At 45.5% G+C, this 932,030-nt stretch overlaps 12 protein-coding genes, 1 long non-coding RNA gene and 1 pseudogene across 17 annotated transcripts; 6 read left to right on the top strand and 8 right to left on the bottom strand.

Annotated features, from left to right (window-relative positions):
• Nucleotides 1-83,751: 83,751 nt before the first annotated feature.
• GCC1 (GRIP and coiled-coil domain containing 1) lies at nucleotides 83,752-89,653 on the bottom strand. Its single transcript, XM_084897880.1, has 2 exons — nucleotides 88,177-89,653; nucleotides 83,752-86,770 (listed from the first exon to the last, which is right to left on the bottom strand). Exons 1-2 carry the CDS (start codon nucleotides 89,206-89,208, stop codon nucleotides 85,475-85,477), a joined length of 2,328 nt encoding a protein of 775 aa, XP_084754006.1. The 5' UTR covers nucleotides 89,209-89,653; the 3' UTR covers nucleotides 83,752-85,474.
• Nucleotides 89,654-91,645: 1,992 nt separating this feature from the next.
• ARF5 (ARF GTPase 5) lies at nucleotides 91,646-94,712 on the top strand. Its single transcript, XM_084897665.1, has 6 exons — nucleotides 91,646-91,872; nucleotides 92,408-92,488; nucleotides 92,828-92,937; nucleotides 93,410-93,481; nucleotides 93,992-94,117; nucleotides 94,223-94,712. The coding sequence occupies exons 1-6, from the start codon at nucleotides 91,806-91,808 to the stop codon at nucleotides 94,307-94,309; spliced, it is 543 nt and encodes a 180-aa protein (XP_084753791.1). The 5' UTR covers nucleotides 91,646-91,805; the 3' UTR covers nucleotides 94,310-94,712.
• A 1,896-nt stretch (nucleotides 94,713-96,608) lies between these two features.
• On the top strand, nucleotides 96,609-106,076 carry FSCN3 (fascin actin-bundling protein 3; the record flags this gene model as incomplete). Its single annotated transcript, XM_084897652.1, has 7 exons — nucleotides 96,609-96,752; nucleotides 98,517-99,213; nucleotides 99,531-99,649; nucleotides 102,441-102,600; nucleotides 103,035-103,205; nucleotides 103,527-103,732; nucleotides 105,989-106,076. 6 exons carry the CDS (start codon nucleotides 96,609-96,611, stop codon nucleotides 103,730-103,732), a joined length of 1,497 nt encoding a protein of 498 aa, XP_084753778.1. The 3' UTR covers nucleotides 105,989-106,076.
• Nucleotides 106,077-109,256: 3,180 nt separating this feature from the next.
• Nucleotides 109,257-139,632, bottom strand: PAX4 (paired box 4; the record flags this gene model as incomplete). The annotated part of the gene is made up of 10 exons (XM_084897328.1): nucleotides 109,257-109,450; nucleotides 109,776-109,917; nucleotides 110,192-110,247; nucleotides 110,917-110,986; nucleotides 111,322-111,404; nucleotides 111,682-111,792; nucleotides 112,653-112,728; nucleotides 113,015-113,230; nucleotides 113,527-113,657; nucleotides 139,512-139,632. The coding sequence occupies 10 exons, from the start codon at nucleotides 139,630-139,632 to the stop codon at nucleotides 109,257-109,259; spliced, it is 1,200 nt and encodes a 399-aa protein (XP_084753454.1).
• Nucleotides 139,633-142,658: 3,026 nt separating this feature from the next.
• Nucleotides 142,659-585,015, top strand: SND1 (staphylococcal nuclease and tudor domain containing 1). The gene is made up of 24 exons (XM_084897634.1): nucleotides 142,659-142,973; nucleotides 164,372-164,521; nucleotides 171,625-171,745; nucleotides 176,766-176,844; nucleotides 179,489-179,649; nucleotides 180,419-180,510; nucleotides 181,389-181,547; nucleotides 182,832-182,938; nucleotides 186,629-186,719; nucleotides 200,216-200,329; nucleotides 302,834-302,923; nucleotides 339,736-339,836; nucleotides 385,769-385,879; nucleotides 402,935-403,007; nucleotides 429,394-429,535; nucleotides 482,648-482,757; nucleotides 568,170-568,358; nucleotides 574,958-575,099; nucleotides 578,351-578,474; nucleotides 579,286-579,355; nucleotides 580,260-580,373; nucleotides 581,925-582,128; nucleotides 584,279-584,323; nucleotides 584,432-585,015. Exons 1-24 carry the CDS (start codon nucleotides 142,896-142,898, stop codon nucleotides 584,495-584,497), a joined length of 2,733 nt encoding a protein of 910 aa, XP_084753760.1. The 5' UTR covers nucleotides 142,659-142,895; the 3' UTR covers nucleotides 584,498-585,015.
• On the bottom strand, nucleotides 502,747-505,814 carry LOC311629525. The gene is made up of 2 exons (XR_014796217.1): nucleotides 502,934-505,814; nucleotides 502,747-502,889 (listed from the first exon to the last, which is right to left on the bottom strand). It is a non-coding gene; the product is annotated as an uncharacterized lncRNA (long non-coding RNA).
• On the bottom strand, nucleotides 522,924-526,410 carry LRRC4 (leucine rich repeat containing 4). Its single transcript, XM_084897639.1, has 2 exons — nucleotides 525,219-526,410; nucleotides 522,924-525,037 (listed from the first exon to the last, which is right to left on the bottom strand). The coding sequence occupies exon 2, from the start codon at nucleotides 524,935-524,937 to the stop codon at nucleotides 522,979-522,981; it is 1,959 nt and encodes a 652-aa protein (XP_084753765.1). The 5' UTR covers nucleotides 524,938-525,037; nucleotides 525,219-526,410; the 3' UTR covers nucleotides 522,924-522,978.
• Nucleotides 585,016-728,948: 143,933 nt separating the features above from the next.
• LEP (leptin) lies at nucleotides 728,949-742,988 on the top strand. The gene is made up of 3 exons (XM_084897577.1): nucleotides 728,949-729,048; nucleotides 739,436-739,606; nucleotides 741,115-742,988. The coding sequence occupies exons 2-3, from the start codon at nucleotides 739,463-739,465 to the stop codon at nucleotides 741,472-741,474; spliced, it is 504 nt and encodes a 167-aa protein (XP_084753703.1). The 5' UTR covers nucleotides 728,949-729,048; nucleotides 739,436-739,462; the 3' UTR covers nucleotides 741,475-742,988.
• Nucleotides 742,989-777,163: 34,175 nt separating this feature from the next.
• Nucleotides 777,164-810,202, bottom strand: RBM28 (RNA binding motif protein 28). Its single transcript, XM_084897636.1, has 19 exons — nucleotides 809,979-810,202; nucleotides 805,912-806,070; nucleotides 805,240-805,334; nucleotides 804,788-804,863; nucleotides 804,052-804,144; nucleotides 802,840-802,911; nucleotides 801,107-801,329; nucleotides 800,791-800,933; nucleotides 799,312-799,384; nucleotides 795,123-795,232; nucleotides 791,478-791,551; nucleotides 790,544-790,679; nucleotides 788,577-788,641; nucleotides 786,676-786,834; nucleotides 784,522-784,671; nucleotides 784,121-784,195; nucleotides 781,398-781,654; nucleotides 780,712-780,811; nucleotides 777,164-778,757 (listed from the first exon to the last, which is right to left on the bottom strand). The coding sequence occupies exons 1-19, from the start codon at nucleotides 810,094-810,096 to the stop codon at nucleotides 778,623-778,625; spliced, it is 2,313 nt and encodes a 770-aa protein (XP_084753762.1). The 5' UTR covers nucleotides 810,097-810,202; the 3' UTR covers nucleotides 777,164-778,622.
• Nucleotides 810,203-816,221: 6,019 nt separating this feature from the next.
• Nucleotides 816,222-826,784, bottom strand: PRRT4 (proline rich transmembrane protein 4). Of its 2 annotated transcripts, XM_084897270.1 has the most exons (5): nucleotides 826,633-826,784; nucleotides 824,748-825,472; nucleotides 824,568-824,663; nucleotides 824,099-824,218; nucleotides 816,222-818,587 (listed from the first exon to the last, which is right to left on the bottom strand). In XM_084897270.1, exons 2-5 carry the CDS (start codon nucleotides 825,397-825,399, stop codon nucleotides 816,756-816,758), a joined length of 2,700 nt encoding a protein of 899 aa, XP_084753396.1. In that variant the 5' UTR covers nucleotides 825,400-825,472; nucleotides 826,633-826,784; the 3' UTR covers nucleotides 816,222-816,755. The 2 variants fall into 2 exon arrangements, with proteins under 2 accessions (XP_084753396.1, XP_084753395.1); XM_084897269.1 differs by having other exon boundaries at nucleotides 824,568-825,472.
• A 19,988-nt stretch (nucleotides 826,785-846,772) lies between these two features.
• IMPDH1 (inosine monophosphate dehydrogenase 1) lies at nucleotides 846,773-863,626 on the bottom strand. 3 transcript variants are annotated; one of them, XM_084897234.1, is made up of 16 exons: nucleotides 863,351-863,626; nucleotides 859,235-859,333; nucleotides 856,749-856,797; nucleotides 854,293-854,394; nucleotides 854,069-854,143; nucleotides 853,593-853,799; nucleotides 853,371-853,458; nucleotides 852,127-852,326; nucleotides 851,422-851,512; nucleotides 851,097-851,192; nucleotides 849,622-849,765; nucleotides 849,365-849,509; nucleotides 848,935-849,078; nucleotides 848,682-848,765; nucleotides 848,139-848,155; nucleotides 846,773-847,549 (listed from the first exon to the last, which is right to left on the bottom strand). In XM_084897234.1, exons 1-16 carry the CDS (start codon nucleotides 863,506-863,508, stop codon nucleotides 847,437-847,439), a joined length of 1,812 nt encoding a protein of 603 aa, XP_084753360.1. In that variant the 5' UTR covers nucleotides 863,509-863,626; the 3' UTR covers nucleotides 846,773-847,436. The 3 variants fall into 3 exon arrangements, with proteins under 3 accessions (XP_084753360.1, XP_084753358.1, XP_084753359.1); XM_084897232.1 differs by lacking the exon at nucleotides 848,139-848,155; XM_084897233.1 differs by lacking the exons at nucleotides 848,139-848,155; nucleotides 863,351-863,626 and adding an exon at nucleotides 859,427-859,503 and having other exon boundaries at nucleotides 859,235-859,391.
• Nucleotides 863,627-903,473: 39,847 nt separating this feature from the next.
• On the bottom strand, nucleotides 903,474-904,022 carry LOC311628784 (small ribosomal subunit protein eS8-like; annotated as a pseudogene). Its single transcript has one exon. The product of its transcript is annotated as a small ribosomal subunit protein eS8-like (transcript).
• A 3,650-nt stretch (nucleotides 904,023-907,672) lies between these two features.
• HILPDA (hypoxia inducible lipid droplet associated) lies at nucleotides 907,673-910,456 on the top strand. The gene is given in 3 exon segments (XM_084897668.1): nucleotides 907,673-907,915; nucleotides 909,553-909,767; nucleotides 909,770-910,456. Coding segments are annotated over 2 exon segments (189 nt in total). The 5' UTR covers nucleotides 907,673-907,915; nucleotides 909,553-909,619; the 3' UTR covers nucleotides 909,811-910,456.
• Nucleotides 910,457-919,114: 8,658 nt separating this feature from the next.
• On the top strand, nucleotides 919,115-930,403 carry GARIN1A (golgi associated RAB2 interactor 1A; the record flags this gene model as incomplete). Its single annotated transcript, XM_084897661.1, has 5 exons — nucleotides 919,115-919,267; nucleotides 920,401-920,588; nucleotides 922,070-922,319; nucleotides 924,497-924,615; nucleotides 930,212-930,403. 5 exons carry the CDS (start codon nucleotides 919,115-919,117, stop codon nucleotides 930,399-930,401), a joined length of 900 nt encoding a protein of 299 aa, XP_084753787.1. The 3' UTR covers nucleotides 930,402-930,403.
• Between the last annotated feature and the right edge of the window lie 1,627 nt (nucleotides 930,404-932,030).

The raw sequence follows: 932,030 nt of genomic DNA, 5'->3' as shown, positions 1-932,030 counted from the left end.
CTGTGGCTAGCACTTCCAGTATTATGTTGAATAACAGTAAAGAAAGCAGACATCCCTGTCTTGTTCCTATACTTAGGGGAAATGGTTTCATTTTCCCCCTTGAATATGATGTTGGCTTTAGGTTTGTCGTATATGGCATTTATTACCTTGAGGTATGGTCCCTCTTTTCGCACTTTGCTGAGAGTTTTCATCAAAATTTGGGTGGGGCCCTAGCTGGTTTGGCTCACTGGATAAATTGTCAGTCTGTGGACTGAAGGGTCCCAGGTTTGATTCTAGTCAAGGGCACATGCCTGGGTTGCGACTTGATCCCCCATAGGGGGTGTGCAGGAGGCAGCCGATCAATGATTCTCTCCCATCATTGATTTTTCTATCTCTCTCCCTTCTTCTCTGAAATCAATTTTTTAAAGTTTATAAAAAATTTATAAAAATGAGGGTTGGATTTTTGTCAAATGCATTTTCTGTGTTGATTGATATAATCATGTGATTTTTGTCTTTCAATTTGTTTATGTGATAAGTTATGTTTATTGACTTGCAAATATTGTACCAACCTTACATAGCTGGAATAAATCCCACTTGGACATGGTGTATGATCTTTTTAATATATTACTGGATCCAATTTGCTAACATTTTGTTGAGGATTTTAGCACCTATGTTCATCAGGGATACTGGCCTGTAATTTTCTTTATTTGTAGTGTCTTTATCTGGTTTTGAAATTAGGATAATGTTGGCCTCATAAAAAGAGTTTGGAAGTGTTTCTTCCTCTTGGATTTTTTGGAATAGTTTGAGGAAGATAGGTGTTAGTGCTTCTTTGAATGTTTGATAAAACCTCCCTGTGAAGCCATCTGGAAGAGGGATTTTGTTTGCTTAGAATTTTTTTTATTACTGCTTCTATTTCATCAGTTGTTATTGGCCTATTCAGGTTTTTTATTCAGTTTCAGTAGATTGTATTTTTCTAGGAATTTGTCCATTTCATCCTCATTGTCCAGCTTTTTGGCATATAGTTGTTCATACTATTTTCTTACAATCCTTTGGATTTCTGTGATGTCAGTTGTTACTTCATCCCTTTCATTTCTGATTTTATTATTTAGGTCATCTCTCTTTGTTTCTAATAGTTCATCAATCTTATTTATCTTTTCAAAGAATCTGCTCTTGGCTTCATTTATTTTAAAATATATATATATATTAGTAATGTTATTGATTTCAGAGAGGAAGGGAAAGGGAGAGTGATAGAAACATCAATGATGAGAGAAAAATCATTGATTGGTTGCCTCCTGCATGTCCCCCACTGGGAATTGAGACTGCAATTCAGGCATGTGCCCTGGTCAGGAATCGAACCATGACTTCCTGGTTCACAGGTTGCCACTCAACCATTGAGCCACGCCAGCTGGGCTTCATTGATTTCTTGTTGTTTTTTTGTTTTGTTTTGTTGTTTTAGCCTCTATTTCATTTATTTCTGCTCTAATCTTTATTCTTTTCTTCCTTCTGCTTACCATGCGCTTTTTTTGTTCTCTTTCTAATTCTTTAAGTTGTAGAGTTAAATAGTTTATTATTTGTTTTTATTGTTTGTAGGGTTTTTTGTGGGGGGGCTTGTGGGGTTTTGTGTGTGTATGTTTGTGTTTTGTTTTGTTTTTCTGAGGTAGGCCTGTAGCACTAGGAACTTCCCTCTTAGGACTGTGTCCTCTGAGTCCCAGCGAGTTGAGGTTTTTGAGTGTTCATTTTCATTTGTTTCCAGAAAGTTTTTTATTTGTTTCTTGAACTCATTGGTAATAAACATATTTTAATAACAGGCTATTTAGCCTCCATGTGTTTGAATGTTTTTGAGTGTTTTTACTGTAATTGATTTCTTTAATTTCATTCCATTGATATCTGGGAAGATATGATTTCAATCTTCTTGAACTTGTAGACTTGTTTTGTGTCCTAACATGTGGTCTATCTTTGAGAATGACCCATGTGCACTGGAGAAGAATGTACATTCTGCAACTTTGGAGTGAAATGTTCTATAAATGTCAATTAAATCCATCTGATCCGGTGTGTCATTTAGAGTCACTATTTCCTTGTTGATTGTTTGTCTAGAAGATCTATCCAGTGAAGTCAGAGGAGTGTTTAAAGTCCCCTACTACGATTGTATTGCTGTCAACCTCTCCCTTAAAGTCTCCCTTCCTCTCTGAAATCAATAAAGATACATTTTTAAAGAAAGAGAGAGAGAGAGAGAGAGAGAGAGAGAGAGAGAGAGAGAGAGAGAGAGAGAGAGAGAGAGAGAGAGAGAGAGAGAGGAGAGAGAGAGAAGATGGCAGCTGAATAGGCAAATCTTCCATGCATCTCTTCCCAAGGTCAGACTGGAAATAAAACTAAACACTAAACTGGGGAACATTTACCCGGGTTACCAGCTGAGGTCCAGCTGAGCAGGAGACATACCAAGGAAGGTCAGAAACACCTAGAGACTGCTGTGCAGGGCGAGGTTGAGAGAGGGTCTAGCCCAGCTTCCAAGGCCAGCAGGCTGAAGGTGAGCAGAGATCTCTCAGCTGCAGGAGGATTATTTCCCAGACAAGATCCAGGCTCAGAACCCAGGCTGGGCTGCACAGCCTGGAGCAACAAAGCCCAGCAGCCCATGTAGCAGGCAGCTGTGAAAAACAGCAGGGCTTCTGGCAGCCAGGGAGGCTGGGTCCTTTGAAGGTAAAGCCTCAGGTTTTTTGTTTTGTTTTCATTTGCAGCTACTTGGCCCAAGCTTTGGGGTAGGGATGGTGGTGCAGATTCGAGGTGCCTAAGGAGAGATTGGGGTTAGGGGACATGGAAAGGAAGCATCCAGGAGACCAGCATGCAGTCAGATCCCCCAAATCAAAACGGCCATTTTTCCTGAGAGGTGCTGGCCCTTCTCAGCTCAGGAAAGAAGCCACAGCTCAGGAAAAGGAAACCCCCTCCTAGGTGATATAGCCTGCCCTCAGGAGCCCTGCCTGTCACACCCTGCCTATCAAACTCTGCAGAGGAGACTACCGCAGAGGCCAAGTTTACAGGTTTGGACAGTCTCAGGAAGTAGAGCATAAGTGACTGGCTTGGGGGTGGGCAGTAAGTACTTCCCACTATCCCAGGAACCTAACTGGTGCTTCTCCCTCACGGGAGAACTGATAGAAACTCCTGGTATCCAACTAATCCCACTCAACTGCCTATAGGAGCTCCATCCAGCTGACGGCAGGGAAGTATTCTAAGACACTCTCAGAGAAGTGGCTCTGGGACAGGGAAACACACCTACCACTTTCCCTGAAATCTGAGCAGCACCTCTCCCTCCTGAGAGACCCAGAGGTCTATACTCCTGATTCTGCCTAAAGCCATTTCAGGAACAGACTTCTGAGTGATTAAGATTGACAGCTGGCTGGCAGGCACAGGTAAGGCTCAGGAGGGGGAGGAGGCTGGGGAGCCTGGAGAAGTTGGCTGACCCCTCCCTGGCTCCTAGCCAACAGGCCTTCCAGTGCACTTTGCAGCCCCTCCCGTGAGCAGACAAGTCCTGTGGAGACAGACACAAACTGGATCACTTGAAGCTTCAAACAAGTTGCTGAGAGCCAAAGGAGGACAGTTTGTGACAGTGGTTAGCACCTAATACCTCCCAGGAAGCTCAGAATTGGCAGACAGAACCATCAGTCCCAGTCATCAAAGAAGGACCCAGAGGGAGCTTCCAGAAGGCACTAAACTGCTGAGACAAATGCCATTTCACTATTTTTTCTCTTTTTCTTTTTAATATATTTTTACGGATTTCAGAGAGGAAGGAGAGGGAGAGATAGAAATGTTAATGATGAGAGAGAATCTTTGATCAGCTGCCTCCTGCACGCCTCACACTGGGGATCAAGCCCGCAATCCGGGCATGTGCTCTAACTGGGAATCAAACAATGGCCTCCTGGTTCGTAGGTCAATGCTCAATCACTGAGCCATGCCAGTCAGGCTCTCTTTTTCTTTCTTTTTTTTTTCCTTTCTTTATATTTGTCATCTTCTTTATTGATTTGTTATTACTCTAATCTCTACTTTTCTTTTATATAGCTAATTTTTATCTCCCCTTTGCTTACTCTATTTTTTTTTCTTTCTTTTTCTCCTTTTGCCTGCTTTCTTATGTTTTTTCTTTTCTTACTTTTGGTTTATCTGCTTTCTCCTCTATTTTCCTTTTCAATTTTTTTTTCTCTTTTCTTTTATACTGTTTTCCTTCCCCTTTTCTATATTTTTATTTTCTTTATTTCATCTCTGCCTTTTCATATTCCCTTCTCTTCTCCTGTTTTTTCTCCTTATATTTTTCTTTCTTTTCTTCTATCATTCTTGTTCTCTTTTCTTTTTACTAATTCTCTCTTATTTTATGGTTGCTTTGTTGTTGTTGTTGTAGGGATCTTATTATGTTTTTGTTTTGTTTCTTTTGTTGTTGTTGTTTTTGGTTTTGTTGGGTTTTGTTTTGTTCTGTCAGCACGTGCACAGGAGCTCGCATGATGTGGTCAAAGGTGAGTCTCATAGCCAGCCTGAGAAGATTCCACCCATGCATGGGACAACATTCAAGATCCAATTACAACAGGAGAGCACAAATAACTCACACAAGGCACCCAGCTCAGGAGATCTAAGAGATTGCATCACTGGGTCTCACAAAACATTTAGAACATAAAGCCACCCCACAAAGACTGGGATGCATAACAGTTTGATCTAATACATAGGAACAAATACAAAGGGATAGCCATAATGGGGAGACAAAGAAACAGCCCCCAAATGAACTAAAAGGAGGAATTGCCAGAAAAGGAATTAAATGAAATGGAGGCAAGCAATTTGTCAGATAAAGAATTCAAAGTAATGGTTATAACGATGCTCAAACAACCTTATGAGAACTACAAACAACTTAATGAAAACTATACCAACATGAAAAAAAGAGGTAGAAACCAGGAATAAGAATCGATTGGAATGAAGAATGACAAGTGAAATAAAGATTATCCTGGAAGGAATAAACAGACTAGAAGAAACAGGACCAACTCAGCAAATTAGAAGACAAAGTAGAAAAAAAAAAAAACAAAAAAACAAAAACACTCATCCTTGCAGCAATTGGGGGGAAAAAAATTAAAAAGCAGGAGAAGAGCGTAAGGGAGTTTTGGGACAACATTTGTGTGTTATTTTAAATTATTGATAACTATTATATAAATATTTTAAACAATAATGCAATGAACATTATATTATTGATACAGCCTCTAATATGGCTATGCTGGTGGGAATGCAGACTGGTACAACCACCATAGAAAACAATGTAGAGTTTTCTCAAAAAAATAAAAAATGGAACTTTCATTTGTCCCAGTCATCCCACTTCTAGTAATATATCCTAAGCAGCCTAAAACACCAATCAGAAAGAAAATATGCATCTCTATGTTCATAGATGCATTACTTACAATGGCTAAGATCTGGAAACAGTGCAAGGGCCCACCAGCAGATGAGTGGATTAAAAACTGTGGTACATTTACACAATGAAATACTATGCTGCTGTAAAAAAGAAAGAACTCTTACCATTCACAACAGAATGGATGGACATAGAGAGCATTATAAGCTAGCAAAATAAGCCAGTTGGAGAAAAATAAATATCACGTGATCTCACTCATTTGTGGAATATAACAAACAACATATACTGATGACAAAAATAGAGACAGAGACACATTGAACAGATTGTCAAACCTCAGAGGGAAGATGGGTGCGAGGGGGCGGGGGGAGGGAGGGTGGTAAGAAATCAACCAAAGGACTTGTCTGCATGCATATAGGGGGGGTGAGGGTATGCGCTAGGGTTAGGAGTGGTAGGGGAGAGGACATATGGTGGGGACGGGGGGGAAGGAGACATATGTAATACTTTAAGCAATAAAGAATTTTTTTAAAAGATTATTATGCTAAGGAAAGTAAGCCAGTCAGAGCAAGACAAATGTCACATGATCTCACTTATATGTGGAATCTAATGAGCAAAAGAAACTGATAAGCAAAGTAAATCCAGAGACATGGAAGCCTACAACAGACTGACAATCCTTAGGGAGTTTAACCAAAGTACATATATGCATAACCCATGGACCACTGACAACAGTGTGATAAAGGCCTGGAATGGGGAGAAAGGGTCAATGATGGGGAGTGGGGGAAGGGATGTGTAATACTTTCAACAATAAGGGTAAAATTTTTAAAAATTATAATATTAAAACTATATCATTTGTAATGATCTGTTGTTTTTTCAATCTTATTTTGATTCTGTTCCCAGAAGCCTATGAAATAACCCTCTTGGTAGCCTCTTCTGATACAGTTTTATTTTCCAATCTACCTGCATCCTCTTTGTCTATCTAAAGATACCAGTATTCAAGGTGTTTTTAAACACCAAAGATTGGATACATAGGGATTTTAAGACAGGAGATATGGGGTGTGTGTGTGTGTGTGTGTGTGTGTGTGTGTGAGAGAGAGAGAGAGAGAGAGAGAGAGAGAGAGAGTGAGAAAGAGAGAGGGAGATACCTTATCACTGCCTGTCTGATGTTAAAATAAAGGGAATTATTCTACACTGTATTAACAAATGAGATCCAATTTATTTGTACAAATGTCATACTTCCTCATTTTCTTCATTACACAGTCTGTAATTTGTCCTGGCTATTATCCACATTTCAGTTATGGTTGTTTTTCTTTTTCTCTTATCATATACAAATAAGTCTGATCTGCTATTATATATCCTAATTCTAGTGTGTATTTTCATTTCCCCTTGTACTTCTCTTTCGTTTTCCTGTATTTCTTGTACAGCTCAGTTTTTTTACTTCTCTTAAATTCAAACCTTTTCTTTATAACCAGACTCAAGCACCTGACCCCCTCATTATATCTTCTAGTCTAGACATGTCCAAGCATTTACACATTGAAAAACTTATTTTATAATAAATTACTTTACCATTATTTCTTCTTTATATTAGGCTTAGGCTATAATATTGATTTTCTGGAATTTTATGTGAAGATAAATTATATTATCTATGACTTTCATTTCAGGATAATAAAAGAAGCATTACAAAACATTAGTTATGAAAATGGAACATTGGCTCTGAGACCAATGAGAACCATGACTCTACGTCATTTCCTATTTCTTGCAGGACAGCAAGTCATGGCCTGGTGATTATAGGAGGAAGGGCTATCTTTTCTACACTATGGCATGTGCTATGACCTCAAGTGAGTAGGGCTGGTTCTTGATATACCAAAGGAATTAGACAATCATTTCTAACCCAAGCCTGGTTTCAAGATTAAAGAAGTTAGGTAACTTACCCCAGAGCAGTAAACCTCAAGGCTCAGCTTCAAATGTAGATGATAAAACTCAAAATTTAAAGGACAAATAAAAACGTGTTATTTTAATTATTGATAATTATAAATATTTTAAGAAGGGTGAGGGAGAGTCACTTAATCGTGTTTGGGTTCTACAAACTCCAGCAAACACACAGACTGTGAGAGGCTCATGTATGGACTCACGAGGAACACGACAGCCTTTCTGGTTTTCTCTGAAATCTAGTGCAAATGTGGCCAGTATTTCCCCAAGCACCCTATGGTTCTGAGTATCATTAAATTAATCTATCATTAAAAATCATCTGGGATCTTAAGAGATTAAGAGCATAATAGTATGATTTACAAAGAAATGAAACATAATTGAGGAGTGTCTTAATGATCTTAATAATCTAATTCCTTTATTTTTAATTTTATGTATTGACTCTCTTTAAGCCATATTATTGCTCAGCTGCATTCTGGGTCTCTCCAGCTTCTAGCTAATAAGGTGTTGGAATGTGAGTATGCATGAACAGGAAAATATGGAGGTGATATGCATTATTGCTTTCTCAATCTGAATCCTCCCGTTTTATTTTAATTTTAACATATTACTTGAGGAAGTTGAATTAAATCCGATATCAAGACATCACCCATAATTAACACATGGTATTATACCATGTTTCCCCGAAAATAAGACTTACTTACAGGTTTCCTTCTGAGTGAAATATAAGGCATCCCCCTGAAAATAAGGCCCCCCCTAGGCTAAACATGAGAGATTTGGTCCACTGATTCTGAAAGAAATGGAGTCACAAGAAATTCACCAGGAAATTCAGGAATTGGATTGTTATGATGATGTTCCAGAAGATGATGACATGATTGTCACTGAATAAATGAATAAATTCTTGATACTGTAGGATTCACAGTTTGTCTGGTTTGTGTTGACAACTACCGTACTACTGTACCATATACAGGTAATAAATTTCCTTTATTTTCATTTAACAATAAATGTGTACCGTATTCTTCTTCATGGAAAAATAAGACACCCCCTGAAAATAAGACCTACCGCATCTTTGGGAGCAAAAATTAATATAAGACACTGTCTTATTTTCGGGGAAACAGGGTAGCAGCAAGAGTCCACATGAATTGTTTAATGAATATTGTATTATTGATCCAGCCACCAATACGGCTATGACATTTCAGACTGGATGGAAGGAAAGCCTCGAATTATTTTGGGGAGGATGTGGGCATAAATTGTACAGGCTGGAATACCTACATCAAGATGGCCAAGAAGATATTTCTGAAAAGGATCATAGACTCTTTTTATGGGAAATATTAATCAAGAAAAATATCTACTGGGAATAAGAGAGAGAAGACTGGATGAACTGGATTTCTTTGTTCTTTTCAAACAGAAGGTTCTGTGACTCATTAAGAATTATAACTACAATAAAATGAGGTTTTGGAGGGGGGTCATTTGCTGGCCAACTCTTTGATTCAAATTGCTAGTTTATTCAGTGTACCTTTGTAACAAATACTTTCTGAATCTTTCCTCTTTTTTAACTAGTCACTTTTATTTATTTTTTTAACTTTTTTTTTTTTAAGAGAGAGAGGAGGGAGGAAAGGATGAAGGGAGAGAGAGAGAGGAAAAGATTTGTTGTTCCACTTACTTATGCAGTCGCTGGTTGATTATTGTATGTGCCCTAACTGGAGATCAAATCTGCAACCTTGGCTCATTAGTAAGACGCTCTAAACAACTGAGCTACCTGGCCAGGGCCTGACCAATCACTTATTAATAAAACAGAGGCCCAGCAAGTGTGACTCAGTGATTGAGCATCGACCTATGAACCACAGGTCACAGTTCGATTCCCAGTCAGGACATATGCCCTGGTTGCAGGCTCCATCCCGAGTGTGGGATGTGCAAGAGGCAGCCAATCAATGATTCTCTCTCATCATTGATGTTTCTATCTCTCTTCTTCTCTCTTCTTCTCTGAAATCAATAAAAATATATTTATAATAAAATAGAGAAACTTTATGAAATGTGACCTTATCATACAGATGCAGCAACCCTGTTGCTTACGGTATTCGTTTTCACCACACAAATACCACAAGCTGAGTGGCTTAAAAAAAGAAATTTATTGTCTCAGTTTTTGAAGCTAGAAATACAAGATGAAGGTGTCAGCAGGCCCATGCACCCTCTGAAGGCACTAGGGAAGGATCTATGTCAGGCCTCTCTCCTAGCTTCTGGTAATTCTTTGGCTCATGGAAGCATAACAATCCTCTTATGTGTCCTCCCTGTGTACATGTCTCTGTGTCCAAATTTCCTCTTTATATAGAGCGTGTTGGATTAGGAATCCTGCCTATTCCAGGAGGACCTCATTTTAACCAGCTACTCCACAGCAACCCTATTTCCAAGGAAGTTCACATCCTGAGGCACTGGGGATTCGGATTTCAACATATATATTGGTGGGGGGAACACAATTCAACCTATAACATTTACCTTTTTTGCTTAAAGCAATATGCTTTGTCTATGAAATTACAGCTGTGGGAAAGGAAGTAAAAGAGTGGTTTTGAATAGTGCTATGGCAACCACGACTTCTAGTTTCAATTTCTAAGCCCTCCTACTTATATTTCTTCCTGACTTTAAGGAAGTAAAATATCAGAACTCTTGGACAATTCTAAGCATCCTTGAGTCACTCTGAGGGTTTTTCTAGAGAGACAATACCAATAGATATAAAACTACCAATCATAGAAAAGCATGCAAAATTATCAGCAAAGCGTCAAAATGCACATAAATGGCTACTTTTAGATTTGTTCGTCTAAAACATGGTGACACGCACTGCCCCTCAGATTCTTGCTGCCACTTTTCTCAAGTTTGAGAATCTTCAAAACCAAACCCATCCCAAGCAAAATGGTAAGCAAAGGAGAATTGGCTTTCCAGCTCTTCTCTTCCTTCCCCTGTTCCCTCCCTTTGCACCGCTTCCCTCAGACACTTCACTGTGTGCAAATGCCTTTCCTGGCCAGGATCCCTTGGGGTCCTGCAGACATTCTACCTGGGCAGGCCACCCTCGCTGTTTGGCCCTTTCTGCTACTGTGGTTCTGGGGTTGGTGTAAATTTACCTGCAGAAATCTGCTATTCTGGAGCTCCTCCACATCAGGGTCTCTAAGACACCATCTTGTCTTACCATTTTCAAAACTAAGAAGCCTTATCCATGATACTGTGGTAGTGGGAGACAGACAAAGGGACTTTCCATCCCTGCTAGGTAAACCTGTGTTTTAAAAAGGGACATCTCTTTTTTAAAATACATATTTCATTGATTTTTTTTTTTTTACAGAGAGGAAGGGAGAGAGATAGTTAGAAACATCGATGAGAGAGAGTCATCGATCAGTTGCCTCCTGTATGCCCCCTACTTATGTGCCCACAACTAAGGTACATGCCCTTGACCGGAATCAAACCCAGGACCCTTCAGTCCTCAGGTCGACGCTCTTTCCACTGAGCCAAACTGGTTTTGGCTAAAAAAGGACTTCTTAAGCAACAGTGGAGGCCTCCGTTGTGTACTTCAGCATGGCGGCTTTCATTGGGATTCTCAGACAGGGACAGCTACATAACCGCAAGGCCCAGTACCAAGTGGAAGTGCAAGGCCACAAGCCCCAGGGCACAGGCACCCCCAGAAGACTGTGACCTCAACAGCAATGCATACTCAGTGCTTGAATTAGGGGTGCTCAAGAGGGCCCTCTGAGTCACCTGGCAAATGGGCCCTGGTGCTAATTCTGACCCTCCTTGCACCTGAACCCATGCTGCCACTAGGGGCCGAGGGGACCACAGAATGCAGACTCCCCCATCCCCACTCTGCTGAGTAGACTTGGGTGGCAGGCCAGGCAGTCATGGGATGGGAGTGGGGAGGAGAAGGCAAGCTGGTGAGGGCAGAGAGCAGGCAGCCAGGAACCTGTCTGGCTGGTGTAGGGGGAAGGAAGGAGCAGCAAGCAGTACAGTAAACCCTCGATTTTGTGGACCTCAATTTAACGGACTTCCGATCTAACGACAAAATTTCTGTTCTGTATGTCCTATGTGAAAATTAACACCCTGTTAATTTTAAAATACTTTTAACCAAGATTTGCTAATATCTAAATTAACAGGTTATTTTTTTTGTTATTAATTCACTGTTATTTTTAATAAATTTTAGCGAATAGGCCACATGTCGGAGAAAACACTGTAGTAATTTTGCATACATAAGTAAATAGTACATATGGACAACTATAGTGTACATATTTAAATCCAAGAGTCACTGCTCATAAACAATGTCTGGGGACTGATTATCACGTGATCACACTGCATCATGTGCAGTAATTGAGTAGCATGACTATCTGGAGCAGTTTATGGTTTTTTAAAGTATATTTTTTTATTTACTTCAGAGAGGAAGGGAGAGGAAGAGAGAAACATCAATGATAGGAGAGAAACATCATCCATGGACTGCCTCCTGCACGCCCCCTACTGCGGAACACCCTGCAACCTGGGCTTGTGTCTTGACTGGGAATCGAACCATGACCTCCTGGTTCATAGATCTATGCTCAACCACTGAGCCACACCAGCTGCGTTCTGCAGCTGTTTTAACACTTGCTGGCTGATGCTTCCAAGTCTGCTAAGCCATGCCCCAGCTGTGTGTATTTGTTTATGTGAGGTGACTGGTGAATGCACGCATTTATTAGACCTATTTAGAATAAATTTAAGATTACAATAATATATATAGAAAACTTTCCTGTGAAGTTAAACTTTTCATACACACTTAATTTTAATTACACAAATGTGTCTACATAAGTAAGAGCAGGTAAACTAACTTGCCAATTTTTTAACATACATATTCAGAAAACCTGCTTTTTTTTATAAAACAAACTTTTGACTTTACCAGACACTCCCTTGCCCAAATTAGCGCCTTATATTGAGTTTTACAGCACTGCAGGTGAGCCAAGGCTACAAACCTTCAGCGCATGCTCCGATGTCTCGCCAGACTTTACTTACAAAACACAACTTCAATGTCAAAGATAAAATGGTTGCTTCAAGACAGTAGCCACAAGAGCATTAAACCCCAATGCAATGACAAGCCATAGAAAAGGCAGCAATATTGTCACGCAAGTGAATCTTTGTATTGGTCCTTCAAGCACATGGCATCATAAGAAAGAACACCAAGACATCGGGCAGTGATGGGATTTGGGAAAAGATCCAGATTTGTGTCCTGAGTTTCTAACTTGCTAGATGATATTAAACTTTATACAGTGGCCGAAGCCGGTTTGGCTCAGTGGTAGAGCGTCGGTCTGCAGACTGAAAGGTCCCAGGTTCGATTCCGGTCAAGGGCATGTACATTGGTTGCGGGCACATCCCCAGTAGGGGGTGTGCAAGAGGCAGCTGGTCGATGTTTCTCTCTCATCGACGTTTCTAGCTCTCTATCTCTCTCCCTTTCTCTCTGTAAAAAACAAACAAACAAACAAAAAGTTTTATACAGTGATGAAACCATGCTCTATCATTTGTGGTGGCATCATGTGAGGTGGTATTCTGCAGGGGTTATACGAAATAAGGTCAGTTGTGGCACAAACTACAAGCTGGCCACTAACATCCACCTGTTCCGTCTTTGGGTGCAGAGCCGGGCTGTTTCTTTGTCTTTCTTACAGGTAGGTGGAGCCATATGACTCAGTCCTCTGCCGCAGAATGTGAGCAGAAGGGACATGTGTCCCTCCCAGGCAGGCCCAGAAGAATCTCCCGCAGCTGCCTCTCTATTCCCTGCCCATTATGCAGGCTGGTTGTAAACGATGATGCGGCCCTAGCAATGGGAATTCTTAGCCTGGTGTACATGAAGCCCCAAGGATCTGTGGATATAATTTAGGGAGACTGTGAATTAGATGAGGAAAATCTTTAACTTTTTCTTTCTATTAACTTCTATGTGAAACGTTGCTTTTCCATTCATTATTAATGTAGGCAACAAAGCACAGTACTATGAGCAATAATTGACTCTTTTATCAATACAAATCCCAATATTGTCATGTTTTATTATAGTATTACAGACATCTCAAAATGCAATGTATGCTCATCACTACTTTGATATTATAGTAGTTATTAGAACCACCGCTAGATCTTATTATTTAATGTATTAATAAAAAGCACACATATTATTATATCACAAATTAAATTTCAAATCTTTTATATCCATATTTCAACTTTAGGTATTTGTAAACATTATTCAAAAAAAAGTTTATAGGCTCAATCAGACACAAAAAGTTTAGGGCCCCTGGTAGGATTATGTTAAGGAGGGAAAAAAATATAGATACAAAAGGCTATTAGTCCTAGCTGGCTTGGCTCAGTGGATAGAGCATCGTTCTACAGACTCAAGGGTCCCAGGTTCGATTCCAGTCAAGGGCATATACCTTGGCTGCCAGCACATCCCCAGTGGGGGGTGTGCAGGAGGCAGCTGATTGATGTTTCTCTCTCATTGATATTTCTTTTTTATATATATATATTTTATTAATTTTTCTTACAGAGAGGAAGGGAGAGAGATAGAGAGCTAGAAACATTGATGAGAGAGAAACATCGACCAGCTGCCTCTTGCACACCCCCTACCGGGGATGTGCCCGCAACCAATGTACATGCCCTTGACCGGAATCGAACCTGGGACCTTTCAGTCCGCAGACTGACGCTCTGCCACTGAGCCAAACCGGTTTTGGCTATATATTTTTTTAAAGGCTATTTACTATGTGACCCCATCAATAGGACATTCTGGAAGAGACAAATCATAAGGACAGAAATCCCCGGGGGGGGGGGGGGGGAGGGCAGGGGGAAGGAGACTGACTACTAAGGGAAACAAGGGTACTTCTTTGGACCAAAGGAAATGTTCTATGTCTCAAATGTGATGGTGGTTACTCACTGTATATATTGTCAAAACTCATTGGGCTGTTCACCTAAGAAGGAAGAATTTCACTATGTCTAAATAAACATGACTTTTAAAAGAAAACCCTACAAGGGGATAACAGAATCACCAATGAAAGGGGCCTGCGTGAAGACATGAAGAGTCGCCCACTGACCTGACCTGTCCAGGGCTGTTATTTTAGAGAGAAACAAACTTTGGTTTTGTTGGGTCCAGACTTGGTTTCATTTGTTACTATAGATAAGACTACTTTAACACATTTAGTAAAAGGATTTTGTTAGCTGTGAAACATAATACAAATGTTGAAATTAGAATATTCATGTTCAAGTTCCGACAGTTACTTTGTAAGGTTTCCTAATTTGCACACCAATTAACTTTTCTAAACTTCCATCTCTTCATCCATAGAATGTATAGAATTGATAATACTCTCCATATAATATGCTATGAAGATAGGAGACTCTTTAAACATTAGCCTAGAGTACACAGTAAATGAAAAATTGTTCTGTAAGTAGTCACCTGCTCTGTTGGTGTTTGGAACATTACCTAATGCATTTGCAGTAAATAAAATTTAGTATTTCACTTTTCTTAGCAAAACTATTTTTTGAGATGTAGTCCCCTTTTCCATACCTCATAGATACGAGATGCTCAAGACCATCTAATCTAACCGATTTATTTTCTATTTCTGCTTAGAGGAACAAAGGGAGAGTGATAGTATGTCTTCAGATCCTGCATGACAGAATTGGCAGCTAACTCCCAGAGCTGAAAGAAAATGACCAGAAAATCCCCACATTCTGACTCAAAGCCACAGCTACTAGTATTGACAGCAAGCCACCATACTACAGAGCTTGTGGAGAGCTGCAATTATGGAAGAACTAAGTAGGGGAAAACTTAAAAAGAAGAGGTCACAATTTGGGAGGCTACAAGTTTATTGAAAAGAGATGATTATCCTTCTTTACCTCCTGAAAACAGAAAGGGCAATCAGAAAGATAGAGGGTTCCTAAACTCTCTCCCTCAGCTCGCCAGGGGGATAGAGATTAGATATTGTCTAAGAGTAGATCAAGGACTAGATTAGCCACATGCCTGATACTGCTTCAGAGAATCATGGCAGATCTGAGAGAAGGTTTGTCTGGGAGAGGCAACCTGCATTCCTACTGTTTGGAGAAAGAAAGATTCTTGAATGTCTATGGGTCAAGGTGACACTGCTGAAGGAGCCTGAGCCTGAGCTATCTCGCTTTGACTGCACTGAAGAATCACCCAGCAGCTGATGGGACCCCAAGTGAAGTGCACTACCTGTGGCTGGGGCTTTGGCCATGGAACCAGTGAAATCCAAGTCAGATCTCCCATGCTAGGGATTCTGCAAGGGAGATGACCCTATTAGCATCCTTCTAAGAATCAACAATTACACTCAGAGAGAATCAGCATTTGTTACTACTACAAAATGCAAATGTAGGCACTATCCCAATCAACAGAGTAGTAATTGTATCTCTATGAGCCATTCTATAAGGAGACCGTGGCCTCTGCCTTTCCTACTTGGTTCCCACCCAGCACCATGACGGAAGCAGTGAGAAGGTAGGTATGAGAGAAGTTGCCTCAGATAGTGTACACTGCGTGGCCTCCCTCCACTCCAGGCAGCCAGGACACAGTGCTCCCATCAGAGCCACTAAGCAGCTCCCAACCACCACCACTACCATAATCACCACCAGTAACAACCACCACCATCATTCCTCTAACCAACATCTTAGCCACCATCACCACTATCATCACCCCGCCTCCAAACTTACCACCACCACCATTACAACCTGTACCAAAGGTCTTACCTGTATGGTTAGGGGTGTGAGTAGCAAATTAGGCTAAGTATGACTTTAATATTTGGAAGTGAATAGTACTGAGTCTTAAAACATGGTCAAGAAACTATTCTAATAACTACGTGTCTTTAAAGTCATGGGAATGCACTGAAGTATCTCAAAGGAGCTCATTACCCAGAAGCAGGGCTTAACTTGAGGATGGTAAAATCATTTTATATTTATACCCATAATGAATTGAGACTTTTTGGTAGAATGAACCATAAATTGACATTCATTGAGCACCAAGTACTTCCCAAGCACTAAGTTTAGCCCTTATTTAAATGTCACCTCTTTCACACCTAGGAGTACTTCCTTGATGAAATAATTCCCTAGCCAAAGCAAGCTGGTGTATTCTTTCCAACTCCAATGGCAAAAATATAGTTTTCAAATATGTTTAAATACATCTTAGCAAGTACACTTCCTAGCCAGGCAATCATTAGTGTTTTATGAATAAACAGCATGAGGCAGAAAGAAGAAGCCCAGTGGATCTCAGAGCTGTGCCAAGAAACTGCCCATGAAGGCATTACCTTGTTGATTAAGGAAAGGCCATACAGCAGAAAACATGGGATGTGAAAACTGTTTCTTGTCATCATGTATTTAATTTGTTGTTGATCGATATTCATTTGCAGAAAGTGAGGACATTGGTTCTGAGACATACATCAATACCAAAAACAAAGTCACAACTAATATTAACTCTTGAAAAAGCCAGATCTTATGGAATGATACCAGTAATTTTTAGAGAATTAGGGAAATCTGTTAGCATTTAAAACATACATTCTAATGTCAAATGGTGCTCTAAGATTATTTTGTTTTACATTATTGATACCACTGCTTCTTTCCTGGGTTTTATGGTGGGGATGGTGGTGGTGCTTTTGGTTTCTTTTGATTTTTGTTTCTGGTTAGCCAAAGGTTCACCGCAAAATGACTCACCGAAACAGAAACTGAAAACCCACAATTAAGAATAAATTTATCGTAATTCTTTATCAAACCAGTAGAAGTAAAAAGGCCCAAATAGCATGCTTAGCCATTGTTATGGGCTGAATCATGTCCCCTCAAAATTCCTATGTTAAAGTCCTCACCCCCGAGTACCTGAGAATATGACTGTATTTGGAGATAGTGTCTTTCTAGAAGCAATTAAGTTAAAATTAGGTCATTAGGGTGAACACTAATTTAATATGGCTGGTTTCCTTAAATGAAGAAAAAAAAATTGAGTACAAACACACACAGAGAAGAACCAAGTGAAGACACAGGGAGAAGACAGCCATCTACAAGACAAAGAAAGAGGCCTCAGGAAAAGCCCATCCTGCCAACACCTTGATCTTGGATTTGTGGCCTCTGGAACTGAGAAAATAAATTTCTGTTAAGTCACCCAGTATGCAATACTTTGTTATGACAGCCCTAGCAGCCTAATACAGCTATCATGATTTTTAACCATATGCTTCACTTAAAATCAAAGCAATGTAGAGCTGGAAAGTGCCCAAGCACCAACTATCCAGTCCAACCCTGTCATTTTACGTATAGTAATAATAACTAGCAGTATTGAATGCCTACTGTGTGGGGCATATACTGTATATTCTGATATTTATATCAACCCTGCTCTGTGTATTTGTTATCATCCTCAGTTTTACAGATCCCCAGAGCCAGTAATTACCAGAAAATAGAACTTAAACCCAGATCTGTTGACACCAAAGTCCTGAATGCTTTTTCTTCTTACAAAAATCATTTTTAATAAATTTATGTATTTCAAGGTCCTAAACTCTTGAACATTACACAGGAAGACATTTGCCTGAAGTTAACAACTGAGTCACAGCAGAACTAGAGATGAAATAGAGGTCACCTGACTCCCAAACCACTATCCTGCCTCAATTATAACAAAAACATTTTTAAATACAAAGCCATGCAGAGTTTGTGTGCATGGTTGGCTGGGAAAGTTCTGAGACCCACTGGAACTCTTATTTGTGTCTCATGCTCTGCAAATACTTTATAAAGTGTCAGAGGACTTGAGTACTTTAGGCAATGTGCAAGGCTTCTGGGCCAGGAATACCTGTGAGAGTAGCTGGAGATTGGTCACGGGGCAGAGAAGGGGAAGAGGCTATGTTGATAAGGTTTAGGGTTTGAAGAGGAAAGCTCAAATAGCAGGGGTATGGAACATGAGAAACTGAAGTTTTCACCATACATACCAATTCATAAGCTGGCACACATTCTAAATGCTCTTCTAGACCATCCTATATAATAAAGAGGAGATATGCAAATTGACCATCACACCCTCGAAAGATAGCCTATGACCCAGCCAGCAGGTGGTTAGAGAGGGACAACCAAATAACTGAACAACAGGCTGCGTGGGGTGACCAGGCCAGAGGGAGGGCCATGAGGTCCGACCAGGTTGGCAGGGGGAGCATTCGGGGGCAACCAGGCCAGCAGGGGGGGGGAGGGCAGTTAGGAGCAACCAGGCCAGCAGGGAGGGGGCAATTGGAGTGACCTGGCCGGTAGCGGGGGAAATTAGGGGCAACTAGGCAGGCAGGCAGGTGAGCAATTAGGAGCCAGAGGTCCAGGATTATGAGAGGGATATCCCCCAAGGTGTCACAGATAGGAGAGAGTGCAGGCTGGGCTGAGGGGAGGCTCCTACCTCCATGTATGAATTTCATGCACCAGACTTCTAGTCTTCACATAAATAGGAAACTCTACTGTTTAGGAGGCTTTCTTTTGAAGGAATTAATTTTCTTCTCTTAGGCCTTCCCTTAGCTGTTAGATTGAAGTCCTATAGTTTATACCAGTGGTTGGCAAACTCATTAGTCAACAGAGCCAAATATCAATAGTACAATGATTAAAATTTCTTTTGAGAGGCAATTTTTTTTTATTTTTTTCATATTTTATTGATTTTTTTTTTTTACAGAGAGGAAGGGAGAGAGATAGAGAGTTAGAAACATCGATGAGAGAGAGTCATCATCGATCAGCTGCCTCCTGCACACCCCCTACTGGGGATGTGCTCGCAACCAAGGCACATGCCCTTGACCAGAATCCAACCTGAGACCCTTCAGTCCGCAGGCCCAGGCTCTATTCACTGAACCAAACTGGCAAGAGGCAAATTTTTAAAACTTAAACTTCTTCTAATGCCACTTCTTCAAAATAGACTCACCCAGGCCATGGTATTTTGTGGAAGAGCCACATTCAAGGGGCCAAAGAGCCACATGTGGCTCACGAGCCACAGTTTGCCGACCACTGGTTTATACTCAAGCCTGTTCCTGACATTCTCATTAAAATCAGACTACAAAATTGCTCTTAAGAAATCCCAAATAAAATCTAGAGCTCATCACTGTAGTGTGAAATATCTCAAATAGAGGATGGTAAGTTGTAAGCAGGAAACTATTTTTGTAGTGTTAGGGGGAATTGCCTCTTCTCAGCTGTGTGCATGTAAGTATACCCTATATCAGTGATTCTCAAAGTGAGGTAGTACCCAAGCCAGCAGCACTAATGTCATCTGGGGTGAAATTTTGTTACCTATGCAAAATCTGAAGACTTACCCCAGGCATCGTATTGAATAGGAAACTTGGCAATGTATGTTTTAATAAGCCCTCCAGGTGATTTTGATGTATACATATGTTTTAGAACCACTGCTTTATAACAAATATTTTTTGAATTTAAAAAAAAAGTCTTTAAACATTGAACTACAAAACCTTTAATAAGTAAAGTATATAAAAGGGGAAATAAGAATGATTCAAGCCAATTATTAAATCACTAGAGGCCTGGTGTACGAAATTCATGCACAGGGGTGGGGAAGGTCCCTCACCTCAGCCTAGTCTGCACCCTCTCCAATCCAGGAACCCTGGAGGGATGTCAAACCATCGTTTTAGGCCCAATCCAAGGATCAGATCTAAACCGGCAGTCAGACATCCCTCTCGCAATCACCTCAACAGGTGGTGTTGAATCTTTCACAGAACATCTATACCACATGTGTCAAACACACGGCCCGCGGGCCAAATCCAGCCCGCCAGGCCTTGCAATGTGGCCCACACCGCGCTGTCATCACTGCACTCCGCTGTCAGTTTATGACATTGTCAGTTTATGACTGTTCAGTAAACCATTCGGCCCGCGATTTAGGCTGGATTTTAGATTTTGGCCCCTTCTCTGATTGAGTTCGACACCCCTAATCTATACTAATAAAAGGGTAATATGCTAATTAGATGGAGTCGACCAGACATCTTCCTGTCCTCTGGTCCTCCTTTTCGGACAAAGGCATGGTGGCAGGGGCCGAGGCAGAGGCCGTTAGGGGCAATTAGGCCAGCAGGGGAGCAGTTAAGGACCACTGGCTCCTAACTGCTCACCTGCCTGCCTGCCTGCCTGCCTGCCTGATCAACCCTAACCACTCTGCCTGCCTGCCTGCCTGCCTGCCTGATCACCCCTAACCCACCTCTGCCTGCCAGCCTGCTTGCCCCTAACTGCTCTTCACTGCTGGCCTGATCACCCCTCACTGCTCCCCTGCTGGCCTAATTGCCCCTAGCTGCCTCTGCCTCGGCCCCTGCCACCATGGCTTTGTCCGAAAGGAGGACCGGATGACAGGAAGATGTCCGGTCAACCCCGTCTAATTAGCATAATACCCTTTTATTAGTATAGATATTCTGTGAAAGATTCAACGCGATCTATTGAGGTGATCCCTGTATTTAGCCTCTTGGGTACCTATTAATACTTAGAGTCTGTGAGCATAGAGAAAGAACAATTTCCTGATTGAATAATAGTATAATTACAGATAATTAGCACTTTAATTTTTTGAAAGTATTAATTTTCTATTCTCTTTTTTAAAATGTCATTCCTATGAAAATATCCTTCTGATGTATGACATAGTCCATTTAGCATTTTAAGATCCAAATAGGAAATACACCAAAACGTTAACAGTGGTTATCTCAGGCAGAAGAATTATAGACAAATTTTTATTCTTTTCTTTACTTATCTGCACAAATTTTTTAAATAGTAAGGTCAGGTTAGATAAGCATATAAGGTTCCATTAAACTCAAGAGAAATCTATCATTCAGAATGGTCCATTACTGATAACTAAAGAAATATTTTTTTTTATAACTTGACATAGAATGCATTTTCAATAAACAAGATTGAACAGAGACATTTTTTTTCCCATTGCTTTTCTTCTTACATGTCATAGGTGGATTGATTATATTTCATGAGAATTAGACAGAAATTATTCTAGGAAAGACGTGCAAATAGCTTTAGTCTAATTGTAAGAGAGTTTTTTAAATGTTCAAATGTTTCCTATTCTAAACAAAAAACATGCTTTGGAACCTACAGAGAAATTCTTTTTACAATACATGGAGTCACTATATAAAACCCCCTGTCATACTTAATGGTCCTCGGTTCCATGGGCTGTTACTCTCTTTGGTTGAATGGCAGTTACGTTGTAATGAAAAGGGATTCATATTTTAGCTCCTCGGTTTATATTGCAGCAACTGAGATTGAATTTTTTTTTATTTTCCCCACTTTCATCCTTAAGATGTGTTTTCCTCAAGATAGATCTATTGTTTTCATTTTTAAATGTTTTTCGTTTAGATATCCTTTAGGTACTTCCTGTGAATTTTATGGGCCTCCGTTCTTATTATTGTTGTAGTTGTCATTTCTGAATTCAATGAAGCATCGCCTTTTGGAGGATTGACTTGTACCAAACTACTGAGCTAGAAGAAAGATTGGCATTCTATTTCTCTACAATTTCCTGCCCAAATAATGAGTGTGTGTAATGTCGTTAGACTAACTTTTTAAAATCCCAAATAAGCTCTTTTTTCTTATGTTCATTTCTGTCATCTCCCTTATACTGTGCTATTATCTTTGCATGATGGTTTAGTAAAGGAGGCACAGAGTTAGAGTCAAAATGCCTGGATTAAGTTTAATTTCTGCCACTTACTGCTTCTATGAATCACTTAACTTCATTGAACTCCACTTTAATCAGCTATAAAATGGGAGTATCAGCTACATCACAGGGTTATAAAATAGTGTGATAGTGAGACCATGAAATTTTATAATAATTACTTTTATTGTTTTCTGTCCTGACTCAACCGCCCCAGGTAGTATGAAATAACTAAAGAAGGGCACAGAGAGAGTATAATTCAAATGAATTAAAATCTGTCTTCAGAACTGAGCCTAGGGCTTGTCCTTGTCACATTGTCTCTGTTACATACACACCTTTACTTACACACAGCATGCCTTTTTTCAGCTTACCATCTTTTTCAGCCGTTTGGTTCGAGAGGTTTTTAACCAGGCCTGGGGGGAGTTTCTCCACTGAAGGAATTTCTAGGATGGGGTTAGAGGTTGGTGGTAAAAAATAAAAATCCTAGAAGGACATAAAAGCTAAACATTCCCCTAGTACTTCAACCATCTGTTCAGCCTTTACAGCTTCCCACCAGAAATGACTCGCACACGCTTCCCTCAAGCCATTGTGGGGACAGAGTGGAATTCTGCCACAGGGATCAAATAGATGGGTGGCTATACCGGGGTTCATGTAGTTATGGAGAGACACTTAGGTTCACAGGGTAAATGGAGTATTGGAAGGATGAGGAACGGATCCCCCAATATTTCCAAATTATTATTTCTTGTCTCATCTCTTTTATTTGCATGTGGCCCCTCTTCCAGAGCCCGAACCCTGAACCATGTGGAACGTGGTTCATTCACAAGCTTCCTCAATCTCATATTTCAAACACAAAATGATGGAGACTTCTCATGGGAGGAACAGACCTAAGTGAGCCTCCCGTTAGACATAAGCCTGATCACTTTAAGGCTACTACAAAAAGTCAGAATATCATGAAATCACCATATCAATAAGCATTTCTTCTATGATGAGTAGGTATATGGGTATTCCTTGTGCTAGTCTTTCATTTTTTTTTTTTATAGTTTTAAAATCTGTTTCATAAAAGCTTGAAGAAAGACTAAACTCAATAAAAAGGGAAAAGGACTAAGAAGAAATAGAACAAAATATGGCAGTGGTTGTGTCAGAACAATTATAGGTGATTTCCCTATCAATTTAAAAAAATATTCTGTACTTTCAAATTTTCTCTTAATTATCACATTTTATTCTTATAATCAGAAAAAAAAAGTGAGTAAAATAAAGGCAGGCATTAAGTCGAATTGTGTGTGGAAAAAATAAGTTGTAAACCTGTTAATTTAAGGCCATTGTGATGTGGGCTATTGTTGTTTTGGTTCTGATGTTATTTCATTTATTAACAGTTTCCAAAAGGAATTAGAGGCATATTAAGTCATATTTCAAATAGTGTCTTGGCAAAGTATAGGGAGGGTTACAAAAACAGGCCAACCCAATTCCATCACACTGCCCACACATTTCATTAATAAACGAGGACATTTTTAAATCTTGAAAATGTTTAATCCAATACCTCTGGGGAAATTCTTTTCTGCAAAGCTATTTAATAATAGAGAAGCCTGGAAAGAAACTAATGACAAGGAGGAACAGCAGCAGAGAAATAGGAAGAGATCTTGGAATAATAATGGGAAACAAATTAGAGATCAGTTTCCAATGAAGTAAGTGAAAACCGGTCAGTGTTGATTTGAATGAGGCATCTGAGCAAGATTGCCTTTCCTCCCTACTCAGCCGAGACTGTCTAGTCCCACGTAACGTTCCAACTTGGGACACAAGAAACCTGTGAACAGTAGGTCTAGCAAAGCATGTAAATAGGAGCCTTCGGGGATTTATTCATAAAAAAAATTTTTTTTAAAAGAGCAAAAAATTAAATATGCAGAACCTGCCAAGAGATGACAGAGTGTAGAGATAAAGTTACAAAAATATGTAAAATATATTAATGCCGAAAAGAAAAAGAAAGCACTAGCCGAGACTGGTTTGGCCCAGTGGATAGAGCGTCAGCCTGCGGACTGAAGGGTCCCGGGTTCCATTCCGGTCAAGGGCATGTACCTTGGTTGCGGGCACATCCCCAGTAGGGGGTGTGCAGAAGGCAGCTGGTCACTGTTTCTCTCCCATCGACGTTTCTAACTCTCTGTCCCTCTCAATTCCTCTCTGTGTAAAATCAATAAAATATATTTAAAAAAAGAAAAGAAAAGAAGAAGAAGAAGAAGGCAGGGATACACCAGGTCTTTAAAAAATAAAAAATAAATAAATAAATAAAAGAAAGCACTTAGCCTGGAGCTAAGAATAACAGCATTAGATAAAATTAAGAATTTTAAAAAATTGTATAATAGTAAAAATTGTTTAAATGATGTTATTAGAATATCTCTTACTCCTTGTATAGGTGACTTGCATGGGTGGGAAGTGGCTTAAGCAGAGTCCTGAGATATAATACCATGTCGTTTTTCTATACTGTATCCTTCTTTACCACCAATTATCCTCAGAAAGAATTTAGAACTCCTCAGCACGGTGCCTGCAGTCCCTGTGATCTGGTCCCACCTTGTCTACTCAGCTTTCCCTCGCCTTTCTTTAACGCTAACACCCACCTCCCTGCCAGCCATCTTTCCTATCTTCTATGCGTGTCCTGCAGTCTCCCAGCGCTTTGCATGTGCTTGAACACAGTGATGTAGCATGTTTCTACATCTTGTTATTATATTTTAGGAAAGCAATTTAGTGGCAGATGGTGAATGCTTTCTATTTCTTAGTGTACATTTTTGTTTTGGCCCTAACATTAGTTTTATTTTTTATTTTACAAGCGAAAATTTTATAGTATTTTTTAAATATATTTTATTGATCTTTCACAGAGAGGAAGAGAGAGGGATAGAGAGTTAGAAACATCGATTAGGGAGAAACATTGATCAGCTGCCTCCTGCACACCCCCTACTGGGGATGTGCCCACAACCAAGGTAATGCCCTTGACTGGGGATGTGCCCACAACAAGGTAATGCCCTTGACAGGAATCGAACCTGGGACCTTTCAGTCCCTGGGACCTTTCAGTCCGCAGGCTGATGCTCTATCCCACATGTGTCAAACACAAGGCCCGCGGGCCAAATCCAGCCCTCCAGGCCTTGCAATGTGGCCCGCACCGCGCTGTCATCACTGCACTCCGCTGTCAGTTTATGACATTGTCAGTTTATGACTGTTCAGTAAACCATTCGGCCCGCGATTTAGGCTGGATTTTAGATTTTGGCCCCTTCTCTGATTGAGTTCGACACCCCTATCCACTGAGCCAAACTGGTTTCGGCAAAATGGAAATTTTAATGTCAGAAGTTATAGAAGCAGATGCTCCAAAAACAGGGAGAATGGAGCAGTAAAATATATAGTGCTCAAATATGCAAGAAATACATATTTTTAAATATCTAAAACAATAAGCAATATTAACAGCACAACAAGTTATGTACTACCTAATCAGCTTTTTATTTTAAATATATGTACATATTTTTTAATTGATTTCAAAGAGGAAGGGAGAGGGAGAAAGAGATAGAGACATCAATAATAAGAGAGAATCACTGATTGGCTGCCTCCTGCATGCTCCCTACTGGGGATCTGGGTATGTGCCTTAACTGAAATTGAACCCAGGACCCTTCAGTCCACAGGCCAATGCTCTACCCACTGAGCCAAACCAGGTAGGGCCCAAATAAGCTTTTTAAACAGCAAAGAAATATGGGAAAAGAGTGATGAATATTTAATTGCTCAAATTAGTTGGGTGTAAGATTTTTCCAATTTTAAGTACTGTTAAGTTACCGACTTTCCCAATAAACCTAAAGAATACTTTAAATTTTAAAATAGCTGCCATAAGCCACATTGTAGCACAATACATAGATTTCTCAGTAAAATAATTTAAAATTCCCTAACCAGGTGCCTTCTCAACAAATCAAACTCAGAAAATTTATCCAATTTAAAAAAAAAAAAAAGTTCACAAAAAAAAATACAAAAACAGATGAGCAAATATTCTGTAACTAGTAATCAACAAATTGTAAATGAAAATGAGGTACCACTTTTGCCAACAATAGTGACCGTTTTGAATAATTACATAGCCCACACACACACATTTAAGACTCTTTTTCTTTTTCTTTTTTCTTTTTTTTAATGGATTTCAGAGAGGAAGGGAGAGGAACAGAGAAACAGAAATATCAATGATGAGAGAATCACCGATCACTGCCTCCTGCACGCCCCACACTGGGGACTGAGCCCACGACCCAGGCATTTGCCCCGACCAGGAATCAAACCATGACCTCCTGGTTCATAGGTGGATGCTCAACCACTGAGCCATGGCAGCCAGGCAAGACTTTTGTTTTTTTTCAAATTACTCACTACAGCAAGATGAAGATAGATGAATACTATCAGATACTGCTGGTAGACATAACCTGGCTTAATCTAATAGAAAATGATTTGGCTTTTTTAAAAATCTTTTTTTTTTATTTTAGGGTGGAAGGGAGAAGGAGGAGAGAAATATAGAAACATCAATGATGAGAGAGAATTAAATAGTGACCTCCTGGTTCATAAGCCAAAGCTCAACCACTGAGCCACACCAGCAGGAATGACTTGGCATTTTAAATCATACTGTGGTCTTCTACAATTTCCATTTTTTATTATTATAAATGTATATATCATTCCCCTGTCAGTAAATATGTAGGGGTTTTTTTTTTGTTTTTTTTTTCTTCTGGAATTTGCTATCATCAGTGCTGCAATGAACATTTTTGCATTTTTTTTACAACATCTCTGATTTTTTTTTAAAGATAAATTTTAGAAAATATAATACTAGATTAAGAGGTAGAATAAGCCGAAACCGGTTTGGCTCAGTGGTAGAGCGTCGGTCTGCGGACTGAAAGGTCCCAGGCTCGATTCCGGTCAAGGGCATGTACCTTGGTTAGGGGCACATCCCCAGGAGTGGGGGAGGGGTGCAATAGGCAGCTGGTAGATGTTTTTCTCTCATCGACGTTTCTAGCTCTCTCTCTCCCTTCTTCCTCTCTGTAAAATATCAATAAAATATATATATATATATTTTTTTTAAAAAAGAGGTAGAATAAATTTTAAGGTTCTGCTTCTCATCAATCCTACAGACTGGTGATTCTCCACAAAGTTAGGAGTTTGACTCTTTTATAGTAGAGCAGGGATATTTATCTGCTTTGTTAAATACTATAGCCCAGCACCTGGCACATAGTATGCCCTTAATAAATATTTTAGAATTCATGATTGAATAACATTTGCATACATACAAATTTTGCAGCTGCCCTTATAAACTTCTGAAGACACTCCACCTGTCTTATTAAGAAAAGCTAGAGGCTCATTAGCACTTTGTCAAGATACACCAAGTACAGATATGAAATTTAGACAGACTCCCCAGTCATTCTCTTCCATTTTAAAACAAGATAGTAGAATTACAGCAGCAAGTTGGTGATGACAGTCTTTAAGATGATTGTCGTTGCTCCCAAATTGATTTATAGATTTAATGCAATTTCAATAAAAATGCTAGATGCTGGCAAGATTTTTTCTGAACATTCACATAATTCACTGTAAAGCTAGTGTGGTATTGACTAAAGACAGATATGACAATATAGACAATAAAGACAGACAATGAAAGAGAATGAAGAATTTAGAAGCAGACTCACACATACATGGCTAATTGATTTTAATCAAAGCTGCCAAGACAATCAAATAGGGAAATGATAGTCTTTTAAAAAATGATGCTGTAAAAACTGCACACCCATATTTATCTTATATAATAAAAGCCCATAACAGTGTAATGACCATAATGACTGCTTGACCATACACTATGAGGTGCATTGACCACCTCTCAGTCCCTCCCCCCACCCTGGCCCACATGCTCCTATTGCCGGATGGCAAACGAGAAACCAGGGTAGGTGGCAATAGGGTGGGACTGCGCACTAATGAGCAAGCAAAACGGCTGACCTCTTGGTCCCTCCCCCTGGTCCACAGGCTCTGATCACCAAATGGCAAACAGGGAACCACAAAGAACTGGGTGGGTGGTGGTGGGGCAGGATTGGGGATTGGCAAGCAGGCAGAAAATGGCCCTGATTGCAGTCTAGGCCTAGGGACCCTACCTGTGCACAATTTCATGCACTGGGCCTCTAGTATATATATAAAAGCCCAAACAACTGGCTGATCAGCCAGTAGCTATGATGTGCACTGACCACCAGGGAGCAGGTGCTCAATGCAGGAGCTGCAAAGCTGTGGTGACTTGGCAGCTGCAGTTCTCAAGTGATGCATCCGGAACCAGAGGGGAGGAAGCCTGATTCTGGGGTGCATCACCTGATAACCACCCTCTCACAATCCAGGACCCCTCCAGAGATGTCAGAGAGCTTGTTTCGGCCTGATCCCCACAGGCCAGGCCCAAGAACCCCACTGGTGCACGAATCCATGCACTGGGTCTCTAGTGCTAAAATAAAATGAATCTGATTCCTTATTTCATATAATATACAAGTAATAGCTCCAGATGGATTATAGATCTAAATGTAAACACTAAAACTATAAAACTTCTAGAGGAAAACATAAGAGAAAATCTTAGTGAGCCTGGGTTAGGCAAATAATTTTTAATAAGGCATAAAAACACAAATTCTAAAACAAAATAATGATAAATTGAACTTCATCAAAATTAAAAACTTTTGCTCTTCAAAAATCACTGTCAGGTATTCCTGGCTGGTTTGACTCAGTGGATAGAGCATCAGCCTGCAGTCTGAAGAGTCCCAGGTTTGATTCTAGTCAGGGCATATGCCCGAGTTGCAGACTCAATCCCCAGTGGGGGGTGTGCAGGAGGCAGGCAATCGATGATTCTCTGTCATCATTGATGTTTCTATCTCTCCCTCTCCTTTCCTCTCTGAAATCAATAAAAATAATTTTAAAATATTTTTTTAAATCACTGTTAGGTAAGTGAAAAAGTAAGCCACAGGCTTGGAAAAAAATATTCATAATACCTGCACCTGATAAGAAACTTGTGTCCAGAATGAAAAGGTCAACAATAACAATATGGACAACCCACTTTCATTTAATGAGTAAAAGACCTGAACAGAAAGTCATCTGTATCCCAGACTTAGACACTGCTCCCAGAATGCAGAGATTCTGTACCATAAGTTGAAACCTGTCACATTAGAAAGTATACAGTTCAACTTACCAAGAGGGAAAACAAAACTAATATGTATTGAATACCTATGTGCTAGGCCTAAGCACATTACAGATATTTTATCACTTAATAACATTAATATTATTATAGCCATTTTACAGATTGGAAAACTAAGATTCAGAAAGGTTAAGTTACATTCCCATCATTTCACAGTAAGTACAGTAATTAACTGCTCAGAATGTAATTCTTTTTAAAAAAATATATTTTTAATTAATTTTTTTACAGAGAGGAAGAGAGAGGGATAAAGAGTTAGAAACATCGATGAGAGAGAAACATCAATTAGCTGTCTCTTGCACACTCCCTACTGGGGATGTGCCAGCAACCAAGGTACACGCCCTTTACAGGAATCGAACCTGGGACCTTTCAGTCTGCAGGCCGACACTCTATCCACTGAGCCAAACCGGTTTTGGCTCAGAATGTAATTCTGATTGACTTTTCCTGTGCTGGTCTCCTATTTCACTGTACTGCATCAATATGCATGGTGCTTGTTCGTAGAACATTCTAAATAGCAGCTCATGACTCCTTTCCCCTTACTCCTTAAGAGGAGCCGATTTGATCAGAAGCCACAGTCACTATCATTGAGTGATGGGTCTAAGTACTGAAGTTTTCAGTATGGCTTGAATTCCTTACTTTAGCCTCTCGTTCTTGGCTTCTCCCTTGATTAGACTTAAGTACAGAGTGACTAAAACTATTAATAGTTGAGGAGAGGGATAACCATATGTGCTGTTGTCCATGGTCCTGAACCATCAAGCATGCTAGGATTGCTCTTCTGGGAAGTAGGAAGTGTACTTAGGAACATGAGATGGGGAACAAAATGAGGAAGGAAGGCCTAGCAGAGCCAGAGGTGGTCCAAAGAAAATGGAGCATGGAGTAGATGGCATAACCAGCACTGTCCAGTAGAACTTTGTGCAATGATGGTAATGTTCTAATTCCGTACTGTTAAGCACAGTAGCCATTAGCTATATGTGGCTATTCGGCACTTGAAGTGTAGTTAGTAGATGAGTAAAATTTTATTTTATTTTATTTTGAATAACTTTAATTTTAAAAGCCACACATTTACCATATTAGACAGCACAAAGCTCTTTCCTGAATGCCAATTCCTGGGCACACGCCAGATGTACTGAGCCACAATCTCTGGGATGAGTCCAGGATATGCACTTTTAACCAGAACATTCTGGGGTTCACTGACACGTGAGACCCACCAGCCTACAGAGCATTTGTGTCAGCCTTCTGCAGCTTTTCCTCTGGGCCCGCTGATGCCTGCCACTTTCTCATCAGTTCCTGAGCTGGTCCTGACTTAGGGAATTAAAAGTTTCAGCCCCATGGTCAGCCTGTCTTTATACTTGGGATCCAGTAGCTCAGGACACAGTTGTGCTGGGCTTCCACATCTTTTCTCTGCATCCCATGTTTCCTTCAGATCAGTTTTAAAAGTACTCAAATGTGCAAACTTTCTGCACCTGTCTGACTCTGCCCTGAGTCACAGCATCCCAACTTTATATGCTATTTGCCCTCTTTCCCCATGTATTTTTGTCTAGTCCAGAGCAGTAGCCATCTGCCTTGGTTTCTGCCTCCTTGGGTCCCTGTCTTTCCCCTTATCCACTCTGGCTGTAGGGATGATGTCTTCCTAGTTTCAACCAGTCTGTCTCGGATGAATCCTCATCTTCACAATTTCCATCCACAGTCAGGGTGTGTGGTGAGCTCTCATGACATTGGCCACTACCCTACTGACTTTCAAGTTAAACGCACTTAGAATGCACCTATGGGTTATGGTTAATTACTAATTTATTCATACATTTGATATAACCCTGAAACACTGAGCCTTGGATTGCCAATTCTCTGTAGCTGACTTCATTTCTCCAAGCTTCACATGCTGATCACATTACCCACATTCCAGCATGCTAACACCTCTGAGACCACCTAAAGGAAATAGTTTTAATTTAATCATAGAAATGAGGGATAACTCTAAATAATTGTTTTCAGATCTGTGAATCCATTTTTAAATATATTTTATTGAATTTTTACAGAGAGAAAAAGGAAAAGGATAGAGAGCCAGAAACATCTATGAGAGAGAAACATCAACCAGCTGTCTCCTGCACCCCACTACTAGGGATGTGCCCACAACCAGGGTACATGCCCTTGACTGGAATCGAACCCAGGACCCTTCAGTACACAAACCAACACTCTATCCCTGAGCCAAACCGGCTAGTGGTATGAATCAATTTTTATTGAAGTTTTTATATCTTTTCCCCATCTTCACCACTACCACTCATATATACATGTACACCACACAAAACTTAGACTGAAATAACACTTTTTTAAAAAAACCATTTCCCATGCACTGTCACTTTGACTGCCAGAATGTGTAGATTGATACACTAATAGTCCCACCTAAAGCCTCTACACTGTGCATAGTACTCTCCCTCGCTGACCCTGGCCATGGTCATGTGACTTGCTTGGGGAAAAAACAACAACAAAACACATTCAGCAAATGTGACAGCAGAAACCTGGTAAATACTTGCATAATGGGACTTGCTTTCTTGGAATTAGTGTCACTGCTATGTAAGAAATTTGGGACTAGCACTGACCTTAGGAAAGACCAACAGAAGAACTAGCCAGCTGAACCCAGCTCAAACTGTAAGCAAATAAGTCATTGTGTTTTAAGCCACCCAGTTTGAGATAGTGTGCTATTTAGCAACAGATAATTGATCTACAGAATTACCCTAGGAGCTATTATTGTTCCTATGCCATAAGTTACAAATGTGCAGTTCAGAGAGATTAGGTAATTTCCTCGGAGTCTTAGAGCTGGAGAGCAGCAGAAGAGGACCTGGAACTTCAGGCTGTCAATCCCCGTGTTCAGCACTTTGAACCACACTAAGCTGCATCTACACAATCTCCATTCCACAAGTGAAAAGCAATAAAATAAAATAAAAATCCTAGTCATCCCCAGACCTCATTTGCTGACCCAATCACCAACTTCCAGGTCCCCTTTATTGAGGATAAGAGTTGTCCCTGCTCCCTGTTGGCAGGCTGGTGACCTCACCTGTAACTTTCATCCTGCAAAAGGGGAATTATTTTCAAGGAACTACGAGAGTATAGCTAGTGGACGCATTAAAAGATGGGGTCTCTACTCCACATGCAAAGCAAAGATTCTGCTCTGCAGTCCTGAGTTAGGTCATCATAATGGAGAAAAGGGGGGAAAATTTTACCTGGTCTGGAGGGGAAAAAAAGAATTATCTAAGGACTGAAAAAACCACTAGTGAGAAACAGATGTTGGCATCAAAGATCTTATTTATACAGCCGAAACTGGTTTGGCTCAATGGATAGAGCGTCGGCCTGCGAACTGAAAGGTTCCATGTTTGATTCCCGTCAAGGGCATGTACCTTGGTTGCGGGCACATCCCCAGTGAGGGGTGTGCAGGAGGGTTTCTCTCTCATCTCATCGATGTTTCTAACTCTCTATCCCTCTCCCTTCCTCTCTGTAAAATAAATCAATAAAATATTTTTTTAAAGATCTTATTTGTACAGAGCATTATAGTTTATATTCATTCTTTAATGCAAAACTGAAGAATGAAATGCATTTAAGTGACAAAATTGGAAGTGTGTCACAAAACTGACCACAATTTTAAAAGTGGAAATCTTGGGGTAAATAAGGCTCTGAAAAAAAGATGTATTATGAAAAAATTCTCACCATCTGAGAAGTTTATACAACAAGTTACTGAAAGAGTAAGAAGATGTCAACAGGTTTGTCCTGCATTTCTTCCCCAAGTTCTCCAAGAGCATCCTCACGCCCATTGGACTGATTCATGGATTCAGTTCCAGACGAAGCAAACGATTCAAAATATGCCCCTGCTTCTCAACTGGAAATGTGTTTCCTTTGCTACTAACAAAAGGCAAGTTTACCAGTCTTCTGAGTTTTGGTTAACTTGCCTTTTGTTAGTTATTTTATTTGATAAATAATATAACTCTTAGTGGGATGATAGGAGGTCATTAGGAAAGCTGGCTCATCTACGGGGTGTGAAAACAGAGCAGATAAAACAGGTGAACTCATAAACAAGCTTCCTCAGGACAGATTCCTTTCCCCGCAGCTCTCGGTCCACACGATGGGGTGAGCGATCGCACAGGTGCAGCCTGGCTGTGCTTATGCAGGGGAACTGGCGTGCCCACAGAATGTCACACAGGAAGGGAACGCAGCGTGGGCTGGCAGGGAGGAGCTGCTGCCTCAGCCCATCACCTACCCTCTCTGTGGCTCACTGTTCTCGCCTGCAAACGGTGAGTAGAAAAACGCGTGCTTCCTGCTCCACAGAGTTGCAAGCATGAAAGACGTACAATGCTTTGAAGAAGGTAAAAGGGCCGTGTTTCTGTTGAAGAACATAAACAGACAGAATCCCTGTGACGTGGCAGCAGCGACCCCATCTTCCAGCCATGAGGCTGCTGGTGATTCTCTCACAGGAGAGCAAAGGCATTTTAAAGCACAAAAGACCTAACAGGGAGCAGAAATAAAGATATGCTGCTTGGAAAAGGAAAAAAAAAAAAAGATTGTGTCTATTTTGGGGTCCTTACACAAGAAAATAATATTTTGAAAAACTGTCATGTTGAATTTAAGCTACCCTTGGGTGACTTCAAGCTATGCAATTTGCATTTAGACCATGTTTAAGTATACACTCAAAAATTTTCTCTAATTATCATTCATGGCAGTAATTTTGTAAAATTAACTTAAATCTACTTACAAAGATTTATGCACAAGTTTAATAATAATAAATAAATCATTTCTTTTTTTACTGACTTTCTGAATTACTATTGCCTTTCTGCTGCCTAGTAGTACAAGGGTTCCAAATCCTATTTACCTACAAACCACACATTTGTTCCATAGCATTTTATTGTTTCCATGCATGATTTCACACTGGAAGAAGAGTGCTCTGTGTTTAAGCCAGTCTATTTCATTCAATTAAATAGGTATGTTTTTATATTATTACATCTGGTGATTTTCTTGTAGCTTTACCACATGTGTTTGACATTGCTTTTGGCATTTGGGGGAACACATTTATGAATAAGAATCTCTGCATCCAAAAAGCCTGCATTCTAACAAAGAAGGTAAGAAAAAGCAATGTGATAACACATGGCAGAACAGAACTTTAAGAAAGGTTTAAAAAGTCTCTGGCTAGTAAAGAGATCATGTTTAGTCAAACTGAGGTTGCTTTCTAAATAAAAGGGGTCTTTCTAACTAAACCTGAGTAGAAATGGAAATGGAAAAGATGCATTATATGCCTAAAACCAAGGCATGGGTGGGAGAAGGAAGAAGGACAAGTGCAAAGACTTGGAGGTGGCAAAGCACAGACCCTGGCGGGGGTCCGGTGGTGTGAAATCTGAGTGGGGTTCAGGGTACCGTGTCTACAAGCGGTGGGGTAAAAGTAAAGCAAAAACAGCTCTTCTTATGTGGAAGAGCCTGATTCAGGATACTAGAGGCTCTTTGAAAGTGAAAGGCAGGAGAATACAGCGTTTTCACCACCACCACCACCCCCAAAAAACCTCACTCTTTTTATTACACAATGTTAACATAAATAATGTAGTAAGTGATGGAATCTAATGTACATTTTCACTAAAATCCTGATCAAATACTGCTTTATTATTTTACTTATGTATTTATAATATTAATACTTGCTATACTTAGCTTTCTATAAAAAACCTATTGTCATACATTTCATCTTTTTTAAATGTGAATTATTGATTCCATACACTTCATTTTTTTTTCTTTTGGATTGATTTACTGTTATCATTATCACTAAATCACAATTGATAAGAATTACACAAATATATTACGAATTCTATATTTACTAAACATACATTTAATGGAAATTCAACTCTTAATAAGCCAGATGGGGCTCTATTTTTTTTTCCCAGTTAATTCTACTATTTATACTTATCTATTATGTCAGTTACTACTAGGCTATAATGGAGTTTGGAATCACTTCTATTCCTATTTTTGGTTTTAGAAATTTAAGTATTGAAAAACATATTTGCATAATGATGTACATGCAAGAGAAACTAATTTTGCCATAGAAACTTAATGCACTTCTTTAAACTCCTTCTGAAGTGTATGTCTCAAATCACATAGCATTCTATCATTCATCCAAACAATTTTTAATGATTTATAACTGCCACATATACTTCATTGTTGATTGCCAAATGCTATCTACTTGTTCAGTATGAGGAAAGTTGCTTTTCCAGCATAACTACAGATTGCTATATGGATATCTATTAACAAAGTATCTGCTTGGCCCTCCTAAAGGAAACAGAATAGTTGTACACTTGAAGCTAATATATTATTTTATGTCAACTGTAACTTAATAATAAATATTTTTAACAAAACAAAATATTGGATAAAATACAACAAAAATATTTTTAATACGCCAGTTATCTGGCTATTGAGTAGGGAACTCAGTGAACATAAGAAGAGCCCAGAGTAGTAATCCTGCTTTTTTGTTACCCTGATATCTATGAAGCCACAGAGAAGAGAACTCAAAACCTAGGATTCACCCAAGGTTGGAGGTTTAATAGGAGATTCCCCTTCATAAAACAAAGACTTCAGTGTGAAGAAGAAGAAAAAAATCTGCCACCCAAGAAACTGAAAGCAAAATTACCTATTCCCAATCTTAACCTTAAAGGGAGTGGGACTTTTCCCCAAAATTCTTCACTATAAGCCAACTTTTCTGTAGTTTTCTCTGAGTAGAGAAGTATTTCTGAAACAAGACATAAAAAATAAATGGTAACAGTAAAGGTTGATAAGTTCTACTACCTTAAATAAAAACGTGTGTTCATCAAAAGACCCCATAGTAAAGTGAAAAGACAAGTCACAGTGTAGGAGAAAATATTTGCACTATATATAACCATGAAAGGACTAATATCCAGAATATATATATATATATATATATATATATATATATATATATTGAATATATATAAAACTTCAGTTGACACACAGAATAGTGAGGTTAGGAAAGAAACTCCCACTAGCACAACAGAGAACCACTTTTGTTTTTACTTAGAACTGTGGAGCTGCTGCCTCAGTGATCCTTGGAGACCATCATCTATCTTCTTAATCCCCCATTTCAAAGGTGAAGTCACCCAGACCCAGAGGGCCTTACACCACATTGCTTCCTCTTCTGCATCTCTGTGTTTGTTCAGAAGAGGACCAAGATTGGCAGAGTGTTGACCTTGAGGTGTGGCCTCATCTCTCCTTTTTTCCAACTAGAGGTTCTTTACCTCAAGAACAGGTGAGCTACATAATACTTTCAACAATAAAGAATGTAATTTAAAAAAGAGAGAGAGAGAGAGAGAGAGAGAGAGAGAGAGAGAGAGAGAGAGAGAGAGAGAGAGAGAGAGAAAGAGCAGGTGAGCATGCTAAATGATGAGAGTCTGATTGATGGCAACATCCCCTCAGTATATTGTAAAATATCTTGCCATCAAGAAACTAGAAACACCAATCAGAAAGGATATATGCACCCCTATGTTCATAGCAGCACGATTTACAATAGCTAAGATCTGGAAACAGCCTAAGTACTCATCAGCAGATGAGTGGATTAAAAATTGTGGTACATCTACACAATGGAACACTACGCTGCGGTAAAAAGGAAAGAACTCTTACCATTTGCAACAGCATGGATGGACCTGGAGAGCATTATGCTAAGCAAAATAAGTCAGTCATAGAAAGATAAATATCACATGATCTCACTCATTTATGGAATATAATGAACAACATAAACTAATGAACAAAAACAAATCCACAGACAGAGAAACATCGATCAGATCATCAAACTTCAGAGGGAAGGTAGGAGAGGGTGGGCATAAGGGGGAGAGATCAACCAAAGGACTTATATGCATGCATATAAGCATAACTAATGGACACAGACAACAGGGGGGTGAAGACATGAGAGGGGGGATGGGGGTAATAGGGGAATAAGGACACATGTGTAACACCTTAATCAATAAAGAAATTAAAAATAAAATAAAATATCTTGCCATGTAAGCCAAAGAATTCCCCACTGAATTCCAGTCACTGGAGTTTGTTCTGAATTCCCTTTAGGTTCTCAAGAAAAGCTTGTTTTGTGTCCTAACATTTTTCTCTCCTCTTTGCAGACCAGATTCAACTTGTCACTACTTGGCTATTGAACACTTTCTGCAAATTAAAGAGAAAGTCACCTCAGCCAACTCTCAAATGCGGGCTTATTGGATCCCTGATGATACTGCAAATCATTACAGAGCTTAGGTCTGTGCCTCTGCCCTCACTGATCAAATAGAGAGTGTTGCTTCCACAGTCCGCAAGGATCCCTGGGACTGACCTAATGCTTTCTGCTTTCAGCTTCAGAAATTTATCACATTGCTAATGTTTGAGCCCCTGGATTCTTCTGGCTGTTATAATCATCTTAAAGTACAATACTATTATGAATGCTGTTAGAAATGATTCATCCTTCTTTATACTATCTGCTTCCCTCTGCTTCATTCATTCATGTCATTTATAATTTTGCAATTACAGGTTTTCTTCTCACAATCCTTCTCTTTCTGGTTGTTCAAAGTAAAGGTCATACTATCTTCTTTCTTTTATGATAACCTGTTTCTATGGAAATAGAGTTTCCAAAAAGGGATTAAATGATCCAGGAGCAATAAAGAAAGAAAAAAAAAGGTTATTTTCTAAGAGAAAATTTGTATTCAAATATAATCCCTTGAACTAAGTTGTCATGTAAACATCATGCAATTATGAATGGGACACTACGTATCTAGCAAGCTACTAGGCCCTGCGTGACACAGAGAAACACAAAGTCCATAACATTGTGCTCCAGCTGAGGAAATAAGATAGATGACACAATGCACGAGCCATGTAAGGCTGTATATAATTCAGGTGTAAAATAATATGTTTGGGGTTATAAAAGCAGTAAAAAAAAAAAAAAAAAAAAGGAAAAAAATCCAAATAGACTAACAAATAAAGGAAGATGGCTTCCTGTGAATACAGCCTGAAAGCCAAATTCAGAAATGTTACTTTCATGATTAGAAGTTAGGTTTGGAAAGAAAGTACAAGGTGACCTGCAGGCAGCCCAACGGAGATCCCTTCTCTTGTTCACTGGGTGGCCGTTTTCTGAAGGTCTACTTGGCCTTGGGTCCTGGACCAACCAGAAGGGCATGGAATAATAGAGAATACTGAAACAACATGCCTTGGATCAGGTCCCCTAGTAGCGAGCCTGAGACTGGGATTTGGGCACACATGATTGACAAGGGAGTAGTCAGAGAGAATGAGAGAAACAGAATAGGGCTGGGAAGGAGCTAAGCTAAGATATGGTGCTGTCAGCACAAATCTGGCTTCACCTTGATCCCCTGGTGAGCCCTGGAGCAGGAACATTCCCCACAGAAGTGGTCCCACCTAGGGGCAGTGAGAAAAGCCTTTTGTTCCCCCCCACCCCCCCCCACCACCACCACCACCACCATCACCCCCATGAGGCAGCAATTGGCTGGAGGCTGCCCCAGGGAAAGCAGAGGGATGAGTAATTGCCTAAAGGAGTTGTCCTCCTGAAGGAAAGGGCAGTCTTCAGACAAGTAGGCAGGAGTGAGCTGTGAGTAGCTGATGTTCGTGGCAGCTGAGGGATGGGTGCCTTAGCCTACTATAGGGATCTCCGTGGGACACCAGCAGTGTAAACAAGGTCATCAAATGAGTAAGGGAAATTAATTTTGAATTTAGAATCCTACACCTGCACTTCAGCCCCTTTGTGAAAGAATTGACTCTCCTTCCCCTACTTTGTCCTCGCCCCAGAGCCCATTTCTAGACTTCCGGTGCCATAGAACATGCAAAAGCAGCCTCGTCTAGAAGTGACATTTATTCAAACCTTAGAGCTCTAACTTTAGTCAGAAGGCTCCTTTAATACCATTGCTATTTGTCATCCATGCAATGCTCTTGCTCCATCTCAGAGTTTCTCTCTGTCAGTGTGTGGTCAGATGAGAAAACCGCATCACCCGGAGTAGAACCCACAAAAGGTCGCTTAGAAAGTGGGTACGCATTTTCAGCCTGCTGTGCCTTGACATTTACTGGGACCTCGCAGTTTAAGAAAGAAATTTCACACCAAATCACAGGTAGAACCATAGAATCACAAAATTCCTTCACTTTCTAAACATTTACATAATGTGCGTCAATATCATAACACTGAATTCTCCTTAGTTTCATAACCTGAGGCCAGACTACTACCCTGAATCCTGGTTCTCCACATCAGTGCTCCATTTGTGGTCATCTGGCTATTAATTACTTAGAAAGCAGGTAAGAGGAAAGAAAGGCAAAAGTTTAAAATTGGGCATTGTCCCGAAACCGGTTTGGCTCAATGGATAGAGCGTCGGCTTGGGGACTGGAAGGTCCTGGGTTCGATTCCGGTCAAGGGCATGTACCTTGGTTGCGGGCATATCCCCAGTAGGGGGTGTGCAAGAGGCAGCTGATCAATGACTCTCTCTCATCTATGATTGTAACTCTCTATCTCTCTCCCTTCCTCTCTGTACAAAATCAATAAAATATATTTTTTTAAAAATTGGGCATCATGTGTTATGAACAGCTTTTATAAAACTTTGATGATGTGTAAGGGATGAAGGCTGATTCTGATGATTGAAAGATGTTTGAAAAAAATCTCTCTGTCTCTATGTCTATATCTCTACATCTGCCATCTCCTCCCCCAACAACAGAACCAAGACTAAGTCTTGGAGAACCAAGACTAAGCACAGATGAGCAAGAAACAGCAGATATGGACAGCCGACACTATGCAGGGTTCAGTACCATCTGAGGTTTTGGGCATTCGTTGGGGGTTTTGAACATAAACCCTGTAGATAAGGGGGGGACTACGGTACACAACAAGGCCATCCTTTAATCCCCCACAATGCAGTTCTTTGAATTTTGCACACATTCAGCACCTACACTTCAGTATAAGCAGTTTAACTACACTCCCAACTGTGCTCTGCGCTCCCCAGTCCAGAAGCCACATGAATGAATTATCCTATCCATAGAAAATCTTCAGAGCAGGAAGGCAAGCTGGGAAGCTGGTCGCTTTGTAGGAGACCTTTCACTCTCTCCTGCTTTGTGGCCTCACCTTAGCTCCAGTTCCAGGAAGAACTAAGGCAGCAGCTCTGGGCCTCTGAGGCTTCTCACCAGAGGTTAAGTGGCTCCTGGGCTTTCTCCAGCTGGACACCCCGGGTGCCATCTCTGTCTTCCAAGTACCACTGCATCTCTGGTCGTTTCTTGTTGCTTTTCTTTTTTATGTGAGTACACATGTGTTTCTTTAAGCAGTTTCATATGGAATTAGCTTATAGTCTTCATCTGGTGACTCTAAAATCTGAAGTCCTTAGGAATGAAATCATTTTCTCTTGTTACTGCTGACTCCTGAAGCTTGGAACTGGGCTTTCCCTGAGACAGACACCCCACATCCACCTGCTTTCCACCTTCCTAACCTCGGCTGCTGTTGTTTCCATATTTCTTTCTACAGGTTTACGGCTTTTAAAAAAACATCCATTTATTGTCATGCTTGTGGTTGGGAAAGGGAGTGAAAAAAATGCATACGTGCAATCCTTAATGATTGCACGTATGAAAGTCTTCAGCCTTAAAATGTCTCCTTCAGATTTAACTTAAATTCTAAAGTTATTCACTACCATAAACTTCTTTTCTGATCACCCTCCCCCATTTTCATGCTATTTTCACTCTTTCCGATTTACATGCTACTGTTGCCTATTCAGTTAACTCTAACATTTTAATCCCCACAAATAAAACTTTATTATTATTATACATGGTAAGATCTGACAGATTACTAGTTTCTTTGCTAACCGGACCTTCTTCTATTTTAGAACTAATTTCTGGAGACATTTTTTCCCATTCCCTTAGAAGAGCAGTCTCAACGTGTGATTTATGGACCTATAGGATCCCCGAAACCCTGTGAGGAGTCCGCAAGGTCAAAACTACTGTTACAATAATACTAAGGTGTTATTGTGGGGTTTTTTTTAGTGTTGACACACACATTAACGGTGCAGAAGCAACGGTAGGTAAAGGTGCTGGTGCCTCAGCACAGATCAAGGCAGCAGCACCAAACTATGCTAGAAATTACTGTGTTCTTCTCTGTCATCCACTCACGGGCAATTTTCTAAAATGATTTTAGAAAATCAATTTTTTTCTGCGTGATGAAGCAGAAAAAAAATATATTAATTGAATATATTAATTGTATTAACCTTGACCCCTAAGCAATGTCTTTTTCATATACTCGGTGACCAAATGGGAAGCACAACAAGCATTTTTGCTGAGCACCAAAGCAGAAAGGTTTGTCTCCAGGAAAAACGCTTGTGTGATTGAGGTTCAAGCTGACGTCACCAGCGTTTCATGGAACACTATCTTTACTTAAAAGAATGACTGACAGAGGAACTATGGCTATTCAGACTTGGATAAATGGCAGACATGCTCTCAAAATGGAATGAAGTGAGCCTGTTACTTCAAGGGAAACAACCTGAAAGAATTCCTTGCCAATAATAAAATTCAAGTTTCAGGCAAAAATTTGAATTTTAGGAAATGTGTATTTTCCACCATGGGTTTGACAGCTTCTCAGCACATAGGTTTTTCTAATGAGATTAGTGTTGATATCAATGAGAGTGATTTTTGCATCAATGTTTGGCAGATCTGCATTACTCAACAAACCAACATTTTCCAAACCACCAGTCCATGCTGTTACAATATCATACACAGGTAAAAAATCCATTAAGGTTTAAGATAGGCAAATGAATTTTAAGGTAATAGAATATGAAAAAAAGTTTATTGATATGCCTTTCAAATTCCACATGGCAACTAACCATTAGGAAACTACCAGTGGTTGAGTTGGGGTGTAATATAAGGAATAATATCCATTATTATCTGAAAAAGGCTAGTAAAATACTTCCCCTTTTTCAGTTACTTATGTGTGTGAGGCCAGATTTTCTTCATACGTTTCAACCAAAACAGCATATAGGAAGAGAATGAATGCAGAAGCAGATGTAAGAATCTAGTTGTCTTCTATTTACCCAAATAATAAAGAGATTTTCAAAAATGAAAACAGTGTTTCAATAATGTTTTTGTTTTGGAAAAAAAAAAGCAAGTTTTTTTTTAAAAAAAATATGTGTTATTTATAGTAACATCAAATGATTTTATTTTTTATTAAATTTAAAATTTTTTAAATTTGTGTTTTAACCTATAATATGGTATATATCAATAGATATAACTCACATATGCAAAATCTCTTTTGGATCCTCATTTACATAATTTCCAAAAATGTAAGGAAGTTCTGATACTAAAACATTTAGAGTTCCTTTATTTGGAACCTATTAGTGATAAACTCTCATATTTCCATTTCCTTGTCTTTCTGTACTGCATTCTGGGTCATTTCTCTCAGTCTATCTAGCAATAATTCCCTCTTCAATTACTTAATTTGATATCTAAGTAGCGCATTTGTTTCCTTTTCAAATCTTCCTGCTTATTTTGAGTAGTTCCTATTGTTTTCTCATTTCTGTGAGATACTGTTATTTCTTTAAACATTTTATATATAATCATTTGATACTCTACACCTATAATTTCAAAATCTGAATTCCTTAGGACTCTAAAAGCCTGGTGAAGCAGGCTTTTTCTTCCATTATTTTGGTGACCTTAGACCTTATTCTATAGGAATCCTTGGGTCCAACTGAGACTGCCTTCCTCCAGAGCAGGTTTTCCTTTGCTTCTGCTGTGGGCCAGGAAGTGCTATACCTAGAGCTGCCTCATTCCCCTTCCAGAGTCTGAACTAACAGTATTCTCAGGTTCCAATCATTGGGCACAAAGCTAGTCTCCTGATCTGATTTCCTTCCTCCTCAAATTTCAACAAATGATTTTTTTATACCGTTGGATATTTCCCTCACTTCCTTCAAACCTAGCACTGCATTTTAACTCGTAATGTTACTCAAGCACATATTGAAGCATAGTAATCCTCCTTTGAAAAACTGCTGTTTGAAACTGCTGTTTGAACTACTCTGTTATTCTTAGACAGTCTCTTATTCTGTAGGTCAACTCTGTTATTTTTAGACTGTAAAATAACTTTGTTTTTGTTTGGTTTTTTTTTGTTGCTGTTATTGTTTTTTGCTTGAATAGAAAAGATAAAGTTAATTATCTGGCCTTGCAAGCTAGCCATCTAACTGATACGCTGATATTGATCCCAGGTGCCTGTATAGATATGATACTCAAGATTACAGGTGTCGGTGTAGATATGATATGTACTCAAGGTTACAAATTGTCTGTAAAAAAAACTTACACGAATACCTAAAAAAGATATAAAAAGAGAATGCTCCCTCCTTTGGGTGTTCAGAATTTGACAGAGGTAAACTGCTCTGAATCTGCACGCAATAAATAAGACTCGTAACTAATTGGCTCATTAAGGCATCTTGTCCAGCTCGCTGATTTGCGATACAACAATATACTATATCATAATGTAATCAAAACATAACTTTTTGCCTCCCACTATTCCAATAAGCCTTATTTAGGGGGGGGGATAATGTTTCCCCACACCTGGATGGAAAACAGTCTTGATTAAGAAACTAGAATGTCCAATTCTGTGTAACAATTACAACTCTGGGCTTCACTTCGTAAACCTCTTCTCCCACCTTCTTCTGCTTCAGACTAAAAGCAACAATGAGAAAAAGGGACCAACTGGCTGCTTCCCTAGTTCACTGCCTCTTGCTTCTTTTCCCCTGCTTCCTCTTCCTTCTCCAGAATTAAGGTTTTGATGCCCTGAGGATGAGAAAAAGGAGTGGGACAAAGGTTCGTACCTGAATTGCTGGCCTCACCATCTGAAAGTTAATGAGCTTACTGTCAGGGCTCTTCTAGCCCCAGATGGATGTGTCCCTGAGTGGCTTTCATCATTCCTGTCTCTGTGCACCAGTTGGTACATAACCAGCCTCTGTCTTGAGTTCTTCCCACCCCTTGCAGAGGGCAGGCTCTAAGAGAAATCACATTGGCTCTTTCTCCCAAGTCTCTTTGAAACAAAGAGACAGCATTTGCAAACAGAAGGAGGAGGAGGTGGTGGAAAAGCTCAATGCCATTTGCCCCTAATGTCTGCCACAAGAGTAGTTAGTCAGCTCTTCTCTTGCCCTCTAGATTTCCTACATCAGAATCTGACTCCATCCAGTCTACACACATTAAAGCTTTTCCAGGTGGTGCCATGGATGTCTCCTCACTGGCCTGAGGAAGTATCTGCCCTTGGGGGGCAGGGAAGGGGGGGAGAAAGGGAAGCAGTGGACTTATCACAGTTTTCTCCAAAAATATCTCCTCACTGATTCCTCTCTCATATGTATAACCCTTTGGAGATCATATACTTTGTCTACAAACTCGTGGACATGGTTCTTGGAATTTCCTTTCTTTTTAAAAAAAAATATTTTATTGATTTTTTATAGAGAGGAAGGGAGAGGGATAGAGAGCTAGAAACATCAATGAGAGAAACATCAACCAGCTGCCTCCTGCACACCCACTACCGGTTATGTGCCTGCAAACAAGATACATGCCCTTGACCTGAATCGAACCTGGAACCTTTCAGTCCACAGGCCAATGCTCTATCCACTGAGCCAAACTGGTTTCGACTTGGAATTTTCACTCTCTCTTTGGTATCTATTATATTAGTGTTTCAGCCAAAGCTCATGGATGGTTTTCAGTCCCACATCTTGTTACTTATCAATAAGTATGCTTCATCCAGGAACTAGCTTGAGTACTTAGTCTTCCATACTGGAGGAAGCAGAAGCATATTCTAATAAATCAATTAAGTCATTTCAATTTTGTAAATGTGTGATAAAATGTCTTCAAAATAAGGCTTCAGTGTTTAGTCATACGCTGAAGGCCCTCAGCCGTGAAAAATAGTGTAGTCCCGCCCACAAATCAATGTCATTTCTGGAGAATAATGATCAAGGACCTGCCTTCTTCATTATGCATTGTGCTCCATGTACCCTGTTACATGAGTGTGTCTCAGCCCACTTTTACCTCATTTGGATGCACATGAAGCCATTTATTCCTCCAAATACACATTGTATAATTATTTTCCGCTCTAGTAAATAAAGAGCTTAATTAGCTCTTTAATTTGATTTTAAGAGCTGAAAAATATAAGTAATGGGGATTCATTTTTTTAAAAAAAATATTCTAAATAATCACACTTAGTTCTTAAATATGCATACTATACAAAAATAACAGCAAAAAAAAAAAATAGAAAAAAAGCAACCCCTGCTAAAAGCTATTTGTGACAATTAAGAGGATTTCTCTTATTTACATTAGAGGAGAAATAGTACAAAAGTAACTGAACAAATGCCAGAATAATTAGCAGCTCTTAGCTCATTTAAATTGTGTGCACATTGCCATTTTAATACATTCTTTAAATGCCCACTTGCAATCCTATTTTATTCTTGGAAGAAAATTAATAGCTTTCTACTAAGTATGACTAGTAAAACCAAATTTGTTTCCTGCTTTCTTGGAAAACATTTGTCTTTCTGGCTTTATAGATCCACTTTTAATAATAATTAAAAACACAAAATAATAATAATTGAATTTTGGATTTATACAATACTTCGTATGAAAACCAAAGTCATTCTTTTATGTAAGATAATTCCTCTCTAAGAGTATCATGTTGTTTCTTCATGCTCACTATATAATGTGTTAATTCTAAGAATCATCTAATATTAATAATAAGAGGATTAAGGCTGTGATTTTCTTTTTTGAGGAAAATGCCCTAGTGGCTCCCTAAAAAAACAAATTCAGGGCGTGAATTTTACATTTTCTTCCAAATTTAAGGTCCCTGATGATTAGCCATAAAGTGCATTAGCAAGAAGTGCATGTAAAAGCATGTTTCATGTCCTAGGAGAGAAAATCAAGGAGCAAAGAGAGGAGGTAGCTACTTCTCTTTGCAAAGACAGAAATGCAGAAAATTTGGTCATAAGAACAGCAAACCCACTGATCTGAAATCTATGATCCAGACCAAAAATGCTTGTCATTAAATGTTACAGCATACATGACTCAGCTAAGTATCATGATATGACTCACGCAGCCTTCAGAGCATGTGGGAAACATGAACACAGCATGTCCACTGCCATCCTGTGCCCATTCTGTTCCAGGCTCCAACAGATGCCATGGGAAACCACAAAGGTAGTTGTGACACTACCAGAGCCCTCCAAAGGCTGACAGTCTATTGTGAGGTATAACTGGTGCACAGGTAATTACGACATCAAGATAAATTCAGGAATTATCTAATATAGACTCAGACAGAGTGCTGAGGAAATTCACAAAGGGGACTTACGGCTTCTGCATAGAGGAACCAGAGAAGGCAAACCCAACCCTCAACCATAAGGCCAAGTAAAACCATGGAAGTGTCTCAAGAGCGACCCTTTCAGACTGAAGTTAATATGTGTCACATTCAGTCATTGGTCAGGAACTCAGTCCCATTTCATTCACACCAATGTTTTCATAAGCTATGCAACAATAAAATAAGGGTATGCCTAATACTGAATTGTCTACAAGCAGAAAGGAATGAAGCAAGGTCAGAAAATATGATCGTTTGAAGCATGTGAGTTGAGTCCAAGTAGGAGACTATACTGTTAGCACAAGAAGACCAAGGGTTTCTGTCTATTTTCACTTCCCTATTTGCTTTTGAAAGAAAAAAAAAACTAATTATAATAGTGCTGTCTTGATTTTGGAAGGCTTATTCCCTTCATTTGATGATCTACAATCAAGCTACAATTGTAGAGATCAGATATATCACCCAGGTCCTTGGAGTTACACATTCATCATTTTCAAGATATGCATGCCATAATAATATTCATATTATTTTATTGCATTTTTACAACAAAATAGCATGTATAAAATATTTTCTTTAAAACTAATAAGTTTGCAATCGTATAAAGATCTGATTTTAAAATAACTCTTCTAGAGCATGTAGCAACTAGTTTGTGAACTGATTTAATTTGACATGTGAAAATTAATCAACATTCTGTCTTTGATCCATGCATGAAGTTTCATTGATTTCAGTGGAATATATCTTCAAGGGACAAGGATAGAATTTCTCCATAATTATCTTTACCAATCCAGTTGCTATATTTATTACAAAATCCACTTCACTTTCCATACCGACTTTTTGAAACTCAGAGTACATCCATTATACTCTATTGAATTTGTTCCTCCCATAGGCAGAATATAAAATCCATCATGAAATTTGTAATATAAAATTGCTAGAACAAAGATTTATCTGAACTGATAACAGTGAACACTCAATATTTCAGAAGGTGGTGCGAGTTTATATTTCCTTCTTTAGTATATAGCCAAGGGTATAATGAAAACCCTTTACCATTTTCTTATTACCATTCAGCAATAATACTAATAACTCTTATGGCTTTGTCTCATCCTTCAGGATTCTGGTTTTAAGCTTTCATAAATGTATTCCTAATCCTTCTCCAACATTCACTCCACTACTCGTCTCAGTTGTACCCTCTAGTCATAGTCTAACAATATAACATTGAACTTCCCACTTCCAAAACTAGAAAAATAGGTAATGAAACAACCAATTCTGAAAAAATTAAACCCGTTCACAGAGCTCTTTTCGAATAAGGCATCAGTTAAAATTACTCAAGCCCATAGCAAAATAAATTGAACAAGATGTCATTTTTTCATTATTTTTATTTGGAAAAGAAGTATAAAATCTGGTATTTCTTTTTATACACACACACACACACACACACACACACACACACACACACACACGCCAGGGCTCTGCCCTCAGGAATCAGAAACATTACAGTTTACCTGCAAAGGAGATGTGTATTTTGGCACCAACTGACAGTCTTATTGAATACAAACTTCAGGAGCCAAAAGACCCTGAAATTAGCTCATAGCTCCCAATCTTTTTCTACTGAATGCATTTATTCCTTCTACACAAATTAACTCAAAATGGATTATGAACATAAATATAAAACATAAAACTATAAACCTTTTACAGATAAAAAAAAAATTAGACCAACACTTTGGGACTAGGGAGAGCAGAAAAGTCCTTAGAGTTGACAGAATGCATAAAAGGAAAACTTAGCAAATTGGACTTCATCAAATTGAGAACTTCTGGGGAAAGTGAGTAATGGTGCATGGGGTTTCTCTGTATTATTTTTTTTAATATATTTTATTGCTTTTCCATAGAAAAGAAAGGAGAGGGAGAGAGAGCCAGAAACATTGATGAGAGAGAAACATCAATCAGCTGCCTCCTGCACCCCCCCCCCAAGGAATGTGCCCACAACTAAGGTACATGCCCCTAACCAGAATCGAACTCGGGACCCTTGAGTCGGCAGGCGGGCAGTCCATCCACTGAGCCAAACCGGTCAGGGCTGTATTATTTCTTGCAACTGCATGTGAATCTACAATTATCTCAATAAAATTTTAATTTTAAAATGCACTTATTTAATATCAGCATACTAAAATATCTTCCTCTTTAATAGGCATTTTGTATCAAATATTTGCTTTTATTCCTGCCATTCAGAAATGAATGCCCTACTCTGCTAAACCCTTCACATCTACTACCTCCAGTAGAGTGGTAGTTAAGCCTCGGGGTCTAAAATGAGATTAACCGGGTCAAATCCAAGATTCGCAATTTATGTTTATGTTTCCTTAAATTCTCTATGATTCAGGTTCCTCTCCTGAGAAATGGATTGATAACTAATAATACCTAAAAGGGTCATAGCGTTGGCAGCAGCGAAAACAACAGCAGGTTTGATGCCTGTGGAGTCAGACTGGAACTTGATTCAGCAACCTCAGTACTTGAGTTCTGGCTAAGAAGGAAGTCAGAGCCAAGACACAAAGTATAAGAGAAATTTTATTCAGAAAGCCACAGACGAAATTGGCTCATGAAACAAGTTACAGAGGCAAAAGAAAGTCCCTTGGAGCTTAGGAGAGAGGAAGGTGAAGGGAACAGGACTTGAGGGGGAGGAGGGGAGAGAAGGGGAAAAGGCCCCAGATGCCCTCCATCCTAAGGGCTTTTAGGCGTGGAGATTTTAGGGGAAGTCTCAGGGGAGTATCTCCATAGAATAGTCCTCAATTTCCAGGTGTTTCCTTTCAGGGTTGTGATCTCCATTGCTGGTCAGTGCCAGGCAGGGGGTCATTAGTCAATGTAGCTGGTCCTGAGGTCAGCTGTGGTGTCACTTGACAAGAAATTACCCTGGGGGTGAGGTCCTTGTTTTCCCAGTTTTGCCCATTGCTAGGCACCCGGGGCTTTTGCACTGGTGTCCTTCTGTAGCTGGCCTATCATCCATGCTCTTCTCATGTCTGTCTAACTCCTTACCACAACAGTGATAATTAAATGAGTTAATGTGTGCATATAAAGATGACACAGTCTTACACAGAGTAAGCACTCACTAAGTTTCATTTAGCATCCTGTTACATACCATTATTTGTGTCATTTTACCACCATCAGGGTATATGCTGTGATTGCACATAGACAGGACCCACAACCTATGTGGGAAAACCATCGAGTGCAGAGCATTCCATGGTGGGGAAGCATCCATCGAAATGAGACCTTTTGCTGCAAGCCAAATGACTCCTGGACATCTTTATGCTCTATGCGAAAAACCCGCTTTGCTCTCTCCCTTCCTCTCCTGATTCGAGTGCTCCCACACTCACATGGTTCAAACTAATCTCTCCCATCGTATTGAATTCAGGGCATCACCAAGTATTTGCAGAATTTGTTCCATATTTCATTTGAAGTAATTTGGTTTAGATCTTATTAAAGAGAAAACCGCAGACCCAAAATGGCATCCCTTGGGCTAAATAAAGTCCATGATACCTAACCTAGAGTTAATACTTGACTTAAAGGCGGTTTAGACCTTCACCAGAAATGCCATCTCCATCAACCAGTCTGAAAAGCGTTGCTCAAGCACCCATAAGGCAATCTGTCTAGTGGGGTCTCTCCATCGCCCAAAAGAAGAGGTTCTTCCCTGACCCCAGACAAGAGGCCCTGGCCTGAAACAGTTATTTCTTTTCTTTGCAGACAACCCCCTTGCCCCACCTTCCTCATAAAAACCTTCCATTTTGCCCAACCCCGTGAAGCAACCTTCTAGTTGCTAGATGGGATGTTGACAAATTTACTCAGTTGGATTTTGTTTTTTGATGGTATGTTATAGCAGAAAAGGTTGTAACTTTTTTAATTATGGTTAAAAAACATGTAGCATAAAATTTACCATTTTCATCATTTTAAGTGTCCAGTTCAGTAGTGTCAACCATGACTCATTCACATTGCTGAGCAACAGATATCCAGAATTTTCCATCTTGCAAAAACTAAAACTCTATACCTATTTGCTTTCCCCCCTCCCCCACCTCACCAGTTCCTGGCATCCACTCTTCTTTCTGTTTCTAAATGTGACTGATTCCTCATAAAATGGAATAACAGTATTTGCCTATTTTGTGACTGGCTTATTTCACTTAGCATAATGTCTGCAAGGTTCATCTCTGTGTTTATTTATTTATTTATTTCATATATTTTTTTTTTCTGAGAGGAAGGGAGAGGGAGGGAGAGATAGAAACATTAATGATGAGAGAAAATCATTGATTGGCTGCCTCCTGCATGCCCCCTACTGAGGATCAAGCCCACAATTCAGGCATGTGCCCTTGACCAAAATTGAACCTGGGACCCTTGAGTCCACAGGCCAACAGTCTATACACTGAGCCAAACTGGCTAGGGCTCTTTCTTACTAAGGCTGAATCATTTTCCACTACACACACACACACACACACACACACACGCACGCGCGCGCGCGCGCACCCACAAAAGAACAAAAGTAGATTTATAGCTGTTTGTGTGGAAAATAATACAATAATTAATAAATAATGAGAATAAACTGTGTTTTGAATACTCTTAAACCTTCTTTTGCCTCATCGTGTGTGTGTGTGTGTGTGTGTGTGTGTGTGTGACACATTTTCTTTAACCAGCCATTCATTGATGGACATTTGGATTGCTTCCACCTGTTGGCTATTGTGAATATTACTGCTATGAATATGGGCATGCAATTAGCTATTCAAGACCCTACTTTGAAGTCTTTTGAACATATCCCCAAAAGTGAGATTGCTAAATTACATTGTAGTTCTATCTTTAATTTTTTGAGAAAATGCCATACTGTTTTCCACCGTGATTGTACCATGTTACTATCACACCAATAGTGCACAAAGGTTCTAGTTTCTCACACTGACACCAACACTCATTATTTTCTGTGTGTGTGTGTTTTTATAGTAGCCATCCTAATGGGTATGAGGTGATATCTGATGTGGTCTTGATTTGTATGTATCTTAGGCTTAGTGATATAGACATCTTTTTATATGCTTGTCAGTCATTTGAATATCATCTTTGGAGAAATGTCTAAGTCCTTTGCCCATTTTTAATTGGTTTATCTGTTGTTTTGTTGCATTGTAAAAGTTCTACTCTGAAGGTAGAAATAAAGAGGGATGGTTTTATTGTGATGTTATGAGTCAATAAATATTCCAATAGGCTAGGTCAGCAGCCTGAATATATCTTATGTTCACCAAGGGTTGGGCCGTGGCTTCATGCTCTTTGTTGCATCTTACAGCACCTTATCCGTGCCTTACACCGGGAACCACCCTGTGTTCTTTGTTTCTGGTTTCTCTTTCCTCCTTACTCACCAGAAATCCCCTCGCTCCCTTGTTTCCTATTTCAAACCAGTGTTTGAATGCTAGCCATTTCACCCATGGTCACAATAACCCTATACGACATTAAACAATTTCTTAGGACACCAATGAATCAAGGGCTCCAGAGTATGAAAACAAAATTTGAAAGTAGATATTTGATGTTTCTATAAAATTATCAAAGCAATCAGTATACGAAATTTAGAACTTTATTGGATTTTCTTAAATTTATTTTGTAATCTAGTGCCGTTTTCATTTTAAACAACCTATGAGGGCTAAGGGGGATTGTCTCTAAAATCCTTAATCCAACCCTTATTTTACCCTAACCTATGTTCTATAGCCAACTTCCACTGCCCAAGTTCAGGCCCTCCATTACTGTTTAAATGATCTCCTTTTAAACTGGAGCCTCTGCATCAAGCTCTCCTTATAACCAGACTCTGCTGCCCAGATTTCTGAAAAACAGATCTGTTCACATCATCTCCCTATTGGAAAGACGCCTGACTTCCCACCGCCTCTCGCCAAGCCTAGATTTCTTCATATAAATAGCAAAGCTCTCTGAGATCTGAGCCCAAAGTACCCTTTGAGCCTTGTCTTTTACTTTGCCCTCTTGTACACCTTGCCCGGCTGAACAACCTGCCTTGTCCCACACAGGTCATGCGCTTTCAGGGCCCCTTGACTCAAGCTGTTCTCTTGGGATGGAATTGCCCCCCAACTTTTTCTATCCAAATAATGACCCTGGTCATTGTTTAAATCAGCAGGAAGTTGGTGGGTTAAATTCAATGACCGTGGTGCTCGGGCAGACATAACAGTCATTAACTGTGACCCAAACCTCGACATGACACTCAAAAACACAAGAGCAAAAGGTTGTTCATTTTTTCCCACATCTCCCTCTTAGCTTCATGAGATCAGACCTTGATTATGCCACATCTGCTTCCCAGAACAACCCCATTCCAGTTGCTGGCTACTGTTCCATGGGGAACAAAGCACTAGTGATAGCTTTGCCACTTCTACCTTGTGTCTCCTGGTTTTGGCTTTCTGAGTCATAATCAGAATTTGGGCATTTCTTCTACCCCTCTGGTGAATCACTGAACTTTCTAGTATTATCCCAGAAGAAGTTTTGATGTCACATATGTTCAATAAGCTTAAGGTCTATCCTCAGCATCTAGCTGCAGATTTCTGGTTTCTGTCTTAGCTTCACCCATTAACAGGAGAGTGCCACTATTCAGTAAAATGTCTCAATGCACTAAGATGTCACTAGCATCCACTTTGTGTGCTAATAGAATTCGTTTCCTTACACTCTCCGGTTGAATCCACCCACTATGTGAAGCAATTTTATAATCATCATAGTTAAGTCACTACCATGTACAAATCCGTCTCTTCAGGTTCCTGGACACAAGTGTAGTGCATGCGTGTGTGTCTGTATGTGCGGGTGTCTGTGTGTGCGAGCGCACGCGCTCGTGTGAGTTGGGGATGTCGGAGTGTTCCCCACAGCAACAAACAATTCTCAGGCCACCAGCTGAATGTCTATAATTCAAATCAATCCTAACATTATCTACCCAGAGATAGCATCCGATTCCACTGGTTGAGGGTTCAGTTTCACAAGATGCTTCTCCCTATCCCCCCATTTCAGACACCAGTTGCAAGCTCAAATTGTTACCTTTGCTTCTGATCAATGGGCTACAGATTGGAGGTTCCCAAGCCATCCTCCTTGTGCTATAAACTTCAGTTGAGCCAAAACCAGTTTGGCTAAGTGGATAGAGGGTCAGTCTGCGGATTGAAAGGTCCCAGGTTCGATTCCGGTCAAGGGCATGTACATTGGTTGTGGATACATCCCCAGTAGGAGGTGTGCAAGAGGCAACTGATCTATGTTTCTCTCTCATCAATGTTTCTAGCTCTGTATCCCTCTCCCTTCCTCTCTGTAAAAAATCAATAAAATATATATATTTTAAAATAGACTCCAGTTGAAAGTCCAGGTTGTCACTGTACTTCTGATCAATTGGCTATAAATCAGAGGTTCCCATGATCTCCTCCTTGGATTCAACTAATTTGCTAGAGCAGCTAAGAGAACTAAGGAAACCAGTGTACTCACTAAATCACCATTCCTATATAATAAAAGAGTAATTTGAAAATTGACCCTAATGGTGTAATGACCAGAACAACTGCTCAACCAGTCAGTATGAGGCGCACTGACCACCTGTGGGTCCCTCCCCGCAGCCATCAGGCTCCTCCTATTGCCTGATGGTGAACAGGAAACTGGGGTAGGTGGCGGTGGGGGCAGGGCTGGCTGCCAGCAGATGGGGAATATGGCCGGGCCTAGGGACTGTATCTGCACAAGAATTTTGTGCACCAGGCCTCTAGTTATATTATAAAAGAATACAACTCAGGAACAGCTTACACTGTCATCAACTCTGTGGCATCCACAGGGGAGGAAAAAATAGATTAGGCCAAAAAGAACTCATTCTGCAAACTTACCCCATGCAATTAAAAGTTAAATATCCAAACTACCACTTTATGGTTTAAACAGCAGCTGCCCAGTGAGATCTGTTCTCTGTGCAGCCTCTAACTATATGTGCTTTTGGGCACAGTATCAGGCTCTCCAAAGAACCAGAAGGAATCAACTGTATACCCCACTCTTACTCTCTCAGGATCACTCAGACCCCCACAAAAAAACTGGATCCTGTAACACATAAGCATGAAGTGAGAAGGACTGAACACACTATAGAGCTGCTGCATAATTTCTCAAACAATGCAAGGGAGCCTGGTGACAGAATAACTATGACACTCTCCGGAGCCAGTGACTGTGCGGCCAAAGAGACCTGGATTAACACTTAGCCAATATATCCCTCACCACTGAGTACTCCTGCCCATGTCAAGGCATTCACTATCAGCTACAGCCTCATTCAAAGGCCATGATTTTGCAGTTTGCTGCAGAGATGCATTGAAATGATATCAGTTTTGCCCCATCTCACAATCAGATGAAACTGCCAGATGTGAGAAGCAGTTCTCTGCATAAAAAAAAAATAATAATAAAATAAAATAAAATAAAAAAGCTTTCCTCAGTACACAGACCATTGACATTTGCTACCATTTTTTTTAAAGGGGGAGAGGTAGTTGACAATACTCTTACATTAAATCAGAGCCTTAAGTGTGGCATGAGAGGAGAATCCAAACCTCTGCCGTGTATCGCATCACAACACTGACATCTGTTGGCTGCAAATGCACGGAGTCTTTGTCTAGTCCCTCCTTTCTCCTTAGCCCAGCGCTGCTCCTTCTAAACCAAATCTCTTAACTGGCCCAGAACCATTGAGGTATCCTACCTCCTTCAGTCCTAATAGATTGCAAAATCAAGTTCATGGTGGTTCCTCGTGTTAGCCTTCAACTCTCCTGTGAAACAAGAATATATGCCATTTTATTTCTTTTCTAAAACAAAAACCAGACATCTGTGTATACAACAGCCCCATGAATCCAAGCACAAGCTACATGAATAAAAACTGTCTTTCTACTGATACAATTTTGAAATGTTAATTATGAGAAAGAGCTCTAGCCAGTTTGGCTCAGTGGATACAGCGTCAGCCTGTGGACTTGAAGGGTCTCCGGTTCCATTCCAGTCAAGGGCACAAGCCCGGGTTGTGGCCTCTGTTCCCAGAAGGGGGCATGCAGGAGACAGCCAGTCAATGATTCTCTCTCATCAGTGATGTTTCTGTCTCTCTCCCTCTCCCTTCCTCTCTGAAATCAATTTTTAAGAATTATGAGGAAGAATACAAACATTTATTGACACATCTCATGCTCCCCATATAAATGTTTCCTGCCATTCACCCTGCTAACTGGTCTCTCTTCCTTGACTGTCCTTTTTAACTCTCCTTTCTTGACCTCCACGGAGTTCTCTTCTCCGGGATCATACACTCCTCTTTCTTTTCCTCTGCTCTGAAGGATCTCCCCAGTCTCTCAAAGGAACTTCTTCTAACACCTGGTATCAGGGCACTGTATCTAAGTACATGCCATAAAACAAGAACTCCCTGACCTGTCCTCACCTGTATCTCCTGAGATTTCAATAACTTAGAATAAGAGGAACTACCTCCAAAACCCCTTTTTTAATACTATAATTGTATACTATCCATAGTATAGCTTTAACATTAAAAACTGAGCTATTGTCATCCCTTCTGAATCATCACCAAATTCCAACTCCCCCATTTTCATCAAATGCAGCCATGTCCTTCCAGCCTCTTGCTTTCAACTGGATGTGGTGCGATGGCTGGCTCCTCTCTCTTCCTTCACCTCTCGCACAACCTTTTCCCCCTACAACATTCCCTATCTACTCCTGTAGCAGGAGTCCTGATCCCTAATCCTAGTGCCTCTCCCCTGGACAAAGACAACAGAAGGTTCATCTTTTTCCATAACACCAATTACTCCCCTAAATTTCAAACTCACATAATCCACATAACCCATAATTGGTCATCTTCACTTGGATATCCCCAGTTACCTGGAACTCTGCATATCCAACACCAAATTTATATTTTTTCTTTGCTCCTCTAAAGCCTTCTCCCCCTCCTCTGTTCCTTATCTCTAAACAGACCATTGACTTTATTGTCCAAACCAAAAACCTGGGAGTCAACCACAACTCCTGTCTGGCTTCAGATATCATACTCAATCAATTGTAGAAGCTTAATTAACTTGCCTGTCCATTTCAGTTCCCGGGTTACTGTTTATATCACTCACTAGAGGCCCACTGCATGAAATTGGTGCACTCAGCAGGAGGGGGGTTCCTCAGACCAGTCTGTGCCCTCTCGCAGTCCAGGAGCCCTCAGGAGATATCTGACTGACTGTGGTGAGTGGGCCTAAGCAGTCAGTCAGACATCCTTAGCACTGCCACAGAAGCAGGAGGGACTCCCACCACCACTGCTGCATTCACCAGCTTCTGGATGAGCAGCATTAACCCTGGGGAAGTGTGACCACCAGGGGGCACCACCTGTGTTGAGCAGGATCAAACAGAAACCGGCTCCCAGACATCCCCCGAGAGGCCCAGATTGGGAGAGGGCACAGCCAGGCTGAGGGACCCCACCGGTGCATGATTGGGACTGGGGAGGGACGCAGGAGGTTGGCCATCCAGGGAGGGATGAGAGAGGGCTCCAGGGCATGTCCCGCCCATCTGCCTCAGTCCTGATCAGCTGGACCCCAGCAGCAAGCTAACCTGCTAGTTGTAGTGTCTGCCCACTGATGGTCAGTGAACATCATAGCGACTGGCTGACCAGTCAACTGTCTGCCCCCTGGTGGTCAGTGCATGTCATAGCAAGCAGCTGAGCAGCCTTATCATATCATTAGCATATTATGCTTTGATTGGTTGAATGGACAACCAGACGTTCGGATACTTAGCATATTATGCTTTTGTTATATAGGATATCTCATTAACCCAACTGTAGCAGAAACCACTACCTGACCACCCAGGAGCTGTGCTCCTCTTCTATAATGTGGGATTGTCATAGAAAATTAGCTGTCCAGATAGAAACTATGTTTTCTTTTTTTTTTTTAATAGCATGCTTTTAAAATATTTCTAAAAATTTCCCTAGCAAATTAGTCTATTAATTGCTTAGCAAATAAAACAGACATATGAAAGAAAGATTTAACATCAAAGTTATGCAAATAAGTCATCATCTCGGGGAGCTTGCCAACAAGAAAATTGCCAATAACTCAAGCAATTACTTTCTCCTGTTGAAGACATTATACCTTCCAAGTTGAGCAAGTGCCAAAACAAGAAATTCATATGATGTCATGAAATTGAGTTTCAACTATAAGATGTTGTATACCTCAAAATAATCTCAACAACATCTAGCCATATGATCTTTTTAAATATATTTGTATTGATTTCAGAGATGAAGGGAAAGGGAGAGGGGGATAGAAACATCAAAGTGAGAGAACCATTGATCGGCTGCCTCCTGAACACCCCCTGCTGGAGATTGAGCTTCCAACCAGGCATGTGCCCTGACCCAGAATTGAACCCTGACCTTCTGGTTCATGGGTCAGACACTCAACCACTGAGCAACACCAGCTGGGTAGCCATATAATCATAACATAATAGTAACTGCTATTATTTTTCTTTTTCTTTTTCTTTTTCTTTTCAAGAAGTTATGTTTTCTGAGCCCCTAGCATCTGGGGTAGGAAAGAGGGCATATGATTAGCTCTGATCTGTAGAATATAAATTGATATTACTTGTGCAACTTAGTATTTATGAAGCAGATGGACATTCCCAAGGCTCTTTCTTTATCCACCAGATGAAGGGAGTGGGGCCCTTAGATCTTAGAGGATGATAGGCCAGGAGATAGAAGGAACCCAGGTTTCTGAATGAGCACCTACAAGGCTGTCCACCAGGATATTCATACTGGGCTGTGACACAGCATGAACAAACTTTTATTGCGTCCAGTCACTCAGAATTCTGGCTTATCCGTTACAATAACTAAAGAAGCGCTCTCTAACATTACCTAATTCAGGCCAGCATCATCTCTCCTCCAGATGATAGCAGGTGACTCACAGCTCACCTCTGTATCTTTACTCTTGTCCAAATCCTCCTCTACATTGTAAGCTCCCTGAAGGCAGAGGCCGGCTCTGCTTGTTCACAGGGTATCCCCATCCAATGGCACACCCAGTGCCTGGAATACAATGAAAATGACTAGGTTCCTTTCTGCCCAATTACTCAGCAGTTCATACTCCCCTCTCTTGGTTTTTATTACTAATGCCCCTCTCTGTACCTCTTAACACACACACACACACTCCCCAAGAGCTGACTTGAGCCCTTCTTCCAGTTCTCATGCTAACTATACCTTCACAGTCCACCCCTCCTATTCCTTCCTACCAAGGTTTCTACTCTTTCAAGTTGCTTTATAGCTCAGGTTCTGTGAATTTTTCTCTGACTTCATCAAGGACTGATCATTCTAATATTTAGTTATCCCACTCTGTTATGCACCTTGTCCAAGACTTCTGTTTGCATTTGCCATAAATCCTGTCAGGCATGTATTCTTTCTCATCTCCCTGCTGTATTACACCCCCTGAGGAAGAATGAGGTTTGCTCTTACATAGAGCTCCTCAGTGAATGCTCAATAAATGCCACCTGCTGAATCCAATATAACTTGCTTGGTATAATACTCTACCTAGGATCTTCAGCTATGCCTCTGGGTCCAATCTTTTTTTTCTCATCTACTTCAATTTAGGATTTTAATAGGAATTATACATAACTCTAAAGTGAAACACAGCATTTACAAAGACAAAACTCCCTATTACCTCCTTTTGGACTACGTAGTTTCTCAGAAAGAAGAAATAGATTGATAAAGTATGAAATAAGTAATTAGGCCCTGCTGGTGTAGCTCAGATGGTTGAGCGTGGACCTGGGGATCACGGTTCAATTCCTGGTCAGGGCACAGTCCCAGGTTGGAGCCTCGATCCCTAATGTGGGGCATACTAGAGGCAGCCGATCAATGATTCTTTCTCATCATTGATGTTTCTATCTCTCCCTCTCCCTTCCTCTCTGAAATCAATAAAAATATATTTTAAAAAAGAAATAAGTAATTAGTTTCAACATACAATTATTATTACTTACAATGAGTGGTAACAATAATTTCGTATCTATTAAACCTGTGCCTGGCACATAGTAAATGCTCTATAAACATCTCATTTAATTCTAACAACGCTGTAAAGTGATCTTCTTGTTGTTTCTGCCTTTTATCAGCTTCCTTTCTTGAAAGAGTCCATAGCTGAGGAAGGGGGCTCAACTTGAGACACCTGAAAGGCTCGCGGCTGAGAGCTTCCCAAAGACAAGGCATTCGGTGTGGGGGTCAGAACATAACTGAGGAAGCCTCAGGGGTGATGGGCCTCAGAGGAGACTCTCCTGATTTCACAGGGCGGCTGCTAGGAAGTTATAGAAAATCCTGGAGGTGCAATGCCTAGTCCTCACACAGAAACTATGATTGTCACTGTGGTCCACCCATTCAGTACACTCACCCGTCACACAGCCTGCATGCCGATGTCTGACATTTGGTCTGCCAGTTGTCATTGGTCATCTTTTCTCTTTTTTAATATGGTTTTTAATTGATTTTAGAGAGAGAAATTGGGAGGGAGAGACAGACACATCAATGATGAGAGAGAATCATTGATTTGGCTACCTCCTGCACATGTCCTATTGGGGATCGAGGCCACAATCTGGGCATGTGCCCTGACCAAGATTTGAACAGTGATCTCCTGGTTCATGGGTCAACTTTCAAAAACTGAGCCACACGGGTCAGGATCATCGATCATCATAAGCACATGGAATCTATGTGTCCAGTATTCCTCGGATGCTAGCACACTGGTCAGCCCAGAACTAAAATCTTTTCAAATCACTTTGGCACTCCTCAAAGAGACATAATCTAGCTTTCACGTAAATTTGTTAAAGCTTTCAGGCATGCCTCACCATGCTTTGGAAAAATTATCTTTCATTTATGTGCTGTACATTACCATTTTATGTGCAGGCATCATATACATTGTGCTGCACAAAAATAATTGATTACTCATGAGTGACAGAGTAATTGGCACTACCCTGGTTATTCAGCTATTTTTATGCATTATAATTACCAGCTTCAGTACACTAGACAGAATTTAATGTTCTCAAAAATTAATGTTATTCAAGGACTTGATACAAAAGAATGTAATATGCTTCAATTAAAAACTTATTGCACACTGATCGAGTCACATTGTTGGCTATTTATCAACATTTTGTTTTAATTATTCCAAACCCCTTGATCAAGTTTCAGAACCTATAGCTCATGATGGTTCAGTACAACTGAATTCCAGTAAGTTTACAATCTGAATTGGAGTTTGCTATAGTAATAGTACATGAATGGTGCTGTGTTGAAGACCTAGAATCTTTTGCCTACTGGATTGCATTATGGCTGTGAGTTGCTTTGAAAACAAAACAAAAGGTGGGGGAGTCATTTATATTTGATCTTGACAATTTCCTGGTGTGTAAGGCTGCATGAAATATATTAAATAAGCATTATAATATACAACAAGGATTCCCATGAACTCACTAGAAGAAATTCTATCTTCTTCACTGTGGTCTAGCTGCAATGCAGGAGACAGACTTCCAGGATAAAAGATGTGTCTTTGAAGCGAATCTGGCTCTTTACTAATGTCATTTTACCCAGGGTGACTATAGCAAGATGGGATATTTTTTGTTAAGCTTTTGATTGCATAAAGAGCCCCCGTCTCCTTTAAAATGACTTAATCCCAGTCTCCCAACATGCTTATTACTTTGTGAAACCTGGTTTTCTCTTCATCGCTGTAAATAATTCCTGTGTTTGGTTTTCTTCTTTCCTCTTTTATTCTTTTTCCCTGTATGTTTACTAACACAGGAAGCTTTACGTGTATACATCTGAGTGGCACTGTCTACATGTGTCTCTGCTTTGCCACAATTCCCCAGTCCATATTCCTCACACCCCATGGGAACTGCCAGGCCATACTAGCCTCTGGTGTGACTTTCCTGACTAGCCCTCTCTCTTCTTTTCCCTCATCCTTCCCTCCCAATCCCACTTATCTTTTTTCTTTTCCTCTGCAGTGTTCCAAGGTATAGAATTTCAGTGTTCTTAAATACTCAATACTTACATGATTAAATATTACTTTTAGTTGCCTGTCCTAATGCAAGAACTATATCGTGGACTCTTTTTTTAAATCTTATTACTTTCTTTTAAATAATAATTAAAGTTACATTTACTGCTGTAGCCCGTGAATTGCTTTTCCCCCCCCAGAAGTTAGCAAAAGTTCCTTAATAGAAAATTACTTCCTCTCCCCAGTATAATAGCTTAACATATGTGAATTAAAGAATCATAATACTTATTATGACTAGCAAAATTAAAGTTAGGAAATACAGAACCAATCATAAATTTGCAACCAAAATTCTAATAACTCTTCATAAAGATTAACATAATTTCAGGTAATTGACTATGCTGTCCTGATATATATCAGTTTAGTAATCATATTGATATCTGCCAGGCGACTCAGTTGGTTGGAGCATCGTCCTGTACACCAAAAGGGTTGCAAGTTCAATCCCCAGTCTTGGCATTTACCTAGGTGTACAGGAGACAACTAACTGATGTTTCTCTCTCACATCAATCTTTCTCTCTCTCTCTTTTCCTCTCTAAAAATCAATAAAAAATATATTCTCTGGTGAAGATTAAAATAAACAAGGAAATGCTTATTACCTCATACTTTATGCAAAAACTCAAAATGGAATATAGACCTAAGATTATAGACGTACAAAACTCTTAGAAAATGTGACATAAAAAACACAAGTGACAAAAGAAAAAATAAATAAATTGGACATCATCAATGTTAAAGACATTATGCTTTAAAGGACACCATAAGAAAGTGAAAAAACCCACAAAATGGGAGAAATACTTGCAAATTATATATCTGATAAGGGTTAGTATCCAGAATATATAATAAACTCATATAACAACCCAGTTAAAAAAAAATAGGCAAAGAAATTGAATAGCTATTTGCCAAAGATGACACACAAAGGATCAGTAAGCACATGAAAAGATGCTCAACATTATTAGTCTTAAGGAAATACAAATCAAAACCATTTTTGAGATACCACTTTACACCCACTAGGATTGCTACAATCAAACAGACAATAACAAATTTTGGCAAAATACGGCAAAACTGGAACCCTCAACATTGCTGGTGGGAAAATAAAATGGAAGAGCCACTTTGGAAAACAGGTTGGCAGTTTCTCAAAGTTAAGTATAGAGTTAATGTATGACCTAGTAATTCCACTCCTTTTATGGGGGGTACCTAACCAAAAAATTTGAAAACATACATCCACACAAATACTTATATGCAAATAAATGTTCATTTCAGCATAATTTATGATAACCAAAACATAGAAACAACACACACATGTCCATTGATTGATGAATGAATAAACAAAAGGTGGTATAATGCATGCAATAGAATATTATTCAGCCCTAAAAAGCAACTGATTCATACTACAGCATGGATGAACCTTGAAAACATTATGCTAAGTGAAAGAAGCCACACATAAAAGGCCACAAATTGTGTGATTCCATTCATATGAAATGTGCAGAATAGGCAAATCCATGGAGACAAGAAGTAGATTCGTGGTTGCCAGGGTCCAGGGAATTATTCAAATATTTGGAAATTAAACAGTGGTCATTGTTGTACCGCTTTGTGAATATACTAAAAACCACTGAATTGTATACTTTAAAGGGGTTAACATTATAATATGTAAATTGTATCTCAATAAGCTGTTTTTATAAGTGTTCATTGATATAAAGAGCTCAGATCAGAGAGTTTCCAGAGATGCAGACTGGGGGTGTCTTCGGTCCAGAGCAGACAGTGTTCCCACTCCAGAACTGTACGTCCTTCCTCTTGGCCTTCCCCTTGCTTATTTATGTAATTAGCCATGTCAGCCACATGTTGGTGTTACTGTAGGTAAGTACCTTCTCCTGACCTCCGTTTTCTTTTTTAAGGGACTTAGAACCTAGAGAGGGAAGAGTGCATGTTGGAGTTGATGCTTATTTTACTCCCAGCTCTACCAGATGGGACACTTTGGTCATGTCACTTAACCTTACCAGCCTTTGCTTATCCTCACGGTAAAGTGAGGATAATTATACCCAATTCACAGATTGTAAAGAATGAAACTATGTGCGTAGCATTTATTCTGGTCCTTGACAGGGTTACGGTAATTTCAGCTATTATTAGCTCAAAGGCCTGTTCAAGTTCTAAAATCCTCTGAGATATCTATTAGAATTGCAATTACCCTATTTTTCGGACCATAAGACGCACCGGACCATAAGACGCACCAGTTTTTAGAGAAGGGAAATGAAGAAAAAAAGATTCTGAAACAAATAGTGTCCTAAAATATTTTATGTGCATTAAAACCCAACATCACAGTCATAAACACATGTAATCAACCCTGTAAAGTAAACAGCAGCATTTAGAACCATTTTAGAGCCAGGCAAGCACACAGAGACCACACAGAGCCGGGCAAGTAAAAAAACTTTTTTTTTAAAGTATATGTGTAGGCTATATTTGGACCATAAGACGCAGGGACTTTTCCCCCCCACTTCGGGGGGGGGGGGGGGGAAGTGCGTCTTATGGTCCGAAAAATACGGTAAGTAGTATATATAAGAAAAATAGCTGAAACTGGTTTGCTCAGTGGATAGGGCATCGGCCTATGGACTGAAAGGTCCCAGGTTCGATTCCAATCAAGGGCACGTACCTTGCTTGCGGGCACATCCCCAGTAGGGGGTGTGCAGGAGGCAGCTGATCGATGTTTCTCTCTCATCGATGTTTCTGACTCTCTGTATCTCTCCCTTCCTCTCTGTGAGAAATCAATAACATATATTTTAAAAGAAAAATAATAATAAACACAAAATTATGGCTTGACATAGAGTTTAAAATAAGGATAAGTTGAAGTCCTCTTATCATTCTACACAGGCACTTCCCATCACAACAGCATGTACTCAAAGGCTTGTCCCCATCTTATGCCAGTTGTCTGATTTGTCAAATAAAATAGTGTCCAATAGGTTTGATGTGGTAAAGTTGTTCCTGAATACACAAACGTTTTCTGCATAATCTAGCTGGATTCTCGGCCATGACTTCCTTATCGTACTTAAGATTGCTCTAGCACAGTGGTTCTCAACCTTTCTAATGCCTCTACCTTTTAATACAGTTCCTCAAGTTGTAGTGACCCCAACCATAAAATTATTTTTGTTGCTACTTCATAACTGTAATTTTGCTACTGTTATAAATGGTAATGTAAATATCTGTGTTTTCCGATGGTCTTAGGCCACCCTATAGACTAGAGCCTAAGACCATCGGAAAACACAGATATTTACATTACAATTCATCAACAAAGTGAAGGTCAGGGCATTAGAAAGGTTCAGAACCACTGCTCTAGCAGGTCACATAATGGATGGATGAGTCTACGGTAAGACACAGACACATGCTATTCTTTCTGACCCCTTATGTTTTGAGTCAGAGATAAGACGCTTTGGTAATGGCTTGGGGCCCGAGGGGATTTTTCCTACTAATTTTGATGCCTGTGTGCTTGAGATGCTGTTTCTTAGATTGCAAAGTAAGCATTACTAGCATCATTTGCAAAATGACAAAATTACAGGGACGTCTCCACCAACTGTTTTGATAGACTGACTTCAGCTCTCAAGGTGTCTTCCCTTTGATTCTAGCAATAATTTATCTAAAAGCTAATTACCTACCACTCATTCCTCCCACTGAGCTAGCCCAGCAGTCCAAGTTGAGAGTGAAGAAAGTGGGGAAAATCATACAATAACACATCCAGTGCAGCTACTGATTTTTCTCAGAAAATGGAGAAACAAATAATACTAAAGGAAAATGTCAGTAATGATAACAATAACGAATTCTTGCAAGAAAAACCCCTTCAACCTAGTTGCAAGATAATGTGGTCTCATTTCATTTTTACATGGATGCATGCTACATTAAGAAACAGCAGCCTGTGATTAAATCTAGAGCCATTCAAATCCCGCCAAGCCTGTGAGCATACCATAAAATAAAAAACATTCTGGTGTTCATAGCTCAACCCATCTGCAGTCAATGTGGGAGAGCAGAGATAAACTTCAGAAATAATTTCTTTGAAACTTATTAGTGCTTCGACAGCAAGCTTGTCCTTCATCTGCAAAGACCCCCGTGGGAAATAACAGCCCATGAGGACAAACAAGTGGCACATTATGTTGAATCATAGCCATAAATAAATGAAAATACTACCATTCAACAAATTACCCTATAGCACCAGTAACCGGTACATTATGCAGGCATCATTAGAGCAGGTGACACCCACAATGACATGGAGGAGGACATTCCTCTGGTCTTGTTTCGCCATCTGTGAGACACCCTTCCCCCCTCCCCATTAGTGCACCCTGCCATGATTTACCATTTTGTCGAACTGGAATATTGCATGCGTGTCTACAGGCTTTGAGACATAGGCACTTAGTCGATAAATTGATTCGAAAAGGAAACCAAAAGAAATTCTAGAAAATGTGGGGCATTTTGCAATTAAAATATTCAGATCGATGATGTATTATGAAGCCTGTGTATCTGCATACTGTTTTGAAAAATACATTGTAGAGTCAGATGAGCTGGGTTTGATCTTCTGTTCTGCTGAGTTAGATGACCTTAGGCAGCTTCCCTCTCTGTGCCTCACTTTTTTCATCAGTAAAATGGGAGTAGGTGGAGTGTGTGTCTCATGGGTTGTAAGGAGAATTGAGTTAACGTGTATAAAACAGAACAGAAACTGGTGCTTGGGAAGTACTATATTGGAGTCACTTGTCATTTTTTCTATGGTACTAGAGGTGGGGGTCCCGGTAGGTGCCATTTTAGCATGACCAACACAAAAGGAGATCCTTGGCTTGGCACTTCTGGATGCTTGGACTCAAAAATTCAACCTGGCTAATGATCTGGACCAACAGATGAGCCCTTCTATGAACACGTAAGGAGGAGCTCATGAGTTCTCTTGTGTCTAGGTACCTTCAACTTCTGAACATCCAGAGGATGGGAAGAGCATGCTCTGGATCAGCAAACCTTAAGAGATGCCATAAGGAGACCACTCATGTATTACCATATTGCAGAAACTGTGATACAGTAGAGTCTACCAATCATAGCATTTATAGATCATATTTTATAATTCAGAAAATACTTCTCAAGATCCAGTAATATTTCAGAATCATTATTATGAGCATTTATTATCACTATACTGTAGAGGTACAGACAGAGAAGAATAATGAGTTGAACTTAGATCAACTATATCCTAGAAGTAGTATTTTTTAATTTTATTAAATATCCTTAATATGAATATGCTTAAATGAAACAAAAAAAAGCAAAAAAGAAAAAATATATGAATATACTTGCTTACTACTTGGTGTCTTTCTACTTTTTGTTGATGTTGTTAATCCTCACCAGAGGATATTTTTCCCATTGCTTTTCAGAGATAGTGGAAAGGAGGGAGGAGGGGGACAGGGATAGAGGGAAGAGAGAGAGAAAAACATTGATTGAAAGAGATGCATCAATTGGTTGCCTGGTTGCCTGCCTCACACATACCAGTGATCGAATTTGCAGCCCAGGTACATGCCCTTGGCCAGGAATCAAACCCAAGACCTTTTGGTGCATGGGCCAATGCTCTATCCCTGAGCCGGGCTGGCTAGGGCTCTTTCTACTTATCTGACTTCTTAGTTGCTTGGATTCTGGGCAATGAGGACTTTGCTGTGTTCTTTTTTTTCTGAGAATGTATATCTCCCACACACCACATAGGCTAATTCTCTCTGATGCAGCACCCCACAATCAAATATCCAGACCTAGTAAGCACTGCAATGGTAGTTTCCAACATTTTCATCTCTAAGAGCTTCTTTTGTTTTCTTTCTCCTCCAACCATGTCTTGAAAGTTTTTATCTACTGAAATATAATTATTGGCTGTTCATTTACTTGTTAAACGCTACCTAGGTTGTTTCCAGTGTTTAGCTATTGCAAATAAGCTGTTATGAACATTTGTGTACAGGTTTTTGTGTGAATATAAGTTTTCATTTCTCTGGAATAAGTGCCCAACAGTACAATTGCTTGGGCATGTGGTAGTTACATGTTTAGTTTTATAAAAATAAAAAAAATTTTTTAAAGACTTTCAGCCGAAACCAGTTTGGCTCAGTGGATAGAGCATCGGCCTGCGGACTGAAGGGTCCCAGGTTCGATTCCGGTCAAGGGCATGTACCTTGGTTGCGGGCACATCCCCGTAGGGGGTGTGCAGGAGGCAGTTGATCGATGATTCTAACTCTCTGTCCCTCTCTTTTCCTCTCTGTAAAAAATCAATAAAATATATATATGATTTAAAAAGAAAAAAGACTTTCAAACTATTTCCCAGGGTGTCTATACCATTTTACATTCCTACCAGCAATGTATGAAGAGTCCATTTTACCCATGTCCTCACCCACATTTGATGCTGTCATTATGTTTCAGTGTAGCCATCCTAATAATATATATGTAGTAATATCCTATGTGACTTTAATTTGCAGACAGAATCAGCTGGCTCCCCTGGGAGGGGCCTCCGCCTGGGAGAGTGCAGCTAGGGAAGACACCCTCAGATAAGGTTGGGGGAAGGGGCGGAACCACACCCAGAGGACAAATCACAGAGCTTCCTGACCTTCACAAGACCCCCACAGTGGCTAAGGACTTGAATCCTTAACTTCTCAAAGGTAAGCCTGGAGATTAAAAGATGAAAGAGCAGGCAAACCAACACAGCCCAGGAGAACAACCTAGATCAGTGGTGGGCAAACTCATTAGTCAACAGAGCCAAATATCAACAGGACAACGATTGAAATTTCTTTTGAGAGCCAAAAACCGACTTCTGCGCATGGGCCATGAAGTTTCAATCGCACTGTACGTGCGTGCCCGCACGTGGTATTTTGTGGAAGAGCCACACTCAAGGGGCCAAAAGAGCAGCATGTGGCTCGAGAGCCGCAGTTTGCCGGCCACTGACCTAGAGACGCCACTCAGTAGCTTACTTTTGCTCCCTCTGTAATCTGGGTGGAGACAGGACCATAAGCAGGTACCATCATGCTGAGATGGATCAAAGAATGTGGCCCTGTCTCTGAATCACCAGGTGGCTGAGGCACGCTCTTTGGGGTCTGCTCAGGGAGACGGTGGGTGGGCATCCCCACTCCCCCATGCGGCCAGCGTTTTGTTATTCCCACATGATGTCCACTGGGCTGGGCAATCCCCTCACAGCACCAAAAGGAAGCCCCAAGATCCCACAGAAACCCTTGTTTGCTTCTCCCGCCCCTCTCCAACCCCTCACTGCTCCCCACCCCCATTCAGAACCCCCAGAAGTTTAGTTAGCATGCCAGCATCGTCATCAGCATTTGCATTGTTGATTTTCATCATTTACTTCCCCCTAAAAATGGGGTTTTCAGGTGGAAAGGGATGGCTGTGCCTTTTCTTTTTTTATAGCAAGGAAGCTTACAGCTGCAATGATTAATTTTTTGCGCGTTCTAGGTGCCTGATTGTACCCCTTTATGCAATTGTCTCCCGATTCTGGCATCACCTTTCCTGCAGAGGCCGTAGCTGGCAGCCACCAGAACTTCATGGAGAACAGCTCCCAAACCAGGGTGAGCATCAAGCGAAGAGCTAAAACTCACTCCATCCTAAGCATCTCTCTGTCCTCAGCAGGACACAGCTACGCAGACACAGAAACAGCAGAACGGGAGATCTCTGCGAGAAACGGTGTTGAAGCCATTCTGTTTTGCCCTTGATGAAATAGCTTAATAATCTACTTGCTTCTTTACAACATCATCCACAGAAAACATTTTTCCGTGCCTGGCGCCATGTCTGGAGGCAGTTTTCGAGTTCTGCATCAGGAGGAAATTGATTAACGGGAATGTTTTAGCTGTGGTTGTTGTTTGTGTATAAACTTTTGTTAAAACAAGTGCCGCCGAATAAATGACCTTTATGTAGACACCTATTAAGGCACTAAAAGGCTTGGCTACATTCATCTGAGACGCGTACACATCGCGAGTGGAACAATGAGGGGATCAGCAGCTGCAAGCGGTTGAATTGAATTCTTCAACAATGGCAAAGTTTTTCAGACCCAAATACCAGCAATCAAAGAGAATTTTTGCAGAAAATCCAAGAGGAGGAAAATAAAAAAATAAAAAATGTAAAAAAAAAAATGTTTTTAAAAAGTGCTAGCCAACTCCGCACCAGTTAGCATAAGGTTGCCATCTGAAACATGTCAGCTTAACAGCAGACCCAACTCCCATTCTTTTGCCCAACTGCAGTTTTCAGAACTGTTTCCCCCAAATAATCCCAGATGGCAAGGCACAAAATTTCAATTCATTTTAAAAGCTTTCTTTGCCGTTATTATGTGATTGAAAGTGCAAAAGCAAGTTGCCATTCTCATGGCACTATTTGCATTGGCTATTATCCCCTAAAATCCCCTTTAAACAGCGACATTGTCAGCCCCTGGGCCTCATTTAGGACTACAAAAAGGCCCAGATTAATTCGATCAAAGAAAGAGCCAAGTACAAAATGCACTTTTCAAACTGTATCAGAGTGGGTTCGCCTTACAGATCGCCTCGGGGCAGGAGCCGCAGGGGGAAGAAAGCCCTGACAGAAAGCTCGGTTTGCGAAGCGAAATAACTCGGTTTGGCGCCTCCTCTGATTTGCGTGAGCACCTCCGGGCGAAATCCCCAATTAAAAATGCTTAGAGGGAAATATATTTAAACAGAAATGCTGAAACAGAACCCACAAATGGCAGCATCCCATTCGTAGCCTCGGCCCCCGGCCCCCGTTCTTAGGAGGCCGTCGGAGGCCTGGGGAGGGTAACCTGGTTAGGCGGTAGTCATCTCTGAACTCTCAACACACGGAATTAAGCCCACGGAGTTTGCACTTGTAAACATTTCTATCCGACCTTTTCCACCACCCATCCCCAGAGGAAATGTTTTAAGTTACCACACACACACCAAAAAAAAGTTGCTGGAAAACAAAAGCAAACAGTAATGACAGCATTTCTTGGCACAACATAAAACATGCTAAGATTCAGGTCAAATTCTGGATGATATACAGGCTGCCAAGGCAGGTTGGCTGGGCTGCCTCGGGGGTTGGTTGGTTGGTTTTAGTCTCACCTGGGGGTCTGGAGGTGGGGGAGAGAGCTGGGGTGAGCCAGGCTGGAGTTGGGGTTTCTTAGGGACGCTCCATGTGTATCCTAGGCAGGGTTAGCAGCTTCTGTGTCAGCTGGAACTGGTGCAGCCGGAGCTGCGGCGGCCAGCTCCCTCCCTCTGCCCGGAGCTGTTCCTTTCAGCGGCCGCCTTTGTGCGCTGAGAACATGCTACTCCTCAGCAAACAGCTGCACAAAGGTAGGGCTGCTGGACATGTGCGGCAGGATGTGCAATGGCCTCTTGAGGGACCAAGAGGGCCAGGAGGGCGCTGGAAACCCAGGCAGCTGCAACTAACGTCCAAGTCATTGGTGGGAGGGAGGCACCCGGGACGGGTTCAGGGAGTTGTTTCAATCTTTGCCTCTGGGAGGGGATAAACTCCGAATCCTGGGCTGCTGTTCCTTCAGCCCACTGCGAAAACAAAAGAACTCCGTGCCGCTCTGGTCACATCACCGGTGATGTTTAGAAAGCGCACCCTTACCATAAAACACTGGACCTGAACTTCTTGGTCACAGGCTTAGCCAGAAAGGCACAGGGCTAGTCAGTTATTCACAGTGCACAGAGGTGATCACCACCCCCAATGGCCACACCCTCCTGGACATCTAGAGAAAACAAATACGGGTAAGAGACTGCAGATTGATAATGCTACCCCACCGGCCACAGCTGAAGTCAGAAAGGCAAGGAGAGAAGTGAACATACAGGAGAGGAAACATAAAATGGGATTGTTTTCAGAGAAGGAAAACTCCATTTTCCCCAAGGTCTTCTAAACAAATTATTTGGAGTTTTTTCCCTGATGGTCCTAACTTTTAACAGAATCAAGTTAAAGTGTTGGGGTTTTTTTTGCTTTGATATCTGTACAAACTTTCTGTAATTCTGCAAATCTACAACTGTCGAGGAAAAGGGAACGAAAGCTACATCTATTGATTCATTATGGAACAAACTATGACACTGTGCGAAAACACACCCGCAGTCATTGATTCCTACTAGAATTTCAATAGACTCTTCTCGGAGTTGGGAATGTTTCCTGTGACTTATTAGGTAGGTCCCACTGGAGCCTCAAATATGGCCTGGCCGGTGTGGCTCCATGGTTGAGCATCAGGCTATATGCCGAGGTTGCGGGCTCAGTCCCCAGGGTGGGGCATGCATGAGGCAGCCAATCAGTGATTCTCTCTCATCATTGATGTTTTTATCTCTCCCTCTCCCTTCCTCTCTGAAATAAATAAAAATAATTTTTTTAAAAATGCAATTACTTCCCTTTGATGGTAAACATTTGATGGATGATGAGTCAAGAATCTTACAAGCAAAATAAAAGAGGAAGATCAGCTTCATTAGGATTCAAAGGCCCCTGAAGATATCACCAGGCACTGAGGACATTGCTTAAGGCAAATCTTTTGAGGTTTTCTTGTTTGTTTGGGGTTGTTTTTTGGTTGTTTTTTTTTTTTTTGGGGGGGGGTGCTTTTTTTTTTAAGGGGGGGCAGGAAAAATCATCATGGTATATTGTAAAAGTCCAGACTCTTTTTCTGGTTCTGGCTCTGACTCTAACCAACAGAATGACCTTGGGCTAGTCACTTTCCTTCTCCAGACCTTATTTTCTTCATCTATCAAACAAGAAGGCTAAACAAGATGTCTGCCAAGGGCCATCCCAGAAGTAACGTCAAAGAGTGATGAGAGCATTTTTCCAAAGAATACAGATAATAATAATAATATAGCCATTCCAAATTAAGTGTCTTATGTATGTGCTTTCTACATAACAAAATAGCTCCACTTGTATTTTAATTTACACTGTTTAAGCAAATATTTGTTTGCCAATTTTCCAAAAGTTTTTGTTTGTTTGTTTTTTTAAAGACTAGATGCCCCGATTGGATTTCTGTTTTGTCTCTATTGACTAAGTCACAGCCATCCTACATCATTTACAATTTATAGACTTGATTTGTTTGAAATAAAACAATAATTAAAAAGCCCTTTTAAAGCAACTAGAGTTTATGATTCCTCTAAATTTTTATAGATTTTTTTTTCTGAGCTTTAACAGTTACCCTACCAAACCTAACTTATTGCATTATTTCAGTGAGTATCTATAATAAGTCGTTCCAAAGCACTCTGCTTAGTTTCAGAGTAACAATTCTCTTTTTCAACTACTTTTTCATAACCTCATGTAACACTAGAGGCCCAGTGCACAACATTTGTACACTGGTGGGGGGAGGTTCCCTCAGCCTGGCCTGTGCCCTGTCACAGTCTGGAACCCCTTATGGGGAGTGGGCCTAAGCCGGCAGGTGAACATCCCCCAAGGGATCCTTAGTGCTGCTGAGGAGGGGAGAGAGGCTCCTGCCATCGCCACGCCACTGCACTTGCTGGTCGTGAGCCAGGCTTTTATTATGTAGGATTTAAATTAAAATCTACAAGTACATTACATATAAGCAGGCTGACACGTATATGATACTCTCTTTTATTTATCATTGATGTTTCTCTCTCTTCCTCTCCCTTCCTCTCTGAAATCAATAAAAATATTTTTTTAATTATAAAATGGCTTTGTTTATAAAAAAAACAAAAAAGGAAAACTCACTGGTCACTTGTTGGGAGGAGGATGGGGAAGTCAAGGTGTTGTGGGGTCAAACCCTGGGTTCAAAATAAGACCACTGGAGGCTAATGATTTATTAAAAAAAAAAAAAAAAAAAAAAAGCAGGCAAAGATTTATTGAAATATCTGGCCAGGACAGCCGCGAGAGCACCATACGCAGGTGCACTTTTTCAATTGGATAGAACTGTATTGTTTTCAAGTGGACTCCACACAACTGCACTGCTTCAGGGGCAAGTAGTTCTTTTTAAAGGTTCTGAGAAGGAAAACCCCTATTTTGCAACAACCTGTTGTTTGGAATTTTCTGCTGTTCTTCCTAGACAAAATGTTGCTGTCTGACCTTGTAGTCCAGAGACCAGATATGCTCACAATCTCAATGCCATGTCAGGTGCACTTTTTCAATTGGATAGAACTGTATTGTTTTCAAGGCCAGCATCGAGATAACCACTAAGTGCACCTAGGGCTGGCTCTTTAATAAAAAAATTTTAAAAAGGAAGTTCTGCCTGTAACCTTGCTTAGAATTTGAATTCATTCTCCCTAAGCCCATCGCGCAATGAACAAAGCAAGTCTCTCCAACCTCTCCCCCTGCACCATCTGATCTCTCAGGAGCTCTGCAACAGTTCAAACCACAGGAATTTTCCTTTGTTCTAAATTCTAAATCCTAAAGACTATATTCTAAAAACTGGGGTCAGCCCACAGGGTCGTTCCCAGTCACATCCTGCTGGACATTGGAATGTGGCCCTATCTTGCAGAAGCAGAACTCAATGGTTAATCTCCAAAGGTTATGGTCCCAGGCACAGGAAAATTGCCTTAGCAGGTTTAAAATTCAAACAGCAGTTTTTACCAAAGTATGGTTGCCACTATATTTCAAAGGAATCACACAAGAGTTCCTGTAGGTCAACATAAGGGACATGACCACACCAAGTGCCCCAGGGGGAAGGGACATCAGTGACTAATGATCCAGGGTAAGAAAGAAGCTTCTGAGGCAGAAGCAGTGTCGCACTACCATTCCCCCCCCCGCCCCCCCCCCCCCGCACTACCTTTGTATGTAGCATCTGTCCTCACACATTCAAGTAGACCGAAAAATGTTTAAGTTGAATTTTTGGATAAATGGAAATTTTTAAATCCCCCTTAATACCTCATGGGAATCTTAATCATCTTTCTAGAACTACTCCTTTTCTAGAATAAATAAATAAATAAATAAATAAATAAATAAATAAATAAATAAATTAGCTTCTGCAGCATTTATTCCCAGAACGCATCCAGGTAATGAAAAAAGAAGAACTTACTGAAAATTGGGTTCTGCCCCACTCCACCCACACCAGAGGAAGAACTATGTGGAGGACACACTTATTTTGGCTTCTGTGCTGCATCGCAATTTGATGTATCAAAATTTACAAGACAGCCCTAGCCAGTCTGGCTCAGTGGATAGAGCATTGGTCTGCAGACTGAACGGTCCCGGATTCAATTCTACTCAAAGGCCCATGACCAGATTGTGGGCTCTATCCCCCAATAGGGGTCATGCAAGAGGCAGCCAATCAATGATTCTCTCCCATCATTGATGTTTCTATCTCTCTCTCCCTCTCCCTTCTTCTCTGAGATCAATAAAAAGATATTTTAAAAAATTTACAAGATAGTAATAGCAAATGTTGTTATGATAATTACCTTTTTACAATGATTAGGTTATAGAGCAAACTAATCACTTTTACTCATATGAGGTGCACCACACTGCTGGTGTTGTTATTAGAGACTGTCAACTAAATGCTTGAAGCTGTGCTGTTCCCATACATTCTTAATTACTGCTGGGACCTGTGCAGCAAAGCAGAGTTAATGATCTTTTCTGTCCTATCTCTTCTGCCATGTGATGACTGTTGTGAGCTACCTCCTTCTAGTTGCATAAAATAACAAAACACTCTGCTAAGAAAAAAAAGGGGGTAACTAAAAATCCACCTAATTAAGACACGAGTGCCAGAGCTGAGCCTAGAGCTGCTTAGGGGGACACGTCTAATCATTCCTGGGCATCTCAAGAACAAACTGGGCATCACTATCCAGGGGAAATAGCCAGTTTTATCCACCCAAGCATCCTCATTGGGACATTACTGAGCCTCTAGTGTCAGGACTTGAATATCATTAGCAACATGATGCTGAAATTAGAAAACCTCATATCACATTTGAAAATAAATATTATTGTGTGGTTTCTCATCCTACTTCTCAACTCCCCAGCCCACTTCTGGATCCATAAACATTTTTTTTAAAAAAAAGCCCCTGGACCGCTGTTGACTTTGATCTTTCTTATGATTTTATAAAGGTGTCTGCTGGCCTGGACTCTGGCCCAAGGCGGTTAATGTGAGCAGGGAGGGGGCAGTGGGAGGAGTAGAAGCCTGAGGGCCTCAAGGCACAGGACTCCGGATGTGGGTCAGATGGGAGGTTGTGGGCTCATCAGCCTGCTGAGCAAAGCTCGAGGTAGGCCAGGAGGCAGGAGGGTGTCATTACCCAATGGGAGGGCAGAACTCAGCTGCAGGGTGGAGGGTAGACAGGAAAAGACTACTTCACAGGGGGCAGCCTGGCTTGAAGGCAGTATAGTTCCAGAGGCAGCTGGTCTGGCCAGGCTGTCTGTCTGCCTTTAGCAGTCTGTCAGTAGGAGTGTGCTGGCCCGTTGTGCACAGTCAGAGGCCAGGGACCCCAGGGCCTGATCCAACCAGGTGCACGGTGTATGCGCCATCGGCCCCTGCTTGTTCTCAGACAAAATCTCAAGTGTGGCACAAAGGCTGGCTACACTGTCCGCTCCTGTCCTCTGGCTCTGCCCCAGAAGCAAAATTACCTCATCTCCCTTCATGGATTGATCCTTCCCTGTTCGCCTTTGGGACATGGCCCAGGGTGGCACAGGCTCGCTCATTGTCACTCACTGTCCTCGGAGGCCTCACTCACCCTGGGACCAGAATGTGCGCTTCTGCTCCAGGGCCCTCGTCTTCTTATAAACTCCCCGAAACTCTGATCCTGCCGAAAACGGTTTGGCTCAGTGGATAGAGTATCGGCCTGTGAACTAAAAGGTCCCGGGTTTGATTCTGGTCAAGGGCATGTACTTGGTTGCGGGCACATCCCCAGTAAAGGGGGTTGGAGGGGTGCAGGAGGCAGCTGATCGATGTTTCTAAAATCTCTATCCCTCTCCCTTCCTCTCTGAAAAAAAAAATCAATAAAATATATTTTAAAATAAATAAATAAATAAAACGGTCCACTCTGATGGGGGTGAGGACACTATATTTGGAGGCTGGGGAGGTTAATAAGGTTTCAACTTTAGAACAATTTTACAATTATAGAAAATTTTCAGAAACAATAGAGTTCTCTTATACTCCAATCCCAGTTTTCCCTGTGATGAGCATCTTACATTAGTACGACACATTTGTCACAATTAATAAACCAGTATTGAGACATTATTATTAACTGCATTTTATTCATGTTTCCTTTGTTTTACCTAATGTCCTTGTCCAGCTCCAGGGTCCCATCCAGGATGCCATATGACATTTACTTATCACGTCTCTTTCCACTTCCTCTGGCTGTGACAGTTGGGACACTCTTCTACAATGACTCTGCCATCTCTGACAGCCTCCACGCTTCTCCGCCCCACCCAGGAATCCCTGTGCGTGGGAGGGACAGTCAGAGGGAAGGCATGGCGCCTGATCCAATCTGCACGGTTGATAAAGTTCTATTACAAGTGAAATAACTGTTTCACTGGTGTGAGGAGCAGTGTCTTGCCTGTAAGAAAAAAAGTACCTTGGTCTATACAGCACCAGAAGAACAGGAAACAGATCAGGGATAAAGCCCCTTGCCCTAGCCAGTTTGGCTCAATGGATAGAGCACTGGCCTTTGGATTGAAGAGTCCTGGGTTTGATTCTGGTCGAGGGCACGTACCTCGGTTGCAGGCTCAATTTCTGGCCCTGGTCGTGGCGCCTGAGGGAGGCAACCAATCGATGTGCTTCTCTTACATGGATGTTTCTCTCCATCTCTCCTCTCCCTTCTCTTCTCTCTAAAAACCAATGGGAAAATATCCTTGGGTGGGGATTAACAACAGCAGCAAAGAATAAAGCCCGTGGTGTGAGGGAGACATCAGAATGTGTGTTAATGAGGAGCAGGAGGGAAGGTGACTAGCCCAAGGGCCCAGAGCAAGGCCAGCCACCTGAGCAGGGACAAACACTGCTAGCTCACATCCCCATGGAGAGAAGGGGCACAGGTACCTTTCGACATTCTGCCCCAAGATTCTTCATCCTCCAAACAAACGGGTAAACAGCATGATGGGTCTTGGAGGTGTAGCAGGCTCACGCCTCTGTGCCAGGGTCTCCCAAGGGCATTTGTTTCCCAGAACCATAGATTCCTCTCAAGTGGGGACACCCTCAGGAGTCAGGGGGTGTGAATTCTATTCCATTCTCTATCTCCATCAGTACATTCTCCATTTTATCTCTATAGGGATCATAACCACCAGCTCTCTCCTTGTCTGGGGCCAGAACATCCTCCCATAGTGAGCAATCTGCTTACTGCAGTAGGGAAAGGGGAGAGGGGGCAGACCTCTAATAAGTGAGAAAGAAAGGGGTGATCACCCTGAGGCCTGGAGATGGAACTGGTGGGGCGTGGGGAGTTCAAACACTAATAGAAGGCACTTTTCCAATCTCTGCTTCATGTCCTCTGATTATTCGTCATCCATTTTTGCCTCTTTAGTTCTCCTAGTATTTTTCAGTAACATTACTGAGGTATTATCCATATACATAATTATTTGCTCATTTAAAGTGTAATTGCAATGTTTTTTAAGGTTTTGGTATATTCACAAAGCTTTTCAACCATCACCCCAAAAATAAACCCTATACTCATTAGCTGTCAACCCCATTCTTACCTCCCCAGCCCCTAGCAACTACTCATCTGCTTTCTGTATGGATTAACCTATTCTAAATATTTCACATAAATGGAATCATACAATATGTTGCCTTTTGTGTCTGCTTGTTGTTTTTCACTTAGCACAATGTTTTCTGGGTATTTCCATGTTGCAGAATGCCTCAGTGCTTTTAGGGTTCAATAATATTCCACTGCACAGATATACCACATTTTGCTTATCCATTTATCAGTTGGTGGATATTTGGGTTGTTTCCACAATTTGGCTATTATAAAAAATTAAAGGCCCGGTGCACAAAAGTCATACACTGGGGTGGAAGGGTTCTTCAGCCAGGCCTACTCCCTCCCGCAGTCTGGGAGCCCTCACTCCTTACCATCTGCCTGCTCGCTGCTCCTTATTACGCAGCTTGCTGCTCCTTAACACTGTCGCAGAGGAAGGAGAGGCTCCCACTACCTCTGTTGCGCTTGCTAGCCCTGAGCCTGGCTTCTGGCTGAGTGGCACTCACTCTGTGGGAGCGCACTGACCACCATGAGGCAGCTCCTGCATTGAGCATCTGCCTGGTGGTACGTGCACATCATTGCAACCGGTTGTTCTGGCTATTGCACTGCAACGGTCACTTAGGCTTTTATTACATAGATGCTATTATAAACATTAGTGTACACATTCTGTATGGAATTATGTTTCAATTCTCTTGTATCTACATAGGAGGAGAATTACTGGGTCATATGGTAACTCTATGTTTAACTCTTTGAGTGGCTGCACCAATTTTTTTTTCACATGAGCAAGAAATAAACTTCCCTGCTGTTTCAACCAGTGTTCTTTTGAATTTTGATGTACCTACAACTAAGCATCATCAGTCTTCAGTATTTTGGAAATGGGTACATATACTTTAAGATTTTAAAAAAAATTTTTTTATTGATTTCAGAGAGGAAGAGAGAGGGATAGAGAGATAAAAACATCAATGATGAGAGAAAATCATGGACCTGCTGCCTCCTGCATGCCCACACTGGGGATCAAGCCCCAAATTGGGCATGTGCCTTGACCAGGAATTGAACCGTGACCTCCTGGTTCATGGCTCAACCACTGAGACATGTTGGCCATGCTGGGTACATATGCTTTAATTGCCAGGTGTTTCTTGTCCACCCAATAAGACTGGAAGCAATTTGAGGATGTCCTTATCATTCTGCATCTATCACAGAACCAAGTGTGGTGCCATGCCCCAAACAGAATTACTTAAAGTACTTCTGGATATATACATGGATGTGGGGGCTCATACTAAGACTAAAGAACATACGGAGAATCAACATCCTTTGCTCTCTGAGGAGTGAGAATGTCATTTCTACCCCATCAGTCATGAGCTACATATTCTAGTTTACCTTTTTAATTATAGGGCATTTTATGCTTTCTGTTGAAATTTATATGGAGAGACACTAGGTGTTGCTGCTTTCCCATGAAAAAATATTGCTAGGAATTATCCAATATTACCATAAACCTTTGTTTCAAGGAGTAAGGAAGAATTTTGATTTTCCATTTTTCACATTTACCCAAGTTCTTTCCAGATAGAATATTTTCAAAATACATACAGTGGTAGGCAGCATAATACCCCAGTACATATTCTCATGTTCTAGAAAAGAACTTGTTATGTTGTATGGCAGAAAGGAGTTAACAGCTAACATTAAACAGAAAGATTATCCTGGATTATCTGGGTGAGTCTAATGTAATCACAAGGGTCCTTAAGAAGGAAAAGAGAGTTAGGAAAAGGTGTGACAATGAGAGAGATGAAACACTGATGGCTCTGAAGATGGAGGAAGGGGACCAGGAGAGGTGGAGCAAGCAGCTGCTAGAAGCTGGTAAAGACAAGAAAACAAAATTTTCTCCTTGAGCCTCCAGAATGAAATACAGCCCTGCTGGCACCTGGACTTTATTATTTTTTTTTAATTAAATGATGGTGGTTTTTTGTTTGTTTGTTTTATTAAGTTATCTGTGTACATATTTTAACATTGCCCCCACTCCCATACATACTCCCTCCCCAGTTTTGTGTTCATTGGTTGTACTTATATGCATGTATACAAGTCCTTCGGTTGATCTCTTATCTCCCCCAGATCTCCCTACCCTCCCCGCTGTAATTTGACAGTCTGCTTGTTGCTTTACTGTCTCTATATCTATCTTTTGGTTCAATAGTTTATAATGTTCTTTATTATCCATAAATGAGTGAGGTCATGTAGTGTTTCTCTTTCATTCACTGGCTTATTTCACTCAGCATGATGTTCTCCAATTCCATCCATGGCACCTGGACTTTAGCCCAGTGAGATACCATTCAGACTTTTGACCTCCAGAACTGTAAGGCAAATTTATGTTGTCTTAAAGTCACTATGCTTATAGTAATATGTTATGGCAGCAATAGAATATTAATAGCTCTAGCTGGTTTTTCTCGGTGGTTAGAGGGTCAATCCAAAGACCCAAGAGGGTCACAGGTCAAGGGCACATACCTCAGTTGCAAGTTCAATCCCCAGAGCCCGTTGTGACACGAGCAGGAGGCCTGATAGCTGTCAAACGAAGAGAAAGGCAATGAACCCCACTCTAAATATTAACCCCCAAATATTTTGACTGTGTGGACAGCACAGCCTCAGCTTATAAAAAGTTTATGTGCAATCTATACGTAAAAATTCAGGCCCTGGCCAGGTACCTCAGTTGGTTAAAGCATTGTCCCAATATGCCAAGGTTTCAGGTTCCATCCCCAGTCAGGACATATAGAAGAATCAACCAATGAGTGCATAAATAAGTGGAACAACAAGTCAAGGTTTCTCTTTATATATTTAAAAAAAAAATCAATAGATTAAAAAATAACTCATATTCATATAAAATTGTATCCGTCTTCAAATTCATTCTTTCAGATATGAAAGAAAATATTTAGTCCCTCAGTGGTAGCCCAGAGGGATGGCCAAGTTTACACTAAGTCAGAGATCGTCTCCTTGCTCAAGTCAAGGCACAGGGTCATTGGCCTTACGGGGGCCATTGGCCTCCAAGTGGCCTTCGCTTTTCTGGGCTCCCAGGATTGCAGGCTTGTCAGAATCGTTGATTTTTAGGTTATCCAAGAGATCTGGGTCCCAGAGAAAACGGGCACTAGTCACACTCACATAAAGCTGACTTGTAACAGAGTTCATTTCATAACTTTCAGAGTGAAAGAGCTCCGCTGCTAGGGAAGAACGAGGCTTCTGGGAGATCACAAGGCTGTCGGCTGCCACTGGAGAGAGGACAACCTGGGCACGGACCCTTTCTCCTCCAGCCGGGCCAGAGCACAGCCCCTCCACTTCTGAGCCACATGTCAGCATTCTACGTTGCCCTCTGCTGGAAGACAGCACAGACGGCGGAAAGTGCATGGGCCATGGTTGGGATAAATGTGTTTGAATTCTGGTCCTGCCATTACTGGCTCCGGGCCTTGGGCAGTTCATCTCTCCGTGCCTCCGTTTCCTCACCTGCAAAACAGCTGTGCTCCACAACACTGCTGTGAGAATTAGTAAATTTTGTGAGGAAAGGCAAGCACAGCAGGCACCTGATAAAGACATTCGTTCTTTTTCCTTTTGTTTACAGCATTTGTGGCTAAGGAACACAGGACTTAAATCCAGAAGAGCTCAGTCTAACTTCCAATTCTGCCACTTAACATTCTTGGGGGGAAAGAAACACGGTTTACCACCTCCTTTACTTCAGGTGCTGTGCTGGTTCTTTATACTGTTTTTTCTTTATTCTGAAGATGATAGGTATTAGTATTCCCCATTACAAGAAAATGGAGTTCAGAGAGATTAATTTATCAAGGCAATACAGCTGGCAGGAGATTGGACTGAGATTTCAACCCAGAAAGTCTGAATCCATTTTCTTGCTCCAAAAATCATCAATAACCAGGCTGCTTGGGGGAAGCAGGGGAGGGGGTAAAAGTGATTGAAGATTGGGTAAAGCGACCCATTCACTAGGGTTCTATTTCCAGCTCCCAACTTCATTGTATCCCCAGCTTTATTAGAGGTTATACTTGAAACACACGATAACGATAGCTGTTATCCAGCCCTCCTTTAGTTAGAATGATACAAGTTTTAAAATTAGCAGTCATGTAGCTCTGGCCAGTTAGTTCAGTTGGTTAGAGCATCAGCCCGATATAGCAAGGTTGTGGTTTCAATCCCAGGTCAGGGCACAAAGAAGAATCAACCAATGAATGCATGGAGGGAGGAGCCACAAATCAATGTTTCTCTCTCTCTCCTCTAAAAAAAAAAAAAAAGCAATAAAATTAGCAGCCATCTGGAACTTAGGGGACAGAGTGGCTCTAGGGTTCTTATGAAGAATCAGTGTTGCCTGTTCAACTCTGTAGTTTCGCAGCTTTGCTTGATTGCAATTTATAGCTGGAGACCTACTCTCCATTTGAATGAGCCCAGTTCAGCTTGGATATCAGTCTCTCCGACCCTACAAATCATCTATGGAGACAGCCCTGACCCGCAAGAAGACAAGAGCGCACCCAGATTAAACAGGCTTCGGGTTAATCAGACTTGGTTTGGAAATCTATTATTAGTCACATGATCATGGGCAAATTTAACATCAGTCTCTGCTTCCTCATCTATAAAACGGGGGATAGTGACATCTGTGAGGAGTGAATGATACATGGGTGTAAATTACAGCTTAACATGGTGCTGTCACATTCCACAAGTGTTAGTGAAACAACCCTGTAGTGGCAGCTTCTCAGGACAAGGTCAAGAGCCTTAGGGTTCTGGGTAACAGATGGGCCTGACTCTGTACCTTGGGCAATTCAGATCACCTTGCCTCATAAAGGGCATGACACATGAACATTTATTCCCCAGATCAGAGGTCCCAACAGGGGAGAGAAAAGGGAAAAAGCAGAAAGCCCTTACACATGTCAATTTGCCTTCCTGCCGCTTTCTCCACCATCTCTTCTCATTGTGATTTTTCTGATTTCTGTGGTAATAGTTAAACAGTAAGGGTCAGCCTCCTTACCTTATTAACACAATTCATTCACTGACATTCTGGGACCAGAGCCCAAGGGCAGTTTATTTTCCTCTGAGTCTGATCTCAATTCTTTCTCTTCCTCACCCTTTCTTTTCTAAGAGTATCTAGTACAGGCAGACCAGTCCAATAACTGAAAAGCTCATTTGGGGGAGATGAGTTGGGAGAGGAGGAACGTGTGTGTGTGTCCTTAAGGCAGAAAGGGACCGAGACTTTTCATTTCATTTGGGAGCATTCACAGCCTTATGTATATGGATGCTTAAAATTACTCATCAGAAATTGACTTGCTTCTTTGCATGTTTGGTATCATCTCAAAAGTCAAAAGCAACGGGGATTTTTTAGTCCCAGGAAAGAAACAATGAGTATGGATCTTTCCATTCTGTTGAAAACTACCTAGAAATAACAATAATAATACAGTATATCCTACATGCAAGGAGATTAGGTAATAAAATTGAGATGATGATGATTTTCTTTAGCTTGATATTCTGAGAAACTTTTCCAGGAAACCATAAACTCTTATTTGAAGTATAATAAAGCATTCACAGGTTACTTCTAAAGTTTAAAGCAGTAACTATGAAAGTTCCAAGCCCACTCACTAAACCCATGAGAACATCTTTTTCCAGTAATAGCTGCCTACACACAAACACATATACACAATCCCAGGGTAAACAGTATTAGTGTTGTGATGGAGGCAGTTAAAGTAGAAGTATCCATCCTAGATTCAAGCTCATGGAGCAATATAATGAAATATTTCCATCCCTTTCATTTACCATTTTCATTCGCACTCTATTTGTGTCCCGATAAGTCCATACCATTATGGAAGCACATAAGTCAAGTTGTTCAGGTTTAATGACTCCATGGTTTGTTATTAACATTTGGACAGATCACCTCTGTCCCATTAAGTCCATGCACTGTTTGTAGTTTGTAGATAGTCCAGGTCACCCAGCCTCCCAGTGAGAACATTTTAATCAAATTATTCTACACATCAAAACCTCGCAAAACAGCTCTATGATGAAATAACAAAGGTACAGATTAGTCGTGAGTGGCAAAGCATTGGTCTTTAGGGTCCAAAGATCTCTATAACCAGCAAAAGCAGTTGGGGGGGCAAAAAACAAATAGGGGGACTGACACTGAACCCCACTCTTCTGAGTCCCTCCTTTCCAGACTGCCTGAAAAATAAGCCATCTCTTCTTAAGTGCAGAATGAATCTACTTATGCAACTCCAAATGTAAGAAACCCCACAGGAAAAGGAAAGGTATAGCAACTTATGTGGGAAGATGAGAACTGTGGACTGAAACTCTATTACCTCCCTAAGTGAGTGGGCAAAATACCCTGGTGACTGTAACCATGAACACCTTACCCAGAATGCTACCCAAAGAGCAGCAAGAACCCTGGTCTGGCCTTGGCTGAACTCCCACGACTTTGCTGTGAGGGTCCCAGCAATCTTCCTCTTCCCTCTAAACCTCTGAGCTAAGTTCTTACGGCCAGGCAGGATCAGAGCTTCCCAATAGGACCCCTCTCTGCAAGACGCTATAATTATTTTTCTTTTTCTTTTTCTTTTTAAATTGATTTCAGAGAGAGAAAAGAGAGGGAAAGAGGGATAGGAACATTGTTCTGCTCCCTCCTACATACTCCCTACTGGAGATTGAGCCCAAAATCCAATCAAGTGCCCTGGCCAGGAATTGAGCCGAGACCTCCTGGCTCGAAGCTCAACCACTGAGCCAGACTGGCTGGGCAGATTTTTTTCTTAATGCAAGTTCAACATTGAAGAAAAGATAGCAGTCATTTACTCACAAATCGCAGGTCAACCATAGACAGGCTGGTTAAGGGAGGGACAAGTGTGAAAGGTCTATTATAATCCTATCCAGGCCACAAGCAGGTCACTCAGGAAATCCCTTAAGATCAAACTGGTGCTCGGGATTTTCTTTAGGGTGGTCAAAAGTGTGTTTTGTGCAGACTGATTAGGTTGTACCCAGTCCTAACTAGACCAAGCTTCCCAGTTCCAGGATGAACTCACTATTCCGTGGCCTGCTGGACTAGTGGACAACCTGTCACTATTTCAAACTTCACGGCCCCTCTCCAGCCTGGATTTATGTCCCCAGATAATTGGGGCAGCGGTGGGCCAGATTCAGGTGATGATAGAGAAAACAGCTGGTCCTGTGTGTGTTTAGAAACTGCCTGAACTCCCTTTGGAGACACATTTACTCCTAGCTCTGTGCCAGGAGCACAAGGTTAAAACAAAAAGTCTTATTTTCAAATATTTTCCTACCACATCCCCAACTTTTGCACCTCTCAATATTAACCTCTCTTCCTCACACACACCACCATCCACCACCACCAACAAATGTTGTCCCAGCACTTCCAGGATCTCTAGGGCCTGTGGATAAAGCAGCATTAATGGCATTTGGCAGAATATCCCACCCCTCTTTGAAGACTCCTTCCAGCTCAACACTGAAGAAAAAGATGATAAGGTAAGAGAAGCGGCAGTAGAAACGGGAGTCCGTCTCTTCCCACGTACGAGGCACGGAAATTTCAGGAGTTAGTGGAGATGACATCATCTCTTGCCAGAAGGCCACCAGCTACCACTGGGTGGGAGGTGCATTATCACTTGTTTCTCCTCTGGACTGAAATGCAAGATCGTCAGGATGGCCGTGAGCGTCTGCTGGCGGCCCAGGCTGTCCGGCAAGGTCAGGAAGCGGTAAATGATGTTTTTGAGGTACTCCAGATTGGCTCCCTCCCGACTCTGGTCCCTGGTGTTCTTCTCAATGTGGCTCTGGAGGACCCCAACCTCCTCTCGGTGCCGCTCTTCCTCCTCCAGCAGCCGCTCCTGCAGCTGATGCACCTCCGCCTCCAGCCTGTGTTTCTGCTTCCTCAGGAATGTGATCTCCACCTCCTTGCGGGCCAACTGCTCGGCGTACAGGAAGAACGTGGGCTCGTTGGCCGCAGCAAGCTGAAGTGCTTGGGTCAGGTTATCAGGGGAAGCGACGTCAGCGGGGTCCCCGGGATCCCCGCCACCCACGGGGCTTCTCCGTCCCGGCAGCACAGAAGACAACGCCACCGACCTCAGCTGCTCCAGCTCCAGGTCCTTCTCGGCCAGCACTGCCAGGGCCCGGTCCCGCTGCTTGTGCAGCTCCTCCTCCAGCTTCAGCGTGCGGTCCCTGAAGTCCAGCTGGCTCCGCTCCAGCTCCTGCCGGTGCTGATACTGCAGCCGGGCCAGCTCCTGCTTCCAGTCCTCGGCCTCCTGCTGGTGCTGGCGCTCGAGCTCCTCGCAGGACAGCCGCAGGGAGATGTACTTCTCCTTCAGCTCCGCGAGCTGCTCCTGGGATTCCTCCAGCTCCTTGGCCAGGTTGCCGTCTTTGGTGTTCTTGCTCTTGAGGACGACCTGGGCCCTCATCTTGTACCTCTCAAACTCCTCCTTCAGCTGTTTCAGCTCCTGCTGGTAGTAGAGCGCAGTAGCCTTCTCCCCGTCCGCAGCCTCGGAGCTGGGCATTATCTCCAGGTGGCAGAGCTTCTCCACATCCAAGGTCACCTGGCTTTTCCTGGCTGCCACCTGCAGCAGCCTCTTCAGCTTCTCCATCTTGTCCTTCAGGACATTGACATCCAGACTGGACTCTTCTGCATGGCTGTCTAGAGGGGACCGGCTGGAGACTGCGAGAGCCAGCGTCTTGTTCTCCAGGTCCAGCTGCAGAATGCGCTCCTTCAGCTTCTGGATGGCCAGCTGGTCCTTCTGCTTGGCTTTCTCATAGGTGCCCAGCAGCTCCGACACCTCGGATATTTGGTTCTCCAGGGCTGCCACCCTCTTCTCTTCCAGCTGAGATTGCTGGCGGAGTTGATCCTCTGCAAGGGCTGTCTGTAAAACAAGGGAACAGTTAGAAATCCATCCAGAAAGGCCATCCAGAAAGGCCACGAAGTTCTATGGCAAGCTTTGAGAAAGCAAGATAGGAAAGCAAAAGGCTGGGGATTGACCTGACAGGAATGGGAACTGGGGATTTTTCTGTTGATTTGGGAGCTCACAAAAGTTCCTGTAACCTGCCGAAACCAGTTTGGCTCAGTGGATAGAGTGTCAGCCTGTAGACTGAAAGGTCCCGGGTTCGATTCCGGTCAGGGGCACGGACCTTGGCTGCGGGCACATTCCCAGTAGGGGGTGTGCAAGAGGCAGCTGATCTATGTTTCTCTCTCATCGATGTTTCTAACTCTCTCTCTCCCTTCCTCTCTGTAAAAAAATCAATAAAAAATATATTAAAAAAAAAAAAAAAGTTCCTGTAACCTGCTAGGGTTCTGCTCTCAGCCACAAGTTATACCAAACAATATTAAGAACCTTTGTATATCAGCCCTTTTTCTTATCCTTAGTGCTTTCACTTTCTCCCATTACACCTTCAACTATATTAAATATGTTATCCTTGTGTATCATGTACTTTCCCAAATCCTCTTAAGAAATCAGGTGACATTCTTTTCCTCTCCAATATTTTTGGGAGGTTCAAAACTGAGTTGGATCTCTCTCCACACTGAACAGAGGCACTATAAAAGAGCATACCTTTAGAGGCAAATCTTGACTGAAAGCAATTACAAGAGGTTATTTTTTCGAAGAAAATTCCCATTGCCCCCTTCGGCCATTCTCCCTGTAGGCATATCCGGCTACCTACAAATAGGCATATACCTACAGGCAAGCATACTGCCTTTCACTGCTCAGCTGCTACGATATGCTTCACAGAGCACAGCTGGTAAGATGCCAATGCTCAGAAACTCAGAGCTATCTGGCTCCAACCCAGCTGACACTCAGAAGCTCCACATCCTGTTGGAAGCACGCTCTGTGGATACTGTCAGCACCACACAGAACAGGAATTCCCAGTGCTCCCAAATAAAACTTTCTGAGTAGCATCCAAAACTGACAGTACAGCCGAAACCGGTTTGGCTCAGTGGATAGAGCATCAGCCTGCGGACTGAAAGGTCCCAGGTTCAATTCCAAAGGCATGTACCTTGGTTGCGGGCACATCCCCAGAGGGGGATGTGCAGGAGGCAGGTGATCGATGATTCTCTCTCATGGATGTTTCTAACTCTCTATCCCTCTCTCTTCCTCTCTGTAAAAAAACAATAATATATATATATATATATATATATATATATATATATATATATTAAAAAAACAAACAAACAAACAAACAAAAAACCTGACAGCACAGCCACTATCAAAGGAGGAAGAAGGCATTAATATTTCCCACTTCAGGCTAAATGACTGAAGGAGATGAAGATAATTACCTTCCTCATTTCCTGCTGCAACTGGGCCTGGAAATGGCTCTTGAGGCAGGCGGCCTCTTCCTGAAGCTCCTGCAGCCGGGGGTCTGGCCGACTCTTCTCAGCTCGAAGCGCCTGCAGCTCAGCTTTGAGGTCCTCCACCTCGCGGGCCAGCTGCTTAGCTTGCAGTTCAAACCCTTCCATCTGACCAGCGGCGTGTGCCCGCCCGGCCAGGGCTTCTCGGGTCTCTTCCAACCGGAGCTCCAAGTCTTGGCGCTGGGTCCTCTCTTCCTGCAGCAGTTTCTGGAGCTCACGCAGCATCACGGCATGGTCGCTCTGCTCCTGGGCCCGATCGTGCTGCTGTGTGATGAGTCTGGCTTTGGTTTCTGTTATCTGCTCCTGCAGCTCCTTCAATTCTCCCTCCAGGCGCTCCCGCTCCTCCTCTGCCTTTTTACTGGCATCCTCCAAGTCCTGTTTCATCTTCTTCTTGTCAGCCAGGTAAGAAGCTTCCATGCGGGACTTTTCCTGGGTGACTGTGGCCAAAGAGCTCGTCAGAGTGGCCAACTGAGTCTTCAACTGGTGCAATCGTTTGTCCACCTCCCCGCCCGCAGGCTGTCCGTCCCCGCTGCTAGTGCTAACACCACTCTCGGACCCACTAGCCTCTTCGGACTTGAGAGGTGGTGGCCCACGGGCCAGCCTGTCATCTTCTGCCCCAAGCTCACCCTTGGTGCTAGTGAGACTGGCCGTGGTGTCCAAGCTGGTGGCGGTCCCAGTGCTGTCCTCGCTGTGAGTGGAGCACCGGTCATCCACGCAGTCGGGAGAGGTGTGGCCTGGAGGCTGGGCACCTGCGAGGCCCACATCCGCCTCGTGGGACACGGACAGCACCTTGATGCTGGCCTCCAGAGCCTCTTTCTCTTTCAGGAGGCTCTTATAGGCGCGGACCACATCCTTGAGCCGTGCCTGGTACTGGAGGAGCTGCTTCTTCTGGCTCTCAATGGTCTCCAGCAGGTCCCTCTTGCTCGGGCCAGCCCCGAAATTCATCCCGAACTTCTCCATGAGAATTCAGAACTGGTCGTTCCACGTCAGCGTTTGGAAAACCTGGGTAGAGAGGGTCACGATGACGCTGGCAGATGTTGTGGTCCCCGAGGCCGCATATCCGCTCCTCCCAGTTTCCGAGACCACCGAAGCGGGGCGGCGGGGAGGCGGGGCGGCGGAGCAGCCGGGCAGAGCGCACCCAGGTCCCTGCACCCAGGCCGGGGACGGGGCGGATCCTAGAGGCGGGGCGGCGCCAGCACCAGAGGAGCGCGCTTCCAGGCCTCCCCCCGCACCGTCCCAGCAGCCGCTCCGCCTCCTCGCTCGCCGGGGCGTCAGCAGCCCCGAACGGGCCTGCGCCCACGGTCCGAGAGGGTCTGAGCCGAGCACAGCAGCCCCATCACGACTTCCTAACCGCAGAGGCCCGTCGGGGCGCTTCCGGGTCCGCCGGAAGTGACGACAGCAGGACGCCAGAGGCTCCGCCCCCGGCGGGCACGGAGTGGGCGGGGCTACTTCAGCCCCTGAGGGGGGCCGCCCGCTGAGAACCTAGCTGGGCTGCAGGGGGACCGCTGCCGCGGAGAGCTCAGCCCGCGCAAGTGGAGGACACGCGGTGCTGCTGGTTTCAGGGCGTTCGCCTGAGCTTGCCCTCAGGCTGCGATCAGCAGGGGACAAGGCGACGTCGCACTGTCCTTACCAAATATTGGGGTGAGCGAAGCCCCCGTTGTTTCAGGGATCAGTACTTTTGCACCTAAAGAGCAGCAATGAAGACTCCCATTTAGACCACGAAAACAGCAACCCTTCCTAGGCCAGCCTTTGGCACCTAGTAGGCATATACCATAGTAATTATGAGCACCCCTTCTGAATCAGCTGAGTTGATTCAACAAGTGTTTGTAGCCGAAACTGGTTTGGCTCAATGGATAGAACATCTGCCTGCGGACTGAAGGATCCCGGTTCGATTCCGGTCAAGGGCATATACCTGGGTTGCAGCTGATCGATGTTACTCTCTCATCGATGTTTCTAACTTTCTATTCCTCTCTGTAAAAAATCAATAAAATATTTTTTTTAAAAAAAAATAATAAGTGTTTGTAGAGGGCACCTGATAGCCAAAACGTCTTTCCCAAGTGCCAACAACTCTATTCCAGAAGCTTCACTAGAGTTTTGCTGTGTAGTCTTACAAATAATTCTGCTCAGGGGGGTATCATTAGCACTGTTTTACAGATAGGGGAACAAGAAGCACAGAGAGGGTAAGTAGCATGCCAAGGTCGCACAGTAAGTTTAGGAATCCTATGCAGATCAGTCCCACTCTCAACATATCAAATGCCATGCCAGGTAATCACCATGGAGAGACAAGGTCCTGCCTTCCAGGAGCTGGCATTTAGTGAGGGACCAGGCCTGCAAATACAAGTCCAGCCATCATACCAGTGTGTACGAGTATATTTAATGTGACATGGAAATTAGGAGGGAGGGCTCTCTGGGGGAGGCAGAGAAGGCTGTCAAGGAAAATACTTTGGGATCTGTAGGATGAGTAGTGATTGCCCATAAATCTAGAGATAAGGGAAACAAGTATTCCAGGCAGAGGGAAAAGATTGCAAGGACTCCTAAGGCTTCAGGGAGCCTGGCTCACCTGGAAAGCATTGAGAGTCCTCTCAAGGCAGTAGTTTAGGGTATGTGAAGGAGGTGGCAGAAGATGGGGCTGGCGTATGGACCCAAATTAAGGCATGTAGATTTTTGTCCTGGGTGATAATACACTAATTTTTAATTGCAAGAGTGGCATCATCAAGACTTGTATGACTGGGTGATAATATTAAGGGGCAGTTGATCTGTGAAGAGGCTAATTCAATCATGAGAAGAGATAGTAGTGAAATGGGGCAGTGACAACAGAGGAGAAGAAAGAGGTTAATAACAGAGCTAAAGATGTAGAACTGATCTGATTGTTCACCACTAGTGTGTTACCATGCTGGGACTCTTTTAAATGTACTCTTTGGCCTTGTAAAAGCCTTAGGATTGCAAGTCAGTCCCGCCCTCGCTCCAGGAGCTGAGGGGGCAGAAGGGAGGACTAAGACCTCAGCACGGAGCTTCCGCATCCCTGAGAGGGTGGTACACACAGTCGATGCTGCTGGTTACTACATAGGAGCTAAGCCGAGCCCAGAGTGAGCTGAAGGCTGCAAACAAAAGCCCTGCGGCCGCCCGCCCGGGATGACGGGGAAGAGGGCCACCGTGCAGAGGTGACGGCTTTCCTTGGCCCCTTTCGGATGCCGGTCCAGCAGCCGCAGATGTGACCGGCGCGCTGGAATCAGGTGGGGAAACCTGACCCTTTCCTCCTTGAAGCTGGCGCGGGACACAGCCTGGAGCGGACACTGTCAGCTTTAGTTTCTCCAGGAGCCGGAGCCGCGGGGCGGGGCTATGGGCGGGGCCGGCCATCGGGGGCGGGGCTGTGGGCGGGGCGCGGGGCCGGCCGGCGGGGGCGGGGCCTCAGTGACGTAGGGCGGGCCGGGACGCGCGGAGGCGGTGGCGGCACCTCCTCCTCCTCCTGCTGCTGCCGAGCCCCATCCCCCCGCGACCGGCCGGTTCCAGCCTGCATCCCCGTGTCCGTGCCCGTGCCCCCTCCCCCGGGCCCCGCCATGGGCCTCACCGTGTCCGCGCTCTTTTCTCGGATCTTCGGGAAGAAGCAGATGCGGATCCTCATGGGTGAGGCAGATCAAGCGCGCGGCCCGGACGGGAGCGCTGGCCCCCGGCGCAGCCCTCCCTCCGCCCCCGGTCCCCCCAGCCCGGCTCACCCGACCACGGACCCCGAGTCACCCACTCCCTAGCCCCCCAGGCCGCTGCTCTCCGGCTGGTCGCGGTCTGCAGCGCCGACCCTGGGCCCTGAGACCGGGAGCTGCGGGCCTGGGTGGGGTGAAGCTCCCTCCGCCCCAGCCCGGCTGGTGAGAAGGGAGGATTCCGCCCTTGGAGACGACTTTTACAAGGAGCGGGACTCTCCCCCTATGACCTTACACCCCCCAGCCCTCCCCCGTCCCTCCCCTCCGGCTCTGGGTTCAGGAGTTGGCGCTCACCAACCCAGACTGCGCTCAAGGCCCGGAAGGTAGACAACAGCGCTCACCTGAACGCTCTCGGCCCCTCGCCCCTTCACCATCACCATCAGCTGTCCTGGCCTTTCCCCTTCCCTGGTCTCTAGGGGGCTCCCTCGCTCCTCTAACTATCGCCATGTCCCTCTCCTTTGCAGTCGGCTTGGATGCAGCCGGCAAGACCACAATCCTGTACAAACTGAAGTTGGGGGAGATTGTCACCACCATTCCCACCATCGGTGAGTCCTGGAGGCAAGATTGGAGGAGCGGGAGCGCGGCTGGCCTCCGCAGGGTCTCCCGCCCCGCTCTGCACCCCAGTCCCGGGAGCTGACACCAGATACAGCTACCTGAGAAGTGGGTCACAGTATCTGTACCATTGGATGGTGCCCAGGAGGGCTGGATGCGACCTAACCCCGCCCCCTTTGAGGACTGCTGGACTCTGAGCTTCTGATCCCTGGGGCCTTGATCGTTGCCCTCTGGTTTTGTGTCCCTGCTGAATTCACCTAGTTTTAGTGAGTTCCTTCCTTTTGGGACTTTTTTCTCATGTTTTGTTTTTCCCCCCCAATTATTATCTGCAGGCTTCAATGTGGAAACAGTGGAATACAAGAACATCTGCTTCACAGTCTGGGACGTGGGAGGCCAGGACAAGATTCGGCCTCTGTGGAGGCACTACTTTCAGAACACTCAGGTGGGGGCAGGGATGTCTCCCCAACGCCCCCCACCCCACCCCAGGTGGTGTTAGTGTTAGGAAGACCGAGCTGTGGGCCTAGTCTGGGCCCCCAGGCCAGGTTAAAGCCCTGCTTCCTTCACTCACCTCCCCACCCCCTTTTGTAAGCTACGGTAGCTTCTCATCATCCTTCAGAATTGGCCTTAGTCTTCTGAGGCTCAGCCACCTTAGAGGTGTTCTGAGAAGCAGGGTTGGGGTCCAGGGTCCAGGCTGCCTGGTTTAGCTCTCCTCACCTCTCTCCCTGCTCCCACCTATGTCTTTTAGCTAGATTGCTTGCCGGAGGGCAGAAGCTGTATCCGTTACAGGGTGTCTCCGCTTGGTGCCAGGACATCTGCAGAGCCTTAGTGGAAGTTTTTAGAGACAATTAGAGAACGAGCCAGACTAAAAGTATGTTCTGGATGGGAGTGATTGCTCCACCTTCCTTTCTGCCCAGGGTCTCATCTTCGTGGTGGACAGTAATGACCGGGAGCGGGTCCAGGAGTCGGCTGATGAACTTCAGAAGATGGTGAGCGCCAGGGCCCTGGGACAGAGCCCCCGGCGTGGAGACAGATCTCTGTCGTGGTGTGAAGTCAGGAGATGCCTCCTCCCGGGCCGTGAATGTATGTTTCTCTTTGTGGACACAGACACAAGGAGACTCTCACCCTGTTGTGAATAATTTGGGTCAGGTAACAAGTAGAGGGCATGGATTTTCACAGGTCTTCACATCTGAGCCTGAGACGTTAGTGGGAAGAGGGGACCCTGTGGTGGAGAGAAGCATCATCTTACGTCCTTGCTTTTCCATTTCGAAATTTTGTCATTTTGGTTAGGGCAGTTACTCAAATTAGAAAAGGCTCTTTCTAGACTTAAGGCCAGTGAATTATAACTCTGTCTTGTGTTCAGCCGTAAACTACACAGTATTCTGTTTTCCCCACAAATATGCTAGAAGCAGGAAAGGAGAGCTTCCCTCCACAGCAGGGAAGAGGGAGCCTGGGGACCCCGAAGGGCCCCCAGATTCCACCCCCTGGGCCTCTCTCAGCTGCAGGAGGACGAGCTGCGGGATGCAGTGCTGCTGGTCTTTGCCAACAAGCAGGATATGCCCAACGCCATGCCCGTGAGCGAGCTGACCGACAAGCTGGGCCTGCAGCACTTGCGCAGTCGCACGGTGAGGGTCCTGCCTCTCCCGAGGGAGCCGCAGGCTGGGCAGGAAGTGAAGGCCTCCCCCGCTTTCTTCCCTGATACTAACCTCTTTCTTCCCTTCTCCCCGCAGTGGTATGTCCAGGCCACCTGTGCCACCCAAGGTACAGGCCTCTACGACGGGCTGGACTGGCTGTCCCATGAGCTGTCAAAGCGCTAACCAACCAGGGGCCCGCCCCTGCTGCCCGGAAGCCCCCGCGTGCATCCTGGGAGGACCAGACTCCCGGACTCCTCAGGCAGTGCCCTGCCCTCCTGCTCCTCCTCCCAGACACAGGCCTCTGCTCCTGCCCCTCACGCCTGCATGTTCTCTCTGTTGTTGGAGCCTGGAGCCTTGCTCTCCGGCACAGCGGGGTCCACTCTCCTGCCTGCTGGGACCTGTGGAAGGGGCTTCCATTCCAGGGCCGAGACCATTTCGTCCAGAGGAGGAGCAGGGACCTGGGTTTACTTTTGTTTGTTCCGTTTGGGGCGTACCCTTGGGGTCAGGTAGGGAGGGGAGGGCTCCGGGTGGTGCTAAGATATGGCACTGGATATTGAGTAATAAATTTGCTGTGGTTTGTACATGATGTTGCCTGTAGCCTAGTAGTGGGGGCTGGGTTATTGGGTGCAACGCGACAATACGGGGGAGGCTCAAAGCAGCTAAGGCTGCAGGGCCAACCCCCTCCCTCCAAGCGCACACACATACATTGCTGCCTCCATCTAGCTCAGCTGCTCCCTCCTTATTAAGGCTGGAAGTACTGTAAGGGTTCCAGTGAAGGAAATCCTATTTCATCCCAATTCCAAGGGGCCTTTGCGGAGGGTAACAGGATCTAACTTCATGCTTCTGTGAACCACATACCTCTCATATCCTATCCATCTCCTGGCCCAGTGGTCGGCAAACACATTAGTCAACAGAGTGGCAAACCGCGGCGGCTTGCGAGCCACAGTTTGCCAACCACCGTCCTAGCCAGCCGTGGTTCTTAATGATTACTATCACATTAAAATTTTAGGGGGAGGAAACATTCATTAAAAACAAGAGTCCTGCGGTACACTGGAGAAAACATGAATATGCATCTTTAATGCCACCCAGCTGATTCCGTCATCTATTAGCCTTATTTTGGTAGGGCCTGGGGATTACAGTTCTTCACTATGCACCACTGGGACTCTTCCTACCTGGGTAGACACCCCCCACCAATGGGGAATAGGAACCAGGGCTGTGGGCTGTTCTCCGAGCGTGATTCACTCTGCCCACTTCCCTTTGCATCCCAGAGACTCTGGGGTCTGGGCTGGGATGAGAGGCAGCACGGATTGTCTGCGCAGCAGCAGTGCAGCTGGGAGTTATGATGGGCGCTTGGGACTCTCCCCTCCTGGGCTATTCTCTCCCCCTGCTCCAGAGCCAGCCTCTCCTGATGAAAATGAGTCATTTGATCCCTGCTGGTTATCTATCTAGGGCACATGTGTCAAACACAAGGCCCGCGGGCCAAATCCAGCCCGCCAGGCCTTGCAATGTGGCCCGCACCGCGCTGTCATCACTGCACTCCGCTGTCAGTTTATGACATTGTCAGTTTATGACTGTTCAGTAAACCATTCGGCCCGCGATTTAGGCTGGATTTTAGATTTTGGCCCCTTCTTTGATTGAGTTCGACACCCCTAATCTAGGGTATCCTCACCCTCCCTGAAAAGTACCTTCTGGTAGATTTTATTTATTTATTTTTAAAATATATTTTATTGATTTTTTTTACAGAGAGGAAGGGAGAGGGATAGAGAGCTAGAAACATCGATGAGAGAGAAACATGAATCAGCTGCCTCCTGCACACCACCCACCGGGGATGTGCCTGCAACCAAGGTACATGCCCTTGACCAGAATCGAACCTGGGACCTTTCAGTTCACAGGCTGACGCTCTATCTACTGAGCTAAACCAATTTTGGCAACTTCCGATACACTAGCTTCATCTTCCCAAGGGCCTTAAAAGTTAACAGATTTTTCTCAGATATTATGAACTCCAAAAACACCTTAAGCCCCAAGGAAGCCAGTAGAACCCACTTTCTAGGAGAAAAAGGGTTGATTTCCCCCCCCTGTGATTAAAAAGAGAAACAAGTGAAGAAGAGTGGTTTACCTGGAGTCACAGGTAGTCACTAGCACAAGCTGAAATCCTGATTCTCAGTCTTAACTCAGCCCACATGGGGTCCTGAAGTGGCTCGGAGAGGCTAACGCCCAGGCCTGGACCCACCTCCTCTGGGTTACGGACTGATGCTGAGCCAGGGCCTTTCCCCACTCTGGCGGGCTGAGGGGCAGCTCTCAGTCACAATGCGCCCGGGTCACAGAGGTGCTGAGCCCTGGTCAGCCTCTGCCTGGAAAGTACCCTCTGGGAACATCTTCCAGTGGGTACTTTGGGCCTGATTCCAGGCCCTATGGCCTGTGGAACCTCACCACTGGGGGGAAGGCTGGGCCGGAAGGAGTCATCAGCTGTGGTGCCGGCCCCATGGGGGATGTGGAATGGATGCAAAGACTCCCCAAGGCGGAAGACCTAAGGGTTGGGCTCATCAGCTGGGCAGGATCCTACCTCACCTATGAGCCATATAAGAATATGGTCACTACCACTACAAAAGGTTTGGGCAGGAGACAGGTAACAGAGTAAACCCGTCCTGGAACCATTTCCTCAGTGGCTAAGCTCTTACGTGGGGGGGAAGAGAAGGGAGTGGGGGGAGTTCACTCTTATTTCCCTGGCCTCTGCCTAATTACTTTCCTGGCCTCTGCCATAGCTAGCTCAAGACCCTTCTACCCCAGGCTCTTGCCCACCAGTCTCTATTGCTCCATCTCCCAGTCTCTACACCGATTCCAGGAGGTGACACTCAGCCCTGGCCTTGCTACTTGGTCTAACTCTGGATGTCCCCTAGCCTGCATTCCAGCACAGAGTGGCTGTGTCATCACAAAGAGGAGAGGTGGAGAGCCTAGGCTGGAAGGCAGAATTTGGAGGATCCAACAGTTAAATCAGTGGATACTACAAGACTATGTTTTTGTTCTGGTTGTAGTGTGGAAATGGGGTACTTTAGAAAACCTAAGAGAGTTGGTTCTCATTGTAGAGAGAGATGTAGGCCCCTCTGGGATGGTACTAAGATCAAAGCAGTAGCGAGATTCTCTCTCTGGCTTATAACAGGGTTGATCGCAGCTAAAGCATCTCAACTATTTGTGCTCCCTGACTCATCCCTGAGCCAGGCCTTGCTCTAAGAGGTCTTGCTTTTCTCCTGCCATGTTCGGGGGTGTCCTTTGGGGATGAAAGAGTTGGCTGAGTGTGCTATTCAGGGCCAACTGTACAGAAGAGAGAAGTAAGACTTAAGCCAAAACATTTCTTTAAAAACCAGGTATTGCCGAAATCGGTTTGGCTCAGTGGATAGAGCGTCGGCCTGCGGACTAAAGGGTTCCAGGTTTGATTCCGGTCAAGGGCTCATACCTTGGTTGTGGTCACATTCCCAGTAAGAGGTGTGTAAGAGGCAGCTGATCGATATTTCTCATCGATGTTTCTAACTATCTCTCTCCCTTCCTCTCTGTAAAAAAAAATCAATAAAACATATTTTTTAAAAGTAAAAAATAAAAACTAGTTATTGAAGAAAGTGGTCAAGGAAGAAAGGGAGGTTTACCTTCCATTAGTTGCAGAAGGTGGGCATCCAGAACTTCTCTTGGGATCCTGAGAAGCCCTGTGGCTCTAGTGCTGGAGGTGTCCTGAGATCTTTTGATTACTGTTGAATGAGAGAGCAAAGAAACCAACATCCAGGAGACTGATGTGGAAGGGGAAGTTGGTTGATCTAGGCAAACTGCGGCTCATAAGCCACATGTGGCTCTGGCCCCTTGAGCGTGGCTCTTCCACAAAATACCACTGCTTGGGAGAGTCTATTTTGAAGAAGTGGCATTAGAAGAAGTTTAAGTTAAAAAAAAAAATTGGCTTTCTCTCTTGCCGAAACCAGTTTGGCTCAGTGGATAGAGTGTCAGCCTGAGGACTGAAGTTGTCCCAGGTTCGATTCCGGTCAAGGGCATGTACCTTGCTTATGGGCACATCCCCATTAGAGGGTGTGCAGAAGGCAGCTGATCGTTTCTCTCTCATCGATGTTTCTAGCTTTCTATCCCTCTCCCTTCGTCTCTGTAAAAAACTCAATAAAACATATTAAAAAAAAAATAAATAAATGATCAGGTCAAACTTAATGACACTAGACTTATTAAAAAAAAATTGGCTCTCAAAAGAAATTTCAATCATTGTACTGTCGATATCTGGCTCTGTTGATTAATGAGTTTGCCGACCACTGGCTAGGGTGGTGCTGGAGGAGAGGGTTATAGGACTCCTTGGTCTGATCACTTGCAGTACTGATTTCCCTCTCCTCCCTCCCAATGCCTCCAGACCTGGGAGATTCTGGTCAGCAATGAGCATGACACGCAGGCTGTGGTCCGGCTAAGGAGCTTGCAGGGCCTCTACCTTCTGTGTGAGGCCGATGGCTCCCTGTGCTATGACCGGCCAAGGACGAGCCACCACGGATGCTTCCTACTCCGTTTCCACCGCAATGGCAAGTGGACCCTCCAGTGCATCATCAGTGGTCGTTACCTGGAGTCTGATGGCCAAGATGTGTTCTGCAACTCCCGGGTCCTCTCAGCTTACCACATGTGGACGCCCCGGCCAGCCCTGCATGTCCACGTGATCCTCTACAGCCCCTTCAACCACTGCTATGCCAGGGCCGACCCCACTGTGGGTCGTGTCTGGGTGGACGCACCAGTTCCCTGCCTGGCGGAATGTGGGTTCCTGTTACATTTCCAAGACGGATGCTACCACCTGGAGACATCTACACACTGTTTCTTGTCCCGCTTAGACCGGCTGGTCTCCAAACCCTCATCACAGACTGCTTTTCACATGCAAGTGCGGCCTGGAGGACACGTGGCACTGAGTGACGGAGAAGGGGGCATGTTGTATGCACAGGGCTCACGCCTGCTCCTGGGCCTGGGCTCCAATCCCCGTAGGGGCGAGGAGTGGTTCATCCTGCAGCGTTGCCCCACCTGGGTCAGCCTCAGGGCAAAGACTAGGAAGTTCCTCTCTGTCGTCTATGGCAAGTGCTGGGTCCGATGCAGCCACGGGGGAAGGGAGGGCTGGCTACTGAAAAGAGGAAAATGTGTTTGGGATCAGTGAGGAGTTTTGAACTTACTCTCAAGGAATATCTAAGGGTCCCAAGATCTCTGTGCCATGGAGAAGGGCAATAAAGCAGGGGTGTGGGCTTTAGGGGAAAGGGTTCTGGGTCTTCTTCTAGGGTCCAATAGAAGGTGAAGAAGGACAAGGAGGGAAAGCAGAGGGAATGCCAGTCATAAAGCGTAGAAACTGAGGATGAGACCAGACTTGGGCTTATTATGACATATTCTTCCTCTGCAGATGTTGAGATATATGCTGCCTCTGAGCACTTAACCCCAATGTCGTTGTTCCAGCTTGAAAGTATCAATGACAGACCCATTCTGCAGCTTCGTTCAGCCAATGGTTGCTACCTGGCCCAGGTAAGACCTTGGCTTTCTGAGCAAGATAACCTTTAAGCCCTAAATTTTCTCTCTAGATACACTTTATCCTTCTTCAAGGCAGATGACCAGATGGTAAAGGCCCTGCCAATAAACATTCATTTTCACCCAATGAGCCAAGAGTCATCCAATGAGGCCTCTTTGTTGTTGTTGTTGTTAATCCTCACCTGAGGATATTTTTTTCATTGATTTTTAAAAATATATATTTTATTGATTTTTTTACAGAGAGGAAAGGAGAGAGATAGAGAGCTAGAAACGTCGATGAGAGAGAAACATCGACCAGCTGCCTCCTGCACACCCCCCACCTGGGATGTGCCCGCAACCAATGTAGATGCCCTTGACAGGAATCGAACCTGGGACCTTTCAGTCCACAGACCGATGCTCTACCACTGAGCCAAACCGGCTTCGGCTTTTCATTGATATTTTAGAGAGAGTGGAAGAGAGGGGGAGAGAAAATGAGAAAGAGAAACACCCATGTGAGAGAGACACATTCATTGGTTGCTTCCCACATGAGCCCCAACCGGAGGTGGGATTCAAGCCTGCAACCGAGGTATGTGTCCTTGGCCAGAATCCAGCCCTCATCGACCCTTTAATCCAAGGGCCAATGCTCTAACCACTTAACCAAACCGGCTAGGGCCAATAGAGCCTTTTCTGGGGGGAAAATCAATTTTATCTATCAACCCACATACAATAAAATACACCCATTTTAAGTGTGCAATTCAATACATTTTGACAAATGTATACACCTATGCAACCATGCCACATCCATTAAACAAGTTAGAGACTATTTTCACCATGACCGAAATTCCTCTTGCCCCTTTCCAGTCAGTCCCATTCATCCTTGCTCTTCTCACTACCGCTGATATGTATTCTGCCACTGTGGATTACATTTAGATTTTCCTACTTCAGAATTCTATATAATAAAAGCCTAATACACAAATCAACCGAATAGTGGAACTACCAGTGGAACGACTAGTTGTTATAACACACACTGACCACCAGAGGACAGATGCTCAATGTAGGAGCTGCCCCAGCCGGCAGGCCCCAGGCCAGCCAAGGCGGATGTCTGCTAAGGGGGCCCTGATTGCCCTGCTGGTCACCCCACAGATTGGCCTTGATTGCTGGCCAGGCCTAGGGACCCTCCCCATGCACAGATTTCATGCACCAGGCCTCTAGTTTCATCATACTGTGTCACAGTACATATGTTTCTTTTACTCAGCATACTGTGTTTGAATTTATTCATAATGTTGCATGTATCAGAAGTTGATTCCTTTATATTGCTGAGTAATATTTTACTACTCAAAAACACAAACAGCCCTGGCCAGTGTGACTCAGTTGGTTAGGCATCATCCTATACACAGAAAGGTTGCAGGTTCCAGTCAGGGAAGGGACCCAAGTTGTGTGCTCCATCCCAGATAGAAAGTGTGTAGGAGGCGGCTGATAGATGTTTCTTTCTCTCTCTCTCTCTCTCTCTTTATTTCTAAAAAAATAAAAAATAAAAAAAATCACAAACATAATTTGTTTACCCATTCACTTGTTAATAACTTGAGTTGTTCCCAGTCTGGCTATTATGAATAAAGTTGCTATAAACATTGGTGTATAAGTCTTTTTGTGGGCCTATTTTTTCAATTATCTTGGGCACATAACCAGAATTGTAACTACTGATAAAATGTGTGCTTAACTTTTTTTAAAAAATGTAAAATAAAGTGACTGTACCATTTTACATTCTCACCAGAATATGGGACAATTCCTTTTTTTTCTTTTTTTTAAATATTTTATTGATTTTTTACAGAGAGGAAGGAAGAGAGATAGAGAGCTAGAAACGTCGATGAGAGAGAAACATCGGCCAGCTGCCTCTTGCACACCCCCTACAGGGGATGTGCCCGCAACCAATGTACATGCCCTTGAGTGGAATCGAACCTGGGACCTTTCAGTCCGCAGACCGATGCTCTACCGCTGAGACAAACCAATTTCGGCTGGGACAATTCTAATTAGATTTGTTCCATATCCTTCTCACACTTGGTATTGTTTTTTTAATTTTAACCAACATAATGGGTGTGTAATGATATCTTATTATGCCTTTAATTTGCATTTCCCTTATAATTGATAATGCATGAGCATCTTTGCATGTAATTATTGAGTATTTGTATATTTTCTCTGTTCAAATTTTTTGCCATTTGTTATTGGATTGTCTTATAATTGAATTATAAGGGTTCTCTATTATCTAAAGTCAAGTCCTTTACCAAATATATGTAAATGTTTTCTCCCAATCTGTGGCTTGCTTTTTCACTTGCTTATCAGTGTCTTTTGAGTAATAAGTCTTAAATTTAATGAAGTTCAATTTCTACATTTTAGAAATGATTAGTGCTTTTTTTTTTTTTTAGTCCCAAGAAATGATTGCCTACCCCAAAATTGCAAAGAATTTTTCCTTTGTTCTCTTTTAGATGTTTTATAATTTAGGTTTCACTTTTACATCTCTGATCCATTTTGAAATTATTTTGGAGTCTGGGCCAAAATAATTATTTCTCTCCGTATGGATATCCAGGTCCCTTTTTGATACTGGGGCTCTGGGATACAGCACAGACCGGGCAAGTGAGAGGGCCGAGGTCACAACATGTTTTCCAAAAACATTATGCAAGTCTAAAGTAAACCCTGGGGGAATGAAAACGGCTAGTGGGTGGGATGTAGGAAAGAAGGGTTAGGAATAAAAATGATGGGAAGAAAGCTAGTTTCGTCCCTTGCGTTCCTTCTCTGTTCTCGTTCTAACCTCCAGAGGCGCCATAGGGCAGTGCTGGCCAATGGGCACCGGCTGGAGTGTGACACCTTCTTCCGCATGCACTGGAACTGCGGCAGGATCATCCTGCAGTCTCCCAACGGGCGCTTCTTGGGCATCGCACCCAACAGCCTGCTCATAGCCAATGCCAGCATTCCAGGTGAGCTCAGCAGCCCTCCTGCCCGCTTATTCCAACTCGGAGATGCTTTCCAGGGAGGTAGGACGCATTGGAATGAGCGCTGGAATAGGGGGTCAGAAGATCTGGGTCTGTATTGTTGCTGAGTCTCTGAATTTTTGCCATCATTTGGGCAAACCACTTCTTTGAGCCATTTTCAACGGAGGTGATATCCAATCTGCCTGCCTCACAGGGTTTTCATGAGGGTTAGAGAGAGTCACGCATCTCAAAGGAAGGAAGGCTATAAAAATGTCTAAGTGTTTTCACAAACATTTCACACTAGTACCTAGCACACAGTAGGTGCTCACTACATGTTAAAATATGACAATAGCCTTCTGCAATTAGTGCTCCCCCCCCCCCCATTCCTGCTTCCATCTAGAGGCAGCCCACCCAAATAATGCCTTCCTGATTTCTTTCAGGCCCAAATGAGGAATTTGGGATTCGATTAGCCAACCGCCCCTTCCTTGCCTTGCGAGGCCGGTATGGGTATGTGGGCATCTCCTCAGGACATGACCTCATGCAGTGCAACATGGACCAGCCCAACTGCATTCACCTGCTGCCCTGCCGCCAGGGCATCTACCATTTTCAGGGTGAGTATCTCCTCACCCTTACCCTTAGCTCCCGGTCTAGTCCTGCCTTAGCCCCAACTCAGCCATCAGGGTCTGCCACTTGGGACCTGTTCACCACAAAGGGAAAACCAGAGTGTCTTTTAGTTTTCACCCTTCTGGGCCTCCGGATGGGCTGGCAGAACAGAAGCCAGCCCTCCCTCATTTCCATGGAGGGGTCTGCCCGCGCGGGCTCCGCAGGGGAGCCAGGGAGGGTGGCATCTGTCCCGGAGCCCCCTGGGAGGCTGCACTGCTGGAGGGCTCCCGTTCCCAATGGTCCGCTGACCTGCGCTCTCCCCTCCCCAGCACAGGGTGGATCTTTCTGGTCAATCACATCCTTTGGCACCTTTCGGCCTTGGGGAAAGTTTGCCCTCAACTTCTGTATCGAGCTTCAGGGGAGCAACTTGCTCACAGTGCTGGCACCCAATGGCTTCTACATGAGAGCCGACCGAAGCGGCACCCTGCTGGCAGACAGCGAGGACGTTACCAAAGAGTGTATCTGGGAATTTTAGGTAAGGGACAGTGGGTAAGAACCTGGGGTAGGGGAGCAGGAAGGGGGGAAGAGGGAGTGTGACAGGAGGAGAAGGGAGGGGGAGGGGTGGCAGGTGAGAGTAAGACCAAAGTGTACCATGGGCTGATTTCTGTCCTACAACGATATCAACTCCACACACGTGTGCCCACCCCGCGCCTCTCCTCTCAGGGATTCCAGTCCTGGACATCCTGGAGAGGGAAGAATCCAGGCCTGGGTTTCTCACTATGATGCCACACATAACAGCACTTGCAATCAAGCCTGCAGGGCACAGGGTGAGGCATACCTGTGTATCTGTTTATCTTTATTAAGATGCAGAGTTTTCCCATTTTTTCAAGAAGAATGACTGAAGATATGCTTTCTACCCAGTGCACTTTCTCTCCTTACTCCTGGATCTCTGGGGCGCTGATGGCTCCCAGATATTTATTTGCAGCCTTGACCCTTCTCCTGAACTCTAACCTCATCTCCAACTTCCTGATTGACAGTTGACTTGACTTCATCCTGCCATCCTTTCAAAATCAGCCTCTTCATCGTCCCCTCCCCATGGTCATCTGGGGCATTGCCATCCTCCCAGATGGCTCAGGCTCAAGATCTCAGCTCCATCTCTCCTTCCTCCCTTTTCTTTTGTTCCCTTAACCAACCCCCCTGGAAATTATTGGCTTCTTCCTTAACAAGGCCTCTTTAGTGCTTGCTCCTTCAAGAAAAAAAAAAAAAAATCTTCACTTGTGAATATGCTTATTGATTTTAGAGAGGGGAGAAAAAGCAGTGGGTGAGGAGTTGGGGGAGAGAATCAATCTGTTGCCTTCTGTATGTGTCCTGACCAGGAATTGAACCCATAACCTCTGGCATATAGGAAGATGCTCCAACCAACTGAGCCATACTGGTCAGGGCTGCTTGTTCCTCCTTAATTGCTACTACTACCAGGCCAGATAAGCAGCCCTCCTGCCAGCTTATTCCAAGTCAGAGATGCTTTCAAGGGGGCTGGGACATGTTGGAATGAGCCCTGGAATGGGGGTCAGAAGATTTGGGTTGTATACTCGCTGAGCCACATAATTGTATCATTTGGCAAACCACATCTTTGAGCCTCATTTTCCTTGTCTCCATTTTCAATGGAGGTGATATCCAATCTGCCTGCCTCATAGAGTTATCATGGGGGTTAAATGGATTCACACATCTCAAAGGAAGGAGGATATTAACATTTCAAAAGCCTGCACTGTAACAAGGGCTCCTCAGTAGCACAGGCCAGATCCATCCCCACCTAATCTGTTCTCCACACCTAGTTTCCTTCCCTAAAATACTGCCTCCAGGCCATCATTCCCTGCTCACACCTCACTGCTCTTAGACCTATCCCTTCACAAGCTACCTCTCCTGCCTGCCTTGGAAAGTGGTAATGTTATAGTATCATAATTTGGTAACAAATAGATCTGAAACCAAGAGTTAATAAGGCTTGGTCTTTGGGGAAATTGCTTTAACACTAGGCCTTGTTTTTCTTATCTGTAAAATGGGAATAATATCTAATTGGTAGGATGGTGTGAAGGTTAAATGACAATATGAATCTAGATATAGGACTCCCCCCTCCCCCAATATGTGTTCTCTTCTTTCCTCCATTTTTCTACCAGTTTTTCCCACAAAACTTTTACTATGACCAGACTGTAAAAAAATAAAACGAGATTCCACTGGACTTGTTTTCTGATCTATTTCATGAACTAAATTTCTTGAATTAAATTTCTCAGGCTCCTTCCAGGCCTGACATTCTAGGAGACAGTATATTGTAGCGGTTAAGAGCTCCCTTCTGGACACAGAACTGGGTTGTAATTAGATTTTTATCCGTTAAACCAGTTTGAACTTGGACAAATAAATGTCATAAAGTCTGCTTCTCAAGAGTGCAATGGGGATATAGTATTTATCTCATGCGATTGTTGTGTTACATGAGATAATGATTGTATAATGCTTAATAAACAGCCTGGCACCTAGAACACTCTCACTTAGTAAATTTTACCGATTGTCTGCAGTCTCCCTAAGAACTCTGATGGCATTTCTGCACCATTCATTTGATTAAAAAATAATTTCTACTGCCTTTCTCTATAAATTAACTTTACATGTCCATGTGATCCCTCATAAAGAATGGGACAAATCACTTTACCCGCTCTCTTCCCATAGGATCTTATAGGTTTTTCCGTAAAAGACAGAGATCAGCAAATGACTGAATGATGGTTTCTATTTCTTCTTCGTTTCCCAGGTCAATGGGATGCCACCTACAGAAATCCAATTCCTCCAGGAGAAACTACTACACTAAACAGAACAAGAACCCCAGAGTCAAGATCCACGAGAAGAATATCTGTTACACAACTTTTCCTACCCAGTTTAGCAAAACATCTGTTTATAGCAACAATACATCACAAAAGGCCACCCCCAAGACCCTGGTGTGAATATTACTCAGTACATAGTAGGGGTCTGGAGGAGGGGGGTAGGTTGATACTAAAGCCCTACATCACTTCAAGTCCCAGCCACAAGAGAAGAGACCAAATGAGACCTAGAAGATCAATGGATCTTCCATTGATCCTCCCCATCCCCACCAGAAACACCAGGCTTTCCCCAGTGATACCATAAGGAGTCAGCCTTGACCTGAAGGACTCAGAATCCAGATATGTCTAAATGTCTGTTGGTTTAGAAAGAATGGAGGCTCATTAATCCTATGATCACAGGGTCATGGTGATAATAGCTTATGCCTATATAGCCCATCCTCTCACCACCACCCCATCACCCTTGAAGTTAACCAATCATCCTATCTTGGTCCTTCTGTCCAGTCAGTTGAGCACAACAGGTACTTTCCCCATCACTGCCCACCTCTTTCAGGAAGCTGGAGTAATTTGCCCAAGGTCCTCTGGCTCAATTCTTCAATTAGAGTGGACTCTAATGGCCACTAATCTTTCCATCAAAACAGAGCTTCCAAGGTGACTGTCATTCTTGCACTGTCTTCATAACTTTGATGTTTATCTATTTGCCATCTGCCCTATTCATGTTTTTATTGACATAGACTCAAGTATGGATTATTTTAATCACTATCATAAAATGGAAGCCCAGAATCACTTGCCATAAATAGAAAATGGTCCTAAAAGTAAATATAATGAAAATAAAGTGGTGTTATCAGCCCTAGTTAGATTTCCCTCTTCCCTGCCCAAGGCTCAGAGCCTGAGATTCCCTGTCCCTTTGTTAAAAATAAATAAATAAATAAATAAAGGATTAGCAACTGTTACAGAGGAGCTAAAAACTGGGACCAAAATGAAGACTTTCTCTTTGATGTAATCAGAATAGAAAGGGAGCCATATTTTCATTTCTGATGCAATATTATTTTTTAAATACTTATTGTTGAAAGTCTTACATATATCCCCCTTTTTCCCCCTAAAGCAGCATTTCACACACCTCCTAAAATGTTTTCAGATACCAACAATGATGACTGACCCCCATTTTGGGAAAACTGCACTGTACCATAATGAGGGCTTGATTTTTTAGTCCATTTAGAAGGGCTGCTGAAACTGGAACATGAGAGATACTGCATTTGGATTGAGGAAAATGACCTCAGGGTTTCTTTGTAAGTAAGTTTCGCCTCAAGAGATAAGATAGAATTTTGTTAAAATTTTATCCAATAAATGAAGCTTGAGAACACCAGAAGCGAGGACACCTCCTTTCCTAGAGAACATGAAGAACAGGCCACAGATATGGAGTGGACACATTCTTCAGAGATAGGACCCTGGAGGTCATTTAATGCAGAATCTCTCAGCATTCCATAAATACACATCCACACTCATGGGAGCGGGCATGCGTGTGCCCGGGGACACATGCACAGATACTTTCCCTCTTATGTCCAGTTTCCCACAAGTGGCTATCCATTCCGCACTAGAGTGTGCTCAGCCCTGAGTTTCTTCTCCCATTGCTGGTGTCAGTCCCGTCGCTGAAGTGAATGGCTCACCCATCTCCCTGGGCGGTCTGTCCAGCAGGCCTGCAGCTTGTGCGTATTGAAGGCAGGGCAGGGGCAGGCTCTGTTACCCTTGGAATTTCATGCTAATGTCCAATACAGTAGCTCAGGCCACATGTGACTATTGGGCATTTGATAGGTGGCTGGTATGAGTGAGGAGCTGAATTATTCACTGCATTTAATTTAAAAAATATATATTTTATTGATTTCTTTACAGAGAGGAAGGGAGAGAGATAGAGAGCTCGAAACATCGATGAGAGAGAAACATCGATCAGCTGCCTCCTGCACACCCCCTACTGGGGATGTGCCCGCAACCAAGGTACATGCCCTTGACCGGAATCGAACCTGGGACCTTTCAGTCCACAGACCGATGCTCTACCACTAAGCCAAACTGTTTTCAGCTGTATTTAATTTTGATAGCCACGTGTGGATGGTGGCTACTTATTGAACAGCATAATTCTAGAGTGTTTGATGATCAAGAGATCTCTTGAAGGACAACTTCTGGACCAGCACCTAGAATAGACAACAAGGTCCCCAATCCCCCATCCCTTTGCACTGTCATTCCATCCCTGCTCTTCAAAAGGTGAAGAATTTGGAGGGATGAGCCCATTTTCCATCCCAAATACCCTCTTCTTCACCCCCTTCCCCCCAAATTTCCCCCTGCATTCTAGGGCTTCCCTGGAGGAGCCTCGAGATTTCTCTGCAGGGAACAAAACTGAGCAGATTGGGAACTTACTGCGAAGAAGCAGCAAGCAAACATACCCCAGGAGTATAAAGGGACAAGCAGAATGTGAAAAACTGCATTTCTATTGCTTTCTATCATGATATATATGTATAAAGATATACATATAGAGAGAGATAAGCCATTAAAGAATTAATGTCTTTTTTTAGATAAAGGAATATTGAAAATTTTCTCAAATGTGGTCATGGGTTTACAATTATATAAAATATTTCTTATATTCTGGAGATGCATGCTGGAGGATGTAGGGGTGATGTGCTATGATGTACTGTCAGTGTGTGTGTGTGTGCGCGCGCATGCATATGTTTGGGTATATGAGCACTCAAATACCAAGATAGGTATGTACACACATACATATGTAGATAGGTAGATAGCTAGATAAATACATACTATCTAGCTATCTACCTATTACATAAACCCATACATACATTAGCTAGATAGATGATACATGCATGCATACATTCATAGGTAGATTAGATAGACAGATAGATAGGTGATATATGATAGATAGAACAAACTGTTTATAATTGTTAAATATAAGGGTGGGAGTATGAGTGCTCATGGGAAAAACATGAAGGACATAAGAACTACTGCTAAGTTAAAAAATGTTTTTATTATTGCCAAGTGGAGGTCTTTTGAGGCCACTAAGAGAAGTGGGGCAGCATGGCTTCTCTAGTCCCTCAAATTGGGTGGCAGGAACGAGGGGCAGGAGGGCAGGACCAGGCAAGGTCCACCAACGAGGAAGAAATGCAGGAAGGAGGAAGGAGCAATGGCGTGCTTGAGCAGGTCAGATTAGACCCTCTGCACCGCTTCTCCTTTGCATTCTGGCCCTCCTCCCTCGTCGCAGGCCTTGCAGTACTGGGGAGCCAAACCAGAGCAAGGCCCGAGGGGCACCAAGACTGACGGCGGTGGGGGCAGTGGAAGGAAAGGCAAGGATGGCTGGACAGTACTAAATGCAGGGGGCTCAGGTGTGGGGCGCAGGTAGCCTGCAGGGACAGAGAGAAGGTGAGCTTGGGATTATTGCTGCCACCGCCCTCCCCTCCCCTCGCAAAATCACTGATGAGGAGAGTCACAGATGGTGGTTCTTTACCCTGAATAGAAACACTCAAATCCCAATCCCACCGCCTTTTCCTGCTAAGGCTGTCGGTGGTCCTATAGATTCAGGAGATACTAGTCTCCCCAGCTTTGTGGGCCATGCAAGCAAGGAGAAAAGCTCTATTGAGTTTCCTTTGATGAAGAGATCCATGCCTTCCTGTGGAGTCAGCTAGCCTCCCTCACCCTGTAGGAGTGAGGCATGGCCTCTGTTCTTACCCCAGCAGGGCTTGAGACAGGCTTGGGGTGGGGTGTCACTCAGGCATCTGTCTGGTGCTGTCTTCCAGCACAGCTGATAGCAGGAGGGACCCAAGGATTCTGGAACAGGCAGGGCCACTGTGGTCACACTGCCAAGGGACTGCTAGAAAAAAAGCAGGAGAAGGCCTTCAGCTGCCAGTGATACCTTCTGTTAAGCAGGACTGGGACCCCAGGGCTGCCCAACCCCAGAATGCACACTATACAACTCCAGAGGGGGCCATTCATGTAGCAGACTGTGAGGAGGGCACTTTCTGGAAGTGTGCACACTGGGGACCCCAGGAGAGCCATGAAATCTGGCTCAGGCCTTCACTGGGAATGGGAGAGGCAGTGAGCCATCCAGTCTTCCAAGTTCATAAACTCCCCTCTTTCTTAGATACCTGTGCAGAGAAGAACCCTGGGGAAGCACTCGGTACAGTCAGTCCCTGAGAAGCACCTGCAAAGTGAGAGTGGATCCGCTCAGGGAGAAACCAGGTTCTAGGGAGGGGGCAATGGCTGTGAGAGGCAAGAAGATTCTGGGAAAGGTAGCAACTTCTGACAGGGGTGAGAGAAGGTGAATGCTACAACCCTCAACTGGCAGAGCCTTGGGGGACTAGGAAAGAAGGATTACATTCCAGGGGTGGTAAACTGAGGACACTGCAGCCCTGAAGAGCAGAGACTGTCCAGCATCTAACATAGGGCCTAGTACATGGGAGGGCCAAGTAAATGTTAGGTGGGAGGGTGGGTGGATGGATGGATGGATGGATGGATGGAAGCAAGCAAGGCTGGGTAGGGGAAGGAAGGAAGGAAGGAAGGAAGGAAGGAAGGAAGGAAGGAAGGAAGGAAAGAAGGAAGAAGGGAGGGAGGGAGGGAGGGAAGGAAGGAAGGAAGGAAGGAAGGAAGGAAGGAAGGAAGGAAGGCAGGCAGGCAGGGAGGGAGGGAGGGAGGGAGGGAGGGAGGAAGGAAGAAGGGAGGGAGGGGAAGAAGGAAGGAAGGAGGGAGGGAGGGAGGGAGGGAGGGAGGGAGGAAGGGAAGGAAGGGAGGAAGGGAAGGAAGGAAGGGAGGAAGGAGGGAAGGAGGGAAGGATGAGTGAATGGATGCATGGATGGATGGGCAGAGAAATTACCTGGAAGCTGCATTTCCCACTTGAGCTTCTCTTGTCGGCGCCATTTGGCTCTTCGGTTGGAAAACCAGACCTGAGAAAGGGCAGAAACAAAGTAGCTGGCTGTGCTCTCCACCTCCTGGCGCCTCCTGCTCTCACCACCTGTTCCTGGCCCGCCTTGGAGCACTGACCTTTCCTGAGACCTGACATTTCCCTTCCTGCTCTGGCCTTTGCTCTGTCCCTTCTCAGCTCAGAGGCTTGAAGTGGGGAAGGAGAGGAGAACAAGGAAGGTTTTATCTCTAATTTCTGCTCCAAACAATTTGTTTCCTCCTTACGGCCCCCTTCTCCACCTCACCAGAACCTAAAGCCTTCCCAGAACAGACTCTATCCTTGTGGTTTGTGCACATTATGTGGCAGAGCTCCACTCACCCTCACCGTGTCCTCGGGCAAAGAGGTGGAAACAGCCAGCTTTCCACGGGCCACTGAGTCAGGATACTGCCCACGCTGGAACTCTGCAGAGATCGGGGCTCATCCCCAAGGGCATGGGGAGAGGAGCGAGGCATGGGTGTCCCCTTCAGGCCCCGCTCCCCACCTGCTGCAATTCTAAACGGCCCTTGTCCCCAAGATAGGACCACCACAGCCTCCACCTCCCAACCTTTCCCTGCAGGTCTCAGGGACAAGGTGTGAATGCCCACCCCCCACCTCCAGAGCAGCTCTGCTCTTATACCCAGCTGCCTCCGATTGGCACACTGAGCCTCCTCTGACCCACTGCCCGCCCCGGCCCGGCACCTTTCTCCAGCGCCTCGGCTTGGCCTGGGGAGAAGATGGTCCGATTCCGATGGGGACCTCGAGGAGCCTCAGAGCCGCTGTGGGGAGTGTGAGGAGCTGGAGCCAAAACAGCTGAAAAGGGGGACAATGGCTTGTGGTAGTTTGTGATGGTGATTCCTCTGGTCAGATGGGGTCCCCAAGGCCCTGGGGCCATGGACAGGAGACAGTGATAGGTCCTCCCTTCCACCAGTTGATGGACAGACGTAAACCCCACCTGCGGCCAGACATTCCTGAGCTCTGAACCACCAATCAGCACCTGCCAAATACCCTAAGCCCCCATTCCTAGGTCTCTAGGTCCCTAATCACCAATCAGCTTGTGCTGAGTGCCCTAAGCCCCATCCCCTATCCTTAAAGGTGCTTGTACCCCAGCCCTCGCTCTCTTCTGTCCCTCTCCCTGGAAGCAGCCAGCAGGGGTACTCTTCCCTCCAATAAAGCCTGTGTGTGTCCTGCCATCCCGGTCTCCGGCCCTTCTCTATTTCATCTATCAGACAGCATGGGTATAAGAGCAGAGCTGCACTGGGGGTGGGGGGTGGGCAATCACACTTGGAGGTCACTGCAGAGGCACTTGGTAGGAGGCATACCCAAGGCCACAGCAGGGAGCATGCTTGGTATTTGGGGGGAAACAGCAGCATGGTTGGTCCAGGTTGGCATAACCCACAGGTCACGAAAGGTGTCTTTGAAAGCTGTGCATGGGGCGGAGGGAGAGTTAGGAGGCCCAGCCCTGCCTCTTCATCAGCAGATCCTGTGACCCTAAGGCTAGGGGACTTGGGTTCTGTTCCAGGACCCGCCAACACCTAGCTGGTGACCTTGGGGAAGTCATTTCCCTTCTCTGAGCCTCAGTTTTCTTCCACCAGGAGGGAATGAGACTGTAATGAACTGCAAACTGCTTAGGTTTGGTTCTGATCATCCCTGGGGGCCACGCAAAGACGCACCTGGTGATCTGAGCTGTGCCCAGGGCAGCCTCTGGTCCTCCTGCAGTGTCCGCAGGACTCGGTTGATGGAGGAGACCTGGAGGTGTCAGGGTGTTGAGGGGGGAGATGGTACACAGTCCCAGGCTTGCATCCTAAGGCTATTTCCCCAGTATCCTTTCTCTCCCCTGTCCCAGCCCACACAGTTCCTAAGGGCAGCCTTTTCTCTCCCCCATGGCTCCTTCTCCCCTGTCTCACCCCTTTTCAGAAGAGAGCCCAGCAGTCCAGCCTGCCAGCCTAGGGTGGCCTCATTGCAAAATAAGAAAGGATCTTCTCCCCAGATAACCTGTTTGCCAACCCCGCGTGTGGGGAGAGGAAGCACTCACACTGGGAGTCTTGTCCCGGGTGCAAAGCCCTTCGGCACAGAGCTGGCGCTGGATCTCCCAGGCAAAGAGGGCCGGGCACTCACCCTTCAGCTGGGCAATTCGAGCCACCACAGGGGGTGTGGCCAGCCGTGGCTTGCTACCACCAATTCCCTTGGGCTCCAAGACACCTGTACGGTAGTAACGCGCTAGGATCTTGCTCACACAGCCGTTAGATACCTGGGTCAGGCGAGAAGCAGGAACAGCTAAGGCATAACGGGCAGAAGGGGAGTGTACCTGGGACAGAGGAGGCTACAAGGCAAAGAGAACCCCCTGGGACCGGGCCACAGAGCAGAGAGTCCAGCCTCATTTGGGGAGCCTGAAGTCCCCCACCCCAGCCCCCAAGAGGATCTTCTAGGAAGTAACCCAGGTCCCAAAGACCCTCAGAGTCTGAAATAGCTCCAGACTTGCCTTAAGGGGGACCCCTTCTCCTTGCATCCTGTCCCCAACCCTGGGAGAAAGTTCTAGCCCTCTACCTTAAGGCTCCGTGAGATGTCACAGGGCCGCATCCCGCTGACTGCCAGCTGCACGATCTGCTGTCGGGTGTCCAGGGGCAGGGGCCGGCCATTCACGAAGAGCCCCCCCAGCTGGTTCACACTGCTGATCCCTGGGTGTGAGAAGGAGGCATCCACAAACCACGTGTCCCCTCTCTCCAGCCCACCCTGGGGCAGGAAGGACCCTCTAGCCTGGCTTCCCACCATAGAGAAAGTCTCCCACCCCCACAGGGGATTGCTCCCCTTCTGCTCCCGGAGTCCCCCAAACATCCCTCTTTCTTTCTTTCTTTCTTTCTTTCTTTCTTTCTTTCTTTCTTTCTTTCTTTCTTTCTTTTTTAATATATTTTATTGATTTTTTACAGAGAGGAAGAGAGAGGAATAGAGAGTTAGAAACATCAATGAGAGAGAATCATCGATCAGGTGCCTCTTGTACACCCCCTACTGGGGATGTGACCGCAACCAAGGTACATGCCCTTGACCTGAATCAAACCTGGGACCTTTCAGTCCGCAGGCTGATGCTCTATCCACTGAGCCAAACCGGTTTCGGCAAACATGCCTCTTTCTTGGGAGCTGGCTCATGGGTGGGACTTTGCTCTGCGACCCCCCGCCCCATGATCTAAGGGAGATAGGGTGGAGCAGGGAGGGAGTAACTGGACAGAGCTTCCCCTGACCACTGGCCAAGAGCAGATGAAACCACGTGAATGGAAGCAGAACCCGTAGATATCCCCTCCCTCCTTACACCACTCTGTTCTTCCCACTTCTCCCAGCGCTTTACCGTCCTGTGGCATGCTCCAGGCTGACCTCTTCACAGAAGGGCAGGAACTGGGAAGCCTGGGGAGGGGAGTTCCTCCTGGGATCTCCTTCCTCAGTCTTGGGGCTGGGCCTGCAATCACCGGGGGTGTTTGGGGTGAAGTCTCTTGCTTAGAATGGCCTTAGGATATAGCATATTGTGATAAAGGGTCAGGTTTCTAAAATTTGCCAGGAGGTTAGCTAAGCAAATTCAGATTTTCTTTACTTAAACCAGGGGTCCTCAAACTTTTTAAAGTGGGGGCCAGATCACGGTCCCTCAGAGAGCTGGAGGGCCGGACTATATGAACTACTAATTCCTACTGTAACACCTCGGCTGCGCTCACTGCCCAAAAAACCTGGCGGGCCGGATCAGACTCCTCCGCGGGCCGTAGTTTGAAGACCCCTGAAAACCCTCCTGTGATGAAGTCAAACACCACCGGGCCAGCACAGGACTGAGTTTTTGTGGCTGTCCTGATAAGGGCCTGGGAGGGAGGATGGTCTCGCGTCTCACAGGTCCATGTACAGGGAGGTGGAAAGGGGTAATGCCTGCCAATGTTCAGGCTTCTCTTTTCCCAAATAGACAAATGTCATCTCTGACCCCTCAGTAGCCTTCTCAGCCCTGGGTGATGCACTTGGGCCAGGGCTCCTGCTTCTTCTTCTTCTTCTTTTTAAATATATTTTATTGATTTTTTTTACAGAGAGGAAGAGAGAGGGATAGAGAGTTAGAAACATCGATGAGAGGGAATCATCGATCAGTTGCCTCTTGCACACCCCCTACTGGGGATGTGCCCATAACCAAGGTACATGCCCTTGACCGGAATCGAACCTGGGACCTTTCAGTCTGCAGGCCGATGCTCTAGCCACTGAGCCAAACCGGTTTCGGCAAGGGCTTCTGCCTCTTTTTTTTTTTTTTTTTTTTTTATATTTTATTGATTTTGTACAGAGAGGAAGGGAGAGAGATAGAGAGTTAGAAACATCGATGAGAGAGAGTCATTGATCAGCTGCCTCTTGCACACCCCCTACTGGGGATGTGCCCGCAACCAAGGTACATGCCCTTGACCGGAATCGAACCTGGGACCTTTCAGTCCCTAAGCAAACGCTCTATCCATTGAGCCAAACCGGTTTCGGTGGGCTTCTGCCTCTTAAGCTCAGATTCAAACTTAGGATACGCTGCCCAGCCAGAAGAGGGCATCAGCGACCAAAGGTCCCAGCTGCCAAATATCTGAGGCTGGAGACCAGGTTCAAGGCTCTGCCTTCCCTTCTGGGCAGCTTCTGAGGTTAGGTTCCCCCAAACCACCAGCCAGAAAGCTTCCTTCACTTTAGGGAAGATCTTGCTCCTATTGTTTATGCTCTCCCGGGAGATCTGGGAAACTTGGGGCTAGCTCCACCCCCAGGCACTGAGGTTCTGGTCTCACGGGCTGGAAACAGAGATCAACAAGCCCCAGGTCCTGGCTTCTTCTGGAAGACACCTCTCTTGGCAGTTTCTCACTTGCTGGGATTGCTGGTCCTGTTAACGCTGGGAAGTTCTAGACCTCATAGTGAAGCTTCTCTCTCAGAGACCAACTCTGGGATCAGATACTCATTCACTCAACTAGCATGTATCAAAGGCATGTAGAAGGGACGGAGTGAGAAGCAAGAGAGAACAGTTTGCTACCAACATAGGGGCACAAGCAAGGAACACAGGCCATGTGCCCCACGTCTTTCTTGCTTTTATCAGCAAGTAGCTGGAGTTGAAGCCACCTCCTTTCATGCCTGGAACCCGGGCAGGGATGGTGACCACTGCAGAGAATCTCTTAGGCTTAGAACTTTCCTGTAATAACCACGCCATCTTGGTTCAATTAACTAATCTGCAATTATGTTCTGAACAGGCTGTTAATCATGAGCATATTGCTGGCTGTTCGGGATGGAGGGAGTCAAAAGAAAGGGGGCAAGGCTTTTGCCCTCCAAGAGATTGCAGTGCCGCTGAGGGAGAAACAGTGCACTCACAGAGGGTGTGGAACCAGAGCTTCTTCTTAACTTCGGAAACTAAACTGGCTTTTACTCACTTCTCTCTTGGGCAGAGACACATTCCCCTTCAAACTCTCATATTTTCAGAAAGTCGGGAAGGAAGGCAAAAGCTTCTCCAAAAATAAAACTGAGGTTCCCACAAGTCAGGAGCTACCCAGGGTTTGGAAGCCAGTTCCTCACCCAAAGCTGAAATCCCCAGCTCCCTCTCTGCCCCCCACTCCTGCTTCATGTCTGTGTAATTGCTACCAAAGCCATGGAGAGAGGAGAGCTAAGCTGGGAGTGTGAAGGGCTCTGCCAGGATTGGGGGGCAGGAGCTCAGAATACCAGCCAAACCCTGAATCCTTGATAGAATTGTGTCCCCCCACTAAGTGACCAGAGCTCAGAGGAGCTGTTCCATATCCATACCTAAAATCACCATGCCCCAACTCCCGGAAACTCCATCCACAGCAGCCACACCACACATCCCAACATTCACATTAACCGGCTGGTGAAATAATTGGTGCTTACAAGATGGGAAAGCAGCGTTGGGGGTGGAAGGGGCAGGAGGCTGGGTGCTATAAGACAAAGGAGGAGAGAAGCTGACTTGGCCACACAAAGACATGGAGACAGCATGGGAGGCAGAGCAGACAATGAGCCTGCAGGGAGCTACCTGTGGGTGGCAATGAGGTGGGATCTTCAGGGGGAGGTTCTCAGTCTCCTATGCAGGTGCCCCCCAGGCTCCAGGGGTGGTGGTGGTCTGGTCCTGGTGACAGCCTCCACTCTGCTTCTGAGCCAGTCCTGCCAGGGGTCCAGAGGTACAGAGAGCCGGTGCTCAGGAGCAGAGGGCAGCCTTCTGGGAGCAGCCAGTGATGTCACAGGCCATGAGCAGAGGAGGAGGGAGGTGTGCATGGGGTTGACTGACACCAGCCCTGAGGCAGGACAAACCACAGCCAGTGACCCATTGTGTCCTTCCATGGGGAGCCATCAGAGCTTATTTTGTGTCCAGCTGCCAGCCTGGAGCAGGTACAAACCCACTCTCATGCAGACCCCCAGGCTCTGAGTGCACCCACTCAGGGGCCAGTACTCCTGAAGGGATTGGGAAATAGGAATATGGGGAATTTCAGACTGTGTCTCCAAGGCTTCGAATGCACGGAAACCCAAAGTTACTTCCAAAACCACAAAGACACATCTTCCCAGCTAGAATGCACATACCTGGATGCTTGGGTCAACTCCTGGGTCTTTGTGTGTATTAGTATAAAATACTCTGGATATAGAGACTCCTGGGTCTTTGTGTGTATTAGTATAAAATACACTGGATATAGAGACTCCTGGGTCTTTGTGTATATTAGTATAAAATACACTGGATATAGAGACTCCTGGGTCTTTGTGTATATTAGTATAAAATACACTGGATATAGAGACTCCTGGGTCTTTGTGTGTATTAGTATAAAATACACTGGATATAGAGACTCCTGGGACTTTGTGTGTATTAGTATAAAATACACTGGATATAGAGACTCCTGGGTCTTTGTGTGTATTAGTATAAAATACAAATGGGTGTAGAGACTGATACCTAAACACTGGCCAAGTTGGCTCCTAGACCTTTGAGAGGATGGGGGTGCTTGGAGAAGAGTGTGTGTCCCATGGCACCAGTTCTCTCCCCAGAGCATCCTCGCCAATTCTCCAATTGGCTCCCTGACTGAGGTGACACCGTCGATGAGTTCTTGCCTGGAAGTAGGGGGATCCTGGACTTCAGAGCACTGGCAGCAGTGGTGGGGTTGGGACTGAGCCCCTGAAGGTAGTTAGGATGCAGGGGGAAGGGGAGGTGTTGATGAGCAGGTGTGCAGCCTGGTTTTCATTCTTCCATTTCCAGATGTAACCAGGCTCCATTCCACTAGGGATTTGGTGCTTTTAGACTCCAAGTTATGAATGAGAGAACACCACAGGTTGTCTGGGTCATTGTTGGGGTGGAGGCACCCAGAAGCTGGTGGTCCTCGCGGAGTGGGAGGCTGGTAGTGAAACAGCCCCCAGTGCATGGAAACTTTGCTGCCATCACAACAAAGCTTGGGCAGGTCACCTGGGAAGGAACCAACATGGAAAGCCATTCGGGTCCGTGCCATCCCTCAGGTTCTGTGAAACCCTCCCAGAAGTCAGGTTGGAAGGAGGCAGGGTGAGAAGCAATAAGACTAGACCCAGGGGCAGGGGACAGGGATTTCACTGGAAAATGCTTTGGTTTGGGAGAGGGGTGGTGGTGAAAATGGTCAATTCAGCTTGATCCTAAGGCTGGGATCGAAGCAAGGCCAACCACCAACAAAACAAAGGGGCAACCAACAGAGTGGGAGAAGATACTGGCAAACAACAGCTCTGACAAGGGGTTAATATAATATCCAAAACAGATGAGGAACTCTTACAACTCAAAGCAAGGCCAAAGATGTCCCAGAAGTGGGTTTTCTGCATCACTGCTACGTGGACCCCCTCCTCTTCCAACCTCCCCCAGCCTCCTCAAGCTGGCCCGGAGCCCTGGGGCATGGAGACTGCAGCAGTGGGTTTAGCATCATGGGCAGCCAGCACATGCCCACTGCCTGTGGAGCCCCTTCCGTCCCAGGGTGGCTGGGATTGCTGGTCGCTCCACTCAGCCATCCTGGGTGAGAGGGGGTCCCAAGGAAGCACATGGCAGCCTGCTCTCAGTCTTCCTTTCCTGCCTCATCTCTCTTCCCTCCATCTGCCCCTGCACCTGGGGGTACAAGGCTCCCTGTCCAGACCTGCTATTCCCACAGACAGCTGCGTGAGGGTGGAGAGAGGGGTGTCAGGGGGAGAAGGGACAAGCCCTGGCAGATGGTGGTGGCAGAGATTCCTCCCATAAACTACCCTCTCCCCCCGCCTTTACAATGCACTCTTGGGTCTGAACAAACAGGCTTTCCACCCAGAGGAGATGGAGGGGAGGGAAGAGAGAGGCAGGGCCCTGGCAGGGGGGCCCAGCCAGCCCGAAAGCTCAGCCACTCAGCCCTCTGCTTCATGCGCCAGACTGTTTGAGGAGCAAATATCTGCTTTCACCGCCCGATTCTCTCAGCTGCCCCCACCAGGTTTGGGGCTAATTGTCCCTCATTAGCTGGGCCCAGGCCCCAGGCTGCTGCCAGCCCCCGCCATCTGCTCACAATTATACATTAACTCAGAGGTCTTGCCAAGCGCCAGCCAGGCTGTGTGCCCCTCTCTGGGGCAGCCATGGCCACTCCAGCCTGTCCTTCACCCTGATGGTGAGCCCTGACTGTTGGCTTCCCCTGCCCCTGGGAGCCTCTAGTGCGAAGCCCCTTGGCTGTGGGAAGAGATGTGTCCTAGGGAGAGGCGGCTGGAGTTGCCCAGCCCTCCTGCTGGCGCCAGAAGACCGGACAAGCCCGTGCGTAAAGCTGGAGAGGGCATGGCGCAGCCGCGCGGGCACCCTGCCGGCTTTGTCTGACACCTCACCTCGGGCTTTGGATGCTCACCAGGGGAGGTGGCCCAAGTCCCAGGTTATGTCTACCTTTTCCTCTGGTGCCTCCTTGCAGGCTGCGTGCCCCAGCTCCCACGCTCCCTCTCTCCGAGAGCTCTCATCGCACGCCAGTCCTCTGCTCTCCAGAGCGCACACCACGCCCGCCCGTCTCCAAACCACTCTCCCGCAGCACGGGCTTCCCAGTTTGAAGTCCTATTAGTTTCCTGGCTACAGGAACCGGGGGGATCTCCAAAGCCCCTAGGTATTTCTAAACTTGGCGCTGAAGGTGCAACCCCCCATTCCCATTGCTCTGTGCAGATGCCCCACGCTCCCAGCCCAGACCCTGCTCCAACACCAGCAACTCGCGGCGCTTTTTCTGCTCGGCTTCTAGGACGCCGCTGCCAGCTCCCTCTGGACGTGCCAGGGAAGGCGTAAAGAGCAAGGCCTCCCATCTGTGTCTTTGAACTGGGAGCACAAAAAAAGCTCCCCGTTTCCCCTCTTTTTCCTCTCGAGCCCCTCACCTCTGAGCTCGACCCCGCCCCATGTTGCCCTTCGCTGGCGGGGAGGTGAGTCTGCACTCCCATGGACAACCCCCAACAGAGCTGCGACAGGCAGCGGTTAGAGCCCAGGGCCCAAGGAGACCTGGAGAGGAAATCCATGGTGATGGGAAGGGCAGGGGGCAGGTGGTGGGGATGGAGGGTAGAGCCCAGCCCGCAGCCGCCAGGATGGGCACTGCGCACTGCGTGCCTCGGATCACAGCAGACCTGGGCAGTCAGGTGCGCTCTGTCAGTCACCTGCGGAGAGGGCCTGCTTGGGTCCTAGAGCGCACCAGCCCCGCTTGCGCACCGGTGTGAGGATGGTGATGCGTCCTGGCTGCTGTTTTCAGACCCAACCAGTAAGAGAAACCTCAAGTTCAAGCTTTCCCGGGAGACTGCCAGCTCTGTGCTCCCCCAGGCTTTCCCTACCCCCTACCCCACTTTGCAAGGGGTGGAGGAGCTGAGGAACGGATAGCAGTCCATGTTGAAAATATACTTCATGCTGATAACCTTTATTTATTTATTTTTTTTAGGACAGTCTTAGATGTACAGAGAAATTTCAAAGACTGTAGAGAGTTCTCATGCACCCTTCACCCAGGTTCCCCTATTATTAACATGTGACAGTAGTATTGTACATCTGTTGTGGTTAATAAACCAATATTGATATTACTGTTAACTGAGGTGCACACCTTTGCAGATTTCCTCAGCTTTGCCCTGATGTCCTCTTGCCCTCTCTCTGTTCCAGGAGCCCGTTCAGGGCACCACATGGCATCTAGTCATCGTGTCTTCTTAGGCTCCTCTTGGCTGTAACACGTTCTCAGACGTTCCTCTTATTGATAACTTTGACTATTTTGAGGAGTCAGGTATTTTGTAGACAATTGGGATTGTCTCATGCTTAGACTGGGCTTATGGGTTTGGAGGAAGAAGACCACAAAAAGGATACCGGTGGGGTGGAAAGGGCCATTTCGTCAGAGCATGTGAAGTGCGCACACTGTCAGCATGACTTATCTCTGTTGGTGTTGACCTTGATTACCCCTGAAGTAGGGCTTGTTGGGTTTCTCCAGTGAAGCTACTGTACTATCCCCACCCCCTCCCCTGCTTCCCATACAATAAAGTCCTTAGGCACAACTACACTTAAGGAGTGGGAACTGGTTTTACCTACTCAAGGGCAGAGTATCTACAGAATCATCTGGATTTCTTCTGCCCAGATTTCTCTCTTCTCTTTTATTCATGTTTTCAATCATTTATTATATCAATATGGGTTTATGGATACTTATTTTATTATTTGGATTATAATCCAATGCATTACTTTATTTCTTTTTATGCTAAAATTGTTCCAGCTTTGGCGATTGGGAGCTCTTTCAGTTGACTCCTGTGTCCCTTTTGCATACCCCCGTTATTGTGGGCTTTGGTTTTTTAAGAGAAGGGGGGGGGGGGCGGGGATGTGAGCACTTTCTTACTTTCCGGTTCTACATGTTTCAGGCTTACCTGTATATTTCCTGTCCTAGTCATAGAATTAGGCATTTTCCATTTTCCAAAAGGAGCCCTGGTACCTTTTGTTGGAAAATGGTATGAGAATAAAAAATTGGGGCAAGCCCGGATGACATGCTTAGTGGTTGAACATTGACCCATGCACCAAGAGGTCACTGGTTTGGTTCCTGGTCAAGGCACATTCCTGGGTTGTGGGCGCAATCTTCAATAGGGGCTGTGCAGGAGGCAGCCAATCAATGTTTCTCTCTCATCGATGTTTCTCTCTCTCCCTTCCTCTCTGTCTTAAAAATCAATAAAAACATATTTTAAAAGTTGGGGCTAGGTGTACTTGCTACTGGCATGTCAGAGCTTCTAGGTTCTCTCAGCTGACACAGCAAGGACATATATGTGTTCTAACCCATGTACTAGTATATAGACACCTCTATAAATAGCTCTATATGTAATCATTTTTATCTATGTTAAACTAGAGTTCATTCTGATGTCTTCAGTTCTAATCCATTACTACATAGATCTTTCTATTTTCCTCTTGCTTATCTGTAAATTCTGTACAATACTTAGACCAATTTATTTTAGCTTTAGTCTACGGACTCCACTCCTTTCCAAAGTTACTTAAATCAGCACTTTTCCCCCCACGCCCTTCACTGACGTTGTTTCATATATTTGTAATACAGTTAGATTGTTTTGTCACATTCTGCATTTTATCTCTACATAATTTTTAAAAGTTTGCATACATTAAGATTCACTCTTTGTGCTGTATAGATCTATAGGTTTTGATAAAGGCACAATGTTACGTCTCCACAATACAGTGCTATACATAAGAGTTTCACCACGTTAAGAAATTCCCAGTGCTTCACCTATTCCACCTTTCTCCTTCCCCCTATGCCCCAGCACTGATCTTTTTGCTACCACTGTAGTCTTGCCTCTTTCAGAATGTCACATAATAAAATCATACAGTGTGTAACCTTTTCAGACTGGCTTCCTTCACTTAGTAATAAACAGTTAATGTTCCTCCACATATTTTCATGGCTTGATAGCTCATCTCTTTTTGGTGCTGAATAATATTCCATTGTCCAGATGTTCCATAGTTTATCCATTCACCTACTGAAGGATAAATTGGTTGCTTCTAAGTTTTGGCAGTTATGACTAAAGCTGCTATCAACATCCATGTACCTGTTTGTGTATGTGTGTATGTGTGTGTGTGTGTGTGTGTGTGTGTGTGTGTGTAAGTTTTCAACACTTTTGGGTAAATAACAAAAAAGCATGGTTGCTGGATCATATAGTTCGAGAATATTTTTTTAAAATATATTTTTATTGATTTTGCATTCCCTCAATGCATGTGAGTTCTTGTTGCTCCACATCCTTGCCAGCATTTGGTGTTGTCAGTGTTTTAGATCTTAGAAATTCTAACAGGTGTGTAGTTTTAATTTGCATTTCCCTGATGATATAAGATGTAGAGCATTGTATCATATGCTTATTTGCCATTTGTATGTCTTCTTTGGTGAGGTGCCTAGTAAGGGTTTTGATCCATTTTAAAATCAGGTTGTTTGCTTTTTTATTGTTGAGTTTTAAGAGTTCTTTGTATATTTTGAATAATAGTCCTTTATCTGATGAGTCTTTAACAAATATGTGACTTGTCTAATTCTCTTGATGTTGTCTTTAAAGAGCAGATGTTTTTAACTATAATGAAGTCCAGCTTATTAACAATTTTTTCCATGAATCATGCCTTAGTTATTATATCTAAAAAAAATCACCATACCCACAGATTTTATTTTTTTTTAAATATATCTTTATTGATTTCACAAGTTCATAGACACAGAACAGACTTGTGGTCGCCAGAGGTTGGAGGGGGTGAAGGGTGGGTGAAATGGGTGAAAGAAAAAATATATTTACCAGAGGCCCAGTGTATGAAAATTCATGCACTGGACGGGGCGTTTCTCAGCCTGACCTGCCCCCTCTCACAGTCCAGGAGCCCTCGGGTGCAGGAGGTGACCTGGCGATCAGGGGAAGGTGATGCCCCCATCATACCTCTGCTGCCGCCACTGCCAGCAGCATAAGCCTCAGCCGGCACTGGTTACTTGAGCCTCGGGGGGCCTTGAGCAGCAGGGGACCCTGGGTGGCTCGGGGGGCCCTGGGCAGCTGGGCCCTGGGCGGCTGGGCTTGCCTGGGCCTTGGGCTTCAGCTGGGCAGTCGCCATCTGAGGCTTGCCTGTGTCTCCAACCAGTCCTAGGTGCTGGGCAGCTGACATCTGAGGCTTGCCTGTGCCTCAAGCCAGCCCTGAATGGCTGGGGAGCTGAGGGGACTGGAGGACACCAGAGGCAGGCACGTGGAGCAGCTAGACCTGCCCGGGAGCGGGCCCAGGCATGCCACGCACCTGCCACCCCAGTGGGGCTGAGGGGACTGGGCGCCACCATCTTTTGGCTATGGGTGCCACCATCTTTGAGTGCATGGCAATCAATTAACATATTTCCTCCTTATTGGCTGTGGGCGCAACCATGTTTGTGAGGGTATGACACTCAATTAGCATATTCCCTCTTTATTAGATAGGATGCACACACACACACACACACACACATTATTGATTTCAGAGAGGAAAGGAGAGGGAGAGAAAGATGGAAATATGAATGATGAGAGAGAATCACTGATCTGCTGCATCCCAGACATGTGCCCTGACTTGGAATTGAACCATGACCTCCTGGTTCATAGGTAGGTGCTCAACTGCTGAGCCACACTGGCTGGGGTAGACTTTATTTTTTTAAGAACAGTTTTAGGTTCATGAAAGGACAGTATAGAGATGTCCCATATAGCCCCTACCTCTACACACACATACCTCCCTCATTTTCTATATCCTTTATTTGTTGCAACTGATGTAGATGTTGCTGATGTTCTTTATCAAAGTGAGGAAGTTCCCCTCTATTCCTAGTTTGCTAAGTGTCTTTAAAAAATTTTTTTTTATCATGAATGGGGATGGAATTTTGTTCAATGCTTTCTCTACATCGATTGATATTATTTTTTTTCTTCTTTAGCTTGTTGATGTGGGGGGATTACATTGATTGGTTTTTAAATAGTAAATTTTGCTTACCTAGAACAGAATCACTTGGTCATGGTGTATAATTCTTTTAATACATTGTTGGATTGAATTTGCTAATGTTTTATTGAGGATTTTTTTAAATCTATGTTTGAGACATATTGGCTCAGTTTTCCTCTTTTGTAATGTCTTTGGTATTAGGGTAATGCTGGTCTTCTAAAAGGAGTTAGGAAGTATTCCTTCAGATAGCCAGCTTTAAGAGAGAGGGCAAGGTTTACCAAGCAGCTGTAACTGAGGCTGAAAGACATACGAAGCTCATCTTCTATAATAGTATCCAGGATAGTATGACTCAGAAATTAACAGTGGGACCTTTAAATATACTCAAACCCCAGTTCTTATCCCAGCCCTGCCATGCCATCTGCATGAATTTGGGTCATTTAACTATTAATTTAACAAGTCATTATTGAACACCACCCAAGTATCATACACTGAGATAGCAGCAGTGAATAAGCCCTTTTAGAGCTTACTTTTTTTTTTTTTAAGGCTAACATTTTAAAACATTCTGTGCTTCAATTTTCCCAGTGAATAAAATGGGACTATAATACTACATCCCTACCTGATAGGATTGTTGTATTATACAAGTTAATAATGCTGTTAATAATGCTCTTATAAAGAGCATTCTATGTAAGTATAATATTATTGTTGTTGTTACTATTATCACTGCTTCTATCATGTGCTCATGGGTAACATTATTATTTATTGAATGAGTGCCATAGTTCCAGTGTAGGAGATCTCCAGCCCCACCCTGGCTGCCCTAACTCTGCATTCCTGCCTTTCCTGTTTCTCTGCTCCTTCAGTTGACCCTCTTGGTCTCCAGGCTCACTAAGCCTCTTGCATAACATTCCTTCTCTGACCTAGAGTTACCTTACTTGAGGGATAGTTGACTGGCTATCTTTGTGCTGCCTTTAAGATCTACCAAAATTTTGCAATTTTTAAAGGGGAGGGTGAGGAGGAATGAATCACTGATGATCCAAGGTCTTTGCTTGTATGCTCTCTAAAGGCTGTGTGGTCTTGACCTGGCCTTCGCTAGAGCAAGAGGGCGCCGTGTTAATGTAACCTAGCCACAACTGAAAATAAGTCTGTGCCAGGTCTTACAGAGCAGCGCTCAGTGCTCTAGCTTCAGTAACTTTCCACTGCTCCTCAAGACCCAAAGGCAAGGGGAGGAAAACGCCCTTACAAAGGGTAAGGATCTTACTTTCCTCTGTCCCAGGAGCCCAGAGCTATTCTCTTCACTGCACTCACTAGAGCCCCCAAACAGCACCCACGCAGCCCAGCAGCGGTCACCACGCTACCCAGACAGCAAGCTATGTAAAGAGGGAATTATAGCCCCAGCCGGTTTGGCTCAGTGGATAGAGTATTGGCCTGTGGAGTGAAGGGTCCTGGGTTGATTCCAGTCAAGGGCACATGCCCAGGTTGCTAGCTCAATCCCCAGTAGGGGCCGTGCAGGAGGCAGCCGATCAATGATTTTCTCTCATCATTGATGTTTCTCTCTCTCCCTTTCCCTTCCTCTCTGAAATGAATAAAAATATACTTTAAAAAAAAAAAAAAGATAGGTAATTACTGCCTCTGGCTTGGCACCAAAAAACACAATAATCAGACTTTGCAGGGTCCATTGTTCCAGTTTCATTATCAGCCCAGCTGGCGTCCCCTTCATCACCAGTCCTCAGCCCACTTCATTCCTCTTCACTGGTCCTCGGGTCCAGTTCTTGGCTCTGCACCAAACCGCTCTTCCTGCCCTACTTGGTTTGGCGCAGTGAATAGAGCATGGGCCTGCAACTGAAGGGTCCTGGGTTCGATTTTTGTCATACTGGGTTGCGGGCTTGATCCCCAGTAGGGGGCGTGCAGGAGGCAGCCAATCAATGATTCTCTCTCATCATTGATGTTTCTCTCTCTCCCTCTCCCTTCTTTTCTGAAATCAATAAAAATAAATAAAAAAGTACTTTTTTTTTTTTTTTTTTTTTTTAAACCGCTCTTCCTCTCTCAAGACTCCACTACCTGAATGATTTTAGCTTACTCTGGGCTGCTCTACTTTTCTCTTTTGTTTCTGGAAGGCAGCACAGCACTAAAGTTTAGGGGATTTCTCTACGTATTTACTCCCTGATTCTCTTCTCCCACACTCTAGTGTGGACAATTCACTGCAGCCATGTCTCTACTCGCTATACCGGTTTCTCTTCAGTCTCCTGGGACTTTGAATTCTTTTTCTTACTTTTCTTCATTTGTCTTATAATTTAATGTGCAATTTAATTGTTTCAACCAAACGATGTTTGGAAAGAAAGCTGGTGTAAGTTACTTTGATCTCAGCCAAAGTAAGCTTGACAAGAGCAAGGCGGCCTCGAGGAGTCTGTGCGCGGGCTCCCCCTGCAGTCTGATCAATGCTCTGCATTGGGTAGCTCCGCGGCCCTGATACTGAAAGGTCCCTTCATTGCATCTCCCCTTGGAGCCTGAGCAGTGTCGTTGACAGGGGAGCCAGCGCTGGGTTAACAGGAGCAAAGGGGATGCAGACTTGGGAAAGACAAGGCTGCTGCGAGTGCTCCGAGGCACCAGTTCCCCTTCCAACTGGTAAGGTGATTAAGAGAAATGTCCTGTGAACTCAGATTTAGAGTCAAACGCAAGGCTGTTAGTGCATTGTAACCGGAACCTTGTCCTGGCCACAAAGACAGGATGGGAGTGGGAACGTTTGTGCTTGTTTGTTTGGCTGTCACAATGAGAAAGGAGGAGACACCTGAGAAGGGAGAACAGAGTGAGTGGGTAACCTCTTCTGTAGTGGTTGGGCTCAAATGATTTACTTAGATTAGACTGTTTGAAGAACAAAGAGTCCTACTCTTCTAAGGCCTTGGGATTTTTTTTACTTTATCACTTGTTTTACAATGAAGAACTTCTAAGCCTTGAGACCAGGAGGATATTCCAACATTAGATCCTCCTTCACTCTCCTACCTCACTTTGGAGTAGATTTACATGTAGATGGCTGTATGATTTGAGGGAAATATGATTTGAGGGAAGATAAACAAAATCACATCACAGAACCTCCTAAAATTGTTATTAATGAGAAAGGCAAAGTAATAAAGCTAAGAGATAATATAGCAGAATATCTTTATGACCAAATATCATATATATATATATATATATATATATATATATATATATATTGATTTTAGATAGGGAGCAAGGGAGAGAAAGAGAGCAACATCAATGTGAGAGAGGTACATTGATCAGGAGGCAATTGGTTGCTTCCCATAGGCCTCCGGCGACCTGCAATCTAACCCTAGGGCCTGACCCAGGGCCTGGATACACATATTTTCAAATGCTCAACCATATTAGAAGTCCAGGAAATGCAAATTAAGATAATAATGAGATACTACTACATATCCACCTAAAAGGCTGGAATTTAAAAGACTGGCAATATCAAATATTGGTGAGGACGTTTGACAACTAGAAATCCCACGTACTGCTGGAGGAAGTCGAAATGGACACACCTACTTTGGGAAAAGTTTGGCGTTAGCTGCTAGAGTTAATATTCATAACCTATGATCCCCCAAAGAAATGCACGCACAGGAATGTTTATGTATAATAGCTAAAAGCTGGAACCCAGTTCCAGACACTACTGCTGCTATTAAAGCACTCCACACTTAGAGTAAAATCATCCCCATTTTGTGATGCTTTTGGATTCGGTGGGGCAGGAGTTCAGAAAGGGCCCAAAGGAAGTTGCCAGTCTCAGCTCCACAATGTCTGTGACCTCTGCTGGGAAGACTCAAAGGCTGTGACTCAATAGTGAGGGGGTGGAATCATCGAAAGGCTCTTTTACACACACGTTTGGTTATTGATGCTGGGTATTGGCCAGGAACTCAGCTGTGGCTGTTGACCAGAACACCTGAATGCAGGCTCTCCATGTAGTAGCTCAGACTTTCTCAAGCATGGTGGCTGGGTCCCAAGTGCAAGTCTTCCAAAGGAATGAGGTGTAAGGGCCCTAAGTGATTTGGTTCAGTGGATAGAACATTGGCCTGTGGACTGAAGGGTCCCCAGTTCGATTCCTGTCAAAAGGGCATGTACCTTAGTTGCAGGCACATCCCCAGTGGGAGGTGTGCAGAAGGCAGCTGAATCAGTGTCTCTCTGATTCAGCTGAGGCATGAGGCATGTTTATGAAGTGACTTAAGAAATCAGTTTTGCTGTATTCTATAGGTTGAAGCAGAGCAGAGGTCCACCTAGGTTCAAGGGGTGGGAACATGGATTCCACCTCTTTTTCTTTTTTCTTTTCAAATTATAAGAGAAAGTTATTTCAAAAGTTACAGAGGTAGTTGAAGTGAGCCTGCTACAACAAGTTATAGAAGCAGAAGGGCCCTTGGAGCGGAGGAGAGGAAGGTAAAGGTCATGTGCCTGGGGGGCGGGAAGGAGAGGGGGAGAAGACGGGCAGGGAAAGGCGCTGGCGTGCTTCTGAGAGGTAGAGCACCCCTAGATTCCACCTCTTCATGGAGGAATTTGGGGGTTACTTTGTAAAAAGAACATGTGTGTTGAGAGATATTTCTGTGGCCATTTTCGCTCCTTGTTGACCATTTTGTTCCTTGCTGTAGAAGCAGAGCTGAAGGCAGAGGGAAACAGCTCAAAGGCCCTGTGTTGAGAAAGAGTTTTTCTTTAAAAAAAAAAAAAAAGGATATAAATATCACATAACTCGATGGCCGTTTAGCCTGTTTCAATTGCAGCCTAAAGCAGCATCCTATTCTCTGAAGCACCCTTAAGACAGCAAACTATGTTAACTGCTCTCCACTGAACAACAGGTTTGGTATAATTTTAGACCTATCTTTTCATAAGATCACTTCTTATTGGAATTTATGCCCCTCACAAATACAGGAAACAAAGAGTTGGGGTGAAGAGGAAAAAGAGATGTTTTCTGACATCAAAATGTCTCTGTGGTGTTGATATGATGTAGCAGAAATAAGGTGTGCTTCCACTTGAAATAGCTCTTCTTGCCCAGCCAGTGTGGCTTAGTGGTTTAGCATTGACCTCTGAACTAGGAGGTCAGGGTTCTATTCCTGGTCAGGGCACATGCCCTGGTTGGAGGCTCCATCCCCAGTAGGGGGCATGCAAGAGGCAGCCAATCATGATTCTCTCTTATCATTGATGTTTCTGTGTCTCTCTCTCCCTTACTCTCTGAAATCAATAAAAACATTAAAAAAACAAACAAAACGAAATAGCTTTTCTTTTAATGAATTAAATGTATGGATCCAGAAAAAAATGTATGGATTATCCTGAAGTCCACTGTGAGAGAACCGGGTGCCCCTTCAAACTGCCACCTAAACCCTGGCCTCTTAAGTTAACTCCTCCCCTGCTCTTTACTCCCAGCAAATGACCTGTCTGTCTGGGCTCTGGTCCTTTAACGCTGGTACCTCCATCTCCACACAGTGCAGTTCCCCACTCCTCACCTCGCCTGTACATTCCCCATCATCACCGCTCACCCACATCCTGACTTCTTGCTTTGTTTCCTCATTATTGCTCTGGCCCCTCACTCTGATAATGGACACTGGCTGTCCTGGCTGGACCATGCCAACACATTGCAGAATCCCAGCCTCAGTTTGACCTTAACTCCCGGCTATTCCAGGGCCCTGTCTACCTCGGAAAGTGCCTCATCTTCAATTGTGGGGTCACTGCTTCCTTAGAGATTCACCCTGTCTTCTGTCTCTTGAGTCCTCCTACTACATGTAGAAGATTGAGATTCTCCAGTGTGACCATTTCGATGTCTTTCTTCTCTTCCTCAAAATGTTTCTGCATCACTACATGATCCTCCTTCCTCAGCTCTTGATTTTAAAGGAAGGCTGTTCTATTCGAATTTCTGTTAATGGATGGGAGAGCGGCCACAAACCTAGGTCTTTGGATGATTACTTGAGAAGAGACACATCCTGGGCTTTTATGTGAGAGAGAAATACTCTGAATTATTTAAGACACTAAATAATTGTTATTTCTGCAGCTGACCTACCCTATCTAATACATGGGGCAAGCTAATGTTAAGATATGTGCTCACCTGTTCCAGGATTCAAGAAGAGGTGAAGACACAGACAGTTGTTGGTAGGACTTAAATAAAATTCATTTTTCAATGAACTATCCTCTGTCTGGATCTATCTAATGATAATGATTCCCACTATAATTCCCAACTTCTACCATAGACACCAACTACATTCTCAGTTTCAATTTCCAGAAAACTCAAATGATATGTGATGGTTATAGGGGAAGAAAGAGAAGGTAAATACGTCATCTTGCTCATTGGAACAAACTAAATATTTACAATTTAATTCTAAATATACTCTTTCAGTGCTTAGTCTGTGCAAGGCATTATCACGCATATAGGGAGCACAAAAATTAAGACTCATAGGAGCTTGTTACCAAAACCTCACAGGCCAGTTCAACTGTTATAGAAATAACCATGATACAGGGAAAGTGTACTGCATACCATTGGAAAGGTATAAACCAAGGGACCTGGGGATACAGAGGTGTCATTTCTGATTGCAGGTATATCAGAGGATTGTATGGGAAAATCTGTATCTGCACGGAATTCAAGGTCATTCTAAGTAGAGGGAATTGGAATAGCAAAAACTCAGGAACAGGAATCTCTGGGTGTATTTAGTGTGGCTAGAGCTGCTGGGGCCACAGTGAGTAGCACAGGGCAATATAAGTCCAGGTTCAGTCCTCCAGAGGACAGGGGTCTTGCCACACGTAGGAGAAGGTGGAGACACGAGGAAGCCTGTGTTAACGCCACCCCATGGAGGCAGGGCCTTTAGAAGAGACTGTAATGGGGGCCCTACACCAGAGGCAGCAGAAATAAAAGATAGGATCACTGCTTTTGTTTTGTTTTATTTTGTTTTTTCAGTCTAGAGAGAATGGGAGTACAGGATTCTTCATTGAGAGAAGGAGTGATTCTTTGAAATAGGACAGAGTTCTAGGAAGGGCAGATTGAGACCAGAAGCAAGGAAGAAGCCCAGTGCTGAGGACTTCTCAGAAGGTTTTTGTTGTTTTGATAAAAATGGGCAGGAATTTCTTGTACTGGTCTTTTGCCTCTTCTTCTTCCTTCTTCTTCTTAAGAAGTCTAGAACTGAAGCAACTATTCGGCAACTACAAGGGAAAAACCAAGAAAATTGCAGAGAAGTCTGCCCTGTGGCGGTCGAGCCTTTTAAAAATACTTCTATCCTCGTGGTCTGTGAAAGAAAAATATATGTTTATCCCAGAGTTAATCTAGGTTGCTATCACTTGCTGATACATTCCTAATTGAGTTTGCTAGCCACCGACTTTGGGATTCTGGGGATAGAGAAAAAGGAAGCCTCGGGTTCCTTCCTAACTTAAGGTGACCAAATGTCCCGCTTTTGGCGGGACAGTCCCGATTTTTAACAATTTAAAATTGGGACTTTTTAAAAATGCCGCGGGATGTGGGATAAATTGTTAAAAATTGTGACTGTCCCACCAAAAGCGGGACGTCTGGTCACCTTAACCTAGCTTCACCATCTGTTTGCAAAGAGGAGATAGAGATTCAGAACAACATGCAACCTTGTAATAAAGGTGGTACTTCTGGCTGGAGATTTCCTTATGGCTTCCCCCCCCCCCAAGAGATTTGAGCATGACAGGCAGGGTCCACAGTGACAAAACTTGACAGTGGTTAAAGCCAATAACTGTAGCAAGAGCAAATCAATATATAATTATTTAAGGCTACTAAGAAGCCAGAGGCATTGACTAATGGCATTTAGGAGAATGAAATGAAGATTGATCTTGCTATTTATTACATGACAACAGCATAGGGTACAAAGTTGATCCATTAACTAAAAGTTTTTTAACCACTACTCAAATCATATAGTTGTATAAATAAATCCTTTACATTGACTTACAATATAAATATAGCCAATTGGGAAAAGCTCATTATCTTTCTTAAGGTTAATATGAATTTTGTTCTGCTGTGAAGTTTGTCACAGGCACAGGATAAATTGTTTTGCTTTAAAACAGAATTTGAGTTCCACCTCTAATGTTATACAATTTTTTTGTTGTTTCTTAAGATTTAAAAAAAAATAATGCCTTATGCTCGCTATCATGCATTTTAATAAAGTTTGGACTACATGAACCATATAGAAATAACTTAATTTAAAAATCTACATAGAAGATTATGTTATCAGATGTGATAGCAAGATTCAAGTTTAATCACCTAGACCAGTGCTGTGTAATACATTAGTCACTAGCCTCTTGTGGTTATTGTTATTTCAACTTAATTTGAATTCATTATAAATTGAACTATTAAACATTGAGTTCCCCAGCAGTACTAAACCACATGTGTCTGGTGGCTACTATGTTTGACAGAGCATATATAGAACATTTCCATCACTGAAGAAAATTCTTTTGGCCAGGGCTGATCAAGATAACTTTGTGAGCCTTCTCTTTTATAAACATTCAGTGAAATTCTGTGTCAGTCATTTGGACTGTCATAGCAAGATACTGCATTAGGCGGTCTAAAAGGCACAAAGTTATGGAGGCTACATGTCCAAGATCCAGGTGCCAGTGTTGGTTTTCAGTGAGGTCTCAACAGGCTTGCAGATACCACCTTTTTGATGGTTTCTCACATAGCCTTTCCTCTGTGCACCTGCAGCGGGGAAGGGTAGAGGTGAAGTGTAGAGAGGTAGATAAATATTTGGTTCCTCTTCCTCTTCTTATAAGAACACCAATCCGCCAAAACCGGTTTGACTCAGTGGATAGAGAGTCAGCCTGCGGACTGAAAGGTCCCAGGTTTGATTCTGGTCAAGGGCATGTACATTGGTTGCGGGCACATCCCCAGTAGGGGGTGTGCAGGAGGCAGCTGATCGATGATTCTCCCTCATCGATGTTTCTTACTCTCTATTCCTCTCCCTTCCTCTCTGTAAAAATTCAATAAAATATATATATATTTTTTAAAAGAAAAAAGAACACCAATCCTATCAGATTAGGGCCCACATTTATGACCTCATTCAATCTTAACTCCCTCCATAACAGCCCTGTCTCCAAATATAGGGGTGTGGGTTTCAACATATGAATTTTGGGGGATACAAGAAAGGAGGAGAGGGAAGGAAAGTAAGTCAAAGCCAGATGTAGGGGGCCTCATGCTCTATGCTAAGGAACTGAAACCTTATCTTAACACAGAAGGGAAGCCACTGCAATATTAAGGAGGGAGTCTCTGTGACTGAGATTTGCATTTCAGAAAGAACTGTATGGAGGATGGCTGAAGTAGGCCTGTGAGAATGGAGACAGAAGTCACTCCAGTGTTGTTTTCTCATGTTTCCCCAAAGGAAAGTTACTGGAGAGTTGAGAATTCTTTCTTTGCCAATCTTCTGGATTCTACTAATGCAGGTCTAGGATGGGGTGGGAGGGGCACATTTGGCCACCTTAGAAGCATGTTAGTTAAATAGTTAAGAGTAGATATGGCCGAAACCGGTTTGGCTCAGTGGATAGAGCGTCAGCCTGCAGACTGGAAGGTCCCAGGTTCGATTCCAGTCAAAGGCATGTACCTTGGTTGCGGGCACATCCCTGGTAAGGGGTGTGCGAGAGGCAGCTGATCGATGATTCTCTCTCATCGATGTTTCTAACTCTCTATCCCTCTCCCTCTCTTTGAAAAATCAATAAAATATATTAAAAAAAAAAAAAAGAGTAGATATGGTCAGAACGTTCTGGGTTCAAATCTTGACTCCGTCCCTTATTAGCTGTTGCCCTACAGTTGGTTGCTCACCTTTTTCTTAGCATTAATGCCCTCTTCTGTAGAGAATGTTACATCTACTATGAGGATCATAGGCTCTTCTCTCCCTGTAAAGAATTGTTCTAAGGAATAAGTTATTAGTGCAGGTAAAAGCATTTGACTCAGTCTGTTTAGTGTATGTGTTTTGTGCTCAATATACTTTGACTGCTACCAGGGTTATATTTCCTAAACTTACTCTTAAAGGGGTACAAAAAATAGGGTGGTTATTTAAATGAATCTTGTCCATTTCTCAGTTGTGTGTGTTTGTGTTCTCCATCACACAGGACTGTCACCTTTAAAGGTTTTAAAGAATCTCTCTCTCTTAAGCAGCTTCACTTATTTGAGTAAATAGCTTGTAAATAAGTCATTGGTAAATATTACAAAATCAAATACATTTTGAAAAGCTTGCCAGTATACATAAAATTCAAATAGTTCCTTAAAATATATTCACAGCACCCTTGATATAAAATGCCTGACCCCTGTCCTGGGACAGGGCCATCTAGACACATCTTATAGTAAGTAGATGGGGTTTCTATTGAGAGAAGCCAAAAATGCAATCTCCACCATGCTTCCAAACTGGCAAAAGTTCCTGTATCAGTCTTCTTGAGAGGTGAGGCTTTCTCACCTCTACACCCGCTCCACATTCAATTCACCCCCTCTGGTCTGATGCTGCCCAGGCACAGAGGTGACCAGAAATCTGCTTCTAAGTATGACCATATTCTCTTTCCTCCTGTAAAGGCGCAGCGATCATGAACTTCAGTCACTTGAACCAGTGTCAAATCCTGTCTCTACCACTTACTAGCTCTGTGACCTTCAACAAACATTTTACACAACTCTCTAGCTCCTTATAAGTAAAATGAATATATTTTTCTCTCATGCATTTATTCACAAATATTTACTGTGGCAGGCATTGTGCTGAGAATTCAACTGTCAGTAAATCAGACAATCTGATAACATTTTACTGGGCAGAGATGAGTATATTCCAATCTAATAAGTATTCTGATAGACCAAAAAGTAGGAGGAAAGAAAACTTATTCTGTCCTGAGGAAAGGAAATCTCAATGCCTTCTTGGGGAGGCTTCTGATTTCTAAGTGAGGAATGAAGGATGAGGAAGTAGTAGACAGATGAAGTGAGTGGGGATGGGGAGGCAGCAAAAATTTTACTCAGAGACTGATTTTTGTCTTTACCAGCAATTTATTTAGCACCTTTATTCTGGGAATTGTAATAATTTTATGAGCTAATAGCATATATCAATATATATATATATATATATATATATATATATATATATATATATATTTTAATAAGCCAAATAATGAAATAACAGACTCCAAACAAATGACAGATCATACTGTTTTTCCATGCAAGGGGAGGTGAAGGAATAAAGTAAAAGAATTAAGAGGTGTATTCTTTTATACAATGAGAGAGAGAGCATCCAACTCAGAGCTGATTTTTCAGCTGCCAGAGCAAAAGTGAAAATCCCCTGTTGCTAGAGCACACCGCTAGGAAACGAAGCACCAGCGTGGGCAGGAGGCAGATCTTTTCCAAGGGGCTCTGAGTGGTTTATCACCACTGTCATTGCTGACATCCTGGCATGACTTACTTCATTCTTACATCAAAACAACTTTACTTCTAAAAACAACTATTTTTTTCTTTGTCATTATTATAATCAACTTTACTTAAACAAATGGATTTGAAATAATATGAAACTGCCTTAGCTGGATTGGCTCAGTGGATAGAGCGTTGGCCTGTGAACTGAAGGGTCCCGGGTTCAATTCCAGTCACAGGCACATGCCTGGGATGCAGGTTCAATCCCCAGTAGGGGACATGCAGGAGGCAGCTGATCAATGATTTCTGTCAGCATTGATGTTTCTCTCTCTCCTTCTCCCTTCCTCTCTGAAATGAAAAAAAGAAAGAAAGAAAAAAAAAAAGAAATAATATGAAATTGTAACCAGACAACCAATGGGTTGGTGCTGCCTGTCACTACTTGAGCCAATTAAGCAGAGACAGGGTTGAATCATATATGAGTATTTATTCCAATACTACTGGCAGTATGGGAAAGCAGCAGGTCACCCACAAAAATCTGCTTTGTCCCCCACCATAAGCCAGCTGCTTATACAGAGTAGAAGGACAAAGATTTCATGGGAAAGTAGGCAAAAGGTATGCCAAATGGGTAGTTTACTGGTCTGCAGATTTGCAAAGGCCTGTGGGAATGCAAAAGGATCAGGGATCTTCAAGGGGCTAGTGATTCTGGTTTTGGCACCGAGGCAGCTCCAAATGGGGAGGATGGCTGCATTTCCAGGTGAGCTCCCAGGTCCCGGGTGCTTTCTTTACACAGAACGAAACAATCACGGTTAACAGAGCAGAGTTAATATTTCTTACAATTATAGCTGTTCCCAATAATTTATTTCTGCCCCTATCAAAACCAATACACAACTCCTGGAAAGGCCACATCCACTTGGTCTGTGCAGACCATGAGAGGTAGCGCTGTGAGAAAAGAGCTGGTTGAGAAACCTCAGGAGAGATTTGGGGAACAGAGAGGCACGTTTAGATCTGCACTTTAGAAATATCACTTTGGGCCGAGACCGATTTGGCTCAATGGATAGAGCGTCGGCTTGGGGACTGAAGGGACCCGGGTTCGATTCCGGTCAGGGGCATGTACCTTGGTTGTGGGCATATCCCCAGTAGGGGGTGTGCAAGAGGCAACTGATCCGATGACTCTCTCTCATCGATGTTTCTGGCTCTCTATCTCTCTCCCTTCCTCTCTGTACAAAATCAATAAAATATATTAAAAATAAATGAATAAATAAATAAATCTGAGCATAGCAACTTCCTTAAAAAAAGAAAAAGAAATATCACTTTGGTTGAAGTAGGAATGGATGGGGTGTAGGTAAGGAGCACTGGTGGTAGGAAGCTCTCTTATAGGACTAATGCAACAATCCAGGTGAAAATATGTCATGTTTAAGCAACAGGAGATATTTAATAATCATAACAAATTTAACACATAGATCCAGGCATTGTTCTGTGTTTAACATATACTGATTCATTTAATCCTTAATATCACCCTTGGAGGTAGGTCCCATTATTATCTTTATTTTACAGATGAGAAATCTATGGAATAAAGGTACTACATCACCTGCTCGTGGTTACGCAGTGATTGTATGTGAACCCAGGCAGTCTGGTTGCAAGGCTGTGTACTTGACTGTGCTGTTGTGTATCTCACATATTTCAGAGATTTATTAAGAAATGAGGAATGAGGGGTAAGGGGAGAGTTACTGATGATCTCCAGATTTCTGGCTTGCAACTGGGTAGCTTTGAGTGTCATTATTTGGGCTCAGACACAAACAAGAGAAGAGCAGATTGGGGAGGAAAGATAATAAGTTCCTTGTGAGACACATTGAACTTGAATTTCCAAGGTCACAGCCACAGGCAGATATCTAGAGTGTCACTGGATATACATGTTTAGAACTCAAGAGAGAGATTTGAACAGGTTCTATATATATCTGTGAATCCTTAGCATGAAGCCATGGGAATGGATGGATGTCTTGAAAGAATGTTTCAAATTAGAAAAGAAGATGCGTTGAGAAGAGCCCAGAGGAACATCAGTATTAAGGGGCAGGCAACAGAAGAGTCATTCACAATGGAGATGAGGCGCTGCTAGAGTCGTGGGAGGAATACATGGAGTGTGGGAAGGAAAAAGACTCTCCAAAGAGCAAATAGTGTTAAATGCTGTGGAAAGCTCAGCAGAGTGAAGTGTGAAAAATGTCCATTGAATGGAGGCACCAGGTGATCATTAGTGACCTTGGAGAGAACAGTTTCAGTAATAAGAACAATAGAGTGCAGTGGGCAGAGGATTGAAAGCAAGGTTAAGGTTGTGGGAGCAAAAAGACAAAGAATTTCACCAACAGGGTTTGTGAAGGGAGGAGAGCTATCTGAAGAAGAATGAAGAGTAAAGATTTATTTTTACAAGAAATTTGATATTTAAATGCTAATGGGAAGAATCTAGCATGAACTGAGAGGCAATAAAAACAGAAGAGGGAATTAACTAAGAGAGTCCTGAGTAACCCAGGCTGTGTGGCTCAGTGGTCGAGCTTCAACCTATGAACCAGGAAATCATGGTGTGATTCCTGGTCAGGGCACATGCCTGGGTTGTGAGTTTGATCCCCAGAGTGGGAGTGCAAGAGGCATCGGGTCAATGATTCTCTCTCATTGTGGGGTGGGGGGAGAGAAAGAGTCCTTTCATAGATGGAGCGTGTAGATCCAGAACACAGAGTTTAGGTAAACAGTATAAGATTTTTCTTTGTAAAAAGGGAGAGAAAGAGAGGAATGAGAAGAAAGATAAGTTTTTGGATTTGGTGGTGGGTAATGGAAGGAATTCTTTTTTTTTTTTTTTTTTAAATATATTTTATTGATTTTACTCAGAGAGGGATTGAGAGGGACAGAGAGTTAGAAACGTCGATGAGAGAGAAACATCGACCAGCTGCCTCTTGCACAACCCCCACTGGGGATGTGCCCACAACCAAGGCACATGCCCTTGACCGGAATCGAACCCGGGCCCCTTCAGTCCGAAGGCCGACGCTCTATCCACTGAGCCAAACCGGTCCCGGCTGGAAGGAATTCTTGATGGCATTTATTTATTTATTTATTTATTTATTTTATTTTATTTAATTTTTTTTGGTAAAAAAAAAACTTTTATTGAGGGAGAAAAGTACCAAGAGGCTGTCTTCCAGAGGTTCCTGAGCCTCAGACCTCAGGACGTGCCCCTCGTGATCTGTTAGGAAAGGACTAGAATGAGGTTCCCTGGGCAGGCCACTGTCTTCTTCGCATGTCATGCTGAGCTGCAGATCTTGGTTCCATGTTTCTAGGTTGAGGCCTGACCAGTGGACTCACAGGCAAGGTCTGCAGTCCCCACAGTCTGGTCTTCGGAGGTGGCCCCACGGGGCAGGTCTGTATACTTGCGAGAAGAGCCACGGGACAGATGTGCTGGGTAGCGTCTCCGGTTGGTGTCCATCTTGGCGAGCACTGCTTGGGGAAGATCCACACGGCAGCGGGCTGCTAATGCTACCAGGTAGATGAGGACGTCACTAAGCTCCTCTTGAAGGGCTGCCTGCTCCTTAGGGGGCCAGGCTTGGGGACCAGGCTCCCCATCCGGCTTCCACTGACTGGGGATGGAACACACAGACAGGCACACACAGAGATGCTAGCTGGGACAATGGGTTCCGCCTCCCAGGGCACCCCAGTTCTTGCAGCAATGAATTCCCACGTCCTAGGAACTTCCCCCAACGACAGTCCAACCTCCATGGGCCCCGGGGAGAGGAAGGGCATCCAAAGATGAGTCACCCGGACTTCTGTGTCCCCACCCGAGCCAAAGAGTTGGCAAGAGATCATTTCACTTGTCAAGATGCAGTTCTTCTTCTCTCATGCCCTAGCCACGACCACCCCAGACTACATCTCAGACCTAGACTACGGGGAAGCAGCTGGCTCATCTTCTACTCTTGCCCAGCATCATCTTTTATATATATTTTATTGATTTTTTTACAGAGAGGAAGGGAGAGGGATAGAGAGTCAGAAACATGGATCAGCTGCCTCTTGCACACTCCCCACCAGGGATGTGCCCACAACCAAGATACGTGTCCTTGACCAGAATCGAACCTGGGACCCTTCAGTCCGCAGGCTGATGCTCTATCCACTGAGCCAAACCGGTTAGGGCCCAGCATCAACCTTTTTTTTTTTTTTTAATATATATTTTATTGATATTTTACAGAGAGGAAGAGAGAGGGATAGAGAGTTGGAAACATCGATGAGAGAGAATCATCGATTAGCTGCCTCTTGCACACCCCCTACTGGGGATGTGCCCGCAACCAATGTACATGCCCTTGACCGGAATCGAACCTGGGACCTTTCAGTCCGCAGGCCGATGCTCTATCCATTGAGCCAAACCGGTTTTGGCCCCAGCTCTTGATGGCATTTATTATCTCTATGAAGGTGGAGGCCTTATCACTGAGAATGTGGAAGACAGTGGAGTTGGAATTAAGAGGAAAATAGGTTTTAAACAGGACCAGTGATTTTCTTATTAGGGCAGTGAAAATACTCTGTATGATACCGTTAATGATGGATACATGTCAGTATACTTGTGTACAAACCCAGAAAATGTGCAACACCAAAAGTGGGCCCTAATGTAAACGGTGGACGTTGGGTGATTATGATGTATCAAAGTCCAAATGTATCACTCTGGTGAGGGATATCAATAATGTGAAACGCTATGCAAGTGCATGGCAGGAAGTATATATAGGGGAAATCTGTATATTCCTCTCAATATTGCTGCGAACCTAAAACTGCTCTAAAAAAAAGTGTTAGTGAAACAATGAAACAACGCAGACCCCATGGAGCTGGAGATCTTGACTGGGTTAACAAAAGAAATTCTCAGTAAAGGGGTCAGATAAACAGAGGATAGAGAGGTCCAGGGACTTTGAATTCTACTTAAAGAACAGTGTGTGATATAGGCAACCTCTAAAATGATCACCAGTGATCCTGCCCCCGTATTCATTCCCTTGTGTGACCCCCACTTCCTGAGTGCGGTCTGGACTCCTAATGAATAGAATGTAGCGACGAGATGGGATGTTCCCTTTGAGGTTCGATTATAAAAGCCTCTGTCTTGCTGGTCCTCTCTTGGTCTCTCACTTGTCTGCTCTGATGGGAACCAGCTACCACACAGTGAGCTGTGCTCGGGAGATGCTGACCCCAACACTTGAGCCTGGGACATGTGAAGTGTGGGAGCATTAGCAAACAAGCTCTTCTCAAAAAGAACTGCAGGGTTACGCGGTGTCCTTGGTGCAGAAGCAGGTTTTACAGATTAAGATTAAATGCCACAATTCCTAAGTTCCTTGGCTCCACATAGTGGGCACTCGACGAATATTAGTTTAAATACATTTGTATGCCTTGCCTCCTTCAATCCCCACCCCCCCTCCTCCCGCCACTCCCCCTGTCACCACCCCTTTATTCCAGAGAGACTGGGCTAGGTGTGGGAATGGGAGTGGGTGGTGAAGGCTGGCAGGCCCCCCCCCCCCCCCCCCCCGCCTCTCCCCGACTTCGTGGCACAGCTGGAAGGAGCCGGAAGGGCGAGGGTCATTCTTCTAAAGATTCTTTCCACCGACAAACATTAATCGGGCGCTTTTATTTTTAAATATATTTTATTGATTTTTCACAGAGAAGAAGGGAGAGGAATAGAGTTAGAAACATCGATGAGAGAGAATCACCGATCAGCTGCCTCTTGCACATCCCCCACTGGGGATGTGCCCGCAACCAAAGTACAAATGCCCTTGACCAGAATCGAACCCGGGACCTTTCAGTCCACAGGCCGACGCTCTACCCATTGAAGCAAACCGGTTTCGGCAATCGGGCGCTTTTACAAGCACTAGACGCCGGGGACCCAAGTCCGAGCGACATACGTTCCGGGCGGACTACACAGGAAGGAAGCGCGGCCGCGTCCCGAGTGTCAGAGCCAACGTGGGCAGAAGGTGTCCCGATGCTCAGACTTTCCCAAGTTCTCCCCATACTTTTAGTTGAGGCAAAATGCCGGAAGTCGGTGTGCGGCCAGTCCTGACAGCCCTCCAGGGCTGACTTGGCCTCTTTGGTGGCTCCCGGCACGCACGTCTCTGTCCCGCCGTGCCCTCCAGGATCGCCGGCGTCCACGTGGGCTCCCGCCGCGGGGCGCAGGGCGGGGCGCCGTGGGCGGGGCCGGGCCGGTGGGGGGCGCAGCTGGCCCTCCCCCCCGGGGCCTCCCAAGGACCCCCCCGCCCCGTGGCCAGATGCTGACGTGTCCTTCCCTTCTCACTACACCTCCCGACACTACCTTCCAGGCTGCCCCGGAAGTCCCGCCCCAGAATCAGGCCGTCACCGCCAATCAGCTCCTTCACCGCTTCCTGGAGTTCGCCTCCACTTTTGGGACAGAGGGGCGGGGCTTCGATATCTGGGTGCCTATTGGCTGGAGGTCGGGCAGGCTCTGGGTGCTCATTGGCCAGGGGGCGGGGGCGCTCTGGCACGCTTGCGCGGCGAGTAGAACGTGTGGCGGCGGCGGCGGCGGCAGAGGCATCGCGTCTCCCTTTTCGATCCCAGTCCTGCTGCTGCTCCTGCGATCGTCCGGCGCGTCGGTCCCGTTCATCGTCTGCAACTCGCCGCCAGTCCCGCGCGCCTCGCTCAGCGGCCTCTCAGCAGCACCGACATCCACACTGACACCTCCACGCCGGCTCTCTCGCTGTCTTTCCGTCTCTACACATGGCTTCCTCCGCGCAGAGCGGCGGCTCCTCCGGGGGACCCTCGGTCCCCACCGTGCAGCGGGGCATTGTCAAGATGGTGAGAACCGGGGCCCAGATGCCCACAGCACTGTTTGTCTCCGGGCGGGAGCCTGGCGCTGGCTGTGCTCTTCCCCTCCCGCCAGGCTGCAGAGTCTCCCCGGGTCCTCCTTTCCTCTGCCCCTCCTGGCTTCACTTTTCATCCATCCTCCGGATCCCCTCTCTAGAGGGACCCCGGCATGGACTCCCCTTCTATTAGCCTCCTGGACACCCTGGCATCAGGGGTCACACTGTTTTCCGTGGTCGCGGCACTCAGAGTTAACCTGAAACAGACCGAATATTGATTAACGGAGATAATTGGTTGATATCTGTCTTACACCCCCTCATCTCCCTCCCGTCCTCTCTCCATTTTTACATTTGCTGAGCAGTTTGCAGTTTTTTCTTGAGATCTTGACATCCGCTCTTCAAACTCTAGGGGTACTTGGCCATCTTGAAGCTTTTCTGTTTCCTGTGATGTCCAGTTATTCCAAGTTTTCTTGCTCTGTGGCTCTCATTTCCCTTCTTTTCTTCTTGTGTCAAGTCTGTAAGTCCTGAGAGCTCCTGATATTTGTGCTCCCCCCGTCTTTTTGACCCTTAAGATGTTAGGTCAGTAGGAATCTTAGCGATCATTGTTCTCCCACCAGTAACTTGCCTAAAGTCACATGTGGTTTGGTTTGGAGCCAGGAGTTAGAGCCCAAGTGTTCTGATTCCCAGTCTACCAGCTTTAACACTATCGATTTTATGTCCTCTCCCTACATGCTTGGATTTTGAATTCAAAACCCTGTAAAGTTCATTTAAAGTAGAAAACTTTAGCTCCATGATCATTTTAGAATAAAAGTCTTCTTACCGCTTCCCCTCTGTTGCCCACCTCCTAACCCTCCCAGATCTCGGCAACCTGACATTTCTTGGCTGTTACCAGATTTTCTGGTTGTGATGACGGTAAACTTCCAGATTTTTGTTTCGGATTAAATTCTGAACTTTTCCATTTGGAACAGCAAAAATAATATCCCTTATGTCACTTTTCCCCCCAAAGCTCCACAGTTTCTTGTTGTTGTTGAAAGTTTAAGAAACGTTCTATTTTCTTGGCTTATTGTCTTTCACAAGGATTAAAATGCTCTTCCGCTTGTTCGTGCGTGTGTGTGTGTGTGTGTGTGTGTGTGTGTGTGTGTAAATTAGATGTCAAGATTTCTCTTTCCCCCTTATTCTCATGTATTCTTTTCTTAGGTGATATTCTGCACCAGTTGAGATCGGTAGGGTTTTCAATATTGTTTCCCCCCTTTATTTGTACATAAATGGAGAGTCAGAATTTACCAGACACTGAATAAGAAGGGACTTTCCACAGTGCACATGTTTCCCCTTTGTTGGAATATTGACCTGACCCATGAAGGGGCTCCTCTTCCATTAGCTTTTTCATTTGCACCGATCTTTACCTTTAGCCATAGAGCAAAGCATGGCTTGAGGGACTGGTGGTGGGATTGGCAACAGTGAAGGGATCTCTCAGGTTTTTTTTTCCTTTGCTGAAGCCCCTCTTATTTGTGGGGTCGGAGTGGAATGAGGCTGAACATATTTTTTGCTTCTGCCAATTCTGGAAGCTTCCAGGGGCATCTGGAGTCTATAAGGTCCCTATGCCTGCTCACAGATTTCCCCCCATGGATACTGAATATCAACCATCACTTGTTTATCAGGGGTCATGTATTGTGCTGAGCATTTTGCTTACATTATCTCATTTAAAGTAAATAGGATTATTTGATACATATTACAGATGTGTAATCCGAGGTTTAGAGAGAAAAAATAGTTTACTGAAGGGCAGGCGGTTTTTATTATTAATAAGAGGCAGACCTGGGATTCGAACCACGCCTGTCTGCCAAAGCACATGTTCTTCAACATGGTGCTATGATGCTTCTGACTGCAGGGCATGAATTTGTAAGGGTGGGGCCAATGATGCATGACTGCAGAATTGCAGGGCTGTAATTGAGCTGAGGAAAGATTAGATGTTTTATCCGGAGCTGCTATTGTGGTGAGTGACTTCATTTGGTGTTTCTGTCCGATTTGTGCACAGCAGTGTGAAGCGGAAGACATGTTTGAGTCTGAGAAGAGGCTTTTAACATGCAGTGATTGAGTAGTCATCGCTGTTTTTCTGTGACCAAATTCAGGGCATGAGTGAGTGAGTTCCAGGCGAAGAGTAGGGGAGGGAAGCTGGGTGAGTTGCTGAGGGACAGGCAGTTTGTGCCAGGCTTACAGTCTTGTCTGGAATGAAAAATGGACCGCTGGCAAATTGCTCCGTGTGAAGCTGTTTTGCTAAGCAAAGTTGTATTTTCCTGGAGAGTAATCGTTTCCAGTGGTACTAGGAACTACTTCGTAAGAACTCTCCAAAGGAGGACAGGGGAAAGCGAGGAGGAAGTAATTTGATGAATAGGAGAACTGTAATCACTGCTTCTCTGCCTTTGGGGAGAGGGGCAGGCACTGGAACGCAGTCTAACCAGAGTGAGTCCTCTGGATTTGTCTGGACTCAGGCAGAGCTGAAAGTCTGAAAAGATCTAGGTTTGAGGTTTGCTGCAGCGAAGAGGAATAGCCCTTTTTTTTTTTTTTTTTTTTTTTTTTTTCAAAAGAACAGATTATAGGGCCATGAAAGGTGCAAGTATTTCTGGTCTCTGCCTTGGACTCTTAGTAAGTCCTGTGCTACTTTTTCTTTTCTTTTCTTTCTTTTTTTTTAATCCTCACCGGAAGACATGCTTAGAGAGAGATGTGAGAGAGAAATAGCATTGGTTGCCTTCCTCACATGCCCTGACAATCGAACCCACAACCCAAGTATGTTCTCTGACTGGGAATCTAACTGGCAACCCTTCAGTGCACAGGAAGATGCTCACCTAACTGAACCACTCTGGCCAGGCAGTTCTCTGTTACTTTTTTAAGGCTAAAGAAGGAAGAACTTGGGAATCAGATAGTAAACAGCCTTTACATTTGACCAGTTTTTTAAAATGGTGGTGATGGCAGAGGAAGTGTTTGCTGTTTGAGTGGAAGCAGAGGGACAGAGCTGGTTCTGGAATGTGCTTAAGGAGGAAGTGGGCAGTAGGTTCCCACAAGCATTGTGGAGCCGTTCTGCTCCTGAAAAGGCGGTAAGGATGATGGAAACACTGGAGGTGGGTTTATATTTTCTGAGTTGGGATGAGACTGGCAAACATGTGGGCAGACAAAATGTAACCTGGAAAAGTAAATGTGCCTGTCAAATCAGTTACTACTTTCTCAAAACCCTAGAGGAGTCTAACTCTGGTTTCTATGACTAATTTGCTGGACAGTGGTTAGCTGCAACAGAATATGGTCAGCACATGCTAAACAGATAAGGTTGGGAGAAGTCTTGGGGTACTTAGTGTATAAAATTTAGTCACACCACTTAGCAGCTACAGAGAGATGGCTGTTTTTCTGGTTGTACTGACCTAAGTTACTTTCTGGTTTGGGGATAGAGCCCTTTTCTCTGTCTTTTCACTCCTATCTTTCCCATCTAACACGGTATGTTTGCATGTCTTCTTTTCAATCCGGAGCCCACGCTGCTTTCGCAACAGCAGTTCCTCGAATCTCCTGTGCTTATCAGAAGCGGCCTTGGAAGCAGCAAATCTTATCTTGCTTTATGGGTAGAAGGCCAAAGGGAGGACAGTGCCAAATCCCGGTTTCCATTTTACCCTGATCCATTTAATTGCCTCCAAAGGGGAAATAAATTCCTCTGCCCCAGTCTTTGGCTTTATGTTAAGAACCGTGATTCTCACTAGGTGACTGTGGCAGAGGTCCACCTAAAGGAGGGAGGAGATGGCCACAATTTTCTCCTTCCACAGGAATTCTACTGCCAAGTTGCTGTAAAGCAGGAGTTAGACTTCCTGGTGAGCAGCTTACTAGAAATTTCTCCAGTGGGTAATTTCCTACAACCCACAGGAAATGCTACCTATCCTATATAATAAAAGGCTAATATGCAAATCAACTGAACGGCAGAATGACTGGTTGCTATGATGTGCACTGACCACCGGAGGGCAGACGCTCAATGCAGGAGCTGACCCCTGGTAGTCAGTGTGCTCTTACAGGGGGAACACGGCTCAGCCAGAAGCCTGGCTCAGCCAGAAACCTCTCCTGTCTCCACAGCAGGGCTAAGGACCACTCGGGAGATATCTAACTGCTGGCCTAGGGCCTAAGCTGGCAATTGGACATCCCCCCAGGGGTCCAGGACTGTGAGAGGGCGAAGGCCAGTCTAAGGGAACCCTCCCCTCCCAAGTGCACTGGGCCTCAAGTAATTTATATAATTTTAGCTAAGTATCTCTTAGGTTTCTGAACTAAGAAGTATGTGTCTTCCCAGAGTGTAGTGTGCACTGAGAGTAGTAGGTGCTAACATGTTCCTTGCTTTGTGCATTTTACCCCATGCAGGCTGTGAAAGAAAAAAGAAAACCTTTCCTAAGCTACTGAAACTACCCTTATTCTACTCATAGGGACAGACAAGGGAGCTGAATAATGATACTTTACAGAGCCATTTGCAAAGAAGTAGATAGAATATGATGGAAGACTTTTCCTTGCAGTCTTAAAATTGCCCACTTCCCAGCAGGTGACATGGTAACTTTCAATGAAGATTTTAAGTAACATTGTTTTTACTACATCTTCAAGGCTTTCTGCCACTTTTTCTGTGTGAAAAGGAAGCATCTGTCTCACTCTAGTTATGCTAATAGTGGCTTCTGCCATGTGCTAACTAATTACATAGATTGATGAGCAATCATATTTCCTTTCTTTCTTGAACACATATTTTTTGATCATCTGCTGTGTCAGGCTCTGTCTGGATATTGGAGTTAAAAAAGTAGATCGGAATCCTTCTGTTAAGGTTCAAGGAGGAGAGAGACAATAACTAAGTAAATAAGAAATAAGCATGGTAACATCAATAGTGATTTCAGGTGGGGGAGTTGGGCAGAGTGGTTGGGAAAAGGGGAAGGGGTGGCTTGTTTAGGCAGGGTGTTTCCAAGGGGTTCTTTCAGCATTTGCTCTGAGATGTGATGGACAACGGAGAACCAGCCACAGAGGGAGGAAGTGTGTGCGGGCTCACTGAACAGCAAGTGCAAAGGCCCCAGCGTCGCCATTGATGATTATCTTTAGTGTTTTTATAGTAGCTCTTAACTTTCTTCCGAGTTCAATGTTCCACTTAGATGGTATGGGTTTAGTCTCAGTTATTACTATTTGTGTTTGAGGGTGATAAAAGGCAGAAAAGCAGTGGAGGCGGTCATTGTTCTGATACTCTGGTGTGATTAACAGCTGATATTTAATCCACTGAATAAATGTAAACTGGCAGCCTGCTAAAAACATATCTGCTTTTGTTCATATTCATGTTTCTTACAGGGCCAAGGCTAAGTTTTTTTTTGTGTGTTTTTAAAAAAAATATTTTTATTGATTTCAGAGAGGAAGGGAGAGAGAGATAGAAAACATCAATGATAAGAGAAAATCATTGATTGGCTGCCTCCTGCATGCCCTCTACTGGGGATCAAGCTAGCCACCGACATGTGCCCTTGACTGGAATCGAACCCAGGAGCCTTCAGTCCCTAGCTGATGCTCTACCCACTGAGCCAACGGGGTAGGGCAAGGGTAAGGTTTTTGACATCCTCTTAGCCACTCCTGCATATTCCCAAAGTCACTACAGATATCCCCTGCTTTTATGAAAAAGGTGAGAAATAAGAATGGCATTCAGCATTTGTTGTGTAGCAAGCCCTTGTGGAGGCAGCATGCACTGTGAGCAGCCAGTGTGGCAATGCAGACTCCTTCCCCAGAAATCACACTCAGGCCTCAGCATCAAGCTTCCGTAACTTTGGACTGCGTCTTTGAGCATCTGTATTTCATCTTAACTTATTTTGTGCATCCCTTAGCAAGATGTGTCCTAAAGTATCAGAAAAGCCTAAGAGAGCTACATGTTTAGTGTAAAACTGGATGTAATTAAGCATTTTCATTGTGGTGAACAATAACAACAAAAGACATTGCATGTATTGAATTTTTTGTCTGGGAACACTCAATTTTTTTCATGTAAGTTAATGGTAATTGCTTCTTCACTTGATCTCATTTCAGCTTACGTAAGTTTTTTTTTTTTTTTTTTTTTTTTTTTAATATATTTTATTGATTTTCCACAGAGAGGAAGGAAGAGGGATAGAGAGCTAGAAACATCGATGAGAGAGAAACATCGACCAGCTGCCTCCTGCACACCCCCTGCCGGGGATATGCCCACAACCAATGTACATATCCTTGACCGGAATCGAACCTGGGACCTTTCAGTCTGCAGACCGACGTCCTATCCATTGAGCCAAACCGGTTTCGGCAGCTTACGTAAGGTTTCATAGGACCATAATACTTTCGGATAGTAGGGAACACCTGTACCTGTCTTCCAATGGAGGGACCTGGATGAGAAGATAAATGCCAAAAGCAGGTTCAGAGTGAAGTAGCAGTGTTTCATACTTCTGTTGCTTGGAGAGTGGAATTTGGGAAATAAGTGAAAATTTTAGTTTTCATTTGTAAGTTCAGAAGAGAAAATTGGCTGGGTTTTTGAATCCAGTTAAGAAGGTGTGCACTCACTTCTTAGCATGCGCTGGCTATTCACCTTACATGTGTGGTTCTAGCAGTGTTGTAGTAGATATCCTTTGGGGTCTGGTCTTTGCTTTTATGTCTCTAAGGAAGAGCCGACATAAATATTGTAGAAAATTCTTTGTCTTGTCAGGGACAATGAATAAAGTAAAAGGTAAATATATTTTATTGACTTTTTTTACAGAGAAGAAGGGAGAAAGTTAAAGAGTTAGAAACATCGATCAGCTGCCTTTTGCACACCCTCTAACTGGGGATGTGCCCACAACCAAGGTACATGCTCTTGACCAGAATTGAACCTGGGACCCTTCAGTCCACAGGCTAATGCACTATCCACTGAGCCAAACTGGGAGTCAACTCTTACTGAGCTTATGTAGCTTTTTCTCTTATTTCTTGTTGGGAGATGGATACACACTCTGGTTCTGTTGCTGCTCCCTCTCTTGAGAGACTGACACATGCTTATTGTTTTTACAGCAGAAATTGATACTCACAGGTTGTGAACATTTGATGCAGATGGAGTGTTGTGAGATTTCACTTATTTTCAATGAGACTCAATATGATAAATTAATGTTATGTTTTTCTCACTTAGTTCTAATGTTTAGGGGAAAAAAAGAACAGTGGTTTCAGTTGGCATTTAAAAAAATTTATATATATATATATATATATATATATATATATATATATATATTAACTTTAGGAAATTACAGAAAAATAAACCTAATGGAGATGTGGATGACATTTTCAGATATCATTTTTGAGATGTTCAGTTTGCTCTATAAACTGGGCTTGACACATTTTCTCTATTTATATGCTTATGATGAGCGATTTAAGGCACCATCTCTTCTCTCTTTATGCCTTAACACATTTTGAGGTGATTTAAGTGGAAAGCAGCCTGCTTGGGATGGCCTTGTAACAACAAATGCACGTGTAATAGGAGGAATTGAGGAGATTTGGGGAAATCTGTGCTTCAGGTTAATTTATTAATGTAATTTATTAACACTCTCCCTGGGAAGCAATCTGGCAGAGAAGAGAGATGGCCTGGGATTCAGGGGAGACAAGTTCTAGTCCAGATGCTGCTGTTCTCCTTCTGGTGATGTGGGATAAGATTCCACCTGTCAGACTTGACTTTTTGCTTGAATGAGGCAGATGGATTCATTGTCTCTAAGCTCCTTCCGGTCCCAAAAGTCTGGATTGAATAAGAAACCCTATATTACATGTCTTTTAGGCATGACGAATCAAACTGAGAAATCTCATACCTTATGGTGGGCCTCACTTTGAATTGCTGCTTATTCTGCAGGAGACATGTTTTCTGTTTCTATTGCTTGCTTTTCTCCGGGTGGGGGAAGTTTTCTAGTGTGGCAGCGGGAATGGACAGGTGGAGTGAGTAGATAGAAGTGAGCCAGGCCGGTTTCTGAGTTGAGTAGTGGTATTAGGGTAGACTAGCGGGAATGGGTGTTTGAGACCTGGAGGAACACGGTGGCAGTGGGTTTTACGCACCTAGTCTCACCTCTGCTTCAGGACACCTTGACCTCCTGGTGTAGTAGGTCTGAGAAGGGCGAGGATGAGAAGGAGCACTCTGGGAATCTGTAGCTCATGGGGAGAGGTTATATGCTGGCCCTGCTCTTGATTGGGCGAGTGTAGTGGGAGTGTGGGGCATAATAGAGTGCTGAGCTCTGCTTTCACACTTTGAGGCGAGAGCGTCTTCCTTCAGATCGTTCTAATGGTCTTTGGCAGATCTTTTCCACTTCCATTTAACGTGCAAGTGTAGCAACTGTGTTCATCTATTTTTGGTAGTTCCTCACATGGTTTCTTTTTTGAGTTTACTTTTTTTTTTTTTTTATTGTTGGACTTCTTAAGTCCTTTTGGGGAGTAGATTTAGAGAGTAAGAAGGAACTCATTGATTTCCTAAACAGGTCATTTTTTTTTTTTTTTTTACAACCACCTAGAAGGTAGTTCAGAGGCATTGAATTAGAATCTCTGTGAGTGTATTCTGAGAAACTATATTTTGAAAAAAATTCTGGATGGTGGTTCTGAAAGGGTTGATTTGGGATTGATCCAGGGGCTGGCATTTGAGACCAGCTACCCTTTTAAAACTTCTGTATGGGATGTAGTTGAAGGGGCAGGACACAGATGATAAAACATGGAAGTTGGGGCAAGTACACCAGAATTTTATACGAGGGGAGGACAGTAGTTTGTTTCCTCTTTTTAGCACTTGTCTGGATGGTTCCCATGACACTGCATTGCTCTTAATCTACAGCTCAATATTGGGCTGATGTCCTTAGAGGCCTTTTACGGTGACTCTGGGATCCATTCCTGGATCATGACTGACAGCTGAGAAGTTGTTTTACATGCCTAACTTAGTACATACCAGTATGCTCATTAAAAAAAAAAATGTTATTACCCTTGCTTTTCAGAGAGAGTGGAAAAGAGGGAGGGAGAAACATTGGTTTGAGAGAGACATTTGGATTGGTTGCCTCCCACACACTCCCCACCTGGGACTCGAAATCAAACATGCAACCCAGGTACATGCCCTTGACTGGGAATTGAACTCATTACCTTTCAGTGCTCTGGTTGATGCTCTAACCATTGAATCATGCCAGCCAGGGCCAGACACATGCTCATTTTAACACTCATTTGCCCGTTTTCTTTCTATTCACATAGATTCCCAAGATCTTCCAATAATTTGGCACTAATAATTTAGCACTTTATTATGATGGAAGTCTTTAGTGTTATCTACAAACATGAAGATTCTGTGTTCCTCACTTTCTGCTTTTGTAATCCTTAGTAGCCACACACTTGGGCCGTTTGGTTTGACTGTGTGTATCTATTCTGTTTCTTGTTTATCAGCCCCATTCTTTAACAGCAACAGCAAAACCTCAAATGACCTCCTTCCAGGTCTTAGTTGTTACTTTTTATTCCGCTAACTTGTCTAATACGGCAATAAACGTTTCTTGTAATTCGCAAGTCTTCAAAGTCTTTTGGATTAGGGAGCACATTTTTCAGTTTGCTTGGTGGACATTCCTCATTCTGACCAGCAGTTTTCAGGTTCATCCTTGAATTTCTTCAAAATGCTCAGGTGAATACCTTCCAAAATTAGTAATTAAAAAAAATATATATTTTATTATTATTATTATTTTTTTACAGAGAGGAAGGGAGAGGGATAGAGAGCTATAGAAACATCAATGAGAGAAAAACATCAACCAACTGCCTCCTGCACACCCCCCACCGGGGATTTGCCTGCAACCAATGTACATGCCCTTGACCGGAATCGAACCTGGGACCTTTCAGTCCACAAACCGACGCTCTATCCACTGAGCCAAACCGATTTCGGCCCAAATTAGTAATTTAATGGTTATTTATATATTTTAGTTAACATTATTTAATTTATTGATTTTGAGAATATGTTTATTAAAGCTGGGGACAGTGAGACAAGGAAGGACTTAGGACAGAAGAAGCTACAGAAGAGAGCCTAGGCTGGCCTGCTTTGGCTCACTGAGAAATCAGAGAAAAGGGGGCCTGAGAGGCATGTTCAAGGGGTGAGCCTGGGATGAGCTAGCTGCCCATGTCAAGTTGCAAGTCTTGTGGGAACCTTTAGAGTTTAGGAGATGCACACCTGGGGGGAAGAAGTGGGTGAAGGGAAAAGCACAGGAGGGAGAATGCCTGATATTTAAAATTTGGACTTAATATTTTAAACAGTATAGATGTAAAGTGACATACAAAAATCTCTCCCTGTGCCCTTTTTACCCCTCATTGCTCTATCATTCATTCTCATTCCCCTAAGTAAATGTGTTTCTAAGCCTTCTTTCATCCATATGCTAGTATACCTCTCCTTTTTTTTTTTCTTTTAAAGAAACAAATGGGGTCATACTGTATGTGTCCTGCAATTTACTTTTTTCTTTTTAAATTATTTGTCACGACTATAATTATAGGTCCACCTCATTCTTTAAGATTGAGAAGTAGCCCATAGTTTGGGTGCACTTACTCATGCAGTATTTTCTATTGATGTATGTTTTTTGTTTTTCACGATGTATTCTTATGTGAGCATATAAGGACACCTGATAAGTTTTGTGAATTTAAAGATGTTTAATTTGAGGTTTATATATGTTTACTATTTTGGGGGGTCTAAAATGTCCTTTCTTTTCTTTTAAATACTTTTTACTGAAGGGAGAGGGAGAGAGAGATAGAAACATCAATGATGACAGAGAACATTGATTGGCTGCCTCCTGCATGCCTTCTACTGGGGATTGAGCCTGCAAACTGGGCATGTGCCCTTGACCTGAATCTAACCTGAGACCCTTCAGTGGGCAGGTCAATGCTCTATCCAGTGAGCCAAACTGGCTAGGGTGTCCTTTATTTTATAAACAGTGTGATGGCACTTGCTTCACTTAATGTATTTGGCAAGATAAAAAGTGGATAACGTGTCAGTCCCTATTTTTGAGGGGCCAACTTGACTTGTTTGAAACTTGAGTCGGGAGACCATTGTTATGGCAGAACCCTGTGCGCTGGCAGCTGGGGAACTCTTCCGAACTTCAGAGGTGTCATCCATTGTACTGCTGTTTAGGATGAAACAAATCCAAGTGATGTGGGAAAAGTGTGAGTAACAGTTGTTATTTATTGGCACAGGTGTGGCTAGGTAGGCAGAAATATGGCAGACAAAGTTCTGGCTCCTCCCCCCATCCTCCCAGCGACCCCTAGCGTCTGGTACTTCAGGTTCAGATTGCATTTCATCTCCCTCCTCCAACACTCTTATATCATTCAGCACCCCCCCCCCAAAAAAAAAAACAACAAAAAAACAAAAAAAAAACACTTATCACAACTTGAAGTTGATATTTTTAGGACAAATTCTTCACTATAATGTAAAATATTCTCTTTGCTCTAAGGGGGACTGGGCAATCCAGATTTCTTTGGGGGTTTTTGGTCCTCTTTGCCAATTCCCCCAAACCACAGGGAAGAACAGCCACAGTCCCTTCCCTGGCCTTGACACCTTTGTAAGGAAGGACAGGTGACTTATATCCCAGTATGCCCAGAGGTGTTTTGGTTTACACCTGTTGTCTTGGCATAATTACCAGTAGTACCCCTTTTTACTCTCAAAGCGTCCTGATTTGAGTGATAAAATATATATTCGTGGGCTTAGTAAGAACAGTTACTAATTCTTTCTGGGAAAAAGAATGTGGGGTGGCACAGTTCACCCCGATATAAACAGAAGGTGGATAGTTCTGTAAGCCTAGCTAGTAAGATGACTTGGAGGAAGAGGGACTTGTGGCTGAGAAGAAAGTGATTTGGGGAGAGCAGGCAGCCTAGGCTGGAGACCCCAGGCTGTACATTTGATTCTGGATAAAGCTGTTCACTTGAGGCAGGTAGCTTTGTTTTATGGTGAAAAGGGAGACTTGAAAATTTAAATACTTGGTTTTTTCGGAGAATGGGTTGGATAAATCAGATATGATATTTTTCAGATCTGTTTTTGGTCTTAAAATCTTTTCTGGGAAGATGGTGAAAGTGACAGGACTTGACAGAGGTAAAGGAATAAAGTGGATGAGATAAAAATGAGGAGAAATGGGTAAGTACTGGTGGGAATATTCGTAAAAGCAGCTGTGAGTAATCTGTATTCCATGTGCGAGGTGAAGGCAGCTTGCCTGAAGTGACAGCAGGTCCTGGAAGTTTGGAGGAGAGAAAGGAACAATGAATAAGGCTTCTGAGTTTCTGTGTCTAGTCTTTGAAATACACTAACGTGATGGTAGTGAACTTTTAAACCTTATGAATTCTGTTCCGAGGGGGGCGGGGGGGTTCCTTTGTATTATAGCTTTGAATACCAAAGGAGCATTTTTATTTTTGGCAACAACCCCAAACAGTGGCTCATTATGCCAAGTGCCATTGATCTGCTTACCTAACAGGACTCTCCCGGGTCTTCATGAAAGAGGTGTAGTCTGTTCCTCCATTTCCCCTGCCTTAAGGGAGAGGAAACTGGGACCTGGGTCCCTGACTCTGGCTGAGGTCTATTATTCTATGTGTGGTAATTGCCTGTGTTATTACCCTTGGCAGGTGAACCCTTTCACAGCCCAGAGGCCAGGAGGCTGTCTCTATTACTTAAAAGCCCAGTTATCTTGTTAAACTCCTCTTCAGAGACCTCCCGCAGCCTCTCTGTGGGGCACTGGCCCAGCTCGCTTTTAACCCTGCCCTTGTTAGTCATTGTGAGCCTCGCTCTAGGAGAATAACTTTCCTGCCTCGCAAGGCAGCGGAGGGCTGCTAGCCAGACTGCTTGGTTCCATTAAATTCTTAAGAGGTCCTGTATGGGCGCTCTGAATGAAAGTTTCTTACTCTTGATTTGGAAGAAAATCTATTTCTTTGATTATCAACAGGAGAATCTGAAAGCCAGTGTAGAGAAGAATAAGCAGTGAAGATAACACAGCATGTTCCAGATCATGGCACGTGGCCTTTTGTTTAACTCCTTGAGGAGGTGTGAAGCTCTGAAGGAGCTTAGGGGGCTCGAGCTCCACCATATCATGGGGGAAGGAATGACTTACTTGTTTTTTAATTTTTCCTTTATGACTGTCTCCCTCGGCTTTTAATGATGAGATTCTGGGATGGTGCCTCAATTTAGCAATAAAGGACTCTGAAATATTTATGGTAGATTTGTGATTTGTACCTCTTTATTTTGACATTTAAAATGGACTGTCAACATTTCAAATAAGAACAAGTTTCCAAATAGGTTTGGAAAATAAAGCCCAGAAATTTAATGCTCTTTATGGGTAGCATAGAATTTGAATTACTTTTAAGTTCTACAGTCAGTTCTGCATATAAACCAAAATAAATGTATTAGATATTCCTTAGAGATGATCCACTCTGAATTGTATCGAGTATTATGCTTAATAATTTAGTTTCTGTATTGCTGTAAGTTCTAAAAATATGTGCATGACTTTACAGAAGCACATTTGAGTAATAGTGAATGCCACAAACCTTCATTTCTCTGGGATATTTCAAGATCTCAGGTATACTTTTTAAAAATATATGTGTGTTTTTGTTATTTTTTAAATTGATTTCAGAGAGAGGAAATGAGAGAGAAAAAGAGAGATAGAAACATCAATGATGAGAGAGAATCATGGATCCTGTCTCTCACAAGCTCCCTACTGGGGATTGAGTCTGCAACCTGGATATGTGTCCTGATTGGGAATTGGCACTGTGCCTTGGTTCCTGGGTCAATGCTCAACCACTGAGCTACAGGGCTGGTATACTTTTATTTAGCTGTATCTGGTACCCAAGCCTCCTACCCTACCTGATAGATTAAATAGAGAAGGTAGCCGGAGACTGGGATGGCAGGACACAGGCTTTATTGGAGGGAAGAGTACCCCTGCTGGCTGCTTCCACAGAGAGCGGTGGAAGAGAGCGAGGGCCGGGGTACAAGCACCTTTGAGGATAGGGGACAGGGCTTAGAGCACTCAGCACAAGCTGATTGGTGATTAGGGACCTAGGGACTTAGGAATGGGAGCTTAGGGTATTTGGCAGGTGCTGATTGGTGGTCCAGAGCTCAGGAGTGTCTGGCCGCAGGTAGGGTTTATATCTGTCCATCAACTGGAGGAAGGGAGGATCTATCACTACCCCCCTTATTAAAAATTAAATTTTTATTGTAAGTATTAAATATATCCCCCCCCCCTTTTTTTTTTTATCATTGATCTCTTCTAGCCCATCCCCACCTCCCACCTCAGGCCTTCACCACCCCATTGTCTGTCTGTGGGTATGCATATATGCATACAAGTTCTTTGGTTGATCTCTTCCCACCAACCCACCCTCTCCCACCTCCTATCCCCTTTTTATCATTGAGTTATTTGATTTTTGCACAGTGTACATTTTGTTCAGAAACACAGCTATGGCAGTGCTATGAGGAGGAGAGATAAGAGATGACAGCAGCTACAGCCACTGTAAGTAGAAATAGCTGCTCTCTTCCCTCTCTGGATCAGGAATTGGGGCTGAGCTTCTCTTTCCTCCAGCCATTGGAGTTGGGGGGAGGTGTCAGAGTTTAGGGGGAAGGGTCTGGACATACAGAACCGACTGAGTAACCCCTGCAACATGATCTCAGGCTTTCCAACCTGCCTTGTCACCCCTGCTTCACCTCCATTTGCCCTAAAGGGAGGAGGAAAAGTCTGCTTGCCACCAGGAATACTTTTTTCTTGGATTTCCTTAACAGAAGAAGGAAATTCTGTTGTATTATAGTCTTGAATACCAAGGGGCATTTTTATTTTTGGCGGCAACCCCAAACAGTGAATCATTATGCCTTGCATATGGCAGTGTTTAATAAATGTTGGTTTGATTTGGGGCAACCAGCTCATGGAAGCTTTTCTTGCTTCGTGTTTTAGTCTCTGGCATCTGCTCTGCTGGCACATAGACATGGAGATTTCAATTGGGAAAAACATATAATCAGCAGGTAATCTCAGATACCGTTCTACCAGACAGCTCCCCAAATGCTCACTTCTACATGTGGCTAGTGGGACATCAGGATTGGGGGATTTCAGCTCTAGTCCTTGCTCTGCCATCAATACTTCATTTTAAGCAAAAGTCACTCTACCTGTCTTGCTTGCTTTTTCATCTGTAAAATCAAAGGGCACTCAGATTAGATGTTCTCTGCATCTGCCCTTTCCCTGTAGATCTTTACAGTTCTCCTGAGATTTACTAGTAAACTCCCCTATTTCCAAACTGAGCCCCAAGCTGTGGTACAGCTGGCCAGGGGGCGGCCACTTAAGCTTGTCTCTCCTGAATGTGCTAGTTCACCCAGAGCGAGTGAAATGGCAGGGCCCGAGGCCATGGGCTTCCAGTTCATTACGTGAATGCCGGGCTCTCTTAATCTAGCTTTCCTTCTTGCTCTTGCCAGAAAAAGAAAGAAGAAGCTGGCTGAAGAAGCTGGCTGAGTTGGCCAGTATCCTGGGAAAGACCTTCCAGACCACACAGCTTATGTTCTTTTGGGATTGCTTGCTCTTTGTCTAAATGACTTTTTAATTTTCAAGAGATGATTCTTCCTGTGGAGGCAATAGCTTTGGCTGATAGGAAGCTTTTTCCTGAAAGACTTCCTGAAATTTTCTCTTAATTTAGTTTCTTTTTAGTTGTTCCTGCTTTGATTCTGTTTCCTTAGAATTTTTCTGCTTCTTTAAAGTGTACGTCATAAGTTGTTGTTAGCCACAACAATTCCTTCTTTATCATCTGATGGTATTTTCCTCCCTGGCTTGCTGCTTTGTCTGGCAGCCCCTATACCTGCAGCTTTTGGGTTGTGGCCGCTGTGGGCTCCCTGAGGGCATTCTGGACCTTTCAGCCTAACTTTCTGGTTCTCCTTTCTGTGTCACATAGGGAAAGGATTCCATTGTACTTGCTGTATTGTTCTCAGAAAGCTTGCGTTATTTTCAGTCATTTTTACCTTTTAAGAGCTTTGTAGATTTCACAGCAGTTTTGCTTCCTCCCTGTGACTTCAGATCTTGTCATTTCCAGAGGACTTGAACGTTTATAGTAGCCTTCCATTCTGTGGTGAATCACCAAGTCTGACTTTATGTTCTGAGTCAGCTACTTTTTAATTTTAATTTTATTTTTTGTTAGTACTCACCCAAGGATATTTTTTTCCACTGATTTTTAGAGTGAGTGGAAGGGAGGGAGAGAGGAAGAGAGAGAGAAACAGTGCGAGAGAGACACATCGATTGGTTGCCTCCTGCATATATCCCTGACCTGGGCCCAGGATCAAACTGCAGCCCAGGTATGTGCCTTTGACTGGAAATCCAACTCTTCAGTGTGTAGGCAGATGCTCTAACCACTGAACACACTGTCCAGGACAGGGCTGCCTTTAAAAAAACAAGCACAATGTTTTTAATTTTGATGAAGTTCAATTTATCTTTTTTTGTTTGTTTGTTTGTTTCTTGTGCTTTTTGTGCTTTTTCAGGTGATATACCTAATAAATTATTGTCTAATCCAAGGCCATGAAGATTTACACTTGTGTTTTCTTGTAAGAGTTTTATCAATTAACTCTTACATTTAGGTCTCTTACATCTTACTAATTATAGTTATGGTAATTGCTGGATGATGTGGTAACTCTTAGTTTCACTTTCTGAGCAAAACCTGTACCTCACACCACCATATACAAAAGTTAACCTCATTATTTTATATATGGATACCCAGTTTCCAGTTTTCAATTCAAGAATCCTTTGTTGAAAGAATTCTTGCGCCGTTAAATTATCTTGGCACCCTTGTTGAAATTCAACTGACTATAAATGTGTGGATTTATTTTGGGCCGTTTTTTGGGTAACATTTTAGTGTTGTTCATTAGATAGCTGTCCACATTCTTCATATTGGCAAATATTGCTAAGGTATACCTGTTTTATCTTAACAGGTTCACATAAGAACTATTATATCATAACATGATGGTAGACCTGTTAAGCCAGTCCTTGTAGAGCTAATAAGATGCTCTTGGCTAATAAGATTCCATTCTCAGACCAAGATGATTTTGCTTTGGGCTGTGAAAAAAAATCCTGGCTTCATTGACATGCTTAAGAATTTCTGTACCATCGCTTTCTTTGCCCTAAATATAGTGTGATTAGGTTTTTAAGAATTATTCTATTTTCTGGTGTCTGTGGTCTGGAGGTTTAAGAGTTAAATGCACCAAATAGTTTATAAGGATCTAATGCAGATCTAATGTGGTGTTCCTGTTGCTGAGCAACATTTTAGTGGCTACCCATGATGAGTAAATCTCCTAGTAAACCTATAAGTGGGTTTGAACAGTTTGAGTCTCCATTTTCCTTCTCAGCTGGCTTATTTCAGCCTTTGTCACCATCCAGTGTGTGCCCTGAAGCCAGTTCCTCTGAATCACGCTGAGTCCCTCTGCAATCTTTCTTGGCAGAGCTGAGAAATGTCTAATCCATAACCTCAATCAAACTGACTCATTGTGACAGCTATTTTCACAAACCTCCTAATGTGTCAGGTAGGACTGAGATCATTTTTCTAGAATGTCACTTTATTAATGTAATATGATAAAGCAGTTACCATATGACTTGCTTTTTATGCCTTATAAATTAGCGATTAAGGATAATTACCGCATCCATGAAAGTTTGCAACATGAATCAGTATAGCTTTGGCAGAGCGATTACCCATGACACTTTCCTCTCAATCTTAATATTTCTCTGAAATTAAAATTTTGATAAACGATATATTTTATTTATGTTTATTGTTTGTCTATCTTCCCCCAGTAGATGAATGTCAGCTTTCCAGGATCAGACATTTTTGTTGGTTTTATTTCACTAAAGTGAGCCATTTGCCTGAAACAGTGCCTTCCACATAGTAGGAATTCATAAATTTCTATTGAGTTAATAAATGATAAATGAATGAATCAATGACCGAAACTCTGAAAATAATCAACTTAGATGTCAGGTCTTTCACAGAGGAAAAATGACTTGTTTTGATGTCATATGAGACAAAAATTGTTTGATATATAGACCGTGGTTCTTTTTCATATTTTACTTCAAGACATTTTAAGTATTTTTTCCCCCTAGAAGCTGTTTCTCCTTGGCTTTATTTGGTGGAGAACCTTAGGTAAGAGAAGGTCATTAAAATATTTTTATTGAAGAAGAACTTGAGTGAAGGCTATTGACCAGTGAGGCAGGTGGAGAGAGTTTAACAGCACTTGGGAGGTGAAATGGAGAAAGTTCAAAACAAATGAGACCTCCTTTCTGCTACTTTGGTCCTATAAATACTAGGAAGGAGACTGGTCCTTCTCTTATAGACAGGTCTCTCTTCTGCGATGGTCTGCAGAGAGAGTTTCTTCCTGCCTCTCTGCCAAGGCTATGGTCAACTGAGGGGGAGAGAGTTACAGAGGAGAGATGGTCATGAGTCAGTTCTTTCCTCTTAGGCCAATGGTCTGCAAACTCATTAGTCAACAGAGTCAAATATCAACAGTACATCGATTGAAATTTCTTTTGAGAGCCAAATTTTTTAAACTTCTTCTAATGCCACTTCTTCAAAATATAGACTCTCCCAGGCCGTGGTATTTTGTGGAAGAGCCACACTCAAGGGGCCAAAGAGCCACATGTGGCTCACGAGCCACAGTTTGCCAACCACAGTCCTGGGAGAGCAGGGGCGTGTCGGGGGAAGTCCCCTCAGCCCAGCCTGAGCCCTCACTATCTGGGACAGCTGGCTCCTAACTGCTCCCCGCCCCCTCTGGCCTGGTTGCCCCCATCTGCCCCTCCCCCGCTGGCCTGGTCACACCCCCCCCTACCCTCCCCACCAGCCTGTTCGCCCCATGCAGCCTGCTGTTTGGTCATTACTGTGATGGCATCCTGGGCAATTTGAATATTCCTCTATTATTAGTATAAATTGGTATAAAAGGTGTAGAGCAACCTATAAAATATAATTCATATCTCTGCAGTATTAATTCAGTCATTGACTATTGTCTGAATGGCATTATTTGGAGTAATATAAAAGAAGTTCAGATAGCAGTTTTTAGAATAACATTTCCAGAGAGTGGAGCGTATACAAAGGAAGCTTTGCAAAATTCCCATGTACAAGTTGTCTACCAAAGGCCTATGGGACTAGGATAATAGCTACAGCCCCACTGTTCCCCAGGAACCTAGTGTACTAGGAAGAGGTATTAGAGGTAATACCTTCCTGATGTATTTAGGGGAAAAGGGGAACTCTTCTCGTCATTCATTCTGTTCCTGAGCTTTTCAGTGACCTTTGTCAGACCTGAGAAATAAGGACTGTATCCTAGTCTGGGTTGGTGCTCACTTATCAGAGTTTACTTGATTAGCCAAGGTGAGTTTTCTTGTAAATGGGCCTTAGTGTTCCATCTGGGCTTACCAAGAGGTACTGGCTCTCCTGGGAGTGCTTCATTACTTTTTGTGAAAATTTGCCTAAAACTGAGGAGCAGATGCTCTGATTTTTCTGCTGTATGTAGTTGGGCTCTCCTCAGCCCTGTTTGAAATTTTGGAATGAGTGATCTCAAGTGTAGGTATTCTAGAATGTGCTATTCTTATTCCTGCCACTCGTGAAGAATTAACTATAAATGAATCAGAGCCGAGCTCTCTTTCTTTTCTTTGGTCCTTCTCATTTCAAGAACATGAAGCAGCCTCTGCCTTAGTAGACATGTTCTTCCCTGGCTTTGCTTTGCTTGAGAGTGTGCCTTATTAGAATGTCAGTTCCTAGGATTATATCCAGGGTATGGGTTCTCAGGAAAGGCTGTAGCAAGGGTGTTAGGCTGGAAGCTGTAAAGTTTAATCGCTGGTCACACCTGATCAGAAAGGATAAAAATGAAGAGCATTTTTGACTTGTAACTGGTAAGGAGACAGTCTTTATTGTGTGTATCATGGTGTAGCTTCAGTAATCTAAGGGAGGAGTCATTAAGACCAAGGTCTGTGTGCTGAAGGTATTGGGGATATTTAGACATTGATTAGAACACTATTTTTTAAAGAAGTTTGAATCTGTGTATTTGTTGGACAGAGTTTCTGTAAAAAATAATAGAATGGATAAATGAATTGTGGTAAAGTTACACAATGGAATAAATACTATATAGCAGTGAAAGTGAATAAATTAGTGTTTCACATCATTATGAATTCATTTTACAAAAAAAAAAACAAAACAAAAAAACCCCTAACAAAAAACAATGAGCAAGAGAAGCAAATTAATGATGGGTACATGCAGTAGACTAAATTTATATAGAGTTCAGAAATAGGCAAAATGAAACCACACTGCTTAGCGATGTATACTTAGATGGCAAAGAAAGGGAGGGATTGTCACAATGACCAGGATAATGGCGGTTGGGAGAAGGAAGGGGGGGCTAAAGTAGAGAGAGGCATGGAGGGGATCCAAGGTTCTGGCAATGTCTTCCTTCTTAACTTGTGTGGTGGTCACTCAGTTATTTGTTTATCTTATTATTTAACATGTACATTTATGTTTCAATGTACTTCCATACTTATGTATTAATATTTTATAACTTAAGAGTGTGTGTTAAGGTGGAGAGGTGAAGGAATTGTCAGCTAAGCAGATGTGTATAGGAGAGACTTCCCTTTGTACTCCTTCCCTTCTTCCTTTGATTCAACTTCCATTTCCATGGACTGTTCCTTTACTAAGAACTCCAGATTGGCAGAACTCCCTAATCTTGCATCTATGAACTTGTCAGCAGCTCTTCTTGTTTTGAAGCTTGGAAATGAGGGTCTTTCAGATCTAGTGAAGCCAGTGCTTGAGCTCAACTGTTCATTGAATCATGTATCACTGAGCAAAGACAACGTGAATAGTTGAATAGTTTGTCATTTTCCCTTTACTCCTTTTCTTCTCTTCTTCCACTTGAAATCTTCCTTTCTTATTCCCTGCAAATGTTTAAAAGTTAAATACCAATGAGCTTCAGAACTCTTTTCACAGTTGCAAGGGGATTCTATGCCTGGTGTCTTTGGTTAGAGAGATAAAAGGAGCTGCTGTGCTTAGGAGCCTTAAGGTGCTTCCTAGATTTTTCTGCTTCAATCATCTAGAACATGAGTTTTCTAGATTATTTCTATATTTCTCTCTTAGCCTGGACTATGAGTGCTTTGTCCAGTGGAAGTGTGAGCACTGCACTCTGGTTACACTGCTCTTACTCAGCTTCTTCTGATGGTGTGGACCTTCCATTTCTTCTACCCTGGAATGAAATGTATGGATGGAGACATTTAACTTTTGGAATGGAATGTATGGATGGAGACATTTACTCACTCAACAAATATTTAAGTGCCTTCAAGGTGTCACGTACTGTTCTATATGTTGGGGATACAGTATAGAACAGTCTATATTATGGTGCTGTTACCTCTAGATCACTAATTTTCCCTTATTTTCCTCCTCACCCACCCTCAGGTCCTGTCAGGATGTGCCATCATTGTCCGAGGGCAGCCTCGTGGTGGGCCTCCTCCTGAAAGACAGATCAACCTTAGCAACATTCGAGCTGGAAACCTTGCCCGCCGAGCGGCTGCAGCACAGCCAGATGCAAAAGATACGCCTGATGAGGTAGGTTCTTCCAGAGGCCTCCCTGAGGCTGCGGACCCAGGTGGTAGCCCAGTCCGATTGAAGGCTGATCTGCACTTTCTGTTCTGTATATTTTGATTGTTTTTATATCACAGGAATGATGACCCTGGACATACCCACAGTGTCTTGCATCGGTTTGTACATATTCACTGCCCTTGGTGGCTTTTTCTCATACCCTTCGCCTTTCAGGTTTGTCTGTTTTCACTCCTACATCTCTTGGAATAGATTAGAACATTTCCTACGTAGCCTCGGCCACGTGAGGTTGGCGTTGGTTTTAGCAGAGCTCTTTTATTAATTTATGTTTTAATTCTCCACTCACATTCAAAATTTAGAAGGGTATTCAGTGAAAAATCAAGCTCTTCTCCCCAAGGACTATTTACATGACTAGTGTTTTGTGTCTTCTTCCAGAGAAATTTATTGCCTGTGCAAGTACTCTCATTTTTCTAAATGGTAGCATACTATAAACACTAAGCCTGTGCTTTATTACAGATTCTTAATCTGGAATCCATAAAAATATTAGAACTCTATGAAGTTTGCAAAATTTTGTGTAAACATGCATTTTTAAGGAAGGGAGCTTTTATCAGTTTCTCAAAGCAACTGTGGCTCAATACTAGTCAAGAACCATTGTGTTAGGGTGATTTGAGAAACTTCTGAGCTTTTACTCCACCATCCCCTCCTTATCCCTTATCTCCTCACCACGAATGCCTAGGTACCTAGCCTTCCCTGTGGCCTGCCTTGGGCTCCTTCAGGTCTTACTTCTCCAGGCATCTGCTATGAGTCCTAATTTGGTAGTCTTATTGTTTAGTCTTTTTGGTTTCTATAATTTCAAACATCAGCTCTTGTCTCTCCTTTATTATAGTTGTGCTTTGGCTTTCAGAAATGAAATTTCTGGATTCAAATTATTTTTTCTTTGTCCCAACTTAATGATATTGGACAAGTTGGTATCTTAGCTGTCCTCTGTTATTCCCTGACATAGCAGCTCATGGGGATCTTTTATTTAGGGAAAAGGTTTAGTTTTTTTCATCTCTAACAAAGGGTATTTTGTTTGAATTAAGAAGGCAGTGAAGGCCCTAGCTGATTTAGCTCAGTGGATAGAGTGTTGGCCTGCAGACTGAAGGGTCCCAGGTTCTATTCCAGTCAAGGGCATATGTCTGGGTTGTAGGCTCGATCCCCAATAGGGGGCGTGCAGAAGGCTGCTGGTCAATGATCATTGGTGTTATTATCTCTCCCTTCCTTTCTGAAATCAATAAAAATATATATATATATTTTTTTTTAAGAAAAAAGAAGGCAGTGAAGCAATTTTATTTTAATTATTTTAAAAATCTTATCTATTTATTTATTGTTTATAAAGCTGTGCTCATGGCAGGCGGACATCCCCCAAGGGGGTCCCTGAATGTGAAAGGGCACAGGCAGAGCTGTGGGACACATCCCCCGCCCAGTGCACGAATTTCATGCACGGGGCCTCTAGTATTGACATAATAGTCTCTTTGCCTTTTTTCTCTTTCTAATCCTTTCTATATATGCTCCCACATCTTTTTGAACATACTTTTATTTCCTTGCTCAGTATCATTCCCAGACTTCAGTGATTCCTCATTACCTCTGTGAGAAATTTAAATGCCTTAGCCTGGGAGTCAAGCCCATTTGTGGTTTGACTTTTAGTTTCTTACTGACCCTGTTCCGGATGCTAAGTTCCAGCCATGCTGAAAGCATTAAGAACCGCTTACGTTTTGCCTGCTTGTGCCTTGGCTCTGCTGCTTCCTCCATCAGGAGCTCCTTCTGCATTGGTCCTGGTGAACACCTTCCATCTCTAAAGAGTCAGCCACCTGAGAAGTCACTCCTGACATTTCTTTTTGTCCTATTTTTGTGCTGTCCTAGCATTCATAACATTTTATTGCATGTTTATATATCCTGCTCTACGGAGGCTCCTTGAGAGAAGGGACCTTATCTCTCTCACATGCCTAGTCAATGCCTGATGTGAAGCAGGTGTACAGAGAATGCACATTTACACGAACAGTGAGGAAAAGAACCTGCGTATTTCTTTCTGGGGAATCAGTGGATTGTGTAAGTGGCACTGCCCTTGTTTTCGACTTTTTGTTTTCGAACAAGTTGTCTAATATTTTCCCATTCTGATAGAGTCAAGGACATTGTTACTCACTTCCCTTTGTTGTACTATCCCAAATATCATTCACTTGATTATTTTTCTGCTTTCCCTCACGTTACCCCTTTCAAAGAAACTCAGTTCTCTCTCCTAAGTCTTGTGGCAACAAAAGCAACCCCATAGCGTGTCCCCAGGCATCACTGTGCTGTTGCAGGCTAATCCCCATTGTTGCCTCACTGCTTCTAGGCAGCCTAGATACTGCATTGATTGGCACTGTGGGAATTATATATTTATTTCCTGCAGATTTACTGAGCTCCTCTTATGTGTGAACTTCTGTTGGTTTCATGAGGAATATAGAAATGAATGTCATAGTCCTGTGCTCAGTGGAAGTTTTGAGAATTGGGGTGTGGGGTGGTTGGAGCAGAGAGAGATTAGTTACACATACAGTTGGTACAGTGGGATGATCAGAAGAGAAGGAGGGCTGAAACTGGTTTGGCTCAGTGGATAGAGTGTCAGCCTGCGGACTGAAAGGTCCCGGGTTCAATTTCGGTCAAGAACATGTACCTTGGTTGCGGGCGCATCCCCAGTAGGGGGTGTACAAGAGGCAGCTGATTGATGATTCTCTCTCATCGATGTTTCTAGCTCTCTATTCCTCTCTCTTCCTCTCTGTAAAAAATCAATAAAATATATTTAAAAAAAAAAAAAAAGAAGAAGAGAAGGAGGGACAAGAAGTATTAAACATTGGACCAGGTACAAAAGTAGGTAGCTTTAAGGTTTTACATTACTATGGGATTTAATCTTGTTTCAGTAGTTCAGAAGTTTGTCTGGTCCAAAGAAAAGATTGGAATTTTTAATTTTATCATGGTAGACATCAGAACTTGTTTGAGTCTAGGAGTGGAGAGCAGGCTGCTAGATTGCCTACTATTGGGCATTCTAAAGGGAAGAGGGAATTTTGATTCCCAACTGCTTAATGCTTCTTAGATGAAGCCCTGGAACATCATTTGAACAAGACTACAGTTATTCTTCCTGTTGGTCCTGCTGGGCCTTATTTGATAAATGCTTTGAGAAAATTTCCCTATACTTGTCTCTTAAGAGTTGTTCTAGGAGGCTCTGTTGGGATAGCCTTCTCCATCAGGTAGTTTTCTGCTGGCTGTCATCTGTGTGGACACTTTTACATAGATTCTCTTCTGGAGTTCCTGTTGCCCTTGTGAGGAGTGAGGTGGTTAGTCTCTTCCCTAATTCTCCTAGTTGCCTTTCTTTATATAATACCAGAGGCCCGGTACCTGAAACTCGTTCATGGAGGGTGGGGTGTGTGTATTCCTCAGCGCAGCCTGCACCCTTTCCAATCTGGGACATCCCCCTCACAATCCAGGACTGCTGGCTCCCAACTGCTCGCCTGCCTGCTGTCCTGATTGCCCCTAACTGCTGCCTGCCAGCCTGATTGATGCCTAATTGCTCCCTTACTAGCCTGATTGCCCATAAGTATTGCCCTCCCCTGTGGGTCTGGTCACCCCCAACTGCCTTCCCCTGCAGACTTGGGTCCCTGTCTCCCCCCCAACCTCCCCCAATTGCCCTTCTCTGCAAGCCTGGCTGTCCCCAACTTCCCTCCTCTGCCAGCCTGGTCACTCCTAACTGCCCTCCCCTGCAGGCTTGATCACCCCCAACTGCCCTTCCATGCAAGCCTGGTCCCTCCCAACTGCCCTCTCCTGCTGGCCTGATTGCTTACCTCTGCCCTCTTTTGCAGACCTGGTCCCTCCCCTGCTGGCCATTTTGTGGTGACCATCTTGTGTCCACATGGGGGCAGCCATCTTGTGTGTTGGAGTGACAGTCAATTTGCATATTACTCTTTTATTAGATAGGATCATGTCCAGTTAATGAATTTGCCCAGCCCTGGTGAAACACAAATTGAGAAGGCTGGTTTAAGAAAGGAAGGTTACAAAAACTAGATTCTTTTTTCTTACAGGATTAGGTATATATCCTTTTCAATCCCTCCAATGTGACTTTCTCCCATGGCCTAGTGACCAATCAGCTGTAAAATGGAATGTCCTTAGGTAAGGATGCTCCTTCAGCAAGCTCTAAAAGATTTTAGTCTTTCTGCCTAGTTGGTAGATATTGGAGGTTTCCCCACAGGGCCTACATAGTTCCTTGTAAACTGACCCTTGATAAGTGAATTTTTACCAAAGTCTTGGCCTCCTTTAGGAGTACTTGTCTTACCAGAATTTTCCTAAATATTTAGGAAGGCAGTGTGTTACTGAATTTTAGATGTTAGTATGGCACTCAGCATTAGATCTAAAGTGGAAGATATTTTTAGAGTAAGTGCATCACTAAGTTAATAAAAATGGTGAGAGCCTGTGTTATTAGATTAAGTGTTTTTGTGATTGGTTGGTAATTGGCTAATTTATCAGTCATCAGACTTTGATACAGGTACTATTTTTAATATTTAGGAGTGGGACAATGTGTACAAATGGGATATAAAATATATAAACATAAAGTATATATTGCCATTGAGTGATTGGTTCTTTTGCTTGTTGATGCTTTGAGGAGAGAGAATTAGATGACTGAGTATAAGTGTTTGTGTCTTGGATAGCACTTACTCAGGATCAGTTCTTCCTAGAACCATCTGCACTTGATTTATATAACAGTACTGGTATTGTGTATACTAGCCCAACTGGTTGCTTGGCTTCTGGTTTCTGGGAAGTAATACGGATGTTTTTCTTATAGAAAAGCTTTTTGGATAACCTATGTAACAATCTTCATGGGCTAGAAAGGTCAGCAGAGGGTTTCTTTTCAGATCATGTATATACTTTTGTTCCTTGCAGGGGTGGGGAACCTTTTTTCTGCAAGGGGCCATTTGGATATCCTACTTAATAAAAGAGTAATAATGCAAATTAACCATGACTCTGCTATATCCACAAGCCACGCCCACATCTATGCCTACCAGCCAATCAGAGCAGGTATGCAAATAAACCCAACCAAGATGGCTACAGCCACAGAAAGCAGGAGGGAAGCTTGGGCTTCCCAGGCAACGGAAGAAGCCAGGCTTTCCGCCTGCCCCCCTTGCTGGCTTAGGCCTCCACTCAAGGCAACAAAGTTTCAATTATAGAAGGTAAACAAATCCAAACTGAAATAGTGGCAGCCATGGAACAAGCTGGAGGCTTGGCTCTGCTCCAGGCTACAAAGTTTCAATTGTAGAAGGTAAATAAATTCCAGATACCAGGGCCTCCGCTTGGGTCCCCAGGGGGCATGGCTGGCCTGCAAACCACCACAGGCTCCTTGCTCATGCCCCAAGGGAACCCCCACACTGATCCAGGACACCCCTCAGGGCAAACCAGCTGACCCCCCACCCATGCACCAGGCCTCTATCCTATCTAATAAAAGAGTAATGTGCAGATTGATCATCACTCCAACACACAATAGCTGCCCCCAAGTGGTCAAAGATCCTGCCCCTATGTGGACACAGATGACCACCACAAGATGGCCAGCAAAGGAGGGCAGTTGGAGGCGATCAACCCTGTAGGGGAGGGCATTTAGGTGTGACCAGGCCGGCAGAAGAGAGAAGTTGGGGGTGATCAGGCTGGCAGGCAGAAACAGTTAGGGGCAACCAGGCAAGCAGTTGTGAGAGGGATGTCTGACTGCAGGTTTAGGCCCGATCCCACCGGATAGTGTGGTCCCAGATTGGAGCGAGTGCAGGCTGGGCTGAGGGACACCTCTAGTTTATAACATAATTTACGGGCCATACAAAATTATCAACTTAAAAATTAGCCTGCTATAGTCAAACATTTAATTAACCCTAATGCCTTGGCAGGACCAGACCAAATGATTTTTCCAACCTTACATGGCCTGCAGACCTGACGTTCCCCACCCCTATTTAGGATGGGTGGCCCGAGTTTTGTGGGTCTATGAGATTATAATAGACAGTGCTGCTTATCGTATACCACTCTTTCCTTCTATACTTTGCATTTTTTTTCTGCCCGTGAGCTCCTGCTGATCATAATGCTCCTTGAATTCTTACCTCTCCTTCCTCATTTCTTTTTTAAGGGAACTTGGGGCACTGAGCTAGGTCCAGACTGTAAATTCAAGGGCCTGTGGCCACTGACTGTGACAGGCCTGTTTCAGAGGAGACAGCCATCCTAGAAGTGATGGGCTGTGGATGGGACAAAACCATCCCTTTGCACAGTATCTTGAGATTACATGGAGACTACTGCCTCCATGGTGTGGATGTGTGGCTCACTCCTTGTGTCATTGTCATGGTGACCAGGGCCTGTTACTGGTGTCCTCTCCAAGATCCTGGGGAGTTCCCACTGGTATAGCTTCAGGTTAGAGCAGTAGAAGAGGAGATATTTTGGGGAGAATAGTTCTTGCCATTCTCAACTCTCTTGGCTGTTCTTAAAAAAGGTGGAGGAAATGACATAAGCAAGGCTCTTACTTGACTAGGGGACTCACTCTGAAATAAGAATAGCCCTAGAGCCTTATTTCTACTTGGACGGTGCCTTGAACTGGTTTCAGGACAGTTTAATATTTGGTGAAAGCACTTTATAAACAGGATAGAGGTGAACAAATGGAGGTCATTATGACTTCTCCCTTTGGCTAGGTAAGTTTCTAGAATCCAGACCTCCCACATAGAAGTGGGCTAATAAATAGAAAGCATTTAGAGTAGTGGCTGGTATGTGGTAAGTGCTATAAAATTATGGGCAATTATTATTCACAAAGTAAGCTATAGCTCTGAATAGACAGTGATGTGGGAAAAAGTACTACTGCCAGTGACTGGGAAACTGTGAGGCTTGTTTTCAAGGCCTGTGCTAGTTAAACCCACTGCAAGACCCTCTTTTTATGAGCTCCCTAAGTGTGCAATCTGGGTTGTGGGCATTTTCATTTTTATATTCTTAGGGCCAATTGCAGGGCCAGGATATTGAAGAAGTGAACTTGAATGATGATTGTGGTGGGGAACTTGGCAGTTCTCATGTGACACGTTTGTTTTGTCTCTCAGCCCTGGGCATTTCCTGCTCGAGAGTTCCTTCGGAAGAAGCTTATTGGGAAGGAAGTCTGTTTCACGATAGAAAACAAGACTCCCCAGGGACGAGAGTATGGCATGATCTACCTTGGAAAAGGTGAGTAGCAAGGAGGAAAGGACTCATCTCTCTCCTCTCTGAGTCTCAAGCTCCTCCCATCAGTTTTTGTATGGTGGAAGGCCAGTGTGAGTGCTGGTGGAGGTAGCTCTGGGACAGTTGGCTATTGATGTACTTGGAAGTGTGAGTTCATGGCACATAGGTGAAGAGGAGTTCCCTGATATTCTGGTCCTATTTGCTCCTGTCTGCTTTCCTGGCTTGGTGTAGATGTATGTTGTACAGCAAGCATGTCAAACTCGAGGCCCGCATGCATCCCAATACAAATATTTTTGCGGCCCAGCAAATATAATTGTATGTTAGAAACATCTTAATAAAAATTTTGTATCTTAATTTTTACAATATTCTGTTATACATAATCCTATATAATAAAAAGCTAATATGCAAATCGACCAAAAGGCAGAATTACCGGTCACTATGATGTGCACTGACCACCTGGGGGGTCAGACGCTCAATGCTGGTCAGTGCGCTTCCACAGGGGGAGTGCTGGCGAGTGCAATGGCAGTGGCAAGAGCCTCTCTCGCCTTCCTAGCAGCACTAAGGATGTCCAACTGACAATTTAGGCCTAAGCTGGTAGTTGGACATTCCCTGAGCGTTCCTGGACTGCACAAGGAGCTCCCAGTGCACGATTTTGTGCACCAGGCCTCTAGTTATTAATAATGAACTACAATGTTTGCTAATGACTGATTGCTATAATTGTGCTACATTCATTTCTCTTACGCACCTGCGCACCATTTCTCTCCACTACAGCTAGCAGCAAATATTTTAGCAGCCGATTGCCACACCATTAGTCTTGTATGACTTTTTTTTGTGTATGCAACAGGAAATATTTAGCTTTTGGAGAACAAGAAAAATAGGTTTATTTGCGTTACACTTATTAATCTGTGCAGTTATTCAGTGTCTGGTAAGTTAATGTTTAAGAAAAAATATTTTTATTAAAATGTTCTATTATTTTATGTCAACGATTACTCATTTATTTCAACCCTTTGTATTTAGCATATCTCTATTTTAATAAACCTACGTTTCAAAGGAAATTGAAGCTTTTGTTTTTTTGCAGCACACATAAACTTAAACCTTGTTTATTTGCTCCGTGTTAGCCTTAGAGTTGGACATGCTTGTTGTACAGCATAGCATCCTTCCCGGTATTTAGGCCCTCAGCGTGTAGAACTCAGTGGCTGTGTGCTTCTAGGTCACAGTGTTAATTAAATTCCTATAGATTTCCACTTACATCTTCTGTTCCCTTTATCTATCTTGTGGGTTTTCTTCTCATCATGGGACTCTCTTTACTAAGGAAGATTTGTTTATGGCTTGTGGTTTTTTGTTATCCACGTGTTTTGCAGTGAGAAGAACACAGGCTTTGGAGTTGTGTATATGTGGCTTAGAATCCTGGCTCTCCTCTTATGGACCGTTACTTAACAACCTTAACTTTTCTAAGTCCTAGTTACTTCATTTATAAGTTATTGAGAGAATTTCAAGAGATAGTATATGTAAAGTACCTATCTCTGGAACAGAATATGTGCTCAGTAAATGCATTTGTGTATGTGTACACATATGCTGATTGTTGAGCTACCCTTTTTTTTAAAGATATTTTATTGATTTTTTTTTTTTTACAGAGAGGAAGAGAGAGGGATAGAGAGTTAGAAACATCAATGAGAGAGAATCATCTATCAGCTGCCTCTTGCACACCCCCCACTGGGGATGTGCCCACAACCACAGTACATGCCCTTGACCGGAATCGAACCCGGGACCTTTCAGTCCGCAGGCGACGCTCTATTCACTGAGCCAAACTGGTCCTGGCTGAGCTACCCTTGAAAATAAGACAGTGTCTTATATTAAGTTCTTCTCCCAAAGTTGCACTAGGTCTTATTTTCAGGGGATGTCTTATCTTTCCATGCGCTAGGTCTTATTTTCGGAGGATGTCTTATTTTCGGGGAAACATGGTAGATCAAATGGCTTTTGGGACATTAGGTGTTCTGGTCTTTTGGATTAGTTGGAGGGAGAGAAATATTATGGAATAGAGTTTGAACAGAAATAGGCCATTGAATTACTTGGTAGAATGTTCTCTATAAAGCATAAAATAGTTGTGTTCATCTGAAATTATTTTGGATATTTTTGTTTCCTATGATTATTTGATAAAATAACCTTCCAGTTGAGCTGCTTTACATAATCTATTTGACTTTGTTAGTTAGTGCTAGAGTAAGCAAGCAGGGTAGAATGACAAGGCTAATATCATTCTCTTAATATTCTGATTTTAATTGTAAAATATTAAATAAGCAATACAGGGTATTAGATGGGCATGACCTTGGAGGTGTCTTGTCGAATTTACTCAGTAGAGAAACACCATCTTTTCCAGCCTCTCAGACAAATGGCTCTCTGCTTCTTGATTGGATGGGAAGTTACAGTAATACTAGAGGCCGGGTGCACAAAATTTGTGAACTTGTGGGGGGAGGGGGTTCCCCTCAGCCCAACCTGCACCCTCTCCAATCTGGGACCCCTCAGGGGATCTCTGACTGCTGGTTAGTCGCATAGCCCTCTCACAATCTGGGACTGCTGGCTCCTAACTACTCGCCTGCCTGCCTTCCTGGTTGCTCCTAACGGCTTCTGCCTGCCAGCTTGATCGCCCCCTAACCACTCCCCTGCCAGACTGATCGACACCTAACTGCCCCTGCCAGCCCGATTGCCCCCAACTACCCTCCCCTGCTGGCCCAATTACCCCCAACTGCTCTCCCATGCTGGTGCCCAGTTGCCCCCATCTGCCCTCCCCTGCTGGCCTGGTTGCCCCTAACTTCTTTATTTTTTTATTATTTTAAAAAAAATATATTTTATTGATTTTTTACAGAGAGGAAGGGAGAGAGATAGAGAGCTAGAAATGTCGATGAGAGAGAAACATCGACCAACTGCCTCTTGCACACCCCTCACCAGGGATGTGCCCGCAACCAATGTCCATGCCCTTGACCGGAATCAAACCTGAGACCTTTCAGTCTGCAGACCGATGCTCTACCACTGAGCCAAACTGGCTTCTGCTGCCCCTAACTTCTAACTGCCCTTCCCTGCTGGCCTGGTCGCCCCTAACTGCCCTCCCCTGCAGGCCCGGATACCCCAAATACCATCCCCTGCCAGCCTGGTCCCCCCCAACTGCTCTCCTCTGCCAGGCTGGTCTCTCCCCTGCCGGCCTGGTTGCCCCTAACTGCCCTCTTCTGCTGGCCTGGTAACTGCCAGCCATCTTATGGTAGCCATTTTGACCACATGGGGCGGCCATCTTGTGCAAGGGTGTGAGGGTCAATTTGCTTTTTATTATATTGGATGTGGAATCTTTTCAAAAAGAGAAATAGATAGATTTGCCTTTTACACATAATTCAAGTAATAGGAAATAAAACACAAGCATTATAATTGGATGGCTACTGGTTAGAAATTCTGAATGTAATACAAGTGAAGTACATTGTCTTCAAAATGCAGTTGTTCAAGGATCTCATACCTAAAACAATTTCAGTTTAGTAACAGCTGGTCAATCTTCTGTTATTCTGAAAGAGACCTCACTGTCGGAACAGATATATCCAAGAGTTCATTTAAATAACCCTCATCTTCAACTAAAATGGTCTGTGTATGTTAAGAGACTCTGACACTTAAAAATAATCTTTAATGTTATTTAAAAAAATTTTTTTTCTTTATTGATTAAGATATTACATATGTGTCCTTATCCCCTCATTGATACCTTATCCTTCAATGTTATTTTTTAAAAGTTTATTTTTAAAATTGACCCAAATCATAAAGTGGATATAATTTAGTAGTTAACACATTAATGTTTAGAATAAAACTTGGCACATAGGATTTGATCATTAAATATGTACTGAAAGAATGATTGAAAATTACCTACATCTTTGAGTTCTAAAGGTTTATTAAATGGCTTAAAGTTTAATATTTTCATTCAAATACTTGAGCCAAACTGGCTTCGGCTGCATGTAGGTTGGGTTTGGGGGTACTATGTATATTTGTTTGCTTGCAGAAGTCATTGGATAGTGTATTGAATATAAATCTTACAGAATTTTATTCTGTGCTGACATTACCTATCAACTAGACTACTGTGTATCAGTTTATCTAGGAGCTTGATTTCTGCCATATTAAACATTTTTATGTGGTGATTCCCTCATAGATGGCTTCCTTTATTGTTTTGGCTGACAATCAGAGATTTAAGAGAATACACAGAACCTAAAAGCTTTTTCAAAATCATAGAAATGCAATTAATGGTTTAAGTGCCCAGGTAAAACCTAATTGGGTTGGGTTTTTGTTTACCTTTATTTTTCTTGCCTGCTCTGAAGAGGTTAGAAATCTACGTCTCTGTGTGAGAGCAGGAGAAAGTCTTTGTCAAGCTGCATAGCTTGTCTTAGTGCCCTGTTGGAACAAATAATAGGACACCCTGAGAGGAATTGGACTTTCTGGTGTAAAATGTAATAGATAATCCTGAACAAATCTGTCTATCTGATTGTATATATATAGTATGTTTTTAATTCCTATCTACTTGGATATTTACGGACATTATTGTTTAATTCTCACAAGAACCCCTCTTGGCAGGTACTCTTCTCATTTTATAGAGGAGTAAAGTAATGCTGAGAGACCTTGTCTAAGACATTACGTGGCAGAAGGTGTATTAGGCTCCAGGCCTTCCTCCCTAGGTCAGTGCTGTATATACACTCCGTGGTGCCGCATGTATCTTGCTTTCTTGTCAATCTCCCGTCGTTATTGAGATTGCGTTTGGCCTAGGAGAGACACAAGAAGCTTAGAAACAAAGTCCTGAGAAAAAGATTTATAGACCTTTGGGTCTTAGAGATTAGAGATTTTGGGAGAAAAGTTTTTCTGAAAAACATAACACTACATTGCTGCCTTGTCCAATTCTCTGGCAACATCATTCTTCTTGAAGAGCGAAGGATGAGAGGGGGTTTCATTTGAGCTCTATTGTCATTGGAGGCAGATTTGTATCTGGTGTTTAATTCTCTTTTTTTCTCCTCAGATACCAATGGGGAAAACATTGCAGAGTCTCTGGTTGCAGAGGGTTTGGCCACCCGGAGAGAAGGCATGAGAGCTAATAAGTAAGTCTTCATCATTCTCTGACCCTCTGACTTCCTTCTGCTCCACTGGGAGAGCTGGGGTTGCTCCAGGGAGGTTGGGTTGTCAACTCCACCTTGTCTTTGCTGCTGTTTCATTGCCCTCCCCTGACATTAACTGGGTAACTCTGGTGCTCTCTGGCTTTTAGAACATTCTTGCCCAGGTGTGAATTATTCTGAGCCAGCAGGTCATTCACCATTTGATGTGTGTAACTCCTTTAAAAAAACAGGCATACAAGGCAGCTTTTAGTCTTCATATCATAAGACTCAACAGGCTGTGTCTTAAACCATAGATCAGGGGTGGGGAACATTTTTTCTGCCAAGGGCCACTTGGATATTTATAGCATCCTTTGAGGGCCGTACAAAATTATCAACTTAAAAATGAGCCTGATTTGGTCAAACATTTAGTTAATGCTTTGGCAGGACCAGATCAAATGATTTTGAGGGCCTTATGTCCCCACCCTTACCATAGATATTCAGCTCCTGAGTGTCCATCCATCTCAAAAGATTCATTGAGTACCTACTATGTGCCAGGTTGCATTCTAGACACTGAGAATAGAGCCATGAGCAAACATACTTAGCTTCTGCTAACATTTTGATGGGGAGACAAGAAGCAAATGAACAAATAGATATCATGTGCAAGGAACAAGTGCAATGAAAAATAAAGTGGAGAGAATAAATACCAAGTAGAATTCAAAGCAAAATCTGCTTAGAATTTAAACTAAGGGCTCAATGGTTTGTTTTTTTGTTTTTTTTTAAAGTAAGGGAAATTTTAACTCTCTCCAAAGCCTTTGAAGTCAGTTTTGGTCTATGGATCTGTAGATATTTAATTAGTAGTAGGTAAAAATGGATTTGTTTAGCTAAAGGCATTGTGAACTTACTAGAAATGAGTGTCATATATGGAGGCTGTATAGTACGTGTCATGTTGTCCTTCACCATGTTGGAGCTCAGTAGAATGAATTGCAGCTGGCTTTAATTAACACTTTAGTCTCTGAAAAGTGATAAGCTACATCAGCAATTTGGAGGCTAAAGATGGTGTTTAAATCATTAAGTCCTTGCTGTATTATTTGACTGTTGTCACTGTAGAATGGCTTTGGATAAATATTTGCATGGACTGTACTAATAATGGGGATGAGCAAAGGCAAAAACGCACTTTTTACCTTCTTCCTTTCATCTTAGTCTTGGAGCCCAATCATTCACCATAAACTTCTGTGGTCCTTTATGACTTCATAGAGTCATTTGCTGGGAATTTGTTAAATTAAAACATTTGTCTTAGGTGGTGTTTGTGGAAGCATGCTGAAGTTGTATCTTAAGGACAATTGCTGGCATGATTTTAGTCCCTATCCCTGCCATAGGTATTCAGTTCCAGAGTATTTCTCCATCCATCTCAAAAGATTTTCGAAATTCAATTTGCAACCACAATGAAGAATTTTTAAAAAGCTCATAGTAGGATTGTAGGATCTCAACAAATAAATCTCCAGTGGTGTACCAATCCTTTCTTTCTTCCAAGTTGTGTGTGTGTGTGTGTGTGTGTGTGTGTGTGTGTGTGTGTATGTATATATATATATATTTATTTATTGATTTTAGAGAGGAAGGGAGAGAGATGGAAACATCATTGATGAAAGGGAATTGTTGATCGGCTGCCTCCTACCTGCCCCACACTGCTGAGTTTGTGCCCTAACCAGGAATTGAACCATGACCTTCTGGTTCATAGATTGGTGCTCAACCATGGAGCCACGCCTGCTGGGCTCCTCAAAGTTGTCTTGACTTAAAAAATCTCCTTTTCTCCTTTGTAAGGCTTGCTTCCGTCTTTAAGCTACATTTTTTTTTTCTTTTTTCATTGAATTCTGGATGTGATTTTGGTTCCCTGAGGATATGAACATCTTTTTAGTGGGGTTAGAAAGGTAGTTAAGACTTCTGGTTTGAGAAATTATAGGCAGGAGTCCCTCCTTAGATATTCCTACTGATCGAGGTGGGAGATTGCAATTATGCCTGCAGCCACTACCCAGGCATCCAGACTGTGGAAAGGCCATGCAGGTTACTTGTTTTGCTCACACGTGTGTGAGAGAGAAGAGCAGAGCCATTTCTGATTTTGTTCGTCTGCTGACTTTCTGGCTGCTCTTGTATATAGTGTGGCTTCCTGCCTGATGAAGGAGGAGTCTTTTCTTTTCAAACTGCTGTTGCTTAGCTGGCCTTGGTGAATATTGGGTAGTTTTGGGGTAACATTATCTGCAATAACAGTATTTGCTCTGCATTCTCCAGCCCTGATCTGTGGGCAACAGGGAGTAAGGGTGGTTCTTAGTCACTTTCTCTGCACTGTGTCCTGCTGGGCCCTGCCTGGATTTCAGTTCCCGAATCTGGATAGTTAAATGGAGCTGTACCCCCTGGAGCAGCTTCCCTCTGAGCCACCAACTTGCTCTCTTTTAATCACTGATGGTGGCAATACTGAGATATGTGTTCTTTGGGTCTTCTCATTAAATGCTCTTACATTTGAATCTGTTGTAGGAACAAATAGGCTTGGGTCTGAAGCTATTGATCTGAAATAAATGTTTTGATCTCTTCAAAGGAGACCTTGGCATTTCTGTGGGGAGCTCACTAACTACACATGTTTATTTTTTTCATGTCCCAGTCCTGAGCAGAACCGGCTTTCGGAGTGTGAGGAACAAGCAAAGTCAGCTAAGAAAGGGATGTGGAGTGACGGGAATGGTTCACATACGATCCGGGACCTCAAGTATACCATTGAGAACCCAAGGCACTTTGTGGACTCACACCATCAGAAGCCTGTTAATGGTGAGGCTGGCGGGCAAAGACAGATGTGACTTGGGATGATCTCTTTCTATTTGCTCTCAAGCTTCTTGAGATTTATAAAGCCTGTTTTGCTTATTTACTATCCACGGGGAATTGTTAAGGGTAAAATAACACAATGGTATTTTGGAAGAAAACTTGATTCAGTTTACATGGGTCCCATCATACATACTTTGCAGGGGTTAGTCTTTGCTGGTATAGGGTGGCAAATTGCTGGTATTTTTGCACATTGGGGATCTTCCTGTTTTTTAAAAGATGGCTAGGCTACTTAAATACCATCCTTGTAACTGAGGTAGAAATATATATTCTTTATACATCTAAACACACACACACATACACACACACACACACACACACACACACAATATAGTTCTGTCCCTACTTCAAAACCTTTTAACACTGACTCAGTAAAATAGAATTATTGCCAATCTTGAATTGTTATTATTTTTTAGTAGGCATGTCCTACTAAGCTAAGCAACTTACCTTACTGATAACAAAGCTTAGGTATGAGCCAGGGGGTCCCAGATGGTTCAGAAGACCTGGAAGGCACTCCTGATCTGTGTGCCCCAGAAATAGTTGTGGAAGAGTCTGTTGTGTGAATACTCATGATCTGCCAGCCCTTCATAATTTTTCAGAGGGAGGCTTTCCAGAGGGTGTTGGGGAGAGGAACTGTGTTCAATGCAGTTTGATTGGGCATTGTTTATCCCTGGCCGGAGTTTTGCTAATGACTTAAGCTATTTATTTTATCATGCAGCTATCATCGAACACGTGCGAGATGGCAGTGTGGTCAGGGCCCTGCTCCTCCCAGATTACTACCTGGTTACCGTCATGCTGTCAGGGATCAAGGTCAGACCACTGGACTGTGGGGTGGGTTTAGGGTTTGTTGAAGTGTTCAGTCATAGGTAGATTTTTCTACTTGTGGGCTTTGGATCTGCTGTTTCTTCTTAGAGCCATTAGCATTAGCTCAATTACTTTAAACTTTGCAGTGAGATAATTCTAATTAGATTATATATATATATATATATATATGTGTGTGTGTGTGTGTGTGTGTGTATTTATTTATTTATTTTTAAATATATTTTATTGACTTTTTACAGAGAGGAAGAGAGAGGGATAGAGAGTTAGAAACATCGATGAGAGAAACATCAATCAGCTGCCTCCTGTACACCCCCTACTGGGGATGTGCTGCAGCCAAGGTACATGCCCTTGACTGGAATCAAACCTGGGACCTTTCAGTCCACAGGCCAATGCTCTATCCACTGAACCAAACTGGTTTTGGTTAGATCAAATAATATTTTTTTAAACTTATAAGTACTCAGGGTCTGTTTGGAGTGGGCTTTGCAGAGAGATTGTTGAAACCCAGCTGTGGAGGATGGGAGGCTCTAAAGTTTGCTGAGTTTGGCTTATCTTAATGTGAAATACACATTTTGATTGAAAAAAATATGCTACGGCTTTAATGCCAGGCATTGATGAGTTTTTTCTTGGCAAAGAGTCATTTCCAACTGTGATTAAAATTATTTTCCCCATGATAACTTGACTTTTATTTGGTTTGCCATGAAGTCTGAGATGATGCTATTTCCAGCTACTTTTCACCAGTATGTTTTGAAAAGTGTTAGAAGACCTTCCCTGAGACTTTCCCCAGGGTAGCCTTGTTGGCCTGGGTTTTTGGGTGGCTCAGTGTGGCGTTTAGGTTGCGTTACTCATTCACCTTACTTTTGCTGTAGTGCCCAACTTTTCGACGGGAAGCAGATGGCAGTGAAACACCGGAGCCTTATGCTGCAGAAGCCAAATTTTTCACCGAGTCTCGACTGCTTCAGAGAGATGTTCAGATCATTCTGGAGAGCTGCCATAACCAGAACGTTCTGGGTACCATCCTTCATCCAGTGAGTGTGCCATGCTGGCTGGACTGTATGGGGTTGTTGCATCTACTGGTTTTTGCAGCATTTGCAAGCGAAATGTCACTTATCTGATAGAATTGTGCAGATCTGTGCAACTTCTCACTTTTAGGAAATTAATCTCAAATGTGACTGAATTTTCAAGGGGAAGAGGAACAATGCTATCACTTATTTTTCCAAGTGCTGGTCATAGAAGTTGTGCACAGGGAAGGTGGAAGATTGCCACCTCAATTAGAAGGGGCACTGAAACTTGCACGATAGGATTGACAAGTTTGCATGTTGGTCTAGAAATTACCTATTTGGAGTATCGGTAAAACTATGACGAGGAAATCTTTCTATGGAAAAATTATGTTATGTATGCCAGGCCTTATCCAGTTTCTCCCTAACTTGGCTATTGAGCAGGAAATAGGCTCTTTATGTTCTGACTATTGGTGAATTGTACCTTACTGTATACTTTGATAGGCAGGTTATTCTTGGACAGAAAATGACCTTGTTTTTTAACACCCAAGTTTGAGTGGATTTTCATTATTATAATCTATATCCAATTATGTTACTTATAATTTGGCTAGAGAATTCTTCCTTCATGGCAGTTATGAGAGCTGGGAGGCTTGCTTTGGAATATGCCAAGGTCATGTCTGTTTCTTCTGGAGTGCTAGCTGTCTCCCCGTGCCCTGCCAGATGGCTCTGTGTCATAGCAGAATGTGAGCTGTAATTCACTGGGCAAAATGTAGCTCAAGTTATTCCCTTACTCAGCTCGTTCTTCAGCTTTCCCCTCATGAAAAGGGGAGTAAGTGCTGATCTTAGCGAAGGAAATAATAAGGTGTAATCTCCACTAAAGATTAACATCCTCTTCTGCCCACAAGAAGAGCTATTGAAATGTCAATTCCATTCAATGCCACTAACATTTATCCGATTCCTATTAAGTGAGAGTTACTATGCTGGTGTTGTGAGGATATGAAGCCAAGTTTGTGGAGAGGAGTCACAAGATAGTTTGCCAGTTTTAGGGCAGGCTTCTTTCTTTCTTTCTTTCTTTCTTTCTTTCTTTCTTTCTTTCTTTCTTTCTTTCTTCCTTTCTTTCTTTCTTTTTTTTTTTTTAGAGCTGGTTTCTTAATGAGGAAATTGGCTCTATGGTTGTATTTTTGTTATTGTTGTTATTTAAATGAACTGCAAATTAGATTGTGAGTTTGTTAATTGTGTCAGAGGACTAGAGAAATTATTCACTTGCCATCGAATTTAATCTGTGTCTGCTTTCTCTTGTGCCTTGTTTTTCAGAATGGCAACATCACAGAGCTCCTCCTGAAGGAAGGTTTTGCCCGCTGTGTGGATTGGTCGATTGCAGTGTACACTAAGGGTGCGGAAAAGCTGAGGGCAGCTGAGAGGTAAGGTCTGTCAGGGAAACCTTCCAGCCAAGGATCTTGTTAAGGATCTTTGGGGAAAGAAATCTAGTGATCTCTCACTCATCTGCACCAGTGTCCATTTTATTTCAGTAAAGGATTAGAGAAATTACACTATTGCTGGACATTGGGCGTCATTTAATGCCGGTGATCTTGATCCTCAGCATCTAGAAGGGTTCAGCAATCTGGAGAAGGGGTTGTACATAGATTGACTAAGAGTCCAGCGACAAAACATAATTTTGAAAGGCATATGGGAGTGCAGAGGAGCTTGGCTGAAGAAATCAAGTTCTCCTTGTCTCAGGACCCCTTGCTTTTTATTAGCACAATTTGTCCTAAGGCAGGGTGGAGATGTACACATCAAAGGGTAGGGTTTCAATACAGAAGCATTGTTAGATTGGGGAATTGCCTTCATCTGTTCAGGTGTTTGGCTAATGGAAGGCAATAACATGTAGATTAAGATGTCTTGAGCTGTATGACAGCAAACAATCAATTTAATGCATCCTTTTTAGGTTTGGGGAAATGTCTTTAGCATTCCCAACAGGTGACAACATATGTGACTCAGCTCTTATTGAGTCCCCAAGTTCCATCAATCTTTTGATGAAACTCTTGCAATTATGACATGCTGAAATTGGCTTCCAGCATTACATCAGAGGCTAGGATCTCATAGAGGTCGTTTAAGTCTTTAGATTCGGTGGAATTCAATGCTGTATAGTAAGGACCTAGATTTTTACTCAAGACATTATTCTTCACCTGATGTGCTTTTTTAATGTTTTCAGGTCACTTTTTTTCTTTTACAAGCCTCTCCAATTCTGGGTTTTAGGTATTTGGGATGGAATAAACTTGATACTCATGTGGTGGCAATGAAATTGCTTACCAGTTACTCCCAAACAAGCAGGTTAAAGCCAGGAGTGTGATGGAAAGATTGAGCTTATGAGCCTAACACAGGACCATTCAGTGCTGTTGTGAGGCCCAGTGCCCTAATTTATTTAAAAGTGTGTTTTATTTATAACTGCTAATGCAACTATGAGGTGCTGTTGTCATTTTAAAGATGCGATACTTTTGGCTAGGTGCAGATGTAAAAATAACTTATTTCAGAAAAAAGGATAGTGGATATTCCAAAGATTGGGGGTGCAGGTGAAGCTCATTCACTTGTGGGTGGATGGAAGGAAATGAAGCAGGGAGCAAGAGAAGATGGATAGAGGCGATAGTCTAGGAAGTCCCAGACACCACCACCCAGGATACATTTAGCAAAGACTACTGACCACTGACTATATTCCACTCTCCAGGCTTGTATGGCTCATTTCACAATTATAAAATTATACTGGACTCGGTAACTTCACTTAAAAAAAAAAAAATATATATATATATATATATATATATATATATATATATATATATATATATATATTATTGATTTTTTACAGAGAGGAAGAGAGAGGGATAGTTAGAAACATCGATGAGAGAGAAACATCAATCAGCTGTCTCCTGCACACCCTCTACTGGGGATGTGCCCTCAACCAAGGTACATGCCCTTGACTGGAATTGAACCCGGGACCCTTCAGTCCGCAGGCCGACACTCTATCCACTGAGCCAAACCGGTTTCAGCAATAACTTCACATTTTTCCCTTTAAGACACACAGCTAAGAGATCTGCAAAAAGTAGAATTGAATGCCTATAATTTCCTTCCCTTCTCTTAGGTCTTTTACATCCTTCTACACCTGTAAAAGCAAGAATACTTGTGACCTTTTATAAAAATAGATTTTAATCTGGGGCGTTTGATATGGTATGTCTGACAAAAGTAGATTAAGAAAAACAATTATTAGATACAAGTTGTATTAGTCTTTAATGTTACACAATTATATTCAATTTAAAGATGCGATACTTTTTATGAAGGACAGCATTCCAACTATCTCTGATTAATCTGTAATGTTCATTTTTTTTTTTTTGGTTCAGAAAATCCTGTCAGTATGTTTATTCTAAATTATTATTTTGGTTGATAATTGTTATTGCATTCTTTAAATTTCTGCCTCTCTTTGAAGAAAGTGAGTATAATGACAGTAGTATCTACATGTTTTATAACATCTCCAGGAGATTTTATGGATTTTCCAGAGAATGCTTATCATTATAAAAGAGGTTTAGATTAAGGAACAAAAATCATATTTTGATGACGTGATTACTTGCCTGCATGCTATATTTGATGTGGTTGTGTTTTGGTAAATCTCTATCAAAGTACTTCATGTATTTTAAAACTACTACAATGGCCGAAACCGGTTTGGCTCAGCGGTAGAGCGTCAGTCTGCGGACTGAAAGGTCCCGGGTTCAATTCCGGTCAAGGGCATGTACATTGGTTGCGGGCACATCCCCAGTAGGGGATGTGCAAAAGGCAGCTGGTCAATGTTTCTCGCTCATTGATGTTTCTAGCTCTCTCTCTCTCTCCCTTCCTCTCTGTAAAAAATCAATAAAATATATTTAAAAAAAAATAAAAAAAAATAAAACTACTACAATGTGGCTTTGTCTTTTTCTCATTTTAGCATTTCTTTAAAAACAGTTGCAATACTGTTTTTGGAATTTAGTTCCTTTCCCCTGAACATGTGAAACAGCTGCTCATTGATTTATTTTTTTAAAGCTTTGCACATACTCCATTTACCTTTCTCAGTCTGACTCAAAGAATATCTGCTTTAGTACTTGAAAATTTTTTCTGCCAACATGACTTTTTTACTTTTGTTGTTGTTAATCCTCACCTGAGGATAATTTCTAGAGGGAAGGATGGAAGGGGAGAGAAAGAGAGAGAGAGAAAGGGAGAAACATCGATGTGAGAGACACATTGATTGGTTACCTCCTAATGTGTCCCAACTTAGGCTGGAGATTGAATTTGCAGCCCAGGCATGTGATCTTGACCAGGAATTGAACCCATGACTTTTCAGTTTGTGGGCCGGCCCTCTAACCACTGAGCACACTGGCCAGGGTGACTTTTTATTGATATTTATTTATTTTTATTACAGTTTTTGTTAGTGAACTTCTATTGTAGTTTTGTCCATTTTTCCTATCTTTATATGCTCTACAGTGACAATTTTGTTCTTGTTTTTCACGTAAGTTTTGGGTAGCTGATAACCTTTTCATGATTCAAATGGAAATTGAGCAGGCCTATTTATTTAACAAAATATGGGATGGGGCAAAAGTAGGTTTACAGTTGTGAGTACACGAAACAGTTTATTCTTGCATTATTTATTATTGTATTTTCCGTATGAAAAACTGTAAACCTACTTTTGCCCCACCCTGTATATTTGTTTGTTTAATATATGTATTCTGCCCCTTTAGAAGAACATTTTCTCTGTTTGTCATTCCAGTGCCTCGCACATAGCAGTCACTCAGGAGATGCTGGATAAGCCAAAGAGCTAATTATCAAGGTGGACTTGAACTGTCCATGTTCAAAAAATTGCATATTTAGAGCCAATCTACCATTGATGGGTTTATGGTTTCTATATGCATCTTGGATAGCTGCTTATACACTTTTTCTTGTGGCTGTTGTCACACTTTAATCTAATTTGACTGCTTGCCTTTCTTCTGGGTGCCTTGTTGGTGGAAGGATCATGTACTCTTTGCTCCCATGGCGATGATGGATTCCCTTTGCTGACCTAATCTGTCTGAATGATTTGCATCCTTGCTTTTTGTCAGGTTTGCTAAGGAACGCAGGCTGCGAATATGGAGAGACTATGTGCCTCCCACCGCTAACTTGGACCAAAAGGACAAGCAGTTTGTTGCCAAGGTGAGTCATTCTGAGCATCTTGAGATGCATAATGATTGTTGTTATGTCGGCTATTGATAATACAGACATTTGAACAATCAATAAAAAACGGAAGCATTCTTATTTCAGGGCAAGCCATTGGTGTGTAGAGGTGTTTGCATGATTGCACATGTGTGTTTATTGAAGGGGTCTTAAGACACCATAAGAACTTTAAAATTTGTTTTTGCAAATTTGCATAACTTCATATGTTAAAGTTGTGGACATTGCCACTTTGAAATATCACTTATATTTTAGGGGTTCTTTTTGTCTGCTTAGAAAATGGCATTCTTAGATTTCCTATGCACAAATGTACATGACCTCAAGTTTTTCTTTTGTTTTAGAACTCTCATGGTTTTGGATTTTTTTCTAATGTAATAGTTTTTTGTTTTTTTTTCTCCCCCGAGAGCTGTTCACTGCTGTGACCTGGAATGGATTTCTTCGATGGAAACTAGAACTACCTCGTTTCCATAAAAGAAATGGAATATTTGGTTCCAGTAGTGGTACTGTAAAAGTGTTTTTTCTTGCCCTGGCTGGTGTGTCTCAGTGGTTAGAGTGTTGACCTGCGCACCAAACAAAGGATTGAGGGTTTGATTGCCGTCAAGTACCCGGGTTGCTGGTTAGATCCTCAGCCTCAGTTGGGTGCATTTGGGAGGCAGCCAGGTGATGTCTCATTACCTCCCTCCCTGTCTCCCTGTCTCCCTGTCTCCCTGTCTCTAAAAATCACAAAGTGTTTTTTTTTTTTAATTACAGGCTTTGGTATCTTGAGGGGGGTGGTGTGGGGAGGGGTCCAGGGTAGACGTGTTATCACTTTCCCCAAGTGCTGCAATGTTTTCCAACCTATTTTTACTTTTGGCAGGAAATGCTGGGCACTTTGTCTTTATGGCCTAAAAGTGGTTAAATATTTCATATCCTCTAACTGAGAGGTGGCTGTCCCAAATATCGCCTAACAGTTTAATACTGAAAGCCACTAGGTGGCACTGTCAGCCTGAAAAATCCTGGAACGATTTATCTTAGAACAGTAAAATTTTTAACAAAGTCTCTGAGGAGTTGGCTGAATTTCTTCACTTTCTTTTTTATGATGCTCACAGGAATAGGTCACACAGTGCTCTAGTATATGGTTTCCAAGCCGCGGTCAAGTTAACCATAACCACACTTTTTATTGGACATCCGTGGGAGTCATTCCTTGGATGCTCCCTACGCCTTTTCCCATTCTGACCCGGGCTAGGACGGATCTTGGCTTTCTTGCCGTGTGAGGGCTGTGCTGGCTTGGAAACCTAGACATGGGTGGCTGCTCCACCTGATTGGAACTTACTTGGTCATGCTTATGTTTCCTGTGATTATTCTATTTGCAGACTATAGCTACACAATGAAAGGATGATCATTCATTGAACAAGGGAGGCAGGCATTCCATTTTCACCATCATCACTTTGAGGGCTTGTGATATAAGTAATGCAGATGAAGGTCCCATTACCATGTACCGTCTCTACCAGCGCCCTTCTCAGTTGTAGAGAAACCTAGAAGATGTTGAGGTTTTGGGACCTTGATAATTGGGGAACTAAGGCATTGCTGAAGAAATTCAAAATATTAGGTGCCTGAGTCAGTAACTTTGTATTTTATCTTCAACCTGACTTTATTGGTAACTAGAAAAGGGAGAGCTGGCTTTGGAAACATTTCCTTCAGTTTTAAATTTCAGGACCCCAGGATCCGTTTTGTGTTTTTAGTCTTTTTCTGTTTAGTTTTCAAACATGGTGAGGCTTTTTTCATTACAATCAAGTTTTATTCATTACAGTGCCAGGAGACAGGAGATTGCTTCTAATAACTATTTAATTGAGGGTTATGATGAATAATCATTTTCCTGGAAGATCTTAAATTTAGGTCATTTGGGTATAGGCCTGCTTAGAGAATAGAGAGAAAAATGTGTTTAGGTAGATAAATGGCTTTAAAACTTTTTGTTTTTTAAAAAAATTTCAGCATTGTTTCTGTTTTTAAAATAAGAAAAAAAAGCATAAAAAAGAGACGGAAAGACTAGAAGAAACTACTATGACAGTTTTTTTCTTTTGAACAAAGTTGACTGTCTACCACAGGGGTTGGCAAACCATAGCCTGTGGGCCGAGTTTGTCCCACCACTTGTTTTTGTATAGTTTTCAAGCTAAGAATGGGTTTTACATAGGAAAAGAAAATGATTTGTAGCACATGAAAGTTAGATGCAATAAAAATTCGGGTCATGAATAAATTGGAATGTAGCCACATCTGTCTGTTTACATAATGTCTGTAGCTGTTTTCATGATATAGTGGCAGAGGTGATCAGTTGTGAAACCTTATGGCTTACAAAGCAGAAAATATTTGCTTTCTGACCCTTTACAGAGAAGTTTGTTGACCCTTCATCTATACTTGACCTACTCACAGTGCCTTGATATTAGGAACTTGAGCCAGAATGTAAATCAAGGCATTGCTTCTTTTCATCAAGAAAAGCCTGCTACAGAAAAAATGTCAGCAGTGTTCTCAGCGATGTAGTTAATTTAGTATGTTCTGGTACAAGCTCCTTATATCACTGCAGACTGGTAGCTACTTTTGAGTAGTACTGATCTGTAATCTTTTGTATGTAATTTTTATATTTGTAAGCTTTCATTTTAATAAGACTTTAAAGAACTCTGGCTTATTAAGAAATGAACTAGTCCAAGTTTTTTCTTCCTTGAGGCAGCCATTTTAACTCTTGCATTCCCTACCTCTGAATAGAATGTTTATATTGCTCTTTTCCAGTTTTTCAGTGTTAGCTATATCTTCTTTCCTTCACACCATGAAAGATGAGGATTTAGTTTTTTTACTCATGCACACATATTCATGTGGGTGTGCGTGTAGTTTTACTTAATCCTTCCATTAGGACTTGATCATAATTCTGGCTCAATTAATATTCAAAGTTTGGTGGGGAAATACTAATCACCATGAGCCATATATTATAGCATATTATGACTATTTTTCATTTCCTGCACTATTTTTTGTTTTACCTAGAGTTAGTATCTGTATTTTGTATATATGGATTAATTTAACTCTCAAGAGTCTACTTGTCTAAACCTTCTCTGAAGGCATTGATTTAGTCTGTTAATTTTATCTTTTTCAACAGTATTTTCCAGGAGCCTTATGATCTGTACCAATCTGGACTAGTTCTTTTTCCCTGACACAGCTGTCATAATTGGATTTCTTCACCATTATCCTGGGGTGTGGTTTCTGTTGTTATTCTGTGTATTTTTTTTTGCCTTATTACCTGGGTTGAAACTATGTTTTGCTGAATATCATGGTTTATGCTGCCTTTTATTTTTAATTTTAATCCTCACCAAAAAATATGTTTATTTGTTTTATTGATTTTAGAGAAAGAAGGGGAGGGAGGGAGAGAGAGAGAGAATGAGAGAGAAACATCCATGTGAGAGAGGAACATGAAACAGTTGCCTCCCATACGTGCCTTGACTAGGGATTGAACCTACAACCTAGGTATGTGTCCTGGTCAGGAATTGAACCTTCAATCTTTTGGTGTATGGGACAGCCCTCCAACCAACTAAACCGCGTGGCTTCTTTACCATTTAATATCTTATTTTGGTGGCACAGATTCCCCACCTTTTTGGGAAAAAAGTGCTTGCTAGGTAAATATTTTGTTACATTTCATGTCTTTTATAATTACAATTTGATAGTTCATCTGGGTATAGAATTCTGTTAGAAGTTATTTTCCTTTGGATTTATGAAGACATTGCTTCACTGTTATTTAGCTATTAGAGAATTTTTGTTTTCTTGTTTTTTAGAGGTTTAAAAATCATTCTGATTTCCTGTCTTTCTTAGCAAATCCTTTCCCCCCCTGAAATTTTAGTAATGTATTTTGTTTATGTGTGAACAGAGAGCTTTTTTTTTGTTCTCTGAATGTTTTTCTTATTACTATTTTAAAAATAATATCTACTTGTTTCAGAAATGAATATTAGCTTTCTGAGAAAGTTATAATCTTTTGAAAAATTTCTTCTTGTATGTTCTCCAAGTTGTTTTTAATTCTCTTTGGTTATTTTGGTCCCTTATTTTTCCATATTGGAGACTTTCTTCCTTTTTTTTTGTTTTGTTTTTTTTTAGAGGCTTAAATAAGAGGACTTGTCTTATTTAAAAATTAGGTATTGAACACTGGATCCAAAGCAGTGGATTTATGTATGGGTAAACATTTTGAAATCCAGGTGATTCTCCCCTCCCATGCCATCCCACCCTACCCCCCAATATGTTTTTATTGATTTCAGAGAGAGGAAGGGAAAGGGAGAGAGAGATAGAAACATCGATGAGAGAGAAACATTAATTGGTTGCTTGCTGCACACATCCTGGGGATTAAGCCCACGACCCGGACATGTGCCTTGACCAGGAATCGAACCTGTGTCCTCTAAGTGCATGGGATAATGCTCAACCAACTGAGCAACACTGGCCAGGCCCAGATGCTTCTTAAATAAGCTTTAAACCAATCCTAGTCTTGATGATTAGGGGAAGTCTGCAGTATAAATCAGATTGCTATTGTGTTTGTCACCACTGTTTCCATCCATACATCTGCATTCCAGCTTCCAGAGTTTTGTTGCTGTATTCTTTTCTCCCATTAATTTTTGTCCTTTTAAACTATGGCAATAAAATAAAATAAAACTCCTTCATTTTTTAAAGAGGTATTTAAGGAAGGAATCAAAGTAAATGTTTGAGCTTGCTTCAGTTTGTAATTCTCTGTTCCATTGTGAGACCGTATAATAAATTATTTAACCAGTCTCCAGTAGGTTGATATTCATATAGTTGATCATTTTTCCATTATTTAGAAAATGGACCAAATCTCTGTGTAAAAGACAGTTATTTCCTTAGTAATATTTCAGAGTATATATTTGCCAAATAGCTCTTAAGAAATGTTAACAAGTGTATACCCACCCCTGTATGTTCATTTCCTAATACGTTGTAGAACAGAGGTTGAACAACCACTTAGGGGGTCATATAATATTTTAGGTGTTATGGGCCATATAGTCTCCGTTATAGCTACTTAATGCTGCCACCATAGCAAGAAAACAGCTATAGACATGTCACGTGTGACTGACTGTATGTGGCTGTGTTCTAATAAAACTTTATTTATAATAGTAGGCAGTGGGCTGGGTGGCCCTTGGACCATAGTTTGCCCATCTCTTATAGAACATGGGATAGCAGCAGTAAATGTAAAAGGGAAAGAATGATCTGCATTTCTTTTCATAACCTAGAGCCCAACTGCAGTTTTGTAGTCATTTTACCTGATTTAAAATGTCTGTTAATGTCAAGAAAACCTAAAAAGGTCCTGAGATGCCAGGGGCCTGCAAGACCATAGTCTGACAGTTTTCCTTTTTGCGGAATTATTCTGCTTTGAGGTGACTATAAGGCCTGAATGATTAGAGGTTCTCTCTTTAGCAGTCAGTCACCTCATCTAGGAATTAATTGCTTAGAGAACAGCGAAATAGCCTGAAAAGCCCACGAAAGGTGACCTATGAACTCGTTAACTGAATGCCTCTGGGACACGATAGGTGATTTCTGGAACTGAAGCAACACTGTAAGGTCAGACTGTTGACCAAGAGTCTCACTTCTGAGAAATTTGAAACTCAACCAAGTATTCTCTGGGTATCTGACCTACTGAAAGACTGGTTTCCATTCTCTGCTCAAGCAGCTTCCCTCCTTAAGGAAGGGACTGCAAGGGAGGGCTCTCCTTGTCTCTCCAGGTTAGCAGAGAAGCATGTTCACTTCACAGTGATTAGCTGAGCCTGCTTGAGACTTTTGTGCCTGTCGTGGCTTGCCAATTTCCTGCCTGCCTTCCCTGTGGCGTTTTAGCTGATCTGTGCTGTTTGTAGCCATATGGTCCCCTGAGCACGTGGCTTGGCTTCCCTGTCCCTTCTGCTGGATGCTTAGGCCTTGCAGATTTCACAGACCCGAATAACGCAAGGGGGAGGGGTGGAGGGGCAGTGGTGAGGAGTGGCAGCGTGTCCTCAGGAGGTGAGTCTTCTCACTCCCCTGCCTGGGGAGGGGCCCCCAGCTTGGTTCTCTGTACCAACTGATTACTTAAACATACAGAGCCCTGGACGCGGTGCTTTGAGGGCAGTGGTTTCTGCTTTCAAAGAGCTTATTACCCTTTGGGGCTCTGACTGGGAGATCGCCCTAAGTAGCGAACTGTGTGGTATTGGTGACCATGTCCCATTTCGGAGGTGAAGTTATAAGCTATCCCTGGATGCGGTGGATTCTAGTACTTACTTGTTTTGGTCCTGGTTATTTTTTGCTGCGTGTCCAGTCAGAGCTTTGAAAGGAATTCAGTATTCTGTCTCTCTAAGATGGTTCTTAAGCAGGGATACTTGTTAATATTTTTGGGATTATCTAGGCTTTTCCATATTATATTCCCATTTGGCAATATGGAGAGAACAAAAAAATACTAGCTACTTCCTTGACTTTTTTGTTATAGAGCTTTTCGATGAAGTTGTGTTGATGACCTGGTTGGGAAGATGGTCTCTGTTATGCCAAAAGATATCGAGACTTGGTTTATACCACAAAAGCAAAATGAAAAGCAACTCTCAGTTGAGATGTGCTTTTATGTGTCAAACTGCGGAATAACTACAACCATGAAGTTAGAATCAATGCTAAAATGATGATGCTAAGTAGTATACTTGAGTATTTTAATAAAGTGAGAGTGTCTTCTTAAAAAAATAAAGACTTGATTTATAGCTTAACTTAGCAAACTGATTGCCAATAAGAAAGAAAATGGTTGAATTAGAAAAGATTTGTAAAAAAAGTATTTACCTGGCTTTTTAATTTGGGATTTTATTTCTTTGGAATAGTTTTAGATTTACAGAAAAAATGCACAGATAGTACAGAGTTCTGCATTACCCTACTCCCCTCCAGTTCCCTCTACTATTATCTGCCATGAGTATGGCACATCAATTATAAGTGGTACACCAATATTACGTTATTTTCAACTGAAGTCCATGCCTGAGTCAGATTTCCTTGGATTTACTCTAATGTCTGTTTTGTGTTCGAGCATCTCATCCATGATGGCACACTGAATTTAGTTGTCATGTCTCATCAGGCTCCTCTTGGGCATGGCAGCTTCTCAGACTTCCTTTGCGTTTGATGACCTTGGCAGTGAGGAGTCCTGGTCGGGTGTTTTGTAGGATGCCCTTCTGTGGGAATTTGTCTGATGTCTGGTTTCCTTTGAAGTACTTGTTACAGTGTCCAGTCTGTTTAATCATGCTTAGGTGCCTAGAGGTATTTGCATCAGGGAGTTGTGTGCTTAGTATTTATTTTGTCAAGGACAGAGGGTAGCAGCTGTACCCTTCTGGGGGATGGAGAAGGGACTATGTAGGACTCCAGGCCATTGCTATAATAGTTGTGGGATATTCCTTATTTCACCCACATTTGGTGTTGCTTCAGTAGCATTAACAGGATTAGCTCTGGGGAGAATAGACATAGCATCCATGCCTTGGGACCAGGAGATGCAGCTGGATGTTGTGATTTCAGAGAGTAGAAAGGGTATTCCCTGCTGGTGCCATAGAAAGCCCTTTTTGGGCTGCTGGTCCTTTAATTCCTATCCGGTCCTGATAATTCAGTTAGCTTTGGGAATACCAGTCGTTGTGTGTGGGGAGTTATTCTGAGTGCCCCTGTAGCTCAGGAGGCTATTGTAGGCTCTTTTTGTTCATTTTATATGCACTGCAGGGTTTTTAAGAAGCTGAACAGCTCTTCACCACCCAGTGATCACTGTGGAAGGGCTCTGCAGATGGGAGAGTGGCAGGAGGCCAGACATGGGGATGGATGTCCCTTCCTTGCCCCTGACAGCACCCCGACTTACTTCTCTTGACCTGTGGCAGCTCTTAGCCTGCAGTCGTCATTATTAAACCACTCCTTTCCCCATTTATGATTGGGCTTCAAGAAACGATGGGGGATTCAGATTTGCATGTGCTTTTAGTCCGGCTAGTGACTTTTTCAGTGCAGATGTCTGCTCCGTGCCTTACGTTATCTCCTGGAGTGTGTGGTATGGAGGTGGGTGTGTGGGTAGACGAAGCAGGAATCTGCAGCATGTGGAGAAAGTGAGTGGTGTGGGCATATTTAGAATTATCCTGATGAAAATCCGTAAGAAACATTGTTATAAATATGCCCTGTCACTGTGCTGATGTGCAGGATTTGGGTAGTAAGGCACTCCGCATTTACCTATTGCACAGAATGTGACCAGAGCCACTCTTTTATTGCCTCTTCCATGCCTCAGCTCTGGAGCTGCTTGTTCTCCGAACACTAATGACACCATTTACAGAGGAGTAATAAGTCATAAATCCCCCTTAAATACACACACACGGACACACACATGCACTCCCCATTCACCCCTTCTCCAGAAAGCCAAACCTCATTTAGCTGGCAGCGTCAGAATGTGCAGGTCCTGAACAGGAGGTTTCTAATCAGGGAGATGCCGAGCAGAGAGAGTCTGCTGCTGAGGCCGGAAATTTACAGCTTCAGGAATTCATTCGCTGCTGCTGTTGCTGCTGCTAACGCAATACAGGGGGTGACGACTACCAGTAACTTGTCATAGGGGCAGGCTCAGATCTTCACGTTCTATATTCGGAATGAAGATGTGAATACTGTGATACTTTCCCTGGTTTTACTCTGAGCGTGACTAAGGAGTGGAGAATGTCTAGATATTTCTCATATCTTAATTATAGGAATTTCTCAGTGTTTTTGGCAATTGACAATTTAATGAATTAGTTTTGATGTGAGGAATGTGTAGCTCTGTTCATCATTGAGATTTAGGAAGTGTGTGTTCATTTGATATGCGTAATCATTACTGTACTAGAGGCCTGGTGCATGAAATTCGTGCATGGGGGTAAGGTGGGGGGCAGTGTTCCTCAGCCCAACCTGCACCCTCTCCAATCTGGGACCCCTCGGGGACGTCCGACTGCTGTTTAGGCCAGATCCCATAGGGATTGGGCTTAAACAGCTGTCAGACATCCCTTTCAGAATCCAGGAACTCTGGCTCCCAACTGCTTGCCTGCCTGCCTCCTTGAGTGCCCCTAACCACTTCTGCCTGCCAGCCTGATCACCCCCTAACCACTTCTCTGCCAGCCTGGTTGACGCCTAACTGTTCCCCTGCCAGCTTGATAGTCCCTAACTGCCCTCCCCTGACAGCCCGGTCACCCCCAAATGCCCTCCCCTGCATATTCCCTCTTTATTAGATAGGGTTTTTTCTTTAACATATTGGACAGTGTACCTGCTGTGATCTTGACAAACCAGTAAAAATGTAAACCCAAACTAAAAGTGTCATAAAATGAATGCGTTAAACAGGAATTTCATGAGACCTTGGGAAGGTGATATCATGCGGTTGTTTCTTCCTTTTTTCCTTCTCTTGCTTTTTCTTGATGTTTCATCTTTTGTCCTTTCTTTCTTTTCTCCTTTTATTCCTTTTCTGTCAAAAATCACTCTGCTGGGGGCAAGGGGAATTCCAAGGCTATAGGTGTGTGTCGGGGGAATCACTCCATGGGGGTGCAGGCCCTTTGGAGGCTGATACCCCAGGCTGCCCCAGGGAAAGGATAGCTCTTGGGGGCACAGCTGCCTCCCAGGTCTACAGCCCCAGCTGTGGATGGGAGCTGATCGCTTGGGGGGGGGAGGGCATAGGCGGTTGTGGGTGTCTCCCAGGCTCATAGCCCAGGCCTAGGCTAGGAGCAGATTGCATGTGGCGGTGGAGTGGGGGGGAGCGGGGGTAGAAGGGTTGGGGGCTGGGGAGAAGGTCACAGCCGCTGCCCAGGCCATGGCTAGGGTCGTCCCTGGGAGCGGATTGTGAAGGGATTGCTCGCTGCCTCCCAGGCCTATGGCCCGGGTCGTGCCTGGGAGCTGATCATGCCAGGGGTGCATGGCTGCCTCCCAAGCCACTGCCCAGGTTTCCACTGGGACCTGATTGTGCCAGGGTGTGCATCACCTCCTAGGCTTATGGCCCAGGTCATAGCTGGGAGCTGATTGCTCTGGGGGTGTGAAGATACCTCCCAGGCCAACAGCCGGGGCCTCGTGCTGCCTGCTCTCAGTGGCAGCCCTCCCTGGGCCTGAGAGGACTGGGTGCTGCCATCTTGTGTCTATGGGCGTTGCCATTTTTGTCGTGGAGTGATGGTTAATTTGCATATTACTCTTTTATTAGATGGGATTATCCTTTAGGCAGTGGTCCTGTACTTTTGAGGGAGGAGCAGTATTGATTTGCTTTACTTAGCTATTTTGCTATTTTGCTTGGCATGGCGTTGTAGAGCTTTTTCTTCTCTTTGGTTTGAAGGTGGGATCAGAGTGGCATGTATCTGGATACCTAACCCATGGACAGTTCTGACACCTGCATTATAATTTGTTTCCTTTCACCCTAATGTGGTATTTTAAAGGATAGAGAGATCATCTTTTATTCTTTTGGTCAGTTCTTCAAGCTACTGGTGATATCTTTCGGGAATGATGGGCATTAATATCTAGATGGTAGTGGGAACAAGCTGTGCTTTTTTTATTTTTATTTTTTAAGATGCACTATTTTTCATTTAGTTACCTAATCTGTATTTTTAATTATGTCTTAGGGACTATTTTTAAGCTTTCATGGACATGTTTTTGTGATTGGGCTGGCATAAGGGGCTCTTTGATTTGGAGGGTTCTATGCCCTTTGGTACCACCCATACCTAGGTAATCTACCCTGACCTTAACTTGGTCCTGGTGTGACCACAGACCATGGCTTTGATTACCCTTGGACCTCACCAAGTTTTTCTGACCTGGTGAGTTTTAGGTTCTGGCTGTTTGGTTTTGAGTGGTTAGCCTTTGTGGTGATCAGATCTGTCATCAAGGCTATAACAGCATGGCTGTGGATATTTGAGTCTTGCTTTTTGCTGTTTTCAGGGTTGCAAATTAATCTTATGTATAATTCGGGGAGGAGGAAGGGAGACAAACATATGGTAACAGAAAGAAACTAGACTTTGGGTGGTGAACACACATTGAATATATACAGATGTTGTATTATAATTACATTTGAAATTTACATAATATTATTAACCATTGTCACCCAATAAATATATATAATTTCCCACTCCCATCCCTTTCCTGCCCAATCTACTTGGGTATTTAGACTTTCATTACGTTTCCAGTTAATGATCTGGTTTTCTGCACACGATTTCTATTACCTATGGCTGTAAAATTTACGGATGTCTCCATCCACCAGCCCTACTCAGTCTTCCATGGATTTACAGCTCATTTCCAACTGTCATCTTTTTTTCATTCATTCTATTTGATGGCACTTTCCTCCTGCTATTTCCTCTTATGTATAATTTCTTTGTTTTTCTGTTTAAATTTTTTTATTGATTAAGGTATCACATATTTGTCCTCAATTTATCCCAAACCCATCCCCATGCATGCCCCCACCCCCCTGTTGTCCTCGACCACTGGTTAGGCTCATATGGATGCACACAAGTCCTTAGGTTGATCTCTCCCCTTTATTCCCACCCTCTCCTACCCTCCCTCTGAGGTCTGACAGTTTGATCCATGCCTCCTTGTCTCTGGGTCTGTTCTTGTTCATCAGTCTATGTTGTTCATCATTTCCCCTAGATGAGTGAGATCATGTGCTACTAGAAATACACTTATAAGAACAGAAAATGAGACAAGCAATAATGGTTATGCTGAAAGGCAAATGAATCAGTCTGTAGTGAGTTTCTTTCTGGGCCAACAGTTCTTTTGAGTCCCAGTTTCAACGTCAAACAGTTCCTTATGTGTACATCTTAGCAATGATATTTCAGTTCTTGATTGTGGACAAATGGTGGCAATGCAGGTCCGACCCTCTCTAGTTTGGTCCTGGGCAACCTGCAGTGACAGCTGGCACAGCTGCTGACTGCTAGTATGGCAAGGCGTTGTCAGCGTCTTCCATCTCTGGACTGCTTCTCTTCTGTCTTCATGGCTTCAGTAGTCCTGTCAATTTCTCTCTGTTACAGGAATCCACATGGTCTTGGAGTTTATGTATAATTTCTTGCTTGTTTTGTTTTTTGCTCTTTCTTTAGGTTGTCTCTAAATCACCCTTTTTGGTGTGTATGTGGCTGGTTCTTTGGCAAAAGGTAGAAGATAGCTATTTTGGAGGAACCTGCCAGTAAATGGGTGTATTTGTTTTCAAAGATCTGACTAGTTAACAAGGGCTCTTTTATCCATAGCAAAGGAGAGTCTAGCTCTTTTTGTTCCATTTGGGAAGTTCCACCCTCAAAATACAGCGGCAGCTGACCCTGTAGTTTGTTCCGCGGTTGATTAGATCCTGATGGGACCTGACTGAAGTCTAGAAGAGGTGGTTTTGATTCTGCAGATGAGGTGGATGGTGACCTGTTTTGTAATCAGTAGCTACCTTGTAGCAAAGTGTTATTTGCAAAAAGGAAGAAACAGCCCTGTAACAACAGGCTCTGAGTATAATTGGGTGAATTATAGATTGCTGGCTGAATTGTGGGTTTTACTTGAAACCTAGCCTGGTATCAATGGAATTTTATTCTGTGCACATTAGTAGGGTATCCTGATAACCTCCACAGAGGAATATTTGTACTTTTGCCCTTCAAATAGTTATACTTGTAAATTATCTCAGACTAGAAGTTAATCATTTCCAGCTGAGAGTGGGGTCCAGTGGCATTGATTTGGGGTTCTAAAACGAAGATGCTCATAGTAGTGATCTGAAAAAGGAGCTTTTAGAGTAGCTGGAGTAATGTCTTAGCAATTTAATGTTTCTCCCTGTGAGATTCACAGCTTTTCCACGCTGAGATGTCAATGCTTTTTGCCCTTCACTTGTTTTTCATTTTTCTGCTCTCTGGGCATCCTACTTCTTTCTCATCTAGTGCTGGTACCTTCTTCTAATCCAGCTCTTGCCTCTTTTCCTAGATTCACATTGAGATATAGGGATTGATTTTAGTTTAGATCCTGTTTCCAGGAAAATCTTCAGTAACATGTAGAGACTGGATTTCCAGCTCGTAAGCTTTGTAGTTAACCACATGTCTTGGTCAGGGAAAAGATAAAGAAGATTGACAATCTTTGTGAATGCTATAGACTCTGCTCTCGGAGAAATCATAATCAGGTCTTTGGGGCCTGGCAATTGTAGCATAGGTTTTCCAACCTTGTTGCCTCATGATGGCTGATGTTAGCCCTTTGCACTCCGAACCATTCTGGACATTGGCTACCAGCTACTCGATGCCTACTTTGCGGCGGAAACGTGCGTTGAAATAACTCAATTCCCCGTAATCACTAATAAACTGCAATGTCCCCTGAGAGGGGACATCCGAGTGATATGCTAGAATTCCGATGTCCCCTGAGAGGGGACAGCGGAGTGCAAAGCGTTAGATCTGTCTCAATGACTGTTGACCTCACTTTTCTCCCTGTGACTGGCGAAAGCCTTGTTCCGTAGCATGTGTGCTATGCTTACCTGTGCCATTGAAGGAGGGTTAAACGTTTTGCCTTCATGCCCACAGGTGATGCAGGTGCTGAATGCCGACGCCATTGTTGTGAAGCTGAACTCCGGTGACTACAAGACCATCCACCTGTCCAGCATCCGACCGCCGAGGCTGGAGGGGGAGAACACACAGGTAAGAATAGGGAAGCAGTGCAGCTTCTCTTCAAAAGCCAAACAGAAGGAGCTGGAGAATTAGTTAAATGTGATACATATTCCTGAGAATTTCGGAGGACAAGTACTTTAAATCGCCAACGTATTTCATAATATTTGAAGCCTAGCTGTTATTGGGAAGACCTCAATTTGTCCTGATTCATACTCACTGTTCTATTTTATTATGAATGGGCTCTGCTGGCATTCTTTCCTTGGGGCTTGGGAGGAGTTACGGTTGGGATATGTGAGGTGGTAGGTGAGATCTTTTCTTAATGAGATCTTATTTCTCTGAGAATGAGGAGAGGAGAAGTTCTGCATCTGACATGTGTTATAGTAAGCCCCATTTCTGCTGTTCATTTTGATTAGATAGGCTCATTGGTTTTTGCTCTAGGAAGAAATGAATCTTGCTATATATATTTTCTAGGGTCATCTATTCATCTTTTGCAAGTGGTAACTATAATTATCAGTTATACTGTTTGGTGTTATTTGTTGGGTCTTTTGGCAGCATAGGTGCTTGCCTAACCAATGTGAGTGATTTTGAGAAATTATACTTAGGATAAAAACTGTAAGAATTGGTAGTCTTCAGACAGTTTTGTTTTAAATTTTGAGGCCATTTTCTTTCCATTATTAGAGTTATGAGAGGTTGGGAATAGGAATTGAGGTTGAATTTTTTTTTTTTTTTTGGTCTGCCTATGTGTTGTTATAGATAACTTTACAACTCCTATTTTTACCCTTTAATAACTAAAGTGTATAACTGTGTTGACTGTGCCATTGAACTGGGTCACAGAACTGGGTTCTCAGTGAGAGCCAGTGACACAGGCAAGTGTTTGGACATTTTTTTTTCATTTTGGACAGTTTTCATAAATTAAACAGTGTGGCTGAAATTGTGCTCTCTACTTTTAAAATTTATCTACTTCATAGTTCTAAGGATGTGATATTCCTTTTTTGTTGTTTTTCAGGTCCACATGATTTGGTACACGTACAAATTGAAATTCATGCCTTGTTTTCATTTGCATGAGAGTTTACAGACAGCCCATAAGAGTAAAATAAAAATATCATGATTGTCTTTTGAATCAGATTATGCATAAGAAACACATACAGGATGGGTTCTTTGAATGTTTGGCCAATCAGTTCATTCTCTTCCTTTTTCCCCCATGGAGGGGGCAATTTAATGCAGCAAACAGCATTGTGGTAACGTTGAGAATTTAAATGCATGAAAACCTAGAAATGCCAAAATAAGTTTCTCTGAGTAACTGTAGCTCTGCTTCATTGCACAGAGTAAGTAAATATCTCCAATTTGATCAGTATTGGGAGTAGTCCACAGTTCTGCATCTGTGCCATGCAGTTGGAATTAAGGTTCCCACAGCAACCACAACTTTGAAATTCTTAAACGTTAATTTTTGTGCCTGCATCATCAGCCAAATGCATTATGCTAATGGAGGCTATGTAGCTGAATTTTAAGCAGCTTTTAGGAGGGTAGGAGTGTTATAGCTTAGGTAGGATGACAGCAGTTTTTTCTGGAGTAAGAACTGAACTATTACTGAGGGGTATTAGTTTTTCCAGGATCCTCTGGAACTCTTCAGGGTATAATTGGATAGATTTCCCCTTGCCTCAATGGACAGTGAGAAGTTGTTGGAATATATGTACTAGTTTAGGCTTTAGAATTCCTTGCTTTTTACTCCGAGGTAGGCTATCTTTTCTCTCTCTCTCTCCTTTAATTTCACTCCTGAGAATCTTAGTCCATTTTCACAAAGTTCTAAGTAAGGCTTAGCTCTAAGAGCCTACAACATATGGCTTTTGATTGACATGAAGAATGATTTCCCTTCTTTGCTCATTAAATTCCTTTATAGGATTTTAGTGAGAGGTCACAAAGAAAATAAGTTAAATAAGTTAATGTGATGCACCTTGAGCACAGTGGTGGATGCTAGGGAAGTCTTCTCAGGAGCAACTACTATATCTAAGTGTTCATGGAAGAAGAGAAATTAGCAGATTGGAGAAAGGGCACTCTAGACCAATACTGTCTGATACCTATATAATGTAAGCTACAGATGCTAGCTGCATTTGTTAAGTTGCCTGGTAGATATATGAAAAATTAATTTTAATACATTTTATTTAATATAGCTAAAACATTTTAACATTTAATAAATATAAAAAATGAGATATTTTACTTAATTTTTAAGTTTTTACTAAGTCTTTTTAAAAATATATACTAGGTATATAGATATTTTAATTGACTTCAGAGAGGAAGGGAGAGAGATAGAAAGAAACATCAGTGATGAGAGAGAATCATTGATTGACTATTTCCTGCACACCCCCTACTTGGGGGGATGAAGCCCGCAATCTGGGCATGTGCCCTTGGCTGGAATCAAAACTTGGATCCTTTAGTTTGCAGGCCAATGCTCTATCCACTGAGCCAAACCGGCTAGGGCTACTAAGTCTTTTAAATTTTGTGTATATTTTACACTTGGAGCACATCTCAATTAGTTTTAGTATATTTCCAGGGCTCAACAGCTACATGTGGATTGTGGCTATGGTAATGGACAGCACCAGTTTAGAAATTCAAATGAGTGGGTTCATCATCATTAGTAAATATTTACTGGGGCCCACTTTGCATCGGATGTTATGCAGGGACTGCAGCCAGGGGCGTAAACCAAACCCTCACAGAACATTAAAATCTAGTCAGGGAAGAACACAAGTTATTTCGCTTAGTTATGGAACAAAAGTTTAGAATTTATGAAAATGCACAATGTGAGAGGGCTTCTTTACGGAAAGGTGCTTTGGAGTTAGCTAAGTAAAAAGCGGGGAGAAGACAATTTCTCACTGATCAGAATTGGGTAAGATTGGGAATAGGGAATGGATGGCTATTGCGGATGGTTCATGAGTGGTATGATGCAAAATATAGGCAGGGCCAGATTGCTTGCCCTGTGAACATCTCAGGATACCTGTGAAAAGAGAGAGAATATGGGGCATATGATGAATTCCAAATAATTTAATATGACTGGAATAAAGAGGATAGTTAATGCTAGAGATTAGAGAAGTGGGCTTGGGAGTTAAGCAGGGGTCATGTGTTAAGCATGTTTGCCACACTTTTGGATTTTGTTTTGAAGAATTTTAAACGGGATTTTAGATTTAAGTACTTCTGTGTTAGTGGCAAAATATGAGAGTAATTTGCATTTAGTATAAGAGATCGTATTAGATGAAAACTGACCTGCAGCAAGGAGTTGTGGTGTTGCTTTTGGCAAGCCTCTTTTGACCAAGGTCCTGTGGGCGAATGGTATGATACTTGAGAACTTGTGGATGTAGGAATAAAAATCACCTGGAGATGCCAGTGAGGATATAATTATGTCTGTAATGACAAGGCAAGCAGGCATCCAACTCCTTGGGGTCTTTGGTTTATGGTATTCTTTACTGTATACTAACTGTTATACAAGGGGACACCAGTTGAATACTCAAGATGTAGATATTGGGGCCAGAACTCTGTTAGCCCATATGGCACCTTTGTAACAAGTAAGAGAAGGTATTCCTTCCTCCAGGCAGCCTCATATCAGGGCACACGGTTTGACAAACAAGAGAGGCTGAATTTCAGCTCCCATTTGCCCCTGTCCCCCTGGCCAGGTGCCCTTGATCAAGGCACAAAGTGCCCAAGAATGTGTGGCTATCCTAGTTAGAACAAGGCCAGTAGACGCTCCAATGAGAGTGTTGAGGGTTTAGGAATCGGGGGGTGTTCTTTTAGTGGCAGAAACAGAGTGCTTGAGGGTTATTTGGAGACTGTGGATGGACCGTGGAGGGTGTTGAATAAGACACTCAGGAGATTACCTTCCATCTAATTTTTGGACACTTTTTGGAGGTCACTGGCTTTAAAATGGAGAAAAAGATACCCTGACAGCTTCTGGTATTGGGGCTTGTTCTGAGCAGAGTGGGAGAGGTGCAGACTAAGGATCTGGAGGGGCAGGTAAGGAGGGCAAGTCTAGCTTTCTCAAGGGCAGGCAGATGACGTGCAGTGACTCGCTTCCAGCTCCCAGATGATGACCCAATAGGGTTTGCCCTTCAAGTAAGAAAGGAGAGATTTCTTGGAATGTTTATCTTCTCCAAACCCTAAAGCCTCTAATAACATGTCATCAACTAATAGAGATTTACCGAGACGTCTATATATTGTGGGAATAGTAAGGCAAATTAGATCTTCCTTTTCTTTTTTTTTTTTTTTTTTACAGAGACTAGTTCATTTCTTTTGAATTATACATAGAGGTAAGAAGGTTTTGCCCAAGGCTAACTGTATATACTATTACTTCCCTCTTTTGATTACTTTCTAATTGCAGCCAGAGGAAGGGCTCTGGACAAAACAGCACAATCAAAGGAACTGTTTGCACCCTAGGCAATTGCTTTCCAATAGTACCCTGTATTTCATTATTCAGATTTTGGTTAGAATCGGATTTGTTGCTTCAAAGTATGATAGGAGTTAAAAGCAAAGGTGTGTCATGGTTTCCCCAGAAAGAGTACAATTGGATGGCTGCTGCTGCTGCTGCTGCTTCTGTGGCACAGTGCTTTTGGATTATTCAGTGTGAATCCAGCATTGACTCTTTAGAGATGTTAACCCCTTCAGGCTGAGATGTTGATGTGGTGTGCCTGCGGTACAGTCTACGTTGGGATCCTTGGGGATTGGTTCTAGGGCCCGCTATGGATACCAAAGTCTGTAGATGCTCAAGTATCTTATGTAAAATGGTCTAGTGTTTGCATATAACCTAAGCACATCCTCCCATTTACTTTAAATTATTTCTAGAGTATTTAAATACCCAATACAATGTAAACGCTCTGTAAATCAGTTGTTATGTTGTATTGTTTAGAGAATGATGGCAAGAACAAAAGTTTATACATGCTCAATACAAACATAACCATTGTAGGCCTGACTATCTAGGACATGTCAGCAAAAACATAACACTTTTCCCAAATATTTTTAAAAAATATATATTTTATTGATTTTTTTACAGAAAGGAAGGGAGAAGGATAGAGAGCTAGAAACATCAATGAGAGAGTAACATCAATCTGCTGCCTCCTGCACACCTCCTACTGGGGATGTGCCCATAACCAAGGTACATGCCCTTGACCACAGTCGAACTCCAGGACCCTTCCGTCCACAGGCTGATGCTCTATCCACTGAGCCAGACCTGTTAGGGCTTCCCAAATATTTTTGATTCGTGGTTGGTTGAACCCACAGGATGTTGAACTCACTGTTACAGAGGGGAGACTGTATAGTTGATTTTATCCAGTTGTTTGCTACAAAGAAACAAGTGCTAAGTCTTGGAGAAAGGCTCTGGGTTTCTGAGTTACTGCTGCCTTAAAGGAGATAGCACATTGTGCAGTCTCAGGACTTCCTAGAGAGCAAGTGGCTTTGATGTGAAACTGGAAAACCTAGTGCTCTATTGCCCAGGGCTGCTGTGAGCTTTGTGTTACACTTGCAGTGTTAATGACAATGGAAATACATACCCTTGGCATCTGATCGAGGTGCTGACTTTCTCCTCCATGAAGTCTGCTCATGCAGTGCTATTGTAGTGCACCAGGTTATAGGAGCTGAAATTTACCTTGAAAACAGGCTCATCGTTTACTCAACCCCCAGGTGTTGAGTAATTTTAGGTTTTTTTCCCCTCAAACTCCTTTTTTTTTTTTTAGCGCTCGCTCTCTCTCTCTCTCTCTCTCTCTCTCTCTCTCTCTCTCTCTCTCACACACACACACACACACACACACACACACACACCAACCCTTACCTGCACCCCTATTCCTACCTGCACCCCGACCTACACGCCTTCCGCTTGGACCCTTGGTAAGCATGGAAAGGTGGAGCCTCTCATCTAGCCCCCTGCTTTCACCTTGTGTTCCTTTTCATCCCCTTTCAGCCTCTTCCCTGTGATCTTATTTACCACATAAATGTTCTTTCACAGCAGGGTCTTTACATAGTCAGACCTGGGCACTAAAAGGTCAGTTTTATTAAACTGCAGTCTGCCTAATCTCCCAGCGCCCTTGCTGCCTTTGCATGGGGAAGCTGTTCCCAAGCCTCACCCCACCGGGGCTTCCGTGAAGGCGGTTGATGGTAGATGGAGCTGCAGGTAGGCATATTATGAGTGATGCCTTGGGATTCTTAAGGGCTTTTTGTCAGAAGCAGAGCAGCTTCAGGTGCTAATAACTCCATTCGTTGCACAGGGCCCCAGGGCCCTTTGCCATTTAGACACGATTATAAGCGGTTCTCAGCCTATTCCCTCCAGTTTAGATTTCTGAAAGCAAGATGACTGGTCCCTCTGGACCCTAAGCAAATGATGCTGCCACTTAGATGCATACCAACAGAAAACTGCGGGGCTGCGGCTCCTAAGTGAGGCGGGCGAACCAATCAGCCCACTGGCTGTGATCTCCCACTTGTGACGGAGCATAAGGCAAATAGTGAATTAGAGAGGGACTCCAGCTTGGCATTAAGGACCTCGGAGAGAAGCAAAAGCTCTTTGAAATGGATATAGCATTTCACAGGTTTCCAATGGGGAGATTTGGGGACTGCAGCAGTGTGATCAAAAGACAGACGGAGAATATGCCAGCGCGATGGCAGAGGTATTCTGTACGCTTCAGATTTGTTTGATCTGGGCATTTCTGAGAAGAACACTTGAAACTGTCTTTGTTAGAGGACTGAAAAAAATTATGAGAGGGCTGTGGGGTGGGTCTTAGCTCATCTTTTTAAGATTTCAGGATAAAATTATTATATATATATAAATATCCTATCATTTGTAAAAAGATTCATATGGAGGTACAACCTGCTTTTCAGCTGGAGAGGTCACTGGGGGCAGGCCTGAATGAAGATGGAGGTAGAGACATTTGGTATTTGGGTAGATTGCAGAATTCCTAAAATGTACATTCCATTGATCTTTAGAGTGAATTATGACCTGGAAAATACAGCAAGAATCTATCCTATTTCCATTTGATTTGCTTTTTTCTCCCTATTACAAATTACATTTTCTTTTGTTTCCTTTGGTTCATGCATTCCTTTCCCCATGATCTTGCCTGTTCCCTCTAAATAATTTTTGTGGGATTTTAGCATCTTCTAGTGGCTCTTGGGCATTAATCTTTCCCTGAACCATGTACATTTACCTCTTGCGATCTATCTCTTTTTCTCCCTCTTCTCTCTTCATTTAATCATCGCCTTTACACAGTTCTCTATTTTCAATTTATCTAAAACTTTCTGCTGCCGGTGTGTTCATATTTCTTGCCTCCTTTCAATCCCGTGAGCCACAGTAATTCTCTGTTGTTTCTTACGTTGACAGTAGCATCATATTTACTGTCCTGTGACCATTTAACATAGTTCTGTGCTCAGGTAACCCTTTTCCTTAGGCTGGTTTTTGAAGGTGCCTTTTGCCCCAAGATTTCCATGCACATAGTATTTCCCACCTCCTAATCAGCCTGTACTATTTATTAATGCCGGGGCCTGCTTTCCACTGTGAAGCCTAAACTACTCTGAGGGCTGGAATGGCATCGTTTTCTCAGCTTCATCTCCTTTCTTTTTCAGAATCTTGCAGTGCTATAAACACAGCAAGCATTTAATGTTTAAATCTAAATATCTGCTGAGGCTCAAGACCTAATCTGTATATTGCTTTTGAGTGGCATTTTACTATCTCTCAATCTGTTGCTAATCTCCTTGACTGCTTCTGATAGCTAGCAATTTCAACTTGAGCCAATGTGTCAACTTCCAGTCCCATTTTCCTATTTCCTAATTGGATTACTTGTTCTGATGGCCAGGTCACAGGTGGCTTAGTTTTCTATAGACAACTTCCTTCCCCCGCTCCCAGTCTGTCTGGCTGCTGCCATTGGGTTGACTAGCCCTGCCTCTCTGGGAGGTGGCTTTCCTCCTAATGGTATTCCATTAGCTTAGTGCAGAGTGGGTTCAGTCTACAGAGGGGTTGGTGTCAGGGTTTTAAGTGCTTTTGCCGATAGTTCCCCAATTGACATTCTTTTAACACCTCTACTTTTACTCAGGCTTTCCCAAATATTCTTCTTTCAGAGCAGTTTAGGTCTTGATTTATTGACGTTTTTAGGTGCATGTTTTCCCTGAGGGCTATATATTTTTTTTACTGTTGTCGACCTTGTTGGTTGTCAAATTATTTCTTTGCTTGGAACTAATTTTAAAATCAATTATAATGCTTTTCCTTCCTCTTTCTCTCTTTATTTATGAGATACTGATTGCAGAGCTAAATACACTGTTTAGATAAATTACCTTTTTTTTTTCTTTTCATATTATTTATATTCAAAGCAAGGTTAGTGTAGTCCTCCAGTGCCTTGCACTTCTGCAGGCCACGCTATAGGTTTCACTTCTTGGTTTGCTAATTAGCTTGGTACTGGGAAAATTCTGTTCATTTCAAAATCCAGACATTTAATTTAAGTTCGTTATATCTCATAGCACTATGGATCTGGGGAATTGTTTTTATTAGTAAAGTGTTTATAATTTTAGAAACTATCCCTTTAATCTTCCCAAGTGTGTGTATTGTGGTCACAGGGTAAACTTTAGACTGGATGATAGATTCTGGATGAAGCAGCATCAGTTCATGTCACTGTTTTGGAAAAAGCTTTTCAGAACTGGGACTAGAGGGGAAGCGAAGGACACAGATGCTTGCTTTTTTCCTTTAGCAAATGACAGGCCTGTTGCATAGGCATATTTTTGATACCACTTCACTTCAGCATTCCTTTGAAAATCTGCAGCCAGTTGATGTGTTATTTGCATTAATCGCACCATCCACTATGCTATCAGTCTGTTTCTGGCTGCAAATCCATTTGCCTGATTCAGGGCTGTGTTTGTTAGTGGCCACCTAGGCATGTTGTTGTTTCCCAGGAGGATCTCTTCAGTGTAGCTCTGAAGACCTTTGTATTCCAGACCTTTTTATTTCGCTTCGAGAAACCAGTTGATGTAGACTCCTTTATCCTTGTTTCATCATATTTGGCTCCTTCATCCTTGTTTCATCATATTTGGCCCTTCGCGCGGCTATGCAGAAGCATCCCCATTATGTGCACATCTGCACCTTTTGTTCAGACAATGATCCCAGAATTTGGGTGCTTCTCTGTCCTGCTGATTCTGGATAAACCATATAATGGGTGCCTGTAGTTTCTTTTCTTTTTTTTCTTTTTCTTTTTCTTTTTTAAAAAATATATTTTATTGATTTTTGTATAGAGAGGAAGGGAGAGAGAGTTAGAAACATCGATGGGAGAGAGTCATCGATCAGCTGCCTCTTGCACACCCCCTACTGGGGATATGCATGCAACCAAAGTACATGCCCTTGACCGGAATCGAACCCGGGACCCTTCAGTCCCCAAGCCAACACTCTATCCATTGAGCCAAACCGGTTTCGGCTGTAGTTTCTATTTCTCCCTTAAAATGCCTCCTCCCCTTGCCTACTCCGTTTGATTTTCTGGGTCAAGTAGATTTCTCATTTCTTCAAATCTGTTGCTAGGTCACTGCCCAGCACATAATTGATACTCACATGTTCACAGTATAATGTCTCATTCCATGCTCATTAGTGGGCTTTATTCATTGTTCATCATTTGGGGAGAGGTAGGCAGAGCACACTGGCACTGGGCGTTCTGTGTCTACCCCTCTGCCTCTCCGGTTTCCTTATCACTAGGGAGGCCGGAAGGAAGGTTGTGCTCTTCTCTTTGGTAAGGCGGTCTGGAATGAGGAGGAAGCCACATTCTGATTCACATGGAGCTGCCTTTATCCAGCTGGAGGGGCTTGTTTTAGAAGCCATAGGTGGTTCTCTGCCAAGGCAAAAGCTGTAGGTGGATCTATGCCGAGGGGCTGCCATATGCTGCGTGCCCAGGGCGCCCTTTCCAGCCTGCCTGCTCCCTCAGCCCTGGCTGGCGGCTGGGCCCTGTGGGAGGGGGTGCAGCCCATACTGCCCACCCTATTCTTACCAAACCCTGCTTCCTCTCTACCTCTCAGTGCAGCTGTTGTGAGTGAGCGCACTATGATGTGCACGAGTGAGCTTGCAGACAGCTCCATTTGTTGATTTTGGCCATTGGGATGGCCAGGATCATTAGGCCATTGTGTGCTTTAAGAGGAGGGAGATGCGACATCACTCAAAGCAGGCTTATTTTATTTCTTTCTTCTAAGGGGAAAGAAGTGATCCCAGCCCTTTGCGGTTCCTTTCACTGTGTATTAAACCAACAGCTCAGCATTTTCCTCAGGAAAACGTCCAGGTTCCGCCCTGCGATTTGAACCAGGCTCTGTCTCGTCCTCACAGATTGCTCAGTGGACCCACCTCCTTGCTTTTAAAGCTTTTTGGCTTCACCCCTTCTTTCCTCACCCTCTCCCACTCCTCTTCTCTCAGAGGAGTGAATGGTTCTTTCAGTCTAGACATTCCTATTTGCATAACAACTTATGGTTATTCTGGAAATGTTTGGGCACAGTAATATCCGAGTTCAGGGCAATGTACGCTTTTCAACTGAAAAGCCATTAAGCCGCTTCAGTTTGTAACAGCATTTGGGCCAATTGGTATTATTATATATCCATAAAGTAGAGAGAATAGTCATTGGGGCACTAGTAGAGATAGATCTCCATCCTGAAAGATACATATTAGTTCCAGGGCACCTGAGGTAGTGGATGGAACCCAACAAACTGAAAATTCAGTGTTACTAAATCCTACAGCCTTTCGTCTCTCACCATCACCACCCAGCAGGAAATGAATTCCAAGGGCAGAAGCTGTGAGTGTTTAATATCTTTGACTTGTCTGTTGTCTAGGTATATAATCACATGTGCTCAAGTGAGAACATGCTCTCTCCTTGCTCTTGTGCCACCCCAGAGCTGGCAGCTTTGGACATTTGTCTCCTGACTCTGTTCCTTTCCCCCAAGCTCATTATCTTCCCCACCTCCGGGTTCTCAGAAGTTTTAATACAAGTTGGTGCCTGTTCTTTGGTTTGCTTTTGTGTTTTGATTTGGGAATATTTCTGGAAGTATCTGAGTGGTAAGAGTATAGATTTCTGCTCCCGTGACTTTAGTTTCATTGGGTTTCTTTCAGTTACTCTCCCACACCCACTGTGATTTCTCCCATTCCCTCCTACTACCCTCCCTCCTGTGTGGTTCATTGAAATGATGAGGTCACCCCCTCCTAGCCCACACAGTTTGGTCATTCCCTTACTTGGTACTGCAGACCTTGCAACAGAACTTGTGCTGTCCTGTATGTCCCCTCCATCTTGACTGTTGCTCTTAAATTTTCTGCGCTATGTGTTAGATGCTACATGAGTCTACAAATAAAATGTTTAGCATTGTTGAAGTTTACTGTTGCCTTTTAGCTGTCTTGCTTTGGGTTCAGCCAGAAGGCGTGGCATCATTTGACCTGAATTCACTACTTATAACATTGTCAACAACCAAACTTGATTATTCTAGTTTTCTTGGATATTGCTTTTTAAATGCAATTTCATGTTCTTGAAAACTACGTTTGCACAATTTAAGTCTGGTCAGTATCCTTCTACTCCCAGAATTCTAATAAATTGATATTTTAATTGGTCAAATTTCTAAATCTATAGTTGATTTGAAGAGGGCATATCTCTGATTCCAGTAGAGTCTTTGTTTTTAGTCAGGTGCTTGAGCCTGTGCAATGTGCTTGTGGGAGTTGAGGGCAGGGCTTTCCTCCTGCCTTGTGTTAAATAGAGTTATTCATGACACTTGTTGAAGTAGAATAAGATAGACTTGATTTAGGACCGTTGTGATAGGTGTAGGGACCATGGCAATATTTATTTTTTATTTATTTATTTTTTTGTGGGGAAGAGAGATTGGATTCAACTCCAAATACAATGAAGAAAAAGTGGGAATTTATAATCAAGGAGAAGGGTGAGATTAGAGATGGTAGAGAATGAGGAGCCAGTAAGATATCAAGGGTGATGAGAAGCTGGAGGTGAGAGATTCTGACTAAACTGACTTAGCAGGATTTGTGCTCAACTGGAGAAGGCAGGGATGAAGTTGGTACCAAAAACTCAGGACCTGGTTAAAAAGAGAGTTCAGAGGAACCTGAGTTGAGCGGAGAATCTTTGTCATTTGTCAGATTTTAACCATGGTGTTTGTAATTAGTTGTAGAAGGGTTCAAAGCTCCAGTGTTTTAGAGGCTGTAAGATTCACTTCTGTGGTGCCTGGGGGACAGTTGCAGCTTCAAGATGCTTTTCCCAGTTTCTTTGTTGTTCCCTCTTTCATTACCATCTTTGCCCTTTTCCCTCTCCTTTCCCCCTTCCTACCATGGTCCTCATTATTACTGTCTTTGCTGGTGGTCAGGATGAATAAGAGGATGTGAACAGTAAGAAGATAGGCAGATTTTCTTTTTTTCCCCTTTACCTTAAGTCCACATTGACTCTCTGTCTTTTCTGCCCAATTGAGCCCCCTGCCATGGCTAATTGAGGTTTGTAAAGCCCCTAGCAAGCAGAAGACTTGAGGACATAAAATCTAAGGAAGCCGTTTTTGACTTTGCCATCCTCATCCTTGTGTATTTGATAGCACCATGGTGATACTGAAGTGACGGAGTTCGGAAGCTGGGAGCAGGGACCCTTTGGTATTTCTGAGTGCTATTTGACTTTGGTACACCTCCCTTCTACCTCTGTCCCCTTCTCTAGGAAAATGCTGTTCACATGTACAATTCTATAGTTTTCCCTGATAGGAATCTGCATTATTAGATTCATTGCAAATATGGCAGTCAACATTATCACTTCTCATTTGCTACAAATGAGCTCCAGCCTTCTGGTTTGCACAGGATTGCTCTGAGGGCAAAGGTCAAGGGGATCTCTGTTGATGCCCTATCTTTTAAGTGAACAGTATATATTTAGGGGCCTGCCCTTCTCTTCATGGTTTCCCTAATTCCCTCTAAGCCCAAGCTCAGATATAAAGGTGTATGCCCTGTTGGCTCTCACCATGAAAACCAGGCCAGGTTTTTTTACAGTGCAGTTTAAAAGGTACTTGCGATAGAATCTCTGGTGAGAGCCTGGACTGTTCATTTTTCACAATTTCAAGGTGATTCTTTTGCATTGCAGCTTGAGAAGCACCGTTCTAGAATTTTCTTCTAGCAATGGAGAAGTGGGGCTTTGCTAAGGCTGTTGGTTCATGATTTTGGTCTCTGACGACACCACTTTAATTTATTTTTATTATAAATATTTTTTTTATTGATTATAGAGAGGAAGGGAAAAGGACACAGAGATAGAAACATCAGTGATGAGAGAGAATCACAGAGATAGAAACATCATGTGCCTTGACTGGGGATCAAACTGTGACCTCCTGGTTTATAGGTCAACGTTCCACCACTGAGCCCTGCTGGCCAGGAATCACTTTTCTTTCTTGAGCCAGACATAGACACAGGAATATCTCTGCTGTTTCCATATGAGCTTTCTGTTTCCTGTATGAGCTTCTCCCCCCCCCCCCCCCCCCCCCCCCGAACCAGCTGCTAATCAGAGATATTCCTTCTTAGCTTAGAACTCTCCCTAGGATTCTAGTAAAAGGAGAAAGGAGAGGAAAGTTATCTGCTTTAGAGAATAGGGTCTCTAGGAGAAGAGTGGAATTTTTTTTGGGGGGTGGTTATAACATACAATTTATGTTTAGTTTAGTTTAGGTGAGGCCTGAGAACAGTTTCAGTATGAATTTCACTTTATAATAAAAAGTGAAAAGGTTTATGAAGTAGTGCCTTGTTAGATCTAGGTTCACACCTCATATGCCATTATATTAACTGAGCTTGGTAAGGCAGAGAAAAGGGTACAGGATAAAGAATCTGCTTGTCTTCGGCTTGTGCAAGCAGCCTCGAATGGTTGGGGGAAAAAATATAGGAGCTTATGGCAGGAACAGAGGAGCCAGGAGCCTGGTCACAGTTCAGGACACAGCACAGCAAAAATGCTAAAGTGACTTCTGAGTCGTGGCAGGCCCACAAAAGAACATTGTGTAGGTTTAATGTTGGGTGACAGCTCTGTATAAAGACTGATGATGAGGAAAGCTTGTCCTTTTTTTAAGGCCTTATAGAAGGTCTGCTCAGCTGAGCTGCTTTTTAAGCTCTGAGCTTAGATTTATAGGCTGGTTAACTGATTTATGCAAATACACTCACAAAGATGGGATCTAAAAGTCCATTTGTGGATTTATTAATCTTATGAGGTGAGACCAACTGCCAAACAAACCAGAATGTTCTGAGGGGCTATCTTTTTCTTGTGGAGGTTCGTAGTAAAGGAGGTTATTTACAGGTTCGTAGGAAAGGAGGCTGCTGGACACGGAGGGAGGCATCCTGGCCCTGGATGTCTGTGTGGCTCAGGTAGAGAGCGAGGTACTGGACATGTGTTCTCTCCACGCCCTCCTTGTTAGATAGATGAGGAGATGGAGGCATGGGAAGATTGGGTAACTTGCTCAAGGCTCCTTTTCTGCTAAATGGAGGATCCAGGGTCAAAATAGGTTGTTTTACTCGTCTCCAAATGTGCCGCATGGACTGTCATTGGAGCTGAATGTCCCCCTTACACATGGTTGGATGGACTTCTTCAGGCTCCTGTTTTTCAGAATTTCTGCCATCTACCAGAAGCTGCAGCTGGTGGTCTTTGTTATGGTAACACAGCTTTCTTTTTTCAGTGTATTTTTGCAAATTAAAATATTTCCTGCAGCCATTTTGGAGGCATCACCTATAATAATAAAAGGGTAATATGCTAATTAGTCCAGGCAGTTGAATGACCTTTCAGATGTCATTCCAGAGAAGCTACCATAGTGGGGGACCAAGGCAGAGACAATTAGGGGCGATGAGGCAGGCAGGCAGAGTGGTTAGGGGGGATCAGGCAGGCAGGCAGAGTGGTTAGGGGGGATCAGGCAGGCAGGCAGAGTGGTTAGGGGGGATCAGGCAGGCAGGCAGAGTGGTTGGGGCGATGAGGCAGGCAGGCAGAGTGGTTAGGGGCGATGAGGCAGGCAGGCAGAGTGGTTAGGGGGGATCAGGCAGGCAGGCAGAGTGGTAAAGGGGGATCAGGCAGGCAGGCAGAGTGGTTAGGGGGGATCAGGCAGGCAGGCAGAATGGCTAGGGGGATCAGGCAGGCGAGAATTAGGAGCCAGTGGTCCCGTATTGCAAGAGGGATGTCCAACTGCAGGTTTAGGCTCGATCTCCCCCCTCTCCCCCCACACCCTGCACAAATTTTGTGCACCAGGCCTCTAGAATTTATATTAAGAGGGATTTTAATTTATGTTTCTAATGGTGACTTAACATCAGAAAAGCAGGTGAACTGTTTCTCCTAATAGTCTTGTCTCCTGTATCAAGTTTTCCTGCCAATAACCTCATTGTTTAGTACAGTCAGGCCAATTCTTAGAATATACAGTAGCCTCTCTCCCCACTTCCTTTAAAATTTTTATTTAAGTATAGTCAGTATACATTATTATATTTAGGTTCAGATATATGAAATTCTCTATTTTTAATAAAGAGTCTCAGCATCTGCTTCGAGGCACTTCATTATCACCTTAATTCTCATTAATTATTTTCACACATTGACCCCATTAGGTATATGTCTTAGACTTATGGTTTCATTTCACATACATTCTCTACCTTAGACACTTTTATCTTATAATTAATGAAACATTCACTTTATAAATTTTGGAAAATTTAAAGAAAAGAGGCAATGTCACCACTGTTAATATCTCATGGTCTTCACCTGCCTCTCTGTGTTCATGTTTTATAACTGAGCATTGCCCTTATCTTTTAAATAATTTTATAGAATATGATTTTTAACAGTTGTGCAATTATTAAGAATGTAGACATACCATCATTTATTTAATAAGTTCCTAGTGAGTTTTGTATATATAAATTATTTCCAATTTTTATTATTAGACCTTCATTTTCAAAAGAGAAAATTAGCTTTGAAGTGGGAAGTACGAAAAGCTCCATTCAGATCTGAGATAGCTCTTGGGCAGTGCTGGAGTAGTGTAAGAAGTTCTTACCACAGATCCGTGTTCCCCGAGCGGCTGATATTTAGACCCGCTGGCAGTGCTCTCTCTAATCACCTAATTCCTTATCTATTTGTGTTATTTAGAAGTGGGCTGTGATCCAGGCCCTTTGTGTGTTGTTGCCAGGATGGCTCCCTCCCCTCAGCAGCTGAACTTGCTGGTTCTGAAATAAAGGGCAGGATAGATGGTAAATCTTCTCCCTCCCGGGACCACTGCTCTTTTCTGTTGCCCTGACTGGGACATGGTGAGACACTTTAATGGCAACACAAAGGCTCTGGTGGCAGCCTTGTGAGTGCAGCCTGCAGTATTTATTTGTCTCGTTCCATGTGTTGCTCTGTCAGTGACTTCCACAGTGCCATGCACTTGTATTGGCACAATCACATTGCATCCTATTGTGAAAAAAACAATTCCTTCAAGTTAGTGTATATAAAGTGGTTATATTTGCTTAAAGTGCAATAGCATTGGTGACCAATAGATGTTAGAATCATTATTGCTAATTTGAAGGAATATACTATGCCCCCGTCTTGAGGAGGTTGGCAAGAAATGCGACCAATGCAAGTTCTCCACAGCTGTCTGTCCCTCTCTATGTGCTATCCGAGCACTGGCCACATAGTCTTGGTTGATCTCAAGAAGTGGTGTGGTATTTACAGGGGGTTAAGGCTCAAATCATTGAAGGTCCTTTAACTTACAGTCAGCCTCTCAAACACATTCCAGCAAAAGGCAGCTAGCCATTGACAAATGCAGGTGCAGTGTACTGTCTTCATGTTGAGCTGTTGCATGCTATACTGGCTGAAAACTCTGGTATGTTGTCTTGGAAGCATAGAGCATATTATTATGTACCAACCCAGAAGTTACTGCAACTTTCTAGGATAACATCTGCATGATGTTAGAAGACATTTACAGATCCTCAAAGTTGTCCACATGGACAGTTTTGCATTCTTCATGTGTCTTTTCTCTAAGGGTCAGTACTTAATGTTGGCAGTCTCACCCTCCTCCACCCCCTGTCCCTTTCCCCCTGGAGCGGCAAGCTCATTGCCTACTCCCAGTGCATTTTCCCATCCGCTGGCAGTTCAGCTCTGGCCACACTGAATTCTGTTTCTGTAAGGTTCAGCTGCTTATCTGGGAGAATTCCATCAGCCAGAGGTGAGAGGGTCCCAAATAGATCTATTTACTTTTTTTCCCCCCTCCATCCTTCAGAGATGATCATCTCTTCTGATAATCATAGTCCAGGGAACTCAGGAGACCAGGGGAGGATGAGGGATATGAGCTGAGTCACCAGTCTCTGCCTGTCTGTAGGAGGTGGCCTGTAAGACTCCAGAGATGGTCTTGCCTCCCCACCCCCACTTTCCTGTTGCCTTTTGATAAATGTTCTTTCTTTCTTTTTTCTTTTAAAAAAATATATTTTATTGATTTTTTACAGAGAGGAAGAGAGAGGGATAGAGAGTTAGAAACATTGATGAGAGAGAATCATCGATCAGCTGCCTCTTGCACACCCCCTAATGGGGATGTACCCGCAACCAAGGTACATGCTCTTGACCGGAATCGAACCTGGAACCTTTCAGTCCACAGGCTGATGCTCTATCCACTGAGCCAAACCGGTTTCGGCTGGTAAATGTTCTTCCTGTTCCTATCGACTGCCTCTGGAAGGACACTTCCAGGGTTAGTTGTGTCTGATGCACAGGAAGTGTAAGTGAAGATTTTTTACTTTGTGCACAGGTATGTAGCTTGAAGTGACATTGACTCCCTCTGGTTTGATTCTGATAAGACTTAGAGTGGTGGGTTTGTGCTGAAATGATCCTGAAATTTCAGGAAGGGAAGAATGGGTTTAGGGCTGGTGATCATTCTGTGATATGGTATTATTTGTATGGGACCTTCCCTGTGGTTCTGAAGAAGAAATTAGAATATTGGCCACTTGAAAAATAATTTTACATGTCCCGGACTGGAATCGAACCTGGGACCCTTCAGCCCGCAGGCCATCGCTCCATCCACTGAGCCAAACCGACTTCGGCTGAAAAATAATTTCGCTCATAAGACTCCCTGCTACACTTGAGTAACTTTTGAAAAGTGTAATAGTTTACCTAAATTCCATTAAAATGTAGACACTCTTTCTATATTCCTTTTACTATCATTTCACTGATTAGCAAAATATTTATGTGAACCCAGAAGGCTGGTTTATTTGTTGTTTTTTTGAAAATATATTTTATTGATTTTTTTTTTTTTTTTACAGAGAAAGGGAGAGGGATAGTTAGAAACATCAATGAGAGAGAAACATCAATCAGCTGCTTCCTGCACACCCCCCACTGGGGATGTGTCCGCAACCTAGGTACATGCTTTGACCAGAATCGAACCTGGGACCCCCTCAGTCTGCAGGCTGATGCTCTATCCACTGAGCCAAACCAGTCAGACCTTGATTTATTTGTTTTGTTGTCTTTTTAATAACTTGCTTCTCCCTAGTGCTGGGTACTCAGGCCCAGCCACTGCCATGATTTCTTCAGTACAATCATCTGTCCTCACTCGGCCTGTATCCTCAGGGACTGCTTTGCGGCTTCCTGGCTTTAATGAAGCCTCTAGCTGTCCCTCCCCCTGGGTGGGCGGTAATAAATCCACTTAAAATGTCCAACAAGAGGCAGTATAACTCAGTTTAGGATATGTAGCAGATGAGTGGGTAGAACTGAGAATGCTGACCCTCAGACATGTTCCAAGAACAACCCTGGAAGAGAGGTAGAAGTGAAGATGCTCATGTCAAATTGGACTGGACCTCTTGATCGGGGAGCCTTTCTTGGCTTAGGTCTGAGGGTTCAGCCATGCTTAATTTGCTGGCCAAGCTGATGCAGAAATTTTTAAGCACCTGTCTGGGAGTTAGACATTTGCTAATGAGAATGGTGTCTGAGATGTTGTCTGGAAATAGATAGTAGATCTTGGGGTCCCAGTCCTAAAATCTCAGTGGGAAAAGATTGGTTAGAGGAGAGCCACTGAGTAGGGAGACACACTTTCCACAATGCATATGCCCCCCGTCCTTTCTTATTTGCCAGCATAAAACACACACACAGAGCTGGCAGATCCCTCCTTGGTTAGTCTGTGCTCAGATAATCTTCCATAAATTCTCGTTGCCTGCAAACACAGATCCTGGGTGTTTTTAAGGTTCAGGGCAAAGCAGGGTATATCTTTACTGCTCTAAGAGTAACTGGATGCATTTGTAATGGATAATGCCTCTCTCTCTCTCTCTCTCTCTCTCTCTCTCTCTCTCTCTCTCTCTCTCAATTCTGGTCAAAGCATGTACCTTGGTTGCGGACACATCCCCAGGGCGGGGTGTGCAGGACGTAGCTGATCTTGATAATGCGCCTCTCTCTCTCTCTCTCTCTCTCTCTCTCTCTCTCTCTCTCTCTCTCTCTCTCTCTCTCTCTCTCTGTGTGTGTGTGTTAGGGGTATCTTTTATTCATCAAGCATCTTTGAATGTGAAAGTCTAACAAAAAAAGAAAGAAGGTTGGGTATTTTTTCAAACATTTATTTTTTATGTGCTGATTTGGAACCATGGAATGAAAAAGCACACACAAGTTGGAACATGATAAAAGATTAATGGGAAACAAAGCCATGAACTCATCAGTGCCTCAACGCCACTAAATTACAGCCCCTGAAGAGTCACAGTAACTCATCTGTGTGTCACAGAATAGCACCGATTATTGTTTGCTTCGGGTCTGACTGTGTACAACATGGCTCAATCAGTAGAACCAATGCGGAGTGAAAATGTTAGGTGTTGATGCTTTTATGCAGAGGGTCTCAACCCTTGGCTGCACATCTGAATCACCTAGGGACCTCTTAATAATTCTGTGTGCCCCAGGTCTGCTGAACCAGAATTTATAGGTGTGGGTCCCACAAAGCTTTCCCGTTTTTCCTCCCGTCTCTCAAAGCTCCTCAGATGCTTCTAGGTCAGTGGTCGGCAAACTCATTAGTCAACAGAGCCAAATATCAACAGTACAACGATAGAAATTTCTTTTGAGAGCCAAAGTTTTTAAACTTAAACTTTTTCTACTGCCACTTCTTCAAAATAGACTCCCCCAGGCCATGGTATTTTGTGGAAGAGCCACATTCGAGGGGCCAAAGAACTGCATGTGGCTCGCGAGCTGCAGTTTGCCAACCATGGTTCTAGGTGAAACTAGGGTTGAGAATCACCTGGATGGCTATAGTAGAAGTGGAGATCTGGCGAGATTGAATCTGGATGGGATCTTATGATTAAAAGTGATGGTGTCTAATCCAAATAAAATATTGTAGGATGTAAGTCTTGGTAAGCTTGCTTTAAGAATTGTTTGAAGTAATCATGTCCTTTTATTCTTTGGGGGAATTTTAGTTATTCCGTAATAAGGATATGTCATTGCCACTCACATTTTAAATGAGTTTAAATATTGTCCCTCTGGAACACTTTTTCCTTCCAAGGAATTATTAAATTTTTATTATCTCTTCTGGAGGTGGTAGTGGGGAGATAAAATCATTATTGTAGTGGTGGTACTGTGTTTTATAATAAGAAATATATATTTGGTCTTCATCCCTGTTTCTGGCACAGAGCTCCTAAATCCTAAAATCCTTGGATTTTACTACTTGATGAAGGGACAAAATTGTTTTAAGGAGGCCACTTTTATTTATTTATTTATTTATTTATTTATTTATTTATTATCATTATTTTTTAAAATATATTTTATTGATTTTTTACAGAGAGGAAGGGAGAGAGATAGAGAGCTAGAAACGTCGATGAGAGAGAAACATCGACCAGCTGCCTCTTGCACACCCCCTACTGGGGATGTGCCCGCAACTAACATACATGCCCTTGACCGGAATTGAACCTGGGACCTTTCAGTCCGCAGACCGGCACTCTACCGCTGAGCCAAACCGGTTTCGGCGAGGAGGCCACTTTTAGAAAGCACCTGAGATTGGGGCTGTTTGCCAGGAGACCCAAACTGGTTATTTGAGGATTGCCAATTTGAGGGTGAGGGAGAGGAGAAGAGGGGAAAGAAGAACAGAAGGTTGAACCAATCACCAGTGGCCAATGTTTTAATCAATCAGGCCTTTGTAATGAAGTCTCTATAAAAACCCCAAAAGACTGGGTTTGGAGGCCTTCTGGGTTGGTGAACAGGCGGAGTTTGGGGTAGAGTGATGTGTCTGTTCCTGTGTTATATCTTTTTATAATAAACTAGAGGCCTGGTGCATGAAATTTGTGCACGAGGGTGGGAGGGGTGTCCCCTCTTTTCGGCCTGCACCCTCTCCAATCCGGGACCACTTGGAGGATGTTCAACTGCCAGTTTAGGTCCAATCATTCCTCTCACAATCTGGGACCACTGGCTCTTAACCACTCACCTGCCTGCCTGCTTGATCACCCCTAACTGCCCTCCCCTGCCGGCATGGTCGCCCCTAACCGCCTCTGCCTTGGCCCCCGCCACACAGGTGACAACCTGGGCTTTCAGTTGGCGTCTGAATGGAGTGGGCAGTCTTGGATGAACTGTGGTATCTGAAGCTTTCTCTAGGTAGAAAGTGTCAGAATTGACATAATTGTAGGACACCCAGCTGATGTTGGAGAATTGTTTGGTGGTATGTGGATGCTTCCTTGCCCCACTTTAGAGTTGGTCTTAAAGTAATTAATAGTAATATTGTCTGAGTTTTCTATCATAGGATTTGGTCCAGTGGTTGCTTTAAAAGCTGTAATGTGGCCTGCTTTGTGAAGCTTATGTGGAGAAACTTTCAGTCTCTCTTAGGAATGCCTGTAATCTATACAGATACTTAGGTGAGTATTTCATCTCAGACTTGTCCTCTATGTAATTAACTTTCTCAAGAATAAAAATTAACATGACTCTTAAATATTGAATGACATTTTATTTTTTTGCTTCCTCTTTTACAAGATGGCTCCTTGAAATGCCCTTTTCCTTTTGTCCTTTACCTAATTTTTGTTTGCTTCTTTTTTATTTTTAACACTGTTTAATGTTAGAGCATTACCTTAAAAACAAACAAAATAAAACCAAGGCCCAGGTCTCAGCCACGATAATTACTCAAAGTCTGGGGCAGGGGAGCTCAGGCAGTGTTGTACCACAGGTGGTTCTAACACTTAGACAGGATTGCAAACCGCTGTGTTCAAACATTGCTTGGTGGGCTGCTCAAGAAGCATCCCATAGTCTCTGGTCCTCATTCTTTCCAGCAGTGCCTTCAACTGAGTATCTGCTATTAGGTCTCTTGAGAAAGTGAGACCTAATCTTTTCTCTTCTGCAGGTGACTTTAGAGTGGAACACAGTAGAGCCTCCACTTTTGAACTTTGCTTTCAATACAGCACTGTGCTTATTTAGTGTTCTTTTGGGCTCAGACTTTTTAATGGTCCCCACAGTGTTTCACTAGAGTCAGGCAAGGGATTCCTTATTGCTAAATCGAATACCCTGAAATTGCTAGTCCCTGCTGTCTTGTTCCCAACTTGCCTCTTACATCTATGAGGTTGAACAGGTTCCCGGATTGCCTTTCTGGGTAAGCTGAGCAGTAAGATTCACCACCTGGATTTTCTTTATCTGGAGCATAAGTCCTGTAAAGACTTCAGAAGGATATGTTTTCTGCTCTTTGGTATAGAAATCTACTTGATGGGTTGGGTAGCTTTTGAAGCAGGATTAGTGTGTGAACTGGACTGATCCAGGGCAGACCAATGAGACCAGAGGACAACATAAACAACTAAGATGTGTCTTTAGCTGCTGTTTAAATTGCATAAAATTAAAGGGTATTTTCCTTTCTCCATTGTGGTGTCACCAAAGGGTCGAATTAGTGTCATTGTCTGTAGCTTTGAGCTTTTAGAAGTGTCATACTCCCTAAGGGTCACAACTCAACATTTTATAATCTGAAGAGGCAAGAAACTTCTCTGGAGGACTTCTTGGGAGTTATTATTCCAGGTCAAATGAACCCTATTCCTACTCATCTTTGTTTTTCCTACAGGTTTTTTTTTTTTTTTTTTTTTTTTTTTAAACTAGATGTCCAGTGCACAAAATTTGTGCACAGGGTGTGTGTGTCCCTCAGCCCAGCCTGTACTCTCTGTAATCTGGAACCCCTCGAGGGATGTCCAACTGCCCATTTAGGCCCAATCCCACTAGGATTGGGCCACCGGGGGAGGGCATTTGGGAGGCAACCATCAGGATTGGGCCTAAATGGGAAGTCAGACATCCCTCATCACAATCCAGGACTGCTGGCTCCCAACCGCTCGCCTGCCTACCTGCCTGCCTGATTGCCCCTAACTGCTTCTGCCTGCCAGCCTGATCACTTCCTAACCACTCCCCTGCCAACCTGATAGACACCTAACTGCTCCCCTGCCATCCCAATTGCCCCTAACTACCTTCCCCTGATGGCCTGGTCACCCTTAATTGTCCTCCCCTGCAGGCCTGGTCTCCTCCAATTGCCCTCCCCTTCAGGCATGGTTGCTCCTAACTGTCCTCTCCTACAGGCTTGTTCTCCATGCCCCCCCACCCCCCCCACTGCCCTCCCCTGCAGGCCAGGTCCCTCCCACATTCCTTTCCCTGCCAGCCATCTTTTGGTGACCATCTTTTGTCCATATGGGGCTGGCCATCTTGTGTGTCCAAGTGATGGTCAATTTGCACATCACCTCTTTATTAATAGGATAACAACAAACAAATCAGTAAAGAGAAATTCATGTTAACTTCTTCCTGTCTGTCATACTTAAAAGAGTAGAAGGTATTGGGGGTGGCTGGGAAAGGTGGCAAGCATCATGTATTTTTTTCCTTGTATGAAAGCCAGACATAGGAATGTTTTCTGTGTCCAGTCATTTTCTGGCAATATAGTTAGTTCTTCAGGTGGTTACTTAGCTTTTACTTGAATGTTGTATTGTGTTGGGAGTGAGGAGGGCTGGGCTACAAATATGTGGGAGATGAAGCCCCCACCATCAGAAATTCAGTCTGGTGGTGTGAACAACTCAAGCAACTGTTAAACAAGGCAGCATATGCTACATGCCGGGAGGGATACAACCCAATGCTGTGGGGATTCACAGGAGAGAGAAATCACTATTGACTTGTGTTTTACCGATTGCATTCTGGCAGTCTCCCTGTGTGTATCTCTCGTGAGTTAGAAACCCAGACAGAGACAGTCACTGGGCAGGGTTGTGGAGGAAATGCATGTGGAATCCTCCATCCCCAAAGTCTATTCTTCCTTCAGGGATTTCTCTCTTTTTGTTGTTTAAATCTCTTCAGTCCAATCCAGTGTTGCAGGAGCCAACCTCATATCCATACAACAGTTTCACTTTCCTCTTTGGGAAAATAGAAAGGAAGAAGATAGATCTGAAAGAATGATAGTCAGCTTGATTCTAGGGGTGGAGCTGAATTGTAAGTTGGTCTAGAGCCTCATGAATCTGCAAGATGTTGCTTGTTAGTTGTAAGGCCTCAGTTTGGAGAGCTGCCTTTGCAGTGTGTAAGGACCTGCAAGGTGTTTTTCCTTGAAGCTCTGCTGTTTACCTGGTTATTTTGTGAGGGCCACTCTCAGGCAGCCCTGGTTTGCTGAATGTCAGCAAGCATTTACTGTCACTACTCTTGATGCCAGGGAGGAAGGCGATGTTTTTACTTTCTAGCAAAATAGCCCCTGGCCTTTTGGTGGCTCTACATTTAAAGGTCAGCGCCCTCTCTTTCCTTCCCTTGTCTCTTCTGTCCTCACTGTCATCTTTTTAACCTGTCCCTTCTGAAAGCTGTGTGTGTGTGTGTGTGTGTGTGTGTGTGTGTGTGTGTAGAGCCATATTTTAGAGAGAATGGTTTGAGTTAAGTCTAAAGGTTCCAGTGTTGACGTGAGCTGGAGACGGTCCCTGTGTTCCTCAGGAGGAAGTTTCATGATTTATGGTTTCTGGCTCTTGGAAGAAATTAATATTAACTTCTTTTTTTTTTTTTTTTAAAAGGAGGGTATTTTATTTTATTTTATTTTAAACCATGTCTTCTTCTTCTTGGATTTCAAAGCTTGAGCATATTATAATTTTGAGTAGTTTTCTTATTGAAATTGGCCAAGGCAATCATGGTGGTTTTAGTGGTAGAATTCTACCCTGATATTAGGTCCTTTTCATTTCCCAGGCATGTAAATTGCATGTACACACAAATATTTTTCAAGTGTATAATGATGCTGGTTCTAATGAAGAACCTAAGGTTTGCCATAAAAACCCATAAGTTTAGTCAAAATTGGTTTGGCTCAGTGGATAGAGCGTCAGCCTGTGGACTGAAAGGTCCCAGGGCCGATTCCGGTCAAGGGCATGTACCTTGGTTACGGGCACATCTCCAGTAGGGGGTGTGCAGGAGGCACTGATCGATGATTCTCTCTCATCGATGTTTCTAACTCTCTACCCCCTCTCTTCCTCTCTGTAAAAAAATCAATAAAATATATTATAAAAAAAACAAACCCATAAGTTTGTATGTGGTGAGTTTTAATGATAGTAGATAATGACATATCTTTCATGATGATGATTAGTTGTAAGTTTAGTCAAACATCTGTTTATTTAGCAAAGTGATTATGAATATTCCCTTTGCAGTTAATACTGATTTGGGGATGATCTATATAATGAATGGATATTGAAGGTGTGCTAAATAAATATACCTTGGCTCCTGTTCTTTCATATATTTTTTTTTAAACATATTTTATTGATTTTGTACAGAGAGGAAGGGAGAGAGATAGAAAGCTAGAAACATCGATGAGAGAGAGTCATCGATCAGCTGCCTCTTGCACACCCACCACCGGGGATATGCCCGCAACCAAGGTACATGCCCTTGACCGGAATCGAACTGGGGTTCCTTCAGTCCCCAAGCTGACGCTCTATCTATTGAGCCAAACCGATCTCAGCTGTTCTTTCATATTTCTTTCTTTTTAAAAAAATATATATATATTTTATTGATTTTGTACAGAGAGGAAGGGAGAGAGCTAGAGAATTAGAAACATCGATGAGAGAGAGTCATTGATCAGCTGCCTCTTGCACACCCCCTACTGTGGGATATGCCCGCAACCAATGTACATGCCCTTGACCGGAATTGAACCCGGGACCCTTCAGTCCCCAAGCCGATGCTCTATCCATTTAGCCAAACCAGTCTCGGCTCGGCTGTTCTTTCATATTTCTTGTTGAGACTGATCAGCAGACCCTGAGCCATGGATGAATAGATTACTCTGACGTATGTTTCTGTAAAAGAGAGGCTAAGGGGCTGGTTGGCAAGAGGCACCAAAATAGTCCTGTTGCCTGCCTCCTTTGGCTTTTTATTGTAATTACAGCTTGAACTAAAATTAACCTCTAGATACAATCAGCAGGGTAAGTAACCTTGAGAAAGCACATACTTCTACAAGGTCGGTTTTGAAGACTAAACATAGAGATTCCAGTAAAACACCTGGGGTCTCGGACATGTTTGGAAAAGTCAAGGCAGGGGCTGCTGCCTTTGGTAAGGTCCACAGTCTTTTGGAGAATCATCCTTACAGACTTTCCAACCAAGTCCCATGCTTCCCCATAATTTCTTCCAGGTTTTAATTCATTCTGTTCTATTTGGTGGCATTCTCTACATATGTTTGCTTCCTTTTGTGTATTGAAATTATGATATTTTAAAAAAGTGGTGTACTTTTATGATAAAACATTCATTTGATGATTAAATCAGTTTTTGTTTCATGTGCAGGGAGCATGAAGTAAGTATTATTGACTGATAGGATACTTTTCTCTATGTTTCTCCGCCTGTCCTGTACAAGAAACATTTTGAACTGGACCATTTAGGTTTCCATGTGAGTATGTGAATGATGTGCTTATTTCTCCTTTAGCTATTTTATGTTTTATCTCAGAGGAATCACCTGTGATTATCTCTTCCCATTTTGTGTCCAAGACTGTATTTGATAAAGTCCTTTGTCAGATGATGGCTTAATTTTGGTCTCATTCCTATAAATTCAAAAGAATAGGTACAGAAAGAAAAATGGTTTCTTATGTGTGCAAAATACATAGTGGGAAGAAAGAGTTTGGAGAGATAATAAATACTCCTATTTATAACAACATATCTATAACTTCCTGAATTCTTAAATGGCCTTTTGGAATAAATTTTAAGGTTCACCTGATTTGTCTCTAAAGAATCTTGCAAATTATGTAATGCTAAGCAGCATTTTTTGTTAAACTATTAAATTCATAAACTGATATTAAGGAAGATCAGTTCCAAGTGCCTTAAAGTAATTAAAAAATAGTACAGTTAAATTTTTAAATGTACTTGATAAGTAGAAAGACATTCATCCTTTGTAGGTAAAAATTCCTCACTCAATTGTGAAGATTTGGGGAAAAGATGGACTAAAGGACTTAATATTCCTTAAAGGGACTTAAGGTTGATTTTTTTGGGGGGTTGGGAGGGCGACAGCCTTAAGGATGTTACTATGTCTTATTTTCAGAATTTTGCTACTTTGGTTACCAGAATCATCTCTGAGTAATATACCTATTGCAGTGTGTTCAGGGTCAAGTAAGTTCAGATTGGGTATCTTTGACTACCTGTAAAGTTATGATTGTTGCAAACTTCCTTCTCCATGGCCTACCAGTCATTTACCTAAAAGTGATTTTATCTTTTGCTCACTATGTGGCTCCATCATAGACATAGTTAAGTTTGTCATAACCTTTCCGACTCATGAAACCTTGTGTAGTCTGATAGAATGCTATCAATGATAGGTCTGGATAGCCTGAGCCATTTAAGGATCTGAATGTTTGAGTGCTGTATCAGGACAAGGGGCCTCCAGCAGAGCCCCTAACTTTAGCTCTTGTCTGTCTGGTCTCTGTGTACACAGTTCCTGAGAAGGCTTTGAGGCCATTTTGGAGTATCCACTCTTACCTGCTGAGGAGGCTGTGATTGTGTGCGTGCCTTTGTGTATGGGTGTTATACCCACCTGTGGGGAAACACTAGGGAGTACCTGAAGGGGATGGGCATAGTAGAGAATCGTGCATCTTTAGAAATACCTTTTTCTTTGCTTCATTGATAGCCATTGCGATGCATTGTGATTTTAGAAGGTACTTTTAAAATACATATAGTTTTGGCCATATCACTGTCTTACAGAATCCAGCAGAGGTCTTAATTTAATTTTCTAACACATTTTATTCACCTCTTTCTTGTCTTCTAAACTAGCTTTTGAGCCTTAGCCCTTATGCCTTACATTCATTTTCATAACAGGGTTGTTGTGCCTCAAACGATAGGGATTTGATTTGAGGTTGGAATGAATAGCAGGAACCAATGAATAACTAAATGAGAAATCTGTTTGTAATGTCATAGACTCATCAGAGGAAGGCTGGAGAGATGGAAGGGAAACACAGACATCTTGCTAGGAGAGTGAAAGTCTCTCTCCTTGCCAGTTTTCTGTACCCTTTTTCATTGGGAGATGGTTCAGATTGCTTTATGTGGCTGGCCTTTCCATACTATTCCTTTCCTGTGTAAACATTGTCGTTTGAGTGTGGTGGTGTTTCAGGTTAGACAGTTTATGCCCTGGCTTATGTGGCTTCATGGATGTCTGTATATCTTCACCTTCAGTCCATGGCAATGACTGGCCACTTTGAGCCTGTGGTTCAGTGAGTTGCAGAAATGGCTAATAAATGCTGCTAATATTCCATGTTAGCAACTGGGTTGGTCAGCCTGTGCTAGTAGGGATGCTTGACTATAGACAGTCCATATGACCTTGTCAGCACATTTTGTTCTATATTTTCTTTGGTATTAAAGTAACTTTTAAAAAATTTAGTTGGAATAATTAAATAAATACTTGAATGACTGCATTAGGTACACACAAGGTGTCTTTTGATTGTGTATATAGAAGATGTAGCTTGAGTGGGAGAGTTAGATTTTAAATATAGAAATGAAGGGAAAAGGGATTTGCAGGGCAGCCTTTCAGTTTGGCCAAGTTTTTCAAAGTGACAAACATCTCTGTTCCTTTGAAAATTACAGATATGCTGGTGTGTCCTATCATGAAATGCACTGTCAAAAGCCCTGTATCCTATGCTTTGAATATATGATAAATAGCACATGTGACTGTAGATAGGACTCTGTTCAATGTAGGATTGCCTATGGCAGTTCTTGCCCATCCCTCTCAGAGCACTCATGAACTTGATATAATTTTTGCTTCTGTTTTTCTCTCATGTAAATCACCAACACTTGAACTAACATGGCTAGTTACCATCATTCATTGTTGCTATTCCAGGCTCCCAGGGTGTTCTAAGGAATTGGCATTGACTGTCCAGGGGACAGTTCTGGGAGAGTGCATTCTCTGGATACAAATGGCTTCTCTCACTACTGTCTTGGAAATTGGAGTCAGATAATCCAAAAACTTCAGTGTTCAGCCTGGAAAATCCTTAGAAAAAAAATTCCCCCCCCCCAACTGACAGCAGTTATCAGAGCCTAGTTGACATATTTGACAATAGCGAGTGAGCATCAGTGGTTTGAGGAAATGACTCTTGCTTGTATAGGCCCACAGCATGGTGTTTTCTTACAAGGACTAATATTTTAGGACATGCCACTGTAATAATTTTTAGCAGTGCTTTAGCTAAAGGCGACTGGTGCCTTTCCATTATCAATGTCACCGTGTTATATTGTCACTTATTTGGGCTTTCTCTCCTTTCTTTGCCTTCTATTTGATTAATATGAGAAGAACTATATGCTATGAGACAGCAGGGGTGAACAATGTTCCTTGGTAATTATATAATTAATATATTTTTGTATGATGGCAACAATGTAATTATTGTCCCCCCTCCATACTCCTTTCTCTCTATGGTTTTATTATGTTTGTTTATCTTGCTTTCTTGTCTTGATTGCCTATATGTCCATGTTGGTGTCTTGTCCTGCCTTCTAAATCAATGCAAACAGACCATAATACTCTGACTAGTCTTGTACCCTTTCTTGAAATGTTCCCTGTGAGCAAAGCAGGTGTGCATGATACCATACTAGTACTTCCAGAGCACTGCCACCCCCTTTGAGTGCTGAGCCATAGCCACACCAGCCAGGTGTGTGCTGGCAGTTATTTGTTTGAAGGAGTAGCCATGAAGTCTGTTAAGTCTCTGATATATAGCAGAAGTAATTTAAAATCAATTTACAGGTTTTTAAAATATACCCTAATAGTATGTGTGAGAATTAAGCAAAGCACCCAGTGAGAATAGAAAACAGTTTAAATGCCTTCCTCTAAATTATCTCATTGAGCAACAATCTTAAACACAAAAAAAAATTTAAAAAAAAGTGTCTTATAAAACATCCCTACTTCAGTAGAATATAATTTCGTAAGACTGTGTGAGCTGATTGTTAGAAATCACCATAGTTATTACGAAGCAGGAGAAAGTGTTTTAAGATGGGGCAGAACAGGTTGGTTTAGGAGAAGACAGGGCATTTTAGCAAGACTGGAAGGGTGGGTGAGTGAAAGGTACAAGACACATACGGGAGCAGGTAGTGGACATGGGAAAGGAAAGGATGCAGGAATGTACATGCCAGGAAGAGTGAGCAAAGTTTCTAGATCAATTAAATTTGGGAGGGGATAGGTAAGTTGTAGATCAGTGGATATGTATTTGTCAATAGAAATTAAAGATTTTGATCCAGCAAGTAAGAATTTAGTTAATAAAAATAGATAAGTAGAAGAGGCTTCGGGAGACTGGGTAACCACAGAAGTTCAGCTTCAGGCAAGCTGGCACAGCATACAGGTGGGAGTATTCAAGCACAGAGTTAGAACTAGCGGTGACAACAAAAAAGATTCGTTCATCAGCATAGAGGTTTATTGTTAATCCAGTAGAGTTCAACATGCTGCAGATGTCAAAGATTAAGTTTTGAAGGCTTGAGGGTTCGGTTGGAGGATTTGGAGGCATTTCACATGCTGGTTCCCACGAGTGGAAAGCTTCAGAGCTGACCACTAACGGGAGTGATGAGGAAGATTAGGAAATATAGGTCCATTCTCCCTTGACATTAAGGTCATGTGTTTCAGAACTCAGAAGTTCTGGGGTTTTAGGTAAGAATAATTACATACTACCCTCAGTGGAGTTGTGGCTGGCAACCCCATAATTAAACACATTAAATATTTGCAGTAAAATAATGAATATTCACACTAAATGGGATAAAAACTTTAACCTCATACTAGTGCCTATTTGTTCATGTGAGTTTTGCAGAAAATAGGTTCGTTAGGTTAAATTTTATTATCCAATGTGTTTTGAAAACAATCTTTTGGTTTTTAGAGCTTTCTGGAGCTCACAATTGTAGATAAAGGACTTTAGACCTGTAGTTTGAGGCTACTCTGTATGAGAATTTGACAAGGAAAGGACACCACCACCACCACCACCACCTACCTATCTCCTTAATCCCAAACTGGAGACAGGCAGAAAATCACAAGTGTTATGTCAGAAATTTCTTTAAAAAGATGAATCTGTACTGCTGTCTCTGTACTCCACACTTTTCTTTCCTTCCATTAAGTTAGCCTGCATTCCGGGGCGTTGGTAGTGGTATACACTTTATCTGTGTTGGCTGAATTTTCCTGGCTTACCAATGGCTCTGATGGGGTAGACCATTCTGGGTGCTTGGTTGATACTACTGAGGCCAATTTTATTGACAGTATAAACAAACAAATGTATTTTAAGTGGTGTTGGTGTTTCATTTCTGGGGCAGCATTATTTGTTCAGGCCTAGTCGGTCTCCCCTCTCTTGGTGAAAGGAGCAAGGGTCTGGCTTGGCTCTGGGTACATGAGGCCTTGGTGTTGTTGGACCCCCCGAAGGAGACCCCTGCCCTGACCCAGGATCAGCGACGACCCAGTCAAACGCAAGAGACGGCACTTGATGCAAACAGCAAGAGGATTTAATTTCCAGCATGCTGGGATTTGACCTGTTACTCACGCAGGAGCAGCCAAGTCAAGTCCTGAGCAGAACTTCTTACAGGCTTATAAAGGCAAAAACCGCAAAGTTAGAACAAAGGACAAGGGGAGGGGGTCTTCTAGAAAGAGGGACAGGAATTCCTTGAGGGGAGGATAGACATTATCACAAGGAACAGGGTGGAACCGCCGCAGGACGTTGATAATACATCCAGTTTACTACCTCTAGGGACTGAGTCTGGTGGTCTGGTGCTGTGTTGATAATACACCCAGTTTACTACCTCTAGGGGCTGAGTCTGGTGGTCTGGTGCTGTGTGGCTTATACCCTGTTTTTCCTGGGGCAGTTCTAAAGGTCACATTCCCAAGGGAAGTCTGGGCTATCAGGGGAATTTTTCTATATTATTTCTTTCAGCCTCTACAGTGTCTAATAGCTCATAAGCTAGGACAGTGTAGTGGCATGCATTGTTTAGAGTATCAGATGAGGAGTGGGAGCGTGCCTTGCGCTTGGCCACTGCTCATATAAATCTCTCTGTACCAAACACAATATGTTACCTGGTTTTATAGATATGATTTGCAGGGTGCATTAGAATGGGGAAGATTTTCCAGGGCAGACTAATTTACTGGTTTTTATAAAAAGGAACTTGGCAGAGGGAACCTTAGGCTATAGATTTCATTTGACCTAGCGACATTCTTTGTGGAGATACTGGCTTCAGTGTCCTCATTTGTTTGAGAAGATAATCGTGTGTGGTTCTGTGTGACTCACAGCAATACCCCTGCTCTGGCAAACCCTTGGCCAGGGCAGGATTTCAAAAGCAAGGAATGGCCTTTCAGTTCTCCAGGAATGTTATGAACAAATGACTCTGTTGCATTCCCTGGTTCCTCAGCACCTCTGGACACTGGCCTGGTCATGGGCAATTGGCTGTCCAAATAGCGTGTGTGAGTCTGCAGCTGGAGCTCTTAGTGCGAATGAGGCCCAGTGCTTCCCCAGCCGACTGCTCGCAGAGCGTTACTCAGTGTGCAGCTGGTGCCTGAATCACAAGTAGCCTCTGAGTGTAAGGCTGGTGCTTGCCCTGCTCCCCTTCCTTTCTGCTTGATGCTCTGAGTGTCTGATTGATGTGGCTGGGATCCAGCTAAGCCAGCCATGTTATTAGGTGTCCTTTTTGTCCACATCCTAGGATAGATGTACTGGTCATGCTGGTCTCCATATAGGTTGAAAGAGTGGCTTTCACTCTGTTTTTCCTTGTGATTTCCAAATCGGGTGGCAAGAGAGATTTGGTTGGTGGGCAGAAGTTTACTGCCCCCTGGTATAAAGTATTCGGCATTGGCCTCTATCTGACTCATCCTTTATTTCTTCTGTTGCTGCTTCAGGAATGTCTCTTCAAAGGCAGCGAGCTTAGCATTGATCAGGTGCTGTGATTTTTAGATTTTTCCTGAACTCTTGTAAGTGGTTTGGCAGCTTGGAGACAAACATGGAATTGACCTAGTGATGTTAACTTACTCTCAGCCTTTTAAGGGACAAATAGCATCCCCCTTTAGGGTTGCAGAGAGCCAAAGATTCAGTGCCTGCTCCTAGATAATGAATTCCTGTCAAGTGTCGTAACTCAAGAGTATGGTGCAGTTTGGTGTGGTTGAGACTGGGTTCAGAATGGCATGTTTTAAATTCTTCCTGGAGTACTTTGTGCTTTTGGGAGGGTAATCTGAGTGGATATTTTTACTAACAGCCATAATGACACTAGAAAATAATGAACTTTAATCTCTTGAAGAGCAGAGGTGTAGAGCACAACAGGCTCGTTGGAGCCTTGGATGCTGGGAGCTAGATCTTTGTAGGCATGAAAATTGAGATGTTGATTTTTCTTAAATTAAAAAAAAATAGTTTTATTGATTTCAGAGAGAGGAAGGGTGAGGGAGAGAGAGAAAGGGAGAGGGAGAGAGAGATAGAAACATCAATGATGAGAGAGAACCACTGATTGGTTGCCTCTTGCACGCCCCCTACTGTGGACTGAGCAAAACCCCAGCATGTGCACTGACTGGGAATCAAACCATGACCACCTGGTTTATAGGTCAATGCTCAACCACTGAGCCATGCTGGCGGGCTAAACTTATTTTATTTTTAGTTGAAAAAGTGCAGTCTCCCCCACCCGTTGACTGAGCCAGGGGTAGGACAAGAAAGACTCCTAGGGTGCCTAGGTGCACCTCATTTCTTAAAATAGTGCACCTCATTTCTGAAAATCTTCTGATTATTTGGCAGAAAACTCATGAAGAATAAACAAAATTAGTTGGAACAGGATGGTCTGTGCAGTTTCCTTTTCCCATTATATTCATTAAGGAACTATTTGTTGTGTCCTGCCTTCTTAGGACTCTGAAGAATATTTTTTGACACTGAAATGTGCTTCAGCTCTTATTATGTCTTATGTCTTGAATCCTGCACAGCCAATACAATTTTGTAACAATTGATTCCTGCTAAAATGGTTACTTCCTTTGTCATACCTCACCTATACAGATCACAATGAGAAAGTAAAATTTTGACCCCTAAAGAGCCAAAAACAACATCTTCCTAAAAATTAGCTTTCAGTAGAACCACCTTGAACAGTTAGAGTCCATATATTCATATTTTATTAATGTCAGGCCAGAGTAGATTATCAACTAGAAGTGAAATTGGTTCTAATGGCAAGATAGAAAGCAGAGAAAGATAAAACAGATACTAGCCTCTGAATATGATGTGTCCTTTTGCACCATGGTATTTGCTGTATTGAGAATAGAAAATGATTTTACTGATGTCATTGTATAGATTATGTTCTTGAGTGAAAATGGGTCTTAGGTTGAAGAGATCAGGTAGAGGAAAAAAAATTTTGCTTTTCTAAAGTGAGCCATCATTCTTTGGAAGATCCTATCCTGCTTCTCTTATTGGATGTTTTGTTACTTTTCACTGAAAGATCATATCCTTGCTGGGACCAGATTTCCTATAGACTTTATTTAACCATTTGTCTGCTATAAGTGTCTATACACACAAGTGGCAAACCTTTTTAAATCAAATTCAAAATATTGTGGCAGTTAACTTGTTAATCCACTTAAACAAAAGCTCAGTGGCTTCTAACAATAGTAGTTCATTTTCTCTCTCCTGTATCCATCATAGGTAAGCTCTGGCTCTGCCTCAGGTTTTCTTCTTCTTGGATCATTCATTTTTTGGGATCTTACCAATATCATAGTGGTGGAAACAGAGACATGGTACCAAAGGCTGACTGACTCATTCTGATTTCACTGGTCACTCCCAAACTCACCAGGACAGGGATGTATAATCCTTTCTCAGGGAGGGGCTCTGCGAACCACTAGGCCAAGTCTTACAGTGAGGTGGAGATTACTATCCTCTTGCAGAGAGAGACAGACAATATTTTGTAACAGTATCAGAGATTTGATGCATGGCCAGATTTATCCAGACCCAAATGGGAAACCACGTTCATTTATTAATATTTTGGGGAGACAAGTTGAAAACTACTTTTGGCCTATAAAATGTCATAGGTCTGTTGAATCAATAGCCATAAGCATTAAAACTCCAAAGGAATTTAATATATAAGTTGTAGGTCTTATTTTTATGAACATTTTCACTTTCTCCAAAAGCTTAATTTCTTTTTGACCTGAATAAATACCCTTGTTCCATGGACTTGTTCTGATTTGCATAGCTCAGTGGTCAGCAAATTGCGGCTCGCGAGCCACATGGGGCTCTTTGGCCTGTTGAGTGTGGCTCTTCCACAAAATAACCACGTGTGGGTGCGCACATATAGTGCGATTGAAACTTAGTAGCCCATGTGCAGAAGTCCATTTTCGGCTCTCAAGAGAAATTTCAATCGTTGTACTGTTGATATTTGGCTCTGTTGACTAATGAGTTTGCCGACCACTGGCATAGCTGTACTTCGTTCTGGGGCTGAGTGGTAGGGGTGATCTCTGTAACCTTCTAAAAAAAACCAATTGGAATATGGTCTTCCATCTGCCACCAATTTGTATTTTGGGTAAGTGATGCCAAGAAGCATGTTTTGCAACTGACACCTACTTCCTATTACTTGCAATACCTGATGAGATTTATGCTAACATAATTCTCTGCAGTATTGCTTATATTGGGTAGCATGGGGCCCAAGAGGAGTAACATCTTGTTTTCCCACAGCCAGTGGAGTGACAACGAGATACCTACCTCTGCGTAGTTGTAGTGTGGAGGCATCTGATGGAAGCTGAACCAAAGGAAGTTCCGCTGTTCAGGAAGGGTCCATTGGTTTTCCTCCCTCTTCTCATCCTTGCTGGAGAAGAATACCATTGGGTGGTTTGATAAGAGCCGGGTCCTGATGTTACAATCCACTGACCACATCTTTTACCCTTGCCAGCCAATCTGAGGACCAAGAAAAAAGTGTTCATTCTGTCTTGTTTAAGAGACTTCTCGAAATATAGTCCTGCTGATGCCCGGCAGCCGTAGGCACTTTGTATCTGGGGTGAAATATAACATCGCTCTTGCTGCCAGTGAGCAGTAAGATGTATGCTGAATTGCTGTGTTTTTGCCCTTCAGAGTGTGCATCAAGCAGCTGCAAATGCTGCTGTCATTTGATGTGGTGGCTCTGTCAGAAAGCGGAAGCTGCTGGTTTAGACTGGCTCCCTGTAGGATAATGAATTGTCATGCCTTTGCTGATTATCTAACAAGTTTGTACAACGTGTAACGCAAGCTGACAAGACAAACAATTTTATTAATTTAAGCCTGCTGCTAATGGGATTGCAGTGTGGTATGAATGTAGGAGTATTACACACAAATACAGAAGTATGCTACCCTACAAAGACGTTTATTCTTGGTTTGGCCATGAGAATAGAGTATTTTTCGAGAAACAATGTTTGGTATTTCCATTTGTCCAGTGTTCATTGGGATTTGAATTGAAAAATACTTAGGAATGCTCAGGGATTTATGAAGCTCAAATGAAACGAGCCATTGCATCAGCCTTTGAAGTTAGTGCTGATAAATGCCTGTGGGCAGTTGATAAACTTTTGGTGTTTACAAACAAGTTACATCTAACAGAGCTTTTGTCTTAAATCTCTCCAGAGTTCTGCCTTCGGTTGGGAGAGTGCTGGGGCCTATGAGGAAATGGAGTATATTTTTATGGCCTCTGATCAGTTTTATTTTAGTATCAAAATCTCATGTCTTTATATATGAACTTGACAATTTGAGATAGTTGAATCTTGATGAATTAACATTTATTAACTGTGTTTATTGGGAAGAATTCATCACCCAAAAGAAAATAGGTTAATCCAGTTAGATAAGAAAGAGCTTTCCTATGAACTCTGTGTAATCTGATTCTGGGTTCTGAGAAAGGTGCTCCCAGCGTGGAAAATTATTCAGCGTAAGAACCCTAGGGAGTTTCAGAATCTGTAAGAGTACATAGATGTTGGGATAACCACTCAGCAAGAGTGGTTATGTTTCAGAGCTTCAAAGACAGTAACAATGGGCTGTTTCAGGATGTTGGGTAAGGACTGCAGCAGTGCAGTAGGCTCTTGTCACTTGTGTATCCACCAACGTGCAGGCATTTAGAAAGCGCAGGCTATAAACTGTGCCAAGTTAATGCAGCAAGTATTCAAGAATTTAGGGCAGTGGCATAAAAGAAGTCACGTAAAAAATCTTAGTAAATCTAAAACAGCAGGTGATTGAAGCTTTTGCATTAGTAGTGTCGACTTTATGTATCATGATTTGGGATTATTCACTGTTTGCACCCCAACAATTGTGATGTTGCTTCCTATTAGCCCTCGTTTCCCCTCTCCTTGACACCTCCCGCACATCTGCTTTAGTAGCAGCTTATATACTTCAGACCAGTATGTTGTTTTACAGCAGACGGGAGTGGGGGAGGGGTGTGCACGATGTGTTGTGCAGGTAAGTTCTGTAAGTGCATTTTGTATAGTTGAAAAAGAGTCATAAACTAGAGAATAGTTGTTGATATGTTTTCCATTTTGTCTTCATTCTTCTTTTAAGAGGTAGAATTGCCAGCTGCTACCAGAAATAATAATATATTTACATAGTGGCACAAATTTCAAGTACTTTCTAGATTATGCTCCCAACTAGAGGCCAGGTGCACGGATTTGTGCCAGGGCAGGGGCTATGGGGGCGGGGTGGGGGGAGGCATTCCCTCAGCCTGGCCTGCACTCTCTCTCAATCTGGGACCCGAAGGTCAGGGTTTAAACCTGCAGTCAGACATCCCCCGAGGGATGTAGCAGTGTGCCAAGCAGCAGGCGGCCAGGGAGGAGCCCAAGCCCCAGCTGGGTGCAGTGCCGCTTGTGCTCATCCCAGTCCACTACGCCAGCCATGAACCCGGCTTCTGGCTGAGCGGTGCTCTTCTTTGGGAGCACACTGACCACCAGGGGGCAGCTCCTGTGTTGAGCATCTGCCCCCTGGTGATCAGTGCGAGTCATAGCGACTGGTCGTTCATAATGGTTGCCTAGGCTTTTATATATGTTGATACTAATAAAAATTATTCTTTATTTAAATGTAAATGCTATTACTCTGCTTTGTCAAATTATAATTTATTGAGGTTAAACATCTAGTCGTGCATAAGGTACAGTAATCTTAAGTATTCAACTTGATGAATTTTTAGTATGTATATGCTCTTTATCTACCAATCAGATTGAAAGAATATTTCAACATTCCATAAGGTACCCATTCCAGACTTGATGTCTGTCTTATGGTAGCCACTCTTCTGATATCTATCATCGTTGATTAGTTGTGCCTATTCTTGAGCCTCATTTGACTTGCAACCAGGGAATACATTGGGTAACCTTTTGTATCTGGTTTTTTTCATGCAATGTCATGCCTGTGAGAATTATTCTTGCTGTTCAATCCTTGCTGTTCTGTGTATCAGTAGTGGTTCTTTTCTCCTGTGCTTACTATTCTATTGTATGAAAGACTTTGTGGAGCCATTTTCTTATTAATAGACATTTAGGTTGTTACCAGCTTGGATCTATTATTATGCTAATGCCTTTTGGTGGACATGTACTTTTTTCCCCTGGCAGAAATAGTATGTGTAGGAATAGTGTTGGTTGGGTGTTAGGTCAGGTGAATGTGGATGAATTTTTTTTTTTTTTTTTTTAACCTTACTGTTTTATTAATCTGTCCTGCTTAGGCATTATATGAGACACCTGATAATGAATGGGAAAGGAATGAACTTCAAAGAATTTGGCTAGTTTGTGTCTGAAACCAGCCTACCACTAGCTTTGAGACACTAAGAGGATAACTAAATTTAAACCTGGTTTTAAATTTGTAAAATGGGTTGTTTTATAGTAAACGAGGTTGAATAAAATAACACAGGGTACATTTAACAAACATTCCTATTTTCTTTCTTTCTGGGGAAAATATTAGATTGATTTCAACAATTCATTTTAAACTTTCCTAGCTTTTCCAAGGATAGTCAGCTATGTGCATACATGACAATAAGAAAGATTAGTCAAGAGGTTAATGTATATCTTTGTAAGAGCCTCAAACGGTACCTTTCTTCTATGAATTGTCATCCTATCTTCTCTTTGCCATTATTAAGGAACAAGTCTCTGCAAAAAACTCTTTTTACCTTAATTCTATATTCAGTAGTTATTTTGAAGTGCTAGCTTTTTGTTTTATAGCTTCCCTCTTCTTTAGTTGTTTCTTCATACTTTCAAGAATTGAGACCATTCTGTGTGTCCAGGCATTTACTAATTGCTGGTATTGTAACAATATGGACTTGAACTAGAAATTGCATTATAATTGCACACTGTATTCTAAACACATTTGTACGTCACTGGAATTTCTTTTTATAGCACAATAATTTTTATAGCACAATAATTTTTAGAGCACATTTAAAAGTACAAAAAGATTTCAAAAATAGATTTCAAGTTGTTTATTGCTCTCCATATATACCTTAACTAGGACTTCTGGAAATCACTGTTTTCATCATATCTCCATATGGTTTTCTAGGCCACCTACCACTCCCATTTTGGCCATCAAGTATAAGATTAGCATGCTAAAGAACTGTGACTATTTTGTCTGCCTCTAATTATAATTCATCTTCCTTTGCTTCAACTAAGTTTTAACTATCCCCAAACCCAAACATATTTCTTTTTTTGTAAAAGTTGAAGGTACAGAAAATACTTTAACAGTTATTTGTAAATTTCTTTTTAAAATATATTTTCTTATTGATTTCAGAGAGGAAGGGAGAGAGAAAGCATCAGTGATGAGAGAGAATCATCGATCTGTTGCCTTCTGTATTTATCCAGAACCTGGAACCCTTCTGTGCCTCCCCTAACACACACTGGGGATTGAGCCTGCAACCCAGGCATGTGCCCTTGACCAGAATTGAACCCAGGACCCTTTAGTCCGCAGGCTGAGGCTCTATTCACAGAACCAAACCAGCTAGGTCTGTAAATTCCTTTACTAAAGCAAATCTCTAGACCCGCGGGCTTCAGAACTAGCACTGTCCATGGTGATCATTTGACCAGCTGAAGTTTTGTGGATTATTTACTTATGAAAGTAAAGCAAAGTGGGACTTATTGAGATACACACTAAGGGAGGAGCAGGAGCAGACCAGTTAAGAGAGACAATGGCCCTGAGCTTCTGGGTTATATGGTTTAATAAAAAAATAAAAAAGATGTTACTGGAGAGACGAAGAGAGAAGATGAAGAGACCTCGGTTCTTCCTGAGGGAAAGATTTCAATCAAGAGACAAAGTGTAGCAAAGCAAGCAAGAATTCATTGGCTGCAACAAAAACATATTTAGAGCAGGGAAACAAGGAAGGGCATAGAAGAGGCAACAGGAGAGCAGAGGCATAGAAGAGACAACAGCAGAGCCGAGGCTGGGCTGTTTTGGCTCAGTGGGTAGTCAGAGAAGCCTTGGAGATAGGTTCAGGGGTTAGCCTGTCACTGCCCATTCCTTCCCTGGTTGCAAGTCAAATGAGGTTCCTAAGAGGTTAGGAGATTGTGCCTAGGGGGTGGGGTGGGGAAGAGAATGGCTTGGGCATGCTCCTTAGAGGGAGAATGGCTTGTGGGTTATTTTTTTTAAATTTCAAGGTGGAAAAGCTGTGGCAACCATCTCATTCAGTATATTTTGGGATAATTGATCATAATTGATTGACTGAGAAACTTTCAACTAAGGGAGGAAAGCTAATTTTACAAACACTTATGACATGGATAGACTATTTACAGAGACATAGGCATTTAAAATAAACACATAGTCATATTTTAACTGTTCTATAATACTCAACAGTCTTGTCCACCCTCTGTAAGTCTTCAGCTTTGATAACCTGAAAGTTCTAGTTTCTGGTTAATTTTCTTTATCCATAGTCAAAAGCTAGCATTTGTCTGGTCTTTCTGTTCATTTGACCTCATTCTTAACAGCCATTTTTCCTTAAAAGCTGTTACATGTAGCTTCCTTTTTCCTTTTATTTGCCCACAGCCCTTTAGTTAATCCTCACCTGAGGATATTTTTTCTATTAATTTTTTTATTTTTTATTTTAGACAGAGTTGAATGGAGGGGGAGAGAGAGAAACATTGATGTGAGAGAGCACATGGATAGGTTGCCTCCCCCAAGTGTCCGGATTGGGGCTGGTGTGGAGTTTGCAACTGAGGTATGTGCCCTTGACCAGAATCGAACCTGGAACCCTTCTGTCTGCAGGACGATGCTCTACCCACTGAACTAAACCGGGTAGGGCAGCCTGTGTCTTTTTAAATCATCCTGTTTTAGTTTTTTTGTTTGTTTGTTTGCCCGAGGACACATTTCTTGTATAGCAGGTAATTGTTATAGGGTTTGTACCTCAATACATTGTTTTTTAAAACTACTGCCTATTATTGACCATCCACAAGAATTGTGTTCCAGAAATTAATTGTTTTAAGATTAAATTGTACGTCTCTGCTGCTGTTGCTCAGAAATATCTGGAGTTCTCATTTATATCTGGAGTTCTCATTTATCATTATTCTTGTAATATGGTAGAAAGAGCTTTGGTGTGAGAGATCTACATTTTAACCTCACAGAGCTTGATTTCATTATCTCTACATGGAAGGGTTTGCACTAGATTGGGAAGAGCACGAAAAATATCCTCAGGTGTCAGATTGGTAACTGTATTACGTTATATTGGCAGCCCTAGTAAACTAGCACCAACTAGCACAGCACTAGCCTCTGGAGGCTAGAAGTCCAAGATTAAGGTGGTGTTGGGTTTGGTTTCTTCTGAGGCTTCCCCTTGGCTGATTCTTCTTCACATGGTCATCCTTGTCTGTACATGTGTGACCATGGTGTCCTTCCAGCCTCCTCTTCTTATAAGGATGCCTTACTAATCAGATGAGGGTTCATCCTACTACACTCATTTTTACTTAATCACCTCTTCAAAGTTTCTATCTTCAAATATAGTCAAATTCTGAGGTTCAACATGAATTTGGGGAGACATAATTGAGTGCATAACAGTAACCTACATTTATCAAGCAGCTTAGTTTGGGAAAGGAGACTTTTCCCTAGGCCTTATGTCTACAACTATGACCTATCCCCAAGCGAGGCTTGACACATCTGAAGAAGGACCAGCACTCTTAACTAACTTATAAGTTGAAGTCATAGCTATTTCACATTTGTAAATGTCTCTCCATTTCATTTAAAAAAAATAATCTTGAGAGAAATTACGATCTTTCATTCTGTTTTTAGGACTCTGTATGTTTTATTTCAGACAGTGTATTCTTTATTTATAGTTGATCCCTTTTCATATCCTCATAGGTCTCATTTATTTTATTGACCTTTTCTAGGAAATTCTTGAAAAACCTTATAAGAGTGGTTTTGAACTCTATATCCAGTCGCTTCTTGTCCTCCATTTCTTTTGTTTGTGATCTGTTTCCTTGTCTCGGCATTTTCACAGCTTCCCTGAGTTGGTAGGGTGGCTTTGTGTGCTCCGGTGTCCTATATGATTGAGTGGGTCAGCCTCCCAGTTACCTGAGGTGGACAGTCTTGGTGTAGCCCTTTGTGGGCTGTGTGGGCAATCTTGTTGTTAAGCCTTGCTTTTTGTTGATATCACTGGAAAGCGTTGATCTCCAAGCAAATTGGCTATGAGGATCAGAAGTGTCTCAGCTAGGAGGGTTTCTGTATTCCACTTGGATGGGGCGGAGTCTCGGTGTGGCACACACAAGCTTTGTTGAATCTTGCACTATTGGTTGCAGGCGTGCACACCTCTTTGGTATAGGAGCAGACAAGCTTTGGATTCCTGTCTATCCCTCCCTAGGAGAGTCCTATTTACGGCGAACGAGAAAGCTAGCCACTGGAAGGGCTTCTGTGCTCTGCTTGGGTGGGGCGGAATCTCGGGGTGGTGCAGACAAGCTTTGGTCAGCCCCTCCCTACTAGGGTCTGGTTTCAAGTCCCGCAGTAATGGCCGCCGGCTTCACACACCTCTGAGAGATCTTTGCCTGCTGTCTGACAGTCTGGCCTCTCCCTGTCTGGGGCCCTCTATCAGAGCAATAGGGTGGTTCTGTTTTCCTCCCGAACAAGAAAGCTAGCCACCACGCATTAGCTGTCCACCCTCTTCGCGCTGGGAGTAACCCAGTAGCGAACTCGGCCGGTCCTCTCTGCGCTCTGCAAGCAAGCCGGCAGGGAAATCTGGCAGCCGCTTTTTCGCGCGCACAGTTCTCTGCACCTTCACAGTTCCTGAGGTTCAGCGTGCCTTCTCTCTCCTTCCCAGATGGCAGAGCCTCCTCTCAGCCAGCCATCCGGTGCTTCAGGGCGATGTTTCCTCTGTTTTCCAGTTCTAAATTCAAATTTGTTGTGATAAGCTGCATTCAGGTGTCTACCCTATGCCGCCATCTTGGTTTCCAATCGTGAGAGAAATTAGATCTGCAGTGGTATCCTATTCTTTGCTGTTGAGACCAAGCAGTCTTACTGGCTTAAAGATGGGTGGCTTCATAATTTGTGTATAATCTTTATCAGAGTATAATAACCCCTTGATATTGGGGACCTCGATTTAACAGACAGAATTTCCAGTCTGTATGTAAAATGTGAACACTAACATCCTGTTAATTTAAAAATTCTTTTAATTAAGATTTACTTATAGTTAAATTAACAGGTTTTTTTGTTTTGTTTGTTGTTTTTTTTTGTTAATTCATTGTTATTTTTAACAGATTGTAGTGAATAGGCCATATGTTGGAAAAAACACTATAGTAATCTCACCAAAATAAGTAAATATTGCATATCTACAACTATAGTTTACATATTTAAATCCCAGAGCCACCGTTTTTAAACAGGAGCTTCTGCTGACTCCGAGGCAGCACTACTGAGCAGTGGTGGCAGCAGGTGCAGCGGGCTGGGATGAGCGCAAGCAGCATGGTGCTCAGCCCCAGCTTGGCTCCTCACTAGCCACCTGCCACTTGGAACACTGTTACATCCCCCTAGGGGTCCCGGATTGCGAGAGGATTCAGGCCAGGTGGAGAGACCCCCTCCCTCCTACACAAATCCGTGCTCTGGGCCTCTAGTTTAGTATAAAATTTAAATTACAGTAATGCATTCAGAAAACTTCTTTGTGAAAATGAACTTGTCAGTCATACTTAATTTTAATTACACAAGCATGTCTATGCTAGTGGCCCAGTGCATAAAATTTGTGCACAGGGGTGGGGGGTGGGGAGGAAGGGTTAGAGGGGGAGTAGGTGTCTCTCACCCTGGCCTGCACCCTCTCCAATCTGGGACCTCCTGCTCACAATCTAGGACTGCTGGCTCCTAACTGCTCACTTGCCTACCTGCCTACCTGCCTACCTGATTGCCCCTAACCACCCTGCCTGCCCTTCTGCTTGCCCCCAACTGTCCGCCCTCCCCCCTTGCCAGCCTGATCACCCACAACTGCTGTCCCATCTTGGCCTGATTACCCACAACTTCTCTTCCCTTTTGGCCCCTAACTGCTTCTCCCTTGGCCTGGCCACCATGGCTTTGTCCAAAAGAATGTCCAGAAGATCTCCTGGAAGGTCTCCCTGTCTAATTAGCATATTACCCTTTTATAGGTATAGATAGAGGCCTGGTGCATGGGTGGGGGCCAGCTGGCTTGCCCTGAAGGATGTCCTGGATCAGGGTGGGGTTACCTTGGGGGGTGGGATGGCCTGGGCGAGGGGCCTATGGTGGTTTGCAGGCAGGACACGCCCCCATTGGAGTGGGGATCCCCACTGGGGATAGTGCCAGCCTGGGTGAGGGGTTGGGGCAGTTTGCAGGCCGCCATGACCCCATAGAGTGAAGGTCCCCACTTGGGGGGCATGGCCAGCTTGGGTTAGGGGCTGAGGGCCATTTTCAGGCCCCTCCCTTGGCAGCTGGCCCAGGCGACCCAAGCCTTCCCTGTACTCAGGCTGGCTCTGTGGCTGCCGCCCACAGGCCCCTGCGTCAGTGGCCAGCCAGGGCAGGTGGGAAGCTTGGCTTCCTCCATTGCTAGACTTAAACCAAGCCTCTCGCCTGCTCTGGCTGGTTCTGTGGCCTATACCATCTTTGTCCCGCTAATTTGCATATTCCCTCCTGATTGGCTGTGGGCATTGTGGAGTGATGGTCAATTATAATAGATAAGTAAGAAAAACAGGTAGACTGACTTACTTGTCCATTTTTTTAACTAGCACAATCTCAGAAAAAATAGAAATAGTCTAAATAGTTAGAAATTGGGACTAGGTTAAATAAATTTTGGAATATCTATGATTTATTAAGATTTTTAAAAAATTGAATTTTCACTTTTAGAACAGTGTAGAAGTATTGAATGTACAGTTTGAATTTTTAGTTATATATAACTGCATTCCAATTTTGTATCTACCAAAATTAGGAAGATTATATGTCTGCAGGGACACTTATTTTGGTTACATTGTTAAGTGAACAGAATGTCAAAGTTTATTCTATTTCTATTATAATTATAATTGTACAAAAACATGAGCATAGAGTAAAATTGAAAGGGAAATGTCTTTAGAGCAGGGTTAAACAATTGTGTTTGAATAAATATTAGAGTGAATTTTTAAATTGTAATTTTCTTTTCTTTCCTTTTTACCAGATTTGTTAATATTAATGACTCTCCTACTTAAAAAGATGATTTTTGATCAGGAATCTTCACATGAAGGCTCTCCTGCATTGGGCCTTCCTTATACTGTCAGTAACTATAGTATAATATATCTATTGAGTTGCTCTAAAATAGTGGTTCTCAAACTTTTTGGATTGAGGATTCCTGCATGTTACTAAAAATTATTGAGGACCCAAAGAGCTTTTGTTAATGTGGACTAATTACTCTATTAGGACTAAAACAGAATTGTAAAGTATTTAAATAAAAAAAAATTCAGGCCAGTTAATATGTTAATATAAATAAGTTTTCATGAAAAACAACCATTTAAAAAAAAAATTAAGAATGACATTACTTTTTTTTTTTTTTTTTTTTCCAAATCTGTTTGATATGTGGCTTAGTAGAAGACAGTTGGAATCCTGTATCTGCTTTGTATTTTTTGTTTGTTTTATGTTACTTTGGTTGAAAAATTTGAAGAAATTTTAGCTTTACGCAAATATGCGTAAAATAGTTGGAAAGGAAGGAAAAGAGAGGAGCAGGGGTCTTTCGCCTATGTTTTGAGAACTGCTGCTGTAAAACAACAGTATTTCCTGTGTGACATTGTGAACCACATTGAGTATACTAGTACTACTCAAACCCTGTAGAGATCTTGACTTGCAGTAAGCGTGGCTATAGATTGTGGGTGGTACTGTTGATAAAGTGAAGTCACCATCTATAAATCAATATCTTCTGACAGTCCACTTATTTTGTTCTTACATTGAGACTTAGATGAAAGTACTAGCCTGAAGAAGCAAATATGCTTTCTTTATACATAGGGAAGATAAAAAAATCCTGGCAATTTTTAGGCTACCCCTGTTGTCAGAGAGCAGAAATACTGCATCTAGAATTGTGTATCCTGTGAGCCCCTGGTTTAATATATAATGTGAGTTGTTTTCCTGAACACTTGGTACTCTGCCACCATTAAATTTGACAAATAATTGCATTGGCTCCCAAACATGTTGAGGTGGCAAAACTCCTAGAATGTACATGGTACATAAAAATATTTATTTCTGTCATGTTAATTTGAGATAATTCTCCAGCTAGAAAATATATTATATGTAAGTTACATAAATGAAGTATATGTGTGCACAAAAATATTCATTCTATTAATCCTATGTAATAAAAGCCCAATATGCTAAGTGCCCTGCCTGACTATTTGTTCAACCAGTCACTATGGCGAGCACTGATCACCAGGGGGCAGATGCTCCATCTGGTAGGTTAGCTTGCTGTTGGGGTCTGGCCCATTGGGACTGGGCGAGATGGGCCGGATATGCTCTGGAGCCCTCCAATGGCTGGCCGGCCCCAATCAGCTCTAAAGGGGATTGGAGAAGACACCCCGATCAGGACTGGGAGAGATGGGCCGGACATGCCCTGGAGCCCTCCCGTGGTTTCTCCCAGGCCCCGATTTTGCACCCGTGGGGTCCCTCGACCTGGTCTGCACCCTCTCCCAATCTGGGACCCTCTGGGGGATATCTGCAGGCCAGGCTGAAGGATTTCACTGGTGAATGAATCCTTGCACAGGATCTCTAGTACTACCTTATAAAAGAGTAATATGCAAATTAACCATCACTCTGCTCAAGCCACGCCTACCAGCTAATCAGAGCGAGTATGCAAATTAACCCCAACTAAGATGGCTGCAGCCACAGAGAGCAGTTGGGAGGCTCGGGTTTCTCCAGCAATGGAAGCCAAGCTTTCTGGCTGCCCTAGCCAGCCTAGGCCTCCACTCAAGGATACAAAGTTTCAATTATAGAAGATAAATCCCAAGAAAAATGGCAGCAGCCACAGAGCTCGAGAGAGCAGGCTAGAGTTACCTCAGCAATGGAGGAAGCAAAGCTTTCCACCTGCCCTTGCTGGCCTAGGCCTCCACTCAAGACTACAAAGTTTCAATTATAGAAGATACATAAAACCAAACAGAAATGGCAGCAGCCGGTAGTGAGCAGGGAACTTGGCTCCGCTCAAGGCTACAAAGTTTCAATTGTAGAAGGTAAATAAATTCTAGATACCAGGGCCTCTGCTTGGGTCGCCAGAGAGCGTGGCTGGCCTGCAAACCACCACAGGCCCCTCGCCCAGGCCATCCCACGTCCCAAAGGAACCCCCACCCTGATCCGGGACACCCTTCAGGGCAAACCAGCTGGCCCCCACCCATGCACCAGGCCTCTATCCTATCTAATACAAGAATAATATGCAGATTGACCATCACTCCAACACACAATAGTTGCCCCAGTGTGGTCAAAGATCCTGTCCCTATGTGGACATAAGATGGCCAGCAGGGGAGGGCAGTTGGGAGGCACCAGGCCTGCAAGGGAGGGCAGTTGAGAGGGGCCAGGCCTACAAGGGAGGGCAGTTGGAGGCAATCAACCCTGTAGGGGAGGGCAGTTATGGGTGGCCAGGCCGGCAGAGGAGGAAAGTTGGGGGCAAACAGGCTGGCAGGGGAGCAGTTAAACATCAATCAGGCTGGCATGGGAGTGGTTAGGGAGTGATCAGGCTGGCAGGCAGAAGTGGTTAGGGGCAATCAGGCAGGCAGGCGAGCAGTTGGGAGCCAGCAATCCTGGATTGTGAGAGGGATATTTGACTGCCTGTTTAGGCCCAATCCCACCGGTGGGATCGGGTCTAAATGGGCAGTCGGACATCCTTGAGGGGACCCAGATTGGAGAGAGTGCAGGCTGGGCTGAGGGACACCCCCCAATCCCGTGTACAAATTTCATGCACTGGGCTTCTAGTAGTAATATAATAGTAAGAGGAACTTGTTAATTGGTTCATTGATTTATTGACATTTGACACTTGATAGCAAATGTTCTTTTTTATTAAAGAAAAACTTCTGGTCAAAATTCCTAAACTGAGACTATTTAGTTTTCTAACTTAATTTTTGGTAACATTATTTTACATAATGTTGATACTTTTTTTCTAACTTTGTTCCTTGTAAGATTGCTGCGGCTTTTAGGGGTCTTTTGTAATTCCCTATAAACTTTTGGATTATTTATTCTAGTTCTGTGAAAAATGCCATTGGTATTTTGATAGAAATTTTATTGAATCTATTGTCTGTACATTTTATGGTATTAATTCTTTGTGTCCATGAGCACAGTCGTTTATTTGTATCTTCTTAAGTTTCTTTCTTCAGTGTCATAATTTTCCAAAAATGGATCTTTTACCTTCTTGGTTGGTTAAATTTATTTCTAGCTATTTTATTTTTGATGCAGTTGTAAATGGGATTGTTCACTTTCTTAGTTCTGATAGTTTCTCTTTCTGATAGTTTATTATTGGTGTATAAAAATTTAATTGATGTTTGAATATTTATTTTCTAATTTTCTTATCTGTTCTAGTAGTTTTTTGGAGGAATCTTTAGAGTTCTCTATAATAAAGTATTATGTCATCAGCAAATAATGACAGTCTTACTACTTTCTTTTCAATTTGAATGCCTTTTATTTCTTCTTGTCTGATTGCTGTGGCTAGAACTTCCAGTACTAGGTTGAATAAGATTGGTGAAAGTGGACATCTGTCTGTTCCTGATCTTAAGGAAAAACACCTTCAGATTTTCCTGGTTGAGGATGATGTTAGGTGACACATTTTCGACATTCCATTTCAGAAGTACTGCTGTTCTAGAAAAGCAGCCTGAGACCCACTAAAACATATTGATTAGGCTTAGTAAGTCTAATGAAGTAAGGTGTAATTATTTGTGGGATAGCAGTGAATTCCAATCTGAATATATGGCTTTCACAACAGTAATCTGAAGGTTGTAACTGAGTTTTTCCTATTGATATTATAAAAGTGTTTCATTTCTTTTGCTGGAAGAGCTCTCTCCCACCCTTTTGCCCATTCCTACATAATAAGTACTTTCACATTTCTTTTGGTTCATTCCATTGAGGAGGTGCAATGTGTGTGCATGTGTAAAGTACTTTAACAGTGCTGTTTGGCTTTTCATGGTCCTTAACTCTGGAAGGAACTTCACATTTTCATTAGGTTTCTGATGTTGCTGTATTGCAGATGCTGTTGAAGGCATTTTCTGCCCTGGGCCACTCTCTTCAGTTTTCTTATAATAGAGATGAATAACAAAACAAAACCAATCAGAACCCATGCATGTAGCAGGCTATGATTTCTATAATAATATCCTTTAATGTTTGTATATTAGAGCAAAATTTTCAAAATGCTGTCTATTTGAAATTTCCTTTCTGCATTTGTGTGTCAAAGTGAAGGATTTGGGATCGGGAAAAAAAAAAAAAATTGTAAGTTGGAACCAAATGATGTTTCCAGGTCTGGTTTGTAGGATCAGATGTGCGTTTTTCAAATTGGAACCTTTTCTAATGGGCCCCTGGGAAATGTCTTAGCTAAATTGCAACAGAGACTGGTGAAGTTGATCGAGGTAAATTGCTCCCATTGCTGAGGGTTTAGAAACCAGGCTGTCGAAGCTAAAATTCCCAGGGAACTCGGGTAGAACTATTGCATATGGCTTTCCCTTTGAGTAGAGAAAAGGGGGTTGATGTCACTATTGATGAATGGGAGGAGATTAAAGCCTGATTTTGCAGTGAATTGGTATCATGCTCTTTGGGAGATTAAAGAAAAACGTATGAAAAGGCCATCAGAATCAGTTAGGTGATTTTTTTTCAATATTGGCTACAAATGATATCTACCATGTTTCCCCGAAAATAAAACATCCTCAGAAAATAAGACCTTCTTACAGGTTTCCTTCTGAGTGAAATATAAGGCATCCCCCCAAAACTAAGGCCCCCCCCCCCCCAGGCTCTGACTTCTCTAAATACAATCTTTCCAACATGATTGCTATGGATGAAACTGCAGTGTTTATGGGCCAATCATCTCAAACAACAATTGAACAGCGGGTGCCTCCTTAGTGTACATTCCCTCCACTGCTTATGAAAGTGCACGTCTTTCCTGTATTTTGGCAATTCGTCTGGATGGCACTAAAATCCCACCTTTAATCATTTCTAAGGAAAAGATTGAACGTATTTTGGCCGTTTTTATTCTTGAAACTGAAAAAGCCTGGGCCACACAAGCAGTTATAAGGAAGTGGGTCGATTTAATGCTGCTACTTGTTATGCGAGGGAGCCAAAGAGGTCTGCTAGTCTGGGATGCAGCCAGCACTCACCGCGCTAAAGACATGAAGACATTTCTTTACGAAAGAAAAATAGATCAGATAATGATTCCCGCAGGAATGACGGCCTATCTCCAGACTCTTGATATTGCAATAAACAAGCCATTCAAAGATAATTGGCGCATGGAAATTAATGACTACATTGAAAATAGAATGGAGAGAAGTCAGCGTGGAAACTTTGTGAAATCTAAACTGCAAGAAGTTGTGACTAGGGTGAAGAATTTATGGGAGAAAATCACTGACAGTTGCATTGCAAATGCACTGCGAGCAGGCTACCTTGACAAGAAGTACTCATTTAAAGACAGTGCTATTGCTAAACATGAGAGATTTGGTCCACTGATTCTGAAAGAAATGGAGTCACAAGAAATTCACCAGGACATTCAGGTATTGGATTGTTATGATGATGTTCCAGAAGATGATGACATGATTGTCATTGAATAAATGAGTAAATTCTTGATACTATAGGATTCACAGTTTGTCTGGTTTGTGTTGACAACTACCATACTACCATACCGTATACAAGTAATAAATTTCCTTTATTTTCATTTAACAATAAATGTGTACATATTCTTCTTCATGGAGAAATAAGACATCCCCTGAAAATAAGACCTAGCACATCTTTGGGAGCAAAAATTAATATAACACACTGTCTTATTTTTGGGGAAACAGGATACTAGGAGTACATGGTGAAAACATTTGACTGTCTATTAGTTTACAATATAGATAAGTAGCACCAAAAAAACTTTGTTGTGTCTACCTTTGGTGAGCCCAGGACCAAAGGATTCCACAGGCATTTTCTAATTTCTACTTCATAGTCAACTCCTGAGCACTTTTGATTTGCATTTTGAAAAATGAATCTGACTGGTTTTGACTATTTATGGTAGTACATTAAAATAGAGGTCATCAGGAAAGTATTTGTGATGGGTATTCTGATGACCTGGTTTATGTCTTTCCCAGACACTTATATGTATTTGAGAAAAGTTCCTTGAGCTCTCTGCAAAATGGAAATAATGATACATTACAAAATTGTGTGATACATCATGACTTTTATAATTGATAAAACTCAATGCTGACAGCACCTGCCTGTCCATTGTGCTGAATCTCTGTGAAGTGCAAAGTGCACTAAATTAATGACCTAGCTTAAAACTTAATTAAAAGTTGAGGACTTTCTGAGCCAGTGCTCATTGCGTTGGTGTGTGGTACACTGCAAATGTCTGGGAATAAACTTTTTATGTGTTCTCTCAATGGAGAGAATTTCTTGTGGTTTAGCTCTCTATCTCTTGGGAATTCTTGCATACCTTTTAGGAGCTCAAATCTTTTGTTTATCTGTCAAGGGCCATTTGGATATTTATAACATCATTCATGGGCCATATAAAATTATCAACTTAAAAATTGTGTTGCTGTGAAAAAGCTCCTAGATGTATTGAATTTTGAGTCCTGCCTGCAGTTACCTTGGCAGGGCCAGACCAAAGGATAAGGCCTGTGGACCACATGTTCTCCACCCTTGATCGAGGAGGATAAAAGAATGGATGGCTCCTTTAGTTGATGAGGATTATGTAACCATAGCTAGTAATGGCTGAACTTAATATGATTTAGGTTTGCAGTTCTCCTAGGCTCATTATAAGATCACTTTTTTAAACAAGTGGGCTTGACCATTAAACATTTTAAATTTTCAGGTACAGTTGACAAACAATACTACATTAGTTTCAGGTGTACAACCTAGTGCTTAGATATTTTATATACCTTACAAACTGCCTGGTAGGTATAGTACCCATCTGGACCAATAAGATTACTTTAAAAAAAAAGTACATTTAAAAAATTTACTTCAGAGCGGAAGAGAGAGGGAAAGAGAGAGAAACATCAATGAGAGAGAATCATTGATTAGCTGACTCCTGCAAGCCCCCTAGTAAGGGTTGAGCCCGCAACCCAGGCATGTGCCCTGAACCAGAATTGAATCTGGAACCCTTCAGTCTTCAGTCCGCAGGCTGATGCTCTATCCACTGAGCCATACCAGCTAGGGCTGGGCAAGATTACTTTTGCTCCATTTTTCTTTTCTTTCCTAAGCATGTGGGTGTTATTCAGTATTACATTTTAATATTACTTGGATGAATGAACTTGGCATCATATGATTAGAAAACCAAATCATGTTGAAAGCCAGAGGTGGAAATTGCCGTAGAATTGGTTTGATGATACCACTCTTGGCCTTCAGGAGTTAAGGCTTTAGATCGCTGATGGGTTGATTCTGGCTTGTGTGAGCTCTTCTTCTACAGACCAGGGCTTAATAGTCCCTTTCCTACTGCCTCTCAAAATTATTCTTGCCAAGAATTTGTGCAATTAAATATTTCCCTTTTCCCCCTCACCACCCTGTCCATGTGTAATATAGGCTGAGTTCCTCCAGGCTTTGTTGGTTATGTTCTGCGGTTTGTAAAGTGCTGTGTACTTTTGTAGCCTCTATAAATAACAAAATTTAGCTCATGGCAATAACACGGTGGCACCCTACACATTGAGAGAATGTGTGTGAGAGAAAGTCTGAAAGAAGGGGGGGGGGGAGAGAGAGAGAGAGAGAGAGAGAGAGAGAGAGAGAGAGAGAGAGAGAGAGAGAGAGAGGGAGGGAGGGAGGGAGGGAGGGAGGGAGGGAGGGAGGGAGGGAGAGGGAGGGAGGGAGGGAGGGAGGGAGGGAGAGGGAGGGAGAGAGAGATATCTTAGGCACAAATCATCTAGCGTGCAAAACTATTCATTTTCTCACACACATCAATAATTTTTCTGATATCTCTTCACTTGTTAGTGAGTGACATACCTTTATCTTTGGGACGTTATACTGAATATGCTACAGTATATAGCCTGGGACATATATTGAGCTAGAATAGTTGTCAGAGATGAGTAGGAGCTAGGTGTGATGCTGTTTCCTTTCTTTCCTCCTCTTAACATAGCAGAGATGAAGAGGAGAAAGGCTGATTCCCACTTGATGTGTTTTCCAACCAGATGCTTATGTCCTAGGGGCCCAGCTTCCTATCCTGATCTGTCTGTGTTTTGTCGTGTCGTCCCCCCCCGCCAGTGGGTCACTACAGATGTCATCACATATCTGGGAGATGTGAAGCTAGGAGCTAGAAGTTATTTCTATTACCCCTGTCAGTATTGTTTGATAAGATGTAAATGTCCTTTTTAACATGGTAGACTTCCAATTAAAAGGCTCCGGCAGGGAGTCTGTTTTGATAATGAAAGTGATTAAGAAGGCTCTATTTTTTCCATTGGGATGAATGTTCAGCCAAAATAGCTGGGTTTTCTCTCTGTAATTGGACTCTGTTAATGAGGATCTAATAACTCTTACGTTCTAATAATGATTCCTACAATCTATTAGCTATCTTTGGTGATCAATGCTGGAGACTCAGAAGGCAGGTTTCTGGGTGAAAGTGGCATATAGGGTTCTTAATGGCAACCACTTCCTGTTCTACCACATTCTAAGGAATCAACAGCAGTTCATATTTGCTTTCCTTAATTCTATGATTTGGATATGTCAAAATAAAGTCATACATGTGTAGTTCTCTCCTTCCCTCTCTATTTGGACAGGTGACTTATTCCCCGATTTGAACCAGTGACTTATTGATATACAGTCCATAATATCTTGTCTTATGATTGTGGCCTTGTCAGTCAATGTAGCCATCTGAATATAATAATTAGGGGGACTATTACAGAACAAAGAGGTGTTCTGGATAATTGAGGAGTATTTTTAAATGAAAGGATAAAACAAGATTTGCAGGAGATAAGTCTTATCTCTGTTGTGGCTTTTTATTTAAATATCAGAATGACAAATTACAGTAGAATTCTATTTTACTGGGGACTAGAGTATAATAAGGTCAGAATATGAGATAGAAAGCATATATAGTGAAAATTATCCTTAAAAATCTCTTCATTGTCATTTTGCTCAAACAGATGCTTCAGGATGGTCTAGCAAGAACATTTTAAGTTTTTTTCTGACTAAATCTGGGATGGATAGACAGCTAACAATATTTAAGTCCCTACCCGTCATCCCTTCATCTCTAGTCCTTCTCTTTGGAAAAGAGAGTTTTATTCTAGTAAGTTTAATATATATGTGAGGCAAATTCTTTGTCTACATTGCACCTCTGTAATTTATAAGGAACTGCCTCTGGAGAAGCAAAACCCATAAGACTCGTGTAGGTAATAGGAGATTGAAGGGGATATACAAGTCTCTCCCCCCCCCCCCCCCCCCTCTCTAAATTATGGATGAGAGAGAGATACTGAGATTTGTTGTTCCACTTGATGCATTCATTGGTTGGTTCTTGTATGTTGCCTTTGAACCAGCAATCTGGCATATTGGTATGATACTTCAACCAACTGAGCTATCAGGGCCAATAGACAATATCTCGATACTGCCAGTGAAAATGTCAGGAGCAGTCACACAATTATTTTAAGAATTGGCAGTGTTGCACAACTAAACTCTGCTTTCTCAGGATGGTGACTGGCCAGAAGCCTAGGCTGTCTGTCCACAGGTCAAGCAGGCATATGCTTTTCTTCACTGAGGGTAGGATGCAAGCATCCCTGCCCAGCTCTGTTGTGCCATTACAGTGTGACTTCATACCTAGATTTCTGAGTTTTTTAAAAAAATATATTTTATTGATTTTTTACAGAGAAGAAAGAGAGAGAGAGAGAGAGAGAGAGAGAGAGAGAGAGAGAGAGAGAGAGGAAGAAAGAAAGAAAGAAAGAAAGAAAGAAAGAAAGAAAGAAAGAAAGAAAGAAAGAAAGAAACATCGATGAGAGAGAGTCATTGATCAGCTGCCTCTTGCATGTCCCCTACTGGGGATGTGCCTGCAACCAAGGTACATGCTCTTGACCGGAATCGAACCTGGGACCCTTCAGACCACAGGCTGGTGCTCTATCCACTGAGCCAAACCGGTTTCGGCTATTTCTGAGTTATTACTGAATTCTGAGGGCTGTTTTTGTATCTCTCTACCAATATGTCCAATTAATTCCGATTACTTCCTTTTCTGGCAATCCTCTCTGGTATCTTTTTTGTTAGGTTTATTGTTACCAGTTTATTTAGAATTCCTTGTCTAGTTTTGTTTATTCTACTATGTACCTTATTCCTAAATAGGGTTCTTCAAAATCTCCTTTCTTATATAATGTTGGCAGATTTTTTTTAAAAAATTGGTATTTGGGGATATATATATATATATATATATATATATATATATATATTCATGTGAAGTTTTATAGTATATATTGCCTTGTATCTTCTCTATTGCTTTTTTTTTTTTATAGAGACAGCTGTATTAACTGGAACAGTGCCCTTTTGTACCCACTACTAGGTTGTACATTGCTTAATTCTCTCTTGGTTTTCAAACCCTCAGCCTGTAATGAATTAAATAGTTTTGGACTCTTCCTGATAAGGATATTTATGGATTGGGCTGGCGGAATTCCACAGAAGCACATTAGAGTCTCCTCTGAGTTGAAGCAATTTATGTAGAGGCATCCTGCTGAATGGAGGGAAATGGAAATGCTTTAGGACCTCTTGGCCTGCCTAGACGTCTAGCTACGTGCCACTAACCTTCCCCAGAGTGCAGGATACCAGGCGGTGAACACCAGGTCATAAACCCATAGAATTATGTTCATTCAAGTTTCATTTGTTGCCGAGATGTTTCTCTAGCATACTCTGTAGATCTTAAATATTTTTCAGGGTTTTATTAGTTACTGAGGTGGTACAAAGATGCTTCCGAAAGTAGATAGGGGATGGAGGGGGTGAATGAATCAAGATAAAATAAAATAAAGCCAATAAAAGTATAATAAAAGTATTTTAGGATAGGCACAGCACCCAGAAGACCAATGAAAGTCGGGGCAAGAAAGTTGTTTGAGGGTCGGGGAGTGCAGTGGTAGCTAGCACACACCATTTTGCATGTTTACTCCGTGCCAGGCACCGTGTAAGAGTTTTCCAGCACTCTGTAATTGGTTCCACACAAAGCCAAGGCCCTATCAGGTAAAGACTTCACCAGCTTTATTTTGCATGTCAGGAAACTGAAGCTTGGAAAGGTTAGGTTACCGCCGTAAGGCCAAACGGTAAGGAGAGCCCTTGGGATAGAGCCAGGCCTGGCCCAAAGGCTGTACTTGTAACCACTACATCTTACTGAATTCTTTTGATTTTTAATTCAGTGCTTTATATAGGTCACCAATTCTTTCAATTAAAAAAAGTGTGGTGAAATGAATGTGTTGAGTAATTTGTGCTGTGCTGAATACTTATTGCTATTTCATGCTATACACTTAATTGCTTCTGTATGATTATTGCTTAATTACATAAAATGCGGTAGTCCTTTTATCATTTTTTTGCCAAAATTGCCCCTTATTTTTTATGACTTAAGCAGATAGAAAAGGGAAGAGAATGTGCTAATTTTTATTTTTGGTGGCCAGAGGGTTTTGTTTGCTTGTTTGGTTTTGGTAATGTTTTCTTTATGAATGCACTGATACTTCATTTGGTTAAAGTATGTGTCTGGTCAGAAGGCAGCTATTTAGCATGGAAACATCAAACAGCTGTCACCGTGCAGCATCTTTACCAGGCACCAGGTTGACATCTGGACTCAGTGTTTTGGTGTAAGAGAAATGGCTCTTGCTAATCATGTTGTCACAGGATCATACATCAAACAAAGCTGGGGGCTCTGTGTCTCTGCCAATCGCCTTCTGATCATTATTCACCCTGAGTTAACGCAAAGAAAATGATCAGCTTGGGGACCACAGGCTAGTTCTTGGCCTACACATACTATTGGTTTCCCTAAGGACCAAATTTAAGTTTCTGTGTTTTTCCTAGATTGCGTAAGTGATTTGGATGGGCGATGCTTGGCCAAGCTGTAAGCTAGTTAGGTGCCGTTTCTGTTCATGCACTTCCTTGTGGTTGGCACATTATAGTCTTAACTATTTGTAGTCCACTTGCATGGTGGAGTGATTATGCTTGATATGAATGATACATAATGAAAGTAAGGGGTGGAAATAGCTATAAAGGAATATTTGCCAATAAGATTTTTCAGCTGTGATAAATGAAAAAAAATCAAGCTTTGCATTTATGAAATATATCCTGCCTTCTGGTCTCTATTGGAAATAATGCCACATTTCTTTATTTCTTAAAATGTATTTCTCTCCCTATGCCCCACATTTTAACATCTCTGATTTCAGGATGAAACTTAGTCATACCTGACAACGTTATTTTCAGTGAATATAAAATAATAATGCCTTTTACAAGTGATTATATACAATGACTCTATAATGTATTGTTATTTGGTTTCAACCCCCACTGGGTCATCTCTGTTTCTACTGACTAGGTAAATTGCTTGGTAAATTTGGAACATCTCAGTTCCTTTGGTTCTGGCCTGGCTATTTACTAACACTGTTAGTCCCTGTCTGCCATTGTACACTTGGAATAATTTATTTAACACTTCAGAGTTTAAATGACATTTGTGAATTGTAGATGATGGAAAATATGCAATTTTAAATGCATGGGAAGCATAATCTGCACAACATACTAATGCAGAGAGACATTAGAGTAGGGGAGTGGAGCCCATATTTCATTGAAAACTCATTTAGATTTAATGCTGTTTACCTTCCCAAGATAAAGAAAGAGCAGTAGCTGTGCCCTTGAATCTTAGAGACTTAGACCTGGAGGAGACTATGAGAGGATGTGTCATTTCTCACCAGTCAAAATTAGATTTAACACCTCAGATGAATGATCCTTTTCCATGTGAACAAAGGTTTAGTATCTCCTCACCCATTTTTTATTTTCGTATGCTTGCAAAACCTTTCCTGTAGATAGTGGGCTTTGTGTTCTCAGTTCTAGACATGCATCTTCTCAAACCCCCCCCCCCCCCCCCGCCCCCTGCAGCCACACACACATATGTAAGGGGGAAAAACATTACATCATGTTTAAAGTATATATGGTAATTTTAGGATAGGAAGAAATAATGGACTATATTAGATCTGGTCTCTCTTTATACCAGCTCTAGATTCACTCCTAAAACTTAACCATTTTACTCATTATTAGAAATTATAAGAAAATCAATGCCCCGTTTTCTTATCTGTGCTGCCACATTGTTGACAAATGTAAAAAGGGCATGTTGGAGGACCATTTTGATGCTGCTGTTTATATGCTGCCTAGAAATAAATTATGGAACAAATAGTTTCCGTGTTTTAAATTACCAAGTAATACTCTAAACAGACATCTCCAAGCACTGTCTGGTGAGCAAATCATATGAACCAGAGACATTTGTTTGCTACATTTGCTTTGATAACAGAATGAACCCTCAGTCATCTGTCCCATCTCTGAGAGGTCAAGTTGAATCTCGGGACAATTTATGCCTCCAGCTTCTTCCTTAATGACATTATAGGTCTAATTACTTTCAGTTAATACATATATTTCACTATTAACAGTGAAACTTTTTCCATTTGAAAATCTAAGGGTTAGGAATCAAGTTTTTATGTTCTTAATTATGCTAAGCTTATTTGATTGGTACACATTAGACATTTTGCCCTGGACTAAGAGTACATTGTAACAGTAGTGTTGTGCATATGTGTAAATGAGTGTGTATACAAACATATTTAACATATTAGATCATAAAGCACCTTTATAATGATGATGGCTTAACACACACACACACACACACACACACAGATTGTTACCCTCTTAAAGGTAAATTCACTTCTGACTAAAAAAAATTTACTTTTTTTCTTTCCTTGTTATAAAAGTAGTGTCTCAGCCTCCAGAATTCAAGCACTATGTTTTATTGATATGAGAGAGAAAGACATCGAAACATCGATCACCTGCCTCCCGCAGATGCCCTGACTGTGACCGGGTGTCGAACCCACCACCTTTTGGTGTACTGGATGTTGCTCCAACCAACTGAGCCACACAGGCCAGGGCTCAAGAAGTATATTTGAGAATGAGAATTCTAATTTTTTTTAACAAAGGAAGTTATGGATGGAATAACAGTCAGGGATGTGTATTGCAGACATAATTTTGAAATTAGAAACAAAAAGAAAACCGTTTTATTTATTTATTTATTTATTTATTTATTATTTATTTATTTATTTTGCTTTTTTGCTAGTTATTTTGAAGTAAGGTGAAATGGTCACAAGTTATATTTAGAGGTGAAGATCTTTTTTTGCTACATTGACTCTAATCTCAACCTCCCTCATTACTGCTTCCTTGATGAGAATTTTACTATGTTGGATATTTGCCCCCTATTGCGGTTGGAATTTTGTCTATCCGCAACCCCCCCCCCCCCCAAAAAAAAAAAAAAAAAAAAAAGAAAAAGATATGTTAAAGTTCCAGTGCCAAGTACTGTGAATATGACATTATTTGGAAATAGGCCTTTGGGAAATGTAATCAAGTTAAGATGAGGTCATCCAGATTAGGCCAATGATTGGGGTCCTCCTAGGTGTCCTCCTAAGAAGAGGAGAGGGCACAGACAAAAATGAAGCAAGCCATGTGATGACAGAGGCAGAGATTGGAGTGACATAGCTGCAAGCCAGGATTGCCATGGATCCCTTGCAACCACTAGAAACTGGGAAGGGGCAAGGAAGGATTCTTCCCTGGAGCCTTCAGAGAGAGCATCACCCAGCCGACACCTTGATTTGTTCCTTGGGATCTGAGCTATGAGAGAAGCACCAGTTTGTGCTAAGTTTTATGGTAGTTCTAGGAAGCTAATACCTGTGTGCTGCCCCTGTCTTGTTTACATTTTACACCTTGTGATTAAAAATGACTTAACCCACATTCACAGTTTTTAAGTGAACATCATTTCTGGCAAGGCATGTTAATAGGAGTTTTCAAAATGTTGTTTTGAATACTTCAATCAATCTTAAAAGAACTGGCATTTCTGGAAATTATGAGACTGGGCTAGTTTCCAAACATCATCTCTCCTCTGTACAGGTTTCCCTTCATACTTCACCCCTGGGAGTAACCTCCCTGCCCCAGAGAAATTAGGAACATTTATCTAGTTTCTCTGCTTACAGCTCCTCTGAAACAGCTGCTTTCCAAGCATCTTCTTATTCTAAATGTATTCTCTCATATTGGCCCCATGAAACTTACTTGAGGAATGAATGTAGAGCAGAGATAGGGGCATCTTATGAGTTGCATGGTCTCTATTTTTTGCATACGACCTTTTCATATTATTATTAGAAGCCCAGTGCATGAAATTCATGCACGAGGGTGGTGGGGGAGGGGAGGTGGTGTGTCCCTCAGCCTAGCCAGTACCCTCTCTAATCTGGGACCCCTTGAGGGATGTCCGACTGCCCATTTAGGCCAGATCCCAGATAGAATTACAGTGCAGGATGAATAGCTAGAAAACCAGACATTCGTTCAAGGTAAAGTGTTGATGCTGCAAGGGTTCAGGAAGCCCAGTTTGGGACATCATTAATGTTGGTGCTGCAAGGCTTCAACAATCTGGAGAAAGGCTGTGTGTAGATTAAGTAGGAATCCAAAGACAAGAGATAATTTTGAAAGGCATTGGGGGTCAGAGGAGCTTTAGCTAAAGGAGCTAAATTCCCCTTGTCTCAGGACCCCTTGCTTTTATTAACACAAATTGTCCTAAGGCAAGGTGGAGATAATACACTTCAAAGGGTAGGGTTTCATACAGAAGCATTGTCAGATTGGGGAATAGCCTTTGGCTATTCAGGTTTTTGGCCAGTAGGAGGCAATAACATGTAGATTAAGATGCCCTGACCTGTCTGGCAGTAAACAATCATCCTACTCAGGTTTTGGGGAAATGTCTTTCAGCCATTCCAACAGGTGATTACATATGTGACTCAGCCCTTATTGAGTCCCCAAGTTCCATCAGCCTTTTGATGAAACTCTTGCAATTAGAACATGCTGGAACTGGCTTCCAGCAGTAAAGAACAGTCTAAAAAAGCTCATGGTAGTTACAAAGCACTGATTTTATGACTGTAAGCAGGTTGGACTCTACTTAACCCACTGACCTTCAAGTATGAACAAGATGCTATTCATACACTCTTTGGTTCTGGAAGCCTACTGAACATCAAGAACTCCTTGAAAAATGTGATGCAAATGTTTCTGTACAGTTTGCTTTTCTTTGAAACTGGAATTTTTTTTTTTTTTCCCCCATGGGGAACTGAACATTGTTAGAAATATCTGTATCATTGTAACAGAAATAGTACTATATAGTAGAAATTTACAGTCTATATAATGAACAGGTGTCTTTTATTATTATTATTACTAGTGGCCCGGTGCATGAATTAGAAGATATATTTTAATATTGTTATTCACCCTTTCTCTATAATAGAAGTGCCAACCAAATTCATGATTGACAATGACAGATCAGACACGTGCGTGTGATTGGCAACAGCAAGAGCTTTACATGTATTGCGCATGCGTGAGTCAACTTAGCCTTTTATATATATAGAGTAAACGTGCTTACATAGAACTGCTTTCTTAGTTAGCTAAGTTTTTTCCAGCCCATTGAAGTATCCCAACTTCTCTTTCAGGCAATTGTTAACAGCACCGCAGTGAATAACAACACAAAGCAGATTATTATTCACACAGGGAGCAAAAGCGTAAAATATTTAATTGCACCAGTGATTGTCTATATTCTGCACAGTGAGAAAACCCAAATTTATTTTCAAGGTCCACCATTTCTTACTTCTTTTCAGTTGGTTCAAGTTTTTAAGCATTCTAAATCTTCACTTTCTGGCTAATGAAAGGAAAATAGGATCCCACTGAGTCTCCTATCTACCTACTTCAGGACTTTTATGAGATCAAATGAAATGAGGCACGGGAAACGGCTTCACAGACATTTGGTTAAAGTGTAAAATGTTTGTACCTGGCTATAAAGCAACTCATGTTCCTGGGCTGAAAAAAAAACTGCAAGGAGGCTAGTCTCTAGGGAGAGGAAGCAGAGTGTTGCTACGTGGTGTCATTACCTGGCACCCAACAACCACTGTTTCCGGGCTGCACTGGATGTGGGCCGCATTTTGCACCATGGGGTCTCGGCACCGTTGGCTGCAATTTGTTGGGGTGTCACTCTGAGTGGTGGTGGAGCCCGTGTCCCACTTGGGAGAGGCAGAATGTTGCTTTGTTGACTCCAGGTCCATGTTGCCATTTCTCTGTAAATGGCCAATATGTGTCACAGCAGTTCCTGCCCCTTAGTGGTCAGTGGGTGTCATAGTGACCCGTCGAACAGTTGAGTACTTAGCATATTAGTTGTGTGTGTGTGTGTGTGTGTGTGTGTGTGTGTGTGTGTGTATATATATAGTTTATATATATAATAATAAAAGGGTAATATGCTAATTAGACCAAACATCCTTCTGGGTATCATCTGGACGTCCTTCCAGACGAAGCTGGGGCCGGAGCAAAGCCTGGGTCCTGAGTGCCTGGCAGCAGCCACTGGAAGGAAGCAGCCCAGTTGCCGGAGGGAAGCCGGTGCTGGCAGTGGGGGGAAGGAAGGCCTACTCTTGCATGAATTTTCATGCATCGGGCCTCTAGTATATACAGATTATTTTATTTTTCTTTATCATTTTTAATATATTTTTATTGATTTCAGAGAGGAAGGGAGAGGGAAAGAGAGATAGAAACATCAATGAGGAGAGAGAATCATTGATTGGCTGGCTCCCGCATGTCCCCCACTGGGGATCAAGCCCACAACCCAGGCATATGCCTTGACCAGGAATTGAGCCTGGAACCCTTCAGACTGCAAGCCAATGCTCTATCCACTGAGCCAAACCAGCCAGGGCTATTTTATTTTTCAACTACAGTTGACATACAATAATATATTAGTTTCAGGTGTATACTTGGTGATTAAAAATATAACTTTCGAAATGATTTTCCTGATAAATCTTGTACCCATATAACACAATATATACTAGTACTTAGTTATTAGAATATTATTGACTATATTCCCTGTGCTATACTTTACATCCACACAATTATTTCTGCAACAAGCAATTTGTACTTCTTAATCCTGTTACCTTTTTCACCAGTGCCCCCAACCCTCCTTCCATCTGGCAACTGTCAGAATGTTCTCTGTATCCATGAGTCTCTCTTCTGCTTGGTTATTTTGATTTTTTTTTAAGATTCAATCATTTATAGATATGCATTTATTAACATTTTGTTCATGTTTTTTATTTTTCCTTCTCCTTTTTATTCCCCCCCCCCCCCCCCCCCCCCCACACACACACACACACACACACACAGAGTTCCCTCCCTCCCCTCCTCCTCCTCTGCTGGGAAGCTCTTCACCTTTTTCTTGGCTGGGAAGCTCTTCATTTGTCCTTCTATTCTAAATGATATTTTTCTAGGTAGAGTAATCTTGGTTGCTTTTCATCATTTTGGATATTTCTTGTCTCTCTCTTCTGGCCTGCGAAGTTTCTGTTGAGAAATTAGCTGACAGTCTTATTCGAGCTCCCTGTAGGTACTGACTGCTTTTCTCTTGCTATTTTTAAGATTCTCTCTTTGTTTTTAAGCTTTTTTACGATGTGTCTTGGTATGGGCCTCTTGGATTTATCTTGTTTGGAACTCTCTGTACTTCCTGCACTTGTATGCCTATTTCCTTCCCTAGTAGTTTTCTGCCATCATTTTTTCAAATAGGTTTTCAATTTTTGCTTTTTCTTTTTTCCTTCTGGGATCCCCTTAATGCGAATTTTGGAATGCTTGAAGTTGTGTCAGAGGCTTCTTACCTATCCTAATATTTTTTAAATTTCTTTTTTCTTTTTGCTGTTCTGATTGGGTATGTTTTTCTTCCTTATATTCCAGATTACTTATTTTGTTTTTTGCTACATCTACTCTACTGTTGATCCGCTGTGAATTATTCTTTATTTCAGTTAATGTGTCCATTATTTCTGACTAGTTCTTTTTTTTATGGTATCTATGTCCTCTTTTATGCTGTTGAAGTTCTTAATAATAACCTATTGTTTTGAACTCTATATCTGTTGTAGTTTGCTTTCCTCCATTTCATTTACTTTTTTTTTTTTTTTTTTTTTTTTTTTTTTTTTTGAGATTTCTCTGGTTCTTTCATTTGGAATCTGTTTCTTTGTCTCTGCATTTTGGCTGTGTCCCTATGTTTGTTTCCATGTATTAGGCAGATCTGCTGTGTCTCCTGGACTTTGTAGTGTGGCCTTGTATAGTTGGTGTCCTGTAGGGTCCAGTGGCACAGCCTCCTGGCTCACCTGAGCTGTGCACCCCAGGTGCACCCCTATGTGAGCTGCGTGCACTGTCCCGTGTGCTTGTGCCTTTATTGCTGTTGGTGTCACTGGGAGAGATTGACCACAAACAGGGCAAACCTCTTGAAATCGCTCCAACAAAAATCTGCCCATTTTCCCTAGGTTTTTTAATGTTTCAACTTTGATTATTTCTTGAAACTGAAATTTATATTGTAGTATTTGTTTTCTTGTGTTTGAGTTGATTGTTTTAAGAAGGTGGGGAATCTATGTGGCAGTGATGCTTAAAATTAGAAGAGTGTTTCATGATGTTTTGTATCTTGGTGGCCACACCAGGCAGTATGTACTTTCCTGGGCAAAATGAGAATATCTTAATAAAATATTCCCATTAGCCAGTAAAAAAATCTTTTTTTTTGAGATAGTGTAACAAAGGCTTGTAAATGTTAAATAAAGTGTACTAACCTGTATTACCTGTGTATATGGGTGTAGTGAAGAAGTTAAGGTGAGAAACCTTGTGTGTGGTTCCAGTTACTGTACCATTTACACATTAAGGTTTGGGGGTGTAGGTGTGAAACTAGCTATTTCCTTAAACCAGGGGTCAAGGCATGCATGGCCAAACCACAGGAATGAGGATGTTGGAGTGGTCTTCATTTTTTCAGGCTATTGCTTATGCAAATGAGGCTCCATTTAACTTAAACTTAGAGCAGAAATTTCTGTTCAGGGACAGACTACTTTTAAGAATGTTGTAATGGCCTTTATCCTTTGAGAATCTGTGGCTTTAGTGAAAGCACCCCCTCTTGTTGTCACCCACAGAAATGTGTTACATTTCTTCTGTAGTCATCTGCATGCTCACTTTTTAATTTTTAGCCACCAGAGCCCTTTTCATCCTTGAATTACCTATACATATTAGGCATTCAAACATTACATAGCTATTTAATAATTATTATTTTCAATCAAGCTTATTTAGCAACTCTGACTCACTTTCGACTTCTAAATAAGAAGGTGTCTACGAGCATCTGGCTTTTCATTTGTTAGTGTACATCCACCTCACTAGCTGAGAGCACTGGCTGCTTCCCTTAGGTCTGATGGGTTTTTCCTGTTAAAAGACTTATATCTACTAATGATCTTGGCTTTCATTTTGAATGGCCTATTGCTAAGTATCATTTTAAGTTAATTTGTTATGCTAATGTCTTAACAAATAATGTGCTTCCTAATTAGCCCATATGTAATAAGGCAGGGTACCCACCTGCATACTTGCATTCACAATTTCCTTAGCTCAGCTTTACGCTGTGGGGGAGCAGGGCATTGCTGCAGCACATAAAGAAACCTGTTCTTTTTCTGACATGAAAGATAGAGACATTGCACTAGAGTAAATCTTGAAAGCTAGGGACAGCATGCTTATTGGAGTCATTTAAAATAGATTTCGATACTGTGATGTATTGAATAGAACACCTTTTAAATAGTCTTGGCCCTAATTAGGGCTTTCCTCTACTTTTGTAATAGCCTCCTTATCTCCAGTTGCCCTCCACCTCTAATCCAGTGCTATATATGGCTGCTAGATGAATCTTTCTAAAATATACCACTGATTCTGCCAGTTAGCACTTTTTAAAAAATATATTTTTATTGATTTCAGAGAGGAAGGGAGAGGGAGACAGAAACATCAACGATGAGAGAATCATCGATTGGCTGTCTCCTGCATGCCCTCTATTGGGGATGGAGCCCGCAACCTGGGCATGTGTCTTTGACGGGAATCAAACCCAGGACCCTTCAGTCAGCAAGCAGACCCTCTATCCACTGAGTTAAACCGGTTAGGGCTGCCACTTAATACTTTTAAAGCTTACCATTTCCTAGAGAAAAGGAGCAGACATCTAAGGCCGTGTGATGTGGCCTCAGCTTTCAGACTTATTTGCTATAATATTCTGAATATACTACTTGCTTTTAGAGTGGTTCTGAAGGGGGAGGAGGTTTGGAAATGTATGTGGCCTTTTGTGTGTGAATGTCACGGGGAACATTTTTAGTAGTGGGCGGAGACCAAAAACATTACCTGCGGAAGGTTTGACCTATCCAGGATGGCAGTGGTACACCCATTGAAAAGGACAGCACAATTTCAACAAATTGGCAGTGGTTTTTCATAGATGCTTCATGATTTCTTGATATTTTTAAAAAATCTGCCTCAGCTTGGATTATTCTTTGTCCTTATGTGTGTATATGGGTTATCCACTCTTTTTTTTTTTTTTTAAATATATTTTATTGATTTTTACAGAGAAGAAGGGAGAGAGACAGAGAGCTAGAAATGTCGATGAGAGAGAAACATCGACCAGCTGCCTCTTGCATACAGTACCCCCTACTGGGAATGTGCCCACAACCAATGTACATGCCCCTGACCGGAATCGAACCCGGGACCTTTCAGTCCACAGACCGACGCTCTACCACTGAGCCAAACCGGTTTCAGCGCGTAATCCACTCTTAATATTTGGATAAATAGGACCATCTCCATGAAGCTTCCTCAGATCATTGGTGTCAAAAGTGATGATCTGTCATAGCACTTTATCCATATATTGTTTTATGATACCATTTTCTATTTGCCATTGTAGGCACATGGCTCATCTCAGTGGCCTAAGCTTCCAGACTTAATCCAAATAGTTGTTTCTGAAATATATGTGTATGACTTTGGAAACCAATCCTGGGGTCCTGCATTTTGACCTTCGCCTGCACTTTCTTGCCAGAAACTCTGAGAAGATACTAGTCTTCAGATGAGATGTGCAGTTCCTTTGAGATACTAGACTTTTAACTCCTTTGAAGGTAGATTTTATATTTGAATCATGTTTATATCCCCAGAGTTTGCAGCATGGTTCCTTGTAGGTCCCTGGTTTTATTTGAATGGATGAAGACATTTGTTTCTGCATTGATGCAATGGCAAGTTCAGAAATTGCTGCTAGCTATTTGAAAATACTAGATTCAGAAATAGAAGAGCCACTCAAGATCTAATTGCAAACATTTTTTTGATACTGGAGTGCATGCTCCAAAGAATTTCAGAAAAAAGGCTAGTCTATGTTTTATAAACTACAGTAAAGCCATTGACTGTGTGGATTGTAAAAAGCTATGGGTTGTTCTGAAAGGAAATGGGTATGTCTCAGCACTCAATTGTCCTGATGCGTAACTCCCTATTAGTTTAATACATGTGTAGAGCATATTTTACGAAAAACTAGGCTTAACTAAAAGGAATGAGGGGTGAAAATTGGTGGAAGAAATACCAATAACTTAACTCAGATGACACCATTTTTACTGGCAAAAAGTAGCAATGATTTGAAATGACTTTTGATGAAAGTGAAAGAAGAAAGAGCCAAGGAAGGACTGCATTTGAACATCAAGAATATGAGTTGGAAGGGTTGGGATAATGGGGGAATGAGGACACATATGTAATACCTTAATCAAAAAGAAATTAAAAAAAAAAAGACAAAATCGCCCAGCTGGTGTGTCTCAGTCGTTGAACATTGACCTAGGAACCACAAGGTCCCCAATTCCATTCCTGGTCAGGCTATATGTCTGAGTTGCAGGCTTGATCCCCAGTAGGGGCTGTGCAGGAGGCAACCAATTGATGATGTTCCTCTGTGATTGATGTTTCTATTTCTCTTTTTGCTCTCCCTTCCCCCATCTCTCTAAAAATCAGTAAGAACATTAAAAAAAATTATATTTGAAAAATAAGACAAAAAATGACTACAGAAGCACTATACAGCTTTAACATAGACAACGAAGATATTGAAATTATAAGGCAAGATTTTGTTCACCTTGGTTCAGTCATCAATTCAAATGGAGACTACAGCCAAGAAATCAAGAGAAGGCTGAGACTTGAAAAGGCAGCAATGGAACAATTAGGAAAAATCATCATGAGCAAAGATGTGTCATGGGAGACTTAAGCTAAAGTCATTCACACCCTCTTGTTCCAGTTACTGTGTTTGGATGTAAAAGTTGAACAGTGAATAAGGCTGGCAGGAGAAATATATGATTCATTTGAAATGTGGTCTTAGAGGAGAGCTCAATAGATACCCTGGATTTTCAGAAAGATGAATAGGTGGGTCCCAGAGCAAATTAAGCCTGAAGCATCCCTGCTAGAAGCTGTCTTAACTGCGCACATCATAAGGAGGCAGGGGTCCTTAGAAAAGACAATGATATGGGGAAAAATAGAAGGCCACAGGGAAAGAGGAAGACCAAATACGACATAGACTGACTTCATAAAAGAAGCCATAGGCGTGAATCTGCAGGACCTGAGCAGGGTGTTGAAGACAGGACATGAGTGGTGTCCATCACTCATTCATACGGTCATCAGGAATTTAGAGCCAACCCAACAGCACATAATACTTACACTTGAAAATCTTCAGTGGAGGGATTGAATCATAGTAGTTTTGGTTTCTCATGTATTTTATAGTTTCTTTCAGATAACACTGACCAACATGTGGTAGCTTCTACAGGTAAAATCTAGCCAAGATGTGAAACCATGGTGAGTAGATCATATTCTTTGGAGGAAGCAGTAGAGATGGGTACCAGAGTCAGAATTCTTTTCACAAGTTAGGATAATGGAGAAGCAAAATTTTTACTCTTCTGAAGTGCATGGGTCCAGTCTCTCGATGTTAAAAATAACACTTGGGACAAGTGAGACTAACCTGTCCAAAGCAACAATATGAATTCCAATGGAAAGAATTTCAGCATTGTTGTGTTTGTTTTCTTTGACACCTCAAATTTGTACTTAGAATCACCTGCCTCTTCAATTTTTTTTGACATAACAAAAGCCTGTCCCAGTGTTCTCTATTTTGTTTAGGGTTTAACTCACTAACCATATGATGCCATTAGTCTTTCTTATATTTTTTGTTAGAATTGTTTCAATGCCCTAACTGGCAGATTAGACAATGAGAAGAAGAAATCCATAGTTTTAGATCCGCTTCTATTCAGTTTGGTCATTTTGGAAGGACAGAGCAACAGGTAGTCCAGTTCATGAAGAGCAGGTTCCAGAGTGCACTCGGGTTTAGTAGCCCAAGCTATGTCCAGGGGCTGAAAAGTGAGTTCTGTATGACTCTGCAGCATTTAGATTTTTATTGAGCTACGGAATACCCAAGTTGTATTACCTCTGTTTCAGGCTGCAGTGCAGAGAAACTAATATTGCCTGGTTAGCGAGAAAGTTTAGTAGTTTTATTCCATTTGACATCATGAAGTAAAATGAATACAAATTGTAGCAAACATATTTAAACTTAATACGAGGAAAGAACTAACTGTTTAAGAAAGGTGGGAGAGTGGGCTGCCCCAGGAAGTTACAACTTCCTTTCACTGAATAACCATGTGGTAGGAATGTTGCGAAGGGAATTTGACAGTACATGGGAGGCTAGATGTACACTTTAAGTTTCTATCCAACCCACAGACCCTATGATTCATGAAAATAATGAGACCGATTAACTCACCAGAGGTATAATGCATTTGCACTGATTTTTTTTTTTTTAAACCCCTGTGCATTCATTACAAGTGAAGTAGCTGGTTCTTGCTGAAGCTTGCCTACACCATGCAGCAATGACCCCGCCTTTTTTTCTCCTTCATTATACTAATTGATCTGATTGAACTATATAATTCCTTGGGAAAATTGGAAACTGGTTTATTGCCTGTGATACTGAATTTCCTTTATAGTTGTAACTCATTCCATCTATGCCAAGTTATGGGGACAGAGATAATAACAGCATTTAATAAATTTTTTTTTTGCTCTTGCTCTTTCATTTGGAATAAAAATCAGTGTCTGAACCCTATTTCAGGGTTTGATTTGTAAGTCTTCCTTTTTATTGGAATGACTTTTTACTAGCATTAGAGCAAATTAGCCAGCTGCTTATATATTTGATAGAGATTTTTATTCTCTTATTAAAAATTAAAGTAAAAGCAGTCATAGTGGAGTGTCATTCCAATAATAGAAACTATTCTAGAACATGCTCAGGTTTGTAATCTCATAAAATACACGAGAATGATTACCTGGATTATTCAGAATAATCATTTCATAGAGGGGAAACCCACAATACTGAACTTAGGCACTTATTTGCAGGACTCAGTCCAGTTGTTTTTGTGTGTGTGTTTTTTTTTTTTTTAACCTAAGACAGGTTCCCACAAAACTTTTATGTGGGCTATACTCTGGCTGTCTTATATAACCAGTGGCCAGTTCCTTACGGGTCTGTATCTTTGGCATCCAGGGGCACTATCTGTAAGGCTGCAAATCTCTTATAAATGAGGCAGAGAATAGTTTTATGCCCCGTCTGGCAGGATCCTCAGTAACTGTTCCTAGTCCACTCCCTTATTTACCTGCCCCATTTCCTGTTGTTTCATTATTGCCTTTCCCAGGCCAGGAAGATTAATTCAGACACACTGACTTCATTTGTGGCTGTTGAAGATGACTGCCACTGAGGACTCCTTGTTTTCCAGGGGGGAAGGGAAGTTAAATTAAGAGGAACTTAATCAAGAAGAGTGGTTTGGAAACCAATCCTGGGGTCCTGCATGCTGACACCGGTCAATACTCTCTTGCCAGGGATCCTGAGAAGAGATACTGGTCTATAGATGAGGTAGATGTTCAGTTCCTCTGAGGTTAAGTCATATTTAAACCACTCAGAGAGCTTATTTTTCTATTTAAACTTCATTCTGTTGCAGGTTACAATTCTTTGGGGGCAGACATGGGTTGTTAGTTTGCTGAAAATAGAACTTAATTGGCTATTGTACAAAGTAATAATTTTTAATTTGGCAAGAGAGTCATAATTCAATCAGCCTCTAAGGTTATATAGCCTCTAGAAATAACTAACTGAAACCTCACTTGGAACACCACTCCTTTGCAAACCAGATCTGTAACTTCTGTGTGTGATTGGATTGTGCACACTGGTGTAGCTGGGTGGCGGTGATGGGGAAGGGGAGAGAAAGTGGGGAGTATCTGCCCCATCTCAGAGGAGTGCCAGCAACCATGTTCAGTGGCCTGGACTGAGTTTTCAGCTGCTGTGCGTTTATTTGTTATGGAAATGGAGAGAACTAGAACAGCCCAGCAGATGAGGCATTACCTTCCTCTTGACTTTAGGCTTTCCTGGTTTGCTAAGTAGTCAGGAGACCTATTAGGATAGCGTAGTAATGTACATGGTCTGTGACTTCCTCTTTAACTCAACAAAGATATTGTAGGAAGGTGGGGGCTTGTGGAAAGCATATGGCCATAGAAAATTGGGGAAGGACGTCAATCCTGAATATATTTCCTTCTGGGGCGTGCATGAGTCACTTTCCAGCGTGGTACCCCCTTTCACTTGGAAATAGAGAGCTTTGATTCTGTTCCCAGCAGACAGTGAGCCAGATGTTCCTGCTATTACAGAAGTGAAGCTGGCAGCTGTTACTTAACCTCTTTAATATCCTTATTCTATCTATTTCAGCCTTTTTAGAGTTTTGAAACCTTATTACATATGAACAATTTTTGCTCAAAGCAACAGGCTCTCGTTCCCCAGTGATTGACAAGACACTAGTCAGCAGTGCTTAGCAGAATGCTGTGATTCTCATTTTGCCCTAATGAATATTTGTGTTAGCAGACTAACGACAGCTTTGTAATGTAACTGTGTGGTGTTATAGGAGAACGGATTTCCTCCCATTTTTAGCGCGTAGGTGCTTGTATTTATTATTAGAGAGTCTGGGTGCTCTTTACACGTTGATAATTAAGACCGCCGAAACTAAAGGGGATGGTGGTGATAGGCCAAGCATACTTGCGTGCTTCTGGGAACTCTCGTAGCAGCTCTACCGATGCTTCTCGACTTCTGATGAGGCTACTTCCTGTCATGCATCACAAGTTGAAAATACTGTAAGGTGAAAATGCATTTAATACACCCGCTCTACCAGACATCACGGCTCAGTCTGTCCTGCCTTAAATGTAAGTGCTCAGATCACTTACATTAGCCCCCAGGAGGGCAAATCATCTAACACAAAGCCTATATTATAATGTCCAGCTTCACGAGATTATTCATATATATTGTTAGCCTGGGAAAAGATAAGAATTCAAAGCACAGCTTTTACCGAATGCCTATAGTGTTCTCTTCGTTGTAAAGTTGAGAAAATTTAAGTTGAACAGTTGTAAGTCAGGGACCATCTGTACTTGAGCCTGAGCCTTTTCCTCCAGGTGACATTTCATGAGAGAAATTTCCCTTCAGTCATCAAGTATTTATTGAGTAAACTTGCTATATACCTAGATCTTTTTTTCTGCTCTGCCTTGAAGACTTCTTAAATTTTCTCTGGCTTAGTTATGACTTTTGTTATATTATAAAATTTTATAATTGGGGTTTGGATAATTAGTGTTCATTATAGTGGTGGGAACGTATGCCAGTTACTTTATTTTGATGTTTTTGTTGTACTGATAGGAAATATTAAATTGAAACCTTTGTGTTCTTAGGTATGTTATGGCTTAATGCAACTGATCTTGATTGGTATTCTTAGGTATAAAGAAAATAAAGTGAAGAAATAAGTGTGGATCATATTGTGGTGATTCAGCCGCTTTATATGAATTAACCGATTTAAGCTTCAAACAATTATCTCCAAAGCTCCCCCCCCTCCCTCCTTCCCCCAGCATATACTCGAAAGCTTCATCTTTTGTCTCATTTATCACACTAGGTGTCTGGCTCCCTGTTTTACATATCACTCTGTCCAGTCTATTGTTTCACACTGCCGCTCCTTTGCCTGACAATTCAGATCACACCACTCCCTTTACCCAAAGGTTTTCTTCCCTTCTGTATTCTACAGGTTAACATCTCTGCCAGGCAAACACCAGGCCCTTGACCAGCCGTCCCTGGCTCCCTATCCTTTTGAACTCTGCACTCTTTTCAACTGCGTATCTCCCGTCCTCCCTCTGGAAACTTGAGCTCATCTTTCAAGTTTGAAAATGTGATAAAAGTGCCTCTCCTACTTTGAACTCATTATTTATTTTGTAAAAGAGTTAACAACTAATCCCCCAAAAGTTAAAAAAAGTATATGTGTGTGTATATGTATACACATATGTAATATATATTATATAATACATTTATATATGACATACATAATTTAAGAATAATGGCAGTCCTTCAATCTAGAAAGAATTTACAGTACATTTATTCAAGTCCAGACTTGCCACATTCTCTCCCTTTTTTTTTTTTTTTTAAATATATTTTATTAATTTTTTACAGAGAGGAAGGGAGAGATATAGAGAGCTAGAAATGTCGATGAGAGAGAAACATCGACCAGCTGCCTCTTGCACATCCCCTACTGGGGATGTGCCCACAGCCCGGGTACATGTCCTTGACCGGAATTGAACCTGGGACCTTTCAGTCCGCAGACCGAAGCTCTAGCACTGAGCCAAACCGGTTTCGGCTCTCCCTTTTTTTTTTATATTGTGAAAACTGGGACAGCTTCAGGCCCTCATTCACAGACTTTTGTTTTGAACCTCTTGTGTAGTAGTGAAATGGGCAGAGAGGCTGGAAATGTTATGGAAATGTGGAATATTGGACAGCATTTTAATTGACCAGTGGAAGTGGGAAAGGGTTAGTCAAAGTAGAAATTAATTGGAAGATGAGCAGCACAGAGAAAAAAGGTGAGACCCCCAGTCCTCCTCCAAGATTGTTTAATGACTACTTGAGTTCTATGAGTGGATTCCTCATTACGCTGAGGCAGGGATGATATTGATTCATCCTGTGAATTCTGATGCATGCTATTCAAAGAGGAAAGAAAGAATTCTTTATGCAAGTTTGGTAGGGGGTGTGATGATATTCTTTAAGAAACATCACCCGTGATAGCCACCGGGAAACTCGAGCCATCTAATAAGCCTTTGGCCCAAAAGTAATTTAACAATTCAATATCTTTCTGGGTGCCTGTAATTGCTAGATGTTCGATAATCATGAAATTTAGTTAGCATTCTTGCTGTTGAATTGATTTTTAATGTTTATTTACAAAACCTCAAATGCGTGTCCAAAGCCTTAATGCTTTCCCAGAGTTATCTATTGTGCACTCCCTAGATATGAAATATCAATTTTACAGGCTAGCAAAATGGTACTTAATGGTGGTTGACAGGATAGTGTTTAAGGACAATATGTATTGGATACTTAAATTTTCCTATTATCTGACTCTTGGCACAGATCATTGAATTTAAGTTGTATGAGATTGCAGAAGATCTGGCTGCCTTAATAGCCCAAGCTGTGCAGCATGTTTATTTAGTCCCAGGACCTTTCTAGGCCTTTTGCTTTCTAAGCATGTACAGAAGAAAATAAAACAATTTTGGTTTCTACCTTCACATCTACTTGGATTAGGAAAGATGTCTAAAAGAAAGCGAGGGACATTTTCAGGACGCTGCCTGAAGCCTGTAGCACACCGGTTTTGTGTGATTTGTGGACATCATTTGTTTTTTTGCTTCTCTGTTTTCTTTCTTTGATTACACTTCAAGACCTAAGGTTTTGCTACATTCCAACATAAAATTTTGAGGCTAAAGTTGGTAAGCCTACAGCTGTAAAGGATGTTTTGTTTCATTCCCTATTGTTTGGTATTGCATTTTATTATTATTTTTTTTTATTTTTATTTTTTATTTTTTTTTTATTGATTTTATACAGAGAGAAAGGGAGAGAGATAGAGAGTTAGAAACATCGATGAGAGAGAGTCATCAATCAGCTGCCTCTTGCACACCCCCTACTGGGGATATGCCCGCAACCAAGGTACATGCCCTTGACCGGAATCGAACCCGGGACCCTTCAGTCCCCAAGGCGACGCTCTATCCATTGAGCCAAACCGGTCCCGGCTGGTATTGCATTTTAAATTGATCACTGAATTTTAGGAATATGCAATGTCTTCTTAATGGCTCCTTTGATAAAATACAGTCTTCAGTTAGATAAGTAAATGTAATTGCCTGAGTTACTGAGCATGACCCACTTAAAATCTCATTTGGAACAATTTCTCTGTCCATCCTTCAGGTTAACCATATATCCTGCTGGTTTATAGTACTGGGACTTTTACAAAAGCTAAACTTTGGAGACCTGGGTTTGGAGTAACAGCCCCCTCCTCAATACTAGGACTGTGGCTCTCTTTGTTTCCTGCTTTTCCTTGTGCCTTTTTTGTTTTTACTTTTATCCTTTGCTGTAGGTTTCTTAGCAGCTTATTTTTTCTTAGAAAAGTGTGAGCATCTTCCCGGCCGACGTGGCTCATTGGTTGATCGTCAACCTATGAACAAGGTCATGCTTGGATTCTGAGGCAGGGCACATGCGTGGGTTGGGGACTCGATGTCCATTGGGGGACGTGCAGGATGCAGCGGATCAGCGATTCTCTTATCCATACTTCTATCTCTCTTCCTCTCTGAAACAACAACAAAAAGTGTGAGCATCCAAGTTAAGCTGTTAAGTAATTTTGGAATGATTCAGTGGATATAATGTCATATACATTACCCATATGGGTTGTCTGATTAAGAAGCCCCTTTAGGATAGGCCCAAATTGGCATATTTGCTCTTTATTTCTCCATCATAATTTTGTGAGGGTGCCCTTCTGGTACTCAGTATAAGCTTCCCTTCATTGTCATGCATCCATCTGCTCAATGGAACACTGTCTACTAATTCCTCTGTCCCTGCCACTCATAATTCTTAAGTTCCAACCTTAAGAATTTGTGGAATGGGGAGGGATAATATGTTATCATTGAAAGCACTGAATAAAGCTGTTGAAAAAATGAGATGAAAAAGAAGCAAAGCCATCATTGTTTTCAGCCATGTAGAGAGGAGAATCTTTTTATAACACAAATAACCGTAATATTTTTTCTTTTTTTTTTTTTTTCTGTAATAAATTTTAAACAGTGCTACTTCATTTCAGTTTGTATCAACTAAATGTTTGTGGATCAGTATAGAAAATAGGACAAAGTGATGTAATTTACCAAGTGTGAACACATCATCATTTGGGGATTAAATTTATGTTCTTTGAAAGTTATCCCAGCCCCCCCCCCCCCCCAAAAAAAAAAAAAAGTTCACTGCTAAAACTTGCTATTTAAATACACCGTGTTGATTAAGATAGATTAAATTATATGCCTCATCTGCTCAAGATGCATAAGGATGGGACCTATTATTTTATTTTTAAATTTTGATTTTGCAGGTTGACTAGAAGGTCTAGAAAAGGCTGTGAAGATTTAAGGGGCCTGTGGAGGTACTAGGGTAATGGGTGGGGGGTTGTGGGGAGAGTGAGGTGGGGCACAGTTTCATGTCAGTGCCTCATTAGAGTCTGTTCTTTCCTTCTGGCTTTTTTTTTTCTTTTCTTTTTTTCATGGTGATATTGGACAGTCACCTTCTGACTTTTATGGGTATGTGGCTTTCTTGTTAATGGAAATTGTTTTTCATTTGAATAGTTGGAGAAACTGTTGATTAATGTTGATGTTTTAAAGTCTATTTCTGATATTTGGCTCTTTGTTTCTTTTCTCTCTGTTCTTCCTGCATCCCTAGTTCCCAATTTGGATTAAAACTTAAACAGCTTAGGCCTAGAAGACATAAGACATTTACACAATTGAGGATTTATTATGTTTGAATTCTTAAAAATGAACTTTAAAGGTTTCTTTGACATTTTTTAGATTTCCAAGTAGTACCCATCTCTGTGTAGAGTGATAGTTACTTTGGGGAAAGGGAGGGCAGAAGAATTACATGCATCAAAACATTTTCTCAAGAGATCTAGCTTCTGTTTCCTTCTGTAAGTTAATGAAGATATTTCCCCCTCAAAGAATGATCTCAAGAACATCATACAGTCTCATTATTGGATGAATGTGTGCAGCTTTCATGTTCTCAATGTCCTTGCTTGAATGTGACACATGGCACATTTTTAAGGAATATTAGGGAACTGACCCATTTTATGTAATACTTACAGTCAGACTGGTGGGCATTTAGAGCTAGAAGGAACAGCCATTTTTCTTTCTTTCTTATTTTGTTTTGTTAACCGAGGAAGAAATGGAAGCCCAGAGAGATTAAGTAATTTTATTTAACAAACATTAATTGACTGTGCACATATGTCAGATTCAATACGAAGTGCTGGGGGCTACAGAGATGAATAAGCTTAAGTTCCTGTTAGAGATAAATACATAGTTCTCACATAACACAGTTTGTAATTAGCAGGTAAGGAAGTAGAATATTTATGAATCACTCATAATTAAATCTTTTTATATTAATATGACAAAAATTGTCACCTTTCTGTCCATTCCCCAACCTTTAATTTATCAAACCATTCAATAGCAACGATTTTTACTTACTTACTTGCTTTACTAGTAAGAACAAAATCTATTGACTTCAATACTTCTTTTACCTAACACTCTTTCTTGGAAGATTAATGTACATCATCATCTAGGTTTTATTAACTGTTCATTCAGCCCATTAAAAACTGTTCAGAATGGCTCTTGCTGAAGTTTTTGCCACCTCCACTGGGCACATTTCAGTCCTTATTGTGGCTGCTTGAATGTGTTGGCTCTGTTGTCATGCCTTCTTAAAACTGGATCATTGGTGTCCTTATTCCCCTACCTCTTTTTCTTTTTCCTTTCCCTTAGGGTTTCAGCTAATTCTTGCCCAAATTGTAACTGTTACTGTTTGAGTAACAGATACTATTTGAGCAGATTAAGTAAAGACATGGTTGAATCATATAACATGAGTGTTTATTTCAATACTGCCAAAATCTGCTCTCGGATCTACCCTCCATCCCCCTATCCCACCCAATAAGCCAGCTGCTTATATAGGGTAAGACAAAGATTACATGGAGAAGCAAGAATCACAGACATGGGGAAGTAGGCAAGGTGGGGGGGTGGGGGGTGAACTCCATTATTTGGCCAACAAGGTTGTTAATCTTTCCATGATAGTAGGCAGTTCTTGGATGGGGATGGACTGCATTACAAGGTTGACTCCCAGCTCCCAGGTCCTGGGGGTGTGCAACTCCCAGCCAGGTTAGAATGTGCTTTCTTTAATCAGAACAAAACCATCATGGTTAACAGAGCATGATTAATAATTCTTATTTCTTATAACAACTAGCTAGTCCCCAATATTCTATTTCTGCCCCTAAGAAAATGAGCCATCCATCTTTGTAGCAATTGGTCATCCTTCAAGCAAGACTTACTTAGCTCGCTAAAATATCATCTCCTCATGAAGCATATCTGACCTGTCTGACCTTTTTAAGATTTTAGGCACTTCATCTCTCTGCTCTGCTTATAGCACCTTGTATATATGTAACACTGTAATTTCTTGCTCTGTATATCAAGCTTCTCCTTGTCTTGAGAGCAGGGGCAGTTTTCTCCAGCAACTGGCACATGATAGTGTTTTTTAAATGTAGTTTAACCCAGAAGACTTCTGGCTGGGTCAGGCCACCCCCGCAGTCCATCCCTTTGTTTCTTTCTCGAGCTCTCAACTGCGTTCTGTGCGCCAGGCTAGTGCAATGCTGCCAAGAAACACTCCGAGGTGCTTCACTGTTAAAGGTAGATTTATGGTACAATCAATTGTCCGTGTATTAATTCAGTTAAGAAGCTTACACATAACCCTTAGTTACACACAAATCGATTGGCAGGCCCTTTTTAAAAATCCATAAATTATACATGTGTAAACCTGAGCCCATCCCTGTCTGATTAAACCTTAGTTCATAACTAGCGTGAGACAAATAACTGATTTTTTTTTTTTACAGCTAAATTAAGGTTATTTTCCATTTCTTACTATGGTAGTGAACATCCTACATAATGGTATGTTTTCATACTTAATTATAACCTAAGCATTTGCCGTTTAGATGTGGTAGGCAGCACCCCATCCTGCAAAAGATAGTTTCTGCTTTTAAAGAAATAATGTGTGCTGAAGTAAAAAAAAAAAAACCAAAACCAAAAAACAAACAAAAAAAACACGTGTGCAGATTGTTCTTCTCCAATGCCTTGTTACAGGGCCATGGTGAAGATACCGCCTAGGATGAAACTACCCACCATAACTGCTTTTAGCCAAAGCTTAATTTCAGACCATCCTATGTGGTTATTTTAGGTCTGAGAGTTTGCAAGACCGCCATGCAGGCCTTCCCTGAGCTTGTCAGTTTAACACATGGCCCCTTTTGTGTGTGTGTGTGTGTGTGTGTGTGTGTGTGTGTGTTTTCTTTATGAAGCTGATCTGTTTGCTTAGCCAGAATGTTTTTCTCTTGTTTCCCCATTTCATTAGGTTCGCTGACCCTTCCATCCTTTGCTGTACACTTGTCCTTGATTCAATTAGATCAATAAAGGTAAAAACAGGAATTTCCTTAGTAGTGTAAGTGACCATATGTTACAATTAAACTGCTCAGAAGGAAATATTAGGTGTTTTTTGTTTATTTTTACTTATAGCTTTTTATAAAAATTTCAGACTAGTATTGATAAAAACAAACAAACAAACAAACAAACAAACAAACCTGTATGAGCTATCCCTTATTTTTTGGAAATATGGAGGCGAAGATGTGGAGTAGTTCTGAATTTTTGTCTCCCCCACACTGTAGCCTCCTGGTTTTGGGTGGTGTTCAAATCTGTAAGATTTATTAGGTGGACAGTCTGTTAGTTAAGTGGCAAGATGCTCTGGCTTGTCATCAGCACTGCCCTGGATGGTTTCCTTGCATTCAGCAACATTTGTTAGGAGTCACCTGGCCTTCTTGTCATCTGGTGGTGAGGCTGCACCGAGGTTCTGGGTGAGAAGGTCACCTTGTGCACATCTCCCCAAGGGGTTGCTTTTCCCATAGGAACTCTACTCCTGTAGGTCATGGGCACCTGGTAAATAGAATTCCGGCATATTTCTTACTGGTGCCAACCCAGAGGATTATTCTCAGCAATTAGTTATCTCAATAATAAAATACTGAACAAAGGAGGTATCAACTCAAACATTTTATTACCTAATTTTAAAGATGTTTGCATACACTACTTTGTTTTATAGAGGAAAATGAGGCATAGAAAAGTTGAGTATTGAATTTTTAAAATTGCATTATGATAGAAGGCTAAGGCCCTATATTCAAGTATAGGCCCCATGATTCCATTTCTAGATTTTTGAAATCCAAAAAGTGCTGAAAACCAAAAGTTGATTTTATTTTCTTACTTTCTTAAATGCTTGCCATTAAAATTAAGTTGGTAGCAAAACTTGATCCAACAGATAGGTTAATTTTACTCATTTATCCCACTTTGTATGACTATGTATATATTTCACTGCAGAAATATTAATGTTTAATTACTGGGGATGGCCCCAACCCCCATTGAATTCAAGGTCATACAAACAACAAAAAATGAAATAAGTAAATAAATAAAGGGCTGACAAATAAATGTTCAGCCTTGGGAATTTGAAAAAAAGAATTCAGTGGCCATGATTTTGGAATCAGTTAAATTAGAGTTCAAGTTTTACCCCTGCCATTTTTTTTTCTTTCTTTTTTAAAACCTCACTTGAGGGTATTTTTACTAATTTTGGAAAGAGGGGAAGGAAGGAGTGAGGGAGAGAAGGAAGGTAATGACGGAAAGAGGGAATGAATCATCAATGTGCAAAAGAAACATTGATTGGCTGCCTCCTGTACACACCCAATATGGGATCAAACTGGCAACCCATACATGTGCTCTGGCCAGGAATTGAACCCTCAAGCTTTTGGAGTACAGGATGATGCTCCAACCTAGCTGGGTTGCCCCTACTATTTTCTACTAGTGTTGCCCAGGACCTAAATACACTGAGCCCTGGCCACTGTTGCTTAGTTGGTTGGGCATAGTCCCATGCACGGAAAGGTTGCTGGTTCAATTCCCAGTCAGGGCACATGCCCGGGTTGTGGGTTACAGCCCCTGTAAGGTGCATGCAGGTGGCAGCCGATCAGTGTTCTGCTCTCACATCAGTGTTTCTCTCTGTCTCACTTCCTTCTCAATCTCCAAACATCAATTTTAAATCTAAAAAAGAGATTAGCCAGTCAGTTAGTTATAAACAGGTTTTTCAGGGGTTTGTGGCATTTGGCCATGGCATTTTAATAAGCAAAATGTCGAGCACTGAGGTAGCAGTCACATCTAGGCATGGGAATAATGTAAAAAGAAGAGTAGAGTGTTCAGTCCTGGGACTTGTTGAGGAAGGGAACAGCTTGGAACATAGTTGTTGGGACCAGAACTGAGCTAGCATATTTGGTTATATTTATAACTAACTGACTGACTAATCTCTTTTTATAGTCAACCAAAGATTAGGATTCACATTTGGAAATTCTCATGTTAACATGCATTTTGAATTTGATAGCATGCTTGTTCCTCTCCCAGATGAAAGAAATCAGGATATTATCTTGAATTACCTCCCCACCCCTTTGTGGTAACATTAAAAATGTACAGTCTTAACTATCTTTTTGTATTGAGAATGTTCACATTGTTGTGGGACAGAGTACCAGAACTTTTTTCATCTTGCATATAAATGAAGCTCTCTATCCATTAAACAGTTCCTTTTTCTCCTTCCCCTAAGTTCCAGGCAATCATTGAGCTCCATCAGATTTTTTTTTTTTACGAAGTTTCCAGGCTTCATTTAGTGACATTGCATGATAAAATATGTGGTGGCAAATCTGGTGTAAGTTTTTGAATTTTTTTATCTTGCTGTGGGAGAAAAATGGTATTTTGTTGATATTCTAAGACTCCTGTGATATTCTCTCCCCCTCCAACCCCTCTCATTGATTTTTTAAAAAGTTATTGTTCAAATTATTACAAAGATGTCCCTCTTTTTTCCTTCCATAGCTTCCCTCCACCTGGTTCCCATCCCTCTGTCACCCCACTGTTTGTGTCCATAGGTACTGCATACATCATATAAGATCTTTGTCCCATCTCCCCTCCCCTTCCCCCGCAACACACACACATACACACACACTCCCTTTCCACTGAGAATTGTCAGTCTGCTCCATTTCCATGCTCCTGATTCTGTTACATTCACCAGTTTATTCTGTTCATCAGATTTTTTAATCCATTTGATTTTTAGATTCACTTGTTGATAGATATGTATTTGTTGTCACTTTGTTGTTCATAATTTTTTATCTTCACTTTTTTCTTCTTCCTTTTCTTAAAGAATACCCTTCAGCATTTCATATAATACTAGTTTGGTGGTGTTGAACTCCTTTAGCTTTTTCTTATCTGTGAAACTCTTTATCTGACCTTTAATTCTAAATGATAGCTTAGAATTGGATAGAGTAATTTTGGTTGTAGGTTCTTGCTATTTGTCACTTTGAATATTTCTTGCCACTCCCTTCTGGTCTTCATAGTTTCTGTTGAGAAATCAGCTGACAGTCGTATGGGTAGCCCCTTGTGAGTAACTGTTTTTCTTTTGCTGCTTTTAAGATTCTCTCTTTGTCTTTTGCCATTGGCATTTTAATTATGATGTATCTTGGTGTGGTCCTCCTTGGATTCCTTTTGTTTGGGGTTCTCTGTGCTTCCTGGACTTGTAAATCTATTTCTTTCACCAGGTAGGGGAAGTTTTCAGTCATTATTTCTTCAAATAAGTTTTCAATATCTTGCTCTCTCTCTTCTTATGGCACCCCCATAATTTGGATGTTGGTATGCTTAAAGTTGTCCCAGAGGCTCCTTACACTATGTATCTTCATACTTTTGGATTCTTTTTTATTTTTGTTCTTCTGGTTGGGTGTTTTTTGCTTCCTCGTACTTCAAAACTTTGACTTGATTCTTGGGATCCTCCACTGTTGAATCTCTGTATATTATTCTTTATTTAAGTCAATGTATGCTTAATTTCTGACTGGTCCTTTTCCTTTTTTCTTTTTTCTTTTTTTTTGTATTCTCACTAAGATCCTTGAAGGTCTCACTAAGTTCTTTGGAGGTTTCTAGAATATTCTTGAGTAACCTTATAACTCTGGTTTTGAGCTCTATATCCTGTAGTTTGCTTTCTTCCATTAAAAAAAAAAAAAAAAAATTTGACATGTTTCTTTGTCTCCACATTTTGGTTGCTTCCCTGTGTTTGTTTCTTTGTATTAGGTAGCTGTTAAGTCTACTTGAATTGAGAGTGGCCTTATGTAGTATGTGTCCTATAGGGCCCAGTGGCTCAGCCCCCCCAATCACCTGAGGTGGACACTCTGATGCATCCATTTGTGGGCTGTGTGCACAGTCTTGTAGTTGAGCCTTGATTGCTGTTGGTATCACTGGGAGGAATTGACTTCTAGGCCAAGTGGCTGTGAGGACCAACTGTGTCTACAATGGAAGAGCTGCTGTGCATGAGACACCCTTACGGAGCAAGACTTTGTGCTCCCTGAGTCTGCCCCTTGAGTGTGTCAGTTATGGATGTGAAAAGTTGTAATCTGGTATGGTCTCACACTGACCACTGGGTACACTGGCTCTTGGATCTCCAAGGAGATGCAAAGTCGGCTACTGCCTGAGGCCACCCAGCAGGAGCTACAGAGAGATCTGCAGATTCCTCCTCTTTGTATGGGGTTTGGAAGTGCCCAGATGAGACCCAGCTTTGAAGCAAGGCAGACTGCTGCAGTATTGGAGTTTGCCTTCTTTTGATAGCTTTGCTCCCTGACTCAACTGTAGTTTGACAGGTTTTAGGCTGAGAAAGGACCAGTCATTAATATGCAAAAGCCACTGTACACAGCTTGGGTGAGGTTGTAAATTGGATGGGGCGGGGTCTCAGGGAATCTCTAGGACAGAGCAAACAGCAATGGCTGCCAATCAGCCCTAAACCAGGGAGGTCCCAGGAACAGTGATTGTTTCGAGCACCTCCATCTGTAAGAAAGCTGCCCCCGCATTCCTTCCCCAATGCCAGGCAGTCTATTTTCTCCCTGTATGTATCTGGGTTCCCCAAAGTCTCGCCCAGCACTGGAGCTCAGAGCAAGTGGGAGCTTGAATCTTCCTCCCAATTAAAAAAGCAGCACACCCAGGTGTCAGCCCATTCCATGCCTCTGCACCTCCATACCTCTTACCAGTCGCAATGCGCTTTCTTCTTTATTTCTTTAGTTGTAGTACTTCCACTCAGCCAACTTTCCCATGGTTCTGGATGATAGTTTTTCTGTATTTTAGTTGTAATTTTGATGTGATTGTGAGAGGCAGCAAGTACAGGTGTTCACCTATGCCACCATTTTAGTTGAATTTCTCCTGTGATATTCCTGGCCATTCCTACTAATCTTCTCTTTATACAATATAGTAACCACCTTGACACATATTAGGTTTTTACTTTTACATCTTTTCCATGATCATAATTTGGGAAACCATTAATGTAGCCTTTTTAATGGTTGGGCTTTAAGATCACAAAATAAGCCGAAGCCGGTTTGGCTCAGTAGATAGAGCGTCGGTCTGCGGACTGAAGGGTCCCGGGTTCGATTCCGGTCGGGGGCATGTATATTGGTTGCGGGCACATCCCCAGTGGGGGATGTGCAGGATGCAGCTGGTCGATGTTTCTCTCTCATCGATGTTTCTAGCTCTCTATCCCTCTTCCTTCCTCTCTGTGAAAAATCAATAAAATATATTTTTTTTAAAAAAAGATCACAAAGTAAGTCATGCCTCATAAGAGAGTTAAACAATGTATCAGGTAGAAAAGACCTGGAGGGTACATTGTCCTCTTATTGTTTAACTTTAGATGTTGTGGATTCATGGAGTAGACTTATATTGGCTTGAAATATAAGTCATTTGTTTACTCTAGTGTAATGTATGTGTTACAAGTTGTTAAGATTTTCTAGTCATCCTCTATTTTACCTGTGGAAATTCTTCATGTGCACTCTTTCCGTTTTTCTTGGGTCTTTTGTGCTCACTTTTACGTTGTAGGTGGTCCTGCTGTATGGGAACAGGCTGGGTTGGGGTACTCTGGAACATTAATGGGCAGCATTCTCTGAAGGGAGTGTTGGTTACCAAGAGTGTTGGACTATCTGATAGTTGAAAGTTTATCTGTCCAGTTACATAGACAGGGTGCTTTGGCCTCTGTATTCTCACTAAGAATAAGGAGAAAGAAACCACACCTGCTATTTTAAGAGACAACTTAATATAAGGAATTACTAATCAGGTATGGGAATAGTAAACAACCCAAAAGAGAACCTTGATGGTCACATGGAGGTTTTGACCATCATCTACCTCAGTGAGGGACTACAGGGGAGGATGGACCTTTGGAAGTAGGGCTGAGACTCCCTTTGAGCTGATGTGTGTGTCTCTAAGCTTGGAGGAGTAATTTTTGTAGCTGGGACCCAGACCTCACAGGAGGGGCTGCCAGGTGATCGGTTCTGGTGAATCTGAGGCGGTGTGATGAGACTTTTTTGGGACTGTTGGGAAAACTGCAAGCTGGAATCAGTTGCCAATACTGGAGAGGAAGCAGTATAGTTCTGAAGAAGCTGACGGAATGGGAAAGCATTTGTCTCTTCTTCCTGTCCATTCTCCCTCTAACATCCTCTATTGGCAGAGCCTAACAGGGAACCAGCTGGCAAAGCAGAAACAAAGTTGGCAGTTTTCCCACCCCAGCATTACAAACTGGAATTTAAAAAAGGTTAGGTCTGAAACTGAGTGACAGTAGTTTCGTAACTGGCACGAATACAGAATCCAACTTAGTTCATCTTGGTGAGTTTCCCAGGATTGGTGGGCATGCATTACATATTGAAATTAATTGACCTTTTCCGGTTTGTAAGGGACTGAGTGTGGAACCAGATGTGAGTGGAAAGCCAGTGGACATTCTGTCACTTCTTGCTACCTTAATGGTATTGAGGCAGATGATAGAAACTAGCATGGGCTATAGGGCCAGACAGATCCTTTTTGGGATTTTTATTTTATTATTATTATTATTATTTTTTGCTCTGGCATGTGTTATCTTGTGCATGTTTTTTTTCATTGGGCACCTAACTTCTTAGTTGAGTGAAGCTAATAATTTCAGCTTCCGTGGTTATGGTGGGAATTAGAAATAAGATGTGTGAAAGGCACATAGTAGGCACTCAAATGGTAGTGACATTTATTTTGCGTTTTAATGAAGTGTTGTAGAAATCAGGAGTAGAGCCAACCCTTTGTGTTAGTTGGAAGCCAGCAAATAGGAAAGATAAGTGTGTGGTTGTCTCAATGAGATGGTGATGTGATTGACATAAAAATGTTGTTAAATTGGCACCAGTTTCTTTCATGGCTGGAAGAACAAGGGAATTCAGAGTGACATAATGTAATGCAGGAGCCAAGCTGCACTCTCACAGACCTAGACACCATCTAGTCTCTTGTCACTCCCCACGGTCACCAACAGATGTGGATGACAACCACTGTTGCCGAGTGAGACGTTCTCTACTCATGCCCTCCTCTCCTCCACTCTCACCTGGCCTGGGGATCTGGTTATTTGCCTGCTTATTCACCAGGTGCAAACAACCGGCACAAAAATAACTCCAATGCATTCTGCGTATGTTTATTTCAGGTTGGGTGAAGGGACGGTCTCTTTCCGAGAAGCAGCCTCCAGCAGGTCTGGCTTCAGGCTTTCTGCAGCAGGACAAGGCATACCGTGTATATGTGACGAAATTGCCTTGGCAGCTGGGTGCTGTGTCTGAATGTCTGAGCTGTTCATAGTTCTGATAACTTAAGTTGCCCATATTTCTCCATTGTAGCGGTGGGTGATAAATGCTTCCGTTTTCTGATTGATGGCAGAGTAGACTACACAGTAAAAGAGAGTCATCTTTGCTCTGTAGGGTTAGAATGATATCTGTCCCGAAAAGGTACACGCCTCATTTTACAGAAATTTTAAACCCAAGCTGAGAGTACTTTGAATTGGCGGATAAAATATGTGACACTAGACCTGGCAGCCTGATTCAGACCGGGGAGTGATGCAGCTGGCAAGGCAGAAACTGGGTGTCTAACGGGAGACCTCTCTGCCGCGCGCTTACATAATTCAGTCTCATTTTTGGAAATGCACCACCATTTATTGCACAAATTTGACTGGGAATCTGGCTGAATTGCAGGTTCCACTGGTACCAGCTAAAATAATGATGTCATATCCAGCATCATTTTCCCTTTTGTGTTGTTCCAGGAAGAAACTTTAATAATAATAATAATTATATTTTTAATATGGTAAAGAAGGGAAGGTATCTACAAAGAAGCATTTCTTTAACAAAATGATATTATCTCCTGAATGGGCTCCCCTGATCCCGCTGTGTGTTGCAGAGAAAATTGGTTTCCTATTGTAAGAGATTTATTTTCTTTTCCTCCTGTGCCTTCCTCCTCTTCTAGAACCGCGGGAGGGCTTGTGGCACGTCACCCTGCTGGACGGGTTTCATCTGGCTTGAAGCCTGCACTTTAAGTAACGGGCTTGCCTCTTCTGAGGGCAGTGGCTCTCCATTTTTAGCCTGGGGATGAAGGGTAAGAAATGTGGGAGAAAATTTCTCCATTACTAGAAAACATGATTCGGGGCCAACTGGTTAATTACGAGCTTCCAGTGCAGAGGAAAGAAGCTGTGAAGGGCAGAGCCAGTTGTGATATACTGGTCCCTGCTGGTTCTCTTTCCTCGCACACCTCCAGGCCTGCTTTGTCCTTGAAGGGTACGTCTCCCCGCTCCTTTTCCCTTTCCACATTAAAACTCTCCTTTCTTATTTGGAGATTTTTTTTTTTTTTTTTTTTTTTTTTTTTAGTTCTTTCCATGTTAACATTGGTTCATGTTTGCAGTTGATCCTCAGAATTATTAGCTGGGTAGAAAGAAGCTACAATAGATAGACACTGATTATTTTTTTTTTTTTATTTCTTCTTGGCTCCATTTCCTCATTGGAATAGCATGTGAAAGAGTGCTCTAGTCCACGGACCCCTGGTGGTCCAGAGGTCTGAAAGGTTGGCCACCGCTGGTCTGGCCAGCAACACTTCCCCCCGGTTAGTGCTGTTTGAGATGAGCCTTTTCGAACGAAGGAAGGGCTCTGCGGTCGTTCACCACACTTTTCTCCCGTGCGTCCATCTTAACCACAAACAATATCAAATGTCCTTTCTCAGGCTTAGTTCACTCTCAATTTCATCAGTGTTTTAGGAGAGGTTGGTACTTTTGATTGCACATTAGGAAATTATCCGCCTTTTTCTTGTAGCTTTACACCATCATTTATTTTAGTGTGGAACTGTCGCATTTGATATTTTTTAGAGTGATTGGTTCAGCTTAAACTCTGAATGGTGTTATACGCGCTCTGTAAGAATCCCTGGTAACTATTAGTTAACGATAGATTGAGGGTGTGTTTTTTCAAAGATCATAAGTAATGGAATTTATTATTTTATTTATTAGTAGACAGAGCAGTAGAGAGAGCAGAATTTGCTTTAAAGTCTTAGGTCAGAAGAGAGCACAATGGTTAATTGGATTTTGTAAATTTGGGTTTTTCCTAACACTACACAGTGAAACTACCAAGAGTACTGTTTTTGCGTCACTACTTACATAGCCTAGATGTTATACTTGTACCGTGAGGTGCCTAGTCCAGAATCTTTTAAATCATTTTTCAGTAATAATACGTATCTTTGTGTAGTATAGAATGATATCTGACAATAGCAGGAAGGTTGACACATTGAAAATAGTTCAAATTCAACTACTGTTAAACAAGTGGCATTCATTAGATTATTTTGCTAATAGTGGTATGGACCTACAGTCATATTCCCTCCCCCTACCTTTGTTTTGATTTACTTTTATATTTACTCACCAGTTCCACATATTTCCAAAATCACAATAAGTGTAGTTTGGGTTTTAAAAATCTTTTATATAGGCCTTTTTGTGTTCCTCATTTTATTCTAAAGGAGTATGGCACTATGCTAGGTGCTTTCTAGGTATTATAAAGATCCTTTTTTCTCAGACCTTCTCTCTTGTGGTCTGGTAGGGAAGATAAAGATAAGCGCTATATAAAGTAATTAAATTACTTGGTAATACAAGGCAGAAAGTGATTAGTGCTGTAGCTTTGGCTTATGTCCTCCATCTCTTGACATTTTAGCTCTTGTTAATATCCAAGTTAGATGTTGTAAAACTTAACTCAGATAAGTAGCTTTGCTTCTTAGTAACACTCACAGTGTAGTTGGTTTTCTCATGGCATTTATATTACCTAAAATGTTACTGAAATGTGAACTTAGAGTTGCCTTAATCTGTACCAGTATATTTAGTCCTTTTCTGATTTTTACAATGTTTTGAAATAATTTTTCCTGGTTTTTATAGCAAAGCCATATATAATGCCAGGTTTAAAAAATGTAACTATGAAATTAAATTTATTTCAAGAAAGCAAACCTGGTTTGACATTTAAGTATCAATAAATGGAATTTGCAACCTTAACAGACTAAAGATAAAAAGCACATGATCTCAGCCCGGTCAGTGTGCCTCAGTGGTTGAGCATGGACCTATGAACCAGGAGGTCACAGTTTGATTCTTAGTCAGGGCACATACCCAGTTTGTGGGCTCAATCCCCAGTAGGGAGCATGCAGGATTCTCTCTCATCATTGATGTTTTTGCCTCTCTCCCTCTCCCTTCTCTGAAACCACACGATCTCAAAGATGTCAAAAATATGTTTGCTAGAATTTAGTATTCATTCATGATGATGACCAACGTTAGCAAACTAGAAAAAAAAGGAAAGTCTTAGATAAAGAGTGGAATTTGAGCTGTGTTATTACCAGTGACTGACATTAAATGCAAAGTGAAGACTATTTAGATAAAGATAAGAGCTATATAAAGTAATTAAATTACGGTAATACAAGGCAGAAAGTGATTAGTGCTGTAGTACATCTTGTGTGAGGTAAGTGGGTAGTTTTGCATATAAATTATATTAAGCCAGGTAATTGTTAGATTGCTGATTCTTAGGAGGAAACTGAGACAAGCCAGCAGCCAGGATCATTGTTTAGAGCCCAGGTTTCCATTCCATTGATCAGTAGCAATGATCAATAGAATGCTTGGGAGCCTTCTCTTAGTTTGGCCTTGAGATCTGTGAGGGATAGTGCTGCTGTTTTATTTCACTCTGTCTTTGCCTGCTTGGATAATGCTTTTGGAGCCCTTAGAGCCTTTAAAGTATTTAGTCTTGGAATCTTTTAACTTTTGACAGGGTCTTGGGTTTGGGGGGGAAGACCTGTATTTGGCCTCCTTTTTCTCCCTGATCCTTACTGCATCTGAGCAATAAACAGCAAGTACTTCTGGAAATGCTCTTGGTTGGCTAATGTAACTGAGTAGAAGAGCAGTCTCCAGAGACAGATTTCCCCCCTTTACACGACGGACGGCCTTGAAAATGGTACTTTAATTTTGGAATGTGCTAGTTCCTGTGGAACAGAATCATATGCTGTGCAGAGCAGATGACACGCGAGTCCCTTCAAGGACACAAGGCTGCCTAAACCGGCTCTGCTCCTTTCCCTCTTTGGAGCCTGTGAAAGGCTTCTCCTCCCGGCAGGGTGCCAGGAGACATTGGCACGGTGGCTGATTCTTGGACTTGCCACTTCTTCTTTTCTTCTGGCCAGTGGAGGTCTAGAGCAGCTATTTTCAACCAGTGTGAAAATTCTTAAAACACGCTCTCCCTGACTCCTTAGTCAGGGACACTGACCTCTTTCCCATTAGATTGGCAAATAAAAAAATGACCGCAGCCAGCACAACAATATCTGCCCAGGGTGGATGATTCAGAATTCCTTTTTACTTACATTTTTGTCAGGTTGGCAAGAAAATTTTTTGGTGTTGCCACAGAACTTTAGCAATTAGTTTTATGTGTGCCCACCATGAGATGAAAAAGGTTGAAAAGCGCTGGCCTGGAGCACTGGATGCCCGAGGGCGGCAGAGAGGATGTGCCTTCTGTCGTGCCCTGGCATGGGCAGGTTGATTTTCTCTCTTGATTCTCAGGTTCTACATCGTTGTCCTGCAGTTGGACCTAAGGAATATTTGGAAATCTTGTTCTTGAATGTTTCAAGTTGTCTTCTCTGTAACAGAAGTTCAGGGAGGATTTGAACTATTGCCCGCCCCCACTACATATGCAGAGATAAGCCTGGATTCCCTACTTGTTACTTGTTTACTTTTTTGTTATTTATTTAGCCATCTTGTCATGGATGAAGCTCCTCCTTGTTGCTTTCTGGCTTTTTAAACCTTTGAACTCCCTTTTATTTCTGTTGGTTTAAGTGGGGCCAGGTGCTGAAATGGTGCTCAGCAGCATTTCTCAAGGGGTGGCCCACAGCTCTCCTTGCTACTTGTTAAAAGTATGGAACGGTGGAAATCACACCAGCTCTCTCCTGAGTCAGGATAACTGGTGAGAGCCTGGCAGGCTGCATGTTTACAAGCTCCCAGGTGATCCTTAGGCACACTCAAACCTGACAACCTCTGACAGGGCCTGAGTGCCTTCTGGCAGCGAGAAGAGAGGGAAGTGAGTGCAGAGTCGGCTCAGCGGCCAGGAGCCTCAGGCTCTGGGATAGCTGCGATCAGATCCTTGCTCTGCCATTCCTTGTTACATGACACAAGGCCCGCCACTGAACCTTTAAGCCTCACTCCCCATGTTGTGGAAGGGGATCGCTCAGGGAGGCTTGCTGTCTGATTAAGCCTGCTTTGAGAGGGCGGTAGGAGAGGAAAGCTTTCCTCGCCTCCTAGAGTCCCTATTGTCTGGGTCTGAAAACCTTACATACATATATATTTCACATATGTTTTATGTGACAGAGGAGCCTCCATTAGGAAATGGAGACCGGAAGAAACAGACCTGAGTGTTTTATGCTAGGTCCGACAAAGTGTAGGCAGTCCTGTAGGAATAAGATAGGTCGAAGAGTATAAGGGGAGTGGAGTCAACGTGGGGAAACTTAATAAGGCCTCTCGGTTTGGATTCTTCATGGTGTCCCTTAATCTTTGGAAATAGGCGGGTCCTTTTCTGTAGGTACAGGGAGGACACCTCTCACATGGGGGTTATTATATGATCTATTGCAAGGGAGAAGGTAGGAGGAAGGTCACAGTGACCTTCTGCCCTTTTCTAAAACTCCTTCGGCTTGGACCCTACCTAACAATAGCAATTACTATTATACCTTGAATTCCAGTGTTTTCACATGTTTTATTGGATCCTTAAACATGGGATCAGCAAGATCAAATAGGTTTGTCAGGAAAATCTAGAAATTTGAGAGTCTTATAAAAGCAATGATACATACTTCAGGGGTCTGGTATCTGGCATAATCATGGAGTTGAAAGTTCAACCTCCTTCCATTCTCAGACCCATGGAATTAAAAAAATATATATTTTTATTGATTTAGAGAGGCAAGGAGAAGAATAGAGAGATAGACACATCAATGATGAGAGAGAATCATTGATCTCTCCTCCTGCATGCTCCACTCTGGGATTGAGCCCACAACTCGGGCAAGTGCCCTGATTGGGATCCAGCTATGACCTCCTGGTTCTGTTGAGCCACACTGGCTGGACACACCCATGTCATTTTATAAGCACATTTTAATGTTTATTTAATTTGATTTCAGTTTTTATTACCATTTCTTCTTTGCTCTCTGGAGATATGTATGAATTATATTGAATTGCTATGAATTTGTGACATTCCCAAGACCTTGTTGTTGTTCTTTTTTTTTTTTTTTTTTTTAGTGTTTTGATTATTTATTTTTAATATAGTTTTATTGACTTGAGAGAGAGAGACACACACATACACACATCAATGATGAGAGAGAATCATTGATCATCTGCCTCCTGCATGACCCCTATGGGGGATAGAGCTCACAACCTCAGCATGTGCCCTGACTGGAATGGAACCCGAGACCCTTCTATCAACTGAGCAAAATCAGCTAGGGCTATTTAGTGATTTATGAGTTTAAGTTCTATCTTTCATATTTCAACCCCTATCAGTTTTACATTATCTAAACCAAACTGACTTATTCTTTAATGCTTTCTTAAGTAACAAGTCTGATCAAAGCAGGCCAACCATATTCTCCTAAATTTAAACATTGAGTAGAAAAATTTCCTTAAAAGAAGAGTGCGTGTATCCTACAAGTATGCATGGATACTTTCTAACATAAGATACTTTACAAACAGTTAATTTTCAAACTAGGATTAAAAATATGTGGAAATCTGAGTTTCCAATGCAAATTCTTATGGGAAGGGTTACTGGCTAGTTACTTTTTGAACTTATGCTGATCAGTGTTTAAGAATATCCTGGCAAAGTACTAGTTGTGCCATTACGAGGGTAGTAATGAAGACACCTTTTCCAGCAGAAACCAATGAGCTGGCTGCTCGGACAACACTGAAACCCAGTGTCTTATAAAGCATTTCTCTTGGTTTAAAGATACTTTGCTGATGATGTCTGTGTTCAAGCACATTCACCCTTGGAGGCTGAACTGACAGCAGGTCTTGATGCTTTGATTGAATGGGTTCTGGAGGCACAGTCAAGACATCCAGCTGGTGATTGAAGTAATTTGCTGCTTCACAATGTTTCCAGGACCTCTTCGTCTGAGGTGACTTTGTCTTTACATTCCTCTGGATATACCGGAGGGTCCTGGAGTTGTGATTTATGTTCAGCGCGATCCAAAATAACGGTGCCATCCCTGCTGCGGGTCCCGCAACAGACAGCCCGGCATGGTGGCCCCGTGGCACCCAGATGTGGGCCCAGACCTTGTTTTTTAATAGACCCTATTGACCTTTAAGAGGTTCATTTGTTAGAAGAATGAAATAGAGCCAATTTAGAAATAAACAATTCCTGGGTAAATGTTTGGATATATGAATCTTTGTTGTATGGTCCTTTAAGTATAGAGGTGCTAGATGTCTCACATTTGGCCAAGGTGGTTATGACTTTGAACCTTTTCCAGCTGCTGCTAATAACTTTCTAAGTTATCCACCTACCTTTTGTGGATACTGTCTCCTGGCTGCCAAGGGAACCGAAAGGTCCTTGATTGTAAATATTTCAGGGCATGTAGTAATGTTCCTATTTTTAAGTCTATAATTCAAACGGAAATCACAGCCTTTGTTTATTAAAATGGCATGTATGGCAGGGCTAGAGGGACTGGCCCATTATTTACTGTTTGAAATTTCCTCCATTTAATCTGATCACGTCTGCTCTTACTTTAATTCAACAGTCAGTTTTAAGGTCTTCATAGAAATTAATTATGTGCGACTACTTTAATATGTTACAGTTCGAGCTCTTTTAAAAACAAAAATCAGACTTGTTTTTGACCCTGGTTATTTGAGAGAACGTTTGTAGATAAATTATTCCCTTCTGCCTCATGGAAGCATACATCTGTGAACAAACTTTTTTTTTTTTTTTTTTTTTAAAGGAAATAAAGAATCTCATGCGTTTTTTTATGAGGAAAAGAATGGCCAGTTACACCCGGCCGGTGTGGTTCAGTGGTTGAATATTGACCTATGAACCAGGAGTCAAGGTCTATTCCTGGTCAAGGCACTTGCTTGGGTTACAGGCTTGATCCCCAGTAGGGGCATGCAGGAGACAGCAGATGAATTATTCTCTCTCATAATTAATGTTTCTAGCTTTCTCTCCCTCTCCCTTCCTCTCAAATCAATATATAGTTAGTTATTCTGCTGCAGAGGGGTATTTTAAAATTTAAAAAGTTGTCAAAAGTTTGGGGTTTTCTATCACTAAACATTTTTTGTTTATCCAATGTTTATAATAATAGGATAAACATTTTCTTTTCAGCCTTGATGTTATACCACATTTGCTTCAGATCCTCTTCTTTCAAAGAGATAAAACAGTAATGGTAGAGTTGAAAGCCCCTGGGTACTCATCCTCAAACTCCCCCCCACCCTCTTTTTTTGGCTTCCTTCCACTGCCCATGGCACTGCAGTAACCAATAACCATTCATTCTATATTCCAACATGGTTATCTTCTTGCTGCTTATGTAGCTCTGTGACTGTATTTAAATGGGCTTTTACTATTTCATTCTACAACTTGTTTTTCTCTATTTTTTTTCAGATGTGTTTATTTGTTGTGTTGCTCTAATTCAGCTTAACTGCTCTGTGGTATTCTACTCTGTGACTTTACTGTAAGCAGTGTTAACATGAACACTGTTAGACTTGTCTGCACACATGAGACTTTTGGGGGTATAAATCCACCTGTAAGTAGAATTTCTTAATTCGAGGAGTGCACATCTTAACTTTCACAAATGATGCAAGTAGCTCCATGGCAAGATGCCACAGTAGTTGAATCATTTTGTAATTTCATCAGTGGTTAAAGGGCACTCCCATTATCTTACATTCTCACCTTAAAAATGTTTGCCAATGTAATGGATATCTGTAGTATCTCGATGTACATTTCCCTAATTATTAATGAAGTTACACCTTTTTGTCATATGCAATGTCCAGTTGAAGTTCTTTGTGACATGCCAGTTCATATTCTTTTATTGGATTGTTTCTCTTTTTTCTAGCTCTTCCTTTCTTTACTGAGTAAATTGAAGTAATCAGAAGAGAACTTCCAGTGACTCACTCCTACATCTACTCAACTAACAGTAGCTGCATCCACACACTTAAATATGAATGATTGCTTCTCCTATGTAGGCCAGTTCTGTCCTTGCTTTAGCACTTCTCTGCCCTACTTTATTACTTATTTTCTCTTTCCTGGACCATTGCCTGTTATTTCTCCATCTAAAATAAAAAACAAAAGCACCTTCTCTTCAACCTGTTTCCTTTGCCAGCTGCCCCATAATCCCTTCGTACTCCTTTGTGGCACAACTTTCAAAAGTGTTGCATGTAGTTGCTTTCTCCAGTTCTTCTCTTCTCATTCCTACTTCTAATTCTAATTAGGCGTTTGCCCCTGCTACTCCACCAGAATTTATTCTTGTCAAGTTAATGGCAGTCCACACTTAGCTTAATCCAACATGCAGATCTTAGTACTCATCTCATTTGCCCTGCTGCATTTGACACAGTAATTCATTCCCTCCTGAATTCTCTTCCTTTCCTTGGCTTCTAGGACATAACACACTCTGGTCATTTCATCCTACTCAGCTCACTGTTGCTCTTTCTCAGTCTCCTTTTGCAGATTTCTTACCTTATTCTTTACCTCTTAATGTTACCATGCCCCAGGGCTCAGTCCTCCTCCGACCTAGTCAATCTCTTAGCTTTTAAAATACCACATATAAGCTAACAACTCCCAAATGTACGATATATCACCAATTCGGGCCTTTCTTCTACACCACACTGTTGCATATCCAATGCTTGCCCTACATCTTCACATGGAAGTTTAGAATGTCCGTTTCTGTACTGCTGATCTTACTCCACTTTCTCTCGTCTACTCTGCCTGTGGTCGTCCCATCTCATTTGATCCCTTCCAGCCCCCACCCCCTTTCCATTTGCTCAGAAAAAACACTTGGAGTGAACATTGACTCCTCCCTTTCTCTCACATGGTACATTCTGTCTGTTTATGTTCGAAATATGTCCAGGTTCTGATATCTTATTTCCCTCACTGCTACCTCATTTCCTTCCCAGATTTGTCATAATCTCATAATTGGTCTCCCTTTGCTCACCCTTCCTTTGCTACAATGTCAATTCTCATGCAGTGGCCAGTGTAGTCTTTCAGATGTTAAGCCAGACCTGTGGTTTGTCTTCTTCAGCTGTCTCCCTGTAGCCCCAGTGGTGTCTTTGCTGGTCCTTGAACTCACCAGGCATGCTCCTAACTCAAGGCCTTTGCATTGGTTGTTCTCGCTGCCTTTTTCCAGATGATTACATCTCATACCTCCTTTGAGTAATGTGATCAGGGTAGGCCTCACCAAGCTGATTACAACTGTGGACCTGCACCTGTTCCTCTCATTCTGCTCTGCCATTTCTTCATCCATTTCACTTACCAGCTACTAAGAGTCTGCATTTTAGCCTGTCACCTTGTTCATGATGTGGGTTTTTCTAGTAAATAATTTTTTACATTTTAGTGGAGCCACATTTATCCATCTCTTTTTTTTTCTTAGTGGTTTGTATTTATTAAACCTTGCTTACAGACTCTCGCAGTATCCCAAGGTTATTAGGTTATTTGGATACAGTTTTTTTGGCTACTGCATGGGCTAGAAAAAGTTAGGCCTGAATGGAGGTTAAGAATAAGGCCTTGATTGGAGGTCCCTTCCATTCCCTCCACATGAGCATGACCAGAGGTCTTATTTAGGAAACCAGCCAAAAATAATCTTCCTATAAAAATGCCTAGCCTGTCTTTCGATTCTGCAGTGTGGGCATTGGGCCTCCAAACCCTGAGAGCTACGGAAGACTGAAGTTATCTCTTATGTGAGTCATTGCAGGGCCTACAGACTGTGTCATTTCTCAGAATGTACAGTGATTACAGCACAGACTGGTTTGTGTGTTGTCCACCCACCAGATAAAGCAAACATTCTTTTCTATTTTTATTATTTTTTAAAATATTCTCATGTAAATTAGAATATAAACTAGACATTCCTCTTTAGCAGGCAGGTTTTAGCTAAGTCCTGTTTTTTTCAGAATGCATTCCCTACTTCAGTTGCCTCTTAGAGATTTTAAAGGCTTTTATTTGGAGGAATTGCTTTTATTTTATAGTTTCTTAGGGACTTCTAATATCTCTCTGGTAATGTGTTTGCAGATGCCAATAGCCTCTAGGTCTGAAGGGTTAGAGTAATGAGATCATTCTGTTTTCACTTGTGATGTCTTGTTTTCAGTTTGTGCTATTAGCTCTTTCCTAGCTTCACAGGAGACACATGATTGGACTCCAGTGCTGCTCGTCTTTCGTTGGAATGCTTGTTGGTGTACTATTTGTTTTCTTTCATTCTTTTGAGGGTATTTTGGCTGGGTCCAGTCCTGTTGAGTGTCTTAAGGGAAGGATTCTTGTTCTGACAGCCATTTGCACACATTTTGATTTACCTCATCCCACGATCAGCATTTGAATGGCTGTTAGAACTGCATTTCTTACCTTTCACATACTGCTGGTGTTTCAGAATAAGTAGGATAAGTTCAGATATTCAGAGTCTGTGGCAATCATAGGCTATGTGAGGCAAATGTCAATATTTTGTTGGATTCATTTTTTAAAACTATTCACTTAGGCTAGTCTAATCACACTAGTAAATCGATTGTCCTCTATCGCTTGGTGAATAGGAACACACTGGCACTTCTTTATTTCTGAGGACTGATTCTGATAACCATTGATTTTGTGTATATTAAAAATCCCATTCATTACTGGTACTTAACATCTTCTGTCTAGCAAGCATTATTATTATATCATAGAGTGTCATCCTAAGCTCTATTTATGGCTTATGTATCATACTTAGCTCCTCAGTAGTGACCCATGTTTATAAAAATTTCTATAATCCTATGTATCTGTCCTTGTGTCATACAATACTCTAGCCAGGCAACTCTCATCTATCCCATTGTCCTTGTTAATTTCTATAAGAAAACTCAGTGTTATATTAGTAAAGATTTTCATGTTTAGGCAATGATCATGATACCCGAGTACGTATTAGACAGTGATCATGATACCCGAGTACCTTGGTCATTGTTTGGCCATCCCAGTTGTTTCTGGGTAGAATATGTGGCCTTACACACATCATTTGGGAGAAGGAATAGAGACACATTCATTTTAAAGGTATGCTAACTTCCTAAAGGGGCACTATAATGCTGCTGCTGCTGTTTTGTTGTTATTGTTTTTTATACTAGAAGCAGGAGACAGTTGGATGATGATGCATGTTAAGCTCAAATTCAAATAATTATCTACATTCTGATAGATATTTTTTTGGTGGTACCCGTGAATTGAAATGTTTAAGTGATGTATCTTGGACTTCAAGGATTAGTTATGATCTAGGGCACATATGTCAAACACAAGGCCCGCGGGCCAAATCCAGCCTGCCAGGCCTTGCAATGTGGCCCACACCGCGCTGTCATCACTGCACTCCGCTGTCAGTTTATGACATTGTCAGTTTATGACTGTTCAGTAAACCATTCGGCCCACGATTTAGGCTGGATTTTAGATTTTGGCCCCTTCTCTGATTGAGTTTGACACCCCTAATCTAGGGGGAAAGATTGATTTAGATTCCTTTCATCTCAGTATTTTTATTAGGACTAGTTTTTATAGGGTATTAGAATGAGAAAGATGAATTATTTGGGAATCGTTGGCTATTTAAGAAAACAATTTAAACACTTTAAGAATATAGAATGTGTTGTACAGAGATAATCTTGTTTAGTTAGATGGCAAAGGTGTGACTGGGTGCACTCACCATATAGCAGTGGGGGAAGCAGCAGCCTGCATCTAGGTTAGAATTAGTCCCTGATTTTCTCCTTTCCATATTTTAAGAAATTTTTTCAAGTATTATCTGGATCCTTGAGGTTCACAAAATTTGTACAGCTATTTATGAGTATACTAGAGGTCTGATGCATGGATTCATGCACCAGTGGAGTTCCTTGGTCTGGACTGCAGGGATCGGGACAAAACCAGCTCTCTGACATCTCCTATGGGGTCCTGGATTGTGAGAGGGTGGTTCTTGGGTGACACACCCCAGAATCAGGCTCCTTTCTCTCTGGTTCTGGGTGTGTCACCTGAGAACTGCAACTGTCAAGTCACTGCAGTTGGGCAGCTCCTGTGTTGAGTGTCTGTTCTTTGGTGGTCAGTGCAAGACATAGCTACTAGTTGGAGCATCTGCCCCCTGGTGGTCATTATACATCATAGTTACTGGTTGAATAGTCAGATGGTCACTTAGGCTTTTATATAGATAGACCAGTGGCCCAGTGCACGAAATTTGTGCATGGCGGGGGGCGGGGGAGGCGGTGGTCCCTCAGCCTGGCCTGCACCCTCTCCGATCTGGGACCCCTCGGGGGATGTCCAACGGCTGGTTTAAAGTGGCAGTTGGACATCCTTCTCACAATCTGGGACCACTGGCTCCTAACTGCTCACCTGCCTGCCTGCATAATCGCCCGTAACCACTCTGCTTGCATGCTTGATTTCCCCAACTGCACGCTCCTGCTAGACTGATTGCCCCCAACTGCTCTCTCTTGCAAGCCTGATCGCCCCTAACCACCTATGCCTTGGCTCCACCACTATGGCTTTGTCTGGAGGGTCTCCTTGAAGCAGTCTCCTGCTCTAATTAGTATATTTCCCCTTTATTACAATAGTATAGATATGAGGGAGGTAGTGAACTTGGCTCTGGGGTCACAGGGTATAGGGCCTCTGTTTTCATGGAATTTAGGAGCCTAGTGGGAGAGAACTAATACAGTAATTATACCAACTGACCTAGCCAACATCTTTCTACTTCTCTGCACATGCTCTAACCATTCTCACTCTCATTTTTAAAGGCAAATTCCTATTGACTTTGAATGCCTGCTGTCATGACTACAAATATTATATTCTTCCTCTTTTATTCCCTCTATTTTGTAGTCAATTCCTGTTAATTCATTTCCTAAAGAAAGTTTCTCATATCTCTTAAGTTACTATCCATTTCCAGTTCTGTCATCTTTTAGACTCCCTTTCATATTCTGAAAGTTAACATTGCTTAGAGCAGTAACCTATTTTTTGAGAACTCAGGCCTGTGAGATGATGAAGTAATAGTGTATTTAGATTTTTGTGTAAATGTTGGAATACTATCTATTTTTGCCTCTCTTTCTTTGTTTTTGTTGTTGTTTATTTTTTTAAATCCTCACCTGAGGCTGTTTTTGTTTTTGTTTTTGTTTTTATTTTTGAGACAGTGAGAGGGGGAGAGGGAGGGAGGGAGAGAGGGAGGGAGGGGAGAGAGAGAGAATGTATGTGTGTGTGTGTGTGTGTGTGTGTGTGTGTGTGTGTCCCTGCTGGGGATTAAGCCTATAACCAATGTACATTCCCTTGACCAGAAATGAATCTGGGACCCTTCAAGTGCTGGCTGACTCTCTACCTACTGATCCAAACTGGCTAGGGCCATTTTGTTTGTTTGTTTGTTTGTTTGTTTGTTTTAACTTGAATTTTCTTCCTAGCTTTTCCCTATTCTGCAAACTCACATGAAATCCCACCTTGTCCATGAAACCTTTTCTGATTATTTCTTTCCACTGACCTGAATTTTTATAGCACATAGTGCCTAGTTTATATCATACAATTTAGCACTTATTCAAAACTGATTTTTGTTGCTTTTCCATATCTGTAGGCTTTATTATATTATTCTTTTAGGTTACAATAATTTTGAGTCCATGATTATAACTAGAGAGTGTGTTGTCTGGGGCTAATAGTTGGTAGGTGCTTAGTAAAGGCTTATGGAATAGTAGAATTTGATTTATAGTCTATCTATAATTACTAGAAGGGGCCCTAACACTTACTGAGCTTCTTATATATATCACATTTTATGTTGGTATTTTCCTGTTGATTGAACTTTTAGGTTGTTACTTGTTTGGGTAATTAGAAACATTCCATTGCTTGCTTTTCAGGCTGTTGCATGAAAAAGGTAATCTTATTCCCTTTAAAGCATTTCACACAAAGCAACCATTTACTCTGTATGTAGCAATTATTTAATATTTGTGATACTAAGAAGTAGGGAGCATATTTCATTGCATCCTAGTATCTTGTGCCGTTGGCCATGTTCATTTGTGTTTTGGGTTATTTTGTGTGTGTTTTTTTCATTCCTGATGTGCTATTTTATTTTGCTTTTAGGATAAGAACAAGAAACTGCGTCCACTGTATGACATTCCCTACATGTTTGAAGCCCGGGAATTTCTTCGAAAGAAGCTTATTGGGAAGAAGGTAAGTGACGACAAACGTATTCCCCAGTGGTTGGGGATCATTTTAAGCTGGGCCCTTGTGATGGAATCTCAGAGACCAGCAGGTGACTTCTCCATCAAGTCAAGCAGAATTGCTCTGATATGTAGAGAGGGATGCCTTTGTATCAGGAAGTGGTATCCCTTGGGAGACGTTTAAAATTGGGGCCCTGACCAAAGTGTGATTGCCAAAAGCCTCAGGACACATTCTTTCCAGGGTCCAGGCTTAGTTGCAGTGTAATAATTGCATATTGCCCTGAGCCCTATGGCTTGGCCCCATTCTCTCCAGCCACCCCCTCTAAAGGCTGGTGCCGTGGACCTGCAGCGAGGGGAGGTTAGCACTTCTTCCTGCCTCCCCTGCTTCGGAGGGATGGGTTGGCTATGGTGAGGAGAGGGGCTCTGCTGGAGAAGAGGATGCATCTGGGGGCGGGGAGTGAGTACGTGCTGTCCTGTGGAGCCTTTTGGGAGCACACGGACTTTCTAGTCTAGTGTACCAGCTCAGAGGCCTGAAGGGCGCATTTCCTTGTGTTCTTGGAGCAGAATGTTCTATGACCAGCTGCGGAACTTGCCATTCTGGGAAGCTAATAATGAGCTTCTGAGTTCCCCCTTATTTTTCCTGACCTTCCCACCCTAAGTGTCTTGTGCAGTTAGTTCTTTGTGTCCTGGATAAACACAGGAAATGAATGGGATTGTCCTTTGGTAATGGGAAATCTGTTCAGGGAAGGACTATGATGGACCTTGATTTAGTGGGGGTTCTTGCAGACTATGTTTTCGGCAAGTTTTTATTGTATCTTCAGAAGTCTTAACACATTGAAGCCATATTAACATTCTTTACCTAAATGTAGATTTTTTAAACTATTGGTTTAAGCTAGTGCCCAAATAGCGTATAATAAATGTCCTTTTATTATGTTTTATTATATACCATAATCACTAGAATGATAAATTTTAGCAAGGGATTTTGGAGTTGGGCATAAGGTGAAATTGCTAATTTTGAGATAGAGAGAGCAAACTGGATTCCCTAAAACGAGTATTAAATCTGCTCAGGTTCCTTCAGAGCACAGGCTCATTTGTCATCGTATAAACCTTGACAGAATGCTGTATTCATTCATGAAGTGTGGTGCGGATGATGGCTTTAAGCCTCTTTCAATTTCTAGGTCTCCTGTTATCTGATCTACTGTCCAACATCTCTATTTCACCAAGTTGATATCATATCACTTATTTACTGGCTCATAAACAGTCGCATAGAGACAAGAAAGGAATTCCACCACACACGTGGGTTTTATTGAAATTCATCCAAAATCACATTGAAAGGAACGGCAGCACATATCATATTTGATTCATGAGCAGCCTGTTGTGTGGCATGTGTCATGGCATCCACCTGGCTTCTTTGAAGATTGCCCTTCCTCCTTTGCTTTCATCCCCGGGAACACAAATCACAGTTTATTGCAGCAGCTGCTGAAAGGTCCTACAAGTGGCTCAGGGCTCGGCTCTCAAACACCCATGTGACAGGCCTTTGTAAAGTCCTCTAGTTCAGGATAAGGGGACTGACCTCAAGTGTTAGATATGGTGGCAATTCTGAAGCAGTTAGGTTCTTTCTTGGTGAGAGTAGCCTCACTTACTGGTTCCTGTGCATCCTAGCTGATTGCTTTCTTTTTGTGCTGAGCTCGTTTTGTCCCCCACAGTGACATTGTGTAAATGATAAATGCTATATGCCTGTGTGGGGAGCAGGATGCAGCTCAGCTCTGCTGGGCTGGAACATTCCTGATGTGAACTGCTTTTCCTGACTCACCACCTGAAACCACTTGCCTGTCTTCTGGGGCCATCAGTTGTGACAGCGAGCACCCATGTGCTCTTGAGTCTGGGAGCAGTCAGGGCAGTCGCTGCCTCAGGGGGGTAGCTAGCACATCACCACACATTTCTGCCAATTCCCTTCAGACCGTTGCAGCTGTTGAGCATGGTACATGGTGATTAAGAGGCACCGAGAGGGAGCATGTGTGCCTGTGTGCCTACGTGCCCATGTGCACCAAAGCTGATTAGGGCAACCAATCAGCTTAAGCAAGATAATGGAGGTAAAACCACCTTCTCACGACTATTATTTTGACCATCCTAGAGAGTCTATAATGTGACAATTTTGAATAATTTCTAGAATGCAGAGGAATAATATTGAAGGCAAACTGCTGAGATGCTTTGTTAGGTTCAATGGCCTCCATTTCAGTTATGGAAATTCACTTTGATTCACTTCTAAGATTTAATTCTGGCTAAATGCCTTAATTAAAGTTACTTTGCACCTCCCTGAGCCTTGGTTTTATCACTTGTGAATTAGGAATATTAGTTGCCTTTCCTCTGTCATGGGATGAGAATCTAGGATGGTGCTAGTCCTTCCAGATGCCAGTAAGATAATGTTGTTTTATTTTAATAATGCTAATTTTGCTTTTGTGTAGAATCCAGTATAGCTTTACTTGTTTATGATTTTTTTTTTTTTTTTACTGGCTCTGGGTTCAAGATATGTAAGTCAACGTGCAATTAATTTGACTGTCAACAATCCATTATACAGCTTTGTATGGTACTTGGTTAGATATGTTTCCAGGGTTTCAGTTTCCACAAAATGAGTATCCACTCATGCCAGAGTATGTGAGTGTGCATGTTTTCTCTGGTTTGAGGGAGAGGTAGGATACAAGTGTATGCTAGAAGGGTTTCAGAAGCTGCAGGAATTGCTATAGTGCCTGGTAGAACTCCCTCTCCATCCCATGTGTACCATCTGCCTTCTTTCACTAGAATCTTGCCTGAGGAATATGCATAGTCTTCACTGTTTGGGTTCTTCGTGGCCCTAGAAAAGCTGAGAAATGGAATCCATGGTAATTTCAACATTTCTTTTAGTTTTCTAGAATGTTATCCCAAGTATTTAGTTTGTGAGATTGATACCTCCCTAAAAGAACCAGGGCTCTAGTTCTATCCTTAACAGTTTCTCTGTATACATATATTTTTCTTAATGTTTAGACAAGTCAACCTGTAGAATCTTCTATAATAATAGAAATGTAATATGCAAATCGACTGAATAGCAGAATGACCTTCTGGACAACTACGCTATGACACCGACTGGTGTCAGGCCAGCCAAGGCGGGTGAAATGCAATTGGTAGGGGGCCAGGCCATCACCCCATGATGCCCTGCAGAGGGAGGCCCAGGCCACCAGCCAATAGACCAATCAATTGGGTGGCTCCACTATTACCCCAAAGTGGGAGGCCCAGGCCACCGACCGGCAGGCTGCAGCAGGTGGGCAGGACTTCCCTCTGCAAGGACAATTCATCAAGGAGCCCGGCCAGGTGGGCATGGCCTACCTCTTTGGGGTGATTGATTACAGGGCTCCCAGACCGTGAGAGGGCACAGGCTGGCCTGAGGCACCCCTAGCCCCCCTTTCCTGAATGCATGAATTTCATGCACTGGGCCTCTAGTAAGGTAATAATAATTGCACCTTCATTGGGAATTTTCCAACCTATTTCTGAGAATCTCTAAAATAGAATCTCAGTATTTCTAGTCTGTGTAATATGGCATTTACAAATGACATAATTGCAGTTATCATCCCGGGAACCATTGTGTTCAGAGTTGGAACTTGTTTAGACAATTAAAGGGTCAGAATTGGTGGAAGAGATGGAATCACATAAAGCTAGAGTGCATTGGAGCATCTGCCCTGGTATTAGATGCTCAGTCCAGGATCTCCTGTCTCCAGTAACCTCTGCCCCCAAATGCATATCTATTCCTTACTTGTTTTTGCCACTGTTTCTAATGCATAAGCAAAATTTGAGAATGAGGTTTATTGTAAACAGATGACATTATATGGTTTTCAGGCCTTGAAAATTTGTGAACTAGGCTGACTCTTTTTTAGGCACTTAAAATTGAGTATTTTTCCTGATAAATGCAAACATTTGGGAAGTTACAAGGCTGAAAATAACTTAGAAAATTATTTTGAACTAGAGGCTCGGTGCATGAAGTTTGTGCATGGATAGGGTCCCTAGGTGTGGCCAGCGATCAGGGGCGATCTTTGGGGCGACTGGCTGGGCGATCTACTGGCACCTGCCTTGGCTAGCCTGGTGCCACCCACTCGCCAGCCCTGTCCTCTGCTATTGACGTTGGCCACCTCCCTCTGAGGGGTGATAGGCGGGGCTACTGGGGGGCTCCTGCTGGCACCTGCCTTGGCTGGCCAAGGGGGCTGGGGCAGCTCCCACACTGAGTGTCTGCCCCCTGGTGTCAGTGTGAGTTATAGTGACTGGTGTCAATTTGCATATTAGGCTAAGAGGCATGGTGCATAAAATTCGTGCACGTGTGGTGGTCCCCTCAGCCCAGCCTGCACCCTCTCCAATCTGGGACCCCTCGGGGGATGTCCGACTGCTTGTTTAGGCCAGATCCCAGGGACTGGCCTAAACCGGCAGTCTGACATCCTTCTAACAATCTGGGACCACTGGCTCCTAATTGCTCACCTGCCTGCCTGCCTGCCTGGTTGCCCCCAACCACTCACCCCCACCAGCCTGTTCACCCTCACTGCACCCCCTTCCTCCCCTTCCCCCCTCGCCCCCCACCAGCCTGGTCACTGTCCCCTCTGCTGGCCTGGTCGCCCCTCACTGCCCCCCTCCCCTCTTGCTGGCCTGGTCACTCCCACACAGCCTACTGTTCAGTCGTTTAGCCGTCCCTCACAAACCCCCCTGCTGGCTGGGTCGCCCCACACAGCCTGCTTGTTCAGTTGTTACTGTGAGGGTGTCCTGACCAATTTGCAAATTACTCTTTTATTAATACAGTTGTTTTTGTTTGTTTTGTTTTGTTTAAAATATAGGATTCATGTTGCTTTAGATTGTTCTCATTTTGAAACCTGTCTTTCCTAAGGTCCATACTTACGGGGGCATGGAGTTCTTTGGGGATGGACGGCAGTGATCTAGGGAGATCAGACTTATAATAAATCCAGCGTGTTCAAAACTGAACTCATGATATCCTGTCAGAAAACCTGGTCCCCTCCATGTTCTGGGAGTCACTGCACTATCGGCTGCCATGGGAGACATCTTTGACCCCCTCTCTTCCCATGTATCTCCCACTCTGGACTCTCACCACTCCTGCTGGGTGCATGCATGAGTTTCCTCCTCTTCTCATTGCCCTGCCCTGGCCTTGTCTTCTCACTGCTCTCGCCTGGACTTCTGTAGTCCTTTTACTGGGTTTTCCACAGCCATTCTTTCCCAAGTCTAGTCCCTTCTGTACCTGCAGCTAAGGAGAGCTTCACAGATGACAATTACATTATGTTCCTTCTTTGCCTAGGACTAATGGCTTCCCATTGCTTCCTGTGGTGGACAAAGCTTGGCATAATCTGGTTCCAAAACAATCTCTAGCCACAGGGTGGAAAGCCTCAGAGTGCTAAAAACTTATGTTGTTCATTTTATTAGAAAGTCATGAAAAAGAGGGTGAGGTCGGCCTACTTCTCAGATATAATCCTCTTACCCCCTTTCCCATCCACCTCCTAGCCACCTTTCTGGCCTTCATTACGTTTCTGAAATGCATTATGCTCCCTGTCACCTCAGGGCTTTTGCACTTGATTTTTTTTTTTTTTTTTTGTGGAGAGCCCTTTTGTCCTTCTTTTTCCTCTGCTATTTATCTCATGCTTATACTTCAAATTCAAGGTAAATGAGAGAAGCTCTCCCTGAGCAACCACCCTTCCAACATATTAATCTGTACATAATTTTTCAAGTCTTAATGTATTTAAAAATTATATGTTAATATCTATCTCTCTTGTTATATTTATTATATTGGGCAGATTAGGGCCCACATCTGTTTTGCTCGCCACTGAAGGGCCCAATACATACAGTGTATGGTGTAGAGTAGGTGCTCAATAAATTTATACTAAATTAATTTAGGGGATGAGGAAGACACTGGGCTGAGGACTGTGGACCCAGGTAAGAATACATAAAGGGCACTGGCCTGTGTGACTCAGTTGGTTGGGTGTCACCCAGTGCACTGAAGGGTTGCTGGTGCAAGTCCGAGTCAGGGCACATGCCAGGATGTGGGTTTGATTCCCAGTGGGGTGTGTACAGGAGGCAGCCTAACCACATTTTGCTCTCACATCCATGTTTTTTTTTTCTCTCTCCCTACTTCCCTCTCTGAAAATTACAAAAAAACACAAAAAACAACACACAAAACAAAACAAAACCCAAAAACAAACAAACAAAAACATAAAGAGAGGTGGAAATAGGGCCCATTTGATTTGCCAAAGGATTAGCCTGTGTGCAAGAAGTAGGTTGAGATTGCCTCTTCATTTCAGAACTCCCAAGTTTAATTTGGAAATGACTAATGTTGGCAATCCAACTCTACTGTTAATAGCCTTGTTTCCTTGGGATAAAATATCCTGAGTGTCGAAGTCAACTCTAGAGATTGTGGCTCATTTGTAATTTGGTGAATACCTTTGTATGATCTTTATGCCATTCCAGTTTGTATTGTGAATTAGATTTCATAAGGCAATTTGTATAATGCTCATTCCAGCTTAAAGGGGTCAGGGCATCATTTATTGAATTTCTTTACAGTAAACTCTGAATATTTTTGTCTTTATTTAATTTTCACCTCTATCCTGCAAGATGTGTATATCATTCCTATTTTTTTTACAGGTAAAGAAATGGAAGCTCATAGAAATTAAATATTTACCCTGGTGTATACGCTAAATTAGAAGCCATCTAGAAAGGCCTGCTTCCCGTTGTGTGTGCTGAATCATGTGCCCATAACCAGGGTCACAGTGCTTTTTGGAATAGAACACACAACTCCATGCTACCAAAAAAATTGATTCTTTTCAGCTGCATTATCCTACTGGACAGATATCAGCAGGTGGTAATGACACCATAGATCAGCCCTCTGAATGCTTTCAGCCCACTAGACATTATCTCATTAGTCTTTGAGATGTCCCCGTGAAGTGACATTTCATCAAATTGTTCATCACAGAAAGCAGTGTCAGAATACATGTTCTTCTAGTTACAAACATGAGGTCATAGGTAACGTTGCAAACTCAATGTGGAAGCTTGATTTCCCCTACTCTTCAGTCTCTTGGCAGAGGTGAGACTTCAGGGAAGAAGGAAAGGACAGACCCCCCTTTTTTACCTTGGCCCAGAGCCACAGAGAGATTGAGTCCCAACCCCAATGCTCCTTCCATGAACAAGGACAGCTCCCTGTAGATACTCTGCTGCTGAGAGCTCTTTCAGCTTTTTTCAGGAGGACTCCTTCACTCCTTTTCTGGCTAAAAGGGTTGTCCTTTTCCTTGAAAAATACTTGTGAGTTCTTTCTTTTCCCGTGTGTTACTTAATCAGCTGTTTTAAGTGCAAAAGCAGGCAGTCGGAGAATTTTTGTTCTTAATTACCTCTGATGTGTTTTAGTTTGGTTTTTACAAACATTTCCTTTGTCATCTCCACATTTTTCATTTCGTATTAATTGGATTCATTCACGCCATGGAAAAGTTCTGTACATTAACGATTAGCAGAGGCCCTAAGGTTGTGAATGCATTGTGATTTACATTGACAAGTTGCTTGTCCTTGCCTTCTTAGTTGTTGCCATCAGCATGGCTGTAAATATTTTGAATAAATGACTGAAGATGTTCACCAAATCGTGAGATGTTTTGAAGGACTTAAATTTCTGACCATGCTGTTTTCTAGTAAGACTTCTCCCTCCGCCTTAGACAGGACAGGAATGTGTCAGTATGCTTGGAGACCAAGGGTCATTTTAGGTATCCTTCACCCTTTGGGTTTGGGAATGATCCTTGACTTATTAGCTCCCTTGTTTGGTGAATAATTGGCAGAATTTATTATTATGGAACTGCACGTTTCTGGAAACTCTGTTGTTCTCAGCAAGGTAGCTTTTCGCCTGCTGCCACCTAAATGCTAGTTCTTGTATTTTTAATCTGTGGATTGTGAAAAATGCCTCTGTACTCTAGGGACTACCAGGGTGTTGAGCTGAGCACACAGCTCTTGGGTGAAGTGTGGTATTTGTATGATGCATATTGTAATATCCTCTCTAGAAAGCGTCTCTAAATTAAATGAAGAAACTAGAACATTCAACTGAATTCCTGGAAATTTCTTCTGTGTGCTCACCTGTGGGAAATGATTTATGAGCTACCAGAATCCTTGAGATTCTCAAATCTTGGTAATACTCTCATATTACTTTGCTTATTAACAACTTTCTTCCCTGAACTGCCTAGTTGCTCATTGTTTTCTGATGAAGGTTCTTGTCTATATGACATGCTTAGTAGTCAACTTGTCTTAAGCCACCCACTCATGATCTTTTCAGCTGGGGTTGTGTGTGGGGCTGGAACTTTCCATGCTTACTCTCTGCAGACTGGATTTTATTTTAGGGGGAGATTTGTGCTGAATCAGCTCAGCTGTGTTTGGGTATAGGGAGAGGACAGGCTTTTTTCCCCACTTTAAAAATAACCCGCATGTGCCAAAAATCCTATAAAATGTGCTGAAATTGCAACTCTTCTAACTTCCTATACCTCCTGGTTTACAGAGAATAGATTCTTTTCAGCTTGGACTCAATAATAGCGTATAAAATATTTTGTGTTGTAGAAGAGTGTAAATGAGACTGTGTACAGATGTGCTCAATTACTAAGGAAACTTTGCTCTTGTTTTACATTTTTCCCCCTCCACCGGTTTTTATCTCCTAAGAAGGGTATAGACAGAGATGTTATATATAACTTTTCTAGTAAGAAAATACACATTATTCAGAAGTAGAGAGTTTGATTTTTAAGTACCATTTTTTCAGGGTTTCTTCTTGTGCCAACTCTGTTTTTATGTTTACAGTTAAGCTAATACCTCCAGTGCCTGAGTATTTCTTTCCTGAGGGAATGAATAATTTGTGTGTGTACAAGAGGGTAGTATGTATAAGTGTGTGTTGGGTCTAAGGTGGAAGTTCCGCCAATTCTTTGCCACTGGGTGACAGAAGTGGTATTTTAGGGACACATTTTCATAATTGGGGTCATGTAGTTATGAGCTCAGGAAATATGAGCTCCTTGTTTTAATGTGTTTAAAACCTCAATGAAGCTTTTTGTTCTTATTTGAATCAAGTTTTTTTTATTTTTTTTATTTTTATCTTTGTGTGTGTGTGTGTGTTTGTTTTGTTTTGTTTTTGTTTTTGTTTTTAATACCTGGAGTTGCCTTGCATTTACTTTGCTGATTACCTTTTCTCTGGCAAGTTTTTAGGTATCCCTTAAATGCTGCCAATTCTATCCGATGAGGATTTCTGGCTTGGACAGTCTTTGCTGGTGTTTTCATGATCATAAGCATAGTGTTGCCAAAGAATGTATGTCCTCTGGAACATCAGAATGTGGCCTCATTTGGAAATTGGGCTCTAAACCTAAAGATTTGGTGCCTTCATCAGAAAAGGATAGGGTAGGGACACAAGTAGAAAAGGGCTACGTGAAGTTGGAGGAGGATTTTAAAGTGACGCAGCTGTAAGCCAAGGGCTGCCAGAAGCTACAAGAAGTGAGGAGGAGGCAAGGATGGACTCTTTCCTAGAGTGTCCCAAGGGAATATGGCCCTGTTGACACCTTGATTTCAAACCTGAGAGTAAATTTCTGTTGTTTTAAGCCAATCAGTGTTTGGTATGTTGTTACAGCGACCTAGGAGTGTAGATTGTTTTTTCCCTCTATCTGGCCACTGACTCTGTACTGGAGTTCTGTTTCTGAGTCTGTACCTTGAAGGATGGGTGCTGATGTTCACTTAAGAAGATGGCCATAGTCAGAGGGCCTCCATCGCTTCCACTTTGATAATGAGCAGCATTGTGAAATATGGCACACCCTGGAGGAAATGATTTCTGGCAGTAAGTTTTTGTTTTTAAAAAAAATATATTTTATTGATTTTTTACAGAGAGGAAGAGATAGGGATAGAGAGTTACAAACATCAATGAGAGAGAATCATCGATCAGCTGCCTCTTGCACACCCCCCACTGGGGATGTGCCCACAGCCAAGGTACATGCCCTTGACCGGAATCGAACCTGGGACCTTTCAGTCCGCAGGCCGACGCTCTATCCACTGAGCCAAACCGGTTTCGGCTGGCAGTAGTTTTTGATGAACCATGCTCAACCCATTCAAGAGTGATGAATAGAATGTTAGGAATATTAACACCAGTCTGTGTTCTGGAGAATATGCCTTAACATTTTGCCTGCTTAGAGTGCACACCGCGTGGAGCTGTGAATGAATTTTCTTCTGTAACTATAGCAAGGTTATATTTTCGGGGTATTTTTTTCCTGCAGCTTTGCCTTCTCATCTCTTCTGGCTTCAAAAAGTGTTTGTACTGGCTGCGCTGTGCTTATTAGCAGGCAGTTTTCTTCTGAAGACAAAGGTTGAGCAGTTTTATTCTCTTTAAGGACTCAGTGCCCACTGCTGTGATCATGCCTCATCACCTGACATATGTTAAGAAAGCCATATGTTAAGAATGCTAGAGGTTGTAGCCTAGTGAAATAGATTTGTTTTTATTATTTAGCAATTATTTTTGGGATAGCTAGTCTGAACCATACCTTGTTCTAAGCATTGGAAATAGAACCTTAACAAATACCTAGTTTCATGAGACTAATATTTTAGAAAGGACACATACTAGTATGGTTGTTGGATACCTTTTTAGAGGTGAAATATGAATAAAATATCTCATAAGTTGTTTACAGGCTGGCTGGGGTAAGATTACATCAGAATGTGTGAAGTTGAACAGATTTAAGTAACTGGTGAGATAATAGAAATGCGCCTCTTGGCATTGTTGGATTACTTTTCATGTGAATTGTGCAGGTCATAGTTGTCTTCTAGAGACAAGGAGTGGTCTCACCTGCTGTGTGACCTCATGCACTTAATGGCTTCATCTACCACTCCTCGCTTCTTCTCTGCCGACAGTTCTGTTTCTAGCTGCTCTCGACTGGATACCCAGATTTCAGTAGATAGCTCACATCTATTCTGCCCAGAATGTGATTTGTGGCTTTCATGGGACTTTCTTCCCTGCATGCAAACTGCCTTGGCTACCTTTGTTGTAGATCTTATATAATGTCCTCACCCACCCATTGTCCTGAACTTCAGAATGAGCAGTCTGCCCATCCCAAGGCCACTTGATTTTGCCACAGTTATATTTTTCAAATTTCCTTTTCACAGTATTTCTATGGCTTTTAGTCTGTGTACTCCTTATCTCTCAATTTAATTATTGCAGTTCCATCTTAAGTAGTTGTCCTGCTCCTTCTAGTCTGTGCCTTCTTTCACATTGCTGTCAGCATTGTTTTTTATGTGCACAGTCATGATTGTCTCACAAACTGCGGGGTGTGAGCTAACAATTTGTACAGTTGCTACAGAAAAGTTTCTAATTCCTTAAATGGACATAAAAAAATAAAAGGTAAAGGAAAGGCCATTGTATGTTTAAAAAATTATAATATCACTTACGGATCTTGCTTCTATCTCCAGTCTTAACTCTACTACTCTACCTTCCATACTGCATGTCCCAAGAACTTCTCACTACTAATATTCCATGGACAAGCCAAGACCTATCTCAGCTTTTTGCCTTCATACTTGTTTTTCTATAAGAATCTTACCACTATCCTATATTCTGTCTCCCCTTGTGAAGTCTGGGGTTCTCTGACCTCCTAGAATACTTTTTTTTTCTCCTCCCCTCTTCATCCTTGTATACTTTTTGTGACCATTTTTGTAGTAGCAGTTTCCCAGGTCTGACCTCCCTCCCCCACTGCTGAAGGGTAACACTGCCTTTTCTTCAGCTCACAGTGCCTGATGTCAGCAATCAGGTTAGGGGCCCCAGGTGGTTATTTATATATTTATTTATTTATGTATTTAACATATATGTATATTGATTTCAGAGAGGGGAAGAGATGGAAACATCGATGATGAGAGAGAATCATTGATCAGTTGCCTCGTATATGCTCCTCACTGGGGACTGAGCCCACAACCCTGTCATGTACCCTGACTGGGCATTGAACTGTGACCTCTTGGTTCATAGATCAAAGCTCAACCACTGAGCCATACTGGCTGGGCCTCAATAAGTCTTTACAGAAGAGGTGGGATTTGCCTTTACCTAGGGGGGGAAAAAAAATCTTGGGGGTAGAGGGAAGAGAAGCTAAAGCTCATCCTTTAGCTCTAAGCTGGCCATGTGGCTTTCTTGTCACCTGCCTTCGTTAGTTTCCTCTTGCTAGTGTAGACTTTGAGCCCACCTCATCTAGACTTGAACATAGCCGTCTGACTAAAACACAAAACAAGACTTTAAAAATAAGAAGAATAAGTATGTTTCTCTTTTAAATGTCTATATATGAATTCTGGTTATTGCCGCTCCATCTGATTGGCAACCGCATGCTGGATGCTTCGTATAGTCGCGCCTCTGCTGTCTACGTGGCGCAGCCTGAGCAGCTGCTCCTTAGAGTTGGAGGTCTGGTTGGGGGAGATTTCTGTGTCTTTTCTTCATAATGAAGAACGTACAGTACTTGTAATTTGTTCTTTTCGAAAGGTGATTTGACAGGGCGATTTACTCAACCGGGAGGCAGTAAGTTAATATTTTTTTGTCTGGAATCTTTCATTATTATTTTAAAGCTCCCCCTGACAGAAGCTTGCTGGGTCCTGACTGCTCCCTGCTGCTCCCATTCCCCCCTGACTTGGGGTTCACAATGTCCGTTTTCCAATAGTAGCCCAAATGGATTGGTAGGAAATAAGTCAGTGACTTGTTCCACTTTGCTATTTCTGCAATGTATGGGGCACCTTTTCAAAGCCTGACAGGTTGCTGCTGAGCCCAGCTCCTCCGAGCATATCGTCAAGACTTTGATGCATGGCAGAGTCCTGAGAAAGAGAAGCCAGTTAGCATCTGATTTTCCCCCACTAGGCCCGCTTTCTGCCACCTGTAACTTCTGACCTTTATTTAAAAAAGAAGGAAGGAGGGGAGGGAGGGAGTGAGGGAAGGAGGGAGGAATGGAAAAGAAAAGAAAAGAAAATGAGAAGGGAAGGGACTGGACTGTGAAGAATAAAGCAGGAAGAAAATCACAGAATTGCCGAAACCGGTTTGGCTCAGTGGTAGAGCATCAGTCTGCGGACTGAAGGATCCCGGGTCCGATTCCGGTCAAGGGCATGTACATTAAGAGGCAGCTGGTCGATGTTTCTCTCTCATCGACGTTTCTAGCTCTCTATCTCTCTCCCTTCCTCTCTGTAAAAAATCAATAAAATGTATTTTTTTAAAAATCACAGAAGTGACCTAGGCATTAATTACAAATTAGGTAAGCATCTTTTCTCGAAGTGGTACCACACACATGTAGCTGGAGAACTTTTTCTAGTTGAATCGTAAGAGCGGAGAACCATCCTACATGGGTGGTTGGTGCATTCATGAAGCCTCTGTTCATTTGTAAAATAGTGGTAGTATGTAGGCAGCCATGATTCCTTTGGATGTCCTGGTGCAGGGAGGGAATGGAAGCCAATCCTGCATTAGGTATACTTTTGGGGCAGGGCAGAAAGGGTGGAATGGATTAATTTTTTTCAGGATGGCAATAGAAACTAGCACCTTAAATACAGCCCTGCTGCCTTGCCCACAATTTGTCAGACCACATTGCAGTGAAGAGGAGAGGTCATTTCTATGACCTCAGAGGCAGCAAAATATACACCTGAAGATTGTGTATGTCCAAATTCTTACACTTCGGACACATTTCTTTCTTTCTGAGTTCACTACTTTATTTTCTTAATTTATAAAATGTAAAGGAACAGCCCTAGTCTTGTTGGGGGAGTATATAGGAAAACACGACTGATTGATGTTTCTCACATTGATGTCTCTTTCTCTCTCTCTCTCTCTCTCTCTCTCTCTCTCTCTCTCTCTCTCTCTCTCTCTCTCTCTTTCTCTTTCTCTCTCTCCTTCTCTTACTCTTTAAAATCAATAAAAACATGATCACATTTTCTATCTTCTTAAAAGATACTCTTACTAAAGAATCCAGAAAGGCTCAATTATTCTTCCTGGTATCTCTAATCAGATTCTGATATAACAGCATTTACTGATCAATGTGTAGTACTCCTAGTAGGGAGTCTGGGGAGGGCCACTATAAGGAGGCAGACTGGCCCAGCCAGCGTGGTTTAGTGGTCAAACATCAACTTATGAACCAGGAGGTCACGGATCAGTTCCCAGTCAGGGCACGTGCCTGGGTTGTAGACTCTATCCTTAGTATGGGACGTGCTGGAGGCAGCTGATCAGTGTTTCTCACTTATCATCGATGTTTCTACCTCTCTCTTCCTTTCCCTTCTTCTGTGAAATCAATAAAAGTACATTTAAAAAAAAACTAAATAAACCTTGTAGTGTAGATTTTTGCCTTGTTTACACTGATTGACCTACCTGACCTTTTACAATTATAAAAGTTTAGTCTTTTCACACCAAAGATGTATTTTCCTGTGGTAGACAAAATGACAGAGTTTGGGGGGGAGGGGTGTCAGTGTGAGACACAGGCACACCCCTGAGTCCTGTGACCACTGGGTGATGCTTTATACTTACTCCGAGCACTGACTATGGTGGCCTGTTGGTTGAGAGAGCTGCAGTGTAAATCTCTACCAGCTCTGTGGCATGGCTTGGTTATCTTTTACCCACCAGCCTCCTCCCACCCCAAAAGAAGGCTAGGAGGTTGAACTCACTCGTTCCCACTTCTGCTTATGTTACTTATATGTATATCTGAAATATTTAAGTTGTTATGGTTGAGGTTACAATCCAATTTACCACTGAATCCAGGACTTCTTCCCTCCCTATTCTAGGACTTAGGTTTGTCTTTAAATGATTTCTTTCCATTTGAGGGCTGATGTTTCCTTCCCTCCATCACTCATCAGTTCACTGAATGTTGAAATAATGGCTTTAGAAACCAAATCCATCAGAATGATTGACTCCTTGACATTGGCCTGGCGCCTTTTCACATTTTCCACTAGATCCCCCATTGCCAGGGCTGCTGCTGGCTGCAGAGAAGAAAAGCAGCGGGCAGTCTGAACTCCCCAGCACCTGAGAGTTTTTGAAGATGAAAGACAAAGATGAGTCGTGTTGCTGCTCCTCAGTATTTCTGGCTTGGTGGTCAAGGATCATAGCTCTCTGAAGGAAGAAGATCACTAAGTTTAAGTGGATTTATTGTGTCTTTCGCACTGTTCAGAAAGTGACAGTAGTATGGTTAGTCTCTATATCCCCCCCCCCCCCTTCATTCCTTTTGTCTCCAACCTCCTTGTTGTTTTCTTGCCTCCTCCTTACTGTATCCTTTCTTTCCCCTCCTATCCCAGTGCTTCCCATTTTCTGCCCCCTCCTCAAAGGTGCTAAGGTCCTCAGTATGAACAGCTTCAAAATCCGAAGCTTGTAGTAGCTCTCATTTTCCAGGACACACACCCCATCTGCCAGACTCTCTGACTTGGCTGTTGCCGAGGATCCCTGGGACCTTTCTGGGCGTAACAGGAAAAAAGTGATTTGCTAAATGTCATTTTTTCTTGTTTCTGTTCTCCCAGCAGCATGCAGCTTGGTTCAGAACCAAAGCTGACAGATTATTAGCTTCTCTCTGAACAAGGTCCACTTAGTTTGCTTAATGTTTTCAGTTTTTCCTTGAGTTAGGGTCCTCCTGGATGAACATACGGTTTCCCAGGCTCAGTAACTTGGTGGTACATGTTAAACCCTCTGCCTGCCTATAGGAACTGCCATTTCCTGCTGGTTTGGAAAAGGGAAACCATGGATGAGGAAGAAATTACCTCCTTTAGTCTGGATTTTCCTTCCCTAAAGGATTCTAGTCGGAACAGGGTAGATGAGTCCTTACTAATGACACATCAGCTTGATGCTGCTCCAAGCACAAGCACCATTTTGGTGTTTGGACATTACCCCCGCTAAGAAAAGTGTCTGTGAGAAATAGCGTTTTCCTCGCCTGGCCTGTCTTCCTGGAATTCATATTTGGATCTACGATACGTAGTTATTTCTTCCTTGACTCCACGTTATCACCTCAGTCCTCCAACCCTGTGGGTCTAGGTTAGTGCGCAGTAGTGCAGGGCTGATGTCTCTGGGTCCTTGTTTCTTCCTTTTCGTACAGAGATTGCCCTTTGCAAAGATATTTAAATAAAAAGAAAAAGATTTTTTAAGTTTAATTTTTAAGCAGCCAGAAAGACGTAATTTAAAACATCTTTTTTGTTTTATATAATAACATAACATGTTTCTCTTTAAAAATAGATGCAGACATTTTTAGAAAGCACATATATGGATAAAGCAATGATTTCTTTTTTATTTTTTTCTCTAAAGATTTTCAAACTCAAATCAAGAAACTAACTGCTTTTGATTGTTTCATTTGCTGACACAGACGTTTTGAAGTCATTTGGCACGAAAGCTAATTTGGAATCAGGATATTTTTGACAAACTATTATATAAAAATAGACAGATACTTAAATTAGTTACCATGTCATTCAACCTTTTAGATATTTTCATTTACTGGGAAGCCAATACCATTAAGTTCTTTTCCTTTACTCCTACAACCTTTTGGCGTTTAGAACGGCACTTCAGCCAGCCAAGCACGCGGACTCGACCACTTTTATTTTAATGATTTTGAGTAGGTAACATGCTCACTTCAAAACGGAAATGGTAAGAAAGGGTATATGATTGAAGAGCTCCCTTGTACCCTGGTCCCTCACTGATTGAGTTTGCCTCCTCAGAAACAGCCAGTATTACCATTATCTTAGGAATTTTTCCAGAGATATGTTAGGCCTGAATAGGTAGATGTGTTTGTGGGTAGGTGGATATTTTTCTTACACAAATGTTAGTATCATAAATACAGTTAAAATTTTGTATGTATAACCAAAAATAGTACCTTTGTATTTGTTTTTCATTTTTATGTGTTTAGAAGTACTAAAGGGTTATTGGTGTTGTCTGCATAGTTTAGGGAAAGCTCACAATTCTTGAACAAAATACCAACCTATTTTTTTTTTTCCTGTGGCCATAATTATCCTACTTGAAAATACAATTATGAATTCTGCTAATACTGATAATGTCCATTCTGTCCTTGTTTATGAACTATTTGGGGATTTTGTTTTATGATAAGTAACATTTTCTCCTATTTTATCAGTCATAAAAGTAGCACTTGTTCATTCTAAAAAAAAAAAAAAGTTAAAAAGAAACTACCACCCAGGGAATAGCATCTGTTAATACTTCAGTGTATATTATTCCAGTCTTCTTTTTATGCAGTTGAGTATTTGCATAATTTTTAACTTAGCTAGTAATTAATTATATGGTACTTACTGTTTTGTAACTTTCAATATCATGGTTTCTTGTGTCAAATAGACTTTTACATGAAGTACTTTTATCATTTAATATCAAGTGAATATTTAATCAACATCCTGTTGTTGGCTATTTATAGTGGTTTAGCATATGGGCTTTGGAAACAGATAGAAATTGATTTATCTGCAGATAAACAGGTTCTGCAAGGCTAGCTAGGACACAAGTGGAAAGGGAGTTGGGGTTAGCAAGCATATGCATCGTAACGTAGATTGTGGGAGCTCAGGCTGCCTTCACAGATCGGCTGCCTCCTACTCACCCCCACTGGGGACTGAGCCCACAATCCGGGCATGTGCCTTGACCCGGAATTGAGCCCTGGTTCCTAGCTTGACACTCAACAATTGAGCAAACTGCGGCTCGCAAGCCACATGCGGCTCTTTGGCCCTTTGAGTTTTAGCAAAGGCCAGTTTAGGAGTACCCTAATTAAGTTAATAACAATGTACCTACCTATATAGTTTACGTTTAAAAAATTTGGCTCATGAAAGAAATTTTAATCGTCATACTGTTGATATTTGGCTCAGTTGACTAATGAGTTTGCCGACTACTGGGCTAGGCTATATTTTCTTAGTTTTTCAATTGACAGTATAACCTGAATATTTTCCCACCTTGTTAAATGAACTTTTAATGTAATGATTTCAATGACTAAGTCATTTTATTCCTTGATGATATGATGATTTAGTTTACCAATCCGTGTTCATCTTAATTTTTTTTTTAACTATGGTAGTGTGGTGTTATTTTATCCTATCTAATAAAAGAGCAAAGTGCAAATTGATGATACTCCAGCACACAAGATGGCTGTCCCCATATGGACACAAGATGGCCAACAGGGAAGGACAGTTGGAAAGGATCAGGCTTGCAAGAGAGGGCAGTTGTGAGCAATCAGGCCAACAGGTAAGGGCAGTTAAGCATGACCAGGCCTGCAGGGAAGGGCAGTTGGGGGGACCAGGCATGCAAGGGAGGGTAGTTTGGAGGGGGCGGGGGAGGGACCAGGCCTTGAGGGGAGGGCAGTTAGGGGGGGGACCAGGCCTGCAAGAGAGGGCAGTTAGGAGTAACCAGGCCTTCAGGAGAGGGCAATTAGGGGCAATCAGGCTGGAAGGGGGAGCAGTTAGGCATCAATCAGGCTTGCAGGAGAATGGTCAGAGGGTGATCAGGCTGGGAGGCAGAAGTGGTTAGGGGCAATGAGGAATTCAGGCAGGCAAGCAGTTGGGAGCCAGCAGCCCTGGATTGTGAGAGGGATGTCTGACTGCCCGTCTAGGCCCCATCCTAAATGGGCAGTTGGACATCCCTCAAGGGCTCCCAGATTGGAGAGGGTACAGGCTAGGCTGAGGGACACCCTCCCCCCTGGTGCACGAATTTCATGCACTGGGCCTCTAGTGTTTTAATAAACAGACATAGTGTTTAATAGAATCAACTTGATAAATTAAACATATAAAATCAGACTTCTACATCTGGGAGGGTCTAAAGTTTACAGGTGTTAAAGACAAAAAAACTTTTATTAATTGATATTGTTGAATCATTGACAAACCTACAGCGAACATCATACTCAATGAGCAAAAACTAAAACCATTTCCCCTAAGAACAGAACAAGATAGGGATGTGTCCCCTTTCATCACTCTTATTCAACAGAGTACTGGAAGTCCTAGCCACAAGAGGCATGTTTAGCCATCTGCATTGTATCCATTTATTTTAAGGGTAGCTTCTAAAATGACTTAGACTTGGAATATACTTGGGCTAACCCTCCTAGATTTTAATTCTCTTCAGGCATAGTGTAACAGATTTAAATGACTTGATTTAACAGTGGATTACTATTTTTATATTTTCAGATTTTATTTGCTCTGAGATATAGGATCCTGTCATAACTCTTTAATTGAATTGTATTTAAATTTAAGGAATTCACATAATTCTACTAAGTCTGCTTTCTCTTATATAATGGTGGAGGGAGGGAGAGTCAGAAACATCAATGAGAAACATCTATCGGCTGCCTCCTGTACACCCCCCACTGGGGATATATCTGCAACCAAGGTACATGCCCTTGACCATGGTTGAATCCGGGACCCTTTAGTCCACAGGCCGACACTCTATCCACTGAGTCAACCTGGTCAGAGCAGTTATAACTATTTCTTATTGCATGTTCTATTTTTAAACCAGCTCTAAGAGTCCACAGTGGAAAAACCAATGGGGAACTTTTCTACAGTATTGTTGTAATAATAAATGTAAACATGCCTGTGCATTTGGCTCATCTTTTACAGAGAAAATAGAGACACTATGTTATAGATTTATTTTTGTTTTTTTAATCTACATAATAAAAGCCTAAGCGACTGTTAAGGCGGAACGACCAGAATGACCACCAGGGGCAGACACTTAATGCAGGAGCTGCCCCCTGGTGGTCAGTGCACTCCCACAGGGGGAGCGCCACTTCACTCAGCCAGTGACTAGGCTCAAGGCTGCCAAGTGCAGCTGCCATGGCGGGCCTCTCCGAACTCTGTGGCAGCAGTACCAAGCAGTGGCAGTAGGTGTGGTGACTGGCCCACATTTGGGTTCCTCCCTGGCCGCCTGCCCTTGGCGCACTGCTCCATCCCCCGAGGGGTCCCAGACTGGGAGAGGGATGTCCGATTGCCGGCTTAGGCCTGATCCCTGTGCCCTTCTTTGTAGTCAGTCTGAACAACTCAGTGACTCAGGAAGTGCAGGCAACTCAGGGTGAGCCTGCCTCCGTCTTTGACTCACCCACTTGACAGTGTTCACAGGACAGACTGTGGTGGCCCAGCCATTGCATGTGCCGCAGCTGCTGAAGCTCAAAACAGCAGGCCTTGCAGCAGCAGAAGGCCATCCCACCACAAGCCCATAGGCGGACAACCCCCAAGGGGTCCCGGACCGCGAGAGGGCGCAGGCCGGGCTTGGGGACTCCCCAGTGTACTCTCGTGTATTTATAAACATCTCTGTTCTGTGTGAGATATATGGCGTTTTTGCTTGTTGTTTTTCTATGCAGTGAGTTTGATTTTTATGTTCCTACTGGTTGTTTTGGAATGTACTCTTTAAGTGACTGGGCTTTTTTTTGAGATTGTTTGAAAGTCTCTCCTTAGGTAGGTTGCTTGAAGTTCTTGGCCAGTGATTGCAATAAACTCTTGTCTCTAATTAGACACCTCAATTGCTGATTTTTTAGCATAAATATAACTATCTTCTCAGACTCGTCTTTGGATGATTAGATTAACAAACTTATAATTCAAAAAGTTATCTAATGAGTAAACTAACGAGATGTTATCTTGTGCTAAAAGACATAGAGACTTTCCTTTAATAGCACAAGAATAAAAATTCTTTCCATGGTGAATTAAGGAAGAGCGCTCATTGGGTCTTTATGTTTATTTATTGGTTTTTCCACTGTTGACTCTTAGAGCTGGAGGAAGGAGAGGAATTGGGTCATGAAGAGCATCCCATGGAAATGACCATATGTGACACATCAGGGAGAGAGCTACATTGCTGTCTTTACCAAGAATACATTAAGACAGGCTAAATGATGAAAATGTGAAAATCTTTGAAACCTGAATTATAGTTCAGTTCACCTTGAGTAAGTGTGTGCAAGAAAACTTGGAAGCAAATGCGGCCAGTGAGAAGGAAAAGCCTATAGGGAACTGTAATTTTTGGAAGAATCTTTCCATAGCCTTTATCTGTTATTTGTGGAATCTTTAACAGTGGCTCTGGTGTTTGTCCTGAGTTCTATTAATGGGGCAGTGGCTATGAAGGCAGCTTATTGGTACCCCAAACATTTTTTTTTTTTTTACCATATTTTACTATTTTCTTCAGACTATCTGCTGCTCTGAGACAGTGACTCATGATGTCACGCTCTCTGCTAATCTGTATTACATTAGAGTAAAAAAAGGCAACTCCATGGTTGACATCAGTTTTTATTGACTGTCCTATGGTGATTTATGGAGAGAGAATGAACTGACTTTCCTGCAGTGGGACGTTTGTGCTCTTTGTCCACTGTACTAATGCGAAACAGGATAACAGGGCACGAATTGAATGGGGTACAGCCCTTCAGATATTAGCTTCTGGCCATGCTAGTTAGCTGCAAAATGTTGGTCCCTAGCTGGTTTGGCTCAGTGGATAGAGTCTGAAGGGCCTGGGTCCCAGGTCCCCTTCAATTTCCAGTCAAGGGCACATGCCAGGGTTGCGGGCTTGATCTCCAGGGGCAGCCGATCAATGATCCTCTCTCATTGATGTTTCTATCTGTCTCTTCCTCTTCCTTCCTCTCTGAAATCAATAAAAATATATTAAAAAAAAAAAGTTGGGATTCAGTGAATGGTCAATTAACAGAGTACTATTTTGTATCCTTCATCCACTATTTCTCAGCTGTATGTAGGGCTACAGCGAGGAATACAAACACCAACCAGTAGTATCAGACTTGTCAGTGATCAGCATGCCAAAATGTATTTCCTTGTTACGTGACAAGTAGAGAAAACATATGGCAGGCAGGTGGTGGTGGCAGCATCATTATCAGCTCACAGTGAGACTGGCAGTTCATTTGCAGATACTGATGTCCACCTGCCATGGAAACAGTACACCACTGGGCACCTGGAAACCCTCACGATTGTGTCCTTCTAGTAGTGGTTAGCCTGCCCTGCAAAACTCTTATTGGTTGGCAGACATTACCTAGCGGTGATCCTCCCTCAGCCTGGGAAGAAGTGTGATGAAAGAGTAACACTGAAGTTTCTGGTTGTGAGCAGGCCCATGTATTTTTTTTTTTAAATAAAAGCATCTGTTAGCTTTATATTTATATTTTATTCCAACTGACCATTTGCTTTTTTAAAAATCAATCTTTTTCCCCTCTTCCAAATGTAATTGAAAAATTTTAATCTCAGAGATTTATGGTGATAATGAAATATTGAAAGTACCCTTCAATTTTACCTTTGGAGGTGAGCCTTCTACCAGTGTTTGATATATTCCTCCAGATTCTGTTTCTGTTTATGCCCGGAATCTTATTCCACCCAATAGGATGATATATGCTATTATTATTATTATTATTATTATTATTATTATTATTATTATTTTATCAGAGTCTGCTGCCATAGTAGAATGTATAGCTCCACCTTGTTTGCAACAGCTCCAGCTTATTTGAGAGGTGCTGGAAATAGACTAGTGGCAAACAGATAGCCCTGATCACTGCCAACATGGAGCTCATGCTGTAATTATGCATTTATGTTTAAACTACCACGAATGCAAAGGACAGAGTGCTTGTTCATATATCTGTGTTTCTATAGACTAAATTCCTAGATGTGGAGTTGCTGAGTCAAAGGACATGCAAATATTAAATGTTAGTTCAGTTGCCAGTTTAACCTCCAGAGATGCACCGATTTTGATTCCTGCCAGCAGTGAAAAATACCACATAGAGAAACACACGGAAATGGAAGAAGGTTACTTTGAGAAAACTATGGATAACTGTAATTAAATTCATCTGGAAAACTGAATATAGGTGGGAAAATTATGGTGGGACACAATGAAAATTCCCCAAACATATAGATAGATCTACAGTGACAGATCTCCAAGGGAGATTTACTCTTCACGGAAGAAATGTGTTCTTTAAGACACCCAAAATTACTTGACAATTTTATAGGAAGTGAGGGAGCTATAGACTCCTTTATCCCATTCTGCGACTGCCCCTGAGAAATGGTGAAGCAGGTAAGTAGTTAGACATGTTCCTTGAATTGGCTCTTTGCTTTTTAAAAAGCTGAGAAATATAAAAAGATAGGTGGATAATTTGTCCTACCTTTGACTTTTCCTTCCTTTTTAATGGGTTATTGGATATGTCTTCTAATTATTATTCTTTTTGGGTGACCATCTATTTTTCTGGAAATGTGATAAAAGTATTCTCTTGAATTGCCTAAAGATTTTGCTGTTAACTGGGTTTGAGATCACAGTTGTCTGGCCTCTGTCTGGCTCATGCTCTTAATTTATTGTCTTACCTAATGTGTGGATAGAATTGCCAAGCAGACACATTTAATAGTGGTAAAATGCACATTGCATAAAATTTGTCATATTAGCCAATTTAAAGTGTACGTACAATTCAGTAGAGTTAACTATATTCACATTGTCATTCAGCAATCTCCAGAATGTTTTCATCTTACAAAACCGAAATTCTGTGCCCGTTAAACAATATTCCACATTCCCTTCTTCCTCCAGCCCCTAGAAGCCACCATTCTACTTTGTTTCCTTGAGTTTGACTACTCATTTCAATGGCATTGTACAGTATTTTGTGTGTGTGATTGCTTATTGAAGTTAGTCTAATGTCCTCAAGGTCCATCCAAGTTAGAGCATGTGTCAGAATTCCCTTCCTTTTTGTGGTTGACTAATATTCCATTTTATGTATATTTTTATTCATTCATCCCTCGATGGACTTTTGGGTTGTTTCCACCTTTTGGTTATTGTAAATAATGCTCCTATGGCTGAAACCGGTTTGGCTCAGTGGATAAGTGTCGGCCTGCAGATTGAAAGGTCCCAGGTTCGATTCCGGTCAAGGGCAGGTACCTTGGTTGCGGGCACATCCCCAGTAGGGGGTGTGCAAGAGGCAGCTGATCGATGATTCTCTCTCATCGATGTTTCTAACTCTCTATCCCTCTCTCTTCTGTGAAAAAATCAATAAAACAACAACAACAACAACAACAAATAATGCTTGTATGAACATGGGGTGCAGATATCTCTGAGACTTCTTTCAATTCTTTTGGATTGAATATACCCAGAAGTAGAATTGCTGGATCTTATGGTAATTCTATTTTGAAATTTTTTTCCTTCTTGTCCTTGATAAGTTAGCAGTGGACGCTGGAGAACTGTGAGTCTGGGGAAAGGCTTCTTTGTCTATACAGCTGCCTAGAGCCTAGCTTACTTTATGAATTTGGGCAGTTTGGGATGCAAACACTGCATTTGACCTATGTTTATTATTCAGTGCCAATCACCTAATTTCTGAATAAGTAATTAGTTTGTGGCCTGTTTTTTTTTTTTTTTTTTTTTTTTTTTTTTTTTTTTTTTTTTTTTTTTTTAAAGCAGTGGCTATGCTATAGGTCAGGAGACCTGGATTTCCAAGTGGATATAGATGGGATTCAGGTGGTCTTTGATCAGTATCTTTGTGTAGTTTCAGACATTGGCTTAAGGTGTTACTGCTCTATGCACGCTGTGCCTTTGATCAAAGAACTGTGTTTCATTTACTAGGCCTCTATCTTCTGTGAAATACAAGGATAGGCTGGTGTGTATAAAGTAAGAAAGGCCTATGATGTTAACACCTGCTATCTTGGAATCTTTTCTTAGCAACAAACCCGAAAATATTTTATGTAATCAAAGAGTTGCATCCTTGAGCTATTTTTCTTTGTGTCATTGGCAGGTATTTCTTAAAAATTATTATATTTTCCTTCATAATTCTCCTTTGAGTTCATGACAGGCTGCTTTTAGTCCAATTCACTATTCTAAGTGTAGCCTTTAGTTATCTTACCTTAATCTATATTTCCTTTGTCCGAATGATTTCAAAATGCCAGTTCATGGACGTGCTGGAGAAATGGGTGTGCTTTGAACTGTGATGAATGAAGGATGGCTTTTCTATATTCACTTTGGTTAATATAGACAACGCCCTGCCCCCAGAGCAATTGGATTTATTGGAACTCTTGGCAAGGTGAATACTTCAGCCCTCACTTTTAGGGCACAGGTGTCCCCGTTTGGCCTGTTGGTGAACGGAGACATTTTTTTTTTCACAGACTGGCATACATTTGCAGAGGAAATGTAACCTTTATTTTTATCCATATCGTAATAATATCCCTTTTCTTCCCCCACTAATTCTTTTCAGATGTCATTAAGCACATTCCCTTTCTTCATACCCATAAGCCTCACATTTAGTTTTGTTAGTGTTGTTTTAAAGACTGGGTGACATTGTGTATATCCTGCACAAAGGCATAAGTGTGTCTGTATATTTGTGCTGCTTGTGTGGCTGGAACTCCTCCAGGGAAGGTTCTGGACGAAGTGATTTAATTTCTCCTGACTGATGCTGACCTTGGACACTATGAACACAGATGACTGTGATTGACACTTTTATAAAGGAGAGAAAAGACCACACTCAACTTCCCTCCTCTAGAGACAGGCAGGAGGAGATGGCAGCTCTCAGGAGGAGTAAGAAGAGACATGCCAGGGACACACGGGCAGTTTTCAGTGGTGCGTCTGGGCCCCTGGCATTCCTTTTTAGTGACAAGCAGTGTTATATCAAAATTAGGTATTGCGATGAGTTATACATTGATACAGTAATGAGTAAGATAATGACCAGAGCATTCACATCAACACAGATTTCACTTTAGATATATTGTAGGCTTGTTTATAAGGACTTAAGAATCAAGGGGATTAATGAAAATTCTGGCAGCTGCGAGGTTATTTTCAAATAGTGTTCTGTTCTCTGATTCCCATCAAATTTATTTATAATATTTTCAATTATCAAACTATATTTTCATAATGATTTATATATGCCTATTATTTACCTCATACAATAAACTGCAGTATATTTTCAGTCCATTTTAATGACATGGCTGTTGTCAAGTTATTATCACTACTTCTAGAAATCTTTGCTAATCTCTAATGACTCTTGATACTAGTATATATGAAATGGATTCACATATATTTGTGAATATCATGCCGGGTTATGCATCAAATTAAATATTTACCAAACTGCATGATTATTGTGGAGCGATGATGTCCACTTCAGTGAATACCTAATGTCACATGGAGCCTTAGTGTCTCTAAGGGCCCTGTGTTACGCTGAATTTTACCTTTCCCCCTGAAAACAGATAAAAGCACCTGCCCATTCAGCAGGGAAGGTAGGGGAGGGAGCAGAGAAGAAGTAAAGTGTTAATTTTGCCAGAAATACATAAAAAAAAAGTTCATTGACTCTGTTTATAGAGATTCCATTGATGGAAAAAAAAAGGGCTTAAAATACCCTGTTTCCCCGAAAATAAGACAGTGTCTTATATTAATTTTTGCTCCCAAAGATGCACTAGATCTTATTTTCAGGGGATGTCTTATTGTTCCATGCGCGAGGTCTTATTTTTGGAGGATGTCTTATTTTCGGGAAACATGGTAGTTCTGACCCTGTGGGGGAGTTTGAAAGGGTGATTATAGATGGGAGAAAGCAACAAGAATACTTGTGAATAAACAACCAGCACCCAATTACAGTGATTTTGAAGGGGATGCTAAAGAATACATCTAGGCTGTATTTTAGAGGTAGAAAGTGAGCATTGGTTTATCTTAGAATTGTAATTCTATCTAATAAAAGAGTAATATGCAAATTAACCATCACTCCAACACACAAGATGGCTGCCCCTATGTGGTCAAAGATCCTGCTCCCATATAGACACAAGATGGCCACCACAAGATGGCCAGCAGGGGAGGACAGTGGGAGGGACCAGGCCTGCAAGGAAGGGCAGTTGGGAGTGATCAAGCCTGTAGGAGAATAGGTCAGCAGAAGAGGGAAGTTGGGGGTGACTGGGCCTGCAGGGGAGGGAGAGAGGACCAGACCTGCAGGGAGGGCAGTTATGGGTTACCGGGCCTGCAGGGAAGGGCAGTTATAGGAAATCAGACTGGCAGGGGAGCAGTTAGGCATCAATCAGGCTGTCAGGCAGAAGCAGTTAGAGGCAATCAGGAAGGCAGGCAGGTGGGTAGGGGGTGATCAGGCTGGCAGGCAGAAGCAGTTAGAGGCAATCAGGAAGGCAGGCAGGTGAGCAATTAGGAGCCAACAGTCCTAGATTGTGAGAGGGATGTCCCATATTGGAGAGGATGCTGTATTGGAGAGGGTGCAGGCTGGGCTGAGGGACACACCCCTGTGCACGAATTTTGTGCACCAGGCCTCTAGTTGTATAATATTTGTCAGTGTATCAGTAAAAGTTGTTTTACTTTAAGAGATATCATAGCTCAAACATGTGCTAATGGAGCATATACACTTCAGGTTTGGATAGTGGTTATAAAAATAAATACCTACCAATTGCTCATTTTCTTCCTAATAATATCTTTCTAATAATATCAATACTCAGAAACATTATTCATAACTACAAAAACATTTCTTTAACCAGAATTTTTAGTCACCATCAATCCATTAAAATGAATTTTGGTCACTATGTTAAAGAATTTGAGAATCGTGTCATCAAATGAAGAATAAATAAAAGACAGCCATTGAATTGATAGAAATTCCTGAAAAGTAGTTCATCAAACTGTTGAACAGAGTATACTTCACAATGGTAGTTATAAATTAGAGAAATTCTTTTTTTGAAATGAAAAAATTAGTGGCTATCTTTCTAGTCTTGTCAGATAATAGATTTTTAAAATAAAATGAAGGATGAACATTTTATACCTGGTTTTACAAACCATGGCTTTTCATATATGGTTTAAAGTGTTTACAAGGGTTCACAAAATAGAAGATAACAAGAGTTCCCAGGAGAAGATAAAGCACCACCAAAGCTGTATAATAGAAGAATGGGGCCCAGAACAGACAGGCACAGTGGAGCACTTGAAATGTGGTTGATCCAAATTGAGAAATGCTGTACTTGCAAAACAAACACTGGATTTCAGAGACTCCCTAACAGAGAGAGAAAATAATCTCAATATTATTTTTTATTGTTTATATCTTGATATGATAATATTTTGCATGTTTTTAGTCAAATCTTTTTAAAAACAATTTCATCTAATTATTTTTCATTTTAAATGTTGATATTAGAAAATGTAAAGGTACGTATGTTGCTTTCTTTTTTGATTCATTATTTTGTGTGTGACACCATGCTGTGGCAGGCACTAGAGAGGTGTATTCTGACAGCCCTCTGAGTCAGAGGGAGAAGACTGTCCCCAACTTTAATTCTTATCTTCTCATACAAATCAATTTAAATGAGAGACTTTAGATTATTGCATTGTGATAAAGCCAATTAAAAAAATTAGAGCATGCACATTTATTAAAGAAGCAAGGTGAGCAAATCTGCACATCTAGTGTATGAAGCTCAGATGGGCTCTCGGCTGATCTGAAGAGTGAAAGGAGTGGGGAGTTGCTGCTTCCTATACCCTCCTGTCTATTGGATTTTGGTTGGTTTGTTTTTTTAATACTCCGCTAGAGAGCCTGGTACAGAAGGTCTCCTTTGTGTTATTTTTATTTCCTTTTTTAAATACTCACCCCTGGATATTTTCCCATTGATTTTAGAGAGAGTGGATGAGAAAGTGAAAGACAGAAACAGTGTGATGTTAGTAAAACACATTGATTGGTTGCCTCCTTAATTGGTTGCCTCCTTCATGAGCCAGACCAGGGCCAGACTAGGGAGGAGTTTGCAACTGAGGTATGTGCCCTTGACTGGAATCGAACTTGGGACCCTTCAATACACAGAATGAAGCTCTATCCACTGAGCCAAAAACCGTTAGGGCTCCTCCTTTCTTTGTTACAGCTTTTCCACAATTTATGAGAAGCACCTGGCAACTTTATTGTGACAAACCCAAGACTGCTGGCTTCACTGTTTAAACAGTGAGATGAGATAAACTGCTCTCTTCTTTCATCCTCTTCCCTCTGACTTTCTGGATGATTTAGCTATCTATTCTCTGGTTACTGTAAGATTCCTTCTCCACTCCCCCTTTTCCCTATCTCCTCTCCTGCATTCTTTTGTGAAAAAGAGATTTTAACCCGTTGTTCTCAAGATAATGTCTTCTACAAGCAGCCTACAAACCTTTTTTGGCTTTAATTTTCCTGCCTCAGTTTCCCTATTCATATTAGCTTCTTTCTGTGCTGCCTAGGAGGAGGTAAGCTTGACATCCTCTTGTGTTGAGTAGCCAGCCCTGCAAGTGCTTGGTGCTTAGCTGAGAGTGGGTCCAGAAACAGGACCATGAGCCTCTTCGGCAAATTGTTTTGAAGCTCATCCTATATCTAATGAATGGGTGATTGAAAGTTATTTCAAATTTTAAAAAATAGATAACTTAAATTCTTAGAACAATTACATAAGATGCTTTTTAGCAGGAAAAAAAGTGAGAATACATAAATTAATATGTTACTTTCAAAGCAAATAGAAACTTGGTCAGTCTTTATTCATTATCTTCTTAATCTTGTAAGGCAAAGAGTATCCTCCTAAAATATCTTTACTTAACCTATTAATTGAGATGGTTTTTTACACTCTGTTTCAATTATATTTAGTAAATAAAATCTCCAATACTGGTACCTGCAAAATTAATCTGGAAAATAAATAAGTAAATACATAAATAAATACTAAATAAATACTAAATAGTATATCATTTTTTCAAATAAGCCCCATTTATGTCTAAGTTGGAGTGAATGTGTATGAGATATATATTCCGGTTTTCTCCTTATGAGAAAAGTATATATAATTGAGTCTTTCTGCCTTACGATTTCAGTCGTCCAGTGATTTATGTCAGCATTCATCTATTTATGCATATATGTGTCTAGGCATCTTTATTTCTTTATCTCGTGGATACTTATTTAGCATTTACTTTGTTCCAGGCTCTCCTTTAAGAAAATCAGTGTGTGTTTATCTAAAAATAACTGACTCATAGAGCTTACTATGAGTCAGGCCCTGCTCTAAATAGCTCATGCATATTAATGCAGAGTTGTCTGTGCTGTACTGAAGCACAGATAGGTTTTATCCAAGTTCACACAGCTCATATGTAGAATTGCTAGGAACCAAGCCCTGCAGCTTAGCAGCTCCAGAGTTCATGCTCTTACCTACGCTGTGTAAAATATCTTATTCTACTTACCTCTGCCTCCTGGCTGCATTAGCTGCACTTGCCTGGATGATGCTGTCTTTTCTGCACCTGGGGTGCATGGAGGCTTTTCATGATGACCTGGAAATCCTGTCTTGACTGACAGGTCATCTAAGAGCTTATTTTGATAGGCGGGGTATTTATTACAGCTCTTTGTGAACGGATGATTGGCCATGTGGAATACTGGGTGGGATTATATGTCAATTATGCCAAATAGCCTCACATAACAGCCCTAGTTATATTAAAACTAAACTGAGTCTGTGTCCTGGAAATGTGGATATGAAATTGCTTTTCTTCCTATCTTATCTTTTAGGCATAGGTAGTTCAGATATTGTCATTTCACTATCAGCATCATGAAAGTTGAAGCTCTTTGGTGAGTTGACACTGTTCTAGTGATTAGTATATGAAGATTATTCATAGGTCCTCAGAATTTCTTATGTGTGGCCCAAAACTCTTCTTTTGTATTAAACTGCTTCAGTTTTTTATAAGAGACTGAGATACAAATTCAGTCCTAAGTTCTCATCTTAGTTTCTCTGAAGGGTCCTTGAAATTGCTTTTAAGGAAAACTCCACAATCTAATGAACCAAAGATGAATTAGATTGTCTGCTCCTCTCCCCCCCCCCTTTTTTTTTGAGAACCTCTTTGAAGAACAAATGATGTGGGAAATTATATATATTTTGCTTGCTTAGTCTTTTGTAGGAATGGCTTTGATTATAGCTTTATTCCAATTTTAAAATATTCCTTCCCATAGTTTACATTAATAAGTTTTTGTTATCTAAAGCATCAGAATGGTCAGCAGCTTGTTAAAGTGGTCTTCAAAATGCCTAACCCTCTCATTTCAAAAGTGTCCTTCGGGATTTTGTGTGCAAGTGTTCCTGATTATGTATGTCCATTAATGAAACAAATATTCCCTACATACCCTTCTACTGCACGGCCCTGCACAACAGTTTCAGTGAATACAAGCTATGTGTTCCCGTTTATCGTAGTAAATGCAAGGGGTTCTTATCTCCCCCTCCCAGCCCGCCCCTGCCCCCCAGGATAGAAATCAGGCAAAGTAGATTCAAAAGAAGATTTACTGAAAACAAGATAAAGGGGGGGGGGGGGGGGAGAAAAGGAAGGGAGCTGGATGCATCAAGGGAGCATCCAAACAGAGAATGTGGCCCCCGAACCGCTGCTGGGGTCTGGGTTTCTCCATGCAGGTGCAGAGTGCATCTCGTCGTTCTTCAGATTCCACCCTGGGCCAGCATTGAATGGCACAGCTGCACTGGTTTGGAGTGTGCCTGAAGGGAAACTTTAATCTTATCTAAAAGAGAGGTTCTAAAAGATATAACTGAAGAGCATTTCCATCCATCTTAAGAGACGCTCAGCAGGTCTCATTATTACAAAGGTCCAAGAAAACACTCTGTAGTGCACCATTTTTAGCTAAGTTATCTTATAGAATTCTAGAGTTCGGTGATGCTCTAAAGTTCTAGTGTGCTCACTTTCCAGGTAGAAAAAAAGTGAGAACAAAGATGTGATAGGACTCATTTGTAAGAGAATGACAGTTATGACCAAACAAGAGCCCAATGGTCCTTTTTTTTTTTTTTTTTTTTTTTTTTTGCTGTAAAGAGGGATCATGCCCTGCTTTCTGTCACGTGTGTATAAAATGTGCACTTGTATACCAAACATTCTAGGAGTACCTGGCTTGAAAAATGAGGACCACGTCTGCATTTTCCTATTCTCTTCAAAAACAAATTTATCTTTATTGTGAAAGTATTACAGATATCCCCCCTTTATTCTCTTAACTCCCCCGAAGCCCCTCTTTTCTTTAACTCATGTCATTCCGTAAGTACTTACCCACAACCACAAAGTTCAGGTTATTGATTCAGACGAAGGCGTTGTAATATTTGCAGTTATTTTAATTGAAACTGTTTAAACTGTGTTTCTTTTCAAATGATTGAAAAGCCAGTGAAGAGTATCTAGAGATGAAAAACTCCAGGGTAGGGGAACAGATCTCGGAATCCACAGGAGAGGGACATAAATGCTAATTACACATTGACTTGAATTCCTGATTTGTCATAGCTCCTGCAGGTTGTATCTTGGCTGTGGGCTAATCTCAGGGCCTCATTTGTATTGGAGATTTTCTTTAATATGATGCATCCCCAATGAGCTCTTTAATCTCGTACTTATTTTCAATTCTTTTTCTCTAGATATAGGAAAGAATTAATTAGCAGGTAAATGTAGCTCTTGGTTCTTTTGGTTATTGAAGATTAAAGACTTTTTTCCCCCTCTCCCCATTGATCTCCGTGAGGGGCATTTCTGGGATGGTATGTCTTCTGGCCTTTTGGATTGCAAGATGAGATGCTCAGTGTTCATTTTTTGCTATCATCACCCCCCACCATCATTACCACTACCACTCCAGTGTCCTTCTTGATGAGTAGGCATTCCTTCTGGGTAGAGAGCTGATGTGACTTTGTGCAGTGCATTTGGCACTGGAGAGCTGCTCTCCCCCACTGTCTGCTAAGGAAGAGACTTGGCATTGGTAGGTACAAGGTAACCTTGAAATTCACTTAGTTTATTTATAAGCAGGGATGAATTTGTTTCCCATGGTAATAGAATTGAGGGCTTGACCTTATTAGATGGATTGAGTGAAAGGATATGTGGACCTCTTTCCTCAGCTCCACATAGTTTTTGACTTGCCACCAAATGCCCTCCCGCTCCCCCCCCCCCCCCATTAAACCATACATGTGCCTATGCCCTTTTAAAAAAACATGTAGTTTTATTGATTTCAGAGAGAAAGGGATAGGAAAAGAGAGTTAGAAACGTAGGCCCCCTTACTGGGGAATGGACCGCACAACCTGGGCATGTTCCCTGTACCGGAATTGAACCCGAGACTCTTCAGTTGATAGGCCAGTGCTCTATCCACTGAGCCAAAGTAGTTACGCCCCTTTAAAATGTGGCCTGACTTACTTTATATTCCATGGTACGGAAACCCTTGAGTTAGCTTTGTACACTGCTGATTTCCTGTGTGATTTTGTCATAAGTCCAGCGGAGACCCAAGTGCACTTCTGACCCGCTTCCTATTTCTGTAACTTGGTTTTAGGGCCTTGCCAGAGGACAGTCAGTTGTATCAATGTAGACAGCATAGTAAAGACCTTCTTCCCCTCTGCAGGATTTGAGTCAGCCATACTCCTCTGTGTGTGGACCTCCTGTTCCTTGCCCTGTCTTGGGCCTGTACTAACCCTGGTTAGCTGCACACGTGGAAACTACTGAAACCTCTTCATTGGAGGTATAAGTTGTTCATCCTCACTCCAACTCAGCCTGATCATGTTTCTCACATACTCTCCCCAGCTCCTTAGCTTTAGAAAAGTGGGTAAGACTGAGCAATAATTTCAGTGCAGACACCTGACTGTAGGTGTCATCTTTATATTGTCTTCTTTTCTGTGTTGCTGTATTATGATAATACTTTTTACCCTTAGCTCTTAATTGGCTTTTGTTGCTTTATTTATTTATTTATTTATTTATTTATTTATTTATTTATTTATTTTAATATATTTTGTTGATTTTTTTTTTTTGCCCCCCTCCCTCCCCAGAGTTTTATGTCCATTGGTTGTACTTTCCTTGTTGCTTTAGAAATGTGACTAGATGGAGTGCTCAAGAGCGTGATCTGACAGCCGGAGTTGTGAGGCAGCTGCCCTTTTAAAAATTTCATATTCATTTTAAAATGAGTTTTTGAAGAACAGACAGTTTGAAAGGATTTTAATGGTGTTCACCAGCAGCGTGGCTGAACTTGATGCTAGTGCTGTAGGCTAACTTTAACCTGATCAGTAGGAACTAAAGACATGTTTAGAAAATGGAATTTTGGACTTTCAAGCTGTGGCTTCAGGCTGTTTGATCCAACGTGACTCTTCCATACAGGTATGAGACTTGGTCATGACCCAAGGCAAGCATATACCTTAATTATAAAACAAAACCCTGTGTGTTTGCTAAGGGATGTCACATACTTGTTTCTTTTGACACATAAACATGTTTACCTCAAAAGATTCCACAGAGAAAAAAGCATTGCTCAGTATGTCCATAATCCATATCTACACTAATAAAAGAGAAACATGCAAATTAATCATCACTCCGCTATGCCCAGCCATACTCAACAGCCAATCAGGAGCAAGTATGCAAATTAATCCATCCAAGATGGCACCCGGCCACAGAGCTGGAGCAAGCAGGAGGCATGTGTTGCCCCAGTGATGGAGGAAGCTAAGCTCCTCGCCCACCCTGGCTGGCCCTGGCCTCTGCTCAAGGCTACAAAATTTCAATTATAGAAGATAAACCAATCCTAGATACTTGCTTCCAGCCAGCCCTGGCCACTGCTCAAGGAGGTGCTGGGAAAAAATAAGAGGAAAAAGATAAAAAGGAGGGGCTGGGACCTTGGGTTGCCAAGGGGTGATCAAGCCAAGGATGGGAGGGCAGGGGCCATTGGGGGTAAGCAGAGCAGCAGGGGGGCCAGTTGGGGTGAGCAGGCCATCAGTGGGGGTCAGTTGGAGGTGATCAGGACAGCAGTGGGTGGGGGGTAGTTTGGAGTGAGCAGGCCGGTAGGGGTGAGCAGGTCAGTGGGGAGGGGAGGTGTGGTGAGCAGGACAGCAGGGTGGGGCAGTTGTTGGTGAGCAGGCCGGCGGTGGAGGGCAGTTGGGGGTGAGCAGGCCGGCAGGCAGAGTGGTTAGGAGCAATCAGGCAGGCAGGCTGGCAGGTGAGCATCTGGAGCCAGCAGTCCTGGATTATGAGAGGGATGTCCGACTGCCAGTTTAGGCCCAATGCCTGTAAACCAGCAGTAGGACATCCTTCAAGGGGGTCCCAGATTGGAGAGGGTGCAAGCCTGTCTGAGGAACAAACCCGCCCCCCCCCCCCCCCCCCGCCCAAATCCCCGTGCATGAATTTTGTGCACCCAGCCACTATTATTTAATATTTACTGGTTTTGGCAGCTTTCCTATTTTAGGCTACTAACTTCCTAAACTGGATACATACCCTTTTTAAAAAAAAATGTATTTTATTAATATTACATAGAGAGGAGGAAGGGAGAGAGATAGAAAGCTAGAAATGTCGATGAGAGAGAAACATCGACCAGCTGCCTCTTGCACACTCCCTACCGGAGATGTGCCCGCAACCAATGTACATGCCCTTGACCGGAATCGAACCTAGGACCTTTCAGTCCGCAGACCAACGCTCTACCATTGAGCCAAACCGGCTTTGGCAGATACATACCCTTTTTAAACTCAGAATATAAAGGTTCTTCAGGTCCATTCTGTCCTTGTTTTGAAAACTTCCTAACTCCAACTCTGTTGGAATTGGGTGTAGTTAGCTGTGTTGTTTAGATTCACATACTCTGAGACCAGTTCCCAGCATCTTTGGGATTGTCTTCTTGTTTGTTCTTCTTGGTAGTTCTTCACTTGGTCCTTGAGAATTTATTGTAGACTGAAATTGTGCGGAACTTTTCTGTAGAAGCATTTAAAAAAAAACTGGTTCAGAGAAGTCTGAAGGTTAAAGAACTCTGTTACCATAATATGGAGGAGTTCTGTGAGCCACTGTGAACCTCTGCTTTGTCAAGTGTGATTTCTGTAGGGCCTTACATGTACAGCCATTTGTTTCTCTCTCTCTCTCTCTCTTGTTTCAGTCGCCTTAAAAAAACAACAACAAAAAACCAAAACCACAGCAACTATATTTTTTAGAGCAGGTTTAGGTTCATAGCAAAGTTGAGCAAAAGTACAAAGTTCTCATCTCCCCCCCCCCCCCCCCCCCACTTATCTCACAGCCCCCCACCAGAGTGGTACATTTGTTATAATTGAGGGACCTGTAGCTTATGTTAGGGTTCACTCTCAGTGATGTGTTTTCTGTGGGGTTGGGCAAGTGTGTAATGACACATATCCATCATTATAGGAGCTTACAGAGTAATTTCACTGCCGACAAAGCCCTCTGCTGTGCCTGTTCATCCCTGTCTTGTCCTCCTAGCCCCTGGCGGCAACTGATCTTTTTACTTTCTTCATAGTTTTGCCTTTTCCAGAATGTCATAGTTGGAATTAAACAGTATGCAGCTTTTTGATTGGCTTATTTCTCTTATGTATTTCCTGTGTCTTTTCATGGTTTGATAGCTCATTTCTTTTTAGAGCTGCATAACATTTCTTTGACTTCGTGAACCATAGTTTATTTATCCATCCAGATGCTGAAAGACATGTTGGTTGCTTCAAAGTTTTGGCATTTAATATATAAAGTTGCTACAAACATCTATATGTAGGTTTTTGTGAAGATATAAGTTTTCAGCTGTTGAAACGTATGGTAAAAGTATGTTTAGTTTTGTATGAAACTGCCAAACTGTGTCTCAAAGTGGCTGTACTATTTTGCATTCCCACTTGCAATGAATGAGAATTCTTGTTCTACTGCCTCACCAGCATAGGTGTGTAGTTGTTTTAATTTGCATTTCCCCAGTGACATACAGTGTGGAGCATCTTGCATATACATATTTACCATCTCTAAGTCTTTTCTGGTGAGACTTGGGTTTTTAATTTTCTTGTAGTTGAGATTTAAGAATTTGGGGTAACAGTCTTCTATCAGTTAAGGTTTTTGTGCAGATAATTTTGACCAGTGTGTGCCTTAGCTGTCTTTCAGTTGTTGCTATTTAAAATCTTAGATCCAGAAAATCAAACTATGAATGAGGTGAGTCTTCACAGTCGTCTGGACACAAGTAGCTGTGTTGCAGGGTCCCAACCTTAACTTCCTTGGTTTTTTATTTTCAGGTCAATGTGACTGTGGACTACATTAGAGCAGCCAGCCCAGCCACAGAGACGGTGCCTGCCTTTTCAGAGCGTACCTGTGCCACTGTCACCATTGGAGGAATGTGAGTGCTTACCCAACCGTAACTAAGAGTTCTTTCCTCACTCGCATTTCTCCTTCCTTTCACCCTGATTTGCTTTCCGTAGCTCTTAGCACAGTGATTTATGATTGTTGTGTGCCTATGTAGCATTTTATGTTTGCAAAGTACTTTTTAATCACTCACTAGCTAATCATTTACTTCATCATTATTGTTTTTTAAGAATTATTGAGCTCGGTGTACTTGGCACTATGTAGCACACATTATTACCATTAATGCCATTTATTGAGTGTCAATCAGGCCCTAGGTACTATCCAAGTAGTTCAATTACAGATCCATCCCTCCCTCCTCACCCCCCCCCCCCAAAAAAAAAAAAAAAAAAAGAGAAAAACAACACCCCACAAACAACGGAAGGAAGACGAAGTGAGGTTAATTGGACATTTTCTTTGTGTAGATGTATGTAATCAGTAGATGACAGGTTCTTCCCCTTATACTGTGCTGGCTGTCCCCTGGTTATATTCCACAGTCTCTTGAGAGCTTGATTGATGAATAGTCTATGGAGGGAGGTATCTGATGGGGGAAGGAGGAAGCCTGCTGGGCCTTGCTTCCACAATAAATATTAAAACAGTCAGTTCCTAGTAGCAATTCTTCCTCTGCATAAAATATACCAGCATGGTAATTGTTTCCTTCTCTATTTAACAATCTTAAGTGCTGTTTGTTACCAAACTGGTATTTTTCTTTTAAAGGGAGCGTGATGGAAGGGAAGACAAGAATAGGTTTCTCATTAAAGCAGGAATTGTCTTACTGAAAGCACAATGAAGCCCGTTAGGAGAAACACCTCTTCGCTCCAGCAAGCCTCGGAAAGGAAAGAGGATCTTGCAGCTAATTTACCTTCCAGAAGCTCTCCCACCAAACAGGAACCTTTCCCTTCACTCGTGTTACCACTTTTGGAAATAAGTATTTTTAGCCACTGTTGCCACTCCTATAACAATCTGAGGCTTCCTTTTTGCTGAGAGGAACTTAATATAGGCTTTTGATGTCATTACCTCAACACCATCACAGATATCATGCTTGTTACAAACAGCTTCGTGACAAATTCGGTAATAATTTTGAAATGGGAGAATATAGGCAATATTGTCATCATCCTTCTATCTGTATTACTAGAAATATTTATTATCAATTCATTATCACTTCTTAGGAGCTTGATGCAAGCTACCCTAATATGTAGAGCTGGAATGTTAATATTCCCTATATTAAAATTTTTACTGTCACAAATAAGGAATCCTTTCCGCAGATAACTGCTCCTCATACTTACTGGTATAAACAACATCACCACTATAAAAATGCACATCTTTATTTTTGGTAGATGGCTTTCTCCCCTGTTTATCTAACAATCTTTTAGGGTAGATTTTTTTTTTTTTCTTTTCATTTAGTTACTGCCGAGGTATACTTTTAAAGTAAATTTACACTGCGTAAAATTAGATATTCTGGGAGTGTTCTTTTTGTTGTTGCTTTTTTTTTTTTTTCTTTCGGTTTTGTTTTCTTTTTCTCTGGGCGTGTTCTATAAGGATTTTTTAAAGACAATTTGAAACAACTGGTTTAAAATTTTTTTACAGCGTAGGGTGTCCTGGCCATGCCTATGCCCATGCCATGAAACCTTGAGGTTTCAACTGCATTGATCCTTCAGGCTAGCCTGCCTTTCTGCAGAGGTTGGGTAACTATGTCCAGCCAATGTTCTTGGTAAGAAGATCCTTTTAATCAGTTTGGTCAGTTAACATCACAGTTGATTAGTCATAATTGACAACATCTTGTGTGCATCTGTACTTAAGGTTCCTGCCAAGAATGGTAACCTTGACCTTCTACTTCTTGGTTCTTAATCTAGTTAGATTATAAGTAATGTATTTTTTTTTTAATGATTTACCTTGAATTAGACCAGTCTGGCAGGGTACCCGAGAGCATAGAGTTCCCTCTTAGGTTTGTTTTTACTAGACTAGACTCTGGAGTAAACTACTCAGTTAAATTTGGGAGAAATAGGAAATTTAGTGATATTGCTGAGACCAGCGCTCACTAGACATTAAGTTCCTTAAAGATAGTGGTTTTTGTCTTTTTTATTCCTTGTTGTAGTCTCAGTATTCAGTATAAGGTGATGGTTTGTGTACTATATTGCAAAGTGTCCCTTTATGAAGCATAAAGAGAGTACTCAGAGGTTTCTTTGTCTTTCTTAAACTTTTTTTTTTTGAGTTACTGGTTTGTTTTTAATTGATCAATATTGAAAAACTTATTTCTGATAGTTTTCCTCTTTTGTTTGATTATTGGAAGCTCAGTGCCCAAAATCGTACATGTCTAGAAAGTGTACCTGAAGCATGCCTCTTATTCCAATCTTACTCCTGGCTTCTCTTTCCTTTCCCTTTGTCTTGATCTTGTTTACCTTTTTTTCTTCTGATTTTTCTGTAAACAATTCCTAATAGCGTAGAAGAGTTGAGGTAATGTATTTAATAAAAATGTCCAAATACTTGGCTTATATTCAGAATTAAGGTATACTGGAAGCATTCCATCTGACTTTAATGCTTAGTTGTTTAAAAACATTGGCTAGAGAAGGGGATTTAATTTTTTTATTTCAAATATTTTAATTTAATTTTAAACACAGAAACTGGCATGTATTTCCAAATCTTTGATGTATGGGCATCATGATCTGTGATATTCTGGTGAGCTGCATAACTTCCTCTTTGGTGTGAGGACTTAGAAACTCTAATCGTGGAACCCTAGATTTTTGTGATATATGCCTTCCCCTTCTATTATAGTTGGCCAGCTCATATTTATTTTGCAGTCATTTTTTTCTTATTAAACCTTTTTAAAGTTTTCATCTCTTTTTATAGACATACTTTTTGTATTTATATTTAATTATTAATGTAGCATTAATAAATTACATGATTAAAATAACAAGCACAACCAGTATATATAAATATGGAGTCAGAAACAAATGGCCCAACAGACTGGAACACAGTTCCAGACTGGAATACAGGTGTGCCATAGTGGCCCTCAATCACTCTAATGTCACCAGCCAGTAGATTTAGTGAGTTACAGAAAGTCCAGGTCAGTTAAGGGAAGGTTAGTTAAGAGAGCTTTTGTAGTAAGGCATTGCCTCTTTCAAAGACAGGCTTTGTCCATGCTCGTAGAAACGCTGTGGAATTAAGAAGCAAGCCAATCTAAATTATGTCTGTCATCATCTGTGGGCTTACCCACCTACATATAGGCCTTTGTAGATCCAGTAGCTTTCCTGTTATTTGAGAGATAAGCTGGGAATCTCTGACTCTGGACGAGTTTCCCTCAAGCTGCTGATTCCAGGAAAATGAGGAAGACGAAGCAGCTGAGATGGAGACTCTTAACAGGTTATTTCAAAGCAGATTTTTAAATATATTTTAGTGTGCAAGTGTGTGAACTGCCTATATCCTCCATAGGGTTCAGTCTGATTCTTCTGTTTTTCCTCTTGATGTTTGGGAGGGATTCTGGTGTGATACAGTCTTCAACTCCCCATCTCTTACCCTCTAGGGAATCAATGAAAATGAGGTTCAGCATTCCTCTACTAGATTAAATTAAAAAAAAAAAATAACTTCACTGTGAAGTTGGCAAGAGTTGTTATTTGTTAATCAAAAACAGTTTAAACAAAAAAGTAAAAAGATCAAACTTTGAGTTGTTTCTCATTCTCTGGCTCCCAGGTTGGGAATTAGCTGATCCTTTTATGCCGTTTGTGACATGAAGCTGTCAAGATGGCACTTCCTGTTAATTACTTTTTATTGTATTTAAGACACTTAAATAACTCTTCTTTTGATTTAGTCTTCCATGTAATTAGCTCCAGTGATTAAAATCTCTTTCTTTCGTTATTGCCAGTGCCTTCTTGAAGAGTGAGATTTTTCTGGGGTGACCTTTACTTGTGCTGGACTTTTCCATTATTTTGAGATCCAATTTTGCAAACCTACATAATCTATTAACTGGTCGCTCATGTCTTTCTGCATATTACATTTGCAAAGAAAAGTGTTAAAGAAAATTTGTTCACATTTTTATAAAGGGGCACCTTAACTTAGTGCCAAGCCTCACAAATGCACACTTATAATTAGCACCACCCCAACCCCTATTCCTGGAAAATTGTCACACACCCAGTAGATATAGTGTCACTAAAGTATTTCCCTAGTGCTTCCCATTATGTGAAGCATTTCACAATAGCAGGAGATAATGGCCCATTTTCAAAAAGTGAGTGCTAGAATGGAACTATGGAGTAGGCACAATTAGGAAATGCCCATTTATTTTCTGCACCAGGTCACATTTTTTGAGAGGTGATTTGTTTTTTGTAGCAGTGCTATTGGAAACATTATTTCAATCTACTGGTCTCCTGCATTGCCCATCTCTGTTACCCTTCTCCCCCTCTCCCCGTTATCCATGAAAAGCCACTGATTGCAGTTCCCCTTGATGCTGCTTCAAGTTTAGGGCCTTGCTAGCAGAGATGTTGTCAAAGCTCTACTGCGCTTGGACATCTTAGTTCCCTCTTTGTTTAAGGGTTGACTTCCAACAGGCTCAAAGCCATCTTTATGAACTTCCTTTGTGTCTCTTTGGGTTCTTCATATATAGAGCTTGTCTTTATAATCCTATATAATAAAAGCCTAATATGCTAAGTGTCCAGTCCTCTGGTTGGCCATTCAACCAATCAAAGCATAATATGCAAATGATATGCTAAGGCTACTCAGTTGCTCACTATAACCTGCACTGACCACTAGGGGGCAGACTAGTTGACCAGTTGCTATGATGTGCATTGACTACCAGGGGGCAGACGCTCCAACCAGTAAGTTAGCTTGCTGGTGGCATCCGGCCAATCGGGACTGAGTGAGATTGGCTGGACATGCCCTGGAGCCCTCCCGCTGACCCTCCCCTACTGGCCAACCTCCCGCATCCCTCCCAGGCCCTGATCATCCACCAGTGGGTTTCCTAATCCTGGCCTGCGCCCTCTTGCAATCCAGGCTGAGGGACACCCCCCGACTTTCCAATGCACAAATTTCTTGCACCAGGCCTCTAGTATTTATATAGACCAGACTATTAAACTTATAAGGAAGTGACTTCTTTTGCTGCTGTTTTCTTTTTCACGGGTTCGAGCTTGCAGTGATAACGTCTTTCCTCAGCTGTTGCATTAGTGGCTGAGCATGACGTTAAGTCTTGTCCTTCTACCGTACTCTTTTATAATCCCAGTTTGGTTTTTCCCAGAACAGTGGGAATATGTGTCATGCAGTCCCCAGCTTTTCTGTCCTGAGTTCCTAGCTTTAAGGCTTTCACTGTCAGGTAAAACTCCTGTCAGAGTTTTCAAATTTTAATACATACTAATACCTGACATTCTAGCTATACATAAGAAGAAACTCTATTTTCTGGCCTAGTGTTCTTACTGAAAGTAAAGTACTTTTTTGACTCCTGAGGAAGTACATAGACAATATTAATGCCAGTGGCTCAGCCAATAGGTAGGATCTGGGCAGTAACCAATCCTTTTCTCAGCTGATTTATTGGTTACTTTTAATCAAACTTAGTGCTTCTCTCCCCCCCAAACCCCCCCCCCCCAAATATTTCCCTGCTTTGACAGAAAAAGAATACTCCAGAAAAAGGCCCATCTTCACCTTAAATCATAAACACCGAATCAACACCCCCCCCCCCCCAAAAGAGCACCTTAGGTTGTTTTCTGGAAGTCATAGGCATCTTGATTTATATAATTGTACTACTTCTGCTGTTTTGAGTGGTAGAAGTATGCATGTCTACCATTTGGAAGCCATTGGAAATCTCTGTGGCAATTAGTTTAGAATACCCTGGAAGGAATTAGTTGAATAATGTCACCTAGGTCCTGCTAGTATATAGCTGTCATTTTAAGAGACTGGCTCCTTAAAGTGCTATAAGAAGGAACATGGCTTTTGCTAAGGGTTCAGTTTTAATTGTCTGTGGGAGTCAGGGAAACACTAGTTAGTTTCAGACAGAACTCTCTTTTATTCAGTTATTTTGTGGTTGGCTACCCATGCAGCCAAGTCTTATTTCTTTAAAGATCTTTTTGTTTCAGATTATTATATTACCATCATGTCTGTATTGAAGTTCAATTAAGTTTTTCATAGTGGAACCCTTGGATCATACATACCAATCAGCAGAATCCTTCTCTGAGCACCATGTACTCTCTTTTCTTTCTCTTTCTCTTTCTCTTTTTCTTCCTTCCTTCCTTCCTTCCTTCCTTCCTTCCTTCCTTCCTTCCTTCCTTCCTTCCTTCCTTCCTTCCTTCCTTCCTTCCTTTCTTTCTTTCTTTCTTTCTTTCTTTCTTTCTTTCAATATTAATTGAGTATAGTGTCAGGCATTGGGTGGCTTAATGTTTTCTGAGCTGATCCTTAGAAAGCTCCCTTTCATCAATTTCCCAAAGTGTATAACATGGAGGCCTAGGGGGAAGGGAAATTTTTCTCTAGATAAGGGGAACTTATCATAGGGAGAAACATTCTGGAATGTTTAGAGATACAGATAAGTGTATTCAAAATAGTCTCAGAGTCCTGTTTGAAGTTCATTCATTCATTCTGATTTCCTCACAGTAGCTGAGTGAAGTACTGGGCCCAGACAAAGGACAGGTTGCTGCTTCTATAGCTGCCTACTATAACAATTCATTTATCTGTTTGTTCATTCAACAAATATTCGTTGATCGCCTACATGTGCCAGCCACTGGGAGTATAGCAGTGAACAAAGAGGGCTCTGAGTGGTAAGGCTATCTTAGCTGCAGTTCTTAGCACTTCTTTGCTCAGGAGTCCTGTGGGTATTCATTGTCCTTGCCACCCACAGGATTGTGTTTATGTAGATTTTTGTTTGTTTGCTTTTCACTTTAAGAATTACTGACATTATTTAAATAGTGCCTAAAAAGGTTCTTTTCTCTTTAGGTTTTCCCAGGGACTTTTAGAGACTGTACCACTTAGAAACAGGTTAAAATATAAATGAAAGATAATCCTTCTTGTATTTTCTTTTTCTTGTTTTTTATGAGGCAGTAACAACCTCTGAGTAGACAAAATAAAATGCTCAGGTGACTACCGACTGAAGCCCATCTGTCCTTTCTCACCACACATTATAACTCGTGGGCCATTCAGTGTGGATAGAGCTCTGTGAATCCTGACAGTTCATGGTGGTACCCATCCTGCTCCATGTCCTCCTGCCTCACCTGGCAGAGGCACAGACACCAACTTCCTAACACTGTCTGCTGTTCACTTTTTTGGATGATTATCCTTGTAACTTTATAAATTAACACTACTGATTTTTAAATTGCTTTGCTCTAAACAGTATCTATTTACTAGCTTATATTAAGATGAGTATTTACACTATTACCTACTACACTCTATCTCCTAATTTTGTTATTATTTTATAGTGAATTTTATAATTTTCAGTTATTCTGCTTCTGATATAGCAAAAGTATTAGGAAATCACACACACACACACACACCCCCTTTTAAAAAATGTTGTTTCCTGTTATCAGATTTATATTGTTTATTGCATTTCTCCTGTGTCACTATAATGGACTTCTAAGTTTTGCTTATAAATTGGTCCACACCCAACCCAATCTACACTGATAAAAGAGAAAGATGCATAATGACTGTGCCTTCATGACAACCATCAACCAGTCAGGAGCGAGTATGCAAATTAACCTAACAAAGATGGAGGGTTAATTTGCATACATAGGCACTCAGCTGCTCCAGGCCTCCGGGCAGCGTGGGAAGGTGGAAAGATTGCTCTGGCTGGAGCGAAAGCTGTGCCGGCAGCCAGGGGAAAGAAGCCCATTTTTGCACGAATCTTTGTGCATCAGGCCTCTAGTAGCAGTTATAATTGTTTGAGTGTTACTGTTGGACCAAGAAGTATGGTAGAGTGATTAAACCTCTAGAAAAGAGTCCTATGTTGTTAAACCCCAAATAAATGTTAATTCTCATATTCTCTCTCTCTCTCTCTCTCTCTCTCTCTCTCTCTCTCTCTCTCTCTCTTTTTCTGTGTGTGTGTGTGTGTGTGTGTCTGTATTTCTATCATATCCCTTTTTTGCACATTTTCATGTGCAGTTGCCACTATATCTCAAGAAGTTGGTTTTTTTTTTTTGTTTTTTTTTTTTTTTCTCTGGAAGCTTATCTGTCTCTGGAAATTTTGTTTATTTGTTGTTTCTTGAAATTTTATTAAAATATTTCTTGATGGTGTTTATTTTTTAATACTCAATTGGCTTTTAAAAAAATATGCTGAAAATGTTTATTAGTTTGGAAAATCAAAGTAAAGCCATTTCAGAAGAAAACAGTGTTAGAAAACACATTTTCTGACAGATTGTATTTTTACAGCCTCTATGCGGTCTCCACTTTCGGTCCTTGGTTATCTGGATTCTTTCTAGAGAGTCTTCCATTGATTATTCAGGAAGTTTTTCTGTATTTTAGTTGTAATTCCAGTTTGTTTCTGGGAGTGTGTCTGTGCAACATCCACATACTCCACAACCATTTCCCCGCTCTCTCCACCCCCCCACCCCCCTACACACACACTAAAAACAACAACCTATACTCAATTTGCTTTTTAAATCTGAACACCTATGTCTTCAACTTAAGGGGATTCTTCCCCCCCCCCCCCCTTTTTTTTTTTTTTTTTTTTTTTTTTTTTTTTTTGCTTGAATTATTTTCTTTCTCTTTGCCCCTGACTCCGGAAATTCTATCAATATATTGTATCTCATGCTTCATATCTCTAGCTTTCCTTCCATTTGTTTTAAAGATCTCGTTTACTTTTTTCTTCTACATTCAAGGAGATGTCTTCAACATTATTTTCCTGCTCACTTAACCAGACAGCCATGCTTATTGACTCATTTTCATGCATCCTGGTCTCTTTCATGTCACTCATTCATTTACTTAGCTCATTTATGAAGTAATTTATAAAATGTCTGGTATGTACTAAGCTCTGTGTTAGGCATTAGGAATATATTGCTAGTTCTAAAACTGAAATGATTTGTGCCCTCATGACATTTATAGAGACTGTTCTCTGACTCTTGCTCATTTAAATTAAAAAAAAAATGCAGCACTTATATTTAAAATTTTGCTCTAAGTGTTCTATTTTAATAGCGTCCTGAATAGAGTATTTTCTCTGCTATATCTGAGAATACTCTTTAAAAGTAAAAAAACACACCACCCTCTTCCATTGACTTACTTATCTGTTTCCGCATGACCAGTTGTTCTTTGTTTCTGTTGTTTCTTTTCATTCATAATCAGGTATTTTTGTGGACTTTGATCTATATTTATGGAGGAAGGACCAGATTTGAGTTGGCAGCAGGGAACATCAAAGGCAGTCTTCTTTATTCGGTCTTGAAATTATCTGGACGTAGGACACAGAGGAAGCAGGCAAATTTTAGACCTGACTAAAATCGTCCAAGCATGGGGGGTTTTCCTCAGCCAGTAGGGAGCTTCAGTGTATCTCACTGGGTTGGCATAGGACATGGGGGGCAGGGGTGCGACCTGTGATGTACTTGGCCAATTCTGTCTCAAAAGCTATTCCTCTGCTTTTCTTTCAGGATACAAACTCCCATCTAAGATCTTCCCCAGATGAATCACCTACCCTCTATTCTATAACATACATTGCTTTGGAGCATCTCCTATAACCATCTCATATGACATTGGGAATTTGGGGGATCTCATTGGTATGAAGTTGAAGTCATGTTAGTTTTCATTTCCTAATACACTACACTATTGAAACAATAAGACAGTTAAAGGGAGAGCTTTAGCAATAGCTAATAAAGAAAGATCTGAAAATGTCAAGTTGAGAAATCTATCACAGTAGCTTCCCTTATGGTAAGTCATGACTGCTTGAGAGGCTTCAGGAACCTTTATGCTTTTTGTTCTATAGTTTTCTGCTGTTATGCTGGCTAGCAACCTGCAAGTGCAGTAGAAAAAGCAGTGAAGACACTCCTCCTGCATTCAAACAGTGGATTTAATGATGAAAGGCTACACCCTGGATCAGGTTTTATGTTTTAATTAAAATGGACTCTATTGGAAACAAAGCCCTCTGCTACCTCATCTGGAAGGAGGAGGAAGGGTGAGAGCCCCAGGGGAAAAGGCTACTCTGCCAGTAGAGATTTACCTGTGAGCCGAGGTTAATTTTGCTGGTGCTTAGGCTACAAAGTTTCATAGGATTTAAGTGGTCTACCCATGACCCTGGCTCTTCTTTAAAATTCTATTTGTTTGGGGTGTTTTGCTGTTTTTTTGTGTGAATGTCACCTAATCAGAAACACACATAGAAACACTGCAATTGCCCAGTCGGTGTGGCTCAGTGGTTGAGCATTGACCTGTGAACCTGGAGGTCAGGGTTTGATTCCTAGTCAGGGCACATGCCTGGGTTTCAGGGTTGATCTCCAGTAGGGGACATGCCAGAGGTAGCCAATCAATAATTCTATCCAATCAGTGATGTTTCTCTCTCCCTCCCTCTCTCTCTCTCTCTCTCTCTCTCTCTCTCTCTCTCTCCCTCTCTCTCCCTCCCTCCCTCCCTCCCTCCCTCCCTCCCTCTCCTTTAACTCAATAGAAACATATGCAATCAAAGAAATGTCTGTGCTGTACTTGCTGGTAGAGTATTTCTTGGAGTTAAGGAACCCTCTTAGCACCTCTGTGGGCATCATAGGGACAAGAGAGAGGCTGGCTAGCCCTGCTCTTCAGAATGGTATTCCTGACCAATTGGTCAGATGATGTCCCCAAAGCCAACTCACTGTGGTGCTTAGTATTTCTCTTGAGATGCCCCTAAATCTCCCCCCAATCTCCTACCACCTGCTTTCTGTCTTTCAGGATTTGTGCAAACTTTCTGATATGCTGTTAACACACTTTCTTGTTTTTTAACACCATCAGGGCTTTATTCATGCCCATATCTGTCTTTTCTGTCATTTCAGTAGGACCTTGTAAAGGATGTCATGTGGACATAAATTCTCAGTCTGCCATTCTTACCTCCCCCGAGCGTTCTTTCTTTATGCCTTTGGATAGTGCAATTGATGTGATAAGGAAAAGGGGACATTTGACGGAGTTACCAGTAAGCAAAAATTCTTTATCTTTTTTATGCCATGTCTCAGCCCCTTTCTCTTTACAGTTCCCGTGGCCATCACAGTACCAAGTGGTAGAGGGAAATAAAACAGGCGTTTTTATAGATATTTTACTTCCAAGTTGTGATGCTCCTTGACAGGTATTTGCTCCAGTTCATACTGTGTGAATTTTATAAAGAATGATAAAAATTATAGTAGCATTTTCAAAAGTTTAGAAAATAGTGTAGAATTACCCATTATTTATTCATGCTAATATATAATAGCTGCTCTTTGGAAGGTATTCCTTTTGAAGTCTGGTTATTTTTTAAGAATTTGGGAATGAGAACACTAACCATAGTGTAGAGGTGAAGCCTAAGGGACGTATTTTCTGGGAAGTTGAGATTCTGTGGATTTTTTCTAAGGTCGGCTTTGGAGGTGAGCAGACCTAAGGTGAAACCTCAGCTCTTCTCCGCCTTAGCTGTGTAACCTTGAGCCTTTGCTTTTTCTTGTGTGAGAAATAATAATTTCTAGCTGTTGTGAAGACAAAATGTGCTGATGCATCTTAAATGTTTAGCTTAGTCATTAAAACAAATCAATCCAGTACTTATCACCTTCGACCTTATTTCAGGTCCAGTGGTCACTTCTGTCCTTTCTCTCTTTGTCCTCTCCTCAACATCTTTAGTTACTTCTTTTTGCTTAAACCTTTTCCTTTTGTAAGAATTTTTCTTGAATATTTTTATATTCTAGTCTTTTCTTTTTCTTCTCACTAGCCCCTGGCCAAATTCGTCTACTGATAATACTGCTCCCTCACAGAATGTTCTAAGTATAGCTTAAATAAGATATAGAAAATGTTCAAAGGTTAATTAAAAAAACACACACACACACATACACTCACACACACATAAAAAGGCCCCATAGGATTATGGCTTAGTTTTTGTTGTAGTAGTTCATTTTTATTGTTTCATAGCAGGCACTTTGGTTGGGATTTATCTCTTTCACACTTTAAAATTGTCATGATGGCTAAGTTACATCAATTTTTCCACTAACTATTGAATGTATACTATGCTAACACAGTAGTGATTGATAAGTACTTGCATAAAGGTAGAAGTAATAGATTTTCATGAATGATTTTTAATGATTCAAGAAGTTTAACACACATTTACCACTGATTAGGCACACAGTTTACCCCTCATTAAAAGCCACATATTGACTATCTTTCAAACCAAGAGTTATGTAGCAAGCAACCTACATGGATATTCTTGCTGTGGTTAGTGATCTCTGCCTCTCTACTTTCTGTCTGTATATCTGAAAAGGCAGAGTGCTACTCAGTGTCTTTAGGAAGTGCCTTCTGTGCCCCCACCTTAAAATCTTACTGAAAGTCAGACTCTGTGTAACCTAGAAAACAACCCTTTTTGTTGAGAGGCCTTTGCGAATTTTTGTGCTGCCAGTAAAATTATGTTTACAACAAGTGGAACGTGGAGGCATTTAGGGGCTACTTGGACCTTGGAGGTCAATATATATGCAAATATGCAGAGATGTTTAATAGCATGACCGTCATAAAGGGTAGAGGAAACTTGAGACTGCCTTCCATCAGGTTTATAGTGTGTATTTTACTAGTACATGAAGCCTTAAGGCTTTCTGATATATCTGCTTACATATCAAGCAGGCTGTTGCCTTAATATGACCTTCCATTGTGTTAAAATTGTGATTTTACGTATCAATTCAATAGCAAAGGCAATTATAGTTCTTGTATCATCCCTCCTCTTTCAAAAAAAAAAAAAAAATCTTGACTTTGATAGCAAAGTCACCTCTTCCCCCCCCCCCCCCCCCCTATTTTAAGTGAAGAAACAACTATGCAAAGCATTTATTCTTGTCACCACTTTCTCAAAACCTCCCTCTGAAATGGTTTCCTCTTGTGTCACTTAGTTCAGCCTGTGGCAGTGGAGAGGCCATTGAGTGAGAACTGACATAAAGGGAAGTGGAGAATAAGAAATAACAAAATATTGACCTTTTTAACTTGGCTCATTTAAAAATATATATATATATTTTATTGATTTGTTACAGAGAGCAAGAGAGAGGGATAGAGAGTTAGAAACATCAATGAGAGAGAATCATCGATCAGCTGCCTCTTGCACACCCCCCACTGGGGATGTGCCGCAACCAAGGTACATGCCCTTGACCAGAATTGAACCCGGGACCTTTCATTTGAGCCAAACCGGTTTCGGCTTGGCTCATTTGTTGCTTAAATTTTTCACTCAATGAAAAAATATTATGGCTTCTAAATCTTAGGAAACATGTTGACTACCAGAAAACTTATTTGTTTTAACTTAATTTTGTAGGTGGAGACTCATGTCTAGTGTCTTCTCCTGCAGAGGGAGAAGACACTATACTTTGTTTATGCAATGAAAGTCTAAAGAAGCTGCCACATTCTAGACCGTAGCCACACTGACATTGGTCTTGGTCCAATTGCTAATGGATTCTGGGGAACAAAAACACGGCTTGCTATGTTCCTGTGGTGCCAGCTGGCTGGTCATAGTCCATAAACTATAGTGGGGAGGTAGTGGAATTCTTCTTCCTGGGCCCCCTTTTCCTTTCTGACCTGTATGAGAAACTTATCTTGAATTTCCACCCCATGAAGCAACCTGTGCCAAAACAATTTTCTTCTGATTTATCTAGAATGATTGGGCTTGGTTTAAGAACATGGAGTTATTCTCCCAGTTGATAGTGGCTCGGAATGTCTCAGAGTAGAATGGCAGCCTTCCAGAATCCAGAGCATTGTTCTGAGCTCCTTCCTGTAAACAAAGCATTTGCGTGAACTATGGAGTATGTGAACATGGCTCTCTGGGGCTATCCCACTCCCATTTTGGTCTTTGCAGGCCTCTCTGATTTGTCTGGTTCTACTTTCACCAACAGAGCAGATCATTCCAGATGCCATTATATAATTTTCTGCCTTGGGGTGTGTGTTTGTGTGGGTGGGTAGTTTTGTTTTGTTTTTAAGTGGTGTTTAATGTCAGGCTAATAATAAAATGGATACGTAGGCCTAGTTTTGTCATCCTGGCCACGAGTTTGCTTGTTTGTCCTTTATTCCCCTGGGAGGCGGAGAACTCCCCCTCCCAAGTGGTGCCTGTAGCTTGGAGGGGGCTCTTGTCATCACAGCTGCCTAGAAAATGCAGCATGCAACTCGCAGTTCTGTTCTGAAGAGATAAAGATGAGGCACGTTCCCTGCGGTTGCTCCCACAATCGATTTCTTGTCTTCCTGCTACCTAAATAGAACCAATAGGTGTGAATTTGCTGATCCTGAACCAATTCCAAAATTTGGCTTATTCCCTACCCACAGTTGTTAGGTTCTTGGTCTTTGGGGGAATGCCAGAGTCTTTGACACGTTTATGGTTCTTGGTTCTTAAGCTACAATAGGTCAATCTTGGGCCCTTAAATTCTGGAAAAGAAGAATGTATTAGTTGAACTCTTCTGTGTGGGCAGTGTTTCAAGAAAGTACGTGATAGACCCACCTAGGGCACTTAAAAAAAATGGTACCTTGTATTTTTATTTATTTTTTTGTCTAAAGTTTTACATATGCCTCCATTTTCCCCAATTGACCCTTTTCCCTTTCCCCCAGACATTCCCACCCCAGGCAAGCCCCCACTGCCCCAGTGTCTGTGTCCATTGCTTATGCTAATATGTATGCCTACAAGTCCTTTGTCTCTCTAACCCCCCCTCCCCTACCATTTGTCTCTAGATGGATTTATTTATGTTGATCATTATATCCCACATATGCGTGAAATCATGTGATATTTATCTTTCTCTGACTGGCTTATTTCACTTAGCATAATGTTCTTCAGTTTCATCCATGGTGTTGCAAATATTAAAAGTTTCTTCTTTTTTCACCACAGCATAGTATTCCATTGTGTAGATGTACCACATTTTTCTAGTCCACTCATCTGCTGATGGGCACTTAGGCTATTTCCATATCTTAGCTAGGGTAAATTGTGCTGCTATGAACATAGGAGTGCATATATCCTTTCTGATTGGTGTTTCTGGTTTCTTGGGATATAGTCCTAGGAGTGGGATTACTGGGTCAATACCCTGTATTTAAAATATAGGTGTAGTGTTTGGTGTTTTAAAAGTACTGATTTTCACCCCTGGAGCTTTTGGTTTTATTGGCCTGGCATTAGTGCTTTGAGTAGTAATTCTAATGTGCAGCCAAATATTAATTAGTACTACGAAAGGGTAAGTGTAGAGGAAACAGGAAGTTCCAAAACCAACATTGTTGACTCTGTTTCTGACAGGAATAAAACCAGCTTTACCAATGTGTATTTTCTTGGGTCACTTTTGGTCCCTAATCACAGACTTTTACCGCCACTTAATTCCAGCTGCACCAGCTCTGCTTAGAAAAGTACTGAATGGCAGAACAATGTAGGGGCTAACAGGTGATGATTATTTTCTAGCTCTGCCTCCAACTTATAGGGTGACCTGACAGGTCATTCACTCTCCTTTCTTAAGGCCCTTAGCTGGCCGTTTTGAAGAAGAAAGTAGCATAAACTACTAATATTATGTTTCCTTAATGTAACGCTTAGTAATCTGAAATTTCTTTCAACCTGCTCTCAGGTTCTATCAGAGGGAACTTTAGCAGCGGTGTGTTTGGGGATGAAAGAAGTAGCAGGGAAGCCAGAAATTTCCCATTGACTTTAAAGTGTAGCTATAGGTTTTTCCTTTTGAGTAATCCTCCCTGCTCAACCTCTTGATCCTAAACATTAGGCTGACTTGGATATCTTTAGATTTTCAAAGTCAGATTTTACCCAAACCGTAGTGTTCACTACCAGTTGACTCAGTGGCCTAATTGCCATTAGTCCCTGACATGACCTTGAGTTAAATTGTTTACCTGAGAGAACAATGGACAACATTGGAGAGAGCTTTGAATTTAGGCTTCTAATATTAATTTTACCTCTGTAATTATCAAGTTTATAGATATCTATTTGGTAGCTGTTGTCTTATTGTTGTTTTAAAATGCCTCCTTAAATGAAACTCCTGGGCAGTAGAAGGTTTTAATGTCTTTTGTTGTTGGGGTTGGTGTTGGTAACTAAACAAAACTGTATCTTTTAAATACTTTTGGGGACCAAAGAAATTCATGCTTGTTAGACTCAATAAATACCAGTTGTGGGGGAGATTAAAGACTCAAGCCAATAGTTAAATATCTAAGAAGCCCTGGAGTTTAGTGTGTTTTGGGTGTACATTGATACATCTGAAATTAATAATGTGTATTTTGATGTCTGGGGCCTAAACCAAACTGATATCCTTAGGTGATTTGTTGTTGCCCTTTTAAATATAACACCATGTATGACCCTGATGGTTATTTTGTGTGTATTTTTTTTCATATCTCTGTTTATAATCAGGGCTTATATTCAGCTCGCATACGTGAGTATAACAAATTAATCCGTGCTATAATGTTAAATATTTTGAATATCACCCCTGATCATAATGCACAGGAATTTGAGTTGTATCACCTGCTCTTCAAGATTTGTTTTCAGTGAGAGGTGTCATTCTTGTACTTACTCAGATAGTGGGTTGACAGAGAAGGGGGAGTCAACAAGAAGCATTTCTATTTTGGTTGGATTATTTTAACCGGAATTGTTTTCTGCACATTGCCCTGCTCAATGAACTTTGCATGCTGAGAGGATGTGAGTGAGACTCATTGCCTGTAAGGGATTCTCTGTACCCGAGCATCTACCTGGTGGCATTTGCTTTTCCAACTAGTGCACTGACTTAGGGTTGTACCTTAAAAAGTAAGAAGTCCCTGGTGGCTGTATTTTTCCCATTCAGAAACTCAGGAAAATTGGAATGCATTGGTAGGTTACAGCCTGGCATGGTTGGGCCAGTTCCATGTTTTTCACCATGCTTTAACTTTAGAGCATTCAACAATAGGATACTACTCATTGTGGATTAGAAGATACTTCATTAGGGTTTTAGCATTCACCTTCACCTCTCCCCCTTATTCAGCCCTCGCCATACTATACCTTCGATTTTAATAGCTTAGTAGTTGTTGTTTTTTTTCTTTCTTTTTTTTTTTTTTTCTTTTTTTTTTCTTTCTTTCTGGAAAATCTACTTCTTTGTTTATGGCATCTCCAAAAAAACATGAGCTGAAGAAGGAGCTCACTTTTCCTAGAACCTGGCAGAGATAGTGTGACTTTAATCAGACTGTGATTGTTCTAAAACTTTTCTAGATTAAACTTGTTACCCTCCTTCCCCCCTCCAGCCTAATTTAAAACAAAACAGAAAACCAAGTAAGATCTGATCATAGTGTCAGGACTCCCTTCTCCCTAATATATCTTTAGGAAGTTATTTACCCTGATTCTGTTCCAGGTGATTTTAGAATGACAATTTCCCATTCATGACATAATTTATGTTTTCCACCCTTTCCCCCTGTAATAACAAATTTGCTGATAGCCATATAACAGTGTTGTTTTTTAAGTCAGGTAATTCATTTCTAAATTGGACCTTGTTTCTTTCTAATAAGCCTTGTAATGCATTACAGACATCATTCTCAGCATTAGCTACAGAAGTGATTTAATGCTGGGTTTTTAATGACTCTTTCATTAATCCTGGTATTCTGGGATTTAACACTCACTGGCCTTTGACCATTGGAAATGATGAAAACTTCCATTTCATGCATATTGGATAACACTGGACTGTTGCTGGAGCCATGAATTTTGCCTCTGCAGTGGCATGTCTGATTGAGTGCTGCGGAAGGATGGGTGCTCTCCCCAGCCATGCACTGCTGCCGAGGAGTGAATGCGATGTCTTTATCAGTACAGGGTGACCTCCTCCTAGGACAGCTGATATGAAGTGGGAATGTGCACTGCCAGCTTCATCCACTGGACAGATCTCTGGACTTGTGAAGTCAAGTTCAACCTTTTCAGCTATTTCCTAAAAGGTGCTTTCTTTAAGAACAAGTACCTTAATGTCTAAACTTTGAACATTTTTTCTTCTTATAAAGTCGTGGAATTTTATAGTAGAAAGATACCTTCAAAACTGTCTGGCCCACCTCCCTCATTTATAAACAAGGTGTCTCAGTCCAGGAGAAGTGACACAACCAGGACCCAGTTAATGATAATGGACATCAACAAGAAGAATGATCACCAACACATACAATACTTACTATGTGCCAGGCAGAATCTAAGAATAGCCTTGTGTCTTTCTCACACCAGTGCCTTGAGGTGACATGCATTGCACAGCAATCCAGTGCTCCTGGCAGCTTCTCTCTCTACTTCCTGCTGTCATTGAAGGCAGAGATGACAGTGTCATTTGCCTTCCTTATTCTTAATGGAAGCATTTTTCAGTATTCTTTCGAAGAGAGGGGCTAGCTTATTTACTGTAGAGTCTTGTGGCAAGGTAATAATACCCTGAAAAAAAATGTCAGGTTCTCCCCTTAACCCATCCCCTCAAAAAAAGCAGCCATTTTTTTTTTCCTTAATACAAACATAACAATTATTCTGGTGAGTGTGGGACCCTCACCCCTCTTACACACACTGCAAGTGTTAAGTGTCATAAGAAGTTTTTAAAGCTCACCTTAAAGAGAGCCACAATCGTTTATTGTAAAGGACCCAGGTAGGAAATATTTCTGTTTTGAAAGCCATATGGTCTGTGTTGCAAATATTCAATTCTGCCTTTGCAATGCTAAAGCTTACACAGATAATATGCAAACAACCGGGTGTGGCTGTGCTCCAATGAAACTTTAATTACAAAACAGGCAGTGAGTTTGTAGACTTACGGAGATATGAATAAATACTTACAGGACCATTGATAAAACCAGGCAATTGAATGTTATGAAAATAGATTCTTATTATTTAAGGGAAGAATTTCTGATGGCAGGTCATACATAGATTTCAAAAGAGCTATGTCTGAAAATGTTATGATGAAGACAAAACTGCCTCTAAAGGCGCTAATGATGCACATTGTGATAGAGTACACTTGTGCAGAGTGAAGCTCGAGAAAAATATTTCTGAAATGTAGTGCTTTAAACAATACATCTAGATGAATAAATGTAATAAATATTTAATGATTTCACAAATCCAAAATGTTATTTACTCAAGATGAACAAGAAATTCTCTCTACTTATATTTTTATAGCGAATCGTTTTATATGCAAATAGATTTTCTTTTGATGTTTTCTCTTAACCTCTACCAAAAGCTCAGTTTATGAGGAAATGGATGACTTTGGAAATTGTTTTCAGTATAACATATGACTCTGATGGCTTCTAATGGAACTGTCTCTATACTGGTCACTAGTGATAGAACAATTCACTTCTTTACGTGCTGCCACAGGTAGCCAGCCAGCCATCTATTGATTGTGGTCTTCTGGTTATTTGATCCGGTGAGCATGTTTGTTTGTTTGTTTTCCCCTAGGTGTCTGATTCTTTTATTATTATTTTTTTTTTAATTCTCACCTGAGGATATTTTTTCATTGATTTTTAGGGAGAGTGGAAGAGAGAGGGAAAGACAGAGAAAGAAACATTGATGTGAGAGAAACACATCGATTGGTTGCCTCATGCACAATCCCAGGCTGGGGAGGAGCCTGTAACCAAGGTACTGCACCTTGACTGGAATGGAACCCTGGACCCTTTTGTCTGCAGGTGAAAGCTCTATCTGCTGAGCCAAACCAGCTAGATCTGATTCTTATTTTTTGTTTAATGCTACCTATTACCTTGCTATCTAAAACTGTAAAACAGCAGTTTTCTCTGTTAGAATTTTATGAGTTACTACTTGTTTAATTTCCTGATTTCTTTCTTTTCCCTTTCTCCTTTTTACCATTCTTACCAGATCAACACTGAAATGCCTTTTCTTTGTATTACCCTGTTGAAATTTTCAACCTGATCTAGTTTAAAAAGTCACTGCTCTGCACTGTACTTGCTTGTCTCCTAGAGACAGCTTTTCTTTATGTTCAGCATGCCCCTTTTCAGATGCATCTGGAACAACAGCTGCATTCCAACTCCTGAATAAAACGAGTCAGGAAAGCTTCTCATTGTAAAGGACTCTTCAGCAAGATTGGGGACTTGGAGGTAAAGTCCTGAACAGATCTATCACCAGCAGGGTGGGAAGACTAAATTTTATGGGGTGGGGGTGTAGACCACATGAATGAGGTTATGACTGAACTGGTGTTATCAGAGTACCATTTGTATCTGCTAAATGGAAGGGATTAGATAATGTGTCATTATGCGAATTCTAGGTAACAGATGGTGGTGAGTTCTGCATCTCAACAGTGCCATTCACCCAGGGGGAAATTAGCTTGCACCCAGCTCAGCAGTCAGGCAGGAATTCCATTGAGAGATAAACACTACTGGTGTTTACATTAGTGTGTCCCTCTGAGAAAACCCACACATACACTAGGTTTCTTGAATTTCTCCATAGTTTGCATATTCTTGGCCATGGCCCTCTAAGATATTGGACCTCTTTGCTCCTAGCTTTAAAGAATTTGAAGTGGTTTCTCTCCATTTTGTTAATTTAGGAAGATGAAGATTGGTTAGGTAGATGTGGCTCAAAAAGCATTATTGTATATTCTTCAGAGAAAACATGCTGTATAGATATCAAAAATATTGTTGCTTGCCAGTCTTTAGAAATGAACCTCAGAGCTGAAATGAGGAGTGAGAAATCAGATGTGTTCTTTTTAAGTACCATACCTTGCTTTCATTATAATATCTATATTTTACTAGGTATACCAGCTAATGTGGATTTTTTTTCAATAGATGGAGTTACACATATGTTGATATATATGCGATTTGATATGTATGCTATTTTGTTGTGTTGACAGCAAGCTTAAAAACTTCATATGTCAAATTTTGTGAAGGTATTAACATAATAGATATTTTTAGGCTTAAAAATGTCGAATTTCATGTAAAAAAAAAAGAACAATTTTAGGAAGTTTTAATTCATTACTTTATTTTGAAGAAAAAGTTATCATATACTTCGGGAAGCTTATGGTGAACATGCTCCATCTCAAGATACTTGTGAACACTGATTTAAACATTTAGAAGTGATGATTTCGATGTGAAAGACAAAGAACGTCCAGGTCAAAAGTTTGAAGACCAACAATTACAAGCATTATTGGATAAAGATGTGTGTCAAACTCAAAAACAACTTGTGGAAAGATTAAACCATTTTTGATTGTTTGCAAGCAATGGGAAAGGTTTTAAAGGAAGGAAAATGGATGCTATATCAACTAAATGAAAGATAAATGAAAAACCGAAAAGTCATCAGTAAAATGTTGCTTCAACGACATGAAAGACTTTTTTTTTTGCATCGAATTGTGACTGATGTTGAAAAGTGGATTTATTTTGAGAACCCCAAAAGCACAAAATCATGGGTTGATCCAGGTCAACCATCAATATCGATTGCAAGGCTAAATCCCTTCGGAAAGAAGACAATGCTCTGCATTTGGTGGGATCAGGAAGATGTGGTGTATTATGAGCTTCTAAAACCAGGTGAAAGCATTAGGACTGATCATTACTGACAACAAATAATCAATTTGAACCATGCTTTGATCATGAAAGACCAGAATATACCAGAAGACACGGTGAAGTAATTTTGCTTATGATAACACACCATCACACACTTCAAAACCAGTTAAAGACATGTTAAGAGATCTTGCTTGGGAAGTGGTAACCCACCTGTTGTATTCATCAGACCTTTCCTCTTCAGATTCCCACTTGTTCTGATCGATGGCACACGCACTTTCTGAGCAGCACTTCAAAACGTATGAAGAAGTGGAAAATTGGGTCTCTGAATGGTTTACCTCAAATCAAGAAAAGTTGTTTTGGGATGGTATCCACAAATTACTTGAAAGATGGGGAAAATATGTAGCTAGTGATGGACATTACTTTGAATAAAGCACTTTCGATGTTTCTCTTGAGATTATCCTGTGTTTTTTTATTACAAAATCTGCCATTATTAACCAGTACACCTAGTAAAAAATGAGTAACGGTCACTCCTGTTATAGACCACGGAGAACTGGAGAAAGAAAACACAGTTCCATGTTGCAGTGCAGTGTTCTTTGGGGGAGAAAGATATTCCCAGGCTCACTGATACACTGTGCTTTGTTGCCATCTCAGGCCTAAAAGAGCTAGCAGAATCTGCAAACTTCTCAGTCTCTGTAAAGAAGATGATGTCTGCTGATATGTTGTGAGAAAGCCTAAACAAATAAGGAAAAAACGTAGGACTAAAGCACCCAAGATTCAGCATCTTATTCCTCCACCTGTCCTGCAACACGAAGGCCAGGGTATTGCTTTGAAGAAACAACTAAGAAAAATAAGGAAGAGGCCACAGAATTTGCTATGTTTTGGCTAAGAGAAGGAAGGAGGCCAAAGAAAAATGCCAGGAACAGATTACCAAGAGGCAAAGACTGTCCTCTCTGAAAACATCCACCTCTCCGTCTGAAACCAGTCAAAAATGAGATTTTGTAAAAGTAACCAAATAAAGGAGAAAAAACATTATATATATAAAATTAAGTTTTTGGCTTTACATTCTCTAAGGGTCAGTCTTGATCCTGCTATATTTTCCTCTGTAAAATATTTCCTTTTGGTATTTTTGTTAATTCATAGCTTCACCTATTATATGCTGTGAATATGAACTTATTTCTTTTTGCATATCCCTACTCCTGACTTACTATATACATACCTGCTTTCCATTTCCTTTTGTAAGTCCTACTCTCATTTCAAAGCCAGCTGATTTAAAAAATGGTTTTTAAATTCAAGTTGCCCCAGAATCACCTGCGTAGCTTATTAAAAAGCATCCCAGGCAATGGGGTGGGTCCAACTTTTGTAAGACTAACTAAATTATAATCTCCTCTCAAATGATTCTATTCTTTGTTTTATCAGCCTGTGATGTAGTGAGCCTAAAGAGAAGCCCAGATTCTAGACTAGAGTTGTCCAGGTTGCCCGGTTTGGCTCAGTGGATAGAGTGTAGACCTGTGGATTGAAAGGTCCCAGGTTTGATTCCGGCCAAGGGCATGTGCCTGGGTTGCGGGCACATCCCCAGTAGGAAGTGGGCAGGAGGCAGCTGATCGATGTTTTTTTCTCATTGATGTTTCTAACTCTATATCTCACTCCCTCTCTGTAAAATATCAATAAAATAAAATTAAAAATTAAAAAAAGAGTTGTCCAGGTTGATTGGACAGATAGCAGAATTGATCACTGCTCATACAGGGTGTACTCCAGATGTGCTTTAAATAAGCAAGGCCATTGTGTATTAAGGGGTCCATAACGTCTTTCTTGATGCAGTACAAGCATTTTGTACCAGGAAGCTTAAAAGTTGGGGACAAGCTAGCCATAGCTTTAGGTCACACCAGGAGCTGAAATAATTGAGGATATTTGTTCCTCCTTTGGTGTTAGGAAGAAAGCAGTCTACTTGGATAGGTGTAGTGGATTAGTTTATTTGTTAAAGAATTCCTTTATTTTTTACTATTACTTACGCCATCATTCTACTCCATGCACTCAGCAATTCAGATCTAAATTAATTCAGTAGCCTTCTAGATGTGCCTTTGGTAACTGCAGTTTTCCCATCTCCATTTCTCCCTGCATAATGCTGCTGGACTAATTTTCCATAAATGCTGTTTTCATGCTGTTATTTCACCACCACAACAGCTATTTTAGATTTTCACAACCATCTTCAATCAAGTCTCCTACTCTATTCTCTCTCTTCTCACTCTCAGCAGAGATTCTCATGTCCTACTTTATGGAGAAAATATGGCTTATCAGGAAAATGCCTTTAACTTTTTCTTTGAGCCCAAACTTGTCTCCTGCTTACATTATCTCCTGTCTTCCCATCTCTGTGGAAGATTTTATCCTCTTTCTTTCCAAACTACTTTTTCTTATACATATGGAAATTAAAAGAAATTTTAATTGTCTCCATTTGCTATTCATTCCTTTCTCTTCTGGTTTTGACCCTTACACCTGGTTGGAATTGAGCTTTCCTAGAAGACCAATGCTTCCCTCAAGGTCACTTTTCAATCCTTAAGTGGACTTGATCTGTCTGCAGTATTTAAAATTCATCACAGTCTTTTTTAATTTTTTTTCTCTCGTTTCTTTTCAGTATAACATATTAGACTGGATTTTTTTTCTACAGCTCTGATAATTTCTCCCCATTCAGCTTTTGAGTGCTTCTTAAATATTTATGCTTCCTAGGCTTCTGTTCTGGTCCCTCTTACCTCTGCTCATTCTCCATGAGTAACCTTATTTATCCCATTGCTTCAATTTTTATGTAGATGTTGCTTATTCCCAAATCTGTGTCTCTAGGCCAGTTCTTCCTAGCAGGCTCCCCTCCAGTATATTCAACTCTTGACTGTACATTGCTTCTTAGAAACCAAAACTCAGTATGGCTAACACTGAGCTTACGCTCTTCCCTTTAAAAACGATTTCTTTACTGGTACCTGTGATCCCATTTTGACTTATGGTACCACCGTTTACTTAGTCTTTTATTCTACAAGTTGAAGTGTCAACTTTATCTTCTCCGCGCTCACTCTCCATACCTGATTATCTACTGGTAATGTTGATGGGGGAAATGGCACCGGTTGTTACCGGTGATTAAATCTTCGTTCAGCAACCTCGGTACTTGAGTTCTGGCTAAGAAATAATTCAGAACCAATAATTCAAATACAAGCAAAAGTCTACTTAGAAAGTCACAGAGATATAAGAAGGGAGCCATGGAAGGAGTGAGCTGTGTGGGCTCAGGGAACAAATTGCAGAGGCAAAAGAAGGACCCTTGGAGCTCAGGAGAAAGAAGAGGCAGGGAAATGCACTCGGGGAAAGGAGTGAGGAAAGGTGTAGGCCTGCTGGAGAGAGAACTGCACTGGGTCCTTATGTTATAGAAGGGGAAAGGGACTCATCTCACCCGCTTGCTCATGGGAGATAGGATCTTGGGGTGCTGCTGGAATAAGCATTTCCAGAGGGCCTGAGGATTCTATAATAGTAGAAAGCTTTATTTTTGTGGAATTATACCCCTAGGTTTTCAAAAACCCACTTCCCTTAGTCCAGTCAGAAGTGTAGCTGGGGTTTCAGTAAAGCTAAAATCAGAGCCAGTGTCCAGTTTCCTTTCCAAGTTGGAGCCAGGTGCAGTCCAGCATCAGGCCAGCTTAACTTGTGTTTCCCACTGCAGTCCAGTAGTCCCTTGCACGTGGAGGGCCTCATGGTCATGGGCCACATGGGGGAATGTATGGGAATCAAGAGAACATGCCTGAGCAGCAAGAGTCCCAAGAGTGTTAACTTCTTTGTTTATGTATTTCCAAGTTTTTTTAGTGGTCATGCCCATTCTGACCAACCATCTCTGTCCCAAGGTGTGATTGACGGGGAAGTACCTTCTCTAGTCACCCCAACTTTAGTGGGCATGTGTCTATCTTCCCTTTGTTGGATCCTTTCCCTCCCCAGGGAATGTGAAATTGCAGTTTCTGGTGAAGTTGCCCAAATGACATACCTATAATATATGACCTTTCCCTTGTTCCTGTCCTATCCTCCTATATAATAAAGAGGTAATATGCAAATTGACCATCACTCCAATACACAAGATGGCCACCACAAGATGGCTAACAGGGGAGGGCAGTTGTGGGCGATCAGGCCTGCAGGGTAGGGCAGTTGGGAGGGACCAGGCCTGCAGGGGAGAGCAGTTGAGGGAGACCAGGCCTTCAGGGTAGGGCAGCTTCGGGAAGGAGGGGAGACCAGGCCTGTAAGGGAGGGCAGTTGGGGGTGACCAGGCCCGCAGGGGAGGGCAGGTAGGGGCAACCAGTCTGGCAGGGGAGGGGAGTTTTTGGTGACCGGGCCTGTAGAGGAGGGCAGTTGGGAGGGACCAGACTTGCAGGGGAGGGTTGTTGTCGGGGGGACGACCAGGCCTGCAGGGAAATGCAGTTGGGGGCAACCAGGCTAGCAAGAAAGGGAAGTTAGGGGTGACTGGGCCTGCATGTGAGGCCAGTTGGGGGTGAGCAGTTAAGGGGCAACCGGGACAGCAGAGGAGGGCAATTGGGGGCAATTGGACTGGCAGGGGAGCAATTATTTGTTGATCAAGCTTGCAGGGGAGTGGTTAGTAGGTGATCAGGCTGGCAGACAGAAGCAGTTAGGGGCAATCAGCAGGCAAGCAGGTGAACAGTTGGGAACCAGCAGTCCTGAATTGTGAGAGGGATGTCTGACTACCCTTTTAGGCCGGACATCCTCGAAGGGTCCCAGATTGGAGAGGGTGCAGGGCTGAGGGACATCTCCCTTGCACGAATTTCGTGCATTGAGCCTCTAGTTCTTAATAACTAGCTAATTACAATGGTATCACTTAATCTTGAGAGGTTTCATCTGGAGGTCTCAGGAGAGGATTTCAATGGGATATTAATTAGCTTTCTATGTGTGTCCCTGGTCAGTGCCAGGTCATTAGTTAGTGCAGCTGGTTCTGAAGACATTCATGCTGTCCCTTGTCTGTTTCTGCTCCTTTCTGGGCCTGGAGCTGAAACACAACTGAGCCCTAGATGTATTTAATGTGGGTCAGAAACTCATTGTCTTGGGGTTAATGCTTAAGGGCTGTTGTATGGCCCCCTTGTTTATTCCCCTTCTAAGGTGGTCTAACCCTAGCAACATGCCAGTGGAGGGGCTGAACTGCATAACCAGTGCTATGAAAGGTCAGGGGGTCAAAATGCAATGACCAGTGATATGCTAGGGAAGAAAGGCGACCCTGGAAGTGAGGTTCTTATTTTCCAAGTTTTGCCTATTGCTAGGTATCTGGGGCTTTCAGCCCTGATGACTTTCTGAACCTGACCTATTGTCCTTGCTCTGCTCATTTCTGTCTGTCTACAACAGTAATTATCAGGTTCATTCCCTCTTTTCTTCTTACTGCCTGGTTTATGCTGTCAGTCTCCTTACTGACCTTCTAATTCTCGTCTTATTCTCTTCCGATCCATTTCACTTTCTGAAACACAAATCTGATTGTTATTCTCCTGCTTAAGACTCTTCATTAATCATCCCACAGCCTTTAGGATTAATACAAACTCATGTTCTGGCCCTAGCCTACCTTTCTATGTTTATATTTAACATTCCCTGGCTCTCATCCATCATTTCTGTTAAAAAAACAACTTAACCTCACCATTGCTGAAGTCACACTGCTCTCTGTGCCTGAAACACACATTTTCACCCAGCTAGCTTCTACTCATCCTTCAGCAGTCCATGTGTCAGGGAAGCTTTACCTCAGGTGCCCTGCAAAAAGGGACCCTAATGGACATCTGTGGATGTGCTTCCTCAGCACCCTGTGCTTCCTTACTAATAATATTCACAGCACAAGGCCCAAATCTCCTTTTTAAAATTCCCAGTGCAGCACAGTTTTTGCCGTGTAGAGAGAGGGTCTTTGAGTTAACAAATGCTGAAATACCTTCCATGACTTCCCACAGGTTTATTTCTAGACTCGCCAGAGTTAGACTCGAAATGTGGATGTACTATGTGGAATCATTTAGAACAGGGGTCTTCAAACTACGGCCCGCGGGCCACATGCGGCCCGCAGAGAAGTCTGATCCTGCCCGCCAGGTTTTTTGGGCAGTGAGCGCAGCCGAGGTGTTACAGTAGGAATTAGTAGTTCATATAGTCCGGCCCTCCAGCTCTCTGAGGGACCGTGATCTGGCCCCCACTTTAAAAAGTTTGAGGACCCCTGATTTAGAACTTCAGCTTTGTCTGGGGCCCTAAAGGTTCTTCAGTTTCCTCCCTTTGATATGATAAACAGAAAAGTATGTCTTAAAAGGTAAATGTGTCTTAAAGTGTCATCTAATTCAAGCCGGAATTAAAGCCAAAGTCTCATGATTGCAAATCTAAATGAAACCCAGCTTCATATGTATATTTCCCAAACTGAACCCTTTCTTCAGGCCACATGAACATAAACATATTTATTTCAGTTTCCTGCACTGGTTTTTGTTTTGTTGTCTGTTCAGATTATTTGAGGTGGGGTGGGCTGGGGTGTGTGGCTTACATTGTAGTGGTTGCAAATGGATAAAAAAAAACAAGGAGCATGTAGAAATAGGTAGACAGTCAAAGTGCCATAGAGCATATAAAGGCCAGCAAGGGCAGAGGAGGTATTCTAGGTTGGGGAGGGAAATTTTCAGTAAGATAGTCAGGGAGACTTCAGTGATGATAAAAGGTGAAGGATCAAGTGGTAGGAAGGCAAAGAGAATACCAGTGGCAAAGGTCTATTGGTGCAAGTAAGGCTGGGTAGAAAAAATGCATTGTGGCTGGAGCGGAGGGAGCAAAGGTGGGTGGGGGTGGTGAGAGACAAGGTCAGCAAGATAGGGAGGGGGCCAGCAAACCATAGAGGTTCTTGTGAGCCCTAACAAGCATATGGCTTTTCCGTTGAGGGAGACAGAAGTCATTGCAGAGTTTGGAGCAGAGGAGTGATGGGAACATCTGTGGACTTTAATTTTCAAAGGATTGTTCTGGCTGAGAATTATTCTGATTATTCTCTTGAGAATGGACTTTAGAGTCTTTGTTGTTTTTCTTATTAGTAAGTTCAAATTCTATTGAATTTTTTAAAACTTTATTTTTAAGTAATTATAAATTCACAGAAGTTACAAGGGTAGTACAGATAGTTTCGCCCCATGCACCCTCCCTTCAGTTCCCCCAATGGTTATCTCTTACAATTATAGTGCAGTATCTAAACCAGGAGTTTGGCATTGGTATTATAAATGTGAAGGTGTATGAATAGGTCTGTGCCATTTTATCCCATGTGTAGTTTCCTTTAACTACCACCACAATGAAGACAGAAAACTATCAGTCATCATAAAGATCTCCCTTGTGTCTTTCTTCTCCCACCAGCCTTAACAACCAGTAATCTGTTTGCTATCTCTATAATTTTGTAATTAAAGAATATTATATAAATGGAACCGTGCAGTGTGAGACCTTAGAGGAATGCCTTGAGATCCATCTAGGGCATTGTGTGTACTGTTTATTTTTCCAGTCGGTATGTGGAGGCTGGAGGCAGGCTGTCATGGTGGAAGGATGCCTTTTATAAATTGAGCTATGAGTTCTATTCCAGATTGGTCACTAAATAGTTTTTAAAGTCACTGAAGGTCAGATTAGCCATTTGTAAGATGAGGGAATTGGAGTAAAATAGTAAGATTCTTTTAGATATAAACTCTGATTATTATGAATGAAGTTTTTCTGATTTTTCCTGTTTGTAGTAATGAAGTCCACCTCTTTTGTTAATACTTACTGTGAAGTCATCTTTTATAGTCTTATAGTTACCCAAGAAACATCTCATAATTATTTTATTAACATATTGCTACTGCTTGTACTTCTTAAGAATGAACTATAAGCTAAATAGGCCAAAATATTATTTGGAAAACTATGTAAATGTGAAGGTTGGTCTGATTTTTCACTATTTTAAGTGGTAGGACACATACAGAAGTAAACTTCTAATTTAAATAATCTAGTGAACCACAATACAAGAACTGCAATAAATTCTTGTTAAATGTCAATTCTACTTTCTTGGTTCTTTAAACACATTTGTACTAATAAGATAAGTCAGTTTCTTGTCACTGAATAAAATACTTAACCAAAGTAGAAGGAATTACCCAGTGAAGAATCAAAAAATTTGCACATTAATAATTTCCCTGGTAGAAAATGTCCTCTATATTCTTTATTTGCTCATACCTGCAACCTCTTTTTTTATGCTCCAGAGCATTTGGGTAATATATCTTAAAGAAATAGTGGACATTAAAGAGTTGAAGAGAATAAATACTTTCTCATAAATTTTCCAAGTAGCCTGGCCTCCCACCCTTTGCCACCATAGTGTGTGTACACAGAGGGGATAGGGCCCTAAGAGTCCCTAGAGCAGTGGTTCTCAACCTTTCTAATGCCGTGATACTTTAATACAGTTCCTCATGTTGTGGTGACCCCAACCATAAAATCATTTTCTTTGCTACTTCTTAACAGTAACTTTGCTACTGTTAATGAATCATAATGTAAATATCTGTGTTTTCCAATATTCTATATGCTAGTTCATTTAAAAAATTAGATTAGAATATATGTGAGGTGGAACATATTTTGTAATGCATTTAGATCTACCCCCTCATTTTACAGATTCAGCAACTGGTACCAGCTTTAGTGCCTTTGCACAAGTTGGAACAATAGAGAGCTGGGGTAAGAACTCAGATCCTCTGTCCAGAATGACTGCTCTGTGCCATGAGTTCCTTATGAAATGAGCTCATAACTGCTCTCTATGGCCACAAAGGGCTGGAAGAAGTGGGAAACATTAACTGGCTTTCACCATTGAAGAGTAAATATAAATGCTTTGTGTAACTTCTCTCTTTTGTTGGATGAAGAAGAATTGATCAACATTTATTCTTAACATTTCTGTTTTATCATATTCATCTGTTTTACTGTGTTCTATCTCTTACTCATTTTTTATAATTTTAGATGATTTTCCCTCTATTAAAGTGTTTGTATGAGATAATGTCTTATATTAGACCATTCTATTTAAAAAAAAACCCACACTGTTGTTTTTTTTGTTTTGTTGTTTTTTTAAAGAAAGGTGGTTACTTCTTATGTGCATTTTGGAAAGCAAATAAGAAACAAAATAAACTAAACTAAATTTTTATTTTGTGTTTTTGTACCTAGAGATATGGAATTCTTATAATTGGTAAGCAGTTTATTGCCTCTGACTTGTTTTTTTCCAGTAATAAAATGAGTATAGTTTGGCATCATTTATGCTTAGAAACTCAAATGACATAACTAGGAAAATCTCTTTTACTAATAATAGACCTACTTCACACATACTTTTCATTCATTCTTATAAGCACCTGTAATTGATCCCTATACCTGAATATAGTTGGATCTTTGTAAAAACATAAATACATGTTTTCTTGAATTTAGGATAATTTACCCTTTATAAACACCACACTTTAATATGATCATGGATATCCCTAAACTGACTCTTATAACCTAGTAGCAAAATCCTCAGAGCCATTCCTGTTCATCTTTTGCTTTCACTTAGCAAGATGGCCGAAACTATTGGGTTACAGGTTGGTTATGGAACCTCATTGAGCATCAAGTGTTTAGAGATCGCACTGTAATTATTCCTCACTCAGTAGTGAGGAGATAGGGTAAGATAAGAATTTCTCCCACTTATTCTATTGCATGTTCCTAAGCAAAAGGTTAAAGATTAAGTGTTTTCCTACTATCTGCCCTGGACCTTGTGATAGGGGTGCTATTTGGGTAATACAATGGTACTCTGGAAAGAGAATACTTTGTATGGCCTTTGCTGGACCTATATACATCTAGAAGCTTTACTGTGGCATCTACCTCTCACCCTAGGTCTGGGCTCCCAGGTTTCCTGGTTTAAAGGAAATTGTGACCTCTGTAACCCATGTTTAGGGACTTTAAGAATACAGCCACATAAATCTTTACGATATTTTCGACATAAACAAGCCTGATTGTCCTAAAGAGGAAGAGAGATTGGGAAGTTATGAGAGAACTGACCTAAGGACGGAATATCAGAATTGGAAAATAGATGGGGACCAGGGCAGCTCCCAAGGGCCAAGAAGCAGGACACAGAATAATTGTCTTTACCAGGACCCCAGCACCTGCATGAGCCCTCAGGGGGAGACACCACTGGACATTAATTCTGACTGCCCCCTCTCCTTTGCTTCACTCCGAGAGCAGGATCATCTGATTGGCAGAACCTCTGCCAATGTCTCTGCACTGGCTGTCAGGGACAGGGTCAAGGGTGAGCATCTGTTGATTTTCATCTTCCATGGTGTAGATGATGAAATATCCAACAATGTGATATTACTCCAGGTAGAAAGGACGGGGGGGCAATTGTCTCTTACTTACAGTCACTGTTAAACATGTTTATATTTGGCTTTCAAACACATGTAAAGACCATATGATGTACAAAAGTATGGAATGACTCTCCTAGGTCAGTGACTTTATTCAAGTGTTGGGGATGATGGTAGGGGAAAGAGCCCCCTACTGAATAAAGCATCAGTTCATTCCTTCCACTATTACCGAGAGAGGGATATGTGAGGATGTTTTCACCTCATACCAGTATCCATGCTCTTCACACTGCTCTTTTGTAAGTTGTTGATTTCTCAAAGGGAAGAAGATAATCCTATCTAATAAAAGAGTAATATGCACTATCACTCCAACACAAAAGATGCCCCCCCACCCCCCATGTGGACACAAGATGGCCACCACAAGAATGGCCGGTAGGGGAGGGCAGTTGGGGGAACCCAGGCCTGCAGGGGACAGCAGTTGGATGGAACCAGGCCAGCTAGGGAGGACAGTTCGGGGTGACCAGGCTGGCAGGGGAGGGCAGTTAGGGGCAATTGGGCCGGCAGGGGAGCAGTTAGGTGTTGATCAGGCTGGCAGGGGAGTGTTTAGGGGGTGATCAGGCTGGTAGGCAGAAACAGTTAGGGGCAATCAGAAGACATTTTTGTGAGAGGGGTGTCCGACTGCCTGTTTAGGCCCGATCCCACTGGACAGCAGTTAGGTGTCTATCAGACTGACAGGGGAGTGATTAGGGCAGTCGACATTCCTCGAGGGTCCCAGATTGGAGAGAGTTTAGGCTGGGCTGAGGGAGACCCCCCACCCCCACCCCATGCACGAATTTTTTGCACCGGGCCTCTAGTAGGAAATAAGGAACAATAAAACATACTTATGTCTACAATGAACATTTCCACCTTGTGTTAGAATATAGAGAGAAAACGCAATCAGACTTTTTCAAATCATTTCTTCCCCCTCTCCCAGAAAATGTTCTCTGAATCTGCAGAAGGCAAGCAAATTATTATAATTAAATGTTTAATATATATTTTAGCTAGCCCTATTAGTATTAGAGTGATTAAATTTATAATATGATATGGATAGATTATTTTTGATGAGCTGATAAATTTTTAATGTATTAATGGCATCTTGGATAATTCATGTGCAGAATGTATTTATTCCTATTTTATAGACTCTTGAAAGGATAGTAGCATAATAACAGGAAATAGAATGATAATCAGAAGATTTGAGATGCCCATTGTGATGGTGCTATTCTCTGTGTTTCTTTAGACAGCTCATGTAAAAAATTTCAGGGTTTCTCTCTGTCATCATTTATATATGGAACATTTTGATTATTTCATCTCTGTGGACTCTTTTCTGCTAAAAAATTCTGTAACTCAGTTATTACTTTGTTTTCATCCAACAGCCCACAGAAGCTCCTGGGAACTCAGAGCGTGAGATCAATTAGCTAGCCAATAAATATTTATTGAGTGCCTGCCTACTAAGTGTTTGGCTTATTGTGGACCACTAGGGAATATGATCTTGTTGGGAAGACAGGATATGTACACAAAGGAAGATAATAATGTATAGTACTACAAGGTAAGTGCCAAATGAGTAGCGCTGCCACAGGCATAGAGATGTGGACAGTACACGGCTTGGCTGGTAGCTAAGTGGACGGTTGTACTAAAGCAGAAGATTGAAAGGCATTTAATGGAATAGGGTTAGGGAGATGTAGGAAGGTTCCATTGTAGAATGCCTTTTATTGTCTGTTACCCTGTAATTTATGGCACTTAGTCTCAAGGAAAATGAACTTAGAGTTTTAAAAAAATTGGCTTCTAATTGAGGCAAATCTGAAACTGTTTTCTCTTTTTTGTGAATATATAGAATTACCAAATACTTACTACTGTAGTATTGCTCAGAGCGTTTAGTCAATGTGTGCTAAAGTGCCTGTCCTATAGTAGATGTCCAGTAGATCTTCATTAAAGCTGAAATTATTGAGTGAAAATCAAAGAATTAGTTGTGTTATCAGATGTTTACAGCTTTGGGGTTGGATAGGATTTTTAGCAAGATCCTTTTTATCACTGAGATGCCTAGCGTTTATTATTGGTTACTAGAGACCCGGTGCATGAAATTTGTGCAGGGGAGGCATGTCCTTCAGCCCAGCCTGCACCTTCTCCAATCTGGGAGCCCTCAAGGGATGTCTGACTGCCTGATCCAAGTAGGATCGGGCCTAAACGGGCAGTCAGATATCCCTCTCACAATCCAGGACTGCTGGCTCCCAACTGCTCGCTGGCCTTCCTCCCTTATTGCCCCTAACCTCTTCTGCCTGCCAGCCTTATCACCCCCTAAACACTCCCCTGCCAGCCTGATTGATGCCTAACTATTCCTCTGCCATCCTGTTTGCCCCTAACTACCCTCCCCTGCAGGCCTGGTCACCCCTAACTACAATCCTCTGCAGGCCTGGTCACCCTCAACTGTTCTCCCCTGCAGGCCTGGGTCCCTCCCAACTCCCTTTCCCTGCAGGCCCATTCACCCCCAACTTTCCTCGTTAGCTGGCCTGGTCACCCCTAACTGCCCTCCCCTGCAGGCTTTATCACCCCCAACTGCCCTTCCTTGCAAGCCTGGTCCCTCCCAACTGCCCTCCCCTGCTGGCCTGATAGCCCACAACTGCCTTCCCTTGCAAGCCTAGTCTCTCCCAACTGCTCTTCACTGCTGGCCATCTTGTGGTGGCCATCTTGTATCCACACAGGGGCAGCCATCTTGTATGTTGGAGTGACAGTCAATTTGCATATTATTCTTTTACTAGAGGCCCAGTGCACACAATTCATGCACGGAGGGGGGTGTCCCTCAGCCCAGCCTGCACTCTCTTCAATCTGGGATTCCTCTCACCATCCAGGACTGCTGGCTCCCAACTGCTCTCCTGTCTTCCTTCCTGATTGCCCTTAACCACTTCTGCCTGCCAGCCTGATCGCCCCCTAACCACACCCCAGCCACTCTGATTGATGCCTAACTTCCCTGCTCTGTTGTCCTGGTCACCCCTAACAGCCATATTGTGTGTTGTAGTGATGGACAATCTGCATATTACTCTTTTATTAGATAGGTTAGAGGCCTGGTGCACAGGTGGGGGCCAGCTGGTTTGCCCTGAAGGGTGTCCCAGATCAGGGTAAGGGTTTCCTTGGAGCGTGTGGTGGCCTGAGCCAGGGGCCTGTGGTGGTTTGCAGGCTGGCCACGCCCCCTGGTGACCCAAGTGGAGGCCCTGGTATCTGGAGTTTATTTACCTTCTACAATTGAAACTTTGTAGCCTGGAGTGGAGCCAAGCCTCCTGCTTGCTCCGTGGTGGGCAGCCATTTCTGTTGGAGTCTATTATCCTTCTATAATTGAAACTTTGTAGCCATAAGTGGAGGCCTGGGCCAGCCAGAGTGTGCAGAAAGCTTTGCTTCTTCCATTGCCGGCAGCAACCCTAGCCGCCTGCTCTTTCCAGCTCCATGGCATTTGTTTGGTTTGTTTACCTTCTATAATTGAAACTCTGTAGCCTTGAGTGGAGGCTTAAGCCTGCAAGGGCAGGTAGAAAGCTTGGCTTCCTCCGTTACCTGGGAAATCCAAGCCTCCCTCTGCTCTCTGTGACAGCAGCCATCTTGGTTGGGTTTATTTGCCTACTTGCTCTGATCGGCTGGTGGGCATGCCTTGTGGTGTAGAGGAGTGATGGTTAATTTGCATATTACTCTTTTATTAGGTAGGATTAGATAGGATAGTTCTGTCACAAGTTTTATAACCTGTTTCTCAGTTTTCTCATCTGTAAAACAGGAATGATAAAAACTCCTACTTCATCACAATTTTTTAAAATAAGTACATTTTTATTGATTTCAGAGAGGAAGGGATAGAGAGAGAGATAAAAACATCAATGATGAGGAAGGATCACTGATCAGCTGCCTCTTGCACACCCCATACTGGGGACTGAACCTGCAACCTGAACAAATGACCTGGACCAGAATCAAGCCCAGGACCCTTCAGTCCTCAGGCTGACACTGTGTCCACTGAGCCAAACCAGCTAGGGCTCATCAGGATTTTGTGACCATTAAATAGTTCATAAATCTAAATTCTTTAGGATATTGCTAAAAAAAAAAAAAAAATGTTCATCTTCCTTCCTCCTTTCCACCTGTCTCCTCCTCCTCTTCTTTCCTTCCTTCATCTTCATTGCATATTTAATAACTTCATGTTGTCTTTGTATTGAAATTTTCTAACAAGTTTTTTTGTGCTCATGGTGGGTTTGAGAATGAGGAATAATTGTCAGACCCGGGTTTTTGAAGATTAAACTGGCAGTGTTTGGAATCAGTCAGACTTGTGAGGAAAGAGATAAGGAAGGCTGCAGTACTTGGTACAGGTGAGCATTAGTGGGAACCACAACTGGGGTAAAGAGAAAGAATGAAATAGAAAACATATATGGGGGATTTGAATTAAAAGCTTTGACAACTAATTTTATATGGGAGTGAGAGAGACATCAGGTCTAGGAGGCTGGGAGTATGCTGGTCCTAGCAAGAGATGTTAGGAGAATAGCTGATTTGGTAGGCTTCAGTAAAGCTTATTTTTAGAGAACTATTTTATTTTTGAAATGCCGAGTTTTACATGATGATGAATCATACAAATTCACATGTCCTGCAAATAGTTGGAACTGGAACTGTGTGGCATATTTAGCAATGACTTGACCAGTTTGGCTGGATTGGAAATGCATATTGGTTAGACAGTTTACTTTCTTCAAGCTAGAGCCAGTATTTAATTAATAACCTTCATTGTTTTTGAAAGATCTATTGGTCTCCTGCAAAAGATGTGTGTCTAACAGAGGGAATGTCTCTTGGGCACATATCCCTGTTGTATAAGGGAGATTCAGATAGTAAATAAGTCCTTGCAGTTTGACTATGAAACAGACCTTTTTTCCTTCGCTGCTTTCCTTCGCTTCTATCTTACTTCTGGTGATTGGGGGAAATATTAGATATTTGAAGTGATGTTGTTTTATTGCCACTTACATTTAATGTGCCCCTCAATATATAGCCAAGCTTCATCATTGTCCTAACTTCCTCAGATATTTTGCTGACTTGGAAGTGCAGTGATACTCAGAGAGGAGCTGGCATAATAGAGCATAATTCCAGTTTTCTTTGTCTTATAAAGCCATCACCATGATATTGCTGAATAAATGAAAACATATAAGAGGTGGCAATATGATTACAGTACTGCTGAAATCCTAGGGGCAGAATAAAATTGTCTATTTAGTAATCATAACAGTTTGATAGAGCTATTTGGTGGCAAGTTTCTCCCCTTCCTTTTCTAAATCACTTCAACCCACATTTTCAACACCATTCTCTCCATTAGCTGGCGTTATGAACTGAGTTTAATTCTACCTCTTCCATGTACAGTGGTCCTCCTTTTTTACAGTTTCACTTTCCTCGGTTTCAGTTACCTACTGTCAACAATGGTTTGTAAATATTAACAATTCATAAGTTTTAAATTGTGGACTGTTTTGAGTAGCCTGGAGAAATCTCACGCTGTCCCGCTCCATCCCTCCTGGGATAAGAATCATCCGTTTGTCTGGCATCTTCACGCTGTGTTTGCCACTGCACGTTAATCCGTTAATAGCCATTTTGGTTATCGGATCCATGGTGCTTGTGTTCAAGTAACTTTTATTTATTTTTTAATAATGGCCCGAAAGTGCAAGAGTCGTGATGCTAGTAATTTGAATATGGCAAAGAGAAGCCATAAAGTGCTTTCTTTCAATGAAAAGGTGAAAGTTCTCACTTAATAAGAAAAAAAATAATAATCATGTGCTGAGGTTGCTAAGTTCAACAGTAAGAACACGACTTCTATTATTAAAACTGTGAAGAAGGAAAAATAAACCTGTGCTAGTTTTGCTGTTGCACCTCTGTGCAACGGCCATGGTGCATGATAAACGAACGCTTAGTCAACATGGAAAAGGCATTAAATCCATGGGTGGAGGACATGGCCCGAAAGCGGGTTCTGCTTGATAGCGGTGTGCTGCGCCGGAAAGCATTGAGACTGCAGGAGACCGTTCCAGAGGTTCCCTAAAACGAGTGACCACATTCACATATAACTTTTGTTATAGTGTATTATTATAATCATTCTGTTTTATCACTGTTGTTAACCACTTACTATGCCTAATCTATCACTTAAACTTGATCACAGATATTTATGTATAGGAAGAAAAAAGGCCATATAGTCTTCAATACTATTCCAGGTTTCAGGTATCCACTGGGGATCTTGGAACATGTCCCCTGCAGATAAGAGAGGCTCTATATTTCTGTCATTTTCTTGTCTGTTAGTTTTTCTTTCAGTAGATCAAGGATGGTAGACATGAATGGAAATAAGGTATTGGTTGTGATATGGCCCAGAGCTGCCGTGGAGTAGAGAATTAGCTATTCTTGGCAGGTCGAGTTGAAGTTGAGTCTTCATCACCCGCTTTTAAAACCCTGGTCCCTAGGTACCTTTGGTTTTATTTCTTTTCTTCTACACGGGAGGGTACTATTGGTGTGCTGTGGGACCTGGCCTACTTTGTACAAAGCAATAATTTTTTTCTTAGTCTTCCTTCTCCTTTCCTCTCTCTCTCTTTTCCCTTTCTCCTTTCCTCTGTTTTCTCCTCTCTCTTTTCTTTCTGCCAGGGTTGTTTATGGGCCTCATTGGGTTCCATTCTAACCACGCATCCTTTTGGGTTGCTTAGACTATGTCCATATCAGTCTTAATTGTTGTCTTTCCACATCCCCCTCTTCACCAGGAGGAAGGATTGGGATTTATTAAAATACAAAAAGAAGGCTAGAGTCTGGTTCCCAAGAGGTCTGGTGGCAGGACTTGTTAAACCAATAAAGAAGCAGATAAGAATAAGAAGACCACCCCCCCCCCAAAAAAAAAAATGATTTTAATTATTGTTAGAATTTTACATTAGTTCAAGGGAGAAATGAAAAAATGAAGACTACAGTAGGAAAGATATTTGGTAAATCTATAAAGAATGCTGTGTTACCTCAGCTGTTTTTAATTATTAATGCTTCTAAAACAGAATCTGGTCTACATATGCCACTTGGTTATGTGGGAAGCACCTCCTTAATATATTTTAAGAAAGAGAAAAAAAGAGGGTAAATCATCGTTTTCAGATTCACAGGAATTCAGTCACTGGAGACTGGAGCACAAAGACACTAAGTGGGGGAGGTCACGTGTGACCCCTAGAGATGTCATCATATAAGTGTTTGGAAGCTACATGTTGCTCTGTAGGACTTTTTTCTAATTTGAGGCCTCTTTGAAAAACAGCAATTTAATAAAAGATATTTGTTTGTTGCCCATTGGCAGCAGATCCCTCTCATAGAAGTTTACTTTCTCCTTTTGCTGGCTTTACAAAAGCCAAGTCTAACTCAAGCCTGCAATTGTCTGGTTCCTGCCTCAAAGATCAAGCTATAGAAGTCTTCTTGTGAGCTGGTAGTGAAGGAAGGCTTTGGGCCCCGTAGGCTGTCATTTCCCCACTTCTTTAGTATCCTTTGGAGTGGAAAGCCCACGTTTTCCGTAGACACAAGTAAAAGTGGACCTGCTATTCTGAGGAAATTAGTTTTCTAGGCTTCCTTGCTTTCTACCTCCTTATCAAGTCCTGCGGCAACCTCTTCCTCTTTGCTTGTCTCTGCCCTAGTGGCAGAGGAGGATGTCAGCATCCTGAAGCTCCCCTGTGGCTCAGGCCACCATAGAGCATCCTGTTAAGCTGAGGAGCAGTGAGGTGAGCCACCTGGCAGTTAGAAATCAGTACTGGGACTCTGCAGGCTGGTGATCTCCATCTAGGGACTTGTGAGAAAGTCTGTCCTTGTGGGGAAGGTACAGGCCGTGTGAAAAGGCAGCTTTCCAGCACAAGGTACTGGAGTTTGAGGTTCACCGATGATGGAGACCTAGGCTACATGCCCGATGTCTTGTTGGATCTGGGTTATCTCACAGTAAATAGCTATGGCATGCATTTTCCGCTGTTTATGAAATTTGACCACAGAATCTTGAAATCATTGTAAAGAAATTGTACGGGGAGTGTGTATATTTTTGTGCATACTGAAATATGTACCTTTGCTATTGCTGATGTTACTGCTATGAATGAATTGAGCTGTTAATTATCTGTCACCCCTTTCCTTTAGCCTTGACTCAAATATATTGTAGGGGCATTTCATTATGGGCTTGCTTTGTTCTGAATACGTGCCCACATGTATGTTTGCTTTAAGGAAAATATTCTGCTTTTATAATCTCCATGGACACCTCAGTGACTGATAAAATGTAGATGGTTTTTCAGTGGCAAATGTTAAGCTCAAACAGATGGATAGAGATCTATGAGACAGAGCCATTGAGAATTACCTGTTATTCTTATTCAGATGGAGAATGAAGGGTAAAGGTGTGTGTGTGTGTGTGTGTGTGTTTGTGTGTGATGGTATTTTTCCCTATGCCCACTCTTTTATAGCACTTATCCATTTAACCCAAGTCCTTTTTTTTATTATTATTAAGTAGTGTATTCCTCTTAAATTAGATATTGTTAGGTACTAAATCAAGCAAGTCACTAGGTATGAGTGAGCAAGTAAGTGTATCCTATATAATAAAGAGGTAATATGCAAATTGACCCTCATGCTCTCCCACATGATGGCCGCCCCCATGTGGTCAAAGATGGCCACCACAAGATGGCTGTCAGGGAGGGTAGTTGGGAGTGACCAAGCCAGCAGGGGAGGGCAGTTAGGGCGACTAGGCCTGCAGGGAGGGCAGTTGGGGGTGACTGGATCAGCAGGGGAGGCCAGCTGGAGGTGACCAGGCCAGCAGGTGAGGGCAGTTGGGGGCAATCAGGGGAACAGTTAGGCGTTGATCAGGGTGGCAGGGGAGTGGTTAGGGGGTTATCAAGCTGGTAGGCAGAAGCTGTTAGGGGCAATCAGGCAGGCAGGGAAGTGAGCGGTTGGGAGCCAGCAGTCCCAGATTGTGAGAGGGATGTCTGACTGTTGGTTTAGGCAGTCAGACATCCCCCAAGGGGTTCCAGATTGGAGAGGGTGCAGGCTGGGCTGAGGGACATCACCCCACCCAGGGGTCTTCAAACTACGGCCCGCGGGCCACATGCGGCCCGCAGAGGAGTCTGATCCGGCCCGCCAGGTTTTTTGGGCAGTGAGTGCAGCCGAGGTGTTACAGTAGGAATTAGTAGTTCATATAGTCCGGCCCTCCAGCTCTCTGAGGGACCGTGATCTGGCCCCCACTTTAAAAAGTTTGAGGACCCCTGCCACACACACTCTAGTGCACAAATTTTGTGCATCTGTCTCTAGTATGTATATAAAGGGAGTTTTTTCTTATAAGTAAAAAATTAAGGGTAATGCAAGGCAGGTTTCTCACAGTCAGAGAAGGGAGGTATAAATATGGAAAGGAAGAAAACTACAATGAGCCCTGTAATAGTGGATTGAGATTGTAGATATCTGTGTTAATTCATGATATATTGTTTCAGGTTTTCTAAAAAGCTGATGCCAAGATGGGACTAGATGTGCAGTGCAAGAGTTTAATTGGGGAAAACTCTTCTCAGGGATCTGGATGAGGCTGGGAGAGCCATCAGACTGCACTGTGGGCCTTAGCCCTGTTGGGGAGGAGAGAGGGAAAGAAGGAAGGTTGAACTGGAAAAATCTAAGCTGTATGGCAGTTAATTCTAAGAGTTTCTGCCAAGCTGACAAGGAGTCTGCAAGCCAAAGCTGCCCATCAGAGGAGTCCAAAGTCTCAGCAATAGGCCAGCCTTAGTGTCTCTGCTGTCTGTGCTCAGTCTTTGGCTGGTAGCGGCTGGTGGAATGCATAGCCTTGGCTGAAACAGTGATGGTTTTCCAGGCACAGCAGCTGGGACTGTCCGTCAGCTATGCTTCCTGTGGTGAGAAATCTGAGAGGCACATTTTCATGACTGCCACACATGGTTTCCAATAATATTATAAATAAATATACAGAAATAATGATGTAAATATAGGCTAGTAGATAATTGGCTAATTTCAGAGTTACAGAAAACAGCACAAGATAACCTGGGATATGTTGTTGTCCTGGAAATCAGGACATGCTCAAAGAATGATGGGGGCATGTCCATAGGACACAGAAGCCCACTTGAACCAGTTTTCACTAGCCAGATTGGGAACAATTTCAGCAACAAAATAAATAATGATAGTAGTGGGTTATAACCCTTTGAATAAAATGAGATTCCACGAGTTTATACTGTTCCACATAAATAAAAGAATAAATTGCAAGTTTGAGGTCTAAAAATTACATAGTTTAAAGTGTCTCCTATTAGTTATAAAGAGGAAAAGGAGTAACTACAGAGGAGAGGTCTGGTAGACACCATCCTGATCAAGCGATCAAAGTGGACATCAATGGTAAATTATAGATCATTTCATAGGGGGCTTAGGGAACAGTACAGCATCTCTTTTTTGTGTTGTTGGCAATGATACATAACCTGCATCAGACACAGAAATAATTGGCCTATGCTTTTCCAAGTGTCAAGCCATGATGTTGTAAGAAAGACCGAGGAAGTATTCCGGACTAAGGAGGCATGACATCTAAATGTAACACCTGATTCTAAATTAGGTCCTTTTTTCCCCTAAGTATTTTTTGGGGAACTATTGGCAATATTTGGGTGGGGTTTGCAGATATTGTGTCCTTATTGCTATCCTAGTTCTATTCATTGTTTGCTTTTTGTTATATAGGAAAATATCCTAGTTTGTAGGAAATTAGCACTAAAATATTGGGGGTGATGGTACACCTCGTCAGTTGGTTACTCTCACATGGTTCAAAGATGGAGGGTCCATTCTTCATACAATATGTGCAACTTTTCTGTAAGTTTTGATTGGGGTGGGGGGGTTGCGGATGGAGAAGGCTATCAAAAATGTGCTAAAAACATTATAATATCCTGTAAATGAAATCTATTTAAACGTATTCTCGAGTATGGGCATGGAACACCTTTTTTCCACGTTGGCAGAATATTAGGACCCCCATGGTTTCAGAGGTATCTTATTAATTGGAAAGTATGTGCTCATTAAACAATGCACTTGCTGTATGAACAAGTGGGAGGGGAAGATTTCAGTTGGAGGAAATCTGTGTGTTGGCTGTGTTTGTAGCAAGGATATCTGATCGTGTCTAATGGAAAGTGTTCACTTTTAATAGAACCTAAATTTCTCTTTTACTTTGAAGAAACAATTCAATCCCAGCACTAATTCTCCGGCTGTTAGTGCCCTTTTTGTATAAATTATCTATTCGAGCCAGACATGTGTAATTGGAGTAGAATTACTGATACACTCAAGAAAGCAGAACTTATAAATTTGTCTAAAGTGGCATAATGTCATGGCACGTAATTTAATGTTCTCTTTTCTTACTGGGCAAATGATCAACACAGCAGTGTCAGTTTCTGAACCATCTTTGGGGGTGGGGCTGGGCAGACTCTCCTGACCTTTCACTAGCAGTCAAAAGAAATGAATGAGAGTCAAGTACATGAATCTAGGCTAATTCCATTTTCTCTCTCTCCCTTTCATTCCCTTTAATTCTCTGTCTTAGATAATGGAGAAGAGAAAGACAAAAGCTGGTAAGGCACATGTAGAAAGCTTTTGTCCTTAATTCTGTTCTCAGCAAGCTTGGCTAATATATGCTTAGGATAATAAATAATGTTCCAGTGCTGTCTTTCCAAAATGATTAGGTGTTTTTCTGACATTTCCGAGAGTATCTCGAGTTTCAGGATGTATTAAAACATAATTATAAGAATGTGCTGTGATTTTTTTACCACAGTGAAAAAATTATCCTAAACAAGCTAAATTATTTCATCCGGAAAAATATTTACTGTCTACTTTATGCCAAGTGTGGCTCTAGTCCCTGCGTTACAAAGCAAGAATGAGGAGACTCTTGCTCCGACCTCATAACTTAGAAGGAAGATAGGCACTGAGGAGTTTCACAGGGGAGCACACACCAAGAAGGAAATACATGTGATGCGATTCTCGTGCCTGGCTCATAGTAAATGCCCAGTAATGATGGTGGTTATTTTTATTTCATGTGTTTTCACTCTCTTTACTGCTAAGCACCAGGACCACAACTGTTCCTCCAGGAGAAGCCTGTAATTAGAGACACGAAGCTAAGAGAATATGGCTTACACTCTAGAGAGAGAGAAAGAAGAGGAGGGTAGTGGGCAGGGTGTGAAGTCGGGGATCTGAGGCCTTCACCCACTTACGGACAGGAGACAGAGGGCAGCAGAAATAAGGGGAGCTGGTGTCCTTGGTGCTCCGCTGGCCACGCAGGTACTCAGCAATGCTGTGAATTGATTTGAGCAGCATTAACAGGAGTGGCTCATTAAACATTTGTGCTGCTTCACTTAGTATTCTCTAGCTTTTTCAAAAAGAAGCTTGTTTGTGTTGAATTTTTTTCTTGCCTGCTTTGTCATTCCAACTTTCTCCTCCAGACCCCATGTATTGACTGTAAAATGTCAATGCGCAGCAATTCAAAATGCAGTAACAAATATGTCTTTGTTCTTCTGGCATTTCCAATCCTCAGACCGCTCAGCCTGTTTCTTATTTATAACGTACAAGGGGCGCCTCTCTCCTGCCCAGTTGGGGCTTCATGGTGACACCCTCAGTTAAATTCTCACCATCTATCAACATCTACAGCTGTTGACTTGGGGCTGTTGGCATTCTCCATGCTGACAAACCCAACTCTGCGATAATGACAGCGTTTGCCAGCATGCTTATGCGGTGACTCAGGAGACAGGGTGGCCAGCAAAGCAGCCTCTTTGTGGGAGTGGATTTGAGAAGTGCTAATTCTGTGGTGGTTTGGAGATATTAATATCGTGCTGGCAGTAGATAAACAGGCAGCAGAGGGGAATCGGCCACAGCATCTTTTCCTCCTCTTCCTTCTGTACCTATTATTTTTTTCTGCATCTCTTAAAACAGTAATTCCCTGGGTTTTGATAAAGAGAATCCTTCTTTAAGTGGATTAAACATGCACATAAAATGGTTCGTTCATTTCCCAACATTTCCAAATCTGAGTCTCTAGGAGCATCAGTTTGTTAAGAGTTAACTACATTTCCAGACAGCACTAATTCAAAGCATGTGGTACAGTAGCCTATTGCTTAGCGTCCCCTCTCCTTAAAGGGCAGCTTACCAGATGGTTTGAGTGAGACCTTCCATGTAATTGTGACAGACAAAGGCATAACCACCAGTCTGACCCGACAGCATTATGCCTTTTGGATTCCAATACTGGCTACAGGTGATTTTTGAAAATTTGTTTTTGCAAAGTGAGTCCTTTGCATCAAGGTTCTTTCCAGCATGGGGAGGAACCAAGCAGATACGTTTCATTAGTTGTCTGAGAGTCATGTCCAGTGCACTCTTCTCTAGTTGGTAGATATAAGTCACTTAGAGCAGGCCCGTTTTCTAATTCTAGTAAAGGGAAGAAGATGGAACACAACCGAGAACTGATTTAAGAAGGATTTTAATCTGCATGTTCTTTAGTCCTAAGTAGTCACTCAGAGTATCTCAGATTTTATTTGTTCTCCCATTTTATGCCATTTTTCATAAAGAACTTTTATCCCACCCCAGTACCTTCCTCCCCTTCCCTACCCAATTCACCAATAGACTCACCTCCTGCACGCCCCTCTGGGTGGGAGAGCCACGGTCGGGAGTTCTGATGAGAAGGGAAGCGCCCAAGTGTTATGTCAGACCCCTGTTTCTAACACCGCCAAACTGGAATAAGACATTTGCTAGTTACAGGGTAGGCTAGAAAAGAGATTTTGAGAAATTTAGGTCATGCTTTTATGTGTTTTTTCTTTTTTATCTGTTTATCTGATGTTGTAAAGCAGACTTTTCTTATTTATAACATTCTGTAGAAACGCTGGCCTAATGTGGGCTTCTTCTCTGCTTGTATTTATCTATGGATTGATATAGCATCTGACTGCACTAGCCAAAAAGTGCTGAGCTAGGGAACTTTATTCCATCTTTTATTTGGATTTCTAGCTTAGCAGCTCATTTAGTCTTAAAATCCACGGCTTCTCCCTACTTCTCTCTCTCTGCCAGGACACGTTAAGACCTCCAGGTGCGAACTGTTATTATTTCTGTTGACTGAGCCCCATACGCACCTCTGGTGCTCACTGACCTATCTTTTCTGTTGCAGAAACATTGCTGAGGCCCTTGTCAGCAAAGGTCTGGCCACGGTGATCAGATACCGGCAGGATGACGATCAGAGATCCTCTCACTATGACGAGCTGCTCGCCGCAGAGGCCAGGTGAGATGAATAATTATTATAGTCAACACATTGGGATCCATGGCCCCTTTTTTCCTTCCCAATTTCCTGCCTAACCCTAGGCCGAATGTTAAGGGGAATAATATGCTGAGAAAGCTTATATTCTTTTATTCCAGTTTTCCCCCATGAAAAGAAAAGGGGCACACTTCCAACTTGCTCTCTAATCTTGATTAAGTACACTTGGGCCTCAGTGTTTTAAATCTGCGTAATAGAGACATATTAGAGACGATCTTTCTTTGGAGATCAAGTGCTATATAAGATGCTGCTGTCATCTCTGTGCTGCCTTCATTCCCTGGGACTAATGCTGCTTACGTGGGCAGGACATTTGCCTCTGGTTCTTACCTCCAGAGGCCTCTGCTCCCTAGCCCCTCCCATTAACACCTCCAGACCTTTTGTCATGTACAAAGGAAATAAAAACATATATTAGGAAATGAGTTCTGCTTTCACCCTTCTGACAGCTGGCAGGAAAGCATTTGAGAAGCCTGTGACATTTTACTTTTGTCCTTCATCCCTGTGGCTGGTTGCCCCAAGGACATGCATGCTGCTCAGCAATATTTCCTACCATCGACATTCTTCAAGGCTTTTTCACTCACTGAGACGGCTGTCACTGGTGGTGCTGGTTGTTGAGGGAGACCCAGACTTCCCAGGAAACAGAGCAAGATCTGGGATACTGTTGCTGAGCTGATTTGGATAGCTCAGTAGACTGCTTGGGCTCGTCCAAAGCACGTCCACTGTTTCGGGGTAAAGCAGGTGCTTGGCTCCCTCGGCCATAGTTCTGGGACCTCGTACTTTAGTTTTAGAAGTTTAGTTACTGCCAGGTTATGCTCCATAGTTAGAGGAGGAGTGAGTTTGGTCACATTGTTATTACACTTCAGAATTTGTCATTGAGATCGCTTCTCTTGCTCTTTGGCCCAGAACGTTGCCCTGATATGTGACATTTACCTCTCATACCATGGCACATCCTGATGGATAGAGCATCTGTAGAATGTCACACGGGATGTCAGCTCAGAAATCAGCCAGTCAAACTGATGCAGCTTTTTGGATTCTTTCTTGTGGATTTTCCCCAATGGGCTCAGTCTAGGACCTAATTCTTAAGCACAAAATGTTCAGTGAAAATACCAGTATCTTTGTTCATTTAAGGCAGATGAATGGCAACTGTAAAATAATACGATAGAGAATCCGTAAATGGTGTTTCTTTCATTCTTCCTCGCTTCCTCATTTTTCTCTTCCTGCCCATGTTATCACTAAGTCATCGGGGCTGAAAGAACCCATCGAAGGAAATGTGGCTTCACATCTCCTAAGTACTATTTAATGATCTAGTTACTCTAGAAAATGGACAATGATTAGACTCCAGTTAAGGTGGGATTTGGGTGGTGAATCTGTGTGGGTGAGCTCAGCTTGGTCTGGTGGTAACTTGAAAAACAGGTTATGCATTCCCAGAGAAGCAGGAACACTTAACAGTACAGTGGGATCCTAGAGTCCTATTTTCTCCCCTGGGTTTCCTCTGCCACAATGGAGATTTAATTCTGATCAGCAGGTGAGCATGAAAACACTTTGCATAGCTGCTTTGGAATGTGAGGCCACACAAGCTCTCCCTCTATGCTGTTTGAAGTAGCTGTGTTGTGCTATCCTGTTTAATGAGTATGCATAAAGAATGAATTTCTTAGGTTTTAGGCTTTAAAAAGAAAAGAGCCTCTTTAGTCCAGTAGTCATTTTGAGCTGAAGGAATGTAACAAGGTGCCTGCCTGCTAAAGCAGTGAGCTGCCTGGAGATAATTGTGTTGGGCCATTGCTTTCAGACAGATGGTGGAAAAACTGGCTTCAGGGTCAGGGCACTGTTGCAGGTTGAGTAAATGGAGAGAAATTGACTACTTCCCCAAGCCTGTGAGGCATTGCTCTGAGGCAAAGATGTAGGACAAATGGCCAGCATGAACTGTGAGTTTTCCTTTGGGGCAGTGTTGTCAGTGAGCCTCAGAACGGCAGCCCGGAGCCACCTTCTAGATGCTCACCCCCAGCGAGATGACTTAAGATCTGAGAAAGACTGGAACACCCGCCAGATAAAAATGATGGTTTTGTAGCCATTAAAACGTATGTTCAGTGCAGAATGTACCCCCTCCACCTTTTAAATGATAAAGTTGGCTCACTTCAAGATCACCTATGTCCTGGTGCTCTGTTTTTGTTTGCCTGAAGTATACAGCATTCCATTCTTCATGACACACTCCTCGCGTTCCCTTAGCATTCTTTTTTTTTTTTTTTAAATATATTTTATTGATTTTTTTTACAGAGAGGAAGGGAGAGAGATAGAGAGCTAGAAATGTCGATGAGAGAGAAACATCGACCAGCTGCCTCTTGCACACCCCCCACCAAGGATGAGCCAGCAACCAACGTACATGCCTTTGACCGGAATCGAACCTGGGACCTTTCAGTCCGCAGACTGACGCTCTACCACTGAGCCAAACTGGTTTCGGCTCCCTTAGCATTCTTACTTGCTTCTGTCGCGTTACAGCATGTCAAAGCTCTTTTTACATGCTGCTTCTGCCCCTTATCCTGCCTGTCTGTGGAGTATTATGGGAGTTTAGGGTCGTTTTCCCCAAGATAGATTAACTATATTTTTTCCATTTGAACCCTGCCTTATAATTTTATGCCCCTGTCAGTGGGCTTCCTCTGTCTCCCAGCTTAACATCCTCTGCAGATCTCACTTGAGAGTTGTTTATATCCTCCAGGGCCTTGAGTAGAACTCCTGACAAGAATGGCTTCGATGTTGACCCCAAGTCTCTGACTGCGTGAACTTTCACTTAAGTGTCTTTGTTTATCATCCTTCAGCCACTTATTAATCTTCAGTGATTACATGCTGAACCAAGCTAATTTGAATTAATTTCCCAAATAAACTTCTTGAGGTACTGTGTCTAAAGCTTTAGCAGAGGCCAAATGAAGTGCATCTGCTGTGTTTTTTTTACTGGAATTCGTTCAGTAAAAAGTGGTTTGTTAGGCCCTCCCCACAGGGGTGTTGATTCCAACAGGTTTCTTTGTCTCTGACCCCCCCATCCCTGTTTTTTTTTCTGGTTATCACCAATGATATCAGCATGGTGCACAGAGCTCTTCTATTGCTTTACTTTCCACAGCATTGCTCGGCCATTAAACCTTTTAGAGAAACCTTGTAAGCTATGGAAAGGGCAGCCTGTTAAAGGGTCTGACTTCTCGAGTCAGTGGACCTGCCTGCCCAGGAGCTGAGCTGATGAGCTTCCTCGGGGCTCTGCAGCTGCCGCTTCCTCTGCAGAGGGGGGTGGAATGATCTGCCAGCCTTTCTCAGATCATCTGATGGGAGCTCAGGGAGTGTTGCCTTATGCGCCCATTGGGAGACCAGGTGAAACCAAAGAGAAGAATACCAATTTCTAGCTTGCCTGTTGCTTTCAAGCATATTCACCTGCCTGCCAGAAACACGCTCAGACCACCTCAACAGCTCTGTTCAGTTTGCTGACCCTTCCAGGCTCCTTCATACAAATGTCTGTCTGCTTCTGGGATACCCTCGTGATGCCTCAAATGCACATTCTAGCCTGTTTAGAGGAAGCCACATCTTTCTTTGTTTAACACGTTAAGCACCCAGTCAGTCACCGGTGACTCACACTGTACTTTCCGTCCGAAAGACAAGACAGGCTGGGCGCTTAACGTGTTAAAGGATAAATAAGCCCCTAGTTCCCACCGTGCAGACCTTCTTTTCCAGTTCAGTTGTCTATTATCTGCCTCTCCCTCATTACCTGTGTCCTGGCAAGATAAGGTTTGGCATTTTTGTATGTACTCTCCTGGGCTCCATTGAAATCCCTTGACTTTTTTTTTTTTTTTAAGGATTTTTAATATATATCTTATTGATTTTGTACAGAGAGGAAGGGAGACGGATAGAGAGTTAGAAACATCGATGAGAGAGAGTCATCGATCAGCTGCCTCTTGCACACCCCCTACTGGAGATATGCCCACAACCAAGGTACATGCCCTTGACAATTGAACCCGGGACCCTTCAGTCCCCAAGCCGACGCTCTATTTATTGAGCCAAATTGGTTTCGGCGAAAGCCCTTGACTTTGTCCAGGGTTCTGAGAGCTCTAGTGTGTGTCCTTCTGATTTTTAATTAAAAAAAACTTAGGAGAAGCTAATCCACATTTCTTGGTCATACTCCTGATCTTGGTTCTTCTCTTTAGAGACGTTATTGGGGCTCCTTTGAGAGTGTGACACATCATTTCTATTCTGCACCATGCTAATTTTTTACTCTGCGCATTGATTTTCCAACATTTCCAATTCTTGGTTAATTGCAGTATGTCTCAGTTGGCTGGCCTGCTGCATTTCTAGTCTTGATGAGTAGTCTCAACTGAAGGCGAGCTTTTTAATCCTTCAGAGCATCTCTCATATTCTTCTGATGGATTTCCAAGCTACTGAGTCATTAGAGGGACCTTTCTTATTTTCTAAAGTGTTTATATACTCTATTCTGCATACTTGATATAACACATCCAGTATGATTTAAACAGGCTAGAATGTGAATTTCCTTAGCATGCTAGAGGAGAGGTCTTCCAAGTTGGCTTTTGTTGAGCTTCTGATGGACACTGAAGATGAGCTGGTGATGCTTGGAATGATGCTGTGTGCCTTGTTTTCCTTGGACATCCGTACCTGGAGAATATTTTATCCGTGTGCATTCTTTACCTTTAACTGTATTTAAAAATGTCTTACTTTAAGATCTCCTAGAAACCGTTAGCCTCTGCCACTCATTGCAGCAAAACCCAGACGTTTCTGTAAGTTCAGAAGTTAGGGTTTTCTTTATTTTATTTTTAAGATATTTTTATTGATACTTAGAGAGGAAGGAAGGCTGAAGGAGAGAGAAAGAAACATCAGTGTGCGAGCGGAACATCTATTGACTGCCTCCTGCGCATCTCCTGCTGGGGATTGATCCCACTGCCCAGGCATGTGCCCTGACCAGGAACCACACCTGCAACCTTTGATGCACATGACATGCCCAACCAACTGAGCCTCACCAGCCAGGGCTGGGGCTTGCTTTTTCTTTTTTTGTAATCCTGACCGGAGGAGTAGGATGTTTGTTCCATTTATTTTTAGAGAGAGTGGAAGGGATGGGGAGAGAGAGAGAGGGAAAAAAAAACAAAAACAAAAAAAAACATTGACGTGAGAGACACATCTATTGGTTGCTTCACGCTGGAGCCCTGACCAGGACAGGATTGACCTGTAACCGAGGTATATGCCCTTGACCAGGAATTGAACCCTCCTCGGGTTGACGCTCTAACCACTGAGCAAGCTGCCCAGGGTGGGGGCTTTATTTCTTTAAGGCACCCCCTACTGCTAAGATTTTGTGATATTAAGATAAGGTGTATATATATTCAAAAAAGAATATGTTGCCTTCGTTTGACTGTGGGAAAGCAATTGTTTTAAACAGTCTGCTGTGTCTGAGCCAATTTAAATGAATTTCAATTCATTCTGGATGTGTATAATGAGTCTAGGGTTATCGCCTAAGAAGAGAAAAGGGCAGGCTAGACTCTCTCTTGTGTGTTTTCTATTTCTGGCCCAGAATACTGCAGATTAAGAAAACTGTGGTGTTGTCTTCCATCTTTGAGAAGCAAGCATGAGCCTGCCCCTCTCTGCTCTGCCTTGTCTCTTCCTTCTCTTCCTAGGCCTTCACAGGGGCTATTTTCTGATTGAGCAAACCTTGCTATTATTTTTTATTTTTTTAGAAAATATATTTTTATTGATTTCAGAGAGGAAGGGAGAAGGAGAGAAACATCAACGATGAGAGAGAACCATTGATCGGCTGCCTCCTGAATGCCCCCCCACTTAGGATCTATCCCCAAACCCAGGCTCTCCACTGAGCCAAACCGGATAGGGCAGCACCTCCTTTCTTCAAAAAATTAAAAACCAACTAGTGCTCCTGCCTTGCTGACTTCTAAGTCTCCAAACCCCATCAAAACCAGTCCTTGATTAAAGTCTTATCAAATTGTTGTAAGTAAGAATCTCCCGTGGCGATGTAATTTCCATGCCTTTGTAGCAGTGACTTGTGAATGTGTGTTGCATTGGCACTGAAGTGCTTTCAGTACCACTGGGAAAGAAGTGCTCTTGGCCTCCCGTTCTTTATTTAGCCACAGCAGCTACCATGTTTTCTGATTTATAGAAAATTTTCCCTCAAAATTTCAATAGATGGGGGAAAAAAACACCTGTGCTTTAAAAGTATAACACTTTTTGATAGAATCCTTCCTCTTGGTATCTATAATCTAACTGACATTTACAGTATTGGTTATGAATGTAAGGTGAAGACTCTTTCACCCGCACTTTCTGTTGCAAAGTTAAAAACTTTGACTTTAGGATTCTTAAATGGAAAAATGGAAGAGTTTAGTACTTCTGGTTTCATAGTCCTGATTTGTTAAATATCTTAATAAGAAGCAAGTTTCATCTGCATACCAATCCAGTGAGAAAATTTGTGTTGAATTTGAGTGTGCATTTAAAATTTTTATATCTAATATATCTTATCACCATGTATAGATTACATGGGTTAACCAGTTCTCCAAGAAAACAAATCATTCCTTTATGGGGAGCAGTTATTCAAGGCTAGTTTATTTTCCGTGTGATGGCTTTTCATTTTTTTCTTTTCTTTCTTCTCATTTCCATGAGTGTATCCTGGGGCCCAGGCAGTGGGGATAATAGTGGTGGAAAAAAAGGTAATGGACTCAAGCCTTGCAAAGCACGCAATCTCAGAGAGACAGGCATTAAATAACTTCAATAGCGCCTCTAGATATTGCTATTTTCCCTATTTCTTCTATTTTCTTACCTGTTTTCTGAGCCCCTCCTCTCTCTCCCTCTGTGTTATTAATGCTGCCTGCCGTACATCTTTTTTATTCCATCTTTTTTATTAAATTTTCTCATGAGAACATCTCTCTGAAATTCAGCTTCTCTATCCAGCCTGTGTACTTATCTTCTCAATAGTTCAATGACACAGCTTTAAATAATCCAGGAATTCTCACATTCAATCTAATGACCTCAACAAATGAAATTTATTTTTGTTTAAAACGAGATCCTTACCAGATACTGTTATAAACAGAGCTTGGATTGAAGCTTTTCTCTCTGCGCAGTTGCAGATTCCTGTCCCTCCAGGGAAGGGTTGGGTTTTTAGCCTGAGCTTCATCGAGAGCTGGAGTTGGGCCAGTTTTCTTCTGTCCTATTCAGCACTTGCACTGCATCCTGCCAGTGCATGTCGGAAGCCAGTGCAGAGGAAGGAGGCTGTTCCTTCTCTTCAGTATCCTGATGGCTTCCCTTCTTCTTTAACCAGGAGTGCACACCCCACTACATTTTGGACTTGCAGTTAGGTGTCATGGACATGAGGTTGCTAATGTTATGCAGCATGTGTCAGTGTGTGTGGCTTCGCTGTTGGGGTGTAGGGTAGATAAGCTATTGCAAGAGTCTGTGATAACAGGAAAATGCATTAAAAGAAGTGGTGTAGGGAAGTGATTTGACGACACAGCTGAATGTGGGGAAATTGAGCTTTTCCCTTTCTTCAGAAAAGATGATGCACTCAACATCCCAAATAGCAGTAATCAATCTGCATTTAAGGCAGCACAAATGGCCACTTGTAGAGAGCTGTCTAATGTCTCTGTTTCCAAATAGTTTTCTCCTTCAGGATATTAAGAGGATCTGTTCACTCTTCATGTTACCCTTCCCTTCCTGTGCTACCCCCAGTTCCTGCTGAAAGAACTCAAGTTGTGAGACTCACCTTGCCGACTAGTGTAAGGAGTTTGGGATAAAGTTGGAACCTATTTGTTTTTTTTTTTTGTTTTGTTTTTATACACAAAGCTGTGAGTGGTTCTGTCAGCTCATGGTCAAATAATGAACTCATTGTAAGAAATAGATATCTCTGTCCAGTCTTTTCTGTGGTCATTAATCTAAACTTGTTATATTAGTTTGGAGGAAGTCATTCTAGAATATCCATCCTACATAATTCTGTTTGTCAGCCTCCCTCCACCCCACCCCATCCCACTCCATCCCGTCCCATCCCATCTCAGTTCAGCCATGATCATTTATCTGTCCACAACAGCTTGTCTATTCTCTCCCATCTCACTGTTCTCTTGGCTAGATGGCTCTTGCTTCTTTCACACAACTCCTAAATATTTGAAGTTTCAATGTATATTTCAAAATACATTTGAAGATGATCAAATGGGAATATAATTTTAATCCAAAATAATTTGTAACAATGGATTGATAACACTTGACTACTGACCTTTTGGAATGTCTTATAACTTGACTCCCTAAACCAAGTCATTCTCAAAGTATGGTCCTCAGACCAGCAATGTTAATGGCACCTGGGAACTTATTAGAAATGAGAATTCTAAGGTTCCTCCAAAACTCCCCCGCCTCAGACTTACTGAACCAGAAACTCTGGACTTGAGTCCCAACAGTCTCTTTTACCACATCCGTCAGGTGCACCTGCGACCTGAGAACCACTGCCCTAAACAATTCCTGACCGCCATGAAACAAATCAAAATATGTGTCCTTCTGTGGCAACTTAATGATCTTATTGCACTGTGAATTACAATCACGTTTGTAAGTAATAAAGAGCAAGGCATGGAATAACAGGCTTTGGATTTCTTTGTTGTGTCGATCCTAGTAGTGCCTTTCCTGTAGTTGCAGCATCCTGTTCCCACCAAGTTAGTCAAACAGCTCTTTATTCCCTTTGACTCTTGTCTCTGTCCCCTTCTTCATATCCTGCATTCATGGCTTTTGTCAGTTCCTTTAGAGGCGCCGTGACCAGTGCTTGAGAGTGGCTTTGCTTGCGGTGTGCGGTGGCTGAGTAGGTCCGCGGGCTTAGTATCCACAGATGTCTCTATCCTGCTTTACTCTAAGTCTTGGAAACCTCTCAGGAGGACTATAGTTTGAACAATTAATCACTGATACATCAATGCATGAACAGAATTTTATAGCTACTGGTGAAGGGGAAATCCGCTTCATAGCTTTCTTTTAAATGCATTATTTTTTGCATATACTTTTCTTGCATCTCGTTTTATCCTAAGTTGCCCCAACTTCCCTCTCCAGGTCTGGGCCCAGAAGTTGAGATGGAGTACTTCCCATTCCTTTTGCCTCTGTCTGCATCAAGTTCAGAGATCTAGATCTAGATCTCTGGTGGATGTCATGGACTTTTCCCCAACAGGTCCCAGTAACTGTAGCTTACATTGGAAAAATCATTTTCCGACCTAAGAATCTGCTACTTTTCGCTCAGTAAAAAAGAGACATTAACATTTTCTCTGATTTGTTTATGTTACAGAAACAAATATATTATCAGGTACATTGTGATAAAAAAAAACAAAAACAAAAAAAAACAAAACACAAACAACACACAGTCTAAAGGAGATTTGAAGGAGCAAATGAAAAATTGCAAATATAGTTGTGTAAGAATGGAGATGTAAGTGGATATCTGAGTGTCATGAGGAAGGAGCACCTAAATCAAAGAGTTATCCACAAATAGAATCCACAAGGCAAGGCGTGTTCTGTCTATCTGGAAATGGAAAACAATAGTGCTTTGCTGTCCTATGACACAGCACTTGCACTTCTGAGAAAGGGTAATTAGTGAGGCACCCAACAGTTTATTTATAAGTCATTCCTCATAGTATTATTTATAATATTAGGAGTGTTGTCCTATGTTATGAAGAGGTAATATGCCAATTGAACATCAAGCCGTCACATTGGGGGAGAGGGGCTCTGGCCCCTCTACACGCCTGCCACTGGAGTCCCCTCAGCCCCGCCAGAGTTCTCAGGTCCTCCTGCACCCCCCACTGACTGACAGCTCACCCAGGCGCCTCCAACGAGCTGCCCATCCCTCTTTTACTCCCTACCCTGAAGCTGGAGCCTGACTGTGGTGTCCAATAAATTGGAAGTTATAACTCATGTTGTTGAGAGTATCCTCCATTCCTCAGCTGAGGCTGGCCACTCTGCGCTCCTGCCACCAGAGTGCCCTCAGCCCTGCCAGCGGCCTCACATCCTCCTGCACCCCCCACTGACTGAGGCTCAGCCAAGCGGGGCTGGCCGAGGCTTGCACTGCCGGCAGTGGCAGTAGCAGAGGTGTCATGAAGGCATTACATCCCCCTGATTACTGGGTCACTTCCCACCTCTGAGTGTGTGGGCATCCTATTAATAAAAGGCTAATATGTAAATGACTGAATTGTGGAATGACCAGTCACTATGATGCGCACTGACGACCAAGGGGCAGACACTCAACATAGGAGCTGCCCCCTTGTGGTCAGTGTGCTCCTACGGGGGGAGCACCGCTTAGCCAGAAGCTGTGCTCACGGCTGGTGAGCACAGCGGCAGTGGTGGGAGACTCTTCCACCTCCATGGCAATGCTAAGTATGTCCAACTAATGGCCTTAGTGGACCTAAACTGTCAGGCAGACATCCCCCAGAGCTTTTGGACTGCAAGAGGGCGCAGGGCCAGGCCGAGGCCTCTCCACCAAGTGCATGAATTTCATGCACCAGGCCTCTAGTGTGTATATAAGCTTTTAGAAATTATGGTAATGATGCTTTTGTCTTGGAATGAATTATTGTTATGCCAATCTTTTTTCTGATGGCTATTTATTGCCTTTGTTATCAAGGTATGAAATATGAAAGCAGTGTCATTGAGGCAGTTTAAGCGATCAGTACATCTGATCTCACCTTTCTGAGGCCTTTTCTTTTCCAGCAGACTTTAGACTGTTATTGACCAAGAACTAATCGTCCTGTGGTCCTAATGGGGCCATAGAGTTCATTTGCTTGTATTTCTCATCAATTTGGCACTGGGATGTCTTTTCTCTGGTGGTTCTTTGCCACAGGGCTCAGTTTTTCCTCCTCTCTCTTACTAAGCACTGCAGGTCTGTTGTCATGCCTGGCACAATAGCATATGTCTTCACTTCTCCTTATATTAATTTTAGATGAAATGATGGCCTAGATGTCTTGGTTATTTGCTCCCCTGCCTCGTAATGCCTACTGAGTCATTAGTCTTCCCACTTCTTCTTGACTGTGGGACTCAGTTTCCTCATTTCCAGTCTGCCTTTGCTCCATCTCTCCTCTTATCAGTAATTCTGATTTCATTGAATAATCTTAGTGCCCCCACTGCACCATTCTGCACTTGTGCCTGCTCTGTATCTTATTTTCTGAGTGTCAGGACCCTGTTGCTTCCTCCAAGAGCCAGTAGAGAAGCCAAAGGAATTGTTTATTGCTGTTATATTTCATTGGTATCTGTATTTGCTTCATGCTGAAACATTGTATTCGTCAATGTGATCTGAAACACAGTGAGAGGTACTGTGGAAGTGACTCACTCTTGGTCCTGCTTTCCAGCGTTTCCTGTATTATCTACTTTAGGACTTTCATATAAACCTGCCACTTGGTTCTGCTTTACTGTTCCTTTAAAAAAAAAAAAAAAATATATATATATATATATATATATAGAATATATATATTGAATATATATAGAATATATATATATATATATATATATATATATAAAATTGATTTTTTACAGAGAGGAAGAGAGAGAGATAGAGAATTAGAAACATTGATGAGAGAGAATCATCTTGCAAACCCCCCACTGGGGATGTGCCCACAACCAAGGTACATGCCCTTGACCGGAATCGAACCCAGGATCTTTCAGTCCACAGGCTCTATCCCCCAAGCCAAACCGGTTTCGGATGCTTTACTGTTTCACTGTTTATGGTGGCCAGAGCTTAGCTGCGACTCACTGCCGTTCAGATTGTTGCTAGGCTTGCTAAGGGCTGTAAGCTGATGCCTTGGTTCTTGGTGCACTTCTGCTTCTGCTCAGAGGCCAGGCTCTTCTGCCCTGTACCATTCCAGGTAGTAAAAACCATATGCCTAAGAACGGGAGCATGCCCTCAATGCATGCAGGAGAGCCAGGTACCTCACTCTTTAGCCTGCGGTCACTTTGGCATTGTCCATGTCTCCAGTTTGAAATATTCTCAGCGTTCTGCATTAGTCAGTCACCAGTCATTTGTTCAGCTTTGCTAGGCACACAATAATTGAACTAGATGGTTCTGGGTTTATATAACTATTTGAACATAGTTCTGTGTTAAATATGGTAACAAGCATCAAGGACTGAATCCTAACCCTCAAAAGGCCTGAATTCTAGCTATGGAAATAAAGATGAACACTTGATGCACTTTGAAAGCAGTATATTGCAGCTTATAATTACCTGCTGAACTGAGCCTGTCTCACCTCCCCCCCCATATGAATATTTATATAATTTCACTACCATTTCAAAGTCATCTGTAAATACTCCCAGTATATAAACTTCAGCTTTCCTAGGACCCCAGGTTAAGAATTCCTGATGTGATCATTGTGTTACGATTGGGATGATAATTGTGTTGCTATAGCTCTAAGTTGTAACTCTTTATTCTATACTTTGGACCTGGAAGAGCACACATAATGAATAATTTTTGTGTAGAGACCTGGAGAAAATGGGCTTAATTGCATGAGAAGGATTAATGCAGAAAACATGTGAAGATATAAACTGGGGCTGCAGGGTAGAGGCCCTAAAAAGCTAAGCATTTTAATTTCCACTTGATGTCACAGGCTGGGGGTCTTTGTTCTGGGTGGAAATAGGGAGCAAAAGGATGAAACAGATTTTTATGAGAAGCCATGCAGCAGTGGAACACAGTGCTGAATCAAAGTAGTGTGCAGTGTCAAACGAAACTGAGTGAATTTAGTTAAAGTATTCTGGATGTTATCTTGGAATAAATTGGTGAGGTACTGGCCCAATAGGGAAACAGAAGGGCCACGTGAGTTCACCTAGGAGGGAAGAAAGTATCGGATGATGGATTAAGCAGAAGCAGAGTTATGGGACTTTTTGGTCCCTGGTTACCAAGAGAGCATTGTTTAAGGGAAACTTAAGAATTCAGGATCTCCTCATGTCTTTCCGCTCCATAGCTTCCCTTGCCACATCGTTTCCCTGCCAGTTCTCTGTTGTAGGCCATTCTGCTTTCCACCACTTTATTTCCTTTAAATAGATTTTATATATGAAAGCATTTCTTTCTGTGAAACTGTTGGAAGCTCCTATTCCCCAGAAAAATTCAGATATATACTTTTACCATTTTAGGATAGTTTGTAGATACTTCAGCTAAATGTGCAGCTCACGTAGTTCCCAGGTGAATAATTCCTACCGTGGCAGCTCTTTTACGGTTGGTGTTATGTTGCATCTAACCATAGAGTCTTGGACTTTCTTTGTGATCTTACAAACTGTTATGTGTCAGTGGTGCTTGGAGAGGGTTGGTCTTGGTCTGTAGGTTTTTCTGTCTGAGATAGGGACCCCGGAACCTAAAAGCAAACTCTTTTTCCTTTGCATAAAATGTGCTGAGATGCTAATCCTGTTGTGCTCAGTCAGTGGGGGTAATCTTGTTTTAACAGTTGATGGTTTTATTGTCTAGTGGGGAAGCAGGAGCCTCTCGTGTGAGAATTTTAAACTTTGCTGTTTAAAGGGAGAAGCGTGTTTCTAATGATTGGAATGGGATTCTGCTCCCACACCGCAGCTTCGAAAAGCTTCCAGAAGCAACCTGGGAAGCTGGGTTTTTATTTCTCTTCTGACCTTTACCCCTTTGCATGAATGTGGATGTATACTCACGTCTCCTGGCTGGTGGTGATTTCTGTCCATTGTTGACATCGCCGGTCTCTGCCATCTTTGCACACAGCAGCTTCTTGGAGACTAAGGTTCTGCGAGGGGCAAGCTGTGCTCTGCCCCACTGCTTCCTTCCTCCTGGCTGGCCGGAGCACAGCCTGCCTTTGTGAGAAAGCAGCTATTAAGCAGACGCAGCAGGAGAAGTTTAGAAGTCAGGAGTTTCATGCCTTGCCTAATGAAAAGGGATGTTGAGCTATGGCTGCAGCCTGTGGGGAGAGGGGATGCAGGAGGGGCATTGGCGTTTGCTCTGTGGAGCAGGTTTCAGTGGGAGCAGACCTGCTCGCTGACTCCCCTCCCATGATTCAAAGACAGTGCTCCCCAAACCCATCGCAAAGGAATTAGGTTATATAAGACGCGCGGGTCTTGACTTTATTTACCATCCATCCAACTGTTAGGGGAGTCCTGTCCTATAGCTGTATAGCCCTGGAACAAAGGTGTATTGTGTCCCCTTTGGAAAGAACTGTGGCGAGCCTGCCACTCTTGGTGTTTGCTCCTTTCCTGTTTGAGATACTACACTGGGCACTTCCCCCAGCACTCCCCTGCTGAGGCATTATTAGGCTGGTGTCAGGCTGAGGGAGGCTTTCTGGAGATGGCTCACCAGCTTATTTCTGCAGCAGCACGGGGACAAGAACTGAAGCAACCCTGGCGCAGGGCAGGAGACTCAAGCAGAATTATATAACCATTTAGCTCATTTCTCCGAGCCCTCTCGTTTGGCAGCCCGAGTCCAGTGTATCACACTGTTGGTGGGATTATTTGTACTTAGTATTTACAAATCATTAACTTTCAGTGTTGCCTCTATTTTGTTAACAGCAGTGAGAACTGTTTCTATGCGATCTTATTTTTTTTAAATATATTTTTATTGAACTCATAAAAGGGAAAGGGAGAGAGATAGAAACATCCATTGATGAGAGAGAAGCATTGATTGGCTGCTTCCTGCCTGTCCCCCACTGGGCATCAAGCCCGAAACCTGCAACCCAGGCATATGTGCCCGGATTGGGAATCCAACCGTGACCGCCTGGTTCATAGGTCAGCGCTTAACCACTGAGCCATGGCTGGGTGGTATATGATGTTATAATACTACTTTCTTGCTGCCTCTTGAATGTACTTGAGATTGATCTAATTTAGCTGTCATAAGCATGAAAAGATTAAGTTTCTGAAGGTTTCTCCAAAATTAATGCCTGAATGTAAATAAGATGTCTGATAATATCCTTTTTAGGAACAAGGTTTTCTTTTCAAGAATTAATTTTAAAGAAGTCTGGTTTGTTTGTGTTTAAATGTCTTCTGCACACTGTAATCCATGTTTTTTTGCTTGGGGTATTATTTTTTTTCTCGAGTGGCATGCTGAATCTTGGCTAAGTCCTAGATTTGTGCTTGAGACACAGAGCTACCCTGGGGTCACAGAACAAATCCTTTGCCTCGAACCTGTTTTCTAACTTACTGCTCAGGCCCAGTTCTTTCCTCTCAGACTGTACAAAATGCTTTCCGGCTCCCAGGAAAGGCCAGAGTTCAGTGCTCTCACATGAACTGTCTGTGTCTAGGGCAGGTCCATTTGTTTCAGTCGTCCTTGTTGCTAGAAGGAGATAGGGCTGGGGGCATTTTTGGACGTAGCGGGCCTCTCCTTGAAGGAGGTGAGTTGCAGTCAGGTGGCTGCGTGCTTGCCTTGCCTCCAGAGGCCTTGTTCTGCTCCTCGAGGTGAAGGTGGCAGAATGGGGAGAGGGAGAGCCTGTTGGTGGCAGAGGATGAGTTAGATCTGTTGTTGGCTTCCAGCCAGTGGTTTCCCATGGAAACTATCCTCTCTAGTCCTCTCCCGTGAGTTTACAAATCCCAAAGGACTGGGACCGACCTGGAGAGCCAGCCCCGGTCTGTTATCATGAACAGGCTCCCTGAATGATCAGTCCTTGGACTAAATTGTAAAAGGAAGAATCTGACCTGTTTGCAATTTCTAAAGCTGAAGGAGCCCTTGCTTCAGGTTCAGGCGGGAGCCATGGTATTCAAGGAACTTTGAAATGCTTTCTTTCGGTTAGCAGTTCAGATCAGAGTAAGTGTGTGATTTTTTTTTTTTTTTTTTTTTTTTTTGTTAACTCTGTGCTTTCATACCTTACCCTCATCATGGAATGAAAACTAGATAGTAAGGAAAGTGTTTGCTTCTGAACAGAAGGCATTTAAGTCAGTTGAGTGAGAGACAGATCCCCTGTGGAGGAAGGGCCGAGGGATGAACGGTACTGGCCCACATATGTAAGAAATATGACGGTTCCACCTTGTGTTGAGCAACACTCACCTCATTTGGTTTATGTGAATTGGATTTAGAAAGTCAGGGCCTGGAAGTACCCCCAGCAGAGTGGTGTCCTCTATTGCTGGGCATTTCGTGGGAGCCTGGGTGAAAAGAATGTAGAAGAGTGGTTTCTAGTGTGAGGGTTTGATATATTTGACCCTGGTCTGGACAGTTTTCATTTTCTCTGCAATTTAGAAACTGTAAAAAGGCTAATCCACAGAATGGGCCCACCCCTGAATCTCTGTTCCTCATTCTCTAAACTCAGGAATGTTCCCTGCTTGGGTCTGCAAACTGGCAGAACACAGGAGGGTCTGACCTGATAGTGCAGTGACTTATTTACCCATCAGCTTTCATTCACCAGTCCTTCATTGTTACATCAGTGATCGTACCCAGTGATGCTCAAGGCTTCAGTCCCTGTTACCATTCAGGGGGTTAGGGGATGAAAGGTCGGAGATTAGAGCAACCCAACCAGGGGTCAGATATGTGGCCGAGTCCCAGAGCTCCTGCTAAAGCTACTATTACTACAACTGAGACTGAAATGAGGCTTCCTGTCATTTATGTAGCCATTGCTAACCTCTCCTCTGCTGTTAAGTGGCTTTTCCATACAATATTGCTTCATTCAGAGCAACTTATCTTTTACCTGGGAGGAACTTATTTCCATTAGAATTGGAACACTAGCTACATATTTTGCATTTTAAATGTTTCATGTGATTAAACACAGAAAGAAACATTATTACTTGTGTTTCTTAGGAGTCTCCTCTTCCAACTATTCTTCTTTTATGTCTGGAACAATGCCTCTAATTTGGAAACAAGTTCCGAGAGCTCTCTGATTACCAGGCACACCGTTAGCTGAAACTAGCAGCCAAGTACTGATAAGTGGGTTTAGAAGAGCGTGCTTCTATTTCCCTCCAACAAGCACTCTTGCAGACACTGGCTGACTACTCAGCCGTGTGTAGTGTGACTTGGGCAGTGAGTGATAGACCCCTCCATTTGAACGACCCCTCTTCTCACCAGCATCTTCCCACCCTTCTACCGCTTCTCACTGTGATTTGTATTTAATTGTGTTTTTTCTTCTCCAGAGCTATTAAGAATGGCAAAGGATTGCACAGCAAGAAGGAAGTGCCTATCCACCGGGTCGCAGACATATCTGGGGTGAGTTGTGTCCCTGAATAGAGCTGTGTGGCGCAGAGGTGCCAAGAGCCTGGCTGCTGATTCACCAAAGGACTTCAGCTCCATATTTTCTGTAGCTTGTTCATTTTCAGGCAAAAAATGAATTTGAATTTCTCCAGGGCTGCTGCCTAAGCATCTATAGAGATTCTGTTTAATATTCTGAAGAAAGCAGACTTCCAACTGGGGCTTAAATTCAACCTCCTATCTTGTCACCTGGGCTATTCTGTTGCTTTTCTATTTTTTAATTATTATTACTTAGAAGATATTTTTTTCCTGTTGTATTAAAATAAAATTGCCTCTTTTTAAAATCCCTGTTTAATCCTCACTATGACTAGGCAATCTTAGTGGGAAAAGGCTGAGTATAGGCTTTAGAACAAGTTTAGGTATTGATATTTATTTCCTCATGACTTTTTTCCCCCCTAGGGTTGCCTCTAAGGGGGAAAAATGTGTGAGCATCCTTTGAGCTAATGGATGTAGATGCTGGGAAGACTAGAACACGAGATACTTTAAGGCTGTGTCCAAATGAGTGGTTGGTGATTAGGACCCTACCCTTGCACGATTAGGATCTCTTGGCTAAATAATACCTTTGCTAGGTGAGGGGGTTTATTTGTTTATTTAGCAGGTATTTCAGTGCCTGCTGTGCCTAGAACTGGTCTAGGCACTGAGAATATAACAATGCACAAAACTGATCAAGTCCCTACAAGCGCATGGGAAAGGTAGACAATAGCAAAGTCAGGGCGTGGCAACTCCTCTAAGGAGACGGAGAGCAGTTGAGGTGCTGATTTTGATAAGCTGCCCAGAAAAGGCCTGTTGGTTCATCAATTCACCCTCAGTTCCTAGGACACACCATCCATTTCAACTTCCGTAGTCACTGATGGTTAGAAGGGATTCAGGTCATGTGAGGGATGACCACATAGCCCAAGGGTGGTAACAGAAGAAGGACCAGTAAATCTTAGTTTGGACACTCAGGAAGCTCGCCTTGGGCACCAAGAAGTAAAAGCAACTATAAACAAAAGCTGCTAGAGCTCAGCCTTCCCCATAGCAGTGATGAATGAGAGTGTATTGTCTTCCTGTTCTGTTCTCCGACCAAGGCTAGCTGAGGCTTTGCCTTTTGTCCCCTGTGATTGCATATCATGAATGTGTCTGTCTGGCCATGTCGCCCTTACCTAGATGTAGTGGTGGTACTCTGTTCCTATTAAGCACTGCAATTCTATTGAGCTTATTTTTCTCGGTAGCCAGTCACTGCAGATTACAGATTAAACACTGATGCCTACAGTAGTTGTATCTCTCTTTAATGAGTGAGGAATATTGATGTGCATTCTTCATAGTGGAGAGCCCCACAAACCTGTTGCTAATGGCTCTAGAGCCACAGGTGACTAAGTTGTATCTGTTCATTGTCAACGGTATGGTATTATCAGCCCTGTTTTCTCTGTGGCTTACCTTGCTGAGTTATTGTTTACATATATTCTATATATACCTGCTGTGGCATTCTTAACAATATTTTCCCTAATATCATTCTCAACATTTTCCTTAATAGCATTCTGTTGGTGAAGATGGGGTAATCAAAGGATAATTTTTTTGCTTGTTCAATTACAGGTTGTGGGGAGAGTTACAAATACCTATTTGGGGAAGCACAATGGTGATCTACATTAGGCCAAACACACCTGGTCAAAAGCTTATGCAGGCTCACACTCTAGTCTAGGGTCTCCTAGAGGCTAATTGAATCCTAGGGGCCGGGAGGTGCTCTCTTTGGGCCTGTGGAGTTCATTGTGAATCTACGCTGCCTCCTGCTTTAGTGTGTTTTGGTGTTTTCTTACGTTTGTCTGTCTGTTTTTTGGTAGCAAACTTGGCTCTTCTGCATCTTCTGCACCTGTTATCAGGATCTTAGGAAACTTGTCTTCATATTCCTTCTTGGTTTTTGTTTGTTTGTTGCCCCCACACCCATCTTTAGCTCAGTTTCATGTGTATCTTTATTCTCCTTTATATCTGGATATCGAAGGTTTAGTTTGCTTTTTATGTTATTTTAAAATAAATTCCAATTACTTATCTCCCAGTTACCACATAAATAAAAGAGAAAAACTTGAGCAAGTGGGAAGTGAAAAGCTATTTCATTTAAATAGATGTCAGAATGACCTTGTCTGTCTTCATCACATGTTGTTCAGCTCAGATTGAGGGTTTGCTCTCCTTTCCTTTTTCTTTGTTTTTGGTGCCCTCTAAAACAGAGGAGCTTTCTCTTCCCATCCCAACCTTCCCTTCTTTCTGACACAGTGTCATGCTGAGTGTGTTTGGTACCCTGGTGCCGGTGAAGTGAGATGCATGGGTTTCAATGTCCTGAAGCCTGCTGGCGGTGCTACTGTCTGGGGGCATGTAGGCATATGGGGTCAGGCAGGCAAATAGTTTACAGCTAGATGAAGAAACATCTAGAGTAAAGGCCTTGGAATACACACATATTAGGGCTTCATAGAAGTTTCTCAATCTTTTTGTAATTTTTAACTGTGTTATTCTTTTCCCTTCGTGACCCCCATCTTAGTTTCAGGTTATGATAAATGGAAGTTTTTGTTAAACTCACAGTATACATATAATGTGCTGCCAAAATAATTGACTGTGAACTGGTATTTATATACTACCTCTCCCCACGCCAATGCACATCCGTGGGGACAGGTGGGGACATACAGTGTGGGGCAAAGTAGGCTTATAGTTGTATCCACTTCCACATACAATAATTGTAAATAAATAATAATACAAGAATTAACTCTGCTTTCAGTACGTAGATACAACTGTAAACCTACCTTTGTCCCACTCAGTATATAAGCTCCTTATATTTTGTCTCCTAAACACCCTCAAGAAATGTGCTATATAGAATAGATTATCATGTTTGTGAGACAAATAACCAGTAATGCTGTTCTAATTTTAGTGGCTTCCACCTTTTAGAGTTGAGTTTCTACCTTATTGACCATATCTCTTCTCTTGCATATTTTAAAATTTATATATTGATTGATTGAGAGGTAGAAAGAGAGAGAGAGAGAAAGAGAGAAAGAGAGAGAGAGAGAGAGAGAGAGAGAGAGATTGATTGATTCACCTATTGTTCCACTTATTCATGCATTCATTGGTTGACTCTTGCAAGGGCCTCTATGTGCCAGTCAACTAAGCTACTTGCCAGACCAGAGCCTCTCTTCTCTTGCATTTTTAAAAATGACTTTACCAGATAAGGGTCAGAGGGCATTAAAATGCCTCATAAGAACTTAACAAGTGCAAAACCTCCCTGGCTGGCTTCCTGTGGCAGCAATCCCAGCACAGGAGTGACAGGATGACTGCCTATTTTGGCAAGTGAGACACTGACCTCTGCGTGAGGAAACAAGTAGGCTCTTCATGTCATTCATCAGCTTTCCCAGGGCTGGGCTGGGCAGTGTTGGCTACTGAGTGTGCTCTCTGACTGGGTTCTGCTGTCCCAGTTGTGCCTCTTTTGTCCCTTTCCATACTGAGAGCTCAGTACAATTTTGTGACTTTTCAAAAATGTTACGATGGCTCCCAACTTGTGGTTCTGTTTTCTCTGTGTTAGTACAGACGATTTTTCACACTAATGTAACTGGATGTTTTTCCATAAGGGACGTATTAATAGCATCTGTCTAATGCCAACTGAGTGAACCCTACCTTTTGGCTAAGGTTTTTTTAAACCTGGCTCTTCTGCATCTTCTGCACCTGTTTTCAGGGTAACACTAAGGGAAAACATGGTGCCAATCTAGTCATTTGAATCCTGAAGAAGTTACTATTTTCCTTTAGTTCTAATTTTTCAAGGTGAAGGAAGTGAGGTATTGCAAGTCCTGCTCATTGCTTCCTTTCTTAATTGTCCGTCCAGTTTCCTTCAGGTCATGTTATTCCAAGGATTGTGAAACCAACTAAGAATTTGACCCATTTGGAAGTGCATCCGATAAGGTTTGGAGGATGGTTCTGTGGTGACTGGTCCATGTCACACAGGTTCATTATTAGTGGGTTCTGTTTTTCCCTGATCCCCTCTCCACTCCCTCACCAGCATACAAAAATGTGAAATGTGCATGTCGGTGAAATATAAGGCTGTTGCTTATCTTGGATTTATTATTGTTTTTCCCATAGCCTGTTCTGTAATAAATACAATTTCCTGCAGATATAGAGTGTAAAACAGGCAATAAAATGGGTTGGTGCGTGGCTTACTGTTGTTCTGGTAAATCAAACAAATCAATTATGGTTCTGAGGTAAGAGCTCCCACTCCTCAGGTTGCAGCCAGCACTTTGATTCCCTCCTGTGCGGCCTGCACGTCTCTTTCATCGTGTGTGAGCAGTGCCGGGTGAGTCACAGTGTCTGTTTTTGGTTCCTCCATTCCCACTGTGTCCGTTCTTCTCTCTGGTGCACAGCGAGTTAGGATGTTTTGTTTGTTTGTTTGTTTGTTTTGTTTTTTAAGCAGAAGGAAGTTGTTGTTTTTTAAAATATATATTTCATTGATTTTTTACAGAGAGGAAGGGAGAGAGATAGTTAGAAACATTGATGAGAGTCATCAATCAGCTGCCTCTTACTGGGGATTTTCCTGCAACCGAGGTACATGCCCTTGACTTGAATTGAACCCAGGACCCTTCAGTCCACAGATTGACAGTCTACCCACTGAGCCAAACCGGTTTCGGCTGTTTGTTTGTTTGTTTGTTGACGGCACCACAAGAAGGTAGAGGCAAACCAGCATGCTGTCCTCTCCAGTCATATTTCTCAGTCCCAGAATGGGACAGATTATTAGAATGGGGTCGTACTTCTCTTGACAACTTGGCTGCTCATTTCACTGTTGTCTCTTCTGCTCTCCTTCCATGCCTTCACTAAGTTCCAGTGTCTTTGTTTTGTTAACAGCTGCTGTGCTCACTTGAATATTGCTTTCTTTGTTCATGCTACCTAACTTTATTGTAACCTCTATCCATGACTGGTTTTATTGGCGATACATAGTATTATTAAGAACGTGCTAAAACCATAACCTGCATTGCTCTGAGGGTAAGGGTCCAGATTTATGGGTAATATTTACTCCATCACATCATGAAATGGAGACTTAGAGAATTGATCAGTGGGATTCAGAGTTGAAATAGAAAGGGTGGAAGTGTTCCTTTAAAATAAATAAGTAAATACATAGGTAGGGTTTTCTCTGACTTTTTCCTTTAATTCCTGGTTTTTCAGTGAATTCTTGAGCTGGAATAGCACCATCCTCTTTTCTCAGGGTATTTGAAGCAGCCCTTTCTACAAGAGGCTTGGGGACCTCTACAGAAGTTCTCGTTCTGTGAGTTCTCATGGAATTGGGCCCCAATTGAAGAGTTTAAAAGTAATATTTTTGGCTGCAGAGAGTGGTTTGCTCAGTAAGTCTGGAGAGAGTGTAAAAGCAGCAGCACAGTCACCCAGAGGCTTTATAAGTTAGGTCTGCATTCAGTTAACCCTTTATATGCCTTCTGGCCCACTAGGCTAGGTTGTCTTCTTATTTTCATATAATTCTAAAAAGCCTTTTAGCTAGTTTCTCTAATCCTTAGTAACTGGATGTTATAAATGATCCTTGTTTTTTTTTATTTATATACTTATTGTTTTGTTTGATTTAATGGCACTTCCCTCTCTTGCTCTCCCTTAGCCTGAAATCACATTCAAATGTCCCCTTTGTGCCAGACACACCAGGTCAACCCCCGTGGTTCTGCCTGGTGGCTTTCTGTGACCTGGAAGGGTTGCCTAGCTCTAGAGCTCCAGTCACACCATAGCCTCTGGACCCATGGCTGGGCTTTGCATTTTCTGCCTGGGGAACTCCCACAGAAACCCTGGGAGAGCCCACTCCCTGTCTGCTGGCCTTGCTCTCTAGAGCAGGCATCACGTGCTCCATGAATATGATGGCCGCTTGCCAGGAGCCAGGGTTAGTGCTAGTGGTGGGTTCCCAGGGTGGTTTCCTTGCACCTCTCCTGCACCCAGCAGCTCAAGCTTTTAGCAATTTAGAGGGAGGTATTTCTGTCTCTATTTGTTCTTCCTCTACCCCAGCCAAAGGTTCCTGGGCTGCAGTGTGCATGTGCAGCTCACTGACTTGTATTCTCACAGCACAGAAATGTGCCCTGCAGCCCGCTGGTGCTAGGCCATGGATGCCAAAGTGGCAGCTCCTGTGAATATTTCTCCCAGGCTCTTTTTATTTATTTCTCCTTTTCCTTTCTTTCAGCCTCTCTCCCACCCTCATCTTCCCATCACCCCCGCCCCTCCCCGAGCCCTTTTCCTCCCATGCCCCTTTCCCCCTCTCCCTCTGAAAAACAGGTGGATGGTAAGGAGACCCAGATTGTGTCACAGAGTTTGGTTCGCCTTAGGGTGCATTGCTTCATTGTCTTTTGTTCATAGTTTGTTCAGACTTAGGAGTCCTGTGTGACCTTCTTGTTTTGTCATGCTTTGCTATCAAAACTCCCCAGAACTCAGTGCAGAGATATTTCCTTCTAGAGAGAAACCTAAAAACACTTACGCTTTCCATGGGAATCAGAGAGAAGTGTTCTCTGTTAGGCTGAACATGTTTCTGAATGAATATGGGAAAGAAATACTGCAATTTTGTAAAGATTGTATTTCAGCATTTAAATTTTTGTGCTGTGAAGTGCTACATTTAGGACATAGTCTCTCACCTTTCTTATTTATTAGTTGGGGGTATCAGGAGATACTGTTAAAGACTTTGGAACGGCAAAGGTTATTGTACCTTTGATTTAATGGCACTTCCCTCTCTTGCTCTCCCTTAGCCTGAAATCACATTCAAATGTCCCCTTTGTGCCAGACACACCAGGTCAACCCCCGTGGTTCTGCCTGGTGGCTTTCTGTGACCTGGAAGGGTTGCCTAGCTCTAGAGCTCCAGTCACACCATAGCCTCTGGACCCATGGCTGGGCTTTGCATTTTCTGCAGGTACCCTTTCGTTGGAATGCTGGGTACTGCTTAGTAAATGCTTTGAAGTTAACTGATTTTATGGGGATCTGCTGCTTAGTTTGTAACCAGGTGTTTACCTTTTTCTGGAGAGAGAATTCAATTTGTACAGGCCTGATGGTTTATGCAGTTATTCCTGTTTGTACAAATGTGACCCCATATATATTGCTGCCCTGTAAAAGAAATGGTTTCCAATTATACATTTTCGTTCTATGGTTTTGCTGTACAGCTTTGCATCTTTAGCAGACTCACTTCAGCATTCCTTGTTGCCTATATGTATATGTCTGCTCTTCAGATTCTCCTTTGAATCAGTTGTAATATCTTTCTAGTTCCCACATTAATTAGTAGTTAAAACAAAATTTTTGACATGTGCCTATTTTATCTATATATTTAAAAGCCTAAGCGACCATCTGACCGTTTGCCTGGTAGCTATGACACGGAATGACCACCAGGGGCAGACACTCCGACCAATAGAGGAGAGCCCTATTCCTCACAGAATCGGTCGTGGGTTAGGTTTCTGCTGAGGCACTGTCGACCCCGAATCTGCTTCACCAGCACCCAGACCCGGAGAGGAGGGAGCCCAAGTCTGGGATGCATCACTGAGAACCGCCCTCTCTCAATCCAGGACCCCACGGGGGATGTCAGAGAGCCAGTTCAGGGCAATCCCCATAGGCAAGGCCGAGGAACCCCACCGGTGCATGAATTCATGCACTGGGCCTCTAGTATTTGAAAACTAGTAAAAAAAAATCATAGTTTTACTCTTTGAAAAGTAGCCTTTAAGAGAGGAAGCAATTGCAGAAACTAGGGAAATACAAAAACATTTATAACCTTGGACAATAAGGGATCATGTAATTATGTGTTTTTAAAATCTTGCTTTTATTGTTTCCTCTGAACCTGGAAATGAAGAGTCATGTGGTTGTGAAAGACCTTTAAAAAATAAACAGTTCTAAAATGAGTCTGTCTCTCTCGCCTGCAGAATGCCTGGCTCCATGCCTATGCCTTACTTGGTCGACCTTTTGCTCACTGACAGGCTTGTTTTGAAAAACTCAGGCACCATGGAAGCGTGAGGGAGAGATAGTGAACACCGAGGACAGGCACAGTGTCTGACGCTCGGTGAGTGTGCCAGCTCCGCAGTTCACACCTCTGAAGACATGCTGGATCCTGAGACTGCCTCAGGTGGAGCGCTGTTAGAGACAGCACTTCTTTACTTAAAGGATAAAGAATTGTTGCGTCTTACAATAAAACATCTTCCCAAAATAATCATAGACTTGATAAGTCACTGCAGTGAATACAGTTTTCAAGGACATTTTCTGCCATAAATTTTTCTAGTTTACTTTTTCTTTTTTTAAAACTATGTTTTTACTGATTTCACAGAGAGGAAGGAAGAGGGAGAGAGAGAAACATCAATCATGAGAGGGTCATTGACTGACTGCCTCCTGCATGCCTCCTACTGGGGATTGAGCTCAAAACCTGGGTGTGTGCCCTGACTGGGATGTAAACCAAGACCTCCTGGTTAATGGGTCAGTGCTCAACCACTGAGCAACACTGGCCAAGCTGTCCTCTTCTTGATTCCTTGTGTAACTATGACTTCACACACACGAGTGCATACAAATTAAGTGTCCTGAGGTATAATTATTTTTTTTAACTTTCTTCCTTTGTTCAAAAAAGGAAATTGAGGGAGTATAGGATCAATTTTTTCAAAGTGGTAGGTGAGGGTGAGGGTGAGGGTGAGGGTGAAGGATTGGCATCTCTTTCCAAAGAGACTTGCCTCTAGCAGCATAGATTCTTCTTTCACTGGTCCATACTCTTCAGCTCTCTTTCTCATTCTCTGGATGCATGTGGATAATACTCTGTGATTCTGTTTCAAGGATCCAAATTGAACCCATCACAGGTGTGGCTAAGTGAATGTTAGAGTATTTTGAAGGCAGTGGGTAAAATTCCTTATTCCCAGCTTCAGGTATATGATAGGGTTGTCTAACCTCTTCTGTGGCTACTGAGTGATGTGATGAAACTTGAAATATTTGTGCCCAGCCTGGCTTTGCTCTCCACTTCACCATCATAACACTACTCAGACCTAGATTGAACTCATTTTGTCCTGCGGCTATTGCTTATATAAACATCTCAAAGTAAGTCATTTTACTAACATAGACATTCTGCTTACTTGTATTTTAAGGCTTTCTTTAGTTAAAAAAAAAAAAAAAATTGGATACTCCTAGCAGTGTTGATATCTGCTAAATATCCTTGAATTTGAGCTCTGGGGAAGCATGGAATTATCTAGTGCCTCCGTTTCTCAGGAAATGATGTTCTCAGGAAGAAATGATAAAATTTCTAGGAATTGGAATATATCAGAGTTGGAAGGAGTGTGAGAATATAAATTATTATCAATGTTTAACTCTGGAGGAAAACTTATGTTCTATTGATAGTCCCTTATTACAATGTGTCGGATGCTTCATGCTTTGTGGAGACTATGTTTTTCTAGTATATCTTTCTCAGTTCATTCCAACAGTTCATGTTCTCAGTTCCAATGACTATGTTGTTAATTAGCTCTTTTTGAGTGCATTTCTTCTTGGATGGCCAACTCCTGACCATACCTTCCTCCTCCTCCAGGACATTACCCCTCTTAAAGGCAGTTTTCCCTTTTTATCCTCATTGTCGTTGTCGTCGTCGTCTTCTTCTTCTTCTTCTTCTTCTTCTTCTTCTTCTTCTTCTTCTTCTTCTTCTTCTTCTTCTTCTAACATATTTTTATTGGTTTCAGGGAGAAAGGGAGCGGAAGGGAGAGATAGAAATCTAAATGATGCAAGAGAATCACTGATCAGCTGCCTCCTGCATGCCCCCTTACTAGGGATTGAGCCCATAACCCAGACATGTGCCCTTGACCAAAATTGAACCCAGGACACTCCCATCCACAGGCTGATGCTCTATCCACTGAGCCAAACCACCTAGAGCTTGTTTTTATTTTATTTTATATTATTCTAGAGTCCCGGTGCACGAAATTTGTGCACAGGGTGGGAGATTGTCCCTCAGCCCAGCCTGTACCCTCTTCAATCTGGGTCCCCTAGAGGGATGTTAAACTGCCCGTTTAGACCCGATCCCGGCAGTTGGACATCCCTCTCACAATCCAGGACTGCTGGCTCCCAATTGCTCTCCTGCCTGCCTTCCTGATTGCCCCTAACCACTTCTGCCTGCCAGCCTGATCACCCCTAACCACTCCTATGCCAGCCTGATTGATGTCTAACTGTTCCCCTGCTAGCCTGTTTGCCCCCACCTTCTCTCCTCTGCTGGCCTGGCCATCCATAACTGCCCTCCCCTGCTGGCCATCTTGTGATGGCCATCTTGTGTCCACATGGGGGCAGGATCTTATGTCCACATGGGGGCAGCCATCTTGTGTGTTGGAGTGATGGTCAATCTTCATATTACTCTTTTATTTGATAGGATTGGTTAAGGTATTACATATGTGTCCTTAAACCCTCATCCTCCCCACCCTCACCCACCTCCCACCCCCACCCCCTCATGTCTTCACCCTACTGGTGTCTGTGTCCATTGGTTATGCTTATATGCATGTATACAAGTCCTTTGGTTGACCTCTCCCCCTTATCCCCACCCTCCCCTACCTTCCTGCCTTCCCTCTGAAGTTTGAAGGTCTGATTGATGCTTCTCTGTCCCTGGATCAGTTTTTGTTCATCAGTTTATGTTGTTCATCATATTCCACAAATTAGTGAAACCATGTGATATTTATCTTTCTTCAAGAGACATATGAAAACATGCTCAAAGTCACTAATCATCCGAGAGATGCAAATCAAAATGACAAATTTACCATCTCACATCTGTCAGAATGGCTATTATCAACAAATGACAATTATTGGCGAGGATGCAGAGAAAAAGGACTCCTTATGCACTGCTGGTGGGAATGCAAACTGGTGCAGCCACTGTGGAGAACAGTATGGAGTTTCCTCGAAAAACTGAAAATGGAACTCCCATTTGACCCAGTGATCCCACATCTAGGAATATTTCCCAAGAAACTAGAAACACCAATCAGAAAGGTTATATGCACCCCTATTTCATAGCAGCACAATTTACGGTAGCTAAGATTTGGAAACAGCCTAAGTGCCCATCATCAGATGAATGGATTAAAATACTGTGGTACATCTATACAATGGAATACTACGCTGCTGTAAAAAGGAAGGAACTCCTACTATTTGCAGCAGCATGGATGGACCTGGAGAACATTATGCTAAACAAAGTAAGTCAGTTGGAGAAAGATAAATATCACATGACCTCATTTTCTTCTGATCATGCTTTAAGAAATTTTACATAATTGGTCATTACCATAATTTTGTACTTGTTGATGTATTGATTGGTAACGGTACTCAAGTTGACATGTGTACAATGGTTCTCACTAGTTTCTAAACAAAGAAAGGGCATTTTCTTTTGTATCTCTTTTTTTTTAATATATTTTATTGATTTTTTTGCAGAGAGGAAGAGAGAGGGACAGAGAGTTAGAAACATCAATGAGAGAGACTCATCAATCAGCTGCCTCTTGCACACCCCCTACTGGGGAAGTGCCCACAACCAAGGTACATGCCCTTGACCGGAATCGAACCTGGGACCTTTCAGTTCCCAGGCCGATGCTCTATCCACTGAGCCAAGCTGGTCTCGGCTTTTTTGTATCTCTTCATGGCCTAGTTTAGATTTGATCTGCCAGATGATGATCTTAAACAGGGTGATACTATTAAGAAAAATATGGCCCTCTAGGGTTAACTGTGCTGATAGTAACTAGAAGTGGACAGGCATATTTTCTAGAACAGCTATTTTCAACCTTTTTCATTCATAACACACATAAACTAATTACTAAAGTTCTGTAGCACATCAAAAACATATATTTTTGCCAATCTGACAATAAAAATAGTATAATTTTGATTCATTCATATTAGTTATTGTGTTGGCTATTTTCATTATTTTTATTTGACAGTCTAAGGGGAAAGAGATCAATGCCCCTGACCAAACAATCTGGTATTGCATGTTTTAAAAATTCTTATTATTCACCAGTTGAAAATCGCTGTTCTAGAATACAGTAGCAGTATGTTGTTATAGTAGCATGGGCTCCAATATTAGATCACCCAAGTTCAAGTTTTTGCAACATTGCTTATTATTTTGTCTCCTTGAGGAAGTTACTTAACCTCTGTGCCAAGTCTTACCATCTGTAAAATTAATAATAATGGTCCTTACCTCATTAGGTTTGTGGTATGATTGAATGAGTTAATGCATGCAAAGTATTTACCACAGTTGACATAAGACCTCAACAGAGAGAGTGGTTAACATGGTGGTGGCGATTAGTATTAAATTGCTGAGCATTCTGCCTTGCACATAAGAAGTCCTCTATGAAGTATTTTTATTTCAAACTTTATTCAAATTCCAAATTATATTCCTCCCTCTGCTGAGTTCTTTTATTGCCTCTTTATCTCTCACTTACTACTTAACATATGCTATCTGGCTTGTTTTTTATAAATGCATTTTTCATATTGAGTCAGAAATCAATGGAAGAAAATAATAAGAAATAAAGAAACGAAGAGGAAATAGAGCTTCAAACTTAAGCCAGAAAATAAAATTATCTTTACTACTAACATCAGAAATGTTTCATTAAAAATAAATATTTTGCCGGAACTGGTTTGGTTCAGTGGATAGAATGTCGGCCTGCAGACTGAAAAGTCCTGGGTTCAATTCCAGTCAAGGGCATGTGCCTTGGTTGCGGGCACATCCCCAGTGGAGGGTGTGCAGGAGGCAGCTGATCGATGTTTCTCTCTCATCGGTGTTTCTAACTCTCTAACCCTCTCTCTTCCTCTATGTAAAAAATCAATAAAATATTTTTAAAAATAAATAAGTAAAAAATAAATCTTTTCACCAAAATGTAGGGTATTTTTTTTTATTCATCCCCCCACACACACACCCCTTTTTGAAGTGATATAAGTTGTATTCATTATAGAAACTTTACTGACTCTGCTGTTTCAAACTCGAGACAGATGAAGATTGAGAACTGTCCAGTGGGTTTAACAACATGGGTTACTGGTGACCTTAGTTAGAGCAGAGTTTCTGGAATGAAGGGGTGGAAAGTGATAGCTAGATGTCTTCCCAACTGACTTACCTCTCTATACTTTCAGTTTTAGGAGTCTTCTAACAATAGTGGGTGGATAAATGTATGTGATAATGGTGTCTGTGTATTTTTTCAGTGAATGAAAAAGCTTTAGAGCCTTCACAATTACATATGCCTTGATGGAGAAAGAAATGAAGCGATCTAAGAGCCTTGGTTGGAAAAACAAATTTCTTGTTATCTTGACCAAAACTTTTTGTCTGAATTCTCTGCCATTATTCATGCATTCTGGGGTAAATGGTTTTTTACTATTCTAGAACCCCTATGCAATCTTCACATGTAATTACCTCATCTATAGCTACAAAATCACACCAGGTGGGGGAAGTTTATGTTTTTCCTTAGGAAGAATCAGAATTTCCAAATATACTCGAAATACTACAATTCTAACTCTTTACATCATACTGCTTGCTTTAGTAAGGATGCATTTTTCTTATTCATTCACATCATGCAAATTATTGTGATTTTTGTTTTCTACCTATTGTCAACACTCCTTTTAGCTCTGAATCATAATTACCTAGTCAAATTTTTATTCCTTAGGAAAAGGGCCGTTTAGTTCGGTGTCATCACTGCCATAAAGCACTGTGCTTAGATGCTGTTTTTGAAGAAATTATGGAGCAAATTTCATATCCAGTTTCAAATTAAGATGTTTTCCAAATCTTATTTACAGTGTCTGTAATATTTATTGTATCGAAACATACAGAACAATTATAAAGAACTAATTTACTCTAGAGACTGTTGAATTTGGCTCCAAAACACTGGAGAGACAAGTTATCCAGCTGAATAATTTGTAAGTTTATCTGGGCAAAGTTGAATTAGCATTGGATGTTAATCTGTTTTCTTCTTTTAAAAACAAAAACTTACTTTTTTTTTTTTCTTAAACCTTATCTAAGAATATTTTTTCTATTGATTTTTAGAGAGAATGGAAGAGAGGAAGGGAAGGAAAAAGAGAGCAATATTGATGTAAGAGAGAAAACACATTTTGGGGCAGGGATCAAGGATGTGACCTTGACTGGGAATTGAACCTCTGCCTTTAGTGCATGGGTTGGCCCTCATACCTCCAGGGCAAAAATGTTACACTTTTTTTGACTGCCAGTGTTTTTTTCACCAGAAGTTTTGTATTTGAATTAATTAAACATAAATAAGCCAGAAAATAAAATCATCTCTACTACTATCATCAGAAATGTTTCAGTAAAAAAAAAATATTTTTACCAAACTGTAGGGTTTTCTTTCCTTCATTTTTCTCCCATCCTCATCCCATCCTTTTTGAAGTGATATAAGTTGTATTCAGTATAGAAACTTTCTACTTTATTAACTAGAGGTCCGGTGCATGAAATTTGTGCACCGTGGGGAGAGGGAATATCCCTCAGCCCAGCCTGCACCCTCTCCAATCTGGGACCCCTCAAGGGATGTCCAATTGCCTGTTTAGGTCTGCTCCTGGACTGCTGGCTCCCAACTGCTTGCCTTCCTGATTGCCCCTAACTGCTTCTGCCTGCCAGCCTGATCACCCCCTAACCACTCCCCTGCCAGCCTGATCAGTGCCTAACGGCTCCCCTGTGGGCCCAACTGCCCAAAACTGCCCTCCCCTGCTGACCTGCCCTCCCCTGCAGGCCTAATTTCCCCCCCAACTATCCTCCCCTGCTGGCCTGGTCACCCCCAAATGCCCTCCCCTACAGGCCTGGTCTCCCCCAACTACTCTCCCTTGCTGGCCCAGTCACCCCTAACTGCCCTCCCCTGTTGGCCTGGTCCCCTCAACTTCCCTCCCCTGCAGGCCTGTGCCCCCACCCTGCCCCCCTTCCAACTGTCCTCCCCTGCAGGCCTGGTTGCCCCCAACTGCCCTCTCTGCCAGCTTGATCACCACTAACTGCCCTCCCCTACAAGCCTAATCACCCCCAACTGCCATCCCTTGCAGGCCTGGTCCCTCCCAACTGCCCTGCCCTGCTGGCTATCTTGTGATGGCCATCTTGTGTCCACATGGGGGCAGCCATCTTTGACCACATGGGGGTAGCCATCTTGTTGGTTGGAGTGACGGTCAATTTGCATATTAACTAGGATACAATTAGTGCCATGAAAAGTGTCTGACACATAGTAGGTGCTTAATTGTTTTTTTTCTCTTAATTATATTTTCCATATGAATATTCTTGAACTAATATTCTGTCTTATTAATGTACTGTAACTTATTTAATGAACTTACTGTTGTTGGCTATTTTGGTTGTTTGGATTGTATTTTTCTTTCATAAACAACATTGATTTCTTTAGCTAATTCATAGTCTGTAATTAAGGCATAGGTGCCAAGGGATAGCATATAGTTTTTTAATGTCATCATTCTATAATATACCTCTGTTAAATACAATGATTCGATTTTCAGTTTGATGCATTTGGTGTTCTTTAAAACTCTAACCACCTCTGTCTTAATTAATATTAAATTTCTACTATAATAGTTGCCATTTTTCTTCCCAACTTAAAAACTAGAACTTTCTCTTCCAAATTTTATAATTATCTATTTTTATTAACTCTTTAAAAATGTAGGGCTTTAAAAAGGCCAATTAGACATAATAAAACTTTTATTTAAGATTTATTGGACCTAAATTGATATGACTGCAGGCAAGAAATGAATGTTCACAGTATTTTTAGGGGATGTTGAAATTATTTTAGTCATCTAACCTATTATAAAAATTATTTTGATTTTTTATGGCACACGTTTTTTTTCTTTATCCTTTTCTAAAGTTGTGTTCTTGCCTCAGGTGGGGCAGAGTTTAGCATGACATCAATTGCCTTGCTCCTGAGCTCTTGATTTACCCATGAAATGAAACCTATGCTTCATCAGATCGTCCTTTAAATTCTTTACTCTGCACAATTATCTCCCAAGCCATTTTCTGCTGTTGTAATAAATTCTTACCTCTTGCCTGTAGAGACTTTGAAAGTGATAAAACTTGACCTAAAACTTTTAAAGAAAAAAGTAATATTTGAGACCTTTAGTTATTTTTAAATCATGGCCTTATAATTGATACTCAGAGCAGTAGAGTCTTCTTTATGTGCTTTGTTCTATGTTCTTTCTGTCGCCTACCTTGTATGAGCTATTTTTTTACACCAGTCTTGTGCCCTTTTTCTAGTAATGTTTATTGTTGTAGAGTCCTGCGCTGCTTAATGGCAGGGATACATTCTGAGAAACGTGTCATTAGATGATTTTCTCATTGTTTGAATATTATGCAGTGCACTTTCACAGACCCAAACAGTCTAGCCTAGTGCACACCTGCCTAGGCTACATGGGGTAGCCTATTGCTCCTAAGCTATCAGCCTGCATAGCATGTGACCGTACTGAATATTGTAGGCAATTGTAACAGTGGTATTTCTATATCCAAACAAACATAAAAATGTAAAAATACAATATAAAAGATTAAAAATGGTACACCTGTATAGGGCACTTACCATGAATGGAGCTTGCAGGTTTGGAAGTTGCTCTGGATGAGTCAGTGAATGTTGAGTGAATGTGAAGCCTAGAGCATTACTGTACATTCCTGTAGACATTATAAACACTGCACACTTAGACTACACTAAACTTATAAAACATAAGATTAAATCAAGCACAAGAGAAAATGAAGCAATCAACAGACAGTAAGCACAAGATATGTGAGGCTACTGTTGGCATAACACAGCATACTGTTTTACAGCAAATAAGTAGAGCACACTCTAAAACAATGATAAAAATGTACTATAGTAAATACATAAACCGTAACATAGTCGTTTATTATCATTAACAAGTATTATGTACTGTACCTAATTGTAAGTGCTGTACTCTATACACCTGAGGGCATGGTAGGTTTGTTTACACCAGCATCATCACAAACACATGAGGAATGCCTTCAAACATTAAGACAGCTACAGTGTCACTAGGCAATGGGGATTTCAGCTCCCACATCATTATGCAACACCCACTGTACTGCTGTAAAGATTCATTATTTGATTCTTAGAGAAGTAACAACAGGGTTGTTAAATGGTCTCTCTATCATCATTGATGGTGTTTAGACTTACCAGTTTAAAACAGGAATGTCACCTTTATTTTCTTATCAACTTAATGATTTATTTGCTATAAATATAATGTCTATCATTTGGATACATTACACATTTTGAGAGAAATATATAACATGAAAGTACCTTTTTCACTTACAAATTGGTATTGTTGAAACACTACCTTTGATGTCTATATTTTACATTTAGTTACCTGACCTCAAAAAGTTAAAGCATTTTATATATATATATATATATATATATATATATATATATATATATATATATAGATAGATAGATTTGAGAGAGGGAGGGAGGAAGAGAGAGAGAGAGAGAGAGAGAGAGAAACATCAATGATGAGAGAGAATCATTGACCAGCTGCCTCCTGCAGGTCCCTACTGGGGATCAAGCCTGAAACCCGGGTATGTGCTTTTGACCGGGAACCGAATCTGGGCCTGGGACCCTTCAAATCTCAATCTGCAGGCTGGCACTCTAGCCACTGAGCCAAACCAGCCAGCATTTTCTCCATGAAATAGGAATACTTTTTTTGTTTTGTTTTGTTTTGTTTTAAAGGAAAAGGGTAAACTAAGTGGAGCATGGACTTAAGAACTAATCCAAGATAGGATGTGCAGGGAATTTCCAGGGTCCCGGTGAGAGGAAGGTCCAGGACATCTTTGGGAGCAGGCTGTAATTTACAAAGTCATAATTTATAAACACTGAAGATCGACTTTATAAAAATTATAATCTGCTGGGAAGTTAGAGTATGGAGAAATGGGGAAAAGACTGCTTGGGGTGAAGTTAGGGGTGGGAAGAAGGGCAGTTTGTGGAAACTTTTCTGGATCTCATGAATTATGAGCCATAACCTGCAGATAGTTCTGTGGATAGGCAGACTTTAGGAAGAACCTTCGCACCATGTTGCAAATTTTAGAGAAAGAGGATTGAATATAGAAAGTGAGCGAGTTTGTATAATTGATAATTTCTTGTAACTAGGTACATACTACTACCCTTTTTATATTAGGCACATATATTTCATCTTTATGCTTTCTAAGCTAATTAAAAAGTCATAGAATAAGCCTAAGCATTGTGTTTCCTGTTGATGATAAAAATACAGATTTTACCACTAAAATGCAATGACTTTATTTCTAAAAGTCAAATTGAATGGTTCTCACAACAAATTTCAACTGGTTAAATTTGGTAAACATAAAGTCATGTAACCCTATATAATAAAAGCCTAATATGCAAATCAACTGAATGGCAGAATGACCAGTCGCTATGACACAGATTAACCACCATGGGGCAGACAATCAACACAGGAACTGCCCACAGACCCCAGGCCAGTCAAGGCAGGTGCCAGGCGTGTCACAGGCCAGCAAGCCAATGACACCATGTTTGCCAAGGCAGGTACCATTGGGGACCCCCCTATCACTCCTCTAGTTGCCCCACAGAAAGAGGCGACTGGCAGTGGAGGGCAGGGCCGGCGAACAGGGTGGCACTTATTTTCTTGGAGCTGCTTATAAATTAGTTGACTAAATGAAAGTTTTCTTAAGGTAAAAATTAAAACATTCCATAGTCTACTTATCCAGGACAATTTTAACTTATTTTGAAAATGTGGACATAATTTATATGCAATTTTAATTTATTTTGAAAATGTGGGCATAATTTATATATACAGTAAAATATATAATTTTTAATATATAATTTTATGAGTTTTGATAAACATGGATATTTTGAGAGCAGGGAGATATGGAAATGTTATGGCAGTAAAGATAATAGAACTGTTATGTCATCCTCCAGAATTCTTCTGTCCCCTTTGGAATCGACCACTGATCTGTTTTCTGTCCTTAAAATTTGCAAAAATGTCATATAAATGGAATCATGCATTTGAGATTCGTCCTTGTTGCCTATATTCTTTTTATTGAGGAATGTTTCATTGTGTGAAAGTACCACAGTTTGTTCATTCCCTGATAAGGGACATTTAGGATATTTCCAGGTTGGGGTGAGTGTAGATAAATTCAGGCCATATTTTAGGGGTGCCGAATCTGCTTCTGTAACAGGATTTGACTTTCTTTTAGTGAGACTGTCGTGATTGTCAGAGTGCTGCTCTTCATGTTTACATGATAAACACAGGGTTGTCTCTTCCCTAACATTTGCCAAGTTCTGGTTTCTTTTCTCAGTATTGTACCCATGAACAGGAAATAGATGGTGAGCAGTCCCAACCAAATGAAAATATTCAGATGCCTATTCTTTGCAGGACTCCTGAGGACAAGCATATTCTTCAAATGTTGGGAGATTTAGGGTTTTTCAAGTCTGATTACAAAGAAACTTTCCCCCTCCACATTTGGGATATGAAGCTACGCTCACACTGACAGGTTTTGCAGCTTCCTTCTCATTTGGGAAGCAGACCATGCCAGCTCCTTCTGCCCTTCGGTCTGTCCTTACTTTTCTTGCAAGTTTGGAAATTGTACACCGTACAGGAATACGGGTATTCTGGAAGCCCAGCGTGGAGATCAGAACTGAATCTAAGGAGCCTGAAGCAAACACACCCTCTTTTTAGGGTGCATTCCGAAACTTAGCTGGGCCATCCTCCCTTAATAATTGGTAAAGGAACAGTTGGGAAAGAAACGGGAAAGTTGTGTACTGTGTTGAGGACACCTCAGGTTAGATTGCCAGCCTCCCACGCTCAGGCTTTCTTCCAGCTCCGCGCTCCTACAACTGTCCTCTGATCCATGCTCCCAGGAGCGGAGCCCGGAGCCTGGAACACGGCTCTCCTCCACTCAGACCTGAGCCTGAGCGAGCTGCCCGGCCAACTGAGGACACAGTGTGAGAACTGGGAACTGCAGACAGCACTCGATGGAAGGTTATTGATGGCCCAGCTTCTGCATCTTTCTGCTCTGTCTTCTTATAATTTTATTTGTTTTCCAGTCAGTGTTTTTCTCTAGGGTTCTCTCCTGTGTTCACTCACTCCTGTTAAACCTGCATCTCACTGAATTTTGTGTCCTCTCCTAGTCTCCTCACACACTTTAAAACATTGGTAGCCAGCCAGACAAGATTGGTTTCAAATGTCTTAGTGCTTTGTGGTATTGTTGGAGCTGGGGAAGTTTCCCAAATGTGCCGCCCCCCCCCCCCTCCTAATTCCCACCCCCACCCCTGCCAGGGCTCCATTTACACCAAGAGATTACCTTGGTGTACAGCTGGCTCCTTACAGAGATGCATTAGCTCATTCTGTGAATTAAAGTGTCATTTGGGCTATAGAGGCTGGGCTGTGGAAGGAGGAAGAGTATGGAGTGCTGGATGACGTTTTTGCCTTCTGGGTAGGAGACATACTAATGATTTGTCTTCCTACAGAAGTAATTCTGGTTAGGAGAGCCCTGCAAAGGTAGATAGCTATGGCAATGAGTTATCACCATGCACCCTAAAATGAGAGTGTGTTTGCTTCAGTCTGCTTAGCTTCAGTTCTGATCTCCACTCTGGGTTTCCTGTATACCTGTACTCCTGCACACACAGATTTTGCTGCTTCGCTGTTAAGATTGGTTGGTGCCAAACAGCATGGTGCTCCAGAGTCCGTCAGCCCCAGGCCAGTCAGCCCTGTGAAGACAGGATGGTGTGCCCTCGCTGGGGAGGCCCTTCCTGGCTTGCTGGAGTGGCCAGCATAGGACGTGGCTGTACCGCCACGAAGCTTCATCAAGTCTGATGATCTTTGCAGTTCAGTTTCTCAAGTGCTGGTGGAGTGCCCCCATGGTACCGTAATACAATAAGCTCTTGCATGTGTTTGTTTTTAGTTCTTTTTCCTATGATGTTCATCAAAGAGTGATTGTGATGATGCGAAGTAATTAGTGAGCTTCATTATTAACAGTTCCCATATGAGATTTGCATGTGATAATCCTGAGTGGTTAATTGTTAACTAATAGGTTTACTTTGATTGCCATTTCCCTGTGCTGTTTTGTGTGAGCTGTGATGTTTCCCTTACCAGTGTTAACTGTGTTAATACCTACTATAATGGGTATTTTCCGTGGAAAAAATCATAGAACTCACTTTGCTAACATCGAGTACAAACTGACAACCTGAAACCCGGTTCCAGGATTCACAGAACTTAGATTTATGTCAGTTCTGTTCTAGGATACAGATGTCCTGGTTGTCTACATACTGTTCTCGGGACCTTGGTCCTATACCTGAGTATAAGGATCCTGCTTCCCTGCTCTCCCCCGACGCCCACCCCAAACTTTTCCCTCTCCCAGACTTGATAGCCGCAGTACTGTTATTGTAAACATGTATCTGCTTACACAGCGAGATACTTAGTTAGGATACGTTGCAACTTAACTACTGAAGGGGATTTCTTTCAGTTCTTGACACGAACCCACATTTGGAAGAGGTTTGGGCTGACAGGCCAGAAGTGAGGGGAGAGTCGGAGTGTATAATTAAAGTGCCTTTATAACCTTTCTCTCTCTCTCTCTAAGGACCATCCTGCCCATGTTCGGGGTCATTCAGAACCTCGCTCCTATAAGTTTGAGGTATAGATATTAACATCCTTTGAAATGAAGTCACCCCAGGCACATTTGTTGCATCATTACTTTCTCAATTTCAAGGTGCATTGAGGAGGCAGAAACATTCCTTAAAGAGATGCCATCCACAATAGCAGGTTAAATGTAGCTAATGTATCCTTAAATTAGCCTTTCCAAGAGTACAGGAGCACACTTATGTATGGTTTGTTTTGGAGTACAGGTAATGTGAAAACTAGCAGTGCAGTCAAACAGACTTATCTGCTCAGAAACAGTTGCTTCTTGATTAGCTACACCATTGGAGGGGAATATTGGTAGAGAAAGCATTAAACTGTGGCTAATTTATCTCCTCAAATTCTCAAAGTCTGAGCCAATGTACCAGGTAACTACTAGCATGTCAGGTAGATTGTCAGACCTGTAAATAAACCACCCCATGGGAAACCTAGGGCTGAGAGTCTCTGCAACTAGACATGGAAAGCTGGAGTTCTTAATCCAGAACCTAGAAGGGTTCGGGAATCTGGAGAAGGCGCTATGTATAAATGATTAAAGAGTCCAGAAACGAAACATAATTTTGGAAGTCCTTATGGGCAGCCAAAGAAGACTTAGCTAAGGGAACTAAGTTCTCCTAGCTTTTTATTAACACAAATTGTCCTAAGACAAGGTAGATATACATCAAAGGCCATTGTTTGGTATACAGAACCCATTGTCAGATTGGAGGAATTGCCTTCTGCTGTTCAGGTGTTTGGCCAGCAGGAGGCAATAACATGTAGATTGAAATGCCCTCAGCTGTCTGGCAGCAAGCAATCATTTATGCATCCTTTTCAGGTTTGGAGACATGCCCCCCACCATTACAGATGATTCAGCCCTGCTGACATGCTGGAATTGGCTCCTGGCAATGGAAGCAGAAATGCTGGTGTTCAGTAGTCTTCCTTTGAAATCGGCATTCTGTTGTAACCCTCAGTGTTGCCTCTTAAAATCTGAGGCCTTTAACTTTATTTTTTTTTAATGTTATATAATTATCTAGCACTAACTGGTTTGGCTCAGTGGATAGAGCATCAGCCTGCGGACTCAAGGGTCCCAGGTTCGATTCCGGTCAAGGGCATGTACCTTGGTTGCAGGCACATCCCCAGTGGGGAGTGTGCAGGAGGCAGCTGATAGATGTTTCTCATCGATGTTTCCAACTCTCTGTCCCTCTCCCTTCCTTTCTGTAAGAAATAAATAAAAATATATTTTAAAAATAAATAAATAAATGTTATATAATTATCTAACCACTATGCTCTACACCTCAAACTAATATAAAATAATATTGAATGTAAACTCTAATTAGGAAGAGAAAGACCATCCAAAATAAAGTTCCCAAATTAAAGTATCTACCCAGTCTCTGTCAGGAAAAAAACACATGGCAGTAGGAGGCAATAGCATGTAGATTAAGATGCCCTGAGCTGTCTGGCAGCAAACAATAAATTTAATGTGTCCTTTTCATGTTTGGGGAAACGTCTTTAGCCATTCCAACAGGCAATAACATATGTGACTCAGCCCTTGTTGAGTCCCCAAGTTCCATCAACCTTTCGATGAAACTCTTGCAATTATGACATGCTGGAACTGGCTTCCGGCAATGCCAATCAAAGGAAGTGCTTGAAGAGGCATTATTGTCTGCTTGTAACTGAGATTTGAAAGAGCTGCCAGATTCCCTTTGCTGTCTTTCCATGTGTTGTTTCTGGAATAGGACTGTTGTAGGTGGAGACTTAGGAGGAGTCAGGAGCATGTCGTTTTTCTTTTTAGTTATTATTACATGGCTAAGCGTAGGTACCTTTGCTTCTCTTTGACCTCAGGACCAGTCTAGTACAACTTCCTTTTTAGTATTAACGTTAAAGACATACCTCTATGTGTGTGCACATCTTTTTTTTTCTTTTTTTCTGATAAATACATCTAAAAGATAGTGATGAGCAAAAGTCTCTTTCTAAAAAATAATAGATTATTGCAGTCTTAATGGAAAGGGCCTTCTCTTCAAAGACATTAAGTTGCCTCATTATTTGCAATAATCAGTTTGATAATTGTTGTTGACTTACTGGCTCAGCTCATGAATAATGTCCCAGATTTAGACAAGTATGGCAAAAGGATTTTAATGAGCTAGTGCTTTCTTACCCATGGAACATTTGTCTTGCTTGACTGTTCTGGACTTCAGCCAACTGCCAGAAAGGCCTTTCCCCACTGTATATGTAGAGTGGAATATGTGTTGCTTAAGTGTTCATTGAGAGAAGTTTCCAACCCACTAACGTTCCTTGTGCCATTACCTTTTTTCCAATGTGCCATTAGAGACACAGAGAACGGATGACTGTCTCTCCTTTTCCCAGAGAATCTGTTTGAAGAGAAGAGTGAATCTCATTACTATAAATACTGTTTTCACCCCAGCCTACCTCCCTGCTTCCGAAGCAGAGCCCCTTTGGCTGCTGTGAACACTCTCAAATATCTGATGGCCTCTTAAATTTTCATTATTTAATGTGCATTAATTTAGATACAATAGCTCTGTTACTAGGAACAGAGTTAGCAAGGAAGATCTTGGCCCGCTCATGTCGCAGGCATCAGAAAAGTGTGCAGAGTTTGCTGCCCTCAAAGGGAGTATGCAGTTCTGCTGGCTGGGCTACAAACCACGGAAATTCTGAGATCCAGGAACCCCATCACATGCAGTGTGATATTTTGAAACTTGCTTATTCAGTCATCTATTGAAATAGCTTGAGAGAGACTGAAAGGATTGGAAGGCTCTACATCCTCTGTAGCTTAGAGCTCTGAGGTTCGAATGCCCATAATTTGGTACTCTTGAGGGTAGAATGCGTGCACTAACTTCATGTGAATGTGTGAGAAGAGTTTAGAAAGTGCTGTGTGGTTCCATGGTTTCTTTTTTCTACTAGAGGCCCAGGGCATGAATTTCGCACAGGTAGAGTCCCTAGGCCTGGCCGGCAGTCAGAGCCAATAAGGGCCTTACAGCTCCTGGCCGGGGCCTCCCTTCCCTGGCTGCCAGCTGGGGCCTTCCTTCATTCCCTGGTGGTCAGTGGACATCATAGCGAGCTATTGAACTCCCAATCTCCTGGTTGAACTCCCAAGGGGACACTTTGCATGTTAGCCATATATATATATATATATATATATATATATATATATATATATATATATATACACACACACGCACACACACACACACACACACACACACACACACACACACTAAAGGCCTAGTGCACGAAATTCGTGCACTGCGGGGGAAGAGGGGGTTCCCTCAGCCAAGCCTGCCCGCTATCACAGACTGGGAGCCCTCAGGAGATGTCCTGCTGATGGAGAGCAGGCCTAAGCCTCAGTCTGGCCTTCCTCTGCGGGAGGTGACTGACCTGATGAGAGGAAGGCGCCAGCCCCATCACCCCGCTGCTGCTGCCACTGTCACCAAGGTGTTTTCATCAACACGGACTCCAGTCCCTTCACCATGAAAAAATGACAACTTTCTTTAGGCACTTTCAAGATGTGTCTTTCATAGGATGTGACATTTCTTTTCTTTCTTTTTTATCTTCACCTGAGGATATGTTTCCATTGATTTTTAGAGAGCTTGGAAAAGAGAGGGAAGACAGAGAGAAGCATCAATGTGAGAGGGACACTTCGATTGGTTGCCTCCTGCATGAGCCCTGGCCCTGGCCCTGGCCAGGGAGGGGTCTGAAACCTAGGTACATACCCTTGATCAGAATCGAACCCAGACCCTGCAATCAGCAGGCCAAGGCTCTATCCACTGAGCTAAACTGGCTAGGTTAAGATATGACATTTCTTAGCCCCTCCTACAGCAGACCTTAGTTTTTCCTCCAGGAGTGAGGTGGAAAAACCCTAGGTCACCTTCTTGGATTCTTATTACTCAAGTTACCAAGAACTCTGTTAGAGGCAGCTTACAGGGAGCTTAGCCAATGAACCTTCAGAAAAGGTGTTTCCTCTGCAGCTCATGCACAGAGGACCCCTGCATTCCTGCATTGTGTCCACAGGGCTTCTGCCCACTAGGCTGGGAACATGCCCCAAGCCACACTGGGGGTGCTGCCGAGAGCATGTCCCCAGCCCAGCAGCCTTGCTTTCTGTCAGCTCGCCTTCTGTCTGCTGGGCCAGGGACTTGTCCCAAGGCCGGTGGTGGCCTGGGAAGAGAGTAGGGTGCCCAGGTCCTGACTCGTCCCTGAAAAGCTCCAAGAGCAGGGCTTGCTGTACTGGTGCCCAAATGAGGCTGCATTATTCTCTCCTGTGAGTGAGCCCTGAATCTACATAACCTACTGAAGGTGGAAGAGAACTGCTTTGGGTTTCCTGGGAAAGGGCTTAGCGGCTAGCTCTATCACATAGCCCGAGGATCACTTTGTTTCTTAATGAAAATGAAAGGTTAAATTAAACGACATAGAAGTTTAGTTTTGTTGTTCTCTCAATTTCATGTAGAAGAAATAGGAGCTATTAATATTTCCTGTCCCAGCGAAGGAGTGAAATTATCATTAAAGCACCTTCCTCACTTGTATTGTATCTCCACTGATTGCTTAGTAACTGAACAGAGGGAGGCAGAGAGTCAATGAAGAGTGTTCTGAAAACTTTTGGTTAATTCTATCTCTTCTATGGGAGTCACATGGATATCTGTCTAGTCTATGTCATGTTTTTAGGAATGCCTAATTTTACAGGTTTATTGGCCTAGCATCCCATGGTTTGCGAGACTGTGTCCTAAACCAGAGTGAAAGGAACATTAACCTGACGCCCATTACACGTCTAAGGATTCTTTCTTCCTTTCTCCACTAGGATACCCAAAAAGCAAAGCAGTTCCTGCCCTTTCTCCAGCGGGCAGGTCGTTCCGAAGCTGTGGTGGAATATGTCTTCAGCGGTTCTCGTCTCAAGCTCTATTTGCCAAAGGAAACTTGCCTTATCACCTTCTTGCTCGCAGGTATGTTTTACTAGTGTGTGCTATGTGTTGCTGTGGAAATTGTTCCTGGAGCTCAGAAGTCATTTCCAGAGGTCACATGCCTTCTCTCCCCGTGTCTTACATAGCCCTGAGCCCGCGAAGTTTCTAGATTTGGTCCTTCTGTCACTGGGCCCTCTCCTGTTCCGCATTTCCACCATCACCAGGATGCAGGAGTAGAGTGGTTTAAATGATAGTACATATCCTCAGACAATCTGAGTGAAGGGGATTCCACGCATAGAAAACTTGTAATGATGGAGTTCTCACAGTTGGTATTTCCTATTTGGAATAGACCCTGCCCCCACCGTGCTACTCCTGGGCAGGCCTCAGAGGAGCTGAACGCTCGCCTTGTAGCTCCCCAGGCAGTGCCGATTGTCTCTCTCATTCTTTTCAAATGCCATTAGGATCTAAGTGCTTGATGAAACCTCACATGACATACCTTCACAGGCTCCTGCACTGAGATTGGCGTACTATGGCAAGCCTCTCTTTGCTGATGGAATATACATCTTTCTTATCCTGTTCTTTCTAGTAGCTTAATATTTCACAAGCCAGCAAGACTGTCTATAAATTGTGCTCTTTGAGCGATTTATATTTATACATTCATGGAGCAAATCTATTCATTTCTTCCCTCTTGGTAAGTAACAGCCATTTGTTCAGTCAGGACTTTTAAGAAACTGTAGACTTTGAGAAAAAGTGTCATTTTATACCCTGTTCCCCACCCCATACTCACGAAAACACTCACTCACAAAGGACTTTCTCCTGTGTTGCCCCGATGCGCCCTGCTGCCTCAGCGCTGCTTCTCTCGTATTCTTTTTTTTTTTTTTTTAAATATATTTTATTGATTTTTTACAGAGAGGAAGAGAGAGGGATAGAGAGTTAGAAACATCAATGAGAGAGAATCATCGATCAGCTGCCTCCCGCACCACCCCTACTGGGAATGTGCCCGTGACCAAGTACATGCTCTTGACCGGAATCGAACCCAGGACCCTTCACTCCGCAGGCCGATGCTCTATCCACTGAGCCAAACCAGTTCCGGCTCTCGTATTCTTGAATAGAATTGACCTTGGGGGACATTGTCCCTGCCATGCTGCCTCAGCCTCCTCTTATAGAAGGTCTGATAGTTTCTTTTCTGTCAGGATCTCCCTTGGCCCCAGCCAAATGGATTGTTGTGTGAGATAAAGCCCTCCCTGAACACAGGGCCGTCACTTCTGGTTGAAACTCTTGCACACACTAGCTAATGACCTCTCCACAGCTCTGCAGGCTTCCTGAGGGGCTAATTGAGGCCTGACACAAAGCTTAGAGGCAGCCATGGATGAGAAAGGCCACAACAAATCCACACCTCGTTTCTGCGAATGTGTGTTGTAGTTAATGGAGGGGTAGTGCAGCAGTGTGCGAGTCCTTCATGCAGCCATTGTGCCCTTAAGACGTCTATAGTGAAGTTCTTAGCAGTAACTTCTTGCTGAAACAGCATTTGAGGTATATATTTATCTCATCCTTTGCTCTCCACCTGCACAACAAAAGCTTCTTTTTGGCATTGGAGAGCTTCATCCAGTGGTGTGAAAGAAAAACAGTATTATTTTTTTTTCTGGGAAACTTGGCCACAGATCTGTAGGGGAAAGAAAACATTGTAGTTCTGGCTTCCAAACTCGAAACCACCTGAATGGAGCTGGCTTTTAGCTTGGATTTATCTTGGTGGGGGTTTTCTTCAGAAGCCTTCTGGTTGTACCTTACTTAGACACCGCAGTCTGATCACTCAGCCCGGCATCAGCTGGTTCCTCCGTGGACTTGGCATTATTCTAAGCTTAGCAATTCAAAAGGCATTGCCTGAGTTCCCTTACATTCTGAAAGACAGATTATACAAGCAAATGAATGATAAAAATGTAAGCTTTTACATCTGTCTCCTGCACTTATGCTATGCATCTTCTGGTTTCTTTAGAAACATGGCAAGGATACAGCACATTGAAGTCGTTAGAGAAAGCAGATCTCCATTTGAATCATGGCTCTCCTCTACTCTATAGGAAGATTACTTACCCAGTTCAAGCCTCGGTTTATACATCAGTTAACCGGAAAGAGTATCATGTCTCTCAGGATTGTTGTGAAAGTTTCATGAGATGAGTGAAGGGTGTAGAATAAGCCTACAATAAAGTAGATCATCAGTGCATATATTTCCTTCCTTGTGAGTTCTTACCTAGAGCTCTTCTTAACCCTTATATGTAATGGCCATTGGTCATAGTGTCCATGGTAGAGCAATAGTTATCTACTGATGGAAATAACTCAAGAAAGGGCATTATTCTAGTCTCCTCCTGACTGACGAGTTCACTGAATGGAAGGCAATTGGTTTTTTCCTTTGAGACTTTGTAGCAAGGAATTCTGCATCATCCTCATAAGACTAGGTTCTAAGTCTCAGGAAGCTCTATAGGGTAGACATACATGTAAACAAACTGCAGTGATGGGAACTAGGTGAGATAATAGTCATTTACCATGCACAGAAGTAGCACAAAGACAGAAAGGATTGGTTATTAAGCCGGGCATTAGAGAATGCGTCCTTGAGGGTCTGCTATCTGAGCTGTGTTTAGAAGGATAAATAGAAGTTTGCAGTGTTGGGGGAGGGTAGAGGTGGAGGTGGAGAGGAAGGCCCGAGGTAGAGATTATAGCATGTACAAAGCTGTAGAGGTTTCGATACCCTGATGAGTCCAGGCAACCATGAACCCTTCGGTATCAGTGGAGTATAAATAATGAGTGGTGGGTTAAAATTGGAAATATAGGCAGGAGCTAGTCTTTTTAAAAAAAATTGTTGTTGGAGCTAGTTTTCTTGGGTTAAGAAAATTCATTTTGGTGGATATATTGGGCTAAATGAGGCCAGAGGTTGGGAGAGCAGTTATGAGGCAAGAGGGATAAAGGCCTGAAATCTGGCAGTGGAAAAGAAAAGAGATTGGAAAAGTATTGAGGAGAAAGACTTGATAATTTGGGAAATAACTGGATTTTTTGTTTTGTTTTGTTTTGTTTTTTATTCAGGAATAGGAGATGATGTTAAAATGTAGGAGAGAAAATATGCCCTGACTGGTTTGGGTCAGTGATAGAGCGTCGGCCTACCGACGAAGGGTCCCAGGTTCGATTCCGGTCAAGGGCATGTACCTTGGTTGTGGGCACAAACCCAGTAGGAGGTGTGCAGGAGGCAGCTGATTGATGTTTCTAACTCTATCCCTCTCCCCTCCTTTCTGTAAAAAATCAATTTTATATATATACACACACATATATATATATATATATATATATATATATATATATGTATATATTAATATAGGAGAGAAAAAGCATTATTTGAGTAGGCAGAATGTGATGTCTAAAAGCAACATGAAAGTAAGAATACGTTTTAGGTTTTAGAAAGAGATTGGTGGTTAGACTTTAGACATTTAATATTTGAGGTCAGCAGAGGGGCCTAAGCAAATTATTCACGTGGAGGAGCCATACGGCAATAGGTAAAACAGTTGCAGTGCCTAGAGGACTGGTGTGGGAAGAATAGACTCCCTAGAAAGTTCTGACCTGTGAGGAATATGCTAAGCATTCGAGAAAGAAAATGTGGTCAAAGGATTGAAGGAGAACTCCAAGAGAGTAGTCTTTGGAAATGGGGGAAGTTGGAATTCCAAGGAGTGTGAGATTTTACCTAAAAGATCAAATAGGTAAAAACTATGAGGTTATTTTCTTATTTATCACTTAACTCGACTTATCCCTTCACTCATTGGTGACATTTGTCAGTGCAGTTGCCATCAGAGTTGATTCAGTCAAAGGCAGATTACAGGCAGTTGGGGAATAAATGTGGGAAATAAGGATCAGAATTAAAAATAGACTGCTTTTCACAAAAATCTGACAGAATGGAAAAGGAATACAGAAAAGTGAAAGCTAAGGGTCAAGGTAACAGTCTAAGGATGTTACCTTTGAGTACATTTGAGTACTTCTGTAATTGTAGTTCTTATTCAAGATTGGAACAGAATGTGGCATGCATAGTTGGAAATGCTATTCATTATACCTTTTGTTTTCATAATATCAATTACAGAAAGTAAAACCCAACAAAATCTTTTTGGCAAATGAGAATACTGAAAAGATGGAGTGAGCAAATATAGGCAATATGAGAACTACCGATCTGATTTCTGAGGAGAAGGAACTAAGAAAGAATGCAGAGAAGTGACTAATATAGTAGTGACCTGGAAGAGATGGAATGAATAAAATGGATGGAGGACATAAGTGGAGGAAGTATCCTTAGAGAGAGAAGGACCCCTGGTTCTCTGAGACCACCTACAACTCTGAGAGTGAGTGGACACACAGCCCGGTATTCATGCTGTGGAGTTGTCCACCTAGCTACACCGTGATCCTCAGGGCACAGCTTTGAGCTCTCTGTGGGTCTGTCTCTCTGCACCATGTAAGAATGTTGGTCTGCTGGAAATGATGTCTCTGCAGCCAGGACAAAGTTTGGGTTGTGATTCTCAAGAGGGAAGTCAAGATAATCGTTCGGCAGCCCATGTGGGCTGCTCTCATTGATCCCAGCCTTTCAGAGAGTCCTCTGGACTTTAAGAGGAGGTGGACACTTTCCATTTTAATGTGGCCTTTTTTAGGCAGACGGCTCCACAGCTTGATAGGGAGTGGCATTTAGCCCAAGCCAGCTGGCCTCTCTGTCACGGTTCCTGCACCCCTGTCCGTGGGATGATTGCTTGGTCAGATGGGATAGCAGGTGGGGCTGGGCAGCGCCAGCTGTAGCGAACAGGTTAGTGCCTCCTGAAGGCTCTTGCCCTTCAGTCCTTTGAGCACCTGGCTTAGGTTTGGTTGGTGAGCAGGTGACCTTACACCATCAGAACTGAGACTGTTCAAGGTCCCTTCGCCTGCTGCTTTGGTCGCCTCCTGTGCATACTTACCGCATTCCCGCATTCTCGGGGGCAGTCAGTCATCCTAAGTTAACAGGAAATCAAGAACAGAGGCAGCCTGCATTTGTTTAAAGGTACTCTTTTTCCTCACCTAGCATTTAGGGAGCTCCACATATTCCCTTTTAGTAGAACAAAAGCAGTTTACCAGTCATCTTTAGTTTACTTTCATTTGTCACGTGTGTCCATTTTACTTAGCTTTTTGTCCAAAGGGATTCTGGGGCACATATTGGCAAATCGTTTGGCTTTTGGTTCCGATTTTTATTTAATAGCACCAACAGGAATGGAGTGTGTCCTACTGCTATGACCTTTAATCTGTTACATGTCCTTATTTGAATTGCTTTCTTAGCTCTGAGGTATGTACTTTCTTAGCTCTGAGGTGTGTGGGTCATGTGGAGGGCACAGTTCAGGAAAGTTGTCCTCTTGGCTGAGCATAGCAGGTGTTAAGTTAGTGCCTGTAAACCAAATGCCTGAAATGGAAGAGAAGAATAGAGGTTTCGATGTAAAGTAGTCTAAGGAGTCTTATATCAGATTTGGAGTCTTCTGCTAACTTACTGAGTGGGCCCACTCCGTTTGCATTTTCATGTTATAAAGGTGAGACAGTGGTGGGTATGAGGAATTATGGACCGAGGCAGGTTTGGGGTGGGGAGAGTGGAGGTCAGTCACCTTGCTTGGAACTCATGCTACCAACTACCTGGAGGGCAGCAGCTGCCTGGCAGGGGGATCCCATGTGCATCACAGCAGGTGACTTATCATTAACCAGTTACTTCGTTCTGTGAAACAAGACTAGAAAATGATACTTCCCTCTGCCTGCTCTTTTGCATTTTCCAATACTTTTTTTTCTTTTTTTTTTAATTACAGCTCCCCTCTGGGGCTACATTATGACAAGGGAAGCAGTGAGAAATGGTTCTAGATGTCTGGGCTTTGATAAGTATTGGTGGTGAATATGTGAATGGTGAACTAAAAGTTTGACTGTGTGTCCTTCCACCTGAATGCCTTTAAATGAAGTACTTCATTCCCTTCTTCCTCTTTAACGTCTCATCCTATAGGCATATCAACTGCCTCTTGCAGTAAACTAAAAACTTCTAATGGGAGAGGACAGGGATGGTGAACAGAAATATTCTCCTCATCTCCTGGCCCCAGGATGGTGGATCCCCATTGATTACAAGTGCCTAAACAAATTAAACAATTAAAGCCAATGTATGTTTAAGTGAGAAATCCCATTTTGCTATCACAGAGGTGCTAATGAATCAGGCTGTTATTGTGGTTGTGTTTGCTGGGCTTCTATTCTTAATTAAGCAATTATAGGGTCTGCTGATACTTATGAATTTCTTTCAGATGTTTTAATTGAATTGCAACTTAATGGATATGTGTAAAATGAGGTATTCATTCTCTTGGGACTTCCCAGTTTGAGACTATCTCCAACACCTACTTGCTTTCAGTTGGGCCCCATAAACTGGAAATGGGCAGCTTGTCAGACTTTTCAGAGGCTGCTCTAGTTCTTTGCTATTAACGATATCATTATATGAATTATATAAATTATGTTCTTGTCAGGAGATCCTGGAGCATCACTTGTAGGCATTAGCACAATAAACAGGTTTGGGAAGCCTATTTTTAATAAGGCCAAGATTTTTGCAACCCTGCTTTAAGAAAGGAAGTCTTTGATAGATGATGGATAATATGTAAATTAATGAGATTGTTTCTCCTTTCTTGAATAACTTTTAGTCTAGTGTCGACAAACATATAGAAAACTTGAACAAGGGGGAAAAAGGAGTTGTAAAAAGGATATGCAACACCATGAGAGTGCAGAGAAAAGAACAATTAATTGGGGAATGGGAAGACTTTCTAAAGGAGTTGGCATTTGAGGATCCAACAAGGTCTGCAACCATTTTCTTTGGCAGGCTGGACGTGATTAGTCCAGGCAAAAACAACATAGCCTATAGTAGTTGAGGAAGAGTTGCCTAAAAGAAATGGGGTTCTCATCAATCATTTTTCTCTCTGCTTTTGTATGGGACTGTCCATCTCCTCAGCTCTCCTGCTGTTGAGTGTCACGTGCTCTGCCCTCAGTTACCAGTGTGCAGGCACACCATACCATCACCCACTGGTCACGTGGACAAAAGTCAAGCCTATGATTAGAGCCTGATTATCTCCCATCTTTAAATCATGAATCATCTCCAGAATGAGCCTCATCATGCTTGTGGGTCATTCAATTGCATGGATATTAAATAATTTATTTTCACTAGGCACTCTGCTAGGAATATAGAAATGTGTAAGATATCTTTCTGGCTTTCAAGCAAAGTAGTTGTTTTTATTGAAGCAAAGAATATATAAGCATGAAGAAGAAAGTACATTTTTGAGACAGGTAAGAGTATGGGAAACATGCCTTAAATACCGGGCAAATGGAAAATCAGATTTTTATAAAACAATAGCAGTAAATATTATGATACTGTCACAAAGGCTATAGCCCTAGTCCATAACCCAGAAGTACAGGATCCAGAGAGGGCTGGAGCCAAGAGTGGGCTCCGCCTGGGGAGAGCAGGCCTGGAATATGATGTTGAGGACCACCCTTGTAGAAAGGACAGACCTCAGCACACTACAGAAGGTTCAGAGGAGAGTGACCAGGATAGTAAGGACATAAACGCCAGTAGGCCTAGCAGCAGGAATCAAAGGAGACTTCCAGGACACAATGGAGTGTTTTAGGGTAAAAGGGGCAGAGATTCGTTTTGTTCAGGAGCCATTTCAAATATTTTCCAGATTGAGATAGAGGTAAGAAATAGAGACATCAATGAAAATAATATCTGTTCGGTATGGTTTAATGGCAGTCACAGACCTTGGAACTAGGTCGCTTAAATTCTGCTCTCCTGCTTCTTGGTTCATTTCCATCAGACCGGTCTGCATACTTGGGGTGATGCTGGGACCTAGCGGTGAGGGAGACAGAAAGGCCCATATGGCAGTTCCGTGCCTGCCTGTCTAGATACTAAGGGAGAGATAGTCCTAGTGGTGGCACCACCTTCCATGGAGAAAGTCTGAGGATGGTGCAGCCTCGTAATTGGGATGTTGAGCACTCACCATCTCAGTTGGGTTTTTTGAGCCAAAAAAAGAAATATGATTTAGCCCCAGCTTTTGTATTACATTGATTGTCTCTGGATGGATCAAAGTTAAGTGAAAAGAATCCTCACCTCCTAAGTCCTTTGACTTCTGCCTTTTACCATTGCTTTTTACTCTTGCTTTGGAGTTTAATATAGATGAGACAAGGGAAAACTGTCCTAACAGGATCAGGCCTATTCTGTGGAGAGCTAACAAGAGCCAGGGGAGTGTGGTTTGAAGGGTGAGACATCTGGGCTTTTCCCTGAGGGCCCCTCTTCCTTTCCTTATCCTCCCTTACTACTCTAAGGTTCTTTCTGAGTCTCTTGAATGTTATCTAGTATGCCTTCCTCCTGGTGGGCATGGGGAGAGGAATGGGCATCTTACAGCAGTTTGATGACTCCTCTATGCTGGAGTGTTTCCAATACCAGCACCTGTCACGGGTTTTGCCCAGATACTTCAGTTCTCATCCTGTTTTTGTGGTTTTCCCAGTAATATACCTGTCATTGTCGATATTTCAATGCCATCTTGTCAACCTGTTGGCATTTCCCAGCAACCATTTAGTAGCAGTGGTGACAAGCAGCAGCATCCAGGATTGGGCTACTCCCTACTACCTCTGCCCTGTGGGGGTGTCTATTTGACCAAATTAATGGAAGAAGATGGCAGGACCAGGAGAGGGAGTGTAAACAGCGTGGTAATATGAAAATAAAGGAAATGCTTTGAAATCGTGTAATAGGCAGCCCTGGTGTGAGCAGTGCACACTGCCTGTAAGACTAATCTTGGTTACTATGGGAACCACCTCTTACATCCCGCTTTCAAACAGAGATATAACTGAATTTAGGAAAAAAAAAAAAAAAAATAGTCCCTGCCCCACTGGTGTGGTTCAGTAGTTAAGCGACCCAGGAACCCAGAGGTTAAGGTTTGATTCCTGCTGAGGGCACATGCCCAGCTTGTGGGCTTGCTCCCCAGTAAGGGGCGTGCAGGAGGCAGCTGATCAGTGATTCTCTGGCATCATTGATGTTTTCTCTTCTACTCCCTCCCCCTCTCTATTTAAAAAGAAAAAGTTCATCATTGAAAAAATATCTTTTCACCAAACCCCAGGTGTTTGCTCACCTTAGATTCCTTTCAGAAAGTTTTCCTGAGGCTTCCCCAAACTAATGGGCTGCATGAGCCAGTCTCTTCTTGGCTTTTTATATAAATTTTGGGTGAATGGCACTTACATGGGAATTAGAACACACTAGGTACCCAGAGGGGCAGCCAGACCAAGCACAGCGTCCTATTGCCCCTGAGGGGCACTGCAGTTTCTCACTCAGGGAAATGGTCAGGATTCCTGGCGCAGAATGTGCTTCCTCATGCCAGCCCCACGCATGAGGGGCACTGAGGAAGCCCGAGGAGTTGCTCTCCATCTCAGTGCTGGGTTATTGGTCCCAGATGCTGATGTAGGGCTGCCAGCTACAGACCTTGTAGGAGCAAGAACAGTTCACAGTTCCTTTCATATTTGGAAGGCTTCTGGGGCACAACCACATTCTCAGCCATGCTTTTTCATGATTAGAACTTATTCCACTTAAAACAGATCTTGTGAGGATGGTTTTTTTAAACCACCCTTTGCCTGTGATAAAATAAATGAGATCTACACCTCTCTTCAGTGGCCTTTGATTTCTGGACATATGCTCCCTGCAAGGTTTGGCTTATAGGGTTCTAAGTTTGGAGAAACTTCCTGTGTAAGCTTTCTGAATTCCCTGTAGCTTTTACTTACTATACTTATGCTTTATGCCTATACCATAGCAGTCCTGAACAAACAGAGTAACTCCCATGCTGACCTTCACTCTATGTAGGAAGCTACTTAAATAAACTAGTTAGTCTGTGATGGGTAGAGAAGTTCCCATTTCCCTGCCCTGGTGTGCCTGATTTTTCTGCTCTTGTACATCTGCTAGAGATTTTTCCAGGGTTAATTTGAGTGTTTTTATTTTTAAATTGGAACATGGTGTCTGTCTCTTCTCTGTGTTTTGGATGCTGCTCCTGTGCTAGGCATGCGGTTATTAACTCCACTGATATACCAGTTCGCTCATTAGCATTTGCATTTTAAATTACCAGCTAGAACAGACGACATTTATGCTATATTTGTACCATTGCCTTTTTCATGAATGATGTTGTATGTGCAGGGAATACAGAAATAGCTCCTCTGATGCCCTGTTGTATTTTAGTCTTTATTTCTTTTTTACTCTTGATTCTCATTGTTTGATAGGGATTTTTAAAAAATTCTTTTCCAAGTTTAGACCTATTTATGAGTGCTACTGATTGGGACGTGCTAATGACAGAACAGACCTTCATATCAAAACAGGCAAATTACTTAGAGTGGCCATCTTCCCCTGTCACGTGGAACTCCTGGTAGGCAGTCTGCTTTGATGAGAGAGGAGGGAATCTTCTCCTCCAGTTTGTTTGATGGGAGACATGGTAACAGATACTTGTTTTTGCATGTACTTGTCCTCACATCTTTGTTATTATTAATTTTTAATGTATTTTTATTGATTTCATACAGGAAGGGAGAGGGAAAGATAGAAACATCAGTGATGAAAGAGAATCATTGATCGACCGCCTCCTGCCCGCCCCTTACTGGGGATTGAGCCCACACCTTGCCATGTAACCTTGACCAGAATCAAACCAGGACCCTTCAGTCCACAGGCTGATGCTCTGTCCACTGAGCCAAACCAGCTAGGGCTCACATCTTTAATTTTTTACAGTTGATTAGTCAGTGCTTATTAATACATGCTATCTCCTGGTGCTGTGTCTGTGGCAGGGGAGAAATAGTGTATGCCTTTAGGGAGTTTATTTTTTACAAGAAACATTTAGTTTACACTATAGTACAGCACATACATAAAGATAACACTGTAAAACCAGGTTAGAGGTGGGATTCTTAAGTGTGAATTGTCAGTGAATTCACTTAGGGGAACTATTCCTCTTAGTGAATGGTAACTTCAGCACCTGGATCACAAGAACCAAGTCAGATGTCCTGGACCTGGGAATGGAGCCCTCGAGGCGTAGGTGTGCCCAGCACTGCTTAAGCTAACCTTTAGCTGGTTTCTGCAACAGACTCAGGCAGAAAGCAGAGCTCCGACAGATAGGTCTGTGTTCGTGCCAGTGTGCTCTCTCTTTGTGACCTCCAGTTTTGGTTCTCTGAAGCCTGTTTCAGAGGCCCTTACTCATGGTGAATTCTGACTTTTAAAGCATGTGAAAAGTCCAGGGTGTCACACTGGAAATAGTAGATGTGCATTCTGGGTAAGCATACAAATGTTCTGCAATTGATATAAACTATTTTTATTTTCCCCCTTCTCAGGAAGGTTTCTCCCTTGCAGTCCTCATTCTGCAGGTTAGCTGTTGGAATAACCAAGACAGGAAAAGTTTAATTTGAACCTCATGATCCAAGACAATATGTTAGTTTAGGACCTGATACCATTAAGGTTTGTCATTGCCACACATCCCATTTCATATAATACAATAATAAAAGAAATGATATGGTAATGGCATTCTAAGTCTACTCTCATGTTGACTCATTTCATGCCTTACAGAAGCACTGGCCTTCTGAGATTGGCCTCACAGGAAACCCTGCCATATCCCACTCTCCGTGTCCCATTAGTGAATAGGTCTTAACCATTGGAATGAGAGCTGGAGGGTTAGTAACCTGTCCTTCAGTATTCTATCCCTTGAACAGTTCAAATCCTACTTCACATTTGATACAGCTCTGAATATTTCCTTCGATTCTGATAGTCTTGTAATAATTTCTTGCCCTGAAATCTGTGGATTCAGTTTTTTAAGAAACCCACACCAAGTACTATGAACTTTGGAATTAGATCTCCAAATGGGGTCTATAGTCCTGTGAGAGACCCATAGTCCTGGGAGGAATCCTTCCATTTAAGCATCTAAGTTCAGGGATAGCTCCACCTCACCTCATTACATTAGCTTGTTTTCCATAAGCATAGCACTCATGGAGTTCCTCTGAAAAGTTTATGGGGCAAGAACTTCTACCTGCCTGTGTGGTCCTTTCTTCTGTGGAGATGGTCTGCGCTTGGCACACTCTGTGTTTGCCGTGTCCTTCAATGGCTTCCGTGAACACCATGCTGCAAAAGCAGGCCTTTGAGCCTGAGTCTTTGTTTCTTTCTAGTCTCCAGCTTCTTTTGATCTCTGTACCTGTTACCTGGCAAAATTGTTCTCCAGAAACTAAGTTGTGGATGACAAGTCAAGCATAGATACCATGGAGGAGATGATTGGGCCCCAGAGACTGCAGAGTGATGAGGCAGAGCTGGACCTACAGTTGGCTGGCGTCACCTGTGTGTCAGATGAAGGTGCATTTGGGTTGTGTAGTGGGGCAGGATCTAGATGGCACTCCGAGTGCTCTTTCAGGAGCATCTGTAAGCACCTAACCGCGCTAATGGAAGCAGATGAGATGGACAGCTCACTAAATTGAGTGTGAGGAATCCCACAGACTGTCTTTCATTTTGTCATTGCATTTGTTAGCCAGGTGAAGGGCTGATTATTGCAGTCCTTCCTCTTCCTGCTGGGCTGCTCCAGAGGAAGAGAGATGGGTTGACTGCATTCCCCAGCTGCCAGGCCTTCTCGCCCCTTGCGGTTCTCAGCTTCTTCCTCTGCTGTGCCGTTGGCCTCCGACAGAAACCTTGAATTAAGTGGGTTAGGAATAAACTGCTTGAATGAGTTTGTGCAGATAGCTTCTCTCACCAGCTATCTGAAGTGCTTTTTGAAATACACGGGAGCCCTTTGTAAGCTGCTTTATAAGCTGTGAAGTCCATTGTTGCTGCTCGCTGCAGCCAGCGTGTCTCTAACCTAAGTAATGTCGACTTGGCTCCGGGCCAGGGCTTGGGATTGGAAACTTGAGTAAGCAGCGGAGCGGTCCACCAGAGTTACTAGCAGCTGTTGCAGGTTGGAGGATTTGCAGAAATTGAGATCGCTGTTCCCAGATATTGGCACTTGCCTAGTGATGAATGACCGAGTCTGTGCGAGGGGACTCTGTATGCTTTCCTTCGGCCTTTTCTTCTCAGCACTCTATTGTGGCACCGGCTCAATGGCCCCATTGTGGAGGAGGGTGACTAAATGGAGGGGTGAGTGGCCTGCCTCTATCACCATTCCCTCCCTCAATTGGCTTAAATGGAGACCTTAATAATAGCTCTTTGATCCCCTGAACGGGTTGTTAGGGCAGGAATTTCATGGCACATAGCACAGATGCCCAGGGCTAAGAATCCAGCCGCCAGAGGGTAGAGACATGGATTCACCTAAAAGAGAGTGACATGAACCCTAGTGTCCTTTTGCCTTAACCCACTCATATGCACCAGATTAGCTGGGAGGTAAAAGCAAAGACTAGAAAACTAGGTCTATTCTGATAAAGTCATTCATTTCTGATATGATTGTCCAAGTGAAATTTTTAGAGAGTGATACCTCTTTGTATAATTTCTTCTTATCAAATACAGTCATGCATATTTATATATGCATATGCTGAAACCACGGTTGCAATGCATCTTCCTAGAGATTAAACTTCAAAAGAACTGGCATGAACAACTTCTGTTAAGAGATTTCCACTCTCCTACCTCTAACCTCCTCCACCATCACTCTATTATGCCATCTTTTTATTTTCCTTATAGCACTTGCCACTATCTGAAATGATCTAGTTTATTTTTGCTTATTCTTTGCATTGACTGGATGTAAGATGCTTGAAGGCAACCTTGTCTTTCTTAAAACTGCCGAATCCTGGAATAGTGCCTGACCCAGAGTCAGCATACACTAGCTAGTTCTTGGATGAATGAATGAACACTGCTCTGGGCTAACACTTAGCTTATTTTAAAAATTCACAAAACAAAATAACAAAACTGTTCCCATGGAGAAAGTGCTAGGGCCACAGCAGCCCTAAAATGGCTAACGGCACCAAACTGGATTAATGCTTACCATGAGCTCTATCCGGTTTGGCTCAACGGACAGAGTGGCAGCCTGGTGACTGAAAGGTCCCTGGTTTGATTCTGGTCAAGGGCACATGCCCAGGTTTCAGGCTTCATCCCCATAGGGGGCGTGCAGGAGGCAGCCAATCAATGATTCTTTCTCATCGTTGATGTTTCTACCTCTCCCTCTCCCTTCCTCTCTGAAATCAATAAAATTATATATTTTTTTAAAAGCTTTCAATGATTCCTGAATCACATAGCCTCTCTGAGCCTTGGATTTCTTCATAAAGAAGGTTGAATTATGTTTCTCTAGGGTTCTTGTAAATATCTAATAATAACAGCTTTTAATCTGAATCTCTAGTAATAGCTTTCACATAATGAGTATTATATGCTGTGATTAACTCATTTAACTCACAGCCCTATTAGGTAGATCCCCATTCCCAACTCATAGATAAGGAAACTGAGGTATACGAATGGGTAATTAACTTGCTAAATAAATAGCTAAGTATATTTTCTTGATTTTATATGTGCTATAATTTAGAATGCAATACTCAAATTGACATTGGACATATTGTAACCAAGGTCTATTTCTCCAGTCTCCTCTCCATTCAGTGCATCTGCCAATGCTCTGGTTGGCTGAGAATCAGCCAGGTACTGCCTTTCTTTTGGGATGAGTGAAAGCAAAGCTAAGAGGTGGACAACGGTAGTGGTCCTGTTTAGGAATTGTAGTAATGTAGTATGAGATTTTAGTTGTTTTGGAGTTTGGATTTTGTTTTTGGCCCCACATATAGCACCAATAGAAAGACATCTAAGATGAAAGCATGGCTAGTTCATGTGACTGTGAAGGATAGACCATGTCAGACCTGCGGGATGGGTTTATGAGCTGGTGCATTTATGGATAAATTAAACTTTAGCCCTGAATAAGCAATGTCCTAAGCCAGTTATTACTGCTCTGGCACTTCTAATGGGCCCTATGCAACTCTTATAAATTATTCAGCTGCTTTATTAATAAAAGGCCAAGCAACTTGCCTAGTCTTAGTGATATTTAAGTAGAGCTTAGAGAGAACAGGTTAGAGAGCCAGAATATTTGCTGACCACCTGGAAACCTTTCTAATTTGGAGTTGAAAGGGTTAAACCCAGCTTGAGGTGCAGGGTTCGGAGAGAGAATGCATAAAACTGTGTTGAAATGTTAACTTTGTAGAATCACAGGCTTTCCTCTGAGGAAATGGCTGTCAAGGTTCCCCGGACTGAATGTTGCACCTGATACACCTTTCAGGGTCTCCTGATTCTGGTGATGAAATGTCCCAGGATAGCCAGCATTAAAGCCTTAGAAATTGTTGGGGTTTTAAAAAAATAATAATTTTTATAACTTTTTATTTTGACAATATCAAATTTACAGAAATGTTGCAAAAATAGTGTAAAGATCTTTCATTTACTTTATTGACTTGTTAACATATTGCCCCATTTGCTATCAGTGTATTTTTAGAATCAGATTTTTACCAGATTGCTTCTCACATCTCTAAACAGAATAAAATAATTTTTCTATTCTGTATAGAACGTACTTAAAAAAAAAAAATTTTTTTTTTGTGGGATTACCAAATTTGGTCCCTGGCAGCCACCATTGTATTGGTGAGCTTCCGGTTTGGAAGATGAGCTATGGAAATGAACATCCTGGCCTTTTTTGGTGACTCCTTTCAAGTATTCTGTTCAGCATTCAGGCCAAGGGTAGCACCTCTGCGAGGTAGTTGATACTCCTGCCTGGAAGCCACTGGAAACATGCCCATCTTCAGCCTGTCTTATGTTTGCTATCTGAGGGTTTTCGTGTTGCCCTAGAAATGCTGGGGGCTTTATAATCTTACTTCCTTTAAGATTTCAGTAAATAATGGATCAGATTAAAGCAAGATGATTCATTCGTATATACCTCCAAGCATGTTTGGGCTCTCTTTATTAAAGGTGCTCTGAGAATATCAGGGGTTTCTTAATGAACTCTAAATTTACCTGCATCCTCGCCTGCTGCAAGCTATGGGCACCAGGGGAAGCAGACTCTCACAGCTGATGCTTCCCTCTGTGCTAACTAAAAACCATGACAACTCATTGGAGGCCCCTTCGTTGGTGAGTGGCCTTGATTTTATAACAGCAAGAATTGTCACAATTAATGATACCCCCCATTATTAGCATTTGTACTTCTGAGTCAAGCATTTGGCCCCCATTGCTTTCCATGATCCTTTAGACTAGAGCAGCGGTTCCCAACTGGTGGCCCGCGGACCACTGGCGAGGTCCCGAAGGTTGGCGACCGCTGCTTTAGAGGATTTCAAAACAAGATTGGAACCTTTCAGTGCAACAGGAAATATTCAGCTTAGGAGAGTTGGGATAAAATGCCTAATTATAGGGGAATAAAATAGATGAAAGTTGAATCAGAAATATTTTAAAGGAAAGCTGATAATACGATAGAAAGTTCACTGAATGAGAAATTAGAAGGCCTTATTTCTCACCAGACTCCTGCTCACATAGAGGCTCTGACCAGGCTCACACAGATACCTGCTCCTTCTGTACTTTATAAACTCTCTCCCTCAATTGTTCATTCTGGGGTGTCATCCTAGCTATGTGGCCTTAGATTGCAGTAACTGATAGCAGCCATTCTTTCAAGCCCTAATGTGCCATGATCTTATTATGAACTCTTTTATTCTTAAATTTTGAGTTTGAAAGCAAGTCAGCTGATCAATAAGTTGAGTTGATTGAATTTTTGCCCTGACATGAATGTGATCTGAATGAGTTGGAGATGACAGCTTAGAACAGTGGTTACCAAACTTTCAGACCTCACGGACCACTGGTTGGCAACCGCTGGCTTAGAAGGCAGCCAGTGTCTTCCCTCAGTTGATCAGATAAACAGTCTGATTGGATTACAGAATTTTAAAGTATCTGAGCTCAAAGGTGAGCTAGCTAAGGGTTAATGGTAATGTCATCGATCTAGTTCTCAAAAGAGCAGTTAGGGCCCCAATGAGATGAGGACCAAGGGCTTCTGAGATAGTAAAAAGAGAAGTTAAATAACTGTGTTGACTGTCTTGCCAGCTTCTTTGGGGCAAGCTGCTTGTTTGGGGCGCCTCCTTTACTCAGATGGCTCTTAGATGTTAATGTAGGACCTGCACCCTTCCATGGTCCAACTGTCTTATGTTCCTAGTCCTCTTGGTAGGATTATAAATTCATTATGAAAATAAACATTAGCTTCATCTGGTATTGGTTTCTTTTCTTCATGTGCCCTGTTGTTTTTTAATCTTTACCCAAGGATTATTTTTTCCATTGATTTTGAGAGAGAGCAACATCAATGTGAGAGAGACATCGATTGGTTGCCTCCTACATGCAACCCAACTGGGGCCAGGGTCGCACCTGCAACCCAGGTTCATGCACGTGACCAGGAATTTAACCTGTGACCCTTCTGTGCGTGGGCCAATGCTCTAACCAGTGAGCCACATTGATCAGGATCACATGCCTTTTTTTTTTTTAAGCTATAGAATTAAACACACAACTTGAAAAATACATAAGTTTAAGATCCTTTTAGAAAGCTGGTTCGCCCACTTCACACATGAGGTATATTAAGTGTTCACCTTTAACAACAGCCCAATTAGTAGTTGTCAATAGTGCTTATGTTCACAGTTGCTATGAGAACCTCAGCTTTTGCATTCCCTGACTCATTTTACATGAACAGTGCAAATGTGAAGAGGTTCGAAGGGGGAAGGGGCGATAAGACAGGAAGCTGGCATATATATGAAAACTGTTCTCTCTTGAATCACTTGGAATGGTGAATTCTCAGCGCTCATTCAGCTCTCCCACCTTGTGTCCTCATGGAAGTTGGTTTTCACCAAATCCTCAAGAAGGAAGTAAAACAGTTCAAGGCCAATACTTAACAGGAAGATCACCTTTAATGGGCCAAGTGTGGAAGCCATGGATTTTAATCTCTTAGTGTTTGGAAGGGTATACGATGTGCACACAAAGTGTGAAAGTTTGCAGCTCTAACTATTGCGTTCAAAATGGAATCACTGCCCCACAGCATTTAAGAACCCAAAACAAACTGTGTGAATTTTTTATTGTTTTTGTTGTTGTTGTTGATGATGTGTCTCCGGGGCCAAAATAGCATCTCATCCACTGCATGCGCCTGTGTGTGGAATCTTGAATTTTTTTTTTAAAGCACCGTTTCTACAGGTAGCTCAGAAGTCATTGTTACTTGTTTTGAACTCCATCTGAGAAAGAAGTTCCTGTTCCAAACCAGGCTCCCTCCCTGCTCAGGACTGGCCCCCCAGCTCAGGGTTAAGTGTGGGTTAGATTCTCTGAAGAAGAAAAAGGTGCTTCCCTCAGCCTTTGTCAGCGCTAATGGCCAGCTGTGTTTGGTCCTCTATCATTTTGTTGTTTTTTTCCCTTGCTATTTGGTGGGCCAGGTTTTGTGCTGAATAGAAGATAAAGAGTGCTTACCTTATTCCTCCCTGACCCTCTCATTCCTCCTTTCCCTGCCCTTAAAACAAAATTGGGATGCTGGGTCAGAAACACTTGATTTGCAATTTGAATCAGAATCCTTCCAGGGTCTGTGGTCACCAGGACCGGATGTGAATATCTGGTACTGACTGCTTCTTGCGGGCATTGATGTTTTCTTAGAGTCATGGGATGGTTCCCTGGCACTTTCAGGTGTTTTCTGGAAGCTTATCAGTCCCAAGAGTTCTAGCATAGTGATCTCAAGCTTGGTCAGTAGGTGTAGAGTAGGGCTGGAAAAGCTACTTTATCTAAGAGCAAGATTCAGTGTTGTTGATTTTCAGGCCAGTCTTTTGTGTGGAAACAGCCTCGACCACCATCTTCCCTCTTTTTATTTCTCCTTAGCTAAGAAATTATGAAATATCCTGTGCACACACAAAGCCTTAGTTGCTAAGAGAGCAGGTTTTAGAGCCAGTCCTCATGTAATCTGAGTTTAGGCTCCTGCACTTGCTAGATATTTGAAACTGTTTCCCCATCCACAGTGGGGATGGAATATGTTATTGTGATCAGCAAACCATCCCTGTGAGGTGCCAGTGACAAACAAAACTCTAAGCGGCGATTTTGAGTCATAAGTTAACACATGACTTGAATCCTGTCCACATAAATGCCATCATCTGGGCAGGCCTTGGCCTCATGACCTTTTAGGGCAGGGCTGTACTTGAACCAGCACTGTCCGTGGCTTTCCCTTCCATCCGTGAAACTAGAATCTTTCTTACTGTTCTGTTCCCCTTTCTCCTGTTCACATCAGCCTTGGCTTGTTGAATGGTGTGGGTTCTTAGTGGGGTATCCTAGGCCCATCTGCCCTTGTGGCCACATATGTGGGGCTGTGATGGATGTACTGTTTTGATCCCTGTCCTTGGGTCCTCTGGGTGGTCAGCGAAGTGAGGCTAATTATCAGCCCACCACAAAGAGTCCCCAGGCAATGTTTTAGTAGCAATGGTACTTGCCAATTAAATCTCAGATGTATATAAGGTTACAGACTTTTAAAGTAGAGAGAGTCTGCATCTGAAAGGGAACTCCTTCTAGGGAGTAAAACTAATTTGCTTGGCACAGAATGTGATGGTTAAAAATGGAAGAGGGACATGTGGTGCTGGACTGGTTGAAGAACTTGCCCGAGAAGAGACCACAGGGCTTTTCATAGATTCTGGCCCCCATCCCCCCTACTAGAGAGCATGGGAACTTCAGCAAATGGCCTCAGGTGCTGCCTTCTATTACTGAAAAAAACAAAAGGTACTTTCTCTAGCAGGGGTCCTTTCATCTTTATTTGGCCTTATTTCGGCCTGCATGATGGAAAATCCACACTGGCCACATTGAAGTAGCCAGCTTCTTTTCATCCTTCACTTCTCAGCTTCTCCCTTTTTCCCAGGGAGCTCTGACTCCTGGACTAGAGTAAGCCCTTCCCCTGCGTATTACGTGTTTCCAAAGTTTTCTACAATTCCCTACATTCCTTCTATTTCTTATTGAACGTAGGCCTTCTCCAGTGGACTCTAAACTACCAGAGTCTTTGTGTTGCCGGTCCCTCTTGGCATCCCCAGTGCCTAGCAGAGTCCCTGGCATGTAGTGGGCACTCAATAAATATGTGTTGAGTAAGTGGAAATTTCACTTACTCCTGAGTCATGCATGAGTTCTTCAGTGGAAAGTAGGAGCAAGAAAGTTATGTATGACCTTAAATATAAATTCATATAGCAGCTCTTGATCTTTGTTTCTTTTGGATATCATCTTCCAGATACTCGTGGATTTTTGTTCTATAGTTGTCTGTGTGGCACTGACATGCATTTCAAAGAGTTTCTTAAGAGTATTCTACCTCCAAGAACCAGGACTATCTATAGATATAAAAGCCTAAGTGACCAAACGACCAGTTGCTATTGACATGCACTGACCAACAGGGGGCAGATGCTCAGTGCAGGAGCTACCCCCTGATGGTCAGGGCACTTCCACAGCCAACCTCCTTTGATCCCTCCCCCAACCGGCCAACCTCCTGCAGTCCCTCTCCCAGGCTGGCCAGTGCCCCCAGTTGGCCCTGATTGCAGGGAGGAGAGGAGGTGTGGAAGCTGGCCAACCTCCCACGGCCCCTCCGCCAGGAGAGCACCCACCCCCACCCCATTTGCCCTGATCGCCAGTCAGGCCAAGGGACACCACCCATGCACAAATTTGTATACCAAGCCTCTAGTACATAAATAGAGATCATCACTGATTTTCAAAGGGCAGGCAATAGCCTCCGCAGATGGTGCAAATTGATGGAATAGGCTTGGGAGCAGGAGAGAACACACTTCACTGAGACTGTTAGCTCTAGGCTAAAAATTAAGAACTCTTAGCTTTCCTCATTTTTTCAGACCCCATGGCCTTTGCAGCCTCTGGATATTGCTGAGCAGATCCATCAGCCTCCACAGGAAGCAGCTACGTATGTTAGATCTTACAGCTGTTTGCTCGAGCTTTCCGTACTAGTAACTCACTGTTGACATGACAGTCTACAACAACCCAAATTGTTTCTGAAGTTGCTTATCAAAGTTAAAAATGTCAGAAACCCAATATTTTGAGGCCAGTAATTAATTAGAACATTTTTATTTATGTAGGTGCCTGTAAAACATATCTATCAAATGCTTTTGCCCTTTTCTTCCAGAGTTGGTGACTGTGACATAAGAAAAGCACACAGTTAAAAAAAAAAATCTGTGATAAGGTGTTTGACTCACTTCCACACTTCCTCATCCCCCTGGTCCCTGAGGTTGGCTAAGGGGAGCGGGGGCCATGAGAAATGCTTTCTTGCCTACCATTGAATTTCTCCCTCCAACCAACACACATTCTTCTTACTCAATTCCTCTTTCAATCTTTTGTAGTTACAATTGGATTTTTTTCTTTATTTATTCCAGTTCTTTTTTCTTTCCCTATTTTTTCTCTCTCTCTCTGTACCGTCTGATAAGAAAGGAGAACAGGCCGGAAATTAATATTTCTTTTGTGGGGCTTATGAATCAGTGCCTGTGCTCAGTGCTTTTACGTGGATTACTCATTTACTTCTCCCTGAACTCTCTCAAGTTGCCCTTTATTTCACTTATTATCTTAATGATACTCTTTGGGACTGTAAATGAAATATCAAGGAAAAAGTTTTAATGTTCTGAATCGAATGAAATTTTTTCTTCATCCCACCAGTGAATTCTTTCCAGTTAGATTTGAAACTATTGGAAAACAAGTCTTGTTAACTTTCATGTATTCAGAGGCTGCGTATCCAATTTGGCAGTTATCACTTTCTTCTCTGCTCTTTCCTGCTGCTACTCTTTTCTTAGCCTTTTCCCTGCTCCTCCTCTGTCACAGAGAAGGAGGGGAGGGGGGGAGCAAATAAAGTGTAAGCAATAAATGTCCCTGCTTGTTTTTAATTAGATTATTACGAGGCAGTGTAAAAACTGGACAATTAGGTTTGGGAAATTGGATTGACTTTTACAAGTTTACTATCTTGTAGGTGCTTGTTGGTATTGTGGGCCAAGAGGGTTGGCTGATTGATGTAGTAGATGAGAAAGTAGGTGAGGGCCTCTCCATGGAGTGAGTCTGGCAGAACCCATCTGCCTTCCCTGAGGGCGAACGAAAGATTTGATTTGTGGGAATATGCGTCTTCACTCCCCACAATCGCCATGTGAGCCTCATGAGAGCAGGAGCTGTTATTACCTACTCGGGTAAGATTGTCAGGCCTGCCCCCATTTCTGCTTGATTTCTTCTTTGCACGTTCCAACAGTGGCTCTGCTGGCCGCCTAAAACAAGGGCGAGAGACTGGGGCAAGGTTCATCTCATCCTTTCATCTCTTACGTCTTCAGGTTTGCCTCTCTTCCTCTGGAAATTCACTCTCCATCCTTGTGACCGCTCTCCGAGAGCTTGGTGTTTATACTGGCACAAGTGAGGATCTGGAGAGCAATGCGTATAGATTAATCAACAGAGTCATTACATGCTAAAATAATAGGCATGATTGGTAGTTAATATATCCCTCTCCAGGGAGCTGGGGAGCTTCATGGAGTTGGAGAAATGAGCCCATTGCTTGTTTAGGAGCAGTGCTTTGTATGAAAAGTTAAATTGATGGCCTGGACTTAAAGTCAGGAGCAGATGATGGGAGGTGAGTAAAGGAGAACCACCATCCATCATAAGGGTGTCGCACCAGGAAGGAGCCCCCGCCAGTTACACTAAGGAATCATAAATCTTCAGGGGGGGGATAGAGAAGAGGCAGCGTGTGCTCTGTTCAGAATGAGCACTCTGGTATTTTCAGTGGATCATGCTGATCAAGGATCTCCTCCCCGGCCCTCCTGCTGTCCGGCTGGCTCTGGTTTGAAGGATACTGGCTCCAGAGTGGTCGCTCTGTAAAGTCTCTCCTCTCCTTTCTTGTAGAGCAGGGCACACGCAGCCTCTCCGTGTGGGCGATGTCCACATAACGAGAATGCCTCGTTTATTTTTGGTCCATGAGCTTGCGTAATGTGCCTATTTAACGTCCTCCCAAAAGCGCTTTTCAGCACATGAGCAAGTAAGGAGGCCTTCTAAACCCTGCTTCTGCGCACAGTGCATTCTGTGAGGTTGTTCTTGCCACCGTGTATTTATGGGCAGGGGCTGGAGCTATGACATTTATCTCTGTTGATTAGGGCGCTGATATATATCTGCTCCCACCTTCCATGGGGAGCAGTACGCATCCTGAGAGAATGATGAGAGCACACTCATAACTCATGCCGTCTGGCCGCTGGGCTGTCTGTGCAGAGCCGCTTCACCCCTGTGCGCGGGGTCGGGGAGGGTGGCACATGGTCATACATACGGGGAGACTTGGGTGAAGAATCATTTAGGATTTAAAACAGGAGAGCTCCTAATTAGCTCTCCTTAGGGTGGCATGTTTTGACCTGCTTTTTGGCTTGCCCTACCTCCCCCCCAATCCCCACCTTTATTTTTTAACTATAGAGATTTGTTTTTAAAAGAAAGCTTTGAGTGGTCCCCCCCACCCCCGCTCCATTTTGTTATTGTTTTAAAGAAATACACAGTTATTAGTGAATATGTGGAAATAGAAAAATTAAAAACGAATAATCACTTCTCCTTCCATCGCTAGGTTCTGAGCCTGCTCCCTGGCCACTCTTAAGGGCCAAGAAAGACCTGGTTTGATCACTAAATCTTATGCAAGAGCCCTCAGTACCTTGGATTAACTTGTCTGTTTCTCTACCCTTAAAATGCAGGACTGGTAAATTTAAAGGAGATTATAAATAGAAAACTGAATAGGGAGAGAACTGCATAAAAGACAGGCTGAGCTCTGTTGTTACATGTCCTTGGTACTGGCCCTTGGAATTTGTGGGTGAGCAGAAATTTACACTCCTTTTGAATTTCTAGACCCAGCCTTTTAGGGAATAACACCCACCCATTTTCTGGGTATATTATCAGTGTTCATCATGTTTGTAGACTCTGTTTGCTCTCATCTTTTTTCCTAGTTAGAATCCTAGTTTCCTAACTAGTCTTCCAACTTCCATTCTCATGATCCTTCTGGTCTTTCATGTATCAGAAAGACGTTTTCTAAAATGCGCTTGTGGGCCCTGGCCAAGTGGCTCAATCGGTTGAAATGTCTGTCATCCATACACCACAAGGTTGCAGGTTCTATCCCAGGTTGCTGTGCGTATGGGAGGCAACTGATTGATGTTTCTCTCTTTTTCCCTTCCTCTCTCTCTAAAATCAATAAAAACATCCTCGGATGAGGATAAAAGGTAAAATGCACATGTACTCATGTCATGCACCTGCTTATAACTTCTCGGTGGTTCCATTGCCTTCAAATCACGGTGTTTATGGTCCTCCATGATCTGAGCCCTGTTTACCTTTATGGCTTCACCACTCGACACCCTCGCCAAGCCCTCTTCCAGATCAGGGTCAATTGAAATATCCTGATCAACCATGCTAGATTGAGGATTTTACATATTTTGTTCTTTCAACTTAGAATAGCCAGGCCCTTGTCTCCTTCCATCATCATTCCTTCACCTACCGCCCTTCCCCTCCCCCACTCCTACCCCCGGCCTGTCTTAGGTGTGTGTTCTCAGAGAAACCTCAATTAGCATCTGTACACATGTTTGTCTTTCCCACTGGCATGTGTGTCCTTGTTCATTTTGTATGCCCAATCCTTAGCTAGTGCCTGGAGCAGAGCAGGCCCACGTGTGCTGAGTGGAGCATGCACAACGGTTTCCATACAGGAATCACCTGCCAGGCCCCTGCCGCCAGGCCCCTCCTCCATGACCATGCATGCTCCCTGAAATCCAGAGGCCAGGCACCCCATTGATTTGATTACCCCACTGTAAACTACAGCTATGGAGGATTCACCAGATGGCATCCATAGGAGTGGCAAGCCCATGTTGGGGAGGACCGTGTACCCATTCAATCATATTGAATTGTGAGGCTGTGAGGGCGAGGTTACAGAACATCTGTGGGAATTCATAGGAGAACAAGTGGCCAGGAGAAGCTCTGTGGTGGGCCTGAAGCTTCATTTAGCGTCTGGGGGCTCTTTCCTGGTATGCCACTGATTATCGCTGGCCTATTACTGGCTTCCAAGGGCAGAAACTAACCAGAGTTTAGGACAAATCATCTCATCTCGTCATTCTAGGCCTAAGTACTCCAGGCCAGACACTTTGCTGAAGTGTGTGTGTGTGTGTGTGTGTGTGTGTGTGTGTGTGTGTTATTGCTATCTTCTCCCTGCACTTTCTATGTCCCTTTCTTTATTTTACTACATATTACTCATCACTTTCTATCACACTTAGAATTTACTTGTTTCTTTTCCTTTCCTTCCTATTCAGAATATAAGGTCCATGAAGGCAGTGATTCTGGTCTGCTTCATTCACTACTGTGGAGTGAAACCTGGCAACTAGGACATAGTCTCATAGTGGGCCTTTAATCATCAAGGACCATTCCCCTAAACAAGGCAATCCTATCCTTGAACTTCCGTATCCTAGGTTTTCTGAGAGGCCCTATAGCAGCCTAGCACTTACCAGCCTGTTACACTTTGTGCTGTGGCTGGGGGAACTGCAAAGTATTGAAATACATGGTCCTATAGTCCTATCCCCAGCTCCTCCAGAAAGTATATCCAGGCATGCCCCGGCTACTTCTGAGCCAAGGGAATAGAGGTGACATTGTTGGGACCATAGCATCAAGTTTGGAGCTAGGGTAATACACTGCTGCCCAGGTTCTAAGCATCCTGATTAAAACTTGGCCTGGTAGAGCCCAATCCTCCAGAGCCACTGGTTCTGCATAGGTGGTAGCAGAGGGGCCATGTCAGTGTGAGAGTGTCTTTGATGAACTGGAACTTATTCCCTTCTTGATTCCAGACAGACACGGAGAATATGACCTGCTAAGTGGGTTTCTGACTATTATTTCTATTTTTCTTTGTATGTACCTTTAAACAGCAACAAGACTGTGGGTCCTTCCTTGCCAGCTTGGCTATGCAGTAGAGGCTCTGCATCTCCCAGAGCAGAATTGCTCAGGATTCTTTAGGCTAAGCATTATGTGATGAGAGAATGGCTGCAGGAATAGGTTGTGATCAGCATGTGCTCAGTTGCTTCTTCAGCTGCGCAGGGATCGTGTTGAAGGCTTGGGGACACACGGGGACAGGGTGAACTATGTACCAATAGGCTCCATTAAACCCATTGGGAGCCCAGTTCAGAGTCAAGATTCAGGTCTCCTATTGGACACTTCCTTCCTCTCAAATCACAATGGTCCTTGTTGCCCAGAGGCTTTGGACAAAATGATTAATTCTTATGGATTACTTTAATAAGCAATAACTATTCACCAACACTGATAGATCCTTAGTAGGTGATCTGATTTAATACTTATAATAACCCTCTAAGACATTTTAATTTTTATCCCTGTTTCCCAATGAGGAAACTGAGGCCAGTCGTCTCTGTCCATAGCACTGCTGGAATCACCCAGGGCTTGCAGTGCATAACCATGCATGGTGGCCCGAGAAGCAGAACCAGAGTCAGGGAAGGCAGGCATGTTAATACCAGAGTCTGATGAAGACTAGTGTTCAAATTCCCCAAAGAGGTTCAAGCCACTGGAAAAACACAGCACATCATCTTAGATTGACCATTTTACCTCGTTTCGTCTAGTATGTGTGCAGTGAGCCTGCTCCTCCTCCACTGGGAACTGTCTGCTCCACTTTGAAAGAGCAAGCAGGGCTTTCCCGCAGCAGCAGTTGCCTGCCTGCCTTTCCCCGGCTGCCCGGCCGGTGCAGAATGCACGGACAGGGAGTGGCGCAGAGCAGCACACCCGCTCAGCATTCAGAAGGCATCAGGGAGAGGATCCAACTCAAACAGTGACTTCTTGGCTCCTGGATTCTCTGCACACACAGGGAATATACCAGAGACGAGAGAGGGCACAGGGATGAGGAGAGCATGAAGCATTTGCCGACTGCAGCTCTTATTACAGCTCTAAGGCAGTGTTAAATTATCCAATTAATAAAAATGGATATACCATTGGAAGCTACATTTGTGCGGGGCCTTTTGTTGTTGTTGTTAAATTGGCTAATTTAACACCATCCCAGAATGGTTGTGATTTGTAACAGCAGCAGCCCACGAGTTCAGAGAAGGTGGGGGTGATTCCCTCCAGAGCTTCCCCAGGCATTGCTGCATGCCCTGTATCTTTCTTCTGTGAGGAAGTGGAATAAACAGTATCTAGACATCAGCTGGCAGTGGCCCCTGGGACTCTGCAGTGTGCTAGCCAGATCTTCACGGTCATGGGGAGTTTTTCCCTGGCAGACTACATTGCAATCATATTTGTGTACACATTCCTACATGTGTAGCTTTCTCTATATGTAGTCATCGCCGGATACCGTTCTGTCAATGGCTTTCCATTTCACTCAAAACCTAAGTTCTTATTGTGGCCTACAATTACCTGTCTACCCCTTCACAATGTACCTATCTCCAACATGTACTGTGCGTGGCACATAGTATGTGCTTCGTAAATATATGTTGAATTGAATGAATTCTAATGAATAGCCATAGTATTCTTCTATGTGAGGTGTGTAGGCAGTCATGTTGTGAGTGCAGATTTGCATTTCATCCTTAATACTTGACGAGCATCAACCAACAGCAGAGTGCGTTCACGTTCTCTTTTGAGTTCCTCCCCGTCTCCTATCGGCTCTCCCTCAGGTGGAGAGGGAGGTACAGACAGTTCTGCTCTTCTAGCTCTGGCCCACTTGTCCTGGCTGGGTGGGAAGATAAGGGCCGACAGTGCCTTTGCTTCTGTTGCTTACTCCTTTCCTAGTCCCACATGACAATAACTGCTGGCAGAATTGCTGGCAGAAATACTGTTTTTCTCAACTTTTTAGAATGGATTCCCATTACGGATTCCTAGGCATACTGAGACACGGGCTCTTCCTAAGATTAGCATTACTGGTCTTTGCTCACAAAATGCCATTTGGAGTGCCCCTCCTAGCCATTGCAACCACCAACAGTGTTCCCCACATACTGTCAAATTCCCTTTGGGGATGAATACTGCCCCTAATTAAGAATCACTGATCTTTAGTAGAAGAAGAAAGAGATGTTTTGTTACAGTTATTTAGGAAATGGGATGAATTGTAGAAGCTCTGCTGAACAGTATAACATCATTTTTGTTTGTTTTTTTGTTTGCCACCCCAGCTGAGGTTAAATAAAGATGAATTAATAATGAAGTGCAATCAGCTTGGTTATATGACTTACTCCATTCAGCTATATTCTAGAGCCCCAGGGGCATCAGCTGCTGAGAAAATAGACATTAAATCTGTATTCCCCATGATCCTTCTCTGTTGATTTGTGCAGAAAAATGGACCAGGTTGTCATCTATATTCAGATCTTCTCTGAGTTATATTTCAGGAGGGAGCTTAAGGCCAAATTCTGGGGATTATATGAGATACTATAGTGTTACAGAGAAAATGGAGTGAGAGCTCAACTTCTGAGAGACTTGATACTAGCCTACCAGCCTTCCTGGAGCATCCTGGAATGAAGCTTATGGGATTCCCAATGGAAGTCTGGTTTGGGGGATTTTCTAATGGAAAGTGCGACCTTTCCTTCCCGGATGAACTTGGGAGGCATTGGGAGGTTCCTGGCAGAGGTATCCCAGACCATAAGATCTTTCCTTCTTCCTGGCAAAAGAAGACATTCATTAAATTCACCCCTATTCTTTCAGACCATGTCAACCTGGGCATATGTGGGTGCTCTCGGGGTTTTATCACAGGCATAGCTTTTTATCCAGAGAGCAGATAATGTAAAATGTGTGTGTGTGTGTGTGTGTGTGTGTGTGTGTCTGCTTTGCAGAATTAAATTACCTTTTTAGGTAATTAAGGAGCATGAAGTTTTAACATATTACCTAATGATCTTGTTATAGTTAATCAATGGTAATTTTTATTATCCATTAACTACAAATGTTTTTGGGGGTTTTTTGTGTGTGTGTTTTTATACTTACAAGTGTTTCTTTTTCTTATCTTTTTTAAAAAAAACAAGTGAAGCTACATGGTTTGGCATCTTCATTTTGAGCTGCTTGCAAAGAAAGCTAAAACACAAGAATAGAAGAAACCTTAGTATGATAGCAAAACAAATAAACTTAAATTCTTTGATTGAGTGTTTGCCACTGTACCAAACACGTGCAAAAGCACTTATTTTCAAGAAGGGTGGGGGAAGAAAGCAAAACCCAAAACCAAAACAACCAAGATTTAAATACCACTTTTGCCATGTGAAATTGTCTAATCAGCCTCATTTTCTTCTATTGACATCATCAGCTTCTATTTGTTCTGATGCTCCATTTTTAGTATCGTGATGGGCTTATGAAAGCAGGAAGATTGCCTGGGTTGGAACAAGTTTCTCTACTATTTCCTATGTGTCCATTCTCCATCAGAATAAATCAACGCAAATGTCAATGTCCTCTCCCTTGCCAGGCCTTTGAGACCTACTTGGGAGAAAACGGATATATGCCTTACCAGCGAGGTAAACTCAGCAAACAGGAACACCTTCCGCAAAGTGGTGCCTCTGTTTGGAGGCAGAGGGCCTCCTATGGTTTGAGAGCTGATGGGCCCGACCATTCTCAGCACGTACCCTATGAGTTGCAGTGATCTGATCCTATGAGCATATTAAGGTCATTTTGCATAGCTCTTAGAAATTATTAACAGAGTGTAAAGGTATCATAACGACATTGGTGCACATAATTTATGCCTTTTCTCGTTATTAAAAAGAAAAAGTAATTCCAGAAAGTTCTAATGTAAAGCTGAAGTACTTGCTGCATAAAGGAGTGTGATGGATTCTCTCACTACTTGGAATTGCTGTGCTACAAGGAAGATGGGGAAAGGGAATGAATATAGTCAAATAAATTAAGCCTTGAAACCCAAATAGGGCTGTGTAAGCAAACTGACTACAAATCAAACAGGAAAGCGTTTGCTAAAGAATACGTGATCTTAGTTGAGGCTGAACAAAACCAGCCTCTTTGTCCATATGTGTATATTTCTCTTGACATGTGCAAAGAATATTTGCATACCCACTCCTGTGATCTCAGATCTCTTTGGCAAAAAATATCACCCATCCATAAAACTGCAGAGCAGGTTTCCCCAAATGGCAAAGAGTAGTCTTTATTAAATGCAGACAAGCCCATTGGCAAACAGTAGGTGGGACTTGTCTGGTTTATCTAGCTTTATGGATCCCCCAGATTTCCTGTGTCTATTTATTTGTTGTTTTAATATGCGAGTTTTATTTCTTAATGCTGTCCTGGCTAGCACATATCAATCCTGGAAGGTTAGGTCGTAGTGTGGGTCATGATGACCAAGCCCATTGTGCTCATTCTTCCTCTCCCATCCTGCAGGCAGCTTCTGACAGCCTTCCAGAGAAAAGTGTTAAAAACTATCCACCTTCCCAATGTATAGGTGAGAAAACAGAGGCACGAGGAAATGGAGTATTTCTCCATTTCAGCATTATCACGGTCACCGACTGTATTTGGTAGTAAATATGGCCTTGATCCTATGCCTTTCAGCTCTACAACTTGCACTTGGCATAACGTGTTCTTAACTTCACCACCTCTTTTCAATTACAGTGGTGCCTCACACAACGAACTTAATTCGTTCCAGGAGCAAGTTTGTTATGCGAAAAGTTCGTTATGTGAAACGCGTTTTCCCATAACAATGCATGTTAAAAAAAATAATTCGTTCTGTAGCATAAAATATGCTAAGATGACATAAAAAAAAATATGCTAAGATGACATATTTTTATTTAGATACATCTAAAAACATAATTTTTAAAAAAAAAAACACACATTTTTTTAATTTTAAGACAGACTAAGTAGAGTCTACCGAATCTTGCACATCTTCATCCATTTTCTGCTTTTTGGCCGATGGTTTCATGAAAAACCTGTCCAAAGTTCGCTGTGCGAGGCGTTCGTTATGCGAGGCACCACTGTATTCCCTCCCCACTCAAAGCCAAAGCTACTTTAAGCACCAGTACAGATGACACCGTGATCTCTTGGAGACTATAGAAAACTGGAGTGGAGTATATATTTTGCTTTTTAGAACCTCAGGTCAAATCAACAATTACTTTATAACTTATTCAGATGATTGTATTCTATTTGATCTATTTTTCTTTAAGTAGCTCAACAGCCTTAGGCCAAAATCATTGTGTTCTAACCTGAACAGGGAGATTGGGGCAGCTAGATTTGAAACTGAAATGCAGAGCATGTACAGGGTGCAGCAGCTGTTCGATTTGGATGAACGTAGGTGATGGCTGAGGGCGTCTGGAAAGTAAGACTGGATTGCACATTTCTCAACAGGGACAATCAGTAGTGGTATTTTGAGGGAACATTCCTCCTCATCTTAGCTGCCTCTTCCAAATGCCACTGCGCCCTCTGCCATCGGGGGCATCAATAAACTACTCTCACAGTTTTCCAGATGCTCCTGGGGTGTGGGAGTTGCACAGTCCCCAAGTAAGAGATCTTTATGGCCGGAACCGGTTTGGCTCAGTGGATAGAGCGTCGGCCTGTGGACTGAAGAATCCCAGGTTCGATTCCCGTCAAGGGCATGGACCTTAGTTGCTGGCACATCCCCAGTGGGGGGGTGCAAGAGGCAGCTGATCGATGTTTCTAACTCTCTACCCTTCTCTCTTCCTCTATGTAAAAAAAATCAATAAAAACATATTTAAAAAAAAAAATCTTTCTGTTGGTTGGCAGGCAGAAGGTAGAAACTGAGGGAACACTGATGAAAAGCCTTTCTTCTGGTTTCGGATTCGGCAGTCTCCTTTTTGATAGGACCAGTATTTACTTATTTATTTATTTATTCATTCATTTAATTATTTATTTATTGTTAATCCTCACCCAAGGATATTGTTGCCATTGATGTTTTTAAAGGGGATGGTGAGAGGTGGGAAAGAGAAAGAGAAATAGAAACTTTGATGTGAGAGAAACACATTGATAGGTTGCTTCCCACATTCTCCCCGACCAGGGCCAGGAATGGAACCTGCAACCCAGATATGTGCCCTTGCCCAGGGGTAGAACCCTCAACCCTTTGGTGCATGGATCGACTCTAACCACCGAGCGACACCAGCCAAGGCCGGATCAGTATTTATTGACAGTGGCATCCAGAGAAAGAACTCAGTGCCACCCTGATGCCTTATTTTCAAATTAGCAGCAGGCATGGCGATGGTGGGGAAAGAAATTGCTGGAATGGCAGTGGAAAAGATCAGTAAGGGATGCAATTTGTCCTTTCATGTGACTCTCTCTTGTTGCCATCCGTGCTGTAGCTTTCCGGGAGGCTGAATGAGAGCAGCTTGATTGACTTCCTTCCTGAATTCCCAGCTGCTGCCTCTTCGTGCTTCATGAACTTCGGTTAGAGCCGTGTTCTGGGAGATGCAGGCCCTTTCTTTCTCTTCAGCATGATCCCCGCTCCTGACATGCTCACTAGAATTAGTAGTGTTCTTGAATTGTATGTATCCATAGTAAGTTTTCCTCCTAGTGTCCTTTATATTAAATATCCTAAAAATATTTTCTACAGGTCTAGCAGGTATCTCTTGTCACCACAGTGGCCATTTTAAAGTGGTGGTTTAGACCCTTTTTAAATATACTACAACTTTCAGGACGATTATCCTCAGACCTGACTATTTGGTCAGGGGCGTTGACCTCTTTCCCTTAGATTGAAAAAAATAAATGACAACAGCCAATACAACAATTATACCTATTTTTGTCAGAGCGGCAAAACGTATTTTTGGGTGTGCTGCAGAATTTTAGTAATAAGTTTCTGTGTGCCATGAGATGAAAAAGCTTGAAAATGGCTGCTCTAAAAATATTGCTTTGTTTAATAATACATACTTTTCACAGTGTCTTCAAAAACTTTTCCTCCTGTATTTTGCTACAGCGCTGTGACATGAGGAGCTATGGTTATTGCCATGTAACAAGTGAAGACGCTGAGACTCAGTAAAGTTGTCTCTTGGACAAGGTCACACAGCTTAATTGAGGATGGAATGGCCCTAATACTCCACCATTTCCTCTCTCTCCTCTTCAGGGCCAATTTGGTTTGTCCTCTTTGGATGTCAGAACAATGTTTCTTTTTTTAAAAGAATATTTTAAGCTTTTCAATTCTGATCTTCCATTGAGACAAGTTCTTTTCTCTTCTGCCAGTTAATTGTAACCTCCCATCAATCAAATATCTGTCTCCCTTTAATCCACTGTACACTTCATGTGGGGTTTGTTTGTTTGTTTGTTTTTTTAACCCTCATCTGAGGATATTTATTTTTAATTTACTTTAGAGAGAGAGGAAGGAAGTGGGGTGGGGAGAGAAAGAAACATCAATCGGCTGCCTTCAGTAGGAGCCCCAATCAAAGATGGAACCTGGGTATGTGCCCTGACCAGGAATGGAACCTGTGACCCTTGGGTGCAAATGGGACAAGCCTCTAACCAACTCACTGAGCCACACCAGCCAGGGCTATACTCTTGTTTTTGAAAGTTGTCTCAGTAACACAGATCTGCAGTTCCTGTTGCCTGGTATATGTGTATTACATACATATGTATGATATGCGAGCTTCAGAGTTTCAGATTTTGCAAGGTGCAGATGAATTATGCGTCTTTTTTATTCTTTCTGCTCCCTTTGAATTTCTCAGCAGAGGTTTGGTGATTAGATATTGACCAAGGGGAGAAGAAAGCTATGATAATGGTTCTCAAATAGATCCTGGTTTTAATTAAAAAGAAATTTGACGGATAACAAAAAGCTGTGTTTAGATAGTAGCTATACACACAATTTGAATATTATTATCTTCTCTAATGTCTGGGAAATTATAAAAATAAATTGTGGGATAAAGAAAGCAGCTGTGTTTTCCTAAGCCAGTTCCTTTTCTGGCTTAGGAGTGTAGTAGGGAGACCTGGGGGTGTGCTCTCCCAAGGATCAGCTCTCATGTATCCTGGGCTGTGCTTCTCAGAGGAACTCGAATGTCCTGGCCAGGCACGTGTGTTTGCTTCATTCTTGCTCCCCGTCTCTGCCATTGGAAGCATCAATACATTGCCCCAACAGCTCTGCTCGACAGCGTTTCTCTGGCCAGTTATGCCTTCTTTAAGACTGAGTGCCAAGTTGACTCTGTAGGAGTCTTCTCTACCCACGGGGTATCTTCTGCCTCTTGTCATTGCATGATACTTATAACTGTTTCTTTGTATGGAACTTTGACACTTGGAACATAGTTGAAATTCAGTAAATGGTGGGTGGGTGGGTGGATGGTCCACTGATTTACCTACCCTGCCTTTGCTTCCTGAGGAAGAGCAGCATTGTGGACTGTTCCTTTCTCTCATTAGTCATTTGAGTGCCTTACACCAGAGGAGGAAAGGGGATGCTGAGCTCTCCCACATGTCTGGTAGAACCGGCACACTTGTGTGGCAGTGTGGTAGAGAGGAAAAAGAAATGGCTTCAGAGACAGGGTGCTCACTGTCTGGCCGTCTCACCTCCCTCATCCTTCCTATATAATAAAAGGCTAATATGAAAATTGTCCCCAGGGGCAGGAGATAGATGTGTGCTGACCATCAGGGGGCAGCGCCGAACATGGCCAGCATTGGCAACACGGTGCTGGCAGCAGGCAGCTGTGGAGGTTCTTCCAGTCCCTTTGGGCCCCAATGAGAGCATGCAGAACCAGGCCAAGGCAGGTGCGAGCAGGGCCCCCGATCACCCCACTGGTCTCATCTGTGGGACGACCAGCGGGCATTTGGTGAGCAGGTGGCACCAGATCGCCCCCACTGTTCATCCCACAGGTCAGCCCTGATCACCCGCCAAGCCTAGGGATCCTACTCATGCGTTAATTCTGTGCGCCAGGCCTCTAATGTTTATAATAAGAGAGGTGGACAAAGATTATCTTCAGGGTCTCTTTGTTATAATACTCCAGCTTTGGAAATTCTGTGATACATTCCTTTAGGTGGGGAGACACTTTAGTATATTCATTACAAATGAGTTTTAGAATCATAGGAATAGGCTCAAATTCTGAGTCTTTCATTTACAAACACTCTGATCTAAGATAAATTATTTAACCTACCTTTGCCTCAGTTTTCTAATCTGTGAATTAAGGATTCGCTAAGTATTAAATAGCATGATTTTTTAAAAGTACTTAACTCCAGTGCCTATCAAAGGAAATAGCATTCAAGTTGTAGTAGCTGTTATTCTTCAATGGATTTCCTTGTGACAGTCTCTCCTGTGTCTTGATGTACTTCCGGAAACTTTTGAGTATACACTGAGTGGCCAGATTATTATGATTTTTGAATGCATAATAATCTGGCCACTCAGTGTGTGTGTGTGTGTGTGTGTGTGTGTGTGTGTGTGTGTTAAAGGTCCAGTGCATGAATTCGTGCATGGGTGGGGTCCAGCCAGCCTGTCCAGGGGGAGGGGACATGGGCAGTTGGCTGGCCTACCTGCTGGTCAAACTCGTGGTCGAGAGGACAATTTGCATATTAGCCTTTTATTATATAGGATATACACTGAGTGGCCAGATGGTTATGCATTTAGAGATCATAATAATCTGGGCACTCAGTGTATACAAACCTAGCTCTGAAAATACCACCTGTTTCCTGATATATTTTTAAGGAGTTTAGCCTAGCCTTTCGGGTTATCTGTCTATGCAGGAGAAGACACCAGTAACAGGCTGCCATGCAGCAGGGCTTACAGCATCATATTATACAGCCCTGTTACTGACCTCTCAGTAGTGTTTTTTCTTCCCCAAGTTTCCCTTTGGGTTCTATGTGTCATAGAACTGTAGGCAAATGCACGTTTTTTTAACTTGAATTAAACCATTTCACCCATCCCTCATCTTCTGTGAAACAATAGGTATTATCCCTTTTCAAAGTGATCTTATTACCTGTGCCCTCTGATTCCTGCCTATTTGAAGGTTTTGTGTTGGTTCTCTCATCTGATAGAACTAGGTCTTCAGTGTCTTCATCTCAATGTTAATAACCATCCTGGTTAAGCCCAAGTGTGGACTGTCATCACTTCATCATTTTCACAGGCGTGCCAGGGCAGTGCCTTCAAGTGCTCAGCTTCATTCATTCCTGCAGCAGTCTTGCGAGCTGCCCAGCCCAAGCCACCCTTTTCCAACAGATTATTTTGCCAGAATTCAGCTCTGACTTGTTTAGATGTTATTTCATCTGTAGATCAGCTTTTTTCTTATTGGCGGTGGTCACCAACCTTTTTACATATCTTAGAAAGCTGTGGGCCTTCTTTCCAAGAAATGCCAGATACATGAAGGGAGAAAAAGCACGTAAACACCAAGGAAAGAGGGTCTTGAAAAATCATTGTTTTTTTGAAGGGCAAATTATTTAATATGGCTGGTGTGCCGGCTGCAAGAGGGCGGTGGTGGAAGATTAGTTTGAAGATTCTTTGAAGGGCACTGTGTCTGTGGCTTAGGTAAATGTCCAGGCTGCATGTCCCTAAGGCAGCCCTGAGTCAGAGGACCTTACCTGCTCTGGCTGCCTAACTCTCCCGGGCTCTCTTGCTGAGAGGGCTCAGGCCAGGCTGTGCTGTGTGCTTGCTTTTCAGCAGGGGTCGGGCATGGGCTTAAAACCCTGCTCTCGGAGCCTCAGGAGCCTCAGGAGCAGCGCGCTTTGCTCTGGGAACGCCCTCTCCCAGCAAGTTCGGTGGCTCCTCCACTTACATAATGTGTGTGTTCTGGCAGAGGAGAGCTGCCCGATGAGTGTTTAGCAAAAAAATGATTTGTGTGGAGTTATTTTGAGGCCCCAGGGGAGGGAATGGCAGCCAAAGCCTGCGGTATTTTAAACCACATCACTCATCTGCAAAGATTAATACATTACGGTGTCTCGGCCCGAACGTCGGTAACAGGGACATGGGAGAGTCAGGTTGTAAATGCCAGTCTTCTCACTGCACACAGGTGGCTTCCGTGGTTTGGACTGAGTGTGGTGCCTCTGGCTTCCCCCACGCTTGTTTAGCCCTGTCCTCCCTGAGGCTGGGAGGGGCCACGCGGGGTCCTCCCGGGCTGACACAGGCCCCCTTTGGCGCTGCAGTTCGATTAGTCTCCCGTTCACCATATGGAGAGCAAATGAGTTTCCCAGCAGAGCAGGGAGCCCACTCTCCTGTGGTGACTGAGCTAGAAGAAATCCCCCTTCCTCTGCCACGGCATCACCTTCCCTCCTGACTCAGGATGAACAGCTGTCCACCGAGGATGAGTGAGTCACGGAAGAAAGGGTTTTCCAGTTTGGTGACATTAGGGGAGGCAGCCTCCACAGAAAACACTTCTCTTGTTTTTGTTTCTCTCTTGGCTGCTTTGCTGTGAAATTTGCCTCATCGCTCCCCCACCCTCTTGCTGACAGCTGTCATCTTGGCCACTCATGAGCTGGTGTCTCTCTAGGATGGCCATCTGACATGGAAAAGACCTTCTTCCTCCACCGCCGTGCCCACCCTCGGGTCTGTAGTTGTATAGTCGGAGAGTTCGCTGTGCCAGGAGATCTAATTGCCTCTGACCCCAAGGGATTCATTTGGACCTGAGGACATCAGGCATGCTCGGCTGCGGAGGGCGGGCACAGAAAAAGAACCCTGTGCACGGCCGTCCATTTGCTTTGCTTGTTTTATAATTTTAGGGGAGGTACAATGGCTTTAATGACAAAACTATCGAAACAAAATGTGGTTATATAAAGCAGGCGATGAGGAACAGAGTCCCCAAAATTCCTACCAGGATGTGCGCCCAACATTTTTCTTTTAATTAAGGTGCCTTGTCACCAGGCTCATCTACCCCACCCTGGGCATAACAGGAAGATGTGGAAGGAAGGGGGCCCACTTCCAGGGAAGCACTGCTCGTGCTTGTGCGAGAGAGCGCAGGGAGAAAGGGGGGCAGTTAGTTCTCTGCCACCTGCACCCTGAGGAGCCAGTGTCCCAGCCTCACGGGTTTTAGCTAACGTCGTTTCCTTCAGACGGACCTGCCTGCTGGGGCCTAGCACTAGGATCTGATGTAGGGGGAACCACAAACAAGCCATGTTTTTGAAGTAGGGCAAGGGAACTGGCAGACAGCCTAGGGCTTTGGAAGAAAAATGAAATGTGAGAGGCAAAAGAAGGGGTTTCTCTTCCCCGTTTTCCCTGGGATGAAACTTTATTCTCAAGTCTGGTCTCTGCCACTTCGGACACTGAGTCTGAGGATGTGTGCCTATCCATCAGTACGCAGGCGCCAGCCCTGGTCTCATTCTTCCCACCCTCAGTTCCTGATCTGGGTCTTGAGGGTAGCTGCTGCCTTCTACTAGAGGAGTGACATGTGAGTCTGGGCTCAGAGACTGTAGTGTCCTCAGTCAACCCTCCTGCCCTCCCTCCCCTTTCCTCGCCCTCTGTCCCGGAGCTGCTGGGCACACACGTGTTCCTGTGCATGGCCCTGGGTTGTCACAGGCCCCCGACATCATCCTCAGGCAACGTGCTTGATCACTGGATGTATTCAGGAAGTCTCTCTCCCACCTTCCCTAAACCTTCCCTCACCATTTCCTCACCTGTCACACCATTAGAAATCATGATTCTTGGCAAGCTTTCCGCCCAGGGATCTGGGCCTAGTGCTGTCCTTCGCTTGTGCAGTAAACACACTAGAGCAGCTTTCCACTTCCTTGAAGACAGGCACTGCCTGATGAGACAGGCTAATACCCCGTTTGGCTGCAAAAACTCCAGAAGTTTGTCAGGTGCAGTATTTTCTCCCTCACTATCCTCCCTTCTCTCCTGCTCCCCACTGAAGCTTTGCATCCAGTGTCACAGTTCAAATCCTGGTGCTCGGTGCCCTGTTGGCACAGTGCGACGAGCTAAAAAGCCTCAGTTAAATGCAAGTCGTGCTTTCACTGGCCGCAGAGATGACTGCAGTGGTGCATCCACGGGAAGTAAAGGGAGCAGGCATCCTTTTCTCTCCTCTGGTCTCCCAAACAAGAAAAAGAATCACTTCAATAGAAGATCCTTTCCTGAATTCTGCTAGGTAGATTCTAGACAGTGTTTTGAATTTGTTGTACCTTTTTTATCCCTGAGAGCCCGGTGAATGAGAGAAGGAAATGAATAGGCTGCTTGTCACAACACCAGCAGGGTCCCCACAGTGCCTGGGGCTGCTGCCGAGAGAGAATGAGGAGGCCTTCGGGGGATGCTCGGCCTCTCCCACACAGTCCGCCACGCTTCCCTTCCTGCAGCCGGGGATTCCGCTGCACTAATGGAGCTGTCTCTCTGCTGCAGCATCTGCCTCCATCTGCACATGGAGGGAGAACCATGTGCAGTCTCTCTATACCCCTCCCCCACTCCCCCAATAAAGGTGGCTCTCAAAGCCAGGAGAAGGGAGGTACCCACCCCCCGCATCAGGCTTTTTAATTAAATCAACTAGAAAGGGATTTCCAGTGTGAGGATTCTCTTCATGTCATGCAGGCAAAATGGTAAAATGATAGCAGATTAAATCAATGTCTTGTGAGGACCTGAGGATGTTTAGCCCAGAGAAAAAAGCAACATGAGGATGAGAAGAAATAGATGTTGTACTGTCTTCAGATATTTGAAGGGCTGTCAAGTAGATAATGAATGGTTTTTGGGGTTTTTTTGTGTTTGTTTTTTTTTTGTTCCCAAGGAACTGGACCAAATCTTAGAAGGCCTAGATGTCAAATTGTGGATCTCTGGTTTCATATGGTAAACTACGGGAAGCCACTGAAGAGTTTTGAGCAGAATATTTTCTTTAGGATAATTAATCTGGTTGCAATATCTGGGAAGAATCAAGTATAAAGGGAAATAAGGGGCAGGCAGATAGATCAGCAGATTCTTGCCCTGGCTGGCATGGCTCAGTTGGTTGAGCAACATCCAGTACACTGAGAGGTCAGTGGTTCAATTTCCAGTTAGGGCACATGCCTGGGTTGCAGGCTTAATCCCCAGTGGGAGACCTACAGGAGGCAGCCAATCTGTGTTTCCCTCTCCTTTCCTCTCTCTCTAAATCAACACACACACACACACAATGATTCTTGACTAAAAACAACAGGAGCCTGACCAAGTTGAGTTATATTGAAGATTGAAAGAAATCATCAATGAACCACATAAGAAACTATGGAGATGAAGTTACTGGAATTGGTAAGATGTAGCAGTCATTGGGTTACGTGGATAAAGTAGGGACAAATCAAAGATAAGTGAGGTTTCAGATTGGGAGGATATGTGAACGTGCTGAAATCGCATGGCGGCAAAGGACCAGGGAGATTTAGAAAGGTGGGTTTGGTTTTTGACATGTTGAGTGGAGGTATTGGCAGGACATCTGAGGGGCGATGTCTGTCAGACATTTGGGACTGGTGTCTAAAGCTTAGAGGACAGTCAAAGACTACATGTGGGCGGGTTCTGCCAGTTCACAGTGGTGAAGGCTATGAAGATGGATGGGCTTCCAAGAGACAGTGTAGAGTCTAAAGGAAACGGCTGAGAACAGAAGTGAGGGCAACAGTGATTGCAGTAGGCAAGACCAGCAGCCCAGAGCAATAGACCCCGTGAGAGACACGCAAGGGGAGGACAGAATTTCTCTGAAGGGTTGGTGCACGGTGTTGAATGCCATAGAGACCTGGTAGGGCTCCCACTGAGAGGAGATGAAAGTTGTTGGTGAGGAGGGCGCTTTTCCTTGTCGTGTTTTGTAGAAAGATGAAGTCTGAGTATAAAATCATAGGAGCGAAGGTCTGTTGCCAGGGAGTGGAGGGAAGCAGTTAAGGGTGAGGAACAAAGGATGGCAACTCTGGAAATGTCGAGGTTTGTGCTTATGGGGAGTAAGCTGCTTCAGACAGTGTTCCTTGAGCTAAGTGTCCTTCCTTTCTACCTTGTAAATCATATGACCATAAGCTTTTTCCGCATGGTTTTTATTATTTAAGATATTGTGACATCAGTCACCTGTACTGATGTTCTAGTTCTGGAAAGTTGAACTGAGTGCCTTGACTAGAAAAGAAAAATTTTTTCAAGCAGCCTACAGTATGCTTTAGAGCAAGAGTCAGCAGACTTCTCCTGTCAGGGACCAGAGAGTAAATATTTTAGGCTTTGTGGGCCATACAGTCTCTGTCACAAATAGACAACACAGCATGGCTGTATTCCAATAAAACTTTATTTATGGAAACTGAAACTTGAATGTCACACAATTTTCATGTGTCACAAAATACTCCTTTGATTTTTTTTTTTTTAACCTTTCTAAAATGTAAACCCATTCTTCGCTCATGGGTTGTATAAAAACAGGCTGCGGGCTGGAGTTAATCTGCAGAAGTTATCTGTTTACCCTTTATATTATGATGGCAGCATCAGAAAAAGATTGCCATGCTTCACCCACAGCCCAGCATTCAAATCACTCTTCAGGATAAGACGAATCTATGTGTCCAACATCACCCTGTGCCCTTCAAGATCCTTTCCTTTTCAGAATTCTGTTTTTGTCCCAGCTCCTTCCCTTGCATGTCTGTCTGTCTGTCTGTCTGTCTGTCTGTCTTTTTAGTAAAGTTAATGAGGTAAAGGGCTCTTAAAGAGTTTCTGAGCTCTCAAAGTTGTATTTATTCTCCTTGGTTTTGGTCTTAGTATTCCTGACCCCAGCAACTTCTCCAGTTCCACTAGCTGAGTATACTCATCTCTAGGCATTTACATTTCACTTGCCCCAGGCAGGAGGAGAGGCTCAGGAGCAGTTTTCTGAGAGTGGAATCAAGAAAGCCGGTGGTTTGAAAGTACACTGCACACATCTCAGAACCATTTGTTCAAATAACAACACAGCTTGGTTTAGAAAAAGTCACTCTAAATTTATGCGAGTCCGTAGCTTTTACATTTGGCTGCCAGGTGTGTGTCAGAATACCTTCTGGAAGCGTGTACTTCCTTGCAAGATACAAGTGGGTATTTTCTGTGGCTTTCTTGCCACCCTATAGTTTAGTCCCTACCAGCCTGGACAGTACATTCAAGTTTCTCTCTTTATCCATTAACTTGGAATTAAAAAGACTATTATTGGAATTCTTCAGTGCCAGAAATGAAAGGGGGGGGAGGGAATAAATCTAAGAGTTATTTGATTCAAATATAAAGTTACAGATTTAAAATAAGTCAGAGAAAGCAAAAGTTGAGGTTCTCATAGAAACCAACTCCCCCTCATTGTTCAGTCTTGTAGTCTGTGCTTGCTAAGTGCTGTCTCCATGGTGCCAGGGTGTTACATAAAAAGCTTGAGCCATGTAGCTGTCTTGCCATTGGGATGACCATTGTTGTCCTGGCTTTTGACCTCAGATACTTTGTTTTCTGTGTAATAAAAAATAGGAGGTTGCTGTTTCGATGTGGATAATGAAGAGAAACCCAAGAGAACACATTTTTGGAGCGCATAGTTCTTTCTCATGCCCAGTTGTTTCATTCTGCTCCTGGTTGGTGGTAATATTATTACAGCTGCTGCTTGTAGCAAGCCCCAAAATGAACATGTGCATTGGGAAGCAGAAGCCTGCCCGCCCTCTCCAGCGCCCTCCCCAACCCACTCCAGGGATCGCCTGGCTCAGTTGTTTATGGCCATGTTCTTGGGATGCCAGGGAAGGGAAAGGCCTCGTTAATCAGTGAGTTTTTTCTTCCTTTGAAAATGATTGTTTTCCGATTTGCTCTGCAATGTGGAGAATTATAAGAGGTTCTTCTGATGCTGGCCCAGTTGTTATGTGAAAGAGCTCAAATGCGTTTTTCCCTTTTGGGAATGATTCTTTGGTGTCTAAAGCCAATGATAAATGAAGTTGGTGAAGGCAGGGCTGCACACTGCCTGGTTGGACTGAGCCAGAAAGCAGAGTAAGGCCGCTAAGCCCTCTCTTTCTTGTCTCCTTGGATAACGGTCGGTGATTTAGCATTTAGCATTCACTTGCCCTGGTCCTAGAAATAAGAGTTACTAGAATTCCTCATGAACTCACCAAGTGTTGTTAACTAGTATGCATTTGAAACTCAGAATAGGACATTGTTAAAATGGGTTTGCTGTATCTATCTCTGCTAGATTTTCTCCTCTCTGGCATTTATTTAACAACTAATTATTATCTACTAATGCCTCGGTGCACAGATTCGTGCACATTGAAAGGAAATTAATTAGAGGGTGGCCGGTAGGGTGGGGTGTAACTGGGCTAGATGGGCTGGACATACCCTGAAGCCAATCTCCCTGTGGTCCTTCCCCAGCTGGCCGTGCCTGAAGGGTGTCTGCAGAGAATGTGGGTCCCTCTGGCAGGTGGGGTCCCTCAACCTGGCCTGTGGGGATCAGGCTGAAACTGAGTCTCTGACATCCCTAAGGGGTCCCAGATTGCGAGAGGGCGGTTCTCAGGTGACATAGGCATCCTGGAATCCGGCTCCCTACTCTCTCCGCAGCTCAGCATCTCCTGTGTTGAGCGCCTGCCCCCTGGTGGTCAGTATGTGTCATAGGTACCAGTTGGAGCTTTCTGCCCCCTGGTGGTCATTTGCTCTTCATAGCAAGTGGTCAGACAGTTGCTTAGCCTTTTATATGTAAGATATATAGATTATGTGTCAAATACTAGGGATACAGAGAGAACTTACCTCAAATTACTGCAGAATGGAGTCTGTCATTTATAGGCTAACAACTAGAGAATGGCACCTCTCTCCTGTGTCATGACTCAGATCAGAACATTCTAAGGCACATTAAAGCCACCTCCTTTCTGCAGATTCCTCCCCTTCTCCCTTCCCTCTCTTCACAGGGGTCTGCACTGCATTTTGAAGCTTTGGTATTATTGCTCCTATTCCCAATTAACTCCATTCTCCGGTCTTTCAGTGAATGCATCAGACATTACCAAATGAGAACCTAATAAAAGTCTTGTACACATCTAGAGCTACAAACTAAAAACAGCCTCACTCTCACCTCTTGACTGGTTCCGACTTCCGTGACTGCAGTTACCTGAGGAGTTTGATCCCTTTCATTAGGATTTGTTCATTCTTCTTTTACCCCTTTATTCTGATCACTGAAACCACAAGCCCCTCTCTCCCCTGAGGTAAGAAAGTAGCAGGCTTAAAGAACAAGGGAAAGAATAAAGAATGTGAGACAATGCAAAATCCTTGTTTCATCTCTGAATGTTCCGATACACATTGAGGCCTCGTACCACGTACAATGAACTCTTAGGAACCAACTGGCTTACCATTTGCTTTGCTCTTTGGGGTTATTTTGAGAATATGAAAATGGAGGACAAGCTGCTTGCTCCAAAGGGGGAGATTGCAGTTCTCAATTGTTAACTGATTTCATTAACAGCATTTGCAACTTGAGACTTTCAAATTATTTCTACTTTAAAACTTGAATAAAACAGAATTAGGAGCAAGCTTTTGGTGAGTGAGGTGTGTCACATTTCTGAGAGCCAACAACGTGGACTGATTTGGCTTTCCATGTATGTTTAGGTGATAACCACATTCTTCAAGTCAGGCAGATGGCCTGGCTTCCTCTGCATTGTGCAGCAATGGTTTGAGTTCTGGGCTTTGTGCGTGATAAGCATTAGCTGTCTAAATATTTTTTATCGCCAATGAATGTTTTAAACTGATCTGGACATAGTTAAATAAATACGTTCTTTTCTTGGGCTACATACAGCATTTAAGAATCTTACTCTGTGTAGTATGTTTTTTATTTTTTGTTTTTTAATTGTTTTGTGTTTTGGTGGGGGGAATGGAGCTAATTGAGTGAAGGTAAACATCTCCACCGAGGGTGTGAATTATCAGTTGTGTAGCTACAGCAACAGGCACTCGGGCAAAGGCATTGGGGTGCCGTCAGGGTGGCAGGAGCTCATTTCGGTGTTCTGTGCTATCCTTTGTCCTTGATGCTCACTCCAGGGATTGTGTGTAAAGAGAGATGGAGAGGTGTCCATACTTTCCGATCTGGGAAACTACGGCGTTGTACAGCATTCTAATCGAGGTCCTCTGGTTCTTAGAGACCAGGCCGGAAAGTGCCCCCCTAGCTAAGATCAGCTGGTCTGCTGCCCTTCCCCAGCCTCTGTCCCCTGCTCTAGGCTCAGCTCCACTTGATATGCCAGCCAAGCATGTGCCTCATGCCAGCAGATAAAGCCTGTTTTTGTTTTCCAAGTCCCATCAGAAGCCATTTTGTCTCCTCTGTGATTTGATCAACAAAAACGGTGTTGAAGTTTAAGGGAGCAATGTTGAAAGCAGAGATATTTAGATTTAACTATTATTAACGTCTTTCCCTAAATATAGAAAATAAAATCACAGTTCCCTGGTCTGGGCTGCTTTCACATAAGCTGAGTAGCCACCTTTCAGCTTTGGAATCAAAAATAGCATTTTCATCTTCATTGGGAAACTTATTTATAACCCAATAGTCATCCCCATGCTAACTTTTTCCAGTATCTGGTCCAGATTTTCTTTTCCTTATAATTACACCCCCTGTTTCAGGCTGAGCATTTCCCCCCCCCCTTTTTTTTTTTTTTTAAATATATTTTATTGATATTTTACAGAGAGGAAGGGAGAGAGATAGAGAGCTAGGAACGTCGATGAGAGAGAAGCATCAACCAGCTGCCTCTTGCACACCCCCTACTGGGGATATGCCCGCAACCAAGGTACATGACCTTGACCTTTCAGTCCCCAAGCCGACGCTCTATCCATTGAGCCAAACCGGTTTCGGCTCCCCTCTTTTTTGTATTTACACCTTTCAAATATTCGCAGATTACTATCTTGTCACCCTTAGTCACTGCCTCACCGAGCTGTACAGATCTGGCAGCTTTTATCTTCCCTTAAAAGCCAGGCCTCCTGCCCCTGCGTCGCTTTCTGTTGCTCTCTTTAAACGTGCTCCCGTTTTCTGCATTTCCATGTGGCCACACAGCTTCCTAGAGCCACGGGGTCAGAAATGCGAATTGTTCTTCGCTTATTATTGGGAAGTAAGCTTCTTTGCATTGCTGGTCAGTGTCGGCCACTTCTCTCTGTATTTAACCTGCGATTCTCAAATGTGCTAATTTAAAATAAGTGGGTGTCGCTGGAGGTTTTTTGTTTGTTTGTTTTTCTTCCTTGAAGTGCTGTGTAACTACGGGAAAGTGGGATGTTTGTAGTTATGGGTTATGTGGGCCCCTCTCCTGTTTGCATGAAGTCTACAACCTTAACAGTTCATTAGCCATTTTCTGCTCTGGATTTGCCTCTTTTCTAAAGTATTTCTCACTAATATTCACTCAACATTTGTTGAAGATCTACAATGGCACTGTGTGTGCTAGGCAGCGGGTTGAATGCTAGAAAGAATAAAATCGGAATCTAATACAGTATCCATCCTACGAAGCAACTTAGTTTTACTTGGATTATTTTATTCTCTCTGGGCTTGCCCATGGTGGCAATGAGGGGAGAGCGTAGATTTATGGGAAGATCCTTAACAGGTTCCAAGGTTCGGTCAGATCTCACAGATCCTGGAACCGGAGAGTGGCTGGGCCTGCAATTGTTCCGGGACTTCTGTAGATGTCCAGTGTTCGAGTTCCAGTGTTGGTGCAAGGTGGTTCCCTTCCTCCAGCTTCTGATGGGCTTATTTTATACATAGTCTGGTTCAGATTCCAGAAAACACCTTTTCCACCTGATACCTGCCATTTCTATTTGGACAGAGCAGTGGGCGGCAGACTCTTTAGTCAACAGAGCCAAATATCAACAGCTCAACGATTGAAATTTCTTTTGAGAGCCAAATTCTTTTAACTTAAACAACTTCTAATGCAATTGCCACTTCTTCAAAATAGACTTGCCCATGCTGTAGTGTTTTGTGGAAGAGCCATATTCAAGGGGCCAAAGAGCGGCATGTGGCTCTCGAGCCGCAGTTTGCCGATCATTGGGGCAGAGCTTCCCCACCCAAGCAGCCTGGCAGCCTGGCTGCAGACTACCCTTCATGCTGTTCAGCAGCAACTCTCCGCCCTCCTTGTCATTCTCCACCTTCTGTTCTGACCTCCATCCCCAGCTGTGGTGAGGGCAGAGGCCAGGGTCATGTGCTAGAAAACAAAGATGCTTGAGGCTGCCCCTTAACAAGGGACGTGGCATGGTGAGTCCCATAATGACTCGTCTGATCCATCCGACCCGCAGTCTCCTAGACACACGTGCATGTGCCTAACATAATCCAATTATCACGTGTTATTTCCTAATGTTCTGCAACCTACAGGCAAATGGCGAGTTCAGTCACCAGTAACATCTTGTATAGCAGCAGAGGGAAGTCATGTTTTCAGGGTGGAAATTAAGCTTCATTGGCACAGAGTCTCCTTTTCATCATTGAGCTTTCATCTTCCAGCACAGTGTCTAGCCCAGAGTAGGCACTGACACATATGGAGTGAGGGAAGGTCTGAGAAGTGAACGGTGGCATTATAGGTATCCGCAGCAGGCAGAAGGCAAAGATAATGTCTGCCTGCCTCCGGTGCCCTTCCCCGGGCAATGTCCGACGTGGAGTGAGCACGCGGTAGACACGCAATAAGCACAGTTCTTATTGTTTCCACCAGAATTTTGTTTTCTCTGCCTAATGTCTCGTTTGCAGGACAAGGAGCCATTGGGAAGCTGTCGCTTCTAGCAAAGGCAGATTTGCCACGCTTCCCTTTAGCTCCCAATAAAGGGAAAAGCAAATGCACTTTGAGCCCAGAGGCTTAATTATCATAAAACGCGACATGCAATGTAAACATGACTCTCACACATAGAATTTCATCATGGCCATTATTGTGCCATTAACAAGAATTTATACTTCCTTTCCAAAGCTGACTGACCAAAGTATTTGTGTTAATTGACCTAGTTAGTCAATGTCTCTAAATATATAATTTTTTTTTTAATGGGATGCTCTTTAGCCCAGCATTGTAAATGGAAAGGAGGCACCCTGGACCCCACGAGTCAGCCTTGGGTGAGGCATCTTGAAAGGGCACAACCAGAGTTGTCGGATCTGATGGCGGGGAGGCTTTGAGCGCCTTCTTTTCATAGACAGACCCTGAGGCCCAGATAGGTGTATACGTGGTCAGTGGCAGAACAGAAACTGTGACGGTCATGTGCTGACAGCTGATGCCGGATTCTCTCTTCCTAAACCTGGCACGATGAGGGAAATCCTCATTTTGCTTTGTCTTGTTTTTTGGGTGTTTTTTTCTTTTTTAATAGTCTTATTTAACTATGACACCCAGAAAGCATAGAAAAGGTGAGAATAACGGTGAGTTTCACCGAAGGGCAGGTCGGTCTGTAGGGCTGTAGAGCATCCTGGAGCCACGTGGACCAGGAGGGTGGAGTTGTCTGCCTGGCTCTTCTGTGTCTGCCAAGAAGGCCCCACAGGCTGGTGTCTCTTCATTTTGGCACATCCCATAATAGGGAAGGAAAATGGGAGTCTTTTAGGTATAGGTTTTTTTTTTTAATGATATTTAAATATTTTTAGTTTTTGAATGGCTTGTACCTGTCGGGGAAGTGTGGCTGTTGGCCTGCACCTGTGGTGCGTGCGCCCGGCGGCTAATGCGTCCTTATCAGCAGGCAGCAGCGCGGTGGCACCGCGTTATCTGAAAAGACGGCTGTTAGTGGGAACGGTCACGCTCCAGAATCACGGCACTCCGCACCTGGCGGGGGCAGCTTCTGGACCTCCACTGATAGCTCCCTTCCCTTTTGTGTGGTTTTTCATCTGCACTCGTGGATATGTTTTTATTGATTTTATTTATTCACTTATGTATGTACATATTTATTTATTTTGAGGGGAGAGGGAGGGAGAGCAGAAGAGGAGGAAAGAGAGAGAGGGATGTGAGAGAGAAACCTCGATCAGTCAGTCGCCTTGTTCCTGAACACGCCCCGACTGGGGATCGAATCTGCAATCTTTTTTGTGTACAGGACGGCACTCCAACTAACTGAGCCACCCAGCCACGGCGTATTTACCACCATGGGGTCTCTCCATTGCTACATGTTGGCCTGCCCAGCTCAGCAACTGTATTTACCACCATGGGGTCTCTCCATTGCTACATGTTGGCCTGCCCAGCTCAGCAACTGCAGCCTGGTTTGCTTCCTGAGAACCCAGCTTTCTTCCCATTGATCTTTATTTTTTTTAATTATTTTAAAGTGTGGTAACAAAGCTGCATACCAGGGTCTCCTGCCCAGGACTGAGTAAAGGTGCAGCTCGGACTGGGTTTACTTCGGGAAGGAGGGGCAGTAGAACTCTTCTTGCTGACAGCACGGTCCCCCCTGGTTTTCAGCAGGGATGTCTTTTTAGCTTTAGTGGACAGCATATTTCCTCCCTGTCCCATGATCCTAAGGACACAGAAGCAAGTCCAGGAGCTGATGACTAAGCACTCAGGTTGCTGGTCGCCTTTGAATTCTCCAAGGAGGCCGTCCGTGCCGGCCTTCCGTGGCCACGCCTCAGTCTATACCAGTGTTTTCCAAGCTGAGGGTCTTGCCCTCTTAAATCAATTCATTGTCATAACCATCTTCTTTTTTTTTCTTTTTCTTTTTTCTCTTCTGTTTTATTTAATGAAATAGATCAGAAGAGAGACAGAGCACAGCACATGTAGTCAAGATTAACCATTATTTTGTGGAAACTTGGTTATATAGTGTATATACCCATATGTACATGTTTTTATATGATCATAATAAAAATTAAAGTTTTAAAAACTCGCGTCTGCACAACATTTTGTGTGCACAAATAGCTTGGCACATCGATTTCTAATAGTCCATGTCATCAGACCCTCCTGCTATCCTGGCCCTGCCTTTGACCCCTGGTCTGATAACAGATTTTGCCTGCCATCCCCCTACCCCCTTGCTTAATCCATGTTTCTGAGTTCCGGTTTTGGCATTCTGCCTAGGGCCTCCCCTTGTATGTAGGAATTCCCCTGCCCAGAGCTGGAAACTGGCCTCTGTGCTCCAGTATGGCAGTGCCTGAAACTCTGTTACCATGACCACCTGGGTGCCAAGTGCCCCTTCCTCTCCTCTAAGCACCAGCTGTTCCTGGATTCCTCCCCAACAGGAAATGCAGTGCCTCAGGGCCCTGGACTCTCCTACCTGCTCTCCATTGTGGGATAGAACACCTCCTGGTGACAGTGTTGTTCAACTCCAGAACTGTCCTTTTCTCACTGGCATCAGCATCTGACAATTTAAGGTTCAGATAGGCCGCTTACTGCCTTTGTGATCCGGGGCCTTGTGCCAAATCTTGGATACTCGTGGGCACACGGCAAATGTTTATATCCCCCTTTGTTCTTCTAGACCTACGCCTGGGTGTAATGCTGGTACCTGTTCCACTGGGTCTGTGTTTAAGATGCACCTTCTCTCTGTCTGGCCTAATGAGTAGCGTCGGCTAAGCCACATCTGACCCTGAGCTGAAATGTGCCGGGGAGACAGGTTTTGACTGGGAAGGGGAGACCTCAGAAAAGAGTTCCCCCAGAAGAAAAGAAGTAAATGATCCAAGCAGACATAATAATACTCTTGTTCTCAAGCAACTTTTGTTCTTCCTCTTTTTTCTCTTACCCTGCCTGCCTGACAGGAATGGGTAGGCCTGGGTGTGTTTACTTTTTCCATTTAAAAAAGGGCAAGAAAGCTGCCTGCCTTGGCTCCCTCCTCTGGAACAGCCGGAGTTCAGTTGTTGGAAAGCAGAGGAGTGCACAACAAAGGCCCTCGCCTTCCGCCTTCTAGGAGGAGTGGTCGGGCTTTGGTCACCATTGGCCCAGAGGACTCTCTTTAGAAAGATGTTCTGAGGACATTTCATTGTGACTTGACTAACTCCCTGCGTTCGTTGAGCCATCTTGTTTTCTGGATTCAATCACTCGGTGGCCTCCCGGGATTCAGAGAGAGCTGCTGGGATCCTTTGAGATGGTAGAATACCACAAAAGTGGCGGAGGAATAGGATGTGTACATCTGCTAACCAGTGAGACTTGGTTATCTTTTGTGCCCTTTTAATGGAAATTCTTTCCCTTGGTCCCTGCTGCCTGGTGAGTTGTCCTAGCCACATCCCAGTTCTAGGCCCCTGTTCACAGCAGCCTTACCAGCAGCACTGCAGTCTGCCCACCCAAATGGCTGCTGAGGGTAGAAACAAATGCTTATTTTAGCATTATTCTTGTTTCTGCAGTAATGCTTTATCTATGGTGATGTGGCCAAAAAGTTTAATAGAATTGTTTGTTTTTCTCTCTGACAATTCTGTTGCTTAGTTTGCAGATATAAAATGAAGTGTTCTGGGCTGTTGGTATTGTAACAACCATGCGCTATCTTTCATTCCATTTTACTCCAGCCCCATCTCTCCTAAGGTTAATCTCGGGCTCTTTGGCTCTCTCTGAGTTTATTATTGTCTTACAAAATAAGCTTCGGTTCCCTGTGCAGCCTGGCACTGAGTGCCAGGCATGAGCCCTGGTGGTCTCACCTGTCTGACAATTGCATGGGACCTCCAGCTGTCCCATCTTAGCTTGGGTGGGAGAGCAGCCCTGGCCACCTGCTCAAGTGGCTCTCCGCTGCAGTGCGCTTCCTGTCTAGCATTTGGTTTGATTTGATGTTACTCCTTTTGTGAGGCTTTGAGGCTTGGAGAGAAAGGTCTCTTGAGCTTCTGAAAACCCAACATATAAACAATTCCTCTTCCTCAGCTTTATGACCTTGAGTCTGTGCTGTAACCAGAAGCATGAACAGCCATCTGGCTTCATCCTTAAGAGATGCATCTTCTGCCCTAGCTGTTTTGGCTCAATGGATAGAGGCTCGGCCTGCGGACTGAAGGGTCCCAGGTTCGATTCCGGCCAAGGGCACATGCCTGGGTTGCTTGATTCCCCCAATAGGGAGCGTGCAGGAGGCAGCAAATCAAGTGATTCTCTGTCATCACTGATGTTTCTCTCTCTCCCTCTCCCTTTCTCTCTGAAATCAATAAAATATATATATATATATATATATATATATATATATATATATATATATATATATTTTTTTTTTTTTTAAAGAAGAAGAAGAGATGTACCTTCTATCCCTGCAGTGGCTCCTTTTCTCCCAAAGGCTCCCCAGCAGGTGTTGCGGTGGCCTAGGTGCTCTGCTGCTTTGCCTCCCTGTGCCACATCTCTTGTTCCCCCACTTGAGGCTGATTGTATTGTAAATAAGAGGGAACAACTCACAGTTCTTACCAGCCATGAATCAGACAGGGGCCCTGACTGTGTCCTCCCCATGATTTGATTGTCTTCTTTTCCTGTGGCTCTAGATTAGTTCAGCTTTTTTACTGTAATATGATTTTGGGGGAAATATTTACAAGTCTAATTTGTACATCAAAACCCGACCCATTTCATGGCCTGTCAGAGATGAGCACTGTTAGTAATAAGTATATTTGCAAAGTAAATTACTAACCAAAGCAAGGAAGAAATGCAGTCAGAGTTAGATACTGAGCACCTGTTTGTATGAATACGTTTCTGGATACAAAAAAAAGTGTGAAGGATGCAATTCTGCACTCACGGATCTTACTGGCTAGTTGTGGAATGAGAGATAACTAAGATGTTGAGCTTGGAGAACTGCTAAGAGTAATAATGATGATAATGATCAAATAATAAGAGCTAAAATGTATTGAACCTTTCCCTGTGTCAGGCATTGTGCCAAGTATTTTATATCCCTAGTTCACACAACCACCATTGTGAAGCTTTGCAGTGAGGGCAGTGGAGGCTTCGAATGGTACGATAACTTGGGCAAGATCACAAAGCTACGTGATAGAGTTAGGACATGAATGTAGGGCTCTCTAACTCCAGACGTGAATCTAGGGCTCTCTTTTACTTCATCAGTATTCTCTTTTTCTGTCTCTAATTCTGAATGAAAAACTGAAGATATGATTGTCTAAAATATAGCCAGAGGACAGACAGGAAAGCTTATTTGAAGAGGAAAATAACACTGAGTTAACACATGAATTTGATGGGAAAATCAGATAGTAAAGAGGAAATGCCTAGGAGTCAATGGAATGGTTCTCAGGATGCAGAACGGCTGGACTATCCGTGTAATCTGGGTAAGAGAGCCATTTATGTAAGTGATGGTTGGAGCAGTGAGACCAAGACTGTAAGGACTAGGCATCTAAGACGAGGACTCATTCCACATCTGGGTGTGCATGTGTTCCCTGCACATCTCACTTGGAGCTCTGGGTCCTCCTGACAGTTCCCGATGCTGTGACTGCAGGCTCCTCTCCCACGTGCTGGTAGCTGCTGTGATGGTGTTGGTTTTTCCCACCTGGGGCGAACTTCATTCCCTTCTCCTTCCCTCCCTGGCCTCAGACGTGATGACATTCTGATCTAACACTTGCCTTATTAGACGTATTCAAGGAACTGTCCTTTTCATCACAAATTCTCCTTTTCTCCTGACACAGGCATTGAGTGCCCCCGAGGAGCCCGGAACCTCCCCGGCCTGGTGCAGGAGGGAGAGCCCTTCAGCGAGGAAGCCATGCTCTTCACCAAGGAGCTGGTGCTGCAGCGAGAGGTAGGACTTCCTCCACCTGCGTCCTGGATGAGGGGGTGAGGAAGTGGGGCTCACTCGGTCTCCTGTTTCCCTGCCGTGTCAGAGACCAGCCTGTCACTTTTTCTGGTGCTCAGCCTTCCACATCCATGCTTCTTTCTGTGTCTGCCCACATCCTGTTTCCTGGAGCCCTGAATCATTGGCCAGCTGCCCCCAAATTGCTGCACATCATTGGTGTCCTGGGATGCATGGTGATCACCAGGCCAGCATCCTGATGCAGAGCTCACAGCTTTGCAGTCCTCCTGCTCATGAATTAGCCTGAGCCGTCTGCCTCCAGCTGGATTTAGAAGCTTGACTAACCCTGTCAGGGGCCAATTTTCTTTGAACATTTATTTGTATCTTTTAGTAATTGCATTTTCTATAGCAGGTTTTCGGACTTGATTTAATTGTATTCTGTTTCTGCCTGTTGGGCTGGCTCTTACAGGCAGGAGTTAGGCTTCTCATCTGCTATGGTGCCCATCTACCTGTTCATTTTTATGAAGTCATAGTCAACAGATCCATCTTCTTTCCAGGACTAAGCCAGCCATAAATCCACAAGAAAAGAACAGTGGGGTGAGTGTGCTGGGCTCAGACTTAGGATTTTAGATCTGCTTTTATCCTCTTTTATTTTATAATCAGATCCATTATAATATCATAATATGCACAGAGCCAATAGGTTATGAGCTCCTGAAGGTCATCCTGAAGGAGTGAAGGGTCTTTTTAGATTAGTGGTCTCTCTCCAACCGTTGGTCCTTGAGGTCTGAAAGGTTGGCAACCGCTGGTTTAAGGAAACCTTTAGGACAGCAGTTGCTAACTGGTGGTCTGCGAACCACTGGTGGTCCTTGAGGTCTGAAAGGTTGGCAACCGCTGTTTTAGATCTTTCAGATCAGACATGTGGGCTCCTTTGGGATTTTAAGTGATATAAGTGTCTATTAATAAGCTCCAGCATCTCTCATTTTTATTTGAATCACCAGCGAATGTATTAGGTGTGAGAGGTACTGAAGAACCGGCTAGATCAGGATGCGTATCTTAGACTAGAGGTCTGGTGCATGAAATTCGTGCACAGGAGGGGGTTGTCCTCTACCCCAGCCTGCACCCTCTCCAATCTGGGATCCCTAGAGGGATGTCCAACTGTCCGTTTAGGATTGGGCCTAAATGGGCAGTCAGACATCCCTCTCACAATCTAGGACTGCTGGCTCCCCACTGCTCAACTACCTGCCTGCCTAATTGCCCCTAACTGCTTCTGCCTGCCAGCCTGATCACCCCCTAACCACTCTCCTGCCAGCCTGATGGATGCCTAACTGCTCCCCTGCCAGCCAAATTGCCCCTCACTGCCCTGCCCTGCTGACCTGGTCACCCCTAACTGCCCTCCCCTGCTGGCCCAGTCACCCCTAACTGCCCTCCCTTGCCAGCCTGGTCACCCCAGCTGCCCTCCCCTGCTGGCCCGATGGCTCACAACTGTCCTCCCCTGACAGCCATCTTGTGGGTTGGAGTGATGGTCAATTTGCATATTACCTTTTGATCATATAGGACTAGCCTGGCCTTAAGAAAACCACACTTTCTGCTACTGGTTACCATCTCTTTGCTATTCTTTAGCGCTTGCTTTCTCATTTTGTGCAAGTGGCATAGCAAAAGAAATTCTGTACTGTCAGTCTGAGAGGTATGGGTTCCAGTTCTCAAATCCCAGCTGCAACCACATCCCCCTCCGTACAGTTAGGGCAGGGCTCAGCCCTTAGTTGTCACCTCAGTTTCACCTTGCCCTCTACTTGGTACTTGGTCAGATACATTTATGTTTGTGAAGAAGGTATATTGCCACACAAGGCCCCTCCCTCTATTTTGTAACTACACAGTGTAGCTTGATTTTTTATCAGTTAAAGACAGCCAGCCCCTGCTAGAGAAGTATTCAAGAATTCAGATACTCCAGTTGTCCATCAGTAGTTGTTACAATTTTTTAAGTGGCCCAGGGGTTAGGTAGAAGGGGCCAGTATTGTAGAATTTTTCTCTGTTTGGCCTTTGGATAAGGCACTAAAGCAGTGTCATGTTGGAGAAAGCAGGTTAGTCCATTCAACATCATGACTTACCGACATTGCCGAGGAAGGGGCAGCAGATGTTTGTTTGTTGCTCTTTGACAGAGGAGAGAAATCGCTGTGTTGGATTGCCTGAGACATTTGTTAGTAACATCCTCATAAATACTATCTAAATCACACCACTGTTTGCCTCCCATTTTTCACCATGGTCATCTTCCCGTGTTTTCTCATCTCCTAAAGTTTCTTTCCCGTTCTTTTTCAACTCTTGTTTCCCCAGCCACTTTTCCTCCTGGTCATGTTTCTGGCCCACTGGTGATACCCGAAAGCACAGGGGGTCAAAGAGAATACCGATCACTAAGAGGAGTGATGGCCCACAGCTCTTTTATTCTCATGGTTATTCTGAACTTACCTTTGTCTGTATATTTGCTGATACTTGACTGTTGAAAAAGGTAAAATTTTCCTCCATCTTCTCTGATGCTCCAAGCACATGAGTTTGCAGAGCCTTAGTTTAATCCAAAGTTGGTATTTCTCTTTCTTTTTTGTAGCGTCCAAGTCTTTCATAGCCCTCAGTCAGGGTCTCTTACTGAAGAACCTTTCTGCATTTTCTTAGCTGCTCATGTGATTACTTGGGCTGCCTCTTTTGAGAGGTCTTTATATAGAGGAAAGACAAAGATGGCCTAAACTAAGGAGAAGTTGGAATTTTGACTAAAGGAACCAATTATAGCCTATTTTTCTGGGCATTTCCCTTTATGTAACGTATGAAAACTTTTCTGAACAGTGTGGGAATGAAGAGAGGTTCTTTTCTGTTATGGGTTTATTCATGTGCTTTTACCTATATAGTGCCTTCACTTTCCCCCTCAATTGTTTTGTAGAACTTCTCTTTCTGCCCTCCTTCCCTCACCCCTCAAGGATTTATCTAGGAAATGTGATGATGCCTTGGTACTCCTGGATGCAGAGTCTTCCCACCTGCAGGAGAAAGTTCTGTAGGGTAATTGCATGGATGCCTGGGTGTAGGTCTACACCTCCCACCTCCCACCGTTCTTACCTTCGGGGCAGTCTCCACTGTGCGTGTTCCACTCCAGAAACTTCTGGAGCCAAGCTGCTGCTGCGATGGCCACAGTCAAACTGGTGTGTTTTTGGTGGGTTGGTTGGTTGGGTTTTTTTTTTTTTTCTTTTTGGTTTTTTTTTTTGGTTTTTGTTAATTCTCACCTGAGGATATTTTTCTCATTGATTTTTTTTTTAGAGAAGAGCAGGAAGAGGGAGGGAGTAAGGGGGGGGGGGGGATGAGGAGAAGTGGGGAGGGAGGGAGGAAGGGAGGAAGGAGGGAAATGGAAAGAAAGAAACATCGATGTGAAAGAGACACATCGATTGGTTGCCTCCCACATGCACCCCTATTGGGGCCGGGATTGAACCTGCATTCCAGGTATGTACATTTGACCAGGAATCGAACCCGTGATCCCTCAGCGTGCAGGCTCACACTCTAACCATTTAGCAGCACTGGCCAGGGCTAAACTGGTATTTTGTACCTTCCTCCTATTCCCTTGATAATCAGATTCAGTTCAGTATATAATTGGGTTTTATGAAGATGTGATTGTCCTTGACCTGCCCTACCCCTTCCTCTGATATTTTATCATATTTTGAGCCAGAATTTCTCAACCCCCACATGCTTTTCCCAGTTGCCATAAATCTTCATTATCATACAGGAAAGAAGCACACAGCTACCTTGATTTCACATTACCTCCTGCGCCCCCTGTGCGGGTCCCACAGAGGCTTGGCCATCGTTGGACTCCCACAAGTGGGGGAAACGGACTGGAGAAGGGGGGCAGTGGGGGGCAGGACTTTAATGGACACTGCCCCTAGGTCAGCCCTCTGCCGGGGAGGGGACAGAAAGCGGGGGCAGGGTGCCTGGTCCTGAGAAGTGACCCCGTGTCTATGAACAAAGTATATTGTCTTGGCTGTGGGTAGCCAGCCCAGAAATTGCTGCCTGTCTTTCTCTATTTTGAGTGAAAAAAGAATTGTAATCTTTTCATCCATTCCTCACGAGGAGCCTGCAGAGTCTCAAACAAGTCTCCTCTTCATATTTCAGATATTCTCCCCACCCGCATTACCTTGAGACCAGATAGCCCTGCTTTCCTTAAATGTGTTTATAATGACACCAGTCAGTCAGCACAGAGCTATTGACATTTCTAGCCATCACTCGGCTCCGTTTCTGAGTGCCTCCCTGCTACCTTTCATTGCATTTCCTTTTTTTTTTTCTTCTTTTTTTTTCTTCTCACAGTTCTTCTCAACCATTGGCTTTTGTTCCCTTTCCTGAGTTGGGTATCTGTGATTACTGTTCCAGGTCAGTGATGTAGCTCTTCTAGCGTTCTTGCCCAAAAGTTAGACACCTGTGACCTTTTTCCTAATTCCCTTATGACCTTGAAGGCCAAAGCAGCCAAGGAGCTCTCAAAGGATTTCACTTATTTTTGCTCAAAGGAAATCGAATAAGCTCAACAGTTCATTCCAAGCTGACTGAGTTGGTGTAGAGCAGGGGTGGGCAAATCCAGCCCACTGCCCTCTTTATAAATAAAGTTTTATGGAAACACTGGCACATTAATTGTTCTGTGTTCTTTCTGTGGCAGCTTTAGTGCTGTAACATCAGAGTTGAGTAGTCACCACGGGATATATGGCTCACACAGCCTAAAATACTTAACTCTCTGTCCCTTTATCAAAAAAGTTTGCTGACCCCTGCTGCAGAGTTGGATTAAATGGACGGTTATATGAGTTTGCCCCAGTGTCCCCTGTCCTTGAGGAGCAAAAGGCGTGAGATCACGGTGGCTGTTGCTTAGCTGCCTGAGAGCTGAGTGCCGTTACCCTTTTAATGCCATGTGCTTGGTGACACCTTCCCCCGAATACAGCTGCCTCCTACAGGCACGTCCCTCCACACTCCCTATAGTAGGAAGACCTGGTGACACTCCTCAGATGTGGGACTGTGCCCGTGTCTAGCATCTTCCCCGAAGTCCTGGTGAGAGATAGCATTAGCTAATGGGTAGATAACTGGTGTAAAAGTGTGGACTGCTAGGTTTTCACACTCCAGTTATCATGTGGTCCTGAGTGAGTGATTCTTTCCTGCTTTGGCGTTCCTGTCTAAAACACTGACCTAGCAGGCCCAAGCCATCCTCTGGGAGTCTCTGGCACTGCCGAGGCATTACGGGTGAGCTAATTAAATGTTTGGCCAAATACAGCGGGCTAGTTTTTAAGTTGATAATTTTGTATGGCCCTCAATGTTTTCAATATCCAAGTGGCCCTTGCCAGAAAAAGAGGGTCCCCACCCCTGCTTTGGAGCCCTTCTTATGAGTGAAATGGTCATTTGGGATCTCTTCACACCTTCTTGCCAGAAGGCCAGCTAACCAGTATGCACTCACTGACCAGCTGCCGCCTGATCAGCACTGGGGTCACGGTTAGGAAACCCTGCGCTTTTAGAGAAGGGGCTGGGAGGTGGTGGGAAAGAGATCAATACCACAGTTTAACCTTCTTCACATTTCCAGGCTGCAGGACAGGGGGCAGGCTACAGAGGCTTGGTGATCATTTCCGAGGCCGTTCTCAATGACCCCTTTGTCCTCTCTGAGATCTGAGAAATTGCCTTTTGCTGCTGCCTGGAAAATGACGTCCTCATGCTGGCCAGCCTGAGCTGCAAGCTGGCTGCTGCCCTGACCTATTTCCCTTCTTCCTGCTGGCATAAAAGGGAGGATGTCCCCCTGGGGAGCTCATTCCGCGGGCTGCAGTAGCCTGGGCCCTGCCCTGGATTCCCTCTCTCCCACCACCCCTGCTTCCTTACAAACAGAGGTACATGAAAGCATTACAAGCAGCTGTTGCTGTTTGAAAAACATGTACTTATGTTTCTGGGAATATGGGCTCAGCAGCGAATATTGATATCTATTAATGGAAGGGCATTTGTCTGGGAAAGAAAACTTAGAATAAAAGTATTTCTATGTCCTTTGTTTCAGCACCAAGTGTCCTGCTCTTGTCTGAAAAAGATAACTCTGTAAGCAATTTGCCTTTTCTCTAAATCCGTTCTCCCTCCCACCCCCAACGTGCCCTCTCTCTTTCTCCACATCTCCCCACAAGCCCTAATGTATATGCTCTCTCACCCTTCCTGTCTGTAGGCCCCTCTCTGTCCAGGAGACCATGGGAGGAGGATCAATGGCAGGCTTGTATCTCTGGGTCAAAGTGATGGGGATAGTTCATGCCACAGGGAAATCTGAGGGTAAGGGACACCTGGTACAGGTGAGGCCCGTGACACACCGAACTCCAGCTCTCCCCGAGTGCCATGCCCCTCGGGACTGCTCACGGAGGCATGAGGAGTAGCCCGATGGGAAAGTAAGCCAGCTGTCCCACAAAGTTCCACTTATTTGCACAGAGATACCCTGTTCTAGGTTATCTCCGCCATGGTCCGGGAAAGGGGGGTGCAGTAAGGCCAGCTCTCCATCAGCTCCTGCCCCAGAGGTGTGGAAGGCGGTGGGGCTGAGGCTTTTCTCCCCTCCCCACACTCTTTCGACAGTTCATCACCTACCAGTGGTTTTTTTATGCTTTTCCATTTGGGCTGTTTTCTCAGGTAAAGACCTTCGTCTTAATAGTGACGTTCATTTTCTATAGCTTTTTCTAGCATAAACGTGCTTTTATAAACAACATTTCATTTTTATCTCACAGCAAACCTATAAGAAAAATAGCTCAATTTTATAGTTAGGAAACTGAGATGCACGGTGGCTGCCTTTATTCACAGAGCTCATTATAGGACAAATACCAAAACCCAAATAGCTACATTTCAAATTGGATCCTTTCCCCCCCAAAGTTTGCCAACTTTGCATTAGAAGGTGATCATTCTTTTCGCCAAATTTTATCATTTCTCAACCTTCAAATATCTGGAACTAGTTATTTTGTAAAGGGCTTCCCTGAAGGTCCAGCACTGACAGAGTTCTCAGTAAGGAACCACTGGGTCTGATTGTGGATGCTCACAAGGCTGCACAGGGATCTGCAGCAGCAATTTTCAGCTGGTGTGCCGCAGGAATTCTTAAAACATGGAATACCTGACTGTTCAGGCAGGGGCACTCACCTCTTTTCCTTTAGAGCAGCAATTTTCAACCTTTCTCATCTCATGACACATATAAATTAGTTGCTAAAATTCTGTGGCACATGAAAAAATAGATTTTTTTACCACCTGACAAAAAGGAATAATTTTGATTCACTCACACTGGATATCTATTGTTGTGTTGGCTCTTGTCTTTTTTTTTTTTTTTTTTTTTTTTTTTTTGACAACTTAAGGCAAGCATGTCAAATAAACAAGGCTTATGTTTATGTGGGCCACAAAAAAAACAAAAGCTTCCATTTTCATAGAAACGTAGATTTATTTTGAAAAGTATAGTAAAAAAACAAAAAAACAACCAATGATAAAATTAATGTTTTCTTCCTGACACTTGGCGTCTCTTCTCTGCTACTATCTTTCCTATTTCAGGGGGAATCTTGTTCACAGTGATTATTTTCAAAACTGACCCAAGGTGAATGTCAGTGATTCTGGCTCTGACAGGAGACTTACTTCCTTTCATAATTGTAAATAACTGCTCACACCGCTACACTGGCTGGGCCACAAAAATATTCATTGTGGGCCGCATGAGGGAGTTTGACATGCTTGATTTAAGGGAAAAATGTCAGTGCCCTTGACTAAATAGTCAGGTATTGCATTTTTAAAAATTCTGCTGCATACTGGTTAAAAATGGCTGACATAAGGAATTTGCTATGGACATGCCTCCTCGAAATACTTACTCTATTCTTGTCACAGTCCTTATATCTTCTGACTGCTTCAATCCTGTTGCATTTGTTGTTTGACCTTTGTGGGCCTTACCAGGTATACCGGTTAATAATGCGGATTTTTTTCAATAGATGGAGTTACACCTATGTTGATATTTATGCTATTTTGTTGTATTGACAGCAAGTTTCAAAATGTCATCTGTCAAATTTTGTGATGTTGTTAACATCATAGATATTTTTATGCTTAAAAAATATCAAATTTCATACCAAAAAAAAAAAAACAGCTTTTGTGGGAAGTTTTAATTCATTATTTTGAAGAAAAGTGCTGCTGAAAGTTATCGTATATTTCGGGAAGCTTATGGCGAACATGCTCCATCTCAATATACTTGTGAATGTTGGTTTAAACACTTTAAAAGTGATTATTTCTATTTGAAAGATAAAGAATGTCCAGGTCAACCAAAAAAGTTTGAAAACCAACAATTACAAGCATTATTGAATGAAGATGCATGTCAAACTCTCAAAAACAACTTGCAGAAAGATTAAATGTTGCTCAGCAAACCATTTCTGATTGTTTATAAACAATGGGAAATATTTCAAAGGAAGGAAAATGGGTGCCACATCAACTGAACAAACAACAAATAGAAAACCAAGTCTTTTTTGCATCAAATCATGACTGGCGATGAAAAGTGTATTTATTTTGAGAATCCCAAATGCACAAAATCATGGATTGATCCAGGTCAACCATCAACATCGACTGTAAGGCCAAATTGCTTCGGAACGAAGACAATGCTCTGCATTTGGTGGGATCAGGAAGGTGTGGTGTATTATGAGCTTCTAAAACCAGGTGAAACCATTAATACTGATCACTACTGACAACAAATAATCAATTTGAACCATGCTTTGATCGTGAAAGACCAGAATGTGCCAGAAGACATGGCAAAGTAATTTTGTTATGCTAACGCACCATCACACACTTCAAAACCAGTTAAAAATACGTTAAAAGATCTTAGCTGGGAAGTATTAACCCACCCGCCGCATTCACCAGACCTTGCTCCTTCAGATTACCACTTGTTCCGATCGATGGCACATGCACTTTCTGATGGCACATGCACATGTACCAAGCTTATGGCATACAAAGAAGTGGAAAATTTGGTCTCTGAATGGTTTGCCTCAAAACAAGAAAAGTTCTATTGGGACGATATCCACAAATTACCTGAAAGATAGGGGAAATGTGTAGCTAGGGATGGACATTACTTTGAATAAAGTACTTTTGATGTTTCTCTTGAAATTATCATGTTTTCTTTGATTACAAAATCCACATTTTTAACTGGTACACCTGGTATTTTTCATGTAACGAGGCCTCTGTAACCTATTTGGCTTCATTTCAGTTTGATCGTGAATGTTGTCAATATGAAATAGGATTATACATATCTATAATCCTATTTCTCATGTTTTTAGAAGATAAATCTGGCTAAGTACCTTGTTATAAATATATAACTTCTCACTGCCTCTGGGTTTAAAGTCTAATTTCCTTAGTTTACACATATCCCTGATTTCCTCTCCAACTTCATGTCTCCCCAGTACTCTTTTCATAATTTGTCATCAGAACTGGCCTTGTACTCACAGTTCCTCATATATATCATGTCGTTTTACCTCTCCCATCCCTTAAGTCAGCTTAAGCTCTCCAGCCAGTATATCAGCCATCCCCCTTCTTTGCCTTTTTATTCCTACCTGTCCTTTAAGATAATCTTCCTTTTCAAGAAAGCCTTCTCTTGATCTCCCAGTGTGGGTAAAATGTCCTTCCTTCAGTCCCCAGAGCACCCGTGCACACATCGGTCATGTCCTGACCAACGATGTTGAAGGATCTGTGTTGGCCTCTCCACTAGATTGTAAGCAACTCAAGGACAGGAACTTGCTTTTGTCTGTGTTCTTTGTCTCTTTGCCTAGTATATAAGAAATACTCAATAGAGCCGAAACTGGTTTGGCTCAGTGGGTAGAGCGTCGATCTGCGGACTGAAAGGTCCCAGGTTCGATTCCTGTCAAGGGCATGTACATTGGTTGCGGGCACATCCCCAGTAGGGGGTGTGCAAGAGGCAGCTGGTCGATGTTTCTCTCTCATTGATGTTTCTAGCTCTCTATCCCTCTCCCTTCCTCTCTGTAAAAAATCAATAAAATATATTTAAAAAAAAAAAAAAAGAAAAAGAAAAAGAAATACTCAATAGATACATATTGGTTCTATCAACCAATTCCCTGTGGCCCAATTCTAGAGACTGGGAAGAAGGCCTGTTCCTTTGTCGTTCTTTATAGTTCTTTGGGGAAACTCTAAACCCAGCATTTGTAAGAGGAAGACTTTGGAGTATGAGTATTGAGGCTGCAACTCAACAACTTCTCACTAAAAAGGTCCATTACCACGACCTGACTGTACTTCCTACGGGATGCTGACCTTCCTGGGTCTCCCCATCTGCCAACCAGAATACTTAAAGATAGTGAAATAATATGTGAGTGTTTTGAAAATACTTTGAAAAGAAAGCATTGGTGTCCCTTCATCACTCTCCTGATTTAAGCTACTCCTTTCTTTCCCTCCTGATATGTTTCCTATCCTCTGCTTTTGTGGATCAAACTATTAACGAGGTAAAAGGCTTATTTTAAAGTTCCCAAGTCAACAAATTCCCGTTCAGTAAGCATCATGAGAATAGCAGGCTGTTATCTGCCCACTTGCAGCCCCTTCATTTCTGGGCTCCTGGCCCTTGCCAAGTATCTCTGAAATCCCTAGAAGAGGGAAGGCCTTCTAATCCCATTCCAGCCTCTCAATGCAAATGGCATCACACTGAGAAGGGGTGATGGTTAAAATGAAGAATGGGGGATACTGGCACATTGCTTTTCCTGCCCCCCATCAGCTTTTAAACTCAGCCAGTCATTGTAGCTTCCCCGAGCGAGCTCAGCAGCATTTGCTGGTGGGTGCTGGTGGGTGCCAACAGTGTGCTGGCTCCAGTGGGATTCTGCTCTGCAAAGCTGCTGGCTCAGCTAGGCTGGTGTCTATTTTCCTGTTCTTCTGCTTGGAACTTTCACAGCCAGTCAAGCATAGAATTGCATCCATTCTTTTGAAATAGCTGCTGGGCCTAATTTTTCATTGGCTTGGCCATGATCCTATTACCTGTAATTATGTCGGTGCAGGCTGAATGTAATACGTTGGATAGTCTTCACTGCCCTCCAGAGGCTAGTGCTCCCATCCCGCTGGCTTTGAGATTGGGGCAGAATCAGGTGGAATAAGGTTTAGGCCTTCAAGATATTTGGCTCCCTTTTGACATGTAGGAAGGCCTCAAGGATGTAATTCTATCCCAGGGAAGAAAATGCTTTTCAGGAGAGGGATTCTTCCTTTCCCTACGGAGTTGGTCACTACTCCTGTAAAATCTTTCTTGAGAGACTGTGTTTTCTGTGCCAATCAATTTGTTTTTCTTACTGTTCCTACCAGTGAAAGGAAATACAAGGGATAGTCCATAGACCTGACAAATCCCATCTCCTCCACTAGTAGAAGCCTCAGCAATGCCAAGGAGGCCCTGGCACTGATTTTTCTGCTCCGTCTTTAGTTCTCACCCACATCAATGTCCCAAATATGACTTTCTCTTGCATCTTCCTACTAGAATGGTCCACCGTACTTACTTTGAACCTCATCAAATTTGAGGCCTGAAAAAGAAAATTGAGGCCTGAAAGTAAGTATAGTGGGCAGCTATTGGAAAATGCATTTACTGGTTCACTTCAAGATTATCAGTGAACAAGATTTCACAAGGTCATGAAAATCCTTCAAACAGAGCCTTGCCAACCAGAACCCCTGCCACCTATTGATTCCATTCTGTCCACCTGTCATAAAATGATGTTGTTGTGTTTTTAAGGTAATAATAACCCAAGCACTCTATTTTCCAGCCATGAAGGAATTGCAACTTTTAGAAAGGAATGTGAAGTACTTCAACCAATTGGTTGAAAGTACGAAAGGCATGGTCCCTATAGTGGTCAAGAAAAACATTTGTAAATTGGCCGTTCTTTTTTTTGTTGTTGGGGGAGGGGGCTGTATTTGTTTTTGTTTTTTCACTTTATTTTTTTGTTGACGCTATCACAGATGTTCCCCCTTTTGCCCACCTCCACCCAGTCCCAACCCTTCCTCCCTCTGGCCTTCACCTTACTGTTGTCTATGTTCATGGGCTATGTATGTATGTTCTTGGATAATCTCTTCACCTTCCTTCATCCAGTCCTGCTCACCCGCCTCCCCTTGGACATCTGTCAGTCTGTTGTTCCTTACATCCATGCCTCTGGTTCTATTTTATTCATCAGATTCCACACCAGGAGATTAAAATGGTGTTCTTTATGAGCCATCCCTATGGAAGACAGCTATTGCCAGGCACATTTAGCCTCCTGATCTACCTTCTGTAGAGCTATGTAGAGCCTGTGACCCAGAACAAATGGAGAAATGCTGTCAGAAGTAAGATACTGCTGGGCTCCTTAGAGGTGAGGATTGTGCTAGGAGAGCTGGGTGCCATTTATTTTAATTAGTTGTACTAGATGCCCCTTGCAATAATTCTTCATGTCTCTTACCTCTTCTCTTATCCTGAATACTCACCATTTCTTGAACTTTGGTCAGTGTGTGCTTAAGAAACAAGAAAGCTAATATTTTTAATATAAAAAAAAATTGGGAATAGCTTTTCTATAGAAAAGCAGCTCCGTATTTTTGTTTCTCAGGTGAAATCCCTTTCTGTGAAGTCTTTCTACTTCCTTCTGGAAGCCTAATTTGGTAAATAGTTCTGTGTTTCATTAATAGCTTCTGATTAGCAGGTCACTCAAAAGATGACCTCATACATATTTTCCCACTCTCTGTTTGCAGAACTTCCCCTAGGACCCTGAAACCCATGTAGACTTGATTGTGAGCTTTCATGCTGGCATATTTCAGGGTCTTAGTGCCTCCCTGTTCTGTTTGTCCTGACCATTCCCAGACATTCCCACTGCCTTTGTTAATAATTTCCCCCTGGAATTATATAATTCAACTGTTATCTTTTTAGAACACAGCCCTTAATATACAGTAGCAGGGCTGCCTGCGCTGCCAGCAAAGAGTAAGCAGATTGTAGATTGCATTTGCTCTCCAGGTAATACTCACATTCTGGTGTTCCACATGTGACTCCCTCAAGGACACAGGAGTGACTGTTCTGGTTGATGAGCCAGCCTTACCCTGCCCTCTGCTTGTCATTATCATGGCTACTCCTTGTGTCTGTTGCCAAGGACTGGATGAGATCCTCTGTGTGCCAAACCAGGCTTTGTTGATGAACTTCCCATTTGCCACTTCACCTGTGACAGTTTCTGGCCAGCCGGACTTAAATGGATTTTGAAAATGAAAGTGACCATTGGTCTGTTATGAAATGCTATAGTGCATGAAATAAGATTATGAGCAAGCTTTAGAATTAATAGCAGAGATATCCTAACCTGGTCTGAATAACATGTGTCATGTATTCAAGAAGGACAAGCTCATTCTTAGATCCATCTTCAGAACATTTAACAGCATCTTTTCCTCCTTTAGTAATATGTGCAGTCAGACCTGTCTTCTCATTCTAGCCTCACCGTTTACTGTGTGCTCTTGGACGTGATTCCTAGCTTCTCTAAAACCAGGCCAATCTCAGGCTTCATAGAATTCAGTGTGAAAGGTGCTCCTGGGGTTGTGCAATGCAGCAGTTCTCCTAAACCTAATTGTCTCACCTATAACAAGGGTACCTTTTTCATAGCAATACTGTGGAAATAATTACATGTGTAAAGAGCCCAGGCACTACAGCTCTACTATATAGTAAACACTAAGTGAACAACAGCTTGTATTACCATCTTTATTATGAATGAAAATTCTTTCAGGGTTTACCTAAAACCTAGAATTAGAACTTCAGGGTGGACAAACCACTATCCCCAGAGCAGGGAGGTAGGTTGGGCATAGGCATGTGTGTTGGGAGTAGCATTCATATTAGAATCAACAAAGAACAGTAGCAACTCCTCTCCAGTGCTTGATAACACCCCAAAGCCAGGGATGGAAAATACATGCTACCCCCGCCCAGTCTTGTATCTATGACATCTCCAATCAGTTACAGCACTGCGTTGGCTTGGGACTCAGAACTTCTCAAAACAGGGCTCCTAGAAACTACTGCCAGTTGAATGGATTCGGAACTTGTACTGATAACCTATTTACCATCCTTGGACTAAGTTCTCAAAGGAGTGTTTAAGGACCATCAAGGGTCTGCCAGACTTTCCTGTGAAGTAAGATAAAAGTCAGGGCCTCTTGCCTCTTCTTCTGCAAGGTCCTACACGTTAGGACCACTTCTTTCTAGGCAATGTAATGTGACGAGGAAAAGCAAAGGTCTGGAAGCAATGCCAAAGAGTCCTAACCCATGCACAAAGCCTCTTCTACACTTGACTGCAGACAGATAAGGCCAACCATTGTCAAGCCGGGAAGCCAGGACTCTATGGATACCTCATAGGCATCTAAGATGTAATGACTTGAGTATCTTTGTTGTGCACTGCAGCTGCCATGGGAGTGTTTGGAGGGGACCTGCCAATACCAAGGGCTCTCCATGCTTTCCCCGTTTACCCAGGATTTCTGACCTTGTTCACTTCCCACTGGTACTGCAACTTGAACATGAGAGTTATAGGAATGGCTTACCTAGATCCTGGCTTTCTATCCTCTGTTGGAATGGCAGTGCTCTTTTCTATCACCAAACCACCTTATCATGACCCCAGCAGTCTACGATTGCCATGGGCGTATCTGTTATCTGTATTAAACTGGAGAGTTGGAGGGTAGTGGAACATCAGGCAGGAGCTCTAAAGAAACGTCTAGATGTTAAGCAGGATTGAAAGGGACAATAAAAGGACCTCCAGACAAATCCTTTGGGACAGTAACTGCAGCAAGAACAAAAGCTATCCATTGAGCCAGGAGGGTTGAATGGGAAACTACATTTTTTCTTTCCAGGCTAGCATAATGCCTCTCCCTTCTCCCTTTCCCTTCTCTTGATGCAGTGGGGTTCTATTTAACGGTTACCAGAAAAGGGTCTTGGCATTGAATGTCCAGCTAGACGTGGGAGATCATGCAAATAAGGCCAATAGGTCCCTGTACCTCTACCAGAACCTGCAGGTGCCACTTGCTTCGGAATTCTTCACAGTGCTTGTAGTGCTGGGGTGTTGTTACGCCCCAGTTAAATAAATCTGAAACTACCGACCCGGGATTTTTATAGCAGTGCTGCAACCTTATATGAGGAAATGCAACAAATAGTCCATTACCGCTGATTGGATATGGATTTTTGGCCTGGACACTTGCCACTTGGTAATTTTAGAATAGGGTCACTTTCGGAATTGGAAGATTCCTTGTAGGAGGGTGCTGCTGTTTGCTAGGTAGTTATTTCTTATCTCTTTGCCCCCTCACAGCCATGCTCCCCACTTCTGGAGGGTAGGGCCAACCTCTCTGTCTGCCTGGAAGAGACAGCCAGAGCTCATCCTTCATGAGCTTACAGGGCTGCAGACGTGGCCATTTCCAAACGCCCAGGGTGTACTTATCCACTTCCTCCTTCTAATCTCAGCATTTCCACTCGAAACACATCAGCAGCTTTGGAACTTGCATTTTATTTGCTCTGTGTTTTGGCCCTTCAGGTATATTTGTGGCGAGAGGATGGGGAGACTGGGGAACTGTGTTGTCACTGATTTCAGAATTACACAACGACATTCTGAGTCATTGTCTCTGGAGAATCATTGAAGCAAGAGTGCCAAGAGCATCCTTAAAAACGTGGGCTTTTAAGATTGGATTCTGTTTCATTTTAATGTGTGACCGACTGCCTGCCGTGGTTTCACCATCTGTGAAACGGGAGCATTGGGCCCTGTTCTGCCTGGAGAATACTGAAGGGTGATTCCTAAGGTGTGGCCGTGGTGGTTCCTGAGGCTCCCTCCAGTTATTCCTACTTACATAGAAAAGATGGCTCCAGGTGATGATACCATACACGAGCTGAAGGCACTGTGTGACCTGGCCGGTTTATTTTCTCACCTGCATCTGAATATTAGACCCAGTTAATGAAACAGGAGAACTGTCGGTCCTGGGACCTGATCTGTGACCACTTTACCTTGTTGTGCTAAACCGTGGTCGATTTCCCCCTTTTCTGCCAAAAATCTGTTTCTTGACATGATGTTGGTCCTGAGAAGCAGTGTACCCTAAACAGAGTGCGGAGGGGTTCTCTCAGTCTTCCTTGTAGCCAATGGGTTGGACGGAGCCCTGAGAATCAGACACTAAATGTGTGTCTTCTAGTTGTGGGTTGTTATGTCCATCTGTCATAATAGTGTATCTTGTTTTCCAGTTCTCCAGGTAAGACTAGAGATTCACATAAACATAGACTTTGAAAATGAAAATGTCCTCTTGCCTGTCTGTACATGGTCTCTGACCTGGGATTCAGATCACCCACATTTCTGTCTCGGCCTCTATCTTCATGGCATGTCCTCCAGACTAGAGTGCTTCGAAGACAGGTTTGAGCCCAGATAGGCATGGCCTTTGTTATTACCAAGATGAAGCCGGTTACTCCCGCCTTACCTTCTGCCTCTCTTTTTGTGGCCATTGACTCAGAGGCGGGGTCAGTACATCAAAGCAGGAGATTGCTCTTGAAGCTTAAAATTTTTGCTTTCCCGTCCACAGTTATGGTCAACTGTTGAGATAGTCCAGCCAACTACCATGAAGTATGGCAACTTCAAAAAATCATGAGCCCCTGGGATCAGACATCCAGACCTCCAGCCTTGCATCCAAAGAAGGCCTGATGAGGCACAGCAAGCACATGAAGGGCAGAGGGAGGCCCTGAGACTGCTCTCCCCGGCCTGCCCTTCCAGGTGCAAGGAAAGGCTCCTCGTGACACGTTCACACACGCACCCGAGCGTGCCTGACACACAGTGACGGGAATACCAGCCCCGGGGACATGGGGCATTCTCACACTGCCCGGCTTCCTTCATCTGTCCTTCCACTTTCGTTCTCTCCCCCTCCCGTGCGTTTCTGTAATTTGTACAGTATCGTTGAGAGGTGTTGAAGGGATCAATAGCAATTCACCTTTTCCCTTATTGATTAAAGTGACGGCAAGTAAGAGCGGCAGGCAGTACCAATTCATTTATCATGAGCTACCCATTTCCTCCCAGGCCAGCAGTGACCTCTGCGTCCACCTCTTACGTTGCTGACCTGCAGCTGGGGTTCCTCTTGTTGCTAGGCAGCTTTCATAGGAATGAGAGAACCACTGTGCTTGGCCCCTGTAATCAGAGCTGGGTGAGGAAGGAAACTGCAGGTAATGAGCAAGAAAATGACTGCGCAAGCCTATGCTTTGACTCTGTGGCTTTATTGGCGAGTTCACCGCACGTGCTGTGCTCTCAACAAGAGAAGCCTGGCATCGGTTGATGGACGATGCTGCCTCACCCAGAACTTCCCTCCCCTCTGTTTTTCTAAAGGGCACAGCCTGCTTTTATCATCTGTTTTCCTACAGAATATAAATGGAGTGTGGTGAGTGACACCTGTGAACTGGCTCTGTTTTTGCTGAAGGTGCAGAGGTTTGTATTCCTTGCAAGAGCCTTCAATAGTAGCTTTTGCTCACAGAGGAACTTGGGGTGCCTGCAGGAGAGACTGAGTCAGGGTTCAGGTGCTGAGAAGAGGTCTGTATCCACCAGGGGATGAAGAGTGAGACAGTTCTTATCAACTCCAGAAACAAGCATGGCGAGTGTATGAGTGCGTGCGCGCACGCACTCGCTGCTCCATTCTCCCTCCGTGGAAACACCCTCTGACTCTCACTTGGGAGAGGTGCTGGAGACACCAACACCACCCCTTTCATGACACCTCAGGTGCCACTCACTAAAGAGCTCATTCTTAAAACTGCATCTCAAATGGCAAATACTTATTACTTCACTCATCTGATGGGGTGGCCGAGGGTCTTTGAGTCTCGGGGCTCCAAAAGGGAAGTTAGCGCTTACTCTAAAGGCAAAGCTTCTTTAGCCCAGGCTCTTCTCTTTGGGTGCCATAGTTTGAGTTTTGTTGGTTCTCTAGCAACACACTGACACAGAAGCAGCTATTGTCCACATACCCAGCAAGGCCAGTAAGCCTCAGCCCCTTCTCATGAAGTCTGTTGCCTTGAAGAGCATGAGCCGATCCCCAGAAACTGCTGTCTGTAGAGTTTTGGCTGAGGAGGCAGCATTTGGAGGGCTGCTGCTGGAAGCCGACCCGGCTCCATGGCCTCTGTACTCAGCAGAGGGGCCCACGTACCTGAGTGGGCAGTGCGTGGTGACCAGTGGAACCAGCAGTTCCCAGAGCTGGCTGTTGCTCTCAGGGAGCTTGCAGTCTATGTGTCATCCTGAGCACAGAGCCAGGCTCCTCCCGAAGAGCACTGCCATCACAGGCCTGTTTCCTGAGAGCCCTGTGGTTGAGGTCACTATTTTGGATGCCCTCTCACTAGGGAGATTTCGCTGGAAACCCAGCGTTGCCATGTCAGGTAGCTCTGCAGTCTTCAGATGCCAGACCTGGAGAAGGCAGCCAGCTCTCTGCGAAGCCGGTTAATTACATGTGAAGCTGCCAGCGGGACCATTGTTCTTTTCCCATGGATCATTAATAAACCATTCTGGGCTGCATACGTGGGGCAGGGAGGTCTCTGACAATTCCATCCCTTCCTCAGCTTGGTCGGACAGGTCTTCCTCCCTTTCTGTCTAAAGCTTTCAAAGTAGCTGGGGGAGGGGGAGGGAGGGCGATAATCTCTTTCCATTTTAATGCACGAGGTTTTCACCTAAGCACAAAAGTGCCCTGTGCTTTCAGAGAGTCTTAGTAGCCAGAGTGCACATGGCCCAAGGCTTCCCATGGGGGGGACGTGCTGGTGGCTTGGCTCTTAATATTCGCAGCCAACTACAAACCAGGCCCAATTTGGAGATGAGGCAACTAGTGCAGCAGATGGCAGGTAGTCCTGCTCCCCTGGGGCCCGAGGTCGCACCATCTTCTTCCTTCAGCCAAGGCAGGCTCATTCCTTTACATCTGAATACAGAAAACGTTTCCAGTTTTGAGACACTTCTTCTTCTTCTTCTTTCTTTTTATTTTTAAATGGAAAAAGGCAAAGCAAATATAATATTGGAAGCTCAATCTAACTAGAAACATTTCCCTGTCAAACAAACTAAAGTAGAGCTTTTCCTTTGTTGGTTAGAAAAACTTAGAATAGAAATCTACATTTCTACATAAGAGCATTGAGTGCAAAAATAAAAAATGGATTATAAATAGAAATAAGCATGACCCATTCAGCTTCCAAGGACTTGAGCATACAACCTTCAGAATACTGAGTTAGAGCATTTTGCAGCTCTGAGGGCTCCAGACATTATACCGTCCAATCCAGACAGTTCACAGTAGCTGAGAAAACGGAGACATGAAGAAGGCGATCACTTGGGCAGCTTCACATAGTAATTCATCGGAGAGCTAAAGTCTCCACATTCCCGTGGTGTCAGCCTTACACATGCCCTCTCCATACCTCCCAGACGACAGTCACCACCAATGAGTAGACTTGGATTGGTGGCATGTAAAAGGGAGTGGGTGTGTGTGACAGAGGCAGACGGAGCATGTGCATTCTCTAAGTTAGGGGTGTCGAACTCAATCAGAGAAGGGGCCAAAATCTAAAATCCAGCCTAAATCGCGGGCCGAATGGTTTACTGAACAGTCATAAACTGACAATGTCATAAACTGACAGCGGAGTGCAGTGATGACAGCGCGGTGCGGGCCACATTGCAAGGCCTGGCGGGCTGGATTTGGCCCGCGGGCCTTGTGTTTGACATATGTGCTCTAAGTTGTATTATTTCAAGGAGAAAAGGCCAGGAGGCTAAGTCAGAGGCGGAAGTCGTCGGGGCCTTGGCGTTCTTAAAGACTTTAGGGGGGCGGGTGCAGACAGCGCTGTGCACAGGATGGGGAAGCATGCCAGAGGGGGAGGGGGACAGGTGTCTTGACACACCTGGAATTTTCCATTGCTTTTCCTGACATGTGATCCTAGAAAAACTGCTGTATTTTTATGCCAAAAACTAAGCTTCAAAAGAACCCAAAAGGAATAACCATAAAGTGGGAGCTGTCTTAAGTTGAAGGGGTTTTTGTTTCTGTTTCTTTGGAGTTGGGAGCAACTTTTGTTGTTTTGCTTCATTTTTTTTTATTTCCTGGGGAGGGGAGCCGGACGGTGGGGAGCTGGTGGAATTTCCTACCTGGGAATGCCCTTGAGCTCCTTGGACAGGACTGAAGCTCAGTTTGGCCAAGGCACAGGGTGGGACCTCCCCTCCCCCCCCCCTCAACCTCCCCCCCCCCCCCCCCACACACACACACACCCCGCCGCATGCTGTGCTCTGAGACTTGCTCTCCCCACACACAAGAGGCTGAGCCAAAAGCAATGGCATATTGTCAGGATCTGGGTCTCAGCCCCACCCTGGAGCTGCGGCTGGTTACCCATCTAGTTAGTAATGACGTCTGTCTTTTAAGGGGCTGTCGAGTGGGGGAGGAACGGATAGCATTTTCCAGCAATTTAATTTTATTAACTCTCCCTCTTCCCCGCCGCCCCTCCTTTTCCAAAGCACAGCTAGAGCTAAACATACACACAAGGGCTATATTTAGTCCTGATGGTGTGGTAAAGCAGGGAAGGCACACGCACACAGAGGTTTATCTGCTACCTAGTAAACACAGGGAGGTGTCAGGCTAGGGAATTCAATAGTAATAATAAGCATTTATATGGTGCAATGACAGCTTTGATACAGGGCATAATTTTCTTGGGAATGCTATTAATTGTACTTCTGCCTGCGAGCGGCCCCCTGGTGAGGGGCTTGGAGCATCACGCAGAGTTAAGCTATATTAAACATCGTTTAAAACTGTGTAAAATAGAAACGGAATAAAATGTGCAAAGGTCAGAGTGGCTGCGAACATGCAGACAGGGCCCGAGGGGTAGAGAGGTTACTGAGCCTGCTGAGCCTAGTACACTGGGGGAGTTACGCTCACAGTTATCCTAAGCTTCTTTGAGATCCCAGGTGTTGTCAGTTTGCTGGAGAGTTAGTTTGTGGTATCCTCTAGCTTCCCCAAGTTCAGATCTTCCCCAAAGGAATCTCAGAAACTACTCATTGTGGCCAGCAAGAAATGAGAGAAGACAACCAGACAATCTGCCAGTGCTGTCCAGTGGAACTTCCTCCAGTAATGGAAACGTTCTTTATCTCCACTGTCCAGTTTAGTAGCTACTTGCCATCATGGATATTGAGCACTTGAAATGTGTGTAGTGCAACTGAGGCACAGAATCTTTAATGAGATGTAATTAATTTTAATTTAAATAGCCACATGTGGCTAGTAGCCACCATATTGGACAATGCAGGATTCTAGACAGTCCCCTCCCCACACTTAGCTCTCAGGATGCGTTTGGTTTGATTTGCTTTGCACTCTTCTTCCTGAATCAGTAATCTGAACTTTCCCCCATACCTCTGGGTGTTTTTCCTCAGTGCTTTTTTGACCCAATCCTCTCATGATGTTGACTTATGCTTCCAAATCCTTCCATAAGGGTCACTCACAATGCCAAGAAAGGAAAAAGATCATTGTCTGCATCAAACCAGACAGCCATGGCCTTACCCTGGCTCCCTTTTCTCCTGACAGTCCTAAGTCAAGCTATAAAACCAGGTGTTTCCTGAGCAGAAAAGAAGGGAATGGCTTTCAATCTGTGGCCAAGATTGCAGATCTGCAATACCGTCACTGTTCCCACTGAGCATTTGATTCAGTTGCTGATTTGACCCTTGAGTTCCCCAGAATCTGCAGGGATTGCAGAACTCCCAGGTCATCAGGGAGCACTCACCTGAATTCCTCTGTTTCCTTTAGCCCCTGAATTGAAAAACCTTTTCCCATAGTTATTTTATTGAATGCTTGGAATGAAACCATTCATTGGTGTGGCATAGTGTAGTGGAATAAAGCACTACATTTGTTAAGAAAATTCCCATGTTTAAGTCCTAGCTCCTCCACTTAATAAATCTTTGGCCTGGACAAAATCATTTAACCTCCCAGAGGCTTCATTTTCCCCAGTAAAAATGAGTGTTTTGGATTAAGTGACCTCGGTACTGAGAGGACCTAGAAAAGAGATCCAGCGGCTCTAATTGCTGTGAAGCCCTCTCCCTCCATCCAGTTTCTCCCTTTATATGTCAAGCCTACATTTAAAGCACCCCTTCCCTGCAGCACCACAGGCCTCACCTGTGTCTAATTGCCACTGACCCACACTTGAATTTGCCCAGCACCACAAACACACCCTGAGCCAGACTGAGTGGCCTTACCTCCTCTGGTTATTATTATTATACTCATGTGAATCTCAGGGAGTCGGGAACTGTCCCCAGTTACTTAGGGTCATCCTCAGAGATGGCATTTGAGCCTGTTGCAGAAGGCAAGAAGTTTCTTAGCTTGGGCAGTGGGCCCATAAAGCAAAAGAGGGGTTCATAAGTTACTTGATGTGTACCGTCACTCCGCCTGGCTGGGTGTTCTCCAGCCCACCTCCAGCCAGCAGTCACTAGCCACTGCTCCAGGGATTGTCCCCAGAGCCCCTGTGGAGCTCACAGCTCACAAAGGGCCCTATAGCTTCTCTAATTGGGGAGCTGGGGAGCGGACATCCTCAGTAGAGGTATTTTTAGCTGCCATTATACAGCCTCATCTTTTTGCAGATGTTTTGTTTATTTATTTTAAATGAAATAAATAAAATTGAAGACTGTGGCCCCATCCCCCCAGTGCCCACACCCAAAAAGTTTTGGCAACAAACCCCACCCCCACCACAGATTTAATTAATCCTGACACCAGGTGCTAAGGCTCAGATTTTGTCAGAATATTAAGCCAGAGAGCATGTACAAAAGAGAGAAGATCCAGAAATAAGAGGAATAATGCGTTTGGCCTGGTGTGAGGTGTGAGGGCCGTGGAGCAGCCTGGGAAACACCTGGGAACAACTCTCCTAAGCCTCACAGACCTGATGGCTCTGTGATTGATTGAGTGGGCCTTGACTGCTAAGGACTTGGCAGCCTTCATTATATGAGTCTGTTCTGTGGCTTCCTTTTCTTCTTCCTATTCCTTAACCTGCCTCCTTTTCCATGGTGGTTTTTGTTGTGTGCCACGTGATCAAGGGCTAGAGAACTTGCACAGAGCTTGCAGCAGACCCATAGCAGGATCCTGGATTGATCCGGCCACTGGTTCTCTACCCTGGCTGCACATTGGAATCATGGGATATGGGAGGCTTAGGAAAGATACTAATACCTGAGCCTCTCTCCGGAGATTCTGGCTTCAGCAAGTACTATCTTTTAAATTCCCAGTTACATTAGGTGATACCAAGGAATAATTTTGTTGATTGTGTTAGGAGTGATAAAGGCATTGTGGTTATATAAGAAAATAGCTGTATTTTTTTTAGAGATGAATACTGAAGTATGGAAGGGTGGAATGAGATCACGTCTGGGATATGTTTTACAATACTTCAGCAAGAAAAAATAGGGGATAAATGACGTAGCTAAAAAAATTTAAACGCTCCCCAGGTAATTCTACTGTGCAACTAAGGTTGAAACCCGGTGGTTTCAGAGACTAAATTTGGACCTCCATATCCTAGAAAATCAGCTTTGATTTGGGACTTTGTATGACCTAAGGCTGACCTTTCAGGATAAGTGACCTTTCAGGAGTAATCTGGACCCTAAACTCCTGGGAGGTGAAGGACAGAATAGGCACAAATCAGACCTGTGTTTAGAGTCTATATTCAGAGTGGACAACTAGACAGCTGTGACTTTTACTGAATGACCTCGGCATCACCCATCCTTGAAAGCGGCTGTGCCTTATAGTTTACCTGCCTCGTCACCTGCCAGCACTTCACACACCACTCCGAGGACCTCTCTGGCCACAACAGGGAAATAGAAGGCACATGCCACAGGAGAGCCCTCCTTTCCTCAGTCCTCACCCCTTTACCAACTGGGATTTTGCTGGGGAGTGGTGGGTGTGAGCATGTACTTCTCTCTCTCTCCAGGAGTCCACATGCTCTTAGCTCTGAGTGTAAGTCTGTGAGGGCTCTTCTGTATCCTCAGTGCCTTTTCCAACTCCCAAGCAGTGTTCTGCTCTGGCTGCTCGCTCACAGCAAATAGCAGCTTGCTACAGCCAAAACTAAAGAGAGCTCTGGAAGCTTCCATTCTACTTTTACACACCACAGCCTTGTTAGGACCCTGGCTTAGCATCTCTTCATTCAGGGCAAGCTGTGGGCTCTAGGTTATTCAGGGGACTTTGTGATTTATGCCTAACCGTTAAGTGAATCTGTGTGTTGCTTAAAGAAGCTGATCCAGAGGAAAGGCTGTGAACTGCCCAAGGTTACCCAGCCAGCCCCGAGCTTTGCAACCATCAGTATTTACTGAGAGCATGGTGTGCCCTCTTTCCCACTCCCTGGGGAAGCCTGGAGACAGCCCTCTCCAGCAAATGCCAGCTTGAGAGAGGTCCAGAAGTCACCTCTGCAGGAGGGCCCAGAGCATCTGTCTTTCCCCCATGGGCTGAGACAGTATTGGTCCTACCACCACTCAGTGCCTGCATCCAGAATCCAAAGCAAGGGCGCTTCTTCCATAGAACAAGAGGCCTCAGAGACACTAAGTTTTAAACTTCAAGACATAGGGCCTGCTCTGTATTTCTTCACAGGACTCTGGGTGGGAGAAGACAGACGCTTTCCTCTGGAATGCTCCTCAGTACATACCTCCCATCATCACTCTGAGACTGTCGCTTCCCTCGCTGTATTGAGCTCCTCAAGGGCAAGGACCAAGTTTTTCATCTCCATTGTTTCCCAGCACCTGGCACAGTGCCGGCCACTGGACTGGCTCTAAATCGGCCTGCACATGAGTAAGGACCAGAGAAAGGCTATGGCCAGAACCCTAACATTTTAAAAAGCAGTTTCTCATTCTTTGGGCCTTATGACCTAAACTGGGTGGTGGGGACCTCGAGCCCTGCCTGAGTTAGCTTGTAGAGCAGCCTATGACTGGGGAAGGTTTCTGGCTGGTGACAGCTGGAGAGAAACATGCTCTTTGGTTCTCTTCCCACTTTTCTCTTAAATAAATAGTAGATTCTCTGTACCTTGTTTTCTCCCATTGGGTATTCATGGGCCTGTAAGCAGTCTGTCCTCCTGGTCTCTGAGGAGGGTGACACGTTTGTAGGATGGTTTCTCTTTATTTTTCCGGGGCAGTCAGTCAGTGGCTACTTGGTCAGCTCTCTTAGAAGTTAACTCCTCTTGAACCTGAATGAAACCTCAGGGACCCTCGCTCAGCTCAAGTAAAACCACGTGCAAGAAGTACTTCTGGAGTTAGTGACAGGACTGTCCAGCTGGTCTGGCCACCCGGTCTTCTCCAGGCTCTTACAGACTCCAGAGCAGAGACTGTCTTCCTGGGTGTCCTGGAATCCCCTGGATATATTTTTAAAATATCGCAGTCCTGCCTGCCTCCTCCCCCCGCAATATTCCACTAAATTTGATCTAGAGCAGCAATTTTAAACCTTTTTTATTTCATGGCACACAGATACTAATTACTAAATTCTGTGGCACACCAAGAAATATTTTTTGCCGACCTAACAAAACAAAAAAAAAAAAAGAAGGTATAAGTTAGATTAATTTACACTGGATGGCTATTGTTGTGCTGGCTGTTGTCATTTTTGTATTTAACAATCTCAAGGAAAAGAGGTCAGTGTCCCTGACCAAATAGAGTAGGCACTGCATGTTTTAAAAATTCTTGAGGCATACTGGTTGAAAATCGCTGGTCTGGAGTCTGAACTCGTTCCTGGTACTTGGGGCTGAGGACTGCTCTCTCAAAGAGCCTTCCCTAGAAGAAGCTGTGGAGATAGCACTTGAACGTCCCATAACTCACCCCTCCCCTCAGGAAGGTAATAGGAGAAAGCACATGTTTGTTTGCCTCTTCTGAGCATCCCTATGGCACCTTCCTCAGCCAGTTCTTAGACACATCTCCCAGACCAGGGGTCCTCAAACTTTTTAAAGTGGGGGCCAGATCACGGTCCCTCAGAGAGCTGGAGGGCCAGACTATATGAACTACTAATTCCTACTGTAACACCTTGGCTGCGCTCACTGCCCAAAAAACCTGGCTGGCCGGATCAGACTCCTCTGCGGGCCGCATGTGGCCCGCGGGCCGTAGTTTGAAGACCCCTGTCCCAGACTATGCGATGGAGGGTGCAATCGGTTCTCTCTCTCTCTCTCTCTCTCTCTCTCTCTCTCTCTCTCTCTCTCTCTCTCTCTCTCTCTCCTTCTGCTACTTTTTTTAAATCCTCATCTGAGGATATTTTTCCATTGATTTTTTGTTTAGAGAGAGTGGGAGAGACAGAGGGAGAAACATCATTGTGAGAGACACATCTATTGGTTGCTTCCCACATGCACCCCAATCAGGGCCAGGGATTGAACCTGCAACCAAGGTAAATGCCCATGATTGGAATCGAACCCAGGACCCTTCTATCCACTGAGCCAAACCACCCAGGATGAGTCTGCGGTGACAGGAGAGAAGATAGGTATCTGTGGACAATGGTTGGATTTTGTTTTGGAAGACATTTGTGAGGAAGAACAATCCAGAACTGTGTTTGCAGTTTAAGATGAAGATTTTTTTAAATGTCTTTATTGAGTCTTTAGAGAGAGGGGAAGAGAGAGGGATAGAGAGATAGAAGCCTCATTGATTGGCTACCACCTGCACACCCCCTACTGGGGATTGAGCCCGAAACCCGGGCATATGCCCTGACCAGGAATTGAACCAGACTCTTAGCCACACTGGCTGGGCAAAATGAAGATTTTTTAAAAATTCTACTTCAAGGAATGCTTACCTGGGTACAGTCCATCAGCTCCCAAACATCATACCCCTCCACCCTTCGGTAGCAGAGTCTGCCTTATCAGTTAGAGGCAAGGCCAGATACCAGTTGAAATCCCAGACAGCTTCCTACCCTCTCTGCATATCTTATCAGATATTTCAAGCTTTAAGTCCTTATTCGTGCTCTGCCTACTTGGCTGGCTGTTCTTGCACTTGAGCGGCTTGTTTGCCTGGACAGGTCCAAGCTGTCTGAGCCATCAGCAGCTGCACTACCTCCCTCGCGCCTTCTGTCTGAGCCAACCTTGATTCACAGTAGTGCAGATGGCCGCAGCCTTCTCCAGCGACATCTGCCACTCCCATCCCTCTCCTGCCCTGCTTTCCCCGAGATGAAGGGGCTGGGCCAAGCCTTGCCATAGGTGAAGCTGGCGCTAATATGAAGGCTACTCTTTGTTTATACTCTGGCATATTAGCCTAAATGACGTGATAAAAAATATATATATTTTTTTTATCTGAACCACATAAGACAAGGATACAGCAGGTCTAAGTTCACATTGTGCAGAAAGCACTTTCCAGCCTGCATCAGAGCTAATCTGTTTTTGCAAATAGCCTCAGTTCCACCCACTCTGCTTCCTGAGTATTGCTTGGAATTAGGGTGAGCTGAGAAAGAATCAGAGGCAAGAGTGGGTGTCAGAAACCACCTTTCCGTCTTTCCTATCCTTTCCTCCCTGTAATGCGGACTTGGCGACTTCTCAAACCACTGCTCTTTAGGCTCTCGCTCCCATTCAAGGTATTGAAAGGTAGTGTGCCCTGTAATCTACCATTGTAATCAATTAGTTTCCCTTCCCCTTGTCCCTCGCTAAGAGAAATGAAGTGCCGGATAACAAATGTGAGAGGGGTCGTGCGTGACCTTGTACATAAGAAAGAAATGCCACAGCGCTTCACTCTGCCTTTGCCCTCGCCAGCATGTGGCTGAGCCGCGGAAAAGGCGCCGGAGTCAAGGGGACACCTGTGCGAGGCCCCGGCCATCCCTCTGGCAGCAGTCTCCTCTCACCAGCTGTGCGGGGTGGGCTCCCTGGGGCAGGGCGTCTGTAAATCTAAGGGACCCACCTAGCGGCTCTTGGAATGCCATTGGTACAGAAAAACCCATATTCAGATGCTGCACCCTGAGGCTTAGTTAGCTGTTACACACGTTATTTCAAGGCTTTCTTCTCCCCTGGAGAAAGCAGCTTTAGGCTGCTTAAGCAGGGAGGAACATGGCCCCCAAAGCCAGCCCTTCTCATAGCAGATTGCAGAACTGAGGTACAATATTTATTCTCTCTCTCTCTCTCTCTCTCTCTCTCTCTCTCTCTCTCTCTCTCTCTCTCATTTGAGCTGTTTCCATCTAAATAAGAATATTTTTAATCCTGGACAATGACAAAATATCTTTACTGGCGCCCAAGAACCAATATTACCCTGAGGAAAGAAAACAGAGGCTACCAGAAAAGGTATCTGCTTCCATCCCTATAATTTGAAGCCAGTTATTTGGTGAGCATGAGTCCACTGGAGGAATGAAATTGGGGACCTTCCACTCCAAACATCATGGTACCTATAGCCTAGGTTTACTCTTTCCCATCTGATTTGCTGAGTGAGGAAGGGAGGTTCTTTACCATAGTAGAACACCCAGGAACCTTTTTGTTTCTCTCAAGGCACATGATAGATATCACCAAACTGGTCAATTTCATGTTCTTCCTGACTGGTCCTTCCCTCCCGGGTTTATGTCTAACATTATATGTTGCTTTTTTTTCTTGCTACAATTTTATCCACAGGAAAGTCACTATTGAATCCATTCTCTCCTCCTCCTGTCTGACCACGTTTTAGTGGCCTGCCTGCTCTTCGTTTTTGATCCACAGATTCTAATCACTTAGAACTGCTGGACGGAGAGTGACCACAGGCACAGTTCAGTTCTGAGTTGGGTCCCAGGGACCTGAAATGACAGTTCTTGTCTTAACTCTTAAAGGAGATGTCAGATTTATAGCCAAAAACCTTAGCAATAACTTGCAGCAGATACTCTCCCCCACCCCCAGTTAAGAAAGAGAATGGCCCTGGAGCTGCTCAGAGTGGTGGCCGTGGGCACTGAGCGCCAGGGAGGCTGCTGCTTCCCCATCTGCCATGCCCCTCAGAGCAGCAGTTCAGAGGGTGGGCCTTGGGGGTGGGAGGTGTAGCCCCGTCTTCTGCCTTCTGTCCTCACTGCGGCACTGCCTGTAATCCTGTCCGCCTAGAGACCTCCAGAGGGCTGCCACGCCACCAGAGCTGCCTGTGCGGTTCCATCATCTGGATGGCTGCTGGGGCCAGGCTGCCTGGACCCAAGGGGGCTGCACAGGTACTTTCGTCGCCCAGCACACAGCTACCCCTTTCACGCCCTCTAAAGCCTTAGACGTGAGAGAGGTCTCTGGAGACGAGTGGGGCAAAGATTCCCCGCCTGGGTCTCATTCCAATGGGGAAGCCCACCACATGGCCCTCAGAGGCTCCTACGCCACACCCCTGATTCCACCTCAGCCTAACTTACAGTTAGAGCAGCAGTTCTACTCGGCGGGGTGGGACAGGGGGTTCCAAATTCTTTACCCTGGTGATAACTGGAGCAGTGAGGCCTGAGCTGCCAGACTGGAACTGAATGACCTTGTGGGGTGCCCGGGAACAGCACAGCCAGCGTTTATTGTGGTTGATTTCCCAGGTTAAGCGGTCCTAATTGTCATCGAACTTCCCTGTCTCTGTGTGATGGCTAGGCTCTGCGTCCACAGTGGCCTTCCCGCAGGAATGGGAGAAAGAAAGCTTTGCTGCTTTACTCTGGCACCTGAAAACGGTTCTCCCTCCAGCATGGAGTTGCCAGTGGGGAACTACTGAAGCAGCATCTAGAGAATCACCAGGGAGACCCCTCCATCTCCCGCCAAGCTAAGCAAAGCCTGTCCTTGCACGATTCTGAATCACACCTCACCAGCTTCACTCCTCCTTCTTGGCTTGGCACAGGGCACCGCCTTCCGGGAAAGTCTTGGGTGTCAGCAAGAGAGGCATTTGAGGAGAAATAAGCTCATGTAGGAAGGGGGAGTGCCACTCAGTCATCTTTTAAGTAGAAAGGAAAAGGGCATCCGAGCCACAGGGGGTCTGGGTTAGTTCTTGTTGATTTGGTCTTGCTGCGACAAAGGGGCCAGCTCACCGGGTCCAGCACTGGACATTGCCAACCCCATCCAGCTAACAGCAAACACAAAGGAACGCATGCTCTGTGTACACAGACGGGTCTGCATGTCAGCATGAGCCCATTTTTAGCCTTGCCCAGAAAGGGCGGCCTACAACACAGTAATTTAATTAAATTTGCCTCCCTCCATGGCCCACATATTTGAAGATGTTTGGGGGGAAATGAATCTGGCTAAGGAACATTACCCTGCCGCTCTGCACTGCCCCAGAGCTGAGCCACAGTACCATAAAGGGTCTCGCCATCCTGAATATGGCCCAGGGCATCTGTCTGCACTGCAGGCTCTCTGGCCAGGATGACTGCTGGCACATCTGGCAAGGCAGCCTCTGGAAGCAGTCCGTCTCCATCACGGGGCCTCCCCAGCCCTTATCCCGCAGCAGCCTCAGCAAAGCCTCGGCAAAAGCTAGAGCCACGGTATTCGCTCTCCCCACCGGTTTCAGTGTGAGGGGGAGAGAGGCGGAATGAGAGGACTGCACCCCTCAACTGATCCCACAGCCTCAGCAACGGTTACCACCCCAATTTCAGTGCTACCTCTGCCCTGGAAAATGATAGTTATTTAAGGACTTGAAATTGATTTCCCCTACTCTGACTTCCAGAGAACCTATTACCATGTTTTATATCACAAATGCTCATCAGTTTTCATCCATTATGCCCGAGCTCAACCCATACCCACATTCCACACCCCACAGGCCTCCGCTGGCCTCCCAGCCAGCCAGCGCTTGTCTTGCATTGGGTTCAGCCATCCCTCGGGAGGCACCTAAACTTTTATTTTCACTTGTCTTCTCCCTCTTGTCCAGAATGTCTGCACTGTCTTCTTATCACTTACCTCTCACCTGTCTCTCGGCCTTTTATGTCTTAGGTCAGCAGGACCATGCTTGCTGGGGAAGAGCCTTCTCTGTGGTTAGCTCTCTCCCCACCAAAAGCACATCCTCCTGGCTGGCTAATCTCTCCTGGGTAATGATAGCAGCACCTCTGAGATAAAGGGAATTTCTCTGGCACAGCTTGTATCAGCACCAGCAGAACACGGGCTGTTGCTTAGGAGTGGGAATCATTAGAGTCAGACCATTATTGGAGGGGACTGGTCTCGAGGGGCGCTAGCAGAAATTACCGCTCCTTAATGGATGGAAACTCATTTACTTGAACCCCTGCCCTCCTCTTTATTTCTCTGCATTCCCCACCTCCCTTCTCTTCCTGGCTTTGAAGTTGAAAAGAGACGTAACTCCACCAATCCAAGATGGCAAATTTCTGCTAAATTGACTTGGTTAAAAGAGATCCTTGGTTGAATGAGGCTGTTCTTTTAAAATGTTTCTGTTGGGACTTCTCTTGAAACCATTGTGAAGGTGACAGGACAGATTCTAATTAAATGTGTGTGATAAAATTATAGCCAGGGCCACTTTGTTTCCCCAGAGAGTTTGTTGAGATGTTCACTAGCTTCTTAGACCCCCATTTCCGAAGAGGCCTCTGAGTCAGCTCGGGCCCTCTGAGCTTCCCAGGACCAGGGAAAGCAAGGGAGTTCCGGAAGCGGGACTCCTGGCTTCTCTGCTTCTCCAACGGCCCTCTTGACCTTGAATGGACCACTGACATGATTTAGCTTCTGCAAGTCTTCCCCATGCAGGGATACATGTTCGCTCTTTTTATTTTATTTTTTTAATATGTTTTTATTGATTTCAGAGAGGAAGGGGGAGAGAGATAGAAATATAAATGATGAGAGAAAAATCATTGATTAGCTGCCTTCTTCTGCACACCCCCTACTGGGGGTCAAGCCCCGCAACTGGGGCATGTACCCTTGACTAGAATTGAACCTGGGATCCTTCAGTCCATAGGCTGAGGCTCTATCCACTGAGCCAAACCAACTAGGCCTAGTATTACTATTTTTTAAACCTCACTCAAGGATATTTTCCATTGATTTTTAGAAAGTGGAAGAAAGAGGAAATGACAGAAATATCAATGTCATAGAAACACATTAACTGGTTGCCTCCTGCATGAGCCCTGACCAGGGCCAGGGAGGAGCCTACAACCGAGGTCCGTGCCCTTGACTGGAATTGAACCTTTTTTTTAAATTTTTTTTATTTTTTTATTTTTTTATTTTTTTATTTTAGAGAGAGCGGAAGGGAGAGGGATAGAGAGATAGAGACATTGATGAGATTGGCTATCTCCTGCATACCCCCTACTGGGGATTGAGCCCACAACCCGGGCATGTGTCCTGACTGGGAATCGAGCCCAGGACCTCTTGGTTCATAGGACAATGCTCAATCCACTGAGCCACACGTGCCGTGCGATAACATGTTCTTTACCTTATGGCTCTTCGCTCTTGTAGGGAAGGGAAGGGCAGTGTAAGCAGCAAATGCTCCTTTTAACTTATAAGATGTTTTGGGATGCCATAAGAGCTCCCATGCTCTAGAACACTGTGGAAGAAGAGGAAGAAAACGTTGCCTGGTTCCTCAGTGCTAGCTGTCTGAACAAAGTCATGAGTGGTTACCAGCTGTCTCAGAGCATTAAACACAGATAAAATGCTGCTATACGAGGACTTCCCCTTCTCTTCCTCTCTCTCTGGAAGCAAACCGGACGGGATTGCACCAAACTGCCAACTCCAGGGGGCACTAATCACTTTGTAGTTTCTGCAAATGGCACCCCTTGGACTTGTAAATGACGGTGGGACCTGCTGGTAATAGTGCTGGGTTGAGAACTCAAAGATCAGGGACTGTTCTCTGCGTCACCAGAGACGTCACACTGCCCTGGGCTTCATTTCCCTCATAAATAAAATGAGGAGCTTCACCTAGATTTTCTGAACTAGCTTGATAATTCCCTTCACTGTCTCCATATCTGAAATTTTAAGTCACAAAATATCATTCTTTCCTCAATGTCCATTGCTGTCCCAAGGTCGGCCAGCCTTGGTAACACACCCATGATGTGAAGGTGCCCTCAGCTGACTGGATACCACTGGGAGAGCAGCTGTGGGCTTTAAACAGGAATGTGGACGAGGGATTACAGAACGGGAAAGCTACAATGGCTGAAACAAGAAGATGGAATAGGCCAATTACTTATTCTTCTTGTGTTCGTATTTCTCTGTGTCTTCAGGACCTTTTTTCTCACACACATACATACAGCACACCCAGTAATTACTTCCCTTACAAGAGAAACAAAATGAAATGCAAACATGCTTTCAGATGTCTCAGTCTGACCACATCCCTCCAAGCCCCCTCGTCCCATTTCTAATTTAAAAGTTGTCTTCCCTTTCCCTGGCCCCTAAGCAGCCTCTTTCTTGGCGCTCCCTCCTTTCTTATCCCAGACTTTCCCAATTCATCCCCTTAAAGAGATGAATTGGAAGAATATGCTGTCATGTCTGGAGGAAGCCATTGTCAATGCACACAGGCAGACGCTAATAGGATAAAGTATTATCCGACCTCCTTTAAGTCCATAAATTAAGTCTTCTTGCGGTGGTAATAGATTATAACTCGTCCCCACTGCAGCGGTGGGTCGCAGGAACAGGCTGCTGGTGTCTGAGGCCTCCACTTCATTCTGGGGAGTGTGCTGGGCCTACTGTGAGGGATGCGCTGAGCATTCCCACAAACACGCTGCCCTAACCAGGGGACTGCCTCTGCAGAGAACTGCCAATAACTCATTCAGTTCCCCTACAGGGTGCAATGTGAGTGGGAGAAGCTGTCTCCGTGGTTTTAATGAACCTGGGATGAGTGGGCAGGTGAGGGGCCTTGAAGACTAGGAAGAAGTAGCCCGAGGCCAGGAAACCAAACTTTGCACAGGAAACAGTTAGTGTGCGAGAGCCCTTCTCAGTCATCCTTTGCTGACTCATTGAGCAGGCAGAGTGACTTATCTAGTGAATAAATCAACACCAGCACAGACTCGGGAAATCAGGGTTGAGACCTTAAAGGAACTGTTAGAGACTATAGATTAAGGACTTGCCTTGGAAGAGGAAACAGCATGAGAACTGTTGGAATAAAGAGCCGTCCCTCTTCTAGAATGGAATGCTCTTGCTGGATATCCTAGGTCCCCTCGTGGCAGACGACGGCACTTAAGCAGGGGTCAGGGAGCTGATATGGGAATCAGTTGGAGTATGCTTTTTATTTGTGGGGTATAGGAAGGTGGGTAAGTAAGAAAGAAACAAGTGGATCAAGGACTCTTCCTTTGCTGTTTAACAATTAACCTAAACTGTAGTGATTGCTCCAGAATTGTTCCTACGTGCAGACTGCATGGACCTGAAAGGCCAGTACTACTTTGGTCCACTTGGGCTCCACACCTGGCACTAGAGCAGCCTCTCGCCTCAGTGCTTCCCTACTCTAGGTTCAAAATCTTCCCGATGGGGCGAACTAGAGAAGACAGTGCCATCCTTTCAAATGCCGCCTTTGACCAGAGAGCTTCCCCTGCAGGCCTAGGCCTAGGCCTAATCTCTGATTCGCTGCCAGGGCCCATGTACACTGACATCATTATCTTTTATGGAAAAGCATGATTTATATAGTGCCCTCCCTCTGGAAGAATGGTCTCCTCACCCTTCATGGCTGTGCCTTAATAGAAATGAGGGAGTGCTCACAGGAGCCCTGCATAAACCCATCGGGGTAAGAGTATGGCCCTGAGGGCCGGTTACTGCCCCCAAACAGTGCACAGCCTCCGGTTTAAGAACAGGACTGTTGTGGGTAGGTGATATGGCCCAAACACTGATAGCAAAGCTGGCATGTGCCAGAAGATAGAGCCTGTGATCATCCTAAAAGCTAATTCTAGCCTTCATTAGGAAATAGAGATGCAGTCTTTCTTAGGCTTCTCTTGGAAAGTTGATCCTCCCTGCTTCTCTGTTCCATGCCATGAATTTCACACTAACAGTCCTCCCCCATCCAGGGACAAGCCAGCCTCTTTCTGATAGGGCAGAAGGATCTCCCTGGCGTGCCTCTTTAACTGCATTGCAGACCCTTAGCCTGTGTCTGCCATATAGCTCCATTATGCTCTTATTGGCTCAAAATGATGGTGATTTTTTTTCCTGCCTTTTCTCCAAGCTTTCTAATACTGCTTTAAAGCCCCAACAGCTCTTTTCTCTTCTGCCTCCTGGTGCCTCTGCCCTTCCTGCCCCACCCTTGGGAAGGCATCCTGGCAGAGAAACAGGGGTAGGTGGAGAATACTCTAGAAAGCTTACCCTCTTAGTAAGGGACCAAGGCTTCCTAGGTTATCCAAGCCTTCAGCTTATGCATCAACAGCATCCTTCCTTTCTTCCAGCTCACCACAAGGAAAGATAATCTATTCCTAGACGCAGTGCCTCAGGCCACTATAGAGCTGGATTAGGGAACAGCACAGGGCAGTGTCTTCTAGGAAGAAAAGTACAATCTAGCTTTCCCACAGTGCTCAGGCTTGTAGATGGCACCATCCTGCTGTCCCTGGCCACTGGATAATCACTTTCCTCTCTGGAATAGCTCAGTAGGCCTTTTCTCTCCCTTTGGGCATGGAAGGGATTCAAGAATAAACGTGGTGATGAGGGCTAGGCAGTTGGCCTATCCCCTTAAATATATCATGAAATAACTACCACTATATAGCATTACTAGGTGATGTCGGGCACTGTAATAACTGATTTTATACCTATAATTTCAATTCTCACAATAGCCTATGAGGTAGTAAGATAAATTCTAACATTATGTCCATTTTACAGATGAAGAAAGAGTATTTGTCCAAGTCACACTTCTAGTAAGTGCCAGAGCTAGAATTCAACCCAGGAAGAGAACAGGCTCCAGGCCTATACTTAGAAGTGATATGCTATATTGCTTTGCAGATGTTTATTCCACTGATCTGTTCCTGAACTTTATCCCGACTCCAAGAAGCAATTTAATTTAAAAGACCAAACAACTTAATCCACTGCCCAAGCCATTCTTCCCTCTGAGGGGAAGGGTACTTTCTGAATGGATGGAGACCAAGAGAGGTGCTCTGAGGCAAAGGCAGCCTTACAGTTTAGCTGAGGCAGGATTTAGAAATGGCATGAGCAGTGCCTGTATTAGCTGATGGCATAGAGCACTGAGTGCTAGCAGAGGAGATAAAATCAGACATATGTTTGGCCGTATATTCTCTCTCTCCGTCCTTCCCTCCCTCCCTACCTCTGCCCTCCCCTTCCTCCTCCCCCTCCCTCTCTGCTTTTCTAATTTTAAGTCCCTGCTGCATTGTTGCAACAAAATGTAGAAGGGTTAGTTGAGCACTCTGGCCCCCTGAGGTAGTGGCCCCCTCTGCCCTCTCCCAGTCTATCCCATCCCACTGAGTGAAGCCAGAGCTCCACTGCTAATGGCCATGGACTCTGGACCTCTCTGTTATGTTGTTCCACCTAGCACCCAGCAAGTTGCTAGCCTCAATACATGTTAAACAGCCATGATAAAGCTAGTGTCTCTAGGCCTTAGAAATTAGCCTATCTACTCTACCTTCATTGAAAATAGGATGCAGCATTGCACTTAGAAAAGGCCCTGGAGCAGATGATGGGAGTAGCAGCACAGCCTGGCATTTAAAGAGCTAGGGCTGTGGTAGAAACAATGGAGGAGAGGAGTTAAGGAGCCTGCCAAGAGTCTTGATTATTGAGCCAAATAGAAACCACTCTGCTACGGAGAACTTAACCTGGTGGGTGCTTTAAACCCTCTGTCAGTCCTCTGCGAAGATCCAAGCCACCTTCTCCACTGTGACACACTGTCTTACCTACTTCACTCTTTCCCCGGCAGCAGTTACCCTTTGTGGGCTCCTGTAATTTCTGTTTGCCACTGAACCTGAGAATCAGGAAGCTGTTTCAGGCAATTCTGAGAATCTAGCTCCTTAGTGAGCACAGAGTTGTCTTGGGCCAGCTGTCTGGCCCCTGTGGTCAGAATTCTGGTCAGGCCTTGAGGACAGTAGAGCCAGTTCTGAAAGAGATGGAGCAGCTCTAAGAGGAAGGAGAAGAGAACACAGAGATATCTGTGAGCAGGTCCCGTCTTCACTGCACATTGGACAGGAAAGAAATGTGTTCCCCCTAGCCAGTGAGAGAGCACATTTGGCTTGGGAGTCAAGAGACCTGGGTTTCAGTCCCACCTCTTCCACTAACTAGCTCTGTGACCTTGGATATATCTTTCAGTTTCTCTGGGGCTTGGTTTCCTGGACGGTAAAATGTGAAGGGATTAGATGAAATGATTTTTCATGGCCTTTCAAAGAAATCTATAATGAATATTCTCTAACAGCATATAATCAGCAGTAGAGTCTTTTCTTCTAACATGTTCTAAAACTGTGCCCCTGAAGAGCTACCAACCCATGTTCCGTTCTCAGGGAACAAACGCTACAGTGGGACCAGGCTCTCGGATGAGTCAGTGACACAGCTGCCCTCCCGTGCTTGTGGGACGCCTCTGAGGAGCTGTCCCAGGTACCCGCTGTGAAGGGGGGTTACTGCTCTGAAAGCTGGGTGGTGTCAGGTGTAGGAGGCCCAGAGAGGAAAGGAACTACCTGCCGCCTTCCAGGAACCCTAAGCTCAGTCCCCTTCCCCCCTCCCACCCCCAATTCCTCTGAAGTCTTTTCTGAAAAGCACTTCTTCCTCGGATTCCAAGTCCTAAATTTGCTCCACCCCCACGACCAATGCATTTGTTCTTAGCGCTCTTCCCCAGGAATGTTTCAGACCCGTTCTCCTACCTTTCCAATCAGACCTTGGTTGGGCCACAGACCCTTTGTTATTCCAGAGATACGGTGATGCCCTAACCGTCCAAACAGCTGTCCAGAAAGGAGGGGTGTTAGGAAGTCTCTGAAGCAGCACCTTCCACAACTGCCTCTGAAACCGTTCCAAGCAGCCTGACAGCCTCAGCTGTGTCTTGTGGCACCAGGGGGCCATTGCTCGCCTTTTCGCCTGGGCCTAGCCAAGTCCCCCCTTCCACTCTGCCGCAGCTTGCTCTCTTCAATGGAGGTAGGGAGCCTAGAAATGGGAGTGGCAGTTTCTGTGTGCCCAGGCATATATGCTTCCACAAAACCCGATTCCCAGAAATGGTGTCTGTACACCCAAGAGGATTAAGAATTGGCCCTTTCTTAGGCATTTCTTAGCCAACTGCTGCAAAGTGCTGCCTGCCTCTCTCCCTGTTCTGTGCCAGAGATATCACACCCACTCAGTCCCGATTCCCTGCATTAGTACAAACACTAGCGCTGAAGAGACGCAGGGTCCCCGTTCACGCAGCCTCCCTGGACCGCATCACTCAGGAAGCATCGAGACACAGACACCCACCACCACAATGCGTGTTTGACTGTTTAACACCAGAGCAACACCGCCTGTGGGAAACTGAAGCCAAACAACATTATTGCAGACCTCTTAAATCCAGGTCCCCCGGGGTCGAACCGGTGCTGCCTGAGCAGCTTCTGCTGAGGTGGCATTTACCTTCTGGCCAGGGCCCAGGAGCTGGCGCTGACCCATTTACCCTGCTTTCCCAGGGCAGAAGGAATGTGGTCCTGCCCCCAACCACGCCAGGGACTAACACACTTAGCTCATGGAAGGTGCACTGGAATCGGGGCGCTTTTATTTAAGCTAAGGAAAGGTTGTTGACAGCTTCAGCATTTCCCATACTTTAAAAAATGTAACCTTGTTTTCTCCTCCCACCTCACCTCTCCCCTCCTCCCCTTCCCTTTTTTTCTTTGAATAGAAATGACTTCGTCAATGCTCATAAGATTAGTATAAGTTCAGGGTCTTACTCAAGTTAACCCTTTGGGAACACTGAATTAAAAATTGAACAATATTTATTAAAATACAAAAATACACTTTTCTCACATTACAATCAATGTTCTTTTGTTGGCATTCCCCCCCACCCGCCCCACCCCCTTTCAAATCTGAACCCTTTATTTCCTTTTAAAGCTAAAATAAGAAATGAAAGAAAGTACAGCGTTAACTGGACCAGAATAACAGAGATCTCTGCCTTCCCCACACATGCCCTCCCTCCACCCCCGGCCTCCTCCTGAGGGGGCCTGGGAGAGGGAAGCCTTCCCCCGGTGCTGCATCCAGCAGGGCTCCATGCGGGACTTACTTCCGTGTGCATGCGTGTCCCCTTTTCCCTGTGGATTTCACATCTTTTTGTGAAAGGCTTCATTTTACTTTAAATGAGCCTGTGCCCTTGTTCTCTCCCCTTTTTCTCCTCCACTTGTGTTCTGCCCCCACCCCATCACGACAACTAGTTGACATCAGCTGTAATAACCCCTCATGAATCAGCATTTAGAATAGTCACCGAATCACAAGCATGAGAAAAGCTTCCACTCCCCCAAGCGCCCCACTCCCAGCCTCCTCCCCCTCCGCCTTAAAACAAAACCATTTTCAAAAAATCATCAAATGCCGTCATTGTCTACAATCGTTTGTCAGAAACGGGAACAACAGGTGGACATGGTACGATGCTAATTGACGGCCTCCTGCGAGTACATTCTCTCTGCGTCTGCTCTCCCTTCCCTCCCCCGCTGTCGCCGCACCCACTTCGGGGGCCTCCTCCTTCTCCTGGGAAACCCTGAATAGACACTTGCCTCGAGCAGATTGGGTTAAGCCCGACTGCAGGAATCTGGTGCAGTGTGGAAGCATGAGAGCTACGCCAGCTCCCTTCCCTCTCTGCTCCTTTCCGAAGCGGAGCGCACTCAGGCAGGGCACACGCGTGTCCCGGTGCACAAACCAAGAAGACTCGCCCACATGGACAGACATAAAGACTCAGCCCCTTTAAGGATTCATTTGAATGTGTGTGGTTTTCCTGTTTAACATACATTTACAGATCTATCCTCCCCTTGGCCTTTGAAGAAAAAAAAAAAAAAGTATTGCCTCTCAACATTTTAGCACAGTACAAATTCTTGGTGCCTTTTTGTATTTTTTAAATAAGATAAATCTGCAAAGACAGCTCTCAGTGTAAGAAAGGTGTCTGTAAGAAATGGATATTCCTGTATCATTTGAAGCATCTTCTTAAAAAAAATGACAGATTCAGTCTACCTCCCCACCCTTCCGCAGCCCACACCCTGCCTCTTCAGGGATGTTCTGTTTGATGTCTCACTTTGTTTTAGCTTAGCAGGTTCAACCTTATACCAGAAACCCCTTCTGGCAGCATAGCAAGCTGACCTGTGGCTTCTACCCCTCCCCCCCTCCCCCCACGGCATTCCCAAGAACCCCACTCCCTGTTTAAATAGAACTTACAAGTTAGAAAATAGTTTTGTTTGGATTTTTTTGTCTTTAAATTTTAATATAATCTTTTCTTTGACCAGCCCATAGATTTAATATATAAGCATATACAAGAAAAAGTCTCTCCCCGCTCTGTACAAAAGTTGCTGTCTTTTGTGTGTGTGTGTGTGTGTGTGCATTCTATTGCATTTTGTGAGTTTTGGGGGAGAGGGGAGTCATATTTGAGTTTCCTGTACCTTGTCCTTGGTGTGGGTCTGAATTATATAAGGTTCAGAGATAGTGGTGACCGTGGGGTGCAGAGAGTTCCCCAGGCTGTTTTCTGTCCAGTGGGCCCCGTGTGCTGGTTTGTAGGTGTTGTAGTTAATATGGTCATGAATTGTGGGCAGCACCACTGCCCCCTCACCTGATACACCGGATGGAGCTGCTGCTGCCGCCGAGGATGCCGCCGCTGGGATGTCCTCATCCACTTGGATAATCTCAACTGTCCGGGCGGCGGTGACCGTACTCCTCTGCTGGTGCCGCTTGCGGAGCTTGTAGAAGACGATCAGCATGGCGGCAGCCAGCAGAGTCACCGCCACGAAGCAGCCGATGATGATCTTGGTGGTCTTCATGACCTCGTCCAGGCTGGTCTGCATCTTGTCGTTGGTGTCCGTCGCGGGCACTGCCACCTGCTTGGGCACACGGGTGGTCTGGATGAGCACCGTGGTCGAGGTGGTGTATGCCGGCTGGTAGCCAGTGGACGTGGTAGGAGCGAGCTTGTATTTGCGCGTCGTGTCCTCAGGCGATATCTCGGTGGTCTCCACCGTGACCGTGGTGAAGAAGCTGTAGTTGGAGGTGTTGAGCTCGGCCGTGCTCACGTTGAGGTAGGCCGAGGCGTTGGAGTTGCCTGCCACGTTGGTCACCATGCACGTGTACACCCCCGTGTCCGAGAGCAGCACGTGGGAGAAGTTCAAGGTGCCGTCGCTGAGGACGGAGATGCGGGGGTGGCGCGAGGCGTGGCTGAGCACTGTCCCGTTGGGCAGCAGCCACTTCACGGAGGACATGGGGGGAGTCCGACACTTGAGTTCCGCCATCCGGCCCTCGGAGATATTGAGGTCCCGCGGGGCGTCCATGATGAAGGGGGCCGAGCACTGAAAGGAGGCCTGGTCCACCTCCACCAGGTAGCGGCCCCGCATGTGCAGGGGCGCGTGACAGCGGCCGCAGCAGGTGGAGTTGGTGGGTATGTACTCCCGGAGCCACCACGCGAGCCACAGAATGTCACAGTCGCAGTTCCAGGGGTTGTGGTGCAGGTGCAGCTCCACCAGGTACCTCAGGGGCGTGAAGAGGTCATGGGGCAGAGAGGAGAGGTTGTTGTGGGCCAAGTTGAGTTCCACAAGCGAGGCCAGCCCGTCAAAAGCGTTCCGCTCAATCAGGCTGACCTGCGAGTTCATGACCCAGAGCTTCTTGAGGGAGCTCAGGCCATGGAAGGAGCCAGGCCTGATCTCGGGGAAGTGGTTCCCTGACATCTCCAGCTCCTCCAGCCCTACCAGGGGGCTGAGGTTGGGCATATCCTTAATGTTGCACATGCCCAAGTTCAGGTACTTGAGGTTGAACAGCCCCTCAAAAGCCCCCTCGGAGATGTACTCCAGCTTCTTGAGCTCCCCCAAGTCCAGGCGCATGAGGGAGGGCACGCGGTTGAAGGCGTAGGAGGGGATGCTCTCTATGGGGTTGTTCCGCAGCCAGAGCTCCCGCAGCTTGGACAGGTACTCGAAGGCCCCACTGGGGATGACCGTCAGCCAGTTGTCGAACAGCTCCAGGGTGTTGAGGCTGGCCAGGCCATTGAAGGCCCCCACCTCGATCTGCCGGATGGAGTTCCTGCCCAGCTGCAGCACCTCCAGGTGGTGGAGGTGCCGGAAGGTGTCGGCCTGGATCATCTGGATGTTGTTCTCCATGAGGTTGAGGTACCGGGTGTTGGAGGGGATCCCCTGCGGGACCTCGGAGAGCCCCCGGCGGGTGCACACCACCTTGCTGAACTGGTTACTGCACGAGCAGACGGAGGGGCAGTTCTGGGGCCCAGCGGAGGCGGCGGCAGCGATGGCTGCACACAGAATCCACACTTGCGCTGTGAGGTAGGCGACCGGGAGCAGGACGGCATTCCAGGTGTGGTGCACAGTCACCTGCCACAAGAGCTTCATGGTGTGGCACGTTCATAATTCACCATCGCCCGGGATTTTGGCTCGGAAAGGAGAACCAGCCCTACCCCGGCTTAAGTGAGCTAGGAGCGCCTCTTTCCATCTGGAGAAGGAGGTGGGGAGGGGCGGTTAGAGAGACGGAGCGGATCGGCCAGAAATACCATCCATGCCAAACTCAAGAGGGGCCCCTGGGCTCCCAGCCCCCCTCAAAGCAAGCCCCTCGCCAAACTGAGGCTCGGTCGCCCGCCGCGGCCATCCCCACCCAGCGATTCGTCGTCACCTACCTCGGAAGGAAGGCAGGGAGGAGCTGGCGTGCTGTCCTTAATCGGTCTCCCCCGGAGCCGGCCGCCGCGATCCCATTCTCACTTCTCAGTTGTAATTAACAAAGGGGGGAAGGAGAGGGGGCGGGCGGGGTGCAGGGGAGACAGGGGAGGGGGAGACAAAATGGCTTCTAGTAATCCAGGAGCCGGCTACGCCGGAGCCGCGGAGTTGAGGCGCCGGGGAGAGCCGAGGCCCGGCGGGCTATGCAGGTGCATGCTCCCCCCGCAGCCCGAGGAGCGGCGCCACCGCGCTTCCCGGCTTTGTCCTTGGACCCCGGCACCGGCTCGCCCCAGCCGGGGGGGCAGCCGCCTCATCGCCGGAGGGAGCCCCCGGCGCCCCGGCCCGCTCCCGGGCAGCCCCGGCGGGAGGAGGGCGCCCGGCGCAGGCCGCCCCGCTGCCCGCCGCCCGCTCTGCTCCGCGCGGCCGCCCCGGCGGCTGGTGCAGTCGTTGGCTCGCGGGGCCGCGAGAGTTAAGAGGCGGCGGCGCGGCTCCGGCGCCTCCCCAGACACACACCCCCTTCCCCGCCGCTCACGGGTTAAAGCGACAGCCCGGCCGCTGCTCCCGCCCGCGGGCCGCCGGCCGGGGGGCGGTCATCCGGCCAGCCCCGAGGGGCGGCGGCGGGGGGCCGGGTCCGAGGGCTGGAGCGGCGCGCCCGCTCCGCAGGCCCCTTCGGGGAGTCCGGGGGCGGGCGCGGGGCCGGCGTCACCGCCCGCCGCAGCCGGGGCCCGGGCGCGCCTCCGGCCCTGGCTCCGCGCGGAGCGGACGAGTTCGGGGCCGCGGCTCCCGGCGCCTTCAGTGGCCGCGCTGCCCGCGGACTGCGGCGGCGGCGTGAGCAGCGGGGGTCGCGGCTGCGGGGAGCGCGGCGGGGCCCGGGGACATGCTCCCCGCTCGCTAGTGGCGGCGGCGGCGGGGCCCCTGCGCGCGGCGCCCACGGTGTCCTCTCGCCGGGCTGGCGGTGTGGCAGGCGGCGGCCGCGCAGACGGCTCTCGCATCCTTTTGTCCTTCAGTGGGAGCGGGGAGGCACTGCTGACGCATCCTGTTCGGGAGGTTCGCGCGATGCGGCGCTCCGGTGCGGACCGCGCGCCCGCCGCCGCCGCCCTCGAGGGGTTAACGGGCGCCTTCCAGCGCCGCCCGCTCACCCCGTCCCACTTCCTCTTCTCCCCCCTCTCCTTCCCTCTTCCTCCCACTCTCACCCACCACCACCGCCGCCCCCTCCCGGACCGCTTCCTCCGCCCCCTCCGGGCGCCGGGAGCGGCCGTGAGCCGGCGGGCGAGCGGTGTGAGCGGCGCGCGAGTCGCGGGCGTCCGCAGCTATTTCGGTCCGGGCGGTCGCGGGGAGCCCGAGCCGCCGCGCGGCTGTTGATAGGCTGGCGCGGGGCTGCTGCGGGGAGACCGCCCCGCCCCCGCCCGCACACCGGCGCCGGGCACCCCCTGGCACCCCCTGCACCCGGCGAGGTGGGCTCAGGGGCCGGGAACCCGGAGCGCGGCGGCTTGGCCAGCCTCCCGCCCGGCCCGCGTCATCCTCTCCCCCGCCGGCTGCTGACGCCCCTAGCCGCGCGCAGAGTTTGGAGCCGCACCAGGGGACGCGGGGGCGGCGGGGGGGCGAAGACCGGCAGCCGGAGCGCTGCACCCTGGCCTCTCCGCCCTGCCCCTCCCTCGCAGATCTCCTCACCCCTCCACGGCTCTAACTGGGGCTCTAAATGATAGTTACCAAAGGGTTGCGGGGAGGCAAACGGTGGAAGGAAAGACCAAGCGCGGGGCGCTGGGGAATGGCAACCTGGGACAGCACTAAAGCTGGCAGACAGGATGGAGGTGAACTCCCAGGACCCAGGGCACAATCATTTCATTCATGGAGCCGCAGCTTCTCCCTCTCCACAGCCCTGTGATCCCCTTTGCTCCCCCCGCCCCCGCCCTAGAGGATAGGAGAGGAGGGGGGCGTCTTAAACCTGCCCATGAGCTTCACCAGCTCCTCTTCCGATCTGGGACTTCCTGAAAAGAACTCTGCAGCAAGTTGCCCCTGTTTGTAATGAGAGGAGACCCTGGGGCACTAGATAGATCAGTAGAACAAGACTAGGTTAGCAGTTTTCCAACCCAAAAAAGGTAACCCCTTCCTTTGTGCCTAGTTAGGGTGGGGCTAAGCCATTGGAAGCCAGTCTGGTATAATTCGGCCTGGGTTTCACATCGCTTTCTCTGTGGGGCTAGGTCTAGACCCCTCCCCCGCAACACCGCCTCACCTTGGCAAGCTGGCTTAAATCACCTGCACGTGGGCTATTGGCTGAAGAATGGGGAAGTCCTGCATTTCTCAGCGCTCCACACGATATCTCAGTATGGTTTGCTGCCAGTAACCTGAGCCTCATCTTTATATGTGCTAGGGATTCTAGAAGTCCTGGCAAGTTGGACTCCCCATTATTTACCAAGACGTTTTTATTATGCATCTGCAGTCAATATGTTACCTAGGGTCACATAGTGAGCAGTAGAGCCAGGATTTGCACTCTGGCAGAGCTCAGGTGTTGAGGAAGGGATTCCCCAGAGTTGTCTCCTTGTTGCTAAGAACTCAGGTTTCATCCATCCACACAAACGCACTTACTGGGATGTTTCATGCTCTCCACTGTACTAGGGAGGGTGTGGTTTTGTTCATTCTACGCAGTGAAGTAACGGCCACAGTTGTCTCCATTTACAGATAAAAGTATGGGCTCAGGCAGGCAAATAATATGCTTAAGGACATGCACCCAAAAAGCAACCATCAAGCATTTCAAATCAGTCTTCCAACCCTGAGCCCAGTGTTTTCATCACTATCACCAAAATGTCCAACATGTCTATTCTGCAACGAGTAAATAGTGGAGGTAAAATTGTAGGAAAGACTATTAAAAAGTTCAGTGAGGAGAAATAGAAGAGTGGGAGAGGAGGGAATGGGGAAATAGATCTTTTATTTAACTTGTTTCATTCACAATAACTGGTCAAGAAAAAGAATGAGAGAAAAGGAAGTAAGTCTAACCCTGATAATCATAGTTAGATCCATCTGGGCTCTTTAAAAGCAGCAGGACAATACCACCTTATAGACCCAGGAAATGTAAACCTCGCCGGATGAATCCGTGGAGGAGAATCAGAAACTTGCTGCTCAGGAGCTCCTCTCCTTGTCATAGCTGGCATCAAGCTGATAGAGTGCCAGGGGATACCCTGGCCTGGATCCAGATAGCACACTGGAGTGTGGCCACCTCACCCTCCTCAGGCCAAAGAGGGTCTCGTCTCTGGCTGGGCTGGTTCCTGCCGGTGTAGGCAAACTCAGCTCCATCTGAACAGCTCCAGGCCCACAAAGGAAAGGTTCTGCCCATAACTGAGTTGGTGGGTGAAAGGGTGCACTACCTTGGATCAAACCAGTACTTAGTAATCATGTTGTCTCTCGGTGAATATCTGTAACTCATTGATGAAAGTGAATATACCCAAGCTCTGTGCAGCCCAGGGAGTTCTAGATGGGGCTGCTTTGTCCTCTTGCTGGTCAGCGAGGCTGAGAGAGCATCACAGAAGCTACAAACTAGACCGAGGAGGCTGCAGGGCCATGGCGGCACACAGCCCTTCTGAACCGAAAGTGGCCCTGTAACCCCAGCATCGTCTAGCCATTGACTGTTGCTCCTCAGCCCCTGCTTCTGACTACTCCCTTGATTTGAAGTGTTGGCACCAAGGAATAAAAAGAAGAGGAAGGCTTACATTGAGATGAAGAGAAGGGGAAAATGCTGGGTTGAGAATGTTTTCACTTCTGGTTCCACACACAGGCTGCTGTGTTAAAGACAGGGAGAACTGAAGAAGGCAGCCAGTGACTGGGCAAAGCCTGCATCAATAGCTTGGTAGCAGCACTAAGATTGAGATACCCGAGTTCTAGTCCCCTTTCTGCCACGGATTAGACATGTGAGAAATCTTAACACAGCTCTAAACCATAGTTTCTTAATTTATAAAATTAAAGAAATGACTAAAATGTTCCTCCAGTTCTCATGGCCCATGATCTCTACCCTTTCTCAGATAACGTGGCACTGTAAAGAAGGCTGATTCTTTGGGATTGGAGCCAAGTCTTGGAAATGAGCCATGAAGTTGGGAAGAGACGGTTTCCTTTAGTTTAACTTAGCCATCCACAGTGCCAAAGCAGATCAGTGTTTTCCCAGGTACTAAAAAGGCGTATAGTTAATAAATGTTACAAAATGTTAAAGCTGAAAGGGACCTTGGAGATCATCTGAACTTAACCTCTAATTTTACAAATGGCACTAATGAAGTCAGATAGTCACAGTGACTTACCTAAAGCCACATGACTAATTAATATAAGAATCTGTCCCTTCTGAGCTCAGCCCCTGAGTCAAGATGACACTGTATGGCTAATTGGCATTTAAACCTGGGCTTGGAAAATATTCCCAAATGCCTGTCTCCTGCGGTCTTGTTTGCAGGTGCTATCATTATTCTTTGCTGGGCTAGGATAAAGATGGGTCTTTGTAGCCAGATTGGCATTCCGAGCGAGTTCAAACCCGTAATAAGAAATGGAAGACAAGTTCAGCCAGGGGACTGACTCAAAGAGGACTGCCTCGCCAGCCTGATAATCGGGCTTTTGATAAAAAGGGCTAGACCACACCCAGCCTTGTCATGCAGCCCTGAGGCATTATCCCCGAGCAGCCACTAGATGTCCATAATGTCTCACAGGGTTTGCTACGTGTGCCATCTTGGGCAGGGTACTTTCTTGCCTCCAGTAGGCTTTGAGGCCCCTTAAGGTAGGCCCACCAGTGGCAGGAAGATCACATTTTCCCTGTTACTCCAGTTCCTGTTTGCTGGACTGACAAACCTTTTCCATTTTATACTCTGTGCTGCCATTTTAGTTAAGAACAATAAAAGAGCAAAATAGAAAAGGGACTTTGGGAAATAGGAAGAAAGAAGAAAAATAGTATGGGAATGGCTCCCCACAAAGGTAAGGAAAGATATCAGTTGCTGGGTGAGTTGATGACAGAGCTGTATAAGGAATGGTCTGTGTGGAAATAGTCACTCCTCTCCTATCCAAGGCAGTGAACACATCGAGGGTGTGTGTGTGTGTGTGTGCGTGTGTGTGCACGCGCGTGTGTTTGCATCTTCCTCATGTCTGAATACCCCTCCAGGGTCACCTGACCATGAACTTTCTGTAAGGATATTTTTCTTGCCTGTGATCCCAAAGTGAGGCTGTGGCTGTGCCATTTCTACCCACAATCACTAAGGGAATGGATTTTCTTCCTTGAGCCTGAGGATTCAAGGCCACACAGCTGTTCTAGAATTATTCACTCTTATGAGTGCCCTCAGAATCCACTGTTCTTTTGCCCTAAGAACTCTACTTTTTAAGGAAAGCAGAAAGAAGAAGCAAACAAAAAAAAAATCACTCTCCTTGCAGGTCCCATCCAAAACCTCGGCAAAGAAAAGACAAGATGCTTAATGAGAATGGCAAAGAGCTATAGAATGGAAGGGCTTCCCCCTCTTCTCTGAGGCTAGTTTCCTGGGGCTTACAGTCTTTGTGGGCTGCCAGGCCTGAGTGGAGGGAGAAATCTCCCCAAACCCCCAAGGCCTCCTCTTTTGGGGCAGTCAGTGTGGTGCCAGCGCTAGCCACAGTCACCTTTGGGTCACTCGGACCTTAGGAATGTTCACCTCTCCAGGTGCACAGGCCCATCACAGGCCCTGTGGTTTATCCTTCTCTATAATTGCTTTTTTATAGCAATGACAATGGTGATGGTAAAGCAGTACTTACTGGGGAGTTGGTAACTACTTGGCAAAGTGTCTTTACACATACCTGCTCCTCATGACAGCTCTGTGAGGTAGATACAATTAAATTCCCCATTTTGCACATGAACTGAAGAGACTTTCTCAGAATCCCAGAACTAGTGACTGTGTTAATTTCTTGAGACTCTTGTAACAGATTATCACATGTTTGGGCTTTAATCTGGCAAGGCCACACTCTCTCCAAGGACCCCAGGGAGAATTGGTTCCTTGCCTCTCACCTCCTCCTGTTTTTGGAGGCTGTCATCATTCCTAGACTTCAATCTCGGCCTCCATGGCCATTTGACTCTTCTTCTGTCCTTTCCTCTTTGTGACTTATAAGGACACTTGTCATTAGATTTACGGCCCACCTGGATGTTTCAGGATGATGTCATCACAAGATCCTTAATTACATCTGCAAAGACCCTTTCTCCAAGGGTCTTTGGGATTAGTATTGGAAATATATTTTGCTCATTCAGCTCGCTGCAGTGACAAAGCCAGTTTTCAATCTCAAATCTGTCTCCTGCCCAAATTCTAAACCGCTATGATGCTGTGATGTGCCACTTAGGAAGGAGAGGAAGGGGAGTGTGCATCTGACCACCAGAAGGTGACTCCACATTCCTGTGCTTGCTGAGGAGTGGAGGAGCCACGTGTGAGCTGTACGGTCACAGGGTCCTTCCTCCATTGGGAGGGGTGGCATCCCTCCATCAGCACAGCCTCAGGAAACATCACATGAGCCAAGAGAAGGGGGCAGGCTGACCAGACAAACCATAAATCTGTCTCCTGCTCTTTTCTTTTTGGTTCTCTTGATAATTTTCTAATTGTTCCTTTATATGGCCTCTAGATTTTATCCCAAAGATTTTGGGACATATAAACATTTCCCAGTAACACTACTAGAGGTACCTTTGGCATTGCTACAAAATTTAGCTCAGCTGTAACTGAGTCAGAAATATTGAGCTTCGTACTCATTAGATATTAATAAGGACCTCAAGATCAGAGCCCAGCAGATGCAAAGAGTTATGAATAAGAATGCTTTTTAAAGTATTTCCAACATTAATATAAATCTCTTCTTTAATTGTGGGTCCATATATACAATGTGTATAAATTTATTCATTTTCGTTGGGTTTGGGGAAACCCAAATATTTTTTATCCCCAAACTGAGTCCTACAAAATTAAATATGTTGGGGGGGGGGGGAGGGAAGGATGCCGGTGGCAGTATGAAAGTATTCTGGAGTCAGAGAAACTTGGGTCAAATCCTGGTTCTGCCTCTTGGATACTATCTAAGTTACTTTAAGCTTCAGATTCATGTGTAAAGTGGGATTAATTGTATTAATTGGATTAGAAGTGATGAAAATCACAGACAATCTTAACAAGTAGTAACAGTGGTAGTAGCTATTACTTTCTAATATGGAAATTAGTATAGAAAGGAAATATTTTAAAAAGTCAATTATTGAGAGAATCCATTTTTTTATTACTATTTTTTTTCTGGACTGATCTGCTCTCGATATTTATGCTTAATTTAGACTTTTTAATTCTTCATTCAAGAATTAGGGTGTTTTTGTTATTTGTTTTTAAAAATTAATTTTGAGATAATTTTAGACCTTGAGATAGTCTTAAATAGTTCCCATGTGCCTTTCACCTAGTTTCCTCTTAACATCTTATGTAACCACAGAACATTTATTAAAAACTAAGAAATTAACCTATTCAAGACATGGATTTTTTTACTCTTGCCCTCTACAGTCTGTTCCCCACAGCCACCAAAGTGACCTTAGTGAGATTATAGTAGTTGATGTTATTGGTTTGCTTACAATGCTCCATTGTCTTCCCTTCATAATTCAAATAATAACAAAATCACTTACCATGAACCATAGGCCCTAAGCCATCATGCCTTTCTTGTACATGTATGTCCTCATATTTTGTCATCGTCTTTATTTCCTGCACTTCAGCTATACTGCTCTTCTTTTTCTCTTACAGTGCTTTCAAGCTGGTTCTCCACGTTAGGGCCTTTGCTCTCCCCTCTGCCTGAAATGTTCTTCCCCCACATCTTCAGGTAGTTGGCTCCTTCTTGAGCAGGTCTCTTGAGAGAGATTTTTCATGGCTACCCTCTCTAAAGCAGCCCCACTAGACACAGTCACATCACCCCGCTTTGTTTCCTTACTTTATTTACTGCTGTGTGTGTTTATGTATTGTACACTCCCATGAAAACAGAGCCCTTCCCATCTTGTGTCCCTATTGGTAGATCACTAGCCCTAGCCCTCCTCTAACTCTATAAAGATAGGTTAAAAATTACCAGCTTTTGCCCAACTGGCATGGCTCAGTGGTTGAAAATCAATCTGTGAACTAGGAGGTCAGGGTTCAATTCCTGTTCTGGGCACATGCCTGGATTGTGGCTCCATCGCCAGTAGGGGGCGTGCAGGAGGCAGCCAATCAATGATTCTTATCATTGATGTTTCTATCTCTCCCTCTTCCTTCCTCTCTGAAATCAATAAATATATATATATATATATATATATATATATTAAAAAATTACCAGCTTAAAAAAAAATCTTTATTATTGTAAGTATTACATATGTTCCCCTTCTTCCCCCATTGCTTGCATGCCTCCACCCCCACCCCAGACCAGCTTTTTTTTTTTTTTTTTTTTTTTTTTAATGCTGGGATAATTAGATAATTAGAGAGGATCCTAGTGACCTTTAGGTTGCTGTAGTCCTCAGTTTTTAGAATTGCTTGCCCCTTGCTGACAGATTTATGAGTTATATGGAGTTACCATAAAGGCTCAGATGTTCTTAGCAGTTGTGGGTGTGAAGAGTGAGGAGAGGGAGTATAGGTGTGCATATATTCCTGTCATTTTCAAATTTGCTAAAGTTCATTTTCTCCAAAGGGAGTGGAGGCTATTGAGCCTGAAATAGGGAGCACCAGGACAGTAAGATCAAGTGCTCTGAAAGTGGCTGTGCCAACGCTTTTTGCTAATTAAAGACTGTTAGGACAATCACCACCAGCAGCAGTAAAGGGCGCCCCATTACCTCGCTTTATGGAGAGCTGGGTAAATTTAAAGGCAGCTATAAATATCCCACTGAGTGCCTGAGCTATAGCACAGTCCGGCTGGGCAAGGAGAGGAGCCAGAGCTTCTGTCCAGGGTCCTCTTCTCTATTAGCTGTCAGTCCCCAAAATTTGCATGATCAAAGAACAAACAATTCCACCAACGAATTCTTAATTGAAAACATTCAGGGAGAGCCAAAACAACTGCTGTGTGAAGAGCCCAGGTCACCCGGGTCCTTTTCCAGCTTTGTCATTGACCTTCTTTCCCTTTTACCTTGAGGGAAGATGTTTCTACAGTTATTTTTCTCAATCCTAGGTGTGTCACAGAGTGTTTTTTTTTTTAAATAGTCACATGGCTTAATCACATGGAAATATTCTAGGGCCCCTTACTGAGCAACTCCCTGCTTCAGAGAAAAACTTACAGTTTAGAAAGTGTGAACAAGATGGGAACATACTTTTTATACTTACCCTAGGGAATCTCTGAATGAATTTAAGGCATATATTCAGCTTGGAACTTTTTCCATGTTTTTCATCTGCTCAGTTGTCTTGAAACCTGTTGTGTTCTTTTCTGAGGTTTCCCCTTGCATCTTTCTGTGGTCTCCAAGCCACTAATCCCTTCAGTTTCTAGAGCGGGGCCATATTGTCACTGCCTACTCTCCGCCAGCCTTCTTGGCCTGTTGTTCAATCTTTCTGTGGATCAGCCTCTGCTGCCAGCTTCAGCGGTGACTCGAGTTTTCTTAATTCTGGTTGGTGTGGCCTCAGTTCATCATTCAGTGCCGGCCTCGCACTGTGAATCCATTTGTCTCATCTGAGGAATTTCACAGGGAGAATTGGAGGGCCCAGAATGGAATTCCGTCTGTAGTTGCATCCTCATCCCACTCATCCTGGAGCCAAAGGGCAGACTCTTTACCCTTAGACTGGAGGGGAGCGCAGCATTGGAAATAGCGGGAGGCCAGCCGGGAGCTACCGCTGGCTTCCCCGTGAGTCATCTAACCATCAATGGGTGGGTTGGCTGACACCCAGGTTCCTGGAGGCTGCATTCCTCTTTCATTGTGATATGAGTCTCTTCAGGAGTTAGAGGTACCCAGCTTCCAGCAGCTCTTGCTCCTGTTTTTAGATGTGACTGTGTCTATCAAAGAAGAATTAGAATTCCCCAATTTCTTGGTTTTCATATTCAGATCTCTCTCTTTTACTCTCTCTCCCTCTCACAGCTCTGGATTTGGCCAGAACTGTTAGGTAAATGTTTGTTTTTACACAAGGAGAGTGTAACTACGTTGAACCTCATTCTCCTTTCCCCCCGGAACACCACATGGCCATCTCAGTTTTTGCCTTCTTACCAGCCGGGAATGCTCAGAGTCCATTCTCGGGAACCTGTTGGTCTACTTGAAACCATTTCTCTGAGGGACACCAGACTGAACTCGCTCTGCTTCAGGGGAGGGGTGCTGAACCCCCTGTTTTTGTGGGGCTACCAGCTGCAAATCTGGGTGTCGCCCACCATGATGCCTGGACACTGGCAGCTGGGCAGAGGAGCCCTCGTTCTCTATCACTTTCTTGGTGACTGGAGCCAGTTTGTGTAACAGCCAGGAGGCTACTTGATTTGTATTCAGGGCACAAGCCCTGAGAAGAAAAAAAAAAGTCTGAGGAGCCCTGCCAGCCAATAACTCTGAAAGGATTCTTTATGTGAGTGAGCAGCCTGTGGGCTGGACAAGGGCTGCCTCGCCCGCACACACACACTACTCCCCCCCCCCTTCCCTCCCTCCCCCCCCCCCCCCCCCCCCCGCCTCAGCTGGCCTCTCTGGCCCAGCAATTTGGTGGTGTTTTGGAGCTGGCACAGAGCCCTTGGGGATCCCTACCCATGAGGAAAACATCTTTGGATCCCAGACACAGGGAGCAACTTCAGCTCTATCCCTCCTGCCCTGGCTTCTGGCAGCCTGTCTCCAAATGCCAGTCCTTGGGATCTGTTCAGAAAAGGTATGTGTCTGCATGTGAGACAGTGAAAAAAGAGAGAGGTGAACATGGAAAAACCAACCAACAAATTGGGGCCATTCTAATTCTCTGTAGCGGAAACCTCAGAGAGAAAGATGTCGCCTGTGTTTAACACTCTGAGGACGAGTCCGAGTCCATCTCTCGGCTAGCAGGACTGTCCACCTTAGCCCTGTCGATTTCCTAACCAGTGAAAGCTCTCTTTTACCCCTATTGTCTGCAAAGGGACAGAACTAAGACTCCCTGGTCCTGCGCCTCAAGTAGCTGCAGCATGAAATTCCTTATCAAATTGAAATCAAGAGGAGCTCACACTGATAGGAACCAGGACCACTTCTGCCCTTCACAACTATCAGCAGCCCTGCCCCATTTTCAGTGCCGCCTAAGGAGTTGGCTCCCTGCCAGCCAGTTCCTGGCTGAGTCTGTCTGTTTAAGAATGTTATTTGTTATTAATGAGTTTTCTAAACACATAACCTTGACTCTCTTGCTTAAGTGAACGAGACCATTCTCATAAATACTATTTTCTAGGAAGGAAGTAGGTAGGTTTTGAATAATTTTCTGAAGCCTCTCCTGAGCCTAGAGGACAGTAGCACTGGCAGGAGAGGAAGGAGGTGGATCTTAGTCTTTGGCCCCAAACATCACCATGTTGGGCTGCATCTCTTTGTGAGAGCAGCTGAGAGGTTGGCTGAATTTTGTCTTATGTGGCCCATGTTCTCAGAGGTTACATCTGTCCCCATATCTCAGCGCTGCTGGGTTTCTCCAACCAGCTTCACCTCTGCCAGGGTTAAAACCTCCTCTGTCTCTCATTTGCTCTAATTGTTTTGAATATATTAATGTCCAACTCTTTGAACAAAAATATGTTCAAAACATATGGTTGCCCATATTTAATCCATCATAAATAATATACCTGTACTAAACATTGCAATACTCTCTGAAGAGTATTCATTCAATAGGACAGTATAACCAGACAAATCCAGCCTCCCACCCCCATTTTATTTTAGAAACATCTAGAAAGGACTATGGGCTTACGAGAGGCTGTGTCTGGGGCCGAAAGCTAGCAGAGTGGGGTCTCCTGCATTGGCCCATGTTCAGCTTTTCCTAAGGAGCATTTATTTGGTCTCCAAAAGGAACAGAGTTGTTGCTCCACTCAGGGATTCACCCCAGACTCGGCGCTGTCCATACAGACACCTGGCGGCGGAGAAAGCCGGGGGAGGTACTTCCCTTTGGCTGGAGGAAGGTTTTTCCCATCCCACCTGCCATCTCCAGTGCCCACCACCGGCCTTGGGTCAGTGCACCTGCGGTTTGCATGGGATTCACCTCTCAATTCAGTGCGGCCAAGGAGCTTTGCAGCATAGGATTTTCCATCCTGTCCACAAGGGACAGGCAGGCTCATGCTTTGTAGACAAATGCAGTCCTGCCTGTTTCATAGAGACCTTTGTCCCCGGGAGGTCAGATGAGCAGAAACTCTGAAACCAGTGGCTTGAATGCTGGTCACCAAGGAATTTTCTACATGTGTCCTGTGCATCCAACATGCTTATTTTAAAAATCCTTCCTTCCTTGCCCTCACCTTACTGAGAGCATTCATTGTTCTCCCACAATGGGATAATAAAAAGGTTTAGACTAGAGTAAAGAAAGAGGCTTCTCTTCTCCTCCCCCCTTCCCCACCTTTTGTTCTTCCTCTCTTATCCCCAAAACTTAAAAGTTTAAGAGAACCTTTTCTTTAATTTATCTTTATTGATAAGAGTATTACAGATGTCCTCCATCTCCCCCTCATTGCCCTCCTCCATCTAACCCCCGCCACCCCCTCCCAGGCCTTCACCACACTGTTGTTTGTTAAGAGAACCTATGAGAAGGGATTTGAAATGGCTTTGCTCTCATCCTCAGAAGTATGAATAACACTTTCCTGTTGAGTCCGTTCCTTTAACATGTAGCTCATACAGAGTGGGAGGAATGTATCTCTTTTTATATTGATGGATCTCATTCAGTCATTGTGTGCATTTGTCTCTGTGGCCTGCTAATGTCATTTGAGTTTTTAAAATCCTTATTTACCAAATCTATTGTGTCCTGGGTTTAGCCTCCACTTACAGGACTACGTAGTAGAGATTATAATTATAGGGTCTCTGATCTTTTCCAAGTTTTCTATCAGATTTGTGTCCATGAATTGAGAACTTTGTACATTGATAGAATAGAAACTAACAGCACATGTGGGCTAATGGGGGGAAAGAAAATGGATCTCTTATAAAGAATTGAGTTGTATCAGCATTGATAGATCTGTTTGTGTGTATCTTTTTTAAAAGCATAAAAAAAATATTTTCCCACAATCCTCCCACCAGACTTCCTCTTACATTTTATTACCCAGATTTGGAAGATACTCCCTTATGGGACTAGGAAAGAGAACTCTCCTACCCCACTCCAGTGATTGGCTGAAACCAGGGATCCATAGGGTTCTTGAATTGGGAGGAGAAAAAAATTACATCTTTATTTTTATTACTCTCTAACTCAATTTTAGCATTCCCTTTGAATATGAATATAAGCAACAAATCATAGTAAACCTAGTATATCTAAGACTTTATCACCAAGAGAAATCACAAACATTTTCATATTACAACATAGTAGTTGCAGGCATTCCAAAATATTGTTTACTCTTACCACTGCTGTGAAATTGTAGTTTTTAGACCTACTGCTAGATCTTGGTTTTTAACGTGTTAATAAAGCAGTGCACATGTTTACTGTTTCCTTATTTGGATGCTGTATTATTTTATCTTTATTGTTGAAATTATTACAGATGTCTTCCTTTTTACCCCCCATTGTACTCCCTCCACCCTGCTCCTGCCCACCCCCCCTGCTGATTTTAATGCGTTTTTAAAAATATTTTAACAGTGTTTCAGTATAATTGGTTTCTTTTGCAATCTTATGTATTTTATATATTAAAAATATATACAGTATATGCAAATATTAAATTATGTTTTATACCTGAAACTAATATTGTATGTCCATATTACTGACATACATAATTAACATACAACAATATAACATTTGTCATTTATGCCTCGGTAATAATATATGTGAAGGGGGTCCATGGCTTCCTCTTGATTGCCAGAGAGTCATGGCACAAAAAATAACTTAGCCCAGTGAGGGTTTTCCTGAGTCACATACAGATATCACCAGGAAATACGATGGAGACCTGCCAGCAGGGAGAAGGTGAAGTAATGACTATTGCCTAGGCAACAATGGGCCTTTCTGTAGTGAATGCCCATAGGCTCAGACAGCCTAACTGCCACCAAGTGGTTCCTCCACTGCTATTGCCAGCTGCATTTAATTTGCAGCCGTGTCTCCCCAACTTCAGGTATTCTGTGCCATCTATGTGTTGCTGCCAAATCCTAGTAACCCCTCTACTATACTTCCTAACCCTTTTCTTTCAATTACTCAGTTTTTTCTTAAATAAATTATTTTAAAGGAAACTTTTAAAAATGGAGATGGCCCAGCCGGCATGGCTCAGTGATTGAGCATCGATCTATGAACCAGGAGGTCACGGCTCGATTCCCAGTCAGGGCACATGCTCAGGTTGCAGGCTTGGTCCTCAGTATGAGACATGCAGGAGGCAGCAAATCAGTGATTTTCTCTCATTATTGATGTTTCTGTCTGTCTCTTCCTCTCTAAAATCAATAAAAATACATTTAAAAAATAAAAAATGGAAATGTATCATGTACCATAAATGAAAGGAAACCTTAAAAATAACTATGGAAAATACAGAATAGTTAGTGTTCAGAAATTCTGGCTAAAACTTATATGCCTGCAAAGCTCTGACTCCGAGGTCTGCCCTTTTTTGTTAAAGAAATGGTAAAGAGCCTGGCCAGTGTTGTTCAGTGGTTGAGCATTGACCTGTGAGCCAGGAGGTCATGGTTCGAGGCACATGCCCGGGTTTCTGGTTGCAGGCGCAGTGCCCAGTGATTCTCATCATTGATGTCTCTTCCTCTCCCTCCCCCTCTCTGAAATCAATTTTTTAAAAAGCCATATTAGCCCTGACTGGGGTGTGCCAGAGGCAGCTGATAGATGTTTCTCTCTCATCAATGTGTTTAACTCTCAATCCCTTTCCACTCCTCTCTGTAAAAATATCAATAAAATATATTTTAAAAAATAAAAACCATATTAAAGGAAGTGGTGAAGACATCAATGGTAAACATAGACTTTCTCCTTTACTTAATTAGAGAAGCTAAAAAAAATAGTTGTAAAGGGCCCTAATCGGTTTGGCTCAGTGGATAGAGCGCCGGCCTGCTGACTAAAAGGTCCCAGGTTCGATTCCGGTCAAGGGCATGTACCTTGGTTTCCAGCACATCCCCAGTAGGAGGTGTGCAGGAGGCAGCTGATGGATGTTTCTCTCATCGATGTTTCTAACTCTGTCCCTTTCCCTTCCTCTCTGTAAAAAATCAATAAAACATATATTTTTTTAAAGTAGTTATAAAGGGAATAACTCGGTTGAGTTGCCATTTTGTGCTCCATCATTGACACACCTAAAATAATTCAGTCCCTTGGAGGAAGCAGGTTTATGACGACTCCTCATCTTATAGACTAGTGACCGGCAAAGGAAATTAGGTTAGTCCGACTTGTTTTTTGTGAACATGTATCATCTTACAACATCACTTGCTTTCTAAGAGCTCACGAGCTACGTTTCAACAACTGATTCTGGGATTTGGTCCAGGACAGATAACTCTCTCACCTGTGGTTCATGGAATTTACTGTCTTGTCTTTGTTCTGTTCTTCCTAAAGGTCAGACCAGCATTTGCCTGTCTGCTCTAACAGCATCTCTTCTGTCCTCTGTGATCCAGCAATGATTCGTTAATTGATGTGGTTTGGTGTTACTCAGTGGGACTTTGAGGGGGAAAGCACCAATCCAGAAAGCCTCATGGCAGAAGAGGCAGCCCCTTTTTGCTCAGCCTCAAAACTCAAAAAAAAAGGCGAAGGAGATGAGTAGGGTCCCTAAAGATCAGATGACAAGGGACTGAACTGGAGCAGTTTGGGTCCTGGTCCCTCAGGAGAGGAAAACGCAGGAGGGGATGGAAATGAGAGTGCAATTTCAGGATTGCACTCGGGAGGCTGGAGAGCTAGAAGAAGCTTAGAAACCAATGCCATCATCTCCTGTCTAAGGATGAGAAAACACCAAAGAAATTAAGTGGCTTATTTTAAATTACTCTGTCATAAAGTAGTGGTAGAGCTAAGATAGGAACCCAGGGCCTGTCCCCTGCCCTGAGCTATTTCCACTCATCTTGAGTCACTCTAAAATACATTCCCACCGAAACCGGTTTGGCTCAGTGGATAGAGCGTCGGTCTGCAGACTGAAGGGTCCCAGGTTTGATTCTAGTCAATGGCATGTACATTGGTTGCGGGCACATCCCCGGCAGGAGGCAACTGGTCACTCAATGTTTCTCTCTTGTCTACATTTCTAGCTTTCTATCCCTCTTCCTTCCTCTCTATGGAAAATCAATAAAATTTAAAAAAAATAAATAAAAAATAAATAAAATACATTCCCTTCCTTTCACCTACAGCTGAAGTCGGGCTGCGGTTCACTCCCCTGCCACCTGCTCTTTGCTCTTCGTTCCCTTTCCTCGCTTGTCATCATTTCCCCTTCTCCCTGTCTCTCTTCTCTCACTTTTTCTCACCAAGGCCCTGAGGGCGGAGCCACAGGAATGATCCCTCTCCTCTCATTCTCGGGTTTCTTAGGGCTTGTATGGAAGCTGTAGGAAAGGATGTTCTTTTGGGAATGTCAAATCTTTGTGCCCCATGGACCTCACCTTTACCCAATGCTGTTGCATCTAGGCATCCTTTATGGCAGAGGAGCCGAGGAGGAACCCACAAGAGCATTTGAGGGGAGTGCTGCTCCTTTCTCCCCTCTCTTCTCCCATAAAGAGTCTTGTTGCCAAGTGTGGGGGAATCTGAGGTCTCTTCCTTCCTGTCCATCGCTGGACCTCATGGGACAGAAGAGGCAGGAGTTCAGGGTGGGGAGGATGAGACCAGGGCAGTGATTTCCAGGCCCTGAGTTAGAATTAGCAGTGATTTTTTTTTTTTTTAATACGGTTTTGTTTTTATTGATTTTAGAGGGAGAGGAAGGAAGAGAGAAAAACATCCATTGTTGTTCCACTTATTTATGCATTCTTTGGTTGATTCTTGTATGTGCCCTGACTGAAGATGGAACTTTCAACCTTACTTATTGTGACAATGCTCTAACGGACCAAGCTACCTTGCCAGGGCTGATATTTTATATATTTTTTTTAAAATTGAGGAAACCCTGTTGAGAAAAACAGGCTGACAGTTGCTGGCTATGCTTTTTCAAAATCTCTCCGGGAGCTGTTAGTTGTGTGCATGTTACATGTTGAGTGAGCCTTGTGGGCATGTTTGTACGTGAGTGTGTACTGCAGTCTCCCAGCAGGCCTCATGCATAATGTTCCTAATGGTCTGAAACAACGAATGTTATTGTCTTTGAATTAAGTGCTTCAATTAGCACTGATTGGGATGAACTAGGGAAACATGCCTGTTTGGTAACTATCTTGGGTGGGAGGAGGTAAAGAATGTATAGCCACTGAAAACAGCTTCCGGGGCAGCCTGGCCACGGCACAGAGGGAGCTGCGGGACCAGTTTTTATTGGGGGGCGAGAAAGCAGAAAGCGATTAGGAGATGGGTAATACATAGCGATGCAGAATGTATGTGTATCAGTTCCCCGAGTAAAATATTAATCACCCCACTCCATTGCGCTTCGGGTTGGTAGACAGAATGCTCTCTGGCTGACAGTTCCTTTTGCATCTGTTTACATGAGTATTTGTACGTCTGTCTTTCTCTCTGCTTTCGGGAAGGTTAGGTGGGTTGCAAGGCCTTTCAGAGTTCCTTCTAAGCAGCCTCAGATATGTTGGCCCTGTCGTCATTCTTGGAGTAGTTGTGGGGCCAGAACCTTTACCTCGGAGACTCTGCCTCCTCCCCGGGCCTGCTCTTCACCCCTTTTCCTTTGTCACCCTTCCAGGAGCAAAACCAGCATCATTTCAATGCCCAGGTTGTTTCATTCTTCCCTTTTATTCCAGGTCTGAGTTTCACAATAATGTGGAGGGCTCAGTGATTGATCTGTCTCTCTGCTAAGCCTGCCAGAAGGTTTTCTCTTTCTGCTCTGGATAAAAGGAGCAGGCCTGGCTGCTCTTGCTTCTCTCCCAGCCCTCACTCTTCCCACGTGAGACGCCCCTCCTCTCACACTGCTTGTTCCCCACCCTTGCTCCGTTCCTCCAAGGAGGACAGTTGGCTCTTTAAGTGCCATCCTGATACAGGGCCTGCCAATTCCCCTCTTCCTTCCCTGAACTCCACCATAGTTGTAACCACCTCCCACCTCTAGGCTCAGATGAGACTAGAAGACTTGAGGAGCCTTGAGTCTTAATGGCATGTCAGTGCAGCAGAGTGGTGCGATGCTTAGCAGACTGGACTTAGGAATCAGAAACCCACTTTTGAATTCTGGTCCTGGCCTTAAACCTTAGGCACTTAACTCTAAACTTCAGTTTCCTCATCCATAAAATGGGGATGATTCTCATAAGTAGAGTCATGGGAGAAATGTCGCCAGAGCCCCCCCATCATAGGAAGGGATAAAATGGTGGGGTCAGGGCTCTGAAAGTGATGCAAAGGTAAAAGAGGTTCTGAGCTGATGCCTCAGGTTCATCAAATGAAAGCTTGACTAGGCCAGCAACACACACATGGGTAAGGCTTCCCAGAAGTCGCTGTTCAAGGAGAACTGATCTCGGGGACACCTTGTATCTCAGGTAGTAACCTCAAGTACCATGCGATTGCTTTTCATAAGAAGGCTGAATCCAGGCCCTGGCTGGTTTGGCTCAGTGGATAGAGTGTTCGCCTGTGTTCTGAAGGGTCCCGGGTTCAACTCCAGTTGAACCATGACCAGGTTGGGAGCTCAATCCCCAGTAGGGGGCATGCAGAAGAAAGCCAATCAATGATTCTCTCTCATCATTGATGTTTCTCTCTCTCTCTCTCCCTCTCCCTCTCTAAAATTAATAACAGTATATTAAAAAAGAGAAAAGAAAGCTGAACCCGGAATTGATGTGCGCATATGCATGTGTGTAAGAGAAAAGTTAACAGAAAGATATTTATATAGTTCACCCTTTTCTTTCTTTCCTTCCTCTTTTTTTTGCATGTGGATGATTCTTCTGTTTGAATGCTCCAAACAAAGAATTTTTGCAAAAACCACTTTTTTTTTTTGTACACAAATTGAGTCAGTGATACCCAGCAGGTCCTGAAAAGTACGACTGGAGTCCACTCCTCATTGTCCTCCTCAGCCCTTTCTTCAAAACCCCGCCCTTCCAGCAAGCACGTTCTCAGACCACGAGAGGAAAGCCTCTGCAAGCTCTGCCTTCACCGGCGTGAGCAGGTCAGTCACTGCCCCTGATCGATGAGATCGCTGCTGCTGAGCCATCAGAAGGAGGCCTTGTTGCCTGTAAAAATCCAGGGGTAGCCGGGCCCCAAGGGAGTCCCATGGTCCCTCAGATGCCCAGAGGTCTTGCCATCAGAACGGTCTGAAGAAAGCTCGCTTCGGCCTCAGTTCCCTGCTGATTTTTTTGGTCCTCCCTCACACCATTTCCCCATGGTCTTTCGGCCCAAACACTCTTCCATTTATCATGCTGCCTGCAAATCCAGTTTCTGTGCTGCTGCCAAGATCCTTCTCAGCATTCCCACAGCCGCCTACCTGTGACCCAGCCAGCCTTCCCCAAGAGTTCCTATAATTATTGGAGGGAACCATTGTTCCAAGGAGATAGGCAGAGCTGCCGAGACGAGGGGCTCTGGGGGGGACAGAGCCAAGTCAGCCTCCCTGCTAAGGAGGAACACCATTTCCTAGACGCTTCCAAGTCCTCCTCTGCCGCGTCTCCATCTTTAACATGGTCTCTTCCCTCAGGTGCATGCCTGTCCCTGTAAAGGACAGTAGATCCATTTACCTAAAAGCTTCCAGTCCAGGAAATATGAGGGAGGGGTCTGGGTTTCCACAGGGTAAAACCCAGACCTGTCTCAGCTGCTCCTGTGTGCTCTGCCCCCAGACCTTCCCGTAGGCTCCCACTGGGAGGGAGGGTGCTTTTCCAACAGCGTTCACCACATCTCACACGTGAGACACCTCGGAGCCACAGTACAGATGTAAGTTTCTGCCCTGGATCTGTCTGCCCTTCCTAAGATTTAGGCAGAGGCCCGGAAGGCATACTTACCACATTCAAAATGAACAAGATTGCGTTCTGTTAACAGAAAAATCAAGCTTCGGAACCTCTTACAAGTATGGAGAAAGATGGGCTGCACCCAGCCAGCGTGGCTCAGTGGTTGAACCAGGAGGTCACTGTTCGATTCCCGGTCATGCCTCGGTTGCATACTCCATCCTTAATGAGGGCTGTGCAGGAGGCAGCTGATCAATGATTCTCTCTCACCACTTATGTTTCTGTCTCTCCCTCTGCCTCTCTTTCTGAAATCTATAAAATATAGTTGGAAGGAGGGAGGGAGGCTGCAACTTACAAGGTGAAATGTGATTTACCAGTTGTAACAAATGCCAAATCTTGTGTCTAAGTTTAAAAAAAAAAAAAATCAGCTATACAATTACAAGAGGAAGGTGACCTAGTTTGACACCAGTTCATTTGAAAATAACCCGTGGGGTGGAGGGGGCAGTATGTTTACTACAAAGTGTACACTAACAAACCATGTGAAGTGACTGATAAAAATTGTATTAATAGAATAATAGAATAGATCAACGGAGGTAATTATTGTGTTCTGCTTGAGCAACATCTGGGATATTGTGTTCAGTTGTGAGCGTTGCGTTTTTAGAGTTTTTAATAAATGGAAGGAGCATTCTTAGGAAGGGACACAGGTAGTATAGAATGTGGGTTCCAAGGTCCAGGGAGTCATGGAAACCATGGGGGATGGAGAGAAAGGACAGAGGAAACATGAATAATATGAGTGGCTGTTACATAGAGGGCGGTGGCAGGGAATGAACACCATTCATGCTAGTCGCTCAGGGAGTCTTTTCTTGTGTAATCCTCAAAAACAGCCCTTGGAGCTAACTTTCCCATGTTACCTATCGGTGAGGAAGAAAAAGGGATCCAGTTAACTCTGGATTGCTCCAGACTACACAACTTAGAGGGACAGAAGGAAGTGCAGGTGGGCGGGTTTTACTAGTAACCTGAAAGAGGACTTTGTGACAGCGAAATGGACTCGTGAAGTAGAGAGCTCCCTGCTGTGGAATATTTGATAGAAGCTGGGTACCTCCCAGAGGTCTGAGGAGGACATTCACGAGGTGGGGAGGTAGGGTGGGGGGCGCCAAGATGACTTTTGGTTCAGATGGGATGCTCTGTAATTCCCTCAGGCTTTGGAGGCAGCATCGGGCACTGGAGAGCTGCTGGGCAGGGAGGGAAGGCAGACCTGCCGATGGCCAGCCATTTCTTCCGCTCAGCTCACGGCTCACAGGCCATTCACGCCAGCCTTCGCCTAGTGCCCCAATTTGCTTGTCTCAGCGTCTTGAACAAACTCTCCAACTGAACTGGCAGCCTGTCTGTCAAGATTGGATCTGGCCCGCCTCCCCTCTTTGACTCCCCTCTGTTGCCACAGCTTGTCCTCCCACTCAGAAAGGGGTATTTTGAGGAGACGCCATACTGTCTCCTCTCCCCTACCCGTGCAGTCTCCTTCCTGGCAGCAGCCACTGAGGGGGCCTCGCCATCCTGTCTTCAGAGCCAAGTATGTCTGCGAGGCCGGTGTGTGAATCTGCATGCTCACGCTACAGCCTGGCCGGTGCCTGTCAGGGCTCAGCATCAGAGTGACAGCCGCTTGCCAGGCTGTTTGCTGAACACAACTCGTCTGTCAAGGGAAATCAGACGAAATCCATCTCCTTGTCGAAAGCCTGGCCTGTTGGGCGTGTCTGGAATGCCATTCTCATCTCCCACCCTATTTTTGTGCCTCGAAAATGATTCCCCCCCAGGATTTCAGTGTTACGTTGGTAGGTCCCCAAGGCAGAGAATTCTGGTCAGTCGAAGCATGTTCAGAGACCAATCCCAGCCCCTATCCTTTAGGAACTCCCAGTTTAGAGCAAGTGGCTGCTGTATGGACAGTGCTGGCTTGGTGCATGCAGAATTGACACACTCCTTCTTAAATTGATTGCTGTAAAATAGCACATAAATCACAAGGAATTAATTAAGAATTTTGCAAATGTATTTTGGGTAAGGTGTGAGCAGATTAAATAAGTGTGTTGCAGACGTGGAGAAGGGTCTCTTTAGATAAGTAATTATGGGGTTTTAATGCTTTCAAATTGACAGGGACAAATGTTGGCAGAGGTTTTATGTCTGTAGACCATTTGGGGCTATGAGAAGCTCCGTCCCCTGTGCCCAGGCAGTCAGCCAGCTCGCTGTTTCCTTTCTTCTCCCGGAAGCCTCTTCTCTGCCATACAAACCCATGCCCGCATCTTCAGAAGAACCTCTCTAACTCTCAGCCACTCTAGCTCTTCCATTTCTCCCGGCTGCTGGCTCTTAAGTAAAGAACTCGACCCTGTTGTCCACCTCAGACTGTGCCAGGTAATTCTCTCCCTCTTGCCTGCCCTCCCATCAGGGATCTGAGTGACTCACCGGTTTCAAAAATGTTACAGGAGGCCGGTCACTTTGGAAGGTAATTTTTTTCTGCCACTAGCTAGAAGAATGGAACACAGAATTGATCAAAGACAGAAGTGGATGTCCGGGTGGTGGAGGAAAGAGACCAGCCCAGGAGAAAATGGTAGAACATAGCAAGCTGAGAAAAATGCGTTGGGGGAGTGTCAAACCAGCAAGCACAGGATGCAGATCCCGCGTGAATGGGAGACTAGGGAGGAGCCAGAGTTTGGGAGTGGCCCCCTCTTTTGTGGGTCCTCAGAGGGCCTTTCAAACATGGGAAGGACTGTCTGGTACCCTGATACTACGCCCCGCCCCGGGGATGTGCCCGGGAGAACCAGCCCCCTGCAGGGGCCTCTTGGCCCCAGGCGGTCCTACATCAGCAAGCTGAATTCTCCCCCGCCCCAGGCGTGGGCTCGAGCAGCCTTAGCCTGATTGCTCCCACACAGAAGCTGCTCTGCAATAAAAGAAAACAAGCCAAGGTGAATGGGATGGTTGGTACAGGGGGTGGGCTCCCAGAGAGCTGCCCCTGCTGCTGCCCGCCCTCCCTGTGCCGCGGATCGCCGTTAAGGCTGCTGTCAGTCAGGCGTCTTCAGTCCCCTGGCCGCCTCTCAGGGTGCGTGAGTGACCCGCGTGGCGGTCAGTTGTAGCAGCAGCATACACACAGCACCTTTGCTCAGTGCTCCACGGGCCGCGGGCCGTCCACGGCCCTCTAGGGACAGGGAATGACAAGACAGGTGACATCACCTCCTGAGGCAAATGGGTGGGGGAGGACATGAGTTCCGCCGCAGGACTACCTCAAGACCGGCCTTTGTAGAGGAAGCTCTGCTCTCCTGTACCTGGGGAAGTGCCTGCCACACAGAACGCGCTGGAAGAGGCGGAGTCTGGACTTGACAGTGTCCAGAGAGAAGTGGAGGGAGGCACAAGCACCTGGCCGCCTGCCTCCCCATGCCCCCACCTCACACATACACTTTTCGGCACAGCAGATATTTATGCTGTTCATGGAGGTTGGCATTAGCCTGGTTCCAGGTCACCAGTAATTTTCATTTTGTCATGCGGTATGTCTGGCCCTTTGACCAGAGAGCTTTTAAATTCTTCCTCTTTGGCCTTTCCTCGCCCCTCCCCTTGGCTCCTCCATCCCCAGCTTGATCCAGACTGTCTATTAGCCTCGGCTTTCCCCCCACACGAGGCATTAAATCTTTCCTGCCTGCCTCACGACCTACATCATTTCCCAAGCTCACCTCCGCCCATGAATGCTTAATTTAAAACTTCTGCTGCCACTCAGCAATTTGTGACTCTGAGGTCTATTTCAACACAGGAAACAGAATGGACTGATGAATGTAGTCAGAAAGGTGAGCAGAAAACCATACACACAGCATCTCTGTGATGAGGGGAAAGGCTTTCTTAACTATTTAGTTGAAGAGGATGAACTTCTGCCGTGTTGAGTTATTCTAATGGGATGGATATCTGCCTGATCTGTGGCCTGCAAGATGGTTATGAGCTTTAAATATCCTCATCTCCACAGTGATAAAGTCTCTGGGCTTTTCAATAATAAACTTAGTTCCCAGTTAGGGAAGCCGGAAGGATGCAGTTTGGGTGAAAGGATTGAAAAGGCAGTTCCACCACGGGCTGGGAGTCCGGAAGGTGGGCCGGGTTCTCTCCTGGGGAAGCTCTCCAGTTTCCCAGATTCCTGCCACCTCAGCGTGGCTGATGTGTCCACCTCTGGGACCTAAAGGCGCCCCTGGAGCTTCAGAGTTTTGAGCTTCAGAGGTTGGAGCCCCCCTCTGGGCATTTGCTGTAGCATACATACCTCTGCAGAGTCCAGGGAGGCAGGGACAGAATCAAATAGGAGTGGTGAGAGCTACTGGCCTCATGCCAAGGGGATGCCTTAGCCCAGTGGTCAGCAAACTCATTAGTCAACAGAGCGGCAAACCGTGAGCCGCAGTTTGCCGACCACTGCCCTAGCCTGACCAGGTCCCTGTGTGGGCCCAGGAGAAGGGCCTGCAGCTGGTGGCTCTCCCAGGCAGCCAGGGGCGATGAGGTCCTGGGGCTGGGTTCGTGCTGAGCAGCCCACAGAGAATAATGCAATGAGCCCCAGAGGGTAATGAGCCCAGAGCACTGCTAACTGGAGTGCTCAGCGAGGGGTCACCGGGGAAGCCAGCTCGGGCACCTCTGTTCGGAGGGGAAGTGCAGCTTTCTTAATGATTCCTTTATACTCACTACCACCTCTTGGCCCAAAAGCAGAGCAGCCAAAGCCAGGAGGAAGATAGATACCTCCCCTAGGTCCATTTCTTGTCCTCTCTCAGCGCGCCTCATGCCCCAGTCCCATCCCCTAATGGGCCTCCCACTCCCTGGGTCAGAGCTTCAGAGAATCCTTAGACATCTGGCAGTGTGATTCTCCCAGTGTCAGCAAATCATTCTGCCCGATTGTTAGTGACAAGAGCTAGTCTCTGCAAGTAGGCAGGACTGTGTTCAGATTCTGGCTTCTCTGTTTACTAAATGACCTCACCGAGCCTCCTTTCCTTATCAATAAGTGGGACTAAAAATAAACACTAAACAAAGTGGATGTGAGGATTAACAGGCCACATTCGGGGTGTGGACCTAATTCAGTGTGTGGCACCCAGCAGGTACTCAGTAAGTGTGAATTCCTTTCCCTCTTCCCTGTAATAGCAACTATTGCTCTTTCCTTGAGATGTGGGAATGGAAACTGCAGAGCCTTCTTACGTGGAGTATTTGTGATCTACGGTGCACTTGGCTGTCGGACTAAACCTGTGTTCAGGCAATAGCACTAATGTGGCCGGTCTTCAGAGCAGGCCTTTGCCCCAGATACTGTAGGTTAGGGACTGTGTTTGGATCAGTAATAAAAGAAAGAAAGGCCTTGTTTCTTTGAGATTGTCTTCCTTTTATGTTTCTGGAATCAAACATTTTTAAAAGCAAAGACAAATCAATAGATAAGTGCCAGTGATTAGCAGCTTCGCTTTCTTTTTATTCAGTTCATTTAACAAACATGTATTGACCTTTTATAGTGCATTAGGCACCCTGCTAGGAGTTGGGGCCACAAAGTCAAGAGAGTCAAATTTTCTGCCATCAAGGAGCTGGCAGGCTCGAACGCTATCAACAACTAGAGTACAGAGTGATATGTGCTCTGGACTCAGAGGATTCTCTTAGAGCACAACCTGGAATTCAGAAAAGACTTCCTGACCTGGCTGGTGTGGCTCAGTGGTTGAGCATCCGTCCATAAACCAGGATTCCCAATCCGTGCACATGCCCAAATTACAGGCTTGCCCAGGAGGGGCCGTGTAGGAGGTAGCCGGTCAATGTTTCTATCTCTATCCTTCTCCCTTGTTCTCTCTAAAAATCAATAAAAATATATTTTGAAAAAGAAAAGACTTTCAAGGAAGAAGTACTTCTTAGGCCAAGGTTTTAAGGATGAGTAGGCATCAGCCAAGTCAAGGGCAGGAGGACATACGCTCCAGAGAGAGAAACCAATGTATCAGTTAGAAATCACGACGGATTGCTCAATCTGCCCAGATGGAAGAGTCCATGTAGTTAGTGTAGGAGGGAGAGGGGGTGGGAGGAAATGAGACTAGAGAAACAGATCCACATGTCTGGCTAGGGATGAAGCTCTGCAGTTGTCAGTGGTGAGGCCAGGCTGGTCAGGCTCAACATCTCTAGTGCGGATCCTCTTCTTTCTCAAAACAAAGCTCCCGGGTGGTTCTAGAAGTCGCATAGGCCTTGCCATGGTTAGGACCAAGAAAGCTGTACTATGTTGACAAAAGGCCTATACTTTTTCCTTAAAAGAGCCAGAGCTTGGTCACTCTGTGACCTAGGTATACTCAAAATATGTTTTTGTTCTCACTATATGTGCTTATCCCATAAGAAGAGCCAGCATTAATGAATGCTGCTGTGTGCCAGATGTTCTGAGAGCTTTGTATATAATAACTCATGTAAACCTCATATTTTCCTTCTAAGAGAGGTATTCAGTTTCATTACTCCCATGTCACGGTTTGAAAAAACTGGAGAACAGACTTAAAATAACTTGCTCAGGGTTGCTAAATGGCAGAAGCTGAATTTGAACCTGGGTAGTATGGCTCCTGCACTGTCACTGATGCCCCTGTGCAGTTCTGCTGATGAATGCAGTCCCCCAAACCAGGAGAAAATGCTGGAATCAAGGCAGGTCGATAAAGGTAGGACTAGACACACAGTATTTTGCCCGTCTTTTATGTAGGGAAGGAATGGAAACTCAGGCTACTGACCAAGCCCGATAAAGGCTGGGCCGTCAGCCTTTCTCCACTTTCTGACTCCTTGTCTCCCTCAGCGCATCTCACTCTCATCAGCATGCTCCATTAATAAGCTATCACTGTGACTTCCCACTCCTGCCTCCAACCATCCTGATTTTAACAGGATTTTTGTGCATATTGTTTAGGTCTTATCTATCCTCCTTTCCTTCCTGCCTTCCTGAGAATGTACAGAGTCTACCCCATGATTCATCTGTCGCAGATCTGCATGGGAGGGAGACCGGTCTCCGACTTGTCCCATCACTCTATCCTTCAAGATCAGCCCTCTGGAGCTTCTAGATGCTTGCACCTCCTCTTAGCCTCTGCTCTCTCCTGCATTCATATTTCCCCTCTCTCTTTCACTCTCTCCCTCTCCCTCTCCCAAGCTCAGCACTTTATTCTAAAATTCTCTCCTTGTGTCTGCTCCTGCCCTCCCAGTCACGCATCATTTCCAGAGTGTGGTCCTAGTCATTCCATATCTAAGATATGTTTGCCTTGCCCCTGACCTGCGATGTCTTACCAGCCATGAATGCCTGGACCCTCCCCAAGGAGTCCAGCCCTCAGAGTTGCTCTCTCCTTTGAACCCCTCCAGTACTTGTTTGTATTGCCACTCTGTGGCATGTGTTTTACATGGCACTTTGTCACTGGTTGACATGTTGTGGTTTCATCATGTCTTCTCAACTCAATCAAGTTGGTTTTTTCTCCATGTGGGTCTACTTACAATGTCTTAAGCAAGCTTTTCTACTTAGTAGATGCAAATAACTACAATAAGTCCTAGATCTCTTTGCATATTCTAAAAGATTTTTCTACATTTTAGTTCTTTCAGCATTTGCCTTCCCATTTTGAAGAATCCTAATCATTTTTGGATTTTCTCAGCTCTTTAATCAGCTCCACTGGGCATCCCTGTCCTCCCGCCCTGCGGTATCTTTCCAGAGATGCAAGGCTGAACACAAAGATCTCCCCTTGCAGGGCACACCCTATTATAACTTTAACCGGTGTTTTCTTTGCCGCCTGCCTGGCCTTGGGAGCTGTCTTTGTTAGGACGCTCTGGATAGCAACCAGGACTATAGCCGAATGGAAGGTTCTGCCCAGAAACAAAAGAGCCCTGCCAAGCACAGTCTCCCCGGGAGCCCAGGATCTTCCTCCTCCTAGAATCCTGCTGCTCCTGCGTGGCTGCGGGGCCTGGCGGGTGGAATCAAAGACATAAGCAAACAGCCTCATTTGGAGGGCGTAGCTTAAAGATAGAGGATTAACAGAACAGGTTGATTCAGGGCAAGACCTGAGCACTAAGATAGGGAGTTCTTTGTTAGGAATAATGAACCGGGAGGCTTCCCTGGAGGATAAAAGTGGGGTGGCGTTGCCCCTTACAAACAGCTTCACACATTTCCATTCCGCACTCCTGGGCGGAAACATCCGAGGGGGGTGCCTCACACTCCTCTGATGGCAAATGGGCAGACGTGTGTGTCTGAGTGGGCTCTGCCACCTGCGTCTCCCTCGGCGGAGCAGGGGCTGCTGCTTGTCTGGCTTTTACAGCCACAATGCACAATCACCGCCTCAAGGACTGGCAGGGCTACAGGGAGGGGGTTGGTGCTCACACACCAAGCACATTAGCCGGACCAGAGGGTCCTTGAAGGGGACTTAGAGGAAATAAGGTTGGCGAGATGCGGCGGCGGTGGGGGCGGGGGCGGGGTGGGGGGGCGGGGAGTTTAAGCACTATCTGTCTACTTTCTCTTTGAGGAGACAGAAGATGCTGAGAATCTTTTCTTAGCCCTCCTTTTCCCTCCGTCCTCCCTGCGGCGTCCCTCTGAGTACCTGCTTAACAGAGAGGACAGGCTGGCCTTTTCCTTCCTTTTTGCTGCCTCTGCCCTTCCCAGCCTGCTTTTCCTCCCACAGGCTCCAGGCAATTGAGAGCACCTCCGAATAGCATTAAATTAAATCAAATTGCTTAAATGGTATTTGCACTGAGTGGTGGGGTGAGGGCAGGAGTCTCAGAGCTTTCTGCACAGGGCACAGTGGCAGGAAAGCCGTGGCGGGGGAGCTGCATGGACAGCAGGAGTTGCAGCCAAGCTAGCCTCTGTCAGAAGAGCCTTAAGCAGGCGGCCAGGCTTAGGCAAGGGTCAGGCTCATGTACTTCCTCCAGAGCCAAAAGGATTCTTAATTGTGGCTTCTGGGAGATCTTAGCCGGAGACACTGAGCATCTGATTTCCTGTCTCCATTCCAGAACATGCCACCGTGGGGGAGCACTCCCCACGTGGAGCAGAGGGCGGGTGTCCGTGGATTTCCACTTATTACAACCAAACTGGAAGGTGGAACAGGCCAATAAGGTCCCATGTGGGGGAACACAGGACAGCTTCTTCCTGCCTAGAACAGGGCAAAATCAGCCTGCGCCAATAGTAGGGTTGAGGGGCTGGCGACCCACTAGCTCCTGGGACCTCGTTAAGCTGAGTTGTGTTTGGGACATTTGGTTGAAAGGGGAACGAGAGAAATAATTGTGATTAATGGAACCCTGGCTCCTGTCAAGGGATGGGCAGAGAGAGCTGCATCAACAACCAAGCTGGTGGCCCATCTACATAATGTCCTTTCCTACCACTAATATTTCTCCCTCTTGCCTGTGATCTCACTCCGGTGGCTTTGAGAACTTAGATGCGCTGGTTATCCACACCCGTGTACCATCAGAAGCCCGTGCCACGGGCAGTGGGTCAAATGGAGGAAGAAGAGGGGATGTGGTCCTAGTGCTGGCCTGTCCCCATTGCTCCTTGCCTTTCTCCAGGCAGACACAGCTGGGGCCTCCTGCAGAACGAGGGGGGGCAGGGCTGCTGACTGACCCAGCAGTATCTGGGTACTCACTCCAGCCCTGCATGGGGAGTTTGGAGGGCTTATAGCATATGAGAGCTTCACTCTGACAGTGTAAGCAATGCCATATTTGAAAATACTTTTTATTGATTTTTAGAGAAAGAGAGAAACATCAGTGTGAGCGTAAAACATCTGTTGGCTGCCTCCTGCTCACCGCCTATCCAGGATGACATCCAACCAACTAAGCCACACCTGCCAAGGCAGTGCCATATTTTAATTGTCATTAGTAATAAGTTTTAAAAAATCACAAGACCTTGACCCACAGAAAGGGGCAGGGAGCAGGGTCATTAACCAGGCCAGTCTAGCCTCAGGGTGTGCTGCATTTATCCCAATTTCGGCTACCCGTGCTCAGACCTCTATCACGGTGGCCTGAGAGGTCACTGGCCCTGCAGATCCTGTGGAGCAAACATCCGGTTTTTCCCAAGCAGCAGGAGGGTGAGCACACACAGCCCTCACCCACTCACAGCGCGAGAACTCAGGCTGTTGCGGGGGCCCTGCGTCATCTCCAAGGACGCTTCACGTTCCTTACTGTGTTCGCACAGGTTTGTCACAGCGTCTGGGAATGTGCGTCAGGCATGAGCAGAGTCCCCTGTGGGGGAGAGAAGAGCTTGCTCTCCTCTACTCCTAGGTTCTTACCGCCGACCTAACAATTAAATCTATCTATGTGACAGGTTAGATTAACAGGAGAAATAACAAAATTTAATTACATACGGGAATTCCACATACACGAGGGAATCTGAGACCCCACATACATGAGAAGTCAGAGACAGGTAAAATGAGGTATATGTGGCAGTCCACCCTAAGGAGGAGGTAAGACTCCTTGCAGCTTCTGAGGGGAAGAATGTCATTCATAAGACGATAAGAGCAGATGTTTAGTAATTAAATGTTTGTCCTGCCCTGCAGATCAGTCATAAAACGTTATTCCTGGTGACGATGCCAATTATGGGCAAGACCTCCAGTTTAAATTCTCTAATGGAGAGGTAGACATTTCTGTCAGCCCGCAAGGTCTTGACTGCCTTCAGATCAAAAGAATTCACATGCCAAAGGAGCACATCTTAGGCCTGTTCTGAACCCATTTATCTAACCCCCACATGCCCAGATCTCCTCTCCTCCGGACCTAAGAGAGCAGCTCTGAGGTGGAGTGAGAGCAGAGGGTGTGATTCTGCCTGTGGCTGGTCCCAGGGTGTGGAGAGGCAGCTGTGCTGGCCGTCTGCAGGGGTCTTCAAACTACGGCCCGCGGGCCACATGCGGCCTGCAGAGGAGTCTGATCCGGCCCGCCAGGTTTTTTGGGCAGTGAGCGCAGCCGAGGTGTTACAGTAGGAATTAGTAGTTCATATAGTCCGGCCCTCCAGCTCTCTGAGGGACCGTGATCTGGCCCCCACTTTAAAAAGTTTGAGGACCCCTGGCAGCCTCGCCGTCCTGTGGGTCAGAAAAGGGCGCCCTCTCGGGGGTCAGGTGCACAGCTTGGTGAGGGGAGCAGGCCCATGCTTGACAAGTGAGAGCAGGGAGGAGGTAGAGGAGGGTGTGTGAGTTCCGGGGGGTGGGTTTAACAAGAGGAGCCCCGAGGAGATGCTGGGCTGTGATGGTGAGAGGGGAGGCGTCCCCTCTGGGGGCAGTGCTCATCGTCGTCTCACTGCCTTCGGTGTATCACGCAGTTAATCTGACGTTGTTTGGGAAGGATTTACATGTGAGAATTGTTTGCTGTTTTGTGTCTTTAGTAAGACATGTAAATTGGCTTGTCCCTAGCTGTGGATGAAGAACTTTGATTTGTTCAAGTTCTCTCTGGCGCCATTTTGTGGCCTCAACAGGGCCACACCAGTCTATGTCCTTTTTGCCAAGAGAACAGGTGATAGTGAAAGAGAAAAAGGAGTTCCCTCTTCCCCCAACATAGGACTTTCTTGTCCCATTCTGACATCTTTTGAAAGGCCCCTATGGCCATAACCCAGTTCTGAGAACTCTGTGACAAAACCAGGAGTTGGCCTCCCAGTCTGAGCCCCAGATTCCCTCCAACTCAACAGCAATTGCCTTTCCTCCGAGGTTTCCCTGTTCTCCGAGAAGGAGGCCTTCCGGCACCGGGAGGTGACTGGTAGCTTAAGGCTTTCTCAGCCCTGAGCTCGGCTGTTCCTTCAGGTGACTGTGGCCTGGCCGCACACCTAACCCCGGCTTGGAGGAGTAAGCACTGACAATGGGGGCCTGTCCTGGCTGAGGGATGGGGGCAGGAGGTGGTGGGTGTGTAGGAGACCAGAGAGAGGCATTCACAGCTGCTGCCTGAGCTCATGCTGCATAAATAGGGGACCCCATCCTCACACCAGTTATATTCAGCAAAGGCAAAGCCAACTGCAGGGCAGCCCCTTCTGCCCACGACGCCTGGGTGCCTCCGTCATCAGTGCTGGCAGCACTGCCCGAGGCTGGTTTCTGCCCTCTGGGCTCCTCAGAGCCAGCCTGCTCTGCTCTGGCATGGGCATCTGTGGGACAGCCTTGGCACCTTAGAGGTCACACCTCGCAACAGGCCCTCCCCGGTCACTCTGGTGCCACAGGATTTCCCTAAAGACAGTTTTCTGTCTGAGAACTTTCCTTCTCCAAGTTCACTGCCAGTGACCTGGAGAATCTAGGACCTTTTACTTTCACCACCAACTGTCTACCATGTGCCATTAATAAGGTACCATTAACAAATGCCATTATAACAATGTAATTAAAAGTGGTCTAAGCAAAGTGCTGTGGGGGAAAACATTACCTACATAAATAATGGAATGGTTCAAGTGAATTCACATCTGAGCAGAATCTTAATGAAAGATTGGAGAGAGGTTTTTAATCAATGCAGCAGGAAGGAGCATTCTAGCCAGAGGAAATGACATGCACAGAGGCCTGGGACAATGCATTATGTGTGTGGAGCTGGAGGTGGTTTGGCATAACGAGAGCAAAGTACTGAGGACTAAAGCGAAAGGAAGTTAGACCAGGAAGAACCCAGTTATAAGGAGCTTCTATGCTACTGTGCCGAGGAATTGGAACTTCAGCAGAGAACAAGGAAAGGATTTCCATAGAGGAAGAGGTGGTCAGATTTGGGTTTTTTATAAAGTAACCACAACATCATTTTTTGAGCATTTACTATATGTCAGATTCTTCTTAAGTGTTGAGTTTAATTAGTCATTTTTTTTCTTCAGTAAACCCTTTGAGGTGATTGCCATTATGCCCATTTGACAAACAGGGAAATCGCAGACCCAGAGAGATTAAATAACCCACTCCGCGAAGGAAGTAGTAGAGCAAGATTTCACAGGTGGTCTGACCTCAGGGCCTGTGTGAGCGCTGTGTTGGGCGACCTATGATGGGGCCACACTGTGGAGGGGCCTTTGGGAAGAGGCGAGGCTGGTGGCAGGGCGGCTGGAGTCACCCAGAGCTGAACTCCTCAGGGAGTGGCACTGAGGATACAGAAGAGGGGGAGAATTCAAGAGACATTTATGAAGTAGATCGGTGACCTGGAGATTGACTGTGAATGTCAAAGGAGTCAAGGATGATTCCTGAGCTGCTCAGACTACCACTGGTGATAAAAAAAAAAATGCAGGTGGAATAGCAGGTTTTATAGTGAAAACAGCAGAGAGATGTGTTATATTTGAAATTTATCTGGAGGAGTAGAATTTTATCTAGAGAAGAGAGGTTTGGACTGGAAAAAGGAGTTGTGGTGTCATTTATCTCAGAGACCTGTGAAATATAGGGACTGTCTACAGCTTAAAATGGCCCCCTGGGGAATATCCATATGCAAGGGGTATGTTATTGGGAAGAAATTCATAACTGAAACTAGGAGCAGAGAGAAAAAGTCAAGATTAGGAATCACAGAGGCCTAAAAAGAAAGTTTCAAAATGGAAACTGGGTGCTTAGCTCTGGCAGACCATTCAAAAGGTCAAAAGTAATGAGGACTGAGAAGAAATTATAAAAATGGCAATTAAGAGGTCTTGAGTGAGCTTTGACGTGGAATATCAAGGGCGGCAACCAGCGCAGCGGATGGAGACCTGAGAGGGAGTTGGGCAGAATACTCTGAGTAGAGGGAAAGGAAAGGTCAGATGTGAAGTCAAAGCAAGGTTTCTAGGACACTCGTTAAAAGGGGTAGACGCTGGTGGGAAAGGAGATTGGTGTGTGGTAATAGAAGTTCTCTATCTCCTAACTGATAGAACTAGGTGCCCGAGGAAGCAAAGAGGGTATGATCTAGAGCCAGGTGAGGGGCAGAGGGGAAGTAGGTATGGATGCCAGCATAAGTGCTTCTTAAAGGCAGGCTGTGGGTCTCCATAGAAACCCACGGCTTTTCAGACAAAGAAGCCTGAGAGTGGAGACGGCAGTGCAGAATGCACCAGTCCCCTTGGGGAATGGGCCTTGGGGTCAGGGAGACGCACGGGCATGCAAACGGGAAGCTGGCATTCCAACCTCACCTGACTGAACACACTTGGTCTTTCAGACCAGGTCAGAGATTTGACAACCTCATGCAGTTATTCCATGGGTCAGACACACTGATTTCTCCTGACAGAAACGGCCAGCCATCTTGTCCCCCTCGCTCAGTCCCTGGGGGGCTCCGGGACAGCCAGAAGCTCTCCGGGAGAACGCCCTGCAGCCCGCCCCCTGGCCTAAGCTGCAGGGCTGGGTAAGAATGCTGTCGGGCGCACCTGGTGGAAAGCAGTCTCCGCTCTTTGTGCTAGGCCTTCTCTTCCCCCTTTGCTAGGCCTTCCCTTCCCCACGTCATGAGGAGGGACCGTGAGGAGGTGCTGGGCAGGTGTGCTCCCCTTTCAGAAGGGATTCCAGAAGACCTGTGGGAAAGGCCGCCAACAGTGGTGCCCTGGACAGGGGCTAGGGCAGAATGAGGGCCCCCTGATGCAGAGAGTTCATCTCCCTCCGGCCTCCAGCCTCCAGCCCCAGCTTTTCTGGGAAGATGAACAGTCTGCTTCCTTCTTGTCTGCACCGAGGGAGCAGATTGCATCACTTTGTAAACTGTGTTACCGCGCAAAGGCCTGGAGTCAGCAGGTTCGCGTTTCCCGGCAGGCTCCGGATGCTGATGGCCTTGGCTGCCGCTGCCTCAGGCAGGACAGAAGCTGCCGCCTGTGTCAGGCACTCCTCATCCCGGAGGCCTGAGGAGAAGCCCTGGGCCACCTGGCCCCCTCCTCGGGCCTTCCCTCAATTTCCAGCAGCTTCTCAACCCCTCTTGCCACTGCCAGCCTGGGCCTGGTTTCCAGACATTCATTCCGAGGGCTTTGGCTGGGCCAGCACAGGGATGTCAGAAAAGAGGTTTTCTGGAGAGCGATCACCTCTGTGGGTTGGACCTGCGAGTCACCTGGTCTGGAGGGGCTGTGGGACTAGAAGCGGAGGGCTGGTGGGGACTGTGCCCCGCTGCCCCTGGGTACGGAGAACACTGCAGTGATGCCACTGGCGCCGCCTCTCCGAGATACATTATTAATTGCTTTGCGTTGATGTTCATTGACTCTGAAAGACGTTGGTGTGCCTGCACGTGCCAGGAGTGCAGGGCTGGAGTTGGCTGTGTTAAGCTGCTGCTTTAAGACGGTGAGGTGTCTCTTCAGTTCGCAGCTCTGCTGTGGCAGCACGTTACAGCTCCAGGCAGCATCAGTGCAGGGGGCGCCATGCTGGGCTCCATGCTGTGGCTGCCGCTGCGGGGCAGGAGGGGAGTCTGGCTTGCACTCTGGTTGCCCTGGATTGCTCCTCACAATCTTGCAGAAAGCTCTGGGTGGGAGGCTTGGGTTGGGAAAAGGCTGGAGTGCCTTTTTACTCTCCATTCCCCACCCTCCCCTCTCTGCGAGGTCTCCTTGGCAGTTGCCATGTGGGGCACCCGTACTTGCCCTTCTCTCAACTGTCAGTCATGCTAGCATACCACCAGCGGCCCCACCCCAACCTTAGAAAATTCTGAGCAGGGAGAGCCTCGGAAGCCCGTTGGCACAGGAAGAAACTGAGCCGGGAAAGGAAGCGACCCTCAGCCCAGAGGAGGCCGAGCTGGTACCGAGATCACTGTTCTGGTCCAAGGCTTTTTCTTTGCTCCTCGAGGCCTTTTCCCCATCAAGCTTCATTTCTGTCTTGTTCTCAGCTCCGGGCTTCCTGCTATGCTCCTTAATGATGGCTTTGGGGGTGTTTAAAGCCAGACTATGGCGAGGCATCGTGTGAGGAGGTGAGGGAGCCCTGTAAAGGGGCGCCTCGCAGCACCTCCCCCATGTAGTGAGTGCTCCTGCACTGCCTGCTAGAGCAGCGTCGCCAGCTGGTGGCCCGTGGGGTCCGAAAGGTTGGCGAGAGGATCTGACAGCTAGCAGCCTCTCTCCCCCACGGGAGTCTTGGTTTTCAGATGCCCCAGGGCCGGGTGTCCTGGGCTGCTGCTCCCGCCACCTACGCGCCTGGCACTGCCTGTCCTGCCTGAGGCAGCCCGCCTCCCTTGGGGCAGGAGCTTTCCGCAGCTTCTCAGCCGGCGGGGCTGGCATTGCCTGTTGCTGGGTAATCTCCTGTGCTGCCTCATACACTGTGCACAGAGGCAAGGCCAGGGCGCTTAGGGATCTACCTCTCCGGCCTCCTGGCACATAAAGTAGGGAAGGCAGGTGTGCATGTGTGGGGCCTCCCACCCTCCCCCACGGCCAGTGAGTTCCCTCTGTGCTGTGCCTCCTGTGGCGACCCCGAGCCACCACAGGGAGCGTGTCCCCCGCCTCACCATGCCCCCAGCTTTGTCTCAGACTTACAGCTCCTGAGACAGGAGAGGAAAAACAACTAAATGTTCCCCAAGGCAGTCAGAATTTCCTCTGTGTCTTATAGCTGAGCTCTTAATATTCTCTCTCTCTCTCTCTCTCTCTCTCTCTCTCTCTCTCTCTCTCTCTCTCTCTCTCTCTCTCTCCTGATTAACTAGGGAGGGCAGGACCAGCTGAGAGGCTAGTAGGCTCTATAAGGGCATCAGCCTCTGCCTGGCTTTCACTTCTCTTCCTTCCTCCGCACCTTTCAGTAAAGGCCAGCACCTTTCTGGCCTGCATGCACCCCAGGCAGAGCATGTGCCTCACTGCTTAGAGCAGAATGGCTTAGTCCCCACAGTCTGTCCGGCTGAAGTTCCTGAGTGAGGATCTGGGCAGAATCTAGACAAGAGAAAGGAGGGGAATGGGCCCGGCTGGTGTGGCTCAGTGGTTGAGCGTCAGTCTCTGAACCAGGAGGTCATGGTGTGATTCCCAGTCAGGACACGTATCTGGGTTGCAGCTCCATCCCAATGTGGGGCTTGCAGGAGGCAGCTGATCGCTCTCGTTGATGATTCTCTCTCATTGATGTTTTTATCACTCTGTCCCTCTCCCTTCTTCTCTGAAATCAATTTTTAAAAAAAATTTAAAGGAGGAGAACAGTGTGGGGGAGGGATGGGGGACTAAGTATGATTTCCTGCGAGCCCAGGGCACTGCAGCTGCTGAGAAAGGGACTGTGGGAAACAACAAACCCATGGCCCGCCTTCCCGCCCTCATTCGCTCCCGGGCTTGGAGCGCTAGGGGCTGTCCAGGTCTCCTCTTCCCTCCTCCGCCTCACCCTTCCCCACCCACCAGCGTCTGAGAGAGAGGAGGCCACAGCTCGGCTGGGTGGGCACTGAGGTGTGTATGTTGCCCAGGCCTGAGAGCTCTTCCTCAGTAATTAAGACACATGCAAATTAACAGCCTGTGCCGTTTGTATTAATTTGGTAAATAAGCCAGAACAATTTCATTAGTGGCACATTAATGTGCTTGGGAGCAGGAGGATGTGTCCCATTGTGAGGCAGCAGGACCCGCCGGCTGCCCCGGCCCACAGACAGGCGGGGTCCGTTGTGTCCAGCTGGGCATGGCTGGCTGGGTCGCAGCCCCCCCGCTTTTGTCCCTGTCATAGGGAAAGACCCCCTCAGCTAAGCGGAGAGGCATCTGCCACCCATTGGCTCTTCCCATCGACCCTCACTTTTCTTACCTCCCACCCTGAATTTTGCATGGGGCCCCCAACCTGTAAGAACCCCAGAGCTTTTTTTTGGGGGAGGGGGGGGGGCGCGGAGAACCAGCGGTCTAGCTCAGCCAAGCAGGTTGCTGCCGGATGTAACCATGGAGGCTGCTGTCGGCTGGCAGGTTGAAGGAGACGAAGCAGTTTACATGAGCTTACCTAATGCACGGGGCCCTCTCTTCTTTTTACAGGAAGGAAGCAGCTAGAGGTCAGGTGACTTAGCCAAAACTTCACGGCTAGAGTTAGGATTTGAACCCAAGTCTGTCTGACTCCCAGGATCTGTGCGTTTCCTGCAAGCTCTCGGCCCAGTCAGTCCCCAGGCCTAGGGGAGATGGCCGAGGATAGTATAAGCTTCGTCCCCCAGGGAGCGCACAGTCTGGCTGGAGAGTGAAGACATTTGGAAATGAAATAGCTGTCCCTCCCAGGAAGTGATAATTGATGATGAAGTGTCCGTGTGTCAAAGTGCTTAACTTAACTCTTCTAAGTGCTTAACTTCTGTATAGTAGCTCGTTCGATCCATGTGCCATCCTGTGAGGGAGATACTGTTGCAATTCCAGCTTTACAGTAACAGGCACAGGGAAGTGGAGTGGCCCTGCAGATGGTAGGCGGTCTGGCTCCGAGTCCGTGCTCCAGTCCTCGGTGCTGTGTACCGTCCCCTGCATGCCAGAGGGAGGGCAAGCCCATCCGTGTGCAGAGTGCTTCGCTCTAGCCAGGGCTCAGGACAGCCTTCATGGGGCTAGTTCAAGGCCGAAAAGTCCAACACACTCCACTAGTATCAAGAGCTGAAGGCAGCCGAGACCGGTTTGGCTCAGTGAAAAGAGCGTCGGCCTGCGGACTGAAAGGTCCCGGGTTCAATTCCGGACAAGGGCATGTACCTTGGTTGCGGGCACATCCCCAGTAGGGGGTGTGCAAGAGGCACTGGTCAATGATTCTCTCTCATCGATGTTTCTAACTCTCTATCCCTCTCTCTTCCTCTCTGTAAAAAATCAATAAAATATATTTTTTAAAAATCTGAAGGCAAGCCCTAGCCTATTTGGCTCAGTGGATAGAGCATCAGCCTATGGACTGAAAGGTCCCATGTTCGATTCTGATCAAGGACACATGCCTGGGTTGCAGGCTTGATGCCCAATAGGAGGTGTGCAGAAGGCAGCCAATCAATGATTCTCTCTCATCATTGATGTTTCTATCTCCCTCTCCCTTCCTCTCTGAAATCAATAAAAATATGTTTTTTTAAAAAAGAGCTAAAAGCAAGAGATGCTGGCACATGACTGGGCCATCCGAGTGCACTGTGAGCCAGCATCACAGCATCCTTAAACACCTGGAGGTCAGGTCTGGCCACCAGGCATCTAGGCTGCTCGCTTCTGCCTTCACCAGACTTACCACCAAGGCACTTCCTCAGTGTGGTGCCCCCTTCCCCTTCTCATAGTCCTCGGGCAGTGTCCTCCCCGCCACACGCCCTCACCTCCTGCACCAGCTCTAGCGCTGTGTTTTTCTAGCTCTCAGTCTCAGCAGGAGCATTGAAGAGAAGAGCCACCACCTGTCCCTTGCTGACACTGCTATGTCCATGTATACACTTAACTCTGGTACCCTCAAGGCCAGAGCCCATCCATGTACACACCAAATGCCCACACAAACATATGAAGCCCTCTGGCAGCCCATGGTAGTCACCCAAGGCCTGAGCTCCTGATGGTACATGCCATTGTAGGGGCCTCCAAGAATATAAGCAATGCGAGTCTTTAAATTGAACGGAGTAGAGCTTGTATATTTCTCTCTTATATTGACTGCCAAAAATTTGGGTCCCAAATTTTTGGCAGTCAATATAAAAGAGAAATATAATGAAGGATGCACACATCTCCTTGGGCATGACCCGCTTAACCTTCCGCTTGTTCCCCTGTAGCTCTCCCAGAGCTTGAGAGGAGGCATCTGCCACACACTGGCCTCACGGTGAATTCCATGTGGCCGTCCAGGCTGGGGCCTGTCCAGAAAGAGGCACAGAAGCAGGACTTAGCCAGAGAGGCCGGAAGCCAAGAGGCTGGGAGCAGCAGGACCGCCGCCCAGCCCTGTCTCTTCGCCGAGGCAGCCCACCTCCCCTGAGTGCCTCTGCTTGACTGAGAAATGACCGGGGCTGTAGCAGCTTAATAAAGGGGAAGCAGAGACTCAGGCGACAGCTTTATCTCCCTCCGTAACTCAAGATGGATTCAGTGGCAGCATCGTGCCCAAGGCCAGAGATTTCTTTCTCTGCGGCCCACCGGGCCCAGGGGCCTGTCAAGCCCAAGTTAGTGTATCGATTGCAGGGTGAGCGGCGCTGTTTAAGTGCCCTGTCAGTGCTCGCCCGCAGAGAGCCTGCTGCTCCGCGGCAGCATGGGCCCAGGGGCAGCTGCTAGTTGCTCAGTTCTCCCTCTAATATGAACCCTTGAGAGGCCAGCCTCTGGCTTTCGGCCGCAGAGAGAGGTGTGAATTCGGGATTGCCACGTGGAGTAAGGTCTCTGTGTGGATCTCTTGTAGGAATAGAGGGAAGCTGCCCGCTCAGTTGACTTTGCCACCCATCTCTACGGTTCTTGCGTTCATTTCCAGCAATCCAGTGCCAGGAGGAGTGACGAGGGTGGCCATCAAGCTTGTCACAATCACCCTGGCCCACCACTGGCGACTCGAGCCTGGAGGAGGCCATGCGCTCGTGCACAACAGCCATGCTAGTTTTAGGGAAAGGACACTTGGCTCCTAACACAGCGGAAGGCAAGAGGTCAAACCTGAGACCTCTACCAGCTTCGCTGCTTTTGGCAGGACAGAAGGAGGTGCCTCATGAACCCCCAAATACAAGGAGGGCAGTGGTTTAGTGGTGAAAGCCAGCATTAACACACACACACACACCTGTTATCTCAGGAGTCCCTAAACACAAGGCAGCACCTTTCTTGTCTTCCTCCTGCCTCCCAAAATCCTTCTGGAACCTGCTGCTTCTTGGCCTTGGCATGTTTGATAAAGCTTGGCAAATTAAGAAGGATAAGAGATGGTTTTTCTGTGTATCTTTTTTTAAAAAAACAGAGTTGGCATACAATATTATATTAGTTTCACGTGTACACATAGTAATTCAACATTTGTATAGCTTATAAAGTGATCACAATAAGTCTGGTAACCATCTGTCATCGTACAGTTATTACTATATTTTGTTGTTGTTGTTAATATTGACGCGAGGATATTTTTCTCCATTGATTTTCAGAGAGTCGGAGACAGGGAAGGGGGAAGGGAGAAAGAGAAACATATTATTGACTACATTCTTTATGCTGTACATGACATCCCTGTGACTTACTTAGTTTATAACTGGGAATTTGTGCCTTTTGATTTCTCATTTTGCCCGTCCCTGTTTTAATATGGCGGCCTCCTGCTCTGCCCTTGGTCCTCTTACTGTTGGGGCACCCAGTGGCCCCGCAGCGGAGCTTCCCTGGGGCTCCGGTGCCCTGGGCATTTGCAAGGGGCAAGAGGCCCTTCACGAAATCGGTCGCTCACCCCGATGAGTTTAGGTGCCTCACCAGCTGGTGAGCTCCTGAGACACCTGTTTTTATCAAAGCGCCATATTGCCCACCTGCCCTTCTCCCCGTACGTTAATTGCCAGAATTAGACAGGAAGAACACACTTTGTCACCTACAGTATTAGATGCTGGTTCTCCCTGCTTCAGCCCCTCAGCAGGTGGTGCAGGTGTTGGGTAGGCTCACTCTGGCTCTACCAGGGAGGTGCAAGGCACCATGGTGTTGATCGTGGTTGAAGCTGGCATGACCTGGTGGGAAGCAAGGAGGGGGTGAGAGGTGTGACTGGGGGAAAGGGTGCTGCTGAAACAGGGCTGTAGAAAAGGAAAGGAGGTGTGCTCAGCTCTGCTCCTTCCTAGCTGCACTTCCCTTCTCTGTGCCTCGTTTCCCCACCTACAGTACCAACTTGGGTTTGGATCTGTACAGACAGTGCCTTTTCCCGTAGCTCTGATAAACTCTGCCTACCCTCTTCTGTACCACATCTCAATTTGGGGCGCTGTTGAACTTGCTTTTACCCTTGAAGGGTTAACTGTGGACCTCAAGCAGAAAGAGGGTGTCCAAGAATGGGAAAAGGCCAGGGTCCTTCCTCCCTGTCGCCGCCCCCTCTTTTCCTCCCACTGCCCTCTGCATAGCCATGCCATCTCATCCACTTTGTCTACTTTGAGGAGTTATACCCGCTGCCGTCTCTCCCGCTGAGGCAGAACCAGACAGGCGCTGCTCCCTCCCTTTGCCCCTCCAACCCTCTGCCCTGGGCTGCTGCCACGGGCTCTGGCCCAGGCTTCAGAGAATTCTCAGGTATTTAGACATTCATTTTATTGCTTAATCGAGCTTGAAGCCATTACAAGTTTTTACATTTGGCAGCAAAGGCTTTCACAGTCCCCTTTAGCAGGGGAAGAAAATCAAAGGGCTTTTTCCTGGGCCATTGCCTCCTTGAGGTGGGAGCAGATGCATCGCCACTATGGCCACAACAGTGAGGCCACCGTCTCACAGGAGCAGAGGCAGTTCTGGCTCTGGGGCCTGGGTCTCACAGGGACCGGGGGGCTTCAGAGCCCTGGAGCCTTGTGGGGACCTCGGGGGGGTTCTGAAGCTCAGCACCAGCACACAGTTCAAGGTCTGAGCTTACAGCAATTGCTCTTCCTCGGGGGGCACCTTCTGGGGTCAGCCCCTAACTGTTCCTCTTAGTGCACTTCCTGCCCACTTGTCCCATCCTTCCTCTCCTCGCCTCTCAGGCAGCCAGTTTTTTTTTTACCTTTGTTAAATTAAGCATTAATTCATTCAGCTCCTCTAGAAGAACACAAGCTCCCCTCTCCCCAGGGATTGCCCTGCTCCCAGAGTCTGCCTCTCTTCCTAGCAGAGCTGGGGGAGGGGAGAAAGCAGTGGCATGTGCCCAGAGCTGTCTGCTTCTGTTCTCACTCCTGACCCCCAGCTAGACAGACAGACAGACGCGCACGCGCACGCGCACGCGCGCGCGCACACACACACACACACACACACACACACACACACACAGCTAACAGGGACTCCCTTACGCTAAGGAGTGGAGTTTACCCTGTTAGCTCTCTGTCAGACAGAAGGGGAATTTGAAGTTGCTTTGTCAGTGATGTATCTATCTGGGGGGTGAGAGGCTAAAACGCATAGAATCAACTTCCAGAACTGAAGCGAAGGGCTCTCTCACATGCTCCTGCTTTTCTGCTCAGCACTTCCTTTCCCTCCCTGGTTCCAGCTGCTCCTATCACATGTAGTGAACCTGGTGGCTGCTGCCCAGGGCTTGAGCACTGGGCCTGAGCATTGGGCCTCGGCGCCGTTTCTCCGCCCCCCCTCCCCACGCACACACACCCAGGGCCATCCCCCCCCCCCCCCCCCCCGCGCACTGACTCCGCCCCCTTTCCCCCGCCCCAGGTGGAGGTGGAGGTGGAGAGCATGGACAAGGCCGGCAACTTCATCGGCTGGCTGCACATCGACGGCGCCAACCTGTCCGTCCTGCTGGTGGAGCACGCACTCTCCAAGGTCCACTTCACTGCGGAGCGCAGCTCCTACTACAAGTCCCTGCTGTCTGCCGAGGAGGCCGCCAAGCAGAAGAAGGAGAAGGTACGGTGTGGGGCTGGCTGTGGGGCTCACGGTGGGAGGGGTGCCCCTCCCCGGGCTCATACTTCCTGTCACCACCATTCACACCACCGCCTTCCTACAGCAGACAGAAGTGGTTCTGTCTTTCCCCAACTTGAGTCACCCTGGTTGGTCTCAGACCCCATGTCAGGAGCCACATAAGAACCAAGGCAGGTGTCTCAGCCGTAAGCCTGTCGCAGACCTGCTCAGGCGGGTCAGGGCGGTGACCTCGGATCAATGAGAGAAATACTGGGGGAGCCCCTGGCGCAGGGGGTGGGCGTCGCTCCTGCTCCTTCCCCATTCCTAGCCCTTCCCGCAGCCCACATCTGCCTTCCCTTCACTCTGCCCTGCAGGGAAGCCCATTTGGGAAGCAGCCCCACGAGATGCATAAAGCTGTTAGGACAGCAGATTTACAGCCCATCCGTGACTGCAGACAGCGCATCAGAGACAGGGGTGGGTTGGAAAGCAGCTTTAGGAAAGAAATGGACGATTGAGGAACCCAGTGGGTTTACTGGTGGGAGTGGGGCTCAGCACCACCCCCCAGCCTCTTGCCACTCACTCATGACCCAGCTCTGCTAATGGGATGAATCAGCCGGCCACCAGTGTGGCAGAGCTTCCCTGGGCTTGAGGAGGATTTCATGGGACAGCCATGCTGAGCCATACATTTGTTCCAGGAATAAACGTTGCCTTCCCTCATGGGGCCACCCTCTGGCTTGCAACTCACCTCTCAGAGCCAAGGCCCATCACTGGCCAAAAGGAATGGGGGGCTTCGGGGCCCCAAAGGCCCCTCATTCTCCTCCAGCCTGGAGCAGCCAGCTCCTCAGTCAGTCCCGTCCCACCTTCTTCCCAGAGCACACATGGCTTCTCCCGGGGACTGGGCCCCGGACCACCCTCCTGGGTCTCTCTCTTTGCTTCCATCTCCTGGGGATTGGGGGGGGGGGGGGGGGAGGGGGAATGCCGTCCAACAAGCTAGGACAAGTGAAAGGGACTGCACCCTGGGAGGAGTGGGCCACCAGGAGGCCTCTGAGGAGGTCTCCACCTTCCTCGTCCCAGCTCCACTCACAGAACCAGTTCCCCTCACAGAAACCCTGCCTTCCTGGAGGGGTGGGGAGCAGGCAGCCTCGGCTCCTACAGCAGAGTGCTCCCTCCTGGGTTTCCTGTTTGTGACAGCTCAGCCTAAGGCTGCCACCCCGTGTCCTCCACCCGCTGCGGGGAGTGGAGGAGTGGCGCTGGGCTTGTGTACCAAGGGCTGAACCCTCACTGAAGAGGTAGCAGCTGGGGGGTCAGCGTGGCAAGCACCGGCCTCTGGGACTCGGATTCTGAAAGTGTCTCTGCTCCCCGGCTACTCAGCACATGAGCCCAGTAGCCACCTCTTCCCATCTAAGCGGTCCTCTACGTGTAGAGGCTCCAGAGGGACCCAGGAGAGGACAGAGAGGGGACTCTGGCCTGAGCTGGAGAGGTGGGTCCCTTGCCAGGCGCATCGCTATGGATTTGCCTGAAAGAGCCCAAGTCGTCTTTGCACCGATGCCACAGGATGACGCCGAGGAGTAATTACCAGTGATTAATTACTCACACAGGCTGCATGTTTTTATTCTGTCTAATTAAAATGCAGTGCACCGCTCTCAGCGCGGGGCCTGCCTTCCTTCTGGGCCCTTCTCCTGCTCGTGTCTCTCTCTTCAAGACTCCCGGGAACCTAGCCGGGCTTGCCTCTCCCTGGTGGCTGGTTCCCCGGAGCAGCACGGGCAGAGCTTTGCGGCAGCCCTCAGGGTTGGCAGGGCTCAGGTGACTGCGTATCGGAGGTGTCCCCAGGGTCCCCAGTCTTCTCCACTTGGGACGCCATGGTGGCACCTGGGGGTCAGAGATCGTGGCGGTAGCCGTGAGCTGAGGAAAGGAAGCACTGAAAGGTTGTGTGAGACCAGGAGCATGCGGAAGTCTTCAGCGAGTGTGTTGTGTGTGTGTGTGTGTGTGTGTGTGTGTGTGTGCGTTGTGAGTAGGTCTGTCTGGCTGCTGCTTTCCCGGCCAGAAGAACTTAGCTGCTCCCTGCCAGGCCTCATTCCTCCTCCACATGCACTTTGCACTTCTCTCCTAATAACGAGGCTGTTCTGGCCTCCCCTTCCTCTGCAGGAGGCTAATGCAGAATTTCCTCCCCCCCCCCCCCCTCCTCCTCCTCCTCCTCCAGGGATTCTGGGCAGGCCTGAGGACCAAGGAGGGAGCCGCCAATGGCAGCTGCATAGATTCCCTTTCTCCCACCACTTGTACCCTGGCAAGACCTTGGACAGGGTGGTTTGGCCATTGACTGACTTTTATTAAGCTTTGCTTCCCTACCGAGGGCTTGAAGGCCTCCACCACCTCCTCAGCAGCAATACTCAATAGAATTTAGAACGGAGAGGCTCCAGCCAGTGGCACCTCAGTCTCCATTGCCCATCTCCTGCAGGGAAGAGGGCCTGGGCTCCTTGGGGAGGAAGAGCAGGGAGGGGGCTCCAGGAGCAGTGAGGGCAGGAGGAGAGACAGCCTCTGCTCCTGGGCCGGCCTTGCCTGTGCCTGGCCAGGGGGCTGCTTCCCTGAGGCGCCACAGCCACAGGACAATTGGAGCCCCAGATGTAGAGGGGACGTAACCAGGACGGAGCTGGTACGACAGCAGATGAGGAGGGAGGGAGGTGCTTCTCTTGCCCTTTTTCCATCTGGGTCTATAGCCAGAGCCCTGGAGGAGTCACAGAGGGGCCCTGTCTCAGGACAGCTCCATCCTGGCCCTAGCCATAGCACGAGGCCTGCTGCCCAAGCCTGACTCAGGCTTGTCTCTCCCAAAGGCCAAGAGCGTTCACAGCTCCCACACCTTCATCCCACCCAACGCCTTGGCCCTGAGGTCCCTCCCCAGCTCTTCCTTCTGCTACGAACCTGGGGCAGAGCCTCACGGCACTGACTGTATCTGTTTGCGCAGTTACTATTTCTGCCGGAAGGGTCTTTGGGTTTTCTTGTCAGGGCTCTGAGCTATCAGAGGGCTCGGAGTGGCTGTAGGAAAATGGCACATGTCTGGCAGGTGTCTCTCCACTGCCCCAGTTCTACAGAAGGGCAACATAAGACAATATGGGCAAAACCAACCCCTGTTGAAGGGTGGGGACATGGGCAGCCAAGCCTGAACCAGCTGACTGACTCCTTCCCACCAACAAGCTTCCCTCCCGGCCAGGCTGCATTTGCCAGCGGGTGGAGGGCCATGGCAGCCAAGCCCCAGGGAATGGCTGGTCACCTCCATACCCCAAGGGAGAGGGGGAGCCTTCAGGGCTCTCCTCAGAGGCAAACCCAGCCCTCACTTAGAAGTGGGTTCCTCTATGTGAGGTGCAACTCTCCCTCTTCTGTCCTTTGGCAACTGCATGCTGCTGGTGTCTTCTCAGCTCCCGAGGCAGCAGCGTGCACCCCACTGCGCCCCTCCTGTCGCCCAGTGAGCTGTGGGGCCTGTCATAGACCAGTGGCCCCTTTATTGCCCTCCATGTGGGAGCAAGGGGGCTGAGAGCCATCCTCAGGCTTTCGTTTACATCACCATGCCCTCCAGCTGCTGCCCCCTCAGCCTGCCCTCCAGCTGCTGCCCCCTCAGCCTGCCCTCCAGCTGCTGCCCCGAGCCTGTAGGAAGACACTCCCTCTCCCAGGGGAAACTTGATGCTGTCACCCAAGGCTCTTTGACTTGAGTCATTAGCAGTTTCTGCTCTCACCCTGTCAGTCTGTTCCCAAATCGTCAACTCTGCTGTGGAACCTCCTTCCCCCACAGCTGAGGGAAGCAGGGTGGAGTTTGGGTGGGAGCCCAGAACTTCTCCCAGGCTCCGGCCCACTCCAAGCCCATCTCGTCTCTCTGAGGCGGTGCGAGTCCCATGATGCTCAGAGCTGCAAGGCTCTCGGGGCTGCCCGGCATGACTGACTAAGCAGTCCCTTCCCTGAGCGAGGGGACAGGAGGACAGGCTACGCCTCGGCGGGTTGCAGGCCTTGGAACCAGAAGGAATGGGGTTGTGGTCCCCCACCCCCCGGCCAGTGCTCTCAGTGTCTGAGCCTCAGCAGGATGCAGCCCCTGGAACCGGAGGAATTGGGGCTGCTCTTCCCTCTGCCCCCCGCCCCCCCCCCCCCCCCCGAGTGCACTCGGTGGTCCTAGCCAAGGCCTCTGATTGGAGAGGCTCTTTCATAGGAAAGTACAAAGAGCCCCTTCCATAGGGCAGGGGGCCTGGGCCGGTTAGGGCCTGTCTCTGATCTGACTGAATAGAAGTTCTACCCCCTCTTCTCCTGGTGGCCAGGCCTGGGCTAGGGAAGCAGAGGTGTCTGGGTGCTTGTGATGAGGGAGGTGGCCGTGCTGGCAGGACAGGTGTTGGAGGCAGTGAGAGGGGTCAGGAGCTGTTTGGGGTAGAGCCCAGCCCTGACCAGGGGCCCAGGAGCTCAGCCTCGGACGTGGAGGCATGCCTGTGTGGGAGGCCGAAGTTTGGACTGGACATAGAGACAACTTCCATCTTCCTCAGCCACTCCCTGGTGAAACAGGGATTTGGGGTACAGATCTCCTGTGGGGTTTTGTCCGACGAAGATGAAGAATAAATTCATGGACAAGCAGATTTCTTTAATAAAAATGTAGAAGTGTGTTGGAAGTATAGGCAAACTCCATCTGGGCAGAGGCGTCCCCAGAGGGCCTCTGGGGAGGGGCCCCTAAATGGGTAAAGCGCGCTCTCTCTCTCTCTCTCTCTCTCTAATTCAAAGAAATCCTGCTGGTGTCCCTCTGTCTCCAGTTTATGTTTGAGCAAGGCCCTTTCTAACTGGGCCTTTCATTAATTGAGGGCCCCCATGCTTTCCTCATTGGTTATTTTGTTACATAGCATCAGTTTCAAAGGCCAAAGCCCATGTGGTGAATGAAGCCTCTTTCTCTCCCCCTTATCTTGCAACATTCCTCTATTCTCTGAAAATGTGTTTCTTTATCTAACCCTGTGACTTTTCTTTATCCTCTGTGAATGCATGTGTGCCCCATCGTCCCCCCACCTCCACCCCCACCCTACCCCATTACCCTGTGGCCTTTTCTATCCTTTGAACAAGCAAGATGAGCATTTTGGCCTCTCCAAGCTGCTCAGGCCAGGGCTGCTTTTTCCCCAGCTTGTAATTGCTTTAATAGCTCAGGCCAAAGATACCTCTGTCCTTCATATGCATTCCTCCCCCACGGGCCCCCTTTGTTCCCTAGACCTGCCTAATTTGTCCTCAGAACTCCTTTCACTGGCAGTCCCTCCTTCCCCACCCTGGGCCTGGGTAGTTCCTGTTGCTCATGCCAGGCCTCTGGTGGGAGGACACACACTTGTGCCACATTAGAGGCGGGAGCCTGGCCTCCGTGGCTGTGACGCCAGGAGGCTCAGTAAATCCAGTGTTCCTCTCCTCAGCTGCTTCCTGATGCCGCCCAGGAATCCGCATGTCGGCGGGTGATCACGTGTCAGACTTTCACCAGGGAAGGAAAGGAGACTCGGAGAAGGCACCTCTGAGCAAAGTTAGACGACACAATTAAGCCCCACTGCTCAGGCTGCCTGCTGCCTCCAGAGGCCCAGTCAAAGCCAAAAGCCTCGGGGAGCGCTCTGAGCCAGCCTGCCTGTGTTCAGGTCCTGGCTCTGCTACTCCTAACAAGGCCATGTGCCACAGTTGCCTCTGTGAAGCAGGTCGTATTCATCTCCGCTCAAAGGGTGGTTGTGAGGATTAAGTGAGTTTATACTTAGAGAATGTTTAGAATGGCTCCTGGGACTTAGTAAGCATGTAAGCTTTTGGCTAGTTCTTTTATCACCCCTGCTCCTGTGTGTTTGTCTGTGGGGCCGTGTGGTCCAGTCCGCAGTCCCTCACCGCCTTCCCCTGCTCAGCTGGAAAGCCACCTCCCTTCCCTGGCTGACAGGCCTGGCTGCTGGGATAACTTCCTGGCCGCAGGATTGGATCTGATGCGCTGTCACGTAGCATCAGTGTCTGAGCTGCTGCTTCCCTGACAGCTCAGGGCTGGTGAGGAAGGGAAGAGGAAGGCGGAGGGGGCAGTCCCACTTCTGAGCTGGGGTCAGAGGAGCCTGCTGGAGATGAGGACTGAGAAGGGGCGTTCCTGCACAGTGACAAGCCCGCCCGTCCCCAGCCCAGGGCTGTCACTTGTAGAGCCTCCGGAGTGCCAGTGGCCCTGTGACAGTCAGAGTGACCCTGCAGAGTGGTATGGTGAGGGGGTGGGGCCCCCAGAACCACTCCAGGGCCAAGGTCCCGTTGGTGTGCATGAGAATCGCCGGAGCCTGCGCTGTTCCATTTCTCGGGACCTTTAGAACATCCTGCTTGGGTAGGCATGCCATGGGCCCCGGGCACCTGCATCTTTAATAAGCTCCCCAGTTGCTCTGATGCCTGCCGGAAGTTGAGAGCCACTGGATCAGATGCACTTAAGAGCACTCTTCCCCACTCCTCCCGGGAGTAGGAGTGTTCCAGGGGCCAGCCCAGTGCCTCCCGTGGTACCTCCCACATTCACTCACCTCGGGGTGACCCACGTGCCTCAAAGTCCCTTTCCTGGTTTCCTGTCTGACTTCACTTCCTCATCCTCCCTCCCCTCCGCTGGCCACGCGCAGGTCTGGGCACACTACGAGGAGCAGCCTGTGGAGGAGGTGCCGCCTGTGCCCGAGGAGAAGGAGCGCTCGGCCTCCTACAAGCCGGTGTTTGTGACCGAGATCACGGACGACCTGCACTTCTACGTGCAGGATGTGGAGACAGGTGAGTGCTCAGGCCCAGCCCAGGCAGCGCCGCCTCAGCTCCTGGCTCTGCCAGTCACCTCCGGGCCTCCCCCACTGCCCAGCCAGCAGCCCCAGCCCAGCCCGCTCCCTGCGTGACCTGCAAGTGCGCCTGGCGTGGGCGGCTGAGCAGGTCCTCTGAGGACAGGTGAGGTAACCGATTCTGCCTGGGTGGTGCTCTGAGACTCTTAGGTAATTGTTTTGCTCCAGGCACCCCTGGCTAAACTGGGCATGAGGATTTGTAGCCCTCAGCCTATGGGGAAGCAGTGAACAGATTGTCTATGTGGTCAGGAAGCAAGAACTGGCATCTCCCAGCCCTCTCCCCCTCAGCCTCCTGGGAAGGCCGGTGGAGGAGGGAGTGTGGGCTTGTCTCTGCTGGGGTTTCTCCTCCAGAGGTCACCACAGCCCCGAGGGGTAGCCGTTTGCCATGGAAACAAGAGGCACGCCAGGGAAGTCCTCCCCAGTGGTCTTTCTAAAGGACTCTCGCTCTCCATCCTCCTCCTTCCTGCCCTCCAGTGCCGTGCCCTGTGGCCGGGGTCCCCGAGCAGAGACCTCAGCCCAGCCTCCCACCTCCTCTCCTGTAACCTGACTGCCTCATTGCCGCCCAGGGCAGAGCAGAGGGCTCTTAGAGCCGCCTGGAGGGCCAAGGGGGTGGAGAGGACCTAAGATGTCAATGGCACTCAGGGCGGCCCCCTGGATGACAGGATGCAGCTCTGCTCGGCCCCTCAGCCCACCCAGGCCCACTCCAGACCAACAGCTTTGTCTCCGCCACTTCCTCTCTAATGGCATTTCCCAGGCAGCTGCTTTTGTGCTAATGTCATTTCGCCAAGGAAAACTGACAGTTTCGAGTCCTGTACCTGAGCTGTACTTGGGAGGGGGTTAGCAGGGGAGGGGCAAGGATGGAGCTGATGAGCCTTCAGGGTCAAGTTCTCTTTTCCTGTTGTTAATCCTCACCAGAGGATATTTTTTCCCATTGTCTTTAGAGAGAGAGAGAGAAGCATCTGTGTGACAGACACATCGATGATTGGTTGCCTCCCAACCCGGGCAGGGATTGAACCTGCAGTCTGGGTATGTGCCCTTGACCGGAAATCAAACTCGCAAGCCATGGACTGACACTCTAGCCATTTAGCCATACCAGCCAGGCTAGATCAGGTTCTCTGAGGTCAGCTGCCATCCTGGTGGAAGCTGGACCAGACATTGCCTTGGGAACGAAGCCAAGAGAGACCCAGCCTCCGGGTCTGCGTGGCCAGGAAGGAGCCTTACAGGGGTGGTATTCCTGAGCACAGGCGCCAGCTAGACCCTGCGCAGCGTACCCAGCTCCCAGACGGCTCTGCCTCCCTCAGTCCTGCTGGGAGGACTCCCCTTGAATAAGGACAGGACCCAAAAGTCTCCCAGGGACAGAGCTTGACAGTTCAAGGCCTTTGACCAGTTGGTCTCTAACCTCAGAGGTTTCCTGTACCTCCCCAATCCCCCCAAACCCCTTACTCCGCCTGCTGTCTCTGTCAGCCCTAAGGAGCCATGATGCTGCAGTGAGCAGTAGCCAAGGCAGAAAATAAAGACAGAGAACGAAGGAGGAAACCGTGTCTTGTTGGAATATTGGAGAAGGGAGTGAGTGCTTCGTGGCACGAGTTGCGGTGGGCTCCGGAGAAAACCCTGTCCTCCAGTGGCTCTACAAAATCCAGGAAAATAAACCTCAGCACGCACAGCCCCCTCTTCTGCAACTTTCACCCCCTCCTGGGGACATCCTCTCTCCCTCCTCCCAATGAGACCCTGCCTTCGGGACGGAGCGGATGAAATGATGAAAGCGTTTCCATTAGCTGTAAATGACCAACCAGGTCTCTGTCTGAGGACCTCCCAGAGGGCTCTGCCTGTCTGAGGAGGCAAAGCCTGCTTTCTGTTGCCTTGGAGCAAAAAATAAAAATAGACCAAGTACAGGAGGAACTGTCTCCTATAGAGGCTTCTCCTAAGTCCCTGAAATGTTACTGTCTGGGCAGGGAACACTGTCTCAGGAGAATTCCGTGTTTACCACTCGGTGGGAGGGGGGCACTGCACCCTAAAGCCCCTGCTCTGTGGCCTGTGCAGAGGCCGAGAGTGGACAGACCTCCCATGTGCACATGCAGAGTCATCCTCAATGCAGCTAAATTTGTGAGCACAGTGCACGTGTCCGGGCTTCCACTGGGCCTTGCAAGAGTGAACAGCCAAGGGAGCTGTGGTCTGTGCCCTGGAGGAGCTCTCCATGTGTGGCAGGAACACAAACTCAGACGAGAAACTTGTAAGGCCAACTGACAAGTGTACCAGCAGCCGACACGTGTTAGGCGTCTGTTATAGCCAGTGGCGCCCTGGGCCCTGAAGGTGAAAAGAGGAATCCACGTGCACCCAGCCAGCCACCTTGACCTTGGAGAGCAAAGCAGGCACAACAGGTCTGATGCAGACCTAGAATCAAGGCCAGGAGAAGCCCCTAGGACTGATGTTGGCTTAGCAAGTGGGAGGCAGCCGGAAGGGAACCTGAGAAGATCCTGGGTGTTGCCAAACCTGGAAAACAAAACAAACCAAAACAAAAAGACAGGCAAGCGGCAGAGCCTCAAGGTCAGAGTGTTCAGGAAAGATAAGCAGGGGAGAAGAGCTCACCCCACCCCCGGTTGAGGAGGGCACTGAACTGGGATGGGAGGGAAGAACCCTAACCTGACAGCACCGGGAGTTCAGTTCAGCATGAGTCTCGCAGAGTGACTGGTCAGAGTGGCCAAGTGTGAATCCACTGAGGCTGCACCCTGTCTCAGAATTGCTCTCCGTCTTTTATGGCTCAGACTCCCAGGCCTTTTCCCTGTCCGGGATTGTATGGAGCTTATCCTTTATCTCCACTTTAGCCCCGAGGAGACATTGCAGAGTGGCTGCGGTCAGTTCTTGTAGGAATGGGCCGCAGGCTGGCCAGCTCCCATCCTGGAGAAGGTTGGTGGGCCTTGCTCCACGTCCACATCCACTCACATTCTCCACCTCCTTCCCCAAAACCCAAGAGCGTTCCCACAGACTCCACAGTCAGCAGGTCGCCATCCTGCCTTTGCAAACAGCATGAAACCTCGAACAAAGAGCAGAGAGGACCTCGCTGAGGGATGGGGACGAGTCAGGCGCTCTACAGAATTCCTCACCCCACCGACGGCCAGGCTCATCGGCCTCCCCAGCCAGAATGAGCCTCCAGAGAACCCGGCACCCTGGTCTCACCCTTTGCCTCCCCATCAGGCACCCAGCTGGAGAAGCTAATGGAGAACATGCGAAATGACATCGCCAGCCACCCTCCCGTCGAGGGCTCCTACGCCCCGCGCCGGGGCGAGTTCTGCATTGCCAAGTTTGTGGATGGAGAATGGTAAGCCACTTGGGCCCAAGCAGTGCAGCAGGAGCCAGGGCCGGTCTGTCCTCAGACCAGACCAGACATTTGCCTCTGCAGCCTGCTGCCCGCTGGGGTGTTGTTGACCTTGGCTGCCTCCCCAGGGCAGCCCTCTTTATTGCCCAGAGCCCATCTGGGTCTTGATTATCCTGCAGTCCAGCCAGCCTCCAGACTACAGAAGTGTGCTCCTCCTCTCCCCTCACTCTGTTGGGGGAGTCCTAGCTGTCTGGGGCTCTCCGACACACCCATCACCCCACTCAGGAAAAATGTCTCATAAACCCAGGCCAGCCACCCAGAGCTGTCCCTTGAGCCACCCCAACTGTCTGGGACATGAGCAGCAGCCTCCACAGGCTGCAAGGTCACTTACGTCTGGTCTACCGAGGGTAGGGCCCCTGGCCCTCCCAGGGTGACGAAGTGACTTGGATGTGTTCCCTGCTGTGGCCTCCCAGACACTTCTGCCGGCTAATTACAGCCGCTGTTCAGTGTGCTGAGTTACAGCAGCAGACATCCATCTAGTCATTAGTCTTGTTGCTTTATGCCCCAAGGACACATTAATCTGCTTCAGATGCTGCCCTCTCCCTCTCTCTGCTCCCAGCTGTGCTCTGATTCCATTAAAGGGTGACCAAAGGGCCTTGATGGAGTCTGAGCCCCGTCCTCTGCGGCACCCAGGGTGTGCTCTCTGGCCCCTGGGCAGGGAGGTGCCATGCCCGCTCCCCTGCCATCACTTAGGCTCCAGGGAGATTGACTCCTCGGGGCTGTCCCTTGAGCTCTGCCCATGATGCCGTTGCAGGTACCGGGCCCGAGTTGAGAAAGTCGTGAATCCTGCCAAAGTGCACGTCTTCTACATCGACTACGGCAACGTGAGTGGGGGTCGGGAGCTGGACGAGAGCGGGGCTCCACGCGGCTGCCAGGGGCCATTCACACAGTGGCTCCCTAGGACAGGGCCATCTACTGTTTGTGTGGCAGCCGTGGCCCCTGGGTGACCAGGCAGCGCTGGCATCTCTGGCAGAGAGAGGCCTGTGTGCACCCAGAGGTCTCTGAGTGCCCAGCCATGCCCACGCTTCCTCTTCGGCCCTGCCTCCGAAGAGAGGGCCAGGAAGGCCCTCCACACAAGCTCAGCATGTGCTTGTCCCCATCTGCTAACGTCCAGCACATCCCCAAACCGAGGTTTGCTGGCAGGGACCGTCCTGAGGTGGCAGAGTGCCTGTTGGAGCGCTGTAGCTCAGGGGTGTGGTTCCTGGGCTGTGGCCGTGGCTGTGGCCGTGGCTGTGGCTGCCCACTTTACTCAAGGACTAGAGTTGAGGGTCAGTTAGCAGAAAGCCCAGAACTGGGCCATACACACAATTTACTACCTGGCAACCCCAGGCTTGGCCAGCACGGGCAGCCAGGGCACTGCCGGACCCACATATCGGTGAGCTCTCACAGCCTGTGGAAGAGTGGTCAGGGAGCCCATTGAGGCAAGGCATTGGAGAGAAATACAAGCTGTGACTAGAGTCCAGTTATCAAGTTACATTAGCGGGAACCAACAAGTGTGCCCACACCAGGCCCAGGGTTAACGGCGTGTGAGCCGCAGCTGCAGGTGCCAGCAGGCCTGTTCTCCCAGGGCCTCACTGCAGTGGTTCCGCGGGCAGTCCCTCCGTTAGAGCCGTGGCCTAGCAGACAGTCCCTCCATCAGAACAGCCAGAGGCCTGGCCACAGGAGTGTCCTTTGGGAACAAGGGGTCATCAAGTGTGTGATGCTATTGGCCTGGTGTGTCCTCTGCAGAGAGAGATCCTGCCGTCCTCCCGCCTGGGTACCCTGCCACCTGCCTTCAGCACGCGTGTGCTGCCAGCTCAAGCCACAGAGTATGCCTTCGCCTTCATCCAGGTGCCCCAAGATGTGAGTTGATGCATCTTCTCTCCTTCCGAAAGGGACTGTCCAGTGACACTCAGCCGCTCCTGCGGCCCTCACAGACTGACAGGAGTGTGGTCTGTTAGTAAAGGACTCGGAAATGGCAGTGACTGAGGGAGTTGAGGGAAGGTGCCAGAGGTGGTGGCATCAGAGCACTTGAGCTAGTTCGTAGGAGTGGGTAGGCCCACGGCCAGGTGCACTGGGGCAAAGGCTGGTCCACCACAGCAAGCCCTCGGGGCTTGTGGGTGGGCAGTGTCAGGAAGTGGAAAAGTCACTCAGGGTCAAGTTTATTCTGTGTGTTAAGGGCAGGAGGGGTGTGGCAGGATTGTCAGCAGAAGTGTGATATGGTCAAACCTGGTTTTGAAAGTTACTTGTAGAACTGGGAAGGAGACTGGAAGGGATTGTTGGACACAACTGCATTGACAATCCGGCAAGGGACCATGCTGACCAAACCAGGGCCACGCGAGGGGGCTGGGGAGAAAGGCAGGTCTCCAGCACCGTCAGAGCAGGTGGGATGCGAGAGGGGCAGAGGCTAAGGTGGGTCTTTACCTGTGGGTCTGTTGCTGGCCAAGATAAGGGAGGTGAGAAGGGGCAAATTAGAGGCTGTGGGAGCTCCAGGCTGCCTTCTAGCTTTCTGTGTGGAAAGCAAGATGAGACGGTGGCGGATTTGAACGCAGACATGGGAGGGGAGGGGACAGCCTGCGTCCCTACAGCCTCAAGAAGAGCCTGAGGTGACTGTGCCCCTGAGAGGAAGACTGCTCAGGGCTGCAGGCCACCATTCCGGCTGCCCAGCGCCCGGAGGCCAGGCAGGCGGAGCAGGGCCCGAGGCCTCAGCCTCCAGGCGTCCCTGGGGCTGAGAGGGAGGGGCATCTGAACGCAGGATTGGAACAGGCCCCTGGAGCTCAGGGTCAAGTTTATTCTGTGCGTAATGGGCAGGAGGGGTGTGGCGGGATTGGAACAGAGCCCGCTGAAAGGCATGGCTGGAGCTCCGCTGCTGCAGGGACCTGGGGGGCAAACGTAGGGTAGGAGTCAGCACCATAGAAGATGTTCTGCCTTTTCACAAAATGACTGCAGGGCAGAGGAGAAGCAGCAGGAAAAGGTGTTGACAGAGTAAATCCAGGGCAGTCAGGCTGTGGGGATGGGGAGGCCTGAGCGTGGAGAGACCCTGAGGTGACAGTGAAGGCGGAGAGGTGGGGGCTGGGAGGTCACTGCCAGAGCAAGGCCAGCCAAGGTGGGAGTGGTCGGGCCTGGGCAGCAGGTGCCATGGGAAAAGCCACGTGTCCTCAGAGACACAGCAGGTGGGTGGGGAGAAGGACGGGGAGACATCAGATAGGCTTGGAGGGGAGGGGTGGAGAGGGATAAAGAGGGGACACTTCCTGTCCAGAGCCTGCCTCCTCCTCCCTCGGTAGGATGTGAGTGGGCCGTGAGCTGCAGGCACCTTGGGGTGACTTTCCTGGAGGCCCAGGACCAGGACCTGGGGCCCAGGTGGCCAGCTTTTGCCCAAGCCCCCCTCCCCCCGCCCCGGTGTTTGTGCTGCAGGAGGATGCTCGGACAGACGCCGTGGACAGCGTGGTGCGGGACATCCAGAATACCCAGTGCCTGCTCAACGTGGAGCACCAGAGCGCCAGCTGCCCCCACGTCACCCTGCAGTTTGCCGACTCCAAGGGGGACGTGGGGCTGGGCCTGGTGAAGGAGGGGCTGGTCATGGTGGAGGTGCGCAAGGAGAAGCAGTTCCAGAAAGTGGTACGTGCTGCGGGGGCGGCCCCCAGAGTCTCCAGCTGTCGTCACCGAGGGGACCGGGGACTGCGCCAACAGCCCGGGAGGGAGCGGGAGCCCACCATCCTGCTGTTCCTGCTGGGGGAAGATAATGGATTTCGGTTTGTTGGGGTTTAAAAAAAAAAAAAAAAAAAAAAAAAAAAAAAAAAAAAAAAAGCTAATTACATCCCAAATTAATTGGCTGCAGGTTTGGCTGAGAATGCAGCTGCAAACTAGAGCGGAAAGTTCCCTGTGCATGCACCCCCAGGCCAGGCCGGAAAGCTTTGCCAGGGCTGGCATGAGAAGGGTCAAAGCCTGTCTTGCTTTCTCACCCACTCTCACTTCCTTTTCTCTGACATACAACTTCCACGTCTACAACCAGCTCCTAGCACTCAGTGCCGCCAGAGCTAAGGGGCCCCAGGGCACTCTGCCACAATACCCTCCAGGCTGTTTATAAAGCCCCAGGGCCTGGAGCTGGCCTGAGTCTCCCTCTCAGGAGATGAGAGCTTGCTGCCCCAGGCTGGGCCGTGAGGATGGGGCTGACACCTGGGGAACCTTGCACTATTCAGGTGTCCATCGTTACGATCTTGTTCAGGGGACTAGCGGCCCCTTCCACTGAGGACCCTACTCATCGGAGTCCTCCCAGCCTCTCAGGAAGCCATAGCTGAGACCCCGGGACATACCAGCCTCGGGGGATGGGCTGGGGCCAGCTCATGCCCTCCACACTCCCTCCGAGAGGAAGGATGAGGGATGCAGGAGGGAAACCTGTGTTCTGTCTTGACCTGCCCTTTGCTTTCCCAACTCCCCAGCCTTTCCTCTCTCCCCACGTAATGTTTCCGCAGTGCGTGGTTCCCTGGGCTGCTTACGCAAGTTGAAAACTCATTTGGAAAAAGCCCGGTGTGAATTGCTCCTGTGTCTGCTCTGGACAGGAGAGGCCTGATTCTAGTCCTCCCCTGGAAATCCCCAGTGTCCTGAGATTGCTCTGAGGGGTCAACTCAAGTTTCCCTGTAGAACCAGAGATCTTAGTGTCACCCATACGAAGCTACCCGTAACGTCTCTGGGTCTAGAAAATTCCTTTTCTTTCCCTGACAAAAACACCTAACGTGTTCATTGATTCATCTAATCATTCTTTCAGCAAACATTTATTGAGTGCCTACATATCTCAGTGAACAAGAGGCAATATCCCTCCCCTGTGGAGCTTACGTTCAAGCATGAGGAGATGAGCAATAAAAATAGATATAATAAGTTGGTGAAACAGAATGTTAGAAAATACATGCACTGGAAAAGGAGAAAATATAAGTAAAGGGCAAATACAGTATGATCTCACGCACATGTGGAATCTAATGAACAAAATAGAACTAGAAGCATGGACACATGGGACATGTTTTCATTTTAAAGAGAATCAGGAGTGTGTGGGAGGGGATGGTTATAATGTTTTTAAAGTATATTTTTATTGATTTCAGAGAGGAAGGGAGAGGAAGAGAGGGATAGAAACATCAATGAGAAAGAATCAGTGATTGGCTGCCTCCTGCACACACCCCACTGGGAATCCAGTCCACAACCCAGGCATGTGCCCTGACCGGGAATCAAACCGTGACCTCCTGGTTCATAGATCAACACTCAACCACTGAACCCACACTGGTTGGGCTGGTTGTAATTTTAAGTGGGGTCATTGGAGGCCTCAAGAAGATGATGCTTTTTTTTTTTTTTTTAATCTTTATTGCTGACAGTATTGCATATGTCCTCTTTCTTTCCTCCTCCTCCCCATTAATCTCTTCTAACCTTCACCATCCTATTGTCTGTGTCCATGGGTCATGCATATATGCATACTAGTTCTGTGGTTGATCACTTCTCACCCAGCCCCTTTCCCCTGCCGAGAAGACAATACTTTTATCGAAGACTTGAGGGGGTGGGATAGTAGCCATGTGGGCCAGAGCGGGGGAGAGCCTCAGGCAGATGGGACAGCCAGTGTGGAGCTGGGAAACGGCTGGCATGCACATTGGCTTTTACTCTGAGGGAGCTAGTGATCCACTGGGCAGGAGGGTGAGGTGGCCCTGACCTGGGCATCCAACAGGGTCACTCTGGCTGCCCACTTGTGATCCCCTCATCTTGATCACTCCCTTTTTCTCTCCCTCCAGATCACAGAATACCTGAATGCCCAGGAGTCCGCCAAGAGTGCCAGGGTGAGTTTTCCCCTCAGGAGCTCCTGGGGATGCTGGGAGAGGGGGCTTGGCCACCCGGGTTCCAGCAGACCCCACCTCCCTGACGAGCCGTTTTCTCTTCTCTCACAGTTGAACCTGTGGCGCTACGGAGACTTCCGAGCCGATGACGCGGATGAGTTTGGCTACAGCCGCTAAGCAGGGAATCGGGTCCGGCCCCAGCACCCCTCACACAGTACCTCTTCCTCTGCAGGAGGGTGTCTCCGCTCCAGCCGCAGATCGGGGCGCAGAGTGGGTCCAGCTTTGCTTCACTGTGGAAATGCCTTGCAGGGCAGCGTCTGGGCTGGGGTGGGGTGCAGGGAGCCTGCGGCTCTCGAGAGCCTGTCTTCTGAGAGGACAGGCGCTGCCGTCCCGTCTCTCCCAGCTGCTAGCTGGTTCCCTGTTTTTATTTGGACGGGGGTTGTGGTTTTCTAAAAATTGTCCTCCAATCAGGAAGAAACATGAAAGACTTCGTGCTAAAGGGGGGTGATCCTAGCCCGGGAGGCCCGCTGCCAGAGAGCACCCCACTTCCGTCCCAGACTGCCTTTCTGCCCAGCTCTGTCCAGCTATTGATCATGTGATTTCTCTAATACGTCCGTTCTCAAATGCCAGCGCGCCCTCTCCTTTTCTGTATTTAAAGCTTTCGAGGCCCAATAAAATAGTACATGCTGTCTGCAGCCCTTGTCGGTCATGGTGGAGCCCAGAGCCAGGAGCCTGGGCACTGGTGGCTCCCAGGGTGGTCGCCACATGCCTCACCACACTCCCAGCGGCCTAGCCGGGACTACGCCCAGATCTCCAGGGGGCCCAGGAAGCCAGCAGAAGTGTATTGGACGTGTCTCCTCACTGCTGGAGATGCTGCCTGTCCCGTCAGGCAGGCCTGCTCTCACCGGGGCCTCTCCCTTCACTTTCACTCCTCGTGGAGGCTGGTCGTGGAGAGGAGCATGCCTGTCAGAGGGAGCTGGGCGGTTCTCCCAGGTTCTGAGCAGCCCCAAGGGTGTGGTGGGCATCACCTGGCACCTCGGCCACACGCAGAACCCTGCAGATCTCCTTTGACTCATCAGTCTGCACACTGCACAGGGCTGCCCTCAAGGACCTTAGAGATGGAGCAGCTTGGCAGGCAGTGCCCAGGACTTTGCACAGAGGACAGGCCAGGCTCAGTCCTGCCAGGACCCCGCAAGGGCCGGAACGGACTCACTGAGGGACGTGAGGCGACTCTCCTCTTCCTGGCGGCAGGAGGAAGAGCTAACCCCAGACAGGCTGGTATGGCGTGGGCAAGATTGGGGGCCCTGGTCCCTGCCCAGCTCCCTCCGCCCGTTCTTTGGAGCTGGAGCTGGAGGTCAGTGTGCTCCAGAGCCGTGGCCGAGGAGTGCCTGTCTCCAGGTGATTATCTCTTGCTCCGTTTGACTTGACAGTGTCCCCCAGTAGCCACAGTAGAGCTGGCCATGCAGTTCAGAATCCCAGGGGAGCCGAGCAACCCGAGGGCAGCCGCTGTGGTGTAGTGAGGAGGCAGGCATGTGTGTGACGGGTGGTCACCACCTGTCATCCACAATGTCTAGGGATCTGCCTGTCTCCCTACCCCGTCCTCCGACCTCATCGTGTGGCCTGCCCTTCCCAGGGCTGTACATCGGTGAAACGTGCTTCCTGGCAGCCCACTGGCCCCCCACCTCTGGGTGTGGTGCCAGCTGCCATGAAAAGTGATCCTTTGTCTTGGGGAAAGTCAGTAGGTGGTGGGGCCTGGCTAGCCATCTCTCATTTTCATTTTCATTTCTAAAATATTATTTCATTGATTTTTTTTTAGAGAGAGAGGGTGGGGAATAGAAAGATAGAAACATCATTGATCGGCTGCCTCCTGCACGCCCCCTATTGGAGATTAAGCCAGCAACCCCCAGCATGTGCCCTCATTGGAAATCAGACTTGTCACCTCATGGTTCCTAGGTCAATCAATGCTCAACCATTGAGCCACACTGTCTGGGCAGCTGCCTCTTGGTTTTTTTGTTTGTTTGGGGGTTTTTTTTTGTTTTGTTTTGTTTTGTTTTTTATTGATTTAAGAGAGAAAGGGAGAGAGACAGAAACATCAACGATGAGAGAGAATCATTGATTGGCCACCTCCTGCACGCCCCATACTGGGAACCAAGCCTGCCAACCCAGGCATGTCCCCTAACCAGGGATGGAACCCTGACCTCCTAGGTCATAGATCAGCACTCAGCCACTGAGCCACGCCAGCTGGGCCGCCTCTCATTCTTATACCAGAGATCCTGGGGCCTGGAAATTCTGGCTCCTGGCAGTTCTGCCTCTGTATCCACTTGTTCAGGCTCAGGGTTCATCTGGAGTGTTCCCAAAACTCCTGGTTTGGGGGTGGGGGGAGGATAAAAATAAAAATTTAATGTATGTTTTTAGTACTCAGGGTGTACTCTAGTTAAAAGTAGCAGCGAGAGTGAGGAGGAAGGGGGGTGGAGTGAGAGAGAAGAGCAGGAAGGTGTTGAGTCAGCGCAGACTCGACATTTCTGTCTGCAGCCCCTCTGGGTGGGTCATAACAAGGGCTGTGTTCCTCGTACCAGCTCCTAAGGGGCCCAAGAAGTCAGCTAGATGGTGAACTGTGTGAATCTCCATCTGTCCCCACTCCTGGAGACGCTGTCCTGGCCCCCATCAGCAAGCCGCCTCTCCCCATGGTTTCTCACTCCATTTCTAGCCATCACGGAGACGAGAACGCCATCTCCCCCATTTCTCTACCTCCTGGTGGGCCACACAGTGCACATTCACTTGAGCACAATTTTGAGGGGGCAAGATGCCAACCCACTCTTTTGTGAAAGGGTCTGAAATCATCTCACCATCTTAATAGTTGCCTTGGTTACCACTGCACCAAAATAAACCCTCTGGTTCTCCAATTGAATGATGCCTGAACCTCCCCGCTCCTCACTGCCTTTCTTTTCCCAGGCCGATTCAGACAAAGGTCAGGAGGCACTGCTGCCACTGGTCTGGATTCCCCCCCACCCCCCCTCCTCACCTCTGTGTGCCTCTCGACTACGCCTGTTGAGTTCCTAGGTCTCTCTTGGGCAGGGCTGGGACTGGGGTGAGGCAAGTCAGACACCTGAGGTGCAGGACTGAGGAGGCACTCCGAGTGCAGGTGCATCCCTAGTTGAAGCTCGTGAGCATCAGCACCTGCCCACGTAGCGCCCAAAACCTCTCCGAGGTCCTTGCCCGGCGGGAATTACAGACCTGCTCCTCCGTGTCAGGACTTCTGCTCCCTCATCCTCCTTCCCAGTTGAACAACAAAATCTCTTTGAACACAACTTACTTATCCATCTATCCAGCCACCCAGACAGTGTTGGGTTCAGTGAGTGCCAAGGTCATGTCCAGTCTAGGTGTGGAGGAGGCAGCAGATGCCCACACATTTGTAACAAGCCACAGCAGCGGGCAGCGCACCCAGACGGGCTGAGGCCCTGGCCCGGGGGCTGGGAAGGCGGCCCGGGAGGAGGGCCGTTGGGCTAACAGATGGCCGGAAGCAGCGCTGCTGGTCTGTGAAGGCTCTGGGATTGCTGGTCTCTGCGGGCTGACGCAGCAGAGCCACCGGGGAAGTACTGAGAGCCAGAGCCCTCCCTGGTGGCCCTCTCAGCCTCCTCCCTGCCAGTGAGCAGGAGGGAAAGACTTGCGTAGCTGCCTCCGCTTTATTTATCGGTTTGATTATTTCCGCGTCCCAGGGAGTCCGTGGGCCCTTTTCTTGCATCAGCCCATGTTGGGAAATAACGGAGGGACTGGAGAACTGGGGCCTCCAGTGTGGTTATTGATGTCATAATTACAAGAGGATGCTAATTTAATTTGAACCTAATTACAGTGCACTACCCTGGGTGGCATGTGTTTTAATAATTAACGTCCTTCAGATGCGTGGGAGGTAATAATATTTACACTGGGCTGGCCAGCAGCCTGGGGAGGCTGGCGGAGGGCCCAGAGCCCACTCTCCCCCGGACAGCGTGGCTGCGAGCAGGTGGAGAAGATGGCACCCCGGGCTCAGTTGGCTAGTGTCTCGTCACCCTTCCCCGGGGACATGCTTGGGCCTCATTTCCTGCCACTGCCTTGACCCAGCAGGCCACTGCGCTCTGCGGGGCGCCAGGCTGGAGCCCTGAAATACAGGGTGACCTGCAGAGGACCCCTCCCCACCCCACTGCGGGCCGCAGAGACCCGGCCCGGCTCTGGCTTCGCCTGTCTGCCTGGGCCCATCCTAAGGGAGGGCTTGTGTACCGGGAGGAAGGAAAGATGCTTGGTTTTTCTTGTCTTTATTGGAAACACTTGTAACGAAAAGTACTTTCAGGAGAGTGTGCAGATGATAAGGGAGCAGCTCAGGTTTTCACCAAGTGAACACACCTGTGCAGCGTAGCTACTGAGATCACAAAGAGAACATCGCCAGGTCATCACCCCCACAGGTAACCCCTCTGCCCCAGGGGATGGCTTTGGCTGGTTTTGTTGCATTTTTGTGGTGGTTTTTTTTGTGTGTTCCAGTTTTGCCTGGTTTTAAATTTGGCGCAGGTGGAGTCTGCGTGTGTATTTTGTGCCTGCCTTCTCTCGCTCCCCGTCTGTGAGCTCGTCCGTGTTACATTCGCTTTAGTTTGTGCCTTCTCATTTCTGTACGTGCTGTTGTCTGCATACCCCACTCCTTGGCGGTTATAAAGGAGTCCGGTGCTCAGCAATCTGCTTGAGCCAGAACAATGCCAGTCCCTGAAGGACAAATCTGCTCATCCTAACTATGCAACTGGGGCATGGAGGTGACACTGTGAGAAGGGGTAGCAAGATGACAGGGCAGGGCAGTTCCACCACAAACCCGGAACGGACAGTTGCCAGCATGGCTCCCATGCCCAGGCTTCCCGTGCTCCCAGAGGTGGGGAAGAGATCCAGAAGCTGAGCAGGAGAACCATGGGCTTAAGAGATGATCTGAGGGCCCTGACCAGTGTGGCTCAGTTGGTTGGAGCGTCATCCCGTACACCAGAAGGTGGCGGGTTCGATTCCCAGTCACGGCACATACCCAGGTTGTAGGCTCTATCCCTGTCCAGGAAGCAACGGATCCATGTTTCTCTCTGTATGTCTGGCTGACCAGCTGCCTCAGAATCCCCTGGGATTTTCATTAAAATGCAGCTTCCAGAAATAGTGCCAGGACTGTATGGGGAGTGGGCATGGGGGTGGGGTGAGTGAGCTAAACCCTCAGCTAGCAGAGCAGGAAGACAATGATAATGTTTGAAGTTGATAAAATAAGAACTTATATTTAGCAATAAGATAGTAACCACCTAAAACGTGATTAAAAGTGGTTGCCTGCCGAAACTGGTTTGGCTCAGTGGTAGAACGTCGGTCTGCGGACTGAAAGGTCCCGGGTTCGATTCCAGCCAAGGGCATGTACATTGGTTGCGGGCACATCCCCAGTAGGGGGTGTGCAAGAGGCAGCTGGTCGATGTTTCTCTCTCATTGACGTTTCTAGCTCTCTATCTCTCCCCCTTCCTCTCTGTAAAATATCAATAAAATATATATATTTTTAAAAAGTGATTGCCTATGGCACAATTGGGGGTGTGCAGTGCTTATTATAATTCCCTGTGTACGAATTAATTTTTCCACCATGGGCAAGCATTTCTGACTACCTATTTTATTTATTAATATATTTTATTATCATGTAAATATGTATATATCACTTCCCATTCCAGATTTACGATCTCCGTTCCTGTGGGCCAGCACCTGGGACAGGCACTTTTAAGCTTCCCAGGTGATTCTGATGAGTTCTCTAGTTGGAGGATTAGCTATCACTGTCCAAACTCATTTTATAAGATGAGGAAGGAGACAAAGTGACTCGCCCAAGGTCACCCAGCTTATTAACAGCTGGGCCAGAAATAGACAACCGGTCCCCTGCCCCAGGCCTGTGAGTTTTGTCTGCATCATGGCATTCACCTTGTGGGTGTCTACCTCAGTGGGCCTGCGGGGAAGCTGGGGGCCGGCTCAGTTATGGAGGGGGGGCCAGGGGCCCTGGCCCAGGCCCAGGAGGCAACCCCTCCAGCAAGGGGACACTCCTGATCACGCATTGCTTGCAGCGCCCATTTTCTGCAGAGACTGGCATGTGCAAATGCCCCTGCTCCCACTGCCCTGCCAGCAGCAGCACCTTTAAGTCATGTACTCAGAACAGGAACGGCCGCCCCGAGCCATCCAGCGGCCCCTGAGCATGCAGGCCTTTTGGTTTACTGAGCTTCCTACTAGTCCCAGGTTCCAGGCTCAGGGCTGGGATGAAACCAGGAGAAGCCCTGGCCTCGGGGAGCTCACAGTGTATTGAGGATGGCCAGCACTGGTGATAGGAACACCTAGTTAACGTCAGCAGAACAGGTGTATGTTAAATGATCCTGTGATTGTGGGGTGTTGGAGAGTGCCGAGGAACACAAATTCTTACACTTGGACCTCACACATAAGCTGGCACTTTTTTTTTTTTTTAATAAACTGGGTTACCTGAACACCTGGGTTATGTCACCAAAGCAAAACAAAGGGATGATAAATACAGACGTTTGGTGGGCAGGGGACCCCGGGGACAGGGTAAGGAAGGGTGACAGGGAGACGGAAGTTCAGGGCTCGCTCTGGGAGGTGGGTCCATTGGTGTTTATTATGATATATATATATATATATATATATATATATATATATATATATATATATATATATATATATATATATATATATAGTACTTCACAGAGAGGAAGGGAGAGGGACAGAGAGTTAGAAACATCGATCAGCTGCCCCCCCCGCACACCTCCCACCGGGGATGTGCCCACAACCAAGATACATGCCCTTGACCGGAATCTATCCACTGAGCCAAACCGCTTTTGCCTTATTATGTTATTAATAAGGTGGAATGGGAGCTTGAAAGAGAGAGGACTTAATTTTTCCTGGGAGAGAGGTGGGATCGTGGTCAGAGAAGCCTCTGGGAGCACTTCCCTCTGCCCGGGAAGTCACAGACACCTCCTGTGTGCCTGAGGCAGAGTGGCCCCGTTGAGGGAAACACTGAACTAAGCCCTCTCTTGGCTGGTGGGACTCAAGGCTGCCTGCCGGGGTCCCAGAGTCCACAGAACCAAACGGCGAGACACAGGCCTGACCTCACCAGCCCCGGGTGCTGACCAGCGAGGTCCCACCTCCCCTTTGGGAAGAGTCCATGGGGCTGGAGAAGCTGACAAGGCCTGCCCACCACACGACTTCCAGTTCCTGGATCACTTTTCAGATTCAGGTGTAACTGAAAGTCAGATGCATAGATCTTAGGAGCACCGCTTGTGGGTGTTTACAAACCTAGTCATCCCTGAGCTCACTCAGATCAAAGGAGAACATCAGCACCCCAGGCTCGCTGAATGCTCCTCCCGCCAAAGGTAATGACGGTGTTTACCTGTCACCGTGACTTTGGGCTGTTCTTTGCACCAGGGTCTTCCAAATGCCATTTCCCCCAACAATAGTTCCAGGGAAGTGAGGGGGCCCCACAGACCCCAGGGACCTTTGCCAGAGCACCTAACCCTGGGGCTGGAATTGGCATTCAGCAGGATGGTGTCAGAGCCCACCACTGCCACCTCAGGACCTGGGACAAGGCCAGCAGGAGGCAAAGGTCCCTGTCCCCGCTGCCTAGGGCTCTGGCTTCTGCCACCCTGGCAGCTCAGACCATCATCCTAGGCCGATGGAGTCCTTATTCTGTGCCCTGGGCTGTGGGAGCGGGCGGCACTGATACGGTCAGTGAGCAGCCAGCCTCCATCCATAGGCAGCACCTGGGGCCCTGGCCTGGAGGGCCAGCTCCTGTACTCAGGCAAAGCCACCCAAGTGCTGGCCCAGACCAGGTGAGTGCAGCCCAGACAGAGCCCGTGGCTGTAGCACTTCATGTCCACAGCTGAGCATGTGGAAGAAGAGGCCAAAGCTGCAGCTCATCTAAACGGGACCTCAATGGGCTTTGCAGTGTGTTCTCATTCACAGCTCACCCCTGGCCAGTGGTGTCTGCCTCAGAGGCTCTTGGTAGCAGAAATGGAATCGATGGACCAGCTTCCCCCCCCTCACACACACACACTCCCCATCTGCTGCAGGCAGCCGCCCTCCCCCTCCAGCCCGTCCTGCAGTGGGCGATTCAGGGTGTGGGTTTCACAGAATTTCTTGGTGAGCTTTAGGCTGCGTTCAGAGACTGAGTCAGTAGATAGATGTCAACCGGATTAGTCATTATCAGGCTGAGTTGATGCTGGCAGAAAACCTGGAAAGGACAGGATCTCAAGGAGTCAGTACAGCGTGGAGGCCTGAGGTCACGGCTCTGAAGGCAGAAAGGCTGCCCCAGTTTGCCACAGCCTCGCTGTGTGCCCCTGGGCGAGCTAATTAACCTCGGAGAGGCATTCTCCTCTGTAAACGGAAGATGAAAAGGTAAAAGTTCCTGCTTTCTAAGTTGATGTCGTGGAAACAACCAGAGTGTCCCACGATGGAGGACTGGATAAAGACGTGGTACCTCTTCACATCGGAATACTACTCGGCCACAGGGAAGGATGAAATAGCGCCATTTGTTCCAACATGGATCGACCCCGAGAACATTGTGCTAAGTGAAATGTCAGACAGAAAAGGCTAAGATTTCACTCGGACGTGGGACTGAAACTCGTGAGCACAAACCAGAGGGAAGGGGTAGGGGGTCCTAATATAAAGTGACAGGAGATTTGACAGATGGTGGACACAGGGTGCAATATACAGACCTTCTAGCATAGGAACCCAAACCTGAAACCTGTGTGTCCATGTTGACCAATGTCGCCCCAATCAATTTAATAAAAAGTAAAAATAAAGTTGATGTCAGAATTCTCTGAGGTATTTACAGTTCTTTGTGCAGGGCCTCGCGCCGACTCAGCATTCAGTGACGCCACCTTTCCAGTACTAAGCACCTATAATGTGCTGAGATACAGCAGCAAAGTGCTCAGAGGGCCTGACCCCATGGTGAGGGAGGGCGTGTGGCCTCCTCAGCTGGGCATGGGGGATGCCACACCCATGAACACCTCCCCTCGGACCTAAAATCTGGACGTAGCGGGCAGAAGGTACAGGGGGTGGTGAGGACTGGCTGTGTGCAGGTGCCTCAGCAGCCATCTGATTAGCTCAGCTGATAACCTGCCATAGAAGACGACTCCTCCCCACTGATATGTGTGAGTGGGTGTGGCTCCTAAGGAAGCCTGGGGGGCAGTGAGAGGCGGTGGCAGAGACGGGGGTGGGGTGGGGTGGGGTGGGGTGGGGTGGACTGCAGGGGCCGTGCTAGAGAGCAGGTGCTGCAGCTGGGAAGTGTGGAGCAGCGTGTCCCATCCCAGCAGGGAGTCCGGTGCTAGAGGTTCTGGCACCTCAGCAGGCAGGGCCAGCACCCAAGTCAGAGCCCCACTCCCGCCCCAGAGAAGCCATGGGAGTTGCTGTGCCATCAGCCCCAGCAGGGCTGTGCAGAAGCCCCGGGCGAAGGCTGAGCACACCACACCCGGCATCCCCCGTGTGTGACACTTCCCTAGACGCCCCCTCTCCCCCCTCCCTGCCCCACGTCCATTGAAACCCTGGGGATGGAAGGGCACACTGGGGACACCACAGTGTATGACTCTTGGTGGCATTTCCATTTGACGGGGTCACCAGGAGAGATTGGTGTCTGATCTGAAGTTACTCAGGGTGTGAGAGTGTCAAAAGCCACACAGGCCCACCGTGGTGAGTCACTCAGGTGATCTCGTCCCCTAGGGAGAGGGGCCTGTGTGGACAAGACAGGTCAGCGCTGGGTTTCACCCTCCAGCTGTGAACATCTGGAGAGGCCAGGGCAGCGCGCGCGCGTGCACACACACACACACACACACACACGTGCAGTGCAGTGTGAGGGTGGGAGCGGTGCCTGGCCTGATCTGCAGCGGACAGTTCGCTCCCAAGGGCAAAGATCTCACACAGCGCCACGTCAGGTTAGTGGATGGTGGCTCCCTCCGGTGCTGTGTGCAAAAGGATTCTGAGGTCACACCAGAAAGTCAGCTGTAATTAATTATTGATGTCTGCTAATGAGGCAGGCCAGTAAGAAGTTAGGCGAGCGGAATGGGGAAACTGAGCCAGCTGAGTAAACTGGCCAGGCAATTTGCAGTCAGATACAGAAGGCCGCGACCCTAGAGACAGCATCTGGGACTCAGTTGTGTGTCAGCTCCAGGCCCAGAAAGGCAGCAAGCAAACCAGGTGGGCAATGCCAGGACCAGCGGCAGTGACCCCTACCCTGGGGCTGACCAGTCAGTGGAGACCATGACCATGAAAGGGCGCACCTGGAAAAGCTGATGAATATTCTATTGAGATCCCCCCTAAGACCACCCCTAATCTCAGCCTTTAAAAACCTCAAAGCAGAGGACCCGGTAAGGTGCGTGTTCTGCTCCTGGGACCATAGCCACGCCTTTCCCTTTCCCTCTTCCTCCCACAGGCGTGCCTCTCCTAAACTCTCAGGGGCCCAGAGGAGCGATGGGCAGTGGCAGCCCCTCCCAGGCTAACCCTTGCACCTGTCCCCAAGGCCCCCTTTTCTCCGACTTCTCAGTGAGCCAAAGCAGCCCCGCCCAGCTCATTTCTTTCCTGTGGCATTTCCGGAGAGCCAAGGCAAGAATTGAAAGTGCGCTGTTATAGACTGATGAGTTTCAGAGAGGAGATGGGTGGAGAAGGAAGGGGGGAGAGATTAACCAGGGAATTTACACTGAGTGGCCAGATTATTATGATCTCTGACTGCATATCCTATATAATAAAAGGCTAATATGCAAATTGTCCCCTTGACCAGGAGTTCTACCAGCAGGCAGGCCGGCCAACTGCCCATGTCCCCTTCCTCTGACCAGGCTGGCCGGACCCCACCCATGCACAAATTCATGCACTGGGCCTCTACTACATATATATATTGAGTGGCCAGATTATTATGCATCCAGAGATCATAATAATCTGGCCACTCAGTGTATATGTATATATGCATAGCCCATGGACACAGACAATAGTGTGGCAAAGGCTTGGGAAGGGTGGGGGTGGGGAGGAGGGGGTCAATGAGGAAAAAACAAACACAGAGCGGACATCTATAATACTTTCAACAATACAGATAATTTTTTTTTTAAGTGCACTGTTCTAAAAATGGTTATTCAGAATGGGCAAGAGGGTTAGTGGAAGCTGTCAAACATTTGTAAAGAGAAAACCCTCAGTCAGGTGCCAGCCCCTTCCCCCAGCTGGTTTCTCTCCATGACCTGGAGTTGTTTTCATTGCACTCTCTCTTCTCATGTTGGTGTGGGGGAAACCTACCAGTCAGTGAAGGAGTAAGTCCTTAGTCAAAACGTGCCCCATCAATGCTGAGATGGAAGGTAAACCTGCCCTCTGGGCATGGAGTCACCCCCCCACACACACACACACACATTCCCAAGTAACACCTGGGTGATGGGGTCCCGTGAATCAAGACTGGATCATCCTAACGTCTAAAGGGACCCTTTTCTCCACATCACCTGGCTGGCTCGGAGCTAAGCACCCGGTCTGAGTGGGGGTAAATCCATCCCCATGGCATCTGGCTACTGCCCTGGTCATTGGTAAGGCCACCCTCAGGGCACAGGGTAAACACATCCTCAGGACAAAACACACTTTCTCGGCTGGCGTGGAGCTGAGTCCCATGTCTGAGCGGGTAAATCCGTCCTCAGGGCAGCTACTGCCTAATCATGGGTAAGGCCACTCTCAGGACACGGGTAAACACGTCCACAGGCACCTCCTGCTGTAACTCCCTGTCCTCTTTCTGGAGCATTTATCTTCTTTTGTCCCTGGGTTTCTTTTTTGTTCTGACTCTCCAGTGAGCCGTAGCAGCCCCGCTAGCCTCGTTTCTTTCTGTAAGATTTCTAGAGAGACAAAGCCTGAGCTCTCACCCGCTGTTTAATTCCTCGGATTGGAGCCGATACTTTCTGTTTCCACCACTGGTGGCCCTTGAACCTTTTTTTTTTTTTTAATGCTCATCCGGGGATATTTTTTCATTGATTTTTAGAGACAGTGGAAGAGAGAGGGAAAGACAGAGAGAAATATCGATGTGAGAGAAACACATCGATTGCTTGCCTCCTGCACTTGCCCCGGGCAGGGCCCTGGCCTAGGAGGAGCCTGCAACCGAGGTACATGCCCTTGACCGGAATCGAACCCCCTCGATCCACAAATCAATGCTCTGTCCACGGAACCAAACCAGCTAGGGCGGAAGCTTCTGAGAGTCTCAACTTGCTGGGTAATTAGGACCTTCCCTTCACCTTTCCAGTCTCCTTGAAAGTTGTCAAGAGCAAATGAAGAAAATCGTGTGCCTTCGCCACAAAAATTAGTAATTTGGATTATGTGTATGGTATTTACCTGTGTAGTCTTTCTTAAAATATTTTTATTGATTTCAGAGAGAAAGAGAGAGGGAGAGAGATAGAAGCATCAATGATGAGAGAATCATTGATCAGCTGTCTCCTGCATGCCCCCTACTGGGGGTCCAGCCGCAATCCAGGCATGTGCCCTCAACCAGAATCTAACCTGGGACACTTCAGTTTCCACTCCCCTAGTTGAGCCAAACCAGCTAGAGTTGAATCATCTTTACGTGATATGTGCTTGTCTGTATTATGTGTGGTGTCTTTTCTGCCTCCCAATGGCATAACTAGGATATAATATGTTATTGGCCTGAAGAGATTAAATACTTATGTAAACTAAGCAGGATCCTGTGGTCTGGACAAAATATTTGATATTAAAACTGGTGTAAGTTTGGTAGACATCTTTTAGATTTATTGCCATAAAATGTGTTTGATTTACCTAGGTTTGAAGATGTTTATGTTATAATCTTTTTGGTTAACTATGTTTGACCACTTTCCCAAGGTGAATTTTAAGAGGCTTTTTCTTTTTCTTTTTTAAATATATTTTATTGATTTTACACAGAGAGGAATTGAGAGGGACAGAGAGTTAGAAACGCCGATGAGAGAGAAACATCGACCAGCTGCCTCTTGCATACCCCCCACTGGGGATGTGCCCGCAACCAAGGTGCATGCCCTTGACCAGAATCGAACCCGGGACCTTTCAGTCTGCAGGCCGACGCTCTATCCACTGAGCCAAACCTGTCCTGGCAAGAGGCTTTTTCTTAAAGCCAGAAATAATTTTGAGTTGTTCCAATGGACCCTGCAATACCTCAAGGATTTATTTTTCTCTCCTTATGAAAGAGGAGGTGTTTTTTAATTTTAATGAAAACTAATTAGGCCTATGTAATATGCTTAAAATTACACGGGAAGCTTTGCCAAATAAAATATAATGAATATATTGTTTTATTTGTATACATATATTTTTATTAAAATTGATGTTCTGGAGATTAGGAGTTTGCCAAGTTCTGATATACTTTCATTTGTAATTTGAATTGTTATCTTGGAATGTTATATCTTACAGAAAAGCAAAGTTCTTTATCAGTTGTATTATAATCAGGTCTATAACCATGTCTTTTTAAGTTTTGTCATTTATAAACAGTCATCGTTTTACTCTGACTTATTCTAAATTACATATTTCTAAGCAGGTCATATTTGAACTAGATGAAGATTTATAGAACTCTAAGAAATAATAACTGGATTCATGGATAATCAGGATAAACAAAATTGGTTATATGGGACTGAATGAACTAAGAATAATTATTCTTATGACTTGGTTTAAAATATTCCTAATTTTTTAATCTTTTTGTTATTAAAGAAACTTATTTTTTTCCCTAGAGAAATTTGGCACATTACACCCTCATAAGTAATACTGAAGCATTTATATTTTTCTCCCTCTAGAATTTGGCAACTCTTAATGAGTATTATTATTATTATCATGCCAATATATTTGTTTACATGAATCCAATAATAATCTGTTCTCTTTATAAGAGGACACATAAAACCACTTTCCAATTGTGGTTTTATTAAGCAAGACTTTGATTGAATATTATGATTGAGAGAGAGATGCCTAGACTCTCCATGTCACCGGAAGGCTTTAAGGAATTAAGATTGGCGTTGAAGCCGACAAAGGCCCCTTAGAAAGATGGTTTGGCACTTTGCTTAACAGTTCATGGCCGTCTTTCCAGGTACAAAGCAAAGGTTGCTTTCCTGGGAGATGACAAAGAAAGAACCTCAAGACACATTTGGGGAACCTCAAAAACTTGAGGGATTTGTCCTAATCTACAGGTTTTGCAGGCAAAGCCTGATGACAGCTCTGTGGTTTGGCTTATTTCCCTGAAGGGCTAATTAAAGCTCAATCTGGAGATTCCTTATGCGGTTCCAGCAAAGCAAAGTTATGAGAGCCTATATAATCAATTACTATTCCTGTTGTGTTTATGCAAATTGTGAGGCCAAATTGAAAGTGGGCTTAATGCAGCAAACAGTCTTGATTGGGCCATCTCTGATAAAAGTGAGGGTGGCTTGAGGGGGTCTGTGTTTCAGAAGAATCTATAATACAGTTGTGAATATGAGGCTCCGGTTCAAGTTTTCCTTTTAACCTTTACACTGCATTGGATCCTGAATTTGTCTAGTTTTCTTCCAAACTAACGTTTCATTCTTCTCCTCTCCATGGACTCAGAAGTATTGAGAACTACTGAGGCAGTGTGAGCCAGACAGAGTTTACCTGAGCCCCGAGGACCTTCTTAGAGACATTTAAACTGCCGACGAGAGGGTCTATCTGACTGTCGCTGCTTGCCTGCTTCCCAGCAAAAGAAACTTGAAGACTTACCTCTAAAAACCTTCTCCACGGATGGGGTTTTCTGCGAGGAGGGCAGCCATTCACCTCCCAAAGTGAGAGCTCCTGCGGGCTGTCCGCCTGCAGAAAAGGTCCAGGTTCTGCAGGGCAACTTTATGGGGTGGTGGGTTCCCCATATACAAGGAGGGAACGAGGGGAGGAACAGGCCCGTGAGCCACGTGGATCAGGCCAGTGGGGCTTACACCCAACCATCTCTCTTAGGCTGCACAGGCAGGCGGGGGCCAGCGAGGGGCGGGGGAGGGCATACTTCACTCTCTCTGTTCCCTGCCTTCCGGAAGGGCTTCACATGAATAGGAAACCGCCCCCCCCCCCTCCTTCTCCAAACTGTAGCATCACAGGGAGCCTGATGTTGCTGGCTGGCATTTTGGGGGCCCCAGAACCTGCCTGCTGTGTAGGGATGGCGGTTATTTATGCCCGGGCCTGCCCTGATGGCGGGGAGAATATCTCACCAGAAATTGGCATGCCGTGGCAAACAATTAAAAGAGAAAAATAAACCTCAGTGCAATCTCGGGGTGCTTGGAAATGAGGAATTACAAGGTGGTAAGATGAAAAAATTATATAAAAATCTATTTTTACATCACAATAATGCGCTTTTATACGGGTAGTAATTTCTAGATGTGCAATAAAGTGGCTTTTACATCAGGCAGAATCAGAGTTTATAGGCAAGCAGTGCTTTTATCTGGGAAAATATAACTCACCCGTCCACACGCCATCCATCCTGCAGGCTGCAGGCCTCATCTTCCCAGCAGCATCTGTGTTGAGGAAATAATTATGCAATTAAAGTGTCAGCCCTCCAGCCCCCCATGGTCTCCCAATCACATCTTCCAGCTCCTTCCCACAGGAACAGGCCACGGGCCCAGGACTGGGGAGAGGAGGGGCCGCACAGATGCTGACCACGGTGTCCATTGGGCCAGAGAGGATCCCAGGGCTCAGGGAAAACACCACAGGGCCAGCAAGCACTCCACAGACACTGAGGGTTTGCTCTGGGCCAGGCACTGTGCTGGGAACCCGGGAGCCTGGGAACCTGGGCCCATGCCCGGCTGGGAGAGCTCACATTCTTATGACAGTCATGACGGCGGGGGTGGGGTGGGGGAGAGGGGAGGAAAGCTAGGTCAGGCAAACCCTAGGAGCTGAAGGGATGTGGGATCCCGCCCATTGTCTTCACTAGCAGAGAAGGAGCCCAGAAGGCTGAGCTCTGGCAAAGGTCAGAGCTATGCACCCATTATTTAGTCGAGACAATGGTAGCTGGAACAGCTTCCCCACCGGACAGTCAGATAAGTCCTTACTGATCAGATAGTCTGCCTGTCACTGGAAGTTCCTGCCCAAGGGCTATAGGTGTATCCCCAATTGAATAAAAGGATGGCAAGGCCAGTGCCCAAGCAGAGTCCCTCCTCTTGTGCTGGACTCCCGCTTGGCCCCCCAATATTTTCAAATTATTATTTCTTGTCTTGTCTCTCATTAGCATTGCAGGCCCTCTTCCAGAGCCCGAACCCCGAACCACCACTGGCGATGTGGGTCTTCACAAAAGGACACAGAGGAAGAGCTGGAGGGGGTGGGGTGGGGCGGGGCCTGCACTGACCTGAGGTCTCTGCCCTGGAGGGTGGCAACGAGGTGGCCGTGGTTTGCAGATAAGAGAGGACGCCCACGTCTCTGATTGGGGCACCCAGACAGGTGTGTGAGGACGCGACGCTAGAGCTGACACCGCCTCCTTCGTGTCCTCTGGTCTAACCCAGCATTTCTGTGTTCTCATACATTGTCTCCCAGGCAGGTCCAGGGGACACAGTCCGTTCAGTAAAGGCACGTGCACACGTGTGTGGGTAGAGTTCAGGGAAATCAGCCAGAGACACTGCAGGGCCCCCAGGCCTGGAAAGCGGAGGATAGAAGGCCTGAGCCTTAGGCCCTCAGGGAACGAGGCAGGTTCTGTGGGGGTAAGGAGCCGGAGGAAACCCCACTTCACTCCTGTTCTGCCCGTGGCCTCCTGCCCATGCTTCCCAGCGGCCACTCCCTAACGGGAGCCGCGGGTCAGGAGAGGCCGCGGGGGCTGCCCAGCGGAGCCGGCAGGGGAGATCGGACGCGGGGACAGAGACAACCAGCACTGCCGCGCTGGCAGTTCCTGGACAGGCTGGTATTTCGGCACAAATGTAACCGTTCGTCAACGACTCTCACTAGTATTTCTACACCGTGACCCTTGGTGGCTTCACTCTTCTCACGTTTGTGGTTCACCAGAGCCTATACTTCTCATCGGCCTTGGCAGTCCCACCTGACACGGTTCGCTGTTTCACGGTCAGGAGCCTGGTGACACGGTGGGAAGGAATCCCAGATGCCAGTGGACACGAGGTGTGGACCAGCGTGGCCGCTCCGGTGAGTGGAACGGCAGGTGTGGGCTCTGCCTGCCCTGAGGGCCCACCTTTCTGCTCCTGGCACAGGCCCCGAGACAGCCTTCCGTCTCAGGGGACAGGTATGAAGACATCGCACTCATTTTCCTTGAGCTGGGGTGGGGGGTGGAGGGGAAGCCGATCCCTGGGAGGATGGACTGTGAAACATCTGCAGCGGCAGGAAGGTCTCTGCTCACACGGACACAGGAGCCCTAAGAGCAGTGCTGGGTAGGAAAAGCAAGAAGGAGAATGCGACCCACAACTGTGACGCACTCACAGGAGACTACACATGCACGCACACCCTAAGACGTGCTGCAAGTGCTTTTACGAACCCAAACACTTGAGAACGGTTGGCTCCTGAGGGAGACGGGAAGAAGGGGAGCGGCGTTGAAAGAGGTGAGGTAATCAGCACCCCGAATCGGAGATGGCGCGGACTCAGGAGACAACACCTGGCTCGCAGCAAAGCCACTCTGCCGTGAGGCCTCGGTGTGTAACTCAGCGGCTGCCTCTTCAGAACAGAAGGACACAGTTATCACTAGTCCTGAAGCACGTTCATGAGACCAGATGTTGGTCCAAGGAGACCTCTCGGGGGTCCCACAGAGGGCACTGGGGGACAGGGCAGGGCAGGGGGGCATTTGGAGGGGGCCCCACACCAGGGGTGTGCGTGGGCTGATGCCCAGAGCACTGGCAGAGCCCCTCCGCCCCCCATCATGCCTCACGCCTGTCGCCTGTCTCAGAACTGACCATAGGGCTTCCTTGTCTGACTCCAAGCCTCTCCTTCACCAAAATGTGACCATGCCTCCCCACCCTGCCCCGCTCCGGTCCGTTTTGTTGTTTGCAGTTTCAGACATTACCTCGAAAGAGGGTTTGAATTTGTTGATAGGCTTAGCCTGTATCCCCTGGAGATGGAGAGGGGAGGGGAGGGCCTGGGGGAAGGAGCCCGGTGCCTGAGGCTTTGAGGGGAGAAAGGAGCAGGAGCTTTGGGGGTGTGACTGTGGTGGGGAACCCTCATGGGGGGCGGGGATGCTGGAGTAGGGACCTGGGCTCTCCGGGGAAGGCAGCTCATTTTGAAAAAGGTCCACCCTGGAGGCAGGAGAGGTGAAGGGGAGCCTGCATTCTGCCAGGAGCTGCCCAGGGACCCGGGTGTCAGCTCCAACTGGACTGCCCCCCCTCCTGGCCCAGAGGAGGGTATGCCAGGGGCTCCAGCGCCTCAGTGGGTTTGTACCTCCTCTTTTATCCTCTCCCTTCTCTCTGGTGGCCACATGTTCGGGAAGGCTCTGAGTTCTTTGGCTTAACCTCCTTCCTTCCCATTTCTTCCATTTTCCTTGCTTCCTAGCCAGCGGGGAGGGAGAGGCCTCCCCCGCCCCCCCCTGTGCTCAGGGCTCGGACGTTGACCGGGACCAGGAGCCTGGGCACAGAGGCAGCTCTGCTGGGACAGCCGCTTGCAGCCGGGTGTCCTCGGACCCTGGTGCACTGCGGCTCAGGGCCACTGAGAAACACCACCAGCCCCTGGCTGGGTGGCTGGGTGGCTGGATGGTGTCCCCCTCCCCCGAGGATATGTCCCAGCTTGGCTGCAAAGACCCAGCTATAACTAACTCAGCACTTTTAAGGAGGGATTTGGGGTGGGCTCCAACCCAGCCACTGCTGTCCTGGTGAGACGAGGGAGGGAGCTCTGAGGCAGAGCAGCAGAGAAGGCTGCTGAGCTCTGAGCTGGCCCCGGTAATAAAAGATTAACAGGAGAAAAGCAAACAGAAGTTTAGGTACGTGGGTGCCTCCCGTGCACATGGGCGAACCCCAGGGGGGTGGGGATGAATAGCTCCCCAAGGTGACTTAGAACCAGGATTAGATGCCCCTTCATGGGGAAGGGGCGAGGGGGGAGGCCCTTTGGGTGACCAAATGGTGGCTGGGAAGGGGGATGGGCCCTTAAGAAAGCGGGGGGGGGGGTGCGGGGGAGACACACACGGCCTGATCTGGTGATGAGGCTGGTCTGGGGGAGTCACTGCCAGTCTCCTGCCCAGGTGAAGTCAGAGGCGGGTAAATCCCTGGGGAGGGCTGATGGCGCTGAGCTCCTGTGGGAGGCTCTGTCTCCAGGCAGACCAGGGACGCTCAGAGGAATCCTCTCCCTCCATTGGCTGATCTTCAAGTGCCTAGTTTAAGAATCCAAAATTGGTTTGGCTCAGTGGATAGAGCGTCGGCCTGTGGACTGAAAAGTCCCAGGTTCAATTCCGGTCAAGGGCATGTACCCAAGGTGTGCAAGAGGCACGTGATCGATGATTCTCTCTCATTGATGTTTCTAACTCTCTATCCCTCTCTCTTCCTCTCTGTAAATAAAATAAAATAAAATAAAATAATCCACATACCAAAGTGGCATAGTTTGGGGGGGGGGGGTGTCCTGCTACCCTTTGTGCTAACCTAAGTCAAGGACCTCAGGAGCAGCCAGATACAAGAAGCGGCAAGGAATTCTCACCTGGAGCTTCCCCCGCCTCCCCCCAGGAAGCGCGGCCTCACAGACTTGGCAGAAAAGGGAAGTTGAGGCCCCAGGCCACCACAGCTCGCCCCGGGCAGGAAGGGCTGGCCCAGCAGCACCAGCCAGGGCAGAGGCGGGGCGGACGCCCTCCTCTGGCCTCTCAGTGCCAGCCTCTCCCGTGTGCTCGGCGGCCAGAGGGCCGCACCGGGCTGGCACCTCCCCGCCGCTGCCCCTCAGCCCTGCCCCGCCCGGGAGATGAGGGCACCGCCGAGCCCGCGTCCCCCGCGGTGATTTCATGCCCCATAAGACGGGCAATCAAAAATAATAGACACAGACACTGCCCGGGGCCTGCCGCCGCCGCGGGGGATGCTGAGGTGGCTGCCTGGAAAACAAACCAATTCCCAGCCCTGGTGGGGAGAAATCACAGCATCAGCTGGAGCAGGAGCCGCCGTGGTCCGCAGAGCCCTGGCCAATAAGCGGCTAAAAATAAGCAGCCTCCCCTCCGCCGCCCTCCTTTCCCTGCGTGTCCGCTGGTGACCAGGGGAGCGGGGGGGGGGGGGGGGGCGGGTAGACTGTGCTCACCGCTGGGCAGGCCTGTTTGCTGCACAGCCTCAGGCCTGGCTGGGGGGCCCAGGCTGGCAGCGGGGGGCGGGGGGGCAGGCAGAGGAATGAAAGGGGCTGAGCGTCCAGCTGTCACTGGTGAAGGACACTTTGAGCACCCGCGTCAGAGCTGAGCACCAAGCAGCCCAAAGACAAAGCCGAGGGCCTCTGCCTGCGCTTGGCAGGAAGGAAGCACAGACTCTGGCCTCGCTGGCTCTCCTGGAACACAGTGAGCGAGCCACAGAGAGGAGACCGGGGGAAACCCTGGCCCACCATCTCTCTGTCTGCCTTCGGGGGGGGGGGGGGCGGCGGGGGGCAGTGCACACCTGAGCCTCTAAGAGAGTGGGAGTTGCTCTTTTATTTTCAAATGAAGAATGAGCACTCTGGAAGTCTGGAAGGAATCGAGGGGTGAGGTTTCTGCACAACATCCTCTGGAGCTGGGAGGGGACATGGGTTTGCTCTGATGACGTGGCCACGGCCGAAACACTCATTTCAGCGAGGCCTCTTTGGAAACCCAGTATGGACGTGAGCCTCCCAGAAATATGCACTTAAAAAAGAATCCTTATTGGAGGATGTTTACTGATTTTAGAGAGAGGGAAGGAGGGAGGGGGAGAAACATTGATCTGAGAGAGAAGCATTGACAGTTGCCTCCTGTATATGCCCCGACTGGGGATCAAACATGAAACTGAGGCATGTGCCATGACAGGGAACCGAACCTACAACCTTTTGGTGCACAGGACGAAGCTCCAACCAGCTGAGCCACCCGCAAGGGCTCCTTACATTACTTTTGGGTTACACACTGCATGGAGCCTCCTGTCCCCTCCTCCCTTGAGGTCATGCACACCCACCTCCCACCTACCCGCCTGCTGGGCCCCAGGGATCCCCAGCTTTCCAAAACGTCTTAGCTGAGAACAGCCAGTCCTCCAACCATCTTCCAGCCTTCCACCCACTGTCCCCTTTAAGTCCACTCCTCAGCTTAAAAAAAGGTCAAGGGCTTCTCCAAAGCCTGGCATGACCCTTCCCTCTCTACGGCTGCCCCGCTCCTCCCCAGCCTGCGCCTGCCTGCTCCTCAGCAAACTGCCCACACCGCCTCCTCAGCCCTGCTGCCTTCAGACAGTCCCTGGCCAGGCCTGCGCTCCTCATCACAGTTTCTGTCCTGTGTGTCTCCCTTGGTGGGTGGCTGGGTCCTCAGGGCCTGGCTGAGGACAGTGCCCAGCCCATAACAGGAATCTAACGCACACAGCTGGCCTGCGGACCGAGGGCACGGATGCTTTTGTGGGGAGCTGGGAGGGTGGTTTGTTACATGCATTGTTATGCTAAGAGCTGGCGGCCATGGGCTCAGAGCACCAGGGAGGGGTGGACTGAGCAGGCAGCACCGGCAGATGGCCATTCCATGGCCTGTGAGGGGTGAATGCCGGCAGGAGGTGTGGGGTGAGGTTGCTCTGACTCCTCAGGCTGTGGTAATGCCTCACACCACCCCGATTCATGTCCTGGTGCTGCCCCTGGCTGCGGTGTGTGTGTGTGTGTGTGTGTGTGTGTGTGTGTGTGTGTGTCTCCGGGCACATGACTCGTTTTCCTCGTCTCTGAGACACGGACCAAACCAACGGGCTGGTGTGAAGAACATGTGAGACGATGCCAGCCCAGGGCCTGGCGTGCAGGGAGGGCTCGATGCGTGTTCCCTGTTGGTGATTGGGATGAAGCACGAACAGCATCGCCCGCCTCTCCTTGCGTGGTCCCCACGGCGTGCGGTGCTGAGAGGAGCCCGGGAGGGAGGCCGTCCTCCGTGTGCTTCCTCGCTTCCTCTGGAACGCTGATGTCCCACGAGGGCCGGCAGCAGCCTGCGCCCCGTCTTCCCGCAGCACCGGCGTGGCTCCTGCTCCGGCTCCAGCTCCGTCAGGAAGCAGAGAGAGAGGAAGTCCCAGCGCACAAGGCAGGGCTCGGCGACAGCAGGAGTGGGGTGGCACCGAGCGACCACTCCGTCTTCCTGGCTCTTAGGAGTCACGTGGGGCCGCCAGCAGGAGCCCCGGCTTCCGGAGCCGGACAGGAGCCCTGCAGCCTCCACGCCACCTCCTGGCCGGCCACCGGGCTGACTGCATTCTCCCGCCTCCAGGGACCAGCGGCCGTGGGGACTCTGAGTCCGGGGTGGCACAGCCCTGCCTCCCAGGAGCCGGGGTGGCCAGGGGCTCCTGGTGCTGATGTGTCACTCAGCGCCATGTCCTGACCAGAATGGTCCCTGCTCCCGCTTTTTGCTTGCCCTTTTCCACAAAAGCAAAAATCCTTTTCGGATTTCTTTCAGCGAAAACAGGTGCTGATGTAGGTCTTTCACAAAAGCAAAGTGGTGTGAAGCGGACTTTCAGAAAATGCACCCAACTGTACTTTACGTGGATTACTCAAGGTGTTTTCCACGGCGAGAGCCAGTCGACGTGAGCATCTGGGAAGTAAAGAGTCTACTAATTGTCTTGGTCGTAGGACACGTGGGGGAGAAGGCGTCACCTGGGGTGGCCGATGGAAGGCCTTGTGGATGCTGAGCGTGTGGGTGCCCGGCCATAGTTCGTGTCCATGGAGCTCTGCTGCCCGGCTTTTCCAGCTCTTACCCATCGGCGATGTTTGTATGTGTTCCCCTCTCTCTCAGGTGACCGGAAACGGCGTGGCTGGCCCTGTGCTGACAAGACCGCCGACAGCCTGCAGGGTCCTCCAGAGCCTGTGCGACACACTTAGGTTCCTGCCTGGGGTCCCGTGTCCCCAAATCTGCTCCTCATCTCCTGCAACCAACACTTTCCTTCCTCTCAGTCCTGCAGCATCTGGGGAGCGTCTGCTCTGTTCCAGGCACTGTTCTGGGCACTGGTGGTTCAGCAGTAAACCAGACAGACAACATCTTTGCCCTCAAGGTCTTATATTCTAGTGAACAGACACCACCTAAAGGCGTTATGCAGGATAGAGCAGGTACCAAGTGCAATGGGGGGGGGGGGGGTGCAGGATACTAACTTAGGGGAAGGAGGGGAGGAGATTGAATAAGGTGGTTGGGAGGGCCTCACCCAGAAGATGACAGTTAAGCACATCTCGAGGTGCAGGACAGAGCCTACACGTGACTCTCTGTGGAAGGGCGTTCTGGGCAGAGGGAGCCAAGGTCTTGGACAAAAACAAAGAATCTTTTAGGTTTTAGATTAACACACACACACACACACACACACACACAGACACACACACACGACACAACTCTACCTCCATGCGCAGGTGCTTCCACAGATGGGCAAAGGGGGCCGGACAGCTTACACCGAGCTTCTGCTTTTGGGTCAGGCCTTCAGGCCGGCGGGCGTGGCCCACTCCGCCCTCCACACAAGCACAGGCTTCCCTACGCGCTCATTTCGGTCCTAAAGGCAGGTCCGGGTCTCCCCCCTTCCAGACAGAAGGCACTTTAATCCAAGAAGGACAATCTTCCTAACATTCCCAACGTTTAAGTCCGGTCTTTCTGACGACCTCTTCACACATGTTTAATTTTTCGAGGCCAGTATACCTCTGAAGCCCTTCTAGGAACTAGCGTAGTCACCCCATTTTACAACTGGGGACCCGAGAGTCAGAGAGGGAAGGGCCCAGCCCTCACAGATGCACAGCCAGTCCCACCTCTCCAGGCTCTTTGCCCTCAGAGGCTGTGACTGAGCCCAAGGACTGGGGCTCAGAGCCTCAGGCTGCTCCTCTGAGAGCCGGGAACAATGTCCCTCCCAGCAGGGTGTGGTCAGCGATGAAAGGGGCTGGCACACAGCAGATGCTCAATAAATGGTTGGCATTGTTACTGTTTCCGCTCCGGGGAGGGGAGAGGGTCGCTGGGCCTGAAGGTGGGGCAGTCAGTCCCCTGACTTCCCTTCGTTCTGGCCTGAGGGATCTGCGGTGACACACGAGTGTTTGTGGCAGGTGTGTGTGTGTATGTGCGTATTTGTGTGTGTGTGTGTGTGGGGGGGGTGTCTCTGCGTTGGGGCTGGGTGCCTCTAGGCTCTCAGATCATTTCCCATCTCTCCTTCCTTCATGAGTCACATTAATTTAACAACCTCAGTAGCGGGGGGGGGGGGGGGGGGGAGATAGCTGGGGAGCAAATGTGGAATAGCTTAAATTAAAATTAAATTGAAATAAATTAAATTCAACGGGCAGCTCTCGGGCACTCGTCTCTCAGCCCACATGAGTGTGGGGCGCTCAGCTTGCGAAGGAGGTGGTGGGGTGACTCCCGTGCTTCCTGGCGGCTCCAGGGGCCCTCGGTGCAGGCGGCCCTCAGCTCCCGCCTGGCCCAGACGCTTCCGGCAGCTTCTCCTGTGGGGGCCGGGAAGCCAGGGGCCCAGAGCTGGCAGGGTGCCCTCTGTTCCTCACCTGGCCCAGACACTTCCCAGGCTCCCAGTCCCTTGGCTCAGAGGCGCCTGGCTGATGGACAGACAGCAGTGGGCGTAGCGCACCCCTCGGTGCCCAGTAACCGGACCTTTGGTTCTAAGGCCTGGACTGAAGCGGGGAGTGAGTGGGGGGCCCGGTGGCCCCGCAGGGCACACGGGCCTGGCTGCCCTTACCTGCCAGGCTGCCCGCAGGCAAGCCTGGGGCTGCCTGTGCTTTTCCAGCTTCCCATCAGGTCCCCAGGGCCTGGGGGAGGAAGGAAACTGCCACAAGCAGTTTCTGAAACGGGAAAAACTGAAAAGAACCCCTGTTTTGAGTGAAAAATTCATGTGCGTTTTGTATCCTCTCACGGTGGATTCGTGTTTATTTTAATGTGTCATGTTTTACAGTATTTACCAGCGACCGAGTCTGACATGCCCGGAGGCTGTGTCCTTCATCCTGGATGCTCAGAGCCCCTGGCGGAAGGCCTGGCAGCCCCCGTGTGAGGCAGCCTCCATTACGTCCACCTCCACCCCACCCCCCCACCCCCACAAGGCAGTCCTAGGAAGTGGGACTGCGCTGACATCAAAGCAAAGGGCGTTTACAGCTCTGATGGAACTGGAGACGTTAGGCGAGATGAAATAAGCCAGACACAAATGGGCAGGTGTGGAGGGAGCCAGTCCCGGCAGGTCTCAGACAGTCAATTTCTAGGCACAGAGAGCAGCCTGGGCGGGCAGTGGGGGAGGAGAGGTACTCTTTGGTGGGTACACAGACTCAGGTTTGCAAGTTCTGAAGATGGATGGCACAGCAGTGTGAATGGCTTTAATACCACTGTAAACTGCTTAAGATGTCAACATTTATGTCACGCATATTTCGCCACAATTAAAAGAAAGAAAGAAAGAAAGAAAGAAAGAAAGAAAGAAAGAAAGAAAGAAAGAAAGAAAGAAAGAAAGAAAGAAAACAAGGGTCAGAGAGGCTAACAAGCAGGACTCACTGCAGGGCCAGGCTGAAGGAGACCTGCCCTGCCCTGATCCCGGGGCGGGGTGGCGGGGGTGTGTGTGTGTGTGTGTGTGTGTGTGTGTGTGTGTGTGTGTGGTGGTGGCGGGGGGCGGGGGGGGGCGCGGGCAGTAGACACAGCCCTCTGGCCGCCTGGTTGTCCAGCATCAGGGCTGGAAGGAGCCTGGGAAATAGTCATGTCATTCTCTGAATCTCACACATGGGGACAGGGGAACGGGAGGCACAGGGGAGGGGAAGCCACTCCCCAGCCACACAGCTAGTGGCCGCCTGGAGGGGTGGTTTCTGAGGGCCAGCCCCCTCTTTCCTGGAGCTCAGCAGCTAGAAAGTCCAGGGAGACCAGGAAGCTTTCTCTCCAGCACTGCCATCAGCCCCCCCCCCCCCCCCCCCCCCCCCCGCCCCAACCCCTTCCCCCTCACGTACACCTCAGAGAGTGCAGATAACCCTCGCCCTCTCCCCAGGATTCAAAGAGGCCGATTAATTAATTAACCCTCATTAAGGGCTCAGGCACAGGCTAATGGGCAATAGGCATTCTCATTATTATTTTTAATCAGACTCTGCAATTTTATAGCTCCCTTCACCAGGAAGTTAATTAAGACTGCCAGGGATGGGCGAAAAGAGGAAGGGGGAGAGGGGGGCGAGGTGGGGGAATGGGAGCAGGGCAGGGGGGCTGGATCCGGACCTCCCTAGGCCTCCGTCTGGGGTCCACTGTAGGGGAGACAGGAGAGGGTGGGCAGGTGAGGTCAGCGTCTGCTAGCTCTGGAGTCACATGACCAAGCCACCCAAGGAAGACCGCGATGGGCAGAGTGATTCTCATTCAGGGACAGGCCTCCTGCTCTCAGTTTACCTCCCCAAGGGGTGGGGAGAATCTGGAGCTAGAGATGGAACAGAGCTTCTCTTGTTCCCTGTGCCCTTCATTCTGTGAGGGCCGCCCCTCTGGGGAGCACCCCTTCCTAAATGCCCTTTGGCCTCAATTCGTCAGTCAACAAACACATCTTGGGTGTGTCGGGCCTGTGCCCAGAGCTGGAGACAAATGAGTGGTCCAGGCGTGGCCCACCTGCCCAGAGCTCAGAGCCCAGGAGCAGCCCACCCACCGGCCTCCTTCACCGCCCACCCCTGCCTGCCCCTTTGTTCTCTTCTTGCTCTTCTTTGGGTATCAGAACTGAGGATGGGGAGGGCCTGGTGGATGAGATGGGACAGGGGTGCTTGGTGGCCTGTGCTCCTGGCTATAAAGGCTCTGGGGTACAGGGTCTCTGGGGGGTAGGGGCCTTGCCACCAGACAGCACAACCATTACCAGGGCCTCCAGGCGGCCATGAGTCTCTGAGGCCTGCAGCCGTGGAGCCTGATGCCTCCAGGCAGGCACCAGAACAGGCCCCCCCACCCCCACCCCCGCAGGTGGAGATGGTGCAGTCCACCCAGCCCAGCCTGGTGCCCTCTCCATGGAAGCAGCAGCAGGCAGGAGCTGCCACCGGTGCGGGATGTTTGTTACAGAATAGACACTGTATAATGGGAACCAGGGGACCGAGAATATGAATCCCACCCTCCAGCCAGGGCCTCCGGCTCTCACACTTGCAAATGAGGACCTGGCACAGCGGGTGGCTCTGGAGAAACTTGGCAGAGAGAACCCAGGGGCATGAGCTGGAGAAATCAGGACAGTTTAGGTCAGCAGCCCGCAGGTCCCCCGGAGGCTGCACAGCCTCCTACAGCATGCCCCGTCACATCCCGGTGTGTAAGGGCCCTGCCCCGGGCTCTGTCCACCGGGGATCCTATGGGCTCAGCCCTTCTGTGGAGGCAGAGCTGGAAGAAGCCTTTCATGAGCTAAAGGATTCATTGAAAGCTACTGGCATGAGGGACAGATATAGTTTGCTCTCAATGAGACACAACTATGCAAACAAAACAAACTATGGATAACATGCAAAGCATTCTGATATAAACTCACATTTTTAATTTGGAGCTTGAGTTCATTTCAATTGCAAATCAATACATTCATCTATTCACCTAAAAACAGATAAAAAATAGATCTAAACTCTCCACTAAGACAACCATTCTGCCCCTCCCTCATCTCCAGAGGCAGCCACTCTTCTGATTTGGGTGTGGATCCTTCAGGTCTTAACAATTATTTTATAATCCACTAGATTGACCCACAGAAACTGTATAGTTTTGTTTGAGGTGTGTGCTTTTAAAAAATATACACATGGTATATTGACTATATTCTGCAACTGCCGTGTGCACTCAATATTTTTTTACATCCGTAAGCATTGACATATTTAACCTCGTTCATTCCTTTTGGCTTCAGTGTAGTCTCCTATCCTAACGCCACATTTTATTGGTCTATTTCACTATTTTGCTAGTTCAAAAATAACTCAGTGACCATTTTTGCACATACCTATGTGCACATGCGTGTTTCCACTGACACACGAAATCATCACAACTAGGTTATAGGATACCCACATTTTCCGTTTTGAACGGATACTATCAAATCACTCTCCAAACTGCCTGCACGAATGGATTCCCCACCCCCAGCACTTATATCAGCATGCCCATTCCATAGCCTTTTTAAATATATATATATTTTATTGATTTTTTACACAGAGAGGAAGGGAGAAGAATAGAGAGTTAGAAGTATGGATAGAGAGAAACATTGATCAGCTGCCTCCTGCACCTTCCCACCCCCGAACTGGGGATGTGCCCACAACCAAGGTACATGCCCTTGACCAGAATCAAACCTGGGACTCTTGAGTCCGCAGGCTGATGCTCTGTCCACTGAGCCAATCTGGTCAGGGCCCCATTCCATAGTCTTACTAATACTTGATATTATAAATATATATATATATATATATATATATATATATATATATATATATATATATATTTTTTTTTTTTGTCAAGCTGGTGATTAAAGTAATAGAATTTTGATTTGTCTTTTCTTAATTACTTCTGGGATTGAACATCTTTCTGTTTATTGGCCATTTATATTTTCTCATGTGAATTTATATACTAATATCCATTGTCCCTTTTTTTCATTTTTCATGTTGAGTTATAGGTCTCCAGTAATCTATCATCTGGAATTGGAGGACAATGTTCTATAAATGTGGGGTTGTAATTCCTTTTGTATATATCTAAAATGTATGCCATCAGTGTATTGATTGCCTTTTAATTGTGTTTATGGTATCCACTATAGATTTAAGTTGTGATTTGTAAAATTTTCTTTATGTAAAAATCTCCTTTATGGTTTGGTAGGTAGACTTTGTGTCTGTTTAAATAAGCCTTTGCTCCTATAAAGTTTAAAAGATTGTGTTATATAATTTATTCTAACAATTTAAAAGTTTTTCTCTTTACACTTAAGTCTTTAACTCATTTAGAGTATGTTTTTTGGCAATAGTGTACAAAACTGAAATCACATTTCCCAGTGTCCTTTGCAGATGGGGGCCCCCAAGTGGTATCACTCTAGTAAAGGGAGTGGGATTCTAACACTTTCTGACAAAGTTTTACTTTCTTGCTATAAACTCTGTCCTTTCCTCTTTCTCACTTCTTTTTTCCATTGCCTGCAATGTGGGTGTTATTACTTCACAAGAATTTCAGATTTAGCTAGTCAAACTTCATGAAAAATGTCATTGGAGGTTTAACTGGGACTTGTATCGGCTTTGAATAACAGAGGCAAGCAGACACTTAAAATAAGGGAAATTTTAGTTTTATATGACAAGTAAATCCATAGGAACGCAGACAAAAGCTAGTATAGAGACCCCATGCCGCCAATAAGAAGCTGAGCTTCCTCCTTTCTTCTCTACTTGTTAGAATGTGGTTTCTATGCTCCTGGACCCAGACACAGAATCCTAATAGCAATATCAACTCAGAAGTAACCAGGAGAAACCTAGTAAAATATGTCCAAGACCTGTATGGAAAGCCTTCCCACCCATGAGCATGGGATAGCCTTCTATTTGACTGGCTCTTCTTTTGGTCATTGATTGATTAATGTTTTTTCAATCAATGATTAGACACTATATTACTTACTAAATGATCATCCCAAATATCTCATACCCATCTGACACCATACTTAGTTATTAGAATATTATTGACTATATTCCCTATGCTGGACTTTACATGCCCATGACTATTGTTACTACCAATTTGTAATTGTTAATCCCTTCACCTTTTTAATCCATCCCCCCCCAAACCCCCCTCTCATCTGACAACCATCAATATGTTCTCTGTATCTATGAGTCCGTTTCTGTTTTATGTGTTCATTTATTTTGTTTCTTAGATTAAATTGCTAATAGATATGTATTTATTGCCATTTTATTGTTCATACTTTCATCTTTTCTTTTTTGGAAAATATGTTTTTATTGATTTCAGAAAGGGAGGGGAAGGGAGAGAGTGATAGAAACATCAATGATGACTCTAGCTGTTTTGGCTCAGTGGATAGAGCATTGACCTGTGGACTGAAGGGTCCCATGTTCGATTCTGGTCAAGGGCACATGCTGGGGTTGCAGGCTCGACCCCCAGTAGGGGGCATGCAGGAGGTAGCCAATCAATGATTCTCATCATTGATGTTTTTGTGTTTTGTTTTTTTCTCTCTCCCTTTCCCTTTCTCTCTGGAATGAATAAAAATATATTTAAAAAAAGAAAGGAAGGAAGGAAGAAGGAAGAAGGAAGAAGGAAGGAAGGAAAGAAGGAAGGAAGGAAGAATGATGAAAGAGAATTATTGATCAGTGCCTCCTATACATCCCCTATTGGCATGTGTCCTGACCTGGAATCAAACTGAGTTCTTGGTTCATGGGTTGATGCTCAGCCACTGAGCCACATCGGCTGGGCTCCTCTTCTTCTTAGAAAAGATCCTTTAACATTTTATGTAATTATGGTTTGGTGATGATAAACTCTTTTAGCCTTTTCTTCATATGTTCTTCGATTCCAGATGATAGCTATGCTGGGTAGAGTAATTTTGGTTGTAGGCCCTTGCTTTTCATCATTTTGGTTATTTCTTGCCAACCTCGGCAAAATTTCTGTTGACAAATCAGCTGACAGTCTTATGGGAGCTCCCTTGTAGGTAACTAAATGCTTTTCTCTTGCTGCTTTTAAGTTTCTCTCTTTGTCTTTAACCTTTTGCATTTTGATGTGTCTTGGTGTGGGTCTCTTTGGACTCATTTTGTTTGGGATTCTGTACTTCCTGGAATTGTATGTCTATTTCTTTTGTGAGGTTAGGGAAATGTCTAGATCTAGAGAAAGGGGCAGGGTATAATTGTTTTTAGTGAGTGGGGGTGGGATAGGGATGGGGGAGGGGCTTACAGTCAGATGATTCCTAGGTCACTGGTCTTTCCTGGCTGTGGTTGCTCTCTGTTCCTCTCACTCAGTGGGGCTGGGGTATGTCACTACTTTATAACCTAAGCTCTCACACTCATTGTTTCACTTGAGACAAATGCCCAAATTATAACTGCCTGACCCAAAGAGCAGTGTGCATGTGTGTGTCTCATGGCCTGGCAGCTTCAGCTAATCCCCAGCTAGTTGTTCTTGGTTCTTTCCTCCCGGGGTGTAGCTCCTCTGGTCATGAAGCTCTTCTAATGCTTATAGACACACTAGGGTATGTTTCCAAGTTAATTGCTTTGGGTTAATTCATTCTTTCAATGTATAGATTTAAGTCTTGTTTAAGAGCATTTTTTTCTTTAATTATATTTTAAAATATTTTTTCTGTTTCATTGTTTTGATTTACTACTCTGTGGACTACAATTATGTGATGTTGAATAATGTTACCTGCCTTATACATTTGCCATTTTCTCTCTAAATTTTAAAGCCACTTTCTTTATTTCTGTTGTATTTAATTTCTTTCATACAGTATCTGTTGTCCTTCAGCCTTAAATTTTAAAATGGTTTTGCATTTTGTTCTGTGGGAACTGGAGATGAGATATACGTCTTAACAGGATCATCTGGCTGCTATGTGGGTGAATGAAGCTTTTGGGAGAAGAGAAGAAGCAAGGAGGCGGCTGAGGAGACCATTGCAGAGGTCCCGGGGACGGGAGTGGAGAGCAGAGATGGGAACGGTGAGAAGTTCTAATCTTGGGTTGCATGTGGAAGGTACAACTGATAGAATATGCTTCTGGGTTAGATGTGAAATTATAGAACATCTTTAGGAGGGCATATTAAGATTTTGGTTTCGGAAAGAACTTTGGGATTCCTATGAGGTGTGCGGTTAGAACAGGCAATTGGATATAGAGTCTGAAGTTAGAGAGGTTGAGGCTTGAGATAAAGATTTGAAGGTCTCAGCATATGGTAGTTAAAGCCTTGGGATTGGAGAAAATCACTTAGAAAATGAAGGAGAAAAGTATAGATAAGAAGCCCCAGAACAGAGCCCGTCATTCTTAGTAGTCCACAAGCAGACCAAGCTGGACATGCACAACAGTGTGGTGACTGCAGCAGGAAGAGGTATGGGTGGAGGTGGAGGAAGGTATAGGGGGATAAGTGGTGATGGAAAAAAATTATATATATCTTTCAGAAATATATATATATATATATATATATATATATATATATATATATATATATATTTCTTTTTAAAATATATTTTATTGATTTTTTTACAGAGAGAAAGGGAGAGGGATAGAGAGCTAGAAACATCATGAGAGAGAAACATCAACCAGCTGCCTCCTGCACACCCCTACCAGGAATGTGCCCGCAACCAATGTACATGCCCTTGACTGGAATCGAACCTGGGACCTTTCAGTCCACAGGCAAACACTCTATCTACTGAGCCAAACCAGTTTTGGCTTTATATATTTTTTTTTAAAGAAAGAAAATGAGGGCGGAGAGAGAGGAGGTCTAAGCCCTGGAGCCCTGGAGCTCTCCTGCAGGTGAAGGTCACGAAGTTGAGGAGCATCCAGCACAGAAGTCTTCAAAGGAGAAGCCGGTGCAGTTGGAGGATGAGCAAGACTTAAACAGCTGCATCAAATAATGCTGAGAGTGCCTTGAAGCTGAGGATGAGAGATGGGACCTTGGAGTGTTTCCTGATCAGAGTGGATTGAAGGGTAAATAGATCTAGCCTCTTCACTCCTTCCTCAGTCAATCTTTTCCTCTCTTCCTTCCTGAATAACTCAGGCCAAAAGCCATTGGGTGGGGCTGGGCTAGTGAGTGTCATGGCCGGGAGTGGGGAAGAGCTGGGTGCAGGGTGTTAGGACCCGGGTGCAGTACCAAGGGCATCTTTGGGGATCTGTGATGGCAGCATCAGAGGGAGATTGGTTATATGTGAGGATTGATTACATAAGCAAATACATTGAAGATAATGGGATTCAGGGTTCTCACTTGTGGAAGGAATTATAAAATGAAAACGTAGAAATTAGAAAGAATCCTGTGATTTTAAAATGGAATTGGAGCCGAAACTGGTTTGGCTCAGTGGTAGAGCGTCCGCCTGCGGACTGAAAGGTCCCAGGTTCGATTCCGGTCAAGGGCATGTACATTGGTTGTGGGCACATCCCTGGTAGGGAGTGTGCAGGAGGCAGCTGGTCGATGTTTCTCTCTCATCGACGTTTCTAGCTCTCTATCTCTCTCTCCTCCTCTCTGTAAAAAATCAATAAAATATATTTAAAAAAAATAAATAAATAAAATGGAATTGGACACAGCGATATGAACTAATGTGTTTTTTTAAATTGATTTCAGAGAGAAAGGGAGAGGAAGAGAGAGATAGAAACATCAATGATGAGAGAGAATCATTGATCGACTGCCTCCTGCATGCCCCACACTGGGGACTAAGCCCGCAGCCTACGCATGTGCCCACACCAAGAATTGAACTGTGACCTCCTGGTTCATAGGTCGATGTTTAACCACGAGCCATGCCTGTGGGGCTACTAATGGTTTTTTAGATGATAGATAGATAGATAGATAGATAGATAGATAGATAGATAATAGGTAGATAGATAGATAATAGGTAGATAGATAATAGACAGATATAGAAACAAATATAGATAAAAATTGGTGTAGACAGAGAGATTTTCTAACTCTGTCCATTGAAAGGGCCTGGGAACAGCACCATCCAAACTCGAAGAGCACACTGAGTGCCCAGATCTTGGTTTGTAAATGCCACTGTCCCTTAAAGGAACCAGGGTTCCTTGGTGAAATAGTGGATCCCAAGGCCAAAGCAAGAAAAGTACAGGATAAGCCTGGACCATCTTGTACCAGAAGGTAAGGAAGTGCTCAAAACATGTCAAAGGAACACAGAAGCCAGCCTGAATGAGCTCTCACTGGTCAAACCTGGGGCTAGTTGAGCATCAAATTAAAAAAATAATATAAACATTATCTTTCAGTGAATAAAGTAGGAATCCATAAACCTATACTAAGAGAGAGACTGAGAGAAAGAGAGAGGAGATAACAAAGCTTCAAAGCTTTTCTTTATAATAGAATACCACCTGATAAATGCAGAAGGAATGATAAAAATAGAAAATTTGGCAGCCCTCAATAATAGTGCACTCAGGCAAGAAACATCAATGGATGCTAAAACTAGTGAATGAAAGTTTGAAGAGTAACAGGATATCACAGAGCCTCAAGATCCTTACTGAAAAGTGGGGAAACCTGGCAGTCACTGCCTCGGTCCACTAATCAAGGTTAACATCACCAGTGATGGGACAAATTGAAATCCTGTACCACCAGCCAAGACTCAATGAGGAAAATGCGGCATCAGTTCTGTGATACTCCTGCCAAGGATGCGTAACCTGAATCTCACCCTGAGGGAACATCAGACAAAATAAATGGGCTGTAACTTCAAAATTGTCAAGGTAGGTCACGGATAGACTGAGGAACTATTCTGGACTGAAGGAAATATGGCATGAAATGCATGATCTTGGATTGGATCCTTTTGATAGAAAAAACATGAATGAGATAATCAATGAACCTTGAATGGGGTGTACAAATCAGGTGGTAGTGATGTATCTGTGCTAATTTTCTCATTTTGCTGGTAGGAGACTGTCCTTGTTGGTAGGAAATGCACACGACAGTATTCTTGGGTGATGGGGCATTATATCCACAACTTACATTCAAACAGTTTAAGAAAAAGAAAGGTTTTTACACTGTTGTTACATTTTCTGTAAGTTTGAAATATTTAAAGACAAAATGATAGCCCTAACCTGTTTGGCTCAGTGGATAGAGCATCAGCCTGCGGACTGAAGGGTCCCAGGTTCGATCCGGTCAAGGGCATGTACGTTGGTTGGGGACACATCCCCAATAGGGGGTGTGCAGGAGGCATCCTATCAATGATTCTCTCCCATTGATGTTTCTATCTTTCTATCCCTCTCCCTTCCTCTCTATAAAAATCAATAAAATATATGTTAAAAAAAGACAAAATGATAAATAAAACACAAGAAAGAATTCATGGATGAGAAAGCCTGTTGGCCAATCCAGAAAGCGGGCCATTGTGTAGGACAACTGGCTAGGTTTTTCCCATGTCAGTGAGATGAGACAGGAGAGGACAGGACATGGCGGCAGGGCTCCGCTAGACAAAACAGATTTAAGAGACACAATAGACCGTGTGGATCCTGATTCCCACAATAAAGCTCTGAAAAGACATTTAAAAACAATCAGGGAAATCTGAAGAAGAACCGAGAATTGGCCATTACAAGTGATTCTTGCTAATATTCTAGGCATGAAAAAGCCATTGTGGTTATATAAGAAAATGTGCTTTCTGCCCCACCACGAGGTCTGGAGATTTGCTTTAAAATACTTAGAAAAAAGGGATAGACAATCAATTAAAGATAAGCCATTGATAATTATTGAGTCTGGGTATTGCATTAGAGAGCTCAGGCTGCCTTAACAAAACACTGCAGGCGTACACAACAAAAATGTATTATCTCACCGTTCTGGAGGCTGGAAGTCTAAGATCAAGGCGTCGGCAAGTTTGGTTTCTTTTGAGGCCTCTCCTTGGCTTGCAGATGGCTGCCTCACACTGTGTCCTCATGTGGCCATCCCTCTGTCTATGTTGTCTGTGCCCTAATATCCGCATAAATACACCAGCCATATTGAATCAGGGGCCACCCACATGGCCTTATTTTACCTTGGCCACCTCTGTGATTGCAATCACATTTTGAGATATTGGGGGTAAGGACTTCAATATATAGATTTGGGAGGGGCACCCAAGTCAACTTACAGCAGCTCTATGGGAGCTTATTATACTATTCTCTCACTTGGGTGAATATGAAATTGTTCATTAAATGCAGAAAAAGTGAAGAAAGCCACGGTTGTATGGGTCTTTTGAGGAGTTTGGCTGCGGATGGAAGAAATGGGGTTAGGCCTGGAGATGGGCTCTGAGATCAAAGGAGGATTTTTTTTCTCTTAAAATAACTATTATTATGGCATAGTTATATGCTAACAGAAAGGACTCTGCCAGAGAGAGAAATTCGATGCACAATGAGAAGAAGGGATAACTGCAGATGAAAGTCTGTGAGTTCGAAGTAGGAAGGGAACATTATGATACCACGGAAGTGTTGCCCTGTGTCTTCTCGGGGAGAAAAGTCCGACTGCAGGGCGGCGGCCAGGGGCTCTGGGTGCTGTGGTGGGAGTGTGGGCCTCTCCCAGGTGACTGTGTTTCCTCAGTAAAACAAGAAGCAAGGGCATCCACCACTGAAGAGCGAGGAAGAGTTGGAGATTTACGAAAAGGAGAGAAGATAGGGACCGTTCCTTCAGGAGAATGGAGAGTGAATTGCATAGGAAATGAGAGGGAATGACAGGAATTACTGAGCCCCTTAATGAGGGTCCAAATATATGGTCTTTGCAAATATTTCCCCCCAATCTGAAGTTTGTCTTTTCATCCATGTAACAGGGTCTTTTGCAAAGAGGCAGTATTGGATTTTTGATGAAATCCAATTTGTCAGTTTTCTCTCTTACAGATCCTCCTAAAAACGTTTTGTCTAGACCTAGACTCTGAAGGTTTTCTCTTACTTGTTCTTCCTGAAAGTTTTATAGTTTGTACATTTTACAATCAGATCTGTGATCCACTCGAGTTAACTTTTACATAAAATGTGAGGTAGCGGAAGGCTTACTTTTTGGCCTGTGGGTGTGCAGTGGGCCCAGCACTGTTTGTTGAAAAGGCAGTCTTCCCTCTATTGAGTTGCATCTGCACGTTTGTTAAAAATCAGCCTGGCATCTTTGCATTGGGTAGGCTCGGAGTTCTCTCTTCTGCTCCATTGATATATATGTTTATCCCTTTGGCAATACCACAAAATATTGATTAGTTTAGCTATGTACTAAGCCTTGCTATCAGGTAGGGGGATTCCTCCCACTTTGTTATTCTTTTTCAAGGTTGTTTTGGCTAGTCTAGATCTTGTGCATTTCCACATAGAAACTTTAGAATAAACTTGTCTGTTTCCACAAAAAATCTTGCTGGGATTTGAATAGAAGTTGCATTGAATCTATTTGGGGAGATCACTTGGGGGAGCACTGACATGTCACTGTGTTGAGTTCTCCTATCTATGAACACATTATATCTCCCCAAGCATCTGGGACTTCTTTCCTTTTTTTCATCAGCATTTCATCATGTCAATGGGACGTAGGTGAGGGTAGAGTGTCTGATGCCTTGAACTAAAAGCCTGGCGTCCATTTTTCAAGTCTGACTAAGATTGGTGAAGACCTTGAACGAGTTTGGCTAAGAGAACTGTCCTAGTCTGTTCCAGACTGGATTATCTGCATCACTCATTTTCTGCTGATACTTTTGTGTGTGCGTGTGCTCCTATCCTCTATTGTAAGATGATCTTTCCTTATTTCCAGATCCTTGGATTTATGAGTTGCTTAAAGTTCACTACAGAGTCTTTGCCGTTTGGGTTGCTATGGAGACTTCCCTTCCTTCCAGTGCTATCTCCACGGTTGCTCACTAATTCTTGGGGGGTAATTACTGCTTTCTACTTGTTGGCCCCACAGCTCTCTAATGTTCTCTAATGCTAGAATGTAATTCAGTGGCAGTTAACAATATTGTGCATCTATCACCATAACTTAGTCCCAGAATATTTCATTACTCAAAAGGAAACCCCAAACCATTTAGCACTCACTCCTCATTTTCATTCCCCTCAGCTCCTGGCAGCCATTAATATGCTTTCTGTGGCTATGGATTTGCCTTTTCTGGGTAGTTCATATAGATGGAATCATACAACATATTGCCTTTTGTATCTGGCATCTTTTACTTAGCATGTGTCAAGGCTCATCCATGATGTAACAGGTATCAGTTTATCATTCTTTTTTCCTTTTTTTTTTTTTTTTTGGTTAATCCTTACCCAAGGATATTTTTTCCATTGATTTTTAGAGTGGAAGGGAAGAGGAGAGACAAAGAGAGAGAAACATTGATATAAGATAGACACATAGATTGTTTGCTTCCTGCACATGCCCTGACTGGGGCTGTGGATCAGCCTGCAACTGAAGTATGTGCCCTTAATCAAAATCAAACCCAGAACCCTTCAGTCCCAGGGCCAACACTCCGACCACTGAGCCAAACTGGCTAAGGCTTTACTTCATTCTTTTTAATGGTGAATAATATCCCATTTCACTTATTCATTCATCAATTGATATATTTGGATTGTTTCTTCTTTTGGATATTATAACTAATGCTGCAATGAAAATTCAGGTACAAGTTTTTCTGTGGCTATATGTTTTCAATTTTCTTGGGTATATGCCTGGTAGTAGAATTGGTGTGTCATATGATAATTCTATGTATAACTAGTTGATGAGCTGCCATGAAATTTGTTCATTCAAGGAGGAGGTCCCTCAGTCCTGATTTCGAGAGGGTGAAAGCCAGACCAAGGAATCCCACCAGTGCATGATCAGGGATGAAGAGGGACGCTGGAGGTTGGCCGTCTGGGAAGGAACCATGGGAGGGCTCCAGGGCGTGTCTGGCTCATCTCACTCAGTCCTGATTGGCTGGACCCCAGTAGCAAGCTAACCTACCTGTCCAAGCATCTACCCCCTAGTGGTCAGTGCCCATCATAGTGACTGGTCAACCAGTCGACTGCCCCCTGGGGATCAGTGCACATCATAGCAAGTGGTTGAACAGCTTTCGCATATCATTAGCATATTACGCTTTGATTGATTGAATAGATGACTGGATGACCAGACATTTAGTATATTAGGCATTTATTATATAGGATACTAGATGTCTGGTGCACAAAATTTATGCACTGGAGGGGGAAGGTTCCTCAGCCTGGCCTGCACCCTCTCACAGTCCAGGACCCCTCAGGGGATGTCCGTCTGCCAGCTTAGGCCCAATCGACTGGATAATTGGACACTTAGCATATTAGGCTTTTATTATATAGGATATATATTGATTTCAGAGAGGAAGGGAGAAGGGGAGAGAGAGATAGAAATATCAGTGATGAGAGAGAATCATTGATCTGTGCCTCCTGCATCCCCCCTACTGGGGATCAAGCCTGCAATCTGAGCATGTGCTCTGACTGGGAATTGAACTGTGCCTCCTAGTTCATAGGTCAATGTTCAACCACTAAGCCACAGTGGCTGGGCCCAAATGTTTTTTATAGTGAATGACTATGCCCTTTTGCATCCCCACCAGCTACGTACAAGAGTTTCAAGTTTTCCACATCTTCAATAATATTTTTTTCCATTATAGGCATTTTAGTGGGTGTGAAGTAGCATCTCACTGTGGTGTGGATTTGCATTTTCCTAATGACTTTGAGCATCTTCTCATGTGGTTGTTGGCTACTTATATGTCTCCTTTTCACAAATATATATTCAAGTCTTTTGCCCATTTTTAAACTGGGTTGTCTTTCTGTTGTTGAATTGTAAGAGTTCTTGTATATTAGACCTTTTTCAGATATATGGTTTGCAAACCTTTTGTCCATCCTGTGGGTTCTTTTCACTTTTTTGGTAGTATCCTTTGGTGCATAAAAGTTTTTAATGTTGATAAAATTTAATTTATCTCTTTGTTGTTGCTTGTACTTTTGGTATCATATCTAAGAAATCATTGCCCAATCCAAGGTCATAAACATTTACCTTTATGTTTTCTCCTAAGAATTTTAAAGTTTTAGCTCTTATGTTTAGGTTTTTGACCCATTTTTAGTTCATTTTTGCATGTAGAATGAGGTAAGAATAAACTTAATTTTTGCATGCAGACTTTCAGTTCTCCCATTTGCTGAAGAAACTATTATTTCTACATTGAATGGTCATGACACCTTTCTCAAAAAAATCAATTGTCCAAAGATGTAAGGGTTAATTTCTGGATTTTCAATTCTATTCCAATTGGTCTATACTGTATATCTCTCCCTATGCCAGTATTACACTGCTTTTATTCCTATCGCTTGGTAGTAAGTTTTGAAATTAGAATTCTAAGTCTTCCAACTTTCTTGTACCTTTCAAGGGCTCTTTGGGGTCCTTTACAATTCTATATGAATTGTACGATCACCTTTCCCTTTTCTGCAAAAAAAGGTCGTTGGGATTTTGATAGGAATGTTATTAAATATGTAGATCACTTGAGGAATATTGTCATGTTAACAATAAGAAGTCTTCCCTGCCCTTGCCAGTGTGGCTCAGTTGGTTGGAGTGTTGTTCCGCAAACTCAAAGTTCACGAGTTTGATTGCTCATCAGCGCACCTAGCCAGGTTGCAGGATTGATCCCTGGTCTGGGCATGGACCTCAGGCAACCCGCAGATGTTTCTCTCTCACATTGATGTTCCTCTCTCTCTAAAATCAATAAGCATATGTTCGGGTGAGGATTAATAAAATACATGTATATGGCTGAAACCGGTTTGGCTCGGTGGATAAAGTGTCGGCCTGCGGACTGAAGGGTCCCGGGTTTGATTCTGGTCAAGGGCATGTACCTTGGTTGCGGGCACATCCCAAGTAGGGGGTGTGCAGGAGGTGGCTGGTTGATGTTTCTTTCTCATCGATGTTTCTAACTCTCTATCTCTCTCCTTTCCTCTCTGTAAAAAAAAAAAATCAATAAAATATATCTTTTTTAAAAATGCATGTAAATGTTAAATCTTCCCATTAATGCTACAATGTGCTACCATTTACTTAGGCCGTCTTTCATTTCCTTCAAGGCAGGGCTTCCCTGTTCTCATCTACTTCACACTTAGTCTTGTGGGCGGCATCTGCTTGCCCTCCCCATCTGCCTCCAAAGAGCCTTTCTTTTCACTGCTTAAATTTTACTTTACTTTTTCACTCTTTCTGAAGTTCTAATATTGTATTAGACACTCATTTGCTTTAATAAGATTTTGCCTGAATTAAAATTAAAAATCTATGAAAGGAGAAGGGTTTGTCCATCCATTATTATAGTTTAATGTGAAATTGTTTAACAAGTGAAACTTTCTCTAATCTCCAACTCAGTGACTCCCACCCTGAGGAATAGAAGTCGGGTTAATGGAACAGAAGGGAAAATGGTGGAAAATAAAGCATCCAACTGGGCATTTAGGCTGGAGCAAGGACCCCGGGGCAGCTTCCTTGATCCTCTTTTCTCTGCAAGTTTCTCTCCCCGCATCCCAGTGCTTAGGTTGATCCTAGAATTCTATGCCTTTATAGGTAGGACTTTTGAAGGCCACATGTACAACAGTTATGGATAAAATACATTCTGAATGCCAAAGAAGGACCAACCAACATATAAAGAACAATGGGGCATTACCCCCTTGAGAGGGGGAACACTCATCCACACTCCTGGTTATTTCCATTCTACACCAGCCTCCGCAGGTGTAATTCCTGGCTTTCCCACTGCCCCTTCCTCACCATTCCTGCTGAGTGTGAGCTCACCCCAACCCAGGAACCACGGGGAGTCTGCCTCCCTCTGGGGTCCAGCTCAGGAGTCTTTTTTTATTTTCACACTGAGCTGTGTCCTGCGATTTAGGCTTGGTCAGCAGGAAAAGGGACATTGTATTTTTCCATCTCCTTGTTCCTGTCTTATTTTTCAATTTCTCGAGAACCTAGTCAGGAAAGAGAGGTGCTATTTATTGGGTTTTCTTAACATCTTGTTGAAGACGGTAGTATTTCAGTGCTCTACTAGGTCCTGGACCAGACTTAACTCGTAAGGAAGTGGTAAGGAACAAAGTAAAATTTCGTTTCTGTTTTTAAATGGTGTGATCTTCTAAGGATCCAGGCATTACCAGTGTGAGTGTAAAACGTGTTCACATGATCATTTATCCATAACCTCATCAGAGGAAAGCTGGAGGATTCCACCCGTCCACATAGGAATTTTTATTATTGGCAAAGGTCCCTTCCCCAGGCATTTCTGGATGCACCCAGGGGTGTCCTGTGTGCCCGTTGACTCTCTCCTGGGTTGAAATCAGTCTTAGCCATCACCTCTCCGGTTCTGAATCCAGCCACAGACCCCATACCCCCTCCCAGCTGGCGCTTCCGTCACTGCTGCTTCTGTTTCAGCCACACACTGTCACTGTCTCCACCGCCCCTCTGGGCCCTCCGGCTGCTGGCCTGACATTCGCTCAGACCTGCTCCCAAGGCTGAGCCCAGTGATGGTGCTGGGGAGCCCCTATTGGACCCCGAGAGACTCTGAGGGAGGGAGAAAGTGCTCCTTCTCTCCAGGCTACGAAGGCAGGGAAAGGCAGCTTGGGTTCTGAGGAGTTACCCACAGTGAGCACCTCTTTCCAAAGCTCTCCTCTCCTGGGCACCCTCCCCATCGCCCGGGGGATGAAGCAAGGGCAGTTGTAGGGCCACGGTACCCTTCTGGAGCTCACACCATGGCTCACCTAGCCTGCCAGCTCAAATCCCCTTCTCTCTTAGGGAAACCTATGTGTCAGGGCCTCAGCGGTCCCTGCCTATCATTTGGTCTTGACAATAAACCCCTCTGCAGAGCCCACAGATTGTGGCAGGGACCCAGGCCAGGTACCCCAGAGTCAAGGGTCAAGCTAATTTGCACGAGAAGGTGTCCTGCCCTCATGTAAATCTGGGTGCAACAGATACTGGGGTAGGGGAAGGGGTGGGGGTAGGGGCGGGGAGTGTAGGTATCTACCAAAGGTTTCTCCCAGGTAAAGAACCATCCTCCTAAGGAAGGCTCTCCCAGCATTCCTAGTTCCCCTTCCCATACGTGCCAAAGGCCCGATGACGGGTCCATAGCCCCCTTTCCTGGGAAATCCTCCCCTCACTGAACATGGTCCACCATTACCCTTCCCATCGTTTGCGGTCCCTAACTTGGCAGGCGGTGGGTGGGGGGGAGGGGGAGAAGGAGGGAGGGAGGAAATGGGGAAGTGAGACCCCGAGAGCTCTTGGAGTCATAGTTGGAAAAGCCTCTATCTTCATGGACCCTGTGAGATGTTAATTCTGGAATGGGGGGTCTGGGTGGGTCACGGACCGTGTGCCCCCCTCCCCCCCGCCCTCCACCGCCCCGTGTCCCCCTCCCGCCTGCACTGGCTGGAGCCTAGTTCCAGGGGAGACCAGGACGGGGTGAGCTGGGGGCCAGGCAAGGAGGAAGAGGGGCCCGTTCGCAGGTAGCTTGAGTTTGCCACCCCTTCCTGGGTGGGCTGAGGGGACGAGGTGTCTGAAGCGTGGGGAAGTGTTTTGGGGGCCAACGGGGCACGGAGGACAAGGACTCCAGGGGGATCTGGAGGCAGCAGCAGTCCTCCCGCCCCGGTGAGGTGCGGCCGGGCTCCACCAGGGGGCGCGCGCGCTCAGCGTCTGCTCTGCGGGGCGGTGTGTGTGTGTGTGTGTGTGTGTGTGTGTGTGTGTGTGTGTGTGTGTGTGTGTGTGTGCAGGGGGAGGGGAGAGGGGGTGCAGGCGTCAGCTTAGGCGACCTGGTTCCCCAGCGCGGTGGCTCCCCAGCAATCCGCGCCTCAGGGCAATGGGGTTTACATCAGAAGCTAGCAGGTCCAGAACAATTTTTTGATTGAATGAACGCTATCCCCCCAGTTACACCTAGAAAGTAAAAATTTAACTCGTTCTGTCCCATCCTGGTCCATCCCCAGATATTACACCTTTTAAACACATTTTTATAATTGTGGTAAGATATATATAACATAACACTTGGCATTTAAGATGTACCCTTCAATGGCATTAAGTACATTAATAGTGTGTGCAATCATCACTGTTTCCAAGACTTTTTCATCATCCCCAAGGAGAAGCTCCATCCTCGTTAAACACCAACTCCCCGTGCTCCCTCCTTCCAGCCCCTCATAACCGACTTTCTGCTCTCCGGCTCTGACTTTGCCTGCTCTAGATGCCTCGGATAAGTGGAATCACACAATATTTGTCCTTTCGTGTGTGGCTTATTCCAATCAGCATGTCCTCAAGGTTCATCCATGTAGCAAGTATCACAAATTCCTTCCTTTTTGTGGCTGAATCATATTCCATTGTATGTATTATTTTCTGGCCTGGATATAGATACACACACACACACACACACACACACATATATATATATATATAAAATTGTTGACCGTGTTACAGTTGTCTCCCACCCTACTGTCCGTATCCATGCCCTATGCATATAAGTATGTAGTAAGTTCTTTGGTTTCTCTCTCCTCCTTCCCCCACCTCCACATTGAGGTGTGCCAGTCTGTCCATGCTTCGGGTCTTATTTTGTTGGTCAATTACATCTTAAAGAAGCCTGAATGAATGTGCAGTGCACACCCAGGTGGCTTTCCGCCCTCTGTTTGGGGAACAGATGACTGAGGGTGGGGTGGGGTGGGGAGAAGCCATACCAGGGACCCTGCTCAAAGACACATCGAGGTCAGACCCAGCCTTAGGAAATTTTACTCTTCCATTTTTTTTTCGGTCTCTAACTGGGCACCACATACCCTGGGTCCACATACCCTGGGCCAGCCTCCTGGCGGTGTCTCGGCTTAAGGACAGCACCTCAGGCCAGAGGCCGGGTGAGCTGGGCAGGGCATAGTGCTCCAGGCCCTCCCAGGGACTCTTCTCCCAGGACACACCCTGCCTCCCTGCTCAGTCACAGGCTCCTCCTAGCTGCTCCTCCTCTGTCATCGTGGGCATCACTTCTCTAGGACGCCTGCTTCACCTGCTCCCTCCGGTGCCTCTCTGCTGTGTAGCAGCACAGAGCTTGCAGTTCTACAGGCTCAAGTTCAAATCCCTGTTGACCAGCTGGATGATTTGGGGCAAATTACTTAATCCAACCTTCTTTTTCTTCCCAGTTACACTGAGTAATGGGACTACTTAATGCAGCTACCTGAAGAGTAGTGGAGAGGATTAAATGAGACGCTGTTAAGTCTTTAGATTAGACCTGACACATTTTTTAAAAATAGATTTTATTGATTTCAGAGAGGAAGGGAGAGGGAGGGAGGGAGGGAGGGAGAGAGAGAGAGAGAAAGAGAGAGAGAGAGAGAGAGGGAGAAATATCAATGATGAGAGTCATGGATCGGCTGCCTCCTGCACACTCGGTACTGGGGATTGAGCCTGCAACCTGGGCATGTGCCCTTGACTGGAATCAAACCCAGGGACCTTCAGTCCACAGACCGATGCTCTATCCACTGAGCCAAACCAGCTATGGCAGAACCTGCTACATTTTTTTTAAAACATATTTTATTGATTTTTTTACAGAGAGGAAGGGAGAGGGATAGAGTTAGGAGAGGGATAGAGTTAGGGACATCGACCAGCTGCCTCTTGCACACCCCCTACTGGGGATGTGTCTGCAACCAAGGCACATGCCCTTGACCGGAATCGAACCTGGGACCCTTCAGTCTGCAGGCCAACGCTCTGTCCACTGAGCCAAGCTGATCAGGGCAGAACCTGCTAGATCTTGACGGACTTCAGCTGTGACTGCTCTAGCACTTTTTTTTTCATAGGGGAGCAGGTCACGGCTTCTTCCCCAGGGGATGTAAGCCGTTAAAGACCAGAGCCCCGCACCTGTCCTGCTGCCGGTGGTGAGCCCTACCTGAGCTCATGCTGATAGGAGGCAGAGCCTTTCCCAGCCCCTCCTCCCAGCCACTCCTCCCAGGCTCCAAGTCCCTGCTGAGGTCCTAGGAGTGAGCAGGTCCTCTCCCACTCTCCCGTGCCCCAAGCCATCCGCACAGCCAGCAGCCGCAGCTCTTACCCCCCCATTCCTCTCCCTCCCCCCACCCCAGTCAGACTAGCAGCTCCCTGTCTCTACAAGCAGATGGTCCCAGCAGGGGACCCACATCCAGGAGGGCTGCTCCCTGTACCCACTCCCCTCGCCCAGGCTCCGAGGCTGACCCCTTGTCCGGTGGAGGGCCTGGTGGAGGGCCTGGTGTTCTGCACCTGCGCACTCGGGAGTGTCCCTGGTTCTCAGCGGAAGTCTGCGCCTCGGTATCTCCAGAGGTTTGGTGCAGAGTGGGGAGGGCTGCAGGGTGCGGTGAGATGGAGAGCCGAGCCAAATTCATAATCGCGTTCCTCCTGTTCAGGGGAGGGGAAGAGGGGGGTGGTGATGGAGCCAGGGGAGAGGCTAGCTTTGTTCATTATGCCTACATTTCTGGATAAGGAGTGCTGTTTTCGTGTAGTATTATTATAGTTTGTTTTTTTTTTAAGTATACACACAAAATGCAAGGCAGAAAAGCAAACAGGCCAACATGTTACTCAGAGGTTATTTCTTAGGGCTGAGAGCCCCTTGGAACGGGGCCCATTTTCCAGCACCCCTACAACCTGGCTTCAGCCTACATCCTAGGAGCATACGGTCCCTTTCCAATAGCCCCCCCCCCCAATCCTGTCCCCGGGTCCCGCTTTGCTTTTTCCATAGCACTTATTGCACCTGACCTATTTTAGATTTATTTGTTTATCGTATGTCCTTCCCCATTAACATTTAAGTCCCACAAAGACAGGGACAATAATTTATTAAAATATCTTATTCTAGACTGGGGATTCTGGGGGTGCCAGGTATAGGCTACAACAACAACCAAAATGCCAAAGAGAAAAAGAGAGAAGAAAAAACCCCAGACCAATGAAACTTCTCAGTGAAAATTAGAAACCATGCAAGGAATTCTAATACAGAGAAAGACAACAAACCTACATTCAGAAGACTGCAGATGGCATTAATTTTACTGGGTAGTTTGATAAATGTTTTTAAATAAATGTATTTAAGGGACTCAGAGATATGACTGAAAAATAACTTCTATTGAATAAAAACATTTAAAAAAGGAATATGATATTCAAATAGGCAAACATGAGCCAAGAAGTAAATAACCTGAAAATGTAAATAACAAGAAAAAACATTCACCATTAAAAAAGGTGACAGGATACATTCCACAATTGAAACAAAAAAAAATATACTAGTGAATTTGGAGATACCACAAAAAGAGTTAGCCTAAAATACAGCACCGAGAAATGAAGAGATTATAATATAGACTGATGATGACACATGAATAATCGAAAGAGACCCCAACATATGAAAATAAGAGTCTCGAAATAAGAGAATGGAGAGGTAATGTTTAGAGAGATAAAACTGAGAATTTCCTAGATTGAAGAGGACAGGGATGGTTGTATTATAAGGGCACTCAAAGTGCTGAGCAAGGTAAATAAAAATAAGTCTACACCTAGGCATTCTGTACTAAAGCTGCAGAACATGAAGGATAACAAGACAATCAGAAAAGTTATTGTCTTAGTATGCTTGGGCAGCAGTTACACAACCAGACAGGGCGGCTATGAAAAACAGACATTTACTTTTCAGACTGGGAAGTGTGAAGTCAGGAGGTTGGAAGTCACGGGTCAGGGTGCCAGAATGGCTGGGTGAGGGTCCTCTTCCACGTCCCAGACTCCTCATCATATCCTCACATGGTGGAAGGGAGCGAGGGATCTCTGTAGAGTCTCTTTTCTAACGACACTAATCCCACATATGAAGGTTCTACTCTCATGAATTACATATCTCCCAAAAAGAGACAGAAAAAGAGACATAGTCTTCAACATATGAATTTTAGGGGGATCCAAATATTCAGACCATAGCAGATAGTAAAAAGAAAAGATAAAACACCCTAATGGCATGTCCTTTAGAGTTCCAGCTGACTTCCCATAAGCAACAATATCTGCCAGAAGACAATGGAGCAATATCTTTAAAGCCCCAAGTTTATATGCAGCAAATTATCATGCAGGAGCTAAAACAAAATAAAGATACTTCTAGACATACAAAGACACGCCGAATTCAGCTCCCACAGTTGTTCACCACAAGCAGAAGTAACTCAGCAAGAAGAGAAAGGAACCCACAAAGAAGACATGGAATAAACAATGGTGAGCATTGACATGGATAGAATGTCAGTAAATTAACTACCAGCTTAAAAAAGGTGAAATAAACCCTAAAAAGATCATAAGAACATAGGGAGGGGTGGTGTTCAGTTGGCGACTAAAGGAAACTAATGCACTTGTGTTTGAAAGGAGACTAGAAACACTAAATTTTTGACATTGCTAGGGTAATTTTTAGTTAAGTGTGCATATTAAAAATGTAAAGTTAATTATTAAAAGAAAAGAAACACAATCCTTACTGAATTAATCTTCCCACACTACCTAACAAAGTACCAGAGGCAGGGGTGGCTGAAACAACAGAAGTTTATGTTCTCACAGTTCTGCGGGTTGAGAATCCAAGGTCAAGGTGCTAGTGAACTTGGGTTCTGGTGAGACCTCTCTCCTTGGCTTTCAGACACCGGTTTTCTTGCTGTGTCCTCACGTGGCCTTTCCTCTGTGCTCAGGCAGAAAAAGAGACATTGCTGGTGTCTCTTCCTCATCTTATGACTCGTCAGGCCTATTGGATTAGGTCCCACCCTGATGATGTCATTTAACCCTCTTTACCTTTTTCATGGTTCTGTCTCCAAACACAGTCACAATGGAGGCTAGAGCGTTAGTTACACACGGATTTTGGTGGCATACAATTCAGTTCATCACACATCTTCCAGACCAGCATAAGAAATATAGAGAACTTTATCAGTTTAACAGAAGGCAAGGAAAGGAGGGGGGGGGGGTAAGATGTAGACATAAATAACAAAGTAAGGTGGTAGAAATGAGTTTAAATACATCAGTAATACATTAAACGTACTGATTAAGCTGACTGGATCGACTTTTTTTTTTTTTTTTTTTTAATATCCAGCCCTATGCTGCTTATAAGGAACACATTTAAAACAAAATCATAAATTAAGATAGAAATGTGCAATATGGAAAAGATATACTGTAAAAATGCTGACCAAAGAAAGTCAGTATAGCAACCCTAATATCAGACAAAGATTTTAATGCCATCCTATTAATAAGGATAAAGAGGGATACCACATGATAATAAAGGAAAAATCCACAAAGATTTAAAATTCACATACTTGGCCCTGGCCAAGTAGCTCGTTGGTTAGAGCATCATCCCCAAATGCCAAGGTTGTGAGTTCGATCCCTGGTCAGGGCACATACAATAATCAACCAATGAATGTATCAATAAGCAGAACAACAAATCTCTCTCTCTCTCTCTCTCTCTCTCTGTAAAATCAATCAAAAAATTAAAAATTAAACAAAGTTTATATATTTGTATTCACTTTGCAACATAGCTTAACTATATATAAAGCAGAAACAAGGAGAAATTAAATAAACCATAATCCTATTGGGAGACTTTCACATATCTCTTGTACAATTTCATTTCTTATGAAGATCAAATCATGAAATTAAATAGGGGATCCATTGAATATATTTAGAACTCTGCACCAAGTAAAGAGAAATATAGAAATATACATTCTTTAAAACACACACACACACACACACAGAGTCATTTTAAGTGAATTTCACAAAATTGGTATCCTGTAGAGCACTTGCCCTGACCACAGAGCAATTAAAAATGTTTAAGGCTTTAGCTGGGACTGGTTTGGCTCAGTGAATAGAGCGTCGGCCTGTGGACTGAAAGGTCCCAGGTTCGATTCCGGTCAAGGGCATGTTCCTTGGTTGCGGGCACATCCCCAGTGGGGGTTGTGCAAGAGGCAGCTGGTCGATGTTTCTCTCTCATCGACGTTTCTAACTCTCTGACCCTCTCAATTCCTCTCTGTGTAAAATCAATAAAATATATTTAAAAAAAATAATAAAAAATAAAAATGTTTAAGGCTTTGAAATGGAGTAAAAAATAACCAAACCAAACCAATAAACACCATCTTCATGTTGTTGAAAGATGCTGGTGAGATGTATAGAGAAACATAGGAATGTTTTTGAAACCTTCTATGCTTTCAAAAAGAAAACTTCTAGGAGAAGGAATCAAATGGAAAGTACAAACTATGTGAAATTGAAGAACAATGATATACAACATACCAAAACATGAGATGCAGTTAAAATGGTACGTAATGATAAATGTATAGCTGTAAATAATTTTACAAAGAAGCAAGAAAATAATAATAGTTGAAATACATATTTACTTCAAAGAGCTGGGGGGAAGGAGATGGCAGGGAGGGTTGGAAATGATAAAGACAAGAGTGGAAATTAATGGAAATAGGAAATAATAGAGGAACTCAATAAAATAACTGGTTGAGAAATAAGAGAAAAGGCATAAGTTATATTAAAAATTTAAAGTAGTACTAGTATTACTGTAAATAGAGGGAGATTAAGCACTCATCAGACCAGTCAGGCACATACTAGTAAAAGTCCAGCACACAGAACTACGTCTCCTAGACGCCCTTTCAAAGAGGAGTGGTTCCAGTGGGATGTGAGTAGAAACGATGTGTAAACTTCGGGTAGTGTCCGTCAGCGGAGGGGCCTGCATTTCCCATCTTCTCTCTTCTGCTTTCTGGATTCGGACTAGCTGTCTAACCCAGAGGAGCGCCCTTTGGACCATGGGGGGTGAGCTATGCCTGCGATGGAAAGGAATGCAGGGAGCCTGGGTCCCTAAGGACTTTGGAGAGTCCACCCCAGCTTTGGCCTGCTGACAGAAAAATAACCTTTTAACTGTATAAGCTGCTCTTTTTTTTTTTTTTTTTTTTTTTTTTTGAGTTTTTAGAGAGGGATAGAGAGCTAGAAACATCCATGGGAGAGGAACATCGACCAGCTGCCTTTTGAACACCCCCTACTGGGGATGTGCCCACAACCCAGGTACATGCCCTTGATTGGAATCGAACCTGGGACCTTTCAGTCCACAGACTGAAGCTCAATCCTCTGAGTCAAACTGGTTTTGGCAAAAACATATTTTTAAAAAATAAGTTTAAAAACAAAATAGAAGCAGAAGCATAAGTACACAGAACAGATGAACAGCTGTCAGAGGGTAGGAGGTTTTGGGGATTGGGTGAAAAAATATGAAGGGATTAAACAAAATTTAAAAAATAGAGCCCAGCTGGCATGATTCAGTGGTTGAGCATCAACCTATGAACCAGGAGGTCATGGTTTGATTCCTGGTCAGGGCACATGCCCCAGTTGAGGGCTGGATCCCCAGTGGGGCACATGCAGAAGGTAGCCAATCAATAATTCTCTTTCATCACTGATGTTTCTCTCTCCCTCTCCCTTCCACTCTGAAATCAATAAAAAATATTTTAAAAAGAAAGAAAAGCAATAACAATGTATATAACAGTATGATGATAGCTGGGGGGAAAGGGGGGAAGGGCAGAAGGGCACAAATGAGAGCGGAAAGAGACTTTACTTTGGGTAATAAGTGCATGATGCAGGATGACCGCTTATTGAGTTGTACACTTGAAACCTGCATGGTTTTATTAACCAATGTCATCCCAATAAATTCACTTAAAAAAATCGCTTTAACTTATGTCAGATACAGCAGGGGAGGCATTTCAGAATCATTCCTACAAAAACCAGAACTAAGAGAAAGATTACTACGACTGCATCTGAATTCAGCATTGCACCTGAGGGCCTATGTGAAATGACAGGAAAAGGATGAGAGGTGTAAGAATTGAAAGATGTAATGATTTTTTACATTAAAAAATTTAGGTTTTCAGTAAAGATGATGGATTGAGCACATGAGTATAATTTTTCTCCTTCCTGATATGCCACTAAAACTGTGGTAAAAGCATTTTTTAAAAGTAGACATAAATCCACAAGAAAAAGAGAAGTTAGCAGCAATAACACTTCAGAAACCAGGGAGCTGATGGAAAGAAACTGCTGAGTTAGCAGGGCCAAGAAAGCCTTACCCGGGGCCTAACCTGTCAGTGGTTAGGCGGGGCACCCCCTCATCTGCCCCACTCCCCACCATACTCCCTGGACTCAGGGACTGGCAGTCCTGTTTCCGCTGATACTGATGTGACAGGTAAGGATAAGTAGAAATGTTTGGTTGAAAGTTATAAAGGGAGCTGTTGGGCCTTTGCCTTGCTCCACACTGAGCAGTGCCCGCTCCTGGGGGATTATCTTCTGGACTGAGGAAACCAGTTATAAAGGCATGAGGCTACCCCCAAGAAGAGTACATTAAGTTAACACATGCTTCATGAAAGCTGAAACTGCCTAGCTTTTCCTACTACATTCCCAAGAAGAAGGACCTAAAGGTAATTGACCATGGACTTGACCAAACAGTCCGCCCTCCAGAGGATTCCACAGACACTCAGAGTTGACTCCACCACCTCCCACGCTCCAGTGGGACCAGAGCTCCCAAACAGCTTTGTGGCTTCTTGCACTTGGTCGTAAACATGGTCATAAATAGACAGGCAAGAGTCATCAACACCTGAAGAAAACCTCTAACATGAAAAGCCAGCCAGCAGAAGCAGACTATAAAAGCCAAAAAAAACAAACAAAAAAAAAACAACAAAACAACCCAAACAAAAACAACAGAGCTGCCATAAATATCCTCAGAGGAAAGAAAGAAGTTTTGTATCCAAGAAATGAGAACATGAAGCAATTCCATTTCTTACCAAGATGCTGAGCGACAACATCTTCTAACCCTGTCTCTAGAGGTCAACCCAAAGGAACTCCATGAGAAACTATAGGACAAGCATGTCAAACTCAAAGGCTAACACAGGCCAAGTAAACAAGGTTTAAGTTTACGTAGGCCGCAAAAAACAAACAAAAAACACAAAAGCTTCCATTCTCATAGAAACATAGGTTTATTTCAAAAAGTATAGTATAATTTTTTGAGCAATAAGAGCAATGATAAAATTAATATTTTCTTCCTGACACGTGGCATCTCTTCTCTGCTACTCTCTTTCCTATTTCAGGGGAAATCTTGTTTGCAGTGTTTACTTTCAAAAGTGACCCAAGGTGAATGTCAGTGATTCTGGCTCTGACAGGAGACTTACTTCCTTTCATAATTGTAAATAACTGCTCACACCGCTACACTGGCTGGGCCGCAAAATTATTCGCCATGGGCCGTGAGTTTGACATGCTTGCTATAGGAGTTTTGCTTCTCCCTGCCATCGCTTTGGGATAAATAATACCTGTTTGAGGCACAGCTGCTGGGATTCAACCTCTTAACCAGGGGTCAGTGGGAATAAAATCAGAAGCTCTATATTTGTGTTGAGCTGAGAAAATTATTTGTATAATTAGTCTATTCCCAACCACTAACTTGATAATCCCCCAGGGCTGGTGAATTATGATCTAAGAAGTATCACCTCCTAATGCTGGCTTCCCTTGGGGAGAGGAATGAGTGTGTGTCTGCGTGTCCTTGGGGTGAGAACCAATGTTTTCTGATATCTCGGGCTCTCCACCCTAAGTCTCATTGGCCCCACCCCATCGCCTGCAAAGCTAATTGGGACTGACAAGCACAAAGGTCTGGCCCTCCACACTGCATGACAGAGTATCCAGTGCCCAGGGAAAACGAGCACAAATATTTCAAAAGAAAAACAACATATCAGCTTTCAGATTCCATCAGAGGCATAAATATTAGAACAGATGGGCCAGAATGTTCTAATTAGCCTCATAAACATAGAAAGATAAAAGATATTAAAAACATGAAACAAAATAAGAAAACATTAAGTGGAACCAAGCAGAAACACAGCATTGGGTATGAAAAAATGTAATGGTTGAAACATAATGTTAGATATGGGAAATATAATAATTAAATGAACAACAGACTGCTAGTAGATAGGATTATTATACGCTGAGGAGTGAATTGGGAGTTCAGATTGAAAATCCTCAAGAGGGAGGAAGCGGAGGGCAAAAAATAGGATAAAAACAAAGAGATGGGGAAATCATTAAGTCAAACCCACATGCAGTGGGAGGGGGATTGCTCTACATACTAAAGGGAGAAATATCAAAGAATTTGTGGATATTCTACCTACCACATTAGGTTGGATTTTTCTTTTTAGTATATCCTGCTTGGCATAAATGACGGTTGATATATCTCACAAATTTTAGAAAATTCTCAGCCATTATCTCTTCAATTCTCCTCTATTCTATTTTCTCCTCTTGGACTCTTATTAGACATATGCCAGATTATTTCATATCCTTTAACCTTTTTCATGATTTTAGTGTTCTAATCAGTAATAGCTTCATATTTATATTTCACTTCACTAATTCTCTCTTCACCGAAGTCTTCAATTGGGTCTAATCTGCTATTCACATCAAACCTGACTTTTTGTTTTTAAATTATATTTTTCATATCTATAAATACTACATGTTTATCAGTTTTGATAGTCATTGCTGTCATTGCTAGCCCACATTTGTAGTTCAATCTCTCACTCCCGACATAGTTACTCTATATTCTCTATCTAATAATCTCAATATCTAACATATTATGGTTCTAACCCTGTTGCTGGTAGCTCCTTCTGAATCTCACTAATGGGAGTTTGTTTTCTATTCCTTTGGAGATTTTTAAATTATTATTATTGTGAGTTCACATCAATAGATATTACCTTTGGGCCTTAAATGAAGATAATTTTATCCAGAGAAGATTTGCATTTGCTTTTTTGGATGCCAAGGTACATGTCAACCTGGGGCTGGGGCCACTTTAGCCATCTTTCAGGGTCCCAGCCTACTGAGGGGTTTGGCGTTTAGCTCCTCCATGCTACTAGCCAAAAGGTCTGACAGCGTTCCTCCTGCTGCACCTGTATTCACGGACATATGCACTCAGGGCAATGTGTGCTTGTAATGTCACACTTTGGTTCCAGCTCACTGGGTCCCTGGGAGATTTCATTTACTTCTTGCAATCTCAGCTGTGTACCAAGAGCCATGTTTTGAGCAGGAGAGACATGACTCTGGGAACAAGACTTGTCATAGCATCTAGGATGCTACTCCCAGAAGTGGCGGTGCCAAGAATTCTTTACCAGGAAAATATCCAGAAAAACAAATAGAACTAATAAGAAAACTCAGCAAATTTGTTGAAAGAGGCCAACAAAAAAAACAACAACCACCATACTGCCGAAACCGGTTTGGCTCAGTAGATAGAGCATGGGTCTGTGGACTGAGGGGTCCCAGGTTCGATTCGGGTCAAGGGAATGTACATTGGTTATGGGCACATCTCCAGTAGGGGTTGTGCAGGAGGCAGCTGGTCGATGTTTCTCTCTCATCTCTCTCATCTCTCTCATCGATGTTTCTAGCTCTCTATCTCTCTCCCCTCCTCTCTGTGGAAAATCAATAAAATATATTTTTTTAAAACATTATTTTCATGCACAAATAATAATCAATTAGAAAATAAAAATGTCATTCACAATTGCAATAAATATTTTTTATTTAATAAATCTTTATTGTTCAGATTATTACAATTGTTCCTCTTTTTCTCCCCCCATAGCTCCCCTCCACCCGGTTCCCACTCCACCCTCTGCCTTACCTCCCCTGCACTGTCCTCATCCATAGGTGTACGATTTTAGTCCAGTCTCTTCCTGCACTCCCCACACACCTTTCCCCCCAAGAATTGTCAGTCCACTCCCTTTCTATGCCCCTGATTCTATTATATTCACCAGTTTGTTCTGTTCCTCAGATTTTTAATTCACTTGTTGATAGATATGTATTTTTATCTTTACCTTTTTTTACCTTTACCTTTTTCTTCTTCTTCTCTTATTAAAGAATATCTTTCAGCATTTCATATAATACTGATTTGGTGGTGATGAACTCCTTTAGCTTTTTCTTATCTGTGAAGTTCTTTATCTGACTTTGAATTCTAAATGATAGTTTTGCTGGGTAGAGCAATCTTGGTTGTAGGTTCTTGCCATTCATCACTTTGAATATTTTTTGCCACTCCTGTCTGGCCTGTATAGATAGTTTCTATTGAGAAATCAACAGAAAAAAAAAAAAACAACAGTTAATTACCTAAAGGTGCTCCCTTGTAGGTAATTAACTGTTTTTCTCTTGCTGCTCTTAATATTCTCTCTTTGTCTTTTGCTCTTGGCATTTTAATTATGATGTGTCTTGGTGTGGTCCTCTTTGGATTCCTTTTGTTTGGGGTTCTGTGCACTTCCTGGACTTATAAGTCTATTTCTTTCACCAGGTGGGGGAAGTTTTCAGTCATTATTTCTTCAAATAGGTTTTCAGTATCTTGCTCTCTCTCTTCTTCTGGCACCCCCATAATTCTGATGTTGGTATGCTTGAAATTGTCCCAGAGGCTCCTTAAACTACATTCAAAATTTTTTATTCTTTTTTCTTTTAGCTTTTCTAGTTAAGTGATTTTTGCTTCTTTGTATTTCAAATCTTTGACTTGATTCTTGAGGTACTCTAGTCTGAAGTTAGGTCTCTGTATATATATTTTTTTATTTCAGTCAGTGCATGTTTAATTTCTAGTTGGTCCTTTTTCATATCCTTGAGAGTCTCACTAAATTTATCAGCCTATTCTAGGAAATTCTTGAAAAACCTTATAACTGTGATTTTGAACTCTATATGCAGTCATTTGCTTTCCTCCATTTCTTTCATTTCTGATCTGTTTCTTTGTCTCTTCATTTTCACTGCTTCCCTGAGTTTATAGAGTAGCTTTGTGTGCTAAGTGTCCTATCTGGCCCAGTGGTTCAGCCTCCCCAGTTACCTGAGGTGGACCCTTTTGGTGCACCCCTTTGTGGACTGTATGCGCAGCCTTGTTGTAGTTAAGCCTTGTTTGTTGTTGGTATCACTGGGAGGAACTGACCTCCAGGTCAATTGGTTGTGAGGATCAGTGGTGTCTATGCTGGGAGAATTTCTGTGCTGGGACACCCTATGGGAGAAGACTTGCACAAGCCTCTATGCTCAGCTTGGATGGAGCGGAGTCTCTGGGCGGAATCTCAGGGCAGAACAGACAGCCTTGGCTTCCTGTCATCCCTGCCCTATGAGGGCCCTGGGTCTCAGTGTCCCTCAGTAATCACTGCAAGCACCTTTGAGAGAAAGCCACCCTCAAGTTTTGCCCGCTGCCAGATAGTCCAGTTTCTTCCCAAGTGAGTCTGGTTTTCCAGAAATTCTCCCGGATTTGGAGTTCAACATAGTCGGGAGATCTTCCATCTCCCTCCCACTTTAGAAAGCCAGCTGTGCACTCAGCCGCCCGTGCACTCAGCAGTCAATCCTCTCTGCATGTACACACCTCTGGATCTTTACCTTCTGCAGCTCCCCTAAGTCTCAGTGTGCTTTCTCTTTTTCTGACAGTCCAGATCCCCCCTGAATGAGTCTCATTTCCCAGCGTCTCACCCGGGACTGAAGTTCAGCACAGTTGGGAGCTTCCATCTCCCTCCCGCTTTAGAAAGCCAGTTGCGCCCTCAGCTGCCCATGTAGTCAGCCACCTGTCCTTTCTGCATGTGCGTCTCCGTACCTCAGCCTTTTGCAGCTCCTCTGAGTCTCAATGTGCTTTTCTCTTTCCTTCTAGTTGTAGAATTTCCACTCAGCCAGCTTTTCTGTGGTTCTGGATGGTGTCCGTTTTGTCTTTTAGTTGTGGTTTTGATATTGTTGTTTGAGGCAGCAGTTTAGATGTTTGCCTATGCAGCCATCTTGTTTTCTTTCCCTGAAATAAATTGGTGTGGGGAGCAGCTACAGTGTTTGGACAGGTTCAAGCCTCGGATTGTGCAAGTCCCAGCTTGGAGGGCAGGGCCCTCCCAGCATAATTATAGCTAACAGCTATGGTTGTGGGCTTGAACCTATGGTCCCAACACACGGCCCCACGTGTCTAAGTGATGCGGGCTTGATAGAGTTCAGATGCATGGAGTTGAGTAGGATTGAAACCTGAGAGAATGTTGTAAACATTTTGGTCATGCCCTTACTTTGCCTCGTGGCATCTGCTATAAAATAAAGACACAGCTTATGGGCGCTGTTACCATCTCTCCATGAGGAAGCAGCGTTCCACTGAGACCCAGCTTTCATTCTCTTGTCTGTCTTTTCTAAGCCTTTTACCACCCCCACTCAGGGTCACCCTTGGCTGTGCCGGCACAGCACATACTGGAATAAATCTTACAAAAGATATGCAAGACCTTTATGGAGAAAAATCACCAAGTATTATTGAAGGACATAAAAATAATCTGAATAAATGGAGACCTTAAATCGCTCATGGCTAATATTCATGGGTTGGAAGATACTATCATAATGGTATCAGCTCTTCTAAAATGTAATCTATAAATCTAATATAATACAAGTGAAAATTGCTATAAAATTTTTTGTGGTACTTGATAAGCTTATTCTAATATTAATGTTGAAGGAAAAAAAAGAGCTAAGAAAGTGGTGAAGAGGCATAACAAGGGTGAGAGGGGACTTTCCATACTAGATATGAAGATTTATTGTAAAGTTATACTAAGACAGTGTGGTATTTGCACAAAGACAGAAAACTAGCCCCATGAATTAATAGGCTATAGTCCAAAAAATAAACCCACTCGTATTTGGAAATTTAGAATAAGAGAGAGGTTGCATTACATTAACGGGGGAAAGCAGAACTACTTAATAAATGATGCTAGAACAAATTCTTATCTTTATGGCATAATCCATCTTTATAGATACCACAGTAAGTTCCTGTGGACGAAAGACAAATATGAAAAGCAAAACTTCACAATACCGAGAAAACATAATAGAGTATCTTTGTAGTTTAGAGTTGGGAGGGAAAGGAGTTCTTAAATGAGGCACAAAAGCTTCCACTTACAGAAAAGCATTAATAAATTTGACCTCATTAAAATTTAGAACTTTTGTATAACAATAGATACCTTGAACGTGGTTAAAGGCAAGGCGCAGATTGAAGAAATTGTCTGCAATGCAAATAACCAGCCATGAGTTAGCATCTGGGACCTATTAAAAGGTCCTACAAATCATTGTTTTAGAAAGGCACAATTTTTTTTAAAAAAAAATGGCAAATGTTGCCAACAGGCATTTTACAAGAGTGGAGGACCAAACGGCCAGGAAGCCAATCTGAAAAACTGCTTGCTGTCCAAAGGAATCAGGAAGTTGCACACAAAATACATATGAAGGCATTATCAGGCATCCAGCATTTAATGTTAGCACATGCTCACCCTTTCAGGCGTGTAAAGTGGTATAATCACTTTAAGAGCACTAGCAGAGCTGAGGGGCCTATCCTTACACCCAGCAATTCTACTCGCAGGCAGATTCCTTAGGGGCATTGTTATGCCTGTGCCTAAGGAGACTATAAACAGAAATGCTCACCCAGCACCGCTTGTAATAATGAAAGCCCGGGATCACAGGAGGAAGGATGGCTGGTGATGCATTCCTGTGTCAGAGGCAGTGCAGCCGTTGGTGCAAATGAACAGGAGCCGCGTATATCAAAGTGATGCCTCTAAAGCCACAGCGTCTAAATCAAGAAAGTTGCCCAAGGATGCCAGCTATCTGATGCCGTTTTGTTTTTTTTTTAAGTTTCAAAATATGAAAAACAATTCCATAGATTGTTTATGGTTATGGTTACTACAGATAAATTTGTAGAAAACGTATAAAAACACTGATGGGAAATAACTCCACAAAATGTTTAAAATTGATAAAGCTAAATATTTGATAAAGTGGGCACATAGGTCTTTTATTATGTTATCCTCTTGTCTCAAGTTTTGAAATATTTCTTCTTTTTTTTTTCTCCCAAAAGCACTCGGCCGCTGTGCGGTGGATGGGTTAGAAAGGCACAGAGCACATTGGTGGCTTTTGCAGAGGTGGGAGAGAGAGGTGGTGGTGGCTGCATGAGGGCGGGTGGTTTTTTTGTTTTTTTGTTTGTTTGTTTGTTTGTTTGTTTGTTTGTTTTTGTCCTGGTGGATGTGGTTTTGGTTGCTGCTTTGTTTTGTTTTGTCTTGAGCCATTATGTGAATGGGGGGACTAAGTAAAGATTTAAAAGTCTGACGATTTCAAGGGTTGTCACTGAAGTGGGGAAATGGCGCCTTTGCACAGCACTGGCCTGGATGTGACTCAGTTCGAGGGCTTTGTTGACAATCTGGTGGTAGCTCCACTGTGAGTCAAATCCATGTGCAGGAGGCCAGTGCAAGGACACTGATATGGCAGCAATCCCAAAGAAGGATGGAGAAGTAGATTAGAAAAATACATTGGCTAGGTTCCTATGACACCTGCCTTAGGGCTTTGCCAGATTTATGCCTTGAAATCTTGAGAAGCTTTAAAAAAAAAAAAAAAAGAGAACAGCAAAGGAAACCATAAACACACACACACACACACACACACACACACACACACATACCCCAAAAAGGCATTCTACAGAATGGAAGAAAATATTTGCAAATCATGTATCTGACAAGGGTTAATATCCAAAATATGTAAAGAACTTATAAAGCTCAATAGCAAAAAATAAAAAATAAAAATCTAATTAATAATGAGCAGAAGAACTGATTAGACATTTTTTTCCAAAAAGATATACAAATGGCCAACAGGTACATGAAAAGGTGCTCAAAACCACAGTAACATGTGGCTTCATGTGTGTTAGAATGGCTGTCATCAAAAAGACAAGAGAGAGATTCCAAAATGCCAGCAGAATAAGTGGAAGCTACACTGACACTCTCCCAGGACCAAACTGGAAATGCAACTAAAATACAGAAAACCCACCCTTAAAAATCAACTAAATACTAGCTGGAGAGACCCCTGATAACCAAGGATGGAAAGTGGGGACCGCATAAAGGCTGGTAGGCAGTGGGGAGGCACTAAAGGGCCGGCTGGCCTCCCACAGACAGCAGCGGAAGTTCCTGAAGGATATCTCAGCTGGGGTGTGGGGGTCCCCACTGAGAACTCTGGGGTTTAAACCCCAAGCTGGGCTCCCCAGCCCAGAACATCAGACCTGAGAAAGGTGCCCACATCACATCTGGCTCTGAAAAACGGCTGCCGTGCTGTCTGCCAGCTAGAGACAGCTGAAAATGCAGGCACCCCCTTAAAGGGCCAATGCACAAAATTTTGTGTGCTCTGGCAGAGGGAGGGCCGAGTGGGCTGGAGCTGTGTGAGCAGGAGCCAGGATTGGGGGCCCTGGGGTTGGAGGAGCCAGGATTGGGGTCTCTGGGGTTGGAGCTCAGACAGCAGCCACCTGGTTTCCTGTGCTGAGTCATTCCCTCATGCTGCAGAGGACAGCTTTCTCCAGATGTTGGTTAAAGGGTACAAACTTTCAGTTTTAAGGTAAGTTCTGAGGACCTAATGTATAACATCCTATATAATAAAGAGGTAATATTAAAATTGACCCTCACACCCTCACACAAGATGGCCACCCCCATGTGGTCAAAGATGGCCACCACAAGATGGCTGGCAGAGGAGGGTAGTTGTGAGCGATCACACCAGCAGTGGAGAGCAGCTGGAGGTGAACAGGCCAGCAGGGGAAGTTAGTTTGGGGCAATCGGATTGGTAGGAGAGGTCATTTGGGGACAACTGGGCCAGCAGAGGAGCAGTTAGGCATCGATCAGGCTGGCAGGGGAGTGGTTGGGGGGTGATTAGGCTGGTAGGCAGGCGAGCGGTTGGGAGCCAGCAGTCCCAGATTGTGAGAGGGATGTCTAATGGCCTAAACTGGCAGTTGGACTTCCCCCGAGAGGTCCCAGATTGGAGAGGGTACAGGCTAGGCTGGGGGACACCTCAGTGGTTGATAACACTGTATTGTATAATTGAAATTTGCTACGAGAGCAGAACTTAAATGTTCTCTCACACATACAAAAGGTAAGTATGTGAGGTGATGGATGTGTTGATTAACCAGGGAGGAATCCTTTCACAATGAATATGTTTATCAAGTCATCACCATCTACAATTTAAATATCTTACAGTTTGGTCAAGGGTACCTCAATAAAGCTAAAAAGGGAAACTTGCCCATTTCCCTGTGATAGGAAATGCAAATACACGTGCACATTCATTTGTCATCGGACTCCGCTTACGGTGGCTCTCGCTTCGCAGGCATTTATTTTTTATTTCTGCATAGCTGAATCTATCAATTTTTAATGGCACCTAGATCTTGTTTTGTACTTTCAAAGGTCTTCTTCACTTTGAGATTATAAAAACTTCCCCCACGGCTAAAAAAATAAAAAAATAAAAAATATATAAGAATGGCAATGAGCTAGACTAATACGTACTGGCATGGGAAGATCTCAAATAATAACAGAGTTAAAAAGAAAGGCGCCGAATTATATGTGCAGCATAACACTGGCTTCTGTAAATAAAAACTGCAAAGCAAAGGTCTGTATTTTCTGGGGACACCATGATGTACATAAACTGCCTTTTAAGCAATTGGAAGGCACTCGCCACATTCATAATGTCCCTCCTGATGGTGGGAGGGGCGGTGATGGAGGTCAGGGGAGGGGTGAGCATTACTCATTATGCCTAATTTTTTTGGTAAGGGCCACTGTACTCGTATATTACTCACATACACTTAAAAAGTATAAACGTAAAATGCAAGGCAGAAAGGCAAAAATGCCAAAATGTTATACAGAGGTTATTTCTTGGGGACAAGAGCATAGAATGGCATCTTTATCCTTGTATTTTTTTAATATTATTTTTAAACTTTAACTGTTTGTCTTTCAGGAAGGTTATGAAGAGCAAGTAAAGTCTTCCATTTAAACTGCCCGGTGGATTAAACGGAGCACTGTAATCACAGAGGCCCGGCCCGTGTTTGTTGCTTTGGAGGCAGAGAAGCGGTGACACCTTTGGAGAGGTTTGCGGTCAAGGGGAGCAGACAGTGTCCCCTGAGGTGTGTGGAGTGGGCCCGGGTGTGTGGGTGAGGGTGGGTGGGCCTGGGTGTGTGGGTGAGGGTGGGTGGGCCTGGGTATGTGGGTGAGGGTGGGTGGGCCTGGGTGTGTGGGTGAGGGTGGGTGGGCCTGGGTATGTGGGTGAGGATGGGTGGGCCTGGGTGTGTGGGTGAGGGTGGGTGGGCCTGGGGGTGTGGGTGAGGGTGGATGATGACACCTCAGTAGGATGGTGGTGGGGTCAAGAACCTGAACTCTTGCCGAAACCAGTTTGGTTCAGTGGATAGAGCATCGGCCTGCGGACTGAAGGGTCCCAGGTTCGATTCCGGTCAAGGGCATATACCTTGGTTGCGGGCACATCCCCAGTAGGGGGCGTGCAAGAGGCAGCTGATCAATGTTTCTCTCTCATCGATGTTTCTGACTCTCTATCTCTCTCTCTTCCTCTCTGTAAAAAAAAATCAATAAAATATATATATATTTTTAAAAAGAACCTGAACTCTTGAGGAAGACCCACTTGGGTTCAATTTCTTACTCTACCTCCAAGTAGCTATATATAGGTATCTGTCAGGCATCTATCTTATTAAGCTGCCTGAGCCTCACTTTTCTCACCTGTGAAATGGGGTAATTGCAAAGGTGCCTGTAATCCCTGATCCAGCTCTGCAGACCTTGAACTGGTGTAGTTCAGTCCTCCAAATACCCACCGCTCCCAGCCCCTACCCCATTGAGAGCTCGGGATCCCACCCCTCTTTTCTGAGGCTTGAGGGGTATGGAAAGGCTGGTAGTGGAGGGGCTGTGTTTCCCACGGGAAGACAAAAGGTGGATTGCTCTAACTATCGCCCCTTCTGTGGTCAGCAGGTCCAGCTGAACGCTGGCAGGAAGGTCAGTGACAAGGTGGCTGTGAGTGAGGGTAGTAACTGCTAGAATGGAGGCAGGCACTCCTGGCAATGACTTGGCTTCCACTGGGTGCCAGGGTTTCAGATAATCCTCCTTGCAGGGTGGCCACGCCTACCCCTTGAGATCTTTTCAGGCAAACACCCTGCTCTTCTTAGGAGACTGTCCAATCAGAAGCCCTTTCCGCTCCTCGTTTATTTCATAACAACACTGGATGGCTCCCATGAGTCAAGCTAAAACTGGTTTTCTCCCTGGGAGGGCTGAGGCCTCCTACCCTTCCAGACCAGCAAAGAAAGGGATGGCAAGGAGAAGCCGGTCTGAACTCCCACAGCTGCAGCAAAAGGAACCGAGCAGGGCCTGGCACACAGCAAGCAGGTGCCCGCTGGGATACAGCAAAAGTGCTTTCCCCCAGCTCTGGGGAGCAAGTGACAGGGATAGGTATCTACTAAGTTAGGGAACTGCTGATTCCAGCAGAGTTCAACAGGTTTGTTGTGAGATTTGTCGGAGCCTTTATTTAAATATATTTTATTGATTTTGTACAGAGAGGCAGGGAGAGAGATACAGAGTTAGAAACATCGATGAGAGAGAGTCATCGATCAGCTGCCTCTTGCACACCCCCTACTGGGGATATGCCCTTTTTATTTATTTATTTAAGTATATTTTATTGATTTTGTACAGAGAGGAAGGGAGAGAGATAGAGATAGAAACATCGATGAGAGAGAGTCATGTCGGAGCCTTTAAACAGCACTGTGCCTTGTGAATTCCCAAAGAGAAATGGACGAGGAGGACCGTACAGAGTTCCTCAAACTCCCTGCCCTGTGCGGCTCTTGTTCAAGGAACACGTGTAAGTGTTTTTTGGAACCAGAGCACGTAACAGGATGAGTGGAATTTTTGTCATTCTTTGTCTTATGAAGCCTTGGGCGTTGAGACCATGGCAGAGGGTGGGTGCATCTCCCAGCCCAAAGGAGCCAATTTCATCTTCATGGGATAGATGGGGAATTCCTAATTGTGGAGGGAAGACAGGGTCGTGGTCCCATATTCTAATCACCTGGCGAACTTCCGTCCACGCCACCTCTCCCCTCCGCCCATGTGTGTGTGGCCCCCACCCAGGGTCTGGGCCTGAAGCTCTGGCTTTTCAATACAGGGTCTCATGCAACGCAGGTGCTCAATACATTCCATTTTAAGCATAATTTAATTCTTTATTTTTAAAAGCATATTTTTAAAACATTTTTAAAAAATTTATTTCCAAAGTGAGACAGATTAAAGTTGCTCTGGTTTGAAACATGAGTAATTGTGTTTAGCTAGTAAGGGAATGTATTGGTTAATTTTTATTAAATGAAAAATTTCAGACACAGATAAAAGGCAGAGAAAATTGTTTCACGAACCCAGTGAGGGGATTTTGCTCAAAAGGTTGGGTTAGCCTCTGACTTATTGAGTAAAATTGATTTTCTTGTTACAAGCCAGGTTTTCTTTTTCAACGAAACTTTTTATTTTGGGATAATTATAGATTTACTAGAGGCCTGGTGCACAAAATGTGTGCACTTGAGTGGGGGGGGGGGGGGGCTGTCTTTCAGCCTGGCCTGTGCCCTCTTGCAATCCAGGAGTCCTCAGGGGATGTCCGGCTGCCACAGAGACAGGAGAGGCTCCCACCACCGCGCCACAGCTGCTGTGCTTGCCAGCCCTGAGCCCGGCTTCTGGCTGAGTGGCACTCCACTCTGACCACCAGGGGGCAGCTCCTGTGTTGAGCGTCTGCCCCCTGGTGGTTAGTGCATGTCATAGCAACCTGTCCTCTGCTGTTAGTTCTATTTGCATATTAGCCTTTTATTATATAGGATGTACACTTGTATGCAAAGATACAGAGAGATCTGTGTGCCCCTTACCCTTTGGTACAAAATTACCAACATGTAAATGACACTGATGCAATCTACCAATCTTATTCTGATTTCCTCAGTTTTATGTGTGTGTGCTTATGTGTATGCACACATGCACGTGTGTGTGTGTGTGTGTGTGTGTGTGTGTGTGTGTGTGTTGGGTCTACACAACTTTATCACATGGGTAGATAAGAAAAGGTAAGAAAAGAAAAAGATAGAACGGAAGTGACTTACCCAAGGTCCCATGAGTTGTAAGCAGAAAGCTCTGGAAAAATCCCGCTGTGGAGACACTCTGCTCCCTGGGCCCCAAGTCAAGTCTGGCTGAGTTCGTCAAGACCCAAACTGAAATCAACTCAGAACTCCGGAGTCCAGACCTGCTCTTTCCCAGTGGGCCCCGCAGTGAATGGAACCTACCCCAACTCATCCTCGGCCAGTCTTTCTCTCACCCTCACATCTTGTTCACTAGCATATCCTGGGCCCAATCCCCCGGGTAAGTTCTCTGAATTCTTCTTATCACCTCCACTATGACCACCCAGATCAAGCCTTCATCACCTCCTGAAGGATTATTTTGCAAAAGCCTCTGAAACAGTTTCTCTGCCTCAGCTGTCGTCCGGCCAGAGTGATGAACAGCAGGGGTTGGCCAACAACTGGCCCGCAGGCCGGCTCTGGGAGGCTGCTGGTTTTGTACGGTCCATTAGCTAAAGATGATTTTTGCATTATTAAACGGTCAAAAAAAAATCTAAAGAATAATATTTTGTGACACATGAAATTCAGCTTTTATTGCCCATAACTAGTTTTATTGGAATGCAGCCATGCTCATTCGTCTATGTATTGTCTGTGGCTGCTTTCTCAGAGCTGAATAGTTGCAACAGAGTTATATGGCCCACAGAGTAGAACATATTGGCTTTCAGGGCTTCACAGAAAAAGTTGGCCAACACCACCCCCTTCCCAGTGTCCTCATGGCTCCCTTGTTCTTTCAGAATGAAACCCACGACCTTACTCTGGCCTGAAGGCCCCTGCCCGCCTCTGACTCATCCCTCTCAGTCATCACACCCAGTGACACTGCCCTGGGCCCCTCCCCGCAGGCTGACCTTTCCTCCTCCGGTCCCTGAGCTGCCCTTTCTCTGGATGCTCTTCTGCTCTTTGCATGACTGACTCCTTTTCCTTCAGGTCTCAGCTCAAGGATCACCTGTCCACTCCACCTCCTTCCTGTTTACTCCCTTCATTGCGCTTTTGTCCACTTGTTTATTTCCTGTCACCCCCACCAGGAAATAAGCTTCATCTGGGCAGGCACATAGTAGATGCTCAATGATTACTCGCTAATGAGTGAATGAATGAACGTGAGGCCTTGCTTGGTCCAGGAGCTGTGTGCCCATCTCCCTTGTAAGGTGACTCCTGTCTCCTGAGTTGAGAACATTCCCACGAACTCCCCTCAGTGTTTTATCCTCCTTTTGGGCCCATTGCTGTTGTTAACCACAATGATTTTCTTTTCCAGAGAAGTTGTTAACCTAAGGTCATTCTGCAAGGAGACCACTGGCATTTAACCAGTCAGTTTAAGCAAGAAATGTCTTCCTTTTTCAGCAGGTGAGGGAGAAGGCCTCTCTGCTGCTCGAAAGAGCCCTAATCCATAAGAAGAATAGTCCTGTGAACACCCGAGTTTACTGATTAGTACACACATAAAAATTTCATTAACTATGGGGACAATTTATTATTTTTTGTTGTTGTATTAGTCACAGTCGAGAGGAGAGAAAGGCATATCTCTTTACAGTGTTAATGTATTTTAATTATATGTCTCCCCTTTTCCCCTATTGACCCTCCCACCCCCAGGCCCTTACTGCCTCAGTGTCTGTGGCCTAGGACCATGCATATTTGCATGTAAGGTTTTTGGTTGATTACTTTCCCCTCCCCATCTTCCTTCCACCTCCTCCTTCCCCTCCTTTTCCTCCTCCTCCTCTTCCTCCTCCTGCTCCTCCTCCTCCTCTGACCACCGCTACCACCGCAGCCACCTTCCCTCTGAGATCACTTCTTTTTCTAAGTAACAGGAGACAACCTCAGCTAATGACCACAGTGAACTGAAATGCCATACACAGGCTGGAGGTATCACTACATGAGCAGGTATGACTACAGTGACCAGGCCGGACTGACCAGGTTAACAATAACAAAACCCCCCAATCCCAGTGTCTGAAAACAGCACAGGGTTCTGTCCTGCTCACCTTACACCCCATCATGGGTTGACAGGGATCCAGGATGGGGAGCAGCTGCCAGCTTGAAGGGTGCTGGTTGCCATGCCAGAAAGAGAGCTCCGATGCTCTGATGGGAACGTGCACAGAGCACTTCCCCTCATCAGCCAGAACATTACATCAGAACATCAGTCCGCAGTAGAGACGGGCAGGAAGTGCAAATCCCATCCTGTGGCTAGAAGACAGGGCGTTGGAGTATTTGATGAACAGCAGCAATGGCAGCCCCATGGGGGTGAAGACAATTTGTTCTCTTTACAGGCAAAATAAGACCAGGGTAGGAGAGGAAAGGACAAGGAAAATCAGAGCTGAAGAAGCAAGACCTCGGGGCCTCCTAAAGGTGTGTCAGCGAGCCGAACAACTCCCTTGTGCTCGCGTGTTCACCTGGGCTGTAAATGTCTGTCATCTATTGTCTTGGCGTTTGAACAGCTGATTATGCACCATTCAGAGGGCTTCCACCCTTCTTTACTCTTAAACATTTACAGCACCTTTCCAATTGGGTGAGTTTTAGCAGTCCTCCTCAGGTGAACTTATTCTCAAGCTCTTGCTTCAGTGAGCAGAGGCATATAACCCTGGGGGACATACCACACCGAGGCATGAGCTCCACAGCAGGCACAGTGGCATGTAGTATTTCACGCAGTATTTCACGCATACCTAGCAGTCAGGACAGTGAATCCATAAGAAACGACTCAGATTTCTTTTTAGAGCTGACCCTAAAACGTGTTTTCCATTTATAGCCAATGTTTTCACTTCAGTCAGAGGCTTCCTTTGGGGCAGTGCTGACAACTAGAACTTTCTGCAATCTGGACATGCTCTATATTTGTGCTGCCCAGTATGATAGCCATCAGCCACTTGTGGCTACCGAACACTTCAAATGTGGCTAACACAACTGAAGCTCTGAAATTTTTATTTTAATTTTAAATCAGTTAAATTTGAAGAGCCACACATGGCTAGTGGCTACCATTTTGGACAGCACAGCTTTGGAATGAAAAGGAAAACCATAGCTCTGTATCCAGCCCCTATTTTTGCTACACCAAGAAAAAAATAGCAGTGGGCCAGAAAAACCCACAGAAACGCTGGGTCACGGTGTGTTCAACTTCAGTATCTTCTTGTGACTCATCCTGTCCTGCTCACAGTCTCCTATTCAGTGAAGATGTCTAGATCGTTCCTTGTGTGGCCTCCAATTAAATGGGGGTGGTGGTGGTGTGGAACACTGACCAAAGGGTAGTCTCCATCCATAGGCTGTCCAGAGCCCAGGAAGGTGGTTTCTGTGGAGTCTCTGAAGGAGCAGTGGTGACTGGCTAAGTCTATCAGGTGGCCTCTCTCAGAATTTTTAAAGTGTTGAGCAATCAGCAGTGAGAGGAGGTGAGAGCAGGTAAGTGGACGAAACAAAGACATTCTGTGGTCCCTGACAGTTGTCCTGTTCTAATCCCAGTTCCCAAGCATAGGTATCTTTAAACAACAAGCAAATAAAGTACCCTTTTCCTTAGGATGGACTGAGTGACTATTTGTTTTGTGCTTCAAAAGAAACTAAGTAGCTAAAATTCCTCCAATTCAGAATTTCTCAACCTGGCACTATTGGCATTTGAGGCCAGACTCTTCCTTTTGGGGGGTAGGGACTGCCCTGTGTACTGGAGGATGTTGAGCACCATCTGTGGCTTTACCCAGTACATGCCAGGAGCACTGTCTCTCCCACCTGCACCTCCTCCCCCACAATTATGATAACCAAATGGGGGGAGGGGGAGGCAGACAAAAATCTCCTTTCCCTACCTCCTTAAGAATCAATTCTGTAACTGTACCCCGAGCCCACCTCCTCTGGCCTCCTTATAGACAAAAATATAGAAGCAGCAGTTGATTCCTAGCAACATCGCAGCTTTCCCTCCTTCTTTTCCCCAAGCTAAATAAAGATCGCTTTTTTAGTCTTTTTCCTAGAATCTGCTTCACAGATATTGATGGCGACAACTAAAAATGAGCCTGGAACCATTTGGTCAGAGGAACCCTGTTCTCTTAACTGCCTATTTCTGGAGGTGGGGAGGACAGACAGAGCCGTGCAGCCTGCAGCGTGGCAGCTGCCCAGGCAAGGAAGGGCACCTCAAGCTCAGCGCTGGGCTGAGCCATTCTTCCCATGAGCTGATTCAGTCCTACTGAGCTAACAAACTGCTAATTTCAAAAAAAAAAAAAAAAGAAGGGGGAAATGATCCTTTTTTGGCCACCAGCATTTGTCTCCTCTCATCTCTCTAAATGTTCCAACTGTTCCTGGGATCTCTCCACTTGGTATTCTCATGAACACCTCAAACTAACGTCTGTCTTTCTCTTCAAATCATTGTTTTTGCCAGTGTTTTCTGGTGTGTCCACCTAGTTTCTCCAGCTGGAAGCCTGAGAGCCAGTCATCCTCTGAAATGGCTTGAAAGGAAGAGGTTGGTAGAAGATTCTGGAGAGGGAGACAGTGGCCAGTACAGGGAGGATTTTGTGCTAACTAAGGCCTTTCAGTGTTGACAACGCCTCCCCTTTCTCATCAGCCATTCTCTCAATGAGTTCCCAGACTTTGACTTCATGTCACTCAAAATTTTCTCTTGAAAGCTTCCATCATATTCACAAGTCCCTTCCACGGGGAGGGGTTTATATACGGTGTGTACAGCAGAGGGTCAGAAATCTTGGGCATCTTAGAAATCTGCCTACTACAGCCTGTACCTTACAGTCCCATTTCAAACCCAACATATCCAAAAACAAACATTTTCCTAAACTGGCTTCATGTTTCACCGTCACCCTTTCAGGAAATGAAGCAATGGCTGAGACTGTTCACTTCCCCCCAAGTATTCGAATTCCTCTTCTTTCACAGAAGGACCACCTCTTCTACCATAGGGAGTATCACAGGATTCTTACCAGTGGCTGAGTACAAGGCCTCTTAGAAAAGAAGGCTGTACTTCTTAGTTTTCTTGCAAACAGGTGTGGCAATGAGACTAATTTCTGGACAACGGAGTATTGTTATATTGTAAATCAGAAGACGCCTCCTTAATCAACAAGCCAAATTTATTTGGAGTCCTTTTCATTTTGCTAGCGCTAGTGGGCCCAGAGGAAATTTTGCTTCTCAAATTCTGGGGCCCAATATGGTGTCTTACCTATTTATATGTTTTTCAGCTCTTTGTTTCCCAAATTTGGAATGAGACTTTCAGACCTCCTGAGAAAAAATCCTGTGTGCTGGGACAGGGCCGAGAGACCATATCTCAAGTTTCTGGCCTGGCACCAGCACTGACAACTCTGACTGGGGCATAGTTTATGGCCTCTCTGGAATGGGAGTAGTCTTATTTTTCCCTATTATTTAAGCAAGCAAACAGAAGTTTACAGAAGCCAGAACAGCAAGGTTAAAATTTTAAACAGCAGTATTTACCCAAGATGGAGTTTATTATGCTTCAGTATAAGTGAGTGTGATGAGTGGCCACAAGGAACCTTCTTCAGGAGAGCATGGCTCTTGTCTTTTTCCAGTTCATTCCTTTCTCCATGTGGATGTTGGAATGCAAGGGTCACCAGCTGAGAATAAATACCGTGTCCCAGGATGGCAGATGAGTGAGCCATCAGGAGCCTGGTTCTCCAAGGACTCATAGAGCAGAGTTGCCAACCAGCTTTGAACTTCATACTTCTGGTCTTTTGAGTGGTAGAAAATAAACTTTCATTTTTTTTAAGCCATTATTGATTTATGTTGCCTGTACTCAGAGTTAAATATAATCCTAACCCAAACAGGGGTTAGTTCCTTGGTCCCACTAGACTTGAAAGCTTAAATTTATTTTTCTTCCCATAATCCCTCTAAGCTCTTACATCCACCAAAGTCCTAAATCATGTTGATTCTTCCTTTGCACTTCACTTCACTTCACACTCATCCCCTCTTTTCAATTTCCACTGCTTGTTCTGATCCCAGACTATTCTCTTGACTCCATCTCCCTCCCCTCCAATCAAGAATGCCCAATCCCCAGGTTCACAGATATCACATTCATCATGTCAAACCCCAAACCTAGGATCCTATTGTACCTAATAGGATTGAGCCCCAACATTTCACCATCATCCAACCGTTCCATAATGAGGTCCCAACCTTTTCAGCATCTCCCTCTGTGGATCTTCAACCTCCAGGAGAGTCCCCCGTACAGCCCATTCTGTCCTTTTTATTCTAGAGACCCTCAGCCCTGCCTGTACATTAGAATCATTGGGAGCCATTGAACATGACCAGTGCCCAGCCTGTTTGTGCTCAATACACAAAGGCATTATGTCATGTGAGCCACAAAGCAACTGTCATTGTCACCAAGAAACATGGAAATTCAGGAATTCATTCCCAGTCAGATGGCCAGTGAATGGGAAACAAGGATTCCAACACAGAGGGCTTCCTTCTAAACTACTACTGTGTAGGCCCTTGAACTATATTACAGATTATTACAAATTAAAAATAACTTCTGATGGCATGGCACAAAACTAATTGTCAATAAATCACCAAGTACAGATGAAAATTTTAAAGACATGAAGTGCCTGGTCCTCACCCTAGACCAGTGGTTCCCAACGTTTTCTTGGCCAGGTCCCACCTAAGCATCTCTAAAATCCTGAGGCCCCTCCACCCCCATGACATATAATTCCCATTATTCAAAAAAGTGAATTCATGTGGAGGAAGCCTAAAAGGCCATTAACTTGGTCTAAACAAGCTCCCAAAGAACATGGCATCCATGAAAGAGGAAAATAAAAGAATGAAAGGACGGTTGGAGTACTGAGAAATAAAACACTAAGAAATTGCTTAAAAATAATAATAATATGAAGTGATATGAAAAAAATAGCAAATAAAGTTTCAAAACATAATAGAGAACTGAAATGCAAAATATGTCACAATATATATTTATATACTGTATATGAGACCCCTAGGACCATAAGAAAATATTCACTGTTAATAACTCATTCTCGAATTGCCCCCTTTAAAATTCAAATTGCGCTCCTGTAGGGTGTGTGCCCCACGTTGGGAATGACTGCCCTAGACTAAAGGAATCTGAGTCTCTAGGCAGTGGAGCCTGAGTATCTTTATATCATCTTTAGGTTAAAACCAGGTTTATCCCAAAGTGATTCTAAGGCACAGCCGGGATTGAGACTCACTGCTTTATACAGCTGCTCCCACCTATCTGTCGTCCTCTCATTCCCTCTCCCCACTCTAGGTGCTATCTTCTGGGGTTCAGTTCAAGTGTTACCTCTCTTTGTGAAGCTGTCCAGTTTTTCCAGTCTTAGTGCTCCCTTTTCTGAATGTTTTTGCAAAACTTGTCTACACCAGCTGAGTTGGCACCTATTATACCTCTTCCCTTGACTCTATCCCTTGGCTTTATGCCACTGGATCCTTGGCAGGTTTTCCAAATTTAATCATTTGCTGCTCAGCTACCTCCACCCCTATCCAAAGGAGCAGAAAGCACAACTGTGCCTTGATCAGAAGAAAGATGTGAACTTAGGGTCCTGCAAAGTCATAACCTTGGCTCAGTGCCCTAGGGATCGGAAGCCAGAAGGGTGTGGGCCACCATTGCAGTGGAGAAGAGGAATGTGGGTGTTCCAGGACTCTCAGATGCAGATCTGTGGGTTGGCAAGCTGATGATGGAGGTGATGATACCTGCAGAAGACAGGTTGGACTCATAAACTGGAAAATGTTGAGAGCAAAGCCAGGGAAGGGCCTGGGATCAAACTTCGTGGTCAACAATTTGAGCAAAAATGTCTCTGGACTGATTGAGACTGTTGACTGATTAAACGAATGGATCTTTACCTGTGTAGCTGGGAAGGACTTAGTGGGCTGTGGCATCCTTGCTTGATACAGGAGGATGTTTGGTATAAGAGAGGCTAAGAAGGTGTAAAATGAAGGGCCTATTGGGGAGGAAAGGATCTATAGCCACCAGAATACCTACGGCCACCAGAGGCCCAGACAGTCAGAGGTCAAATCTCAAGAAAGAGGTCCACTCTGCCACCTGCCCACCTATAGCCCGGTTTCAAGGGCAATAAGACTCCCATTGGGTGAGTCAATTTCCACTGAAGTCACAGGTGTTGCCGATGATGGAATGGTACAATCAAACAGGTGTGCTATGGCTGACACACCTGTTTGAGTGCACCATTCCATCATTATATGAAGGAGATGGTAAAAATAGAAGGTGCCAGTTGTTTTGAGTTAGTGGTGACTTAATGGTAGTGCTGGAATTAGTAGCCTGTTGTTCTCATTCTCAGCTCAGGGCTCTTTCTTCTTGACTCTGTTGCCAGGTTAGTCACTTTTCCATTGCAGGGCTCAGAACACCACCTCCAGGGGGTGTGTCAGGGGGGCTCTCCTCCTGGTCTATCTGTGTTTAGCAGGAGGCCCCAGGTCTTGCAAACTAAGTGGGAGTGAGTGGGACACAGAGAAGCCTCCAGGGAGACAGCCTGGCAGGCTCCCCCTTCATTCACTGCCTTTCTGGTGCCATCACCTTCAGCATCACACGGTGAGGTCAGCACTGCCTTCTAGGCCCCATGGGAGGCCTGGGGTGAAGATGAGACCTGATGCCCACATGATCTCCCAGGCTGGGGGTGCAGGGAGAGGTCGAAGTCTACTCCAGAGTGTGATTGTATTGGAGGAGCCAGCCAAGGCACTCAACACATCAAAGGAATCTTCCAAGGAACTTACCATTCCCATAGCTCTGCTGAGGGAAGGCAAGACCACTTCTGATCAGGCAACTTTTCACCCCACTGGTTCCTACGTCAGCCCCACTGACTGGACCAGTGGGGGAAGTCTGACCCAAGGGTTGTAGCTCTCTGGATTAACAGGTCGCCTGGGTCAGAGGCTCTGACTAAGCAGGAACCCTGGTACTTAGCTGGGTCATCAGATTCTCCCCTTCTTAGGAATTTGAACTGGAGCTGTGGGGGGGAAAGCCAAAAAGAAGCAGTGATAAGTGAGTTACTGAGCAGCCTTCGAGGCAGCACCCCAACCTGGGACCTTGCAGCACCTGCTGTCTCATGGCTGCAAGACAGCTCAGGTAGCCCACAGAGCCCCTGGGTCTCCAAAAGCTTTCCAGGCCCCCTTCATCCTATGTCCATATGAACATGCCCAGAGTATCTTTCCTACCTTGTTCCCACGCATCTCCTCACAACACATATGGTTTCCGGAGGCTGTGCAGATCTGGAGGTTGGCAAGCTGATGATGGAGGTGATGGTACCTGTAGCAGCAGCAAAGACACACTCATGAGAGCAAAGTGGGGTGCTTCCACCCCTCCCTGAACAGAGAACTCCACTCCCCACTTTGAGGATTGGGGATCCGGCAGGCCCCTGGGGACTCCCAGGCTGACACAGATGTGCTAACCTGCCTGGGATAAACAGCTGAGATGGTCTGGGGAAGCAATGCCACCAGGATGGGGCTGAGCCAAGAAGGAGTCACAGGTGTTCATGTGTGTGGAGGGGCTCAGTGGCTGACATTTTCACTGGCTGGGCAAGGTCCTTGTCTTGCTCTGAGTCTCCAGTTTATCATTGTTGACTGAGTAGCAGACGCTGCTGTGGGCCAGGATGTAATTGTAAGATGCTGACTTTCCTGCCAAACAGCTGATTGGGCAGATTCTGGCTTTGACCCTGGTGGGTCTCTTCCTTCCTTTAGAGCCCCCTTATCCTGCCAGACTGCCAGGCACACTCTGCACTTTTCTCCAGGGCAGAAAAACAAACAGGAAGGATGCTTTCCTAAGGCTTCCCTCCTGGAGGCTGGGTGGCATGGGGCATCTCTAGACTGGCATTGCTGAGGTCTCTCTCTTAGCTCATCAGCAGAGAAAGCACCATCAGCATCACTGCACATCTCATGCCAGGCCCGCAGCTGAGAAATGGTGGGCAGACCTGCAGAGTTCAGTTCAGGAAACATCTCCTGAGCATCTGCTATGTGCCAGGGCTGGCACAGCTGAGCTATGTGGGGCACATGGAGATGGGCAAGACCCAGTTCCAGCTCCGGGAAGTCACAGCTCAGCAGGGAGATGCGCACCTTACACAGAGAGCAGCAATCCAGGGCAGAACGTGATCGACACCGTGAAAGCTCTTCCAGGCGATCCTGGTGAAACAGGGATTTTGGGGGGTGAAAAAGACAGGTTTAGGAACTTTCAGAAATTAAGGGGACCATGGAAGAAACATAGGGCTGAAAAGCTGCAACAGGTACATTTCTATAGAATGAAAGAGCTGGGAGCAGCAAAATTACGAAACAAAGAGGAAGAAGCCCTTCACCCAGAAGGAGAGGAAGAAAGCCCAAAGGGAACAGGAAAACAATAAGGAAGGGGGAGGGGAGGGAGACACCTCACACATGTGAAGTTTGACTTTTGAGCTCAGGAGTTACTAAAGTAACCAGTCCAAGGGAATAGTGGCCAATCAGAGGGGATATCAGGCACCAGGACCTGCAGCCTTTATAAACAGTAGAGGGCAGAAACTCAGTGGGACCTTTCCCCCTCCCCATGTGGGAGTCTGTACTTGTTCTTCAATAAATCTCCACCTTTGCTATACCTTCTTCTGTCCGTGGTTTCATTCTTCAACTCCCCGGGACAAAGAGCCCAGGAACCATCCTGCCCAGGGGAACACCAGGTGTTCCAGTCCAAAACTCCCATTTCACTGGGACTAAGGACGGGGAGCTCCTACTCCTGGGGATCAGAGAGGCCTGTGAGGATGAGTCAGCATTTGGCCCAGGACCTGGGCCTGCTTTACATTGATGTGGAGCGATACGTGGAAATAGTGGAGCTGGGGCTGAGGTTACCATAAGAGGGGCTATCAGTCTTTGGTTTACCAACAATGAATGTCAGTTGTGAGGCCGGGCACTGTGCCAAGTCGCTGGTGGAATAGAGTGCCACCTGGTTCCTGCCGTGGTCCAGAGAGGAGACAGACAGGTAGATGATGGCTGCAGCTCAGTAAGACAGGAGCTGTGGGTGAGGGAGCCCAGGTCATAAAGCCTTGGTGCATGTCCTGCCAGGAAATAAGCCCACCGAGGAGGCAGACCCAGGCCCTCACCTCCCACCACTTGATTGAACTCGAACCTGAAAGCATTAGATCAGAGGCTGATGATGTGGAGGAAAGAGCACAGATGCCATCCCTTTGGGGCTGGGGCATTCCATATCACTGTTTCAGCGTCCCTGCCCAGCTTTCCCCAAAGATGTCACTAGGGAGTGTGTATATATTGCGAAGTGTGGGTTCGCTCACTGCTCAGAGAACTACCCACAGGGTGAGGGGGAGTAGGAGGAGCAGAACTAGCACGTCATTTCTCCAACATGTTCTAGGTACCATTTCTTGTCATTTTCACAGCAGTGGGCGGAGCAGGCTCCATGACCTGGTTTCACAGATGAGTCCACCGCCGCTCGGTTGAGGGAGGGAAAAGCACAGGCAGAGGGAGAGCACTGCCAGGCCAAGCCTGTCCTCTCCAAAAGGGCTCCTTGTTCTGGTTCCTGCGTCACGGGGATGGCATGGCTGCTGTTCATCACCTTTGTGGTCAGCAGGAACAAAAGCCCAGAGGATGCCTGCGGTCAGAGCGCTGTGAGAGCCGCCCTTCCCCCTCGCTGCCGGAGTGGGTGCTGTGACTCTGCGCCCAGCAAAAGGAGACATGTTCCCAAACCCCAGTCACGCCCCCTCCCTGGCCAGAGGAAGCAAAGGGGAGACAAGCCCAGGGTGGAATGAAGCGGGAGAGACCTCCCTGAGCCCTTCACCGGGCTCCTGGGCGGCCTCTGGAGGGAAGGGGCAGGCCGATCCCCCTCAGTGACCCTCCCGGCTCCCCGCACTTACACTCTGGGGCGCGCAGGACCACGTGGAGCCTGCTCGCCCGGCCTGCATAGCCTCCCTCTCCGCTTTCGGGGTTCCGCGGGCCACCTCCCCACTTCCCCGGACAGCCCAAGGCCAAGCGCTTGCTATTTGGGTCCAGCGGAGCATTGCCCTCTTGTTCGGAGAGGCTGAGTACAGGGCTCAGTCTAGGGAGGGCGAGTTTGTTCCGGCAGCATCTCCTTTCTGCGTGCAGTGTCCCCGAGGGCGGGAGCGAGGTGCCGCTCAGAAAAGCCGGCCTCTCCCCAGCCCAAACCGTTCTGGAGCCTGTGGCTGCATCCGAGAGTAGGCCTGGAAGTGTGACCTGCCCCGCCCCACCCCTCACCCCCACCCCCACCCCCACTCCCACCCCAGCTGCATCCTTGCAGGGCTTCCCCCCCCCCCCCCAACACGAACTGGCCTGGGGAGCTGGCGCTGCCGCCCAGGAGCAGAGCCCTTCCTGCTAGGGCTGCAGGGGTGGGTGGGGATGGGCGCGTGGAGGGAAGGCGTCCAGCCCGCCTGCCGGGAGGGGTCGGAGGGGGCGGGGTGGGGCAGGGTGCGGGGGAGTTCGCCCTTCCACTCCAGCAGAGCAGGAGGGCCTGACCTGGCCCTGTCCCTGTGCCCTGGGCATCTGAAAGAAAGAACCCAGATAGAGGGGACGTCTGCCCGAGGGTGTGCCCAGTGTGCGTGCGTGTGTGTGTGTGTGTGTGTGTGTGTGTGCAAGGCGAGAGGGTCTCTGCGTCCCCCGCACTCTGTCCCTCCCAGGGCTTCTATATTTTGCCTTCCTTTGTTCTCAAAATAGCAGGCGAGCGAGATCCACCCTGCCCTCGGAAGGGGTGGGGGCCACCGCGCGCTGGCTCGCGAGCCGGAGTTAGCTGCAGGGCTACACACCATCTCTCCCGCTCCCCCGGCCTGCATTAATGTGTTACTATTTTGGGCGCGCCAGTGTTTCCAGGGGAAACCTAATGACGCAATGACGTCAATGCAGGTCAGCAGCAGCCTCTCCGGGAGGGCGGGCGGGCTCGGGCTCTCAGGCTCGGCGCAGTCTGCTGGCGGGAGGGCGGGCGCGGTGCCGGGGGCGGCGGGCACGGGGGCGCTGGGACCCCGGCAAGGCCCGGGGACCAGAGGACGCCCGTCCCAGAGCCCGCACCCAGGGAACTTCCCGCCTCCGGGACGGAGTTTCTCCGTGGCCCACGGCCATGAGGCGGAGTGGAGGACAAGCGGGGTACCCCCCACTCCCACCGTTATCCAGGGGGAGCCAGAGGAGCCAACAGGTCCGGACTCGCCGAGGAGGGCTCCAGGCGGGGCCTCCCGCGCACAGGTACGCTGAGGTCCTCAGGGTGTCCCCAGCATGGGGGAGGGAGACACACTCACTCCTGTCCACTCTCCTTTCGTATTCTGGCACCATCCCTGGGAGTTTGGGTGAAGGAGGAATGGTGTCTGAGATCTGTCCCCTCTGCCTATCCTCCCTCCCTGCATGTCCCCCTCCCCCACATCTTTTCCGAGAGTAGGAGCTGCCTGTCTGCCCCTCTCCAGAACCTTCGTGGGTCGCAGCCTTGAGCTGGGGCTTCCCACTGGCTTTGCCTCCTTTGGAGGTGCCATCTGAGGCCGTGAAGCTACATGGGAGGGACGTCCAGGCCCCACTGGCTGTGCAAGACTGGGAGTGGGAGCCTCAGCAACCTGGAGGGGGGACCAGTGCCCGTGTGCAGAGTACATGCATGGGACTATTTGCATGTATTTGGTGTGTGCCTGTTCTGGGAGCTTACCCCGTGTGTCCATGGGGTGTGCATGTGTGGACTCCCGGAAATCTGCGGTAGGGATGAGAACACCTCACGCACCTTTCCTTGACCTGTAGCTGGGGTCCTAGCCCGGGTCCGTGGTCTTTTCCCTGTTCCTCTCCCACAGCTGGCCCAGATTGCAATCTCCCCCCAGCTGGGTGGTGGCCCGCTTTCACCACACTCGCCACAGCTGCAGCTTCGGGCGGCTGCACACTTCTCAAATCCTCAACCTGCCTTCTCGCCCCTACTCACCTGTGCCCTTCCCTCCCTGGAACTTCGATAGAAGGGAATCCCTTTCCATCTGCCCCCTCTCATCCGGGCAAAGGCTCAGGCTCCGCTGATTGCGCTCAGCCTGCTCCGCTGTCCTTCTTCCTCTTCAGCACTAGGGTCTGGACAGCTCCATGCCAGCCCTCTGCCTCCAGGCCTGGCAGAAGGCTTCTAACTCCCGAACATGACCCTAGACCCAGATCCTCCCTACTCCAACACACACACACACAGACACACAGACACACACAGACACACACACACAGTGTGGTCCTTGCCTTCCCATCCAGGATTTCTGTCGGGTGGCCTGAGCCCAAAGGAGCAAAAAAACCCACCAACCTATGAAATCTCTGAAGCTGAATACCAGGCGTGTCATCTCCTTGGGCCAGGCTTCCCTCTAGGGCCCATCTTGACTCTAAAGAGAGGATGCTAAGTCCTGCTATAAGCTCCCCTTTCCCACCTCAGTTTATTTAAATAATTGTAAATAAAGCCATATCCCTTCCCCCAGAGGCAAGCCAGCCTTCAGAAGGCACTAGTGGGATCCAGAATTTTCTGAATTCCAAAACAAAAGGAGTGGCCCTTTATATCCTCTTCCAGACATTCTCACAGCCTGCCCTTCCTCTCTTCTTAGATTCAGGCCTCACCTGGATAAGTCATCCCCCCCACCCCCTTTTCTTGGCAGTCAGGGAGTTCAGCTAATGTCACGGCTTTCTGGGCTCTGGATGGGGTGAAGTCTGCATGAGTTCTCACCAGAGTTGTGCTGTGGACTTCCCAAGAGACCCTCAGAATTAATTTTTATGGTAACTCACTGGACTGAGGTCACCCAGAAACCTCTGAGAGAGCCCCCACTTCCGCCCTCCCCAAGGGGAATCCAGGACACAGTGGGCCTATCAGTGGCTCTCTCCACTCCTGGGTTCCTTCAGCAGATGAGAGCACCAGAGATGATGCTGGAATATGGTCCAGATACCTCGCTCCACGTTGCTCAGGAATCTCTTTACTGTCATCCCAGCTCCTCCAGGAAAGACAGAAAGGGTCTGCCTGATATCTAAGCTGACTCAGGCGTGGACAAGAGCGGGCCCATCCTGCCCTCCTTTGTTTCAGAGGCCTTTGGCAAGCTGGAGCCATGGGCCCCCTTCCCTCCCTGGGAATCAGAACACTCTCCCTCCCTGGACATTCTCTTCTCTCAGGCAGCCAAGATGAGACCAACTTGTCATATCTGACCCAGAGACAGAACCAGATGTTGTCTTTATCCTACCAAGCTCATAGCACCGGAGCAGGTCTGGGCCTGAGGAGGCGGCTCTGGGGCCTGGAGTGAGGCATGCAAAAAGTTAGCAGGAAACGGCTTTTTGTTCTTCCTGCTCTGAGCTATTAGAGAAAGGAGAGAAAAATCTCCCAGGGAAAGACAGACAGTCACCTCAGTCTGGTGACACTTCCTTCTCATCCTGTCACAGCCTCAGAGTTTCCATGAGTCTCCAGGGGAGTTGGGAAATGACTTTTCTCCCAAAGGAATCCGTTTGCATGACAGAGCGGTGTGTGACCCTTGGGTAAGGAGGTGACAATATGGGCAAAACATGCAAGCAGCAAGGGGATGTACTTTCCCCTAAAGGAGAGTGCCCCCCCCCCCCCCAGGGTCTTTGCAGCCAAAATCTGGTTCTTTGGGAGCAACAAAGCTGCCACCACCTGCCTAGTCCCACGCCTGGCTACTTTCCAAGCATTCCTGGTTCCCTGGCCTCCTTTTGTGCTCATCTGGGTAACGTCTGTCTGTGGCCTCAAGGGAAGGTTGGCCAAGGTCAGGCAGATAGAGGGGTGTTTTCCCTGTGGAGCCTGACTTCTCTGTTTGTGCAGAGCTGGGACCTGGGGAAGAGAACCAGGGATGATGGGAGCCCCGCCATGCAGGAAGCCTGCACATGACATTGCACTGGTCTTGGGGGAGGGCCCAGATCAGATCTCTGAGGTTGTCCTTGGCTGACCACAGGCGTCACAAGCCAGAGGAGCTTCTGGTTCCACTCCCCTGGGTCAGGGAGCTGGACTGACTCAGCACCCATTCCCAGCACAAGGGGGCAAATTCTCCCTCAGGCCCCATGCTGATTGCTTAAGCAAGTCCTTAGATAATCCTCATTTTCTCCATCCTCTTAGTGGGGATTAGCTGAAGCAGAGATAGTTCCCATAGTTTGAGAGTCAACTTGTTCTGAGGGTGCCTAACCTTTGCATTAGCATCTGAAACTCAGAGATGGCAGGAGAGCTGGCTCCTAAAACACCTCTGCGTTTCTGAGAGACTCGGGGCAATTTGGGGCATGGGGAAGACTGACCCCAGGTCCAGTGGTAACTTTAGTGCCTCCTCGGCAGGGTCCCAACCTTTTCCTGTAAATGGAAGCCCAGGCCACCTCATTCAGAAATAGGGACTCAACTGTTATTAAAGAGGTGCCCAAGGGAAGTGTGTGAGGAACAGCTCTGGGCTGGCCAAAGTAATGCACCTATAACCCTCAGCTAAGGGCTTTCACTGTCAGTTCCCATTCCCTCAAACAAAGGACAGGAGAGCTAAATGGCAATCGTCATAAAATTTATTCTTAGGACCAAGACGTTCTGGGTATTCCCAACTGCATGGAATCATGTAGAGGCCTCCAGACCACCTTACTGTCTATCAGTGGGACCCCTGGGCCCAGTGGGGACTGAGACAGATCCAAGTGACCTGGGACAAGGTCACTGATCTCTCTCCCATGCAGAGCTTCCCAGGGGACTTGAATCTCGTGTCCCAGGGCCAGTATTTGCATTCTGCAGCCCTCACATGGGTGATTCTGGGAAAGTGTCCCTTCAGCATAGGAGAGCACCCCCCAAGCAGTGCTTCTGCTCCCCAGAGGGTCACAGGGTGCTGACAGTGGGCTGGGGGCAAGGATTGGCCCAGCCCTATCTCTCTTGTCTGTTTGACCTTGGACTAGTTTTTCTCTGCACAGCACGAAAACAGATATAAAACATCTGCCATGACCACTCACAGGCAGTAGTTAGTCTGACAAGATACAGTGAAGACAAGTGTGTCAGGTGGTGAGGGGCTATTGGCCCTCGAGAACCTGAGAAGACCCCAGAATGCTGTCTCCCCAAATGCTGTTTGGCTAAGTTCTGTTGTCCAGGTCTCAGCCTCTCCCTGTGCGAGGGAGCCCAGCACCACCACTTAAGAACACAAGGAGGGCCCACTTGCCCAGCCGTGTGGTGCAGTAGAAGGAGAGTGTTTGGGCACCAGAGTTCACAATCTTATTAAACCCCTATTCTGGCCACTATTCTGGCCACCCAGTTGGTGGATGAGAGCTCCTTTGTCCTAAATAGTATAAGGTGGTCAAGCATACAAGTCCTGAGAATGGACCAATGAGACTGGGAGCAGTTAATAGGTCACGCACACTCACAGACATGGAGAGGAGGACGCCACATGCCATGCAGGCCCTGGGAGGGCTGTGCGTCGGAGCCGCACTGGGAGCAGAGTGAGTCAGCAGGGGCCGTGGAGTGCAGGCTTTGTAGTGACAAGAGAGTGGGGTGCCCTCCTCCAATTCTTGTGTGAGATTGTGATTGGCTCATTGAATAAGTTATTGGGCTGGCAGGGTGGTAGACCCCATTAGGGAGCAGTTAGGGGAACTGGCCAAGTGGGGAGCCTATCCATTTGATAAGGGGCATATCTGGAGAGAGCAGGGCAACTCAACAATTAGGCCTTTGGGATTCAAAGGTGTCAGGGCAGCACTTGAAAACGTAGGTCTTATAATATAATGCCCCGGGTCCTGGGCCTGGTCTCATTTCATCTTCATGACCCCCTGTGAAATAGTCACATTGAACACATGAGGGACTGAGCTGGGCAATCAGCCCAAACCAATGAGGTCAGGCTTTGCCCCAGGGTCTCCTGACTCCATAGCTCATACTTCCTCTGTGCTGTGCATCAGTGAGAGCTACCTCTTGAAGCAGGCACAGTGAGGAGGGCTGCCCCCAGGCAGCCTGGCCATCTCCAGAAGCCCCAGGAAGCCCACTTCCCTTTTCAGGGCAGATTCTCTGTCGCTTTGCTTCTAGTTGGGTTGTAACCAGAGAGAACCCCTTTGGCTCCTCTCGATCCCAGATTGTGGCGCTGGTGAGTGGATTTGCATATGAAGTCATGGGCACCTCTATTCCGACGGTGATGGTGGCACGAGGCATGGGGCTGAGCTGACCAGGCTGGTGGGAGACCTGGATCTCAGCCCGGCTCCTTACTCCTGTGTGGCTTTGGGCACACTTGTCCTTCCCTGGGCTCAGGCTGCCCAGCAGTGGCCGGAGGGGCTGGCTGGCCTGGAAGGCGCTTTCTGCTCTGTGGTGCTGTGAACCCTGAGGACTCTGACTGGAATACAAAGCTTCATCCCCGCAGGTAGAGACATTGGCAGGCAGGCTGTGGGAGTTCATTTTTGTTCCTGTTGAGTCTGGGAGAGTCATGACTATTTATCTGCCTCTGGCTGGGTTTTGCTTGCTAAGTTTCCAGAAGATGCTCACGAGACACATATGTTTGTAACATTTTCTCATCTTGGGTCCCTGAAGCCCACAGCTCAGGCCCAGCTAAGCCAGGCAGGCCCTCGGCGCCAGGCCTGCCTCTTCCATAGGAGCACTTGCCACTCCTGTTAACTCCCTCCTTCCCCTCCTGAAGGGCTGCTGAGTTAACAAGTAATTCTGCAGGGTGCCCAGTTAAATTTTAATTTCAGATAAGTACGGAAGGATTTTAAATAAAAATGTCTCAAGATTTCCCTGGTACTGAGGACCCAGAACCTGACCCCAGCCCGAGGCCCTGGGTTTCTGCGGCCTCCGGGGACAGGAGTGGACCAGTGTGGTCCAGGGACTTTTTGTAGATGTACATGATGCTCATACAATAGAAAAGAATAACAACAGCAGCCACGGGAACTAAGTCCAAGCTCATGCAGCCAGGGTTGGCAGGCAAGGCTTGAACCTATGTTTTTGTGTTCATTCGGTGCCTTTCCCACAGCATAGATTTGCAGAGACAGCTCATGAGAGAGGTCTGGTGCAAACCCGCAGGCTCCTTGCTGCGGGTCAGGTGGCAGCTCTGCGGTGTGTGCAGAAAACAGCAGGTGTGCCCTGTCGCTGCTCAGGGCCAACCAGCCCACCATGCAGCATCCAGGCTGCAGGCCAGATTGCTTGGCAGGGGCCGTGTTTGATTCCACCTTTCAGTCTGCCTACAAATGCAGGTCCTTGTGACTTCCCCTCCGGTGGCCTGGGCAGCTACTGAACCATCTGCTGCTCCCTAGCTGGGCCTGCAGCTGGGGGCTCATGCATGATAGAGACTTCTCCCAGTGATGGGAAGCTGAAGCCAAGCTGGTAGGTGGGGGCCCAAATGGTGACCAATATTAGAGAGGTGAGAACAGGCTCCTGTGAGGGAACTTTTCTCAATTCTATTCCAGAAGACTCCTCTAAAATTGGAATAGTGAGGGTGTGTATTTTTAATCTCATTTTAGAGAGGAGGCTAAATCACTTCTCCAAGGTTGTACTGTGTATAACTGGAGAACCGGGCCTGGAGTCTGGCTTCAACACCTGCTCTGTATCCTGGGCTCATGATTTCTCAAATCTGTGGCTACCTCTTATAGGTAGAGCCTGAAAATAATGGCTCTCAACCTTCGCTGCGTACTAGGATCACCCAGGAGCTTGAAAACCTGTGGGTTCAAACCCCAGAGATTCTAATTTAATTGATCTGGGTGGGGTCCCAGGCATCAGGAGGTGTTAAAAGCTCCCCAGGTGGTTCTAATGAGCATCTGGGGCTGAGTATCATTACTGACGAAGAGATGGCATAGGGTAGGGGTTCCTCAACTTCACTGCACACTGGAATCCTGTGGGAATCTTTGAAAAGCCTGCCTCCTGGCTCCTTCCCTCAGACATTCTGATGTAGAATAGAGCGCACCTGGGAATCGGAACTTTGTAAAGCTCCCCAGGTGATTCTGATACTCAGCAAAGTTTGGAAACCATTGGCTCTTCTTATGTGGTCTGCAGACCAGTAACTTCAAGATCACATGGGAGCCTGTTGGAAATGCAGAATCTCAGGTCCCTCCCTGGAACTGTTGAATCAGAATCTGCATTTTAACAAGGTTCCCAGGTAATTTGTTTGCACATTCACATTTGGCCTAGGGGATGATGTGATGAAGAGGCAGATGAAGGTATAATTTTTCAATCAATCCATCTGCTCATCCATTCATTTATTTAGTCATTGTACTGGTCATCACAAAGCACTGCTGTGTACAAGCATTATGCCAGCCACTGCTTATTCAAAGATGATAAGGCTAAAGGTGAGGGGAGAACATAGCTGTCAGAACCCAAGGGCAGGGCCAGCACCTATAGAAGGGTAGAGGGTGTGGGGAACGGTCCCCTTCACTGTCTGGGGAGCAAAGGACTCGTCTTGCAGGTGTGTTCAGGGGTCACAGAGGCTCAGGATGGCTGCTGTAGAGATGGGAAGGTGGGATGGGGAAGGGTGTTCTGTGCCCTTCTAAGGAGCCTCAGCTTTAGCTGTCAGGTGCTGGTGGAGACTTTAGGTAAGACAGGGAAGACTGTCATGACTCAGATTGGTCTTTCAAAGAGAACTGGAGAAGTGTAAGAGTTGGACTAGAGAGAGCCTCATGGCCGTGGAGACCAACCGAGACTCTTAGAAAGAGGCCTAATGATGAGGGGCATGGGAGAGGGGATGGACAGGAGGGCCAGCTTCAGGAGAAGGTTCTGAGAGGGGATCCACAGGATTTGGGGGCAGAATGCATGTGGGGTGGGAGGGAGAGAAGCTTAGCATGATTTTTAGGTGTGCAGTTTAGGCAACTAGGTGGAGGTGGCACCATTCAACGGGATGAAGAACCCAAAAGGCAGAGAAGTCTGAAATGACTCAGAGGTGATGTGGATTTGGGACCAGGACTAAGGACTGAATTTTAAGCTGATTTTTGTCTGCAAGTCAACCTCCAAGGCTTGTTGATACCATAGGAGTAGGTGACCATCATTTAAAGATGGAGAGGTGTGGGATAGACAGAACACTGAGGCCTCACTACTTAAAGGGAGATTGGAGCCCAAACCGGTTTGGCTCAATGGTGTAGCATCGGTCTGCGGTCTGAAAGGTCCCAGGTTCGATTCCGGTCAAGGGCATGTACATTGGTTGTGGGCACATCCCCGGTAGGGAGTGTGCAAGGGGCAGCTGGTCAATGTTTCTCTCTCATCGATGTTTCTAGCTCTCTATCTCACTCCCTTCCTCTCTGTAAAAAATCAATAAAATATATTTTAAAAATAAATAAATAAATAAAGGGAGATTGGAGGAAGAGAAAGGAAGCAGGGGAGGGTGGATGAAGATGTGGAGAGGGAGGGTGAAGAAGTGGGAAGGATCCAACAAAGACAGGCTGGAAAAAATAGCTCAGAAAAGCAAAAAGAACATTCAGGAAAAAGCATAGTTCATGGACTAAAATGCTGCAGAGAATTTAGGAGATGAAGACTGAAGCCAGGATTTGATAATTATGTCATTCATGGCCCAGTAGTTTTAGTGGCATGATGGGAAGAGGAACCAGATTGTAATGAGTCAGGGGTATTGAGAAAGAGGACACAGAAAGTGTAGGTTACTCTCCAACATCGGTGGCTAGGAAAAAGGGGAGAAAGAGCAATAGTTTGAAGGATTTTCCTTTTTAAAGAAGAAAAGACTATTTCTGAGTTGAGAGGAAGGAGTTAAAAGTGGTTAAAGATGCAGAAGGAGAGAAAATAGCTACAGCGTGGATCTCAGAGGCCCTGGGAGGAGATGCAATTCAGAGCAGAGAGAGAGGAATTCATCCTGGAGAGAAGAGGGATGCTAAGCGAGTCCCATCACTGTCCTCTGTGGTGCTCTGACCATGGGCAAGCCATCTGCTGACAGCCGGGAGGAGCTAGTGGGCTGGGCAGCCTCAGGAGACACAAGGTTCTGGGAGCAGGAGAGAGGAGAGCCAGCTACCACATCTGCAGTGGCCCCCGAGCCCCCATTTTTTCCCAGTTACAGTGGCTCAGGAAGTGAGGAGGAATAAGGTGGCTGTTTCCTTCAGATTTTGGGATTTGTTAGCCTGAAGGATAAGAAAGGAAGGGCACCCAAGGCTGCTGTGGAGAACACCATTGAGGTCATCATTTTAAGGGTCAAGCTTTTCTGCCTTTCTCAGGAAGCTCAAGTGCAAGGAAAATTATACCCATTGGATGAGCCTCCTTTATGAGGGCAGGGAAATGGGGCTGCTGATGCCCTGGCTGAGCTGGATTTATTTGGAAAGAGGAAGCCACCACAGATGCCAGAACCAGTGGCTGCTCTGTGTCCACCAGCCCAATGGCTCCAGAGATTGGGGAATGCCAGTCGCCTATCCTCTTGTTGACCCTCCAGCTTCTGGAGATCCTAGAAGGATCATCCTAGGGTTGGAGAGAACCTTAGTGATTAGTTACCAGTGGTTCAGCAGCAGTGACCCTGAGGGCACTTTGATTGTCACAATGATTAGAGGAACACTGTGGACCTTTCCTAGGTAAAGACCACGTATGCCTGTCCTGCACAGGAAAAATGTCCCACATCTCCCATGGCTTTCAAATACTTGCCAAGCACTAGAAACCTGTTCATAATTACCTTTGAACTCTGGTTTACATAGAAACAGGATTGAATATAAATCAAGGAGAACTTGTGCTTCAGAACTTCACTAAGAGTTGTGCATTAGTTTGGAAGATCACATCTCCAAGGCAGAACTCCCCACAGATTTGAAACAACATACCTGTATTAATCTGCATCCGAACACTGCATGCATGCAGACTATACTTATTGACACTACCATCTCATCATTTCATTCTATTATGTAGAATTATGCCTGAATATTCACATGTTGAAACACATATTCTTATGTTATAATCATGTAATCTTTATTTTTATACTATATCAATTAGGGAATTGTATTTTTTTTTAAAGGTTAGTTTTTAAGTGTTATAAGTGTTACTCTCTTATTTTATTTCAGGATAATAAAGAGGATCTTATAGAACATTTGCTATAGTCAAGTTAAAAAAAAAAAAAAAAGAATCTGCTCTAATCTTTCAACCAGTGAGTTGAATTCTTTCCGCAGTAACTCTAATAGCTGGTGTCCGGATCTGCTTGGACATTTCCAGGGCAGGGAGCTCATTGCCTCTCCAGGTGGTCTGTTTGATCATGGGGAGCTGGCTGAAAGTGATCGCATGTAAGGAGCTAAACTGTCATTGAGTATCTTTCACCCTTTCATAGTCCTATTCATATCCTGAGGCCACATCAAAAGTGTGAATCCATCGACATGAGATCTCTCTGATATTTGTAGGTGGCCAGAAACCCCATGTATACCCCTCATCTCCACTCCACACCCACTATCCCTCCTACACACACACACACACACACACACACACACACACACACACACACAAATACCATCTGCTCTTCTCTAGACAGAATGTCTGCAGGATTCTCACCATTCTGTATTTGGTTTGATTTTTGTGCCCCTTTGCTATTCTGTCCTTTGCTATCCTGTGTTAAGCATGAAGGATTCAGAGAGAGCAGTAGGTTTCATTTGTTTATTGACAGTCTGCAGACTGCTGGCCTGTGCCAGCTCTGGGGTCACAGAGATGCTTGAGAAACCGTTGTCCCTGAGAGATCAGCCAGTGGCGAAACAGTCTCCTGAAATGGCAGGGTGAACATACCATTCCTATCTCCCTTATCTCCTAAGACTCCTCCAAATTTATAGGAAGGGGATTATATATATATATATAACGAACAAGCAAGCAAACAAACAAACAAACAGAAAACATTAACACCCAATGATGAGGAGAGGTCATCAGCAGATGAGAGGTTTCCACAAAATTCTAGAAAACTAAGAGCAGGTGGAGGTGTGAAATGGTCAGGTGGAGAGTGGAGAAGCATCAGCTCAGTGCGCTAAAATGGGAAGCTGGGAGAGAAGGTGCTCCTTTGCCCCTGGAGAACCCCTGAGAACTGGTCTCCAGGTGTGACCAAAGATCTGGTACCAGAATAAGAGATTATTTGGAAGTTCACTTCTATAAAAGTCGACTCCTACCACCAAACAAAAACTTTACAGCCAGGGCTCTATCCTGGGACCAGGAAATGGATGGTTTCTTCTCAGGAAACAGGCATAACAACCAGCTCCCACTGAGAACCCGAAGCCAAACTCAGCCCCTGAGAAAACCCCCATCCACAGAGACACAGCTCCCACATGGCGTTTCCCTGTCTTATTCTTAAAAATATGAATGGAGATAGCCAAAGGTAATCCACCCCCAAGGAGAGTCTCCAACATAATGAGACTGAGGGAAACAGTGAAAGAAGACCCCTGGGGACATGGAAATGACAAAAGGAACAGAAAAGAACTCAAACAAAACAAACACAATCTCTAATTAGTGTCCACAGAGACAGTACCAAAACGGGAACCCAGAGGACCAGAAAGTGCTGTTTGGAAATTAAAACATTAAAAAAAAAAAATAAAGGGGGAGGAGGGCTGAAGATAAACATCCCATAGAATCAGAAGATGAAGGTAAGGAAATTCCCCAGAAAGCAGAATAGCAAGACCAATGAAAAAGATGATAGAAATTTTAAAAGACTCTATTTGGTAGGTTCACATTAGACTAATAAGAGTTCCAGAAAGAGAGAACAGAGAACATGGAGGGGAGGAAGCTATCAAATTATAACACCGGAAAATTCTCAACCCTGAAGTGCAGGCGTCCTTATGGGGTTCACTGAGTCTGTCAGGACAAATAATAAAAATAGACCCATGGCAATGTATGTCAGCCTACAATTCTAGTATATTTGGGACAAAGAGAATAACCAAAAAAACATTCAGAGAGAAAATGTAAACCCCAGTGGCATGAGAATTATGAATGGCAACACCAGATCCTGGAATGCAGGCCTTCAAGTTCAGAGGAAATGTAATTTCAACCCAGAATTTAACATCCAGACAAATTATCATCAGGCTCTAGGATATAACAAAGACATTTTTTTCAGATAGGTAAGGCTGCAGCACTCCATTTAAGAAAGCTATTAATAATGCTCTCCAGCAAAATAAAGGGGTAAGCTGAGAAAGGCAGACAGAATTTGTGTTTCAGAAATAAACCTTAGCAGCAAGGTTTATTCTGGAAGCAGGATCTCAAAGAGTCAGAAATGGAGAAGAAAAATCCATTTAGGAGGCCATTTCAATAACCCAGGAGAGGAAGCTATGAGGACCTGTACCAGGACAATGGGTGGGGTTGGGAGAAAGCCAATTTAAAAACAAATATTCAGTAGGTTAATGTGGTTGAAGGGTGGCTGAGGACGAGGGAGAAGGCTTTACTGGGGAGAAGTGGGCAGAGGATGGTGGTCAAGATGATTGGTCCAGTTTTGAACGTGTTGAGTTGAGGGGCTTGTAGGAAACCCAAGTGGGGTGTCTTGGAAGCTGTTGCATATACACATTGGATGCTGGAGCGTAGACTTGGGAGATATCAGCCTGTGCTGGCCAGTAGGGGTGATGGGCCAAAGGAAGCATCCCATGAGAAAAGCAGTGGACCAAGGGCAAGAACAAAAATATGGATTCTAGGACAGGCCAATAATGCTCTTGAGCATCTTTTTATGTATTTACTGGAGGCCTGATGCATGAAATGGTGCGAGAGTAGGCCTTCCTTCCCCTGACTGCCAGCACTGCTTCCCTCCAGCACCTGGGACCTGGGCTTCCCTCTGGCTTTGGGCAGGCACACAGCACTCCGGTCAGAAGAATGTCTGGTCTAATTAGCATATTATACTTTTATTATTATGGATGAGCTGCTTTTATTTCCTCTTCTGTGAAATACCTATTTGTGTTTTGATTATTTTTCTATTTATTTAAAACTAAATCCATCACCTAGTGTAATAATAAAACAATAGAAGGATTCCCAGCAGACTAAGGAGCAGTTAAAGGAAATATTATCTACAGCAATCAAATATGAGGAAGAAATGAAGCACCAAATCAGACAATAGGAAATAAAATTGTCATTAATGTAAAACAATGTTATTGTATAACTTTAAGATGTAAGAGAATCAATGGAGAAAATCGCAAATAGTAAGAATGCTATAGAATTGCTGATGCAAAATGAATATGGCAATTAATAGCATACTTAGATCAAACAACCAGAAATTTAAAATGCAATGGACAGGAAAACCAATTGTAAAAGGCATAAGGGGCAAGGTCCAGATGAAGAATTTAAAAGCATTGTTTTGGCCTGGCTGGTATGACTCAGTGGTTGAAGGTTGATCTATAAACCAGGAAGTCAGGGTTCAGTTCCTGGTCAGGACACATACCAGGGTTGTGGGCTCTATCCCCAGTAGGGGGCATGCAGGAGGCAGATCAATGATTTTTCCTCATCATTGATGTTTCTATCCCCCTCTCCCTCTCCCTTCCTCTCTGAAATCAATAAAAAAAAAAAAAAATACATAGAATCATTATTTAGGAACACAATAGAATGCACCAGATAGAGACAAAAAACCTCCTTCTTTGGAAAATGTTGACCCTAAGTATTAGAAAGATATTAATTTTTCTTAAATTATGTTTTACTCTTAAATATCTAGATAAGAACTAGATAAATTTTTTCTTGAAACCAGATCAGCCTATTCTCAAGCTCATATGAAACAATAAACCTGCAGGAATAGCCAGATATTTCTTATGAAGAGAAGTCATGAGAAGAGATCAGCTCTATCCTATGCAAAAACATGTTAAATCAGAGAGGCACTGGAGAGTATTCAGTCAGATCACTAAACAGAACAAAAAGCTCAGAAAAAAGCCCAAGTTTAGTATGTCATAAAGGAAATTTAATGTATCAGAAAAATGGATTTCTTTTTATATCAGAAGGAAAAAGACAAATTGTTCAATAAATAGGACAGTTCTGGAGGAAATTTTGATTTTTACTTCATTCCTTACATAAAACTAAGGGAGCAAGTGCACAAAAGTTAAACTGAAGCCATAAAAGCACTAGAAGAAAACATGGAGCATTAAAAAAGTATATATATACTTTTTTAATATATATATATATATATATATATATATATATATATATATATCCTACTAATATACAAATTAAACATCACTTTGCTCAAGCCACACCCACCAGCCAATCAGAACGAGTATGCAAATTAACCCCAACCAAGATGGCTGCAGCCACAGAGAGCAGTTGAGTGGCTTGGGTTTCCCTGGCAACCGAAGCCAAGCTTTCCACACACCCTGGCTGGCCTGGCCTCCACTCAAGGCTACAAAGTTCCAATTATAGAAGATACATAAAACCAAACAGAAATGGCAGCAGCCACTGAGCGAGCTGGGGGCTTAGCTTCACTCCAGGCTACAAAGTTTCAATTGTTGAAGTTAACTAAATTCCAGATACCAGGGCCTCTGCTTGGGTTGGGGGGGCGTAGGGGAGGGAGCGTGGCCAGCTTGCAAACCACCACAGGCCCCTCGCCCAGGTCACCCCACACCTCAAGGGAACCCCCACCCTGATCCGGGACACCCTTCAGGGCAAACCAGCTGGCCCTCACCTATGCACCACTCCTCTATCCTATCTAATAAAAGAGCAATATGCAGATTGACCATCACTCCAACACACAAGATCCTACCCCCACGTGGACACAAGATGGCCACCACAAGATGGCCAGCAGGGGAGGGCAGTTGGGAGGCATCAGGCCTGCAAGGGAGGGCAGTTGAGAGGGACCAGGTCTGCAAGGGAGGACAGTTGGAGGCCATCAACACTGTAGAGGAGGGCAGTTAGGGGTGGCCAGGCTGGCAGAGGAGGGACGTTTGGGCAAACAGGCTGGCAGGGGAGCAGTTAGACATCAACCAGGCTGGCATGAGAGTGGTTAGGGGGTGATCAGGCTGGCAGGCAGAAGCAGTTAGAGGCAATCAGGAAGGCAGGCAGGCAGGCGAGCAGTTGGGAGCCAGCAATCCTGGATTGTGAGAGGGATGTCCAACTGCCCATTTAGACCTGATCCCACCAGGCAGTTTAACATCCCTTGAGGTGTCCCAGATTGGAGAGGGTGCAGGCTGGGCTGAGGGACACCCCTCCCCACCCCGTGCACGAATTTCGTTCACTGGTCTCTAATATATATTAGAGATTATATAAAATTTTTACAATTTTTATATTTATATATAAAATCTTAGAGTAAGGGAGCACTCTGTTCATGAACTCATATAACAAGAAAATGTATTTTCAACGATATGAAAATAACATACATCTGCACTGGAAAAAACATAAGATCAAACAACAAATGATAAATTATGAAAAGATATTTGCAAAATATATTGCACACAGACGCTTACTTTTTTCTATATAGAGAGCCACTACAAATCAATTTTAAAAAATGAAATATTCAATTGAAAATAAGCAAAGGATGTGAATAGAGTTCGCAGAAAAATGCTTTGCTCTTACATGTATGAAAAGATGTTCAACCTCACTTATAATGAGGGAAATGCAAATTAAAATTACATGAGATGTCATTTTCATCCATCAATAAAAACATCATTAATATTTTAATGTACCTTCTTTCGGATATTTTTTCTGATATATTTTTTTAATTTGATTTTTCTCATTCAACAGCATCTTTTTTCATGTCTTTAAATATAGATCTACACCCTCTTTTTTCATTATTAATCCTCACCTGAGGATATGTTTAGGTTGTTTTTTTTTAATGTATTTTATAGAGAGAGGAAGGAAGAGGTAGCGGGAAACATCAATTCAAGAGAGAAACACTGATCGGCTGCCTCCCCCATGCACCCTGACCAAGGACTGAACCCACAGCCTGGGTATGTGCCCTGACTGGGAATCAAACCGGCGACCTTTTGGTGCATGGGAGGATGCACAACCAACTGAGCCTCACTGGGCAGGGCTACATCATCGTTTTAAATGTGTGGGTGCATCGTAATTCACTTAAGCTATCAATTTGGGGCATTTCCAATGTTTCACTGTTATAAACAATAATGTGATAAATACACATGTATAATGTCTTTGTGAACCTATTTGACTATGTAAGAAAAATTCTTTAAAAATTGAATTGCTGAGTCATAGTTTAAATATATTTGACAAGCCACCACTATATATGGTCAAATTACCCCTAGAATCATTGAAACAAGTTACCCTCCACCCCTATATGAAAGGCCCATTTCCGCACATCTTCACTTGCTCTAAGCATTACCACTTTGTAAAATTTTTTGCTATTCTTTTTTTTTATTATTATTGATTTTTTACAGAGAGGGAAAGAGGGGGATAGAGAGTTAGAAATATCGATGAGAGAGCGACATCAATCAGCTGCCTCTTGCACACCCCCTATTAGGGATGTGCCCATAACCAATGTAGATGCCCTTGACCGGAATCAAACCTGGGACCTTTCAGTCCGCAGGCCGATGCTCTATCCACTGAGCCAAACCTGTTTTGGCTGCTATTCTTATAGGTTGAAAATATATATCTTGTTTCTTAAAAAAAAAGAATTGCATTTTTTGGTTACTAGTAAAACTGAATATATTTTTACATAATCATTGTTTTAATGATTATGTAACTAATCATTTACATAATTATAAATCATTATACATAATTATCAATGTATAAACTCTGCTTATTTTCCTATTGGGATAGTCAAAATTTGTATTGCTTTCTAAGAATAATTTATATATTAAGGGTATTTATCTTCATGTGTTATATTGCAAGTATCTCCCTAGCTTGAATTTTTAATTCATGTGATGATTATAACTTTTTATTATGGAAGATTTCAGACATTTATTTCTTTAAAAGCAGAAGAGTAGAATAAGCCTCCGGGCATCCATCTCTCAGCTTCAACCATTATCGACATAAAGCGATTTTGTTTCATCTCTATCCCTCCCACTTTCTCCCTTTTATTCTGAAGCAAACCCCAGACATCGTATCATTTTATCGGGAAATATTTGCTATTTAATGTCTTTGACATGTGGACATTTTTAATGTTTCGGGAAATCCAATCCAATCAGAAGAGTCTTCATGAAATCCCAGCACCATTTCTTAAGTAGCTCGTTCTTTCTCCCACTGACTAGAAATGCTTATTGGATTTTTTCTCTTCTGTTCCTTTGATCTGTCTCTTTACTCAGACACCAATACCCACTGCTGCAATTACTGCAGGTTTAAACTACATTTGTTCATATTTGATATGACAGGCATCGGGGGATGCTCTAATTCAGTCTTTTCCCCCTCCAAAATCTCTTATATATTGCCTCACATTTTAAAATCCAGATTAATGTTAGATTTATTTTATCTACTTCTACTCAAAAACTAAACTGAGATTTTGATTGAAATTATGGGAAAATGTGTAGATAAATTCGGGGAAATGGATGTTTTCCCATTATCAAGCCTTCTTATCTTGAAAGCAAGGATGGCCCTCGGTTATTTGAATTGTTCAGTAAAGCATGGGAGATTTTCTTCACGAGGTCTGTGCTCTTCTTGTTCAGATCTTCCCCTGATATTTTCTATTTTGGTTGCTATTGTGAATGAAATCCTTTTTCCCCATTATATTTTCTGTTTGTTACCACTATATGGAAAAGCTAAAAATTCTTCTATATTTCTTTTGTAACTACATGCTATATTTCTTAAAATATATTTTTATTGATTTCAGAGAAAGGCTGGGAGAGGGAGAAAGAGAAACATCAATGATGAGGGAGAATCATTGATCAGCTGCCTCCTGCACTAGGGATCGAGCCTGCAACCCAGGCATGTGCCCTGACCTGGAATCGAACTGTGACCTCTTGGTTCATGGGTCAACACTCAACCACTGTACCTACACAGACTGGGCTAACTACCTGCCTTATTAACTTCTCTTATTTATTACAATAATTTTCACTTGATTTTTGGTTTTCTTATGGAGTGCATCAGATTTTTGACTCTTCCTTTCCAATAATCATGTCACTTGTTTTATTTTATTATTGCATTGACTAGACTTACTTCCACACAATATTTTATGATAGCTCTAATCAAGGACATCCTTAAAGTGTTTCACCTTTAAGTGTGACATTAGCTCCTGATTTAGATTTATTCTTTATTCCACTTTAAAATTATCCCTCTATTCCTAGTTTACAAAGAGGGATTTTTAAAATGTATGTCAGATTTTATCAAATGCCCTTTGGAGCATTTATCAAAGAATCCTTTGATTGTTCTCCTTTAATCTATTCATGAGATAAATTGCATTGATAGATTTCTAATTGTTGACATGGTTCAAATTTCTAGAATAAACTTCCTTTGTCACTTATACTATTATATTTTTATCATTCGCCTGCTGGATTCTATTGGTAATACTTTATTTTTCCATTAAAGTTTATATATATAAGAATTCAGATTACACTTTCAAAAAGCTTAGCTGGGAAGAGGAGGAAAGAAAGAGCCAAAGTTTTCAAAAACTCGGAATTAAAGAAGTATATATTTTAAGAATATTAACAGGCTTTGGGGTTGTAGCCAGAAAGCACTTGAGGATGACAGGGAAGGAGGGTAAAACTGATGGAACCAAGTGCAGTGACAGAGTAGACAGTGGCCGTGAGCAGGGAAAGGGTCGGCCCACTGAGGCTGGCGGGAGTGCGGGCAGGGCAGGTAAGATGGGGCCGGCCATTGGGGCAGGTCACCGCTGGAGGCCTCAGTTGTCCTGGAGTCAAAGCATAGAGGTTGTCTTCCATGCTTGGTGGGTGAGGGCTTGAGGCAGGCCGTAGAAGTTAACAGTTGCTGAGAGAAATGGGGACAAACCAAAGAATGGGATGCTGAGGCTCTGCTAAGGTGGAAGACCTTGATTTTTCGTGGCATCCGTTTGCAAGGTTATGTCATTATTTCTGCTCGAGCATTGTGGGAGTGGTAGGGCTGCAGGGCGATGCCGGGCTGCATTTTGCTGGTGGGTGTGGAAGGCAGAGGGGGCGCCAGCGGCTGAGCAGGCCCTACAGGTAGGCAGCGGTGACGGTGAGGAGCTGGGGAGACACACGTGGCCCAGCAGACCTCTCCCTGAGACGGCTATCAGGTTTGTCTTATAATTTCCACCTCAGGGCAAAATGTTCCATGTTGCCCGGTCACAAAACAAATGGAATGTACCGTGGCTTAAGCCAGATGACATGTAACTGATTTCCTGCTCTGCCACGTTCTTAACAGTTACCAAAAGTCTGTGCTGTTTGGGAATTATGTTGGGACCATAGGAAGCGTGCTCTGATGTGGGGGAAAAGCTATCTTGAGGGGAAGGGGCACCGAGCCCCTGCTCTCCACTCAGGCTGTTAGGGAGTGGTTCGGGTGGTCAGGCACGCAGGCCAGGCTGGGCCGGGGAGTGAAGCCGCTGGCCTTGCAGACCAGGAGAAAGGGGACTGGTAGAACGCGGCATCTGGGAGTGGGCCAGGGGTATGGGCCCCTGATGGAGCTGGAGGTGGACGGCCTGGGGGTGAGGAGGTCCCAGGCCAGGAGGCTGGCCCGGTGAATGGGCTTCTATGTGGATCTGGAGGTCACCCTCACAGGATGCCAGGGCTTGGAGAGGACAGGGAGGCAGTGAGCTGGGAAGCAAATCTCTGGGTGTGGCGGAGTGTCCAGGGAGGAGACAGCGCTGGGAGGGGAGATGGTGGCTGGAAAGCAGGTCCTGCAGAGGAGGAACAGGCGTGTTTTCCAAGTTGCAATGAGAGGGAGAGAATGCTGACTCACCCGGGGCCCGGGAACTGAGCCTGGGATGCCCTCCTGAACGGACTGAGGCCCAGAGAGGGGAACGACCTGGGAGGGCCCCAGCCAGTGAGCAGCAGAGTCGGGATATCAACCCCGGTCTGTGGCTCCCTGAGGGACAGCAGGGGCCTTTCAGCGGAGGATGTGAACTGTAGGCACCGCCTTCCACGTCCTGCGAGATAGTCAGAGCCCAGGGGCCTCCATTGCCCGCCCCCCCCCTCCTGCTGAAGGCAGCCTGTGGGCGGCTTGGTAAGGTGTCCGACCTGAGTGTGCCCGGGCAGCCAGGGCGCAGGGGAGGGAACACTGCGTTCTGCCTCCCATTCTCAGTGGCCCAAGCCCTGTCTTCCCCTCCCGGCCTGTTCTTTTTGGGCTGCCCCTCCCTGATGACAGAGGGGTATCCTGCGTATGGAGTTGGGCTTCTGATGGACTCGGTTCACACCCGTGAGATGACTGTACTATTGCTAGCTCTGTGACCTTGGGCAAGCGGTCATCTCTCTGAATTTTAGATTTCTCACCTACAAAAAGAGAATGATAATCTATAATCTATAATCTATAATCATCTATAATCTATAAGGCCCTTACCAGTTGCTGTAATGGTTAAAGGACCAAGCCCAGGTCTCACTGGTCAGGTTCTCTGAGAAGCTGACTCTGAGAGGGAGAGCTTACAGAAGTTTCTGAAGGGATGCGCTCAAGGTCAGCACCTGGGGAGGGAGAAGCCCTTCAGAGCGGCCCCAGACACTCCCCGGTGCGGTTTGCCTTGGGAAGGAGACGCGCCTGGGCAAGGCGCCCCTCTTCCCGCCAAGGACAGTCCGGGAGAGGGATGGGGACTGTCAGCCCTGCCAGCAGCGGGGAGATTAAGTCCTTCGGTTGTAAAGGGAAGTCTGGTCTGCACATCACAACATGCACCCACCGTTCATCAAACTTTGTTTGTTGTCAACACAACCTCAAGCGGGTGAGCAGAAGCTTGGCTCCGGGGGGACTGGAAAGAGTGCGGGCCAGCTGAGCGGGCTCAGCCCCTGCCTGGTTCATCATTTGAGCGAACCCCTGATACCATGGGAAATTTCTGAGGTGAGAGTCTAGTTTTTATCAGCTTTCCCAAAAGGCCTGTGGCCCCAATTTTTGGAGCCATCACTTTAGGGTCACACTCCAGGTGGAAAAGGGGGTTTTATCTTCCCACTTCATGGTCTGCCTCTCCCCAGGGAGTCCCGTCTGGGAAGCCCCTCTAGAATCCCCTCTCTGAAGCCTCTCCTCCTCCTGTAATCATACTACCTGCACAGGAGCCTGTAAAGGGTGTGGGCTTTGGCGTTAAACATCTGGATTTAAACCCACCATTGCCACTCACCATCTATGTGGCCTCGAGCACGTTTTCTGACCTCTGAGAGCCTTAGCTTCCTCACCTGTGAAATGGAAATAATTATACCTACCCTTTGAAGATGGATTAAATGGGATGGTTTGGGGAAGTGCCTGGCACAGAGCATGGGACAGAGTAGGTAATGCATAACAAAAACCACTTTCTTCCTCAGATCCAACCCTTTCCTAGCACTTCTGAGCCTCAGTGGGTGATGCGTCAAGCCCAGGCCCACCCAAGGGTGCCCCTCCCTGGGCCTCACAGCCAGATCTCCCACCCCTGTTCTTCCCAACCATGGTCCCCACATGCAGGCTGGCACCCTCAGCAGGTCTCTCGCCTCCTGAGGAAACTCCTGATCAACAAGAACCCCAAGTTACATCTGATGAAGCTTTGAGCATTCACATGTGCCCATCCTGCCCTCACACAATGCTGAGAGTAGGGAACTGTGTTCCTCCAGGCAAATCCAGCTTCCCAAGGTCACAGAATTGGGGGGTGGTCAAGCTCCAGTCCTGCCTGGGTGCCAGAGTAATGGCCAAGGGAGAGACTTTGAAGCCAGGTTCCTGGCCTGGGTTCACATCCTGGCTCTGCCCTTTGCTAGCTGGGGGACCCGGGGCAATTTACTTTACTTCCTTGTGTCTCAGTTTCACCAACTGTACAATGGGGAGAAACAATAGTCCCTCTCTCACAGACAGCTGCCAGGACAAATCTATGTGTCTAGAACTGTGTCTGCCAGTGTACCCGTTAATAATGAGGATTTTGTAATCAAAGAAAACACGATAATTTCAAGAGAAATATCAACAGTGCTTTATTCAAAGTAATATCCATCGCTAGCTACACATTTCCCCCATCTTTCAGGTAATTTGTGGATACCATCCCAATACAACTTTTCTTGATTTGAGGCTAACCATTTAGAGGCCCAATTTTCCACTTCTTCGTACGTTTTGAAGTGCTGCTCAGAAAGTGTGTGTGCCATCGATCAGAACAAGTGGGAATCTGAAGGAGCAAGGTCCGGTGAATATGGCAGGTGGGTTAATACTTTCCAGGCAAGATCTTTTAACGTGTCTTTAACTGGTTTTGAAGTGTGTGGTGGTGCATCATCATGAAGCAAAATTACTTTGGTGTGCCCATTCTGGTCGGTTCATGATCAAAGCATGGTCAAATTGATTATTTGTTGTTGGTAGTGATCAGTATTAGCGGTTTCACATGGTTTTAAAAGCTCATAATACATCACACCTTCCTGATCCCACCAAATGCAGAGCATTGTCTTCTTTCCAAAGCAATTTGGCCTTGCAGTCGATGTTGTTGGTTGACCTGGATCAACCCATAATTTTGTGCATTTGGGGTTCTCAAAATAAATCCACTTTTCATCGCCAGTCACAATTCAATGCAAAAAAGACTTTTGTGCTGTTGAAGCAACATTTTACTGATGCCTTTTTGGTTTTCCATTTATCTTTTGTTCAGTTGAAGTGGCACCCATTTTCCTTCCTTTAAAATATTTCCCATTGCTTGTAAACGATCGGAAATTGTTTGCTGAGCAATGTTGAATCTTTCTGCAAATTATTTTTGAGTTTGACATGCATCTTCATCCAATAATGCTTGTAAATTGTTGTTCTTCAAACTCTTTCGGTTGACCTGGAAGTTCTTTGTCTTTCACATTGAAATCATCACTTTTAAAGAGTTTAAACCAGTGTTCACAAGTATCTTGAGATGGAGCATGTTTACCATAAGCTTCCCGAAGTATACTACAATTTCCAGCAGCACTTTTCTTCAAAATAAAGTAATGCATTAAAACTTCCCTCAAATGCTCTTTGTTTTTGGCACGATATTTGACATTTTTAAGAGTAAAAGTATCCATGATGTTAACACCTTCAGCAAATTTGATATATGAAGTTTTGAAGCTTGCTGTCAATACAACAAAATAACATACGTATCAAATTGCATATATATCAACATACGTGTAACTCCATCTATTGAAAAAAATCTGAATTGTTAACCGGTACACCTAGTAAGTGTGAGCTACTGCATGAATTAATCATGGCTCTCACCACACCTTCTCAGATTTGAGCTACATCAACCTCCTTTCTCACTAGGTTGAAACATCACCCACTGTATTTATACTCTGTCCCTCCTCAAACTGTGCTGGTATTTTCAAAGGGCTTCCCCTGAGTCCTTGGGCCCATCCCCCTTTAATCACCTCCCCCTGCGCTGCCTGCTGCCCACAACCTAGAGCCCCTCAGTCATCACCCTCCTCAGCTGCTGCATTCTTTCTTCTTCCCTTCCTTTGGCCAGTAAACTTCTAAAAAATGAAATGAAACACCTCTGGCTCATTGCCTTCCTGCTCTCCCCTTCCCCGCCCATTCCTCGAGGGGACCAGGAGCTCTGCAGGACTCCTTTCCCTGAGCTGCTCCCTGTGGTCCGCATGGCTGCTTCTTCTTCCTCAGAGAATGCTGTCCTGAACTCTCTGAGCCCAGACTGGCACAGTTAATCCTCTCCCTCCCTCTTCTCCTCTCCCCTCCTCTCCTTCTCCCCTCCCCTCCTCTTCTCTTCCACTCCTTCCACCCCCTCCCTCCCTCCTTCTCCTTTCTGCCCTCACACTAGCTCAGCCTGGCATCCATTGCATGCTCCTACTCTGACCCCCAGATGACCATGCTATCTGGCTCCTGTTCAGCCCCCTCATCCTTCCCAGCCCCCAGTTAGGGCACTGCTCTTAGATCTGTAGCTTCTTAGATCTGTATTTCACCAAACTGGGGGGATTTTCAGCCTTTATTCCTGAAAATTCTCTCCCTCCTTTCCTTCTGATTCCTCTTGTGTTAAATTACCTGATGTTGTCCCATGGGTCAGTGAGTCTCTATTTTTTTTTTTAATCGTGTTTCTCTGTTGGATAATTTCTATCGATTGAGTCTCAAGAAAAATGGCCTGTTTTTCTTGCAGATTCCAATCTAATGCATCTAGTGAATTTTTTCTGCATTAAATCTTGTAGCTTTCAGTTTCAAATTTTCCATTTGGACCTTTTTTATAGTTCCCATTCTTCAGCTGAAGTTTCTACACATCTGTGCACTCATTATGTATATCTTTTCCTTTCAAATCCCTGAACATGTTTACGACAGATGTTTAAAAGTTTCTGTCCACTGTCTGGCGGGTGTGGCTCAGTTAGTTGGAACATTGTCCTGTGCACCAAAAGGTTGCGTGGTTCGATTCCTGGTCAGGACACACACTTAGGTTGTGGGTTCAAGACCTGGTTGGGGCAGGTATGGAAGGCAACTGATTGATGTTTCTCTGTCACATTGGAATTCCTCCCTCCCTCCAGCCCTTCGATCCCCGCTCCCTCCCTCTCTCTTCCTCACTCTAAGCCTGTCGTCAGGTGAGGATTAAAATGTTTAAAAGGCTTCCGTCTATTCATTCTAACATTGGGACAATAAACAATCATGGGTCTATTTTTCTGGAGTATGGATCACACTTACCTGTTTCCCCTCACATCTAAAGCAGTCTTATTGTGCATTAGACATCACAGGAGAGACATTATAGGGAGTAAAGCTTGTGTTTTCTTACTTTATTATTTATTTATTACCACTCAGAATGCTTTTTAATCATGTTTCTCTGTTGGATAATTTCTATCGATCGAGTCTATTGACAGAATGCATCCTCTGTCTCTTACTTTAAAGGGTGCTGAGTTTTGTTCTGGTAGACATGAAATTACAAAAGGATCATCTTGATCCTGGCAAACTAATTTTTTTCCTTGTTATTTTTTTCCCCTTGGTCTTTTCTCCTTGAGTTTGGCACTTGTTCAAAGGCATGGTTGTACCTTGTAAGGTGCCGTTTTTCTGGGATCACTCCTGAGGCATGAAGTACTGACGGTGCCTCCTCACTGTTGGCTGGACTGGAGCTGTGTCGCTAAGCCCCACGGGGCTGTGGTAGCTCTGTGTGCAGCCGCACTGCGGGCTCTGTGGAGTCTTGTTCTGCCACCCAACCCGGCTCTCATCCAAGCACTCCTGGGAGCCTTGTAGAGGCCACAGTCTCCTCCCAGCCCAACTCTTCGCTATTGTATTAGTTTGCTGCAGCTGCGGTAACAAAGTACCACAGACTGAGCGGCTTACACAACAGACATTTATTTCTCAGAGTTACAGCGTCTGGAAGTACAAAATCAAGGTGACTGCATGTCCACGCTTCCTCTTTTATTTTCATAAACACATTTATTTACTATCCAAGGGGATGATCCTAATTACGCCAACGCTCTGCAGTAGTTGCAAGTGAAATGCTTGTGATGAAGATAATTAAGCACAGTAATGAAAACAAAAAGGCGTAGAGAGATTTGCTCATTGAAATGAGCTTGTTTGTCCTCACAGCTCATTCCTGTCCAGAAGGATGATGGAATTTTTACTCAGCTTTTCCACAGATCAGAGCACACGTGACATTGTGCGTGACGCATCCCACCACGGATCTCCTGCCTCCCAATCTTGTCCTTATTGTGCTTTCCTTCCCATTCTGTTCTTGAGGTTGAACCAATGATGGATTTCAGAGAGAGACACACACACACAGAGAAACATCGATTTGTTCCACTTATGTGTGCAATCATTGGTTGATTCTTGTATGTGCCCTGGCTGGGATAGATCCTGAAACCTTGGCGTGTTAGGCACACTGTGGTTCTCACCAAATGACCGGTGTGCGCTCGCCTTGCCTAACCGAGCAGCCCTGGTCGCTGAACGCAGTGGGCTTCATGTGGGGAGAGGTGACAAACACCTTCCCCTCCCTCTTCCCACTTTTCCTCCCCTGGCTCTATGTATGGCCCTATGAAGAGGAAACCAAATTTGCACGGGAGGTGGTTTGGATGGGGAGACAGGCAGAGGGACAGAGAGAGGTGGGGACAGAAGGAAGAAGATAGAAGAAGGGATCTCTCCAGGGAGGGGCAGTGCTGGCAGGGAAGGGGAGGAGGGCAGTGGCTGGCTTTTGTTCAGGGATTCCCAAGGGCCTGTGCTTTGGGCCGCTTGCCTGGATATGGCTTTGCACAGCCAGGACCACGACTTCCCATCCATTGTCAAGGCGATGCCAGGACCAGGGGCTGGACTCACTACTAGTCGAGAAGCCAGGGTTACTTCTTGGCTGTGGGTAGGAGAGAGTCAGGCGTAGCTTTCCGGGTCTGACACCCTTTGTCCAGCAGCTGTTCCCGGCCGGGCCAGGAACCACAGCCCAGGACACCGCGCTGGTCACCAGAGGACTTCTCCGCAGCCTGGGATGAGGTCACGGAGGGGGGGCAGGGGTGGAGGGGAGTGCAGGCACTGGCCTTCCCTCCTCTAGACCCCGGCTGCCTCCTGACAGCACTGGAAAGCCAGCCCAAAGCCATCCTTCCCTGTCCCTAGACTCCCTCAGATCAGCTCCTCTACCCGCACTTGCTGAGCGCCAGCTCCCAGATACTCCGATGTGCCTTTGCCACAGTTCTGAGCCCCAGACTGTCTTCCTAGCAGCACAGCGTCCAGGGATGCAACATGCTGCCACCGTGCCTTTCGTGTTGCTTCTTGCTCCCCTTAAGTTCAGAGGGGCGCTGCTTCTAGGCCTGTGTCCCCTTAAATGGGAGGCGAGTTCTCCCGCACTGAGACATACCTGACCTTTGGGAAAGGCTCTTTCTCCTCCAGGTCAGACCCCAGAGAGGAGAGCCCTGGGCGGGCGGCTCAGGGCAGCTTTCAGAGCTCGAGTTCCCCACAGCGAGTTCAGATGGGGATGGGTGGAGTGGGAGCGTGAGGCTGGATTTCTATCAGCATCAGGAAGAAACCAGTCTGGAAACTCTACAGCTATTAATAGAATAAAATTCTATAAACTGCAGAGTCCCAGTGTGGAGAACTGACAAACACCCTCCCTTCACTCTTCACTCCAGGGCACACCATTCAGGGCATACAATGGTTATTTTTATCTAAATTGTTTCCAGAACAAGAATAAGATTCAGATGTTAAATTAAACAACTGTTACTCTACTTAGTTTCATTTATGGTTAAAGGACAATAAGAGCTTACAATAGATCCAGAAAATATTATTACTGGGCTGATAAAAAAAGAAAAAAAGAAAAAAAAAAGAATGGTCTATAAATTAACGAGTAAAACTTGAATAAGAAATATTTCTAATTTTAACATGAAAAGGAAATATATAAATGCTAGGTGGAGAGAAATCACAAGAGAGAATGACAAGTCAGGAAATATAAAGCTAAAATGAAGAAAGATAGCAAAGGTGATTCAGCAAGTGACGAAGTCACATTGTACAATGCCCAGTGTTTGCAGGGGTTCCATGACACTGAGGGGCCGAACCACCCCCGCAGCTCTCTGGGACGGGAGGGTCATTTGGGTAGTCACAGTTATACTGTGAAAACATGCCCCTGCCCTTCCTTCCACCTTTCCTCCCTCCCTCCCTCCCTCCCTCCCTCCCTCCTTTCCTTCCTTCCTCCCTCCCATCAACACTAACTATGGCTTTTGGCCATACAGCAGCTAACATGGATTTACCATCTAGTAGACAGGCAGACATTGAACAAGCAAACCAAAAAAACACACTAATAAATTCATGTTTGCAAAAGGAGATTACGTGCTGGGAAGACATACAAGGTGCTATGCAAGAGACTGACAGAGTGGGTTTCCTTTGGGGGCTCAGGGACAGTGATAATGAAGCCGGGTCGCAGGCTGAGGTCACCATCCAGGTGGAGCAGGAGGGGCGGCGGCCCTGACAGAGGGGGCGGCAGGGCAAAGGCGCCGAGGCGAGCAGGGCGTGTGTAAGAGCTGGAAGAAGGCCAGTGCGGCTGGAGCCGCAGGTCAGGAAAGACGGACGCAGGAGGAGCCCAGGGAGCAAGGCAGGGGCAGGTGGCCATGAGTGGATTGAATTTGAGAAATCACTTCAGGATTTTTTTAAGCAGGGGAGGGACATGAACAGATTTGCATTTTTTTTTTTTTTTTAATCACTGTGGCTGCTGAGGGGACAGTGGATGTGGGGTGACAGGTAGGAGGCTACTGTGGTACTATTGTAGGTTGCCCTGCAGGGGTGGGTGGGGTGGAGGTCTCCTGTAGGGCAGAGGCAGTGGGGGAGGTGGAGCACCTCTCTTCTCCCTCAGGCCCAGAACTCTGAACTTGAGATCTAGTGGAGGTGCCCCAGGTGGCCTCTAGGTTTCGGGCAGAGCAGCCAGGAGAAGGATGGAGGCTCTCCTCTCTGAGGTGGGGGCACCCTCTCCTTTGTGTGTCTGAAACTCTCCTGTTCTACCATGAAGGGGAGTTAGCGCTGGTCCGAGAGAGAGAGAAAGAGAGAGAGAGAGAGAGAGAGAGAGAGAGAGAGAGAGAGAGAGACAGAGAGAGAGAGACAGAGAAAGAGAGAGGCAGCGAGGCTCCCAAGGCCACTCAGCCAGTTGGCAGAGTTGGGACTGCAACCCAGGGGCTCCGCCTGTGCCAGGTGGTGCTCATCGGTGCTCATCTGCTGCTTCTCTCTAGAGCTGGGGTCAGGGTCCTGAGGTCTCAGGACACCCCCTGCCGGCGTGCCCTGCACAGGCTGTGCCTCCCTCCTGGACAGGTGGCCCCAGCCCAGCCTGCAGGGTCACCCTCCTGCGTGCTGACCCCTCTCCGTCCAGCCAGGGCCGCCAGGACAGTGCCAGGGAGGCCCCCCACACCAGCCTGGAGCCAGGGGCGGTGTCCACGGGCACCCCTCCCTTCCTCCTGCTCTGTTTCTCCTCCCTCCAGCTTCTCCTCTCCTCAGCCTCCAGCTTCTCTTCCTGCCTCCCTCTTCCCTCTTCCTTCACATATAGTGGTCACTGTGACATCCCACACCAGGAGAGCGGACAGCGCCCTGTTCGCGGAGGGGCCTCCACAGCCGGCCATTCCATCGGACTGTATGTCCTCTGTGGCCCCACCGTTCCACATTTCCCCTGGACTTGCCCCTCATCCTCACTGCCCAGACCCTTCTCCCCACCCCCCTGCCCACCTGCACGCTGCCCCCTGCCGTCTATCCTGCCGGAGTAAACTGGCGGCACCCGTCCCCTCCCTCCATCTTTCTGGGTCAGGTCCTCCATCATCTCATCAGAATTGTTGCAGGACCTCTGACCTCCCTCCAACAGACAGCCTCTTCCTCCTCCAGTCAATTTCACAAAATTTTCCAGCTCAGAGATCTTCAGAGGCTGCCCACAGCGTGCTGGAGGAAACGCAGGCTCTTCAGCCTGGCCCCGGAGGCCAACCTTTTCTCAGCTCCCCATCCTGCTCCTCACACCAGCACCCATCCCGCCCCAGCAGGTTTCCACTGAAACCTTGCTCTCTCTCTCTCTCTCTCTCTCTCTCTCTCTCTCTCTCTCTCTCTCTCCCAGGTCCAGAAGTTCAAACCCTCCCACATGCCTCCTCGTCCTCACCCCACCCAGCCTGGAAGAGTCTCCCTCCTGGCACCCCGCAGCACTCCTCGAGCACCCACCATGGCTCACCGCGCCCATCCTTGTTTGTGCTGCTGCCATTGGCAGAGGCGGTCCAGGAGGGAGATCAGGCACCCTGAGGGCACTGGCGAGCTCAGTGCAAGGTGGGGTCTAGTCTGAGGGGCTCCAGGTGTCCAGGGGGCTGTGTCTACACTTTCCTTCTAAGCCGAAAGCTTCTGGAGGAAAGTGTCTGTGTGGGCTCGTCTCTGCACCCCCAGCGCCCCTCACAGGGCTTGGCACGAGGTGGGCACTCAGCTGATGTCTGCCAAGTGAGCAACTGCGGGGCAATGTGTGGCCCAGAGGGACCCGCTGCAGGAATTAAGGAATTCCATGGAGGTGGAACTGATGGAGATTGAGCAGGGAGGGGTTCCGACAGGGCAAGGGAGGAGGAGGAGGATGATGATGAAGATGGGCTGGGAGAGGAGAGAACCCTGGAGGAGGGAGGAATAGCCTTCTTGGACCAGCAGAGGGTCTGAGGTTGGGCTTGGACGAGTGAGAGTGTTGGGTCTGGTGGGGTTGGTCTGTCTGGGCAGACAGTGTGCCAGGCAAACGAGCTGGAGAGGGGGCAGGAGCAGAAAGGTCCCCAGCTTCCCCGCCCTGTACCCCACCAGCTCAGAGGTGCTAGCTGGGTCCCTCATCCCTCCCCTCAGCAGGGGAGGCCCCTGAGGAACCGGCCCACTGAGCTGCAGAAGGAAGAGGACCTCTTCTCATGCACCATCTCATAGTTTTATGCTGAAGGTGAGCATCTCAGCAAAGCACCCAGCTTCATGCCCGAGAGGCAGGGAACCGGGGACACAGCAGCTGGCCGATCCTGGTGGGGGAGGGGCCTTCAGAGGCAGAGCCTGGACAGGCTGGGATCAATAGGGTTAGGAGTGGGAGTCACAGTTGACTCGGAGGAGATCAGGAAGGGCTGAGGCAGAGGGAGGGACACAAGGACTGCACCTGGTTGCACTGGCCCTGGAGGTTGGGAGATGCTGACCTCAAAGGAGTGAAGGAGCAGCCAGTGGGGAGGAGGATGGAGGGGAGCTGAGGGAAGAAGGCATTTCCAGGAGCACAAGGTGGCCAGCTGTGGCCAAGGCTTTGACAGGTACAATGAAATGAGCTTTAAAAATCAACCATTGGTCCCGTCCGGCATGGCTCCATGGACGAGCGTCATCTATCCTATGTGCCAAAGGGTCACCGGTTCAACTGCCAGTCAGGGCACCTGCCCAGGCTGCAGGCTAAATGCCCCTGGTGGGTCAATGTTTCTCTCTCACACTGATGTGATGTTCCTCTCCCTCTCCCTTCCACTCTCACTAAAAATCAATTTAAAAAAAACTCTTTTAGATCAACCATTGGACGTAGCAGCGTGGACACCATGGTGACCTTGACAGGAATGGTCTTCGGGAGATTCAGGAGAGAGTGGGACAGAGGTAAGTGGGAGAGCAAACACACTCGGTTTTGCCTGTAAGACAGGCAGTTGCTAGAGCTAGCTTTGTGGCCAGGGGAGGGCTTTTGTCAGGGTGAGATGACCTGGGAGGAGAGGGGAGGGCTGACCACTCAGGAGAGGATGGGTGCTTGCTGGCTCCTGTCCATGAGGAGGCCAGAGGGGTTGGGATCCAGGCCCAAAGGAGGGTGAGCTCGGATCAGAGCAGGACAGTTCACTGTGGACCAGAGAGAAGATCAGGGGTACATGTGGGTGCCCGTGGGTAGACTTGGCAGCAGGAACAGGTGATGTTTCCATTTGACCCAGACACAGGGTAGATGCCCATTGAGAGATAAAGAAGCTGAGGTACAGAGAGGTCTAGCACCCACTGTTGGCTACCAGAACTAGAACTTGGCCTGAGGTTGGAAGGCAACAGAAAGGCCCTTAGACGGAGAGTGGGAGAAGGCAAGAGCCCGGGAGGGACAGAGGGGCCCTCAGCCATCCTCTAGAGCAGTGGTCAGCAAACTCATTAGTCAAAAGAGCCAAATATCAACAGTACGATTGAAATTTCTTTTGAGAGCCAAATTTTTAAAACTTAAACTATATAAGTTTTATATAATAACAATGTACCTACATACCTATATAAACTATATAAGTAGGCACATTGTTATTAACTTCATTAGGGTCCTCCTAAGCTGACCTTTGCTAAAAACTCAAGGGGCCAAAGAGCCGCAGGTGGCTCGCGAGACGCAGTTTGCCCACCACTGAACGAGGTTGCCGGGGCTCCCTCCCCTGGAAGAAAGGTGCTCGTTATCACTTACTCCGTGGAGTCTGTGGGTCCCAGGAGGCAGCTGGCTTGCAGGGGGCACTTGATGAAGGCAGAGGTCAGAGAAGGAGCCTTGGCAAAGGAGGCCCCGGTGATGCCACAGAGAGAGCAGGGGTTGGGCAGTGGGGTGTAGGGGGCCTGTGAAGCAGGAAGGGCCCTGACGGCACTCACCAGCCCTGCCTCCGGGGCCGGGCACCAAGGCCTGCCTGGCTCAGCTCAAACTCATCAAGTGTAACTCCCCAGCCCCGTCAGTGCTGTCAGAGCTGGCTCTGGCCTAGGCCGCGGCCAGAGAACGGGGGCAGGAGGGGCAGTGGGACTAGAACCCCTGAAGATCCTGAGGGAGCCCGGCCAGTGGGGGACCCCCACAGCCTCAGAGCTCAGAGGTGGCTACAGGCGGTTCTCCACTCCCGTGAAGACTCTGAAAACAGCGGGTCCCGTCCTCATGAGGCAGCTGCCTGCCCCCTGGAGTCACCACCAGGTACCGACTCCCCGGGCCAGGGGCTGACCATCTAGAGAGGGGAGGGCCTCCTTCTCTTCCTCCTGAAAGAGCAGGCTCGGTGCCCCCCAGGAGGAGGCAGCATGGATGCCTGCCCAGATGGGCACCCTCAGCGCCTCACCACCCCATTCACGCCAATGAAGCCTGCCCATAGCCACACTCTCAGCTATGGCCACCGACCCCTCATTCTGGCCTCTTCCCTGGACCAGCCTGGGGAGCAGGCCCAGTGCCTCCAGGCAGCACCTGCTGACCAGCCCTTGTTGGGAGTGGGAAGTGGGGAGGGGGCGGGCCAACTCTCTCCAGCAGGGCCCAGATACCTCACTGCTCATTCAGGAAAAGCACCGAACAAACCACCCCATCCTGAGCTGAACAAACCGCCCATCCTGAGCTCCACACTGGACGGCGGACCGGGCCCCCCATTCGGCACGCCTACAGCGCTGCCCGCTCTGCCACTGTGCTCCTCCGGGCTGCGGCCTCCGGAGGGCCCCACAGGTCAGGCAGGGAAGGCCCGGGCCAGGCTGGTCAAGAACCCCTGGGAAGCTTTGCCGACCTTCCTCGTTATGGAAGCAAGCCCCTGAGACGCGGAGGCTTAGCTGCCACCGTTGTGAAGTGGCTCCTTTGTCACAGGGAGGCTGCATCAGGCTAAGCCCAGCCCTGCCCTTGACCCCTGCCTTCATCGTAACAATGGCATCTGTTGGAAGCAGAGGACATTGTCAGATCAGACAAGAGGCCCTCACCTGCAAGTTCAAAGGTGTTTGTCCTCAGAGTTCTCATCCAACAGTGACATCTTCTCGAGGCTCTTGGTGTTTTGTGTTTTGTTTTTTTTTTAAATATATATATATTATTGATTTTTTTACAGAGAGGGAGAGGGATAGAGACTTAGAAACATCGATGAGAGAGAAACATCAATCAGCTGCCTCCTGCACACCTTCTACTGGGGATATGCCCACAACCAAGGTACATGCCCTTGACCAGAATCGAACCTGGGACCCTCCAGTCCACAGGCTGATGCTCTATCCACTGAGCCAAACCAGCTAGGGCAGTTTTGTGACTGTGGGAGAGCCTCCAGTGGGACAAGGATGGTGCTTAGGTCCCTGTGGGCCTGCCCTGCCCCAGCAAGCACAAAAACTTCATGCTGCACCACCCCCCACCCTCCACCCCCAACGCGCACACACACACACACACACACACACACACACACACACTGGGCCAGTCTACCTGACTGGGTCCCAAGCAGAGCAGGAGACTGAGATTCTCCCCGGTCAGAGAGAGTGCAGGGAGCCATGGACCCCAAGGGGGAGCCGGGCAGATTCCATCAGCGCCCTGCCTGGGAGTGCACGACAGTTCCGCCAGCTCCGCCTGCTCCCCCCCAAAATGGACCAGGTGAGAAGCTCTCTGGGATGCTGGGTGGCTGGAGGGAGGGTTACACTGGGTTCCTGCTGCCTCCCTGCTTCCTGGCCCCCCCCCCCCCATCTCTCCTCTCCAGGTCCTGCTCCTGCAAGCCGCCCCGAGGGGCTCACCTCCCGCCCGCCCACAAAGTGCTGCCTCCTTTGGGTCTTTTTGCGGTCTGGGCTTGCTGTTCCTCTCAACCGCAGTCAGGAAGCCCTTACCCCAAAAAGTATCTTCGGGAGGCCCGGTCTGCAGGGCGACGCCTCGAGGGCTCCAGGTGAGTGACACCCCTCACCCAGGGACGAGGAGTGGTGCCCTCAGTCGGGCCTTCCCTCCCAGCTGCTGGGCGCCTGGGGCACGCGCTGCCCCTGTCCGTGCCTTTTCTTCCGGAACGGCTGCGTACTGTGGGGGGGGGGGGGGGGAGGCGGAGGGGGGCTCCACAAGGGGTTGAGAAAAAACAGGGGTGGCTCAGTTAACGGTGTGCCGGACACTGCGTTGGTGGCCTGGCTTCCAACCTTCTGTCCCCGATCTGCAGGCAGCCTCCCTCCCAGCTCCTTTTGGGAAATTACCTCTCCCACCCATAGGCACCCCTGGCTTTCCCTCCCACTTGGACTTGAGGGTGGGGAAGGGGGGCGAAGGGGAGGGAGGAGGGGATACAGACTGGGGGGACAGATGGATGCTGATGGAGCCCAGCAGCTGTGCCCACGAGAAGACTGTGAGCTGTGCCGCCTGTGTCCCCTGAATCGCCTGGACCTCCAACTGCCTCCTTCACCTTGTGAACCGCCCAGTCCTCCGAATAAAACCCTTGATGGCTTGAATGACACAGAGCCTGTGCTGCCCTTGCCTCGCGTACGGAGCCCCCTAGCGAGAGGGGATGGACTTGCGCACCCTGGGGAGGGGGTGTGGCCTGGGGGAAGCTGAGGTACCATTGGTGGTGGGGCACTCAGTGTCAGCCCCCAGGTTCAGGGGCAGAGCAGAGATCAGAGGGCACATACAAGGCTTGTGTTGGGCCCCAGGAAACGCTCCCTGAGGTGAGAACAACGTGGGGGCGAAGGACAGAAGGACCTAGGTAATATGAAGAAATCTGGGGTGACAGGGCCCTCCTTTTCTGAAGGGGGAAGAGGGTGGGCTCTGACAGCTGCAGGCGGTGGACTGACTGCCCCCTGGGACTGATGCCCAGAGCCTGGGGATGGCTCTCATTTGCCAGGTCACAGCCTGCAGCACACGGGCAGCAGGAAAGCCCCAGCCCCATGCACAAGACCCTGGTGTGCGGTCCACGCGGAACTCACGGGTGCTGGAGCATCTTGGGGGAGGAGGCGGGGGGGGGGGGGGTCAGGAAGGAGGGTGGAAGCAATTACTGAGCCCCCACCTGAACACGGCCAGACAGACACAGCCAGAGAGGCAAGATGGTGATAGACAAAGTCTGAGGGGCTGATGAGTGCCCGTGAACATGGCAGCTCCTGCCCCTGCAGCTACCCTGACCTCCCAGTCCCACCCCTCTGGGAAGCAGGTTTTGCTGGCCGCCTGGGCGCCCTCAGGCAGGTCAGGGGGAAAGTATATTCTACTCCAGAGTGGCATCGTGTGGTCATAACGGGGTAGTGCACCCCACAGCCTCCAGAGAACTCCATCCATAGGTCTAACTAGGAGTGCTGAATCCGACCCAGCAGGGCCTAAGGGGCACAGAGCCTGAGCAGGCGGTGGAGGGGAGAGAGGGAGCTCCAGGGCGAGATGGAGGGGAGGGAGAGGTGCTGGAGGGAAACGGCCCCTCAGTGAGGGTGTCTAAGCCCAGGCCACTCTCCGGGGACCAGACCTTTCAGAGTGAGGCTCGAGGTCCCAGTCCCAGGCATTGGGCTGACCCTCACCCTTCACTTGAGCCCCTGAAGCAGCTGCTGAACTCCTGCCAGTCTAGGGGACTTACTCCCGGGAAAAGAAGGGAATGAGGGAGGGGGCATCACCCAGGAAGGGCTCCCGTGTCCCATGTTCATAGAAAGACCCTGACCTTCAGAATCAATCAGGCCCCATTCAGGTCTCAGGGGCCCCCTGCGTCATCGGTGTGAGCTCGGGAACGTCCTCAGCACCCTCATCTGTAAAATGGGGTGATAATGTCCACCTTGCAGGGGTGTGGAGTGGTCACTACCACAGAAAGGAAGGCCCCCGACTCCGAGTCTAGGGGCGTCTGCCCTGGGAGGTACCTGCGTGGCTGCCTGTGTGGCTGTGAGGTACCTGTGTGGCTGTGTCTTTCTGCACTTGTGTGTGTGTGCCATTTGGCAGAGCTGTTTGACTGAACCCAGCCATACCCCCTACCGGCCCCCCAAACAGACAAGGCTCTGGGAGCAAGAGGGGAGGCGGGGAGGGGCACAGCAGGAGTGGCAGGGAGGAAGGGGAGAGGAGGGTGGTACAGACACAAAGGGAAGTCCAGGAAGGAAGGAAAGACAGGGAGGGTGAACAGCAAAGTGGGAAGCTGGGGGGGGGGGGGGGGTATGTTGTATGTTGCCCTCTGGCTGTTGAAGGTGCCCAGCCCAGCAGCACCTGGGCAAGGTGTCCCTTCTGGCCCACGGGGACCGAACTGATGGCGTGTTCTCGCACCATCTCTCTCCTTCCCTGGGCCCTGGCTCCTGCATCTGTAAAACAAGAGGAATGTGTTGGATTCCTCCACCCAGCTCCATTTCCGCCCCTGCCCTCGCCGCCTCTTTGAGGATGTGAGCTGAGAGCAGCCAAAGGGGAGGCAGGCTGAGGCGGGGGTAGCAGGCTCTGGGAGGAAGGAATCAGAGAAATTACCAGCAATGAAAACCTACAGGTTTCCCCAAAGTACAATCTGGATGGAAACGTCAAACGCACCTGGAGTTATCGCACCCCGGAATGCTAACGACACATCATCCGCTACGCCAGCGTGGTGACGTCACCAGCATGTATGGCTACCCTGAGTGCATCCTGCCTTCCTCCCGGGTGTCGCTCCCTCCCCAGCGGAGCCTAAGAGCTTTCCCAGTCCTTCCGGAGGCGGCCTGGCCCGGCAGGGCCTGCGGAAGCGGCAGTGGGAGGCCCAAAGCACCCCCAGAGGAAGCTGTCATATCCCCAGGAGCGGAATGAGCAGTCGTCATTTGGTTCTTTCATTAGTGCCTACTCTGGGTGCAAACTAAGTCCCGTGGAAGCTGCTGAGCCTCTCTGTTCCGGGGCCTCCCCGCTTTCTGTCCTGCTCTCATTTCTCCTTTCCTGTCTTCTTCCCTTGTCCCTTCCCCACGGTCTGTGCCTTGTTCTGCTCGGCACACTTCAGACACGGTTCTTCCCTTACCGCTGTCAGTGTGTGCCCCTCTGTCTGGCCGTGCTCCTTCGCGGAGGGGCTGTGGAGGGGGCAGAGGGAGACAGGTGGCAGCAGCACGGCGGGTGGTCTGTGGCCAGGGGGCGTTCAGGAGCGGAGGCAGGACATCCAGGCCAGCACAGCACCCCAGGGTGGACCCTGGGCCTGCCCCTCGGTCACAAAGCTGTCTTTGTTGTTCGGGCAGGAAATCTCCCTCTGGGGAGGCCCTTTGAAGGAGGTGGGAGGTTTAAGGTCAAGGGTGCAGGGTCACTCACACAGTCCGGGAATCCCTTCCCAAACTCTACCCTCCTGAACCCAGCTTCCCAGGACCCTGGATCTGGAAGCGTGGTCCCTGGACCAGCAGCTGCAGCGACACGAGGGTGTCGTTAGAAACGCACATTCTCAGGTCTCAGGTCCCAGTGCGGGGGGAGAAGGGGGTTGCTGAGATGGTTTGCACCCTTCCCCCCAACTCTGCATGTAGTGACAGTCAGGTTGGGGGCCTGACATCAGCCCTGGAGGGGTAGTTACACCATGGAAATGGCAAACACTACAAATCAGTACTTATTTTTCTTCTGGAGAACACTTTCCAGCACAGCCCTAGGCCCCCTCCCGAGGGGCAGGGGGAGCCCAACAGTCTGTGATGCCCACGCACACTCCGGTTTAAGGACCGCAGTTCTGGTGGGTCAGCGCCTGTGGAATCATGGGAGGGGCCTGTAGAGTTCGGGATAGATAGAAAGGGAAAGGTGAGGGTGGCCAAGAAGGAGGGTTTTGCAAGAAAGCTTTGGAAAAGTAAAGAAAGGAGAAAGTAAACCAGACCCTAGGCCTTTGCTCCAAGCAGCCAGGCTGCCAGGCTGTGACAGGAAGCCCTCCTCAAGGAGGTGAGACTCCAGCCCAGGGACTGGGAAGAGGTGCCGGATGGGGTGCAGCCTGCAGTGAGGGTTCTGGGTCTTCCAGGGATCTAGATGAGAGAGAAGTCAATTAGCCCGAGTCATGAGATTGGGGGGGGGGGGGGGGGAGAGGGGGGAGGAGGAGGAGGGAGAGCATGAAATAATTGGCTAGAAAAACACCTCTTTCAATGACATTTCTGCAGAAACAAAAAAAGCACATTTACAAGCAAGTTTTATTAGAGATACAAGAAAAAAAAAAAAAATCCTGAAAAGTTTCTTTCAGGAATGAGGTGAAAATGGAAAATCACGGTTTCATACCTATTAACAATTCACGTAAATGTGTGCAAAATGCCATGGCAATGTTCTTTCCTTTGTCCAATTTTGAAATATTTCAAAAATACAGAAAAATACAGGGAGTACTATAACAAAAGCTTTGTATCCATCACCAGAAATAGCAAATGTTAACATTTGGCCACACTCTTGTCAGATTATCATTATCATTATCATTGAGTTCACTGGGGTGACATTGGTTAATAAAATTATATAAGTTGCAGGTGTACAGTTCTATAATGTATCATCAGTATATTGTATTGTGTGTTCGCCATCCCAAGTCGAGTCTCCTTTCCTCACCATGGACCTTCCTTTCCCTTTTCTGCCTCCTTTCCCTCTGGTAATCACCATACTGTTCTCTGTGTGTATCAGGTGTTTTGTTTTTTTCCCTCTGCTTAATCCCTTCACCCTTTTCGTCCAATCCCCAACCCCCTCTCCTCTGACAGCTGTCAGTCTGTTCTCCGTATCTATGAGTCTGTTTCTATTTTGCTTTTTAGCTTATCTTGTTCATTAGATTCCACATATAAGTGAAATCATATGGTACTTATCTCTCTCTGACTGGCTTATTTCACTTAGCAGAATACTCTCCAGGTCCATCCATGCTGTCACAAAAAGTAAGATTTCCTTCTTTTTACACCCACGCAGTTTTCCATTATGTGAATGAGCGCAGTTTTTTATCCACTCATTTACTGATGGGCATTTGGGCTGCTTCCAAATCTTGGCTATCTATCTATATAAAAGGCTAATATGCAAAGTGTCCCCTTGGGAGTTCGACCAGGAGACTGGGAATTTGATCGTTCACTATGACATGTGCTGACCACCAAGGGACTGGCAGCATGAAACACGGTGGGTGACCAGCTGTGGCAGCGGGGCACTGAAGGAGTCAGGGAAAGAGGAGGCGGGGAACCGTGCAGTGGCAGCATGTGGGCGGCGAGAGAAAGGGGAGAAGGGAACCTGATCAGCCCTGATTGCCCGACAGGCCTAGGGGCCCTACCTGTGCATGAATTTCATGCAACAGGCCTCTAGTTGTGAAATAATGCTCAATTAACATGGGGGTACACATATTCTTTCAAATTAGTGTTTGGGTCTCTTTAGATATATTTCCAGAAGTGGAATCACTGGGTCATTTTTAATTTGGGGAGGAAACTCCATACTGTTTCCACAGTGGCTGCATCAGTCTGCATTCCCACCAACTGTGCACAGGGGTCCTCTTTTCTCTACATCCTCCTCAACACTTGATGTTTGTTGATTTATTGATGATAGCCATTCTGACAGGTGTGAGGTGGTATCTCATTGTGGTTTTAATTTGCATTTTTCTGATGATTAGTGAGGTTAGCATATTTTCACATGTCTACTGGTCATCTGTATGTTCTCTTTGGAAAAGAGTCTATTCAGGTCCTTTGCCTATTTTTGAATTGGGTTCTTTGTGGTTTTGTGTGTGTGTGTGTATGTGTTAATTTGTATAAGTTCTTTATAATTTTTTAATATTAACCCCTTATCAGATGTATCATTGGCAAATACATTTTCCCATTTGGTTGGTTGTTATTTCATTTTTGATGGTTTCCTTTGCTGTGCAAACTTTTTTAGTTTGATGTAGTCCCATTTGTTTACTTTTTCTTTTGTTTCCCTTGTCAGAGGTGATATATCAGAAAAAAATATTGCTACAAGAAATGTCTGAGACCTTACTGCCTATGTTTTCCTCTAGGATTTTTATGGTTTTGAGTCTAACATTTAAGTCTTTAATTCATTTTGAGTTTATTCTTGTGTATGATGTTAAGGTGATCTAGTTTCATTTGTTTTGCACATATCTGTTCAATTTTCCCAGCACCATTTGTTGAATAGATTACCTTTACCCCATCGTATGTTTTTGCCTCTTTTGTCAAGTATTAATTGATGATAAAGGCATGGGTTTGTTTCTGGGCTCTCTATTCTGTTCCATTGATCTATATCACTGTTTTTATGGCAGTACCATGCTGTTTTGATGACCTTGTAATATAGTTTGATATTAGGTAGCATGATTCCTCCAACTTTGTTCTTCTTTCTCAAGATTGCTGTGACTATTCAAGGTCTTTTGTGGTTCCATATAAATTTCTGGGATATTTGTTCTAGTTTTGTGAATTATGACATTGATGTCTTGATAAGAATTGTGCTGAATTTATAGATTGCTTTGGGCAGTTTGGACACTTTAATGATGTTAATTCTTCCTATCCATGAACACTGTATAGGCTTCCACTTATTTGTATCTTCTTCAATTTCTTCAGTATCTTATAATTTTCTGAGTACAGGTCTTTTGCATCCTTGATTAAACTTTTTTCAATATATTTTATTCTTTTTGAAGTAGTTATGAATGGGATTATTTTTTTTTAGTTTCCCTTTCTAATAATTCATTATTGGTGTATAAAAATGCATCTGATTTCTGAATATTTTGTATCCTGTTACTTTACTGAATTCATTTATCAGTTCTAGTAGTGTTTTTGGTGGAATCTTGAGGTTCTCCATATACATTATCATGTCATCTGCAAATAATGACAGTTTTACTTCATTCTTTTCCAGTTTGGATTCCTTTTATTTCTTCTTCTTGTCTGGTCGCTGTGGCTAGTACTTCTAGCATTATGTTGAATAAGAGTGCTGAAAGTGGGCATCCCTGTCTTATTCCTGTTCTTAGGGGAAATGGTTTTAGTTTTTTCCCATTAAGTATGATGTTCACTGTAGGTTTGTCATATATGGCTTTTATCTTATTGAGATATTCTCCCTTTATTCCCACTTTGCTGAGAGTTTTTATCAAAAATGGGTGTTGGATTTTGTCGAATGCTTTTTTGCATCTATTGACATGATCATGTGATTTTGGTCTTTTGATTTGGGTTTATGTGACATATCACATTTATTGACTTGTGAATGTTGTGCCAGCTTTGTATCCCTGGAATAAGTCCCACTTGGTCATGGTGTATGATCTTTTTAATATGTTGCTTGATCCAACTTGCTAATATTTTGTTGAGGATTTTAGCATCTATGTTCATCAGCCATATTGGCCTATAATTCTCTTTCTTTGTAGTGTCTTTATCTAGTTTTGGAATTAGGATAATGCTAACCTCACAAAAAGAGCTTGGAAGTGGTCCTTCCTCATGAATTTTTTTTGAATAGTTTGAGGAGTATAGGTACTAGTTCTTCTTTGAATGTTTAGTAAAACTCCCCTGTGAAGCCATCGAGACCAGGGCTTTTGTTTGCTGGGAATTTTTTATTACTACTTCAATTTCATTCATAGTTATGGGCCTGCTCAAGTTTTTTTATTCTTCCTGATTGAGTTTTGGAAGATTGTATTTTTCTAAGAATATGTCCATTTCATCCAGGTTGTCCAGCTTGTAGGAATATAGTTGTTCATAGTATTTTTTTCACAATACTTTGTATTTCTGTGGGGTCAGTTGTTACTTCACCTCTTTTATTTTTAATTTTGCTTATTTGGGTCCTCTTTTTGTTTCTTCATGAGTCTGGCTAATGGTTCATCAATTGTATTTATTCTTCCAAAGAACCATCTCTTGGTTTTATTGATCTTTTATATTGGGTTGTTGTTGTTTTTTTGTTTGTTTTGTTTTTTAGTATTTATGTCACTTATTTCCCCTCTGATTTTTATTATTTTCTTCATTCTACTTACTCTGGGCTTTTCTTGTTGTTCTTTGATTGCTCTATATTTTAGTTGTCATTCCAGTTTGGCCCTGGGAGAAGGTGAGTATAACATCCACCTACTCTGCTTCTTGAATCTTCTTAGATTTCTTTTAAAAACAAAACCTTACAGACACCCTTTATACCCCTTCCTCCCCACAAAATGCAGCAGCTGTACTGAAAGGGATGAATATTATTTCCCATGCATGTGTTCATACTTCATCAGATATAAGTTACTCATAAATATACCAGCAATGCTGTAAGTGCTTCTTACTTTACATAAATTATGTCAGTCAGGAACTTGCTTTTTTTCTCCTAACATTGTGTCTCCAAGATATACTCATGTTGACTGATAAAGATCTAGTCCATTCATTTTAACTGATGAGTGACATTAAACTGTACAAATAGATCACAATTTATCCATTCATCTACCGATGATGACATATACGCTGTTTCCAATTTTTCACTGTCACAAATGACTCTGCAGGGAACATCTTTTAACTTGTTTCTCTAGCATACCCTAGAAGTAGGGCTGCTCATTCTTGGGAGATTGAGTTCCTGGTTACATACATGGAGCAGTTTCATGTGCTCCATGTTGCCAAATTGCTCATTAGTTTGGTTGAACCAGGTCAAATTTCCACCATGTGTATACGATATGTCCTAAAGTATTCTTTATTCAGTGTGCTTTTAGGCTGTGTTCTTTGTTGAAAGTAAACCAGTTATGAGGGTTTTCTCTAGTTCATTCCTGACCATTCGTCTCCTAACTACTTTTCCTTAAAGTCTTAAATTCTTCAGCCATGAATTCTTCCACCAGTCAGGTGTTCCAAAATCTGAACCTATTAGTCAGGAAAGGATGATCAGTATGTGTGATGTAAGATGGAGTAGAGTGTGTGTGTGTGTGTGTGTGTGTGTGTGTGTGTGTGAGAGAGAGAGAGAGAGAGAGAGAGAGAGAGAGAGAGAGAGAGAGAGAGAGAGAAACTCTGTGTCTATAGCTTAGAGAGAGAGAGGAAAAAAAAAAAAACACCTCTGTGTCTGTAGCTTTGTACTGAAGCCAACAAGAAGGACTGGGAAGGGCAAGGCTGTCCACAATGTCTTTTTAACAATGCAGCAAAACCAAGAGAGCGGGGGTAGCCAGTGCAGAGTTTCTCTCATGCTGTAGTCCCTTTCCTCCCCCTCTCTTCTTTGGTGTGGGTGAGGGGGAGAATTGTCCCAGAATGTCACCCTATTGTCCCATCTTCCTGTCTCCCTGCCCTACCAAACTCCAAACACTTCTCTAAGCCACGCAAACCAGGGGAGACGGAAGGAGGTATCCTGGGGGTGAGGGGCAGCTTCATGTGCTCTGTGTGGGGGAAAGGGCGGCCTTTTTGGCCTTGAGTCTAAGAGCTCTCTGTCCATGCCAAAGGCTGCCTCCTGCATCTGGGCCTTTGGGGTTGGGAGAGCTGCCAAAGCCTAGACTGGCAGTGCAGTAGACCGTCTAGATCTTGGCCACTGTCCCTGAGGTACACGGAGCTGCTCTGGAGTTCCTTCCGAGGCCCTATCGCAGAAAGCCTTCTGGGCTTCTGAAGTAGACGGAGAAAGGAGGGTACGTTAGAGGGACCACCATGAAATCACAGTCTCAAACAAAAAACATTTCAAGAGGCAGGACTCACAGTGAATGAAATAGTGCAGTTCACAGTTAAATGGGAACATGCAAGGCCAAGATCCCAGGACTATTTTTGTGTGGTTTCTTTGTTTGTTTGTTTTTTATACTTTTTAAATTGACTTTAGAGAGGAAGGGAAGGGAGAGAGAGATAGAAACATCAATGATGAGAGGAATCATTGATTGGCCGCCTCCTGCATGCCCCACACTGGGGATCAAGCCCGCAATCTGGGCATGTGCCCTGACCAGGAATTGAACCAAAACTCCCGGTTCATAGGTCAATGCTCAATCACTGAGCCATGCTGGCCGGCTCCCAGGACTATTTTTAGATGGGACTTTTTTTTTTTTTCTCCAACACTTGAAGTATGGCTAATAGGAGTTGTTTGTTTGTAGAGGGTGTTTGTCCTTTCTCAAAAAGTTGATACCTAATACCCTTGACTTCCTTATTCCACAGCCTCTTTTTGACAATGAGCAGTCTGCCCTCATGGGCAACAGGGGGCTTACCTATGTCTAGAGGACAGAAGGCCTACACGTGTGCCAAGGTTGTCCCAACAGAGGCCTCACCTCTGAGCCCCACCCAGCAGCCAAGGAGGATTCGAGGAGGTGACGTCAGTACTTACCCAGCCCAGCTGGGATTGGGGACCAGTTAGGGAAAAGAGCCAATGCGAGGGACCGGATGCCACGACCACATTGGTAAAGAAGTGGTGGAAAGCAAATGAGTCAGCAACAAGTTTAAGCAATGCGTGATTGCACCACGGGGCGTTTCTCAAATTCTTGTCTACTTTTAGAAAGTATGCAATGCCATTCAGCTGAGCGTCGTGATCCTGAAATAGTTACAGAAAATGTCAAAAATGCTGTGGATGAAGATGTACCCGCATTTGCCTTTATTCTAAAACAATAGTTAACAATTGTGTTAAGTGTCCCCGAGCAAATATTTTGATCCGGCCGTGCCTTAGTTTCCTCATCTGTAACATGACAGGAATGTGTGGAAAAATGTCTCTGGGAATTCCTTCCAGTCTAACATTCTGAGATTTTGATGTTCTGCTCACATTCTTAATACCCAGGGAGGGTCTCTACACAATGCCAAGACCACTGGCCAATTCAGTTGGTGTGGACAAAATGTTCTCTCCAATCAATAAAACTGCCAGTTAATTGGCACAATTTTTTGTTTCACAACTGGATGCCCTGGCATCATCTTGAGCCTCAGCAGCTCCTCCGTGGTGGTGTCCTGACATGCAGCATGTCTGGGCAGTTACAAGGTGTGTCAGAGGCAATTTGCTCATAATAACAAACTATGGAGGTTTTCAAATGACTTGACAAACTTTTTATCGGTTAGAACAGGCTCCGTGTATCCCTGTTGTAATGCCCCATCACTCCCTGTATTCCAATATGCTTTCCTGAACTGAAGAAGAAAGATGGAGTTACAGCCATCAGCCAGGATTGCCTGTAACCCCGAGCCAACCGGGAACGTCAGGAGTCGTGCCTGTGAATAGCAACCATTACCTGCCACGTGGCCTTAGAGGGTGACTGACCGAGACCCTGAATGCATGGTCAGCCATCAAGTTACTGGGAATTCAGGCCCCGGACCATCTGATCCAGATGTGAAATGCTGCCAATACCCTATGATCCAGCCACAAGCTGATGAAGAAAGTATTGAACAGGGTACAAAAGGAAGGGTCTGTTTATCATACTCGTCTCTTGATTCCAAAAGCATTATTTCATCATAATTTGTTCATAGTTGAGGAAGAGGAGGGGACATGAAATAGTGTTTTTTTTGAGCACTTAAGTGTCAAGTCCTGTCCAGACACTCATGGCAGCTTTGAATGCTACTTGTCATGTCCAGTAAGGTTCCACTTTCTCCCCACCATGGTGTAGAATATTCATGTCATAGCAACATGTGCCAATCCAATGCCAAGGCATTTAATCACTAGTTTTAGACACCCCATTCACACCCCGCCCCCAGAGTTCCCTGTCCCTCTACTAGGGGACTGGCTGTTCCATCATCAGCCTGAGTTTGGGGGGACAATGAAGCAGAGCCCCAGCCAACTGTGATGCCTGTGACTAACATTCCATGTGAGGATGAAAGGAAACTTGGTTGTTATAAGCCACTAAGATTTTGGGGTTGTATATTACTGTAGCACAACTTAGTTCTGTGCTGACTGATGCAAAGTTTTGTATGGTATAGTGGGAATATGTGAGCTTTCGATCATAAAGACCTGGAATCTTAGTGCTTATTGACCTTGAACAAATTCATAACTTTTCTTGTCTCAGCTTCTTCATCTATAAAATGGTAATTATGATTCCTATCTAATGTTGTTATTAAGTTTGGAGACAGTATTTAAAACTACTTAGTATAAGGTTTGGCACATAGTAGATGTTCAATTGTACTTATTTTAATTTCACTTACTCCTTAAATATACCTATTAATAAAAAGAGATCATGAGATCAAGAGAGAAAGAATAATTCATTATTGATGTTTCTAATGACATCATACATTAGGGAGAACACTGACCAGGGTCCCAAGGGTAAGTGGGTCCATCTGTGAAGCCATCTGTGCCCACCCACCCTGAATTCAGAGAAGCTGTAGAAAGGGAGGAGATCCTGAGGACAGCATTTACAATTTAGTTTTTCTATTGCTACAGGAAAGGCAGATGATAAAATAGGAATATGGCAGTGAAGTGGGTTAGTTTCATTGATGCTTGTTATCGTACCAAGGATAGTGCTGGCCAAGGTCTTCCCAAAGGTCTAATGAGCTAAACTCCCCTCTTAAATCAGCTTCTTAGTATACTCAGAACCACTTCAGCTGGCTCGCTGGGACCCAGGAGCAATCTGGAGAGCAACTACAGAAGGGAGAGGAGAATGATAGAGAGGACCCTTTACCTCCTCCCACCCCCACTGCGTCTTCCCCTCTCTACCAACGCGTGTCTGTTGGAGCAGCAGGGAAGACAGTGGGGACCCATCCCTCTCCCCCCACACTGATAACTCTGAAAACCATCACGTTCCAGGGCCAAAGCTGGCTGCAATTCCCTCTTACATTTAATTTGCTGAAGCATGTTACCTCCAAGCCCGGTTTTCTCCAACGTCTGCTCTCAGCTCTGTTTCCCTATGAAATGCCACATCGTGGCCATGAACTTGGAATTATGAACATTCTATGGCCCACCCCATGAAGCTCCTCAGTTCTGCCTCTGGGATGAAAACTCCCTGATCATATTCCCATGCATGGAGTTCAGTCACTCAGGGCCCAAGGAGAACTTGACCACCCAATGTCATCCGTGGTAGATCAGGAAGGAAATGCTGGTTGAGACCTCCGCAGCCGGTGTTGAAAGAAAAATCAAGATATATCCAGTTTCAGACAAAGCACCACATGCTTAGGGCAGCCATGTCTTCTGCCCCTGACTTGCTCTTGACTAACTTTTAACTTTTCCCATAGCCCATGGCCCCATGAGAATTCCCATGGCCAGTGGGATGGTTGATCGTCAGCAGAAAGTGATTCTTCTAAGTTAGGAAGGTTTAACAAAAGTATGTATTAGATGTACATGGATTGGTGCTCAAGGTTTTACAGCCTGCTAAGAATGGGAATAAGACTGTAGTGATGAGTCCGGGGGGGGGGGGGGGGGGGGCAGTCAACCTCATTTTGATCAAGATCTCAGATTGCACTCTTGATCCAGATTAAAATCTACAAAATGGCTTCTTTGACCATGACTGGGATTAGCATACTGGCTCATGAGAGTCAAAATATTCAGGAACTCTGTGAGCCAGTTATAAAACAACGGGCAGCTTGAACTTTATTATAGTGAGATATTTACACCATGGAATTTGGCAAACTCTACACATCAGGGTGTGTGTGTGTGTGTGTGTGTGTGTGTGTGTTTAGATCTACTTTACCTAGCTAAGCATGGCTTCTTGAAAAGCCATTTCTTTCCTTGGAAAAAACTATTCCAGAGATAGAACCTAAGGAATTAGTTTTATATGTGGGGAGAACATAGCCCTCTGGAACCTTAGACAATCATAAGGATGCTTTTAAAAATGCAATATTGATAGAAACTTTTACCAGACAGGGGCCTGTGGCTTTCATCCTTATGCTGAGATAGTAAAAGCTTTAGCTGAAGTGAAAATTACACGTAAATGTTGAGAGGGTGAGGCCTGTAGGAGTGTGCAGTAGTGTTCCATAGAAAGCCTTTATTGAATTCTCAGGGAGCAATGGTCTGCTCTCTAGGGAGCAGACTCTGCCCCTCAAGTCTGCAGCAGGGAGGCGCCTGGGACTCAGCAGATGGTGCCCCGTGCTGTGGGGGCTGCTGTGGGAGGGCACAAAGCTTTGAGTATCTATGTTGAGACTGAAATATGTCCCCTCACAATTCATGTTGAAATCCCAACCCTCAATATGACTATAATTAGAGGGTCTTTGATGAAATAATTGAAGTTATATAAGGTCACAAAGGTGGGACTCTAGTTCAATAGGACTGGTGTCCTCATAATAAAAGGAAGAGATACCATGGTGATGTGCACGTGAAGACACAGTGAGATTTCTCACCAGAAATCTAACCTGATGGCACCTTGATCTCAAATTTCCAGCCTCCAGAATTGTGAGAATATCAATTTCTGTTATTTAAGCCTCCCAGTCTGTGATATTCTGTTACACTAGTAAATTAGTGTTAAAAAACAACAACAATCATAGCCCTATCTGGTTGTACTCAGTGGATAGAGCATTGACCTGAGAACTGAAGGGTCCTGGGTTTGATTCTGGTCAAGGGCACATGCCGGGTTGCAGGCTCGATCCCCAGTAGGGGGGCATGCAGGAGGCAGCCGATCAATGATTCTCTTTCATCACTGATATTTCTCTCTCCCTCTCTCTCTCTCTTTCTCCCCCCCCCACCTCTTCCTCTTTGAAATCAATAAAAATTTTTAAAAACAAACAAAAAAAACAATCATATTCTAATATGAATTAGCCACGCAACTAATACAATCTACCATGAAGATGGCTTGTTCTCTTTCTGTCTGTTTATTGATCCATTTTGCAGATATCCTTTCCATAATTCGTCAGGTCCTCTTAACCCTGCCTGAGATCCTCAGTGGTCCCAGTCACCCAACAGGGAAGCCAATAGATGGAACCCACATAGGCTGAGTCAGAACCTCGGCAGGTCATCCTAGTGGGGAGACTAAGATTAAACATGAGCGAACTTGGCTCTGTCAGCTGCTAGTTTTGGGATTGTAGCCAAATCCTCATTCCCTCTATGCCTCATTATCCTCATCTGTATAATGGGAGCAAAAATATCATCCTTCCTCAGAGGATTCTGGTGAGGAGAAAATGAGATGCTGTAAGGATACACACATAGCACAGCACACAACAAGCTTCACACCACCACCACCCCCGCCCGACCCCCCAAGCAAAGACAGTCTGAGCACAGCCTGGGTGGGGACAAACCTGTCTGCCCAGCATTGGTGAGTGGAGGACACCAAGCGGATGGAGAGGGTGCCTGGGAGGCAGGTTCTTTCCTCTCCAGGTGACCTTCTCTGTGGAGGGCTAAGTCAGCTTCCTAAGACAGCTCCTCTTGGCACCAAGGCCTGCCCTCAGTGAATTCTTCTCTCTCTCCTGATTGTCCCTCTTCCTCTGCATGTTAACACACAAGATAGTGAAGAAAAGGTTTCACAGTGAGCCTGGCACTCAGCAAGCACTCGGTAACAGTCACTGTTTCTATCTACACACCTCCCATCGCAACGTTCACATCACCCCTCCCTGCACCTGTGGCCACGGGCTTGCGGCATCACTTGGGCCCTCTCGATGGGAATGGTATTGAGTAACGGTATTAACCAACCTGGTTCGGTGTTGCTAAGGGTAAGATCTCCATTCAAGCCAGGGGCTTCTCCAATTCCTTCCCAAACACTGGAGACTGAACAGGCTGAGCTCTGCCAAGAATGACCCCCGCCAGGACGAAGCAACACCCAGCAGTGAACCTTCCTGATGTCCCGGTCCTCCTTGCCACCTCTGGGGGTGGACATCGGCTCAGCTCTGTGGCCTCACTGAACTCTAGCACTCGCCTCCCCCGCTCCTGTCCTTCACCATGAGCTAGCGCCCTTGTGGCCTGGTAGAAACAGAAACCAGCACCTGCCCCAGCCCTGACAGAAGAGAGAGAGACTTGCAGCTGGGACTTGAGCAGCAGGATCAGCTCCACTTACAGGTGGTCTGGAGCCAGGGGCGTTGGCCTGGCCGAGCCCAACTCAATGAGCTCCCGACAGTCGGCCGTAGTGCTTTGGTTCTGACTCCAGGTCCCCGCCCCCCACCCCCCATTTACCCCCTTAAAGTGACTACCAAGCTTCTTCAGCACTTTTTTCTTCTCGCTTCCCCTGGGATCACGCTGAGCACATAGGGGTGCTCAGGTAGAAGTCACTTTGTGTCCCCGTGTCACCTCTGGTTAAAGTCATGTTCCCGGACGCCCTGCTTTGTACCTACAAGAGAGCAGGCTTTGCAGTCAGGCGGCATTAGGGGTGAGTTTACAGTCTAACCTTATCAAGGACCTGGTTCCCAAGGGGCCTTTCGATGGAGATTAATGATAACAAACTCCGCAAAGAGCTGAGCCTGAGAAAAGGACTCGGGTGAGGAAAATTCTCCTGCTGATTCAAAAAAGGGCAGTCACAAGTTTGGGACATCCTGGAAACATTACAGCTTCCTACAATTATTTTCTCTTTCTCTCTACTGACTACAGGGAAGCAGGGCTAAGACAAGGAAACCAAAGACAAGCTAAGACCAAGAGATGTCTTCTGAGAAGCTGTAAGGCAGCAGGAGGGGGTCCTTAATTACACATCAGAGAAGGGGCTGGAGAGGCGCTGGAGAGCAGGACCCCCTGACAGATCCTGCCAGATTTGGAGCCGCCTGAGAAGGTTGAAAGCTTCAGAGTCAATGAATTCTCCCCAAGCCCAAGAAGGACTAGACATAGAAGGACAACAGCACTAGTGAAGAAGACCCAGGTTTATGCCCAAGTACTTGCATCTCTTTGGATCTTACTCCAACTACCTATCCTACTTTAAATTAATATTTTTAATCCTTTGTTCTTGGTTATTTGAATGAAAAGCTCTATTTTGATTTATTTATTGAAAAGAACACCAATGCTACTGAAAAAGCACGCTTCCGTGGTAAATGCCATTGGGGAGCTAAGCAAGTCAAGTCCAGCTCAGTATCTGGTAGCAGTTTGTTCTAAGCACAGGCAAGGAGCCTTAAAGAAACAGTGTGTGGGGGGTGTTAGCGATGGGAACCTATGTGGTTCTCATAACTGTTATAATGCTTGGTCCATACTTATTCATAAAGCCTTCCCTGGAAGGCCGAGGTTTAAAAGCCCTGAAAATACCAGAAGCCAATATCCTCACAATGAGTGAGTAGCTGGGAGGGGGACCAGGCTCAGCGTCTCCCTGGGGAGGTGCTGCTGTGCTTTAGACACAAATGTAAGTAAAAGGTTCAGGCAGCGCCAGAGGGAGGCCCGGCACTTGGGCCCCACCCTGCTCCCTGGCTGCATTTGTTTCCGTGGAAGGGATGAAAGGAATGTTCCCAGTATCCTCACACAAAGCGCTTCAAATTCTGCAATCGCCACGGCAGTGGCATTCTGGGTTATATGAAGTCAGACCCAAGGGAGGTCGTTGGGGTTCTGCGATGCCCTGGGACAACTCCTTACTCCGAGATGCAGAAAGGGAGACATCAGGATCCCAACAGAGAGATGGCCAAGTGCTTTGTGGCAGAAACACCTATTTCTCACCAAATACCCCTGCACGTTCCCACATGTCCAGCCCTCTTATCGTTACCAGGCAGACCTCCGTTTTTGTCCTGTTAAAGGAAAGATTTCGGACAAGAGACAAAGTGCAGCAAAGCAAGAAATTATTGTCCGCAGCAGAAGCACCTCAGACGAGACATTTAGTGAAGCTGGGGACAATGAAGCAAGGAAGGACTCAGCATAGAAGAAGCAACAGGAGAGCCTAGGCCGGCTGGTTTGGCTTACTGAGAAGTCAGAAGAGGAAGGTGGGGTGAGGGATGGGGGGGTCTTGGCTCTGGCTGGTGTGGCTTAGTTGGTTGGAGCGCCAGCCCATGCACCAAAAGGTTGTGGGTTCAGTCGCCAGGGAGAGCTTACGAGAAGTAACTGATGGATGTTTCTCTCTCACATTGATGTTTCTCTCTCTCCTCCCTTCCTCCCTCTAAAAATAAATTTAGAGGTGGGGGGGGGGGGGTAATGGGGACTTGAAGAAATGCTCACGGTAGCCCAGGAGGAGCTGCCACTGCCCATTGCTTCCCTGGCTACAAGTCTCCTGAGGACCCATAGAGCTTAGGAGATGCATGCCTGTGTGGGGAGAAGAGGGGGAAAGAGAATAGCTCAGGCGTGCTCCCCAGAGAGAGGGCACATGCTGGGTTCTTTGTCCCGATGGGGTTTACTTCTCTCTTTCAGGCCAGAATCTTAGGAGAGGGTTCAGAGCAGGGTTTCAGCAGAACATTCATCCGCTTTCCAGGTGTGGGCTTTCAGGGTTGTGGTCTCCACTGATTGGCCGGCATCAGGCAGGGGGTCATCAGTCAATGCAGCTGGTCCTGAGGAGATCCTGGGCTGCTTTTCTGGCCCTGGAGCTGAAATACAACCCAGGCGTAGATGTGATCTTTAGGGAGGAAAAGTCAGGGGGTCTACACCAAATGACCAGCAATATGCGAGGAAGGAAAGGTTACCCTAGGGGCATGGCCCTTGTTTTCCTAGTGTTGCCCGTTGCTAGGCACCTGAGGCTTCCCCCTCCCTAGGGACCATTTATATATACTAGCGATTTCAGGGAGAGAGGAAGGGAGAGGGAGAGAGGGACAGAAACATTGATGAGAGAGAAACATCAGCATTGATTGGTAGGCTGCCTCCTGCACCCCCCACTGGGAATAGAGCCCGAAATCCGGGCATGTTCCCTGACATGGAATCAAACCGATGACCTCTTGGTGCATGGGTTGACGCTCAACCACCGGTCCCTGGTGACCTTCTGTACTGGCCCATGGTCCTTTCTCTGCTCATGTCTGTCTAACTGCCGCTCACATTATCAATTAGGGGCCATGTGGCTGCCAGCAGAAGTGACAGGTGTTACTTCAGGGCTAAAGCATGAAAGAGCTGGCCCCAGACATGCCCAGCTTAGGAGCCATAGAACCCCTGCCAGGAACTCATATGGGACCCTGAGGATGCCACTGAGCTTCCCTGGGATCATTTTCCCCATGTAGAAACTCAACGTTAGATACATTGACCACTTTCCTCTGTCATTTCCTAGTTTTTGTATTTTTTCAAATTTCAGCCAAACACTGACTCAGAGGTTACCAGTTACCAGTACTAGTATCTGTTTCTCCCTATCTGTGTACCTACCTGCTTCTCCGTCTACCCACCTATCTACCCACTGAACCAGTCTTCCTCCCACTTTGCTCCCGTGTCATGGTAAAGGGAGCTGAGACTGTTGGAATACTGTTGGGACTCAGCCCCTTCCTCCCCGCATCCTGAACGGGCCCTCAGGAGCCCAGCTATCCTTCGCTGTGATGGTTAATTTTATATGTTCACTGCGCTGGGCCCCAGTGCCCAGATAGTTGGTTAAATCCTATTCTGCGGGCTTCTGGGAGGGTGTTTTGACGAATGTTAACATTGAAATCAGCAAGCTCTGAGAAAAATAGATTGCCCTCCATAATGTGGGTGGGCCTCCTCTGATCAACTGAAAGCATAAATAGAGAAATAAGAGAGAACCCTCCAGCAGAGGGGATCCCTAGGCCCGAGTGTGGAGCGGGGATGGAAACCAAGTCTGTTTTCGGTTTCTCATCCTAGCGGGGGAGACAGATGACGAAGCCAGGATTCTAACAGGTGTGGTGAGTGCCATACTAAAGGCATATCGGGAGTGAGACTGGGAGAGGACGCCTTCCTCATCCCAGAGCGTGGAGGAGAGCTTCCTGCAGGAGTGACATCCCTGGAGGATGAGCAGAAGGTAGCCAGATCCAGAAGGAGGGGGAAGGCGTTCCAGGCAAAGGGACCCGCAGGTGCAAAGGCTCAGGGGCCTGAGAGAGTTTATGCGGCTTGAGCTATGGCTCACAACCATCGGCAGGCACGTTTTGGGCCCAGATAGTGAGGAACAGTGGACACGAGTACAGCCTGGCAGCGGTCACCAACTTCTCTGACTTCATGGACCGCCAGTGGTCCACGGACCACCAATCGGTGACCGCTGGCCCAGATCTTGGGAGCAGGTGAAGCCTGCTGCCTGGTTTTCTGAGGACCAGATCCTGCCAACACATTATCCCATAACAGTGTCCCTCTGTCTCTGCTGACACCATCAAGGACCAAGAAATATCAGGACTTGTCCCCACCCACAGCCATGAAAATTTCTCCCCTCTGCACCACCTGCAAGAACATGTACACACATGTGACACTCAGTCACATATACACAGGCAAACATGCTCACACACACACACACACACACACACACACACACAACGTGCAGAAATGGAGGATCCTGCCTGAAAATGCAAGGCCCTGCTCAGAACTTGCTAAACACGAAAAGAACACTGTCATAGCACCTGTCTCAGAACTGCCCCTCCCTCCACATCTGCACCCCCCACTGCCCAGAGTGTCCCCTCAGCCAGTCAGCTTCCCGGCACCAACCCTGCAGCCCCACCCCGGAGGGTTCTGCCTAGTTATTTGGGAAGAGTGAGCAGCGCTGTGCTGTGCTTTGCAAACCTCCCCCGACTCCCCCAATTCCTCTTTTTCTGGAGAACACTTAGCAGTAAAGGCTAATTTATGAAGTCCCTGAAGATTTGAACTTTCCTCAGAATTGGCTGCAGTGTCTAGTGGGTTAGAGTCTAATTGGAGTGGAGCAGAAGCCAGGAGCTGTGCTGGGGAGGGGGAGGTAAGGCAGAAGCCATGCTGGGCCAGGGTCCCCAAGCCCCTTCCTCTCCAGCGGAGAAAACACGCAGTGTGTGTGTGTGTGTGTGTGTGTGTGTGTGTGTGTGTGTGTGTGTGGTGGGGGTGAAACACTGGCACCGATGAGTCCAGGAAGGCAGAGAGGTCGGGATCTGTGGTTCCAGTGACCACCCCTCATTGCTAACATCCTAGCAAAATCCCCAAATCCCCGAACCCTGGAGGCTCTTAAAGGAGCACCATCGACCCTGTTCTCTCCAAGGTCACAAGATCAAATGCAGCCGATGTCTGCTCCACCCCTCAGCTTTCCTCAGGTCAAGGGCCCTCCCTGTCTGGGCAGATCCATTAGTGTTTTCCCCATACACCAAGGTCTCAAGTTCGATCTCTGGTCAGAACACATACAAGAATCAACCAAGGAATGCATAAAGTGGAACACAAACCGATGTTTCTCTCCCTACCCCTTCACCTCTCTCTAAAACCAATAAGTCTATTTTTTTACAAGAGGCTTAATTCTCCTGGAGGAAATAAACAGGCAAGACTGCCCCCCTCCCTTGTCTTAGAGCCCTTACTTCAGAAAACTTGCCATTGGAAGTGTTTCTCTGTCTGTCTGAAATGTATGTAAATCTTTTCCAAAGTGGACAAGCCGCTGGCCAGCTTTACGGCCCAGGCAGAGCCTAGAGCCACGTCTTTGAAATGCAATCATCCCCAGCGGCTGTGAGAGGGGAAGACCCTAACCACAGAACTACCTCTTGTTATAAAGAGTTGAGGGGTTTGTTTTCCTTTGACAACGGCGATTGGCATGACAAATGGGCACGTTCTCTCCCCTGAGGGCTGATCGCTGCCTGTCCATAGAGAAGGGGGAGGTCCCTCTCAGCCCCGGCCGCCCAGCAGGGTGCCTGTGGTGGGCTTCACCCTCTGTGTAAGCTCACTCAGCAGGAAACTTGTGTTACATGCCATTTCCCTAGCAATGCCCACGCTCTCCTGGAAGGCGGTCAGGGCAAGGCCTGACTCAGGTCCTGTGCGGAGAGGGGTGTGGGACGTGGAGCACTCCAGGTGTCCAGGTGCAAGGTCGGGTCCTGCAGGGACAACGGAGCCTGCTGTCACCTGGAAGAAACCCGGCTCTCCTTCGCCCTGGACCTGGGGGTAGCCTGGCAGCTGGCCCGGGCCCCCAGCCCCCAGCCTGCCCTCCTCACGGGCCTCTGTGCCCTCGGTTCACCTTGCTCTCCTTCCGGCGCTGATGGTTAAACCGCTGTTGTTTTCCTATTCAGCAGTTCTTTTCCATTCCGCATGCAAAGCCCGCGGAGCAGATGCACCGCGTAGCACAGATTCCGCCTCTGTGGCCAGTCCCCCTCATCCCCCAGGAGCCTCAGTCATCTGGACCCCGACAATGACCATTTTGTCATCACTTTTCTAGACAAAGACTAAAGGACTTTGCTTTTATGGTGAAGAAAGATAATGTCAAATTCATCAACGAATTTGCTGGGAAGCATTTATCGATAATTGACTTGAGTGCAGGCATTCTTTTTGAGCATCTAAACGATGTTTTTGCATGCTGGATTGTTGGGTGATCATGCTTTCTCCTCCGTCCCCACTCCCCTCAGCTAGCTGAGAATCCAGCAAAAGCCAGGCCCCGGTCACCTGGTCTCTGCCCTAGTCAGGCCGCCCTAGACATCAGCTGCCCAGGGCATGGCCGGGAGAGGCCATTTGGTTCAAACCTCTGGAGTCCGATTTCAGCACTGGCTGCACTTTTACCACCTGGAAGCTTTAGAAGTATTTGTGCTAATGTGCACATTTCACCCCAGCATTTCTGCCTTCACTTATCTGCGGCTGTGCCCAGCTTGCAAGCTCCCGGTGACTCTAAGGTGCGTGGGTGGCAGCCTCTGGCCCTCCCTGGAAGCCAGGAAGCCTCACTCGGGGTGAAGGCTGAAAGCAGTGCAGCAAAGGTCAGGAGCTCTCTATCTGGATTACTCATTAATGCACCTGGCGTGCTTTTTACAATGACTGCTGCCTAGCCTGGTGGTGTGGCTCAGTGGTTGAGCGTCGAACTATGAACCAGGAGGTCACGGTTTGATTCCCGGTCAGGGCACATGCCTGGGTTGTCAGTTCGATCCCCAGTAGGGGGAATACTGGAGGCAGCTGATCAATGATTCTCTCTCATCATTGATGTTTCTCTCTCCTCCCTTTCTTTCTGAAATCAATAAAAATATATTTTAAAAAAAAAAAAAAAAAAAAAAGACTGATGCTTAGCTCCGCCTAGCAATTCTCAGTTTCTTAGGCTGGGTTGAGTTGTGTGCACCTCTGGTGTCTAGCCAGAGTGATAACCAACCAGACAGGAGAAAGCCCTCGCTTTCTAGACTGGCCAGGACCAGAAATGGGGTTCTACTGGGTGACTTTGAGCAGGTTAATTAACCTCTCTGAGCCTCAACTTTCTCATTCCTCACACTGGAATGGGGTTGCAAATATGGGTGGGTTAAATATCTCAATAACTCCCCTCTGCAAAAATTTACTATCAACAACTAACTGTGCCACCAGTGAAAATTCCGTTTTTATCAATAAAGAGGTGCTGCTTTGGGGGCTGAGGAAAGGAAATGCCAGGGCCTCCTGTCCTCCCAGCCTCTGGGGAGGGTCCTGATAGCAGTTTCGTATCCCATAAAACCCCAGTTCAGGGCACTGGCACGTTTGACTCAAATTTCACTTAATCAAACCCTCCCTGATGTAATGTGTAACTCAGGGAAACTCTTTGCATATATTTGAAGTCCTGCATACTAGATCCCATTGTAAAGAAACGAATTATTTCCTGTTAGAAATGGTCACATTTGTATCACAGTATGCGATCATTTGAGGCTCATTTCCTGAGCAACTAACTGGCTCAGGAAACGAGCCTCAAATAAAGTCCGATCACGTGGGTCCTGGATGGTGTGTGTGCCTTCGGCCAGCGCCCTTCACCTCTCCTGGCTTCCGTTTGCTCACGTGAATCTTAGACTGAGGTTCTGAAAAAAAAAAAAAAAAAAAAAAAGACGGTGGTGAACATGCCGCTGCTCCCAGGGTGTGTGACTCCGTAACGTGTTCCCGATGCAGGGACTGGGGCAGAGGGTGAGGTTTCACGGGGCCCCAGGTGTGCTGGAGAGGCATCGAAAGCACCTCCTTTTCCCCAGGGCGCCCGGCCTCAATGCTTCTCCTCCCGTTGGTATGCACTCTGCCAGGTGAAGAGAAGGATGGAGACTAAATTAGATGCGGGTTCTGCCTGTCTGTCCTCCACAGACTGTGGTCTGGAAGTTCGGGTAAGTCACGCATGTCATTAACTTGCCACACAAGGAAGACAAGGCCCCGCGTGGTGAAGGCAGGTTTCTGGGGGACGAGGTGCTTTGGCTGTGCCTTGAAAGAAGTGGAGTTCAGGGAACAGGGAGGGAAATGCCTTTGTCCCAGTGGCAAGGATGCCAAGGAGCCCAAGATGCAAATAGGAAAGGGGTCTGTGCGGAGGGAGAAGGGAGGAACTCTGGGTAGTAGTTGGGAAGGGCCTCAATGCTTTCAAGGAAGCCTTGGATGACTTTAGGGCATTCCTAGAGGTGAGATCACTGGTGGAAAGGGGTGCATATTTGAAGGCCTTTGGTACACATGGCTAAGCGGCCTCCAGAAAGGATGTTTCAACACACACTTTACAGGCTGCAGCCTTGACCTGGAATTGTGGGATGAAGGGCAAGGGCTATGACTTGGTGCGGAGGTTGTAGTCATGTCCGTGCAGTTAGTATTTCCTGGTCCCCGGGCGGGGTGTGGCGGCGCAGAGATGAACAGACACATTTCTGTCCTGCTCAGTCTGGCGGGAGAGGCAGCCCACAGTCTGGCGATGGGGTGGACCTGGGTTCTCGGAAGGATACCAGCATGTTTCTGAGTCTGCCCTTTCTGGTTTCTTCCTCGTTGAGGCACCTTGCTCACCTCGTGGAAGGTATTTCCATGACGCCCCCAGGTCTCTTCATGCCCCTGGATCTCCCAGGAACAGCTGGATTTCCTGGCTGCTCACCAGTTCACTTTCTGCCAAAGTCCCTGTCCCCTCCGCAGTCTTTCAGCGCTGGGGGAGTGCCCAAGGTGTGCGGTGGCATCGGCCCAGCTCCCTGCAAGTGGTGTAGCTGAGCTTCCTCGGGTCTGCGGGCAGGAAAGCTGGCATTGGGGGGGCTTGTCCAGGAAGCCCTGGCAGGAGGCATCCAGGGCCTGAAGATACGTACACCTGCCACCCAGCTTTTAGGAGTGGTCCTAAGCAGCCAGGATTTGTAGTAGCCCATGTGCTCATTAGTAGGTGAGTGAATTAAAAAAGCTGTGGTACATTTACACAGTGGAATGCTACTGGGGCATATATATATATATATATATATATATATATATATATATATATATATATGACATTTTACCTTTTGTGACAGCATGGATGGACCTGGAGAGTATTATGCTAAGTGAAATAAGCCAGTCAGAGAGAGATAAGTACCTATAGTTTCATACACCGTATATGTGGAATCTAATGAACAAAATAAACTAACAAACAAAATCAATAGAAACAGACTCATAGATACAGGACAGACTGACAGCTGTCAGAGGGGAGGAGCTGTGGGGGCTGGTTGAAAAGCTGAGGGGATTAAGCAGAGGGGAAAAAACCAACTCAGACACAGACAACAGTATGGTGATTACCAGCGGGAGAGGGGGTTGGGAGGCAGAAAGAGTGAAGTGGGTAAATGGTGATGGAAGGAGACTTCACTTGGGATGGTGAACACACAATATAATATGCAGGTGATGTATTATAAAATTGTACATCCAATCATCTTACTAATAATTTCATTAACCAATATCACCCTAATAAATTCAATAAAAAAATCTTTTAAAACTACAAAATATAATACAAAACACAGAAAAAACATGATTCTAAGGAAGTAAGCATGAAATTTGCACTTATCTATAAGATTATGGAATATTTAATGACCCTAAAAGAAGCTTGACAGCAATTGAAAATATCACACTGAAAAACAGTTTGTACTGTATGATCCTATTTATGATAGGAAAAAAGTATACATACACATACATAGAGGCACAGAAAGAGAGAAACATTACATACAAAAATAAAACCAGTGATTTCAGGGTAGTGCAATCACAAGAAATTTAAATGATCTCATTATTTGTATAATCAGAATTTTTAAAAAGTATTTTTAAAGTGACCTCTGAGACGTGCCCAGACAGACGCTGGGTGTTGGAGCCATTCTGTCGGAAGCAGATCCAGCTCAGGCTGGGGCCGGGGCACGCTGCTCAGCCACTCAGGATGCCCCGCAGCAACCCCACTTATGCAACGTGCTGTCTGCCAGAGAAATGCCCTCGGCGACCCCGCACTTCAACCCTGGGTGTACAGATCTTCCCACTCCTCAGCCCCATCGCAGGCCACGATGGGCAAGCCAAGACTCGGGCCCGGGGTTGCATAAAAGCAGGATGAGTGGCTTTTCTGATCACTGTGTCCCACTGAGCTGAGCAGCCCCGTTGGAAATGCTTCCCTCCCTCCCTGCTCACCCACACAAACCGGGCGCCTGCTTCCGGGAGTCCCCCGGGCCCACCCCGCCGGGCTCTGGGCTCTGAGGGCCGTTGCTCTAAGGAATAATTCACATTGGTCGGGCGGCTACTGGGCGCTTTACTTGTAACAACCCAAAGTATCCTCACAATAACCCTGGGAGGAGGTTTGGTAATGCTCTCATTACAAATGAGGAGACTGAGCCAGAGAGAGCAGAAGTAACTTATCCAAGATCACATGCTAATACACGGCAGAGCTGGGATTCAAACCCAGGTGGTTTGGCCCCAGGGCCAGCGCTCGGTGATCCATGCCATACAGTGTGTCTGGCAGACAGTTGATGTTCCGGTCATGTTTCCATGGTGATTTCGTTGTCCCCAGAGTTTTCCTGGAAGACTGTGAATTCCTCGAGGGTAGGAGCTGTGCCTTTCACTGGCAAAGTGCCACACTGTGTCCAGTTCGGTACTGGTCTACAGCACCTTCTCAGTGACCGGAGGCCCACCTTCCTTACTGCTCTCCCTGCAGGAGAAGTGGTGTGTCCTGCTGAGCTAGAGTCCAGCCGCTCCAGGCAGTTGGTGATTGTGGTGAAACACCACCTGTTAGGGGCAAACACTGGGATGGAGACTCTGGAAGCCTCAGGATGTGTTAGATCTTAGCCTTCTGTAGGATTGCAAGCTTCTTGCTGCTTCTCCACAGCATCTTCCCAAAGACCTGCTAAGCCCCCAGTGCCTGGGAAGGGTCCAGCTCCACAAAGGACCATGGCCTGAGTCCCTCCACTCCAACCGGGAAGGGAGAGTAGGTGAGAGAAAGAGCCTGCAGCCCAGAGATGTCATTTCTTTCTTCAGAGTTTTCAGACTGGATTCCAACCCAGGATGGAAAGGCCGTTACCAAGTCTGGGCAAGCCGGCGCAGCCACATCACAGGGGTCATCTCCACGTGGTAGGGTCAGGGGTGATTCGTCGTGGCTTTGCTTCTTTGCATTTTCTAATTTTCAGCAACGAGCATGATTATTTGGGCAACGAGGTCATTCAGCAGAGGCGAAGTCACTGTTCTTGCTCTAGTCTTTGCAGGGAGGGCTCTTTCCCAATCTTCTGTAGATTGCTAAGCTCCTAGCTGCCCTCTACTTCTGGTGCCCTCCTCAGAGTGCGGCTGAACCCTGCCCAACTGTTAACCCACCAAATTATGAGCTAAATAAATGGTGTTTGCTTTAAGTCACTAAGTTTGTCGTGTGGCTCATGGAATCCGTAAGACTGTGGCTGTTGACTGGAGGAAGGGTGCTATGAAAACCACCTTTTGACACTTCCTAGGTAGAACTGCAGACATTCTGATGGGGGGGAAGGAGGTTGAAAAAACTCTCTAAAAATTTTTTTTTCCAAGAAGGTTCATAGTGGAGAACAGAAGACAAGGAAAAAACCAGAAAGGAAAAAGAGAAAAAGAAAAGACAATGCTACATAACCAGCATGGATCTTTCTTGGGGAGTGTCTCCCCAGAACCCAGCCAAGAGTGTAGCCTGGCTGGAGAATGCTGGAACCATTTGTCCAAGTAAGTTTCCTCACACACTTTCTCCAATACATGTGCACACATCCCTCTGGAAGACTGGCCAGGACCAGGGCACGGCCTGTAGCTGTCTACACCCTAAAGAAAGGGCCCCTGGCTTTTTCATTTTTATCATGCCCACCAGCTCCAGCATCCAATCATTGTCTGTGGATGCACAGCATAGCTGACTGACCCAACCAGACCCTGGCCTCCTTGGCTAGCCTGGTGCTCTATTTACCAGGGAAGCAGATCGAGCCTGGGGGCTGGGGAGCAAAATCTAACATGTTTGGTAACCTTATGTTTGTATTAGCTGCACCTTTAGAGACTGAGGCTACCTGGAGTCCTCCTTACAAGGAGCAGCCCTCCCCCCCGCCCAATCCCTTCAGTCTACTGGCTGACACTCTAGCCACTGAACTAAGCCAGCTAGGGCCAATGGATCATGTATTAATGAACAAATTCATCAGGCAGAACTAGAGGAAGTGAGAAATAGGTGAGACCCAAGAGTGATGAGGAATTGCCAGGTGAGTGTGGTCTCATGGAGGCGAGCAGACCTCATGGGCTCTCTATCCATCTGGGGCACTGTGGGGGTCCTGATTCCCTGGTCCTACTCCACTTAGTCTGGGTGCAGTCTTCACCCCAGCCCGTCAAAGATGAGCTCACATGGATTCATTGTTGTATTTAGTCAGGTGTTTATTCCATGGGCAGTTATTGAGGGCCCACCGTGTGTCAGGCGCTGCTAAAAACTAGGAATACAAACATCTGTTCAAAGCTTCATTTAACAGTTTACAGAGCCCTTACTGTGTGTCAGCTCCAGGGCTGGCAGTTTTGACCTTCACAGAACTTGTGTTCTCATGATGGAGACCAAAGAGCAGACAAGTCTGAAATCAACTAATTGATTGATTATAGTTTTTTTATGGATGCTATGTAGAAATGCACAGGGTGCTCTGACAGATAATAATAGGAAGAATATCAGTCATTAGCAGAAAGAACACAGACCATTCATGCACCTGACAGGCATTTATGGAACATCTGCTAGAGGCATGTACACACCAAAAGAACCAATCCAGTCCACACACACACACACACACACACACACACACACACTTAATTTGGGGAAATGATAGATTCATTGTTTAACTGAATTATCCAGTTGCTTTTTTAGTCGAGTCTATAGGTCTGTGTAGATTTCTCCTCAGAGTGAGTAGAAAGGCATAATTCCACAAAAGTAGCTGCCTGGTTGGGATGACCTAAAATCAAAACAGAAATTTAACCTTCGTCTGCCTTTCTTTCCCCTCAGCAGGACACCACCGGTTGCTCCTCAAAGCACAGAGCTTGTGAGGCCACCTTCAGTTCCCAGCAAACCCACATGAGCCCACAGCTCATGGCTGGTGTCAAACCCTCCACTGACAGTGCAGAATCGCAGGGCCACCTCAGCTGAGAACTGTAGCATCTAATGATGTCACTTGCTGGGCAAGTCCATTGACAGCTCTGATTCTCAGGCTCCCATGTGTAACATGGAACTAAGACCTGCTCTACTCTTTCTGGGGTTTAAATCAAATGAGATCATGAAAGTGCTTTGACGGGGGGGGGGGGGGGAAGCCAAAGTGTTAGCGTTACCTTTTTTTAAAAAATTGTGCAAGTTGTCAGGATTCAGACCAAAAAAAATGATTTTTAAGTCCAACTATTTAATATAAAGTCAAGTTGATTAGAAATTTCATAATACAGCATAGTTGAGTACTATAACAAGCACTATTGGTTGTATATCCAATAGCTATTTTTTCTTTCCTTCTTCCAAGCTCACAGAACCTCCGTTCTTTCCGGTAAGTACAAAGCTTCACTTCATCTACCTTGATCTACCCCAGCCCCAGAGGAAGGATTATGATAGATCTAAATCCGACATGGAATCACATTCCCTTTTTCTCAGTGATTGGTCTACGAATGAGCATAGGTCCCAGTTCTGGTCAATGAAAATAAGGGAAAAATCAAACTTCCCTTTACCAACTTGAAACAGAATTTCAAGAAGAGAGGACACGATGCCTGAAGGGGTAGCATCACTTTGCAACCATGAAGCAATAAGCACAGGACACAACGGGAAAAACAAAAGAACAGAAAGAGCAGGATTCTCAATTATGTCACCAAGCACCACCCTCGCCTTCTTCCAGGCTTCTGGATAACTAAATGCTGTTAATGCTTAAGTCACTGATACTTGTAGCCAATTTCAAATTGGTGCAATCTCTAAGGAATGTAATTTGGCAATATATTTCCATTTTGAATGTGAATACCCTCTGACTCAACAATTCCACTTATCAGAATTTTTCACCACAGATATATTCACATGGTGCTAAAATAAGTATATTTAAATAAATCAATTACAACATTTGTATGTAACAATATCATTATATTGATTATAGTGCATCCATAAAATTAAATATATGATGGCTTTTTAAAGACTGGCATAGCTCTCTGCATGTCAATAAGAAATTGTATTATACATATATTAAGTGAAAGAATAATAATGGCTGAAGCTGCATGATGGGTACACAGATTTGTTATGCCATTTTTTCAAATATATACGTACACACTTTTTTTCTGATAGGCCAATTGATGTTTCTTTTCAGATTTAACACATTGGAATTAATAATTATTCAAATTATGTAAACATGTTCAGGGATGACCTATGATATATGAAGGATAGAAAAAGAATATCCATGAAAGGACACACTAGAAATGGGTAGCAACCATTACATCTAGAGAGAGAAGTTGGGGGGATGGGAGCTGAGTTTTCATATCTCTTTATCCCTTTTGAATTTTTAAAAAATTAAATTTTATAGTATTTTATTTAAAAATAATTTATATGCTAATTTATTAATAAAGCAAATGTAAAAAAATAGGTAGGTGTTGGGTAGACACACAGACCACATTGTCATACCCTCACCATGTGTTCTCAAGTGCTGCTTGATGTTCACAAAGGAACTCTGGTCCCAATCCACCCCTGGACCTTAAAGAAGATAATGCTGAGACACGTCATCTAAGGCTGCCAAGGTCCCTGCAAATAAACGAAGTCCCTGCTTAGAACCAATTTACAAAGACGTTGGGGATAAAGAAAACTTCATTGTAGTGAGTGTTACAGCCTGTACATAATAAACAATACAAACATCATTTCTGCCCAGCCAGTGTGGCTCAGTGGTTGAACGAGGCCTATAAACCAGGAGGTCACGGTTTAATTCCAGTAAGGGCATGTGCCTGGGTCTCAGGCTCAATCCCCAGTAGGGTGCGTGCAGGAGGCAGCTGATCAATGATTCTCTTTCATCATTGATGTTTTTATCTCTCTCTCTCTGAAATCAATAAAACATATATTTTTTAAAACATTTCTGTGTAAACTATAAAATTTCTCTTTAAAATGTAATTCTATTGTAGACGCTTTTTAAAAAGCAAAAAGGCACTAGGAAGAGATTTAAAAAATTTCTTAATCTCACTCCCTGTCGTGACAACATCTTCATTGTGACTGTGTGCGTTGACACGTGTGTGATTAGAAAACACGCACCATTTGGTAATTAGATTCCAGGTCACAAAACTATTTTTCCTACATCATTAAATATTATTTTACAACATAACTTTTAATGTGTGCATATTGCTTTCGTGAGTATTTTCAATAATCTTACCAATTTAGACATTTCGTTGGTTTCCCACCTTTTGGGTAGCAGTGGAATTATAGTAATGCTAACAATTTCAGACTTTCATCATTTCCTTCCTTTCTTCTATAAGTAGTTATTAAGAGCAAAACAACCAAGCTCAAAAAAAATGCAACTCTAAAAGACTTTTTTTTTTTTTTTTTTTTTTAGATATTTGGGGAAATTTGAATGTATACATTAGACCTTTCATGATGTTAAGAAATTACTGTTGTGTGATAATGGTCTTACAGTTCTGTAGAAATTTTCCTTATCTTTTAGAGATACATGCTGACACACTTAAGAATAAAGTGTCAAGATGTTTGTAATTTGCTTTCAAATATTTTAGCCAAAAAGTAGAGGCAAATATGGAAAAATACTCATTGTTAAATCTAGGCGACGGATATAGTGCCTCCTTTTCTGTGTGCTTGAAATTTTCATTTAGAAAGGTCGTAAAGGTGAAACACTCTGTGCTAAGCACCAGGCGATGAACTGAGGATATGGCAGTGAACAGACCGGACCCCTGCTGCCTGGTGGACATACAGCCTCGGGGGCATGTTTCCATCAGGGAGTGTCTGACGCAAAGTGACCGGTGAGGTCCTGTGTGAACCTGCTGCGCCTTGTCCCCTCCACACCACCATCACTGCACGTGTGTTTTCACAAGTTTTAAAATTCTACCCTCCCCCTAACTGGTTTGGCTCAGTGGATAGAGTGTCGGCCTGCAGACTCAAGGGTTCTAGGTTCCATTCTGGTCAAGGGCATGTACCTTGGTTGCGGGCACATCCCCAGTAGGGGGTGTGCAGGAGGCAGCTGATTGATGTTTCTCTCTCATTTCTGTTTCTAACTCTCTGTCTCCCTTCTTCTCTGTAAAAAATCAATAAAATATATTTTAAAAAATAAAATAAAATAAAAAATAAAATTCTACCCTCAGTGGCCTTGAGCCTGAAGAATTCACTAATACCCCATGTAAACAACCCAGCTCAGTGGCCCTAGCTGGTCTGGCTCAGGGGCTAGAGCTCAGTCGGCCTGCGGACTGAGGGGTCCCGGGTTTGGATTCCTGTCAAGGGCACATGTCCAGGTTGCAGACCCCATCCCCAGTAGGGGGCGTGCAGGAGGCAGCCAATCAATGATTCTCTCTCATCATTGATTTTTCTCCCCACCCCCCTTCCTCCAAAAGCCAGCTCAGTGCTGCACGGTGCCCCTGGGGTCCAGTTCAGCAAACCTTCCTGGGGCACCCCCGTGTGCCTGGCCCTGTAAGGGTGCCCGCCCAGGCCAGGAGGTGGAACAGGTCCGCTGGAGGGAGGGAAGGTGGCTGGAAGGGAGCCTCAGCCGGCTCAGAGGAGTCCCCTGCCCAACGGGGCCTGGAGGATTTTCCGCTCCTGCCAGCAGTCCCCAAACTTTCGGGGGTGCCCGAGGGTGTGCGCGTGGCTTCTAGTGCAGCAGAGTCCCTCCCTCGAGGCTCAGGCCCAAGCCAGCGGCCCGGCTGCCCACGGGGTGGGGCGGGAGCTGGCACCCGGGTGCTCCGGGCAGCTGCGGACAGTTGCGCAAGGTGTGCCGGGGTGGCTATAAGAGGGGCGGGCCGGCATGGAGCCTGGAGGAATCTGGAGGAATCGCCGAGCAGCTGCGAGGTAAGGCCCGGGGCGCCCCTTTCTCTTTCCCACCAGGAATGCTTGGCAGGCCACATCTCCCCACCCACCTGCACCTCGGCCCCCGGGGAAACTGAGGCGGGCTGAGGGGCGGGCGGAGGGAGGGCTGGGTTCTGGACCTTGGTAGGTTTGCATAGTTCTAACCAGAGGAAAGGCTGCTGGGAGCCAGGGCGTTGGGTTTGGGGCTGGCTGGGCTGGGCTGTGCCCACGGGACAGGAATCTGTGCTCAGGGAAGCAGCCAGGGTCCCGGGAAATGCCTACCCAGCTGCTGAAATGCTTTGGAGATTGCTTTGAGCTCGTACATCCTCCAAGATCAGGGTGCCTCACTCCCTCCTGGGGTCAGGGATAAAGCTGAGGGTTTAGGGGACATGAATTAGAGTGTTCAGTGTCTGAGGACTGGAGATGGCCTTGTTCTGTGGATAAGAGTGAAGGCAATGCCCGACCGTGTGGCTCAGCGGTTGAGCGTGGACCCCTGCACCAAGAGGTCACCGTTTGGATTCCTGGTCAGGGCACATGCCTGGGTTTTGGGCTTGATCCCCAGTCTGGGGCTTGCATGAGGCCACTGATCGATGTTTCCCTCTAGATGTCTCTCTCCTTCTCCCTCTCCCTCTCCCTCTCCCTCTCCTTCTCCCTCTCCCTCTCCCTCTCCTTCTCCCTCTTCCTCTCCCTCTTCCTCTCCATTTCCCTCTCCCTCTCTATCTCCCTCTCCATCTCCCTTCCTCTTTAAAATCAATTGAAGCATCTGCTATTGTGTGGGAAGAAAGGAATTCAGGCATTATTTCCCAGCGGCAGGGAGCCCCCAGCCCTGATTACGAGGGGCTGCACAGGGTGGAGGCCTAGGAGCAGGCCAGGAGGGAGTCGGGGTCAGGGAGAAAGGGAGTCAGGAAGAAACCACAGGGCCTCGGAGCTGGGTAGCGGCCTTCTTCACAGCCGATAAGAGAGTGTCTCTGGGGCAGCGGAGCACCGGGGTGGGGAGCGGCCTGTTATTGCCACCCCTTCTCAGGGTGTGGCCGCCTTCACACTCCAGTTTCTACAGGGGAGAGATGGGGGCACTTCAGGAAAGTGACTCCTTAAACACCGTTCGGCCCAAGTGCGGCAAGTGGTCTGGCTGCCATCAGAGAATGGCACTGTGGAGAGACACGATGGTTCTTTTTTGCTGCAAGGATGGTCTTCAGGGGGGTGGGCCAGAGGGCAGGCATTGAAGATGTTCGAAGAGGTCCCTTCATAGGAGCGACCTCTGTCTGTTCCCTTATGTTTGTTCTGCAGAGTTCCGGGGGGGGGGGGGGGTAGGCATCAGCTGGGACTGGTGGGAAGGAGGGTGACCAGTGTCCATGGCCTCGGAACCTTGTCGCTCCCCTTCAAACGGCCTCATGAGCAGAGAAGCCATGCCGACCGCTTCTCTCATTTTGGTAGGGGGAAATGGCGAGAGAAATATGGTGGATGCTTTTAGGGTTTTTTGTTTTTTTTTCCTTTTCAAGCAACTGAAGACACGGGGCTGAGGGGAACGTTTCCAGGTTGGCCAAAGGAGTCCTCCTATTTTGTACATCTTATGCTCAAAATAACTCTTCTCGGTATTTGGGGGAAATATTTTCCTCCCCCTCTGTTCCAGGAAATGGCTCCAAGCACCAAGGACAGAGCCAGGGAGATTGCAATGAATTCGGCCCATCAGCCCCAGGCAGATGCCTGTCGTGTCTGAGTGGCCCATGCGGGGGACGGAGGTGGCCACTTGGGAGAGCTTTCCTAATAGAGCCCAAGGCATTGTCCCTGCCCCGGCCCAGACGCCGCCCAGGGGAATGTGGTGGCCCGGGAGAGAGGTAGTGGCCTCACGTTGTCTGCATCCTTGAGCAGCATGCATGTGACTTAAAGGGAAATGGAGCCAAATTCTCCGGCAATCACCGGATCAGCGGGCTCTGTCCCCACCCACGGTAGGCGTCCCATGGCAGCAGCTCCCTCCTGGCCTGCCAGCCAAGAGCCTTGAAACCTTCTTTGTCCACACAGTTGTCTCAGAGAAATAGAAAAATAGGTTGTTTCTGCATAAAAATAACACACCTGAGGCCTGGGCCCGTGGAATCCTTTGCAACTTATTTCACGTGTGACAACAGAAATGTCTTGCTCTCAGCAAACTGCATTTCACCGTCTTTCCTGCTCAGTTTGCCAGCTCTCAGGAAGTGACCCTGAGGTTGGCGCCAAAGCCAACATCTCATCGCCTAGACTATGTCATCCCCCTCAGTGCACGCATTGGGCTTGTACTCTGGGGTGACCCAGGCTGGGGTGCCAGGAAAGAGGGGGGAAGCCACAGGGAAGGCAGGAGGGGCGACGCTGAGGTCTCTGAGAAGGGCAGGAGGCCCCGAGCGCAGGAGCCAGGCTGGTGAATGGAACCACGGCAGGGAGCACCTGAGAGGAAGTCGGGTGGAGCACTACCCAGGAAGCTGAAGGAAACTGGGGTCAACGTACTTGTAGAGGACACATATGAGGGGAAGGAAGCTGACCAAGGTCCCAGTGAAAGGGAGACCTGGATGCTGAAGCATTTTCTGCCTTCACTGAGAAAGCTGTTAGGCTCGGCTAGTGTGGCTCAGTGGTTGAGTATCGATGTATGAACCAGGAGGTCACAGTTTGATTTCCCCATCAGGGCACATGCCTGGGTTTTGGGCTCAATTCCCACTAGGGGGCGTGCAGGAGGCAGTCAATAGATAATTCTCTCTCATCATTGATGTTTCTATCTCTCTCTCTCCCTCTCCTTTCCTCTCTGAAATCAATAAAAAATATGTTTTTTAAAAGAGAGCTTTTAGGAATTCCTGCTGGGCAAAAGTGAATTCTGGGGTGTGGATTAAGATGGGGGCAGGTGCCCTAGCCAGTTTGGTTCAGTGGATAGAGCCTCAGCCTGTGGACCAACGGGTCCCGGGTTTGATTCTGGTCAAGGGCTCATATCTGGGTTGCAGGCTCCTCTCCGGCCCAGGCCAAGAGGCTACTAATCAATGTGTTTCTCTCACATCAATATTTATCTCTGTTTTTTCCCTCTTTCTTCCATTCTCTCAAAAAATCAATGGAAAAATATCCCCAGGTGAGGATTTTTTTGAAAAAAAAGATGGGGGCTGGTGTTCAGCCAGTGTAACTCAGTTGTTGATCATCAACCCATGAACCAACAAGTCACCAGTTGGATTCCTAGTCAGGGCACATGCTCAGGTTGTGGGCTCAATGCCCAGTAGGAGGGGCATGCAGGAGGCAGCTGGTCAAAATTTCTCTCTTATTGATGTTTCTCTCTCTCTCCCTCTCCCTTCCCCTCTCTCTAAAATCAATAAAAACATACTTTTAAAAGATAAAGTAAAGACCAATAGCTTCCACATAGGCTTTAAAAAAAAAAAAAAAAAAAAAAAAAAGCTGAACCTGAATAGAGGGTTAAGCTTAACTTGCTTAGACAACAAAGATCAGGGACGGGAAATATTTCATTGAGTTATTCAATAAATATTTAATGATCACCTGCTCTGTGCCAGGCCTTGGGTGATACTGGAACGAGTGGCAAACACACCACTCCTGTGGCTGGCAGGTGCCACTCACTGATCATGGCCCCCTCTCCCTGTGAGTCCGGATAGAGCTTCAGATCCTCCTCCACACAGCACTCCAGGGAGCCCGCTAACAACTGATTGGAGTTGACATAGAAATTGAAACTTATTTCTGACCCCGATCTAAGGGTAGTTTCTGATGAACAGAAATTATATAACACACACACCCTCACACAACCCTGGCTACTGGTGAAGTATGTGAACATGATTTCTCAAAGGAAGCTCTTGATTGCAAAAAAGAGAAAACCACTCATACCACTTCTTGTTTTCCAAACTCCTGTATTGATTGTGACCAACATATAAAAAACCCCAAACGGAATAGCCACAGCCGGTGGCTCAGTTGACTAGAGCATCACCCTGTACACCAAAACGTTCCAGGTTCGATTCCTGGTTAGGGCACATGCCTGGGTTGTGGGCTCGATCCCTGATGGATACGAAATGGGAGGCAGCCATAAATGTTTCTCTCTCTCTCTCTCTCTCTCTCTCCTCTCTCTCTCTCTCTCTCTCTCTCTCTCTCTCTCTCTCTCTCTCTCTCTCCCCTGCCTCTCTCTCTCTCTTCCTCTTTCTCTAGAATCAATAAATATATCCTTGAGTGAGGGTTAAGGGGGGAAAACCACCAGAATGGAGATTTTCAAGAGTGCATTACCCATAGTAAGGATGAATTTTACTTCTTGACATTTGTTTCTCTTACCTGGGTATCTATATGTCTCCTTGTTGAAAAAGACATTCAGAGAGTTGAAAGCTACTCATGTGAGCAGAAAGAGTATCGCATACTGGAGTGAGGACAGGGAGGGCTGCCGAGCCAACAAGATCAGGCACCAGAAAGAAGGTCAAGAAGGAGTGCAGACAGTGGCTGCAACCCGCCTGCCACTGGCTGCACAGACACTGGTCTCGCTCATCTACCCCATGCATGCGAGGTCTGCCATGGCTACCCCAGCGCTCCTGAGCCCACAGAGAGACACACTGGGCTCTCTGAAGCCCGACTTTAAATTCCTGGGAGAGGCTCTGATTGATCCAATGAGGACACAGACACAGGAGTTGGAGGAGGACAGACAAGGAAATGGAGCAGAGAAGAGCATTCTGGGTCTCTTGCCTACCATTGGTCATGCAAATGTGGTCACCAGGACTTGTGTGTGAGTGTGTGTATGTGTGTGTGTGTGTGTGTGTACGCGCGCACGTGCCAAAGGCATTCTAGCTCCTATGTCATATACTCCAGCCTCACACACTTCCTCCATAGTGTTGAATTCTCCCAAACCCACCATAGTTTTCCACACCATCCATTGGCCTGGAATGCCCTCTTGCCCTCTTTCCGCTGGGAACTCCTGTCCTTCCGCTCTCAGTTCAGATGCTGCCTCCTGTGCACAGCCGTCCTCGCCTCCCCGGAGCCTCCTGTCCTCCCCTCCGCTCTCGGCTCCTCTCCGGCTCCTCTCCGGCTCCTCTGCCCCTTCCCTCAGAACCTTCCCCAGGCTGTTGGAATGAGTTGTTCAGGATTCTGCCCGTTGCACTGAGTTCTGAGTAACGTGAAGGACCAGGACCCACTCTTGTTGGTTTCTATTCCTCCTTTGTCTGTGCCCCATCCCCAAATCACTTCCAAATGGGAGTGATGGAGGAAGGAAGGAAAGAGGGAAGGGGGAGATGGAAGAAAGCAGGGGTCCACAGGAAGAATTTCTGTGAGGAGAGGGCTTAGACCATCCAAAGCTTTTTCCTCGTGATCAACAACAAACGCCACACTACCTGACCTGAATTCCCCAGCACGCCCTGGGTTACCGAGGGACGGCCTGATGGTGGGGAAGGCGGGGACGGGGTGGGGAGGGGGTGGGGGGAGACAGGGGGAGAGCATGCTGGGTCCCATGTTAACCTCCAGAGCTTTTAGCCAGGAGGAGACAGCAGAAGCATTGGATAGCTTAAGCCCCCACCCCTTCTTCCCTTCACTGCTGTCATCAGAAGGCTGTGGGCAGGCCTCGGCTCAGCACCCCCTACCTTGACATAGAGGCCCCAACTTGGTCTGCCTCACCTCTAGCACAGAGGGGAGGGGAGGGAGCTCACGTTTGGAGGGTTTTGTGTTTTGTTTTGTTTTGTTTTGTTTTGGGGGGAGGGGGGAGTAGGAGGCAGCTTGTCTGTGGAGAGTGAGAGGGCAGAGGTGCCCGAGTGGAACTGCCAAGTGGGGACTGGGAGCGAGGTGGGGCGTGTTGACTGAGGATGACAGAAGTGGGGCCAGCGCCCAGGACCCAGGTGAAGCCAGAGAGCGGGAAATTGTGTCGGGGCCCATGGCTGGTTACCTGAGCCTGGAGCCCACTTTCTGTGATTACATTTCATTACCTCCTGCTGCCCTGAAGGCTCCATTTTCTGGTTTTTCTCTTTTCTTCTTCAGTGCACTCCTGGCAGGGGATGAGGGCAGAGAGGCTGGGGAGTGGCAGGGTCTTAATTAAAGGACAGCAGAGGCGAGAGAGGCAGGGGCGGGGCGGGGGGTGGCACTCCCAGTGGAAGGAGAGCTTAGAGGCAATGGTCCCTTTGGCCCCCGTGCCCTCCGCCAGTGGTGCCCCTCTCTGTCCCCAGGCTCTCCTTATACAACCCTCAGAGGAAAATGAAAGAGACAGGATGTTGTACCAACACTTCCGCAGTTCATCTTAGGAAAAATGACAGCTCTTAACTGCTCAAAAATGCTTTGGAAATTTCTAGAGAAAAAAAGGCATTGCAGCCCAGGCTTTTCTTCCTCCCCTCCTCTCCTCAGCTTGCTCCACTCACTCCTGTGACCACCCAACCCGCACTCCCAGGCCTACCGCCACCGTCCTCTTTTCTGGACTGAGATTCCCTGGCCCAGTTCAGAAAAGAGAATGGTGAAATGGTAGCTGTCAACCATCAACTAGACAGGGTGTCCAAAAAATGTATACGCACTTTGAACAATTATAAAGGCAATGCTCATTAAAATACATTTCCTTTTCAGATTGTTATAGAATCAGCTGTTGAAGTGTGTATACATTTTTGGGGATACCCTGTACAGTGAGTAACTATTATGTGTCAGGCGCCAAGCTGAATGAAGTTGCAGTCGCTGCCTTGAATTATCCCTCCCCTCCCCACTCCCTAAACCCTGCTCTTCCCAGCCATTCCCCCATCACCAGGTCACAGCCAGGCCCCCCACCAGTTAGTAACACTCAAGTGAATCACAGAACACTCGATTCACTCTTTTCGGACGCCCATGTCTGGGCGTGTGAATTAGTTAGCATCAAGTTTGGCTCATTTACGAGAGACCCCAAATAACAGGCTTAACCAAGACAGAGAGCGTGTCCCTCAGGCAGTCCGAGGCCAGTGTGGCATCTCAGCTCCACAACGTCCTCAGGGACCTGGCTCCTCCAGCTCCTACTCTCTATTCGTAAGGTGAGGCTGCGGTCCTCATGACCCAGCATGGCACCAGAATGTGCGCTACTGCACCCACAATTCACCCGTGGGGTGGAGGGAGGGACGAGAGAGGGAGGCGCACAACAGGAGAGCTGCCACATGTACTCTTGTTTGTATCGAATTGGCCATAATTTATTCACATGGCCATGCTATCTGAGAGAAGCTGGGAAGTGACGTGTTTATTCTAGGTGGCCACTTCCCTATCTAAACTTAGATGCCCTATTACTTGGAAAGAAGGGAAGACTAGAGATTAGACAACTAGAAGCCTCTACTAAAAAGGTTGTGTGTGGTGGTGTGTTGTGTATGTGAGTGTATGTGGTGTGTGTATGTGTGTGTGTGTGTGAGCGTGCTTGTAATGTGTGTGCTATGTGTGTGAGAGTGCATGTTACACGTTGTGTGTGAGCCAGGTTCTCTCCATCACTTTGCTCTCAGATGGGCCTGTTACCAAGCCTGGCCTCTCCTCTTAGGATGACTTAGCAGCAATTTCTCAATTCCACGTTTCGAAAAACTGCAATTTATTTTCAACAGCCACTGGAGCATATGAGCGTGGTGATAGAGAGGGCTTATAAACTGTTTTTCCATTAAGGTGGTCCAGGGCGGCCATTATGTGAGAGCAACTCCAACCAGAGTTAGTCTGGTAATAAATTCTCGTGGGAAGGAGGATGTCATTAACACAGAAATCCTAGGAAAGGATGGAACTCCATCTTGTGCACAAGGGGAAGATCTAGGAACACCAGGGGCCCTGTCTGATGGCCCAGGGAGGCAACCAGCCAAGGGCTTGCTTGATTCAGGGTTGGCTACAGGTAGTGTTGCCCACGTATCTCAAGCCCTGCCCAGTAATTACTCCGTTCAAACACAGCTGGCATTTATTCTCCCCACCCCCATCCTTCATCACACACACACACACACACACACACACACACACACACCAACAAGGGCTTTACAGGTTCGTGTCATTTGCCCTTTGAGCCAGGTGGTGTTATCAGATCCATTTTACAGATGGGAGCCGATGCTCTAGCCCAGTGGTCGGCAAACTCATTAGTCAACAGAGCCAAATATCAACACAGTCCAACGATTGAAATTTCCTTTGAGAGCCAAATTTTTTAAACTTAAACTTCTTCTAATGCCACTTCTTCAAAATAGACTCGCCCAGGCCGTGGTATTTTGTGGAAGAGCCACACTCAAGGGGCCAAAGAGCCTCATGTGGCTCGCGAGCCGCAGTTTGCCGAGCACGGCTCTAGGGAAATTAAGTATCTTTCCCAGAGACACTGCTAGTGAGGGCAGAGCCCACGGCTAAAGCCTGGGACAGCTTGACTCCTTCGCTGAGGTTTGGTGGAATCACCTGGGGGTTGGCATTCTAACTCTTTCCCACAAAGACGTGGTGGAGACGTTTCTTCAGGTAACAAGTATCTAACAGGAGGAGTTTTAACTTTTTTAAAAGAACAAACAATCACAAACACATCTGAAGTGCCCCCTGCCAAGTGCCTGAGTGTGTTTCATATTTGAAGTTGCTATGAGGATACAATCTCATAGCTTCACCCTAGTATGGGGACTTTGTTCCCAAGGGCCATATCCCCAAGGGCCAGCCGCCCTCAGCTGGGCATGGAAGCAGTTCATGACTTGGACTTCCCTGTGAAGACAGAGAACCAGGGTGTGTGATAAAAGGAGCCCAGCCTTTGGGGGAAGGCAGCTCTGAGTGCGGATTTCAGCTCTGCCCCTCACCTTTGTTTGACTTTGGGCAAGTGAATGCACCCCCTTTTGCCTCACGTGTCCCTTCTATGAAACACATTTTAAGAAACATGCCTTTGCCTAAACTGGTTTGGCTCAATGGATAGGGCATCGGCCTGAGGACTGAAGGGTCCCAGGTTTGATTCTGATCAAGGGCATGTACCTTGGTTGCAGCCACAGCCACAGTAGGGGTGTGCAAGAGGCAGCTGATCGATGACTCTCTCTCACTGATGTTTCTAACTCTCTATCCCTCTCTTTCTCTCTGTAAAAAATCAATAAAAATAAAATTTTAAAAAAGAAACATGCCTTTGACCAGGCATTATAAATAGTATATAAGCAGACTGTTGATTTCTATGACATTTCCAGGGTGGAATTATGTTAATAATGTCACTTAGGGACAGAAAATGTATGATCTGGTGTGTGTTTCTTTTTTTAATCAGGATCCAGATGAGGCAGAACCCCAAAAGCAGAGGTTAACTTTTTTTATATACCTTCAGACCTTTCATGCTAAAATGTATTTACATTTAATTATTATTTCAGGCTCCTCCACATACACTTAGCACGGATCATTGGCCACAGACTCACAAACATTTAACTTTATTGCCTTTTGCCTCATTGCCTCGTGTATCTCATCAAAACGTTGTGGCTTCACCGAGGATCCGCATATTGTTAACTTTAGAATCCATGGCTCCAGTATGCTGAACGTTTCAAACATTCTGGGGTCGGGAGACATACTATATCTTCTCTCCTGCGTCTGTGCCTTTGCATCTGCTGCTTTCTTTGTGACTATGGCAACCACTTTCTACTCTTCCTAACCCCTGCTCAGCCGTTAATGCCCAGCTCAGGCGACACCTCTTCCAGGAAGCCCCCTTGGACCCCTGATATCTTGTACTTGCCTTTCTTGCAAAGCTCTTTTTTCCTGAATTGGAATGGTCTGTTTGCCTATTTGTCCCTCCTCCTATCAAACTGTAAGCAACTTGAAGGTAGAGAACACCTGTGGTTCACTATTGTATCCTTGGGCGCCAAGAACTGCCGGTGACATATTATCAGTCCTTCCCTAAGTGCTGGTTGGATGCAGGTTCCCAGTGGGAGAGAGGGAAAGCGATAAAGCCAATGATATATGCCATATGGCGATATCAGCGGCGGCAATGAGAGTAATGGGAGGGCAAGTGACATAATCTCTAACAATGGGGTAGTAATAGAGTACATTTCACGATACCTTTTTGGCTCTTTCACATGCATTATCTAATTTGATCCTTATGGAAGCTTGGAGATAGGTATACTTCAGGGGATAAAAGATAGAGTTTTTAGCAGGTATGTGATTTGCTTAAAGTCTTACAGCTGGTAAATGGCTGGATTGAAAAAGCCCATTCTCTTCCTCGAAGCACACAATGAAGTCACATCATCACTACCATGTCCATTTGCTCACGCCCTGGCTCTCTGCTTCGTGGTCTACAGAACGCCTCCTCGTGGTTTTATTGACCAGGCCTCGCCTCTCCCTGAGGAAATGCTTTTTATTAATGCCTTTCTAGATAATGAATTGTCTTTGACCCTAAGGAGATGATAGCCAGGGCAGAAAGCTAATCTCATTTTGATCCACATCCTGCACTGTGGTTGGTAACAGGGCATATGGTATTCTTCAGAGATAGAAGTAACTTGTAATGTGTGGTTCCTTTTGCTTTCAGGCCCAAGACACACATCTGGGAGGGAAAATGCGCTGTGGATTCCTGTGCCGATTCCTGTGGCTTTGGCCCTATTTGTTCTACGCAGACGCTGCGCCCATCCAGAAAGTCCAGGATGACACCAAAACCCTCATCAAGACGATTGTCACCAGGATCAATGACATTGCACACACGGTAGGGAGGGGCTGGGGAGACAAAACAGACGTGTGGCCAGCCCATGGGGAAACGGGGTCCTCAGAGGTTAGAAGAGGTCTGTGCAGTGACATGTGGGGGTTTCGGTGGCCTTGATTCCTCCTACTGTATGAGCAGCTGCCTCTTCTCTCTTCTGATCAGTCCCCGCTTTCTTACTTTTCTTCCTCCCTGACTGGAATCCTAGTGCTTAGGACCGGAGGGAGCCATAAAGGTCCTTGGCCCCATTGGCAGGTGACCAGACCCCCCGCTGGGATCTCCATGAATCTCTAGAATGTGTTTATCAGAAAGTGTTTTTCCTAGTTGCAACTGAGCTCTGGCCCTTTGGAGGTCTCCTTATGATTGCTAGTTCTGTGGCCAAGACTAAAGAGCAAGTCCACCCTCGTTCACTTGCAACTTCTGGGTATTTGTAAACAGTTATCAATGCCCCTTGGGGTCTTTGCTTTGAGATCCACAGGCCTAGACCTTGAGCCATTTCCTACGTCTCTATACACCTGTTCTCTATCTACAAAATCCTACGCTAGTTCCTCAATGTCTTTAAGCCTTGGTTTCATCATCTAGATATGGAACTCATATCTAAGGAACTAGATGGTGTCATGTAGTCTTTATAAGGTTTTTATGAGATTAAATTCAAGAAAGCAAGTGACCCCTCCGCGCACTGCCCCCTTCTCCCCTCTCTCCCCCCGCAGGACCAGAACTGAGTGTGCCCTCATTAAAGTTTGTAGTTGTAGTTTTTGTAGTCCCCAGCCTTAAACACCTGCTTTTTGCCCTGCATGGACCTCCATATCTCCTGGTCACAGTGGACATGTGACAGTGGCCTTGGGAAGGGAGAAGTTAGGTAGCCAGAAGCAGGGACAGCTCAGAACAAGACAGAGTCCTGGACATTTTACAGAGAGAAACCCTTAGGTTTCATTGCTTTCAAGATAGTCATCTTGACAAGGCTGCATGTGACATGTCCAGAGTGTCCCTCTTGTGGGAGTGCTGGGGGTAGTTGGGAGGGGAAGCCCTCCTGGTAACCAGAGTTCCTGGAGCAGAGGAGCGAGGCGGGACACTCGCTGGGGGCAGCCTAATGGGGTGAGGTCCATGGAGAATCTGACTGGAAGGGGGAATTTACTGGGAAAGGAAGGGAATGAAGACGCCTGGGGAGGGAGCACTTATGGAGGACCTCGGTGTCTTGGGAAGAGACTTAACTCAGCACAAAATGGGAGTCCCGCTGGGTCTAAAGCAGAGGCCATTCAGAGAAGGGACAGATGACCTGGGAAGGTTGGTCTGAAAGTAGAGGGCAGGGTGATTTGGGAAGGGCAGGAGGACAAAAAGCCCAGGAGGTCAGCTTAGAGGTCAGCAGGCCGGGATGGTGCAGAAGAGGGAAAGGAAGCACGTGTTTGTTTCCACGGAAACAAACCTCCACACTCAGTGGGAAGGCCGAGGGCTGAAGAGAAGTGATTTGTCTCCTGCCTCGCTGAGCTGTCCTTCTCCCTCTTTCTCCTGCACAGCGGTCAGTCTCCTCCAAACAGAGAGTCACTGGTTTGGACTTCATCCCCGGGCTCCACCCTGTTCTGAGTTTGTCCAAGATGGACCAGACATTGGCAATTTACCAACAGATCCTCACCAGCCTGCCTTCCGGGAATGTGCTCCAGATATCCAACGACCTGGAGAACCTCCGGGACCTGCTCCACCTGCTGGCCTCCTCCAACAGCTGCCCCTTCCCCCGGACCAGGAGTCTGAAGACCTTGGAGGGCCTGGACGATGTCCTGGAGGCTTCGCTCTACTCCACGGAGGTGGTGGTCCTGAGCAGGCTGCAGGGGTCCCTGCAGGACATGCTGCAGCAGCTGGACTTCAGCACGGGGTGCTGAAGCCTTGAAGGCTTGGAGAGAGCCTGAGTGGACATTTTTATCCAGGCCTCCAGTCCCTTTCTCTCACTCCTCCAAGCCATCCTTCCAAAGGTCAGTTCTGCGGGGGCATGGCCACCGCCAGCCGCCAGTTGTTTGGGCTGAAGGATCCCCGGAAGCGCAGGACTGACAGCGTGAGCACATGCTGCCCCAGAGGCAGGGAGGGTCTGCACATCAGCCTTGAGAAGCACCAAGTTTTTGAATAAACGAGTAAAACCCCAGCAAACAAAGACATGCAGCTCGACAGCAGGCTCAAGCAGATACGCAGGCTCGCAAAGACGAGGCCGTTCTGGTTGCAGGTGCAGAGCAGTCATCTCTGCAGTACGTGAAGACCTGAGAGTTTCAGCCTGGGTCCAGGGAGGGGACTCTAGGGCTGGCCCATCCAAGGGAGTCACTTCCATGGGTGATTTCAAGGGTCCCCATCCCCAAAAACATCTGGCTGATGACTCTGGAGATTTGGTGGGAGAATGACCCAGCACAGTGTCTAGTTGGCAGTAGGTGTAAGTGAACCTGCCTCAGCAGCAGGCTTTAGATGTCAGGGATCCGGGACCAGGAGCACCTGGACACAAACCCGCCTTCCGAGCAGATGACGGAGGCCGAGTCTCTTCCTGTGTGCTAGCTTAGGTGAGGGCGGAAGGGGAGACCCAAGAAGAGGTGCAGTCAGGTGTGGCTGGAGCAGCCTGAGGGGGTCACTTGCAGCCGAGGGAAGTGGCTGACTTCTGTATCAGTCAAGACTCCCTTAGTTGCCAGCAACAGAAACCCAAGGCAAACTAAATAAAATAAAAAAAGAGAGGGGAAGAAAGAGAGCATGTTTTGGCCTGTGTTGCTGAGATGTCTAGGCCATGATCCACCTCTTACAACACTCTCTTTGCACTTAGCCCCAGGGGCTGGAAGGTGCTAGCGCCATGATCCGCCCAGTCCCCCACGGCCTGAGGTGGGAAACAGAGACTTGGGGATGATGTGTTTGCCCCTTGGGCGGCCACCAGGGACTGTCTGAGCTGCCTTGTTGCTGAGCAGCCACCAGCCTGAGCAGTTCCTCTGCTCCTCCCAGCCCCAGTGGCTCAGGAGGCCAGCCCAGAGTAACGGGACTCAGAGCAGAGGCCTGGAGATCCATTCCCTTCTCTGGGCAGAGTCTGGGGACAGCACCTGGCCATGTTCAGCCTCCAAAGTCAGGATGTTTGCAGAAAAGCTGGTGAGAAAAGCATCAAGTCAGCCCAGAAGGACCTTTCCGAAGACCCCAGATGCTTGCTGCACAGCTTCATACAACCAAGAATCACAGCCCTAGCTGGTTTGGCTCAGGGGATAGCGTGTCAGCCTGCAGACTGAAGGGTCCTGGGTTCAAGTCCCGTCAAGGGCACAAGAGGATCGATTCTGATGCCGGCTCCATCCCCAGTGTGGGGCGTGTAGGAGGCAGCCAATCAATGATTCTTTCTCATCATTGATGTTTCTATCCCTCTCTCCCTCTCCCTTCTTCTATGAAATTAATAAAAATATATTTTAAAAAAACGACACTTCATTTTTCCATAAGGACAGAGCAATTTATTCCAGGCTTCAACCTCAGCATCTAAGTTTAGGGATGTCCGACTACACAAATCCACCAGGGTCAAGTTCATGGGTACCCTGTCATCCTCAGCCCCAAAAGGTCCTTGCCCTGGGAACTTACTGTCTCTGGCCTGAGGGTGGGAGAATCAAGGTTATAAAGAAGGTCACAGAGCCCCCATGCCAGCTCTCACTTCAACCCCAGCTCCCAGCCCAGAGGGTGCTTAGCCCTTAGACAAGTTATATAACTGCTCTTACCCTCAATTTGTCAGCGGTATATGGGAAGAATAACATACCCTCCCACATAGGCCCTCAGAAGACTCAGTGACAATATGTTTGAGAAGCTGAAATCCCAATGACTGATATACAAAAAGCACTTAATGAAACATGTTGTTATTAGTGTTAGGGAGTCAGGGAAGCAACGGGAGTGGGAATGCTGAGCAGACTCTGATGCCCTGGCCACCTCTGAGACCAGCTGCAGCTGTGGTATGCAGTTCCCTGGCACAGCACTCCTCACATTTCGCTACCCTGAAGTAAGAGGGAGAGCGACAGCCCTGGAGGAGCCTCTCAACCAGGGGGGACGAGGAGGCTCTGTGGATAAATGCGCCATCCTCCCGCCCTCCATAGGGGCAATTCTGATGTACCCAGATTGAGCCCCGGTGCCCACACCAGTCACCATCAATGAAGCACCTTTAATTGGCTCCTCCCTTCCTGTCTCACCCTCCCCGCCCTCACTTCTGCTTCCCAGGGTCACCTCCCAAACACCTCTGCGCCAGAGCCCTCCTCTCGGGTGCTGCTCTTGGAGGAACCCAAAGTAAGACAGCTGCAGAGGGGAAAGAGAGGGATGTGGATGCTGGAGAACTGTGAGGCAGCGTTCCAACCCTTGCCAAGTAGCTCAGTTGGTTTGAGCGTCACCCGATACGCCAAGCTTGTGGGTTAGATCTTTGGTCAGGGCACATACAAGAATCAACCAGTGAGGTGGGAATGCAAACTGGTACAGCCACTGTGGATAACAGAATGGCATTTCCTCAAAAAACTAAAAATGGAACTTCCATTTGACCCAGTAATCTCACTGCTAGGAATATACCCCAAGAAACTAGAAACACCAGTCAGAAAGTATATATGCACCCTTATGTTCATAGCAGCACAATTTACCATAGCTAAGATTTGGAAACAGCCTAAGTGCCCATCAGCAGATGAGTGGATAGAAAAACTGTGGTGCCCTATGGATGAGGACAATGGAGGGTGGGGAGGGGGTGGAGGGTGGAGTGGGAACCTGGTGGAGAGGGGAAGAAATGAGGAACCTTTGTAATAATATGAACAATAAAGATTGATTTAAATAAAATAAAAATAAAAACTGTGGTGCATCTACACAATGGAATACTACACTGCGGTAAAAAGGAAGGCGCTCCTACCATTTGCAACAGCATGGATGGACCTGGAGAGCATTATGCTAAGCAAAACAAGTCAGTCAGAGAAAGATAAATATCACATGGCCTCACTCATTTGTGGAATATAATGAACAACATAAACTGATGAACAAAAACAGATCCATAGATAGAAAAGCATTGATCAGATGCTCAAACCTCAGAGGGAAGGTAGGGGAGGGTGGGGATAAGGGGAGAGATCAACCAAAGGAATTATATGCATGCATATAAGCCTAACCAATGGATACAGGGGGGTGAGGACATGAGAGGGGGGAGGGGCAATTGGGGATAAGGGCACATATGCCCTAATCAATAAAGAAAAAAAAAATCAACCAGTGAATTGCATAAATAAATGGAACACCAAATCAATGTTTCTCTCTTCCTCTCCCCCATTCTTCTTTTTTTTCTTCTTTTTCTTCTTTTTCTTCTTTTTCTTCTTTTTCTTCTTTTTCTTCTTTTTCTTCTTCTTCTTCTTCTTCTCCTCCTCCTCCTCCTCCTCCTCCTCCTTCTTCTTCTTCTTCTTCTTCTTTTCTCTCTCTCTCTCTCTCTCTCTCTCTCTCTCTCTCTCTCTCTCTCTCTCTCTCTCTTTCTCTCTCTGTTTCTCATAGGTCCCAAGAGGTACAGGAACCACACACCAAAACCCAAAGAACTCCTGGGTCATCCTAATAATGTGACCTACTGGAGGGAAGACAGGGAATCCACTTCAGGAAAGCTTGACATGGGAAAGAGCAGGAAGAGAACCTACTAAAATGGAAGAATTACAAGGTTAGGAAGGAAGGGAAGGAGGGAGGAAGGGAGGGAGGGAGGGAGGGAGGGAGGGAGGGAGGGAGGGAGGGGAAGGGAAGGGAGGGGCGGGGAGGGATGGGGAGGGGAGGAAATGAAAGAGAAGAAATATATATAAGTTAAAATAAACATCACCTGTCTTAGTGCGTTTGGGCTGCTATGAAGGAATACCATAGCCTGGGTGGTTTATAAACATTAGACCTTTATTTCTCTCGGTTCCGGAGCCTGGATGTCCAAGATAAGATGCCAGCAGATTCCATGTCTGGTGAGGACTCCCTTCCTGCTTCGCAGACCACATCTTCCTCGAGGTCCTCATAAGGTGGAAAGGGCAAGGGAGCTCTCTGGGGTCCTTTTATAAGGGCACTCATCCTATTCATGGAGGCCCTACACCCATGACCTAATCGCCGCCTGAAGCCCCCCCCCCCCAAATTCCATCACATGGGGTGTTAGGATTTAACATATGAATTTGGGGGGAACACAAACTTTCAGTCTACAGCATCACTTATGATAACTGATTGGGGGAAAAATCAGACTAAATAAAAGGAGTCCTAATTGTTGAACATGTTCCTCATGGAATGTCTTTTTACAGACAAAGGGCCTGATGTTGCAGCTCTTCCTTCCACTGAGGCTGATCCCACCAGCCTCCAATATACATATTAGTGCATGGGTGGGGTCCGGCCAGCCTGGCCAGGAGAAGGGGACATGGGCAGTTGGCCTGCCTGCCTGCTGGTCAAACTCCTGGTTGAGGGAACAATTTACATATTAGCCTTTTATTATATAGGATATACACTGAGTGGCCATATTATTATTCGTTCAGAGATCACAATAATCTGGCCAGTCAGTGTATATACAAAATTAAATAAACAAGATCAGCCAAATGTTGATAAGCATTAAAGCTGGATGATAGGCAGACAGGAGTTCATTATACCAGGACTTCTCCTCTACTTTAGGGTAAAATTTCTGGAGTAAACATTTTTTGGAAAGGCTCCCTCGGCCCGGGCACCACTGCCTCGGCACTCCGCTCTCTTGGGAAGGAAGGAGGAGGGGTAGAGGGAGACTGCGGGCATGATGATGTGCAGCTGAATTATATTTAACTTCACATTTGATTTCACTGCCTGGCAGATGTCCCGGGGCCTTGGGAGGACGACAGACTGTCAGTGCGGGTGTGAAACAGCGAACTAAAACAGAGATTTAGCAAATCAAACAAGGAGAGAGTGGCAAGTGCCAGCTGCAAGATGCCAGAAAGGCAAGTCCAGATGCTCATTAAAAAAAAAAAAAAAAAGCCAAAGGAGCAAAAGAAGGGCCTTGAGCTCAGTCCCATTCCTGCTGGGTCTCCGGGTAACCATGGGAGCCGTGGAATGCCCCTTCTCCATCCCCAAGGGAAATAAATCATGGTGTCCCCACTGCGGCTATCCCATGTTAAATACACTGTATAGGAAGAGAAGTCTCAGACCATTTGCAAAGGAAATGTGGATTTTTGTCTCTTTTCCCCTCTTAGTTATCATAAATATATTCACTTTCCCTACCTTCAAGACCTTGTTCTCAGCCCAGCTGGCATGGCTTAGTAGTTGAGCATCGATCTATGAACCAAGAGGTCACAGTTCGATGCCTGGTCAGGGCGCATGCCCAGGTTGAGGGCTTGATTTTTAGTGTGGGGAATGCAGGAGGGTGTTTATTATTTAACCCATGTATTGGATGATGGAAACAAGGCTTAGAGGTTTCAGTGCCTAAAGACTCACATATGAGTATTAAAACCTGAGTCTTTGAACTTACAGTACCAGGCTGAGATAGATAAGTGTTAGATAGATAGGTAGGTAGATAGATGATAGATAGATAGATAGATAGATAGATAGATATCAATAGATAGATAGATAGAGGTAGAGGTAGAGGTAGAGGTAGAGGTAGAGGTAGAGACAGAGATAGAGATGTTTTTCATCCACCCCATTTCTGCCTCAAAGGTGTACATACAGATTTTCAACTCTCTTTTCTTTGCCTCCCATCCCCATGTCTCCCCATCAGAGGGAATCATGCTCCATTCCTCAGCTCTGCTGGCTTCATTCTCCGGTGGCAGTAAGAGTGACCACCAAAAATGCCCAGCTTCTGCCTTCCACTGGGCAACTCCCCAGAAAAGGCAACTTCTCTTGCTACTTATTCCAGCACAAGTCCCAGGGCTAACTCTCATTGGCCTGGCTTGGATCACATGCCTCTTGTTGAACCAATTACTGTGGCTAGAGGGTACAGTACTCTGGTCAGACAGCAGTCATCCCAGAAACTGGGGAAAGGGGTCAATCCCACTTAGAATGAGAGTATGGAGGGTAGCTTGCCAACGGAAAGAAGGTTCTGTTACAAAAAGAGGGAGGATTCCCTCATTGCATGCTTGATCCCCAGTGGGGGGCGTGCAGGAGGCAGGCGATCAATGATTCTCTCTCATCATTGATGTTTCTATCTCCCTGTCCCTCTCCCTTCCTCTATGAAATCAATAAAAATATTTTTTTAAAAATAAAATAAAGAAAGAAAGAAAGAAAGAAAGAAAGAAAAGAGAAAGAAAGAAAGAAAGAAAGAAAGAAAGAAAGAAAGAAAGAAAGAAAGAAAGAAAGAGAGGAATGGATTCTGAGGAGACAGCAACAACAATGACCCCGCCAGAAATGCTTGGAGCTTCTCAGTCCTGTCCTCTCTGGTTTCTATTATAGAGCATCGTTCCAATCTGGCTTTCTTTCTAGGAGAAGAACGAAAGGAAGCCCTTTTTGACTTTTTACTTATTTGTACAAATAACCAAAACCAGTTTCTACTAGCTCTTAACTTCAGTCTTGTAGCATTAGGTTAAAAATGACATTTGACCTCAGGCTGAGAAGAAAGTGACGTGATTGTCCTTGGCTCTGAGAACTTCTTCTGAAAACGTTTTGTTATTGATTATTGTGTATTGAGCCTTGATATGAAATAATCCAAATGGTCGTTGCTCTTGTCGGGACTATGTTATTGGTCTCTCTGCTTGTCTCTTTTCCTTTGGGGAAACTGGTTCCATTTTTCCCCCCCTTATAAGGGAGCGCATGCTGCTGATACCTCATATTGCAGGGCAGAGCTGTTCCGGGCGCCTTATAATAAGCATGATGATCACCTGGCCCTCAATAACCGGGGTGGAAGGGCATAGTATTACACTCATGCCTTTTCGATATGGAAGTAGCCCCACGGAGGTTAGGGGCTGCCTGAAAGTCACACAGCTATGCTGCCTTGTGTAGCGGGAAAACACTGGCAAGTAATAAGCAGATATTTATTCAAGGCTTTACTGTAGAGGATGAGCCTTTATTGCTGCAAAACTAATCAGGGCCGATGCCCCAGCAGAGTTAGTTTGTGGGATACAAACTACAATAGCTCCAAAGGACCAAAACATAAACACAGGGTCACAGAGCCACTGACAGCCCTGAGCCCAGCCCAGCCCAGCATGCCTGCACCTGGTCCAAGAGGTGCAGCCCAGCCCGCCCTGCAGAGCAGTTTGTGGCTCGGGACAAGCACCCCAGTTAGGTGGCTCAGCCCTGCTCTGGAGATCCTCCACCCCTACACCGCCCCTTCTCTCCTCAAAGGGGCTGGTAACTGGATCGTGGATGGGACTGGGGCTTTCTCAGAGAGAAATGGGACAAGTTTTGGGAGATCTCAAGCCTAAGTGGAAACTCCAGCCTCACATTCTGGGGGTTTCCTTCCAAGGATGCTCTTCTCCTCCACCCCCTGGCCGTTCCCTCGGTGCCCGTCGTCCACACTAGAAAGCCTGGCCGGAGAAGCCTGGCACTCCTTGGTTCTGTGCCACTCCCAACCTCTGCTCGTCACCAAAGAAAAGAGGGGAGCTCGGTGGCCGGAGGAGACGGTGTCTGCTGCTGTGGGAGGGAGAGCCGCTGGAACTGGGCAAACTCCCAGCCCTGGTCCTGCCCTGAGAAACCCCCAAGCCCCTCCCTCAGGCAGACACCCTGCCTGTGTCCTGAGCAAAAGGCAAGGTGACAGACAGGTAAACGCACCCTGTTCAAATGGCACCCTGACCCCCTTTTCCAGCCCAGTCCGAGGGACTCACTGGGGAGGTCCTGAGAGCTCAGCAGGACAGCCCAGTCAGAGGGGAAGTGGCCCACCCCAGAGCACTCTGGGAAACCTGCTCTGTGTGGGCCCCAGGCCTCTCCCTGGGGTGTTAGGAGGTGAGAGCACCTTCCCAGCCATGCCTGAGGTGAAGGGCACGGGGCTCGGCAAAGCCGGCGCGGGCCGGGCTGGCAGAAAAGGAGCCCAGTCACTTCACACCGCCCTCCCCGGCCTGGGAGGAGGCTCCTCTGCACGCTCAGGTGTGCGCTGCTGCGAGGCTTCTGTTCTCGAAGGTGCTGCCAGGCGGCCAAGAAAAACAGCAGGTGCCAGAAACATCCCTCTGAAAGGACTCCTCTTCCCATCACTCCTGCTCCCAGTCGGAGTCTCTGCAGCCAGCCGCTCCTCCTAAAGGGAAAGAGAATGCCAGGAGCCGCCAGATGACATCACACCGGGAACCCAGGGAGCCCGGCACCCGGCGGGGCGCTCTGCAAAGCCCCAGACGGGAAGATACAAAGTCCGTTTGTCTTGTCTAGAGGGGAACGGGTTTAAATCTGTTGAATCAAAAGATATCTTGTGGACCAGACATTAGTGATCCAGAAAAAAATGCCTTGGATAAAAAAAAAAAAAATTACCCTGAAAATGTTAAGTATTCAGGTTGCCAAAGAACTGGGAATGTATGCTGTAATCTGAGCATAGAAAGTCCACTCACATGTCCCAGACTGGGCCCCAGGGGACCGAGTGACTCAGAGCCCTGGTTCCTGAAGGCCAGCGGGCTGCTTCCCTCAGCGACACCTCCTGCCCGCCTCCCAGGACCTGCGCCTTCCCCGTCTCCTGCGGGGCTGCATGGCCAGGCCTGAGGAACTCAGACCTGCCTCAGAGCCACCTGGCCCCCCAAGATGGCGGGGGAGGCCTGGGGAGAGAGACAAGGGGTCCAGTTTCCACTGGTTTCCCACACCTGGTAGACACGGAGGCTGTTTAAAAGCCAGGAGACAAACCCTGGGGGCACCTCCAGGAGCTTGGGGATCGGAAAGCTGCAGGGACCGAAAATCAGATCTGAGTTCTAATCCTCACCCTTCCCGGAGCTGGTAGTACCAAGGATCTTGGAGAAGTCTCTTCCCATCTCTAGTCCTTAGCTGATAAAACAAAGCGTTGGATTCAAATGACACTCAGGGTCTCTTTGGATTCCATGACCAAGATCTGTTTTCCTGCCCTAACCAGTTTGGCTCAGTGGATAGAGCATCGGCCTGAGGACTGAAGGGTCCTGGGTTCAATTCCAGTCAAGGGCATGTACCTTGGTTATGGGCACATTCCCAGTAGGGGGTGTGCAGGAGGCAGCTGATCGATGTTTCTGACTCTCTATCCCTCTCCATCGTCTCTAAAATAATCAATAAAATATATTTTTTTTTAAAGGAAAAAAGATCTGTTTTCCTTTTTGTTCTCGCTTTTTTCTCAACCATCAGTCTGCATGGGGTTGAGTCCCAGTTCAGCTGCTTTCTAACTGTGACTTGGAGCAGGTGGCTTGCTTCTGTAAAATGGAGGCATGGAATCTGTCTGAGTTCCCGTGAAAGGGTTAACGGGGATTCTGAGCAGCTCCTAGCACACAGCCATTACTTACTGAGTAAGTACGACATGACAGGCTCTGTCCTGGGCATAACCATGCAGACATGAACCAGAATGCCACCGTGCTTGCTCTCCAGAATGATATTGTCTCTCAGAAAAAGGCTGCCCAGGAAGCCTCTCTCTGTGTGCCTCTGAGGGTGGGAGGGTCCTGGCACCCCGCCTTTGGCACGGGGGGGGGGAGGGGGGGGGCGAGTCCTTGAAGCGCACACACAGCCTGGCATCTCCGTGTTTTCCCTCCCCTGCTTCTCCGTTGCCTTTCTGCTCCTGATTCCAAGTGAGTTCTAACTTCAAAGCCACCAGGAATGAAACCTCCTGCAAATGAGCCTCTCCCGCTCCTCCCTCACCCGGTTCTCTCTGGGCTTCTCCCCGGCTCCGAGTTCCTATTGCATCACTCGGTCTCACGGCCCTGCTGCACTTGCCCTGTTTGGGGAGCGGAGAGATCCCTCGGTGCCTCTCTGCCCTCCTAAGAACACACTCTGGCCCCGCTCTTCCTAGAACCCGGCCCAGCCAGAATCTCCTCGGGTAGCGAGCGGGGACATTGGCTTCGGGAACATTCAGCTCTGTCTCCCCAGGGGGCGGGAGGAGGGGGGAAAAGGCATGTCCAGCTCCCGCACAGTCGGCGGGGAAGGTAACGGAGATTAATCTGGGCCCTGCCACATGCAGATGCGTCCCCAGCCCAGGAGGGAAGACAAGCAGCGGCTGGCTGTCTCAGGGGCCAGCTGATGCCCGCAAGGGGGCCTGGGAGGAGGAGGCGGCCCTGGCCCAGCACAGGCAGCCCCCAGGAGTTCCTGCAGCATCTGGGATGTCAGGGGCCGCCCTGCCCAGAGCTGCCAGCCAGGAGGGCTGGGCGATGGATGCCTTTGGGGAGCCGTGTTGGGGAGGGGCAGGCCCAGTGTTTACACCCGCATGCACGCGGCCTGGTGAAGGAATCCCCAAACCCTTCTTCGCTGGAGCCTCGGTTATGAAAGACATTTTTAGAGGAACCTCTGGCCTCCTGGTCAATATCCTCACCCTTTGGCTACCAGAGGCTGGAGCGCTAGGGGAGGGCAGCCTCTGCCCCATCCCAGCAGGGTCTGGGGCAGGTCAATGAAATTCTGCCATAGGGGGAGTTGAGGTAAAGGTAGCTGCTTGGCAAACATTTCCTGAGTGCCCACTCTGCCAGGCTCTGTGCTAGGCCCAGGAGGAACAGAAGCCATTCGGAGAAAAGAGCGGCGCTCACAGACCGGTGGGGAGAGAAGGCCCCCGAGCTGTGGGAAACACATAGAGGTGGCCTTTGGGGTCCTGGTGCCCCTGCGATGCCCTCCCCCACTCCCCCACCCCTATGGGAGCCAGGATCCTTGTTCACTCCTAGTGACTAACGAAGCATTCCTTCTAGCATGGTTTCTTTAAAGAGGAAATTTTTGAAGCCCTCCCCCAAACCCTACAATGCTAAAGGGGGGGTGGGGATTATAATGGCAACGTTTTAGAAATTCTAACAGGTCTGGGAGGGGAGTAACTGGGGGTGGGGTTCTCAGTAATCACAGCTGGCTAGAGCAGGATACCTGGGATCTGGCCCATGCCCTGTCGCTCTAGCGGGGTGAGCTGGGCAAGTCACCGGAGCTCTGCAGCCGACATCTCAGAGTCTCTGTGCTGTCTAGATGGCAGGGTGCATGGGCTGGGAAAGGGGAAGTGCAGAACTGGGCACCACTGGCAGGTCCCACTGTGGGGGCCTGTCTGTCCTCACCCACGGTGCCCATGTGCCCCCTCCATGCACCTGGTTGTGGGCTTGCTGCTGGCAAGGGGGTCACTGTTCACAGTTCTTTATGTGTAAGTCACTGTCGGAATAATACAATATTCCATGAGGGTACCCAGCAGGGAAAGGGCCCTTATCCTGAAGTGTGTGTGTGTGTGTGTGTGTGTGTGTGTGTGAGAGAGAGAGAGAGAGAGAGAGAGAGAGAGAGAGAGAGAGAGAGAGAGAGGGAAATGAAGCTCTTTTGTGACTGCCACACTACATGACCTTGAGCCAGAAGAGCTGAAAAGGCAGCCTCAAGGTCTTCTAAACAGGCTAGTCGGGAACCAGGTGGCCCTGGGACCTGGACAGGGGGGACCGGGGGTCCCCATCCCTGGCAGCCAATCCTTGAGACTGATTTAGCCACGGGTTTGTTCCCAGAGGCTGATGGCTGGCCGCCCACCCTCCCCTCTCCAAATATGGCCGTGATGCTGCGCCCTGACCCCATCCCTCACGCCATCACCCGTTCTCCCCGCCAGGCGGCGCTTGGCCTCTGAGGCCCAGCCTCCACCTCCACGCCTCGCACGCTGGGGACCCCCAACTTCACCTCCGCTGCCCGCCTCTGCCCCCCCCCCCCCCCCGCCCCCCGCTCCAGGGGCCGCGGGGCCGAGGCTCTGGGTTCCAGCTCAGCCTCGGACTTCCCGCCCTGGAGGCGGCGGCGGGGCTGGGGCAGCGACCTCGCGGGAGGATTGGCAGGGGCCCCGGCCCAGGGAGGTCAGACACCGGGTTCCAATCCTGATGCTGGGCGGCCCGGACAAACGCATTCGTCTCTTTCCTTCCTTCTTTCTTTCTTTCTTTCTTTCTTTCTTTCTTTCTTTCTTTCTTTCTTTCTTTCTTTCTTTCTTTCTTTCTTTCTTTCTTTCTTTTTCTTTTTTTTGTTATGTTTAATTTCTTTTCCAGAGGAGATGGGGAAGCAACATATAAATGTATATAATTGATTTTTTACAGAGAGGAAGAGAGAGTGATAGAGAGTTAGAAACATCGATGAAAGAGAAACATCCATCAGCTGCCTCTTGCATACCCTCCACCGGGGATGTGCCCGCAACCAAGGTACATGCCCTTGACCGGAATCGAACCTGGGACCCTTCAGTCCGCAGATCGACACTATCCACTGAGCCAAACCTGTTTCTGCGCGTTGGTGTCTTTGAGCCTCAGTTTCCTCATTTGAAAGCTCCTTGTACCGGGCTCCGTGGCTTGGGGCTGCTGTAGATGTACTGTTCTGGGGTTCCGTAAACTCAGGTCCGGAGGTCACATCATCCAGCAATTCGCCTCGGAGCCGCGCGCCAGACCCCGCGCCGGGCGCAGGTGTCACTGCGAGCCCAGGCCCCCCGGCGACGGGGGGCGGCGGTGAGAGGGACCAGCTGATTTGGGGATAAGCCCAAAGGGAATTGGGAATCTCACGGGAACGAATCAGATTGGAGGTGACAGGCCTCCCCCACACCCTCGTAAAACCTTGGTTTCTTCTCCTTTGGTCCCGGGAGGGCTTGTCTTTGCAGCTGTGTCTGCGCTTCGTGGAGCCCACCCTGCGCCCTCTTATCGGGTCGAAGGGCCGGAGCAGGTCCGGGGAGAGAGGGGCGGGGATCGGTCTCGGCTCAGGTTTTCCCGGAGGGTTCCCGCCCCCACCCCACCCCACCCCCAGGCGCGGGCGCGTCGTGGGGGTTTACCGCGCGCCCCGGACCCCCAGCGCCCCCCGGGCGCTGACCTGCTGGTGAGGGGAGAGAATCCCCCGCTCAGCAGATTTCCCTGGATCGCTGTAGGTTTTGTCTGCTGGCTTTCCACCACCAGCCTCCCCACCCCCCAAACCTACCCCACATTCTCTCCTTCCCCCTCCGCCTCCCGCCCCCCTGAGTCAGCAATGCCAAGCCCAGCAAAGCAGATGGGGCCAAAGGGAAGAGACGTGCCCAGGGCGCCCCCAGGTCCCTTGGCCTCGTCAGAGGGAGCCCCGCGCTTCTGGCCCCGCAACTGAGTGTCCGCCCTCGGGGGACACAGGCGGGAGAGGACTGGGCGCTGCCTTCCGGAGGCGACAGTCCCCTGTGGTCCTGTGGGCGCCCAGCCTGCCCGCCCACCCAAAGACTCCTTTCGCTCCAGCGCTAGACGCCCCTCCACCCCCCAGCATTTTGGATAAGGTGACCAGGGGTCCCGCTTTTGGCGGGACAGTCCCGATTTTTAACAATTTTGGACCCTCTAATAAGTGCTGTCTCTTTAACCCTTTCATCTTCCCTGCAATTCTATATGAGTAGGTCTTATCCTTATCCTCCACTGTTACTGTCAGCGGCCAAACCAAGCGATAATAATAAAATAATAATCAGAGCATAGCAACCCGGTCATTTCTCACCTGAGTGTTAAGGTTTGAAGGGATATTGGGAAGGTCTCTGCCCGCAAAATTACTATTCTACATTCAGGTCTAACAATCTACCGGTTTGAGTATTTAGATAATTACGTTCCCAGCAATATTTGGGATACACTGAGCCTGAAGAGGTATCTGTGGCTTATCCGGATCGTGCTTATACTAAAACACGATCCGCTGTATATCCGAAACTCAAACTCAACGGGCGCCCTGTTTTTATTTCTTCCTCTAGCGATCTAGCCTTGTGGGCCCTGCTGTGGAGGGCTTCACCCGCCGAGCAATGGCCTGTCCAGGCACAACCACCGAACTCACTGTGGGCAACCCCTGGCGGCCCTTGTTTCTGCTCCCTTCTGCTCAGTGCACTCACTCGGCATCTCTTCCTCCTCCTCCCCCAATCCCAGTGCTGCACCGGTTCCCAAGTTCCCAGCCCCCACCCCACCTCTGCCCAGGTGAGCAGCTCACCCAGAGACGGTCCTCTAGGGTGCTGCGAGGGAGACCCCTTGTGGGCAAGCCTGGTGAGCCCATCCCTCCAGCTGGGTTTCAGGGAGCTGGAGCTTCTTCCCAAGGCCCCACTGCTGGCCCAGGGAGATAAGGGGTCCGGCCTCCTAGCCAATGGGGTGAGGGCGGGGAGGGGGGCTGGAGAGCAGTGAAAAGGAGATCACAGAGGATTCGGCCCCCAGGTGGGTACTGCTCCCTCCCTGGCGCTCAGACATTGGGAGCCTCCATTTCCTCACCTGCAGAACAGGGATATTAACACGCAGCACAGCCGCTGCCATGGAGGTAGAGAGAGAAGGTAAATGCCTCCACAATGGATAACGGGCAATGCATGCTGATCTTCCTCATTCCGGCCTGCCCCTCTCCAATTGGGGGACTGCTTGGGCAGCATGTAACCTGTTACAAATATCCCCCAGGGAACATTTGATAGGGCCCTTAATGCCCATGATCAAGGTGCAAGTGGGCTGCAAAACGGAGCCTTCTGGAAACAACCCCCCCCACCTGGCCAGGCTGTACTTGCTGACTCAGAGGGCAGGAGCCCTTGGGGTTGACAACATCCCGCAAACACCCACAAGGTGACCACTGCCATTTGGACACAGGGCTCCAGGAGTCCCGAGCCCATTCTCCAGGGTTCGGTCCTCTCCTCCGCGGGCTCCAGCACAGCTCCCTTGGGGCAGAGCCCTCCTGGGTCACAGTTAGGAGGCCACGGAGCCGTGTGGACAGGGAGGACGGAGGCTGTGCAGTGTGCCTCACCCTGGCACTGCAGCCCCACAGAAGGATCAGGGTGCTTTTAGCTGAGAATCCCAAAGCTGAGGCCTGGGATTCACTCACCAGCCACCCGTCAGGCACGTTGCCCACAGGCAGCCAGGCTGGCCTCTGGGGCTTAGCACGGGTCCTTCACACGCTGCCTCTCCTGAACGCCTCTGCACCAAGCCCACCGCATCTCTGGGCTGGCAGCTCCCCTCCACTGCCCCAGGTCCTCTGAGACATGGGGTCTTGTCCAAAGCCCTTCCCTCCACACCCCTAATTCCATCCTGATGTCAGAGAAGAGAAAGGGAAAGAATCAGAGGTCTCAGAGCGGGCTTCGGGGTGAATTACCAGTGAACTCTGCCAAAGACCCAAATGGTCTGCTCCACTTCTTCTCATGCAGCTCACGTCCATCCCTCCTCCCCTCCCTCCCTCCTTCCCTCCCTCTCTGTAAGCATGTCCTTGGGTGAGGATTTTATATACATAGCAGTGGCATGAAGCAGGGGTCCCAGCCAAACCTAGGAGTAATGGGTCTAGGTCAGAAAAGGCTCCCCAAAGAAGAGCTGACCTCTGAGGACTGTCCCCACACCCCCCACCCCATTCTCCGCGTGTAGGGTCATGGGGTGGGGGTGGGGGGTGGAATAGCTGTTTTTGGAGTTTCCAAGACAAGGGAAAGGTTCTGGAACAATGAAAACATTACATAAGTGAAAACAATTGACCAACACAAAAGGCCACACATTGTGTCATTCCATTTATATAAAATGTTCAGAATCGATAAATTTACAGTGCCCTGGTCAGTGTCTCTCAATGGTTATAAAAGTGTCAGTCTGTGCACTAAAGGGTCACAGGTTCTATTCCAAGTCAAGGACACATACCTGGGTTGCAGATTCAATCCCCAGCCCCAGACGTGGCCCATGTGGGAGGCAACCAATCTATATGTTTCACATAGATGTCTCTATCTCTATCTCTCTCTATTTCTCTCTCTCTTTCTCTCTTTCTCTTCCCCACCCCTTCCCTCCCTCCCCTCCCTTTCACTCTCTCTAAACAACTGAATGAAGCTCACTTAGGACAAAAGGGAGAGTTAGAGTTGGGCCAGGCCAGATCCTGCAGGACCACCTTCAGATCGACTTGCTCTGACACTGTGGACACCAGAGGAAGACTGGAAGCCAGGAATCACAAGGTCAAGTGCACTTTAAGAAGGTCACTCTGGCTGCAGCAAAGAGGATACATTGAATCAGGGACAGAAAGACCAGTTAGGAGGCTGCTGCCATCATCCAGATGAGGGGTCGTGGGGACCTGAACCAGAGACAGCAAAGAAGGAGAAAAGAAGAACCCCAGTGAGAGGCAGGAGGCAGAAGGGACTGAGCTCGGGGATTGCTGGATGTGAAGGGAGGAGTGAGAAGAGGGAGGAGTCAAGGTGACTGAGGCAAATGGCACTGAGGGAGGAAGACTACTGTGTAAAGTTGGAGAGGGTTTGGGGGCCCTCATTCCATGATATTTAGTGTCTCTATTTTAATCAAAAGGCTAAAGGGCTTGGTTGAGAATCTCAATTACCCCAGGGACCAGGCTAAATTCCTGCCTTTGCAATTCTTAAATTGTCATGAACGTCTGAAATTTTCGGACACTTTAGAGTGTATCCCAAGTTATAGGACAAAGAAAAACCAAGAAAACAAAGAGTGGCCAGACTGTCTTTTCCATTTCCTGGGACCAGCCCTGCTAGCAGCAGCCCCAGCACCCAGGCATGAGTGGCTGCTTAGGGGCTGGTCTGAGGGAGGAAGCTTTAAAAAGAAAAATGGGGCCCTAGCCGGTCTGGCTCAGTGGATAGAGCATTGGCCTATAGACTGAAGGGTCCCGGGTTCTATTCTGGTCTATAGCACATGCTCGGGTTGCAGGCTCAATCCCAAGCATGCAGGAGGCAGCCAATCAATGATTCTTTTTCATCATTGATATACATATCTCTCTCTCCCTTTCCCTTCCTCTCTGAAATCAATACAAATATATTTAAGCCGAAACCAGTTTGGCTCAGTGAATAGAGCATCAGCCTGCAGACTCAAGGGTCCCAGGTTCAATTCCAATCAAGGGCATGTGCCTTGGTTGTGGGCACATACCCAGTAGGGGGTGTGCAGGAGGCAGCTGATTGATGTTTCTCTCTCATCAGTGTTTCTAACTCTCTCTCCTTCTTGCTTCCTCTCTGGAAAAAAAAAAATCAATAAAATATATCATATATATATTAGAAGCAGAAGGTGTGCCAACCAGACGGCAGGGGGCAGGACGAATGTCAACTAGACAAGTCTGATTCCTTTAAGAACCCAAATAGGGACCCAGGGGAACCTCTGCCCAAGCCCTGGGAGTGAATGGACGGTGGGAGTTCTCTCAAGTTGCAAAAACTCTTTCTTATTCAAATATGAGACCATTGTCTTGCACAGAGTAAGGCAATAGGTGCTCTGAAAATGTTTGTAAAACTAAATGGAATTTGTTCAAAAAGAGAGACAGAGTCCCCTGGTCAGTGTGGTTCAGTTGGTTACAGCATCATCCAGTGCACTGAAGCGTGGCAGGTTCGATTCTGGTCAGGGCACATACCCAGGTTTTGGGTACAATCCCTTGTCGGGGCATATGAAGGAGGCAATTGATCCATGTTTCTCTCCCACATCGATGCTTCTCTCTCTCTCTCTCTCTCTCTCAAAATCAATGAATGGAAGAAAGGAAGGAAGGAGGAAGGAAAGGAGGGAGGAGGAAGGAAGGGAGGGAGGGAAGGAGGGTGGGAGGAAAGGAGGGAGAGAGAGAGAAAAGAGAAAAAGGAAGGGAGGGAGGGAGGAAGGGAAAGGAGAGGAGAGTTGCAACCAATGGGTTGGGGACCTATACATTGTTCTCCTTCCAGACAGATTTTAATTTTAAGATGAGAGAGAAGGAAAAATTAGCACAATTATCACCCTTGAGAGTGGACTTCCAGGTCTCAGTGGAAGCTTTTCTTATTGGTGGAGAAAAATTGAGAGAAGCCTTCCCTTTGCTTCTCAAGTTACCCCAGGGGCACTGGCAGCTCCACCAGTCCATTGCCTGTCTCATTGCTCTCATTAGCTCAGCGGCTGGAGAGTGCAGTGCACTGCCTGACCCCATTTCTACCTCATCACAGCCCCGGGAAGGAGGCATGTTCCCCATCCGGAACTTCGTGCTCAGAGAGGTCCCTGGGTGATCCCCGGGCCCAGGGGTGGGCCTGGGCCACAGCCCTTCCTTCTGCCCTCGGAGCCTGAGCCCCTCACCCCACACCAGCACCCCCAGACCCTGGGACTGAAGTCACAGCAAGTAGCCCCCTCTTCTCACCTTCCAGAGCTCCCTCCCAGTGATCCATTTGGACAAACACCTGCTCTGTCTGGCCCCAAAGCTTGTGCCAAATCACATTCTCGTTCTGTAGGTAGAGGCGGGGCATGGAAAAATCCACAGATTCCACTTTGAAAAGAACTTCCACGTGGGGGCCAGGGAGGGGGAGGAGGAGAGAAGTATAAGAAACGATTCAGAAATAGCTGAACTTTGAAAAACAGCAGAAAAATCTTTCGGGTGCTGCAGAGAAGTGCATTTTTAAATGAAGCCGTGCCAAGGGACTGAAAAATTGCTTATGAGCAGAGGACATGGGCCCAGGGAGCAGTTGAACTGACAGGGCAGGCAGAAGAACTGCTGGGAGGGCAGTTTGCTCAGAGGCAGCGAAGGAAGCTCAGGGCACATTCTTAATCACTGAATTCCAGAAGATCACCAAAGTCCACAGCCACTAAGCACCATGCCCACTAAAAGTGATGGACGCCACACACAACAGTCTCTCAGTCCTGAGGCCACTGCATCCCCCAGGCACTAAATGCTACAGACACTAAATACTTCAAGACTCTAAACACTTACAGACATTAAATACTACAGAAGCTAAGTATTATAGACACTAAATGCTACAGATATTAAATATAGGCACCAATACTGCAGACACAAAATACAGGCACTAAAGACTATAGATACTAAATACTACAGATACCAAATACTCACAGGCACTAAATACTGCAGACACCAAATACTACAGATACTAAATACCACAGGTGCTAAATGCTTAAGGACTCTAAACACTTAGACATTAACTATCACAGATATTAAATATCATGGCCTCTGGGTGTTTTGCCTTGAAGGACATCTGCTGGTTTCTGTTCAGAAAGAGCTGTATTGAATCCAGTCTTTTTTTTTTTTTTAATACATTTTATTGATTTTTTTACAGAGAGGAAGAGAGAGGTATGGAGATCGATGAGCGAGAATCATCGATCAGCTGCCTCTTGCACACCCCCTACTGGGGATGTGCCTGCAACCTAGATACATGCCCTTGACCAGAATCAAACCTGGGACCTTTCAGTCCGCAGGCTGACGCTCAATCCATTGAGCCAAACCGGTTTCGGCTGAATCCAGTCTTTGCAGGTGGCGCTCATCTTGATCTCTGCTGCTCAAACCGATCCTCACTGGGCCTGGTCTCGAAGAGCAAGACAGAAAGGCTGTTCCGGTAGCATCTTTAGGCGTTTCATGATTGTTTCTGGTGTTACGTTTCTCATTGTTCTAACCTGACAGCCATTTATGAAAGATACTGCGAGTCACAGGGAATCGCCAAGAACCAACAAGAACGATCAGGGTGTTTCATTAACAGGGATTACACTGATGCCTCCGGAAAGCAGGAACCGGAGGGCACCTCAGAATGCTCTTAAATTAAACATGGACGCCTTTGGGCCTTGTAAAAGTCTCTTGAGCATTTTTAAGTAGAAATAAATTCAGGCTGGAAAAAAGTATAAAGTAAATAAGTAGATATATAAATAAATATTACAGATAGTAAATACTACCAATGCTAAATACAGGCACTAAACACTACAGATATTAAATACAGGCACTAAATGCTACAGATGCTAAATACTACAGATATTAAGCACAGGCACTAAATACTGCAGATACTAAATGCTACAGACACTAAATACTACAGATATTAAACACAAGCACTAATATTTACAGACACTAAACACTACAGGCACCAAACACTATAGGCACTACATACTACAGGCACTATATTAAATATATATATCTATATATATAAATATATATAAATATATAAATATATATAAATATATAAATAAATAAGTATTACAGATAGTAAATACTACCAATGCTAAATACAGGCACTAAACACTACAGATATTAAATACAGGCACTAAATGCTACAGATGCTAAATACTACAGATATTTTTTTTTTAATTTTTTATTTTATTGATTTTGTACAGAGAGGAAGGGAGAGAGATAGAGAGTTAGAAACATCGATGAGAGAGAGTCATCAATAAGCTGCCTCTTGCACACCCCCTACTGGGGATATGCCCACAACCAAGGTACATGCCCTTGACCGGAATCGAACCCGGGACCCTTCAGTCCCCAAGCCGACGCTCTATCCATTGAGCCAAACCGGTCCCGGCAAAATACTACAGATATTAAGCACAGGCACTAAATACTGCAGATACTAAATACTACAGACACTAAATACTACAGATATTAAACACAAGCACTAATATTTACAGACACCAAACACTACAGGCACCAAACACTATAGGCACCAAACACTACAGACACTAAACAGTAGAGGCACTAAACACTACAGGCACTACATACTCCAGGCCCACTACATGCACTAACACTACATGCACTAACCACTACATGCACTAATACTGTAGTGACTGAACCCTACCCCTCAGACAGAAAATTTAGTATTATGACTTCAGTAACTGGGCCTTAGGAAGACCACTAATGTTTGTTTTAAAAAAAAAAGTCTTGGGGCCTAAATGCACCCATAGGCCCCGATGTCGGGGTGGCCAGGGTAGAATGACAATGCCATTGCCTGGTGGGGGACTGGGACCAGAGGGAGGGGGAAGGGAGAAAGGCACTCATTCACGTCTACGTGAGGCCTGAAGCTCCCTCTCCCTCTGGGCCCAGGGCAGGCCTTGCAGTGCTCCCTTTGGGAGCAAGTCCTCCTGCCAGGCCTGGAGCCCGCTCACCTGCCCCGCCCCAGGGCTGGAAATGGGCCAAGAGAAGACTTCACCCTCACTGACGCCCCACAATCTAGCTTGGGGGTGGGAGGAGGAAAATCTCTTTCCGATTTGGCTGTCCCTTTGACACTCAGAATCATCTCTACTTTTACTCATTGGTATAAGAGTGAAGTCCAGGAGACTAAAACTGTCTACACCTTTTTTTCTCTCCAGTCAAGGTAGACGTTTGTGGCCAAGAGGTATTTGGTTCTTAACTGTGTCTAGGGGATTTGAAAAAAAGGGTATGGGTTCTATTTTATTTAGAGTCTATCTGTTGGCCTGGGAAGCCAGGGAGTTCTATCGCCAGTGGTTTTTTCTGGCAACTCACCCTGGCTATCCAGAGACAGTCCAGAAAGCCAAACAAACTCAGACCTTGCTTTGGAGTCCACGAGATTCACTTTGAGGGAGGCCCGCTAGCAGAAGGGGCATGGCAGGGCCTCTCTGCTGATCAGCATCTGAAGTACCAACCCCCATGCCTCCCTCTGCTTCCCCTTCCCCCTGCCTCCCTACCCTCGCACCCAGCCTCCAACAGAAGGAGACTGGGTTGTGCCTCCTCCTGTTTCCCCAGCTGCTGTCACAGAGGGGACTCACAGCGCCTGGCACACACCTGGAGCTGTGGGCGGACAGAAAGGGCAGAGGGGAGGCAGTGCAGAGGACGCCAAGATCCCATTCTCATGGAATGTGCACCTTTTTTCTGCCTCTCTGCAGGAGTTAAGACAGCTCATCTCATCTTCTGCCCTCACCCCAGGTTTACTCCTTTGGTTCCCTGATTCTCAGACCTTTAGACTTGAACTGAATGACACTACTAGCTTTCCTGGGGCTCCAGCTTACACATGCCAGCCTATGGGACTTTCAGCCTCCATATTTGCATGAGCCAATTGTTCGTAATACTGGGAACGCTCAGTTGATCAATTGATTGATAAATAGATTCATAATCTCCCCTGGAGAATGGTGACTACTACAAAAGTGGTATTATATGCCTGGCCGGTGTGGCTCATGGTTGAGCGTCAACCTACGAACCAGGAGGTCACAGTTAGATTCCCGGTCAGGGCACATGCCTGGATTGCAAGCTCGATCTCCTGCAGGGGCGTGCAGCAGGCAGCCAATAATTCTCATCATTGATGTTTCTATCTCTAGCTCTCTCTCCCTTGCTCTCTGAAGTCAATTAAAAAATATATTTTTTCGCCAAAACCGGTTTGGCTCAGTGGATAGAGCGTCAGCCTGCGGACTGAAAGGTCCCAGGTTCGATTCCCATCAAGGGCATGTACCTTGGTTGCGGGCACATCCCCAATAGGGGGTGTGCAGGAGGCAGCTAGTCGATGTCTTTCTCTCATCGATGTTTCTAACTCTCTATCCCTCTCCCTTCCTCTCTGTAAAAATCAATAAAATATATTAAAATATATATATATATATATTTTCAATTGTTATCATATATCTAGCCATGTATTTATTCAAAATAACATATTGAGTGCCTGTGGCATCATGCTAGGTACCTTGGCTCTGCAGCGGACTCTGGGACCAAATCTTGGCTCTGATGCTTACCTGTTAAGAGGTCTTGGGCCATTAACCACTCTGTGCTCCCAGTTCCTCCTTTGTAAACCAAACATAGGAGATAATGACGTAACTTAGCTCTTAGTGTGAAGATGCGACGAGTGAGGGCATGTGAAAGGATTTAGAGCTACTTGGCCCAGAGTACACTTAGAAAGAGTTATCTGCTTTAGTGATGATGATGATGATGATGTTTTATTACTTTTTCTTTATTGTTTGTTTTTTCTTAAAATTTAGTATTATTATTTTAAATTTTTCTATAAATAAAAGCAAACAAACATTGCAATATATCCTGACACCCAAAATTCTTTGGTCCATTGTCTGATCACTTTTCTCTAGGACAGATACTGAGCAATGAAACTATGAGTTAAAGAACATAAGCTCCTTGGAGGCTGCAGAGCTTTCCAAGGTCCCCATTCACACTGCGTTTAAACAGCAGTCTCCTTCAGCCAAACTCCCACATTCATAAGAGACATGATTTTGGAAAGGTCATTGATTCAGCTGGAGAGTTAATTATTCATTTGAATTGGTTTGAGCAAAAGGCTCCAGAGAACCTCTAAGAATAAATTGAAAAGCTATTAGAACTAACAGGCAAATTTAATAAAGTAGCTATATGCAAATTCAATAGCTTTCTCATCATCTAGCAATAACCAATTAGGAAATATAATGAAGGTAGGTGGGATGGGGGAGCACAGAGCATAGTCACAATAGCAACAACAATAACAAAAATACCTAGAATAGGCTTTACCGATGAATGTGAAAAATGAAAGAAGAAAAAAAACTCTATCTTAAAAATTTGTTAACTTCTTGGAACACATGGGATAATTAATTAGATGGAAAGGCATGCTGTGCTCCTAAACAGAAAGACTGAATATGCTGCAAAGCTAAGCTGTAGATTTAACACAGTCCAATTAAAGTTCAGAGTTGTTGTTAAGCATGCCAGTCATGGTAGGAACAGAAATAGGATGTGGGGGGCCAGCTGTAATTGTAAGAAATATTATTCATGCTCTGCTAACAGCGACTGCTTTGTTCTGATTAAAGAAGGCACGTTCTAACCTGGCTGGGAGTTGCCCCTGGGACCTGGGAGCTCACCTGGCAATGCAGCCCAAGCTCCCCATCGGAGAGCTGCCTGTTCTCATGGAAGACTAACAGCCTTATTGCAGAAACCAGAGCCCTCAGCCCTTTGAAGACCCTCATCCCTTTGCATATCACAAGCCATTTGAACACACACACACACACACACACACACACTCACACACACACACCTCCCCAGCCTTTGCATACCCATAGGCCTTTGCAAATCTCCAGCCTGTATTACTATAAACTGCCTATTTGGCATTCCCTTTGCCTACATCCCCTTGTAATCTTTGTCCCTCTACCCGGTATAAGCAGCTGGCTTATGGGGAGAGGCAGAGCAGATTTTTGTGGGTGACCTGCTGCTCTCCCATACCGCTGGCACTATTGGAATAAACACTCATATATGATTCGACCCTGTCTCTGCTTAATTGGCTCCTAGGCAGCACGGACCCATTGATTGTCCTGTTAGAGTTATTCTGAAGTTTAGCAGGAGATACATAGATAAGAATAGCTAAGAAAAATATTTGAAGATGAATAAGGAGGAATTTTGCCCTACCAGATATCGCATATACAACAAAGATAAATAACAAAACCAGTTAGCCCTAGTGCGAGAGTTGGCATACACGTTACCGGGTTATACTTACAAGCAGAAGTTAATGTGCAAGAATCTAGTGCCCAAAGGAGGCATTATCAAATTCCTCTCAAAGCTGGTTTGGCTTAGTGGATAGAGTGTGGGCCTGCAGACTGAAGGGTCCCGGGTTCGATTCCGATCAAGGGCATGTACCTTGGTTGCGGGCACATCCCCAGTAGGGGGCGTGCAAGAGGCAGCTGATCGATGACTCTCTCAACGATGTTTCTAACTATCTCTCTCTCTCTTCCTCTGTGTAAAAAATCAATTAAAAAATATTTTAAAATAAATAAATAACCCATACCAAAGTAATTATCCTCTTAAAAGTATACTTAGAGAAACAATTAAAATACTAGCAAATATTTATGTACAAAGATGTTTATCATTGCATTATTCTATATAATAAAAGCCTGATATGCAAATCAGCGAAACAGCAGGACCAACGGTTGCTATAATATGCACTAACCACATGGAGACAGACACTTAAAGCAGAAGCTTCCCTCAGCCCACAGGCCCCAGGCCAGCCAAGGTGGGTGCAAGCAGGGACCCCCCAATCAGCCTGTCGGTCACCCTGCAAAGGGGGCAACCGGCAGTGGTGGCAGCAGTGAGGGGCAGGGCCAGCAAGTAGGTGGCGACAGGCCAGTCAAGGTGGGTGCGAGTGGGGCCCCTAGTCGCCCACTAGTGACCCCACAGGTTGCCCTACAGATCAGCCTTGACCAAAGGCCAGGCCTAGGGACCCTATCCATGCACAAATTTCGTGCATTGGGCCTCTAGTTTATGATAATGACAAATTAGAAACAACCGGAAAGTCCAACAATTCCAAAAAAAAGAGGAATTGCTGCACACCCATGTAATGTTAAATTATGCAACTATTAAAGGCAGTGATTTCAATCTATTTAAAGACATGGAAACTATTCACAATAAAAAGGTAAAACTAAAAAGCTTGCTATCATATGTGTGCTATAACCAAATTTTAGAAAACATACCTACAGGGAAGGAAAAGGATTGAAATCAGTCAAAACATTTATCTTTTCTGGACAGTGTGATTTTCTGGATGGTTTTAATTCTTTTGTATTGTGGTGAAATATATATATAATATAAAATATGCCACTTTTAAATGTACATATGCTGGCATTAAGTACATTCACAATGTTGTGGAAGCATCACCATTATCTATCTCAAGAACTTTTCCATCATCCCAAACTGGAACCCTATACCTATTCAACAATAACTCCCATGCTCCTCCCTCAGCCCCTGGTAACCTGCATTCTGCTTTCTGTCTCTATAAATTTGCCTATTCCAGGTACCTTCTATCAGTGGAATCATACATTTTCCTTTTGTGGCTTATTTCACTTAGCGCAGTGGACCGAGTGTTGATGTCACCCGCCCAAATCCATTTATTGAAATCCTAACCTCAAGGCAATGATGTTAGAAGGTGAGACCAGTTTGGCTCAGTGGTAGAGCGTCGGTCTGCGGACTGAAAGGTCCCGGGTTCGATTCTGGTCAAGGGCATGTACATTGGTTGCGGGCACATCCCCGGTAGGGGTTGTGCAAGAGGCAGCTAGTCGATGTTTCTCTCTCATCGACGTTTCTAACGTAGCTCTCTATCTCTCTCCCTTCCTCTCTGTAAAAAACCAATAAAATATATTTAAAAAAAAAAAAAAAAAAAAAGAAGGGGAGGCCTGTGGGCGGTGGTTAGGTCACGAGGGTGGAGCCCTCCTGAGTGAAATTTGTGCCCTTGTGTGGGAGACCCAAGAGGATCCGCGCTCCTTCAGCCAGGGGAGGTCCCAGGGAAATGATGGCTGTGGACGCGGAAGCTGGTCCTCACCAGACACCGAACCTGCTGGAGGCATGATGTGGATTTCCCAGCCTCCGGATCTGTGAGAAATACATTTCCATTGTTTGTAGGCCACCGGCCAATGCTATTCTGTTACAGCAGCTTGGACGGACTGAGACGTTTAGCACAACATTCTCAAGACCCATCATGTGGTAGCATAGATCTCGGTGCTGCCTGCCCTCCAGAACTTAAAATCTCTTGGGAGGAGATCTGGCCTTTCTCTCGCTCTCCTCCTTGTGTCTCTCCCCCACGTGAAAGGATTCAAATGGTTCACCGACTCCCTGGGAAAGGACACGGAGCCCTTGCTAAGAATCTACGTTGTCTAAATCTCATGGAGGTGCCCCAGCCCAGAGGCCCTGTGTAAGTAAGTCTTTGGGAGCCAAAGAGGCCATGCCCCGGCCCAGATGTGCACCCTCCACCCTGGGGATGTTTATACTTCCTAGAAGTGTAGGCACCCTCACCCCCACCCCACCCCACCCTGTACCTCCGCGGCTGCTGGGTGTCACATGGAGACCATGCTCCTATTTATTTAAGTGGCTGATCCCTTCCCAAGTATGCCTGGTTCTGGGCAGACAGAAAGACAACCCACCCCACCCTCCCTTCTGCAGCTGGTACCCAGGAGGAAGGACAAAAACCGGAAATAGACTTCCGGTGGCGCCGCCGCTGAGGGAACATAGCGCTCTGGGTGTGCAGAGGGGACCAGCTCAGGTAATGAGCCCACATCCCTGAGGAAGGGCGTGTTCTGAGCGTGGTAAAAAGGGGCGGGTGCTTTGGTAGGGCTAAGTCTCCTGTCCCCTACCAAAGCGGAGGGAAAGGGACCTCTTGCCTTCCTCCAGCTTTCCCTCCGTCGTCCTCATCTGGGCCTCTGGGTGAGGGGATAGGGATGGCACACACATTTTACTTAACGAGATGGTCCTTAGCACACACCCACACACTGTGTGCTCAGCAGTGTCAGCCGCTGTAGCAACTGCTATTTGAGGGCAGAGCACCCGGCCTCCATCCTCCCGGGAGTTAAGAGAGCAGAGGCAGAGGGTTCTCCCCCGGGGCCAGCTGCACCCACACCCAGATGGCTGCGGGGGCAGGAGCACCCAGCCGGCAGCTGGCCCCGCAGGCAGGGAAGCAAGGGTCTGTAATTTCCTGAGCGGCCACAGACTGCTCAATCCTAATATCCCTTTAATAGCCCTCGTCAGATTGCCATGGCCCTCCCCAGAGGTTTTCATAACTATGGAAAATAAATAGCCTCCGTCTGACCTCCAGGGAATGGGGATGTCTGCAAATTCCAGGAAAGGCCGTTATAAAACCGAGCGGAGCCAGCGCAGCCTCTGGGCGTTGGCAATCCCAAGGCAAAGCCAAGGTATGGAGCTCCAGCTACTGCCAAGGAAGTCACAAAATAAATGCAGTCACAGCTCAACCCTCTTTCACCTATTGTTATGTATATGGCAGAACTGGGCACTGATGGCGCAGGGCAGTCAGAGAGGGACAAATAAAAACACTACAAAAATATATGATCACTGGTTTCTTTTGCCCTTGGGTTAGGGGTGGAAGAATTGGTCAAGGAAAGGAGTTAACTTTTTTTGTTAATAATTCATTATGAAAACTTTGCATTATCGATTACATGAAGGAAACTTTATTTATTTTTTTAAATATATTTTACTGATTTTTGTACAGAGAGGAAGGGAGAGAGATAGAGAGTTAGAAACATCAATGAGAGTCATCGATCAGCTGCCTCTTGCACACCCCCTACTGGGGATATGCCCGCAACCAAGGTATATGCCCTTGACCGGAATCGAACCCGGGACCTTTCAGTCCGCAGGCTGACACTCTATCCACTGAGCCAAACTGGTCCCGGCACATGAAGGAAACTTTAAAAGGTTTCACTGCCACCTGGCCAGCATGGCTCAATGGTTAAGTGTTGACCTATGAACCAGGAGATCACAGCTCATTTCCGGTCAGGGCACATGCCCGGGTTGCAGCCAGTGGGGGGCCTGCAGGAGGCAGTCAAATCAATGATTCTCTCTCATCATTGTTGTTCCTATTTTCCCTCTTCCTTCCTCTCTGAAATCAATAAAAGCATATTTTTTTAAAGGTTTCACTGTCATCCAAAGAATGTGTGAGAAGAAAAATGTCCTCCCTTTTCTTACCATATAATGTGAAAAGAGAAACAATTTTTTACCCTGGAAACATTTGGTGTAACTGGAAAAAGTATTTTCGAATACAAGAGAGTTCCTAAATAGGCCCCAGAGACAGAGCTTGGGCCAGCTTGGAGCCCGGCGCTGGTCCGAACCCAAGCAGCCCAGGGTTCTTAGGAGAGTGATGTTCCCTTTCCATCAGCGGTGAGACGGAGTGGGCACCATGGCCAGAATTGTCACCAGGATCACCTGAGAGAAGATAGGAGGGGGCTTTGAACAAGCCCTGCTCGGCCAGACTTCATGTGAAATGAGCAGTGCTCAGACCCATTATGGGGTGGCATGATCACCACTCTGCAAACCTGGATCGAGCCCTCACAGCCAGACCACCTGTCCTCAGACAGGCTGCGTCCACTCCTCCAGCAGCCAGGCTGCCCTGCTCTGCCTGGGGAGAGCCAGGAAGGGGGTGTGAAGGAAGGAGGGTTCTCTGTGCGCTCTCTCACCTGGAGAAAAGTTTAAAGCCGGGAGGGACATGGAGGGGCCCAGCACCCCTGTCCCACTCACTCCCTGGGTCTCTCCCAAGGGATGGAGGGGCTCCGGGTCCCAGGACTGCCTCACGGTCCCGGAACGGCCTCAGAAAGGCCCAGGTCCCAGGCTGAGCTTGATTGGCAGCCCCAAGCCCCATTCTTATCCATACTTGACTCTTGATCCAGAGTCTGTGGCGGTGATCCTGCACCCTCTCAATAGCCATGGGCTCCTCTGGGCCACATCATCCAGGAGCTGGTGAGAAGCTGGGCCAGGGAAGCCCGTGCTTCTTTAGGAAACTCTCTTTTGTACCAATGGAGAAACGGAGGCCCCTGAGGCATAAGGTCACGGGGCAGCTGAGATCAGATGAGGACAGAGCACCGGCCTGGGAGTTAGGAGACTTGGGTCCTTCCCGTGCTCCTTCCCTGTCTGCGCCTCAATTGCACCTCAGATTGTAGTCATCGGTCTGCCTACCTCCTGAGGGGGATCTGGGGTCTGATTTGAAGAGAGGATGCTTTCAGAAGTCAGGAGGCTAGGCAGGGGCCCACGTGCTCTGCCTCTAAGTTGTTCATGATTTTATTTGTGACGTTACTCACCTCTGAAGCAGGACCAGTCTGCTTTGCTTCCCAGAACCCTGTCTCGGAGCTGGGGGTGTTGAGGGCTGGCCAGCTTTGCTTACTCTGGCAGCTGATGGTCAGGGTGCTGCTGGAGGGGGATGTTTGTTGACGGGCTTTTATTTATTTATTTTTGTTAGTCCCCACCCAAGGATATTTGTCTGTTGCTTTTTGGTGTGTTTTTTAAGAGAGATAGTGGAAGGGAGGCGGAGAGACAGAGAAACATTGATGTGAGAGAGACAAATCAATTGATTGCCTCCACAACCCAGGCACTTTCCCTTGATCACAATGAAACCCAGAACTGACACTCTATCCACTGAGTCAAACCAGCCAGGGCTGGCATGCTTTTAAAAGTAAATTATCTTTCATTCTGACACAACCACAATTCTGCATCCAATTCCGATATGTAGGTCCCCCCTCCCACCCCTATACACACACACACTCTAAGCTAGGGGTGTCGAACTCAATCAGAGAAGGGGCCAAAATCTAAAATCCAGCCTAAATCACGGGCCGAATGGTTTACTGAACAGTCATAAACTGACAATGTCATAAACTGACAGCGGAGTGCAGTGATGACAGCGCGGTGCGGGCCACATTGCAAGGCCTGGCGGGCTGGATTTGGCCCGCGGGCCTTGTGTTTGACACATGTGCTCTAAGCAATTCTCCCACACCAGCTGGGTGTCCTAAATTCAACTCAATTCTGGCGCTATCTACCTGGAGATATGGTCAGGTCCCAAAGGTTAAGGGCTCAGTCCTACAAGACTGTCCCCGCCCAACCTCAGTGCCAACTGCAAATCCAGGTTGTCATCTGTGCTCTTTGGGCTGGGTTAATTTGCTAACGCAGCTTGCAGAACTCAAACATTTACTTACGAGATTACTGGGTTATTATAAAAGAAACAGCCAGATGGAAGAGATGCATAAAGAAAGGGGTGGGGAAAGAGTCTGAGCTTCCATACTTCTCCAGGGGTACCATTCTCTCCCCCAATCTCCACCTGATCACCAGCCGGAAGCTCTCCGAACCAGTCCTTTGGGGCTTATGGAGGCTTTATTATATAGGCTTGATTGGTTAACTCATTGGCCATTGGTGATTGGTTCAACCTCCAGGCCTCCTCTCCTCCTATCAGAGGGTGGGACTGAACGTTCCAATCTTCTAATTCCATGGTTGGTTCTCCTGGCAAAGACCCAATATACTGTATGTCTATTATTATAAATCATATCATATTATCTTACTAGAAGGGTGTGGCTGAACCCCATCCTCTCATTGTACATAGTACAGGAACACTGTTCTGGACCTCACCCCCATCTGAGGTCCCAGCCTTCCCCAACGTGGGCTAGAAGAACGCAAAGCCAGCAACTTTTCCTGCAGGAGCATCCGGAGGGGAACCTTGTCAGAAGCACAATGCTTCAGTATCATTTGGTTGAAAAGTGCGAGCAGTGCAGCATCAAACCCAGGAGCGAGGAAAGGGAAGGACAAATGGAGAAAGGTTGAGAGTGAGAGGGGACACTCGAGAATCAGTGTCTTACAAACAGGCTTTTTGCGCACACAGCCTTTAAAGTGCAGCTGAGTCTCTCCCAGGGTCCCTCGGGCAGCAGGGCTGGACCAGGATGGGATGGACTCTGGCCACAAGAAGGATTAAGCAACATCTGAGGGAAGTTGCTGGTGGACTGAGGCCCAGACAGTTCAGGGAAGATGAAAAGGAGAGTGAGAGGAACCAATATGAGCGCCTACTATGAGGAATGAGGCTGAGTAAGAAAAAAGAGCAAGAGAAAATACATAAAATGACAGGTTGGGAGAGATCACTGCAGCAGACGATGATCTAGTATCTCCCTCCTCCTCCTCCTCCTCCTCCTCTTCCTCCTCCTCCTCAATAAACAACTACTAGGACAGCCATGTGCCAGGCCTGGGACTGTTATTACAGGGAGTTCTCACCATCAGGGGCTCACAGCCTACTTGGGGAGACAAACCCTACTATAGAGATGACAACTAAGTCACCTTATCTATCAGTTGAGTGGATGCCAGCAGAATGTGTGTCAGGGACTGAGAGAGGGGTCATATGGCCCTGGGATGATTAAGGTCCCCAGGGAGGAATGGCCTTGAGCCTGAACTTGAATGCTGGATGGCACTTGAGTGGAGATAGATAAATCCATAGACAGGCAGTACAGAAAGAACACAGGTGGTGTGTTCAAGGGACCATGACCAGCAGTTTTTTTCTTTTTCTATCACTTTGTATTTTGCAGCCCTTCCACACACATTACCTCAGGAAATGGCTCTGTTGTCCTTCACAAGCCCAGCTCAGTCCTGGGACAGATGGTCTTCGGCGAGCTCAATGGAATTAAATGATCTCCTACTATGTGTAAATCATGGCTAAGTATTGCAAAGTGTGTTGAAAAGTATAAAATATAGTCGCTGCCCTCAAGGACAGAGAGGACTTTCCTTCTGTCAAGTGGCCAGGGAGGGAGATTCCAGGTGACTCTTCGGTCTGATAACAGGCAGCGGGCTCTGGGCAGCATGGACCCGTCCAAGAAAACCGGATTCCCCATCTATCAAGATGCTCCACTTGGAGGTGGTCCAAGAAGTTTCAGTGACTTTGCAGTTTTCTTCTCAGAATTGGTTTCCAGGCTCAGTCGGTCCTGTCTCTCACATTCCTCCCAGTGTTTTCCTCCACAAGCACAGAGGCTTGTCTGCAGCCAAACAGGAGCCAAAGGGATTGCAGAGGTACCTATCACTCATCTGTGGCTGGATCACTGAAGTAATTAACTGCAATTACCCTGGAAAGGAAGTGGACAGAGCCAAACAAAGCAACACAAGCAGGTAACCTCTCAGCTGGTCAACCTCTGGCAAAAGGAAGTCTTTGGTTGGCCTGAGAGAAACAAAGCAACCTAATCCTGGTCCTTCAAGCGCTGGTTAGAGCTGAGGGGGAGAAAGCAGGAGCTGACATCGCCTGAGACAAATGGAAATGCAAACTAGTCTTGGGCATCCTCACAGTCCAGTGCTGTGGCTACTGCAGTGAGCGGTCTACGAAGATGCTCAGGAACCTTCCAGGTTACACGGGCAGTTTCTATTTACATGACAAAATCGGCCGATGCCTGTCAGTCACTTCACAAAAAGGGAGCTGTTGCAGGGTGCTGAGCAGAGAACTGGGACCTGGGTCAGTGGAGGGATAAGATCCTGGGCGGGCGGAAACCAGTTTGGCTCAGTGGATAGAGCGTCAGCCTGAGGACTGAAGGGTCCCGGGTTCGATTCCGGTCAAGGGCATGTACCTTGGTTGTGGGCACATCCCCAGTGGCAGGTGTGCAGGAGGCAGCTGATCGATGATTCTTCTCCCATTGATGTTTCTAACTCTCTGAGAAGATGATTCTTCTCTCATCAATGTTTCTAACTCTCTGTCTCTCTCTCCCTCTCTGTGGAAAATTAATAAAATATATTTAAAAAAAAAAAAAAAGATCCTGGGCGGTTGGCTCTCATTGTGGCGTACTTGACCTCAGATGACTGAAGGCCAAATACATGGTAAGAAGGGGGTCATTGGAGCCTTGAGGTTCTGGGTTCTGAATTTTCAGTTGGAAAACCTCTTTTCAAGGCAAGAACAAACCAAAGAGGCTACAGGCCTTTGAAGACAGGGGAAGAACAGGCTAACTCTAAGGATGGGACTGTACATCCTGAATCAGAGCAGGGAGCAGATCTTCAAAACTACCTAGTAGCCAAAAACCACAAACACAAAACACCCGCACACAAACCTTAAGATTCTTTATTTAAAGGAAATGTGTCTGAGCCAGGCTACTGTGAAACCAAACAGGAAAATACTACTGAAACTTGACCGTTTTTTCTGATGGCCTTCAGTCTTGGATTCTAACAAAAATGTTGGTTATTTGGTGTTGTTTTTTAACCAAGCAATCTGTACTTCCACCTTCATGTTTAATTCGGAAAATTCCATTTTATGAAACTTCAGGCTCTAAAGCAAGTAAGCAAGCATAGCTCTCCTTGCATTCGTGTTGCCCAGGCAAGGTAAATGGAGCTTCCCCGGTAACAGTCAGGTGTGCCGAAGGAGGATACCACACAAGGAACCTGGTTTGTTGAGAATCCGGTGGATCGTTTGTCCTATCACTTTTTTAAAAAAAAATCCTCACCTGAGGCTATGTTTTTATTAATTTGAGAGAGAGAGGAAGAGGGAGAGAAAAAAACATCAACCGGTTGCCTCCTATAACGTGCTCTGACCAGGAATCGAACCCGCAACCTCTTGGTATACAGAACGAGCTCCAATCAACCAAGCCACCTGGCCAGGTCTGTCCTATCATTATCTTAGAAGAACTGTGCAATCACTTTCCAAGCAGTTGAATGTTTCAAACATCTTGGGTTGGTAAAGCTGACAGAAGAAATATCTAGATTTAAGAAAATCTGGCAAAGTTATCTGAAGGAACACTAATTTTCATCTATCCTGAATGTTAAGATGTATTTTTGAATGTTCATTAATAGGTATCTGTATATTAGGGGGGAAAGTGGTGAGCAGACTGAGTTGCCCAAGGGAAAAGAGGTCAGCTGAGAGGCAGGTTGTGACTATTCCGTGTATAACCTTAATAAAGCAGCTTACGCCCTCCACTGTGGACAGACTGGGGAAGATGTATTGTCAAGTTATTGCAAGAACATTCCAAACTCCCCAAGTCACATTGTCTCAGGGTAACTGGAGATAAAACCCCTGTCTAGTTCTCCCTGTTTTATCCATCTTTAAACCAATTAAGGGCATTGTGAAGCATTCATTTGTTTCCCAAGACAGTGCAATGAAACAGCCATATCCCTGGGTCAGCAATAGTTCTGAAGAAAGCATCATTTATTACAGCACCGGGCTGGACTAAGGAATGAAGAACTTTGGGCTATATTTAACTCTTTCTCTGGCCTTCTGAGTACTGTTTCTACCTTTGCCCCCTTATTTTTTCATTCAAAAAAAAAAATGTTTACTCAATATCATCTATGTGCCAGGCTCAATTCTACATGCTGTGTCTACATGACTGAACAAGAGAGTTTAAGTTCCTCTCACAATTTTATGAACCTTAAGGCTCTAAAACAAGCAAGCAGGGGAAACAAATAGTTTCAGATAGAGAGGAGTGCTAGAAAGATAGTAATAAGCAGGATAATAGGATTCTGTGCAGGTAGGACAGAGAAGAGGGATGGAAAAGTGCTAGTCACTAAGACTCACCGAGTCTGTCTGGTTCAAGGCCATCCATTAGGCAAAAGTGCTAGTCAGTCAGGGAAGAGTTCTGGGAGACAGTAGAGATTTGAGCCATAAGCAAAAGATCCGAGTGAATATTTCTCCAGGCCAAGAAAACAAATACAAAGGCTCTGAGGTGGCAAAAATAACATGAACTGAAGGAAGGCCTGTGTGGCCAAAAATGAATATAAGGTCAAGAGTGGATGAAAATGAGGTAGGGAATGTGACAGAGGCTGGAGAACCTAGGGCACTGCATACTTTGGGGGGAAATTGAAATTTCAATCACAGTGAGATAAGAATAAATGTATGGATAAAGGAAATGTGACCTGTATCTATAATAAAAGCATAATATGCTAATTAGACCAGATGTCCTTCTGGATAAAGTGGGGGCTGCAAGGAAGCCCAGGTCCCAGGTACGAGGGAAGCCGGTGCCAGCAGCCGAAGGAAGGAAGGACTACTCTTGCATCAGGCCTCTAGTATATGATATTCATTCATGAAAAAGAATGAAATGTTGCTATTTGTGACAACATGGATGAACCCTACTAAGTCAAATAAGTCAGAGAAAGACAAATTCAGCATGTTCTCACTTATATGTAGAATCTTAAGGAAACAAACAAGAAAACCCAAGTTCATAGGTAGAGAGAACAGATTAGTAGTTGTAGGGGGAAGGTGGTGAGTGAAATGTGTGAAGTAAAAAAATACACACTTCCAGTTATAAAAGAAGTAGTGGGGTGTAATAATGTATGTCAATTACACCTCAATTTTTTTTTTTTTTTTTGAGATGAAAACCACTGGAGGGTTTAAACAGGAGCTAAACCATGGCCCAGACTTAATGAGGACCAAGTATATAAAGGATACTACATAGAGCAGCGGTCGCCAACCGGTGGTCCGGGTCTGTGAAATCAGAAACGTGACCTAGAGAATGATCAGGTTTTCTCTTGAAAGGGGCCTCAGGGCTGGGGTGAGACCTATTTTGGGTCACCTTAGGGCCAAATAATAATGAGTTGACTGATACCACCTCCTTTAGCTCAGTCACCTGGTATTGGAATCCGCTGGACAACATCATGGATTACTACGCCCACACTGAGCTGTTCCAGAGGTGGGACTCATGCCCCATTCTTCCTGATCCTGTGTCCAAACCTGATTCCTTGTGATTTTTACTCATCTGCCCCTCATACCCTTCCAGGCTCTACCAACAGCTAATCCACTGCAAGAATTCTCAAGCAGGTCAGTACCAGTTACTCATCTGACTTTTAACTTTTTATTATGGAAAACTTCAAATGTTCACAAAAGCAGAGATAATAGTATAACAAATCTTTTATTTACCCATGACCAACTTCAACAACAACCGACTCATGATCAATTTAGTTTCCATCTGACATTTTTATTTCCTTGGCTAACTTCATCATTACATGTCTTACAGGTGCAGTCTGGTCGCTCAGAGAACTAGCAACTCACTGGAGACATCCCATTTCCACTAACGCAGCCTAATGGTCCTATTACATCGTGGTAGCCACGTTGTTTCTCCAGCGCAAAATCGACTGCCTCAGACTCTCCCACCAGAACTTGTGCAATAAGGTTTTTGGACCCAAGGAGGGAACTTATGATGCTCGCTGTGATTTTCATCCTATCAGATTCAGTTCATCCCTTCAGGTTATTATGATCCTTTTGAACCTCAACTCTCTAATATTCACTATCCCTTTCAGCTTTTGTGACACCATAAATTCTGAAAAGTAATGGAAGTCATCTCTATCTTCACTGAAGTTAAAATGAGGAAGAATATGAACACGCATAAGAATGAATTAGAAAAAGAGTGTAGAACTGGGAAGGATCACACAAAACCTTTAGTTGAACTCCTCATCCCAGATGAAGAAACTAAGACTCACCGAGTCTGTCTGGTTCAAGGCCATCCATTAGGCAAAGGCCGGTCAGACTAGAGGCTAGGCCTTGAGCTCACTGCTCCGTCGGCCACCCCTTTCCTCTCTAAGTCCTCAGGTGGAGGCGTTTGATGACAGAAAATGCAGGTTTATCACCAGCCAGGATAGTGTCTGTGGACAACTGCAAACTGATTTTTTGTCGACTACCAGCAACAACCCACTCATCTGGCAAATAATTATCACATGTTGCTCTCTGCCAGACCCACTGCCCTCAATTACTTTCCAAGTTTCTCCCAACCTCAGAGATTAGGCTGGAAATCATTTTTCTCTGCTCTTTCTTAATCAATTCCTACAGTATAGAGGACTGTAAGTGCATTAGAGTTAGGGATATAAAAAATGTTCATAAATAATAAAGGATTCACCTATATCAGAAATAAGAGTCTGTTATTCAAATAGTCACAAAATATCTTATCTACAGAAGACACTTAAAATACACATCTTAAAAATTCAGCACTCAAGAATGCATTTTACAATTGTTTCCATTTGAGAAACAGAGTTAAAATGGATACTAATTATAAACACAATTTCACATGATAATCTGGATAATGAGCAAGAAGCATCACGATGTTGTTCTGATATTTCTCTTTGTGGTTAGCGAAGAGATGAGCACAGAGTCCAGATGAGCACAGCCCAGGGAGCCTCGCCACGAAGCGGCAGTGCGTTGGGGGTTCCTCCGCTCCGTAAACGGCACTGCGGTGGGAAGGAGCCTGGGAGCTTTACCAAGAAACGCACAGTCCAGCGCTTATCCAGCCCGCCGGCATCAACTGTCAAACCACTTGCTTCTCTTTGCGAGAGGCACTCCTTTAGAAGATCCCAGTAATTTCTGCTTATATTGTTCGACCAGCTGGTTGAAGCGAATTTCTGTCTTATTTCCCTTAGCTTTTTTCTTAGGCACCTACAAATGAAAGGTAAGAAAACAAAAGATAGTCAATTTCAAGCAGTAAATATCAGCTTACCCTAAGGCCACCCAGGAGAAAAAATAAGGAAGTATAGCGATCTTGTCCACCAAAAGAAGGAACTTCCAGAGAGTGACCCTTGCAGAGAAAAACCCTCAAAGAATCACCCACTGGTACGAAATCAGACCAGGAATGCATAAAGCACACACTGCTCAGGTGTTCCCGAGGCCACTCCAAATGCTCGCGTGAATCTCCTCACAGCTGAGTCAGCCCAGGTGTGGATGCTTTCCCTGCCCTTTCCCCCACCAAGAACAATGCACATTGGAGTTCAGAGACAGCTTTATAAGACAGTATGAATAGGTCTGAGACTTTCCAGACACAAGAGATTTTTTGAGGATGATGGGAAACTAATGCTTCGTATATCCTTAAAAGAAAGAGAGCAGGGAAGGAGAAACAATGCTTGACCTCAATGTTCAGACACTTCGGACTACTATTCTCTCCTAAATGGAAGTAGGGTTCTTTGAAAAAATGGCTAATGCCAAGACCAGGGAAGAAATATGTAAGATGAGCTGGGACATCTGATTGTCCTACAAAGCAAGGACAATAACAAAGACAGGGCTATCTCACAAGGACTCAGGGGTCAACCTGGCAAAGTTTCTGCTGGCCTAACAGGTATGGCTGCATTTGATGAAAACACATCAAGTATATAAAAACTCAGGAATTCATAATACTATAAAATCTTACTAGTCTCCATAGGAGGTTGTAGGACACAAACTCATTATTCTGAAAACTGATAAAGAGAAAAAAATATCTAAGATTTATCCTGTCTTTCCTATAGTATATCATAGTAACCAAAAAGTTGAAGTTTCTTTTTTCTAGAATTCTACTAAAAAAAAAAAAAAGCAAAGGATTGATAAAATTAGAAAATCACCATTCTGCAACCCAAGTTGAAATAATGGATCTGGACAGCAATCCTTAATGGTGCTAAAACCATCAGGTGAGAGGTTGGTACAGGACTTTACAAATGGAGGGATAAGGTAGACAATCCCTAAACCTACTGATGAGTTTGAGCATCACCAAAAATGAGGCAACCAGACATTAGATGCCTTATGATATGACACAACAGAAACACACAGCATTACCTATGACATACTCTTGCCAAGAAAACTGAACTTGAATCTAATCAAGCCTCTAGATATGGCTACCAGTGTATAGGCAGTATGGGGTGTTATACAAACAATTTAAATGACATCATAAGAAAGCAAAGCAGCTAAACTTAAAATGTAATACATTCTAAAGGGCAAATGACCTTGTTTCTCCAACAAACTGAGAGCATGGGAAAAAAGGGTGCTGACAAGGAGGACTGGATATTATTGGGGGGGGGGGGGGGGGTGCGGAACTTAGAGTTATAAAACCAAATGTAATATGTAGACTTGAATGCTGCTTCATACCAACCAACCATAAAAAAATATTTTTGAGGCAATTGGGGACATTTTAATATGGGCTGTATATTAGTTGACATTGAGGGCTTCTAGTTAATCTCATTAGATGTGATCATAGCTCCGTGTGATCATATGTGTGTATGTGTGTGTGTGTGTCCCATCAGTTGGAGATGCATTCTGAAGTATTTTTTGAGCAATATACATTTCCCCAGGAGGCACTTTTACAAGTGAAGCAGAGTGTGCTTTAATGCCCTGGGGGCAGGGAGCATGTACGGAGGACGGGTAAAACAGGATAACTGCTGAAGCACAGTAACTGATATGTGGGGGTTTATTTTCCTATTCTCACTTTTAGGACTGTGTGCCTCAATATCCACTAAAAAGCTGCAGTCCTGCATGTAGTTGCAATTTAGAAGGCCCCCCCCCCTTTTTTTCCCCCTCAACTAATCAAGGTACAAAAGCAGCTGCCAGCCCCAGCCCAGCATGTCATGCCAAAGCCTCGTGCCCCACTCACCTGCTTGGGAGGTAATTTCTGCTTCTCTTGCTTCCACTGGTTTATCTGGGGCTTTGGTTTTTTGGGAGGGAGAGACTTCACTTTGCCTTTGTCCCGCAACCTGAAAGAATACAGTCACGGGTCACCCTGAGTTCTTCCTCTAATTGGCACTCCTGAGGTTCTCTCAGCCAGGAAGATAAAATGCCTTTTCTTATATTGGCTTTTTCTAACCCATGACAAGTCATTCTAAAAAGGGATATTGCAACAGAATGTCCTAAGGCTCAACATTTGTACATTTGGTTTTTGTTTTGGTTTAAAACCTCAAGAGAATCTCAAAAAAACTTCATTTATTTAACAAATATTTTTTGAAGATTAACTTTTGTTCATAGCACTAATCTGAGGCCCCAAACAGAAACTGCAGGGGAACCTCAAGTAAGCGGGCCTCAGCTGACAGGTGCCCATCTGGACGGAGGAAGCTCTTCAGAAAAGGAGGGAAATGGCGTGAAAGCCCGCCCTGCAAGGCGCCTCTGAGGCCCCCTCTGCCAGCCCTGTTCTGGCTTCCATGTGGTCCAGGACTGACACCTCTGCTTGTGCTTTGGGACGGGCACAGCACTAAACATCCCTGACATCCAAACAAAAGCCACGAGAGGAAAAGAGCTAAGCAACCACAAACCCTCTCAGAAGCCCTCCACGATTCTGCCTCTCACCTGATTTTGGGTCCTCGGTGTGAGGGTAACGCCAGGACCTTTCTTCGCTTCTTCCCGTCAGGTAACTCCACCTGCTCCACTTCAGCCTTGGTCTGGAATCCTGCCCAGGAGCTAGAGCCCGCCTTCCCCTTCTGCTCTGGAGGGGCCTTGTTTTGCTCCTGTGAGTGGTTTTGAGCTGATTTCTGTTGCGGGTCTTCTCTCAGCTCCGGTTGCTTCTGTTGGGGCTCACCAGTTGTGGACTTGGATTTCATTTTTTGCTGCATAAAACAAGAGACCACCATCTGGTTTCTGGATGAGGCTTATGTGCTGGAAACATGCAGCTCAAGAAGAGTTTTAGTTGAGTTTGGAGAAGAGAGGAATTCTTCCAACCAAAAGGTAGAGACTACAGGAGAGTGAATACAAATGGTTCACAGGCCCTAATATAGTAACAAATGGTTACTGAGTGGAGTCACAAATAGATCTTTTCCTTTCCATATGCAGAAACAGAGGGAACGTACATGCACAAGTCTTCAAAGTCAGTGGGGTGGATTGTGGGAGGGGGAGGGCAGGAAGGCTAGTAACATGGGAGAATTACTAAAGGTGAAATAATGGGAATACCAGAAGAAGAAAGAAAAGAACAGAAGAAATATTTGAAGTAATAAGGACCGAGAATTTTCTGAAATAAATAACAGACACTAAACAGATCCAGGGAACTCAACAAATAACACAACAGATAAATACCAAAAACACAAAAAATAAATACCAAAAAATTTACACCTAGGCATATTATATCAAACTGTAGAAAAATAAAAATAAAGGGAAACCGTTGAAAGAAGCCAAGGAGGGGGCATCTCTTACCTACAGAGGAACAAAGATAGTATTACATTGATTTCTCTTCAGAAACCATGTAAACAAGAAGAGAATAGCATAAAATATTTAAAGGCCTTTTTGGGGGGTAGGTGGGGGTTAAAGATGTCACCAACCTCTTGTATCCAGTATAATTATCCCCCAAAAGTGAAAGAGAAATAAAGATTTTCTTAGACAGCCCTGGCTGGATGGCTCCGTTGGTTGGAGCATATTCCCATACACCAAAAAGGTTGTGGGATCGATTGCCACTCAGGGCACATACTTAGGTTATGAGTTCAATCCCTAGTTAGGGCATATATGGAAGGCAACTAATGGATGTTTCTCTCTCTAAAAAATCAATAAAGCCCAGCCGGTGTGGCTCAGTGGTTGAGCATCAACCTATGAACCAGGAGGTCACAGTTCAATTCCCAGTCAAGGCACATTCCCTTGGTGTGGACTTGATCCCCTATGTGCGGCATGCAGGAGGCAGCCGATCAATGATTCTCTCTCACCATTGATGTTTCTATCTTTCTCTCCCTCTCCCTTCTTCTATGAAATCAATAAAAATATTTTTTTTAAAGGAAAGGCATTAGAGAAGGCATAAATGAAGATTAAAAAAAGATACTAAAAAAAGATGCTATGAGGACTATGGCATCAAGGATGGTACATATTTATGTTGCACTAAAGTGGAAAAGAAAATAAAGTTTCACATGAAATCGATGTTGTATTGTTTTGTCCTTTCACCTTAAAAGTTGAGGTAGGCACATTGATACACAAAGATCTATTATATGCTGCTGTATGCCATCTCTGCTTCTAAGTGCTAAGGGCACATGCAGATGGGGAGAATAGTGTCTACCTTTCAGGATTCACAGCCTAATGGAGATAAGAGACACAAAGTAGCTTTAGAATCACCTCCTGAAACAATGGCTTAAGGCAGGAAATAAACCCAGAATAAAAAAGTTGCCTTGAACAAGAACCAGATCACAGGTTTTCAACCCAGGGCATGTGTTAAGCACTGAACCTACTCCTCTACTGGTCATGCTCACACTATCCACCACAAAGACTACAAACGTCCGATATATATGCAAGCTAGGGTATGATAGCGAGGTCAGCTGCAGAGCTTTGGCATCAAGAACAGTCCAGTCCTATGTGCCCGGGGCAGGGAGGGGGGAAGGATGGGTATGAGAGTATTGACTGTGTGCTGACCAAGCACATCCAAGACAACTTACATGGATTAACTCATTTAATCCTCACCAACCATGTGCGGTGGACATCATTAACCCCATTTCACAAACTAGAAAATGAAGCTGACAGAGGTAATAACCTGCCAAGGAACTCAGCAAGCAGCAGAGGCTGAGTATGAACATAAGTGTTCCCATTCCCAAAATCCCTGTTCTTTCCTCTATGCCACACTAGATTAAAAACAGCACTAAAACTATCAGGCATCCCATTTCTGGAGCCATCTGAGAAGAAGAATTGTGAAAGAGATGCTGAAATCTACAGGTGATGCACAATTTTAATTGTGGCCATTAATTCTGACACAGACCATCACCACGCACTGTACAGAGCTGCTGACGGGGAGTATATCAGGCTGTTTCTCTGCTCTCCTTCCTTTCCCTTCCGTGAAGCTCTCACCAGACAGGCCAGCAGAGGAAGGGGCCTGGAGAGCTCTCGGGAACTACGAGTAAAGAGTAACAAAGGCCCTTACAGACATTACTGAGGTAGAGTCCTATTTCAAGGGAGGCAGATCACAAACTGAACAAAACAGCAATTTAAATATGGCCTTTAAAAATTGTTTTAACTGAAATGTACATTTAAAAACAGTAAGCTGTACGTAATGTATTATGAACAACAATTTAAAAATAAATGAAAACAGAAAGAACATTTTAGTTCTGTACCTGGCTGCGCTGCATCCTCAGTTCCTTTATTTTAAGCTTCCTCCGATCTTCCAAAGAGAACTCCACTATTGGTCTCTGTGTCAGAAGGAGACAGAATGTCATTCATTCGATTTCTTAAGCTCTGAGTGCAATGAGCTGAGTTGTCTCCCACCATTGCCCTCTTTTCTGCAAGTCAGAGGTGGCTGCTCACTTACTCTACTTAAAGGTAAGGGGCGCGTGGTGTAGGCAGTCTACACAATTTAAAGTTCCTGCCAATCTCCTTATTACCTGAATCACTGCTCATTGCCTCCATCGACTTGCTACTTTTTCCCCTCACTCAAATGCCTGAGAGCACTGGACACAAAGGAGAGGATGGTTTTCTGCAACGGGGGGAACAGCTCTCCCCCCAGGATGAGGCTCACCTTCTGAGGCCCATAGATTTCGGGGTTGTTGTTGATGTGGCGCAGGGCAGTCAGGGCATGCTCGTGCTCCTGGAACTCTGCAAAGGCGTAGCCCAGGGACTGGCCCTTAATTTTCCCATAAACTCCTTTAAGGTCTCGCATCACCTTGCACTATGAGTAGAACAAGAAAAAGAATCAGTAATTACAAAATGAGGACCTTAACAGATTCAATTATTAGGACAGATTCTTCAGCTACATCACCACCACAAGAGTTGTAATGAAATAAGACTGTGAAAGTCTGTTTTATTAGAATACAGCTACTGAGAGCACAAAGCAAATTAAATAGATATTTTCATGCTTTCTAAGAGTTTACAGACATCAACACTGACCTACAACTAAGCATGCATATAAAATCAACTCTCGAAGAAAAAATTATAATAACTACTAACAATACATACTAGTCGATAGGTCTATGGTACCTGAAGTTGTATATTAAGTTATCACAGGATAAAATGTAGTGCTAGAGCTCATCATTGTAGAAACCACTCAGAAAAGAAAGAGCTGCCTTGGCCAGTTTGGCTCAGTGGATAGTGTCAGCCTGTGGACTGAAGGGTTCAATTCCAGTCAAGGGTATATGCCAGGGTGGTGGGGTATATGACTCATCCCCAGTGGGGGGGCGTGCAGGAGGCAGCCGATCAATGGTTCTTATCATTGATGTTTCTGTATCTCTCTCCCTCCCTTCCTCTCTGAAATCAATAAAAATATATTTTTAAAAAAGAAAAGAAATTACTAAAGAAGGGAAGGAAGAAGACCTGATGGCTTTAGATTAGAAAGGCATTTCAGGCATGGGGAGAAGCCTGCCCAACAGGCAGTCTCAGAAATACAAAAAGAAGCTTCAACAGTCTTTGCTTGGCACTCAGATCCTCCCTGATGTGGCCTTTCCCTAAATCCTTAAGCTGAATGTAACAGGCATCCTGGGCACTGAGGTACAGCAAGGAATCTTGGGAAAACTGATCGTTCACATCTATTACTCGTAGGAGCTGTAGTTCTCACTTTGGAGAAATCTAGAATTAGGACCACTTGGATGTTCATTTGGTTAAGTCCAGTATCTACTCTGTGCCATGTACTATAGGGAAATCAAGAAAACCATAAAATGGGGTTCCTGTCCTCAAGCTTACTCTCTTGCTAAGACACTATACTCACACATATGAAAAAACTAAAGAAAAAACTTAATACCATGCAAATATTGTAAAACACATAAGTTTCTCTAAATGACAGGTTTTAAATGTGCAGACACTTAAGTGTTGAGGATGTTGATATGAGGAATTACACAACTGACCCCTATACCAGTAACACTTTGAACAGTTTTACCAAGAGTGGCATGTTCACATTCTCACGTAATTCCCCAAATACCAATACCATACATTTTGGTGAGGCTCTCAGGGATTAGGAGAAGTTATGGGATGAAACAGAGCACAGAAGATTCATAACACTGGCTTTGCTACTTTTTCAGTAAATACAGATCGGTAGATTACTATGTGCCGGGTGCTATGCCAAGCACTAGAAACAGTAAGATGACACCTGCCCTCCAAGAGCTGTCTGGTGGAGAAATGACTGATAAACAATCACAGGACAGTGTAATAGCAAGCACTATGACATGGGGATGCAAGCGCGCTTGGGGCAAACGGGAAAGAAAGGCTTGTTCTCAGTGTCTACCGTGTCGGTGTGAACAGTGTGTCTAGCACAGCTGCTGAAGACCTGTGCAGCTCCCTGTGCTCACACAGGGCACTGAGCACTCCCACCACAGGCTAGGAGCCTAAAGGATAGCAGAATGCTCTTCTAAAGAGCAAAGCACACGGATTATCTTCTCGGCAAGAAAATTAACATTGCAGCACCTGGCACAATGCTGAGCACACAGCAGGCATTCAGGAAGTGCTTGCTAAAGTACTTCACTAGGGCAGAGACTGCCTCCCATTCTAGTGCAATCTGGTCAGATGTGAAAGGCAGTTCTTAGAAAAAAGGGGGGGAAAAAGGCATGAAAACTGCCAAAGTCAGCCCTGTCTGCTGACAATGTGTCCAGAAGAAAATCTGTCAATCTGCTAATACCACAGCCTGAAAATAAATGCTCGATCTGACCCAGGACCAAAGTTCTGAATGGGCAGGGCCAACTCTCACCTCCTTGATGCGCACTCCCTTCTCCCCTCTAGTGGCATTCAGCAGCAGCTTCCTGAGCTGTTTGTCATCCACTGCCTTGGGGAGATTGTGCAGGCAGAGCCTGGTGCGGGAGACAAAGATATTCTGGTCCTTCAGTTTCTGATGCTTCAGCAGCTCAAACTGAAAGAACAAAAAACTGTTAACAATCCAATCCACCCTTTAAGAATGCAGGCTCACAGTTCTACAAAAGGAAAGAACCATGACCCCATCCAAAACTAGGCACGTAGAGAAAAGGAAGGAAATCACCCACCCTGCAGCCGTACGACCCCAGCACAGGGAAAGAAAGGATCAGCAGGCAAGACGGTGGGCATGTGGGACAGCCATGGATGGCATCAGACTGAATTCGAAATCAGCCCTAACTGGAGAAGTTAACTGGAGAAATGAAATTTTTTAAGCTACAATTTTTTCACCTACAAAGTTCAACTGTAGATCAAAATACTAGTACAATGTCAATTTCTCAGCAGTGATGCTAGGCCAAAATGGGGAGATATACATAAAATCCTGACCTAAAACTTGGCCCAGAGTAAATAATAAATAATACTGTAGTTAACATTTATGCCCAGTCCTGATCTACCCACCAACTCAAACTATCTAGCCTTTCCAAAAGGAAATAGAATTTCTTTAAAGAATGCTTGAGAGAATGCTGTCTTGTCTCTACCCTGCCACCCTTAGGCAAAGGAATGCCCATGACCACAGAAACAAATCTGCTTTTAGAGCATCAGCCTCTACTGTTTGCACAAAACACCGACCCAGAGCAGCCTGTCTCCAAGATGAAAGATGACATTCTCCTCCTGATTTGTTTTTAAAATTAGAAAAATTAGTAGAAAAAAGATTCAAATCACATTTTTTTCTTTCATTAAGTTTTCTCATTCCTGCCGCTCCTTATTTGCCAAAGGTACTAACAAATCACAAAATAAATGGATGCTCTGGAAATGAACAGTAAAGGGATATCTGAAGAGGCCTAAGTTCAACAGTCTGATTTTTCTTCCAGGAAAAGCTGTGCCTGCTGTGAATTATAATGCATATAATCTATGAGCTTTTTGCTAGAAAAACTCATCTAAGAGAAAATTAAATGTGTCACTATTGCAATGTGATCAGAAAAAGGTATACAGTGCCCCTAAAATACCATCGTTTCTGGATGCTCGGTAAGAAAAAAGGTTGAGAACACTAGTCTAGATTACAAAATTAATCTAGGAAATTAGGAAATTACAAAAAAGACACTGTCGTTATATTCTCATCTCTGTCCACCATCTTCTGCACTTTCAGGTTCCACAGCTAATTCTAGGTTGGCTTAGCTCTCTGAAAGTAAGCTATGTGGGCAAAAGTAAAAGATACTGGGAACTAACATTACCAAGCAGCAGAGGAATTTAAGGGCATCAGTCAACAATAGAAACTCTCATAACATGGAGCTTTCCAAAAATGATTGTATAATCTGGAGACCTCCTCCTCTTCCCCAAAATGGACATCTTAACTACTCAAGATCCACATCTACCTTCTTCCCTATGGAATCCAGCCTACTCTGAACTTCCTTTCTTACGCCGACACCTAATTATACATAGCCCAGCCTCTAAGTGTCTGCTACATGATCTCTAAGCATACTCTTCAGCAGACATTACTGCTGAGCATTAGGACAGTAAGAATAAGATTCAGTTCTTCTAATGGCATATACTGGTGAGCTAATGTTATGATAACTTTGGGTTATTTGCTGTTTCACCTGCGTGCTTTTTTCTCTCTAACAACAGTGTAAGTAAGGCCTGTTACCAAAACTTGGCTCTTGGATGAACACCTCTACCATTCAATAATTATTACTTATTGATTTATAAGTCACGCAGATCCTGAAGGGTGGTACCTAACCTACTCACCCGTTCTCTTTTGGCCATATCAGCAGCGCTCACACCCTCTGCAGCCTTCGTCCCAGCACGAATCACTGCAGAAAGAGGGAAAAAGGCCAAGACATCAGCAAGGGAATTTTCACTGAGCAACAAGAGGAATGTGATTTGAATGATGCAAGCTCTTCGTACAGGGCCCAGAGGACTTTGCTGGCCAGGACATACAGGCATTTGGGTAGGACCAGAAATAGGCTACAGGGCTAACTTTTTAGCTCAGAGCTGCTCTCAAGGACTAATACTCTGAACCAGCGATCGCCAACCTTTCGGACCTCGCGGACCACTGGTTGGTGACTACTGCTCTGAATAGTTTGTAATTTCGTTCCTCTTCTCCTTCCCTCCCCTACATGCCCAATACCAGCTGGTAAAACCTAAAGGAAGTTCTGAAAATAAGTACATTTTAGGCATTTGGATGCAAACTGCTCCACCTGTACCCTGGCCCTTGGAATTTCACTGTTCATGTACTAGGGGATCATTACTAAGTGGTGAAATAAGCCAGCCCAGAAAACAGCCAAATCACCATATAGAGGCCTAGTATCAAACGCTAATGACCCACCATTACCAGTCCACACTGGGCAGTTGTGCAGCAGGTGGGCTGACAAATACTGTATGACCTAGAGGGAGAGATTCTCTTTTTTTAATTAAAGCTAATTTCTGATTATTTTTCTTTAATTTCAGAGAGGAAAGGAGAGAGAAAGATAGAACATCAATGACAAGAGAGAATCATTGATTGGCTGCCTCGTTCATGTCCCCTACTGAGGATCGAGCACACAACCCGGGCATATGCCCATGACCGGAATTGAACCCAGAACCCTTCAGTCCACAGGCCAACACTCTATCCCAGGGGTCCTCAAACTTTTTAAAGTGGGGGTCAGATCACGGTCCCTCAGAGAGCTGGAGGGCCGGACTATATGAACTACTAATTTCTACTGTAACACCTTGGCTGCGCTCACTGCCCAGAAAACCTGGCGGGCAGGATCAGACTCCCCTGGGGGCTGCATGTGGTCCGTGGGCCGTAGTTTGAAGACCCCTGCTCTATCCAAAAGCCAAACCAGCTTGGGCTCTGATTATCTTTTTAAGAGAAGGGCACTCTACACATTTTAAATCCAAAGAGTAATTTTAGTCATAATTTTCACTCCTTCAGAAAACCACTTATTATAAATCGCCCAGCCAGCGTGACTCCGTGGTTCAGCACCTACCTATGAACCAGGAGATCACAGTTCTATTCCCAGTCAGGACACATGCCCAGGTTGTGGGCTTGATCCCCAGTGTGGGGTGCGCAGGAGACAGCTGATCAGTGATTCTATCTCTTCACTGATGTTTCTGTCTCTCTCTCCCCCTCCCTTTCTCTCCGAAATCAATAAAAATATTTTTAAAAAAGAAATGATGACAAGAAGCAAAGGTAATTTGAGTTTTTCCTCCCTCTTTGCCCTGCCAATCTGATGAAAAGGTCTAAAAGCTAGCAGGCAGAAAAGAAGAGACTGGCTCATCTACAAGTTGGGTGAAAGTTTCCAAACAGAAAGCCATAACTACTAAAGTGAAATAATAATATAACACTACTGCCCTGGCCAGTGTGGCTAAGTTGGTTGGAGCATCATCCCATGCATGGGAAGGTCGCAGGTTCAATTCCTGGTTAGGACACATATCTAGGTTGCAGATTTAATCCCATCAGGATGTGTACAGGAGGCAACTTAAAGATGTATCTCTCTTACATCAATGTTTCTCTTTTTCTTTCTCCCTTTCTCCCTCTTTAAAATAAAATTAAATTTTAAAACAGAAACAAAAAAACATTAACATTAAAATAATAATAATAATACACTGCTATTGAGGACATTGGGGTTTTAATGGAAACATGCCCCCAAACATAAACATTGCTGGGTCACTGTCACAGCACAGGGCCAGCTTCTCAGAGGCCTGGTTTACGTCTCCCATCCACTACTCACAGCCTTCTCGGGCCAGATAGAGGTTCCGGGTTCCGGTTGGCTTCTTCACCTTCTTTGTCCGGAGCTTTGCAGCCTCATCACGGGTCACTGCCAAGTCAACCTTGAGTTGCCGGCCATCCAATTTCAGCCCGCCACCCTGTAACAGATTGCAACCCTGTCTCTTAAAAGTAAAAACTAAGCAACTGACAAGGAACAGCAAGGAAAGAAAAACAGTAGGCCCCAATTAAGCCATGGAACCCAACCCCAAGATACTGTGGCCCAGCTAACAGTATTTACTACAGCTGTGCAAAAGACCATGTGTGTATTTAAGGCAGTCAGGACTAAATAATTTATTTTATGGGAGATGAATAGGCCCAAAGTAGCCCAAACTGAGGAAACGGATCTGTAAATAGGCAAATTTTTAGTAATCTAAAGAAAGTTAATGAAATGGTAGTGTTATCTTTACTCAAGAAAATTTAACAGACAATAGCAATACAAGATAAGTATCTCAAAACAACTTATATTCTGTTATGGAATACACAGAAAAATTCTCCATCATCCACACACTTTCTTAAACATTTACGACCCTTCACAGATGGCCCAATCCTGTCCTGTTCCAGTCTTTCATGTCATCAGCTTAGGATAGAGGCTGACATATAGACAGTGATCAATAAATAGCAGGTACATCTTTCTATCTGTTCTCATCTATAAAATAGGAATAATAATTATTCTAACCTCATATAACCCTATAGGGCTGACGTAAGGACTAAATAAGACAATGCATTTGCCTATCTAATGAGCATGCCTATGAGACACTAAGTGCCCAATAACTGTAAGCTTTATTATTATTACATTACTGACAACATAATAACAACAATGCTTTGCGTAAACAGCAGGTATTGCCCGTAGGAGCCACTACGCCTGGGTTACAGGGTAAAGGAAATGTCTTCCTTACCTCCGTCTCTGCAGAAGCAGCTGCAAGGCATTTCTGAGCTGCTTCTTGAGTCATGAACTGAGCAAATGCACAACCTGTACAGAGACAAAATTCAGGTGAGAATGCTAAACTCCCATGGCCCACCAGGAAGCCAAAGACAACACACAAATGGTGGGAGGCTGATACAAGTGGAAGAGGTGGTAACATCCTTTTGTTGAATGCTGTTGAGACAGGCACTGTCAGGCACTGATAAAATAGCACAACTGCTCACAACAAAATTTATTACTACTTCCTTCATCTTTTCCAACACTCCTAGAACTTTAGTCTTATCATCCCTCTGCTTAGTAACAAATATCCACAAGAAATTCCAGCCTACCATTTTATTCAGCATCGCTTACTACATGCCTATTAGAAGATTTAAAAAAAATGAGGCAGCAACCACTTAACCCTGAAATTAATTACAGGTCTCACTGTCATCATTGTTTCTTGGGAGGCATTAGACATGGGAGCACCTGCCTCGTGGAGTAAAAGGCCCAGGCCTCTATCAAATGAATATGGCAGTGAACCCGAAATCCGTGAGCTCAATTCTCAACTCACAGTCCAATATTTCCACAGGTACCCCTCTCACTGGTTAGCCGCAGGGACTATTAGCCCATCCTAATTTCTGTCATTGATATTTAAAAAACCACCACCTTTTTAAAATACGTTTCATAATATTCTGTTAGTATTCTGCACTGGGGGAGTGATGTTTTGTCACCTATAATAATGAATGGCGTAAGAAAGGGTGAAATAGCGCCAGTTACAACAACATGGATGGACCTTGAGAACACCATGCTAAATGAAATAAGTCAGTCAGAAAAAGCCAGATGATTTCACTCGTAGGTGAGAGGAGGAGGTCCTAATGGAAGGAGACAGAAGATTTTACTTTGGGTGTGGGCACACGGTGCAATATACAGATCTTGTAACACAGAAACCCACACCTGAAACCTATGTGTTCGTGTTGACCATGTCTCCCCAATCAATTTAATTAATAAATTTTTTAAAAATGAATGAATGGCAGCAGACTCAGTGAAAGAACACAGGGGCAGGCCAACCCATCTAGTGAGATCTTTCCTGCCTCCTCCAGGCACAGCCAAGTGTCCCACCCTGCCAGTCCTTCACTCACATCTCTATTTACAGCACCATGCAGATGGCATCTTCACAGAAAGACTAAGTGCTTCCGGAATAATGGCCAGTTTCTTGGCTGTTCCCATATCCCTAGCACCTACCATAATGCCTGGCACCTACCATAATGCCTACCATATGAAGAAACAAACAAAACCGAAATATGGGGAGAAAATGTCTCTAACAGGCAGATTATTCTATTTATCCAATATGAAAAAAATGGGTATTTCTCTTTGAAAGGGTAGGGATTTTATCATTGGAATTTCCAGGGACAGTACTGAATTCAGTCTTAATACTTCCCTAAAAGTCTGCAGATAATATTCAGCTCTTTCAGGCAGTGAAATGGCTTGCTGACAGGGATAAACTAGAGGAGGAAGCCAAAGTTGTATGAGTGAGTAGGCAGAAAAAGTGCCAGAAAAATTTAATTATGAGCTAGGGAAAAGACATGCATTAAGAAAAAATAATGAAAACTATACTTAAGATCATTAACTCTTAACTAAAATTAACAGACCAAGGAAGAGATTGAAGCAAGTCAACTATAGACTACATTCTGAAAATATTAACCCAAAACAGCACACACTCAAAAAAGGGACAAAAGACATCACACTAAAGCAATAGCCTACCATACTTGAAACATTCTATGCAATTCCAGTTGCCCATTTCTAGAAAATCATACTGGAAATAGAGAAGTATAATTGAATATCAGTGCTTAAGGCACCTTAAGTGATTACTCTAGTTGAACACACTAATTTTACAGACAGGAAACAAAAGCCCACAGTGGTTAAATGATTTGCCAAAAATCACCCAGCTGGGCTATGGTTTAGCTGGAATTAGATCCCTAATCTCCAGAAAGCAGTTCCATTTTCTTTCCATCATAAGGCCTTATGTACATCTTTTTTAGCCAAGTAAAACCCAAAAATGCTCATAAGAAGATTTAAAAAGTAGGTTAACAATCCATGGATAGGCTCCAGGGAGACCACAAACCCTCAGAAGTGGCCTTTTTCTGAGGAGATGGTTCATAGCTTTTGGTAGGAAGTAAAGGAATCAAGAATCAGAATGAATTAAGAATGCATGAACCAGGAGGTCACAATTTGATTCTGGGTCAGGGCACATGCCCAGTTGCAGGCTCAATTCCTAATAGGAGGCATGCAGAATGATTGATGATTCTCTCTTATCATTAATGTTTCTATCTCTCTCTCCCTTTTTTTCTGAAATCAATAAATATATATATATATTTTTTTTAAATGCCCTAGCCAGTTTTCTCAGTGGTTTAGAACACCCGCCCTCAGACCAAAGGGTCATGGGTTCAATTTCAATCAAGGTCATGTCCCACGTTTTTTGGCTCAATACTCAGCCCTGTTCAGGATGTGTGCAGAAGGCAACCAACCAATCTTTCTCACTCTCTCTTCCCATCTCTTCTTTCCTCCCTCCTCCTTTTCCTCTGTCTAAAAATTAATGGAAAAAATATCCTCAGGTGAGGATTAAAAAGAAAAAAAAGAGAGCGCCCTAGTCAGATAGAGCATTGGCCCACAGAATGAAGGGTCCAAGGTTCCAATCTAGTCAATGACATGTACCTTGGTTGCAAGCTCGATCCCTGGGCTCTGGTCAGGGAATGTGCAGGAGGCAGCCAATCCATGTGTCTCTCACATCGATGTTTCTCTCTCTCTCTCTCTGTCTCTCCCCCTTCCTTCCACTCTCTTTAAGAATCAATGGAGCCCTAGACTGTTTGGCTCAGTGGACAGAGTGTTAGCCTGTGGACTGAAGCCTCCCAGATTTAATTCCGCCACATGTCTAGGTTGCGGGCTCGATCCCCAGTGTGAGACATGCAGAAGGCAGCCAATCAATAATTCTCTCTCATCACTTATGTTTCTCTCTCTCCCTCTCCCTTTCTCTATGAAATCAATAAAAATAATTTTAAAAAATCAATGAGAAAATATCCTTGAATAAGGAGTAACAACAACAACAAACACATAAAAAAAGAATTCATTGCTTTAAGAGAATGACTGCAGTTGATGAAATCAAAGATTATGAAAAGTAATATATTGAAATGAGGATGGTCAACCCTGAAAGCTCAAAGAAATAGTTTTAGGAAAAAATAATCTAAGGCAGAACCCCCTCTTACACAGTTTTCTTTCTGACTGCTACCACTGCGACAAAGTTTCTATCATCTTTCATCTGTGAGAAACGCGACTAAAAAGATCCCAGTTATGCCAAGCAATGTGGAATAATTAATACCCATGAGATGTTATCACATTTGAAATTCAAAGAACAACAAATGGAATTCATTACCCTAAAGTAAATAACTGAGGGCTTAAAAGCTTAGACAAAATTATGGCTGGCAGCTGCATGAAATATGCTGCATGAATTTGACCTCATAGAAGACAACCTCAGAATGCCTTTGATGCTTCTATGGACCACAGAAACTTGGGCTGAATGTGAACCCTTCAGTGCCCATGGCACCAGTTTCTCTCTTCTAGGTCCTGACGAGCCGACAACAAATACCTTTAGAATGCTCTGTGTCTGGATGTAAGACAATGCGGACATATTTAAGATCTCCAAATTGCTGGAGGAGCTCCCCAAGATCTTCTTCCTCTGAGTCAAAGGACAGGTTTCTATGGAAGACAATTAAGTCACAAGAAAGGTCAATTACAAAGATCCCATGTTCTTTGTACAAAATGAGCGAGTTAGACACCAACTGGAGTGGTTCCCTTGCTCAAGACCACCCTGCCTCATTCAGGAAAAGCACCAAAGGGGAGGTTTCCAATGGCCAGGTTTCTGATGTATGACTCTGTCCCTTGACCTTCCTCTGAGAATCAGATTCTCTCTCCAGGAATTTAAAACTTGAACAGTTATACAAAGACCAGAAGTTATAGATGCAGATTCACTTCAAAACAGCAGTGTCCCACCCAAGGGAAGCTTATGTCTTGATCTGGGTGGTGGTTACATGGATATATGTATACATTCATATATGTAATATGCATATGTAAATGTATATGAGCATATACATGTTTTGCTACACCTTGTATAGAAATATGAAACATTTCACTGGGTTGTGCATTTACATTAATACATTCTACAGAATTTGTTATACCTTCAGAAGTTAAAAAAAATAGCCCTAGCCGGTTTGGCTCAGTGGATAGAGTGTTGGCCTATGGACTGAAGGGTCTTGGGTTCAATTCCTGCTCGCAGGCTCAATCCCCAATAGGGATTGTGCAGGAGGCAGCCAATTAATGACTCTCTCTCATCATTGATGTTTCTCTCTCTTTCTCTCTCCCGCTCTCCCTTCCTCTCTGAAATCAGTAAAAATATATATTCTTTAAAAGAAGTTAAAAAAAAACCAGTGGGGCGTCCTCATAGAAAAGACCATGCAGTTGAGGTCCCAGAACTGTCCAGAGTTTCATCCCATTCTTAAGGTTTGCTCTTTGACAACTACGATTCTACCATGTTTCCCGGAAAATAAGATATCCTCCAAAAATAAGACCTAGCGCATGGAAAGATAAGACATCCCCTGAAAATAAGACCTAGCACAACTTTGGGAGAAAAAATTAATATAACACATTGTCTTATTTTCGGGGAAACAGGGTAGTAGGCCAACCTAACATTTATCCAATAAACCTGCTTTTTCACTTAAATTGGCCAAAATTACTTTCCCTGATTACAAACAAAATATTCAAATGTGTGTGTCTCTCTCATTAGCCATTTTCTTCTCAGTGTTGCTATGAAATCTCGGTTTCAGTTAAAATTTTATAGAAGTCAGAAAATCCTTCAAGTGAAGAGATTAGAGAGTACAAATTGGTTGTTACAAAACAGTCATAGGGATGTAAAGTACAGCATAGGGAATATAGTTAATAATATTGTAAGCCCTAACCAGTTTGGCTCAGCGGATAGAGCATCAGTCTGCAAATTAAAGGGTCCCAGGTTCTATTTGGGTCAAGGGCATATGCCCAGGTTGCAGGCTCTATCCCCAGTAGAGGGCATGCAGGAGGCAGCCAATCAATGATTCTCTCTCATTGTTGATATTTCTATCGCTTTCTCCCTTCCCCTTCCTCTCCAAAATCAATAAAAACATATTTTTAAAAGTAAATAAATATAAGTAATATTATAGTAACTATTTATGGTGCCAGGTGGGGACTAGACTTATGTGGAGGATAACTTTGTAAATTACATAATTATCTAATCATTATACTATACACTTGAAATTACCTGTAATATAATAGTGAATGTTAACTGTTAATGAAAAAGTAAAAAAAGATTTAAGAAAATTTTTATAAAAAAAAAAAAAAATCCTTCCAAATAACTCAAAAACAAACATGGCAAAGTTTTGTGACTAAGTGCAAAAAACAAAACTACGTATTTCTCTCCATGGGATTAAAAAATGTTGGAAGGAGATTTTGTTCTACTATATTTCAACATAGTGTAGAGTCCTCATTTCCCCAGCTATACACAACCTTCCAAGGGTAAGAAAAAGTCCCAAATAAATATCTACAATTTTGACCCTGGTTGGTGTAGCTCAGATGGTTGGACATTATCTATGCACTGCAAAGGTTTCTGGTTTGACTCCTGGTCAGGGCACATACACTGGTTTAGGGATCAATTCCCAGTAGGTGGCATGCAAGAGACAGCTGATCAATGTTCCACTCTCACATCAATGTTTTCTCTCTCCCCCTCTCTAAAAGAGCAATAAAAAATATTTGAAATAAATATCTAGTTTTAGTTCTCTTAAACTCAGTTAACAACCCCATAAATGATTCGATCTTATGCAGTAACTGAGATTAGAAAAAAAATGTTCTGGCCCAGCAGGTATGGTACAGTGGTTGAGCATCAACCCATGAACTAGACACAGTTCCATTCCCGTTCAAGGCACATAACCAGGTTTCGGGCTCAATCCCCAGGAGGAGGCGTGCAGAAAATAGCCAATCAATGATTCTTTCTCACCACTGATGTTTCTAGCCCTCTCTCCCTCTCTCTGAAATCATTAAAAAAATTAAGTAAATATTTTTAAAAAGTTCTGCAATAAGACATATCCTAGCTACATTACTTCTTCTAATATGCCTTATCATGTACATAATTTTCTTTCTTTCATCACTTTACCTTCCTAAGTTCTTTGTTAATTTAAATGATGTATAAAGAACAGTACCCTTGGTATTGAGATCACAGGCTTCTAAATGTAATGTTTCCTCCTTCCTGTTAAAATCCTCTGAAAGTACAAAATTATTTATATGGCAATTCCATGTAACACAGTAAAAAGAAGTTACGGAGAGACATGCTGCAAAGAAAAAAATGCGTTATAGCACAGCATGCATAGGCTAAATTCATCTTTGTAAATATTTATGATGATGAGGGCATGTGTGTGGGTGTTCTCTGAGTAGAGATTAAGGTTAATGTTTTTGTGTCTTTCTACACATTTATTTCCTAAATTTCCTACACTAAACATAAATTACTTATATAATAAAAACAATCTCAGAAGACTGTGCAAGAGGATAAAATATACATCTACACGAATAAAAGAGAAACATGCAAATTAACCATCACTCTGCTATACCAAGCCACACCCACCAGCCAGTCAGGAGCAAGTCTGTAAATTAACCCAATCAAGATGGCGGCCAGCCATGGAGCTGGAGCAAGCAGGAGGCTTGTGTTGTCCCCACAATGGAGGAAGCCAAGCTTCCCACCTGCCCTGGCCGGCTCTGGCCTCCACTCAAGGCTACAAAGTTTCAATTATAGAAGATAAATAAATCCTAGATTCTTGAGTCCAGCTGGGAAAGTTAGGCTTGAAGAGAGAAATTGTGTGAGATAAGTGGTGTCACCACTCTCTAGCACTCCCCTTAAAAGAAAGGCCAGCAGTGCCCTGCTGGTGTGGCTCACTGGCTGAGCACTGACCTATGAACAAGGAGGTCATAGTTTGGTTCCCAGTTTGGGCACATGCCCAGGTTTTGGGCTCGATCCCCAGAAGGGGGCATGCAGAAGGCAGCCAATCAATGATTCTCTCTTGTCATTGATGTTTCTATTTCTCTCTCCCTCTTCCTTCCTCTCTGAAATCAATAAAAATATATTAAAAAACAAAAACACTAAAACAAGTAGGATGTCTCTCATGATTGAAGAATTGATTTATTCCAAATGATGCCACCCCAATTACAAAGAATGAAATCTAAATAGGCCCTAGCTGGTTTGGCTTGGTGGATAGAGTGTCGACCTGAAGCCTGGAGGGTCCCGGCTTCAACTCCGGTCAAGGTCATATGACTGCATTGTGGGTTCAATCCCTAGTGGGAGCATGCAGGAAGTAGCCAATCAATGATTCTCTCTCATCACTGCTGTTTCTATCTCTCTCTCCCTCTCCCTTCCTTCCTGAAATCAATGGGGGGAGGGGGAAGCGGGGATTATAAAAATAAAAAGAATACAAGGAAAATACATGATAACCCCTGCAATGCTCTGTGTCTGCTCAGGACATAACCCCTGCATAAATACTTCTATATATGGTTCTTATTCTATGTTTCTCATTGTTTGCTATTCTCCTAGAGCCAGATGTGCTAATGATCTTAGAGGCATCAAACTTCTGGTCTAGTTACTAGAACTAGTACAAGAAAGCAAAGAGGGGGGGAAAAGGAGAAGAGAAAAGGAAGGGAGGGAGGAAGGTAAGAGAAACCTATGATGGCAACACAAATAGAGCAGTTCTTAAAGTAAAAAGGCATACCTTATAAAAACAGTTTTCCCTTCATTCACATCAGAGGGTAATTTCCTCTTCTTTTTCTTTGAGACTTGTACATCTAAAGTAAAAAAACAAAAACAAAAAACACAACAACCTGAAAAATACTAATGTAAGCCATACAACAAAGAGCTAACTTCTTAAATATATAAAGATATTGCATAATTCAGTAAGGAAAAACATCAATTTAAAATGAACAAAGGATATGCAAATATATATATGAAAAGATTGTCAAGCTCATTCATGATTAAAGAAAAACAGCACAAGAAATTAGATACATTTTTTTACCAACAGATCAGAAAAAAACAAAAAGATAGATAAAACCTAATGTGGTAAAGATATGGGATAAAAAATAGAGTCCCAAATGCTGCTCTGAAAATGTAAACTTTTTAGAAATATAAAACATAGAACACTTGAAAAAAAATAACACATTCACACATATAATATACACTATATTGTATATGTGTATGTTTTTACCCATAACCTTTAGATATGCCAGAAACATAACATTGGCTGTCTCTGGGGAGGGATCCTACGTGGCTAAGAACCTGGGTATAAGGGAGACTCACTGTTTGTTTCTAAGAACAGATATACATGCTTATATATACATGGAAACTTTCAGGAAAGATACAAAAGAAACAGCAGTGATTACTTTGGGGGACCTTGAGGGATTGATGAGGAACTTTTACTTTCTATACAATACTCTTCTGGGTATATTTTTTATTAATGTTCTCTCATTATTATGTACTAGTCCCATAATTTTTTCAAGTGAAAGAAAGGTAATAGACAGCTGAATCTGGTTGTAGAATGCAAGGTCTTGTAGTCCCTTCAGTATAGAAGTTTCTTTGATTCTAAGGTATCTACCATTCTCTCCTCAGGGAAAAAGCTTTTTCCTTCAGATTTCTTATATGGTCCAACCAACATGCCAGCCTTACAGAAAAGGAAGCAGAAGGGAGAGACCTGATAAGTAAACAAAAACCTCCATCCAGACAAAATAAAGGACCAGTTATTGGCCACTCCTCATTCTGCAATGACCTACTTCCCTCAATAAATGCTTTGAGTTTGCCCAACATTCCTGATAAACATAGCTATAGCATTTGGTTACCGTTTTACAAAATGGCCCAAGAAGTCCTTTATACCCATCTCAACTCAGAAGAGTTGTTTAAAATCCACCTTGGTGTTAAATGTAATATCCTGTTTATCCAATTTTCATTCGGGGTTGGATAGGTAGAGAGATTTATCAAGAGAGAGAGGTAGAATTAAGCTACGTTTTAAATTCCCTAGGAATCTTAACCCTCAAGCACCACTCTAAACTCACTTAAAAACAAAACCAAAATAGTAACAAGTTTTCATCTGCAGCATTTCAGCATAAATTTGACAAAACACCTTAGGGTCCTATTTAAAGAGGCCTGGACTGCACTGGTGCAATTTCTCGTATTAATTTAAATTTGAAAATCCCAGGCAAACCTTTATCCTCCTGCTCTTCAGTGTCGGTGTCACTCTGAGCCAGGTCCTCTCCACTATCAACACTCTCTCCTTCCTCCAGGCCGCTGTCCTCATCGGAATGATCCTCGTCACTGCTTTCTGAGGGCACTGGTCTCTTGACTGCTCTGCAATGGCACAGTTTAAACTAAGAACTAAGAACATTGGCAGGCAGAGGGGGGACCCAACTCTATGTCAATTCCGCAATGATGTGGACAGGAAAAGTCCTTCCTCCCTCCCCCCCGCCCCCCAGACATCATCCTGAATCTTCCTCTGTCTCAGAACAAGCTATGCGGCTTACCTCGTGTGAATTTGCACACACTTGGTTACTTTCGACTTTTTATTCTTCTCCTCCTCTTCATCATCACCATCTTCATCATCATCCTCCTCTTCCATATCACCATCATCATCATCCTCTTCCATATCACCATCATCATCATCCTCTTCCTCTTTCATAACCTCTTCTTTCCTGCCATTCACTTTACCTAGTTTCTGAAGTTTAGGTTCAGGTTGCTTCTCCTCACCTGCACAAGGAAGTAAAGAAAGTTAGAAATTAATTCCATATCTAAAAAAAGGTTATTTTAAAAGTAAATAATACCATCAAGTTCCTAGTTCCTTTAGTTTTACAGAATCTCATGTATTTTTCTTATCTTAATAATAGACAAACATGTAAATTGACCATACCTCCACTACACCCACAGCCAATCAGAGTGAGTATACAAATTAGAAGGCCAAAGATGGCAGCTGCCCATCTGCTCCAGGCGAGGAGTGGCCAGGCAGGGGCAGGACGCCTGCTATGAGAGGGAGGGTGGGCGGGGGGGGGATGAAGGGATCTACAGGAGCAGAGTGCCACAGTGAAGACAAGACTGCAGACTCCAGAGTCTGCAGCAAAGATATCAGACTCTGGCAGAAGTTTGCATCGAAGATGAAGATAGCAGACTCCAGCCGGAGTCTGCAGCAATGACAAAGACGGCAGACTCCAGCCGGAGTCTGCAGGGAAGCAGCGAAGAAGAAAGCAGACTCTGGCCAAAGAGAAGGTCTGGGTCCCAGGTGCCAGAGGAAAACCGGTGCTGAAGACAAGGGAAGGAAGGTCTATTGCATGAATCTCTTCGTGCAACAGGCCTCTAGATATATAGAATAAGAGAGAGTATGAAGAAGAAAAAAAAGAAATAAAATCCTTCTAGGCTGTCACATTCACTCATCAAAAGCCTGAAGGTTATCTGGCTCAGAATGAGAGAAGCAGCAACTGAGCCTTCACAAACAGCTCACCATCCTGCACCACAGCCAGCACAATGCACACTCTGGAGCCCAACCATGAACTTGAATCTCGGTGAGCTCTGGGTAGCCTGAAAGCCAATTGTTTTCTAAATAAAATGCAAGTTTTAACTTTCCCTATTATTAATGTTCCATCATTTCTTACTATGAAAGGCTGAGAAAGGACAGCAAGTAGAGGGAACAATGAACTCAGACCCACTCCTCACTCCACACCCAGGAGTGGGCTTAGACTCAAAAGATCCTATGTTTTGGACCCCGGCTGGTTTGGCTCAGTGGATAGAGCGCTGGCCTGCAGGCTGAAGGGTTGAGGGTTCGATTCCAGTCAAAGACATGTACCTTGGTTGCGGGCCTCACCCCCGCACTGGTCTCTGTGGAAGGCAGCCAATTGATGTGAGAGACACATCGATGTTTCTCTGTGTGTGTGTGTTTCTCCCCCTTCCTTCCACTCTCTAAAAATCAATGAAACAATATCCCCAGGTAAAGATTAACAAACAAACAAAAAAAGAACCTATGTTTTGGGACCCGGTCACCAGACAGGACAATATGAATTGGCAAACAGCTCTGGGTTTCTGAGCCAGAAGGTATTCAGAGTTTTTCTTATTACTCAGTCTCATTTGGGGGGGGAGGCTCTGTGCTTTTGGTATCTCCAGCCCAATATTCTCACTGACAAGAAGATTCCTACATACTTTTATTGTAGAGTTGCTTCCACACTCACCCCAGAACATGCAACCCCTCCTACGCAGCACCACCATATCTTACCTGGGGCAGAGGCAGACTGTGTATTTTTATATTTATCCTTTGCCACAGCCCAATCCACAGCTACTGTCCGACCTGTCAGACAGAAAAGTAACATCTTTTTAACACTTCTATCTCCTGTAAATGGCTTCTTATTCATCAAAGAATAGTGGTCTTAAAATAAAACTCCTAATAACTGTCTATTCTTTTTAAACCATAACCTTTCTTTTAACAATGAACATAAATGTTGCCTTCCTACACAGCCACCACACCTGGGATAAGATATAATTTTTAAAAAATAATTAGAACATTGCTTCCAGTTAGACCAAGTTTCCAGTTAGCAAGAAGCAAAACAGTCCTGGCTGGTTTGGCCAGTGGATAGAGCATCGGTCTGGGGACTGAAGAGTCCTGGGTTCGATGCCAGTCAAGGGCACATGCCCAGGTTGCGGGCTCAATCCACAGAAGGGAGTGTGCAAGAGATAGCCAATCAATGATTCTCTCTCATCACTGATGTTTCTCTCTCTCCCTCTCCCTTCCTCTTTGAAATCAATAAAAAAATTTTTTTTTTTAAAAAAGAAGCAAAGCAGGCATTTTAGAATAATTTGCACCACAGATGGTAGGAAGTCTCTAAGCCAATCCTTCTTTACTACCTGGTAAATCATTACCCAGAGTAGCCTCATGGTCAATTTACTAGCCCATGGATGCTAAACAATGCTTTTCCAAGAAGGAAAAACCTACAAATTTCATATCTTCCTAGACCAGTGGTCAGCAAACCATGGCTCGCGAGCCATATGCAGCTCTTTGGTCCCTTGAATGTGGCTCTTCCACAAAATACCAGATGTGGGCACGCACGTACAGTGCGATTGAAACTTCGAGGCCCATGCGCAGAAATTTCAGTCATTGTACTGTTGATATTTGGCTCTGTTGACTAATGAGTTTGCCGACCACTACCCTAGACAATGACCTACATCCATCAGTGATTATTTCAGGAACATTTTTTCATTAGGATTTAAAAGAACACTGATCTCCAATTAAAAAAGAGAATAATGACATGGGTTCTTTTGAGTTAACCCTAAGATCAAATGTTAGGAATACTTCACCAAAATAGTTTCTATATTAGCAGTGAGACTTTCAACAATGCAAATACCTTTTGAAAATATAGCAAGTGGGTCACTATGCTAATTCACCCCAACACCAGAAATATCTAGGTCAATGGTATGGGCACAGAAAACTTACCCTTTATCTCTTTCATGTTCATGCTTTTAAGAGCTTTTCCTGCTTCTAGAAGGTTTTTGAACTGAACAAAAGCAAAACCACGCATCTTTCCATCTGTGTGCAAGTACACAAAAATGTTAGAAGCAGCAGGTGGAAAGCCAACAAACCCAAGAATATACAGCAACAAAGGCTGCCAGGCAGCCAGCCCCTTGCCCAAAACGTATATCCTCCTATTGAGTATACCCTGACTTGGGCTTGGAATAATGCATTTTCTCACACTCTAACTTGTCTTCAAAAACTAGTTCTGATCTAACTAAAAATCTAATTCAGGGGATATCTAAACTAAAAATACCTAACTTAACCCTTTGCACTCCGAACCATTCTGGACATTGGCTACCAGCTACTCGACGCTACTTTGTGGCGGAAACGTGCGTTGAATTAACAGAATTCCCCGTAATCACTAATAAACTGCAATGTCCCCCCTGAGAGGGGACATCCGAGTGATATGCTAGAATTCCGATGACCCCTGAGAGGGGACAGTGGAGTGCAAAGGGTTAAATACCACCGGCATTATTACATGAGTTTTTATTACTGTGCCTAATACTTTATATATATCACATCATCTAGGGCTCACAAAGAATATGACATGAACCTTGCATTTCTAGTTCTAATGGTGCTTAATTCAAGGGTAATATGCATGAAGACCATTATGCTAAATACATTCATCTAATTCATACCAAGGAAGGTTTGCCACTACCTGGCTTCCTAGGGATGTTCACTTCTAGGACGGCTCCATATTGAGCAAGTATGGTCTTCAAGTCATCTTCTGAACACTGAAGACAAAAGTAAAGAAAGAAAAGGAGAGATTATCTCAGCAAGTAAACATGAAACACTAATTACTAGATTAGTTCATTAGGAAGAACTTGAGTATTTTTACTCCTCTTTTACTTTTGAAATTAGGACAAACATTTCTAAAGAGAAGACATCTTGCTCTGTATCTAAGAAGCAAAAGGGACAAATATCAGACAGCTTTTCCTCCCCACCATTTCTCAGGAAACGTCTTCCCTTCTTGTCTTAGTCCTTGTGTATACAGGCCCATTTTCTGGATTCAGCCAGGCTAAGGTTCATTCCCAATTTATCATCAGGAGAGGAGTTCCACCTGTGACCAACAGCTTTCAGAATAGGCAGTGTTAGCGTTCTGTCACTCACCTTAAAGCTCAGATTCCGGATAATTAATCTGGCTTTCTTATCTGCCACCTTGGCCTTTTTAGGCTTCTGCTCCTTCTTTGGGGACTCTGAATTTTCTAAAAAAATAAATAAATAAATAAATTTTTTAGAAAATAAATTTTTTAGCCGGGACGGGTTTGGCTCAGTGGATAGAGCGTTGGCCTGCAGACTGAAGGATCCCGGGTTCGATTCCGGTCAAGGGCATGTACCATGGTTGCGGGCACATCCCCAGTAGGGGGTGTGCAAGAGGCAGCTAATCGATGATTCTCTCTCATCGATGTTTCTAGCTCTCTATCCCTCTCTCCTCCTCTCTGTGAAAAATCAACAAAATATATTTTAAAAAAATAAATTAAAGAAAGAAAATAAATTTTTTAGAAAATTTATTTCCTAAAAAAATAATAAACCATCCACCTTGAGGCCCAGGACAGCACAGGAAAAAAGCTACTAGCAGTAAACGGCATTTACCACAGGGGCTGATATGACAATACCCAGGACCACAGATTTTCCAGACTTAGAAGTAAACAGAATACATTGGGTAAATATAAAAACAAAATTCAGGAAGCTCTAAATTTGGAAGATTCCCACACCCTCATCCTGTCATTCCACTTCCTCTTCACCCTGGAAGAAAACTCGCTTCAGTTACTGGAAACTCACCATTTCCCCCCTTTTCCTTAGACTTGTTCCTCAGTTTCTTCTTGGCAACACTCACATTGATCTTGCAGCCTTCAAAAGTGGTGATCTCCTTGAGGGCCCTTTGAACATCTTCCCGCATAGAAAAAGTGACATAGCCAAAGCCTCGACATGCCTTACTCCCTGAGCAAGAAGGAGGAAAGATCATCATCAGTCAAGAGCCCTAAGCCAGTGAATTCTCGAAGTGCTAAATTAGCAGACACACTGCCAGGCCATCCTGGCATCAGTTTGCCAAAATCTTCCAGCCGATAGAAACAAGGTTGACATCAGTGGCCCCTTCACTACTTTGCTCAGAACGTGTTGGGTTTCCTCTTCTGCTTTGGTGTCTTTGCTGATGGCTCCTCTTCTTCCTCCTTTCCTGATAATCTCAAGATTATGGAGGATCTGTGACAAAAATTACACCCCCAAAGAAGGACTTGCAGCAATTTCTCACAAAAGTCTGCCCATTCACCTTTCAGAAAATAAGACCAAGAAAAATCAGGACTCTTCCTGATCAGTACAACCAAAATAAAGCAGCTGAAACATGAAGGACTTCAGTGCCAAAATAAAATGTACCCACAATAAATGCTGTGCACTGTGTATGTCTGCACAAAGCACATATTTACTTGAATCCTCACAACAATCCTGTGAAATTATTCCCATCTTAAAGAGGTTAAGTGGCATGCCCAAGTCACTAATACAGAGTAAGACTTCATCTCATACCCTCCCTTCCATCCCACCAGGTGCAGCACTCTTTCCAATATATCTAAGCTGTCTGAACAGAAAAGTATATGGTTTCTTAATAAGAAAATAAGCACTTTCTTTAAAGATTTATACACAGGTAAAAGGTAAGATTACATATAGCCTATACTCTGAGGACTCAAAGAAGAATTCCCACTCAATAGCCTGTACTTCCCCTAAAACACAACTATCCCAGACTGCAGTGTTTCTTAAATTGTTTTGAGTAATGAATGTAACTCATTATGTGAAGCTAGTCCATATATATATATATATATTGATATATATATATATATTCCTATATAAAACAAAAAAAAAAGTTCTATGAATACTTATGCTTTACCATATATGGATATACTCCTAGTTCATTTAAAAATTAGAGGCCCAGTGCATGAAATTTGTGAACTCAGGGAGGGGTCCCTCAGCCTGGTCTGTGCCCTCCCAGTCTGGGAGCCCTAGGGGGATGTCTGACTGACAGCTTAGGCCTGCACTCACCTAAGTCAGCAGTCGGACATCTTTAGAGCTCCCACGGAGGTGGGAGAGGCTCCCACCACCGCCACTGACTCACCAGCTATAAGCGTACCTCTGGCTGAGCAGTGCTCACCCTGTGGGAGTACACTGACCACCAGGGGGCAGCTCCTGCATTGAGCATCTGCACCTTGGTGGTCGTGTGCCTTACAGCAACTGGTCATTCTGCCATTCAGTCAATTTGCATATTATCCTTTTATTATATAGGATTCTAGTCAATCACTAATGGGCAATGATCTGCAGTTTAAGAAGCATTGCTATATAGCACTCTCATTCTCTCATTCAGCCATATCTATACTTAAAATAACAAATAATCAGGCAGGTGCAATGACTCAAATAGCAATTAGAGCCACACTGACAATCCTACTCTAACTTACGTTACTAACAAAATAGAACCTAAGGATGCAGTGATTGTTAGCACACTGTCAGCCTACCTACTCACATACTCAGATACCATGGGGGTGGGGGGAGCACAAGATGACAATTCCCACCACTTGTTCTGCTGAAAGGCAAAGAGCCACCTAGAGACAGACTGATGACTCAGAAGGGAACTAAACTAAATGTATGCTCTGGGTAACATCAGGTGCCTGTCTTGAGTATCCCTAAAGTCTAGGTAAGAGAAAGGAATGCTTCTACAATTAAAACCCTACAACTCATCCTCATTCTAATACATGCCATCCCTCCCTCACAGTGATGTGATGAGCATCAAACAGAATGTGAAGCATACAGCAGTAATCCACAAGTCAGTAAATATCTCCAGAGGCTCAAGCCAAAAACTTTAGACTGAGACTTGACTCTTTGACCCCTCTTTTTCTCATACCCCACATCTGATCCATCAGCAAATCCTCTCAGCTTCACCTTAAAAAATATCCATATTCTCCTTAGCCAGTTTGGCTCAGTAGATAGAGCATTGGCCTGCAGACTGAAGGGTCCCAGGTTTGATTCCAGTCAAAGTCACATGGGATTGTGGGCTCTATCCCCAGTGGAGGGGGGGGGGGGGGCATACAGGAGGCAGCCAATCAATAATTCTCTCTTATCACTGATGTTTCTATCTCTCTCTCCCCATCTCCCTTCTTCTCTGAAATCAATAAAAATACACTATATATATATATATATATATATATATATATCCCTAACTGGTTTGGTTCAGTGGATAGAGAATCGGCCTGCAGACTGAAGGGTCTCAGTTTTGATTCCAGTCAAGGGCATGTACCTTGGTTATGGGCACATCCCCAGTAGGGGGTGTGCAGGAGGCAACTGATCAATGTTTCTCTCTTATCAATGTTTCTAACTCTCCCTTTTCCTTCCTCTCCCGGGGGGGGGGGGGTGGTGGGGGGGGGGAGTCAATAAAACATATTTTTAAAAATAAAATAAAATTTTATATATATATATATATATATATATTTATATATATATTTATATATATATATATATATATATATATATATATCTCCACATTCTAATCACTTTTTACCACCCATGGCTATCATCCTAGTCCAACACCATAGTCTCTCGCCTGGATTATCGCAAGAGGTATCCCTGCTTCTGTTCTATTCTCCAATAGCCTACTCTCAACACAACGGCCTGACAGAATCTTTCAAAATGTAAACCAGATCATACTTACTGCTCCCTGCTCAAAACCAGTAGTTTCCCATCTCAGATAGAAGCCAAAGCCCTTGCAATGGCCTATGAGCTTCTACATAATCTGAGGACCCAGATTTCAACTCCTAATTCCTTCCTTTCATTCCACCCCAGTCACCCAGGTCTCCATGCTATTCCTCCAATATACCAGCACAGTCCTCCTCAGTATCCTTGAGCTTAAAGTTTCCTCTGCCTAGACTGCTCCTCTCCCTTGACAGACACATTCTCACCTCCAGGCCTTCCCTGGTTAATCTGTAATTGGCACTACTCTACGCCCCTTATACATCCACAAACACACATACACACACACTCCCTATCCTTCTTCCATGAGTTATTTTTCTCCTTAATATTTACCACCATTATCACTATATATTTTGCTTGTCTGTTGTCTGTCTTCCCATCTTGAAGACATAACTAAGAACAATGAATTTTGTTTGTTTGTGTGCACTGATGTATCCCCAGGACCTACAGCATGCCTGGCCCTTAGTAGGCATTCAATAAACATTTATTAATAACCGAGGAGATGAGTAATATGATGGGTGAGAGCTCGGGGCGGGGTGTGTGTGTGTGTGTGTGTGTGTGTGTGTGTGTGAGAGAGAGAGAGAGAGAGAGAGAGAGAGAGGAGGGAGGAAGGGAGGGAGGGAGGGAGTCTGGTGATCAAATTCTGTGCCCACTACTTACCAGCTGTAAAAACTTAAGCTAAAATTACCAACTTCCTCCAAGCCCTAGATTCCTGTTCAACAAAATGGGGTTAAGAGTCTCCATCTAATTAAGAATAGTGAGAAAATTAAATGAGATAACAGGTGTGCAACTCAGCACCGCACCTGGCAATAGCTGGCTCTCAATAAGCCTTACTGATGCTTTAATGAAAGGTTGCTACTTTCACTGTCACCAAATGAGATATATTGTATATGAGCGTGCATAATAACCGGAAAGCGCTACTTAAACTAAGGGAATGCTCTGACGCTCAGAAACAGACCCCTATGGACTCATTTAGGACTGAGTCAGTTTGAAAAAGAAACTCAATTCCCAGACCCCTCTCTTAAGGGCGGGTAACGAAGCGGGCACGCTGCAGTTTGGGAGGGTCCTCACCCCCATCCCCGCTCCCAGGAACCCCAGCTCCCTCCGGACGCCCCGCCCCTCACCTTTCTCCGTCACCACGAAGCACTGCTTCACCGGCCCCACCTGGCTGAACAGCTCCGCCAGCTGCTCGCTGCGGGCCGAGGGCGGCAGGCGGCGCACGAACAGCGTCAGCCCCGCCATGAGGCCTCGGAATACGCGCGGGAGGTCGCGAAGGAACCGGGCGCACACGAGGAAAAGCTTCAGCACGCAGACCACGCCGGAAGCCGGGAGACTCCGGAAGTGCTCGGTACTGAAAAGAGTCCGGAGGAAACGCGGTGGGGCGGGGACAAAGGTTCCGGAATTGGGGGGGGGGGGCGGGGAGGAAGGTGACTCCAGGGACGGAGCTTCCTGAACCGGGCTCCATCCCACTCCACCCATCCCTACCTGCGTACCCAAGTCTTCGTCACCTCGTACCCAGCAACAAAGAAATCTCACTCCCAAGAGGTGAATCCCAGTTTACCAGGGCAGGCAGAAGTCGTTTTGCTGGCGACCTAACCCAGGTCTGACATATAATGGATGCTTAATAAATAGTTTCCGAAGTGCCACCGCAGACTCCCAGGTGACATACATAAAATGCAGTTAGAGCGCACATAGACACAGCACATCACAGCATCCAGGGGTCCTCAAACTTTTTAAAGTGGGGGCCAGATCACGGTCCCTCAGAGAGCTGGAGGGCCGGACTATATGAACTACTAATTCCTACTGTAACACCTCGGCTGCGCTCACTGCCCAAAAAACCTGGCGGGCCGGATCAGACTCCTCTGCCGGCCGCATGTGGCCCGCGGGCCGTAGTTTGAAGACCCCTGAATGTTTTTCAGAGGATGTGAGACATCTGGCACGCTGTAACAGATAACTGTGAACTGTGCCTCTAACGATTCGCAGGCTGCTAAAGTACACATAGAAACAGATGTATGCAATCATTCTTTCAGTAAATATTTACTAGGTTTCTACTATATGTGCTGGAAGGAAGGAAGGAAGGAAGGAAGGAAGGAAGGAAGGAAGGAAGGAAGGAAGGAAGGAAGGAAAGGGAGGGAGGGGGGGAGGGAGGGAGGGAGGGAAAAGGGGAGGGAAGGAGGGAGAAAGGGAGGCAGGGAAAGGGGAGGGAGGGAGAGAGGGAGGGAAAGAAAATCAGAGTCTGCCCTCATGGAGAATACAATTTAGTGCACGGAGACAGACATTAATTAGAAAAATTTTTTGCCGAAACCGGTTTGGCTCAATGGATAGAGCGTCGGACTGCGGACTGAAAGGTCCCGGGTTCGATTCCCATCAAGGGCATGTTCCTTGGTTGCGGGCACATCCCCAATAGAGGGTGTGCAGGAGGCAGCTGATGATGATTCTTCTCTCTCATCGATGTTTCTAACTCTCTATCCCTCTCTCTTCCTCTCTGTAAAAAATCAATAAAATATATTTTTTTAAAAGAAAATTTTTTACAAATGAATCACAATATGCACACTGCACGATTGCATGAGAACACAACCAAAGCAGACATAACATCCAGCTTATACACACAGACCTATAACCCAGGCCCTCCCAGACACCGGGGAAAATCTTCCCTCAGATCAGCTTATTAGACCAATGCAAGGCTTAGGGGACCTCACTGGTCAGGGGATCTGGGTGCTCCTGGGTCCTGAAACACAAAGAATGTTTGCCATCCCAGTGGGCTCAGGGACTGATCTGCGTGCCAGACTGCAGCACCTTGCAGAACATCCAGCTGAAAAAGTACCCGGTTCATTTTTAGTAATTACTTTTAAATGGTATAACCTGAACACATGGTAGTAAACATTCAAAAAGTGCCAAGAGTACAGTGAAAAGTAAGCTTCCTTCTCTCCTCAAACCCCATTTACTCTCAATACATTCTGGATGGATGGATGACTGGTTGTTAGTAATGGGGAAAACACAACATCAAATTTATGAAGCCCTAGCTTCAAGTAAGTAATAAATAGAATACTTAAAAGAAAATGCCTCAGTTATGTTAGAACATATTTTTAAGGCTATGGGCTTAATCCTACCCGAGATAAAGTGAGACAAATAGACAAAGGAAATGGGATGGGTCATTCAAATAAAGCTGATTTGGGATTCTGCATTCCTTCCTTTTTTTTTTTTCTTTTTTTTTCTCCTCCTCTCTTGCCCCCTCACTACTCTAGGAATCAAAATTCCATCCCCTGCCGAAACCGGTTTGGCTCAGTGGACAGAGCGTTGGCCTTCGGACTGGAGGGTCCCAGGTTCGATTCCGGTCAAGGGCATGTACCTTGGTTGCGGGCACATCCTTGGTGGGGTGTGTGCAAGAGGCAGCTGGTTGATGTTTCTCTCTCATCGATGTTTCTAACTCTCTATCCCTCTCTCTTCCTCTCTGTAAAAAATCAATAAAATATATTTAATTTTAAAAAAAAGTTCCATCCCCAGAGATTAAATTGCAAGTTTCAGGGCCCCAGCTTTGGGGAGGCCTTCCCAGCCCTGGCTGCGGTGTGCACAGGGGAAAGAACCAGAAGAAGAAGGCTATTCTAACATTCCTTTGGGACACCCCCCTACAACGCTAAGTTCTAAGTACCTGGGACCCAAGCCCTCCTGAAAGGACAAAATGAAACTGTGTCCCTGTGCCCATCAGGGGGCAGCAGCCACCCACAGTGAGAAGGAGTTTTGTGCACTAGTGGAGGATAGCGATGCAACTGATGCTTTTTGCATTTCTTACATTTCAGACCTGTCTCCCCATCTCAGTCTCCCAGCCTCGGCCTTAGCCCCCCGCCCCTCCTATCCATTCACATCAGGGACACCACATGGTTCTTTGATCGGGAATATTTGCCCATCCATCTCCCCAGGACACATGCAGGGTTCTTTATTAAATAGCAGGAGTCGTAATACCCTGCACCACCCCAGCACCGCCGCTTCCAGGGGAAATAACCGCCGGCCTCTCTGTCATCCATCACCGTGCACGAGCCACGAAAGGAAGGGCAGAGGCTCTCAGCCAGCCTCTCCCTAAGCTCCTGCCTCTGGCTGCACTCCCACTTGAAAGGCAAACCTTCCATATCACTGCATACTTCTTGTTCTTAGAGCTTCTCACAACTCGTATTAGTTACTTGTTCTATTGCAATTATTTCTTATTAATTACTTGTTCTATTGCAATTATTTATAAGAGCAACTTCTTTTTTTTAAATCCTCACCTGAGGATATTTTTTCCATTGATTTTTTTAGAGAGCAGGAGAGAGGGAGAAGAAAGGGGAAAAGAGAGCGAGAAAGATCAACATAAAAGAGACAGCCAAAACCGGTTTGGCTCAGTGGATAGAGCATCGGCCTGCGGACTGAAAGGTCCCGTGTTTGATTCCGGTCAAGGGCATGTACCTTGGTTGCAGGCACATCCCCAGAAGGGGGTGTGCATGAGGCAGCTGATCGATGATTCTCTCTCATCGATATTTCTAACTCTCTATCCCTCTCTCTTCCTCTCTGTAAAAAAATCAATTAAAAAGAATATATATATATTAAACATGAGAGAGACACATTGATTGCTTGCCTCACACGGGCGTGTTGACTGGGCAAGGATCGAACCTGCAACGAATGGAACCCACAACCCTTCCCATTCCATGGGCCAACATTCTGACCACTGCGAAAACTGGCAAGGACTATAAGAGTAACTTTTTTTTTTTTAATGTTAACAGACACTCAATGGTCATTGGTGTATGTTTGTTTGTTTGTTTTTATTTCATAGAAGAAGAGAAAGAGGGAGAGAGAGATGGAAATATCCATGATGAGAGAGTCATTGATAGGCTGCCTCCTGTACATCCCACACTGGGGATCGAGCCCGCAATCCAGGCATGTGCCCTCAACCAGAATCGAATCTGGAGCCCTTCAGACCACAGGCTGACACTCTATCCACTGAGCCAAGCCAGAGTCTAAGAGTAACTTTTTAATGTTTGCCTTCACAAAAAGACCTTCAGCTTTTTAAGTTCAAGACTAGCATCACCTTGTTCTCCTCTCTGGCCCCAGCACCTAGCACCTTCTAAGCATTCAATAAAATGTTTGAAAGAAATTGGATGAAAGAAGGTAAGTTTGTCTCTCGGTCTCCTATAGTATTAAGAATTGGAACAGAAGCGTATATGCATTAGGATTGCCTGGGCTCCTCTGGAAAACCTGCTTTGGGTATGGGCTGAATTATGAGGCAAAAGGGAAGGGTTGTCTCACCAAAATCTCAGCCTCTTTGTAATGTCAAAGGCAATTTTTTGGGAAAAGTATTGGAGCTGTAGTCCCTTGCCCTGTCCCACCCCCATTTCATCAGCCCCATTCAGAGCTTCCAGACAGAAAAGCTGTGTGTGTGTGTGTGTGTGTGTGTGTGTGTGTGAGAGAGAGAGAGAGAGAGAGAGAGAGAGAGAGAGAGAGAGAGAGGGAACTGACTGGGATATGAGACATAGACTGCTTTGTCAGGAGATGTTCAGTTAAGATGTTCAGTTAAGATGCATGAACTGAAGAATCCTTGATGGGAAGAGTGAGTGAGCAGCTGGCATGGCAAGAGGATTGGGGTGAGAAAGAGATGGCAGAGAGAAGTTGCATGTGGGCAGAGGCAAACAGCAAGCGCTCCTTCCATGTCACAAAGCAGCTCTGATGCTGGGGCGCTACAGCCACCAGGACACCAGTGAGAAATGCCTACAATTAGGAGGCTGACAGTTCTCTGGGCCTCAGCCCAGAGTGACAATGCAGCAAGAATTTCTGAGCCCAACTGAGCCAGGTGATGGAGGAGACTCAGTCAGAACCAATCCAGCCCCATCCCTCAACCATGCCTGCCCCCCCCCCCTCAATTTCTTCCCCAATGTGACCCCTCACTCCTCCCACAAACATCACTGACTCCCTCTTGCTGCTGAGGTCCCAGGCCCCATGCAGGAGAGCAGTGTGCTAATTCTTCCACAAGGGCAGTGGTCGGCAAACTGCAGCACTGTTGACTAATGAGTTTGCTGGCCACTGGGATAGGGGCTTAATCACAAGAAACAACAACAGCCTGTAATTATTGGAATCGAGAGTGTAGGTCAGTGGTTGGCAAACTCATTAGTCAACAGAGTGGCAAACCGTGGCTCAAGAGCTGAAATTTGCAGACCACTGCACAAGGGCACTGGCCCTGATCTCCTGCTTCCCTTCCCTCCTCACATCCCCACCAGCTGATGGACAGAGTTGGAAGAAAAAAAACCACTCCTGGTTCTGTTTTTGCACTTCCAGGCTAGGATGTGGGCCTCTGTAATGTGTAGGACATCTGCCAAAACACTGCCAGATTTTCGTTTTCAAGCCTAATTTATGACTCTGTTTTAGTGCCACTGAACTTCCTGCATCTTAGTCGAATGATAAATGCATGCCACAGAGCTCAGAGCCAAGTGCTCTGGACAAGGGACGGGTGACAGGGAGCTGGTGGTTTGGATGTATCCCCAGGTCTCTGCAATGTGAGTTCTGCTTTGGTGGTAGGATATGGGTGGGAGGGGTTGGGAAGACAGGCTTTCTCCAGAAGGATCTGCACCTCCGGGAGGCAAATGCTCTACATGGGAAGAGGGCTGAGAGTCCAGCCTTAAAGGGGCCCTGTTGGCAGGTGGAGCCTGTGTGAATTCCTCTGGGAAGGCGGCAGGAAGATTGCTGGGCTCCCAGCTCAAGGTGACCAAGCCCTTGATATGTGTATCAACATTTCCACAAAGAATTTTACCAAGAATTAATCCCTGCCGAATTTGGTTTGGTTCAGTGGATAGAACATCGGCCTGCAGACTCAAGGGTCCCGGGTTCAATTCCAGTCAAGGGCATGTACCTTGATTGTGTGCACATCCCCAGTGAGGAGTGTGCAGGAGGCAGCTGACGGATGTTTCTCTCTCATCAATGTTTCTAACTCTCTATTCCTCTCCATTCCTCTCTGTAAAAAATCAATAAAAATTATATTAAAAATTTTAATAATAAAACAAAAGAATTAGTCCCGAGCTCCCTGAACACCAGGACCTGAGCCCAGCTCCCAGGAATGCAGACAGTCCACCAAAGACTGTAGTTTCTGTCTCACCTCTAAGGGCCACGTTCCATCTCTGGATTTAAAAAAAGCCCGGAGAGTCAAATGGTCTTCAATGGGCTGCCCCCAGGACCCTCACTCATCCCAGACACAGGACAAAACTCCTTGCAGTTGGGAGTAAAGGTCCCTGGGATCTGGGATGGACCCACCCCACCTAAATGCAGCTTCTCTTCCAGTTCTGGCAGAACCACTAACGCTGTCGTCTCATCTAAGCTTTTTCAAGAAGGTCATTCCATTCTCCTCTGAAAATATTTTATTGATAAATTAACTCTGATAGTGCTCACCCCCCACACAACAGCTGTAGAGTCTCCTAGGTGGGCCATGGACCCTTCCTTCTCCAGGGGAGGGTCCTGTGGAGAACGGGGAGTCTCTCCCGCAGGGATGGGACTCCTGGGCATGGCAGAGGTGAGCACCGGGACTGAGGACCATCCCGAGGTCTTCTGAGGATAGCCCCCCTCACCCAGTACCAGAGCGGGCAGTGGCGGTCAGGAGTGGAGCACCTTGGAGCTTTATTGCTGGTGAATGCCAAGGCAAGTGGGACCCCTGCCAGTCTAGAATGGCAGCCGAGGGCATTCGACGCCCAGGGCTCCAGAGGAGGCGGCACTAATTCCCAATCCACAGAGCCTGGCTGCTAACCCACCCACCCAGAAGCCCCTGGATGGGGGAGGAAGCAGGGCGAGGTATGTGAGTCAGGCCAGATGGGGGGAGGGTGACAGTGTGCAGGTCATGGGCAGAGCTGACGCCAGGAGGGGGCGTGTGGCCTGGTCCCGAGGGGGCTCCCTCTTCACAGGTCTATGGTGTCGCTGCCCATGCTCAACTCATCGATCTGCCGGCAGGCGTCCAGGAATTGCTCCTGCAGCAAGGCCTCTTGGGCCTGCAGCTCACAGGCAGGCTCTGGGGAGTCGCGGGAGGACGCGGACAGGGCCTGGTAGGATCCTGAGGCTGGGAGGTGTGGGCTGCTTGCAGAGGGCCGCGGGGGGCTGAGGACGCAGACCAGCGGGCAGCGCGGGGGCCGGTCCCGGTCTGGGCTGGAGCACAGCAGCATGGACGAACTGTCCCGGGAGAGTCCGCACAGCGAGCCTGACGACGCGCTACTGCCCGCGGGCCAGGCCCCGGGGGAGGAAAGGCCTGGGGGCGCGGAGATGCCCGGGGCTTCCTCGGACCTCCCACTGGGCCCAGTCCCGGGCGAGGCGGTGCCGTAGAGGTCGAGCCCGGGCAGGGCTTCCCCGAAGGCAGGGCCCTGGAAGAGCCCGGGCGCCAGAAGCGCCTCACTGCAGAGGGCCTCCTCGATGCTGCGCCGCAGGTTGATGGGGGATGGCGGGGCGAAGTCCACGGTGCAGTCGCTGCAGGGGGAGGAGGCTGGGGAGGGGGGCGCCGGGTGGGCCGCTGACCCCCCGCAGCCCCGACAGGAGCCTCCCTGGAACAGGAGGTCGGGGCCCGGCCCAGCCAGGGCGCACAGCTGCAGCAGCTCCGCGTCGCCGCGCGCGATGGCGCCGCCCAGAGGCTCCTTGTCCGGCGCCCCGGGCACCCAGCGCGCGGGCAGCAGCGGCGCCGCGTGGCCCGGGGACAGGCGGAGGAGCTTGGCCCAGCAGCGCGGCGGCGGCGCGCGGGGGCTGCAGAGCGCCGGGTAGAGGCCCAGCAGCGCCAGCGGCAGCGCGACGCCCACCTCGCCCAGGCGCAGGCCCAGCTGGAAGGCCCACCAGGGCCAGGGCCCCGCCAGGCCGGGCTGGCCGCCGAGGCCCAGGGCGTGCAGCACCTCGTAGCCCTGCAGCGCCCCGCTCAGCAGCCCGAAGGCGCCGGCCACCGGGGCCGTGCGCGCCGCGCGCCGCCAGGAGTCCCGCGGGGCGAAGGGGCTGCGCGCCGCCGGCGGGAGCGGCGTGGCGCCCTGCAGCCCGGACCCTCCGAGGGGCGCCCCGGCCCGCCGCCTCCGGCCCCGCCAGCAGGAGAGCGCCAGCAGCAGCGCGGACAGCAGGGCGGCGAGGAAGGCGTGCAGGCCGCGGGAGGCGAGCCGCAGGGGCCGCAGCGGGCGGTGGGCGGCGCTGCCCAGCGCGGCGGCGGCCGCCAGCGCCAGGCCCAGCAGCGGCAGCGCGGCCAGGCCGGCGGGGCAGCGCGGCGGGCGCGGCCGGGCCAGCAGCAGGCAGGCCAGGCCCAGGCCGGCGGCCAGGCACGGCGGCGGCAGGTCCTGCAGCAGCAGCCAGGCCAGCGCGGGCAGCCGGTCGCGATGCCCGTAGGCGTCGTAGAAGAGCGGGAACGCCCGCGTGGCCCCGGCCGAGAGCAGGAGCACGTCCAGCAGCGCCAGGCAGGGGGCGCCGGGCGGGCAGCGCCAGGGCAAGAGGGCCAGGGCCAGCAGCGCCAGCGCGGCCACCAGGCCGAAGAGGGCGCCTATCCCGTACACGTGGGCCTCCCAGGCCAACCCCCAGCGAGCCCGGGCCTCCGCCCAGTCGGCCTCCAGGGTCAGGAAGAAGAGGGACAGCGGGGCCGCAGGAGGCTGCCCCTCGCCTTCGGGCAGTTCTCCGACGTTGCAGGACCCTGGCCCACACCCTGCCGGCTGCACAGAAGGGTTTCCGAGGCTGGCAGGAGAGGGATCATCTGGACCAGAGGTGGGGAGGGTGGCGTCTGTGGGCAAAAGAACATTTGTCTGAAGCAGTTGTGCAGCCCCCCTCGTCCTGCCACTCCTGTTCTCCCCCAGCCAGGAGCCTGTATGCCGGTCAGAGTCCTCATAGCCTCCAGGACACCCGTCTTCAATGTGAGACTGGACCTCTCACCTTCCCCTCCCCCATCAAACTCCTCGTGCAGAAGTTTCAGCTCTCACAGCCTTCCCAGATACCCCCAACCCACCCCCAGCTCCCTGCTTTGTGCATTTGCCTTCCTCACTTCGTGACCCTATTGCAAAGGATTTTTCTTAAGAAGTCCCAGAATTTGCCAAAACGGGTTTGGCTCAATGGATAGAGCATCGGCCTGCGGACTGAAAGGTCCCAGGTTCGATTCGGGTCAAGGGCATGTACCTTGGTTGCTGGCACATCCCCAGTAGAGGGGGTGTGCAAGAGGCAGCTGATAGATGATTCTCTCTCATTGATGTTTCTAACTCTCTATCCCTCTCTGTAAAAAGTCAATAAAATATATTTGAAGAAGAAGAAGAAGAAATCCCAGAATTTGCCGAAACCAGTTTTGCTCAGTGGATGGAGCGCCAGCCTGAGGACTGGGGGGTCCCAGGTTCGGTTCCGGTCAAGGGCATGTGCCCTCTCCTTTCCTCTCTGTAAAAAATCAATAAAATATATACATATTTAAAAAGTCCCAGAATTTTACAACTGGGAGGGACTGTGGAAGCCCCTTCTAGTTCAATTCTCCCACCGAAAGGAAGCTTCCTAAGGACAAAAAGTTTTGCTTGCTCTGCTCACATCTGAATCCCTGAGCCTAACGTGGTGCCTGGCACAGAGTTAGCATTGAATACATGATATCCCAGACAATACAGGCTATACACTGAATAAACAAATCCTCTTACTTGCCAGATGGAGGTACTAAGGGTCTGCTGAGAGGCAAAATGACTTGTCCAAGGTCACAAATGTACAGAGCTGCCACCAGAATCCACATCTGAGCCCCAGTGGAGCCCCTTTCCAGAATCCCAGAGCCTCTTCCTAGTACCAGTTGCTTGTTCTGCACCCCTGACTCCCAGTTCCCATCCTGGAGCTAGGAGAGGCTCCCCTGCCCCTTTCAACTGCTTCCCCGTCTCTTCAGGAAAACCTCTACACAGGCAGACACACAGACAGACTCGCAGACTCACTCTCATGCATGGGGGCGCTTACACACATATGCAGCAGGACATTCCTGTCCCCGCCCAGCGCCCTGAGGAGAATACCTGTCCACTCCACTTGCCTTCCTGCTTGTTACCCCCCACCCTCAGCCTCCCCTTGTGATCCCCATTCTGACTCAGTCACAAAGACATTGGTCTAAGGCTCTTAATATAGATGCCTCTTTAGTTCTAGCTCCATTTTCTAGAAGGTGGCATTGAGAATGGACTCCCCTTGAAGCTATCCTTGAACTCCCAGGAAGAAACCACTGGGGAGATGATAGTGGGATAAAACGCTGAGTGGGTGAGACCCTCAGGGGTTGCTCTGGGATTCGATAACTCAGGCTTCCAACCTCATCTTGTGCTCCAACACCTTCCCCTCATCCTGAGAGAGAGGGGAAGTCGAATAAGAGATGAGGAGTAAGATGCCTAATTCTACTCTCCTGGAGCAATCGATGAGTTAGGAAGAGTTAGGTCCAAGGATTCTCCCCATGGCCGGGCAGCAAGGGAGGGTGCTGGAAGCTGGACCTCTCCCTACTCCACCTACCGGGCTCAGCAAAGCTGCAGCTGCTGGCAAGGGTGGAGGGAGAAAGAGGGTGGAGAAGGGTGGGGACAGCCTGATGCGGATGGGGAGGTGCACAGGAGGCAGCTGTAAAAGGAGGGGCGAGGGTCTCCTGACAAACAGATTCCTGCCCCAACTGCCCGGCCGTGCCCAGCCATGCTCAGCAGCCATGCCTCAGCTGGACCAGACAGGAAGAACCCGGAACACCCCGCCCCAGGCTGTGCCAGCTCCTGCTGGGGACTTGCAAAACAGAGCAGCCCTGAGAACAAGGAAAAGGAGCAAAGAGGCAGAAATTGGCTTTGGAAAGAGATGAGGGGAAGATAGAATCAGACAACTGCAGAGGGCGGAGAGGGAGCAGCCAAAAATTAAATATCCACAGCTCACTGCTTACTGCCAATGGCATCAAGTGCCTGGTCCCCGTTCCATCGCATTCACATCTGAATCGGAGAACAGTACCCACTGCAGAGGCTGCTGCGAGGGTAAACACTAACAGATGATGTGTGCAAAGCTGTTTGGAGTGCCCGAGCATAATAAGCATTCCATATGTGACTGTTGTTGGTGTCATCGTTATTGGTTAATGTTCGTCACCAATCATCAGTTTGTGATTGTGTTAGTGAGACCATTTCTGGCCTCCAACTAGTTCTCAATTTAACTAACAAGAGCCTGTTGTCCCTCAGCACATTCTAAACTTCCTTAGGAAATCAACAATTATTCAAATGAGTGAACATCAAAACATTCTCACTTCATAAACCCTGTTTGAATGGACGGACCATCTCTGAACACCTAATGAAGACATTGCTGGAAAGGACATCTTGCTGATGACCACATGCTTCATCCCTCACCCTCATTCCTGGTCCCCTCTGATGCCCTTGCCCAACCCACGTCTTCTGCCAAGTGGATGAGTGTGCCTGGTCTTCCCTGGGCCGTGATGGGCTCTGCAGGAGCCCCACCAGCCTGCCGCCCGCAGGCCTCCTCCTCGCTCACTCTACAGACAAGTGCAGCTCTCAGAGGTCTGCTCCATTCTCACCCGAGAGCTCCAGGAAACCCCATCTCTCTCCTCTGTCCCAAAGCACTCTGGCAACTAGAGCAAGTTTCAACTAAGAAGACAGAAAAGGAATGAAAACCAGAAAATAGGCAAAGTACAGGCACAGTTCAGGTATCAAAGGAGGGAGTTCTAAGTAGATGCACTGCTCCTGGGGGCACGGCTTGCCCGGTGTACCCAGCACTGGGCCACGTGGGTGGGGGCAGGTGGAGAAGACCCAGCTTCTGCCTAAAGGGTCTACTTGGCCTCACCTTCCCCAGAGGAACCCTCAGTTTCCCTCAGAAGAGAGAGATGTCCTAGGACCCCTCTCCTGAGCAGAGCTCCCTTTCAAGATGGTCCCACCCTGGCCCTGCGGCCCCTCTTGACCTCAGGGTCGAGCGAGGAGATGGGATGTCAATGTGAGTAATTGGGGAGTTTGGGCTAGCTGGGGAGGAGCCCAGAGCGGAGACGCTGGATTTATGGAGAAGTCAGGCCTGATTATCCACCAGCTGCCCAGATCAAAGGGCAGGCTCCACTCTGGATGCCGGGATCGGCAGCCTGTTCAATGTCCTGGCCCCATCCCTCTCCCCACCCCCCACCTCCAGGGTTATGGAGGATTGACACTTTTTGTGAGAGTGACATTTGAAATATTTAACAACTGGAAATGGCACAGGTGCCAGCTAGGGTGGTCAGGGAGTGGAGGGGAGTGGAGGGAGCTAAGGTCAGTGGGTGCTTATCAAGTGAAACAAGTCTCTCACAACCTAAGCAACTGTTTCTGTGTGCACTGGCTGAATACAAGCTCTGTCCTAGGGGAAGAGACCTAATGGAAGGCAACAGAAGCCCTGGGGTCAAAGGTTAACTGCACCCAAGTTAGAGAGGTCCTAGAGGAGACAGAGAGGCTCCCTTGGTGCCCTGACTGACACCACTCCCCACACACACCGCTGGTCCAAGCACAGCTCCTGGACCTTCCCTCTGAGAGGACTGTAGCTCGCTTGGGTTTGTCCGAGAGGAATACTCAGGAAGGGGCTGGGTTCCCGCAGCCATCAGTGAAGAGGGGGAAGGAGGGTGGGGCTGGCCGGCTGGGCTGCCTCTGACACTGTCCAGATGCATTAAACCTGCCTGGCAGCGCGGCTGTCACCAATGCTGGGAGACTGCCAGGCTGCATCCTTCCCCCGAGGCCACAGAGCCTGCCCCCAACCTCGAAGCAGATCCTGGGCAGCATCTGAGCACAGGGAGCATGCAGGAAGGAGCCAGAGTTGGGAGTGTTGAGTCTGGAGCTGCAAGAAGCTGGGCCACCAGTGGTTTCCAGAAGCTGAGCTGGTTCCTAGTGTGGGGTGACTGAGAGGATTCACAGCGACAATAAACCCTCTGCAGAGCAAAGCTGGGCCTGGAGGTCTCTCTCCGTGGCTCCCTTGGCTTCACCTACTAGAACCTCTCCCCAGCCTTCTGTCCTGTGGGTTATGTGCTATCCCAGTGGTGGGCAAACTGCGGCTCTCGAGCCACATGCGGTCCTTTGGCCCCTTGAGTTTTTAGCAAAGGCCAGCTTAGGAGTACCCTAATTAAGTTAATAACAATGTACCTACCTATATAGTTTAAGTTTAAAAAATTTGGCTCTCAAAAGAAATTTCAATCGTACAGTTGACATTTGGCTCTGTTGACTGATGAGTTTACCGACCGCTGTGCTATCCTATCACATCTTTTTAAAAAATATATATTTTATTGATTTTTTACAGAGGAAGAGAGAAGGATAAAGAGTTAGAAACATCGATGAGAAAGAAACATTGATCAGCTGCCTCCTGCACACCCCCTATTGAGGATGTGCTTGCAACCAAGGTATATGCCCTTGACCAGAATCGAACCTGGGACCTTTCAGTCCGCAGGCCAATGCTCTATCCACTGAGCCAAACCAGTTTCGGCTATCCTATCACATCTTGGGGCCAGGGTTTGCAGTGTCTCGGAGGAGGGTCTGGACATGTGTTGCGATGCAGCGGGGGGGGGGGGGGGGGGGGGGGGGGGGGGGCGGGAAGCAAGGTTAACAGCAACTATTGAATGAGCTTCTACTTTGTGCCCAGCCTCATGCCAGGAGCTTACATTCCCTGGAAGCTCACAATAACAGAATAAGTGCTATTATTAAGCCCTAGATATCTGAGGAAAATTTAGGCTCAGGGACACCAAATAACTTGCCCTAACGTCACCCAGCCAGTTAGTAACTGGGATTCAAAGCCAAGTCTCAAGATTCTGGAGCTTCCGGTCTTTCCTCTGCACCAGCAGCTCGTCTGCATGCTTTCCTGAACGAGGGCGGCATCTGTCTGCTCACGATCTTCCCAGTGAGGAGCCCAGCCCTGCCCGTATCTGACAGCCTGTCATGTCAGATCAGGCGGCAAAGGGGAGAGCCCCAAATCTGGGTTTGGGACGGGGATCGGGCCAGACAGACAGGAGTGGCGGGTGGGGTTGGCACAGAGGCCGTGGAATTCATGAGGGAGTTCCTGTGTCTGTTTGCCCCTGATACATGTGTCCACATCCTGCTCTGCCCGGGATTGCAAAACTCCCCAAGGACCATTACTTAACTCTGTGTGGGACTGGCCCCAGCAACCCTTGTTCTCAAGCCATGAACATGTATCTCCATGGTGATGATGAAGAGAACGGTGATTATGATTAAATGATGATGAAACCAAAGGGTCCCGGGACACCCATTAGTGGCTAACCTGTAGTAAGTGCTCCATGAATAACTGTCAAGCTCACATGAATGGCGCTTACCTAGCGATGTGGTTGCAACGGAGGCGGCGCTCAGAGAAGCAGTTGGGTCTAGTGGGCCTGGGCTTGCGAGTTTGCTCTCCAGGGAGGACGGGGGTGGGAACAGCGTGGTGCCAAAGGACCCTGCAAAGGGAGGACACAGGGTTTGAGTGCCATCTTACCAGCCTTGGCTTCTGGGCTTTTGGTGGAAAAGCTGGTCTTTCCCCCAGAACTTGCCCTCAGAGAGCCACCGTCCCAGGAATGAGAGCCACATGTCCGCCACGAGCTAAGCTCCATGGACCAAACCAAACTTAACAGGGCAACGAGAGAATGTCGCCCTGGGAGCAAGGGCCCACGTCCCAGGGCCAGGAAGAAGCAATGCAGACCTGCCCTGGAGCCAAGGAAGCAAGGGCGTGCTGCATAGGCCCCGGGTCCGGTGCCTGACACGCAGAGGAAGTCTGCAAATGCTCGTGGTCATGAGGCCAACACTCACTCGGCGAAGCAGAGGCTCTGGAGGCAGCGCTCGGGGACGCTGGGGGGCTCCCGCCTGAGAAGTTCCGGAGCGGGGACAGAGTGGTGCCAAAGAACCCTGCAAAGGGAGCCCAGCTGACGCTTCCTCCTCCCTGCCAGGCAGCCCAGCAGCGGCTCTCCCCAGGGCGGGGCGGGTACTCACCGAACGGTCCCAGGCGCCCAGCAATCTCTGCCAGGCTGGCCCGCAGACTGGGCAGCAGGGGCAGGGTCCGATGCCCGAGCGTGGGGGCTGCGCCTGCTCTCAGGGACATGTCGAACTGCACTTCCAGCTCCGTCTGCTGGGGCCTGGGGGCGCTGGACGGAGGTGCTGTGGCCATCAGGGCAGTGTCCCAGGTCACAGTGCCCACCCTGGGCTGGTAGGGAGCAGTAGGCCGGGTGGTGGGCCCAGAGAGGGGGGAAGTGGATTCCAGAGGCAGGGAGGAGGCCCAGGGGGTGGCGCTGCCTTCAGCGGAACCCCACTCTGGGGAGTAGTTCCCCAGGGAGCCCACCAGCAGATCCCAAAGCGGGTCAGTCCTCAGTCCGCTGGCCGCCTCCTCCTCCAGCTCCTGGCTCTGCCCGGGGGACAGCGGGTGGGTCTCCGTGACAGGGCTCCCCCAGGCCGCAGCAGGTCCCCGAAGGTGGAATTTGAAGTTCAGTCCCAGATTGAGGGACAGCATGGAGGCCTCGCTCTGAGGTGGCGGGGTCAGCGTGGTGAGAGGGGCGCCCGGGATGGAGGAAGCGGGCTGGGGGCCCACAGGAACGGCGAGGAGGACCCAGCAGAACAGCCCCAGCCCCAGACAGCCATGGCCCGCCATGGCCCCACGGGGTCTCAGGCAGCCTCCGTGGGTAAGGGACTCAGCTCTTCAGCACCTTCGGAACACGGAGGTCCTGGAGGAAGGAGAGGCACCGTGAGCCCTGGCTGCCTGCGGGGAATGGCCCCTGAGAGGCTTCTGATCACAGAGAAGCAGGGGGTGGGGAGGAGGATGCAAAGGGCTCTTCCCAGGAGAGCTGCCAGCTCCTTCCTCCTTTCAGGGCCCAGCACAAATCTCTCCCCTTCAGTTTCCCTAAGGCCCCTCTCCCCAGACCCCTGCCTCCCGAACCTGCTCAGTGTGGGGTGAGACCACAACCAGCTGCTCTCATCCTTGACTGATAGTAGATGGGATGGACCTGACTCCCAGACGCAGATCCCTTCCCGCCCTCTCTTCTGTCCTCCCTTCCAACCTCAGATACTGATGGAGGCTCCTGTGTGCCCAGCACCCTTCTGTGAGCAAGCGAGCCCTCACAGAGGAGTCTCAACCCAGGCCCACGCCCACAACGTCTTCGGTTGGCTCTCTACTCACTCAGACCCAGGAGTACAGGGCCTGGGAGGGGCAAGCCCGGGCTCGGGGATCTGGCACCCATGGAGAAGGTAGCTGAGCAAGCTCCCTGGTCCGCCAGAAGCTGTCCCTTCAGCCTTTCCCCTCTTTCCTGGGGCTTGGCCTGCTCCCTTCCCCTTAACCCTAGGAGTGTTGGGGGGAGGGGCAGCTTGGCCGTCTCTGGTTTCCTGGGGAAGATGGCCAGGCAGGCAAGGCGCTGCTGCAGGAGCTTCCTACCCCCTCCCCAGGAACCCTTCCCTGCACACACCTCCGATGGGGAAGGGACACATGTGCACCCGGCACCCGTACTTCACACACAGCCACACCTAGCACCCATGACACACTCCCCCACTCACCGTTCACACAGCCTTGCACACAAGTGCGCTCTCACACACACATTCCGTCCTGCCAAGTGCCCTCCCTCCTGCATGGGTTCCTGAGAGCTCCCAGCCTCCCCCATCCCCCCACCCCTACACACACCCCTGCCTCACAGACACACACAGAAGACAGTCACACGTAGAAGCACACACCCCTGCACACATCGCACACTCCTTACAGACACACATCACACAGCATCCCCGCCACACACGCTGCAGGCGCGCGCACACACACACACACACCCTGCAGACACTCACGCACACGCGCACACACACACACACACACACACACACACACACACACGCACTGGCCCACCTGCCCCCTCGGAGGCGTCTCCGCTGCCAGGACCCGGAGGCGGGAGGTGGCGGCCCTGGCGCCCCGCTGGGCAGCGCTCCGCGGAGTCGCGCCGGTCCTCTGGGTCGTGCCCGGTGCCCGCCACCTCGGCTTGGCCAGCGCGCTGCCCGGCGGCGGCCACAGCGCTGTCCCCAGCCCGGCCGCTCCGGCTCCCGCTTCTCCGGCACCGCCTCCCGGCTGAGCGCCCGCGCCCGGCTCCGCGGCACCGCGGTCGGCCCGCCTCCCACCCCTTTCCCTCTCTCCGGCCCCCTCCCCTCCTCCTCCTCCCACCCTCCTGCGGCCGAGGTCCGCCCCTACCCACCCGGGCCAGCGGGCAGGCGCGCACGTCTGTGCCCGCTCCCCCACGCGCTCCTTCACCCGCAGCTGCCCATCCTCCGCGGCGGGCGCGGGCGCCTCGGTCTCAGCCCGGCGCGGGCAGCCACGCACCCCCGGGGCGGCCCATCGCACGCAGCCACCCGCACCCACGCCTTCCCGGGAACACACCAGGGCCTGAGCACCGCGCGCACGCGCGCACTCGTGTGTACACACACACACACACACACACACACACACACACACACACACACCCTGGCTCCAGAATGTCACCCCCATGGAAGAAGACCCACTACGGTTATGGAGCTGTGAATGTAATAGGCACTTACCTCTACACCTTTTGCCTCATGAGTCCTCAACACAAGACCCTGTGTGTTCCCATTTCACAGATTAGGTAAATGAAGGCTCAGAAAATTAACAAATGTGCCCCAAATCTCTCAGTTTGCAGAGACTTGAACCCAGTCCCTGGGCTGCCTTCTCCACCCCCTGGGGGCTTTCAACAGCTGTGCTGCTCCTCCGAGCAGAGCGCCTCTCCTAGGCACAGGTGGACTAGAGAGTGTCAATGCATGTGGGTAATATTTCTGTTTTTGTTAAAACTGATCTCTCGAAGTACTTAGAATTTCAGAAATGTCTGCCAGAGAGAATGGTGAGGTAAGCTTACAACGTGTTTCCAATCAGGGGCGGGAGGAAAACAGTGAAGCCAAAGAAAGTGTGCAGCCTCGGGAACATGAGGGCCCAGGAGGGCTGCCATGGGGTGAAGATGAGTAGAGAGCAGGGTGGTCACTGTGAGTGCTTCATGGTCCTTGCTATGCTGTCACAAGTGGGATTGACTCATCTATGTTGTCTTGAGTCTCTAAATCCCTTCAGGTGTTCCTCCAAAAATGCTAGTGTTTGAAAGTATAAGCGGGGCGGATATAAAACACGGGAGGCGCCGGGACCGGTTTGGCTCAATGGATAGAGCGTCGGCTTGGGGACTGAAGGGTCCCGGGTTCGATTCCGGTCAAGGGCATGTACCTTGGTTGCGGGCATATCCCCAGTAGGGGGTGTGCAAGAGGCAGTTGATCGATGACTCTCTCTCATCGATGTTTCTGGCTCTCTATCTCTCTCCCTTCTTCTCTGTACAAAATCAATAAAATATATATATATATATAAAAAAAAAAAAAAAAAAAAAACACGGGATGCTCCCTGCACCACATAAAGCTGTCCCTCAAACCCAGACATCCTACTGTGTGCCAGGAATCCCCTCACTTATTCCTCATCACAAGCCACACACACACACAAATGATTGTCACCGTGTCACACCTTTGTATGTGATCCTGACCCCTCCCTAGCTCTCCAGGGGGTGTTTACAGAGTTACCTAGGACACGTATAAAGCGCTGGCATAGCGCGTTGCCCATGGTACGTGTTCAGTGAATATTAATACCTGAAGAACAAACAAATGAATGATTCTGGGGACCAAACCAGCACTGGGTTTCATTTTAGAAAGGCATCCAACTTGACTTTGAATGCAAAATACAGAATATGTATTATAGAATCATACACTTGAAACCTATAAAATTTTATTAGCCAATATCACCCCGATACATTTAATAAAAATGTTTTTAAATAAAAAAAGGAAGCCAGGACTCAGTTTCTTATCACAGAATTCCCCCAACTGATAGAAGATAAAATCAGACCCACCCACTGAGCCCCTCTCCCGGGAATGTCATGTGAAGCCTGAGACTTATTCTGGGTCCTTAGGCAAAACATTGTGCAGGGCACCCCCTCACAGCTGGCTGTGGCCTCTGGTCCTTTAGACGCTGCCTGGAGGCTGCATCCTGGGACCCAGCCCTGGTTTTCTCTCAGATACTGAACAAAAATGGTCTCGCTTAGACACATTTTTCTTGAATCTTCCTCACAGAGAGGCTCATTTCCTGCTAGTCATGTTCACTTAATGACTTCTAAATGGAAAGACAGAAATAAACAAACCCCATTACATTAAAATAGCAATCCTCCACGACCAAGTAGGGTTATTCCCAGGAGTTATATTTTAAAATATATATTGAAAGGGAAAGTTAGGGCTCTGGGTTAAGATGGCAGTTGAATGAATACTTCTAATTTCACGCCCTCCCCAAGCCCCACTAAAATGTCAATAAAGAGAATTTTAAATCACGCGATAAACCCACAAGGATGGAGCAAACAGGGGGAAAAGACAACAGCCACAAACGTTTTGAAGGAGGATGGCAGACACCCTTGCGGTTACTGACTTCTCAGCCCTGCAGAAAAAGATGTGTCAGATGGCAGTGGAGGGAGCTGAGGGCCAACCTGTCTTAGAGTGCAAGGTTCTCAGAAGGCACAGAACTTTGCAACCCAAGGTACCTCTGGAACTGTGGGAGAGATTGCTAATATAAGGACCAAGAAGTGAAGGAGTTAGAACTCCAAGTCACTGGGGAACAGCCCTCCTCTCTCCCAGGGAGTCCGGAGGACTTACTCTGAAGAAGGGAAAATGGAGGGTGTTGGGTTGGAGAAGCTTCACGTACGGTTATGAATGGAGATACTATGCTGAACATTGTGAAAGCAAGAGGATTACTTGTCGTATGAGATGCTGAGTACAGGGACCTCGAGGCTTCTCCCACCTTTGGACTCACAAAGCTCTGGGAGCAGGACCTTCGGCATCTAGGCAGGAGACTGGAAGACTCTGCTCTGGGGTATGTCACTAGTCCAAAAGGAAAGGCTAAAGATACTGACACAGGCATTTTCTCAGCGAAATCACCCGACAGTGCAACCCCAGCCTGTGAGCTCAGTCTCTGACTAGCTTCCCTCCCACCCTCACAGCCTTATTCATGGCCACAGGTCACCAGATGTCCAGGACATCTTCTCACGCAGGCGAGAGAGATAAAACCAACTTCCAGAAAAAGTAACTTGGAGGAAACAAGTTATGCAGAGAAAAGAAAGTGTCCAAACCACCACTGTTAATAGCCTTAGAGAGATAAGAGAAGATACACTATCCATGAAATAAGAACAATTGGCCATACAAAGGAACATCCAGAGCATAGCAACAGCAACAACTATGTCTTGAGAAATAAAATCACAACAGCAGAGACAATAACACCTGTAGAAAGATAAGGAAGATAAGGTTGATTAAATCTCCCTAGAAAGTAAAGCATACATACTAAGAGATAGAACATATAGGCCAGAAAAGATAAAAACCTTAGAGGACAATTCTAGGAGTTCAACGTCAAATTAATAGACATTTCAGCCGTAGCCGGTGGACTGAAGGGACCCGGGTTTGATTCCAGTCAAGGACACATACCTGGTTGCAGGTACAATCCCCAGCTCTCTCTCTGTTTTCCTCCACCCCTTCCACTTTTCTAAAAATCAATGGAAAAATATCCTCCAGTGATGAGTAATCATCATCATAATTATTATTATTATAGAAGTTTCAGAAAGAAAATAAAAAGAAAACAGAGGAAAATGGAAGGGAGAAAATCACCAATGAACTAAGTTGAGGACATTTTCCAGAACAGAAGGACACTTGCCGAAACCGGTTTGGCTCAGTGGTAGAGCGTCGGTCTGAGGACTGAAAGGTCCCAGGTTCGATTCCGGTCAAGGGCAAGTACATTGGTTGCGGGCACATCCCCGGCAGCTGGTCGATGTTTCTCTCTCATTGACGATTCTAGCTCTCTATCCCTCTCTCCTCCTCTCTGTAAAAAATCAATAAAATATATTTAAAAAAAAAAAAAGAAAAGAAAGAAAGAAAAGAAGGACACGAGTTACCAGACCATAAGGGTGCGTTCACCAAGACCCAAGATTGTGGCTGAAGGTAAACCCACACCGAGGCAACACTAGTAGTTCAAAAGCAATGCTTTTGAAATGCTGAAAAAAGATTTACTTTCAATCTAGAATTTCTATCCATTCAAACTATCAAGTAAAATGATAGAATATAAACATTTTCAGACATATAGGACTTCAAAAAGTTACCTCCCATGCAGTTTTTTTTTAAAAAATACTAGAAAAAATGCTCCACCGAAACCAGAAAGTAAATCAAGAAAGAAAACATGGGCTGCAGGACGCAGATGCACCACAGGCAGAGGCGACAGAGCTCCTTGGAAGATGGTGAGGGACACCCGGGTGTCAGCTGTACTCCGCAAGTCCCAGTTCAGGGCAGAGCAGTGTCACTAATCAGGAGACACTGATGGGGTCACCGCCAAGACCCTGGATGCCGCGGGACCAGCTTTGGAATCTCCGGTCAGAATATTTGGGCGAGCCTGCTCCCATTCTTGCTTGCACTTGCCTTGTTTTGACCAAGTGCGCTGAGGCTGTTCTCCTCTCCAGGCCCTGCTGCCCGCAATGTTCCACTTTGACCTGCCTGCCCTGAGAGAAGGAGATAGGAGTGAGCTCGGAAGCAGGGAGCACAAAGCAGCCCACTGCCTCTGACCATGTTCCATCCAGCTCTCCAAGGTCTGGCTGACACTACCGCCCTTGCTTCAGGGAGTTCTGTGTTTCCAGGACCCCCTCATGACCTTGCCCACGGGTGGTCCCAGCAAAGGCCCTGTTAACTCTCAGAGAAGCCAAAGCCACACCAAGATCCAGAGGCTCAGGGCACCTCTTCTCCCGAAGTCTTCATCTAGCATGAGATCACCCTTTCCTTTCCCAGTTAGGATTATGCTTGCATCTCAGCATTATTTGGGAATATACATGTATGTGGTGAAATTATAAACAAAAGCAAGAGGGGGATTTACCTGGAAGTCAAGAGACTTCTTCCCTGGGGTGGAGGAGGCAACAGGAAAGTGGATATGATGGGGGAGGGGAACTCAGGGATTCTAAGATAGTGGTCGTGTCCTATTTCTTACCCTATGTGGTAGATATATATGGGTATTCACTTTATTATTTGCTTTAAAATAATATATACATTTTTTCCTTTTTGCATGCACTTCTATATACTCTTCTGAATGACAATATATTTTTTTCAATATCAATTTAGATGAATTAAATAATATTTCAATAGGCTAACTAAGAAAACTGTAATTGCCTGGCCTATGAACCAGGAGGTCATGATTCAATTCCTGGTCAGGGCACATGCTCAGTCCCCAGTGTGGGGCATGCACGAGGCAGCTAATCAATGATTCTCTCTCATCATTGATGTTTCTATTTCTCTCTCTCTTCCTTCCTCTCTGAAATCAATAAAAATATATTTTAAAAGTAAAAATAAAAAATATTCATTAAAAATGTAAAAATGGAGATTCTGCTATTAATGCTGACATTTAACTTTGACTTGCAAATTATTGCCATTGCAAAAAGATGAGAAGAAAAAGGAGGAGGAAGATGAAGAGAAGTAGAGAAAGGACGAAGAGGAGAAGTAATAATAAATGTAAAATATTGGAAAAGAGTAATGAGAAGCCAAAATATCATTATATTGATATCATGAAACATTTGGAGAACGTTAGAAAAATATGTAATTAAATTAAAGCAAAATATTCCCATCAATAGTTTTTCTACATAAGAATTTAAAGAAAAATCACATTTTACATAGGCAAAATACTTTTAAAGAAAGAAACTTTCTACAAAGTGAAAAGAACCTATGTGAAGAAAACTACAAAACTTTACTGAGAGATATAAAAGAGGCCTCAATAAATATTTTCATAATGTATATGTACATCAAATTATTACATTATATAGTTTAAATACATTATAATTTTGTCAACTATACATCAATAAAACTTTAAAAAAGGAAAAGACATTGATAAATGTAGAGACAAATCTTCTTTTTGGATCAACCTCTCAACATTTTATAAGGTCATTAAAATTTTTATTTATATGTTGAGTACTATTCCAATTAAAATAAAATATCAATGAGATTTAAAAATTTTGAAATAATTATTCTAACGCACATCTGTAAGACTAATAGGCAAAATTCTGAAGAACCTTTGGGAAAAGAAGAGAGGCAAATAGGATGTATGGCAAAAAAAAATGCTCCCCTGGGTAATATGTATTCATTTACATAAATATTAAGCTAATTATAAAGTTGCAATGATTTAAAAATAATTTTCATAAGTATTAAACTATGTTATAGAGCTATAATGGTGTTTTGAAAAAAAACATATTTTATTGATTTTTTACAGAGAGGAAGAGAGAGGGATAGAAAGTTAGAAACATCGATAAGAGAGAATCATCGATCAGCTGCCTCTTCCACACCCCCTACTAGGGATGTGCCCGCAACCAAGGTACATGGCCCTTGACCGGAATCGAACCTGGGACCTTTCAGTCCGCAGGCCGACGCTCTATCCACTGAGCCAAACCGGTTTTGGCTATAATGGTTTTTTACAAAACTGTGATTCTGGCACAAGAATCATTAGGAAGGTCAAAGCAGTGGGAAGAAGCACTAGCCAAATTGTTGTCTCATTTCTTTGCTCTTCACAGCAGAAATGCTCCAGAGTTGTCTGCGCCATCACCTCTACTTTCTTACCTCCTGTCCAGCTTCCAAACAACACTTGCCAAGTCACCATGGCCTTTAGATTGCCAAGTCCAATGGACCATAATCTTCTTTCTTGACCTTCTTGAAACAGTAGACCCATCGGTCACTTCTTGCACACTCATTCTACTGGATTCTGGAGACATTGCACCTACCCAGTTCTCCTCCTTTGCCCCTCTGCCTCCTCCACATACAGTCTTCCTTGCCTAGGAGATCTCACTTGGTAATACGGTTTTAAATACCAACTCTGACCTCTGATCTCTAAGCTCCAGACTGATATCATTCTTTTTTTTTTTAATATATTTTATTGATTTTGTACAGAGAGGAAGGGAGAGAGATATAGAGTTAGAAACATCGATGAGAGAGCGTCATCGATCAGCTGCCTCTTGCACACCCCCTACTGGGGATATGCCCGCAACCAAGGTACATGCCCTTGACCGGAATCGAACCCGGGTCCCTCCAGTCCCCAAGCCAAACCGGTCCCGGCAGACTGATATCATTCATCCACCTCCCTGACACCTCCACTTAGCTAAGAGATACTGCAAACTTTTTAAAAATATATATATTTTACAAGCACCCTCATCCAGGCACTGCCTATTGGTTTCCTTTGCAAAATCTACTTCCAATCATCATCCAGCACTCAGACAGAGCCAAGGGGATGCCTCTTGCCCATGGCTATGAAGTTGACAGTGGACTGGCTCTAGCAGCAAGGCCAGACAAGCTCTAATCACAGGCTTTTGCTCACCTGAGATTGAGGTCTGGGGCTTATAGTTTGGAATACAATATAAGTGAAGGTTTTTGTTGTTGTTTGTATTTTTTAAGAAGTACACTTGATTATTTTATTGCTATTTAAAAAGAAATGACTTTATATTGATTGTGGAAAAATATATATATATATATATATATATATATATATATATATATTATTGATTTTTACAGAGAGGACGGAAGAGGGATAGAGAGTTAGAAACATCGATGAGAGAGAAACATCCATCAGCTGCATCCTGCACACCCCCTACTGGGGGTTTGCCAGCAACCAAGGTACATGCCCTTGACCGGAATCAAACCCGGACCCTTCATCCGCAGGCTGACACTCTATTCACTGAGCCCAACCGGTTTTGGCAATGCTGCAAATTTTTTACGTCCAAAATAGAATTCCTTTCCCAATCATTCTCCCTACACACAACATACATAAAAGTTACCAAAGATCTTTTTCCTCAGCCTCCCCATTCTTTCCTGCTTTATTTAATAGTACTACCTTTCTCCACTCAGTTGACTAGCCAAAAATAGAGATGCTGTGCCTCATCCCTCTCTTGCTCTCACCCTTACATCTAATTCATCAGCAAACCCAAAACACTTCTCACATCAGTGCCCCTTACCTCTCTCCATCACCAACAACATCTCACCTGGGTTACTGCTTCCTCTCCCTAGCCTCTGGCAACTACTGCCCCTTTTACTGTCTCCATAGTCTTGCCTTTTCCAGAATGCCATTTGATTGAAATCATACAGTATGTGCCTTTTCTAATTGGCTTCCTTCACTTAAGATCTAACAGATGTTCAAGAGGAAGTTGCTGTTGTTGCACTGATTTTAATATTTGTACGTAAACACTGATTTTTTAAGCATTATTTTGTATTTGTTGTACTTTAGTACCTGTACAGTTCCAGAAATAAAAATCTGGAAATCGAGAGAGAGAGAGAGAGAGAGAGAGAGAGAGAGAGAGAGAGAGAGAGAGAGAGAGAGAGAGAGAGAGAGAAAGAAAGGAAATCATTGATTGGCTGCCTCCTGCACGCCCTAAACTGGGGATCAACCCACAACCTGGGCATGTGCCCTGATCAGGAATCAAACCATGATCTCCTGGTTCATATGTCAACACTCAACTACTGACCCACACTGGCTGAGCTAAACTTTTAATTTTTTAAATTTATATAAATTTATGTTTTTGTTATTCCTCACCTGAGGATATTTTTTCATTGATGTTTTGAGAGAGTGGAAGGGAGGGGGAGAGTTAGAGAGAGAAACATTGATGTGAAAGGAACACATGGATCATTTGCCTTCTGCACACTGTGGATCAAGCCTGCAACCCAAGTACTTGCCCTTGACCAGAATCAAACCCGGGACCCTTCAGTCCACAGGCCGATGCTCTATCTACTGAGCCAAAGAAGCTAGGGCAATTTTTTTTATTTTTTTTTATTTTGTTGTTCCACTTATTTATCCATTCATTGGTTGCTTCTTGTATGTGCCCTGACTAGGATTGAACCTGCAACCTTGGTGTATCAGGACAATACACTAACCAACTGAGTTACCCCACCAGGGCTATTTTTAATCAATGCAACATACATCACTCAGGTAGGTGTATCAACACATTGAACCCATCCATCATCCCACAATCCTGTGCTCTTCCTGGATCCCATGCTAGGATCCCCCTCACCTGCTCCCAGTGGCCTGGCTGACATCTTCCCTGCAGTCACTTACTTGTCTAACCTTCCAGGGCTCAACTGTTCTCTCACTTCCTCTCCATTCATGCTACGAGGCTTTCTGCCCCTTCTCCTGGGACAGAGGGTGCACATTCAGGGTACTCCTAGGAGTGGACAGTGGACCAGGAGCAGCATGGGGCTTGCATTAGCCATTTGAGAGCAGCGTTTGGTTTGATCCTGAGAGGCAGAGGGAGGGGGATCACAGGGAGAAGGGCCACAGCAGAATCAGCAAAAAAGACCCGGGTGGGGCTCCTGAGCCCAGCTCTGTGGGGCTAACCCCTCCCAGGAGGTCAGAACACCTTCTCAGCACCCAGAAGGCCAGTGCCTGCAGGTGACTGCCTGCTCTCTCTGAGAGAGGCAAAGAAAAGTGGGGGTGAGTGAGAAGCAGAGTGGTGTGGGGAAGGAGGCCTGAGGAATAGAGATGGGACCCCAGGAGCCCTATCTGCTCTGGTCCCCACTCTCCTTCCCTCCTGTGGCCGGCTCCTTGGTTGGGGGGAGGTGGATGTGGAGCTGGCAGAGGGTCCCTCCAGTGAGTGCCCTGCATTTCATCTCTTTGTGTTTTTAGCTCTTGAGGATTAGGGGTGGATAGAGCAAGGGTCAGGGAGGTCTGCTGCACGCTTTACTCAGTAATTTAAAAAAACAAAGCAAAGCTTTAATCGTTGGACAAGGACAGCTGTTCCAAATGTCTCCTTGTTTCTTCAGCCCTTAGATTAACTCACTCTTATTGTCTTCCAGCATGTCAGACTCCTCATTTGTGAAGTGGGGGCGATAATAGTGCTTCCTTCACAGAGTCACCGGGAGCACTAAATGAATTAGTCCAAAGTGTTTTGAACACATAGAAATGGCACATAAAAATACTGTGGACATGTTCGATATTATATTCCTACTAGAGGCCCCGTGCACAAAATTCATGCATTTGGAGGCGGGGGGGGGGGATCCCCCCTCAGCCTGGCCTGTGCTTTCTCCCTTCTCACAGTCCAGGAGCCCTGTGATCTACAGCGAAGAAGAAGGCCACGCCTACCGTCATAGCGCCACCCTCTTTGGGGCAATCTTAGAGCCCCCTCCCGTCCCACCGGCCAGTGACCTGGGCCTCCCTCTGTGGGGCAATCATGGGGTGATGATGGGGGACCCCCGACCAATCGCATCGCACCCTCCTTGGCTGGCCTGGTGCCAGTGTATGTCAAAGCATGGTTGTCAGGATGGTGGTTCTGCTTTTCAGCCATTTGGTCCATTTGCATATCATGCTTTTATTATTATAGATGGTGTCATGGTTCCGGGAGTAATAAACAAAGCTGCTAGGGGGATGGAGGAGGTGGAGAAGTTTGAATAGAAGAGATTGGTGGGGATGGGGGTACCAAGAGAGGGTGGGGACAAGGAAGAGATGAGAGTGGCTAGGAGAGGATTCCTACCAGGAATGGCCTATAAGGTGCGCTCTAGCCCGCAGGCAAAGGTAAGGAGATTGTAGCTGGCAGGAGCTGTGATGCCATCTGCAAAGTTGATCTGTTTAAGTTTTATAGGGCAGAGTAGGCTCCAGGGGAAAGTGTCCTGGTTCTCACTTCCCAGTGAAAAAGCACAGTCCCTTCCTAGAGCAGAGGTCCCCTCATCTGCCCCTCCCATCCTGCTGCAGACCACGGACCACCTAGGCACAGGACTGGGGGTGGGATGGGTGACAGGTCAGTGGGTTCTGCTCCAAGCCCCTCCTCCCACACAAACTGGAGAAGGAGCAAACTTCAGCCCAGTGTGTGAGGAGCTCAGCTGTTTCCACAGCAGGGGATGGAGACCTATTGCCCCAGATGCTTCTGCCTCTGTCTCTCCATCCCGCCCCGCTCCCCGTGGTAATGCCCCCATCCTTCAGGTGCTTGGAGGACAGATGGGAGCAGCTGAGAGGCCTGCAGGGCTGTGGGAGGACGACCACAGAGTTAGCAGGAGGCCTGGTCAGGCTGGTGGTGGCGGAAGGCACGCCCCTCTCCCTCTCCCTCTCCCACCAGGGGAGAAGCCAGCAGCCCCACACAGGCAGCTCACCTGTGCAGGCCTCCCGCCTCCCTGAGGCAAGGGCTGGGAGGAATCTCCCAGCAATCTCTAGTCCTCATCTCAGCCCTCCTCCTGATACCTGAGGCCTCCGTTATGTAAATGTCAGAATTACTAAATGGCAAAGTTGATGCTGGGGACAGCAACGGCCTCACCTACCTACCGGAGGGAGGGCCTGGGCTGCACAGGAAATGAGGGAGGGGACATGCCCGTGCCTAGGCTGCTGGTGAGAAGAGAGGAGCCCTTCTGGGTGCCTTCAGGTCCCTTCTCTCCCCTCACCCACCCCCTCTCCTGCCCTCTCTTGGGCTAGAGTAGGGAGTTGGTATCTAGTGTGTGGGTTGTGGGTGCAAGCAGCTTATGTTGATATGCATCCTACTCCCACCACAGGTGTAGCCCCTGATCGGGTTGCCTGTGGGAGGGGGGCTGGAGGAACCCCTTTGTAAAGCCTTTCCAGGAAGAAGGGCTGGGGTGAGGGGGGCTAACTGGAAATACTAGAGCCTCTGGTTTCACAAGGTGAAATAAGCCGTTTATCGAATGCATCCCTAAGTCCAAAATCCTAATATCGAGTCTGAATCAGCGCCACTCGGGAGGCCTGTGTTCCAGTCCCATCCTGGGCAGGGCCGTGAAGGAGGCCCTGTCCCTTCTCTCAGGGCTGGCCCACTGCTGATAGGAAGGTGAAGTCATGTCTGCGAGGGCAGGGCAGGAAGAGATTGCAGGGTGGGGACCTCCGGGAGCTTCAGGGGGAGCTGGGGCGGCGCGAAGGGAACCCAGAGGCCACACTGAGAAGCTGAGGTGGGAGAGACTGCTTCCTCCGGGCGCCCTGGGCAAGGCCGTGCCCTTCCCTGAGGGGCCAGGCCCGGCCTCTGAAGGAAGGAAAGTGGGTGCTGTTCCTGTCCCAGCCTGTCCCAGCCCTCACCTGGGGGCTGGGTGACATATTGTGAGAGTTCAAAAAACACTGACTCGTTGAAAGAACACAGGGGAGAAGGGGACGAAGGTGGATCTCACTGTTCACAGTGAGCCTCGTGGGCCAGCACCTCCTCACAGCGCCAGGCCTTGTCCCCGGGGCTGAAGGAACCAAAAGGCTCCGGAGAAGGGAGCCCCAGAAAGGGGGTGAGGGCTGACCCGAGAGCAGGGTTTCTTGGACCTTGGAGGTGGAACCCCCTTCTGGGAACTGGTGGAAGTTCTGCTCCCTCTGCCCCAGACAAGTGGACAGACACACAATCTTGCAGACACACAGCAGGCAGTCGTAGATCCTCCGAGTCCATCCCTGAGCCCCGGCCCACCAAGCTCTCTCTCCTTCTGTCCCGGCACTGCCCGAGAACTGATGCCTCTGGGCCCCAGGCCTCAGGGAGCTTACAGACCCGATCAAGAGGTAAACCCAAAGGACTCAAAGCCAAAGCCGAGGTGGCTGGATGGTTTGAGGAGGGAGGGGTTCGTTTCCAGGCCGAGTCAGCCTTGGGATCACGGCAGGTCTACGGCTCTTCATCTTTACAGTAGGGGTTCCGGCCCGCCTCCTGGGATGGTGTGCCATGTGCATGGGTATAAACCAGCCGCAGATACTCCCTCTAGCTATGGAGGGGTGCGTCCTAGCTAGGTGCACGAGGTTGAAAAGTCCACGTCCTACTCTCCAGAACCGGTGCATGTTACCTCACCGGTTTGGCTCAGTGGATAGAGCATCAGTCTGCAGACTGAAGGGTCCCAGGTTCGATTCCAGCCAAGGGCATGTACATTGGTTATGGGCACATTCCCAGTGGGGGTGGGGGAGTGTGTGTGCAGGAGGCAGCTGGTCGATGTTTCTCTCTCATCAATGTTTCTAGCTCTCTCTGCCTCTCCCTTCCTCTCTGTAAAAAAATCAATAAAATATATTTAAAAAAGGGGGGGGGTACTTAGCAGATGTGGCTACGTTAGAATTTTGAGGTGGGGTGATGACTGTGGGTTACCCGGGTGGGCCCAATATAATTACAAGAGTCCTTGTAAGAGGGAGGCAGGAGGCTCGGAATCACAACAGATGTGAAAACGGAAGCCGAGGTCAGAAAGACAGGGAGATCTGAAGATGGAGGAAGGGGCCACCAGCCAAAGAATTCAGGGGCCTCCAGGAGCTGGAAAAAGCCTCTAGAGCCTCCAGAGAGGGCAACGCCTGGAGGACCTCCAGACCTGCAAGATGGTGTATTTGTGTTGCTTTCAGCTTCTGCGTTTGTGGTCATTTGTTACAGCAGCAACAGGAAACTGATACAGTAGACCTTGCCAGGAGAGGCCGGAGCCTGCTGGGGCAAAGCTGGGGTGCAGGAGGGAGGTGAGAGGGGAATTTTTGCAACTAGGCAAGGAAGGAGTAAGCCTGTCAACAGAGGCCAGCGTGGAGTGTTCAACCTGTGACCTCACCCTGGCCAGCCCCAGCTGTCCTGGCATCCGGACGCCTGTCAGCCTGGGCTTACATGCCTCACTGGGCCAGAAAGGGATCCTGCGTAGCCAGGCCCCAGGCAAGGGCGGGTGTGAGTGGCAAAGAAGGCTGGTGCCAGGGGAGGGAGCCCAGTTACCCCAGGGCTGCAGAGGTACAGGAACGGAGGGAGGAGGCCAGCAGGGGCTGGCAAGGTGCAGCTCAGTCCTGTACCGCCTCTATCCGGCTGGGCAGGAAGCAGTCCCTTCCTCCCTTCTTTTTCCCTCTCCAATCCTGGGCTCTGCCGGGGAGAGTGGGAAGAGGAGGCATTTTGGGGCCAGAGAGTGAGTGATGGGGTCACTATCTCCTCTCCCTGACTGAGTGGCTGGGCGACCTTGGGCAAATAACTTTGCACCTCTGAGCCTGTTTTCTCCCCTGGAAACGAGGGTGATAATAGTCCCCACCTATTCCTAGAACACACACGAGCACACGTATTTATAATACGGCTCCTGTTGGTTGTGTCCCTCTGGCCCCACACGCGGGGAGGGGGGCAGAAGTTCCGTGCTGGCTGTGCTCAGCCTGAGATCCTGGCGGGGGATGTGGAGTGAGCAAGGCGAGGTGACCTCGAGGGAGTGAGGGTAGATTAGATCTCTGAACTGAACTTGAATCCTCCGAAGCTCTGTCCCTTGACCCAGTTGAGCCGGCTTTCTCCTCACAAGACCGCTGAAACGGAATCCTTTCCTGCTGCTCCCTGAGCAGGGCTGCCGCCGCGTCCTTCCTGGAGAGTCTCCTGTCCTTGGCTTCTCTGGGGCTCACAGGACCTCCGAATTCCTAAGCTTACTCCCCTCCGACTCAGTGGTCTCTGACAGAGGGAAGCCCCAGGGTGTGTGTGAGGGGGGTAGGGGGAAGGCGGGGCAAGGAGAGCTGGGCTGGAAAAGGGGGGTTCGGTTTGGTTTTCTCTCTTGATCTGTGGCTACAGCTCCCAGGCCTCAGCCTCTGTCCCTCGGAGGCTTGGACTTCGCAGCCACCAGCAGGAAGGACGTGGAGGCAGGCCCTGTCCTCGCAGGGCCCACCTCTGAGCAGGTGTGCCTCCCTTTGCCTCACGTTCCATCCACAACACAGGCCGAGGCTTACGGCATGCACCTGTCAGTGATGGGAGCTCAGTAAGCCATGACAGAGGAAAGCAGATCTTCCAGATTCCTCCCCCCACCCAGCCCGCCTCTCTCCTTTCTGCGATTAGGCCATTTCACCTCTGAGCCTCCGCTCTTCTTCAGAAGCCGTATTTTACTATGGACGCCAGCAACCGGGGAATAGTTGCCAAGGGCAGGCTTCCAGAAAGGCTGTCTGTTGCCTAGGAAACTGCCCCACACCCGTTCCCTGAGGCTCCACGGGTTCGTGGGTCCTGGCACCACCTACTGGATTCAGGGTCACACTGCTCCTACAGCACCCAGCCCTGGAAGTCCTGTGCCCTGGAGCAGGGAACACCCCATAGGGCCCCTGCCGGGTTCTCTTCCCCCTCCCCCCTCGCCCTGCCCCCAACATCTCCATCATTTGTCCCAAGATTTTTCCAGAGACCAAAGGCATAGAGAGGAATTGGAAGCACCAGGGACCACAGGGAGGGTGGGAGCTGTGGAGAGGAAAAGGTTAACGACGGGGGTGGAGATGTCCTGTGGGGTCACAGCAAGGTCCTAACAACATCCCCTCTGGGCTCTCTCCTCCCTCCCAGCTGCTCTGCCCTGGCCAAGTCCTAGTCCTGATTTCCCTTTCCTTTTCGGGGGCGGGGGGGGGGGGGGCGGGCGGAGAGAGCCTTCCCACCCACCTTGACAGCCTGTCAAGTCATCCTGCCTGGAAGGGAACGCTGGGGAGAAGCAGAAAGCTGCTCTGCTGGCGTGTGTGTGTGTGTGTGTGTGTGTGTGTGTGTGTGTGTGTGTATGTGTGTGTGACAGTCTCCTGTGGGATGTCTGCTGAGGCCCCCTGAGCTCAGGCTGCCCTGAAAGGTGAAGGGTGAAGTAGAGCAGCTGATGTGCGGGGTCAAAAGGCAGGAAGCTGGCCCTGGCGGGGCAGCTCAGTTGCTTAGGGTGTCTGCCCTGAAACACCAAGGTTGTGGGTTTGAGCCCAGGTCAGGGCACCTATGGGAAGCAACCAGTGAATGCATGAATCAATGGAACAATCTCTCTCTCCCTCTCTCTCTCAAAATCAATTTTTAAAATAGAAAGGAAGCTGCCCTAGCCAGTGTGGCTCAATGGATAGAGCATCAGGCCACAGATTGAAGGGTTCTGGGTTCGATTCCCGTCAATGACACATTCCTTAGTTGCAGGCTCTATCCTCAGCCCCAGGAGGATCCTGGTGGTATGTGCAGGAGGTAACCAATCAGTGTGTCTCTATCATATTGATGTTTCTCTCTGTCTCTCCCCGCTCCCTTCCACTCTCTCTAAAAATCAATGAAAAAAATATCCTCGGGTGAGGGTTAAAAAAGGACAGGAAGCTGTTGGGGCAGCGCTGTTAGGATCACAGGTAGAGAACTGAGGCTCACGGAGAGGGAAAGGCTGTCTGTCCCGGGCTATTGCTGCACTACAGCTTGTTATGTGCTCTAGCTGGGCTTGGTGGGTTAGGGGGCGCGGGGAGGGAGGAAGAGAGGTGTGGCATAGCTGACTAGGGAGCCAGGTGCCCAGAGGCTGTTGTAGCCAATGGCACCACCTACCGGTTTAAAAGGTCATAGAACAGGAAGCTGGGGCCCAAAGTCTGCTGGGTGCCCGGCCCTACCCCACCCTCCCTCCTGAGCTGACAGGAAGATAAGGAGGATCCTGGTGGCGACTCCACACCCTGCAGGTTGGGGCCTTGTCCCAAGGACAGTGGGTGTCGGGAGCAGGGTTGTGGGGCTAGAGCCTGAGAGGTCAGAGCGGGCTACCCTGACATTACCCTCTGACCGGGTGGCCTGCCTCCAACCTCCTCAGCTAAGGCAGAAGGGCTGCTAGGGTTAGGCTGGGGTGGATAGGATTGCCCTCCTCCCCAACCCCTAGTAAGGGAGGCCTGTGTGTTAAGTAGGAGCATCCAGATAGTTTGGTGTTGGGGTTCTGGCCCTTACAAGCCAAGAGAGATCCTGAAGGGACAAAAAGCTCAGGGTAAAGGTGGAAGAAGAAACTGGAAGGGCCCTCGGAGGGCTAGTCTGGCCCCATCCTGATCTCCCTGGTCATACACTATAGGGCAGTGATCGGCAAACTGCGGCTCTTGAGCCACATGCGGCTCTTCGGCCCCTTGAGTGTGGCTCTTCCACAAAATACCACGGCCTGGGCGAGTCTGTTTTGAAGAAGTGGCATTAGAAGTCTAAGTTTAAGTTTAAAAAATTTGGCTCTCAAAAGAAATTTCAATCATTGTACTGTTGATATTCGGATCTGTTGACTCATGAGTTTGCCTACCACTGCTCTAGGGCCCTTGCTCTCAGCCTAAGGATGCGACAGGAGAAGTCGGGGCAGGGTGAAGTGATGCTCTTCCGATGCCTGTCCTCCAGAGTGCAGCAGCCACGGCCCTCTCCCGTCCCACCCCATCCGCCTGTACTGCAAGCCCGGCCGCCCAGGGCCCGAGCTGCTCCTTCTGCTCCTGCAAGCCAAGTACCTGCAGCGCTACCTGGCCGGTGGCTTTGACATGCTGGCGTGGAGAGCTGGCGTGGAGAGCTGGCGTGGAGAGCTGGCGTGGAGAGCTGGCGTGGAGAGCTGGCGTGGAGAACGAGTGCTGGAGTTGCTGTAGCCGAGGGCGCTGGCTAGCTGCCTGCTGGTGCCGCATGCCTCTCCCTGGGTGGCAACACTTTTGTGTAGATGTCACTGCTCACGAGCCAGGAGCTGGGCATGGCCTGGCACCTGCAGAGCCACATCTTCAGCATCCTGGTGATGGGCAATGTGGACGGCTCAGTGCTGGGTGAGGGTGACAGGGGTGAGAGCAAGAGGGCACCTGGGCCACACAAGCCAGGCTGAACTCCAGACGGACACATTCTGCTCACCATACAGTCTGGGACCTGCATCTATCCTAAATGTGGCTCCGGACTGCCTCTGATGTGGCCTTCTTACCCTTGGTCCCACCTGGGCCTCCCCCACCACAACTGAATGGACAGCCCAGAATGAGTTTGTTGTCTGGGTCCAGCCTGGCACGCATTCATCTCCAGCAGCCATTCTCTGGGGAAGGGGAGCCAAGCAGGATGTGATGAGACCGAGCACCTGTGACCTTCCATGCATTCTCTCCCATAATCCCCACAGTGAGCACCGAGGGAGGCTATGTCATCTGAGATTCACCTCTTAGGGCACATGCCTTGGAAAGAGTCTCGTGTAGCTGGATGTTCAGATGGCATCTAAAAGAGATACTCAAACTTTGGAATGTATCACAGTCACCTGAGGCTCGGGGACAATTCCGAGGCCCAGAGCCCATCCTGCCCCAGGGAGCCTGGGCCCCTGGGTTTGTGTGGGCTCTCCACGGGAGTCTGACACACCGAAGTTAGAGGACCACTCTGTTTAAACTTCCTCAGGAAGGGCCAAATGAATGCTAACATACCTCAAGTTCCTTACTGGACGGCTATCGTTGCAAGGCAAACCATTCCATTGGTTGGCTCTCATTGGCTGACTAGGTCTAGTTTAAAAGGAAATTTCCCCCTTTGAATCACTCACATCCTTGATGCAGAGTGACATGGCATTTCTCTAAGAACCCTTCAATCTTTTCCATCTCAGCTGTTGGCTACGCTGCTTCCTGCACAGTTTTGGTAACCAGTGTGCAAGACAAACCATGAAACAAGGCATCGTTTTGGTCCATCCCCTTATGTTTTACCATCCCCCGGTCTCCAGGCATCCTTCTCCCACCCGGCTGGGTCATGCTGGACTCTAGAAGCTCACGGAGGCCACAGACTCCAGGGCACTAGGCCTCTGAGGACTCCATGACCCCGTCACATTGCAACAACTCCTGGAACAGTGGTTGGACCAGCTCCGAACCCACTCAACTGTCCTGCCATCTAGCGTTTTCCTTCTCTTCCCTGATGATGCCACAAAGCTGGAAAGGGCCACAGTGAAGGCTAGTCCCAGACCAAGTGGCTCTTTCAGGAAGAGCCTGAGGGAGGGCAGGTACTGGCATGGCTGCCAAGTGTGGCCAGGAGGCAGCTGTGGCAGGCACTTACAATGAGCAGAGCAAGGGCAATGGGCCAGGTATAGAAAGTCACCAGGGCAGAAAGACCTAGCAAAGGACAACTATAGGGTGGGACCTCACCCCCAGGGTGACCTTTCCTCCCCCAGCATATCGTTGGTCTTGCGAATTGGACCACCTGACCTTTCCTCCATAGAGGCCTCAGTGATATTTCAGCTCCAGACCCAGAAAAGCAGCAAAACCAGACAAGCAGTGCCATGGCTAGCTAACATCAGGGCTGCGGCACTGACTGATGACCCCAGGGCGCGGTGGGAGCACGCCAGCGCGTTTTCCTTCCCTCTCCCCTCCTCCGAGGCGCATCCCCATTACTCTCCTCACTCCCAAGCTCCAAGGGCCCTTCCTTTGCTCTAGAACTTGTTCCCTAAGCCCATTTCTCCTACGAATTACTGCTTCTACCTCTAGACTTTATAAATAAATGGTCTCTTCTAGTTTGAGGCTTGACTCAGAATTCTTTCCTAGCCAGAACTCACGTACCAAGGCTGCTGAGCCAGGTCTGGTCTGATCCTCCGGGTCTAACACCTGGGGCGTCCCTGCCCTTCCTGCTGCCTACAACCCAGCTCCATGGGAATGCTTCTGGACCCTCACTGTGAGCAAGGGCCCTCTGTACCCTCTGCTCATCCCAGGCCACCTTCCTTGCTTCTGTCCTAAAAGGTGTCCGTGTCTTGGTAGGACAGTTGTGTGACCGCTGACCAACTGTAACAACAGAGTTAGAGGAGACCATGTGACTGTCCCAAGACAGCCAGGGATGTCCAGCCGTCCATGTGTCAGGGCTGTCCCCCCAGAAGGGGTTTGAGGCTGGGAGGTGGGTCATGAGCTGCACATGAGCAGTGGGAGCCACCCCCTCTACCTGGTCCCCACAGGTGTGTCTCAGCTGATGAGACCAAGGCCCAAGGCCTGGTGGTCAGGACCACAGTCATGCTCTAATTCCACCTGTGCCAGGCTGAACCATCTGGCATTACGATGGGTACTTCCTGGCCGCTCGGATGAGGCCCCCGATGCCAGTTTTCTACAACCTCCACGACCCCCTCTGTAATGCTGCCTCCTGCACAAGCTGCTGGCCAGCTGGCAGCGGGTCTGGGAGACCTCCAGCTATAGCCCACCTGTACCTCACCCCCTGCCCTCCCAGAGTACCTCAGTGCCTTCAGCACCTTCCTGGGAAGGCTGGGCCTGCCCCCTGAGCATGGCTCTGATGGGACTCTGGGCTCCAACTCACCAGCAGGACGGGGGTCAACTGCTCAGTGGACAAGGAACAAAGACAGGGACAAGGGACAAAGACAGGATAGCAGAGACATTGTCATCTCTTGATTTATTCAGGTTATTTAATATACAACGTAACTGTGACGCGAAGTGTGCAAAGTTAAAGCCTTCGACTGCAGCTGCGAGGAGAGGGCAGGCTTGGTCCACCTGGGGGTGGTGGTGAGTCAGAAACAACGGGCCGCCTCCTCCCGGGGCAGGGGAAGAGGGAGTGGCCTGAGGAGCAGGGGGCCTAGGGCCAGCGGAAGGGGGCAGAGACCTCCCTCCGGCCTAGGTTAGGAGCCCAGGAGTACCCCACGGCTGAGAGGGCAGCAGCCCAGGAAGGAGCCAGAGGCAGGGCCAGGAGAGCACCATTTCGGGGTGGGGGTGGGGAGGAAGGTACCCTACAGGAGAAGCCAGGAGGGGCCACCTGCCCCAGGGAAGGGAGCCAGGCCGGAGCAGACTGCAGTGAGAAAACCTGAGGCAGGCGCAAGGCCTGAGAGCCCAGGCTGGTGGGCTCAGGGGGGAAAGGAGGGGGCTGAAGAGGGGGGAAAACTGTGTGTGTGGGGGCGGGGGAGGGCTCCTAGGGCAGCTGGGCCCCAGCAGTCCTGACTCTGCAGGGGATGCCCAGCAAGGGCCCGCAGCCCCTCAGAGCCTCCCCTCCTGTCTTCCTTGAAAGGAGCTGGGCCCCATAGTGCAAATCTGTGGACCGCTCAGTCGTGGAGGGAGGCTGTGCCTAGAGGGGAGCCCTGGGGCGTGCCCTCTCTGCCACCTCGGCCTCCACCACTGCTTCCACCACCGTCCTCAGTACAGCCGCTTCTCGTAACTGTGGGGACAAGGCAAGAGGGAACTGAAAGTGGGCATGTGGACCCTGCTCCCTTCCCAGATGCCCCTGCCCAGGCGGGGGTGCCAGGCAGCCCCCAGAGGAAAGAGAGGCAGAGAACTGCAGGAGCTCCTGCCTCTCAGCCCAGGGGTTTGGGGAGAGCAGGCCCAGAGACAGTCACACTCCTCCAGCCACAGTCAGAGAGGAGCAGACCGTCCTCACGGCTGGGATAGAGTCAGGGAGGCATGGCCCATCCCTACAGAGCAAGCTCTGACCAAGCTGAGCCTCTGCTGCCCACGTCTTTACCACGCCCCTGCCCATCAAATGGCCTAGGCCCCTTGTGGTCACTGGGTCCAGCCCAAGACAGACAGCCTCGGGCCTGGGGCCAGGGACATCGCGCTGTGCTACAGCTCCTGCTGGGGGAGGGGCCCCTGCTGGCTGCCCCCGCCACGGTGGAAGTCCTAGGGTCCATGTCCCATGATGACACCCCAGTGCCACCCCCAATGCAGGGCCCCCCTCCCACCCAAGCCCAGGCCCCACCCAAAGGGTCCCTGCTCTACTCTACACTTGCCCGGGCAGCGCAGTTACTTACACGGCAGAAAGGTATAGCTACGGGAGGATGGGGCAGAAAGAGACACAGGTTAGACGCCCGCCTAGGCCTGGGGGGACAGGCCCTCTCAACCAGGCCGGGGGCCACACACCTGCTCCTACTGCTGCTGACTAGCACTGCCCCCACCCGGGGTCGCCCCAGTGCCGGCCCTGGCGGCTGTCTCTCTGCCCTTCTCCCACCAGAGGACTCTTGTCCCTAGCCTACCCCTGCCTGCCTGGGGCTGCCACCAGCAAGAGCCCAACACTGCCAGCTCCTGCCACCAGCCACCAGCCACCAGCCACCACCAGCCACCAAGCTTCTACGGAAGCAAGGGATGGGAGCTAGGAGGAACTGCCCGAGGAGAGGGGAGGGGCCTGCCTGCCTAAGGGCTCAAGGGTGGGTCGAGCCTGTAGGAGTGGGTGATGGAGACATCCTGCAGCAGTCACCATCCCTGGTGGAGATGGTCCATGGGGTCCCTGAACCACGGTCCCGCCTGCCCGACCCGGTGCCAGCCAGCTGGGAGGGCAGGGAGGCCGCCGGACTTACGAGTGCAGGCCGTGGACACCGCCCTCGATCTGAGCGGACATGGTCCGCTTCTCAAACTTGAGCTCTCCTGAGTACATCATGGACCTGCAGGCAGGTGGTTGGAGCAGGTCAGGGCACCAAGGGAAGAGGGGTGGGGTGGGAGGGGAGGCAGGGATGGAGAGGGAGGGAGAGAAAGGAGCAGGGTGGGGGAGCCAAGAGCCGCCCAGGTGCCACCCACCTGCCCCTCCCCCCTGCCCCCAGTCACAGCACTCACCGCAGGACAGAGAGGCTCCGGGCACCGATATCCTGGCAGCCATGCTGGATCCCTGCTATGAGGTAGGGCACGAACTTCTGAATGGAGCCTTTGTCCTGGATGGAGCCGGATACGCCCTGCGGGATCTTCACCTTGTCCCCCTCGCTGTGTGGAGGGCAGGAGACTGAGCCAGACAGCCCATGGCTCAGGGCACCTCACCCCGTCTCTCTCAAGGGCGCCAACAGAAGAACCCCCAGAGCAGCCACCCCCTGGGCTAACACGTAAGAAAGCATGGACCCCGAGTCAGGAGGTCTGCTACTGGTGCCCTGTGACTCAGTTTCCAGAAATAGAATATGGAGATCCGGTGCTATTTGGGAAGTCAAAGGCAGGTGCGGACCCTTGAAGGGCTGTGGGCTGATCTGCCTGGGACCGGGGCTCAGGGGCAGGGCACCTGAAGTATCGTTTCTGGCTGCTGCTGCTCTTCTCCATGGCATCCAAGGAGCCCATGCCCCGGTACTTCTTGAGCCTCACCCCATCGGAGAAGAAGTACTCGCCAGGGGCCTCGTTGGTGGCGGCCAGCAGGGAGCCCATCATCACTGCGGTGGGGGGAGGGGCAGGGTCAGTGCCTCCTGCCCACAAGCCTCCTATTGCCCCAGCCCAGCTCCCAGCCCCTCCCAGGCCCGCCCAGTCCCCAGCAGACCCCCTTACCGGTGGATGCGCCCAGGGCCAGGGCCTTGACCACCTGCCCCGCGGTCTGGATGCCACCGTCCGCTATGACTGGCACCCCGAAGCGCCGGGCATACTCCGCCACCTTGTACACGGCCGTGCCCTGAGGCCGGCCACAGGCCATCACTGCGGGAGGGGACGCAAGACGGAGATGTCAATGGCAACTGAGGGGCCAGAGACCGGACCCTTTCTCCTTGTGCCCCATCTCCTCTCGGGAAAGGGGCCAGGCCTCGGTTATGTTTCTGAGGGACAGATGGGTGGCAGCAATAACACTAGGGTGATTGTCACTCCAACGGCCCAGACCACCCCATCCACGACAGCACTATGGGGCATTCTGGGAGGAGAGGGGTCAGTACTGGCCCTCAGAGTATGGCACCCCCTACCCTGGCGCACTCAGGCCTGGTGGCCCCCAGCCTCACCTCCCTCCATATACAAGTTCCCCTTCGAGGCTTCATTTGCAAAGCCTGTTGCTAGGGTAATCATGATCTCCTTTGGGATAGTGCCTTGCATTTGTTTAAGTTTAATTGTCCAAGGTCCTTCAGTGTGCGGCTCCAAATGTGAAGGATTGGGAACCAGCACGTGTGTGGGGATGGATGCAAGGGCAGGGAGAGGCCTTCTCCAGGGGGTCTTCTGTTTTATCCCTCTTGCATCCCAAGTGTTAGAACAGTGCCTGACACATAGGAACGCAGTATTTGTTAAGCGACTGAATGGAAGGCCCACGTTTCACCGCAGCCGTCAGCTGAAGTGAAGGGTAGGAACTTAAAAGCAGAGGCTCTGAAGGCCAGAAAGGGACATGTTTTGAGGAGAAAAGCCCAAATTGATCACTCCGTGTTCTGGAAAAATGACCCTCACTAGAGGGGCCAGTCCATCCCCGCAGGCCAAGCAAGGACCCACCAGTCAGTCAGACACCAGCCTCCAGGGAACACCCCGCAACCACACGGGGCACACGGTCAGGGCCCACTCTCCTCCTCTTCGTGTTTGGGCTACCTACCCTGCAAAAGGGCTTTGCGGCTGAGTGGAACCTCGTCCCTCGCTCGCACCACACGGTGATCAATTCAAGGAATTTAAGGATGGCCGTCTCCCTGTCTTAGGTATCTGCCACGCCCCGAAGCTCATCCAAACCGTGAGCCGGCTTCCCATAGGCACCAGCTAGAGAAATAGTCACACCAGCCTTGGGCCTCTAGCTTGGGTCTCCTTGACCAGAATCTGGGAAGCACACAGGCTGACACACACCTAAAACTCCCAGTCTCCTCATTTTATCCCTGCCTCTCCCCAAGTCACTGAGCCAGACAGGCAGAGCCTGAGCCTGGGTCACCCCTGAACCCACCATCCCAGGCAGGAGCCTGGCAGAGCAAGCACTCAGCATGTACCCATGGGACAAGAGTGAGGCCCCAGGGCCTGCGGAGGTCCAGTGGGGTGCTCTCAGTGGCAGTCACTCTTCTCCTACTGATACCCACCTTCTTGGGTGATGCAGATGGAGCCACAGCCCATGCCCACACGCAGCCCGTCCACACCAGCGTCAATCAGATTCTTGGCCTGAGCTGCTGTCACCACTGGGGGAAGGTGGGGAGCGGCAGGGAAAGAGGAATAGTATGAGAATGAGATGCTCCCACCTTGCCCTGGGACCCCAATCCAGCCCCACCCCCAACTACAGTGATCAAAGCCCATTCATTCAGCCCCCAGGCTCCCATGTAGATCCGCCATCACCTTGGGATGCCGAAGGACAGGACATTACATGGTGAGGGGGCAAGGGCCGGGGGTGATGGGGGGCTCTACACTCACCATTCCCCCCAATCAGCTGGAGGTGGGGGTACTTCTTCTTGATATAGTGCACCATGGCGATCTGATACTCAGAGTTCCCCTGGGATGAGTCCTGAGAGGAGGGGAAGAGGGCAGCTTTGGATAGGATGGCTGAGGGTCCCCCCTGGGAGAGGGGGCTCTTGAGTGGACAAACTCCTAAAATCGTACAAAAATGCTGTGAGAATGTGTTTTGTTTGTTTCCTGGGAAGATACTTGACAGCTCTCGGCTGATTCTCAAAAGAACCTGCTTTCCTCCAAAAGCTAAGACCATTAATGCATAGTTTCAGAGCAGACAAAGCCCGATCACATGCACCGATGGGCTGGTCCTCGCAGCCAGGCCGCCTGGGGCCTGTCCTGTTCCCACAGCTCACTCACCGCATGAAGAAAGAACTTAACCTCTTCAGCCTCCCTCTCTTCCTCTGACAAGGGGTGTGGTAACTGTACCTCAGGGGGCTGCTGGGAAGGCTGAATGAGACACAGAGGTCTCAGAGCAGGGCCTGACAAGTGGGAGGTTCCCCGTGAGTGTGAGCTATAACCCAGAGGCGTTTAGAGGGGCCCACCGTTGGTCTGAGCCGTCAGAGTACCACTGACCCTTCTAATGGTGGCTCTAGGCTTAATCAGAGGCGAACCCGGATCTCCCTAAGCCGCTACTGACTGCACCCCGCTGCTCCCAGGGGCTGCCTGTACCAGCACTATGACGTCGGCGCCCGCCTGGGTGAGCAGGTCCAAGCGGTATTTGTCGTCCTCGCGGGTGCCCACAGCTGCCCCGCACAGCAGCTGCTTGTGGGAATCCTTGGAGGCTAGAGGGTAGTCCCGGTTCTTCTTCAGGTCGGTGCGGGCAATGATGGCCACTAGCTCGTCGCGGTCATTGACAATGGGCAGCTTCCCTGAGGAGGAACGCAGAAGTGAGATGAAGGAGCCACCTCTGGATTCCCCTTGGGAGTGGGGTGGACCACGCCAGAGATTCCACTGAAATACTCAAACCAGCCACTAGGTGACAGCACCACCCAGGAAGCCCTCCTAGGGACCTGGACCTCTTCCCAAGGAACAGGAAGCAAAAAAAACACCCTGAAGCCAAGTGGGTTCCGGAGCACTTCCTGCCCTGGCCAGCCCCTGAGCACTGGCAGATGTTCACCTGCTGGGCCACAGGCCACAGTGGTCAAAAACTCCTAGCCAGGGCACATACGTGAGGCTGTCCTGCAGGAGAAACATGTGCCTTGTACAATCCCACCCCCAGAGAACAACCCAGTGGGCCAGGGAAGGGTGTCCCAGTGTCTCCGCCACAGGCAGGGACCAAATGAATATTATGTCAACCATCCCCATGTCAAATACATCTGATCTCAGGACTTCTCAGAGCCTTTCATAAGCTATCGTACAATTTGTTATGCATTGATAGGGAATATAGAAAAGAGCATTTTTGCAGAAACCGGTTTGGCTCAGTGGATAGAGCGTCGGCCTACGGACTGAAAGGTCCCAAGTTCGATTCCGGTCAAGGGCATGTATCTTGGATGCAGGCACATCCTAAGTGGGGGGGGTGTGCAGGAGGCAGCTGATCGATGTTTCTAACTCTCTATCCCTCTCCCTTCTTCTCTGTGAAAAATCAATAATATATATATATGTGTGTGTGTGTATATTTATTATTATTATTATTATTTTTTAAATAGCATTGTTCAGACTTAGATGACCACAGCCCTTTCTTCATGATGAACATTTCTCAGGACTACTTTTTTGGGGAAACTGTGAAGATGCTGAACAAGGAGCCAAGAAAAGGACCTCAGGAATCACGCTCCAGCCTGGGGTCATTCAAACCTTCCCCAAGGCCCAGTCTGCTTGCTGGGACAACCTGCAGGGCTGTGAGGGAACTGGGGGAGCTGGGGTGCAGGAAGCCAGGCTGGGGGTGGGTCCCACATTTTCTGCCTCCTCCCTGGTACCTTTCTTGCTGCGCTGCAGGATCTCATTTGCCTCTTTCAACGTCACACCTGCTGGAGCCACCACCAGCTCATTCCTCGGCGTCATCACCTGTGGGGCCGGGAACATTTGCCTGCAGGTTGGCAGGTGAGAGAGAAGGGAGCCAGACCTCCCTCTGGTCCCTGTCACAGACACCGCGGGGCCCTCTCTCTGCCCCCGCCACGCGGCCCCCGCCCTCCAGGCACCTCGCTGAGGAAGATGGTGTGGTCCTTCTCGGCGAGGAAGTCGATGTCTCGGGAGGTGACGATGCCCACCAGCTTGCTGCCCATGGTGCCCGTCTCCGTGACGGGGATGCCAGAGAAGCCATGCCGAACCTTGGCCTCCAGCACGTCGCCCACGGTGTGCGAGGGGTTCAGCACCACAGGGTCCGTGATGAAGCCCTGTTCAAATTTCTGTGGGTAGAAACGGGGGGGAAGGAAAGGCTGGAAGAGAGCCTGAGGAGGTGTCCAGCCTGGTCAAGCGGGGAGAGGGTGTCCTGAGTGGGGTGAGGAGCCATTGGGAAATGAGGGCTGGGCCTGTACCCACCACTGTGGCGAAGGACAGGCAAGACCCCACAGCAATCAACGAGGGGCTGCACCAGCCTTGGGGCTGGCAAGGGAGTTGGGGGCCGCCCGGTGGCATTTTCTTTCCGGGGGGGGGGGGGGGGAGGCCTGGTACTTGCCTTCACCTTCCGCACCTCATTGGCCTGGAACTCTGGCGTGCAGTTGTGGTGAATGAAACCAATTCCGCCCATCAGCTGGGGTGGGAGGGAAGCACGGTCAGAGCCCAGGGCCCACCCTCCTCACCCTGAAAACCCCACCTCGGGTTCCAATTCCTGCTGACGCCAGTGCACCACCCTATTCCGTCCCCTCCACCCTGGACTCCCAACCCAGGTGCCCAACTCACAGCCATAGCGATGGCCATGTCAGCCTCCGTCACCGTGTCCATGGGGGAGGAGATGAGCGGCGTCTTCAGCGTGATCTTCCGAGTCAGAGCTGAGGTCAGGTCCTGAGGACGAAGGCACAGCCCGCATGAGGAGTGCTGTCATTCACTCAGCCAGCACTCACCGAGCCCCTGCAGGTACCCAGCACCAGGGAGGGCCTGGGGAGACAGCAGTGAACAAGGCGGGCAAGGCCCCTGCTTCCTCTCCCAGGGTTTGAACTCCACTTGGAAGTAGAAGGCAAGCAGGAAACACATGCACATGTGTTTCAGTCAGGGTGAAGGTTCCAAAGAAAAGCAAGAGGAAAAGGGACCCCGGGAAGAGGGGAGTGGTGGTCAGGAAAGCCTCTTTCTTAGCAAGTAGCAGCCAATCAAAGTCTGAGGAACTATGGTTCCAGCCTCTGATTCCAAGTCTTCCTGAGATGCACTTAAGAAAGAAAACCGCAAGTGGAGTAGAGGGAAGTGAGAGAGGCAGATAGCGTAGCCTTGAACGCCAGGGACAGCTTAGAGTCTGAGACAAAAAGCCACTGCCGGGGTCACAAGCAGAAGAGAGGCATCATCTGACTTATTTTAAAGAGGTCACTCAGGCTCCAATGAGGAGAATGGATTCTAGGTGACAAGTCCTGAGGCAAGGGGACCGGCAAGGAGACTGCTGGCAGGTCCAGGCAGGGGGTGCTGGAGCCTGGGAGCGGGGGGGCATGGGAAGGCATCCTTAGCATCCAGGAAAGTAGATGACTGCGGGACGGCAGCTCAAGGGAGGGTCAGGGCTGCGGGTACAGATCTGGAGGTACCCGCTTATGAGCGGTAGGTAGGGCCAGATCATGAGGTTGGGCCAACAGCTATGGATCCCAGACCTCAAACACTCAGACACAGACTTCGGTATATAGTTTTTGGAGATTCACAGGCCCCCGAAGTCCATCCATAGACCCCGGTTAAGAACCCAGGACCCATAGACTAGAGAACTCCTCCTTCTCCTCTCCCATCACACGACCAAAGAGCCACAGCCTTCCCGGCAGAGGCCACAGGACAGAGACCCGCGATGGGCGGGAGGTATCTTTTCTGTCCCCCTCTTCCTTGCATCCTCCCCAGGGTCTGGCACAAAGCCGGGTGCTTGGTAAACTTGGTTAAACTGAACAGCTCAACCATGAAGGCTTCCTTGTTGCTGTCACAAGGCAAATATTCAGAAAAGCTCCCATTTCCCCCTAAAAATCTGTCTGGGTCAGCACTGGCTACACAGGCTGGGCCAACACTTCCCCAGGGTCAAGTGATCCAGACACACAGAGGCCCTCTGGCCTCAGTAAATAGCATTGATACCGGCAACAAGAAGAATGTTTTTTAGTATTTATGAATTCATCTTAAAATAATCTAACTTTTAAAAAATATTTTTAATTGATATCAGAGAGGAACGGAGAGATAGAAATATCAATGATGGGAGAGAACCATTGACAGGCTGCCTCCAGCACGCCTCACACTGGGGATGGAGCCCCAAACCTGGGCACGTGGCCCTTTGCAGGAATCAAACCATGACCTCTTGGTTCATAGGTCGACACTCAGCACTGAGCCATGCCAGTCAAGCAAATAATCTAACTTTTCCGTGAAATGACTTACTTCTATCAGCACTACACCCCTAGATTCTGGGATTTCAGCATATGTTAATTAGGTAAAGAATATTGCTCATTCACTTTGCTTATAGCTGAGTCCCTCAGGCAAGCAAGGCACTGTGTTTCCTTGTATTTGTCAAAAACCTAAATTCTTTAAACCCTCTTACCAATTCTTTTTTTTTTTTTTTTTTTTTTACAGAGAGGAAGGGAGAGAGATAGAGAGCCAGAAACGTCGATGAGAGAGAAACATCGACCAGTTGCCTCTTCCACACCCCCTACCGGGGATGTGCCCACAACCAAGGTACATGCCCTGGACCGGAATCGAACCCGGGACCTTTCAGTCCGCAGACCGACGCTCTACCTCTGAGCCAAACCGGTTTCGGCCCTCTTACCAATTCTTGTGTATCTGGATCTGTGAACAAGTCCGTCCATGTCATTCAAAGTCTGCATAACTTTACTGGCTTCTATCCTGTCCCCACTCATCATTTCAGACAAAACCCAATCCTTCCAGTTTGCAGTAAAAAGACAGCCACATGCACGCCCACCCCTTCCCCTGTGACCCTCCTGGCAGGCTCCATCAGTGTCAGAGAGCCCTCTGGCTCTGGGCCAGGCCCACCACTCAGGATACCGCTGAATCCCTGCAGCTGCCTCTGCCCCATTAAGCACAACCCACCGCACTGTGTCAGCGTCTCTGGCAGCAACGCAGGCTACCTCCCCACATTCCCAAGAAAAGCTCTCCTATTCCTGCCCTTGAGCAAGAAGTCAGCCTCTTCCACCACATGCACAGCCTCCCTCCCCGGGGTCAGCAGAAGAGGTACTCACCACCTCATCAGCGATGAAGTCTATGAATCCTGGGAGAATCAGGAAGTCGCTATGAGGAGAGAAAAGGGAGTGTTACTGGATGAGAGGGGTTACTTAAAAGGGGCAGGGCCTGCCATGCCAGGGGACGCAGCAGGGGGTGAGAGGGGCAGAGGCTGGAGCCCTCTGGCCCCTGTGTCCCTTCAGGGCTGACCGCTCTTATGCCCCCAACTAGGATCTTGCTAATTTCAGCCTAGAGAGCTACAAACAAAGGCAGTGAAAGGTGTATGGACCTGTGGTACCAAGGCAGTTGCTCAAGTGTCTGTTGCCTCCAGGGTTCAGAGTTCACCAAGGAACATAAAAATTCCCATGATGCCACACAAGGCAGATACATGGCCTGCCCTTGAAAGCGTCTCACTCTTAACAGAGGGAGACCACAAGGCATGAACCTGAGAACAATGCATTTATTTTACACAGATTTTTATTTATTTCAGAGAGGAAGGGAGAGGGAGAGATAGAGAAACATCAATGATGAGAATCATTAATCACTTGCCTCCTGTATGGCACCTACTGGGGATCAAGCCTGCATGTGCCCTGACCAGAAATTGAACCATGACCTGGTTCAACCATTGAGCCACACTGGCTAGGCTTGAGAACAATTTAGAAGTGCAGCATGATATGGACACCACACAGCACAGGACAAGCTGCACATAGTTAGGGCTGCTCAGTCCCACAGGTTTCAGAACGGCTCCAGGGACCCCAGGGGGTTTAGCACAATCAGTGCATGTTCTGACTGAAGCAACCAACAGGCATGGCCTGAGATGGGAGAGGGGAGGAAGGGGCCTTCCGGTTAGGACCGGAACCCCGAGGCCCCAGCCAAAGCATGGCAGCTGTAAAACACTAGAGTGGGCCACGGGCACAGCAACCCCAGAGGGGGTACAGGCAAAGCACAGCACACAGTCCAGGGCCCCGAAGGCTCAGTCCCCCACTTCAGGAACACTCCCAACTTGACTAAGAAAAGCAGCTGGCACCTGAGCACAGGAAGGAAAAGCAACAGGGTGTATGGGAGGGGTGGGGTCTTGAACCTGCCCAAGGCCAAGAGCAACTCAGAGCAATATCCCTAGGGAGTTTCCTTGGCAGACTCTAGTGAAAAATATATCAAAGGGACATTCCCTCCCCCCCACCCCAAAGACGGCCAAAGAGCCATGGCCGGATTAGCTCAGTGGACAGTGTCGGCCTGAGGTGTGAAGGGTTCAATTCCTGTCAAGGCCACATGCCTGGGTTGCTGGCTGTATCCCCACTAGGGGGCGTGCAGGAGGCAGCCTTTCAATGAGTTTCTCTCATCATTGATGTTTCTATCGCTCTCCCTTTCCCTTCCTCTCTGAAATGAATACAAAAAAAAATTTTTTTTTTAATTAAAAAGACTGCCAAAGGAAGAGAACCTTAACTGCCTCTGAACCATGGCAGCCCTTCTTGCTGAACAGCGAAGAGGCTCTGTGGCTCACCTTCAGGCTGGAGAAGAAATGCAAGAGTCAGGGGCCCTTGGCGGGTCCTAGGTCTATATGCGCCCTCGCCTGGCCCACATCCCAGCTGTGGGCAGGCAGGAGACACCTGGCGTCTAGGGAAACCACCTGCCCAGCAGAACCGCTTACAGGCAAGGGCAGGGCCTGGCAGGAGATGGGGCAGGGGTGCTCTTGGCTGGCCAGCAATCCCCACTCCGCCTCAGCCCCCAGCTTCGGATGCTCCTTCCTGGCATGGACACAGTCCTGCAGCCAGAGGGAGAGCCAGTGCCAGGCCTGCAGCACGCAGGACAACTGGCCCGGGGCCCACAGAAAAGCAAACTAAAGCCAGCGGCGGAGAGAAAGGTCCTGATCTCCCCCAAAATCCCATGTGGGGTGGCCTTGGGGGTGGCAGTCACAGAATACTCATCCCCGGGGGGAAGGGGGGCACCAGTGCTAACCTGTGGGCCCACAGAGGCACCGTGCAAAGAGGACTGGACACGGGAAAAGGGAGACATCCCAACTGTCCAGCTGGGCCTCTCCCGGGGGCAGCCCCCAGGCAGCTGTCTTACTGCAGGCCCTCTCCGCCTGCCCAGTGACCCTGCGAGCGAGTGAGGGAGCGGCTGTCCTGCACCAAGGTCTGGGGAAAGTCTCCCTAACTCCCACATCTCCTGTCCCCACACCCCCAGGCCCCTCCAAGCAGCCAGGATGCCCGTGAGATGGAGAGGGGCAGGGCCGGACCCGGATCTGCCCAGAAACGGGGGCACGGCACCTAGGGCCGCGATGTCGCGGTGCCACGTCCGTCTCCACTCGGCACTGGCCGCCTTCCTTCCCTTACTCAGCACCCCCGCCCCCTCCTCGCCCTTCTCCCGCCCCCTCCTCCTCCTCCTCCAAGAGGCAGCCACCGCGGGGGCAGCGCACGTGCAGGGCCCGAGCCCGGGGGTCGCGGCGCGCGCGTTCGTCCCCGCACTCCGGTGTGGCCGGCGACACCACCCCCCTCCCCGCGCTTACTTGTAGGTGAGGCCGTCGGCGCTGGCGAAGAGCTGCTGCGCGGTGAGCCCATCCTCGGGCACGTAGCCGGTGCCGCCGCTGATCAGGTAATCCGCCATGCTGCAGGGACACCCCGCGGCCCGGCATAAACACCGCGCGGCCGCCCGCCGCTCCCGCTCCCGCTGCTGCCGCTGCCGCCGAGGCCGAGCTGCCGCCGCCGAGGCCGAGCTGCCACCGCGGGCCGGGCGGCCGGGGCGGGAGCTGCGGCAGCCGCGCTGGCCCCGGGCGGGCGCCGCCCTCTCCTCCCGCCCCTCCCCTGCCCTCCCCTCCCCGGGGAGGCCGCCGCCTTCGCCGCGCCGCTCCGCCGCACAAAGGGCCCCGGAGCCCGGCCCAGCGCACGCGCCCAGAAACCACCTGGGCTAGGGCAGCGGATGTGAATCGGGGGCGTCCCCCCCCCCCCCCCCCCCGCCAACGAGCCAAACCGGGACACGCCCCCTCCGCCGCGCCCGGTCCCGCCTCCTAGGCCCCCTGCAGCGCGTCCCCCAGGCCCGCTCGCTGCCTGGCCCAGCCCAGTTCACCTGGCCTCCACCGCCTGGGTCTCCCCTGGCCCTACTCCGCACCCCCGGCACCTCTAACACGGCGTGGCTTTCCCGAGACTCATGCCCAAACTGGGACCAGGAGTCCCGGTCCTGTCTGGGCCAACAGCTCCCCAACACATAGGAGCCGTGCGGACGATGTGTTTGAGCTCTAGAGTTTGAGACTGTACCTTCCCTCAAATGTGTAGCCCGCCCCACCTTCCCCAATCCCCAATCCCAGCATAATCATCATCATTCCTAGAGGTCATTCTTAATGACACTCCGTGAGCTTTGGGAGGCCTTGAAGCCCTCCGCAGATTGACATGGCATTTTTCCTAAGTGAGCACATTCACCCTGCAATCTATTAACTTGCCAGCTATTAGATATCCCCACTTTACAGAAGCAAAACCTACAGTTCAGAAAGCAAAGAGGTGGGGGTACGGCCTCTGACTCCTGTCCAAAGCGTCAGTCTGACCTCCCTGTCCCCAGCTCAGAAAGGGGTAAGGATACCAGAGGGAGCAGCTCCTTTTCATTTGTGAGGACAGTGTGGCGGGAAGAAGAGAGAGGATCACAGGCCTGGCTTAGGCAGGTAAGGATGCGTACAAATTGGGACAAAGGCTAGAGAAGTTTTGAGAATTAGCCAAAGCAGAAGTGTGGAGGTCCTATGGGTCCAGTAAGGTCCAGATTCCTACTTAGGGGCAGAAAGATTCGGGAGCAAACTGACTCACATGGGGAGAGACGGTGTGGCGGGGGTAAGACCTTCCCCTATTAGGTGACCAGAATTGCTAATGCTGCTTCCTGAGCAAAGCTAGAGAATAGATCTCCCGCTCTCCCCTGCCCCAAACTGCCCGGTTCCTCCCTTCTCCTCCTGTGGTCCCCACAGCTCACTTCTTGGCGAGGTGCGAGGAAGGCTGGGCAGGGACACAGTCCCCTCCCTGCAAGGTGGCTGTCTGCAGTGCTCTCCCCATTCCTCCCCACCTCTGGGAGTCTGCGTTTGTTTACCTCTCCGCAGTGCGGTGGCAGCCAGGCTCAGGGGAGTCTCCCTGAGATGCCACCCGGGACCCTACCAGGAAAACAGACGGTGCCATCTGTGTGCAGAGGCGAGGGGAGGCCTCCCGCAGAGCTAGGGCGGTGAGGCTGGGAGTGCTGGCGGAGTTCACAGATTTCCGCATCGTCCTCCTTCCTCTTCCTGTGAAGGAACATCATAGACACCTCCCCCCCCACACACACACACCAGTGAGCCCCAAAGGAGAGTTCCTGTTGGGGGCCTCCGAAGGTCCTCTGGCATTGGCAGGAAGAAAGCCCGCCCGCTGGGGTTCTCTGCTGAGAGCCGCCCTCGGAGCACTCCTGGCTTCTCAGCTCTTATAAACTCATCTGGAAGACATGTGCCTTGTGGGGAGGGGGGTCACCCTGAGGGGACCAGCACTAGGACCTGTGACTGGTCACCTGGAAGCAGAGTGGTGAGACCGGGCACAGAAAGCACCCTGGCCATTCCGAGTAATGGCAGCCTGGGTGATCGCAACGCAGGCCGAGAGAGAGCACAGGCTGTCCATGGGATCTCTCTGGGTTTCTAGGGAACCTGCTCTGGGTCACTATCCCCCTCCAGCGTGGGTCAGAAACGGCTAGGGTACTGTTTAGGGTTCTACCAGGCTGGAGTCCAGGATAGCAGCTGGGCTCTGCCATCTCTAGTGACATGTGCCCCGATCTACAGCTCGGACCCAGGGGAGGAGGCTGCTAGACTGAGTTGTGAGGAGTGTCCCTTTTCTGGTGACAACAGACCTCACAGCCCTACCCTCCTCCTCCTGTCGCCCCACACCCCCTCCTGCTTTGACCTGTGTCAGGGCTCCTCATTACTCTAAGCTGCTGGGCTCAGCCCTGGGTTAGGTTGTCCTTTTCCAGAGGCTGTTAATCCCCCTCCCCCCTCCCTCCTCCCTCCTCCCCTCTCCCCCCTCCCTCTTCCTGAGCTCCCCTAGCTGCTTCCTCCCCGGGGAGGAGACACCAGGCAACCAGTGGGCCTCCTCAGCCAAGGAAGGGCTGTTGGTCCCCTGAGGCTCCCCACCTAGCAGCTGTGAAGGCGACAGGGCCGGAGAGCGGGCCTGAGCCCCTTCCAGTCCTTTCCTCAGGGTGGGGGGGAGGCACTGGTGTCCTAGCTGGGCACCAAGGTAGCTCTGAGGTCTTTATCTGGCCTGGGCTGTTTGAATGGGCAAGATTTCTCAAAACATTTTTAGGGTGAGTTGCGGGGGGGGGGGGGGGGGGGGGGCAATAACAACATGGGCATTGTTAAGCTGGGACAGGAGACATGGCTAGCCCAAAAACAAGCCAGGGAGCAACCACTCTGACCTCAGACCCAGGGCTTCTTCCCACAGCTCTCAGCCAGCGGCAGCAGATGGAGGTCTGGCCAGCAGGTTTTGAATCTCATTACACCACCTGCCTGGGGCTCAGGTTTAGCTCAGGCTCTTTGGAGCCTGGTGTGGGTGGGGATGGCCCTAGGGGCAGAGAAGAGGTGCTCCTAGGTGGGCCTGGTCTGAGCTCTGACACACTTCAATGCCTGCTCCAGTCAAGTCACAGCCTCCATCAAGCCCCAGGCTCTCCAGCCCACTCCCTCCTCACACCCTGTGGCCTCTCTGTACAGATCCTGAGCCCAGTAGTTAGATTTCTAGGATAGGAGGAAGGATGGGGTTGCCCAAACCTCGAGAAGCAACCTAGGGGGCGGGGGGGGGGGGGGGGCAGGCTTTACCCAGCACCCCTTAAGCGGTTAGAAGTCCTTAATCAGCCAGGCCCTGGGTAGAGCTGCAGGGCTAATTCCCCCACACTTTCGCCCCCACCCCAACCAGCTTCCCGGTCACCTCCCCAAGCTGCTGAGCACCAACAGATGGGGCAGATAAAGAAGTCCAAATCCTCTGGACCGGAAGGACAGTAGGACCGTATTTCAAGCCGTGAAACAATCCAGAGATCAGCTACCGTCTCCTTTTCAGCCAGTCCCCTGAGGCCCAGTTCAACACTCCCCCTCCTCCTCTTTACAGACCCCAGAAGGCTGAGGGCAGGAGCGGGTCCTGACTCTTAGGAAGAGATCCTGATGTGAGCTGCACGGGCAGCCTCATCAGACCTCAGTGGGCGGTGAGGAGGGGACGGTGTCCTCACCGGGCTCTGAGAAGGCCATCCCTCCGGACACCTCCACCTGCCGATAAGAAGACGCTAAGCGGAAATGAGCTAAGGAGGAGCTAGCAAAGCTGGATAGGTTCTCCAACAAGCCCTGTTTGAACCCCTGTTCAAAAGCCACTTGGGCCAGGTGTCCTCGGCTGTGTATTCGGAGAGGTCTGATCCAGGGCTAAGATTTTTGGCAACGCAACACCGAACCCTTCTCCCAGTGTCTGCCTGCACACCCCAACCGAATCGGGGTGCTCGGCGTCAGAGCCCGTTTTCAGGAAGTTAGAGGTAGAGGCGGTAAGAGGGCCAGGAGGGTGGGGTCTGCCCCTGCCCCCCCCTCCCCCCAGCGCCTCCAGGTCCCCGGAGCCGCCGCGCCCGCCCGGATGCGGCCCTCGCGCCCTGCCCCGGGCGTCACCTCTCGGGCTCGCCGCCGGCCTGCAGCAGGCGGGCGCTGTGCCGCCGCGCCGCCGTCCCGTGTCCCGGGTGTTGCCGGCTTCCCAGCTCCGGATCAGCGGCCGCTCCGCCTCCCTGCGGCGGCCCCAGCCCGGGGGGCACCGGGGGCGGCCCCTCCATGCGGAGGCTACGGTGCGGCTCACATCAGGATCGCTCCTAAGAGGCTCCGTCCGGCGGCTCCCCGGGCCCCCGCTGGGGAGTGAGCGCGGCCAGCCGCATCCCTGGGACCAGCCGGGCCTCCGGGGCGGGGCCTGCGGGCCGAGGGCGGGGCCTGCGGGCCGGCAGGAGGGGGTCCGGGGAAAGGTCCAGAGTCCTCTGGACTCCGCCCTGGCGCAGCGCTCCGCCCAGCCCCTGCACTCTGCCTCCCGGACCCAGCTGGTCTCTGCCATCCGGGATCCAGCGAGCGACCCTTGCCCCGGCCTTGCCTGCCTTATGGACCTCCTTCCAGGTTCTCTGGTCCCTTTCGAGGGAAGCCAGGAGAGGGTGGAGCACACAGTGTCTTTAGAGGCCGGGTTTTCTTCGTGGTTTGGGCCGGTCCCTCTGCCGGTGACCGACGTTAGCATGCTACTCTGGAGCGCCTCCGATCTCCCTCCCCAGAGCAAAATAGGCGGGAACCACCCGCCTCCCTTCGCTCTGCCCTCTTAACCTATTCAACAGACTCCCTCCGACGGAAGGAAAGCAGATTTTCCTGGGTTCTTACCTGCCCCTGCCCGAGGAAGGAAGAGATAAGGCTGCAGGCTCCTTCAGGAAAAGTCCTTGCCTGCCCTCCCTTGAGGTACCCGATGGGGGCTCAGCGCACGGGGCCTCAAACTTGTTCACCTGCTGACTGGAAAGCACACCTTTTCCTAAGGCGTAGTGGTTATTGTTGACTGTTGGTTGGGCACCTAGCAAAGCTGGCAAAGGAGAGGGAAGAGTCCTTGCCCTCAGGCCATGTCTTTGAGAAGACAGTAGATAAACAGTTCTTAGGAGACCGGCCCATCCTTAAGGCAGGATCACGGGGAAACTGGGGCGAAGTTAAATAGAAAATCTAGATGCCAAGCAGTTTGCAGGCATCTGGTAAACCCTATCTTCCCTAAACCAGAGACACTTAGGAGTGAATGGTTTGCACTTCTCCCCAACCAGAGGGTAAATGCTTACATCACTCTCCTCAGGGAGATGGCAGAAACCCAGTGAGTGCCATTGGCCAGCCACTCGACTGATGACGTTAAGGGAATACATTTCGTTTTGGCACATCAGCATAAACCTGATGAATATTCCATTGAGATTCTCCCCTGAACTTCTCCCCCGCCCCCCCAAAAAAAGATCGTCCTTAAAGGCCCAGCCTCTTAACCCCTCAAAACAAAGGTCCAGCTCCTCCTCTCCCTCCCGGGTACATGCCCGCCTCCCTTCTCTTCTTCCCTCCACAGGCAGGAATCTCTTAAACGCTAAGCGAACCCTCTGGGCTCGCAAGCAGGACAGCAATGGACAATGGTAGTTCCTCCCCTAACAGTACTGGGCAAACCCCTTGAACTGTCCCCAAGGCCCTGTTTTTTCTTTGAGTTCTTAGTGAGCCAAAGCAGGCCAGGCTCATTTCCCAGCCCTTTCTTGTTTCACTGTCCCCAGCGCTAATAAAGCCCTCTCACATTCATCTGGACTCATGTTTTGAAAATTCTTCTGCATGAAGTCAAGAACCCACAAACTACCAGCTAGCCCTAGGCAGACCCGTGCAGGGCCAGGTCCCCTTCCAGTAACATACCATATACTTTATTTATTTATTTATTTATTAATAATTTTTTTATTTTTTTACATATTTTATTGATTTTTTTTTGCCCCCCTCCCTCCCTCCCACACATCCCCTCCCTCCCCAGAGTTTTATGTCCATTGGTTGTACTTATATGCATGTATACAAGTCCTTCGGTTGATCTATTATCTCCCCCAGATCCTCCTCCCCTCCCCGCTGTAATTTGACAATCTGCTTTTTGCTTTACTGTCTCTATATCTATCTTTTGGTTCATCAATTTATAATGATCTTTATTATCCACAAATGAGTGAGGTCATGTGGTGTTTCTCTTTCATTGATTGGCTTTTTCACTCAGCATGATGTTCTCCAATCCCATCCAGGTTGCTGCAAATGATGAGAATTCCTTCTTTTTTATGGCAGCATAGTATTCCATTGTGTAGATGTACCATAGTTTTTTGATCCAATCATCTGCTGACGGGCACCTAGGCTGTTTCCAAATTCTGGCTATTGTAGATTGTGCTGCTATGAACATAAGGGTGCATATATCCTTTCTGATTGGTGTTTCTAGTTTCTTGGGATATATTCCTAGGAGTGGGATTACTGGGTCAAATGGGAGTTCCATTTTCAGTTTTTTGAGGAAACTCCACACTGTTCTCCACAGTGGTTGCACCAGTCTGCATTCCCACCAGCAGTGCACGAGGGTTCCTTTTTCTCCGCAACCTCGCCAACACTTGTCGTTTGTCGATTTGTTGATGTTGGCCATTCTGATAGGTGTGAGATAGTACCGCATATACTTTAGAAAACACAGTCTGCCCTGGCCATGTGGCTCAGGGATTAGAGCATCGGCCTGAACCCCGCAGGGTCCCGGGTTTGGTTCCTCGTCAAGGGCACGTACCTGGGCTGCAGGCTGGATCCACGAGTTCAGCCAACGGACGTCTCTCTCACACGGATGTGTCTCTCACATTCCCTTCATGGATCCCTCCCTTCCACTCTGTCAAAAAATCAATGGAAAAATATCCTCAGGAGAGGATTAACAAAAATAAAAACATCGTCAAGACCGGTTTGGCTCAATGGATAGAGCGTCGGCTTGGGGACTGAAGGGTCCCGGGTTCGATTCCGGTCAAGGGCATGTACCTTAGTTGCGGGCATATCCCCAGTAGGGGGTGTGCAAGAGGCAGCTGATCGATGACTCTCTCTCATCGATGTTTCTGACTCTCTATCTCTCTCCCTTCCTCTCTGTACAAAATCAATAAAATATATTTAAAACAACAACAACAAAAACAAACAAACAAACCAACAAACAAAAAACAACCAAAAATAGTGACAAGGATCCCAGGTTCAATTCCATCAAGGGATGGAACATCAGTCACAGGCTCCTCCCTGGTTCAGGCCCTGGTCAGGGTACATGCAAGAGGCAACCAATTGATATTGTTTCTCTCACATTGATATTTCTGTATTTCTCTCTCTCTTCTATTTTCTCTAAAAATCAATGGGAAAATATTCTCAAGTGAAGATTTAAAAAAAATAAATCTTACATTGGGTGCATTTCAAAGAACTAGAGTTGTCCTAGCTGGTTTTGCTCAGTGATTAGAGCTTTGGACCTCAAACTGAAGGTCAAGGGTTCAATTCCTGGTGATTCCTGGCCAAGGGTACATACTGGGGTTTGATACCCAGCACCAATCAGGGCAGGTGCCGGAGCTAAACCAATCAACGTGTGTCTCCCATGTTGATGGGTTCGTTTGTTTGTTTTTATTCTCTCTCCCTCCCTTCCACTCAGTCTGAAAATCAATGGGAAGGGTGGGGGGGAAATAACCTCAGGTGAGGATTTAAAAACAAAGTCGCTGTGTGGCTGAGTGGTTTAACATTGATCTATGAATGAGGAGGTTATGGTTCTATTCCCTATCAGGGCACATGTCCCAGTTGTGGGCTTGATCCCCAGTGTGGGACATGCGGGAGGCAGCCGATCAATGATTTTCTCTCATCATTGATACTTCTTTCCCCAGCCCCCCAATATATTTTATTGTTTTTTTACAGAGAGGAAGGGAGAGGGATAGAGTTAGAAACATTGATCAGCTGTCTCCTGCATACCTCCTACTGGGGATGTGCCCACAACCAAGGTACATGCCCTTGACCGGAATCAAACCTGGGACCTTTCAGTCCACAGGCCAATGCTCTATCCACTGAGCCAAACCGGTTAGGGCTCATCATTGATATTTTTATCTCTCTCCCTCTCCTTTCCACTCTGAAATCAATAATATATTATATACTGTACATATATACATATATATTAAAAATATATATTATATATAATATATATTTTTATTTTTAAAGCAAGCAGAACAAAATAGATCTAGAGACATAGAAGTATGGAACATACTTCGGAATCTCAGAGGGAAGGCAGGGGTGTGTGGGAAGAGATCAACCAAAAAACTTGAATGCATAACCCAGGGGCACAGACAATAGGGTGGTGAAGGCCTAAATCAATCAAAATATATTTAGAAGAAGAAGAAGAAGAAGAAGAAGAAGAAGAAGAAGAAGGAGGAGGAGGAGGAGGAGGAGGAGGAGGAGGAGGAGGAGGAGGAGGAGGAGGAGGAGAAGTCGACAATGATGACATGGGGAGGGCTCTGATTGGCACCCTCCATACAGCCCAGAATCATGGGAAACACACAAAGTAGGGCAGTTGTCTAAGAAAAAAGTGAGTGAGGCCCTGGGAAGTAGACAGAATTTGATAAATAAATGGCACATAATGAGTGGGCCTGAGTCCTGATTGGACCTGGGGCTCACTATAAAGTGGCTCTGTCTTTTCTCTGGAGCTTGTTGACTACAAATGAGATTTGCTAGCAAACCATTCATTAAAACAATCACATTTTGATGGGATAACCTGAGGGCTTGAGCATTTCATATAAAGAGATCTTACCTCTTGTCTAGAGCAGTGGTTCTCACGGGGACATTTGGCAGTGTCTGGGGACAATTCTTATGGTCCGTGACTAAGGGGAGAGGAGTCATATTACTGGTATCTAGTGGGTAGAGTCCAGAAATGCCAATAAATATCCTACAGTGCATAGATCAGCCCTTCACATTAAAAAATTATCCAGTCCCAAATGCCAATGGTGCTGAGATTGAGAAACGTGTCTAAAGGGACTATTTGAAGAAACCATAACTAAGGCAAAACCATTTAATCTTCCTAAAGCCAGCAGGACAATGGACTGTTTCCCTTTTTATACACAAAAGACATAGGTATTCTCACTAGGCCCATTTCATGGTCTGAGAAATAGGAGTATTGGATTAAATCTTGTGGAAAGTCCTTTCCAGCTTGAAACAAAGTATGTGAATCAATACATGCATAGGATTAGGATGCAATAAAGATGGGGGCTATAAAATTGAGGGGCAGCACTGGCTAGATATTGTAGCTCAAGCATTTAGAACTTTATTTCTAGCCGAAGCCGGTTTGGCTCAGTGGTAGAGCGTCGGTCTGCGGACTGAAAGGACCCAGGTTCGATTCCGGTCAAGGGCATGTACATTGGTTGTGGACACATCCCCGGTAGGGGGTGTGCAAGAGGCAGCTGGTCGATGTTTCTCTCTCATCGACGTTTCTAGCTCTCTATCTCTCTCCCTTTCTCTCTGATAAAAATCAATAAAATATATATTTTTTTTAAAAAGAACTTTATTTCTATATGCCAATGTTGTGGGTTTGATCTCTGGTCAGGGCGCATACAATAAGCAACCAATGAATGCATAAACAAGTGAAACAACAAATTGATGTTTTTCTCTCTCTCTCCCTAAAAAAATAAAATAAAACAAGTAAAACATTTCTTAAAAATAAAACTGAAGGTGGAACTTAGTTTAGACTTCCGGAAGTCGGGTGCAAAAATGTCTGGAAAACACCTGGCCATGAACCAGAAGGTCATGGTTCAATTCCCGGTCAGGACACATGCCCCGGATGCAGGCTCAATCCCTAGTGGGGGGCATGCAGGAGGCAGCCGATAAATAATTCTCTCTCATCATTGATGTTTCTGTCCCTCTCTCTTCCTTTCTGAAATCAATAAAAAATATTTTATTTTCATTGCTAGATTCTTTTGTATGCCCTAATGTGCCTGGCACACTGTTAATGTCGTGTGCTCCATTAGTATCTGATGAATACATCAATACATGCTTTTCAAATGTTACAAAAATACCAGTCGAAGTTATTATTATAGCTAACTTTAGGCCTATAGTACACTTTTATGGGTAGAGCTATTCATATTTACTCCTAAATGGTCAGTCTGCTCTCTTTCCACAAATCAAATCTTAGAAACAATTGATTGTTAGCAAGAAACTTTGCTATAATCTACTGCAGAGATTTTGTTACAATAAATGGAACCCACCACAACAAAAAATGTCCAAGCTAAACTCCACATATTTCAAGTGATACTTATTCAGATCAAAATATAAATTACAAAATAATCTGAACCATCATAGGTTGATAGTGGTTATCCTGTGTATTTTTGGAGTCAGCAGCTTTCCTGGCATCTACCCACTCGATGTCAGCAGTAGCCCCCAGTTATAATGACCAAAAATGCCTTCAAATGTTTTTACAAAATCTTCCCAGTTGAGAATCAGTACCTTCTTTACTATTTAGCTTCTTTATTTATTTTTAAAAATATATATTTTATTGATTTTTTTTACAGAGAGGAAGGGAGAGAGATAGAGAGCTAGAAACATCGATGAGAGAGAAACATCAACCAGCTGCCTCTTGCACACCCCCTACCGGGGATGTGCCCGCAACCAGCATACATGCCCTTGACCGAAATCAAACCTGGGACCCTTCAGTCTGCAGACCGACGCTCTACCGCTCAGCCAAACCGGTTTTGGCTAGCTTCTTTATTTTTAAGATATGTTTTTATTGATTTTTGAGAGAGAGGTAGGGAGAGGAAGAGAGAAAGATCTATTGGCTGTCTCTCCCAAGCTCCCTAACCAGGGATCAGGCCTGAGACCTGGGCATATACCCTGACCGGGAATCAAACTGGTAACCTTTAGGTGCATGGGACAACATTCAACCAACTGAGCCACACCAGCCAGGGCTAGCTTTTAATATTGTATTTCATCTTTTGCCTGGCCGGTGTGGCTGAGTGGATAACCTCCCCCTCACCCCCAGGGGCACAGGTGGCACAAGAGCCTGTCTTTGAGGGTAGTCTGCCCGCCTGCCATCACTTCTACTTCCAACTGTTTCCCAGCCTGGCCTCATAAGAAAAATGTAAGTGAAGTGCAAACCTCACTTTCCCCTGGCCTGGGAGGCCCTGCCATTGCCATAGCCACAGCAAGCCCTGGCCTTCACCCCAAGCCACCCTTGGCTCTTGCCCAGGAATTGAAAGCAGAGGGATGCAGGGTGCTGGTGCTGCCAATGTGGGCCCAGACCACCAGGCCAGACCCCCACCCCGTCACTGCATTGCCTGGTTTGGGGAGTGGCTGCTGTGAGTACCTTTCAGTCCCCGGGGTGCCATGTGGGTTCTCAAGTTTGAAAGAGCCCCACCCTCCCTCCCTGCCTGCCTGCCTGAGCCTCTGTCTTCTCCCACCTCAGGTTAGAATGGGCAAGCAGGACCAAGGGCAGGAAGAAGAGAGGTGAGCAGGGCCTCCACCTTGAGGAGAAAGCATGGATGCTTCGGGGGTGGGGGTGGGGCAGTCAACAGAGAGGTAGTTCCAGGCCCACTCACTCCCCCAAGCCTCCCTCTGCCTCCAGGCATTGCTTCCCCCTTGCCCAGTCCATCCCAGGGCACTTCTGGGAGCATGCCCTCCCCCTCTCCCCCTCCTCCTCCCGGCTGGTCCCCAAGACCCTGCACAGGCCTCCAGCCCCACCTGGTTACCTGCAGGTTGGAGCTGTATCCACAGCACCGCTGTCCTCTCCCCTAGGTGCGTCTGCAGCTTGGCCCGGAGCCGCTGGGGCGGGCTAAGCACCAAAGTGCCAGAAAGAGCAACCTTGGGGTGAGGCAGGGAGGCAACAGCTCTACCCGCTCCCAGGTACAGAGGTGGGCCTGACGACCCCAGAGAACTCGTGGGAAAATTGGCTGAGAAAGGTTATCTTAAAATTACTTTTAAAAATTGAGGTATAATTCACACATCACAAAATTTGCCATTTAAAAGTGTACAGTTCAATGATTTTTCATATTCGCAAGGTTACACAGCCATCACCATTCATTGCAAGACATTTTCTTTTTTTGACAATGACAGATTGAAACACATGCATGCGATTGGCACCACCTTTATATGTATCATGCATGCATGAGTCAATGTTTATTTTTAATTTTTTTTATTAAATTATTATCTGTGTACATATCTTATCATTGCCCCCCCCCCTCTTATACATACCCTCCCTCCCCAGAGTTTTGTGTCCATTGTTCGTACTTGTATACATGTATACAAGTCCTTCTGTTGATCTCTTATCTCCCCCAGATCTCCCTACCCTCCCCGCTGTAATTTGATAGTCTGCTTTACTGTCCCTATATCTATCTTTTGGTTCATCAGTTTATAATGTTCTTTATTATCCATAAATGAGTGAGGTCATGTGGTGTTTCTCTTTCATTGATTGGCTTATTTCACTCAGCACGATGTTCTCCAATTCCATCCAGGTTTCTGCAAATAATGAGAATTCCTTCTTTTTTATGGCAGCAAAGTATTCCATTGTGTAGATGTACCATAGTTGTTGGATCCAATCATCTGCTGACGGGCACCTAGGCTGTTTCCAAATCCTAGCTGTTGTAGATTGTGCTGCTATGAACATAAGGGTGCATATATCCTTTCTGACTGGTGTTTCTAGTTTCTTGGGATATAATCCTAGGAGTGGGATTACTGGGTCAAATGGGAGTTCCATTTTCAGTTTTTTGAGGAAACTCCATTCTGTTTTCCACAGTGGCTGCACCAGTCTGCATTCCCACCAGCAGTGCACGAGGGTTCCTTTCTCTCCGCCATTCCAAGACATTTTTATCACCCTACAAAGAAGCCCCACACCCGTTAGCCATCGCTCCCCATTCTTCCCTCCCTCCAGCTCCTGGTAACCACTAATCCACTTTCTGTCTCTATACTGTATACTAGTATTCGCCTATGCTGGGCTTTTCTTATGAGATGATACAATATGTGGCCTTTGGTGTCTGACTTTTAATTTACTTTAAAATTTTTATTTACCTACTTACCTGGCAGGGGAGATACCACGATCACGAAGGTGGTTTTCCCAAGTGAGGCTTGTCCATAGCACTCCAGATGTGCTGACCCCTACAATGTCCTCAAATGTGGGAACCTGACTGCATAATTTGTGGTTGGGAGGGACTGTGTTCACACTCTCCCAGAAAGACGAATTTATTTACAGTAAAATGCACTTCGATATACAGTTTTGAGGGTTTTTAAAAATATATATATATTTATTTTATTGATTTTAGGGAGGAAAAGACAGGGATAGGTAGAAATATCAATGATGAGAGAGAATCATTGATTGGCTGCTTCCTGCACACCCCCTCCTAGAGATCAAGCCCACAACCCAGGCATGTGGCCTCAGCCAGAATCGAGCCTGGGACCCTTCAGTCTGCAGGCCGAAACTCTCTCCATTGAGCCAAACCAGCTAGGGCTCCAGTTTTGAGTTTTGACAATGTACAGAGTCATGTAACCACCATCACAAGCAAGATATCAAACAGCTCCTGTTACCTCATGCTACTTACTCCTTTGTAGTCAATTGTCCCTCACCTACACTAATCTGTTTTCCTATACCTTTGCCTTTTCCAGAGTGTCCTACAAGCGGAATCAAATAATATGTAGACTTTCAAGTCTGACTTCTTTCAGTTAGAATGGTGCATTGAAGATTTATCTTCACTGTTGCCTTTATCAGCAGTTCCCTTTTCATTGTCAAGGACCGTAGTACTCCACTGTATGGCTGCATCTCAGGCTGCTTATCCACTCACCAGTTGAAGGACATTTGGTGTATTTCCAGTTTGGGGCAAATACAAATAAAACCTTCATAGTCATTCACGTACAGGTTTTTGTGTAAACATAAGTTTGCATTTCTTTTAAGTAAATAGTGGGATTGATGGGACATATAATAAGCGCATGTTTAATTTTACCGCGTTTCCCCAAAAGTAAGACATCCCCTGAAAATAAGACCTAGCACATCTTTGGGAGCAAAAATTAATATAAGACACTGTCATATTTTTGGGGAAACAGGTATAAGAAACTGCTAATCTGTTTCCCAAAGTATCCATACTATTTTGCATCCCTAGTTCTAGGTGCCCTGTATTTGGTATGGTCTGTTTGTTTGTTTGCCATTCTAATAAGTGTTAGAAAAAATTTTCAAAATTTGTTTAAAACAACACATATGGTAAGTGGCAGAGCTAATATTTAATTATAATCTATCTCTCTCCTAAAATCCTTTTTCTTCTGCACAAACTGCTTCTTAAACAATTCATTTACTCCAGTGGGCCAAACCTGAGACTTGGCTTCTGACCTTCCTCCCCAACATGAGTTTCAGCACCCATCCAGCTTCTCCTCCCTGCAGTTGCCCAGCCACCAGGCCTGGCTAGCCAGCAGCATGGCCAGTGACTCTGAAAACTCAGGCTCCCAGATCTCTGTCCCACTCCACCAGCATCTGGTGGTTCAGGGATCTGGAGGACATAGGGGGCACCCAGAGAGAGAAGGAGACTATGCAATGCCCGAATGCCCATCTAAGCTCTATCTGGAGAGGGTGAGGAGCCTGGAGGCTGATAATCAGGACTGAAGAGCAAAATTCAGGAACACCGAGAGAAGAAGGGACCCCAGGTCAGAGGCTGGAGGCATTACTCCATGTGAGCCTTTGAGTTTGACATGCTTGATCTAGGACCTGAGGGCTCAGATCTTTGCAAGTTCTGCAGACAATGCTGCATCATTCTGCAGATTGTCAATGCCTGTCTTGCTGCTGAAGACCTCAGAGTCAAGTATGAGATGGAGCTGGCCACGCGACAGTCTGTGAAGAGTGATATCAATGGGCTCCAAAAAGTATCAATGACATTAATATCACTTGGCTACAGCTGGACACAGAGACTGAGGCTGTCAAGGGGGAACTAGTCTTCATGAAGAAGAATCACAACAAGGAAGGAAATGGTTTACATACCATACCAGATATCAACTCTACACATCCACAACACACTCAAGGGGAAGAGTCAGTGAGCACCAAAGCCCCACTGAAGCAAGTCCTGCTCCATAGGGTGTCTCCTGCACAGCAGCACATCCACTGTAGTCTCAGTTGGTCCTCACAGCCAATTGGCTTGGAGATCAGTTCCTTCCAGGGACACCAACAGCAATCAAGGCTCAATTACCTCAAGACTGTGCACACAGGGGCACACCTAGAGCGCCCAGCTCAGGTGCTGGGGAGGCTGAGCCACTGGGCCCTATAGGATACCTACTACACAAGGCCACTCTACCAATTTCAGGGGACATAACAGTTCTACCTAATACATAGAAATAAGCATAGGAAAGCAGCCAAAATGCAGAGATAAAGAAACATGTCACAAATGAAAGAAATGGAAGCAAGCAAACTGCTGGATATAGAATTCAAAACAATGATTATAAGGTTACTCAAGGATCTTTATGAGAGCTTCAAGGGACTCAAAGAGAGCTTCAAGGGACTTAGTGGGACTTTTAAAGATATCCTCAGATGAGGATTTTTTAAAAATATATATTTTATTGATTTTTTTTACAGAGAGGAAGGGAGAGAGATAGTTAGAAACATCAATGAGAGAAAGGTACATCGATCAGCTGCTTCCTGCACACCCCCACCGAGGATGTGCCCGCAACCACGGTATATGCCCTTGACCAGAATCGAACCCGGGACCTTTCAGTTCGCAGGCCGACAAACCAGTTTTGTCAAAGACAAAAAAAAGAAAAAGAAAAAAGATCAGTCAGAAATTAAGCATATTCTAACTGAAATAAATAATAAATTAGAGGGACTCAACAGTAGAGGAGAAGATTATGGGAATAAAAACAATGATTAGGAATATGAGGGAGCAAAACCAACTAATCAGAAGAGCAAAAAGAAAAAAGAATCCAAAAATATAATGATAGTGTAAGGAGCCTCTGAGACAACTTTAAGCATACCAGCATTTACTACATGGGGATGCCAAAAGGAGAAGACAGACAGAGCAAGATATTTAAAAATCTATTTGAGGAAATAATGACAGAAAACTTCCCCTTTTTGTAAAAGAAATAGACTTACAAGTCCAGGAAGTGCAGAGTCCCAAACAAGAGGAACTCAAAGAGGCCCATACATAGACACATCATAATTAAAATGCCAAGGGTTAAAGACAAAGAGAGAATCTTAAAAACAGCAAGAGAAAAGCAATCAGTTACCTATGAGGGAGTATCCATATGACTGTCTGCTGATTTCTTCAACAGAAACTTTGCAGGCCAAAGGGAGTGGCAAGAAATATTCAAGGTGATAAATAGCAAGGACCTATAACCAGGATTACTCTGCCCAGCAAAGCTATCATTTATAATTGAAGGTCAGATAAAGAGCTTCACAGACAAGCAAAAGTGAAAGGAGTTCATCACCACAAAGCCAGTATTACATGAAATGTTGAAGGGTATTGTTTAAGAAGAGAAGAAGGCCAAAGCCAGTTTGGCTCAGTGGATAGAGCATCGGTCTGCAGACTGATGGGTCCCAGGTTAGATTCCAGTCAAGGGCATGTACATTGGTTGAGGGCACATCCGCTATGGGGAGTGTGCAGGAGGCAGCTGGTCGATGTTTCTCTCTCATCGATGTTTCTAGCTCTCTATCCCTCTCCCTTCCTCTCTGTAAAAAATCAATAAAACATATTTAAAAGAAAAGAAGAAGGTGGAGGAGGGGGAGAAGGAGGAAGAAGAAGAAAAATGAGTAAAATGGTAATATATGCATATCTATCAATAATTGAACCTAAATATCAAAATAAATGAACAGGAAATCCAATGAAAACTAAGCTGATGAGTAAAATAGAATCAGAGGGATGGAAACATGGAACAGTCTGACAAATCTCAGAGGGAAGGTGGAAGGAGATTAACCAAAATCTTACCGATGGACACCGACAAAAGGGTGGTGAAGGCTGGGGGCAGGGCAGGGCAGAAACTGGTGGAGGGACATCTTATGATACTCTCAATAATAAAGATTAAAAAAAAAAAAAAAAAAGAGTGAGAGAAAGATAAAACAAGGACTAACAAAACCTCAAAAACTTTGGAGAACAACTTCTCTGCCTACCATATGTAATATAGATAAATGTTGATTCTTAAAAGGTATAGGGTGGCTCACTGGATCGGCTCAGTGGATAGAGTGTCAGCCTGCAGATTGAAAGGTCCTGGGTTTCATTCTAGGCAAAGGCAAATGGCCTGGTTGCAGGCTCCATCCCAGTAGGGAGCGTGCAGGAGGCAGCCAATCAATGATTCTCATCATCGTTGTTTCTATCTCTCTCTCCCTCTACCTTCCTCTCTGAAATCAATTTTTAAAAAGTATATATATTTTTAAAAGGTGTAAGGCAACATGAAGTGAAAAGTGTTCCTATAGAAGCATTGCATTATTCTAAAGATTAGTGCTGTCCAAGGTTTTCAACACCCTTTTCCCAGTAGCCACAGAAAGCCTTGGCTGGGTGCACAGGCCCTGTTGCTATAGAGACAGACCTCCGGCTGTCCTTTTTCCTGGATTCAGGAAGAGCCCACACTGCTTGATGGAGTTTCCATCAAGGTCTCGCAAGAGACTGAAAATTCAAGCCTCTGCCCCTTATTTATTTCATTCCTTGGATTCATATTGTTATTCCAGCCCAGCCCTCGTTCCCTTAGATTTCCTTCTGGGAGCAGGTGCCAGGAATCCTCTGAGCCACAGGGTGATCAAGCTCTAGGGCGGCTCCTGCAGGAGAGAGCAGGGAGCTGTGGGCACCTCCTCTCCGCATGCTGCCTGGGGCCTTGGCCGAGACTTCAGAGAGTCTCTGAGCCAACGCTCTTAGGACTGGAACAACTGACTGTTATCGTGAGTAACCATGAGCTTGGCAGACACAAGGCCTAGCTGGAAACTGCCCTCTGTATCAGCTGTGTGACCGGGGGCAGACATTCTTTGAAAAATGAGGATGGTTATGACCTCTGTTAATGTGCTATGAGGAGTAGCAGTTTGTAAATGAAGCATCCGGCACATAGTAATGGCTTAATAAATGGTAGCTATTATCATGATACTTGGAGCTAAATAGAAGCTCTGTGCACTTTCATGCACACTCTGCAGAGAGTTAGGTCTGGGGCTTGGGACCTGATTTCCGGTGACCTTGGGCTGTGTTTAGAGTAAAAGGATGACGAGTTCTGGTTAATTGGTTAAAACGAGTGCGGTGTTATTGTTTTCATTACATGTGCACACCTAATCTGCGTGGATGAAATGTAAACCCAGTATGGACGAATATGGATGTAATCATCAAATAAGTCCAAATGTTGATTAAAAAGAAATCTAGAAAAAACTTTTGCTAAGATCTACTGCCAAAGAGCCTTAAGGAAGTAAAAACTGCTTTCATTTCTTTTACTTCTCACATTGCTGTTCTGGTTTGAATTCCTGAGTTAGCATTTACTTTATGTATTCTGATATAATGGCAAATAAAAACACATAAAATCTGGAAACATTCACATAAACCTTTTAAGAATAAAGATTGGCGTGGATGGCCATACACAGACCCTTGTCTGGAACTGAGAAAAGGCTGCCTTCTGCTGGGACTTTGTGGTACTGCAGAGAATCCATACCCATTGGGCCATTTGGCCCTCAGCGTGAGGTCTTATGAACCCAGGCCATCTCTTTTCATCTTCATAGCTGTCAGTCTGTGGGTCTCCCGCTGGTGTACAGACCAGCTGAGGGCAGTGGCCCTCAAGTGTTTGTTATCCTTTGAGGAAAGAGATCACATCTTTTATTTCCCAATATTGCCTTACAGTTTAAAGAGCCATTACAGCCTGGCCAGCGGGACTCAGTGGTTGAGCGTTGACCTATGAACCAAGAGGTCATGGTTCAACTCCCAGTCAGGGTATATGCCCAGGTTGTGGGCCCGATCCCCAGTGTGGGGCATTCAGGAGGCAGCAGATCCATGATTCTCTCTCATCATTGATGTTTCTCTCTCTCTCTCTCTCTCTCTCTCTCTCTCTCTCTCTCTCTCTCTCTCTCTTTCTCTCCCTCTCTCCCCCCCCATTTTCCTTCCTCTCTGAAATCAGTAAAAATATCTTTTTCTATAAATAATAAATAGCCATTTCACACATGCTTCACATGTCTTGATAGCCCTGTGAATTAAGAATAGACAGAAGTTATCCTTAGTTTACACGGAAGAATACAGGTTAAGAGACAGCAAGTGATTTTCCCAAGATCAAACAGCCTGTATATAAAAATAAATAACAGAATCCAGGCCTTTGGACACCTAGGATTGTGTTCTTTCTGCCTGACAGTAATAAAACCATTACTTTTATTTTTTTTTTAATTTTTAAAAATATATTTTATTGATTTTACACAGAGAAGAATTGAGAGGGATAGAGAGTTAGAAACGTCGATGAGAGAGAAACATTGACCAGCTGCCTCCTGCACACCCCCCAATGGGGACGTGCCCGCAACCAATGTACATGCCCTTGACCAGAATCGAACCCGGGACCCTTCAGTCCCCAGGCCAACACTCTTCCACTGAGCCAAACTGGCTTTGGCCCATTACTTTTATTTTTAAAAATAGCTTATTTACTATGTCATAGGTCAGTGATTTCAGCCCTGGCTACACATTTAAATCCCTTAGGATACTTAAAAAAAAATGACCCCACTCTTGCTGGTTTGGCTCAGTGGCTAGAGCATCAATCTGTGTACTGAAGGGTCCCAGGTTCAATTCCGGTCAAGGGCACATGCCCAGCTTGTGGGCTTGATCCCCAGTGTGGGGGGTGCAGGAGGCAGCCAATCAATGGTTCTCTCTCATGATTGATGTTTCTCTCTCTCCCTCTCCTTTCCTCTCTGAAATAAATAAGAATGTGTATTTTTAAAAAGTAACTCCCATGCTGGGGCCCCACCCCAACCAATTACATCAGATCTGTTGTTAGGTTTTAGGCCATTTGAGGTTTTTATTAACTATCCCAGGTGGTTCTAACATATGATATCAAGTGCCATTGTGTAAGTGCTTTATAAACACCCCATTTAAACTTCATCATTATCCCATCAGCCTGGTATTATTGTTCACATGTCGCAGGTGAGGAAACCAAGGCACAGGAAGGATGAGTACACTTTCCAGCTGATACCACAGTTCCCAAACTGCGAGCCAAGATGTTCCCAGCCGCCACAGTGGGGTTCCGCAGGACATCTGAAAAATTTCAGGGGAACAGCAATCCTCTCCGTGAACTACTAGCTCAAGGCAGTTCACCGATTCTACAGTAGATGGTGGTACAGCCCTATATCTGTGACATCATGACTTTGCGAGCTGGATTTTTCAAGGTGAGGTCAATGTGGAGCAGGAAATGAGTGTGGTGGTGTTCAATCTGATTCCAGAGTTAAAAAAAAGTGATGCAATGCCCAACGGTCACAAATATCCCATGAGTAACTGCAGTAACCTAATTGTGGTAACTTTAATTGAATTACAATTTTTTGTTCCATTTATTATTTTTTCAAATGGCTATGTGGTTAGGACATAAATATTTGTTAACTTGTCTGGACCTGGCTACTTAGTAAAGGGAACTTGCCCAGCCAGTGTCGCTCAGTGGCTGAGCGTTGACCCATGAACCAGGTTACATGCCAGGGTTTCGGGCTCAATCCCCAGTAGGGGGAGTGCAAGAGGTAGCTGATCAATGATTCTCTCTCATCATTGATACTTCTTTCCCTATTCCTTCCTCACTCTGAAATCAATAAAACCATATTAGGAAAGAAAATAAAGGGAACTTGATGGCATTTTTGAAAAAAAAAATAAAGGGAACTTGATGGCATTTTTGAAAAAAAAAAAAAGGCACTAAAGCATTAGGGGCACCACCCTAATGTCAAGGTCACACAGGAAGGGCTAGAGGTAGGATTTGAATTTGGTCAGTTTGACCCCAGAGTCTGAGCACTTAACCATTCCTCTGCACTGGGCTCAACCAGTGCTTTTCTTCTGTGCCCTGTCCTAGATGCCAAACCCTAAATGTTGAATTGATAGAGCAGACAAAGTGACCATTACTATCAGGACCACAAATCATTACAGCGTCTTCTGGCGAGTTTATATAGCATCCCTGAGTCTCAGTTTCCTCACCTGTAAAACAGAGATAGCAAAATGTACACTGCAGAGTTGTGAGGATTACAAGATAAAAACCGTAAGGTATCTATCTCAGTGTTTGTTCTTCCCCTGGCTTCCCTCCTCACTTCCATGACAGAAAAGGATAGGGACACACCAATGTCCACGGATGTGTGAAACACACACACACACACACACACACACACACACACACATCTAACCATCTGTGTCTGCCCAATCTTCAACCTCAAGAACATTATTACTATTTTTAAATATTTTTATTTATTTCAGAGGAAGAGAGAGATATAAACATCAATGATGAGAGAGAATTTTTTAAAAAACATGTTTTATTGATTTCAGAGAGGAAGGGTGGGAGAGAGAGAGAGAGAAAGAGAGAGAGAGAGAGAGAGAGAGAGAGAGAGAGAGAGAGAGAGAGATAAATCCACGATAAGAGAAAATCATGGATCGACTGCCGCCTGCACGCCCTCAAACCCGCAACCTGGGCATGTGCCCTGACCGGGAATCAAACCCTGACCTTCTGGTTCATGGGTCAATGCTCAAGCAGTGAGCCACACCGGCCGGGAGAGAGAAAATTATTCATCGGCTGCCTCCTGCATGCCTCCTACCAGGGATCAAGCCTGCAACATTGGCATGTGCCCTTGACTATAATGAACCCAGGTCCTTCTATCCGCAGGCTGACACTGTCCACTGAGCCAAACAAGTTAAGGCTCGAGCACATTATTTTACATCTCTACCTACTTATAATTTCAGCATCTTGGTAGATTAAATCAGCACAAAATAAAATTACAGGACTAGGCAAATAAAATCAATTCTTGAACTCACTCTTCTTCCTCTACCTATCCTCCACGCATAGCTGCTGCTATTGAGAGATCCTTTGCCAGCCCCACAGCATCATGCAGCTCCACAGTCAGGTACACCCCTCCCTTTCCAGGTGCTCATTATGTCACTGTCTCTAACACTGCTGGACCAAAGGGATGCTCAAGACCTAAAAAAAATACCCTCCATTTCATCTCAAAACACACACACACACACACACACACACACTCCCATCACTGGTTCTTAGCAACATCAGCCCCAGAACCAATGACCACCTCCCCTAGGTGTTATTTACAGGAGGAATGCCTAGGTGCCTGAGCTTTCATCTTTAGATATGCTTTTGGGGGTCTTGAAGGCTTTTATAAAATAGACCTCCTTCTGTAAGAGATGACTCACCTGGTTGAACTCAAGGTCAGCTTCTGGGGAGGAAGTAGAAGAAGCAATCATGTCCCTAACACATTTCTCCTCATAAATATCTAGTGAGCATCTACTGTGTGCTACACACAAAGGCATGGGCGTGAACAAAATGCAATCACTGCCCTCAAGGGTTATGGTCTAAGGAAGGACACAGGCAATTACAAATCCCATGTGATAGACGCTACTGCAGGAAGGAAGTAGAGGCATCTTGGGAGCACATAAGAAGGACACAGAATCCACACTTAGAGGGTCAGCAAAGACTTCCTGGAAGAAGTGACATCTAGACTGAAAGTTAAAAGATAAAGAAAAAGAATTAGCTAAGTTAAGAAGACAGGGAGTATTCTGGGTAGAGAAAATGGGACAGCAGATGGAAAAGTCCAGGGATGGGAAAGCAAGGTGTATTTCACCATTTTACAAAGGAGTTGGGGCACACTTATGACTGCTTTTAGAGCCCAAAACCTAGTCAAATATTTTTTTAAGTATATTTCTTTATTGATTTCATAGAGGAAGGGAGAGGGATAGAGAGATAGAAACATCAATGATGAGAGAGAATCTTTGATTGGCTGCCTCCTGCATGCCCCCTACTGGGGATTGAGCCCACAACCCAGGCATGTGCCCTTGGCCAGAATCGAACCTGGGACCCCTCAGTCCTCAGGCCGATGCTCTATCCACTGAGCCAAACCGGCTAGGGCCTAGTCAAATATTTTTATTTAAAAACTATTTAGTGCTCTAACCAATTTGGCTCAGTGGATAGACTGAAGGGTCCTAGGTTTGATTCCAGTCAAGGGCATGTACCTTGGTTGGGGGCACATCCCCAGTGGAGAGTGTGCAGAAGGCAGCTAATCAATGTTTCTAACTCTCTAAACCTCTCCCTTCCTCTCTGTAATAAAATCAATAAAATACATTTTATTGATTTTTTTACAGAGAGGAAGGGAGAGGGATAGAGAGTTAGAAACATCGATGAGAGAGAATCATGCCCTTGACCAGAATCAAACCTGGGACCTTTCAGTCCACAGACCAACGCTCTATCCACTGAACCAAACCAGTTTCGGCAATAAAATATATTAAAACAAAACAAAACATGTAAAATATGTACACAGATAATAATTTAATAAAAAAATAAATAAAATTAAAAATAAATAGCAAACACAGGGAGAATGTGTGCCAAATGAACTTAAATGCTCTGTAATAAAGTTTATGTTTTAAAATCCAAATAAATAAATAAATAAAAAATAAATAAAACAAAACAAAACAAAAAAACTATTTAGTGAAGTCCTACCACATGTAAAGACTCTTTGATAGCAGTGTATGTGAGTATGTGTGTATGTACACATGACCACCATGACAGTGTGAGTCCTACACTAATCTTCCCTGTCTTGCTACATATAGACACTACCTTCTTAAGACCCTCATGATCCCAGGCTAGAATCCTACTTAGATGGCAGGCCTCATTTGATTCTTTTTCTTTCTTTTAATTATATTTTTAATGATTTCAGAGAATAAGGGAGAGGGAGAGAGAGATAGAAACTTCAATGATGAGAGAGAATCACTAATCGCTGCCTCCTGCACACCCCACACTGGGGATTGGGCCTGGAACCTGGGCATATGCCCTGACCGGGAATTGAACTGTGACCTCCTGATTCATGGGTCGACGCTCAACTACTGAGTCACACCAGCTGGGCATGGTTTGATTCATGGTTGTCATGTGGACATGCTTTGTATTTCAGCAGCCCAAATGAGAAAGTTCCCGTTTTAGGTGGGACTTACATTAACCCTTCACCCACTAGGGGCAGTGGATCAGAAGTGAGGTGACAGCAAGATGATGCTACACCCATTCTGAATGTGGACAAAAAAGGAGTTTCATGGAAAGTAGCCTCATATGTGATCTGATCATAAATTCTTAACTGGGCAGGTCTTCATGGGTAACTTTAAAAAAGATAATTTTATTGATTTTTTAGAGAGGAAGGAAGAGGAATAGAGAGCTGGAAACATCAACGAGAGAGAAATATCCATCAGCTGCCTCCTGCACACCCACTACTGGTGATGTGCCCCCAACCAAGGTACATGCCCTTGACCAGAATCGAACCTGGGACCTTTCAGTTCATAGGCCGACGCTCTATATACTGAATCAAACCGGTTTGGGCCTTGGGTAACTTTTTATCACTCCAGTCATATGACTTTCTAGTAAAAGGTTTATCTTTGCCTTAAGCAAATCCTGTCCATTGTTTCTGTGCATCTAACACACCTTTGCAAAGCCCCTTTCAGACCCTTCTTTCACAGCATAACCATCAGGAGAGCACTAATCTTGTTAACTGTTTTGTAATCTAATCCCCACTTTATCTTCTCTCACCTTCACATAATCTTCCTTACTTTCCTCCTTAATTACAAATGTATAAAATAAACTGTAAAGTCCTACAACATGTAAAGTCCTACCACTGTCGTTTATTGGAAGCATTTTTCTCAGTCTGTTGAGATTGTGTTTCTGGGGTATTCTCTGTTTGGCTCAAATAAATCTTTACAAAAATTCCCTGCAGTTTCAGACATTTTTAACTTCAGTATGGGTTTGAGAGACCTGGGGATGACTCGTTGATCCCATCAGAAACTTAATCACAGAGATATTTACTTATAGGTGAGGGTTGGACATCAGAATTCTCTCCATGGTTGAAAAGATGATTTGGCTTATTCTATTTAATCTTTGGAGCTCCCGGGTTGTGCAGGACTGAAGCTTGAGATGGAGGTGTTAGAACAGCCAATCTTAACAAGCTTGCCCATAATGTCTACGTGGTGGCTTCTGGGCACATGGCCCAGGCCAGTCCTGACGCTCACCCCCTTCCCTACCCTGGAATTCAGTTACCTAAACACCAACCTCATCATCTTTTTTTTTTTTTTTAATAAACTTTTCTTTCTTTCTCTTTTAAAAAATATATGTTGATTTGAGAGAAAGAGAAACATCAATTTGTTGTTCCACTTATTTATGCATTCATTGGTTGATACTTGTGTATGCCCTGTTGGGAGATCAAACCCATAACCTTGGTGTACTAGGAGGATGCTCTGACCAATTGAGTGACCTGGTCAGGGCTGTCTTTTTTTAAAAAGTATTATAGCCCTGTCCAGGTAGCTCAGTTGGTTAGAGCGTAGTACTCATGCGCCAAGGTTGCAATTCGATCCCCTGTCTCTCTGTCTTTCTCAAATCACTAAAAACAAAATTAGCCAGGGTTGCCCACTCAGAGTGGTTGAGAATCAACCTCTGAACTAGGAGGTCATGGTTCAATTCCCAGTTTGGACACATGCCTGGATTGCAGGCTCGATCCCCAGTGTGGGGGCGTGCAGGAAGCAGCTGATCAATAATTCTCTCTCATCATTGATGTTTCTATCTCTCTCTCCATCTCCCTTCCTCTCTGAAATCAATAAAAAATATATATTTTTAAAAAATTAGCCATGGTAGAAATATCCCCTAGGAGGCATTGCTTTTGAGAAGCCCCTAAAGACTTCAAGCCCTTGACCTGCTTGTGACCAGGGCAAGATCTATGCCCTCCCCAGCTTTTGGGAAAGGCTCAGTCACTCTGGCCCTCCCTGCCAAGCCCAGATGGCTGATGTCATCGGTGCAGGAGGTTTCGCTGGACCAGGACCTTTCACCTCCTTCCTGCCCACTCATTGCCCTGCTGCAGCCGCGGGTCCCTGGATTGCAGGCAGCACCTGCTCACACGGAGCCTGACTCCTCTGGGGGCAGAAGCAGGAGTTGGATTGGACTCTGTTGTCCTGGGGGCTTTATGATTCTGGCCCAGGCTTTGGGGACTGGCTGCCTGGGTTCCTCTTCAGATTGCTGTGGAGATGTCCTCAGGAAGGGGGAGCAGCTGCCTCGCTGAGATCTGGGACCATCGCCTTCCGGAGGCCGCTCCACGGGAGAACTGTCTAAGACAGAAGCAGAGGCACTCACTCACAGACCCTCCCTCTCCTGAGGCCTGAGAGGAGGGCGGCTTCGGAGGCGGCTGCAAGCTCCCGTCCAAGGGACGGGGCAGACGTGGTTCTCCATCTCCAAACCGTCCCGCCCTGCCCCCGTCGGGCCAGCAGGGATGCCGGTTTCTGCTGTCGGTCTGGGGGACTCGCCCTGCCTCTGCCTCTGGGTTCAGGGGTAAAGGTGAGGACAGACCCCTCCCTTCCCGTTACCGGCGGCCCGGCTGTTTCCGGCTGAGTCAGCGCTGCGGGAAGAGCGCGCTCCCACGGCCAAGGGCAGCTCGCCACGCACTTCCTCCCACGCGGGGAAGCCCCATCCATCCCTCACTCCCACCCCCATCCACATCCACATCCCCACCCCGACCCCCACCCCCATCCCCACCCTGACCCCGCAGCAGTGCGCCCCTGATCGGTGGCCCGATCGATGGCCCGATGGCCCGCCAGCGGGAAGCAGCGGCACCAGGGGACGATAGGGCCTGGCGAGCAGAGGGCTGCCGGGGGTCCTGCGCTCTCAGCGGAGCCAGCGCTGTGAATCCCGGGGGCACTCCTGGACCCCATTAAGTCGGGACTGGGTCCTTAAGATTACCCTTCTCTCCTGGGACAAATGTATTATTCGGGAATTTGCATTAAAGAGTGATTCCTCCCAGCTCAGAAATTCCCTAGAAAAGTAATTCCTGCTGCTAAGAGGAAGCAATGGTCTCCTTCTATTCCAAGACGCAAGGGAAAGGATACATGCCCGTGAGGCTTAAGGATGAAAGGAAGTGTGAGGGACCCTTTAGCGCGCTCCTTTTGCCCCACAGGCATGGCTCAGTGGCTGACCTCCTATGAACCAGGAGGTCAGGGTTGGACTCCCCGCTATAGGGCACATGCCTGGGTTGCTGGCGATCCCCAGTGTGGGGCGTGCAGGAGGCAGCCTATTAGTGATCCTCTCTCATCATTGATGGTTCTATCTCTCTCTCCCTCTCCCTCTGAAATTAATAAAAAAAATATATATCCTATATAAAAAGAGGTAATATGAAAATTAACCCTCACGCCCTCACAAGATGGATGGCTATGATCAGGCCAGCAGGGGGGGTTAGTGAGGGATGACCAGAGGACTGAACAGCAGGCTTCATGGGTGACCAGGATGGCTGGGGGGGGGGGGGGGGGGGGGGCAGAAAGAGGCAACCAGGCCAGGGAGGGTAACAGTTAGGGGTGACGGGGTGTGTGTGTGTGTGTGTGTGTGTGTGTGTGTGTGTGTGCAGTTGGGGGTGATTAAGCTGAAGTGGGGGGCGGGCAGTGAGAGGTGACTAGGCCAGTGTGGGGGCAGTTGGGGGCAAGGAGGCAGGCAGGCAGGTAAGTGATTAAGGAGCCAGTGGTCCAGGATTATGACCCCCCATCCCCACCCCCATGCATGAATTTCATGTACTGGACCTCTAGTGTGTGTGTGTGTATGTGTGTATATATATATATATATATATATATATATATATATACTTTTTAAAGCATGGGTTCCTAAATCAGATGTGACTCCTGATTTTGCTGGGTTTCTTTCTTTCTTTCTTTCTTTCTTTCTTTCTTTCTTTCTTTCTTTCTTTCTTTCTTTCTTTCTTTCTAGCTATGTTCCTGTTGTTGGTCAAAGGCCAATTTCCTCATCTGTAAAGTATATAATAATTATTATTGCACTTGTTTCTTAGGATTATCGTGAAGATTAAAATAGACAAAAACATGGACCACACTTAGCACGGGATCTAGTACATGGTATGAACTCAGTACATGATTGTAAAATGTTCCTGTTAAGGGACAACATTTTATCCCAAAAGCTGGAAATTTCACACAAAAAATAAAGTACACCTGGGCAGGTGGGTTTTGTATCGTCACCCAAATCATACTATGACTGACTTTCCAGCAATTGCTTCTGTTTTCCCAATTGAAGGCAAGCTAGGAATTTGAGATGTAAAGAGTGCTTCCTAAATCATGATTTAATCTACCCTCCCATATGTACACTCTCCCCTCCCCCCATAAACACATACACACAAGGTTTTATCCCAGTTTCCAGAGCCACAGGCCAAGAGAGGCAAACATGGATGTCTCCTTGTTGGCTTCATATAATCAATTCCATTGATTTTTTTTAAATCATGGAGTATAAATTATTCCCCTCCTCTTTGTCCTTGTTGCGATTGTCCAAACTAGAGTCAGCTTCTGGAGGCACCAAGCATCTCAGCTGAGTCTAAAAAGATGAATAGAATTCACAGGTAAAGAAACAAAGAACAGGTCATTTAAGGTAGAGAGGAGCACCGGCAAGGCTCAGAGGCTCACAGGTCATGTTCTGTGGAGCAGTATGCAGCTCTGTGCAGAGGAACCTAGGTCGCAGCTGAGGCACTATGGCATAATAGTTTAACATAGGGGTGTCGAACTCAATCAGAGAAGGGGCCAAAATCTAAAATCCAGCCTAAATCGCGGGCCAAATGGTTTACTGAACAGTCATAAACTGACAATGTCATAAACTGACTGTGGAGTGCAGTGATGACAGCGCGGTGCGGGCCACATTGCAAGGCCTGGCGGGCTGGATTTGGCCCGCGGGCCTTGTGTTTGACACCTGTGGTTTAGCACATGAACTCATGGGCTGCACTGCCTGAGTTTGATCTCCAGCTCTATTGCTTATTAGACAGTTGCTTAATTTCTCTGTGCCTCAATTCTTCATCTACAAAGTAAGGTCATAAAAGTATCCAGCCTCTAAAGTGTTGAGAAAATTCAGTAAATCCTATATAATAAAAGCCTAATATGCTAAGTGTCTGACCATTCGACCAGTCACTATGACGTGCACTGACCACAAGGAGGCAGATGCTCCAACTGGTAGGTTAGCTTGCTGCTGGGGACTGGATGATTGGGACTGGGCCGGACACTCTCTAGAGCCTTCTTGTGGTCCTTCCCTAACCCTAATCGTGCATGGGTGGGTTCCCTTGGCCTTGCCTGTGCCCTCTCCCAATCTGGAACCCCTTGGGGGATGTCAGAGAGCTGGTTTCAGCCCGATCCCCGCAGGCCAGGCCAAGGGCACATGCACCGGGCCTCTAGTGAATTAAGAAATCTAGAGAATATAGAACAGAAATAGTACATAGTAAGTATCCCATAAATGTTGGATATTTATATTTGAAATTATATGTAAACTTTGGAGCAGCCATGTTTTTATTTTACAATTCAACCCAAGTACACCCTCCACAAGAAGCTTTCTTCAAATACTCTGAAATGACCATTCATTGCGTATAATCCCAATGCACTTCATTTCTCTGTATCGATGATTTAACGACTCCTCCAACGCTGGCCTGGGGGTTGGTTGGTCACATCAATAGAGAGGGAAGTTTACTGCAGCATCAAGGAGGTGTCTTGTGACACAATGACTCAGTTAATAATTGAACATTTAGTCAGCAAATATTTCCTGAGCATTTACTACGTGCCAGGCCCCATGTTTCACATTATGGGAGAATGAGATGGAGGGTGATTGATTTAAAGATAATCAGAAAGACCAACCTTTGTCTCCAATACCTGTCTTCCTGACTACTTGAAGGACTTAGCACTGATTTCACTTCTTCAAACCCCTCTTAAGGGTGATACATTCTGATTGGGTCACGATTCTAGGTCACCCAGAGTAAATCTGATATCTAACAGCAGTAGAAATTCTTTTATCTGATTGATTCATCCTCAGGGATCCATAAGGGCTTCAGTGGATCTTTGAATACTGAAATGTATGTATTTATCTGTGCAGTCTCCTCCACCCCCTCGGGAGTTCTAGTTCAGGCACTGTAAGAACTAGATGCCGAAACCGGTTTGGCTCAGTGGATAGAGCACCAACCTGCAGACTAAAAGGTCCCAGGTTCGATTCTGGTCAAGGGCATGTATCTTGGTTGTGGGCACATCCCCAGTAGGGGGTGTGCAAGAGGCATCTGGTCGATAATTCTCTCATCGATGTTTCTAACTCTCTATCCCTCTCTCTTCCTCTCTGTAAAAAAATCAATAAAATTTATTTATTTTTTTTTAAAAAGAACTAGATAATTCTCCTCAATTACAAAAAACCTAAAACATTACTAAAAATATTTATAAATGCATACAGAGCTTGAAGGGGGGAAAAGAGGAAATCGACAGGGGCAACAAACAAACGTGAAGACACCTGTGAAGACAGAGGCAGAGATTGGAGGTGTGCCTTCCTAAGTCGAAGAATGTGAGGGACTCCCAGGAGCTGGAAGAGGCTAGGAAGGATTCTCCCCAGGACCTTCAGAAACAGCAGGGCCCTGCTGACATCTTTGGACTTGGGCCTCAAGAATTAGGAGAGAATCAACTTCTGTTGTTTTAAGTCACCAAGTCTGTGGTACTTTGTTATGGCACCCCTAGGAAACTCATACAGGTGAGGTGGGGTGCTGTGTAGAAAGAGAATGATATCATTTACACATGAGCAGGAATATGGCAAATTAACTCATTTTAGGTCACCAGAAAGCTGTGTTGGATCATGTGGAAGGAAATGGGAACAAGATAATGGGGAGAGGTGGCGATGGTGGGGGGAGGGGAGTACAGAGAGGGGCGGGGGAGGCGTATAGTGCTGTGGAACACTAGGGTTCGAGGGGTTGAGTATATCTGAGGCCAGGCCAGGGCTGAACTGAGAACAGAGGTCCGGGGCAAGGTACAGGCCTTAGAAGAGAAGCTTTCCCATCGGTATTATCCAAGAAGTGACTTTGGGGACAGGCCATACTCTGAGTCCCCTAAAGGTAGGGGTTCTCACTCTTTTCACACCAAGGACTTTGTTAACTAGCCTGCGTCCGTGAATCCACATTTTGATTTTGTCTCAAAAAAATTTGCCTACCCAGAGATCCTGACTAACAAGTGAGAACTAATAATTATTTATTCGTTCACTTCAACATGTACCGGATGCCAGGTTTGTGCTACTGGGTGGTAATAAAACCTAAAGGAATTGCATTATCTATTCTTAAGCAGCTTAAACTTAATTTAAATGATTCTAATTAAAATCAAATCACTTGACATTTCAGTTAGTCTAACAACCTTACCTAAGAGTGAGTGCATGGGTTACATCAGACTTTTTAAAATATCAACAATATTTTAGTGTGGATAAGTCTGCTTTCCTAATTCTGAAGTGTGAGCAGAGAGGGTTTTCTAACCCTGTGAGCGCTATACAAAGACCACAGACCCAACAGTGCAAATAAAATCAAGATTTGATGCCACTTTATAGACTGTCAGACCCAGAGGCAAAAACAAAGCAAGAAAAGAGGGTAAGAATTGACAAGAATGTGGAGAAACATGAATCTTCATAAATGGCTGGTAGAAATGTAAACGATGTTCCTCCTTTGGAAAAAAGTTTCTTAGTTCCTCAAGGAGTTAAACACAGTTACTATATGGCCCAGCAATTGTATACTATAAGAGTGGATATTGCTGAAACCGGTTTGGTTCAGTGGATAGAGCATAGGCATGTACATTGGTTGCGGGCACAAACCCAGTAGGAGGTGTGCAGGAGGCAGCTGATTGATGTTTCTCTTTCATCGATGTTTTTAACTCTCTATCCCTCTCCTTTCCTCTCCATAAAAAAAAAATCAAAAAAAAATCAATAAAATATATTTTTTAAAGAAAAAGAAAATAATACAGAGGAGAATCCAAGATGGCTGCTCGGGTAGGCAACTAGCCGCAGCCGCACACAACAATTTCAACAAAATACAACTAAAATATAAAATGGACATTACCCAGAACTACAGGAAAGTCGACTGACTGGAAATTCTACAACAAGAAGCAAGGAGAAAACCAGAAGGAAGCGCGGAGCAGCTGTAAAAGCCTAAGGTACTGAGACACGTGGCGCGCGGAGCCAGAGAGGAGGGGTGGCTGCGTGCCTGGCTGGCGTTCCCTAGCAGGAAGGAGAGAAAAGCTCCGACTGTGCTGGGCCCAGCTCCAACTGCTCTGAACCCCAATTCTAGGCCAGACCCTGGGGACCCAGGCTCATCCATAGGGAGCCGGGCTGTAAGGCGGAACCCCGGGGGAGCGGTGAAAGGAGGTCCCGGCGGCGCGCACATTGCACGCAGAGAAGGGCCGGCCGGCTGTGCTGCAGGATTGCCCCGGTGGGAAGGAGACAGGGGCTCCAGTCTGCTCTGAACGCCACCTCCAACTCCACTTCCAACTGAACTGAACCCCAATACCGGACTCATTGGGGGAGAGCATAGACAGTTTGGCAGCAGGCGAAAATCGAGGGCACCTTTCTCTCAGAGGTGCTTGCAACAAGTACTGAAGGACCCTGAGTCTCAGGAGTCGCATAGGGCAGGGCTGACGGAAGCCAAGGCTATAGGCTCCACCCTGAAACCCCACCCCATCAGGAAAGCTGCCTGCGAAAATGCCTAAACCAAATAGATCACAAACGAAAGAAATGGAGGACAAAAAGCGACTGGATATAGAGTTCAAAACCACACTTATAAGGTTTTTCAAGAGTTTCCTAGAAAAGGCTGATAAAATAAATGAGACCTATGAGGATATGAAAAGGGATCAACAAGAAATAAAGAATACATTGTCTGAAATAAAAAATATTATACAGAGTCCTAAAAACAGAATAGAAGATCGCAAGAATCAAGTCAAAGATTTGGAACATAAAGAGCCAGAAGACACTCCTCTGCAGAAGCTAGAAGGCAAGAGAATCCAGAAAATTGAAGATGATGTAAGAAACCTCTGGGACAACTTCAAACGATCCAACATCAGAATTATGGGGGTCCCAGAAGATGAGAGAGAGCAAGATATCGAAAACATACTGAAAGAAATAGTGACAGAAAACTTCCCCCACCTGGTGAAAGAATTAGACTTACAAGTTCAGGAAGAGCACAGAACTCCAAATAAGAGGAATCCAAAGAGGACCACACCAAGACACATCATAATTAAAATTCCAAGAGCAAAAGACAAAGAGAGAATATTAAAAGCAGCAAGAACTAAGCAGGTAGTTACCTATAAAGGAACACCTATACGATTGTCAGCTGATTTCTCAACAGAAACCATGCAGGCCAGACGGGAATGGCAAGAAATATTCAAGGTGATGAATAGTAAGAACCTACAGCCAAAGATAATCTATCCAGCAAAGCTATCACTCAGATTCGAAGGTCAGATAAAGAGCTTCACTAATAAAAAAAAAAGCTAAAGGAGTTCATCACCACCAAACCAGAATTATATGAATTGCTGAAGGGGGTTCTTTCAGAAGAGAAAGTAAATAAAGATAAAAATTATGAACAACAAATACGTAACTATCAACAAGTGAATCTAAAAACCAAGGTAACTAAAAAAAAAAATCTGAGGAACAATATTAACTGGTGAATATAATAGAATCAGGGGTATGGAAGGGGAATGAACTGATGATTCTTGGGGAAAAGGGGAGAGGGGGATGTGGGAAGAGACTGAATATAAACTGTGCACCTATGGATGAGGACAATGGGGGGTGGGTAAAGGGCAGAGGGTGGGGTGAGAAGGGGGGGGAAGGAACATTTGTAATAATATGAACAATAAAAATTTATTTTAAAAAAAGAAAATAATACAATAATTAATAGTAAATAATAATACAAGAGTAAGCTGTGTTTTATGTGCTCACAATTATAAAACTGTATTGTATAATTTATTTATATGAAATGTCCAGAATACTATCCCTTGTATGAAAATTTTACTTATTTATTCATTATTTAAAAATATATTTTTTAAATGATTTTAGAGAGAGAGAAAGAGGAAAGGAGAGGGAGAAAGAGAGAGAGAAACATTGATGTGAGAGCAAAATTGATTAGCTGCCTTCTGCATGTATCCCAACCAGGGATAGAACCCAAAACGTGGGTATGTGCCCTGATCAGGAATCAAACCTGTGACCATTTGGTGCACAGGATAATGCTCTAACAAACTGAGCCACACCAGCCAAGGCTGAAATGTCTCAATATATCTACATACCTATAGATACACAGCTTTTCTTTGGAAAGTTGCACCAGAGACATAAGAGGGATAAAGAGTTAGAAACATCAATGGGAGAGAAATATCCCCCTACTGGAGCTATGGCAGCAACAAATGTACATGCCTTTGACTGGAATTGAACCTGGGACCCTTCAATCCACAGGCTGACGCTCTATCCATTGAGCCAAACTGGTAAGGCAAAAGTCTTTACTTTTAAATGATTATCAGTACTGGTAATCAAGTAATAACATGTAACAAGGTCTGGAACTCTATCATCTAGTAATTTTGATTAAGAGATACTAACAGCAGCCCAAACAATTATACTAGTATTCATTGTTCTAATTCTTAGCCAGAAAGAATTATTTTATGGCTGGCTGCTGATTTATAGAGGTTGCAAACAACTATTTACTACTTTTTTCATAGATAAAGCCCTGACCTTCAAAAAAGTTTCAGGGGCTGAAACCGGTTTGCCTCAGTGGCTAGAGCATCAGCTTGTGGACGGAAAGGTCCCAGATTTGATTCCAGTCAAGGGCATGTACCTCAGTTGCGGGTACATCCCCAGTGGGAGTGTGCAGGAGGCAGCTGATGGATGTTTCTCTCTCATTGATGTTTCTAACTCTCTATCCCTCACCCTTCCTCTCTGAAAAAAATCAATAAAATATATATATATTTTAAAAGGATGATAGACAGGCTCAGTTAAGTTAAAGATTGAAAATACCACCTAGGACATGACTACCTGCCTTGAACAGCTTTTAGTTTGAAAGTTTTCATTTCAGACCATCGATGATGCTTACTTTAGTTCTTGTGAGTTTGTAAGGCCACCATGCATCACTCCTCTGAGCTGATTAGGTTTAGTGTGTGGCTCCTTTTTTGTCCACACACCAGTGAGATTCCTGCTTTGAAGGCAAAAGTATGGCTTTACTGGGAAGGAGTTAAGAGGGTGAACCCACCCTCTGGGGAGGAAATGCAACTCGGGCAGGGGGACAGCAGTCCTGGGAAGAGGACTCTCGGAAAAGGAAGGCAACATCGTCCAGGGAGCAGGTCAGGCGAGCTCAGCCTCAGGAGCAGGTGAGTTGAAACGTGGACTCTGATGACAGCAGCTACTTCACAGTCCTGTCTGGCATGTGCAAATGCCCCTTCCTTGGTCAGCTCTGTGGTGTAACCTGGGGGTTTAGCGCCTGCAGGCTTGGTTACAGACCCTTGTCTTATGCCCAGATTATGGAATGATTTTGACTTGGTGGCCTTGCCACTGGGGGCCTCATACATGAGGCTTCATCCTCTCACAGGGCACTCCATTGGTGGGAAAGGGCTGTTTAGGTGTGCTGGCCTCTGGGTGGATGACCCAGCTTGGAAGAACGAAGGGAACTGCAGGCAGCCCACATCTACTATTTAGGTGATTCCACCAAAGAACCTGAACTTCCTGAAGTGAGGAACCCAGGACACAGTTTCACATGCACAAAGACAACAGTCACATAGCCCTTGACACAGTTTCACATGCACCAGGAGGCTGGGAAAGCCACATGCCCAGGCACTCTGGGGCAACGACACTGAGAACAGCAACAGGCTCAGAGCCACTGTCAGGGCCAAGGCTCCTGGTGCACCCACACCTGCCCTGATGTCCACACACACACATACACACACACACACGCCAGTCCCAGTGTTCACACTCAAAGCCCCCTGGGCCCTATACATCCCATCACCGACAAGCTCATTCCTTTGGGTAGAACCCATTTTGAGTGAGCCCCAAAGCTGTTGGTTTTCTTTGCTATGAAAAAGAAATTCTGCATATTCCTCTCTCCCTGTTCTCGAGAGAGAGAAGAGACAAGGGTCAGCTATAAAAGTAATTACAGCAGCTGTAGAACAGGAAGCTGCTGGGATCCCATAAAAGCACTGAGTTGTAGAACCAGGGGTCCTCAAACTTTTTAAAGTGGGGGGCCAGATCACGGTTCCTCAGAGAGCTGGAGGGCCGGACTATATGAACTACTAATTCCTACTGTAACACCTCGGCTGCGCTCATTGCCCAAAAAACCTGGCGGGCCGGATCAGACTCCTCTGCAGGCCACATGTGGCCCGCGGGCCGTAGTTTGAAGACCCCTGATTGGAGCTCAGTCAGTTTGCTTTAACAATGAGGAACTTGCCAAAGCCGGTTTGGCTCAGTGGTAGAGCGTCGGTCTGCGAACTGAAAGGTCCCAGGTTCGATTCCGGTCAAGGGCATGTACATTGGTTGCGGGCACATCCCCAGTAGGGGGTGTGCAAGAGGCAGCTGGTAGATGTTTCTCTCTCATCGATGTTTCTAGCTCTCTATCTCTCTCCCTTCCTCTCTGTAAAAAAAGTTAATAAAATATTTAAAAAACAAAACAAAACAAAACACAGCCGAAACCGGTTTGGCTCAGTGGTAGAGCGTCGGTCTGCATAATGAAAGGTCCCGGGTTCGATTCCGGTCAGGGGCATGTAGGTTGGTTGCGGGCACATCCCCGGAAGGGGGTGTGCAAGAGGCAGCTGGTCGATGTTTCTCTCTCATCGACGTTTCTAGCTCTCTATCTCTCTCCCTTCCTCTCTGTAAAAAATCAAAAAAATATATTTTTTAAAAAACACACAAACAAACAAACAAACAAACAAAAACAATGAGGAACTTGAGGCAGGAGAGAAGATATTTGCCCATTGCTCCGGGCTAGAGAGTCTGAACTTGAGTTTGGTGATGTGAGTGGGATGGCTAGAGAGGGTTCAGGTTCTGTCTAGCTAAAGGTTTTAGAATGACAAGAGCGTGATCAACTGAGCACCTGGTTTGTACAAGGCACAGACTAAGGGTATATACAGCGAATGGACAGATTATTATGATCTCTGAACTCATAATAATCTGGCCACTCAGTGTATATTCTATATAATAAAAGGCTAATATGCAAATTATCCCCTCAACTATGAGTTCAACCAGTAAGTAGGCTGGCCAACTACCCATGTCCCCTCCCGCTGGCCAGGCTGGCTGGACCCCACCCATGCAGGAATTCATGACCCCACCTATTGCATGAAGAGATTCATGCAATGGGCCTTCCTTCCCTTGGTTTCCAGCACTGGTTTTCCTCTGGTACCCAGGACCCAAGCCTTCACTCCAACTGGAGTCTGCCATCTTCATCTTCCCTGCAGACTCTGGAGTCTGCAGTCTTGTCTTCGCGGTGGCACTCCACTCCTGTAGATCCCTTCGCCTAACCCCATCCCACCTCCTGCCCTCCTCTCATAGCAGGTGTATTGCTCCACCTGGCTACTCCACGCCTGGAGCAGCTGGGTGGCCATCTTTGGCCTTCTAATTTGCATATTCACTCTGATTGGCTGTGTGCGGAGCATAGGTATGGTCAATTTACATGTTTGTCTATTATTAGGTAAATTACACACACACACACACACACACACACACACACACACACACACACATGCTGAGTGGCCAGATTATTAAGCATTCAAAGATCATAATAATCTGGCCACTCAGTGTGTCTATACTAGAGCCCCAATGCACGAAATTCATGCAAGAGCAGGCCTTTCTTCCCCGACTGCTGGCACTGGCTTCCCTCTGGCACCCGGGACCTGGACTTCCCTCACAGCCCTGGCTTCATCCAGAAATTTTCCCGGAAGGACGTCCAGTCTACTTAGCACATTACACTTTTATGATTATATATGGCAGAGGTAAGTGACTGAGTACAATGTTTGTAATAATTTTTAAGAACGATACAGGAGGTTCTCTGGATAGAATCTGCTTACCATTTGAGAGACTCAGGAAGTGATACTTCAATCTGCACAAGAACCAGGGGTGGGGACTGGGGTGGTTTCCAGTGCCAAGCGTGAGAGCTGGGAGTCTGAGATGTCCCATGTCCTGTGGTTCAGCTGCCTTTCAGGACCAGCAGAGGAGGGAGCGGTGGGGGCGGGGTTCAGCGGGACTGGAGCAGGGAAGATTCCACCGAGGAGCATTTCCTGAAAGCAGCTTCTGCCCTACTTGGCTGGGATCAGAGGCAGCAGGAGAGCCCCCTGCCCTCCATTAGCCAACTGGGAGCTTAGCCATGGAGTTCATTGGCTGCCAGCTGAAGTGTCTGGGACATCTGTGTCTGGGGAAAAGGTGCCATCAGGACAGGAAGAGGGAGAATGAGCCCTTTTGTATTTGTAACATGTATATGTAAGTACAGGGCCGGTGTGTGTAGCCACACACAGAAGAGGGAGAAGTAGGAGCTGTAACTATGAATGAAAACATCACAGAAATTGGGAGAACCCCATTGCTTGCCAAGCCCTCTACACCAACTTCCATCCCCCTAAGACAGTGGTCGGCAAACTCATTAGTCAACGGAGCCAAATATCAACAGTACAACGATTGAACTTGCTTTTGAGAGCCAAATTTTTTAAACTTCAACTTCTTCTAATGCCACTTCTTCAGAATAGACTCGCCCAGGCCGTAGTATTTTGTGGAAGAGCCACACTCAAGGGGCCAAAGAGCCGCATGTGACAGCAAAAGATGCCACGGTCCTAAGAAGACAGCAAAAGACGCCTCCTCCTGCACTTGACAAGCAGCACAATGCTCATTCCAAGCCTGGCTTGGTCAGCTGATCTTGAGACAGGCCAGTAAGCCAGGTCAGGTGGAATAGGGAAACTGAGACAGATAACTGAGCAAACTGGCAGATTAATTTACAGCAGAGCAATTTTAGCTCACCTCCCTAAAGATAACATCTAGGCCTCAACTGTATTCCAGGTCCAGGCCCAGAAAAGCTGCAAAACCAAGTGGGCGATACCAAGACCAGTTACAAAGACTAAGGACCCCTTCCCTGACACTGACCAAACAGCAGAGATCACCACCCTAAAAACACACACCTAGGAAACTGGTGAATATTCTGCTGAAACCCTCCCCTGAGAACTCACCTTAGATCCCCGCCTGCAAGAAAGAAAAAAAAGCCTCAAGACAAAGGGCTCAGTGTTTGCTCTCCCTCTGGAGAGCAGCCCCCGCCATTTCCTTTCCGTTCTTCTTTCCGCTCTTCTTCTCCCACAGGTACATATCCCCTAAACTCTAAAGGGCCTTAGGAGGTTTGCAGCCAGGGGAGCAATGGGCAGTGGCAGCTTGTCCTAGACTAACTCTCTGAACCTGCCCCCAAAGCCTCCTTTTGCTTCTTCTGTGCTAAACCCTTCCTTGTTTTACTGTCCCCAGCTTTAATAGACATCCCCCCATAGCCACCTGGACTTAGGCTGTGAAATTTTTCTGCATGAAGGCAAGAACCCACATCCTGCCGATTGGCCCTAGGCAGACTCCTCCAGACCATGTATTGTACATTGTCTGGTAACAGCCTGGGCTTCCGAGTCTCAGAGAGCCCACTCTGTGCAAGGACAAGAGGCCCTAAAGGATTTCTCTGGGTCTTGGCATTGAATAGTTTATGATTCCACGAAGGAAGGAGAGCTAAGTGTCAACACACGGGTTTAACCTAAATGGTTAGATGGACGTGACTTGGCTGACAGCATAGAAAAAGAAAACTCTCTTAAATACATGTTTTTTTTTTGTTTTTTTTAATATATTTTTTTTTATTGATTTTGTACAGAGAGGAAGGGAGAGAGATAGAGAGCCAGAAACATCGATGAGAGAGAGTCATCGATCAGCTGCCTCTTGCACACCCCCTACTGGGGATGTGCCCGCAACCAAGGTACATGCCCTTGACCGGAATCGAACCCGGGACCCTTCAGTCCCCAAGCCGACGCTCTATCCATTGAGCCAAACCGGTCCTGGCTTAAATACATGTTTTAAGTGACTTTCCCTTTTGACTCCTATTACTTATGGAAGACAACACTAGAAAGTACATAAACCTTTACTGAGATAATGAAATAGGGGCTTCTTCAACCCAAATCTTTCCTAAGCTTTTTTTTATTAACATATTTTTTCAGAACATTCAGTAAAATTTTCTTCTTCTTACAACATATGCTTAAAATAAAACATTTGAAACTATCAGAAACTATAAAACTAATTCATAATCCACCACCCACCTTTAGAATTCCCACAAGCCTAGACCCTAGCCAGTTAGCTCAGTAGGTTAGAGTGTTGTCCCCATAGGCCAAGGTTGCAGGTTCTATCTCTGGTCAGGGTACATACAAGAGGCAGCCAATGAATGCTTAAATAAGTGAAACAACAAATCAGTGTTTCTCTCTCTCTAACAAATAATAGCCCTGGCCAGTGTGCTCAGTGGTTAGAGCATCAGCCTCCCCCTCCTACCAAAGAGTCTTAGGTTAGATTCCCGGTCAAGGGCATGTACCTGGGTTGCAGGTTGCAGGTTCGATCCCCAGTCCTGGTCAGGGCTTGTTCAGGAGGTAACCAATCATGTATCTCTCTCATATTTATGTTTCCAATGTTTCTCTCTCTCTCCCTCTCTCTTACTCTCTTTCTCCCTCTCCTCCATCCCTCCCTTCCACTCTCTCTAAAAATCAATGGGAGCCCTGACTGGTTTGGCTCAGTGGATAGAGTGTCGGCCTGCGGACTGAAAGGTTCCAGGTTCAATTCCGGTCAGAGGCATGTACATTGGTTTCGGGCACATCCCCAGTAGGCAGCTGATCGATGTTTCTCTCTCATCGATGTTTCTAACTCTCTTCCTCTCTGTAAAAAATCAATAAAAATATATTTTTAAAAAAACCAACGGGAAAAATATCCTCAGGTGAGTATTAATAAAAATAAAATAAAATAATTTTTAAAAAGAACTTCCATAGGTCCTAGACATACCTCATCACATTTAAATATCTCATATTAAAAATTACCAAGTTGAAAAAAAATTATCAGGTTGAGTTGAATTGTCTAGTTGATACAATGTTATCTTTCATAGAGCTTTTTATCTTTTATAGAGCTGCCTCCTGCACACCTCCTACTGGGGATGTGCCCGCAACCAATGTACATGCCCTTGACCAGAATAGAACCTGGGACCTTTCAGTCTGCAGGCCGACACTCTATTCATTGAGCCAAACCAGTTTTGGCTCTTTTGTAGAGCTTTTAAATAAATGTTTAATTTCAATTTTGCCTTTAGAAAAAAATTTGACAACAATAAATTTTGTTTTCCATATCACAAATATTGTATTTTTGAGTTGTTGAAAAGTCCATAGGCCCCAGGCACTGGTTCCTGTTGTGACTAATGAATAAAAGGGTCCTATCTAGTGAAAAATAATGCTAATATTAAATTAATGTTACTATTTAAGAATGTATTCTCTCTCTCTCTCTCTCTGCCCATTTAGGTTTTTTTGTTTGTTTGTTTGTTTGTTTGTTTTGTTAATCCTCACCTGAGGATATTTTTCCCATTGATTTTTTAGAGAGGGTGAGAGGGAGGAGGAGAGACAGAGAAAAAATATCCATGTGACAGAGATACATCACCTCGATTGGTTGCCTCCCACATGCTCTAGGTATGTGTCCCTGACCAGAATCAAACCCGTGACCCTTCAGTCCACAGGCCAAAGCTCTAATCACTGAGCAACCAGATAGGGCCTCATATAATTTTGAATACTGTTTTTTTGTTTGTTTTTTCTACTCTGTATTGTTCATCCAGCATTTCCTAAATAGAGCCTGAGGAAAGAGGTCTATGGTGCCTTCAGGACTCCTATACACACACACACACATACCCACACACTACAGCTCCTTAAAGGAGGTTTCTGGAAACACACAGTCTGAGGAAGAAAGACTTAGCTATAGCTCCTTTCCCTCAGCCCAGCATTTCACAGATAAGAAAACTGAGGCCTGGAGAAGTGACTGGCCCAGGTCAGTGGTTAGTTAGCACGTTAGAACCAGACTCAGAAGGAAGGTCCCAGGTGGGGGGTGAAGAAGACACCACTTGCCTTGGCTGCTCTCTGCCCACCTTTCAGGGCTGGCCCTGCCTTCCCTGGGCACCCTCCTCAGTGCTCTGAGCTGCCACAGCCCTTCCCTTCCACGTCCACCTCCCACCGCCACTACTGCTCTTGACCCAATTTCCCCATCCAAATGCACTTGACTGTTTTCCCTTCATTGCACATTTGCTGTTGTTACCATGTTGCACAAGCAATTAATTTACAACACTTTAGTAAATTTTCATTCCCTCCCCCCTCCCCGATTGTAAAAGTAACAGATGCACACAGAAGAAACTTTGGGCAAAAAAGAAAAAAGAGGCTCATCATCATATGACCACTGTTAAAACATTGTTGCAAAATAAATTCAAGTAAAATAGAATCAATCACTGAGCAGCTGTTCTTCTTTTTTTTAATATGAAATATCTCAGATAGACAAATATTAGTGTTTAATGATTCAGTAAATATTTATTGAACATCTACCATATGCCAAGCACTGCTCTGGGTTTCGGTACATGGTAAGGAGCTACTTGCAGTGGGGAAAGATAGATAGATGATTAACAAATAAATATAAAATAGGCTTGCTGGTGTTGAACACTCTACAAACTAAAAGTGAAGCTGAGTAAGGGAGATGGAGATGGAGAGGATGGGGAGTGCTGCCTTACATAATTAGGAAGGCCTTCCTGAAAAATGACATTTGACCAGGGCCTAGAAAGGAGTAAGAAAGTGATCCATTCACTCATGCACACATTCATTCAACAAATGTCTATTGAAAGCATTCCAGACTCTGAGGACACAGCAGAGAAGAAAGAAGACATTCCTTTCTGGGCCGTCGGTCCTCTCCTTCGCTGCAGACACCTGCTTTGTTCCACCCAATGGCTTGAAGACTGAAAGGAAGAGAAAGAGCTACCCTAAACATGTTAACAGAGACTTAAAATATCTAAAATTAATGGATATCTATCCTCCACCCAAATAAGACTTGCTCAACTTTCTCTGCTCACCACTGCCATCTTCGTTTAAATATTGACCAACTTTTATTGCATGCTGTTATTTCTACTGTCCCAATGTAAACATTAAAATAGTTCTGAGTAGTCATTAGTTTGTTTAATCTATATGTTTTCTAAATGTTTACTCACCGTTTCTTCTTGCATCTCACTATTTTCTTCTAGGTTCAGTTTTCTTCTTAGGTATATTTTTCAAAGGTTTCCTTAGCAAGAGTCAGTGGTTAACTCTCTGTTTTTGTTTTTGTCTTTAAAAAGTTTTTAAATGAATTTGAGAGGGAGAGGAAAGGAGAAGGAAAGAGAGAGAGAAACATCGATGTGAGAGAGATACATCAATCGGCTGCTTTCTGCATGGACCTCTACCAGAGATTGAGCCCACAACTCAGGCATGTACTCTGGCTTGGGAATCCAATCGGCAACCTTTCAGTGCACGGGATGACTACCAACCAATCCAGCCACACTAGCCATGGCTCCCTGTTTTGGTGTGTCATTTGAAGATGTGACTAATTTGCCCTTCTTTTTAAAGAATAACAGCTTTATTCAGATATAATTGACATGCCAGAATTCACCCTTTTAAAATGTACAATTCAGCCCTAGCCAATTTGGCTCAGTGGATAGAGCATCGGCCTGCGGACTGAAGGGTCCCAGGTTTGATTCCGGCCAAGGGCACATGCCCAAGTTGTGGGCTCGATCCCCAGTAGGGGACCTGCAGGAGGCAGCCCAATCAGTAATTCCCTCTCATCATTGATGTTTCTATCACTCTCTCCCTCTCCCTTCCTCTCTGAAATCAATAAGAAATATTTGTTTTAATGAAGTGTACAATTCAGTGGATTAGAGTATATTTACAGGGTTGTGCAACCATCACCATTGTCTAATATTAGAACATTTTCATCATCTCAAAAAGAACCCTGTACCCATTAGCTGTCACTTTCCATCCTTTCCCCTCTCCCTCAGGCCCTGGCAACTGATAACCTACTTTTTGTCTCTACAGACTTTTCATATAAATGGAATCATACAATATGAGTCCTTTTCTGTCTGACTTCTTTCACTGGACATATTGTTTTCAAGGCTCACCTGTATTGTAGCATGTATTAGTGTGTTGTTTTTTTTATTTCATTAGTCCTCACTTGAGGATATTTTTCCCATTGACTTTTTATTTTATTTTTAGAATAAACACCTTTATTACATAGCTAAGTTAGAGGGGAAGAGGATTTATTTACCTTTCTGAGCCTTGATTTTCCTGATAGAACTCCAGGCCCTCAAGCACACAGCCATCTGCTCTGCCACACTGGCCTGGTCTGGAGCCATGCAGGCAAGAAGACTGCTGACTTGGCGTTCTTTGTCGTTTCATCAGATTTCTTCTGCATTTTCTTTGATGTTGTTTGTTTAAAATCTCTTCCTTCTCAGGAGTCAGCTTGGCCCCTCCTTGCGTAGTGGGACTTGTACTGCTGTCAATGAGCACAATGCAGTTCTTTACTGGGGTCTTGGCGCAGACCAGTTCATTGTGGGGTACATTGTAGACAACATCAATAGTTCTTGTTTTGCTCGTACAACACTCTGAGCCCCCGGAGAAGTTGCCCACATCCAGCCTCAAAAATTGGGTACTTCTTGTTGCCTCCCCGCACTGGGACTGTGTGCATGTGGCGGGGTCCAAACTTAGTGTTGCTAGCAAGGCATCCCAGCTCATATTTTCGTTTCCTGTGATAGTGCTTTCTCTTGCCCCTTGTCTTGTGGCGCTTAGTTGTCCCGGGAGATACCCATGGCTCAGTGCTGGCTGGAAAGAGCTCCATTGATTTTTTAAAAAATATATTTTATTGATTTTTTTACAGAGAGGAAGAGAGAGGGATAGAGAGTTAGAAACATCGATGAGAGAGAAATATCAATCAGCTGCCTCTTGCACACCCCCCACTGGGGATGTGCCCGCAACCAAGGTACATGCCCTTGACCTGAATCAAACCTGGGACCTTCCAGTCCTCAGACCGACGCTCTATCCACTGAACGAAACCGTGTTTGGCTCCACTGATTTTTAGAGAGAGTGGAAGGGAGAGAGGGGAGAGAGAGAGAAAGAGAGAGAGAGAGAAAGAGAGAGAGAGAGAGAGGGAGAGAGAGAGAGAGAGGCACATAGACTTGAGAGAGAAACATCAATCCATTGCCTCCTGGACCAGGATGGGCCTGTAATCCAGGTGCATGCTCTTGGCCTGATGCTGTAACCATTGGGCAGAACCAGCCAGGGTGCATGTACAATGTATTAGTATTTCATTTTTTATGGCTATATAATATTTTTATACTACATTTGTTTATCCATCAGCAGTTGATGTACATTTGAGCTGTTTCCATTTTTATTGGCATTTTTAAATAAAGCTGCTATGAATATTTTTGTGTAAGTCTTTGAGTGAACATGTTTTCAGTTCTCATGGGTTCATACTTAGGAGTGGACTTGCTGGGCCATGTGGTAACTCTATGTTTAACTCTTGGAGGAGTTGCCAAACTGGTTTTCACAGCTGCTGTACCTTTTTACCAGCAACATGTAAAGAAGGGTTCAGTTTTCTCTACATCCTCACCAATGCTTATTTTCTTTCTGTTTTTTTTTTTTTTAAGTAAATAGCAATCCTTCCCTCCTCCCTTTCCCCCCCCCCCAAAAAAAAACAAGAAAGAGAGAAAACATAAGTAAGTAAGTAAATAAATAAATAAATAAATAGCAATCCTAGTGAATAGGAGGTGATATCTTGTATGTCCTTTCTTGGGAGTTTGTCTTAACTCCCTTAGAGTTTAGAGTTGCTTGCCTGTGGGAAAGGAGAGGCAGAGGGGAAGGCATGGGTGTGTTCCTGGGAGAGTTGGAGAGAGCTGGGACATTTGTTTTAAGGGATTTTACAGAGAGGAAGAGAGAGGAATAGTTAGAAACATTGATGAGAGAGAAACATCGACCAGCTGCCTCTTGCACACCCCCTACTGGGGATGTGCCAGCAACCAATGTACTTGCCCTTGACCTGAATGGAACCCGGGACCTTTCAGTCCGCAGACTGACGCTCTATCCACTGAGCCAAACCGGTTTCGGTGGTTTTAAGGGATTTTAAAGGCTGGGTGTTTAGGGGAGGATCTTATTCATCAGCATTATGCTGACGTGCCAAAATGAGATTTAGTCTCTTACCTTCATCTGTCCTTGGCTGAGGTTACTGGCAAATGGCATTAATTGGATTTCTGTTTTCTCTGGGAGTAGGATGATTTAAGCTATTTACCCTCTGGATGGGGAGGAGAAGTGTAAACTATTTACTTTTAAATGTGCTTGGTTTAGGGAAGAAAGGGTTGACCAGGCAACTGCTGTTTAACTATTTGTCTTAGTTTCCTTAGCTTGCCCTTGAATTTTCCTAGCTTCTTGCTGTCCTATAACCGGAGGGGAGCAGGGGGAAGCGCCAAAAGTTTAAAATCAGGATGGATTCTGAGGAACTGACATATAGCCTTATTCAAATTTATAAGCACTTTAACAGGAGAAATTTACATATACATGCAAAGCAGCTGCTTGCTCCCAGTGGTGGCCGGCCTAGAGGAAATCTACCTCCTCCCACGACTGGGTCTCTCTCTCTCTCTCTCTTTTTTTTATAGCGGGTTGATATCCAAACCATATGGTGGCGGTCACGTGCACCACCAGCCAGAGCAGAGCATGTCTGAGTCAGCAGATACCCTCAGGCAGCTGTCCCACTGTCTACATGCATTAATATCCTTCCTGGGGCCTGGTGTGGATCGTTGGGTAGTATTCAGCTTGCTGGGTAGTCAGACGCTTAAACAGAGAGCCACAAATTTTCTAGACGCCTTTACTGCGGGAGCCACGTGAAATCTCTGGAGGGAGTTCCCCTACAGCTCACTACGACAAACAGAACCCAAAGGGGTAGGTTGTTGTGGAATTCCTGTGCTCACTCATGGAGCAGTGGCCGAAGGCCCTCGTTGGGAGTTTTGTAGTCAACGACAGGGGCTTACAGATTGTTTTCTAGGTGTTGGGCAGAGTTCTCAGGGCTTTATGTGGATTAACTCATTTTAATTCCCAGGTAAAGACTGTTATCATTCCCTATATCAGTGGAGGACACCCAAGTACAGAACAGTTTTAAAGATTCGTCCAAGTGCCCCGAGCTACGCCAGTGATGGCATTTGGGACACCTGGAAGTGATTTCAGAGCTAGAGCCTCTCCTAGCAACCGCGTGAAAGAAGAGTCGCCGAGGCGAGCACAAACACAGACGAAATTCTAGGGAGACGCAGGGCCAACATTCCTGCGGGCTGAGAAGGAGAGAGAGAGAGAGAAAAAAAAAAAAAATCCATTTCCAAGTGCCTGCCTGCCAACACGTTTTCAACCCGAACTTTCTCATTTCCCGGCCTCCCCGCCCCCTGGGGCAGATGCCGGAGCCCAGGATGCAGGGGAAAGGTCGCAGCTGGCTTTTGGCTCCTCCCTCCCGGTGCATCCAGTCCGGCTCCCGCTGAGCCCTCCCGGCCTGCGGGGATCCCAGGCTCCTACTCACCCACCCCCGCACTGGAGCCCGGCACGCAGACCCGCAGTCCCAAGGCTCAGTGGGCCTGCCTAGAGTCACCAGCCCGCCAGCTTTGGCCCTAACTATCCTCCCCCCCCTCCCCCCCCCAGGAAACCGCTGGGGGGCGGGGGGGGGGGTGCTCCTTCCAGGGGCCTCCCAGGACTCAACTCTGAAATCTGCCATCGGGCGCATTCCGGACTACACGTCTATGGTTTTCGGGGTGGGGAGGGGAGTGCAGAGGCTCCCCCCCCCCGCCCCCTCCCCAAGCCTGGACTGGGATGTCTCAGCTCGTTGGTTCAATCTGAAAAGCATCCTTAAAAACTCCGGATGGCCACCATTTTAGGAGAACAAACTGAGGCCCGGGTGCAAAGTGACGTTCATGGGCAGTTAGACACGGACACCAGGGCCAGGCGAGAGTGTTTCACATTTCCTGAAGCATTTGTGAGTCAGGAATTCATTATTCTCGGGATCTGGAATCTTGTTATCTCTAGGAAGTGAAACTCCTGGAACGTCGGCTCCTCAATCCCCCAATCAGGAGAAAACGGGGGCTTGGGGATGGAGTGGTGGTCTGATGCCCTCCGCTAATGCAGAATCCATCCTCAGATGCCCGCACTCCATCCCGGGCCAGAGGAGGGCTGGACGGGGGAACGTCCGGGGTGTTTTCCACCGGGTTGGTGTGGGGGTGGAGGGTACACTTTCTGATTTCTTCCCAAGTTTCCTGCGGCGGGGAAAGCAGCCGAACACACACGCCTCGTCTCTGCCGACCGCACGGACTCAAAACCACGGTGCGAGTTTCGTGAAACAGCTCCGACCACAAGCCCGGGGCCGCCCCAGAGCACCCACCGCACACGCCGGGGGGCGGGGCCGCCGCCGAGGGGGCGGGGCCGCGGACGCGCCTGCGCGCGTGCGGACGTGCGGCGGCGTGCGGGCCCGAGTGCGCACGCGCGGGCCCCGGGGCTGGCGTTGTCTATAAGTGAGCGGTGCGCGCGGCCTTGCCCTGCGACTCGCTGCTGACTGCGCGCTTGCCTCCTGAGGGTCGTCTGAGCCGCCTCTTCGCGATCCCATCGGCCGACTTTCCTCCCGATTCCTGCACGGCCTGCTGTGACTGCGACCCGGCCGCCCCGGCCCTTCCTCCCGCAGGTGAGCGGCCCTCTGGAGCGGCCCACCTCCCGCCCCCATCCTCGGCCTGCCCGCCTGCCTGCCTGCCTGCGGGGCCGCCGCCTCCTTCCCCTGCGCTGTGGCGGAGCCTCTCTGGAGCTTCCCTCCTTACGGCGCCCCCGCCCGCTCCCCACCCTGCGCTCCAGCCCTGCCCTCCCCAGGAGGGGCCCTCACTGGGATGCAGGTGGCCCATGTCGGTGCTCGCCGGTGCTGGGCCAGTAGGCGTCCATGCCATGCTCTCCCAAAGCACCGCTGGCACCTCCTGCGCAGCTGCCGTGTTCTTGCCTTTTGCCCCTGGACTGGAAGCCCCAAGAGGGCAGGGTTCACGTCTCCAGGGCCCCGTGTGGCCTTCGCACCTTCCCGGGTGCTTAACAAATTGTGGGTAATCAGCGTAATCCCCCCCCCAACTGAACTTGATAGATTCGACTTAGAATTACTTTGACCTTCAAAAAGTTTTATGATTAACTCGAACCTTAAATGAGATATGAGGGAGACTTCGCAGGCAAGTTGCTTTCTCAAGGGCATGTTCCTTCCCTCCTCCCCCCCACCATGTGTTTTTATTGATTTCGTTTAGAGAGGGGGAGAGAGAGAGAAATGTCAAAGATCTGTTGCCTCCTGCACACCACCTACTGGGGATTGAGTGGCAACTCGGGCATGTGCCCTGACTGGGAATTGAGTCGGTGACCTCTTGGTTTATGAGTCTACCCTCGACCACTGAGCCACACCTGCCTGGCTAGCACATGTTCTGACAGTCCTGTTGTAGGCCTCAGAAAGGCACTGGTGTCTGATCCGTGGGGTCCGGCCAAACCTGGGATCAACATCCTCGATTCTTGGGTTCTGTCTAAGAAAGAATTCAGAGCCAAGAACCAAACTATAAGAATAATTGATAAATCAGAGGTAGAAGAAGTAATTCCTAGAAGAAATGAGTTTAGGAAGAGTTATGGAGGTAAAGGAGCATAGGAGTGAGGAAGCTAATGGTAACTGCCAGGGGCAGGGAGAGAGAATGGGAAGGGAGAGTGCAATGGGTACTCTAAGGAAGTCCCAGGAGAAGATCACAATAGAATATTCTGTAGTTTTCCAGGTGTGTCTTTTCCGGGCTGTGCCCTCCACTGATTGATTGGCCGGCACAGGGCAGGGGTGGTTATTCAGTGCAGCTGGTCCTGTCATGGAGTAGCTGGTTTTGTTGCTTATCTGAGGCATAGATGTTATCTCTGGGGAGGAACGATCTGGAGGGTTCAAATATGCTAGAGGAGGAAAAGCCACCCTGAAGGTGAGGTCCCACCCTACAATTGATTGCCCGTTGCTAGGCAACTGGGGCTTTCCACCCCCCTGGACTGTGACACTGGGATTGTGCGTTGCACCTGACAGGAAAAGTAAAGGTTTTTACGTTCAGAAGTAAAAGTTTTGAGGAATGCTCGTGAAAAGAAACAAGATTGGCTCCTCGGCCATGGAGTTTACAGTGTAAATATACTTGAGCTTCTGCTGTGGAAAAACATCATGGGTCCCTGTATCCTGACTGGCTGGGCTTCTCCCTTAGCTCCATGGGAAGATAGAGGATCAGGGCCAGATGCATGCATATCCCAAAAGGCTCTAGACTAACCTTGCCTCTCTTTCCTCAGGACCCAGAAGTCTTCCAGAAGCAGAAGGCAGCTCAACTGTTCTTCAAAGAGTGGGATCCCTTCAGCTATGAGGCATCTATTGAACCTCTATCTCTTAGGTGTGGCGCTGACCCTGCTTTCAGTCTTTGTTAGACTGATGGAGTCCCTGGAAGGCTTACGGGAGAACCCACCACCTGGGAGCTCCTGGACCAACAGAGGTCAACTAGCCATCACAGAATCCCCAAGAGCCTTCCAGAACATCCATCCCGAGGGGTGTGATAAGACCTCCCTCCACCAGCTGTAACCTTGGAGCTCTGGCCTAAACCCGTCCAGCCTGGTGTCCCAGTTCCTGGGTAGGCAAGCTCAGCATCAGTGTTAGCAGAGAACTGTTATTAGGCCCTGGAAGGGCGCCTCCAACTGGATGCTCCTGCCCTGGAAAAATACTGTTTTATGGGCAGGTGTGAGTGGGTTGCCTATGGTTGTGGAATGGAGTGATTTCACTCTTCTCCCCGGAGTCTTGGATGTCCTTGGCAGCGTGGCCCTGACTTCTCTTCGAAGAGGACTTGTGCTGTAACTCCAGCTGTTGGCAGATGATGGTGTTTTCAGCCCTACTTCTAAACATCTGTGAAGAGTTCCTTTGGACTTGGGTGGCTTGTGGTCAGTTTTAGTGTTCAGCTTCTCTTTCGTGTAAGCTCCTCTGTGTGTGGGTAACAGTTAAAGAGGTGTGAATTTGGATGTAGGGAGGGGAAGACAAGAATGTTCGGTGTCCAGTTCTCACTGTTCTATGTTTTTAAGTCTTCCAACTTAGTGTGTATGTATTGGTCTGAAGGGAACAGTGGGATAAAGCATGCTCGGGACATGGGCATTATAGCCACCATGTGGCTTAAGTGAATTTTTCTAATGAAATAAAATTGAATACGTATTTCCACTGCGTGTCATTGATTTCTGCCCTTAAAATTAGTGGTTAGAAAGGGTTAATTCATAGATCTGAGGTTTAACCACTTAAAATTTAGGAGCATGAAAGTACTTAAAAGACTTTGTTTAAAACGGGTAAATGAACCTCTGAATTTGGAGGCAGAGGCAGTTGGGTCTGCCCTGTCTGTATCCATTGTTGTCTAAGCTTAAACCAAGACTGTCCTTTCTCTTAAAAACAAAAAGTATATATGTATATATTTTTATGATTTAAGATAGGAAGGGAGATAGAAACATCAATAATTATTGATCAACTACCTCCTACATGCCCCCTACTGGGGATTGAACAACTGGACAGGAATCAACCTGACCTGATTCGTAGGTCAACACATAGGTCAAAATATGGCTGTGCTACTCTTGAGAAAAGAAATCTGATACCTTCCCACCCCTTCATCTTTAGCCTCGGGAAAAGAGGACTATCAGTCCAGAAGGCCTTGGCCTTTAAATTTTTTTTTTTTAAATTGATTTTAGAGAGAGAGACAGAAACATCAGTTGCCTCCAGTATGACCAGGGATTGAACCCATCTCCTTTCTGTGCACAGAATGACACTGAAACCAACTGAGCCACACTGGCCGGTTGGCTTTTTTTGTTTACTGATATCCACCAGAATGACTACTCAATTCTGATTGTTCAGGTAGGCTGGTAAAATAGCCACACCTCACCCTTTGGGTCTGGCTGGGTTGAGCGTCACCTCATGCCACTGGTTTAAATTCCTAGTCAAGGCACATGTCCGGGTTTCAGGATCCAGGAGACAGCTGATCAGCTGTGTTTTTAAAAAAATATATTTTGTTGATTTTTTTACACAGGAATAGCAAGTTAGAAGCATCGGTGAGAGGGGAAACATTGATCAGCTGCCTCCTGCAACACCCCCTACTCTGGATGTGCCCTTGTCCCCTTGTCCCCTTGTCCTCCATCAATGTTTCTATCCCTCTTCCTCTCTAAATCAAAAAGATTTTGTTTGTTTTTTAATCAAAAAGTTTTTAATAGTCATACCTCACAGATGATTGTTTCTGCTCTTTTTCAGGTCTAAGCAGTTTAGCCTGTTCTACCTATCACTCTTCCATCCCCACCCCATGATGAAGCATATTCACTCCTCTCCTATATCTCAAATTTGTGGGTAGGGTTCCAAATTACCAATAAAGCAAATTACATGAATTTTTTAGTGTATATGAAAGTTATGTTTGCTCTATACTATAATCTATCAAGTAATAGCCTTATGTTTAAAAATCAAGATATATTGATTTCAGAGAAGAAGAAAGAGGGAGAAAGAGACATAATGAGAGAATCATTGATTGGCTGACAGAGGATGGAGCCCACAATCCAGGCATGTGCCCTTGACTGGAATCGAACATGGAACCCTTGAGTCCTCAGGCCGTCACTCTATCCACTGAGCCAAACCAGCTAGGGCAAGGTATATATCTTAATTAAAAAATATTTGAGCCCGGCTAGCATGGCTCAGTGGTTGAACATCGACCTATGAACCAGGAGGTCATGGTTCCTGGTCAGGGCACATTCCTGGATTGTGGGCTCAATCCCCAGCAGGGGGTGGGCAGGAAGCAAGTCAGTGTTGATATTGATGTATTAATGTTTCTATTCCTCTCTCTTAAAAAAATACTTTATTGCTAAAAAATGCTAACCATTATCTGAGCCTTTAGTGAGTCAACCTTTTTGTTGATAGAGTATCTTGTCTAGATGTTGATAAAAACATCTGTAAAGAAAAAGCTGTGAAGTGCAATAGAATAAGGTATGCACACTCTTATCTTGGTGTGCACATCAATTTACATATGGCGAGTTTGATTTACTTTTGCCAAAAGGTAAAATTGCAGGATGGATAGAAATGAAGGTAGCAGCATAGGTAAGCACTTAAACTGCTGCCTCACACAACAATTTCAAAACTACAACTAAAAGACAGAACGGACATCCAGAACCATAAGAAAGCTGGCTGAGTGGAAATCCTACAACTAGAAGGAAAGAGAAAAACTCACAGAGAATCAGAGGAGCTGCATGCAAAGGGCTGAGGTACAGAGACACATGTGCAGAGAGGAAGGGCAGTTGAGTGCCTGGCTGGCTTTCTCTGGCGGGAGAAAAAAGGAAGCTCCTGACTGCACTGAACCACAGTTCTGGCTGAAACCCCGTGGACCCAGGCTCATATGGGGGAGTCTGGACTGTCAGAAACTCAGGGGAGTTTTGAAAGGCAGAAGTCTGGAGGCTTGTGCACAAGTGTGTGCAGAGAGGACTGACTGCTGAGTGTGCTGCTGGCTTTCTTTAGCTGGAGGGAACCAGAAGCACCCGACTGCACGGAATTCCAGTTCCCGGCTAGAATCTGGGAATCCAGATTCATTGGGGGAGAAATTGGACTGTGGCAGCAGGCAAAACTCGAGGGTGGCTTTCTCTCAGATGTGCTTGTAGCGATTACTGAGAGACACTTGAGACCCAGAGGCCTCATAGGGCAGGGCTGACGGGAAACCAAAACTGTCTGCTCAGTCCTGAGCCTCCACCCCATCCAAGCTGAGCACAGAGGCTTTTGCAATTTTGCAGGTCTGGCCCCATAAGGCTGTCTCTAGCACAGATGTTCTCCCAGCATAGACACAGCTGATCCTCACAGCCAATTGGCCTGGAGGTCAATTCCTCCCAGTGATCCCAACAACAATCAGGACTTAACTACAACAAGGCTGTGCACAAAAAGGGGTGCACCAAGAGTGTCCACCTCAGGTAACTGGAGAGGTTGACCCACTGGGCCATAATAGGATGTCTAGCACACACCCACCAACTCAGGGAAGCAGTGGAAATGCAGAGACAAAGAAACAGGTCACAACGAAAGAAATGGAGGAAAACAAAGACTGGATGTAGAGTTCAAAACCACCGTTATAAGGTTTTTCAAGAACTTCCTAGAAAAGGCTGATAAATTTAATGAGACCCTTGAGGATGTGAAAAAGGACCAACTAGAAATTAAACATACACTGACTGAAATAAAAAATATTATACAGAGACCCAACAGCAGACTAGATGAACACAAGAATCAAGTCAAAGATTTGGAATACAGCCGAAACTGGTTTGGCTCAGTGTTAGAGCGTCGGTCTGCGGACTGAAAGGTCCCAGGTTTGATTCTGGTCAAGGGCATGTACCCTGGTTGTGGGCACATCCCCGGCAGGGGGTGTGCAAGAGGCAGCTGGTCGATGCTTCTCTCTCATCGACGTTTCTAACTCTCTATCCCTCTCTCTTTCTCTCTGTAAAAAATCAATAAAATATATTAAAAAAAAAAAAAAAAAGATTTGGAATACATAGAAGCAAAAAACACTCAACCGGAAAAGCAAAAAGAATCCAAAAGGCTGAAGATAGTGTAAGAAGCCTCTGAGACAACTTCAGGCATACCAACATCAGAATTATGGGAGTGCCAGAAGAAAAGAGAGAGCAAGATGCTGAAAACCTATTTCAAGAAATAATGACTGAAAACTTCCACCACCTGATGAAAGAAATAGACTTATAAGTATAGGAAGCACACAGAACCCCAAACAAAAGGAATCCAAAGAGGACCACACTATGACACATTATAATTAAAGTGCCAACAGCAAAAGACAGAGAATATTAAAAGCAGCAAGAGAAAAACAGTTACCTATAATATAAGGGAGTACCCATACGATTGTCAGCTGATTTCTCAACAGAAACTACGCAGGCCAGATGGGAGTGGCAAGAAATATTCAGTGATGAATAGTGAGAATCTACAACCAAGATTACCCAGCAAAGTTATCATTCAGAATTGAAGTATTCTATGAAATGCTGAAAGGTCAGCAAAAAAATGTTTGTTTGTGTTTTTTTTTTTTTTTGATGTGTTGCAAAATTTTAGTCATTCGTTTACGTGTACCATGAGAAGAAGAAAAAAGTAAAGATAAAAATTATGAACAAATATATATCTATCAACAAATGAACCTAAAAATCAAGTGAATTAAAAGTCTGAGGAACAGAATAAACTGGTGAATAAAACAGATAATTCTCAGGGGGAAAAGGGTTTGGGGGGGTGCAGGAAGATATTGGACAAAAATTATGCACTTATGGATGAGGACAGTGGCGGGGGGGCGCGATAAGGGCAGAGGGTTGGGTGGGAACTGGGTGGAGAGGAGCTATTGGAGGGAAAAGGAGAAACAATTGTAATAATCTGAACAATAAAGATTTACTAAGTTTAAAAAAAAAAATTGCAGACCCTAAATCCAGAGAGCTAGTGACTTGGATTGAGAGGCTGGTAGTACCCTCAAAGGGATTCACTAAACTTGTGCCTAGGCCTTGGTTAGGGTAACCATTTTTAGGGCTGTTTGATCCAACATTTTTATGCCTTTTTTTCCTTCCCTAATTTGCAGCAAATCCAACCATTCCTCCCTTGGAGGACTTGCCTTGGGATAAAGTTTTGGTCCGTGGGTACAGAGGAATTCACACCTCATGAAATAACCTTGGGCATGACTCCAAGCCCACAATTGCTCACTAAGCCTTGGCCCACACATGTTAGAGCAATCCAGTCCAGATCGGACCACTGACCCTGTCTGGAAGGAAGGGCTTTAAAAAAAAAAAAAAAAAAAAGAATTGTTTTTGGTAAACAGCATTGTGTAAAGTTGCTTTTTTATACCAATAAAAGCATGTTTTGTGCATGAGTAGTATTTGTTTTGATATTCCTGTTGATGTTAAATTACTGTGTGATATAAACAGTATGTGTTTTTATATATCATTGTGTAAATTTAATATATTTTATTGATTTTTTTGGCCCCCCTCCCTCTCTCAATGTGTAAATTTAATATAACATTATATGCTGTAATAAATTATTTGTTTTATTGCAAAAAAAAAAAAATTTGCAGCATGATGTCTTAGCCAAACCAGTTTTGCTCCCTAAGTGTTCTTAAGCTTAAGTGCCACTACCCTATAAGCCAATGGCTTGGGCAACATTTTCTGTACTAAGGTAGTCATTAGTACTGTTTATCCAGTATTGTCAAACCTCATTTCTCATATGTCTCCTGTCTCAAAAATTCAGTTCTTGACCAATTGTTCACAGAAAAAAAAAGTTGTAGACCAAAACTTTGACCTGAGAGCCCTTTCATACTGATACCTCAACACAACAAAAGCAGTAAACAAAGGAGATAATCCTTTTGTTGCTGGCAGAAATTGAGGATTAGCAAAATTTTAAAACTAAGTGGCCACCAAGAGTGCTAATGTTAATAAGGGTGTGGAAGTGCTCACAAAACAATTACAGGCAAATGAATAGGTAGGAGAATTTGTTGATTGGATAAATTAAAAGCAACTGGAATGCAGTGATATATGAAAATTTTGTTTAAGGCCAGTAGGATGTGGTTTGATAAGTTTAAGGGGAAAAAAGTGTTTATAGGTTAAACAGTACATTAGACAAGTATATTAAAAAGGTTAAAACTGAATCATTTGAGAGTCTGGAGAGGATTAATTCAATTTACATTACTTCTAATGGGGAAAAACAATTTGGTTTTCTAACAAATCATTCTCTAAGAGCCATTGGAAATGAATTAAGTTCAAGAACTGAGATTCCACTGTATTTCTAACTTCCAACTTTTCAGTCCCTGGTCCTTTGCGATCAGCTGGACTTATAAGACTCATCTTTTGGTAGCGTAGTTCATAAACATATAGTTGATATTTTATCTCTGATTTCAGGCATTTTCATGTGCCAGTAGCTGTCCTTTCTAGACATTTTCTTAACTTTGAGATATTTTCTCATTCAGTTGCTTCTGACTAGATTGAGGTATTTTGAATGGTTAACTGGGGAGTTATATATTAAGTCTCTTCCCCAAGCAGTTTAGTTTAATTGAGATGATTTCCTGGGTGCCACACCTTATCCAGGCTTTTGCTCTAAAACTGATTTTCAGCCCTAGCTGGTTTGGCTCAGTGGATAGAGCCTATGAACTGAAGAGTTCCAGGTTCAATTCCAGTCAAGGGCAAATGCCCGAGTTGTGGACTCAGTCCTTAGTAGGGGGCATGCAGGAAGCAGCCAATCAATGATTCGCTCTCATCATTGATGTTTCTTTCTCTCTCTCCCTCTCTTTCCCTTCCTCTCTGAAATCAATAAAAATATATTTAAAAATAAAATAAATTAAAAAATAGACGAAACTGATTTTCAGTCTTTCTCCTCTCATGGTACACGTAAACTAATGACTAAAATTTTGCAACACATAAAAAAAAAAACCCACATTTTTTTGCTGACCTGAGGAAAATAGGTATAATTTTTATTCATTTACACCAGACAGCTATTGTTGTGTTGGCTGCTATCATTTCTTTATTTGACAGTCAAAGGAAAAAGATCAATGTCCCTGACAAAATAAGTATTGCATGTTTTAAAAATCCTTGGTGGCATAGCAGTGTGCCAAAGCACATCCATTGAAAATTGCTGATCTTAATCTGCTCAGAGGTTTCAACAACAGATGTGATGGCCATGCCATTGTTCTAATCTTTCCTACAAGTACTGTAGTTGTCCCTGTTTGCCTAGCCAGGGGAATTTTCTGGGATGCAGGACTTGTCCTAAAACTGGGACACTTCAGGGCAAACCAGGACAGTCACTCTACCCACAAAACTGAGTTTGCATTGATGTTTGTCATCCCAAACATTCCTGAATTTTATCTATTACCAGTTAGGGATGAGAAGCAGTGGCTTCTGTGAATCCTGCAAGCTCACTGATTTTCTGTAGTCTCTCTAGATCCCTTGTGCCTGCTTGCAAGCTCACCAGTTTTTCTCTCGATTCATCTTGTGGTGCTTTGTCAATAGCAGCTAACAGATTCTCTTGTTTTGTTTTTGTTAATCCTCACAGGAGGATATTTTTCCCATTGGTTTTTAGAAAGAGTGGAAGGGAAGGAGTGCGACAGAGAGAGAAACATTAACATGTGAGAGATACATTGACTAGTTGCCTCCCGCACACACCCCAACCAGGGCTGGGGATCGAGTCTGCAACCAAGGTACCTGCCCTTGATCAGAATCGAACCCAAGACCCCTCAATGTTTGGGTGTATGCTCTAACCACTGAGAACCGGCTAGGGTCAGTATTCAAGCTGCTAAAATTTGTTCTCCTAACTGTAGATAAATTAGATTAATGTATGTCTTGTAAGTTACTGCAGGCAACAGTTTACCAAATACTCTGCTACTGGATAAGATGGGTTGCCATCCTTCCAATAAGATCTCTTTGCCGAAACCGGTTTGGCTCAGTGGATAGAGCGTTGGCCTGTGGACTGAAAGGTCCCAGGTTTGATTCCGGTCAGGGCATGTACCTTGGTTGTGGACACGTCCCCAGTGGGGGTGTGTGCAGGAGGCAGCTGGTCGATGTTTCTCATCGATGTTACTTTCTGTCCCTCTCTCTTACTCTCTGTGAAAAAAAAATCAATAAAATAAATAAATAAATAAATAATCTCTTTGCTGCCTTCCAGATAAGTTAAAGTCGCACATATTAGAGTTTTGTGGTGTGTGTGTTTTAATTTAATTTTATATTTTATTGATTTTTTACAGAGAGGAAGGGAGAGGAATAGACGATTAGAAACATCAACCAGCTGCCTCCTGCACACCCCCTACCAGGTATGTGCCCGCAGCCAAGATACATGCTCTTGACCGGAATCGAAACTGGGTCAAGTCCACAGACCACGATGCTCTATCCATTGAGCCAAACGTGTTTCGGCTGTTTTGTTTTGTTTTTAATTTTTATTGCAACACTGCCCTCTAGATTCTAATCTTCGTATCAGTCAAGGACGCACTAGCAGAGGTTAGGCTGCAGCAACAACCCTAAATCTCAGTAGCTTCAAACAACAGTTGCCTAAGGATGCACTCCCATGAAGTAGAATGGGGCCCTCATCAAGGAATGCCCTTCGCCTTCACTACACCTGCTCAAGGGAACAGCATATTCCGATATTCCCAAGTATGAATTTTAAATCTCTACTGATCATTAATGTGAGGCCTTAACTCTGGTGCCACCTTTTCATTTTACTACAGAGGCTACAGAAGGAAACTCAACGACTTAGACAATATCACTGAACTAATTGGTGGTCCATCGCCAACATGCAGCCTTTTTTTCAACATCACGATTTCTTTTTCATGGACTCTTCGAAATGCAACATAACAAAATACACCCATAATGAGCTTTCCTACCCCTGAGGTATTCTTACACAGGCACAAGCACGAGCAAGTTGTGAGAAGCTTTCCTGTGATGGGGAAGATTGAAGGCTGTGGGTTTCCCAAGAGCCTTCCTTGGCTCACTGCTGTCTTGGCATAACCTTAGGAGACTCATTGTCCTCATGTTTTCGGGGAGATTGAGTGAAAAACGGAATAGGCTTTATTACCACTCGTTTGTAGAGAGTAAGAAAAGGGAGAGAAAAGCCTTGCTCCTCCCTAATTTGTTCTTTCCTCTTTTTTTTTCTTTTCCTGTTGTTGCCACCACATTACTGATGTCACTCCTGCCATTGTGAGCTGGCAGGCCGGCCCTCCCTGGTCGGGAGGACAGCCTGCCAGTCAGGAGGAGAGGAGGAGCTGTGGAGGTGGAGGGTGGGCAGCAGTGGTCACACAACACCTTGCAGTCGGGCTGGTGGTGTGGAGCCCCGGGATGTTCCCCAGCCCATTCTTCCCAAGAGTCAATGCATAAAATCAGGGGCCTCCCTGCTGAGGTCAGGGAACCAGGCCCTGGAGTGGAGCTTGGGGTGGAAGATGGCCTTCTTTGTCAACTGATTCATTCTCCAGAATTCAACTTGTTCTCCCACTCTGCGGTGTTTGAAAGCAACTTTATCCAGGTACCCATGGGCAGCTCAGGCCAGCTCTTTCCCGTTCCAAATCCTGTTTCTAGAACTCGGTCCAGAAATGCTGTGGCCTTAAAAGCCCTGGGGAGGAGAAAGAAGCCATTCCAGCTATTGCTACCCCAGGATCTGGGTCTCAAGTTCACTGTTTGTGCCTGTAGCAGTATGGGGTTTTTCCTCACTCTCCTCCCCTTCTGGAACTTTCTTTGCACAATCTTTCTTCCAGACCATTAGAGACCTGTGCTGGCTTCTTCTGCCCAAAGATGGCAGAATGTAATTTTGGTTCCCCTCAGCTTTTTCTTACTAGTGCATCCTTTCTAAAGTCAGATGATGCAGAGGATATGAAAAAGGACAACACAGCGTTCCTATTGTCAAGGAGCTTGTGTACTTGGGGAGATCCACCAAATAGGTGATGCCCCGCTCAGTGTGGCATGTTCCAAGCTTGTCACTATGGTGAAGTGCTGCTTTCTTTATCTTTTCTGTTGTTGTTTTTAAAAAAAGGAGGTGTTCAAGAGGCAGCTGATCGATGATTCTCTCTCATCGATGTCTCTAACTTTCTATCCCTCTCTCTTCCTCTCTGTAAAAAATCAATAAAATATATTTTTAAAAATTTTTTTTATTGTTTCAGACAGAAGGAAAGAGTGATAGAAACATCAAAGATGAGAGAGAATCATTAATTGACTGCCTCCTGCATGCCCCCTAATGGGGATCAAGCTCCCAATCTGGGTATGTGCCCTGACTGGGAATCAAACCCTGACCTTCTTCTGGTTTATGGATTAACGCTCAACCACTGATCACACTAGCCATGGGCATTTTAAAAATATACATATATTTTATTGATTTTTCACAGAGAGGAAGAGAGAGGGATAGAGCGTTAGAAACATAGATGAGAGAGAATCATCGACTAGTTGCCTCTTGCACACCCCCTACTGGGGATGTGCCCGCAACCAAGGTACATGCCCTTGCCCGGAATCGAACCCGGGACCTTTCAGTCTGCAGGCCAACACTCTATCCACTGAGCCAAACCGGTCCCGGCCATTTTTTTTTTTTTAAGTGCTGCTTTCTAGCATCTGTATCCTTCCACTCTTGTCTTCTGCTTCTCTGACCCAAGGACCTGGGCTGATTTCTAGGTCACTAAGTCCGGGCACTGGATGAATGTCTCTGAAGGTTCAACCACCACCGTGATCCTTGGGGTAACGTCCTCAGTGCCCTCCTTGCCACTCCCCAACATCCTCCTGATGGCCAACGTCACCTGGCCCCATGGTCAGTTTTCCACCTGCAACACACCTGGCTGTGCTCCTGTCATCACCCTCAGCAGGTAAAGGAAGGCCTCAGGGAGGGACTGGAGAGGGTGGATTGACAGACTGCAATTGAGCTTTAGATAAAAAGAAAAGACAGCCCTAACCTGTTTGGCTCAGTGGATAGAGCATCGGCCTGCGGACTGAAGGGTCCCAGGTTTGATTCTAGTCAAGGGCATGTACCTTGGTTGTGGGCACATGCCCAGTAGGGAATGTGCAGGATGCAGCTGTTCGACGTTTCTCGCTCATTGATGTTTCTAATTCTCTATCCATCTCCCTTCCTCTCTCTAAAAAATCAACAAAAGATTTTTTTAAAAAAAAGAAAGGACAGTGTTCCTTAGTGTATACACTGCACAGAACCCCATTCATTCATTTAACAGGTATTATTCGTATCTATACAGAACAAGCACCGTGTTTGGTGCTTCGGGTAGAGTATCAGTCTGTCTCAGCCTAGTTTTTGAGGATTTTGGCTTTCATTTTTATTTTGTCAATAAAACCTTAGGAGGGTTTTTTAAAAAGTGAGGTGTGTGAAAGCCAAATGGGATTAAGAGGTGTTGAGATTGAAAAAATAATCCTGGTTGTATTGGAGACATCTACCCTTCTTACTCTTTCAACAGTTAATCAGATACAGGGCGAAGGAGACTTGGAAATGGAGTCAGAATATCTTAGTCCCAGTTCCTACTTAAGATCTAAGTGGAAAAAGTTAAATAAATATATTTTTTTAAAAAAATAAACTTGGGCACCCCTGAGCAGGTGCATTTGGTTACAACATCATCCTGATATCCCAAGGTTGCAAGTTTGATTCCCAGTCAGGGCACATACAAGAAGCAACCAATTGCCTGTCTGATAATGGCTCAGAAGCTAGAGTGAAGAGGGTCTTGATTTGAATCTCTCAGTTGCATGTGAGGGAGGCAACCAATCAATGTGTCTCTCTCACATCAGTGTTTCTCTCTCTCTCCTTTCCTTCCACTCTTTCTGGAAATCAATGAAAAAAATATCCTCTGGTGAGGATTGACAACAGCAACAAAAACAACCAATTGCATGCATAAGTAAGTCGAACAACAAACTGATGTTTCTCCTTTCCTCTCTCTCTCTCTCTCTCTCTCTCTCTCTCTCTGGAAATCAATAAATTAAAAAAATATCTAAATATCTTGGGCAAATCACTTAGTTTCTTTCTCTAAGTCTCAGTTTCAAGAAATCTGTAAAATGGAATTAATAATACTTATCTTTTCTTAATCAAGAGTAGTCAGGATTAAAAGAGATAGTTTACATCAATTATCAGTCGTTGTTATTAATGTGGGCAGATTCTTTAATAACTAAGACCCTGGACATCAGAGAAGAGCCAGGCTTTGTAATCATCCCACTGTCATCCACAAGCACTCTGCCCTGTGCATTCCCCAAGCAGAGGTGGGAGCCCAGTGAGGCTGAGCCACGCTCTCAGTAGGTACCAGCATGACTGATTCAAATCCTGGGCTCATGGCAATTTCTTGATTGTATCCAGGATTCTCCCCCTGAAGTTTGTGGAGCTACAAATCTGTGACCGGCTCCAACGCATCCTGCGGATTAGGACAGTGACTGAAAAGATCTACTACATGAAGCTCCACGAGAAGCACCCGGAGACTGTGTTTCAGTTCTGGATCCGCTTGGTGAAGATTCTGCAGAAAGGTCTGTCCACCACCACCAAAGACCCGAGAATCCAGTTCACTCACTGCCTGGTGCCCAAGATGCCCTGCAGCTCCACTGAAACCACAGTGAGTGGGGCCCTGCCTCCAAGATCTCTAGGGAGGGGAGGAGGTGGGGGCGTACTGCCTCCCATTGTGAGGGTTGAATATTGAAGTCTAGTGTCCTGGGGAATGAGAAGACCATTTTCAAGGGTCAGTAATATGCACACACTAATTACAGCACATTAATTTAGTTTTTCTAAAAAAGAGCTATACGGTACTTAACTCAAAAGTGTCTTCCTTTTTTTGCTCATTTTTTTTTCAGCATCATAAAGAAATAATGCTTACTTTAGAAAATTACAGAAAATTCGTTCCCATTTTTCTTCAGCCCCAACCAATCACTTGGAACATTTGGCATATTTCCTTTTAGTCTTTCATTTTATTTTATTTATTTTTTAAAAATATATTTTATTGATTTTTTTACAGAGAGGAAGAGAGAGGGATAGAAAGTTAGAAACATCGATGAGAAAGAAACATTGATCAGCCGCCTCCTGCACACCCCCCACTGGATATGTGCCTGAAACCAAGGTACATGCCCTTGATTGGAATCGAACCCGGGACCCTTCAGTCCACAGGCCTATGCTCTATCCACTGAGCCAAACCAGCTAGGGCAATACATATATCTTAAAAGCTCTTCTTATACATCATATCATTTTGATAATTTTATACTCTTCAGTTGTATGAATGAATTAAAATTTACTTCATCCCCCTAAAATCAGATATTAATTTGCTTATGTATTTATTTTAAAATACATTTTTAATAATATTAGAGAAGAAGGGAGAGAGTGAGAGAGATAGAAACCTGATGATAGAGAAACATTGACTGACTGCCTCCATCACACCTCCTACTGGGGAATCAAGCCTGCAACCGGGGCATGTGCCCTGACCTGGAATTGAACCAGTGACCTCTTGGTTCCTGAGTCATCGCTCAGCCACTGAACCACTTCGACTGGGCTAAAATTTGAAATTTAGAGTTGTTTCTAACTTTTCATCAGGGGTGGAGAAACTTCTTTCTGCGAAGGGCCATTGTATATTTATAGCATCATTCGAGGGCTATACAAAATTATCACCTTAAACATTAGCCTGCTTTATTTGGTCAAACATTTAATTAATTCACCCCTAATGCCTTGTCAGGATGAGATCAAATGATTTCAAAGGCCTTATACGGCTCATGGGTCATTCATTCCCCACCCCTGTAGGAGGGTAACACAAGCATTTATAGGTACTAGTGTTGTCCTCAGCTTTTATTGTTTACTCAGAATAGATTTTTAGAAGTAGAATTCAACGGGTCAGGGGTGGGAAGGAGAGGGGAGATGTCAATGGGGAAAAAATGATTCATATGCAATATTTTAAACAATAAAGAATCTAAAAGATGATAAAAAGAAGTAGAATTCAAAGGGTATGAACACTTTTAAGGTTTTTGATACATACTGCCAGATTATTTCTAGAACGTTCATACTAAATTATACTCTTACCCATAATATAAGAGTTCTGTATCACTGTGTTCTTATCACACTTGAGCATTAAAAAGTAAAAAGGTTTTCTAATAATTATAGGTTAAAAAAGTAGCACGTGTTCGATTTTGATGAGTTTGAACATTGTTATATTTTTTTCTTTATGCACGGTCTGGTTTGTTCTTTGGCCATTTTCCTATTGGCATCCTTGGTTTGTCTAAATTGATTTGTAAAATAAAGCTTTTTACACATCAAGAATTCTAACCCTTGTATCACAAGTTTTTGCAGTATTTCCCCCAAGAATTTGCTTTTCCCTTTAGTTTATTTAAGGCTCCTGCCCCCAACACACAGAGGCTTTCTCAGGACCTGCTTCGGGTAAAACCCTGGAAAGAAAAGACTTGATAGATTGGGTGGCCTCAAACCTTCAGATTTCAGGCTCCTAAACACTTTCCTCCTTTCATTTAAGTTGTGTGCTTTAGGTACGCCATCACCGACTTCAAAAGCCAGCTTTTATAGTTCTACTGCTCTGGTTCCTAACCGTGAGACCTGGTGCTCAGGGCAGAGTCGCCACAGCAGCTCCTCGGAGAGAGGGCCTCGTTGTTCTTGTCTGGTGATTCTGGGGCTTAATATTGAAGGAACGGGTTCCCAGGACTAGGCTGGAAGACTCATGAGAGTTCCTTCCAGGTTCTGGCCGGAGGAGGCCAAGAACTGTGAGGGAGACCTGGTCCTATAACTGTCAATTTCTCCATCCAGCCTGAAAGCAGCCTCCTGCCATCCTCCCAGGCCAGCGAAAACTCCTTGCTGTGGAAAGCCGAGCAGACTAGCGACATTTTCTTACATTTCCCAGGAAGAGACCATCTCACAGAAGACAGGTGGGTCCTCCATGCCAGCACCCCTTCCCACAGCACAGAGCCATGGGCGGGGTCAGTGACACCTGTCAATCTATCGCTGCCCTTTTATATTTCCTCCAGACAGTTATGCGTGTGACTCTCCCCTTAATGTTATTGTAAGCCTGTCCTTGAAAACCGGGTCTGTGGCTGATTGATCTGAATAGTCTAGGCAAACCCCAGTGTTTTCTTTTTTAAATATATATATTTTTTATTGATTTCAGAGAGGAAAGGAAAGGGAGAGAGAGATAGAAAAATCAACGAAGAGAATCATTAGTGGGCTGCCTCCTGCACGCCTCTTACTGGGGATTGAGCCCACAACCTGAGCATATGCCCTTGATGGGAATCGAACCCAGGACCCTTCAGTCCATAGGCTGATGCTTTATCCACTAAGCAAAACTGGCTAGGGCAAAACCCAGTGTTTTCATGTGGAAGGTGCTCAGTAGAAGAATGAGGGTAAGCTAAAAAAGCAGGCTCATGGAGATAGATATTGACTGTCTACATTTCCAACTCACAAGGGTCCCTTGGATAAGACAGTCCTCAGTTCTCTTTGCCTTATCTATCTCTTCTGTGAAGTAGAGACAGTAACCCAATGGGGACATCACTGCTGACTCCAGTTTCACTAATTTACTAAGATTCTGTAATGAGTGATAGAAACCCAAAACAAGACCGTGCAGCCAATGTGTTGAACAAGTTCGACTTTTGAGTATCATCGAAATGCAAATTTATTTTTGTCTTCCTTTATACGTTTTTAGTGGGAGAAATTTTCCTCTTTCCTGAGTAGACACTGGTTCTCTGGGCAGGCCCCATAGCATGGGGAGTCCCTCTTAGAATATGAAAGAGCCTTCGTTCCCTTTAAATAGCATAAGCAACATGGATTCTGAAATTAAAAAGTCCAGTGCCTAAAACCTATAAAACTCTGAACTGATCACATCTCCCTTCCCTCAGCCTGGTCCCCTGGTAAGATGGCCCCTGAGAGTCGCTCCTCTTCTCCTTCTGTTTACTCATTTTAAGTTGGACTTTTTCTCTTTGGCACTTTCTTGGGTTCTTTGAAGTCCCCTACTTGGCTCCCCTGCCTGCAACTCTGGTGATGCTGTGAGACCTCCCTTTCGCCTGGCCACCGCCCTGCTCTGGCACTGGCTCTGCAGGGGTCCATGCTACCCAGGCACTAGCTGTCAGAGTCTCTCATCCCTTAAGGGTTTGAGTAGAGTTTACAATGACTCCAGGCTGGTGTTCTCTCTCTCTCTCTCTCTCTCTCTCTCTCTCTCTCTCTCTCTCTCTCGCTCCCACTCCCGCTCCCGCTCTCGCTCTCGCTCTCATGCTCTCTGCATCTGGTCCTCAATAATATCCTCCCAGAATTTGTCTGGCTTTTGGAGAGGACAGTGCCTCTAGGGACACAGAAGCAACTTCACTTCATCATCAAAGAAACCCATTCTCCCATCTCCCACCCTCCATGTTTTGTGGCCCATCTCTACTGGGTCTCCCAGTCCCCAAAGGATCACAGCAGAAGTGCTCTGGGTGGTCCCAGGAAGTCCCTCTCTTTCACCTTGAGGAGCAAGAGGCAGCAGCACATACAAAGGACTTTCTCTGAATGCTTTCCTGACTCACTCTGGGTGTAGTGGAGGCCACGCTCACTCAATTCTCCCAGGTCACAGTCTGCCTTTATCCGTACTTTCCACACCTTCTTTTTTTCTTTCTAATTTAAGATGGTTTTCTTTAATTGCAAACTTTTCTTCTTTGAGTACTCTTATTATTTGTATGTTGGATTATCTTTGAGATATATATATATATATATATATATATATATATATATATAGAATATATATAGAGAGAATATATATAGAATATATATATAGAATATATATAGAATATATATATATAGAATATATATATATATATATATATATATATATATATATATATATATATCCCCTTTCTTTTTAATTTCTTTTTTTTATTCTTTAAACTTCTCCCTATCCCTCTATTTCTCTTAAGGCATTATGTGCTTTGCTTGTTTGCTCTTGTGTTCTTTTATAAGTTTTCTCTCTTAGCCGAGACTAGCACAGCTAGAGAATGGACGAATCCTGAGTAGGGACAGCTGGGGATTGAGAAAAGGGAAAAAAAAAGAGACAGACACTAAGACTTTAAGTAAAACTGAGACAAGGTGGGGTGCTGTCCTCAGATGGAGAGACAGTGACCCAGAGCTAACTCAGCATGTTTTATTATATACAGCATGATACCAGGAAGTATTACTAGCATTAAGACAAAGGAAATTATGTGAAATCATAGTTAAAGATCAAGCTGCGCCGAGACCGGTTTGGCTCAATGGATAGAGCGTCGGCTTGGGGACCAAAGGGTCCCGGGTTCGATTCTGGTCAAGGGCATGTACCTTGGTTGCGGGCATATCCCCAGTAGGGGGTGTGCAAGAGGCAGCTGATCGATGACTCTCTCTCATCGATGTTTCTAACTCTCTCTCTCTCTCCCTTCCTCTCTGTACAAAATCAATAAAATATATTTAAAAAAAAAAAAAAATAAAAAAAAAAAAAAAAAAATAAAGATCAAGCTGCAATTCTTCATTCTTGTGGCTTCTTTGTAATTGTCACTCCAGGCTGAGCCCGGATAGTTGTGTCAGTTCCCGGTTGAACTTACGTAGATAACGAAACCCACCCCCTGGTGTCTGAGCTGAAGGTCAGGCTGACAACATACCTACCTCTGGCAAGGTATGTATCCAGGACGTGGCTCTGCCGACACCACCAGAGGCAGCTGGTAATTGATCGTGGGCCTTCCCAGGCGCTGTCTACATTCTTTCTGGCTTTGTTTTGGAAATAGTGGTTGTTTCTTTTAAAATGTCTAATTGTTTTCTCATTTTATCACCACATTTATCAATATTTTAAATTTTAACTTATGTCCTTTTATATATTCTATCATTTTCTTAATTTATTTTAGCTTATTTTCAAATGCTAGATTGCAGTTTGCATTCATTTTACACTACATCTTTTTTTTTTGTGTGTGTGTGTGTGGGGGGGGGGGGGGTGTGTTAAACCTCATTGGATCCAGGACTTTATTTTATTTATTTATTTATCTATTTTTAAAGAAGGCAAAATTATTTTATTAATAAAATATACAATTCAAAATTGACATTATAGTCATACTCAAATAATAGTTTCAGAAAAAATTATGCAGAAATGTAAAAATACAAGAAAACAATAATATTGTATCAGACACATTTAACACATTGCACATAATTTTGGATCGATTGATTTTAGAGAGAGAGGGAGAGACATAAACATCCATGTGAAAGAGACACAGTGATTGGTTGCCTCCTGCACATGCCCCCCAATCAGGACCTGGGATCGAGCCTGCAACTGTGGTATATGCCCTTGACTGGAACTGAACCCAGGACCCTTCAGTCCAAGGGCCTATGCACTGAGCAACTGGCTAAGATGTGTAGCACATCTTTTTAGTGTGCTTTTATTGTCTTTAAGGACTTATTATATTTTGCATCTTTTCTTATATGACTTTGTGTGGGTTTTGATTATGATCCTTTTTTTGATGCAATTTATTTTTATGTGAAATGGTTTTTCTCAACCTTTGAGAATGACAGATGGGCCAGAGTGGCTTTTGGCTCCAGTGCTTCCTCTTGTGTCATTTTTGTGAAGCATTAATGACCTTCGGGGACTATGCTCCTCCTCTCTCTTATCTTTAGCTGACCTTGCTCCTTCCTTTGGCTCTGTTGTTCCTGTTCTATTCCATTTGTATTCCATTTCCACTGGTTTTCCCCTACGATGAGGCTGTGCCTTGCCAGCGAGAGTATTCTGACAGTTCTGAGAGTTGGTAAGGCACATCCTGCTTCTGCTCCTTGAGACTGACTTTATCATGGAAGGACCCCAGTTTCTACTTCCAGTTTTCTTCTTCTCTAATTTGCCTGTTGCACTTTCCACTGAGAATCTGGGGAGATTTTAAAGTCCATCAGATGCCTCCTGCCTCTCTGCTTCCTCACACACAGACCCCGGAGTCCTGTGGGTCTTGGCGCTCTCCGTAGCTGTCATTTCCTTCGTGAGTTTCTCTCAAACAGGCCATTATCTGTGGGACTCATGTTGCTGAATTGGGAAGTGGGGGAGAACCATTGTAAGCTTGCTTCTGCCAGGTAGCTCAGAGATATTACTGGCTCTGGAGACATTTTTTGTATTAGTTTCTCAGCTTGGGAGTGGTTGGGCCATGTGTCAGACTGCAAACCAGCACAAAGACAGGCCCAAAGATACGAATTTTCAGAAGAGGCTTCTTTTGGACCCAGAATCCAGATTGATATAGACGAGTTTATGGCACTGGATGGGTTTCTTTCTGGTGTGCCCTTTTGCTGAGAAGGTGCTATGTAAGTCCAGGATTTATGCAGATACCTCAGTAACTCCCCACGTGGCTAGGGCACACGATTTAGCTCCTGTGTCACCACGCCTCGGTTACCAAGTCTGGCAAGCCCCTCGGGCAGCCCTAGCTTCAGCTCACATTTGGCTAGTCTATCATTTTTGTCCCTTAGGATTTTTTTAAAAACTTTTTTGTGGGTTCAACAATGCATTTAAAATTATGTTAACTATATTTTATCTACATTTCTAGGTGTTTTGTGGCAAAGAGGTGTTTTTTGTTTGTTTGTTTGTTTTTTAGATTATTCAACCACATTGCCAGTCTTTAGCGAAATTATTTTCACTTAAAAAAACAAAACCTCGCTGCATTTATCTCTGAATAGTTACAGTGTGGGGGATTTTTATTTTGTTTTGGTGTTTTATTATAGTTTTATTTTTTTCACTTAATGTAAGTATGTATTAGGAATAAAAATTTTACAAAATTTTAACCACACTGTGTGTTTTTCTAGCCACAGCCTCTGGGAACAAGAGAATCCAGAGTTCTTACCACAGGCTCCTGTAGCCAGTTCTCTAAGTGGTTGTGATTTTAAGTATATATTTCTGTTGATTTCAGAGAGGAAGGGAAAGGGAGAGATAGATAGAAACATCCATGATGAGAGAGAATCATTGACCAGCTGCCTCCTGCACGCCCCACACTAAGAATAGAGCCTGCAACCTGGCCATGTAGCCTGACTGGGAATCAAACCGTGACCTCCTGGTCCACAGGTCGATGCTCTACCACTGAGCCACACCAGCCGGCCCGTTGTGGTTGTTTTTTTAAGTCGTCAATGTTTTGGAGAACTGTCTGAAGGTTTCCTTTGCACTCATGCTGACTCCAGGCAGGTTGCAGTGGGCTCCGGTTTTGCCTTTGAACCATAACACATTTGGTTCTCCACACATCAAAGCAGTGCCAAAGGCTTGGAGGGGTGTTGGTTCCACTTCAGCAGAGCAGCCTTAGCTCCAGCCCCCCTCCTGCTTGGCTTTCTCCACTCAAGTCATTCTTAGATACATCATCCCATCTGTACGTGTTTTCACTGCCCATCATTTCCATAGTCACGTCCGTGTTCAAGCCACTCATGCCAGAAAGACATAATTAAAAAGCAGTTTTCATAATGAAAATCTTAACCATGTTTTCTTTTTCTTCTGTTGTTTGCAAGGACCCCAAAATTCCTGGGTTCCCACAGAACACAGGCCACTACAATCAAGGATTCCGAGAGCTACAGCAGGACACCTTCGCCGGCGGCATCTTCAGCCGGTTTGCATGTACCTATGAGAGCCGTGATGGGCCACAGCCTCTGGGAGCAAGAGAGTCCAGAGTTCTTACCACGGGCTCCTGTAGCCAGTTCTCTAGGAGAGAACCTGCTGGGACCCTGACAGCTACCACACGGGGCGACCTTCCTGGCTACCGCCTCCATCATGCTGATTTCCCACTGTGGGCCACGTGACCATGGGAGAATGAGATGGGGTCTAAAACAAGGTGCTTCTGTACTTCCACCAATAAACCTCCAAGTGGACCCCGGATTGTTGTATGTTGTGCTATGGCCGAGGCAGGGTGCAGGGGAGGGCCGTGGCGGGGGCGGGGGGGGGGGGGGGGGAGTGGGGTTTGCAGGGAAGGACTGATTGGGAGCAGGAGCTCACTCCATGGGAAAATAAGTGGGGGGAAAGTTCTTCAATTAAAATCCCAAAGCAGCCGAGCAGAGTCAAAGAAGCCAGTCCAGAGGAAATGGCCAGGCCAGATACCCAACTTCCTCTTTCAGAGGGAGAGGGGACAGCAGGCAGGGCTGCTCCGGGTCCAAAGTGAAAGAAATGCTCAGCCCCAGGCCGTGGTTCTAAGAGGCTAGGGCATCCGAGGGCATCCGAGGGTCGCGGGGGTTTGGTTTGGTTTTCATCCTCACATGAGGATATTTTCCCATTGATTTTAGAGAGAGTGGAAGAGAGAGACAGAGAGAAATAGCCATATGAGAGAAATACATCGATTCCTTGTCTCCTGCATGCACCCTCACCAGGACCCAGGCCGGGGCGGAGCCTGCAACTGAGTTATGTGCCCTTGATTTGAATCAAACCCAGGACCCTCTGGTCCACAGTCAGACACTCTATCCACTGAGCCAAACCGGCTTGGGCAATTGCAGGTTTGATTCCTGGTCAAGGGCGTGTACCTGGGTTTCAGGTTTGCTCCCTGCTCCCCTGTCGGGTGCATACGGTAAGCAACCAATGTCTCTCTCTCACATTGATGTTTTTCTCTCTTCCCTCTCTCCCTTCCACTCTGTTTGAAAAACAGTGGGAAAATTATCCTCAGGTGAGGATTAACAAAAACAAAAAAGAAAGGAAAGAAATCCTCAGAATGATGGTGGCCGACGGGGAAATACCTTTGTGTTGCTCCACTCACGTAAGCAAGAAACTGAGTCTGTCCTGCCCTGCTGTAAAGTTATTGAAGGCTTACCAGGCCATGCACACTTTGGTTGCTAATGAAGACATGGCTTCAGGTAAGGAAGATGGTGACCACCCATCTCTGGGAGTCCTAATTGGTGGGACTCTTCCACCCAGGACCTAATGGAAGCAAACTGGAAAGCACAGCGTGTGTGCACAGCAGCGATAGGGCATGGGCTTTGGCCAACCTCCAGGCAAATGGGGAATATTTACCTGAAAAATACTACCACAGCATTGAGTAAGCATTCACAAAGTTCCTACTAGGTACCAGACACTGCACTTGATGCCTGGTAGAATAGAGAGAAAGAGACAGGTGGGCAAGTTTCCTGCCTTGAGGGAGTGTATGGGAGAGGTACCACACTCTAGTGCGGAGACACAGGAAGGCCATTAAGGTTGACAGGAAGGTTGAGCCATTCGGCCTGCAAATTCAGGTGGACCTGCTCTGCTGTGGTTCACACTCCAGGCCAGAGAGTGATGGAGGGAGAAGGAACATGGCTGCCCTCCCTCTGTGCATCCTCCGTTGGGCTGAGTAGTAAATCCTGGCGAGACTGGGTCAGAAAAGCACCGAGCTGAGGG

Source organism: Pipistrellus hanaki (genome assembly GCF_964339955.1).
Source record: "Pipistrellus hanaki genome assembly, chromosome: 10".
Lineage (NCBI taxonomy): Eukaryota > Metazoa > Chordata > Mammalia > Chiroptera > Vespertilionidae > Pipistrellus > Pipistrellus hanaki.
This window is presented reverse-complemented; position numbering and strand designations above follow the sequence as displayed.

Coding starts and splice junctions, on each gene's coding strand:
- SND1 (XM_084897634.1), top strand. CDS start 142,896: ATGGCTTCCTCCGCGCAGAGCGGCGGCTCCTCCGGGGGACCCTCGGTC. Junction 142,974..164,371: donor AGCGGGGCATTGTCAAGATG/GTGAGAACCGGG, acceptor ACCCACCCTCAG/GTCCTGTCAGGATGTGCCAT. Junction 186,720..200,215: donor ACAAGCAGTTTGTTGCCAAG/GTGAGTCATTCT, acceptor TCATGCCCACAG/GTGATGCAGGTGCTGAATGC.
- PRRT4 (XM_084897269.1), bottom strand. CDS start 825,399: ATGGCGGGCCATGGCTGTCTGGGGCTGGGGCTGTTCTGCTGGGTCCTC. Junction 824,219..824,567: donor CAGAGCCTCTGCTTCGCCGA/GTGAGTGTTGGC, acceptor CTCCCTTTGCAG/GGTCCTTTGGCACCACGCTG. Junction 818,588..824,098: donor CGTTGCAACCACATCGCTAG/GTAAGCGCCATT, acceptor TTTTGCCCACAG/ACGCCACCCTCCCCACCTCT.
- GCC1 (XM_084897880.1), bottom strand. CDS start 89,208: ATGGAGAAGTTCGGGATGAATTTCGGGGCTGGCCCGAGCAAGAGGGAC. Junction 86,771..88,176: donor TGCAGCAGGAAATGAGGAAG/GTAATTATCTTC, acceptor CTTGTTTTACAG/ACAGCCCTTGCAGAGGATCA.
- LRRC4 (XM_084897639.1), bottom strand. CDS start 524,937: ATGAAGCTCTTGTGGCAGGTGACTGTGCACCACACCTGGAATGCCGTC.
- IMPDH1 (XM_084897234.1), bottom strand. CDS start 863,508: ATGGAGGGGCCGCCCCCGGTGCCCCCCGGGCTGGGGCCGCCGCAGGGA. Junction 854,144..854,292: donor ACATGGCCATCGCTATGGCT/GTGAGTTGGGCA, acceptor CTCCCACCCCAG/CTGATGGGCGGAATTGGTTT. Junction 853,800..854,068: donor ATGAGGTGCGGAAGGTGAAG/GCAAGTACCAGG, acceptor TTCTACCCACAG/AAATTTGAACAGGGCTTCAT.
- RBM28 (XM_084897636.1), bottom strand. CDS start 810,096: ATGGCGGGGCTGACGCTGTTCGTGCGCCGCCTGCCGCCCTCGGCCCGC. Junction 804,864..805,239: donor TCCGGAATCTGAGCTTTAAG/GTGAGTGACAGA, acceptor TTTTGTCTTCAG/TGTTCAGAAGATGACTTGAA. Junction 801,330..802,839: donor ACAGTCTGCCTCTGCCCCAG/GTAAGATATGGT, acceptor TTCCTTGTGCAG/GTGAGGAGAAGCAACCTGAA.
- LEP (XM_084897577.1), top strand. CDS start 739,463: ATGCGCTGTGGATTCCTGTGCCGATTCCTGTGGCTTTGGCCCTATTTG. Junction 739,607..741,114: donor TCAATGACATTGCACACACG/GTAGGGAGGGGC, acceptor TCTCCTGCACAG/CGGTCAGTCTCCTCCAAACA.
- ARF5 (XM_084897665.1), top strand. CDS start 91,806: ATGGGCCTCACCGTGTCCGCGCTCTTTTCTCGGATCTTCGGGAAGAAG. Junction 91,873..92,407: donor GCAGATGCGGATCCTCATGG/GTGAGGCAGATC, acceptor TCTCCTTTGCAG/TCGGCTTGGATGCAGCCGGC. Junction 93,482..93,991: donor CTGATGAACTTCAGAAGATG/GTGAGCGCCAGG, acceptor GGCCTCTCTCAG/CTGCAGGAGGACGAGCTGCG.